At 47.4% G+C, this 1,031,636-nt stretch overlaps 6 protein-coding genes, 1 long non-coding RNA gene and 2 other non-coding genes across 20 annotated transcripts; 5 read left to right on the top strand and 4 right to left on the bottom strand.

The window, feature by feature from the left end:
- Window positions 1-16,331: 16,331 nt before the first annotated feature.
- Window positions 16,332-93,299, bottom strand: wbp4 (WW domain binding protein 4). 4 transcript variants are annotated; one of them, XM_038802791.1, is made up of 10 exons: window positions 93,197-93,299; window positions 71,713-71,785; window positions 60,653-60,715; window positions 60,427-60,553; window positions 57,694-57,870; window positions 25,979-26,049; window positions 23,921-23,994; window positions 23,026-23,248; window positions 19,471-19,643; window positions 16,332-17,024 (listed from the first exon to the last, which is right to left on the bottom strand). In XM_038802791.1, coding segments are annotated over exons 1-10 (1,182 nt in total). In that variant the 5' UTR covers window positions 93,199-93,299; the 3' UTR covers window positions 16,332-16,825. The 4 variants fall into 4 exon arrangements, with proteins under 4 accessions (XP_038658719.1, XP_038658717.1, XP_038658718.1 ...); XM_038802789.1 differs by lacking the exon at window positions 93,197-93,299 and adding an exon at window positions 72,281-72,327; XM_038802790.1 differs by lacking the exon at window positions 93,197-93,299 and adding an exon at window positions 72,281-72,327 and having other exon boundaries at window positions 19,471-19,640.
- Window positions 93,300-153,521: 60,222 nt separating this feature from the next.
- On the bottom strand, window positions 153,522-221,290 carry LOC119969316 (diamine acetyltransferase 1-like). 3 transcript variants are annotated; one of them, XM_038802786.1, is made up of 6 exons: window positions 220,987-221,283; window positions 175,096-175,147; window positions 174,925-175,008; window positions 166,234-166,335; window positions 154,240-154,280; window positions 153,522-153,970 (listed from the first exon to the last, which is right to left on the bottom strand). In XM_038802786.1, the coding sequence occupies exons 1-6, from the start codon at window positions 221,050-221,052 to the stop codon at window positions 153,800-153,802; spliced, it is 516 nt and encodes a 171-aa protein (XP_038658714.1). In that variant the 5' UTR covers window positions 221,053-221,283; the 3' UTR covers window positions 153,522-153,799. The 3 variants fall into 3 exon arrangements, with proteins under 3 accessions (XP_038658714.1, XP_038658716.1, XP_038658715.1); XM_038802788.1 differs by lacking the exon at window positions 166,234-166,335 and having other exon boundaries at window positions 220,987-221,290; XM_038802787.1 differs by lacking the exon at window positions 174,925-175,008 and having other exon boundaries at window positions 220,987-221,285.
- A 16,140-nt stretch (window positions 221,291-237,430) lies between these two features.
- Window positions 237,431-302,414, top strand: LOC119969315 (acyl-coenzyme A thioesterase 9, mitochondrial-like). 5 transcript variants are annotated; one of them, XM_038802777.1, is made up of 16 exons: window positions 237,431-237,535; window positions 248,339-248,439; window positions 252,563-252,589; window positions 254,030-254,075; window positions 255,046-255,216; window positions 255,321-255,358; window positions 258,065-258,145; window positions 265,048-265,151; window positions 269,683-269,756; window positions 276,177-276,244; window positions 278,618-278,729; window positions 283,498-283,588; window positions 290,041-290,126; window positions 291,003-291,090; window positions 299,526-299,676; window positions 301,483-302,414. In XM_038802777.1, the coding sequence occupies exons 1-16, from the start codon at window positions 237,519-237,521 to the stop codon at window positions 301,533-301,535; spliced, it is 1,308 nt and encodes a 435-aa protein (XP_038658705.1). In that variant the 5' UTR covers window positions 237,431-237,518; the 3' UTR covers window positions 301,536-302,414. The 5 variants fall into 5 exon arrangements, with proteins under 5 accessions (XP_038658705.1, XP_038658706.1, XP_038658708.1 ...); XM_038802779.1 differs by having other exon boundaries at window positions 237,465-237,535; window positions 248,339-248,436; window positions 252,561-252,589; XM_038802778.1 differs by lacking the exon at window positions 252,563-252,589.
- Window positions 302,415-331,517: 29,103 nt separating this feature from the next.
- prdx4 (peroxiredoxin 4) lies at window positions 331,518-350,827 on the bottom strand. Of its 2 annotated transcripts, XM_038802776.1 has the most exons (8): window positions 350,591-350,827; window positions 344,285-344,402; window positions 340,048-340,164; window positions 339,164-339,286; window positions 335,882-336,012; window positions 335,676-335,710; window positions 335,250-335,296; window positions 331,518-331,633 (listed from the first exon to the last, which is right to left on the bottom strand). In XM_038802776.1, exons 1-8 carry the CDS (start codon window positions 350,781-350,783, stop codon window positions 331,630-331,632), a joined length of 768 nt encoding a protein of 255 aa, XP_038658704.1. In that variant the 5' UTR covers window positions 350,784-350,827; the 3' UTR covers window positions 331,518-331,629. The 2 variants fall into 2 exon arrangements, with proteins under 2 accessions (XP_038658704.1, XP_038658703.1); XM_038802775.1 differs by lacking the exon at window positions 335,250-335,296.
- An 11,532-nt stretch (window positions 350,828-362,359) lies between these two features.
- Window positions 362,360-362,432, top strand: trnar-ccu. Its single transcript has one exon. It is a non-coding gene; the product is annotated as a tRNA-Arg (tRNA).
- A 19,142-nt stretch (window positions 362,433-381,574) lies between these two features.
- On the top strand, window positions 381,575-381,647 carry trnar-ccu. Its single transcript has one exon. It is a non-coding gene; the product is annotated as a tRNA-Arg (tRNA).
- A 43,309-nt stretch (window positions 381,648-424,956) lies between these two features.
- Window positions 424,957-432,152, top strand: rgcc (regulator of cell cycle). The gene is made up of 5 exons (XM_038802774.1): window positions 424,957-425,087; window positions 425,806-425,976; window positions 427,521-427,598; window positions 428,578-428,640; window positions 430,774-432,152. The coding sequence occupies exons 1-5, from the start codon at window positions 425,054-425,056 to the stop codon at window positions 430,779-430,781; spliced, it is 354 nt and encodes a 117-aa protein (XP_038658702.1). The 5' UTR covers window positions 424,957-425,053; the 3' UTR covers window positions 430,782-432,152.
- Window positions 432,153-533,013: 100,861 nt separating this feature from the next.
- vwa8 (von Willebrand factor A domain containing 8) lies at window positions 533,014-1,022,833 on the bottom strand. Its single transcript, XM_038802772.1, has 45 exons — window positions 1,022,483-1,022,833; window positions 1,018,425-1,018,502; window positions 988,754-988,884; window positions 952,809-952,919; window positions 915,785-915,952; window positions 913,730-913,894; window positions 912,686-912,735; window positions 905,812-905,920; window positions 905,627-905,731; window positions 882,489-882,617; window positions 873,993-874,127; window positions 873,812-873,889; window positions 857,374-857,534; window positions 851,098-851,211; window positions 820,530-820,698; window positions 814,842-814,919; window positions 811,400-811,515; window positions 809,392-809,498; window positions 809,193-809,299; window positions 800,550-800,621; window positions 777,150-777,226; window positions 758,242-758,317; window positions 753,644-753,779; window positions 741,761-741,880; window positions 736,314-736,519; window positions 723,861-724,012; window positions 718,809-718,911; window positions 713,798-713,936; window positions 692,188-692,387; window positions 675,770-675,883; window positions 670,594-670,658; window positions 666,449-666,574; window positions 653,555-653,664; window positions 647,791-647,945; window positions 637,484-637,685; window positions 635,020-635,101; window positions 633,857-634,061; window positions 606,722-606,830; window positions 596,227-596,383; window positions 583,010-583,118; window positions 574,681-574,806; window positions 566,127-566,285; window positions 552,977-553,075; window positions 544,127-544,365; window positions 533,014-534,423 (listed from the first exon to the last, which is right to left on the bottom strand). The coding sequence occupies exons 1-45, from the start codon at window positions 1,022,622-1,022,624 to the stop codon at window positions 534,315-534,317; spliced, it is 5,700 nt and encodes a 1,899-aa protein (XP_038658700.1). The 5' UTR covers window positions 1,022,625-1,022,833; the 3' UTR covers window positions 533,014-534,314.
- On the top strand, window positions 1,022,833-1,030,527 carry LOC119969312. 2 transcript variants are annotated; one of them, XR_005461329.1, is made up of 3 exons: window positions 1,022,833-1,022,961; window positions 1,024,603-1,025,924; window positions 1,030,118-1,030,527. It is a non-coding gene; the product is annotated as an uncharacterized LOC119969312 (long non-coding RNA). The 2 variants fall into 2 exon arrangements; XR_005461328.1 differs by having other exon boundaries at window positions 1,022,843-1,023,403.
- Window positions 1,030,528-1,031,636: the final 1,109 nt, after the last annotated feature.

Raw genomic sequence — 1,031,636 nt, 5'->3', positions numbered from 1 at the left:
GAGGAGGAAGATGGGTGGGAGGGGAGGAGGAAGAGGGGGGGAGGGGAGGAGGAGGGGGGTGGGAGATTAGGAGGGAGGGTAGGAGGGGGGAGGAGGGGGGTTGGGAGGAGAGGGGGTGGGAGTGGAGGAGGGGGGGAGGAGAGGAGGAGGGGGGTGGGAGGGGAGGAGGAAGATGAGGGGGTGGGAGGGGAGGAGGAAGATGAGGGGGTGGGAGGGAGGAGGAAGATGAGGGGGGTGGGAGGGGAGGAGGAAGCTGGGGTGGGAGGGGAGGAGGAAGATGAGGGGGGTGGGAGGAAGATGGTGGGGGGTGGGAGGGGAGGAGGAGGGGTGGGAGGGGAGGAGGAGGGGGGTGGGTGGGAGGGGAGGAGGGGTGGGAGGGGAGGAGGAAGCTGGGGGGGGTGGGAGGGGAGGAGGAAGCTGAGGGGGGTGGGAGGGGAGGAGGAAGATGAGGGGGTGGGAGGGGAGGAGGAAGATGAGGGGGGTGGGAGGGGAGGAGGAAGATGAGGGGGTGGGAGGGGAGGAGGAAGATGAGGGGGGTGGGAGGGGAGGAGGAAGATGGGTGGGAGGGGAGGAGGAAGATGAGGGGGTGGGAGGGGAGGAGGAAGATGGGTGGGAGGGGAGGAGGGAGATGAGGGGGGTGGGAGGGGAGGAGGAAGATGAGGGGGGTGGGAGGGGAGGAGGAAAATGAGGGTAGGCGGAAGGGTGAGAAGGAGGAAGGGGAGAAACCAGTTTGTGGAGAGGTGGCATGGTAGCACAGTGGTTAGCACTGTTACTTCACAGCTCCAGGATCCCAGGTTCAAATCCCGGCTTGGGTCACTGTCCGTGCAGAGTCTGCATGTTCTTCATGTGTGTGCGTGGGTTTCCTCGGGTGCTGCGGTTTCCTCCCACTGTCCCGAAAGACGTGCTGTTAGGTAATTTGTACATTCTGCACTATGCCCCCCCCCCCCCGGGTAAGGATCCCCTTTTATTCACTGTTCACCCCACCATCCTCCACATTCAAAGAATCATCCTCCACCAGTTCCGCCAACTTCAGGATGATTCCACCAGTAAACACCTTCCCCTCACTCTTCCTGTCAGCAATGTGCAGGAACTGTTCCCCCTGGGATACCCTGGTCCATTCCATCACCCACAGCACCTCACCCTCCTTTCACAGCACCTTCCCAAGCAATCGCAGAAGGTATAAGACCTGCCCCGTTACTTCCTTCCTGCTCACCATCCCAAGCCCTTAACACACATTTTAAGTGAGGCAGCGCTTCACGTGCACACCTTCAATCGGATCTATTGCATTTGCTGCTACCAATGCGGTGTAATAATAATAATAATTAATTATTGTCACAAGTAGGCTTCAATGAAGTTACTGTGAAAAGCCCTAGTTGCCACATTTCAGCGGTCTACTCTACATTATAAAGACTAAACGCAGACTGGGTGACAGCACCTCCAGTCCGTCCGCAAGCAGGACCCAGACTTCCTGTTGCATGCCATTTCAGTTCACCATCCTGCTCTCATGTCCACATGTCTAACCTTGGCCTACTGCAATGTTCCAGTGAAGCCCAACGCAAACTGGAGGAACAGCCCCATATCCTCAAATAGGCACATTGCAGCCTTCTGGACTTAACATTGAGTTCACAACTTCAAACTGAATTCTCTCCTCCACCATCATTCATTTTATTTCTATCAATTTATTTTCATTGATCTGTTTTTCAGGAATTCAGGGACAAAGAATTTGAACCGTGAGGTCCTATTAAGGGAATTTTTATCTCTGGTTTAACCCTCCTTTGCCTTCATTGGCTTCTAATTTTTAGCTGGGACCTTCCCGTTTGTTCAAATGAATATCTGTTACTTAGAGGGTAACTTGTTAATCAAACATTGGACACTACTGAGATTGATTGGTGACTATCAAAACTAGCTCAGTGTTTGCATGTGCAACCTTAGGAAAAGTACTGGATGTGTCCCTCATGCTTTGCCATATTTCATAACTTGGTGGAGACCTTTTATACATTTAGAGTACCCAATTATTTTTTTCCCAATTAAGGGGCAATTTAGCGTGGCCAATCCACCTCACTGCACATTTTGGATTGTGGGGGTGAAACCCATGCAGACACAGGGAAAATGTGCAAACTCCACACGGAGTGACCCCGGGGCTGGGATTGAACCCGGGTCCTCAGCACCATAGGCAGCAGTGCTAACCACTGGTCCACCATGCCACCCAACTTGGTGGAGATCCAACTAAAAATTGATTAGTTGATTACACCGTTCTCAATATTGAATACAATCGCTAATTCATTATATCAAAAATGATTGGGTTCCCACAGTCAAAACACTTCCAATATTTTGCTTATTAGTTATAAGTATTCAACTCGCCCCTATGTGAATAAAACTAGACTCTATCAGTGGCCAATCCACATCCTGCACATCTTTGGGTTGGGGGGGGGGGGGGGGGGGGGTGAAACCCACGCTGACACAGGGAAAATATGCAAACTCCAGACGAATAGTGACCCGGGGCTGGGATCGATCCCGGATTCTCGCGCCATTAGGCAGCAGTGCTAACCACTGTGCCACCATGCTGCCCTATGCAGTTTCTTCCTTTCCCCCATTAGTCGAGGCCCTGAGCACCTCCAGTCCACCTCAACAATAACTTGCACCAACCTCTACCTCTCCTCCCTCAGCCTTATTCCTATGGGCCTTAGAACAAATAACCTCGCCCGGACCACTACCTTCATTAGGAAAGACAAAGCTCAATCCACCAGTGTCCGCATGGTTCTATGAAGGGTCATGCTTGACAAACTTGCATTGTGTTCTATGAGGACGTAACCAGCAAGGTGGATAAGGGGGAACCTGTGGACATGGTATATCTAGACTTCCAGAAGGCACTTGGCAAGGTGCCATATAAAAGACTGATCTAGAAGGTGAGATCGTAGGGGATTGGGGGTGGAGAACTAGGTTGGATTGAGGATTGGCCAACTGACAGAAATCAGTGGGTGGATAAATGGGTCCTTCTCTGGCTGACAAACTGTAACTAAAGGGGTGCTGCAGGGTCAGTTCTCGAACCTCAACTGTTCACAATCTTTATAAATGATCAGTAAGCAAGGACAGAGTGTAACAGCAAAATGTGCAGATGATACTAAAATAGGTGGGAAAGCAGGCAGTGAAGAGGAGATAAAGATTTACAGACGGATATAGATAAGCTAAGAGAACGGGCCAAAATTTTGTAGATGGAGTTAATGTGGATAAGTGTGAGGTTATCCATTTTGGCCAAAAAAATAGTCAGGCAAATTATTATCTAAATGGATAGCCGATTCAAAATGCGTCTGTACAGAGGGATCTGGGTGTCTTTGTTCATGAATCACAGAAAGTCGGTATGCAGGTACAGCATGTAATTCAAAAGGCAAATGGAATATTAGCGTTTATTGCAAAAGGACTAGAGTATAAAAGTAGAGGAATGTTGTTGCAATTGTTGATGAGACCACATCTGTAATATTGTGCGCAATTTCGGTCTCCTTATTTGAGGAAGGCTGTGGTGGCATTGAATCATAGAATTTACAGTGCAGGAGGAAGTCATTCGGCCATCGAGTCTGCACCGGTACTTGGAAAGATCATCCTACCCAAGGTCCACCCTCCACCCTATCCCCATAACGCAGTAACCCGACCAAACACTAAGGGCAATTTTGGACACCATGAGCAATTTAGCATGGCCAATCCACCTAACCCGCACAACTTTGGACTGTGGGAGGAAACGGAGCACCCGGAGGAAACCCACGCACACACTGGGAGAATGTGCAGACTCCGCACAGACAGTGACCCAAGCCGGGAATCGAACCTGGGACCCTGGAGCTGTGAAGCAGTTGTGCTAACCACAATGCTCCTGTGCTGCCTCTGGAGGCAGTTCAGAGGAGATCTACCAGATTGATTCCGGGGATGAAAAGATTGACATGTGAGGAGAGATTAAACCGTTTGGGCCGATACTCGCTGGAGTTCAGAAGGATGAGAGGGGATCTGATTGAGGTATATATGATACTGAAAGGGACTGATAAAGTAAACGTAGACCAATGTTCCCCTTGAAGGACAATCTAGAACAAGACATCACAGGTATAGGCTGTGAGACGGTAGATTTAGAACTAAAATGGGAAGGAACTACTACTCGCAGAGGGTGGTGAATTTGTGGAACTCACTGCCCCATACTGCGGTGAAATCTGAGTCATTAAATGGTTGTAAGAAGGAGATCCAGCAGAGGGCAGCAAAGCAGAGCTTCTGATTAGCTGTTCCGGTGAGATTTGCATACGTGCAGTGCGGTCAGCGTAAGTTGAAGGTGTACCTGTGCAAGTGACCGAGGAGTTCGAGTGAAGGCAACCATCCAGCAGAGGGCAGCAGAGCAGAGCTTCTGATTGGCTGTTCCGGGGAGATTTGCATACGTGCAGTGCGGTCAGCGTAAGTTGACGGTGTACCTGCGCAAGTGACCCGAGGAGTTCGAGTGAAGGCAAGAGGGCAGCAGAGCAGAGCTTCTGATTAGCTGTTCCGGGGAGATTGCATACGTGCAGTGCGGTCAGCGTAAGTTGAAGGTGTACCTGCGCAAGTGACCCGAGGAGTTTGAGTGAAGGCAAGCATCCAGCAGAGGGCAGCAGAGCAGAGCTTCTGATTGGCTGTTCGGGGACATTTGCATACGTGCAGTGCGGTCAGGTAAGTTGACGGTGTACCTGCGCAAGTGACCCGAGGAGTTCGAGTGCGAGTGAAGGCAAGAGGGCAGCAGAGCTTCTGAGTGGCTGTTCCGGGGAGATTTGCATATGTGCAGTGCAGTCAGCGTAACGTGAAGGTGTACCTGCGCAAGTGACCGAGGAGTTCGAGTGAAGGAAGCATCCAGCAGAGGGCAGCAGAGCTTCTGATTGGCTGTTCCGGGGAGATTTGCATATGTGCAGTGCGGTCAGCGTAAGTTGAAGGTGGTTTGTGAAGGGGCTATTCTCGAGTGATAGCTTTACCCGAAACACTACTTACGTAGTGTCTCCCACCCATCCTCCTCTAACCAAAAAAAAAAAGTTCTGTCCGTCGGATTGCTAAACTAACAAGTTTTTTTTTAGTTCAGTAGTTGGGAAGTTAGTTCAGTGGGAATGGAGGCTAGGGCAGTTGAATGTTCCTCCTGCAGAATGTGGGAGGAAAGGGTCACCTCGAGTGTCCCTGCTGACTACATCTGCTGGAAGTGCACCCAACTTCAGCTCCTCGAGAACCGCGTTAGGGAGCTGGAGCTGAATGAACTTCGGATCATTCGGGAGGCGGAGGAGGTTATTGAGAGGAGTATAGGGAGGTAGTCACACCTCAGGTAAAAGAAGAAGGTAGATGGGTTACCGTCAGGGGAGGGAGAGGGAACCGGCAGGCAGTGCAGGGATCCCCTGTGGTCGTTCCCCTCTATAACAAGTATACCGTTTTGGATACTGTTGCGGGGGACGACTTACCAGGGGTAAGCAATGGGGCACAGGTCTCTGGCACAGAATCTGTCCCTGTTGCTCAGAAGGGAAGGGAGAAGAGGAACAGAGCACTTGTCAGTGGGGACTCCATAGTTAGAGGAACAGACAGGAGGTTCTGTGGGAACGAAAGAGACTCACGGTTGGTGTGTTGCCTCCCAGGTGCCAGGGTTCGTGATGTCTTTGATCGTGTTTTTGGGATCCTTAAGGGGGAGGGGGAGCAGCCCCAAGTCGTGGTCCACATAGGTACCAACGACATAGGTACGAAGAGAGATGGCGATTTGAGACAGAAATTCAGGGAGCTAGGGTGGAAGCTGAGAGCTAGAACAAACAGAGTTGTTATCTCTGGGTTGTTACCCGTGCCACGTGCTAGCGAAGTGAGAAATAAGGAGGAGAGGAGTTGAACACGTGGCTACAGGGATGGTGCAGGAGGGAGGGTTTTGGTTTCCTGGATAATTGGGGCTCATTCTGGGGTAGGTGGGACCTCTACAAACAGGATGGTCTTCACCTGAACCAGAGGGGTACCAATATCCTGGGGGGGAGATTTGCTAGTGCTCTTCGGGGGGGGGTTAAACTAATTCAGCAGGGGGATGGGAACCTAAATTGTAGTCCCAGTGTGCAGGATGTTGAGAGTAGTGAGGTCAGGGATAGGGTTAAAAGTTCAAAAGGGCACCGGCAAGCAAGACGCTGGTTTGAAGTGTGTCTACTTCAATGCCAGGAGCATCCGGAATAAGGTGGGTGAGCTTGCAGCATGGGTTGGTACCTGGGAACTCGATGTTGTGGCGATTTCGGAGACATGGGTAGAGCAGGGACAGGAATGGTTGTTGCAGGTTCCAGGATTTAGATGTTTCTGTCAGAACAGAGAAGATGGCAAACGGGGGGGGGGGGTGTGGCATTGTTAATCAAGGAAAGTATTACGGCGGTAGAAAGGACGTTTGAGGACTCGTCTACTGAGGTAGTATGGGCCAAGGTTAGGAACAGGAGAGGAGAGGTCACCCTGTTGGGAGTTGTCTATAGACCTCCGAATAGTTCCAGAGATGTAGAGGAAAGGATTGCAAAGATGATTCTCGACAGGAGCGAGAGTAACAGGGTAGTTGTCATGGGGGACTTTAACTTTCCAAATATTGACTGGAAATACTATAGTTCGAGTACTATAGATGGGTCAGTTTTGTGCAGTGTGTGCAGGAGGGTTTTCTGACACAGTATGTAGACAGGCCAACAAGGGGCGAGGCCACATTGGATTTGGTACTGGGTAATGAACCGGCCAGGTGTTAGATTTAGATGTAGGTGAGCACTTTGGTGATAGTGATCACAATTCGGTTATGTTTACTTTAGCAATGGACAGGGATAGGTATATACCGCAATTCAAGGATTATAGCTGGGGGAAAGGCAATTATGATGCTATTCGGCAAGATTTAGGATGTATAGGATGGGGAAGGAAACTGCAGGGGATGGGTACAATCGAAATGTGGAGCTTTTTCAAGCAACAGCTACTGTGTGTCCTTGAGATGTATGTACCTGTCAGGCAGGGAGGAAGTTGTCGAGCAAGGGAACCGTGGTTTGCTAAGGAAGTTGAAGCACTTGTCAAGAGGAAGAAGAAGGCTTATGTTAGGATGCGACATGAAGGCTCAGTTAGGGCACTTGAGAGTTACAAGTTAGCCAGGAAGGACCTAAAGGGAGAGATAAGAAGAGCGAGGAGAGGACACGAAAAGTGGTTGGCGGATAGGATCAAGGAAAACCCTAAGGCTTTCTATAGGTATATCAGGAACAAAAGAATGACTAGAGTAAGATTAGGGCCAATCAAGGATAGTAGTGGAAAGTTGTGTGTGAATCAGAGGAGATAAGGGAAGCGTTAAATGGATATTTTTCGTCAGTGTTTACACTGGAGAAAGCCAATGTTGTCGAGGAGAATACTCGGGTTCAGTCGACCAGGCTAGATGGAATTGAGGTTCACAAGGAGGAAGTGTTAGCAATTTTGGAAAATGTAAAAATAGATAAGTCCCCTGGGCCAGATGGGATTTATCCTAGGATTCTCTGGGAAGCCAGGGAGGAGATTGCAGAGCCTTTGTCCTTGATCTTTATGTTGTCTTTGTCGACAGGAATAGTGCTGGAAGACTGGAGGATAGCAAATGTTGTCCCCTTGTTCAAGAAGGGGAGTAGAGACAACCCTGGTAATTATAGACCTGTGAGCCTTACTTCGGTTGTGGGTAAAATGTTGGAAAAGGTTATAAGAGATAGGGTTTATAATCATCTTGAAAAGAACAAGTTGATTAGCGATAGTCAACACGGTTTGTGAAGAGTAGGTCATGCCTCACAAACCTTATTGAGTTTTTTGAGAAGGTGACCAAACAGGTGGATGAGGTAAAGCGGTTGATGTGGTATATATAGATTTCAGTAAGGCGTTTGACAAGGTTCCCCACGGTAGGCTATTGCAGAAAATAAGGAAGTATGGGATGAAGGTGATTTAGCGGTTTGGATCAGTAATTGGCTAGCTGAAAGAAGACAGAGGGTGGTGATTGATGGCAAATGTTCATCCTGGAGTTCAGTTACTAGTGGTGTACCGCAAGGATCTGTTTTGGGACCACTGCTGTTTGTCATTTTTATAAATGACCTGGAAGAGGGTGTAGAAGGATGGGTTAGTAAATTTGCAGATGACACGAAGGTCGGTGGAGTTGTGGATAGTGCTGAAAGATGTTATAAGATACAGAGGGACATAGATAAGCTGCAGAGCTGGGCTGAGAGGTGGCAGATGGAGTTAATGCGGAAAAGTGTGAGGTGGTTCACTTCGGAAGGAGTAACAGGAATGCAGAGTACTGGGCTAATGCAAGATTCTTGGTAGTGTAGATGAACAGAGAGATCTCGGCATCCAGGTACATAAATCCCTGAAAGTTGCCACCCAGGTTAATAGGGCTGTTAAGGCATATGGTGTGCTAGCCTTTATCAGTAGGGGGATTGAGTTTCGGAGCCACAAGGTCAAATTTACGTTGCACTCCCTCCCAGAGCCAAAATATCCTTCCAAACTTGTGTGGGGTCTAACCAGGGTTTTGTATGGTTGCAGCATAACCCCTGTGTCTTTATATTCCAATTGTCTAGATATAAAAGTTAGCATTCCATTAGCCTTTTCGATTATTTTCTGCACTTGTTCCTGCCGTTTTAAGGATCTCTGCACCTGACCCCCCCCCCCCCCCCCCAAGTCTCTTTGGACATCCACTGTACCTAACTTCTTTCCATTTAGAGATCTCTGTTCTATACTTTTTTTGGCCCAAAATGGATACCTCATGCTCGCCTACAATTTTGCCTATTCACCTTGTCTGTCAATATCTCCTTGCAATTTTATGCTATCATCTAGACTGTCTACAATGCCATCTAACTTTGTATCATCAACCAATTTGGATATATGACTTTCTATGCTATTATCCAAGTCATTCATAAATAATTGAATAATTGATGCCCCAACACAGATCCCTGTGGTACACCACTAGTCACCTCTGGCCAATCATTGTAATTATCCATTATCCCCACTCTCTGTCACCTGCCACTCAACCAGTTTCTGAACCATGTCAATAATTTGCCCTGAACTCCCATCCCAGCAATATCCCCACCACAAATGTTAGGCTGTAATTCCCTGGTTTCCCCCTTTCACCCTTCTTTAAAAAGTAGAGTGACATGTGCAATTTTTCAATCCAGAGGGACTACCCCTGAATCTAGAGAACTCTGTAAGATTACAATTACGGCATCTACAATGTGCTCCTACTTCCTTTAACGCCCTTGGTTGGAAACCATCAGGTCCTGGGGATTTGTCACCCTTGTCACACATGGATAGGATGGGTATAGAGAGATACGGCACAAGGAAGTGCTGAGGGTTTTGGCAAAGGTTGGTATCACGACTGGTACAGACGGAGAGCCGAAGGGCCTCTTCCTGTGCTGTATTCTTCGTTCTTCGTTTAATTATATTAATTTCCTAATTACTGTTGCTGTACTTTCGTTAATTGTATTAAGTCCCTGTTCTCTATCGACTGTGAATTTTTTCGGGACTTCCAGCAAGTCATCCTCCTTTCTACTGTAAATACGGAGGCAAAGTAATTGTTCAACATGTCTGCCATTTCCCCATTATCACTGATGTGGAGATGCCGGCGTTGGACTGCGGTGAGCACAGTAAGAAGTCTTATAACACCAGGTTAAAATCAACAGGTTTGTTTCAAACACTAGCTTTTGGAGCACTGCTCCTTCCTCAGGTGAATGAAGAGGTATTTTCCAGAAACACATATATAGACAAATTCAAAGATGTCAGACAATGGTTAGAATGCGAGCATTTGCAGGTAATTAAGTCTTTACAGATCCAGAGATAGGGGTAACCCCAGGTTAAAGAGGGTGAATTGTCTCAAGCCAGGGCAGTTGGTAGGATTTCGCAAGCCCAGGCCAGATGGTGGGGATGAATGTAATGCGACATGAATCCCATTATGGTGATGGCTGGCACGAGGGGACATAGCTTTAAATTGAGGGGAGATAGATATAGGACAGATGTCAGAGGTAGGTCTTTACTCAGAGAGTAGTAAGGGTGTGGAATGCTCTGCCTGCAACAGTAGTGGACTCGCCAACGCTAAACGCATTCAAATAGTCATTGGATAGGTATATGGACGATAAGGGAATAGTGTAGAGGGACTTTAGAGGGGTTTCACAGGACGGCGCAACATCGAGGGCCGAAGGGCCTGTACTGCGCTGTAATGTTCTATAATGCTTGACAATTCTACTGGCATTCTTTGAAGATGTAACTAGTAGAGTTGACCAGGGAGACCCGATGGACGTGGTTTATTTAGACATTCAGAATGCTTTCAACAAGGTCTCACATAGCAGATTACTATGTAAAGTTCAAGTGCGTGGGATTACAGGTCGTGTCTTGAGATGGATAAAAGCTGGTTAGCAGACAGGAAACAGAGTTGGAACAAATGGGTTTTTTCCGATTGGTAGGCAGTGACTAATGGGGTACCACAGTGATCTGTGCTGGGACCCCAACTGTTCACATTATAAATTCACGATTTGGACGAGGGAACTAAATGTTGTACCTCCAAATTTGCAAATTATACGAAGTTGGGTGAGAGGATGCAGAGATGCTTCGGTGGGCTTTGGACAGGCTGAGTGAGTGGGCATATGCATGGCAGATGCAGTATAACGTGGATAAATGTGAGGTTATCCACTTCGGTAGCAAAAATAGGAAAGCAGATTATTTGAATGGGTATAAATTGAGAGGTGGATACTTAGCGAGATCTTGGTATCTTTATGCATCAGTCACTGAAAGTAAGAGTGCAGGCACAGCAGGCAGTAAAGGAGGCAAGTGGTATGTTGGCCTTCATAGCGAGAGGATCTGAGTATAGGAATAGGGATGTTTTACTGCAATTGTACAGGGCATTGGTGAGGCCACACTGGAGAATTGCAGTTTGGTGTCCTTATCTGAGGAAGGATGTTCTTGCTATGGAGGGAGTGCTGTGAAGGTTTACCAGGCTTGTAATGATATGTATAAATCTAAGGAGAGTAAAGGGTTAACAAGATGATGTTCATGTATATCAACACTAGATGGCATCACAGAGTAGTCTTATAAAAGGCTGCATCTCTAAGCATTCTGGGAGAAGCTGTTGGAGCAGTTAATGAAGAAGGATAGTGTGAGGTGAGTTTAGAATGTATGTTGCATTAGAGAGAGATAACTACTGCAACATAGATTCAATACTATTATTTTGTTAGCTGTTACTCAGTAGAGTGTGCGAAACATTTCAAGTAGTGCAAATAAACTCGCTTTGGTTTAAACATATAGGTGTATGTGCTTTGTAAACACTACGACTTTGGTTATCTTGGAGAACAATACAAGGAACATAGGCTAATTCCTGGGAATGGCGTGACTGTCCTATAAGAAGAGAATACGTCGGTTAGGACTATATTCATTGGAGTTTAGAAAAGTGCTGGGGATCTCATCGAAACTTACAAAATTCTAACAGGATAAGACAGGGTAGATTCAGAAAGAGCATTCCCGATGGTGGGGAAATCCTGAACTAGGGGTCATTATTGAGGATAAGGGGTAAACCTTTTAAGACTGAGTTGAGGAGACAGTTCTTCACCCAGAGTGGTGAATCTGTGGAATTCATTACCACAGAAAGTAGTTGAGGCAAGAAACATTGTGTAATTTCAAGAAGGATATAGCTCTTTGGGCTAAAGGGATCGGGGGGGGGGGGGGGGATATGGGTATTGAACCTGATGATAAGCCATGATCATAATAAATGGCGGAGCTAGGCTCAAAGTGCCGAATGGCCTCTTCCTGCTTCTATTTTCTATGTAAAATGAGGTTATGGTTGAAGCCTGAAGTCAAGTGTTCACTTCTAGGCACAATATGGAGCTTACATTAAGCTTCCCTGGAACAGCATATGTGGACAAAAATAGAAATCAGAGGCAAAAAAAAAAGGAGCGTAAACATCAGGGGTGCAGGGTTGTACTTGTGGACAGGATGGAGGTGTTTGGCACAGCAGTTGCCTTTCTTGCTACTTACACATTCTCCAACTCAGTCCCCACTATTTACTTCCTCCCATACACTACTACCCAACACCCATCTATACACACACACCCCAACCAACTTTCCATTCCTACTTAATGGAGCAACTGTTGCAAAGCAAATATTGTGAAGACACGAGTGGAAGAATCTTGAAAAGTAGATTTGTATTATATACAGTAAATCCTCATTCTATGTTGCCCTGCTTAATGTTGTTTCATTGATAAAATAATTTATTTTTTTTAGGGCATTTTCTAAATTTGCATCACTATTTTCATTTTTAGGGCGTCTTATGTGCATCACTGGCTTTGTACGTCATCATGGTCATCGGCAGAACAATGTAACAGTGACCCATAGAATTCCTACAGTCCAAAGGAGGCCAGCTGGCAAATCAAGTCTGCACTGACTTCTGAAATAGCACCTCGCCTAGGTCCAGTCCCCCTCCCTAACACGATTTAACAGTTTGGACACTAAGACGCAATTTATCATGGCCAATCCACCTAACCTGCACAGCTTTGGACTGTGGGAGTAAACCGGACCACCCGGAGAAAAACCCACACAGACATCGGGAGAAAGTACAAACTCCACACAGTCAGACACAGGCAAATATTGGGAAGTTTGTCTTTAAATGTCAGGAGTTGACTGGGAACTTCCAGATCAGCTCCATTTCCACCCTGTCTTGCTTCAAATGGCCAAAAACATGATCAAATCAGTTTTCACATTCAGGTAACAGACACTGGGGAATCTAACTCCAGTTTATACATTATAATAAAAGCGAAATACTGTGGTTGCTGGAAATCTGAAATAAAACATGCTGGATAAACTCAGCATGTCTGGCGGGGTCTGTGGAGAAAGAAACAAAATTAACAGTGAATGTCCGATATGTCTTCTTCGGAGCTTCGTCCGAAGAGTCATATTGGTCTAGAAATGTCAACTCGTTTCCCTCTCCACAGTCGCTATCAGAGCTGCTGATACCATTCAGCATTTTCTGTTTTACTTTAGCTCCAAGCACTTTCACATTGTAGTCCCTGTTCTCATACGGGAAGGTTCCACGAACAGAAATATGATAAATGACCAGGCGTGGAGCTTCACCGGGATATTGCACTGACAAGTTAGCCTTCAGGACCCATTATTCACAAGTCAACTAACCTGTACAATGAATGACTGCACTTCCAAAGTAATTATTTGTTTACAAAGCCCTTTGCATGTCCTAAAGTTCCAATAAATGTAAGTACTTTGATCCTTAACAGTCTCTTTCTTGTTCAAAGGATTTGAATAAATGTTAAAAATTTAACTTACGAGCAATTGCGACCTCCACCAGATCCAATTTTCAAATTCTCACCTGTCTATAAATGGCCTGCCCTTTCAGTCCAGCAATTAGTCTTTGCACACCACTCGCGCACGGTGCTGATTCTTGTCATGTGGCCTATCTAATTTTTTTCATCCCACTTTTTTGTATTCACTTGTGGGATCTGGGCGTCACTGGATGGGCCAGCATTTATTGCCCATCTCTAATTGCCTTGAATGGCTTGCTTATGCTGTTTCAGAGGGCATTTAAGATTTAAGCCCACAGTGATGTAGGTCTGGAGTCGCATGTAGGCCAGACCAGGTAAGGATGGCTGATTCCCTTCTTCGAAAGACATTAGTGACCCAGCTGGGTTTTAATGACAATCAACAGTGGTTTCATGGTCATTAGACGTTTAGTTCCAGATTTTTATTGAATTCAAATTTCACCATCTGCCGTGGCAGTATTTGAACCCGGGTCCCCAAAGCATCACCCCGAGTCTTGAGATTACTAGTCTAGTGACAATACCACTGCGCCACTCTAGAAATTCATTCCCCAAACACCTCACAATCTCCATCTCCCTTCCCCGTTAAAGACCACTCCACCCAACCTTACAGTTACTCCAAAATCTTCCTTTGGTTTAGAGACTTCTTTTCACCATACATTCCTAAGTCACACTATAGGACATTTTTCTTTAACAGGCATTATGTAAATAAAGCTACTTTTATATTATTACTTCCACCTATAACATAGTAAAAGGTCCCATGTGCTCCACAGAAGGTTAACAAAATTTGATACCGAGCCATGGAAGGACATATTAGGACAGGATGAAAACTGTTGGCAGATGTGGGCTTTAAAGCGGAAAGAGACGGTTAAGGAGGGAATTCTGGAGGCATAATCAACAATGGTGGAACAATCAAAACTGGGGATGTGTAACAGGCCAGAACTGGAAGGTCTCTAATCTTCTCCAGCCCCAAAACTCTGTAAATTACAAAAGAAAACTTGCACAAAATATCAAAAAGAATAGCATAAGTTTGTATAAGTACATAAAGGGAAGAGAGTTGTAAGGTGAATGTGGTCCCTTGAAAGATGAAACTGGAAAGTTAATAGTGGGGAACACAGAATGGTGGAGATGCAAGATCAATATTTTGCCTCCGTTTGCAAGGTGGAGGATACTAGTACCATTCCTATAGCAACAGGCAATTCAGAGGTAATAGAAAGGGTCGAACTTAGAACAATCAGCATCAATAGGGAAACAATACTCAGCAAACTGTTGGGATTGAGGGCAGACAGGTCCCCCATGCCTGATGGCCTACATTTTACAGGAAGTGGCAATGGAGATAGTGGATCAATTGGTGATAATATTCTGAAATTCCCTGGACGCGGGAGAGGTTCCAATGGATTGGAAAAATGCTAATGTACGTCCTTATTCAAAAAGGGAGGCAGAATGTGGGAAATTACAGACCAGTTAATTTAACATCTGTTCTTGGGTAATTGTTAGAATCAATTATTAAGGAAGTAATATTAGGACATTTGGAAGGTCAAAACGCAATCCATCAGAGTTAGCATGGTTTTTGAAGGGCAAACCATGTTTGACTAATTTGCTAGAGTTCTTTGAAGATGCAACAAGCAAAATGGATAATATGGATCCTGTGAATATAGTATAGCTGGGCTTCTGGAAGTCATTTGATAAGGTGCCACACTGGAGGTTAATTCACAAGGTTAGGTCACACGGGGTTAGGGATAATTTATCAGCTTGGATAGAAGACTGGTTGATGGTTGGGCAGCACAGTAGCACAGTTGCTTCACAGCTCCAGGATCCCAGGTTCAATTCCCGGCTTGGGTCACTGCCTATGTGGAGTCTGCACATTCTCGCCATGTCTGCATGGATTTCCTACCACAGTCGAAAAGATGTGCAGGTTAGGTGGATTGGCCATGATAAATTACCCTTAGGTTAGGTGGTGTTACGAGGATAGGGTGGAGGTGTGGGCTTATGTGGAGTGCTCTTTCCAAGAGCCGGTGCAGACTCGATGGGCCGAATGGCCTCCTTGTGCACTGTAAATTCTATGATATTAGAGTTGGATTTTTTCTGGATGGCAAGATGTAACTAGTGGGGTGCCACAGGGTTTAGTCCTGGGGCCCCAACTATTTACAATCTACATTAACATCTTGGGTACAGGGATAGAAGGTTCAATTGCCAACTTTGCAGACGACACAAAAATAGGTGGGGCAGCAAGTTGTAATGAGGAAATAAGACCGTACAAATAGATAAAGATAGTTTAGGAGTGGGAAAAAATGTTGCAGATGGAGTTTAACATTGATAAGTGCGAGGTCATGCAGTTTGATTGGAAAAATGGGAAGGCAATATATTTAAATGGGGAGACTCTGGGGTGCTCTTGTGCAGAGGGATCAGGGTGTCCTCGAGTCACAGAAAACAAGCCTGCAGGTGCAGCAGGTAATAAAGAAATCAAATGAAATGTTGGCATTTATAGCTAAAGGATTAGAGTAAAAAAAGCATGGAAGTGTTGTTGCAACTGTATAAGGCATTGGTGAGGTCACATCTGGAGTATTGTGCAGTTTTGGTCCCCTTATTTGAGGAAAGATGTAGTGGCATTGGCGGCAGTCCAGAGAAGATTCATTAGATTGATTCTAGAGATTTGTCACATGAAGAGAGATTGAACAGTTTGGGCCTATAGTCTCGAGAGTTTAGAAGAATGAAGGGAGATCAAATTGAGGTATGCAAGATGATACAGCTATGGATAAAGTAGACCAAAGTTCTCTAACTCTTCTCTCATCATGGCAAGGGTCTCACCACCCACATCTTAAGCAGGGTCATCATCTCCGCCAATGCCGTTCAAACCGTTTTGAAAAACCGCTCAAACTCTTCAGCCATCTTCTCCAGCGTGATGAGGATGGGCACGGCCCCTCCCAGCAGGCTCTCTCCCATCATGCTTACTCCACTACACCCCTCACCACGCTCAGCAGCAGATCATCGCTCACTACCTTTACCCCTGGATTCTTCTTTCCATTTGTTGACATCCCATAAATGCCCGATCCAATGGGCCAATTTTCACAATTTTATTTTTGACAGCATTATCTTTGTATACACAAGTGACTGTGCAAAAATACCTTAAAACAGCTTTCTGTAAGGATTTTATGCAAAGATGCAATTATGATTAAGAATCATTAAATCCAGAATACACTCAGAGCTCCATTTAATGCACAACAACTATAGGCTGCCAGGCATACATTATTTTCTTTTATATTTATTACAACAAAATAACTAATTCTGTAGCCAAACCAGTCACAAATCTAAATGAATCTAATAAAAAATAGCCACAGAAATACTATGTTTCGCAGGACTTTGCACTCTTATTCAACTTGGAAGTTGTGTCAATTCTAAACCATACAATTTAAAAGAAACACCATTTCTTTTTAAAAATGCAGTATTTTACACCAAACAAGGCCTTCATGAGCTGAAAATCTGGGCAAATTTATTTACTACAGCAATCAAGACCAAATAGCACTCAACATATTTGAACTACGTTTTGGTGACATTCAGTTATCATTCCCTTTCTGTCTCAGGTTTCTGGATTTGCCATTTTCAAGTTTTCTTTTTTTAAATACAGTCTCTCCGCCAGCATCATCCCTCAGGCAAGTGATTTCTTTTTGTTTAAATTTGACTTTGGGCTCATGCTTTACATCAATCACTGGAGGTGGGCAGTCAACTGTCGGTAACTGCAAGTCAATCTGCTCTCTGGAGGATTAAAAAAAAGATACAAAAGTTTAAACAAGCAGACCAATACATAATTACATTAATATTGCAGACACAGCAGTCAGGATTTAATAAAGCTTCTGATCAATCTAAACAATTAAAATTTATGGAGAGCTTTCACATCCTTAGGATGTTCCAAAGTGCTTTACAGCCAATTAAATACTTTCAAACGGTAGTGAATGTGTCATGTAGAAAACGTGACAGCAAGGTCCTTTAGACAGCAAGACTGACTAGATTTCTTTGACCTTTTCACGCAATACTAGTGGAGGAATAAACATTTACTGCGTTAGCGAGGACAAATTCCCTGCTCTTCAAATACTGCCATAAGGTCTCTTCCATCAGTTCAAAAGGATAGGCAGGGTCTCAGCTTAATATCTCACACCTCTGACAGTGCAGCACTCCGAGGCTGAGGAGTCAGAGTGAAACTTAAACCCGCAGCTGTCTGACTTGAGAGTGCTTCTGAATGGTTATGATTCTTTGAACTGACTTATTGCTAATACCAACATCAACTAGTATAATAATTAAGACAATTTTATCCATATAATTTTCTCCTTCTGTTTTTCCTGTACAAATTATCACCATTCTACACCCGTGATGAATTCACTCTTCCCCCTACAGGAACTGTGTCCTGTTGTAATGTTACATGCACATGGTTCTTTCTGATCACTTTTTTCCCCCCAATAGTGCCCCCACCATCCTACCCCCCCCCCCCCCCCCCCATTTCCCATGCCCACATTTCTGACACCATTTCCCCCTCAAGTCACAAAGGTCTTTAGGTGCATGGCTAGGGTCACAGGAGGAAGGGGCTGTTGGATGTGACTGGTCACGCCAATGGCATGTTGAGCTGCCAGGATCCCAATAAACTGCAGGTTTACCCGATATTGTGTGGAGATGCCGGCGCTGGAATGGGGTGGGCACAGTAAGAAGTCTTACAACACTAGGTAAAAGTCCAACAGGTTTGTTTGGAATCACTAGCTTTCAGAACGCAGCTCCTTCATCAGGTGAGACTGTAAAGGCTTAATTACTTGCAAAGACTCGCATTCAAAATATTGTCTTGCATCACTGTATTTGTCTATATATGTGTTTGTGGAATCCACCTCTTCACTCACCTGATGAAAGCGCTGTGCTCCGAAAGCTAGTAATTCCAAACAAACGTGTTGGACTTTAACCTGTTGGACTTCTTACTGTGCCTACCCAACATTGGCATTTAAAGCCAAAAATGTGGAGACCTTTCCGGCCAGCAATTACAACCTTGCTTGTAAAGAAGGTAATGGTTAACTTCTCTTCAGGAGATGGCACTTTTAAAAAAAATAATTTTTATTGAAATTTTTACAAAATATAAACATCTTAACTCTATTAACATACAACCACGGTAACACCCCATGAACAATACCCCCTCTCCCCCCCTAAGCTTCAAGAGCAACAGGAGATGGCACTTTTTGGAAGCACATCAGCAGTATCAAGAAAAGTCCCTTCGTTAGCAGAGGCAACTGTGTATTAGCCGTGTCCTGTACATTGTGAATCTCAAAGGAATGTAACCCATTGTTCTCCCAAATGGAAAGATCAAATGAACAAGTGACAATGTTCGCTCTAATCTTTTCCAGCCATGTACAGAACCAATTTTGTTATGTGCATCAATATCAAAGGAGTATGCGTACCAGTGGAACAAAAATCTTGTATAAAATAAATAATTTTTAAGTTCAAACAGGGCATGAAGAATCCTCTCCCAACATAATACAGAACATGTACGCCCAGATGGTCCACAAATGAACAGATTTCATTGAATTCAATTTAAATTTACCGTGGTGGTATTTGAACTCTCAACCTCTAGGTTCAGTACCATAACCATACATGAGGCATTTCCATAAAAATTCCGACAGTGCAGGAGGTTGTCATTTGCCCATCGAGTTACACCAATCTTCCGAAAGAGCACCCTACGTAGCTCACTCCCTCACCCTTCGATTCTGCTCCAACAATCATTAGGATCATGTCTGATCACCCAACGCAATAGCCTGATCCAGTCTTCCCCCCCATATCCTTTGAGCCCCTTCGCCCCAAGTGCTACATCTAACTGTTTCTTGAAAACAGCATTTTGGCCTCAACTACTTTGTTTCACCTAATTCCACAGGCCAACCACTCTCCAGGCGAAGAAATTTCTCATCTCAGTCCGAAACAGTCTACCCCACATCCTCAGACTGTGACCCCTGGTACTCGACACTCTGAGAACATCCTTCTTTTATGATCAGATAGGGCACCATTGAAACAGTCAAATGCACTGACGCACAAGGAAAAACTGAATTGAGCAGGGAATACAATGCAGTGACCCAGACTTCGCAAAACAAAAGTGATTAACAGGTTAATAACAGTATTTTCTTTCAACATTATTTGATATTGGAGGAGAGATTTAGACAATTGATTAGATACTCACTCCTCCTCCTCTTTTATAGTTTCCCACTCTCCATATGGGTTCACTTTCTTTTTATTTATGGTATTCTTTGCTTCTTGTTGGGGTTCATTTTGGGGCAAATTGTTTTCCTCTTCTGTGTCATGCATATCTCCAGGAGCCTTCACTTCACTGCCATCACCTGGACCACTTTCCTGCTGGAACGCATCATATTTAACTACAATCTTTGAACACACCGGTTATTTTCTACAACTAAAGGACACTTCAAGACTTAAGGATTATTCAGGTTCTCTTGAATTACAAAGAAATATTTTAAAACGGCACTGAAACAAAAGGATCATTCATAGAAATAAACTAGCTTGGCTGCACAGCAGTGTGTATACTATCCAAAACAAATGGGGTAATTGGAGACAATAATTCATTGTAAGGAACCAAATGTAGTCAGGTGCATAAAGAACATGGTTGATGGTTAAATATTGCAGGATAAATGTATTTAGAAAGGATAGGAAGGTTGGAGAAGCTGTGCTAATCAGAGATAGCAACGGTAGTAGAGAAGGTCAATAACAACAGAATTAGAAACAAAATCCACACGAATGGAGGTAATGGGTAAAGAGGGGCCAATCATACTAATAGTAGGAGGAAACTACAGACTTGCTAAAAGAGGAAGGGAACTGGAAGGAAAAATGTACAGGCAATCCATCAAATGAGTAAAATATATAGAATAATCACAGGGGATTTTAACTACACCCAAATAAATTGACAAGAAGAGGTACCAAAACGAGAAAGGTGGATGGCGATTTTCGTCGAGTCAGAGAGCAACATTCTCATTGTATATGCAAGAAGTTTAACAAGTAAGGAATCATGGCTGGGCCAAATCATGGGAAATGAACCACAATAGATATGGGAATTAAGCGTAGTGGATAGGCAATAGTGATCACAACATAATGACTGAGACGCAAGCAAAGAATTCTGAAGCAAGTCATTGGAAAGAAAAACTGATGAGGAAAGAGAATGGAAGGAAGGAATGTAAATTAGAAAAATATATCAACAGTCAACAGAAATGGGAAAATATAACAGGAGATCAATATAGGTCAGAAGAAAATATTTTACAATAAACAAAAATAAACACGGGTTCATAGAGTCAAAGACAGCATTTAAATTGAAAAAATGGTATGATCTATGTACAGGATCAACAAAGGAAAAAATGGCAAAGGAATACAAAAGTACAAAATAAGTCAGGAAGGTAAAGAGGAATTACGAATACCAAAATATAAAATATCAATAAGGAAGGAAAAAATTAAGACCGGGATAAGTCCTACAGTTTTTTTGCACCGCTGCATGTGCAGTGCCTTATAAAGGGACCACTTTGCTTGGTTTAGGCAAGAGTACCGAGTAGCCCATATAGTCTAGAAGGAACATTGCTCACAGTGACAGTGAAATGCTAGGAATGTGGACTAGTTATTTTGCCTCAGTTTTTAAACCAGGGATACTAACTAACAAGGTGGATATGACATCAAAGAAGAAGAGATCAAAAAATGCATTTGAAACAGCTGGTAGATACTTAACTAGGCAAATTTATAGACGGTAAACTTTGTCTCGATGGACTGTATTGGCGCAATCTCAAAAAAGATAATAGAGGATGGAAAGGAATCGTGCCAGACTGATAACTATAATGTTGTTGCAACTATATTCAAAAAAGGGAGACAGAACAAATCCAGGGGTCTATTGAACTGTTACTGTCGCTTATCAGAAAGATACTGAAAATCTTTGAGTTGTAACAGAAAAAGATCTAATAGACGAATAAAAAGACTCATCAGTGTAGATTTAAAAAGGGAAAACCAAGCTTGACCACCTTATTGAATTCTTTAAAGTAGTAACAAAGCTGGTGCATAAAGGTAATGGAGGAGTTAAATATACTTTGATATGGTGTCCCATAGTGGGATTGTGACAAAAGGTTAAAGAACATAGAACAGTACAGCACAGAACAGGCCCTTCGGCCCTCAATGTTGTGCCGAGCCATGATCACCCTACTCAAACCCACATATCCACCCTATACCCGTAACCCAACAACCTCCCCCTTAACCCTACTTTTATTAGGACACTACGGGCAATTTAGCATGGCCAATCCACCTAAACCCGCACATCTTTGGACTGTGGGAGGAAACCGGAGCACCCGGAGGAAACCCACGCACACAGGGGGAGGACGTGCAGACTCCACACAGACAGTGACCCAGCCGGGAATCGAACCTGGGACCCTGGAGCTGTGAAGCATTTATGCTAACCACCATGCTACCCTGCTGCCCCGAAGTGTGTGGAGTCAAGGGTACAAATGGATAATAAAGTCACTGTGTAACAGAAAACGTAGGAGTTTAATATAGTCATTCAGATAGGGGAATGGTGGAAATTAAGAGTTCCACAGGGATCAATGACCCTTTTATTCACATTTACACAAGTGATTTGGGCTCATGTATCACAAGTACAATATCAAAAGTTGCAGATGACAGAGGGTACAGTTGAACAGATAAAAACAGTAACAAAATACAAGAACAAACTTGCTAAATAGACGTGTAAATGGCAAATCAATTTCAGTAAGCTATCCTCTGTTTAACATACTGCGTTCCTAAAAAAAAATGGCATGCTAAACACAATGTCACTTTCCCATAACAAAACATGTAATAAGGATGGTTACATTCCTGGCCTGTAATTTTTACTTACAAAACCAATAGCTGCTTTTGAATGTATACGACGCCAAAAAATCCTCCCAATTTATTAACTGTTTCCGCTTACATCTCGCCACCCAGTCTCATCCTCCCCCGATCCTCCCGCTCAGCACTTCCTCTTTGGAACCCACGCTATGGAGCATCGGCTTGGAAGAAGTGGCACAGGGCACAAAACAGCAAACGGGAGTGTCAGGGGAGGCAGAGGTAAAAGGCAGCTTGTTTAAAAAAAAAGAGGGTAGTGATCACCAGGGTGCGACAGGAAGGAAGTGTATAAATGCAAGAGTGAACCAGCAAATGGAGTCAGAATAGTGAAAAAATGTACAAAGACAGAACAACGGCTTTTATCTTAATGCATGCAGCTTCCTAACAAGATGAATTCATTGATAGTACAAATTGAACAAATGTATATGGTAGGCCAGACCAGGTGTGGATGGCAGATTCCCTTCCCTAAAGGATATTAGATGAACCAGATGGGTTTCTACAATCAATGGTAGTGTCATGGTCACCATGACTGAGAGGAATATATATTCCAGATTTATTAATTGAATTTAAATTCCATCAATGCCATGGCGATATCTGAACCTAGTACTCCAGCAGTCTAAACAGTCTAGCAGCACACTAGCAGTCAGTGACATTACCACCACAAACCACTGCCACTGATGTGCTTTTTTTAAAAATGAGTGGGTTTAGCATCGAGTTGACTACATGCATGACCGGTCCATACTCCCAGGTTGCGTGGGTAAGTATACAGCTATTCCGCCCAGCCTCCAAGGACACTGGGCCTATGCTTCCTGCATGGTTTAAACACCTACCTTGGGTTCCTGTTGAGTTGAGATAATACATTAAAGTGGCAACTTACTTGGAGCGAGATACTGATTTCCTGGTGTTGATCTGTAGCTTCTGTGTCCTTGGACAGCTGCTCTTCCTGACCATCAGAATTGTTTCCAGTCATTTTCACAGCTATGGATTCTTTGAAACCTGAGGCTGCAGAGGGCACGTCGGGTTCAGTCTCATTCTTAATAGCTGTAGCTGAGGCACTCACTGGCAGAGATAAGCCATACGGCTTTTCCCAGCGCGATTCTGAGAAGTGCCATAAAATGAAACTTTTATTGCAGAGTATAAATGGGAACAAACAGATATTATGGGTCTGCCAGCAGACCAAGTAGCCTTGTGAGGGTCTTGAAACAAGTCAGCGAATCATGGCACACCTTTCACATCAAGATATTTGAAAGCAAGCAGGTCTCCTGTGCCCCAGAGTACTGTGGACGACTGACTCTGGCTAATTACTGGAACGTTCAGTATTAGACCATTACTTGAAGCCTGGCATCTTTTCTCTTGGTTCCAGGGAATCCTGCAAGCCAGTGTCCCAACACATAGACTGACCGCAGATGTGTAAGCAGGATATTTACCAGGAGACATGCAGCAAAAGCTGGTTAAATTCCAGCAGTTGGCCCTTGTGGACCAACGCCCACCTATGCTTGTGCACTTGAGTAAGTTTCTATAGGGAAGACACGTTCAGCAGGCAAACAGAAGCTCTACCGTAGATTGTTCAGTAACTTAGCTGAGAGACTGAAACAGTATGGTGGGTTTCCTTGCCTGTTCTGAGGCCTGGCCTACAAAAAAAACAGAACAGAAGTAGCTACCAGAGTAAAAATTAAAGTCACACTGAATCTAGAACTCATTCAGCAAAATTAGAACTAGAACATTGATATCCATACACTGGAACATAACCATCCATGTTCACGATACATACCTTTGTTACAGCATTGTAATAGTAGGTGCAGCCCTCTGGAGTAAGTCCTTCTATCCATGAAGAGGCTGAAAGGCCCTGATAAGAATGCAATTATGCGATCAGTGAGGCAAGGTACTTTACTGGAACTGCAGACAGAGCTGTTTAGGTTTTTGCATCATTAATTGATCTGGGGATTGTTGTTCGTTAATTCATTTTTAACTCATATCTACATATAGAACATGCTAATTAGGTTTTTGATAAACTGATACTGAGTTAATTAACTGTTGCAAAGTGTAACCTGCTCCAGTTGCATCAGTCTGATTTTGTCCCAATTAATTCCACAACATCACAAGTTGTCAGGAAACCGCACACCATTTGTGTTAGTTGACCATAGCTTCTGCTAAGACCATAACAACCATCATCACTGTCATCAGTGATGTGGTGAACTAGACAGCACAAAAGGTGGCTAGGATTGTCTTCAGCACAGCAATCAGTAGGGTGCAACACAGCCTCCAGTGCAACATAAGAAGTTGCTTATTTTAAGTTACTGGAAGGTTATGAAATTCTAATGATCTTGACATCCCCGATGTTGATTGGTGTGGCATTCTGGTTTTGAAAAGCTAATCTGATAAGGCGGAACATTAAAGAGTGCAGAACCAGATCAGAATGAGACAGGGGCATTGATGCAGGATCCTTACAAGGTGAAGGGGCATTTACGTAGGATCCTTACAAAGTGACGGTCGCTACAAATACTCAAAAGTGCATCACAGCGAATAAACTGTTATTGAAGCATTGTTATTAGTGTAATATAGAGAAACTGAACTGCAAAATTGTGCACAGCAAAATGACAATGAGGTACACAGCATTTTGACAGCATCAGATCAGGGGTACAAAAAGTCAAGACACCAGGAAAACACCGTTATTCTTCAAACAATACCACGGAAGCTTGTGTTTCCACAGGACAGGTTCCACTTGGTTTAGTGCCTCGCGGGAAAAAGGTTGACTGCACAAAACAATGATCCCCTTGCCTTAAGTGTAAGAAAAAATGCAATTTAACATTATGGGTCGCAAGGCTTTTAGATCATATAACTGCTCATCCTTTAAGCAACTAAAACATAGATGTGCCCTTTGTCTGCTGCTCGTGGTATTGTGTTTACACGTGATGTAAAGCGAGACCAGCAGCACAGATTCAATTCCCATACCACCTGAGGTTATTCATGAAGGCTCTGCCTTCTCAATCTTGCCCCTCATCTGAGGTGTGATAATCCTCAGGTTAAATCACCATCAGTCAGCTCTCCCCCTCAAAGGGGAAAGCAACCTATGGTCATCTGGGATAATGGCGACTTTACACTTTTGTTTACACAGACATCAAAAAAACTCACATACAAAATGCTCATCTTCACGACAACCCAGCTGCAATAAGTTTACAAATTTCTGTGAACTTTTGTGCACTTTGGCAAAGGAGGTTACAACTTCCAACTTCTCACCCGAAGGTGAGCAAGCAGCAAGTCAAGCGATCTCACTGAACCCAGGCCGATACCAGACGCTCATTCCTGTACCGGGTGTAGGGAAGTGAAAGGACCTTCTGTTCCGCCATCTCAAGCTGTGTCATTCCAATCCTTAAAAACCAGTGAGAATTCTCACCTAGAAGCTCCACATGCACCCGATTCTCTACAGCATCAAAACAAACACGCCACCAAGTCACAGGTGATGCACCAGCTTCATTTTCAATGTACAAAGACAGAATACCCAAAAGCACAAAATTAGCTCTGAATACAGTCAAATAAGCAGGATCACAAAAATAAAATATGTTTGTAGTTTTGCCAGAACACTGCCAGCTCAAACCTTATAAATGGCCAAAGATTCCATTTGTATGATTAGACTGGACTAAAACATGGGCCAGTGTTAGGGAAGGAGCGCACTTACTTTGAACTAATTGCCTCTGCCGGCAAGCACAGGACAGACAGGGTCTGCTAGAGGGACATTCATTTACAAAGTAATGGTTAATAAAGCGTACTTATGGCCCACAGATATAAAAGCCCTCAATGATGTGGTAGGCAAATGCAAACCAACAATGTACCTGTTGTGCAACTTCACTCTGCACAAAGTTTGAGCTCTCTTGGAACCCTTCAGGCTTTTCCCATTGTGATTCTGTACAATGAAGAAAATAATTGCCTGTGAGTCTCACTGCTATTTGGCCTGAACACAATCTGTATATCACAAGTTCCCATTTCCATACGGATACAACTATTTAGCAGTGTCGTTGAAATATGAACACGCACCACCCCATTAAGCAAATGGTAATAATTTGATGTATAGTTTTGAATGTTCCAACGTAGCATCTTAATCTATCATTTCTGCGATGCCAATTTTAGCACCTGTGATTAATCGAGCATGAACAATTCCAAGCAGACAACAATTCAAAATTAATTTTGTTCCCTTATACTAAAAGGAAGTAATCCAAGGTTAATCAAACTTCTAGCATGAGGACATCCAAATGATTTATTTTCCCAGACTTTACATGACCATTAACCGCACCTCGGGATGAAAAGTACATATAGTCGTGGCTTGTATCAATTATATAAATGCATGCTTTGGACCTGGATACAAACTGGAACAATAGCAAGATGGACTCATTGTATATTAAGACATTTTTAAAAACCTAAAATTTCCAATTATTGCACCACCTATTTATTTGAGGGCAGTGCAGCAATTGATATTAATCTGAAGTATTGCACTATTTATGCAGTTATTGCACAAATAACAATTAAACACCATAAATGCAAATCTATACACAGCAATCGATATACATGGTAGATAAGACAACAAATTTATGAAGTCCCAAGAGATGTTAGACAACTGACTACCTCGTCTCTAAACAAAACATCTGATGAGGAGCATGCATTGACAATTTTCATTATAATAATAATCTTTATTATTTTCACAAGTATGCAGACATTAACACAGCAATGAAGTTATTGTGAAAAGCCCTAGTCGCGACACTCCGGCGCCTGCTCAGGTACACAGAGGGAGAATTCAGAATGTCCAATTTACTTAACAGCACATCTTTTGGACATGGGAGGAACTTGAGCATCCGGAAGAAACCACGCAGACATGGGGAGAACGCGTGATTCTCACAAACAGTGACCCAAAACAGGAATCAAACCTCGGACCCTGGCAATGTGAAGCAACAGTGCTAACCACTTTACTGTTAATGGTCCAAAGTCTCACCACACAGAAGAATGTCTCTGTCTGAATCTTACTATTCCACAGAAAAGGATTTTATCTTTGGACAGAACTCATTCCTACAGATGAAACAACTGCACAGAGCTTGGACATTGTTACAGTTTCTATTCAGCGCTATATAATGAGATTTGTTAATCCCAAATCGAACAATTGGAACATATTTTGGAAGAATTTTCTTGTTCTCAAGTCCTTCACCATTTCTATGGCAGAGAGCAGCAAATGGCAGTACACTTGGTGAATGACCAACTGAAAGATGCACAGGAATGGTTTAAAGAGATTTGTCCTGTCGCCAAGGAAACCACTTGGCCATCCACTGCCATCTCTTTATCAGAGATTAGCATTTCCACCTCCACTGTTTAGGCCCTACCTCGGTGGGAAGCACTTTCTCCTACATCACCTCCTTTCATTGCCATGACCCTCCACAGAGTTCCTCAGTAGGCATCAGGAACTCATTGACCTAAAGCAAGAAACATCCTGTGGTACAACCTCAGCACAACTGGTTTCTCCATTTAAACCTGCATGCTTTTAAATAAACCTCAGTTCAACTTAATATAATGAGGGGAACACTAGTTGATAGTCAAGTGTGGAACCTGCTTCGATTTGTAGACTGCAAACTAAATTCAAGGCCCAGGTCCTTAACATTTTAGCAACATTAATTTCAATTCAAATAGCCATTTTAGTCACACTGACATTACAACTACAGCCTTAATGCTCACCTATAAAATAATAGACAAAGCAGGGTGGCACAGTGGTTAGCATTGCTGCCTACGGCACCGAGGACCTGGGTTTGAATCCCAGCCCTGGGTCACTGTCTGTGAGGAGTTTGCACATTCTCCCCGTGTCTGCGTGGGTTTCACCCCCACAACCCAAAGATGTGCAGGTTAGGTGGATTGGCCACGTTAAATTGCCCCTTAATTAAAAAAAAATAGACAAAGCCTAACTATTTAAAATCAGCAAAGATGAAGCCAGGAACCTCACTGTTAAAACCAGTGAGGAGGGAGCCGGGGTGGGGGTTTCAGTGTATAAAACCCAGCAAGAGGGGAGCTGGGGAGATTCACTGTATAAAATCAGGGAGAATGGAGCCAGGAGATTCACTGAATCGCCCGGCTCCCTTCTTGCTGATGTTTACTAACTGTATAAAACCAGGAGGGAGCCGGGGGGTTCACTGGATAAAACCAGCGAGGAGGGAGCCGGGGGCTTCACTGGATAAAACCAGCGAGGAGGGAGCCGGGGGGCTTCACTGGATAAAACCAGCGAGGAAAGGAGCTGGGAGATTCACTCTAGAATATCAGCGAGAAGGGAGCCAGGGGCTTCACTGGATAAAACCAGTGAGGAGGGAGCCGGGGGTTTGACTGTATAAAACTAGAGGATGGGGAGCTGGGAGATTCACTCTATAAAATCAGCGAGAAGGGAGCTCAGAGATTCACTGTATAAAATCAGCGAGAAGTGAGCTGTGAGATTCACTGTATAAAATCAGCGAGAAGGGAGCTCGGAGATTCACTATAAAATCAGCGAGAAGCGAGCTCGAGATTCACTATAAAATCAGCGAAAAGTGAGCTGTTCAGATTTACTGTATAAAATCAGCGAGAAGGGAGCTGGGAGATTCACTGTATAAAATCAGAGGGAAGTGAGCCGGGAGATTCTCTGTATAAATCAGCAAAAAGGGAACTGGAGATTCACTGTATAAATATCAGTGGGAATGCAGCCGGTTGTTTCACTGTATAAAACCAGGAGGAAGGAGCCGGGGGTTTCACTGCATTAAGCCAGAGAGGGGAGCCAGGGGGTTTCACTGTATGAAAATCAACGAGAAGGGAGCTGGGAGATTCACTGTATAAAAACAGGAGGGGGGAGCCGGGGTTTTCACTGGATAAAACCAGCGAGGAAGGAGCTGGGAGATTCACTCTATAAAATCAGCGAGAAGGGAGCCAGGGGCTTCACTGGATAAACCAGTGAGGAGGGAGCCGGGGGTTTGACTGTATAAAACTAGGAGGGGGGAGCTGGGAGATTCACTCTATAAATCAGCGAGAAGTGAGGTGGGAGATTCACTGTATAAAATCAGAGGGAAGTGAGCCGGGAGATTCTCTGTATAAAATCAGTAAAAAGGTAACTGGGAGATTCACTGTATAAATATCAGTGGGAATGGAGCCGGTTGTTTCACTGTATAAAACCAGGAGGAAGGAGCCGGGGGTTTCACTGCATAAAGCCAGGAGAGGGGAGCCAGGGGTTTCACTGTATGAAAATCAACGAGAAGGGAACTGGGAGATTCACTGTATAAAACCAGGAGGGTGGAGCCGGGGGTTTCACTGTATAAAGCCAGGAGAGGGAGCCAGGGGTTTCAACTGTATAAAAATCAACAAGAAGGGAGCTGGGAGATTCACTGTATAAAACCAGCGAGGGGGGAGTTCGGGGCATCACTGTATAAAACCAGCGAGGGGGGGGAGCCGGAGACCTTCACTATATAAAAACAAGCGAGGGGGGAGTTGGGGCATCGCTGTATAAAGCCGGCTAGGGGGGAGCCGGAGACCTTCACTATATAAAATCAGTGAGGGGGGAGTCAGGGGCATCGCTTGTATAAAGCCGGCGAGGAGGGAGTCGGGGTTTCACTGTATAAATCCAGCGAGGGGGGAGCCGGAGAGACGTCACTATAAAAAACCAGCGAGGGGAGAGTCGGGGGGTTTCGCTGCATAAAGCAGCGAGAGGAGTCGGGGGTTTCGCTGCATAAGCCAGCGAGGGAAGGAGTTGGGGGGTTTGCTGCATAAAAATCAGCAAGGGGAGAGCTGGGAGATTCACTGTATGAAATCAGCGAGGGGGGGGCATCGCTGTATAAAGCCAGCGAGGGGGGGGGGGGGGGGGGGGGGGGGGGGGGGAGTTCGGTGGTTTCGGCGTGCAATAAAACTCAGGCGATGGGGAGAGTTGGGGGGTTTCGCTGTATAAAGCCAGCGAGGGGGGAGTCGGGGTTTCGCTGCGTAAAGCCAGCGAGGAGGGAGTTGGGGGTTTCGCTGCATAAAGCCAGCGAGGAGGGAGTCGGGGGTATCGCTGCATAAAGCCAGCGAGGGGGTAGTCGGGGGTTTCACTGCATAATGCCAGCGAGGGGGGAGTCGGGGGTTTCGCTGCATAAAGCCAGCGAGGAGGGAGTCGGGGGTTTCGCTGCATAAAGCCAGCGAGGGGGGAGTCGGGGGTTTCACTGTATAAAACCAGCGAGGGGGGAGCCGGAGACCGGCACTATAGACAAAATCAACGGAGCAAGGACTGGGAGATTCACTGTATAAATCCAGCGAGGGGGAGCCGGAGATTAACTGTATAAACCCAGCTGGTGGGGTGGGGGGGGGGGGGGGTGGGGGGGGAGGGGGGGGGGGGGGTGGGGGGGGGGGGGGGGTGGGTGGGCGATGGCGATTCACTGTATAAAAATCAACGAGAAGGGAGCTGGGAGATTCACTGTATAAAACCAGCGAGGGAGGAGTCGGGGGTTTCACTGTATAAAACCAGGGAGAGGGTTCTGGAGACCATCACTATATAAAACCAGCGAGGGATGGGGGGGGCTGGCGATTCACTGTATAAAAATCAACGAGAAGGGAGCTGGGAGATTCACTATACAAGACCAGAGAGAGGGGAGTCGGGGGTTTCACGGTATAAAATCAGCGAGGAGGGAGCCAGGGGTTTCACTGTACAAGACCAGCAAGGGGGGGGGGGGCCTGGCGATTCACTATATAAAACCAGGGAGGGGGTGCCGGGGACCTTCACTATATAAAACCAGCGAGGAGGGAGCCAGGGTTTCACGGTATAAAACCAGCGACGGGGAAGCCGGGAAATGCACTGTATAAAATCAGCAAGGGGAGAGCCGGGAGATTCACTGTATAAAATCAGCAAGGGGAGAGCCAGGGAGATTCACTGTATAAAATCAGCGCAGAGGGAGCCAGGGGTTTCACTGTATAAGACCAGCAAAGAGGGAGCCGGAGATTCACTCTATAAAACCAGCGAGGGGGAAGCCGGGAGATTCCCCCTCAGGCCAGGTGTTAGATCTGGAGGTAGGTGAGCACTTTGGAGACAGTGACCACAATTCGGTGACCTTTACGTTAGTGATGGAAAGGGATAAGTATACCCCACAGGGCAAGAGTTATAGCTGGGGAAGGGCAATTATGATGCCATTAGACATGACTTAGGATGTGTAGGTTGGAGAAGTAGGCTGCAAGGGTTGGGCACACTGGATATGTGGAGCTTGTTCAAGGAACAGCTATTGCGTGTTCTTGATAAGTACGTACCAGTCAGGCAGGGAGGAAGGGGTCGAGCGAGGGAACCGTGGTTTACCAAAGAAGTGAATCTCTTGTTAAGAGGAAGAAGGAGGCCTATGTGAAGATGAGGCGTGAAGTTTCAGTTGGGGCGCTTGATAGTTACAAGGAAGCGAGGAAGGATCTAAAGAGAGAGCCAAGACGAGCAAGGAGGGGACATGAGAAGTCTTTGGCAGGTAGGATCAAGGAAAACCCAAAAGCTTTCTATAGGTATGTCAGGAATGAAAGAATGACTAGGGTAAGAGTAGGGCCAGTCAAGGACAGTGGTGGGAAGTTATGTGTGGAGGCTGAGGAGATAAGCGAGATACTAAATGAATACTTTTCGTCAGTATTCACTCAGGAAAAAGATAATGTTGTGGAGGAGAATGCTGAGACCCAGGCTATTAGAATAGATGGCATTGAGGTGCATAGGGAAGTGTTGGCAATTCTGGACAAGGTGAAAATACATAAGTCCCCGGGGCTGATGGGATTTATCCTAGGATTCTCTGGGAAGCCAGGGAAGAGATTGCTGAGCCTTTGGCATTGATTTTTATGTCATCATTGGCTACAGGAATAGTGCCAGAGGACTGGAGGATAGCAAATGTGGTCCCTTGTTCAAGAAGGGGAGTAGAGATAACCCCGGTAACTATAGGCCGGTGAGCCTCACGTCTGTTGTGGGTAAAGTCTTGGAGAGGATAAGAGATACGATTTATAATCATCTAGATAGGAATAATATGATTTGGGATAGTCAGCATGGTTTTGTGAAGGGTAGGTCATGCCTCACAACCTTATCGAGTTCTTTGAGAAGGTGACTGAACAGGTAGACGAGGGTAGAGCACTTGATGTGGTGTATATGGATTTCAGTAAAGCGTTTGAGAAGGTTCCCCACGGTCGGCTATTGCAGAAAATACGGAGGCTGGGGATTGAGGGTGATTTCGAGATGTGGATCAGAAATTGGCTAGTTGAAAGAAGACAGAGGGTGGTGGTTGATGGCAAATGTTCAGAATGGAGTTCAGTTACGAGTGGCGTACCACAAGGATCTGTTCTGGGGCCGTTGCTGTTTGTCATTTTTATAAATGACCTAGAGGAGGGCACAGAAGGTTGGGTGAGTAAATTTGCAGACGACACTAAAGTCGGTGGAGTTGTAGACAGTGTGGAAGGATGTTGCAGGTTACAGAGGGACATAGATAAGCTGCAGAGCTGGGCTGAGAGGTGGCAAATGGAGTTTAATGTAGAGAAGTGTGAGGTGATTCACTTTGGAAAATCTTATGAGGAAAGGCTGATGGGCTTGAGGTTGTTTTCGTTAGAGAGAAGGTTAAGAGGTGACTTAATAGAGGCATACAAAATGATCAGAGGGTTAGATAGGGTGGACAGTGAGAGCCTTCTCCCGCGGATGGAGGTGGCTAGCACGAGGGGACATAGCCTTAAATTGAGGGGTAATAGATATAGGACAGAGGTCAGAGGTAGGTTTTTTACGCAAAGAGTGGTGAGGCCGTGGAATGCCCTACCTGCAACAGTAGTGAACTTGCCAACATTGAGGGCATTTAAAAGTTTATTGGATAAGCATATGGATGATAATGGCATAGTGTAGGTTAGATGGCCTTTAGTTTTTGACTTCCCATGTCGGTGCAACATCGTGGGCCGAAGGGCCTGTACTGCGCTGTGTCGTTCTATGTTCTATGTTCTATTCACTGTATAAAAATCAATGGGAAGGGAGCTGGGAGATTCACTGTATAAAACCAGGAAGGGGGAGCTGGGAGATCCACTGTATAAAACCAGCGAGGGGGAAGCCGGGAAATTCACTGTATAAAACCAGTGATGGGGTGCCGGAGACCTTCACTGTATAAAGCCAGCGAGGGGCGATTCACTGTATAAAACCAGCGAGGGGGGAGCCGGCGACCTTCACTATATAAAGCCAGCGAGGGGGGAGTCGGGGGTTTCGCTGTATAAAGCTAGCGAGGAGGAAGCCGGGGGTTTCGCTGTATAAAGCCAGCGAGGAGGGAGTCGGGGGTTTCGCTGTATAAAGCCAGCGAGGGGGGAGTCGGGGGCTTCGCTGTATAAAGCCAGCGAGGAGGATGCCGGGGGTTTCGCGGTATAAAACCAGCGAGGAGGATGCCGGGGGTTTCGCTGTATAAAATCAGCGAGAAGGGAGCTGGGAGATTCACGGTATAAAACCAGCGAGGGGGGTGTCGGGAGATTCACTGTATAAAACCAGCAAGGGGGAAGCCGGGAGATTCACTGTACAAAAATCAACGAGAAGGGAGCTGGGAGATTCACTGTATAAAACCAGCGAGGGGGAAGCCGGGAGATTCACTGTATAAAACCAGCAAGGGGGGAGCCGGGAGATTCACTGTATAAAACCAGCGAGGGGGGAGTCGGGGGTTTCACTGTATAAAGCTAGGGAGCAGGTGCCGGAGACCTTCACTATATAAAACCCGTGAGGGGGGAGTCGGGAGTGTCACTGTATACAACCAGCGAGGGGGGAGCCGGAGACCGTCACTATATAAAACCAGCGAGGAGGGAGCCGGAGACCTTCACTATATAAAACCAGCGAGGAGGGAGCCGGGAGATTCACTGTTTAAAATCTGGAAGTGGTGTGAGAATCAATAAAATATAACTATAAATTTTAAACATAATAAATATGAAAATAAATACTTGAAACATATCTGTGCAAGAAACATATAATCGCAGATGACAATGGTACTAGCACTTAATAAGCACTGTAAATTATAATACTGAATAATATGGGCAGCACAGTGGCAAGCACTGCTGCCTCACAGCACCAGGGACCCTGGTTCAATTCCGACCTCGGGTGACTGTCTGTGTTGGGTTTGCACATTCTTCCCGTGACTGCGTGGGTTTCCTCCGGTTCCTTTTCACAGTCTAAAGATATGCAAGTTAGGTGGATTGGCTATGCTAAATGGCCCCTAATAACAATCGCTTATTTGTCACAAGTAGGCTTCAATGAAGTTACTGTGAAAAGCCCCTAGTCGCCACATTCCGGCACCTGTTTGGAGAGGTGGTATGGGAATTGAACCCACGCTGCTGCCTTGTTCTGCATTACAAGCCAGCTATTTAACCCAGTGTGCTAAACCAAGTGATTGCACTAGGTGCAGTTTTGGGAATAAGGTAGGGGATTGGGCCTAGGTACGGTGTTCTTACAGGGTCGTTGCTGAAAGACTGGTGTGGGTAAAGTGGGTCCGGACTTGTGGGACACTGGCACCAGTACTGGGGAAAGTGGAGGTTGCATCTTTGGGATGGTCTATAACTAGACCTCACTTCAGTAAGGCGTTTGATAAAGTTTCCCATGGCAGGTTGATGGAAAAAGTGAAGTCATATGGGGTTCAGGGTGTACTAGCTAGATGGATAAAGAACTGGCTCGACAACAGGACACAGAGTAGTGGTGGAAGGGAGTGTCTCAAAATGGAGACGGGTGACTAGTGGTGTTCCACAGGGATCCGTGCTCGGACCACTGTTGTTTGTGATATACATAAATGATCTGGAGGACAGTATAGGTGGTCTGATTAGCAAGTTTGCAGATGATACTAAGATTGGTGGCGTTGCAGATAGTGAGGAGGACTGTCACAGAATACAGCAAAATATAGATAGATTGGAGAGTTGGGCAGAGAAATGGCAGATGGGAGTTCAATCCAGGCAAATGAGAGGTGATGCATTTCAGAAGATCAAATTCAAGAGCGGACTATATGGTCAATGGAAGAGTCCTGGGGAAAATTGATGTACAGAGAGATCTGGGAGTTCAGGTCCATTGTACCCTGAAGGTGGCAACGCAGGTTGATAGAGTTGTCAAGAAGGCATACAGCATGCTTGCCTTCATCGGACGGGGTATTGAGTACAAGAGTTGACAGGTCATGTTACAGTTGTATAGGGCTTTGGTTAGGCCACATTTGGAATACTGCATGCAGTTCTGGTCGCCACATTACCAGAAGGATGTGGATGCTTTAGAGAGGGTGCAGAGGAGGTTCACAAGGATGTTGCCTGATATGGAGGGTGCTAGCTATGATGAAAGGTTGAGGATTAGGATTGTTTTCATTGGAAAGACGGAGGTTGAGGGGGGACCTGATTGAGGTCTACAAAATTATGAGATGTATGGACAGGGTGGATAGCAACAAGCTTTTTCCAAGAGTGGGGGTGTCAATTATAAGGGGTCACGATTTCAAGGTGAGGGGGGGAAAGTTTAAGGGAGATGTGCGTGGAAAGTTTTTTTATGCAGAGAGTGGTGGGTGCCTGGAACGCTTTGTCAGCGGAGGTGGTAGAGGCGGGCACGATAGCATAAATTAAGATGGATCTAGACAGATATATGAACGGGCAGGGAACAGAGGGAAGTAGACCTTGGAAAATAGGAGACAGGTTTAGATAAAGGATCGGCGCAGGCTGGGAGGGCCGTAGGGCCTGTTCCCGTGCTGTAATTTTCTTTCTTCTTTGTTAAAAGGTCCCCATGGTAGGCTTATGCAGAAAGTAAGGAGACATGGGATAGTGGGAAATTTGGCCAGTTGGATAACGAACTGGCTAACCGATAGAAGTCAGAGTGTGGTGGTGGATGGCAAGTATTCAGCCTGGAGCCCAGTTACCAGTGGCGCACCGCAGGGATCAGTTCTGGGTCCTCTGTTGTTTGTGATTTTCATTAATGACTTGGATGAGGGAGTTGAAGGGTGGGTCAGTAAATTTGCAGACGATACAAAGATTGGTGGAGTTGTTGATAGTGAGGAGGGCTGTTGTCAGCTGCAAAGAGACATAGATAGGATGCAGAGCTGGGCTGAGAAGTAGCAGATGGAGTTTAACCCTGACAAGTGTGAGGTTGTCCATTTTGGAAGGACAAATATGAATGCGGTAGGGTTCTTGGCAATGTAGAGGAGCAGAGAGATCTTGGGGTCTACGTTCATAGATCTTTGACAGTTGCCACTCAAGTGAATAGAGCTGTGAAGAAGGCCTATGATGTGCTAGCGTTCATTAGCAGAGGGATTGAATTTAAGAGCTGTGAGTTGATGATGCAGCTGTACAAAACCTTGGTACAGCCACATTTGGAGTAGTGTGTGCAGTTTTGGTCGCCTCATTTTAGGAAGGATGTGGAAGCTTTGGAAAAGGTGCAAAGGAGATTTACCAGGATGTTGCCTGGAATGGAGAGTAGGTCTTACCAGGAAAGGTTGAGGGTGCTCGGCCTTTTCTCATTAGAACGGAGAAGGATGAGGGGAGATTTGATAGAGGTTTATAAGATGATCAGGGGAATAGATAGAGTAGACAGTCAGAGGCTTTTTCCCCGGGTGGAACAAACCATTACACGGGGACATAAATTTAAGGTGCATGATGGAAGATATAGGGGGGATGTCAGAGGTAGGTTCTTTACCCAAAGAGAAGTGGGGGCATGGAATGCACTGCCTGTGGAGTGGGAAACATGAGGGACCTTCAAGCGGCTATTGGATAGGTACATGGATTACGGTAGAATGATGGGGTGTAGATTAATTTGTTCTTAATCTAGGACAAGGGTTCAGCGCAACATCGTGGGCCGAAGGGCCTGTTCTGTGCTGTATTTTTCTATGTTCTATGTTAAAACCATGCTGGGACAATTGTTCTTGTAAATCGCATAACTAGGAAAGTAGAGAAGATTTTAAACTAGATAAGGGATATAATGTTGGTGGGCAGATGTTGCATATTGAAGAGTAAGAACAATGGAAGAAAAGAAAGTATTAATATAAGAAATTATTAATAATCCATGACAGGAAGGACCAGAGGACAGAGTAGAAATCTGAGTGCAAGAGGGCTGCACGGTGGCGCAGTGATTAGCACTGCTGCCTCACGGCGCCAAGGACCCGAGTTCAATCCCGGGTAACTGTCCATGTGGAGTTTGCACATTCTCCATGCCTGCGAGGGTTCCACACCCACAACCTAAAAAGATGTGCAGGTAGGTGGATTGGCCGCGCTAAATTGCCCCTTAATTGAAAAAAAATTGAGCACTCTAAATTTTTTGACTGTAACTCATCTGAAAAGGCTAAAGGTAACAAAAACAAAAGGACAAAGCTGCAGGCTCTGCATCGGAATGCACATAGCATTCACAACAGTACAGATGAACTGATAGCACAAATAGGAATAAATATAATCTAATGGCAACAAAGACAGGACTACAGAACAGAATAGATTGGAACCTGACAACTGTGAGACCTTTAGGAAGGATAGGAAGTTAGAAAAAGGTGGAAGGGTGACCATTAATTAAAGACAATATTCAGACAATAGAGCGGAATGACCAGGAAACCAGGGAAGAGGCAGTTTGGATAAGAGATGAGGAATGATAAAGGCAAGAAGTCACTTGTGAAAGTGGTGTATGGATCCCTAACATTAATCGCATGGTAAAACAGGGTGTCAACCAAGAAAGAGTTTGTCAAAAGGTCCAGCAATTTTCAAGGGGGATTTTAATCTACGTATAGAGTGGAACATTCAGATGGGTAAAGGTAGTCCATCCTCCTTCAAGATAATCATAGCCAGCAAAAAGTGCCTGCAAACAATTCTAAGAGCCAAAAAGATGGCAGGACCAGTCAGAGGCTGGAACGAAAGGACGGGGCAACAATGAGCACGCGGAATGGGACAGAGCTGGCTGTACCCAAACAGACCAAGTCACCGAGGCACATTTGACTACTCCCAGATAAGAGATAAGATGGACCTCCTAACTGGAGCTCCTAAAGCACAGAGATGCCATCAAGCTAGAGATGATGGCAACGGTGAAGAGAGCGGTCGTGGACACCCTGTTCCCTCTTCAAGATGGCACTGGAAAAGATGAAACAACAGCTGGAGGCATAGGAGGCAACCATCAGGGAGCTGGAGAAGGTAGCAATTGACCAGAGCGACCAGACCGCCACACTAGAGACAGAGGTGGCAAGACTAATGGCGACCTAGGGGACACTAAAAGGGAACGTCGAGGACCAGGAAAACCAGTCGCAATACCAGAATCTCCACATTGTGGGCCTATCAGAGGGCATTGAGGGGCCGAGTCCCACGGAGTACGTGGCCCAGATGCAGGAGAAACAGGTTGGGGGGTTCCCCTTACACGCAGAAGTACACAGAGCCATTGGTCACTTCGGCCAAGGCCCAGGCCATCATCGCAAAGCTGCACCAGTACCAAGGGCACCAAGACAGGGAGAAAATGCTGAACTGGAATATTACTTCACCGCACCTGCCGAAGCAGACAGATGTGTGTGCAGGCACAGGCTGGGAAGGCAGCAAAAACAGCACGGAATACAAACTTCTTGAAAAAAGGGCAATTGCACTGGCTAGAACTGGCTCATTTTCAGTCTGCTACGAGTCCCAGGAAGGAGGCGGTGAGAGCAGTAAGTTGGGGAGAGGGGTGGTGGCATCCGGGTAGGGGAAGGTATAAAGATCGATTCACAAACCATAGACAGATACCTCAACAACAACTGGAATGGACAGGTCTCACCCACCACGGTCTGGGATACTGAAGGTGGTGATAAGGGTAGAAATGATTACGTTCAAGGTGTGCAAAGATAGGAAGGAGAGGACTGCATACTGGAGGTAGACCAGCAGTAGCCATGGCCCCACGGAACAACTGGCAGAGAGGAAATAGCTACAAATGGACTTTGACCTGCTCTCCACTGGGAAAGCAGTGCGCCAGCTCTGCCAGGCACGGGCGACCTTTTACGAGCATGGAGACAAAGCCAGCCGCCTGCTGGCTCATCAGATGAGGAAGCAGGGAGCCACAAGGGAATAGCCGAGATAAAAGACAGGAGCGGCTAGACTCTTCTCGGCTGGCAATCAGCAGCACTATCAAAGGCTGCAGGCTGGGTGTCCAACCTAGCGGAGTTTCTCAGGCTGGAGAAGATAAAGTTCACCATGTGTGGGTCAAAAGAAAGTTTTCACAGGACGTGGAAGCCGTTCACCAACTTGTTTCAAGGCCTGTTCGTAGCCAGCAACCAATACAGTGGGATTTGAAGGGGAGAGGCGAGAAAGGACGACGAAAGAGAGACTGAGCAAGTCACGGAACAAGGAAAAGATTGGGGGTGGGGGGGGGGCATCTCCCCTGCTGTTCGCGTTGGCGATCGAACCCCTGGCCATGGCGCTAAGGGAATAAAGGAACTGGAGGGGGATTGTGCGCGCGCGCGCGCGCGGGGGGGCGCAGGAGGAGGAGCACCAACTGTCGCAGTATGCGGTCGATTTATTGCTGTACATTGCAGACCCGGCGGAGGAAGATGCCAGGGGTGAAGAGAATTCTTGGCGAGTTTGGAGAATTCTCTGGCTATAAGCTCAATGTGGGGAAGAGTGAGCTGTTTGTGGTGTATATGGGGGACCAGGAGAAAGAGATAGGGGAGCTCCTGCTGAAAAGGGCAGAGAGGAGCTTTAGATACTTGGGAGTCCAGATAGCCAGGAGCTGGGGCGCCCTGCATAGGTTAAACTTCACGAGGCTGGTGGAGCAGATGGAGGAGGAGTTCAGGAGGTGGGATGTGTTGCCACACTCCCTAGCGGGCAGGGTCCAGTCGATTAAGATGACGGTGCTCCCGAGGTTTCTGTTCCTCTTCCAGTGTTTACCCATCATGATCCAGAAGGCTTTCTTTAGGAGCGTTAGCTGGAGTATTACGGGGTATGTGTGGGCGCAGAAGATCCAGAGGGTGAGGAGGGTATTCTTGGAGCGAGGCAGGGAAGTAGGTGGATTGGCGCTGCCCAACCTGTGTGGGTATTACTGGGCTGCGAACGTGGCAATGATTCGTAGGTGGGTGATGGAGGGGGAGGGAGCCGCATGGAAGAGGATGGAGGTGGCGTCCTGTGTGGGCACGAGATTAGAGGCGCTGGTGACGGACCCGTTGCCGCTCCCCCCCGGCAAGGTACTCTACGAGCCCTCAAATTCTGGGGGCAGTGGAGGCGGCATAGGGGGGGGGGGGGGGGGGGGGGGGGGGGGAGTGAAGGCCTCAGTTTGGTCCCTGATACAGGGGAACCACCGGTTTGTACCAGGGAGGATTGATGGAGGGTTTCTGAGTTGGCACAGGGCAGGTATCAGGCGGATGGGGGACCTCTTCCTCGACGGGAAGTTTGCGACCTTAGAGGAGTTGGAGGGGAGGTGGGGTCTCCCCCCCCAGGGAATTCCTTTAGGTATATGCAGATTAGGGCGTTTGTTAGGCGGCAGGTGGCGGAGTTTCCACTATTGCCGCCAAGGGGGGTTCAGGATAGGGTGCTCTCGGGGACGTGGGTCGGTGAGGGTAGGATCTCTGCAATTTATCAGGAGATGCAGGAGGGGGAGGAGGCCTCGGTGGAAGAGCTGAAAGCGAAGTGGGAGGAGGAGATTGACGAGGGGACGTGGGCAGACAACCCGGGGAGGGTGAATTCCTCCTCCTTTTGCGCACGGCTTAGTCTAATCCAATTAAAGGTGCTGCATAGGGCGCATATGACTGGGACCAGGCTGAGCCGGTTCTTTTGGGGGGGGGGGGGGGGGGGGGAGAGCCCAGCGAATCACACCCACGTGTTCTGGGCGTGTCCGGCATTGGAGGGTTTCTGGAAGGGGATGGCGGGGACCTTGTCAAAGGTGGTTGGTTCCAGGGTGGAGCCGGGCTGGGGGCTCGCTATTGTTGGAGTAGCATCGGAGCCGGGAGTGCAGGAGGCAAGAGAGGTCAGTATTCTGGCCTTTGCGTCCCTAGTAGCCCAGCGCAGGATTCTTTTACAGTGGAGGGACGCGAAGCCCCCGAGCCCAGAATCCTGGATCAGCGACATGGCCGGGTTCATTAAACTGGAGAGGGTCAAGTTTGCCCTGAGGGGGTCGGTGCAGTGGTTCTTCCAGCGGTGGCAGCCTTTTCTTGATTTCCTGGCGGAGCATTAAGAGGGTGGTCAACTTTAGCAGCTACAGGTTCATTACGGGGGTTTGTTCTCATGGTTTTATGCTTATTTCTTTTTCTTGTTAATTTATTGTTTTTGTATGGTGGGGGGGGGGGGGGGGTTACTGTTTTTTCTTTGTTGTGATAAAATTTGCTGTTGAAAATTTGAATAAAAATTATTTTTTTAAAAAAGGAATACACAAGCTCAATCTGAAAACCAAACTGGTTCTACATTACTCAGGTGGGTCAGTCAAGTAAGCATGTCAAGGTATTGTCTGAGACGAGATAAAGGCTTTAAGACAAGAACCTTCCACTGATTCATTCTATGTTAGTATTGTGCAAAGTTCATACAGACTTTTTGATTGAGTTTTTATCTCTTCTAAGTTTGCCTAGTAATAAGAAATAAATTACTTAATCCAGCTAGAATGCATTCAGATTTATATGAAAATGTCTTCATCGAGTTAGTGTAACTACATAAACAGGGCATGTACATAACAAATGAATTATTAATTTATAATCGGTTTCACTAGGATGCTGGAGTGCCTCACCAAGCTGCAGGAATGTGATTGTCCTAATTAAAAACAGATTAATAGCCACGTGGTGGCACAAATTATCCTGGAACGGCAAAGTATCTCAAAGATTTGAACAGGTTTCAGGCTGCAATAGCTCTTAGAGTAGTATTTTCCAAGAACAGGATGCTGTTATCCAAACAAAATGATGTTTGACCTATCATACGATTATGCAACAGTGTATAAAGCTCAGTGCCAGCATGATGCCAGGTGCATAGGTGGTAGATCTCAATAATCAGCTGATCAGATTAAACTGCATGTTCCTTCAATTGTTTGTAAGAGGCTGTACTCAACCAGCCCGTACTTGCAAAACCCAAAATAAAATGGTTATTGTTCGCTACAACTCAGTCGGGCAGCACTTGGATAAACAATCCTGAGTGCGCGAATAGCTTCACTAACAACCAATCTAAGTTAACCAGTCGAGTCTGTAATGTGGCTAATTTACCAGACGCAACAGACCATAAGCAGGGATCCATTATCTGCGAAAAAGGAATATGTTGAAGTCTTGTGCCTTTTTTAAATACCTGGGAGCTGGCGAGCCTATTAGTTAGGTGTTCTCTCCACTGCAACACCCGAGTTGACTTACCAACCAATCACTCCCCTTTTAGGAACACAAGAGTAGGAGTAGGCCACAGGGAAGTATAAATTGTTGTAACATTTTGAAATTTTGTATTGTTGCTTTGTCCTGATGAATGCAAAACAAAAAGCTTCAACAGCATCTCTCTTTTCAGCAAGATTTATTAACGTAATATTAAGATGAGCAGTGAGGATGATGCTTTATTCATCATCAAGAACCTGAAACATTCAGAGATGCAACAACTTCCTGAACCAGCCTCCCCGAACAGACGCCGGAATGTGGCGACTAGGGGCTTTTCACAGTAACTTCATTTGAAGCCTACTAGTGAAAATAAGCGATTTTCATTTTCAACTTGCACTTGTATAGTGTCTTTAACCTGGTACTGCAAAATGTCCCATGGCACTTTGCAAAACAAAAATTGAGAAAAAGGACATTATGAGGACAGGTGAATAAAAATTTGGTAAAAGGGGTAGATTTTAAAGGTCATCCTTAAAGAGGGAGAGAAAGAGCATTGTGGAAAGGATTAGCGAAGGAATTCCAAGAACTTCAGGTTGACAAAACGGAAGGTACGGCAAGAAATAATCAGCAAAGGAAGAGGAGATGAACAAGCAGCCAGAATTGGAGGACTACAGGGATCTTTAAAGGTTGTACGGCTGGAGTTGACTGTTATAAGTGGCAAGCTCATGGAGGAATTGGAATACAAGAATGATAATTTTTAAATTGAGGCATTGGTGAAACAGAAGCCAATGTAAGGCAGTGAGCAAAGGGTGATGATTTGGTATGACTAAGGACATGAACAGCAGAATGTTGAATGAAGGTGGTGGATGGAGTCCAGCCAGGTGAGCATTATAATAATTGCATATGGAGGTAAGAAACACATAAATGAGGATTTGAGAAGCACTGCGGCCTCACGGCGCTGAGGTCCCAGGTTCGATCCCGGCTCTGGGTCACTGTCCATGTCTCCCTCTGTTTGCGTGGGTTTCGCCCCCACAACCCAAAAATGTGAAAGCTAGATGGATTGGCCTCACTAAATTGCCCCTTAATTGGAAAAAATGAATTGGGTACTCCAAATTTAAAAAAAAAAGTTATCACAAGTAGGTTTACATTAACACTGCAATGAAGCTAGCTTAGCAGTCCTGGTCACGGCGCCTCTGCCGGCACGGTACTCCACCAGCCCGATAGTGGTGGCGGCTCTTCAGATCTGGGGCCAGTGGAGGAGGCATGTAGGGGAGGCAAGAGCATCGGTGTGGACCCCAATCTGCAATCCTCGACTATGGAGGAGGACGGGATTGTGAGGATGGGGGATCTGTTCCTGGAAGGGAGCTTTCCGAGCACGAGGGCGCTGGAGGAGAAGTTTGGGCTGGCGAGAGGGAACAACTTCAGATACTTGCAGGTGAGAGATTTTGTACGGAGACTAGTGCCATCCTTCCCACATCTCACGCCGAAGGGGAGGCAGGACAGGGTAGTTTCTCGGGGAGAGGTGGGAGAAGGTAGAGTTTCAGACCGCAACATGCACCAGGCTCAGCCTGATCCAGTTTAAGGTCGTGCACCGGGCCCACGTGACGGTGGCTCAGATGAGCAGATTCTTCGGGCTGGAGGACAAGTGTGCAAGATGTGCCGGAGGGCCGGCTAACCATGTACACATGTTCTGGTCGTGCCCTAAACTCAGGGGGTATTGGCAGGGATTCGCAGATGTCATGTCCCGGGTATTGAAAACTGGGGTGGTAATGAGCCCAGAGGTGGCAATCTTTTTTTTTTATAAATTTAGATTAGCCAATTATTTTTTCTAATTAAGGGGCAATTTATCGTGGCCAATCCACCTACTCTGCACATTTTTGGGCTGTGGGGGCGAAACCCACGCAGACACGGGGAGAATGTGCAAACTCCACACGGACAGTGACCCAGAGCCGGGATCGAACCTGGGACCTCAGCGCCGTGAGGCGGTTGTGCTAACCACTAGGCCACCGTGCTGCCCGAGGTGGCAATCTTTGGGGTTTTGGAGGACCCGGGAGTCCAGGAAGAGAGAGAGGCCGACGAGGAATTAGCATCTTGGGAATGGAGTTTACAGCTGGGGTTGTAGACAATAGCTCCCATCTTCCTGACATTTAATTCAACGAAAGGTCGTCTCATTCAGGACTTTGTTGAACAGAGACAGTGCAGAAATCAAAGCTTTGAGACAGAGCTGGGTGTCACAGAGAACCTAATGGGTTTAAATGATAACGGTTGCCAAGGGGCAGCATAAAGCTGAGAAACATTGCAGCTGGGTGGAGGGCGGAGGATTCGAGGAAAGCTCCTTGGAGAGACTCCAAAAATAGCTGTGCAGGAGCTGGGAGAGAAGTAATTGCAGGAGATTCTCGGACAATGATTGGGTAGGATAAGAAAGGAAGTAGAGAAGGTCAGTCCTACTCTGCTGGGTAATGGAAGAGAGGCACTAGAGAAGGATAGTGCAGTTATCTCTGTCAAAGGCTGCAGACAGGTCTAGTATGAGGACGGTTAGATTAGCAGAGTCACAGAGGATTTCATTTGAGACCGATTTGCATTTCAGTGTGGAGGTAGGGGTGAAACCTGCTTGCAGACTTTTAGACATGGAGGGAAAGATTTGGGAAGTGGCAACACATTCAAAACCTTGAGCAGAAAAGAAAGTTGGAAATAGTGCTCAAGTTGGGGAAAGCAGAGGGGTCAATAGTGAGGATTTTTGAGGAGGGGTGCATTGATGACAATTTTGATGAGGAGGGTTACTGCAACCAGGAAGAAAGAATCAGCACAGTAGCATTGTGGATAGCACAATCGCTTCACAGCTCCAGGGTCCCAGGTTCGATTCCGGCTTGGGACACCGTCTGTGCGGAGTCTGCACACCCTCCCAGTGTGTGCGTGGGTTTAGTCCGGGTGCTCCGGTTTCCTCCCACAGTCCAAAGATGTGCAGGTTACATGGATTGGCCATGATAAATTGCCCTTAAGAGTACAAAATTGCTCTTAGTGTTGGGTGGGGTTACTGGGTTATGGGGATAGGGTGGAGGTGTTAACCTTAGGTAGGGTGCTCTTTCCAGGAGCCGGTGCAGACTCGATGGGCCGAATGGCCTCCTTCTGCACTGTAAATTCTATGTAAAAAAAAATTAAAAATATCAACTGGCATGAGGGCTAGGAAAAGAAGTTGGGTAGTCAGCAGTTCAGTGGGAATAAGGTCAAGAGGACAGAAGATGGGGCTCAAGGAAAAGATCAGCTCAGAGAGGGTATGAAGTGACATAGGAGGGAAACTAGAGAAAGATTGAGCAAGGGGAAACCTATTGTATCATCACTTTAAGGGAATGTGCAAATGAGCAAGTAGCAGCACAAGGCCATCAAGAATTGTGCACATCATGGGGTATAGAATAGCAGCTGTTCTGTCCTTGAGTAATAATTGCTGAATCCATAAAGCCTGCTGAGTCATCATGCACATTCAAATAAACCAAACCTTTGTATAGTTTACCAGTCCTGGTGTGCGACTGGCAAGTTTGTGTAAAGCAAACATGGAAATGCAACAGAATCTGAAGCAAGCTTGGCTAGTGGACAAGTGGAAGGGAAAGATGCAATGGCAGTCAAATAGGTTGTCTCAAACTTACTGAAAAAGTCCATGAGCTCTCTTGGCACTTGTTATAACTGGGGAGGAAAAAGAGATGGATTTAAAGTAATGGTTGGAAGTAGTGAAGTTAAGGATTACCTTTGGATTCTTGGATATTCCTGGAATTCTGAGTAGTAGTGGTAGAGGAGAGCAGAGCATGTCAGTGCTTTATGTGCTTCAGCTAGATCAGGTGGCAAACAGCCCAAACAGTATCATTTTTGAAGTTGAAAAAACGTAAATGAATGAAAGCAAGCGCTGTAACCAAGGGGAAGGTCCAGGGTGGGAGGGGGAAAAGGACTTTTTGGCCATACGACAAAAGTAGTACCGATGATGTGACTGAGCCGAATGGTGGCTGCCGAAATATCATGGTCAATGGAGGTGCAGGAGGATGAGAGCACTGTTGTAAAGTGAGTAAAGTGATTGCGGGAAGAACTTTCTCCCAGGTTGGACACAGAAGCAAGAAAGATTGGAACGGTAGCAGAGTTGTGATTGATGAAGGAAACAAGGAAATGATCAGAAATAGACGTCTGTGATTGAGACTGTATGACCGTCGAAACCACGTGAGAAAACAAGGAGCTGCCTATGGCGAGGAGTGTTTACATGGAGAGAGAGATTATGAGAGGACAGGAAGGGTAAGATGAGATAGAGGTTGACATTGCCACCGATGATGAGTCACTAGATGCAGCCATTTCAGGACTGGCTCTCGTGATGTAGCACTATGAGTGGGAAGGGTGGAGTACACTTATCTCACCACTGCAGATAGGGACTTGCTTATCAAAGTTAAAACTCCAACAGTTTAAAAGTCAAAAATTTGTATCTAAGCTTGTTTACAGTTACTTCATTATAACTACAATTGATAGTCAAATTCCCTGAAAAATGTAGCACATCAATTTGGCGTCCAACAAATATGGGTTGATTCAATTAGTTTCCAGGGAAAGACTAATTAAGGTTTAGAAATACTTCATTGTAAATGTTTGAATGCTACCCTCTTGCTCTTCATATACGTATAAGCCTCCTCATCCTTCTGGTAGTGTGGCGACCAAAATTGAGCACTATATTCCAAGTGTGGTCTAACAAAGGTTCTATACAGCTGCAGCATGACTTGCCAATATGTCCCGACCAATGGAGGCAATCACGCCATATGCCTCAACTACCTTCTCCACCCGCGTTGCCACTTTGTGACCTGTGGACCTATACACCCAGATCCCTCTTTAAGGGTTCTGCCATTTACTGTGTATTTCCCACCTGCATTACACCTTCCAAAATGCATTACCGTACATTTATCTGGATTAAACTCAAGTCCCAAGTCTCCAACTGATCTGTATCCTGACAGTTCACATCGCTATCCTATATCCTGCTGTATCCTCTGACAGTTCACATCACTATCTGCAATTCCACCAATCTTTGTGCCATCCACAAGCTGATGAGTCAGACCAGTTACATTTTTCTCCAAATCATTTCTATATACACTACAAATAGCACATGTTTCTGGGGTAGATCTCATCAGGTCCGGGGGACTGATCTACCTTAATGTTGTTCAAGGTGCTCACACCTCCTCCTTTTTGATTTCAACATGACCCAGACTATCTACACACCTAGACTCATCATCCACCAAGTCCTTCTCTTTGGTGAATACTGATGCAAAGTACTCATTTAGTAGCTTGCCCATTTCTTCTGGCTTCACGCATAGATTCCCTTCCCTGCCCTTGAGCCGGCCAACCCTTTCCCTGGCTACCCTCTTGCTCTTCATATACATATAAACCTTATCTTTAACGATTCCATGTCCTGGGGGGTATTGCCAGATACTCTGGTACAGGCATCAATCTACTTGTTTTGAAGGATAAGGATCCAAAACAGTGGGGGTTGTAACGTCCCAACTCGTTACTGAACAGCAACACTAAGCTGATGGAAATGCATTTGGAGCCCCGTTTTCCAGAGGTGATTTTGGAGGAACAGAATGGTTTTGTGAAGGGCCAATACCCATAAGCCAACATACGTCAACAACTTAATATTGTCCTGACCCCCTCTCAAGTCCCTGAGCCAGAGGTGATTATTTCAATGGATGCTGAAAAGACGTTTAATAGGATGGAGTTGGGGTTCCTGTTTGAGATCCATGGGAGGTTCGGTTTTAGAACATAGAACAGTACAGCACAGAACAGGCCCTTCGGCCCTCGATGTTGTGCCGAGCAATGATCACCCTACTTAAACCCACGTAACCCGTATACCCGTAACCCAACAATCCCCCCATTAACCTTACACTACGGGCAATTTAGTAAGGCCAATCCACCTAACCCGCACATCTTTGGACTGTGGGAGGAAACTGGAGCACCCGGAGGAAACCCACGCACACACGGGGAGGACGTGCAGACTCCACACAGACAGTGACCCAGCCGGGAATCGAACCTGGGACCCTGGAGCTGTGAAGCATTCATGCTAACCACCATGCTACCGTGAGGCCCAAGTTTTGAGCCCAAGTTTATACCTTGCATCTGTCTTTTATATGGGGCCTCCACCCCGAGTGTTCATATGAAGGGCCTGAGCTCGGGATACTTCCTGTTGAATAGGGGTATGAGGCCGGGTGACCCATTATCACAGTTTTGAATTGCCTTAGCAATTGACCCTCTGGTCACAGCTTGAGGTCATCTACGGGGTGGAAGGGGATATAGTGGAGGAGCTAGGGGGCCTGGCGCTGCCTAATCTGTTATTTTATTATTGGACTGCAAACATTGACAAATTGTGGGGTGACTCAAGGATTTGTTTTCCATATGGGGACGGATGGTATTGAGATCTTGGAGAGGGACTAGTTTGATGGTCTTGGCTGCTGCTATGCTTCAGTTCCCCCTACAAAACATTCTTCAAGTCCAGTAGTAGTGGCCTCTGAGGATTTGGAGGCTGTTCAGGCAACATATTAAGCTGGGCCCCATGTCGATGTTAGGTCCAATCTGCTGAAATCATCTTTATGCCGGCAGTTTGGAGTCATTGTTCGGGATATGGGGAGGGATGGACTAGAGAGGTTTGGGGACATGTTTAAAAAGGGGAATTTCGCTGGTTTTGAGGAGCTATTTGATAAATTCCAACTCCAGAAGGATAACATTTAGATTTTTTCAGGTCCGCGTTGTAGGGGGGGAAAGAACTCAGATAATTAGGGTCAATTCTAGTCTATGGAGCACTGGATGAGTTAAAAAGGAGTGGGAGGGAAAACTGGGCCCAGTTTTCGATAGTGATGGGGACGAGGAGTGAGGCTCTTGACAGGGTCAACTCCATCTCATGTACTAGGCTCAGCTTGATTCAGTTCAAGGTGGTGCATAGGGCATATTTTTAAAATGTTTTCCAATTAAGGAGCAATTTAGCGTGGCCAGTCCACCTACCATGCACATTTTCGGGTTGTGGGGTTGGGACCTACGCAGACACAGGACAAAGTGCAAATTCCACACGTAGAGTGACTCGGGCGCAGGATCGAACCAGGGTCCTTGGTGCTGTGAGGCAATAATGCTAATCATTACACCACCATGCTGCCCCACATACCACCTTCTCCCCTTCCAAAATAGCCCCATAAACCGCCGACACTACCCCCTTCTCCAGTCCCCTGACGTCAGCACCTCCTCCAGCAATGTGGAGGGCGGTTCTACCAGGAAGCTCTGCATCTTGTTTCTGGCAAAGTCTCGAACCTGCATGTATCTAAATATTTCCCCCTGCTCCAGCCCATACTTTGCCCCCAGTTCCTTCAATGTGCAAACCGTCCCCCAAAAAAACAAATCTTTTAGTGTCCTAATTCCTTTCGCCTCTTATCTCCGAAAATTTCCATCCCACTTCCCTGGCTCAAGTCTATAGTTTGCCCGAATCGGCATTTCCTTCAATCCGAAGTGCTGGCGAAACTGCCTCCAAATTCTCAACGAAGCTATTGCTACCAGACTCCCAGAGTTTTGCCCCGGGGCCGTCGGGAGTGGCACTTATGCTAGCGCCTTCAATCCTGATCCCCTACACACTCTCCTCCATTCTGACCCACTGGGAATCAACCCCTCTGACCCATCTCCATACCTTCTCCACATTCACCGCCCAGTAATTATACATCAGGTTCGGAAGACCCAAACCCCCTGCCTGCCTTCACCTCTGTAGCAGCACCTTTCTAATTCTGGCCACCTTCCCTCCCCATATGAACGAGGTAATCATCCCTTCAACCTCTCTTAAAAAATAAAAAAAAATGCCTCTGGCAGTTAAATCGGCAGGCATTGGAAAATAAACAGAAATCGCAGCAACACGTTCATTTTAACCGCCTGCCAAATCAACTTTCACCCTCCCCACCAAACTAGAAATGTTGTACCTACGGAGCTCCCCCCAATCCCGAGCAACCTGCACCCCGAGGTATCTAAAGCGAGTCCCTGCCTACGGAATGGCAGCCCCCCCACCCCTGCCCACCCCAGCCGTGACACCACAAAATATTCACTCATCTAAATTTAATTTTTACCCCAAGAAAGACCCAACACCCGAAGCAGCTCCAATATTTCCCCTATTGACACACTCGGTTCTGACACATAACACCAAGTCATCGGCATGCAAGGACATCCTATGCTCCATCAGCCCCCTGCACTATCCCTTTCCATATCCTCGAACTTCTTAATGTGATGGTCAACAGCTCGATCGCGAGTGCAAATAGCAGGGGGAACATAGGACATCCCTGCCCAGTGCCAAGGTGGAAAGAAAAGTAATCCAAGCTCATATTATTTGTGCGGATACTCACCCTCGGCTCTTTATACAGTAGCTTTTCTCAGTCCACAAATCTTGGTTCAATCCCTAACCGCTCCAGAACTGCCCCCATTCTACCCGGTCAAGGGCTTTCTCGGCGTCTGATTCCTTCCCCTCCGCCGGTGCCATAACCACGTTTAATACCCTCCTAATGTTCGAAAAGAGCTGCCTCCCTCTCACAAACCCCGTCTGATTTTCACCCATCACCTTCGGGAGGCACTCCTCCAGCCTACCCGCCAGTACCTTCGCCAATATCTTTGCGACCACGTTTAAAAGTGATATGGGCCTATACGACCCACACTCCTTGTCGGATCCTTATCTCTTTTAAGCAACGGGGAAATTGAAAGGGGGCTGGTTTAGCTCACTCGGCTAAATCGCTGGCTTTTAAAGCAGACCAAGCAGGCCAGCAGCACAGTTCGATTCCCGTAGGCAGATAGGAGGTATGCAGAAGGTGGGGACCCAGCGAAGTTGGAAAAGGAGGAAGGAACTACAGGTACCAGCCTCCCCGGACAGGCGACAGAATGTGGCGACTAGGGGTTTTTCACAGTATCTTCATTGAAGCCTACTCGTGACAATAAGCGATTTTCATTTCATTTCATGTCTGCCTCAAAGTTTGTGGCAACACCCGCTTACCTATCGCCTCCTCAGAATCCCATCAGCAGTACCAGCTCATCTTTGAATTTTTTATAATATTCCTCCAGAAACCCATCCGGCCCTGCCACCTTCCCCGACTGCATCCTCCCAATTGCATCTTTTATTTCCTGCTCCACCATCGCCCCTCCTAATGTAGCCCTATTCCCCTCCCCTAACCTCGGGTACTCCAGCCCGTCTAGAAATTCCTGCATCTCCCGGCCTCCCGCAGGTGGCTGACCTGTACAACCTCTCAGAATTCCTTAAAGACCATGTTAATCTGATCTGGAGCTACCACCAACATCCCTTCCCTGCACCTGGACAATTTCCCATGCGCAGCCTCCCTCCGGAGCTGACCCGCCAACATACGGGCCTTCTCTCTATGCTCGAAAACTGCACCCCTTGCTCGCCTCAATTGACGTACCGCCTTCCTGGTAGATAGTCGATTAAAGGTCACCTGTAGTTCCTTCCTCTTTTCCAACATCGCTGGGTCCCCACCTTCTGCATACCTCCTATCTGCCTACAGCATCTCATCTATTACCCACTGACAATCCAACCTCTCCCCTCTAGCTTTGAACGAGATCACCTCACCCCTCACCACCACCTTTTGAGTCTCCCAGACTCCCAGCAGGAGGGTTTCCTGACACAATATGTTGACAGGCCAACAAGAGGCGAGGCCACATTGGATTTGGTTTTGGGTAATGAACCAGGCCAGGTGTTAGATCTGGAGGTAGGTGAGCACTTTGGAGACAGTGACCACAATTCGGTGACCTTTACGTTAGTGATGGAAAGGGATAAGTATACCCCGCAGGGCAAGAGTTATAGCTGGGGGAAGGGCAATTATGATGCCATTAGACATGACTTAGGATGTGTAGGTTGGAGAAGTAGGCTGCAAGGGTTGGGCACACTGGATATGTGGAGCTTGTTCAAGGAACAGCTATTGCGTGTTCTTGATCAGTACGTACCAGTCAGACAGGGAGGAAAGGGTAGAGCGAGGGAACCGTGGTTTACCAAAGAAGTGGAATCTCTTGTTAAGAGGAAAAAGGAGGCCTATGTGAAGATAAGGCGTGAAGTTTCAGTTGGGGCGCTTGATAGTTACAAGGAAGCGAGGAAGGATCTAAAGAGAGCCAAGACGAGCAAGGAGGGGTCATGAGAAGTCTTTGGCAGGTAGGATCAAGGAAAACCCAAAAACTTTCTATAGGTATGTCAGGAATAAAAGAATGACTAGGGTAAGAGTAGGGCCAGTCAAGGACAGTGGTGGGAAGTTGTGTGTGGAGGCTGAGGAGATAAGCGAGATACTAAATGAATACTTTTTGTCAGTATTCACTCAGGAAAAAGATAATGTTGTGGCGGAGAATGCTGAGACCCAGGCTATTAGAATAGATGGCATTGAGGTGCGTAGGGAAGAAGTGTTGGCAATTCTGGACAAGGTGAAAATAGATAAGTCCCCGGGGCATGAACTGATATTGCAATTGCCGAGTACTCCGACCCTTAACCCCAGCCAGCAGCACCTTCCCCACCACGTAAAAGTCAATCCGCGAGTATATCTTCTGGACCGCTGAGAAAAATGAGTACTCCCGCTACCTCAGGTGTAGAAATCTCCAAGGGTCCACCCCTCCCATTTCCACCATTAGCCCAGCCAATGCCTACGCACCCCTCCTCCCCCAACAGGACCAGTGAGCATGGCCGTGACCTGTCCAACTGTAGCTGCCCCCCACTATCAGTTTGTGAGAGTCCAAGTCGGGATGGCCCCAAACACCACCTTCGCAAATCCTACATCGTCCCAATTGGGACCATATACACTTACCAGCGCCACTAGCCTTCCCCCAGCGCCCCGGTCACAATACCTACCCTCCTGATCCGCAACCACCTTCTCCATCTGGAACCGTGCCCTTTTGTTGACCATTACTGCTACCCCTCAAGCCCTTCTGTCAAATCCAGAGGGAAGTACCTAGCTAACCCAGCCCTTTTAATTCTCACCTGATCCTTCACCCTCAAGTGAGTCTCCTGCAGCATTGCTACATCAGCTTTCAAACTTTTAAGATGCGCAAGCACCCTTGACCTCTTGGCTGGACCTCCCAACCCCCTCATGTTCCACATGAAATGAAAATGAAATGAAAATCGCTTATTGTCACGAGTAGGCTTCAAATGAAGTTACTGTGAAAAGCCCCTAGTCGCCACATTCCGGGACCTGTTCGGGAGGCTGTTACGGGAATCGAACCATGCTGCTGGCTTGCTTTCAAAGCCAGCGATTTAGCCCAGTGTGCTAACAAAGAACAAAGAAAAGTACTGCACAGAAACAGCCCTCCCAAGCCTGCACCGACCATAACAGGGGATCGCTCACCACCCCCCCCCCCCCCCCCAAACCTTCTTAACCCCGTCATCATACCACCGAGCCCTGCCCCATGAGTCTGACGTGCCCCTATCCATTATTAACATCTAACCCTCTCAACCCCTCCCAGAAGCATTTTGCGATTACAATGTAATATCCTATTTCCAACTGAAAATTAGATTGAGTGACACAAGTGTGTGCAGGCAAAGTACAGGTTCCCTTTAACTTTTACTCTGAAGCCACATACACAATCTAACTTAAAGTGACTGATTTGTGTGTGGCTTAAGTGGGAACTTTTGCAGCTTAGAGGAAATACTGGACAAGAGCACAACTGAGGAGAGAAAGATAATATCTTCATTTGGTTATCTTAATTTACAGACTGTCCTAAATGTACACTCCCTGGACCTGAACAGCAATTTGAAAATTCTTTCTCAAAAGCACAGGACGCTCCCCCAAAGGTCCTAGGGAATTTTACAGACTTCATGTGAATTTGGAATAAACTGATAAGTCGACTTATTATTGTGGGAGCCAACATATGAGGTAACGTTTAGCACTCAACAGAGTTGCATTAGTGAGAGAGCTGAAACGAAACAGGACTGGGTCTCAGCATTCTGGAGGTAAACATGAAGCCACAATCCAGACTGAAAGGGATAAGCACCGTAACTGAAGGACATTTGTTTAAATTGAACAAGCTTCAAGAAAGACTAGCAAGTACCAAGTAATAGAGATGGGGATGGCAGTTGCTGTGTCAATCTGTTTAAGATAGGAGGCAGTAGCATTGGTTTGATTAGACTAATCAAATACTTTGTAGGCACAATGCTTCCTGGGCTGGGGATCATGGGCACATATCTTTGAAAGGTAGCAAACGGAAGATAAATACTGTTCATTTTTGCGCAATATCCTTGGAATTGTAATCTTTGGAAGCTTAGACAGATCGGCAAAATGCACAATTTGGTAGATTGTACAGTCCATAGAACCGTCATCTGCATTTTGCCAAAGACATTCCATGCTTCCAGGATCCTAATACAATTCGCCCATCAGAAGATTGGGAATGTAAACTTATTTATTCAACTTGTGACTTCAAAATGACAAATTTGCAGTTGCACAATTGCAGAATATGAGAACCCACAAAAACAGGAGTAGACCATATGCCCCATCTGCTTTGGTGTCTCTTTGAAGCCTGCGACCTCCCCATAGCTCAGCTGTAAATCATACATATATCATAGAATGGCACAGGAGTGAAGGAGCCCCAGAATACCTGGGCTGGCTATTTCAGAGAGCTATCCAAATAGTCCCATCCCCTAATGTTTCCCCATAGCCCAAAGTTTATTTTGAGTATATATACAATTCCTTCAGGAGTGATTGGCGAATCTGCTTCCACCGCTTTTTCGGGCAGTATTTCCAGATCACTCAACACACTGGGTAAATCTCCCCTGCACCCACTCCAAGGCCTTGGTGAATTTCTTTCAAAAACAGCTACAATATTCCAGCCAGGGTCTAACCAGTACTTTATGAAGGTTTAACATAACTTCCTTGCTTCTGTACCGTATGCCTCTATTTATAAAAACAAGGATCGGTTGTGATTTTTTATAAATCTTAACTAGTACTGCCACCTTTCTAGGTGCACATACAACCCAGGTTTCTCTGTTCCAGCAGCCCCTTTAAAGGTGCACCAGACAAAGAGTCATCAAACTCGAAACGTTAGCTCTTTTCTCTCCCTACAGATGCTGCCAGACCTGCTGAGATTTTCCAGCATTTTCACTTTCATTTCAGATTCCAGCATCCGCAGTAATTTGCTTTTATCCACCATATATCTCCTTATGCTTCCTACCAAAATTACTTTGTAATTCTCTGCATTAAAATTCATCTGTAACATTAAACTGTCCATAACTTCTCAACTCTGTTACCATCCACTTCAATTTTTCGAACAATGAGTTTCATGCCATCTGCAAACTTTGAATATACCCCAAGTCTACAAACTTACTCTATCCGTATCCCTCCATTTCCTCCCTATTCATGTATCCATCCAGATGCCTCTTAAATGATGCTAATGTGCCTGCTTCTGCCACATCCTCTGGCAGCGCGTTTCAGGCATCCACCATTCTCTGCGTGAAAACTTTTCTCCCTCTCACCTTGAACCTGTGCCCCCTTGAAATTGATACTTCCCCTCTTGGAAAAAGCCTGACTATCCACTCTGCCTGTGCCTCAATTTTGCAGACCTCTTTCAGGTCTCCCCTCAGCCTCTGACTTTCCAGTGAAAACAATCCTAGTTTATTCAACCTCTCTTCAGAGCAAACACCCTCGAGACCAGACAACATCCTGGTGAACCTTCTACGCACTCTCTCCAAAGCTTCCACCTCCTTCTGATAATGTGGTGACCCGAACTGCATGCAATACTCCAAATGCGACCTAACCAAAGTTTTATTTAGCTGCAACATGATTTCCCAACTCTTGCACTCAATGCCCGGCTGATGAATGCAAGCATGCCATATGCCTTCTTAATCACCTTGGCCACCTGTGTTGCCACTTTGAGGGAAATGTGGACCTGCACGCCTAGATCCCTCTGTATGCTAATGTTACTAAGGATTCTGCCATTTACAGTATCATTCATACATAGATTTGATCTTCTAAAATGCATCACCTTGCATTTGTCTAGATTAAACTCCATTTGCCATTTCTGTGCCCAAGTCTCCAATCTATCTATATCCTGCTGTATCCTCTGACAATCCTCGGCATTACAAGAAACTCGGCCAATTTTCGTGTCATCCGCAAACTTACTCATCAGACATAGAACATAGAACACAGAGCAGAAAGAGGCCATTTGGCCCATCGAGTCTGCACCGACCCTCACTTCCACCATGTCCCTGTAACCCAATAACCCCTCCTAACCTTTTGGTCACTAAGGGCAATTTATAACGGCTAATCCACCTAACCTGCACGTCTTTGGACTGTGGGAGGAAATCGGAGCACCCGGAGGAAACCCACGCAGACACGGGGAGAACATGCAGACTTCACACAGACAGAGACCCAGCAGGCAATCGAACCTGGGACCCTGGCTCTGTGAAGCCACAGTGCTATCCATTTGTGCTACCGTGCTTCCCATCCACATTCCCCTCCAGATCATTTATATATACTACAAACAGTGGTCCCAGCACTGATCCCTGCGGAACACCACTAGCTACACATCTCCATTCTGAAAAATACCCTTCCACCTCTACTGTCTTCTATAACCAAGCCAGTTCTGTATCCATCTAGTCATCCCACCGCAAATCCCAGGCAATTTTGGTTTGTGCACCAATCTGCCAGGGGACCTTGTCAAAAATCTTACTAAAGTCCATATAAACTTCTTCCACAGACCTTCCTTCATCAACTTTCTTTGTCACCTCTTCAAGAAGCTCAATCAGTTGACTAGTCCTGACATTCTCCGTACATCTTCTTTTATCTGTTAAGGCCCCAGCTATTTCTCCCCTTGCCTCCCGTAGTAACCTGGGATAGATCCGATCCCGCCCCAGGACCTGTCTACCTTAATGCAATATAGGATAAAACACTTCCTCATTTGATATATTGACGTTCTCAAGAGTTCACACACCCATCCCTGACGTCAATACCCATCATGTCCTTCTCCTGGTGAATACCGATACAAAGTACTCATTAAAGATTTTGCCCACTTCCTGTGGTTCCACGCGCAGAGTTTGAGAGAGTTGCATAGAAACCCTCGGGTACATAACAAGAGTTCCTGCCATGCTTTGGAGAAGTAGAAGGTAGTGAGTAGAACCCAACAACTGATCCGCTGGTGAGACGGATGCTGCATGTTTTTTTTTAAATTGAATTTTAAAGTAGACTTATGACAACAAAAGAGGATCTGCCCTTGTAGCTTTCAGCAAGTTGCTGTGCTATGCTTCAATAGATTTCTCATCTGAATCGTTATTGATGGACAAGAAAATTCCTGATTCAGGCATATTTTTCCTAAGTACACCAAGTTGAATTTTAATCAAGGCCAAGTTTAGAGCTTACCTCCTGTTTTAGAGTTGTAATAATAGAAATATCCTTCAGGTGACACACCTTGCACCCAGATATTTTCTATGTTCGGCTTTGTAGTACGTTGTTCGTCAGGGGCCTTTACTGCTGGCTTCTTCTCAGTTGTACTGGATGATGCTGGTTTCTTCTCAGTTGTAGTTGACGATGAAGAAGCTAAGACGACAATGCATTGGTTACTAGATTACAGAATTTGAAGAAATAAAATGTGTCCAAATTTTTTAAAATTCAATTTTTTTTAAAAACACCAAAATCGTTTTGGGAGAAAGTGGAAGAAGAAAGAGGAGGAAGAAATGGGAAGGAATTTTGTGAATATAAATTTTCCCCAAGAGGCCCATTGTATAAAGGAGTGCCCAAGTATTTCTAATTGGCTGCCTTGTGAAATTTGACCTTTAAACAAATCAGTTTAAAAAATGTTCAAAAACCAGAACATAATTCTGCAAATATTTTATATTAAAACCTAATGTCAACGTTTTACTGCTAGTTTGGTAAATTTAATTATTCAATGCTTTTTCAAGACTTTAGGGGCAGCAGGGTAGCATGGTGGTTAGCATCAATGCTTCACAGCTCCAGGGTCCCAGGTTCGATTCCCAGCTGGGTCACTGTCTGTGTGGAGTCTGCACGTCCTCCCCCCGTGTGCGTGGGTTTCCTCCGGGTGCTCCGGTTTCCTCCCACAGTCCAAAGATGTGCGGGTTAGGTGGATTGGCCATGCTAAATTGCCCGTAGTGTCCTAAAAAAAAAAGTAAGGTTAAGGGGGGGGTTGTTGGGTTAAGGGTATAGGGTGGATACATGGGTTTGAGTAGGGTGATCATGGCTCGGCACAACATCGAGGGCCGAAGGGCCTGTTCTGTGCTGTACTGTTCTATGTTCTATGTTCTAAAGGAACAGACAAGAACATTTGAATTGATAACTTCCTTCCATCTGCTTTTTTTCATTATTTAAATTTATTATATATTTCATAATAAGTTACATTTGTGTTTTTTTTTTAGTGTTTTCTTTGCAACACTGATATCTGGGAACAAGCAAATTTGTCAGTAGCAAAATAAAACTGCCCATAATGTAGCGCATGACATATTCTAAGTGTGATTACGAACACTGGTCATTTTTTCCCCATTACCATAGACTGCGGTGTGCAAGTCAATTCCATAATTTCAGCACGAAAAATCATGTTTAGGCCTATACTATGCTTTAACTTTGCATAGTAATCTGCTGTGAGACCTTGTCAAAAGCCTTTGGAGTCTAACTAAACCATATCCACCTGGTCTCCTTGGCCAACTCAAGGTTGGTTACAACATCAAAGAATTCTAGCAGATTTGTCAAGCATCATTTCCCTTTCCGAAACCTATGCCGAATTTGTCTTATTATTCTACTGTTTTCCAAATGCTGAGCTATAAAATCCTTGATAATGGACTCGAGCAACTTTCCAACTACCGATGTTCGGCTCTCTGGTCTATAACTCACTGTTTTCTCTCCACCTCCCTTTTTGAATAGTGGGGTTATATTAGCTATCCTCCAATCTTTAGGAACCATTACAGCATTCGAATTTTGGAAAATGACCCCCAATGGGTCTACTATTTCTAGGGCCACTTCCTTAAGCAGTCTGGGATGAAGATTATCAGGCTGTGGAGATTTATCCGCCTTCAATCCCATTACCCCAAAACCATTTCTTTACTAATACTAATTTCCTCCAGCTCCTCACTGAAACTTGTATTTCTCAGAACTTCCGGTGCATTATTTATGTCTTCCTTTGCAAAGACGGAGCAAAGTATGAAATTAGTTCCTCAGCCATTTCTTTGTTTCCCGTTATGAATTCCCCCCTTTCTGACTGCAAGGGGTCTCCATTTGTTTTTATCAATCTTTTTCTCTTTACATACCAATAGAAACTTTTAGTCAGTTTCAATGCTCCCTGCTAGCTCACTTGCATATTGTTTTTCCTCTTAATCAAACCTTTGGTCCGCCTTTGATTTTTAAGCTGTTCCCAATCCTCAGGTCTATTGCTTTTTCTTGCTAATTTGGTGAATTTGTGTATCGTACCATGCTTTGACTACTGGAATGTTAAATATTAATTGTTGTTCAATAGACCTTGCTAGTTTCATTCCAAACCAGTCCAAATAACAAAGTTGGATGTGTACCTCAATTGCTTTGCAATGCAAGGATCATATTCATATCAAATGGATTGTTAATAGAGAGAAAAACCTTCACAAAGAATGGTGCTGCCTTGCCTGATGTTCTGTCTGGTTTTGTCATTAAATATTGGATGGGACTGATGCACAAACTGTCAACGGATCATTCAAAAAAATACAGAGTATCCAATTCAATGGATGGGAATGATGATGATAATTGTTGTGGAGGGATGATTCTCAAACCAACAGTGCCAAATCTGATCCAGAGTGAGATCATCCCAAAAGTGACTCGGAATTATGAACTCTTTGCGTTGGATGCCAAAGGCAATGAATTTGGTGGTTTCCAAAAACTGCAGTGGAAGCTGCTCTTATGAAATTAAATGTGTCCCAATTCCCATTTCAAAATAGTGCCTACCTACATCTACTCGACAGAACAGTCACCTCGGTTTTTGGAAGGAATTTGCAAGGCTTCAAAGGTAGACTTAGCGACCGTGATATACAGTACTTGCTTAACAATTCAAAATGACCTGACATGATCACATATAAAGTATGCAAAAAGACAGACATTTATAACAAGACTTAATGCTACCTGAAACATTTACTCCAAGTCGCTTGAGATCTTCTTGATAAGCTTTCATAGCTGCATTTTCCATCTCAGCAAATTCCTTTGCCCTCCTCTCCTCATCTTTTGCTTTTTCCAAACTTTTCCTTTTAATCTGGAAGCACATATGAACATGCCATTCAGGATCAGCTAGAAATGGGCAGTGTACACACAACAGGTAGAAAAGGAAAATACAGATCATGGAAAGTGGTACCTCACTGATTTTCCTCGTCACATTTTCTTGATGGTTCTTGCCTCTTTCATGAAACTCAACACTCTGTGGGAAACATTGGAGGAAAACATGATGTTATTAGAAGCATTAGCAACAGCTTTAATATTTGAGCACAGGACTGCAAAATACATTAATTGATACAGATTTTTTAAATAAGAAATTCATCAGATGTGGGTGTTACCGGCAAGGCCAGCATTTACTCCCCACCCCCAATTGCCCTAGAGAATGTGGCAGTGACTTTTACTTGAAACTTCTGTCCATGTTAAAATTTCTGTATTATATGCATCAACTTCCTCCTCTTAATATGCAAACTTCTGAAGCAAACAAAGAATTCACTGAATCAAATCACCAAATGCTTTTTGAAATCATTTCTAGTTTTAGTTTTTTTTAAATTAAAAGTGCCCAATTCTCTTTTTTCCCCAATTAAAGGGCGATTTAGCATGGCCTATCCACCTACCCTGCACATCTTTAGGTTGTAGGGGTGAGGCCATACAAACACAGGGAGGACGTGCAACTCCACACAGACAGTGACCCAGGGCCGGGATCAAAGGCAGGTCCTCGGCGCTGTGAGGCAGCAATGCTAACCACTGCGCAGCCATGCTGCCCCTAGTTTATCTTAGTAACGAAATGTATGCAGTACAAATTAAGGCTTTACCAAAAAACTAAAATATGACTTGTTCCACAATGAATTATTAAAATTACCCACTGAATTGTTTTTCTGTCCCTTCATGTTTTTCGTCAAATAAATAATTTCAACTGATCATTACAGGCCTATATAAAAAGCCTAAACTTTGACTGGATTCATCAGAAACGTGGTACAAATTTCAAACATATGTAAATGAAAATCGCTTATTGTCACAAGTAGGCTTCAATTAAGTTACTGTGAAAAGCCCCTAGTCGCCACATTCCGGCGCCTGTCCGGGGAGGCTGGTACAGGAATCGAACTGTGCTGCTGGCCTGCTTGGTCTGCTTTAAAAGCCAGCGATTTAGCCCAGTGAACTAAACCAGCCCCTAATATCTGTGCATGCTGAGCCCCCATATCTGTGCATGCTGAGCACCTAAAGATTATATTTGTGCACTTTGCACATGCAAACCGTGTCAACAGTGTAAACGGGTGCATCACCGATCCTTCAATCCTTCAAGGGGTTATGTCCCTTTACTATTCCCAAAATCCTTTAAACACAAGCTTGAAATCTCAAATCTTTATTTCAGGCAAATTCAGGCCACCTTCCTTCCTATGTACACAGTTTCTATTGAATAACGAAATTCTAGATAGTTGCCAAGAAAGAGCATCCGCATCCTCCTTTATTCTAAAATTGATCAAGCCAAGTTTGCATTCAAGCAATTTTATTGTACAAGATCTGGGATTACTCCACTGGAGGAGAGAGGGCTATGTAGTGATTTATTAGTGGTTTTAAAAATTACCACAGGGTGAATACAGATGGCCTATTAACCTTTGGAAAATTAGTGATGAGATAACATCAATTTAAAATGATCTGTGTGAGGAGCAGCTAAAAGATATATTACTGGGCAGCACGGTGGCGCAGCGGTTAGCACTGCTGTCTCACTGCACCGAGGTCCTAGGTTCGATCCCAGCTCTGGGACCCTGTGGAGTTTGCAGAGTCTCCCAGTGTTTGCATGGGTTTCGCCCTCACAACCAAAAAGATGTGCAAGGTAGGTCAATTGGCCACACTAAATTGCCCCCTAATTGGAAAAAATGATTGGGTACTCAAATTTATTTTTATAAAAGTTAAATTACACAGAAGGCTGCAGAGTGCGGCTGACAAGAAAAATTGAGACAAAGGCCACTGCAGCTTTTAAAATGAGGGAAATTAGATCAATACTTGAAACAAGAAAGGATACAGGGCTTTGGAGACAGCAAGACAGTGGGTCTAGTTTTGGAGATTATCAGCAAAGCACCAGCACAGAGAACATATAATGGCCTCCTTCTGCATTGCAGGCTTCTATGGTTTGATGACAGCAACATCACAAACGAAATTGAGAGAAATGGATGCTTTCAAATTTGGTTAAATTTATTCCAGCCATTTGGAATAGGATTAAAATTCAGGCACTCCTTTGTATTACTTTTATCAATTAATTTCAAATGTCGTTCTTGAATATAAAGACACAACAAGAACACAATTACTCATTTATCCCCTAAAGCAGTAGTCGTGCCATGTGACTTAATTTGCCATATTGACACAATTACATTATACTGTGTATTGCAGGGGCGCAGAGTACCATCCTAAAACAATAAATCAAAATTCTGGTCTCTAAGGAGCTGAAGCACAAATGGGATGAGGAGTTAGGAAGAAAGAGAGAGAGAGAGAGAGAGAGAGAGAGAGAGAGAGAGAGAGAGAGAGAGAGAGAGAGAGAGGATGGTCTCTGGGCGGACGCGTTGAGCAGAGTCAACGCGTCCACATCATGTACCAGGCTCAGCCTGATACAGTTTAAGGTCGTTCTCCGGGCTCACATGACAGTGGCCCGAATGTGCGGGAGGACCAGCGAACCATGTCCGTCTGTTCTCAGCATGTCCGAAGCTTAAGGGATTCTGGCAGGGGTGTGCGGACGTCATGTCCAAGGTGTTGAAAACAAGGGTGGCACCGAGTCCCGAGGTGGTGATTTTCGGAGAGTCGGAAGACCCGGGAATCCAAGAGGAGAAAGAGGCAGACGTCTGGCCTTTGCCTCTCTGGTAGCCCGGAGACGGATATTATTAGCTTGGAGGGACTCAAGGCCCCCGAAGTCAGAGATCTGGCTAACTGACATGGCTAGCTTTCTCTGTCTGGAGAAAATAAAGTTCGCCCCGAAGTGGGTCAATGTTAGGGTTTGTCCGGAAGTGGCAGCCGTTCGTCGACTTCTTTGGGGAAAATTAACCGTCATCAGAAAAAAAGGGGGTGGGGGAGGCTGGGGTTTAGTTTAGTTTAGAGTAGGGCATTAGAAAAGGTGGACCTGCAAGGGAGGAAGATGGCTTTTGCATTATGTTTATATTTGTATATACACTTTCTTCTGTCATTGCTATAAAACCATAAATACCTCAATAAAATGTTTATAAAAGAAAAATTATGGTCTCAAAATACATCAACGGGATCTTCCCAAATCCCCTGGAGGAACACCAATGCCATTTCTCAAGTGAGGATCAATAGGTAGAAAGAAAGGCATTTGAATATTATGTGAAAGGTAAATTGAAATTAAATAAATAATAACAATCTTTATTGTCACAAGTAGGCTTACATTAACACCGCAATGAAGTTACTGTGAAAAGCCCCTAGTCGCCACATTCCAGTGCCTGTTCAGGTACACAGAGGGAGAATTCAGAATGTCCAATTCACCTAAAAGTACGTTTTTCAGGACTTGTGGGAGGTGGGAGGAAACTGGAGGAAATCCCCACAGACATGTGAAGAACATGTAGACTCTGCACAGACAGCGACCCAAGCCAGGAATCGAACCTGGGACCCTGGAACTGTGAAGCAACAGCGCTAACTACTGTGCTACCGGTTTGCTGTTAACATATAGCCCATCACCATCCTAAATTAGCATATCAATTTGAGCAGGTTCTATACCAGGGTAGGAATCTACTGCGCTAGATCACATCGCCCCATGCAGTCAATAGGAAAATCTATCCACAAAACTCAAATATGCAAATGCCATAGCAATCAGCAAGTTACAAACAAGAACAAGGTCTCCAACTGTAATGCCAAAACTTCAAAAAAGAACTACAAATCTGAAATGAAGTCAGCAGTCACTCTAACCCCTTCAAGGTCTATTCCCCACTTAAAGTTAGTAAGCAGTCTATGCATTAAAAGTACATTCAACACTGACAACTAGCTTTAAGTCAGCAATGACAACAGCACGAGAAACAGGTGGAGCATGGTGGCTGATACAGCTTTCTTGGAAAAATAGTAGAATTGAATCAAATGTTATAGGTATTTTGAGGCAATAAATGGGGTAAAAGTCGATTTCCACTGGGTAGTTAGTAAGTAGAGGCATAGATCTACTGTAAAAAATCTCGAGAATGGAGGGCCTTTTTTAAAAAAAAAGCCTAACTTTTTTTTAAAAAACAATTGAAGACATGGAATGTTCCACAAAAAGCAGTGGTAGAAACAGAATCCATAATAACAAAAAGGAAAGTGGATGAATATTTTAAGTACAAGTGGGGGAGGAGAAAAAAAAAGGGAAAATGGGCAGGTCTCGAGAGCCAACACACTGATCAGTCAAATTAGCCTCCTTCCATCCTGCATATTCTTAATTCTAGGTCAGAGATCACAACTAGAGCATAATTCTGCTCTAATTCATACCATCCACAATCTCCATCTCAAATTACAGCACTCCCACCATCCATGTAATTGACCTAAACAATATCACAAGAAGTAGCATGATTAGTGTCCATCGCACAATATCCAGCCCCTCAGATCCAGATACAGCACTTAGGACGACCAGCTGTTGAGTTGGATGGTCAGCCACGATCATAATGAATGGTAGAGCAGGCTCTAAGGGCCTCCTCCTGCACTTATTTTCCATGTTTCTACCCTGTAACCCTGAGCTAAAGGAAATTCTCTCATCTTTTGACCCACAATTTCTGGTGCAGACTTCAACTCCCTTCAGATATATGCTTTGGAACTTCTGCCTTTGCCAAACCTCTCCCGCACACCACCTGCAGGAACCTTCTCCAAACCCACCTTCACCAACTCTAACAACCTCTTCGATTCTTTTAAATATATGATGGCTGCGGAATTCGAAAGGCAGTTTACAAAGTATATGGAGACAATGAGGAAGGAGATGGGGGCGGTTTTGAAAGTGCTGGTGGAGGAGGCGATTTCCCCGGTGACAACAGCGGTGGCAAGCACGTGGCGGAGGTGCGGAGGCAAGGGGAGGCGCAGAAGGAAGTGGAGGAGACATTATTGCAGCATGGTGATCAACTTACGTCGATGGGGAAGGAGATGCGGAAGGTTATGCAGATTAATAAGGATCTGCAAGGAAAAATGGAGGACCTGGAAAACAGATCCAGACAACAGAATTGGAGGATTGTGGGGCTGCCCGAAGGAGTTGAAGGGCCGAAGCCGGCTCAGTATTTGGCTGCGATGCTGGCGAAACTATTGGGGGAGGGGGAGGATCCCTCCCAATATGAACTGGATCGGGCTCATCGGTCATGGAGGCATTCGGGAAGCAGAGGGGGTCATAGATAGAAGCTTCAGGGAGGTAGTTATGCCAAAGAATAAAGATAGATGGGTGACGGTGAGGGGGGCTGGGGGTAAGCAGTCAGTACAGGGATCCCCTGTGGTTGTTCCCCTTAGTAACAAGTATACCGTTTTGGATACTTGTGGGGGGGCGACTTACCAGGGGTAAGCCATGGGGTACGGGCCTCTGGCACGGATTCTGTCCCTGTTGCTCAGAAGGGAAGGGGGGAAAGGAGTAGAACATTAGTAATTGGGGACTCAATAGTCAGGGGCACAGATAGGAGATTTTGTGGGAGCGAGAGAGACTCACGTTTGGTATGTTGCCTCCCAGGTGCAAGGGTACGTGATGTCTCGGATCGTGTTTTCCGGGTCCTTAAGGGGGAGGGGGAGCAGCCCCAAGTCATAGTCCACATTGGCACTAACGACATAGGTAGGAAAGGGGACAAGGATGTCAGGCAGGCCTTTAGGGAGCTAGGATGGAAGCTCAGAGCGAGAACAAACAGAGTTGTTATCTCTGAGTTGTTGCCCGTGCCACGTGATAGTGAGATGAGGAATAGGGAGAGAGAGCAATTAAACACGTGGCTAGAGGGATGGTGCAGGCAGGAGGGATTCAGATTTCTGATAACTGGGGCTCTTTCTGGGGAAGGTGGGACCTCTATAGACAGGATGGTCTACATCTGAACCTGAGGGGCACCAATATCCTGGGGTGGTTGGGGAGGGAGGAGGGTGCCAGTGTTCAGGTAGGTGGTTTGAAGTGTGTCTACTTCAATGCCAGGAGTATACGAAATAAGGTTGGGGAACTGGCAGCATGGGTTGGTACCTGGGACTTCGATGTTGTGGCCATTTCAGAGACATGGATAGAGCAGGGACAGGAATGGTTGTTGCAGGTTCTGGGGTTTAGGTGTTTTAGTAAGCTCAGAAGGGGGCAAAAGAGGGGGAGGTGTGGCGCTGCTAGTCAAGGACTGTATTACGGTGGCAGAAAGGATGCTAGATGGGGACACTTCTTCCGAGGTAGTATGGGCCGAGGTTAGAAACAGGAAAGGAGAGGTCACCCTGTTGGGAGTTTTCTATAGGCCACCTAATAGTTCTAGGGATGTAGAGGAAAGGATGGCGAAGATGATTCTGGAAAAGAGCGAAAGTAACAGGGTAGTTGTTATGGGAGACTTTAACTTTCCAAATATTGACTGGAAAAGATATAGTTCGAGTACATTAGATGAGTCGTTCTTTGTACAATGTGTGCAGGAGGGTTTCCTGACACAATATGTTGACAGGCCAACAAGAGGCGAGGCCACATTGGATTTGGTTTTGGGTAATGAACCAGGCCAGGTGTTAGATCTGGAGGTAGGTGAGCACTTTGGAGACAGTGACCACAATTCGGTGACCTTTACATTAGTGATGGAAAGGGATAAGTATACCCCGCAGGGCAAGAGTTATAGCTGGGGGAAGGGCAATTATGATGCCATTAGACATGATTTAGGATGTGTAGGTTGGAGAAGTAGGCTGCAAGGATTGGGCACACTGGATATGTGGAGCTTGTTCAAGGAACAGCTATTGTGTGTTCTTAATAAGTACGTACCAGTCAGGCAGGGAGGAAGGGGTAGAGCAAGGGAACCGTGGTTTACCAAAGAAGTGGAATCTCTTGTTAAGAGGAAGAAGGAGGCCTATGTGAAGATGAGGCGTGAAGTTTCAGTTGGGGCGCTTGATAGTTACAAGGAAGCGAGGAAGGATCTAAAGAGAGAGCTAAGACGAGCAAGGAGGGGACATGAGAAGTCTTTGGCAGGTAGGATCAAGGAAAACCCAAAAGCTTTCTATAGGTATGTCAGGAATAAAAGAATGACTAAGGTAAGAGTAGGACAGTGGTGGGAAGTTGTGTGTGGAGGCTGAGGAGATAAGCAAGATACTAAATGAATACTTTTCATCAGTATTCACTCAGGAAAAAGATAATGTTGTGGAGGAGAATGCTGAGACCCAGGCTATTAGAATAGATGGCATTGAGGTGCGTAGGGAAGAAGTGTTGGCAATTCTGGACAAGGTGAAAATAGATAAGGATTTATCCTAGGATTCACTGGGAAGCCAGGGAAGAGATTGCTGAGCCTTTGGCTTTGATTTTTATGTCATCATTGGCTACAGGAATAGTGCCAGAGGACTGGAGGATAGCAAATGTGGTCCCTTTGTTCAAGAAGGGGAGTAGAGATAACCCCGGTAACTATAGGCCGGTGAGCCTCACGTCTGTTGTGGGTAAAGTCTTGGAGAGGATTATAAGAGATACGATTTATAATCATCTAGATAGGAATAATATGATTAGGGATAGTCAGCATGGTTTTGTGAAGGGTAGGTCATGCCTCACAAACCTTATCGAGTTCGTTGAGGTGACTGAACAGGTAGACGAGGATAGAGCAGTTGATGTGGTGTATATGGATTTCAGTAAAGCGTTTGATAAGGTTCCCCACGGTTGGCTATTGCAGAAAATACGGAGGCTGGGGATTGAGGGTGATTTAGAGATGTGGATCAGAAATTGGCTAGTTGAAAGAAGACAGAGGGTGGTGGTTGATGGCAAATGTTCATAATAGAGTTCAGTTACGAGTGGCGTACCACAAGGATCTGGGGCCGTTGCTGTTTGTCATTTTTATAAATGACCTAGAGGAGGGCACAGAAGGTTGGGCGAGTAAATTTTCAGACGACACTAAAGTCGGTGGAGTTGTAGACAGTACGGAAGGATGTTGCAGGTTACAGAGGGACATAGATAAGCTGCAGAGCTGGGCTGAGAGGTGGCAAATGGAGTTTAATGTAGAGAAGTGTGAGGTGATTCACTTTGGAAAGAATAACAGGAATGCGGAATATTTGGCTAATGGTAAAATTCTTGGTCGTGTGGATGAGCAGAGGGATCTCGGTGTCCATGTACATAGATCCCTGAAAGTTGCCACCCAGGTTGATAGGGTTGTGAAGAAGGCCTATGGTGTGTTGGCCTTTATTGGTAGAGGGATTGAGTTCCGGAGCCATGAGGTCATGTTGCAGCTGTACAAAACTCTGGTACGGCCGCATTTGGAGTATTGCGTACAGTTCTGGTCGCCTCATTATAGGAAGGACGTGGAAGCTTTGGAATGGGTGCAGAGGAGATTTACCAGGATGTTGCCTGTTATGGAGGGAAAATCTTATGAGGAAAGGCTGATGGACTTGAGGTTGTTTTCGTTAGAGAGAAGGTTAAGAGGTGACTTAATAGAGGCATACAAAATGATCAGAGGGTTAGATAGGGTGGACAGTGAGAGCCTTCTCCCGCGGATGGAGGTGGCTAGCACAAGGGGACATAGCCTTAAATTGAGGAGTAATAGATATAGGACAGAGGTCAGAGGTAGGTTTTTTACGCAAAGAGTGGTGAGGCCATGGAATGCCCTACCTGCAACAGTAGTGAACTCGCCAACATTGAGGGCATTTAAAAGTTTATTGGATAAGCATATGGATGATAATGGCATAGTGTAGGTTAGATGGCCGTTAGTTTTTGACTTCCCATGTCGGTGCAACATCGTGGGCCGAAGGGCCTGTACTGCGCTGTATCGTTCTATGTTCTATGCGAGTGAGCCGCCACGGGTAGTGACTCTGTGCTTCCGTAGTCCTGTGCTTGAGTGTGAAGGAGAAGGTCCTGTGCTGGGCCAAGCAGAAGCGGGTGGTGCAGTGGACTGGAGCTGGTATAAGTGTATACCAGGACTTTACGGTGGAGCTGGCGAGGAGGCGGGCTGCTTTCAACCGGGTGAAGAGGGCAGTGCGGCATTGTATATCCAGCGAAGCTGAGGGGGACTTACAAGCTCAAGACTTTATTTTGGAACGGTGGAGACAGCGGAGGAGTTTGCGAAGGCAGAAGGACTGTGGTAGAACTGAGAAATTGAGAAATGGCCATGTGCCGATGTAACCTCATGACTGTATTTTCTCTTTTTTTTTGTTTGTTTGTATGTTTCACTGCATGCGGGTGTATGGTCTAAAGGAGCCGATGTTGTATATATCTGGATAAAGGAAGTGATGGGACTTTCACTCGAAGTGAGGGCTCTTTGGCGTGTAGATGGATATGCGGGCTGTGTGTGCTAAAAGGGGATTTTTGGGCTTTCCTAGGGTCGGGTAAGGGGGAAAGGGACCTGGCCGGGGGCCTCCACGCTGGCCGGTCTAAGCTGGCCAGTGAACGGGAGTGAGGTGGGGGGAGGGGCTGCGGCCATCGGAGCCTGGCAGAACAGGGTCCGAGTGGTCTAGCCGGGGTGGAAGGTTGGGGTAAAGGAACCGAGGTTGGGGGAAGGAGTTTTACAAGAGGCAGTGGACAGGAGGAGTTGGGGAGGAGTGGGGGGGGGGGGGGGGGGGGGGGGGGGTTTACAACTCTTGGGTATCATGTATGGCACTCTTTCAGATGTTGGACGGTGTCGAGTGTGTGTGTGGGGGGGGGTGGACTCTATGGTGACCATGGGAGGTCCCGGACTCCTTTTTTCTTTTTCTCCTTTGTTTTTTGTTTCCGTGTGAGGGTTTGTTTTATTGGATGCATATATTGACAGGTGGGTCGTTGTTTGGGGTGGTGGGAGGATGGGATCATTGTTATTGTTAAGGGGATTGATTTTGTATTTGTTACTATTTACTGTGTGGGTGGGGTGTAAATTTTGAAGGAAAATGTGAAAATGGAGAATAAAAACATTTATTTTTTTAAAAATGTTAAATGGTTGTTCAGCTGATGGCACCAGGCATAACTACTCTGGGTAATTGTCTTCTAAATTGAGGGACATAAGTTACCTACCAGATTTCTCTCCACAATCCAGACCATTAATGTTCTAACTCTCCTCTCTATGTTAAGTTCCCTCAGCGGCGGGCGGCACATGGCATAGTGGTTAGCACAACTGCCTATTGCACCGGGGACCTGGGTTCGAATCCCGGCCCTGGGTGACTATCGTGTGGAGTTTGCATATTCTCCCGGCGTCTGCGTGGGTCTCACTGCCCCAAGAGCCCAAAAATGTGGACGTGAGGTGGTTGCCATGCTAAATTGCCCCTTAATTTGGAAAAATAAATAATTGGGTACTCTAACTTTTTTCTTTTTTTTTTTAAAAAGTTCCCTCAGCGTCTTCCCAAGTTGTGCTTTTCTCAATCCTGTAAACTGCTGCAGTTTTATTTCTATACTGATAGTGATGCTTCTTCCATTAATTTTCAATTATTTTCCCTCTTACGCACATTAGATTTTTCAGTTGAAGCAGACAATAACCCACCTATTAGCATCGTGCCCCAAAATTATTTTTCTTTTAAGGAGTAATAATTGAGGACATCAAACAAACCAGTCCAAGATGGTTTACAGATATATTTATATCCATATTTGAACTGAGATTGCATTCAACTGTTACCACATTTAAAGTATCCAAGTAATTCTGATCGCTAGTAAGAAACAAGTGCGAGAATTTATTTTGCAAGACCCTGCTGATAAAGTTTGAGAAACTGTTCTATCACATTCTTTCCCAAGACTTTAAATTGAAAAATTGACCTCCCTCACTTTTCCTTTAGCGATCTAACTGCAGTGTTATTTCATCCCTGCTACCTGATTTATCTTGCCTCTCCCCCACCCCAACTCTTTTCAGTCTTGGCCCTGCCTTAGATCTGTCTTTCAGCTGTTAAAAAATATTCAACTCGAGGTTACAATATAGTCGCCCTTCAAATCACAATCAATGGAAATAGTTTGGTGTATAGAAAAATCTGATTTGCAACTCATTTTATCAGGGTTGATCTGAAATGAAGTACGATTATCAAAATCCAGTTCACTAACATGTTGTTGTTACAATGAAAACTTTTTTTTAGGAACCTCTCTGCTGAAATCCTACACTGATCAAACATTGTAACAAACAAAATGCAACATACAGGTTTGTTGTCTGCTATCCAACATTTGCAGTAATCGCAGAACTTCTTTGGTTGAGACTTCCAGTAGTCAGCCCTACAGAATATACAAAAGAAACACGTCAATTAATACTGTTTCACATATTCATGAGCACAAGGATACCTTCTACACAAGGTTAACATTTTATAGTTGATACACGCAGCCTGTTCAAAAACAGAGACCATAACCACTCTTCCTTTTCAAAACTGAGGATATCAATTACAAAATATCTCATGCAGATTAAGCAGCCTCAGTGCTTGCCTGCACAAAAGCTGCAGAGTGAGCTCCCATGCTCAACAACACAAATCCTCACTATGTCACAATAACTTCATTGCAGTGTTAATGTAAGCCTACTTGTGACAATGCAGATTATTATGATGTTTATGGTGGTGCACTAGTGTGCAAACATACACCTTGAAACAGAATACAACAGTAGTAACATTAACAAAATCAATGAGCAGGTATGTAAAGCTTCTCCAATGTATCTGAAGTTATAGCACTAGTATTTTTATTTAGTTTCAAGAGTCCATTATACTTAAATCTAACACTCACCAAAATATTTTTCTTAAAGCATGCTTTTTCATAGTTGTGTTGTCTTTATTCCTGGTTCACACTTGCTATTAAAACTATTGCTATTAAAACCATTTCACCTGGACTTCCGCTTGTGACCATGGAGTGATTGGTCACATAAAGGGCTGTTCCTGCTCAAAGTCACAGAAAAGGGCTCTTTTTACCCAGATCCAGGTGGAATTTTGATGAAAAGGCGTAGGTGAATGACGAGTAGTTTACCACTGGAATGGTATGTCTTCTGATCACCGGACCCAGCAGAAAACAGAGGGGTTTGGCTGGAAAGTTGAAACAGTCAGCTTCAGACATTCTCTTCCAGCATGCAGGCGGGGGAGGGTAAGCTGTAAGGCCCCAGATACAGGAACCGATTACTTTTATCAAGGAGGAATTCCAGAAACAGAGGAAAGAAATGCATGAGGATCATGCAAAGGCCATTGCAGAAGCTGTGGCACCCCTTAAAGAGTACTTTGGAGCGAATGGAGATGTGTTTGGAGGTGCAGGGGTCACAGATTCGGGAGATTGAATGAGTGATCTCGGACCACAGCGATCGTGTGGTGGCTCTGGAGACCTTTGTAAAATGGTGAGGGCAAAGGTGAAGGAGCAGGAGAATGCCTCGAAAAGGTAGAATCTGCGAATAGTGGGCCTGCCTGAAGGTGTGAGTGCCATGAGGTGCGTCTTGAGGATGCTGGTGGGACTGGTGGCAGAAGGGGTGCTAGATTTTTTTGGAAAATATTTCTTTATTCTCCTCCTTTTTTGCATTTTCTCCCAAATTTACACCCACCAACAATAAACAATAATCAGTAACAAGTATGTCAATCCCTATATCAATAGCAACGATCCCATCCTCCCACCAAACCCAAAACATTCGCCCACGTGTTCACATAAACTGACAAAAAGGAATCAGGAATTCCCCCATAGGCCCCATTAACACCTATCGCCCCCAGCCCTCCCACCCACACCCCCCACCACAACTAATGTTCGATGTTATCCAGTTCTTGAAAGTGCATAATGAATGATGCCCATGTATTGTAGCCATGATGTGGAGATGCCGGCGTTGGACTGGGGTGAGCACAGTAAGAAGTCTTACAACACCAGGTTAAAGTCCAACAGGTTTGTTTCAAACACGAGCTTTCGGAGCACGGCTCCTTCTTCAGGTGAATCGCCTGAAGAAGGAGCCGTGCTCCGAAAGCTCGTGTTTGAAACAAACCTGTTGGACTTTAACCTGGTGTTGTAAGACTTCTTACCATGTATTGTAGAACCCCTCTGTCCTTCCCCTCAGTTCAAACTTGGAAAAAAAATTTTTAGAGTACCCAATTCATTTTTTTCCCATTAAGGGGCAATTTAGTGTGGCCAATTCACCTACCCTGCACATTTTGGGTTGTGGGGGCGAAAAGCACGCAAATACAGGGAGAATGTGCAAACTCCATACGGACAGTGACCCAGAGCCGGGATTGAAACTGGGACCTCGACGCCGTGAGGCAGCAGGGCTAATCCACTGCGCACCGTGCTGCCCCCCTCAGTTCAAACTTAACCTTCTCAAGAGTCAAGAATTCTAACAGATCCCTCCACCACACCAGGGCACGGTGGAGAGGTTGCTCTCCAACCCATCTGGATCGGTCTACGGGCGATCAACATCTGGATCGGTCAAAGGCTAGAACATCTGCCTCCGCACCCAACTCTTCCTCCCACTTTGCTTTGATCCCCTCCAGTGGTGCCTTCTCCTCTTCCAAAATAGCTCTGTAAGGCACCTGAAGTGAACTGAGTGCATAGGTCTCGGAGGCAAAAGCCTAGAGCTGGGGAGCCGCCACGGGCGCGGTCATCGTGAGACTCCATAAATTTGTGGAGAAAGAGAAAATTCTACGGTCAGCCAGGGAGAAGCGTAGCTGTGACTGGGAAGGAAATAACGTCCGGATTTATCAGGACATCAGAGCAGAGTTGGCAAAACGGCAGGCAGGTTTCAACAAGACCAAGGCTGTGCTATTCCGGCGGCAGATCAGGTTTGGAGTGCTCTACCCGGCGAAATTATGGGTGACGTTCGGAGGCCGGGAGTATTATTTCGAGACCCAAGAAGTGGCCGAAGACTTCATTAATGTTCGACATTATCCAGTTCTTGAAAGTGCATAATAAATAATGCCCATGACCTGTAGAACCGCTCCGAGCTTCCCCTCAGTTCGAACTTAACCTTCTCAAGGGTCAAGTATTCCAACAGGTCCCCTCGCCATGCCAGGGCACAGGGGCCGCTCTCCATCCCAGCAGGATCCACCTTCAGGCGATCAACGAGGCGAAGGCTATGATATCTGCCTCCGCACCAGTTTCCAACCCTGGCTGATCCGACACCCCAAATATGGCCTCCCGAGGACCCGGGTCCAGCTTCACATGCACCACCTTGGAAATAAATGGGACCTCCTCTTGTGCAAGGATGAGCCTGATATAGTTTAAGGTGATGCACAGGGTGCATATGACTCGGGCGAGAATGAGTGGGTTATTTCGGGGGGTAGTAGATGAGTGAGAGGTATGGGTGGGGGCCAGAGAATCATGCGCACATGTTTTGGGGTTGTGAAAAATTGGGAAAATTCTGGTTGGTTGTGTTCACGGTCTTAGCCCGGACAGTGGAGGAGGAGGTGGACTCGGACCCTTTGGTGGCGATATTTGGGGTTTCAGAGAAGCCGGAGCTCATGGAGAGGACGACGGCCGATGAAAAAGGAGAAAAACCTGTACAAACTGTATAGTTGATTGTTGGGAAGAATGTTTCCCGAGGTGTTTATTTGCTGTAACCTACTTTGATACAAGTTTGAATAAAATGCATTTTTTTTTAAAACATTTCACCTGCTTTGAAAAGAACTGGCAAAATACAGCAGTTGAACCAAATAGGATCAATCTCACGTGATGCCCCTCCGAGCTCCTACCCTCCTGTGACGATTCGCAAGTAAATTTTCCTTTCCATCCTGAAGGGGGTGTCCAGCGATGAGACCTCTTAAAACTCAATAGCTATTATGCCACTAGAGCAGTTTTACATAATGTAGTTTATTAATGATTGGGATTATAGAAAAGTGTACTGGTAATCATTATTAACCATTAAAAGGGCAGCATGTGGTGCAATGGTTAGCACTGGAACTGCAGCAGTTCCAGTGTTCGAATCCCGGCCCTGGGTCACTGTCCGTGTGGAGTTTGCACATTCTTCTCATGTCTGTGTGGGTATAACCCCACAACCCAAAGATGTGCTGGTTAGCTGGCTTGGCCATGCTAAATTGCCCCTTAATTGGAAAAGAAAAATAATTGGCTACTCTAAATTTTAAAAAATTATTAAACCATTAAACCTGTATTTTAGGATAATCATGTAAACTCTAGCTACAAGCAGTGGCCACAATGCATGATGGGATTTAGACTAGCTAACTTGCCCATGTTTTTGAGACAGAGGTGTGTGATGAGCAGATTACATAGTGGATGTAAACACTTTTTATCAGTGGCCTCCAATATCCTCTGGAACAATCTATGAAGTGAAAGGAAACCACTTCTGACATCCTGTCCCTCTGAAACAATCCATGGAGTAAAGAGGATGCCAGTTCTGCCATCCTGTCCCTCATGAACCAATGGGTGAACAGGATGCTAGGATGGGGAAAACAACTTAAAATTGAGATAAAACCTTTGGTAAACAATAGGTGTCAGGATGAGGCTCAATAATGGGTAGGTTTATTGGCTAGGTTTGGACATGACAGCTTCAGGGATTGGATAGAGTCCAACTAGGGTGGGGCTATTCATTTTTGGAAATTGTATAACTGATGTGTTTTTATCAGTGTTCAGCAGATCGATCTTGGCATTATCCAGGTCCATCTCTCGTGTATAGAAACCAAGCTTGGGATAATAAATAGCCATCTTAACCAGGTTGTGTGTCTGCTCTGTTTATTAAGCCAAGGCCTAACAATGAGGGACGAACCCTACGTTAAGGCTGGCTCAATACACAGGCCTTGGAAAATGCTCTTAAACACCCCTTGAGAGATTTTGCTACAGCAAGAACACCAAATGCAAAAATCTATTACCAAACTTATACATATCATTGGTTTGCTCAGTTTAGAATACTGCATCAAGTTTTGCATTGGGCCAAATGTTAAGGCCATGAGGAGAGTGTAGAAGAGTTTGACTGTAATGATCAAAGGCACTTGATACTTGAGTTACAAGGTACCTGCAGCACCTTTTATTCAATCAGAAAGATCTGACAAGTGTTAAAAATTATATGTTTTGCTCAGGCAAATCGATAGAACTTATTGCCATCGGCTAATGATTTGTTAACTAGAAAGTATAAACTTAATATTGTTAACATAAGACAAGGAAGAGCTGGGAGAAATTCCCTCTACGTAGTAGGTTGTTAGTACAAAGACAATACTGCAAGAGAAGGATTTTTATAATGTTTTTAAGGCAGGATGCTGACACAGGAAGTTATAACATACCCAAGTCTTGCTTTTTTTTTTGCTATCCACTCGTGAGATGTGGGTGTCACTGGTTGGCATTTGTTACCCATCCCTAATTACTCTCAAGGTGGTGGCGGTGAGCCTCTGCCCTGAACCACTGCAGTCCATGTGGCATAGTTACATCCTGTGATGTTACAGAGGGAGTTCCAGGATTTTGACAGTGACAGTGAAGGAACAGCGATATAGTTTCAAGTCAGGGTGGTAGGTGCCTTGGACAGGAATCTGCTGCCTTTGCCCTTCTACCTGAAAGAGGGCAGGAGTTTGGAAGGTGCTGTCAAAGGAGCATTGGTGAATTGTTGCAGTGCATCTTGCAGATGGTTCACACTGCTGCCACTGTTGGGTCAGTGGTGGAGGAAGTGAATGTTTAAGGTGATGGATGGAGTGGCAATCAAGTGGGCTGCTTTGGCCTGGATGGTGTCGAACTCAGTGTTGTTGGAGCTGCACTTATTCAGGCAAGCGGAGAGTATTCCATCACACTCCTGCCTTGTAAAGTTGGTGGACAGGCTTTAGGGGGTCAAGAGGTGGGTTACTCACTGCAAGATTCTGACTTGCTCACAGTATTTATATAGCGGGTCCATAGAATCATCATAGAATTTACAGTGCCGAAGGAGGCCATTCGGCCCATCGAGTCGGCACCGGCTCTTGGAAAGAGCCCCCGACCCAAGCCCACACCACCCTATCCCCATAACCCAGGAACCCCACTCAACCAACACTAAGGGAAATTTTGGACACTAAGGGCAATGTAGTATGGCCAATCCACCTAACCTGCACATCTTTGGACTGTGGGAGGAAACCGGAGCACCCGGAGGAAACCCACACACACACGGGGAGAACATGCAGACTCCGCACACTCCAGCGGGAATCAAACCTGGGACCCTGGAGCTGTGAAGCAATTATGCTATCCACTATATTACCATGCTGTCCAATTCAGTTTCTGGTCAATGGTAACCCCCCCCCCCCCCAAGGATATCGACAGTGGGGGGTTCAGCAATGGTAATACCATTGAATGTCATGGGGATATGGTTAGATTCTCACTTGCCTGAGATGGTCATGGCCTGGCACTTAGTGTGCATGCTACTTGCCATTTATAAGCCCAAGCCTGGGTATTGTCCAGGTCTTTGCTGCATATGGACACAGACTGCTTCAGTATCTGAGCTGTAAATGGTGCTGAACATTGTATAAATCAGTGAACATCATTACTTCTAATCTTCTAATGGAGAGAAGGTCATTGAAGCAGCTGAAGATGGTTGGGCCTTGAACTCTTGCGGTGATATCGTGGAATGGAGATGATTGATCTCCAACAATGACAATCATCTCCCTTTGTGCTAGATATGATTCCAATCTGTGGAGATCGTGACAATGAGCACACAGTTTTTACGACAATCAACAATGATTTAACTTACCAGGTTTGTCAATTAATTTAATAGAAATTCCACCAGCTGTCATGGTGGGATTTAAACCCATGTCACCAGAGCATTAGCCCGAGTCACCTTACCGCTACACCATCTCACCTTGTGACTGAAGGAACAGATAAGGAGGATGAATCAGATCGCAGGATTGGAAAGGATTGCAAGACTATCAGATCAGTCGAATAGGGCCAGACCAAGAGCATTATAAAAGCCAAGATTCAAGATTTAAATGAACAGAGGGCGACACATGGCGCAGTGGTTAGCATTGGGACTGCAGCGCTGAGGACTCGGATGAGAGATCCAGCCAGTAGGTACACAACCTATTTGGGTCTCTGGCCGTCTTTCCTTGTAACAAAAATATCCATCTTCACAGTCGCTAGTGAATGAAAGAAGCCCTCCGCCCCAATTTGGCACCGAAAGCATGTACGTACAGGGTGCTTGAGATCAAGCGGATGTGCAGGGCTTGTGACCTGCTCACTGCTACCGCTAAAGGTCTGAAGACTGCACACAGCCTCATTTTGCTCTGTAGCAGCTGCCATTATTTTAAATGCTGGTAGGACACCACACAACACAACATCCCACACGCACGCACGCACCCCCCCACCACGCACCCCCCCACCCCCACGCACCCCCCCCACCCCCCCCCACGCACCCCCCCACCACGCACCACCCCCCCCCACCGCGCCCCCCCCCCACCCCCCCCACGCACCCCCCCCACCCCCCCCCCCCCCACGCACGCACCCACCCCCCCCACGCACGCACCCACCCCCACCACGCACCCACCCCTCCCAAGGTGCTTCACAGGAGTATCAAACTTGTCAACAAGCTGTTGAATGAGCTATCAGCACAACCAACCAAACGCTTGCACAAAGAGGGTTTAAAGAATGTCTTAAAAGGAAAGTGTATATAGAAAGAGAGAGAGGGGTACCAAAGCGGAGGTTTAGGGAGGAGGTTCCATCATTTAGGGCCCAGACTGCTGAAGGCAGAACAGCCAATAGTGAAGGCAATGGAAACCAGGGGCGCACAAGAGGGCAGAATTGAGGAAACTGGACTTCCGGGTGCCGACTATTAGGGAGTAGGTCGCACATTTGGTGGCTCCTATTTCAGTCAGACCTTTGGACCTTTCCCCCCGACATTTTTGCGCTTTTGAGCGCAGAACTGGAAAGCAATAGTACAAGCACTGAACCCATACAAAGTTGTATGGACTTAAGAAGCCAGAGAGACCGTAAACAGCAGAAGAAGTGGTCAAACAAGGGCACAGTGGAGGTTGTGAGAGAGACCAATATGGCTGGTGTCCAGAGCAAGGTGCCGAAAGCCCAACCTACAATGGAGCAGCTGCAGCATGCAGGAGGGCTTTTTAGAACTGAAGCGCGATAATTTGGAGCAGCTCCAGAAGTCGATGGACCGATTGGAAGCTCCAGAAGCTGGAAAAGACGGTGGAGAAGCAGGCCGACTTTCAAACGGTGGCGGACGTGGAAATTCGGAGGTTGAGGGATCAGCAAAAAATGCTCCTGGAAAGGCTGGAGGATCTGGACAACAGATCTCACCGGCAGAATGTAAGAAGTGTTGGCCTCCCGGAGGGGGCTGAGGGGCTGGATGCCGCCGTGTATGTGGAGGGTATGTTTCAGAAGCTGTTTGGGAACAAGGTGTTCCCTCACCCACCGATGGTGGACACAGAGTGCAGGTGAGGCAGCCACGACGATGGGGCCCCGCAAAAGCGATGGTGGTGCGGTTCCACAGATACCTGGACAAGGAGCACGTTCTGAAGTGGGCCAAGAGCAAACAAAGCTGTACCTGGGACAATAGCAACCTGCATGTTTACCAAGACCTGAGCACTGAGATGGCCAGGAGGAGGGGAGGCTACAGGCAGGTGAAGGAGATTTGTCTAAGAACAAGGTGAAATTCGGGCTGCATTTTCCGGCGCGACTGTGGGTTACGTACGAGATCCAGCACCACTATTTCGAGGAACCCTAGGAGGCGATGGACTTTGTTAAGAAGCAAGGGCTCGAAGGTCTACGCTAGGGTTCTCTCGGAGGTGGCAGCCATTAGTCGACTTTCTCGAGGAAAATTAAAATGTCAGCAGCAGCAGCAATCCATGGGGTTGGGGGGGACGGGGGTGAATGCTTCATTGGGATGTTGTGGTAAGACTGGGTCGTGTGGGGTAATGTCTATTTAATTGTTATTGTATATTCTCTTTTTGCACTATGTTAATGTTCACTCTAGTTTGTTTTGTTATTATGGTTACTACTGTTTTATTATGAAATTCTGCAAAACCTTAATAAAAATACTTTTAAAAATATATATATTTAAATATATTGAATGAATGAAAATCGCTTATTGTCACAAGTAAGCTTCAAATGAAGTTACTGTGACAAGCCCCTAGTCGCCTGTTCGAGGAGGCTGGTATGGTATTGGTGCCAATTTTTCATTCCATCGCTTGCAAATTTAATTAGAAAAACACAACTTTTGTCAAGAAATTATCAGTCTTAGACTGGCTGTTACTATAGAAACGGGACTACTTGTCCTGGACAGACACCCAGTTTTTACCATAAAATTGGGGCTTTTGGCTAGTTGACGTCACTGGCCTTGCAGTCTCAAGCAACTTGCAAAATGTGAAATTTAAGAAAGAAATTAGAGTGTTAACTGGATTAACCCTTAGTGGGTTCCCAGCTATTTGTTGCACTGAAGTAATGCTTAATATGATTGTAGTTAATTATTCTTAATGAGTTCTCAATTAAACCTCTATCATCTCCCCTTCCTCTCATGGTGATAGCTGATTGGACATTTCTATCAGAAACCTGTGTGCCGTCAGTGGGACCGGAATATTCTGCCAGCGTGAGCAGCTGGTACTATTGCAAATTAATCACATACTTTACAAAGTTTTCTCTGATACAAAGGTAAGGTAATTGCTTATTCTTAACACTTATGAGCTAAACTAATGCAAGGAACATCTGTTGTTATGTTTTCCTTCTTGGTACCCACAATCTCATGTTAACCTTCCTTCTGCTGATAACAAATGCCAGCAGTCCAGCCAACCTTGAAGGTGTTGTGTGTGCTTAAACCCATGCATCGTTAGCTTTGTTCGTCCAAAATCCTCAAGATGCACCACTATGTCAGGTGAAGCTTAAGAATTGTCCCATGCTGCAATAACGTTAACAGTCCACTATAAGTTTTTATTTTTAAAATAAATTTAGATTACCCAATTATTTTTTCCAGTTAAAGGGCAATTTAGCATGGCCAACCCACCTACTCTGCACATTTTGGGTTGTGGGGGCGAAATCCACGCAGACACGGGGAGAATGTGCAAACTCCACACGGACAGTGACCCAGAGCCGGGATCGAACCTGGGACCTCAGCGCCGTGAGGCGGTTGTGCTAACCACTAGGCCACCGTGCTGCCCTGTCCACTACAAGTTTAATCAGAATTGTAAAAATTCGTCACTAAAGTAAACTAAAACTATTCATGTTGTATCAATTTCCCGGCACTTGTCCTTCCAAAAGGTAACGGTCATAAACTAGAAACATAGAAACAAGCGGTCATAAGCTAGAAACATAGAAAAGAGTAGGAGGAGGCCATTCGGCCCTTTGAGCCCGCTCTGCCATTCATTATCATGGCTGCTCATCCAACTCAATAGTCTAATCCTGCCTCCCCCCCCCCCCCCACCCCCCATATCGTTCGATCCCTTTGCCTCAAGTGTTATGTCTAACTGCTTGTTGAAAAACATACAATCTTTTGGCCTCAACTGCTTCCTGTGGTAACAAATTCCACAGGCCTACCACTCTCTATGTGAAGAAATTTCTCCTCATCTCTTTCCAAAATGGTCTACCCCATATCATCAGACTGTGACATCTGGTTCTGGACACACCCACCATCGGCAAGATCCTTCCTCGGGTGGTAATGAGTCCTGAAGTGGCAAGCTTTGGGGTGTCGGAGGACCCGGCAGTCCAGGAGGAGGAGGCCGACATCTTGGCCTTTGCTTCCCTGGTAGCCCGGCAACGAATACTGTTGGCATGGAGGGACTCAAAGCCCCCGAAGACCGAAGCATGGCCATCGGACATAGCAAACTTTCTCGGTCTAGAAAAGGTTAAGTTCGCCTTGAGAGGTTCATTATTGGGGTTCGCCCGGAGGTGGCAGCTATTCACTGACTTATTTGCTGAACATTAATCGTCGGGGGGGGGGGGGGGGCAGGGTAGAGTAGGGAGTGGTTTAGGCAGGTCCTTGCGCAAATGGAGTCGTGGTTTGCACTGTGTTTTATTTGTTTTTCCTTTTGTACAGAACTATACAATGTCATTGTTTTATCTGCCAAAAATCTCAATAAAATTGTTTATTTTAAAAAAAGAATTGCGGAAACTGGGATTTGAGAGTTGTCCATCTGTAGACAGTTACAGATAGAGAGAGGAGGTAATAGAGGCATTGGAACATAAAAATTATAACTTTAAATTCAAGGTGTGGTTAGAGAAGGAACCACTGATGAAATGGCTGATGGGCAAACAGGACTTGGTGTGAGTTGGGATATAGGAAACAAAATTTTATTGAGCTCAAGTTCATAAAGAGTAGAAGGGAAAGCATTGAAATGGTCAAGTCTGGAAGTAATAAAGGCATGGGTGAGGGATTCAACAGCAGATGGGCAAGGGCAGAGAAAGGTGATGTTACAGAAGTGAAGGGGATCAGGGGTTATGGGGTGATGGCAGGAGAATGGGGATGAGAAAAATATCAGCCATGATTGAATGGCAGAGCAGACTTGATGGGCCGAGTGGCCTAATTCTGCTCCTATGTCTTATGGTAACAGTTTTTGTGATGGGGTAGATATGGAATGAGTAGTTCAGCTCACAAGAGGTTGTGACCAGTGTCGTCCAGTCTCAAACAGAGACCAGGTACAGGGATGAAGTCAGTGGCGACAGAACAGACTTTGTTTCAAAGGTAAAATGTAATAGCTTTGCTCGTCCCGATATTTAATGATTCCAGAACAATCTCAATCATTCAAAAGCATGTAGAATCGGTAGAACTGTTCGGCATACATGTTTCTAAAGATCAAAATTGTTTACCAGAACTCAATTTCCAACAACAAATATGAGGAGCTTGTTTTAATATTTGTTCAACAGTGACTGTTAATGGAACTCTGCCCACATGCCATGACTAAGCCAGTTTCGATCTTTACTGAAAAGGACAACAGTACTTATCTAGGGAATCCAGGCAGGGCACTCCCTTCAGTAGCTAAATTAGCTCGGTTGGCTGGACAGCTGATGTGTGATGCAGAGCAAAGCCTATAGCATGGGTTCAATTCCTGTACCAGCTGAGGTTGTTCATGAAGGCCCCGCCTTCTCAACCATGCCCCTCACCCGAGATGTGGTGATTCTCAGCTTAAATCCCCACCAGTCAGCTCTCCCCCTCAAAGCCTATGGTCATCTAGGACTGTAGTGATTTTACTATCTGACACTAACCTAAGCTCCTGCTTAGCTTTATACATCATCGAGAGATGGAGTTTTTAAAAAACATAAACAAACAATGCCATTTTAAATACTGGTTGGACAAATGAAACTCAAGTTACTTTGATCAATAAATCCGTTATAGTGAAGGCCAAAGTAGGGGAGTTGGAGACAAGGCAAGGTATAACAAGTGTAGAAAATGAAAAAAGATACAATAGTTCTGAAAGAATTCAGATGACAGGTGTCGGCTGTAAAACCTCAAGACACTTTGACCAGTGTATTACTCAAACGTTTCACCCAAGTGCTCTTATTTGCGAGATGAACAAGGACAAATACAAGTTTATGATTCAACTAAATTTATTATTAAACACAGTAAAACAGTTAACCCCCTTAAATTATCCCAGCTTGTCAAAAAGAAAAAGTATTCGTACGGTCTAAAAGGCTTACGACAGATGAAGCCCTTGAACAGAACATAGAACATGGTGCAGGAGGCCATTCAGCCCATCGAGTCTGCACCAACCCACTTAAGCCCTCACTTCCACACTATTCCCGTAACCCAATAACTCCTAACCTTTTTGGACACAAAGGGCAATTTATCATGGCCAAGCCACCTAACCTGCACATCTTTGGACTGTGGGAGGAAATCGGAGCACCCAGAGGAAACCCACGCAGACACGGGGAGAACGTGCAGACTCCGCATAGACAGTGACCCAGCAGGGAATCAAACCTGGGACCCTGGAGCTGTGAAGCCACAATGCTATCCACTTGTGCTACCGTGCTGAAGAATGTGAAGAAAGTAGGAAGGAACTTAAGGTAGGAGTTAGGAATGCTAAAGGGGTCATGAAATGTTGTTGGCAAACAGGATTAAGGCAACTCCTAAGGCGTTTTATACATATGTAAAGAGCAAGAGGGTAGCCAGAGAAAGTGTTGGTCCATTCAAGAATATTGGAGGGAATCTATGTATGAAACCAGAGGAAATGAGAGAGATACTAACTGAATACTTTGCCTCAGTGTCCACCAAAGAGAAGGATTTGGTGGATGAGGACTATAGGGTCGAGTGTGTAGATATTCTTGAGTTCATGTTGATATTAATAAAAAGAGGCGTTGGGCATCTTAAAAAGCATTAAAGTAGGTAAGTCCTCAGGGCCTGATGGGATCTACCCCAGAATATGGAGGGAGGCAAGGGAGGAAATTGCCGGGGGCCTTGACAGTAATCTTTGTATCCTCATTAGCTACAGGTGAAGTTCCAGAGAACTGGAGAGTAGCCAATGTTGTTCCATTGTTTAACCTCATATGAACTGACCTGATTAATACTGCACCTCTATATGCTTCACCCGATGCCGGTGTCTATGTATTTACATTATGCACCTTGTGTTGCCCTATTACGTATTTTATCTTCATGTACTTAATGATCTGTTTGAGCTGCCTGCAGAAAAATACTTTTCACTGTACCTCGGTACACATGCCAATAAACAAATCCAACCCAAGAAGGACAGCAGGGATAATCCACGAAATTATAGGTCGGTGAGCCTTATGTCAGTGGTAGGGAAATTATTGGAAAAGATTCTTAGAGACAGGATTAACTCACATTTGGAACCAAATGCACTTATTAGTGATGGACAGCATGGCTTTGTGAAAGAGAGGTCATGCCTCACTAATTTGAGGAAGTGACCAAGATGATAGAGGAGGGAAAAGGCAGGTGATGTTGTATACATGGACTTCAGTAAAGCCTTTGACAAGGTACCTCATGGTAGACTGGTACAAAAGGCGAAGTCACATGGGATCAGAGGAGAGCTGGCAAGTTAGATACAGAACTGGCTTGGGCACAGAAGACAGTAGCAGTAGAATGGTGTTTTTCTGAACGGAAGGCTGTGACTAGCGGCGTTCCACAGGGATCAGTCCTGGGACCTTGGTTGTTTGTAGTGTATATAAATGATTCGGATAAAAATGTAGCTGGTTTGATTAAGTTCTCAGACGACATAAAAATTGATGGAGTTGCAGCTAGTGAAGAGGATTGCCAGAGGATACAGTAAGATATAAACTGGAGTTTAATCTGGACAAGTGTGAGGTAATGCACTTTGGAAGGTCCAAGGAATGTAGGAATGACACAGTAAATGGTAGAACTCTTGCAAGTATTGACAGGCAGAGAGATCTGGACGTGCATGTCCACTGATCACTAAACATGGCAATGCATGTGGATGAGGTGGTCAAGAATGCACAAGGCATGCTGGATTTCATCGGTCGGGGCATTGAATATTAATATTGGCAAGTCATGTTGCAGCTGTACAGGACCTTAGTTAGGCCTCATTGGGATAGTGTACACAATTCTGGTCGCCACACTACCAGAGGTTTGTGGATACTTTGGAGAGGGTACAGCACTGCCTGGGGAGGTGGTGGGAGCAGGTACAATAGTGGCATTTAAGGGGCATCTGGGCAAATATATGAATAGGGTAGGAATGGAAGGACACAGACTCCATAAGTGCAGGTGGTTTTAGTTTAGGCAGGTACCATGGTCGGCACAGGCTTGGAGGGCCGAAGGGCCTGTTCCTGTGCTGTATTATTCTTTGTAATAATTCCATGATTCTTAATACTATCCGTGTCAATGAACTCAGTCAAGACGTGGGTCCAACTCTGAGTCTTGGAGCCCTCGTCCGCAAAGGTGGGTCTCGTACACTGCTTCCTTCCGTCCTCTAGTCTCTCCCTGCTAGCTCAGCACAGACTCTTCACTAGGGAGGGTCCTGGGTGGATGATCTTTATCCCCTTCTTCATAACATTACAGAAAACTCCCTGGCCCTGCCGATTGCAACTCTGTAGGACACCAAGAACCCACCCCCAGGGTCCATCGCTTGGTACATCGTCCGCATGTGGCCTTACTCCATACATAGTTACGGCAGGACAATTGGGTGCCAGAACATTGAGCATTATCTGGGCAATTCACAACAATCTATCCATTTGAATGGGACTGATTATCTCCTGATATCTTGTTCAGAGAGCAGACCCAGAATTGTCCCAAATACCTGACTCTGTTCAGGAGCCAACCGTGGTTTAATTTGAAGGTCCGGTTTTATAAGGGGCCTAAAATTCAGGCCACAGCCCATTTTACCACGATACATGTCTTCGGAGACGGTGGGGGCGGGGGTGGGGTGGGGGGGGGGGGGGGGGAAGACGGATTGGGGGCGCGGGGGGAAGACAGAGTGGGGGCGCGGGGGGAAGACAGAGTGGGGGCGCGGGGGGGAAGACAGAGGGGGGCGCGGGGGGAAGACAGAGTGGGGGCGCGGGGGGGGGAAGACAGAGTGGGGGCGGGGGGGGGGAAGACAGAGTTGGGGGCGGGGGGGGAAGACAGAGTGGGGGCGGGGGGGGGAAGACAGAGTGGGGGCGGGGGGGGGGAAGACAGAGTGGGGGGGGAAGACAGAGTGGGGGGGAAGAACAGAGTGGGGGGGGGGAAGACAGAGTGGGGGGGGTGAAGGACAGAGTGGGGGGGGGAAAGACAGAGTGGGGGGGGAAGACAGAGTGGGGGGGGGAAGACAGCGGTGGGGGGGGGAAGACAGAGTGGGGGGGGGGAAGACAGAAGTGGGGGGGGGAAGACAGAGTGGGGGGGGGAAGACAGAGGGGGGGGGGGAAGACAGAGTGGGGGGGGGAAGACAGAGTGGGGGGGGGAAGACAGAGTGGGGGGGGGAAGACAGAGTGGGGGGGAGACAGAGTGGGGGGGGGAAGACAGAGTGGGGGGGGGGAAGACAGAGTGGGGGGGGGGGAAGACAGAGGGGGGGGGAAGACAGAGTGGGGGGGGGGAAGACAGAGGGGGGGGGGGAAGACAGAGTGGGGGGGGAAGGAAGCAGAGTGGGGGGGGAAGACAGAGTGGGGGGGGGAAAGAAGACAGAGTGGGGGGGGGGAAGACAGAGTGGGGGGGGGAAGACAGAGGGGGGGGGGAAGACAGAGTGGGGGGGGGAAGACAGAGTGGGGGGGGGGGAAGACAGAGTGGGGGGGGGACGGGGAAGACAGAGTGGGGGGGGAAGACAGAGTGGGGGGGGGGGAAGACAGAGGGGGGGGGGGAAGACGAAGGGGGGGGGGAAGACGAGTGGGGGGGGAGACAGAGTGGGGGGGGGAAGACAGAGGGGGGGGGAAGACAGAGTGGGGGGGGGAAGACAGAGTGGGGGGGGGAAGACAGAGTGGGGGGGGGGGAAAAGACGGTGGGGGGGGGGGGAAAGACAGAGTGGGGGGGGGGAAGACAGAGTGGGGGGGGAAGACAGAGTGGGGGGGGGGGAAGAAGAGTGGGGGGGGAAGACAGGGGGGGGGGGGGAAGACAGAGTGGGGGGGGGAAAGGAAGACAGAGTGGGGGGGGGAAAAGACAGAGTGGGGGGGGGAAGACAGAGTGGGGGGGGGAAGACAGAGTGGGGGGGGGAAGACAGAGTGGGGGGGGAAGAGAGTGGGGGGGGGAAGACAGAGTGGGGGGGGAGACAGAGGGGGGGGGGGAGACAGAGTGGGGGGGGGAAGACAGAGTGGGGGGGGGAAGACAGAGTGGGGGGGGGAAGACAGAGTGGGGGGGGGAAGACGACAGAGTGGGGGGGGGGGAAGAAGAGTGAGTGGGGGGGGGAAAGACAGAGTGGGGGGGGAAGACAGAGTGGGGGGGGGAAGACAGAGTGGGGGGGGGAAGACGAGTGGGGGGGGAGGAAGACCGAGTGGGGGGGGGGAAGGACAGAGTGGGGGGGGGGGAAGACAGAGTGGGGGGGGAAGACAGAGTGGGGGGGGGAAGACAGAGTGGGGGGGGGAAGACAGAGTGGGGGGGGGAAGACAGAGTGGGGGGGGGAAGACAGAGAGGGGGGGGGGGGAAGGACAGAGTGGGGGGGGGAAGACAGAGTGGGGGGGGGAAGACAGAGTGGGGGGGAAGACAGAGGGGGGGGGTGAAGACAGAGTGGGGGGGGGAAGACAGAGTGGGGGGGGAAGACAGAGTGGGGGGGGAAGACAGAGGGGGGGGGGGAAGACAGAGTGGGGGGGGAAGACAGAGTGGGGGGGGAAGACAGAGTGGGGGGGGAAGACAGAGTGGGGGGGAAGACAGAGTGGGGGGGGAAGACAGAGTGGGGGGGGGGAAGACAGAGTGGGGGGGGGAAGACAGAGTGGGGGGGGGAAGACAGAGTGGGGGGGGAAGACAAGAGTGGGGGGGAAGACAGAGTGGGGGGGGGAAGACAGAGTGGGGGGGGGAAGACAGAGTGGGGGGGGGAAGACAGAGCGGGGGGGGGAAGACAGGGGGGGGGGGGGGAGACAGAGCGGGGGGGAGACAGAGCGGGGGGGGGAGACAGAGCGGGGGGGGGAGACAGAGCGGGGGGGAGACAGAGCGGGGGGGGGACAGAGCGGGGGGGAGACAGAGCGGGGGGGAGACAGAGGGGGGGGGAAGACAAGAGTGGGGGGGGGGAGACGGAGTGGGGGGGGGGAAGACAGAGTGGGGGGGGGAAGACAGAGTGGGGGGGGGAAGACAGAGTGGGGGGGGGGAAGACAGAGTGGGGGGGGGAAGGACAGAGTGGGGGGGGAAGACAGAGTGGGGGGGGAAGACAGAGTGGGGGGGAAGACAGAGTGGGGGGGGGGGGAAGACAGAGGGGGGGGGAAGACAGAGTGGGGGGGGGAAGACAGAGGGGGGGGGGAAGACAGAGTGGGGGGGGGGAAGACAGAGTGGGGGGGGGGGGAAGACAGAGGGGGGGGGGAAGACAGAGTGGGGGGGGGAAGGCAGAGTGGGGGGGAAGGCAGAGTGGTGGGGGGGAAGACAGAGTGGGGGGGGGGAAGACAGAGTGGGGGGGGGGAAGACAGAGTGGGGGGCGGGGGGGGGGGAGACAGAGTGGGGGGGGGGGGAAGACAGAGTGGGGGCGGGGGGGGGAAGACAGAGTGGGGGCGGGGGGGGGGGGAAGACAGAGGGGGCGGGGGGGGGAAGACAGAGTGGGGGCGGGGGGGGAAGACAGAGTGGGGGCGGGGGGGGAAGACAGAGTGGGGCGGGGGGGGGGAGACAGAGTGGGGGCGGGGGGGGGGGAAGACAGAGTGGGGGGCGGGGGGGGGGAGGAGAGACGGAGTGGGGCCCGGGGGGGGGGGGGGGGGGGGGGAGAGAGACGGGTGTGGGGCCCGGGGGGGGGGGGGAGAGAGGGGGAGTGGGGCCCAGGAAGGGGGGGGGGGGGGAGAGAGGGGCGGGGGGGGAGAGAGAGAGGGGCCAGGGGGGGGGGGGGGGAGGAGAGAGGGGGGCCCGGGGGGGGCAGGGGGGGGGGGGGGGGGGGAGAAGAGGGGGGCCGGGGGGGGGCGAGAGAGGGGCCGGGGGGGGGGGGGGGGGGAGAGAGGAGAGGCGGGGGGGGGGGGGGGAGAGAGGGGCCGGGGGGGGGGGAGAGAGGCCGGGGGGGGGGGGGGGGGGGGGGGAGGGGGGGGAGAGAGGGGGGCGGGAAGGGGGGGGGGGGGGAGAGAGGGGCGGGGGGGGGGGGGGGGGGAGAGAGGGGCGGCGGAGGGGGGGGGGAGGAGAGAGGGGCGGGCGGGGGGGGGGGGGGGGGAAAGAGAGGGGCGGGGGGGGAAAGAGAGGGGGGGGGGGGAGGGGGAGAGAGGGGAGGGGGGGGGGGGGGGTTGAGAGGGGCGGGGGGGGGGGGGGTGAGAGGGGCCGGGGGGGGGGGGGGGGGGAAGGGAGAGGGGCCGGGGGGGGGGGGGGAAGAGGGGCGGGGGGGGGGGGGGGGGGGGGGGGAAAGAGGGGCCGGGGGGGGGGGGGGGGGGGGGGGAGGGGCCGGGGGGGGGGGGTGGGGGGGGGGGGGGGGGGGGGGGGGGGGGGGGGGGGGGGGGGGGGGGGGGGGGGGACGGGGGGGGGGGGGGGGGGGGGGGGGGGGGGGGGGGGGGGGGGGGGGGAAGAGGGGCCGGGCGGGGGGGGGGGGGGGGGGGGGAGGGCAGGGCGGGGGGGAGAGAGGGGCCGGGGGCCCGGGGGGGGGAGAGGGGCGGGGGGGGGGGGGGAAGAGAGGGGCCGGGGGGGGGGGGGTGGAAGAGAGGGGCGGGGGGGGGCGGGGGGGGGGAGAGGGGCCGGGGGGGGGGGGGGGGAAGAGAGGGGGCGGGGGGGGGGGGGGGGGGTGGAAAGAGGGGCCGGGGGGGGGGGGGGAGAGAGAGGGCGGGGGGGGGGGGGGCCGAGGGGGGGGGGGGGGGGGGGTGGAAGAGAGGGGCCGGGGGGGGGGGGGGGGGGGGGGGAAGAGAGGGGCCGGGGGGGGGGGGGGGGGGAAGAGAGAGGGGCCGGGGGGGGGGGGGGGGGCGAAGAGAGAGGGGCCGGGGGGGGGGGGGAAGAGAGAGGGGCGGGGGGGGGGGGGGGGAAGAGAGAGGGGGGCCCGGGGGGGGGGGGGGGGGAAGAGAGAGCGGGGGCCGGGGGGGGGGGGGGGGGGGGGGGGGAGGAGAGAGGGCCGGGGGGGGGGGGGAAGAGGGGCCGGGGGGGGGGGGAAGAGGGGCCGGGGGGGGGGGGGGGAGAGAGAGGGGGCGGAGGGGGGGGGGGGGGGGGGAGAAGAGAGGGGCCGGGGGGGGGGGGGGGGGGGAAAGAGAGGGGCCGGGCCGGGGGGGGGACAAAGAGAGGGGCGGGGGGGGAAAGAGGGGGGCCGGGGGGGGAGAGGGGAGGGGGGGAGAAGAGAGGGGCGGAGGAGGGGGGGGGGGGGAAGAGAGGGGCCGGGGGGGGGGGGGGGGGGCAAGAGAGGGGCCGGGGGGGGGGGGGGGGGGAGGAGAGAGGGGCCGGGGGGGGGGGGGGGGGGGAAAGAGAGGGGCCGGAGGGGGGGGGGGGGGGGGAGAGAGGGGCCGGGGGGGGGGGGGGGAAAGAGAGGGCCGGGCCGGGGGGGGGAAAAGAGAGAGGCCGGGGGGGGGAAAGAGAGGGGCCGGGGGGGGGGAAAGAGAGGGGCCGGGGGGGGGGAAAGAGAGGGGCGGGGGGGGGGAAAGAGAGGGGCCGGGGGGGGGAAAGAGAGGGGGGGGGGGGGGGGGAAGAAGAGAGGGGGGGGGGAGAAGAGAGGGGGGGGGGGGGAGAGAAGAGAGGGAAGAGAGGGGGGGGGGGGGAGAAGAGAGGGGGGGGGGGGAGAAGAGAGGGGGGGGGGGAGAAGAGGAGGGGGGGGGGGGGGAGAGAAGAGAGGGGGGGGGGGGGGGAGAAGAGAGGGGCGGGGGGGGGGAGAGAAGAGAGGGGCCGGGGGGGGGGGGAAGAGAATGGGGCCGGGGGGGGGGGGGGGGAGGTGAAGAGAGAGGGACGGGGGGGGGGGGGGGGAAGAGAGGGGCCGGGGGGGGGGGGGAAGAGAGGGGCCGGGGGGGGAGGGGGAAAGAGGGGGCCGGGGGGGGGGGGGGGGGGGGGGGAAAGAGAGGGGCCGGGGGGGGGGGGGGGAAGAGAGGGGGGGGGGGGGGGGGGGGGGGGGGACGAGAGGGGCCGGGGGGGGGGGGGGGGGAAGAGAGGGGCCGGGGGGGGGGGGGGGGGGAGAAGAGAGGGGCCGGGGGGGGGGGGAGAAGAGAGGGCCGGGGGGGGGGGGGGGGGAGAGGGGGCCGGGGGGGGGGGGGGGAGAGAGAGAGGGGCCGGGGGGGGGGGGGAAGAGAGGGGCCGGGGGGGGGGGGGGGAAAGAGAGGGGCCGGGGGGGGGGGGGGGGGGGAAAGAGAGGGGGGGGGGGGGGGGGGGAAGAGAGGGGGGGGGGGGGGGGGGGGAAATGAGAGGGGCCGGGGGGGGGGGGGGGGAAGAGAGGGGGGGGGGGGGGGGGGAGAAGAGAGGGGGGGGGGGGGGGGGGGAAGAGAGGGGCCGGGGGGGGGGGGGAAGAGAGGGGCCGGGGGGGAGAGAGGGGCCGGGGGGGAAGAGAGGGGCCGGGGGGGGGGGAAAGGGAGGGGCCGGGGGGGGGAAAGAGAGGGGCCGGGGGGGGGAAGAGAGGGGCCGAGGGGCGGGGGGGGGGGAAAGAGAGGGGCGGGGGGGGGGGGGGGAAGAGAGGGGCCGGGGGGGGGGGGGGAAGAGAGGGGCCGGGGGGGGGGGGGGGAAGAGAGGGGCGGGGGGGGGGGGGGGGAAGAGAGGGGCCGGGGGGGGGGGGGGGGGAAGAAGAGAGGGCCCGGGGGGGGGGGGGAAGAGAGAGAGAGAGGGGCCGGGGGGGGGGAAGAGGGGGGGGGAGAGGGGCCGGGGGGGGGAGAGGGGGGGAAGAGGGGGGGGAGAGGGGCCGGGGGGGGGGGGGAGAGGGGCCGGGGGGGGGGGGAGAGGGGCCGGGGGGGGGGGGGAGAGGGGCCGGGGGGGGGGGGGGAGAGGGGCCGGGGGGGGGGGGAGAGGGGCCGGGGGGGGGGGGAAAGAGAAGGGGGTGTGGGGCCGGGGGGGGGGGGGGGGAGAGGAGTCCGGGGGGGGGGGGGAGAGAAGGGAGAGTGGGGTCGGGGGGGGGGGGGGGGGGAGTGGGGCCGGGGGGGGAGCTGGGAGGGGTGTTCTGCTGTCTCCGGCTCCAGCGCCTTCTGGAACTTTCCAGTTCCATTGGCAGCTGAAACATGGCGGCAGGCTGCCGGGCAGAGTGATGGGGAGGCCCAGGGTCGCTGCGCAGCTCTGCACCGGCCGTTTGGCGAGGTCAGTCTCAGGCCCAATCCCGGTAAAACCATCTCAGAGATGGAGTTGCTGCGTTTACTCACATGGCTGCCGCCGGTTTCCACCCTCTGGCCCTGATCACCGACCTGCCAGTCCCACAGCCAATTCCTCCTCCAGACTGACGCCGTGCTCTGGCCCCGCCTCTTCCGATGACTCCCCTCAGTTAGGCCCGCCTCCCCTCGGTTGGCTCCTCCCTTCCACCATTCTCAGTGATTGGAGTGTTCACATGAAAGAGTTGCATTAATTTAAATAAAAACAAGAAATGTTGAAAAGCCTCAGCCTGCCTCTACAGAGAGAAAGAATCTCCTAAAATAAACATTTGAGTTACTCAATAAACCTCTTGTTACTACTGGACGAGTTTGAGTCTTCTTCAAAGAACAAAGAAAAGTACAGCACAGGAACAGGCCCTTCGGCCCTCTAGGTCTGTGCCGACCATGCTGCCCGTATAAACTAAAATCTTCTACACTTCCAGAGTCCGTATCCCTCTATTCCCACCCTATTCATGTATTTGTCAAGATGCTCCTTAAATGTCACTATCGTCCCTGCTTCCACCACCTCCTCTGGCAGCGAGTTCCAGACACCCACTACTCTCTGTGAAAAAAACGTGCCTTGTACATTGCCTCTAAACCTTGCCCTTCACAGCACCTTAAATCTATAAGATTCAGAAGACCTCAGTAACCAAGGTTTGAGTAACAAATATTACACTCCATAGTATGTCAAAATACACAGACAAGTGTAATCAAAGATAATACAGGAGCGTAATAAAAAATGGTACCAGGCGTGTTGGCTTTAAAAGGACTAGTTAACAGAGGTGGCATTGGAAGCTGAGAAGGCGTTCGACCGGGTAGATTGGGGGTACTTGATAGCAGGTCTGGAGGGGTTTGGGATTGGGTAAAGCTACTATATAAGGAGCAGAGGAACAGTGTCCGCACAAACAACACCAGCTCGAGATACTTTTCTCTCCACCGTGGGACTAGGCAGGGATGTCCTATGTCCCCCCTGCTGTTTGCACTCGCGATTGAGTTGTTGTCCATCACATTAAGAAGTTTGGGGGTATGGAAAGGAATAGTGCTGTGGGGGGAAGGGGGGTGGATAGAGCATAGGGTGTCCTTATATACCGATGACTTGCTGTTATACGTGTCGGAGCCGGGTGTGTCGAAAAGGGGAATATTGGAGCTGCTTCGAGTGTTTAGGTCTTTCTCGGGGTACAAGCTGAATCTAGACAAGAGTGAGTATTTTGTGGTATCTCGGCCGGGTGTGGGTGCAGGGGTGGGAGGGCTGCCATTCCGTAGGGCAGGGGCTCACTTTAGGTACTTGGGGGTGCAGGTTGTCCGGGAGTCGGGGGGGGGGGGGGGGGGGCTCCGCAGGTACAACATTTCTAGTTTGGTGGGGAGAGTGAAAGCTGATCTGGCAAGGTGGGATAGTCTCCCTCTGTCACTGGCGGGTCGGGTACAGGTGGTTAAAATGAACGTGTTGCCATGATTTCTGTTTATTTTTCAATGCCTGTCGATTTTCCTGCCAAAGGCTTTTTTCAGAGAGATTGAGGGAAGGATTACGTCGTTCATATGGGGAGGGAAGGTGGCCAGAGTTAGAAAGGTGCTACTACAGAGGGGAAGGCAGGCAGGAGGTTTGGTTCTTCCAAACCTGATGTATTATTACTGGGCAGCGAAATTGGAGAAGGTGCGGAGCTGGGTAAGAGGGGTTGATTCCCAGTGGGTCAGAATGGAGGAGAGTTTGTGCCGGGGGTCAGGATTGAAAACACTAGCAACAGCGCCGCTCCCGATAGCCCCGGGGAAGTACTCAGAGAGTCCTGTAATAATAGCTTCATTGAAAATTTGGAGGCAGTTCCGCCAACACTTCGGGTTGGGGGCAGGGTCAAGGGAAATGCCGATTCAGGAGAACCACAGATTTGAGTCAGGGATGTGGGATGGAAATTTTCGCAAGTGGGAGGAGTAGGGCATTAAGACACTAAAAGATTTGTTTTTTAGGGGTCGGTTTGCAGGATTGAAGAAGCTGGAAGTGAAGTATGGGCTGGAGCAGGGGGAAAAGTTTAGATGTATGCAGGTTCTAGATTTTGCTAGAAAGGAGATACAGAGCTTCCCAGAGGAGCCGACCTCCACATTGCTGGAGGAGGTGCTGACGACAGGGGGACTGGAGAAGGGAGTTCTGTCAGTGGTCTATGGAGCTATTTTGGAGGAGGAGAAGGCATCGCTGGAAGGGATCAAAGCAAAGTGGGAGGAAGAGTTGGGAGAGAATATGGAGGAGGGGTTCTGGTGTGAAGTGTTCTGGAAAGTGAATGCCTCCACCTCGTGCGCGAGGCTGGGGCTGATACAGCTGAAGGTGGTGTACGGGGCGCACCTCACGAGGGTGAGGATGAGCCGATTCTTCGAAGGAGTAGAAGATGTGTGTGAACATTGCGGGGGGGGGGGGGGGGGGCGCTAACCACGTTCATTTGTTTTGGACCTGTCCCAAGCTAGAGGATTACTGGAAGGAGGTTTTTAGGATAATTTCTAAAGTGGTGCATGTGAGACTGGACCCGGGCCCTCAGGAGGCTATATTCGGGGTGTTGGACCAGCCAGGGTTGGAAACGGGTATGGAGGCAGATGTTGTAGCCTTCGCCTTGTTGATCGCCTGAAGGCGGATCCTGTTAGGGTGGAGATCAACCTCTCCACCCTGTGCCCTGGCGTGGCGGGGGGGATCTGTTGGAATTCTTGACTCTTGAGAAGGTTAAGTTTAAACTGAGGGGAAGGATGGAGGGGTTATACAATTCATGGGCATTATTCATTATGCACTTTCAAGAACTGGATAACATCGAACATTAGTTGGGGGGGTGTGTGGGAGGGTTGGGGGGAGGGGGGTGATGGGTGTTAATGGTGACTATGGGTGATCTCTGATTCCTTTTTGTCAGTTGTTTATGTGAACATGTGGGTGAATATTTTGGGTTTGGTGGGAGGATGGGATCGTTGTTATTGATCTGAGGATTGACATATTTGTTACTGATTATTGTTTATTGTTTTTTTGTTTGTTTTTTTAATTTAGAGTACTCAATTCATTTTTTTCCAATTAAGGGGCAATTTAGCATGTTCAATCCACCGACCTTGCACATCTTTGTTTTGTGGGGGCGAAACCCACGCAAACAGGGGGAGAATGTGCAAACTCCACACGGACAGTGACCCAGAGCCGGGACCGAACCTGAGATCTCGGCGCAATGAGACTGCAGTGCTAACCACTGAGCCATCGTGCTGCCCTATTATTGTTTATTGTTGGTGGGTGTAAATTGGGGAGAAAATGCAAAAAAGGAGGAGAGTAAAGAAATATTTTTTTTAAAAGGACTGGGTAGATTAGGTTAGACAAAAAAAGAAGAAAATTCAAACCGGATATTCGACTATGGAAGACTTCGTAGCATATGGATCCTCGATGACTAACTGATTCGATGAAACTCGCTGGAGCTCCATGGCAGCTGGAAACAACCGGTAATATGAACATAGACATAGAAAATAGAACCAGAAGGAGGCCTTTCGGCCCTTCGAGCCTGCTCCGCCATTCATTACGATCATGGCTGATCACCAAGTTCAATACGCCGATCGAAAGTTATAACTGGAAAATGTTTGAACAGGTGTTCCAAATATTTATTGTAGCTAATGATTTGAGCATGGCCTCTGACGCAACAAAAATAGCACTGCTATTCTCAACAGCAGGGCATGAAGCTTGAGAAATCTATAATTGCTTTAATTACTTAGACGGTGAAGACAACACCAAATTAGAAGTAATACTCAAAAATTTGATGAACACTGTAAAAGTCAGTCTGGTGAGATGCTGGAAAGATTTAACTTTTGTCATGGATGCCAGAGAAATTGAGAGCCCATCACTGATTTTATTACAGACCTCAAGTTAATAGCACAAGGCTATAATTATGCTCATTTCAGAGACACTCTGATAATGGATCAATTATTTTATGGACTATCTGATAAAAAATTGAGGGAAGAACTTTCAGAAACTATCTCTAACTCTAGAAATCACTATACAAAAATGCCTTGCTTATGAACAAAATCAAAATCAATATGTTGAGTCTTTACAAACAAAGAATCAGTATCTAGAAAACAAAATTCATAAAAATGGCGCAAATACTCACCACGAGGCAGAGGCAGAGGCGAAGAAGACGGAAGTTCTGAGCGGCAGCCATCTTGCGCTTGTACAGTCTGACCAGTCCGCACATGCACACTTCCCTAAATACGCAAACCGGCAAAACAGAGTTTTGCGCTGTTGCTCGTTCTGAGTGAGTGTGCTTAACACTCAATTTGGCTCTGTTTCTTGTTCTAAGCTCTGGAGTCACCAGATGCCGTTAAGACACCACCACAAGATTCAAGGTGAAGTTCAAAGCAATAAAACCGTACACCAATTAGTAACTCCAAACAACTAGAGTTTATTATAGTACAATTATAATAACTACCCATGCACACGCTAAAAGGATTAAACTTACTCCTACCGCTAAACAACTAATACTTATCTCGAAGGAACTGCTGGGTCAGGGAACAAGGCCTCTTGCTCTGCTCTGGTCTGCAGACTTCAGGTTGGTATCAATTAAAAAGGGAGTCAGGAGTGCCTATCTCTGGTAGCGGTCGTTGGGAGGCACTTACTTGTTGGTGGCTGCTGTCCGAAGGCTGGATCAGGAGACAGGAGCCAGGAGACAGGAGACTGAACCATGTGTGGGACCTTTCTTTTATAGGTCCCAGGGGATTGGGTCTCTTCCCAATCGATTATGTTTGAACCCCCCACTCATGGGGCAGTTCCTCGGTCGCTGGGGCGGTTCTTGGGACTTATTGTTTTGGGCTTCTCTGGCTCCAAAGGGTCTGGCCTTCCATAGAATGTATCGATCTGTGTTTAACTTGTTTCCATTGTATCTGGGGATCGCCCGGTATCGCCTCATTAGTATGTTAACTGGTTTCTTTTTTTTTTAAATATAATTTTTATTGGAATTTTTTACAGAAAATATAAAACATAACGACAAACAATGAAATGCAACAAAATAACCCATAATAACTGTAACACCCCCAGACCGTATGTATCACATCCCCCCACCCCCACCCCCCCCAACCCCAATGAACAACAAAAGAACTTAAAAATAAATTAAAATTAAATAAACAAACATAGTCATTGTCCGCCCCCCCCCTTGTCCCTCCCCCCCCCTTGTCCCTCCCCCTTCCCCCCCCTCCCCCCCGGGTTGCTGCTGCTACTGTCCCTGTACCCTATCGTTGAGCCAGAAAGTCGAGAAAAGGTTGCCACCGCCTAAAGAACCCTTGTACCGACCCTCTCAGGGCGAATTTGACCTTCCCTAGCTTAATGAAACCCGCCATGTCATTGATCCAGGTCTCCACGCTTGGGGGCCTCGCATCCTTCCATTGTAGCAAGATCCTTCGCCGGGCTAGTAGGGACGCAAAGGCCAGAACACCGGCCTCTTTCGCCTCCTGCACTCCCGGCTCCACCGCAACCCCAAAAATCGCGAGTCCCCATCCTGGCTTGACCCTGGATCCCACCACCCTCGACACCATCCTCGCTACCCCCTTCCAGAACTCCTCCAGTGCCGGGCATGCCCAGAACATATGGGCATGGTTCGCTGGACTCCCCGAGCACCTGACACACCTGTCTTCACCCCCAAAGAACCTACTCATCCTCGACCCAGTCATGTGGGCCCGGTGCAGCACCTTGAATTGGATGAGGCTAAGCCGCGCACACGAGGAGGAAGAATTAACCCTCTCCAGGGCATCAGCCCATGTCCCGTCTTCGATCTGTTCCCCCAGTACCCCCTCCCACTTAGCTTTCAGCTCCTCTACTGACGCCTCCTCCGCCTCCTGCATAACCTTGTAGATATCAGATATCTTCCCCTCTCCGACCCAGACCCCCGAAAGCACCCTGTCGCTCACCCCCCTCGCGGGAAGCGAAGGGAATCCCTCCACCTGCCGCCTAGCAAATGCCTTTACCTGCAGATACCTGAACATGTTCCCCGGGGGAGCCCAAATTTCTCCTCCAACTCCCCCAGGCTCGCAAACCTCCCATCAATAAACAGGTCCCTCAGCTGTCTGATGCCCGCTCTGTGCCAACCCTGAAATCCCCCATCAATGTTCCCCGGGACGAACCTATGGTTCCCCCTTAACGGAGCCTCCATCAAGCCTCCCACTTCTCCCTTTATGTCGCCTCCACTGCCCCCAAATCTTGAGGGTAGCCGCCACCACCGGACTCGTGGTATACCTCGTAGGAGGGAGCGGCCACGGCGCCGTTACCAGGGCCCCCAGGCTTGTATCTCCACAGGACGCCCTCTCCATCCGTTTCCATGCTGCCCCCTCCATTATCCACTTGCGCACCATCGACACATTGGCCGCCCAATAATACCCCGAGAGATTGGGTAACGCCAGCCCCCCCCCATCTCTACCCCGCTCCAAGAAGACCCTCTTCACCCTCGGGGTCCCATGCGCCCAAACAAAGCTCATGATGCTACTAGTCACCCTTCTAAAAAAGGCCCTAGGGATAAAGATGGGCAAACACTGAAAAAGGAACAAGAACCTCGGGAGAACCGTCATTTTGATGGACTGCACTCTACCCGCCAACGATAGCGGTACCATGTCCCACCTTTTAAATTCCTCCTCCATCTGCTCCACCAGCCTGGTAAAATTAAGCTTATGGAGAGTCCCCCAACTCCTGGCCACCTGCACCCCCAGGTATCTGAAACTCTTCACTGCCCTCTTAAATGGGAGTCTCCCAATTCCCTCCTCCTGATCACCCGGGTGTACTACAAATACCTCACTCTTGGTTAACTGGTTTCTTTTCACAGTGCTGTCTGGTTTCTGCAACAGTCAAAACTGGTTTCTGCAGTCGTCCCAATATACAATCGTTTTGCAAGCTGTTTGCTTTACAACATGTCCATTTTCCCTGCATTCCTTGCAATTTTCCATTTTGTGTTGGGCAGTGGCCACCCCAGGTAGCTACACTCCCTCCTTGTGATCCTCATGAGAAATCATGAAGGATCACGCAAGTTTGGTGTCTTTGTGTTCCCTGACCTCAGCGAGTTCCATGGCTTCTATTCTTTCCTCAACTATGGCATAAAAAATTTAACTAACATTTTCTGATTGGCGCTATGTCAAAGGGGACATGCATTACCAATTCGAATCGGGAACCTCTAACTATCGCAATAAACTATTCTCATCTCACATTTAAAACATCCTATAACATTCTAAACCCTTACTCATTCATACAACAGCATCTTTACATTTAGTTTTCTGACTCGGCAGTCGAGCGCAGAACATTATAATACATCCGCAATAATCTTTATTTACAGATCGTATTAAATTAAATCTTTTATTATACATTAAGGGGTTGGGGGGATTTGTGGAATCTGAAAATAGGGGATTGTACTCTGTAAATGGTTGAGGCGCAAGAGCGGGAGGCTCTCCTTCTCCATTTTCTTAACCGGAGTGTCTGCACTGTGATGCAGAGAACTGCAATCACCAAAAGTGATTCAATGACGTACAAAAGTGAGTACCAGTTCATGAATTTTGTGCACCAGGTCTGGTCCTTGCTGTTCATTACTGGGCTTTGAGAGGTCGGTGTGTGGGAAACATTAACGGCGGGGGTCATAGGGGAAAAATGGTTTGCGTCCGCGCGCAAAAATACAAAAACAGTAACTAAAAGCATGTAGTTTTTCATTGTGGTCTTCTTCCTTCTCTTCCTTCTGTCCTTTTGTATTGCTGATCTTGTTCCGATCCATCCTTCGACCGTTCGAAAGCTATGGGATCAAGCACAGTATCTGTCAATAATTCGTTTAATACCTGTAATGTTAGTGTATCTGTCCTCTCATTCCAATTGTCCCTTAAATGAATGGCCAAGGCACACCCTGTGACTCCCCTCATTTTTTTTTTCAAAAGCGAATTTAGGACCAGATATACACCTAACAACTTTGCCACTGCGAGCCGTCTCGCAGGTTTTGTGATTTACCATCCGAATGTTCCTGGATGTAAATAGCATATGGGATGGCTGCCGAAGGGCAACCTTAAACAAAAATGAAACCAAAGTTTAGAAATGAGATATCCGAATGGGTTGCGTGTGGGCCCCTACGGGTAAGATTTGTATGGGATCCCCGGGTAGGGCGTGCTGTGCTGTACCCGAGCTTAGCTCGGGTACAGCACAGCTTGAAAATGTCAAAATAGACAAGTCCCCTGGGCCAGATGGGATTTATCCTAGGATTCTCTGGGAAGCCAGGGAGGAGATTGCTGAGCCTTTGTCCTTGATCTTTATGTCGTCTTTGTCGACAGGAATAGTGCCGGAAGACTGGAGGATAGCAAATGTTGTCCCCTTGTTCAAGAAGGGGAGTAGAGACAACCCTGGTAATTATAGACCTGTGAGCCTTACTTCGGTTGTGGGTAAAATGTTGGAAAAGGTTATAAGAGATAGGGTTTATAATCATCTTGAAAAGAACAAGTTGATTAGCCATACTCAACACGGTTTTGTGAAGGGTAGGTCATGTCTGACAAACCTTATTGAGTTTTTTGAGAAGGTGACCAAACAGGTGGATCAGGGTAAAGCTGTTGATGTGGTGTATATGGATTTCAGTAAGGCGTTTGATAAGGTTCCCCACGGTAGGCTATTGCAGAAAATAAGGAAGTATGGAATTGAAGGTGATTTAGCGGTTTGGATCAGTAATTGGCTAGCTGAAAGAAGACAGAGGGTGGTGGTTGATGGCAAATGTTCATCCTGGAGTTCAGTTACTAGTGGTGTACCGCAAGGATCTGTTTTGGGGCCACTGCTGTTTGTCATTTTTATAAATGACCTGGAAGAGGGTGTAGAAGGATGGGTTAGTAAATTTGCAGATGACACGAAGGTCGGTGGAGTTGTGGATAGTGCTGAAGGATGTTATAGGATACAGAGGGACATAGATAAGCTGCAGAGCTGGGCTGAGAGGTGGCAGATGGAGTTTAATGCGGAAAAGTGTGAGGTGGTTCACTTTGGAAGGAGTAACAGGAATGCAGAGTACTGGGCTAATGGCAAGATTCTTGGTAGTGTAGATGAACAGAGAGATCTCGGCATCCAGGTACATAAATCCCTGAAAGTTGCCACCCAGGTTAATAGGGCTGTTAAGAAGGCATATGGTGTGCTAGCCTTTATAAGCAGGGGGATTGAGTTTCGGAACCACAAGGTCATGCTGCAGCTGTACATAACTCTGGTGCGGCCACACCTGGAGTACTGCGTGCAGTTCTGGTCACCACATTATAGGAAGGATGTGGAAGCTTTGGAAAGGGTTCAGAGGAGATTTACTAGGATGTTGCCTGGTATGGAGGGAAGGTCTTACGAGGAAAGGCTCAGGGAATTGAAGTTGTTTTCGTTAGAGAGGAGAAGGCTGAGAGGTGACTTAATAGAGACATATAAGATAGTCAGAGGGTTAGATAGGGTGGACAGTGAGAGTCTTTTTCCTCGGATGGTGATGACCAATACGAGGGGACATAGCTTTAAATTGAGGGGTGAGAGATATAGGACAGATGTCAGAGGCAGTTTCTTTACTCAGAGAGTAGTAGGGGTGTGGAACGCCCTGCCTGCAATAGTAGTAGACTCGCCAACTTTAAGGGTATTTAAGTGGTCACTGGATAGACATATGGATGAAAATGGAATAGTGTAGGTCAGATAGGCTTCAGATGGTTTCACAGGTCGGCGCAACATCGAGGGCCGAAGGGCCCGTACTGCGCTGTAGTGTTCTATGTTCTATGTTCTTAGCTGACCAAAGGGGGGTCCTCAAACAGGGCGGATCCTCAATGCCGTTTCTCCACTGCCTGAGCAACCTGAAATGAACGGGCAAGAATGTAGTCATAGTGGAATTGCAGCCTCTATTCCCAGAATAGAGGGGCACCTAAAAAAAGGAGGAGCCAAGATGCTCTAACATCTGTAAACAGAAGACATGTCGTGAACATTGTCGGTTCACCAGAGGACATTTCAACTGAGTGAAGTTCTCAGAAATATCTGCGGATAAACTAGCGTGCATGTTAGGTGGTCACAAGCTTTTCAGCTGAAAAGTAAGTGGCCAATCTCCAATCAAACATTTAACATACAAACAAACAAACATCCGTGCAGGTTCCATCAGAAAGGACATCGCTTCTCTCAAGCGGTTCCTCTTTTACATCATCTGGACACCTCACTTCTCCTCAGTCTCTGCGAACAGGGTCGCAAAGGGGTTGCCGTGTCGGGAGTCAGACATCAAGTCATCCTCTTCTCCCGGATCCCATACCCTTGTATGGATCAGGCATGCAATCTTTGCATTGTGTGACCGGGGGTCACTCTCGTCTTTGCGGACAAGTCGCCAAGAATTGTCCCTGTGCCAAATCGTGGGGTCTAAAAGTGAAGGAGCATTGTCGGGGTCGTCAGTGTTGGGTGGTGGGTGTAGGTGTGGGTCCGGATTTTTAATGTAGGTGATCTCCATGGGGTCACTGGAGTCGGGGTCGTAGTCGCTGAAGTGGGGGCTGTAGGGTGGAGTCCTGCGGCTGTCCTCAGTTTCACAGTCACTGTCACTGTCTCTGCTGTGGCAGCTTGTGGGCGTTCCGGGGCGTGGTCTGGAGTCAGTGGGCGGAGTCGAGGTCGAGTCCGATGAGGAACTGGTCTGTGAGGGGGAGGGTGGAAATGTGTCTCTTGTGGGCGGGACGAGGTGTTCTGTTACATCGAGCAGGACATGGTGCGAGTGGTTTGACTGTGTTCCATAAGCCTTCAGTTGGTTAATATGAAACCACGCAGTCTTACCGTTGGGATATTTTATCCTATAAACTGAGGGGCTGATTTTGTCCGAAATTGAGTACGGGCCGGAAAATTTAGGAGCCAAAAACGTGCTGGGGTTATAAACAGATAGCATAACCTGTTGCCCAACCTGAAATTCTGTGGGGTGTACATTCTTGTTAAAACAGGCCGTGCTCTGTTTTCGTCGTTTTCCCAATGTTACTGCGGCTGCTAACTGTGCAGACCTCACAGTTTCAACTAATTCTTTGACTGCTTTCTCGTGTGTGAGGGCCGTCACTTCTGGGCTGGTCATGTCCAGTCCTAAAAGGAATTCTGATCCTTTCATAGGGCGTCCGGTCATGAGTGTGTGTGGGGTGAAACCTGTAGATGATGAAACTGTATTTCGGATGAACATTAGTGCGAATGGGAGCACTGAATCCCAAGTCGAATTGTTCTCCTGTACCATCTTCCTAAGGGTCGATTTTAGGGTCTGATTCATGCATTCTACTATCCCGCTTGACTGGGGGTGATACGCAATGTGGAAATTCTGTTTTATGCCGAATATGGTCAGGACGTTCTTCATGACCCGTCCTGTAAAGTGAGATCCCTAATCTGACTCTATACTTCTGGGGAGACCCCATCTCGTAAAGATGTGGTGGGTCAGGATCTTTGCAGCTGTCGTAGCTGTGTTGGTGCGTGAAGGGAATGCCTCTACCCATTTGGTAAAGGTATCTATGACCACCAGAACATATTTATAGCCATTCCTGCAAGGGGGCAATGATCCTATAAAATCGATCTGGAGGTTTGTCCAGGGGCCATTAACGGGGCGAGTGTGGCTGAGTTGTGCCTTCTTTGAATACCTCTCCGGGTTATTCTGCGCACAAATTAAACAATTTTCAATATAGTGGGTTACATCTTGTCGTATGTTGGGCCACCAACAGAGTTGTCTAAGATGCCTTGTGGTCGGGTCGATCCCTTGGTGTCCATGACTGTCATGGAATAAGGCAATCATTTGATTCCTGTCTTGTTCAGGAACCACATACAATTTATCTTTAATGATCACACCCTCATGTGTGGTCAAAGTGTGTTTGAATCTATCGTACTGGGCCACAAAGTTTCCTTTAAAAATCTCCCGGAGATTTTCGTCCTGCTTCTGTGCCTGTACTAAATCTTTGATTTCTGTCTGTGAGACCTGAACTGCACTCACAGGGGCGCTAGCTGGTGCACTAGCTGGGGGTGTCCAAAAGTGACCTCGCCTGGAACCTGCTTTAGCCAGTGCGTCGGCTTTTATATTTCCGGGGGGGATGACCTATGGTGACTTCTGACTTTAACTATGCCATACGTCCTATCCTTTGCCTTCTTTAGGATATGGCGGAGTAATGGGGCTGATGGAAGGGGCTTCCCGTCTGCGGAGACAAAACCTCTTGTCCTCCACAGGGGTAGAAAATCGGTCAGGCTGTTACAGACATATAAGCTGTCCAAAAGTATGTCTGCTGGGCTGGGGAACGAATCTGGGTGGTCCACTATATATGCAATGGCCGCGAGCTCTGCTGCCTGTGCGCCTAAGTGACCTGGTAATTTTAATGCGACCTCTTCTAGTGCGCGTCCCTGCGCATCCTCAACATAGATCCCGCATCCAGTGATGCGTTCTCCATCTAAAACTGTGGATGAACCGGCCACATATATCTTCAATGGGGCACACATGTCGGTGTGCTGGGGGCTCTGGCTTGAATTCCCTATCTTCCTGGGGGGCGTCTTTGCAATGAAGGGTCCTGTGCTGTGTAGGGGGGCTACAATCTCACAATCATGGGGTTGTCCTGGGTACTGGAGGTTGTCCGCTAAAAATGTGTGTGTCTTGGTCCGTTTAACTGTTATGTCCCGTCCTTGTAACAGTAGTGTCCACCTAGCTGCTCTTATCTGGCTCACTGAACCGTCCTTCAGTCGACCGTCTAAAAGTAACTGTGTGGGGGTGTGCTCGGTCAAAATGGTGATGGGATTAAGTCCGGTAATGTACGAGAAGTACTGAACTGCCCAAAAAACTGCTAGGAGGTGCCTCTCGCAGGCTGAAAATCCTTGTTCTATGGGGTCTAAAAGTCGTGAGGCATAAGCCACGGGTCGTAGCTGCTCGTGCCGTTCCTGAAGGAGCACGGCCGAGAGGGTCAGATCAGTGCTAGCTACCTCTATTGCATAGGGGGAGAGTTGGTCTGGAACTTGTAGCGCGGGTGCTGCGCTAAGGGCCTTTTTTAACTCTTCCACAGCCTCTGTATGCTGCGGAAGCCATTCCCAAGGGGCTCCTTTCTTAAGGAGGTCTGAGAGTGGGGCTGCCTTTGTCGCAAAATCATCGATATGGTTCCGACAGTACCCAACCAGTCCTAAAAACGACCGGAGGACTGAAACATTCTGGGGAAGGGGCAATTTAACAATCGATTCAATTCTTTTGAACTCGATCTCGCGTTTGCCGTGCGTGATGACTGTACCCAAATACATCACTTGATTCTCTAATATTTGGGCCTTTCTGGGGTTAACTTTACATCCAATTTCTTGTAAAATTTCCAGGAGCTCGGCCAGAAGCGTGTTGTGCTCTGCCTTAGTGTCTGTCTGCAGTAATAGGTCGTCCACATACTGTACCAGATATTCGGGTCGGGAAAATTTAGCTAATCCATTTGCCAGCTGTCGGTGGAAAATGGAGGGGAAATTGTGGAATCCTTGTGGGAGGCATGTCCACGTATACTGCTGTCCTTTAAATGTGAAGGCAAATTTGTACTGGCACGCCTTTGCCAATGGGATTGACCAGAAGCCGTTACTAATGTCCAAGACCGTGAAATATTTGGAGTGGAGCCCCTGCTTGAGCATGGTCTCGGGGCTTGTTGCTACCGTGGGGGCTACTGCTGGGGTTACTTTGTTGAGTTCCCGATAATCAATGGTCAGACGCCATGATCCGTCGGGCTTCCTCACTGGCCAAATAGGGGCATTATTAGTCGAGGCTACTGTCCTAAGTACACCCTGCTCTAATAAGCTCTCTATAACTTTTCCAATTTCTCCCTCTGCTTCTAGGGGAAATCGGTACTGTCTCTGTGGTCTCGGGTCAGGTCCAGTAACTTGAACTTGTCCAGTCATTCTGCCGCAGTCGTGCCGGTGACTGGCAAATGCTGTCCTGTGTCGGTTCAAAACTGCCCTAACCTGTTTGGCCGTGCTAAGCGTGGTCGGGTCGAAACAATAGTCGCCTACTGCGCTAATCCTATTAGCGTACTCTCCTACTGTGAGAGTTGCGGGTGCTCTGTCCGATTTTGCCATTCTCCAGACACACTGATTGACTGGATCGAACGACAGGCTGTGGGCATTCATGAAATCAATACCCAGTGTGTGTTCTGCTGTGCGGGGCAGATTAACTAAAACAATGGGGTGTCTGGTGGAGATGTTCCCTAGCTGAATTGATACAGGGGCTGTAATGTGTTCCTGCTGCGAGTGACCTGTAAATCCACTGAGTGTAATTGTGGATGTGGTCGGCCACGTGTCTGCCTGTGCTGTAACGGTGGAATTAATTGTTGTGCGGGACCCTCCTGTGTCCCAAAGTAATTCTATGGGCTTCCCTCTAATCTTTGCTGTGACCACCGGCCTTCCGGATCGGTCCCAGAGGGTGTCACAGACTCAAGTGGGGGAGCCCGAACACCGTCAGTCCGTTCCATCCACGTTGGTCTGTCCTGACTGCGTCCCTATACTGTGGATAGGCTTAACTTTGTTCCTGTTCAGAGTGCCTGTCTGCTGGCCTCTCTGAGATCTCTGTGGGGCGTTGCATTCTTTTGCAAAATGTCCTAACTATCCGCAGTTGTAACATTCCTGCGACTTCTGTGGGGGGCTATTCTTTCCTTCGTTTACCCATGCGGGGTTTTGGTGCGCTCTTACTGCCTGTATATCTGCTGCAGCCTGAGCTTCTTCTGGGGTCTTCACTTTAACCTTGCCTTGGACAAATTGCTCCCAAGCGCGGGACAATCTTTTCAAAACCCATTTTTCATTATGGGCCTCTTCTGAGGGGTCATATCTACTGCAGACATTCTGTCCTGCATCTGTGGGCGTGGGAGATTATGGTGCGGGTCCATTTAACCATATTATCGCGGGTTAAATGCGCTCGGTCTAAATCACCAAAAACGGCAGTGAAATGAATCCACAGCCTTCCTGCGAATGCTGTGGGATGCTCTGTCCTTTTCTGCCTACACTTATTTAGGCCTTCGACTGGGTCTCCTCTATTGTACCCTATCGCATCTAAAATAGATGTATGCATCTCTTCTAGTGTGCCTCCTCCAACGTTCTGTGGGTCGGGAGGGCTGCAACTACTGATGAGTCTAAACTCAAAACTGTGAGCTTCACTTGCTCTCGCTCATCCAGGCCGTACATCGTAGCCTGCTGTTTCACTTTCGTGAAAAATTGGTGGGGGTCTGCGGTGGGGAGGAACGGGGTGATTTTCTCACACGCGTCCCTGAGTTGTGTTACAGTTAAGGGGGTGGTGTAGGTGATGTCGGGTGCGCCTTCTGTGGCTGCCTTTCTTTGGGTGGTGACTGGGTTCATAGGTGCGGGTGCTATCTGATCTGTGGGGGGTTGGGGCGCTTTCCTTTTCTGTTACGCTGCTGGCGCACATGTTCCCTGAACATAGCGCTGCGCTGTCTCGCTTAATTCTTGCCAATCTGGGGCATTTTCCTCATCTAACTGTGTTCCAAAGGTGCTCTGGAACCCATTCTGTACGGAAAGCAGAGATTGCAGCTCCGCAATCTGCTTCCTACACTTCGCGTGATCCACTGTGCTTTGCCTTTGCCCAGTGGTGGCAGCATAGAGTGCTCTTAAAGCTGCCTTTAGGTCAGAGCATTGCCTTTGCAGTGCCTCTACCTGCTTTTCTGACTCTTCTCTTATCAGCACATCTTGATAGGTTTTTTCATATTGGGTTTGGGAACTGCTCAGATGGGCTAGACAGGACTGATGTGCCCTCTTGGCATCATCCACCTCTCTATCCTTCTCTGCCAGCTTCCTTCTTAACTCTAGGTTTTCCTTTTCGATGTCCCTGACATCCACTTTGCTCATCCTATTCCTTTCCTCTAATTCTGCTCGGAGCGTCCGAACAACCTCCTCTGTGCCTCGCAATTGTGCCAAGCAGGACACAATTGCCATCAGCTTGCGTGCTTTACTTAAATTCTTCCTGTGAATTTGAGAAAGGTTCTCCCACCAAGTATGTCCTATACTCCCGGGACCTGTCTCCTCATTCACACAAAACTCACTCCAAAGGCGCCATCCTTTCCCTTTGAGATATTTCCTGAGTTCCAGCTCCCATACGGGACACTGGCCTACTCTGCTACTGCTGGTGCTGCGACCACGAACTGTTCTGGGTTCATGAGGCGTTCCATTGCCTGCATGGCCATTTCCTCTTTCTCTCTTTAATATGTTCGCTATGTTCCGATTATAAAACTCCCGACAGTTTGACGCAACAAAAAAAATCTCTCGGTTTAACCTTACAACCCTGTTAGTTACGCATACAAAAACACACTTCCGAATTATCGTTATTGATTTGAACTCCTTGAACACTTGTGGTTTTTCCTTTTCCCAATTGGATTTCCAATTCAAATTTCTGGGTTCTCTCGGATTGGGGCGGCCACTTCTAATCGAGTCCCGGCAGAGTCTGCCACTAAATGTTGCTCGTTCTGGGCGAGTGTGCTTAACACTCAATTTGGCTCTATTTCTTGTTCTAAGCTCTGGAGTCGCCAGGTGCTGTTAAGACACCGCCACAAGCTTCAAGGTGAAGTTCAAAGCAATAAAATTGTACACCAATTAGTAAGTCCAAACAACTAGAGTTTATTATAATACAATTATAATAACTACCCATGCACACGCTAAAAAGATGAAACTTACTCCTACCGCTAAACAACTAATACTTATCTCGAAGGAACTGCTGGGTCAGGGAACAAGGCCTCTTGCTCTGCTCTGGTCTGCAGACTTCAGGTTGGTATCAATTAAAAAGGGAGTCAGGAGTGCCTATCTCTGGTAGCGGTCGTTGGGAGGCACTTACTTGTTGGTGGCTGCTGTCCGAAGGCTGGATCAGGAGACAGGAGCCAGGAGACAGGAGACTGAACCATGTGTGGGACCTTTCTTTTATAGGTCCCAGGGGATTGGGTCTCTTCCCAATCGATTATGTTTGAACCCCCCACTCATGGGGCAGTTCCTCGGTCGCTGGGGCGGTTCTTGGGACTTATTGTTTTGGGCTTCTCTGGCTCCAAAGGGTCTGGCCTTCCATAGAATGTATCGATCTGTGTTTAACTTGTTTCCATTGTATCTGGGGATCGCCTGGTATCGCCTCATTAGTATGTTAACTGGTTTCTTTTCACAGTGCTGTCTGGTTTCTGCAACAGTCAAAACTGGTTTCTGCAGTCATCCCAATATACAATCGTTTTGCAAGCTGTTTGCTTTACAACCTGTCCATTTTCCCTGCATTCCTTGCAACTTCCATTTTGTGTTGGGCAGTGGCCACCCCAGGTGGCTACAGCACATGCGCGAGAAGCCGCGTACGCGCAGTTGCAAAAAGAGCGCACAGTAAAGGAAACTCGGATTGCGCATGCATAATCGAGTCCTACACATGAAGCCAGGAGCATCATGACATCAGAGGACCGGCACCACGCCCACTTAAAGGGGAAATGCCCGAAAATTGAAAAAGAGAGTTTTAAAGCGACAGAACCCAATTTTATGACTTTGAAAGACAGAACAATGCCTGAACTTCAACCAACAGTTGAAAAAAACCTCTGCAGCACCCTGGAAAAAGCAGTTTGCCCAACCCAAAGTGAAGAGCACAGTGACAAATCCGAAATGAAAGAAGGTGATTTGTTCATTGAACATGAAGAGTGCAATGGCAAATCCAAAACCAAAGAAGATGATTTGTTCATTGACCATGAAGAGCATAATAACGAATCCGAAACAAAAAAAGATGATTTGTATTTTGAAGAATACTACTCAGACATGGCTGAGTTCTTCGGATATGATATCACAGCATCAGCAACACGGTTGAAATACGAATCTACTCATGGTAGATGAATCCAATAGCATGATGCAATGGCAGATTGTTGAAACATTGGGTGAGAGCAACCTGTCAATCAGCCAAGAAGAAAACGACACCACACAGAAAGCACATAATGACTCAGTTGAAAAAGCACAAATCAACTCCAAAGAGAGAACACTGCACGACTCCACACAGAGAGCGATGAAAAACTCCACAGAGAGAGTGACGCAAGCCTCCACAGAGAGCTCGTTGACAGACTCCAGAGTGACAACCGTGCACAAAGAAGGCTATGAAGGTCTATCCACCTTATCTGAGCAACCAGAAGCAGACTATGAAAGTCTACCAAGCTCACGTGAACAACAAAAAGACTATGAAAGTCTACCCAGCACATATGAACAACGAGAAGACAATGAATATCGACCCACTGTATGTGAGAATAGTGACACAGTGATCGCAATCGACATACAAGATGTGCAAGATCACAGCGAGACTGACAGATCTCAGCTCTTCTGTACAGAAGCACTCAACAATCACAGTGAAACTACTCTTGGGTCCAGTGAGACCATGTCAATTAAAACCTCATCTACTCTAAACTACCCACAAGAAAATGAAATCTTGAAGAATTTGACTCCAGAAGAGAAGCATCAAGAAACTAAAGATGATTCAAATGAACCTGAAATGACTCCAGAAGAGGTGCACCAAGAAATCAATGATGATTCAAGTTAAACAGAAATTACTCCAGAAGAGGTGCACCGAGGAATCACATCAACCCGCAACAGTCATTGAGCGCAACAAGAACAACAAAAACCACAAGAAGCACAACAGAAACAAGAACAAGAACAGCAACAAGAAGCACAACAAGAACAACAACAAAAACTACAAGTACAACAACAAAAACTACAAGAACAACAACAAAAACAACAAGCACGACAAAAACAACAAAAACAACCATGAAAACAACAAAAACAGAAACAACAAGCATGACAAAAACAAGAACAACAATGGAAACAACAAAGGCAGAAATGACAGAAACAACAAAAGCACCAACAATGAAACAACAACTTGTACAACATGGTACAACTCTGCATATGAAGGACAATGTAACAGCACAGTTCAAGACAATGGCAAGAGTACAAACATAACATGGCGTGACAACGAATCTCACAAATTCATATCTCCCCCACAACAAACTAGCAAACCAGCTTTCAAGGCAGATGATACACAGAATCAATACTACAGGGAAAAATCCAGGTCAGACAACAAAGATGACATACAGAATTAATACCACAAGCACAGGAAAAAGTCCAGGTCAGACAACAAAGATGTAACACAGAATTGCTACCACAAACATAGAAAAAAAAAGTCTAGGTCAGACAACAAAGTGATTCAGCCGTTCGAACACCTCATGATGACTTGTTGGTTACTTAAACACAAGAACACTGACGACGTTCACAAAGAAATGACAACATCAATGACAACAGAAGAAGAAAGCAGCTCAACTGACTAAATCATAAAGTCTGGACTCATAAATTTATTATTAAGATTGGACTCATAAATATTAATTGGCTTTGTATAATCTTCAATATCATCACAACTTGTACACATCATCATTTATCTACCTATTTCAAGCAAACGGAAAAAAAACTAAAAGACTAAATGTATTCACATTTGACTGATTAACTCATTGATTTTATATAATGTATTTGCAAACTGCATCCATTATGTTTGTTCAATTTTCTTTACAACATTCAAAAAAAATGTAACACAAGACAAAAAGAGGGATGTAGTGATCTCTGTATGTGCATGTACATAAGGGTTAATCTGTAATCAGTAGCACCTGATGATCACTAGAGGACCGGACCAACAGGGGTATAAAGGCAACCACATTGTGTGTCTCTCTCTCTCTATTTTGGATGGACTGCGACCAGGACAGGAGTATCAGATGGTTAGTGCAGTTACCGTAGTTAGATCTTGTTAACCTTATCACTGGTATCAATGTTAAAGTAAAGAACTCACATAATTATTGTTATAGTTACTCAATACACCTTTTGTTACTACTGGACGAGTTTGAGTCTTCTTCATCGAGATTCAGAAGACCTCATCAGTAACCAAGGTTGGAGTAACACATATTACACTCCGTAGTATATCAAAACACACAGAGAAGTGGAATTAAAGATAATACAGGAGCGTAATAAAATAGACTAGGCACGGTAGATGCAGGAAGGATCTTGCCGATGGTGGGTGTGTCCAGAACCAGGAGTCACAGTCTGATGATATGGGGTAGACCATTTAGGAAAGAGATGAGGAGAAATTTCTTCACATAGAGAGTGGTAGGCCTGTGGAATTTGTTACCACAGGAAGCAGTTGAGGCCAAAAGATTGTATGTTTTTCAACAAGCAGTTAGACATAACACTTAAGGCGAAGACATCGAACGATATGGGGGGGGGGGGAGGCAGGATTAGACTATTGAGTTGGATGAGCAGCCATGATAATAATGAATGGCAGAGCGGGCTCAAAGGGCCGAATGGCCTTCCTCTACTCCTCTTTTCTATGTTTCTAGCTTATGACCGCTTGTTTCTATGTTTCTAGCTTATGACCGCTTGTTTCTATGTTTCTAGTTTATGACCGTTACCTTCTGGAAGGACAAGTGCCGGGAAATTGATACAACATGAATAGTTTTAGTTTACTTTAGTGATGAATATATTACAATTCTGATTAAACTTGTAGTGGACAGGGCAGCACGGTGGCCTAGTGGTTAGCACAACCGCCTCACGGCGCTGATGTCCAAGGTTCGATCCCGGCTCTGGGTCACTGTCCGTGTGGAGTTTGCACATTCTCCCCGTGTCTGCGTGGGTTTTGCCCCCACAACCCAAAAATGTGCAGAGTAGGTGGATTGGCCATGCTAAATTGCCCCTTAATTGGAAAAAATTATTGGGTAATCTAAATTTTTTTTTTTTAAATTTTTAATAAAAAAATAAAAACTTGTAGTGGACTGTTAACGTTATTGCAGCATGGGACAATTCTTAAGCTTCACCTGACATAGTGGTGCATCTTGAGGATTTTAGACGAACAAAGCTAATGATGCATGGGTTTAAGCACACACAACACCTTCAAGGTTGGCTGGACTGCTGGCATTTGTTATCAGCAGAAGGAAGGTTAACATGAGATTGTGGTTACCAAGAAGGAAAACATAACAACAGATGTTCCTTGCATTAGTTTAGCTCATAAGTGTTAAGAATAAGCAATTACCTTACCTTTGTATCAGAGAAAACTTTGTAAAGTATGTGATTAATTTGCAATAGTACCAGCTGCTCACGCTGGCAGAATATTCCGGACCCACTGACGGCACACAGGTTTCTGATAGAAATGTACAATCAGCTATCACCATGAGAGGAAGGGGAGATGATAGAGGTTTAATTGAGAACTCATTAAGAATAATTAACTACAATCATATTAAGCATTACTTCTGTGCAACAAATAGCTGGGAACCCACTAAGGGTTAATCCAGTTAACACTCTAATTTCTTTCTTAAATTTCACATTTTGCAAGTTGCTTGAGACTGCAAGGCCAGTGACGTCAACTAGCCAAAAGCCCCAATTTTATGGTAAAAACTGGGTGTCCGTCCAGGACAAGTAGTCCCGTTTCTATAGTAACAGCCAGTCTAAGACTGATAATTTCTTGACAAAAGTTGTGTTTTTCTAATTAAATTTGCAAGCGATGGAATGAAAAATTGGCACCAATACCATACCAGCCTCCTCGAACAGGCGACTAGGGGCTTGTCACAGTAACTTCATTTGAAGCTTACTTGTGACAATAAGCGATTTTCATTCATTCAATATATTTAAATATATATATTTTTAAAAGTATTTTTATTAAGGTTTTGCAGAATTTTTCATAATAAAACAGTTGTAACCATAATAACAAAACAAACTAGAGTGAACATTAACATAGTGCAAAAAGAGAATATACAATAACAATTAAATAGACATTACCCCACACGACCCAGTCTTACCACAACATCCCAATGAAGCATTCACCCCCGTCCCCCCCCAACCCCATGGATTGCTGCTGCTGCTGACATTTTAATTTTCCTCGAGAAAGTCGACGAATAGCTGCCACCTCCGAGAGAACCCTAGCGTAGATCCTCTTAATGCAAACTTTATTTTCTCAAGGCTGAGAAACCCAGCCATGTCGGTAACCCAAGTCTCTACACTCGGGGATTTCGAGTCCCTCCACATTCATAAAATCCGTCTCAGGGCTACTAGGGAGGCAAAGGCCAAGACAACGGCCTCTTTCGCCTCTGACCTCCCGGGTCTTCTGACACTCCAAAGATCGCTATCTCTGGACTCGGCACCACCCGTGCGTTAAGTATCATAATAACCACTCATGTATATAATGAGGTGCAGACAGGCAGTGACTGACATACAGAATGACCAGTAAGCATACAACACAGTGCAGCCAATCACCAGACAGGACACTACCACAATAAAGCCAGAGTCCCGCTCTCTCTGGACCTAGCCACTGAGGCAGTCAGAATCCACGAGCTAGCAAGTGCAAACACCATGCGGTAGCTAGTAAGTCTGGTCAGGCTAATACAAGGTCTCCAGTCAGTTCAGTATAGTGTCGACCCACAGCTGAATATGTTTATCAGTTCTATCGTTGAATGAAACAGTGTTGGATTTTCTCCAGTGTTAGACGTCTGCTTCTAGCTTCCCTGCATCAAGTGCAGTCCACATCGAACCAACCTGCCTAACACATCATTAAGCACCTTGGACATTGCCCTCGCGAACCCTTGCCAGAACACTCTAAGCTTCAGGCATGTCCAAAACATGTGGACATGGTTTCTAGGGCTGCCCTTGCACCTCATACAACTGCTCATTCTCGCTGCCGTCATGTGTGCCCAGTGGACCACCTTAAATTGAATTAGACTGAGCCTGGCACATGATGAGGAGGAATTAACCCTGCCCAGGACCTCTGCCCACTGACCCGCTTCCAACTCCTCACCTAACTCCTCCTCCCACTTGCCCTTGAGCTCCTCCACCGGGGTTTCCTCCGGAGTAGTTCCTGGTAGATATCCGACACCCTCCCCTCCCCCACCCAGGTGCAGGAGACCACCCTATCCTGTATCCTCAGTGGCGGCAGCGTTGGAAAGGCCACTACCTGTTTTTTCAGGAAGGCTCGTACTTGCAGATATTTAAAGGCGTTTCCTGGCGGCAGATTAAATTTGTCCTCTAGTGCCTTCAAACTGGGAAAGCTTCCATCTATGAACAGATCTCCCATCCTTCTGATACCTGCCTTCTGCCAGCTCTGGAACCCACCATCCATCCTACCCGGGACAAACCTGTGGTTGTTACATATCGGGGTCCAAACCGATGCTCCCTCCACCTTCTTGTACCTCGTCCACTGTCCCCAGATCCGCAGTGTCGCCACCACCACCGGACTTGTGGAGTAACGGATCGGCGAGAACGGCAAAGGAGCCGTTATCAAAGCTCCCAAACTAGTACCTTTACATGACGCCGCCTCCAACTGCTCCCACGCCACCCCCCCACCCCCCCCCCCCCCCCACTCATCGCCCACTTCCTAATCATAGCTATATTGGCCGCGCAGTTGTAGTTGGGAAAGTTCGGCAGCGCCAACCCCCCCCCCCCCCCCCCCCCCCCCGATTGCCCTTCAACAGCGATCTCCTTACTCGCGTGGTCTTATTCGCCCACACAAAGCCCGTAATGATCCTACTCACCCACTTAAAAAAGGCCTTCAGGATGAAGATGGGGAGGCATGGAAAAACAAACAAAAATCTGGGGAGGACAGTCATTTTCACGGTCTGCACCCTCCCTGCCAGTGACAGCTGGAGCATTTCCCACCTTTTAAAGTCCACTTCCATTTGCTCCACCAACCGGGTCAGGTTCGGGGCAGCACGGTAGCATGGTGGTTAGCATAAATGCTTCACAGCTCCAGGGTCCCAGGTTCGGTTCCCGGCTGGGTCACTGTCTGTGCGGAGTTTGCACGTCCTCCCCGTGTGTGCGTGGGTTTCCTCCGGGTGCTCCGGTTTCCTCCCACAGTCCAAAGATGTGCGGGTTAGGTGGATTGGCCATGCTAAATTGCCCGTAGTGTCCTAAAAAGTAAGGTTAAGGGGGGGGAGGGGTTGTTGGGTTACGGGTATAGGGTGGATACGTGGGTTTGAGTAGGGTGATCATTGCTCGGCACAACATCGAGGGCCGAAGGGCCTGTTCTGTGCTGTACCGTTCTATGTTCTATGTTCTATGTTCTAGGTTGAGCCTGTGCAGGGCATCCCATTTCCTGGCCACCTGGTAACAAAAACTTTTCTCTACCATCCTGAGCGGCAGCTCTTTCAGTCTCTCCTCCTGCCCCTTGGCCTGGATCACAAACAACTCGCTCTTTCCCATGTTCAGTTTGTATCCTGAAAACCTATCAAAATCCCTCAGGATCCGCAGAACCTGCCCATCCCTCCCACAGGTTCTGAAATGTACAGGAGCAAATCATCCACGTATAGCGAGACCCAATGTTCCCCCCCACCTCCCGAACCAGTCCCCGCCGGTGCCTCGTAGCTCTCAGCGCCATAGCTAGCGGTTCTATAGCGAGGGCAAATAGTAACAGGGAGAGAGGACACCCCTGCCTTGTTCCCCGGTGAAGCTCGAAGTACCCCGACCTCAGCCGGTTTGTACATACACTTGCTACAGGCGCCTGGTACAGCAATTTCACCCAGCCAATAAAGCCAGCAAACCCGAATCTCCCCAGCGTTTCCCACAGGTACTCCCACTCCACCACCCGGTCAAAGGCTTTCTCTGCGTCCATCGCTGTTTCCACCTCCGCCTCCCCTCCCTCTGAGGGCATCAGAATAATATTCAAAAGTCTCCGGACATTGGTATTGAGTTGTCTGCCTTTAACAAACCCTGTCTGGTCTTCCTCTATCACCCCGGGACGTAATCCTCAATTCGTGTTAGCTAGCAATTTGGCATCCACGTTTAAAAGCGAAATCGGCCTGTATGACCCGCAATGTTCCGGGTCCTCCCCTCGTTTAAGAATGAGTGAGATCAAACCTGTGACATTGTTGGGTGGAGGGTTACTTTCTCTCCAGCCTCATTGAAGGTCCTCAGCAGGAGTGGGCTCACTATTTCCAAAAATTTCTTCTAGAATTCTACCTGGTAACCGTCCGGCCCCGGGGCTTTACCTGATTGCATGCCCTCTATACCCTTGACAATCTCCTCCAATTCAATCGGGGCCCCCAGCCCCTCCACCAGGTCCTCTTCCACCTTTGGAAACCTCAACTGGTCCAAAAATTGCCTCATCCCTTCTGCTCCCGTCGGGGGCTCGACTCGTATAGTTTACTATAGAATTCCTTAAAGACTCCGTTCACCCCCCCAGATCCAAGACCGTGTTACCCTCCTTATTCTTTACTCCCCCGATTTCCCTGGCTGCCTGCCTCTTTCGCAGTGGGTGTGCCAGCATTCTACTCGCTTTCTCCCCGTATTCATAGACTGCCCCCTTGCCTTCCTCAGCTGTGCGACCGCTTTCTCTGTGGTCAGCAGTTCAAACTCCACCTGCAGACTCCACTGCTCCCTCAGTAGCCCCGCCTCCGGAGCCTCTGCGTATCTCCTGTCCACTCGGAGTATCTCCTCCACCAGTCTCTCCCTCTCCGCTCTTTCTCTCTTTTCCCTATGGGATCAAATTGAGATGAGTTCCCCTCTGACAACTGCCTGCAGAGTCTCCCAGACCGTTGCCGCTGGTACCTCACCCATATTGTTTGTTTCCAGGTAATCCTGGATGTTCCTTCTAATCCGCCCACAAACCTCTTCGTCTGCCAGCAGCCCCACATCCAGTCTCCAGAGTGGGCACTGCCCTCTTTCCTCACTAAGCCGCAGGTCCACCCAGTGCGGGGCATGGTCCGAGACTGTGATTGCTGAGTATTCTGTCCCTGCCACCTTTGGGATTAACGCCCTGCTCAAGACAAAGAAGTTTATGCAGGAATAAACCTTATGAACGTGGGAGAAAATGGCCCTTGGCTCTCAGCCACGAGAACTTCCAGGGATCCACCTCCCCCATCTGCTCCATAAACCCTTCAGTTCCTTAGCCACTGCTGGTCGCTTCCCTGTCCTGGACTTCGATCGGTCCAGCTCGGGGTCGATGGCTGTGTTAAAGTCTCCCCCCATGATCAGGTTGTGTGACTCTAGGATGCGTCTCATAAACGTGTCTCATAAATTCCACATCATCCCAATTTGGAGCATAGACGTTCACAAATGCCACCCGAGCCCCTCCCACTTTCCTATCACCATTATATACCTGCCCCCCTTATCTGCCACAATTCTCCCAGCCTCGAATGCCACACCCTTACAGATCAGAATTGCTACCCCCGGTCTTTGAATCCAGCCCTGAATGGAACACCTGGCCTACCCATCCCTTTCTCAATCTCGTGTGATCTGCGAACTTTAAATATGTCTCCTGGAGCATTGCTACGTCTGCCTTTAACCCCTTTAGATTCGCGAACACGCGTGCTCTTTTGACCGGCCCATTCAAACCCCTCACATTCAATGTGATCAGCCTGAACGGGGAGCAACCCCCCCCCCCCCCCCCCCCGCCGACTAGCCATCACCCTTTCTTGGCAACCTCAAGCCCGCGCCCTTCAAAATTGATACCTCCTCTGTCAGCAAAGCAGCATCCCCCCCCCCCCCCCCCACCCCCCACCCCCCCCCCCCCCCCAACAGCCCCATGACCCAAAAAATAAACAGAAGACACTAGCAATGCCCCGTGAGGAGACACTTGTTGAACCGAGGCTCCAACTTCCAGAAAGTTCGCACCAAGTACAGGGCCCCCTCATCGCTACGCATCTCAACTTTGCTGAAAACACTGCAACCTCCAGCCACCATCACAGCCCTTACACGCACCCAACATTGTATACAATCTTATATTAGAAACGGTCCCGTGTTACCCAGCCCCACCACCGCATTCCACCAAAGCTTAACTGTCCTTTGATTCGAGCCCAGCTTTTCTTGTTTGATGAATGACCACATCTCGTCCGGTGTCTCAAAATAGTGATGTCGTTCCTTGTATGTGACCCATAGCCTTGCTGGGTGTAGCATCCCAAATTTCACCCCCTTGCTGCAGAGGGTCGCCTTCACCCGGTTGAATCCAGCACGCCTCTTGGCCAGCTCCGCACCCAGGTCCTGGTAGATGCGTATCATGCTGTTCTCCCACTTGCTGCTCTGTTCTTTTTTTGCCCACCGCAAGATAAGTTCCTTGTCCGAGAAGCGATGAAATCTAACCACCATGGCCCTCGACGGTTCATTCGCCTTGGGCTTCCTTGCGAGTGCTCTGTGCGCCCTGTCCAGCTCCAGAGGTCGAGGGAATACCCCCATCCCTATCAGCGTCTCCAGCATCTTGGACACAAATGTTCCCGCATCCGACTCCTCCACACCTTTGGGGAGGCCCACAATTCTAAAGTTCTGTTTCCTGGACCTGTTTTCTAGGTCCTCTGGCCTCTCCTGCCACTTCTTGTGGAGGTCATCCTGCGCCTCCACCTTAAGGGCCAATACAACCAAGTCGTCCTCATGGTCGGAAAGCTTTTTCTCCATCTCCTTAATCACTTTCCCTTGTGTTGCCTGAGTTGTGATCATTTGGTCTGTTGATGCCTTCATCGCGGCCAGCGTGTCCTTTTAAGATCAGCGAAACAGCCCCTAAGGAACTCCTGTTGCTTCTGTGCCCACTGTGCCCACGGGCCCTGGTCTATACCAGCCCCATGCTGTGCCTCGGCGCCCGCTCCGCACGCTTCTGTCTGCTGGGACTTCAAACCACCTTCATGCCTGCAGGTCCACTCTTGTGACCTTGGTATCTTCCTCAGTACTGCACTACCCTCAACTTCCTGAACTCCAGCAACGCTATCTCCTGGACTACAAATCAGTTTCCCATCCCCCTGCCAAATTAGTTTAAACCCCCCCGAAGAGCTGTAGCAAATTGCCCTCCCAGGATATTGGTGTCCCCTCTGGTTCAGATGTAACCCGTCCTGTTTGTACAGGTCCCACCTTCCCCAGAATGTGCTCCAATTATCCACGTAACTGAAAACCTCCTTCCTAAACCATCCCTGTAGCCACGTGTTTATCTGCACTCTCTCCCTGTTTCTCACCTCGCTAGCACGTGGCACTGGCAGCAAACCAGAGATGGCAACACAGTCTGCCCTGGCTCTCAACTTCCACCCTAGCTCCCTGAATTCTAGTTTTACATCCCTGTCCCTTTTCCTACCTATGTCATTGGTACCAATCTGTACCACGACTTGTGGCTGCTCCCCCCTCTCCCTAAGGATCCTGAAAACACGATCAGAGACGTCACGGACCTTGGCACCCAGGCGGCAACACACCAACTGTGAGCCTCTATCATTGCCACAGAACCGCCTATCTGTACCTCTAACTATATTATACTCACTCTGTATAACTTTATGTACAACTTACATTGTAACCTTTCTGTATCAGTACTTTTTGATAGTCTGTAGGTTGTAAGCCTTTACCACACTATCCTATGTTTTAAAAATAAAGTGACTCATTGCAAGTTCCAACACCCACAGTGAGAAGGATAGGGTCTCTAAAGGAACCACTGATAAGGATTCGATTCAATGAGGAACTTGCACCAATAAGGCAAATTCTAAGACATGTTTGGTTCAAACACTAGGGGCGCCATTCTCCGCAAATGTGGCGAGTCGTAAAGGCTGCCCTGAAACTGGCCGCGTTTCACGGCAGCCTCCCTCCCGGGACCCGATTCTCCCCCCAGGCAGGGCTAGCAGCGGGGCCCCGTGAAGCACGGCATCGCGGGCTTAGCGAACGTCGCTAAGTCCACGCAGCAAGTGTCACGCCGGCTGACGCGCACAATGACGTCAGCCGCGCATGCGCGGGTTGGACGGCTCCAACCCACGCATGCGCGGATGACGTCATCACGCAGATGCGTCAAACCCACGCGTGCGCGGGCCTGATCCTGCGGGGTGGCGGAAGAACAAATAGTGCGCGGGTATCGGACCCGCTGCCCGCGATTGGTGCCCACCGATCGCAGACCCATGCCACCCTTGGCACGCCCTTGGTGCAGCCGTGCCAATCGATGCCATGGTTGTCCGAGACTGGCACTTTGCGGCCGTTTTCACGAACGCTGAAAGCAGGTGTGATCGCGGCCGTGAAAACGGCCGTAAACTCCGCGGTATTCGGCCCATCGGCCTGCGGAGAATCGCTGTTCGCCGTAAAAAACGGCGAGCAGCGATTCGTATCGGGGGGCGGCCGGAGGGGGGGGGGGGGGGGGGGGGAGAACAGCGGGAGGCCATGAAAATTGTCGGGGAGGCCCTCCCGCTATTCTTCGACCCGTCGTGGGCAGCGGAGAATCGCACCCTAGCTTTCTGAGCACTGCTCCTTCCTCAGGTGAATCATTGGGTAGGAAGGAGGCCACAAAACCTCATAAAACCATAGAAATGTTACAGCACAGAAGGAGGTCATTCGGCCCATCCTGTCCATACCAGACAGAGGACACCCAGGTGCCCTTTGTAATCCCGCCTTCCTTCACCCAGTCTATCGCCCTGTAGCTTACAGCACCCAAAGTGCAGATCCAGGTACTCATTCAAAGATTTTAGGGGCTCTGCCTCCACCACCAACTCCGGCAGTGAATTCCGGACTCCCACTACCCTCTGCGTAATAAAGTTCTTCCTCATGCCCCCTCTGCACGTTCTGCTACTTATCTTGAATCTATGTCCCCTGGTTCTAGAATCCTGCACCAAGGGAAACAGTCAGTTTTATCCTGTCCACTCTATCTCTTCCCCTCATAATTTTGGTCACCTCAATTAAGTCACCCCTCAGCCTTCATTGTTCCAAGGAAAATAACCCAATCTCTCCTCGTAGCTACATGTTTCTAGCCCTGACAACATTCCTGTAAACCTCCTCTGCACTCTCTCCAGTGCAATTACCTCCTTCCTGTAATGTGGTGACCAGGGCAGAGGGCAGCAGAGCAGAGCTTCTGATTGGCTGTTCCGGGGAGATTTGCATACGTGCAGTGCGGTCAGCGTACGTTGAAGGTGGTTTGTGAAGGGGCTGTTCTCGAGTGACAGCTTTACCCGAAACACTACTTACGTAGTGTCTCCCACCCATCCTCCTCCTCTAACCAAAAAAAAAAGTTCTGTCCGTCGGATTGCTAAACTAACAAGTTTTTTTTTAGTTTTCAGTAGTTGGGAAGTTAGTTCAGTGGGAATGGAGGCTAGGGCAGTTGAATGTTCCTCCTGCAGAATGTGGGAGGAAAGGGTCACCTCGAGTGTCCCTGCTGACTACATTTGCGGGAAGTGCACCCAACTCCAGCTCCTCGAGAACCGCGTTAGGGACCTGGAGCTGGAGCTGGATGAACTTCGGATCATTCGGGAGGCGGAGGGGGTTATTGAGAGCAGTTATAGAGAGGTAGTCACACCTCAGGTAAAAGAAGAAGGTAGATGGGTTACCGTCAGGGGAGGGAGAGGGAACCGGCAGGCAGTGCAGGGATCCCCTGTGGGCGTTCCCCTCTATAACAAGTATACCGTTTTGGATACTGTTACGGGGGACGACTTACCAGGGGTAAGCAATGGGGCACAGGTCTCTGGCACAGAGTCTGTCCCTGTTGCTCAGAAGGGAAGGGAGAAGAGGAACAGAGCACTTGTCATTGGGGACTCCATAGTTAGAGGAACAGACAGGAGGTTCTGTGGGAACGAAAGAGACTCACGGTTGGTGTGTTGCCTCCCAGGTGCCAGGGTTCGTGGTGTCTCTGATCGTGTTTTTGGGATCCTTAAGGGGGAGGGGGAGCAGCCCCAAGCCGTGGTCCACATAGGTACCAACGACATAGGTACGAAGAGAGATGGGGATTTGAGACAGAAATTCAGGGAGCTAGGGTGGAAGCTCAGAGCTAGAACAAACAGAGTTGTTATCTCTGGGTTGTTACCCGTGCCACGTGCTAGCGAAGTGAGAAATAAGGAGAGAGAGGAGTTGAACACGTGGCTACAGGGATGGTGCAGGAGGGAGGGTTTTGGTTTCCTGGATAATTGGGGCTCATTCTGGGGTAGGTGGGACCTCTACAAACAGGATGGTCTTCACCTGAACCAGAGGGGTACCAATATCCTGGGGGGGAGATTTGCTAGTGCCCCTCTGGGGGGGGGGTTTAAACGAATTCAGCAGGGGGATGTGAACCTAAATTGTAGTCCCAGTGTACAGGATGTTGAGAGTAGTGAGGTCAGGGATAGGGTTAAAAGTTCGAAAGAGGGAACTGGCAAGCAAGACGCTTGAAGTGTGTCTACTTCAACGCCAGGAGCATCCGGAATAAGGTGGGTGAGCTTGCAGCATGGGTTGATACCTGGGATCTCGATGTTGTGGCGATTTCGGAGACATGGGTAGAGCAGGGACAGGAATGGTTGTTGCAGGTTCCAGGATTTAGATGTTTCTGTAAGAACAGAGAAGATAGTAGTCACACCTCAGGTAAAAGAAGAAGGTAGATGTGGCATTGTTAATCAAGGAAAGTATTACGGCGGTAGAAAGGACGTTTGAGGACTCGTCTACTGAGGTAGTATGGGCCACGGTTAGGAACAGGAGAGGAGAGGTCACCCTGTTGGGAGTTGTCTATAGACCTCCGAATAGTTCCAGAGATGTAGAGGAAAGGATTGCAAAGGTGATTCTCGACAGGAGCGAGAGTAACAGGGTAGTTTAGGGGCTGGTTTAGCTCACCAGGCTAAATCGCTGGCTTTTAAAGCAGACCAGTTATGGGGGACTTTAACTTTCCAAATATTGACTGGAAATACTATAGTTCGAGTACTATAGATGGGTCAGTTTTTGTGCAGTGTGTGCAGGAGGGTTTTCTGACACAGTATGTAGACAGGCCAACAAGGGGCGAGACACATTGGATTTGGTACTGGGTAATGAACCCGGCCAGGTGTTAGATTTAGATGTAGGTGAGCACTTTGGTGATAGTGATCACAATTCGGTTATGTTTACTTTAGCAATGGGCAGGGATAGGTATATACCGCAAGGCAAGGATTATAGCTGGGAGAAAGGAATTATGATGCTATTCGGCAAGATTTAGGATGTATAGGATGGGGAAGGAAACTGCAGGGGATGGGTACAATCGAAATGTGGAGCTTTTTCAAGCAACAGCTACTGCGTGTCCTTGAGAAGTATGTACCTGTCAGGCAGGGAGGAAGTTGTCGAGCAAGGGAACCGTAGTTTGCTAAGGAAGTTGAAGCACTTGTCAAGAGGAAGAAGAAGGCTTATGTTAGGATGAGACATGAAGGCTCAGTTAGGGCACTTGAGAGTTACACGTTAGCCAGGAAGGACCTAAAGGGAGAGTTAAGAAGAGCGAGGAGAGGACACGAAAAGTCATTGGCGGATAGGATCAAGGAAAACCCTAAGGCTTTCTATAGGTATATCAGGAACAAAAGAATGACTAGAGTAAGATTAGGGCCAATCAAGGATAGTAGTGGAAAGTTGTGTGTGGAATCAGAGGAGATAGGGTAAGCGTTAAATGGATATTTTTTGTCAGTGTTTACACTGGAGAAAGACAATGTTGTTGAGGAGAATACTCAGGTTCAGTCGACCAGGCTAGATGGAATTGAGGTTCAAAAGGAGGAGGTGTTAGCAATTTTGGAAAGTGTAAAAATAGATAAGTCCCCTGGGCCAGATGGGATTTATCCTAGGATTCTCTGGGAAGCCAGGGAGGAGATTGCAGAGCCTTTGTCCTTGATCTTTATGTCATCTTTGTTGACAGGAATAGCGCCGGAAGACTGGAGGATAGCAAATGCTGTCCCCTTGTTCAAGAAGGGGAGTAGAGACAACCCTGGTAATTATAGACCTGTGAGCCTTACTTCGGTTGTGGGTAAAATGTTGGAAAAGGTTATAAGAGATAGGGTTTATAATCATCTTGAAAAGAACAAGTTGATTAGCGATAGTCAACACGGTTTTGTGAAGGGTAGGTCATGCCTCACAAACCTTATTGAGTTTTTTGAGAAGGTGACCAAACAGGTGGATGAGGGTAAAGTGGTTGATGTGGTGTATATGGATTTCAGTAAGGCGTTTGATAAGGTTCCACACGGTAGGCTATTGCAGAAAATAAGGAAGTATGGGATTGAAGGTGATTTAGAGGTGGGATCAGTAATTGGCTAGCTGAAAGAAGACAGAGGGTGGTGGTTGATGGCAAATGTTCATCCTGGAGTTCAGTTACTAGTGGTGTACCGCAAGGATCTGTTTTGGGGCCACTGCTGTTTGTCATTTTTATAAATGACCTGGAAGAGGGTGTAGAAGGATGGGTTAGTAAATTTGCAGATGACACGAAGGTCGGTGGAGTTGTGGATAGTGCTGAAGGATGTTATAGGATACAGTGGGACATAGATAAGCTGCAGAGCTGGGCTGAGAGGTGGCAGATGGAGTTTAATGTGGAAAAGTGTGAGGTGGTTCACTTTGGAAGGAGTAACAGGAATGCAGAGTACTGGGCTAATGGCAAGATTCTTGGTAGTGTAGATGAACAGAGAGATCTCGGCATCCAGGTACATAAATCCCTGAAAGTTGCCACCCAGGTTAATAGGGCTGTTAAAAAGGCATATGGTGTGCTAGCCTTTATAAGCAGGGGGATTGAGTTTCGGAACCACAAGGTCATGCTGCAGCTGTACATAACTCTGGTGCGGCCGCTCCTGTGCAGTTCTGGTCACCAGGAAGGATGTGGAAGCTTTGGAAAGGGTTCAGAGGAGGTTTACTAGGATGTTGCCTGGTATGGAGGGAAGGTCTTACGAGGAAAGGCTCAGGGACTTGAGGTTGTTTTCGTTAGAGAGGAGAAGGCTGAGAGGTGACTTAATGGAGACATATAAGATAGTCAGAGGGTTAGATAGGGTGGACAGTGAGAGTCTCTTTCCTCGGATGGTGATGACCAACACGAGGGGACATAGCTTTAAATTGAGGAGTAGTAGATATAGGACAGATGTCAGAGGCAGTTTCTTTACTCAGAGAGTAGTAGGGGTGTGGAACGCCCTGCCTGCAACAGTTGTAGACTCGCCAACTTTAAGGGCATTTAAGTGGTCACTGGATAGACATATGGATGAAAATGGAATAGTGTAGGTCAGATAGGCTTCAGATGGTTTCACAGGTCGGCGCAACATCGAGGGCCGAAGGGCCCGTACTGCGCCGTAATGTTCTATGTTCTATGTTCTAGAACTGTACATAATATTCCAGTTGTGGCCTCACCAGTGTTTTGTACAATTCCAACATTTATATCCTTACTTTTATATTCTCTACCTCTGCCAGTGAAGAAGAGCATTCCATATGCTTTCTTTACAACCTTGTCAACTTGAACTGCTGCCTTTAGGGACCTGTTTTTCCCATTAATGAGTTGGAGGCTGGATGGCACAATGGCCAGTTGTGGGTGTATACAAATGACTCAATGCTAGCAGACCAGTATAAAAGAAGGAACATTGGAACTGATCTTGAGCAATAACCTGGGAGCTCTCCAGGCACAACCACTGCAAGAAGAAGGGACCCTGGTGTTTCGAAGCCCAGAGAAGATATCCACATTGAGTAATCGTAGCCTGGCCAGCCTCCTTCACTAAGTGCAGGTAATACCATGAGCTCAGCTGTGATCTGAGTCTGCTTTGTTGAGTGAGAGAATTGTGAATGCAATAGTTTTAAACCGTGAACCTGGTTTGTCCTTTGTTCATCTCGCAAATTACTGATCTCTTCCCCATCGAATCAGAAGATATCTTAAAGAGGTAAATTTCAGATGAAGCAGTTCACTTCAATAAAAATTTTGCACTCTTCACCAGTATAACTGTGCGGCCTCATTCTACGTAGACCTGCATCATTACACATGGGCCTCACGGTAGCATGGTGGTTAGCATCAATGCTTCACAGCTCCAGGATCCCAGGTTCGATTCCCAGCTTGGGTCACTGTCTGTGTGGAGTCTGCACGTCCTCCCTGTGTGTGCGTGGGTTTCCTCCGGGTGCTCCGGTTTCCTCCCACAGTCCAAAGATGTGCGGGTTAGGTGGATTGGCCATGCTAAATTGCCCGTAGTGTAAGGTTAATGGGGGGGATTGTTGGGTTACGGGTATACGGGTTACGTGGGTTTAAGTAGGGTGATCATTGCTCGGCACAACATCGAGGGCTGAAGGGCCTGTTCTGTGCTGTACTGTTCTATGTACATTGTCATTAGTTGATACTGTGCCATAATAGGACATAACAAGATAAAAATACAAGGGTTTCATGAGTATTCATTTTCCAGTTTGGCTGTTTATCTTTGCTGTAAAGTTACACAAGCCCAGACATAAATCTGGAACAAGCATTTACAGATGTACTTTGCAATGCAGAATACAGGGGCAAAGTTAATAAATGCACAAAGGAATAATGCTTTCAAAGATTATATTTACTGTTCCCAAAGCAGATAAGACTGTTTTCTCTTGGCTTATCATAAACATCATTCCTTTCTGGTTAAAAGAACAGTTTGTTTCTTTTCTGTCATAAATGTTGACCATCCTAAAAGGTCCAATATTTGAGCCACAGTGACTTTCTTCAAGTTAGAGTTTTGATCGGAACTACAGAGCTCAGCAAAATCCTTTTGAATGTCTCTCCCAGAGCGCGTGGAATTCTTTCTCAAATCTTAGCTGGAACTCCCTTTGGGTAAACAGAGCAGTTAGTGAGCATTCAAAGCATAACGATAGAGCTGGGGTGGGGGAACTTTCCGGACTCCTCGCCCATTAAAGGAGACCATTTGACGGTCTCGTGAAAACTGTTGCTCTGATATTCTGTTTAGATGAGACAAACTGTTGGTGAGTCTGCTGAAGCTGATCACATAGCAGAAACGGAGCAGACCTGAAGTGCATGGAATCATAGAATTAATGGAATTTACAGTGCAGAAGGAGGCCATTCGGCCCATCGAGTCTGCACCGGCTCTTGAAAAGAGTACCCCGTTTAAGCCCAGGCGTGGTCTCACCAAGGCCCTGTACATCCGCAGTGAAACACCTCCACCCTATCCCTGTAATCCAGTAACCCCACCTAACCTAAGGGCAATTTAGCATGGCCAATCCACATAACCCTGCACATCTTTGGACTGTGGGAGGAAACCGGAGCACCTGGAGGAAACCCACGCAGACACGGGGAGAACATGCAGACTCCACACAGTGACCCAAGCCGGGAATCGAACCTAGGACCCAAAAAATTGGTACCCTAAATTTATTTAAAGAAAACAAAATTAAAAAAATAAAATCAATCCTAGCAGCTCCTTCACCATTGCTGACACCTTCATAGATCTGGCGCACGACCGGTCCAGACTAGGATCCAGCACCATATTAAAGTACCCCCCCAAGATCAGCTGGCGCGAATCCAGGCCCGGGGTCTTTGCCAGGACTCACCTCATAACCTTCACATCGTCCCAAATTGGGGCATAAATGTTCACCAGCGGGCGTTCTGGTGACGGCGGGCGGCAGGCAGCTGCGCGTTGGAGGGCTCCCGTTCGGGAACGGCATTGTCGGGGGTAACGCCCAGTCCTAAGGGCAGCGGAGGCAGCAAAGGTCGGGAGGCAGCACAGGGAGGGGAAATGTCAAAGATCAGCAAAAAAACGGCCGTGACAAAAGCAGCTGAAAGTCCATCAGGGAGTGGAAAGGTCACCGCGGGGTCAGTAAAGAAAATGGCGGCCGGAGCACCAGGGGAGGCTGCATTGCTTACGGCTGAAGAAATAACTAAGGTGATGGCCGTGGAAGTTGAAAGGCAGTTTATAAAACACTTGGAGGCAATGAGGAAAGAGATGGGGGCGGTTTTGAAAGTGCTGGTGGAGGAGGCGGTTACCCCGGTGAGGACGGCGGTGGCGAGCGCAGTGGCGGAGGTGCGGGAGCAAGGCAAGGCGCTGAAGGAAGTGGAAGAGACATTACTGCAGCACAGTGATCAACTAACCTCGATGGGAAGGGCAGCATGATGGCACAGTGGTTAGCATTGCTGCCTACGGCGCTGAGGACCTGGGTTCGAATCCCGGCCCTGGGTCACTGTACGTGTGGAGTTTGCACATTCTCCCTGTGTCTGCGTGGGTTTCACCCCTGATGGAACCATCAATTCACCAGACACGTGTTTCCGATATGAATCTAGGCCTTAATCGACTTACATCAGAGCCAGCCTGTTACCCGTTGATGAACTCTTAGTGAACTCAGGCTGACTCTGGACAAGGGTATTTATCCAGCAGCACTAGGGGAAGGAGTCGTGGCCGGAGCCAAGGATGGTGCCCAGTAAAAGTTCCTGAGTACTCCCAGAGCTACTCCCCCTAGTGGTAGGATAGCGCTACTGCGCTTACAAAGACAGTGTGAATTATCATATTTACATATACATATTACATTCACCACATTCACCCCCTGCAAAAAAAAATCCCGGCGGGGGTGGTGGCCTACAACGTCAGTCTGTCCGGTGGTCGAATTGTCCGTTGTGATCTGCGGAGCACCGGGGTTGCAGCCTCTTGCGGTGGCTGGATGGGTGTTGTGTGCTGGGGTACGATGGCGGACTCCAGGGAGGGTTGTATCCGAGCTTCATACTTTCCTGGTTCGACCGGGAAATGGGGGCGCTGGGGGCTGGCCAGCGCGGGGGTGCAGAACTGGTGGAGCGAGCTCGCGGGCTCAGGAGCACAAGGGGGCGACAGCATGGGGTGTAGGGTGGGAGATCCTTCTGTGGGGGTAGAGGGGGCGCTGGATCCGGCGGCTGCCAGATCCCGGAGGGATACCGTGTCCTGACGGCCGTCAGAGAACTCGACGAATGCGTACTGGGGGTTGGAGTGGAGCAGGCGCACCTTTTCAACAAGGGGGTCGGTTTTGTGCGGCCTGACGTGTTTCCTCAGAAGTACCGGGCCCGGCGTCCTCAGCCATGCCGGAAGTGAGACCCCCATGGTAGTGTCCCTGCAAAAAATGAAGAGCCTCTCGTGAGGGGTCTGGTTGGTCGCCGTGCACAAAAGGGACCTAATAGCGTGGAGCACGTCTGGGAGGACTTGCTGCCACTGGGAGACTTGGAGCTTTCTAGACCGGAGGGTCAGTAAGACGGTCTTCTAGACCATCGCGTTCTCCCTTTCCACCTGCCCGTTCCTCCTGGGGTTGTAGCTGGTAGTCCTGCTCGAGGCAATGCCAGTGTCGAGCAGGTACTGACGCAGCTCGTCGCTCATGAAGGACGAACCCCGGTCACTGTGTACGTAGCTGGGGAAATCAAACAGGGTGAAGATGCTATGCAGGGCCCTAATGACTGCATGGGAGGTCATGTTGGGGCACGGGATAGCGAATGGGAAACGGGAGAACTCATCTACGACGTTTAAAAAGTAAATGTTCTTGTTAGTTGAGGGGAGTGGCCCTTTGAAATCAATCGCGAGGCGTTCAAAGGGACTAGAAGCCTTGACCAGGTGGGCCCTGTCTGGTCTATTGAAGTGCGGTTAGCACTCCGCACAGATCGGGCAGTCCCTGGTGACTGCTTTTACCTCCTCGTTGGAGAAAGGCAGGTTTCGGGCCCTGATGTAGTGGGCGAGCCGGGTGACCCCTGGGTGGCAGAGGTCATTGTGGATGACTTTTAATCGGTCGATCTGCGCGCTGGTGCATGTCCCGTGGGATAGGGCATCCGGAGGCTCGTTGAGCTTCCCGGGTCGATATTTGATATCGTAATTGTAGGCGGAGAGTTCGATCCTCCACCTCAGAATTTTGTCGTTTTTAATTTTGCCCCTTTGCGAGTTGTCGAACATGAAGGCAACCGATCATTTGTCGGTGATGAGGGTGAACCTCCTACCTGCGAGGTAGTGTCTCCAGTGACGGATAGCCTCCACAATGGCTTGTGCTTCTTTCTTGACTGAAGAGTGTCAGAGTTCTGAAGCGGAGAGGGTACGGGAGAAAAATGCAACTGGTCTCCCTGCAACAGCTACCTCTGAGGCGTCGCTCTCTACCTAGCATTGCTGCCTACGGCGCTGAGGACCTGGGTTCGAATCCCGGCCCTCGGTCACTGTACGTGTGGAGTTTGCACATTCTCCCTGTGTCTGCGTGGGTTTCACCCCTGATGAAACCATCAATTCACCAGACACGTGTTTCCGATATGAATCTAGGCTTTAATCGACTTACTTCAGAGCCAGCCTGTTACCCGCTGATGAACTCTTAGTGAACTCAGGCTGACTCTGGACAAGGGTATTTATACAGCGGCACTAGGGGGAGGAGTCATAGGCGGAGCCTAGGGTGGAGCCCAGTACAAGTTCCTGAGTACTCCCAGAGCTACTCCCGTAGTGGTAGGATAGTGCTACTGCGCTTACATGTATATACATATATATATTACATTCACCACAACCCCCACAACCCAAAAGATGTGCAGGTTAGGTGGATTGGCCATACTAAATTGCCCCTTAATTGGAAAAAATAATTAGCTACTCTAATTTTTTAAAAAAACTTACCTCGATGGGGAAGGAGATGCGGAAGGTGCTGGAGGTGAACAAGGACCTGCGTGGAAAATTGGAAGACCTGGAAAACAGGTCCAGGCGACAGAATTTGAAGATTGTGGAGCTGCCTGAAGGAGTGGAAGGACCGAGGCCGATTGAGTATTTTGCCACGATGTTGGCGAAAGTATTGGGGGAGGGGGAGGCTCCCTCCCGATATGAACTGGATCGGACTCATTGGTCGGGGAGGCCTGTACCAAAGGCAAGTGAGCCACCAAGAGTAGTGACTCTCTGCTTCCGTAGGTACAGCGTGAAGGAGAAGGCCCTGTGCTGGGCTAAGCAGAAGCGGGTGGTGCAGTGGACTGGAGCTGGTATACGTGTATACCAGGACTTTACGGTGGAGCTGGCGAGGAGGCGGGCTGCCTTCAACCGGGTGAAGAGGGCACTGTACTTAGCAAGGTGCAGTGCGGCATTGTATATCCAGCGAAGCTGAGGGTGACCTACAAGTTCAAGGACTTTTATTTTGGGATGGCGGAAGCAGCAGAGGAGTTGGCAAAGGCAGAAGGACTGTGGCAGAATTGAGAAATGGTCATGTACCGATGTAGCCTCATGACTGTATTTTTTCTTTTTTTTTGTTGTTTCACTGCGTGCTGGCGTATGGGCTACAGGAGCCAACGTTGTGTATATTTGGACAGGGGAAGAAATGGGACTTTCAGTCGTAATGAGGGTTCTTCGGGGTGTGGGTGTATATGCGGGGTTTGTATGCTAAAGGGGACTTCTGTGTGTTTCCTGGAGCCGGGCCAGGGGCAAAGTGACCCGGGCGGGCGTCTCCGGCCAGTGAACAGGGGTGAGGTGGGGGGAGGGGCTGCGGCCATCGGGGCTGGCAGAACAGGGTCCGAGGGGTCTAGCCGGGGTGGAAAGTTGGGTGGAAGGAACCGAGGTTGGGGGGGGAGGATTTTTGCAAGAGGAAATGGAGGGAAGGAGTAGTGGGGGGGGGTTACAACTCTTGGGTGTCATTTACGGTACTCTTTTGGAGGTTGGATGGCATTGAGTGTTGTCGTGGGGCGGGGGGCGGGGGGGGGGGGGATGGGGGGACTCTCTAGGTTAATGGTGACCATGGGCAATTGCGGGCTCCTTTTTCTTTTTTTCCTTTGTTTTTTTTCCACCGTGGGAGGGTTTGTTTTATTGGATGCATATGTTGACATGTGGGCCGTTGGTTGGGGTGGTGGGAGGATGGGATCGTTGTTATTGTTAAGGGTTACCGATTACTGCTTGTTGGTGGGGATGTAAATTTTGAAGGAATATGTGTAAATGGAGAATAAAAACATTTAAAAAAATAAATAAATAAATGTTCACCAGCACCACGAAGCCCCCCTCCAACCACCCGCTCACCATCACAAATCTACCCCCAGGGTCCACCACTATGCTCCCCACCACAAAGGACACCCTCGTGTCTGCACCCCCCCCCCCCCCCCCTTGTCTTCATATCCAACTCCGAATGAAACACCTTCCTCAGCTTTGTCTGATCCACCTCCTTCAAATGATTCTCTTGTAAAAACACAGGGGCTGGTTTAGCTCACTGAGCTAAATCGCTGGCTTCTAAAGCAGACCAAGCAGACCAAGCAGGCCAGCAGCACGGTTCAATTCCCGTACCAGCCTCCCCGGACAGGCGCCGGAATGTGGCGACTAGGGGTTTTTCACAGTAACTTCATTGAAGCCTACTCGTGACAATAAGTGATTTTCATTTCATTTCACATCCGCCTTCAAAATCAAATGTGCGAACATGTGCGACCTCTTCACCTGCTTGTTTAATCCCCAAACATTCCATGAAATCAGCCGGGTCAGGGAGGTCCCTGCCCCCCTCCGCTCTGGTCAGCAATATCTCCGCTTTAACCAGCTCCCCCAGGTCCACACCATGCGACCACACCCCCCCCCCCCCCCCCCCCACCCCAAGACCTGGCCAAGATGTCCACCACCATCAACCCTGAAGCAAGTGCGCCCCACCAACTCCATCCACGTCAGCAACTCACCCTCGCCCCAACCATCCCCACCAACCCTAATAGAGAAAAAGAGAAAGAAAACCACACCCCCCAACACCACCCTCCCACAACAGATCTATCCCCCACTTCACTCCCATTAACTAGCCTATCCATTAGCATGGCAGCCCTCACTCGAGGCAACTGCCTTCACCCATCAACCCTCCCAATCCTTTGTACCCACTCCTCCACATTCCCACTTAAACCCACATAATACAAAACATGATACAACATTCAACCCGGCTGAAAATCACCAACTCCCCCCATTGGTATCTCCATAGTCCAAAAGTTCATACAAGTCCCCAGGTTTACGGTTTTGCATACTTGCCTCTTCTGGCATGCCCATGTAGAATCCTTGGCTCTGGTATGTGACCCACAACTGGGCTGGGTACAGCACCCCAAACTTCACTCCTTCTTTGAACAGGGCCGCTTTGACTGTTGAATCCAACCGGGTTTTTCGCCAGTTCTGCACCCAGATCCTGGTAGACCCAAATCACATTCCTTCCCAGGTTCACTCCCTCGTCTCCTTCGCCCACCGCAGAATCCTCTCCTTGTCCAGATATCTATCAAATTGTACCACCATTGCCCACAGCTGCTCCCCTACCTTCAACCTCCTCCTCAGTGACCTGTGCGCTCAATCCACTTTGGGGGGTCAGTTGAAGACCCCCCTCCCCCACCAGCTTCCCAAGCATGCTCACTAGATACTCATGGCTTGCGTTTCCTCAATGCCTTAGGGCACCCCACAATCCAGAGATTCTGGGAGCGATTCTTCCAAAAGGGAACAAAGTCCCTTAGCGAGTGCCTTTAGCCACGTGTTTCCTGGCACTCACACTGCCGAAGAATACATGGTTATTCAACACGATTCGCGTTAAATAAGGGGCCTGAAAGGGGAACGTGCGGCTGGGGCCGCATATAGCCACGTTTTGTACAGTGAGGAGCTCCGCTCGCCGGAACCTCCCATTGCAGCAAGAGATCGGGACACCATTCATAAATGGTATTCTGATCTCTGAGATCCCCAAAACAATCCCCGACAGGCTGAACACAATATGGCAGGGTCTCCACCCCCCCCCCCCCCCCCCCCCACCACCAACACTCACACACGGCAACCCCAGCTCAATCGTACACGCACAATACTGCCAGCTGGCAGTGCCAGGCTGCAACCTCTAACCTCTGCTCCACTCTCTCGATGGCTGCTTGAATCGAGTCAGCCACCTTAGCCAGGTCTCAGGCCTCCTGCCTTGCTGCCGGAACTTGGCCGTCAAAAACTCCACCAACTGTTCCGTGGACCACTGAGAGGACAACAACGCCACAGGGCTCTCTGCCATCCTTCCTTCTGTTGCACTTTGCGAAAGCTCCTGGTCTGGCTGTTGCCCCTTTACAGTTGCACTCTTGTTTGATGGGGCTTGAGACATGCCCACCCAAAGGAGAATCCTGAGCTCTGTCTATTCCTGTACCTTCTACCAGCAATCACCCCCGTGAATGGGTAACAAGGACCAAACAATTCCGCCTCAAGCAGGAGCCACCAAATGAGTGGCCACTCCCTCCATGGGCCCCCATGTGTGCTAACAATCTTCTTGAGCTGGTGAGATTAGATGCTACGTTTGGGGGGTGGGAAGGGAAGGAGCTGGAGAAAGTGGCTGATTTGTTCCTGGAGGGGCGTTTTGCCAGTCTGGCTTTGTCTCTCGGTTCAAATTCATTCAAATATCCTGAAGTTCGCAACTTTGTAAAACGGATTTTCGCAACACTCCCAGTAGCATCACCATCATCTCTAATGGAGAAGGTTCTTTCACTCACAGTGGAGCACTTTTCGTGTTTATGGACAAATTTTATCGGAACTTTTGGTATCAGTGGAGGGGGTTAAGGCTAGGTGGGGGGAGTGGGGGGGGGGGGGGGGTTAGATCCCATATTAGCTGACGAGGTGCGAGTGAGGCTCTTCACAGGATGAACTCCATGTCCTCGTGTACGAAACTTGGTTTGATCCAACTTAAGGAAGTTTTAGGGCGCATGGGTCCAGAATGAGTTGTTTCTTTGCAGGGGTAAAGGACATGTGCGAGTGCTGTTCAGGAGGTTTGGCCACCCACAAGTACATGTTCTGGTCATATCCCAGGCTAGTGGCACCATGTCGGTGATTCTGAAGATCGAGTTGGAGCCCTGTCCTTTCGTGGCCATATTTGGGGTGTCAGACTCGCCAGAGCTGCAAATGAGCACGTGGGCTGATGTGCTGGCCTTTGCCTTACTGATTGCTCGGAGGCTAGTACTGCTGGGGTGGAGGTTTCAATCCCCACCCAGTGCTTCGGTATGGCTGAGGCATCTGATGGAGTTCCTGTACCTCGAGAAAGTCAAGTATACCGTGAGGGCAGTAATCGAGGGGTTCTAACAGAGATGGCAGTCTTTTATTGCTTATTTCAAGGAATTGGTCAATGTTACATGTTAAGGGGGAGGGAGGAGAATGGCAGGGGGAGGGTTAGGTTTTGTGAGGGGCTATTTTATGTGTTTTTTAAATGTATGTTACAGTGTTTACCCTTTCTTGTTATTTTGTACCGTATAAAGTGAAAAATGTGACTAAATTTTTTTTTCAAGGTACAAAATCATTAACAGCAGTTAAGACAGCTACAGAACGTCATGTAAAAGTACAAAGGAATGTTGACTCCGTTTCAAAAGGACAGATTTACAAAGGGGCAGAAGTTAGTCGTAAACAAGCTTGGTCAGCCATCTGTTTGAATGCTCCACTAACCTTTCGGCTTTGTACCTCAAGAATGCTATATGGCCTTAGGGGCGATATCGCAGCAGCAAAGTTTGACCTGAGTAATACCTGGACCTAAAGGATTAAGCAATGGAGCTACAATTTATAAACATGACTTGCATTCCGTTGAATTTAGGGGATATTTGATCGAGATATTTCAAATAGAATTTGATAGAAATACAGAGGAGTTATTTCCTCTGGAGGTACAATGTTAGAACATGAGGAGGTGACTTTAATCAGAGTCATGTCATTCCGAAATGAAATCTGGAAAGACTTTTCCACAGTATGGATGGAAAAGATTGGAAACTCTCTCCCCCAAACAGTTGATTCAGGGGAATAATTGAAGATTTCAATGTGATAATTCTTTTGCCAGATAAGGGTTTGGAGGGACATGGATGAGTATATGGATTTGTGGTGACGTTGGGGAAACTGGGATGCCTAGACATTAGGCTTGCTATGCTCAGGCTTCCAGACGTGGATGTGGCCTAGTGAGAGGCTGCCATCAAAATAAGGTAATTGCATTTATTAATTCAGTTTTTCAATTTTCTTCGACCCTTGAGGATTCAGTCTACCCCAACTCCCTCCCAGCCCCCAACCCCACTGTCCTTCCTCCTCCACTTCCCATGCAGTGGTTTATTGTCCCTGGATTAGTAATCCAGTGACCCAGGGTGATACTCTGGGGGACTGGGTTCGAATCTCACCACGGCAGATGGTGATATTTGAATTCAATAAATATCTGAAATTAAAAGTCGAATGATGACCAGGGAAGGAAATCTGCTGACCTTGCCTGGTCTGGCTTACATGTGACTCCAGACCCATAGCAATGTGGTTTGACTCTTAAATGCACAATGAAATGCACAAGTGAGCCACTGAAGAGCAATTAGGGATAGGCAATGTTGGTCCAGCCAGCAACGCGCACATCCCATGAATGAATTGTTAAAAATGTATCCAATGGTTAACAGCAGTGAAGCAAGCAGCCTGAATGTTCTGCTAGATTTTAGTCTAGGTCATTCTTGTGTCTAAGGCCAAGCCTCCTGAGAATTTGTGGCCACTCCTGGATGCCCCATGGAACTCATGGCTAGGGTGGGTGGAATATGAGGAACTCTCAACTTAACTCCAAACTTCACTGAAAGTCTGGCTAAAGTTGTCTACATTCAGCTCCCACTCGCCCAGATTGTTGCTGGTCTCTTTTCTATTTTCCATTTTGCACACCAGCTAATGGAGCTAAATTGCCAGTTAGCGCCAGTCTTGTGATGTGAAGTCAGCCGTACTAGGAACTTTGGCTAGGACTCAAGGCCATTGTATCTCTCTGGATGAATGCCCAGATTTCTGAGGTAAACTAGTAATACCTAATCCATTACGCAGCTTTTCACTTCTCGTGCTTCTAAAACACTGCAGTCTGAGCAGATTTAAATCCTCAAAATTGCATCCGAAATAGAAAAGTGAAATACTCTCGACACTGAAATACTAAAATCCCACATCCTGTGACTGCTGAAGCCAATCTGTCCCAGGTGTCCACACCAGAAAAATAGTTTAATAGTAATACCTCATTCATTCCGCTGTGTTGACCAATATAGAATATAGAACAGTACAGCACAGAACAGGCCCTTCGGCCCTCAATGTTGTGCCGAGCCATGATCACCCTACTCAAACCCACGTATCCACCCTATACCCGTAACCCAACAACCCCCCCCCCTTAACCTTACTTTTTTTATTAGGACACTACGGGCAATTTAGCATGGCCAATCCACCTAACCCTGCACATCTTTGGACTGTGGGAGGAAACCGGAGCACCCGGAGGAAACCCACGCACACAGGGGGAGGACGTGCAGACTCCACACAGACAGTGACCCAGCCGGGAATCGAACATGGGACCCTGGAGCTGTGAAGCATTTATGCTAACCACCATGCTACCCTGCTGCCCCTAATAAAACTTTTAAAATTCATCACAGTTTTGTGGAATGAACTGAGCCTCACTCTCTTTAACCAACGTAGAAGACCTTGCTTCCCAAAACTGGGAACCCACCTACCCAAATCCACACACAATTTCACACTTGGGTGAGCAGGGCCTCAGGTGCGAAACCGGCTGTTCAGCCCTTAAGGCCCTTAGCCGGCCACTTAATGGCCATTTAATGGCCTTTTCCTACCCAGCCTCAATTTTTAGGCTGGCAGGAGTGGTTGTGGGTTGGGCTGAACAACTGACAAAAATAAAATTCTTTATCTCTGGCGGGAGGGTCAGGAGACTCCCATGTACAGAGGCTTCCACTAAAGCTGTGAATCAGTCAGGGCCTAAGCCCACATTTCTAATCTTTCAGAATTTTTACGCAATTTACCTCTTGTCTGTGCGTGGAATAAGATGATTTAAGCAGTGCCAAGGGCAGATCTGCAGACCAGCCACTCCGGATCCAGCATAGGCACTTCAGCAATATTGTCCTTCAAAGCAATGTGTGGTAAAATGGTAAACAGCCTGAACCTTAGGCCCGATATAGAATTGGACTTTTTAAATTCAGGCCTGATGGGAAGTCAAACAGCCAAACTCGAATACACTGGGCAGAGACAGAGAACCTGGGCTAGTCTGGGTATGTCCTGCAGACAGGGGATCGGGAGATAATTGGCCCCATTCAAATGGATCGATTATCATGGATTGCCCAGATGAAGTCAGGCGTTCTGGCAGCTAGATTTCCCAGCCTTACCATATATGGGATAATTTACGTGGAGACAATGAACCCAAGGGTGAGGCCCCTGAGGGGGCGGGGGGGGGGGGGGGGGAAGACTTCCTGGTGTCCTGCAATGTTGCAATTGGCACCTCTATTGGGTGTTGTAAACCCCGGTCAATGACCGCATTAGCTGAGGGCTAGGAAAGGTCTGAGAGGGCGCGAAGAGGGGGTAAGAAATAGGCATCTAGAGAGCCTCCCCAGTGAAGACTCGAGGCAATGGAGAAGACTCAAAAAGACTGTCTGAGAGTGTGGTGGAACGGATGGAAGAGGCGTGCGAGATCCACCTCCACAGACAAGGGCTCTGAGTCCTGAGGCTTGGAATCGCCGCTCGACCAGTTCATCGGCACAGGTAGTATTAGAATCATGGGCAGGTTACACTTGGGAGAATAACTGTTTATTGTGTTTATGAATAAATTTGGGTTGAATCATGAGCCTGTGTTTGTCCTTTGTTCATCTCGCAAATAAGGGCACTGGGTAAAATGTTTGAATAATAAACTGGTCAAAGTGTCTGATAATTTACAGACAATAAATGGATCATAAGCATCAGAACATAGTGTAACAATGAGATTAATTTGGCTCAGGGCCAAAGGCTCTCAGTTTGAGGAACACAAGGGTGGCTGCTAAGGGTCACTATTTGTCAGTGGAACATAGTTATTTGAGCTGCATTATATTGATTCACAGTTGTTTTGACTTTTCACAAATTCATAGAATCATTACAGCTCAGAAGGAGGCCATTCAGCCCATCGTGACTGCGCCACATGTCTGAAAGAGCAATTGACTGCGTGTCACCCCTGGCTTTCTCCCCACAACCCTCCAAATTCTTCCTCTCAGACAGCAGCCCGATTCCCTCTTGGAAGTCTTGATTGAACCTGCCTCCACCACACTCTCAGACAGTGCATTCCAGATATCCTAACCACTCGCTGTGTGAACCTGCCTCCACCACACTCTCAGACAGTACATTCCAGATCCTAACCACTCGCTGTGTGATCCTGCCTCCACCACACTCTCGGACAGTACATTCCAGATCCTAACCACTTGCTGTGCGAACCTGCCTCCACCACACTCTCAGACAGTACATTCCAGATCCTAACCACTCGCTGTGTGAACCTGCCTCCACCACACTCTCAGACAGTGCATTCCAGATCCGACGCAAACTCTCCTCCTTTCTGACCATTGGGAGTCAACCCCTCTGACCCAGCACCTTTTCCACATTCGCCATCCAGTAATAATACATCAAGTTCGGAAGACCCAAACCCCCTGCCTGCCTTCCTCTCTGTAGCAGCACCTTTCTAACTCTGGCCACCTTCCTTCCCCATATGAACAAGGGGCTGGTTTAGCACAGTGGGATAAACAGCTGTCTTGTAATGCAGAACAAGGCCAGCAGCACGGGTTCAATTCCCGTACCGGCCTCCCCGAAGAGGTGCCGGAAAGTGGTGACTAGGGACTTTTCATGGTAACTTCATTGAAGCCTATTTGTGACAATAAGCGATTATTATTATTGTTAATCATTCCTTCAATCTCTTTGGCAGGAAAATCGGCAGGCATTGGAAAATAAACAGAAATCACTGCAACACGTTCATTTTAATCACCTGTACCCGACTCGTCAGTGACAGAGGGAGACCATCCCACCTTGCCAGATCAGCTTTCACTCGCCCCACCAAACTAGAAATGTTGTACCTACGGAGCCCCCCCCCAATCCTGAACAGCTGTACCCCCAGGTATCTAAAGTGAGTCCTTGCCCTACGGGGTGGCAGCCCCCCCCCCCCACTCCCCCACCCCCAGCCGAGATACCGCAAAATGCTCACTCTTGTCTAGATTTAATTTGTACCCTGAGAAAGACCCAAACACCCGAAGCAGCTCCAATATTCCCCCTATTGACACACTCGGTTCCGACACGTATAACAAGTCATCGGCATATAAGGCCACCCTATGTTCTACCCCGCCCCCTGCTCTATCCCTTTCCATACCCCCAAACGTCTTAACGCGATGGCCAACGGCTCAATCGCGAGTGCAAACAGCAGGGGGGACATAGGACATCCCTGCCTAGTCCCATTGTGGAGAGAAAAGTATCTCGAGCTGATGTTATTTCTGCGAACACTCGCCCTCGGCTCCTTATATAGTAACTTTACCCAGTTCACAAATCTTGGTCCAATCCCAAACTGCTCCAGAACTGCCATCAAGCACCCCCATTCTACCCAGTCAAACGCTATCTCGGTGTCCAATGCCACAACCACCTGTTTCCTTCCCCTCCGCCGGTGCCATAACCACGTGCAATACCCTCCTTGCGTTCGAAAAGAGCTGCCTCCCTCTCACGAACCCTGTCTGATCCTCACCTATCACCTTCGGGAGTCACTCCTCCAGCCTATCCGTCAGTACCTTCGCCAATATCTTTGTGTCCACGTTTAAAAGCGATATGGGCCTACACGGCCCACACTCCTTGTCGGATCCTTATCTTTTTTAAGCGACAGGGAAATCGATGCCTGCCCAAAGTTTGTGGTAACACATCCTTCCCTATCGCCTCCTCAAAATCCCCACCATCAGGGGTGCCAGCTTATCCTTAAATTTATAATATTCCACCAGAAACCCATCCAGCCCTGCCACCTTCCCAGACTGCATCCTCCCAATCGCATCCTTTATCTCCTGCTCTACTATCGCTCCTTCTAATGTAGCCCTGTCCCCCTCCCCTAGCCTCGGGTACTCCATCCCATCTAGAAATTCCTGCATCTTCCGGCCTCCTCCAGGTGGCTCTGACCTGTACAACCTCTCATAGAATTCCACAAAGACCTTGTTAATCAGATCCGGAGCCACCACCAACCTCCCAGCCCTGTCCCGCACCTGAACAATTTCCCTTGCCGCCGGCTCCCTCCAAAGCTGACCTGCTAACATACATCCTGCCTTCTCTCCATGCTCGTAAACTGCACCCCTTGCTCACCTCAGTTGGTGCACCTGGTCAACACCTTCAGGGTTGCCATAACAAAAGCATCACCTGATGAAGGAGCTACGCTCCAAAAACTAGTGATTCCAAAACACCTGTTGGGCTTAAATCTGTTGTTGGAAGTACATTAGGACATCTACATTAAAGGCACTATATAAACATAAATGCAATTTGTTAACATGCAACATGTTTTTTTGAAATGGCTTTTTCAGTAATGCTTTTGTATTTTTTACAAACAATTTTATTGAGGTATTTTAGGCATATAGAAAAAATGACATTGTACAGTACAAACAAAAAAAGAAGTCAAGACACAAATTCCACATTAAACATAATGCACACCACAACTCTGTTCACGCACAGACCTGCCTCAATATTCCCCTACTCTACTCTACCCTAGCCCCCCCCCCCCCCCCCCCCCCCCCTCCTCCAGCCTGCTGACGCTTACTCCTCTGCGAAGAAGTCGATAAATGGCTGACACCTTCGGGCGAACCCTAGTAGCGAACCTCTCAAGGAGAACTTGACTTTCTCTAGGCCAAGAAAGCTTGCCATTTCCGATGGCCATACCTCAACCCTCGGGGGCTTTGAGTCCCTCCATGCTAACAGTATTCATCGCCGGGCTACGAAGGAAGCAAAGGCCAGAATGTTGGCCTCTCTCTCTTCCTGGACTCCCGGGTCCTCCGAAACCCCAAAGATTGCCACCTCCGTGCTCATTACCACCCCAGTTCTCAAAACCTGGGACATAACATCTGCGAATCCCTGCCAATACCCGCCGAGTTTAGGGCACGACCAGAACATGTGTACATGGTTAGTCGGCCCTCTGGCGCATCTTGCACACTTGTCCTCCAGCCCGAAGAATTTACTCATCCGGGCCACCATCATGTGGGCCCGGTGCACGACCTTAAACTGGATCAGGCTGAGCCTGGCGCATGTTGCGGTCGTGTTTACTCTGCTCAGGGCTTCTGCCCAAATACCGTCCTCCAGCTCCCCTCCGAGTTCCTCCTCCCACTTAAGCTTCAGGTCCTCAGTCCGCCTATCCTCCGCTCCCATTAGCTCCTTGTAGACGTCTGAAACTCTACCCTCTCCCACCTCTCCCCTAGAAACTACTCTGTCCTGCCTCCCCTTTGGTGGACGACGTGGGAAAGACGGCACCAGTCTACGTACAAAATCCCTCACCTGCAAGTACCTAAAGTCGTTACATCTCGTCAGCCCAAACTTCTCCTCCAGCACCCTCAAGCTCGGAAAGCTCCCTTCCAGGAACAGATCCCCCATCCTCACAATCCCGCCCTCCTCCACAGTTGATCCCCCCCACCCCGCCGTCCATGTTCCCCGGGGCAAATCGGTGGTTGCCACAGATTGGGGTCTACACTGATGCTCTTACCTCCCCTACATGCCTCCTCCACTGGCCCCAGATCCGAAGAGCCGCCACCACTATCGGGCTGGCGGAGTACCGTGCCGGCGAAAGCGGCAGAGGCGCCCTGACCAGGGCTGCCAAGCTAGTGCCTCTGCACGAAACAGCCTCCATCCGCTCCCAAACCGACCCCGTACCCACCATCCATTTCCTTATCATCGCTATGTTGGCCGCCCAGTAATAGTTGCTGAAGTTCAGCAATGCCAGCCCCCCTTCTCCTCTGTTCCTTTCAAGCATCACCCTCTTCACCCGCGGGGACTTCCCTGCCCATACAAATCTCAGAATAATTTTATTTAGCCTCTTAAAGGACGGCGGGATAAAGATGGGGAGACACTGAAAAACAAACAAGCACTGCAGGAGAATTGTCAACTTAACAGTCTGCCCCTCCCTGCCAATGACAGCGGGAGTGCATCCCACCTCCGGAACTCCTCCCCCACTTGTTCCACCAGTAGGAACAGGTTGAGCTTGTGCAACCTGCCCCAGTCCCGTGCCACCTGGATCCCCAAATATCAGAAACTTTCCCCCACTAGCATGAACAGCAACCCCTTCAGCCTACTCTCCTGAATTACAAACAACTCGCTCTTAGCCATGTTCAGTTTGTATTCGGAGAACCGACCAAATTCCCTCAGGGTTGCCATAATACTGTCCATCCCCACCATTGGGTCTGAAACATATAACAGCAGATCATCTGCATATAACGAGACTCTATGTTCCACTCCCCCCCACCTCCCCCCCCCCCGGACCAGCCCTTTCCAGCCCCTAGAAGCTCTCAGTGCAATTGCCAGTGACTCTATGGCCAGCGCAAACAGACGTGGGGAGAGAGGGCAGCCCTGTCTTGTCCCACGGTGCAGTCTAAAGTAGTCCGATGTCGTCCTGTTCGTCCTTACACTCGCCTCCGGGGGCTGATACAATAGCCTAACCCAGTCGATGAACCCCCCCGAACCCGAACAGTCCTAATACCTCCCACAGATAATCCCACTCGACCCGGTCAAAAGCCTTTCAGCATCCATGGCTACCACTATCTCTACCTCCCTATTCTCCGGGGGCATCATAATCACGTTGAGCAGCCTTCTTATGTTGGCCACCAGCTGCCTCCCCTTTACAAACCCGGTTTGGTCCTCCACAATTACATCCGGTACACAGTCCTCAATTCTGGTCGCCAAAATCTTGGCCAGTAACTTGGCGTCTATGTTAATCAAAGAGATCGGCCTGTATGACCCACAAGCCTCCGGGTCCTTATCCTGTTTCAGAATAAGCGAGATGGTGGCCTGCGACATCGTCGGGGGTAAACTCCCTGTCTCTTGCCTCGTTAAAGACCCTGACCAGCACCGGCCGGTCCCGGGCTTTACCCAACTGCATGACCTTCAGGCCCCCCAACACCTCTTCGATCCTGACCAGGGCCCCCAGTCCGTCCACCAACCCCCTCCCCACTCTTGGGAAGGTCAGTCCGTCCAAGAATCGCCTCATTCCCCCCCGGTCCCCCGGGTGGCTCCGAAGTGTACAGCTTCCCATAAAAGCCTCTAAAGACCTTGTTCAGCCCTGCTGGATCACCCACTAGATTACCCTCCCCATACACTACCCTCCCTATTTCCCCAGCCGCTTCCCTCTTCCTCAGTTGTTGCACAAGCATTCTACTGGCCTTCTCCCCATGCTCATAAATTATGCCTTTTACCTTTCTAAGCTGCTCTACAGCCTTGCCTGTAGTCAGCACCCCAAATTTGGCCTGCAGCCTCTGTCGTTTCCTGAGTAACTCTGGCCTTGGGGATTCCGCGTAACTCCTATCCGTCTGTAGAATTTCCTTAATCAGTCGGTCAGTCTCTGCCCTGTCTGTCCTGTCCCTGTACACCTGGATTGAAATCAGCTCCCCTCTCACCACTGCCTTCAGCGCCTCCCAGAGCACCGCTGCTGAGACTTCTCCAGTATTGTTCACCTGCAGGTAATTCTGCATGCATTTCCTCAGCCTCTCACACACCACCTCGTCCGCGTGTAGTCCAACTTCCAGCCTCCATGGTGGGCGCTGAAAGCTGTCCTTACAAAACTGCAGGTCTACCCAGTGCGGAGCATGGTCCGATATGGCTATTGCCGAATATTCTGCCCCCACCATTCCGGCCAGCAGGTCCCTAATCACAACAAAGTAGTCAATTCGGGAATACACTTTGTGGACGTGGGAGTAGTACGAGAACTCCCTCGCCGTCGGCCGGCTAAATCTCCACGGATCTGCTCCCCCCATTTGCTCCATGAACCCTCTCAGTTCCTTTGCCATTGCTGGCAACCTGCATGTTCTTGAGCATGACCGGTCCAAGCTCGGGTCCAGGACTGTATTAAAGTTCCCACCCATGATCAGCTTACGCGAGTCCAAGTCGGGGATCTTCCCTCGCATCTTCCTAATAAAATCCACATCGTTCCAATTAGGGGCATACACACTGACCACGATTACTTCAAGCTTACCCCTCACCATAACGAACCTGCCACCCCATCCACGACTGTGCCCTCAGCCTCAAATTGTACCCTTTTATTAATCAGGATCGCAACTCCCCTCATTTTAGAATCAAGCCCCGAATGAAAGAACTGACTGACCCAGCCCTTCCTTAACCTAACCTGGTCTGCCACATTCAGGTGCATCTCCTGCAACAAGACTATGTCCGCCTTCAGAACCCGCAGATGCGCAAACACACGTGCCCACTTCACTGGCCCGTTTAACCCTCTAACGTTCCAGGTGATCAGCCTGGTTGGGGGCATTTCACCCCCCCCTCTGCCGATCAGCCACCCCCCCTTGCCTTGGCCAGCCCCCCAGCCATGTGTCGCACTTCCCTGGCCCGCCTCCTGGCCGGCTCCACCCATGACCTCCTCACTGGTACCATGCCCAGTTCCCCTCCCCGTCAGCAGAACTCCCCCCCCCCCCCCCCCCAGCAACACCATCCTATCACCTAACCCCTGCCCTAATCTAACTATATGGACACCCCCCACTTTGGCTCCCGTTGACTAGCTGCAGTCAGCTAGCCTGGGGCTTCAGTGATGCTTTTGTGTGCAACATACTGTATGTAACAACTGATCTTTATTATGGAGTGGGAGAGGACTCAATGCATAATGCATTCAATACCACCTTCTACACTTGCGACATCTACCTCTCAGGACAATGGCAACAGACACATAGGAACACCACCTGCAAGTTCCCCTCCAAGCCACTCACCATCCTGACTTGAAATTACATCACTGTTCCTTCAATAGGGTCAATTTCCTGGAACTCGCTCTCTAACAGCCCTGTGGGTGTACCCAGATCACACAGACTGGAGTGGTTCAAGAAGGCAGCCTACGAGAATGGTCAGGGATGGACTATAAAAATGCTAGCCTAGCCAGTGACACCTAAATCCATTTCTGAATAAGGCTGTTCAAATAGTGGCCAACTGCAAATTGATACAGTCAAGAACAATTTTAAAATGGTCCTCAGCACCAGGAAAGTAAACTTTAGCATATAATCATTTACAACATATCTTTTGTGAGAGCCACGGAGAATCCAACACGAGTCTTCAGGATACAAAGGAATAACATTTATTTACTATAACATACAATAACACAACAGCAGCAGCAGCAGCAACTTCCCTTGCTGCTCACTCCTCTCTCTCTGCTGGTTCCAAACTGGCCAGCTTTATTTATGCAGGGAGTCTGATAATGATTTCTCCGCCCCCCTCATTGGGGAAGCTCATACTCCCATAGGATTGTGGGATTGTCATTAGTCCCCAGCCAATGGTAAGCAGGCAGGTTATAACATCCCTCCCCCCCCAAAGTCCAAGGAATCCACCGAAGACCCTGGCGAAGGAGGGCGTCGGACTCGTTTTGCCGCAGGCCGGACATCATTTGCACGAGGCGCTGGATCGGGGGGCGTGTAACGAGACGGAGACCGGCGCTTCCGTGATGAATGGCGTAATGGTTGTACATCCACGGCCCGTGGATTCCCTCTCTGAGGCGTCCTGTGTCTCCATCTCGGAGTCAGTCTGCTGCCCCCGTCATCTCGGCGTCTTTATCTCCACACGGTTCTGCAAGAGAGAGTGCTCCGGAGAGTGAATGCCTCCACCTCGTGTGCGAGGTTGGGGCTGATACAGCTGAAGGTGGTGTACAGGGCGCACCTCACGAGGGCGAGGATGAGCCGATTCTTTGAAGGGGTAGAAGATGTGTGTGAGTGTTGTGTTGGGGGGGGGGGGGGGGGGGGGGGGGGTTGCATGTGAAGCTGGACCCGGGTCCCCGGGAGGCCATATTCGGGGTGTTGGACCAGCTAGGGTTGGAAATGGGTGCGGAGGCAGATATGATAGCCTTCGCCTCGTTGATCGCCCGAAGGCAGATCCTGCTGGGATGGAGTGCGCCTGTGCCCTGGCATGGCGAGGGGACCTGTTGGAATACTTGGCCCTTGAGAAGGTTAAGTTCGAACTGAGGGGAAGCTCGGAGGGGTTCTACAAGTCATGGACACTATTTATTATGCACTTTCAAGAACTGGATAACATCGAACATTAGTTGGGGGGGGATGGGTGGGTGGGTTAGGGGGGAGGGGGGCTATGTATGTTAAAGATGGCCATGGGTAATCCCCGATTCCTTTTTTTTGTCATTTGTTTATGTTAACATGCGGGCTGATGTCTGGGCATGGTTGGAGGATGGGATCGTCGTTACTGTTATGGGGTTTGAGATATTTGTTGTTGGTTATTGATTGTTGTTGGGTGTAAATTTGGGAGAAAAATTGTGAAAAAGGAGAATAAAATTTTTTTTTTTAATTCTAAGATTCTGCCTCCTGGACCTGTTCTCCAGGTCCTCCAGCTTCTCCTGCATTCTTTTCTTGCGGTCGGTCATCATCTCCACCTTGGTCCCCAGCACGGTTATGTACTCCACGTGCTCGGACAGCTTTCTCTCCACCTCCTGGATCGCTCTCCCGTGGGTTTCTGATTCTGAACCACTTGATTAATCGAAGCCTTAATCGGGTCCAGCATGTCCTTCTTCAGCTTGGCGAAGCAATCTTCGAAAAACTTCACCAGCTGCTCCGTCGACCACTGTGTCATCTCCCCGCAGCCCTTGCTCTCCGCCATGCTTTCCCGCGTTGCCGGCTCTGCTCACATCTTCCTTATAGGACTTAGTCTTCTCACACAGCCACTTCTGGTCCAATTCTCCATACACCGGAGGGGGATTTCTCCTTACTGACTCACTCTTCACCGATTTATCCCGTAAAATCCGGAAAGAATCGGGGGAAAAAGGTCCAAAAGTCCTTCACAGGCGGGAGCTATCAAATGTGCAACCTACACCTCCATGGCATCCACCGGAAGTTCCCGGTTTCACGATTATTTTTTTAAAAATAAATTTAGATTACCCAATTATTTTTTCCAATTAAGGGGCAATTTAGTGTGGCCAATCCACCTACTCTGCACATTTTTGGGTTGTGGGGGCGAAACCCACGCAGACACGGGGAGAATGTGCAAACTCCACACGGACAGTGACCCAGAGTTGGGATCGAACCTAGGACCTCAGCGCCGTGAGGCGGTTGTGCTAACCACTAGGCCACCGTGCTGCCCTATGGTTTCACGATTATTAAAAGCAGAAGTGAACTTTGCTGTTGGGAATTCACCCATCCGAGGAGGAGAATTGCTGAGGCCTCGGAGAATGCCAGGTCGGGCCCACTAATGATTTGCAAACGTGTTCGCTGTACATGCGTTCTGGAATGCATTAACTTTGCTGTTGAGGCAATGAAGAATTATGATTTGGTGTGAAATCGACACTTGCTTCGATTTCAGCGTCGGAGCCAATTCTTTGCCAATTCGCATTTCGCAATTCCGGCGTCGACTGACTGAGAATCCCGCCTCCCTAACTTTAGATGGGACTATTTCAAAGAAGAAAAGATGATCTCTGGTCAGTATGCCCTGGTCATACTTATCCCTCAACCAATATCAAGGAACAAACATTATTAAGCAACTCTTCTGACAATGCGGAACTAGAGCACTGGCCTGGATTATACACTTAGTTCCTGAGTTCCTGGAAGGGCGTTCGAACAAATGACCCGCTCATCCAGAAGTGTGTGTGCCCCTGATCCAAAGTGATCCTTTATGCTGATTTTCATCCAAAATATTTCTAAACTTATTTTTCATGCTGTGAGCTAAAACTGACATCAAAGCATAATTAATTTTAGCAAAAACAATGAGGAAGAGAGAATGAACAATTAAGAGTTGGTTCTCCTTAAGAAGCTTCAGTTTGGTAAAGCATAAGCCGTAGTTTTATTTATATACACAGAAAACTGGACAACACTGCTCCATATTGACACGGAATCCATATAAAGCTTTATATACACTAAAACATGCCCTATATAACAGCACATCATTTCCTAATAGCAGAAAAATTCTTGATTGGCATAAGTAGCATTCACCTGCGATTTACTGGGGGCGGTATTCTCCGCTCCCGGGACTCTGGGCGCGATTCTCCCAAAACGGGAGAAATCGCAAGGCTGGCGTCAAACCCGGGCGGGTTTGACGCCAGCCCCCCCCCCTTCCCGACCGGGAACCGATTCTGGTCCCCGGTCGGGGCTAGCAGCCCGACGCCGTAAGCTCCGGCATCACCGGCTTAACGAATTTCGTTAAGCCCGCTTGCCGGAGTTAGCGCCGGCTGACGCATCATATGACGTCAGCCGCGCATGCGCGGATTGGAAGACTCCAACCCGCGCATGCGCGGATGACGTCATCGCGCATTTGCACGAAACCCGCGCATGCGCGGGCCGGGTTGCCCCTCAGCCGCCCCGCGAATGGATACTGCGGGGTGGCGGAAGGAGAAATAGGCATCGGGCCCGCTGCTCGCGATCGGTGCCCACCGATCGCGGGCCCATGGCACCCTTGGCACGGCCGTGGTACTGCCATGCCAATCGGTGCCATGGTTATAAAAAGCGAGTTGTTCCCGCCGTTTTTACCAACGGCCAGACCAGGTGTGTTTGCCGTTCGTAAAAACAGCGTAAAGGGCTGGAACTTCGGCCCATCTATCAGCTGTGAATCGCTGCCGGCCGTAAAAAAACGGCGGCAGCGATTCGTGTTGGGAGTTGGGCGTGCGGGGGGGGGGGGGGGGGGGGGGGGAGAATAGCGGGAGGGCGTCGGAACAGCATGGCCGTAAAATATTACGAGCCACGCTATTCTCCGCACCGTCGGGAGTGCAGAGAATCTCGCTCTAAGTGCCTGTGCCATAGTGAATGCCGTCGCGTTTCACGAAGGCACGAACAGGTCCCGGGCATTACCTACTCTGGCCCCCACAGAGGGCCCGCACGGCGTTGGAGTGCTTCACGCCACTCCAGCGTCCCTACGCAGTGCCAAATGGGTGCCGTGCCAACCCACACATGCGCAGTTGTGTCAGCTCATTCCTGCGCATGCGCAGTTGGGGCGCGCCATCCTGCGCATGCGCAGTTGGGCCGCGCCATCCTGCGCATGCACGGGAAACTTCAGACGTGCGCCGGCCCCTCACCAACATGGCGCCGGTGTTCTGGGACCGGCCACGGAAGGAGGTAGGCCCAGGGGGAGAGAGGCCAGCCCGCCGATCGGTGGGCTCCGATTGCGGGCCAGACCCCATCAGAGGCCCCCCCCCCGCTGTTTGCGGCGATTCTCCGAGCGGCCCGGTGCGATTCGCATGGCGCTGTTTTCGGGGGGGGGGGGGGGGGGAAATCGCATGCAGGGGTCAGGGCGGCGTGGCGCAATTCACGCAGTGCCCCGGAGATTCTCCCATCCGGCGCCGGGGGGGGGGGGGGGGGGGGGGGGGGGGAGAGAGAGAGGGAGAGAGAGAATACCGCCCTCCATCTCTTTATCAATGAGATTTATTGAACGTTCAGCGTTTGAATGGCCCAGTCAAAAGGTCCTGGGTTTTTGTGCATTTAAGGGGTTTGAAGTAGGATGTTGTGTTACTTCAGGAAATGCACCTCAAGTTGGAGGACCAGATGAAGTTGAGGAAGGGCTGGGTGGGGTAGGTGTTCCATTTGGTGTTGGATATGAAGATGAGGTGGGTGGCGGTGTTGATTAATAAGAGGGTGGCTTTGGAGGTGGGGGGTATTGTGATGGACCCGGGAGGGGGCATATTTGTGATGATGAGTGCGATGTTACCCATGGCACTGGTGAACATTTATGTCCCAAATTGGGACGATGTGCAACTTCTGATGTGGGTTTTAGCAAAGATTCGGCAGTTGGATACACACTGGCTGATTGTGTTGGTGGGGGAGGAAATTTGTGGGGGGGTGGAGCGAGTTTGCAAAAGGGTGGAGGTGGCCATCCGAACTATGTGGAGCAGAATAAGACAGGGGAGATTTCCGCCTCTACGCTGTGGGAGGCACTGAAGACAGAAGGGGGAAGCTTATCTCGATTTGGGCGAATATGTGTCGGTTCGGTGGATTGGCGATGATAAATTATCCTTAGTGTCCCAAAAAGGTTAGGTGGGGTTGGTGGGGATAGGGTGGAGGCAAGGGCTTATGTGGGGTGTTCGTTCCTAAGGGCCGGTGCAGACTCAATGGGCCAAATGGCCTCCTTCTGCACTGTAAATTCTCTGAATACGGAGAGGGTGGAGAAGGCTGAGAGGTTGAAGTTGGTGGAGGCCATTCTGAGGGTGAACCAGAGGTACTCCATGGCACCTGAGGAGGCGCTACTACAGTTTCAGGGGTGGTCAATAGGTTTACGCAGTGTACGGCAAATCATGCCCATATGTTTGCAGCATGTCCAAGGTTGAGGGGGTTTTGGACGGGATTTGCCGATGCAATGTCAAAGATTTTGGTTTGACATCACAAAGCTAGTGATTTGAAACAAACCTGCTGGACTTTAACCTGGTGTTGTCAGACTTCTTCCCAAGATTTTGGGGAGGAGAGGTAGCCCCAAGTCTGGAGGTTGCAATATTTGGAGTGTCGGAGGGTCCGGGAATACAGGTGGGAAGAGAAGCCAAGGGGTTTGGCCTTTGCTTCACTGAGAGCCCGGAGATGGATTCTGTTGTGCTGATGGGACTCGGAGCCGGGACGGCAGGGATATGGGTGAGTGACTTGGCAGAATGTTTTCATTTGGAGAAGATCAAGTTCGCCATTCGAGACTTTGGGGTGGGGGGGGGGGTTAACCTCGAGGTGGAAGCTGTTCATCGACCTCTTTAAGGAGTATTGAGTTGTCAATGGGGGCAGGGGGTAGTTCATTTTTCCTGTTTGGGATGGGAGATTTGGGTGAAAACCTAGAAAACGGAGGGGGGGGGGGGTGGGTGTTGGGGTGGCAGCAGGAAGGGTGGGGGATGTTTGTTGGGGTTGTGTGTGGGGAGGGGATGGTTGTTTCCTGTTGCCGCCGTTGGCTTTTGTGTTTCTTTGTTGTGCATATATATTTGAAAATGCCTTCAATAAAATCTTTTTAAAAATATAAACAGGATTTATTAACATAACGTGCCATTTCACACCTGAAGACAACTGATTAAATAGCACAAGTTTAATTACTTAAAAGCTGCTGCAATATGGTTTCTAATTAAAAGAACATTGCCAAACGATTATCTTACGGGATGTGCGCCTATATTATGTATAAAATGATCAGAAGTGAGATCTTAAATCTACAATAACCGAATAAAACGTACAATTCAGGTTCTTTAGGAAGAAACGCGTAAAGATATCTGGACTTCACTCTTCAAACTCATTCTTCAGTTGCGATTTTAACCAAGTGTTTTTTCTTAATCTCAAAGAGACGCCAACCCTCCTTCTTGGACAGGTCTGCTGCACCGAGCTTCTTGTAAAAGTTGATTGAGCGGTGGTTCCAATCTGCTACAATGAAATGCATGCTGCTACAGTGGTCCTGTACAGCAGTCTGAAAACAGAACAAAATTTACTCTCAATATTAATTATTTCACTCCGGTAGAATATCACCAAGTTCTCCCTCTCCAGAGTGGTCCCCTATTTATGCTCTTTCAATAGAACAAATCAAGGTGACAACATCCTCTGGTAAGGCATCTTGAGGCAAAAAGCAGCTAGAAAGAGAGGCCGAAAATTCTTGGGAGAGAATGGCAAGTCGGAGGATTCCTACTCCTGTTCTCATTATTAGTATCAGGTTAATAAATGGGAAACTCTTGTCTTTACCTGACTGATCCTCTTCAGAATTTCTGAACCAATTCCATATCCTGCAAAGGGAATCCAAAACATATTTAGAAGCCATGCAAATTACCTAAATAAAAAAGTTACTAAACAGGGAATGCACAAACAGTTTGTCAGACTGGACTTTGTCCTCTATTATCCCCAACAGTTGTTTTGCATTTCTCTCCAGGCTTCCCTGGGATACATGTCAGAGAATAACAAACTCCATTTGAAGTACGTCCTGTGATACAAAAGGTCAATCTATGAGTCAAGTGCAACTCTGTATCAAAGTCTTCTGTAATAATTGAATATTAGCTGGCCGATTAATGGTAGCACCAGGGTCCCAGGTTTGATGCACAGTCTGTGCAGAGTCTGCACGTTCTCCCCATGTCTGCGTGGGTTTCCTCCAGCTGCTCCAGTTTCCTCCTACAAGCCCCGAAAGACGTGCCGTTAGGTAAATTGGACATTCTGAATTTTCCCTCTGTGTACCTGAACAGGCGCTGGAGTGCGGCAAATAGGGGATTTCCACAGTAACTTCATTGCAGTGTTAACGTAAGCCTACTTGTGACATTAATAAAGATTATTATTATTAATTCTATCTCTTTGGTCGACATTAACCTGTGATTCACCTGTGCTCATAGGAGCAGACTGAAAGAAGTGTTGAATGGAGATGCACAACAGGTCATGTGTTTTCTGTGAATCAAAGCTGGTAAATATATATACAGACCCTCCCAGTTCTAACCTTCACGACTTGGGATATCCAAGTCATGACATTCGATTCAACTACTGGTACACAAGGAACACAAAACCGTGCCAGGATAAGCCAAAGGGGAATTTAGTGAATGAATTACTTTTGACATGCTGTCACCATCATATGGAGCCAACGTTGCTGCCGTCTGTCAGCAGAAAAACTGCACAAACAACAAAAAAGTTCAACAAGCAGTTACTCAGTTTTTGATGAGGAAATTCATCGAGGAAATTCTGCTCTTATCATATAAACACCATAATCCCAGCCAACCTCATATCTAAAGCTCCAAAACCTAGGATTTGGCTCCTCACTCTGCAGCGGGATCCTCGACTTTCTGACCCATAGACCACCATCGGTAAGAATAAACAACAACACCTCCTCCAAAATAGTCCTCAATACTGAGTCCACGCAAGACTGTGTGCTTAGCCCCCTACTGTACTCCCTAAACACACGACTGCGTTTCAAAATTTGGCTCCAACTCCATCTACTACTTTCCTGACGACACAACCATAGCGGGTCGGATCTCGAACAACGACGAGTCAGAATACAGGAGGGAGATAGAGAACCTAATGGAGAAGTAACAACAACAATCTATCTCTCAATGTCAGAAAAAGTAAAGAGCTGGTCACTGACATCAGGAAGCAAAGTACTGTATACACCCCTGACTGCATCAACGGGGCCGAGGTGGAGATAGTTAACAGCTTCATCACCAAATATCGGTCCTGGTCCACCCATGTCGACGTCACAACCAAGAAAGCACATGAGCGCCTATACTTCCTCAGGAATCAAAGGAAATTCAGCATGTCCACATTGACTCTTACCAACTTTTACAGGTGCACCATAGAAAGCATCCTATCTGGCTGCATCACGGCCTGTTATGGCAACTGCTCGATCCAAGTGTCATGAACACCGCCCAGCCCATCACACAAACCCACCTCCAATCCACTGACTCTATCTACACTGCCCACTGCCTTGTGAAAGCGGGCAGCATAATCAAAGACCCCTCCCTTACTCACTCTTCCAACTTCTGCCATTGGGCAGGAGATACAAAAGTCTGAGGACATGCACAAATAGATTCAAAAAACAGCTTCTTGCCTGCAGTTACCAGGCTCCTAAACTTATGGACTGATCTGATTAATACTGCACTCCAGTATGCTTCACCCAATGCATATGTATTTACATGTGTACCTTGTGTGCCCTTTTACGTGTTTTCTTTTCTTGTACTAAGTGATCTGTTTGAGCTACATGCAGAAAAATAATTTCCACTGTATCTCGGTATATGTGACAATAAACAAATGCACAAACAAATGCAATCCAATTCAATCTTTTGAATAGTGTCATAGGATTTTTTTCACATCCACCTCAGCAGGCAGATATAGCCTCTCTTTAGAATTTAGAACAGTACAGCACAGAACAGGCCCTTCGGCCCTCGATGTTGTGCCGAGCAATGATCACCCTACTCAAACTCACGTATCCACCCTATACCCGTAACCCAACAACTCCCCCTTAACCTTACCTTTTAGGACACTACGGGCAATTTAGCATGGCCAATCCACCTAACCCGCACATCTTTGGACTGTGGGAGGAAGCCGGAGCACCTGGAGGAAACCCACGCACACACGGGGAGGACGTGCAGACTCCGCACAGACAGTGACCCAGCCGGGAACCGAACCTGGGACCCTGGAGCTGTGAAGCATTGATGCTAACCACTATGCTACCGTGCTGCCCAAAACAACTCTGTTAACAACTCATCTGAAAAACAGCACCTTCAGCAGTGTAACACTTCTTCAATGGGGGCCAGTTTAGCTCAGTTGGCTGCACAGCTAACTTGTGATGCAGAGCAAGGCCAACAGTGCGGGTTCAATTCCTGTACTGACTGAGGTTATTCATGAAGTCTGTGCCTTCTCAACTTTGCCCGTCGCTTGAAGTGTGGTGATCCTCAGGCTAAATGACTACTATAGACTTCTTGTGGCGACTGTTATGGTTTTTCGGTTCGTGGGGATTTTAGTTACCAAAACAGTCCCATCGTATGGGATAAGGAAATTTGTCAGCGGAAATATGTTGAAATCTATGAAGAAGGTTGGTGGCAAGAAGATTGCAGGGGATAATCCTTCGACGAAGCCAGAAAACCCGCAAAGCTCAGCAGGAGGGAAGGTGGAGGACCTGGCCTTAGGTGTGGCTGCTCATATCATGGTGGAAATGCTGACTGGGGTGATGGCGCAGGAGCTTGAAAAGCAATTTGTAAAGCATTTTGAGGAGCAGGTGCCTTAAGCGGTCAATTGAAGAGGCACTTGGGCCGATTCAGGAGAAGCTGGAACAGACCTCGGAGACTGTGAAGGAGCATGGAGGGGTGCAAGATACAAGATACTGCGAGGCCTGGATAGAGTCGACGTGGAGAGAATGTTTCCACTTGTAGGAAAAACTCGAACCAGAGGACACCATCTCAGATTAAGGGGACGATCCTTTAAAAAAGAGACGATGAGGAATTTTGTCAGCCAGAGGGTGGTGAATCTGTGGAACTCCTTGCCGCAGAAGGCTGTGGAGGCCAATTCACTGAGTATCTTTAAGGCCGAGATAGATAGGTTCTTGGTTAATAAGGGGATCAGGGGTTATGGGGAGAAGGCAGGAGAATGGGGATGAGAAAAATATCAGCTATGATTGAATGGCGGAGCAGACTCGATGAGCCAAGTGGCCTACTTCTGCTCCTATGTCTTATGGTCTTATGCTGAATGTTGTGCAGACAACCTTGTTGCGGCAAGGGGAATGAATCACCTCATTGGAAGCTGAAGGGCGGAATTCTCCGCGAGGCCCGACACCATCGTGAAACCCGGAGAGGTTCACGACGGCGTCGGAGGCCGCTCCTGGCCCCATATTCTCCCCCCGCTGGGGGGCTAGGAGGGCCGTGCCGTGAATCTCGGCCGCTGAGAATGATGCGGCTGACGCGCCTAATGACGTCAGCCGCGCATGCGCGTGTTGGCCGGCACCAACCCACGCATGCGCGGTTGCCGTCTTCCCCTCCGCTGCACCGCAAGACGTGGCGGCTTAATCTTGCGGGGCGGCGGAGGGGAAAGAGTGCGTCCCATTGAGATGCCGGCCCGACGATCGGTGGGCACCGATCGCGGGCCAGTCCCCTCCCGAGCACGGTCGTGGTACTCACTCCCCTCTCCGCCCCGCAGAAGCCTCAAACAAGCATCTGGTGCCATGTTTACAACGGCAGCGACCAAGTATGGTTGCCGCCGTCGTGAACTGGTCGTGAACAGCAGGCCGCTCGGCCCATCTGATTCTCCGAGCGGCGTGTCACGTTTATTTTTGGGGGGGGGGGGAAGAGAATCACGGGGGGTGCCAGAGCGGCCCTCCCGCGATTCTCCCACCTGGCGTGGGAGTGGAGAATCACGCCCGAGATGTTGCTAGTGGAGGAGAGGAACAAGACTCTGAGGGCAAAGTTGGAAGACTTGGAGAGCAGGTCGATAAAATGGCACCTCAGAATGGTGGGGTTACCGGAGGGGGTGGAGGGCCCGAAGCCATCTGATTATTTTACTCAGATATTTGCCAAGCTTTTTTTTTACAGGGGAGAGGGAGACAGATGATTGTCCCCTTCAGAGTTGGATTTGGCCCACCGAGTACTCCGGCAGAAGCCTCAGGGAAATGAGCCACCACAAGCGGTGATTATTGGATTCCACTGCTTCCAGGAGCAGAAGCGGGTTCTGCAATGGGCCAATGGGCTGGTTTAGCTCACCGGGCTAAATCACTGGCTTTTAAAGCAGACCAAGCAGGCCAGCAGCACGGTTCGATTCCCGTACCAGCCTTCCCGGACAGGCGCCGGAATGTGGCGACTAGGGACTTTTCACAGTAACTTCATTGAAGCCTACCCGTGACGATAAGCGATTTTCTATTTTTCTATTTCTATGTGAATCAGGACTCGAGATAGGAAGGAAGCATCATCAGGATATACCAAGATGTTGGAGCAGAGTTGGCGAAGCAGCGTGCGGCTTTTAATCAGGCAAGTCAGTGCTATTCAGGAGTTGAGTCAGGTTTGGAGTGCTGTGGGCAGCATAGTGCAGTGGTTAGCACTGCTGCCTCACGGCGTCGCGGATCCGGTTTCGGTCCCAGCTCCTCCTCACTGTCCGTGCGGCGTTTGTGCATTCTCTGTGTGGGTCTCTCCCCTACAACCCAAAAAGATGTGCAAAGTGAATTGGCCAGGCTAAATTGCCCCAGGCTAAATTGCCCATTAAATTGGAAAAAAAAAAGAGTTGAACACTCTAAATTTATTTTTTAAAAGGTTTTAGGGGCAGCACGGTAGCATGGTGGTTAGCATAAATGCTTCACAGCTCCAGGGTCCCACGTTCGGTTCCCGGCTGGGTCACTGTCTGTGCGGAGTCTGCACGTCCTCCCCGTGCGTGCGTGGGTTTCCTCCGGGCGCTCCGGTTTCCTCCCACAGTCCAAAGATGTGCGGGTTAGGTGGATTGGCCATGCTAAATTGCCCGTAGTGTCCATAAAAAGTAAGGTTGGGGGGGGGGGGGGGGGAAGGTTGTCGGGTTACGGGTATAGGGTGGATACGATGGGTTTGAGTAGGGTGATCATTGCTCGGCACAACATCGAGGGCCGAAGGGCCTGTTCTGTGCTGTACTGTTCTATGTTTTGGAGTGCTGTGCTCGTGTTTTCTCCAGAAAAGCTGAATGGCTGCTGTATTTCCGAAACTGCAGAGACCAGAAAGAATCTGTAGTGAAAACCTCAAACTGAAAGCAAAGTTTGAAGAGAAGGCGCTTGTACTATAAGACAAACATTTGAAACAAAGACATTGATCTCTTTTACCTATTATTTTACACCCCTCTTTTTCCCTCAGTGTTTGACTGTCTTGTGTGTGTGTGTGTATGTATGTATGTGTGCAGAGCATGGGGCGGTAGGGGAGTTAGGAATTAGATATTAGTTAGCCTGTTGTTTTTGCTGCCTATTTAATTATAGTTATTAATAAACTTAATTGTGTTTATATTTAAAAAAAAGATTTCGAGTGGTGTTCCCAGCAAGGCTAAAGTGACTTTTTGGTCAAAAGACAATTTTTTCAATACGCCAGAGGAGGCAGAGGCTTTTGTCAAGGAACATGAACTTGATTGAATGGATTTGCTTGGGTCTTTATTGGGCAAAGTTGAGAGGGGTTGGTTTAGGAGAGGTTATAATTTGTATCTGTTCTATGTTTGGGATTGAGGGGGGTTCAGTTGTCGGGGGGGGGGGGGGGGGGGTAGTGATCAGGGTAACAGTATGGGGAATATATGGCCCCAGGAGGAATTGTATTACAAAGAACAAAGAAAAGTACAGCATAGGAACAGGCCCTTCAGCCCTCCAAGCCCGTGCCGACCATGCTACCCGACTAAACTACAATCTTCTACACTTCCTGGGCCCATATCCCTCTATTGCCATCCTATTCATGTATTTATCAAGATGCCCCTTAAATGTCACTATCGTCCCTGCTTCCACCACCTCCTGGTTCGAGTTCTGGCAGCGAGTTAGAGGCATCCACTACCCTCTGTGTAAAAATCTTGCCTCGTACATCGACTCTAAACCTTGCTCCTCGCACCTTAAACCTATGCCCCCTAGTAATTGACCCCTCTACCCTGAGGAAAAGCCTCTGACAATCCACTCTGTCTGTGCCCCTCATAAGTTTGTAGACCTCTATCAGGTCGCCCCTCAACCCTGTCCCAGCACTGATCCCTGCGGAACACCACTAGTCACAGCCCTCCAATTAGAAAAGCCCCCTTCCATTGCTACTCTCTGCCTTCTATGACTTAGCCAGTTCTGTATCCACCTTGCCAACTCACCCCTGATCCCGTGTGACTTCACCTTTTGTACCAGTCTACCATGAGGGACCTTGTCAAAGGCCTTACTGAAGTCCATATGGACAACATCCACTGCCCTACCTGCATCAATCATCTTTGTGACCTCTTCAAAAAATCAAGTTAGTGAGACACGACCTCCCCTTCACAAAACCATGCTGCCTCTCACGAATACGTCCCTTTGCTTCCAAATGGAAGTAGATCCTGTCTTGAAGAATTCTCTCCAGTAATTTCCCTACCACTGACGTAAGGCTCACCGGCCTGTAGTTAACTGGATTATCCTTGCGACCCTTAAACAAACGAACAACATTGGCTATTCACCAGTCCTCCGGGACATCACCTGGAGACAGTGAGGATCCAAAGATTTTTGTCAAGGCCTCAGCAATTTCCTCTCTAGCCTCCTTCAGTATTCTGGGGTAGATCCCATCAGGCCCTGGGGACTTATCTACCTTAATATTTTTCAAGACGCCCAACACCTCGTCTTTTTGGATCTCAATGTGACCCAGCTATCGATACACCCTTCTCCAGACTCAACATCCACCAATTCCTTCTCTTTGGTGAATACTGATGCAAAGTATTCATTTAGTACCTTGCCCATTTCCTCTGGCTCCACACATGGAATCCCTTGCCTATCCTTCAGTGGGCCAACCCTTTCCCTGGCTACCCTCTTGCTTTTTATGTACGTGTAAAAAGCCTTTGAATTTTCCTTAACCCTATTTGCCAATGACTTTTTGTGACCCCTTATAGCCCTCCTGACTCCTTGCTTAAGTTCCTTCCTACTTTCCTTATATTCCACACGGGCTTCGTCCGTTCCCAGCCTGCTAGCCCTTACAAATGCCTCCTTTTTCTTTTTGATGAGGCCTACAATATCTCTCGTTATCCAAGGTTCCTGAAATTTGCCGTATTTATCCTTCTTCCTCGCAGGAACATGCCAGTCCTGAATTCCTTTCAACTGACACTTGAAAGCCTCCCACATGTCAGATATTGATTTACCCTCAAACATCCACCCCCAATCTAGGTTCTTCAGTTCCTGCCTAATATTGTTATAATTAGCCTTCCCCCAATTTAGCACATTCACCCTAGGACCACTTTGATCCTTGTCCACCAGCACTTTAAAACTTACTGAATTGTGGTCACTGTTCCCGAAATGCTCCCTTACTGAAACTTCTACCACCTGGCTGGGCTCATTCACCAATACCAGGTCCAGTACAGCCCCTTCCCTAGTTGGACTGTCTACATATTGTTTTAAGAAGCCCTCCTGGATGATCCTTACAAACTCTGCCCCGTCTAAGCCCCTAGCACTAAGTGAATCCCAGTCAATATTGGGGAAGTTGAAGTCTCCCATCACAACAACCCGGTTGTTTTTACTCTTTTCCAAAATCTGTCTACCTATCTGCTCCTTTATCTCCCGCTGGCTATTGGGAGGCTTGTAGTAAACCCCCAACATTGTGACTGCACCCTTCTTATTCCTGATCTCTACCCATATCGCCTCACTGCCCTCTGAGGTGTCCTCCCCTAGTACAGCTGTGATATTCTCCCTAACCAGTAGCGCAACTCCGCCACACCTTTTACATCCCCCTCTATCCCGCCTGAAACATCTAAATCCTGAACGTTTAGCTGCCAATCCTGTCTTTCCCTCAACCAGGTCTCTGTAATGGCAACAACATCATAGTTCCAAGTACTAATCCAAGCTCTAAATTCATCTGCCTTACTCGTAATACTTCTTGCATTAAAACGTATGCACTTCAGGCCAGCAGACCCGCTGTGTACAGCAACATCTCCCGGTCTGCTCTGCCTCAGACAGAGTCTATTCCCTAGTTCTCCCCCAATGCAACCCGTCCTTCTTATACAGGTCACACCTGCCCCGGAAGAGCTCCCAGTGGTCCAGATAACGGAAACCCTCCCTCCTACACCAGCTGTTTCCATCGCGTGTTTAGCTGCTCTATCTTCCTATTTCTAGCCTCACTGGCACGTGGCACAGGGAGTAATCCCGGGATTACAACCCTGGCCGGTCCTGGCCGCAATTCTCCGCAACCACGATGGGTGGGAGAATAGCTGGAGGTCTGCTCCCGCACCTCCCGCTATTCTCCCACCCCCCGCAAAATGGCGTGTCCGGTTTTCCGACACGCCGCTCGGAGAAACGCAGGCCGCCGGCCGCGATTCTCCGACCCGGATGGGCCAAGCGGCCTGCCGTTCCCGACCTGTTCACGACAGCGGCAACCACACCTGGTCGATGCCGTCGTGAACATGGCGCGCCAGGTAAGTGTGGGGCCGAGGGGGGGGGGGGGGGGGGGGGAGATCGGGGATCGAGCACCACGATCGTGCTCGGGAGGGGACTGGCCCGCGATCGGTGCCTACCGATCTTCGGGCCGGCGTCTCAAGGGGACACACTCTTTCACCTCCGCCACCCCACAAGATGAAGCAACCACGTCTTGCGGGGCGGCTGAGGGGAAAGATGGCAACCGCGCATGCGCGGGTTTGAGCTGTCCAACCCGCGCATGCGTGGCTGACGTCATTAGGCGGCGCCGCCGCGTCATTCTTGGCGCGCCGGGCTTTGAAGCCAGAGACAAGGCCCGGCCGCCGAGTTTCCTGGTACGGCCCGCCTATCTCCCCGGGTAGGCGAGAATAGGGGGCCGGGAGAGGCTTCCGACGCCGTCGTGAACCTCTCCAGGTTTCACGACGGCGTCGGGCCTTGCGGATAATTCCGCCCCCTGTCTTTTAACTTTCTGCCTAGCTCCCTGAACTCCTGCTGTAGGACCTCATGCCCCTTCCTGCCTATGTCGTTAGTACAACGACCTCTGCCTGTTTGCCCTCCCCCTTCAGCATACCCGCTACCCGTTCGGAGACATCCTGGACCCTGGCACCAGGGAGGCAACATATCATCCTGGAGTCTCTTTCATGTCCACAGAAGCGCCTATCTGTGCCCCTGACTATAGGGTCCCCTATGACTATTGCTCTTCTGCGCTTTGACCCTCCCTTCTGAACATCAGAGCCAGCCGTGGTGCCACTGTCTCTGGCTGCTGCTGTTTTCCCCTATAGGCTATCCCCCCCGTCAGTATCCAAAGGGGTATACCTGTTCGAGAGGGGGACAACCACAGGGGATTCCTGCACTGACTGCCTGCCCTTTCTGGTGGTCACCCATCTCTCTCTGCCTGTACCTTGGGTGTGACCACATTTATATAACTGCTATCTGTGACGCTTTCCGCCACCTTCATGTTCCTAAGTGCATCCAACTGTTGCTCCAACCGAACCATGCGGTCTGTGAGGAGCTCCAGTTGGGTGCACTTTCTGCAGATGAAGCCATCCAGGACGCTGGAAGCCTCCCGGACCTGCCACATCTCACAGTCAGAGCACTGCACCCCTATAATTGACATTGCGTCAATTAATTAGTAAATTAAATTTAAAAGTTAAAAAACAAATTACTGTTAACTATATGTTTCCCAGCACTAGATTTCTCCTATAAACGTGATAGCTGAATACAGTACTCTCCGATCTCTGGCTTAGATACCCCTCTAAATTGTAATTAAGTAATTATGTTTAGGGGCGGCACGGTGGCACAGTGGTTAGCATTGCTGCCTACGGCGCTGAGGACCCGGGTTCGAATCCCGGCCCTGGGTCACTGTCCGTGAGGAGTTTGCACATTCTCCCCGTGTCTGCGTGGGTTTCACCCACACAACCCAAAGATGTGCAGGATAGGTGGATTGGCTACGCTAAATTGCCCCTTAATTGGAAAAAATAATTGGGTACTCTAAATTTATTTTAAAAATTTTAAGTAATTATGTCTAATTAGTTTAACAATGCTTAATTTTTAAATTTAGTGTAGCTTCCCAACCAGCCAATCAGGTCACAGCTTTACTGTGATGTCACTTCAGTGCCCCCCCCACCCTCCCCCCACCCCCACACACAATTTGAAAAGGTAATAAAAATAAATAAAGATCACTTCCCTTCCCAGGTTCTCAGATGCTCTCTGGTTCTCTCCCTGCAGATTAAAAGGTACAGGCCAGAAGAAAGATAGAGAACAAAACAGTAGGGAAAAAGCACCTTCTCCCACTCTGCACTGAATTACCTCACTGCACCAAATTCCAAATTCCCACTCTGGATGTGTCTCACTCACTCAGGCTGTGTCTCCTCGACTTGCGCAAAGCAATTGTAAGGGTGTTGGGCTTTGGTTATTCATCCATAGTCGGTATGGACTGGGTGGCGTTGCTTTTCTTTGTTGTTTGAGCATTGGGGGGGGGGGGGGGGGGGGGGGGGCGCGTTATCTTTGCTAGCTGTAAACATTCAGCTCGTGAACGGGAATGAGGTGGGGTGGGGAGCTGTGGTTTATCATAATCTTTATTGTCACAGTAGGCTTACATTAACAATGCAATGAGGTTACTGTTAAAAACCCTATTCACCACATTCCGGTGCCTGTTCAGGTACACTGTGGGAGAGTTCAGAATATCCAATTTGCCCAACAGCACGTTTTTCAGGACTTGTGGGAGTAAATCGGAGTACCCAGAGGAAACCCACACAGACATGGGGAGAATGTGCAGACTCCGCACAGACAGTGCCTCGAGTGTCCTGGGGTTGGTGGCTGTCTTGGATCGGTCCTGGGCCCAGGATGGCCGAAGGTGGCGAACTATGTCTTTTATTTTTAGGAATTGGTCACAGACAGTGGGTCGGGGTGGGGGGGGGGGGGGGGGGGGGGGGGAATGGGATGGTTGGGGTTTCTTTCCTCTTTTATAAATGGTATTTTGTTTGCATGGATTTGTTGATTTTGCACTTTATCAAATGAAAACAACCAATAAAAATATATATTTTAAAAATCACCATCAGTCAGCTCGCCTCAAAGGGGAAAGTAATAATAATAATCTTTATTAGTGTCACAGATATTCTTACATTGACACTACACTGAAGTTACTGTGAAAATCCCCACACTCCAGGTACACTGAGGAAGAATTCAGAATGTCCAGTTCACCTAATTCACCTCTGGTCATCCGAGACGCTGATAACTTTAATTGTTTACTTACGCCTTCAGTATTGCTCTGAAGTATTAGTCTGGATTACTCATGCCCTGCAGCAGCATTTGATCCCACCACCTTCAGACTCAGGAACACAGAGCAGGGTAACATATTTTCTAGCTTTGTAGAAGGATCATACGGACTCAAAACGTTAACTCTGTTTCTCTCTCCACAGATCTGCCAGATCTGATTTTTCCCCCCCGCATTTTCGATTTTAAGAACACATTTTCCTTTCTGGGTTCTATAGCCAGGAAACACTGCATTATATTCTGAACAGAGAAGGTGCTATAAGAAATGAAAGTTATTGTTGAAGTGAACTAAACTCAGTTTGAATGGTATTGACATCCAAAGATTAAAAACTGTGTCCATGTTGCAAACAAGTTAGCAAACATCTTTTCCAAAAATGTTATTTTTATTTTACCTCTAAATTCTTCCATGACATAGAAATCTTCAAGGTATAGTAATTTTCCAATCCAAGCATCATATGTGTAGTAGTACATTGCATATCCCACAATATTGTATCCTAAAAAAGGATATCAGATATATCAGTTTCAAGGGTTGACCAATGTATCTCCAGAACCCAGACAGAACACTATATGGAGTCCGTGCAGTCTTTTGTATGTACTCAGTCCAAGTATGTGCAGCTTTTAGGAAATAAACAAATGTGCATTTCCGTATTGCTTGTCAGAATATCCAAAATGTTTTACAGCCAATGAAGATCTTTTGAAGTTGGTCACTGCATTGAAGTGTCCGGCTAAATAACATGCTCTAGTCTTGAGTCAGACTTGAACCCACGGCTTCTGTCGCAGAAAAAAAATGCTGCCTTTGAAAGATTTAGAGAGGGAAATCTCTTGAAGGCAGGCCACCAAAAGTGGAAGAAAGAGAAGGGAGTGGGTTTACACCAAAGGCCAAGCAGAGTAATGGACAAATTGAAGGCGAGTCAGGTGGATGTTGTAGGACTGAAGTACTTACAAAAGAAAGAGAGCAGCAAGACTATGAATGGATTTAAACACAATGATGATAATTTTACACACGTTTTACATCCTCAGGACATCCCAAAGCACTTCACTTCACCAACCATTGAATCTATTCACTGTTCCATAGGAAATGCAACCAAACATGGAAACAGCAATATTGCACAAATAGCAATGAGGTAAATGATCATATCATCTGTTTTTACTTGAGGGATATACGTTGATGAGAACTACCCTGCTCCTCTTCGAAAGGTGTCCTGGGAGCTTTTACATCTATTTGACAGGGCAGGCAATTAAGGTCACATTCTATTTTATTAAATATGAACCTCCAAAGCTTTTTTAAAAAGTAATAACTTGTGGAGTGTAATGATGCTGATATGATTGACAATTTAATACTCAGCCCTGGTTGACCTAAGATTTGAGTCAACTGATATCTGGGGCGGCATTCTCTGCCCCGCTGAACCTGTTTTTTGGTGTATAGCCGGCCAATGGGGTTTCCCATTGTGGACACCCCACGCCATTGGGAAATTCGCTGGCATAAATGCGCTGTCGGCGAAATGGTGTTTAATTTCCAGATTTTACCGAGGGCGATGATGGTGCGTTTGCACCTGGACAAGGAGCAGATCATGAGGTGGGACAGGCAGACTAGGCGCTGCACCTGGGAGGGCAGTGAACTTTGAATATATCAGGGCTTGGATGCAGATCTGAACAAGAGGAGAGCGAGTTTCAATAAGGCCAAGGCGGCCCTCTTCAAGAAGGGGGTGAAGTTTGGGATGTTGTACCCGGCACGTCTGTGAGTGACTTATGAAGGCCGGGAGCTGTACTTTGGGACGTCGGAGGAGGCGATGGAATTTATCAGAGACAATGGACTGGCAGGAGAGGTGGACATTGAACTTTGGTGGAGATGCTTTGGCACTGAGTTTAATTTGTATTTGGGGCCATTGAGGCAGCATGGTGGCACAGTGGATAGCACTGTTGCCTCACGGCGCCGAGGTCCCAGGTTAGATCCCGGCTCTGGGTCACTGTCCATGTGAAGTTGAAATGAAAATGAAATGAAAATCGCTTATTGTCACAAGTAGGCTTCAAATTAAGTTACTGTGAAAAGCCCCTAGTCGCCACATTCCGGCGCTGGTACGGGAATTGAACCGTGCTGCTGGCTTGCCTTGGTCTGCTTTAAAAGACAGCTCTTTAGCCCTGTGCTAAACCAGCCCTTAAATTTAGTTAATCCAATTCATTTTTTCCAATTAAGGGGCAATTTAGCGTGGCCAATCCACCTACCTGCACATTTTTGGGTTGTGGGGGCGAAATCCACGTTTGCTCATTCTGAGTTTGCTCATTCTCCCCGTGTTTGTGTGGGTTTCGCCCCCACAACTCAAAAATGTGCAGGTAGGTGGATTGGCCACGATAAATTGCCCCTTAATTGGAAAAAATGAATTGGATAAAGTAAATTTATTTTTAAAAAAATAAAAAAAATAAAGAAATCAAATGAAAAGTATTTGGGTCCATTGTTTGGCTTCAGGTTTGCTTTTGTTCTTTTTTGGAAGATGGGGGGGTTGTTCTCTTTGATTGGGCTAGGGGAGGGGCTGTTTTTGTTTGCAGAAGCAGGATGATTGAGCAAATCAGTGGGGGTAGGATGCTAGGCACCATGGGCAGGGGTTGTTTTTTGGGGGACTGCTGGGGAGATGTACTGCTGACAGGGGAAGGGCTTTTAAAATGTAATAGGAGGAGAACGATGACTGTGGGCACCCGAGGGCAGGCCTGAGGAGATGCCGGAAGCGGGTTGGAGGCTGGCCAACGAGGGACTATGGAAGATCAGCAGGGAGGGAGGGGGTGTGTGGTAGGGCACCCCCTGACCAGGCTGATCACGTGCAACGTGCAAGGGTTGAATGGGCCGGTCAAGAGGGCCGTGTGTTCGCACATTTAAAAGATTAACGGCAGATATGGCCATGCTACAAGTGACTCACCTGAAGGTGGGGGAGCAGACTAGGCTGTAGAAAGGATGGGTTGGGCAAGTATATCATTCGCGATTGGACTCTAAAATGAAGGGGGTGGCGATTTTAATCAATAAGCGGATGCCGTTTGAAGTGGAAGTATAATGGCTGACTCTGGGGGAAGGTATGTTATGGTGAGTGGGAAACTGGAGGGGTGCCGGTGGTGTTAGTGATGTTGAATTTATGAGTCGGTGCTGGGGAGGATCCCTGACCTGGGGCTGGATTCTCCCCGGCAGGATGCTCCATTTTGCCGGCAGCCCAGGGGTTTCCCGACGGCGTGGGGCTGCCCCACAATGGGGAAACCCATTGACCGGCCAGTGAAACGGAGCATCCCGCCCCTGGAGTGAAACAGCAATGTGGCACGGCAGGGCAGAGAGTCCAGTAGTCCAGTCCCTGGACTCTCATCGGGTATTATGGGGTGGGGAACTTCAATACGATCCTGAATCCTAGACTGGATCAGTCGAGCTTGAGGACGGGGAAGGTGTCGGCAACAGCTAAGGAGCACCGTGGTTTCATGGAGCACATGGGGGGTGGGGATGTGTGTGGATCCGTGGAGATTTGGGAGACCGAGGGTGAAAAAATTTTTCATTCTACTCCCATGTACACAAGGTGTACTCACGAATAGATTTTGTGTGTTTGACAAGATGTTGTTGGCAAGGGAGGTTGATATTGAGTATTCGACAATAGTGGTGTCGGATCATGCCTCGCACTGGTGGACCTATGGGTGAGCAAAGGGGGGACCAGCGCCCCCAATGGAGGCTGGATATGGGGCTGTGGGTAGAGGAAGAGGTGTGTGAGCGGGTGAGGAAGGCCATCCGGGCATACGTGGAGATTAATGACATGGGGAAGGTTTCGGCAGGTACGGGTACGGTTTGTGAGGCACTGAAGGCAGTGGTCAGAAGAGAGTGTATTTTGATTCGGACACATAGGAAGAAGGTGGAGCGGTGGAGATAGATAGGCTAGTGGAGGAAATCCTGCAGGTGGACAGGAGATATGCGGATGCCCCGGAGGCGGGGCTGTTAAAGGAACGGCAGAGGCTGCAGATGGAGTTTGGGTTAATATCTGTAATATCTGCGGGTAAGGCAGTGGGGCAGTTGAGAAGGGTGAGAGGGGCGGTATATGAGTACGGGCAGAAGGCAAACAGGACGCTAGCGCACCAGTTGAGGAAGCAGGAGGCGGCGAGGGAGATTGGGAAAGTTAAGGACACAAGTGGGAATACGGTCTTGGACCCGGCGGAGGTAAACGGAGTGTTTAGGGACTTCTATTGTAAGCTATACGAGGCGGAACCCTCAGCCAGGAGAAGGGCATGATGCAGTTTCTGGAGAGGTTGGAGTTCCTGAAGGTGGATGAGGGGTTGGTGGTGGCCCTGGGGGCCCTGATTGGGCTGGTAGAAGTAGTGGAGGGGCTGGAGGAAATGCAATCGTGTACGGCCAGGGGTCCGGACGGGTACCTGGTGGAATTCTACGAGACATTCTCAGGGGTATTTGGTCCTCTGTTGGTAAGGGCTTTCAATGAGACAAAGGAGCTGGGAATACTCCCCCTGACATTGTTGCAGGCGTTGATCTCCCCCATTCTAAAGTGAGATAAAGATCCGGAACAATGTGGGTCATATAGACCTATTTCCCTGCTAAATGTAGATGCCAAACTATTGGCGCAAATCGTGGCCTCGGGACCAGCGCCGGCCCTAGGGTTGCTGGCGCCCCGGGCAAGTTGAACTTCGGCGCCCTTGGAGGGGGGCGGGGCCGAGAGGGGGGGGGGGCAGAGAGGGGGGGGGGGCGGGGCCGAGAGGGGGGGGGGGGGAGGGGGGGGCAGGGCCGAGAGGGGGGCGGGGGCGAGAGGGGGGGCGAGAGGGGGGCGGGGGGGCCGAGAGGGGGGGCGGGGGCGGGGCCGAGAGGGGGGCGGGGGCGAGGGCGAGCGGACCCGAGAGGGGGGCGGGGGCGAGCGGACCCGAGGGGGGGGGGGGGGCGGACCCGAGGGGGGGGGGGGAGCGGACCGAGCGGGGGGGCGGACGGAGGGGGCGGAACGGGGGGCGGGGGCGGACAGAGGGGGGGGCCGCCCTGGGGGAGTGCGGCCACCGCGCATGCGCTGGTTGGCATCGGCCCAACTGCGCATGCGCGGGACCCGCGTTTCTGGCGCCCCCTAGCACATGGCGCCCCGGGCGACTGCCCGAGTTGCCGGTGCCTTGAGCCGGCCCTGCTCGGGACTGTGTGCCAGGGGTAATAGGGGAGGACCAGACGGGGTTCGTGAAGGGGAGACATCTGGCGGCCAACATCAGAAAGTTACTTAATGTGATCTTGATGCCTCCAGAGGAACGCGAGGTAGAGGTGGTGGTGGCCATGGACGCAGAGAAGGCCTTTGATCTAGTGGAGTGGGAATACCTATGGGGAATCCTGGAGCGGTTTGGGTTTGGGCAGGGATTTGTGGACTGGGTCCAGTTGTTGTATCAGGCACCGGTGGCGAGTATGTGGACAACCGTGTGAGATGAGATTATTTTAGGTTACACCGGAGGATGAAGCAGTGGTGCGACCTTTCCCCACTGCTGTTTGCCCTGGCTATAGAGCCGTTGGCAGTGGCACTGAGAACGTCAAGGATCTGGCAGGGGATAGTACGGGGGGGGGGGGGGGGGGGGGGGAATTATGGGGATATTAGAGGAATTTGGTCAGTTTTTGGGGTATAACGAGGGGGCAGGAGAGGCAGTTGGGTGAGACACCGTTCAAGGTGGTGGTGGTGGGGGGGGGAGCTTTCGGTATTTGGGTATCCAGGTGGCGCGAGAGTAAGAACAGCTGCATAAACTGAATTTGTGTCGTTTGGTAGAACAGATGAGGGGGGGACTTTCGGAGGTGGGATGCACTCCCGTTGTCATTGGCGGGTACAGACAGTGTAAATGACGGCCCTCCCGAGGTTTCTGTTCGTCTTTCAGAACCTTCCAATTTTTATCTCCAAGGCATTGTTTAAAAAAGTTAATGCGGTGATCTCGGGATTTGTTTGGGAAGGTAAAACCCCGCAGGTGAAGAAGGCTCTATTGGAGCGGGGCCGTTGGGGTGGTGGGGCTGGTCCTTCCGAATGTTATAAATTATTATTCGGCGGCGAATATTGCGACGGTCAGGAAGTGGGTAATGGGGGAGGGGTTGGTGTGGGAGTGGGTGGAGGCGGCCTCATGCAAAGACACAAGTTTGGGGGTACTGCCGTTCTCGCCAGCCAGGTACTCCACAAGCGCGGTAGCGGTGGCAAGCCTGAGGGTGTGGGGACAGTGGAGGCAGCATATGGGGTTGGAGGGGGCGTCAGTGTGGGCACTGATATGTGGTAATCACTGGTTCGTTCCGGGGAGGGGGGGGGGGGGGGGGGGGTTTGGAGGTGGCAGTGGGCGGGGATTGAGAGATTTGGAGATTTTTTATTGATGAGGGTTTCCCGAGCTTGGAGGAGGAGTTTGAATTGCCAGGTGGGAATGAGTTCCAGTATCTGCAAGGGAGGGATTTTGTGCGGAGGCAGGTTTCGACCTTCCCACACCTGCCCCACCAGGGGCTACAGGATTAGGTGGTGTTGAGAACAGGAGTAGGAGAGGGGAAGGTAGTAGAGATCTACAGGGAATTAATGGAGGGGGAGGGAGCCCTGATAGCGGAGGTGAGGAGAAAATGGTAAGAGTTGGGTGGGGAGTTGGAGGCCGAACTGTGGGAGGAGGACCTGAGGAGAGTTTTTTAATATAAATTTTGAGTACCCAATTCATTTTTTCCAACTAAGGGGCAATTTAGCATGGCCAATCCAGCTACTCTGCACATCTTTAGGTTGTGGGGGCGAAATCCATGCAGACACGGGCAGAATGTGAAAACTCCACACGGACAGTGACCCAGAGCCGGGATCGAACCTGGGATCTGCAGTGAGACTGCAGTGCTAACCACTGGGCCACCGTGCTGCCCTGCCCTGAGGGGAGTTAATGCATCCTCGTCGTGTGCTCAGCCTGATATAATTTAAGGTGGCCCGGCTGAACAGGTTCTTCGAGGGGGCGGAGGATAGGTGTGCGCGCTGTGCGGGGGGGTTCTGCGAACCATACCCACATGTTTTGGGCATGTCTGAGGCTGAGGAGTTTCTGGCAGGGGTTTGCTGATGTCATGTCAGAAGTTTTAAAGGTGAGAGTGGTGCTCTCGAGAGAGTCCAGAGGTGGCGATCTTTGATGTGTTGGAAGACCCGGGAGCCCAGGGGGTGAGGGATGCAGATATCCTGGTCTTTGCCTCCCTGGTGGCCTAGAGACGGATCTTACTAGGTTGGAGGGACTCGGTACCCCGAAGTCGGGGGGGTTAGTGACATGACGGGGCTTCTCAGACTCGAGAAAATTAAGTTCGCCTTGAGGGGATCACTGGGGGGTGAGGGTAAGGGCAGGAGAACTAGTGGAAAGGGGGCTTGGTTATATTGTTTTGTTCTTGTTGAAACCTGATGTTTAAGATTGTTAAAATTATAAATGCCTCAATAAAATATTTTCTAAAAACATTTCCAGATTTTATTGAACTGTATTCAATTTCTCAAACTGCTGTTGTGGGATTTGAACTTGTGTCCCTTGTATTATTAGCACAGGTTTCTCACTTACTAACTTGGAACATTACCACTATACTGTTGTACTCCTATCTTCTTTTTAAAATCTATATGCTTCGAAACTACTAAACAGACAAAATGAATATTTTTAACACCTCAGCAGACATTTATCAAGAAGGTGACCAGCTCCTGAACACCAGCTCAAAACCTGTAACAAGTGTAGGTCAGGCACGCACATGCCCAACAAAAAAAAGATTCAATACATACTGTGTCACCACGAATTGAGCTATTCATTATTTAAACAAGTATTCAAAACTATCATTGAACTAATGTGTTGGTTTTAACACGGCAGATCAGAAGGATGCCACGGGTCCACCTCAAATCAGTTCTGATTTTGCCAATCACAGAGTCCCTCACCTTCTGGCAAAACTGTAAAATAGCCACTTTGTATGATTTTCACAAAAGGCAGAATACCTTATTGTAAACTTTTGCCGAGAGTACTTTTGGAACGGGAATTTCATGTAACAAGTTCTGATCTACCATGCTTGTGCGATCCTTCTTCCTCTTTTTAAAAAAAATGTTGCAAGTAGCATGTCTTTCTGGGCCTTACCTCCATTATCAAGATCATCTAATGTTTAATGGATCTTTCAGTTACCAGCCCGCCTACCCATGTACACGCCTACGGCCATGTACATGGCGAAGCTAAAGACTGTAACCTGAAGATTGGGGATAAATTAAGAGAGAATACATTCAACATTATTAAAAATAAGAACCAGATAATAAAAATATTTTAAAAAATAATAAGAACCAGATATTAAAAAAGGTAAATGTTACATTTTAGTAAATTCATTGCATCCAGCTCATCCCTTGAACCAAATCAACTTGACTTGATTACAAGAACAATTGCTCAATTATATAGCAAGTTCAAACCTTTACACAAATCTTCTGCTGCTACACAAAGTTGCTTTCAGATTGGTCTTAAAACAGGTTGAGAAGTTGGAATTCTGCAGTCATTATTGTTAAATCCAGTTTCCTTAATCCAGCAGCAGGCTTGTAAACCCAACAAGGCCTTCAATGTTTCCATGGAAACTGAATCCAGATGTCGACTTGAGACCAATATGAAAAGCCCAAACATGTTTACAAAAGAAAATCAATGTCTTTTCTAGAAACGGTCAAGATACAATCAATTGTGCTTATCTCATCTGGTCTATGAGTGCATTCACAAAATTAATAACCTCTCAACTAGTTAACCAAACAATTTTCCTTTGTGCACATCTCTGAAAGGGAAAGAAATCTTGTTAATAAGAAAAGAACCATCTCTCACTAGATAAACTAAGTACCAGTTTGATATGCAGCAGCTGTGAACCCTTTTGGAAACAATGTTAGTCATAACCTTCACAAGATCAACTGTAGCCAACATGAGTGTAGAGAAACAGCGCATTCAATAGAGATGCCGACACAAATTTTCTTGAAGCCTTTTGGTTCGTACATGCTTCACACCAGGGTTTATAAGAAAAAAATCATGTTTCCTTTATGGAATTATTCAAACAAATAAACAAAGGCCACATCAAAAACACAAAACTACCAGGCTGGTGTCAAAAAACAAAACAAAGTAAATTCTACCTTCACGAGTAGCATGTTCCGCTGGCACTTCCGCAAGAAGGCAGTGGTAAAACGGACGTTCCCCAAAGCCATCTTCAAGCAATTCTACAAAATTAATTACCAACACATTCACAACACATCAAAAAATCTCAGGAAAAGGTTGCAAGTTGATTTATATTTGATTCTTCTTACCTTTCTCCGTCAACTTCACATGATTTTCCATTTCTTCAAATTTTGCAAGTTCCTAGGAAATAACCAGAAAAGGGTGAACCTTTAATCCCCAACTCCTCAATCAATTATCGTATTTCAGAAAGGCAAATCACTGGGTTTATGTTCAGATTGACATTCTTGAGGAACGACCTGTGGGTAGCTACCTACACAATGAGAAGGGAAAAGCATAGATTTAACCCACGGTCACATACACCAATCCAAAGAGACAGGAGGCACTGCTAGATCTGGTTCCTGGGAATGAGTTGGGCCAAATGTCATTCAGAGAACATTTAGGGGGCATTGTATCACAAGGTTTAGGCTGATATTAAAGAAAATAAGCGGTGGCACAGTGGTTAGCACTGTTGCATAGAGCATCAGGAACCTGGGTTCAATGCCGACCTTGGGTGTTTGGAGTTTGCACATTCTCCCCATGTCGGCGTGGGTTTCCTCTGGGTGCGTAGGCTTCCTCTCACTGTCCAAAGATGGGCAGGTTAGGTAGGGATGCGGGGATAGGCCCTAGGTAGTATGCTGTGTCAGAGGATTGGTGCAGACTTGATGGGTCGAATGGCCTGCTTCTGCACTGTAGGGATTCTATGATTCCCTTGATGACAAAATTGATAGAAACTAAGATTCTTTTTTAAAAATTAATTTAGTTTAAGATTCTAGGGATAAAGAACAATCCAGAGTAAGTTTAATTAAGTTGGGGAAAGCCAACTTCAATGGGATAAGAATGGATCTGGGCCAAATAAATTGGAGTCAAAGGTTAGCAAGAAAGATTGTAGCTGAAAAATGGGCTACCTTCAAAGAAGAGACAGTTGGGAATAGTCAAGGTACATTTTCTTGAAAGGGAAAAAGCAGGACAAACATATCCAGAGCTCTTAAGTGTCCGAAAATATGTGCAGGTTCGGTTGCAGGGGAGTCCAGACCTAGGTAGGATGCTCTTTCAGAGGGTCAGTGCAGACCCGATGGGCCAAATGGCCTACTCTGCACTGTAGAGATTCTATGATTTCCCTGATGACAAAATAGATAGAAATTAAGATAAAGAAGAAAATAACTCTGTGCTTGTCAGGTAGTAAATACAATGGATAACCAAGTTGAATATAGAAAGTTCTGAGGTGAGGTGAAGGTGAGGTGAGGTGAGAGAAGCAAAAGGAAGTATGAAAAGAGGTCAGCAGTCAACATAAAAAGGAATCCCAAAGTCTTCTGCAGGCATATAAGGGTGGTAAGAGGATTCGGTGGTAAGAGGATTAGGGACCAAAAAAGCAAAGTACATGGAGACAGAGGGCAGAGCTGATGTATTAAATGCCAAGGAAGCAGAAATCATGCAGGCATGGTGAAAAAATAGGTAATTGTGTCAGTGGAGGGGCTTACAAAAGGTGGTGTTAATGAATAGGCTCTTTGTACTAAAAGTGGAAGAGGCACCAAGACCAGATGAGGTGCATCCAAGGATACTGAGGGAAGTGAGAGTGGAAATTTCAGAGACACTAGCCATAGATGCAAGGTGATGAGAAAGGATTGGAGAAACATTACATCCATACTATTTTACACTTACTAAAGTTAATCAATTCAGTGCTACACAACAGTTCTACGAGTACAGTTCCAGCTCGTGGGATAAAGGGACAGTGGCAACATGGATATATAAATTGGCTGAGCGACAGCAAACAGAGAGTACTGGTTAATGGACGTGTTCAGGCTGGAGGAAGATTTGTGATGGCGTTCTCCAGGGGTCAGTATTGGGACTCTTGCTTTCCCTGATATATATTAGCGATCTAGATCTTGGTGTGCAGGGCACAATTTCAAAATTTGCTGGCGATACAAAACCTGGAAACATTGTGAACTGTTAGGAGGATGGTGTAGAACTTCAAACAGACACAGACAAGTGGAATGAGCAGATAGGGGTCAGGTGAAGTTCAAAGCAAAAAAAAATGTGAGGTGATTCATTTTGGTAGGAAGAGCACGGGGAGACAATATAAAATAAAGGGTTCAATTGTTAGTGGATTGGCCACGCTAAATTGCTCCTTAATTGGAAAAAATGAATTGGGCACTCCAAATTTATAAATTTCATTTCATTTTCATCCCAGGTTTTATCAATAGGGGTGTGGAATACAAGAGCAAAGAGGACATGTTGAACTTGCATAAGCCAATAGTTCAACCTCAATTGGAGAATTGAGCCCAGACTGGGTGCCACACTTTAGGAAGGATGTCAAGAGATTGGAGAAAGAGGAGCTGAAAACGAAGTGGGAGGGGGAACTGGGGGAACAGATCGAAGACGGGACATGGGCTGATGCCCTGGAGAGGGTAAATTCTTCCTCCTCGTGTGCGCGGCTTAGCCTCATCCAATTCAAGGTGCTGCATAGGGCCCACATGACTGGGACGAGGATGAGTAGGTTCTTTGGGGGTGAAGATAGGTGTGTCAGGTGCTCGGGGAGTCCAGCGAACCATGCCCATATGTTCTGGGCATGCCCGGCACTGGAGGAGTTCTGTAAGGGGGTGGCGAGGACGGTGTCAAGGGTGGTGGGATCCAGGGTCAAGCCAGGATGGGGACTCGCGATCTTTGGGGTTGGGGTAGAGCCGGGAGTGCAGGAGGCGAAAGAGGCCGGTGTGCTGGCCTTTGCGTCCCTAGTAGCCCGGCGAAGGATTTTGCTACAATGGAAGGACGCGAGGCCCCCAAGCGTGGAGACCTGGATCAATGACATGGCGGGTTTTATTAAGCTAGAGAAGGTTAAATTCGCCCTGAGAGGATCGGTGCAAGGGTTCTTTAAACGATGGCAACCTTTCCTCGACTTTCTGGCTCAACGATAGGGTACTGGGACAGTAGCAGCAGCAACCCGCGGGGGGGGGGGGGGGGGGGGGGGAACGTTGATTATGTTGGCTTATTTTATTTAAATTTGATTTATTTAATTTATGGTTAAGTTCTCTTGTTGGGGGGGGGGTGGGGGGAGTGTGATACGTGTGATGTTACGGTATGGGGGGAATTGTGGGTGTTATGGGGCTGTTAGTTGCATATTACTGCTTTTTGCTATACTTGTTATATTTTTATATTTTCTGTAAAAAATTCCAATAAAAATTATTTAAAAAAAAGAGAGATTGGAGAAAGTGCAGAAAGGGTTCACAAGAATGATCCCAAGGATGAGGAACTTCAGTTATGAAGATAGTTTGGAGAAATTAAAACTGTTTTCCTTTGAGAAAAGAAGGTCGATAGGAGATTTGATAGAAGTATTCTGGAACGACAGGGATAAACAGTTCCTACTCGTGAAAGGATCAAGAACGAGAAGGCACAGGTTTCCAAGTACTTGGTAAAAGAAGCAAAAAAGTGATATGAAAAGAAACTTTTTAAGGTTAAGGAAGGAATGCACTTTCTAAGAGTGTGGTGGAGGCAGGTTCAATCGAAGCATTCAAGAGGGAATTTGACAGTGCTCTGAAAAGGAGGAATATGCAGGATTATGGGGAGAAGGCAGGAGAAAGGTACCAAGTCAATTGTTCATTCGGAGAGCCGGTGCAGACACGATGGACTGAATGGCAGTCTCTTTCTGTAAAGTTACCAGTAAACTTGGAGAGGTTTGAGAAATTTCCAGGTGGCCCCTGAAATCTTGATGTGCCTTCCACCCTCTTCAACAACACCCTTAGGTGCTTCACAGGAGTGTTAAATCAAACAAAATATGAGCAAGCCGGGGAGGGGGGTCACATGATGTGTGCTGGAAGTGGCTGTGTTTTTGTGAGCTCTCGCTATGCGCATGTTTTAATGCTTTATTTTATCCCAGTGAACATTCCATGGCTGTCTTTTTTTTGGGATATGTGTATTTCACTATGTCACTGGAGGATCCTGATTGGTGTTTGGCGAAGATGATCATAGAATCCCTGCAGTGCAGTACGAGGCCATTCGGCCCATTGAGTTTGCACCGAACCTTCAAAACACCACACCACCTACTGTCAACCCATTTAATTTTTGTTATTTCCCCTCTGTCCAACATCTGCTTTAAACTTGCGATGTCTATCCGTAACCTCTTTTCATTGACACTTTTTGTAGAGTGCACATTTTCCCACAGGGATTTATTGTCAATGTGACAGTCAATAGGTATATTACCTAAATCCTCTAATCCCAAAATTTCTGTCAATATCTGACTTATATAAAAGGCCATATCCACCGTTTCCACTAAGCTTAATGTCTCAGCAGCCAAAGTGCTTTTGACCACTCTCCGTATTTTCTTTGTTTCCCACACAAGAGGGCAACATTTACCATTGTTCCCCAAAAGAAAAATTATAAAACCTCCTGCGCTTGAAACTCCATCACATAAATTTGCATAGGACGCATCACTATAAATTATGAGTTTCAAATGCCTACGGTCACCTAAAACAGGGAACTTCAAAACACACTCCTGCATTTTTAGTTTGGCCAACATTTTATTTGCTCTTATTATGTCTCCCACTTTGGGATCATTCATCTTTGTACTCAACTCTAAAACATCAAAACTCACGTCCGGTCTAGTCTGTCTTCCTAACCAGTTCAGTTGCCCAATTAAACTTCGCAGTTGCTCTTTTTCTATCTTCGAAACCATTGCGTCTTTTTGTGAAACCCGGCCACGACTAATTGCTATTGGACTGATGCTTTCCAAGTAAGATTGCTGATGTAAAGTTGCTCCTAACTGAGTCTGTCCGATTTCTAAACCAATATATTTAAATGCATCGGAAGCCTGACTTCCAACCCTGAATTCTTTCCTCAAACCAGAGATTATAATAGCTTCAAAATCACTAGTCCCACCCCACAAAAAATCATCGACATGCATCATGAAGATGCCAGCAAGATTTCCTTTACAGTGCCAGTAAAACATTGCAGGATCTGCTTTCAACTGGCAACAGCCTAACTTTAACAGGACTGACCTCACCGAAAAGTACGACACTCTAGATGCATCATTTAATCCATATACACATTTGTTCAACTTCCATAGTACCCCTTCTGTGTTAGCTGCTTCTTTAGGAGGACGGAGAAAAATGTCTCTCTGGAGCTGATGCCCCTCCAAAAAGGCAGCTTTTATATCTATAGATTTGCATTCCCATGCCTTTGTGGCTAATAGAGCCAAGAAGATCTTTAAAATAACCTTTCCTGCTGTAGGTGAATCTACCCTTAAGTCCTGATAGTCTAAGTTTTCTTCAAAACCCCTTGCCACAAGCCTGGCCTTTGCCTTATAAGTTCCATCTGGAAGAACCTTTTCTGTACAAATCCATCTGTGGGATAGAGCTTTGTGTCCCCTATCCGGTACTTCCGTGTATACCCCAAATTCACTCCAACTATGCAATTCTTGCTGTTTAGCATCTTTGATAACTTTTTCATCTAATTTATTTGAAGCCACCAAAATCTCACGTGCATGTGGGCTTCTACTTCTATTAGTATTCGTAGTCTTACTCCTGTTCCGAGATCTTGATAAACTACGTCCCCTTTCCTGCCTGGTATCTCGTTCTGTACTGCTACTGCTTAATCTTTCTCTTCTGTAGCAGGATGTCCTTTCAATAGTTCTCGACCTTTTCCTGCAAACCTGTTCACTATCCAATGTACTATCTGAACTGGCACTGCGTTTCTGTGCCCTCCATTTTTGAACTTCGTTTTCCCAATCCATTGTCTTAACTTCTTCCCCTGAATGCTGTACATTCAACCAATGTTTATACTTTTCGGTGGCCTTCCCTGCTCTACTAATAACAGTTGCATCCTTCCATTGACTAGACCCTTCAGGCAAGTATGTCGCTTTTGTACCAACCTTTGGCAGTTGCCCTTTCGGAAAAATGGCCTGATCTAATTTATCAGAAGTGTTGTGTTCCTCTACAGAAACCCTGTCTATATCAGTTAACCGGTCCTCATAGTTCTGTAACACATGCGTACCAGATGACTCTGGTTCCCCGTCTTGTCTGTCTGCTCTGTCTAAATTTAAAAATTTGTAATCGGTACCCATTATCCTTGATGAATGTACCCTAACAGTTTGATTACCATGTTGCAAAATAAATGTTTTGCCATCTAAGCCTATGATCTTCCCTAGGCCTTTCCATTCATTAGAATTGTCTCTCTTATAGTATACCATGTCTCCTTGCTGAAAAACGGCATCTGATGGCCGTACATTATGTCTTAAAGCTCTGCGAATTCTTTCAGAGACTTCTGCTTCCAAAAAAGCTTTTCTACTGCTATGTAACGCGTTTAAATGTTCAGCAAAACCTGAGCTAATTGTAGTCCCTTCCCAAGCTGGAGGCTGGTCATCCAAAATGGAGGGAATTTTAGGATTTCTACCAAACACTAATTGATAAGGACTATAGCCCCCAACCATCTGCAATGAATTCTTTGCATGTACCACCATGCTAAAGCTGAATTTAGCATGCAGTTTGGTCGATCTCCCAAAATTTTCCAAAGCATGTCATCGATAACAGCATGACTTCTTTCGCAGACACCATTACTAAACGGGCTTTCGGCAGCCGTGTTCATAACTCTGATATTCATGTTTACACGCATATCCCTAAACTCATCATTAGCAAATTCTCCCCCATTGTCCGTAAAGAATTTTGCTGGTGGACCCATTCTTGTCCCGATCCATTTTTCCACAATTTTTTCCAAAATTACTCTTTTTTTCTTTACTTCGTACAATCGTTGATTGACTAAATCTGGTAGCTAAATCTACAAAATGCAAAATAAATATATTATTTGCTTTATCCCAAATCTTAAGGTCCATGGCCACAATGTCATTAAAATCCCTGGCCAAAGGTAGGGTTACTATCGGTCGTGCTGGTGTCCTTCTGTACTTCCTGCAAACTTCACTAACTTGTTCTATCAGCTTAGAATAGTCATCATCCCTTACCCCTGCATCCTTTAATAAATTTTTCAGCCTCCGAGGAGACGGATGTGCAAATTGCCTATGCAGTTTTACTACAATAAGCTTTTTACCAGCTAAAGTCGCATTATCAACTGTCATTAATACATCCTTAACCACTCTACTTGAAACATTATTTGTCAATAATGGAATACAATGCCCCGACTGTGTAAATTGTACGTCCGCCGTCTTTCCAAAAACTGTTGCCTTATCCTGTTCCATATCCAGCTTCATGTGTGCTTTCTTCATCGACGGTCTGCTCAGAAGCAAAGGTATCTCACTTGATACAACATCCGTGCTAATAAAATGATTCACTCCAGCAATATTGCAAGGGATCACCACTCTTTTCAGCGACTTCAGAGTATTATCATCCCCAACCTGAAACTTGTGGAACTTTTAAATTCCTTAACCTTGTTACGATTTTCAGCATCCAATGAGTCCAGATAACATTTTAACCAGTCAATCCCACACAGAGTAGATGTGCAGCCACTGTCCAATACAGCACAGTTAAATGATTCTGCAACCAACACCCTCATTACCGGCGTAAAACAGCTTGTCAATAGGACAATGCCTTCTTTCAGGTCACTATCTTTTTCCTCTTCTGACTCTTCCGTGTCATGTGTCGCTTCAAATACTCTTTCATAACGAGTTGGACAGTTGAAAGGATAATGGTATTGAGAATCACATCGAAAACATCGATTTATCATGCCCCGTGCATTTCTGGGGTTCATCCTCCTATTGTAGGTTCTAACTGTGTTTCTGTCTTCATAATTTCCTTGTCTCGGTCTTCTTTTATGGTCTTGAGGCCTGTTCGTAGCCATACGATTTCGCCATCCTGTTAGTAGTGTATCTTCCATATTCTGCCTTATAGCAGGCTGACCTATTTGGGTCATCAGAGCCATTGGAATCGAATGTTTCCCCAAAAATTTTTTTTAAAGTTGTTGTCATCTGTTCGAATAAGGTATCGTTATCCGTAAACTGAACTCCTGTCAAAACCAGGAGCCTATCTGTGTTGCTCACTCTGGCACAGTCAAGTAATTTAAAGGCCAACACAGACTGTGGAAATTCCAGCCTGTGTTTCTGCAGCCTTTTATATAGTCTACCAAATTCCATTATATAGTCTTCCATAGATAAATCCTCCATTTTCCGGATCTTATCAAAATCCGATCATGCTTCATACGCACTTAACAAGTCATCTTTCTTATAAATCTTGTCCATATAAAGTAATAAAGTCGCCAGACCTTCTTCTGAGTCTAACTCTTCCAACTCCAGCTCAGAAAGCACTTTGTTTCGGATTTTACTGCCATATGGTAAAGAAAGAGCCAATGCCATACCTTGTTTTCTCTTTCCTAAAGCAGTCACCTTAGTCCACATAACTACTGCACTTCTCCATTGGTCGTATGATTCCCTTTCAGAAAATAGGGGTGGATAATCATAACCAGCCATCTTTGTCCTGGATTCAGCCATGTTTCCCTTTTTTTTTCACTCCTTGGTTTGATCTGGAAAAATTGTATCTTTCAAGCCTTCACATTTACACAGCAACCATTCTCTGCTACCATTGTTAGATGTGTTAGATGCTGTGGTAAGAAGAGGCAAGAGTTCAGCTCCTTTTTCACCAACACACCTTTAATGGTTCAAACTCACTCTGCACAGAACTCTACAGATCATCACAACCTCCAGAGTCCACCTGAAGCCCCTTTACACATCAGTGTCAATCATTGAACACTTAACATAAATGAGACAATCATTGAACACTTAACATAAATGAGACAACTAATTGCAATGTCTCTTAACCTATTACTTAACAGTTGGAGGTGGACAATCGTACCGGGTCACACCCCACACCCCGGGCTGGGGCCTAGACTGTGGATCGCTCGGGTATCGGGGATGTTGCATGGTGTAAGTGAAAGTTCTTAATTTGTTGGTGTTATCAAGAGATCCTGAGGAGTGTTCAATGATCCTGTCATTGCTTTGGCCTTTTCAAGCAACATAGATGGTGTTATCATCCTGCAGTTCTTCAATAACCCTGGACGTTACTCCTTTGAGATTATGTTGATTATCTGTTGTGCGAGGGTGTGCGAGGTGTGGGCAGGAGGGTGAATGTCACCTGTTATCCTGTCGATTACCTGAAATATGGTCTCTGCACAGTTTTACTCCTTTCTTTTATTATGTGCTGTAATCCTTGTGGTTATGGAAAGGAAGTGCTCTTTGGACACCCCTTATCTAATTTTTCATGAAGGCGAGTGGAGCCATGGCAGAGTGATGGTGGTTGGTTAATGTAGAGTTGGGTGAAAGAGTTAATTACGTCCGCACAGGGCAGCACGATGGCGCAGTGGGTTAGCTCTACGGCCTCACGCTGCCAAGGTCCCAGGTTTGATCCCGGCTCTGGGTCACTGTCCGTGTGGAGTTTGCACATTCTCCCCGTGTTTGCGTTGGTTTCGCTCCCACATCCCAAAAGATGTGCAAGCTAGGTGGATTGGTCACGCTAAACTGTCCTCACTGGGATAGCCCTTGAGTTGGAGGTTTCTACTTTGTTTGTTATTTTGAATTTAAGAATCCATGCTAGTTTCCTTCGTTGGCCATGGGCAAATTTGTATCCTGGGAGGCCTGGGTTCCTTTTGACTTTTCCTTGAGGTTGGAAAGTTGTATTGCATCAATTTTCTTTAGAGTTATTAAAATAGGAGGAATAGAGTGGCAGTGCACGGCGAGGTAGGTTTGGTCAAACCTTGACTGATTTGTTGAAGAGAGACTGTTTGTCATGCCTCTACATTGTTGGAGCCCTTCCCTCGTGTGGGAGTAGGTTTGATAGGGGAAGTGTCATGAGAATGTCACCTTAAGAAATGTTTGGCTGCTCATGTTATTGCAGTGATGTCAGAGTGTGTTGGAGCTGAAGCCAGACAAAGCAGGTGTACTGCTGTTCTCTCTGCCATGAAAAGACTATCTCTTAATCAGTTGGTGAATTCAGAATTATAAATGTTCTCAGTGGTGAATGTAAACCTGATGTGCTTCTGTTTAAAGGTTTTTTTAAAGTCTTCTGGATGTTAAAAGGACAGCTTACGGATTGCCACAGTGATGTATTCTTTGGGGGTTGTATTTGAATTAATGGTTGCTAAGATGTTCACTGTATGTTTTAAAAAGGTAAACTTGAGTGAACAGAATAAACATTGTTTTCCTTTAAAAAATACTTTTCCATTTCTGCTGTACCACATCTGTAGAGTGGGCCGTGTGCTCCCCATATCACAATCTATTAAAAGTTGTGGTTCAGGTCAACTCCATGATACACTTTGGGGTTCTCTAAACCCTGGCCCATAACGAATTGGGGGCTCGAAGGGGATAAAAGTCTATCTATTGGATTGGCTTAGTGAACTTAAAGACAGTGAGGGGTGAGCATATTGGGATTGCTTTTCAGGTGTGGTATTTTAATGTAAGTAGGGTGTGTGTTGTGGACAATGGCTCTTTCAGAGGTTCTGAAATTTTTAGGGGTGGAGACGGTCATACGCAGTACCTAACGGACAGAGACTAAAAGCAAACTGTTAGATTTGACAAAAACATTGCAGTTAACATTACCTGACAAAATGCGAAAAGATGAGGTCATTATGGCAGTGGCTAAGCATTTAAAGTTGCCTGAGATACAGTTTGACTCATTGGAAATGGCAAAAATTCAGTTACAAATTAAACAACTTAAACAGAAAAAATTAATGCAGCTTGAATGCGAAAGAGATAGAGAGGAAAAAGAGAGAGAAAGGGAGATACAGATCAGGGAAAAAGATAAAGAGAGCGAGTTTGAACTTCAGAAAATGGCCATGAAGGGCAGCACGGTGGCCTAGTGGTTAGCACAACCGCCTCACGGCGCTGAGGTCCCAGGTTCGATCCTGGCTCTGGGTCACTGTCCGTGTGGAGTTTGCACATTCGCCCCGTGTCTGCGTGGGTTTCGCCCCCACAACCCAAAAATGTGCAGAGTAGGTGGATTGGCCACGCTAAAATTACCCCTTAATTAGAAAAAATAATTGGCTAATCTAAATTTATAAAAAAAAAAGAAAATGGCCATGAAACATGACAGTCAGTTAAAATTGGCAGGCGTAAAGGGAAACGTACAGTTGGATGATAGTGATGAGGATAGTGAGAAAGAGCGCCATAGTCGAAGGTTTGGTGGGGATCTATTTAAATATGTCCAAGCATTGCAAAGGTTTGATGAGAAGGAGGTAGAAGCCTTTTTCATTTCATTTGAGAAGGTAGCTAAACAAATGAAATGGCCACAGGACATGTGGGTATTACTGATTCAAACAAAGCTGGTAGGTAGGGCAAGTGAAGTGCTTGCATCACTACCAGAGGAGGTATCTGAGTCGTATGAGGAGGTGAAAAAATCCATCTTAGGTGCATATGAACTAGTGCCTGAAGCCTACAGACAAAGGTTTAGAAATTTAAGGAAAGAATTTGGTCAAACATACATGGAGTTTGAAAGGATCAAAAAGAGTAATTTTGATAGGTGGATAAGGGCTTTGAAAATAGACCAAACGTATGAAGCTCTCAGAGAAATTATACTTTTGCAGTTTAAAACTTCAATTCCTGATGTAGTGAGAACTCATGTGGAAGAATAGAGGGTTAAAACTGTGAGATTAGCAGCAGAAATGGCAGATGATTATAAATTAGTTCATAAATCAAAGCTTGGTTTCCGACATAAGTTTCAGCCTGTGGGGGATAGAAACTGGGGACATGAGAAATAATCAAGTGGTAAAGGTAAAGGTGATCTGATGGGAGATAATAAGGAGAGTGTACCTCAGACTAAAAAAGAAATCCAGGAGGGTGGAAAATAAATGAAAAGTTTCAAATGTTTTCACTATAATAAACTAGGCTATGTAAAGTCACAGTGTTGGTGGTTGAAGAAAAGCACTGGGAAGGCTGATGTGGTAAAACAGGATAAGACAGTGGGGTTTGTTAAAGTGGTAAAGGAAAGCCCAAGTGAAGTGAAGGAGGTGCAAAAGATTTTACAGCCAGATGAAAAGGTGATTGATATCCTGGGATTTTTACAGATTGTGTAGTAACAAGGTCGCAAAGTCACAGGTTAAGACAATAGGAGAAATCAAAGAGTGAAGATAAAGTTGAAGTGCAATTATCAAAACGATTTTTGATCAGATGGTTGAAAATAAACAAGAGCAGGTGGAGGCTGAGGTGGATTTTTTAGTTCAGGAAAATTGGCGCAGTTACAACAGAAAGATGTAGAAATAAGCCTGATGTATCAGAAAGCATACACAGAAGAGCAATCTGCGTATGTACCAGAGTGTTATTACTATAAAAATTAAGTCTTGAAGAGAAAATGGAGACCTTTACATATGCAGGCGGATGAAAAGTGGGCAGAAGTTCATCAAGTAGTATTGCCGGTAGGGCATAGAAAGGAGGTGTTGCGAGTTGCACATGAGACACCAGTGGGAGGTCATTTGGGAATAAGGAAAATTTAAGCTAAAATCCAAAAATAATTTTATTGGCCTGGACTACATAAAGATGTAGTTGAATTTTGTCAATCATGTCACACATGTCAAGTGATAGGGAAACCTCAAGCAGTGATAAAACCAGCGTGCTTAATACCCATTCCAGCATTTGAGGAACCTTTCACAAGGGTCCTAATTGATTGCGTAGGACTGCTTCCTGAAACAAAAAGTGGGAATCAATATCTTTTGACTATAATGGATGTGTCTACTAGGTTTCCAGAGGCCATTCCAATATGTAATATTCCAGCTAAAAAGATTGTGGAGGAGTTACTTAAATTCTTTGCTAGATATGGACGACCCACAGAAATACAATCGGATCAAGGATCAAATTTTACCTCAAGTTTATTCAAAGAAGTTATGGATAGCTGAGGGATAAAACAATTTAAATCAACTGCGTACCATCCAGAATCGCAGGGAGCGATATAAAGGTTGGCATCAGACATTAAAGACAATGTTGAGTAGGGCAGCACGGTGGCGCAGTGGGTTAGCCCTGCAGCCTGACGGCGCCAAGGTCCCAGGTTCGATTCCGGCTCTGGGTCACTGTCCGTGTGGAGTTTACACATTCACCCTGTGTTTGCGTGGGTTTCGCCCCCACAACCCAAAGATGTGCAGCGCCGGCGGATTGGTCACGCTAAATTGGCCCTTAATTGGAAAAAATTAATTGGGCCTCACGGTAGCATGGTGGTTAGCATCAATGCTTCACAGCTCCAGGGTCCCAGGTTCGATTCCCGGCTGGGTCACTGTCTGTGTGGAGTCTGCACGTCCTCCCTGTGTGTGCGTGGGTTTCCTCCGGGTGCTCCGGTTTCCTCCCACAGTCCAAAGATGTGCGGGTTAGGTGGATTGGCCATGCTAAATTGCCCGTAGTGTCCTAATAAAAGTAAGGTTATGGGGGGGGGTTGTTGGGTTACGGGTATAGGGTGGATACGTGGATTTGAGTAGGGTGATCATGGCTCGGCACAACATTGAGGGCCGAAGGGCCTGTTCTGTGCTGTACTGTTCTATGTTCTATGTTCTAAATGCAAAACCTTAATAAGCATACCTTTATTAAAGAAATATGAGATATTAGAGCAAAAAGGTGCAAAGGTTGATCAAAAGAATTAGTTTCTAAGGAATGTCATATATAGGAAGTGAAAACTGGAGAGTTTCAGGACATGAATGCAACATTTAGATTTATTGTCACATGTACCAAGGCACAGTGAAAAGTATTATTCTGCATACAATCTAGGCAGATCGCTCCATACATGAAATCATAGAACATATGACAAAATACATGAGGATACAGAATGAAAATACATAAAAATAGACAGCGGGTGAAGTATATGGTATGTAGTGCTACAACTGTAGAGAAGATGCGTAGAAAGATCAATTCAGTCCATAAGATCAGGTCAGTCCATAAGAGGGCCATTCAGGAGTCTGGCAACAGCTGGTGAGAAGCTGTTTTTTAATCTATTGGTGCGTGTTCTCAAACCTTTGTATCTTCTGCCCGATGGAAGAGGTTGGGAGGAGTCTTTGATTATGCTGCCCGCTTTCCCAATGAGGTGTAGATAGAGCCAATGGATGGGAGGTGAGCTCGTGTGATGCACTGGGCTGTGTTCATAATCTCTGTAGTTTTTTACGCTCTTGTACCAAGCAGATGCCATACCAGGCTGTGTTGCAGTCAGATAGGATGCTTTCTATGGTGGTAAGAGTTAATGTGGACATGCTGAATTTCCATAGTTTCCTGAGGCAGTATAGGCACTGTTGTGCTTTCTTGGTCATAGCGTCGATCGTGGGTGGACTAGGACAGATTTTTGGTGATGTGCACATCTAGGAATTTGAAGCCGTCAACCAGCTCCACCTTGGCACCATTGATAGATAGGGGTGTGGATGACACTTTGCTTCCTGAAGTCAATGACCAGCTCCTTAGTTTTGCTGACGTTGAGGGAGATTGTTGTCATTGCACCATGCCACTAAGTTCTGTATCTCATTCCTGTATTCTGACTCGTCGTTGTTTGAGATTCAACCCACTACAGTCGTGTCATCAGCAAACTCTTAGTTGGAGTTGGAGCTGAATTTTGGCACACAGTCGTGTGTCTATAAAGAGTATAGTATGGGGCTAAATATGCAGCCTTACGGGGCCCCAGTGTTGATCACTATCGTGGAGGAGGTGTTGTTTTTATCATTGCCGATTACAATCTGTGGGTCAGGAAGTCGAGGATCCAGTTGCAGAGGGAGGAGCCGAGTCCTAGATATTGGAGTTTGGATAGGAACTTGGCTGGGATATGGTGTTGAAGGCAGAGCTGTAGTCACTGAACAGGAGTCTTACGTAGGTGTCCTTGTTGTCGAGATGCTCCAGGGATGAGTGTAGGGCCAGGGGGGTAGCATCTGCTGTGGACAGGTTGTGGCAGGATGCAAATTGCAGTGGATCAAGGCAATCTGGAAAGTTGGAGCATGTGGCTCATGACTAACTTCTTGAAGCACTTCTTAATAATAGATGTCCCCACAGAGAGAAGAGGGAGAGGACGGAGAGGGAGAGGCTGGTGGGAGAGATGCTTAGAGTAGACAGGAAGTACGCGGAGGCCCCCCGAGGGGGGCTGCTAAAGGAGCGTCGAACAGGCGGAGTTCGATTTGCTGACCATGGTGAAGGCGAAGGCGCAGTTGAGGAAAGTGAAAGGGGCAGTCTACGAGTATGGGGAGAAAGCAAGTCGGATGCTGGCGCATCAACTTCGCAGGAGAGAGGCGGCCAGGGAAATGGGGGAAGTGAGGGATAAGGAAGGTAATACGGTGTTGAGCCCAGAGAGGATCAACAAAGTCTTCAAGGAGTTTTATGGGAAGCTGTACGAGTCAGAACCCCCCAGGGGAGGGGAAGGGTTGAAGCAATTTATGGATTGATTGAGGTTCCCAAGGGTCGACGAGGATCGGGTGGAGGGACTGGGGGCCCCGATTGAAGTGGAGGAGATAGTTAAGGGACTGGCAAGTATGCAGTTGGGCAAGGCCCCGGGTCCGGACGGCTTTCCTTTAGAATTTTCTAAGAAGTTCTCGGAGCTACTGAGCCCGTTCCTGCTAAGAACCTTTAACGAGGCAAAGGAGAGAGGAACCCTCCCCCCGATGATGTCGCAGGCATTGATCTCACTCATTTTGAAGAGGGAGAAGGATCCGCTTCATTGTGTGTCTTACAGGCCGATATCGCTCCTGAATGTAGATGCCAAATTGTTGGCAAAAAGTCTGGCTACTGTAATAGAGGACTGCATCCCGGGAGTAATCGAGGAGGACCAGACGGGTTTTGTTAAGGGCAGGCAACTGAATACAAACGTGAGGAGGCTCCTGAATATTATTATGATGCCCGCGGAGGAAGGGGATGCAGAAGTAGTGGCTGCAATGGATGCAGAGAAGGCCTTTGACAGGTTGGAGTGGGAGTACCTGTGGGAAGCATTAGGTAGGTTTGGATTCGGGGAGGGATTCATAGAGTGGGTCAAACTACTGTATCAGGCCCCCGTAGCAAGTGTATCCACGAACCGGCTGAGGTCGGAGTATTTTAGGCTGTACTGAGGGACGTGGCAGGGGTGCCCCCTATCCCCGTTACTATTTGCCCTGGCAATTGAGCCATTGGCCATAGCGCTGAGGGCTTCGAGGAACTGGAGGGGGCTGGTCTGGGGCCGGGGGAGCATGGGGTTCCCCTCAACGCAGACGACCTGCTATTGTATATTTCGGACCCGCTAGAGGGGATGGGGGAGGTCATGCGGATCCTGGAGGACTTTGGGAGCTTCTCGGGGTACAGGTTGAATGTGGGGAGAAGTGAGCGGTTTGTAATCCACACTAGAACATAGAATATTACAGCGCAGTATGGGCCCTTCGGCCCTCGATGCTGCGCCGACCTGTGAAACCCCTCTAAAGCCCATCTGCACTATTCCCTTATCGTCCATATGTCAATCCAATGACCATTTGAATGCGTTTAGTGTTGGCGAGTCCACTACTGTTGCAGTCAGGGCATTCCACGCCCTTACTACTCTCTGAGTAAAGAACCTACCTCTGACATCTGTCCAATATCTTTCTCCCCTCAATTTAAAGCTATGTCCCCTCGTGCTAGACATCACCATCCAAGGAAAGAGGCTCTCACTGTCCACCCTATCTAATCCTCTGATCATCTTGTATAAAGTCACCTCTTAACCTTCTTCTCTCTAACGAAAACAGCCTCAAGTCCCTCAGCCTTTCCTCATAAGATCGTCCCTCCAAACCAGGCAACATCCTGGTAAATCTCCTCTGCACCCTTTCCAATGTTTCCACATCCTTCCTATAATGCGGCGACCAGAACTGCACGCAATAGTCCAAATGCGGCCGCACCAGAGATATGTACAACTGCAACATGACCTCATGGCTCCGAAACTCAATTCCTCTACCAATAAAAGCTAACACACCGTACGCCTTCTTAACAACCCTCTCAACCTGGGTGGTAACTTTCAGGGATCTATGAACATGGACACCGAGATCTCTCTGCTCATCCACACTACCAAGAATCTTACCATTAGCCCAGTACTCTGTCTTCCTGTTATTCTTTCTAAAATGAATCACCTCACACTTTTCTGCATTAAACTCCATTTGCCACTTGTCAGCCCAGCTCTGCAGCTTATCTATGTCCCTCTGCAACTTGTAACATCCTTCTGCACTGTCCACAACTCCACCGACTTTAGTGTCATCTGCAAATTTACTCACCCATCCTTCTACGCCCTCCTCCAGGTCATTTATAAAAATGACAAAAAGCAGTGGCCCCAAAACAGATCCTTGTGGTACACCACTAGTAACTGGACACCAGTCTGAACATTTCCCATCAACCACCATCCTTTGCTTTCTTCCAGCTAGCCAATTTCGGATCCAAACTGCTAAATCACCCTGAATCCCATGCCTCCGTATTTTCTGCAATAGCCTACCGTGGGGAACCTTATCAAACGTTTTACTGAAATCCATATACACCACATCAACTGCTTTACCCTCATCCACCTATTTGGTCACCTTCTCAAAGAACTCAATAAGGTGTTTGAGGCATGACCTACCCTTCACAAAACTGTGTTGACTATCTCTAATCAAATTATTCATTTCCAGGTGATTATACATCCTATCTCTTATAAACCTTTCCAAGACTTTGCCCACAACAGAAGTAAGGCTCACTGGTCTATAGTTACCGGGGTTGTCTCTACTTGAACTCCCCTTCTTGTCTCCCCTTCTTGAACAAGGGGACAACATTTGCTATCCTCCAGTCTTCTGGCACTATTCCTGAAGACAAAGATAACTTAAAGATCAAAGCCAAAGGCTGTGCAATCTCCTCCCTAGCTTCCCAGAGAATCCTAGGATAAATCCCATCCGGCCCAGGGGACTTATCTATTTTAACACTTTCCAGAATTGCGAACACCTTCTCCTGATGTATCTCAAGCCCTTCTAGTCTAGTAGCCTGTCTCTCAGTATTCTCCTCGACAACATTGTCTTTTTCCTGTGTGAATACTGATGAAAAATACTCATTTAGCACCTCTCCTATCTCCTCGGACTCCCCGCACAACTTCCCACTACTGTCCTTGACTGGCCCTACTCTTACCCTAGTCATTCTTTTATTCCCGACATATCTGTAGAAAGCTTTAGGGTTATCCTCGATTCTACCTGCCAAAGACTTCTCATGTCCCCTTAGCTCTCTCTTTAGATCCTTCCTAGCTAACTTGTAACTCTCAAGCGCCCTAACTGAACCATCACGTCTCATCATTACATAAGCCTCCTTCTTCCTCTTGAAAAAAGTGTTTCAACTGCTTTAGTAAACCATGGTTCCTTCGCTCGACCACTTCCTCCCTGCCTGACAGGTACATACGTATCAAGGACATGCAGTAGCTGTTGCTTGAACATGTTCCACATTTCCATTGTGCCCATCCCCTGCAGTTTTCCTCTCCAGCCGATGCATTCTAAGTCTTGCCTCATCGCATCATAATTGCCTTTCCCCCAGATATGACTCTTGCCTTGCAGTATATACCTTTCCCTTTCCATCACTAATGTAAACCTAATTGAATTGTGGTCACTATCACCAAAGTGCTCACCTACCTACAAATCTAACACCTGACCTGGTTCAATATCCAGTACCAAATCCAATATGGCCTTGCCTCTCGTTGGCCTATCTACATACTGCGTCAGGAAACCCTCCTGCACACATTGGACAAAAACGGATCCATCTAAAGTACTCGAACTATAGTGTTTCCAGTCCATATTTGGAAAGTTAAAGTCCCCCATAGCAACTACCCTGTTACTTTCGCTCCTATCCAGAATCGTCTTTGCAATCCTTTTCTCTACATCTCTGGAACTTTTCAGAGGCCTATAGAAAACCCATAACAGGATGACCTCTCCTTTCCTGTTTCTAAACTCAGCCCATACTACCTCAGTAGTAGTCCTCATCAAACGTCCTTTCAGCCACTGTAATACTGTCCTTGACTAACAATGCCACACCTCCTGATATTCCCTCAACCCCTTAGGTTAGAGGAGGTGAAAGGGTGGGGGACACTACAAGTATAGTGTCTCGGGTTTAGCAACCGCTCAACTTATATACAGGTACTCGCCTTCCCGACAGGCCTCTGCTCCTGCCGAAAATCCAGAGGCTGCTCCTGCTGTACAATAAGTGAATTTAAAGGTTTACGCTCACGCTAGGGGTCAGGAGAAGAGACTGGGGGAGCTCCCGCTCAAGATGGTGGAGAGGAGCTTTCATTATTCAGGTATACAGGTGGCTAGGAACTGGGATGCCCTACACAGGCTCAACTTGTCTCGGCTGGTAGAGCAGATGGAGAGAGACTTTAAAAGGTGGGACATGCTCCCGCTTTCACTGGCGGGAAGAGTGCAGACCGTGAAGATGACGGTTCTTCCCAGATTCCTGTTCGTTTTTCAGTGCCTTCCCATCTTCATCCCCAAATCCTTCTTCAAGCCGGTGAACAGGATTATCACGGGATTTGTGTGGGCAAACAAGACCCCGCGGGTCAAAAGACTGTTTTTGGAGCGTAGCACTGCCCAACCTCTGTGGCTACTATTGGGCCACAAGCTAATGTGGCCATGATTAGGAAATGGGTAATGGAGGAGGGGTTGGCGTGGGGGCGGCTAGAGGCGGTGTCGTGCAAAGGCACCACCCTAGGGGCACTAGTAACAGCACCACTGCTGTTCATGCCGGCAAGATACACCACAAGCCCGGTGGTGACGGCGGCACTGAGAGTCTGGTGTCAGTGGAGGAGGCACAGGAAGCAGGAGAGGCTTCAGTTTGGAACCCGATATGGAACATCATGTGCCAGGCTCAGTTTAATTCAGTTTAAGGTGGTGCACCAGGCTCACATGACGACAGCGAGAATGTGCAAGTTCTTTGGGGTGGAGGACAGCTGCGCGAGATGTGCAGGGAGTCCGACGGACCATGTCCATGTGTTTTGGGCATGCCCGGCGCTTATAGAATTCTGGCAGGGCTTTGTCCAGGATTTTTGGAGTGTCGGAGGGTCCGGGAGTGCAGGACGCGAAAGAGGCCCAAGTGTTGGCCTTTGCCTCCCTGGTTGCCCAGAAATGGATCTGGTTAATGCGGAGGGACTCGAAACCCCCGAGCGTGGAGACCTGGGTTAGTGATATGGCTGGGTTCCTCAGCCTGGAGCAAATAAAGTTCGCCTTGAGAGGGTCCTTGCTGGGGTTCTCCAGGCGGTGGCAACCTTGCCTTGACTTTCTAGGGGAGCGGTAAAATGTCAGCAGCAACTGGGGGCAGCAACCTCAACTGGTTCAGGTGAGGGGAATTGTCGACTTAATGTATATTTGAGTTTTGTATAATGATAACAGCCACCTAGTTTTGTTAAATATTTTTTGTTTATTTTTCTGTTATGTAAAGATTCCGGTTGAAAAAAGCTTTAATAAAAACAATTTAAAAAAAAATAGATGTCAGGGCCAATGAGTAGTTGTTAAGACATGTTGCCTGGTTCTTCTTTGGCACCGGAATGATGGTGGTCTTCTTGAAGCAGGTGGGAACCTCGGAAAGGAGTAGGGAGAGATTAAATATGTCTGCGAAGGGCAGCACGGTGGCACAATGGTTAGCATTGCTGCCTCAGGGCACCAGGGCCGGCTCAAGGCACCGGCAACTCGGGCAGTCGCCCGGGGCGCCATGTGCTAGGGGGCACCAGAGACTCGGGTCCCGCGCATGCGCAGTTGGGCCGGTGCCAACCACCGCATGTGCGGTGGCCGCCCTCCCTCCCCGTCCGCCCCCCCGCTCGGTCCGCTCCCCCCGCTCGGTCCGCACCCCCCCCGCCCCCACCCGCTCGGGTCCGCTCCCCCCCCTCGGTCCGCCCCCCGCCTCGGGTCCGCCCCCCCCCCCTCGGTCCGCCCCCCCGCCTCGGGTCCGCCGCCCCCCCCCCCCCCCCCCCCCCCCCCTCGGGCGCCGAAGTTCAGCTTGCCCGGGGCGCCAGCAACCCTAGGGCCAGCGCTGCAGGGCACTGAGGTCCCAGGTTTGATCCCGGCTCTGGGTCACTGTTCATGTGGAGTTCGCACATTCTCACCGTGTTTGTGTGGGTCTCACCACACAACCCAAAGCTGTGCCAGTTAGGTGGATTGGCCACACTAAATTGGAAAAAAAATAATTGGGTACTCTAAATTTTAAAAAAAGGTGTCTGCAAACACACCAGCCATTTGGTCCGCACAGGATCAAGTGCACGACCAGGGACTCCATCAGGACCCATTGCTTTCTGTGGGATCATTTTCAAGGCGGCTGATCTAACTTCTGAGACTTTGACAATTGTTATGGGTGTGCCCGAGGCTACTGGGGCAGGTGACATTGTTTCATTGGCTTCCTGCTGAAACCGAGCATAGATTGCAGAGGTCATCAGAGAAGGGGGCTCTCGATTCGACTTGTCTTTGCTTTGTAACTCGTTATATTGTTTAAGCCTTGCCACAACTGATGAGACTATGTGTTGTTTGTCTTTAGACCTAGATAGCTGAAAATCAGGGACGAGTGCAGGATGTCAGACACAAAACAAGGGCCTTGCTAATTGTTACATTTATTTGCTGCAAAGACAAAAGGTATGGAGGTGCCCATCCCCTGGATTCTTTCGAACACAGTGAGAGGTTTTACTAAGGGGTCTTACAATCGAAGATGGAGAATTGCCACGCCCATGCGAACACTCTGCTGATGTCACTACACATCACTTGACGCTTCAGACTTCTCATGTCCCCTTAGCTCTCTCTTTAGATCCTTCCTAGCTAACTTGTAACTCTCAAGCGCCCTAACTGAACCATCACGTCTCATCATTACATAAGCCTCCTTCTTCCTCTTGAAAAAAGTGTTTCAACTGCTTTAGTAAACCATGGTTCCTTCGCTCGACCACTTCCTCCCTGCCTGACAGGTACATACGTATCAAGGACATGCAGTAGCTGTTGCTTGAACATGTTCCACATTTCCATTGTGCCCATCCCCTGCAGTTTTCCTCTCCAGCCGATGCATTCTAAGTCTTGCCTCATCGCATCATAATTGCCTTTCCCCCAGATATGACTCTTGCCTTGCAGTATATACCTTTCCCTTTCCATCACTAATGTAAACCTAATTGAATTGTGGTCACTATCACCAAAGTGCTCACCTACCTACAAATCTAACACCTGACCTGGTTCAATATCCAGTACCAAATCCAATATGGCCTTGCCTCTCGTTGGCCTATCTACATACTGCGTCAGGAAACCCTCCTGCACACATTGGACAAAAACGGATCCATCTAAAGTACTCGAACTATAGTGTTTCCAGTCCATATTTGGAAAGTTAAAGTCCCCCATAGCAACTACCCTGTTACTTTCGCTCCTATCCAGAATCGTCTTTGCAATCCTTTTCTCTACATCTCTGGAACTTTTCAGAGGCCTATAGAAAACCCATAACAGGATGACCTCTCCTTTCCTGTTTCTAAACTCAGCCCATACTACCTCAGTAGTAGTCCTCATCAAACGTCCTTTCAGCCACTGTAATACTGTCCTTGACTAACAATGCCACACCTCCTGATATTCCCTCAACCCCTTAGGTTAGAGGAGGTGAAAGGGTGGGGGACACTACAAGTATAGTGTCTCGGGTTTAGCAACCGCTCAACTTATATACAGGTACTCGCCTTCCCGACAGGCCTCTGCTCCTGCCGAAAATCCAGAGGCTGCTCCTGCTGTACAATAAGTGAATTTAAAGGTTTACGCTCACGCTAGGGGTCAGGAGAAGAGACTGGGGGAGCTCCCGCTCAAGATGGTGGAGAGGAGCTTTCATTATTCAGGTATACAGGTGGCTAGGAACTGGGATGCCCTACACAGGCTCAACTTGTCTCGGCTGGTAGAGCAGATGGAGAGAGACTTTAAAAGGTGGGACATGCTCCCGCTTTCACTGGCGGGAAGAGTGCAGACCGTGAAGATGACGGTTCTTCCCAGATTCCTGTTCGTTTTTCAGTGCCTTCCCATCTTCATCCCCAAATCCTTCTTCAAGCCGGTGAACAGGATTATCACGGGATTTGTGTGGGCAAACAAGACCCCGCGGGTCAAAAGACTGTTTTTGGAGCGTAGCACTGCCCAACCTCTGTGGCTACTATTGGGCCACAAGCTAATGTGGCCATGATTAGGAAATGGGTAATGGAGGAGGGGTTGGCGTGGGGGCGGCTAGAGGCGGTGTCGTGCAAAGGCACCACCCTAGGGGCACTAGTAACAGCACCACTGCTGTTCATGCCGGCAAGATACACCACAAGCCCGGTGGTGACGGCGGCACTGAGAGTCTGGTGTCAGTGGAGGAGGCACAGGAAGCAGGAGAGGCTTCAGTTTGGAACCCGATATGGAACATCATGTGCCAGGCTCAGTTTAATTCAGTTTAAGGTGGTGCACCAGGCTCACATGACGACAGCGAGAATGTGCAAGTTCTTTGGGGTGGAGGACAGCTGCGCGAGATGTGCAGGGAGTCCGACGGACCATGTCCATGTGTTTTGGGCATGCCCGGCGCTTATAGAATTCTGGCAGGGCTTTGTCCAGGATTTTTGGAGTGTCGGAGGGTCCGGGAGTGCAGGACGCGAAAGAGGCCCAAGTGTTGGCCTTTGCCTCCCTGGTTGCCCAGAAATGGATCTGGTTAATGCGGAGGGACTCGAAACCCCCGAGCGTGGAGACCTGGGTTAGTGATATGGCTGGGTTCCTCAGCCTGGAGCAAATAAAGTTCGCCTTGAGAGGGTCCTTGCTGGGGTTCTCCAGGCGGTGGCAACCTTGCCTTGACTTTCTAGGGGAGCGGTAAAATGTCAGCAGCAACTGGGGGCAGCAACCTCAACTGGTTCAGGTGAGGGGAATTGTCGACTTAATGTATATTTGAGTTTTGTATAATGATAACAGCCACCTAGTTTTGTTAAATATTTTTTGTTTATTTTTCTGTTATGTAAAGATTCCGGTTGAAAAAAGCTTTAATAAAAACAATTTAAAAAAAAATAGATGTCAGGGCCAATGAGTAGTTGTTAAGACATGTTGCCTGGTTCTTCTTTGGCACCGGAATGATGGTGGTCTTCTTGAAGCAGGTGGGAACCTCGGAAAGGAGTAGGGAGAGATTAAATATGTCTGCGAAGGGCAGCACGGTGGCACAATGGTTAGCATTGCTGCCTCAGGGCACCAGGGCCGGCTCAAGGCACCGGCAACTCGGGCAGTCGCTCGGGGCGCCATGTGCTAGGGGGCACCAGAGACTCGGGTCCCGCGCATGCGCAGTTGGGCCGGTGCCAACCACCGCATGTGCGGTGGCCGCCCTCCCTCCCCGTCCGCCCCCCCGCTCGGTCCGCTCCCCCCGCTCGGTCCGCACCCCCCCGCCCCCCCGCTCGGTCCGCTCCCCCCCCTCGGTCCGCCCCCCCCGCCTCGGGTCCGCCCCCCCCCCCCGGTCCGCCCCCCCCGCCTCGGGTCCGCCCCCCCCCCCTCGGTCCGCCCCCCCCCCCCCCCCCCCCGTCCTCCGCCCCCCCCCCCCCCCCCCCCCGTCCTCCGCCCCCCCCCCCCCCCCCGTCCTCCGCCCCCCCCCCCCCCCCCCCCCCCCCGGGTGCCGAAGTTCAGCTTGCCCGGGGCGCCAGCAACCCTAGGGCCGGCGCTGCAGGGCACTGAGGTCCCAGGTTTGATCCCGGCTCTGGGTCACTGTTCATGTGGAGTTTGCACATTCTCACCGTGTTTGTGTGGGTCTCACCCACACAACCCAAAGCTGTGCCAGTTAGGTGGATTGGCCACACTAAATTGGAAAAAAAATAATTGGGTACTCTAAATTTTAAAAAAAGGTGTCTGCAAACACACCAGCCATTTGGTCCGCACAGGATCAAGTGCACGACCAGGGACTCCATCAGGACCCATTGCTTTCTGTGGGATCATTTTCAAGGCGGCTGATCTAACTTCTGAGACTTTGACAATTGTTATGGGTGTGCCCGAGGCTACTGGGGCAGGTGACATTGTTTCATTGGCTTCCTGCTGAAACCGAGCATAGATTGCAGAGGTCATCAGAGAAGGGGGCTCTCGATTCGACTTGTCTTTGCTTTGTAACTCGTTATATTGTTTAAGCCTTGCCACAACTGATGAGACTATGTGTTGTTTGTCTTTAGACCTAGATAGCTGAAAATCAGGGACGAGTGCAGGATGTCAGACACAAAACAAGGGCCTTGCTAATTGTTACATTTATTTGCTGCAAAGACAAAAGGTATGGAGGTGCCCATCCCCTGGATTCTTTCGAACACAGTGAGAGGTTTTACTAAGGGGTCTTACAATCGAAGATGGAGAATTGCCACGCCCATGCGAACACTCTGCTGATGTCACTACACATCACTTGACGCTTCAGCAGCAGGGATGTGTTCTCGGATACATCATAGGAATCATTGTAGCTAATTTAGTTCTAACTAATGCAAAACACATTATGCCATTTCACTGACAGGTTAGCAAAACCAGTTTTATCTGTTTCGGCATCACTGAAAACATCCACTATCAATATCCTGGAGATCACCATTGATCAGAAAATGATCGGGGCCAGCCATATAAATATTGTGGCTACATGACCAAATCAGGGTCAAGGATCTCTGCGGAGAGTAACTCATCTCCTGACTCCCCAAAGCCTGTTCACAATCTGCAAGGCACAAGTCAGGAATGTGATGGAATACTCTCCACTTGTCTGGATGAGTGCAGCTCCAACAACACTCAAGGAGCTGGACATCATCCAGGACGAAGGAACTTGCTTGATTGGCAGTGCACCCACAAACAATCACTGCCTCCACCACTGACGCACAGCATGTGTACCATCTACAGGATGCACTTCAGGAACTTAGGCAGCATCTTACAAACCCACAACCACTACTATGTAGAAGGACAAGGGCATCAGATACATGGGAACATCACCACCTGGGAGTCCCCTTCAAGCCACTCACCATCCTGAACTTGAACAATATTGCCGTTCATACACCGTTGCTGGGTCAAAATCCTGGAACTCCCTCCCTAACAGCACTGTGGGTGTACCTCCACCACGTGAGCAGTTTAAGAGGCAGCTCACCACCACCTTCTAAAGAGCAATTAGAGATGGGCAATAAATGCTGGCCCAGCCAGGGATGCTCACATCCAATGAATGAAAAATTAGGCTATTCAGCCCATACTCCTAGCCCTTTCAACAAAATCCCAATTACTTCTCCATTGTAGTATCCAAGATCCTTTAATAATTTCATAGATTTATTGTTGTCCTGCTCGTAACATTGTTCCAAATAATAGTCAGTATTGTGTGCTTTCTGACATCAGCCCTGACCTTGCTTATTAGTTACTACCTCCAGCCTACATCCTTATTGTGCAATGATGGTTTTATTTGAAACTGTGCTCGAGATTAACTATTTAAAAAACAATTCTGCCATCAAATTGCTTTATAAAGGTTGCCACTCTTTCAATTCTTCAAGAATATACAAAGAAGCTTGAATTTATATTGCACCTTTCGCAACCTCAGGATGGCCAAAATGCTTAACAGCCAATGCAGTATTTCAGTGCTGTTGTCATTGTTATAATGTAGCAAACACAGTAGACAATTTGGCACAAAATCCAACAATGTGATAATGATCTGTTTCTAAGTGTTGGTTGAGGGATAAATATTAGCCAGGACACCAGGGAGAAGTATCCTTCAGATCATACCACAGGACCCTCTACATTCACTTTAAAATGCCTTTGAAAGACAACCCTTCTGCCAATGCAGCACTCCCTGGGTAAGGACCCATGAGCTCCTGATACAAAGGCAAGTGAGCCACAAGTGACACGCATTTTCTAACTTATCTTCAGAATTATTAAGACGAGCAACCATGCTTGCAATCTTTGTTCATTGCTTCCAATAGTGGTAACTAGAATTGAACACAGCGCTGAATTTAAAAAATAATAATTTATGGGATTGGGGGTCACTGACTAGGCCAGTGTTTATTGCGCATCCCAAGTTTCCCTTGAGAAGGTGGCGAGGTGCCTTCTTGAACCGCTGCAGGCAATGAGGTGTAGGTCCACCCACTGTGCTGTTAGAGTGGGAGTTCCAAGATTTTGACCCAACAGTGAAGGAAATGCAACATATTTCCAAGTCAGGATGGTGAGTAGATTGGAGGGGAACTTCCAAGGAGTGGGGTTCCCAAGTTCCTGCTGCTCTTGTCCTTCTAGATGGTAGTGGATTTGGAAGCTGCTGCCTATGGAACTTTGGTAAATCCCTGCAGCGCTCTTGTAGACGGTACATATGGCTGCCATTGTGCTTTGCTGGTGGAGGAAGTGAATGTTTGTGGAAGGGGTACCAATCAAGTGGGCTGCTTTGTCCTGAATGGTGTTGAGCTTCTTGAATGTTATTGGAGCTGCACTTATCCAGGCAAGTTGGGAGTATTACATAACACTCCTGACTTGTACCTTGCAGGTGGTGGACAGATTTTGGGGAGTCAGGAGGTGAGTTACTCGTCGCAGCATTCCTAGCCTTTGACCTGCTCTTGAAGCCACAGTATTTAGAAGGCTAGTCCAGTTCAGTTTCAGATCAATGGTATCTCCCATGATGTTGGTAATGGGGGATTCAGAAATGGCAATGCCATTGAATGTCAGGTTAGATCCTCCCTTGTAGAATATGGTCATTGCCTGGCACTTGTGTGTTGTGAATGATACTTGTCAGCCCAAGCCTGGATATTGTCCAGGTCATGCTGCATTTGGACATGGACTGCTTCAGTATCAGAGGAATCGCAGATGGTGCTGAACATTCATCTGTGAATATCCCCAGATCTGGCCTTTTGATCAAGCAGCTGAAGATAGTCCTAGGACTTTTCACAGTAACTTCATTTGAAGCCTAGCGATTTTCATTTCAGGACTCCAGCCTGAGGAACCCCTCAAGCAGCCTCAAGGATAGCTCTTTGTTTAACTTCAGCTGCAGCTCTCTGGACACACCCAAGCAGAACCAGAGCTCAGCTCCACACACACTCCGGTAACATGAGCAGCTAACCATTTCTTAAAGCGAACTTCTCATGACACCTCCCCCCCAAAAAAACCCCATCAACTTCAAGATGGTTTCATTCTTCACCTTTTCACCATCCTTTAAGAAATGCACATAGTAAATATACTTTTCTGTTTAAAAAAAACAACACCCGCAAACAGGTACAACAATATAGTCCATTTTCTTTTAGTTTTTCGTCCTCCAAATGAAACCTTCATGATTAAGTCTCTTTGAACAAGAAGGTTTCTGCACAATCCGTCCATTTCTCTACGCCTCGGCATTTCTCTTTAAACTCAGATACTTTAGTTTGATTTGATCACAGAGTCCCTTGCAATTCTCCAACATTGGTTATCACAGCTCTCAGGCAGTCAAATGCCTGTTGAAAGTCCGCTGTCCACTGAAATCTTCTACGTTTCTTCAGCAAGTCCATCAGTGGAGCAATCACGCCACAAACCTTTTGCACAAATGTTCCATCAAATCCACTTGTGCCAAGAAATCGCATTATTTCCCTTTGTCTCGAGGGTATCGAAAACTCCTCAAGGAAAGTGACTTGGGCTTTTCCAAATTCACTTCTGGCTAGGTTTATCACCAAACCTGCTTCCTGAAGTCGATCGAATAACTCCATCAGATGTTTTAACTGTTCTTTCCATGTTGGGCTGAAAATGATCAGATTGTTGATGTACACTGCATAATTGGGTAATCCTGAAACAACTTTGCTAGTTAACTGTTGAAATGTGGCTGGTGCGTTTTTATTGCCAAATGGCATAACTTTGAATTGGTATATACCATCTGGAGTCACAAAAGCTGAAATCTCCTTCGCCCTTTTGGATAAAGGTACCTGCCAGTAACCTTTAAGTAAATCCAGTTTGAAAATAAAAAATGATTGTCCCACTTTTTAGAAATTTTTAGAACAGTACAGCACAGAACAGGCCCTTCGGCCCTCGATGTTGTGCCGAGCAATGATCACCCTACTCAAACTCACGTATCCACCCTATACCCGCAAAGCAACAACTCCCCCTTAACCTTACTTTTTAGAACACTACGGGCAATTTAGCATGGCCAATCCACCTAACCCGCACATCTTTGGACTGTGGGAGGAAACCGGAGCACCCGGAGGAAATCCACGCACACACGGGGAGGACGTGCAGACTCCACACAGACAGTGACCCAGCCGGGAACCAAACCTGGGACCCTGGAGCTGTGAAGCATTGATGCTAACCACTATGCTACCGTGCTGCCCCTCAATGCAATCCTCCAAACGTGGGATAGGATAAGAGTCCATTCTTGTAACTGCATTAACCTTTCTATAGTCCACACTCAACCGTTGGGTACCGTTTGGTTTTGGTACCATCACTTTGGGTGTGCTCTATTGGCTGCAACCCACTTCAATTATGCCATTTTTAAGCATACTCTCAATCTCTTTTTGTTAACCTGTGCCAATTTTAAAGGGTTAAGTCTATATGGATGTTGTTTGATTGGAACAGCATTTCCCACATCTACATCATGTATAGCCATTTTAGTACTTCCCAATTTATCTCTACAAATTTGCCCATGTGATATCAATAAATCTTTCAGGTCAGTTCGTTTTTCCTCTGGAAGGTAACTCAACAATTTATCCCAATTTTTAAGAACATCCTCATTTTCCAATTTAATTTGAGGTATGTCAAATTCACAATCATCTGGATTTGGTTCGTCACTGGAGTTAGAATCATTAAAACCACCTCCTTTTTCTCTCCTTCCCTTTCAAAGTACCTTTTAAGCATATTCACATGACACACTCGGTGAGTCTTCTTTCTGTCTGGTGTTTTTACCACATAATTCACGTCACTTAATTTGCTTTCAATCTGATAAAGTCCACAAAACCTAGCTTTTAAAGATTCACCTACCACTGGTAACAACACTAAAACTTTATCTCCACTGACAAAACTACGAACTTTGGATTTCTTGTCCGTGACCCGTTTCATCTGTCTGGCCAATTCACCTGCTCTATTTAATCGTTCCCTAAAATTTGACACGTAATCCAATAATGTAATTTCCGATTTCTCACCCACTAATTTTTGCTTAATCAATTTAAGTGGTCCTCTTACCTCATGACCAAAAATTAGTTCAAAAGGACGACATTTGGTTGACTCATTAGGTGCACCTGAGGAAATAGTCTATGAACGTCCACTCTATCTATCCTCCTCATCATCTCATTCGATTCCCTCCCAGAACAGCCAGAATGTGGCGACTAGGGGCTTTTCACAGTAACTTCATTTGAAGCCTAGCGATTTTCATTCATCTTATAAACCTCTATTAAGTCGCCTCTCATCCTCCTCCGCTCCAAAGAGAAAAGCCCTAGCTCCCTCAACCTTTCCTCATAAGACCTATCCTGCAAACCAGGCAGCATCCTGGTAAATCTCCTTTACACCCTTTCCAATGCTTCCACATCCTTCCCATAGTGAGGTGACCAGAACTGCACACAATACTCCAAATGTGGTCTCACCAGGTTCATGTACAGTTGCAGCATAACCCTCATAAATTTAAGCCCCCTGTTAATAAACGCTAACACACTATAGGCCTTCTTCACGGCTCTATCCACTTGAGTGGCAACCTTCAGAGATCTGTGGACATGAACCCCAAGATCTCTCTGTTCCTCCACATCCCTCAGAACCCTGCCGTTGACATGTAATCCGCATTCAATTTTGCCCTACCAAAATGAATCACCTCGCACTTATCAGGGTTAAACGCCATCTGCCATTTTTCGGCCCAGCTCTGCATCCTATCAATGTCTCTTTGCAGCTTACAAGAGCCCTCCACTTCATCCACTACTCCACCAATCTTGGTGTCATCAGCAAATTTACTGACCCCCCCCTTCAGCCCCCTCCTCCAAGTCATTGATAAAAATCACAAATAGCAGAGGACCCAGCACTGATCCCTGTGGTACACCGCTGGTAACTGGTCTCCAGTCTGAAAATTTTCCAACCATGTGATAGCCAGCTACTTACCCAATTGGACAGATTTCCCTCTATCCCACACCTTACTTTCTTCATAAGCCGACCATGGGGAACCTTATCAAACGCCTTACTAAAATCCATGTATACGACATCAACTGCTCTACCTTTATCAACACACTTAGTTACCTCCTCAAAGAATTCAATCAAATTTGTGAGGCAAGACTTACCCTTCACAAATCCATGTTGACTATCCCGGATTAAGCTGCATCTTTCCAAATGGTCATAAATCCTATCCTTCCGACTGCCGGTTGAGGCTATGCGGAGCTAAGCCGCACGTTCGGCAGCTCCTGCTAGATACGGACTTTTGGGCTCTTTTCAGGGCCCCCAGCGGTGCTTGATCGACGATTCCCGACGTGGGAAGGGGTCTGCAGTAGATCCCCAGGGTTCTATGGTCCGGACCAGGAGTGGGGCGAGCAGAAAAGCGGTGGCAGCGTCTCTGGAAAAGCGGGGGAAGGAAAACAAAATGGTGGCCGGCGGAGCCCTCGAGGAGTGGAGGCAGTGGGCGCAGGAGCAGCAGGAGACTCTTCAGCGCTGCTTTCAGGAGCTTAAGGTGGAGCTGCTGGAGTCGCTGAAGGCTACCACCAGAGAGCTGATGGAGACTCAGACAGCCCAGGGGGCCGCAATCCGGGAGCTGCAGCAGCAGGCCTCCGAAAGAGAGGATGAGGCCGCGGCCCTCGCGGGGAAGGTGGAGATGCACGAGGCGCTCCATAAAAAGTGAAAGGAGCGGTTCGAGGAGATGGAGAACCGGTCGAGGCGGAAAAATCTACGGATCCTGGGCCTCACGGAGGGGCTGGAGGGGTCGGACCTGGCGGCCTATGTGGTCGTTTTGTTGAACTCGCTGATGGGAGCTGGGTCCTTCCAGGGGCCCCTGGAGCTGGAGGGGGCCCACAGAATACTGGCCAGGAGGCCCAAGACGAATGAGCCGCCGCGGGCGGTGCTGGTGCGGTTCCACTGGTTCGTTGACCGGGAATGCGTGCTTTGATGGGCCAAGAGGGAGCAGAGCAGCAAGTGGGAGAACACGGTGGTGCGGATCTACCAGGACTGGAGTGCGGAGGTGGCTAAGCGGAGGGCCAGGTACAACCGGACGAAGGCGGTGCTCCACAGACAGAGTGTGAAGTTTGGCATGTTGCAGCCGGCACGTCTGTGGGTCACCCTCAAGGACCGTCACCATTATTTTGAGTCCACGGAGGAGGCGTGGGCCTTTGTGCAGGCCGAGAAATTGGACTCAAACTGAGGGTCAGGGATGGGGATTTTGTATGTAAATGTAACGGTATCTATTTTTTGGAGGGGGGGGTTCTCTGTTTCATGCAGGATGTGTGTTGGCATCAGGGTGGGTGGGGCGATATCTTTTTGTATGGGTCTGGTGGATGGGTTCGGGCAGGGAGGTAAACTGGGAGTGTGGGGAGCTGGTGGTGGGGACCGGCAATGGGAGCTGCTCTAGAGGAGGCAGGGTTGGGCAGGGCGAAAGCGCGGGCTTTCCTCTTGTTTCCCGCGCTGCGGGGTGATGGGGGCGGGGTCGGACCTGAGAAGCGCGGGCCATTGCTTGTTTTTATTTTCCCGCGCAAGAGCAGTGGGGGGGGGGGGGGGGGGGGGGGGGGGGGGGGGGGGGGGGGGGGGGGGGAAGAGAGAGTCCTGCTGATGGGCAAGGAGGCTGAGGAGTAGTCCCACGTGGGGAGGGGTCGGAGGTGTCGTCGTGGGGAACAGGCCGAGCGGGGGGCGCTGGCCAGTGGCGGGCAGGGCATGGGTTATGGCTAGTCGGCAGGCAGGGAGCCCTCTGATCCGGCTGATCACTTGGAATGTGAGGGGGATGAACGGGCCGGTCAAGCGGGCCCGGGTGTTTATGCATTTGAAGGGGCTGAAGGCGGATGTGGCCATGCTCCAGGAGACGCACCTGAAGGTGGCGGACCAGGTTCGACTGAGGAAGGGATGGGTGGGCCAAATATTACATTCAAGGCTGGATGCGAAGAATCGGGGGGTGGCGATCCTGGTGGGAAAGAGGGTGTCATTTGAGGCGTCAAATGTGGTGGCTGACAGTGGCGGGAGGTATGTGATGGTGAATGGTAAACTGCAGGGGGAGCGGGTGGTGCTGGTGAATGTCTACGCCCCGACTGGGACGATGCGGGGTTTATGCGGCGCATGTTGGGCCGCATTCCGGATCTGGAGGCGGGGGGCCTGATCATGGGGGAGGACTTCAACACGGTGCTGGATCCCCCATTGGATCGATCCAGGTCCCGGACGGGTAGGAGGCCGGCGGCGGCTAAGGTGTTGAGGGGGTTTATGGATCAGATGGGAGGGGTGGATCTCCGGAGGTTAGCGAGACCAGGGGCCAGGGAGTACTCGTTTTTCTCCCACCTGCATAAGGCCTATTCCAGGATCTATTTTTTTGTCCTGAGCAGGGGGCTGGTTTCGAGGGTGGAGGATGCCGAATACTCTGCCATAGCCATTTCGGATCATGCCCCACACTGGGTGGACCTCGGGCTGGGGGAGGAGAGGGACCAGCGCCTGCTCTGGCGCTTGGAGGTGGGGCTGCTGGCAGACGAGAAGGTGGGCGGGAGGGTTCGGGGGTGTATCGAGAGGTACCTTCGAGGCCAACGATAACGGGGAGGTACGAGTGGGGGCGGTCTGGGAGGCATTGAAGGCGGTGATTAGAGGGGAGTTGATTTCCATCCGAACCCATAGGGAGAGGGGAGAGCAGAGAGAGAGGGAGAGATTGGTGGGGGAGATGGTGAGGGTGGACAGGAGATATGCGGAGGCTCCGGAGGAGGGATTGCTGGGGGAGCGGCGTAGCCTTCAGGCCAGGTTCGATCTACTGACCACCAGAAAGGCGGAAGCTCAGTGGAGGAAAGCACAGGGAGCGGTGTATGAATACGGGGAGAAGGCGAGTAGGATGCTGGCACACCAGCTCCGAAAGTGAATCGCGGCCAGGGAGATTGGGGGAGTGAAGGATAGAGATGGGAAGGTGGTGCGGAGGGGGGGGTAGACGTTAATGGGGTCTTTATGGACTTTTATGGGGAATTGTACCGGTCTGAACCCCCGGTGGAGGGGGGGAATGGGGCGCTTCTTGGACAAGCTAGATTTCCAAAGGTGGAGGCGGGGCAGGTGCAGGGACTTGGGGCGCCGATTGAGCTGGAGGAGGTGGTCACCGGGATTGGCAGCATGCAGTCGGGGAAGGCGCCGGGGCCGGATGGGTTTCCGGCCGAATTTTATAAAATGTATGCGGACCTGTTGGGCCCCCTGTTGGTTCGGACCTTTAACCAGGCAAGGGAGGGGGGGGGGGGGGCTTTGCCCCCAACTATGTCACGGGCGCAGATTTCCTTGATCCTTAAGCGGGACAAGGACCCCCTGCAGTGTAGGTCATATAGGCCGATCTCGCTGCTAAATGTAGACGCCAAGCTGTTAGCGAAGATCTTAGCTACAAGGATAGAGGATTGTGTGCCAGGGGTCATTCACGAGGACCAGACGGGGTTTGTAAAGGGAAGGCAGTTGAATACCAACATACGAAGGCTTCTGAATGTCATTATGATGCCGGCTGTGGAAGGGGAGGCGGAGATAGTGGTGGCATTAGACGCGGAGAAGGCCTTTGATAGGGTTGAGTGGGGGTATCTGTGGGAGGTGTTGGAAAGGTTTGGGTTTGGGGAGGGGTTTGTCCGTTGGGTGAGGCTGCTCTATGAGGCCCCGATGGCGAGTGTAGCCACGAATAGGAGGAGGTTGGAGTACTTTCGGCTGCACGGGGGACGAGACAAGGGTGTCCCCTGTCCCCCTTGCTCTTTGCGTTGGCAATTGAGCCCCTAGCCATGGCGCTGAGGGAGTCGGGGAACTGGAGGGGCCTGGTGCGGGGTGGGGAGGAGCATCGAGTGTCGCTTTATGTGGACAACCTGTTGCTGTATGTGGCGGACCCAGTGGGGGGAATGCCGGAGGTGATGAGGATTCTCAGCGAATTTGGGGGCTTTTCTGGGTATAAGCTCAACCTGGGTAAGAGCGAGCTGTTCGTTGTGCACCCAGGGGATCAGGAGGAGGGGATTGGTAGGCTCCCACTGAAGCAGGCAGGGAGGAGCTTTAGGTATCTGGGAGTCCAGGTGGCTAGGAGCTGGGGGGCCCTGCACAAGCTTAACCTCACAAGACTGGTGGAGCAAATGGAGGAGGAGTTTAAAAGGTTGGATATGTTACCGCTGTCGCTGGCGGGTAGGGTGCAGTCCGTCAAGATGACGGTGCTCCCAAGGTTTTTGTTCCTGTTCCAGTGCCTCCCCATCCTTATCCCGAAGGCCTTTTTTAGGAGGGTCAACATCACGGGGTTTGTATGGGCACACAGTGAGGAGGGTGTTTTTGGAGTGGGGCAGGGATAGGGGCTGACTGGCGCTGCCCAACCTGTGTGGGTATTACTGGGCTGCCAACGCAGCAATGGTGCATAAGTGGGTAATGGATGGGGAGGGGGCAGCATGGAAGAGGATGGAGATGGAGTCCTGTGTGAATACGAGCCTGGAGGCGCTGGTAACGGCGCCGCTGCCGCTCCCTCCAACAAGGTATACTACGAGTCCGGTGGTGGTGGCTACCCTGAAAATTTGGGGGCAATGGAGACGGCATAGGGGGGAGGTGGGGGGATCGATGGAGTCCCCGATATGGGGGAATCACCGGTTTCTCCCGGGGAGCTTCGATGGGGGGTTTCTTAGCTGGCACAGGGCAGGTATAAGGAGGTTGAGGGACCTGTTTGTAGATGGGAGGTTTGCGAGCCTGGGTGAGTTGGAGGGGAAGTTTGGGCTCCCCCCAGGGAACATGTTTAGGTACATGCAGGTTAGGGCGTTTGCCAGGCGGCAAGTGGCGGGTTTCCCTGTGTTGCCCCCACGGGGGGTTCGGGACAGGGTGCTCTCGGGGGTGTGGGTTGGAGGGGGGAAGATTTCGGACATATACCAAGTGATGCAGGAGGTAGACGAGGCCTCGGTGGAGGAGCTTATGGGTAAATGGGAAGAGGAGCTGGGTGAGGAGATTGAGGAGGGGACATGGGCGGATGCTCTGGAAAGAATGAACTCCTCCTCTTCATGTGCGAGGCTTAGCCTTATACAGTTCAAGGTGCTACATCGGGCTCATATGACCGGGACGAGGATGAGTAGGTTCTTTGGGGGCGAAGACAGGTGTGCTCGGTGCTCGGGGAGCCCAGCGAACCATACCCATATGTTCTGGGCATGCCCAGCGTTGGGAGACTTTTGGAAGGGGGTAGCAAGCACGGTGTCGAGGGTGGTAGGTTCGGTGGGAGGGAGAATTGTTTACAGGGGTTTGTTGGATGTGGAGGGTGATATCTCTCTCCTTTTTGTTGTTTTCTTTTATTTGTTTTTGTAGTTGCTGGGGGGGGGGGTTGGTTTTTGTTCTTTAGCTTTTACTATGGTTGTTTGGCTAATATTGTTTTGTTGTTTATATTTTGTGAAAATCTCAATAAAAAATTTTTTTTTTTTTAAATCCTATCCTTCAGGACCTTTTCCATTAACTTACCGACTACCAAAGTAAGACTAACCAGCCTATAATTACCAGGGTCACCCCTATTCCCTTTCTTGAACAGAGGAACAACATTTGCCACTTTCTAGTCCTCTGGCACTATCCCCGTGGACAGTGAGGACCCATAGATCAAAGCCAAAGGCTCTGCAATCTCATCCCTTGCCTCCCAAAGAATCCTTGGAAATATCCCATCTGGCCCAGGGGACTTGTCGACCCTCAGGTTTTTCAAAATTGCTAATACATCCTGCCTCAGAACATCTACCTCCTCCAGCCTACCCGCCTGTATCACACTCTCATCCTCAAAAACATGGCCCCTCTCCTTGGTGAACACTGAAGAAAAGTATTCATTCAACGCCTCTCCTATTTCTTCTGACTCCATGCACAAGTTCCCACTACTGTCCTTGACCGGCCCGAACCTCACCCTGGTCATTCTTTTATTTCTCACCCAAGAGTAAAAAGCCTTGGGGTTTTCCTTGATCCGACCTGCCAAGGACTTCTCATGCCCCCTCCTAGCTCTCGTAAGCCCTTTTTTAGCTCATTCCTCGTTACCTTGTAACTCTCAAGCGTCCCAACTGAACCTCGTTTTCTCATCCTTGCATACGCTTCCTTTTTCCTCTTGACAAGACATTCAACCTCTTTTGTGAACCATGGTTCCCTCACACGGCCATTTCCTCCCTGCCTGACAGGGCATACCTATCAAGGGCAGGCAGTATTTGTTCCTTGAACAAGCTCCGCTTTTCATTTGTGCCTTTCCCTGAAAGTGCCTGTTCCCATCTTATGCTCCCTAATTCTTGCCTAATCGCATCATAATTACCCTCCCCAATTATAAACCTTGCCCTGCCGTATGGCCCTATCCCTCTCCATTGCAAGAGTGAAAGACACCGAATTGTGGTCACTATCTCCAAAGTGCTCTCCCACAAACAAATCTAACACTTGGCCCGGTTCATTACCCAGTACCAAATCCAATGTGCCTCCCCCCCTCTTGTCGGCCTATCCACATATTGTGTCAGGAAACACTCCTGCACACTGTACAAAAACTGCCCCATCCAAACTGTTCGACCTATAGAGGTTCCAATCAATATTTGGAAAGTTAAAGTCACCCATGACAACTACCCTGAGAACTGCACACCTATCCATAATCTGCTTTGCAATTTCTTTCTCCACATCTCCATTACTATTTGGAGGCCTATAGAAAACTCCTAACAAAGTGACCGCTCCTTCCCTATTTCTAAATTCGGCCCATATTACCTCAGTAGGCAGATCACCTTCGAACTGCCTTTCTGCAGCAGTTAAACTATCCTTGATTAACAATGCTACTCCTCGACCTCTTTTACCACCTTCCCTACTCTTACTGAAACATCTATACCCCGGAACTTCCAACAACCATTCCTGTCCCTGTTCTAACAATGTCTCCGTAATGGCCACAACATGGTAGTCCCAACTACCAATCCACGCTCCAAGTTCACCTACCTTATTCCGGATGCTCCTTGCATTGAAGTAGACACACTTCAACCCACCTTTCTGTCTGCCGGTACACTCCTGCGACCTTGATACCCTCCTCAGTGCCTCACTACTCTCAACACTGGCTTCTGGACTACAGCTCGTTTTCCCACCCCCCTGACAAATTAGTTTAAACCCCCCGAAGAGCCGTAGCAAATTCCCCTCCCAGGATAGTGGTGCCCCTCTGGTTCAGGTGCAAACCGTCCTGTCTGTACAGGTCCCACCTTCCCCAGAAAGTGCTCCAATTATCCACATACCTGAAACCCTCCCTCCTACACCATCCCTGCAGCCACGTGTTTATCTGCACTCTCTCCCTGTTCCTCACCTCGCTAGCACCGCCAACAAACCAGAGATGACAACATGGTTTGTCCTGGCTCCCAGCTTCCACCCTTGCTCCCTAAATTGCTGTTTTAAATTCACGTCCCTTCTCTTACATATGTCGTTGGTACCGATGTGTACCACGACTTGTGACTGTTCCCCCTCCCCCTTAAGGATTCTGAAAACACGGCCCGAGACGTCACGGACCCTGGCACCCAGGAGGCAACATACCATCCGTGAGTCTCTTTCGCTGCCGCAGAACCATCTATCTGTCCCTCTATCGCGTCCCCAATAACTATTGCTCTCTTGCTCTCCCTCCTTCCCTTCTGAGCCACAGGGACGGACTCAGTGCTGGAGATCCGTTCACCATCCGCTTACCCCTGGTAGGTCATCCCCCTCAACAGTATCCAAAGTGGTATACGTGTTACTGAGGGGAACGACCACAGAGGATCCCTGCACTGGCTGCTTCCTCCCAGCCCCTCTCACCGTCACCCATCTATCTTGATTCTGCAGAGTAACTACTTTCCGGAGCTTCTATCTATGGCCACCTCTGCCTCCCGAGTGATCCGAAGTTCATCCAGCTCCCGTTCCCTAACGTGGCTTCTGAGGAGCTGGAGATGGGTGCATTTCCCACAGGTGAAATCAGCAGGGACACTGATGGCGTCCCTCACCTCAAACATTCTGCACGAGGAACATTGCACTGCCTTCCCTGCCATCCCCTCGAGATAAAACAAGAAAAAGAAAGAAAGAGCTTACATGTTATTCACTCTACCCCTTAGGTTAGAGGAGGTGGCAGGGTGGGAGACACTACAAGTGTAATGTCTAGGGTTTAGGAACCGCCCAACTTAAATACAGGTAAAAATAAAACACTTGACCAGCAACCACTGCGCCCCACACAAGAACAGCAATCAGCTGTTATGGGACGGTGCAAACAATTAAAATCTTTACTACATACCCAGCAGACGCTCTGTCCTCACTCCGACCGGATTCAGCTGGAAACTCCCAACATTAAGTTTTTTTTTAAAAATTTACTCCCCTTCTCAGCAAGCACTCACCCAGTAACCACTGCAGCCCGCACAAGAACACCTCAGGGAAAAGAAAAACTACTTACCAGTCACCAGCCAATCACTTACCTGCAGAATTTAAAGAATTAAAGAATTTAAGTAACTCCTCCACAATCTTTTAGCTGTAATATTACGTACTGGAATGGCCTCTGGAAACCTAGTAGTCACATCCATTATAGTCAAAAGATATTGATTCCCACTTTTTGTTTTATGAAGCGATCCTACGCAATCAATTAGGACCCTTGTAAAAGGTTCCTCAAATGCTGGAATGGGTATTAAGGGCGCTGGTTTTATCACTGCTTGTGGTTTCCCTATCACTGGACATGTGTGACATGATTGACAAAATTTAACTACATCTTTATGTAGTCCAGGCCAATAAAAATGTTTCTGGATTTTAGCTCGAGTTTTCCTTATCCCCAAATGACCTCCCATTGGTGCCTCATGTACAACTCACAACACCTCCTTTCTATACCCTACCGGCAATACTACTTGATGAACTTTTCATCCGCCTACATATGTAAAGGTCTCCATTTTCTCATCAAGACATAACGTTTACGGTAATAACACTCTGGTATACACTCAGATTCCTCTTCCGTAAATGCATACTGATACATCCGTTTTATTTCTATATTTTTTTGTTGTAACTCCGCCAATTTTCCCGAACGAAAAATATCTGCCTCATCCTCCACCTGTTCTTTTTCAACGATCTGATCAAAAATCGTTTTTGATAATTGCACTTCCACTTCATCTTCACTCTTTGATTTCTCCTCCTGTCTTAACCTGTGACTTTGCGACTTTGTTACTACACAATCCGTAAAAATCCCAGGATAAAGATAAACTGTATTCCTGGACAAGATAGTTTATCTATTACTCCTACTACCACTTCACCACTCTTCACTGGACTTTCCAACCTCACCTAATATAATGGAACACTACTCCTCTCACCCTGAATTCCACATATTACCACCTTTTCTGGCAACATTCTACCCAAACTACATAACTCCTCATCTATTACCATTAAAGATTGACTAGATCCCGTATCTCTTAAAATTGTGACTTCTTTAGCTGCTCCTCCTGATACACATGAGTAAACTTTACCCACACAAGTAAATTCTTTAAAGTGATCTGGCACCTTCTTATCAATCACCTCTTGATCTGGCTGTACAATCTTTTGCACCTCCTTCACTTCATTTGGGCTTTCCTTTCCCACTTTAATAAACCCCACTGTCTTATCCTGTTTTACCACATCAGCCTTCCCAGTGCTTTTCTTCAACCACCAACACTGTGACTTTACATGGCCTAGTTTATTATAGTGAAAACATTTGAAACTTTTCATGTCTCTTGATACACTCTCCTTATTATCTCCCATCAGATCACCTATAATTTTACCACTCAAGTATTCCTCAAGTCCCCAGTTTCTATCCCTCACAGGCTGAAACTGATGTCGGGAACCAAGCTTTGATTTATGAACTAATTCATAATCATCTGCCATTTCTGCTGCTAAACTTGCAGTTTTAACCCTCTGCTCTTCCACATGAGTTCTCACTATATCAGGAATTGAACTTTTAAACTCCTCCAAAAGTATAATTTTATAATTTTTCTGAGAGCTTCATACGTTTGGTCTATTTTCAAAGCCCTTATCCACCGTTCAAAATTACTCTGTTTGAGCCTTTCAAACTGCATGTATGTTTGACCAAATTCTTTCCTTAAATTTTTAAACCTTTGTCTGCAAGCTTCAGGCACTAGTTCATCTGCACCCAAGATGGATTTGTTCACCTCCTCATACGTCCCAGATACCTCCTCCAGTAGTGATGCAAACACTTCACTAGCCCTCCCTTCCAGCTTTGTTTGAATCAGTAATACCCACATGTCCTGTGGCCATTTCATTTGTTCAGCTACCTTCTCAAATGAAATGAAAAAGGCTTCTACCTCCTTCTCTTCAAACCTTGGCAATGCTCGGACATATTTAAATAGATCCCCACCACGTCGTCGACTATGACGCTTTCTCACTATCATCCAATTGAACGTTTCCCTTTATGTCTGCCAATTTTAACTGACTGTCATGTTTCATGGCCATTTTCTGAAGTTCAAACTCTCTCTGTTTCCCTTTCCTCTCTATCTCTTTCTTTTTGTTCTGCTAGGGCTATTCTTTCTTTGTTTCTTTCTTCTCTCTCCTTTTCTTTTTCCCCCGATCTGTATCTCCCTCTCTCTTTCTTTTTCTCTCATTGCGTATTCAAGCTGCTTTAATTCTTTTTCATGTTCAAGTTGCTTAATCTGCAACTGGATCTTTGCCATTTCTAACGAGTCAGACTGTATCTCAGGCAACTTTAAAAGAAAGCAAAAAAGGCAAAAATGTGCAAACATCCACGTACATTCAATACTTCAATCGTAACATACTGCACAAGCCCGCTCCTCTCCCATCGGCACTACTCACCAATTAATCCCTCCTACTCTACTCTAGTCTAACCTCCCCCCACCCCCCCTGCTGCCGCTCACTCTCCCGCAAAGAAGTCAATGAATGGTTGCCACCTTCGGGCGAACCCCTGTACAGATCCCCTGAAGGCGAACTTAATTTTTTCCATCCCCAGAAAACTCGACATGTCCGAAAGCCACAACTCAGTCTTCGGGAGCTTTGAGTCCCTCCATACCAATAATATTAGTCGCCGGGCTATCAGGGAAGCAAAGGCCAAAACATCGGCCTCTTTCTCACCCTGGGTTCCCGGGTCTTCCGAAACCCCAAAAATTGCCACCCCCGAACCCATCGCCACCCTTGTTTTTAGTACCCGGGACATGATCCCTGCAAATCCCTCCAGTACCCCCTAAGCATCGGCCATGTTCAAAACATGTGTAAGTGGTTCTCTGGTCCTCCTGCGCACCTAGCGCATTTGTCCTCTACCCCCAAAAATTTGCTCATCCGGGCCACCGTCATGTGGGCCCGGTGAATGACCTTAAATTGAATCAGGCCGAGCCTGGGACATTTTGCGGTCGAATTTACCCTACTCAGGGCTTCTGCCCACAGCCCGTCCTCCATTTCCCCGCCTAGCTCCTCCTCCCATTTGAGTTTTAGTTCCTCCGTCTGGGACCCTTCCCCCTTCATGAGCACCTTATAAATATCAGAGACTCTACCCTCCCCTCCTTCCCCCCTAGAGACTATTCTGTCTTGGATCCCCATTGGCGGGAGGTGTGGGAAGGATGGGACCTGTCTACGGACAAAGTGCCGCAACTGTAGGTAGCTGAAATTGTTTCCCCTTACCAGACCAAATTTCTCCTCCAAGCTCCTCAAACTCGCAAAGCTCCCTTCCAGGAACATATCACCCACCCTCCCCACCCCCGCCATGCTCGAAACCCCCCATCGATACTCCTGTGGGCAAACCGATAGTTGTCGCAGATTGGCACCCAGACAGACACCCCCACCTCCCCTACATACCCCCTCCACTGGCCCCATATCCGCAGGGTTACACTCCTGTATGTTCACCCATTGCCAGTGCCTATGTATTTACATTGTGTTGCCCTATTATGTATTTTCTTTTCATGTACTAATTGATTTGTTTGAGCTGCACGCAGAAAAATACTTTTCACTGTACCTCGGTACATGTGACAATAAACAAATACAATCCAATGCAATGCTGGGAAGGAGGACTTTGCAGGGTTAACAGAGCTGGGTTTGCCATTTGCGTTTCCGGTGCCGGTTTCATCCTTTTGGAGCGGTCGAGTACAACTGAGCGTTTTGTTCGACCATTTCAGACGGCATTTAAGAGTCAACCACATTGCTGTTGATTTGGAGTCACATGTAGACCAGACCAGGTAAGGACAGCAGATTTACTGCTCTAAAGGAAGTGAACCAGATGGGGTTTTAATGACAATCGACAATGGTTTGTTTCATGGTCATCGTTAGACTTTAATTCCAGGTATTTTATTGAGTTTCTAAATTCCATCAAGCCTCACTCCAGAATGATACAACACAGGAACAGTGGGCGGGATTCTCTGATCCTGAGGCTGAGTGTTGACGCCGTCGTAAACGCTGTCACGTTTCCCAATGGCGTCAACATGGCCTCAGGATCAGCAATTCTGGATTCTACAGGGGGCCAGCATGGCACTGGAGTGACCCACACCGCTCTAGCTCCGATCGCACCGGCACCAACGCGCGCATGCGCAGTGGCTCCCTTCTCCACGCCGGCCCCGACGCAGTGTAGGGCTACAGGTTCTGGTGCAGAAGAAAGGAGGCCCACAGCCCAAGAGGCCGGCCCGCCGATCGGTGGGCCCCGATCGTGGGCCAGGTCACAGCGGGGCCCCCCCGGGGTTGGAACCCCCTCCACCCCACAGGCTGCCCCCAGACCCTTCCACACCTGGGCCCCGCCAAGTAAGACCAGGTTAGAACGGCGCCGGCGGGACTCGGGTTTCTTGTTAGGGCTGCTGGGCCTATCTCGGGCGGAGAATCGCCGGGGGAATCTGCGTGTAGCTCAAACAGATCAATTAGTACATGATAATAAAATACATAATAGAGCGGCCCCCGCCGCACCGTCTGCGCCCATCCCGATGGCAGCGATTCTCCGCAGAGCCCGGCGTCGGGGCGGCGTGGCGCGATTCATGCCGCTTGCGGCGATTCTCCGGCCTGGCCCGGCCCCGGGCTGAGAGAATCCCGCCCAGTGTGCCTAATTTTGCAAGGACATCTCAATGCCCTTTAGGAAAGGAAATCTGCCGTCCTTACCTGGTTTGGCCTACGTGCGACTCCAGACCCACAGCAATGTGGTTAACTTTTAAATGTCCCCTGGAATGGCCTCAGTTCAAAGGCAATTAGGGATGGGTATTAATTGTTTGCCCAACCAGCGATGCACGCATCCCGTGAATTAATTTTTAAAAATCAAACAACAAATAAATCAAATCCAAAATAGAATGCACATTTATACAGTCGATGTGTCTCAAAGTGTTTCACAACCAACACACAGTTAATGTGAGTAGCAGAGATAGACTTAAGAGAAAGCTAGATAAGGAGAAAGGGTGAAAGGATTACGCTGATAAGGTGCAAGGAGGCTTGTGTGTAACAAAAACACCAGCAATGACCAGTTGCTAAATTCCTGTACATGTACTAAATACAGCATTACAGCAAAACCTGTTTTGCTGCACTGTGTATTGTGCAACTCTTGAACAGGGCAGCACGGTAGCATAGTGGTTAGCATCAATGCTTCACAGCTCCAGGGTCCCAGGTTCGGTTCCCGGCTGGGTCACTGTCTGTGCGGAGTCTGCACGTCCTCCCCGTGTGTGCGTGGGTTTCCTCCGGGTGCTCCGGTTTCCTCCCACAGTCCAAAGATGTGCGGGTTAGATGGATTGGCCATGCTAAATTGCCCGTAGTGTCCTAAAAAGTAAGATTAAGGGGGAGTTGTTGGGTTACGGGTATAGGGTGGATACGCGAGTTTGAGTAGGGTGATCATTGCTCGGCACAACATCGAGGGCCAAAGGGCCTGTTCTGTGCTGTACTGTTCTAAATTCTCAACTCCACACACGCTAACAATGTCTTGACATAATTAACTGCACACTAAAGTATGGTAACCATTTCAAAGTCACTCCAGAACATGATGACATGTGATAAATATTTACCTTAATATGCAGTCAATTTGTTCTGTGACACAATTAACCTGATGACAGAGAGGTTTAGGGCAGAAGGCAGCATTCGTGACGTACTTTGAGATATCTTGAGGTTATGAAAGGTACTACATAAATGCAAAATTTACTTCACAAATATTTTTTGAACATCATATCCTTTTAAACATAAAACTACACACAGGATGTTTGCAATCTACAGACAGATTATGGATAAATTATAATCGTCATTGACAGCCTTGGTCAGTCACAGAGAGTGGTATGAGTTTCCCTCTCCGTGATTGGGTCTCATGCTCTTCCCCACTACCTTGGGTTACATCCCTGACCCACCTCCCTCCCACTGATGTTTATTTCCTGTCTCTCTTTATCTGTTGATGAACTAGATCAAAGTCTCTCTTCTCCCCCTGCCAGGTCACAGTCTCTGTGCCTTTTCCCCTGTGATCCATGGAAATCTTTCCTCCCCAGAAAATGATCCAATTCTCTTTGAATACCTCACTCTAATCTGGCCTGAAAGCAGACCAAGGCAGGCCAGCAGCACGGTTCAATTCCCATACCAGCCTCCCCAAACAGGCGCCGGAATGTGGCGACTAGGGGCTTTTCACAGTAACTTCATTTGAAGTCTACTTGTGACAATAAGCGATTTTAATTTCATTCTCTGGCAGTATTTGAAATCCTAACCACCTACCGTCTATCTGTGTCACTTTCCCACCCCCCCCCCCCCCCCACTCCTGATATCAAGTGTGTGCAGGCAGTCTCTCCACCACCCCGTCCTGTCTTTCCCCCACTGGCGCCCCCATTTTGAGTGTCTGTCTGGCTGTCCCTACACTCTGCTTCTGATGCCCCCCCCCCCCCCGTCTTCTAAATTTATCTGGTCATATATTCCCAGATTAAAGCCATTTAAATAAGACTGGAGTGAATGACCGCTTTGAAGCTTTTACAATTTAGCATTGGAGATTGAAAAATAATAAAACTCGGGCAAAGTGAACCAGGCACCACTTGAGGGTTAAGTGTTTTATACTCAGCGAGCGGCGAGGGTCTGAAATACACTGCCTGCGAGAGTTCCTCCCGCAGTGAGCTAGCAGGACGGGCCGAATACCCGCCTTCTAGGCGGGTGAGGCAGATGGAGATCCAGCTCAGGGAGGTACTCACCTTGATGAGGCGGAGGATGTCGGCGCAGTCCCGGGGAGTAGCCGGCCGCACAGTGTAATTGACCATTTTCGCCTCTTGTTCTTCTTTCCCTTTCTGTACAGACCCCGGTATTTGTCAAATAGGAACCGGGTTTTCTTCATCCGTGTCCCGCGAGTCAGCCTGGGGTCACTCCCGGTCTGAGCTCCACTCCCGGTCTGAGCTCCACTGTCGGTGTCGGTGTCACTCCTGGTCTGAGTATCAGTCCCGGTGCCGCTTCAGATCTGAGTCTGCTCTCCGCTCCGCCGCTTATAAACAAGTCAGTGTGGCAAATCTGGCTCCTCCTCCTCCTCCTCCCCCCGCCCCCCACACACACACTAACAAACTCCCCCCCTCCCACCTCTTGCTCCAGCACTGACAAACCACAGTGCAATTTACAGAACGTTTCACCTCAAATCGCTCCCCCCAAAAAAGGCTTCCATTGATCAATGCGAGCCAATGCCTATTCAGATCTCAGTTCACAGACCCTGGCACAGAACCCAGACTGAGACCCGGGAATGTTGTATTGTCAGAGGTAGGTAAGAGGGCGGGATTCTCGGACCTGCGACGACGGAATCGCAAACCATGATTGGGTGGAGAATCGCGCGTGTGTGTGTGCAGGGCGCCCCACAGAATGGTGCCTCCGGTGCCTCAACAGCGGCGTCAACTTGTTCTAATCCGCGCGTACAGTAAATGCCATTCGAATATCATTAATGGGCTTGACCGGGTATTCTCAGGGGCTCTCGTGATGCTCCGCCGGGAGGAATTACCAACGGCGAGTTTCACTTGTTTTAAAAATTGGGAAACAGGCGCAGTGGCTGCTGAGGGAGAGAGAGGAGGTTGGATATTTGGAGACGTGCTGGGGAAGGGGGGCGGGACATCTGCCAGGATCAGGGGGAGCAGTGGGGGGTGCCCAGGCATGGACTGACATTGCAGTGGCCTGCAAGGCTACCATCTTCCCGGTACCCCGCTGACTGCCCACCATGGCCCGAGATTGCACAGAGTGACGCCGGCCGTATGGTTGCGCACACTCCATCACCCTTGCACTCCACACCCCAGCTCCACCAACTCACCCCCAACCGAGCACCACCTGCAGTGCCGGGCACCGACAGGGACAGGGGTGCGGTGCGAAGAACAGAGTGCCAGGGGGAAAGGCCGATGGTGGGCACAGGAAGAGGGGGACATGTGGAGGGAGAGGCTGCAATATAGGCTGGGGCCACCATGTCTCGCGTTTGTCCAGGTTGGGCACGAGGGTTCGCACCACGCTAACATTCCTGCTTTTCACCACCTGCAGACAATGGCTATCAGAATTCAACCAGGAATGGTGGCCTTCATCCTGGTCGCATCAATTCTGGGGGATGCATTCAAGCTGTACAAGCTGGAGCTGCTAGAGGAGGACCCTACAGCAGCAGCGCATGCCCCAGAGGAACAAGAGGCAGCCGGTGAGGATGGGGAGCTGACTGCCCAACAGGGCGAGGAGGAGATGGGAAGGAGGTGCCGCATGAGGCCTTGTGTGTATTGGCAGTGCCTGTCATTCGAGGACCTGCCAGACAGGCCATGCGTCGAAGAGCAGGGAGCTGCACAGCACATCTACAGGATGATAGTGCATCTGGAACCGCAGGAGTATGGGGGAGGATACCCTCGCTTGGTGTCCATCAAGGTGACAGTCACCCTCAACCTTCATGCCATGGGGTCCTTCCAGGCACCGAGTGGGGACTTGTCCGGGATCTCACAGACTTCGGTACACAGGTGTGTATGCGTCGTCACTGAGGCCCTATATGCTCACTCGGTACAATACATCAAATGCAATGTGGACCGAGTCCACCAGGATGCCCAGGCAGTGGGGTACGTCATCATTGCCAGGATGCCCTAGGTACAGGAAGTGATTGACGGGACGCATGTCGCCCTACAAGCACAGGCCCATGACCAGCTGGTCTTCACAAACCAAAAGGGGTTCCACTTGAACTTGCAGCTGGTGTGTGACCATGAGCTGCACATCATACATGTCTGCAGTGTGCCTTCATCCTGGCACACTCAACGGTTCCTGACACCTTTGAGGTGTACCCCTGGGTGAGGCGTTGACTGCTGGGTGACGGAGGTTATCCGCTGTAGTTGTGGCTGACGCCGCCAATCCAGATGCGACAGACCGATGCGGAGACCCACTACACCGATGCCCATGACGCAACCATGGGCGTGATCGATCGAGCGGTGCCCACTCCCATGGCATCCTCCTTGTGCCACCTTCCTCCCCGCCTTTCAACCCTCTCTGTGATTCCTACCTGCCTCACTAGGGGTTGTGGGCCCTAGGTTGGCAGCATCAGTTGGCCTGGTCCACAGGATGGAGGATAATGATGACCCGCTCTGGGGTGAGCTCTGGTGCTCCGGAACATGTGCCAACATCTGACCTCTGGCTATGGTAGCACTTTCCACCATCCAGCTCAGTGATCCCTGCATGTGAGTTGGCCATTCCATTAGATGGTCCCACTGAACCCTTGAGATGGTGGAGGTGGAGATGGTGCCGCTGGTGGGGGGGGGAGGGGGGGGGGGGGGCAATTGCTGGAATCAATCATTAAGGAGGAGAGGAATGAACAGTTGGAAAGACAAAGCTCAATCCAGCATTGTCAGCATGGTTTTCTGAAGAGTAGGTCATGCTTGACAAATTTGCTTGAGTTCTTTGAGGACATAACCAGCAAGGATAATGAGGAATCTACGGATGAGGGATATCTAGACTTGCAGAAGGTGTCTGATCCAGAAGGTGAGATCACAGGGGATTGAGGGCAGAGTGCTAGATTTGATTGAGTACTGGCCAACTGACAGAAAGCAGAAGGTCGGGATAAATGGATCCTTCTCTGGCTGGTGAACTGTAACTAGCGGGGTGCTACAGGGGTCAGTTCTCGGACCTCAACTGTTTACAATCTATATAAATGATCTGCAAGCAAGGACAGAGTGTAACATAGCAAAATTTGCGGATAATTCTAAAATAGGTGGGAAAGCTGGCAGATACAGGGAAGGGGAGATACAGATTTTACAGATAGATATAAATAGGCTAGGAAATTGGGCCAAAATTTGGCAGATGGAGTTTAATGTGGATAAGTATGAGATTATCCATTTTGGCTGAAAAAATAGAAAGGCAAATTATTATCTAAATGGATGTGGCAGGGGATGGGAACCAGATTAGGAAGTTAGAGGTCAGTAAAGAAGCAGCAACTAAAGCCAGTAAGGTACGAGATAATAAACTCCATGTGACTAAGGGGAAGAGTAGACAGGGAAGAGATGATGAACGCAAAGGGACAGGTGGTCTGACGTGCATTTGTTTTAATGCGAGAAGTGTAGCAGGTAAGGCAGATGAACTTAGGGCTTGGATCAGTACCTGGGAATATGATGTTATTGGTATTACTGAGACTTGGTTGAGGGAAGGGCAGGACTGGCAACTGAATATCCCATGGTATAGATGCTTCAGGAGGGATAGAGAGGGAGGTAGAAGGGGTGGAGGAGTTGCATTACTCGTCAGAGATGATATCACAGCTGTGATTAAGGAGGGCACGATGGAGGATTCGAGCACTGAGGCAATATGGGTGGAGCTAAGAAATAGGAAGGGTGCAGTAACATTGTTGGGACTTTACTACAGACCTCCCAAAAGTGAGCTTGAAGTAAAGGTACAAATATGCAGACAGATTATAGAAAAATGTAGGAGCAATATTTGTGGTTGTGATGGGAGATTTTAACTTCCCCAACATTGAATGGGAATCGTGTAGTGTTGGAGGCGCAGATGGAGCAGAGTTTGTAAGGAGCATCCAGGAGAGTTTTTTACAGCAGTATGTAAATAGTCCAACTCGGGAAGGGGGCATACTGGACCTGGTATTGGGGAATGATCCCGGCCAGGTGGTTGATGTTTCAGTCGGTGATTACTTTGGGAATAGCGATCACAATTCCGTAAGTTTTAGAATACTCATGGACAAGGACAAGAGTGGTCCGAAAGGAAGAGTGCTAAATTGGGGAAAGGCAGAGTATAACAAAATTCGGCAGGAGCTAGGGAATGTGGATTGGGAGCAGCTGTTTAAGGGTAAATCCACATTTGAAATGTGGGAGTCTTTTAAGAAAGGGTTGATTAGAGTGCAGGACAGACATGTCCCTGTGAAAATGAGAGATAGAAATGGCAAGATTAGGGAACCATGGATGACGGGTGAAATTGTGAGACTTGCTAAAATGAAAAAGGAAGCATATGTAAGATCGAGGCGACTCAAAACTGATGAAGCTTTGGAGGAATATCGGGAAAGTAGGACGAATCTCAAACGCGCAATAAAGAGGGCTAAAAGGGGTCATGAAATATCTTTGGCTAACAGGGTTAAGGAAAATCCCAAAACCTTTTATTCATATGTAAGGAGCAAGAGGGTAACTAGAGAAAGGATTGGCCCACTCAAAGACAAAAGAGGGAATTTATGCGTGGACTCAGAGGAAATGGGTGAGATTCTTAATGAGTACTTTGCATCGGTATTCACAAAGGAAAGGGACAAGAAGGATGTTGAGGCTAGGGATGGATGTTTAAATACTCTAGGTCAAGTTGTCATACAGAAAGGGGATGTTTTGGGTATTCTAAAAGACATTAAGGTGGACAAGTCCCCAGGACCGGATGGGATCTATCCCAGCTTACTGAGGGAAGCGGGGGTTGAAATAGCTGGGGCCTTAACAGATATCTTTGCAGCATCCTTGAGCACGGGTGAGGTCCCGGAGGACTGGAGAATTGCTAATGTTGTCCCTTTATTTAAGAAGGGTAGCAGGGAAAATCTAGGGAATTATAGACCTGCGAGATTGACGTCAGTGGTAGGCAAACTGTTGGAGAAGATACTGAGATCATAGATCATAGAATTTACAGCGCAGAAGGAGGCCATTCGGCCAATCGAGGCTGCACCGGCTCTTGGAAAGAGCACCCTACCCAAGGTCAACACCTCCACCCTATCCCCATAACCCAGTAACCCCACCCAACACTAAGGGCAATTTTGGACGCTAAGGGCAATTTATCATGGCCAATCCACCTAACCTGCACATCTTTGGACTGTGGGAGGAAACCAGAGCACCCAGAGGGAACACACGCACACACGGGGAGGATGTGCAGACTCCGCACAGACAGTGACCCAAGCCGGAATCGAACCTGGGACCCTGGAGCTGTGAAGCATTTGTGCTATCCACAATGCTACCGTGCTGACCAGATATCCTGCTACCCTTCTTAAAAAAAGGGACAACATTAGCAATTCTCCAGTCCTCCGGGACATCACCCGTGCTCAAGGATGCTGCAAAGATATCTGAGGGATAGGATCTATTCACATCTGGAAGAAAATAGACTTATCAGTGATAGGCGGCATGGTTTTGTGCAGGGAAGGTCATGTCTTACAAATCTAATAGAATTCTTTGAGGAAGTGACAAAGTTAATTGATGAGGGAAGGGCTGTAGATGTCATATACATGGACTTTAGTAAGGCGTTTGATAAGGTTTCCCATGGCAGGTTGATGGAAAAAGTGAAGTCGTATGGGGTTCAGGGTGTACTAGCTAGATGGATAAAGAACTGGCTGGGCAACAGGAAACAGAGAGTAGTGGTGGAAGGGAGTGTCTCAAAATGGAGAAGGGTGACTAGTGGTGTTCCACAGGGATCTGTGCTCGGACCACTGTTGTTTGTGATCTACATAAATGACCTGGAGGAAGGTATAGGTGGTCTGATTAGCAAATTTGCAGATGATACTAAGATTGGTGGAGTTGCAGATAGCGAGGAGGACTGTCAGAGAATGCAACAAAATATAGATAGATTGCAGAGTTGGGCAGAGAAATGGCAGATGGAGTTCAATCCAGGCAAATGCGAGGTGATGCAATTTGGAAGATCAAATTCAAGAGCGGACTATATGGTCAATGGAAGGGTCCTGGGGAAAATTGATGTACAGAGAGATCTGGGAGTTCATGTCCATTGTACCCTGAAGGTGGCATCGCAGGTTGATCGAGTGGTCAAGAAGGCATACAGCATGCTTGCCTTCATCGGACGGGGTATTGAGTACAAGGTCATGTTACAGTTGTATAGGACTTTGGTTAGGCCACATTTGGAATACTGCGTACAGTTCTGGTCGCCACATTACCAGAAGGATGTGGATGCTTTGCAGAGGGTGCAGAGGAGGTTCACCAGGATGTTGCCTGGTATGGAGGGTGCTAGCTATGAAGAAAGGTTGAGTAGATTAGGATTGTTTTCGTTGGAAAGACGGAGGTTGAGGGGGGAACCTGATTGAGGTATACAAAATTATGAGAGGTATGGACAGGGTGGATAGCAACAAGCTTTTTCCAAGAGTGGGGGTGTCAGTTACAAGGGGGTCACGATTTCAAGGTGAGAGGGGGAAAGTTTAAGGGAGATGTGCGTGGAAAGTTTTTTACGCAGAGGGTGGTGGGTGCCTGGAACGCTTTACCAGCGGAGGTGGTAGAGGCGGGCACGATAGCATCATTTAAGAGGCATCTAGACAGGTGTATGAACGGGCGGGAACAAAGGGAAGTAGACCTTGGAAAATAGGAGACAGGGTTAGATAAAGGATCTGGATCGGCGTAGGCTGGGAGGGCCGAAGGGCCTATTCCTGTGCTGTCATTTTCTTTCTGCTTAATAGCAGATTCAAAATATGTCTGGTCAGAGGGATCTGGGTGTCTTTGTTCATGAATCACAGAAAGTTGGAATGGAGGTATAGCATGTAATAAAAAAGGCAAATGGAATGTTAGCGTTTATTGTGAAAGGACTGAAGTATAAAAGTAGACATGTGTTGTTGCAGTTGTGAAGGGTGTTGATGAGACCATATCTGGAGTATTGTGTCCAGTTTTGGTCTCCTTATTTGAGGAAGGCTGTGGTGGCATTGGAGGTAGTTTAGAGGAGGTCCGCCAGATTGATTCTGGGGATGAAAGGGTTGACGCATGAGGAGAGATTGAAAAACTTGGGCTTATACTCACTCGAGTTTAGAAGAATGAGATGGGATCTGATCGAGGTATATAAAATATTAAAAGGGATTGATAAAGTAAACGTAGACCAATGTTTCCCCTTGTGGGGCAATCTATAATGAGAGGTCACAGATATAGGTTGAGAGGCGGTAGATTTAAACCTGAGATGAGGAGGAACTACTTCTCGCAGAGGGTGGTGAATTTGTGGAACTCGTTTCTGCAAACTGCAGTGGAGTTTGAATAATTAAATGGTTTCAAGGAGATAGATACATTTCTACTAAAAATGGATTAAAGGGATATGGGGAACAGGTAGTGAGGTAGATTTGAGACCAGTAAGAGATCAGCCATGATCTGATTGAATGGCAGAGCAGCCTTGAAGGACTGAGTTGTCTACTTCTGCTCCTAATTCCTATTTTCCGATGAAGGGTTACCCTAGAATATGTGCTCAAGCTTCTGGAACGGGGCTTGGAATATTGCTAAATGGCTCAGCTCCAATTTTAAAATTACACCCCCCTGGTTTAGGATTCCCCGTGAATAACGTGGTCTCACTCCACCAAGGGCGTTGCGTTGCACTCGAATCTTTGTAGGTGGGCAGTATAAGCACACTAACACGGAAGCTCAGGTAACCAGCATGATGACTACATTTATTGTCGCACAGTCTATTCCACATAAGCAAAGCACTTAAAAATATACAAAAATCAAACAAACACAGAACGCTAGCTTTACATTGATTATCTTCCCTGCATATTTGACTGGGTAGTGAAACTATTTATCAAATCAAAACAAACAGAAAGTCAATATAAAAGCAAAATACTGCGGATTCTAGAAATCTGAAATAAAAACAGAAAATGCTGGATAAACTCAGCAGGTCTGGCAGCATCTGTGGAGCGAGAAACAGAGTTAACATTTTGAGTCCATTTGACTTCTTCAGAGCTGAAGAGTGTAGAAGTGTGATGGATTGTGTAACTGGAGAGGGGAGTTGGAAGAAGTAGGCCAAAATAGGTCAGGGATGGGCTGGAGATAAGAAGAGATTGACAAAGGTGCCATGGTACGGTAAAATGGGCAGCGGCCCAAAATTTGGGCAGGATATAAAATTGGATACTCTGAATTCAGAATTAGACATTTAAAATCAAATCACAGTCACCTCCAGGACTGAACTGATGCAAATTCGAACTTGGTCAAGTTCGAATACACTGAACAAAGACAAGTTTCCAGGACATGTCTGGACCTGCTCTGTCAATCACCCATCAGGAGATAATTGGTCCTATTCATATGGATCAATTGTTTTGGGTTTCCAGATAAAGCTAGACATTCCGGCACCCAGGTTTCATTACCATAGATGGAGAGAGGTTACGTGCAAACAATACAGCTGGGAATGGACCCCTGAGGTTAGATGCCTGGTGTCCTGCAGAGTTGCAACCGGCAACACCGTTGGTTATTACAACCCCTAGACCCCATTGGTTGAGGGCCAGAGAACTTTTGGCAAGATGCGAAGCGGGGTATAAACGTCGACCTCCAGGACCCTCCCCGGCAAAGATTTGGTGCAGAGGTAGCAATGAAGATTGGGTGACCGGCCAGAGATGGAAGGAAGCAATGTGCGAGACCCACCTTCGTGGATGAAGACCCTGAGGAATCGAGACACAGAGAATCTGACCCGCAGCTCAATTGAGTCCATCGGCTCAGACAGAATTAAGAATCTTTGGATAATTTTGTATTTATTGGGATAATTTTAGAGGGATAACTGTTTTACTCTTTGATATATAAATCTCATTGAATCATACACTTGTATTTGTCCTTTGTTCATCTCGCAAAGATAGGTAAAACGTTTGAGTAATAAACTGGTCGAAGTGTCTGATGCTTTACAGATAATCATGATCACAAGACAAAGGGAATGTTAATGGTAGAATTAAGGGCTAAAGAAGGTGCTGATAGTGGCACAAAGGTAAGATAGCAGAATATGTTAATAGGACAACAAAAGTCAGTGCTCAGTAAATCAAAACTAAAGAACAAGTGACAGGTGGCCCCCAGTGGGGTGGGGGGGGGGGGGGGGGGGGGGGGGGGGGGAGGGGGGGGGGGTTTGAACCTGCTCCACCATTCAAACAGATCATGGCTGCTCATCTACCTCCAGCCATATCCCTTGATGTCATTAGTCTCCAGAAATCCATCGGTTTTGAACATGCTCAAAGGTTGATCTTCCGCAATCCTCTGGGGTAGAGAATTCCAATGATTCACCACCCTCTGAGTAAAGAGATTCCTTCTCACCTCAATCTTAAATGGCCTACCCGTTATTCTGATTCTCGACTCTCCAGTCAAGAGAAACATTCTACTCACGTTCACCTGTCACACCCTGTAAGAACTTTGTACATTTCATTAAGATTACCTCTCATTCTTCACCATTCCAGTGATTAGTCTGGTGTAACGTCTGTTGTACTCCCTCGATGGTAGCATCCTTCCTTAGATTGGGTGGCACGGTAGCACAGTGGTTAGCACTATTGCTTCCAGGTTCGATTTCCACTTGGGTCACTGTCTGTATGGAGTCTGCACATTTTCTCATGTCTGCATGGGTTTCCTCCGGGTGCTCCGGTTTTCTCCCATAGTCCAAAGATGTGCTCCAGGTAATTCGGACATTCTATATTCTCCCCCCCATGTACCTGAACAGGTGCCGAAATGTGGCGACTAGGGGCATTTCACAGTAACTTCATTGCAGTGTTAATGTAAGCCCACCTGTGACCACAAAGAAGACCAAATTAAGGAGACCAAATCTGTACACAATACTCCAGGTGCAGTCTCACCAAGGCTCCATACAACTACAGTGAGACATCATTGTGCATGTACTCAAATGCCCTCACAATGAAGGTCAACATTCCACTTATTTTCCAAATTGCTTGCTGCACCTGCATGCTGGTTTTTGTGACTCATGAACAAGGTCACATTGGACTATCACGCTTCCCAACCTCTCACCATTTAAGAAATAATCAGCCTTTCTGTTTTTTCTACCAAGGTGGATAACTTCACACTTGTTCACTTACATTCTATCTGCCATGTTCCTGTCCATTCATTTAGCCTTTCCAAATCTCCATGAAGCCTCCTTGCATCCTGCTTACAACTCATATTCCCACCTAGTTCTGTGTTATCAGCAAATTTGGAAATATTATATTTGGTCCCCACATTCAAATCATTTATATAGCTGGTGACAGCTGTGGCTCCAGCAATGATCCTTATGGTACCCCACAAGTAACTCCATTGTTCTGTCACTGCACCCTGGGCTAGTGCACAGTCAATTCCAGCCCCACTTGACCCAAAGTCACAACACTGATGAAGTAAGATTTTATTTAAAATAACCGAGGTCTATGACTGAGCTCAATAAACTATAGTCACCAGGTTTGTAACTTTAACACAAGTAATCTTTCATTATATACAGTGTTATAATTAAATGGACTGAAAATGTAAATGCCCCTTTCCCAACCCTCCTCTTCCTAACTAGCCCCACTCTCTCTCTCTGCACACACACACACACACACAGACAAACAACATAAAGGGAAAGAGTAGCTGAGTGGGAAAAAATATGAATAAACGAAAAGGATAAAGATTTTTGATGCACTGAGATGACTTCCAGTTAATTTCTTTCCAAAGTTCAGGCTTTCCTTCTGGAACTTCTTCCTTCTAGGCTTGAGATGGTTTTCTCTGGCAAGGTTGTCTACTTTTTCTACAAACTCAGGATCCTTTCAGGTTTGGGGCAGCACGGTAGCATGGTGGTTAGCATAAATGCTTCACAGCTCCAGGGTCCCAGGTTCGATTCCCGGCTGGGTCACTGTCTGTGCGGAGTCTGCACGTCCTCCCCGTGTGTGCGTGGGTTTCCTCCGGGTGCTCCGGTTTCCTCCCACAGTCCAAAGATGTGCGGGTTAGGTGGATTGGCCAGGCTAAATTGCCCTTAGTGTCCTAAAAAATAATGTTAATGGGGGTTGTTGGGTTACTGGTATAGGGTGGATACGTGGGCTTGAGTAGGGTGATAATTGCTCGGCACAACATTGAGGGCCGAAGGGCCTGTTCTGTGCTGTACTGTTCTAATTCTAATTCTAATGTGCCAGGCACTCATTGGCTGTAGAACAATAAAGCAGTTATTTCACTTCAGCAGCAGGAGAGAGACAGAGAGAGCGAGAGTGAGAGAGAGAGAGGATTTCTTCTCTATCCAAGCTCTAAATACTTCTGCTTGTTCACTCAGAAAGCATCACACAGGAACCAAAGACTGATTGTCATCAGGTAGAACACTGTCCCTGGCAAACTCATTATTTGCTTGTTAACCAATTGAAACAACTTCCTCCAAACCCGGTTCCTAAAATTCACCTGGTGCCAAAGCATCTGGCCTCTCCTCTCCAAAGATAAACCTGGGAACACTGTGTCCTGACAAACAGGCAGCTTCAGCTTGAGTCTTCTCCTTAAAGGCACATCCCAATTATGGGACCACAGATCAAAAATAATATGATAAAACAATGGGAACAAAGGAAATAAACAGGAAGGACTCTTACAATCCCTACACTGTTTTCTGCCTGTTAACTAATTCTCAATCCATGCCAATTTATTACTCTAATCCTTGTGTGGGAGCTTCTGAAAATCCAAATCCACCACATCCACTGGTTCTTCTTTATGCTATAAGTACCATCCTCAAAAACTCCAAAATGTTTATCAAACATGATCTCCCTTTTATAAATCCATGCTGACTCTATCCAATCATATAATTATTTCCTAAGTGTCCAGTTGTCACATCCTTTACAGAATCAACCACTAATGCATCTACTTCTTGTATAACCATAAGACCTAGGAGCAGAATTAGGTCACTTCCTTCAATACTCAGGCTTGTAAGGCATTTGATCCAGGGAATAAATCCAATCAAAGTTTTGAGCGTTATCTCTTTATTAATATTAATTTATTTCAGTTCTTCATTTTCACAAGCCCCTTCATTCATAGAACATAACAGCACAGAACAGGCCCTTCGGCCCTCGATGTTGTGCCGAGCCATGATCACCCTACTCAAACCCACATATCCACCCTATACCCGTAACCCAACAACCCCCCCCCCCCCTTAACCTTACTTTTTTAGGACACTACGGGCAATTTAGCATGGCCAATCCACCTAACCCGCACATCTTTGGACTGTGGGAGGAAACCGGAGCACCCGGAGGAAACCCACGTACACACGGGGAGGACGTGCAGACTCCGCACAGACAGTGACCCAGCCGGGAACCGAACCTGGGACCCTGGAGCTGTGAAGCATTTATGCTAACCACCATGCTACCGTGCTGCCTATTACTATTACTTCTGGACGATTTCTGTATCTTCCTCCATGAAGACAGACACAAATTAATAGTTCAGTTTCTCCGCCATTTCCCCATTCTCCACTATACATCCTCCTGTCCTGCCTGTAATTCCCTTTGCTAATCTTTGTCTGGGACACATGGTGCCACCACAACGTCCCACATGCCTCAGGAGGCACATTTCATTTGGCCGAGCTGTCCTATCATACCTGAATTTTTCAAACTATTTATTATAAGTAGAATAACTTACCAGTTATTCACCAATCAGCTTCTTCTGCTGCACCAATATCAGAGCTAAATACTGAAAGCAAAAAAAAGTAGAAAAAGGAGCACTTCTACCAAACTCACTCACTCACCAAACTCACTTCTCATTCATTTCAATGCATACTCTGTTCAATGAAGACGGGGTTGAATGGGATCTGAGAGGTTTAAGGAGGGAATTCCAGAGCTCAGGGCATAGGCATCTAAAGACATGGTTGCCAATGGTGGAGTGATGGATGTGTGCAACAAAATGGGATTTTGGGAGAGAATCTGAAATTGGATTCAACTGTTTTACACAAACATTAACAGCAGTGCTTCAAGCAATTAGTGGGATTTGGAAAATGTTCTGATCAAATCTGGAGTCAGACAGCTCTGCCCTCTCTTCCCATCTTGTTTGTACGCTGTATCAAACCCTTTGCGGAGCTCATCAGGTAGGATGCAGGTATAAGAGGGGTGACAACCCGAACAGCCGAGGAATTCAGGTTAAAACATGGTCGATGTCACCAACTTCTGCTTGGATCTGCTTCGGAGAGCAGACTGCAATCTGTTTCGACTGGCCTTGGGAGCCAAAATGAGAGTGAGGTGAGGCCATGCCCTTTGGGAACAGAGTGACTGATCCTTTGAGCCTTTCACCATCAAGTCAGACTGGAGATATGGTTTGGTTACTGAAGGTGATCAGGCTATGGTTAGGAGGAGATGGGATGTGTGGCCAAAAACTAGGAGCAGCAGATAGCCAAATTGAGGCAGAAACTGGGCATGTGGGAGTGACATTCCATCTCCATTGCGGTTAAGAACCAAGTCATTAGTTGCGAGATGCTCTTGGTTGGTGTGCAGGGTGCAGGTCTGGCCCATACTCCACTCCTGTACCGTGCAGTTATGTCCACAGGGACACAATGTACAAACATAATAGATAAAAAGTCGGGGGGGGGGGGGGGGGGGTGTTGTTAAGACCATAAGACATAGGAGCAGAATTAGGCCGCTCGGCCTATTGAGTCTGCTCCACCATTCAACCATGGCTGATATTTTCTCTTCCCCATGCTCCTGCCTTCTCCCCATAACCCCTATCGATCAAGAACCTATCTATGTCTGTCTTAAAGACACTCAGTGCTTTGGCCTCCACATACTGGAAATACTCAGTAGGTTACAAAGCAGCTGAGGAAAGGGAAACAAAGTTAACATCAGTTCTGAGGAAAGGTCATGACCTGAATGAACAAAGAACAAAGAAAAGTACAGCACAGGAACAGGCCCTTCGGCCCTCCAAGCCCGTGCTATCTCTGTTCTTCCTAAATCCATGCCCATTCTAAAATTCCATGTTTGAATCTCTCCAACAGGCTTCCTTCACTCCCGTAGCACCAAAATGGCCCTAATCGAAGTTTAAAAACGTCAATCTCTGTGACTGTGATCATGGTACATTATTCTTGCATATTTTCCATGACCTAATCTACCACACCATCTTCAACCTCCCCCTCTTCTGTGGTGTCCAATTTTTTGCAACTACCCTTGTTTGGTTTCACTCTTCACCTATCTGTGCATAGCAACTGCATCCGCCGCAGAATTGTATTCAACCACAATCTGTAACCACATGGCCCGGCATGACCCTCGCTCTACCATTACCAGCAAGACAGAGGAACAACCCTGTTCAATAAAGATTGCAGTAGAGCGTGCTAGGAGCAACACTAGGCATACCGAAAAATGAGATGTTAACATTGTGAAGTGACAAAACAGGGTATTTACATGCCAAACAATATAGGCAGCAAGTGACAAACTGAGCTAGGCGGTCCCACAACCAATGGATCCAATCTTTAGCTCTGCAGTCCTGCCACATCCAGTCATGAATGGCGGGGGACAATTAAAGAACCAACTGGTGGAGGAGGTTCCATAAATATTCCCTTACTCAATGAACCCAGCACATTAATGCAAAAGGTAGGGCTGAAGCATTTGGACAACCATTAGCCAGAAATGCCAAATGATCAATTTCAGCCTATTTTGGAGGTCCCCAGTAATATAGATGCCAGTCTTCCAGCCAATTTGATTCATATGAAATCAAGAAATAGTTGAAGGCACTGAGTATTGCAAAGGCTATGGGCCCTGACAGCATTCCGGCAATAGTACTGAAGACCTGTGTTCCAAAACTAGCTGCGTAGCTAACCAAACTGTTCCAGTACAGCTACAACACTGGCATCTACCCTGCAGTGTAGAAAATTGCCAAAGTATGTTGTATTCACAAAGAGCTGAATAAATCCAAATGGTCAATTACTGCCCCATCAGTCTACTCTCAATTATCAGTAAAGTGATAGAAGGGGTTGTCGACACTGCTATCAAGTGGCACTTACTCAGCAGCAAACCTGCTCATTGATACTCAGTTTGGGATCCATCAGGAACACTCAGCTCCTGAGTTCAATACAGCTTTGGTTTAAACATGGGCTGAGCAGTGAAACTCATGAGGCGAGGTAAGAGTGGCTGTCCTTGATATCGAGGCAGAATTTGACTTAGTATGGCATCAAGGAGCCCCAGCAAAACTGGAGCCAATGGGAATCGGGGGGAGGGGAAACTCTCCATTATTTGACGTTGTACATAGCACAAAGGAAGGCTGTTGTCATTGTTGGGAGGTCAATCACCTCAGTCCTGGTACATCACTGCAGGAGTTCCTCAGGGTCCTAGGCCTAGCTACTTCATCAGTAACCTTCCTTCCATCATAAGGTCAGAAGTGGGGAAGTTCGCTGATCACTGCACAATGTTCAGCACCTTTCACGACTCTTCACACAATGAAGCCGTCCATGTTGGCATGGTAGCACAGTGGAGAGCACAGTTGCTTCACAGCTCCAATGTCCCAGGTTTGATTCCCGCCTTGGGTCACTGTCTGTGCAGAATCTGCACATTCTCCCCTTGTCTGCGTGGGTTTCTTTTGGGTGTTCCAGTTTCCTCCCACAGTCCAAAGATGGGCAGGTTAGGTAGATTGGCCATGCTAAATTGCCCTTAGTGTCCAAAAAAGGTTAGATGGGGTTACGGGGATAGGTTGGAGGTGTGGGCTTAGGAAGGGTGATCCTTCCATGGGCCGGTGCAGACTCGATGGGCCAAATGGCCTCTTTCTACACTGTAAATTCTATGTCTAGGTCCAAATACAGCAAGACCTGGACAATATCTAGACTTGGGTTGACAAGTGACAAGTAACACAAGTGCTAGGCACGAGAGAATCTATCCATTTCTCCTTGATATTTAATGGCGTTACCATCACTGAATTTCTTTTTAAGGAAACTCAGGGTTCAAGTTCCACTCCAGGACGTGACAGCCAAGGAAGGTGGGTTCAGAATGTTCATAGGTTGAGAATCAATCTGTAAATCCTTCCAACACACGCCAATGGCAGATGGTAAGAGTGGGAGAGATTAATTTGATGGAGAGAACATTGGAGCCTCTTACCATCGTTCTCCATATCTCCAGACCACAATGGATGTAAAAGTGCATGTTGCCATGAGATAATTGTTAAACCCCACCGATTGTTTTAGGATGGCTCTGTCAGCGGAGTTTGGTGTATTTTGGGCGGCATACCGCACAGGCAGAAAGGGAGCGAAGTTTGGCATCAACATTGCAGATGAGAGCAGCTGAGGTTCTGGCCCCACGTGACTGCTGTGATTGACAGCAGAACTTGCCTGAGGAGCGGGGCGGCGAGAAGACGTCATCACGCGGGGTTTGGTGGGCGGGGCACCCAGAAGGCGCCAGCAGCCGGGGTGGGCGGAGCTTCCAGAGGTCGTCATCATGATGGGCGGGACGGGGTTTCCAGATGACGTCGGCCCGCTGGCTGGGCGGGGGATCTGCGCGATGACATCGGCGCGCTGGGTGGGCGGGGGATCTGCGCGATGACGTCAGCGCGCTGGGTGGGCGGGGGACCTGCGCGATGACGTCAACGCGCTGGGTGGGCGGGGATCTGCGCGATGACGTCGGCAGGGTGGTTCCTGTGCGTGGAGAAGACGACGGCTGCTGGAAGGGGGCAACATGTATCCGGGGCACAGGTGGGTGTGGCGGTTCGGATGGAGGGGTTTCTCTTGGTTGGCAGCCTCCCGCCCACTCACGGCTGTAGACGGGTGAGGTGGGGGTGGGTGATTCTGGCTGCTGTGCCCAGGCCTTTTGGGGGGTCTGTCCGAGTTTCGTGCAGACAGGGCCAGAAATATGTGGCTCCACCCCACCCCACGTTCAGACACTATTTAAAGCTGCTTGTTCCACTTTTTCAAATGATCAAAGTGTGTGTGATCTGTTTATTGTGCTGACTACATTTGTGGTCAGAGACGCTTTACAATTAATTTTAGGAGGCTAAAATCTCTGTGCTGCACTCTTTCACCATTTAAATAAAGCTCAACTCCTTTATTATTCCAACCAAAGTGCGTAACTTTACATTTTCTTGCTTTATAGTTCATCTGCCAAGTCTTTCGTCCACTCACCTTGACATGATATGCAAACATGCAGCTAATGAACACATAGAATAGGACACAACTAATGAGCAGTCAGGACACTCAGGGGTGGTATATCACTATAAAAGAGATGAGACACTCACACCCCGCCTCTTTCCACAGACCAACATCTGCAGAGTGAGACAGGGTGTACCCTCAGCATCACACCCCAGCACGTGGCTCAGAGCCAGGCTGGTTCAGTTAGACTGAGTTACTACATTTAGATTAGCAGAGAGTTGAACTCACTTTAAAGTCTGGAACATCTTTTACTCAAAACTGCATCAAGTGACAGCTTGTGTTATTCCAAATTACATAACACAACACACCTAACCTGTGGACTCTGTCATTCTCATTACACTAAAGTCTTACAACACCAGGTTAAAGGTCAACAAGTTTGTTTGGAATCATTAGCTTTCGGAGCGTAGCTCCTTCAGGTGAGTGAAGAGATCGGTTACACAAACATATATAGTCAAAGCCAGTGATGCAAGATGATACTTTGAATGTGAGTCTTTGCAGGTAATTAAGTCTTCACAGGTCCAGACAATGTGACTGGAGAAAGGGATAATCAACGGTTAAAGAGGTGTGAATTGTCTCAAGCCAGGACAGTTGGTAGGATTTTACAAGCCTAGGCCAGATGGTGGAGGGTTCAATGTAGTGAGACATGAATCCAAGGTCCAGAGTCTACAGAGGGATATAGACTGGTTAGGTGAGTGAACAAAAACTTGGCAGATGGAATATAATGCAGGAAAATGAGAACATAGAACATACACTGCAGAAGGAGGCCGTTTGGCCCATCGAGTCTGCACCGACCCACTTAAGCCCTCACTTCCACCCTATCCCCATAACCCAATAACCCCATCTAACCATTTTTTTTGGACATTAAGGGCAATTTAGCAAGGCCAACCAACCTAACCTGCATGTCTTTGGACTGTGGGAGAAATCCGGTGCACTAGGATGAAAACAGCGCCGACATGGGGAGAACGTGTAGACTCCACACAGACAGGGAATCGAACCTTGGACCCTGGTGCTGTGAAGCCACAGTGCTAACCACTATGTTACCGAGCTGCCCCTAGTTTCACACAGGCTTGCCACTCCCATATTGATTCTGTATACACCTCCTGCTGCCTCAGGAAGGCAGACAGCGTTATCAGAGCCCCTTCCCACCCAGGCATTGTCTTCTTCCAGACCCTTCCATCAGGCAGAAGGTACTGAAGTCTGAAGACCCGCACATCCAGACATAGGAACAGTTTCTTCCCCACATGTACAAGACTCCTCAATGACTCCCCATCGGACTGATCTGTAAGGAGGTGAATATTATTTAAATGGAGAAAGTCTGCAGAAAAGTGCAGCACAGAAGGATTTGGGAGTCCCCGTGCATAAATCACAAAAAGTTTATGCACATTGATGTCCACTTTTACATATCCCAGAGGGCACCTGACTGTTCCCAAAGGTGTCCTGGGGCCATACTCAAAAGGGTGCATTACCTCTCCAATTAGGTGCCCTATCTTTCCAAAGATCACCATTCAGGGCTTCATGGCTGCCTTCAGATTGATCTGGTTTTCACTAGCGGGATGTCCTTAACACAGGTTGTACACTTTAGGCCTGAATGGTGATCTTTGGAAAGATAGGGCACCTAATTGGAGAGGTAATGCACCCTTTTGAGTATGGCCCCAGGACACCTTTGGGAACAGTCAGGTGCCCTCTGGGATATGTAAAAGTGGACATCAATGTGCATAAACTTGTGGGAGCTGTGGGTGGCAGTTATGAGGGAATTAAAATCACCTTCCATTCAAATAAATCATGCCTGAACAGTATGCAGAACAATACTTTTCACTGTATCTCGGTACACGTGACAGTAAATTAAAATCTTCATTTTGATTTAAGAGCTACAATCACTCAAATCCAGGTACTTTAATCAAGCATTATTCTCAACCACCTTAAAATGTTAATTCCTTGAGAACTTAGGTGACGACCATGGAGTGACTCCTGCTCTAGGTGGAATTTCCTGGTCCACTCCCACCCGAATTATGGGGTGTTGGCTGGTACCCAATTAATGTTTCCAATTAAGGGACAATTTAGCGTGGCCAATCCACCTAGCCTGCACCTCTTTGGGTTGTGGGAGTGAAACCCACACAGGCACGGGGACAATGTGCAAACTCCACATGGATAGTGACTCAGAGTCGGGATAGAACCTGGGACCTCGGTGCCGTGAGGCAGCAGGGCTAACCCACTGCGCCACCGTGCTGCCCTCTACATTTTACTACTTAACAATCCCAAGTTGTACACATTAGGACCTAAATTTTCATAAAGATGGAGAGGCTCTCTATCTCACCCCCAAATTCAACAGCTGCCATTTTTGAGGGGAGCAGGTTCTAAATAGCATATCTGTGTTCATGGAGGCAACTGCACATGTCAATGAACAGCTGCCTTCAGATTGATCTGGTTTTCACTAGCGGGATGTCCTTAACACAGGTTGTACACTTTAGGCCTGAATGGTGATCTTTGGAAAGATAGGGCACCTAATTGGAGAGGTAATGCACCCTTTTGAGTATGGCCCCAGGACACCTTTGGGAACAGTCAGGTGCCCTCTGGGATATGTAAAAGTGGACATCAATGTGCATAAACTTGTGGGAGCTGTGGGTGGCAGTTATGAGGGAATTAAAATCACCTTCCATTCAAATATTTGAAAAGAACTGCAGTGTTAAAAAGAAAATGCGAGCTATTTCACTTTGTTGAAATAAGCCTGAAGATTAGCATTATAACATTAGTGCTGTGTCTGATTTCACAATCCATCATTGTCACAGTGGGTACCTGTCAGTTCAATTTTATTGTCAGCTCCAAGTGGTTATAAAGCCATTGAAAGTGGGATGACAATCCCTTATAAAAACAATCACTTGTATTCAAAGGAAGTTAAATGTGGTAAATGAGTATCAACCAGCTTTTTAAAAAAAATACTGAATTCCTCAGTAAGTTAATTCATTCAATCTCAGATGAGGTCTACCCATGGTGGTTGTTGGCTGAGTTGGCTTGGACAGTCTAAGGGCAATGGGTGGCATGGGAGTATGCAGGACTGTGGGGTGAGTAGAGGGGCATGAGGTAGCATAGGGGGCCTGAGTGGTTTGGACACTTTATACCCATTTGCGGGGTAGTTCTGGCAGAAATGTGGTGTGGAAGATGTCCTCCCCAAGATTGGCATGTACAATGTTTTTCCTTTAAAGAACAGTTAGACAGTTACATGGGCAGGGTGTATATAGAGGGACATGGGTCAAATACGGGCTTAGTAATAGAAAGTGGGTGGCATGTGTGTTGTTACTCGTGTCTTAATAAAGCTCGTAGTCTCAAATGTGGAGAAGATGCTTTATTGTGAGTTCGTTCTCTCTTCAGAGCTGTTACCTACGGCTACCTTCAGTGCTCCTAGCTGGCGTGTGTGTGTGTGTCCTGCTCCAAGTTCTGCCCTCTGTGAAGTGTGTCCTCACTTCCTGTACCCGTCTATTTATATGGCTCTCCCGTGCCCCCTCTAGTGTTTGCTCAGTTGTATTGCATCTAGTTAACTTGTGATCACCACATCCCCCTTTTTCTCTTTACATATTTTCTGTACATCGTTAAAGAAAATTGTACATCCTGTCCCGGTGTATTTATAGCTCTCCCTCTGGTGTTTGCTCAGTTGTTTTGTATCTAGTCAATCTCCGATCACCACATCCCCCTTTTTCTCTTTACATATTTGCTGTACATCGTTAAAGAAAATTATAGAAAACAGTTACTTATGATATGCGTATCTATACAGATGATGGTGCTATTGCATATTGTACAAAGCCAATGTAGTTATATGTCCAATCTTAATAAAAACATTTATGAGTCCAAACTTGATGAATTTGTTCAGAGCTTTTTTTTCTTTTATTTTTTGTTGATGATGTGGTGATATTGATATTGCAAGTCCGCTGTGAATGTTGTTGGTGTTCCTTGTTATTTTAAGTACCCAATGCATCATCCCGAGGTGTTTGCATGGTCACCTCACTGATGTTGACTGGCATGGACTTTTTTCTGTGCTTGTGGTGTTGATTTATTGTCTCATCCGCCTTGGATGCTGGTGTGCTTGCTCGTTCTGGAGCAGACGTGAGTTTGTGCGATTCGTTGTCATCCCATGACATGTTTGTAGTCTTGTTATCGTTTTGCAGTGTGCTGTGGCATTGTCCTTCATGTGCCGAGTAGTACCATTGTGTACAAGTCGTTGTTTCATTGCTGTTGTTTCTGTCGTTCCTGTTTTTGTTGTTTTCGTTGCCGTACTTGTTGCTGTTTTTGTCGTTTCTGTCTTTGGTGTTGGCACTGTCATTGTTCCTGACTTTGTTGTTTTCGTTGCCGTTCGTGTTGCTGTTTTTGTCGTTTCTGTCTTTGGTGTTGTCGCTATCTTTGTGCCTGACTTTGTTGTTTGTCTTGTCGCGCTTCATGTTGCTTTTGTTCTTTCTGTTGTCGTTCTCGTTTCTGCTGTGCTTCTTGCTATTGTTGTTGGTCTTGTCGCGCTTCACTTCATGTTGCTTTTGTTCTTGCTGTTGTTTGTCCCGTTTCTGCTGTGCTTCTTTTGACTTTTGTTTTTCTTGTTATACTCTATTCGTGTCCCGAGTGGATAATTTGAGTCATTGAGCATTTCGTCTCGAGAGTGGTGCGAATGATCTGATGTTGCATCGGTGCAGGTGACATCAATCAGTTGTGGAGAATTGGATTCCTCATCTTTACTTTTTTGGTGCTCCTCTTCCGGAGTCAAATTCTTCTCGATTTCGTTTGACGCGGTGTCTCTGGATTCTTGGCGCTCCTCTTCTGGAGTCAAAACCTCCATGATTACAATTGACGTGGTGTCTGTGGACTTCTGGCGCTCCTCTTCTGGAGTCCAAATCTGCATGATTTCAGTTGACGTGGTGTCTCCGGACTCTTGGTGCTCCGCTTCTGGAGTTGAAATCTTCATGATTTCCGTTGATGTTGTCTCACTGGACTCCAGGTGCTCCTCTTCTGAAGTCAAAATCTGCATGATTTCTTTTGGCTTGGTCTCTCTGGACTCCAGGTGCTCCTCTTCTGGAGTCAGAATCTGCATGGTTTCTTTCGGCGTTGTCTCTCTGGACTCCAGGTGCTCCTCTTCTGGAGTCAAAATCTGCATGTTTTCTTTCGGCATCGTCTCTCTGGACTGTTGGGTGGCCCGACTCTGTGCTTCTGTACAGACAAGCTGAGAACTGTCAGTCTCGCTGTGATCCTGTACGTCGAGTGCGATCACCTTGTTACTGTTTTCGCTCTGTGCGTCGGTACAGACAAGCTGAGAACTGTCAGTCTCGCTGTGATCCTGTACGTCGAGTGTGATCACCTTGTCACTGTCTTCGCATGCAGTGGGTAGAGGTGCATTGTCTTCTTTTTGTTCCTGTGAGCTTGGTAGACTTTCATAGTCTGCTTGCGGTTGCTCAGATACAGCGGGTTTACCTCCATGGTCTTGTTCATGCATGGTGTTCGCCAGGAAGTGTTTGCTTGCATCCCTTTTGGAGTCTTTCATCACTCGCACTGTGGAGCCTGTCATCGCTCGCTCTGTGGAGTCTTCCTGTGCTCTCTGTGTGGCGTCGTCTTCGTCTAGGGTATTGCTGTCATCCAATGTATCGACGAGCTGCCATGGCATCATGGTGTTGGATTCATCTACCATGAGTAGAGTCGTGTTGAGCTTTGCAACGGTGTCGCTGATGCTGTAATCAGCATGTCCAAATAACTCCTCCATGTCTGAGTAGTATTCTTTGATACCCATTTCATCTTCGTTGGCTTCTTCTACCACGAGTTGATTCGTGTTGAACTTTGCGACCGTGTCGCTGATGCTGTGATAAGCATATCCGACTGACTCAGCTGTGTCTGAGTAGTATTCTTCGAAAACCAAATCATCCTGGTTGGATTCTTCTACCACGAGTTGATTCGTGTTGAACTTTGCGACCGTGTCGCTGATGCTGTGATAAGCATATCCGACTGTCTCAGCCATGTCTGAGAGGTAATCTTCGAAAAACAAATCATCTTTTGTTGTTTCGGAATTCTTTTTGTTCTCTTCACTTTGGGTGGTGCAGACTGCTTTTTTCAGGGTGTTGTGCAAGTTGTTTTTAACTGTTGGTTTAAGTTCAGGCGTTTTTCTGTGTTCTGAGGCAAGAAAATTTGTGTTTACCACTTTAAGTGTCTTATTTTCAATTTTCGGGCATTTCCCTTTTAAGTGGGCGTGGTCAGGATGCTCAGACGTCATGACGTCACGCGTAGGAATGAATTGCGCATGCGCAAATTGGCTTTCCTTCCCAGTGCGGTTCTGTGTCCATTGCGCATGCGCGGCTTGCGCATGCGCATGACGATCCGCGACCAAGACTTTTTTTGACTGCGCATGCGCATAACGATCGGCACCGCGATCTTTTTTAAACTGCGCATGCGCGGCTTCCGGTTCCGGCGCATGCGCAGACGCGATTTGTAGTTCTTTGCTTACTGGAGACTGCAAAATGTGCTCCGACGCCATTTTCTTGCGTTTTTCGCGGATTTCAGGGATTTTTCTTTCCCACAAGGACTGGATTTCTAAAAGTTGTAAGTAATCTTCTCTTCCCGATCTGGACAGGGTTTCAGCGTTTTGGCTTTGTGAGAAATTCTTGTTATTTCTTCTTTTTGATCTGTACTTTTCATTCGCGATTTCTTGTTCTTTTCGTGATTTTTTAAGTTTTGCATCACTCAGTCTCTGTGCAGTTTGGACTCTGAGCATGCCTTGCTGTTCAAATTTCTCACAGTACTCTTCAAATTTGTTTAGTAACATTTGTAAGCTGTTTCTGTCTTCATCTTTTGAGTATTTAAATCCATTATACACTTTCCTATTTACAGGCCCTGTGGTGAGAATTGCTATTTTAATGTTGTCTGAGGCTTCTTGTACATCATTAGCTGTGAGATAAATATCAAACATTTGTTTAAACCTTTTCCAGACATTTCTTACAACGCCAGTCTGGTCCTGCTGATCTGGGTATCCATACCACATCCTCGAATTAGCGATGTCTTCCCAAGTCAAATGTCCAGTAGGAGATTTCCATGCCATTTTGAGCTTTCTGTATCTGCCACTGAGTTGTCCTGTAGTAAGCGTCTGAAGCCACTCCTGGGTACCATGTGTTGTTACTCGTGTCTTAATAAAGCTCGTAGTCTCAAATGTGGAGAAGATGCTTTATTGTGAGTTCGTTCTCTCTTCAGAGCTGTTACCTACGGCTACCTTCAGTGCTCCTAGCTGGCGTGTGTGTGTGTCCTGCTCCAAGTTCTGCCCTCTGTGAAGTGTGTCCTCACTTCCTGTCCCCGTCTATTTATATGGCTCTCCCGTGCCCCCTCTAGTGTTTGCTCAGTTGTATTGCATCTAGTTAACTTGTGATCACCACAGCATGGACAAGCTGGGCCGAAGGGCCTGTTTCCATGCTGTAAACATCTATGATTCTATGACAATGAAGGTTGGGGGAATTGAAGTGACCTGGATAGGGCATGGGGAGTTTGAGGGAGGTGAGGGAGAAGGGATTGTTTTTCATTCTATTCTATTTTTACATAGCTTTGACAAAGTGCCAGAGCGCTGAGAGTGGTCTTTCTCCCAGTCAGACACCCCGCCTACACACCAACTTTCCAAGGCCAGTGGCTGTGATTACCCAATAGAATGAAAACCCAAACTTGTGCGACACTTTCTCCAGGGTCTGGTTTGAGCAGCTGGTATTGTCCCAACTCTGCACTCCCAAACCAACGGTGGAAATTCAGGCTATTGAATTCAAGCATAGTTTAAATTGTCCATTGTCAGAAAATCATTTTTGAGTATTTGATCTAACACTTTGTCCATTTGATTTCAGTTTTCTACAATCAGAAGAACACAATAGTGGAAAAACAATAGAGAAAGTATTTAACAAATAAATCAGCATGTACTCAGGGAAAATAAATTAAACAAAATGCTTAACATTTTTGTTCATAGCAACAACCAGATTAGAAAGGTTTAATCAGCATTTAGTTCTGCAAACAGTAAAACAAAAACAAAATTGGAGGTTGTGAACTCCACAGAACTCTGTGGAAGCCACATTGGTGAATATATTTCAGAAGGAAATAGATTTTATCGACTCTGTAGGTGTATGGGGAGAGCATGGGAGTATGGTGTTGAGATAGGGGATCAGTCATGTTCATATTGAATAGTGGAGCAGGCTAGAAGGGCCAAAAGGCCTACTCCTATTTTCCATGCTTAAAGCAGAACATATATGCTTTAGAGAAGAAATTCTGATAGTCTCTTACTTGCATCCTGCTTTCCTTAGACATTTAAATATGCTCCACTCGTATCCAACAAAGGAATTTCTACTGAATCACCTTATGTTGCAAATGGCCTCATTTTACAGAAATTATAAGTTTCCTGTTGGAACAAAGACCTGTTTCATACAAGTCCCAATTGTGTGACACCATGCGCCCTTACTGTCGCCAATTATGCGAGAAATTGAATGCAACATCATGTTTGGGTGTGACAAAATCTGCTTGTGTTTGACCAAGTTCAGAAGCAGGCAATGTTTTTGAGCAGTTACGTACAGAAAAATAAATGTAATTACTCCCAATTTTCCCTGGGTAAAGATCTCTCTGACCCCCAACTCCGCAAATTGTCGAGCAAAGCTCCAAATCTTTTTTTAGCGTGGCCAATTCACCTACCCTGCACATCTTTGGGTAGTGGGGGTAAGACCCACGCAGACAGGGGGAGAATGTGCAAACTCTACACCAGGGGTGGGCAAACTTTTCCGTGCAAGGGCCACATTCAGAAATTCACAATTCACAAAGGGCCGCATAGTATATTAAGTAAAATAATTACTTCACCCGGTTATGATTCTGGGCGCCTCATATAGAACATAGAACAGTACAGCCCAGAACAGGCCCTTCGGCCCTCGACGTTGTGCCGAGCAATGATCACCCTACTCAAGTCAACGTATCCACCCTATACCAGTAAGTAACCCAACAGCCCCCCCCCCCCCCCCCCCCCCCGGTTAACCTTAAAAAAATTAATTTTTTTTTTTAATGACTTGGTGGGCCGCAGAAATACCTTTGGCGGGCTGCATGCGGCCCGCGGGCCGTAGTTTTCCCACCCCTGCTCTACACGGACAGTGATCCGGGGTCGGACCCGGTTCCTTGGCCCTATGAGATAGCAGTGCTAACCACTGCACCACCGTGCTGTCCCAAAAGTTCCCGAGACCCTAACAACATCTTTCCTTGGTTCATTATGAAATGTAAAGTGTTATTGGGAACAGGATTGTCAAAATCTGATTGCTTCAAAACAGCAGATGAAACTTGTTTGTCACTTGGAATGTAATCACTATCCAGAGATCTTATCCAGAGTCTCACTTCCGTGGGTGTCTCATTGTTTTAAAAAAGACCACAGAAATAAATTCATAGCCATGAATCATGCATTCTGCAAACTACATCTTGCACCTCAGCAGAAGCGAGACAGCAATGCCAGTTAAGTTATACCCTGACACATTAAGCCTTGAGTATCCAGGGAGCAAACACATTTAACCAGCTGCAGTACAAATCTAAAGGCATTAATAAGTAAAACAAAACTAGAACTTTTAGCAAATGGACGAACTATGATGGGAGAGTGAATAAATTGGGCTTATATTCTCTGGAATTTAGAAGGATGAGAGGCGACCTCATTGAAACGTACAAAATTCTGAAGGGAAACAAAATGTATCCTGAAGGGGGGTTTGATAGGGTGGACCCACTGTTTCCACTGGCCAGGGAATCTAAAACACAGGGTCACAGTCTCAGGATAAGGGGACGATTATTTAGGACTAAGATGAGAAGTTTCTTCACTCATAGATTTGCGATCTTTGGAATTCACGACCCCAGTGTGTTGTGATCCATCATTGAATATATTTAAGGCTGAGATAGACAGATCTTTGGTGTCTCAGTGAATCATGGGATATTGGGAGTGGACTGGAAAGTAGAGTTGAAACCTAAGATCACCCATGATCGGACTGAATGGTGAAACGGGCTCAATGGGCCGAATGGTCTACTCCAATTTCTTAAATCTTCATATGAGGTTAAATAAATCTTAACCTGACACTTATCTGCATATACCACTAGAGACCTTAAAACACCAATTGCTATGTATACCAGGAAATTACAGTTTACCTCCATATAACCCGGGAGATAATGAAATGCCTCAAGGTGGTTAACAATCCGATACAAACTTAACTGAGTCAAAGATGGCAATATTAAGAGTGATAACAAAAGATTTTTGTTCAAAGAGGTGTTTTTAAGGAGCACATTGAGGAGAGAGAGGTTAAAAACTAATTTGTTTTCTTTTAAAATTGCAAAATTATGTTTTTTTTCTTTCAAAAGGTATCGGATCTTCGCCAATGTTTCTTCCATTCTCGTCAGGTCATTTTCCTCTCTATCTGGGAATCTCAATCCAGGGGGATGTTCCCCAGATCTGGCTGAAGGTATTGAGCTAGTGATCTAATTGTGGCTACCAGCGAGCTTTTCTGTAATGCAAATAATGAAATGTCCCACTGTCTTGTGCAATAAATATTAATGTATTTCCGTTTTCAGTCATTTAAAAAAAAAATGTATTTATTCTCCTCATTTTCCACTGTTTCATCAAATATACACCCACTGAAAGACAACCAACAATAACAAATACATTGGCAATCCCCCAACAAGCAACCCATTCAACATACAAACCCAAACTTCCCCCCTGACATCCCAAATACAAATCAAGAAAGACCAAAAAGAGAATCCACAGTCATCCCATACATGCTAAACAATACACTCAATGCCCTACCCCCCCAATAATGTTCGATGGCATCTAGTTATTGAAGTGCATGATAAACAATGCCCATGAATTGTAGAACCCTCCCATCCTCCCCCTCAACTAAAACTTCACCTTCTCGAGCATCAAAAATTCCAGCAGGCCCCCCACCACGCCGAGGCACAGGGCGGAGAAGCTGACCTTCACCCCAACAGGACCCGCCTTCGGTCTATCAGCGAGGCAAAAGCTAAGACATCTGCCCCCGCATCCGCCTGCAGCCCAGGCTGGTCCGACACCCCAAATATTGCTTCCAGAGGCCGTGGTTTGAACCTCACATACACCACCCCTGAAATGATCTGAAAAACCTTTCGCCAATACCCCTCCAGTTTCGGACAGGACCAAAACATGTGAACATGGTTGTGGAAAGAGTCGGCTCATCCTCGTCTTCGTGAGGTGCGCACGAGGTTGAGGCATTCACCCTTGGAGCACCACACACCACAGCTTGTCCTCCATACCCTCCTCCAACCCTTCCTCCCTTTTCGCTTTAATCCCCTCCAATGACACCTCGTCCTCCCCCAGAATCTTCCCATAAATCACCGATACCATTCCCCTGTCCATTACCCCTGCCGTCAATACCTCCTCCAACAATGTGGTGGCCGGCGCTATCGGGAAGCTCTGAACCTCCTTTGTGGCAAAATCCCGGACCTGCAGATATCTACATACCTCCCCCTGCCCCAGTCCATGTTTCTCCCCCAACTTTTCCAGCCTCGCAAAACGGGCCCCCAGAAACAAATCCTTTAATTTCCTAACTCCCATCTCCGAAATCACCCATCCCACTTCCCTGGCCCAAACCTATGGTTAACCCAATCGGCATCTCTCTTGACCCTGCCCACAAAGTGCTGGCTCAACTATCTGCAGATCTTCAACGTCACCCCCCCCCCCCCCCCCCCGCCCCCCGGACCCAGCTCCTGACCTTCTCATCATTTGCCACCCAATAATAATATAAGAGTCGGGAGGCCAACCCCACTGCCTGCCTGTATAAGTACCTTCCAAATCCTAGCCACTCTCTCCTCCCCCCACCCCCAATATAAACAAAAACCGTGCCAAGGCATTAATTTTAATCGCCTGCATTCGAACTGCCAGTGACAGAGGAAGATCCCCTCACCTTGCCAAATCCACCATCACCCTCCCACCGACCCCAGTCCTGCGTCACCTGTACCTTCAGATTTCTAAAGTGGGTCGTCGCCCTACAGAATGGCAGCGCCCCCACCCGCACCCACGGCCGGGATACCACAAAGTATTCACTTTTGTCCAAATTTAGCTTATACCCCGAAAAAGACCCAAATGCTCGGAGAAGCTCAAGTTTACCCCCCATCAACGCACTCGGCTCTGACATGTACAATAATAAATCATCCACGTATAAAGATACCCTACGTTTCACCTCCACCCCCCACCCCTGCCTATTCTCTTCCACAACCCCGAACACCTCAACTCGATGGCCAAAGGCTCGATCGCTAGCGCAAATAACAGAAGAGACAAAGGACACCTCTGCTTGGTCCCCTGGTGCAGAGCAAAATGCCCCAAACTCTCATTGTTCGTACGGACACTTGCTCTCGGCTCCCTGTACAATAACCGCACTCATTTCACACATCGCGGCCCAAACCCAAGCCGCTGTAACACCATCAAATACCCCCCCTCTACCCGAACAAATACCTTTTCTGCATCCAGCAACCACCACCTCTGTCTCCCTCCCCTCTGCTAGTACCATAACTACATTCAATACCCTCATTCAAAAATAGCGGCCTCCCTTTCAGAAAACCCCGTCTGTTCCTCCCCGATCACCTTAGGGAGGCACTCCTCCAACCTAACCACCAACACCTTCGCCAATATTTTCACATCCACATTCAATAGGGATATAGGCCTGTACAACCCACACTCTGTCGGATCCTTATCCTTCTTTAGCAGCAAGGAGATCGAGGCCTGCCCCAAAGTCTGTGGAAGCACCCCGTTCCCTATCGCCCCCTCAAACAGCCCCACCATCAACGGCGCCAACCTATCCCGAAATTTCTTGTAGTACTCCACCGGGAACCCATCCAACCCTGCTACCTTCCCCGACTGCATCCTCCCAATTGCTTCCTTTATCTTCTTTTTCTATCGCCCCTCCAATGTGGCCCTCTCCTCCTCCTCCACCCTCGGGTATTCCAAACTATCCAGGAATTCCTGCACCTCCCGATCCTGCCCCTGTAGCTCTAACCTATACAACTTCTCGTAAAACCCCTCGACCACCTATTAATCTGATCCAGGGCCACCTCCCATTTCATTTTCAGTCATCTGAATAGTGAAGAAGGTTATATAAGATTGCAACAGGATCTTGACCAATTGGGCCAGTGTGCCGATAAATGGCAGATGGAGTTTAATTTGGATAAATGTGAGGTGATACATTTTGGTTGATCATATCAGGGCAGGACCTACTCAATTAATGGTAGGGAGCTACCGGGCAGCACGGTAGCATGGTGGTTAGCACAATTGCTTCACAGCTCCAGGGTCCCAGGTTCGATTCCGGCTTGGGTCACGGTCTGTGCGGGGTCTGCACATCCTCCCCATGTGTGCGTGGGTTTCCTCCGGGTGCTCCGGTTTCCTCCCATAGTCCAAAGATGTGCAGGTTAGGTGGATTGGCCATGATAAATTGCCCTTAGTGTCCAAAATTGCCCTTAGTGTTGGGTGGGGTTACTGGGTTATGGGGATAGGGTGGAGGTGTTGACCTCGGGTAGGGTGCTCTTTCCAAGAGCTGGTGCAGACTCGATGGGCCGAATGGCCTCCTTCTGCACTGTAAATTCTATGATTTTAAAAAAAATTTAGGGTAGCTAATTATTTTTTCCAATTAAGGGGCAATTTAGCATGGCCAATCCACCTATAATCTATGAGTTGGGGAGAGTTACAGAACAAATAGATCTAGGGCTAAAGGTACATAGCTCCTATGGTGAAGAAAGCATTCAGCATTATTGGTCAGATTATTGAATACAGGAGTTGGGACATCTTGTTGAAGTTGTTCAAGACATTAGTCAGACCACACATGGAATACTGTGTGCAGTTCTGGCCACCCTATTATAGGAAGAATATTATTAAACTAGAAAGAGTGCAGAAGAGATTTACGAGGATGCTACCAGGACTTAATGGTCTGTGCTACAAGGAGAGGCTGGATAGGCTGAGACTTTTTTCCCTGCAGCATAGGAAGCTTAGGGGTGAGCTTATAGAAGTTCATAAAATAATGAGGGGCATAGATAAGGTAGATAGTCAACAGATTTTCCCAAAGGTAGAGGAGTCTGGAACTAGCGGGCATAGGTTTAAAGTGAGAGGGTAGAGATACGGAAGAGACCAGAGGGGAAATTTCTTCACACAGAGGGTGGTGAGCATCTGGAACGGGCTGCCAGAGGCAGTGATAGAGGCGGATACAATTGTTGGTGCGCATATAACCAACCAGATAGTTCTTTTAATTGATAAGATCCCAACCACTCGCTGTTTAAAGCCGTTTTTCTTCATGTTGCAATTGTTTCTGTTGCCAGTCAGCTTAAATTGGTGCCCTCCCGTCTTGACCGTCGCCAATGAGAGCAGTTTCTCTCTGTCCAGATCCCTCGTGATTTTGAATTCCTGTCAACCTCTCATCTCTACAGTTTGTTTTCTGTCTGTCAGGTCATCCTCAATCCCACAAGTCCTAGTTTTGTGCAACAATCTCTTGTGCGGCACTTTCTCAAATGCCTTCTGAAAATCCCAACATTCTACACCTGCAACTCCTTTGTTGTGTTTTGCCTCTGCAGGTCATTCTAAACAGTTAATGAATGATGGTGAGTGATACATCTTGAAGTTTGATAGAATACAATGACTTAAAATTTGTGAATTAATTTAAATTGTCCTTTTATTTATGTTATATTTATTTATATCCTGGACTGAATGAGACTCATATATAGAAGTAAAGCAGAAAATACTAGCAGACACTCGGTGTAAAAATCCAGACTCCCTCCCTAAGAGCACTGCGGGATGTAGGCATCACTGGCAGGGCCAGCATTTATTTCCCATCCCTAATTGCCCTTGGACTGAATGGCTTGCTAGGCCAGGCTTGCCCAACTCTTTTCTCCTTGTAGGGGGCACTTTCAAAACGTTTCTCACTCAAATAAGAAAAGGGATGAATAGAACCAACATACTGAGCAAACAAAAAATTAATAAGTCAAGAATGTTAGAGTGTAAAGGGGTGAGTGTGTTTCTGGCTCCCTCCCAGTCTCGGTGAGCTCACTCATCACCCACAGCCACTGAATGAATGAGAGTGTATGATGCTGGGGGAGGGCAAGTCAGAATCCTGGTATTGGGAATGAGCCAGACTAATGGACAAATCCCCCCCCCCCCCCCCACTCTCAACTCCCCGAACTCACTGCGCTCCTCCACTGGAACGAAACAGCCTATGATTGGAGGTGCAGCTCCATGCTGGACCTTCCATTTAATTTTAATTGTTTAACCGACATTTTGAAAACTCACATATTTGGGCTTGAAGAGCTGCATTTGGCTCTTAAGGCACAGACTTTTTTCCAGATAGGGTTTTTACAACAATTGTCAATGGTTTAATTCCAGATTTTTATTCACTTCAAAGTTTCACCATCTGCCGAGGTGGGATTCAAACCCTTGATGGAGCATTTATCTGGGTCTTTGGATTACTAGTCCAGTGACAACACCAATACATCACTGTTTCCCCTTTTTCTGAAAGGCAGCTCACCACAACCTTCTCGGGGACAATTGGGGATGGGCAATAAATGCTGACCTAGTCAGCGACGTCCACATCCCTTGAAGAAAACACTCGGAAAATTGGGCCGCATCTATGGAGAGAGAAGCAGAGTTAGGGTGGCACAGTGATTAGCACTGCTGCCTCACAGTGCCTGGGACCCGGGTTAGATTCCGGCCATGGATGATTGTCTATGTGGAGTTTTCACTTTCTCCCCATGTCTGCGTGTGTTTCCTCCGAGTGATGTGCAGGTTTGGTGGATTGGCCATGCACGGGGTTATGGGGATAGCGCGGGGGAATTGGTCTAGGTAGGTTCGATTGGAGGTTCGGTTCAGACACGATGGGCCGAATGGTCTCCTGCTGTGTAGGGATTGTATTAACATTTGGCGTAGAATACCATCAGACCCGTGAAAGGCATTGTCTTGAAATATTAACTATTTCTCTTTACTGATCCTGCTGACCTTCTGAGTGTTTACACAAATCTGAATGTTAACCAATTTCTCTTCTTGTTCAGTACGGACAAAGCTGGAGCAAACCGTTGGAGCGTCTAACACATGGAGGTATGTTGATTAGACTATTCCTAAATCTTTGAGACTGTGTTTTGGAAGTTTTGTATACTCTAAGGTTAAGCGGGATATGCTGAGGGAGGGTTGGGGAAGAGGGATATATTGGGGGAATAGGAAGAGGGATACACTGAGAGAGCATGGAGTGGGGGAGACATTTGTCGGTGTCTAGAGATTCTTGAATGATGGTGAGTGCAGGAAGGTAATTGGCTATGGTGGGGGAGTTGGAGACATGCCCGGGTCGTGCAATTTGGAAGTTTGGGAGCATTGGGTTGGTGAGAGGACTTTTCTTTTTGACTCAGTCTGCTCTCCTGTTTCTTTCCTCTCTCTCACCTCCTTTTTGTTGATGGTAAGGGGAGAGCTGGCTAGCAAGTAGATTCGTTTCCGATCTTCAAGTTGGTTCAGGGCACAGGCTGGAGTTTCTGGACAAACGATCCACAGAGCAGCTCAGGGAATACCCTACCCATTTCCTCAAAATGTGAATCTGAACCGCTGCAACATCTTTTCTCTGAACCCCTTCTCTCCATCTTGGCTTCTTCTGCTCCCTCTCAACAACTTCACTCATTAACCCAGCTGCCTCCATATCCCATTGTCTTCCTTATCCCTGCCCATTGTTACCACCTCTCCAGGCCTATATCCATCCTTCCCTGTCACATCTTGATCCCATTCCCTCAATATGTCTCCTCCTTCACTTGCCCGGTGACCTTCCTCCACCGTAGCCGCCAACCAGTTGCATCCAGTGAAAGACGAGATTGAAAGTAAAGGGAAGATGGGGATTTGACAGCTGAGTTCTTGAGGCAAACTTTCTCTCATCTCCTACCCCACTACTATTTCACGGATTTTCTTTGTGCTATCCCTTAGTTACTTTTAATCTTTGCCTTTTCTCCCACTCCATTATTGTTACCTTTCCATTCAGCCGTCACGAGATAGTGGTTACATTTCTAATTTTCTCATAACCCTTTTCCAGTGAACATCTTAAATCTGTAAAGGAAAGAGCTTCATTGAGTAATCAACTGGTCAGCAACCAGGAGGATTTGCCATATCGACGAATGAAAGACAGTTATCTGGAGGCTTATCTACCATTAGGAAGCCAGCCCAACTTAAGAGAAAAGTATCTGAATGTACATGAGCATGTAAGGTATAGCAGCTAATTGGTCATGATTTAGAGCTTCAATTGCCTTTTAATTTTGACACCAAACTTTTACATCCAACATTGAAACACTGTGTGTCTTGCTTGCGCAGATTTGGCAAGATCCTTGAAGACCTTGACTCATTTGGAGGTAAAATTCTGGCATGCAACAGTTTAAAAGCGATTTGTTTAAGCGGGAGGCATATAATGAATGGCAATGATTGTGTGAAATGTATATAATAAAGATGATGAAGAGTTGGAGATAGATTATATCATTTATAGTATCCTTATCTGAAAACCTAAAGCATCCAAGGGGCGGCACGGTAGCACAGTGATTAGAATTGTTGATTCACAGTGCCAGGGACCTGGGTTCGATTCCCGGCTTGGGTCATTGTTTGTGCGGAGTCTGCGCGTTCTCCCCGTGTCTGTGTGGGATTCCTCTGGGTGCTCCGGTTTCCTCCCACAATCCAAAGATGTGCTGGCTAGGTGGATTGGCCATGCTAAATTGCCCTTGGTGTCCAAAGAAACAATGTTAGGTGGGGTTACTGGGTTACAAGGATAGGCTGGAGGCATGGGCTTAAGTGTGGTGCCCTTCCCTGGGGCTGGTGCAGGCTCGATAGGCTGAATGGCCTCCTGTACTGTAAATTCTATGAACAGCATCCGATCTTTAGTGCGAAAAGTCTAGTTATTTGTTTACACTGTCTAACTTGTGAATGCTCTCCTACAAAGAGAATTGTAGTTGGCGCCACGGGCGGCAAATTATTACAAGTACCCTGTATTTGTTATTCAGTGATACATCTTCCTATTCTAGCTATTTTATTGAGTTTAGACTATAGCTAGCCGAGGCTTTGGCCATTGTAATATGAGTAGGCCCAGGCCTATATGCAGTGTCTGAAATGATCTGAAATCTGAAATGCAATTGGCCCCAAGCGTTTTGGATTGCGAATACTTAACCTGTACTATGCTTCAGATTCTAAATCGTAAATAATCACCTTGTCACCCATTTCTGTGATAGTCATTTTAAAATTATTGAACCTTGAATTATATTGAATCCTACATGTGAGATGAGTGTAATGTGATAGCATAGAATAGAATCCCTACAGTGCAGAAGGAGGCCATTTGGCCCATCAAGTCTGCACTGACTCACTAAAGAGCACTCACCCAAGCCCACTCCCTCCCTATCCCAATAATCCTGAACATAACCTACACATCTTTGGACACCACGGGACAATTGATCATGGCGAATCCCCCTGACCTTCACTTGTTTGCATTGTGGGAGGAAACCGGAGCACCCAGAGGAAACCCACACAGACACAGGGAGAACGTGCAGACTTCGCACAGACAGTGACTCAAGGTCGGAATTGATTCCGGGTATCTGGTACTGTGAGGCAACAGTGCTAACCACTGCACCACCCTAATATCGGGAGATATTGTTTTTTTTAATGTAGAAGCATATCCGTTCGCTCAGGTCAGTGTGAAATGTGTGAGAGGCCAAGGCCCAGGTTGAAATGAATTGATGAAGAAGTAAATTGGGAAAGGGTGACAACAAGGATTGGGATTACAGAAGGAAAATTGCTGAACTAAAAGTAGCACATGTCAAGGGCTTGACGTGGATTGAAATGAGTAGTAGTGACAGCATGACCTTTTTAAAGCTTTGGGGGAGCAGCTGCATCAAGGGTCAGAGGAACATTGACTATGGCATTGTTAAGAAAGTAGAGAGATGGAAAATGTTAAAGACGGTCATTAAGTGGAGGATAACTGCCGATGAGTGTTTCTAGTATCCTGTCACGAAATGCCAGAAATATCCGATAACTGGAACCAGGTGTGGGAGCCACATTCAGTCTTTACATAAACATGGGCATTACAAAGAGTTGAAGCTGATGTATTGGAAAGAAAAAGCTTTTAGGAAGCATCTTGGCACTAAAGTTGTTACAGTAATTTTATTTTTGTGCTGGCATAACTCAGGATGGAGTATTCAGTGACATACCGAACATTCTTTCCAGTTTACAGTTTTTAACAGTTTGGAAGTTCCCTGCCAAGTCTCACGCCATCATAACTTGTGAAAATATTGTTGTTTCTTTATCGTCACTGGGTCTAAGTCCTGGAACTCCTTGCCTGGCCGCACTGTGGAAATACCTTCACCACATGGATAGTAGCCGTCTAGGAAGGTGGCTTGCCATCACCTTCTCGAGGGCGATTAGGGCGAGACAATAAATGCAGGCCCAGCCAGCGATGCACATGTCCCATGAATAAGTGAAAAAAATGGATGAAGAAATGGGAGAGGAGTCTGTTCTGAGGTGGGGAATGTGTCTGGAGAAGGAGAAATCTGAGGCAGAACAGGCATTTAAGAGGAGTCGTAGGTAAGTTTAGGGGTAGCACGATAGCATGGTGGTTAGCATAATTGCTTCACAGCTCCAGGGTCCCAGGTTCGTTTCTGGCTTGGGTCACTGTCTGTGCGGAGTCTGCACATCCTCCCCGTGTGTGCGTGGGTTTCCTCCGGGTGCTCCGGTTTCCTCCCACAGTCCAAAGATGTGCAGGTAAGGTGGATTGGCCATGATAAATTGTCCTTAGTGTCCAAAATTGCCCTTAGTGTTGGGTGGGGTTACTGGGTTATGGGGATAGGGTAGAGGTGTTGATCTTGGGTAGGGTGCTCTTTCCAAGACTCGATGGGCTGAATGGTCTCCTTCTGCACTGTAAATTCTATAAAGTGAACAAGAATGAAAAGATATCTTCATCATAGTCTAGCAAGAGGGCCTCTATTTCGTGCATACAACTATTATTTCTCGCTCATATTAGAGAACATTAAATTGTTGAAAAATCAATGCAATATAATTAATATTTCCTTTTTGTTTTGCAGTTTTGATTGGTTATACCCATGCCAAAACTGATGGTCCTAGAAGTCCTATTTCTATTGTTACTGCCCTTGTTGATGAAATAGGTATGTTTATGTTCTCACAATTATAGACATTTCTATAAATTGATGTCAATTGTACACAGGCATTGATTGGATCGTTAGTTGAGCACATATAAACTGATACTTACACAACAATGGAGTGGAATCAGGAGATGTTTACCTGTTATTTTGCACTCTGTGACTAGATCTATCCCAAGTAAAGTCTGGCTTTGGTTTCTTCACTAACCAGCTATCAGGAATATAACATGTTGCTAGACCAGATTAGGAGGGTAAACTAACTCTTTATCCTACCCCTAGGTTGGTTACAACAGAGTTTGATTTGAAAGGAGGTGTGATTGCTAGTTCAGTGTATATACTTAACTGTGTGTAGCTCAGTGTAAGAAATAAGCCAGGCAGGTTCCTTAAGTTAGCAAGTGAAAGAGATAGTTTTATTGCTAAAACTCACTTGGGTAAAGATGCAAAAATTATTAACAACATGTTAAAAGTACATATATATATCCAACTGCCCACTAATGCAAAAACAACACACACAACCTCTGCCTCCCCACCCTCTGCCCCAACATGCAAAAATAAATAAAACTCTGCAATGTGTCAGATGTTAAAACTTAAAAGTAAACATCAAAGTCAGAAAAAAGATCCCAGATTGTCCTTTACAGCTGAGGGTTCACTTTCCACAGTAGCAGCTAGCACTTGAGTTTCTCAATGCAGCTGTCATTCTGCAGTTCTGTCTGGTTGATTCTCTTTCCTCATGAGGCAGTGGTGTTGATTCAGAATCCTTTAAAGAACTCTCAGCTTGCAGCAATGAGGTCTGCTGGTGGATTTTCAAATTGCAACCCCTGCTGTTGCAACGAGAGCTTTCAGAGGCTGTTTCTCCCATGGCAGTCTCTGACTGTTAGTAAACATCCAGTATATTTACTCAAAAGAGCTCAGTCACATGACCTCTCTGGTTTTGATCTGGACATAGCTTAGCCACTGTCTGAGAGCCTTGTAGTTTAAGAGTCTAGAAAGCAGCTTCTTGTGTCTTTCGTAAATGTAACATAGCAGTTGCTGTAGCCTTCTCTTAGCAAAACTATCATTTTCATATTTTCCAAATACCCGCCAGATAAATAAATATACCGCTTTGGATACTGTTGGAGGGGGGATTACCTAGCAGGGGTAGGCTGCAGTGACTGATTCTCTGGCACGAGGTCCGGCTCTGGGGCTCAGAAGGGAAGGGGGGAGGTTAGGAGAGCACTAGTTATAGGGTACTCAATAGTTAGAGGTACAGACAGGCGGTTCTGTGGGCACGGGCGAGACTCTCAGATGGTTTGTTGCCTCCTGGGTACCAGGATCAATGACGTCCCGGATCGTGTCTTCAGGATCCTTAAAGGGGAGGGTGAGCAGCCAGAAGTCGTGGTGCACATTGGTACCAACGATGTAGGTAGGAAAAGGGGTGTGGATGTAATAAATGAGTTTAGGGAGTTAGGCTGGAAGTTAAAAGCCAGGACAGACAAAGTTGTCATCTCTGGTTTGTTGCCGGTGCCACGTGCTAGCGAGGCTAGGAATAGGGAGAGAATGCAGTTGGAACACGTGGCTGCAGGAATGGTGTAGGAGGGAGGGCTTCAGGTATTTGGATAATTGGAGCGCATTCTAGGGAAGGCGGGACCTGTACAAGCAGGACGGGTTGCATCTGAACCAGAGGGGCACCAATATCCTGGGAGGGAGGTTTTCTAGTACTCTTCGGGAGGGTTTAAACTAATTTGGCAGGGGAATGGGAACCGGATTTGTAGTCCAGCAACTAAGGTAGCCGATATTCAGGATGCCAAAGCGTGTAGTGAGGCAGTGGGGAAGGTAACACTGACAAAGGAGAGCACTTGCAGGCCCGGAGATGGTTTGAAGTGTGTATACTTCAACGCAAGAAGCATCAGGAATAAGGTGGTTGAACTTAAGGCATGGATCGGTACTTGGGGCTACGATGTTGTGGCCATCACGGAAACCTGGTAGAAGAGGGGCAGAAATGGTTGTTGGAGGTTCCTGGTTATAGATGTTTCAATAAGATTAGGGAGGGTGGTAAAAGAGGTGTGATTAGAGATAGTATAACAGCTGCAGAAAAGCAGTTTGAGGGGGATCTGCCTACTGAGGTAGTATGGGTTGAATTCAGAAATAGGAAAGGAGCAGTCACCTTGTTGGGAGTTTTCTATAGGCCCCCCCAATATTAGCAGAGATGTGGAGGAACAGATTGGGAAACAGATTTTGGAAAGGTGCAGAAGTCACAGGGTAGTAGTCATGGGTGACTTCAACTTCCCAAATATTGAGTGGAAACTCTTTCGATCAAATAGTTTGGATGGGGTGGTGTTTGTGCAGCGTGTCCAGAAAGCTCTTCTAACACAGTACGTAGATTGTCCGACCAGAGGGGAGGCCATATTGGATTTGGTACTTGGTAATGAACGAGGGCAAGTGATAGATTTGTTAGTGGGGGAGCATTTTGGAGATAGTGACCACAATTCTGTGACTTTCACATTAGTAATGGAGAGGGATAGGTGCGTGCAACAGGGCGAGGTTTACAATTGGGGGAAGGGTAAATACGATGCTGTCAGACAAGAACTGAAGTGCATAAGTTGGGAACATAGGCTGTCAGGGAAGGACACAATTGAAATGTGGAACTTGTTCAAGGAACAGATACTACGTGTCTTTGAGTTTAGGGAGTTATGTCCCTGTCAGGCCAGGAAGAGATGGTCGAGTGGGGGAACCATGGTTGACAAGAGAGGCTGAATGTCTTGTTAAGAGGACGAAGGAGACTTGTGTAAGGCTGAGGAAACAAGGTTCAGACAGGGCACTGGAGGGATACAAGGTAGCCAGGAGGGAACTGAAGAAAGGGATTAGGAGAGCTAAGAGACGTCATGAAAAATCTTTGGCGGGTAGGATCAAGTATTAAAATTGGCAAGTCATGCTGCAGCTGCACAGAACCTGAGGCCACGTTAGGAATATTGTGTACAATTCTGGTCGCCACACTACCAGAAGGATGTGGAGGCTTTGGAGAGGGTACAAAAGAGGTTTACCAGGATGTTACCTGGTCTGGAGAGTATTAGTTATGAGGGAAGGCTATATAAACTCAGATTGTTTTCACTGGAACAACGGAGGTTGAGAGTCCACCTGATAGAGGTTTACAAAATTATGATTGGCATGGACAGAGTGGATAGATGCTTTTTCCCAGGTTGGAAGAGTCAATTACCAAGGACATAGGTTTAAGGTGGCAGGGGGAAAGTTTAGAGGAGATGTATGAGACGAGATGTTTTACACAGAGGGTGGTGAGTGCCTGGAACGTGCTGCTGGGGAGGTGGTGAAAGCATACTATAGCAACGTTTAAGAGGCGTCTTGACGAATACATGAATAGGATGGGAACAGAGGGATATAGACCCCGGAAGTGCAGAAGGTTTTAGTTAAAGGATCGTGATTGGCATCGTGATCGGCACAAGCTTGGATGGCCGAAGGGCCTGTTCCTTTGCTGTACTATTCTTTGTTCTTTGTAATATAACTGGTGCCCACATGATATGAAAGCTGTTCTTACATTTGCCAAGTTAAATGTCAAATCGAAACACCAACATTAATTTATTGTGCGTTGTTGTAATTGCGAAGCATGGATTTAATTTCACAGTCCTTAACAAGCCACATATCGTTTGCTCTTCTTTAACTACAGTAAGAAGTCTTACAACACCAGGTTAAAGTCCAACAGGTTTGTTTCAAACACGAGCTTTCGGAGCACGGCTCCTTCTTCAGGTGATTTGAGGTGGCAAATTCACCTGAAGAAGGAGCCGTGCTCCGAAAGCTCGTGTTTGAAACAAACCTGTTGGACTTTAACCTGGTGTTGTAAGACTTCTTACTGTGCTCACCCCAGTCCAACGCCGGCATCTCCACATCATGGCTTCTTTAACTACACATAGTTACATTGGCATCATTTTGTGTCACCCTCTGTAACTCTGGTATATATCCTTGTGTGCCAAATGATGAACAATATATTTAATATTGAATAATGACTACATACTTTACAAAGATTGTTTTCTGTGGGTATTTTTTTTACGCAGTATGATGATAACCTGGGTGGAAGAACTTCAAATCAAGGTGCCTTGTGCTACTTAGTGTTCATTGTTTAGAATTTCAATTCTTAATATTTGATTCCTTGCTATTGCCATACGTGCGTGCAAAAACGATTGGCTAAAAGTTATTAGAATAAATATGGGTGCATATATTTCCCCAACATATTTCTATTTTGTATCGTTTAGTATATTTATGAAACTATACATTCCGCCTTAATAAATCATTAATCCTTGCAGGCAGGACGTTTTGTAGATGTTCAATAAATGGACGATTGTACATACACTAATATTATTCCTTTGAAATCCATTCATTGGGTGCTGGGGGCGAGTTTCATGACGGCCTCGGAGGCCGCTCCTCTCACCTTATTCACCTCCACCCGGGGGGCTAGGAGCGGTGCTCCGTTATTCTCGGCCGCCGGGCCTTTTCGCTGGCGTCAAGGCCCGGCGCGCCGAGAATGACGTGGCCGGCGCGCCTAATGACGTCAGCCGCGCATGCGCGGTTGCCATCTTCTCCTCCGCTGCCCTGCAAGACGTGGTGGCTTGATCTTGCGGGGCGGCGGAGGGGAAAGAGTACGTCCCTTTGAGACGCCGGCCCGCCGATTGGTGGGCGCCGATTGCAAGCCAGTCCCATCCCGAGCACGGCCGTGGTGCTCACTCCGCTCATTCCCCCCACCCCCCCCCCCCCCCCCAACAAGCATCAAACCACGTTTGGCGCCATGTTCACGACGGCAGCGACCAGGTGTGGTTGCCGCCGTCGTGAACCGGTCGTGAACGGCAGGCCGCTCGGCCCTTCCGGGTCAGAGAATTGCCAGTCGCCGTGAAAAACGGCGAGCGCCGATTCTTCCGAGCGGGGGGTGGGAGAATTGCAGGGGGCGCCAGGGGGGCGTGTCGTGAGTCGTCCAGCCCTCCCGTGATTCTCCCATCCAGCGTGGGGAGCGGAGAATCGCGCCCTCTATGTCTCAGGCTCCACCTTGCGTAGTCTCCTGTAAAACCCGGAGTAAAACTAAGAGACAAAGACTCGCAGGAAGCAGAGGAGCAGCTACAGGTTCTCACTGGGTATTCTCTCCATTGAGAATTTCGCCTCTTTACCTGACATCACTTTCTGATGGTATCCAGGGATCAAATACGAGGCATGGCCCTGCTTTCGGCCTCCTCCTAATCCCCCTCACCCACCACGGGCTCGGCAACAGTGCAAGCACACCTTTGGGCTGGCTACCGCCAAAAACTTTGCAATCAATGCGTCATATGAGCTGACAGTCTCCATTGTTTTGGAATTGTTGCTATGCTAACTTGGCGAGGGTTTGGGAAGAGAGCAGATTTTGAATGCAGCATTCGAGTGGCTGCGACAGCGGGAGCTGGGGGCATTCGCTGTGAGTGGATTGGTGCAAGGATGCATGTACAGGAGTGAAGTACACTTACATAGAACATAGAACAGTACAGCACAGAACAGGCCCTTCGGCCCTCAATGTTGTGCCGAGCCATGATCACCCTACTCAAACCCACGTATCCACCCTATACCCGTAACCCAACAACCCCCCCTTAACCTTACTTTTATTAGGACACTACGGGCAATTTAGCATGGCCAATCCACCTAACCCGCACATCTTTGGACTGTGGGAGGAAACCGGAGCACCCGGAGGAAACCCACGCACACAGGGGGAGGACGTGCAGACTCCACACAGACAGTGACCCAGCCGGGAATCGAACCTGGGACCCTGGAGCTGTGAAGCATTTATGTTAACCACCATGCTACCCTACTTGCACCCTTCTCGCAACACACCAGCGTGCACACCGGTATATTAAATTTGTGGAGCATAGACTGGCAGCTGGCTTTAGCCCAATATCTGGAAAGGAAGTTGGGCATGTCTAGTATCCAGTTAATACTAATGTATGGTGCTTCGAGCTGGAAGCAAATTCAGCTTTTGGAAAAGTGACTACTGTATAGCACATAGAACATACAGTGCAGAAGGACGCCATTCGGCCCATCGAGTTTGCACCGAGCGCCGACCCACTTAAGCCCTCACTTCCGCCCTATCCCCGTAACCCAATAACCCCTCCTAACCATTTTGAACACTAAGGGCAATTTAGCATGGCCAATCCACCTAACCTGCACGTCTTTTGACTGTGGGAGGAAATTGGAGCACCTGGAGGAAACCCACGCAGACTCGGGGAGAACGTGCAGACTCCGCACAGACAGTGACCCAGTGGGTAATCGAACCTGGGATCCTGGCGCTGTCAAGCCACAGTGCTATCCACTTAGTGGAGTACTGAGTAAAACAGCCTAAATGGAGCATGTTATGTTTAAACGATTGAGACGCAAGACTTGACAACAAACTAGCATGGAAGGAGAGTCTTGTAATGGTCAGCCTGGCAATGGTGAATTTAATTTACTGTAATTAAAAAGTGAAAATGCTTTGAACATGCAACTCAGGCTACAGTTGTGGAGGGAGTAACAGTTTAAAAAAATTTTAAAATAAAAATACCCAATTTTTTTCCCAGTTAAGGGGCAATTTAGCATGGCCAATTCTCCTATCCTGCACATCTTTGGGTTGCGGGGGTGAGGCCTACGCAGACACGGGGAGAATGTGCAAACTGCACGCAGACAGTGACCCAGAGCCGGGATCGAACCTGGGTTCTCGGCGCCGTGAGACAGCAGTGCTAACTATTGCACCATCGTGCCACCCCGGGAGTAACAGTTAACCTTGGTATTTCTGGCATTTTCTGCTTTGATTTTGGATTTCCAGCATCTACTGAATATTGAATTTGTAGGTTATTTACACTTATCTTAATGAATATTCTTGTACACATTCTGATGGAGCAGAAATATTTGAAGTAGCTTTTATTTTTCTCCAGATCTAGTCAAAAGGGCAATACGACCAGACGGTGACCTGAAGTTCACTGGTAATGTCACCTGGGTGGGGAAAAGTTCCATGGAAGTCAAGATGTTTATTACTCAGGTCAGCACACTCTTTATAAACAGATGACTGTTGCCCATCGGATGGCAAAGAGATTTTTTAAAATTACTTATTTATTTTGAAGGGTTGATTTAATTTAAAAAGAAACAATAGTTTTCACTGTATGCTAATACATGTGACAATAATAATAAATCAAATCAAATAATTTTACATTAACTACAAGGTGTCATGTTAATGACGTTATTCTGGTAAACATTCAAAGCTGCAAATAAGTTACTATTCTGGGAAAGAAGCACCACCTGGGAGTTCCCCTCCAAGTCACACACCATCCTGACTCGGAAATATATTGTCTGTCCCTCACTGTTGCTTTGTCAAAATCCTGGAACTCCCTCCGTAACAGCACTGTGGGTATGCATACACTACTACTGCAGTAGAGGCTTAGTGAGAAGCATAGATAGGGTAGGTGCCTAAGACCAGAGGGTATGTGTTTGTTTGTTTTTTAAATTTAGAGTACCCAATTCATTTTTTCCAATTGAGGGGCAATTTATAGTGGCCAATCCTGCACATCTTTGGGTTCTGGGGGTGAAACCCACGCAATCACGGGGAAAATGAGCAAACGCCAAATGGACAGTTACCCAGAGCCAGGACTGATCCTGGGACCTCGGCGCCGTGAGGCAGCAATGCTGAGGCACTGTACCACCGTGCTGCCCAAGAGGTTTAACGTGAGAAATAAGCGGGGATCTGAGGGTGGTGAAAAAATGGAATGCGGTGGAGGCAGGTACTCTTGCAACATTTAAGAAGCACCTGAGCGAGCACTTGACTCACCGAGGCGTAGTAGGATATGGACCAAGTGGTGGTAAATGGGCCCGATGGGGCCTGCTTCTGTGCTGTATGGCTCTATGCCTCTAAGACAATACACCACCACCTTCCCCAGGGAAATAAGGGATGAAACAATTAAGTGCTGACCTTTGCAATAATGCTCGCATCCTGTGAATGAATAAAACAAAACTGATGTAACTTCGGGAGATCCATAAACTCTGGGATGAGAAACACCTGGTTCCAGCCATGCAATAAGCTTGGCTGTTTCTCTTCCTCTACTCTCACTTGTAGGGTGGAGCCTGTGCTTGTCCCTGCATGATCATTAAGGGTGAGAACTCCCTAAATCAGAATAGACCCGGAGGCACAATGTGGCTTCAGAGTAAGCAGATCCACAAGGGACAGAATCGCTTCCCTACGTCAACTTCGAGAAATGCAGAGAGCACCAAAACCATTATACCTTGCTTTTGTGAATCTCATTAAAACATTTGACACCATGAGCAGGCAAGTCTACTAGATACCAGAGAAAATTAGCTGTCCCATGTGGCCCTTCCATGGCACCCTTACATGCATGGCACCATTCAATTTGACAGCTCCCTAAAGACAGTTTAGAAACAAAGACTGGGGTGAAACAGGGCTATGACGTAACCCCTACTCTGTTTGGTATTTTCTTCTCTGTCCCACTGACCTATGCTTTCCCAGCTGACATGGAAGTTGTGCACTCCATGCAGTCAGCTAGGAAATTCCTCAAACTATCAAGAACGGAAACCAAGATAAAAATGCAGTAACTTCTGATCAAAGATCCTCTATCTGCTAGTGATGCTGCATTAGCTGCCCAGGACCAGCGCCAAAAGTACATGGATAGTCTGTTCTGTGCCAGTGTCACGTTCTCCCTTGCCATCAGTGTCAAGTAAATTGTAGTTCTGGGACAGAGTTAAGTTTTTCAACCCATAATGAGACTCATTAGCACATCCCTGGAAGTAGTTGCCAAATTCTGCTACCTTGGATCTAGGGTGACGCTCAGTCTGTCTCTTGACAAAGAGTTGAGCCCACCCTTTGGAAAGGTAGCCACCAACGTTAGGCAAGCTAACAAAATAGGTCTGGAAAAACACCAGACTGGCCCACAGGACCATGATGTTTAATTTCCAAGACCTGTATCCTCACCACATTGCTGTGTGCCAGCGAAGCCTGGACAACTTACACATTTCAAGAGAAAATACTCAAAAGCTTCCACCTCCAGTGTCCATGAAACATCCTCGGCACCACCTGGATAGACCAAAGTCACCAATAAAGCTGTTCTTCCTTGGGCAAACATGCTAATACTAATCAAGCAAAGAAGGCATTGCTGATTTGAACATATGCGCAGGATGGAAGATGGCTACATCCCCGATGATATGCTTTCCGGTGAAGTAGCCGTTGCCAAGAGACAGCAGGGTGCCCAAAAGGTCGATTCCAGGATAATGTCAAAAGGGACATGAAAATTCTCAACATAATTGTGACAAGTGGGAACCTGTCTCTGATGATTGATGCAGATGGCAGCACCAGCTGTGGGCAGGAATTCACCACCATAATGACATGTGGTTTCAGAAGTTCTGAAGCAGATACCAACCCTGCAAAATGTCAACAGAGATCATCCCATACCACCAGCAAAGGACAAATCCATTTGTGGCTAAAGTGGCAGATGTTGCCTTTCCAGAATCGTGCTTTTTCAGCAATTAAAAGAAATACAGATGATCTCATCTGACCCTATGAGGCTGTATTCCCATCAGCTCTTGATGAGGAAAGGATTCATTCATTAATGATGTAGACTTTGGTGTACAGGACACAATTTCAAAGTGTGCGATGACACAAAACCTGGAAGTATTGTCAACTGTGAAGGGTAGTGGTCGTCTTGACGAGGACACAGACAGACTGGTGGAATAGATGAACATTTAGCAGATGAAGTTATTGCAGAAAAATGTGAAGCGTAGGAACAATGAGAGAAAAGTCAGAGTAATGGAACTAGCTGAGTTACCTGGCAAAGAACCAGCACAGATACATTGGACCAATGGCCTCCTCCACTCTGCTGTAACCCATTAGGCGGATTCCTCAGGAAATTTTTGTTGAAAGCAGATTTGAAATTGCTCTTAATTTCCTAGCATAACTTATTTTCTATTGGCTCAACCGATGCTCATTCAGCAAATAATGGTATTTTTGCATTGCACGTTTTATAAACCAATGGGATGAAATGTTGGGCAGTAAGTGTCCAGGCAATGAAGCCACAAAGAGAAGTTGGAGTTTTGTTGCTGCTGTTACATGTGGTTATTGGGTTCATGAGGAAAGGAATGGTGGAATCCAACGTCTGTGGTACTTTTAATGGAACATGGAATCAATTCTTGAACTGGATTTGTTCCTGATGTGGAAGATGCTTTTGTTCTTCAAGGTTTAATATGGAGTAAGTAATTTTTCTGCAATTGCTGTGGTCAACATGGCTTTGACCGTGTTAGATTCAAAACACTTCTTTCTCTGTCCTCCTTCAGATACCATGCCCAAAGAGGCCATTGGCACTCATGGATTTCCGTCGGATTGGTCCATGATGATGCTTTGCCATTGCTTTCTGCATCCTGGCTGACCAGGAAACTCTTCCACTCTTCCCGCCTGCGCTTGGGCGTATTGGAAGGATTTTTAAACTGATAAACTGTTGGGCCACTTTCCATGGCCATTAAGATCTGAAATGGGACTTGAACCCAGAAATATGGATGCTATTGCTGGGCGACAAGATCTCCCTCGGTTCTCCACAACCGTGTCAAAATAAAGCTGATGAAATTTGTCAGTTTTTGGAGAACTGATGTTGACAGCAGTGAGAAACTGAACTGAGATTTCTTGACCATTTGCTTGCCCATTTATGTGATTATCGATCTCTGGAGTTAAGAATTTGTCATTGAAGAGCGGCCTTACTTGATAGCAGTAGGTATTAAGTGGGATATTGAGTTAGTGTTCTGAATCATGAAATTTCTGTTATCATTGGACATAGGGCAGATTCTTAATTTCTTGCTCCTTGGATGGGTTTTTACTCATCTTAGGATGTCATTGTGGACAATATATTCCACAAAACTGAACCTGTATACTACCCCAGGACACATTTGAATGGTATGGTGAATGTTGGTTTGTCTTGACTGGATGTGAGGGCAGATTTACCTATTTGATATTTGGATGTGAAGTTTTGCATTGGTGGAGCGTTATTGGAAAGTCTCTAAAGAAGGATTACACAACAGAAATGCAACCTGTCCAATCTTCTTTTATTTAGGGTGGGCATTGTTATGGAAATTTGGTCTTCTTGGTTGCATTATTTTGTACCCACATGCTGAGAGTATAGTAATAATGATCTGTCCCTTAATTCAGGGTTTTTTTTTTACCAACTATCAAGGCAATGGATATAAAACTGGGATATTATCATCCCACCACATTAGGGATGCAGGGCCTATGCTTGTTGGTTTGTACAATTATCCATTAATACAATTTATTCCGAGACATGACAAGTTGATTGATCTTTCATTGAAAACTAATAAACAACCATCCAACAGGATGCCAGTGGCTGAACAATACTTCAAAAGGTTCTCATTTACTGATCTATACAAGCTTCAGCTTGATTAAATGTGAAGATATAGATTTAGCTTTGCATTCCCTGTGTCACAAGATCTTGTCATGATTTAAATTGGTTCAGTTGGATGAGATTGTATTTAATGCATTTCATTTAATTGTTGTTTTCTTTTCAAAGTATCACGATAACACCTACAATCCCGTCTTAGATGCGACTTTCGTGATGGTTGCGCGAGATCCTGCAAATAAAGGGTAACCCGATGTTGGCATTGTTCTCTGAATATAATTTGGAACAAGTTTATTTCAATTAATTTGCGGGTGAATGTGATACCGTTTCTTTATATGTTTGAAAATCACAAATAACTTGCAATAAAATTCAAGATTTACTGTAATGTACAGAATGTTGGAGTTTAAAATCTAAGTTTCAGGTTCTGCTGACTATCCAAATAATGTTTTCCCCATATGTGCGAAAAGCACCTGTTTGTTCGTGTAAAATACAATCCACAAATTCATGAATTTGTACCAAGTACTGTCACCGTTTGATATTTTTTGTATCCTGATGTTCAATTTGGAGTGATGGGATCACTAAAGTTAGGACGTTGAGAAACATTTACTAAATGTTGAATGTTGCATATGCTCCCAAGCGCCCTGTTGAGACTGACGTAGAGAAGCACAAAGTGGGTTTTCTTTGTCCGGTATACACTCACCCTTCTGGATCTTTGCATCATGTGTCTCTCTGTTACTCAATTTTAAAGGATAATTTCTACAACTTTCAGTGTGGTTGGTCTTAACGTTGCCTGTGTCATCGTGTCAGCACTGGCTCAATGGACAGCACTCTCCATTCTTAAGTCGGAGAGTATTGGTTCAAGCTCCTGTCCAGAGGTTTGAGCACAAAAGTCAAGGCTGACATGCCGTTTTAATGCTTTCAGCTGAGCCAATAAACGGGCCCCACCTGCCCTTTAACATGGATATAAGAGATACTGTGACACTATTTTGCAGAACAGCAGGGGGATTATCCATGGTGTGCTGACCAATCAACATCATTAAAAATCAGATGATCTGCTCACTATCATGTTCTTTGTGAGACCTTGCTTTACACAAATTGGCTACCATGTCTATTGACCGTTTCAAAAGTACTTCATTTTTTGTCAAGTACTTTGGGATATCCTGAGGTAACAGAAGGTTCAATAAAAATGCAACTTTCTTAGAAAATTCCTCCTGACAGAGGCAGAATTTAATTCCTCCTTCCACCTGATTTTGACCTGATCTGGGGCAAGTTGAAGTGGAAAGCTAATCTGGGATCTTTGTTGTTTCCACTTCCAGGACATTCAGCTAGGAATAATGCCAGCTGTCCCAGATCTGCAACCAATTATGGATGGGACAGCTGTGCCATATGTGTACACAGTTATGGGTGGAGCAATGTTAGATTAGGCAACAAGCTTTGGATCATCTGTGTCTAAGCATTGGTGGATGAAAAGTGCATTGCTCATTCTTCTTGTTCAGGATGGCCATGGGTGTGACTGGCCTGACATTTGGAGGGTGCAAGTACAGGCCTGAGGCCTGCCCAACAATTTTTCTTCCACCACATACCCACCTTGACCTTAATGGTTTCCCAAAAACCAAAATCCGTAGTGCCACAGCCCATCTAAATTACTTAAACTTAAAATACTTCAGAAAGCGAATGGAATGTTGGCATTTATTGCAAAGGGAATGGAATATAAAATTAGGGAAATTGTCCTGCAGTTGTACAAGTGTCGGTGAAAGCACATCTGGAATACTGTGCACAATTTTGGTTTCCATATTAGAAAAAAATATATAATTAGATTGAGAAGGTTCACATGCCTTATTCTTCATGTGAAGGGCTTATTTTACGAAGAAAGGTTAGACAAAAGTTGGACCTATATCCATTGAAGTATAGAAGAATGAGAGGTCATCTTACTGAAACACATTGAGATCCTGATAAGGCCTGACAGGGTAGATACTGGAAGGATGTTTGCTCTTGTGGGAGAGATCAGAATTAGGGGACGCCATTTAAGAATAAGAGGTCTATCGTTTAAAATGGAGGTGAGGAGAAACATTTTCTCTGAGGTTTGTTATTCTGTGGAATTTTCCTCAAAGTAGTGGGGGACTGGGTCATTGAATTTATTCAAGGCTGGATTAGACATACTGAGACCAAGGTTATGGGGGCAGACAGGAAAGTGGACTTGAGGCAACAATTAGATCAGCCATGAAATGAAATGAAAATCGCTTATTGTCACGTGTAGGCTTCAATGAAGTTACTGTGAAAAGCCCCTAATCGCCACATTTCGGCGCCTGTTTGGGGAGCCATGCTCTTATTATAATGGCGAAGCAGATTGGAAGGGCCGAATGGCCTATTCCTGCTCTTGAGTCCTATGTTCCAAATCGCAGTCAATCAGACGAGATCAGAAATGGACTATTGGCTCGGATAAAGGCACTTCCATCAAACTTAAAATGACCTCCTTCAGAATGGAAAATCTGCCCGATCATGTTGATTAAAGATGACTGACTTATAAGAACTGTTCACTAAAATCCAGAGCGGGGAAATACAAGATATAATCAGTGGGTGAAGTCAAAGGATCTGGAGGAGAACCTAGTAAAATGTTCTTCTGAGTCTTTAAAAGAAACCCAGTTACTCTTTGTTTAACCCAACCACTTAATGCCCGATCTTGTTATATGCAGACCTACCTTGTTTAACAAGTTTTTCAGCTGAGAATTCCTCAGTATCTGTATACACACATGTATTGACTCTCATAAAAATACTTTTTACAGCCCAGACTTCCCGTGTCTCTTAAGTAGCACTGCAACCTTCAACAAACCTCTTGTTTGAGACTTGTCCACCAAGCCTGTGTCTTTTTCAGTTCGCCAACCTCCCTACCCATGATATTCATTGTACCTACGCGTGGAGCTGCTATTCAATCAGCTGCTTTCCCTTCCGTTAACCCAGCTTTATAATTTCAACTAAATTGCACTTCCTTTCTGTTTTAATATGTAGATTAATTTCAGTAGTTAATCTAACTAAATGTTGTCTTTCTGTCTGTCTTGTTCTAGTATTTACTTTACTTGCTCTGGGTAAATTCTTATTTACATAGAATTTACAGTGCAGAAGGAGGCCAGTCGGCCCATCGAGTCTGCACCGGCTCCTGGAAAGAGCACCCTGCCCAAGGTTAACACCTCTACCCTATCCCCATAACCCAGTAACCCCACCCAACACAAGGGCAATTTTGGACACTAAGGGCAATTTATTATGGCCAATCCACCTAACCTGCACATCTTTGGACTGTGGGAGGAAACCGGAGCTCCCGGAGGAAACCCACGCACACAAGGGGAGGATGTGCAGACTCCACACAGACAGTGACCCAAGCCGGAATCGAACCTGGGACCCTGGAGCTGTGAAGCGATTGTGCTATCCACAATGCTACCATGCTGCCCCCTAACGTATTAGTGACCTGAAATGGAAAATGTACATCACCTACCTACATGAATAATGGAGCTCTCTGTTTATTCCTGGCTAAATGCAGCTGTTAGTGCCATTGTTGTCATGAAAAATGTTTTCTTAAATTCCTCCTGAAACAGTTCTTGGCTTCATAAAGAAATAAGATTCCAGATGTGTTGCCAGAATTGGGACTACAGTGGATGACAACACAGACAGTGGCACCTAGTGAGTGAAACCCTTCCTGAAAGAAATGATGTGGTGTTTTCCATGTCTTGATATCCCAAATTACAGCAAAATCTGTTCAATACTTTGAAGTATAATTCCTGTTGCAGTGTAGGCAAACCACAGCCAATCTGCACAGCAGCATTTCACAAAGAACAATGTCATAAACGATTAGAATATCTGTATTCATGATACATGGGGTGGCACAGTAGTTAGCACTGCTGCCTCACAGCCTCAGGGACCCGGTTCAATTCTGGCCTTGGGTGATTGTCTGTATGGAGTTTACATATTCTCTCCGTGTCTGTGTGGGTTTCCTCCGGGTGCTCCGGTTTCCTCCCATAGCCCGAAGAGGTGCAGGTTAGGTGGGGTTATGGGGATAGGGTGGGGGAGTGCCTAGGCAGTGTGCTCTTTTGGAGGGTTGGTGCAGGCTCAATGGGCCGAATGGCCTCCTCCTGAACTGTAGGGATTCTATGATATTCTAAGTTGAAGGAGAGATATTAACCAGACCACTGGGGCAACAACTCTGCTCTTCACATAGGGCATGGGATCTTTTACACCCATCTGAGAGATAAAATTAGGTTTTGGCTTAACATCTCATCCAAAAGATGACCTCTTGTTAGCCGCATTCCTTCAGTACTGCAGTGAATTGTCACCTGGAATATGTGCTCAGGCCTTTGGAATGGTGCTTGAACCCATCTTGCTTTTTACTTGTTTGCTGAAATATTTGCTAAAATTATCGAGAGGCAAAGCATTTTGTAATTCTTATTGATATGGGGCGAGGTGATGGTTTAGAATCTAATAGATTGTTGTGAGTGGAATAAAGGCACAGGCGTCACTTACTTAGGTCATAAATATCTAAAAGGTGGGAGAGATCATATTCCGAAATATAGTTTGATGTTTAACAGATATGTCTATTTGGTTAAATTTAAGCTGCTCAAGGATGACTTATTCATTCAAGTATTGGCAAGATACATAACTATTGGATAATATATTTACTTCACCATTTGCCAATGATTGATCAATTGGACATGACATCAGAAGCTGAGATTAGAAGTGAGAGAGTTGGACTTTGATTAAAGGGACAAAATATGAAATAAACTAATCAAACGAAACAGGGACATAAGTCAAGCCTAGATAGATTGTATGAACGCGTTTTTTTTTAAATCCAGGGAAGAGCTACCAGAACACATATTTAATTGTTCATGAGATAGTGTCCTGCCAGAGGATATATTTCAGAAGAGAAATGGAATCTGTCCAAAGAACTATTAATCAGCCAGCTTAACATTGGTGGAAGGAAGGAATCCCTATTAACACAGAAAACAGAAAAACATCTCGGAACCAAATGATGAATGGTCAGCACGAATTGCAAAATAGAAAGTCTTGTTTGAATTTGTTGAAGCGATAGCACTGAGAAAAGATAAGTAGATGGAATATATCGTAGATTTTCAAAAGATCTTTAATGAGGTGCCTCAAAATAGACTAACGAATAAGGTGGCAGAATGGATAGCTAGATGGTTAGAAAGCAGAGAGTGAACCATGGAAAAGTTACGCCAGCATATCTGTACCAGCCAGAAAAGAGAGAAAGGAAACTAGCACCTCATTTTAATTCCACTTTCTAGCACCTGCTTTGTAAACTTACAGGTTACAGAACTTCAGGTGCAGTTGAGTTGAGCATTTGGCCTCAAACTACCAAAGTAGGCTGTGAATTCCAGATACCATCCTTTGGATGAAATTTTTTTTCCACATGTCCCCCTCTAATCCTTAGCTCTTCAGGTTGAGAAGTCGCCCATAAGGATCAGTGCTGGGACCACTGATGGTGTTGGAATTAATTGTTAACAATTTGTTTTAACGATTTAGACTTTGGAATCAAAAACCCAATTTCTAAATTTGTGGAGTTCACCAAATTGGGGGTGGGCAGTTGATAATGAAGAGCACGGCACAAAATTGCAGGAAGATATTAATAAACTTGCAGAGATATTGGAAAATGAATTTCCACAGATAAATGTGAGGTGTTATATTTGTGGTGATATGATTTGCATACCTGTCTGCCATTGGGGCAGAACACCGGCTTACCATTGGCCCTGGTCGGTCATGTGCCTCTCGACCGATTGGTTAACCACGCCTCCATTGCCGAGGTATAAATAGTCAAACGCCTGGCGGTCGTCCATTTTATTGTAGACGACCGGAGGGCTATGTTCTAGTTTATTAAACCCTGACTTTTGTGAAGCAACTCGTCTCTCGTACAATTGATGGCCCATCAATATTTTGATAAGAAAAAGAGAATCTAAATGGGGTAGGGGAACAAAGCGATCTAGGAGTACAAATATACAAACCATGAAAAGTAACAATATCAGTTTAAGTCGATCTATGAAAAAGCAAACACAAGTTCTAGGGGAATAGAATCAACGTATATTGAACCTTGGTTCGATCAGACTTGGCATGTCCTGTCCAGTTCTGCGCTATATAATGAAAAAGATAAAGTTAGAGAGCCACTGGAGTGAATGCAAAAGAGGTTGACCAGAATGACACCAGGCTATCAGGAAAGAATACTTGGGCTGGATTTCCAAAGAGAAGGCCGAGAGATGGTCTGATAAAAATTCTGAAAAGGTTTTGATGGAGTAGAGGCAGAGTGGGTGTTTATGTTTTGTGGGAAAGAATAAAACTAAAGGTCGCTAATGTAATGTAGTTGCCAAAAAAATGGAGGCATTCCAAAAAAAACCCCTCTTTACCCAGTGGGTGATGAGAATGTGGAACTCACTACCACAGGGAATGTTTGAAGTGAATAGTATCAATGTATTTTAGGGAGGCTAGATAAACCCAAGAGAGAGAAAAGATTGGAGGGTTACACTGATATGGTTAATGAGGAAGGATGGAGGAGCTTGAATGAGCACAGCCTGATTCAGCCAAGTGGCTTGTCTATATTGTCTGCACTGTTCTGTAGGCAACAAAAGTACTGTTAATAGCTGAATGTTAATTGTGTTATTTCTCCCTTACAGTGCAGCTTTAATTAACTCATTGAAACCTGAAGGTCCCGAGGAGGAGAATGTCTTTCAACAGGGACATTGTAAGTCATGTTGAGCCTTCACTGCCTAAACTATTCTAATGAAAAATGAATGTACTTCACAGCTAATGCGCTACTTTGAAGAGTTTTTGTCCAAAGAACAGGAATGAAATAAAGAACCAGTTAATATTTTATAACTGCCTGGTTCAGGGTAGGTACTGAGAGAACTCGCTGCTTTCCTTCAACTAATACTGTGAAATCTTGCATTCACCCAAACAACAAACCCGACCTTGCTTTAAAACTCATGTAAAAGACTGAAGTGACTGCTTTGAAATGTCAGCCTAGATTATTAGCTGGACAGAAAGCAACCAGTTAGTGCAACTGAGCAGGGATAGAACACAAAAGTGCATGTTTTGACTTTTGATGGAATTAAAACTTGACAAAATAAACTGTGCAGGTGGAATTGCGCCAAAGCAACCCAGAAATTTAAACGTGGTTTATCAACTTCTGCCCATCAATCACTAGAAGGGCCCAAACACAAAGAGTTTTAATTTCTGCAGTGTCTTGAAATCTCCATTCTTTGTCCCAATGCTAGTTCAATTGCTAGAGTAAGAGCTTGTTGTAATAGTTTCTTTTCTGGTTTGTAACTCTTGAGGAAGGCAGTGGACGGTCTTGGTGAGAGGCGGGTTTCTGTTTTTTCTTGTGTTGTTGATATTTGTATTCTTGAAATACAAAGGTGTCACGTCGATTGGATTTTATAGAATCCCTACAATGCAGCAGGAGGCCATTCGGCCCTTTGAGTCTGCACTGACCCTCTGAAAGAGCACCCTAACATAGGCCCAATCCATCACCCTATCCAAGTAATCCTATCTGGGGATAATTTAGAATATCCAATCCACCGAACCTGCACATCTTTGGACTGTGGGAGGGAACCAGAGCACCCGGAGGATAACCGTGCAGTCACAGGAAGAATGTGCAAACTCCACACAAGGCAGTTACCCGAGGTCAAAATCCAACCCAGGTCCCTGGTTTAAACCACTGTGCCGCCCATTCATTTCAAATGAAGCTTCTTCTAACTGGTTCAATCAGATGTTATGAGACTTGGGTGTGTTGTACAAGGGACAAGGAGCAGCAAGCAATTGGGGAGGCAAATGGCATGTTGGGCTTGCAAGGGGACTGGAGTACAGGAAGAAAGTCCTACTACAATTGCACAGGACTTTGGTAACACGCACCTGGAATAAATAGTGTGCAGTTTTCATCTCCATATTTAAGGAAGGATATGCTTACACTGGAGGTAGTACAGCAAAGATTCACTTGATTGGTCCCTGGGATGGTTGGGTTATCTTATAATGAGAGACTGAGTAAATTGAGTTTATTTTCTCTGGAGATTAGAAGAATAAGAGAATTGAAACATACAAAATTCTGGAGAAGCTGAATAGGGTGGAAGCTGAGATTCTTTCTGCTGGTCAGAGAAGCTAAAACACATGGACGCAGTCTTTGGATAGGGGGGCAATCATTTCGAACTGAGATTAGAACAAATATCTTCACTCAGGGCTGTGAATTTTCAAAATTCTTGACCCGGACGTTGTGGATGCACCGTCGCTCAATACATTTAAAACTGGGATAGACAAATTGCTGCTCTCTCTTGTAATCAAAGGATATTGGGAGCAGGGACCGGGGTTCAATTCCGGACTTGGGTGACTGTGGAGTTTGTACGTTCTCCCCATGTATGTGTGGGTTTCTTCTGGTTGCTCCAGTTTCCGGGTGCTCCAGTTTCCTCCCACAGTCCAAAGATGCACAAGTTAGGTGGATTGGCCATGGTAAAACTGCCTCTTAGTGTCCAGGGATGTGCAAGATAGGTGGGGAAGTGGGCGTAGGTATGGTGCTCTTTCAGAGGATCGGTGCAGACTCGATGGGCCTCCTTCTGCACATGTTGGGATTCTATGGTTATTAACCCCTACCCCTGTATTCTCATCACAGTGGAGACATTTTCTTCCTTGCCTTTCATTACATGGAGATTTTTTATTTAATGGGCTGGCACAGTGGTTAGCACTGCTGCCTCTCTGCATTCGGGACCTGGGTTTGATTCCGACCTCTGGTGACTGATGGGTGGAGTTTGCTCATTCTCTCCATGTCTGCCTGCGTTTCCTTTGGGTGCTCCAGATTCTCCCACAGTCCGAAGATGTGCAGGTTGGGTAGATTGGCAATGCTACGTTGCCCCTAAGAGTCCAAAGGTTAGATTGGGTTACGGGGGTTGGGGGTAAGGGGAAATTGGGCCTAGGTAGTATGCTGTTTCAGGCAGTTGGTGCAGACGCGATAGCCTGAATGGCCTCCTTCTGCACTGTAGATGATTCTGTCACGATTAGTTTTACATTCTCACCTTTTAGAATTCTCTAATGAATTCACCAAAATAAAATTCTTTTGTTCAAATTCTAGTGAACAAAACAAGACGAACGAAGCTAAAGGAGATCTCGTTATTGAGAACAGCACCAAATGAAGAAGAGAGACAAATTATACACGAGATATTCCTTGAGACCCTGGATATGGGGTAAGAGGAGTTTATATCCAGGCAAACTGCTGCGCTACTCTACAACCTTCTGTCAGCCTATTTTCACAACCCCACAACAATGTTGTAAGCCCTGCCACACCCTTCAGTCTTTTAACACTGATCTTGTGGGCTTTTTGTATCTTTACACCCACCATCGACCTCAGAGGGTTCAGCTGCTTTGGTCCCATGCTTTGGAACTTTCTTTAGAAAACTCTTGCTTTCAGTTTTCTTCTCCACCTTAAAGATAGACCTCAGAATCAATGTTTTCACACCGGTAATGTTAGCCTTCCTAAGCTCTCCTTCCCATGGCTTGGCGTCCATCACTTTTATCCATTTCTTTTTGCTCCCCGAACTGTAAAATGTGGGAGTGCATTTTTCTATTTAAGCACGATGTAAATACAGGTCCGTGTCATTGTAGAATGGAAGCAAATTTACATTACAATAAAGCTTTGAGCTAAAGGATAGGCTTGGGACAGCTGATATCAAAGTCTGTATAGAAACTTCTTTGAAGTGGTTTTCTTAGAACGAGTTTCTGGTGGGTGAAAAATGGGGGGCGCGATTCTCCCAAAGGGAGACAAAATGCCGACGCTGGAGTGAAAACCGGAGTGTTTCACTCTGGCGTCGGAGGCCGCTCCTCACCCTCTATTCTCCCATCCCCAGGAGGCTAGGAGCAGCGGCGCGTCAATCTCGCACGCCAGGCCTTGGCGCCCGCGTCAAAGCGGCACCGTCTGAATGACACAGCCGGCGGTGCCTAAATGACGCCACCCGCGCATGCGGCGGTTGGCCGGCGCCAACCCGCGCATGCGCGGTTGCTGTCCTCCCCGCGGGCACCTCGCAAGATATGGAGCATAGATCTTGCGGGGCGGCGGAGGGAAAAGAGTGCGTCTTTCAGAGACGCTGGCCCGACGATCGGCAAGCACCGATCGCGGGCCAGACTCCTCCTGAGCAGCCCCCTGGTGCTCGATCCTCCCTCCGCCCCTCACAGGCCCCACACGCAGCGGTCGCGCGCTGTTCACACCGGCAGTGACCAGGTGTGGTTGGTGCCGGCGTGAACCGGTCGGATTAGGCGGGCCGCTCAGCCCATCCGGGCCAGAGAATCGCCGCTCGACTGGAGTGGCGATTCTCCGAGCGGCCTGTCGCAAAACGCGTCACGCCGTTTTGGGGGGGTGTGGGAGAATCGCGTGCGGGTGCCAGGGCAGCGTGGCGTGAATCGCCCGGCATTCCCACGATTCTCCCACCAGGCGTGGGGGTCGGAGAATTGCGCCCAGGGTGCCAGTCGGGAAAGCATTGGAATGGTAGAGTCTGGATGGTGGTTTGAGCAGCAATTGGCTATGCAGGAGCTAAGATGGACAATATTGGAAATAGGCAGTCCTGATGTTCAAGACAATATGGGGTCCAAGTTCCATCTCTGAGTCAAATAGGACTCTGAGCATACAAACAGTTTGATTCAGTTTAAGGCTGTAGTCAGGGAGGAGGATGGGATTTGAAGGAACTGAGTTTGTGGTGGGACCTGAAGACAGTGGATTCAATCTTCCCCAGGTGGAGTTGGAACAATTTTGGCTGCTGCTCCTGAACTGGATCTTGGACAAGGCTATCAAAGTTTGATGGCCAGGTAAAGGAGGAAAGGAGAGCTGCGTGTCGACAGCATAAATGTGGACCATGGGATGTTTTTGAATAGTGTTGCCAAGAGGCAGAATGTAGGTAATAATAAGAATGTTAGATCCTTGGGCAGTTTACAGAGATAATGAATTTGATTCGGTCTATCTCAGCACTGTAGGAGGGACAGAAACCCAGTTTGAGAGGTTTAAATATGAAATTGCAGGGAAGATGGGCATGGATTTGCGAGGAGATACTGTGCACAGGAAACTGAGGGGGGGGGGGGGGTAATTTGGGCCCAGCATGCTTGTTCGATTGACTTTTCAGAACCATTCTGACTTTCTCTGTGTTAGCCCCACAGCCTGTGGTTTTGGCTGAACGCACCCCTGAGCTCTGCCTGTTCCATTACCAATTCACAATCTTTACTGCACCTCTCCATACTTTTGTATCCATCTGAACTGCGGTGTCCAGAACTGGACACACTATTCCAGTTGAGGCCAAGCCAGTACCTCGTTCCCAATTATCATGACTATCATCGTAACGACAGCTCTACAATGGGTGCAGAAAAGATTCACGGGAATAGTTCCAGGGATGAGGCACTTCAGCTAGGAGGATAGATTGAAGAAGCTGGGACAGGTTTCCTTGGAGAAGAGGAGACTGAGGAGATTTGATCGAGACATTCAAAATTATGAGGGGTCTGGACAGATTGATCAGGAAAAACTGAAACTATTGGTGGGAGGGTGGAGAAGCAGAGGACATAGATTTTAGGTAATTGGCAGAATAAGTAATGGAGACAAGAGGAGAAACGTTTTCACACAACGCGTGGTTTAGCACAGTGGGCTAAACAGCTGGCTTGTAATGCAGAACAAGGCCAGCAGCGCGGGTTCAATTCCCATACCGGCCTCCTCGAACAGGAGCCGGAATGTGGCGACTAGGGGCTTTTCGCAGTAACTTCATTGAAGCCTACTTGTGACAATAAGCAATTATTATTATTATAATGCTCTGCCTGGAGTTGCGGAGGCAGGTTCAGTCGTGGCTTTTTCAAAAGAGAATTGAACAACATCTGACGAGAACATTTGCAGGACTATGGGGAGTGGGACATGGAGAGTTCCATTTGCAGAGGAGCTGGCTGAGGCACATGAAAACTCATTCTTCTGGAACCAGTCTGAGATCCTGTTCCTTGCTTTTGTACTCTAAACCCCTATTTCTAAAGCCCAGGGTCCTATATGTTTTATTAACAATGCTCTCAACCTGGCCTGCTTCTACAAACTATTTAGAATTGTACCTTTGATATTGTCTCTCCTCATTCTTCCTACCAAATGAAGCACTTAGTTCAGGTTATTGACCAAAAATGTTAATGTTTCTCTCACAGATGCCCCATGATATCCTAAGAATTTCCAGCATTTTCTGCTTTCATTTTACATTTCCAGCATCTGCTGCATTTTGTATATGTCGGAGTACTGCTCACCCGATGCCTGTATCTATGTTTTTGCATTGTGTATTTATGCATTTCCTATGTTTTTTCATGTATAGAATGATCTGTCTGGACTGTATACCGAACAATACTTTTCACTGTACCTCGGTGCACATGACAAATCAAATTCAGCACTGAACCAGGGAACTCCACCATAAACCTCCGTTCAATCCATAAACAATCTTTCACACAACTCTGCTTTCTATCCCTTAATCAATTTTTATATCCATCCTTCTATGGCCCCTTTTATTCCATGGGCTTCAATTTTTTTAGCAAGTCTAATAAATGGTACAGTATTTAACATAAGCCTCTTGAAAGTCTGTATACATAATAGATCCAAGTGTCGGGTGTAATATTTTATTTGGATATACAAACTTTTGCCGTATATTGTTTTGATATAGCATATTAAACATGTAAATCCCCCATGTTTACAGTAATCTATACCAAACTAGATAATGGAATACAGCCGAGGACACCTTGGGTCATCTTCAGTGTCTCGAGTCCAAGTTAAATCCACCAAGCCACGAGAGTACATCTCCCAACACCTTTACTTCTGGTCACTAGAAGCAGAATGCCATGTGAAAAATGGTGGAAACTGATTCTGCATTTCAGACGTTAGCCTAATCTTGTCACCTTTTTAAGGTTTCTCTGTTCAATACATTCTCCATTATACTTCTACATGGTAACCTCATATAACTAATTTACATTTGTAGACCGTAAAGTCACGTGATACACTTGTCTAAGGGTCCCGGATGAGAACCCCAATCACGTTTTAAATTTGTAAAACTGTGTAAAAGGATACTTCCTTCCAGGAGTGATTCCATGCACAAATAGGGGTGTGGTATGTTACAATAAACATTATTAACACAGTATTAAACTACCTTAACATCCACAGAAATATGGCTTACAATTACCAGTTATACAATGCTGAATAATCAAATTACCTTTTTAACTCCTAACTGCTACATTTAACTCCAATCAAGCAAAACCCTTCATAGGTAAAAAAAAAACATTTTAAAATAAAGTTAGCATACACAGGATCAGTTGTCTATCTTTGGATCAAGAGAGAGAGATCAGATTAATACTTAATCTCTTGCAGCCTTCTGCAAAAACTGTTCTTCAGCTCATAGCTTCCAGAGAACTAACAACAAATTGACTGCTTCAACCCTGGTTCCCCCCCATTACTCCAGCATCTCTAGCCCACTCTAATCCCATGACCTAATTATTTAAGTTTCAACAATGTCCCTAATTATCTGCTCCCCAGAAATCATAACAAAAACCCTTGTTAACATAAGAATGGTTGGAAATAATGATGATCTCACTTTTAGGACATCTTAATTGCACCTCCTGCAGTCACAATATCTTTCTTTTAAACCAGGATTTAAAAAAAACTACTGCAACAGATATATACACACCAAAGATATACACTTGACCATCTCCAGATGTAGGAACTCCATTAGGTCACCAATCACTGGGTAGGAGTAGAAGACCTTCACCCAAGCAAAACCCGCCTCCAGGCTATTAACGAGGTGAAGGTAAATGTCCCTGCATTAGCCTTGGTTACCATTACTGTACTGAGCTTTGAATGACACTGACTTTGGAAGCATCGTAAACTGTTTTGGAGAAGGTGATTGAAAGAAGTGAAAAATAGAAAATACTTAGCTCAACATAAACTAAACACCTAACTGATATTTTTAGGAAAGTAAGCTTCCACAGTCGGATCTTGCCAGAGAATTCTATGTGGATGGCAGAAACAGAGCTTAAAAGTCTGGAGATATGTCATCCACAGGTATGGGACACTTATCAGCATTCAGTGTAACTCTTTTATGTGTATTAAAACTCATGTTATAACATCATTAAATCTGCTTAATGAGCTACAGCTGCACATATCTCCGTCACCTTTTTCCAATCTATCCTACAGTGTTTTGTCTACATTAAAGGCACTCTAGAAATGAAAATGTTCTTGAACTAATTTTAGCAGAGGATGAATGATTTTCATAATGAAAACTGCCATCTAGAGGGTCTCTGGTTGTGAATCCCTTGGGTCTTGACATCTCTGGGCAAGATACAGAAATCGCTTAGTAGTGTAGAACTTGAGTATTCCTGAAAAGTGTGACATGCTGAAGCTTTTCGCCTTGCACTCATCAGGAGAGACGCAAGCATTCTAAATTTCAACGGGAGCAACAATTTGTACTGCATGGGAAAAAGGCAAGTCAACTTGGATTACTCAAGGCTTTACCATGGGACTCCATCAAGGAGCTATTGTTATTCACACTTTGTTTAATTCAAAAAAGATGTCATGTCTGGAGATATTCCTTTTGCCTGCAAGCCACCAATCAGCACCCTTTTCTCTTCAAGTATATATTGTTGCTCCCTTTGAAATTTAGTATTCTTGTGTCTGTCTTGATGAGTACAAGATGAAAAGTTTCAAGAGTATGTCTCTGAGTTTTAGTGTTACTGAAAATTATTCTCCTTCTTTAGCTGTTGGGCAATTTCTGAGTAGTTTAGAGCAGGGGATGGGTTTAGCTCAGTTCGCTGGACAGCTGGTTTGTGATGATGAGCGAGGCAATAATATGGATTGAATTCTTGTACCAGCTGAGATTATCCATGAAGGCCCCATCTTCTCAACCTTGCCCCTCACCTGATGCACTTTCCATGGTAACGCCCTGACCAACCAGAGCTGACTGGCCAACTGATCTGTACCCTTTTCTCATGCAGTATAAATTATTGTTCATTTGAATTTTGATATTCTTGCATCTATTCTGATGAGTGTAAGATGCAAAGAATGAACTCTTTCCTTACAATTTCTTTCCCCCTGCCAGCAGTGATTCGTACTTGCTCAAATTCAGGTCATGCTGGTAGCTTGCCAGTATTTGGCATGTATGCGTATTTGCAGTGAGAAAATTAAATTAAACGTGTATGTCCAAGGATGTACACTTGCCAACTTGGTTTTCTGATCAGCATTGAGAACCCAAGCTGATGCTCCTTCTCCATCGCTGTATTGCTCCAACAACTCTGCTGATTGGATTTGCAGACTGAGGAAAAACAAAGGATTGATCCAAAGTTATTTCTGTGCCCCAGATGGATGCTTTGTTTTACAAGGTGACCAATTGAAGGGAGAGACTCCAGTTTTCTGTTTTGGTAACATGTAACATCTTAAATTCTAATGCATTGTGCAGCATGAGTCGTTATACATATCTGATCCTTACCTTCAAAGCAATTTTATAAAATCCTTTATTCTTGGGCAACACGGTGGCGCAGTGATTAGCACTGCTGCCTCACGGCCCCGAGGTCCCAGGTTTGATCCCAGCTCTGTGTCACTGACCGTGTGGTGTTTGCACATTCTCCCCGTGTTTGCGTGGGTTTCGCGCCCACAACCCACAAGATGTGCAGGGTAGGTGGATTGGCCACGCTAATTGCCCCTTAATTGGAAAACATGAATTGGGTGCTCTAAACTTATATATATTTTTTAAATCCTTTATTCTATGCTGGTCATAGATGGAGATAACCTGGGAGCACTGTTCTAAGATTGACATCCCTGGGAGCACTGGTCCAAGATTGACGTCCCTGGGAGCACTGGTCCAAGATTAACATCCCTAGGAGCACTGGTTGAGGATTGACATCCCTGGGCGTGCTGGTTGAAAATTGGGGGAGCATGGTGAGGATGGGGAGACCCTGGAAACATGGTGAGGATGGGGAGACCCTGGAAACATGGTGAGGATGGGGAGACCCTGGAAACACTGGCCGGGGTTTAGGGAGGCCCTGGGAACACTGGCCAGGGTTTAGGGAGGCCCTGGGAACACTGACTGGGGATTAGGGAGGCCCTGGGAACACTAACTGGGGATCAGGGAGGCCCTGGGAACGCTAACTGGGGATCAGGGAGGCCCTGGGAACACTAACTAGGGATTAGGGAGGCCCCGGGAACACTGACTGGGGATTAGGGAGGCCCTGGGAACACTGACTGGGGATTAGGGAGGCCCTGAGAGCACTGGCCGGGGATTAGGGAGGTCCTGAGAGCACTGGCCAGGGTCTATGGGACCCCTTGGTAAGGGATTGGGACAATTTGGGGACCCCAGATGATAAGTGGGATGCCTCGCAAGATAATGGACGCAATTTCACGACCACATTGCAGCCAGCGGGGATCCGGGCGCAATGGGTGAATCACGCGAGAAACCCAAATTGGGCTCCTCGCCAGGCCGATTGTGAGTTACCCGACTCGCTCTTCCTGGCGTGATCTGGATCTCGCTCTAGCTGGCGAGATGCAGATCTACATGTTTAAATGAGTCATTAGGATAATTTAAATACTCAGACACTGGGTTCACCTGGTGGTCAGGGACCGGGCAGGATAGTTCGCTGGGCACCTTGGCACTGCCGGGGGTGGGGGACGACGGACAGACTCCTTGAGGCCCAAAGAAGAAGTAAATATAATTGAATAACTGGCCGAATCCCGGCGCTGCAGCCGCCGAGAAACAGCCGGCTAAACATGCCCCAATCCGGACTTCAACCTTGTCTGCTGAATTGCAACCAAAGTCCTATTAACAGGTACACCTCTCGAGTTAGTTAATCACGCCACTATCTTTTATTGCAGTTGTACTAACCCGGGAGTTAAAGGTTGTTTTGGTTCCACTGCGTTTGACTTGATCATGAAGTCCTGCCTTCTCAACCTTGTCCCTCATGTGAGGTGTGGTGGTCCTCAGATTAAATCATCACCAGTCAGATCTCCCCTCAAAGGGAAAAGCAGCCTATGGTCATCTGGGACTATGGTGACTATCTTTTTTGACTTGAACTGACACTGCATTAAGGAGAAATGATATCTTGGAAGGAACATTAAATGAAGATTTGTAGGTAGAACTTAGGAATAAAAAAGGGACAGCTGCATTGCTAGGTGTTTATTATTGACCCCAGATAGTCAGCGGGAAATTCAGTGCAATTTGCGGAAGGGTGTAAAAATAATGAGGGTAATTATATTAGGTGATTTTAACTTTCCCAAAATTAATTGGAGTAGAGTTCTTAAAATGTATACATTTTAAGAACTCGTTAGCTCAATATGTAGAGGATCCAACAAGGGACGGTGCAGTGCCTGACCTAATTCTGGGGAATGAAGCCGGACAAGTGGTTGATGTGTTGGTGGGGGAGCATTTTAGTGGTAGTGACCACAACATGGTACAATTTAAAATTTGTTATGGACAAAGAAATAGACGAGTTGTAAAAAAGGATTTTGGATTCAGTGAGAGTGGATTTTAACAAAATAACGCAGGATCTGGCCAAGGTTGACTGAAAAGAGTTACTTGTGGGGAAACCTAGAGAAGAGCAGTGGGGAGATGTTCAAAGATAAAATGGGGAGCGTACAGGCCCAATATATTCCCTCCAGGGTAATAGGAAGGTGTAACAAACCCCATTAAGGAACATGGGGAAATCTGTGGGTGGAGCCAGAGGATATCGGTAGGGTGTTGGACGAGTACTTCACATCTGTTTGGAATGAGGGGGTAGTTATGGAACTCTGGGAGAGAGATTGTGAAGTTCTTGAGCAAGTTGTCGTGGGGGCGACAAGATATTGGAGCTATTGGCAGGCTTAAAAGTGGACAAATCTCCAGGTCCGGATGAATTGTGTCCCAGGCTACTATGGGAGGTGAGGGAGGAGATTGCCGGGGGCTCTGGCCCAAATTTTTAATTCCTTTCTTGCCGGGGGGAGGTGCCAGAGACTGGGGAACAGCTAATGTGGTCTCCCTTATTTTAAGAAAGGTTGTAGAGACAAGCCAGGGAACTACAGACCAGTGAGTCTCACGTCAGTGGTTGTGAAACTATTGGAGAAGATTCTGAAGGAGAGAATTCATCTCCACTTGGAGAGACAAGGTTTGACCTGGGATAGCCAGCATGGCTTTGTCAGAGGGATGTCATGCCGAACAAATTTGATTGAACGTTTTGAGTATGTAACCAAGTGTATAGATGAGGGTGGTGCAGTTGCTGTAGTTTACATGGATTTCAGCAAAGTCTTTGACAAGGTCCCACATGGGAGACTTATTAAGAAGGCAAATGCACATGGGATAGAGGATGATTTGTAAGTGGATTCATAATTGGCTTAGCGTTAGGAGACATCAGGTGATGATAGACGGCTGCTTTAGTGACTGGAAGCCAGTGACCAGTGGTGTACCACAGGGATCCGTGCTGGAACCCCTATTGTTTGTCATTTATATCCATGACATGGATGACTGTGGAGCGTAGGATCAGTAATTTTGCAGAAGACACAAAGATTGGCCGGGTGGTTAACAGTGAGGTTGAGTGCCTTGGGTTACAGGAAGATATAGACGGGATGGTCAAATGTGCAGATAAGTGGCAGATGGAATTTAACCCTGAAAAGTGTGAGGTGATACACTTTGGAAGAAGTAATTTAACAAGGAAGTATACAATGAGAGTTCTGACACTGGGAAGTTCAGAAGAATAAAGGGACCTTGTCCATAAATCTCTGAAGGTAGAAGGGCAGATTAAAAGGTTTATGGGACACTCGCTTTTACCAATCGGGGCATAAATTACAAAAGCAGGGATGTCATGATGGCGCAGTATAGAACTTTGGTGAGGCCACAGCTGGAGTACTGTGTGCAATCCTGGTCGCCACATTATAGGAAAGATGCAAAGGCGATTCACCAGAATGTTGCTTGGGATGAAATATTTAAGTTATAAACAGATGTTGGATAGGCTTGAGTTTTTTCTGGGGCAGCAAAGACTGAAGGGTGACCTGTTTGCGGTATACAAGATTGAGGGGCATGGACAGGGTGGATAGGGAGCTGGTGTTTCTCTTAATTGAAGGATCAGTTACGAGGGGACACAAGTTCAAAGTGTGGGGTGGGAGGTTTAGGGGGGATTTAAGGAAAAACTTTTATTCAGAGAGTGTTGACGGTCTGGAATGCACTGCCTGGGAGAGTGGTAGAGGTGGAAGCCTCACATCCTTTAAAAAGGATCTGGATAAGTACTTGGCACTCCATAACATTCAAGGCTATGGGCCAAGTGCTGGCAAGTGGGATTAGGTGGCTAGGTGGTCTTTCATGCATCGGTGCAGACTCATTGGGCCAAAGGACCTCTTTTGCACTGTAGTATTCTGTGATTCTGGGTGGTGCTTAGTTTACATATTCTAGCATGAGCACTGACATTACCTTGAACTGGGTTCAGAATCAGGTTAAAGTCCAACAGGTTTGTTTCGAATCACTAGCTTTCGGAGGCACTCACCTGAGGAAGGAGCTGCGCTCCAAAAGCTAGTGATTCCAAACAAACCTGTTGGACTTTAACCTGGTGTTGGAAGACTTCTTACTGTGCCTACCCCAGTCCAACACTGGCATCTCCACATTATGGGTTCAGAATAACTTCACATCAAGTGGAAAAATTGTGGAGGAATTGTTGCAAGTAGTACAACAAGGCAGTCAACACTCACTTTATAGCATGTTCCGTTTTTAGTTCAAATTCCCAGCATCTGGATATTTTGCTTTTATTTTTGTGTACCTCTTAGTATTTTATATATCTCAACACGGATTCCCCTTAAATTGCCCCTTTCCAGACTACTGCTTGAGCTTCTGGTTTTGTTCTCCTTTATATTTGACATTTATCTTGTTGCACCGCTGTAGGCTATTCAATTCTGGTAGTTTGTCTGTGAAGTAATGTCAGTATGAATAGAACTGCTTCAACTATAAAGAAATAAAGGTGCATGTACAACTTTTCATGGCCTTGGAACATCCTAATATGCTTCAGAGCCAGTCATTGAATGGTTGCAGCACAGAAGGCCATTCGGCCCATTGAATCCACACTCGTTCTCCACAAGAGCACTTTAGTCTCACTCCCTGCCCTTTCACCGTAACTGCAAATGATTTACCTTCTCCAAGAACAAATTAAAGATTATTTTCAGAGTCTCTGGAATATCTCTTGCAGGCTTTTCTGGAATTGTGGTCTCCTCCTTAACATCCATCAGTAACCAAGTAACTTCTTGAGAAATGTCATTGATCTAGTTCTTCTAGACCATTGCTGTAAGCGTTTGAGTTGTGTTATGCAGGTAACTATTGCAGAGTGCTACATTGCTACAGCCATTTAAAAATAATGTTTAATTCATTTAAATTATTTAAAATTCAATTTCCTTTCTGCTTATTTAAATGTTTCCTTTCATACTGAAGTGTTTGATTATAATTGACATGTAGATCTATTATTGCCAGTGCACCGTATAGGTGAACAATAATACAACTTGTCCTTTTTTAAAATCAGGAACGGAATATTTTCAACAAAATCTTTGGTGGGTTTCTGATGAGGAAAGCCTTTGAGCTGGCATGGGCAAATGCTTGTATCTATGGGTAAGAACCTTTTAATTTGTGTAATTTGAATTTAGAGTCTGATAATTCATACTCTTTCATTCTACTTTACCGATTGATACATTCATTACAGGATTCCTCTTCCATTATTGATATATTTTTTTAATGTTTCACTTTCTATTTTACTGATGTGAACCTGTTTCTCCAAAGCCCTGCTTTTGGGCATTAGTGAGTCAATCAAAGGGGCTGCAGTGATACAAGTGCTTCTGGGATGCAAGGTTTTTCTGTTTTCCCTCCACTCATTTAATTTTGGCCCTACATTATCAGTAGACTTTCAAAAAGTCTTTCTGAGCAGATTTCACTCTTTGGTTGCATGCTCTTTTTAAAAATAAATTTAGAATATCCAATTAATTTTTTCCAATTAAGGGGCAATTTAACGTGGCCAATCCACCTAACCTGCACATCTTTGGGTTGTGGGGGTTAAACCCATGCAGATACGGGGAGAATGTGCAAACTCCTCACAGACAGTGACCCAGGGCCGGGATTCGAACCCGTATCCTCAGCGCCGTAGGCAGCAATGCTAACCACTGTGCCACCGTGCCGCCTGACAGCTTACAATGCTGAGTTATCGTTGTCCTCAGGTGCCAGGATAACCAGTGCAGTGCTCTTGAAGTGTCTGGTGTTTCATGTTGTTCATTCAGTGGCGTCACAGATGTGTTTCTCCAAACAACTGGTTGAGTGATCTTGATCCAGGCTTTGGAATAGCTCTTCCTCTCAGCTACAGATAGTGTGTGGCAGTGGAGAAACTAGAGCAGGGAGGAAATGAAGGGAGCAAAGTGGACTAGTATGTCTTTAATTGAATTTTAAAAGATCTTCTTGCTGTGTTTTATATCTGGAACTTTCACAAATTGCTTTCAGGGGTTCAAGACCTTACCCAGTAGCTGTAGATGACATCTTGTTTCAGAAACCCGTTGAGATTGGTTCCCTGCTGTACCTTTCATCACAGGTACTGTATGTGTTTACTATATGAAGTGTCAGTATTAGTTTAAAGTTTAATGAATGGTTCAATAATTCACTCCATTTTAGTTGATCCTGTTAGAAAAACCCAGTGCTGGGTTTTGGTCCATGTAGTAAGTCCTGAGAGCGAGGGGTTAAAGCATCAGTGAAATTACGCAGTACATGTTTTGATTTTGTTTTGTTTTGCCAGTAACCAAGACTTAATGCGAAAAAAATTTTGTAATAAAATAGTTTTTTTTTGGAAAACCATCATTCATAATCATATTGTGAAACGTTCCTAATCAGTGCCTTGTTTGTAACCTCACCAACACTGTTGCCCATTGGAAACCTAACTCTATTGGATGCTGGAACTGTTCTCCATCATTTCCCACAGTCATATCTCTGAGCTATCAGCTACCTTAAATGGCCAACCCTGGCCAGAAAGTAGGTTACAACTTCATTAGCATCACTACCATTCTGTGCACATGCTATATGGACTACGGGTCCCCAACTCATGGCTTCCTGAAGGGGGAATATCCACCACATTTATGTGGCAGTTCCTGAGCCAGGCATTCAGCTCTTTTGTCCAATTTTGAACCAAAGCGGTAATGAGGTCAGGAGCTGAGTGACCCTGGCGGAACCCAAACTGAGCGTCCGTGAGCAGCTTATTGCTGAGTAAGTGCCGCTTGATAGCATTGTTGATGACTCCTTCCATCACTTTGCTGATGATGGAGAGTAGACTGATAGGGCAGTAATTGGATGTGTTGGATTTGTACTGTTCCTTGTGTACAGGACCGAATAATAATCTAATAATAATAATCTTTATTGTCACAAGCACGCTTACATTGCAATGAAGTTACTGTGAAACATCCCTAGTCGCCACATTCCGACGCCTGCTCGGGTACACAGAGGGAGAATTCAGAATGTCTAAATTCACCGAACAGCACGTCTTTCGGGACTTGTGGGAGGAAAGCACAGTACTCGGAGGAAACCCATGCAGACACGGGGAGAATGTGCAGACTCCGCATGGACAGTGACCCAGCCGGGAACCGAACCTGGGACCCTGCCGCTGTGAATCCACAGTGCTAACCACTGTGCTACCGTGCTGCCCCACCTGGGCAATTTTCCACATTACTGGATATTTGCCGGTGATGTAGCTGTACTGGAACAGCTTGGCTAGGGGTGCAGCAAGGTCTGGAGCACAAATCTTCAGTATTATTGAACAAAGAACAATACAGCACAGGAACAGGCCCTTTGGCCCTCCAAGCCGTACCGGTCATGATACCAACCTTGGCCAAAACCCGCTGGAATATTGTCAGGGCCCATACCTTTTGCAGTATCCAGTGCCTTCAGCCGTTTCTCGATATCACGTGGAGTGAATCATATTGGCTGAAAACTGCTGGGGACTCCGGAGGAGACTGAGATGGACCATCAACTCAGCACTTCGTCTTGTGTGCAAAAGCCTGAGCCGTCTTAATTGCTGGCATGGTTTTGAGGAGCTACATCAGGGCTATTTTCACCATCTGCTTATCTTCCCTGTTAGCTGCTAACTTCTGAATTTATTCGGAGTCGTGACGCGAGAGCATCAATGTTGATTCAGGGCGGCAGGAGTGGCTGTTATTCAGCTGCTCCCAAGTGGGGCAGCAATTCCCTTTTGGCTGGGGTGCATGCAGGCATCCCTCTTTGCTGTTTCCTGCTACTTTACAAGACATCCTTCATAAGGGACTCGAGGAGAGCCACTGCCACATGTCTTCAGGCTCGAACAGGTTGATATTAAGAAGGAAGATGTGCTGGAAATTTTGAAAAGCACCAGGATAGATAAGTCCCCTCTGCCAGACGGGATATACCCAAGGTTACTATGGGAAGGGAGGGAGGAGATTTGCTACGCCATTGGCGATGATCTTTGCGTTCTCACTCTCCACTGGAGTAGTACCAGATGATTGGAGGGAGACGAATGTTGTTCCCTTTTTCAAGAAAGGGAACAGGGAAATCCCTGGGAATTACAGACCCATCTGTCTTGCGTCTGTGGTGAGAAAAATACTGGAAAGGATTCTGAGAGATAGGATTTATGATTATTTAGAGAAACATAGTTTGATTGAAGATAGTCAGCATGGCTTTGTAAGGGGCAGGTCATTCCTTGAGGATTCCATTGAATTCTTTGAGAATGTGACCAGACACATTGATGAAGATCGGGCAGTAGATGTGTATATGGATTTCAATAAGGCATTTGATAAGGTTCCCCGTGGTAGGCTAATTCAGAACATCAGGGGGCATGAGATACAGGGAAATTTGGCTGGCTGGATACAGAATTGGCTGGCCGAAAGAAGACAGCGAGAGGTAGTGGATGGGTAGTATTCTGCCTGGAGGTCGGTGACCAGTGGTGTCCCACAGGGATCTGTTCTGGGATCTCTGCTCTTTGTGGTTCTTACAAATGACTTGGATGAGGAAGTGGAAGGGTGGGTTAGTAAGTTTGCTGATGACACAAAGGTTGGTCGAATTGTAGATAGTGTCGAGGACTGTTGCAGGTTACAACAGGACATTAACAGGATGCAGAGCTAGGCTGCGAAGTGGCAGATGATGTTTAACCTAGATAAATGTGAAGTAATTCATGGTCGAATTTGAATGCTCAATACAGGGTAAAAGGCAGGATTCTTAGAAATGTGGCGGAACAGAGGAATGTTGGGGTCCATGTACATATGGTGTGTTGGCTTTCATTAACAGGGAGATTGAGTTTAAGAGCCGTGAGGTTTTGCTGCAGCTTTATAAAACCCTGGTTAGACCACACTTGGAATATTGTGTCCAGTTCTGGTCACCTCATCATAGGAAGCATGTGGATGCTTTAGAGGGTGCAGAGGAGATTTACGAGGATGCTGCCTGGACTGGAGGGCGTGTCTTATGAAGAAAGGTTGAGGGAGTTAGGGCTTTTCTCACTGGAGCCAAGAAGGAAGAGAAGTGACTTGATAGAGGTGTACAAGGTGATGAGAGGCATGGATAGAGTGGATAGCCAGATACCGTTCCCCAGGGTGGAAATGACTGTCACGAGGGGACATAATTTTAAGGTGATTGGAGGAAGGTATAGGGGAGATGTCAGAGGTAGGTTCTTTGCACAGAGAGTGGTGGGTGCGTGGAATGCACTGCCAGCAGAGGTGGTGGAGTCAGAGTCATTAGGGACATTTAAGTGACTCTTGGACAGCAGTACAGTGAAGGGGTGTAGGTTAGGTTGATCGTAGATTAGGATAAGTGGTCGTCACAACATCGTGGGCCGAAGGGCCTGTACTGTGCTGTACTGTTCCATGTTCTATACTCATTTTCCCTGTGTTCTTCCAGGAGTGGTTCACTTCCTGGGGCTCAGCACAGGGTGCATGTTTTTCTTAAGCTCCAAGGAACAAATTTGGTTTCTTCCAGTTTGAGAAATGGAATAAAGTTGGTGGAGTTTTTGAGGAAGGGAAGGATACAGTTAATGATGGTTCCTGTGTATCTACTGTGAACCGACCGACTGCCCTTCCACAGATTCCAGTGTGGTTTAGACTATGCGCAAAATTTAATGGAATATTGGAATATTTTTAAAGTTAATTTGTGGCTGGCTTTTCAGGGAGTTTCCTGCCGGATCTGTCAGCGAGTATCACCACTATCCAATGATACTTAGTCACTTTTTTGGGCCCTGGGAAGTTTCTCACTGGTTTAGCCCACACTTCAAATGTTTTTTTAGCACTGGGGAGTTGAACTCAGAAATCGGGCTGCCATTTTGAAAGGGTGCCCCAATCTCTAAGTGAGCTCGTGGGCCCCCTTACAGCACCCACCCCCTCCAGAACCCCACCCGTCAACCCCCAACCCCCAACCTCCCAGAGGCCCCTGCTCACCTGCCCTGCATCCCACCCACACATTTAATACCCTCCTTTCATGGGCATGGCCCCCCCTAGGGCCCTGACCCTTGACAGTGTCACCCGGGGACCCTTGCACTGTCATCCTGACACCTAGGCAGGGCTCCTGCCAGCTTGGTAGTGCCACCTGGACACCATGGCATTGGCGTGCCACAGTGCCAGCTGGGCAGTGCCAAGGTGCCCACATTCCAGGGGAAAGGCTAAGGAGCCACCCTGCACTATCCCTGACCACACCGATGGTCCAGGAGCCCTCTTGGGTGCCATTCCAGCTGGTCCACGCTCTTGTGGACACAGGGAGAAAGTCCAAACTCCCCACAGACACCCAAGGCAGGCATTGAACCCGGGTCCCTGGCACTGAGGCTGCTGTGCCACCCCGGAAATTTGTTCTTGCGGAGATCTCCCCTATAGAAAAGGTTATAAGAGATAGGGTTTATAATCATCTTGAAAAGAACAAGTTGATTAGTGATAGTCAACACGGTTTTGTGGGGCAGCCAATGTGTCAATGGTGCGTAAATGGGTGATGGAGGGGGGAGGGGCGGTGTGGAAAAGAATGGAGATGGCGTCATGTAGAGGTACGAGCCTGGGTGCCATGGTAACGGCACCGTTGCCGCTCTCCCCTAAGAGGTTTACCACGAGCCCGGTGGTGGCGGCGACCCTAAGAATCTGGGGACAGTGGAGACGGCATCGGGGGGAAACAGGGGGCTCGATGGAGGCTCCACTGGGTGGCAACCATCGGTTCATCCCGGGGAACACGGATGGGGGATTCAGGGGGTGGCAAAGGGCGGGCATCAGCAAATTGAGGGACCTGTTTATTGGCGGGAGGTTTGCGGGCCTGGGGGAACTGGAAGATAAATTTGGCCTTCCCCAGGGGAACATGTTCAGATACCTGCAGGTAAAGGCGTTTGCTCGGCGACAGGTAGAGGGATTCCCTTTGCTGCCCTCGCAGGGGACGATGGACAGAGTGCTTTCGGGGGTGTGGGTAGGAGAGGGGAAGGTGTCTTGACATCTATAAAGTAATGCAGGACGTGGAGGAGTCGTCAGTGGAGGAGCTGAAGGCTAAATGGGAGGAGGAACTCGGGGAGCAGATAGAGGACGGGACTTGGGCGGAGGCCTTGGAGAGAGTCAACTCTTCCTCCTCATGTGCGAGGCTTAGTCTCATCCAATTTAAGGTGCTGCACCGGGCCCACATGTCCGGGACTAGGATGAGTAGGTTCTTCGGGGGTGAGGACAGGTGCACCAGATGTTCGGGGAGTCCTGCGAACCACGCCCATATGTTCTGGGCATGCCCAGCACTGGAAGAATTCTGGAAGGGGGTGGCGGGGACGGTGTCGAGGGTGGTTGGATCCAGGGTCAAACCAGGGTGGGGACTCGCGATTTTTGGAGTTGCGGTAGAGCCGGGAGTGCAGGAGGCGAAAGAGGCCGGTGTCCTGGCCTTTGCGTCCCTAGTAGCCCGTCGAAGGATTCTGTTACAATGGAAGGATGCAAGGCCCCCAAGCGTGGAGACCTGGATCAGTGACATGGCGGGATTTATAAAATTGGAAAAGGTCAAATTTGCCCTGAGAGGATCAATACAAGGGTTCTATAAACGATGGCAGCCTTTTCTGGAATCCCTGGCTCAGAGATAGGTAACTGGGTCAATAGCAGCAGCAACCCGGGGGGGGGGGGGGGTGCATTATTGTAGTGTTTATTCTGTAACTTTATAGTGTGTTAATTTGCGTTGTTGTTAAAATGCTGGGTTGTTCATGGGGATGGGGCGAATGTATATGATTGTTAATATTATTGTTATTTTCGGTATTTTACTAAGGTGCGTCAACGTTGTATAAAATCAAAATTTCTCAATAAAAATTATTTTTTAAAAAAACACAGTTTTGTGAAGGGTAGGTCATGACTCACAAACCTTATTGAGTTTTTTGAGAAGGTGACCAAACAGGTGGATGAGGGTAAAGCGGTTGATGTGGTGTATATGGATTTCAGTAAGGCGTTTGATAAGGTTCCCCACGGTAGGCTATTGCAGAAAATAAGGAAGTATGGGATTGAAGGTGATTTAGCGGTTTGGATCAGTAATTGGCTAGCTGAAAGAAGACAGAGGGTGGTGGTTGATGGCAAATGTTCATCCTGGTGTTCAGTTACTAGTGGTGTACCGCAAGGATCTGTTTTGGGGCCACTGCTGTTTGTCATTTTTATAAATGACCTGGAAGAGGGTGTAGAAGGATGGGTTAGTAAATTTGCAGATGACACGAAGGTCGGTGGAGTTGTGGATAGTGCTGAAGGATGTTATAGGATACAGAGGGACATAGATAAGCTGCAGAGCTGGGCTGAGAGGTGGCAGATGGAGTTTAATGCGGAAAAGTGTGAGGTGGTTCACTTTGGAAGGAGTAACAGGAATGCAGAGTACTGGGCTAATGGCAAGATTCTTGGTAGTGTAGATGAACAGAGAGACCTCGGCATCCAGGTACATAAATCCCTGAAAGTTGCCACCCAGGTTAATAGAGCTGTTAAGAAGGCATATGGTGTGCTAGCCTTTATCAGTAGGGGGATTGAGTTTCGGAGCCACAAGGTCATGCTGCAGCTGTACATAACTCTGGTGCGGCCGCACCTGGAGTACTGCGTGCAGTTCTGGTCACCACATTATAGGAAGGATGTGGAAGCTTTGGAAAAGGTTCAGAGGAGATTTACTAGGATGTTGCTTGGTATGGAGGGAAGGTCTTACGAGGAAAGGCTCAGGGACTTGTTGTTTTCATTAGAGAGGAGAAGGCTGAGAGGTGACTTAATAGAGACATATAAGATAGTCAGAGGGTTAGATAGGGTGGACAGTGAGAGTCTTTTTCCTCGGATGGTGATGACCAACACGAGGGGACATAGCTTTAAATTGAGGGGTGGTAGATATAGGACAGATGTCAGAGGCAGTTTCTTTACTCAGAGAGTAGTAGGGGTGTGGAACGCCCTGCCTGCAACAGTAGTAGACTCGCCAACTTTAAGGGCATTTAAGTGGTCACTGGATAGACATATGGATGAAAATGGAATAGTGTAGGTCAGATAGGCTTCAGATGGTTTCACAGGTCGGCGCAACATCGAGGGCCGAAGGGCCCGTACTGCGCTGTTATGTTCTATGTTCTATATATGCTGTTGAAGTTGCTGGAGATGGTTTGGGTGTGCTGCAGGCTGCATTACAATGTTGGACCACAGTTTATTTGGTGGTTTGTTGATACTTGTGATAGTCAGCTTGCCCTACTTTGAGATGGAGTAGGGGTCATCTGATTATTCGTCTCAGGCTTTCTTTGCTGTAGGTGGCCAGGCTATATGTCTCCACTCCCTCACCGAAAAAAAAACACACCGCACCCTGCAAACTGACGACAGCCCCACCTCTCGATGACTCACCTCCTGGTTTACTTCAAACATCACCAACCACAACATGGAACTGACTCCAGGTTTCAAACTTCCACAGAAAATCTGGACAACCCTCAAATGCTCGAGTACAACCTACAGGCCATACGGCCACTTGTTCCACAAGTAAAACATTTGGAACATCTCAAATTGTGACTGGCCATCCAAGTCTCACCATGGCCCATGTACTGAATTCCTGCCTTGAGAGGTCCATTCCTGGTGGAATCGCAACCATTCGCACTGTGCCAGATGGAGCTGCTGAATGGGTTGTTGGCCTCACTGTCAAACTAAAACTGATTTCCCAAATGAAAAAAACGTCTTCAACTGCAGTTTATGACTGCCTCTTCCTGAATGTAAATAATGTAACACAAGGCACTATCAGGATCAGTTGATCACCTTTCAAGGTAGCTGTAAACAGAATGAATCATGTAACAGTGGTACATCCGGCAGGAAATATGTTTAGCTGTCAATGCATAAAGACTTGAAACAACACTGCAGCCTTTATTGATCCTCCACTCGCTTCAAGCCTTCCACTTTGTGACTCTGTGCTTATTTCATCTAAGCTTTGACATGGTCTACTCTCTAGCCTCATGGGGCTTTACAGCTGCGCTCCCCCAACCCCTTCAGTTTGCAGCATTTACAAATGGCAAGTCTTGGCATCTTCTGTGAATGCTCAGTTTCTCGGTACAGCAATATAATATTTTTCACACAGTCAGCCCTGAGGTTATGCTCCAGAATACCCCTGACCAGTGGGGTGAGAGCTGCTGTTTGTTCAGACATTTTGTTGCTGAAAATTCTGAATGAATGCAAGAGGTTGGAAGGCTAATTTTCGCATCCTGCCCATTGCTCAGGTTATTCAGAATGGAGAGAGAGGTCGGCATCACCTCACCATTTCTAGGTATTGGTGGCTGGCACCAAGGTTCTCCAGTGGAACAGCGTTTTCATAAATCTATCCTGAGCATCTGTTTCATAACAGGGCAACTTACTTAATTGCACACCTAACAGGTTCCTTTCTGCATGGATATTTTCAATTTACTTATTATACGTTTGTCTCCTTTTAATAACCTATTGCAATGACCTTAGGAGATGATGTAGTAACTTGTAAAATTAAGAGCATTGAAGCCTAATAAGATGAACCAGCTGTTTTGAATTTCATTCATGTAATTTCCTTACTCCATAGGTTTGTTACACTGAGAGCAACTACATCCAGGTCAGAGTGCACAGTGAGATGATGGACCCAGTTACACAACAACACAGCACCACCAATATCTTCCATTTCACCTTTGGTTCTGAGAATGAGGTGAAGCAGGTTGTCCCAAAGACCTATGGAGGTAATGATACATTTCTCATTTCAGCCAAGCCTTCTGATCTCGGCGGAGCTTCAGTCGTCTCTTAATCGGTTAAAATTTAACGATAAGGTTCTGGATGTAGCCTTTAACAATTGGGAAGTCCGATTTCCTGTTAATTATGTTGATTACTTGTGAATGCAGCAAGTGAATTCCAATGTTTCCTCTGTAAATGGTGGGGTCTGTATGTTGTATTTTATATTTTCCTCGCGTCTTGACTGTGATAGAGAAATACAAACATGATTCATTAGGTAAGCAAAACTGAACTTTATTTCCGAATTAGAACTGACTGCTAGCAGTAAATGGCTGAGACTTTTGAAGTCGGAAGGCAGTCAAATACAAACTGCTGAGTCCGTCCCAAGTCTGCGATATTACAGAAAAAGAAGGCGATTCTTATACATTATAGGATCAAGATAACATGAATACAACTTGGTCAGGAATTTGATCGAAAGTAAAACATAAGTAATAATCGTTACAATGGCGTCACCTTGCTGACCTTTAGGGGACTGGAGTCTCATATCATTATCTTGTCTTTGTTTTAAGAACTGGACAAACTTGTTTACATACAGGAAGAGACAGTTGTTCAGCTTGTTATGTATTGAGACTACTTTTAGTCTCATGATGAAAACACCTTATCTTAGAATTTCAGAGTCACTCGGTTCTTAGGTCAAGTCGACCTCGGCTGTGTATATCTGTGTATTTTAAATCTGTGCCTTAGGTTATGTGAAAATCCATTTAAATTCAATTGTACTAAGAAGACTTGACTACTTTTCCCATCATGCCATTATTTGCTTCACACAATACCACATGTACTTAAGGGTATAATCTATGTTGCATGTATATCAATGTGCCATCTAGTGGTGGGAGAAAATGCTGGAAATACTAAACATGAAATTAAGTACTGTTGTTTTTCTGAAATAGATCAGGCCTGCTTTATTAATGAGGTATATCGGTCTCCATCATAAATACAAGAAATTATGCTGAAGGATTTTGTTATTCTAATTATTTTTCTGCTCTCTAGTTATTGGTGAAGCTGGCAAGGCCTTATTTATTTCCCCCCATCCATAACAACTTTGTGCCAGCTGATAACTTTAGAGTCAATGCTGCATGTTCCCTAATTTGATCAGTGAATACATCTTGAATGCTTATGTTTATTGACACTTCCTGAATCTCTGACACTACTAGGCAGTAGAGGAGGACTTTCTAGGAGCTCAGATTCAAGCTAAGACCCAACCTGTCCCTGAAGCTTGGGTACAAAATCTACCCTTCAATCAATCCTGTTCCCCCCCACCTCGCCACCCAAATCAGACCACTCCAAAGATTCTTCCTAAGCCCCAGTGTATATGAGCTTACACCAATATAACACCGTATGATGTTCCCAAAAGTATTTAACTTGAGGGGGTTCTGGACCTGGATTGAGAAAGGCAACACAGGTACAAACTTCAGGAATTTCACCATATTAAGTGCCGACTGGAAGCTGATGAACACAAACCAGGAGCTTTCACACAGACCAGTGGAAGAGTGATTTCTGGCTTGTTCTTGTGCACTTCAGGTTGTCCAACACTGATTACCAACCCCATCAACTGCATTCTGAGCATTGGGCTTGTTGATTAGAAATACACACAGTTCATTACCAAATAACCAAAGGGTGGATCTTTAAGTTATGTGATCCTGTGATCAACAAAACAGTTCCTCTTGCTGTTACTTTCTTTCCTGTTGCTGAATTGGAGATGTTGAGCACGTGTCATTAAAAATACATCCATCACTTTGATGTTCTGTTTTCTATTACAGAATCTATGCTTTACTTGGATGGAAAACGACACTTCAAAGCCACCAAAAGCTGAAGTCTGGCAAGCTGCTCCCCACACAATTAAATAGAAAAGATCCGTCTGAAATGTCAGATATCTATTAATATTTGTTTTTGCAGATGTGGGGATTTAAAAAAACAATTTTATACACTCTGACAATATTTAAAGACTTTCCAGTTACTTTACTAACTTTAATAGTATTCGAGTATTGCTGGAAAAAAGACACATTGAACTCAGAACAAAATTTACTTTCCTACCTATCTTTGTCATGAAAAAAATTCTAGCGACCTTACGTTCAATCGCTTCATTAATATCATTTGTAAATGGTTGAGGCTCCAACACTGAATCTGTAGCACACTATTTGCCACATCTTGCACCCCAAAATACTCACTTATGCCTATTCTGTTCGTGAGAAGAGAGTGCTGAATGGTTGGCAACACACTTTGGTTAGAAGCATTGCATCGACCTGATGAGTGCAAGACAAAGCTTTTTTTTCAGCGATACTCATGTACTGCTGCAAAACGACTAACTTTAATAGTACGACAATGCTTAAAAAGTTGTTTTTGTTTACTGCATGCAATATAGGAGAAATGTGTATTTGACTGCTTGATGATTGCCACGACAAAACCTCCAGGATAGAACTGACTGTCGGTGATCACAGCACCCAAGAATCTAATGTCTGACATTCCTCCTCTTTTAACACAGACCTTAACGCAGCATTTGGTGGCAATAACATGTCAGGTGTCCATTCACCATTATCAGCTTTAGTCCTTTCTGACCTGTAGCTGTATTTTTTCATCCCGGCTTCAATGTTATGGAATCTGTCATGTGGTTATCATCCCGAGCTGTAAGGGACTCCATGTTATGTGTGATGCCAGTGCAGTTTAATTTTATTAAATATCTATTACCTGTGCATGGGCAAAATGTCAAGATATTTATTTTATATATTTTCCTTAGAATCAAACATTGCATCAAAACTGTATTACAAGTAATAAAAGCAGAAAATGTTGGAAAAACTCTAGGTCTGGCAGCAAGTGCAGAGGGAAACAGTTAACGTTTTGCGTCTGTATGACTCTTCAGACCTTTGTTACAAGCACGTTGGTTTCTTTAGTCAAGGTGAATTCATAGGAACTCAAACGTAAGCTTAGTGGGGTTTTAGTTTTGTTTTTCTGTATCTACATCCAAATACATTTGCACCAAGTAATTTCTTTGCTAGCTAATTACATATCAGTGTCCTGGGAAAAAGATGTTCCCTGCAGTGCCTATGTCAGTTTATATTTATATGGTGCCATAAGAACCTGTTTAAAATCTGGTGGTTAAAGTATTTTGAGTAGGGTATTTAGGGTTATATGTCTTAATAATTTTGAACAATTGCCTATGGTGCCGACAATAGTTTTAACCTCCTCTGTCTAAAAGCATTGTGTTGTGAAATTCAACTAAAGAGAATCACTGTAAACTTTAGGTCGGGTACTTTAGGCTGTGCGATATACCAACATTTAAATTTGGAGCAAGAATAGGCCATTTAGCCCCTGGAGTCTGCACCTTGTCCAACCTTTCCTTATAATCTAATAATAATCTTTATTAGTGTCACAAGTAGGCTTACATTAACACTGCATTGAAGTTACTGTGAAAATCCCCTAGTCACCACACTCCAGCGCCTGTTCGGGTACACAGAGGGAGAATTCAGAATGTCCAATTCACCTAACAAGCAGGTCTTTCAGAAGATGACCTCCCCCATCAAGGTTTCAGTCGAGTGAACCTTCCCTGAAATGCTTTCAACGTCCCTTCTTAAATAAGACCAAAACTGTACATAATGCTCCAGATGTGGTCTCACCAATGGCCTGTACATTTGTAGCAAATATACCTACTTTTATATTTCATTCTCCTTGCAATAAATGGCAGCATTCCATTTGCTTTCCTAATTATTTGTCGTACTTGCGAACTAACCTTTCGTAATTCAGGACACCCAGATCCCTCTGAACCTCAGTTCTGCAATCCCTCCATTTAAAAAAAAAAGGTTCCTTTTCTATTATTCCTGCCAGGACAAGTTAATTTTCCCACATCAAACTCCATCTGCCAGTTTTTCTGCCCACTCACTCATCTGTGTCCCTTTGCCGATTCCTTGGGTGGGATTCTCAGCCCGCGAGCCCCGAGGCAGCAGGCACAGCCGGCCAGTAGGGTTTTCCATTGTGGCCACCCCACAGCCATCAGGAAACCCGCAGGCGTGGGTGCGTTGCCGGTAAAGTGGAGGATCCCGTCGTCGAAGAATCCGCAGCTTGTGTCCTCTTCACAATTTACTTTCCTGCCTATCTTTTTCTCATCAGCAAATTTAGCAACAATACATTCAGTTGTTTCATCCAGGTCATTGATATAAATTGTAAATGGTTGAGGCCCCAGCACTGATCGCGGTGGCACTCCACTCCACATCTTGCCAACCCAAAAATGACCAAAGTTATGCCTATTCTCTATTTCCTGTTCGTGAACTAATCCTCCATCCATGCTAATATGTTACCTCCTACATCATGAGCTCTTATTTTCCATGGTAGCCTATCATGTGGCATATTGCTAAATTCCATTTGGAAATGTAAGTACATCATATCCACAGGTTCCCCTTTATCCACTCTGTTAATTTCTCAATAAATTAGTCAAATGCCCTGCTATAACCTCCTCCATAGGGGTGATGGATGTTAAGCTAACTAGCCTGCAGTTTCCTGCTTTCTGTCTCCTTCCTTTCTTGAATAGAGAAGTCAGATTTATTATTTTTCCAAATTGGTGGGACCTTTACCTGGTGATTATTATTCTTAAAATTCCTTCCTCCCTTTCACCTCCTGATTTGTAATCAGTTCCAGGATGTTATCTGTGTCCTGTACTGTGAAGACAGATGTGAAATGTCTGTCCATTCATCTGCCATGTCTTTATTTTCCATGATTAATTTCCCATTCTCACTCTCTGGAAAACCAACAGTCACTTTTATTACTCCGTTCCTTTTTTAGAAACATTTTTATATTTCTAGCTAGTTTTTTCTCTTAGTCTAATTTATCTCTCCTTGTTAATCTTTGTCTTTCTTTGCTGTTCTTTATATTCTGTCCAATCCTCTGACTTGCCAATCATCTTTGCGGAATTATGTTTTTTCTTTCAACTTGATACCATCTTTAACTTACTTAGTTAGTCATCGTTGTGACATCTTCCCCAAGTCTTTCTTTCTCATTGGAATGTATATTTTCTAAGTATTATGCAATATCCCCTTAAATGTCTCTGTATCTCTACTGAGCTCTCCTGTCCTGTGGATTCTGCCATGACCCACACTTCTTCACTTCCTCAATATTTTGATCACTGCTCCCTAGGGGTGCCTTCACAATTGGGTCATTAATTAATTTTCATTGCACATTATTGGCCTACGCTCTGGTTGGTGCTAGAAAGTGCTGCTCGAAGGAACTGTTCTGAAAACACTCTGAATTCAACATCCAGGCTACCTTTGCCAATCTGATTGATCCAACCTATACGGAGATTAAAATTATCCACGATTATCACTCTATTGTTCTCAAGCCCCCATGGCTTTCTGTATTCCTTACCTTACAGTTTTTTAAAAAATAATTTTTATTAAGATTTTCACAAAATATAAACAACAAAACACTATTAACCAAACAACCATAGTAAAAACCAAAGAACAAAAACCAACCCCCCCCCCCCAGCAACTACAACAATAAAAAGAAAACAAAAAGGAAAGAGATAACACCCGCCACATCCAACAAACCCATGTACACAATTCTCCCTCCCACCGAACCAAACCCCCCCCCCCCCCCCCCCCCAGGTTGCTGCTGCTGCCGGCCTATTTCCCTACCGTTCCGCCAGGAAGTCCAGGAACGGCTGCCACCGCCTAAAGACCCCTTGCACCGACCCTCTCAGGGCGAATTTCCACCCTCTCCAACTTGATGAACCCCGCCGTGTCATTGATCCAGGCCTCCACGCTTGGGGGCCTCGCATCCTTCCATTGAAGCAAAATCCTCCGCCGGGCTACTAGGGACGCAAAGGCCTGAACACCGGACTCTTTCGCCTCCTGCACTCCCGGCTCCACTGCTACCCCAAATATCGCGAGTCCCCAGCCTGGCTCAACCCTGAATCCTACCACCCTCGACACCGTCCTTGCTACCCCCTTCCAAAAGTCCCCCAACGCTGGGCTAGCCCAGAACATATGGGCATGTTTCGCTGGGCTCCCCGAGCACCAGTACACCTATCCTCGCCCCCAAAGAACCTGCTCATCCTCGTCCCGGTCATGTGAGCCCTATGTAGCACTTTGAACTGTATGAGGCTATGCCTCGCACAAGAAGATGAGGAGTTCACCCTTTCCAGGGCATCCGCCCACATCCCCTCCTCAATCTCCTCACCCAGCTCCTCTTCCCATTTACCCCAGCTCCTCCACCGAGGCCTCATCCACCTCCTGCATAACATGGTACACGTCCAAAATCTTCCCTCCTCCAACCCACACCCCCGAGAGCACCCTGTCCCGAACCCCCCGCGGTGGCAACATAGGGAACCCTGCCACTTGCCCCCTGGCAAACACCCTAACCTGCATGTACCTAAACATGTTCCCCGGGGGGAGCCCAAACTTCCCCTCCAACTCACCCAGGCTCGCAAAACTCCCATCTACAAACAGGTCCCTCAACCTCCTAATACCTGCCCTGTGCCAGCTGAGAAACTCCCCATCGACGCTCCTCGGGACAAACCGGTGGTTCCCCCGTATCGGGGACTCCATCGAGCCCCCCACCTCCCCCCTATGCCATCTCCATTGCCCCCAAATTTTCAGGGTAGCCACCACCACCGGGCACGTAGTATACCTCGTTGGAGGGAGCGGCAACGGCGCCGTTATCAGCGCCTCCAGGCTCGTATTCACACAGGACGCCATCTCCATCCTCTTCCATGCTGCCCCCTCCCTGTCCATTACCCACTTACGCACCATTGCTGCGTTGGCAGCCCAGTAATACCCGCACAGGTTGGGCAACGCCAGCCCACCCTATCCCTGCCCCGCTCCAAAAACACCCTTCTCACCGTCGGGGACCCGTGTGCCCACACAAACCCCGTAATGCTCCTGTTGACCCTCCTAAAAAAGGCCTTCGGGATAAGGATGGGGAGGCACTGGAACAGGAACAAAAACCTCGGGAGTACCGTCATCTTGACGGACTGCACCCTACCCGCCAGCGACAGCGGTAACATATCCCACCTTTTAAACTCTTCCTCCATTTGCTCCACCAGCCTTGTGAGGTTAAGCTTGTGCAGGGCCCCCCAGCTCCTAGCCACCTGGTCTCCCAGGTACCTAAAGCTCCTCCCTGCCTGCTTCAGTGGGAGCCTACCAATCCCCTCCACCTGATCCCCCGGGTGCACAACGAACAGCTCGCTCTTACCCAGGTTGAGCTTATACCCAGAAAAGCCCCCAAATTCGCCAAGAATCCTCATCACCTCCGGCATTCCCCCCACCGGGTCCGCCACATACAGCAACAGGTCGTCCGCATAAAGCGACACTCGATACTCCTCCCCACCCTGCACCAGGCCCCTCCAGTTCCCCGACTCCCTCAGCGCCATGGCCAGGGGCTCAATTGCCAACGCGAAGAGCAAGGGGGACAGGGGACACCCCTGTCTCGTCCCCCGGTGCAGCCGAAAGTACTCCGACCTCCTCCTATTCGTGGCTACACTCGCCATCGGGGCCTCATAGAGAAGCCTCACCCAACGGATAAACCCCTCCCCAAACCCAAACCTCTCCAACACCTCCCACAAATACCCCCACTCAACCCTATCAAAGGCCTTCTCCGCGTCTAATGCCACGACTATCTCCGCCTCCCTTTCCACAGCCGGCATCATAATGACATTCAGAAGCCTTCTTATGTTGGTATTCAACTGCCTTCCCTTTACAAACCCCGTCTGGTCCTCGTGAATGACCCCTGGCACACAATCCTCTATCCTTATAGCAAAGATCTTCGCCAACAGCTTGGCGTCTACATTTAGCAGCGAGATCGGCCTATATGACCCACACTGCAGGGGGTCCTTGTCCCGCTTAAGGATCAAGGAAATCAGCGCCCGTGACATAGTTGGGGGCAAAGCCCCCCCCTCCCTTGCCTCGTTAAAGGTCCGAACCAACAGGGGGCCCAACAGTTCTGCATACATTTTTATAAAATTCGGCCGGAAACCCACCCGGCCCCGGCGCCTTCACCGACTGCATGCTGCCAATCCCGGTGACCAGCTCAATCAGCGCCCCCAGTCCCTCCACCTGCCCCGCCTCCACCTTCGGAAATCGCAGCTTGTCCAAGAAGCGCTCCATTCCCCCCCCCCCCCCCCCCCCCCCTCCACCGGGGGTTCAGACCGGTACAATTCCCCATAAAAGTCCCTAAAGAACCCATTAACGTCTACCCCCATCCGCACCACCTCCCCATCTCTATCCTTCACTCCCCAATCTCCCTGGCATCCTACTCGCCTTCTCCCCGTATTCCTACACCGCTCCCTGTGCTTTCCTCCACTGAGCTTCCGCCTTTCTGGTGGTCAGTAGATCGAACCTGGCCTGAAGGCTACGCCGCTCCCCCAGCAATCCCTCCTCCGGAGCCTCCGCGTATCTCCTATCCACCCTCACCATCTCCCCCACCAATCTCTCCCTCTCTCTCTGCTCCCCTCCCTATGGGTTCAGATGGAAATCAACTCCCCTCTAGTCACCGCCTTCAATGCCTCCCAGACCGCCCCCACTCGGTCCTCCCCGTTATCGTTGGCCTCGAAGGTACCTCTCGATACACCCCCAAACCCTCCCGCCCACCTCCTCGTCTGCCAGCAGCCCCACCTCCAAGCGCCAGAGCGGGCGCTGGTCCCTCTCCTCCCCAGCCTGAGGTCCACCCAGTGCGGGGCATGATCCGAAATGGCTATGGCAGAGTATTCGGCATCCTCCACCCTCGAAACCAGCCCCCTGCTCAGGACCAAAAAATCGATCCTGGAATAGGACTTATGCACGTGGGAGAAAAACGAGTACTCCCTGGCCCTTGGCCTCGCAAACCTCCAGAGATCCACCCCTCCCATCTGATCCATAAACCCCCTCAACACCTTAGCCGCCGCCGGCCTCCTACCCGTCCGGGACCTGGATATATCCAATGGGGAATCCAGCACCGTGTTGAAGTCCCCCCCCTCCCCCCATGACCAGGCCCTTCGCCTCCAGATTCGGAATGCGGCCCAACATGCGCCGCATAAACCCCGCATCGTCCCAGTCGGGGCGTAGACATTCACCAGCACCACCCCCTCCCCCTGCAGCTTACCACTCACCATCACATACCTCCCGCCACTGTCAGCCACCACATTTGACGCCTCAAACGACACCCTCTTTCCCACCAGGATCGCCACCCCCCGATTCTTCGCATCCAGCCCTGAATGAAATACTTGGCCCACCCATCCCTTCCTCAGTCGAACCTGGTCCGCCACCTTCAGGTGCGTCTCCTGGAGCATGGCCACATCCGCCTTCAGCCCCTTCAAGTGCGTAAACACCCGGGCCCGCTTGACCGGCCCGTTCAGCCCCCTCAGATTCCAAGTTATCAGCCGGATCAGAGGGCTCCCTGCCCCCTCCCTTGCCGACTAGCCATAACCCATCCCCTGCCCGCCACTGGCCAGCACCCCCCGCTCGGCCTGTTCCCCACGGCGGCAACTCCCCCCCCACCCTCCCCAGCAACCCCAACATACTCCAGCTCCTTCCTGACCATTTCAGCAGCAACCCGGTACCCCCCTCCCCTCACCCCCCCAGGCTAGAACCCCTCCTAGCCGCGCCCCCCCTCCATAGCACTCCCGTGAGCCAGCTAACTTCTGCTGACCCCAGCGATTCCCGCCACATCTCCGACCCCTCCCCACGTGGGGCTACTCCTCCTCCTCTGTGCTCATCAGCAGCCCCCCCCCCCCCCCACTCTTGCGCGGGAAAATAAAACCAAGCAAAGGCCCACGCTTCTCAGCCCCGACCCCGCCCCCATCACCCCACAGCGAGGGAAACAAGAGGAAAGCCCACGCTTTCGCCCTGCCCAACCCCACCTCCTCTAGGGCAACTCCCATTGCCAGTCCCCACCACCAGCTCCCCGCACTCCCAGTTTACCTCCCTGCCCGAACCCGTCCACCAGACCCAAACAAAAAGACATCGCCCCACCCACCCTGAAGCCAACACACATCCTGCATGAAACAGAGAACCCCCCCCCCTCCAAACACAGTTGCATTTACATACAAAACCCCCATCCCTGACCCTCAGTTTGAGTCCAACTTCTCGGCCTGCACAAAGGCCCACGCCTCCTCCGGGGACTCAAAATAATGGTGATGGTCCTTGTAGGTGACCCACAGACGCGCCGGCTGCAACATGCCAAACTTCACATTCTGTCTGTGGAGCACCGCCTTCGTCCGATTGTACCCGGCCCGCCGCTTAGCCACCTCCGCATTCCAGTCCTGGTAGATCTGCACCACCGTGTTCTCCCACTTGCTGCTCTGTTCCCTCTTGGCCCACCAAAGCACGCATTCCCGGTCAACGAACCGGTGGAACCGCACCAGCACCGCCAGCGGCGGCTCATTCGTCTTGGGCCTCCTGGCCAGTATTCTGTGGGCCCCCTCCAGCTCCAGGGGCCCCTGGAAGGACCCAGCTCCCATCAGCGAGTTCAACAAAACGACCCCATAGGCTGCCAGGTCCGACCCCTCCAGCCCCTCCGTGAGGCCCAGGATCCGTAAATTTTTCCGCCTCGAGCGGTTCTCCATCTCCTCGAACCGCTCCTGCCACTTTTTATGGAGCGCCTCGTGCATCTCCACCTTCCCTGCGAGGGCCGCGGCCTCATCCTCCCTTTCGGAGGCCTGCTGCTGCAGATCCCGGATTGCGGCCCCCTGGGCTGTCTGAGTCTCCATCAGCTCTCTGGTGGTAGCCTTCAGCGACTCCAGCAGCTCCACCTTAAGCTCCTGGAAGCAGCGCTGAAGAGTCTCCTGCTGCTCCTGCGCCCACTGCCTCCACTCCTCGAGGGCTCCGCCGGCCACCATTTTGTTTTCCTTCCCCCACTTTTCCAGAGGCGCTGCCACCGCTTTTCTGCTCGCCCCACTCCTGGTCCGGACCATAGAACCCTGGGGATCTACTGCAGACCCCTTCCCACGTCGGGAATCGTCGATCAAGCACCGCTGGGGGCCCTAAAAAGAGCCCAAAAGTCCGTTTCTAGCAGGAGCTGCCGAACGTGCGGCTTAGCTCTGCATAGCCACAACCGGAAGTCCTCCTTACCTTACAGTTAAGAGGGACTGTATGCCACCATTACTATTTCTCATCTCTACCCAAACCAATTCTATTTGGTTTAAAACTTTTTCTCCTGTCCTAGTTATACATGCATCTTAGTTACACATATCTGTGCTATTGAAACATTTTTGTTCTTCAATCAAAACTGAGCAATTTCTTTGCAGAAGGTCGGCGAGCAGAGCGGTCGCAGGGAGAGGGGCTCCCGCAAGCGGCAGAGAGCAGGGAAGGGACCCCCCCCCCCCCCCCCCCCCCCCCGGGGCAGGCCTGTCGGCGGAGGATCCTCGGCAGCGGCGGCGGTGACAGAGGGGCTTGGCGGCAGCGGCGGAGCTTGGCGGCAGCGGCAGGTCCAACCCCCCCCCCCCAACGCAGGCCAGGAGCGGCGCGGCAGGGACCGAAGGGGGGCCCAGCCGGCGGCAGCAACCAGGAGGACGCGGGGTGCGAAGTGCGGCAGCGGGGACCGGCCCAACCCCCCTCCCCCAACCGGCAGCGACCAGCCCAACCCCCCTCCCCCAACCGGCAGCGACCACCACGTGGCAAGGACAAAGGGACTGGGCAAAAGCCTCTCTCTCTCTCCTGGGCGAGTGAGGAGAAAGGAAGGGGGAGAGAAAAAAAAAAGGACTTATTTCTTTTAAAAAAAACAAAAGAAAACTGTTAAAGGGAGGGGCATATATATTATTTTCTCTCTTTTTACACTCGCTCCCAGCAAAAGTAAGCCCACCTGAGAGGAGTTGCATAAAAGCGGGGGGGAGGAGAGAAAATAATTAAGAAATAAATAAATAAAATAAAGGGGTAAAGGAAAGAGGGGAGGGGGAAAAAATAAAAATAAAAAAAAAATAATAATAAATAAAATAAAAATAGGGTGCGGAAAGAAAAACAAGGGGAGACGAAAAGATGAAAGGGAAGGGGGAGAAAAAAATGCCAGAAGGGAGCCAAGGGAAAGGGGGCATCAGAAGCAGACGGGACAAAGGGCAAGCCAGCTCAGGCGAACAAATCAGCACACGAAGCGGCGGGACGGATGTATCGCCGCATCAAAAAGAGCTGGACAGACAGGTACCCACTCCCCTGGGGTTAGAGGGGGGCGTGAATTGGAAGGCAGCCTTTGCCGAGGTGGTGAGAGAGCAGCTTCAGGCAATCAAGGCAGAGTTGAAAGTGGACGCAGAGGCCGCAGTACAAGCAGCAGTGGCCAGGGCCATGTCAGGGGTGCAGCAGGCTCTGACCAGATTGGAGGAGAAAGTAGATGCCCAAGGGGAGAAACTGGAAATCCAAGGGGAGAAACTGGAAGCCCATTAGGCAACCATTAAAGAGCTGGAGAAAGCAGCGACCAACATGAGCGACCGGGTCACGGCCCTGGAGAGGGAAGTGGCGAGACTGGGTGCAACACAGGGGAGCCTGAAGGGCAGGGTAGACGACCAGGAAAACAGCTCAAGAAGGCAAAATGTTAGGATAGTGGGCCTGCCAGAGGGGATCTAGGGCAGAAACCCTACAGCATACGTGGCTGCGATGCTGGGCACCTTAGTGGGGAGGGACACTTTTCCCACCGCACCGGAAATGGACAGAGCTCATCGGTCACTGCGCCTGATGCCCAAGGCAGGGGAACAACCGAGAGCAGTCATAGCCAAACTGCACCGGTACCGGGATAGGGACACAATCCTGCGCTGGGCCAAGGAAAATAGAGCCTGCAAATGGGAAGGGCACGCCATCCGAGTCTACGAGGATCTTGGAGCGGACATAACTAAGAGACGGGCTGAGTTCAACAGAGCGAAAGCAGCTCTCCACAAGAGCAAAGTGCGTTTTGGTATGCTGTACCCAGCAAAACTCTGGGTCACATACCAAAACAAGGAATATTTCTTTACAGCCCCTGCTGAGGCGAATAGGTTCGTCGAGGAGCACGGGCTGGAAAAACGCCAGGGGAGGTAGGGACGAGGGGCCCATGGCAAGGAGAAACGACACGCCGATGGGGGGGTGGGGAGGGGCGAGGCAAAGCCAGCCCCCTCCCCCCCGGCAGGAACACCCAGAACAAAGAACAACCCACTGCCCAAGGGACCGCTCCAGGTGGGAGGCCAGGCCCCAGCACGAGGGAACGGGAGTATTGGAGAAGGGAGAGCAGGCGAGAGGGGCGCAGGGTAAGGTGGAGGAGGAGCGGGCAGAAAACCGTAGAGGCCAGGCAGAGGAGAAGCGGGACAGCAACCTCCGAGAGGGGAGCCACCGTACTAGCAGGAAAGCTAGCGATGGGGGCACGCAACAAAGCAGGGCCGCAGCGCACCCCCAACAGGGGGGAAGGCGCCAGGCAGGGGAGGGGGGAGATCACCCATCAAAGTCGGGAGAGCAAATGGGGACAGGAATAAGGGATAGAGGGACAAAGAAGGGGTACACAGGGGAGGGGGGAAAAGGGAGAGAGCGGGGGGGAGGGGGGGGGGGGCACTCAGGGTGCGAGAGACCAGGGAGGGGAAATGAAGAGACAAAGGGACAAAAGAGGCCAGAAAAGGAACAGGGCCACAAAGTGCCACAACCAAGGGCTCGAAACGGAACCGCTGCAAGCACCCACCCAGTACGGTCTGTGGGCGAAGGGGGCCCCCGGAGTGCAGGGGACTACCCGCGTGGCGGACACACAGTGGGCGGCCATGGCGGGTGCCCCCGGGACAAGGGGAAACCCCGGAGCGCAGAGACCCGACTGCATGGGGAGAGCAGTGATAGTGGCCATCCTGGACGGCCCCCTAACAAAGGGAAACCCCAGAGGGCAGGGGCGCGTCCACCGGATAAATATGGTTAATCCCATAGGAGCGAGGGGGCAGAAGCCCCCCACCAGGATAATCACCTGGAACGTAAGGGGACTTAACGGCCCAGTGAAGAGATCCAGAGTCCTCACCCACCTCAGAAACATGAGGGCCGACATAGTCTTCCTCCAAGAGACGCACCTGAGGGAGCAGGACCAACTGCGGGTAAGAAAGGGCTGGGTGGGACAGACCTACCATTCCTGCTATGGGACAAGGGCCAGGGGGGTGGCGATCCTGATCGGCAAGAGGACAATGTTTAGGGTGACAAAGACGGTTACAGACCCAGGGGGGCGGAATGTCATGGTCAGCGGGGCCCTGGATGGGGCGCCGGTAGTTCTAGTCAACGTGTACGCGCCCAACTGGGACGACATGAGCTTCATCCAAAAGACCATGGCAGAAATCCCGGACATAGCGACGCACCGACTAATCATGGGGGGGGACTTCAACTGTGTACAGGACCCAAAGACGGACAGATCAAACCCCAGAACGGGGAAAACCTCAAACATGGCAAAGGAACTCAGTCACTATATGGAGCAGATGGGAGCAGTAGACCCCTGGAGATTCTCCCACCCGGGGGAGAAAGAATTCTCCTTCTTCTCCCCAGTACACAAGGTGTTCACCAGAATTGACTTCTTTGTGGTGGGGAAAACGGTGCTTCCAGGGATAGACAAGGTGGAATACTCCGCAATTGTGATATCAGACCACGCACCACACTACATGGACGTGCGGCTGGAGACGGGAAGGGTCCAGCGCCCCACATGGAGGTTGGACGGTGCCTTACTAGCTGACAAGGCCTTCAGCGAAAGGATAGCGCAGGCCATAGCGGAGTACACGGAGAACAACCAAAATGGGGAGGTCTCATCCTCCACGTTCTGGGAAGCGCTTAAGGCCGTACTAAGAGGGGAAATCATTGCCTTCAAAGCGCAAAGAGATAGGGAGGAAAGGGTGGCTAGGCAGAAGCTGGTCGACTCCATACTGGAGGTAGACCATAAATACTCCGAGGCCCCGACCGTAGAGCTCCTGGCGGAGAGAAAAGAATTACAAAGGAACTTTGACCTGCTCTCCACCAGGAAAGCAGTACACCAACTCAGCCAGGCACGCGGGGCCCTGTACGAACACGGAGACAAAGCCAGCCGCCTGTTGGCACACCAGCTGAGAAAGCAGGCAGCCAGCAGAGAAATTGCGCAAATCAGAGGTACCAGAGGCACGTTGGAAACAGAACCAGAGAGGATTAACGAAACCTTCAAGCCCTTCTACCAAGAGCTGTACACCTCAGAGCCCCCAACGGGGAAGGCTGGGATGAACCGGTTTCTTGATGGACTGGACATACCAGTCGTGGGAGAGGGCAGAAAACGGGATCTGGAAGCACCACTAGCACTGGGAGAGATCATGGACAGCATTAGCTCCATGCAGACGGGGAAGGCGCCGGGACCGGACGGATTCCCGGCGGACTTCTACAAAAAATTCGCGACAGCGCTGGCCCCGCACCTGCAGGAGATGTTCACAGACTCGCTAGCTAGGGGCACACTGCCACCCACATTAGCACAGGCCTCAATCTCGCTGATACCTAAGAAAGACAAAGACCCAACGGAATGTGGGTCATACAGACCCATATCTCTGCTGAACACAGACGCCAAAATACTGGCCAAAATCCTAGCCAAAAGGCTAGAAGACTGTGTACCTGAGGTGGTCACAGAGGACCAGACGGGCTTCGTCAAAGGTAGACAGCTTACCGCGAATATCAGGCGCCTGCTGAACGTGATAATGACCCCCTCCGGGGAGAGAACACAAGAGGTGATCGTCTCCCTGGACGCAGAAAAGGCCTTCAACAGAGTCGAATGGAAATACCTCATAGAGGTACTGGAGCGGTTCGGGCTTGGAACAGGGTTCACCGCTTGGGTAAAGCTCCTATACAACGCTCCCATGGCGAGTGTACGGACCAACAATACCAACTCCCAATACTTCCAGCTGCACAGGGGCACCAGACAAGGATGCCCACTGTCCCCGCTGCTGTTCGCACTAGCAATCGAACCGCTAGCAATCGCGCTCAGGGCAGCAAACAATTGGAGGGGGATCCGAAGGGGGGGGGGGGGGGGTAGAGAGCACAGAGTCTCACTCTATGCGGATGATCTGCTCCTCTATATCTCGGACCCACAAAGCAGCATGGACGGAATCATTGCGCTCCTGAAAGAGTTTGGAGCCTTCTCGGGCTACAAACTCAACATGAGCAAAAGTGAGATCTTCCCAGTACACCCGCAAGGGGGGGGGGGGGGGGGGGGGGGGGGGGGGGGGGGGGGCAGCACTAAAGGGGCTGCCGTTCAAACAAGCCCGACACAAATTCCGCTACCCGGGGATCCAAATAGCCCATGAGTGGAAAGGGATCCACAAATGGAACCTCACCACTCTGACGGAAGAAGTTAAAAAGGACCTGCAAAGATGGAACACACTCCCGCTCTCCCTCGCGGGGAGAGTCCAGACGATCAAAATGAACGTACTGCCCAGGTTCCTCTTCCTGTTTAGATCCATTCCGATCTACATCCCCAAGGCCTTCTTCAAAGCGCTGGACAAACTTATCATGGCGTTCGTATAGGGGGGTAAAAATGCTAGGATCCCAAAGAAGGTCCTACAAAAAACAAAATCCAGGGGGGTGCTAGCCCTCTCGAATCTACAATTCTACCACTGGGCGGCAACAGCCGAGCGAGTAAGGGGATGGATCCAGGAGCCAGAAGCCGAGTGGGTGCGTGTGAAGGAGGCTTCCTGCATGGGGGCCTCCCTCCGGGCCCTTGCCACGGCAGCACCCATCCCCACCCAAAAAACACTCCAGCAGCCCAGTGGTGACAGCCACCCTCCAATCCTGGAACCAACTGCGGCAGCAATTTGGCCTGACCAAAATGTCGGACAAGGCTCCCATCTGCAACAACCATAGGTTCACACCAGCACTGACTGACGCCACCTTCAAAAGGTGGAGGCAGGACGGGGGGACACTGACAGTCAGGGACCTATACACGGACGACAGGATCGCAACACTGGACGAACTGACAGAGAAATTTCAGCTAGTTGGGGGGAACGAGCTACGGTACCTGCAGCTCAAAAACTTCCTACGAAAGGAGACAAGGACATACCCACAACCGCCACGACAGACACTACTGGAAGACCTCCTGGACGCAAGTATCCTAGAGAAAGGGAACTGTAGCGACATGTATGACCGACTGGTAGAAAGGGACGACACCGTACTGGACGCAACAAGAAGGAAATGGGAGGACGACGTGGGGATGGAGATAGGGTGGGGACTCTGGAGCGAAGCACTGCATGGGGTCAACTCCACCTCCACGTGCGCAAGGCTCAGCCTGACGCAACTAAAAGTGGTACATAGAGCCCACTTAACGAGAAACCGTATGAGTAGGTTCTTCCCGGAGGTGGAGGACAGATGTGAACGGTGCCAAAGAGGCCCGGCCAACCACGCCCACATGTTCTGGTCTTGCCCCAGACTTGTGGAGTACTGGACAGCCTTGTTCGAGGCTATGTCCAAAGTGGTGGGGGTGAGGGTGGAGCCATGCCCGATAGTGGCGGTCTTCGGGGTTTCAGACCAGCCAGATCTATTCCTGGGGAGGAGGGCGGACACACTTGCCTTTGCCTCCCTGATCGCCCGCCGTAGAATCCTGTTTGGCTGGCGGTCAGCAGCACCGCCCAGAGCTGCAGACTGGCTGTCCGACCTCTCGGAATCTCTCCAAATGGAGAAAATCAAATTTACCATCCGAGGGTCAGACGACGGCTTCCATAGAACGTGGGAGCCATTCATGCAATTGTTCCGGGACCTGTTTGTGGCCAACGTACAAGAGGAAGAATAGTCGGGTGGCCAAGAATCAGGGGAAAATGGACGGGAATCGGGGGAAGGTAGCTGGGGGGGGGGGGGGGGGGTTACGGGTTCGTTATGGGGGTTTGATGGCAAGCTAAGGCCATATTGGGGAATGTAAAATATGTATGCCGGCTGAAGGGGGCGGCCACAATTGTTGTTATGAAGATGCTTACCTGTAAATATACATGTTAAATTTTTGTGTGTTCTTTTTTCTCTCTAATAATTTGTAATTTGTCATATATAAAATATGAAAACTCAATAAAAAACATTTATAAAAAAAAAATTTCTTTGCAGAATCATCACTGTCCCTTTTCAGTTGCTTCTGTGCTGCTCCTGAATGAATTAGTGAGAGTTTTCAGCGTTGTATCAGTTTTCACATCTTATTGTGCAGCCCTAAATTTGTATTTATATGACAAATAAAGACGGACTGTCTTTTCATCTCTGGGATCTGGGCTTGAATCATCTAAAATTGGCGGAATAAAAATCTGCTGTCAAATGGCTTTGGGCACTTAAAACGTAATGGTTGGGAAACATCCCACAAAACAAAAAAAATTGACATTCTGAATTGAGACATCTGGAGGCGCTATTGGTATCGCAGAAAATGCTCTTCAAGGTCAGGACGTCATAGACATTGGCGAGAACTATAAAGTTTATACTGCCTCTGTATAAATACCGGATCTTGGAGCTCTCTTCAGGGTTGTTCAGGTTCAGGTTTAGCACAGGGCTAAATCGCTGGCTTTGAAAGCAGACCAAGCAGGCCAGCAGCACGGTTCAATTCCCGTAACAGCCTCCCCGAACAGGTGCCGGAATATGGCGACTAGGGGCTTTTCACAGTAACTTCATTTGAAGCCTACTCGTGACAATAACCGATTTTCATTTTTTTGTATTCTCTATTTCCCTGCCCTACTGAACAAAAGAAGAACATAGGCTTTTTGTATTTTCACAATTCTATGTCACTATCATATTAAGACATGGAAACATGACTTTGCATATGACATTTTATCAGAGACCTGTTTTAGTTTCCTTTATTTGAGATGATTTCTGTATGATGTCAGACAGGGTTGATGATTTATCTTTTGCACATAAAGTTGCATGAATAAAAACATTTCAATCATGCGATGCGTGTACAAAATCTTTTTTATGGGTCAGTTGCACTCCAGCTGTTTTAAACCTTGTAATCCTTGATTTTGCTGTGGATTTACTGAGATTATAAAGTTATCTGTTAATCAAACATTATAAAGTAACTATTATCTCATTTAATCCTCCATCACCATGTCACGCGGGACACAAACTCCAAAAAAGTTGCATTGGTGGATCTATCAGTTTGAGCACTGGTGATTTAGTTAGAACCAGTCACACTGAACTGTACCTGATGATCTCTGATCTCATCATGACAAATGCAAGATTAATCTCCCAGTTAAAGGATCATGTTTTTGGAGAGCTCAAAAGTTGACTCAATTGCCTGAGGGTTTCTTCAAATGCCCTATTCCTGGCAACCAAAATTTGTAGATTGATCAAATTCCAAATCTTTGACTCCTGTCGATTGCTGGATCATGATGCACCGGCAACTTCATTTGCCCTGTAACCTAAAAGTAAGTGGAGATAACACAAACTTCTGAACCATTCAGCAGCAGCAGCACAGCACAATGGTTAGCACTGTGACTTCACATTTGTAAGAATTTGGTTGGTGGTGAGTGAGGGAGTTCGAGAACCTAATGAGCAGTCCATAAACAACTTGTATTTATATCTTCTTTGGCAGTCACTTGGAATTGAAGATGACTTGCTTCCACTTTGGTTCAATGGGTTCGGAGATGATTGATCACAATGTGTGATCTGCAGATTCTGCAATATGCTTGATGAGTTGGACGGATGAGGTTTAGTATACTCCCTCTGTCTTATAGCGCCAGAAGGTGAAGTCAAGTCGACAGTGTATCGGGGTGGCACGTGGTGCAGTGGTTAGCACTGGTACTACGGCGCTGAGGACCCAGTTTCGATCCCGGCCCTGGGTGGAGTTTGCTCATTCTCCCCGTGTCTGCGTGGGTTTTACCCCTGTGGTGAATGTGATTCACATTGGATTATAACCTGTATATACATGTGTCTATATTGTAAGTGCAGTTGCACTATCTGACCTCCAGGGGGAGTAGCTCTGGGAATGCTTGAGAGTTGTACGGGGCTTCTCCCTTGGCTCCGCCCAGGACTCCTCCCCGGGAGCTGCTGTATAAAGATCAGTGCTACAGGGTCAGACGGCCAGTTCACCGAAAGTTCAACGGCTAACAGGCTGGCTCTGTTGTAAGTATATTAAAACCGCTATTCTAATCCTACAAGCACGTGTCCGTACAATTGTTGGTTCCAACAATTTAATATACTTAGGAAACAGTCGAAGAAATCATGGAAGCAGCCCTCAAGCCTAGAACTCGACCCACAGGATGCAGAGGCTAAGGAATTTTTTTCCCACTGGCTGAGATGTTTTAAAGCCTACCTGGCAGAAGCCAACGGAGGAACAAAAACTCAGCCACAGAATCTCCACACAGCTGAATCCGGCCGGTTCTTACACAGCTGCGCTGACAATACTGGACAAAATGTACGTTAGGCCCATTAACAAGGTTTATGCACGCCATGTGTTTACAACTCGCCGTCAGCGGCCTACAGAAACACTTGCCGAATTTGTAAGGGAATTGAACAACCTTTCCAATGACTAATTATCAAGCCGTTACCGCGGCTGAGCATAGGGAGCTTGCGGTGCGGGACGTTTTCGTAGCGGGCCTTAGGTCTAACTATGTGCGCCAAAGACTGCTAGAAAAGGGGGCCCAGGACTTAGACACTACTGTGGAGGCTGCTACCACTATTAAAGTTTCCTTCCGCAGCCTCACGTCATTTCCCGCGGACCTCGCGACCCCATCGTGGACCCCCGACCAACTGTCCCCCCAGGCCTGTGCCGCACGGCCCCCCCAGCTGCCGCGCTGCCAAAGCCAGTTACTCTGCTGCCCCAGCCAGCTACTCAGCTGCGCCAGCCAGCTACTCAGCTGCCCCAGCCTGCCATTTCTGTGGCCAAAGCCAGCACCCGCGGCAGCACTGCCCAGCCCGATCTGCAACCTGCAGCAGCTGCGGGAAGAAAGGCCACTATGCCAGAGTGTGCCTCGCGAAAAGGGCCCCAGTTTTTAACTCCCCTGCAGAGAGAACAAATCGCTCCCAACACCAGCGGGCCCACGGGGCCCGAAATGCTGCGGCCTACACCCCGACTCCACCCCCTCCCGCCACGTGCGATCCATGGGGGCCGCCATCTTGGCAAACCCCCACCATGCGGTCGGCCGCGTGCGACTCATGGGGGCCGCCATCCTCCTCGCCGCTCACCACGTGCAATCCACGGGCCCCATCTGCATCGGCATGCTCAGAAAGCTCATCTGAAGAATACGACTTCCTCGGGCACTCACCACGCGGCCCGCAACTCAACGCGGTCACCCTGGATCAATCCCGCCCCAAGCACCTACGAAGTCCGATGGCGGAGGTCCAGATCAACGAGTACAGCACGCCATGCCTCTTTGACTCCGGGAGCACCGAGAGCTTTATACATCCAGAACTGGTAAGACGCTGTTCGCTTTCTATTTTTCCGGTGAGCCAAACTATCGCCCTCGCTTCGGGCTCCCACTCAGTCCAAATCCAAGGACGCACCGTCGCTACGCTCATAATTCGAGGCGCTAGTTATTCTAAATTTAAACTTTACGTCCTGCCCGACCTCTGCGCGCCACTCTTATTAGGCCTGGATTTGCAGTGCAACCTCAAGAGCCTCACCCTCAGCTTCGGCGGGCCCCTGCCCCCACTCACTATCTGCAGCCTCGCCACGCTGCGCATCTCCCCGCCTCCTCTCTTCGCCAATCTCACTCCAGTTTGCAAACCAGTAGCTACTCGCAGCAGGCGATACAGCCTACAAGATAGGGTCTTTATCCGATCGGAGGTCCGACGGCTGCTCAGTGAGGGGATCATAGAGGCCAGTAATAGTCCCTGGAGAGCTCAGGTGGTGGTCGTCAAGACCGGGGAAAAATTTTGCATGGTCGTCGACTATAGCCAGACCATAAATCGCTTTACGCTCCTAGACGCATATCCCGTCCCCGGATTGCAGACATGGTTAATCAGATCGCCCAATATCGGCTATTTTCCACGGTGGATCTGAAGTCTGAATACCACCAGCTCCCAATCCGCCTGGAGGACCGCCACTACATGGCATTCGAGGCCGATGGTCGCCTCTTCCACTTCCTCCGGGTTCCCTTCGGCATCACCAACGGGGTTTCGGTGTTCCAACGAGCAATGGACCGAATGGTAGACCAGTACGGGCTGCGGGCCACGTTTCCGTATCTGGACAATGTTACCATCTGCGGCTATGACCAGCAGGACCACGACGCCAACCTCCACTGTTTTCTCCAAACAGCACAGAAATTAAACCTCACTTATAACAAGGAGAAATGCGTTTTCCGCACAAACAGACTGGCCATCCTCGGCTACGTCATGGAGAATGGAGTCCTGGGCCCAGACCCGGACCGCATGCACCCCCTCTTAGAACTCCCCCTTCCTCATTGCCCCAAGGCCTTCAAATGGTGCTTGGGGTTCTTTTCATACTACGCCCAGTGGGTCCCCCAATATGCGGACAAAGCCCGCCCACTCTTTAAGGCCACACAATTTCCCCTGTCAGCTGAGGCGCGCCTGGCCTTCAGCTGCATCAAGGAGGACATTGCCAAAGCAGCCATGCGGGCGGTGGATGAATCCACTCCCTTTCAGGTTGAGAGCGACGCCTCAGAGGTAGCTCTAGCAGCCACTTTAAATCAGGCATGGAGGCCCGTTGCATTTTTCTCCCGTACCCTATCCGCTTCAGAACTCCGACACTCCTCAGTCGAGAAGGAAGCGCAAGCCATCGTGGAGGCTGTTCGTCACTGGAGGCACTACCTCGCAGGTAGGAGGTTCACCCTCATCACCGACCAACGATCGGTTGCCTTTATGTTTGACAATTCGCAAAGGGGCAAAATAAAAAATGATAAAATTCTTCGGTGGAGGATCGAACTCTCCACCTATAGTTACGATATTGAATATCGACCGGGGAAGCTCAACGAGCCCTCGGATGCCTTATCCCGCGGGACATGCGCCAGTGCACAGATCAGCCGTCTGAAAGCCATCCACGTTGACCTCTGCCATCCAGGGGTCACCCTGCTCGCCCACTACATCAGAGCCCGAAACCTGCCTTTCTCCAACGAGGAGGTAAAAGCGGTCACCAGGGACTGCCCGATCTGTGCAGAGTGCAAACCGCACTTTTATAGGCCAGACAGGGCCCACCTGGTCAAGGCTTCTAGGCCCTTTGAACGCCTTGCGATCGATTTCAAAGGGCCACTCCCCTCCACTAACAAGAACATTTATTTCCTCAACATCATCGACGTGTTCTCCCGATTCCCTTTTGCCATTCCGTGCCTCGACATGACCTCCCACACAGTCATTAGGGCCCTGCATAGTGTCTTCACCCTGTTCGGTTTCCCCAGCTACGTGCACAGCGACCGGGGTTCGTCCTTTATGAGCGACGAGCTGCGTCAGTACCTGCTCGACAAGGGGATCGCCTCGAGCAGGACTACCAGCTACAACCCCAGGGGGAACGGACAGGTGGAGAGGGAGAACGCGACGGTCTGGAAGACCGTCCTACTGACCCTCCGGTCTAGAAAACTCCAAGTCTCCCAATGGCAAGAAGTCCTCCCAGACGCGCTCCACGCTATCAGATCCCTCCTCTGTACAGCTACAAATCAAACCCCTCACGAGCGACTCTTCATTTTTTCTAGGGGCACTAACACGGGGGTCTCACTTCCGGCGTGGCCGAGGACATCAGGCCTGGTCCGCCTGAGGAAGCAAGTCAGGGGGCACAAAACTGACCCCATTGTTGAAAAGGTGCGCCTCCTCCATTCCAACCCCCAGTACGCATTTGTGGAGTTCCTGGACGGTTGTCAGGACACAGTATCCCTTCGGGTCCTGGCACCCGCTGGATCCAGTCCCCCCCCCCCCCCACTGAGGAACCCCTTATCCCGTTCCCTATGCTGCCGCCCCCTCGCGCCCCCGATTCCGCAAACTCACCCCACCGGTTCCATGCGCCAGAACCAACCCGCCCCCAACGCCCCCAGTCTCCGGTCGAGCCAGAGGTGTATAAAGTTCGGACGAGACCCGCCCCGGAGTCTGCCATCGTACCCAAGCTCTCAACACCCACCCAGCCACTGCAAGAGGCTGCAACCCCAGTGCTCCGCAGATCGAAAAGAACAATTCGTCCACCGGACAGACTAACTCTGTGAGCCACCACCCCCACTGGACTCGATTTTTTTCATAGGGGGTGAATGTGGTGAATGTGATTCACACCGGATTATAACCTGTATATACGTGTCTATATTGTAAGTGCAGTTGCACTATCTGACCTCCAGGGGGAGTAGCTCTGGGAATGCTTGAGAGTTGTACGGGGCTTCTCCCTTGGCTCCGCCCAGGACACCTCCCCCGGGAGCTGCTGTATAAAGATCAGTGCCACAGGGTCAGCCGGCCAGTTCACCGAAAGTTCAATGGCTAACAGGCTGGCTCTGTTGTAAGTATATTAAAACCGCTATTTTAATCCTACAAGCACGTGTCCGTAGAATTGTTGGTTCCAACAACCCCCACAACCCGAAGATGTGCAGGTTAGGTGGATTGGCCCCACTAAATTGCCCCTTAATTGGGAAAAATATAATTGGGTACTCAATTTTTAAAAAAAGTTGAGAGTTTGGTGCCTCGCTGAAAAAAAACTCCATTTTGTTCACGCGCAAGTGAAGAATGGGTAGGGTGTTTTATCTCTTCAGGGATGTTTTGAGGCCATTTCTAAAGCATCTCCACTATCTGACCAAATCCAAGTAGAACGGTGCTTCAGAAGTCAAACAAAGTATGTGTTGTGCCAATGTGAGCAGGTTTTGAATGATTAGTGCCTCAATGCTGGGCATATTTATAAGTGTCTTTATCATGGTAAAACATACCAAGCATCCAAAAGCATTCTGAAACAATCTGGCAACAACCCATGAGACATTAGGTCAAATAGTCAAAGATGGAGTGCCTGAAAGGAGAAACGGGAGGTGAAATGGTTGAGGAAGGGAATTGCAGAGCTTGGGGCAGGCAGCATGGTCCCCAATGGTGGAGGAACTAAAATTGAAGGTACGTAGGCCAGTATTAGTGGATTGCACATGTATTGGAGATAGGGAAGGGCCAGGCCATGCAGGGATATGCTCAAACAGGTCAACAAGCAGTGATGGGTGAATGGGATAGGTGCAAATTAGAACACTTGCAGCAGAGTTTTGGATACCACCGGTTTAGTATAAAAGGGTGGCCAGGAGCAATCTTACCTGGAGGAAATAAAGAGACAAATGTGCGTTTCTGTAGCAGATGAGCTGAGATGGGGAAGGAGTTGTGAAATGTTACAGGTTGAAGTCAGTAGTGGAGACGGTGCAGATATATGGTTCAAAGCTCGTACACCGATTACAAAATTCTAGTTCAACCTCTTGGCAGGAAGTGGTCTGGTGTAACTAAGAGGCAAAGTATCAGCTTCAACTTCCCAATTTAAATTTGAGGATATTTCTGTTCATCCAGTACTGGATACTGAGCCAGCAGTTCACAATTTAGGCAGGGGCAGAGCTGAGGTAGGGGTCATGTGAAGCTGGGGGACATCAGCTTACATTGAAAACTGGTATGTTTTCAGATGACATCTCCAAGGACTAACGTGTTGATAAAAATACAAAAAGTTCAAGGATAGATTCTTGCAGGACACCAGAGGTGACTGCAGGAGTGCAAAGAGACACCATTGATAGTGATCATCTGGCTACAGTTTGCTAAGAGTGGAACCAAGCGAGTACAATTCCACCCAGCTGGACGATGGAAATGTGTTGACTGAGAATTGTGTGATCTACTATGCTGGATCATTTGAGAAGGATGAGGTGGAATAGCTTGCCTTTGTCTCATACTGACTTTGATGAGAGCCATTGCAGGACTGTAGCAGGCATAGAAACCCAATTGAAGGGATTCAAACATGGAAAGATGGACATGAATTTGGCAGGTCAGGGGCTGGATTCTCTGTTTTTGGGACTGCCCCATCCCGTCGTCAGAACTGTGGACGTTCACACTGTCGTGTTAGGTACACTGGTATAACACTGGCTGCAACTGGATGCAGCTGAGATCAAAAAGATACTCCAGACTTTGAAGTTAGTTCAATCAGGTTTATTGAACTAATAGCACTGTTCGCAGTTCTCTGTGAGTTCGCCTCTCTGCTAACTTAAGTGTGGTTACTCTGTCTGACTGAACCACGTGGTGGAGGTGTGAGATTGTAACAACACCCTTGACTGACAGAGATGTTCATCAGTGGAAAGAGGCGGAGTGTGAGTGCCTCGTGTCTTTTATAGTCAGATCCCACCCGAGTGTCCTGCCTGCTTATTGGTCTTGTCTCTGTTCATTAGCTGCTTGTCTGTGCCTGTCTGTATATCATTGTTTGTGTCTGCATATCACAACACACGCCAGAAAAATTGGCATGAAAGGGCCACATATTCCCAGCCCTGCAGGGACCTGCCATAAAACAAGCAGCTTTTGCTGCAGATATGGGACCCCGCACTTCCGGGTCGAAGGTCGCGCATGCACACGGCAGTGGCCTCCAGCGGCCGCACCGTGCTCCATGGCGGACTCAGACCACGGAGCTGGATACTAAAAGTAGACCCCCCCCCCCCCCCCGGATCAGCCACGCACCCAGCCCTGACCGCCCACCCAAACATTGCCGGGCCACGTATTTGGCCCACCCCTGACCAGGGCAGCGGTGCACTGAGTCCGCAGCCGCCAGGCTAGTATCCCGACTGGCAGGACCACATTAGATTCACACCTTCGGGATGTTGGCCGGTCGGGGGCGGTGAATGGCAGAGCAGGCCTCCAGCAATGGCCACAGTTAGGTGCTAGGCGACGCAGCGTACTTTTCGGGGCCCACAGAATCAGGATTCTCTGCCCCTGCACCAACCGCAATTTCGGCGTCGGGGTGCGGAGAATCCAGCCCCACGTCTTCAAAGAGAAATGGGAAATGGAGGGAGAGGAGAGATTGTTTGCAAAGATGGAGGGGCTCAAAGTTTTTTTTCAAGAAGTGGAGTAATGATGCCATATTTGCGGGAATGAGGAACCTAACTTGGGAGACATAACTTCAGCTGACATTACAGCCAGGAAGGAAAGTTGTGTTAAGTAGGATTTGGATCAAGCAGGGTCTTGTGGACAAGATTAGCTCAGAAAGGGCAGGAAGGGGAAAATCGAAGAAAGAGACATGTTCAGCATTGGGCAGGATGGAGACTTACGAGAGTTTAGCTCAATAGCATAAGAGAAAGGACAGAGCCACCTGAGCAACCTTGGTGTCAAAGAAATCCACGAGTCCTTCCTCGGGTGTTATGACACCCTGGGCTAGTCATGGTCAATTCCAGCCCCACAGGCCGTGGAGTCCCAACATTTGAATTAACCAATAATTCATATAAAGTTCCTGAAATCTTTGGTCCTTGGCAGACCAATAATTTAGTCACGAGATTTGTAAGTCAAAACACGATTCTGTTTAGATGAAATATGCAGTAATTATAACTGCAAGCTAACCTACTACCTACCTTCCTTTTACTGCCCTACCCACACACAAGATTAACACTTAGGGGTGAAAAGGGGTAAAAAATAATCGGGATTAAGGTAAAAATGCATGAGTCCTTGCTTTTGATGTTGAATTCACACCCAAGCACACCCGTGGAGTTAGTGATGGTCTTCTGACAAACATTCATTCAGCACTCACAAGCAATAAGATTTCTTCTGGAGAGACATTGAGCTTTTATTAAACTGGGCCTTTAACTCAAAGGTCCATCATCAAAACTACTTTTCTCAAGTCTTTGCCTTGCATCGAACCTAGCTTCCCGCCCGAGTTTTAATTTCAATCCTTTGCAATTTCACTAAAATGATATCCAGCCTTAGTGGGGAAAGAGATCTTACACTGGATCTTTTTTGAGAGACTTCATCAGATCTTTCAGAGATACTTCTTCCAGCTCATGAACTGAGTGAATCACATCTCGGCCTTTTGGCTAAAATGAGCGTGAGGTAGGGCAGCACGGTGGCCTAGTGGTTAGCACAACCGCCTCACGGCGCTGAGGTCCCAGGTTCGATCCCGGCTCTGGGTCACTGTCTGTGTGGAGTTTGCACATTCTCCCAGTGTCTGCGTGGGTTTCGCCCCCACAACCCAAAAATGTGCAGAGTAGGTGGATTGGCCACGCTAAATTGCCCCTTAATTGGAAAATATAATTAGGTAATCTAAATTTTAAAAAAAAAGATGAGCGTGAGGTCAGGTGTAATGCCTGCATCTGGTATGTCTCTCTTGTGGGGACCATGAATTAGATTCAATTTGAATTGGTTTTTGGAGCAGGCAAGGAGCTGGATTAGGGATTTGCCCCTGTCGACACTCTGTGCTCTGGCTTTGTAACTCTGATAAAGTAATTTTTAAAAAATGAACTGAAAGTGCAACTAAACAATCCAGTCTTACTGGGGATAGAGGAACATTCCATAGAAATCACATGTTACTGGCAAAGCCCAGCATTTTGAGCCAGTTTATTGGCCGCCAGCCAAGTCAGTCCAATTGAATTATGACGGACATCTCCTGCCTGAACTAAAGGCAGTCTGCATTAAGTCACAGGTCCGTTAATTATCCATGGTTCGTTGTAATAGCAAAAAATAAATATAAGGGGAATATAGGGAACAGGGTTTAACAGGAGGATCCTTACACTTGTAACACCCTGACTGTTAGCAAAAATGAACAGAAGCTACAACATCAGCTAAGAAGGTAAACAGATGCTAATTGATTGAACGGATCAGACTCTAGTCCAGTTAGTTAGGGGTGCACAGGACTCTTTACACTGCTGAGGTCACTGACTTGTGTTGGCAGTTGGTCTGGTCTGGCAACACTCTGCAATTGTAAAATAATTCACATCCTTGTTTACAAATCTCTTCATGGTCTTAATCCTGTCTTCAGTAGCACTGTCCCAGGTTCGATTCCCCGCTGGGTCACTGTCAGTGCAGAATCTGCACGTTCTCTCCGTGTCTGCATGAGTTTCCTCCAGGTGCTCTGGTTCCCTCCCACAGTCCAAAGACGTGCAGGTTAGGTGGATTGGCTATGCTAAATTGCCCTTGGTGTACAAAAAGGTTAGGAAGGTTGTTGGGTTACGGGGATAGGGTGGAAGTGGGGGCTTAAGTGGATCGGTGCAGGCTCGATGGGCCGAATGGCCTCCTTTTGCACTGTATGTTCTAATCTCTGTAACCTTCCTCAGTCTTACAATTCTCTGTAATCCATACATTTCTCCAACTCTTTCCTTCATTCCAACACTAACAGCCAGGCTTTCAGGAACAGAGGCACAAAGTTCAGGAATTTCCTCACTAAACTTTGTCTTGTTAAGAAACTCCTTAAAACCTACTTTTCTGACTAAGCTTTTGATCACGTGGACCAATCTGGGCAAAATTGTGTTACACCAATAAGTCTGAAGGTACTGAAAACTGCTTCCAGACTGTGGAACCACCACCAAATCCAGACATCAACTCGGTAACTCCTATATCAATAATGGAGAATGTTCATTTAAAGTACCATACAGTTGGATAGGTTCACAAAATCATTAAACATGAGAATTAAGCTGTGATATCCAAAAATATAATTTACTGAATTTTCAGAAGGCATTTGATTTTTTTTTGTTGAAGCAATGATGCTGTAATATCAATGGAATCAACATTCTTATTATGAAAACCAAAACAAGTTCACTATCAAACTGATAAAAGGTTATAGTTGCTGCCCTGATGTCATCTCCAGCCCATTGCTGAACAATTAAACACATTTATTTATTTAAGAAGGGAGGAAGGGATAAACCAGGAAGCTACAGACCAGTCAGTCTAACCTCTGTGGTGGGGAAACTATTGGAAGCAATTTTGAGACACATAATTTGGAGACACATGCATTTGGAGAAGCAGGGACTAATCAAGAATAGTCAGCATGGTTTAAGGCATATCATATCTGACCAATTTGATTGAATTTTTCAGAGGTGACCAGGAGTGTAGATGAGGGAAATTAATTTCACGTAGTCTACTTGGAATTCAGCAAGGCTTTTGATAAGGTCCTACATGGGAGACTGATAGCGAAGGTAAGAACCCATGGGATCCAAGGGAATTTGGGAAATTGGATCCAGAATTGGCTGAGTGGCAGGAAGCAGAGGGTAATGGTCGAGGGCTGTTTTTCTGACTGGAGGCCTGTATAGAGTGGTGTCCCGCAGGGATCGGTGATGGGGTCCTTGCTGTCTATGGTTTATACATGAATGTGAGGGTTGATTAGTAAGTTTGCAGTGGATACGAAAATTGGTGGGGTGGTAAAGTGAGGATAGCCTTAGATTACAGGAGGATATAGACAGGCTGGTCAGTGGTAAATGGAATTAAATCCAGATAAGCGTGAGGTGATGCACATGGCAAGACAAAGAAAGCAAGGGAATACATGATAAACAGTAGGACCCTGGGAAGCACCGAGGATTAGAGACACCTTGGTGTGCATGTATACCGGTCCCTTAAAGAAGCAGAACAGGTGGATACAGTGTAAGAAGGCATATGATATATTTGATTTGATTTATTGTCACATGTACCGAAGTAGTGAAAAGTATTTTTCTGTGGCCGAGGGAACATACACACAGTACGTATATAGACATAAAGAATAATCGACAGTGAACATTGACAAATGGTACATTGACAAACAGTGATTGGTTACAGTACGGAACAAGGGCCCAAACAAAGCAAATACATGATCAAGAGCAGCATAGGGCGTCGTGAAGTGTTCTTACAGGGAACAGATCAGTCCGAGGGGGAGTCGATGAGGAGTCTAGTAGCTGTGGGGAAGAAGCTGTTCCTATGTCTGGATATGCGTTCTTCAGACTTATGTGCCTTCTACCTGATGGAAGGGTCTGGAAGAAGGCAATGCCTGGGTGGGAGGGGTCTCTGATAATGCAGTTTGCCTTCCTGAGGCAGCGGGAGGGGAGGTGTATACAGAATCAATGGGAGGATGGCAAGCTTGTGTGATGCGTTGGGCTAAGTTCACCACATTCTACAGTTTCTTGCGATCTTGGGCTGAGCAGTTGCCATACCAAGCTGTGATGCTGCCGGGTAGGATGCTCTCTATGGCACATCTGTCGATGCAGACATGCCCAATTTCTTTAGCTTGCGTAGAAAGTAGAGATGCTGTTGGGCTTTCTTGACTGTTGCATCAATGTGAATGGACCAGGACAGACTGTTGGTGATGGTGACTCCCAGGAACTTAAAGCTATCGACCATCTCCACTTCAGAGCCATTGATGCAGACTGGAGTGCGTGTTGTGCTACACTTCCTGAAGTCAATGATACTTACCTTTATTAGCTGAGGCATAGAGTTTAAGAGCAGGGAGGTTATGCTGGAACTGTACAAAACTGTGGTTAGGCCACTAGATATCGTATGCAGTTCTGGAATCCATGGCACTTGAAAGGGTGCAGAGGAGATTTACATGGATGGTGCCTGGGCTGGAGAATTTTAGCTATGAAGAGAGATTGGATAGAGTGGGTTGTTTTCCTTGGAGCAGAGGAGATTTTGGGGGGGGGGGGGCATGATTGAGACATATAAAATTACGAGGGGCATAGATAAGAGTAGAAACCTTTCCCCTTGGTGGAGGGAGCAATGACCAGCAGCTTGGATTTAAGGTTCGGGGAAGGAGGTTTAATGGGGATGTAAGGAAAAACCTTTTCATCCAGAAGGTGATGGAAATCTGGAACTCACTGTCTGAAAGGGTGGTGGAGGCAGAGACCCTCATAACATTTAAGAAGTGTGAGGTGTGCACTTGCAATGCCATGCCATACAAGACTATGGGACAAGTGCTGGAAAAAGGGATTAGAACACTTAGGTGGTTGCTTCTGATCAGCACACACGATGGGCCGAATGGCCTTGTGCTGTACACCTCAATACTTTGCAATTCTTGCTCTTCCATGTGCTAGAGAAAATAAACTAAAAAATTATCAAAGTCACTTGCAGTGATGCCGCAGTAAAACAAAAAACACACAAAGAATTAAAAGTTTTATTGTTTGAGTCAGAAACCAGGTATCATAAAACAGCAATGTAATTAGGTTTAATGTTTTCTATCAAAATACTTCAGTTTTCCAGCTGGATCCGGAATTATCTGAAGGAAAAGAGCATAAAAAACAGAAATCAAACTCAAAGGCACTTTGCAAAACAATTGCAGGTTAGTTACTCATAGACAGGAGTGCACAATAACAACCAAAAAGAACAAAATCGGAACATTAAACCAACTGCTGCTCTTTAGTGATATTATTCTATCGTTAAACCACACTCATCCAGCAAATAAATGGGTTTCCTTTCAGAGAATCTCAGGACATTATGAATGAAAATGAAATGAAAATCGCTTATTGTCACAAGGTGGCTTCAAATGAAGTTACTGTGAAAACCCCCTAGTCGCCACATTCCGGCGCCTGTTCGGGGAGGCTGGTACGGGAATTGAATCGCGCTGCTGGCCTGCCTGGGTCTGCTTTCAAAGCCAGCGATTTAGCCACGTGCTAAATTTCCCATTTAAGGAAATTACAAAATGGGTTATGGTTTAGAGATATGCAAGTTTTGAGAGAAAACAATTTAGTGGCAACATTGCTCATCATAATGCATCTACAAATGATCCGTTTAATATTCCAAGCAGTCATTTGAGAGAAATAATCACCGTGAGTTTTGAACAGTCTGGAACACAGTGGCATAAGCAGATTGTTAAACAGATCAAGGAGGCCTCTAACTACACAAGGAGGCAGAACGTCAGAGATACAAGGGTAGGAGGAAGACATACAATGATCGTTGGCATAAGGAAAAGAGTGACCTTTAGCCCATGTACAAAATTATAAAGAAGCAGGTACAAGTCAAAAGATCAGGAGAAATCCGGAAGGTACATAAACCTGCAGACAGGTGTTAAATCCTAAATTAAAATGGAATTGAACAGGATAGTTAACAGGCTAATGACTACAGGAAGTGTTTAATTGAAAGGACAATGCCATACCATTCTTCATGTTGTTGCCAGCCTTTTTTTCATTTATGTGGATATAAACAGCCATGGAGGAACTTTGCAAGTAAATTAGTTCTCACGGTGTTTGGGGGATAAGAAATGGGAAAGTGGGCGAGAAATTGGCAAATGGAGTGCAGAGAGGAAACTAAAAGGTGCGTTCAAATGGAATAGCTTCCCAAGATAAGTGGTATGACCCAAGGCTTAATTAAGTGTTCCTTCTGCTCAATATATTCATTAAAATCTGCAGGAGAGCACACAGAGCAGATTTAAATCTGAATCATGGAATCCTACTGCACAGAAAGTGGTCATTTGGCTCCTCAAAACGGCTATTCAATTAGTCCAACTCTCCTGCTTTTTCCATTGGACGGGGGTGGTGGGGGGGGGTGGTGGGAGGGCACGGGCGGAGACACACCCAGGTGTGCAAATTAGGAAACCAGAATGGCACGGGTATATAACTGCTAAAGATACACAAGGGTCAAAGCCTGGAGGCTTCAGCCAAAGCCTAACAGGACCTTGCTACGTTGCCCAGACTATTCATTACAAAACTAGGGCTACAATAATAAAGGAATACAAGGGTTGGGTATAACCACATTTGGAATACTGTGCCCAGTTTTGGTCCTCATGTCACGAAGAGCAAGGTCGATTCCACACCAGCCCATGCTAAAAAGCTAGATTTTATGCCTTGAGTTTGTAATTTACTGGAATTTGAATCTATGTTGTGAAAGACTGATATTATGGGGAATTGTAATGCCAAAATGTGACTGGCCTGTGAAACAAGATATGTGGCGGATGTGTTAAAGACTATTCATTACAGTCCTTCAAGAAAGCATTCAGATGAATGTCTGCACCTTCAGTCTCATGTTATATGAAAGATGAGAGTACATGAATCCTGAATAAATAAACAATGGCGTGGGATCGACTAATGTTCATGTGGGAACAGGAGAATTTGTACAAGAACGATATAGCCACCGGCCTATAGTATTCTGCAAGTATCTTGAGTATTGAAGAGGGGATAAGGTGATATAATAAGCACAAAGGATGGTGGGGCTGCATGCACACAATGGCCTTTTCTTGTTGAGGATGTGGCTGATGGGCCACTATCTGATCTTGTTGTCATTTTCTCTTTTGGGTGTCTCAACCTGGATTGCTTTTATCATTCCTTTAGGGATGGATGGAAAAAATTAAACTACACCCAAGATGTGATCCAACAACTTTAGGGATAAGGTGGGAAGAACCTTTATGGGAACTAATGGAACAAAACAGAAAAAGCTGCAGGACACAGCCAGCAGAAAGGATTGGGACTTGAAAGCATTCACTTCATTTAGGAAGACTTGAGAGAATTGGGATACAGGCACTTAGACAGATACAAACTAGCATATGCAAGACACCCTAAATAGAGAGACAATAAGTATCATTTGGGCATACATACATTTTTAAAAATAAATTTAGAGTGCCCAATTATTTTTTTCCAATTAAGGGGCAATTTAGCATGGGCAATCCACCTACCCTGCACATAATTTGGGTTGTGGGGGCGAAACCCACGCAAACACGGGAAGAATGTGCAAACTCCACATGGACAGTGATCCAGAGCTGGGATCGAATCTGGGACCTTGGCGCCCTGAGGCAGCAGAGCTAACCATTGCACCACCATGTGTTGGGCACACATACATATCCATCATGAGACACCTAGGTTTAGGGAGAAGAGGTAGTTCCAGAATAAGAGCAGTAAACAAAGTTGAGGCCCAGGAGAAGCAGTTTTACAAAGGATTTGTAGGACAGGACAGTCAGCTCGAAAGTTCTTTTCAGGCTTAAATGTCAAGTACAGATTTTATTTTAAGAATAGGTAGTGAAGTGGTTGGGGACGACCATAACCACATACGATTTTGAATGGTTCATTTTTTGGTTGTTGCTCATGAATGGAGAGATGAGTTCGTAAATCTTTAGTTTTTGATCCAGATCCCTGTCGGCCTTTTATTAATTGAAAACTGCCAAAATTAAAACTTTGTGCTTCTGTCACTGAAGGTGTGAAGCATGCTGCTCAGCATAAGCACCTGGATCAAAAGCCAAGTTTTCTAACTCTCATCCCTCTATTCACTAAAGAGCAGCCATCACAAAATCAACCAATCAAAATCCGAGAGAAAATTCAAATTTGTTTGCCCCTGCAAGTATCTGATTGAATTCTGAGGCAACATTGTGAAGCTGTCGGATTAATACCGTGTCAAAGATCCAAGGAACGTAAAAATTCCTTTCAGTGTGCTAAAAATAAATATCAAGCCAATGTTAAGTTTGGAAACTCTATTAGAAATAGCTACTTGCGATTTCTACTAAATTGTGACGTTCAGTTCATTTTAAATCTTGTTCACAGATTCTCTCTGCGCTCTCCAATGACACCAACCACCAAACCTGTCAGATCAAGAATAACCTGCGCAAATAAAACATTCCCAATTCCAGCAGCGAGTCCCAGCTCGCAGGGAACTCACTTCCAGTGGTCTAGTCTGCAGTGCTGACAGAACAGGAAGCACTCATTTTAATACAGAATTTAAGCAGCACATTTTAAAGTTGCCAATGGAGGTAGTTGCTCGCTGTACAGGATGCTATTAAAAAGACAAGCTATCAAAGAATCCGGCACAAAAGCAATTCGCTATTAGGTTCAACACCATTTTACACGTTGTCGATTTTTTACTATATAGAGCAATTTAACATCTGTAATCACGCCTGTTGCAAGTTTACTTACAAATCTTCTCGTGGCCACCACTTTTTCATGACATCTTCAGGTTTAATCTAATTAAAATATATCAGCATGATTACAGATGTTAATGCACTTTGACCTTTTTAAGCTTGAATTTGGACTATATTTAAAGGCAATAACACCATAGATGTGACAAGGCAAACACAAAGGATAGTCGATATTTATTTATTAAAAAAATTTTTTTTTTTTTTTTTTTTTTAAGAGTACCCAATTCAATTTTTTTTCCAATTAAGGGGCAATTTAGCGTGGCCAATCCACCTAGCTTGCACATCTTTTGGGTTGTGGGGGCGAAACCCACGCAAACACTGGGTGGATAGTCGATATTTAAGTGTAATTTCCGATATATAAATTGAACCTTCCTTTTCATAGAGGTGAGGTCAGGAAAGATTTTAGGTTAAATGGTAATCTTACCGTATCGCTTCCGGGTTTCCAACCAGCTGGGCAAACTAAAAAGAAACCAAAGACAACAAAATGAAAGCACATAAATCCGGGCTGCAGCTGAGCAACTTAAATGCAAAGAAACACTATTAATTTGTAAAACTATTTATTCCAAGTGATTTAATTTTGCTAATTTATAAGTTTCATTGCCTTAGTTCCAATAATATTCATGCACGTACCTTCACCGTGTGCATCGGTATATTGGAATGCTTGAACTAACCGCAGCGTTTCATCCACTGAGCGGCCCACTGGAAGATCATTCATTGTAATTTGTCTCAATATTCCTTTGTCATCAATGATAAAGAGGCCTCTGAATGAAAAAGTGAGTGTTGTCAACTTTATTCACCATAATGGATGAAACTGTACATTTAATGTAATTCACAAATATAAAATAGACTTGAGAAAAAACAGTGGTAACCTATAATGGTTTTTGATATGTTGGAGGTATGCTCTTCAGCAATTTGCATTTATATAGAGCCTTCAGCAGAGTAAAATGTCTCAATGCACTTCATAGGAGCATCAAACAAAATATGGCACTGAGCCGTAAGGAGATGCTAGAAGAAATTCTCCCTAATTCAGTTACAAACCTTACTGGTAGCAATCAGGAGTTGTGAGATTAAAATCCTCTGTGGTAATCAGGGAGTTTCCTTGCTCACGTTTAACCTTATCGTGCCCGGAGTTGATGTTGAAGGCAACTCCCTCCCGACTATATACCACTGTGCCGTCACCTCTGCTGGGTCTGTCCTGCCGGTGGGGCAGGCTATATCCAGCGATGGTGACGGTGGTATCTAAAAAAACTATCTGTAAGGTTTGATTCCGTGTGTATTATGTGGGTCGACTCTCCCAATTTTGGCACAAGCACCCAAATATTAGAATGGAGGACTCTGCAGGGTCACTTCTGTTGCAGTCCAGTTTCATTCCTTATAGACATTCTAGCAGTTTGATATCACCGAGTGGCTTGCTAGGCCATTTCAGAAGACATTTAAGAGTCAACCATATTGCTGTCGATCTGAAGTCATGCAGGCTAGGCAAGGTAAGGATGGCAGATTTCCTTCTCTAAAGGACATATAAGTGAACAAGATGAGCTTTTGCAATAATCAACAATGGTTTTATGGTTCGGATATTATTGCCGTGATTCAAACTCAAGTTCCTAGAGCATTATCCTGGGAGTCTGGATTACTCGTCCAGAGACAAAAATCACCAGATTGCCTAATCCCATCTGCTAAAACTGCTCAATGTTCAAGGATGATCCAAAGATAGCACCCCCACCCCCCAGCTTCCTTTCTCAACTGCAGGCCATCTTCTTAAACCCCTCTCCTCATATCCCTCAATCTTCACTTCCAGCAACTGTCAAGAGCTCATGCACTTCTTTGTCACAAAGGCAGAGATTATGCTATCAGCTGCCTCTGCCACTTCCCTCCCATCTGGCCAAATATTCTTTAATGCTCCTCTTTGTACTAGCCTTTAACTTGCATCTTTCTCCTGTTTCTTGATCTCTGTCTTGTCCTCTCTAAGCCCATCTTGTCCATGAGTCCCACTGACTGTTCCCTTGATCCTATTCAACTGCTGAACACCCAATTTTCCCACCTGGTCCCCGTGTTAGTCAATATTGTTACTTTCTCCTCACAAAGCCAACCCTTGCCTTCTTCTGTCCTTGCAAACTACCATCCTATCTCCTAACTCTCTCTTTCCTCTACAAAATCCTCAAACATGTCTTCCAAATCCATTCCCATCATTCCCGAAACTCCATGTTTGAATCGGGCTTGATAATTGCAGCTATGAGGAAAGATTTGATAGGCTAGGATTGTTTTCCTTAGAAGAGAGTGGCGAAGGTGTGATGTAATTGAGGTGTACAAAATTATGAGGGACCTAGGCAGGGTAGGCAGGAAAGACATGTTTTCCCTCGCTGCAGCATCAGTTACTAGTGGGCATAGATTTAAGGTGATTTGTAGAACAATTAGAGGGGACACGAGGGAAAATCTTTTCACCCAGAGGGTGGTGGGTGCCTGGAATTCACGACCTAATTTGGTGGTCGAGTCTGAAACTCATTTAAGAGGTACCTGATCTGCATCAGAAATGTTGAAACCTGCAAGGCAGGGACCAGGTGAAAGAGAAATGTGGCGCGGCGGAGCGGAGTATCCAGCCCCTTGTCATTATTGTGTGATGTTCCTTGCACTATTATATTATAAATGCAAAACCAATAATACTTAATAATAAAAAAAAAATTGCTCACCATTGGTGGTAGTGTCTTTAGTCGTCAGGGCCCCAAGTTCGGGAATCCCTCCCTACTCCTCTTCATCACTCTACCTCACTTTCCTCCCTCAAGACATTTATTAAAACCTTTGATCAAACTTTTGTCATCAAATCAAAATCACCTCTGTGGCTGGTGTAATTTCTTGCATTGTAACACTCCAGCAGAAATGTGTGATGAATGTAAGAAATTATCATATTTTATTGCAGTAACGTTATTAAAACCTTGGTTAAGATGCATGCAGACAATATGACTGCTAGAGCGGTGATTAAGGTGTTGTAAAAGTGAGATGAACATGCTTTGCAGGTAAAATGCCCTGCTAATAGATCTTGAGAACTATTTACTTATAGATAGCCAGCTAATAGTATACTGTTTATGCGTTAAGGACGCCTGGCGTGTAGATAATTTATGAGAGGTACTTTGTTTGGCCCTGGATAACCAAGTCAAGGAACATCTAAGGAGGGACAAAAGAATTTGAGCACAGATGAAGTCATTAATCGGAGGTGCCTGGTCTATCTGAAAAGTCAGTTGGTCCCAGAACTCTCATCTGAACAGATGTGTTTCAGTTTTGGCCCTGAAAGATATTCTCTCCAGAGATTCTGCAGAGAGAAAAGTAAGTAGAAACCTGGTTGTTAACTTTATCTACGAGTGGTATTTGAAATAATTGGTTTGCTTAATTGGAATATCATGGCAGGTTTAATAATAATAAACTTTATTGTCACAAGTAGGCTTACATTTACACTGCAATGAAATTACTGTGAAAAGCCCCTAGTTGTCACAGTCCAGCGCCTGTTTAGGTACAGAGGGAGAATTCAGAATGTCCAAATTATCTAACAGCACGTATTACGGGACTTGTGGGAGGAAACCGGAGTACCCGGAGAAAACCCACGCAGACACAGGGAGAGGTTGCAGACTCCGCACAGTGACCCAAGCCGGTAATCAAACCCGAGACCCTGGCTTACTTACGTAACTGTTAATTGTAAAGTTATTTCTCTGTTGCTAATGTGGTTAATTCTGTGTTTATAGTTTGTTTTAACATAAAAGATAACTATGGGTCAGTGTTATCACTCCTCTGGTGCAGTAACATTTCCTCAGTTTTACAAATTGCAACTGGTTGGGTTCTCGTCCGGGATACTAAAAGGTGCTACAAAATAAAAGTTGGTGTTATACAGCAGTGAACTCCAAATTGATACGGATTTTCTCCAGTTACCTAAGTGTGTGCCCTTGATCCTCCAAATACACTCCGTAATCCTTTGCAATTTGGTGTGTAAGATCTGAGAGCAGTGGGATCTTCATTGGTCCGAGTCCGCCTTGTTTTCTTGGTGTATTTATCCTTTATAAAACAATAGGACCTTATTAAGAGGTGTACTCTTTTACTTAAATGACAAAATTTAAATAAACATTTGCACACACTGTTTGTATCTGTAATTTATTAGCATAGATAAGCACCTAGAAGTACAAAGTAGAGTCTCAACTATGGATTGGAGAAATGAAACAAAATTCTTTGGAACGGATTAAATCCACCCAACTTTATTTAAGGTATCTATGCAGGTTGATACAGGTTTAAGTGGTACTCCAGAATCTCTTCTCAGCACTTTTTAAGCCTACCTACACTTAACTTCACAAACCAGGAATGAGCTCCTTGTAGGCACATACCCTTACTCCAGGGCAGGAACATTGGCATGCCAACCTGACAGGGCATGTAAAAATAATGCGGTATCATTAGCATAGGTTGGAGGGATGTAACTGAGTGGAGTGCCATAGATAATTAACATAGTTCCATTTACGGGAAATCTAGATAAATATGTGAAAATAAAAGCATATTATTTGGATTAGATGAAGGTAGGAGAAAGCTTGAGCCCAAACCTGCTGGACTAATGTTATGTAATAAAATAAACTGTATGAGCTAATGACGGTAAATATTCTCAATTATAATTTATGTGTTTGGAATTTAAATGAAAAGACGATAACATTGCTCACTGCTTAGTGAGAAAACTCAGCTAAACAATTTAGTTGATCAATTGAGCTGCTCTAAGTTATGAATTATTATAAAAGTGTTTCATTTATATTATACCAAGTACCAGACCTACTTACCATGCCAAGTGTGTAAATTGAGAATCAACAGAACAAGCCACTACTTCAGTATTAATAGATCGAAACTCCTCAATTCTGTCACCGAAAGCTATTATCTCAGTGGGACAAACAAATGTGCTGTAAATTTAAAAGACAATTGTGATGGATCATTTATAAATCCAGATCGTTGCACAGGAACACACCTAAATGGCAAAAGATCAGACAGAAACGTAGGGTTCTTACACAACAAGCAATTATCTTTACATATTATTTTATATATATATAATATGTATGAATAAGAAAGTGAGACAATGCATTGAGGAGCAATCCACACGAAAAGCACTTTATTACAAAAAACATCTACTGCATTGAATTTATTCTAGTTGGCATCAAGGTGCCAATCTAAAGGAGGAATTTTAAAAAACCTTTTGACAACTTTACCAAATGACTTTCTATTCATGAATTGTATTGTATTTAGAAACAAGATCAGAAATGTGCATTGTTGTAATTCAGTAGAAAAATATAAAATACACCAGCTGAATTTTGTTCTTATCCGTCTGTGCTCCAATTGAAAATGTTCCAGTGTTCAAGCTTCACTGTTTAACTAGGTTCCCATCCCTGACATCATTCTGGTGAATATACACTGCACATTCTCTATGGTTTAAATATCCTTTCTAAAGGGAATGATTCTAAATCTATACAGTTCTAGAACTGGACTAAACATAATTTTGTACAAGTGTTAAGAGCAGCTTCACAAGAGGTGAGTTGCGATACTCTCTGACAACTTCTGTTTGCTTTGTTTCCAATTTTCCAAGTTCCATAGAATAGAATAGAATCAAACCGTATGAGTAGGTTCTTCCCGGAGGTGGAGGACAAATGTGAGCGGTGCCAGAGAGGCCCGGCCAACCACGCCCACATGTTCTGGTCTTGCCCCAGACTTGTGGAGTACTGGACAGCCTTCTTCGAGGCTATGTCCAAAGTGGTGGGGGTGAGGGTGGAGCCATGCCCGATAGTGGCGGTCTTCGGGGTTTCAGACCAGCCAGATCTATACCTGGGGAGGAGGGCGGACGCCCTTGCCTTTGCCTCCCTGATTGCCCGCCGTAGAATCCTGTTTGGCTGGCGGTCAGCAGCACCACCCAGAGCTGCAGACTGGCTGTCCGACCTCTCGGAATCTCTCCAAATGGAGAAAATCAAATTCGCCATCCGAGGGTCGGACGACGGCTTCCACAGAACGTGGGAGCCATTCATGCAACTGTTCCGGGACCTGTTTGTGGCCAACGTACATGAGGAAGAATAGTCGGGTGGCCAAGAACCAGGGGAAAATGGACGGGAATCGGGGGAAGGTAGCAGGGGGGAGGGGGGGGATACGGGCTCGGTATGGGGGTTTGATGGCAAGCCAAGGCCCAAAACCAAACTATAAATAAATGCCTATAAACATGTGCCTCGGCCATATTGGGGAATGTAAAATATGTATGCTGGCTAAAGGGGGCGGCCACAATTATTGTTATGAAGATGCTTACCTGTAAATATTCGTGTTAAATTTTTGTGTTTTTCCTTTTTTTTTCTCTCTCTCTAATAACTTGTAATTTGTCATATATAAAATATGAAAACTCAATAAAAAAACATTTATAAAAAGAATAGAATAGAATCCCTACATTGCAGAGGGAGGCCATTCGGCCCATTGCATTTCTACTGGCTCTCCGAAAGAGCACCGTACCTAGGCCCACTCCCCCATCCTATTCTGGTAACCCCACCTAAACTGCATGTCTTTGAACTCTGGGAAGAAACCCATGCAGACCTGGGGAGAACGTGCAAACTCCACACAGTCACCCAAGGCCGGAGTTGAACCCGGGTTCCTGGCAGCTGTAAGGCAGCAGTGCTAACCACTGTGCCACCGTGCATCAATGATTCAGATATTGTGTCTGGAGGGAGTGATGCCCAAATTCTCAGGTGATAATAAATAGAAGGCAGTGAATTATTTAAAGGACCAACCAAAGCTACAGAGATATTGAGAAGATGGCGGCAGAATGAGCCAAAAAAAGGACAAAATTCAATGTCAGTAAATATGAGGCAGTATATTTTAGTTAAATATACTTCAAATGGGGAAAGCTAGCTGATATGGAAACAAGAGGAATTTAAGAGTTCAGATCGACAATAAAAGCAGCACCTTAAGTGTAGGATAATGCTATGAAAATACTCTTTTAATGATGTAGAAGAGTTGTAGAATATTAAAGTCAAGATGCAATGGGAAACATTAGTAAGCGCACAATTAAATATTGTGCACAGTTTTGAAAAACACACTAAAATCTAAAGAACAAAGAAAAGTACAGCACAGGAACAGACCCTTCGGCCCTCCAAGCCCGTGCCGACCATGCTGCCCATCTAAACTAAAATCTTCAACACTTCCTGGGTCCGTATCCCTCCATTCCCACCCTATTCATGTATTTGTCAAGAAAAGAACAAAGAAAAGTGAAACTGGTGAATTTGGACAAAGCACCCCTGTTACTTCCTGAACCCTCTTCATAAGGTTTTAAGCAAAAGCCTTCTTAATAAATGGAGGCAAGCTAGGAGAAGGGATTGAAAATGATCTATTCTCATGTTTGAGGGCAGGTAAGGAGAGCAATGGGGTTGGAAAATTCAAGCCCTTGGTTCATTCTCAACTTGTAAGTCACTCTCATGGAGGCTGGTGGGGTTAAGGTTACAGTGTGAACAGCAACATCATGTTTACATACTGATAGCTTCTTCTTTTGCCTGTCAACACCTATGAGCAGATTGTAAAGTCGAAGTCAGGCCTGAGAGAGGAAGGGAGGTGGGAAAAGGAAGATGGGGGAGAAGAATGGGAGAGGGTGTGCTGAAAACTACTGGTCAGAACAAGTGAGATCTCATGGGATATAGGGGAAGGTGGCATATTGGGTCCAAAATGGGCTCAGTGTTGGGGGCCCTTGCTGTTTGTTGTATATATTAATTTTGACTTCAATGTGGGAGGCATAATCAAGAAATTTGCAGATGATACAAAAATTGGCCATGTAGTTGATAGTAAAGCGGATAGCTATCGTCTCCAGAATATCAATGGTTTGGTTGAGTGGACTGAAAAATGGCAAATAGAATTGAACCCAGAAAAATGTGAAGTAATGCATTTGGGGAGAGCAAAGCAAGGGAATCCTCAATAAAGGGGAGGACATTGAGAGGGGTAGAGGAAATGAGAGACCTTGGACTGCATTCTCTCAGGTCCCTGATGTTGGCAGGACAGGTGGATAAGGTGGTAGTATATGGAATGTTTACTCAGATGAGGTATTGAATACAAAAGCAGGATTTAATGCTGGAATTGTATAGAACACTGGTTAGGCCACAGATGCGGTTTCGTGTACAGTCCTGGTCACCACATTACAGGAAGGACATAATTGCTCCGGAGAGAGTGCAGAGATTTGCAAGAACGTTGCTCGGGCTTGAAAATTACAGCCATGAGAACTGATTAGATAGGCTAGGGCTGTTTTCCTTAGAACAGAGGAGGCCAAGGAGTGACCGAATTGGGGTGTACCGAATTATGAGGGGCCCAGGTAGGATAGACAGGAAAGACTTGTTTCCCCGAGCTGAAACGTCAATTACCAGGGGGCATGAATTTAAGGTGATTGGTAGAATTAGAGGGGACATGAGGAAAATGTTTTTCACCCAGAGGTTGGTGACCATCTGGAATTTGCTGCCTGAATTAGTGCCTGAGGCTGAAACGCTCAACTCATTTAAAAGGTGCCTGGATCTGCACCTGAAATGCCGGAATCTGCAAGGCTACGATCAGGTACTGGAAAGTGGGATACAAATGAGCGGCTAGTTTCTTGGCCGACAGATGTAATGGGCTGAATGGCCTCTTTCTGCACCGTAACTTTTCTATAGTTCTTTCTTCTGTTCCAATCTGCACTTAAAAACAAACTCCGGAGGAGTTGATCTCTCTCCAAATTAGGCTTCTCTGATGATATCATTAAAAAAGATCCAAGTACAAATACAGAAATCTCAAAAACCAGCAGTGGCTACTCAATCCCAAGGACCATTTTTGTAAGCGGGAACTGAAAATACACATAAATGTATTCACTTCAAAACAATGACAAGAAAGTGACAATACTGTTTGGTTATGACTATACAAGATTGCAATGTGCTTTAAACTGCAGTTAACTCATGACATGATCAGAATCTGCCTCATGGTCAATGCACGCAATTTCCTTCCACCACTGATTCACAGATCTTGAGTATTAATCTTGCTACTTACAAATCAAGCGGATAGAAAAAGAAGACGAGGTATTTGCCTCGATAGTCTGTAAGCTTCAGCTCTTTGAATTCTCCATTTATTACTGCTGTTCCTTCCCAGTCTGGTGCAGGTTTTGAAACTAAAATGTTTAAAAAGAAACAAGTGATACATTTTGTACACTCTTCAGGCTAACCGGTTTAGCGAAATTTCAAAATGCACAATCTGGTTACTATATTTCACATCAGTAAAAAAAAACTTACATTTCACATTTTGTCCAGTAATGAACTTACAGAATCCAATACAATGTGCACAAATAATGTCTCAATTTCCTTTTCACATTAACGCTTTGCTAAAATACAGTTGTGCGCGCGCTAGGGGTCCTCTGATAACTAATTTAGAGTGGCCATTTTGAACCTCAACAGAGTATGGAGAAGGATCGAAGAGTGAAGGAAAAGAAAAGTCAGCCTTAGCAAGCTTGAGAAGAAGCAACCAAAGCCAATTTATATAAAACTGATTTTATTGACAGTAAAGCACAGTATTTATACAGGTAAAGATGCTTGCATTGTACACAAATGTAATTCAGAAGCAAGGATGTTTACTCCCTTCTTAAGGAGTTAATTCTTCATCAAAAGTTTTTTTTAAAAATCGATTCTTGTTCGGTCTCCTAGAAATCTTTATAAAAATGAATGCATTCGCATCACCTTGCTGCTGCTATACAACTCATTGGTGCTTTCCCTCTTCTCACCTCCAGGTCTTAATGGTCTACTTTATCACTAACCTTGCCCCTGCACAGTGAGTTTCTTCAGCACAGTCGTTAGTCTTCAGCAGTCTGAAACAATCATATCCATTATAGCTTTCAAAGCAAATCGACTTTCTGCAGTGGCCAAGGCGTTTGTGCAACAAATCGGCACAAGTGGGACATTGCAGGGAACCCGGACTGCAGCTGTGGGGCACCCCAATCAATGACCCACATCACTGAAGATTGCCCCCGACAAAATTCAGCGGAGTGTTCAGAGCTCCACTTAGCCACTGCAGAAGTATTGCCTGGCTTGATGGTTACTGAGCAGACTAAAAAAAATTTGCAACATGCTTTCTGATTTTATTCAAGGTTAGCAGTTCTGTCTTTATTGTTAATGCTTTTAACTAAATTGGGACTTTTCTGAAAGCAATCCATGATTTTCTGTCCATTCTTTTAGTTTTCTTCATACATAACTTATTAAACGTCCCTACTTGAAATCCTTCAGATCACAAAAATAAAATCAGGACCTGGAGCCTTAACCAATTTCCCCTCCCTCAACCAGGCACACCAAGTGACCACTGCACTGTTCATTTTCAGTAAGGATTAAACTTTGGACCCACCCAGTTGGAATGGCTCAACATGCCATTAGCCAACAGGGGATCTACTGCCATATGACATACAAGGTCTTCTGAAAATCTTCCAATGTTTTTTGCTCCTCTCATTCACCAAAACCTGACCAAAATTACTTAGGTTTGACCTGCCACTAGTGCTTTTTGGCCATAACATTTGCTCCGGTTGCAGAGTTGACTAGTTTATGTAATTTCCCCATCTGTATGAGTCAGTCACTTGTATCATTTTTTGCAATTATCAAAACAACATGATACCTGACGTCCTCCAGTGTGAGGTTCTGTGCAATTAATTTGCTGTGTCTGGGTTGGATTACCCACTACATGATGGCTATGTTAAAAGTGGGGTCAACTCTATTTGCATTTCAATGTCATCCTTTGCTAATCCATTGTGCATCCTCATGAGAAGTGTTTAGTTGGCTGTGCCCATCCCTATTGGTACTGGTGTAGAATCATAATTCTTCAACCATGGAGCGCCTTGCAGGAGATCTTGGATCTCCCAATATCGCCATGTCCTGTTTTGGGAGGAATCAGACTATTCTGTTTGAGTAAAGAAGATATTTAGAGAACACTGATCTGTCACTTATGGTTATTGCATATAGGCACACCAATGCAGAAGGTTATTAAATTAAGTTAAATGTAGTCATGGGACGTGGGTGCCACTGGCAAGCTTGGCATTCATTGCCCAATTGTGTTTGTTCTAGAGGTGGTGGTGAGCCAGCTTTCTGAAACACTGCAATCCATGTGTGGGAACACGCAGTGTTATTAAGAAGGGAGTTCCAGGATTTTGACCCAGCAACAGTGAAGGAATGGCGATTTAGTTCCATATCAGGATGGTGTGTGTAACTTTAGGGGAACTGGAAGTTGATGGTGTTCCCATGTTGCCAATGTCATTGTCTTTTAGGCAGTTGGGATTACAGGTTAGGTAAATGCTGTTGAAGAAACTTCGGTTCGTCACTGCAGTGCATCTGATAGACAATGCACACCATAGGTATGGTGCACTAGTGTCAGCAGGAGTGACTGCAGGGTCCCAGGTACTTCGGAGATTCGATAAACTTGTGTTTCTTAGGACGAGTAATTTTGACCTTGTGCGACAATCTAAAACAGGTGATAGTGATTCAGTTGCATAATGGAAATGAAAATCAGAAAAAGTATAACTGGCAGCTGAATCCATTTTACCCCATGACATATAGTCAAAATTACTCCCATCGAGTTAGTGAGGGAATCTGTAGGGACAGAGAACATTTACACAAAAGCAATTCAAAATGATCACAAATTAGACTTCATTTCGTATGGTCAGGTATCTTTTCTGGTTAAGTGCTCATCAGACACTCCTATAACTTCCCTTCAATTATTGTCTGATAGCTCATTGCTTTGTGCAGAACATGTGCTTTTCAAAGTGGGATCATGGTAATTTAAATGGAATTATGTTTTGCACTCACTATCCATCAACACACACCCCCGAGTGCCTGACTTCCACATATTGTTATCAGAAAGGAGTACACTGCTTTTTTCAGTAGTACTGTTGGGAGAAATCTTCTTCGAGCAGCTTCTTCGAAATTTCAACACAGTATCTTGCGCTTTGGAAACTAACTGACATCCACTCAACTATGCTATCTCGCTGATGCAGAATCAAACCCATGTTCAGAGAAAACCAGAATCAGCTACTACGCAACAAGACTATGATACAGGCAGAAATTGCAGGCCAATGGAGTTAGCGTGTTACACAAGGAAAATTATCTGCAAAAATTTGCTATTTTGCAAGGAGGAATTTCTGCAGTAGTGCATATAACCTTTTCAATCCAAAAAGTTGTATAGCATAAAACACACATGAAACACCCAGGTGCATAAATGTTATCAGTTTGCAAGCAATGTGTGCAAACTATCAATCACAGAATCTCTATGGTACAGGAAGTGGCCATTTAACATATTGTATCTGCACCAGTACATGGTAGTGTAGAGAACTACATGGCACACAAGCTGAGAAATGAGAAGGAAAGACTCTCGCACAAATGGCTTTAGCGCTGGTGAAGAGGAGTACCAAAGCCAAGTCCTTGCAATCAATTGGATGAGTTAGGTGCTTAAAAACAAAGAGATCCCCTCATGTTCAGCAGCCAGCAAAGGGCACCATTCCATGATTACATTTATGCAACAGTATTCGCAAAAAGCAACTTGCCAACTGTCCCTCAACAGCACCTCCCAAACCCATGACTTCTGTAACCTAGAAGGACTAGCTAGGGTAGTGTTCAGAAACTTCAGATTTCCGCCAAGCCATACACCATCCTGACGTAAGTCACATAATCACCTTTTTCATCACTGGGTCAAAATCCTGGGACTCAACTCCTTTCCTAACTCACTACGCAAAGTCATTACTACCTCAAACAATGGTTCGGAATTCTCCCCCCCCCCCCCCAAAAAATGAAAAATGTAAAACTTGAGGTGCTGTCAGACGAGGAGTTAATATAGGTCAGCGACCACAGGGCTGACGGGTGAAAGGAACTTGGTGCAAGTTAGAACTTGGGCAAGAGAGTTTCCAGATGTGTTCAAGTTTTTGCCGAGTGGAATATGGGAAGCTAGTCAACAGAAAATTATCATAGAACCATAGAAGTTACAGTGCAGAAGGAGGCCATTCGGCCCATCGAGTCTGCACCGGCCCTTACAAAGAGCACCCTACTCAAATCCACTTGTTTACCCTATCCCTGTAACCCAGTAACTCCCCCTTAACCTTTTTGGACACTAAGGGCAATTTAGCATGGCCAAGCCACCTAACCAGCACATCTTTGGACTGTGGGAGGAAACTGGAGCACCCAGAGAAAACCCATGCAGACACTGGGAGAACGTGCAGACTCCACACAGACAGTGACCCAGCCGGGAATCAAACCTGGGACCCTGGAGCTGTGAAGCAACTGTGCTAACCACTGTGCTACCGTGCTGGAATAGTCTAGAGGTAATAAAAGGTATGAATGAGAGTTTGAGCTGAAGCAGCAGCAGAATCAGATGATCTTACAGAGGTGGAAGACTGGGTGTCAGTAACACATTTTAGGGTCTAGTATGACTGTGAGGTTGTGAACACTCTGGGTAAGCCTTAATTTTTGAGGGAAGAGGAATGGAACTTGGAAAAAATTGCAGTGCAGCACCTCACAGCACATTTGCAGGGAATCCACCATGGGAAGGTGGGGGTCGCGTTTGGTGGGACTGGATGATTCTGCCGGTGGGAAGTATCGGAACCCCCCCCCCCCAAACCATTATTTTGGCCTTCCAAATATTTTCATTGAAAATACTGCTCACCCAAACAGTGGAGGGATTGAATGAGATGGCAGTACGGTAGGGCTGTGTATCACCTGCAAACATACGAGAGTTAGTCCAGAGATTTGAAGTGATGAATGGAGATAAGAGATTGAAAAGGGTCATGCTTAGGTCATTGATTAATTGAATTATAATTGCCATTGCCATTGCAAGTGTTTCGCTGGCTACAATTAGATATGATTTGGGTTGGATTATGAGGAGAGGTTGAGTAGACTGGGACTGTACTCGTTGGAATTTAGAAGGATGAGGGGGGATCTTATAGAAACATTTAAAATTATGAAGGGAATAGATAAGATAGATGCGGGCAGGTTGTTTCCACTGGCGGGTGAAAGCAGAACTAGGGGACATAGCCTCAAAGTAAGGGGAAGTAGATTTAGGACTGAGGTTTGGAGGAACTTCTTCACCCAAAGGATTGTGAATCTATGGAATTCCTTGCCCAGTGAAGCAGTTGAGGCTCCTTCATTAAATGTTTTTAAGGTAAAGATAGATAGTTTTTTGAAGAATAAAGGGTTATGGTGTTCGGGCCGGAAAGTGGAGCTGAGTCCACAAAATCTCATTGAATGGCGGAGCAGGCTCGAGGGGCCAGATGGCCTACTCCTGCTCCTAGTTCTTATGTTCTTATGATGTGGAGATGCCGGCGTTGGACTGGGGTGAGCAAAGTAAGAAGTCTTACAACACCAGGTTAAAGTCCAACATGTTTGTTTCAAACACTAGCTTTCGGAGCACTGCTCCTTCCTCAGGTGAATTCACCTGTTGAATTCAGATTTCTTACTGTACAATTAGACAAAAATGGAACCATGGAGCACCCAGAATTGAGAGGTGTTGGAGGAGGATGGTTTAGTCAAATTGTGTCAAAGACTGCAAACAGCTTAAGACAGTGAGGGAGGGATAGATTTGAATTTCAGCAGTTTTGTTTCTGCCCCTCTGCACCAGAGGCATTTTTATGCATTCATGGGATGTGGGCAATTAGAAATGGGCAATAAATGATGGTCTAGCATGTCACATTCACACAGGGTACCATTTGTGCCTGTGATAAGAGTTACTTGAGTAAGGAGCGGCAGAAACAAGACAGCTGTGATTCCAGCAAAATACTGTAGATGCTGGAAAACTGAAATAAAAACAGAAAATGGAAACATTCTGATCTGCCAGTATCTGTGGGGAGTTAACGTTTCGAGAACTAATGGATTTTTAAAAACAGGGGCTGAAGAGTCGTGAGGAGGCTGGTATGAAGCAGAAAACCCTGCCATCGAGCAGTTATGGTCTTTGGAAAACGACTGGGAAAGTGGACAATGTGCAACGTGTCCTTAAGCAGCACAAACACTGGGTTGGCAGAGGCCAACCCACACAGCAAATAACAGGCGCAGTGGCAGCATTGCAGACTCTCCTCCCTCAGGCCCTCAGACCCGGGCCTCTCATCACGCCCTCCCCCTCCCGGAGACAGGCCGGGGTGGGCTGGCGGGCGAGACCCCCGCCCCGGGCCGAATCTGGCGGGTAACGGTTCCGATTCCAGAGCGGGGCCACTCCTGCTGCTGCCGCCTCCCGCAGGAGTCACCTCACTCCCTCCGTGGGACCCTCACTCCCTCTCACCTCACTCCCCCACTCCCTCCGTGGGACCCTCACACACCCATTCCCTCCCTCACCCACTCCTTCACTCACTCTTGGCTTTGCTGAGGTGCAGCGAGTGGTCGGGGCCCGACAACCTGAAAGCTTCCCCGGGATAGACATGGCCTCCGGCGTAGTGGTGGCAGCCCTGCTGCTCCTTCTTGCTGTTTGTCTCACAGTGAACCGGGCCGAGTAACAGCAAAGAGCCGATCGCCAACCGAAGGAGAAAAGCCCGCCCGGCCTCCATTACCCTGAGCGATGCGCGTGCGCAGCGCCAGCTCCTCTCACCAGGCCGCCCCAAGGCTTGGATAGAGATCGATAATCTTCCAAATTATAACTGGGAGATCGATAATCTTCCAAATTATAACTGGGAGATTGATAATCTTCCAAATTATAACTGGGAGATTGGTAATCTTCCAAATTATAACGAAGATGGATAATCTTCCAAATTATAACTGAGAGATCGATAATCTTCCAAATTATTACTGGGAGATCGATAATCTTCCAAATTATAACTGTGAGATTGATAATCTTCCAAATTATTACTGGGAGATCGATAATCTTCCCAATTATAACTGGGAGATCAATAATCATTCAAATTATAACTGAGAGATCGATAATCTTCCAAATTATAACTGAAAGATCGATAATCTTCCAAATTATAACTGGGAGATCAATAATCTTCCAAATTATAACTGGGAGATTGATAAACCTCCAAATTATTATTTAAAGATTGATAATCTTCCAAATTGTAACTGGGAGATTGATAAACTTCCAAATTATGTCTGGGAGGTTGATAAACTTCCAAATTATAACAGGGAAATTGATAAACTCCCAAATTATAACTGGGAGATAGATAAACTTCCAAATTATAACAGGGAGGTTGATAGACTTCCATGTTATAATTGACAGATTGCTAAACTTCCAAATTATAACTGAGATTGATAAACTTCCAAATTCCAACTGTGAGATTGATAATCTTCCAAATTATAACTCAAAGATTGATAAACTTCCAAATTCTAACTGAGATTGATAAACTTGCAAATTATAATTCAGAGGTTGATATACTTCCAAATTATAACTGTGAGATTGATAAACGTCCAAATTATAACTGTGAGATTGACATACAATTGACATTCTGTCAGTACTCCCAGATTATAGGATTTCCTCTGGGGAGTCACTTTAACTTGTATTAACCTGGGCCTTCACTCAAAGGAACAGCCTTAGGCCTGTTTAATTCTTAAGACTCTTTGTCTCACTTCAGCCTTGCTCCAGACAGAGTTTTAAACTTAATTGATTTCTCGTGTCACCAGAATGACCTATAGCCTTACTAAGGAAAGAACAGATCCACTATCCAGGTGTTTCAGAGAGGGTTCAACATTTCAGGTCACAGGTCAATCTTCAGTTTACCTTGCCCAAGCCTCTGCTCGAATTAAAGGCAAACCGCTTTGTCTTAAAGTCTTTAATCATCCATGGTCAAAAATTGAAATAGCCATAAGAATAACAGAAATTAAAAAGAGAGAAAGGGAACACGCAGGGATTAAACAGGAGGCTCCTTACCCCCCACTCCCACCCCACCCCAAAAAGAATGAAACTTCAGGGCATGGACGTTTCATTATGAGGTATGCATACAACACACACACCTACCCATCGAAATCAGCCCTATTATGCAAGTTCCTTTCCTTTTTCTACATTAATGAGTTAATCTTAAAACACATGACAAAGGGTCTGTCATCGAGGCTCTCCATTTCCCGTACTAGCCTCCCCGAACAGGTGCCGGAATGGGCGACTAGGGGCTTTTCACAGTAACTTCATTTGAAGCCTACTTGTGACAATAAGCAATTTTCATTTTCAATTTTCATTTCATTCTGAGTCTAAGTGTTGATGCCAATGCAGAATCCGTGGACGTTCACGACAGAAAAAGTGGCACCACACCTGGACCGATTCTGCTGCTGTTAAGGGGCTAGCACTGGCGTGACGTGGAACACAATCGATTCTAATGAGAAATGGTGCCAGATTCACCGGTTTCGTGATTGACACTCAGGAGGCTGACAAACTGCAGCCGCATATACACACTTCACTCTCCACACACACTATCCTGGCCAATAAGATGGCAGCAAGAAGAGCGGCACCCTGTTTCACCAATGACGAGCTGGAGACCCTCCTGGATGCCATAGAGAGGAGGGTGATCCTGTACCCTAGTCCAGGAAAAGGGCTGCCAGCCGCAGCCATTTGCCGTGCCTGGGCGCTTGTGGCAGAGGCAGTCAGCCCCGTGTGCAACGTAGTCCAGACAGGCCAGCAGAGTCGGATGAAACTGCACGACCATCTCAGGGTGGCCAGAGTGAGTAGGCAGCACTGTCCCCCAGCTAACCCCCATCCCACACACCCATAACTCTACCCCCCCCAACCTGGATGACAGCTGAACTCCCACCCTGCACCACGTGCTGGTACCCAAAGCGGCCGCTATGGCCAGGTGTCCTGGCCACTGAGGCCACCAGCTACCCATCCCCTGGGCTGAATGAGTCGGACTGTCTAACACTGTCGTCTTCTGTGTCCCCCCCCCCCCACTCCACTCCCCAGGAGAAGACTGCTCACAACCGCCAGGTGTTGGAGAAAATAGGAGGGGGACTGCTGGACCTGCGGCACGTCACCATGGCAGAGCAGAGGGCCCTGGATGTGATGGGCAGCCCAGAGGAAAGGGGCTCATTTGGGCACATTAGTGAAGAGGCTTCTGGGACACTATCTGGTGCTAACTATACAGCTGATCCATTAAGAACATCTGAGGGGGCGGACGGTCGGAGGGCAGGCTGATCCCAGGGACGAGCTGCTGTCCAGATGGGTCTCGGGCTTCTGGAACCGACAGTCCAATCCAAAGTGGAGATGCAGTCGCAGAGTCACGGATTACATGAGGGGTTGTCAGCAAGCATCCAGCACCTGCGAGGTGTAGTGAGGAAGTGAGACCCTGCTCCGTGGCACGTGTGTCAACCCCCATCCCCTAACACCACCCTCACCCTACACCACCCTCACCCTACACTAGCCTCACCCTACAACACCCGCCCACCCCAAACCTCCTCACTCAACACCAGCCTCACCCTACACCGCCCTCAGCCTACACCACCCTCACCCTACACCATCCTCATCCTACACCACCCTCACCCTACACCACCTGAACCCCCCCCCCCCCCCACGCCCCCATGGGCCAGGCAGTGATGCTGAGAGCAACTCGGACACCAGCCCTTTGCCTGAGATTCAGGAGCTTGGGTTGGAGGATGTCAGTGATTTTCCATCACAGCTATCTCCTACACCCTCCACCATCCCAGAGACACTCACCTCATTTGGGCACATTAGTGGGACACTATCTGGTGCTAACTATACAGCTGATCCATTAAGAACATCTGAGGGGGCGGACGGTCGGAGGGCAGGCTGATCCCAGGGACTAGCTGCTGTCCAGATGGGTCTCGGACTTCTGGAACCGACAGTCCAATCCAAAGTGGAGATGCAGTCGCAGAGTCACGGATTACATGAGGGGTTGTCAGCAAGCATCCAGCACCTGCAGGATGCATTTGGAGGAGTCCAACCACGTGCAGGAGCAGGAGGTGGTGCCGAACACGCTTGCCACCCAGGCCAACAACGCACAGGTGGCATCCGTGGTGGAGGCATTGGGGCCGACGGTCGTGGATCAGCATGTCCAAAGCCTGGGGCATTCAGAGCAGGCGCTGGCCAAGGTCCAGGTTAGGGTTGCCGTCTCACAGGCAACTATGTCCCAGAGCTACCTGGACATCGTAGCGGCACTCCTGAGCATGGCCCAGTTACAGGAGGCCATGGCTGAGAATGTTGGTAGCATTGCCCAGGCACCTGATGAAGTGGAGCAAACACAGAGGGAGGTGGCCCAATCCCAGAGGGAGGTGGCACAGTCATTGGCTGATGTTACACAGACCCAGAAAGTGGTGGAACAGTCAATGAGTGATGTGGCGCAGTCCCAGGAGGAGATGGTCCACTCCATGTACTCCACTCCCTGAACTTCACTTTCTGCTCGTTATCTTCAACAGTCACCTTGGTGAAGCCATTCAGCAGCACAACCTCCTTAGTATACGTCCCCAAGACAACTATCAGATGGTGTACTGGCAGATTCTTCCATTTCTGATAGTATATCAATTCAGGTATAAATGATACTGCAGTGCCCATATCCACTTCCATCTTAATAGTGCTCGACTTAATTTTGGATAGACCCCAAATCACCATTGGTCTTCTTGTACTGCTAGAACGCTGAGCTTACATTCCTTAAGCTGACCTGACACTTTGGTACTCGGTGAGTCTTCAGTTGGATCACTTCATTGGTAAAGTATTTTTCTTGGAAAGCTTATTTTGTCCTGGTGAAGGTTGGCATAACCAACATGCCTTGGCAATGTGGCCAACTTTACCACAATTGTTGCATTTATTCTCCTTGCTCCAACAATTTGGTTGCAGTGATGACCTGGTAGGTTCTTGGTGGACCTGCTTCTCACAGACTCCATCTTTTTTTTTATAAATGTTTTTATTCAGTTTTCGTATTTTATATTGAACAAATTACAAATTGTTAGGAGAGAGAAAAAAAAAAAAAAAACAAAAACAAACACGCAAAAATTAACATACATATTTACAGGTAAGCATCTTTGTAGTAGTAACTGCGCCCCCCCCCCCCCCCCCCCCCTCAACATGTTTATTTAGCTTGGTTTTGGGCCTTAGCTAGCCATCGAACCCCCGTAACGAACCTGTAGCCCCCCCCCCCCCCCCCCCGCTACCTTCCCCCGACTATTCTTCCTCTTGTACATTGGCCACAAATAGGTCCCGGAACAGTTGCATGAATGGCTCCCACGTTCTGTGGAAGCCGTCGTCCGACCCTCGGATGGCAAATTTGATTTTCTCCATTTGGAGAGATTCCGAGAGGTCGGACAGCCAGTCCGCAGCTCTGGGCGGTGCTGCTGACCGCCAGCCAAACAGGATTCTACGGCGGGCGATCAGGGAGGCAAAGGCAAGGGCATCCGCCCTCCTCCCCAGGAATAGATCTGGCTGTTCTGAAACCCCGAAGACCGCCACTATCGGGCATGGCTCCACCCTCACTCCCACCACTTTGGACATTACCTCGAAGAAGGCTGTCCAGTACTCCACGAGTCTGGGGCAGGACCAGAACATGTGGGCGTGGTTGGCCGGGCCTCTTTGGCACCGTTCACATCTGTCTTCCACCTCCGGGAAGAACCTACTCATACGGGTTCTTGTTAAGTGGGCTCTATGTACCACTTTTAGTTGCGTCAGGCTGAGCCTTGCGCACGTGGAGGTGGAGTTGACCCTATGCAGTGCTTCGCTCCAGAGTCCCCACCCGATCTCCATCCCCAGGTCGTCCTCCCATTTCCTCCTTGTTGCGTCCAGTACGGTGTCGTCCCTATCTACCAGTCGGTCATACATGTCACTACAGTTCCCTTTCTCTAGGATACTTGCGTCCAGTAGGTCTTCCAGTAGTGTCTGTCGTGGCGGTTGTGGGTACGTCCTTGTCTCCTTTCGTAGGAAGTTTTTGAGCTGCAGGTACCGTAGCTCGTTCCCCCCAGCTAGCTGAAATTTCTCTGTCAGTTCGTCCAGTGTTGCGATCCTGTCGTCCGTGTATAGGTCCCTGACTGTCAGTGTCCCCCCGTCCTGCCTCCACCTTTTGAAGGTGGCGTCGGTCAGTGCTGGTTTGAACCTATGGTTGTTGCAGATGGGAGCCCTGTTCGACATTTTGGTCAGGCCAAGTTGCTGCCGCAGTTGGTTCCAGGGTTGGAGGGTGGCTGTCACCACTGGGCTGCTGGAGTGTTTTTTGGGTGGGGATGGGAGTGCTGCCGTGGCGAGGGCCCGGAGGGAGGTTCCCATGCAGGAGGCCTCCTCCGCACGCACCCACTCAGCTTCTGGCTCCTGGATCCATCCCTTACTCGCTCGGCTGTTGCTGCCCAGTGGTAGAATTGTAGATTCGGGAGGGCTAACCCTCCCCTGGTTTTTGTTTTTTGTAAGACCTTCTTTGGGATCCTAGCATTTTTACCCCCCCATACGAACGCCATGATGAGTTTGTCCAGCGCTTTGAAAAAGGCCTTGGGGATGTAGATCGGAATGGATCTAAACAGGAAGAGGAACCTGGGCAGTACGTTCATTTTGATCGTCTGAACTCTCCCCGCGAGGGAGAGCGGGAGTGTGTTCCATCTTTGCAGGTCCTTTTTAACTTCCTCCGTCAGGCTGGTGAGGTTCCATTTGTGGATCCCTTTCCAGTCATGGGCTATTTGGATCCCCAGGTAGCGGAATTTATGTCGGGCTTGTTTGAACGGCAGCCCCTTTAGTGCTGCCCCCCCCCCCCCCCCCCCCCCCTTGCGGGTGTAATGGGAAGATCTCACTTTTGCTCATGTTGAGTTTGTAGCCCGAGAAGGCTCCAAACTCTTTCAGGAGCGCGATGATTCCGTCCATGCTGCTTTGTGGGTCCGAGATATAGAGGAGCAGATCATCCGCATAGAGTGAGACTCTGTGCTCTCTACCTCCCCTTCGGATCCCCCTCCAATTTTTTCACAGACTCCATCTTATGGACTTTAGTTCGAACTCCGATCGGAGAAGCTTCTCTCTCAGCAAGTTCCACAGACGTTGTGATTTCTGTAGGTTATTTTAAGGTTAATGCACCTTCAGTCAACAATTTCTTTAGCTAGCTTCATTCCTGAGGCCACAACCGTGATGCATATGATCTAAATTCACAAAAAAGTGTGAAATGCTTTCCCCTGCCTCCTGTGCATCTCAGCTGATTGTGTTGTTACTCGTGTCTTAATAAAGCTCGTAGTCTCAAATGTGGAGAAGATGCTTTATTGTGAGTTTGTTCTCTCTTCAGAGCTGTTTCCTAAGGTTACCTTCAGTGTTCCTAGCTGGTGTGGGTGTATCTGTCCTGCTCCAAGTTCTGCCCTCTGTGAAGTGTGTCCTCACTTCCTGTCCCCGTCTATTTATATGGCTCTCCCGTGCCCCCTCTAGTGTTTGCTCAGTTGTATTGCATCTAGTTAACTTGTGATCACCACATCCCCCTTTTTCTCTTTACATATTTTCTGTACATCGTTAAAGAAAATTGTACATCCTGTCCCGGTGTATTTATAGCTCCCCTCTGGTGTTTGCTCAGTTGTTTTGTATCTAGTCAATCTACGATCACCACATCCCCCTTTTTCTCTTTACATATTTGCTGTACATCGTTAAAGAAAATTGTAGAAAACAGTTACTTATGATATGCGTATCTATACAGGTGATGGTGCTATTGCATATTGTACAAAGCCAATGTAGTTATATGTCCAATCTTAATAAAAACATTTATGAGTCCAAACTTGATGACTTTGTTCAGAGCTTTTTTTTCTTTTTGTTGTTGATTACGTGGTGATATTGATATTGCAAGTCCGCTGTGAATGTTGTTGGTGTTCCTTGTTATTTTTTAAGTACCCAATGCATCATCCTGAGGTGTTTGCATGGTCACCTCACTGATGTTGACTGGCATGGACTTTTTTTCTGTGCTTGTGGTGTTGATTTATTGTCTCATCCGCCTTGGATGCTGGTGTGCTTGCTCGTTCTGGAGCAGACGTGAGTTTGTGCGATTCGTTGTCATCCCATGACATGTTTGTAGTCTTGTCATCGTTTTGCAGTGTGCTGTGGCATTGTCCTTCATGTGCCGAGTAGTACCATTGTGTACAAGTCGTTGTTTCATTGCTGTGTTTCTGTTGTTCCTGTTTTTGTTGTTTTCGTTGCCGTACTTGTTGCTGTTTTTGTCGTTTCTGTCTTTGGTGTTGGCACTGTCGTTGTTCCTGACTTTGTTGTTTTCGTTGCCGTTCGTGTTGCTGTTTTTGTCGTTTCTGTCTTTGGTGTTGTCGCTATCTTTGTTCCTGACTTTGTTGTTTTCGTTGCCGTTCTTGTTGTCTCTGTCTCTGTCGTTGTCGCTATCTTTGTGCCTGACTTTGTTGTTTGTTTTGTCGCGCTTCAGGTTGCTTTTGTTCTTTCTGTTGTCGTTCTCGTTTCTGCTGTGCTTCTTGCTATTGTTGTTGGTCTTGTCGCGCTTCATGTTGCTTTTGTTCTTGCTGTTGTTTGTCCCGTTTCTGCTGTGCTTCTTTTGACTTTTGTTTTTCTTGTTATACTCTATTCGTGTCCCGAGTGGATAATTTGAGTCATTGAGCATTTTGTCTCGAGAGTGGTGCGAATGATCTGATGTTGCATCGGTGCAGGTGACCTCAATCATTTGTGGAGAATTGGATTCCTCATCTTTGCTTTCTTGGTGCTCCTCTTCCGGAGTCAAATTCATCTCGATTTCATTTGACGCGGTGTCTCTGGATTCTTGGCGCTCCTCTTTTGGAGTCAAAACCTCCATGATTACAATTGACGTGATGTCTGTGGACTCCTGGCGCTCCTCTTCTGGAGTCCAAATCTGCATGATTTCAGTTGACGTGGTGTCTCCGGACTCTTGGTGCTCCGCTTCTGGAGTTGAAATCTTCATGTTTCCGTTGATGTTGTCTCACTGGACTCCAGGTGCTCATCTTCTGGAGTCAGAATCTGCATGGTTTCTTTCGGCGTTGTCTCTCTGGACTCCAGGTGCTCCTCTTCTGGAGTCAAAATCTGCATGTTTTCTTTTGGCATCGTCGCTCTGGACTGTTGGGTGGCCCGACTCTGTGCTTCTGTACAGACAAGCTGAGAACTGTCAGTCTCGCTGTGATCCTGTACGTCGAGTGCGATCACCTTGTTACTGTTCTCGCTCTGTGCGTCGGTACAGACAAGCTGAGAACTGTCAGTCTCGCTGTGATCCTGTACGTCGAGTGTGATCACCTTGTCACTGTCTTCGCATGCAGTGGGTAGAGGTGCATTGTCTTCTTCTTGTTCATGTGAGCTTGTTAGACTTTCATAGTCTGCTTGTGGTTGCTCAGATACTGCGGGTTTACCTGCATGGTCTTGTTCATGCATGGTGTTCGCCAGGGAGTGTTTGCTTGCATCCCTTTTGGAGTCTTTCATTACTCGCACTGTGGAGCCTGTCATCGCTCGCTCTGTGGAGTCTTCCTGTGCTCTCTGTGTGGCGTCGTCTTCGTCTAGGGTATTGCTGTCATCCAATGTATCGACGAGCTGCCATGGCATCATGGTGTTGGATTCATCTACCATGAGTAGAGTTGTGTTGAGCTTTGCAACGGTGTCGCTGATGCTGTGATCAGCATGTCCAAATAACTCCTCCATGTCTGAGTAGTATTCTTTGATACCCATTTCATCTTCGTTGGCTTCTTCTACCACGAGTTGATTCGTGTTGAACTTTGCGACTGTGTCGCTGATGCTGTGATAAGCATATCCAACTGTCTCAGCCATGTCTGAGAGGTAATCTTCGAAAAACAAATCTTCTTTTGTTGTTTCGGAATTCTTTTTGTTCTCTTCACTTTGGGTGGTGCAGACTGCTTTTTTCAGGGTGTTGTGCAAGTTGTTTTTTACTGTTGGTGTAAGTTCAGGCGTTTTTTTGTGTTCTGAGGCAAGAAAATTTGTGTTTACCACTTTAAGTGTCTTATTTTCAATTTTCGGGCATTTCCCTTTTAAGTGGGCGTAGTCGGGATGCTCAGACGTCATGACGTCACGCGTAGGAATGAATTGCGCATGCGCAAATCGGCTTTCCTCCCCTGTGCGGTTCTGTGTCCATTGCGCATGCGCAGCTTGCGCATGCGCATGACGATCGGCACCGCGATCTTTTTTAAACTGCGCATGCGCGGCTTCCGGTTCCGGCGCATGCGCAGACGCCATTTGTAGTTCTTTGCTTACCGGAGACTGCAAAATGTGCTCCAATGCCATTTTTTGGCGTTTTTCGCGGATTTCAGCGATTTTTCTTTCCCACCAGGACTGGACCTCCAAAAGTCGTAAGTAATCTTCTCTTCCCGATCTGGACTGGGTTTCAGCGTTTTGGCTTTGTGAGAAATTCTTGTTATTTCTTCTTTTTGATCTGTACTTTTCATTCGCGATTTCTTGTTCTTTTCGTGATTTTTTAAGTTTTGCATCACTCAGTCTCTGTGCAGTTTGGACTCTGAGCATGCCTTGCTGTTCAAATTTCTCACAGTACTCTTCAAATTTGTTTAGTAACGTTTGTAAGCTGTTTCTGTCTTCATCTTTTGAGTATTTAAATCCATTATACACTTTCCTATTTACAGGCCCTGCGGTGAGAATTGCTATCTTAATGTTGTCTGAGGCTTCTTGTATTTCATTAGCTACGAGATGAAAATCAAACATTTGTTTAAACCTTTTCCAGACATTTCTTACATTGCCAGTCAGGTCTAGCTGTTCTGGGTATCCAAGCCACATCCTCGAATTAGCGATGTCTTCCCAAGTCAAATGTCCAGTAGGAGATTTCCATGCCATTTTGAGCTTTCTGTATCTGCCACTGAGTTGTCCTGTAGTAAGCGTCTGAAGCCACTCCTGGGTACCATGTGTTGTTACTCGTGTCTTAATAAAGCTCGTAGTCTCAAATGTGGAGAAGATGCTTTATTGTGAGTTCGTTCTCTCTTCAGAGCTGTTTCCTAAGGTTACCTTCAGTGTTCCTAGCTGGTGTGGGTGTATCTGTCCTGCTCCAAGTTCTGCCCTCTGTGAAGTGTGTCCTCACTTCCTGTCCCCGTCTATTTATATGGCTCTCCCGTGCCCCCTCTAGTGTTTGCTCAGTTGTATTGCATCTAGTTAACTTGTGATCACCACACTGATAATAGTATATGGGGAGAGAAATCATTTTGCAAGACAATTATTTGCTTATTAACTTATTATACGACTTATCTCCATATTTAGCTGGGTGTACTAAATTCTGGAGTAACATGAATGTTTTCCTCCCAACTGAGTTGAGAAAGGTTGCAGAGTACAGGTCTGCTGGTATCTGATCGACTGGAACCTTTCTTCATAAGATTTCCATGTCTCCTCCACCTCCTCCTCATCTTCCCGCCATTTTTGGATTGTAGCTCCCTGATCTCTACCCGCTGCAATGGTAAGTGCACTGAAAACGTCGATCCTCCATTTGAAGTGAGCCCCCAGTAACTCGCAGTTGTCCGATAGCATTTTTCCCTTTTCAGACCCCTTTTACTTGCACTAGCGGCTGTCGCGATCGACTGGATGATTCGCTGAAGACCCGCTACAAACTCTACAGGATCAAAATATTTACCTGAGAGATATGTTTACTTGCCATAAGATGATTTGACCTTGGACGTCGATGATATTTCTCCCAAACTAACTCCCGCTGGTTTATGGGCCTGGATCTCAGTTGATAATTCCAGCGTCTTACTCACAAAATCGTCGTCAAAGTTGTTTTTCTCCCATTTTCTGTTCACAAACCAGATCCCGTCGCCAGTTTCTCTATTGTGATTTTCTTTGTTGTGGCCGGGAAGCAAAAGAATCAGAGGGGGCACACGTCAGGTTTGTATAAGATAGAGTAAGGTGTTTATTTCAAGATGCTGCACAAACAGGAGACAAAAGCCTGCGAAACGCTCCAATCGCATCATTGCAAAACACTTAACATTACACCAGCCAATGGTGACTCTGATTCCCTGGCGCATTCTCCATGGCAAAGCCTTGACCAATCAGAACCAAACTGTCATCTAATCAAGTCCCTTACTTTCTGCAGCCCGCCTACAATGAATGATTAAGGAGGTTCATCTGGACCTCCAATATGCAATGTGCAAGAGACAATCACATCCGGTTACATCATTGTTGCGAGCTTTGTAATTGATAGAATATAGCTGTGAATGAAAAGAAAGAGCTGGTCCACAAAATGGACAAGAGACAAAGGGCTATGTCATAAGCTGGAGCATTGGTACAGCCCTAGTGGCCTAATGGATAAGGCACTGGCCTCCTAAGCCAGGGATTGTGGGTTCAAATCCCACCTGGGGTGGTGCAGATTTTAAAGCCACTGTGTGCAACACAGGCAGTGAGGTTTCCTTCCAAATAATCAAACAATTTGGACTGTTCCTCTGCAGTAACATTTTCTCTCACATCTTTTTCATTGGCACAGTCCAATACAATGTTTGTACGAAACTGTGTGACAGCACGGTAGCATTGTGGCTAGCACAATCGCTTCACAGCTCCAGGGTCCCAGGTTCGATTCCTGGTTGGGTCACTGTCTGTGCGGAGTCTGCACATCCTCCCCGTGTGTGCGTGGGTTTCCTCCGGGTGCTCCGGTTTCCTCCCACAGTCCAAAGATGAGCAGGTTAGGTGGATTGGACATGATAAATTGCCCTTAGTATCCAAAATTGCCCTCAGTGTTGGGTGGGGTTTCTGGGTTATGGGGATAGGGTGGAGGTGTTAACCTTGGGTAGGGTGCTTTTTCCAGGAGCCGGTGCAGACTCGATGGGCCGAATGGCCTCCTTCTGCACTGTAAATTCTATGATGATCCTCACATTCAGGCAGTAATGTCACCTGCACTTTCCAGACAAATACTGTCCCTTTAATTCCTGTCTTCAGTTCACCCAACACCTCAAGCACCGTTGCTAATGTGAGATGTCCACAGACAATTACAACACACGTATGATTCTTGTCATCATATTCTGAGATGAAATACACACACTGTTGGAATCAACAATTCTACAGACCCGTGCTTGTCGGATCAGAATAGCGGTTTTAATATACTTACAACAGAGCCAGCCTGTTAGCCGTTGAACTGGCTGGCTGACTCTGTGGCACGGATCTTAATAGAGCAGCTCCAGGGGGAGGAGTTCTGGGCGGAGCCAAGGGAGGAGCCCAGTACAAACTCTCGAGTACTCCCAGAGCTACTCCCCCTGGTGGTCAGGTAGTGCAACTGCACTTACAATATTGATACATGTATCTACTTGGAACAGAGTGACATTGGTAACTATAATGCCATGTGAATCTCATTCATCACATTCACCCCCTGTGAAAAAAATCGAGTCCGGCGGGGGTGGTGGCTCACAGAGTTAGTCTGTCCGGTGGACGAATTGTTCGTTTTGATCTGCGGAGCACCGGATTTCAGCCTCTTGCGGTGGCTGGGTGGGTGTTGAGAGCTGGGGTACGATGGCAGACTCTGGGGCGGGTCTCGCCCAAACTTCATACACCTCTGGCTCGACCGGAGACTGGGGGCGGGCTGGGGCTGGCGTGTGGAACAGGTGGGGCGTGCTTGCGGAATCGAGGGCGCGAGGGGGCGGCAGCATAGGGAATGGGGTAAGGGGTTCCTCAGTGGGGGTAGGGGGGGAGCTGGATCCAGTGGGTGCCAGGTCCCGAAGGGATACTGTGTCCTGGCGACCGTCCAGGAACTCCACGAATGCGTACTGGGGGTTGGAATGGAGGAGGCGCACCTTTTCGACAAGGGGGTCAGTTTTGTGCCCCCTGACGTGCTTCCTCAGGAGCACCGGGCCTGGTGTCCTCAGCCACGCCGGAAGTGAGACCCCTGTAGTAGTGCCCCTAGAAAAAATAAAGAGCCGCTCGTGAGGGGTTTGATTTGTCGCTGTACAGAGGAGGGATCTAATTGCGTGGAGGGAGGACTTCTTGCCATTGGGAGACTTGGAGTTTTCTAGACTGGAGGGTCAGTAGGACGGTCTTACAGACCGTCGCGTTCTCCCTCTCCACCTGTCCGTTCCCCCTGGGGTTGTAGCTGGTAATCCTGCTTGAGGCGATGCCCTTGCCGAGCAGGTACTGACGCAGCTCGTCGCTCATAAAGGACGAACCCCGGTCGCTGTGCACGTAGCTGGGGAAACCGAACAGGGTGAAGACACTCTGCAGGGCCCTAATGACTGTGTGGGAGGTCATGTCGGGGCACGGAATGGCAAAAGGGAATCAGGAGTACTCATTGATGATGTTGAGGAAATAAATGTTCTTGTTAGTGGAGGGGAGTGGCCCTTTGAAATCGATCACAAGGCGTTCAAAGGGCCTAGAAGCCTTGACCAGGTGGGCCCTGGTCTATAGAAGTGCGGTTTGCACTCTGCACAGATCGGGCAGTCCCTGGTGACCGCTTTTACCTCTTCGTTGGAGAAAGGCAGGTTTCGGGCTCTGATGTAGTGGGCGAGCCGGGTGACCCCTGGATGGCAGAGGTCAACGTGGATGGCTTTCAGACGGCTGATCTGCGCGCTGGCGCATGTCCCGTGGGATAGGGCATCCGAGGGCTCGTTGAGCTTCCCCGGTCGATATTTAATATCGTAACTATAGGTGGAGAGTTCGATCCTCCACCAAAGGATTTTATCATTTTTTATTTTGCCCCTTTGCAAGTTATCAAACATAAAGGCAACCGATCATTGGTCGGTGATGAGGGTGAACCTCCTACCTGCGAGGTAGTGCCTCCAGTGACGAACAGCCTCCACGATGGCTTGTGCTTCCTTCTCGACAGAGGAGTGTCGGAGTTCTGAAGCGGATAGGGTACGGGAGAAAAATGCAACGGGTCTCCCTGCCTGATTTAAAGTGGCTGCTAGAGCTTCCTCTGAGGCGTCGCTCTCAACCTGAAAGGGAGTGGATTCATCCACCGCCCGCATGGCTGCTTTGGCAATGTCCTCCTTGATGCAGCTGAAGGCCAGGCGCGCCTCAGCAGACAGTGGAAATTGTGTGGCCTTAAAGAGTGGGCGGGCTTTGTCCGCATATTGAGGGACCCACTGGGCGTAGTATGAAAAGAACCCCAAGCACCGTTTGAGGGCCTTGGGGCAATGAGGGAGGGGGGGTTCTAAGAGGGGGCACGCGGTCCGGGTCTGGTCCCAGGACTCCGTTCTCCACGATGTAGCCGAGGATGGCCAGTCTGTTTGTGCGGAAAACGCATTTCTCCTTGTTATAAGTGAGGTTTAATTTCTGTGCAGTCTGTAGAAAATGGTGGAGGTTGGCGTCATGGTCCTGCTGGTCATAGCCGCAGATGGTAACATTGTCCAGATATGGAAACGTGGCCCGCAACCCGTACTGGTCTACCATTCGATCCATTGCTCGTTGGAACACCAAAACCCCGTTAGTGAGGCCGAAGGGAACCCGGAGGAAATGGAAGAGGCGGCCATCGGCCTCGAACGCCGTGTAGTGACGGTCGTTCGGGCGGATTGGGAGCTGGTGGTATGCAGACTTCAGATCCACCGTGGAAAATAGCCGATATTGGGCGATCTGGTTAACCATGCCTGCAATTCTGGGGAGGGGATACGCGTCTAGGAGCATAAAGCGATTTATGGTCTGGCTATAGTCGACGACCATGCAAAGTTTTCCCCGGTCTTGATGACCACCACCTGAGCTCTCCAGGGACTATTACTGGCCTCTATGATCCCCTCACTGAGCAGCCGTCGGACCTCCGATCGGATGAAGACCCTATCCTGTAGGCTGTATCGCCTGCTGCGAGTAGCTACTGGTTTGCAATCTGGAGTGAGATTAGCGAAGAGAGGAGGGGGGGGGGGGGGGCGATGCGCAGTGTGGCTAGGCTGCAGATAGTGAGTGGGGGCAGGGGCCCACCGAAGCTGAGGGTGAGGCTCTTGAGGTTGCACTGGAAATCCAGGCCTAATGAGAGTGGCGCGCAGAGGTCAGGCAGGACATAAAGTTTAAATTTAGAATAACTAGCGCCTCGATTTGTGAGCGTAACGACGGTGCGTCCTTGGATTTGGACTGAGTCGGAGCCCGAAGCGAGGGTGATAGTTTGGATCACAGGAAAAATAGGAAGCGAACAGCGTCTTACCAGCTCTGGGTGTATAAAGCTCTCGGTGCTCCCGGAGTCAAAGAGGCATGGCGTGCTGTACCCGTTGATCTGGACCTCCGCCATCGAACTTCATAGGTGATTGGGGCGGGATTGATCTAGGGTGACCGCGTTGAGTTACGGGCCACGTGATGAGTGCCCGGGAAGGTCGTAGTCTTCCAAGTGGGTGTCCGGTCGAGTAGATGCCGGTACGTTCTGGCGAGCTTGATGCAGGATCGCTGCGCTGGGTTGCGGCCCACGTGATGAGTGCCCAGGGAAGTCGTAGTCTTCAGATGAGCTTTCTGAGCATGCCGATGCAGGTGGGGCCCGTGGATCGCACGTGGTGAGCGGCGAGGAAGATGGCAGCCCCCATGAGTCGCACGTGGCCGGCCGCATGGTGGGGGTTTGCCAAGATGGCGACCCCATGGATCGCACGTGGCGGGAGGGGGCGGAGTCGGGGCGTAGGCCGCAGCGTTTCGGGCCCCGCAGGCCCGCTGGTGCTGGGAGCGATTTGTTCTCTCTACTGGGGAGTTAAAAACTGGGGCCCTTTTTGCGAGGCACACTCTGGCATAGTGGCCTTTCTTCCCACAGCTGCTGCAGGTCGCGGATCATGCTGGGCAGTGCTGCCGCGGGTGCTGGCTTTGGCCACAGAAATGGCAGGCTGGGGCAGCTGAGTAGCTCGCTGGGGCAGCAGAGTAACTGGCTTTGGCAGTGCGGTAGCTGGGGGGCCGTGCGGCACAAGCCTGGGGGGATTGTTGGTCGGGGGTCCACGATGACGTCGCGGGGTCCGCGGGAAACGACGTGAGGCTGCGGAAGGAGACTTCCATTGTGGTAGCAGCCTCCACAGTAGTATCTAAGTCCTGGGCCCCCTTTTCTAGCAGTCTTTGGCGCACATAGATAGATCTAAGGCCCGCTACGAAAACGTTCCGCACAGCAAGCTCCCTATGTTCAGCCACGGTAACGGCTTGATAATTACAGTCATTGGAAAGATTGTTCAGTTCCCGTACAAACTCGGCTAGCATTTCTGTAGGCCGCTGACGGCGAGTCATAAACACGTGGCGTGCATAAACCTCGTTAATGGGCCTAACGTACATTTTGTCCAATATCGCTAGCGCTGCGGTGTAAGAACCGGCCGGATTTAGCTGTGTGGAGATTCTGTGGCTTACCCTCACGTGCAGTAGGCTGAGTTTTTTGTTCCTCCGTTGCTCCAGCTCCTCCTTAAAACATCTCAGCCAGTGGGAAAAAATTTCCTTAGCCTCTGCATCCTGAGGGTCGAGTTCTAGGTGTCCGGGCTTGAGAGCTGCTTCCATGATTTACTTCGACTGTTTCGTAAGTATATTAAATTGTTGGAATCAACAATTCTACGGACACGTGCTTGTAGGATTAGAATAGCGGTTTTAATATACTTACAACAGAGCCAGCCTGTTAGCCGTTGAACTTTCGGTGAACTGGCTGGCTGACTCTGTGGCACGGATCTTTATACAGCAGCTCCAGGGGGAAGAGTTCTGGGCGGAGCCAAGGGAGGAGCCCAGTACAAACTCTCGAGTACTCCCAGAGCTACTCCCCCTGGTGGTCAGGTAGTGCAACTGCACTTACAATATTGATACATGTATCTACTTGGAACAGAGTGACATTGGTAACTATAATGCCGTGTGAATCTCATTCACCACACACACACTCTTCCTCCAAACTGGAAGATGCTGCCTGCTCCTTCTTCTGATATCCTTTTCAGCTCCTGACTCTCTGATTGAACTTCAAAGGGACACAGACAGGATGGTGGAGTGGGCAGAGAGTTGACCGACAGGGTTCCACGTGGAGAAGTGTAAGATGATGCATTCTGGTGGGATGAACTTGAAGGGACAATATAAAATAAGGGGTAAAATTCTTAAGCGGGTGCAGGAACAGAGGGACCTGGGTGTATATGTACCTCGATCATTGAAGGTGGCAGGACAGGTGGAGAGAGCAGTTATGTTGAATTTACACAAGGCACGAGTTCGACCTCAAATGGATTATTGTGCACAGTTTTGGACACCATACTATAGGAAGGATGTGAATGCATTGGAGAGAGTTCAGAAGAGTTTTACAAGAATGGTCCCAGGCTTGGAACTTCCGGTGACGGCGGGTGGGAGGCAGCCGCACACTGGAGGACTCCCGCTCGGGCATAGAGTTTTAACGCCCGGCCCCGGGGGCCAACGGAGGCTGAAAAGCAGCGGCGGCCCTAGGGTTGCTGGCGCCCCGGGCAAGCTGAACTTCGGTGATCATTGCTCGGCACAACATCGAGGGCCGAAGGGCCTGTTCTGTGCTGTACTGTTCTATGTTCTAAAAACGGCCGTCTAAAAAAGGGGGTTAATGAGAGTCCGCCAGGGAGTGAAAATGTCAGCGCAGGAACTGTAAGGAAAGCGGAGGCTGCAGCACCAGGGGAGGCCGCATCGCTCACGGCAGAAGAAATGACCAAAGTGATGGCTGTGGAACTTCAAAAACAGTTCACAAAGCACATGGAAGCGATGAAGGAGGAGATGGAGGCGGTATTGAAAGTGCTGGTGGAGGAGGTGATTGTCCCGTGAGGGCGGCGGTATCAAGCACAGCGGCGGAGGTGCGGGAGCAAGGTGAGACACTGAAGGAAGTGGAAGAGGCATTATCACAGCACAATGATCAACTCACCTCGATGGGGAAGGAGTTGCGAAAGGTGATAGAGACCAATAAGGGCTTGCGAGCTAAAATGGTGTGGTGAACTACTGTACACCTGTATTAGGGGATGTAAGGTAGGACCTATATTACAGGTTCGACGGTCGCCCCTGCTGGCTGGCTCCGCCCAGTAGGAGGAGTATAAATATGCGTGTCCTCCATTCATCTGCCATTTCGCCAGCTGCAGCAGGAGGCCACGCATCTGACTGCAATAAAGCCACTGTTGTACCCAACCTAAGTCTTTATGCAATTGATCGTGCATCGATTTATTGTAGCCAGATTTTCAACAAGATGGATATCCGAATCAAACCAGATTGCCTGCAGCTGGATCCGCAGTCGACCAACGCCAGAAAGGACTTTAATCACTGGTTAGCTTGCTTCGATCCTTACATCAACTCAGCTACCCCCACACTATGCGCAGAAAGCGAACACGCTCTTCACCAGGTACGTACTCGCCACTCGCTCTCAACTCCCTGGTGAGTCCATCGAAGACTTCTGGCGGGCCCTAATCCCACTCGTCTGGGACTGTGACTGTCAGGCCGTTACGGCCACCGAACATTCTAATCTCCTCATGCGCGATGCGTTCGTAATGGGGATTGGGTCGGATCTCATCCGACAACGACTGCTGGAAGGGACCACGCTCGACCTAGCGGAGACAAAAAAATTAGCGTTCTCCATGACGGTCGCCTCCTGTAATGTTCAGGCCTACCCTTCCAGCCGCGCAGCCCACCTCCCCCATCCCTCCTGGACCCCGCAAATGACCGCCCCAGCTGGGGCCCTGCCTAGCCAATACACCTGCGCCACACGCCAATCCGCGCACCCCGGGGGTCCCCGATGCTACTTCTGCGGCCAGCAGAAGCACCCCCTCCAACGCTGCCCGGCCCGTGCCGCCATTTGCAAGTCTTGCAGCAAAAAGAGCCACTTCGCCGCAGTGTGCCAGGCCCGCGCAGTCACCGCTATTGCCCCCTGCCCCTGAAAAACGCACAATGGGTGCTGCCACCTTCACCTCCCGGGGCCTCGTGCGGCCAGTGGGTGCCGCCATTTTCTTCCCCTCAGTCCACGTGCGTCCCATGGGCGCTGCCATCTTGTCCCTCCCCCGCAATGGGCGCCGACATTTTGTTCCCTGCAAGACCTCCGGACGCCACCCTCTTGCCTTCTCCACGGGGCAGGAACGCCAACGACATCACACGACCTGGGCCCCCAATGCTCTCCGTCTGAAATCTCTGACGATCACCTACAGCTCGCCTCGATGACGCTGGAACAGTCTCGTCCACACAACCTGGCCACCACTTCGACAACGGTGAAAATCAACAGTCATGTGACCTCTTGCCTGCTGGACTCCGGGAGCACCGAAAGCTTCATACACCCGGATACGGTAAGGCGCTGCTCCCTCGCGGTCCACCCCGCCAATCAAAGAATCTCCCTGGCCTCTGGATCCCATTCTGTCCCGATCCGAGGATTCTGCACGATCACTCTCACAGATCAGGACAGAATGGGATCCAGAGGCCAGGGAGATCCTTTGATTGGCGGGGTGGACCGCGAGGGAGAACGTGCAGACTCCGCACAGACAGTGACCCAGCAGGGAATTGAACCTGGGACCCTGGCACTGTGAAGACACAGTGCTAGTCACTTGTGGTACCGTGCTGCCAAACCACTCACCACCCGCTCGCCTGCCTGCTCCCCCAGCCACTTATATATATCCCCAATTCTTCCCTCCCCTTCCACATCCAAAAGCAGCAGTCGCTCCAGCAGGGTGTATCCCGGCAATCTAGGGAACCCCTTCCAGACCTTTCATGCAAAGTCCTTAACCTGTAGATACCTGAACTCACTACCTGTCGGCAGCTTTACCCTCTCCCTTAGCTCCTCCAGACTGGTGAACCCTTCCATAAAATACAAATCCCTCACCTTGACCAGCCCCATTTTCCTCCACCTCCTGTATACACTGTCCATCTCCACCGGCTGAAACCCATGATTCTCGCACAGTGGCGTTAGCACCGACATCCCTTCCACCCTAAAATGCCTCCTCAACTGATTCCATATCTTCACCGTGGACTGCACCACTGGGCTCCCTGAATACCTACTCGGAGCCATTGGCAACGCTGCCGTCACCATAGCCCTTAAACTAGACCCCTTACATGATTCCTCCTCCATCCTAACCCACTCTACCCCTTCTCCTTCCCACCACCTCCGCACCTTGTTCACATTCGCCGCCCAATAATAATGAAGCAGGTTTGGCAACGCCAACACCCCCTGCTGCCTCTGCCGCAGGGTCCTCCCCACCCTCGGCACCTTCCCCGCCCATACAAAGTCAGAGATGATTATGTCCACTTTCCGAAAAAAGGCCTTTAGTATAAAGATCGGGAGAGCCTGAAAGATAAACAAAAACCTCAGCAGAATATTCATTTTCACCACTTGGACCCTCCCTGCCAGCGTTAGGTGCAGTGTATCCCACCTCCAGGGCCGGCTCAAGGTACCGGCAACTCGAGCAGTCGCCCGGGGCGCCATGTGCTAGGGGCGCCGCGTAAAAGACTCGGGTCCCGCGCATGCGCAGTTGGACCGGTGCCAACCAGCGCATGCGCGGTGGCCGCCCTCCCTCAGGCCGCCCCGCACAAACATGGCGGATGGATCCAGGCTCGCCGGTGGTCACTCCCGCCCCCCCCCCCCCCTCGGGCTCACTCTGGCCCCCCCCCCCCCCTCGGGCTCACTCCGCCCCCCCCCCCCCCCCCCCCCCCCCCCTCCGGCCCCCTCCGGCCCCCACCCCCTCGGGCCCCCTCGGGCCCCCTCCGCCCCCCCCCCGGTCCCGCCCCCCCGGCCCGGACCCCCCCGGCCCCGCCCCCCCCCCCCGCCCCCCCCCCCCGGCCCCGCCCCCCCGAAGGGCGCCGAAGTTCAGCTTGCCTGGGGCGCCAGCAACCCTAGGGCCGGCGCTGCCCACCTCTTAAGATCCTCCCTGGCCTCCTCCACCAGCTTTAAGTTTCACTTATGGATCCCCGTCCATTAACTCGCTGCCTGAATCTCCAAGTACCTAAACCTATCCCTCACTACCGTAAATGGCATCCCCCTAAATTAGCCCGCTGTGCTAGCTCATTCACTGGGAATACCTCGCTTTTCCCTACATTCAGCTTGTATCCTGAGAACCTTCCAAATCCTTCCCATGCTCTCCAACGGATCCGAAACATACAGCAAGAGGTCATCGCCATAGAGCGACACCCGATGCTCCCTCTGTCCCCTCATCATCCCCTGCCACTCTGCCGACCCCGAGAGCCATCGCTAATGGCTCTATGGCCAGCACAAACAGCAGCGGCAACAGCAGGCACCCCTGCCTCGTACCCCTGTGTAAGTCAAAGCTTCGGGAGCTCATATCATTCGTTCCTACCCACGCTCTAGGCACCAAATACAGCAACCACACCCATGCCACAAATCTCGGCCCAAACCCAAACCTTCCCAAAACCCGAACAATTACCGCCACTCCACCCAGTCAAATGCTTTCTCCGAGTCCATAGACACCACCACCTCCGGTACCAGAGCTCTCGACGGATTCATCACCACATTCAACAGCCGTCTTATATTACTCACAAGCTGACTGCCCTTCACGAAGCCTGTTTGATCTTCTGCAACCACCCCCGGGACACAATCGTCCATCCTCCCCGCCAACAACTTAGCTAATACGTTCATATCCGTGTTTAATAGTAATATGGGTCTATACGACCCACATTCCACCAGATCCTTCCCTTTTTTTGGGAGTAGTGTGATTACTGCCTGCTTCATCGTCTCCAGCAACACCCCCTTCTCCAGTGCCTCATTAAACGCCCCCAACAGGTGTGGTGCGAGGTCCGCTGCAAATTCCTTATAAAATTCTGCCAGGTACCCATCCGGCCCAGGGGCCTTCCCCGACTTCATACCCCTGATACATTCCAGCACCTCCCTCAGCCCCAGGGGCTCATCTAACGCCTGCCTCTTTGCTTCCTCCACCTGGGGAAATTCCAGCTCGTCCAGAAACTGCCCCATGTCCTCCTCCTCTCCTCCTGGGTCCGCCTCATAAAGTCCCTGGTAATACTCTCTAAATGCCTCATTTATCTTCCCTGGCTCTGACACCACATCCCCAGCCCCAGTGCGGATCTTCAATATTTCCCTGGACGCAGCCTGCCTCCGCAGCTGGTGCGCCAGCATGAGGCTCGCCTTCTCCCCATACTCGTACTGCACCCCTCTTGCCCTATGCAGTTGCCCGACCGTCCGTCATCTTCCCCACTTAACTTGTGCCCCCTTAATTCCACTCTGTACCTAGCCCATCCCAGATGGCCCCTTTCTTCGCCCTTGACCATGTCATCGCTCAACAGCAGATGCTATCTCCCGGCCAGTCTGGAGGAGCTAAGGGAGAGGTTAGAGCTGCCCAGGGTTAGTGAGTTCAGGTATCTACAGGTTAGGGACTTTGCACGAAAGGTCTGGAAGGGGTTCCCTAGATTGCTGGGATACACCCTGCTGGAGCGACTGCTGCTTCCGGATGTGGAACGGGAGCGAAGAATTGGGGATATTGGGGATTGGGGAAGAAGAGCGGGTGGTGAAGATCAAGGAGAAGTGGAAAGCTGAGTTGCGAATGGAGATCAATTGGGGAGTATGGAGTGAGGCACTGCAATGGGTAAACGGGACCTCCTCTTGTGCAAGGATGAGCCTGATACAGTTTAAGGTGGTGCACAGTGTGCATATGACTCAGGCGAGAATGAGTGGGTTCTTTCATGGGATAGCAGATAAGTTTGCGAGGTGTGGGCGGGGGCCAGCGAATCATGCGCACGTGTTTTGGGGTTGTGAAAAAATTGGGAAGATTCTGGGCGGGAGTATCCTGGTCTTAGCCGGGATAGTGGAGGATTGAGTGGACCCGGACCCTTTGGTGGCGATATTTGGGGTTGATGGGGAGTGGGGTTGAAAAAGGAGAAAAATCTGTACAAACTGTATAGTTGATTGTTGGGAAGAATGTTTCCCAGGGTGTTTATTTGCTGTAATCTACTTTGATACAAGTTCAAATAAAATGTGTTTAAAAAACAACTTTCCAGGTAATCAAACAAATTGGAATTCTCCCCCCACTCCTTAATCCATTCCCAAAGAAAAATACCAAACAAGAGACATTGAAAAGGAGTAAAGAAATCCACCCAAGGTGGCCACCGAGCTAAGTCAGAGGACTCAGCAAAGGAGAATCAACAGACACCATCAGCAAACTAACACTAAAAAAAACCCTCCCCCTCCCCACTGACCTCGAATGCACCACATTGAAACAGTAAAAACCAATACCCTATCCCAAAACCTATAGTTAACAAAACTCAACTAACTAAGCGCTCTAAGCTCATTTTCACAAACTATTGTGAAAAGCTGCAGAAAACCCTCCATCCCCGCTTCCATTAACCACTTTGTTAGCAGGGAGACTCCCAACTAGAAAGTAAAATCTTATGTAGTTTACAACGCCACATCAGTGATTAATTATCAAGCCCAACAACAATGATGAAAAGAGGAAGAGAACAATAAACTGATTACAAAAAAAAGGACTGAATAAGAGAAAACTATCAAATGTAACCAAAGGTGGTGTGAGCACGCCCAAACCTCAAACATGAAAAAATACAAAATATGAAGTGCTGATCCACGGGCCATGACAGATTATTTGCTTTGATTTTCTTGTTACGTGTACCAAGATACAATGAAAAGATTTGTTCTGCGTAGAGTCCACGCAGATCACTCCATACATTCAATCAACACTTGTCTCAAGCCCAAAGGGCACATCACCCCAGATGGGACTTGAACCCACAATCCCTGGCTCCGGAGGCCTTATCCATTAGGCCACCGGGGCTGTAGATCACTCCATATTTGAAAACATAGAACATACTATAAATACACAATGTAAATACATAAACATAGACATCGGGTGAAGCATACAAAATATCGTACTACAACTGCAGAGAAGATGGTAAAGAGATCAGTTCAGTTCATAAGAGGGCCATTCAGGAGTCTGGTAACAGTGGGAATGGAGCTGTTTTTGAATCTATTGGTGCGTGTTCTCAAACTTTGTATCTTCTTCCCGATGGAAGAGATTGGATGAGAGAATAACCCAGGTAGGTGGAGGCTTTGATTATGCTTTCCCAAGGCAGTGGGAGGTATAGACAGAGTAAACAGATGGGAGGTGGGTTCGCATGATAGACTGGACTGTGTTCTCAATTCTCTGTAGTTTCTTACGGTCTTGGACTGAGCAGTTGCCATACCAGGCTGTGATGCAGCCAGATAGGATGCTTTCCATGGCGCATCTGTAAAAATTGTTAAGAGTCAATGTGGACATGTCAAATTTCCTTAATTTCTTGCGGACATAAAGGTGCTGTTGTGCTTTCTTGGTCTCAAGAAAGAGACATGGGTGGACCAGGACAGATTGTTGGTGATGTGCACACCTAGGAATTTGAAGCTGTCAACCATCTCCACCTTGGTACCATTGATGCAGACAGGGGTGTGTACGACACTTCTCTTCCTGAAGTCAATGATCACCTCCTTAGTTTTGCTGGCATTGAGGGAGAGATTGTTGTCATTACACCACGCCACTAGGTTCTCTATCTCCCTCCTGTACTCTGACTCATTTCTTTGAGATCCGAACACTACAATCGTGTCATCAGCAAACTTGTGGATGGGGTTGAAGCCGAATTTTGCCACAAAGTTGTGTGTGTCTAGGAAGTATAGTAGGGGGCTAAGTACGCAGCCTTGCGGGGCCCCGGTATTGAGCGCTATCATGGAGGAGGTGACGTTGTTTATCCTTACTGATTGCGATCTGTGGATCAGGAAATCAAGGATCCAGTTGCATAGGGAGGAGCCATGATTTTGGAGTTTGGATATGAACTTGGCAGGGATAATGGTGTTGACGATGGAGCTGTAGTTAATTAACAGGAGTCCGATGTAGCTGTCCTTGTTGTCGAGATTTTCCAGGGATAAGTGTAGGGCCAGGGAGATAGCATCTGCTGTGGATCGGTTGTGGTGGTATGCAAATTGCAGTGAATCAAGGCAATCTGGAAGGTTGGAGCTTGTGTCTCATGACTAACCTCTTGAAGCACCACCGGATGGTATGCTGCCTGGTTCTTCTTTGGCAACGGTATGATAGTGGTCGTTGGTTCGTTGGTTTCCTGCTCAAAACGAGCGTAGACTGCATTAAGCTCATCAGGGGGGTAGGCTCTGTTGCCAGAGATTCCACTCAACTTTGCTTTGTATCCCACTATATTGTGTAAGTCTTGCCACAATCAACGAGATTTTGTGTCTTTAGTCTGGGACTCTAGCTTAGTCTGATATTGTCTCTTAGCCTCCCTGATGGCTTTGCGGTGGTTGTACCCCCCCCAGATTATTGCCTCTGCTGACAGTTAATTTTCCGCGAAGAAGTCGATAAACGGCTGCCACCTCCGGATGAAGCCGAGCGTTGACCCTCTTAGGGCGAACTTGATTTTCTAAAGACTGAGAAACCCAGCCATGTCGCTAACCCAGGTCTCCGATTTCGGGGGCTTCGAGTCCCTCTATGCTAGCAACATCCATCTCCTGGCTACCAGGGAGACAAAGACCAAGACGTCAGCCTCTCTTACCCCCTGGACTCCCGGATCTTCTAACACTCCAAAAATCGGCACCTCTGGACTCGGCACCACCCGTGTCGTTAGTACCATGGTAATGACATCTGCGAAACCCTGCCAGAATGCCCACAGCTTCGGGCATGCCCAGAACATGTGGACATAATTTGCTGGTTCCTCCCGCACACCTCGCACATCTGTCTTCTACCCCAAAAAATCTGCTCATCCGGGCCACCGTCATGTGTGTCCAGTGAACTATCTTAAATTGTATCAGGCTGGCACATGATGAGGATGTGTTAACTCTGCTCAAAGCATCCGCCTTTATCTCTCCCCCTAGCTCATCTTCCCACTTGCCAATTAGCTCCTCTATCTGAGTTTCCTCCGACTCCATTGTAGATGTCCGATACCTTCCTCTCTCCCACCCCTGTTCTAGAAACTACCCTGTCCTGTATTCCTCATGGCGGGAGGAGCGGAAAGGTTGAAACCTGCCTTTGCAAAAAATCCCGCACCTGCTGATACCTGAATCCATTTCCTGATGGCAGTTCAAACTTCTCTTTGTACCGTCCCAGTAGCCTAATGGATAAGGCACTGGCCTCTGGAGCCTGGGATTGTGGGTTCAAGTCCCATTTGGGGTGAGGTGTTCTTTGGGCTTGAGACAACCACTGATTGAATTTTAAGAATTGTGTAACAAGCAGGCCGCTCTCCTCAGAGGGCAGTGTATGTTTTCTGGTTGGTAGAATTAAAGAAGCTTTGGTCACAGTCTGTGCTGCTTTTAAAGGGCAGCACGGTAGCACAAGTGGATAGCACTGTGGCTTCACAGCGCCAGGGACCTGGGTTTGATTCCCTGCTGGGTCACTGTCTGTGTGGAGTCTGTACGTCCTCCCCCTGTGTGCGTGGGTTTCCTCTGGGTGTTCCGGTTTCCTCCCACAGTCCAAAGACGTGCAGGTTAGGTGGATTGGCCATAATAAATTGCCCTTTGTGACCAAAAAGGTTAGGAGGGGTTTGTGGTAGTCACTGCTGTTTGTATAATGTGTATATGAGAAGTAATACGGTAAGGCTTCTGTACTACAGGTACACGGGTAGATCCCTGGCTCCGCCCAGTAGATGGAGTATAAATGTTTGTGCTCACTGAGCTACAGTCATTTCGGCAGCAGCTGCAGGAGGCTACACATCTCTGCTTAATAAAGCCTCGATTACTTTTGTGTCGTCATAATTGATAGTGCATCAATTTATTAAGCAGAGATTTTACAGCAATGACCAGATTGCCTGCAGCTGCACCCTCAAGCAGATAACGCCACATCGGCTTTCAACCATTGGCTAGCTTGCTTTGAAGCCTACATCGGATCTACGACAGAATCTCAGAAGCACAGAAACTCCAGATCCTGTACTCAAGGGTGAGCTCCGATATTTTCCCCCTTATCCAGGATGCGCCCAACTACACTGAGGCCACAGCGCTTCTGAAAGGGGACTACATCCGGCCGATCAACAAACTCTACGCCAGACACCTCCTGTCCACGCGGCAACAACTCCCCGGTGAATCATTAGACAATTTCTGGCGTGCCCAGCACATCCTGGCAAGGAACTGCAATTGCCAGGCAGTTTTGGCCGTGGAACACACAGAACTCTTAATCAGGGACGCCTTCGTTACAGGCATGCAGTCGGCATCCGTCAGCGCCTATTAAAAGGGGGTACACTTGATCTCACGGCGACCAGGCAACTTGCGAATTCACTAACGGTAGCCTCCTGCAATGTACAGTCGTACACCCCCGACCGCACGGCATTAACCCCCGACCGCACGGCATTAACCCCTGACCGCACAGCGCCCTCATGGACATCGTGGGCCCCACCAGCGGCCACCCCCAGCCAACCCCAAGCCTGCGCCGCGCGGCAGCCAGCCAACCCCAGGGGGCCTAAGTGCTATTTCTGCAGGCAGGCAAAGCACCCCCGACAACGCTGCCCGGCACGGAGCGCAACCTGCAAGGCCTGCAAAGCGCCACCATTTTTGCCCCCGCAGACCACATGCAGGTGGAAGTGAGGGCTTAAGTGGGTCGGTGCAGACTCGATGGGCTGAATGGGCTCCTTCTGCACTGTATGTTCTATGTTAAATCCTTCAAACAAGGGAAGCTCCCATCTAAGAATAGATCCCCCATCCTCTCAGTGCCTGCTCTATGCCATCTCCGAAACCCCCCATCAGCCTTCCCGGTACAAACCAATGGTTGTTGCAAATCGGGGCCCAGGCTGATGCTCCCTCCACTCTCATATGTTCCCTCCAGTGCCCACAAACTCTCAGGCCGCCACTACCACCGGGCTTGTGGAGTACGAGAATGGCAGAGGTGCTGTTATCAAGACCCCCAGACTGATGTCCTTGCCTGATGCTGCCTCCCCTCCACTCACTCCCACACCAACCCCTGAACCCCCACTACCCACTTCCTAATCATGGCTATATTTGCCGCCCAGTAATAGTTGCTAAAGTTTGGCCGCGCCAGTCCACCTTCCCCTCGACTATGCTTCAGCAACACTTTCTTCACTCGCAGGGTTTTACCCGCCCACACAAAGCCCAAAATCATCTTGTTTAACCGTTTTAAAAAGGCCCTTGGGATAAAGATGGGGAGGCACTGAAAAATGAACAGAAATCTGGGGAGGACCGTCATTTTCATGCTCTGTACCCTCCCCGCCAGTGACAGAAGGAGCATGTCCCACCTTCTAAAGTCCTCCTTCGTTTGCTCTGCACGACCTTGTTAACTGGATCATCCCGCTTAAGTTTCTGCTTGTTCTGCCGAGAGAAGGAGCACCGGCTTGTGGTCCGATATTCCGAAGTGCAATAGGGGGATGGATTGGTAGGCGCCCTTGATGTTTGTGTAGCAGTGGCCAAGGATTTGGGCCACTGGTGGAACTTTGGCAGTACACTCTTGAGGTTGGCCTGGTTGAAGTCATGGCCATGATGAACAAGGCCTCAGGGTATTTCGCTTTAAGGTTGTTTAGAACACATCAAGCGTATATCTCACTTCTGCCTGGGATGGGATGTAGGCCGCTGTGATGATGGCTGAAGTGAACTCCCACGGAAGGTAGTATGGGCGGCACTTCACAGTCAGGTTTTCTAGGTCCGGGGAGCAGTAACTAGCCAGAGTCGCCACATCTGAGCACCAGGAGGTGTTGCTGAGGAGGCTAACCCCTCCACCCTTCGCCTTGCCCGAGGACGCTGTACGGTCCATCCTGCGAAGCTGAAGGAGGGGGATGAATGCCAGGCCATGTCCGACGAGGAGGATGCGGAGTTTGACCAGGATGGGCAGGACATAGTGCCCGGACAGGCACAGGAGACCGCACAATGTGTGCGTCAGTGCCTCCGCGCACGGGACGCTCTAATTAACTCCAGGTTCATCAATTAGGGGCCTGGCCGACGGCACAAACATCACATCCTACCCCTTCCCATGACCCTGGCAGATGTCCCGCCAGCCAGCCCTGCCAGTGGCTGGGCCGGCAGCCCACGGTCGAGCCTCTCTCCCTCAACAGCACGGCACCTATTCCCTGATTTTTAAAATCACAAGTGAAACCCACCGTCAGTAATTCCTCCTGCAGGAACATTGTGTGTGTCCCGGACAATACCGGGTCGGGCCCGTTAATGATAGGCCATCAGTGATAACTGCACATATGGAGTAGAACACATTGCGACTGCAGTTGAGGCACCAGAGCGTGGCATTCCGTACGGCGCCCGGCATCAGCCACGATTTTCGTCTGACGTGCGATTCTCCGCCCAATCGCATTTCCCGATTCCAATGTCGGCCGACTAAAGAAACCTGCTCCAAGTTTCTTTACAGAGGTGTTCTTGCTCTAAGTTGCACTGATTTTTGAAGGCAGTTTTCTGACTGAAGCTAGTTGATCTCTGTGTATTTCAGCAGTGAGGATTAAAGATCACTTTTGGCAAAATAAAGAGGATCGAATTATCTTCTGTGGGATTTGAAGCCACAAGAGAAATCAATGCATTTTCAATGACTGTGCTTGAACTACAGACACCTGCAACCGTGATCATTACTTTCTATTATCACTAAATGTATCCTCTCCTTGTGGCTTCCATAAATTCCTGAAATATTAAAAAACCTTAGGAACAATTCTCCGTCAGCTGACGCTAGAGATTGGGCGAATGATTGGTTTTGACAATGAAATTGTGCCGTACTCCGGTTTCACGCCAAATCGCAATTCTCCAGGGCTAGTTTAGCACAGGGCTAAATCACTGGCTTTTAAAGAAGACCAAGGCAGGCCAGCAGCACGGTTCAATTCCCGTACCAGCCTCCCAGAACAGGCAGCGGAATGTGGCGACTAGGGGCTTTTCACAGTAACTTCATTTGAAGCATACTTGCGACAATAAGCGATTTTCATTTCATTTCATTTCAGTGCCTCGACAGGGTGTCAATGGGTTCCACTCCACATGTACGTAAACGCCATTTGCATGTCATTAGTGGACCTGACCCAGTATTCTCTGTGCCCTCCACGATTCTCCACCTCCACCGGGGACGGCGAGGTTGACTTAGAACATAGAACATAGAACAGTACAGCACAGAACAGGCCCTTCGGCCCTCGATGTTGTGCCGAACAATGATCACCCTACTCAAACCCACATATTCACCCATACCCGTAACTCAACAACCCCCCCCTTAACCTTACTTTTTAGGACACTACGGGCAATTTAACATGGCCAATCCACCTAACCCGCACATCTTTGGACTGTGGGAGGAAACCGGAGCACCCGGAGGAAACCCACGCACACACGGGGAGGACGTGCAGACTCCGCACAGACAGTGACCCAGCCGGGAATCAAACCTGGGACCCTGGAGCTGTGAAGCATTTATGCTAACCACCATGCTACCGTGCTGCCCCCTTAACTTGTGCTTTTAAAAATCGAGGAACAGGGTGGGTGGCGTGGGTGGCATGGGTGCCCCCCATGTGATATCCAAGCACAGACCACCTGGCAGCAGCCTGCAATGCAACCATCTTGCTGTGTACCCACTGACTACCCAACTTGGCCTCTGGTTCTGCAGAGTGACACCGGGTGCCCCATTATAGACAGGAACTGATCTTTTGTCCCTTAATGACACCAATGACCAAGAGACAAAGGGCTATGTCACAAGCTGCAGCAGGAGCACTGGTACAGCCCCAGTGGCCTAATGGATAAGGCACTGGCCTCCTAAGCCAGGGATTGTGGGTTCAAGTCCCATCTGGGGCCATGCAGATTTTAAAGCTGCCATGTACAACACTGGTAGTGAAATTCCTTTCCAAATGTTCAATTAATTTGGGCTCTTCCTCTGCAGCAACATTTTCTCTGACATTTTTTTCTTTGGCACAATCCTGCGACGCCGGGATCACAATCAGGCGGAGAATCTGACATCAGCCGATCATTGAAGTCAGTGCCGGGCACCCACCCAATGGCACGCCAAGCTCAAGTGCTTTGATGACGGCATGGATGTGTTCCATGATTCGCACCGGCATGGGCATGCAAATTGTAGAGTAATGGCTGTTAGCATATCATTAACGGGCCCGACTAGGTAGTCTCTGGCCTCCCCCAGATGGAAGTGACGCTGGCGTGGTGATGTACCATCAAGGACCAAGAGACGAAAATGGTGAAGCTATTGAGGCTTTATTGCACAAGCTGTCGAACCTCCTGCAGCTGGAATCAGAATGGAAGCAGCACAGGAGAGCATACACTTTTATACAGCGCCTGCTGGGCGGAGCCAACAGGCTGGGATTTACTGTGTTACCTGTAGTACAGTGGCAGTACCGTAATACACGTAGTGTGCTACCAGTGGTGTTTACCACACGTGGTTAACTTGTGGTATTTAAAAACGGTAACTGGGCACCAGTGTTGGTAGTTGATAAAAATGCTTACTATGGTGGGGTCCCGGGCGGGGCAGGGCAGGATGAGGCGGGATGGGGCAGGGAGGGTGGAAAGCGGTGACCATGGAAGGCATGTGTTTATTGGTGACAGTGTTATGTACAACAATTCTGCCCTCGCCTCTAACGCTAGCGTATGTGCTGCACCCGTACCAACTTTATTTTTACAATTTTAATGAGGTATTTTTTGGCATTACAAACAGCAACAGTATAAAAACAATGTACAAAGAACAATAAACATAGTGCAAACACCGACTCCCATCTCCCCAAGACCTGACTATTTAACCCCTACTCTGCGCTACCACCCCCCCCCCCCCCCCCCCCCCCCTCGCTGACGATTAATTCTCCGCAAAGAAGTCAATGAATGGTTGCCACCTCCGGGCGAACCCTAACAAAGACCCTCTCAAGGAAAACTTAATCTTTTCCAGGCTGATTCGGGGTCTTTGAGTCCCTCCAAGCTAATAATATCCGTCTCCTGGACATGACGTCTGCAAACCCCTGCCAATATCCCCGAAGTTTTGGACATGCCCAGAACATGTGGACATGGTTCGCTGGTCCACCCGCACATTTACTCATCCGGGCCACTGTTATGAGGGCCCGGTGGGCCACCTTGAATTGGATCAAGCTGAGCCTGGCGCATGTAGCGGTCGCATTGACTCTGCTCAATGTGTCCGCCCATAAGCCATCCTCCATCTCACCCCCAAGCTCCTCCTCCCATTTACGCTTCAGCTCCTCGGTCTCCGTCTCCTCTGCCCCCATGAGTTCTTTATAAATGTCCGAGACACTCCTCTCTCCTGCCCATCCCCTAGACACTACCCTATCCTGGATCCCCCTTTGTGACAGGAGCGGGAAGGATGATACCTGCCAGCGCAGGAAGTCCCGCACCTGTAAATATCTGAATTTGTTCCCTCTTGCCAACCCAAACTTCTCCTCCAGCGCCCCCAAGCTAGGGAAGCTCCCTTCCAGGAACAGGTCCCCCCATCCTCTCCATTCCCGCACTTTGCCATACTCAAAACCCTCCATCCAAGCTCCCCAGAGCAAACCGGTGGTTGTCGCATATTGGGGGCCAAACTGATGCGCCTACTGCTCCAACGTACCTCCTCCACTGACCCCAGATCCTCAGGGCCGCGACCACCACAGGGCTGGTGGAGTATCTCGCCGGTGGGAACGGCAGAGGTGCCATTCTCAGCGCTCCCAAGCTGGTGCCCCGACATGAAGCTGCCTCCATCCACTCCCAAACCGACCCTGTCCCCACCACCCATTTCCTAATCATAGCAATGTTGGCCGCCCAGTAATAATTACTGAAGTTTGGCAGGGCCAAATTCCCCCCCGATTCCTCTCGAGCATCACCTTCTTCACCCGTGGGGACTTACCCCACCCCCTCCCAGGCAAAGCCCAGAATTATTTTCTTAACCCTCTTTAAAAAAGACTGCGGGATGAAAATTGGGAGGCATTGGGATACAAATAAAATCTCGATAGGATCGTCATCTTAACCGTCTGCACCCTCCCAGCCAGTGACAGTGGTAGCGCATCCCATCTCCGAAACTCGCCCCTCATCTGCGCGACAAACCGGGACAAGTTCAACTTGTGTAACCGGCCCCAGTTGCGCGCCACTTGTATCCCTAAGTACTGGAAACTGCCCCCCACTAACCTAAATGGTAACTCCCCAGCTGACCCTCCTGTCCGCTTGCCTAGGCTACAAACATCTCGCTCTTTGTCATACAGTAGTCCCCCGTTATAACGCGCCCCGCAATACCGCGGTTCGCGATATACGGCGGGGGGGTTTATGGACCCCAACTTACTTGACTCATTTTAAACTCTTTTGAAACAGCACCTTTTTGAGCCGCGATGATTAGACCGATTAGCAGCGATGATTACCCGCAATGATTAGACCGATTAGCAGCGATTATTACCCGCGATGATTAGACCGATTAGCAGCGATGATTACCCGCAATGATTAGACCGATTAGCAGCGATTATTACCCGCGATGATTAGACCGATTAGCAGCGATGATCACTGTACTGTAGAACGATTAGCCGCGATGAGTAGCCGCGACCGATTAGCCCAGTTACACAGCCATAAAAGGGATACCTTTTCCAGTTCAGGTATCTTCGAGTTCAGTTGCTGTCGTTCAAAATGTTTAAGCGCAAGTCTTACTCAGTGAGTCAAAAGATACATTTGATAGACCGGCTTCGAAACGGGGAAACGAAGGCAAAATTATCCAGAGAGACTGGTGTACCAGAGTCATCCCTCCGTGGGTGGGTGAAAGATGAGCCGAATTTAAGAGCATATGTTGGGACAGTTTCTCAGAGTGAAGGGCTTAGCAGGAAAAAGGCAAGGAACGCTAGTGACAGTAACTTAGAGAAGGCTGTGTTCACCTGGTTTGTCCAGGAACAGTCTGGTGGCACCCCCCTATCTGGACCTATCATCAGGACTCAGGCTGAGAAGTTCCATCACCAGCTCCACCCAGAGGACAGCAATTTCGTAGCCAGCAAGGGTTGGCTCCATCGGTTCCAGAAAAGACATGGGATAGGTGCAGTTACCATCAGTGGTGAACAGAGATCCGCCGACTCAGGAGCCGCAGCAGCCTTTCCCGACATCCTCAAGAACTACATGGTGCAAGAGGAGCTGACCCCAGAGCAACTCTACAATGCAGATGAGTCAGGGCTTTACTGGAAGATGCTGCCTGACAAGACCCTAGCTGTCAAGGATGATGCCCACAAGACTCTGGGGTACAAGCAAGCCAAGAACAGGCTCACCATCCTGTTTGCCAGCAATGCCACGGGAACACACAAGCTGAAGCCATTGATTGTGGGCAAATTCAAGTCTCCTAGATGCTTTCACCACATCAACATGGAGAACCTACCCATTACCTACCGGAACTCTGGCAAAGCCTGGATGACAGCTTCCTTATTTGAGGAGTGGTTCTTCAAGTTCTTCGTACCCAGTGTCAGGGACCACCTTAGAGCCCACAACTTACCGCAGAAGGCCACGCTCCTACTGGACAACTGCTCAGCCCACCCTCAGGGAGATGTTCTCAAGACCAGGGATGGGCAGATCCAAGTGCTCTATCTCCCAAAGAACACCACCAGCAAGATCCAGCCATGTGATGCTGGCATCATTCAGACCTTCAAGTCTGTGTACAAAAAGGAACTGATCCTGGAAATGATAGACTCTCCTCTCACTGTCCCAGATTACCTGAAAGCCATCACCATCAAGGATGCCTGTTATCTGGCAGGGAAGGCCTGGGGAGCTGTGACAGAGAAGACCATCGCCAACTGCTGGAACAAGGCCCTAGGAGCAGCACTCCCACGACCCCAACATTACCCGGATGAAGAGGATTTCGTAGGCTTTACTGAAGCAGAGATCAGGGCAGCTGAGGAGAGGCTAGAGGACCAACTGGATGAGAACCTAACACTCCAGGATTGGGTGGACAGGTGGGCAGCAGCAGAGGATGACATGGCACCCGCAGAAACATTCACAGAGGAGGAGATCATCGACCAGGTCACCCAAGAGGAGGCAGAAGAAGAAGAAGAACCCCAGCCCACAGTGGCAAAGAGCCACTCGGATGCCATCACGCACCTGAAGTGGCTCATAGCATACACAGAGCAGCAAGACTTCGACCTGATATACATCTGCACCTGAAGAACCTCCAGAGACAAGCACAAGTCAAGATGAGGAAGGGGATGTGCCAGAGGAAACTCACAGACTTTTTAAAATGATTTTTAAAAATATGCGTGTAAGTACAATTTTAAGTATATTATTGTATGTATACTGTATATTATTGTATATATTTTAATACATTTAAAACTTGATTTAAGACTTGAACGAACTTTGCTGTTTCTTATTTAAAATGCCCTTCCATTCAGCAATGTTCAGCATAGTCAGCGATGTTTCCTCTCGTTCATTCATTTCGATATCCGCCATAAGAACATAAGAACTAGGAGCAGGAGTAGGCCATCTGGCCCCTTGAGCCTGCTCCGCCATTCAATTAGATCATGGCTGATCTTTTGTGGACTCAGCTCCACTTTCCGGCCCGAACACCATAACCCTTAATCCCTTTATTCTTCAAAAAACTATCTATCTTTACCTTAAAAACATGTAATGAAGGAGCCTCAACTGCTTCACTGTGCAAGGAATTCCATAGATTCACAACCCTTTGGGTGAAGAAGTTCCTCCTAAACTCAGTCCTAAATCTACTTCCCCTTATTTTGAGGCTATGCCCCCTAGTTCTGCTGTCACCCGCCAGTGGAAACAACCTGCCCGCATCTATCCTATCTATTCCCTTCATAATTTTAAATGTTTCTATAAGATCCCCCCTCATCCTTCTAAATTCCAACGAGTACAGTCCCAGTCTACTCAACCTCTCCTCATAATCCAACCCCTTCAGCTCTGGGATTAACCTAGTGAATCTCCTCTGCACACCCTCCAGCGCCAGTACGTCCTTTCTCAAGTAAGGAGACCAAAACTGAACACAATACTCCAGGTGTGGCCGCACTAACACCTTATACAATTGCAACATAACCTCCCTAGTCTTAAACTCCATCCCTCTAGCAATGAAGGACAAAATTCCATTTGCCTTCTTAATCACCTGTTGCACTTGTAAACCAACCTTCTGTGACTCATGCACTAGCACACCCAAGTCTCTCTGAACAGCGGATGCTTTAATATTTTATCGTTTAAATAATAATCCCGTTTGCTGTTATTCCTACCAAAATGGATAACCTCACATTTGTCAACATTGTATTCCATCTGCCAGACCCGAGCCCATTCACTTAACCTATCCAAATCCCTCTGCAGACTTCCAGTATCCTCTGCACTTTTCGCTTTACCACTCATCTTAGTGTCATCTGCAAACTTGGACACATTGCCCTTGGTCCCCAACTCCAAATCATCAATGTAAATTGTGAACAATTGTGGGCCCAACACGGATCCCTGAGGGACACCACTAGCTACTGATTGCCAACCAGAGAAACACCCATTTATCCCAACTCTTTGCTTTCTATTAATTAACCAATCCTCTATCCATGCTACTACTTTACCCTTAATGCCATGCATCTTTATCTTATGCAGCAACCTTTTGTGTGGCACCTTGTCAAAGGCTTTCTGGAAATCCAGATATACCACATCCATCGGCTCCCCGTTATCTACTGCACTGGTAATGTCCTCAAAAAATTCCACTAAATTAGTTAGGCATGACCTGCCTTTAACGAACCCATACTGCGTCTGCCCAATCTTCCCTATTACCGAAGTTAAACTCACTGGCCTATAATTTCCTGCTTTCTGCCTACCCCCTTTTTTAAACAGTGGCGTCACGTTTGCTAATTTCCAATCCACCGGGACCACCCCAGAGTCTAGTGAATTTCGGTAAATTATCACTAGTGCATCTGCAATTTCCCTAGCCATCTCTTTTAGCACTCTGGGATGCATTCCATCAGGGCCAGGAGACTTGTCTACCTTTAGCCCCATTAGCTTGCCCATCACTCCCTCCTTAGTGATAACAATCCTCTCAAGGTCCTCACCTGTCATAGCCTCATTTCTATCAGTCGCTGGCATGTTATTTGTGTCTTCCACTGTGAAGACCGACCCAAAAAACCTGTTCAGTTCCTCAGCCATTTCCTCATTTCCCATTATTAAAACTCCCTTCTCATCCTCTAAAGGACCAATATTTACCTTAGCCACTCTTTTTTGTCTTATATATTTGTAAAAACTTTTACTGTCTGTTTTTATATTCTGAGCAAGTTTACTCTCATACTCTATCTTACTCTTCTTTATAGCTTTTTTAGTAGCTTTCAGTTGCCCCCTAAAGATTTCCCAGTCCTCTAATCTCCCAGCAATCTTTGCCACTTTATATGCTTTTTCCTTCAATTTGATACTCTCCCTTATTTCCTTAGATATCCACGGTCGATTTTCCCTCTTTCTTCCGTCCTTCCTTTTTGTTGGTATAAACCTTTGCTGAGCACTGTGAAAAATCGCTTGGAAGGTTCTCCACTGTTCCTCAACTGTTCCACCATAAAGTCTTAGCTCCCAGTCTACCTTAGCTAGTTCTTCTATCATCCCCTTGTAATCTCCTTTGTTTAAACACAAAACACTAGTATTTGATTTTACTTTCTCACCCTCCATCTGTATTTTAAATTCCACCATATTGTGATCGCTCCTTCCGAGAGGATCCCTAACTATGAGATCATGAATCTTGGATATCCGCGGCTCGGTTACAACGCGGGTGGCTGTCTTGGACCCGAACACCCGCGTTATAACGGGGGACTACTGTATTCAGTTTATATCCTGAAAACCGGCAAAATTCCCCCAGAGTCGCCATGATTTCACCCATCCCTGCCCCTGGATGTGCTACATGTAAGAGCAGGCCGTCCACGTACAGCGAGACCCTATGCTCCACCCCCCCCCCAAACCAGCCCTTGCCAGCCCCTTGAAGCTCTCAGAGCAATCGCCAGCAGCTCTATAGCCAACGCAAACAGCAGTGGGGAGAGGGGCTGTGGTGAATGTAATTAACATTGTATTGTATTGTGTCCTTGTGGGCTCTGTCTGTGAGCCGTTGCGCGGCTCTGCCCACAGGGGGAGATGAGGAGCCCTCAGTTCTTCTGGTCGCAGGAAGGCTCAGTTGTAAGTCTATTAAAACCACAGTTTACTTCTAATCGTGTTCCGAGTGAATTGATGGTCACATCAATTTAATAGACTTAAGAAAACTACTATGGAATCAGCCCTCAAACCTAATCGACTAGAACTCGACCTGCAGGCTGCAGAGGCGAAGGAAATCTTCCTACACTGGCTTCGGTGTTTCAAGGCCTACCTGGCTGCATCGACCACCTCCGAGACTACAGAGGAGCAGAAACTCAGCCTACTGCATGCACAGGTGAGCCATCGTATCTCTACGCAACTCAATTGTACTGACTCCTATACTGAGGCCCTCGCTATGCTCGACCGATTGTATGTGCGGCCGGCAAACGAGGTCTACGCGTGGCACATTTTCACTACCCGCCGCCAGCGCCCCGCAGAGTCGCTGGAAGACTTCCTGCGCGACTTAAAAGCCCTTGCTCGGGCCTGCAACTTTCAGGCTGTAACTGCCCCCCAGCATATGGAACTCGCTGTCCGTGATGTCTATGTTGCGGGGCTCCAGTCTAACTATGTGCGCCAGCGACTACTCGAGAAAGGGGCCCAGAACTTGGAGGACACGGTAGAGCTAGCAACTACTAAGGAGGCCGCGTTCCGCAGTCTAAACTCATTCCCCGTGGACCAAGCGAACCCATCGTGGACCCCTGACCAGCGACTGCCCCAGGCCTGCGCCGCACAGCCACCCACTCACTCTGGAGCACCAGCGTGCCATTTTGTGGCCAACCCCAACACCCACGGCAGCATTGCCCAGCCCGCAACGTGACCTGCAGCAGCTGCGGTCGAAAAGGACATTATGCCAGAGTATGCCTGGCGAAATCGAAACCCTCTAACTCCCCCGCAGTCCAGAACAATTGCTCCCCCAATTTGCAGCCCGCAGACCCCATAATGTTGCAGCGTGTCTGCCGACTCCGCCTTCGCCCGACATGTGCGACTCATGGGGGCCGCCACCTTGGCAATCCTCCCCCACGCGGCTGGCAATGTGCGAGTCATGGGGGCCGCAATCTTGGACGCCATCTTCCTCGCTGCGGCCATCAAAGCCATCACCCGATGTTCACCTTGATGACTGTGACCTCCGCGGACAGTCATCACGGGGCCACTCCAGCACTGCTGATCGAGCCACCGACTACCCGCAACTCAACGCAGTCACGTTGGACCAGTCGCGTCCGAAGCACCTCCAGAGCTCAATGATGTCCGTCCAAATCAACGGATACAAGATACCGTGCCTCTTCGACTCCGGGAGCACCGAGAGCTTCGTACATCCTGACCTGGTAAGACGCTCCCTATCTTCCCTGCACGGGAAACTATCTCCCTTGCCTCGGGCTCGCACTCGGTCCAAATACAAGGGCGCACCGTCGCGACCCTAACGATTCAGGGCGCCAGGTACTCTAATTTCCAGCTGTACGTACTCCCCGACCTCTGCTCCCCACTCTTACTCGGGCTCGATTTCCAATGCAACCTCAAGAGCCTCACACTCAGCTTCGGCGGACCCCTACCTCCTCTCACTATATGCAGCTTTGCGACTCTAAAAATTGACCTCCCTCCACTCTTCGCTAAACTAACGGCTAACTGTAAACCAGTAGCCACCCGCAGCAGGCGGTACAGCCTGCAGGATGGAGTATTCATCCGAGCCGAAGTCCAGTGGCTCCTACGTGAGGGAGTCATAGAGGCCAGTAATAGTCCCTGGAGAGCTCAGGTGGTGGTCGTCAAGACCGGGGAAAAGTTCCGGATGGTGGTTGATTACAGCCAAACCATTAACAGGTTCACGCACCTCGATGCGTACCCCTTTCCCAGAATTGCAGACATGGTCAACCAGATCGCCCAGTACCGCATCTTCTCCACAGTGGATCTGAAGTCTGCATACCACCAGCTCCCAATCCGCCCGGAGGACCGCCACTACACGGCGTTCGAGGCAGATGGCCGCCTCTTCCATTTCCTCCGGGTCCCCTTTGGCATCACGAATGGAGTCTCGGTGTTCCAACGAGCAATGGACCGAATGGTGGACCAATACGGTATGCGGGCCACGTTTCCGTACTTGGATAACGTCACCATCTGCGGCCATGATCAGCAGTACCACGATGCCAACCTCCACCGATTTCTCCAACCCCCCAGAAAGTCAATCTCACCTACAATAAGGAGAAATGCGTTTTCCGCACTACCAGACTAGCCATCCACGGCTATGTCATGGAAAATGGAGTCCTGGCCCCCGACCCGGACCGTATACTCCGTCCCGCAGGCTCTTACAACTCCCTCTCCCTCATTGTCCCAGGGCCCTCAAGAGGTGCCTGGGATTCTTCTCTTATTACGCCCAATGGATCCCCCAGTATGCGGACAAAGCCCGCCCACTATTTAAGACCACACTCTTCCCACTGTCAGCAGAGGCTCGCCAGGCCTTCAACTGCATCAAGGAGGACATCGCTAAAGCCGCCATGCGGGCAGTGGATGAATCCGTCCCCTTTCAGATGGAGAGCGACACCTCAGAGGTCGCTCTCGCCGCCACTCTGAACCAGGCAGGTAGGCCAGTCGCCTTCTTCTCCCGAACCCTCTCCGCTTCGGAACTTTGACACTCCTCAGTCGAAAAAGAAGCTCAAGCCATTGTGGAAGCCGTATGGCACTGGAGGCACTACCTGGCAGGTAGGAGGTTTCCCTCATCACCGATCAGAGATCGGTTGCCTTCATGTTCGACAACTCGCAAAGGGGCAAAATAAAAAACGATAAAATCTTGAGGTGGAAGATCGAACTCTCCACCTATAATTGTGACATCATGTATCGACCGGGGAAGCTCAATGAGCCCCCAGATGCCCTGTCCCGCGGCACATGCACCAGCGCGCAAGACGACCGCCTAAAGGCTATCCACAATGACCTCTGCCACCCGGGGGTCACCCGGCTCGCCCACTTCGTCAAAGCCCGAAATCTGCCTTTCTCCACCTAGGAGGTAAAAGCCATCACCAGGGATTGCCCGATCTGCACGGAGTGCAAACCGCACTTCGATAGACCAGACAGGGCTTCCCGGCCATTTGAACGCCTGAGCATCGATTTCAAAGGGTCACTCCCCTCGACCAATCGAAATGTGTACTTCCTCAACGTCATAGACGAATTCTCCCGCTTCCCCTTTGCCATCCCGTGCCCCGATAGGACCTCCCACACAGTCATCAGAGCCTTGCACAGTGTCTTCACCCTGTTCGGTTTCTCCAGCTACGTGAACAGCGACAGGGGTTCGTCCTTCATGAGCGACGAGCTGCGTCAGTACCTGCTCGACAAGGGCATTGCCTCGAGCAGGACTACCAGCTATAACCCCAGGGGGAACGGGCAGGTGGAGAGGGAGAACGCGATGGTCTGGAAGACCGTCCTACTGACCCTCCGGTCCAGGAATCTCCCGACCTCCCACTGGCAGGAGGTCCTCCCCGACGCTCTCCATGCAATTAGGTCCCTCCTGTGCACTGCCCCTAACCAGACCCCTCACGAGCGACTATTTGTTTTCCCTAGGGGCACTACCACGGGGGCTTCGCTCCCATCTTGGTTGAGGACACCGGGCCCGGTTCTTCTCCGGAAGCATGTCCGGACACATAAAACGGACCCACTAGTAGAGAGGGTACTACTGCTTCACTCGAACCCCCACTACGCCTTTATTGAATACCCCGACGGCCGTCAGGACACCGTTTCCCTCCGGGACCTGGCGCCTGCAGGATCCACCACCACCACCGCCGAGGTACCCCTCACACTACACTTCACCCAAACCCCCCACGCCCTGCACCCCCACGCCTATAGTTTTCCTGCGCCCCCTGGCGCCCGTCACATCGGTCAGGAACGGAGCTCGGACCGAAACATCCCTGGAGTCCACCCTCATATCCACACCGACCGTCACCACCCAGCCACCCGAAGAGGCTGCAACCCCGGTGCTCCGCCGATCCCAAAGGACGACTCGGCCACCGGACCGGCTCAACCTGTTGAACCGTCACCCCCGCCGGACTTGATTTTTTTTACAGGGATTGAATGTAGTGAATGTAATTCACACTGTATTGTATTGTGCCCTTGTGGGCTCTGCATTCACACTGTATTGTATTGTGCCCTTGTGGGCTCTGCATTCACACTGTATTGTATTGTGCCCTTGTGGGCTCTGCATTCACACTGTATTGTATTGTGTCCTTGTGGGCTCTGCATTCACACTGTATTGTATTGTGTCCTTGTGGGCTCTGTATTCACACTGTATTGTATTGTGTCCTTGTGGGCTCTGTATTCACACTGTATTGTATTGTGTCCTTGTGGGCTCTGCATTCACACTGTATTGTATTGTATCCTTGTGGGCTCTGCATTCACACTGTATTGTATTGTGTCCTTGTGGGCTCTGCATTCACACTGTATTGTATTGTGTCCTTGTGGGCTCTGCATTCACACTGTATAGTATTGTGTCCTTGTGGGCTCTGCATTCACACTGTATAGTATTGTGTCCTTGTGGGCTCTGCATTCACACTGTATTGTATTGTGTCCTTGTGGGCTCTGCATTCACACTGTATTGTATTGTGCCCTTGTGGGCTCTGCATTCACACTGTATTGTATTGTGTCCTTGTGGGCTCTGTATTCACACTGTATTGTATTGTGCCCTTGTGGGCTCTGCATTCACACTGTATAGTATTGTGTCCTTGTGGGCTCTGCATTCACACTGTATTGTATTGTGTCCTTGTGGACTCTGTATTCACACTGTATTGTATTGTGCCCTTGTGGGCTCTGCATTCACACTGTATTGTATTGTGCCCTTGTGGGCTCTGCATTCACACTGTATTGTATTGTGTCCTTGTGGGCTCTGCATTCACACTGTATAGTATTGTGTCCTTGTGGGCTCTGCATTCACACTGTATTGTATTGTGCCCTTGTGGGCTCTGCATTCACACTATTGTATTGTGTCCTTGTGGGCTCTGCATTCACACTGTATTGTATTGTGTCCTTGTGGGCTCTGCATTCACACTGTATTGTATTGTGTCCTTGTGGGCTCTGCATTCACACTGTATTGTATTGTGCCCTTGTGGGCTCTGCATTCACACTGTATTGTATTGTGTCCTTGTGGGCTCTGCATTCACACTGTATTGTATTGTGTCCTTGTGGGCTCTGCATTCACACTGTATTGTATTGTGCCCTTGTGGGCTCTGCATTCACACTGTATTGTATTGTGCCCTTGTGGGCTCTGCATTCACACTGTATTGTATTGTGTCCTTGTGGGCTCTGCATTCACACTGTATTGTATTGTGCCCTTGTGGGCTCTGCATTCACACTGTATTGTATTGTGTCCTTGTGGGCTCTGCATTCACACTGTATTGTATTGTGCCCTTGTGGGCTCTGCATTCACACTGTATTGTATTGTGTCCTTGTGGGCTCTGCATTCACACTGTATTGTATTGTATCCTTGTGGGCTCTGTCTGTGAGCCGTTGCGCGGCTCTGCCCACAGGGGGAGAGGAGGAGCTTGTACAGGGCTCCACCCTCGGCTCCGCCCATGGCTCCACCCATGGGCCCTCCCACTACCGGAAGTATAAAGTGCTGCAGCCGTGTGAGCCTGCCCTCAGTTCTTCTGGTCGCAGGCAGGCTCAGTTGTAAGTCTATTAAAACCACAGTTTACTTCCAATCGTGTTGCGAGTGAATTGATGGTCACATCAGGGGGCAACCCTGTCTTGTCCCCCGGTACATTCTGAATAGTCTGAGGTCGTCCTATTCGCCCTTACACTAGCCTCCGGGGCCTGGTACAACAGTCTAACCCAGTCGATAAAGCCCCTACTGAACCCAAATCGCCCCAACACCTCCCATAGATAGTCCCATTCCACCTGGTCGAACACCTTCTCCGCATCCATGGCCACAACTACCTCAACCTCCCTATTCTCCGGGGGCATCATAATCACATTGAGCAGCCTTCTTTATTAGCCACCAACTACCTGCCCTTGCCAAACCCGGTTTGATCCTCCATAATCACATCCGCCACACAATCTTCAATCCTGGAGGCCAAAACCTTGGGGTCCCCATTAAGCAGAGATCGGCCTATATGACCGAATAGCTCCGGGTTCTTGTCCCGCTTCAATATTAACGAAATAGTGGCCTGTGACATCGTCAGGGGCTGCACCCCTCTATCCCTCGCCTCATTAAAAACCTTGACCAGCAACGGCCCAAATATCCCCGAGAATTTCTTGTAGAATTCCACCGGGTACCAAACCGGCCCTGGGGCTTTACCCGACTGCATTGCCTTCAAGCCCTCTGATGCACTATCAATTACGACGAGACGAGAGTAGAATGTAATCGAGGCTTCATTACACAGGGCTGTGTAGCCTCCGACAGCAGCTGGCGAAATGGCTGCTGTATGGAGAGCACACACATTGAAACTCCGCCTACTGGGCGGAGCCAGCAGGCAGGAATCTACCCCTATACCTGTAGTACAGGGGCCTTACCGTAATACCAGTATATACAATATAATACAACAGTGGTGACTACCACATTCACCCCCTGTTAAAAATGAGTCCAGCAGGGGTGGTGGAAAAACCCATACAGATTGGTTTTAAAATTACAGAGAAGGTTACAAATGTAGACGATCGGGCGCCTTGATCTGTCGTTGAGAGCGCCGCAGGGCTGGTGGCGACTCAGGCGGCGGCTTGGTCTTCGGTGACTCCGGAAGCGTGTCGAAATCCTCTTCATCCCCAGGTGGGTCGAAGGGGAGCACGGATTGTCCTGGTGGGGTGCGCTGGGGGGAGGGAGGGTGGTGCCGGGGCGGGGGGGGGGGGGGGGGGGGGGGGGGGAGGGGGGGGTGTGTGGGGACCCAGCTGGTGCCAGGTCCCTGAGGGAGACTGTGTCTTGGCGGCCATTGGGGTACACTATGTAGGCGTACTGTGGGATTGCGTGGAGTAGCTGTACCCTCTCAACCAACATGTCCGCCTTGTGGCGCCGCACGTGTTTACGGAGGAGAACGGGTCCTGGAGCTGCCAGCCACGTTGGGAGCGAAACCCCGGAGGTGGACTTCATGGGGAAGGCAAAGTGACGTTCATGGGGGGGTTTCGTTAGTCGTTGTGCAGAAGAGTGACCGAATGGAGTGAAGTGCGTCGGGGAGGACCTCCTGCCATCGGGAGGCCGGGAGATTTCTGGGCCGTAGAGCCAGCTGGACGGCCTTCCAGACCGTCCCATTCTTCCGCTCCACCTGCCCGTTTCCCTGGGGGTAGTAGCTGGTCATCCTGCTCGAGGCAATGCCCCTGTTGAGCAGGTACTGGCGCAGCTCATCGCTCATAAATGAGGATCCCCGGTCGCTGTGGACGTAGGCGGGGAAACCGAACAGAGCAAAGATGGTGTTGAGGGCTTTGATGATGGTGGCAGACGTCAAATCAGGGCACGGAACGGCGAGGGGGAATCAGGAATACTCGTCGACCACATTGAATAAATGTTGCGGTCGGTGGAGGGGAGGGGCCCTTTGAAATCCATGCTGAGGCGTTAAAAGGGGTGGGAGGCCTTCACCAGGCGCGCACAGTCTGGCCGGTAAAAGTGTGGTTTGCACTCCGTGCAGACCTGGCAGTCTCTGGTGATAGCCCTGACTTCCTCGATGGAGTAGGGCAAATTGCGGGCCTTAATGAAGTGGTAAAAATGGGTGACTCCTGGGTGACAGAGATCATCATGGAGGGTCCGGAGTTGGTCTTCTTGTGCGCTGGCACATGTACCTTGGGACAGGGCATCGTGGGGTTTGTTGAGCTTACCGGGGCGATACAAAATCTCATAATTAAAGGTGGAGAGCTCGATCCTCCACCGCAAGATCTTTTTTGATCTTACTCTGCTGTGTGTTGTTAAACATGAGGCAACCAACCGTTGGTCAGTGAGGAGAGTGAATCTCCTGCCGGCCAGGTAATGCCTCCAATGTCGCACAGCTTCAACGATCGCTTGGGCCTCCTTTTCGACGGAGGAGTGCTGAATTTCGGAGGCATGGAGGGAGTGGGAAAAGAATGCCATGGGCCTGCCTGCCTGGTTGAGGGTGGCAGCCAGAGCAACATCTGATGCATCGCTCTCGACTTGGAAGGGGATCGTCTCGTCGACCGCGTGCATCGCGGCCTTGGCGATGTCGGCATTAATACTGAAGGCCTGGTGAGCATCGGCCGTCAGTGGGAAAGCAGTGGAGTGGATGAGTGGGCGGGCCTTGTCCGCATAGTTAGGAACCCACTGGCCGTAGTACGAAAAGAACCCCAGGCATCGTTTGAGGGCCTTGGGGCAGTGAGGAAGGGGGAGTTCCATGAGTGGGCGCATGCGATCGGGGTCGGGCCCTAGAACTCCGTTCTGGACCACATAGCTGAGGATGGCTAATAGGTTCGTGCTGAACACGCACTTCTCCTTGTTGTAAATTAGGTTGAGGAGTTTGGCAGTGTGGAGAAATTTCGAAAGGTTAGCGACGTGCTCCTGCTGGTCGTGGCCGCAGTTGGTGACGTTGTCCAGATACAGGAAAGTGGCCCGCAGTCTGTATCGGTCAACCATTCGGCCCATCTCCCATTGGAAGACCGAGACCTCGTTGGTGACGCCGAAGGGAACCCTAAGGAAATGGTAAAGGCGGCCGTCTGTTTCAAACGCAGTGTATGGGCGGTCCACCTTGCGAATGGGGAGCTGGTGGTAGGCAGATTTCAGGTCCACTGTCGAGAAGACCCGGTATTGTGCAATCTGGTTGACCATATCAGATATGCGTGGGAGGGGGTACGCGTCAAGCTGCGTGTACCGATTGATGGTCTGACTGTAATCAACGACCATCCTGTTTTTCTCCCCAGTTTTCACAACTACGCCTTGAGCTCTCCAGGGGCTGTTGTTGGCCTCGATGATGCCTTTCCGCAGCAGCCGCTGGACCTCAGACTTGATGAAGGTCCTGTCCTGAGCACTGAACCGTCTGCTCCTGGTGGCGACGGGTTTGCAATCCGGGGTGAGGTTTGCAAACAGAGAAGGCGGGTCGACCTTAACGGTCGTGAGGCCGCAAACAGTAAGGGATGGTGGGGGCCCGTCGAATTTCAGGGTTAGGCTCTGGAGGTTGCAGTGGAAGTCCAGGCGGAGTAGCAAGGCAGCATAGAGGTTGGGTAGGACATAGAGCCGGAAGTCATAGAACATAGAACATAGAACAGTACAGCACAGAACAGGCCATTCGGCCCTCGATGTTGTGCCGAGCAATGATCACCCTACTCAAACCCACGTATCCACCCTATACCTGTAACCCAACAACCCCCCCCTTAACCTTACTTTTTAGGACACTACGGGCAATTTAGCATGGCCAATCCACCTAACCCGCACATCTTTGGACTGTGGGAGGAAACCGGAGCACCCGGAGGAAACCCACGCACACACGGGGAGGACATGCAGACTCCGCACAGACAGTGACCCATCCAGGAATCGAACCTGGGACCCTGGATCTGTGAAGCATTTATGCTAACCACCATGCTACCGTGCTGCCCCAAAAGTCGCTGAACTCTACGCCCTGGATGGTGAGGGTGGCGATGCAGTACCCCCGGATCACCACGGAGTGGGATCCGGAGGCCAGGGAGATTCTTTGGTTAATGGGGTGTACCGCAAGGGAGCAGCACCTTACCGTATTGGGGTGGATGAAGCTCCCGATGCTCCCGGAGTCCAGGAGGCAGGATATCTCGTGCCCGTCGACCTTCACCTTTGTCGACGCAGTCGCGAGGTTGTGCGGTCGAGACTGGTCGATCGTGACGGAGGCAAGACGTGGCTGGTCGTTGGCGTTTGCAGGCGATGAGCGGCCCGATGAGGTGCCCGACGGGCAGGGGTCCTGAGGCGGGTAAGATGGCAGCGCCCATGGGCCACACGTATCCTGGGGCAGGCAAGATGGCGACGCCCATTGGTTCTGAGGCAAGCAAGATGGCGGCGCCCACGGGCCGCACGTGGTCTGAGGAGGGGAAGATGGCGGCGCCCACTGGCCGTACCTATGGGGGGGTGCCGGGACAATAGCGGCGATCGAGCGGGCATGGCCACTGCGGCGAAATGTTGTTTCTTGCCACAGGCCTTGCAGAGTGCGCTCCGTGCCGGGCAGCGCTGCCGGGGGTGTTTTGTCTATCCGCAGTAGTGGCACTTGGGTCCCCCGGGATTGGTTGGCTGCTGCGTGGCGCAGACGTGGGGTTGGCTGGGGGTGGTCGCTGATGGGGTCCACGATGGGGTAGCCGCTGGCGGGGTCTATGATGTACAGGAGGGATGGGCCACGCGGTCAGGGGCATAAGCCTGTACGTTGCGTGAGGTGCCAGTGAGCAAGAGCGCGAGTTTATTGGTCGCCATGAATTTAAGCGTGGCCCCTTCTAAGAGGCGCTGGCTGATGTAGTTCAACCCTATGGCCGTAACGAACGCGTCTCTCATTAGCAGGTTCGAATGTTCAGTGGCCGAAACGGCCTGGCAGTCACAGTCTCTCACCAGGGCAAGCAGGGCACGCCAGAAATCTTCCACAGACTCACCGGGAAGGTGGTGCTGCGTGGACAGGAGGTGCCTGCCGTAGATCTTGTTGGTCTGCTGAGTGTAGTTCTCCTTCAATAGCGCCATGGCCTCTGTATAGGTAGGCGCGTCCCGGATGAGGGGGAAGACGTTGGAGCTCAGCCGCATGTACAGAATCTGGAGCTTCTGTGCCTCTGAGATTGGGTCTGGCGCAGACCCGATGTACGCTTCAAAGCAAGCTAGCCAATGTGCAAAGTCCTTTTTGGCATTGTCTGCTTGAAGATGCAGCTGCAGGCGATCAGGCTTGATGCGGAGGTCCATCTTTGAAAAATCTCTGTGTAATAAATTGATGCACTATCAATTACGACGAGACGAGAATAGAATGTAATCGAGGCTTTATTATGGAGAGATGTGTGACCTCCTACAGCAGCTGATGAAATGGCTGCTGTTCGGAGAGCAAACACATTTATACTCGGCCTACTGGGGCCTTACCATAATACCAGTATATACAATATAATACAACAGTGGTAACTACCACACCCTCCTCTATTTCTTCGGCACTAACCGGGGCCCTCAGCCCATCCACCAGCTCCCTGCCCACCCTTGGGAAGGTCAGTCCATCCAAAAAGCATTTCATCCCCTCAGGTCCCATGGGGTCTCTGAGGGATAGTGTCTACTGTAAAAGTTGCTAAACACCCTGTTTAGCCCAGCCGAGTCCCCAACCAAATTCCCATCCCCATCAACCACCTTCTCTATTTCCCTGGCCGCCTCCCTCTTCCTAAGCTGCTGTGCCAGCATTCTCTGGCCTTCTCCCCATGTTCGTAAAGCGCACCCCTCGCCTTTCTAAGCTGCTCCACTGCCTTACCTGTGGACAGCACCCCGAACTCTGCCTGCAGCCTCCGACATTCCCTTAAAAGCTCTACCCCATGGATCGCCGCATATCTCCTTATTATCTTAGGATCTCACCTGTCCGTCTCTGCCCTATCCGTCCTGTCCCTATGAGCCCGGATCGAAATCAGCTCAACTCTCACCACTGCCTTCAGCGCCTCCCAGACCACCGCTGTTGATACTTCTCCTGTGTCGTTGACCTGCAGGTAGTTCTGCATGCACTTCCTCAGCCTCTCGCACACCGCCTCATCCACCAACAAGCCCACGTCCAATCTCCATTGCGGGCGCTGGAAGCTCTCCTCACCAACCTGCAGTTCCACCCAGTGTGGGGCATGATCTGAAATAGTGATGGCCGAGTACCCCGTGTCCACCACCCCTGCCAGTAAATCCCTGCTCAAAATGAAAAAATCAATCCGGGAAAAAACCTTATGCACATGCAAATAAAAAGAAAACTCCCTCCCCGTCGGCTGTCTAAACCTCCAGGGGTCGAACCCCCCCCCCCCCCCCCATCTGCTCCATGAACCCTCTCAGCTCCTTTGCCATTGCTGGCACCCTCCCCGTTTTCGAACACGATCGGTCCAGGCCTGGGTCGATAACCGTATTAAAATCCCTTCCCATCACCAGCTTGTGCGAGTCCAGGCCAGGTATCTTCCCCAGTACCCTCTTTATGAATTCTGCATCGTCTCAGTTTGGCGCATACATGTTAACCAAGGCTACCTTCCTCCCCTCCAGCTTGCCGCTCACCATGACATAACGCCCCCCCAGGCCCCCGTCCGAGACTATACTGCCCACCTGAAATTGCACCCACTTATTGATTAAAATCGCCACCCCTCTAGTCTTGGTGTCCAGCCCTGAATGAAAGACCTGACTGACCCAACCCTTCCTTCGCCTGACTTGATCCGCCACTTTCAGGTGTGTCTCCTGTAACATTACCATGTCCGCCTTCAAAACCCTCAGATGCGTGAACACCCGTGCCCTCTTGACCAGCTCATTCAATCCTCTAACATTCCAAGTGATCAGCCTAGTTATGGGGCACCACGCACCCCCCTCCTCCGATCAGCCATCCCCTTTCCTGGGCCCGCCTCTAGCCCATGCACCGCTCCCCCATCGGCCCGCCTCCTGGCAGCCCCCACCCCCAACCTCCTCTCTGTCCCGAAACCTAAGTCCCTCCCTCGTCAGCAGAATAACTCCCCCCTCCCCCCCTCCCCCCTAGCAACACGACTCCGTAACTTAACCCCTGCTAAACCCCTGGTTTAGCTCACCAGGCTAAATCGCTGGCTTTTAAAGCAGACCAAGCAGGCCAGCAGCATGGTTCGATTCCCGTACCAGCCTCCCCGGACAGGCGCCGGAATGTGGCGACTAGGGGCTTTTCACAGTAACTTAATTGAGGCCTACTCATGACAATAAGCGATTTTCATTTTTCATTTTCATATTTTGCAGCCATACCAACTTAACTGGTGCCTAGATTTATAACCTTACACGTTTGTTCAAGGTGGTTCTCCATGCGGTACATCAGAAGTCAAACCATGTGGTGATGGCCTGGGTGGCACACATGGTCGGCACTGCCACCTGCCGCTGCAGATGGTTGGACTCCTCCAATTGTAACTACGGACGCAGGATGGTTTCTGTCACTCCCTCATGTAATAATAATAACCACTTATTGACACAAGTAGGCTTCATTGAAGTTACTGTGAAAAGCCCCGAGTCGCCACATTCTGCCGCCTGTTCGGGAGGCCGGTACGGGAATTGAACCAGCATTGCTGGTATTGTTCTGCATGACAAGCCAGCTGTTTAGCCCACTGTGCTAAAACAGCCCCTAGTTCCCAGCCCCTAGTTCCCAGCCCCGTGCCTGCATCTCCACTATCGATGGGACTGCCCTTTCCAGAAGCGCTGGACCTTTCAGGGCGGCAGCTAGTCCCTGAGATTGAGCTGCCCTCCGACCGTCCGCCCCCTTGGGGGTTCCTACCTCCACCTGATGTACTGCTGCAAATGTGTGGTGTGTACCAGATAGTGCCGCAGGAGCCTCATCACTAAAATGCCCAACTGAGGTGAGTGTCTCTGGGATGGTGGAGAATGTTGGTGACAGCTGTGATGGGAAGTTGGTGTCGTCCTAGGACATGCGCTCCTGGATGTTGCAGGGTTGCGGCTGGGAACGAGGTACACCAGCCAGCTCCTCGTTGTCTGGTGGTGACCCTGCAAGATACAAAACAAGACATGGGGATGGTGGGGGGGGGGGGGGGGGGGGGGGGGGGGGGGGGGGGGGGGGGAGAAGGGGGGAGGGGGTGAAGGGGGGGGGGGGGGAGAAGCGACTGTAGTACCATCGGGACAACACAATTCTTTGGGCACTCATTTGGTTGTCCTATGCTGACTTCTGCCACTTTCCCACCCCGCCGAACAGCTCCGCGACAGTGAGAAGCCTCTGGTCTGGCGGGTTCCCTCAGGTCTTTTCTTTCTCCCGGCGATTTTGGGTTGCCTTTTCCTGGGGCGACAGATAACGCACAGGAACATCGGCTGAAGGGTTACGGGTGAACTTTTGGCGGCGGCGGGGGGGGGGGGCTGCCCTCTGACCAGGCTGATAACATGGAATGTGAGAAGGTTGAATGGCCTGGTCAAGAGGACTTGTGTGTTCGCGCATTTGAAGAGTTTAAAGGCGACGTGTCAATGTTACAGGAGACGCACCTGAGGGTAGTGGATCAGACTAGGCTGAGGAAGGGGTGGGTCGTGCAGGTATTTCATTTGGGGCTAGACTCTAAAACCAGGTGAGTAGCGATCTTGATCAATAAGCGGGTTTCATTTGAGGTAGGGAGCATAGTGGCAGACTCGGGGGCGAGGGGTTGTAGGTACATTATGGTGAGTGGGAAGCTGGAGGGGATGCCAGTGGTATTAGTGAATATCTATGCACCAAACTGGGACAACGCGGAGTTTATGAGGCGTTTGTTAGGGAAGATTCCGGACCTGGACTCGCATAAGCTGATCGGGGGCAGGGACTCAATATGGTTATAGGTCCGAGGTTGGATTAGTCGAGTTCAAGGACAGGGAGGGTGCCAGCCATGGCGAAGGAACTAAAAGGGTTTGTGGAACAGATGGGGGAGATAGATCCGTGGAGGTTCGGGCGACCAAGAGCGAAGTTTTATTTTTTTCTCCCACATACACAAAGTGTACTCCCGGATTGATTTTTTCATTTTGAACAGAGCTTTGCTGGCGGGGGTGGTGGATGCCGAGTATTCGACGATTGTTGTGTCGGACCATGCCCCTCACCGGGTGGATTTACGGGTGAAGGGGGGGGGGGGGGGGGGAGGGGGGTGGTGTCAGGGCCCTTAATGGAGATTAGATGTAGCACTGTTAGTGGATGAGGTGGTGTGCTGGCGGGTGAGGGAGGCTATCCAGAATTATTTGGATATAAATGACACAGGGGGAGGTTTTGGCAGCAATGGTATGGGAGGCACTGAAGGCGGTGGTTAGGGGGAAACTGAGAAGGCGGAGCGGGCAGAGATGGATAGGCTGGTTAGGGAGATCTGCCAGGTGGATAGAAGGTACTTGGAAGTCCCGGAGGTGGGGTTGTTGAAGGAGCGGCAGAAGCTGCAGAGGGAGTTGATGTGTTGGGTACTCTGGATCTGTGGAGACTGCGTCTACCTCAGCAGTAACACATACAGGCTACCAACACTTGAAATAGAACAACACTATTTTATTAAGCTAGAAACTGTTGAACATACTTTCATTGTGGGTCGACACTATGTTAGATTAAACTAAAGACCAATACCTATCCTAACCAGTCTATGCACTCAGCACATGGTGAAGATCTGTGCTGCAAGCTGTGAGCTCTGTCCTTCTGAGAGGCTGCATCCCGAATGAGCGGGAAAACTGATGCCCTCTGTCTTTATAGTGAGTGTGCTCTAACTGGTGATTGGCTGCGGTGTTGTGTGTGTTGATTGGTCTTGCTGTATGTCAATCAGTGTGTGTGTCTGCACCATGCTATACTGGTGTATATTATGACAGGAGTTTGGTCTGATATCCACAGGGAAGGCAGTGGGGCAGTTGAGGGAGGTGAGCAGGGCGGTGTATGAGTATGGGGAGAAGGCCAGTAGGATGCTAGCACACCAGCTCAGGAAAAGGGAAGCGGCCAGGGAGATACAAAGAGTGAAGGATAGAGGGGGGAAACACGATTTTGAACCCAGCCAGGGTGAACGGGATGTTCAAGGAATTTTACAGTCGGCTGTATGAGTGGGAGCCCCCAGCTGGGATGGAGGGGATGAGGCAATTCTTGGAGGGTTTGGAGTTTCCGAAGGTAGAGGAAGGGTTGGTGGAGGAGCTGGGAGCCCCGATTGGGATTGTGGAAGTAGTAGAGGGATTGGAGGCCATGCAGTCGGATAAGGCCCCGGGACCAGACGAATACCCAGTGGAATTTTATAAGAAGTTTTCTGGGATGCTGGGCCCGCCCGCTGCTGGTGAGGGCATTTAATGAGACAAGGGAGTGGGGTGTTCTTCCCCCAACAATGTCACAGGCTTCGATCTCATTGATCCTGAAGCGAGAGAAGGACCCAGAACAATGCGGGTCATACAGACCAATCTAACTACTAAATGTTGACGCCAAATTGCTGGCCAAGATTTTGGCCTTGAGAACAGAGGATTGTGTTCCGGGGGTGATAGAGGAGGACCAGATGGGATTTGTTAAAGGAAGGCAGCTAATGGCTAACGTTAGAAGGCTCTTGAATATCATCTTGATGCCCTCCGAGGGGAGGGAGCTGGAGGTGGTGGTTGCTATGGACGCGGAGAAGGCCTTCGACTGGATGGAGTGGAAGCAATTGTGGGAGGTCCTGGGGCGATTTAGGTTTGGGCTTTGTAGGCTGGGTCCAGTTGCTGTACCAGGCGCCGGTGGCGAGTATGTGGACGAACCGGATGAGTTCGGAGAGAGAGAGAGAAAAAGGTTCACTCATCCTCCTCCAGCTTCCTACCAAAGCACCCCATGAAAGAGCTAACTAGCCCCTAAGAAACAAAAAATTCTCCCCTGGCCATCACCCGAGACAAAAGAACAATACAGCAAAAGCAGAACAAGGAGAACCAATACCATCTCACATTCCCTCCAAAGTTCAGTGTCACCCCTCGCCTAAGCATCCCAATATAGTTCAAATGCCACTTATAAATAAAGTTAACAAACAGAGTACTTACTTAGTGTGTAGCGGCATTTGGAGCGAGACCCTTTCAGGAGCAGAACCAGTACACTTCTGTTCAACCTAACAGCATTTGGCAAAACTGGTGTTCAACTTAAAATCCTTCCGTCTGGTCAGACTGAAATCCTACAGCAAACTGCAAAACTACAAGGAAACCTGGCTCCTCCCATTAATTACATCATCTGTTTCCCACTAAGTTCCATGACCTGCTTAGCTAGGACTACTCTCCCCCATAAATTATCTACTCTCCAGGAATCTACAACAATCATAATAATGTTCAGTTAGCCCTCTATATGTAAACAGGTAAATGGTTAGAATTAATTATAAAATCGTCTTTTACAGATTCTTAATTACAGCTTTAGTAGACACACAGTCTGGATACCTTAATACAGGTTCTTTATATCTGTTGCAGTGATATTATTAAAATACAATATATACACCAATTTATTTTTTATAAAAAGTATTTTAATGCAAACATGAGTAAAAAAACAGTAACATACACAACACATTCAACAACCTCACAATCCACAGTTTGTACACGTTTTACCCCCTACCCTCCCCATCCCCCAAGACGAACAGTTCCTCAAACATTGTTATGAACAATCCCCACCACGTCTTAAAGCCCTCCTCCAACCCGCTCAACTCAAATGTTATCTTTTCCGGCCCTAGAAAGTCATACAGGTCCTCCAGCCAGGCCGCCACCTCCAGGGACGTATCCGACCTCCAATTCAGCAAGATCCTTCACCAGGCAATTAGAGAGTGAAAGGCCACAACATCGACTCCCTTCCCCTCCATCAGCTCTGGCATTTATGATATCCCAAAGATCGTCACCATTGGGTGAGCATTGCCTGAACTCTATCCCCACAATTTTAGACAACGTCCCAAGCACCGTCTCCCAGTACCTCGCTAGCTTTTCACAACCCCAGAATGAGCACGTGATTTTCCGGCCCTCGCCCGCACTTCTCACACTCATCGGCCACCCGTTGAAAGAACCCACTCGTTTTTGTCTGAGTCATATGCACCCTATGCACTACCTTGAACTGAATCAAGCTCACCTGCATGAATCCCACCCCTCAACCCCCAAACCTGGCCACCTCTCTTGGCCTCTCTTCCCACCTTACCTCCATTCACCAGCATTACCTGCCAGTGTGGCAGCACCTGCTCAAAGGCCCCCACTGCACACCCTCCCCACCTGCAAATAAAAACAATTAAGTCACAATCCACCCTCTTAAAAAAAAGGCACCACAGATGGTGGTGGTGAGGGGGGGGGGGGGGGGGGGGGAGAGAGAGAGAGAGAGAGGTCGCTACTGTCTCCCCCTCTCGTATCTTCGTTCCTTGTGCCTCAAGACACTTCTCCACTCGGTCCATCGACCCTCGCAGAGGTGCTACTGCGCCCTTGATGGCCTTTGACCAGTCCCCAAGCATCTCTTTCCTCTGCTGTCAAAATTAATCTTTGATGAAGGCCATCAACTGTTTCATCTGGGCCTTTCCCACTGGCATCAACCCTTCCCCCTCTGCCATTTTCACAATTGCTGCTACTCCTCAGGTCCCCTCCAATTCCTTAGCCAGATCTTTAACTGTTTTTTGCAAGGTCTGGTAATCAGTAGACATATCAATCCTGGGGAGAATCTCTGAAAATGAAATGAAAATCGCTTATTGTCACGAGTAGGCTTCAATGAAGTTACTGTGAAAAGCCCCTAGTCGCCACATTCCGGCGCCTGTCCGGGGAGGCTGGTCCAGGAATCGAACCGTGCTGTTGGCCTGCTTGGTCTGCTTTAAAAGCCAGCGATTTAGCCCAGTGAGTTAAACCAGCCCCTGCATCTACACCTTATGCACCACTTTCTTGTTGCAGTTACCCCATATATGGATATAAAGTACCCAAACCAACGCCTTCGAGCCAGAGTTGCCCTGTGTGCAACCACTCACTCAATGGCCGCTGTAGTGATATGCATCACTGTATATACACAAGGGGTCAATGTAAATACACTACACCTAAGTAACCACTAGAGGGAGCACCAGAGATGTACATATATATATATATATATATATAGACATACAGGAAGTCAAGACACTCTTCACAGGAACGGCAGCTGGCAAGCAGGACACAGACAGGCAGCTCAGATGTAACATAGTATTAATGAATGAAATGAAATGAAAATCGCTTATTGTCACGAGTAGACTTCAATGAAGTTACTGTGAAAAGCCCCTTACAAATAAAGCATCTACTTCAATTGTAAGACTATGAGCTTTATTCAAGGACTAATACAGCCGCCACCGGTGTCCTCCAGACACCAACTTCTTACATTCAGCAGGAAAAACTAGAGACAGAAAGATGAAGATCCTTTTCAATTAATGCAGTAAATTTAATGAACAGACAAAGTAGCAGATTGGGTCCACAGGCACAGCAGAAAGATACAGACATCTGTGAAGAGTGGAGTCAACTAGAACAATGTGTGATTGACTGCACAAACGTGACAATCCGAGCACCCCCTCTGCAAGTAGGAGGGTCTATAAACTGGCAGCAATATTATCCCACCAATGTGGAGCTGGTGTGAAACCAAAAGGAGAGGTTCATGCAACTAACTGTGCTGCAGATTCTCTGGGAAGTGTCCTGACACATTCGCACTGAGACAGTCTGACATCCTAAACCCTTCTCAGCAGCCTTTAGAGCTAGAATGAGATGGGGAGGTGAGGAAGTGAATCGGCAGTGAAGGATAGGTGCAACTGCAGACACGGGAGAATGTCCAAACTCCACACAGACACAGACTGTAAGAAGTTGGAGTCGGGATCGAACCTGGGTCCTCGGCGCTATGAGGCAGCAGTGCTAACCGTGCCGTCCTATTCATGATCGTATGTGATTGTCTGGATCTCAGAGCCTGTAGAAAAGTGGAGATTGTGTGTCAGGAAAGGAGGAAAGGCGAAGACTCAAACTGAAGCTTTTTGACTCCCCCTTGTGTCCAGAGTCCTTTTGTGCAGCATTTCACTGTCAGCTGTTCCCGAACGTTAGGCGGAATTTACCGATCGCTCACTTTGACGGGATATTCCGCACCCCCCCCCCCCACCCCTTGCAGGAGAAGACAGCCCATAATAAGCGGGAAAGGGCCAAGCTGTTGTAAAAAACATTTCATGTTATCAAAAAAATGGGCAGCACGGTAGTACACGTGTCTAGCACTGTGGCCTCACAGCACCAGGGTCCCAGGTTCGATTCCCCGCTGGGTCCCTGTCACTGCGGAGTCTGCACGTTCTCCCTGTGTCTGCGTGGGTTTCCTCCGGCTGCTCCGGTTTCCTCCCACAGTCCAAAGACGTGCAGGTTAGATGGATTGGCCATGATAAATTGCCCTTAGTGTCCAAAAATGTTAGGAGGGATTATTGGGTTATGGGGATAGGGTGGAAGTGAGGGCTTAAGTGGGTTGGTGCAGACTTGATGGGCTAAATGGCCTCCTTCTGCACTGTATGTTCTATAAGACAGGGGCAGAGTACCAGAGATCTGAGTCCTCGTCCCCTATGAGAAACGGCGCTTTTCCACCCCATTGACATTCCTTATTTTCACATGCATATTCCCGCATTGATTTTTTCAGTTTAGGAAAGTCCGTCCTCCCTTCATCAGTGGTGGCTTTGGACTCAGCAATTGTCATCTCCCACCCCGGCCCACGTTTTGTTGATGTGTTGCTGGAGCCTGGCCATGCCCAGTGCCCACCTTTGAGATTAGGTGCTACTTTGCTGGCAGATAAAAACATTTGTAAGCGTTTAGAACATAGAACATAGAACATAGAATGATACAGCGCAGTACAGGCCCTTCGGCCCTCGATGTTGCACCGACATGGAAAAAAAAACTAAAGGCCATCTAACCTACACTATGCCCTTATCATCCATATGCTTATCCAACAAATTTTTAAATGCCCTCAATGTTGGCGAGTTCACTATTGTTGCAGGTAGGGCATTCCACGGCCTCACCACTCTTTGCGTAAAAAACCCACCTCTGACCTCTGTCCTATATCTATTACCCCTCAATTTAAGGCTATGTCCCCTCGTGCTAGCCACCTCCATCCGCGGGAGAAGGCTCTCGCTGTCCACCCTATCTAACCCTCTGATCATTTTGTATGCCTGTATTAAGTCACCTCTTAACCTTCTTCTCTCTAACGAAAACAACCTCAAGTCCATCAGCCTTTCCTCATAAGATTTTCCCTCCATACCAGGCAACATCCTGGTAAATCTCCTCTGCACCCGTTCCAAAGCTTCCACGTCCTTCCTATAATGAGGCGACCAGAACTGTACGCAATACTCCAAATGCGGCCGTACTAGAGTTTTGTACAACTGCAACATGACCTCATGGCTCCGGAACTCAATCCCTCTACCAATAAAGGCCAACACACCATAGGCCTTCTTCACAACCCTATCAACCTGGGTGGCAACTTTCAGGGATCTATGTACATGGACACCGAGATCCCTCTGCTCATCCACACTACCAAGAATTTTACCATTAGCCAAATATTCCGCATTCCTGTTATTCTTTCCAAAGTGAATCACCTCACACTTCTCCACATTAAACTCCATTTGCCACCTCTCAGCCCAGCTCTGCAGCTTATCTATGTCCCTCTGTAACCTGCAACATCCTTCCGCACTGTCTACAACTCCACCGACTTTAGTGTCGTCTGCAAATTTACTCACCCATCCTTCTGCGCCCTCCTCTAGGTCATTTATAAAAATGACAAACAGCAACGGCCCCAGAACAGATCCTTGTGGTACGCCACTCGTAACTGAACTCCATTCTGAACATTTCCCATCAACTACCACTCTCTGTCTTCTTTCAACTAGCCAATTTCTGATCCACATTTCTAAATCACCCTCAATCCCCAGCCTCCGTATTTTCTGCAATAGCCGACCGTGGGGAACCTTATCAAACGCTTTACTGAAATCCATATACACCACATCAACTGCTCTACCCTCGTCTACCTGTTCAGTCACCTTCTCAAAGAACTCGATAAGGTTTGTGAGGCATGACCTACCCTTCACAAAACCATGCTGACTATCCCTAATCATATTATTCCTATCTAGATGATTATAAATCGTATCTTTTATAATCCTCTCCAAGACCTTACCCACCACAGACGTTAGGCTCACCGGCCTATAGTTACCGGGGTTATCTCTACTCCCCTTCTTGAACAAAGGGACCACATTTGCTATCCTCCAGTCCTCTGGCACTATTCCTGTAGCCAATGATGACCTAAAAATCAAAGCCAAAGGCTCAGCAATCTCTTCCCTGGCTTCCCAGAGAATCCTAGGATAAATCCCATCCGGCCCCGGGGACTTATCTATTTTCACCTTGTCCAGAATTGCCAACACTTCTTCCCTACGCACCTCGATGCCATCTATTCTAATAGCCTGGGTCTCAGCATTCTCCTCCACAATATTATCTTTTTCTTGAGTGAATACTGACGAAAAGTATTCATTTAGTATCTCGCTTATCTCCTCAGCCTCCACACACAACTTCCCACCACTGTCCTGACTGGCCCTACTCTTACCCTAGTCATTCTTTTATTCCTGACATACCTATAGAAAGCTTTTGGGTTTTCCTTGATCCTACCTGCCAAAGACTTCTCATGTCCCCTCCTTGCTCGTCTCAGCTCTCTCTTTAGATCCTTCCTCGCTTCCTTGTAACTATCAAGCGCCCCAACTGAAACTCCACGCCTCATCTTCACATAGGCCTCCTTCTTCCTCTTAACAAGAGATTCCACTTCTTTGGTAAACCACGGTTCCCTCGCTCGACCCCTTCCTCCCTGCCTGACTGGTACGTACTTATCAAGAACATGCAATAGCTGTTCCTTGAACAAGCTCCACATATCCAGTGTGCCCAACCCTTGCAGCCTACTTCTCCAACCAACACATCCTAAGTCATGTCTAATGGCATCATAATTGCCCTTCCCCCAGCTATAACTCTTGCCCTGCGGGGTATACTTATCCCTTTCCATCACTAACGTAAAGGTCACCGAATTGTGGTCACTGTTTCCAAAGTGCTCACCTACCTCCAGATCTAACACCTGGCCTGGTTCATTACCCAAAACCAAATCCAATGTGGCCTCGCCTCTTGTTGGCCTGTCAACATATTGTGTCAGGAAACCCTCCTGCACACATTGTACAAAGAACGACCCATCTAATGTACTCGAACTATATCTTTTCCAGTCAATATTTGGAAAGTTAAAGTCTCCCATAACAACTACCCTGTTACTTTCGCTCTTTTCCAGAATCATCTTCGCCATCCTTTCCTCTACATCCCTAGAACTATTAGGTGGCCTATAGAAAACTCCCAACATGGAGGTTTGTCCTCCATAAACGACTACATTAATTTAAACAGGTCCAGCTCAGCCTCCATGCTGTGGGAGGGTCTTAAGGCCGTCCTTAGTAGGGAAATGATTTCTTATAGAGCATATATGCTGAGGACAACCACGTTGGAGCAGCAGAGTTTGGTGGATTCCATTCTAAAGGTGGGTCACCAGTACTCGCTCGAATTTACTCCAGAGCTATTGGCAAACAGGAAAACAATTACAGACCCAGTTCGAGCTACTACTCACAAACCAGGCAGGACACCAGGGGCACGTTTTATGAGTCCGGGGGGGTGGGGGGGGGGGGGGGGGGGGGGGGTGGGGGGGGGGGGGGGGGGGAGGCCAGTTGTCTCCTGCCTCACCAACTGAAATGTCAAGCGGCCCTCCCATGAGATCCCCCAAATACTCACCTTTGACAGGGTGGAGTAGGAATATTTATTTGAGATTCTCGGGAGAGTGAATAGACTTGGTTTGTTTTCCTTGGAGCAGAGGAGACTGAGGGGGGAACATGATTGAGATGTATAAAATAAAAGGGCATCGGTAGAGTAGACAGGAAGAAACGTTTCCCCTTGGTGGAGTGATCAATGTCCAAGGGGCATAGATTTAAGGTTAAGGGGTAAGGAAGTTAAGAGGGAATGTGAGGGAAAACTTTTTCACCCAGAGGGTGGTGGGAGTCTGGAACTCGCTGCCTGAAAGGATGGTGGAGGCAGAGACCCTCATAACATTTAGAAGTATTTAGATGTTGCAATCCCAAGGCATACGCGGCTATGGGCCAAGTGCTGGAAAATGGGAATAGATTAGTTAGGTGGTTGTTTTTGACTGGTACAGGCTCGATGGGTCGAAGGGCCTTTTTTGTCCTGTATGACTCTATGACTAGAAAATCAGTGGCAAGCTAGTCAGAAACTTCAATTTCCATCAACAAGAGTGATTTGGTAGCACTGAGCGATCTGACTAAGTCCTGAAGGACATTTGTGCCTGACTGAGCCTGCAGGAGATGGTAAGAGAGTCAACAAGATAGGAAAAACCTACTGGATATCATTCTCACAAATCCATCTGTTACAAATGCATTTGTTCTTCATGCTATTGGTAGGAGTGAGCACTATATAGAGTTTGTGGAGACAACATTTTCTCATCACACTGAGGCCATGTTCTATTGTGTTGTATGGCACTACCATTGTGTTAAATGGGATAGACTCAAGAAATCAAGCAGTTCAAATTGAGACATTTGTGTGAGCCGTCAGCAGCTGCGTAATTTTACTCCACCCCATTCTGGCCCAAAATAACCTCCCCGTGTGTGCGTGGGTTTCCTCCGGGTGCTCCGGTTTCCTCCCACAGTCCAAAGATGTGCAGGTTAGGTGGATTGGCCATGATAAATTGCCCTTAGTATCCAAAATTGCCCTTAGTGTTGGGTGAGGTTACGGGGTTATGGGGATAGGGTGTTGGGTATGGTGCTCTTTCCAAGAGCCGGTGCAGACTCGATGGGCTGAATTGCCTCCTTCTGGACTGTAAATTCTATGAAAACCCTCACTTTACCATCAAGCAAAATGACTAATCCTGGTTCGGAGACTTCCGGTGACGGCAGGCGGGAGGCAGCCGCATGTTGGAGGACTCCCGTTTGGGAACGGCATTGTTGGGGGTAATGCCCGGTCCTAAGGGCAGCGGAGGCAGTAAAAGTTGGGAGACAGCACAGGGGAGGGAAATGTCGAAGACCAGCAAAAAAACGGCTGTGCAAAATGTGGTGATATGCATTACTGTAAATATACAAGGGGTTAATGTAAATACACTTAGACTAGCTAGACACTAGAGGAAGCACCAGAGACATGACACACAGACATTCAACCAATAGGCCAGTAAGATAGGACACGACCAATGGGTATTCACGATACACACAGAGGGGACACTACCACAGGGGAGCATTACACCAACCCATATATAAGGACACAGCACACATGATCTTCCTCTTTCCAGTGGAGACAGTCAGTGAGTACACAGGGTTGATTTGAAACACATCACACCCACCACGTGGATTGTAGCAGACTGGTTCGTCAGTCTGAGTAGCTACAGCAGGATTAACAGGAGAGTTGAATCCAAGTAGGAGAATTGTTAACAGTTTAATAAATGTGTTAAAGCTATCTCCAAGTCTGAACCTTCCTTTGTCAGAGTGCACATCAAGGAAGCAGCTTATGTTACATCAAGAGCATAACAAAACATGGTACCCAGGAGTGACCTGTTTAAATCCATATAGTTACAACTCAGCAGACAGTGCCTACCAGCAGCAGTACCCAGGCAAGATGATGTTCAAGATTCCGGTTCCACAGCAGCTGAGGTACCAAGGCAATCTCAATGAAAACTGGCGTGCGTTCAGTCAGAGATCTGAGATCTACCTGGTAGCGTCCGACCTTGATGGTGTGGCGGATGCAGAGAAAATAAGCTTCTACTTACCATCGCGGGTCCAGAAGCAGCTGAAATCTTCCAGACCTTCAAATACTCAAAGGGGCAAAACAAGAGCGACTTCTATGCAGTCCTGGACAAATTCCAAGAATTCTGCGAGGAAGATACAAGAAGAAAAGGTAAAAGAGGCGCCAACACTCACCACGAGGTAGGCTTGCAGAAACAAACGGCAGTTTTAATTTGCAGCCATCTTGGAAAAGGTGCTGCACATGCGCAGTTGCACGAAGGGTGCACAGAATGGGAAGGTGCGAAAGAGGCCCCAAGTAAAGAAACAGCGCTCTGCGCATGCACAATCGCTTCCTACGCTCTACGTCACACGCTTCGTGACGTCAAAGGCCCCGGACCACACCCGCTTAAAGGATGTCCCAAACACGAAAATAATGTTTTAAAGCCGTAAAACCCGATTCTTTCACCTGGAACGACAGCACAATGCCTGAAATTCGACCAGTAGCTGAAAGTAACCTCCGCAGAGCCCTGCAACATGCAGTCAGCACCACTCTAGAAGATGATATGGTCTTGGAAGACAACGACTCAGACGAAGGTTTCATCTTGGGCGATGGCTACCCCAGTACCAAATCCGAACCGCAACTAGACGTGTTGTACATTGAAGACCCCGACGATGAGTTCTTCGGATTGGGGAATCTTCAGCCCAGCATATATATTTTTTTTGAAATAATTTTTATTGAAAAATTTTGAATTTATACAACAATAACGCACCTTAGTAAAATACCAAAAATAACAATAATATTAACAATCATAAACATTCGCCCCACCTCCATGAACAACACAGCATTTTAACAACAACGCAAATTAACACAATGTAAAGTTACAGAATAGACACTACAATAAGGAACCCCCCCCGGATTGCTGCTGCTATTGACCAAGATACCTATCTTTGAGCCAGGAAGTCCAGAAAAGGCTGCCATCGTTTATAGAACCCTTGTATTGATCCTCTCAGGGCAAATTTGACCCTTTCCAGTTTTATAAATCCCGCCATGTCACTGATCCAGGTCTCCACACTTGGAGGCCTTGCATCCTTCCACTGCAGCAGAATCCTTCGACGGGCTACTAGGGACGCAAAGGCCAGGACACCGGCCTCTTTCGCCTCCTGCACTCCCGGCTCTACCGCAACTCCAAAATTCGCGAGTCCCCACCCTGGTTTGACCCTGGATCCAACCACCCTCGACACCGTCCCCGCCACCCCCTTCCAGAATTCTTTCAGTGCTGGGCATGCCCAGAACATATGGGCGTGGTTCGCTGGACTTCCCGAACATCTGGTGCACCTATCCTCACCCCCAAAGAACCTACTCATCCTAGTCCCGGACATGTGGGCCCGGTGCAGCACCTTAAATTGGATGAGACTAAGCCTCGCACATGAGGAGGAAGAGTTGACTCTCTCCAAGGCATCCGCCCAAGTCCCGTCCTCTATCTGCTCCCCGAGTTCCACCTCCCATTTAGCCTTCAGCACCTCCACTGATGACTACTCCACCTCCTGGATTACCTTATAGATGTCAGACACCTTCCCTTCTCTGACCCACACCCCCGAAAGCACTCTGTCCATCGTCCCCTGCGAGGACAGCAAAGGGAATCCCTCGACCTGTCGCCTAGCAAACGCCTTTATCTGCAAGTATCTGAACATGTTCCCTTGGGGAAGGCCAAATTTATCTTCCAGTTCCCCCAGGCCCGCAAACCTCCCGCCAATAAACAGGTCCCTCAATTTGCTGATGCCCGCCCTTTGCCACCCCCTAAATCCCCCATCCTTGTTCCCCGGGATGAACCGATGGTTGCCACCCAGTGGAGCCTCCATCGAGCCCCCTGTTTCCCCCCTATGCCGCCTCTACTGTCCCCAGATTCTTAGGGTCGCCGCCACCACCGGGCTCGTGGTAAACATCTTAGGGGAGAGCGGCAACGGCGCCGTTACCATGGCACCCAGGCTCGTACCTCTACATGACACCATCTCCATTCTTTTCCACGCCGCCCCTCTCCCCTCCATCACCCATTTACGCACCATTGACACATTGGCCGCCCAATAGTACCCCAAAAGGTTGGGCAGCGCCAGCCAGCCTCTATCCCTCCCTTGCTCCAGGAACACCCTCTTCACTTTCGGAGTCCCATGCGCCCACACAAAGTTCAAAATACTGCTAGTCACTCTCCTAAAGAAGGCCCTGGGGATAAAGATGGGCAGGCACTGAAAGAGGAACAAGAACCTCGGATGCACCGTCATTTTGATGGACTGTACCCTCCCCGCCAACGATAATGGCAGCATGTCCCACCTCTTGAACTCCTCCTCCATCTGATCTACAAGTCTGGTGAAATTATGCTTGTGAAGAGTCCCCCAGTCCCTGGCCATCTGCACCCCCAGGTACCTAAAGCTCTCCCCTGCCCGCCTAAGCGGGAGCCTACCAATTCCTTCCTCCTGGTCTCCAGGGTGCACCACAAACACCTCACTCTTGCCTAAATTTAATTTATAACCTGAAAAGGTCCCGAACTCAGCTAGCAGCTCCATCACCCCGGCATCCCTCCCACCGGGTCCTCCACATACAGTAACAGGTCATCGGCATACAATGACACCCTATGTTCCTCTCCACCTCGCACCAAGCCTCTCCACCTCTCTGAATCCCTCAACGCCATCGCCAGCGGCTCGATTGCCAGTGCAAACAACAAGGGGGACAGGGGGCAACCCTGCCTGGTCCCTCGGTAAAGCCGGAAGTACTCCGACCTCCTCCTATTCGTGGCCACGCACGCCATCGGGGCCTCATATAGCAGCCTTACTCATCTAATGAACCCTTCACCAAATCCAAACCTCCCCAACACCTCCCATAGGTACCCCCACTCCACTCTATCGAAGGCCTTCTCCGCATCCAGCGCCACCACTATCTCTGCCTCCCCCTCAATCGCCGGCATCATGATGACATTCAACAATCTCCGCACATTCGTGTTCAGCTGCCTTCCCTTCACAAAACCTGTCTGGTCCTCGTGCACAACCCCTGGCACATAGTCCTCTATCCTGGTGACCAGGATTTTTGCCAGCACCTTAGCATCCACTTTGAGGAGAGATATGGGCCTGTATGAACCACACTGCTGGGGGTCCTTGTCCCTCTTTAAAATTAACGAGATCAGCGCCCGCGACGTCATCGGGGGCAAAGTCCCCCCTTCCCACGCTTCATTGAGTGTCCGCACCAGCAAGGGGCCCACTAGGTCCACAAACTTTTTATAAATTTCCACCGGGAACCCATCCGCCCCCGGTGCCTTCCCTGACTGCATCTGCCCGATCCCCTTAACTAGCTCCTCTAGCTCAATTGGCGCACCCAACCCCTCCACCTTCTCCTCCTGCACCTTTGGGAAAGAAAGCCCGTCAAGGAACCTCTCCATTCCCCTCCTCTCCCCCGTTGGCTCCGACCGGTACAGTTCCCCGTAAAAGTCCTTGAAGACCTCATTCACCTCTACCCCCTTCCGCACCACATTCCCACTCTTATCTCTCACTCCAGCAATTTCCTTAGCCGCATCCCGCTTGCGGAGCTGATGAGCCAGCATCCTACTCGCCTTTTCACCATGTTTGTACACTGCCCCTTGTGCCTCCACCTTTCTAGTGGTCAGCAAATCAAATTTAGCCTGCAGGCGGCGCCTCTCCCCCAACAGTCCCTCCTCTGGTACCTCTGCGTACCTCCTGTCTACCTCCAGCATCCTTTCCACCAGTCTATCCCTCTCACTCCTCTCGCTCCTCTCCCTGTGTGCCCGGATCGTGTGTAGCGACCGACGAAGTATCGGTGTTGCAGTCGTCTCGGATGGCTGTGGAAGGATGTTCGGTGCGGGTCCGGGGGTGGACTCCGGGGATGGTTCTTCCTGAGCTTTGTTCCTGCAAACCGGTGTGTGGGGCAGAAGGGAGCGCGGCAAGCAAATAGGTGCAGGGGCGGAGGGCATGGTAGGTCGGGTGGGGTGTAGTGTGGGAGGTTCATCGGCAGTAGTAGTAGTAGAGCCTGCGGGTGCCAGGTCCCGGAGGGAAAAGGTGTCCTGTCGCCTGTCGGCCATCGAGGTGTTCAACAAACGCATAGTGGGGGTTCGAGTGCAGAAGTTGGACCCTCTCTACCAGGGGGTCGGTCTTATGTGTCCGAACGTGTTTTCGAAGGAGGACAGGGCCCGGTGTCATCAACCAGGGCAGAAGCAAGACCCCCGTGGTAGTTCCCCTAGGGAAGGCAAATAGGCGATCATGAGGAGTCTGATTCGTGGCCGTACAAAGGAGGAACCTAATAGCTTGGAGCGCATCGGGGAGGACCTCCTGCCAGTGGGTGGTCGGGAGATTCCTGGACCGTAGGGTCAGTAGGACGGTATTCCAGACCGTCGCGTTCTCCCTCTCCACCTGCCCATTACCCCTGGGGTTGTAGCTGGTAGTCCTGCTCGAGGCAATGCCCTTACTGAGCAGGTACTGACGCAGCTCATCGCTCATGAAGGACGAACCCCTGTCGCTGTGGACATAGTTAGGGAAACCGAACAGAGTGAAGACACTGTGCAGGGCTCTGATGACTGTATGGGAGGTCATATCGGGGCATGGGATGGCAAACGGGAAACGGGAGAATTCGTCTATGACGTTGAGGAAATAAACGTTGAAGGGAGGGGCCCTTTGAAATCGATGCTCAGGCGTTCAAAGGGCAGGGATGCCTTTACCAGGTGGGCCTTGTCTGGTCTATAGAAGTGCGGTTTACACGCCGCGCAGATCGAGCAATTCCTGGTGACGGCTTTAACCTCTTCTGTGGAGAAGGGCAGGTTGCGGGCCTTGATGTAATGGGCGAGCCAGGTGACCACCGGATGGCAGAGGTCATTGTGGATCGCTTGAAGACGGTCGTCTTGCGCGCTGGCGCATGTGCCACAGGACAGGGCATCTGGGGGCTCATTGAGCTTCCCATGACGATATACGATATCGTAATTGTAGGTGGAGAGTTCAATCCTCCACCGCAAGATTTTGTCTTTCTTGATTTTGCCCCGCTGCGAGTTGTCAGACATAAAGGCAACCGATCTCTGGTCGGTGATGAGGGTGAACCTCCTACCTGCGAGGTAGTGCCTCCAGTGCCATACGGCTTCCACAATGGCTTGGGCTTCCTTTTCAACTGAGGAGTGTCGAAGTTCCGAAGCGGAGAGGGTTCGGGAAAAGAACGCTACTGGCCTACCTGCCTGGTTCAGAGTGGCAGTGAGAGCAACCTCTGAGGCGTCGCTCTCCACCTGGAATGGGACGGACTCATCTACCACCCGCATGGTGGCTTTGGCGATGTCCGTCTTAATGCAGTTGAAGGCCTGGCGAGCCTCGGCTGACAGTGGGAAGAGTGTGGCCTTAAATAGTGGGCGGGCTTTGTCTGCATACTGGGGGACCCACTGGGCGTAGTATGAAAAAAACCCGAGGCACCTCTTGAGAGCCTTGGGACAGTGAGGGAGAGGGAGTTGTAAGAGTCCCTGAGTTCCTGAGCATACGGTCAGGGTTGGGTCCTAGGACCCCGTTTTCCACGTCGTAGCCGAGGATGGCTAGTCTGGTAGTGCGGAAAACGCATTTCTCCTTTATTATAGGTGAGATTGAGTTTTTGGGCGGTTTGGAGAAATCGGTGGAGGTTGGCGTCGTGGTCCTGCCCTCATGGCCGCAGGTGGTGACGTTATCCAAGTACAGAAAAATGGCCCGCAGCCCGTACTGGTCTACCGTTTGGTCCATTGCTCGTTGGAACACCGAAACCCCATTCGTGACGCCAAAGGGAACCCGGAGGAAATGGAAGAGGCGGCCATCTACTTCGAACGCCATGTAGTGGCGGTCCTCTGGGCGGATTGGGAGTTGGTGGTATGCAGACTTCAGATCCACCGTGGAGAATATGCGGTACTGGGCGATCTGATTTACCATGTCTGCAATCCGGGGGAGGGGGTACGCATCAAGGTGTGTGAATGGTCTGGCTGTAATCAACCACCATCCGGAACTTTTCCCCGGTTTTGACGACCACCACCTGAGCTCTCCAGGGGCTATTGCTGGCCTCTATGACTCGTTCACGCAAAAGACGCCGGACTTCGGATCTGATAAACACCCTGTCCTGCAGGCTATACCTCCTGCTGCGAGTGGCCACTGGTTTGCAGTTGGCGGTGAGATTAACGAAGAGTGGAGGGGGGGAGTCGGTTTTCAGAGTTGCTAGACTACATATAGTGAGTGGGGGAAGGGGTCCGCCAAAGCGGAGTGTTAGGCTCCTGAGGTTACACTGAAAATCGAGTCCGAGTAGGAGAGGGGCGCAGAGGTCTGGGAGTACATACAATTGGAAATTGGTGTAGTCGGCGCCCTGTATTGTCAGATCCGCAGTAGTGCGCCCCTGTATTTGAACTGAGTGCGACCCCGAGGGAGATTGTTTGCTGTGTCGGGAATATCGGGAGCGAGGAGCGCCTTACCAGATCTGGGTGAACTAAGCTCTCAGTGCTCCCAGAGTCGAACAGGCACGGTGTCCCGTTGATCTTGATGGACATCATGGAGCTCTTGAGGTGCTTTGGCCGCGAGTGATCCAAAGTGACTGCACTGAGCTGTGGGTAGTCGGTGGCGTGGTCGGCGGTGCTGGAGCGGCCCCGTGATGACTGTCCGCGGAGGTCGTAATGTTCAAGTGGCGTAGCGGATGATGGCCAAGATGGCGGCACCCATGGATCACTCATGGCGAGCGGCGAGGAAGATGGGCCCAAGATGACGGCCCCCATGAATCGCACATGACCGGCCGCTTGGGGGAGGATTGCCAAGATGGCGGCACCCGTGAGTCGCACTTGCTGTGCGGAGGCGGAGTCAGCAGACACACTGCCACATTGCGGGGTCTGCGGGCCTGGGAGTCGGAGGAGCAAGTGTTCGGGTTAGGGTCTGAGTTTTTAGATTTGGCCAGGCAGACCTTAGCAAAGTGCCCTTTTCGCCCGCAGCTGCAGCAGGTCGCATTGCGGGCCGGGCATTGCTGCCGGGGGTGTGGGGCTGGCAGCAAAAATGGCACGATAGCCCTCCGTGGTGGGCGGGTGGCCGCGCGGCGCAGGCCTGGGGCAGTCTTTGGTCGGGGGTCCACGTTGGGGTCGCGTGATCGGCCGGGATCGCAGTTAGGCTTTGGAAAGCGACCTCATTAGAGGTCACTAGTTTTACTGTGTCCTCCAGGTCCTGGGCCCCTTTCTCAAGAAGATGCTGCCGCACATAATTGGATCAGACCCCTGCAACATACACATCTCGGACGGCGAGTTCCATTTGCTGGGAGGCTGTTACGGCCTGGAAGTTACAGTCGCGTGCTAGGGCTTTAAGGTCATGCAGATAGTCTTCTAGCGACACCCCAGGGCGCTGGGGGTGAGTTGTAAAGATGTGTTGTGTGTAGACTTCATTCACGGGCCGCACGTACAGGCGGTCGAATATCGCAAGAGCCTCAGTATAAGAGTCAGTTACATCAAGTTGAGTAGAAATACGATGGCTCACCCGTGCGTCGAGAAGACTGAGTTTCTGTTCTTCTGTAACAGAGGAGGTAGTCGGCGCAGCCAGGTAGGCCTTGAAGCACCGAAGCCAATGCAAAAAAATTTCCTTTGCTTCTGCGGCCTGTGGATCGAGTTCCAGTCGGTCAGGTTTGAGGGCTGATTCCATAGTAGTTTTTAAGTCGATTAAATTGATGCGACCATCAATTCATTCAGAGACACGAGTTGAAGTAAACTGTGGCTTTAATCACCTTACAACTGAGCCTGCCTGTGACTATGCTGAACTGAAGGCGGACTCGTAGGACCGCAGCACTTATACTTCCTGAAGGGGGTGGAGCCCTGTACAAGCTCCTCATCTCCCCCTGTGGGCAGAGCTGTGCAACGGCTCACAGATGGAGCCCACAGGGACACAGTAATGCACAGTGTGAATTATAGTGGTTACACATTCACCACAGGTGTGTATAGATTGGTTTGAGGGCGTGTACAGTCTGGTTTGTGGGTTTGTGTACAGTTTGGTTAGAGGGTGTGTGTACAGTTTGGTTTGAGAGTGTGTACAGTTTAGTTTGAGATGTGTATAGATTGGTTTGAGGGTGTGTGCAGAATGGTTTGAGGGTGTGTGTACAGTCTGGTTTGAGGGTGTGTACAGTCTGGTTTGAGGGTGTGTGTACAGTCTGATTTGAGGGTGTGTGCACAGTCTGATTTGAGGGTGTGTGTACAGTCTAGTTTGAGGGTGTGTGTACAGTCTGATTTGAGGGTGTGTGTACAGTCTGGTTTGAGGGTGTGTGTACAGTCTGGTTTGAGGGTGTGTGCAGTCTGGTTTGAGGGTGTGTGTACAGTCTGGTTTGAGGGTGTGTACAGTCTGGTTTGAGGGTGTGTGTACAGTCTGATTTGAGGGTGTGTGCACAGTCTGATTTGAGGGTGTGTGTACAGTCTGGTTTGAGGGTGTGTGTACAGTCTGGTTTGAGGGTGTGTACAGTCTGGTTTGAGGGTGTGTGTACAGTCTGGTTTGAGGGTGTGTGCAGTCTGGTTTGAGGGTGTGTGTACAGTCTGGTTTGAGGGTGTGTACAGTCTGGTTTGAGGGTGTGTGTACAGTCTGGTTTGAGGGTGTGTACAGTCTGGTTTGAGGGTGTGTGTACAGTCTGGTTTGAGGGTGTGTACAGTCTGGTTTGAGGGTGTGTACTGTTTGGTTTGAGGGTGTGTGTACAGTCTGATTTGAGGGTGTGTGTACAGTCTGATTTGAGGGTGTGTGTACAGTCTGGTTTGAGGGTGTGTACAGTCTGGTTTGAGGGTGTGTGTACAGTCTGGTTTGAGGGTGTGTACAGTCTGATTTGAGGGTGTGTGTATAGTCTGGTTTGAGGGTGTGTACAGTCTGGTTTGAGGGTGTGTGTACAGTCTGATTTGAGGGTGCGTGTACAGTCTGGTTTGAGGGTGTGTACTGTTTGGTTTGAGGGTGTGTGTACAGGCTGGTTTGATGGTGTGTACAGGCTGGTTTGAGGGTGTGTGTACAGTCTGATTTGAGGGTGTGTGCACAGTCTGGTTTGAGGGTGTGTACTGTTTGGTTTGAGGGTGTGTACAGTCTGATTTGAGGGTGTGTGTACAGTCTGGTTTGAAGGTGTGTACTGTTTGGTTTGAGGGTGTGTGTACAGGCTGGTTTGAGGGTGTGTGTACAGGTTGGTTTGAGGGTGTGTACTGTTTGGTTTGAGGGTGTGTACAGTCTGGTTTGATGGTGTGTACAGGCTGGTTTGAGGGTGTGTGTACAGTCTGATTTGAGGGTGTGTGCACAGTCTGGTTTGAGGGTGTGTACTGTCTGGTTTGAGGGTGTGTGTACAGTCTGGTTTGAGGGTGTGTGCACAGTCTGGTTTGAGGGTGTGTGCACAGTCTGGTTTGAGGGTGTGTGTACAGTCTGATTTGAGGGTGTGTGTACAGTCTGGTTTGAGGGTGTGTGTACAGTCTGGTTTGAGGGTGTGTGTACAGTCTGATTTGAGGGTGTGTACTGTTTGGTTTGAGGTTGTGTGTACAGGCTGGTTTGAGGGTGTGTACAGTCTGGTTTGAGGGTGTGTGTACAGTCTGGTTTGAGGGTGTGTGTACAGTCTGGTTTGAGGGTGTGTGCACAGTCTGGTTTGAGGGTGTGTGCACAGTCTGGTTTGAGGGTGTGTGTACAGTCTGATTTGAGGGTGTGTGTACAGTCTGGTTTGAGGGTGTGTGTACAGTCTGATTTGAGGGTGTGTACTGTTTGGTTTGAGGGTGTGTGTACAGGCTGGTTTGAGGGTGTGTACAGTCTGGTTTGAGGGTGTGTGTACAGTCTGGTTTGAGGGTGTGTGTACAGTCTGGTTTGAGGGTGTGTGCACAGTCTGGTTTGAGGGTGTGTGCACAGTCTGGTTTGAGGGTGTGTGTACAGTCTGATTTGAGGGTGTGTGTACAGTCTGGTTTGAGGGTGTGTGTACAGTCTGGTTTGAGGGTGTGTGTACTGTTTGGTTTGAGGGTGTGTGTACAGTCTGATTTGAGGGTGTGTGTACAGTGTGATTTGAGGGTGTGTGTACAGTCTGATTTGAGGGTGTGTGTACAGTCTGGTTTGAGGGTGTGTGTACAGTGTGATTTGAGGGTGTGTGTACAGTGTGATTTGAGGGTGTGTGTACAGTCTGATTTGAGGGTGTGTGTACAGTCTGGTTTGAGGGTGTGTGTACAGTCTGGTTTGAGGGTGTGTGTACAGTCTGATTTGAGGGTGTGTGTACAGTCTGGTTTGAGGGTGTGTGTACAGTCTGGTTTGAGGGTGTGTGTACTGTTTGGTTTGAGGGTGTGTGTACAGTCTGATTTGAGGGTGTGTGTACAGTGTGATTTGAGGGTGTGTGTACAGTCTGATTTGAGGGTGTGTGTACAGTCTGGTTTGAGGGTGTGTGTACAGTGTGATTTGAGGGTGTGTGTACAGTGTGATTTGAGGGTGTGTGTACAGTCTGATTTGAGGGTGTGTGTACAGTCTGGTTTGAGGGTGTGTGTACAGTCTGGTTTGAGGGTGTGTGTACAGTCTGATTTGAAGGTGTGTGTACAGTCTGATTTGAGGGTGTGTGTACAGTCTGGTTTGAGGGTGTGTGTACAGTCTGGTTTGAGGGTGTGTGTACAGTCTGATTTGAGGGTGTGTGTACAGTTTGATGGCGGTGGTCCCTGACAGTAATGTGTGACACCTGATGTTTGAGCTTCAGCCTTCAGATGGGCAGAAGCAGCTGGGTGAAGCCGAAAGGGAAATCCCTTCCCGGCGTCACTGCCTGGGAGCAGGGGGGGGGGGGGGGGCTGACATTCATCTATAAAAGCGGCTGAGGCTGCAGGAGACAGGCAGAGAGCTGCAGAGGATCCCAGTCACCGTGTGAGTGCCACACTCCCAGCTCCACACACACCGCCAGCTCCACACACACCACCAGCAGCATCGCCACCCACATGAAGTCGTTCCAGGGCAGGATTGCAGCCAGATGTGAGTGTTGGTATCGTTGAGCAGTGTGAGGATGGGCTGAGCCCCTTTTAGCAAGAGCACGCTGCCGGTCAGTACTGGGGGAGAGTTGCAGAGGGCAGGGACTGCTGTCAATAACACAGGAGATCTGGCAACACCTCCACTGTGAAGACCCCCGAGTAAGGGGAGGGAGGGAGTAATGTTTGGAAAAGTGATGTTCCTGTGCATAGAGGAAGGGTTAATGTAGGAGGACAGGTTAATGTTTGGGGAAGAGATGTCCCTGTTTTATGAGAGAGGGCAGGTTAATGCTTTGAGACCTATTATATCCATTGGTTGGAACCTGGTTTGACATCTCATCTGTAAAGTAGACGGGCAACAATGCGCTGAAATATTCACCCCCACTTTCTGAACTCTCAAAGTTTTGATTTAGGAGGAAGAGTTGCCCGTTGTTGCAGGAGCCGATGGGGTTACGGATTGTTGTGCAGAACCCTTCCTGCTTCTTCTGTTGCTCCGGAGGGATTCCCCGAGCCTGCCTTTCTTTACACTGTTGCTGGCTGTGTCCAGAATCTTCCGCATTTGCTTCACAATTAGCCACATTTGCAGTTTCTCATTGTGTTCTCGGTTTCGGGGGCTGGCTACATGGGCTACGTGCATGGGGGCTCCAGCTACTTTACAAATGAGACTTTGTGTGGGCACCATCCGCATGCTTCTAACTTGACCCAAGTCTTGTTTTGTATTGTAGCTGGGATGGCGGAGGGAGAGCTCAGTGCTGTCCTGTGTGAATTTAATGCAGTGATTGAGGATTTCACCTCCCCTCGAAACAAGAGACATTTCAGATATGACGAACACTTAAGATGCATGAAAAGGAGGAACAGCACGAGCATCAGTGATGGTGGCACCAGTGATTCAGACAGTGAGTATTGAACACTGAGGAGGGTGACTCGGATGTGGGGAGGGGAGAGGGGAGGGAGGGAGTCTATGCAGCAAGACCAGAATTGATACAACTGGCCATTGCATTGTGTATGATTAAATCGCCCAGGATTGGGTAGACCCTTGATTAAATACCAGTTTCCTTTCTCAGACTGGTGGTGTACATGGGATCACCAGATACCTGTAGACGAAAGAGGTGATCGAGTCCATCTGAATTCCGGGGCGGCACGGTGGCGCAGTGGTTAGCACTGCTGTCTCACAGCACCGTGGACACAGGTTTAATCCCGGCCCCGGGTCACTGACCGTCTGGAGTTTGCACATTCTCCCCGTGTCTGTGTGGGTCTCACCCCCACAACCCAAAAAGATGTGCAGGGTAGGTCAGTTGGCCACCGTAAATCGCCCCTTAACTGAAAAAGAAGAATTGGACACTCTAAATTTAAATAAAATCCACCTGAAGTCCCTGTGCACTCCAGTGCAGCATATGATTGTTTCTTAAATGATTCCAGGACTTGTGTCCTTCCCACTCCATGTAAAAGTCAGTTGCCTCCTGTCTTCATTCCAGGAGAAGCACTTCCCTAAAAATCTACTTTAAATTGATTTGATTTGTGTGTCCACATCCTCCAAATAACATGCTGGATTTATCTTTGCAACATCCTTGACTACATTCAAAATGTAGGGTCGCCTCTCTGACCATTTGAGAATTCTCCAGCCTTTCCTTATCAATCAAACTTGACACATGGTATAGATCTTTGTGCCTCTATTCTGCACTTCAGTGTTGCTGATCACTACCTTCTCCACCTCATATTCTTCTATTTGCCAGTTCAATATCCCTAGAACTGTCTTCCTCAAAAGGCAGTGGTGGCAGAGTCTTTGAAAGGCAGCGGGAGATAGATTCCTGATTAACTTTTTTAAAGTTTAAAGTATCCAATTTGTTTTCCAATTAAGGGGCAATTTAGTGTGGCAGATCCATCTACTCTGCACATCTTTGGGTTGTGGGGGTGAGACCCACACAGACATGGGGAGAATGTGCAAACTCCACACTGCTGGGGACGGGAATGAAGCCGGGTCCTCGGCGCTGTGAAGCAGCAGTGCTAACCACTGCACCTTCGTGCTGCCCCTAGATTCTTGATTAACAAGAGGGGATGAAAGGTTATCGGGGTGGGCAGGAATGTGGGGTTGAGTTTGCAATCAGATCAGCCATGATTTTATCGAATGGTAGACCAGAGGTCGAGGGGCTGAGTGGCCTAGTCTAGCTCCTAACTCACATGTTTGTAATTTTAGTTAATTGTTGCTCTGCATGGGCCTCCCCTCTGTCCACTGTTCACATCATATTTGATTTTCGACTCTATTGTATATGATTGCTGCATGCACAATGGAAACAAACCCCTTTGTAGTTACATGAACGAGGTTGTGGAGTTTTGAAATGTGCTGCAGCAACCAGTCTGCACTTCTCACCAGTTTCAGTTCTTTGATGTACATGTTCCACTCGCATTGCGTTACTTCTTGTCCTTTGTTTTATCATGACAGGTACAGATTCACTTCAGGGAAACAGTTTCAGCTTCAGTGATGAGAAGTTGAATAGTTCCACGCTCTCATCTTCCAAAGGTACTTACCGTTGCTTTCTCTTCTCACTTATCAGATGACCTTTATTATTCAAGCGTTAATTTCCTGAGTTTCTGCTGGAGCATGCATGCAAGCAATATTTGTCAAGAAAATACAGTATAACATTAGCGAATTGGTCAAAAAAGGGTTGGACCTGGGGAGGGAAGGAAGGAAGGACGGATGGAAAACAGACATAGATAGCGCTGCTGCTCACAGCACGGGCTTCCTTCGGGTGCTCCAATGCCCCTCCACAGTCCAAAGACATGCAGGTTAGGTGGATTAGCCATGATCAATTGCCTCTTGGTGTCCAAAAGGTTAGGCGTGGAAAAGATGGCAGCATGGGTCTAGGTAGGGTGCTCTTTCAGAGGGCCGGTGCAGACTTGATTGGCCAAATGGCCTCCTTCTGCACCGTAGGGGTTCTATGATTCTATAGTATTGCTTAGATGTATTTTCACACTACATACTCACCCCCATGCATTATTTGTTGCGATTGTGATTTGTCCTCCAGTTCTTTGTCTTCTAGAATTGTTTTTTTGACTCTTATGGGTGGTTGTACAGATTATGGGAGATCCTTCTCTCCAATGGCAGATGGCCAAGTAGATAGGGAGGGCAAAGCCAGAAGCATGGAGCTATAAGTAAAATGTTCAAATGACTCTGAATGTTTACACATTCTTGGCACATCAGGAGGTTGCCAACCTTGAAAAAAGCTCATGAATCTTAGCTTTGAGTCATACGGGATTGGAATTGTGCATGTCAGACCAGGTGTGGGGGACAAATTGGCTTTGCTAAAGAACATTGGCAAACCAATTGGACGTTTCATTACAATAAGTTGGCAGCTTTCATGGTCATTTTTATGGAGGTTTTGGCCCACAACGCTATCCGCTAATAAAAATATAAGGCAATTCATCGTATGAACAGGAGTGACTACCAGTGCCAAACTCAATAAAAAAAAAAGCTTCAAATGGTTCTATTTTTTTCACAGCAAAGCTTGGTGATACAAAGGAACTGGAAGACTTTATTGCTGATTTGGACAGAACATTAGAGAGTGAGTATTGTATTGTGTGAATGTGGTGTGTAGATGAATAGAAGCCTTGAATCTGCAGGCAACAAAACATCTTCCAGTTTAATAGCTGTGGTAGTGCCAAGCCACAGGCTTTGCACAGTTCTCCTCATGTTAACCTGACCCAAATGTTTAATAATAAGCTTCAAGCAAAATTCTTTCCCACCCAACCACTTACCCGACTGGAAAGAGATCATGAAATGAAAGAACATTCGTTCTATTTTGCGATCAGTTAGGTTATATTCACTGTGGGCTGTATCTGGACTACTAGTGAGACACTGCTTTCTGTTATACATAGACATAGAACAGTACAGCACAGAACAGGCCCTTCGGCCCTCAATGTTGTGCCGAGCAATGATCACCCTACTCAAACCCACGTATCCACCCCTATACCCATAACCCAACAACCCCCCCCCCCCTTAACCTTACTTTTTAGGACACTACGGGCAATTTAGCATGGCCAATCCACCTAACCCGCACATCTTTGGACTGTGGGAGGAAACCGGAGCACCCGGAGGAAACCCACGCACACACGGGGAGGACGTGCAGACTACACACAGACAGTGACCCAGCCGGGAATCGAACCTGGGACCCTGGAGCTGTGAAGCATTTATGCTAACCACCATGCTACCGTGCTGCTAATTTACTGGTACATTCCAGCCCAGCACATTGTTGCACTGGACAGTGTTTGTACGGTGCATGTGTGTGTATGTCCATAGTTTGTTTTCCATTTTGAACTCTTTAAACAAGTTCATCAAGATAGTAAAATCTGCTGCACGGAGAACCTTAAATTGAGCATGATATTATAGTGATTTTAAAATGTAGGAACAGCATATATGGCTAACATTTCTCATGAAAGCTGTGATCCCTGACTCTTTGCAATCCATTAATAAAATCAGAAGGTTTCTTTATATGATGCAAACAGACCATTCTACCCAACCTGTTCTTGCCAATGTTCATGCTGCACTCCAGCCACCTCCCATCTTTTCTCATCTAAATCGATCATTATATTGTGCAGGAGAACTTAAGTCAGTGAGTATAAGGCAGGCTAGAGTTGAGGAATTACTGATTCGAGATAAAAACTAAAAGACTGCAGAAGGTGACAATCCTCAAACGAAATCCGAAATTGCTGGAGACACTCACTGGGTAGATGGCGTCTGAGGAGTGAACACAAGTCAGTCCAAATTTCAGGTGCAGATCCATCCTCCGAACTAAGCATTTTCTTGATGGTTCCTGCTTGTCCTGTTTTCTGTTTTGTTAATGGCATCAGTTTGTGTGGAATTGTCCTCCTGTGAGATGAAGGTCTCCCTCCAGCTGGATGCTCAATGTATAGCTCATTCTCACTTTCTGTAAGCTCCATGGTAACAACCCATCTGTTCAGCGACTGCAACTTACAAATGCAGTGAAATTGTGAAGCAGACTAGCACATTCATCCCATTCATAACCATACATGATAATACATTATTAACACACTATCTGTAGGCAACAGGCTGGATGGACAATAATATCACCGTGTAACAATTTACTAATAATTCTTAATAATTCAACTTTTACATTGGGGATAAAAATATCCTTGTTTTCTATATGAATAAAATGATTATCTTTACCATTTGATGCAAAGAGGTAATGTTCTCTATGGCCTCTAGAACTGTGGGAACGACTCTTTGTCAGTATAATTCTAGATTGAACCATCAGCTTGGATGTGTCTGGAGCTTTGGAATATTAGGGCAAAGTTTGGCGATGGTTATGGATGTAATTACTGGGGGAGGATTGATATCAATCTGTAACCAAATGACAAACTGATTTAGTCATTCAGCATTTTATTGGGTACATATGTACAGGAAATATGCTGGTAATCTTGCTGTCATGGCTCACTGACAGCTGCTTTGTTTCTTTTGGCATTTGGATTCTTGTCTGTGGACTTGGGTAATGATGAATCTGATCTGTCAGGCTAAGCAAAGGGATTTAACAGTACAAATACCAGGCACCAGCTACCAGAATCATAATCACAGCTGGAGGGCGTTGTTCAGGCAGGTTGATCGATGCTGTCACCTCCTAAATATATTGGCAAATTGCGTTCTGAAGTTAATCATGCTGCTTTATATCACATTGTCTCAGGTATGTAAGAGGAAGGGGAAAACATGGAGCATGGCCTTGTTCAACCACATGAAGGAAATACACCAATTTCTACAATCTGCCGCCATTATGAAATGACCATCTCTTCACGTCAATGCTCGGGACAACTCTTTCTATCACTAAATAGATTTCAGAACAACTTCTATTTCAAATAAAGTTTAATACTTGCATGCTATATATTTTCACTAAAGTAAAGTTTAGAATCATCTAATTTGAGCAGTAGAGATATACTGTATGGTATGCATTTCTGTGGGATTGGGGATGTTGGTGTAGGGGAAGGTTGTAGGTTTCGGGGCTGATTTATAGGTTGGTAGCAGTGGCAATCAGGAGGGAATTTTTGCTATGGGTTGGGAGAGGAGGCTGGGCAAGGATCGGCATTTTGGGTGGAACAGCAATGAGGAAAGAAGGTAAGTATGGAGTTGGAAGGAGTGGGACCTGCTTTCCTTCAGTTGAGTGATGTAGTGGTTATCACTGCTGCCTCACAGCTCCAGGGACCTGGGTTCAATTCTGACCTCAGGTCACTGTTTGTATGGAGTTTGCACTTTCTCCCCATGTCTGCGTGGGATTCCTCCGGGTGCTCCGGTTTCCTCCCACAGTCCAAAGGTGTGCAGGTTAGATGGAATGGTCATGCTAAATTACCCTTAAGTGTCCAAACGTTAGGTGGGGCTAGGACGGGAGATTGGACCAAAATAGGGTGCTCTTTTGGAGGGTCGGTGCAGATTCGATGGGCTGAATGGCCTCATTCTGTACTGTAGGCATTCTATGATGCTCACCACTTTGGTTGCGGGCAATTCCTAGGCCTGGTTCCCCTGAATTCATGCTGTGATGGCATCAGCTGTCTCAGGCAATGCTTGAGAGGAAACCTTGGAGAGCGGGCCTCACCCAGATCTTAAGCCTTTTCAGATGCAAAGAAGAGGCCTAATTCTCTAGGAGTGGGTAAAGGGGTGTTTCTTGTTGATCCTTACTCAGTTTGGCAGATGGAAATGGACGGGCCTGCTTTCGGCCATCTTATTGGGCTTTACACTGAATATTGCCGAAAGAATGGGTGTTGCATGAACCAGTTTCTGGGCTGGTACCTCTGATAGCACAGCAAAATAAAAATGTGCCATTTTCCAGTCATAAATTCCAACTTTCGTGACGAATGATTGTTTCACATTGAAATATATTTTTTATAAATTGGAACATTTGCAGGAGTTAGAAGTCTGTGTATGTGTTCAGAAACTAGACTGGTAAGCCCAGTGCAAACTATTGTAAAATGGAATACATTCTGTTTATCAACCTTTATCTGTACTGTGCTTCCTCGCATCGATTTCCTGTACTGAACATTAAATAAAGTTCTAATTTTTTTGGTTTGATTAAAATGTTATTTTTCCCTATGCTTTCCACCGAGTGCCACATGAAGTGTCAGTAAAGTGAAACTGTTTATTATCAGCCTTGAAATCTGTGGTTAAACCGTTATGGTGGTGTGACAAGTATCAGGTTCCTGCAGCACTGAAGGGGGCTGTATGATCTATCAATACTGTCGCGTGTTCCTGCCTCGAGTTATTTTCAATTTTTCAAATTCAGTTAGGAGTATTTCCTGCCAGTCAAAGTCTATCAACATTCCTAACATCAGACATAACTGTGCCTGCCTTGTGTGGCAAAGGAAGGGATGATGTAGGAATAAGAAAATCATTCATTCAAACTATTTTTAGATACCAAAACATATCAAATTGCTTCCCAAATAATATTTTCTTAACTGAGCTGGACGAGAAACATATTTTCTGTTTTTTTTTATAAAAGCCAAAGTTTGAATGCTGTATGGACGTTTCGATGCCTCGTTATAAAACAAGACTTGCATTTCTATCCTGATCAGCGTTTCCCAAAGTGCTTCAGAATCATTGAAGTACATCTGTAAAGTAAAGTAAGTCAAGTCGGCCTAGTCCCATATGACCTTTGGGGTAGGGGGGGTAGGGGGGAGAGAGCTGCCGTTGGTGATTTAACCTGAGGATCACCACACCACAGGCGAGGGTCAAGGTTGAGAAGGTGGGGCCTTTGTGAATAACCTCAGCCGGTACAGTGATTGAACCCATTCTGTTGGCCTCGCTCTGCATCACAAACCAGCTGTCCAGCCAACTGAGCTAAACCGGCCCCTGTAAAGTAGTTACCGCTGTTTTGTCAGAAACATGGCAGTAAGGATTGAGTAAGGACTGCTTTTGACCCAATCCAACAACTTCATGATTGCTGATACTGATGGCCGTCTTTTAATTATTTTAAAAATGTATTTAAAAACCTCAAATTTCAGCTCACATTTTCTGACTTACTTGACAACATAGTCCAGTAGCATTACATAGAAAACAGGAGCAGGCGGAGGCCATTCAGCCCTTCGAGCCTGCATTGCCATTCATTATGATCATAGTTGATCATCCAACTCAGTACCTGTTCCCGCTAACAACCCCCCCCCCCTCGCAAAATCCTTTCATCCCTTTAGCCCCAAGTGCTATATGTAACTTCTTCTTGAAAACATACAGGGTGGAATTTTCCCAAAAAATGTTGGATGTTCCGTCACGACTCCCATCGCAATTCTCCCACACTTAGTCATTTTTTCTTGAGCCAACGGTGAAACCTGCTGAAAAAGTGATGTGTGGGACCTGAAGAGGCCAGCAAGTCCGGCGTCACAGAGATTGAGACGCTATTTTTAAAGGGCGCCCTGATCTCAAAGTGAGGGTGCAGTTCCCCCCCCCCCCCCCCCCCCCCCGACCGCTACCAACATTGCAAAGATCTGGGCTTCAGTGTACCCACCCCACCACCACCCTCACTGGCATCAACCCCCTCTTCCCCCATCCCTCCAAAGATAGTTGCTTTTGGGGCTCTCCCATTGGGTCTCCCGTCAGGCCCCACCCCTTTTTTGCAAGCAAGGACCCATCCACTTCATTTAGATGGGATCAGTCCCCCTAACCAATTGTCAGTACCAGATCCCCCCAGGCAAATTACACCCCACTATGGGGCATCAAATGCCCCCCACTTCATGCCACACTCCATCTTTAAAGCCCCTACTCACGGCCTCACCTTCCACCATGGTCCCGTCCCTTGGCAGTGCCCCCGGCACCCTGGAAGTGCCAAACTAACAGTGACGGGGAGCACTGTCCTGCCATGTCCCGAGCACCCGAGGGCTCCAATGGCCTCCGAACCCCCCAGCCGAGTCATCACATCATGTCTCTGGTGGTGGAGACCAGTAGTAATTCCCACTGGCTCAGTTGCACCGGTGGAGGGAGATAACATGGGAGCCGGGAGTAACTGGCTTTAAACTGACCAAGCATATTTAAATGCTAATCTGGTTCATGCTGGTCAGTTGCAGCGTGCTGGGAGCATTGCACTCTGTTCGGTGCCAGGCGCGAGCCCTGTTTAGGGGCTCTCCCATTATTCTCAGGGCATAGCGGGATGTGTGCTGTTATATTACCTTTGGTGGTAACATGTTGTTGTTCTTTGCTTTGTGATTCAGAATGGTCAGTTGAGTTGATGACAAAGAAACCATCAATCTTTAGATTGAATCAAAACTAATTTATTGGATAACGATTAATTAAATTAAGTTCACACACACCACTGAGCTACAACTAATAATAAAGTAATATTGAATCTGTGTGGCAGTAATCGATAATCTAGTTATTACAAATGATGTCTAAACTACTCCATGTGCTGTGATCAGTCTTTCTCCTTTGCTAACTCTTACTAACTACCCAGCATTCCCTGAGGTCTGATATTTATACTGGGAACTGGTGTTGCCCTCTGGTGTTTGAATTACACTGAGATGTAATAATTACCCCCTCACTGGCGTACCTATATGCATATCATTACATGTGCCAGGTGCAACATTGGTTGAAGATCTTGTCCACAATGTTTTGGCCAAAACTGCTTTCTGTGCTAACGAATTCCACAGGCTCACCACTCACTGGGTGAAGAAATCTCTCCTCCTCTCTGTCTAAAATGGTCCACCCCGAATCCTGATACTGTGACCCCTGGTTCTGAACTCCCCCACGTCCTCCCTGCATCTACTCTGTCTAGACTTGTTAGATTTTTATAGGTTTCTATCAGATCCCCCCTCATTCTTCTAAATTTCAGCGAATATAATCCGAAACAACTCAATCCTTCCTCAAACGTCTGTCCTGCCATCCCAGGAATCGGTCTGGTAAACCGTCACTGCATTCCTTTTATAGCAGAGAATTTCAGAGCCTGGGGTCTAGCCTTGCTGCTAACGGTGGCGTGCTGAAGATCAGCGATGTATATAAGAGGCTCGGATTAGAAAAGTGCAGAGATCTCAGGGTTCTAGGGCAGGAGGATCTTCTCAGTGAGTAGCTGAACTGCAGGGGCCAGGAAAATCAGAGCTTGATTTCTTTCCGAGGTAGCTAAGTCGACATTAAAGTAAGCTTTGGTTTATCTCTAATTTTTCCTAATGCTGGTTAATCCATTTTCAAGTGGTCTGATATTGTTTCCATTCTGAGAGGCAGCAGCTTCCTTGAGCTAAACTCCTGGATGAAACCAGTCATGTCAGGATTGTGCCATCTCAAAGAGGTATCTCTCCACCTGATTTCCCTCACCGTGTTTAGATTGGGCAAGATGATATCTTATGGGTTCTGGTACAATTGTGAGCAGAAAGGAAACACCTTGAGGTTAGGGAAGTCCTCCAGCATCATCCTCACTGGCTGTCCAGAGCAGTTTCTTTTAGGTGACTTAATGGTAGTCGTACTGCTGGGCAGAATATGTATCAAGAAATGTGGGGAGCTTGCAACAATGGCAACTGTGGGAAATTTCAATCTTCATTTGGACTGGGCAAATTATATCGGCAGAAGTGGTTTGGAGGGTAGGTTCATGGACTGCATTCAAGATCGTTCTGGACCTGAATCGTTGCCCCCCCACCCCACACCGGGCGTTGCCCCCCCCACCCCACCCCACCCCGGGCCCACCCCAACATCCCCCAACCCCCTCTAGGTGCAATCCTGGCCCACACTAACCCTTCCCCACCCCCCTCACTCGTGGACTGACCCCCCAACTCCCAGAACGAGTCCCATCTAGCTCCCTGAACTGAACCCCTCCCGAATTGATCCTCCTCTCGCCCTGCCTTCCTCCCGGACTGACTCCGCCACATGGGCTGACCCTCCTCCCGGACTGACCCCTCCCTCCTGGGCTGACGCCTCTGTCCTGGACTGTGCCCTATCCCCTCCCTCCTGGTCTAACCTCTCCCTCCCAGACTGAGTCCCCCTCCTCCGGGTCTGAGTCTCACCCCTCCTTCTCAGCCTATGACCCCCCCCCCCCCCCCCCCCAGACTGAAACCCCCTCCCTCCCGGACTGAGCCCACTCCCTCATGGACTGAGCCCCCACCCAACCACTGTGACCGACCCCCCCCCCCGCCCTCCCCCCCCCTCCCCCCCCCGCCACCCCCCACCCACAACCACAGGGACCGAACCACACACCCTACCCCACCACCACTGGGACTAAACTGCCCTTCCCTAACTTTTTAGCTGCTCCCTGTCAAGGTGCTTTTAAAGCTCCCCTTTACAGCGGGTGCTTCCGTAAGAAGGGGGAGTGATTTACCTCTCTGCGCACCAGTTACTCTACAATGATCATGCAGGACGTGCTTCGCTGCTCCTGTCTCACCCAGCCTGAGTGAGGAAGCTTTGGTGAGAGGGGGGCTTAGGAATGCCAGCACAGGTAAATCTGGTGAGAGCGACAATCCACTGGAGATTGCCACTCTGCACAAGTTACGGACCATCGCTGTTCCTTCACTGTCACCATGTCAAAATCCTGGAACTTCCTCCCTAACAGCACCTGCACCTCAGGGACTGCACGTGTTGCCTTACTGAATAGCAGGGCAGGCTGGAGGGGCTGAATGGCCTACTCTGGCTCCTGTTCTTATGATTTTATGTGCTCCGCGCCATTGATTCCCAGTACAGCTACTTAGAGCAAACTCAGGGGCCTTGAAGTACAGGGCCTGCTCCCGTCCTGCTTTGTGTGTAGGAATTTCACCATCATCTGCTAACAGGCTAATTGGAAGCCAGAAAAAAAGAGGATAAAGTTTCTCTTTTCTGTTTTCTGCTTCATTGCCTTCCTTGAAGAGAAGAATTGTCAAGAAATTAACAGTAGTATAAAGCAACGTTCAAGTGCTCAGATAACAGTTTCTGTCAGTCTGCGTACAAACATCTAGTATTTCTCCTGTTTTTGCATGGAATTCTTTAAGGATGTAGCCATGGCGAAAGTAACAGATGTGTGTTGAGGCTGGAATAGATCATCGAATCCATACAATGCAGAAGGAGGCCATTTGGCCCATCGAGTCTGCGCCGAATGGTTGATGAGGGCAGCCTCCTCCTCTTGGAATTCCCCAAGTTCCTCACACACTTCCCTCCTCCCTCGAAAATCAGGGAGGTGAATCGGAATCTCTCTGACGCTGATGTGAGACTCAGTGTCACTGAGTCAAGCTGACAGTAACTGGTAATGTAAGAGCTGAGACTTGTGGAGCCCATTGCCACTATAAACGTCGTCATTCACCGAAAACAAACCCTTGATAGGAAAGGTCCACGTCCACACTGGTGACCAGTACGATCCCTTACATGCTGACATCGGCTGTTCGGGTAAGCTGAGAGCAGGTACTTGCAAACTGCCATTTGTATTGGATCAGCTGACAGATCAGATCATATAGCTTTACATAATAGAAGACTTTTAATAGATTAAAAATAATCAAGTTGTTTTCCACTGCGTACTGTTTATGGCACAGGTTCCAGGCAAGCCTGATGCAGAATATACCGGAGCAACACTGAGCTGTTTAAAATCTGTTGCCAGATGCTTGGATTAGTTTAAGTACAAAGTGTGCCTTGAATACCCTTTGGGATGGGATTTTAAGTAAGTGGAACTTCTGAATATTGTGCTATTTTTGTTCGGGGTGAGTAAAATGGAATTGTGGGTAAAGAGGAATGTAAACAGGCAGTACTCTGTGTACGGAGTTTATGAGGCTTTCATTCATTTCTTTCTCATGTTGTTCAAAAACTCTTCACAGGAACGCTATTAATAAGAGGTTCATCTTGAAAACTTATTTCTGGTCTCCATGTTTCCACTCTTCACTAAGTGGCTGCAGGCAAAGAAAAGGCCATTCAGTCCCCCTCATCCAAGTGAACTCTGATTGAATCAGCCCAGCCTCAAACGGACTCCTTCACTCTCAATCTTGTAGTAATCTCTGTATATGTAAATACATGATTGGTTAATGTACAGTCAGATGATCACTAGATGGCAACACTAACAGGAACTGTATAAGCAGTTTCCCGCTCTTTCTAAGGTTAGTATGTGTGTGGTGCAGCTACAGTAGAGACATGACAGATCAGAGTGTAGTGCATTATCATAATTGTTAATTTAATTTAATCTTAGTTAATTGAAATGAAATGAAAATGAAAATCGCTTATTGTCACGAGTAGGCTTCAATGAAGTTACTGTGAAAAGCCCCTAGTCACCACATTCGGGGGCGCCTGTCCGGGGAGGCTGGTACTGCTTGGTCTGCTTTAAAAGCCAGCAATTTAGCCCAGTGAGCTAAACCAGATCAGTAATTGGCTAGCTGAAAGAAGACAGAGGGTGGTGGTTGATGGCAAATGTTCATCCTGGAGTTCAGTTACTAGTGGTGTACCGCAAGGATCTGTTTTGGGGCCACTGCTGTTTGTCATTTTTATAAATGACCTGGAAGAGGGTGTAGAAGGATGGGTTAGTAAATTTGCAGATGACACGAAGGTCGGTGGAGTTGTGGATAGTGCTGAAGGATGTTATAGGATACAGAGGGACATAGATAAGCTGCAGAGCTGGGCTGAGAGGTGGCAGATGGAGTTTAATGCGGAAAAGTGTGAGGTGGTTCACTTTGGAAGGAGTAACAGGAATGCAGAGTACTGGGCTAATGGCAAGATTCTTGGTAGTGTAGATGAACAGAGAGATCTCGGCATCCACACTGCCACACATCCCTGAAAGTTGCCACACAGGTTAATAGGGCTGTTAAGAAGGCATATGGTGTGCTAGCCTTTATAAGCAGGGGGATTGAGTTTCGGAACCACAAGGTCATGCTGCAGCTGTACATAACTCTGGTGCGGCCGCACCTGGAGTACTGCGTGCAGTTCTGGTCACCACATTATAGGAAGGATGTGGAAGCTTTGGAAAGGGTTCAGAAGAGATTTACTAGGATGTTGCCTGGTATGGAGGGAAGGTCTTACGAGGAAAGGCTCAGGGACTTGAGGTTGTTTTCGTTAGAGAGGAGAAGGCTGAGTGGTGACTTAATAGAGACATATAAGATAGTCAGAGGGTTAGATAGGGTGGACAGTGAGAGTCTTTTTCCTCGGATGGTGATGTCCAACACGAGGGGACATAGCTTTAAATTGAGGGGTGATAGCTATAGGACAGATGTCAGAGGCAGTTTCTTTACTCAGAGAGTAGTAGGGGTGTGGAACGCCCTGCCTGCAACAGTAGTAGACTCGCCAACTTTAAGGGCATTTAAGTGGTCACTGGATAGACATATGGATGAAAATGGAATAGTGTAGGTCAGATAGGCTTCAGATGGTTTCACAGGTCGGCGCAACATCGAGGGCCGAAGGGCCCGTACTGCGCTGTAGTGTTCTATGTTCTATGTTCTATGTAGTCAAAAGAATTAAAGTGAAAGAACTCACAAGTATATTATTTTATTACTCAATAAATAATTTGTCATTAACTGGAAGACTTTGACTGTTTTTCATCCAGTTAAATACAATTCGACAACACAAATGAGTATTATATATATTACATCTCTGTAATATAACAAATCTCAGACACATGCACAATTCCAAATTACTCAAAGATATTTGTACACTGTCCCTGAGAGTCAAAGGGGAGGGGGAGCAGATGTAACAGTTAATTTCAAAAAGCAGTTTGATTAAAAATGTGAAAAGGAATAACAAATGGGGAAGAGTAGGGACAGAGAGGTGAATTGGATCCATCTTTCAATGGGCCAGTACAGGCCAAATAGCCTCCTTCACATTCCATTAAAGTGTCGCTCTCTCTGTGTGATGAAGAATCTGCATCCTTGGCCATTGGATCCAATTAACTCCCCACCGCGACCTACTTTAATGACCTACCTTACTTTGACCGACTTTATACCTCCTCACTGACATTTGACATTGTGAAGAATGGGTCAGAGTTTTACGTCCATCAGGGGGGACGCACGCCTGGCCTGGAAAAGGCGCGAAATCACGCTTGTGCGACATTTCGATCGGTGGGAGCAAGCGGGAGTCAGTTCTGTGCATTCAAGGGAAAATTAAGGCCATTAATAAGGTAATTTAAGCAATTTTATGCTACTTGCGCGATATTCAGCTCGTCACATGGGCAGTACGAGTGGGCATTTCCTCACCCTAGGGTGGCATACATGTTCCCTGGAGCAGCAGCACTTTGTCGGTGCCAGTTCATTGCTGTGTGAGCACAAAGTTTCACCCTTACTTTCCGATCAACTGTTCAACTTGTGGGTTTCTCTGAGGATTGTATCATTGTGACTCCTCAATTGTCCCTCATTTGCACCGCTTCTAATAGGGATAGTGTATCCTGCAGGTGGGACCTCACCTGAAAAGGAAGCGAGAGGGAGAGGAGACCGGGTGAACACAGGCAGCGTCCCGCGGAGAGCTCGGTAGGAGGTGAGGAACAGGCTCAGTTGGTGCAGGACCAGCAAGAAGGCCAAGGCAGGAGGGTAGACCGTTGGTGGGCGTCACTGGCTGGGCCAGCATCTATTACCTATTTAAGACTTGGTAATTTGGTGCAGTGAGGTAAATCAGCAAAGGTAAGTGGAAAATCTAATTCTGCTGTTTTTCAGTTAAAAGTGCAGTGTGGAGCTTAGTGTCTGATTGGTTGAAGCTGCCCCCACCCTAATTGCTGAGAGGCAGTTATCTGTCAATCACCTGAGGCCTGTTGAGGCCTGTTTAGGGGCACATTGTATTATTCTCTTTGAAGGTAAGGTTTTTTTTTGAGTCATCGGTTAGCTGAGGTCTGTATAAAAGACAGACAGAGAGCGCACACAGTAAGCGAGCACTTTTCCAGGAGACACATCCGGAGTGAGACTCATACAGAGTGAGAGATTTAAACTTGGTAATTTGGTGCAGTGAGGTAATTCGCTGCAGAGTGTGAGAAGGTGCTTTTTAACCCTGGTAAGTGACTGGTAAGTAGTCTCTCTTTTTCTTTTCATTGTCTAATTTATTTATTTTTATTTTGAAATTCTAGTTGTTTAAGTTTACCAAGGGTTTAAGACATGGCAGGAGATCCCAGACCCGTGTCATGCTCCTCGTGTGCGATGTGGGAGCTCAGGGACACGTCCACTGTCCCTGGCTCCTTCACGTGCAAGAAGTGTGTTCAGTTGCAGCTCTTGTTAGACCGCTTGACGGCTCTGGAGCTGCGGATGGACTCACTTTGGAGCATCCACGATGCTGAGGAGGTCGTGGATAGCACGTTTAGCGAGTTGGTCACACCGCAGGTGAAGGTTACTGAGGGAGATAGAAAATGGGTGACCAAAAGAAAGAGCAAGAGTAGGAAGGCAGTGCAGGTGTCCCCTGCGGTCATCTCCCTGCAAAACAGATATACCGCTTTGGATACTGTTGAGGGAGATGGCTCACCAGGGGAAGGCAGCAGCAGCCAGGTTCATGGCACCGTGGCTGGCTCTGCTGCACAGCAGGGCAGGAAGAAAAATGGCAGGGCTATAGTGATAGGGGACTCGATCGTAAGGGGAATAGACAGGCGGTTCTGTGGACGCAATCGAGACTCCAGGATGGTATGTTGCCTCCCTGGTGCAAGGGTCAAGGATGTCTCGGAGCGGCTGCAGGACATTCTGGGGGGGGAGGGTGAACAGCCAGCTGTCGTGGTGCACATAGGCACCAACGATATAGGTAAAAAACGGGATGAGGTCCTACAAGCGGAATTCAGGGAGTTAGGAGTTAAACTAAAAAGTAGGACCTCAAAGGTAGTAATCTCAGGATTGCTACCAGTGCCACGAGCTAGTCAGAGTAGGAATGTCAGGATAGATAGGATGAATGCGTGGCTCGAGAGATGGTGCAAGAGGGAGGGATTCAAATTCCTGGGGCATTGGGACCGGTTCTGGGGGAGGTGGGACCAGTACAAACCGGACGGTCTGCACTTGGGCAGGACTGGAACCGATGTCCTAGGGGGGGTGTTTGCTAGAGCTGTTGGGGAGGGTTTAAACTAATGTGGCAGGGGGATGGGAACCAATGCTGGAAGTTGGAAGGTAGTAAAACAGGGACAGAAACAAAAGGAAGTAAGGGGAAAAGTGCAAGGCAGAGAAGACATAGTCAGAAATCCATAAGGGCGACAGTACAAGGTACAGTGACTGAGGGGAGCACAGTGAATAGGCCCAGTAATAACAAAAGGAATAAAACTGGAGATGTTAAGATTCAAAACAGAGGGAAAAAAACCAACATAAGTGTACTTTACCTGAATGCTCGTAGTATTCGGAATAAAGTAAATGAGTTGGTGGCACAAATCATCGTAAATGACTATGATTTAGTGGCCATTACTGAAACATGGTTAAAGGATGGTCACGACTGGGAGTTAAATATCCGAGGGTATCAAACTATTCGGAAGGACAGAGTGGATGGTAAGGGAGGTGGTGTTGCTCTGTTATTTAAGGATGACATCCGGGCAATAGTAAGGGATGACATCGGTGCTATGGAGGATAAGGTTGAATCCATTTGGGTGGAAATCAGGAATAGTAAGGCGAAAAAGTCACTGATAGGAGTAGTCTATCGGCCACCAAATAGTAACGATATGGTGGGGCAGGCAATAAACAAAGAAATAACTGATGCATGTAGAAATGGTACAGCAGTTATCATGGGGGATTTTAATCTACATGTCGATTGGTTTAACCAGGTCGGTCAAGGCAACCGTGAGGAGGAGTTTATAGAATGTATCCGCGATAGTTTCCTAGAACAGTATGTAATGGAACCTACGAGGGAACAAGCGGTCCTAGATCTTGTCCTGTGTAATGAGACAGGATTGATTCATGATCTCATAGTTAGGGATCCTCTCGGAAGGAGCGATCACAATATGGTGGAATTTAAAATACAGATGGAGGGTGAGAAAGTAAAATCAAATACTAGTGTTTTGTGTTTAAACAAAGGAGATTACAAGGGGATGAGAGAAGAACTAGCTAAGGTAGACTGGGAGCTAAGACTTTATGGTGGAACAGTTGAGGAACAGTGGAGAACCTTCCAAGCGATTTTTCACAGTGCTCAGCAAAGGTTTATACCAACAAAAAGGAAGGACGAAAGAAAGAGGGAAAATCGACCGTGGATATCTAAGGAAATAAGGGAGAGTATCAAATTGAAAGAAAAAGCATATAAAGTGGCAAAGATTGCTGGGAGATTAGAGGACTGGGAAATCTTTAGGGGGCAACAGAAAGCTACTAAAAAAGCTATAAAGAAGAGTAAGATAGAGTATGAGAGTAAACTTGCTCAGAATATAAAAACAGACAGTAAAAGTTTTTACAAATATATAAGACAAAAAAGAGTGGCTAAGGTAAATATTGGTCCTTTAGAGGATGAGAAGGGAGTTTTAATAATGGGAAATGAGGAAATGGCTGAGGAACTGAACAGGTTTTTTGGGTCGGTCTTCACAGTGGAAGACACAAATAACATGCCAGCGACTGATAGAAATGAGGCTATGACAGGTGAGGACCTTGAGAGGATTGTTATCACTAAGGAGGGAGTGATGGGCAAGCTAATGGGGCTAAAGGTAGACAAGTCTCCTGGCCCTGATGGAATGCATCCCAGAGTGCTAAAAGAGATGGCTAGGGAAATTGCAGATGCACTAGTGATAATTTACCGAAATTCACTAGACTCTGGGGTGGTCCCGGTGGATTGGAAATTAGCAAACGTGACGCCACTGTTTAAAAAAGGAGGTAGGCAGAAAGCAGGCAATTATAGGCCAGTGAGTTTAACTTCGGTAATAGGGAAGATGCTGGAATCTATCATCAAGGAAGAAATTGCGAGGCATCTGGATAGAAATTGTCCCATTGGGCAGACGCAGCATGGGTTCGTTAAAGGCAGGTCGTGCCTAACTAATTTAGTGGAATTTTTTGAGGACATTACCAGTGTAGTAGATAACGGGGAGCCGATGGATGTGGTATATCTGGATTTCCAGAAAGCCTTTGACAAGGTGCCACACAAAAGGTTGCTGCATAAGATAAAGATGCATGGCATTAAGGGTAAAGTAGTAGCATGGATAGAGGATTGGTTAATTAATAGAAAGCAAAGAGTTGGGATAAATGGGTGTTTCTCTGGTTGGCAATTAGTAGCTCGTGGTGTCCCTCAGGGATCCGTGTTGGGCCCACAATTGTTCACAATTTACATTGATGATTTGGAGTTGGGGACCAAGGGCAATGTGTCCAAGTTTGCAGATGACACTAAGATGAGTGGTAAAGCGAAAAGTGCAGAGGATACTGGAATTCTGCAGAGGGATTTGGATAGGTTAAGTGAATGGGCTCGGGTCTGGCAGATGGAATACAATGTTGACAAATGTGAGGTTATCCATTTTGGTAGGAATAACAGCAAACGGGATTATTATTTAAACGATAAAATATTAAAGCATGCCGCTGTTCAGAGAGACTTGGGTGTGCTAGTGCATGAGTCACAGAAGGTTGGTTTACAAGTGCAACAGGTGATTCAGAAGGCAAATGGAATTTTGTCCTTCATTGCTAGAGGGATGGAGTTTAAGACTAGAGAGGTTATGTTGCAATTGTATAAGGTGTTAGTGCGGCCACACCTGGAGTATTGTGTTCAGTTTTGGTCTCCTTACTTGAGAAAGGACGTACTGGCGCTGGAGGGTGTGCAGAGGAGATTCACTAGGTTAATCCCAGAGCTGAAGGGGTTGGATTATGAGGAGAGGTTGAGTAGACTGGGACTGTACTCGTTGGAATTTAGAAGGATGAGGGGGGATCTTATAGAAACATTTAAAATTATGAAGGGAATAGATAGGATAGATGCGGGCAGGTTGTTTCCACTGGCGGGTGACAGCAGAACTAGGGGGCATAGCCTCAAAATAAGGGGAAGTAGATTTAGAACTGAGTTTAGGAGGAACTTCTTCACCCAAAGGGTTGTGAATCTATGGAATTCCTTGCCCAGTGAAGCAGTTGAGGCTCCTTCATTACATGTTTTTAAGGTAAAGATAGATAGTTTTTTGAAGAATAAAGGGATTAAGGGTTATGGTGTTCGGGCCGGAAAGTGGAGCTGAGTCCACAAAAGATCAGCCATGATCTAATTGAATGGCGGAGCAGGCTCGAGGGGCCAGATGGCCTACTCTTGCTCCTAGTTCTTATGTTCTTATGTTCTTATTAAGAGTCAACCACATTGCTGTAGATCTGGAGTCACATGAAGGCCAGACCAGGTAAGGACAACAGATTTTCTTCCCTAAAGGACGTTAGATTAGTTATTTTGACAATCGACAATGGTTTCAAGGTCACCACTAGACTTCAATTCCAAATTTTATTGAATTCAAATTTCACCATGGTGAGATCCTGGGTCTCCAGAGCAGGACTCTGGGTCTCTGGATTACTAGTCCAGCGACAAAACCCTATGCCACTGCCTCCCCCAGCAGAGAGAGTGCACAGACAGAGCTTCAAATACCTCCAAATGTCAGAGGTCTAGTGCCCCAGGAGGCTCCACCTCACCTGGAGTACCGTAACAGCAATATGCGACATGATAGGTCCTGATATCACCTCCAACTACGTATGTGGACACCCCATGCTGGTGGGCTTTGAAAGTGACAATGGCCCTCAACTTCTACATCTCTGGTTATTTTCAGAGCTCAGCGGGGGGAATCTGTGTTTCCTACACATCCAGCTGGTCAACTCCAGAGGAGCGTCATCTGCCTCAGACACAGCCTGCTCCTGGTGTGCAGACTGCTCCTACTGTCAGTGCCCTGGGACCCCTCTGCCTCGGACACAGCCTGCTCCTGGTGTGCAGACTGCTCCTACTGTCAGTGCCCTGGGACCCTCTGCCTCGGACACAGCCTAGTCCTGGTGTGCAGCAATGCTTCCACTGCCAGTGCCCTGGGACCCCTCTGCCTCAGACACAGCCTGCTCCTGGTGTGCAGACTGCTCCTACTGTCTGTGCCCTGGGACCCCTCTGCCTCGGACACAGCCTGCTCCTGGTGTGCAGCAATGCTTCCACTGCCAGTGCCCTGGGACCCCTCTGCCTCGGACACAGCCTGCTCCTGGTGTGCAGCAATGCTTCCACTGCCAGTGCCCTGGGACCCCTCTGCCTCGGACACAGCCTGCTCCTGGTGTGCAGCAATGCTTCCACTGTCAGTGCCCTGGGACCCCTCTGCCTCGGACACAGCCTGCTCCTGGTGTGCAGCAATGCTTCCACTGCCAGTGCCCTGGGACCCCTCTGCCTCAGACACAGCCTGCTCCTGGTGTGCAGCAATGCTTCCACTGTCAGTGCCCTGGGACCCCTCTGCCTCGGACACAGCCTGCTCCTGGTGTGCAGACTGCTCCTACTGTCAGTGCCCTGGGACCCCTCTGCCTCGGACACAGCCTGCTCCTGGTGTGCAGCAATGCTTCCACTGCCAGTGCCCTGGGACCCCTCTGCCTCGGACACAGCCTGCTCCTGGTGTGCAGCAATGCTTCCACTGTCAGTGCCCTGGGACCCCACTGCCTCGGACACAGCCTGCTCCTGGTGTGCAGACTGCTCCTACTGCCAGTGCCCTGGGACCCCTCTGCCTCGGACACAGCCTGCTCCTGGTGTGCAGCAATGCTTCCACTGTCAGTGCCCTGGGACCCCTCTGCCTCGGACACAGCCTGCTCCTGGTGTGCAGCAATGCTTCCACTGTCAGTGCCCTGGGACCCCACTGCCTCGGACACAGCCTGCTCCTGGTGTGCAGCAATGCTTCCACTGCCAGTGCCCTGGGACCCCTCTGCCTCGGACACAGCCTGCTCCTGGTGTGCAGCAATGCTTCCACTGCCAGTGCCCTGGGACCCCTCTGCCTCGGACACAGCCTGCTCCTGGTGTGCAGCAATGCTTCCACTGCCAGTGCCCTGGGACCCCTCTGCCTCGGACACAGCCTGCTCCTGGTGTGCAGCAATGCTTCCACTGCCAGTGCCCTGGGATCCCTCTGCCTCGGACACAGCCTGCTCCTGGTGTGCAGCAATGCTTCCACTGCCAGTGCCCTGGGACCCCTCTGCCTCAGACACAGCCTGCTCCTGGTGTGCAGCAATGCTTCCACTGCCAGTGCCCTGGGACCCCTCTGCCTCGGACACAGCCTGGTCCTGGTGTGCAGACTGCTCCTACTGTCAGTGCCCTGGGACCCCTCTGCCTCGGACACAGCCTGCTCCTGGTGTGCAGACTGCTCCTACTGTCAGTGCCCTGGGACCCCTCTGCCTCGGACACAGCCTGCTCCTGGTGTGCAGCAATGCTTCCACTGTCAGTGCCCTGGGACCCCTCTGCCTCGGACACAGCCTGCTCCTGGTGTGCAGCAATGCTTCCACTGCCAGTGCCCTGGGACCCCTCTGCCTCGGACACAGCCTGGTCCTGGTGTGCAGACTGCTCCTACTGTCAGTGCCCTGGGACCCCTCTGCCTCGGACACAGCCTGCTCCTGGTGTGCAGCAATGCTTCCACTGTCAGTGCCCTGGGACCCCTCTGCCTCGGACACAGCCTGCTCCTGGTGTGCAGACTGCTCCTACTGTCAGTGCCCTGGGACCCCTCTGCCTCGGACACAGCCTGCTCCTGGTGTGCAGCAATGCTTCCACTGTCAGTGCCCTGGGACCCCTCTGCCTCAGACACAGCCTGCTCCTGGTGTGCAGCAATGCTTCCACTGCCAGTGCCCTGGGACCCCTCTGCCTCGGACACAGCCTGGTCCTGGTGTGCAGACTGCTCCTACTGTCAGTGCCCTGGGACCCCTCTGCCTCGGACACAGCCTGCTCCTGGTGTGCAGCAATGCTTCCACTGTCAGTGCCCTGGGACCCCTCTGCCTCGGACACAGCCTGCTCCTGGTGTGCAGCAATGCTTCCACTGCCAGTGCCCTGGGACCCCTCTGCCTCGGACACAGCCTGCTCCTGGTGTGCAGCAATGCTTCCACTGTCAGTGCCCTGGGACCCCTCTGCCTCAGACACGCCTGCTCCTGGTGTGCAGCAATGCTTCCACTGTCAGTGCCCTGGGACCCCTCTGCCTCAGACACGCCTGCTCCTGGTGTGCAGCAATGCTTCCACTGCCAGTGTTTAAAGTGGAGGTAGATAAATATTTGATGGATCGAGGAATAGAGGGCTGTGGGGAAATGGCACAGAAAAGGAGCTGAGGCCGACATAGAGCAGTCATGATCGTATTGAATGGCAGGGCAGGGTTGATGAGCCTGGTGACCACGCCTGCTTCTATTTCTTGTGTTCTTGTGACCCCAGTCATGTTTGCTGTACCGACCGCACAAGAATCTGTCACTTCACTCTTACCGTTAGCTGTGACCCGCACTTTGCCACGACCAGCGGAACGAGCTGGGTGGTGGAATCAAACACTCTCCAACCTGGTGAGGATTCTCGGGTTAGGCCCCTCACCTCCCGCCCCTCCTGCTCTACTGTATTACAGCTTCTCTTCTGAAAGTGACTAATAGATTGCACATTAGTGCGGCCTCACCCTGAAGGCTCATTCAAGGCGGTGAGGCCCCGGATCCCGGATCCCCCCCCCCCAACCAAACCATCTCCAATGCGCAAAGACCAAGTTCTCAGACATCCCAGACTTGGCATTGCACAATTCAGTACCAGTGGTCATACACCACCTGACAATCTTACCCAATACAGGCACAGTCACCCAACTACACTTCTCGGCACAGTTCCATGCCAGCTCTGCACTTACCCTTGCCGACCGGACCAGATCATTGAACCTCCTACAACACGGCAAGCATGGGCAGTGCACCGCATGGCACCCACTGATCTGGGCGACAAACCACTTCTTGGTCAGGTGGGGTGGCCTTCTCCTGCCGGCCCTGGACATCAGGATGTCCAACCTTGCTAACATTTCCCAGACAAGGACACACAGGCTCTCGTCCAAGTAGTGGGGTACCGCATGCTCACCGGACCTCTCCTGTCGCCTCCTGTGGCCGGCAGGCGCTGAGACCATTGCCATACAAATGTCCGGTTACAGCACTCGATTGTCAAAGCTCCTCAGCCTCTCTTTTTTCAAAAATGTATTTTATTACACCCCGGGAAACATGCTTTCCAACAATCAACTATACAGTCTGTACAGACGTTTCCCCTTTTTCACCTGCCCACCCCCGACGAACAGCCAGCTCTTCAGCCTCCCTGATACCTCCTGACAGTGTTCCTGGAGCTGCCCTGCACTTTTTAAACCCCCCCCCCCCCCCTGCTGGGTCCCCATTGGACCTGGCCTCCAGTGTGTTCCTGCCTCCGCCCAGAGACCCAACTGGGAATGCATTTCATGCTGGGTGGCCTTAATTGGGCGGCAAGCGTCATATTGCATTGAAAACACGATCTCGGGCAGGAGTGGGTTCCCCTCTCTTCCTGCAGTGCCAAACTCAGGCGCACATTCAGAACAAAATTCAGGCCATGAAGAATATGGAATGATAAAAAGTTACGGTACAGAATGAGGCCATTCGGCCCATCAAGTCAAGAGCCATCCACCTTATTCCCACTTTCTAACTCTTGGTTCATCACCTTGTAGGTTATGGAACTTCAAGGCAGGCCAGGTATTTTTCATGGGTCGGTACAGATTCGATGGGCTGAAGGTTCTCTTTTTCACTATTATTAAATGAAGTGCATTTCCAGGACTTTCCAACTATTGTGGGTTTTTGCTTCTACCACTCTTTCAGGCAGTGAGTTCCAGATTTACATCACCCTCTGGGAGACATTTCCCTTTGAATTCCCTCTAAACCTCCTGCCTCTTCCCCTAAATCTAGCGGTCTGGATATGGTCCATTAACCAGGGGCAGCAGGGCCTCACTATCCACCCTATCTGGACCCCTCATCACTTTACACACTCACTGAGGTCTCTCTTCAACCTCCTCGATTCCAAACAAAAACCCCCCCAGACAATCCAGTCTTTGCCCAGAATGAATAATTTCCAGCCGAGGGAACCTTCTTGTGAATCTCCGCTAATTCCCTCTCGTGTAATCATATCATTCCTATGCGGCAGTGACCAAAACTGCACACATTACTCCAGTTATGGGCTAACTCTTGTTTTATAAAGTTCCAGCACAACCTCCCAGCTCCTATCATAGAATCTCCACAGTGCAGGACATAGACATAGAACAGTACAGCACAGAACAGGCCCTTCGGCCCTCGATGTTGTGCCGAGCAATGATCACCCTACTCAAACCCACGTATCCACCCTATACCCGTAACCCAACAACCCCCCCATAACCTTACTTTTTAGGACACTACGGGCAATTTAGCATGGCCAATCCACCTAACCTGCACATCTTTGGACTGTGGGAGGAAACCAGAGCACCCGGAGGAAACCCACGCACACACGGGGAGGACGTGCAGACTCCACACAGACAGTGACCCACCCGGGATTCGAACCTGGGACCCTGGAGCTGTGAAGCATTTATGCTAACCACCATGCTACCGTGCTGCCCTGTGGCTATTTGGCAGACCAAGTCTGCACCAACCCTCTGAAAGAGAACCCTGCCTCAGCCCACTCCCCTGCTCCATTCCTGTAACCCCACCTAACATTTGGACATCTAAGGGGCAATTTAGCATGGCTAATCCACCTAACCTGCACATCTTTGGACTGTGGGAGGAAATTGGAGCACCCGGAGGAAACCCACACAGATATGGGGAGAATGTGCAAACTCCATACAGGCAGCAGTGCTCACCATTCTCATATTCTATGCCTCAGCTAACAAAGGCAAGTATCCTAGATACCTTCTTGACCATCTTATCTACCTGTCGAGTCACCTTCAGGGACCTGTGACAACCCAAAGTCAGTTCCTCTACATTTCTCAGTAACCCCCCATGTATTGTCTATTTTGTTGCCTTGTTAGCCTTCCCAAACACATGACCTCACATTTCTCCGCATTCAATTCCATTTGCCCACCTGACTTGACAATTGATACTGTCTTGAAAAATAAAATAAGATAAAATGCTTTGTTCTCCTGTGAGTGCTAAATTGGGGGAAGGCCAACTATACCAAAATTCGGCAGGAGCTGGGGAATGTGGATTGGGAGAAGCTGTTTGAAGGTAAATCCACATTTGATATGTGGGAGGCTTTTAAAGAGAGGGTGATTAGAATGCAGGACAGACATGTCCCTGTGAAAATGAGGGATAGAAATGGCAAGATTAGGGAACCATGGATGACAGGTGAAATTGTGAGACTAGCTAAGAGGAAAAAGGAAGCATACATAAGGTCTAGGCAACTGAAGACAGACGAAGCTTTGGAAGAATATCGGGAATGTACGACCAATCTGAAACGAGGAATCTAGAGGGCTAAAAGGGGTCATGACATATCTTTAGCAAACAGAGTTAGGTAAAATCCGAAAGCCTTTTATTCATATATAAGGAGCAAGAGGGTAACTAGAGAAAGGGTTGGCCCACTCAAAGACAAAGGAGGAAAGTTATGCGTGGAGTCTGAGAAAATGGGTGAGATTCTTAACGAGTATTTTGCATCGGTATTCACCGAGGAGGGGGACATGACGGATGTTGAGGTTAGGGATAGGTGTTTGATTACTCTAGGTCAAGTTGGCATAAGGAGGAAGGATGTATTGGGTATTCTAAAAGGCATTAAGGTGGACAAGTCCCCAGGTCCAGATGGGATTTGTCCCAGGTTACAGAGGGAAGTGAGAGAGACAATAGCTGGGGCCTTAACAGATATCTTTGCAGCATCCTTGAACACGGGTGAGGTACCGGAGGACTGGAGAATTGCTAATGTTGACCCCTTGTTTCAGAAGGGTAGCAGGGATAATCCAGGTTATTATAGACCGGTTATTATAGAGCCTGACGTCAGTAGTAGGGAAGCTGCTGGAGAAGATACTGAGGGGTAGGATCTATTCCCATTTGGAAGAAAATGGGCTGATCAGTGATAGGCAACATGGTTTTGTGCAGGGAAGGTCATGTCTTACCAACTTAATAGAATTCTTTGAGGAAGTGACTAAGTTGATTGATGAGGGAAGGGCTGTACATGTCATATGCATGGACTTCAGTAAGGCATTTGATAAGGTTCCCCATGGTAGGCTGATGGAGAAAGTGAAGTCTCATGGGGTCCAGGGTGTACTAGCTAGATGGATAAAGAACTGGCTGGGCAACAGGAGACAGGGAGTAGTCGTGGGAGTTTCTCAAAATGTAAAACTGTGACCAGTGGTGTTCCACAGGGATCCGTGCTGGGACCACTGTTGTTTGTGATATAAATGACCTGGAGGAAGGTATAGGTGGTCTGATTAGCAAGTTTGCAGATGACACTAAGATTGGTGGAGTAGCAGATAGTGAAGTGGACTGTCAGAGAATACAGCAGAATATAGATAGACTGGAGAGTTGGGCGGAGAAATGGCAGGTGGAGTTCAATCCGGGCAAATGCGAGGTGATGCATTTTGGAAGATCCAATTCAAGAGCGAACTTTACGGTAAATGAAAAAGCCCTGGGGAAAATTGATGTACAGAGAGATTTGGGTGTTCAGGTCCATTGTACCCTGAAGGTGGCTGTGCAGGTCGACAGCGTGGTCAAGAAGGCATATGGCATGCTTTCCTTCATCAGAAGGGGTATTGAGTACAAGAGTTGGCAGGTCATGTAGAAGACTTTGGTTCGGCCACATTTGGAATACTGCGTACAGTTCTGGTCACCATATTACCAAAAGGATGTGGATGCTTTAGAGAGGGTGCAGAGGAGGTTCACCAGGATGTTGCCTGGTATGGAGGGTGCTAGCTATGAAGGCAGGTTGAGTAGATTAGGATTGTTTTCGTTAGAAAGACGGAGGTTGAGGGGGGACCTCATTGAGGTCTACAAAATCATGAGAGGTATGGACAGGGTGGATAGCAAGAAGCTTTTTCCCCAGAGTGGGGGACTCAATTACTAAGGGTCACAAGTTCAAGGTGAGAGTGGAAAGGTGTAAGGAATATATGCGTGGAAAGTTCTTTACGCAGAGGGTGGTGGGTGCCTGGAACGCATTGCCGTCAGAGGTGCTAGAGGCGGGCATGATAGCGTCATTTAAGATTGTATCTAGACAGATATATATGAATGGGCAGGGAGCAGAGGGATACAGATCCTTGGAAAATAGACAGTTATAGATAGAGGATCTGGATCGGTGCAGGCTTGGAGGGTTGAAGGGCCTCTTCCTGTGCTGTAATTTTTCTTTGTTCTTTATCCCCACCCAACCTTTGGACACTAAGGGGCAATTTAGCATGGCCAATCCACCAGAGCATCCTGAGGAAATCCACACAGACACGGGGAGAATGTGCAAACTCCACACAGTCACCCAAGGTCAGAATTGTACCCGTGTCCCTGGCGCTGAGAGGCAGTAGTGCTAACCACTGTACCGCCCCAAACCTGTTGGCCTTGCTATCTTAATCTGTCTTTTTTCCGAATTTTTAGCAACTGCAGTGATTTCACATTGAGCACATCTTATCACACTTGCTTGAAGAAACAAGCTGTTTCACAGATATTGTGTCATATAAGGTTGGCTACTTTTTCCATCATGCTTTGCAGCAGATTAACTGTTAACCATTTTTGATGCCCATGAATTGCCTTTCTTGACCACAGATTAAGTCCCGTTGTTTCCATGTCAGGGAGCTAGGACCTGTCTTAGCCATCCGGCGACAGAACCAGCACTGCTCCCTGAAGGCTTTGTTTAACAAGGGATGCTTCAGCTGTCTTCACTTTGTTCATTAGGTTCAATACTTTGCAGTGGCCTGAGAATGAAACTCTGGCCTTTACGGCATCTCTTTAACCTTTTCTTTACAATTACCTCGACAGTCCTATCCTATTATTAAATCCATTATCCTGTCTAATCACTCGGTCTCACTATGCGGGGCTGTGCTCGCAAAATACTCTGTCAATGTTGTTCAGGCCAAATTTCCAAATCACCATGTCAAATCACAGGCACAAACACAAGTTCTGAGGCCATTCAATTAATTTCTCTTTACAGAGTCAGCATGGAGCTGTGAGCAAAGAAGGGATGATTCGAGGTATTATTGAAATATTCCTCCCTATCGTGAAAGGACTTTGCCCTCTGTTTCCCGATCTGCAGTTTGCATTGCGACTGAGACTGGGTTTTCTGCCAATGGCATTAATGGAGACTGCGGGGAGGGGCCACAATCAGGCCAGCAGGTCACAGAGTCAGGTCAGGGGTCAAATAGTTGGGTCGCTGGGTGGGGTTATAGGGATAGAGCAGGGTTCGGGCCTGGGTAGGGTGGTCTTTTGGAGGGTCGGTGCAGAGTCAATGGGCTGAATGGCCTCTTTCTGCAATGCAGGATTCTAAATGGAATTCAAAGGTTTCCTGACAGCTCAAGTGGTTTAAGAGTTTTGTGATGGCTGCTGTTGGCTTGTCACATGGGTGACACCAGAGAGACCCCTGGGAATGGTATGTTCAACTCAGTCAGTGAGTGCCTTTGATGCATTTGTTTCGTTTCTGACTCTATCTTGGTGCAAAGGTAAATCTCAACTGACTCAAATTTCAAAGCAAGCAATTTCTTGATTTTTTTTAACCATTTTGAATTTCAGCTTTATATAAACTCCTAACTTCAATCTCCCTATAGGCTGTCGTGTAACAACCAGACTGAATTAATTGAAATTTTGTCCACCACCAATATCCTGTGACTGTTCATATTGTGTCATCTAAGTGGCAAATTAATCTTACTCACCTGTTAAATCCTATTATTTCCAGAAGTTTCTTTGCATGAATCTGATTTTATTCAGTCACTGAGCTGTTGCTGGTTGAGTTGTGATTGTTGACAATATGAAGGTATCTACCTATTCGACAAGGGCTACATCAACTTGTTCAGTCACTGGGATATGGGACAAAGCACCTGCTGTGTTCCTGGAACATACTCTGTCTTGCCTCAGTCTAAATTGTCGTACTCGTGGAGAAACATTTATAATAATAATAATCCTTATTGTCACAAGTAGGCATGCATTAACACTGCAATGAAGTTACTGTGAAAAGCCCCCAGTCGCCACACTCCGGCGCCTGTTCGGGTACACAGAGGGAGAATTCAGAATGTCCAAATTACCTAACAGCATGTCTCTTGGGACTCGTGTTGTGGGAGGAAACTGGAGTACGTGGAGGAAACCCATGCAGACACAGGGAGAATTGGTCATGCTAAATTGCCCTTAGTAACCAAAAAAGGTGGGAGGGTTTATTGGGTTACAGGGTTAGGGTGGGAGTGAGGGCTTAAGTGGGTCGGTGCAGACTCGATGGGCGGTATGGCCTCCTTCAGCAGTGTGTGTTCTATGTAAAATCTATGTAAACGTGCGGAGACAGTGACCCGAGCCAGGAATTGAACCTGGGACCCTGGCGCTGTGAAGCAACAGTGCTAACCACTGTGCTACCGTGCCGCCCAACAATGCCAGTTGTTGTTGATATTGAACAGGAGCCGAGGCAAGATGCACCCACTCCAAGGTACTGTGAATTGCAGAGCAACATTTGTTAGGTTGTTAAGGCTCCTGTTTTCCAACACCACCTCCTCCACAATCCCAAGAGCCCTGTGTGATCAACATCCGCATTCACTGACTAATGCATCATGCCTTTTGTTGGCAAAGGTCAGGGCTAGGTTATAGCTGTAAAGGTAATTGCCCTTACATTGTTATCTCCTAAATGACTGCCTTTCAATATAATGTCATTGACAGCTCTGGCCTTTGGAGCTGCCAGTCACTTTCCCGAGGCCCTCATTCCAGCTGCTTTAGAACTGGACATTTTCTCATGGGTTTGTGCCAGTGTTACAGCTCCCAGAGGCTCCATCCTTTGTTTCCAAATAATGCTTTACTGTTCTTCATTGGATGAACCAGGTTACCCATTTTCACTCCAATCCATTAAATCATTAATCGGGAAGCAGAATACTGTGATTGCTGCAAATCTACAATGAAAACAGAAAATACTGGAATAAGACAGCAGACTGGAAAATGTTCTGATCCCCCCCCTCCTGCTGACAGCGCACCCCCGATGCGGGCTTCCCGGAAATCCCCATCAACAGCGACAGGACCTGAAGATCCCGCCGCTGGCGAGCAGCGCGCCGCTGCCCTTTGCCGAGAAACACACCACGGGGAGGTCAAAGAATCCCGTCCGTAACTGCTTCTCCCCACAGATGCTGCAATAAATTGCTGAATTTATGCAGCATTTTATTGCATTAAATCATTGTCACTCAATTTTTGGAACTGTTGTGTCCTTTATGAATTCTTTCACCTTTTCTCTCGCCAGCTTTCTCTGCTTTTTTTTCTCTTTTCTACCCTTTCTTTTTCTCCTCACTCCCATCTTCTCATCTCATGCCCTTTCTTTTCTCTTTTTTCTCACATCCCTAAATTCCTGCCCACCCCCAAATGCCCCGTTCTCCTTTTCTCCCGTCTTCCTTCTCCATCTCTTCTCTCTCCTCCTCTTCCTTCCTTATCTTGGTGCTTTGGGATATTTTGACCATGTTTCCACAGCGAGCATTTGGAACAAAGCTGCTCTAAATAATGGAATTTATCTCTCTTTTCCGAGATGGGATGGGAGACTGGTGGTGCCTTTAATCAGGTAAGAAGGTACGGGGGTGTAAATCTCAACAAGACTTTGGGGCAGCACGGTAGCCTAGTGGTTAGCATTAATGCTTCACAGCTCCAGGGTCCCAGGTTCGGTTCCCGGCTGGGTCACTGTCTGTGTGGAGTCTGCACGTCCTCCCCGTGTGTGCGTGGGTTTCCTCCGGGTGCTCCGGTTTCCTCCCACAGTCCAAAGATGTGCGGGTTAGGTGGATTGGCCATGATAAATTGCCCGTAGTGTTCTAAAAAGTAAGGTTAAGGGGGAGTTGTTGGGTTACGGGTATAGGGTGGATACGTGAGTTTGAGTAGGGTGATCATTGCTCGGCACAACATCGAGGGCCGAAGGGCCTGTTCTGTGCTGTACTGTTCTAAGACGCTCACCCCCTGATTAAGCCTGGGTGGAAAGGGTCGAGGACGGCCTTTCTGCCTGGAAGACAATTGAGGTTAAGGGATGGCAGTCAACCAGGGGCAGGCAGGAACCAAGTCAGATAAACTAGATATGCCTGTTGCCTGGTTATGGGGCGGGGGTGGGTGGGGAGGAACATCTCCTTAAAACTGCTGCCTCACTATGCCGGGGACCCGAGTTTGATTTCAGCCTTGGGGGACAGTCTGTGTGGAGTTTGCACGTTCTCCCCTTGTCTGCATGGGTTTCCTCCGGGTGCTCCGGTTTCCTTCCGCAGAGCAAAGATATGCAGGTTAGGTGCGTTGGGCATGCTAAATTGTCCCTTAGTGTCCACAATATGCAGATTAGGTGGGGTTACGGGGTTAGGACAGTGGAGTGGGTCTAGATATGGTGCTCTTTCGGAGGTCGGTGCAGACCTGATGGGCAGAATGGACTCCTTCTGCACTGTAGGTATATAGACCCAACAACTAATATAGGGGCTGTTTAGCATACTGGGCTAAATCACTGGCTTTGAAAGCAGACCAAGGCAGGCGAGCAGCACGGTTCGATTCACATAACAGCCTCCCCAAACAGGCACCGGAATGTGGCGAATAGGGGCTTTTCACAGTAACTTCATTGAAGCCTACTCGTGACAATAAGTGATATGGGGCAGCAGGGTAGCATGGTGGTTAACATAAATGCTTCACAGCTCCAGGGTCCCAGGTTCGATTCCCGGCTGGGTCACTGTTTGTGTGGAGTCTGCACGTCCTCCTCCTGTGTGCGTGGGTTTCCTCCGGGTGCTCCGGTTTCCTCCCACAGTCCAAAGATGTGCGGGTTAGGTGGATTGGCCATGCTAAATTGCCCGTAGTGTCCTAATTAAAAAGTAAGGTTAAGGGGGGGGGGGGGGTTGTTGGGTTACGGGTATAGGGTGGATACGTGGGTTTGAGTAGGGTGATCATGGCTCGGCACAACATTGAGGGCCGAAGGGCCTGTTCTGTGCTGTACTGTTCTATGTTCTAAAGGTATGGTCTGGCTTTGCGGGATGACCTTCGCCTGTCCCCCATTGTTGGGGCCTCCCTGACTGATCCTAATGATCCCCCTTCATACCTATACTCAAGGATCTGGCTATAATATTGCAATCTGGACAGGCCCACCGCCATGAACATTAAACTCCGTCCTGAATCAACAAAGAATGGGACCAATGCTGGTTGAGGTGTTACTGGAGAAGCTTGAATGCGGTTTCCTCATAGATTGTAAATAACCAGTCTTAGCAATCAAAAAATATTTATGTTTGACTGTGAACAGAGAGGTACAATCATAGAATCGTTGCGGTACAGAAGGAGGCCATTTAGCCCACCGTGTCTGCACTGGCTCTCCAAATGAGCATCATGACTTGGTGCCATTCCTCTGCCTTTTCCTTGCACCCCTGCACTTTGGGAGCCTGGGTTACAGGCTGTCAGTGAGGCTTTTGGAAATAGGGATACTGTAAAGCCAGTCAGCTTTGTTAAAGAGAAAACATAGAACAGAGAACAGTGCAGCACAGTGCAAGCCCTTTGGTCCACGATGTTGTGCCGACCATTCATCCTAATCTAAGATCAACCTAACCTGCACCCCTTCAATTTACTGCTGTCCATGTGCCTGTCCAAGAGTCGCTTAAATGTCCTGAATGACTCTGACTCCACCATCTCTGTGTAAAGAATCTACCTCTGACATCTCCCCTATACCTTCCTCCAATCACCTTAAAATTATGTCCCTTCATGACAGCCATTTCCACCCTGGGGAAAAGTATCTGGCTATCCACTCTATGCATGCCTCTCATCACCTTGTACACCTCCATCAAGTCACCTCTCTCCCTTCTTCGCTCCAGTGAGAAAAGCCCGAGCTCCCTCAACCTTTCTTCCCAAGACATGCCCTCCAGTCCAGTAGCAGTCTGGTAAATCTCCTCTGCATCCTCTCCAAAGCATCCATATCCTTCCTATAAGAAACATTGAGGGTTTTCCCTGAGGCAGTGAAATTTGGAAAATGTGGAGGATAATCAGAAGCCATCTTGTTTAAGTCAAGAAATATGATTTGCTGATTACAGGCTACAGAATGATATTGATCAGCTGGTAAGTTGGGCAGAGCAATGGCAAATGGAATTTAATCCGGATAAGTGAGAGCTGATGCATTTTGGGAGGTCTAGTAAGGGTAGGATATACACAATGAACGGTAGGTCCCTAGGGAGTATTGAGGAACAAAGGGACCTTGGTGTACAAATCCGTGGATCTTTAAAGGTGGCAGCACAGGTAGATAAGGCGGTGAAGAAGGCATACGGAGTGCTTGTCTTCATTAGCCGGGGCATAGAATATAGGAGCAAGGAGGTCTTGGTACAACTTTATAAAACATTGGCTAGGCCACAGATGGAATATTGTGTGCAGTGCTGGTCTCCACACCATTGGAAGGACGTGATTGCACTGGAGGGGGTGCAGAGGAGATTCACCAGGATGTTCCCTGGGATGGAAGGTTTTAGCTACGAGGGGAGACTGGATAGGCTGTGTTTGATTTCCCTGGAGCAGAGGAGGCTGAGGGAGGATCTGCCAGAGGTGTACACAATTATGAGAGGCACTGATAGGTAAGATCGTAAGAATCTTTTCCCCATGACAGAGGTGTCTAAAACCAGAAAGCATAAGTTTAAGGTGAGGAGTAAGTGGTTTAGAGGGGACCTGAGGAAACATTTTGTTCACCTTGAGGGTGGTGAAAATATGGAACGCACTGACTGACAGGGTTGTGGAGAAAGGTACTCTCGCAACATTTAAGAAGCATCTGGACGAGCACTTAAATCGCGGAGGAATTATAGGCTATTGACCAAGTGCTGGCAAATGGGATTAGTACAGATGGGCCACAGGGCCAGTTTCTGTGCTTCATGACTCTATGACTGTTAGCAGAGCACTCCTCCCTGAACCTGGGTTGAGTTGTCAATCGCGTTAGCTTTACTGTTAACTAGCTGAAGTGCACAATGTGAAAACACATTTTAAACAGGATGACATTCTCAGTCATTGGAATTGTTGGACAATTATGGAGGGCAGTGACCCACAATGCCCTGCTGAATTCCAGGTCTACAGTCTTCACCTGCACTGGCCTGGGGGGTGGATGGAGAGAGCAATTGAAACTAAGTGTCTGGCTCTTGTCTAATTTTCAGAGGAGTAAATTTGATTTAAAAAGGAACGTTCATAGAATCATAGAATTTACAGTGCAGAAGGAGGCCATTCGGCCCATCGAGTCTGCACCGGCTCTTGGAAAGAGCAACCTACCCAAACCCACACCTCCACCTTATCCCCGTAGCCCCACCCCACCTTTTTGGATACCAAGGGTAATTTATTATGGCCAATCCACCTAACCTGCACGTCTTTGGACTGTGGGAGGAAACCGGAGCACCCGGAGGAAACCCACACAGGTACGGGGAGAATGTGCAGACTCCACACAGACAGTGACCCAAGCCAAGAATGGAACCTGGGACCCTGGAGCTGTGAAGCAACTGTGCTAACCACTGTGCTACCGTGCCGCACGCATTGATAATGATGGAGCTACTCTGGGGATTGTGGAGTTTCCAAAAATGGTTAGTGTTTAGAAAATGGTTAGTGTTAGAAAATGGTTAGTGTTTAGAAGTGAAAAGTTAAGGAAATGGCTAATCTTGTGGAACTTATAAGGAAAATATGGCATCGTGGGCCACAATCGAATAATCAAATCTCTCGAGGTCTTTCTCTCTCCCCCCACCCCCAGAAAGAGCTCTGTTTACACAATTTCTTTAGGGAAGCTGTAATTTGCACCGGCCAATTGTGAGAATTCCCATTAATCAAAAGTTGCCATCACCAATCCAAGCCCTTCCAAATAGGCCCCCCCAAAATCAAAAGTTTCTCCCACCACCAGTCTGACCCCTCCGTTGTTTAAGAGCTTAAAGAAATGGAAGATTTTGAATGATCACACTGAGTGAAATGAATATTACAGAAGGTATTCCATTTAGAATTGAGTGTACTATTGGCCTGCTGTATACCTTGGAGGGGTTCAGCTTAGATCTTTCATTTCACGGAATTTTCATTCATAGTCATGCTCCGTAGTGAGACACCAGTTGAAAGCCGGGTATCTTCCACAGGGAGGAGGAAGAAATTGAAGAGCAAGCCATGACTTGCCAAGCACCACCAGGTTACTGACCACCCCCATGGCTGAAACCAACGCAAAGTCTGCCTACTTCTCCTTCATTGCACTGCTCACCCCTGATCCTGCTCACCTCTGATCCTGCTTCAGCCCGTCAGCTGCTGAAACCCATCACCAGGCTCTTTGTTACCCCCAGACTCGACTATTCCAGTCTGACCTCCATAAACAGCTGCTCAGCCAGAATGCTACTGCCTGTTCCTCTCTTGCACCAACCGGTGGGACCAGAGAATTACGCCGCTAGTGACGGGTGCAGAATGGTCAGTCCAGGGTTCTGGGACTTGATGTACAAAAATAACTGCGCCAAAGGACATTTGACCATCACAAAACATTAAGCCAGAACATGGTGTTCTGTTTGGTGGCCAGGTCTCTCAATGTCATTGTCATTGGAAGAGATGATATCAAGCTGCATTACTTGTGCTAGTCATCATCCAGAGACAAGAGAACCATTGATGTCATCTTTCTTCCCATCATAAGCAATGGAACATCTTTGGATGGGCCTCTTCGAACATAGAGGTAAGATGTTCTTGATCGCAGTAGACTATGGCTGCAGATGTAGATATCCAGGATGTATTTGCAATATTTGCAGATTGACAATGAATATTTAAATGAGAACACTGCATTGTATGGATTTGTTCTTACCACCAGTTCACCACAGTACCCTCAAGCCAATAATAATAATAATCACTTATTGTCACAAGTAAGCTTCAATGAAGTTACTGTGAAAAGACCCTGGTCGCCTGTTTGGGGAGGCCGGTACGGGAATTGAACCGTGCTGCTGGCCTTGTTCTGCATTACAAGCCAGCTGTTTAGCCCACTGTGCTAAACCAGTGAAGCTGAATGAGGAGTGCGTACAGTGAAAGTGAAGAACAATAACATTGAACTATATGAACTATCGTTCAACTTCAGTCGAATATGGTTTAGTTCCATGTGAACTCCTCATGGGAAGATAACAGAGAACTCAACTCCTTACTCTGCCATGCATACACAAGCCACTAGTTACAAGCTTAGACCTCGACAAAGTGAGAGAAAGAGGAGAACTATTTTTTCAGGCAGATATGGACCTACAACAATTACAAAACACACAAGCTGCCAGTCCTCCAATTGCGACAGCCAGTTTGGACCGAGACCAAGCTCGCTATGGACGAGTGGTTGAACAGCTACCACATCCATGTTCCTCCCTCATCCAAAAAGGACACATGAACTGGAATAGATATGCACTGGTTGTCACACAGAAGCCGCCTGCATGGAAGCAGTTAACCATAGAATTTACAGTGCAGAAGGAGGCCATTTGGCCCATCGAGTCTGCACCGGCTCCTGGAAAGAGCACCCTACCCAAGGTTAACACCTCCACCCTATCCCCATAACCCAGTAACCCCACCCAACACTAAGGGCCATTTTGGACACTAAGGGCAATTTATTATGGCCAATCCACCTAACCTGCACATCTTTGGACTGTGGGAGGAAACCGGAGCACCCGGAGGAAACCCACGCACACACAGGGAGGATGTGCAGACTCCACACAGACAGTGACCCAAGCCGGAATCGAACCTGGGACCCTGGAGCTGTGAAGCGATTGTGCTATCCACAATGCTACCGTGCTGCCTATCTACCCAATTGAACGAATCAGTGCTGCTGCACGCATCCACCAATCCAGATGACAGGCGGACACATGAACCCAAGTCATCTACTAATTTCCCTACTGCCGATTAGAACCTGAGGGATACCCTTGGGAATCAGACCTCCACTCTCTTCCAAAGGAGAAGAAAACCTATTCTGGTAGATTCCTGAACCTGCCACAGTGGTTGTCCTTATAATGGAATGCCAGCCTTTATATCTAGAGGATTGGAGTATAAAGACACATAAGTTATGCTGCAGATTTATAAAACCCTGGCTAGACCCCACTTGTTGCACTGTGAGCAGTTCTGGGCACCACACCTCAGGAAGGATATTTTGGCCTTGGAGGGATTGCAACGTCGGTTTACAAAAATGATACCTGGACTACAGGGTTTAAGTTACGAGGAGAGATTATACAAATTTGGCCTGTTTTTGCGAGAATTTAAAAGCTTAGAGGGTGATGTGATCAAAATTTTCAAGATATTAACAGGGAAAGACAGGGGAGATAAAGATAAATTGTTTCCACCGGTTAGAGATTCTAAAACTCGGGGTCACAGTCTAAAAATTAGGCCCACACCATTCAGGAGTTTGTTAGGAAGCACCTCTTTACTCAAAGGGTGGTAGAGGGATGGATTCTCCGTTTCTGAGGCTATGTGCCAGCGCCAACAGAGAATCCATGCTGTTCCACGATGGGAAAATCGGTGTGAATCCCTCACCAATTCTTGGACCGGTGAGGGGCTAGCACTGTGCTGCGTGGGCATGGAACACCGTGGATCACGCAGAGAATGGCTGGAGAATCGCCGGGTCCCGGGCCACGCATGCGCAGGGCTGACAAGCTGCAGCCGCGTACGCCTACACCCCACCGATCACACCGGACTAGATGGCACAGGCTGTGCTGGACCACGTACCTAACCCCACAGCCCACCCCCTGGCTGTCTTGTTATGCTCTTGGCATAGCATAAACTGCTTCCTTGATGTTCACTCTGACAAAGGAAGGTTCAGACGTGGAGATAACTTCAACACGTTTATTAAGCTATTTACAATTCTCTGACTCGGATTCGCCTCTACTGTGAATCCTTTTATAGCTACCAAGACAGATGAACCAGTCTGCTACAATCCATGTGGTGGGTGTGATGTTGAATCAACCCTGTGTCTGTACTCACTGAGTGTCTCCACTGGAAAGAGGAAGATCATGTGTGCTGTGGCCTTTATATATGGGTTGGTGTAATGCCCTCCTGTGGTGGTGTCACCTCTGTGTATATCGTGAATGCCCATTGGTCGTGTCCTATCTAACTGACCTATTGATTGAGTGTCTGTGTGTCATGTCTCTGGTGCTCCCTCTAGTGTCTAGCTCGTCTAAGTATACTTACATTAACCCCTTGTGTATCTACAGTGAGGCACATCACCACACTGGCCACCCCCAACACACCTGAAGCCCCCCGGGCAGCGGCACGGATCTTGGCTGAGTGTGGCGGCGCTGGACACTGTCCGCAGTTAGCACACCAGGCTCACCACCGCTGGGACCACACATGGCCCGCATCATCGGCAACTCGGCCATCGGAGGCTGAGCATCGTGAGTGGGCCGGCTGATGACGTACCAATGGCGTTGCGGCTGCGCACAGCGCAAGTCCCAATTACGTCGATTTGGAGGGGGCGGAGCATCGTGAACGAGCGCCAAACCGGCACCTGCCCCGATTCCTGCGTTGGAAGCCATTCTCGGTCCGATCGCTGTTCCGGATTTCGGCATTGGACTACGGAGAATCCCGCCCATAGTCTTTTGTTAAGCAAAGATATTAAAGGATATGGGCCAGTGAGGTATATGGGGTGAGGTCATGATCTCATTGGATGGTGGGACAGGCTCGAGGAGCTGAATGGCCTACTCCTAAGACAGCTCATCTCACTCTAATATGTATTCAAGAAATCTAACCAAGGCGTGTGATCTAACGTGAGGCATGACCTTGGATACCTCAGGCGAGCACCATTCAGTGCTGGTCTCCACAAATGAGAACCAGACTGAACAGCACTTGAAGGCGTCTTCCAGGGGATTGGAGACCGCCAGGTGCTTACCCTCTGGGGAGGGTGGTATCCTGGCACTGCCAGGGGTCCCAGGTAGCACAGCAAACTGGCAGGGGCACTGACAGGCTGCCAGGTAGGCACTGCCAAGGTGCCAAGCTGACATTTTTTGCACAGAGGTGATTGGGTCGGGGGAGTGCCCTGTGTGGGTGTGCAAGGCGGGCCAGGACCCCCTTACAGTGAGTTCACACTTGGGTGGGGTTTCGGGAGTTGCGCCGGGGGCTAGAGAGTTCAGGACTCCATTTAAAAATGGCATCCTGATCTCTCGCTGCACTGAGGGGTCCCTGACAGTGGAGCTCCTCGGTGAAGAAAATGGGGCTAAGATTGGCCTCGCCGGGGAGCTCTCTGCTGAGGCCCTCGATCTACCTGGATGGACGTTGGATGGTGGAGTGTTTCTTGGCCCTCCGAGCTCCAGGAATACACGGCTAAACTCGCGCTACAGGACTCTGTCCCCATTCGGGTAGATCACGCCCGTAGTCTAATTGGTTAACTCAAACTGTTTAATATACTCATCAGATACAGAGAACATCATCATCGGAAGTAATGCAACATGATTTGGTCTCTTGTTCAGCATTGGGGAAGATGTAGCCAGAAGAGTAAGATGTGTTCCACTGCAGTTTGGGATTTATACACCTCAGCACTCATTAAATATTCTGCATTGTTTGAACAGCATGAAGAATATTATGTAACTCACTGTCTAAGTTATGGAATTCCCACCTCTCTGTCTTTGTAGATCCACCTCTTTCTTTAACATCCTCCCAAAACTCATCTCTCACTTTTCCTCCTTTGGCTCAATATCATGTTTAAATCTCTGAGAATTGTGTTGGGATCAATTTCTATGTTAAAGGTGCTGTAGAACTGTTCAGCTGACTGCAGTACAGGACCTCCAGCTAGGAGCGAGTCTGAAGCAATGAGGTCAATAATAACCTGGGCATCAGGGAGGACCAGCGTATAAGGAGAGCCATTTCTCACAATGTTAGACAAGCAACACCATATTATCGTTCTCTCATGAAGCAATGGAATTTTCATGAGTCACTGAATCACGATTGTGTTAAAAAGATCCAGTGCCCTTGATTACTATCATGTGATTTCCATTAGTGCCAGTTATGTGTGGGAAAGCCTCTCTGGCAGCCCAGACTGGAACTCTACAGCTGCACAGTCTAAGTGTCTGGAAGAAAATTATTTGGTTTGCAGTGTACCACAATTTGCCACACAAAGGAAGGACTCATTGTACCAGCTGTACCCCGAACACTGGCACCCAAACATGGATGACACCGTTGCACAGTGGTTAGCACCGCTGCCTCACAGCACCAGGGACCCGGGTTCAATTCCGATCTCGGGTGACTGTGTGGAGTTTGCATGTTCTCGTGCATGATTTTCCTCCGGGTGCTCCGGTTTCCTCCCACAGTCCAAAGATGAGCAGGGCAGGTGGACTGGCCTTGTTAAATTGCCCCTTAGTGTCCAAGAATGTGTAGGATAAGTTAGATAGATAGAACAGTACAGCACAGAACAGGCCCTTCGGCCCTCGATGTTGTGCCGAGCAATGATCACCCCACTCAAACCCACGTATCCACCCTATACCCGTAACCCAACAACCGCCCCCTTAACCTTACTTTTTAGGACACTACGGGCAATTTAGCATGGCCAATCCACCTAACCCGCATATCTTTGGACTGTGGGAGGAAACCGGAGCACCCGGAGGAAACCCACGCACACACGGGAGGACGTGCAGACTCCGCACAGACAGTGACCCAGCCGGGAATCGAACCTGGGACCCTGGAGCTGTGAAGCATTTATGCTAACCACCATGCTACCATGCTGCCCAGTTACAGGGTTATGGCGGATAAGGTCTGAGTTGAGTGCTCTTTCAAACTGTCGGTGCAGACACGAAGGGCCAAATGGCCTCCTGCACTGCACGAATGTGAATGGCCGTTGGCTGAGAATTAATTTTATATCAGAATTGTGTACAATAGCCAGCCAACACCAAACTTTCTGGGATCATATATGGGTCAGCTGCATTCCTCACACAATCACAATCGCAAACTAGAAATGAGAGTAGAATACTAGAATATACTCATGTAAAAGGTAAACGTTTGGGACCAATGTGTTAGGCCAGATTCCATTTGTGTTATTTCTTTTTTTTTCTTTTATAAATTTAGAGTACCCAAATAATTTTTTCCAATTAAGGGGCAATTTAACATTGCCAATCCACCTACCCTGTACATCTTTGGGCTGTGGGAACGAAATCTATGCAAACACGGGGAGAATGTGCAAACTCTGCAGGGACAGTGATCCAGAGCCGGGATCGAACCTGGGACTTTGGCGCCGTGAGGCAGCAGCGCTAATCACTGCGCCACCGTGCTGCCATGTTGTGCTATTTCTATTGTAACAAACAAACAAAATGTACTAAAGATAAGTGTTGTAGGCAACATATAATTTAAACTAAAGAACAAAACTCTCCCGTTTAATTTTAGGAGGACCAAAAATCCCATTTTACAGGTATACTTTGTACATGCCTGGTTACGTAGTCATTTTCCTGAACCTAATCCAAATTGATTCTTAACCCCAGGGTTTATTTTGGGCACAATTTAATGGAAACATTTCTAAGTGTCATTTTGGGAGGGATTAGAGGGGTGTTTCTCGATGGCCACATTTGTGAGATCACAGCCTGTATTTAACGGCACTTAGTGCCAGAAATGAGTCCCCACGAGCTTCTTGCCATTACTGGCCATCTCGCCTCTGATTCGCCAGACGAGTGCCTCAGCTTCTTGTCGCTAACAAAGGGAGCTGCTTTTAAACGCTCCCTCCCAACTCACTCCCAGTGAACACACAAGCATGGCAGCGCGCAGACCTGCTCCCCGCTTTGGTGATGCCAACCTGGCCAGGCTTCTCGTCGCTGTTGATGCAAGAAGGGATCCTCCTGTTCTCTCGAGGGGGCCAGAGGACCAGCAGCAGGGTCATCAATACCACCTGGGAGGCATTGGCAGCAGCTGTCAGTGCGGGCAGCATGAAAAGAATGGACACTGTCCAATATCGGAAGGTGACCAACAACCTCCACCGAGTTGTAAGGGTAAGTTACCACCTCACCTCTCTCCTGGCATCAGTTCCGCCTGCTACCCCTCTCAACATCAGATATTCGTGCTTGCTCCTCGGAAACGACTGGCACCCACCTTCATGTCCACTTGTGGTGCTCACACATGTCAACTGCTATAGATCCCCTGACTGATGGAACGTGCGGCTCACAATGTCTTCTCCTTGTCCCCGTGGGATCAGATAACCCATAATAAGCGGGAAAGGGACAAGATGGCAGTGGGGTGGGGGTGGGGGGGGTGCAGAGTACCAGAGGTTTGGGTCCTCACCCCTGATGAGGAACTGGCCCTAGAAATTGCAGGGTTGACCGAGGAGAGAGCAGTGACCGACAGCGAGGTTGGCCTGCACCGGAGAGTTGAGGATCCGCTGCCCCTTCACCCAGATGGCCTGTCTCAAGTGACTTGTTCATATCAGGCAGAATGATCCTTCCTTCTCACTGATCACATGTCCATTGTCTCGCAGGATCTCCACCTGATGGGGCCAGGCCATCCGGAATCATTCCCCCACCCTGCACCGCACGGTTGCTGATGCGCATCAGGTGGAGGCAGGAACATCCAAGGGAGTCAGGAGCCGGAGGCCTGCTGGATCCCAGGACTCAGCTGGATCCCAGTCAGATGCCGAGCCTCTGGACAAGGTTCTCCCAGAGCTGATGCAGATGATAGGACACAGCCGGGAGATTCAGGATGAGATACCAGTGACATTCCAGTGAGTGCATAGCTGATTGGAAGAGTCCTAAAGGCTATGGGCGCTGGAGATGATGCTGACAATGCGTGGCACCGAGGCCAACCCTGCTAGGGTGGCGACTGCAGTGGAAAGCCTGCAGCATGACGTCCGCATCTCAACATAGAACATAGAACAGTACAGCACAGAACAGGCCCTTCGGCCCTCGATGTTGTGCCGAGCAATGATCACCCTACTCAAACACACGTATCCACCCTATACCCGTAACCCAACAACCCCCCCCCCCCCCCCTTAACCTTACTTTTTAGGACACTACGGGCAATTTAGCATGGCCAATCCACCTAACCCGCACATCTTTGGACTGTGGGAGGAAACCGGAGCACCCGGGGGAAACCCACGCACACACGGGGAGGACGTGCAGACTCCGCACAGACAGTGACCCAGCCGGGAATCGAACCTGGGACCCTGGAGCTGTGAAGCATTGATGCTAACCACCATGCTACCGTGCTGCCCCCTAAGTACCCGACGCATGGCTCAGTCTGTGTCAACCATGGCTGAGGGCCTCGACATCATGTCCCAGTCGATGAGGGGCATGTCTTAGATGCAGGTGGACATTGCCGAGGCACTCCTGAGCATGACCCAGTCACCCAGGACCATCGTTGAGGGTATTGACACCTTGGTGCAGACAATGGGGAGCTGCCAGGACTGGCAGAGCCAGGTGACTCCGACAACGCTGGAGCTCAATCCAGCTGCCCCTCAATCCCATGGAGACCCCCAAGGCCCGAAGGGAACTATGAGGGAGAAGTAAGTGCTGGAGGCCAATCCACGGCCTGCCATCAAGCAGGCAATGGCGGTCTCAAGTTCATCCGAATCCCCCCTCCTGACACTGGTGACTGTCATCAGGGAGGCCATCATTTGGTGCCCGCCTCTGATCCACACAGTGTTTGATTGTTGGCTGCTGTTTCTATAGTGCTGATGATCCTAGAGTTCTGGCACAGTGTTCAGTCTTCAAAGTTTGATTGAAATGCGATACAATAATCATCCTCTGAGACATGGTACATGTGCCCACGAGAAGCCATGTGAGAATATTTTATTCGCCAAAACGGTCAACAGTAACAAAGATTTGAAAATCAACGACGTAACATTTCACATATCACACTAACCATTAAACAACAAGGAAACATCACCGTTCCATATTGGTATCAATACAAAGCTATATCAGCTCATTTTCACAAAAGAAAGAAAAAGGTATCACTCTTCTTAGGTTCCTCAACAGAAACAGAGGACAAGCTTGAGAATGTATTATCATGTCCAGAACTTTGTTGTACAAATGATCTGTTCATCAATGTATGGCTTGTTCCACCTATTCTCCGTCCATAAGCTGCAGCTGTGCAGGCCCTCCCACATGGCTCAGTCCCATCGGAAACAAATGCTGCCATTCACATATTCCCCTGGTGCTCAAGGTGCAGTTGAACATCCTTGACTTCCAACGTATTTAACCCGCGGTGACGTGCCCGTTACATGCAGTACTCACCGCACCAGCAACAAAAGCATTTCTTCAACGTCTGCATCAGGTTGCTCATTTGGATCAATGTCGCGCACTCGGCCCCGCAGTGTCTTCTTGCTTCAAACCTGATTACCTTTTAGACTCGTATGTCCCTCTGAGCCCAGTGGGGACCCAGGTATCTTAGAAAGAATTGTCCTTCTTTCCGGCTACAGAAAAGAAAGGAAATAGCAGCCCCCAGGCATTTGCAGCCACAAACAGCAAACACAATCTGCAGCTGTGGAATGATTTCACAACTAACAAGGCCAATTCCTCATTAGCAACAGCCTTCAGCCGTGAAGCGAGAGGCTGCTCACAGTCAAAAGGAGTTAAAGTGACCTTCAGCATAGAACCAAAAACAGGGTTCTGGGCACCAGTTGTAGTTGCCCCTGTTACGGGCCCTCACAATATTTAAAGCCTCACAGACACAATTCCCCTCTAGCACAAAGTAGGCAAATCTTGCAGCCTTGTTTCAAACCTTTACAAATTTGGACTTTTTATTCCGAGCACAGGCTTCCTGTCCATATCCTTGCACAGTATACCACAGAGTCTTTTCAACTGTTCTCTCTCTCCCCAACCCTGGCAGATTAATTGTGTATCTAAGTTTCAGGGATATCCCGGCTCTGGGTCACTATCCGTGTGGAGTTTGCACATTCTCCCCGTGTTTGTGTGGGTTTCGCCCCCACAACCCAAAAGATGTGTCGTGTAGGTGGATTGGCCATGCTAAATTGCCCCTTAATTGGAAAAAGTGAATTGGGCAAGCTACATTTTTAAAAAAAAGTTTCCGGGCTATCTTAAAAACTCTTTCCCTGCCACGTCCATCGCCGTGGCAACGTGAATCGCATGGACCAAGTAGCCAAGTAGAAAATGCTGATTAACTATCCTTGACGGCCTCTTTTCTCTTAGAATTAAATGGACAGTTTAAAGTTTGCTGGTTTGTCAAAGTTCATTAGGAGTTCACCAATAAATCCAGTGCTGATCAAGCAAAACATATTTTCCTGTTGATGTCAGATGATAACTTGGTGGATTTTGATGGTTTTATCATTGAGTTTAGGTGGCAGATGCTGTGAAATATTTGCTTACTGACGGAGTACTGAATCGTATCGTTACATGAATCTTGTGTATCACCCAGCACTGGCTTTGAATTCTGGAATATTGGCTGTGATTCAGCGACCATGTTGTGCCAGGCTGGGAAAAGGGGGGGGGCGGGGGGGTGAATCGCTACGAGCACCAACTCGAGCTCTGCGCCGGGCGTGAAATCTTATGTGAGTCACTCAACTCACTTCGCTGGGTGAGATACAGATCTGAATATTTAAATGAGCAGAATTACTGATTTAAATACCCAGATTCACCCAGAGCCCGGTCCTCAACGGCTGCGCCTGGGACTCCTCACCAGGGCACCATTTGTGTGGACGAGTAGCAATGGCACCTGGGGGCATGGGGGTCTCTCAGGCCATTGGAGACCCCCCTGGTGCCCAGGGACATGGCAGGGTGGCAGCCTGGGATTCCTCTGGCACCCAGGCAGTGCCACTCACGCGCCCTGCCAGGGTGCCAGGTTGGCAGTGCTAGGGTGACCAGGTGCCGGGCTGAGACTGCCAGAGGTCAGTCTGGGGGGGGGGGGGGGGGGAGAGGGGTGGGGGCTTGCCAGGTAGAGGGTGTGAGATGGAGGGGTGTTCCTAGGCCGCGCCCCCCTCCAGATCAATAACCTGAAGGAGTGGGGGAAAACCGTGGCTGCTAAACAAAATGGTGCTGACGTTGGTGAGCAGGAAATCCCTTGAAGTTCAGCCTCGGTGGGGAGAAATGCCTGGAGGCCAAAAGAAAAGCGGCAAAATGCCACTGGATAGTGGGATGTTTCTCAGCGCTGTAGGCGTCAAGAAAATCTCCCTAAACGTGACATCCAGCGGACTTCAACTTGAGTCCTTTGAATAGCGTCCACTGTCTTTCTTCGCTCTGAGGGTGCGAAGTCAGGTGGCTCCTCTGGTGCTAATATTATTATAATTTTGCTGATACTCTAACTCATTCTGTGACTTCTCCAGGTCAGGCCATCTGTTCCGTCTTCATCTCCGTCTCATTTATTTCCCAACATCTTTTCTAGTTTATTACTGATCTGTCTCCAGTCTCAATGTATTTTCTCAGAAATATTAAACTCGCTGAATACTGCAGCTTATTAGTCTTCTGGGTGAATGCTACAACTTTCAGTTTAAATTGAGTTACGTATTTGTTACTCTCCTGTTGAGGCATCCTGAAAGATCATGTGGTCCACATTAGTCTTGTTTTTTTAAAAAGTAATTTTATTCAAATTGTTCACTTTTAAACATTTGAAAAACATTACAACACAAAATAAGCCTGACACATTACACCCCAGGCCCCACATCTACCCTCCCCCCCCCAAATGTTGACGATAATTTGTTCAGAATAAACAAACCTCATCTCTTGTGGAACTCCTCATTCGCCCCTCTTAGGAAAAATTTCACCTTCTCTAAATGCAGGAATTTCATTTGAAAATCGCTTATTGTCACGAGGAGGCTTCAAATGACGTTACTGTGAAAAGCCCCTAGTCGCCACATTGAGGCACAGGGTGGAGAAGCTGACCCCCACCCAACAAAACCCGCCTGCGAGAGATCAGCGAGGCGAAGGCTAAAACGTCAGCCCCTGCTCCCGTCTGCAGCTCCAGCAGGTCTGACACCACGAATATGGCTCCAGGGGACCAGGCTCCAAGTCCACGTTCAAAATCAGCAACATTGTGCTGAAAAACAATGTCCAAAATTTCTCCAACTTCAGGCAGGACCAGAGCATATGTACATTCAGAAACGCACTCGTCCACTGCTACCCTCGATTTCATAGATTTCATAGATTTCATAGAATTTTACAGTGCAGAAGGAGGCCATTCGGCCCATCGAGTCTGCACTGGCTCTTGGAAAGAGCACCCCACCCAAGGTCAACACCTCCACCCCATCCCCATAACCCAGCAACCCCACCCAACACTAAGGGCAATTTTGGTCACTGAGGGCAATTTATCATGGCCAATCCACCTAACCTGCACATCTTTGGACTGTGGGAGGAAACCCACGCACACACGGGGAGGATGTGCAGACTCCGCACAGACAGTGACCCAAGCCAGGAATCGAACCTGGGACCCTGGAGCTGTGAAGCAATTGTGCTATCCACAATGCTACCGTGCTGCCACATCGATCTTTTATGCCCGATCTTGCCAGCTCACTTCTGCTCCCATGTGACTTCACCTGTACCAGTCTGCCATGAGGGACCTTGTCAAAGGCCTTACTGAAGTCCACGTAGTTAACATCCACTGCCCTACCTTCAATCATCTTCGTCACTGCCTCGAAAAACCCGATCAAGTTAGTGAGATACAACCTCCTCTTCACAAAACCATGCTGCCTCTCACTAATATGTCCACTTGCTTCCAACTGGGAGTAAATCCTGTCTTGAAGAATCCTCTCCAATAATTTCCCTACCACTGACATAAGGCTCACCGCCCTGTAATTTCCATCATTATCCAAGATTCCAGAAACTTGCCATATTTATCCTTCTTCCTCACAGAAACATGCAGGTCCTAAATTCTGATCAACTGACATTTGAAAGCCTCTGATGAACCATCAATTGGACTCGAGTCGTGAAGAAGTTCCATATATCAGGCTTTAATCAACTAGCTGTGTGCCCGGCAGTCAACTTACAGAGAAAGGCCGACTGCCGGGTCCTACGGGTTCTTATACCCCGCCTTGTAGGCAGGACTACTTGCCTCTCGGCCAATGGGTGAGCAGTCACATGACTAGCCTCAACTAATCAGCAGAGAGGCACATGACCGACCTGAGCCAATGGGCAGGGAGTGCTCTGCACCAATGGCAGATAGGTACCGTAAACCTCCTAGTTATACCACCACAGCCTCCCACATGCCAGATGTTGATTTACCATCAACCATCCACCCCAATCTAGATTCTTCAGTTCCTGCCTATTATTGTCATAATAAGCCTTCCCCCAATTTAGCACCTTCACCCGAGGTCTACTCTTATCTTTATCCAACAGTACCGTAAAACGTACTGAATTATTGTCACTATTCCCAAAATGCTCCCCTACTGAAATTCCGATCGCCTGGCCGGGCTCACTCCCCAATACCAGGTCCAGTATGGCCCCTTCCAAATAGTCATATTGTTTCACAAAGCCCTCCTGGATGCTCCTTATAAATATGCTCCATCCAAGCCCCCAGCACTAAGTGAGTTCTAGTCAAAATAGGAGAACCCATTCTCCGGAGGCTCTGTTTTATACAAATCTGTGTAAAACTCTTCAAAATCTTTGTTCTCCTACTCCGGTGCCACCATCAGCTCTCCCGTCCCATTCCTGACCCGAACAATCTCTCTCGCAGCCACCTGCCGGAGGAATTGGTCTGCCACCAAGCGGCAGGCCTTCTCCCCATAATCACACACAACTCCCCTGTACGCCTCAGCTGCCGAACTGCCTTTTCCGTGGATGTACGATTAAACCTCGCCTGCAGCTCCTTCATCCTCACCAGAAGACCCGGCACTGGATCTCTGCTTACCTTCTACCTGCCACCAAAATGTCCTCTATAAACCGTTAATGCTCCTCCCTTGCCTCCCTGACCATCTATGCCTTAAACGAGATGACCTCGCCTCTCACAACCGCCTTCAATATACCACTGACGGCAAGACCTCCCCATTCCTAATGAACATTACGGAGCCCTCAATCACCTTCCCCATGTTAATACAAAAATTTGGGTTTGCCAACAGTCCCACATCGAACCTCAACACCGGCCTCTGAGCTGATCCCTTCCCCATGACCACATCCACCCAGTATGGAGCATGGTCCGAAATAATGATCGGAGAATACTCTGCCTTCCTCAACCCGGCTAACAGCGCCTTCCCTATCACAAAAATATCAAACCTCGAATACACATTGTACACTGGCGAAAAAAACAAATGCTCCCTACAGGTGCAAAACCTCAGCGGGTCCACTCCCCCTCATCACCACCCTGACCGGGGGGTCTCCCACCCCTCCTATCCGTCTGAACCGCTACTCCTGGCCCTTCCCAGAAGGCGTGACCTAGCCCTACCCCTAGTCATCATCAACCCCCGATCCTTCCCCTCAAGAACACCTTCCCTAGTGTAATCCCCATCTCCCCACACTTCACACCTCCAAGGCCCATCAAAACCTATCCATACAGGTCCAATGACCGCAGCCCCTTCCCCCACCTTGCTCCCGTTCACTAGCCAACTTACATTTGTGAAAGAAATTGTGAGCCAGAGCCCCATCACCCCATTGAAAACCAAACCAACACCAAATCCCCCCATACCCAAACCTTCCAAACTCCCCATCCAATAATCCCTCAGACCCCCAAAAAATTAAATCCCAGCTGATTATTACCAACCCCCAAACCATCCCTTTCCAACTACAACTTTAGACATAAGAACAAAAAAAAGGGGAAAGAGCAACACCACTGCAGGATCCCTTATTTTTCAAATAAGAGCTGAGGGTCTGGTGGTAGTGCGAGATTGAGTTTTATTCCAAAAAGCAAGTTAGTACACTTCAAAAACTACAGAACAAAAGAAACAAAAGCCCAGCGGGGCATAAGGATGAAAACAATGGAAGGAGAACAAAGGCGAAGAGGAGAAGAAGACACGGGCAATGCATATGCGTAACCTTATACCTTATACAGTTAGATACTGCCTCCTCTTTGCTCTCTATTGGTTTACAAGTTTTGAATTGTGACTTCTGAGTAGTGGCCTTTACCATTACTCACATTGGTATCTAACTTACTTTGTTACTTTATCACATGTGCAGTTGGGGTTCTGTAAAACTGATGTGTTCCCACAGTATACTTTCCCACAGACACAATATTATGAAAATTTGAAATCATAGAATTTAACTATTTCCCGACCACCACCACAGTCCAAACTCATTTCAGTCCCAGTCCTTCAGCTTTCACGAACGCCTCCTCCACTTGTGCTGTCTCAAAGTAGAAGTCCTTACAATTGTGCGTCACCCTCAGCTTCACCGGGTAGAGCACAGCAAATCTTACGCTAATCTTGTATAATGCCTCTTTCGTCTGGCCAAAAGCTGCCCATTTTCTCGCCAGCTCCTCCGGGTGCTCCTGGTATATCCGAATACCAACGCCTTCCCACATCACCTCATTTCCCATCTCAACACCTTCTCCTTCATCTGATAAATGTGGAAGCAGACCATCATAGTTCTCGGATGGCTCATTCGTCTTTGGCTTAGGCCGGAGTGACGGGTGGGATCTGTCCAACTCGTCCTCCTCCTCCTCCCCCATCACCTTAATGGACATCTCCGCAATGTATTCTGTCAGCCTCTGGCAAACCCCCCCTCCGACAGTCCCATGACCCTTAGATTCTGCCTTTGTGACTTGTTCTCCACGTCCCCCAATTTGGCTCTCAGTTCTTTATTGCTCTATATCACCCTCCTCAGCTCCTCACCCATTGAGGTGAACTGGTCGTTATGCTGCAACAATGTCTCCTCCACCCCCTTCAACGCCTCTCCTTGCTGCCATACCGCCGTCAATATCTCAGGCAAAGTCTCCTTTGCTGGGGTCTCACCCGCCCACTTTTTGAGCGAGGTCATCATCTTTTTCCGCTGCGTATCAAAATGCTTAAAGAACAGCCAACTCCCTCGCCATCACTTCGGCCAGCTTATTCACTGTAATGGGTGCGGCTCCGCTCGCTAAGCTTGCACCCACCATCTTTCTTCCTGCTGAACTCACCGGCTGACTTTCGCTCGCCCCCTTCGTCCTGTCATTCTTCTTCTGGAACTTTGCCATCCGAGGACTTCTTCACACTTTCCAGCCCTAATCATCCAAACTTGTCCCCAAAAACTGGGTACAAAGGGCCAAAACCCAGAAGCTCTAGCAGGAGCCACCCAATGTGCGACCTCAAACTATATGTCTAGCCTTGTTAATTGGGTGGGAGATAAAGGCGGAGGGAAAATATAAAGATTTCTGCGTGTACTTTTAAATGAATGAAAAGTGGCAATTAGGGGTGAGTAAGGCATAATCCCAACGTGGTTTGATCCCTAAGATACCAGGGTCAATTTTGACACAAGGTATGTGGAAAAATCTGGGGGTTTTTTGGCCAAAAGTCAGAGGGTCTGACTTTTCTCAGAGGTCAACTTTTACAAGAGCATATATGGTAAATGCTGAAACCGAACACATCCTGCACTCATTGTGCACGGTTTGCCCTCTCAGATGAGGAGCCTAAAAGATCCACATCACTATTTCAATGATGAACAGTGGAGCTCTCACTGGCGTTTAGGCCAATATTTATCCCTCAACCAAAACAAAATGAAATACTGTAGATTGACATATAAATCGACCTGGCATACATGTCAGCGCCCAATTTTTCTGTTAACAAAATTTGTTTAGGGTATTGTAAACTGGCCTCAATGTTTCAGCTCCGAGATAAATATTTAGGGTTGTGCTGCCCTTATAAAAGGAGGCACATGGAATCAAACAGGCAATAGTATTGCCAAAACGCTGTCTGGGAGTTTAAGATTTGCCCACGTGGAGCAGATCGTTCATTGTGACCGATGAGCAGGAATGGGCCCTCTAGCACCAACACAAGCGATTCGCATTTAATACTCACTGTACAAATTGAGCAGCTTTTTTGGAAGGATTTTTCAAAACTTTAAAGGTCGACTTTTTCAAAGTTTTAAAAAAATGTATTTTTTTTACTTTTTATATCTGTCGCGTCTATGTTATCAAATTTGTGCGATTTTGTGTGCACATTGGCTGCTGCACGTCCACTTCATCCAACCACAACTACAACTCCATAAGAACTTCATAAAGTGCTTTGGGATGTTCTGAGGTGCTATATAGAGTAATAGAAGTCTACAACACAATGGGCTGTGGCCCAATGGATCTGCGTCGGTCAAAAACAACCACCTAAGTATTCTAATCCCATTTTCCAGCACTTGGCCCATAGCCGTGTATGCCTTGGCATCGTAAGTGCACATCTAAATACTTCTTTAATGTTATGAGGAACTCTGCCTCCATCACCCTTTCAGGCAGCGAGTTCCAGACTCCTACCACCCTCTGGGTGAAAAGGTTTTTCCTCACACTCCCTCTAAACCTCCTGCCCCTTAAATCTATACCCCCTGGTTATTGATTCCTCTACCAAGGGGAAAAGTTTCTTCCTATTTTCTCGATCTATGCTCCGCATAATTTTATATACCGCAAACATGTCCCCCCTCAGTCTCCGCTGCTCCAAGGAAAACAACCCCAGTCTATACAATCTCTCTTCGTGGCTAAAACTCTCCAGCCCAGGCAACATCCTGGTAAATCTTCTTCATGAATCTCATTTATAAATATATAGATGTAAGTTCTTACTCACAGCTTCTCCCTTTGTTCCCACTCAGCTCCATGGAGAGAGAATCCTCCTATGCAAGATATATATGCCTACTGTAAAGTATTTTTAAAAACTACCTTTTAAACATAGCAGCACGGTAGCATTGTGGATAGCACAATGGCATCACAACTCCAGGGTCCCAGGTTCAATTCCGGCTTGGGTCACTGTCTGTGCGGAGTCTGCACATCCTCCCCGTGTGTGCGTGGGTTTCCTCCGGGTGCTCCGGTTTCCTCTCACAGTCCAAAGATGTGCAGGTTAGGTGGATTGGCCATGATAAATTGCCCTTAGTGTTGGGTGGGGTTACTGGGTTATTGGGATAGGGTGGAGGTGTTGAACTTGGATAGGGTGCTCTTTCCATGAGCCGGTGCAGACTCGATGGGCCGAATGGCCTCCTTCTGCACTGTAAATTCTATGAAAATAGGAGCAGGAGGAGGCCAATCACCTTTGAGCCTGCTCTGCCATTTATTATGATCATGACTGATCATCCAATTCAAAAGCCTGATCCTGCCTTCTGCCCATATCCTTTGATCGCCTTTGCCTCAAGTGTTATATCTACCTGCTTCTTGAAAACATAGTATTTTTGCCTCAATTACTTACTGTAGTAGCGAATTTCACAGGCTCACCACTCTCTGGGTGCAGAGATTTCTCCTTATCTCTGTCCTAAACAGTCAACCCCGTATCTCAGACTGTGAGCCCTGATCCTGGGAACCTCCAGCATCAGGAACATCCTTCTTGAATCTACCCTGTATATTCCTGTTAGAAATTTCTCGGTTATAAACCAAGCAATGGCCACCTAACCTGATATATTTTTAGATGATTTGGTATCAGATTTTGCCTGATAATGTTCTGGTGAAATGGCTTTGGACTTTTTACTGAATTAAATGTGCTCCAGAAATGTAAATTGTTTTATCTTTGTTGTCCTGGCTTTTAAAAGGAATACAGCAAAATACCTTGGTATGTTTGTAAAAAAAAAAATTTTGCTGCATCTCTTCCATTTTCCAGGGATATAGTTGCTCAGTTAAACATAAAGCAGGAGTTTTTCAGCTTTTTGCTGACCTCATGCAATTCTTCACCCAAGAATGCTCTTCATAAGATTCATGTGTCAATGTCCCCAAGTGTCTCCATAAATCATACACCCATTGAGGTGGCGTCAACTGGCATTCCCGAGATCTCAGCATCTTGTCATCGACATCCGTGTTAGTCACCCGTTCGAAATGTCTCCTCAGCCACGAGGTTATGTCAATCATCTCTGTCAACGAGAAACTGTAATCAGAGTCCAAGTGTGCCAGGAATATCCCAGAGCCTCCCCACACAGATGTGTTAACAGAATCACACTCACTAAGATGGTACATGAATGTTTGTCCGGCTGGAACTCCCAGCGGTGGCTCAGGCTGGAGCGCTCACACCTGAGTCAGTCAGGTTCAAGTCCCCCTTTAGCGCTTTGAGCACATCTCTGCTGACACTCCACTGGAGTACTGAGAGTGCTGCATGGCCGGAGGTTCTGGGCAGGATTCTCCGTCCCACCAGCCCTGCTTTCCGGCACGGTGCGCCCCCGCCGGCAGCGGGATTCTCTATTCCTAGAGACGGCCAATGGGATTTCCCATTTTGGGCCACCCCACACCATCGGGAAAGCGTGAGTTTGGGTGCGTTGCTGCTGGGGCGGAGGATTCTGCCGACGGACAATATCGCTGTCTATCTTTTTTGGATGAGGTGGCAACTGAGGGTCTAACCTGCCCACTCAAGTGGTTGTAAAAGATACCCCGTGGCACTATTTCGAGGAAGAGCAGGAGTTTTCTTCCTGGAGCCCTGGGCAATATTTGTCCCTCATTCAACATCAAAAAAACAGATGATCTGGTCATTATCACATTGATGTTTGTGGGATTTTTTTTCTTTTCTTTTTAATTTAGAGTACCCAATTCTTTTTTTCCAATCAAGGGGCAATTTAGCATGGCCAATCCACCTATCTCTTTGGATTGTGGGAGTGAGACCTACGCAGCCACGGGGAGAATGTGCAAACTCCACACGGACAGTGACCCGGGGCCGGGATCAAACCCTGGTCCTCAGCGCTGAGAGGCAGCAGTGCTAACCACTGCCCCACCGTGCCATGCCGCCCCTCTCTTTGTGGGATAATGCTGTGTGAAAATTGGCAGCCACGTTCTGTGCATCAGAATAGTAACTGCACTCAAAAGCACTATTTCAGCGACTGTAAAACACTTAGGAATATCCTGACCTCGGGAAAAGTGCAATCGAAATGGAAGATCTTTTTTTCTTGTTTTGATGTAATTGTGAATATTGTGGCTGTGTATGCTCTTCCAAGCATCCGAGAATCAAAGATGTCTATGGCAGGGCTTACATGAGATCACAGGCCATAAAGTAAGGCCAGGCAGAATTTCTAGGGCTGGAGCATCCCTACCCAGTGAACTGAATTGAACAAGTTCTGTGCCCGTTTTGAACAGTCAGCTAATACATCAGTGCCACCCGCCCCAACAGCCCTGGACATACTCATACCCACTATTACAGCCTCAGAGGTAAGAGCTGCCTTCTTGAAAGTAAACCCGTGGCAAGTGATGGGCCCCGATGGAGTCCCTGGGCGAGCACTCAGAGCCTGCGCTGACCAGCTATATTCGCAGATATCTTCAACACCTCACTTCTCCGCTCCTAGGTCCCTACCTGCTTCAAGAAGACCACCACAATACCAGTACGAATACCAACGAAGAACAAGGTAGCATGCCTCAACAACTACAGACCGGTTGTCCTGGCGTCTGTTACCATGAAATGCTTCGAGCAGCTAGTTATGAGACGGATCAACTCCAGCCTCAGATGGTCTTGATGCACTGCAGTTCGCCTACCGCAGCAACCGATCCACAGCAGATGCTACCTCTCTGGCCCTACAATCAACACTCAAACACCTCAACAACAAGGACACCTACGTCAGACTACTGTTCATAGACTACAGCTCCACCTTCAACACCATTATCCCAACAAGACTAATAACCAAACTCTGCAATCTTGGACTTGACCCCTCCCTGTGCAGCTGGAACTTTACTTCCTCACCAACAGACTGCAATCTGTCAGGATAGGTAACAGCACCTCCTCCACAATAGTCCTCAACACCGGGGCCCCGCAAGGATGTGTGCTCAATCCTCTACTGTACTCCCTATACACACACGACTGTGAGGCAAGATTTAACTCTAATTCGATCTATAAGTTTGCAGATGATACGACTGTGGTGGGTTGTATCTTAAACAACGATGAATCAGACTACAGTAGGGAGATAGATGACTTGGTTGCATAGTACACCAAAAACAACCTCTATCTAAATCAGTGCCACCCGCCCCAACAGCCTTGGACACACCCATACCCACTATTACAGCCTCAGAGGTAAGAGCTGCCTTCTTGAAAGTAAACCCACGGAAAGCAATGGGCCCTGATGGAGTCCCTGGGCGAGCACTCAGAGCCTGCGCTGACCAGCTGGAAAGACCAAGGAACTGATCATCGACTTCAGGAAGTGTAGCACGGCACACACCCCTGTCTACATCAATGACTCCGAAGTAGAGATGGTCGATAGCTTTAAGTTCCTGGGGGTCACCATCACCAACAGTCTTTCCTGGTCCACTCACGTTGATGCAACAGTCAAGAAAGCCCAAAAACATCACACTTCCTACGGAAGCTTAAGAAATTCAGCATGCCTGCATCGACTCTCACAAACTTCTACAGATGTGCCTTAGAGAGCATCCTATCCGGCTGTATCACAGCCTGGTATGGCAACTCCTCGACCCAAGATTGCAAGAAACTGCAGACTGTGGTGAACTCAGGACAACGCATCACACAAGCTTGCCATCCTCCCATTGATTCTGTCTACACCTCCCGCTGCCTCAGGAAGGCAGACAGCATTGTCAGAGACCCCTCCCACCCAGGCTTTGCCCTCTTCCAGACCCTTCCATCAGGCAGAAGATACAGAAGTCTTAAGACCCCGCACATCCAGACTTCTTCCCCACAGTTACTAGACTCCTCAGTGACTCTCCCTTGGACTGATCTATTCCCTGTAAGAACACTATTCACGACGCCCTATGCTGCTCTTGTTTGGCCTTGTTCCGTACTGTAACCAATCACTATTTGTTGATACACCACTGTCAATGTACTCTGTCGATTATTCTTTTCTCTACTATGTATGTACTGTGTATGCTCCCTTGGCCACAGAAAAATACTTTTCACTGTACTCCGTACATGTGACAATAAATATCTATCAATATCAAAGATTTGTGGAAGGAAAAAACATTTCTATTCCATTGTTGTTCTCTGTCAGTCTCAGTCTTTGTCCCTTCAATGTCACATTCGATCCACACTCAAAGTGAGTGGATAATGAGAAACACCGAAGATGGGGTCTCAAGTGACATTCACTCTTCCTCTTTAGAGCTTGTTGTCTAGATTCTTCTACAATTCATAAAATCCCTATAGTGTAGAAGGAGGCCATCACGTCTTCACCAATCCTCTGAAGGAGGACCCTACCTAGACCCACTCGCCCACAACCCCATAACCCCACCTAATCTTTGGACACCAAGGGGCAATTTAGCATGGCCAATCCACCTAATCTGTACATCTTTGGACACCAAGGACAATTCAGCATGGCCAATCTACCTAACCTGCACATTTTTGGACACTAGGGAGCAATTTCTCATGACCAATCTACCTAACCTGCACATCTTTGGACACGGGCAATTTCTCATGACCAATCTACCTAACCTGCACATCTTTGGACTGTGGGAGTCCGGAGCACCCGGAGGTAACACACGCAGACACGGGGCGAACGTGCAAATTCCACAGTCAGCCACGGTCAGAATCAAACCCTGGCGCTGTGAGGCAACAATGCTAACCACTGTGCCACCACGCTGCTCACTGGCCCCCGTGGGTGGGGTGAGCACCTGCCAGCATTGAGCTCAGAGTCTCAGCTTACAGTGCCACCATTCACAGTACAAAAGAGAGGTCACAAAATGACCTACCACCACTAACTATTACACAGAAGAGTCAGGACACAACATGGGCTGCCAGAAAATGTCCTCAACTGACCTGCCTTTGGCCACTATTTACCAAAACCTGCCAAGTTAAAATTTGCAGCTCGTCGCATGACCACAGAGTTGCAGATCTTATCAATGCAGTGTGTCGGATGGTGGGTTACATCCCATCATCGGTTCATAGGCTGGGAAAATATTGGGATTAATTGGGAAAGGCTGCATGTAAATTGATCAAACACAGTAGTTTCTGGGCCTCAATATCATCTGCAGGCAATTTAATGGTAGGAGGAAAACTTTTATCCAAGGCAGATGTGGAGACTTGATGCTGATCGGGCTCCATTAGTGCTGGATATTGAATTAGTTTACTCTGGCCCAGCAAACCAAAATAAATTTGTCTCTAGCAACACCAGGAGTAAAAAGAGACTTTGCATTTCGCTGGCGCCTTTCTCAACCTCAGGACATCCCGAATCCCTTTGCAATTCGCAGTCACTGTTGCAATGAAGATAACACAGTGGCAGGTTTACAGCCTGCAAGCTGTCACAAACAACAATGTGACAAGGTCCCAGTCATCTGTTTTCAGTGTTACTTTTGTGAGGGCCCTGAAGAATTCAGCACGAGTTGAAGGATAGAAAGAAATAATATTTATTTACAATAACATATATATAATATATATATATATATATATAAACACAACAGCAGTGGCAACTCCCTTGCTGCTCACTCCTCTCTGGCTGGTTCCATACTGGCCAGCTTTATTTATGCAGGGAATCTGCTCATGATTTCTCCGCCCCCCTCATTGGGGAAGCTCATACTCTCTAAGAATTGTGGGATTGCCATTGGTCCTCAGCCAGTGGTAAGCATGTCGGTTATAACTTCCCTCCACCCCAAAGTCTAAGGAATCCACTGAAGACCCTGGCGAAGGAGGGCGCCGGACTCGTTTTGCCGCAGGCCGGACACCATTTGCACCATGCGCTGGATCGGGCGGCGTGTAACGAGACGGAGAACGGCGCTTCCGTGATGAACGGTGTAACGGTTGTACATCCACAGCCCGTGGGCCTGAGGACTCCCTCCTCTGAGGCGTCCTGTGCCTCCATCTCGGAGTCGGAGTCCGCTGTCTCTGTCATCTCGGAGTCTCTATCTCCACGCAGTTCTGTCACGACCTGCGCAGGCTTTGAGTGCGGCAGCAGAGGTAGATTGTGAGGAATACTGTCCATCGTATCTGGTCTCTGTGGCTGTAAAGTGAGCTCCGGGGGCGGGGAATCTTTGGAAGAGATGGTCTTCTGGACTGAAAGTGGTCCACATGCTTGCGCTGGAGACGACCCTGGGATAGCACCTGGTAAGAGATAAGGGCTCGTTCGGCGAAAGATAACGCCAGGGACCCACTGGGCACCACCAGCAAAATAGCGAACGAACACTGGGTCACCGGGCGCAAACTGCCGAATCGGCCGATGCCCAGAAAAACCATGTCACCGCCGTTCTTGAGTGCGGCATACTTTTGTGCCAATGTCCGGGAAAACCACGCTAAGGCGGGTGCGAAGTCTCCGGCCCATTAGGAGTTCGATGGGAGTTACCCCAGTCACCGCATGTGGAGTGGTCCTGTATGAAAACAAAAATGAGCCAGTCTCGTGTCCATAGATCCGGGTGACTGCTTCTTTAGGCCTGTGCACTCCGTCAACCCATTGGAAGCCGGGTGGTGTGGAGCGGTGCGGATATTGCGTATCATCTTCATGAACCTCGCAAACACACCGGGGCCTGTATGAATATACATGATTACCCTTTGGGGTGTCCTCTGCGCTATTTTGCAACACATCATGGAGAGCATCTTGAGAGGTTTACCGCGTGTCGCTGTCTACTTAGACGACGTTTTGATTACAGGGACGTCAGAGCAGGAACATTTGGAGGCTGTCCTTAGACCCTTTTCAGAGGCTGGAGTCCGTTTACGTCGTACGAAGTGCGTCTTTCTGGTGAAGGAAGTAGTCTACCTGGGTTATCGGGTGGACCGTGAAGTTTTGCACCCCGTCGCAGAGAAGCTGCGCCAATTCAACAGGCCCCCGCCCCGACAGACACTTCGCATCTTCGTTCTTTCCTCGGCCTCGTAAACTATTACGGGAAGTTCCTCCCCAATCTGGCAACTACGCTGGCCCTGTTGCACCTTCTGCTAAAGAAGAATCACACCTGGGTTTGGGGTCAGCCGCAAGAAACCGCTTTCCGGCGGGTAAAACAATTGTCGTTGTCTGGGTTACTAACCCACTATGATCCTGGAAAGCCTTTGCTCATCACACGTGAGGCATCCCCGTATGGTATTGGGGCCGCCCTGTCCCACAAGATGGAGAACGGGGCCGAGCGGCCGATAGCGTTTGCCTCCCGCACATTGACTGCAGTGGAAAAGAAGTACACGCAGATCGAGAAGGAGGGCCTGGCGGTGGTCTTTGCGGTGAAACGCTTCCACCAGTACGTGTATGGCCGCCACTTCACTATCGTGACTGATCAGAAGCCTCTGCTGGGACTTTTCTTAGAGGATAAGCCAATACCGCCCATTGCTTCCGCACGGATCCAGCGCTGGGCTATGTTGCTCGCTGCCTACGAGTATTCTCTGGAGCACAAACCAGGAACCCAGATAGCGAATGCTGACGCTCTGAGCCGATTGCCTTTATCGACGGCCCCATGTCGACCCCCCACGACCGGTGAGGTGGTTGCAACCCTAAATTTTATGGACTCCTTGCCTGTCACGGCATCACAGATCCGTGAGTGGATCCAGACGGAGCCAGTCCTGTCAAAGGTTCGGCACATAGTGCTGTATGTTGGGCAGCATAGACAGCTCCCAGGCGAGTTGCGGGCATTTTCCTCCAAGCTGTCAGAATTTAGCGTGGAAGACGGTATCCTCTTGTGGGGGACGTGTGTGATTGTCCCGGAAAAAGGACAGGAGCTGATACTAAGAGACTTGCACAATGGGCATCCAGGTGTGACCAAAATGAAAATGTTGGCCCGGAGTTATGTCTGGTGGCATCAGAAGCTTCCGCCGGTCGCGTCCCTATATCACTGGGAATGGCCAGGGCGGCCTTGGGCGCGCTTGCATGCAGATTTCATCGGCCCTTTTTCAAGGATCCATGTTCATTCTATTAATCATTGCCCAGTCTAAATGGTTAAAGGTGCATAAGATGGTAGGCTCAACTCCATCTCAAGCGGGCGACCATTGAGCCGTACTGTCACCTTAATGGGGGCCACCGGGGAGCTGCCACACAATGCAGACAGTCGTCCTCTGTCTCCAAGTCCTCAGGAGTAGTTGCCGCAGGTTCATCCAAATGGAAGGTACGGCCCCTGGGTTGGCCCCAGTTTCTGTCGGAACCTCTGCCGCCCCCAGGACCGGTGTCCGCGACGGGGTCGGTGCCCACACTGATATGGCTCCTCATCCATTGGCTCTGGAGAAGGCTCCCTTTGGTAAGGAACGTCTGGAGGCCACTGCCGTTGATCCAGATGCTCAAGGTACCGCAGGGGTGCAGGGAGACACTTTTGGGCGAAAGGGGTTGCACCCCAAGGTTGCACCTCCATTCCCTGTAGCTCTGCGCTCTCTCGGGACAATACTATTTGAATGGCCTGTGGAAAAGTCAATGTTGGCTTCACTAACAACTTTCTCTGGGTGGCCGCATTGTTAATACTGCAAATGAAATGGTCACGTAACATTTCTGACAAGGTCTCACCATAGTCACAGTGCTCCGCAATCCTGCGTAGCCTGGATAGAAACTCTGCAAAGGCTTCTCCAGGGATCCTCTCTGTGGTATTAAACCAGTAACGCTGAACTACCGTGGACGGGGTTGGATTAAGATGTTGCCCCACTCAGTTAACAAGTTCATCAAACGCCTTGGTGTCCGGCGCAGCTGGGTACGTAAGGCTCCTAATCACCCCAAACGCATGCGGGCCGCAGGCGATGAGCAAAATGACCACCTGGCGCTTGTTTTCGGTGATGTTGTTTGCCCGGAAATAGTAACGCATCCGTTGTGCGTACTGGTTCCAATTTTTCAGCGCAGCATCAAAGACATCCAAATGTCCATACAGAGGCATGGTGTAATAGAAAACAACTTCCAACCTGTATCCAACAAAAATCCAGGGAGGTGGCTTCAGCAGCGTAGACAGCTATCCACTTTAACCCTCGTCGCCAGTTTTGTGAGGGTCACGAAGAATCCAGCACGAGTTGAAGGACAGAAAGAAATAACATTTATTTACAATAACATATATATACAACAGCAGCAGTAACTTCCCTTGCTGCTCACTCCTCTCTCTCTGCTTGTTCCATACTGGCCAGTTTTATTTATGCAGGGAATCTGCTAATGATTTCTCCGCCCCTTAATTGGGGAAGCTCAAACTCTCTAAGAATTGTAGGATTGCCACCCAGCCAGTGGTAAGCAGGTAGGTTACAACAGTTACTGATTGAGGTGGTGAAAATTAACCCGAGCAACAGGGATAACTCTTCTGTTCACCTTCAAAATACAGCCATGGAATATTTTCTTTCTACCAAGGAACACAGTGATGGCCTCAGTTATATGTAACCTCAGAAAGACAGCAACTTCAACAGTGCCGCACTTCCTCACTGCTACACTGGGACCAACCTGGATTTTATGCACTGACAGACGGACAGTACTGAGGAAGTACTACATTGTCAGAGGGTCAGTACTGAGGGAGTGTTGCACTGTCAGAGGGTCAGCACTGAGGGAGTGCCGCACTGTCAGAGGGTCAGTACTGAGGGAGTGCCGCACTGTCAGAGGGTCAGTACTGAGGGAGTGCTGCACTGTCAGAGGGTCAGTACTGAGGGAGTATTGCACTGTCAGAGGGTCAGTACTGAGGGAGTACTACATTGTCAGAGGGTCAGTACTGAGGGAGTGCTGCACTCAGAGGGTCAGTACTGAGGGAGTGTTGCACTGTCAGAGGTCAGTACTGAGGGAGTGCTGCATTGTCAGAGGGTCAGTACTGAGGGAGTGCTGCACTGTCAGAGGGTCAGTACTGAGGGAGTGTTGCACTGTCAGAGGGTCAGTACTGAGGGAGTGCTGCACTGTCAGAGGGTCAGTACTGAGGGAGTGCTGTATTGTCAGAGGGTCAGTACTGAGGGAGTGCTGACTGTCAGAGGGTCAGCACTGAGGGAGTGCCACACTGTCAGAGGGTCAGTACTGAGGGAGTGCTGCACTGTCAGAGTAAGTACTGAGGGAGTGCTACACTCTCAGAGGGTCAGTACTAAGGGAGTACTACACTGTCAGAGGGTCAGTACCGAGGAAGCACATCATTGTTGAAAGGTCAGTGCTGAGGGAGTGCTGCATTGTCGGATGGTCAGTTCTAAGGGAGTGCCGCAATGTCAGAGTGCTGGTACTGAAGGACTGCGGTTTTGTCAGACGGTCAGTACTGAGGGAGTGCAGCACTGCCGGTGGATTAGTACTCACGTTGTGCAGCCTTGTCAGAGGATCAGTTACTGATGGAGTGTCGTACTGTCAGAGGGTCAGTACTGAGGGACTGCTGCACTGTCAGAGGGTCAGTACTGAGGGACTGCTGCACTGTCAGAGGGTCAGTACTGAGGGAGTGCTGTACTGTCAGAGGGTCAGTACTGAGGGAATGCTGCACTGTCAGAAGGTCATAACTGAGGTAAAGCTGCACTGACAGAGAGTCAGTACCGAGGGAGTGCCACATTGTCGGAGGGTCAGTATTGAGGGAGTGCTGCACTGTCAGAGAGAGTAAGTACTGAGGGAATGCTGCACTGACAGAGGGTCAGCACTGAGGGAATGCTGCACTGACAGAGGGTCAGCACTGAGGGAGTGCCGCATTGTCAGAGGGTCAGTACTGAGGGAATGCTGCACTGTCAGAGAGAGTGAGTACTGAGGGAATGCTGCACTGACAGAGAGTCAGCACTGAGGGAATGCTGCACTGACAGAGGGTCAGCACTGAGGAAGTGCCGCATTGTCAGAGAGTCAGTACTGAGGTAAAGCTGCACTGACAGAGGGTCAGTACTGAGGGAGTGCCGCATTGTCGGAGGGTCAGTACTGAGAGCGTGCTGCACTGTCAGAGGGTCAGTAGTGAGGGAATGCTGCATTATTGCAGGGTTAGTATTACGTAGGAACAGAGGAATTAGGAGCAGAGGTAGGCAATTGAAGCCTTCCAGCCTGCTCCGTTATTTAATCAAATCATGGCTGATCTCGTCCTGGTCTTAGATCCACTTCCCTGCCTGTTCTCCATATCCCTTTCACCCGATTTTAAACTAAGAAATATATCTATCTCCTTCTTGAAACCATTTAAGGATTTGGACTTCACTGCACTATGGGGCAGCGAGTTCCATAAATTCACCACATTCTGAGAAAAGTAGTTCCTCCTCATCTCAGCTTTAAATCTACCGCCACTCAACCTATATCTGTGACCTCTCATTATAGATTTCCCCACAAGGGGGAACATTTGGTTTATGTTTAATTTATCAATCCCTCTTAGTATTTTATATACCTCGACCAGATCCCCTCTCATTCTTCTAAACTCCAGTGAGTATAAGCCCAAACTGTTCAATCTCTTCTTACAGACAACCTTTTCATCCCCAGAATCAATCTTGTGAACCTCCTCTGAACTGCCTCCAATGCCACCATATCCTTTTAGGTGGATTGGCCATGATAAGTGTTGGGTGGGGTTATTGGGTTATTAGGATAGGGTGGAGGTGTTGACCTTGGGTAGGGTGCTCTTTCCAAGAGCCGGTGCAGACTCGATGGGCCGAATGGCCTCCGTCTGCACTGTAAATTCTATGATCCTTCCTCAAATAGGGAGACCAAAACTGAACACAGTACTCAAGATGTGGTCTCACCAACACCCTATACAATTGCAACAACACTTCTCTACTTTTATGCTCCAGTCCTTTTTCAATATACCTTAAATTCCATTTGTCTTTTTTTATTACATGCTGTATCTGCATACTGACTTTCTGCGATTCATGAACAAAGGCATCAAGATCCCTATGGCCCAGACACATTTTTGAATCTGCTTTCCAATTAAATAATAATTTGCCTTTCTATTTTTTTCGACCAAAATGGATAATCTCACACTTATCCACATTCAACACCATCTACCTATCGCCTATCTATATCCGTCTGCCATCTCTTCACAGTGTGCCTGCTTTCTCACCTATTTTAGTAAATTTTGCTATGTTACACTCTGTCCCTGCTTGCATATCATTAATATAGATTGTAAACAGTCGAGGTCTGAGGACTGACCCCTGCAGCCACCCCATTAGTTACAGTTTACCAGCCAGAGATGGGCCTATTTATCCCAACTCTCTGCTTTCTGTCAGTCAGCGAATCCTCAATCCAATCTAGTACTCCACCCACGAACCCATGCAATCTCACCTTCTGGATCAGCCTTTTATGCGACACCTTGTCAAACACCTTCTGGAAATCTAGATATATTACATCCACAGGTTCCCCATAATCCACATTGCTGGTTACTTCCTCAGAAAACTCAAAACAAGTTTATCAGGCATGACTTACCCTTCATAAAACCATGCTGGCAATGGTGGATTGAGCTTTGTCTTTCCAAATGTTCAGTTATCTCCTCCTTGAGGGTGGCACAGTAGCACAGTGGTTAGTACTGTTGCTTCACAGTGCCAGAGTCCCCCAGTTCGATTCCCGCTTGGGTCACTGGCTGTGTGGAGTTTGCGCGTTCTCCCTGTGTCTGCGTGGGTTTCCTCCGGGTGCTCCGGTTTCCTCCCACAAGTCCCGAAAAACGTGTTTGTTCGGTGATTGGATGTTTTGAATTCTCCCTCTGTGCACCCGAACAGGTGCTGGAGTGTGGCAACTAGGGGATTTTCACAGTAACTTCATTGCAGTGTTAATGTAAGCCTACTTGACACTAATAAAGATTATTATAATGATTGATTCCAACAACTTCCCCACCTTAGATGTCAAGCTAACCAGTCTATAATCTCCTACTTTTTCCTCCCTCCCTTTTTGAATAGGGGCATCACATTAGCGGTGTTTCCAACCCACTGAGACCTTTCCAGAACCAAGGGAATTTTGAAATATTATCACCAATGGATCCACTGTCTCTGCTGCCACTTCCTTTAATACCCTAGGGTGCAGGCCATCAGGTCCCAGAAACTTATCTGCCTTAAATCCTATTAGTTTATTCAATACCTTCTCCCTAGTGATGGTTATTGTACCAAGTTCCTCTACATTAACTGCAGTTTTTGGAAAATATTTATTATCCTCTACTATGAAGACACAGGCAAAATATTGGTTCAGTGCCTCTGCAATTACATAGAACTTACAGTGCAGAATCTCGGTGTTCCCCATTATTACCTCACCAGTATGGTCCTCTAAAGGGCCAACGTTTACTTTAGCTATTCTCTTCCTCTTTCTATACTTATAGAAGTGTTTATGTTTTCTGTTAGTTTCCTTTTGTAGTTCATCTTACCTCTTCTCATTGTAATTTTAGGACCATTTTGCTGAAACTTAAAGTTCTCCCAATCCTCCAGCTTTTGCAAGTATGGTCTTCCCTAAATTTGGCCTTTTATGTCCTCTTTGAATTTCTTTTTTAGCCATGGAACGTTTTTCTCCCTTTTACAAATCCTCTTCCTCTCAGGAATATACTTTAATTGAGAGGTGTTTAATATCTCCCTGAACATCTGCCATTGTTCCTCAACTGTCCTACCCTCAATTATTTGTGCTCAGTCTACTTGGGCCAACTCTTTCCTCAGGCCTGAATAATTAACTTTGCCCAAGGCTAAAACCCGAGTATGGCACTGTGTCTTCTCCCGCTCAATCTGCATTTGAAATTCTAGCATGCTGTGATCACTCCTTCCAAGAGGATCCTTCATGACACAACTGTTTATCAACATTTGTTTGTTACATAATACTAAATCTAAAATAGCCTGCTCCCTGGTTGGTTCCATAACATGTTGCTCTAAGAAACAATCCCTCACATTCTATGAAATCTCCCTTGAGGCTATCCTTGCCAATTTGATTAATCCTGTCGATATGCATATTAAAATCACCCATGATTACCCTTGTGCCCTTCTTACAATCCCTTATGATTTCTTGGTTTATGCTATGCCCCATTTTCGAAGTATTGCTCGGGGGCCTGCAAATTACTGAGTTTTTTCCCCTCGTTTTTTTATTTCCACCCATATCAATTCAACATCTTGGCCATTAGTGCCAATATCATTTCTTAATACAGTCTTGATGTCACCTTTAACCAAGGAAGCAAATCCACCTCCGGTTCCATCCTGTCTATTTTTTCAGAATACGGTGTACCCTTGGACATTCAACTCCCAGTCCCGGTCTTCCTGCAACCATGTTTTAGTAATCCCCACCAAATCATACCCATTTGTCTCTATTTGTGCCGTCAGCACATTGACCTTATTCTGAATACTGTGTTCATTTAGGTACAAGGTTTCTAAACATGCCCTATTGATTTGTCTTTCCCTTGCAGGATTTACTTGTGCACTATGCTTTTCACACATTCTGACCTCCTTTATTAAATCTCTGATAACACTCAGCCTCACCCCTAACTTTCACTCCCACAGTCACCTTACATTTTGATTTTTATGTTTCCTTTCCCCTCCGTAGTTGTTAGGCTGGCTTTGCCTGTTTATCCTATTAACCTCTACCTTCTCCTCACATGCCGACCTGCTGCTTTGGCTCCCATTAACCATTATACTTCTTGTAATTGTACCATTAGCTGCAGTTCCTAAAGTTAGGTTTCTGACTATTTCTTGTATTTGTTATTTGTATTTCGGATACTTGTATTTGGAACTATATTGAATTCCCCCAAGGCCCCTCGCGCCCCCCCCCCCCCCCCCCCCCCCACCATTTGCTGTTGTATTGAGGGAGTGCTGCACTGTTGGAGGATCAGTGCTGATAGAGTGCTGCACTGTGGGAGGGTCCACACTGAGGGAGTGCTGCACTGTGGGAGGGTCCACACTGAGGGAGTGCTGCACTGTGGGAGGATCCACACTGAGGGAGTGCTGCACTGTGGGAGGGTCCACACTGAGGGAGTGCTGCACTGTGGGAGGGTCCACACTGAGGGAGTGCTGCACTGTGGGAGGGTCCACACTGAGGGAGTGCTGCACTGTGGGAGGGTCCACACTGAGGGAGTGCTGCAATGTTAGAGGATCAGTACTGATAGAGTGCTGCACTGTGGGAGGGTCCACACTGAGGGAGTGCTGCAATGTTAGAGGATCAGTACTGATAGAGTGCTGCACTGTGGGAGGGTCCACACTGAGGGAGTGCTGCACTGTGGGAGGGTCCACACTGAGGGAGTGCCGCAATGTTAGAGGATCAGTACTGATAGAGTGCTGCACTGTTGGAGGATCAGTACTGATAGAGTGCTGCACTGTTGGAGGATCAGTACTGATAGAGTGCTGCACTGTGGGAGGGTCCACACTGAGGGAGTGCTGCACTGTGGGAGGGTCCACACTGAGGGAGTGCTGCACTGTGGGAGGGTCCACACTGAGGGAGTGCTGCACTGTGGGAGGGTCCACACTGAGGGAGTGCTGCACTGTGGGAGGGTCCACACTGAGGGAGTGCCGCAATGTTAGAGGATCAGTACTGATAGAGTGCTGCACTGTTGGAGGATCAGTACTGATAGAGTGCTGCGCTGTGGGAGGGTCCACACTGAGGGAGTGCCGCAATGTTAGAGGATCAGTGCTGAAGCAGTTTGGTAATTAGGAGCAGAATTGTCCCACCCATGAGTTAATTAAAAGGTTCAGTGCTTCCGATATCTCTGTGCGTGTGTTATTATTTATCTTAATTATTATTTCGGCTTAAAATACGTTGAACATAATAAACACCAAACTGACAAAAGGATAAGTAAACATTGGAAACCTTTTTTACCCCCAATCAGACAGAGGAATCATTTACAGCATCCTGCAGTTGTATCTATCAACTGTCTTTCCCACTCATTTAGTTGTTTATTAACTCGTATCAAAGATGATGGAAGGATCAAGGTTGAGCCGTCAGCAGGTGAGGAGTGGGAGGTACCACTCGGAACACAAGAACAGGGTATTAATTCTACTGCGTGTCAGTTGCATATTTCCCTTGAACTCTAATAGTGTGTCAGACAGCTGAGAGCATTGTTAATTAGACAGTGATAAATGCTGCAATAATGCGTACTCTCTACAAATGCTGATCAAATACTACAGAAAGTTCATCAACTGCTGTCTATAAACAGTGGTCAAATACAATGGGCAGAATTGAATCCAGATGATGAGGGTATTGCCCGCTAGTTGGAGAGCTGGCAAGGACCCTGCGTTACCTCCTTTGATCTGGACCCAGATGTAATGTCAGGATCCCCGCCCCAGAATAGAAATCCATCCCATTCACTCTGTTTCTCCCTCCACAGATGCTGTCTGACCTGCTGAGTACTTCCGGTGCTTTCTGGTTTTATTCATGGTTATGGTCAAATCCACAAATTCAATTCAAAAAGACGATGGGAAGAATTTATTTTGTTCCACAGATTAAACTCCCTCCACTATGAATTGTAATTACAGAACAGAACATTCAGCCCAACAGGTTAATGTTGGTATTTATACTTCACATTAGGCTCCTCCCACCTGACTTCATCCCATCCTGTCGGAATCTCCTGTTCCTTTCTTTCTTCTGTGTGTATCTAGTTATTCAAAGACGTGCAGGTTAGGTGGATTGGCCATGCTAAATTGCCCCTTAGTGTCTAAACGGTTAGGTAATGTTACGGGAATGGGGGGTGGGGGGGGGGGGGCTAGGTGGAATGCTCTTTCAGATGGTCAGTGCAGTCAAAGAACAAAGAAAAGTACAGCACAGGAACAAGCCCTTCAGCCCGCCAAGCCTGTGCCAATCATGATGCCCTCACTAAAAATAAACCTGCCCTTATTTGGTCCGTATCCCTCTATTTCCTCCCTATTCGTGTATCCATCCATATACCTCTTAAATTTTGTTAAATGTGTCTGTTTCCACCACATCCTCTGGCAGCGCATTCCCGACACTCACCACCCTCTAGGTGGGAAACATACCCCGCACATCTCCCTTAAACTTTCCCCCTCTCGCCTTGAACCTGTGCCTCCTGTAATTGACACTTCCACCCTTGGATAAAGACTGACTATCCTCCCTGTCTATGCCTCTCATAATTTTGTAGACCTCTATCAGGTCTCCCCTCAGCCTCCATCTTTCCAGTGAAAACAATCCTAGTTTATTCAACCTCTCCTCAGAGCCAACACCCTCAAGACCAGGGAACATCCTGGTAAACTTCCTTTGCACTTTCTCCAAAGCTTCCACGTCCTTCTGATAATGTGGTGACCCGAACTGCACGCAATACTCCAAATGCAGCCTAACCAAAGTTTTATATAGCTGCAACATGATTTCCCAACTCTTATACTCAATGCCCCGGCTGATGAAGGCAAGTGTGCTATATGCCTTCTTAATCACTTTGGCCACCTGTGTTGCCACTATTAGGGTAGACCTGAATGCTCAGTTCCCTCTGTATGTGAATGTTCCTCAGGGTTCTGTCATTTATCTAGATTTTATCCTCCAAAATGTATAATTCATACCTAGATTTGATCCTCCAAAATGCATCACCTCGCACTTGTCTGGATTAAACTCCACCTACCATTTCTGTGCCCAAGTCTCCAATCTATCTATATCCAGTTGTATCCTCTGACAATTCTCGGCACTATCAGCAACCCCGCCAATCTTCGTGTCATCCGCAAACTTACTAATCAGAGCATCCACATTTTCCTCCCGATCATTTATATGTACTTGATGGGCTAAATGGCCTCCTTTTGCACTGTAGGGACTCCATAATTCCCTTCAATGTATTGATACTCAACCACTCCATGTGATACGGCGGCACAGTGGTTAGCACTGCTGCCTCACAGTGCCAGGGTCCGGGGTCGATTCCGACTTTAGATCTTTATGGTGTTTGCACATTTTTCAGTATCTGCATGGATTTCCTCCGAGTGCTCCAGTTTCTTCCCACATTCCAAAGATGTGCAGATTAGATGGATCGACCATGCTAAATTGCCCCATAGTGTCCAAAGGTTAGATATGGTTACGGGAATAGGGTGGGGGACTGGGCCTGGATAGGGTGCTCTTTCAGAGGGTCGGTGCAGACCCGATGGATCAAATGGCCTCCTTCTACACTCTAGATATTCTATGTAAAACTAAAGTAAGTAAGGGGGCCAGTTTAGCTCAGTTGGCTAAACTGGTTTATGATGCAGAGCAAGGCCAATAGCATGGGTTCAATCGCCGTAGCGGCTGTGGCTATTCATGAAGGCCCCGCATTCTCAACCTTGTCTCTCGCACGAGGTGTGGTGATCCTCAGGCTAAATCACCACCTGTCAGCTCTCCCCTCAAGGGGGAAAGCAGCTTATGGTCAAGGGAGACTTTGGCAACTTTACTTACCTTTTATTCTATGTAGTAGTGAGTTCATAATCACACAAGGCTCTGGGCTAAGATCATATTGAATTTATTACTGGATTTCCTGGTGTCTCTTTTATATCGATGACCCCCACCCCCACACAAGTGAAATAACCCCTGGGCATCAACCCTCATCATTTTCAATAACTTTTATCAGGTCAACTCTCAGTTTCTCTTTTCTTTCATTGACTTCTGATCCAGTGGGAAGATCAGACAGTTGAATTTAGCTGCTGGCTGTTTTGCTGAGCTTCACTACGGGGTAGACCATTTAGGACTGAGGTGAGGGAGAATTTCTTCACTCAAAAGGTGGTGAACCAGTGGAATGCTCGACCACAGAAAGCTGTGGAGGCCAGATCAGTGAATGCATTCAAGAAAGAGATAGATCATTTTATGGATTTTAATGGCATCAAGGGGAATATGGCATTGAGACAGAGGATCGCCATGATCATAATAAATGGCGGTGCAAGCTCGAAGGGCCAAAAGGCCTCCTCCTGCTCCTAGTTTCTATGTTTTCCTGAAGGGTGTCCATATGTCACATGCAAAAAAAAGTTTTGAAGTTTTCATTTTATTAACTTTAAACTCTAACAGGCAAGCATCATCTTTTAAGAGGTGCAAAGTTCTAGTTTAATGTTTCTGCCTTAAACTGACGGAGTCCTTAGGGCGGCATGGTGGCACAGTGGTTAGCACTACTGTCTCACAGCACCAGGGACTTGGGTTCAATTCCAGTCTGTGGAGTTTACACTTTCTCCCCATGTCTGTGTAAGTTTCCCCCCCACAGTCCATATATAGAACATAGAACATAGAACAGTACAGCACAGAACGGCCCTTCAGCCCTCGATGTTGTGCCGAGCAATGATCACCCTACTTAAACCCACGTATCCACCCTATACCCGTAACCCAACAACCCCCCCCCCCCCCCCCCCCCCCCCCCCCCAACCTTACTTTTTTAGGACACTACGGGCAATTTAGCATGGCCAATCCACCTAACCCGCACATCTTTGGACTGTGGGAGGAAACCGGAGCACCCGGAGGAAACCCACGCACACACGGGGAGGACGTGCAGACTCCGCGCAGACTCCGCACAGACAGTGACCCAGCCGGGAACCGAACCTGGGACCCTGGAGCTGTGAAGCATTTATGCTAACCACCATGCTGCCCCAATGCGATATGTGTGGGTTAGGTGGGGATAGGTTGGGGATAGGGTGCTTTTTCAGAGGGCCGGTGCAGATTTAATGGGCTGAATGACTTCCTGCTGCACTGTGGGAATTCCATGGAACCTGTCCCCGAGAATCTTCAATGGGCCAATACAGTCTTGAATAATTCTGTAACCGAAAAAACTTTTCCATTCACGACTGCAATAGTTTACAATTCTCTTTCGCATGATAAGAACATAAGAACATAAGAACTAGGAGCAGGAGTAGGCCATCTGGCCCCTCGAGCCTGCTCCGCCATTCAATGAGATCATGGCTGATCTTTTGTGGACTCAGCTCCACTTTCCGGCCCGAACACCATAACCCTTAATCCCTTTATTCTTCAAAAAACTATCTATCTTTACCTTAAAAACATGTAATGAAGGAGCCTCAACTGCTTCACTGGGCAAGGAATTCCATAGATTCACAACCCTTTGGGTGAAGAAGTTCCTCCTAAACTCAGTCCTAAATCTACTTCCCCTTATTTTGAGGCTATGCCCCCTAGTTCTGCTGTCACCCGCCAGTGGAAACAACCTGCCCGCATCTATCCTATCTATTCCCTTCATAATTTTAAATGTTTCTATAAGATCCCCCCTCATCCTTCTAAATTCCAACGAGTACAGTCCCAGTCTACTCAACCTCTCCTCATAATCCAACCCCTTCAGCTCTGGGATTAACCTAGTGAATCTCCTCTGCACACCCTCCAGCGCCAGTACGTCCTTTCTCAAGTAAGGAGACCAAAACTGAACACAATACTCCAGGTGTGGCCGCACTAACACCTTATACAATTGCAACATAACCTCCCTAGTCTTAAACTCCATCCCTCTAGCAATGAAGGACAAAATTCCATTTGCCTTCTTAATCACCTGTTGCACTTGTAAACCAACCTTCTGTGACTCATGCACTAGCACACCCAAGTCTCTCTTAACAGCGGCATGCTTTAATATTTTATCGTTTAAATAATACTCCCGTTTGCTGTTATTCCTACCAAAATGGATAACCTCACATTTGTCAACATTGTATTCCATCTGCCAGACCCGAGCCCATTCACTTAACCTATCCAAATCCCTCTGCAGACTTCCAGTATCCTCTGCACTTTTCGCTTTACCACTCATCTTAGTGTCATCTGCAAACTTGGACACATTGCCCTTGGTCCCCAACTCCAAATCATCAATGTAAATTGTGAACAATTGTGGGCCCAACACGGATCCCTGAGGGACACCACTAGCTACTGACTGCCAACCAGAGAAACACCCATTTATCCCAACTCTTTGCTTTCTATTAATTAACCAATCCTCTATCCATGCTACTACTTTACCCTTAATGCCATGCATCTTTATCTTATGCAGCAACCTTTTGTGTGGCACCTTGTCAAAGGCTTTCTGGAAATCCAGATATACCACATCCATCGGCTCCCCGTTATCTACTGCACTGGTAATGTCCTCAAAAAATTCCACTAAATTAGTTAGGCACGACCTGCCTTTTATGAACCCATGCTGCGTCTGCCCAATGGGACAATTTCTATCCAGATGCCTCGCAATTTCTTCCTTGATGATAGATTCCAGCATCTTCCCTATTACCGAAGTTAAACTCACTGGCCTATAATTTCCTGCTTTCTGTCTACCTCCTGATCCTTTAACTGATCTAATAGTTCCCTTAACTTTCTTTAGCTATTCCCAGTAATTAATTCTGTTTAGTTGATATGGAGACGCCTTTTGGTTTGTATCTCACCTGCCATTGTACATGATCATTTAGTTAATGTGGCTGTACGTAACCACACTCTCATCCTTCTGGGCAAATCCATTGAAGGGGGGAGGGGTGGCACAGTGGTGCAGTGGTTAGCACAGCTGCCAACAGCACTGAGGACCCTGGTTCGATCCCGGCCCTGGGTCAGTGTGTGTGGAGTTTTCACATTCTTGGCATGTCTGCGTGGGTTTTACCACCACAACCCAAAGATGTGCAGTTTAGGTGAATTGGCCAGACTAAATTGCCCATTAATTGGAAAAAAATAATTGGGTACACTAAATTTATTTTTAAAATAAATAAATAAATAACTAAATAAAATTCTGTAGGGAGAGGGAGAAAATGCAAGATGAGTCACCCTTGTATTTTCAGCGCGAAGACAGAGTTATATCGGTTACACAGCAGAGGAGTCTCCGCATCATGAGCCTTGGTTTTACTGCAATGAAACAAGTGTGAGGTATTGAATAGCAGGCTTATTTAAAAACTCTCTGGCACCACTTTTCTGTGTGGTGTAACAGGTGACCTAATGGATCATTTTTGTCCCAGTCCGATCATGTGTAAGTGAGGTAATGGTGACTGTATCGATTGTGGGGAACTTTAAAAGCAGCTCGATAGACCTGTGTCCAGGAATACATTGGCCGTAGCCACTTGTTTGGCAATGATACTCTTCCCCTGTAAATGAAATCCTGAGGCAAAGGCCTGTGCCATGCCATGTGGTTACCTTGTGGCTATGGTACCAAACCGGAAACTGAAGAGCCTGAGTTTGAATCCCATTCAGAGCAAATTGTGAAACTCGTTCCGGCAAATTTGTTTACTTTTGGCCAGGCACCAGAAAATTACCATTAAATCTGCCAGGGTGTTTACAAAACCAATTCCATGTTGTCATCTCTGGTTTGTTGCCGGTGCCACGTGTTAGTGAGGTGAGGAACAGGGAGAGAGTGCAGATAAACACGTGGCTGCAGGGATGGTGTAGGAGGGAGGGTTTCAGTTATGTGGATAATTGGAGCACATTCTGGGGAAGGTGGGACCTGTAAAAACAGGACAGTTTGCATCTGAACCAGAGAGGCACCAATATCCTGGGAGGGAAATTTGCTACGGCTCTTCAGGGGGGTTAAAACTAATTTGTCAGGGGGATGGGAAAACGAGCTGTAGTCCAGAAGCCAGTGTTGAGAGTAGTGAGGTACTGAGGAGGGTATCAAGGTCGCAGGAGTGTACCGGCAGGCAGGAAGGTGGGTTGAAGTGTGTCTACTTCAATGCACGGAGCATCCGGAATAAGGTAGGTGAACTTTGAGCGTGGATTGGTACTACGATGTTGTGGCCATTATGGAGACATGGTTAGAACAGGGACAGGAATGGTTGTTTGAAGTTCCAGTGTATAGATGTTTCAGTAAGAGTAGGGAAGGTGGTAAAAGAGGTGGAGGAGTAGCATTGTTAATCAAGGATAGTTTAACAGCTGCAGAAAGGCTGTTCGAAGGGGATCTGCTGACTGAAATAATATGGGCCGAAGTTAGAAATAGGAAAGGAGCGGTCATGTTGTTAGGAGTTTTCTATAGGCCCCCAAATAGTAATAGAGATGTGGAGGAAGAAATTGAAAAACAGATTATGGGGTCCTCTGCTATTCGTGATTTTTAACAATGACTTGGAGGAGAGGGCTGAAGGGTGGGTCAGTAAATTTGCTGATGACACAAAGATTGGTGGAGTAGTGGATGAGGTGGAGGGCTGTTGTAGGCTACAAAGAGACATTGATAGGATACAGAGCTGGGCCGAAAAATGGCAGATGGAGTTTAACCCTGATAAGTGCGAGATGATTCGTTTTGGTAGAAAAAATTTGAATGCGGATTACAGGGTCAATGGCAGGGTTCTGAGTAATGTGGAGGAACAGAGAGATCTTGGGGTTCATGTCCACAGATCTCTGAAGGTTGCCACTCAAATGGATAGAGCCGTGAAGAAGGCCTATAGTATGTTAGCGTTTATTAATAGGGGGCATGAGTTTAAGAGCCGCGGGGGTTATGCTGCAACTGTACGTGACCCTGGTGAGACCATATTTGGAGTATTGTGTGCAGTTCTGATCACCTCACTATGGGACGGATGTGGAAGCATTGGGAAGGGTGCAAAGGAGATTTACCAGGATGCTGCCTGGTTTGCAGGATAGGTAATATGAGGAAAGGTTGAGGGAGCTAGGGCTTTTCTCTTTGGAGCGGAGGAGGATGAGAGGCGACTTAATAGAGGTTTATAAGATGATGAGGGCGATAGATAGAGTGGACTTTAGAGACTATTTCCTCGGGTGGATGTAGCTGTTACAAGGGGGCATAACTATAAGATTCAGGGTGGGAGATATAGGAGGGATGTCCGAAGTAGGTTCTTTACTCAGAGAGTGGTTAGGGTGTGGAATGGACTGCCTGCTGTGATAGTGGAGTCGGACACTTTAGGAACTTTCAAGCGATTATTGGATAGGCACATGGAGCACACCAGAATGACAGGGAGTGAGATAGCTTGATCTTGGTTTCGGACAATGCTCGGCACAACATCGAGGGCCGAAGGGCCTGTTCTGTGCTGTACTGCTCTATGTTCTATCTCCCCTTCAGAGGAGGTGAACTGCCACCCTTACCTGGTCTAGTCTACACAGGCTTCCACTCTAATGTTTGTTGTTTGATGACCTCAATACTGAACAACTTTGAAACCTAATTCACTCTCACTTCAGAATCAGGAAGTTGTGGGTTCAAGCCTTATTCTGGAGCCTCAAGCTCAAAATCTAGGCCTAGTCTCCAGTGCAGCACTGAGGGAATGCTGCATTGTTGATGGCTCTGTCTCAGGTGGATGTAAACAATCCCATGGCACTATTTGAAGAAAAGCAGGAGTTCCCCCTGGTATTCTGTCTAATATGTATTTCTTAACCAATCTGATCATTATCACATTGCTGCATGCAAATATTTTGCCACATTTTTCTGTCTGGGACACAGTTGTTTCAAGAAGAAAATGAAATGAAAATCGCTTTATTGTCACGAGTAGGCTTCAATGAAGTTACTGTGAAAAGCCCCTAGTCGCCACATTCCGGCGCCTGTCCGGGGAGACTGGTACGGGAATCGAACCGTGCTGCTGGCCTGCTTGGTCTGCTTTAAAAGCCAGCGATTTAGCTGAGTGAGCTAAACCAGTGAAGGTCTTCTGGGATCTTGGCCAAGCCTCATTATGTATTCTTGGCTGAGAGTCCAGACATCAATATTGCACCCTTTGAAGGCATTCCTGAAAATCAGACAGCCTGGCAATGGGGTCGGGAATCCCAGAATTGGGACCAACATGCAATTTTAAAGGGCTACTGAGTTATCCCGAGTCAATAAAATCAATAAAAATCCTGCTTTTCAAGTATGAGTTGCAGTTCCCGATCCATCATTTATACAATTTTACAGCACAGACCATTCTAACTGTGCTCATTGGTAGAGCTAACTCCCTGAAAATCTTTCCTTTTCAAATTTTTGTCCAATTTCCTATTGAATTTGCTTCCTTTCCAGGCTGCGCATTCTAGAACATAACAACTCTCTGCCTAAAGAAACTTCTCCTCAGCTGCAACGTGGCCATTCTATTGTTAGCGCAAAGAAGCTGCTCATAAAAATGTGATATTCCATCTATTTATGCTTCGGGCGAAGTATGGTGTATCATTCTCTGGGTTCAACCAAACATATCCTAACTCACTGAAAACAAACCAACAGTCAGTGTCTGTGGAACTGGCACACATTCCACATGGACTGAGTCAAGAATAAGGCTATCCTATTTGGAGATACAACAAAACTCTGCAGGCATAAACATATTGACCGCACCTATTAGTAACCCAAAAAATAGAATCATGAAATCACACAGCACTGGAGACGGCCATTTGGCCAATCAAGCCTGGTGGTTGACTCTCTGAAAAAGCTGTCCAGTTAATTCCACTCCTCTGCTCTTCGATGTCACCCTTCAGATCTCTCCTCGTCAGTATTTTTCAAATTTTCTTTTGAAACTTACGATTGAATCTGCTTCCATCATCCTTTAAGGCAGCACTCTCCTGGTCCTAACAACTCACTGTTATATAGATAGATAGAACAGTACAGCACAGAACAGGCCCTTCGGCCCTCGATGTTGTGCCGAGCAATGATCACCCTACTCAAACCCACGTATCCACCCTATACCCGTAACCCAACAACTCCCCCCCCCCCCCTTAACCTTACTATTAGGACACTACGGGCAATTTAGCATGGCCAATCCACCTAACCCGCACATCTTTGGACTGTGGGAGGAAACCGGAGCACCCGGAGGAAACCCACGCACACACGGGGAGGACGTGCAGACTCCACACAGACAGTGACCCAGCCGGGAATCGAACCTGGGACCCTGGAGCTGTGAAGCATTTATGCTAACCACCATGCTACCGTGCTGCCCCTCCCATCAATCATTTTAAGTTATGTCTCTCTCTAGTTACTGACCCTCCTTCCACTCAAAATATTTTCTGTTTATTTGATCAAAACCCACATGCATGTATCTGACAAAGGAGGGACTGATCTATCTGATAGATGATAATATTTATAGTATTCATTGATGGCAGTACTGTTGTATAACACCCATAGGCCTGGTTTATTTGTTACATAGTTACATAGAATTTACAGTGCAGAAGGAGGCCATTCGGCCCATCAAGTCGGCACCGGCTCTGGAATGAGCACCCTACTCAAGCCCACACCTCCACCCTATCCCCATAACCCAGTAACCCCACCCAACACTAAGGGCAATTTTGGACACTAAGGGCAATTTAGCATGGCCAATCCACCTAACCTGCACATCTTTGGACTGTGGGAGGAAACCGGAGCACCAGGAGGAAACCCACGCACACACGGGGAGGACGTGCAGACTCCGCACAGACAGTGACCCAAGCCAGGAATCGAACCTGGGACCCTGGAGCTGTGAAGCAGTTGTGCTAACCACTATGCTACCGTGCTGCCCAATTTTCTCCTGTTTGAAGTCCTTGTGTCTTTGTGGTGAATTTCCCTGAACAACAAATACACAATACTCAACAAAACTGGCTGAACTGTCATCTGTAACAGCTCCAAGAGAAGGAATGCAACTGACTGTAACTCTTCAACTGCAGTTTGGGACCAGAGGTAAATTCTTCCACCCTGGATCTCTTCATTCTAACGCCTCCATACCCTTGAGCGCATCCAAAACTGTTGCTTGTATCCTAACTCACACCAAGTCCCCATTCACCCATCACCATCACTGTCTGACCTACATTTACTCATGATCGACAAGGCTCCTTGATTTTAAAATTCCAATCTTTCCCTCCAAAGCCTCACCCCTACTCATTCAGCCTTCGCTAGTACTGCAATTCTCCACGATCTCTGGGTCAATCTCATTTTGGCCTCTTGCCCAACCCCGGTTTCCAATGCCCACCATTGGCGGCCATGCCTTCAGCTACCTGGGCCTCAAACTCTGGAATTTCCTCCTTAAAATTCTCTCATGTCTTCCGTAAAATCTATCTCTTTAAGCAAGACTTTAGTACTAATATTTCCTCAGTGTCAAATGTTGCAAAGGTGTTCCTGTGAAGGGTTTTAGGATAATTCTCAAAGGTGCTGAATAAATTCCGTTTTGTGATTGTACTGCTTACCCATCAGGACATTGTGGTTTGGGGGGGGGGCATTGCCCATGTCAGCCTGGGCGGCGACCATCACCATGGAGATTGGAAGTTCCGACACCTGCTCGGCAATCTTCTGGAAAATAATTAACATCAACAAACAGAAAGAAATGCTGAGTGTCTTACTTTCTTGAAAAATATTGCAGTTCTGAAGAGTTGCCAGAGTTAGCATTGGGGTCAGATTTATAACATGGCAGATGTGCGTTTGCTGTCACGACACAACCAGCCTATGTTATCCCAGATGGAAACTTGTCAATTGGTTATTTTTAATTTGGGAGTGATGTCACATAATGTTTCATCTTCCAGCACTATTTATAACTCCAATTCCCAACACTTCATATTAACGGTGACAATTATCCTTGGCAATCTTTGGGAGTAGTGTGGAAAGTAGACAACAACAACTTACAGTTACATAACCTTTAAGGTACTGAGACCTCTCAACTTGATTCACAGGAGGATTATCAGACAGGGTTTCACACCGAGCCACATTAGGCATATTAAGACAGATAACCTAAAGCTTAAACCTTATATCTTAAAGAGGTTAGTTTTAACCTTTAAGGAAGAAACAGATGTTTAGGAAACAATTTCCAGAGGTTAGGGCCCAGCCTACTGAAGGCATAATCTCCAATGGAGGAACAATGAAAATCAGCCAAGATTGGAAAAGTGCAGAGAACTTGCAGGGTTGGAGGAGGTGACTGAGATAGAGAGGGGAACATAGAACATGGAACATAGTACATTACAGCGCAGTACAGGCCCTTCGGCCCACGATGTTGCGCCGTCCTGTGAAACCCTTCTAAAGTCCCTCTACACTATTCCCTTATCGTCCATATGCCTATCCAATGACCATTTGAATGCGTTTAGTGTTGGCGAGTCCACTACTGTTGCAGGCAGGGCATTCCACGCCCTTACTACTCTGAGTAAAGAACCTACCTCTGACATCTGTCCTATATCTATCTCCCCTCAATTTAAAGCTATGTACCCTCGTGCTGGACATCACCATCCGAGGAAAAAGGCTCTCACTGTCCACCCTATCTATTCCTCTGATCATCTTGTATGCCTCAATTAAGTCACCTCTTAACCTTCTTCTCTCTAACGAAAACAGCCTCAAGTCCTTCAGCCTTTCCTCATATGATCTTCCCTCCATACCAGGCAACATTCTTGTAAATCTCCTCTGTGCCCTTTCCAATGCTTCCACATCCTTCCTATAATGTGGCGACTAGAACTGCACACAATACTCCAAATGCGGCCGCACCAGAGTTTTGTACAACTGCAACATGACCTCATGGCTCCGAAACTCAATTCCTCTACCAATAAAAGCTAACACACCGCACGCCTTCTTAACAACCCTCTCAACCTGGGGTGATGTACCATCAATTGAACGCGAGACGAGTTGCTGGACAAAAGTATGGCTTTAATCAGCTAGATGTTAGCCCTGCGGTTGATTACAGTATAAGGACGACCGCCGGGAGTACTGGGTATTTATACCCCGCCCCACTCAGCCTCTCGACCAATCGGGGAGCCGTCACATAACTGGTCTCAACCAACCGGTTGAGAGGCACATGACCGACCAGGGCCAATGGTAAGCCGGTGTTCTGCACCAATGGCAGGCAGCTATGCTAATCATACCACCACATTCACCCCTTGCGGAGAAAGAATCGGGGGGTTGGGGGGGGGGGGGAGTGTCAACGAGAGCTGGGGGGGGGGGGGGAGAACTGGTGGTATGAGTAGTAAGGAGAGAAGGAAAAAAATGTATCCTTTGCTTCCCACTGGCCCAGACATTTAACAACAGTACATAGTGTCCATACAAGGTCCATGGTGGCGTTGAAAGTTAAATGGACTCGATCAGCCTTTTCGTTGCCCGTGACGTCCTGGCAGACCGCCGTAGTGGAGTTGGTGACGTTGGTTCAGCCGATGGTGGTGGTTCAGCTGATGTCCTGGACTCCGGGAGCGATGGTCCTTGAACTGTCTCCGTAACCCGAGCTGGCTGTGGAGACGCCATGGATGGGGAGGGGTGGCCTGTGTGCGGCGCTGGGGGAAAAAGAACAGGGGGGGGGGCTGTGGTGAAGGGGGGGAGGGCCGCACGCCGGCGGGTGCCAGGTCCCAGAGAGAGGCCGTGTCCTGCCGACTGTCGGGGTACTCCACATATGCACACTGCGGGTTAGCGTGGAGTAACTGGACTTGTTCCATCAACGGGTCGGACCTGTGCACCCGCACATGCTTCCGGAGCAAGATGGGCCCGGGGGTGGCCAGCCACGTCGGGAGAGGGGATCCGGAGGACGACTTCCTGGGGAAAACAAGAAGACGTTCATGAGGTGTCTGATTTGTTGTGGTACAGAGGAGTGAGCGGATAGAATGTAGGGCATCGGGGATAACCTCTTGCCATCGGGAAATAGGGAGATCTCTGGACCGGAGGGCCAGTAGTATGGTCTTCCAGATGGTATCATTCTCCCGCTCGCCCTGTCCGTTACCCCGGGGGTTATAGCTGGTCGTCCTGCTAGAGGCAATGCCCCTGCTGAGCAGGAATTGACGCAGCTCGTCGCTCATAAAGGAGGACCCCCGATCGCTATGTATGTACGTGGGGTAGCCGAACAGGGAGAAGATGGAGAGGAGGGCCTTAATGACGGTCGATGTGGTCATGCCGGGGCAGGGAATGGCGAAGGGGAAGCGGGAGTATTCATCAATTACCGTCAGGAAGTAAATGTTGCGTTTGCTAGAGGGGAGGGGCCCCTTGAAGTCAATGCTGAGATGTTCGAAGGGGCGGGATGCTCTGATCAGTTGCGCGCGCTCGGGGCGGTAGAAGTGCAGTTTGAACTCTGCACAGATGTGGCAGTCATGGGTTACTGTCCTGACTTCCTCGATGGAGAAGGGCAGGTTGCGGGTCTTTCTGACATGATAGAAACGGGTCACCCCTGGATGGCAGAGGTCCGCGTGGAGGTGGTCTATCTGCGTGCTGGCGCAGGTACCGCGGGACAGGGCATCAGGAGGCTCATTGAGCTTCCCAGGACGATACAAGATATCGTAGTTGTACGTGGACAACTCGATCCGCCACCGTAAGATCTTGTCGTTCTTAATCTTGCCCCTCTGTGCATTACCAAACATGAAGGCTACTGACCATTGGTCTGTGAGGAGGGTAAACTTCCTGCCGGCCAAATAGTGCCTCCAATGTCGCACAGCTTCGACTATGGCCTGGGCTTCCTTTTCCACTGAGGCATGGCGGAGTTCGGAAGCCTGGAGGGTTCTGGAGAAGAAGGCCACGGGTCTACCCGCTTGGTTCAGGGTGGCCGCCAGAGCTACTTCTGATGCGTCGCTCTCGACCTGGAAGGGGAGGGACTCATCGATGGCACGCATCGTGGCCTTTGCGATGTCCGCTTTGATGCAGTTAAAACCCGGCAGGTCTCTGACGTCGGCGGGAAGGTCGTGGTTTGAATGAGGGGACGGGCCTTGTCAGCGTAGTTGGGAACCCATTGGGCGTAGTAAGCGAAGAAACCCAGGCAGCGTTTAAGGGATTTGGGGGTATTGGGGAGAGGGAGTTCCATCAGGGGGCGCATGCGTTCGGGGTCGGGGCCTATCACTCCGTTACGCACTACGTAGCCGAGGATGGCTAGACGGTCGGTGCTAAACACGCACTTATCCTTATTGTAAGTTAGGTCAAGGAGTTTTGCGGTTTGGACGAATTTTCGGAGGTTGATGTCATGGTCCTGCTGGCCGTGGCCGCAGATGGTGACATTATCGAGGTACGGGAAGGTAGCCCGTAATCCGTACTTGTCGACCATTCGGTCCATCTCCCGTTGGAAGACCGAGACCCTATTTGTGACACTGAATGGAACCCTGAGGAAGTGGTAGAGGCGCCCATCTGCCTCAAACACGGTGTATTTGCGGTCACTCGCGCGGATGGGGAGCTGGTGATAAGCGGACTTGAGGTCCACAGTGGAGAAGACTTTGTATTTCGCAATCTCGTTTACCATGGCGGAAATACGGGGGAGAGGATACACGTCCAGTTGCGTAAACCGGTTGATGGTCTGGCTGTAGTCGATGACCATCCGGTTTTTCTCCCCAGTCCGGACCACCAGCACTTGGGCTCGCCAGGGACTGTTGCTGGCATCGATGACCCCTTCCTTCAGCAACCTCTGGACCTCGGACCTGCTGAAGGTCCGGTCCTGGGCGCTGTACCGTCTGCTCCGCGTCGCGACGAGTTTGCAATCGGGGGTGAGATTAGCAAACAAGGACGGGGGGTCCACTTTGAGGGACGCGAGGCTGCAGACAGTGAGGGGGGGTATAGGGCCGCCGAATTGGAAGGTCAAGCTCTGCAGGTTGGACTGGAAGTCCAGTCCTAGGAGTGCCGGTGCGCAAAGGTCGGGGAGGACAAGGAGTTTATCATTTTTAAAAACCTTCCCCTGGACCGTGAGGTCTGCGATGCAGCACCCGGTGATGCGGATGGAGTGCGAACCTGAGGCTAACCCAATTTTGTGTTTTACAGGATGGACAGGGAGCGCGCAGCGTCTTACCGTGTCAGGGTGTACGAAGCTTTCCGTGCTCCCGGAGTCCAGCAGGCAGCCCGTCTTGTGCCCGTTGAGGTGGATTAGCGTCGTCGTCTTGGCGAGTGTGCGTGGACATGACTGGTCGAGCTGAATGGCCGCGAGCCGTGGAGAAGATCCATTGTCGTAGTCGCCGTCGGCAGAGTAGGTGCTGGCAGGAACTTGTGTGCCAGTCCAGGATGGCGGTGCCCAGGATCCGCACGTGGAGTCGGGGCCCCAAGATAGCGGCGCCCAGGACCCGCACGTGGCATCCGGGGCCCAAGATGGCGGCGCCCGCGGGACCCTCGTGGTTGCTGGGGGCGGGGGTTAGCGGTGCCGGCGGGCCGATCGGAGCGGCTGAGAGCAGGGGCAGAGAGGCGCGCAGGCCGGGCGCAGGGGCCCGGGGGCGGGGAGAGATTGGCGCGGTGCGCTGGAAGGGCCCGGAAGAGGAGATCCCCGGTCGCTGCGCTGCGTGGCACAGCAGCGACCGATTTGGCCTGGCAGACCGACGGAAAATGGCCCTTCTTCCCGCAGCTCTTACAAAGGACGTAACGGGCTGGGCAGCGCGGGCGGGGGTGTTTGGCGAACCCACAGAAATAGCAGCGGGGCCCCGCGGACTTGTCAGGGCGTCCCGCGGCGCAGGCCTGAGGGGGGTCGGGAGCGGCGGATGGCGGTGAGGAAGCGCGCCAGGAGGCCCAGGGCGCTGCAGCGCGGCTGGGGACATAGGCGCGGGCGTTTAAGTCGGCGACCTCCAGGGAGGTGGAGAGAGTCCGTGCCTCAGTTAGGCTGAGGTCGTCTTTTTCCAGCATCTGCTGGCGGATAGCGGCGGACTGCATCCCAGCCACGTAAGCATCTCTGATCAAAAGTTCCATGTGATCAGTGGCTGAAACTTGGAGGCAGGGGTAATTCCTCCCCAGGACAGCGAGGACCTGGTAAAAATCGTCTAAGGACTCACCGGGGAACTGTTGTCTGGTAGCCAGCAGATGTCGGGCGAACACTCGGTTTACCGGCTTAAGAAACTGTCCTTTCAGCTTATCCATGGCCGCGTCGCACTCTTTTTCTTCCCCTATCATCGCGTAGGCCGCCATGCCCACGCTGGAATGGAGAATATGAAGCTTCTGTGCCATGGTGGGGGGCTGCTTGCGGACGCCAGGTAGCCATCGAAACACGCCAGCCAATGCTTGAAGATTTCAGATGCGTTCTGAGTTTGCGGGCTGATGCGGAGGCATTCGGGCTTGATCCGGAGCTCCATCTTCAAATTTCTAGCTGATTAAATTGATGTACCATCAATTGAACGCGAGACAAGTTGCTGGACAAAAGTATGGCTATAATCAGCTAGATGTTAGCCCTGCGGTCGATTACAGTATAAGGACGACCGCCGGGAGTACTGGGTATTTATACCCCGCCCTGGAGGCGGGGTTAACTCAGCCTCTCGACCAATCAGGGATCCGTCACATGACTGGTCTCAACCAACCGGTCGAGAGGCACATGACCGACCAGGGCCAATGGTAAGCCGGTGTTCTGCACCAATGGCAGGCAGCTATGCTAATCATACCACCACAAGGGGTCTGTGTGACTTTGCGGTGCACAAATTGGCTGTTGTGTTCTTCACATTACAACAGGGACTACAGAAGTACTTTACATAGTTTAAGGGTCTGGCATGTATAGCGTTAATATGGGACTGTGTACAGTACTGCCCATACAGTAATCTAAGAGGCACATGACCTGCACCTCAGGTCCAGTCGCGTGTACAGACCGAGCCGTGTGTACCAGCAAACATGGAGACAGCTCCTGGCTTCTCTGACTTACTGTGTATTTGTAAATACTTCTAAAAGTCAATAAAGCCTTATAGTTAATCGGCATATGGCGACAATGACTTCTTCAGGCTGACCGAACTGTAACCAACATCCTACAACTCTTTATTGGCTGTAAAGCACTTTGGGAGGGCCTGAGGTTAGCACAGTTGCTGTGTAAACACAAGTCTTTCTTTCTTTGTATCTCTCTGAACTGTTTGCACATCTCTCATTCATTATTGTTTAATTGCCATGAATGCCCATTGTGAATGTTTCTTTCTTTTTTAATGGGATGTTGTCATCACTGGCTAGGCCAGCATTATGAATTAAACCATTTTTGTTCCTATGGCTTACCTCTATCTATGGTGGATTTAGTCTTTGGGCATCTTTATCTTCTTGGATAGCTCATGCCAAGTTGGCTAAGAGGCTGTTTGACAAAAAAACAATATAACACTATATAATGCAGAACGTCTGACCAGTGGTCTATCCTTCAAGGCCAGAAAGCCTAATCGATTAGGAGATGTGCTGTCTGGTCATTCAGAGTTTAATTGCTTTTTGGCCAGGAAATTTGGTGATTGGTTTTGGGTTCCAGTTGAGAATAACACAAAGATAATTTTATATTTGAAATGAAGTATGCCACCTGAGTGTTCAGAACAAATATTTATAGCGGTTCTCTAGCGAACTCAACTTGGCAAGACCAAAGTATGTAGTGTCCTAGTCTGTGAGTTGCTGTTGGCTGATGACCCTGTGCTGCTGTCCCATACTGAAACTGACTAGCAACAGCTGATAGATCAGTTCTCTTGGGTCTGCGAGGGGTTTGGACTGACAATCCACGTCAGAAAGGCCAAAGTTATGGGCCAGGACAGAGAGACCGTCCACTATTAACATTAGTAACCTCACTCTGGAAAAATTGCGCAGATGTGTCCTGTACACAGGAAGCAGGACAAATTCAACCCGGCCAATTACCGCCCCATCAGACCACTTTCGATCATCAGTAAAGTGATGGAAGGGGTTGTGTAGCCATCTAAAATGGACACCAGTATACAAAATGGAGAACTGCAAAGAGTGCAGGGAAAAACGGACATAGTCATGGACAAACAGCTTGCAGAAGCTTTCAACAGTGAGGGCAGCATGGTAGCATAGTGGTTAGCATCAATGCTTCACAGCTCCAGGGTCCCAGGTTCGATTCCCGGCTGGGTCACTGTCTGTGCGGAGTCTGCACGTCCTCCCCGTGTGTGCGTGGGTTTCCTCCGGGTGCTCCGGTTTCCTCCCACAGTCCAAAGATGTGCGGGGTTAGGTGGATTGGCCATGCTAAATTGCCCGTAGTGTCCTAAAAAGTAAGGTTAAGGGGGAGTTGTTGGGTTACGGGTATAGGGTAGATACGTGAGTTTGAGTAGGGTGATCATTGCTCGGCACAACATCGAGGGCTGAAGGGCCTGTTCTGTGCTGTACTGTTCTAAATTCTAAAAATTCTAAACAGTGAGACACTCGTAAAAACCGGTTTCCCCAACAGCTGCAGAGTTCAGGCAGCACTGTTAATAGGAAAACGATCTACATACTAATGAGGTGATACCGGGACCGTCCCGGGCACAATAGACACACTTAAGTATCTATTGATACTTTTCAATAGAGAAGCAGACATGGTGGAGCCAGCGAAACCAGGACAATGAGTCCTAAGAACCTCCCCAGCCATCAAGGAACGACCCTAGGATAGGGGGGTTCAAATCATATCGATTGGGAAAGACCCAATCGATCTGCAGCAAGTGAGGGAGCCCGCCCCAAGGGGCACGGACCTCCTGGGACCTATAAAGAAGGTCCTGCACATGGTTCGGTCTGTTGCCTCCTGTCTCCGGCCTCCGACTCCAGCCTCCAGATCCTGTCTTTTACACCAGCCGTTGAGCAGCAGCCATCGATAAGTAAGTGCCAAAACAACGATCGCTACCTTGACCCAGGCATTACTTATACCCGTGCCGACCAGTAGTATCAAGAAGTTGCAGACCAGAACGGAACGAAGGCCTTGTTCCCTGACCTTGCCTGTTCCTTCTTAGATAAGTATTAGTCGTTAAATGGTAGAGAAGTAAGTTAGTCTTTAGCGTGTGAATGAGTTTTTATTATAATTATTATAATAAACTCTAACTGTTTGGACTTACTAATTGGTGTATAGCTTTATTGCTTTGAACTTGACCTTGATGCTTGTGACGGTGTCTCTTACGGCACCTGGCGACTCCAGAGCATAGAAATAAGAAACAGAGCCAAACGAGTGTTAAGCACACTGCCTCTATTGGAGGAGTGTTAAACACACTAACTCAGAACGAGCAACAGTTATCAGCAATGTTATCAGGCGACACTTTCTCAGCAATAACCTGCTCAAAGATGCTCAGTTTGGGTTCCGCCAGAATCACTCAGCTCGTGGGCAGCACGGTGGCGCAGTGGTAGCACTGCAGTCTCACGGCGTCGAGGTCCCAGGTTCGATCCCGGCTCTGGGTCACTGTCTGTGTGGAGTTTTCACATTCTTCCCGTGTTTGCGTGGGTTTCGCCCCCACAACCCAAAGATGTGCAAGGTAGATGGATTGAATATGCTAAATTGCCCCTTAATTGGAAAAAATTAATTGGGTACTCTAAATTTATTTTTTAAAAAGAATCACTCAGCTCCTGACATCATTACAGCCTTAATTAAAACATGGACAAAAGAGCCGAATGCCAGAGGTGAGATGAGAGTGACTGCCCTTGACATCAAGGCAGCATTTGACCGTGTATGGCATCAAGGAGCCCTAGCAAAACTGGAGTCAATGGAAATCGGGGAAAACTCTCCGCTAGTTGGAGTTATACCTGGCACAAAGGAAGATGGTGGTGGTGGTTGGAGGTCAATCATCTCAGCTCTAGGATATTGCTGCAAAAATTCCTCAGGATAGTGACCCAGACTCAACCATCTTCAGCTGCTTCATCAATGACCTTCCTTCCAATGTAAGGTCAGAAAGGGGATGTTCGCAGATGACTGCACAATGTTCAGCACCATTCGTGATTCCCTAGCCACTGAAGTAGTTCATGTCAAAATACAGCATGATCTGGACAATATCCATGTTTGGGCTGACAGGTAACATTTGCCCACACACGTGCCAAGAATTGACCATCTCCAACAAGAGAGGATCTAACCATCGTCCCTTGACATTCAATGGCATTACCATCACTGAATGCATCACTATTAACATACTGGGGGGTGACCATTGGCCAGAAACTGAACTGTCCTAACCATATAAATGCTGTGGTTACCAGAGCAGGTCAAAGGCTAGGCATCCTGTGATAAGGCTCGGAATCCTGTAGTGAGTAACTCACTTCCTGACTCCCCAAAGTCTGACCACCATCTAGAAGGCACAAGTCAGGAGTGTGATGGAATACTCTCCACTTGCCTAGATGAACGCAGCTCCAACAGCACACAAGAAACTGGACATCATCCAGGCAGAGGCAGATTTATAGTTCATGAGGTAGCGGCGGCACGGTAGCACAGTGGTTCGCACAGTTGTCTCACAGCTCCAGGGACCCAGGTTCGATTCCCGGTTTGGCTCACTGTCTGTGCGGAGTCTGCACGTTCTCCCCGTGTCAACATGGGTCTCCTCTGGTTTCCTCCCACAGTCCAAAGATGTGCAGGTTAGGTTGATTGACCATGCTAAATTGCCCTTAATGTCCAAAAAAGGTAGGTGCAGTTACTGGGTTATGGGATAGGGTGGAGGTGTGGGCTTAGGTAGGGTGCCCTTTCCAAGGCCCGGTGCAGGATCGATGGGCTGAATGGCCTCCTTCTGTACTGTAGATTTTATGATTCATTTCTGGGCATCCCCCAATCTCAGGCCCCTCCACCCCACTCACCCTTGCCCCACAGAGTGCTGAGGCGCAGGTCACAAAAATACAGAAATTGATCACAGCTTAACTGCTTTTTAACATATCGAAACAAGCCTGTATGAATACTGGTAAAAATAGTCAAAATTGTGATGTGAGAGTCTTCAGGCGAACAAACATGGAACTTGCTGATGAGTAACAAGATAGAACAATCAGCCGACATCATTGCCGCACAAACCAGTGTAGGACAGAATGAGCCAGTCCAGTGCACAAGCAAATATGCCAATCAACAAGATCCAGTATATTTCAGAGTCTCATCCAGTTTCAAAAATAAAAGTTAACTTCCTTACTTCCTCTCACAAAATCAAAGACGTTATTCCTGTAAATTCATCTGAGTGGCATCCATTGAATCCAAATCCAAGATCGGTGGCTCCGTCTGGCAGGATTGCGTTCCTTGTCCGAGAGATGTCCTGAAAGGCGAGTCTTGAGAGCGACACTGGTTAGAACTACCAGCATGTGACCAGGTGGAACCATTATATCAGACCAGCAATGGTCCATTTTGAAAAACAGAATTTAAACCATTTTGAAAAACAGAATTTAAACAAGAGAATATGGAAGAGGGACAGGCATTTAAGATCTTCTTGCTTCATCTCTTGTTGACAAGGTCAACAAGATAGCTTTTTTTCAACACTTTTTCTTTACAAAATCATCAATTACGTCATTGATGTAAAATCTTGTAAAGACGTTCTTTCTTTTTTTAGAAAATATTTTATTGAAGCATTTTTTATTTTTAGTTTAACATAGACATTTCTAAATAACTACGTGAGCCGACACCCCCCCCAAAACCCCCTAGAAGAACAACAAACAGTAAACCACGTCCCCCACGCTGTCCCCAATTACCCGTATACTAAGTTCCCTGTCCTTATCTAACATCACCATGCCTCCTGTTTCCCTCCCCCACCCCCTTTCACTTTCCGCCCTTACTGTTGACGTTCAATTTTCCTTGAAGAAATCGATGAGCGGCCGCCAACTTCGGGCGAATCCCTGTATTGATCCTCTCAGAGTGAACTTGATTTTCTCCAGATTGAGAAACCCTACATATAGCTGACCCACACTCCTGACTTCGAGGGCTCCGAGTCCCTCCAGCCCAGCAAAATCCGTCTCCGGGCCACCAGGGAGGAGAAGGCCAGGATATCGGCCTCCCTCCTTCCTTCGCCCCCAGATCCTCCGACACCCCAGATATTGCCAATTCTGGACTCTGAGTTACCCTACCTTCCAGGACTTATGACATTACATCCGCAAATCAGTGCCAGAATTCCCTCAGTTTCGGACATGCCCAAAACATATGTACATGATTAGCCGGGCTACCCCCACACCGTCCACATCTGTCAGCCACCTCCTCAAAGAACCTGCTGATCCGGCCTACCGTTATGTGGGCCCTGTGGACCACCTTGAACTGGATCAAGCTAAGTCTGGCACAAGGTGAGGATGCATTTACCCTTTTCAAGGCTTTTTCCCCACAGCTCAGTTTCCAGCTCCCCTCCTAGCTCCACTTCACCTCCCTGATAGGGGCCCCTTCCCACTCTAACAATTCCCTGTATATCTCCGTAACCCTCCCTCCTCCAACCTCTGTTTTTGACAGCATTTTATCCTGTAGTCCCCTCAGGGAGCGGTGAGGAATGCTTGGAACCTGCCTCCCAACAAAGTCCCGCACTTGAAGATACCGAAACCCGTACCCACCTGGCAAATCAAACACCTCCTCGAATGTCTCCAAGGTCAGAAAGCCCTCCTGAATGAATAAATCCCCAAATCTCTCAATCCCTGCCCGCTGCCATATCGTAAAGCCCCCATCCAGCCCCCCCGGGGTAAACCGGTGATTGTCACAGATTGGTGACCACACTGACTCCAGTCTCATGCGCTGCCTCTATTACCCCCACACCCTTAGGGTTGCCACACCACAGGGCTTGTAGAGTACCGAGTCGGCGAAAACGGCTGGTGCGCCATCAGTAAAGCCTCCAAACTCATACCGTTGCAGGATGCCGCCTCCATTCGCTCCCGGACCGACCCCTCCCCCGCTACCCACTTCCTGACCATCGGTATGTTGACCGCCCAGTAATAGTTAATAAAGCTCGGGAGGGTCAAGCCCTCCTCGCCACGGATCCGTTCCAGAAGTGACCTCTTTACTCTCAGGGTTTTACCCGCCCATACAAACCTCAATGTCGTCGTGTTCATACCTCTGAAAAAAGCCTTTGGGACAAAAATCGTGAGACATTGAAAAAAGAAAAGCAGTCTCGGAAGGACAGTTATCTTCATCGTCTGAACCCTCCCCACCAGCATCAGTGGGAGCATGTCCCATCTGCGGAAATCCCTTCTCATTTGATCCACTGCTTTGTCCAAATTTAACTTATGAAGTTGCCCCCAATCCTTAGTCACTTGAATACCCAGATATCTAAAACTACACCCAACTACTTTAAAAGGTAACTCCTTCAGTCTCCTTTCTTGCCCCCATGCCTGGATCATGAACATCTTGCTCTTTCCCATATTTAGCTGATAATCTGAAAATCGCCCAAATTCTCCTGATACCTCCATGATTTTGGTCATCCCCCCCACCGGGCCTGTGACATAAAGCAGCAAATCGTCCGCATAGAGAGAGACCCTGTGTTTCACCCCCCCCCCCCCCCCCCCCCCCCCCCCCTCACTATACCCCGCCAGGCATTCGCTGCTCTCAGGGCCATTGCGAAGGGCTCTATGGCAGGGCAAATAGTAATGGGGAGAGCGGGCATCCCTACCTTGTCTCCCGATGTAGACTAAAGTATTCCGACAGACCGCTTACATTTGCCACCGGAGCCTGGTACAACAGCAGAACCCACTCCACAAATCCCTGCCCAAACTCAAACCTGCCCAAAATATCCCATAGATACTTCCACTCCACCCGGTTGAAAGCCTTCTCCGTGTCCATGGCAACTATCATCTCAACTTTGCAACCCTCCGCTGGCAGCATTATATCATTGAGAAGCCGTCTAATGTTGGATGTCAGGTGCCTGCCCGTTACAAATCCCGTCTGATCCTCCCCAATTACCTCCGGGACACAATCCTCTATTCGAGAGGCCAGGATCTTTGCCAATAATTTAGCATCAGCATTCAAGAGGGAGATTGGCTTGTACAATCCACAGCTCTCCGGATCCTTGTCTCGCTTCAGCATGAGAGAAATTGATGCCTGTGATAACGTTGGGGGGGAGTACTCCCAGCTCCTTGGACTCATTAAAATCCTTAACCAAGAGCGGCCCCAGTAACCCAGAGAACTTCTTATAGAATTCCACTCGGAATCCATCAGGTCCCGGGACTTTACCCGATTGCATCACCCTCAATCCGTCTCTCACCTCCCTAAACTCAATCGGGCCCCTAAGACTTCCACCAGCTCCTCATCTATCTTTGGAAACACTAGCCTCCCCAGGAATTGATTCATGCCCTCCTCCCCAACCGGGGGTTCCGACTCATATAGCTGGCTATAAAATTCACGGAACACATCATTCACCACCCCCGGGTCCATCACTATCTTCCCCCTCATATCCTTTATTTTCCCTATTTCTCTCCTCACCCCCTGTTTCCTCACCTGATGTGCCAGCATCCTGCTAGCTTTCTCCCCATGATGCCCCTTTTACCCTCCTCAGCTGACCCTCTGCCATACCTGCGGAAAGGAGCCCAAACTCCATTTGAAGTCTCTGATGCTCCTTCAGGAGCTCCTCATTTGGAGAGTCTGAATATCTCCTGTCCACCTGTAAGATTTCTCCTACCGACCTGTCCAGCTCCAACCACTTAGTTTTATCCCTGTGGGCTCCAATCAAAATACATTCCCCTCTAATAACCACTTTCAATGTCTCCCAGGCCACCCCAGCCGCAGTCTCTCCCGTGTTGTTGATCTTTATGTACCCCTGAATGGCCTCTCTCACTCGCTCACACATCTTCTCATCTGCTAACAGCCCTGTATCTAGTCTCCACTGTGGGCACTGGGACTTTCCCGTGCCTGTCCTTAGGTCTATCCAGTTTGGTGCGTGATCTGAAACCACAATTGCTGAGTACTCGGTGTCCTCAACCCCTGCTCACAGTGTTTTCTCCAGTACAAAGAAATCTATCCTGGAGTATGCCTTATGTACATGGGAGTAGAATGAATATTCCCTGCTCCTTGGCCTCACAAATCTTCACGGATCCACCCCTCCCATACGCTCCATGAACCCCCGCAGTTCCTTCGCCATTGCTGATAGTTTCCCCGACCTAGAACACGACCGGTCCAATCTCGGATCCAGGACCATATTGAAGTCACCCCCCCATAACCAGCCGGTGCGAGTCAAGGTCTGGGATCTTTCCCAGCACCTTCCTGACAAACGCGACATCATCCCAGTTTGGGGCATATATATTCACCAGCAGCACTGCCATTCCCTCTAGCTTCCCTCTATTCATAACAAATCTGCCTCCCAGGTCTGCCTCTATCCTCCCCACCTCGAATGTCACCCTTTCGTCAATCAAGATAGCCACCCTCCTTGTTTTAAAGCCTAGTCCCGAATGAAACACTTGCCTGACCAATCCCTTCTTTAATCTAATCTGGTCTCCCAGCTTCAAATGTGTCACCTGAAACATGGCCACGTCTGCTTTTAACTGTCTCAGGTGCGTGAACACACGGGCTCTCTTGACTGGCATGATCAGTCCACGAACATTCCATGTAACCAGTCTTGTCAGGGCGGCTCCCCCCCCCCCCCCCCCCCCCCCCCCCCCCTCCGTCGATCAGCAATGGCCAGCTCTTAGCCCATGTTCCACCCCTTGATAACGACTGCCATCTGATCTCCATCTCCAGTCTCCTAGCTGATCCTTACCAGTCAGCAGTCTGCCCCCCCCCCCCCACTTTGTCTCTCCTCAGCTCTCCCTCCACTTTGCTTCTGTGAACCAGCTATCCAGCTAGCCTAGCAGCTCTCACCCCCCAGCGCCACGAAACCTGCCATCTGCCAGATCCTATCTCCCCTAAACTTTACACAAGTACTCAACATAATAACAACAATCCCAAAAAGCAAACAAAGCGCCCCCCAACGCGCAGGCCAAACTGCCAACTCCTCCCCCTTTAACCAAATCTCATCAGTCCCATCACCTTCAAACAGAATCAAACACAATAGAAGAAGCTTCAAGCAACTTAAGCAAAATTATGCATGTAAGAACTCAACCATCGTTTTTAAAAAAAAAACCCGTCGCAACTTAAATTTTTCTCTGTGACCCAGCACATACAGCAATAAATCAAAATCAAATCACACAAGCAAAATCCTTTTCTTCCCAAACATCGCAACTTAGGTCACAGAATTGAAAGACTGAAATTTTAAACAAGGTAAAACACAGAACTATATTTCTCTCCCCCTGCTTTTTCCCTTCCCCCAAACTCAGTCCACCACAGTTTGGATTTTGAAGTCATTCAGCCAGGTTATTGTCTTTCATGAAAGCCGCCACATCTTCCGGCGAGCTAAAGTACAGCACCCGGTTCTCTTAGGTCACCCAGAGACGGGCCAGGTATAGCAGTCCAAATTTTATGTCTTTCGTATACAGAGCCGCCGTAACTTTATTGAAACTTGTCCTCCTCTTTGCGAGTTCTGCTCCCCAGTCCTGGTACACCCGGATCTCGGATTCTTCCCACATGCACCGTTTTGTCTGCCTGGCCCACTTCATAATGCGCTCATTGTCGCGGAATTGATATAGCCTCACCACCATCGCCCTCGGGGGCTTATGACCCTGGGGCTTATGTATGAGCACCCTATGTGCCCGGTCCACCTCCAGCGGCTTGTCAAACACATCGGCCCCGATCATCTTCTCTGTCATCTTACCTGCATACGTACCAGCATCTGATCCCTCTTTTCCTTCTGGCAGCCCGACGATTCAGATATTTTGCCTGCGAGACCGGTTCTCCACCTTTTCCAGCAACCGTTTCTGGCTGTCCTGTAGAATGCTAATTCCCAAAGCCATCGCAGTGGACTTCTCCTCCTAGGTCTTCATTTTCCCCTCCACCCGGTCGACCACCTCCCTAATCGAGGCTACCGCCTGAGTCATGTCTTCTGCACACTCCTTACGATGCCGGGCGAACTTCCCATCCAGGTACTCGACCCATTACTCCATCGTCCATTGAGCTGGCGTGGACGAGCTTTGTCTTGATGTCATTGCACTTGATAACCTCTGATCCTGGCTTTCACTCATAGAACATAGAACATAGAACAGTACAGCACAGAACAGGCCCTTCGGCCCTCGATGTTGTGCCGAACAATGATCACCCTACTTAAACCCACGTAACCCGTATACCCATAACCCAACAATTAACCTTACACTACGGGCAATTTAGATAGAACATAGAACAGTACAGCACAGAACAGGCCCTTCGGCCCTCGATGTTGTGCCGAACAATGATCACCCATCTTTTGGTTTATTCTTTTTCAACTCTTTTTGAACACAATTCCATCAATTGGAGGTCACCTCCTTTTCCTCTCATCTTTATCAACTTATGTTGAGGAATTTCCAGAAAAATCCAGCTTAAAAGCGGTTAAAAGACCACTAAGGGCGAGAGCTGCTAAATGTGCGACCGTTCACTCCATGGCTGCCACTGGAAGTCTAAAGACGTACTTTCAATTGTCAACACTTCTGAACTGAAATAATTTTAACTCTTTTCAATACAGGAAAAAAACATTCACCGGAAACATTTGAGACAGGTATTGTTAAAAATATTTTCAGAACAGGGCAGCACGGTGGCGCAGTGGTTAGCACTGCTGTCTCACGGCATGAAGTCCCAGGTTTGAATCCCGGCTCTGCATCACTGTCCGTGTGGAGTTTGTACATTCTCCCCGTGTTTGCTTGAGTTTCGCACCCACAACTCAAAGATGTGCAGGCTAGGTAGATTGGCCACGCTAAATTGCCCCTTAATTGGAAAAAATGAATTGGGTACTCTAAATTTATAAAAAAATATATTTTCAGAATAGTTTCCACATTTGGAAAGGTTGCCTGAAAACCATCAGGTAAAGGTCTGTACGAATCAACTGGTGCTCGTGAAGCACAGAGATCATCATGTCGATGAAATGAATGAATTGTTTCACTCATCTGCAAAAAGATTGGTGCCTATGTCCTCCTGGTAGAATTCACTTAATTTCTTATTGCAGTGGCTTTGCATCCAAATGTCTCAAAAAGCATGCGTAATAAATCAGTTTTATTCAAAGGTTCACTTCTACACTGCAATTGCACCATTATTGCACCATTATTGCGTCACAAATAACATTGGCAGTCTCAACAATGGTCTTCTGTTCTCCCTTTAAACTGATTTAATTGGTTTAATTGAAAAATAACTTACTGAGTCCTGTATCCTTCTCATCATCAGAGGGACCTGTATTTATTGTTAATATCAGTGCCTCTGCTTCCACGAGGTATAGCCATTTCGAACTTCCATGACAAAACTGAGGCTAACAATTGTGCAGCATTCAATTAGGTTGCATCAACATTTGCCAGTGATTTTCTGATGGCATTAATTCTTCGAAGTAAATGGTACCACAAAAGAGTAAAAACAGCAATATTGTGCTTTTTGTGGCGTTGACGAGAGCTGAGGGGGTTCATGGAGTGCATGGGGGGGGGGGGGGGGGGGGGGTTGCCGAGCATAGAGTTTTGCTATATGCGGTAGATTTGTCATATATCCCGGACTCGGTGGGCAGCATTGGAGGGATCTGGGGGGGGGGGGTTGCCGAGCATAGAGTTTTGCTATATGCGGTAGATTTGTCATATATCCCGGACTCGGTGGGCAGCATTGGAGGGATCTGGGGGGGAGGGGGGGGGGGGGGGAGGGGGGGGGGGAGTTTGGCCATGGGAATGAGCAAGGTGTTCCCGATCAATGTTAGAGGGCAGGAGAGGAAGCTGGAGGAGTTGCCGTTTTAGGTGAATCCAGGTAGCACAGAGCAGGGCCCAGTTACACAAACTAAACTTGGCACAATTGGTAGAGGGAATGAAAGCGGATTTCAAGAGGTGGGACGTGTTGTCACTGTCACTGGCTGAGCACATGCAGATAATAATAATCTTTATTGTCACAACTAGGCTTACATTAACATTGCAATGAAGTTACTGTGAAAGGCCCCTAGTCGCCACATTCTGGCGCCTGTTTGGGTTCACTGAGGGGGAATTCAGAATGTCCAAATTACCTAACAGCAGAGATGGTGAAAATGACGGTGCTGCCCAGGTTCTTGTTCCAGAACCTCCTTATCTTTTTCAGGAATGGCATAATTTTGTGGTTTGTGTGGGGAGGGGGTGGGAGAAGACCGTGCAGGTGAGGCGGATGTTCTTGGAGAGGGGAGGAGGGGGGCTGGCGCTGCCGAATCTGGGTTGGCAAATTGGGTGGCAAATATTGCAATGGTGAGGAAATGGGCTGTAGAGGAGAGATCGGTTTGGGGGTGGATGGCGGTGGAATCGTGTCGGAGAATGAGTTTGAGGACTCTGTTGTTGTCACCTCTTCTGTTCTCACTACTCAGGTACTCCATGAGTCCAGTGGTAGTTTTGGCGCTGCGGGTGTGGAGGCATTGCAGGCAACATTTTGGGCTGGAGGGTATGTTGTTGTGGGCACCGATATGCGACAATCATAGGTTTGTGCCGGCGGGGCTGGATGCAAGGTTCCGGGGGTGGCAGCAGGTGGGGACAGAGTATTTTAGGGACTTTATAGGGGGCAAATTCACAGGGCTGGAGGAGTTGAGGAATTGTATGAGTTGGCCAAAGGAAGCAGCTTTAGCCAGTGGCGTGCAGAGGGGTTGGGGGGGTGGGGCAACGATGCATTGGCCCCGGGCATCCATTGGATGGGGGCATCCAATCAGAGAAGGAAAAAAAAAAATTTAAAAAAAAAAAAAAAAAATTTTTTTTTTAAATTTAGATTACCCAATTATTTTTTTCAATTAAGGGGCAATTTAGCGAGGCCAATCCACCTACTCTGCACATTTTTTGGGTTGTGGGGGCGAAACCAACGCAGACACGGGGAGAATGTGCAAACTCCACACGGACATTGACCCAGAGCCGGGATCGAACCTGGGACCTCAGTTCCGTGAGGCGGTTGTGCTAACCACTAGGCCACCGTGCTGCCCCAGAGAAGGAAATAAGATAGTAATTTTAAAATTTCAGCGGTGATAAATCAATTTTTGGAGGCTCACCACACTGCAGAGGCAGTTGTTAGCCCTTTATTCCTTTAACATGGTGTACCCTTTCTGTCTAGAGAAAATGGTCCTTCTCCCCATCCCCCCCACACGCATGCGCATGATGTACGCGGTGCAACCATCAAAAGCAACAAACAGACGTGGCTGTTCGTTCCTGCGTTTCCTCGAGTCATAACTCGTCTTTTCTTCAGCTTTTTGTGCATCTAGATTAGTTCTTTTACCTACTCAGGTCAGTGAATAGCTCTAGAACAGGTGCAACTACGGTTTTTATAGGTTTTTTGGTGATATTTAATGAAATATTTACGTGGGATGTAGTAAGAGTGAAGCCTGGATGATCAGAGGACTGCTATGGCATTTAATCTCGGAATAGGAGACATTTATTCCTTAACATGCTAATATTCGAATACAGATACCACTAATTTGCAAGTCTATGATATAAATTGCACAAAATTATCAGTGGAGAATCAGTGTGAAATAATTTGATACGAAGGAACAAAGAAATGAAATATGGTTTATCCGTCTGCAACTGACCGATTGTTTACCATTTTCTTCCCATTTTCTCATGCGTCTTACGGTTTTTGAGATAGAAAATGAAATGTTACGAGTATTTCGTGTACAACCGAGTGGAGCACAGAACAGGAAAAAAAAGAGGACCAGAGTCGAAGAAGAGTCCCATCAAAGAGGGGCATTAGATGCATGGATAAAAAGAAGTAAAGAAGAAGTAGGAGAACCTGGAGAAGTAAAAGATGATGTGGGTGGAGAGAAGGATTTTTCTGATACGGATTCAGCTCGGTCAGAACATAATACTCTCTCTCCTCAGTCTCGTTGTCAGGATGATGATCCATGTGAAGAAAATAAAGAAGATATTTGCATATTTTTGCAAAGAAGCGATTTTGGCTGTTTGAAGAAACCGATTCCAGATCATTTGAAGATGACAATATTACAACATGGCCCTGAAAGATATCAGAATAAAAGTGGTCCATTTGCTGAGAAGGATGGGAGATCATTTTCCAAACAGTGGTTTGATAAAGTTTCCACAAACGGAGAAATTGTGGAGAAAATGGTTGTTATACTCTCCATATCGGAAAGCATGCTACTGTTTTGTTTGCTTTTTGTTTTCAAAGGAGCATTTGTTGTCTGTGTCAAACTTTGGAAACCTGAAGAAGGAGCCGTGCTCCGAAAGCTCGTGTTTGAAACAAACCTGTTGGACTTCAACCTGGTGTTGTAAGACTTCTTACTGTGCTCACCCCAGTCCAACGCCGGCATCTCCACATCAAACTTTGGAAAGGAAGACGGTTTCTCCACTTGGAGAAAATTAAATCCAACAATACCTGACCATGAGAAAAGCCCTTCTCATAGAGCTCACATGAGAGAATACCTGAACCTTGTAGTTCGACTCCATCATTCAACTACGATAGATGCTGAACTTCAACAGCAAATGTCTGCTGAAAAGAAAAGATGGAAAGCTATAACTGAACGGATTGTCGAGGTTATATCCTTTCTGGCAAAACAGAATCTGGCCTATCGTGGACATCGAGGAGAAGGAATATCTGGGTTATCAGAGCCAGGGGAGACAGTCAGTGAAAATACAGGAAACTTTCTAGCAACAATCAGACTTTTGGCCAAATATGATGACATCTTAGCAAAACACTTGCAGAGAGGGAAAGAGAAACCAAAAAGTGTCACCTACTTGTCCAACAGAATTCAAAACGAAATAATCAATCTTCTTGGTGAAACTGTCAAGAAAAATATAATTTCCGAAATTAAGGACGCAAAATATTTTAGCATAATGCTGGATTCAACTCCAGATATTGCCCATGAAGATCAGGTTTCTGAAATTCTGCGTTACGTTCATATTGATGAAAACAGAAAAGTAGAAATAAAGGAGACATTTCTGGGATTTTTTCAAGTCAACAAGAAAGATGCAGTCAGCCTGGTAAATAAAATTCAGGAAAAATTGGAAGAAGACAAAATTTCCATGAATGACTGTCGTGGTCAAGCATATGATAACGCAGCAGTTATGGCTGGAGTGAGAGGAGGTGTTCAACAAAAAATTCTTGAAGTTAACCCAAAAGCTGTGTTTGTGAACTGCGAGAACCACAGCCTCAATTTGTCCTGTGTCCATGCAAGTGAGGTGCAACCTGTTGTTGTTACATTTTTTGGCATTCTAGAAAAACTCTACTTTTTTTTCTTCATCTACTTCTCTTTGGGAAGTGTTAAAATCATTTGTCACTCGGACTGTGAAAAGACAGTGTGACACAAGATGGAGTTCCAGCCATGATGCTGTGCAAGTAATCCACGAAGAGTGTGACAACGTTATTGCAAGCCTTCAACACCTGCTGGAAGGAGAATTTTCAAGGGAAACTAAATCTGATGCAGGATCGCTACTGAACTCTATTCAACAGTTCCCGTTTATAGCTTTATTAAATTTTTGGTACTCAGTTTTATCATCAGTGGATAAAGTCTCAAAACGTTTGCAGGATCCGAAAATGGGGTTCCATGAAGCTTCTTGTGATCTGAGAGGACTTATTCATATCTTGAATTTGAAGAATGATGAAATTATCCACAATGCAATAGATTTAGCCAATGAATATTGTCAAAATTGGGGAATACCAATTGCACGAACAAGGAGAAGAAGAATAATGCCTGGAGAGTCAGCAAGAGATAGTGGACTGACGGCTCAAGAAGAAATGAATAGAGTAATGGTAGAGATTATGAACAGATTAAAAACTGAAATTGAAGACCGCAGTGTCCGTCTTCAAAGACTCAGTGACCGATTTTCTTTTCTTCTGAACTTGAATTCAGGAGTGATTGAAGATGAACAAGAAAGAGAAAAATTAAAAAAGGAATGTTCAGACGTTGCAAATTATTATGACAATGATGTGGTTGCAATTCAGCTATATGACAAAATTATTGATTTTGTGATGCTCCTTCGAGCTGGAGGGAATAGAGTTCCCCCTGATCCTAAAGATGCTCTGGAGTCTTTACTGCAGTATGGGAGGGATGTCTTTCCGACGCTGTGTGTTTCATACAGATTACTGCTTACAATCGCATTTTCAGTCGCAAGCTGTGAAAGGTCATTTTCAAAACTGAAATTAATAAAAACATATCTGAGATCTTCTATGTCGCAGGAGCGACTGACCAACCTGGCTTTAATAAGCATTGAAAAAGAATTTCTCACAGCTGATGTAAAAAGTGAAGTAGTTCAGGTGTTTTGTGACAGGAGGTATCATTTGGGCAAAAGAACTTAATAAATTTGATTGATTTATATTAAAATCGAATAAAGCGTTTATTTCATGTTTCATCTGTGTTTATATATTCAAAATGTTTTCCTTTCTCATAATATTTCTCAGTATATTAGGCCTTATACTTGAGTCTTTGGGGCATACAATCAAGATTTGCCCCGGGCATCACCAGACCTCTGCACGCCACTGGCTTTAGCTATCTGCAACTGAGGGATTTTGTGAGGAGAGATGCTATCCTTCCTGGAGTTGCCGCCTCCAATGTCCCAGGTTCAATTCCCAGCTTGGGTCACTGTCTTTGCAGAGTCTGCACGTTCTCCCCGTGTCTGCGTGGGTTTCCTCCGGGTGCTCCGGTTTCCTCCCACAGTCCAAAGATGTGCAGTTAGGGTGGATTGGCCATGATAAATTGCCCTGAGTGTCCAAAACGTTAGGTGCGGTTACTGGGTTACGGGGATAGGCTGGAGGTCGGGTGCTCTTTCCAAGGGCTGGTGCAGACTCGATGGGCCGAATGGCCTCCTTCTGCACTGTAGATTCTATGATACCTTAAAATTAATGTTAACTGGTCCATGTGTCTCACTTTTGGTGTTGAATCTACTATCATGGAATAGTATTTGGCATCTTTTACTCTATTAGTGAATTGATTTCGGAATCGCTCTGTCATTATAGTGATGGAGTCATCGCAGATTTCTGAGCATGTTATTATTAAAAACTTGGTCCTCCCTGAGCCACAATACTGATAACTCAAATGATCGAAAAGCTCATCAGATTCACTGAGATATTCAAGGCAGGCTAAAAAATTACCTCTTTGAGGTGACACTGATGACTCATCATGTAATTTTCGAGGAAGTCCCAAGAAGAATACAGCAGTTTGACTGTGGCTGCAACAAAGCTCAACATTTTCCTCCAATAAGAACACTTCTTTTCAAACTTAGCCGATAACACAAAATCAATTGTTCCAGATAATTTACATCTTTGAATGAACACACACCTAGCTTTAATAAGAGCTTTGGAAGTTTCATGATAAGCAGCATCTCTTCTAACATTTCTCCATTTAGAGTATTAGAGTACCTGTCGACAAATGATTGTTTCCCCTTACTAGGGTCAGGGAATAATTTGCAAACACTACAGTAAACTGCCTCAGTAGTTTCACAAAAAAAATCAACCAATTTCTCATGTCTGTCATCCCATTTCTCTTCACCCTCAGTGAATGGGAGTTGTGAAGATTTCTAACCTGCTTTCGGCCCTCAGCCTTAAACTCTTCTCAAATTTTCCATATTACCCATGCTTTCTGCGTTATTTAGTACAAAATATTCTATCATACCCAGTGGAACAGATTTTGGCCATAGGGCAATGTCTTCAAGGTAGGTTTTCTTCCCTCACTTCAACAAAAGAATCAGCAATATCATGTAGTTCTGTTGCATTTTAGAGTCCATTTCTTGTTCAGGCAATTTGGTATTTCTGGAAATCGGCAGGTTTAAGTCATCAGATAATTCACCCATACTTTTGGATGAGGATGAATGTGCAGTTTGTGCACTGTTCAATGCTTCGAACTTTTAAAAGTTGAGTGACAAACTGTATTTTTGCCTAGCTTCGTCCTCTTGCCTCCCCTTTGATTTTCTGCGTTTTTGACAGCCAGATTGATCGTGTTGCTTCTTATTGCCAATCTTTGAGATCTTCATAAATCAATCCATGCTGGTACCATGTCATGTTCTGTAGACTGACCAAAGTGAATGATGAACTACAGAACATCTAGTTTAAATCATTTAAAAAAAATATATAAATTTAGAGTACCCAATTCATTTTTTCCAATTAAGGGGCAATTTAGCTTGGCAAATCCACCTATCCTGCACATCTTTGGGTTGTGGGGGCGAAACCCACGCAAATATGGGGAGAATGTGCAAACTCCACACGGACAGTGACCCAGAGACGGGATCGAACCTGGGACGTCGGCGCCGTGAGGCTGCAGTGCTACCACTGCACCACCGTGCTGCCGTTTAAATAATTTATGAAACAACTGTGTGATAAAGATAACTATAGTAAATAAAATAATAAACTGCGAACACTAATTAACTATTGTCGAGCTACGGCGCGTAACAGTGGTTAGCACTGCTGCCTCACAGCTCCAGGGTCCCGGGTTCAGTTCCAGCCTCGGGTGGAGTTTGCACTTTCTCCGTGTCTGCGTGGGTTTCCTCCGGGTGCTTCGGTTTCCTCCCAGTCTAAAGATGTGCAGGTTAGATGGATTGACCATGTTAAATTGCCCCTTAAGAGTCCCAAAGGTTAGATGGGGTTACTGGGTTATGGTGCAAGTATGGCCTTAAGTAGGGTGCTCTTTATGAGGGCCAGTGCAGACCCGAAGGGCTGAATGGCCTCCTTCTGCACTGTTGATTCTGGGATACTACAAAACACATCTATCCTCCAGCCTGACCTACTCCCAACTCCCCAGCCGCAAGGTCACGCAGTGGGTTTACAGTGCCACCTCGTGGTTGGAGGTCGTGGATAACATTATGTACATAGTTGCTTTATACACATCATCACAACACCACCTCTCCCCAGCCCCCCAAGATTTAGCATTTGAGACAGTCAGAGGTAACCAATACCACACCTTGTTCCAACTTTCTAATTCCCTTGCCCATGGCAGAAGAATTACTCAACATTTGATAATATTACGAAAGTGAGACCTCCCAACGGACTAAGACGCTTTTGAATGGCCGAACCAAAGTCCTTAATTCTTCCGGAAAGAGGAATATTTATTGACTAAATTAAGTTCTCCATAATTTCATGAATCTAAAACAGTAAGATTGATAATGAAATCCAAAGGCAGTGAGATTGGGAATGGAGGTAAAACTTTTGTCACCTCTAGACTAGATAGGTGACTGATGGCTGGCACATACACGATGGGCCAAAGGGCCTCTTTCTGTACTGTGATACTCTGTGGCTGGTTCTCCCTCAATCTGTTCTCTGCGAACTTGATGCCATCAGAAAATCTGCTGTCATGCCTGAACTCACACCAAGTGCTGTTCGCCTATCATCCCTGTGCTCACTGACCTATGCTCCAAGTCAAGCAGACCCATCTTTGTTTTCCAATTTCTCCCTGTGTCTGAAATCTTCTTCAGCCCCAAAACCCTCCAGGTTATCTGTGCTCATCTGTGCTCATTCCAGCCTCTTCAGCATCTCCGATTCTTATTACTCCACCATTGGTCACTGTGCTTTCAGCTGTTCTAGTCCCAAGGCTCCAGTGTCTCCTCCTAAATCTCTCAGCCTCAATTTCCTCCTTTTAAAAAAATAAATTTAAAGTACTCAATTCTTTTTTTTTCCATTTAGGGGCAATATACTGGCGACAATTCACCTAGCCTGCACATCTTTAGGTTGTGGGGGTGGAACCCTCGCAGACACGGGGAGAATGTGCAAACTCCACACAGTGACCTGTGGCCGTGACTGAACCTGGGTCCTCGCAGCATGAGGCAGTACTACCCACTGCGTCATCGTGCTGCCCATCAATTTACTCCTTTAAGATGTTCTTTAAAACCTACTTCTCTAACCAAGCTTTTAGTCATTTGCCGTAATATCTTCCTATCGAGCTCGGTGTCAAACGTGAATCGCCCCCGTGAAGCACCTTGGGGAATTTTACTACATGAAGGCTGGGATTCTCCATCTGATTACACTGGCGGGATTCTCCGGTCCCGCTATCATGAATGGAGTTTTAGCTGAGCGGCAAATTCTCCGTTCTCACTGGCAGCTCGAACTCGCAAAGGAGAATTCCGACCTAAAGTAGCTACATAATACAGGTGTTGTTGTTGGATTTATGAGAGGGTAAAAACTCTCCACATTGTTTGGTAATCAGGAGCTATTTATTCCAGAAATAAAGAGTTGTACTTTTCATGAGCTCAGGATGATCCAGTATCTTGCAGCCAGTGAGATACTTCATGGATCGTAGTCACTCTTGTAATGTGGGAAAGGTGAGGGTCGATTTACATAAGAACATAAGAATGAGGAGCAGGAGTACCCTTAATCCCTTTATTCTTCAAAAAACTATCTATCTTTATCTTAAAACAATTAATGAAGGAGCCTCAACTGCTTCATTGGGCAAGGAATTCCATAGATTCACAACCCTTTGGGTGAAGAAGTTCCTCCTAAACTCAGTCCTAAATCTACTTCCCCTTATTTTGAGGCTATGCCCCCTAGTTCTGCTTTCACCCGCCAGTGGAAACAACCTGCTTGCATCTATCCTATCTATTCCCTTCATAATTTTATATGTTTCTATAAGATCCCCCCCTCATCCTTCTAAATTCCAACGAGTACAGTCCCAGTCTAATCAACCTCTCCTCGTAATCCAACCCCTTCAGCTCTGGGATTAACCTAGTGAATCTCTTCTGCACACCCTCCAGCGCCAGTACGTCCTTTCTCAGGTAAGGAGATTTCTACACTGCGAGACTATACAAGCAGCAATGAGATAAGAGCAGGGTTTTTGTGATGTTGTTGGAAGATTAAACATTGGTCCGGACACTGTAGGTAAGTTTCCTTCTCTTTAACTTCCCATCTACCTTTGAGCATCCAGCACCTCACTGAGAAACGGCCGCACTGCCTCAAGATGCACTGGAGCAGGGGCCTGTACTGAGCCACAGCTTGAAACTGGGAAGATTTTTATTTCATACCCATGTGATAGAATAGCAGAAACTACAGTCCTTAAAATGGAACTGTAGAACTGTTTGAAGGAAAAGGAGAAAAAAGATGTGAAATGGGTAGGGAAATGAGATTACACGAGGTGGTAGTGTAACGAATGCCCTCCTTCTGTGTCATAAATGACTATATGAACAGGCAAAAGTAAATCTGACTAACAGGCTTTCAACGTGCTATGAATTTCAGAAATCTACAAATACCTAAATGTGTTAACTCTTCCTTGAGCTTTGTAGAGTGATACTCAATCAAGCCGAGCCACAAGCATTGGTGTTTACATGGCACATGAAATGATGATAATCCTTAGGGAATAATAATTAATTGCGATAATGTATTTGAGATGATAAACATATTGAACTTTATTCTGTATGTATATATATATATATTACAATTGAAATCATCTTTTGACCAATATATCATTCATAGTCACCTTCCTAATATTCCAAGCAATCTTGTGTGAAAATTACATCCTCATATTTATTTTTTTACAAATTAATTCCTGAGTCTATCTTCATGCATTGGATTTAGTAGAGATCTAACTCACTACAGATCATTGATAATCAGTGGCTATGCTGTGGAAAGAGTCTCGCCGGCATCAACTCTCTCGAATATTCAGCCAGAGCTTCTCAGGAGCTACTCTGCACATATTCTGAGAATAACATTTGAAAGAGGGGAGGCAGAAAGGGAAGTGTGGAGAGCTGACCTATCAATAGACAGCTACCCTGGCAGTGGATAGTCACCGAGTCATCCAGCACAGTGAGTATAGGAAGAGCCATGCAGAGTAAGAGTGTCTAGATGAACATCAGCCAGTTCTTTTCATATGAATTTTACTTTGACACCATTCCTATTTTAGAGTTTGTTGTGTAGCTCTCAACTTCAGCCCCTATCAGCGACACCGATCCTTGCTACCAGTGTGCGTGGCAACATCAGATCTCTTTCCCTTAGCTTTATGTACGTTTTCACCAGGTTTCGTTTTGAGCGGAGGAATTTCTCCCTGTCCTTCAGTGGCTTGGAAACGCGGTGGCTTTTGGTAAAAGGTCAAATCCACCAAATGTGGGTGCAGACTCGATGGGCCGAATGGCCTCTTTCTGTACTGTAGGTATTCTGTGGTTAAATGCCCTGAAAGTCTTTCCAAATCAGCTTCTGGCTGCAGGGACGCATCTCATCCTGAAATCAGAGTACTTCAAATTGCTTTTCAATTCATCAAAATCAAACAAAGGGTTTAATACTCTTTCTCCAGGAGATTGGAGAAATCTACTAAAAGGAGTTTAAAAGTGAGATTATATTTTTGTAGTGATTACCAGCGGTGTTTACGTGTATCTATTTTCTGCTGGTGCTCTTTAAAACAATCTGTTTGGAAGGTTATAGAGATCAGATGCAGAAAAAAGTCACCCCTCCATATTTAGCTGAGAGCCCTCAAGTCCTCACTTCTGTGTGAAGCATGTTTCATGACAGAGAATCTTCCTATCATTGTCCCAAACTCCTCGGGGATGTCCACCAACTAAACGTGACGGAGGGGTCATTGCACTCATTGTATAGATGTCCAGCCGCAGCCTGCAAACACAGATAAATCAATTCTCAATGTATTTTTTCCCACCATCTCCTGGTGCACATCGCTACCACTGGGATAAATCCTTAGGCCGTTGACAGCATTGTGGATGTGAAGATCTGTTGTAGAATCTGCGGGATTTGCTTCGCGTCCATGGCGACAAAGGACCTCCCAGCTGGCAGAGTCTGCTGCAGCCTAAGATTCAGGACAAATTAACATTGCAAATTACACAGGAAAGCGAAAGAGCTCTGAAAGGGTTTTTTTTTTGGGGAAAAGGAAGTTTTTTGGGCTATTATATAACTTACAATACATGCGATTATATCACATGTTAATCTGGCAGTGATGAGCATCAGTGAGGGGAAGCACTCAGAGCACTGAATGGCAAATTCCTTTCAAACAACTCTGCTTCTACAGAAATCACTCAACATGGTTCAATTCACAAAGGGCCAGGGGCAGCCTTTGACAAGAGAAGCTTAAGTACTGTTCAACTACGATTGAAGATAGGAATCCTGTATTGGTTACATCGAATCATTGTATATTATAAAACCAAATGTTTTTAACCAGATCTATGAACCAAAATGAAACTACCTCAAATGTCAAAAGAATGTCGATCGTTCCTTAACCAACAATTGACACAGTTTCCTTAATGAGGGCTCTGGATTACTTTCGTCATCAAGGTGCAACACTGGATACAAATGAAAATTGATCCATTACGCAAAAAACCCACAAAGCCTTGTACAGCAAAGAGCCTTTTTGACCAACAATTACACTGAGTTGTGATTTGTACCCAGTTTTTATCTGAGCCCCTCAGAATGTAAAACCAGAGTTCGCAGGAATGGGCAAAGCCTGTTTCTGCACTTGCTAAGTTAGGAGCATACGAACAGGTGAAGGCCATTCAGCCCCATAAGCCTGTCCCACCATTCAATGAGGTCATGGCCGATCTGTACATTCATTCTAACTACTTGCATGATTCTCTAACTGCCTTTGACATCAAGGCAGCATTTCACCAAGTGTGGCATCAAGGAGCATTAGCAAAACTGGAGTCAATGGGAATCACTCTCCACTGGTTAGAGTCATACCTGGCACAAAGGAAGATGGTTGTGGTTGCAGGAGGTCAATCATCTCAGTCCCAGGATATTGTCACAGGGGTTCCTCAGGGTAGTGACCTCGGCCCAACCATCTTTAGCTGCTTTATCAATGAGCTTCCCTCGATCATAAGGTCAGAAGTAAAGATAACAACACGTTCAGTACTATGCACGACTCTTCAGATACTGAAGTAGTCCGTTTCCATGTGCAGCAAGATCTGGACAATATCCAGGCATGGACTGATTAGTAGCAAGTAACATTCATGCTACACAAGTGGCTGGTGATGACCATCTTCAACAAACGAGAATCTAACCATGATCCCTTGCCATTCAATGGCATTGCCATTGCTGAATCCCCCGCTATCAACATCCTGGGATTACAACTGACCAGAAACTGAAGTGGACTAGCCATATAAATACGTAGCTGAAAGAGCACGTCAGAGGCTGGCTCCAAAGCCTGTCCACCATCTACAAGGCAAAGTCAGGTGTGTGATGGAATACCCTCCACTTGCCTGAATGAGCGCAACTCCAACAACACTCAAGGAGCTCAACACCATCCAGGACAAAGTAGCTTCTTGATAGTCCAACGTTTTAAGGAGTCAGGAGATGAGCTATGTGTTGTAGAATTTTCATGTGGCTGGTCCATTTAAGTTTTTGGTCGATGGATGTTGGTGAGAGTTTCAGCACTGGTAACGCCATTGACTGGTCAGAGGAGATGTTAGATTCACTCTTGTTTGAGATGGTCATTTCCTGGTACTTTTGTTGCATGAATTTTACTTGTCACTTATCAGTTTAAGCCTAAATTTGTCCAGATATTTCTGCATATGGAGAGAGATTAATTCAATGTCTGAGGAGTCGTGAATGGTACACCGCAACAGCTGAGATGGTTGGCCTCCAACAACCACAAACATCTATCTGTGTTTGGTATAACTCCAACCAGTGGAGGGTTTTCCTCCTACGAATCTCATTGACTTCAATCTTGTCAGGCCTCACCAAACTTGGTTATCAATGAGACTGACTTTTTATTTTATATCTATCAATTAAATTTAAACTCCCGCCTCAGCCATGGTGGGATTTGAACTTATTTCTCGGAGCATTAGTCTGAGCCTCTTGATAACTAGTCTAGTAACGACTTCCGGTTGCGGTGGTGCGGAGCTAAGCCGCACATTTGGTAGCTCCCGCTATTTTTGGTCTTTTGGGCTCTTTTAAGGGCCTGCAGCGGTGCTGGTTGGACTTTTCCACGGGTGGGAACACATCCACTGTGCTCATCTGCCGGTGGATGGACTGGACCAGGAGCGGAGCGGTCAAAAAAAATCGGCTTTGGTGCAGAGAAAGATGCGAGGCAGGAAAAACAAGATGGCGGCGGGCGGGGAACCGGCAGCGTGGCAGCAGTGGGCGCAGGAGCAGCAGGAGCTGCTCCATCGCTGCTTCAGAGAGCTGAAGGCTGAGATCCTGGAAACGTTTAAGGCCTCGCTGGACAAGCTCATGGCGACTCAGACGGCTCAGGGTGCGGAGATCCGAGAGCTACAGCAAAAGGCTCGGAGAGTGAGGACAAACTCCTGGGCCTGGCAGTGAAGGTGGAGTCGCACGAAGCGCTTCACAAGAAATAAGACCATAAGACATAGGAGTGGAAGTAAGGCCATTCGGCCCATCGAGTCCACTCCGCCATTCAATCATGGCTGATGGGCATTTCAACTCTACCTACCACCATTCTCCCCGTAGCCCTTAATTCCTCGCGACATCAAGAATTTATCTATCTCTGCCTTGAAGCCATTTAGCGTCCCGGCCTCCACTGCACTCCGCGGCAATGAATTCCACAGGCCCACCACTCTCTGGCTGAAGAAATGTCTCCGCATTTCTGTTCTGAATTTACCCCCCTCTAATTCTAAGGCTGTGCCCACGGGTCCTCGTCTCCTCGCCTAACGACAAAACAGTTTCTTTGCGTCCACCCTTTCTAAGCCATGTATTATCTTGTAAGTTTCTATTAGATCTCCCCTTAACCTTCTAAACTCCAATGAATACAATCCCAGGATCCTCAGCCATTCATCATATGTTAGACCCGCCATTCCAGGGATCATCCGTGTGAATCTCCGCTGGACACGCTCCAGTGCCAGTATGTCCTTCCTGAGATGTGGGGCCCAAAACTGGACACAGTACTCCAAATGGGGCCTAACCAGAGCCTTATAAAGGCTCAGTAGCACATCACTGCTTTTATATTCCAACCCTCTTGAGATAAATGACAACATTGCATTCGCTTTCTTAATCACAGATTCAACCTGCATGTTTACCTTTAGGGAATCCTCGACTAGCACTCCCAGATCCCTTTGTACTTTGGCATTATGAATTTTCTCACCGTTTAGAAAGTAGTCTATGCTTGGATTCTTTTTTCCAAAGTGCAAGACCTCACATTTTCTCACGTTGAATTGCACCAGCCATTTCCTGCACCACTCTCCCAAACTGTCTAGATCCTTCTGCAGCCTCCCCACTTCCTCAGCATTACCTGCCTGACCACCTAACTTCGTATCATCGGCAAACGTTGCTAGAATGCCCCCAGTCCCTTCATCCAGATCATTAATATATATGGTGAACAGCTGCGGCCCCAACACTGAACCCTGTGGGACACCGCTGGTTACCGGCTGCCATTCCGAAAAAGAACCTTTTATCCCAACTCTCTGCCTTCTGTCAGACAGCCAATCCTCAACCCATGCCAGTAGCTCACCTCGAACACCATGGGCCCTCACCTTACTCAGCAGCCTCCTGTGTGGCACCTTATCAAAGGCCTTTTGGAAATCCAGATGGACCACGTCCACTGGGTTTCCCTGGTCTAACCTACTTGTCACCTCCTCAAAGAATTCTAACAGGTTCGTCAGGCACGACCTCCCCTTACTAAATCCATGTTGACTTGTTCTAATCCGACCCTGCTCTTCCAAGAATTTAGAAATCTCATCCTTAACGATCGATTCTAGAATTTTACCAACAACCGAGGTTAGGCTAATTGGCCTATAATTTTCCATCTTTTGTCTTGATCCTTTCTTGAACAAGGGGGTTACAACAGCGATCTTCCAATCGTCTGGGACTTTCCCTGACTCCAGTGATTTTTGAAAGATCTCAACCAACGCTTCCGCTATTTCTTCAGCCACCTCTCTCAGAACTCTAGGGTGTAGCCCATCGGGGCCAGGAGATTTGTCAATTTTAAGACCTTTTAGCTTTTTTAGCACCATCTCTTTTGTAATGGCAACCATACTCAACTCAGCCCCCTGACCATCTATAATTTTTGGGATATTACTCATGTCTTCCTCTGTGAAGACAGACGCAAAGTACTTATTAAGTTCTCCAACCATTTCCTCGTCTCCCATCACTAGCCTTCCGGAATCAGTTTGAATTGGCCCAATGTCTACTTTGGCCTGTCGTTTGTTTCTTATGTATTGAAAGAAACTTTTACTATCATTTCTTATATTACTGGCTAGCCTGCCTTCATATTTGATCCTCTCCTTCCTTATTTGTCTCTTTGTTAACCTCTGTTTGTTTTTGTAGCCTTCCCAATCTTCTGATTTCCCAGTGCTTTTGGCCACTTTATAGGATCTCTCTTTTTCTTTGATACATTTCCTGACCTCCTTTGTCAGCCATGGCTGTCTAATCCCTCCCCGGATAATCTTTCTTTTCTTGGGGATGAACCTCTGTACAGTGTCCTCAATTATGCATACAAACTCCTGCCATTTTTGCTCTGCTGTGTTCCCCACTAGGGTCTGCTTCCAGTCGATTTTTGCCAGTTCCTCTCTCATGCCCTCGTAATTACCTTTATTTAACTGTAACACCATTACATCCGATTTTGCCTTCTCTCTTTCAAACTGCAGACTGAACTCAACCATATTATGATCGCTGCTTCCTAAGTGTTCCCTTACTTTAAGATCTTTTATAAAGTCTGGTTCATTACATAGCACTAGGTCCAGAATAGCCTGCTCCCTTGTGGGCTCCATGACAAGCTGTTCCAAAAAGCCATCTTGTAAGCATTCCATGAATTACTTTTCCTTGGATCCACTGGCTACGTTATTTACCCAATCCACCTGCATATTGAAGTCCCCCATGACCACCGTGACCTTGCCTTTCTGACATGCCTTTTCTATTTCCCGGTACATGTTGCGAAATGGCTGGCAAGGATGGAGGAGATGGAGAACCGCTCCCGTTGGAAGAACCTGCGGATTCTGGGCCTCCCGGAGGAGCTGGAAGGTTCGGATTTGGTTGTGATGCTGAACTCGTTAATGGGCGTGGGGTCGTTCCAATGACCCTTGGAGCTGGAGGGGGCCCATCGAGTGCTGTTGAGGAAGCCCAGGCCGAACGAGCCGCCTAGGGCGGTGCTGGTCCGCTTTCACCGCTTCGTTGACCGTGAGTGTGTGCTGAGATGGGCGAAGAAGGAAAGGAGCAGCGGGTGGGAGAACGAAGAGATCAGGATCTATCAGGACTGGAGCGCGGAGGTGGCGAAGAGAAGGGCTGGTTTCAATCGGGCGAAGGGTGTGCTTCACAGGAAGGGGGTGAAGTTTGGCCTGCTACAGCCGACTCGCCTCTGGGTCACTTACAAGGACCACCAGCTCTACTTTGATTCACCGGAGGAGGCCTGGGCCTTTGTCCAGGCAGAGAAGTTGGACTCGAACTGAGGACTGGGGGGGCTGGGGAATGATGTACATAGTCCGGAGGCTCTGTCCTCCTTGGTATCCTTTCGTTTTTATTGGCTGTGTTTGATGTTGCCTTTTTGCTGTTCTGCTTTTTCACTTTTTGGGGCTGTTATTTATTTATTGGGGTGCTTTTTCGTTTTTTCACTGGTGGAGGGTTGGGGAGCTGTTCGCGGTCCCGCTGGGTCATGTGCCGTCTTTTTCCCGCGTGGTGGGTTGGGGGGGCGGGGTTTGGGATAGAAGTGCCGGCTTTCTTCCCGCGCTGGAGGAGTAGTGGGCGGGGCCGGCACTGGGAGTGGGGGAATGGTGGGTGTGTTGCATCGGTGGGGGGGGGCCGTCGGGATAGCGGGAGCAGCCGGGGTCAGCAGGAGTCGCCTGACTTACGGAAGTACAATGGTAGGGGTTACGCAACTAGGGGGGGGGGGGGGGGGCCCTAGCTTGGGGGTGGGGGGGGGGGAGAAAGTAGGGGGGTGTACCGGGTTGCTGCTGCAGGGGCCGTAGGGGAACGGCTGATGAAGGAGGAGGGGTGGGGGGGGTATGCCACCGTGGAGAACGGGCCTGGGGGTTCTCCGGGCACGCGGTGAGCCGAGGGAGAGCTATGGCTGACCGGCGCAGTGGGAAGTGGAAGACCCCCCAGATTCAGCCGGTCACATGGAACGTGAGGGGGCTGAATGGACCGGTGAAGCGGTCCCGGTCTTGACGCACCTGAAGGGGCTGGGAGCGGACGTGGCTATGCTCCAGGAGACGCACCTTAAGGTGGCGGATCAGGTGAGGCTGAGAAGAGGCTGGGTTGGGCAGGTGTTTCACTCGGGACTTGATGCGAAGAATCGAGGGGTGGCGATTTTAGTTGGCAAGAGCTTGTCGTTTGTTGCGTCGAGTGTGGTGGCGGACAGTGGAGGTAGATACGTAATGGTGAGTGGTAGACTTCAGGGGGAGCAGGTGGTTCTGGTCAATGTGTACGCCCCCAACTGGGACGATGCGGGCTTCATGCGGCGAATGTTGAGCCGGATCCCGGACCTGGAGACGGGGGGTTTGATACTGTGTTGGATCCGGCTCTGGATCGTTCGAAGTCTCGGATGGGTAAGAGGCCGGCGGCGACCTCGGTGCTGAGGGGGTTCATGTATCAGATGGGAGGGGTAGACCCTTGGAGGTTTTTGAAGCCAGGGGGTAGGGAGTTCTCCTTTTTCTCCCATGTCCACAAGGCTTATTCCCAGATTGACTTTTTTGTTCTCAGCAGGGTGCTAATCCCGAGAGTGGTGGGGGCGGAGTATTCGGCGATAGCCATATCTGACCATGCTCTGCATTCGGTGGACCTGGAGCTGGGGGAGGGGAAGGATCAGCGCCCGCTGTGGAGGTTAGATGTGGGGCTTCTGGCAGAGGAGGAAGTATGTGGGCGGGTCCGTAGGGGTATAGAAGGGTATTTAGAAGCCAGGTGGTTTGGGAAGCGCTGAAGGCGGTGGTTAGAGGGGAGCTGATATCCATTCGGGCGCACAGGGAGAGGGCGGAGAGGGAGGGGCTGGTGGAAGAAATGGTAAGGGTGGACAGGAGGTATGCGGATGTCCATGAGGAGGGGCTTTTGAGGAAGCGTCGCAGTCTCCAAGCGGAGTTTGATATACTGACCACCCGGAAGGCGGAGGCGCAGTGGAGGAGGGCGCAGGGGGCGGTATATGAGTATGGGGAGAAGGCAAGTCGGATGCTGGCCCACCACATCCCGGAAACGGGAGGCAGCGAGAGAGATAGGGGGAGGCACAGATGCAGGAAGGAACTTGGTGCGGAGTGGCAGGGACATTAATGGGGTGTTCAGATCCTTTTACGAGGGGCTGTACCGGGCGGTGCCCCCTAGGGAGGTATGTGGGATGGACCGTTTTCTGGATAAGGTGGAGTTCCCAAGAGTAGAGGATGAGCGGGTGGAGGGTCTGGTTACCCCAATCGAGTTGGAGGAGCTGATGGAGGCGCTGGGGAGCATGCAGACAGGGACAGCACCAGGACCTGATGGGTTCCCGGTGGAATTTTATAAGAAGTTTTCAGATCTGCTGGGCCCGCTGCTTGTGAGGACCCTGAATGAGGCGAGGGAAGTGGGGGCTCTGCCCCTGACGATGACTAGAGCAATAATCCCACTGATCCTGAAGCGGGATAAGGACCCCCTCCAGTGTGGGTCTTACAGGCCGATTTCGTTCTTCAACGTGGCGCAAAGTTGTTGGCTGAGATACTGTTCAGAAGGGTGGAAGATGTGGTCCCGATGGTTATCCATGAGGACCAAACAGGGTTTGTGAAGGGAGGCAGCTGAATGTCAATGTACGGCGGCTTCTTAATGTTATGATGATGGCGAAGGCGGATGGGGAGGCGGAAATAGTGGCATCGATGGATGCGGAGAAAGCTTTTGACACGGTGGAGTGGAGCTACCTGTGGGAAGTGCTGAGGAGGTTTTGGTTTGGTGAGGGATTCATCAGCTGGGTTAGGTTGCTGTATAGCTCCCCGGTAGCGAGTGTGGTGACGAATGGGAGGTGGTCAGAGGACTTTCGGCTTTCCCGGGGGACGAGGCAGGGGTGCCCCTTGTCTCCCCTGCTCTTCGCGTTAGCGATTGAGCCCTTGGCCATGGCGCTGAGGGATTCGAAGAACTGGAGGGGGATTGTGTGGTGGTGGTTGGGGGGGGGGGGGGGGGGGGGAGTGGTGGGAACACCGGTTGTCGCTGTACGCAGATGATTTACTGTTGTACATCGCGGATCCAGCGGGGGGGATTCCAGAGGTGTTGAAGATACTTGGGGAGTTTGGGGATTTTTCGGGCTACAAGCTCAACGTGGGGAAGAGTGAGCTGTTTGTGCTGCACCTGGGGGACCAGGAGAGGGAGATAGGAGAGCTCCCGTTGAAGAGGGCGGAGAGGAGCTTTAGATATCTTGGGGTCCAGATAGCTAGGAATCAATATGGGGAGGCACTGGAAAAGAAACAAAAACCTCAGGAGCACCGTCATCTTAACTGACTGGACCCTACCCGCCATAGAGAGTGGCAGCGCGTCCCACCTCCTGAATTTCTCCTCCATCAGCCTCGAAACGTTTAGCCTGTGCAGGCCCCCCGGGGGGCCTGCACAGGCTAAACGTTTACCACTGTGCTACCACCCTGCAGAGTGCTGACTCAACACTCTGGGTTGAAGATGGTTGCAAATGTATCAGCCTGGTCTTTGCACTGATGTGTTGGGTTCTGCCATCATTGAGGATGGGATGTTCAGGTTAGTTGCTTAACCGTCCACCACTTTTGAGACAGTATATAGTCAGGCTGGAAAGTTTTGACCTGATCGATTAGTTGTGAGATTGCTTAGCTCTGTCTGTCGCATGCAGCTTCTGTTGTTTAGCCTACTCTATGCCATGTTTAGCCTGATTATATGATACTTAAATTCCTGAGTTGCAGATTACCAGGTAAAGCCCACATTTTTAGGTGTGCCTGGTGTTGCTCGAGACATGAGCTCCAATACTTTTCACTGAACCAGGATCAATCCCCTAGCTTGAAGGTCATGGTAGAGTGGGGATATGCTGGGCCATAAGGTTACAGATTGTGGTTATGTACAATCTGTTGCTGCTGGTGGCCCACAGCGCCCCATGGGTGCCCAGTCTTGAGTTGCTGCTTTGCCTCTATCCAATTTAGAAATGTGATGCTTCCACACAATACGATGGAGGGTTCCGTAGTGTGAAGAAAGGACTTTGTCTCCACAAGAGTTGTGCGGTTGGTCACTCAGACCAATACTGTCACAGATAACTGCATCTGCGACCGATGAGGATGAGGTCAGGTTGGTTTTTCCTTCTCACCATCTGCCATAGGTGCAGTTTGGAAGATAAGTTCTTCACCACTTGGCCAGAAGTGGTGTTACTGAGTCACTGTTGGTGATGGACAATGGTGATCACCATATTTTGCGTATATGTGGAATATGCTGAATAGCAACATATAGAGCAAAGAACAAAGAAAAGTACAGCACAGGAACAGGACCTTCGGCCCTCCAAGCCCGTGCTGCCCGACTAAACTACAATCTTCTACACTTCCGGGGTCCGTATCCCTCTATTCCCATCCGATTCATGTATTTGTCAAGATGCCCCTTAAATGTCACTATTGTCTCTGCTTCCAAAGAACAAGTAAAGTTCATAATTTTTGTGCACATACCTTTCTGCTTGGTCGCCCAGGGATCCAATGAAAATGGCGAAAGCATTAACCTGAGGGTTGCAAGTCAAGGCTCGGGCAAATCTTTCAGGGTTTATGCCGTACCGCTCCAGGTTAGCATCACTCAGAACAATGACAAAACGTTCATCTGCCTCTTCCCTGGCAATCTCCTGGACTGCGTGTTCTGTTCCTTCAAGGGTATGGTCGCCACTCATGCAAAACTGGGCATGGGCATGCATCGTCTAAAGGAGGAAGACGTTACATTCATCAATGTCGGACCACATGCACAATCGCAACAAAAACAATAAGCAGGCCTGGACCATGTTCTCAAATATCCTGGTTTCGCAAATATAGTTCAACCATCATATTCCACCATAGAAAGTATGATGCAACCACAGAAAAAATATATCTTGGAAGGTGGCTAACTTCCAATAATATTTACGTGCTATCTGCTAATCTTAATGAACTGCGACTGAATAAATGCTATCAGTCTCTTGCAGTAAATCCTGACTGTCAATGAGCATTGATCAGGAATCACAAAGTTTAACTGGCAGATAGTTGATTGGGAAACACTGAAAGATTTGTGAAGATTAGTGATTGGGAATCAGAGTGAAATCGATAGAGATTACTGATTGGAATTCAGAGTGAAATTGCCGGAGATTATTGATTGGAAATCAGTGTGAAATCACGAGTGCTTATTGATTGGGATTTAGGGTGAAATAGATGGGGCGGAATTCTCCACTGCCCACGTGGCGTGGGAGAATTGTGGGAGGGCCTCCCGACAGTTTTTACGCCCCTCTGGCGACCCCAGGGATTCTTCCCCCCCCGGGGCTCGGAAAAATCGCCGCTCGCCGTTTTTCACGGCGAACGTCGATTCTCCGAGCCCTATGGGCCGAGCAGCCGGCCCTTCACGCCCGTTTCACCACGGCGGCAACCACACCTGGTTGCTGCAATCGTGAAACGGGCGCCAGATGCCCGTTTGGGGCATCTAGAGGCCCGATTGGCACGGGAGCACCACGACTGTGCTCGGGAGGGGACAGGCCCGCGATCGGTGCCCACCAATCATCGGGCCAGCGTCCAAAACAGACGCACTCTTTCCCCTCTGCCGCCCGGCAAGATCAAGCCGCTACGTCCTGCCGGGCGGCTGAGGAGAAAGACGGCCACCGCGCATGCGCGGTTCGTGCCGTCTGCGCGATGAAGTCATCCGCGCATGCGCAGATGACCTCACAAATGCGCCGTTTTGCGCGTCATTTCTGGCACGACAAGATCGCGGCCGGGAAAGACGGAGGCCCGCTCCTAGACCCCCGGGCCCCGAGGCCGTTGTGAACCTCGGCCGATTTCACGACGGCCATCCCGATTTGTATCGGGAGCGGAGAATACCACCCATGGAGATTAACCATTGGGATTCAGAATGAAATCGTTGAACATTATTGATTTCACAAAAGTCTGACTCTGTTTCTTTCTTAAATGTCTAAATTTCTGTAAGTCTACAACAGTAACTGATAGGCATTGAGAACAGTCATTTTTCACTACCATTGTCACCAAAAACATTTTGCAACATAATAGTCCAACTTTAATTTGGCCATTGCAGTTTACAGCAATTTTCTCAAAGGACAAAAAGTACATTTCAACCTGCTCCTCAACAATATAATCTTTATTATTGTCACAAGTAGGCTTACATTAACACTGCCATGAAGGTACTGTGAAAAATTCCTAGTTGCCACACTGGCGTCTGTTTGGGTGCACAGAGGGAGAATTCAGAATGTCCAGTTCACCTAACAGCACGTCTTTCGGGACATGTGGGAGGAAACCGGAGCACACGGAGGAAACCCACTCAGACATGGGGAGAACGTGCAGACTCCACACAGACAGTGACCCAAGCCCAAATTGAGGCATGAAGTGAATATTCCTTGCCAAATCAAAACCAGGATTTAAATCGGAGTCATCCTCAAGTTATACTGTCAACCTGTTGGTGTAATCTAAGCCTTTCTCTATGGAGTTCAAATTTCCTCGCTCCTCTCTCATTTTGAAAATCAAGGGGCTGAATTGTCCGCCGGAGGGATGCTCTGTTTTGCCGGCAGCCCAGGGGTTTCCCGATGGTGGGGGGCTGTCCCACAATGGGAAACCCCATTGACCAGCTGACGAAACGGAGAATCTTGACTGCGTGCCGAACCAAACCTCTGGCGTGGCGGGACGGAGACCCGGCCAAGGTTTTCTTTCTTTTCCTTTTTTTTTTTAAATAATTTTTATTGAAAGAGTTTTTCCATACAAACATTTACCCCTACTAATTTTTAAATTATTTACAACACAATCCCTCTAGGCAAATGTCCCTCCCTCGCCCGCCCTCTCGCGCGCACCAGTCCTCCCCACCCCCCCCCCCCCCAGACAACCTTAACAAACAAGGCAGCCTACAGTTTCAGACATGAGCAGCGAGCAGACTTGCCCGCGTTACAGTCGTGCATGTCCCCCCACGACCCTTGCTGCCCCCTCCCTCCCCCCCCCTCCCCCCCCCCCCCCCCCCCCCCCCCCCCCCGGGTTGCTGCTGCCACGACCCCGAACGTCTATCACTGATCTAAAAAGTCAAGGAAAGGTTGCCACCGCCTGGCGAATCCCTGTACCGACCCTCTCAGGGCAAATTTGATCCTTTCTAGCTGAATATAGCTAGCCATATCGTTAATCCAAGTTTCAACGCTTGGAGGCCTCGCGTCCTTCCATTGAATTAATATCCTTCGTCGAGCCACTAGGGACGCAAAGGCCAGTATTCCGGCCTCCCTAGCCTCCTGTACCCCCGGTTCTACCCCGACCCCAAAGATCGCAAGCCCCCATCCTGGTTTGACCCTGGACCCCACCACCTTCGACACCGTCCTTGCCACCCCCTTCCAGAACCCTTCCAGCACCGGACATGCCCAGAACATATGCACATGGTTCGCTGGGCTTCCCAGACATCTGACACACCTGTCCTCACCCCCAAAGAACCGGCTCATCCTTGTCCCCGTCATGTGAGCTCTATGCAGCACCTTAAATTGAATGAGGCTCAGTCTCGCACACGAGGAGGAAGAGTTGACCTTCTCCAGTGCATCCGCCCACATCCCGTCTTCTATCTGCTCTCCCAGCTCCCCTTCCCACTTGGCTTTCAGCTCCTCCCCTGATGCTGCTTCCGCCTCCTGCATTATCTTGTAGATGTCTGATATCTTCCCCCCTCCGACCCAGACCCCCGAGAGCACCCTATCACTCGCCCCCTTACTGGGGAGCAGGGGAAACCCCTCCACCTGCCGCCTAGCAAATGCCTTCACTTGTAAATATCTGAACATGTTTCCCGGGGGGAGCTCAAACTTCTCCTCCAGCCCTCCCAGGCTCGCAAACCTCCCCTCTATAAACAGGTCCTTCAGCTGCCGTATGCCCACCCTGTACCAGCTCTGAAATCCCCCGTCGATGTTCCCCGGGATGAATCTATGGTTCCCTCTTATTGGCGCCGCCAACAGACCTCCCATTTCCCCCCTATGTCGCCTCCACTGCCCCCATATCTTGAGGGTGGCCGCCACCACCGGGCTCGTGGTGTACCTCGTGGGGGGGAGCGGCCATGGTGCCGTTACTAGGGCCCCCAGGCTTGTGTTGCCACAGGACGCCCTCTCCATTCGTTTCCAAGCTGCCCCCTCCCCTTCCATCATCCACTTGCGCACCATTGACACATTTGCCGCCCAGTAGTACCCCGAGAGATTGGGTAGTGCCAGCCCTCCACTGTCCCTACTCCGCTCCAAAAAGACCCTCCTCACCCTTGGGGTGCCATGCGCCCACACGTAGCTCATGATGCTACTCGTCACCTTTTTGAAGAAGGCCCTAGGGAGGAAGATGGGCAAGCACTGAAATAAAAACAAGAACCTTGGGAGGACCGTCATTTTGATTGACTGCACCCTCCCCGCCAGCGACAACGGTACCATGTCCCACCTCTTAAATTCCTCCTCCATCTGTTCCACCAGCCTGGAAAAGTTCAACTTGTGGAGGGTCCCCCAGTTCCTTGCCACCTGCACCCCTAAGTACCTAAAGCTCTTTCCTGCTCGCTTGAAGGGGAGTCTCCCAATACCCTCTCCCTGGTCCCCCGGGTGTATCACAAAAACCTCGCTTTTGCCCAAATTTAGTTTGTACCCCGAAAAGTCCCCAAACTCTGCTAATAGTTCCATTATCTCCGGCATTCCCCCTTCTGGGTCTGCCACGTACAGCAGTAGATCGTCCGCATACAGCGATACTCGATGTTCCTCCCCTCCCCTAGTCAGTCCTCTCCACCCCCCTGAACCCCTCAGTGCCATCGCCAACGGTTCAATCGCCAGTGCGAAAAGTAGGGGGGATAGGGGACATCCCTGCCTGGTCCCTCGGTGGAGCCCGAAATACTCCGACCTCCTCCCGTTTGTCACTACACTCGCCATCGGGGCCGAGTAGAGCAACTTCACCCACTTAATAAACCCTTCCCCAAACCCAAACCGTTCCAACGTCTCCCACAGGTACTCCCACTCCACCCTATCGAATGCCTTCTCCGCGTCCAGCGCTACCACTATCTCAGCCTCCCCCTCCACTGCCGGCATCATAATTACATTCAGCAGTCTCCGCACGTTCGTGTTGAGCTGCCGCCCCTTCACGAACCCCGTCTGGTCCTCATGGATTACCCCTGACACACAATCCTCTATTCTAGCTGCCAGGATCTTTGCCAGCAACTTGGCATCCACGTTCAGAAGCGAGATAGGCCTGTAGGACCCGCACTGCACGGGGTCTTTATCCCGCTTCAATATCAGGGAGATCAGAGCCTGCGACATTGTCGGGGGCAGAACCCCCCCCTCTCGCGCCTCATTAAAGGCTCGTACCAGCACCGGTCCCACCAAGTCCACATTTTTCTTATAGAATTCCACCGGGAACCCATCTGGCCCCGGCGCCTTCCCCGCTTGCATCTGACCTATTCCCTTGACTAGCTCCTCTAGCCCTATTGGCGCCCCCAGCCCTTCTACCAGCCCCTCCTGGACCCTTGGGAACCTCAATTTGTTTAGGAAGTCCTCCATTCCCCCTCTCCTCGTCGGCGGCTCAGACCGATACAACTCCTTGTAAAAATCCCTGAAGACCCCGTTCACTTCTTGCCCCTTCTGCACTACCTTCCCGCCCCTCTCCTTCACTCCCCCAATCTCCCTAGCCGCATCTCGTTTGCGAAGCTGGTGTGCCAGCATCCTGCTCGCCTTTTCCCCATACTCATAGACCGCGCCCTGTGCCCTTCTCCACTGCGTCTCTGCCTTCCTGGTGGTCAGCAGGTCGAACTTGACCTGCAGGCTGCGCCGTTCTCCCAGCAGCCCCTCCTCTGGTGCCTCCGCATATCTCCTATCCACTTCCAATAGCTCCCCCACCAGCCTCTCCCTCTCCTGCCTCTCCTTTCTTTCTCTGTGCGCCCTTATGGAGATCAGCTCTCCCCTGATCACTGCCTTCAGGGCCTCCCAGACCATCCCCACCTGCACCTCACCCGTGTCATTCAAGTCCAGATAGCTCTCAATGCTCTTCCGGACCCTTTTACACACCTCGTCATCCGCTAACAGCCCCACATCCAGCCGCCACAGCGGGCGCTGGTCCCGCGCCTCCCCCATTTCCACATCCACCCAATGCGGTGCATGATCAGAGATCGCAATGGCCGAGTACTCAGCTTCCCGTACCCTCGGGATCAGCCCCCTGCTCAACACGAAGAAATCGATTCTGGAGTACACTCTATGGACGTGGGAGAAAAAGGAATACTCCCTCGCCCTCGGCCTACCAAACCTCCATGGGTCTACTCCTCCCATCTGCTCCATGTACCCCCTCAGCACTTCTGCCGCTGCCGGCCTCCTATTGGTCCTTGAGCTCGATCTGTCTAGCCCGGGGTCCAGCACTGTGTTAAAGTCCCCCCCCATGATCAAGCCCCCTGCCTCCAGTCCCGGAATGAGGCCCAATAGGCGCCTCATAAAACCCGCGTCATCCCAGTTCGGGGCATATACGTTGACCATCACCACTTTCTCCCCCTGCAGCTTACCCTTCACCATCACATACCTACCCTCCTTATCCGCCACCACCTCCTCCGCCACGAACGACACCCTCTTTCCCACCAGAATCGCCACCCCCCGGTTCTTTGCGTCCAATCCAGAGTGGAACACCTGTCCCACCCACCCCCTTCTCAGGCGAACCTGGTCCACTACCTTCAAATGGGTCTCCTGTAACATTGCTACATCAGCCTTCAGTCCCTTCAGGTGTGAGAATACCCTTGATCTCTTGACCGGCCCATTCAACCCCCTCACGTTCCAAGTGATCAGCCGGGTCGCGGGACGACCCGCCCCCTTCCCCTGCCGATTAGCCATGTCCTGTTCCCTGCTCGCCCCGGGTCGACCCTCCCCTTCTGACCCGCTCCCCATGACGATGTCCCCCTCCCCTCACCTCTCCAGTCCTCCACTTCCCGTTTCTGGTCTTTTCAGCAGCAACCCGGTGTCCCTCCCTAACCCCCCTCCCCCCCCCCCCCAGGCTAGGACCCCTCCTAGCCGCGATGTACCCTCCATCGTACTCCCGTAAGTCAGCTGGTTCACGCTGACCCGGCTGCTCCTGCCACACTCCGACTCCCCCCGGCTCGGGGGGGGGGGGGCCCCCCCCCCCTTGCCACTCCTCCCTGGCCCCGCTCCAGCGCGGGAAAGGTCGCCATTGCTAGCCACGCCCCGCACTCCTCCCCTCCCCCCTCCTCTGCCCCGCGCGCGGGAAAACAGAGGAAAGCCCGCGCTTTCGCCCTGCCACACCCCACCCCACCATCTTCAGTTCCACCCCCGTCCCCGTCCATGCCTGTAAAAGAACCCCCCCTAGGAGCCCATATCCCCGATCTGCTCTCCCCCCCGTCCCACCTCCCCAACTTAACATTATAAATAACAGATAAATAACAAATAACAATGTACTTAACAGTCGCCCTCTACCAAACAGCATAAATAACCATAAATAACCATGAATAACCACAATAACAATAACTAAGGGAAGTTGGCAAAGGGGGAAAAAACATCAGAAGAAAAACCACAGCAAGAGTTCAAAATCCAAACAGAGAATTCAGCTGAAAGTACCCGAGCGGCTACGGCCGCCAAGTATCCCCTGGGTCTAATTCGAGTCCAGTTTCTCTTCCTGTACAAAGGCCCACGCCTCCTCTGGGGACTCAAAATAGTGGTGTTGGTTCCTGTAGGTGACCCACAAGCGCGCTGGCTGCAGCATTCCGAACCTGATCCGTTTTGCATGTAGCACCGCCTTCGTCCGGTTGTACCGGGCCCGCCGCTTTGCCACCTCCGCACTCCAGTCCTGGTAGACCCTCACCGTCGAATTCTCCCACTTGCTGCTCCTTTCCCTCTTGGCCCACTCCAGCACTCTCTCACGATCGCTGAGTCGCTGGAACCGCACCAGCACCGCCCTCGGGGGCTCATTTGCTCTTGGCCTCCTAGCCATGACCCTGTAGGCCTCTTCCAGCTCCAGGGGCGAAGGGACGGCCCCTGCCCCCATCAGGGAGCTCAGCATTTCTGCTATATATCCCGGGAGGTCTGACCCCTCCAGGCCTTCTGCCAGGCCCAAGATCCTCAGGTTCTTCCGCCTCATTCGGGTATCCAGCTCCTCAAAACGGCTCTGCCATTTCAGGTGGAGTGCCTCGTGCACCTCTACCTTTCCCACGAGGACCGTGGCCTCCTCCTCCCTCACAGTCATCTCCTGTTGCAGCTCCCGAATCGACGCCTCTTGGGTCGCCTGGGCTCCCATCAGCCTGGTGGTCGTCGCATTCATTGACTCCAAGAGCTCCATTTTCAGCTCCGTAAAGAAGCGCAGGAGAGCGGCCTGCTGCTCCTCCGCCCATTTCCTCCATTCCTCGGGTGCGCCACCGGCCGCCATTTTGGTCTTCTTCCCCCGCTTTTTTTTGGGAGCTGCTGTTGCTTTCTTTACCACCCCACTCCGGGTACCGACCATAAAGTTGGTCTGGTTCTCTTCAGGGAGCCTTCCCCCACCGGGATTTGTCCTTACAGCGCCGTTGGGGCCCTCCAATCGGCCCGAAAACACCTTTGTAGCAGGAGCAGCCAAACGTGCGACTTAGCTGGTCATAGCCGCAACCGGAAGCCTCCTTTCTTTTCCTCTCTGAAATTCAAGTCTCTTCATTCCTGACTCCAACTTAAATTGCTTCATTTGTAATTGAATTCCAGCTACCTCAACCCAAGTGCCGTTAGGATCAACCTTCTCCTCCTCAAGGTTCAAGCGCTCTTCAACAATCTCTGCCTCTTTAGACGCTACGTTTAAGTCAACTTCTAATTTCTCTGTCACAGCCTTCAAATGAACCTTTTTTATCTGTCGCAAGGCACCAACAGACAGGTTGTCTCTCTCCAGAAATGGTCTCATCATTCCCCCTATCCAGGACAATCTATTTCACCTTAAATGAAAGGAAACATTTTAAAACATGACCGTCTTATAAAGTCTCACATTTGTGACAGCAAATATCAAAAAAGCTCCAGAACCTCAATGGCCTACAACTATTTCTAGGGCACATAAGCTATACCGTCCCTCTTTGCTGGATGTAGTACGTTGGTACACAGAGAAACAGGATGAGACCATTCTGCCCCTTGAATCATGCAGTTCCACCATTCAATAAGATCGCGGCCTGTCTGCATCTTAACTCCATTCACCTGCCATTGATCCATAGCCTTTTATGCCCATGTCGAACAAAAATATCCATTGATCTCAGAATGATTCATTGAGCCAGCTCCTGGTGCTTTCTGTCATGTTGGTCCAGTGACCAATGAAGTGACTCTTTGTAAAAGAAACCCACTTCACTGATTATAAAATCACAAAAATTACCTTCATAATCTGCAGTCTCTCCTTGTTGTTTTTCGGAATTTTTTCACTTCTGACTAACTCGATGTTGAATCCATCTCCTGAGTGACCAACAATGTCATACTGAAAAGATGAAACAGACCAACAAATCAGATTGAATACATTTGAATAAGCCACCAGGGTTGAGGAATTGAACAAACGAATGTGATATAAAATAGGATAATTAGTTAGAATAATGTAGAGGATAGAGCCGGTCTGATGGTAGTGAGTTCACAGACAAAGAACAAAGAAATTGAGCAAAGCATGGCCAGAAAGGGGGGAGGGGAGCCTCGTGCAGAGGATGGTGAAAGGATGTTGGGTAACAAGAGGCCCAGGGTTGAGGAATGCGAAGTGAGCCAATCAGGATATATGGCCAGGTCAGGAGGTGTATAGGATGACCTATGGGAATCTTGTATGTGAAACTTGATGCCATTTGAATGATATGTGCAGAGATCTCTTTGTCTTCGGCCTCACATGGTTCTGGGAGCTTCAGGAGACTGTATGTGTTCTGAATCTCTACAGAGTGGGTCAGCCTTGCAAGTTGTTTAAAAATAAATAATACTATACCTACAGATCCCTCTTGAGTTTTATTGAGACCAGACTGACGGGTAAAGAACTTAATTTGTCAGGGTAATGGTGCTATTGAGCGAACTTCAACAATACTATCATTTAGTATAAACCCCTGGCATAAAGGTTGTCTTGCTAATGAACTGTTCTGATTTTAACTCCCATTAACTGTCTCTGTTAAAATTGAGTAAACAAAATGATGGCGTAGTCACATTGCCACTGGCCCAAGGAGACCCAGGTTCGAATCCCACCATGATTCCGCTCCCGTGCTCACACCACTTGACCCCCATTATAGTGCCTTTTAGTAAAACCACAACTTCACAGGAATGATATCAGACATACTTTGACAGAAAGACTCAAAAAGAGACATTAGGATATTCCGGTTGCTGGACCTAGTTTCTAGCTGTGATGAAGAGTAACTTGGCAGATTGGTGCTGCTTGGCCATTCCAATCACTCATTGTTTCATTCCCTATTTCCTGATGATCTGGGATCTGTTGCGCAGTGTCAGAGTTTGACCAACACATTCCTCCTCTTCAGGATTCAAGTTTTTCTGCTTATATTTCAAGCAACATTTTTTTAAGAGCTTAAAAATGGAACTACAAGTTTCAAAAAAAGGAGGCAACAAATGAGAACAAATGTCAGAATCAGTGTTAACACTCTCGACTCTGAACGCTATGGTTCAAATCCCACTCCAGATCCTTGAACACATAATCGTGCAGTGCTGAAGGAATGCTGCCCTTCTGAGGTGTCAATGAGGTGTCAATCTGAGGCCTTCTCTGCTCACCCAGCTGGACATAAAAGATCCCATGGTATTGTTTTGAAGAAGAACAGTGATTTCTTACTCATATCTTGGTCAAAATTCTGTAACCAACATCATTATCACATCGTTGTTTGAGGGAATTTGCTGCGTGCAAATTGCCAACATTACAACAGTGATTACACTTTTTTATTTTACATCCATGCTGACTATAATAATAATCTTTATTGTCACAAGTAGGCTTACATTAACACTGCAATGAAGTTACTGTGAAAAGCCCCTAGTCGTCACATTCCGGCGTCTCTTTGGGTACACAGGGAGAATTCAGAATGTCCAATTTACCTAAAAGCATGTCTTTCGTGACTAGTGGGAGGAAACCGGAGCACCCGGAGGAAACTCACGCAGACACGGGGAGAACGTGCAGACTCCGCACAGAGAGTGACCCAGCCAGGATTTGAACTTGGGACAGCACGGTAGCATTGTGGATACCACAATCGCTTCACAGCTCCAGGGTCCCAGTTTCGAATCCGGCTTGGGTAACTGTCTGTGCGGAGTCTGCACATCCTCCCCGTGTGTGCGTGGGTTTCCTCCGGGTGCTCCGGTTTCCTCCCACAGTCCAAAGATGTGCAGGTTAGGTGGATTGGCCATGATAAATTTCCCTTAGTGTCCAAAATTGCCCTTAGTGTTGGGTGGGGTTACTGGGTTATGGGGATAGGGTGGAGCTATTGACCTTGGGTAGGGTGCTCTTTCCAAGAGCCGGTGCAGACTCGATGGGCTGAATGGCCTCCTTCTGCACTGTAAATTCTATGATTCTATGACCCTGGAGCTGTGAAGCCACAGTGCTAACCACTGTACTACTGTGCTACCCATTCATAAAGTATCAAATGTTTCAGGATGTCCCTAGGTCTGAGATGTACGATATAAATGTAAAGCGTTCATCCTTTCCATCGATAAAGAAACAGAAAATCAAAGGTGAAAGTGATGAGGTGATTTAGAGTCAAATTAAAAATAAAGTGAGGTGGAGAAAAATTAGATTGAGAGAGAAAAAGAGACAATGGAAAATTAAGTTTTAAATGCCGCTATATGCCACCAACAGAGTTGAGATTCCACAGTTTTAATTGTCCCCTTTGTGGGTCAGAGAGGTTGAATGCATAATAGAAACATAAGTTTCAATATTAAAAAGGTCCTTATGTTCTTGAATACCAGCCCTAACTTTCTGTTGCGTGTTTAATTGCCGATCAACATTCAAACTGAGAAACTTCATGACTTACTATTTTTTGTGAGGTTAAAGGTGGAACAGCTCAAATCATTAACAACTTGGGGCAATTCACAATTCATGAAGTGTTTCTTCCTCACCACAAATTGCCACGCTACTTAAGACACTAATAATGGTACAGTAAGAAGTTTTAAAACACCAGGTTAAAGTCCAACAGGTTTATTTGGAATCACTAGTTTTCGGAGGGCAGCTCCTTCATCAGGTGAAGTTTGCATTAGTAATGATAACTGTCAAACTACTGGATTGTTGTAAAAACCCATCTGGTTCACTAATGTCCTTTAGGGAAGGAAATCTGCTCTCCTTACCCGAGCTGACCTGCATGTGTCTCCCGACTCACAGCTATGTGGTTGATAACTGCCCTTTGAAATGGCCTTGCGAGCCATTCAGTGGTATTTAGGAAGGTGGGTCACCACTATCTTCTCAATGGCAAAGAAGGATGGTCAATAAACACTGGTCTCTCCAGCAACTTCCACATCCTGAGAAAGAATTTTTTTAAACTCTCTACCCCCTACTGTAATCACTTCAATAGTCTCCAGCAACACATTAATTACAGGTGGAGGAAACTTCAGTATAAACAGTAAACTATTATCACACAGCTTTCCTTCAGGCATCTCACAGGATAAATCATTTATTGTCTGCACACTTGCTAAGCTAAACACCAACATGTGCCAATAAATTGTGCAGCTGAGCCTGGGTGGGGTCATTGGGCACACACTTCACAGTGTAGTCTGTACACAATAGACCTGATTAATTTAAAGATCGGCCTTGTTAGGATTCATCCATCCTGGGTGTTCTGGCTGCATCAGTAACATATGACTATCCATTCAAACAACTTTTTTGGAATTGCAGAGTGTTCCAGCTCAGAAACAGGCTATTTATCCCGTGCATTATGTGCTGGATTGTGTCTACACAAACAGCCCAGTTAGAACCTTCTGTCTTCGAACTAGTGTTGGTGGGAATGTGTGTGCAGATGGGGATTGGGGTGTGTGTGCGGGGGCTGGAGTGTATATGCGACATGTATGTTGGAGTATGCGTGTGTGAGGGTTGGAGTGGAGTGCGCACGTGTGTGTGTGGATTGGCGTGCGTGCGTGTGGATTGGAGTGCATGCGTCTAGTTTGGAGTGCGTGTGTGTATCGATTGGAGTGCGTGCGTGTGTGTGGATTGGAGTGCGTGCGTGTGGGTGTGTGTAGATTGGGATGTGTGTGTAGATTGGGATGTGTGTGTGGGGCTGGGTGAGGGAGTTGGTGTGTATGTGTGTAGATTGGAGTGTGTGTATGGGTTGGAGTGTATGTTTGTGGCTTGGAGTGTATATGTGTGTGGGTTGGAGTGTGGTGTGCGGGGTGCAGTGTATGTGTGGGTTGGAGTGTGTGTGGGTTGGAGTGTGTGTGGGTTGGAGTGTGTGTGGGTTGGAGTGTGTGTGGGTTGGAGTGTGTGTGGGTTGGAGTGTATGTGGGTTGGAGTGTGTGTGGGTTGGAGTGTGTGTGGGTTGGAGTGTGTGTGGGTTGGAGTGTGTGTGGGTTGGAGTGTGTGTGGGTTGGAGTGTGTGTGGGTTGGAGTGTATGTGGGTTGGAGTGTGTGTGCGTGGGTTGGAGTGTCTGGATTGGAGTGTGTGTGGGTTGGAGTGTATGTGGGTTGGAGTGTGTGTGGTTTGGAGTGTGTGTTGGTTGGAGGGTGTGTGTGGGGGTTGGAGTGTGTATGTGTGGGTTGGAGTGTGTGTGTGTGGGTTGGAGTGTGTATGTGTGGGTTGGAGTGTGTGTGTGTGGGTTGGAGTATGTGTATGGGTTGGAGTGTGTGTGTGTGTGGGTTGGAGTATGTGTATGGGTTGGAGTGTGTGTGTGTGGGGGGGGGGGGTGTTGGAGGTGTACGAGTGTGGTTGGAGTCTGTGTAGGTTGGAGTGTGTGTGTGGTTTGGAGAGTATGTGTGGGGGTTGTAGTGTGTGTGTGGGTTTGATTCTGGGTTTGTGGGTGTGGGTTTAGAGTGTGTGGATCGGAGTGTGTGGATCGGAGTGTGTGGATCGGAGTGTGTGGATCGGAGTGTGTGGATCGGAGTGTGTGGATCGGAGTGTGTGGATCGGAGTGTGTGGATCGGAGTGTGTGGATCGGAGTGTGTGGATCGGAGTGTGGGTGCATTGGAGTGTGTCCGAGTGGTTTGGAGTATGTGTCTGGGCCATTGCAAAGTGTGTGTGTGTGGGCTGTACTGTGTGTAAGTCTGGGTTACAGTGTGTATGTAAGTGTGGGTTACAGTGTGTGTAAGTGTGGGTTACAGTGTGTGTAAGTGTGGGTTACAGTGTGGGATCCAGTGTGTAAGTGTGGGTTACAGTGTGTGTAAGTCTGGGTTACAGTGTGTGTAAGTCTGGGTTACAGTGTGTGTAAGTCTGGGTTACAGTGTGTGTGTAAGCGTGGGTTACAGTGTGTGTAAGTGTGGGTTACAGTGTATGAGTGTGGGTTACAGTGTGTGTGAGTGTGGGTTACAGTGTGTGTAAGTGTGGGTTACAGTGTGTGTGTAAGTGTGGGTTACAGTGTGTGTAAGCGTGGGTTACAGTGTGTGTAAGTGTGGGTTACAGTGTGTGTAAGTGTGGGTTACAGTGTGTGTAAGTGTGGGTTACAGTGTGTGTAAGTGTGGGTTACAGTGTGTGTAAGTCTGGGTTACAGTGTGTGTAAGTGTGGGTTACATAGAACATAGAACAGTACAGCACAGAACAGGCCCTTCGGCCCTCAATGTTGTGCCGAGCCATGATCACCCTACTCAAACCCACGTATCTACCCTATACCCGTAACCCAACAACCCCACCCCTTAACCTTACTTTTATTAGGACACTACGGGCAATTTAGCATGGCCAATCCACCTAACCCGCACATCTTTGTACTGTGGGAGAAAACCGGAGCACCCGGAGGAAACCTACGCACACAGGGGGAGGACATGCAGACTCCACACAGACAGTGACCCAGCCGGGAATCGAACCTGGGACCCTGGAGCTGTGAAGCATTTATGCTAACCACCATGCTACCCTGCTGCCCACACTTACAGTGTGTGTAAGTGTGGGTTACAGTGTGTGTAAGTGTGGGTTACAGTGTGTAAGTGTGGGTTACAGTGTGTGTAAGTGTGGTTTACAGTGTATGTAAGTCTGGGTTACAGTGTGTGTAAGTGTGGGTTACAGTGTGTGTAAGTCTGGGTTACAGTGTGTGTAAGTCTGGGTTACAGTGTGTGTAAGTCTGGGTTACAGTGTGTGTAAGTGTGGGTTACAGTGTGTGTAAGTCTGGGTTGCAGTGTGTGTAAGTCTGGGTTACAGTGTGTGTAAGTGTGGGTTACAGTGTGTGTAAGTCTGGGTTACAGTGTGTGTAAGTGTGGGTTACAGTGTGTGTAAGTGTGGGTTACAGTGTGTGTACGTCTGGGTTACAGTGTGTGTAAGTGTGGGTCACAGTGTGTGTAAGTGTGGGTCACAGTGTGTGTAAGTCTGGGTTACAGTGTGTATGTAAGTGTGGGTTACAGTGTGTGTAAGTGTGGGTTACAATGTGTGTAAGTATGGGTTACAGTGTGTGTAACCGTGTGTACGTGTGGGTTACAGCGTGTGTAAGTGTGGGTTACAGCGTGTGTAAGTCTGGGTTACAGTGTGTGTGTGAGTGTGGGTTACAGTGTGTGTAAGTGTGGGTTACAGTGTGTAAGTGTGGGTTACAGTGTGTGTAAGTGTGGGTTACAGTGTGTAAGAGTGGGTTACAGTGTGTGTAAGTCTGGGTTACAGTGTGTGTAAGTGTGGGTTACAGTGTGTGTAAGTGTGGGTTACAGTGTGTAAGTGTGGGTTACAGTGTGTGTAAGTCTGGGTTACAGTGTGTGTAAGTGTGGGTTACAGTGTGTGTAAGTGTAGGTTACAGTGTGTGTAAGTGTAGGTTACAGTGTGTGTAAGTGTGGGTTACAGTGTGTAAGTGTGGGTTACAGTGTGTGTAAGTGTGGGTTACAGTGTGTGTAAGTGTGGGTTACAGTGTGTGTAAGCGTGGGTTACAGTGTGTGTAAGCGTGGGTTACAGTGTGTGTAAGTGTGGGTTACAGTGTGTGTAAGTCTGGGTTACAGTGTATGTAAGTGTGGGTTACAGTGTGTGTGTGCGAGTGTGGGTTACAGTGTGTGTAAGTCTGGGTTACAGTGTGTGTGAGTCTGGGTTACAGTGTGTGTAAGTGTGGGTTATAGTGTGTGTAAGTGTGGATTGGAGTGTGTCTAAGGGGTTGGAGTGTGTCTCAGGAGTTGGAGTGTGTCTGAGGAGTTGGAGTGTGTCTGAGGAGTTGGAGTGTGTCTGAGGAGTTGGAGTGTGTCTGAGGAGTTGGAGTGTGTCTCAGGAGTTGGAGTGTGAGGAGTTGGAATGTTTCTGAGGGGGTTGGATTATGTGTGAGTTGGAGTATGTGTCTGTAGGAGTTGGTGTATGTACATCTGGGTTGGAGTGTGTGTGTGTATGTGTGTGTGTGTGTGTGTTGGAGTGTTTGTGTGTGCGTGTGGGGGGGGGTTGGAGTGTGTATATGGGGGTTGGAGAGTGTGTGTTGGTGGGTTGGAGCGTGTGTGTGTGTGTGGGAGTATGTGTGTGGGTTGGAGTGTGTGTCTGTGTGTATTGGAGTGTGCGTGTGTGGGAGTGTAAGTCTCAGTTTGAATGTGTGTAAGTATGGGTTGGAGTGTTTGTTGGAGTGTGCATGAGTGCTCAGTTGTGTACCTGTGTGTGTACATGCTGTGTGATGGTTGGATTGCAGGTTGGGATAAAATACAGACCAAGAAGGATTGGAGAATGAGAAAATTTAGCGAGATGAAGTGAGTTAATAGCTTCCTTTCAAACTCCCCCTGGGTCTCAGCTTTCCTTTCAATCCAATCCAATCCTAGCTTGCTGCCAGTCATTAAATGGAATCTCTTGGAGTGTATGCCAAACACAACCCTTACTGTGTGAAAGCTCTGACTGTCAATGCTGAAAGCTGCAAATAGTTCTGCTCAATTGCTATCCAGCACAAAACGTGCACAGACCACTATTCATTTGCCACAGCACCCATCTCCGAGCAGAGTGCAAAAGGGGCCACTTCTCTATTCCAAACCCTTTTGCAAATGAGAGAAAAGGGGTTGATACTTCTGAAGAATTTCTGACCAGTGAAAACAGCCAACACATCCACGTAGATTGGAATGAAGCAGACTAATGAGAATACAGCCCGGGCCAAAGAACTGAATCTCTCCTGGAAGCAATTTGCCACCTCTAGTTTTTATACTGGTAGACTGCTTGAGTGAAACTAAAGGACTAATTCAATTGGCTGGCTGGCACGGCGCGATGCCTCTCAACCACCCCACTCAGTTGATCAACAGCTGTCAAGCGAGAAGGGAAAGATGATCTGATTTGAATGTTGGGATCTGTCAACTTACTGGTCTGTAACTTCATCAGAGTGGCAATCTCCGGCGGATTGCCACTCTCGATGGACTTAACTATAGAACATAGAACAGTACAGCACAGAACAGGCCCTTCGGCCCTCAATGTTGTGCCGAGCAATGATCACCCTACTCAAACCCACATATCCACCCTATACCCGTAACCCAACAACCCCCCCTTAACCTTACTTTTTAGGACACTACGGGCAATTTAGCATGGCCAATCCACCTAACCCGCACATCTTTGGACTGTGGGAGGAAACCGGAGCACCCGGAGGAAACCCACGCACACACGGGGAGGATGTGCAGACTCCACACAGACAGTGACCCAGCCGGGAATCGAACCTGAGACCCTGGAGCTGTGAAGCATTTATGCTAACCACCATGCTACCATGCTGCCCCAAACTATGCTGTAATTGTAAAGCTTCTCCGTCGGCTGACGGCAAAATTGGAAAATGCGTTTGGGCAGTGAATCGGTTTCGACATAAAAATTGCGGCGGGGGCTGATTTCACGTCAAACTGCAATTCTCCGTTTTCTCGATAGTATCATCAATGCATTCCAGAGCGCATGTACAGCAAATGCCGTGGGCATATTATTAGCGAGTCCGACCTGGTATTCCCCGGGGCCTCCTCCACCTTCGTTTTCATTTTCCGCCTCCACTGGGCTGAATTCCCGACGGCGAAGTACACGGCTGAGGGAGAGAGAGGGAGTACGGAAAGTGTCCAACATTGCCAAAGCTTTATTATTGGAATCGATTGTGTGCCATGTGATGTTAGCCCCTTAATAGTCGCTGGATCGCTCCAGATTTTGCTGTTTTTGCAGTTTTGCTGTTGTGGAAGCCCACGAATCCTATCCCGGCATCAACAAATAGTCTCAGGAATGGAGAATCCAGCCGCCTGTCTTTACCAACCTTCTTCACTCAGACTGGGGTGAGACAAGAGCAGTGAAACAGACCTAAGCTGTGTCAGCGTGGAGTAACTGGAGCACACAGAGGAAAGGCACACTCCCATTTTACGGCTCTAGCCATGGTAAAGGAGGTGTTTAAAAGGATAATTTAATGGGAGAAGGTAGGTTTCAATGGTAAGTGGTTGAGACAACGGGGGAGAGGGGATGGGGAAGATGAGAGTGGGAAGGGAGGGTGGGACTGGGAGATGCTGAGGTGGAGTCATACTAGATGGGGGATTTTTGGACCGGGAAACGGGTGGGGGAGATCAGACTTGGAAGAGGGGGTGGGACCGGGAGGAGCTGGTGGGGGGTTGTACTGGAAGGGGTAGTCAGACCGTGTCTCACCTGGAGGGGGTGTTAGGTTGGGCAGGGGTGGGGCTCAGATCGGCTCGGGGTGGGGTGGTGTGGTGGCTCCGGGGTGTCCTGTGCAAGGCTGGGTCAGGGTTTTTTAAACAGTTACTCTGGAGTTTTAAGTGATTTTTTTTTACTTCCAACTCTTTCAGAGTAACGAACAGGGTAAAACTGGCAGAACCATCTGAAGGTAGCAATTTAAATCGCCTCTGTTGAGTGGTTCCCAGTGCAATTGTCCAGAGGCAGTTACCGCTTCCGGACAAGTGTTAAGGAAACCCTCAGTGGGAATGTGACACTGGGGAACCAGGAAGTTATGGGGGATTGTCTCCATCTCACTGCTGCTGCACCTCCAGTCATTTTTAGGAACAAAACATTTCTGGCTGCTGCCTTTCTTGGCTGGAGTCCCGGCAGCTGGGATTGAGTAGCAGAAAATCTCCTGTGTCAGACATTAATTTTTCACCCAATAGGTTGATGGAAATCAAAGCCTGCGCCCAGTGCAATTTTCAAATCAGGATCTGCAAAGTGAGGGTGGAGTATGGAAATCCTTGGGCGCGTTTAGCAGCTGCATGTTTCCTGGTGCTCGCAGCGCTGTGAATCACAAGGCTATAAAACGCAACGGGGAACACACAGCCAAGGCTGCACATAGCCTCATTTTGTACACTGAGGAGCTCCGCTCGCTGAATTCATCAGTGTAACGAGAGATCGGGACGCCATTTAAAAATGCCGTCCTGATCTCCGAAGCTCCCGAAGCGGCCCCAAACCACTCCCAAGCCCCAACGCACTATGGGAGGGTCCTTGGCCCCCTCCTGCACCTCCCCCACCCAATACATGTGCAGGGTGCCCCCGGCCTGATCACACCCACGCAAAATATGTCAGTTGGGCGCCGCCAACCTTACACCCTGGCAGTGCCAGTCTGGCACCCAGGTGGCACTGCTAGGATGCCACCCTGCCCAAAAGGCACGCTGCTCCATCTGGTCTCCGCTTGCTGAGACCTTGGGTAACTCAGGAATCCGCATAATAAAGTGAGACCAGCTCTCTCGCTTTAATATGCAGATTTGCTAAAAAGTGATCCCGCCCACAATGGGCAGGTTTTACATTGCAACGTCGTGCGAGATCACACTAGATCTCGCTAGGCATTGCGAGCTGGTTGGATCCCACGAGTGGGGTCACCTGACTATTATCGACCATACTGCTCTGCGGCGAACTGCTTTTTGGGCGCAGCCTGACCATTGGATCAATCCCCTTGTGTTCTAATTTCAAAGTGCACACATGACTGAGATTGGCCTTTGCCACAGAATCTTACAAAGGAATGAGTATTTGGCCCAATAATAATAATCGCTTATTGTCACGAGTAGGCTTCAATGAAGTTGCTGTGAAAAGCCCCCGGTCGCCACATTCCGGCGCCTGTTCGGGGAGGCCGGTACGGAAATTGAACCCTCAGTGCTGGCATTGTTCTGCATTACAAGCCAGCTGTTTAGCCCACTGTGCTAAACCAGATCCTGGTTTATGTGGCTCGATTGACTTTGAAAGAGCTGTCTAAATCAGATTCCGTTTTTTCCCCCATGCCTCCACAGATTAGGTCTCTTCATGCAACCCTCTGTGTGAAAAAAATTCTCATTAGTTTAAATCTATGACCTTCAGTTACCCACTCGCTCACCAGAGTAAATTGCTTCTCCCTGCTTACTTGAGCAAAACCTCCCATAATTTTTGACACCTCTCGGAGGTCTCTCCTTTAATCTTCTCTGCCCCAAGGAGAACAATCCCAGCTTCTCTCTACATGAACTGAAGTCCCTCATCGCTGGTATCATTCTGGTAAATCTCCTCCATACCCTCTCCTGACACCTTTGTGCCGAGATTAGTACACAATACGCCAGCTGAGGCCCAACTGGTGATCTGTAAAGGTTTAACATAATTTCCTTGTTTTTGTACACATTACTGCTATTTACAAAGCCAAATATCTCGCACATTTATTTACTGCCTTCTAAACCTGAATATAGAAATGAATCTGATCCTCAAAAAGAAAAAAAATCATTTGTAATTTATTCATGGGGCTTGTGCGATTAAAATCTTTAGAAATCTAATTGTTCATTATTTGGATCTGCACTCGGCTCTGATGAACTTGTACATTAAGGACCCTGAGGGAAGTTCTGGCTGGCAGCATTTCACAATCTTTGAGAGTGAGATTCCAAGATGCTTCACAGTGAGAACATCACTTTCGATGTGCATTCATTCCTATTTTGGGGGCAAATATGACACCCAATTTGTACAAAGTAAGCTCCCGAAAAGCAGTGAATTGGTTTTGGTGGTGCGGGTTGAGGAATGGATATGGTTAACAAGGTCTCTCTTTTTCTTCAAATGGTACACTCTAGAAAACAATGGCATCATCTGCTTAACATCGGATCTGAAAGAGATAACTTCATCCTCATTATTGAAGAGAAGGAATGTGATGTATGATGAAGGGTGAGAACAGTCACTACCACCTCGCCAACCATAGAATCATAGAATTTACAGTGCAGAAGGAGGCCATTCGGCCCATCGAGTCTGCACCGGCCCTTGGAAAGAGCACCCTAATTAAGCCCTCACCTCCACCCTATCCCCATTACCCAGTAACCCAACCTAGCCCTTTGAACACTAAGGGGCAATTTATCATGGCCAATCCACCTAACCTGCACATCGCTGGACTGAGAGGGGAAACCGGAGCACCCGGAGGAAACCCACACAGACACGGGGCGAAAGTGCAAACTCCACACTGAGTCACCCGAGGCGGAATTGAACCCAAGTCCCTTGAGATGTGAGGCAGCAATGCTAATCACTTGGTGGCAAAAACGGTAGGGAGAAATTAGGGAGGAAATTCCGGTGCTTAGGGTCCAGGCAGCTCAAGGTACAGACACTAATGGTGGAGTGAAGCAAATTGAGATTGTACAAGATCCAGAATTGTAGGAGCACAGATATTTTGGGAGGGTTGTAGGGTTGGAGGAGAATACAGATAGGACGAGGTGAGTCCACAGAGGGATTTCAAAACAAAATTGAGGATGTTAAATCATGGAAACTGCGAGCTTGGTGAGAGTTAGGATACTGACTGCACACTTTTAGGTGAGCTTCAAGTTTACAGAGGGTGCAAGGGTAGGAGACATCAAACCAGGGGAGCATTGGAACAGTGGAATCTGGAGGTATCAGAACATTTTCTAAAGCATCATGTCATTTGAACCAGTCACTTGTTACAATTTAAGTTTCTTCCCCCTAAATTGTAGTTTGGCAGTACCTTGACTAATCAGGGTCAAACTGCCTGGTTTAAATTTCAAACAATGTTTGGCAGTTAACTGTCAATCACCTGGTGCATTCTCCAAGGAAACACCTCTACAAATCAGGTAAACTTGCCAGCCAATCAGCACATTCTTTTCGTACAGTACAAATTGTTGTTTCCCCCTGACTTTGGTGTTATTGCGAAGTGTCCTGTTGAGTGCACAATGAAAAGCTTTGACATGTCTCTATTTCCCCAAATTACTCATAGGAAGAAGAGGAGGTCATTCAGTCCTTCAAACCTGTTCTACCATTCAGTTAGATCCTGGCTCAAATGTATCTGAACTTCATTTTCTGCTTTGGTTCAATGAAGAGATGGTAGAAGCAGATTCATTAGTAGCATTCAAAAGAACAAACACTTGAAGGGAAGTATTTACAGGGCTAGGGAAAAGAGCAGGATGGTGGCACTAATTGGAAAGATTTTTCAAAGAGTCGACACAGGCACGAAGAACTGAAAGTTTTCCTCCCTCGCTGTTGGGTTCAAAGCTTCTCCCTTGTTAGCCTCAATTTTCCAAAACATTACATCAGCTGGTTGTGTTTAAGGATGACCTTTACCTTAAATTTATGCTCATAATGTTCAAAGGCTTCCAGAACCATGCAGACAGCTTCCATGGAGCGTTCCAGTCTGCCATCGAGTCCGTTGAAGCGGTACATGCTGCCAGAGACATCCACCAGCAGCCGCAAGCGCTTGGGTTTCTGCTGGGGGCTGCCGAGCTGAAGAGACAAGCAAAATGTGTTCAAGTAGAGCAGAATCCAAAACAATTCACACAGCAAGGGACATTTCCTTTAAAACAGACAAGCTGGAAAAGAGAAGAAATGTAGCAGACTCCCAGCTCCCCTTGATCTGTTTACAGGTGGCCAAAAACACGAGAAACAAATTCTCTATTTAGTTGACCAGTTTGGAATGGAGGCCCCAGTGGGGATTAGCATTTCCTCTTAAAAGGGATAAAACCGCAAACATTACATACTCACCACCCAAACTCATATTTAAAACAAAAAAATCAAATTACAGCTATGAGGCCTGAGACAATTAGAAATTAACTTCACATGGTGCCTCTGGGATTATGTTAGACATCCGAGAAACATCCAGAGAACACAAGTTGTTCAGGTTCATCTTGGTGCAAGCTACCACTCTGAAATGGGTAATCACTCCGGCAAGGTTGGCGCAGTTATCTGACGTGTCTGGATTTGTGAATGATGGAACTGTGAGGCCCAGTTTCAAAAGTGAATGAAACATAATGAAAGGGCTTTCCAATGAAAGACTTGGGAGCCAATTATTGACCATTGGTTGGAAGTTTCCAATCAATTGGCACCTGCTGTTTAACAAACACTGGGGAGAGCAAGCGATCACCATGAATAGAGGAACAGGAGGAGCCAAATTTAAACCCATCAATAAACAATAACAAATACAATGTCAATCCCCTAGCCAACAATTCCCTCCTCCCACCAACCCCCAAACAATTTAAATACAAACATCAAGGAAAAGGAATCAGGAATCCACCATCCACCCATACATACATAGTCATCAACACCAGACACAGTCCAAACATCTCTCCCCACCCCCCCACAACCCCAAGCACCCCTCATGATCGATGTCATCAAATTCTTGACAGCGCATAATAAACAAAGCCCATGAATTGTAGAACCCTTCCATTCTTCTCCTCAACTGAAACTTCACCTTCTCGAATGTTAAAAACTCCCAACAGATCCCCTCGCCATGCCAGGGCACAGGGTGGACAGACTGACCTCCACCCCAACAGGATCCACCTTCGGGCGATCAGGGAGGCGAAGGCTAAAACATCTGCCTCCGCACCCGCTTCTAACCCCTGCTGATCCAATAGCCCGAATATGGCATCCAGAGGACCCGGCTCAAGCCTCTCATATACCACTTTCGAAATTACCCGATTGGCTGAGAGGTAGGTAGCTCCGCCTACAAGGCGGGATATAAGAACCCGTGCTTCCCGGCAGTCGGCCATTCTTCTGTACGTCTGCTGCCGGGCACACATCTTGTGCATTAAAGCCTATCGTTTGGATCTCATCTTCGTCTCGTGTCCATTGATGGTGCATCACTTATCTCGGCCGAAACCCACTCGCAGTGGTTGCTGGTTAAGTGTTTTAATTTTACCTGAATTTAAGTTGGGCGGTTCCTAAACCCGAGGCACTATACTTGTAGTGTCCCCCACCCTTCCACCTCCTCTAACCTAAAGGGTTGAGTGACTATCAGGTAAGCTTTCTTTCTTTTTCTTGTTTTATCTGCAAGCTATCTATGGGGGATGGCAGGGAAGGCAGTGCAATGTTCCTCCTGAAGAATGTTTGAGGTGAGGGACGCCGTTAGTGTCCCTGCTGATTTCATCTGTGGGAAGTGCACCCATCTCCAGCTCCTCAGAAACCGCGTTAGGGAACTGGAGCTGGAGCTGGATGAACTTCGGATCATTCGGGAGGCAGAGGTGGTCATAGATGTAATTACTCCGAAGAATCAAGATAGATGGGTGACGGTGAGAGGGGCTGGGAGGAAGCAGCCAGTGCAGGGATCCTCTGTGGTCGTTCCCCTCAGTAACAAGTATACCGCTTTGGATACTGTTGAGGGGGACGACCTACCAATGGTAAGCCACGGTGACCGGATCTCCAGCACTGAGTCCATCCCTGTGGCTCAGAAGGGAAGGAGGGAGAGCAGGAGAGTAATAGTTATTGGGGACTCGATAGTTCGAGGGACAGCTAGACGGTTCTGTGGCAATGAAAGAGACTCATGGATGGTATGTTGCCTCCTGGGTGACAGGGTCCGCGACGTCTCGGACCATGTTTTCAGAATCATTAAAGGGGAGGGGGAACAGTCACAAGTTGTGGTACACATCGGTACCAATGACATAGGTAAGAGAAGGGATGGGGATTTAAAACAGGAATTTAGGGAGCTAGGTTGGAAGCTGAGAGCCAGGAAAAACCATGTTGCCATCTCTGGTTTGTTGCCGGTGCCACGTGCTAACGAGTTGAGGAACAGGGAGAGAGTGCAGATAAACACATGGCTGCAGAAATGGTGTAGGAGGGAGGGTTTCAGTTATGTGGATAATTGGAGCATATTCTGGGGAAGGTGGGACCTGTACAGACAGGACGATTTGCACCTGAACCAGAGGGGCACCAGTATCCTGGGAGGGAAATTTGCTACGGCTCTTTGGGGGGGTTTAATCTAATTTTTCAGGGGGATGGGAAAACGAGCTGTAGTCCAGAAGCCAGTGTTGAGAGTATTGAGGTACTGAGGAGGGTATCAAGGTCGCAGGAGTGTACCAGCAGACAGGAAGGTGGGTTGAAGTGTGTCTACTTCAAGGCAAGGAGCATCCGGAATAAGGTAGGTGAACTTGGAGCATGGATTGGTACTTGGGACTACGATGTTGTGGCCATTACGGAGACATGGTTAGAACAGGGACAGGAATGGTTGTAGGCAGTTCTGGGGTATAGATGTTTCAGTAAGAGTAGGGAAGGTGGTAAAAGAGGTGGCGGAGTAGCAGTGTTAATCAAGGATAGTTTAACGGCTGCAGAAAGGCAGTTTGAGGGGGATCTGCCTACTGAGGTAATATGAGCTGAAGTTAGAAACAGGAAAGGAGCGGTCACGTTGTTAGGAGTCTTCCATAGGCCCCCAAATAGTAATAGAAATGTGGAGGAAGAAATTGCAAAACAGAATATGGATAGGTGTGGAGGTCTCAGGGTAGTTGTCATGGGTGACTTTAACTTTCCAAATATTGATTGGAACCTCTATAGGTCGAACAGTTCGGATGGGGCAGTTTTTGTACAGTGTATGCAGGAGGGTTTCCTGACACAATATGTGGATAGGCCGACAAGAGGTGGGGGCCCACATTGGATTTGGTACTGGGTAATGAACCGGGCCAAGTGTTAGATTTGTTTGTGGGAGAGCACTTTGGAGATAGTGACCACAATTAGGTGTCTTTCACTATTGCAATGGAGTAGGATAGGGCCATACAGCAGGGCAAGGTTTATAATTGGGGAGGGTAATTATGATGCGATTAGGCAAGAATTAGGGAGCATAAGATGGGAACAGAAACTGTCAGGGAAAGGCACAAATGAAAAGTGGAGCTTGTTCAAGGAACAAATACTGCGTGTCCTTGATAGGTATGTCCCTGTCAAGGAGGGAGGAAATTGCCGTGTGAGGGACCCATGGTTCACAAAAGAAGTTGAATGTCTTGTCAAGAGGAAAAAGTAAGCATATGTAAGGATGAGAAAAAAAGGTTCTGTTGGGTGGCTTGAGGGTTACAAGATAGCAAGGAATGAGCGGAAAAAAAGGGCTTGGGAGAGCCAGGAACGGGCATGAGAAGTCCTTGGTGGGTCAGATCATGAAAACCCCAAGGCTTTTTACTCTTATGTGAGAAATAAAAGAATGACCAGGGTGAGGTTAGGGCCGGTCAAGGACAGTAGTGGGAACATGTGCATGGAGTCAGAAGAGATAGGAGAAGGGTTGAATGAATACTTTTCTTCAGTGTTCACCAAGGAGACGGGCCATGTTTTTGAGGATGAGTGTGTGATACAGGCGGGTCGGCTGGAGGAGGTAGATATTCTGAGGAAGATGTATTAGCAATTTTGAAAAACCTTAGGGTCGACAAGTCTCCTGGGCCAGATGGGATATATCCAAGGATTCTTTGGGAGAAAGGGATGCGATTGCAGAGCCTTTGGCTTTGATCTTTGGGTCCTCACTGTCCACGGGGATAGTGCCAGAGGACTGGAGAGTGGCGAATGTTGTTTCTCTGTTCAAGAAAGGGAATAGGAATGACCCTGGTAACTATAGGCCGGTTAGTATACTTCGATGGTTGGTAAGTTAATGGAAAAGGTCCTGAAGGATAAGATTTATGACCATTTGGAAAGATGCAGCTTAATCCGGGAGAGTCAACACGGATTCGTGAAGGGTAAGTCTTGCCTCACAAATTTGATTGAATTCTTTGAGAAGGTTCACTTTGAGAAGTGTGTAGATGAAGATAGAGCAGTTGATGTCGTATATATGGATTTTAGTAAGGCTTTTGATAAGGTTCCCCATGGTCGGCTTATGAAGAAAGTAAGGTGTGGGATAGAGGGAAATTTGGCCAATTGGATAAGTAACCGGCTATCACATGAATGGAAATTTTTCAGACTGGAGACCAGTTACCAGCGGTGTACCACAGGGATCAGTGCTGGGTCCTCTGCTATTTGTGATTTTTATCAATGACTTGGAGGAGGGGGCTGAAGGGGGGGTCAGTAAATTTGCTGATGACACCAAGATTGGTGGAGTAGTGGATGAAGTGGAGGGCTCTTGTAAGCTGCAAAGAGACATTGATAGGATGCAGAACTGGGCCGAAAAATGGCAGATGGAGTTTAACCCTGATAAGTGCGGGGTGATTCATTTTGGTAGGGCAAAATTGAATGCGGATTACATGGTCAACGGCAGGGTTCTGAGGAATGTGGAGGAACAGAGAGATCTTGGCACGGAGAAGGCTTTTGACTGGGTGGAGTGGGCGGTTCGGGTTTGAGCAGGGGTTTGTGAATTGGGTTTGGCTGCTGTACAGGGTGGCGGTGGTGACAGTTCGGATAAACCCGATGAGTTTGGGGTACTTTGGGTTACATCGTGGGACGAGACAGGGGTGCCCGCTCTCCCCGTTGCTTTTCACATTGGCGATAGAGCCGTTGGCAATGGCGCTAAGTCGTCAAGCGATTGCAAAGGGATCGAGCGGGTTGGGGCTGAGTATAGAGTTACGCTATGTGCGGATGATTTGTTATTATATATCTCAGGCCCGGTGGGCAACATTGGAGAGATTATGGAGATTTTTGGGGAATTTGGCCGTTTATCAGGGTGCATTGAACATAGGAAAGAGTGAGGTGTTCCCGAAGAACGCTAGAGGGAAAGAGAGGCGGTTAGGCGAGTTGTCGGAGGACAAAATAGGGGAGGGTGTCAGATATTTCCAAGGATTTGATGGAGAGGGAGGACACTCCGGTGGAGGAGATTAAGTGCAAGTGGGAGAGGAGCTGGGAGGGGAGGTGTGGGCCAGGACGTGGGCGGAGGCCTTATGGAGGGTGAACGTGTCCTCCTGCGAGGTTAAAACTCATCCAGTTTAAAGTGGTGCATAGGGCCCATATGAGGATGGCAGGGATGAGCAGGTTCTTTGCGGGAATTGTGGGGGGCGGGGGCGGGGGGGGGGGGGGGGGGGGGGGGGCGGGGGGGGAGACATTTGTGGGCAGTGTGGGGGGGGGGGCGCAAATTAAGTCCACATGTTCTGGGCGTCTCCAAGACTGAGGGGGTTCCGGTAAGGATTCTCGGATGTCATGTCCGAGGTTTTGGGTGTCGGGGTGGCTCCGAGTCCAGAGGTGGCGATATTTGGTGTGTCGGAAGATCTTGGGGGGGGTGGGGGTGGGGTGGAGAAAGGCCGACGTATTGGCCTTTGCCACCCCTGTTAGCCCGGAGCCGGATTCTGTTGTGATGGCAGGATTTGGATTCGGAGCCGCCAAAGGCAGAGGTATGGGTGAGTGACCTGGCAGAATTCCTGCGGTTGGAGAAGGCCAAATTCGCTTTGTGGGGGGTCAGAGGAGGGGTTCACCCGGAGGTGGAAACTGTTTATTGATTTTGTCAAGGAGGATTGAGGGGTCAGCAGGCTCTTGCTCCCTGTGGGAATACCCTAGGTCCACCTTCTGGGCGACTTTGTAACGTTGGTTAAAGAATGCTAATTTTAACTGACATGGCACTGGCAATATGATGAACTCCTTTAGAAACAGAACTTCAAAGTTGAAATCTTGACAAAAGGAGTGAGGCTGTTCTGTCAACTCAGTGTGTCACTGAGGGTCAGCTTCAATGAGAATAAGCAGCTAGGACTCTTCTGAAGGGGCTCACCCTGGAGTGAGCAGAGCACTGTGTCAAACAAACTAAAGTCAGACGATAAATAGACATCAGAGGAAAAGAAAAACCTTTGGAAACTAATCCATAGTCAAGGAATGCAACTAGAAACATTAAATCATACAATTTTAAAATGCCTAACAAAGGGGTAGTACATTTTCCAGCCAATGGTTGGTAACTTAATAGGAGGCACTCTATTAAATGGGCCAATTATTAAAACATTTCACTGAAGCAAATACCAAGGAATTAAATAGCCTTATTTGAATTACTTGAGAAACTCCTCGACTAGAAATTCCAGCTTTCAGGAGAGTTTGATATTAAAGCCCTTCCAGATGTTCAAAATGGTGAATATTGCTTAGTCGGAATTGATAGTCCTGCTGGTTAGCTTTAAGGCCAACGTTTGTAGTGAACAATTTCTTGGAGAAACAATGGAATGCAGGAATGAGGCAACTCATGGGATGGCACACTTCAGCTCGAAACCTTTTCCCCTTTTGGTTCAGAAGGAAACGGGGGAATGACTGAGAAGGAGATCAGGTGAATTAGAGTCGAACCAAGTACATGAAGTGAAATGGACAGAAAGAAAGATGGATTGAGACAGGCAGACAAGAAAAAGAGAGTGGAAAGTAAGAAACAAAATCACAGAATTGTTAGAGTGCAGAAGGAGACCATTTGGCCCATAATGTCTGTGCCAGCTCTCCAATCAGCAATACCGAGTGCCACTTCCCTGCCTTCTCGCCACAACCCTGCATATTCTTCCTTTCACATAATAATCCTATTCGCTCTCAAAAGTCTCCACCACACTCTCAGGCAGTACATTCCAGATCCTAAACACTTGCTGCGTGTTAAAGTTTACCGTAAATCTTAAATAACTTAAACCTAAAATTAGAAGGTTCTGTATTCAACTATTTTAGAGCTCTAAGGGTTTGAACAGTTTAAATAGTTTCCTTTCTGAGAAGTTGACTGACATGGCAGCAATCTACACCTCGTTAAAAGACACTAAAAGTGTTAGGTTCCAACACTTACAATGGCGAGTTTATTGAACAATTAATGTACAAATCCAACAAGCCCTTAAAAATAGCAAGGATGCTCAGAATGAGATGCTTTTTGCATGGAGTGGCATAGATCAAGCAGCAGGTTCTTTCTTTGAACAGGCTTGTCGATTTACACATGAATAATTTCAAACATCATTAACACATTGCATTTTCCAACAAGATTTGGTCCTCTGATTTAAAGACTGATTACCAAATTGACAAAATATTTAAAAAGTAAAGTCCCCGTAAATTCTGCAGAATAATATTTATCAGGAGCAAGGGGGGGGGGGGGGGGGGGGGGGGGGGGGGGGTCAAGTGACAAATAGTGAGGGGACAGTGGTGAGGGGCAGTCAGTGGCGGACAGTTTATCGGAGGGTCAGGTGTTGGAAACAAAGTGGTGGAGGAACAGTTGGTGGAGAGATAAGTTATGATGGGGTGGGGAAGTAGGACAGAGATGTTGAGGGGACAGGGGTCGGTGGGGGGGACGGGGGTCGGTGGGGGGGACGGGGGGGGTGGGGTCGGTGGGGGGACGGGTGGGGGGACGGGGGGGCGGACGGGGGGCGGAGTCGGTGGGCGGGGTCGGTGGGGGACGGGGGGGCGGTGGGGGGGGGACGGGGGGGCGGTGGGGGGGGGACGGGGGGGCGGTGGGGGGGGACGGGGGTCGGTGGGGGGGGACGGGGGTCGGGGGGGGGGGGACGGGGGTCGGTGTGGGGGGACGGGGGTCGGTGGGGGGGGACGGGGGTCGGTGGGGGGGGACGGGGTCGGGACGGGGGTCGGTGGGGAGGGGACGGGGGTCGGTGGGGGGGGAACGGGGGTCGGTGGGGGGGGGGTCGGGTGGGGGGGACGGGGGTCGGTGGGGGGGACGGGTAGTCGGTGGGGGGGACGGGGGTCAGTGGGGGGGACGGGGGTCGGTGGGGGGGACGGGGGTCGGTGGGGGGGACGGGGGTCGGTGGGGAGGGGACGGGGGTCGGTGGGGGGGGACGGGGGTTGGTGGGGGGGGACGGGGGTCGGTGGTTGGCAGGAGAATGGGTGTTAGTGGGGGGGCAGGGGTTGGTGCGGAGAGGGACAGGTGCTGATGGGGGGGCAGGTGGGGGGGGGGGGGGAGGGCAGGGCGCTGGGTGATGCTGACAGGTGGTATTGTGGGGACAGGTGCTAGAGAGAAAATTACAGCCTATTCCTAACCACCAATCAAAACTGGTTTCTTTCCCCTCAGACTCACTTCAGGCTCCACTTCTCCTCGACGCTTATAAATTGCCTTCTCTCCTGTCAGGCCATCGATTAATTTGGTGTCATCGAGTTCTCCAATAGACTGGTGTCGTAGCCATTGTCTCTCTTTGCCTTTAGCCTGTTAAAAACGTGAAGAAAATGAAATCCATTTGGTGAAGTTTCTATTCGGCTACACATCCACACCCCTTGTTTCAATTAGGAATATCTTATGAAAATTGTTGGTTCTTATTTATAATTAAAACCAAATTCACCTATGGGATTGTTTAAACTAAGTCTTGGCATCGCGAATACATTTTCATGTGTTGTGATGTTTGCAATGTTCACATAAGCACTGATTACATAGAAGGTGTAGTATTCAAATGAGCAACTCAGTCCATCAGATCTATGTTGCTTCAGTCGCGTTTCCTCCAATCTTATTTTATCTACTATCACCATATCTTTCGAGTCTTCCTAACTCCAGCTTCACCTTATTCTACATTGTCAGCCTCCATTATGCTCTGAAGTAGCGAATTCCATGTCCTCACCATTCCCAGCATAAAGAAGTTTCTACTGAATTCCATATTGAATTTATTGGGAGTCTCTATGTTACTTTGGTCCCTACCTTTGGATTCCCCAACAAATGTTGACAAATTAGTTGATTAGATGTTGGTAACATTCAACATCTAATGCGTGAATGTCTACAAATGAAGCTCACAAGGAGGAGCTGCCTATTTCCACTGAGCAAATCAACACTGAACAAAGGCAGGTCATGGGAGATGTTCTTGGTAATACTGGAAAGCAGCAAGCAAGGCAGTGGTCATTCTGGCTGAATCGTAGGATGGGGTAAATTCAGCACTCAGATCACAGCAGGAAGCAGTGCACAGCTCATAGAGTCGGGATTTCAGAGCTGTAGCCTTACCTGCGACTGGATGCTCACTCAGAGTTTTGCTGTCCATTGAGAGGGCTGAAGTTGGCCATTGTACTGTTGTAGCCCCCTGTAAAAGGGGAATGTACTGTCTGGAAAGATGGTGGGAGCAGCTTTAACAATACCTTTCAAGAGAATATCGGAGAAACACCCTATGGGGATTGGCATGAGTGGAGAGATCTTTCAAAGGGTCTGCACAGGTAAGATGGGTAGAATGGCCTTCTCCTATGCTACAGCATTCTATTTCTAAAGGTACCCTGGGATGGAGGAGTGGGAAACAAAGAACTAATTAACACAAGACAAAAAAATGCTGTTGCAACTATAATTATTTTGCATTGAGTTTGGTCACGATTGAAAGAAATGTTTAAAACATCTGATTCCCATTATATAGAGCAGCTGGATCTGACTGCAGTCTCCCAGCTTTGGGAGGGTGGGTGAAAGCACAGGGAGGGAATATATTAACTGATGTGTGTATTTAGGCAGCCTCCTTCCTGTTTCGCGTGGTTCTGCTGCTCAATTCACAGCTCATCCTCCGATCAATCGCACCTAGGACGCCATAAAGGAGTATCCCATGACTTGCTATTTCCCGATTTTTAACTAACTGTTATTTGGAAGTTGAACCCCCCTCCTCCATATTCAGAAATAATACACATTAATTTGCAGAAAGCCCCATTCTCCCTGGTGCCCACTGATCGACGCTGGGACTGCCTTGATTTTAATATTCTCATCCTTGCTTTCAAATCTCTCCACGGCCTCGCCCCTGCCCCATCTCCGTAATGGTCATTAACCCCACAACCCGCTGAGGTCTCTGTGCTCTTACAAATCTGAAATCTGGTTTTAATCGCTCCACTGTTGGCAGCCAAGGCTTCACCAGTCTGGGAGCTCCCTAAAACTCTCCACTCCTCATTTAAGACATTGCCTAAAACCTATTTTATTGATCGAGTTTTTGGAAATCTGCCCGAACATATCCTAATGTGGGTCAATGTGAAATTTCATGTTAGAATTAATGACTTGGGATGTTTTAGACTGTTAAAGGCACCATATAAATGCAAGTTGTGGTTTCTACACTTATATTAATTAGACGATTGAATACAACCATACAGGTAGTATCAGCTGAGCTGAGAACAGCCCAAGACCGAGTTAGTAATGGTTGTTTTCCGAGCACCTTCCTTTGGGAGAGTCGGCATTAATCTGTGTATGAGAAGGCTACCAGTCTTCAATGGAATAAAATTAACTTTAACCCTAATTAGATAAAAAGAATGCATCTCCTTGGGCAGTGCTCATTGTCATGTGGAACCTGCATTAAGGCAGTATGTTAGTGTGGTTCACTGGGGAGCACTCTCGCCTTCAAGTCAGCAAAATGTGGGTTCAAATTCCACACCAGAAACTTGAGCATACAATCTACACCTAGACTTGTAGTGCAGTCCTGAAACAGTGCTGCACTGTTGGAGGTGCAGTCTTTCAGATGAGACTTGAACCTGAGGTGGATATAAAGAAACTGATTATCTGGTCATTATCATATAGCTGTTTGTGGGAGTTTGCGGTGTGTACATTGGTTACTGCATTTCCTACCTCACAACAATGACTACGTTTCGAAAGTACTGAACTGTCTGCAAAGTGAGACACTGAGGCTGTGAAATGGGGTTATATAAATGCAGGTCTATCATTCTTTCCAGAAACTGACTAGGCATGGGCCTTGAAGCTGATGGTGCCAGATGTTGATGGTGGTTACCCTTCTTCTCACCCGGAGCCATTTAATATTTATTTGTGATATGCTGCACAGCTGGGGATAGGCTCCTTGAGAAGGTACAAGCGAAGTTCACCAGCAGTGCCACCCACAGCAAAATGGGAACCGGGGACCTTTGGTGAATTGGATAAGTATTTGAAAAGTAAGAATATAAAAGGACATGAAGAAAGGGTGGGAAATGGGACTGGATTACATAGCATAGCTCCAGTTAATAAAGTGCTGCTGGTACAGGTTCGATACACTTGAGTGACCTCTTCCTTTGCTGCAGGTTCTATGGCGGAAAAAAAATAGACCATTCAGAAGTTGATGCTCGAGGTTCATCATTCTAAGGTCAGATATGAAGGCTCAGAAGGGACTGTGAGCTATCATGTTTCAGCTTATCTGGATTGGCTATATGGGCTGGGGTATAACCTGCCTGATGACATTAGATATAAAATGGAATTGTCCACTCATGTTTTACTCATCTTGCTTGGGATAAAAATAACATTTGTCATTTATTGTCAGTCATTATCATTGTTACAGTGATCAGCAATGCTATGGAAACAACTGAAACAGAATTATATCAGCTGTCGGCTTGTAAACTCTTATGTGTTCTCTGCTCCTTAATGGAAATTGGTTGCAGCTGACAGGATTACATCAAGGGGAGGAGGAGGTGCAATGGAAAGAATGGAGAAACCCAGACTTCAGGGAAATAGTACTCTCACAAACTTCAACAATCTGAGTCACTCACTGCTTCAAAATAAGTTCATGATATGTGAGCTAGCTTCTCATGTTAGAAGTTGCTGAATGCCGTACTATGGTGAGGCAGGTAGGGTGTTATGGCAAGCTATTCAAGAGATGACAGATTCACTGTTAACTGGAGTTCCAGTTGGTGATTATTTCTCAGCTGCACACTGCTCCCAGAACTGAGCCGGTGGTCGCTCCAGCCTGAAGGCACTTTCTATTCAAGAATTACCTGGGTGTATGAACATTACATTCTGTCCTACCTTTTACGTCCTCAGCTTCAAAATACTCACTCTTTAATGCTGACTTCAGTACAATTACCCAGTCTATATATTTATCTGTGTGCTAATGATATGTAGACATCCAGCTACCAAAAGACATCCAATTGGTGTCTTGATCTGACAACTCCTGCACTTTTATGCAATGATGAGAACACTTTGAAAATGTGCTGTGCATTTTCTTAAATAAGGCACTGATGTAAAACATCACAGCTTGAACCCTTTAATTCCTCACTCTATCAAGTGACTGAAAAACTGCTGAAACAAGAAGTGACTTGGAATATGAGCCTACAGATTCCGCAAGCATGAAGCATGCAAACAATGGAAGGAAAAGCATTTGTTCACGAATCTGCTGCCTCTCCATATGCTCTGGGCTTTGAATTTAACTTTTCTTTCCTAATGACAATTGAACTCTCCCACACAAGACTGTGGATGGAGAGTGAGGGCTGCCCTCTCCAGCGATGTGCAGCTGCACACTGGGCAGATCAATGGCCCATTCCCAAGCAGGGGTGCTGATGTTTTCACTTGAAGACTGTTGCCAAACACCAGATTTATCGAAAGTGAAGTTGGAATGTAGGGAAGGCTCTTTGGAGACTAACACTGTCCCTCTTCAATCGTTTTTGTGTATTGGGCAGAGGCAGAGTTGGACACAGCAAGGTGACAAAGACCATTATAGAACAAACCGTTGACATCCTCAAATGGTGCTTTGAATGCTATGCTATGACAGGTTAGTGGTGTTGTACAGTGCAAGATGTCAACATTTGTACCATTACTTGCACAATGATGTTTTTAGAACACAATCAGGAATTTCTTCTCCATACCAACATATCCTAAACCCTTGTGTGGAAAAAAAAGTTTTAATCTCTTTATGCTTTGAGCACAACATTGATGAGCCTTTGTTATTCTTTCATTGACCAGGAATTTTGTGTCATAAATTACCCTTTCATAAATATCTCACTCATTATCCGCATATTTGAATATCACAAAGAGTTTAAACTTAATCCACCTGCACTCCCTGCACCCTTTAATATCACACCCAGTCTAATCCCACCCCTCACTCACCACACTCATTATTATCTCAACCACTCTAATCACCATCTATTTTTCACTCCCCACAAGCGTAATATACCACCTAGTCGAATCGTATTCTCCTCCTCAATGTCTGTACCCTTTAATATCCTACCCAGTCTAATCCCAATCACCCCGACACCCTTTAATAGCCCACCCAGTCTAATCACCCCCTCACCTCACTCCCCACAACCTTTAGTCTAATACCACTCACTCCCGCACCCTACAATAGCCGACCCAGTCTAATCACCCTCTCCCCTAGGTCCCTACACCCTTCACACATCATCAATTCCAATCCCCCTCTCCCCTCACTCACCCGACCCGCTCATATTTCTCCCAGTTTAATTGCACTCTGTCCCTCATTCCCCACACCCTTTGATATCACATTGTCTAATCCCACTCTCCCCGCACCCTTTAATATCCTACCCTATCTAATCCCACTATCACCCTCACTCCCTGCATCCTTTAATATCCCACCATGTCTAATCCCACTCTCACCCTCACTCCCTGCATCCTATAATATCCCACAAATCTTCTTCCTCTACGCCCTATAGGTTTTCTTAGCCGACCCAGTCTAATCCCTCCCGCCCCTCACATTTTAATTGTCCCTCTCCTCCTCACTCAGCAGAACCTCTAATATCCCATCCAGTCTAAACCCACTCTCCCTTTCGCCCTTTAATATCTCACCCATCTTCATCCCTCTCTGCCCTCACTCACCCGACTCTCTAATTTCCACCCAGTCGAATCCCTTCTCTCCCCATAACCTTTAATATTCCATTGTGTCTAATTTCATTGTCCCCTCACTCACCAAACCTTTAAATATTCCGCCCAGTCTAACCCCACTCTCCCCCTCACCCTTTGATATCCCACCCAGTCTAGTCCCATTCTCTCCCTCACTCAGAGCACCCTTTAATATCCCACTCAGTCCAATCACCCTCGCCCCTCACTCCCCACACCCTTTAATTCCTACGCAGTCTAATCCTTCTCTCCACTCGCTCCCCACAACCTTCAATATCCCACCCCGTCTAATCCCACACTCCCCCTTACATCCTGCACCCTTTTAATATCCCACCCAGTCTAATTCCACTCTCCCCCACACTCCCTGCACCTATTATCTTCCCACCCATTCCAATCACCCACTCCCTTCACCCTTTCATATTCCACCCAATCTAATCACTTTCTCTCCCCCACTCTCCAGACTCTCTAATATCCCTCCCAGTCTAATCCCACTCAATCCCTCACTCCTCACACCCTTTAATATCCCATCCTGTCTAACCCCACTCTTTCCCTCACACCCTTTACTATCACACCATAAGACCATAAGACATAGGAGTGGAAGTAAGGCCATTCGGCCCATCGAGTCCACTCTGCCATTCAATCATGGCTGATGGGCATTTCAACTCCACCTACCAGCATTCTCCCCGTAGCCCTTAATTCCTCGCGACATCAAGAATTTATCTATCTCTGCCTTGAAGCCATTTAGCGTCCCGGCCTCCACTGCACTCCGCGGCAATGAATTCCACAGGCCCACCACTCTCTGGCTGAAGAAATGTCTCCGCATTTCTGTTCTGAATTTACCCCCTCTAATTCTAAGGCTGTGCCCACGGGTCCTCGTCTCCTCGCCTAACGGAAACAGTTTCTTTGCGTCCACCCTTTCTAAGCCATGTATTATCTTCTAAGTTTCTATTAGATCTCCCCTTAACCTTCTAAACTCCAATGAATACAATCCCAGGATCCTCAGCCGTTCATCATATGTTAGACCCGCCATTCCAGGGATCATCCGTGTGAATCTCCTCTGGACACGATCCAGTGCCAGTATGTCCTTCCTGAGATGTGGGGCCCAAAACTGGACACAACTGGACACAAAACTGGACACACCCATTCTAATCACCCTCTACCCTCATCTCCAAACCCTTTTATATCCCATCCAGTCCAATCCCTCTCTTCCCTCATTCACGAGACCCTCTAATATCCATGCCAATCTAATCCCACTCAGCCCTCACACCCCACACCTTTAATATCCCATTTAGTCAAATCCCACAGCCTTTAATATCCCACTCTGTCTAACCCCACTCTCCCCCTCACTCCCCGCATCCTTCAACATTCCACCCAGTCTCGTCCCACTCTCCCCTTCACCTCCCGCATCCTTTAATATCCCACCAGCCTAATCCCTTATCCCTTCACTCACCACACCCTTTAATATCCCAACTCAGTCTAATCCCACACTCCCCCTCATTCCCTACACCCTTCAATATCACACCTCGTCTAATCCCATTCTTTCCCTCATGCCAAACACACTTTTAATTTCCCACCCAGTCAAATCCCACTCACTCCCACACCCTTCAATAGCCCACCGTCTAATCATTCTCTCCCCTTACTCACCAGATCCTCTCATATGACTCCCAGTCTAATCCCACTCTGCCCCTCACACCCGACATCCTTTAATATCCTACTCTGTCGAATACCATTCTCCTCCTCACTCCCCGCATCCTTTAATATCCCACAATTCCAATCTCTTCTCCCTTCACTCCTGATACACTTTCATAGCCTACCTAGTCTAATCCCTACCGTTCCACACCCTTTAATAATCCCGCTCCCCTCCATACTCAGCACAACCTCTAATATCCCACCCAGTCTAATCCCACTCTCCCCCTCACCCTTATCCAGTCTGTCCCTCTCTCCCCTCACTCACCAGACCCTCTAATATCCCACCCAGTCAAATCCCTTCTCACTTCACTCCCCACACCCTTTAATATCCTATCCTGTTTAATCCCATTGCCCCCTCACTCCCTAAACCTTTAAATATTCCACCCAGTCTAATCCCACTCTCTCCCTCACTCCCTACATCCTTTAATATCCCACCCAGTCTAATCCCTCTCTCCCACTCACTTCCCATACCATTTAATATCCACCCAGTCTAATCCCACGTTCCCCTCAATTCCCACACTCTTTAATATTCCACCCAGTCTAATCTCACTCTCTACGCTCTTTAATATTTCACCCAGTAAAGTCCGATTTTCTCCCTCACTCCGAGCACCCTTTAATATCCTAACAGTCCAATCCCACTCTGCCCCTCACACCCTGTGCCCTCAAATAATCCACCTAGTCCAATCCTCTCGCTCCCACTCTCTCCCCACACCCTTTCATGTTTCACTGTGTCTAATCCTACTCTCCCCATCACACCCCGCACTCTTTAGTATTGCACCCTGTCTAATCCCGTTGTCCCCTCACTCCCTAAACCTTTAGATATTTCACCCAGTCTAATCCCACCCTACCCCTCGCTCCCCACACCCTTTAATATCCCATCCTGTTGAATTCCACTCCCCCTCACTTCCTGCTCCTTTTAATGTCCCGCCCAGTCTAATCCCACTCTCCCCCTCACTGCCCATACTCCTTAATATCCAACCCAGTCTAATCCCACTGTCTCCCTCACTTTCCACACCTTTTAATATCCCACCCAGTTTAATCTCACTTTTCCCTCATTACCTACACCCTTTAACATCCCGCTCAATCTTATCCCACTCTCCCCCTCACTTCCCATACCGTATAATATCCCACCCAGTGTAAACTCTTCTTTGTAAAATGATGAAGTTGGCGTTACCTGCAGGCTGTCAAGAATGACTCGTATTGATTGGACCTGCCTCCGTATAGCTCCAGAAAACCTCTCGTATGTTGCAGCATCATATTCAGTCATGTGAATTTCCTTTAACCTGCAGTCAAAACAAGGGAGTATGTTGGCTGAGTGCTTCTCCAGTCATGTTTGTCTAAAATACTAAAGGAACAGAAAAGAACAGTAAAGGTTGGTTTAAAATGGCGTTGACCTGACCCGTTTTAATTCATTACTGCATTAAAACTCTGATTCTGGTAACGTACTTGGCAGGGATTTGACCCGTACTAAATAATGATGAGAGTTAAATCACCATCAAATCATGGAGGCAGAAGCACAATTCTGAGCTGGCTCCGGTACAATTCTGTTTTTATGAGTTGTCGACCAATATTTGTAACAAGCAGCACTGGAACTTTGAAACAAGGGTAGGCCATTCAGTCCTTTGAACGTGTTCTGTTATCCATGTAGTTGACAGATCATGTAACCTCAATTCCATTTACCCAGATTTGCTCCATATCTGACAATACTCTTGCTGAATGAAAATCTACCAATCTCAACGAAGTTGGAATTTGAAGTTGGAAAAGTAGTGTTGCTGGGAGCGGTGAAAGGATTGAATGACTCATGGAATGTCTGATTCAGCTGGCTTGCACCTCTGCCTCTGAGTCATAGGCTCCGGGTTCAATTCCCACTCCATGTTGTGTTGGTCACGGAAGGCGTATTTGTAACACCGGTTCAACAAGTTGACGGTGAGCCTGCTTATCCAACACATTCCACACTATTCCCCAAAGGGGAAAAAATGTGCGTGAAGGTACAAGACAAAGAAAATAATTCAGATCTTAAAGGGGTTAATTATAAGTTAAAAACGGCATCCCCCTTTAATACTCAAACACACTGTACCCATTGATGCACCATCGATTGCACGCGAGGCGAGTGATTTACCAATGTCAGGCTTTAATTAACTAGAACACAGCCTGGCGATCGTCTACAGTGGAAAGGGACGATCGTCAGGCTTCTGAGCATTTATACCTCGTTGATAGAGGCGTGGTTAACTCAGCCTCTCGGCCAATCGGTCGAGAGGCACACGACCGACCAGGGCCAATGGTAAGCCGACGTTCTGGCCCAATGGCAGACGAGTATGCAGATCATATCATCACACCTATTAAACGTGTGTAGTGTGTTTGAATATTAAATGGGCATGATGTTTGAGTACTAAAGGCATATAGTGTGTTTCAGTGTTTGAGGGGTGTTGTGTATTTGAGTATTAATGGGGTATAATGTGTTTCAGTATTGAAGGAGTGTAATGTGTGTGAGTATTAAAGGGGTGTGGTGTGTTTCAGTATTAAAGGGTGTTTGAGTATTAGAGGGATATAGTGTGTTTGAGTATTAGAGGGATAGAACATAGAACAGTACAGCACAGAACAGGCCCTTCGGCCCTCAATGTTGTGCCGAGCCATGATCACCCTACTCAAACCCACGTATCCACCCTATACCTGTAACCCAACAGCCCCCCCCCCCCCCTTAACCTTACTTTTATTAGGACACTACGGGCAATTTAACATGGCAATCCACCTAACCCGCACATCTTTGGACTGTGGGAGGAAACCGGAGCACCCGGAGGAAACCCACGCACACAGGGGGAGGACGTGCAGACTCCACACAGACAGTGACCCAGCCGGGAATCGAACCTGGGACCCTGGAGCTGTGAAGCATTTATGCTAACCACCATGCTACCCTGCTGCCCCTGTAGGATGTAGTGTGTTTGAGTATTAAATGAGTGTAGTGTGTATTGAATGGGTGTCACGTGTTTGATTATTAAAGGGATGTGATGTGTTTTGAGTTCTATAGGGGTGTGGTGTGCTTGAGTATCAAACGGGTATTGAATGTTTGAGTATTAAAGAGGTATAGTGTGTTTGAGCATTAAAGGGGTGCAGTGTGTTGCAGTATTAAAGAGGTGTAGTGCACTTGGGTATTAAAGGGGTGTAGTGTGTTTGAGTATTAAAAGGATGCTGTGTGATTAAGTATTAAAGGAACATAGTGTGTTTTCAGTACTAAAGTGGTGTAGTGTGTTTGAGTATTAAAGGGCTATTTTATTTTTGAAAAATATATTTTATTGAGGCATTTATATATGAACACAACAAACATAATCACTAATCAAGCCAACAGGGCTGCAAATAACCAACTCAAAAAAATACCCCACCAACCTGCCCCCTCATTTCCCAACTCCGCTGCCTCCCCATTTAAACCCCCCCCCCCCAGTCGCTTCATTCCAATCATATCCATGTCTGGGCTACCAGGGAGGCAAAGGCCAAGATATCGGCTTCTCTCGCCCCCTGAACTCCTGGATCTTCTGACACTCCAAAGATCGCCACCGTTGGACTCGGGACCACCTTCACCTTCAGGAACTCCAACAAAACGTCGACAGACCCCTACCAGAATCCCCCAAGCTTCGGACATGCTCAAAACATGTGGACATGATTCACGGGCCCACCCGCACACCGCCCACACCTATCCTCCACATCTTCAAAAAAACCTGCTCATCCGGGCCACAGTCATATGCACCCTGTGGACCACCTTGAACTGGATAAGGCTAAGCTCAGCGCACGACGACAATGCATTCACTCTCCTCAGGGCCTCCTCCCACAATCCAGCCTCCAACTCCCTACCCAACTCTTTCTCCCACTTGTGTTTCACTGCCCCTATTGGGGCTCCCTCCCAGTCGATCAGTTCCTTGTATATATCTGACACCTTTCCCTCCCCTACCCCTGTTCTTGACACCATCTTGACCAGTAGCCCCTAGGGCGGCAGGTGAGGAAAGGACGATTTGTGCCTCCGAACAAAGTCCCCCAGTATTAAACGGGTATTGAATGAGTAGTGAAGGGATAGAGTGGGCTGGATTCTCCATTTCACAGACTAAATGCTGATGCCAGGACTGAATGGGTGGTGTTCTATGACCACGAAAGCGGCGCCTGTCCCGGAGCAATTCAGAATCCGTTAACGGCCAAGCACCGGCATCTCATGGAACGAGAGCAATTCCAATAAAAAATATTGTTGATTCGCCAGGATCGGGATTGGCACTCGAGAGGCTGACTAGCTGCAGCTGCATATCAGCACTCCACACCCATTCATTCCAGCCAGCACGATAGAAGCTCGAAGAGTGACAGCACAGTTCGCAGATGCGGAGCTCGAGACCCTGCTGGACACCGTGGAGAAGTGGCGGGGCACTCTGTTCCGCGGGGTGGGAAGGAAGCTGCCACCTGCCGCTGTACACCCGGCCTGGGCGCGGGTGGCGGGGCCGTGAGCCCCAATGCCACGACCGGCCAGCAGTGTCGCAAGAAGCTGCAAGGCCTCCTCAGGGCGGCCAGGGTGAGAAGCCAGCACCGTGTCCCTGGCACCAACAGTCGTCCCACACACCCGTAATCACCACACCCCCAACCCGAAGGGTGACCGAACTCCACCTGCCAGCAGTTTGCTTGCACCCCACCCTGCGCCACATGCCAGCAACCATTCTGCCCGCCATGGCGGGGTGTCCTGTTCACAAAGGCCACCAGCTGCCGATCTCTGTACTGGCCGCATCCGACTGCCTAACACTGCATTTTCTGTCGTTCCCCCCCCCCACCCAACCCCATCCCCAGAAGGCGGCGCATAACCATAGGGAGAGGGAGAAGACGGGAGGGGGCTTGCATGACCTGCTGCCCCTCACTATCACAGGAGCAGCAGCCACTGGATCTAGATGGTGGGCCTGGGGAGCGGGCAATCGCCAAGGCGGAGGTCAGCATCAGGGTACCAAGTGAGCCCCCACTGAGTTGTGGTGTCCCTATGGCATGTGTGGCACACTACACCCCTTTAATACTCAAACACATTACACCCATTTAATACTCAGACACAATAGATCTCTTCAATACTCAAACACATTACACCCCTTCAATACTCAAACATGATACACTCCTTCAATACATGAGATGGGATTCAACGTCGGAATCAGGAACACGATTGGGTGAAGAATTCAGCGGGAGCTAAAAATAGAGTTTGGCATTGACGTTCTACGGAATTCCATGCTCCAGTCCTTCGACAGCGGTGTGAATGCATTCTACACTGCACGTACAGTAAAAGTCATTGAAATATTATTAACGGGCCGGTCCCACTTTTCTCCAGGGCTCCTGTGCGTCAGGAGGTATTACCGACAATGAGGTTCATTTGTGGTTTTAAAAGACTCATCTTTTGATCTTCATCCTTATAATTTTCCCCATTTCGCCCTCTGTGTTTGACTGCCTTGTGTGTATGAGTAGCGGGTGGGACAGTTAAAGGGGGTAGTAGGTATTAGCTTGTTATGCAGTTGTATTTACTGCATATTTCATGATAGTTCTTGGTATAAATAAGCTGTAATTGTCTTTCAACGTACAAACCTGGTGACTGTGATTGGGCAGCCAAGGGTCAAAACACTTCTGGAATTTTTATATGAATTATTGGTTAATTCATTTGTGTTGTGACTCCAGGGCACTTGCCCAGGGTGGCATAACAATAGTGTGTTTGATTACTGAAGGGGTATAGTGTGTTGGAGTGTTGAAGGGCTGTTGTGTGATTGAGCATAGGAGGAGTCCAGTGTGTTTGAGCATTAAAGGGGTGCAGTGTATTTTGAGTATTAAAGCCATGATGTGGAGGTGCCGCGTTGGACTGGGGTGGGCACGGTATGAAATCTTACAATACGAGGTTAAAGTCCAACAGGTTTGTTTCGAATCACTAGCTTTTGGAGCACTGCTCCTTCATCAGGTGAGGATAGTGGTGTTGTAAGACTTCTTACCTTGAGTATTAAAGGGGTGGAGCGTATTTGAGTATTAAAAGGGCAAAGTGTGTTTCAGTGTCGAAGGGGTGTAGTGTGTTTCAGTGTTGAAGGGGTGCAGTGTGTTTCAGTGTCGAAGGGGTGCAGTGTGTTTCAGTGTCGAAGGGGAGCAGTGTGTTTCAGTGTCGAAGGGGTGCAGTGTGTTTCAGTGTCGAAGGGGAGCAGTGTGTTTCAGTGTCGAAGGGGTGCAGTGTGTTTCAGTGTCGAAGGGGTGCAGTGTGTTTCAGTGTCGAAGGGGTGCAGTGTGTTTCAGTGTCGAAGGGGAGCAGTGTGTTTCAGTGTCGAAGGGGAGCAGTGTGTTTCAGTGTCGAAGGGGTGCAGTGTGTTTCAGTGTCGAAGGGGTGCAGTGTGTTTCAGTGTCGAAGGGGTGCAGTGTGTTTCAGTGTCGAAGGGGAGCAGTGTGTTTCAGTGTCGAAGGGGTGCAGTGTGTTTCAGTGTCGAAGGGGTGCAGTGTGTTTCAGTGTCGAAAGGGAGCAGTGTGTTTCAGTGTCGAAGGGGAGCAGTGTGTTTCAGTGTCGAAGGGGTGCAGTGTGTTTCAGTGTCGAAGGGGTGCAGTGTGTTTGAGTGTCGAAGGGGTGCAGTGTGTTTCAGTGTCGAAGGGGTGCAGTGTGTTTCAGTGTCGAAGGGGTGCAGTGTGTTTCAGTGTCGAAGGGGTGCAGTGTGTTTCAGTGTCGAAGGGGTGCAGTGTGTTTCAGTGTCGAAGGGGTGCAGTGTGTTTCAGTGTCGAAGGGGTGCAGCGTGTTTCAGTGTCGAAGGGGTGCAGTGTGTTTCAGTGTCGAAGGGGTGCAGTGTGTTTCAGTGTCGAAGGGGTGCAGTGTGTTTCAGTGTCGAAGGGGTGCAGTGTGTTTCAGTGTCGAAGGGGAGCAGTGTGTTTCAGTGTCGAAGGGGTGCAGTGTGCTTCAGTGTTGAAGCGGTGCAGTGTGTTTCAGTGTCGAAGGGGTGCAGTGTGCTTCAGTGTTGAAGCGGTGCAGTGTGTTTCAGTGTCGAAGGGGTGCAGTGTGTTTCAGTGTCGAAGGGGAGCAGTGTGTTTCAGTGTCGAAGGGGTGCAGTGTGTTTCAGTGTCGAAGGGGTGCAGTGTGTTTCAGTGTCGAAGGGGTGCAGTGTGTTTCAGTGTCGAAGGGGAGCAGTGTGTTTCAGTGTCGAAGGGGTGCAGTGTGCTTCAGTGTTGAAGCGGTGCAGTGTGTTTCAGTGTCGAAGGGGTGCAGTGTGCTTCAGTGTCGAAGCGGTGCAGTGTGTTTCAGTGTCGAAGGGGTGCAGTGTGTTTCAGTGTCGAAGGGGAGCAGTGTGTTTCAGTGTCGAAGGGGTGCAGTGTGTTTCAGTGTCGAAGGGGTGCAGTGTGTTTCAGTGTCGAAGGGGTGCAGTGTGCTTCAGTGTCGAAGGGGAGCAGTGTGCTTCAGTGTCGAAGGGGTGCAGTGTGTTTCAGTGTCGAAAGGGAGCAGTGTGTTTCAGTGTCGAAGGGGTGCAGTGTGTTTCAGTGTCGAAGGGGTGCAGTGTGTTTCAGTGTCGAAGGGGTGCAGTGTGTTTCAGTGTCGAAGGGGTGCAGTGTGTTTCAGTGTCGAAGGGGTGCAGCGTGTTTCAGTGTCGAAGGGGTGTAGTGTGTTTCAGTGTCGAAGGGGTGCAGTGTGTTTCAGTGTCGAAGGGGTGCAGTGTGTTTCAGTGTCGAAGGGGTGTAGTGTGTTTCAGTGTCGAAGGGGTGCAGTGTGTTTCAGTGTCGAAGGGGTGTAGTGTGATTCGTGTCGAAGGGGTGCAGTGTGTTTCAGTGTCGAAGGGGTGCAGTGTGTTTCAGTGTCGAAGGGGTGCAGTGTGTTTCAGTGTCGAAGGGGTGCAGTGTGTTTCAGTGTCGAAGGGGTGCAGTGTGTTTCAGTGTCGAAGGGGTGCAGCGTGTTTCAGTGTCGAAGGGGTGCAGTGTGTTTCAGTGTCGAAGGGGTGTAGTGTGTTTCAGTGTCGAAGGGGTGCAGTGTGTTTCAGTGTCGAAGGGGTGTAGTGTGATTCGTGTCGAAGGGGTGCAGTGTGTTTCAGTGTCGAAGGGGTGCAGTGTGTTTCAGTGTCGAAGGGGTGCAGTGTGTTTCAGTGTCGAAGGGGTGCAATGTGTTTCAGTGTCGAAGGGGAGCAGTGTGTTTCAGTGTCGAAGGGGAGCAGTGTGTTTCAGTGTCGAAGGGGTGCAGTGTGTTTCAGTGTCGAAGGGGTGCAGTGTGTTTCAGTGTCGAAGGGGTGCAGTGTGTTTCAGTGTCGAAGGGGTGCAGCGTGTTTCAGTGTCGAAGGGGAGCAGTGTGTTTCAGTGTCGAAGGGGTGCAGTGTGTTTCAGTGTCGAAGGGGTGCAGTGTGTTTCAGTGTCGAAGGGGTGCAGCGTGTTTCAGTGTCGAAGGGGAGCAGTGTGTTTCAGTGTCGAAGGGGTGCAGTGTGTTTCAGTGTCGAAGGGGTGCAGTGTGTTTCAGTGTCGAAGGGGAGCAGTGTGTTTCAGTGTCGACGGGGTGCAGTGTGTTTCAGTGTCGAAGGGGTGCAGTGTGTTTCGTGTCGAAGGGGTGAACTCACAGTGTCTCTCAGCTTCTGGGAAAAGAACCAGCTTGTATTTAGCGTAATTGAAACTGTGTGATGTTGAATTGAGCAATAATGTGCAAGGTCACAGCAAATCAAGATGACCAATAGTCCATCATTCTCAGTTTACTGCACTACAAAGATTGGACAGTTGTGAAGAGTTTCTATGATAAAGTGCGAATTGCCCTGCAGCTGTCGGCATTCGCTGACATGAATTACTTGCAGTTCGGGAAAACGAAATAGAAGCTGCTTTGATTTCAACACAATGAACAAACTCTAAATGGTCTTTTCAAAACTCACACTCAGAATAGACTCTGCCTGCATTTTCTAGACTTTGCAAGGCTCATTTCTTTTGTGTTACAGCTTGTCAGATGTTTCAATAGTAATCAATACTTTTTGATTGATCTTCAATGGAGGCTTTCCTCGTTCATGATTCAGCTGAGATTTAGTAAATGGCCCCCTTCATGCAGTCAAACAATTAACAGAAAATCCCAAAAGAAGTGATGTGTTGACATTGACAAGAAATTGGATGAATTTTGTGCAATAACAAAGAAGGGTTTGTTCATGTTTTTGTAATTGGCCATTTCCACTGAGAACGATTTGTGGAGAAATGCTTTTGGAAATCCTGTACTCACAAGAGTTGTTTACACCAGAAAGGAGCTTACTTGTCTCTTCATTTCGCTTAGTGTTTGTCCTACACTCTGGCCACTTCTGGTGGAAGTTCATTGACCTGATATGTAACTTGCTCCACAGGGGCTGCCTGACCTGCTGAGTATTTCCAGCTCACCGGGCTAAATCGCTGGCTTTTAAAGCAGACCAAGCAGGCCAGCAGCACGGTTCGATTCCCGTACCAGCCTCCCCGGACAGGCGCCGGAATGTGGCGACTAGGGGCTTTTCACAGTAACTTCATTGAAGCCTACTCGTGACAATATGCGATTTTCATTTTTTGCTTTTATTCCAGGTTTACAGTGTCTGCAGAATTTTACTTTCGCATTGGTTTAGATTTAAACCCTACAGTGCAGAAGGAGGCCAGTCGGCCATCGGGTTTGCAACTCCAAAAGAGCACCCCACCTTGGCCCAGACCCCCGTCCTATCCCTATAAGATATCGGAGCAGAATTAGGCCATCGACCCATCGAGTCTGCTCCGCCATTCAATCATGGCTGGTATTTTTTGCATTCCCATTTCTCCCCATAACCCCTGATCCCCTTATTGATCAAAAACCTATCTATCTCTGTCTTAAAGACACTCAGTGAATTGGCCTCCATAGCCTTCTGCGGCAAAGAGTTCCACAGATTCACCACCATCTGGTCGAAGAAATTCCTCCTCATCTCTCTTTTAAAGGATCATCCCTTTAGTCTGAGATAGTGTCCTCTGCTTCTAGTTTTTCCTACAAGTGGAAACATCCTCTTCACGTCCACTCTATCCAGGCCTCGCAGTATTCAATAAGATCCCCCTTCATCCTTCTAAACTCCAACGAGTACAGACTTTCCTCAGCCTTTCCTCATATTACAAGCTCCTCTCCACGTCCACTCTATCCAGGCCTCGCAGTATTCAATAAGATCCCCCTTCATCCTTCTAAACTCCAACGAGTACAGACCCGGAGTCCTCAGCCTTTCCTCATATGACAAACTCTTCATTCCAGGGATCATTCTTGTGAACCTCCTCTGGACCCTTTCCAAGGCCAGCACATCCTTCCTTAGATACGGGACCCAAAACTGCTCAGAATACTCCAAATGGGGTCTGACCAGAGCCTTGTATATCCTCAGAAGTACATCCCTGGTCTTGTATTCTAGCCCTCTCGACATGAATGCTAACATTGCATTTGCCTTCCTAACTGCGGACTGAACCTGCACGTTAACCTCAAGAGAATCGTGCACAAGGACTCCCAAGTCCCTTTGTGCTTCTGATTTCCTAAGCATTTCCCCATTTAGAAAATAGTCTCTGCTCCATTTCTCCTTCCAAAGTGCATAACTTTTCCACATTGTATTCCATCTGCCACTTCTTTGCCCACTCTCCTAGCCTTTCCAAATCATTCTGCAGCCCGTCTGCTTCCTCAATACTACCTGCCCCTCTACAGATCTTTGTATCATCTGCAAACTTAAATGAGTATGCCACCACCATCACAGACTTCATCAGCAAATGTGTGGACGACTGCGTGCCAAAGAAAGCAGTACGTACGTTCCCAACCAGAAACCATGGCTCAATCACGAGATTGACTCCCTACTGAAGGGCAGGTCTGAGACATTCAAGTCAGGCGATCCTGACCGATACAAGAAATCCAGGTACGACTTTCGCAAAGTCATCCAAGATGCCAAGAGAAAATATCAGACCAAGCTCGAGTCACAGACTAACTTTACAGACTCTCGGCGGTTGTGGCAAGGCCTAAACAACATAATGGGCTACAAATTGAAGCCGAGCAGTAACTCCAGCAGCAGCTCTATGCTGAATTCTATGCTTGGTTCGAGCAGATAACCATCGATCTGCTGTTGAGTGCCCCAGCAGCCCATAACTCACCCAGACCCACCATTACAGCTTCCGAAGTCAGATCGGCTTTCCTGAAAGCGAATCCTCGGAAGGTGACGGGTCGGGACAGGATCCCTGGTCGTGCACTCAGAGTCTGTGTGGAACAGCTGGCAGATGTGTTTGCGGACATCTTTAACCTGTCCCTACTCCGCTCCGAGGTCCCCACCTGCTTCAAGAAGACCACCATCATACCGGTGCTAAAGAAGAACCAGGCAACGAGCCTCAATGACTACCATCCGGTGACCCTGACTTCAGTCATCATAAAGTGCTTCGAGAGGTTGGTCATGAAGCACATCACCTCTAAACTCTCAGAATGCCTTGATCCACTGCAATTTGCATACCGCCGCAACCGGTCCACAGCAGACGCCATCTCCCTGGCCCTACATTCATCCCTAGAGCATCTCGACAACAAGGACTCCGAGGTCAGACTCCTATTTATTGACTACAGATCCGCCTTCAACACCATAATCCCAGCCAAGCTCATATCAAAGCTCCAAAACTTAGGACTTGGCTCCTCACTCTGCACTGGATCCTCGACTTTCTAACCCACAGACCACAATCAGCAACAACAGCTCCTCCACAATAGTCCTCAATACCGGCCCCCCCGCAAGGTTGCGTAATTAGCCCACTACTACACTCCCTGCACACACACGACTGCGTGGCAAAATTTGATGCCAACTCCATCGACAAGTTTGATGGCGTTACGACCATAGTGGGCCGGAACTGGAATAACGACGAGTCAGAATACAGGAGGGAGATAGAGAACCTAATGGAGTGGTGCAGCAACAACAATCTATCCCTCAATGCCCGCAAAACTAAAGAGCTGGTCATTGACTTCAGGAAGCAAAGTACTGTACACACCCCTGTCAGCATCAATGGGGCCGAGGTGGAGATGGTTAGCAGTTTCAAATTCCTAAGGGTACACATCACCAAATATCTGTCCTGGTCCACCCACATCGACACTACCACCAAGAAAGCACAACGGCTCGGCCCAAGACCGCAAGAAACTTCAGAGAGACGTGAACACAGCCCAGTCCCATCCATTAACTCCATCTACATCTTCCGCTGCCTGGGGAAAGCGGGCAGCATAATCAAAAACCCCTCCCACCCGGCTTATTCACTCTTCCAACTTCTTCCATCGGGCAGGAGATAAAAAAGTCTGAGAACACGCACGAACAGACTCAAAAACAGCTTCTTTCCCACTGTTACCAGACTCCTAAACGACCCTCTTATGGACTGCCCTCATGAACACTACACCCTGTATGCTTCACCTGATGTCGATGTTATGTAGTTACATTATGTACCTTGTGTTGCCCTATTATGTATTTTCTCTTATTTCCTTTTCATGAACTTAATGATCTGTTGAGATGCTCGCGGAAAAATACTTTTCACTGTACCTTGGTACACCTGACAATAAAGAAAATCCAAATTCAAACTTAGCAACAGTGCCTTCAGTTCATTCTTCCAGATCATTAATGTATATTGTGAAATGTTGCGGGCCCAGCACCGACCCCTGAGACACACCACTAGTCACCGACTGCCATCCTGAAAAAGACCCCTTTATCCCCACTCTCTGCCCTCTGCCAGTCAGCCAATCCTCTATCGATGCCAGGATCTTACCCTTAACACCATGGGCTCTTAACTTATTTAACAGTCTACTATGCGGCACCCTGCCAAAGGCCTTCTGGAAATCTAAATAAATCACGCCCACTGGTTCTCCTTTGTCTAACTTCCTTGTTACTTCCTCAAAGAAATCTAAGAGATTTGTCAGACATGACCTCCCCTTGACGAAACCGTGCTGACTCAGTCCTATTTTATCATGCACTTCCAAGTACTCCGCGATCTCATCTTTAATAATGGACTTTAAAATCTTACCAAAGTCAGGCTAACCAGCCTATAACCCCACCTAACCTCCACATCTTGGAACACCAAGGGCCAATTTTAGCGATGGTTAATCCATTTTGTGATGTCAGCCATATAGAACCATAAAATATAATCCCTACAGTGCAGAAGGAGACCATTCAGCCCATCAAGTCTGCACCGGATCTGAAAGGACAACTACTTAGGACCACTCCCTCTCCTACCCTGGAACCCCACCTAACCTGCACATGCCTGGACACTAAGGGGTAATTTTATCATGGCCAATCCACCTAACCTGCACATCTTTGGACTGTGGGAGAAAATTGGAGCACCCGGAGGAAGCACACACAGAAGTGGGGAGAAAGTGCAAACTCCACACAGTCACTCAAAACCAGAATTGATCCCGGATCCCTGGCACTGCGAGGCAGCAGTGCTAACCACAGTGCTGCAATCTTAACTCAGTCAGAGGTTGTGGGGTCAAGTTCAATTCCAGAAACCTGAGTAAAAATCCAGGCTGACACGCCAGTGCAGTAGTGAGGGTCTGACATGCGCTCTTTCAGAAGGAGACATAAAAACAAGGCCCCCTCTACCTTCTCAGGTGGACAGTAAAGGTCCCACCATATTAGTCCCGAAGGGTGAGTGAGTTGTCCTCATCTGTGTACAGGTCCATGCCCATCGCTCAACTGACATCGCTAAAAAAAAAAGCCTGTCCATTATCATATTGCGCTTTGCGGGATCTTGCTGTGTGTCAATGATGATGTTTCCTCCATTACTACAAAAAGTGGGGGGGTCGCTCAACTCAGCTGACGAGATGGCTAGTGTGTGATGCAAAATAACACCAATCCCCATACCAGCTGTGGTAGTTCATGGAGATCTGCCTCCTCGCCTCGTTGTTTAAGAAGAATATGAAGGAAATGCCAAAAAATTATAGGTCGGTTAGGCGTGGCACGGTGACACAGTGGTTAGCACAGCTGCCTCACAGCTCCAGGGCCCTGGGTTCAATTCTGGCCTCGGGTGACTGTCCGTATGGAGTTTGTACTTTCTCCCCGCGTCAGCGTGGGTTTCCTCCCACAGTCCAAAGATGTGCAGGTTATGTGGATTGGCCATGCTAAATTGCCCCTTAGTGTCCAAAAGATTAGGTGGGGTTACTGGGTTACGGGAATAGGGTGGAGCTTAAGTAGAGTGTTCTTTCCAAGGGCCGGTGCAGACTCGATGGGCAGAATGGCCTCATTCTGCAGTGTAAATTCTATAAAATCGCTCTGAAAGGCAAATGGAACCAGCTGTGTGCTGTGGCCTTACGCTTGACTTTCCATACAACAGGACATCATTCCTTAAAATTGCAGCTGTTGTTGGGCTGCAGACCTGCGCTTGATGCTTTAATCAACTTCATGTTTAGAGGATGAAAGAATAAACATGCACAGTGCAGTTAGAACAGTATGTTCAGCTCACACACACCTTTCCTTGAATGCTTTCTCAGCCATCTCTCTTGCTGCTCTTCTTACATCTTCAGGCACTGCATCCTTTTCAGCCTGAGACACCTGGTACACCTTGTGCCCTGCATCCAAACGATAGGGACCACCTTTCCCACCGAGTCCGGCAGTATCTCTTCCACCTGGGATAAATAAACAGGTATTGATTATAAAAGTAAAAGTGTGGACTCTTCACCAGCTCCCTGCTTCAGGCTGCCTTTGTAGGTGAGGGAGATACAATTATTACAAAATAAAATTTAGCACAATGTCGCAGTGGTTAGCACTGCTGCCTCACGGCGCCGAGGTCCCAGGTTCGATCCCAGCCCTGGGTCACTGTCCGTGTAGAGTTTGCATATTCTCCTCGTGTTTGCGTGGGTTTCGACCCCACAACCCAAAGATGTGCAGGGTAGGTGGATTGGCCACTCTAAATTACCCCTTAATTGGAAAAATGAATTGGGTACACAAAATTTCTAAACAAATACAAACAAAAATTTTCCAAGGCTTCTGCTCCTATCTCGGGAGCCGTGCTTGGGTGATGAATGGATTGGATTTGGCTTTGGTGCTTTCTCTAATCAAATTGCTTGAGGAACAGCCTCAAAGGGCTGACTGTTTCTTCTGTTCATACGACCCATGGGAGGCTTTAGACAAAATGGGCTGAAGGATGGATATAAAACTCTTGAATTACCCATCCGGACTGCGGAAAGGCTCAGTTTCATTTTAAAGATGTGTCGGGGGACGAAGACCTCTATAATTTTATAAAATATATACAGATATCCTCATTACTAACTTCTAAAATATTAAAAACAAACAAAGATCTTTTTGAACAACTGAAGTTACGTCTGCATGCAACCTTGTTGTATTGAGTGTGTGCGAATAAATTAATCCTCTGAGTTTATTCCATCTCGGATCAATGTGAGAAAGCATTCACGCAAGCCAAGGAGGCATTGCTCCTGTCAGATGTCCTGACACATTTTGATCTAAGCCCACACCTGCAGTTGGCGAGATGCATCACCTTATTGTGTTGATTCCCACATCATGTTTGCAGGTGAGGAGAAGCCGATAGCTTTTGCATCCTGAACATTGTATAAAGCCGAAAGCAATTATGCGCAGATAGAGAAATAAGCTGTTGGAATCATCTTTGATATAAAATGGTTTTATCAATTCCTGTATGGGAGGAAATTCACATAATTGAATGAAATGAAAATCGCTTATTGTCACGAGTAGGCTTCAAATGAAGTTACTGTGAAAAGCCCCTAGTCGCCACATTCGGGGAGGCTGTTACGGGAATCGAACCGTACTGCTGGCCTGCTTGGTCTGCTTTCAAAGCCAGCGATTTAGCTGTGTGCTAAACAGCCCCTGTAATTGATGGGCCATTGTCATTAATGACGGTTTTTGGACAGCATACTGAGATTCCAGCACTGGCAGTGAGCAGAATACAGATATGGGCATTGCTGTTGTCAGCACACATGTGTACTAGCAAGTATCATCAGTCAAACTTTCATTGTAATGCAGATGAACCTTCCTAACTACCCTCAGCAGAAGGTTTGTCGATAAGTAGTTCGCATGGAAACCTTTGTCCACTTCAAGCAGGTAGATAATACTCCTGTAACTGCAGGCCAACTGAAGAAGCGGATCCGAAGTGATCCAATACTCCCCGAGGTAATGGAAATGGTGCTTGGAGGCAAGACCTCAAGAGTAGTTGCCTCAAGAGACCAGGTCCGCAACATACCATCCTGCTACAAACAGATTCGCAGGGCCTTTTGTGCCAAGGATGAAGCACAAGTCAAAGGTAACCAGAAAACAAGGTTCATTGACCAAAGTCAATTCCTGCTCATGTACAGGAATGCTGCTTACTCAACAACTCAAGTTTCTCCGGCATTGCTCATGGATAAACGTCAACTTACTAAATCCACCAAAGACAAAAGACATTATACGAAGAAAACAACAGGATCTTTCTGGGGAAGGTGGGACCTCTATAGACAGGATGGTCTACATCTGAACCTGAGGGGCACCAATATCCTGGGGGGCAGATTTGTTAGTGCTCTTTGGGGGGGTTTAAACTAATTCAGCAGGGGCATGGGAACCTGGATTGTAGTTTTGGGGTACGGGAGATTGAGAGTATAGAGGTCAGGAGCACAGATTTGACTTCGCAGGAGGGTGCCAGTGTTCAGGTAGGTGGTTTGAAGTGTGTCTACTTCAATGCCAGGAGTATACGAAATAAGGTAGGGGAACTGGCAGCATGGGTTGGTACCTGGGACTTCGACGTTGTGGCCATTTCAGAGACATGGATAGAGCAGGGACAGGAATGGTTGTTGCAGGTTCCGGGGTTTAGGTGTTTTAGTAAGCTCAGAGTAGGGGGCAAAAGAGGGGGAGGTGTGGCGCTGCTAGTCAAGGACAGTATTACGGTGGCGGAAAGGATGCTAGATGGGGACTCTTCTTCTGAGGTAGTATGGGCTGAGGTTAGAAACAGGAAAGGAGAGGTCACCCTGTTGGGAGTTTTCTATAGGCCACCTAATAGTTCTAGGGATATAGAGGAAAGGATGGCGAAGATGATTCTGGAAAAGAGCGAAAGTAACAGGGTAGTTGTTATGGGAGACTTTAACTTTCCAAATATTGACTGGAAAAGATATAGTTCGAGTACATTAGATGGGTCGTTCTTTGTACAATGTGTGCAGGAGGGTTTACTGACACAATATGTTGACAGGCCAACAAGAGGCGAGGCCACATTGGATTTGGTTTTGGGTAATGAACCAGGCCAGGTGTTAGATCTGGAGGTAGGTGAGCATTTTGGAAACAGTGACCACAATTCGGTGACCTTTACGTTAGTGATGGAAAGGGATAAGTATACCCCGCAGGGCAAGAGTTATAGCTGGGGGAAGGGCAATTATGATGCCATTAGACATGACTTAGGATGTGTTGGTTGGAGAAGTAGGCTGCAAGGGTTGGGCACACTGGATATGTGGAGCTTGTTCAAGGAACAGCTATTGCATGTTCTTGATAAGTACGTACCAGTCAGGCAGGGAGGAAGGGGTCGAGCGAGGGAACCGTGGTTTACCAAAGAAGTGGAATCTCTTGTTAAGAGGAAGAAGGAGGCCTATGTGAAGATGAGGCGTGAAGTTTCAGTTGGGGCGCTTGATAGTTACAAGGAAGCGAGGAAGGATCTAAAGAGAGAGCTGAGACGAGCAAGGAGGGGACATGAGAAGTCTTTGGCAGGTAGGATCAAGGAAAACCCAAAAGCTTTCTATAGGTATGTCAGGAATAAAAGAATGACTAGGATAAGAGTAGGGCCAGTCAAGGACAGTGGTGGGAAGTTGTGTGTGGAGGCTGAGGAGATAAGCGAGATACTAAATGAATACTTTTCGTCAGTATTCACTCAAGAAAAAGATAATATTGTGGAGGAGAATGCTGAGACCCAGGCTATTAGAATAGATGGCACTGAGGTGCGTAGGGAAGAAGTGTTGGCAATTCTGGACAAGGTGAAAATAGATAAGAACCCGGGGCCGGATGGGATTTATCCTAGGATTCTCTGGGAAGCCAGGGAAGAGATTGCTGAGCCTTTGGCTTTGATTTTTAGGTCATCATTGGCTACAGGAATAGTGCCAGAGGACTGGAGGATAGCAAATGTAGTCCCTTTGTTCAAAAAGGGGAGTAGAGATAACCCCGGTAACTATAGGCCGGTGAGCCTAACGTCTGTGGTGGGTAAGGTCTTGGAGAGGATTATAAAAGATACGATTTATAATCATCTAGATAGGAATAATATGATTAGGGATAGTCAGCATGGTTTTGTGAAGGGTAGGTCATGCCTCACAAACCTTATCGAGTTCTTTGAGAAGGTGACTGAACAGGTAGACAAGGGTAGAGCAGTTGATGTGGTGTATATGGATTTCAGTAAAGCGTTTGATAAGGTTCCCCACGGTCGGCTATTGCAGAAAATACGGAGGCTGGGGATTGAGGGTGAATTAGAGATGTGGATCAGAAATTGGCTAATTGAAAGAAGACAGAGAGTGGTAGTTGATGGGAAATGTTCAGAATGGAGTTCAGTTACGAGTGGCGTACCACAAGGATCTGTTCTGGGGCCGTTGCTGTTTGTCATTTTTATAAATGACCTAGAGGAGGGCGCAGAAGGATGGGTGAGTAAATTTGCAGACGACACTAAAGTCGGTGGAGTTGTAGACAGTGCGGAAGGATGTTGCAGGTTACAGAGGGACATAGATAAGCTGCAGAGCTGGGCTGAGAGGTGGCAAATGGAGTTTAATGTGGAGAAGTGTGAGGTGATTCACTTTGGAAAGAATAACAGGAATGTGGAATATTTGGCTAATGGTAAAATTCTTGGTAGTGTGGATGAGCAGAGGGATCTTGGTGTCCATGTACATAGATCCCTGAAAGTTGCCACCCAGGTTGATAGGGTTGTGAAGAAGGCCTATGGTGTGTTGGCCTTTATTGGTAGAGGGATTGAGTTCCGGAGCCATGAGGTCATGTTGCAGTTGTACAAAACTCTAGTACGGCCGCATTTGGAGTATTACGTACAGTTCTGGTCGCCTCATTATAGGAAGGACGTGGAAGCTTTGGAACGGGTGCAGAGGAGATTTACTAGGATGTTGCCTGGTATGGAGGGAAAATCTTATGAGGAAAGGCTGATGGACTTGAGGTTGTTTTCGTTAGAGAGAAGAAGGTTAAGAGGTGACTTAATAGAGGCATACAAAATGATCAGAGGGTTAGATAGGGTGGACAGCGAGAGCCTTCTCCTGCGGATGGGGGTGGCTAGCACGAGGGGACATAGCCTTAAATTGAGGGGTAATAGATATAGGACAGAGGTCAGAGGTGGGTTTTTTACGCAAAGAGTGGTGAGGCCGTGGAATGCCCTACCTGCAACAGTAGTGAACTCGCCAACATTGAGGGCATTTAAAAGTTTATTGGATAAGCATATGGATGATAAGGGCATAGTGTAGGTTAGATGGCCTTTAGTTTTTTTCCATGTCGGTGCAACATCGAGGGCCGAAGGGCCTGTACTGCGCTGTATCGTTCTATGTTCTATGTTCTAAGTCATACAGCAGGGAAACAAAGCGTAAAGTGGTGTTTCTCGCGAGGGACAAGTTATGGCAAGAAACTATACCGTAGATTCCTGCCACCATTAAAGCACAGACTATGATGGTCTCCTACACCGTCCAAACCCAAGGTGTAATCTGAAAGAGGCACACGGATCAACCTTTGGTGACAAGAAGCAGAAATGACAGAGTCCAAATCCAGATGTGCCGAGAGATGACCTGGATCGTCTAGAAAACCTGAGATGAACAGAACCAATCGGGGAAAGCAGCACCGCAATTGCCAATCAAACATCGTGCCAACCTCAGATCATAACGTCGACTCCGGTTAAAACAACTGCAGATGACGTTCACACCAGGCCAAAGACACCAGAGTTCACAGCAAATACTGAGAAGCAAATGCCTGAGGTTCGTCGCTAACCATTCAGAGAACGACGACCTCCAAAACGCCTGACTTACTGACTATTGTTGTTAATTGATGCTTCATGTTTTACTGTTGAATGCGTTGGGGAAGTTTGATTTAAAGGGGGAGGAAATGTTGTATATTTATAAAATTTTCAGTGATTCCTTACCAGCAGCCTTGCAGCTAAACAGGGGCACTTTACAAGAATGCTTGCGTGAGGACATTGGAGATGACGCTATTTGTCATTTGCGCAGGAGCAGTGTAACATCGCAGCCATGATGTTACCATCTTCGAAATAAAGCTCTTAGTTTTGTTGAACCTCCACAGCCTCCCAAAGCCAATCTTGCAAACACCGCAAGTTATTTATGGGAAAATGGCACAGTAGCCCAATAAACACAGATATTCACAAGTTGCTGTCTTGAGTTGCTCCACTCCGTGATTAGTTTAATCAAAATGGCATAGCACCCTTAACCTCTCCTTCTGCTTTGCGAAACTTGCTGAATTTACCAATGAAATATACCCATGATTGCCAATCAACCTCTCTGGCACTTCAAATTTACTGCTGTAAGTGTCAAGTTTCACCTTCAGGTTTTGAATTTTTGAAAATGTCAAAATGTTATTTATTCGCTTCTTTCTGTCTCCTTTTTCTTAATCGAATCTTTTCCACTCTAATTCTCTTTCTGATTTGATACCAAATTCGCCCACACTCCAATTTACATTTCCTTCTCAGTCCTTCCCTGTTTATTTCACATTCCATTAATCTGATTGGTTAGGGAGATACCCTGTTGCTTGTCCTGTTTTCACACTGCAATGTTATCAGCTCCACGTTTCCAACAGCTTCATGGGCAGAAATGGTTGGGCTGAAGGCTGCACAATCAGATGGCATTAGATACAGTGCTACAGAGAAACGTGGCCCAGTCACAACTTTCCTATCAAAATGCCTTCCACATTCACTAGAGGTATGGAGCTGGTTCAGGGTGATGTCTACAATGAAAACAATGAAATGAAAAGGATTGCACCTCCTCCACAATAACTAACAACACATGTGTCCAGGAGCAATGAAGATCAGATTTCTTGTAATGAATAAAAGATGCTGGAATCTGAAACAAAAGCAGAAAATGCTGGAAAGCCTCGGCAGGTCTGACAGCATCTGTGGAGAGGGAACCGAGCTGAACATTTTGAGTCTGGATGACTCTTTGTCAGAGCTTCGTTGGTGTTTGTATTGCTTGCAATCAAGGCACTTTTTGAGTGGCCTAACTCTAAATATTATGTTAGCCTCTTTCAGACTGACAGATTTAGTATGAGCTCCTCCTGCAACACAGACAAGTATCTGGTCCAAAGGAACGGTATTTCTTCTTATGAAAGATTAGCGAGATCAACAACACCACAGAGTAGGAACACTTTGTCAGCTGCTCTTTAAATGAAGCTGAGGCTGGGGTAAAGAATATGGAGAAGGAGTTACTGCAAAAACACACTTCACATTAATGTTTGTATTCTCTCCTTTGTTAGACATTACTGCAGATTGCTACAGTGGGAGCCAAGATCCACGAGGAGAGGGAGAATTCTATTTATATCTCTGAGGTTTCTGAGGAGTCTCGTTCCAAACAAGGTTTTAATCACATAGAATCCATCATTTGTTTTCACACATGTCCTGGGTCTATTGATTCAGCTTTCTTTCTTTGGCACATGGCTACTCTCTTTTTCCTCCTCTTCAGACACAGTCAAAAACCAAAAACATTTGTGTTTGTATGATTCACCTTTATTTTTGAAGGTTTTACAATTTGTTTGCCTTTCAAAATGATCTTTCCACTGCCAGCAATTATGACCACAGGATGAAAACTGACAGGACCTGGCGTGACGCTTGGAGACAAACCGTGTTGGGACAGGGGGAAGAGAAAATATACTACAAAGATAGAACAAAGCTTTTCACAGTGAACAACTAATGAATAGGTTATTTCTATTCTTGAACTTTGTTTCTCTGCATAACTGTTTCTGTTTTGTGAAAACCAGCAGTGTAAAATGCAAGAAGATAAAGGGGCGTGCGAGCCAGTTCCCATAATACAAGATGCTCAGACTGCTGAAGGAGCGATGTCACCACTGAATCGGAGAAGGGGTTATGTCACCACTGAATCAGACAGCACACCCAAATCTGTTATGCTTCAAAATGCCTTCAACAGAAATAGTTCCAATATCTCAAACACCTCCTCATAACCAGCTTCTCATTCTTCATAACATCCTGGACAATCAGTGTGGCCTTATCATAACTATATTGGGGAAGATAACACTCAAAGTATGGCCAACCTTTGACCATGTGCAAATTGATACTTCTTCACTCTTTGACTCTATAGACCTATTTAAGGGTAAGGTTAAGACCCATTTAAGGGTACTTTAGCCGACTGAGGTGTAAATCTTTCATCCATCAGTCTTAGAATGACTTGAGCCTATTTCCCAAATGTAACTACGTAACTGACAGCAGTTCCTAAACCCCATAATGACTATTTTTGGTTGTTTTCTTGTTTCCTTAGAAATTAATGACATGACCAAAAAGAATTTCACACAGCACAGATGGTGCTTCACACTCAGTGTCCCAGAAGGGTTTCCGAGAAATATAGTAACTATTTCCAGTGGAAGGAGGGTCAGTAAGTAGAAGCTGAAAGCTTAAAACAATTGGCAAAGTAGCCAATGGGTTGGGGAAAGGGGTGGAAGAACTCTTTTTACTCCATGAGTTATCATGATCCGAAGTCAATGTGTGAAGGGGTGGTGAAAGCACATTCAATATTTAAAAAAATAGATTTGGATATATACTTGGAAAAGAAAGAAAATTGCTAAGCCATTGGGTAAAGGTTGGGATTGGGATTAATAGGATAGCTCTTTCAATGAACTAGCACACGAAGAATGGACTGAATGGTCTCCTTCAGCACTGCATGAATCGTTACGGAGCAGAAGGAGGCCATTCGGCCCATTGTGTCTGCACTGGCTCTCCAAATGAGTATTATGCGTTCGTGCAATTTTCTTGCCTGTTCCCCATACCCTTGCACATTGTTTGAATAGAAATAATCATTTAATGCCCTCTTGAATATCTCGATAAGTGTATAATGCAGGACTGTTTGCCTGACTCTGAGCTCAGGAATGGGGTTTTGAGCCAGCTGAAACATGGCAGAGGTGGAAGATTAGAAAACAGAATGTCTTGGATGAATGTGGAAATAGTCCAACTCTTACCAAGGCTGAGTAATGGACAGCTTCTGTGAGAAGCAGCTTGGCTGGTATTAGTGTGACCACTTTACTGAGTAATGGACAGCTTCTGTGAGAAGCAGCTTGGCTGGTATTAGTGTGACCACTTTACTTCATTGTTAAGCAGATGAAGGAGGCCCTTCCATAATCAATTTAGAGGGATGTGAGAGGATAATTAAGCCATGAACCCATGGAATGTGTCCAGAGGTCAGATCAAAATTCCTGAGAAGCAGTTAGCTTCTCTTTTAACCGTTTACTGACGTGGTTTTAATCGAAAACCGCACAGCACTGAGACTCATCATATTCATGTGTCAGTTATGGTCTGTCTGGGAAGCACAACAGATGGGCAACATCACCGTAAGAAACATAACAGCACATCCTTATTACTGCTTCTGTCAAGTTACTAGACACATCTACTGTCATTTCAATTCACTTCAGCATTTTACTGTGCTAGGACACCATTCATATTAACCCTAAGGTCATGTTAAAAATATAAAAATAAATCCAAAACACTTGGTCATCTTTTGGTTTCAAGCACCTCATCAGTCACTATTGGAAGGCTGTGGTGTGCTGAGCAGGCGCAGCTTGATAAATTACTCGGATAATGTGTAGCTCAATGTCTACCTTGCAGCTACTGTTACTGGTTTAAGAAGCAGTATCACAGAATTGTTACAGACCAGAAGGAGGTCATTCGGTCCATTGTGTGTGCAATGGCTCTCCAAATGAACATTATGACTTAGTGCAATTTTTCTGCCTTTTCCCTGTACCACTGCACATTGTTTCTATTTAAATAATCATCTAATGCCCTCTTAAATACCTCGAGTGAACTTGCCTCCTCCACCTTTCCAGGCAGTGTATTCCAGACCCGAACCACTCGTGTATGAAAACGTTTTTCTCACATCACATTTGCTTATTTTGAAAATCCCTTTAAATCTGTGCCCTCTCGGTTTTTGATTCTTTCATGAGCGGGAACAGTTTCTCCCCATCTACTCTGTCCAGCCCCCTCATAATTCTGAACACCTCCATCAAATCTCCTCTTAGCCAGGGCAGCACAGCGGCACAATTAATTGGGTCCTCTAAATTTAAAAAAATCTCCTCTTAGCCTTCTTCTCTCCAAAAAGAACAGTTCCAACCTTTCCAATCTATCCTCATCCCTGAAACCATTCTTATAAACTTCTTCTGTACTCTCTCCAATGCGTTCACATCCTTCCTAGAGTGTGGCAACTAGAACTGTACACAATATTCCAGCTGAGATCTAACTAGTGTCTTGTGTAAGTTCAGCATAACCTCCTTGCTCTTGTACTCTATACCCCTATTAATAAAGCCCAGAATACTAAATGCTTTATTAACTCTCTCCACCTGTCCCCTACCTGCAAATATCTATGCACGTATTACACCCAGGTCCCTCTGCTCCTGTATCTCCTCAAGAATTGTACCCGTTACTTTATATTGTCTGTCCTTGAGGGCGGCACAGTGGTTAGCACTGCTGCCTCACAGCACCAGAGACCTGAGTTCGATCCCCAGCATGGGTCACTGTCTGTACATAGTCTGCACATTCTCCCCATGTCTGCGTGGGTTTCCTCCGGAGACTCCGGTTTCCTTCCACACTCCAATGATGTGCAGGTTAGGTGGATTGGCCATGCAAATTATCCGAGTGTTCAAAAAGGTTGGGTGGGGTTACGGGGAGGGTGGGGGTGTGGGCTTGGGTAGGGTGCGCTTTCCAAGGGCCGGTGCAGACTCAATGGGCTGAATGGTCTCCTTCTGCACTATAAATGCTATAAAAATTCTATGAAATCGCCACTCACCAGTTCCTCCTGCCCATGTGTTGCCCCCAACATGAGGGGTGTTGTCCATATCAATTCTTCCATGTTTTGGGTCGGTCACATCCAATCCACTGTCCTTCTCAATTGTAATCTGAATGGTGAAAAGCCAAAATATTCCAATTATTTATCTCCCTGAGGCTATGGTCACTCCTTGAAGAATAAAAGCAGAAGCAGTTTTCAGAACAGCTCATTGGTTTGAACAAATTAACTCCTTTGGAGGAGATTAGTTTTACTGTGTGGAATTACCCTTTTTGTATCCCCCATTGGATAGCAGACTCTCCTGAGAATCAAAGGTCTGTGGGTTCATGGGAACCCTCCAGAAACCAGGCTGATACTCCAGTGCAGTAAGCAAAGTAAAGTCATGGTCCCAGCCGACCATAGGCTGCTTTCCCCTTTTGAGAGGGGAGCTGACTGGTGGTGATTTAACCGGAGGATCTCCACACCTCAGGCGATTGGCAAGGTTGAGAAGACAGGTGGGAATTGAACCCACACTGTTGGCCTTGCTCTACATCATGAACCAGCTGTCCAGCCAACTGAGCTAAACCAGTTTCCCTGAGGGAGCACTGCAATGTTGGAGGCATAGTCTTTCAAACGAGGTATTAAACTGGAGTAGCGTCTACCCTCAGAGACTGTAAATGACCTAATCACATTATTTTGAAGATGAGCAGGGGAGTTAACCCTGGTTCCCTGGCCAAATTTTATCCCTCAAATAACATCACCAAAAACAGATTGGTTGGTTATTGCCATATTACCGTGTGCAACTTGGCTCTTGAGTTTTCCACTTTACAATGGTGACGACACAACAAAAGTACATCATTGGCTCTAAAGTGCTTTGGGATGTCCCGAGGTCATGAAATATGCTATATAAATGTAAGTTTTTCTTTCTTCATCTTGAGATGTGATCAGACAATGGATTGGGAATTTTCAAACAGAAGAGATGGAGAAACATGCAAGGGAAATGTGGTTTCCTCCATCACTACCTGTGGGTGGTCCACTGAGGAAGTGGTTCAACATACGACTGTTTCTACACATATAATATGAGGTAGTACCAGCAGCATTGTCCAATACTGAGGGGCAACAAGGATGTAAAATAAAACCAAGCAGCGCAGGACGCCATTCCATTTATTGTGTAGATACTGGCTCTTTGAAAATTAGTCCAATTAGTCCTACACCCCTGACAATGGAAAGGGGCTTTTTTTTGGCTCTCTCACAAAGACATTCTGTATAAAACAAACACTCAAAAATTAACTTTTGCGAAAACAATAATGTTGATAATTGGACATGTTCAATCTACTTACTGTCTTTGTTAACAAAGCCAAAGATCTGGGCAAAATGTCCAGTTCGAACAATGGCGGCTCAAATGGGTTGCATTTTGTCAGGTTTGGATTGGCTGTTATAAATTTTAATTCTTGAGGAAAAACTGGCATTTGGAGGCCTTTTTACTGGAATTAAAAAGCCTAATGATGATCATAGTCGATTGTTGTAAAAACACATCTGGTTCACTCATGTCCTTCAGGGAAGGAAATCTGCCGTCCTTACCTGGTCTGGATTACATGTGACTCCAGATCTACGGCAATGTGGTTGCCTCTCAAATGCCCTCTGAAATAGAGGGTAGTTAGCGATGGCAATAAGTGCTGGCTCAGCCAGCGATTCCCACATCCCGTAAATGAATTTAAAAAGGTTAATTCTCTTGAATAATCATTCAGGGTTAGGCTGTGTTCAGAGCAATTTCCTTTGGGCTGGGGATTGGGGCCCGACATAAATAAATCTAGCCTGAGAATACATAGAATCTACAGCATGGAAAGGGGCCATTTCAGCACAACCGACCTATGTCAGTGTTTATACTCTGCGCAAGCCTCATCCCATCCTACTTCATCTCACCCTCTCAGCATATTTTCTATCTATTCCTTCCTGACATACTTGTCTGGCTTTCCCTGAAAGGAATCTATACTATTCACCTATTTTCCATGGCGGTAATATTCTCAGTAGTCTCCGAGTAAAGATGCCACCTTTCCGGTTTTATTTTTGAGGCACACAGAAATTCTATCATGATACCGTTGCTCATTCCCAAGATTGCCAATTATTCCTTTCACATCACACAGTACCCAGTCTAGGATGGCCTGTTCTCTAGTTAGTTCCTCAACGTATTGGTCCAGAAAATCATCCCATATAGACTCCAGGAATTCCTCCTCTTATGGTATTTTTACTAATTTGGTTTGCCCAATCTATATGCAGATTAAATCACCCATATTTACATGATTCTCTAGTTTCATGTTTAATGCCATCCCAACATTAGCACCACTGTTTGGGGTCTCTTTGTGACCCCCAAACGTTTTTTGCCTCTTGGTGTTTCTCAGATCGACCTATACAGATTCCACATTGTTAGAGCTAATATTCTTCTCACTATTGTGTTAATTTCCTCTTTAACAACAATACCATTCTGGAGTCTTGTTTGTGGCCACAGAAATGCTCGCCTATTCTCCTTGCAATGAATTCCCTCTAACTACTGCAATCCCACACTATTTACTCCTCCTCAGTGCAGCAGCGCCAACCGTGGTGCAACCGTGGGTTTGGCTGTTGCTGCTTTCCCCGAAGGGGTCTTCCCCCAGTATCCAAAGCGGTATATCGGTTTTGCAGGAGAATGGCCACAGGAGATTCCTGAACTACCTGCCTAGCTCTCTTGCTCTGCCTGACGGTCACGCATTCCCTTCTTGCCTGTGGAGTCTTAGCCTGTGGTACAACCACCTCTCTATATGTGCTATCCACAACACTGTCCACCTCAAGGGTGCTCCACAGTGTCCCCAGCCGCCTATTCACTGAAATGGGACCGGAGAATCCCACTGTTGTGAATGAACGGAGAATCTAGCCTTCTTTCTCTATTTACAATGTCCCATTAATTCATACTTTTAAACTTCTCTGTTCAATCACCTGCAGTCTATTGGTTCTAACAGCAACAGCCTAATTTTTCAAAATACCAGATCAATAATGTTTAGAAAATCCTGTCCCCAGGAAAATAAATTAAATTAAGTGCTTTCAGTTAAATGAATCCAACTACAACCCAAAAGGTGGGAGAGTGTAAGGCTGTGCAGAATTAACAGGAATGTTACATTTTACAGTGTAACTGAATTATCTTGGTCAATCTTCTCACAAAGTGGTCTTTCTGATATAGAAAAAAGATTGAAAAGTATTTTTCACAATTTCAAATAGCATATAGTCTGGTAAGAAAAACAATAATTATTTTCTTATCACACTGCGAATTGAATGAGGTAAGCTGTGCTTACATTCCCCGTAGCACTCAAAGGAGTGAAATGGGCGACATGAAAAGGAAATGGTTTTCCTAACCACTGTTTTTGCCTCAGATTAAAGGTCGTACTCTACCTTGAACTCAGCTGAGACACGAGCCCTTTTATCTTCAACCCAGTGATCCTGAGTTTACAGGCTGTGTACACGGTTTCCCAACATGTGTGAACAGCAGGTGAAGCTGTGTAATTGGAAAATGTGCCGTCAAATGTTCAAATAGATTGAAACCTACTTTCGAGATGAGAATAAAAGACATTGCCTTTGAAATAACACTGAAATGAATGGTTTCAGGTACCAATATGATGAGAACCTTTCATTAGTTATTGTCTTCCTTTTGTATCTAGCTTTCTCCATCTTTTAGAAACAGAGCCACTTCTTTGGAATACAAATAAACACCTGCACAAATGGAAAATCTGGAGGGAAGCCAACGAACAGCATCAAGCGCATCCAGTCTGTATACAGAACTATGCCCCAAAATGCTGACAGAATTTGCATTTATATAGCACCTTTAATGAAGCACATACATCCCGAGATGCCCCGCAAGCCACAAAAGAGGATATTAGGGCAGGTGATTGAAAGCTTGGTCAAAGATTTTAATGGTTTTAATGGGTGACAGAAAAGAGTAGAGATTACGGAAGTCTGAAATTCAGGGAGATTAGGGTGTCTATGGTGCATGAGTCACAAGAGCATCACACAGGTACTGCAAGTAATGAGGAAAGCAATAGAATATTACTGTTTATTGTGGGGAGGAATTGATTGAAAAAATAGTGAGGTTAAGCTTCAGTTGTACAGACGATTGATGAGATCACATTTGGAGTATTGTGTACAGTATTGGTCCCTTTATTGAAGGGAGGATGCAAATACATCAGAAGCTGTTCAGAGGTTTATTCGACAAGAATGGCTGGGCAGGTTAGACATGCATCCACTGGAGTTCAGAAGAATAAGAGGAGACTATATCCAAACCTTTTAAGATCCTGGGGAGTATTGACAGGGTGGATGTGAAGATGGTGTTCCCTCTTCTGAGAGAATCTAGAACTAGGGTTCACTGTTTAAAAATAAGGGGTTGCCCATTTAAGACAGAGATGATGATAATTTTTTTTTCTGAGGGTCGAGAGTCTTTGGAACTCTCTTCCTCAAAAGAAGCAGAGTCTTTGAATATTTTTAAGGCAGAGCTCAATAGATTTTTGATTAACAAGGGGGTGAAAGGTTATCGGGGGGTTAGGCAGGGACGTGGGGCTGAGGTTAAATTAGATCAGCCATGATCTAATTTAGTAGTAGTACAGTAGCATGTTGCAGGATGAGTTGGGATCAGAGGGATTGGTGGGGGGGGGGGCTCTCAGATGTGGAACCAGAGGTCCTGGTGAAAGAGGTCCTGAGAATGAGGGAGATTTTGTATCAATGTGGGACCAGGCTCCACCTTATCTATCTCATTCTCTTGCCTCCCTATCCTGCAGCCCTGTGGTTTTATATCTTCCTCCAGATCCAGGGGTCCCTCAGCAAGATACCCAATGGCCAAACACTTTCTTTCTTCTGGTGACTTGTATCTGGTTTCCAGGAAAGTGGAATAGTACACTGGAGTTCTCATGAGAATTTCCTGAATAGATGTTGCTCCAATGTTCATGAAGTCTTGACAAAGTGCTGCAGAACGTCTCCCCATGTGCTTTAGCAACTGCAGCAGCAATGATCCTGAAATGACGAGATTCGGTTTCAGCAGCACTTGAAATCAACATCAAAGCTGTACTTTCTCCCAATCAGCTGTTTGCTGTTAGGAGGGATGTTGAAGTGCTGGATGGCAAAATGCTCTGCCTTCTCATTAATAAGCGCTGCTATGTATTTTTAAGTGACAATTATTTGGACACCAGTTCCCAGCACAACTCCTTTACCAAAGTGGTATCATGCACCAAACCTTGAACCATTATTGCAGCTTTAGACTCCTCTCTCCCCACTACAGGGGCTGTAGGGGACATAAGAACATAACATTGCCTCCCAAATTTCTATAGAACAACAACTTGTAGTTATATAGCACCATGAGAAGTTCATAGAATCCCTACAGTGCAGAAGGAGGCCATTCAGCCCATTGAGTCTGTAGCCACCCTTCAAATGAGCACTCTACTCATGTCCATCCCATCCTATCCCCATAACCTGTAACCTCACCTGCTCATCCCTGGACACTTAAGGGGTAATTTAGCACAGCCAATCCGCCTATCCTACACATAGAACATAGAACATAGAACAGTACAGCACAGAACAGGCCCTTCGGCCCTCGATGTTGTGCCGAACAATGATCACCCCACTTAAACCCACGTAACCTGTATACCCGTAACCCAACAATCCCCCCATTAACCTTACACTATGGGCAATTTAGCATGGCCAATCCACCTAACCCGCACATCTTTGGACTGTGGGAGGAAACCGGAGCACCCGGAGGAAACCCACGCGCACACGGGGAGGACGTGCAGACTCCACACAGACAGTGACCCAGCCGGGAATCGAACCTGGGACCCTGGAGCTGTGAAGCATTGATGCTAACCACCATGCTACCGTGAGGCCCCTAACTGTGGGAGGAAACCGGAGCACCCGGAGGAAACCCACGCGCACACAGGGAGAACGTACAAACGCCACACAGATAGTGACCTAAGGCAGTAATTAAACCTGGGTCCCTGGTGCCTTGAGGCAGCAGTGTTAACCACTGTGCCATTCCAAGAGGCTTCCCAGTTGGATTAGACAGACAAGAAAATTGACACTGAACTGAAGATGTGAATACAAAGGGAAAGGTTTTAAGTGCTATCTTAAAAGTGGAAAAGAAGTGGAGAGGCCAAAGGGATGACACAATTTAGATCCCAGATGGCTATAGGCATGAGTGTCAATGGATATGGAAAGTGGGCGGGAAAATGGAGTTGAAACCCCGGATCAGCCCTGATCGCACTGAATGGAGGAGCAGCCAACAACGTCTCTACTTCCTATGGAAGCTAAAGAAATTTGGCATGTCAGCATCGACTCTCACAAGCGTTTACAAAGAAAGCATCCTATCCAACTGCATCACAGCTTGGTATGGCAACTGCTCGGCACAAGATCGCAAGGAATTGCAGAGTCTAGTGAACTCAGCCCAACACATCACACAAGCTTCCCATCCTGCAATTGATTCTGTCTACACCTCCCGCTGCCTCAGAAAGGCAAACAACAATGTCAGAGACCCCTCACACCCTGGCGTTGTCTTCTTCCAGACCCTTCCATCAGGCAGAAGATACAGAAGTCTGAAGACCCGCACATCCAGGCATAGGAGCAGCTTCTTCCCCACAGCTACTAGATTCCTCAACGACTGTCCCTCGGACTGATCTGTTCCCTGTAAGAACACTATTCACGATGCCCTAAGTTGCTTTTGCTCATGTATTTGCTTTGTTTGCACTTGTTCTACACTGTAACCAATCACAATTTGTTGATGTACCATTTGTCAATGTACTCTGTCGGTTGCTTACTATGTATGTACTGTGTACGTTCCCTTGGCCTCAGAAAAATACTTTTCACTGTACTTCGGTACATGTGACAATAAATATCTATCAATCAATGTGCTGCACAGTTTGTTCCTGTTCCCAATTTCTGTGTTCTTGTGGTTCGATTTTGAGCTTTAATGAGAGGGATAATTCTGGCAGATCTGAAATTCAAAAAGGTAGTACCTGATGCTAGGCTGGATTTACGCCCCCACCCTCCTGGCACGTTTTCAGCAAGTGAGGGCAGTAGGCTTTAAAATGAGAGGTAGGTAGCTCAATGCCTTATTGTCCACCTCTAACGTGGTCCTCATAATACAAGGGATGGGTAAGGTATCCATTAGCCCATCTGTCCTGAGGGAACTCAATCCTCCTCTAATGTGTGAAAATAGATAAGTCCCCTGGGCCGGATGGGATTTATCCTAGGATTTTCTGGGAAGCTAGGGAGGAGATTGCTGAGCCTTTGGCTTTGATCTTTATGTCGTCATTGTCTACAGGAATAGTGCCAGCAGACTGGAGGATAGCAAATGTTGTCCCCTTGTTCAAGAAGGGGAGTAGAGACAACCCCGGTAACTACAGACCAGTGAGCCTTACTTCTGTTGTGGGCAAAGTCTTGGAAAGGTTTATGAGAGATAGGATTTATAATCATCTAGAAAGGAATAATTTGATTAGGGATAGTCAACATGGTTTTGTGAAGGGTAGGTCGTGCCTCACAAACCTTATTGAGTTCTTTGAGAAGGTGACCAAACAGGTGAACGAGGGTAAGGCAGTTGATGTGGTGTACATGGATTTCAGTAAAGCGTTTGATAAGGTTCCCCATGGTAGACTATTGCAGAAAATACGGAGGCATGGGATTCAGGGTGAATTAGCAGTTTGGATCAGAAATTGGCTCGCTGTAAGAAGACAGAGGGTGTGGTTGATGAGAAATGTTCAGCCTAGAGTTCAGTTACTAGTGGAGTACCACAAGGATCTGTTTTGGGGCCACTGCTGTTTGTCATTTTTATAAATGACTGGAGGAGAGCGTAGAATGATGGGTGAGTAAATTTGCAGATGACACGAAAGTCGGTGGAGCTGTGGACAGTGCGGAAGGATGTTGCAGGTTACAGAGGGACATAGATAAGCTGCAGAGCTGGGCTGAGAGATTGCAAATGGAGTTTAATGCAGAAAAGTGTGAGGTGATTCATTTTGGAAGGAGTAACAGGAAGACAGAGTACAGGGCTAATGGTAAGATTCTTGGTAGTGTGGATGAGCAGAGAGATCTTGGTGTCCATGTACATAGATTCCTGAAAGTTGCCATCCAGGTTGATAGGATGGTTAAGAAGGCGTACGGTGTGTTAGCTTTTATAGGTAGAGGGATTGAGTTTCGGAGCCATGGGGTCATGTTGCAGCTGTACAAAACTCTGGTGCGGCCGCAGTTCTGGTCACCGCATTATAGGAAGGATGTGGAAGCATTGGAAAGGGTGCAGAGGAGATTTACCAGGATGTTGCCTGGTATGGAGGGAAGATCTTATGATGAAAGGCTGAGGGATGTAAGGTTGTTTTTGTTAGAGAGAAGAAGGTTAAGAGGTAACTTAATTGAAGCATACAAGATGATCAGAGGATTAGATAGGGTGGACAGTGAGAGCCTTTTTCCTCGGATGGTGATGGCTCGCACGAGGGGACATAGTTTTAAATTGAGGGGAGATAGATATAGGACAGATGTCAGAGGTAGGTTCTTTACTCAGAGAGTAGTAAAGGCGTGGAATAACCTGCCTGCACCAGTATTGGACTCGCCAACATCAAGGACATTTACATGGCCATTGGATAAACATATGGATGATAAGGGAATAGCGTAGATGGGCTTTAGAGTGGTTTCACAGGTCGGTGCAACATCGAGGGCCGAAGAGCCTGTACTGCGCTGTAATGTTGTATGTTCTAATGCTATAACATTTTGGGGTGACTGATTGGGGGTGGCCAGGGGGTGTGCTGCGGGGTCGCAGATGGTGGGTTGGGTCGGCGCACAGTCGGCGCCATGTTGTATGGCGCCACTGCTGCAGGTCGTCAGCTGTGCGCATGCACGGCCAGGGACCCGGCCATTTCCGGCGCGGGAGCCGGGAATTTCATGCAGCACCGGTGCTAGCCTCTCACCGCTCCCGGAATCGGTGAGGGTTTCAAGCAGAAATTTGGGTCGCAGAAGACCACACATGCTGCGTTGGCGTCAACACTTAGTCGCTGAAACGGAGAATCCAGCCCGATTTCTCTTTCACAAAACAATATTACCTGTGTCTGATTACCTTGAACATATCGGCACGACATCGAGGGCCGAAGGGCCTGTTCTGTGTTGTACTGTTCTATGTTCTCGATCCAAATGCTCTGCTAAAACCACTTTAATATCAGCTTTGAACATTTTATCTGTGACAGATGTTAGGCTAACAGGCCTGTAGTTTCCCACTTTCTGTCACCCTCCCTTTTTGAATAATGGAATGACATTTGCCATGTTCGAATCAAATGGAACATCCCTCGAATCTAGGGAGTTTTGGAAAATTAAAACCAATGCATCATCTATCTCACTAATCATTTCTTTTAAGACCCGAGGATGAAGCTCCATCAGGACCCAGGCAATTGCCAGCCCGCAACTCCAACAATTTACTCAATACCGCCTCTCTGGTGATTTTAATTTTCCCGAGTTCCTCCCTCCAATCCAATTCCTGATCTATAGCTACTTCCAGGATGTTACTTGGATCCTCTATAGCAGGGTTTCCTAAACTGGGTTCTGTTGGATGTATCCAGGCATTTTTCAGTAGGTCAGGCAGCAGGGTAGCATGGGGGCAGCAGGGTAGCATGGTGGTTAGCATAAATGCTTCACAGCTCCAGGGTCCCAGGTTCGATTCCCGGCTGGGTCACTGTCTGCGTGGAGTCTGCATGTCCTCTCCCTGTGTGCGTGGGTTTCCTCCGGGTGCTCCGGTTTCCTCCCACAGTCCAAAGATGTGCGGGTTAGGTAGATTGGCCATGCTAAATTGCCCGTAGTGTCCTACAAAAAGTAAGGTTAAGGTTGTTGGGTTACGGGTATAGGGTGGATACGTGGGTTTGAGTAGGGTGATCATGGCTCGGCACAACATTGAGGGCCGAAGGGCCTGTTCTGTGCTGTACTGTTCTATGTTCTATGTATAACATTTGAAAAATGCTATGAAACAGCTGGTCTAATCAGAGGCTGGTTTCTCCCTATATTGGCTGCTGATACGCTTGCTAGTGAGCCAATGAGCACTCAGTGACAAGTCAGCTTCTGATTGGAAAAATTGGAAACAGCTGGAAAGTAAGTCTTCAAAGATCCAGACCAGGGTGAGAGGGAGGGACTGAGCAGGCAGCGGAGCGAGGGAGGCAACGTCCTTGGGGCGGGAGAAGAAGTGGCCATGGAGCGAGGGAGTGATGAGAGTGTGTGTGAATGTGTGTGTGAGTGAGAGGGAGGCGAATGTGAGCAGGGTGTGCATGTGCCAGAGAGAGAGAGCGAGAGAGACTGATATGAGGATCCAGCTCTCCAGCAGCACTCATAATAGTAAACAACTTTGTGAACAAAAGCAGCATCACTCCTTCCATTAACAATTACAAAGAGTTAAGACTTAAGTACTTCCTTGAATAAGAGCTGGTTTAGCACAGGGCTAAATCGCTGGTTTCTAAAGCAGACCAAGGCAGGCCAGCAGCACGGTTCAATTCCCGTACCAGCCTCCCCGAACAGGCGCCGGAATGTGGCGACTAGGGGCTTTTCACAGTAACTTCATTTGAAGCCTACTTGTGACAATAAGCGATTTTCATTTTATTTTCATTTCAGATCTTTTTAATTATAATAAATGTATACACAAGAAATCAAAAATACTTTTATAAATTTGTTTCTGTATGTATGTGCCTATTGCACAAAAACAATCAATTTGTTGCAGTTTAGTTCTTCAACATAATGACAGTGTTTCTCAGCGGCTCTTGGGAGGTTAAGACAGGTCTTCCACCTGTCTTTGCACAATGATATGCTTTCTCTTTAAGTTTGGTAATACCCACAGATGGTGGGTCCTCACCTTGGACATCAATTTGGGATGTAATTAAAGGCTTGCTTGGCCAGCAATGCCTACATCCCGTAAATTAATTTTAAAACTACATTTTTTTAAGGACACAAGTTGTTTGAAGTGCTACAGTGAACCGATGAGGCATCCTGGCTTTCATTCTTAATATTATAAATATTTTAATCTCGTGAAACCGGTGGGTTTTCTTTAGTTTTACTTCACAATAATTCCTGACTTATTGTCTGAGGTACATTGTCTGTCAGAGGGCTATTGGCTTCTCAGCTCAAAAGTTAAGGAATTTACAATGGCAATCTTATAAGTAAAATAAAAAGGGCCTGCATTTAACTAGCACCCAAGTGCCTTGCAGTCAATGAATGACTTTTTAAATATAATCCGTGTCAAACATGTGGCAGTCTATTTGTGAACAGCAAGGTTCGAAAAGCAGAAATGCGACAATGACTTCAGAAGCTGTTATAGTGATGGTGGAGGAGGAATAAGAGGGCAAAGGTAAAAGTGATTCAGAAACATTCCAAGGTGCTTCACTTCATGAGCTATGTTGAAACTGCTATGTCAATGTTGAAAGGCAATCGATCTGAAACTTCAAATCAGAGGATGCTTTAGTTCCATATTCTCTTAAAATAACTTTCACTGATTGGTGTGGCCTGGACACCATGTAGCGATCCTGTATTTGCACAAAGAAAGGGTGATAGACCGCGCCAGATTCTGTTTGTTAAACAATCTTAACGGGAGTTTATTATGCTCGGAATAAATCAGGGAGTGAGGGCACCACCATTCCCTTAGCCGCTATTTTGAAGAGTCTTTGGGTCTAACTGGTGACATTCCAAAGGACGCACCCTTGACTGTGTATTTCTGAGGATGTTGTCTTGATGTGTGGCCTGAATCCTGGCCAGAAAAGGAGCTCCAGGGACCATTGTATGCTTGCAAGATTATTTTGTGCAGCTGCTCTGGTAGACCAGAGAACAGCTACGGGCAGCAACCGCTCAGGACTGCGTTTGTATGGTTTTTTTAAATTGAAGAAACAGGGGAAAGACAAGTATTGCAGCTGGATGCAGCACATTTCAGAAAAATAAGAACTGTCTACAATCTGACCCATGGCTAAGCCCCTTTTCAAATACTCGTCTTACAGAAGATCAATATGGAGAATGCCTGTAACTATCTATCTCTTTGCATGACCAGGCGCTTTTTCAGTCCAAACGTCAGGAAGGAAAATGGTGGTTTATGGGTTGGCGAAGGTGGGGCAGGGGGAGGTGGTGTGGACAGGTACATACTGACACCAATTTTCCCCTCACTATCTGTCCAACTCATTTTTTTTCCCCCACAGTACTGCAACTACCTTTCAGTTGTGGTATTAAATGAAGCCCAAACTGCCTGTTCTGGAGGATGTGAAAATCCAAAGGAAAGCACCCAAATAACAGTGGAGAATTTTCCCAATATCCTGGCTAAGATTTGTATGACCAAAAAAGATTAGTTGCTCACTGATCTTACTTGCTCTTGATGGGATCTTGCTGCGTATAATTTAACTCATGAGTTTACCAACAAAATAACAGTGACAACACCGTTAAGATTTCCTTTTGCCATAATGTGTTTGGGAATGTGGTGAGATGCCAGATAAATGTGAGCTTGGAGCCCAGAAGCTCAGCAAGCTTGATATTTGGTAACGTGGAGCGAGTGCAGGAATGGCTTTACTTCCCACTATTTTATTTTGCCTACAGGATGAGCCTAAGGGTAAAATAAAAGCACAAATGTGAGTGTGTTGGATGATGGCTGGACATGGGTTTGTTGTAATTCTGTCCTGGAGACTGTCAAAAGCTCTGCAAACTTGGCAGAAGTTAATTTCATTAGCTTCAAATACTCCATTTGATAACAACTAATGAGTAAGAGTCACCAATTTTTATTTATTATATAGTTATTTTCTCTTAGTGCTTCACTGCATAACAAACATGGATCATTCTGAAGTGAATTCACGTGCTCACAATCCAATTGCACACCACACGCAATCAGTGACATCCTTGTTCGCTGAAAGTATGGATTGAAAGACTGTGGGACAGAGTTTCTTTCTGATGGTGCAAATCAAAGAATGGGCAACCATGATAGTGGAGTGGACAATCATGATAGTGGGTCATGCTGATAGCATTACGCTATGATAGTAGCTTCTTGGTAATCTTTGGCTAAGATTAGGATTAGGCATGAGATCAGGTGCAATGCCTGTTCTTGACAGCTTGGATCGAGTGTGTCTCTTTTGTGGGGACCATGAAATTAATAAAAAATTGAATTTGAATTGTTTTTTGGAGCAAGCAAGGAAATGGATCAAGGGCTTGCCCTGTCCATTCTGCACACTGGCTTATTACCTCTGAGAAAGGAATAACTTTTTAAAAAATCAGTTTCATAATGTAGAGGGTAAGGCTAATCACGTCAAGGGCAAGATTGATAGTACAGAGGGTCATGTTAATAGAGTAGAGGATCATATTAATAGCGTGGAATTTCATAATGATAGTTAAAGGCTCATGTTAATATTGTAGAATTAAGTGTTTACATTGTGAGGAATTATTTTTCTAAAATATACTTAGATATGCTCATTGCATTTTCAAAAATTTTAAAACTGAACAAAGATCTTTAAAATAACGGAAGCTATCTACCTGTGACCCCAAGATCAAAAAATGTTATTTGGCAGTTTTAGAAAAATTCATACCTCGTTATCTCTGAGGAGCCAATGATGACCCCCTGTGAACTGCACATCACAACTTCAAAGAGAACTATACAAAGGCCATCTGCATTTACCAACCTGGCTAGCGAGTAGGAGATGGATCGTCTGCTAAGACAAGGCCCGCGACCTTCCTTCCAATTCGTAATGACTGAGACCTTTAAGTTGCTGGAATCCAGACAATAAATACACATCCTTTGTCAAAGATGGTGCAGAAGTGAGAGTCATTTGACATGGGCCTCGGGCTTGTGAAACAAGTAATATTGCCTTGCTGAACTGAAAGTCTCAGTGTGGTATTTACCATCTAACTTGCAATCTCACAGTCAAGGAGCATGTGGGAGGGCTTTTTCAGACTGCATGAAGTGACCTGTAAGGAAGACCTGCTTTACTAGAGCTCCTGTTCCATATTTATTAAATTGCATAATTTATTTCTCTAAAGAAGTTCATTCATTTAAACAGTGCATTCAACTACCTGGTTTGTGGTCTTAAGTTACACATCTTAAGGGGGCAGCACAGTAGCAGGGGCAGCACGGTAGCATGGGGCAGCACGGTAGCATGGTGGTTAGCATAAATGCTTCACAGCTCCAGGGTCCCAGGTTCGATTCCCGGCTGGGTCACTGTCTGTGCGGAGTCTGCACGTCCTCCCTGTGTGTGCGTGGGTTTCCTCCGGGTGCTCCGGTTTCCTCCCACAGTCCAAAGATGTGCGGGTCAGGTGGATTGGCCATGCTAAATTGCCCGTAGTGTCCTAAAAAGTAAGGTTAAAGGGGGGGTTGTTGGGTTACGGGTATAGGGTGGATACGTGGGTTTGAGTAGGGTGATCATTGCTCGGCACAACATCGAGGGCCGAAGGGCCTGTTCTGTGCTGTACTGTTCTATGTTCTATCTTTTGGCGGCAAGGAGAAGACTTATAAGTTGATGAGGAATCTGCTATCGCCATGGAGCTCAGGGCAGATTTCATTTGCAGTTTTAATTGCTCTGGTCCAGAATCACCATAACCCGAAGCCCTCAGTGATTGTTCAAAGGTTCAAATTCATAGCCATTTTCAAAAAGCAGGTCAATTGGTAGCAAATTGGTAGCTAATTGCACCAGCTTTTGGAACACTGGGATTTTGAGAAGTTTTGAGCAGTTGCTTGGAAATAGGCTGGTCTGCAGCATTAACAAGGACAGCTTTCAGCATCGATTGTTGGGTGAATTCACACTGACTTTGAAGAAGGATCTGGAAATTTCTCAGAGCATGGAAATGGCTGCCAACAATGCGAGACATATTCAGCAGGGTAATAGTGGTTCCCAGGATGCACCAAGTACAGAAAGAAGCTGCAAGCAGAAAAGTGAAAGCAGTGGATGGAGTGTTTTAGGTGTGGAGGGCGACATTATGTTAATCAGTGCAAGTTTCTGGACATTTAGCAAATAAATGCAGGGGTGTGAAGGGTAAGGAAAAGGTTGATCAAAAATGTTTAAATTCGAGGGAGCCTCAAGCAGCTCGCACCATGTGGAAAGCTTAGAGCAGGCAGAGGAGGACACTTGCAACATTTGTAATGTGAATGAGGCAGAACCTATTTTTACTACAGTGGTGGTTGATGGTAAGAAGGTCAATATGGAGGTGGACACACAAGGCTCCGCATCCATAATTTGGGAAGAGACCTACAAGTCGACGTGGGAATCTCACCGAGTGCCAGCCCATACACTGGCAATTAATCTTCAGGTGTACATCGGAGAGTCCATTCCTTTGCTCGGGGTGTTGGAAGTCCAAGGGTACGTATTCCTGTGGTCAAAGGGGCCACATTTGCTCGGGCGGGAATGGTTCAGCAAAATTCTATTGAAGTGGGGCGAGATCAAGCAGACAAGGGTGACCAAGGATGTTGTCAAGGAGTATCCGGGTGTGTTCAAGGAGGAACTGGTACTACTGTGAAGGCTACTCCTCACTTTTTCAAGCCTAGGACAGTGCCCTCTGCCATCAGAAGGAAAATGGAGGAGGAAGAGTTGGAATCCCTGCAAAGGCTTTGAATCATTGAGCCTATTCAGTTTTCTCGCTGGGCAGTTCCAATCATTCCTGTCCTTGAAAATGATGGTACAAAATCTCATCTGGATTTCCTTCATCCAGATCTCAGAGCAAAAGTGAGCAGGAGATGAGAGGAGAAAAAAGAGGGACATGACTGCCACGCCAAAGAGAGTCAGTTCAAACCGGATGATCAAATTTACATTTGGAACTTTTGTAGTAACCAATGGTGGATACGAGGGACAATTTTAAACCAAAGTGGTCGAGTATCTTGGGTCGTGACACTACAACAAGAAAGAGTTGTTCACAGACACCAAGACCATATTCATTTACGTAATGATTCAGAGTCAGGGAAAGTTTCAGAGTTGGCAGCCATTACAGGTAATATGGCAGAAGGTAATACTGCTGTGGGCATTCACCAGGATGTAATTCCAGGTTTGCCAGTTGACTGTGCTGTGGCAGGGGAAGAGGAACGTTCATGTTTAGATTCTCAAACTACCTCTTCATCTGTGATTCCAGATCAACTGTTACAAGATTCACCAGTGGTATTGAGTTGGTCACAACGCAACCGCAAAGCTCTGGACAGACTTTCATGCAGTTAAGACACTACTTGTTGTATTTTTGCCCTGATAGGGGATTGAAATTTAAGGCACTTGACTGCCTGATTGCCTCCTTTATGAAAGTCTGAAAGACTACAGCAGATTGCAAAGATGTTTCAATGACTGCATCCTCAGAATTGGCATGGTAGCACAGTGATTAGCACTGTTGCTTCATAGCACTAGGAACCCGGGTTTGAGGTCCCAGCTTGGGTCACTGCCTGTGCGGAGTCTGCACATTCTCCTCCTGTCTGCGTGGGTTTCCTCCCACAAGTTCCGAAAGACGTGCTTGGTAGGTTGAATTGGACATTCTGAATTCTCCCTCAGTGTACCCAAACAGGGGCCGGAATGTGCCGACTAAGGGATTTTCACAGTAACTTCATTGCAGTGTTAATGTAAGCCTACTTGTGACACTAATAAAAATAATTATCAATACCACTTCACTGATTGGGTCTATGCAATAGCAAAGTTTCACAGCAATCCTCAGAAGCCTTGGTGGGGATGTTTTATCAGACATTCCTGATTTGTCGCTTACATTAGGAGCACTGCTTCGAGATGTCGGTTCTTTTCTGACCCTGGTATCTATGTTGAATTTCCTCTCAGTGCTCGACAAATGTCACAGGAGAGGCTGATGGAGGAGAGCCTTCAAAAAGAGCTGTCTCTGTGGGAAGCTACCTTTAAATAAATGAAGCCCAGCATGGGTAACAATCCTAGAATGAAAATGACTGCTGCCCAGGAGTGCTCATGACCTGACAGAGTGTGGGGGTCTCAGTTATGTGTGTAATCAGTTCCATACTAATCATATGGAAGCTCTCTGTATTAATATGGAATCTAGTCCAGGAGAAGGCCCTCCCTATCACTGACCTTGTTCTTCCATTCAATTATATCATGGCTGATCCTAATTCCATTTGCTTGAACTTGCTTCCTATTCCTTGAAATCCTTGACACTCTTACCCAACATAAATCTACCATTCCCAATCTTGACAATTTTAATTAAGCCAATATCCAAGCTTTCCAAATTTCCACTACTCTTTGTATGGAAAATTGCTTCCGGGTGTCACTCCCAAATTTTAAAATAACCTAATTTTAAGATTATGCCTCCTTATTCTGGATTACCCCCACTAGAGGGAACAGTTCTAACCTTTTGAATATCATGTTAATCCCCTTGATGAGATCTCTCTTCAACCTTCGAAACTCTTTGGAATAAATGCAATCTGAACTAAAATTCATCCTTCGGCCTGCTATTATTCTGGTGAATCTGATGCAGTATTCCAGGTGGAACGTGATCAAAGCTGTGTTCTCCTTTATATTCTAATCTCTTTGAGATAAAGGCCAACATTCCATTGGGCTTTTAATTTCAATTTGAGATTGGTGTAGAAGGCATTAACAAATCACTTGGCTTCTCTGCAGCTCCCGGTCTTTCACCATTCAGAAACTATTCCAATTTGTCTTACTCAGACCCAAAGTGGATGACCTCACACTGCCCTACATTGAACTCCATCTCCCATAATTTTCCCCACAATAAGACTCTGACCATGTTCTTTTTGTACCTTTTACTTCCCATCTTTAGTACTTACTGTGCCTACCAATGCACTGTCAACGGCAAACTTGGATGTACATCTCACCAAGTAATTGCTGAATATGAAGAAAAGCTGAGGTGCCAGTACGAACCCTTGCAGAACACTCTGAAAGGCATGTGATAACTACAGGCAACTTGTGCAGCTGGTCAATTCTGGCCAGTTTAAGAACGGATTGGAGAGTGGCAAATGTGACACCCTTATTCAAAAACCCCTGTAAGGACAGCCGGAATATCAACAGGCTGGTCAGGCTCGAGTTAACTAAGGAGAGCAAACATGGATTTGTAAAAGTCAGGTTGTGCTTGACTGACTGTAAAGGGCACAGTCGGCTGATGGTAAATGCTGAGCTGTTCAAATCCCAGGAGGGAATCTTGAAACAACTGCCCTCAGTTTGTGTTCGCAATTTGTATAGTATGAGGAGAGGTTTTGAAATCCAGAAATTATGTCCCCCAACTACTTGTAATGATTTTATGGTAAAGTAAATATTCTTAAGAAATGGGAAAACACAATAAAATAAAATAGAGTGACACTTAAGTAAGGTCATGGCTTCACACACTATCAAAACTTGAAAATAGTTCCAAACAATCTTTATTTAACTACCTTTAGAGCTAACCTCTCCATGTGCTCAGAAACACCTTATAGATTTTAAGATCTAAAAAAGTCCAGTAACTTTCACCACGCAGTGCCTTGAATTCTCTCTCAAGATGCCCTCGGAGGTTAACAGCAATTGGCTTTTCAGATTTGGCTTCGTTCACACTTCTTGCGAAGAGTTAACCAGCAATTCCTGCTTTCTGCTGAGATCTAAAAGAAGCTCCCCTCATAGGTTTCACTATCTCCTTAAATATGTTCTTTCCCTTTGATCTCTCCATTGTCTCACCCAGTGTCTTTAGAACGGCTCTCTCCCAGAACTGATTAAGTTAATCTCTTTACTTTAACTTTTAGAATTTAAAAGAAAAGTAAACTCACTCTATCAATACTTTACCTCTGGCAGCTTTCTTTCACCCCTTGCATGTCTTCTTCTTTGAATCACAACAACCCATTGAAATCTATGCCTGTGCTGAAACTATCCTTACGTGATGTAAACATCCATTTGAAGTATGGCTCTGCTCATTATCATGTCAAACCCATTGTTTAGATTCACACAGCCACTCTGTTCCTTGCTTTTACCACTCACAAACCCCAACACTTTAAAAATATAACACAAATATAACCAATAGAAAAATATTACAATTTCTTGGGTTTTCCTAACAGGTTTTCTTGACACTCAGCGAACTGAATATTTTGATTAGGCAACAGAGAATTTGATGAAGGGGAACGCAGTGGATGTTGCTTTATGGGTTTTAAGAAAGCATTTGACAAAGCAACACATGAAAAACCTGGTTAACAAAATGGAGGATTGTATAGTAAAAATTATTCACTTATGAACCATGGAATCTTTTGGCTTCATTGTTTTGGTAAATATGTGAGATTTCAAAGTTGGTCCACTTTTAATAAAAATGTCACTGTCTCAGCCGTGATCGTAATACAAGGGTATTGCTTTATTCCATTAAAAACAACTTAATAATTTGCACTGTTCCTTTCTATAAAACTCACTTAACATTGAATTATATTGATGTAATTATAATAGACATTGCATCTGTAATTACAGACTGTAGCCATCAAGGTGTGCTGTAACTCCACTGTATTCTGTACCATAATATCAGCTGATACACTATGAGCGGCACCATGGGAGATCTACCAACTTATATTAATTCTTATTTCTCTCTGCTTGCAAAAGGAAGGTCATTTTCACAATTTTACTAATAAACACAGAAGGATCGGAAGCTTCATTCAGGCAGCCTCGAGTGGGCTGGGACCTACGTCCCATGGAAAATAAATGATCACAAATTAGATTGCGCGTTATGTGAACTTCGGATGTCCCAAAGCTCTTAGCATCCACTGAAGTATTTAAGTGTGGTAATCCGAAAACGTGGAAGCTAATTGCGCACAGCAGGTACCACACATAGTAATGTATTACTGACCAGACTTCCTGTTATTATGGTGCGGGTTGAAGAATAAATATTGGTTGTTGGTCGGTTAGTCAAGTTGGCGAGATGGCTAAAGTGTACTGGGTACATAATAGTGCAGGTTCAATCCCCATACAGGTTGCGGTAGGGCTGCCCCCTTTACCTTTCCCCATGTTTGATCTGGAGTGGTGTTCCTCAAGTTATTTAACCCCTTCTCTCTCTCTCTCTCGAACAAGATAGAGATGCTTAAAGTTCCTCGAGGACTGTGGCTAATTAGTTAAATATTGACCGGGACATGAGGGAGAGCTCATTCTGCTCTTCTGCAAAATAGTGTCCTGGGATCTTTTATCTTCAGCTGCAAGAACTGATAGGCCCTCAAAAGATGGCACCCAGCACACTGCTGCTTCTTATTTCACAATCAAGCACATTTCACTGGAAATGCTGACCACTGGCACAGAGAGTAAGTGAACATTTCCATGTGGATATCGGATCCCTCCATGACTTGCCATTCTATATTTGTAAGTGAACTCCCTCTAATTGGACATGTCTCTGTTATTGTTCCAAGTTTCTGAAGATAACTGCAATTCAACTTGAGTCATTTCTAACTAAGTTAGCAGTTTACTGAATTCCAACCCAAACAGAAGCAAAGCCAGGTTGCTGCAGAGGGGGAATGACAATGAGCTCCAATTCCAATGGAAAATGAGTAATTCTGTACTTCAGCAGATAGTGGAGTCTTCCGCCATCTGCTGGTGACTTTCAGCTTCCACATTACAAAAACTAGTGGTTATTTTGAGTTTTTTCCTGTCTATTACCTTATACAAAATACTTGTATTTATATGACAACTTTCATGACTTTAGGTTATCCCAAAACATATTACAGCTGGTGAAGCATTTCCGAAGTGTGGTCACTGTTGTAATGTAGTGAAACCAGCAGCCAAATTGGGCATAGCAAGATCCCATAAACAACAACGTGTCAATGACCAGAAATCTACTTTAGCAATATTTGGTAAGGGATAAATATTGGCTAGGATACCAGGCGGAACACCCCTGCACTGATCTAAAATTGTGCCATGGGATCTTTCATACCCACCTCAGAAGGCAGACAAGACCTCGGTTTAACCTCTTACCGGCAGCACAGTAGCACAGTGGTTAGCGCTGTTGCTTCACAGCGCCAGGGTCCCAGGTCCGATTCGCGGCTTGGGTCACTGTCTGCGGAGTCTACACATTCTCCCTGTGTCTGCGTAGGTTTCATCCGGGTGCTCCGGTTTCCTCCCATAAGTTCCTAAAGACGTGCTGCTAGGGAATTTGGACATTCTGAATTCTCCCTCCGTGTACCCGACAGGCGCTGGGATGTGGCGACTAGGGGCTTTTCACAGTAACTTCATTCCCCTGGCAATGCAGCATCCCAGGTGGGCTTACAGTGGTGTGGGAGCACCATTCAGAGCCTGGTAGCTGTGAATGTGTCGATAGGTTCATTCTTGAGCCCATCAGTAGCTAATACCAAGGAACATCAAGCTCAGATTGGTGGACTGCAGTGCGGGAAACATTTTCGCCAGGCGTTAAGAGGTGGTGGCGGCTTAGAACACTTCAGACGGATTTCCTGATTGTCGGGTGTGAAGCTCATTGAGTGAAGCAGCTGAAAGATTTCTGACATTTGGCTCAACAGCCTGAGACAAAAGTGCGGGAAACGACTTTACATTGGGGTGCAAACCTTGGGAGACTTTAGCGAGGTGAGGTGCGGAGGAGGTATTAGCCAACGGCCGTCTAGGGGAGCCGCATCCAGGTCAACCTCCAACCACCAGGCCAGGTCTGAGGAGAACAGGCAGGCAAAAAACCAAAGAAAGAACAGAGACTGGGAAAGCCAGTACCCAGCTGCAGCCAGGCAGCCAGCCAGGAGGACACCTATGGTCGCCAGGCTTGAGGCCCCGCAACCCGAGCGAGAGTTGGGTAGTCAGCAGGTGCGAAGGCCAGTCAAGCATCATCTCTGTGGTTTCAGGAACAGTGGCCAGCGGGCAACTTGACGAGCCAGAAGACTGGTCTTAGAGTGAGTGGGCTGGGCAGTAACCGGACCGGTGAGGGTGAGAACAGAGACCAGGCCAGTTGGCCAGAAGCAGCAGCAGCCAGTGAGACACCAATAGCACACCTGCGAGCTTAGGTCACTGAGGTTAACAGCCGCAAGGGAGACCTAATCCCCAGGCCAGGACTGAGAAGGGCGAAGAAGCCTGCTCTTTCTGAAAATTCACATTTGTTAAAAATCAAGACATATCAGTCAATATGAAAAGACACTGAATCTGGTTGTCAAAAACAGAGAATGTTGAAGGCGAGGCAAGAGGACGAAGCGAGGCAAAAGATAGTTTTCCACCTTATTTTGGAAGTTTGGAGTATTGAACAATACCCAAACTGCACATTCATCTTCAACAACAACATCCACCAGAAGTTTTTGTGACTTGACTGATGACTTTGACCGCCTGAACAAGATGTAGACTCCGAAATGGGAGTGGAACTACAAGATACTGCTCAAACTCATTGTTCTGCAGCTGAAGGGAAGAAATCTACCTGGAAGACATTGCCCTATGGCCAAAATCTGTTCCACTGGGTATCATAGAATATTTTGTACCAAATAACCCAGAAAGCTTGGATAACATGGAAAATTTGAGAAAAGAATTTGAGGCTGCAGGCCAAAAACAGGTTAGAAGTCTTCACAACTCCCATTTTCTGAGGGTGAAGAGAAATGAATGACAGAAAAGGGAAATTGGTTGATTACTTCGTAAATCTTCAAGGCAGTTTACTGTAGTGTTTGCAAATTATTCCCTGAATCTAGTAAATCATTTGTCGACAGGTACACTAATTGGATAAATGTTGGAAGAGATATTGTTAAAGTTATACATGTGTTCGTTCAAAGATGTAAATTATCTGGAAGAATTGATTGTGTTATTGGCTCAGATTGAAAAGGAGTGTTCTTATTGGAGGAAAATGCTGAGATGTGTTGTAGCCACAGTCAAACTGCTGAACTGTGGCCTTTGGAACCCTCCCTGGCACACTGCCCCTCTGAGAGCACAGGCCTCACCAGTGATACCCTCCCCTCAAGGTCACGAGCTGTCTCCTCCTGATGTGGTTGTCAGCACTGACTGCCTCTGCCACCTCCTCCCAGGTGTTCAGGAGGACGGGCTTGAATTGCGGCCCACCCTTGGGAAGAAGGTGACCCTCCTCATCTCATTGGTATCGAGCAGTGGGTCCATTCAGACTCCCGAAACTGAGGGGGCTGGTCTTCCCGGAGTCATCTTCCCGGCTGGAATGAGTGTGCAGTGAGTGGAGCGCTCAGAAGCAGCTCCAGCTTGTCAGGCTCTTTCGCCCAAATTCTGGCCCCAGCGGTTACACAGCCAGCAGGGATGGGAATTGCTTCCAATTCACAACGGCAAAGTTCTGGCATATTTGCATGTCCTGGATCTCGGAACAAACAGTGCTCCCAATGGGAATGCGAATCACATGCTATTCAGTTCCGACGGGAAGACCTCGGGCTGGATTCGCTGGTCCACGATGCCGAAATCATGTTCAGTAATTGGCCGGAGAATCCCCGTTCAAGACCGAATCAGGGGCGGCGCTGCTTTCGCAATGCTCCGCCCCCTGCAAAGCAGCCTTCTTGGGAGAGTACGTCACGCCGTATCAACTCGGTGGCGGCTGTGGATGCAGTCCAGCGCTGTCACAGTCAGGGGAGGTCCAATCCACTGTCAGAGGGACTTTGCCAGAGACTGGGGGCACTATTCGGGGGTGATCCGGGGCACGTGAGCCAGCTAAAGGTGGGCACTATTTTGCAGGCCTGGTCTGCGAGTGGCTGGCGCCATATCGCACGGCGAGGCAGCCACAGGCCGCTGTGCGCATGCGCGGTCATGGACCCGGCAATTCTCCGGGCCTTATCGGCAGCTAGAGCCGGGTGCTCTATGCTGCCTTGATGCTAGCCTCCAGCCAAACGGGGGATCTGTGGCCATTTTACCCCATTTGTTTCTGTCTTAAAACGTCACTGTTCCCATGCCGGCATGGGACACAGCCTCAAAATCGGAGAATCCAGCCCCTTGTCTCCCAAACCCCAATTCAATCCAAGATATCACAGCTCCTACAAATTCTCAGTGAATTTAACACTAATGACTAGCCCAAGCAAACAGACTAGGAACAGGTACCCAGTCTGTGACAGGTTTCCAGATTTTACTTGGGCACGGACCGTTAGTCTAAGCAGTATTGAACCGGAGAGTGGAAAATCACCAAGGTTCCCAATCCTGATTAATATCCAGCCAGATCAGCACATTTGGACTTCATGATCAGATTTGATGCCTACTGTAGGCAAAGAGCCAACACATTCGTTGTACCAATAATGGCCAACTTACTGATGAAATCATACTAAAAGTATTGGCCCAATTTTGGATAGGTACAAGCAAAACTGGCAGACAAAACTGCTGAGAAGCAGCTACATTCACAGGGCTGCTTTTACAATTCCAGTGCTGAGTACGACTGGCCAGTCATTGAATAGAATATTCCTCAACAGAAATTCTGAATGGAATTGGGGTCTACAAGTGGTTGAGGGGCCAGGGAGGCGAGCGGGTGGTGAAGATCAAGGAGAAATGGGAAGCGGAGTTGGGAGGGGATATCAATTGGTGAGTGTGATGTGAGGCACTAAGTAGGGTAAACGGGATCTCCTTTTGTGCAAGGATGAGCCTGATACAGTTTAAGGTGGTGCACAGGGTGCATATGACTCGGGCAAGAATGAGTGGGTCCTTTCAGGCGGTAGCAGATGAGTGTGTGCGGTGTGGGCTGGGGCCAGCGAATCACGCGCACATGTTTTGGGGTCGCGAAAAATTGGGAAGATTCTGGGCGGGGGTGTTCGTGGTCTTAGCCAAGATAGTGGAGGAGGGAGGGGACCCGGACCCTTTGGTGGCGATATTTGGGGTTTCAGAGAAGCTGGAGCTCATGAAGAGGAGGAAGGCCGATGTCTTGGCCTTCGCCTCTCTGATTGCACGGCGACAGATTTTATTGGAGTGGTGGTCGACATTGCCACCGGGGGTAGTGGCCTGGTGGGGTTATCTGTATGACTTCCTGCGGTTAGAGAAGATAAAGTATGAGTTAAGGGGCTCTTCAGAGGGGTTTGAGGAAAGATGGGGATGTTTGTGACCATATTTAAGGGGCTGTTCGTTGCAGGCTGGGGGGATGAAAAAAGGGAAAAATCTGTACAGACTGTATAGTTGATTTTGGGAAATATGTTTCCCGGGTGTTTATTCGCTGTAACCTGTTTTGATACATGTTTGTCATAAAATAAATCTAAAAAAAGAAATTCAGAATAGAAAGCACCCCACTTTGTCGAATTTCCCAGCTCCCCTGCCATATTCTGTGCAAAGTATCAGGGTACAATAAGAAGTCTTACAACACGGGCAGCACGGTAGCAAAGTGGTTAGCACAGTTGTTTCACAGCTTCAGGGTCACAGGTTCGATACCCGGCTTGGTCACTGTCTGTGAGGAGTCTGCACGTTCTCCCCGTGCGCTCCTGAAGCTAGTGATTCCAAACATACCTGCTGGATTTTAACTTGGTGTTGTAAAACCTTTTACTGTGCCCATCCCAGTCCAATGCATCTCCACATCATGTATCAGGGTGACAGAGTGTCTGTACGCTATGCAGAGAGAGAGAGAGAGACACTTCCTACACATGTGGCCACCCAGACACGTAAAAGATCCCGAAGGTTTGTATGGCTCAGTAATTACTTTAAAAAAAATAAATTCAAAGTACCTAATTCATTTTTTTTACAATTAAGGGGCAATTTATCGTGGCACATCTTTGGTTTGTGGGGGTGAGACCCATGCAGACACGGGGAGAATGTGCAAACTCCACACAGACAGTGTGGCTCAGGAATTACAGGCAACGGGTCACAGATGCTCATCTATGACACTTAAAACAAGTCTCTATTCCCTCTTTAACAATCTAGCCAGTGCCCTATTTGAACTATTAATTTCAATTAATACCTCTCGACCTGCTCTGAGCTTTTAGCCCTATGAACTCACTCACGACTGCAGTAACCCGATTTAGATTCTTCATTTCCCAGCTTCCAATTTGAAATGAATACTTGAGTTTCTATTAAAAAAAGAGAAATATGCTCACTGATCAATCACTTCCCGATTTCCTGTGAATTAGGCAGGCACATGACAAATGGAAGTCGGTGTGGAAAAATGTCAATTGATGGACTATGACAGGGTTAATATGGAAAGACAGTATATTATGAATGGTAAGATTTTGAGAAGTTTAGATGAGCCGAGAGACCTTGCACCATGTGCACAAATTCTAAAAGGTGGCACAGCAATTTGATAAGCTGGCTGGAGTCATTGGTTACTCGGTTTATAAAGAGAGGTGACACCGGAGCTTCAGAAATCACTGGTTAGGCCCAGGTATCGTGGACATTTCCCGGGACCACAATTCACAAAAGATGTAAGGGCAGTCGGTGGAAAGTGTACAGAGAGATTTACCAGGCCGTTACCCAGGATGAGGAACTTACCCAGGATGAGGAGCTATGAGGAGATGCTGGAAAAGTTTGGAATCTTCACCGTGGGAGATTCAGAGATGACCTAATAGAGATTTTCAAGATGATGAGAGATTTTGGTACAGTAAAGAGAGAAAACTCTCTTTGGTGAGCTGGTCAGGGATTTAAAATTCAGATTTTGATTTCAAATCATTGGCCAAAAATCGTGAGGGAAATAAGGAGAAATTTTTTCAAAGACTTGGTCAGTTGACACGATCGGGAACACTGACTCTAGACAGGTGATGGAAGCTGGTTTCATCAGGAATGTTAAAAGGCAGTTGGATAGATACTTGATGATGAGGCACTTACAGGGTTAAAAACAAAAAGCGGTAATGTGGGATGAAGAACGACTGCCCTTTCAAAGAGCTAGTACAGGTACGATAGTGAGAACAGTCTCCTTCTATGCTGTAAGTTTCTATAGTTTAGAAAGTGAGTGAGTCACTATTGCACTGGGGGCTGGTTTAGCTCACTGGGCTAAATCGCTGGCTTTTAAAGCAGACCAAGCAGGCCAGCAGCACGGTTCGATTCCCGTACCAGCCTCCCCGGACAGGCGTCGGAATGTGGCAACTAGGGGCTTTTCACAGTAACTTCATTGAAGCCTACTCGTGACAATAAAGCGATTTTCATTTTCATTTTCACTGCTGTTTGTTGGATCTTGATGTGCCTAACTGACTGCGCATTTCATATACACCATCAGTGTCTACACTGCAAAGGTATATAATTGCTGAATAGCGTTTTAGAACTTCCTAAGGTCATAGAAGAGGTCATAGCTATTTAAAAAGCGTTCTTTCTTTCAACAATAAGTTTATTTCCCAATTGTCATCCTTAAAGTTTATTGTAAATGGTTCCCAACCTGCAGCGGTCGTCCATCCTCTTGTCCAATCATGTTTCTCCATTCCAGCAGGGAACGCTGTAAATGATCAAATCCAGTTTCCCAAATCCGCACAAACCCTCCCAGATCCACCGTCACCACTCTTCCAGCTCCCATGGGTGCTATCAAGACATCTGTGTCTGAGATTTTAGACATCCACTGAGTGTATGGTGAGATGGATGAAACACTGCAAGAAAGAAAAACAGAACAATATCAGCATTGCCAGGCCAATGTGGAACTCCTGGAGTTCAGTTGGCCAGTTCTGAGCCAAAGGGTCAGTGATTCTATGGAATTCTTTCCAGCAAAGGGCTGCAGAGACTGGGATGTTAAGTATGTTCAAGGGTGAGGTAGATTTTTATCAGTAAGGGAATCAATTTATGGGGATAAAGCAGGAAAGTGGAGTTGAGGATTATAATATCAAATCAGCCATGATCTAATTGAATGGCAGAGCAGACTCGGTGGGCCTAATGGTCAACTTCTGCTCTTATGTCTTATTAGAGTTCAAACACTATTCTTGAAGCAACCTAACACCGGAGGAGCATATTTCCAAATGGGTGGTCCAGGCACAGAGTTTCCTCTGCCAGCATTGTAGATTAGGAAAAGTTATGTTCCAAATGAGTCTCTTCCCAGCCCTCTTTATCTAACCCTATTTGAAAAAACTATTCTTTTCTCTCACCTGTACTTATCTAGTTTCCTCTTAAAGGCCCCTATTATGTTCATCTCAATCACTCCATGAGAGAGTGAGTTCCACATTCTCCTCACTCTCTGGCTGAAAACAGATTCCATCCTGGATTCCGACCTGGGTGCACTGATGACTGTTTCATACTACTACTACCGCCCACCCCCCCGTACCTGAAATAAATACAAGTTAAACCCCTTGAAGTTCGGGACAAACTATTTGGGAATTAAGCCAGGAAACACACCTTCATATAAGAGTGAAAATCCAGAACTTTCTTCTGCAGAAATCTGCTTTGGCGGAGGGCTGAGATCTCAAAATCAAGATCGATAGATTTGTTAGGCCAGTGTAGCTAAATGGAACTACGATACAGACCAGGCATGATTTACCGGGAATATGCCGTGAGAGGTTGAACGTTCTCCTCCTGTTCCTGTGTTTGAGGATCTATTCCATTCAATACTTTGCTCACCTGGGAATGGGGATATATTTAATCTTTTTAGTGTTCAGATCTGTGACCTCCAAGAATCCTGCAGTGTTTGGAGGCTTTACATCTACAGGAAAAGGAAACAATAGCACTGGTAATCAGAGCTGGGCAATAGCTTTGCCTCTTATTGAAAGAGGATGAGCATCGATATTACAATAACACTTATTGCTGCATTATAAATATTCTACTCGCTACTGCGTTATTTGGCTGCTGAAGTCATTTAGTGAGTGTTCACCTAGAAGGTTATCAGATGTCAATGCTGTGCTTTTCCTGGTCAAATAGGGGCCAGGGGGTGCCACAGCAGTTAGCACTGCTGCCTCATGGCGCTGAGGACCCGGGTTCCATCCTGGCCCCGGGTCACTGTCAGTGTGGAGTTTGCACATTCTCCTCATGTCTGCATGGGTCTCACCCCCACAACCCAAAAAGATCTGCAGGGTAGGTGGATTGGCCACGCTAAATTGCCCCCTAATTGGAAAAAAAATTGGGTACTCCAAATTTAAAAAAAAAATAGAGGTCAGATGTCGTTGGGCTGATCTCCAGGTCAAGTAGACTGATGTTTTATCCATTTTTTAAGGACACGTTGCTGACTGAAGTGTATCTGCAATCTCGCAAAACATCTCTATTTCTCAAGTGTCAGTCTCTCCTCTGAGTGAGAAACTCAAATTCATGTTTCACAACAGAGAGAGAGAATCTAGGCTGACTTTCACAGGGTAGTACAGAGGGATCGCTGTATTGTCCAAGTGGACATGTTTCGGAACGCGAGAGATCTCACGAAATTCTTTGAAAAAGAGCAAGCAGCCCTCCCTGGTTAATATCCAATGACATCCGGTGGCACAGTGGTTAACACCGCTACCTCACAGCACGAGGGGCCTGGGTTCAATACCGGTCGAGGTGACTGTTTGTGTGGAGTTTGCACATTCTTCCCGTGTCTGTGTGGGTTTCCTCCGGGTGATCCGGTTTCCTCCCTCAGGCCAAAGATGTGCAAGTTAGGTGGGGTTTCGGAGTTACGGGGATAGGGCGGGGGAGTGGGCCTCGGTAAGGTGCTCTTTTGGAGGGTCGGTGCAGAGCCGATGGGCAAAATGGCCTCCTTCTGCACTACAGGGATTCTACGACTCTACGACAACAACGTTCATTTATATATACCTCTCCTAACCAAAGTCACTGAACCAGATAATTTGGTCATTATCTCATTGCTGTTTCTGGGCATGTCCTGTTTTCTTCGAATAGTGACTACACTTCAAAATAATTTCAGTGACTGATAAGCACCGCAGGAAGCCATAACCATGTAAAGGTGCGATATCAATGAAATCTCTGTTGTTCATGTTCAGCAGCAGGATTAATTTCTACAGCTACCTTTTAATTTAAAAAAAATAATTGGTTCTGGAGGAAACTGAACAGCTGCTGTCATTCAAAAGAGTCCATAGTTAAACACAATGGGATCATTGTGGTAGGTGGTAGATGTGTGAAATTTGGAGCAGGTGCCAAAGACATTGGGCTGGATTCTCCACTCCCCGACACTGAAATTGGGGCCGCGTGGGGGCGGAGAATCCATTTCCCCACATGGAAACGGGGCTGGCGCCGGCGAGCACCTACCTAGGGCCATTGCTGTTATTGGAGGCCCTCTCTGTCATTCTCCGTCCCTGACCGGCCGAAGTCTCGACGGTGTGGATCTAATGTGGTCCAGCCAGTAGGGAAACTAACGTGGCGGCTGCGGACTCAGTCCGCCCTGGTCGGGGACGGGCCGATCGAAGGGCAGGGGGGGCCTTATACGCGGCCGGGAAATGTTTGTGTGGGTGGCCAGGGTTGGGCGTGCGGCCGATCGGGGGGGTTTATTTTGAGGGTCCAGCACCGCGGTCCGAGTAAGCATGCGCGGCCTCCGACCCGGAAGTGTGGGGGCCCGTATCTGCCGCAAAAGCTGCTAGATTTACGGCGGGTCCCTGCAAGGCGAGGAATATGTGGCCCTTTCACAACAGTTTTTCTGGCGTGAAAGTCCACAGTTCTGACGCCGGCCTGGAGACATAGTCCCAAAAACAGAGAATCCAGCTTTCGTCTTATCAAATCTTCAGCTGGAAGATAATGCAGCACATTCAAAATGTAGTACTGAAGCTAGTGAACTTGTAATGAAGGTGGGAGGAAGCATAGAAGGGAGTCATCAGCATCCATTTAGGACCTCACCTCACGAAGCCCATTTCAGCGACTGACCGCGTGGATGATGTTACTAATGGACATTGTGTGCTCGAGGAACATGATGGAGCCATGGGGAACTCCCAAGGCACCAGCTCTACAACTGGAAGTGGAGGCATTGGAGGAAAATGGTGTGATCACCTGTGTTCAAACCTTTATCCTTTCATGAGATGTGGGCAGCACTGACAAGGCCAGCAATTGTTGCCTGAGATGATAATACCTCTCTTTAAAGGGACTGTTTGAAGAACCTCAGCACCGCACTAACCTTTTGGGTAGATTTCGCTGATGGGCACTTGTCCAGTAGCAACAGCACGAATCACTTGGTTTGCTCCTGTCAGAGTTATGCAGTTGGTTTGTTTCACAGTCCCAGACTGATAGCTCCCACTGAAGAACTTATCCCTTGTGGAGCCAGCATCAGTACTGTCCACTGGAGTCCTTCGTTTCCACAGATACACCTCATTGGGAGACTGCAGGGGCACATTTCAGTGTTAGGTAACCCAGCATTTAAATCAACAAAAGGATAATTACTAAAAAGCAAAACAAACATGTTGGGCAAGAGATTCATTCTATGTGTGCACTTGTCAAAACAGGTATTTGTTAAATTCCAGCTAGCCAGGGGGGACGAGTTAAGGTATCTACAGCTCAAAACCTTCCTACGATAAGGTATCTACAGCTCCAAAACTTCCTACGAAAGGATACAAGGATGTACCCACAACCGCCACGATAGACATTACTGGAAGAACTACTGGACGCAAGCATACTAGATAAAGGAAACTGTAGTGACATGTATGACCGACTGATAGAAAGGGCCGACACCGTACTGGACGCAACAAGAAAGAAATGGGAGGAGGACCTGGGGATTGAGATAGGGTGGGGACTCTGGAGCGAAGCACTGCATAGGATCAACTCCATCTCAAGGTGCGCAAGGCTCAGCCTGACGCAACTAAAAGTGGTACATAGAGCCCACTTAACAAGAACCCGTATGAGTAGGTTCTTCCCGGAGGTGGAGGATAGATGTGAACGGTGCCAAGGAGGCCCGGCCAACCACGCCCACATGTTCTGGTCTTGCCCCAGACTTGCTGGGTACTGGGCAGCCTTCTTTGAGGCAATGTCCAAAGTGGTGGGGATGAGGGTGGAGCCATGCCCGAAAGTGGCGGTCTTCAGGGTTTCGGACCAGCCAGATCTATTCCTGGGGAAGAGGGAGGACGCCCTTGCCTTTGCCTCCCTGATCGCCCGCCGTAGAATCGTGTTCGGCTGGTGGTCAGCAGCACCACCCAAAGCTGCAGACTGGCTTTCCGACCTCTCGGAATCTCTCCAAATGGAGAAAATCTAATTCGTCATCCGAGGGTCAGACGACGACTTCCACAGAACGTGGGAGCCATTCACGCAATTGTTCCGGGACCTGTTCGTGGCCAATGAACAAGCGGAAGAATAGCCAGGTAGCCAAGAATCAGGGGAAAGTAGCCAAAGCATGAAAGGGAGAGATAGACAGGGAGAGGGGAGGGGGGGGGGGGGGGGGGGGGGCAGCTAAACCTAAGAGGAAAGAAAGGCGAACCACAGGAGGCTGGGGGGGGGGGGGGGGGGGGGGGGGAAGAGACAGGGAACAAGAGAGGAGAACCAGGGAGGTGGGAGGGAGGCAGGGAAATGAGAGCCGGAAGGAAGGCATGGGATACAATAACTGAACATGGCATCTCCAGGAGTAGGGAACGAAGAGAATAAAGACGAAAGACGGAGGAACGGCAGAAGCGGAGGTGAGCGCGAGACGGCAGCGAGATCCGTCTGGGAGAAGCAAGCGACAAAACTCGTCGCCCATTGAGCTGCCTCCCAAACTGTACAGTTTGAAATTTGTGTGCACTTGGACAGCACTACCAGGTAATAAATTCCTATTCAAGGACTGAACATCAGGAAAAGTGGTTTGGGATGAATGGGCTTTATGGTTAGTAGTATTGGGCGGGGTGAGTGGTGCAATTGGGTGTGTTGAATGGGTTGAATGGTGGGGTCGGAAGGCTGGATGGGCTGAGTGGTGGGGTAAGATGGGTTGGATGGGCTGAGCGGTGGAGTAGGACAGGTTGGATGGGCTGGCTGGTGGGACTGGATGGGCTGGTGGAATGAGTGGTGAGGTAGGTTGGGTTGGATGGACTGAGTGGTGGGTTAGGATGGGCTGAGTGGTGGCTTAGGATGGGCTGAGTGGTGGGGTAGGATGGGCTGTGGTGGGGTAGGATGGGCTGTGGTGGGGTAGGATGGGCTGTGGTGGGGTAGGATGGGCTGAGTGGTGGGGTAGGATGGGCTGAGTGGTGGGGTAGAATGGGCTGTGGTGGGGTAGGATGGGATGTGGTGGGGTAGGATGGGCTGAGTGGTGGGGTAGGATGGGCTGAGTGGTGGGGTAGGATGGGCTGAGTGGTGGGGTAGGATGGGCTGAGTGGTGGGGTAGGATGAGCTGAGTGGTGGGGTAGGATGGGCTGAGTGGTGGGGTAGGATGAGCTGAGTGGTGGGGTAGGATGGGATGTGGTGGGGTAGGATGGGCTGAGTGGTGGGGTAGGATGGGCTGAGTGGTGGGGTAGGATGGGCTGTGGTGGGGTAGGATGGGCTGAGTGGTGGGGTAGGATGGGCTGAGTGGTGGGGTAGGATGGGATGTGGTGGGGTAGGATGGGCTGAGTGGTGGGGTAGGATGGGCTGAGTGGTGGGGTAGGATGGGCTGAGTGGTGGGGTAGGATGGGTTGAGTGGTGGGGTAGGATGGGTTGAGTGGTGGGGTAGGATGGGCTGAGTGGTGGGGTAGGATGGGCTGAGTGGTGGGGTAGGATGGGCTGAGTGGAGGCAGGTTGAGCTTGAATGTTGGGGAAATTGGGTAAAATTGGAAGACAGGTTGGGGTGAATGACTTCCACAGAACGTGGGAGCCATTCACGCAATTGTTCCGGGACCTGTTCGTGGCCAATGAACAAGCGGAAGAATAGCCAGGTAGCCAAGAATCAGGGGAAAGTAGCCAAAGCATGAAAGGGAGAGATAGACAGGGAGAGGGGAGGGGGGGGGGGGGGGGGGGCAGCTAAACCTAAGAGGAAAGAAAGGCGAACCACAGGAGGCTGGGGGGGGGGGGGGGGGGGGGGGAGAGACAGGGAACAAGAGAGGAGAACCAGGGAGGTGGGAGGGAGGCAGGGAAATGAGAGCCGGAAGGAAGGCATGGGATACAATAACGAACATGGCATCTCCAGGAGTAGGGAACGAAGAGAATAAAGACGAAAGACGGGAGGAACGGCAGAAGCGGAGGTGAGCGCGAGACGGCAGCGAGATCCGTCTGGGAGAAGCAAGCGACAAAACTCGTCGCCCATTGAGCTGCCTCCCAAACTGTACAGTTTGAAATTTGTGTGCACTTGGACAGCACTACCAGGTAATAAATTCCTATTCAAGGACTGAACATCAGGAAAAGTGGTTTGGGATGAATGGGCTTTATGGTTAGTAGTATTGGGCGGGGTGAGTGGTGCAATTGGGTGTGTTGAATGGGTTGAATGGTGGGGTCGGAAGGCTGGATGGGCTGAGTGGTGGGGTAAGATGGGTTGGATGGGCTGAGCGGTGGAGTAGGACAGGTTGGATGGGCTGGCTGGTGGGACTGGATGGGCTGGTGGAATGAGTGGTGAGGTAGGTTGGGTTGGATGGACTGAGTGGTGGGTTAGGATGGGCTGAGTGGTGGCTTAGGATGGGCTGAGTGGTGGGGTAGGATGGGCTGTGGTGGGGTAGGATGGGCTGTGGTTGGGTAGGATGGGCTGTGGTGGGGTAGGATGGGCTGAGTGGTGGGGTAGGATGGGCTGAGTGGTGGGGTAGAATGGGCTGTGGTGGGGTAGGATGGGATGTGGTGGGGTAGGATGGGCTGAGTGGTGGGGTAGGATGGGCTGAGTGGTGGGGTAGGATGGGCTGAGTGGTGGGGTAGGATGGGCTGAGTGGTGGGGTAGGATGAGCTGAGTGGTGGGGTAGGATGGGCTGAGTGGTGGGGTAGGATGAGCTGAGTGGTGGGGTAGGATGGGATGTGGTGGGGTAGGATGGGCTGAGTGGTGGGGTAGGATGGGCTGAGTGGTGGGGTAGGATGGGCTGTGGTGGGGTAGGATGGGCTGAGTGGTGGGGTAGGATGGGCTGAGTGGTGGGGTAGGATGGGATGTGGTGGGGTAGGATGGGCTGAGTGGTGGGGTAGGATGGGCTGAGTGGTGGGGTAGGATGGGCTGAGTGGTGGGGTAGGATGGGTTGAGTGGTGGGGTAGGATGGGTTGAGTGGTGGGGTAGGATGGGCTGAGTGGTGGGGTAGGATGGGCTGAGTGGTGGGGTAGGATGGGCTGAGTGGAGGCAGGTTGAGCTTGAATGTTGGGGAAATTGGGTAAAATTGGAAGACAGGTTGGGGTGAATGACCTTCTCATTTCTATATTTTTACATTTTCTGTTACATCTCTAATTTGTTAAGAGTCTGCTGAATTCCACATCACAAACCTGAGTCATACACTAAACCTGCCAGCTCAGTGCAACACATTGTATTAAAATCCAACTAATTTCTTTTTAAAAAAAATATTTTTATTCAAGGCATTTATTTTCATAGATACAAATAGAATCAGAACAACCAAACATCTCAATAAACAACCCACACCAACAACCCTCTCCTGCTCCATCCCCATCCCACACCCCGCCTTCCCCATTTTAATGCCCTTAACCATCCAACCTCCCCCGCTGACCTCTCAAACCTCCTTAAAGGAATCAATAAGCAGCTTCTGCCTCCGGATGAACCCATCCACCAACCCCCTGAAGGCAAACTTAACCTTCTTCAACCTCAAGAATTCCACCAGGTCGCTCACCTACACCCCTGCTTTTGCTGGCTCCGAGTCCTGCCACCTGAGCACGAACAAAACATCGGCCACTCTCACCATAGCTAAAACCATTCCCCCTGTGCAACTTGTACCCTTCCTCCAGGTCCTCCAACTTTGCAAATTTTCCACCATAAACAGATCGCCAAAGTGCTCAATCCCTGCCTGCCGCCCGGGTCTTCCACCAGCCCAAATATCGTCACATCTGGACTCGGGACCACCTCCATCCCCAGCACCTGGGACATCACATCCGCGAACCCCTGCCAGATGTCCCTCAATCTTGGTCATGCCCAGAACATGTGGGGCCTCACGGTAGCATGGTGGTTAGCATCAATGCTTCACAGCTCCAGGGTCCCAGGTTCGATTCCCGGCTGGGTCACTGTCTGTGTGGAGTCTGCACGTCCTCCCCGTGTGTGCGTGGGTTTCCCCCGGGTGCTCCGGTTTCCTCCCACAGTCCAAAGATGTGCGGGTTAGGTGGATTGGCCATGCTAAAAATTGCCCGTAGTGTAAGGTTAATGGGGGGATTGTTGGGTTACGGGTATACGGCTTACGTGGGTTTAAAGTAGGGTGATAATTGCTCGGCACAACATCGAGGGCCGAAGGGCCTGTTCTGTGCTGTACTGTTCTATGTTCTATGTTCTATGTGGATGTGATTTGCCCCCCACCCCCACAAGCGAACTGCCCATACCTATCCTCCACCCCCTCAAAGAACCTACTCATCCTCGCTACCATCATATGAGCCCTGTGCACCACTTTGAACGGGATGAGCCCAAGCCTTGCACATGGCGAGGGTGCGTTCACCCTCAGCAAGGCCTCTGCCCATGCCTCGGCCACCATCTCCCCTCCCAGCACCACCTCCCACTTGCGCTTAATGCCCCCCCAGCAGAGCTCCCTCCCACTCCATGGCGCCTTATAGACATCCGACCCCTTCCCCTCCCCTATTTACTTCCTCAACAACACTTTGTCCTGCAACCATCGGGGGCGGCAGCAGCCCACGAAAGAACGGCATCACTTTCCTTACAAAGCCCCGAACGTGCAGATACCTAAAACCATTCACCCTGGGCAACTGGTACCCTTCCTCCAACTTCGCAAATTTGCCACCATAAACAGATCGCCAAAGTGCTCAATCCCTGCCTGCCGCCACCCCTGAAACCTCACATCCAGCCCCGCCAGTGCAAACCTATGCTTATCACAGATCGATGTCCACGCCGAGGCACCCTCCAGCCCCAGACACTGCCGCCACTGCTCCAGACCCTGAGGGCCAACACATTGGGCTCACAGAGTAACTGACAGTAGAGGCACCAACACAAAGCCCTTAAACCTGTACCCCGACACGATGCCGCCTTCATCCGCTCCCCCACCCCCCCGGGCCCACTTCCTAACCATAGCGATATTCGCCACCTAGTAGAGATTCATCATATTTGGCAGTGCCGGCTTCGCCCCCTTCACCCCTACTCCAAGAAAGCCCGCCCTCACAAATCCAGAGATCAGTGCATTAACCTTCTTAAAAAAACGACTCAGGGATGAAGATTGGGAAGTTCTGAAACAAACAGAAACATCATTTTTACTGTCTGCACCTGCCCTGCCATCGACAGCACATCCCACTTCTTAATGTCTGCCCTCATTTGCTCCACCAACTGAGCCAGGTTCAGTCTATGCATCTGTGCCCTGCTCCCGGCCACCTGGACACCCAAATACCTAAAACTTGTCCCCACCACCCTAAACAGCAACTCCCCTAGAGTCCTTTCCTGCCCTCTAGTGTCAATCGGGAACACCTCACTTTTCCCCATATTCAACTTGTATCCCGAGAGTCAGCCAAACTCCCCCAAGATCCCCACGATGTGTCTGATACTACCCACTGGCCCATCGGGTCCAAAATATACAGCAGCAGGTTGTCTGCACACAATGAGACCCTGTGCTTGATGTCCTCCCCGCCCGCTCAATCCCCCTCTAGTCCGACGCCCTTAGCACAATTGCCAGCGGCTCTATCGCCAATGTAAAGAGCAACGGAGAGAGCCGGCTCCCCTGCCTTGTCCCAAGATGCAGCCTGAAGTACACCAAACTCACTTGGTTTGTCCGCACGCTCGCAAGCAGCCGGACTCAGTCCACAAATTCTGACCGAACCCAAACCGCGCCAGCACCTCCAGCAAATACGCCCACTCCACCCGATCAAACGCCTTTTCCGCCTCCATCGCCACCACTACCTTCACCTCCTGCCCCTCCAAAGGCATCATGATTACATTGAGTAGCCTCCACTCGTTCGCCGACAATTGCCTCCCCTTCACAAAACCCATTTGATCTTCACCTATAACCCCGGGACACAGTCCTCGATTTGTGAAACCTACATCTTCACCAACAACCTGGCACCCACATTCAATAATATCGGGCGGTACAACCCACACTGCTTCGGATCCTTATCCTTCTTTAAAATCAAGGAATTTCCCCCTCTCCCTTGCTTCACTATAAGCCCTCACAAGAGCGGCCCCAGATCTGCCCCAATCTTTTTATAGAACTCTACCAGGTATTCATCTGGCCCTGGGGTCTTCATTTCCTGCATTGCCAAATACTCTCCATCACCTCCATCTCCCAATTTGGGACCCACGTCCCTTAACCCAGCGCCTCCTCTACTTTGAGAAACTCCAAACCATCCAGGAACCACGTGGCTTCTCCTTCCCAACTGGGAGCTCCGACTCGCAGAGCCTCCTAAAAAAAAAGCCTCAAACACCCCATTCAGCAACTCTGGGCCAATCACCACCTTGCCCTCATCATCCCTAACTCTACCAATCTCCCTCACCGCCTCTTACTGTCTCAACTGCTGTCTCAACATCCTAATCGCCTTCTCCCCGTATTCAAACATTGCCCCTCTGGCCCTCCGCAAATGTCCTACTACCTTCCCCGTAGAAACTAGCCCAAACTCCACCTGGAATTCCTGCCTCTCCTTCAACAGCCCTGCCTCCGAGAATCTCCTGTCCACCCTCAAAATTTTGTCCACCAGCCTTGCCCTCTCCTCCTGCTTTGTTTTCTCCGTATGCGCCTGAATTGATATAAACTTCCCCCGACTGCCTTGAGTGCCTCCCACAGCGTGGAGGCCCTGACCCATCCCGTATTGTTTAGCTCCACATATCCCCGAATGTCAGCCGCATCCGTTCGCACACCTCCTCATCGACCAGCAACCCCACATCCTGCCTCCACCTCCTGGGCCATGCGCAAATCCACCCAGTGCAGTGCTCGGTCGGAAACCACAATCACCGAATGCTCCGAGTCAGCCACCCCCGCGAACAGCATCTTTATAGCATGAAAAGATCAATATGGGAGTACACCCAGTGCACATGGGAGAAGTACATTGTCGCACATATATACATGTGTCAGTAATACTTTTCCAAATCCTGGTTTAACATACAGGCAGGCAGTGCGTCTATAAAAGATGCAATTAAGATGTTGTAAATGTGGGATAATCATTCATTCCAACCATGCACTTGTTTACTTATCTGGGGTAATGGAATTTTGTTTATAGAAAGAAGGTCCCCTGGCGTGTAGATAATTAAATGGATTGTGGTTAGACTTCAGTAAGCGGGTCATGGGATCTGAGTGGGATAGAGATTATATAATTAATGGGAGGAGCCAGATGCAAACCATTTGCAGTAGGATTTCTCAGACAGAAAGATTTGCAGGCTGTTTCTGAAGGGGTCTCTCTCTCTCCAAGAAATCTCGAAATAAGAATACAGAAGTAATCTGTGTTGTCAACTTTATTCATATGTGGCCTTTGATCTGTAATGGGATTAGCTTAATTGGAAATGGAGAAGGTATAAATTGGTGGTTAAAGTGTTGCCCTGTTTTTTTTACAATTGTTTAACTGTTGATTGTAGATCTATTTCCTGTGATGTTAATGTGGTTAATACGGTGTTCATAATAAAGTTTGTTTTAATATAAAAATCCTTATTTGTCAGTGGAGCGATGTATCCTTTCCTCACAGTTTTACAAATTGAAAAATTGTTGAGGTTTCATCTGGTTTTCCAACATTAATTGGGATCTGGTCTGGTACAACAATCTCTCCCTCAACATCAGGAAACAAGGAAATTCAGCATGTCGACATTGACTCTTATCAATTTTTACAGATGCACCATAGAAAGCATCCCATCTGGCTGCATCACAGCCTGGTATAGCAACTGCTCGACTGTAAGAAACTACAGAAAGTCGTGAACACAGCCTAGTCCATCACACAAACCAACTACCCATCCATTGACTCAACACCTCCCGCTGCCTTGGGAAAGGGGGCAGCATAATCAAAGACCCCTCTCACCTGGGTTATTCTCTCTTCCAACGTCTTCCATCGGGCAGGAGAATCAAAACACTGAGAACACGCACTAACAGGTTCAAAAACAGTTTCTTCTCCGCCGTTGCCAGACTTCCGAATGCCCCTGTTATGGATTGAACTGATCTCTTCACACATCATCTCTACCCAGTAGTACTACACACCAGGCTCACCTGATGCCTGTGTCTATGTATTTACATTGTGTATTTTTGCATGTCCTAAGTTTTTACATATTTGGACTGCACACAGAATAATACTTTTCACTGTAGCTCGGTACATGTGACAATAAATCAAATTCAATTCAATACTGTAATGCTATGCCTTAATCCTCAGCTCTAATCCTTCCAGTCCCCCATCTCCAGTCCCGGGACTTCACTAACCCAGTGCTCATAAATTCTCCACTTGGTATTTCTAATCCCAATCTATTCTTTTGCCCATTCACCCTCACTGGTTCCATATCCCAACTCCCCTGAGCACATACGTCAAGTCCCCCTATTATCATCTTCGATGTACATAAGCTCAGACCCCCATCCGAGTCGTCCATAATTGCAGTATTCTCCATAACAGCCAGTGGCCTCAATGTCTGTTGCTCAACAGCAAAGGCAAATGTACAAGATACACCGGAGACATTTGGAGACAGCCAGAGAGAGGAGAGATCATAAAATAAGAGGCATAAGCATGAGAAAAAGAGTTGGAGAGAGTGAAGTATATATCATGTGAAAAGAGTGCGATAGCCAGAGAGAAAGAGAGCATTTCAGCGAGAGTCGGAGGAGGTGAGACAGCAGCAACAGGTACAAGGACGGAGGGTGTTAATCTTTTCTCATGCACGTATTCTGTCCCTTTTATTTCCTTTTTCTTTTCTCCTTGGAACTCTCTACATTCAACTTGGTTCTCGAATGCATTATGAGCTTGATATTTACCATAAGCCTTATTTTCTTGTTTTGTTTCAATTTTACTTCTTTATTCAGCCGGGGCCGACTCTCCTTCCCCCTTGGATAGAATGAGTAAACAGTGTGCTGCACTCGTGATCTAAATATCAGTGATCAAACTGTGTCGGGGAATTTCGCTGGTGGTGAGTGGGAGATTGCGCATTAACACTGGTGTCCTGAACCTGCAAATAATGGTGAACTGCTCTGTGACAGGTGTATAGCCTCACCTTTCACCCATTTTATGTGCATTTATGTGAAAGATGGTGATCACTGGTTGCCTGTATCACCTCTGCATGACTATGCTCTCAATTTATGTTTACATGTGGCACAGTTTCTCGCAATACTGGATCAAGAGGAGCTTCTGCATAAAATGAAGCAACTGGAAGACTCCGGGATTGCTTTGAAGCAATACTGTATGTTGTAAAACACAGAGGTAACTTATTTCGGCAACTGAAAACACCAATGCCTCTTATTGAACTGAAATCTGTTCACTTACCAGTAGATCTGGAAACCCGACAACAATTGTTGCGTAGCTGTTTTCATCAGACATAATCCGATTCGGAGACACAATCTTCTGGCCGAGGGCTACACTCAGATTTTCTGAAGATAATTCTTCTTTTGACACTGTACAAGGGCTTAAGAGCTCCAGGGCTAAAATATAACACAATAATCTTTATTGTCACAAGTAAGCTTACATTAACACTGCAATGAAGTTACTGTGAAAAGCCTCTAGTCGCCACATTCCGGCACCTGTTCGGGTACACAGAGGGAGAATTCACCTAACAGCACGTCTTTTGGGGCTTGTGTGAACACCCCGAGGAGACCCACACAGACAGAGGGAGAATGTGCAGACTCTGCACAGACAATGACCCAAGCCAGGAATCGAGCGTGGATGGAAAAGCTATCAGTCACAACTGAGTTTGGAATCAATAAATAGAACAATGTAATTTTCACTGTCAGGAGCAGTCTCACACCTTTTGATTCAGGGTGTGGGTTGAAATTCCACGTCAGGCAAAAAGGCAAGATGATCAGGCTGACAAGCCCCAGCAGTTGGAGAAGTCAGTGGAGGAGCAGGCTGACTTTCAAACGGTGGCAGATGTGGAGATTCGGAGGTTGAGGGACCAGCAAAAAGTGCTTCTGGAAAGGCTGGAGGACCTGGACAACAGATCTCGTCGGCAGAACGTGAGAATCGTGGGCCTCCCGGAGGGGGCAGAGGGGCCGGACGCTATCGCGTTTGTGGAGGGTATGTTTCAGAAGTTGCTGGGGAGTGAGGTGTTCCTGCGCCCGCCGGTGGTGGACAGGGCACACAGAGTGCAGGTGAGGCAGCCGCGACGAGGGAGTCCCCCACGAGCGATGGTGGTACGCTTTCACAGGTACCTGGACAAGGAACGGGTGCTGCAATGGGCGCACACGAAGCTGCACTTGGGACAATACCACCCTGCGTGTTTACCAAGATCTGAGCGCTGAGGTGGCCAGGAGGTGGGGAGGCTACAGGCAGGTGAAGGAGATACTGTACAAAAATTCGGTGAAATTCGGGCTGCTTTTTCCGGCGCGACTGTGGGTTACATATGAGGGTCAGCACCACTATTTTGAGGAATCCGAAGAGGTGATGGACTTCATTAAGAAGCAAGGGCTGTCCCTGAGCTGAGGGCGTTTGGACTCATGTTAGAGCTTTTAAGTATATGTGGTGTCTCTCCTGTTTTGAAAATTGCCTGTATGTTTGGGTCCGTTTTTGTCGCTTCTTTGCGTGGTTTACCTGAATGTTTCCTTTTTGGGCTCTTTGATTAGTTGGAGCTTGGCTGGGGGGGTAAATAATAAAGAAAACAGTTAAAAGGGTTGGGTTAAGAGGGATGCTTCAGAGGAACTTTGTGCAATCTATTGTATGGGAAGGACTGAGAGTGCCTGTTACTTCTTATCTCTCTTTTTTTTTCGTCTTGTTTAACTTGAATTGTGCTATTGTGGGGCAGTTTATGACTTGTATAGAGTGTTTGCTTAAGTAGGGCTGATCTGGGGAAGTGGTATGGATGGGACGGGGGAGGGTGACTGGGAACAATGGGTGGGAGACACGCTGGCGCCGAGGCTGGGAGCCCCAGGCTAGCTGAGTGGGGCTAGTCAATGAAAGCCGAGGTGGGGGGTGTGCATATAGTTAAATTTGAGCAGGGGTTAGGTGATAGGATGGTGTTGCTTGGGGGGTGGGGGGGTGAAGAGTTGTTCTGCTGACGGGGATGGAAACTGGGCATGGCAACAGTAAACAGTAACAGCAACATGGGTGGAGCCGGTCAGGAGGCGGGCCAGATGAAGCGCGACGCATGGCTCGGGGGCTGGCCAAGGAAAGGGGATGGCTGATCGGCAAAGGGGGGGGCGAAGTGACCCGAACCAGGCTGATCACCTGGAATGTTAGAGGGTTAAACGGGCCAGTGAAGAGGGCGTGTGTGTTTGCGCATCTGCAGGTTCTGAAGGCGGACATAGTCATGCTGCAGGAGATGCACCTGAATGTGGCAGACCAGGTTAGGTTAAGGAAGGGCTGGGTCAGTCAGGTTTTTCATTCGGGGCTTGATTCTGCGAAGCTGATCATGGGCGGGGACTTTAATACAGTCCTGGACTGGTCATGTTCAAGAACGGGCAGGGTGCCAGCAATGGCAAAGGAACTGAGAGGGTTCATGGAGCAAATGGGGGGAGGGGGGGATCCGTGGAGATATAGCCGGACGATGGCGAGGGAGTTCTCGTACTACTCCCACGTCCACAAGGTGTATTCCCGAATTGACTACTTTATTGTGAGTAGGGACCTGCTGGCCAGAATGGTGGGGGCAGAATACTCGGCAATTGCCATATCGGACCATGCTCCGCACTGGGTAGACCTGCAGTTTTGTAAGGATAGCTTTCAGCGCCCACCATGGAGGCTGGGAATTGGATTACTCGCGGACGAGGCGGTGCGTGAGATGCTGAGGAAATGCATGCAGAATTACCTGCAGGTGAACGATACTGGAAAAGTCTCAGCAGCGGTGCTCTGGGAGAGGGTAGAGTCTCAGACGTTTACAAGGAACTAATGGGAGCTGAGGATATGCAGACCGAGGACCTGAAGCTTAAGTGGGAAGAGGTCTGTGGCTGGAGGACAAATGTGCTAGATGTGCCGGAGGGCCGGCTAACCATGTACACATGTTCTGGTCGTGCCCTAAACTCGGGGGGTATTGGCAGGGATTCGCAGATGTCATGTCCTGGGTATTGAAAACTGGGGTGGTAATGAGCCAGGAGGTGGCAATCTTTGGGGTTTCGGAGGACCTGGGAGTCCAGGAAGAGAGAGAGGCCGACGTTCTGGCCTTTGCTTCCCTGGAAGCCCGGCGATGAATATTGTTAGCATGGAGGGACTCAAAGCCCCCGAGGGCTGAGATATGGCTATCGGACAAGGCGAGCTTTCTTGGCCTGGAGAAAGTCAAGTTTGCCTTGAGAGGTTCACTATTAGGGTTTGCCCGAAGGTGGCAGCCATTTGTTGACTTCTTCGCAGAGGAGTAAGCGTCAGCAGGGGGGGGGGGGGGGGGGCTAGGGTAGGGTAGAGTACAGTAGGGGGATATTCAGGCAGGGCTGTGCATGAACAGAGCCGTGGTTAGCACTATGGTTAATTTGTGTCTAGACTTTTTTTTGTACTGCACAATGTCACTTTTTCTATATGCCTAAAATACCTTAATAAAATTGTTTGTTAAAATAAAAAGAAATTCCACGTCAGACATAAGATCAAACTTGGGTTCAATTATGAGGCAGTGTTCCATCATTAAAGGTTACATTTTGGGTGACAATTATGCCAAGGGTCTTTTTTTGCCTGAGGGTAACTCTTCCCTTGACACCATAAAGTGGCTTGAGAGCTCCAGAGCTCCCTCTAAAGGACAACTGGAAAACAGTTGGGTACTCACTCTGTTCTGTCCATCATTTTACCTTTAACCAACACCATCCACGCAGATTATTCTTTTTGTTTCTGGTGAGATCTGGCTGCTGCAGTTGCAGCTGCAAAATATTTCCAGTATTTCCTGTTTTTAGCCCTTATCAGGATTGCTGGGCTAAATGGCTTCTTTCTGTGCATATCTTTTCTATGGTTTGATGGATCAAAATCCTGCAACTCTCTCCTTAACAGCACTGTGGGAGGAGTTCAAGAAAACGGCTCACCACCACCTAATCAAGGGCAATCAGGGATGGGCAATAAATGGCCTCACATTCCATGAAAGAATCTAAAAACAGTTGGGCAATGCGGCCGGAATGTCCTGTTGGGTTTACATTTTACCTCAGCTCATCCCCAGCCCAACCTGTTACTGGACATTTTAGCTTTGTTTTGGTTGAGAGAGACTGTAAACTAATTATTTCTCACCTTTTGTACAGATCAATATTTTGACTGACTTACCGTACCGGTGAAAAACATTGACTACCATTCCAAAAGAACTTACAGCTCTACAGAGCCTAATAACAGAGACCATTGCTCTGAAGACTGTGAGATAAGAAAGAGCTGTGACAAATAACACATGAATATCAACATTGCACACTTCACTTTGTCATTGTGAATTATAAATGCCTGGCTTAGGAACACAGGAACTGGAGGAGGCCATTCAGTCCCTCGAACCTATTCTGCCTTTAAACCTGACTGTGGCTGATCTTGAGCTCAACTCCAACTACTCGCCTTAACTCCATCCCCCCTTTTTAAGTATTTTAATTAGTGACAGGCGAATTAACGGATACCTCAAAAAAATTCATCATTCCTGGCTACAGCCCAGCTAACACTGCATAATATTTCTTCAAACTGTTGCTGAAATAGTACAAGAGGTGAGAGAGCAAACCGCTCTGAACCGGGGGCAGCACGGTAGCATGGTGGTTAGCATTAAATGCTTCACAGCTCCAGGGTCCCAGGTTCGATTCCAGGGTGGGTCACTGTCTGTGTGGAGTCTGCACGTCCTCCCCCTGTGTGGCGTGGTTTCCTCCGGGTGCTCCGGTTTCCTCCCACAGTCCAAAGATGTGCGGGTTAGGTGGATTGGCCATGCTAAATTGCCCGTAGTGTAAGGTTAATGGGGGGATTGTTGGGTTACGGGTATATAGGGTGGATACGTGGGTTTGAGTAGGGGATCATTGCACGGCACAACATCGAGGGCCGAAGGGCCTGTTCTGTGCTGTACTGTTCTATGTTCTAACCCCAAAGTTCACTGGGTCCAATATGCAGTCTATGGTTCACAACTATGGGTCAATCGACTTCTGGAGGATGATCACATGACCTCCCTGCACCTCTCTTGCCGCCCCCCCCCCCCGCCTCATCTGACTTCCACCCTCCCAACCAAATGAAAAGTGATGTTTCATTATCTGACTGAATCGGATTTACTACCATCTTATTTCAATCCCAACACCTTTATAATTAAATTAACGAAAAAGGTATTGATAGAATTCTTTATATCGCTGCCATGAATTTTCGCTTGGGTTTCCATTCAGCCCTGCCCTGGAGATTTAATCTGCAATTCACAGAGACTCAGGCATAGGATACCATAGAATCCCTGCAGTGCAGAAGGAGTCGGCACCCACCGTCCGAAAGAGCTCCCTAACTGGGCTCACACCCTGCCCTATCCCTGTTGACCCCTGCATTGATCATGGCCAATCCACCCAACCTGCACATCATCTTTGGGTTGTGGGAGGAAACCAGAGCACCCGGGGAACCCCACGCAGACAAGGGGAGAACATGAAAACTCCACACAGTCACTCGAGACCGGAATCGACCCCGGTTCCTGGCACTGTGAGGCAGCAGTGCTAACCACTGTCCCACAGTGTAGCCTATATTGTCGGGTTGGCACAGCTAATGTAGTGCATCTGAGCAGAAAAGGCCAGCCGATTCAAAATGCAATATGGGTATTGTGGTTATCAGAGGGAGCTGTAATGCGCATGACCTTCCCCACTTGCTATTCTGTAACAAGTGAATGAGAATTCCTTAATGACAGATCTTGTTGAATATGGACAGCACTGAGGGACCTGCAATACATTTTGAGGTACGACCTATCCTTTGCAATTCTCCTTCTACCACTCTGTTCCTTGGCTTTGGTTGGTATCAAGTCCTGTGCTCTCTCTCACCCATTTCCTCATGTCCTCTCAAAAACTTAATGCAGGGGGTACTCAGAAAAGCAAAGACTTCATCTTAACACATCTTTTGCATTTGCACACAGGTGATCTAAAGCAGCTTACAGCTTCTCGAGACGACAACAGAAATGAAGGTATCTGTTTTCATTCCTGAACAAAGCACATACCCGCTGTGTTCCCGAAGCCCGTGCTGACTGGATCCTCATCAATCAAGTGCAGCTGGCAAACTCCAGACAAGTCAGATTCAACGTGCATTGGCTTCGTCAGGAGGAACTTCCTGAAAGATAGATAAACAGCTCATTTGTTAATTGATGCACGGGAAAATCTCAGAGATTAGATTAGATTTGATCGGAGAATTGGGCGTGGACCCAGTGACCCTCATGGTACTCCTAGTTTACTAATGATAAAAATGACCTCACAGTGGAGCTTTACTTAAATTTGGAAAAGCATTTGGAACCCGGCAGATATATTGTTCGGAGTTAGAATTTTAGCCCAAATATATATAAAATCTTTATTGTCACAAGTAGGCTTACATTAACACTGCAATGAAGTTACTGTGAAAAGCCCCTAGTCGCCACATTCTGGTGGCCTGTTTCGGATACATTGAGGGAGAATTCAGAATGTCCAATTCACCTAACAGCACGTTTTTCAGGGGACTTGTGGGAGAAACCGGAGCACCTGAGAAAATCCAGCAGACACGGGGAGAACGTGCAGACTCTGCACTGCCAGTGACCCAAGCCAGGAATCCAACATAGAACATAGAACAGTACAGCTTCGCCCCTCGATGTTGTGCCGAGCAATGATCACCCTACTCAAACCCACGTATCCACCCTATCACTGGAACCCAACAACCTCCCTCCCCTTAACCTTACTTTTTAGGACACTACGGGCAATTTAGCATGGCCAATCCACCTAACCGCACATCTTTGGACTGTGGGAGGAAACCGGAGCACCCGGAGGGAAACCCACGCACACACGGGGAGGACGTGCAGACTCCACACAGACAGTGACCCAGCTGGGAATCGAACCTGGGACCCTGGCGCTGTGAAGCAACAGTGCTAACCACTGTGCTACCGTGCCACCAATTTTGAGTAGACAAAAAATACCCATTTAGTTTCCTCCAGAGTTGAGCAGGGGTGTGCGGGGCAAGGGGAGGAGGCGGGGGGTTGGGATGGGGGAGGTGGAGGCGGGGTTGGAAGTGGTGGGGGTGGGGGATGGAGGCCGATGTCAGGCGGGGGTGGTAGGCAGGGGTGCAGCAGGCAGGGGGTGGCAGGATGGTACGCAGGTAGGTGGTGGCTGCGTAAGGAGGTGGGGACTAGTCAGGTTGGGTTGGGAAGGGCCAGGAGCGGGTGTGGGAGAGTTGGGTTGTCAGTTGTATAGTAAACCAGGAGTTAGACTAGGATTTTTCCTATCTAACACTTCCTGGGTAATTATCAGGGTAAGTAGTCATAACAGTTCTAAATCTTCGACTCTAACTCAGAGGTGGAGCCTTTGCACAGGGTCCCGGGGAGCAGAGGAAGTGCCATCAAAAGTTCAAACATCGTGGGCATTCTCATGGAGACCTTGCACTGGGGGTTTTCGAAGGGTAGCTTGGGAGGGTACATCCAGTCTCCTATGATCCAGAGACTGGAAGACCTGAATCACTGTTAGCAATACAGATTCATGACTTTTCACCTGGAACCCTTAATCTCTCCTCATCCAGCTATCCTGCCTAGTGTAAATCATCCTCACTCCACTAAATCCTAGTGTTATGGGAGAGGTATTTTCAGAACCCCAAAATGTATCATGGAGTTCAACCAACTCCCACCTTTAATGGAGTGCTGCTTTTGAAGAACACAGCGTGTTCCCCAGGTATCGTATTACAATTATGGACACGTGGTTTATAAAACAAAACAATATTTATTCCGTGAACTCAAATTAACCTCTTAAATAAAGACACTGGATCTCTTAACACCCCTTACTTCAAAAGATAAGCCCGAAAATAATACAACACAGTACCCAATCCTGCAAACTGTTCCTTTACACATCCAAAAGACTTAACAAATCCTGCAAACAGAAGCACATAGATTTATATTCAATACTGAGACCTTTTTACATTCTGATTTCACCAAAGGATTAAGAGATAGTCCTTCATTGCAGAGATCACCAGCAATGCAGCTCACAGCCAACAACCCAAGCTTTCTTCAAACTGAAACTAAAAACTCCCAAAAAAACAGAAGTGAGCTCAGCAGCACCCCACCCCCCCCCCCCTTCCCACTCTCTGACATCACTATTTTCTTAAAGGCACATTGCTTAAACAGTCCATTTCTTAAAGGTATTCTCACATGACACTAGGTGCATCTGGACAAGGTTGACTTTTCCATCCATTAAAAGGTCTCGAGAGAGAGAATAAGAGAGATACTGGAGACAGGTGCAAATAGGATTACGAAAGAGGCTTGGGCAAGGTGTGGCTCAGTGGGCCGATCTGTCCAATGGATCTTCCTGTACCAAGAACACACAACAGATGCAAGGTTTTTTTTATTAGTTCATGGGTCATGGGCATCGCAGGCTGTGCAGTATTTATTGCCCATCCTTGAGAGGGCAGTTAAGAGTCAACCACATTGCTGTGGGTCTGGAGTCACATGTAGGCCAGACCAGGTAAGGCTGGCAGATTTCCTTCCCTGAAGGATGTTAGTGAACCAAATGGGTTTTACGATATCGACAAGGTTTCATGGCCATCGTTAGACTTTTAATTCCAGATTTTTTCTGTATTGAATTCAAATTTCACTATCTAAAACTGGGGTTCCCAGAGCATTACTCCCCAAGGCCCCGTTTGAGGCTTTTTGAGCCAGTCTTTCCTCGCGGCAATGAATTAATAAGGTTCAAAAGTTAAAGAAAATACCAAACCCCTTTAAACAAGAGAGCTTATGCAGGGTGCCCAGGATTTCAAGCATTTGGCCAGATTTCAAATTGGGGAGCACAGGGCTGGAAAATGTCAAGAAATAATATCAAAATAACAGGAAGATGAGAACTAGTGAGAGGATAATGACAGAAATCCCAGACACAGTGAAAGATCACGGGTAGGATTCTCTGGCGGTTGACGCAGAAATCGGGAAATGCGATTGGGTGGAGAATAGGTGACCACCAAATCGCGGCAGGCGCTGATTTGACAGCAAATCGTAATTCTCCTGTCGCCTCAACAGCGGCGCCAATTCGTTCTGGAATGCACGGATGCTAACACCTTTTGCATGTCATTAGTGGACCTGACCCAGTGTTCTCCGGGCCTGGAGTTGTCCGCCTCCGACTAGCCGAATTCCCCGACGGCGTGGTTCACTTGTGCTTTAAAAATCGTGAAACCGGCGTCCTGGCTGCTGAGGAAGAGAGAGGGGGTATGGAAAGTGTCCAACATCGTCATAGTTTGCTGTTGGTCAGGAGGGTCGGCTTCTACCAGGCCGGGGACGTAGTGGGGGGGTGAATGGCCACGGAACATCATTGCCACCGTCTGCAAGGCAGCCATGCAGCTGCGCATGACTGCCCACTGTGAACTTTGGGCCACAGGTTGTATGGATGTCCCCCCAGGGCACCCCTCCTAGGTGCCCTCAGGCCCCAGCTGGATGGGCACGCACCCTCCAGCGCAACCAGTGCCGTCTTGTTGGCTGTGAGTGTGTGTGTGTGGGGATTGTAATATGCATATGCGGCTGCAGCTTGTCAGCCTCCTGAGTGTCAATCGTGAAACCGGCACCGTTTCTCATCGGAATCGATTGTGTTACATGTGGCGCCGGTGCTAGCCCCCGAACAGTTGCTAAATCGGTCTAGCTGCGACGCCAGTTTTGCTGTCATGGAACTCCACAAATCCTGCGCCGGCGTCAACACTTAGACTCAGGAACGAAGAATCCAGTCCCACATGTGAACAGAGTTCCGAATTGCAATTGCCTCTTAATATAGGGGAAACATAGGACCTGACTCACCAGCTTTCCCAAGGTCTCTGAAAGAATAAGGCTCAAATTTATATAGCACTTTACACAACCAGATGTCTCAAAGTACTTTGCAGCCAATTATGTACTTTTTGAACTACAGTCACTACTGGTGATGTAAGAAACTGAGCAGCCAATTTGCACACAACAAACTGCCACAAACAGCAATGTGACAATGATCAGATAATCTGTTTTTGTGATGTTGATTGAGGGATAAATATTGCACAGGATACTGGGGAGAAATCTCCTACACTTCTTGAAAATAGAGCCAGGGATTTTCTACATCCACCTGAGAGAGCAGATGGGACTTCGATGGAACACTCTTCTGAAAGATTACAGCTGTGACAGTGCAATTCTCCCTGAGTACTGCACTGCAGTGTTAGCCTTACTTTTTGTGCTCAAGCCCTGGAGTAGGACCTGAGGCTGGAACCTTGTGACTCAGAGGCGAGATTCCGACCAACTGAGCCACGGTGAACACACATTTGCAGATTTAACTGATTCTGGAAAAAAACATACTAGTGACCCTGGCGGAATCCAAACTGAGTGTCAGTGAGCAGTTTATTGCTAAGCAAGAGGTGTTTGATGGCAGTGTTGATAACCCCTTCCATCACTTTACTGGCGACTGAGAGGAGACTGATCGGGCGGTAATTGGCTGGGTTGGATTTGGTGTACAGGACACACTTGGGCAATTTTTCACATTGCCAGGTAGATGCCAGTATTGTACCTGTACTGAAACACCTTAGCTCAGGGAGTAGCCAGTTCTGGAGCACCAATCTTCAATAATATAGCTGGATATAGTCTTCAATCATACAGTTGTCAGGACCCATATCCTTTGCAGTCTCCAGCGTCCTCAGCCGTTTCTTGATGTCATGTGGAGTGACACGAAATGGTTGAAGACTGAAATTCATGATCCTGGGGACTTCTGGAGAAGATTGTTGCAAATGTTTCGGCCTTATCCTTTACACTGATGTGCTGGGCTCCTCCATCATTTGAGAATGGGAATATTTGTGGGAGCCTCCTCCTCCAGTGAGTAGTTTTGTTGTCTATCACCATTCATGCTGAATGTGGCAGGACTGGGACCTTAGATCTGATCTGTTGGCTGTGGAGCACTTAACTCTGTCTATCACTTGCACACATGTACAAGTTAGGTGGATTGGCCATGCTAAATTGCGCCACGCTTAGTGTCCAAAGATGTGCAGGTTAGATGGGGTTACGGGGTTACAGGGATAGGGTTGGGGAGTGGGCCGGAGTAGGGTGCTCTTTTGGAAGGGCAATGCGGACTCAATTGGCTGAATGGCCTCCTTCTGCATTGTGGGGATTTTATGGTAATAATGTTTGGCATTAGTTCGGTGTTGTATCTTCACCAGGTTGACACCTAATTTTTAGGTATGCCTGATGCTACATCTGCAGGGCCGGCTCCAAGGTGCCGGCAACTCGGCAGTTGCCCGAGGGCGCCATGTGCTAGGGCGCCGCGAAAGACTCGGGTACCCGCGCATGCCGCAGTTGGGCCGGTGCCAACAGCGCCCATGCGCGGTGGCCGCCCTCCCTCAGCCGCCCCCACACCAACATGGCGGTGGATCCAGCCCTCGCCGGTGGTCACTCCAGCCCCCCCCCCTCGGGCCCCCGCTGCCCCCCCCCCCCCCCCCCCCCCCCCCCCCCCCCCCCCCCCCCCCCCCACCACCCCCCCCCCCCCCCCCCCCCCCACCCCCACCCCCCCCCCCCCCCCCCCCCCCACAAGGGCGCCGAAGTTCAGCTTGCCGGGGCGCCAGCAACCCTAGGGCCGGCGCTATACATCTGGCATGCTCTCTTACATTCTTCATCGAATTAGCTTTATTGGCTGGACAGCTGGCTTGTGATGCAGAGCGAGGCCAACAGCGTGGGTTCAATTCCCGTACAGACAGAGGTTATTCATGAAGGCCCCACTTTCTCAACCTTGTCCCTCGCCTGAGGTGTGGTGATCCTCAGGTTAAATCCCCCACCAGTCAGTTCTCCTTCTCAAAAGCGCAAGCAGCCTATGGTCATCTGGACTATGGCGACTGGTGACTTTACTTTACGGTGAGGGAGAGGTCAATAGGTCAGTAGGTTTAGGTTTTTCTCTCGTTGGCTTCCTCACCACCTGCCACAGGCCCGGTCAAGCAGCTTTGACTCTTCGAGCTCAGTCAGCAGTGGCACTCACAAACCAATCTTGGTGATGGACATTGAAGTCCTCCAGCCAGAATTAATTCTGCATCCTTGTTACCACAGTGAACAACTTCATATTTTACCATCTTATTCTCCATTCACCAGATTTTTGCCTACTCACTCAACCTATCTATATCCATCTGCAACCTCCTTATGTCCTCTTCACAATATACTTTCCTACCTATATTTCTGACATCTTCAAATTTAGCTGCCATGCCTTCACTGCCCTCATCTAAGTGATAGATGTGAATTTGAAAAAGTTGAGTCCCCAGTACAGACTCCTGTGGGACTCCACTCATCACATCCTGCCAATCAGAAAAAGACCCATTTATGCACATTCTCTGTTTTCTGCCAGCCAGCCAATCTTATATCCATGCTAAAATGTTACCCTTTACACCATGAGCTTGCATTTTCCACAATAAGCTTATCAAATGTCTTCTAAAATCCAAGTACAGTACGTCTACAAATTCCCCTTGATGGGTTAAACACGATTTCCCATTTACAAAACCATGCTGATTCTTTCCAATTACCTTGGGTTTCTCTAAGTGCTCAGCTATAACCTCCTTAAGGAATTGCATTGCTAATTAGGGAACAGATCACAGCTGTGTTGAGGGAGGACACATTGAAGGATTGGATTGGATTGGATTTGTTTATTGTCACGTGTACCGAGGTACAGTGAAAATTATTTTTCTGCGAGCAGCTCAACAGATCATTCAGTACATGGGAAGAAAAGGGAATTAAACAAAATTCAAGAAAATACATGAGAATACATAATAGAGCAACACAAGATATACAATGTAACTACATAAGCATTGGCATCGGTTGAAGCATACAGGGTGTAGTGTTAATGAGGTCAGTCAATAAGAGGGTCATTTAGGAGTCTGGTGACAGTGGGGAAGAAGCTGTTTTTGAGTCTGTTGAAAAAAATGAAAATCGCTTATTGTCACGAGTAGGCTTCAAAGGAAGTTACTGTGAAAAGCCCCTAGTTGCCACATTCCGGCGCCTGTTCAGGGAGGCTGTTACGGGCTGCTTGTGCGTGTTCTCAGACTTCTGTATCTCCTGCCCGATGGAAGAAGTTGGAAAAGTGAGTAAGCCGGGTGGGAGGGATCCTTGATTATGCTGCCCGCTTTCCCCCGGCAGCGGGAGGTGTAGATGGAGTCCATGGATGGGATCTTGCAGCGAGGCATTATGGGTGGAGCTCAGGAATACAAAGGGTGAAATCACAATGTTAGGAATGTACTATAGACCTCCCAACAGTCTGCAGGACACAGAGGAGCAGTTGTGTGGCCAAATTCTGAAAAGGTGTGAAAAAAACAAGGTTGTTGTGACGGGTGACTTTCACTTCCCTCATATTGACTGGGAATCCCTTGCAGCCAGGGGCTCGGATGGAGAGCAATTTGTTAGATGTGTCCAGGAGGGCTTTTTGATACAGTATGTTGACAATCCAACCGGGGAGGGGGCCATACTAGACTTGGTATTGGGGAATGAGCCAGGCCAAGGGGGGGGGGGGGGGGGGGGGCATTTTGGGCTCAGCAACCACAATTCCATAAGGTTTTGGATCGTCATGGATAAGGACAAGAGTGGCCTGCGGGTGAGGGTGCTTAATTGGGCGAGGGCCAATTACATCCAAATTCGACAGGAACTGGGGAATGTGGATTGTGAGCGGCTATTTGAGAGGAAATAAGGCCAGTTGATTGAAGTGCAGGACAGGCAAAATGAAGGATAGAAATGGCAGGATTCGGGAACCGTGGATGACAAGGGAAATTGTAAGCTTAGTCAAAAGGAAAAAGGAAGCATACGATAGGTCTCGGCATCTAAAAATTGACGAAGTCCTTGAGAAGTACAGTGAAAGTAGGTAGGAACTTAAACATGGAATTAAGAGGGCGAAAGGTCTTTCGCAAACATGGTCAAGGAGAATCCCAAGGCTTTTTATGCATATATTAGGAGCAAGATGGGAGGCAAGATAAAGAGTAGGCCCACTCAAGGACATTGGAGGGAAGTTATGAAGTTATGAGTGGAACGACAAGAAGTGTGTGAAATCCTTAATGATTACTTTGTATCAGTATTCACCATGGAGAAGGACATGACTTCCATGTTGTGGTCAGGGAGAGGTGTGTGAACTCTCTTGAGAACGTCAATATATCAAAGCAGTGTTAAGTATCCTAAATTGCATTTAAGGTAGACAAGTTCCCAGGGCCGGATGGGATCTATCCCAAGTTACTGCAGGAGGCAAGGGAAGAAATAGCTGGGGCCTTGTCAGATATCTTCACATCCTCTTTGACCACAGGCGAGGTTCTAGAGGACTAGAGAATAGCCAATTTGTTCCCTTGTTTAAGAAAGGAAGCAGGGATAATCCTGCAAATTATAGGCCTGTGAGCCTGACATCAGTGGTGGGGAAGCTTTTGGAAAGGACACTGAGAGACAGGATATATGAACATTTGGAGGAAAATGGAGTAGTTAGTGACAGGCAACATGGTTTTGTATGGGAATACTCATGTCTTACCAACTTGATTGAGTTTTTGAAGAGGTGACAAAGAAAATTGATGCGGGGACGGCTGTGGATGTAGTTTATACGGACTTTGGTAAGGTGTTTGACAAGGTCCCACATGGCGGACTGGTACAAAAACTAAAATTACTTGGGATTTGGGGTGGGCTGGCTAGATGGATACAGAACTGGCTTTGTTATAGAAGGCAGAGTAGTGGTGGAGGGGTGTTTTTCAGAATGGAGATCTGCAGCTAGTGGTGTTCCGCAGGAATCAGTGCTTGGACCTTTGTTGTTTGTGGTATATATAAATGATCTGTAGGAAAATGTGGGTGGTCTGATTAGTAAGTTTGTGGATGATAAAAAGATTGGCAGAGTTGCTGATAGTGTCGAGGATTGTCAGAGGATACAACAGGATATAGATAGATTGGAGACTTGGGCACAGAAATGGCAGATGGAGTAAAATCCAGCCAAATATGAGGTGATGCATTTTGGAGGATCAAATCTATGTTATTATACTCTAAATGGCAGAACCCTCGGGAACATTAACATACAGAGAGATCTGGGCGGCAGGTCCACAGTTTCCTAAAAGTGGCAGCACAGGCTTCCGGTGGCGGCCATGGAGTGAGTGGTGGCTCCCACTCAAGGTGGTATTTTTCAGTCCTTTCCCCGTCTGAAGGGCGAAGTTTTTGGATCGAAAGAGGTGTCAGAGTACCTGGAGAAGGTGTAACTCCTCTGGTGTGGCTAGTGGATGGATCCATGAACTAGGAGTGGGGCAAGAAGAAAAGAGTGGCTGGAACAGGAGAGTCTTCGTGGTGCGGCAGAGGTTAAGATGGCAGAGGGCAAAGAGGCTGTTTTTCCCAGCCAGTGGTTAACGGAGCAGTTAGTGGAGTTTCTGAATGCTAAGTTCAGTCAACAGAGGAAGGAGGCCCTGGAAGACCTGGCCAAAGTGGTGGAACCAATTAAAGCAGTGATCGAGGGAGTGGAGCAGAGGCTGGAGTCCCAGGGCCGGGCGATCCAGAAAGTGGACGAGGAGTTGGGGGAGCACGGGGAGCAGTTGGCCTCTTTGGTGGCTGAGGTGCGGGTAATGCGGGAGACCCAGAAAGGCTGAAGGAACAGGTGGAGGATCTGTAAACTACTCTGGAAGGCAAAATTTGAAGATTATGGGGATGCCCAAAGGCATCGAAGGTGCGGAAGCTGGCACATATGTGGCTAAAATGTTGGAGCAGTTGATGGGGGATAGAGGCCTTTGACCGTCCCCTGGAGCTTGACCGGGCACATAGAATCATGGAATTTACAGTGCAGAAGGAGGCCATTTGGCCCATCGAGTCTGCACGGGCTCTTGGAAACAGCACTCTGCCCAAGCCTACACCTCTATCCTATTCCCATAACCCAGTAACCCCACCCAACACTAAGGGCAATTTTGGACACTAAGGGCAATTTAGCATAGCCAATCCGCCTAACCTGCACATCTTTGGACCGTGGGAGAAAACCAGAGCACCCAGAGGAAACCCATGCACACACGGGGAGAACGTGCAGACTCCGCAGAGGCAGTGACCCAGCGGGGAATCAAACCTGGGACCCTGGAGCTGCGAAGCAACTGTGCTAACCACTATGCTAACGTGCTGCTCATCAGCACATAGGGTGCTGATGGGGAGGCCGCAAGCAGGTGAGCCGCCAAGGGCGATGGTGGTGCGGTTGCACCGCTTTCTAGATAAAGAGAAGCTTCTTCGGTGCTCAAGGCAGATGAGGAAGTGCACCTGGGAAGGGAACGAGCTGCGTGTGTACCGGACCTGGGTGCAGACTGGCGAGGAAGGCCGGGTTTAATCGGGTCAAGGCTGCCCTCTTTAAGAAGGGGATGAAGTTTGGGGCGTTGTACCCGGCCTGCATCTGGGTGACTTTCCAGAAGCGTGAATATTATTTTGGCACGCCAGAGGAGGCGATGGAGTTAATGAAAGAAAATAGACTGGCAGGAGAAAGGGGACATTGACCGTTGGAGGAGTTTGTGAGGATGTTTCTTTGTTCTGGGGGTTTAGAGGGAGTTGGGAGGGTAGGGGGTTTGGAGGTCTTGGGCAGGGGCCATCATGCTAGCTGGGCAGGCGAGTTAATGGGAGCGCAGTGAAGGGTTGTCAGGAGATAAGAGCAGGGATGGGGAGTGAGGTGGTTGTTTTGTTTAGGAAAGTGGGGGGGATGGTTGCTGACAAGGGAGTGGTTGGCGTGGTGCAGCTGGAAAGGGAGTGATGCAGTGGATATCTGAAGGTGGGCCAGGAGGGTCGGGTGACGCGGGCCGGGGGTTGGCCCAATAAAGGGATGGTTGATCAGCAGGAGAGGGATGCGGGGAATGGCTGGCGTTGTCGAATATAATGAACTACTACTGGGAGGTGAACATTGCCATGGTTAGGAAATGGGTAATGGAGTAGGGATCGGCATGGGCGAATGGGATGGATGAAGGCGGCTTCTTGTAGGGGAACAAGCTTAAGCGCATTGTTAACAGCGCCTCTGTCCTTCTTGCCGGTCAGGCACTCAGTGAGCCCAGTGGCGGTGTCGGCCTCGAGGGTGCGAGAGCAGGAGAGGCATCATTTGGGACTGGAGGGTGCCTCGGTGTAGTCACCAATCTGTGACAATAATAGGTTTGCACTGGGGGAGGTTGGATGCAAGGTTTTAGGGGTGGCGGCAGGTAGGGATTGAGCGATTCAGCCCCGTTTGTAGGGGCTAGTTTTGCAAAATTGAAGGACCTGGGGGAATAGTATGAGCTGCCCAGGGGGAATGGTTTCAGGTACCTTGAGGTTCAGGATTTTGTGAAAAGAGAGAGGTGCCGTCTTTTCCAGGGTTACCGCCCTTAAGGTTGCAAGACAAGGTGCTGTCGAAGGGGGAGATAGGGTAGGGGAAGGTGTCCAAGGTCAACAAGCTGATGGATTGGGAGTGGGCCCCGGTGAGGATATAAAATATAAGTGGGAGGAGGAGCTGGGAGGGGATGTGGAGGCCGGGATGAGGCCCTGCGGAGGATGAATGAATCCTCGTCGTGTGCGAGGCTAAGCCTCATTCAGTTTAAAATAATTCACAGGGCACAAATGACGGTAGTACAGTCTTTTTGAGGGGGTAGAGGATAGGTGTGGGCGGTGCGCGGGGAGGCCCATGAATCACGTCCACATGTTCTGGGCACTTCCAAACCTAAAGGGGTTCTAGCAGGGGTTTGTAGACTTAATGTCCGAGGTGTTGGGGGTGAAGGTGGCCCAGAGTTCAGAGGAATCGATATTTGGGATGTCGGAAGACCCGGATGTCCAGGGGGTGAGCGAGGCCGATATCTTGGCCTTTGCCTCCCTGATAACATGGAGACGGTCTTACTTGGATGGAAGGACTTGGAGCTGCTGTAAGCGGGGTTGTGGGTGAGTGACCTAGCTGAATTCCTGAGGCTGGAGAGGGTCAAGTTCGTCCTGAGGGGGTCGATTGATGGGTTCGCTCGGAGGTGGAAGCCGTTCATTGACTTCTTTAAGGAGGATTCAGGAGTCATCAAAGGAGGGGGGGTGTGAGGAAGGTGGGGGGGGGGGCATTAAAATGGGGAAGGCAGGATGGGAGCAGGGGGTAAGAATGGGTGCTGGGAGAGTGGGTGTTGCTTATTAATAATGTATCGTTTTGCTTCTGCTTTGGTTTGCTTTTATGAAAATGCCTGAATAAAATATATTTTAAAAAAAGTGGCAACACAGGTGGCCAAGGTGATTAAGGCGGCAAATGACATGCTTGTCTTCATCAGCTGGGGCATTGAGTACAGGAATTGGGAAATCATGTTACAGCTATATGAAACTTTGGTTAGGTCGCATTTGGAATATTGCGTGCAGTTCTGGTCACCACATTTTCAGGACGTGGAAGCTTTGGAGAGAGTCAAAGAAGGTTCACCAGGATGTTGCCTGGTCTCAAGGGTGTTGGCTATGAGGAGACGTTGAATAAACTATGATTGTTTTTACTGGAAAGATGGAGGCTGCTGGGAGACCTGATAGAGATCTCCAAAATTATGAGGCATAGACAGTTGTAGATAGAGACTTTTTCCAAGGGTGGAAGTGTCAATTACAAGGGGGCACAGGTTCAAGGTGAGAGGGGGAAAGTTTAAGGGAAATGTGCGGGTAAGTTTTCTATGCAGAGAGTGGTGGGTGCCTGGAAATGTGCTGCCAGAGGATGTGATGGAAGCGGGCACATTAGCAACATTTAAGAGGCATCTGGATGGACACATGAATAGGCAGGAAAAAGAGAGATATGGACTGAGTAAGTTTGTTTTTGTTAGGGCATCATGATGGGCACAGGCTTGGAGGGCCGAAGGACCTGTTCCTGGGCTGTACTTTTTTTTGTTCTCAATGATTGTTTCTGACACATTCCCCACGATAGGCATCAACAAATTGTTGTATCTGATTTACAAGTTACAGTATAGAGAAGAGGAGGTGTGCTGTACTCACTTATTAGTTTTACTCTCCACCAGCAGCCATTTGTCTTCAGCCACCAAGTGAACAGATTTCACTCGGATTGGCAGGGATATGGAATGGGCACGGCCCTCGAGAACATCCAACACATCCAAGAAATTCCTACAAAATACAAGAATCTGTCACCATGCATCCTGCTCAAACATGCTTTCATCAACCACAAACAGATTGTCTTCTCCAAATCGCAGTTTCAAACCAACTGTGAAAATGCAGTGTAGATTTTGAAACTGCGGGACACACTGCAGTTCTGTGCTTTCATCAGTCTGCTGCAATGTCACATGAGGAGAATCAAGAGGAAGTGTGGGCGCAATTCTCCGCACTCACGACGGTGCGGAGAATAGCGGGGTTCGTAAAATTTTATGGCCACGCTAGTCTGACGCCCTCCCACTATTCTCCCCCCCCCCACGCCCGACTCCCGATACGAATCGCTGCCGCCGTTTTTTTACGACCAGCAGCGATTCTCAGCTGGCCGATGGGCCGAGTTCCAAGCCCTTTACGGCTGTTTTTACGAACGGCAAACACACCTGGTCTGGCCGTAAAGTGCCGATTTTTAAAACCATGGCACCGATTGGCACGGCAGTACCACGGCCGTGCCAAGGGTGCCATGGGCCCGCGATCGGTGCCCACCGGGCGCAGCGGGCAGCGGGTCCGATACTCTTTGTCCTTCTGCCGCCCCGCTGTATCACTTCGCGGGGCGGCTGAGGGGCATCCCGGCCGCGCATGCGCGGGTTTCGCGCAAATGCGCGATGACGTCATCCGCGCATGCGCTGGTTGGAGTCTTCCAATCCGCGCATGCGCGGCTGATGTCATGTGACGCGTCAGCCGGCGCAAACTCTGGCAAGCGGGCTTAACAAAATTCATTAAGCTCGCAATGCCGGAGTTTACGGCGGCGGCATACTAGCCCCGCCCGCGGACCAGAATCGGTTCCCGGTCGGGGAGGGGGAGGCTGGCGTCAAACCCGCCCGGATTTGACGCCAGCCTTACGATTTCTCCCTCTCTGGGAGAATCGCGCCCTGTATGTTTGGTCAGGCAGGGTTAAAAACTGGCATCAAGAAAATGGGCACACAGGCATAATGTTCCTCCCATTTCAAGATGTGGAGATGCCGGCGTTGGACTCAGGTCACCTGAGGAAGGAGCAGTGCTCCGAAAGCTCGTGTTTGGAACATACCTGTTGGACTTTAACCTGGTCTTGTAAGACTTCTTACTGCGCTCCCATTTCAAAATCACCCATACTGTCCTTATTTTGTTTACACTGTCATTTACTATGTAAATGTTTTAAAACTGCCATGCTGAAATTAAACCCTGCTGCCATTAGAAGGCACTGTACAATTGCATTTTTAACCATGGCTACAGGAATTGATACTGGAGAAGGTTGCTAAAACTTGCGTGCAGTAACTCTATAACTCCAGGATCCTGATCTGCAACCGTGCCAAAAACCAATCTGTTCTTCCTTGGGTCAGACACTATCTGTGAACCACGCTTTGTTGAAAACTGTCCATTCATTTTCGAGAAATATTGCTAATACAGACAAAATGGACGGAGGCAATTAGTTGTTCTCTTATTTTGTTTACCTGCCTAATGGCTATTTGACTGCAGGGGGAATCCGAAACATGGGTGATTTCCCCATCCCCACACCCACATGGATAACCAAGTCCCAGTGTAGCCATCTAGCTGAGGGTAATTTCTTGGTAACTGTGCAGCGAATGAACCTGGAGCTATCCAAGTCTATACAGTTCAATGTGATACAAAGCCAAGTGTGACACACCAAGGAGCCCAAGGAAAATAGGAGTCAATGCAAACCGAGGGAAAACTTTCCGCTGGTTGGAGTCTTACCTAGCACAACGAAAGATGGTTATGGTTACTGGAAGTCAGTATTCTCAACTGCAGGACATCAGTGTAGGAGTTCCTCAGGTTAGTGTCCTAGGCCCAACCATCTTCAGTTGCTTCATCAATGACCTTCCTTCCATCATAAGATCAGAAGTGGGGATGTTCACTGATGACGACACAATGTTTTTGCTATTCGTGGCTCCTCAGATACTGAAGCAGTCGATGTCCAAATGCAGCAACACTTCGGCAATAGAGTGGCTGTAGCACAGTGGTTAGCACTGTTGCTTCACAGCGCCCCATGTCCCGGGATCAACTCCCGCTTGGGTCACTGTCTGTGTGGAGTCTGCACTTTCTCCCAGTGTCTGCGTGGGTTTCCTCCGGGTGCTCCAGTTTCATCCCACATGTCCCGAAAGACGTGCTTGATAAATTAATTGGACATTTTGAATTCTCCCTTGGTGTACCCGAACAAGCGCCGGAGTGTGGCAATTAGGGCATTTTCACATTGCAGTGTTAATGTAAGCCTACTTGTAACACTAAAAGGTTACTGTTATAATATTTAGACTTGGACCGACAAATGGTAAGTAACATTCACACCACACAAGTGTAAGGCAATGACCATCTCCAACAAGAGAGAATCTAACCATCGCCCCATGACATTCAATAGCATTGCCATTGCCAAATCCCCCACTATAAACATCCTGGTGGGTGGCCATTGAGCAGAAGCCAATATTGCACCAGCCATATAAATACTGTAGCTACAAGAAATTAGGGGTGCGATTGCCCCAAAAGGGAACAAAGTCCCCTAAGCGAATACATTTAGTCGCGTGTTTCCCGGCGCTCGCAGTGCCGATATCACATGGCTACTCAACACAATTTGCGATGAATAAGGGGCCTGAACAGGGAACTCGCGGCCAAGGCTGCACAGAGTCCCATTTTGTGCAGTGGGGAGCTCTGCTCGCCGGAACTCCCCAATGTATTGAGAGATTGGGATACCATTTTGAAATGTTGACCCGATCACCGAGGCCCTGAAACGATCCCTGACCACCCCCCACAGCCCGAATGCACTATAGGAGAGTCCCTAGGCCCCTCCCAAAGACTCAAAGCTGGGCACGCCCAGCCCGATTGCGCACGTGCAAAAAATGCCAGCTTTTCTGCATCCTGGCAGTGCCCATTATAGCTGGCAGTGCTACCTTGGCAGTGCCAGGCTGGCACCCAGGTGGCACTGCCAAGATGACAGGCTGGCACTGCATGGGTACCAAGCTGGCATCAGCAGTGCCAGGGTACCTACCTGCCGAAAGGGCATGAAGCTGAGGGCCTCCGATCCCTTTGGAGACCCCCACAAGTGCCGTTCCATCTGGTCCCCGTTTGTTGGGACCACTGCTGAATGGAAAAGGGGATAAATCCCAAAGCCTCAGTTATCTTGGGAATCTGCACATCAGTGTAAGGCAAACTGCCTCGCTCTAATATGCAGATTTACCAAATAGTGATACTGTCCATTGTGAGCGGGATGTATGTCGCAATGTCTCGCGAGATTGTGTTGGATCTCGCGGGGCATTGCAAACCGGCTAGATCACGGGAGCGGAGTCTCCAGCTTTCATTTGCCATGCTGCGCCATAGTGAGCTGCTTTTCCGGCACAGTGGATCGTGCCTTAGGCTGCCTGTGACGAATAACTCACCTTCTGACAGGCCCCAAAGCCTGTCCACAACTTATAAAGCACAAGTCTGGTGTGTGCTGGAATACTTTCCATTTGCCTGGATGATTGCAGCTCCAACAACACTCAAGAAGCTCAACACCATCCAGGACAAACAAAACCACTTGATTGGCACCCCATCCACAAACGTTCACTCCCTTCACCACCGACGCTCAGTGGCAGCAGTCTATACCATCTACAAGATACACTGCAAGAACTCACCAAAGTTCCTTTGGCAGCACCTTCCAAACCCAAGACCACGACCATTACCTACAAGTTCCTCTCCAATTCAATCACCAACCTGAATTGGAAATTTCCTTCACTGTCGCTGGATCAAAATCCTGGAACTTCCTCCTTAACACCACAGTTGGTGTAAGTTCACCACATGGACTGCAGCGGTTCAAGAAGGCAACTCACTACCACCTTTTCAAGGAAAATTAGGGATGCGCAATAAATGCTGGGCTAGCCAGCGATGCCCACATCCTTTGAATGAATAAAAAGTCAGTGTAATTACATAGCAAGCCTAATTTCCATGGGATCTACGGGGAGTGGAGCAGCATGCAGTCTAAGTACTAAGCTTATTGAAGAAAAAACAATTCTTACCCTTGTTCCTTGTAGAACACAAGCCAGTTTTTGAGTGAAAATTCCTTGCACATTTTGTAAATATTCTATAAATTAAAATCAAAAAGTCATGTTAATATCTTGCTTGAAAATAACTTGTGAGTAAAGTACGATTTATGAGCAAAACCGTAATCTTCCAGACTTTACAGCTGTCTGACCCTGAAAGGTTTTGAGCTAAAATTGGGAACTATTTCTGGTCAGCGAGTTAGTAAGTAACGAAAATTTTAATTCAATGCCAAAAGAACAATGTTTGGGAAACTAGTTTGACCCAGAGGTTGTTAAGCCATGGAATGCCCAATCAGTAACATAAATTCTTTTAAAAAGGAAGTGGATCATTTTTGAGACATGGAACCTTTCAATGCCCGGAGATCGGGTGGTGGACTGAGAGTCAACAGGTAAGTTCTTTAAACGATAATAGAAATAACATTTTTGCATTTGTTTACATAACAAGGTCTTTGAGCTTTGATCAACCCATAACCTGCCCAACCTCTGCCTCATTGGTATTCCCTGTATCCCCAATTTCCTTTCCCACCCCACCCCCTGTAACCACATCCCCTCCCCCATTCCGCAATTACCAGCAGTGCCTTCAGCTGCCTCGGCCCTAAGCTCTGTTCTGGGAATTCCCTCCCTAAACCGCTCTATCACTCTCTCCACCTTAGAACTTACCACTTTGACCACATTTTCAGACGTATGTCTGAATATATCCTGATGTGATTCAATAGAAATGCAAGCTGGCACTGTGATTTGTATCCACACTGCTCAGGCGTTCCACCTCTTGAACCATTACTCTTTACATAATAAACACTGTGATGCTGTACTCCCAGCTCAGAGTCTTGGCTGCAGATCGGTAGCTTAACGTCATTGCACGATTCTGCTAATCATATTCAACAACAACAATTTGTACTTACTTAATGCCTATAGCGTAGTAAAATGTCACGAGGTGCTTTGCAGGAGTGCTTTTAAGCAAAACTTGACACCAATTCACAAAAGGGGAGATTCAGACTGGCACCAAAAGCTTAATGAGGGTTGTTGAGCTGGAGAATATTACTGCGGTAAGGGGAAGGGCATAGAGGGATTTAAAAACAAGGATGATAATTTTTAAATCAAGATGTTGCTTAACCTGGAGCCAATGTGGGCCAGCGGGCACAGGGGTGATAGGGGAATGGGATATGATGTGAGTTGGGACAAAGGCATGACGTTTACAGAGAGTAAAAATGTGAGAATAATTTGAAATAGTCAAGCCCAGAGGTAACATATTTATGTTACCTCTTGGCTGCAAAGAGACATAGATAGAATGCAGAGCTGGGCTGAGAAGTGGCAGATGGTGTTTAACCCTGAAAAGTGTGAGGATGTCCATTTTGGAAGGACAAATATGAATGCAGAATACAGGGTTAACGGTAGGGTTCTTGGCAATATGGAGGAGCAGAGAGATCTTGGAGTCTATGTTCATAGATCTTTGAAAGTTGCACTAAAGTGGATAGCTGTGAAGAAGGCCTATGGTGTGTTAGTGTTCATTAGCAGAGGGATTGAATTTAAGAGCTGTGAGGTTATGATGCAGCTGTACAAAACCTTGGTAAGGCCACATTTGGAGTACTGTGTGCAGTTGTGGTCGCCTCATTTTAGGAAGGATGTGGAAGCTTTAGAAAAGGTGCAAAGGAGATTTATCAGGATGTTGCCTGGAATGGAGAGTAGGTCTTATGAGGAAAAGTTGAGGGTGCTAGGCCTTTTCTCATGAGAATGGAGAAGAATGGGGGGCGACTTGATAGAGGTTTATAAGAGGATCAGGGGAATAGATAAGAGTAGACAGTCAGAGACTTTTTCCCTGGGTGGAACAAACCATTACAAGGGGACATAAATTTAAGGTGAATGATGGAAGATGTGGGAGAGAGAGAGAGAGAGAGAGAGAGAGAGAGGGGGGGGGGGGGGGGGGGGGGGGGGGAGGATGTCAGAGGTAGGTTCTTTACCCAGAGAGTAGTGGGGGCATGGAATGCACTGCCTGTGGAAGTAGTTGAGTCGGAAACATTAGGGACCTTCAAGCGGCTATTGGATAGGTACATGGATTACGATAGAATGATGGGGTGTAGATTAATTTGTTCTTAATCTAGGACAAAAGTTTGGCACAACATCATGGGCCGAAGGGCCTGTTCTGTGCTGTATTTTTCTACGTTCTATTTATTGAGGTCTTCAGCAGTAAATGAATTAAGAGTCAGGTGAAGTTATAATGTTGGAAATGGGTGGCTGTAGTGAAAGTACAGATTTGTGGATGGACGTTTATCTTGCAATCAAATATGTAAATCTTTCAGGTGATTTCTATATCAATAAAATACTGGCAACTGATACTGATACTAAGAAACTGTGATTAATCCACATTGCATCTTTAAATTGTGTCCTGATTAGAGCAGAAGTGTAACCCTTCCGCCAGTTCTGCCACCACGGTGGTATTGGGGCAAAACCCCCACCCACGACAGACAATCATTGGGAGCTCTCCCCCACCCCCACCACCGTAGAAGTATTGTCGGTGTACCCCCACTCAATGGCCGTGCCTACTCCCCCTCCCCCCACCATACAAAAATGGAACTCGGCCCCCTTCCCCCAAGGATCTGCCCCAGCATAGAATTACATAGAATTTACAGAGCAGAAGGAGGCCAACCAGCCCATCGGGTCTGCAACAGTCCTTGGAAAGAGCACCCTCCTGAAGCCCATGCTTCTATCCCATCCCTGTAACACAGCAATACCAGCTAACCTTTGGACACTAAGGGGAAATTTAGCATGCCCAATCCACCTAATCTGTACATCTTTAGACTGCTCCCGGGAACAGGTGTGCATTGACAGACTGACCTGGCAGTGTGAAGCTGTACCAGCGGTTAGTGCCCTGCCCTCTATCTCCAGGGACTATACTTACCTTTGTGCCGCTGGAGGGATCCCCTTGACTGAATCCTGCTTTTAAAAAGCTGTGGTAAACCTTGTCGACGTGACGTGAATATTTAGGGGAGGGTGGGTGGGAGATCATGTGGTGGGGAGGCCCTTATTAATATTAAAATTTAATAAAATCCATTTAAATGAGGTTCCCCCCCTTTTGTAAGCGTGAACCTCGTAAATTCGTCTGTGATGTGTAGGGAAACTCGGGAAATGCAATTCTCTCCGGATTTTCTGCCCATGTTGCTGTTGGCGATTGTGGGCTGAAAATCTGCTCCTCTCCTCTCTGGGGCAGCACGGTAGCATAGTGGTTAGCATAAATGCTTCACAGCTCCAGGGTCCCAGGTTCGATTCCCGGCTGGGTCACTGTCTGTGCGGAGTCTGCACGTCCTCCCCGTGTGTGCGTGGGTTTCCTCCGGGTGATCCGGTTTCCTCCCACAGTCCAAAGATGTGCGGGTTAGGTGGATTGGCCATGCTAAATTGCCCATAGTGTCCTAAAAATTAAGGTTAAGGGGGGGGGTTGTTGGGTTACGGGTATAGGGTGGATACGTGGGTTTGAGTAGGGTGATCATGGCTCGGCACACATCGAGGGCCGAAGGGCCTGTTCTGTGCTGTACTGTTCTATGTCCTAATAAGAAGACAGGGAAGGAAAGCTGGGCAGCATTTTAGTGGGAATAAGGCCAAGGGAGCAGGAGGTGAGTCTCATGATGAGTTCAAAGAGGACAGGAAGGGAGGTAGGAGAGAAAATAGAGAAAGACGTGAATTCGGAGTTAGGGCAAGTGGTGAGCATTAGAAGCAGTTTGGGGAGGGGGGGGGCGGGGAAATCTGCAGGGCAGGCGGATCAGATGGCCTCAAGATTAGTGATAAAGGCGGCACGGGCTCCTTATGATTGTTGTTGAGAGGTGAGGATGGTGGAGGTGGAGGAAATGGGTTTAAGAAAACTTTCTGCAGTAGGAAAACAAAATTGGGAGTTAACTTTGCATTCCAGATGAGAGCAGTTCTTTGGGTGATCCAGCCAGATCTCGTGGCTAAAGCAGGCTTGTTTGGTGCACAGTAACATGGTGTTATGTTATTGGACGAGTAACCCAAAGGCTTAATGATCTCGAGGCACAAATTAAAATCCGACCACAGCAACTGGGAAATTAAAACTTTGTGAATTAGAACATAGAACATTACAGCGCAGTACAGGCCCTTCGGCCCTCGATGTTGCGCCGTCCTGTGAAACCCCTCTAAAGTCCCTCTACACTATTCCCTTATCGTCCATATGCCTATCCAATGACCATTTGAATGCGTTTACTGTTGGCGAGTCCACTACTGTTGCAGGCAGGGCATTCCACGCCCTTACTACTCTGAGTAAAGAACCTACCTCTGACATCTGTCCTATATCTATCTCCCCTCAATTTAAAGCTATGTCCCCTCGTGCTGGACATCACCATACATTTGGAATAACAAAGCTAGTTTCAGTGATGTTCGCCATGAAATTACTGAATTGTTGTAAAAATCCATCTGGTTCCTAACGGGAAGGAAATTTTCTGGTTTCACAGTTTGGCTCTCTACATAACTAAAGATCCAGAGCAATATGGTTGACTCTAACCTTTCCTCTTAAGTGACCCAGCAAGCCACTCACTAGTATCAATCTATGGTTTTCACCAAACAGACTGCAGTGGTTCATGAAGGTGGCTCACCACCACTCCCTCAAGGACAATTAGACAAGGGTATATATTTCCACCCTCATCAGCTATGCCCACATCCCATAAATGAATAAAAAGAAAACATCTTTTCAAGTCTACATCCCTCGGAGTTAAAGGAGTAGTCATGAGGTTGTATCGGGGAAGGGTATGGTGAGACTGGTGACTAGGGTATTGAAGATGGAGGTTAGGATATGGATGAGTGAACCAATAGCTGCACAACTGTTGGCACTGAACTGAACCTGCGGCTGGAAAGTTGAGATTTTGAAAATGCATCGTAAGTAAATTGCAGAATAGTTTTTTCCAGAAACAAGTAGTGTTGAGAGGGGAACATGGGCAGAGAATGATACAAGGAAATGATCAGAGAAAGTTCTGTCCGTGATTGTCAAGAGTTGGGGGTGGTATTGCTGCATTTTCTCACAGTAAATCCTGGGTAAAGCGAATTTATTACACAAGAAAGCTTGAAAATCAGATTTCTTCAATCCACAGATCAAACAATTTAAAAAACCACAGAAAGGTGAAAAATCATGTGGTACATCAACTGAAGTCCTGACCTGCTCTTCTCTACTCGCCCACCAGTGTGGTTTCTTGGGAGGTTGCTGATCTTTTCCAGAGATGATACGACTGACTGTGCAATTGGTCAGGTTCAATAGCAAGATCGCATTACTCTGCGAAAGAGAAACAAAATCATAAATTACATTGAATCTACAGCCAAGGATCAGACGATTCAGTCCAACGCATTCATGGTGGTGTTCATGCTCCTTCATCGTAGCAATATGTCCTATTCCTTTCATTGGGGCTATGGGGTTGTGGGGATAGAGCAGGGGAGTGGCCCTGGGTAGGGTGCTCTTTCAGAGGGTTAATGCAGACTCGATGGGCTAATTGTAGGAATTCTACAATTTTATGAAATAGAAAGGGATGGTTAAGGGGAATTGTTCCATGGGCAGGTGCAAAGAAGGTAATCTATTTCAGCAATTTCCCAGAGATCAGCAATGCAGCCATGAACTGGTCAATCTTCGTGCTCTGTACACTATCTGTAAGGTCAGGGAACCAATCCATATGATTGTCCACCTGGAGAAAGCTACCAAAGTCCTTGTGACATAGCAGTACACATCAGGTTGAACATGCCGAACTGTTCTATTTGCCAATCTGCTACACTTTTCCTGCTGAGCTGTTCAAAGCCTGAGGCCTCTGACATGCTACCCTGTGGTCAGCATGTGAAGCCACCACAGGTCCCCTCATCAGGTGGGCCCTCAGTGCACTTTGCCTGGCTCACTGGAAGTGCAGAAGCTGCGCAGGGGAATCCTTGGAGAAAAGTTGATGCAGATTCAGCAGCCTGCAGCCATACCTCTCATGGGGCAGGAATAGGCTGGGTTTGGATGGCGGCTTTTGAAGCACAAAATTGGAGCAAGTTGACAAATCCCTTTAGGGAAAGGGGAGCACTGAAGGAGTCCAGACAAGGAAATGAGGAGCTACCTCCTCAGAAATAACGGCTGTGCGGGAAGGAGTGGCAGAGCAGGCAACTGCGGTCTCTGAGGTTCAACAAGACATGTCCCAAATGAGGAAGTCCAGTTTGAATAGTGATCTCCGTGTGGAATGGTTTGCAATGCTATGTCTATACCACACAGCACGCTTCCTTCCATCTTCTCTGGCTGCAGATTAATCTGCAGCGATTTCTAATCTTTACACAGCCCTTGAATGTTTAATTTCTTACAGTCAGTTGGTGAAGGTGAGGGCAGTTCTTTACTCAGTTTTAGATTTTTCACAAAGTAAAACATTACAAATGTATAGTTCTTATCCCTAAACCCACTACCACTGTCAATAAGCATCTCCTACTACCCTTTGAGCATATCAATTAAAAAAAATTGACAACCCTTCAAAGCAGCACTGTAACAAAAATCAAAGATGTTAACAGAAACTTATCAAATTAAATTAAAATAACATTTTGAGTGTCCTTTTATATTAATGTGAGTACAACAAATACCTAATTAAATAAATTAACTAATTAACAAGCCCTCAAAGGGGATGTAACAAAAAAAAACTTGAAAGGAAACAATCCAAGGAAAATAAAACAATAATCCTGGGGCTGATGATGCGCTCCAGTCCCTGGAGTCTCACCAGTTGCAGAAAGACTCGAGCTTTGCACTGGTGGGCACCGTGCACCTCTCTCTCTGATGATACCAGGTGCAGAAATAACCACAAAAGAGAGGCAGGCAGTCAGACCAAATGACCCCCCTCAACTGCCCATTGCCTGGACCTGTTAGTGGCCACGTTGGCCAGGTCCAGGAGTAGGTTTACAAGGAAGTTCTCCGTACCGCCTGCCATCATCCGCATCCTCGCCGCACCAGGTGGCCAAATATTTGACCACAGATAAATCAGAAGATGTCTGAAATGATTGCCACTGAACAGGACAGAGGAATAGGCCAGACCTGTGATACATACAACAACACTCACAGCACCCCGGTTGGTCACCCTGCTCCATCATCATTTGTCCGCCTATCATATCAGAAGTGGGGTTCGATCCCACATCTCCAGTTGGAGACCAAAATCCCCACCCCACAATGGGAGAGGACTAAGTCCTTGAGTCTTGCACTTTAGACCACTTGGCCATCCTTTTTATAAATGTTTTTTTATTGAGTTTTCATATTTTATATATGACAAATTACAAATTATTAGAGAGAAAAAAAGAAAACACAAAAATTTAACATGTATATTTACAGGTAAGCATCTTCGTAACAACAATTGTGGCCGCCCCCTTTAGCTGGCATACATATTTTACATTCCCCAATATGGCCGAGGCACATGTTTATAGGCATTTATTTATAGTTTGGTTTTGGGCCTTAGCTTGCCATCAAACCCCCATAACGAACCCATAACCCCCCCCCCCCCCCCCCCCCCCCCCCCGCCCCCTCCCGGGCTACCTTCCCCCGATTCCCGTCCATTTTACCCTGATTCTTGGCCACCCAACTATTCTTCCTCTTGTACGTTGGCCACAAACAGGTCCCGGAACAATTGCATGAATGGCTCCCACGTTCTGTGGAAGCCGTCGTCTGACCCTCGGATGGCGAATTTGATTTTCTCCATTTGGAGAGATTCCGAGAGGTCGGACAGCCAGTCTGCAGCTCTGGGTGGTGCTGCTGACCGCCAGCCAAACAGGATTTTACGGCGGGCGATCAGGGAGGCAAAGGCAAGGGCGTCCGCCCTCCTCCCCAGGAATAGATCTGGCTGGTCTGAAACCCCGAAGACCGCCACTATCGGACATGGCTCCACCCTCACCCCCACCACTTTGGACATAGCCTCGAAGAAGGCTGTCCAGTACTCCACAAGTCTGGGGCAAGGCCAGAACATGTGGGCGTGGTTGGCCGGGCCTCTTTGGCACCGTTCACATCTGTCCTCCTACTCATACGGTTTCTCGAAGAACCTAATCATACGGTTTCTCATTAAGTGGGCTCTATGTACCACTTTTAGTTGCGTCAGGCTGAGCCTTGCGCACGTGGAGGTGGAGTTGACCCTATGCAGTGCTTCGCTCCAGAGTCCCCACCCTATCTCCATCCCCAGGTCGTCCTCCCATTTCCTTCTTGTTGCGTCCAGTACGGTGTCGTACCTTTCTATCAGTCGGTCATACATGTCGCTACAGTTCCCTTTCTCTAGGATACTTGCGTCCAGTAGGTCTTCCAGTAGTGTCTGTCGTGGCGGTTGTGGGTACGTCCTTGTCTCCTTTCGTAGGAAGTTTTTGAGCTGGAGGTACCGCAGCTCGTTCCCCCCAGCTATCTGAAATTTCTCTGCCAGTTCGTCCAGTGTTGCGATCCTGTCGTCCGTGTATAGGTCCCTGACTGTCAGTGTCCCCCCGTCCTGCCTCCACCTTTTGAAGGTGGCGTCAGTCAGTGCTGGTGTGAACCTATGGTTGTTGCAGATGGGAGCCTTGTCCGACATTTTGGTCAGGCCAAATTGCTGCCGCAGTTGGTTCCAGGATTGGAGGGTGGCTGTCACCACTGGGCTGCTGGAGTGTTTTTTGGGTGGGGATGGGAGTGCTGCCGGGGCGAGGGCCCGGAGGGAGGTTCCCATGCAGGAGGCCTCCTCCGCACGCACCCACTCGGCTTCTGGCTCCTGGATCCATCCCCTTACTCGCTCGGCTGTTGCCGCCCAGTGGTAGAATTGTAGATTCGGGAGGGCTAGCCCCCCCCCTGGATTTTGTTTTTTGTAGGACCTTCTTTGGGATCCTAGCATTTTTACCCCCCCATACGAACGCCATGATAAGTTTGTCCAGCGCTTTGAAAAAGGCCTTGGGGATGTAGATCGGAATGGATCTAAACAGGAAGAGGAACCTGGGCAGTACGTTCATTTTGATCGTCTGGACTCTCCCCGCGAGGGAGAGCGGGAGTGTGTTCCATCTTTGCAGGTCCTTTTTCACTTGGCCATCCTGACAAGTTAGTGTCTCTTTAGATGTTCTTTTGAAAGAATATTGTATGAGCCTTACTGTTGAGTCCCTTATTTCCCATTTCTTTCACTTTGTGGTTATCATTTTGATTCATGGATGTTTAATGGACATTTACTTTTAAGTTAAGCAAGGAAATGAGGAACTCAAAAGTGTCAAAATAGTGCACAGTGTAAGCTTTTGAACAGCAGAACTCAGGCCTTTTTGCACCCGAGAGATCAGAGGAATTCAGTTCGATTGGTTGGTTAGTGGCCATTAAATTGACTAAAGCCTGTATTCTGCCCGTCGACAGGCGGTGATTGTGTCCTACCCGAGTGGGATGGTTTTCAGAGGACACAAGAAGTGACAGTCGAATCATGGATGTTGAGAGGATCAATTTTGATTGTCTGCCTGCCTCTCTCTCCAGAAATACTATCTGCTGTTTTTCTGAACCTGCAGGGAGGTTATTTGAGACCTGGATGAATCAACGACCCCTCCCACCCGGCTTACTCACTCTTCCAACTTGTTCCATTGGGCAGGAGATACAAAAGTCTGAGAACACTCACGAACAGATTCAAAAACAGCTTCTTCCCCACTGTTACCAGACTCCTAAACAATCCGCTTATGGACTATAAAATAATGTGGAGCATCGATAAAGTAGATAGTCAACATCTTTTCCCAAAGGGAGAGGATTCTAGAACCAGAGGGCATAGGTTTAAGGTGAGAGGGGAGAGATACAAGAGAGACCAGAGGGGAGAGTTTTTCACACACATCTGGTGAGCATCTGGAACAAGCTGCCAGAGGCAGAGGTGGGTACAATTTTATCCTTTAAAAAGCAGTTAGACACTCACATGGGTAGGGTGGGTATAGAGGGATATGGGCCAAATGCAGGCAAGTGGGATCAGCTTAGTGACAGAAACTGGGCGGCACAGACCAGCTGGGCCAAAGGACCTGTTTCCATGCGGTAAACATCTATGGCTCTATGACCTGATTAATACTACACTCCTGTACGCTTCACCCGATGCCGGTGTCTATGTATTTACATTGTGTACCTTGTGTTGCCTTATTGTGTATTTTCTTTTTATTTTCTTTTCTTTTCATGTACTGAATGATCTGTTTGAGCTGCTTGCAGCAAAGGTTTCACTGTATCTCGGTACACATGACAATAAACAAATCCAAGCACTGTGAAAACTATTACAGACTAAGAACAAAAACCTCAAACTGAAAGGCCTTCAATGAAGAAAGGTGCACTGGAAGATGTCCATCTGAAACAAGGACATTTATCCTTTTACTTTCATCATTATTTCACACCTTCTTTCCCTTCTGTGTTTGCCTGTCTTGTGTAGAGGGTGCTGCGAGTTAAAATATTATAATTAGATAGTAGTTAACCAATTATATTTGCTGCTTATATTTGTTATTGTTATTAATAAAATTAATCGTGTTTAAATTTACAAACCTGGTGACTAGTTATTGGGTAGCAAAAGACCAGAGACTTTGGGTGTTTTCTAAGAATTATTTGTTAATTTCAATTGTTGTTGTGACTCCAGGTCAAGTGGGGCTGGAATTGACCATGCACTAGCCCAGGATGTCATAAAAATGTAAATCAACAAAATAAAATACTGAAAGGAGTGACAGCCCCTGATGGGGTACTGCAACAAAAAGAAAATTTCAAACAGAAACTGAGCCAACTAAATTAAAATGGTGTTCCCAGGACTGATGTAACACTCCAGCTCCCATGGTGCCCACTGGTCACGGAAGGCCTCAAACCTACCAGTGGACACTTCATGCTCCCTTTCCAGGGACATCCAGCTTTGAATGTAAGTGACTCTATATCTGCACAAGTAGTTATTCAATGAGTGTCCCCCATCTATATACACTTAATCTTAATTTATACAATGAACATTGGTGATTATGTCAGAGCATAGGAATGTAGGGGCAGGAGCAGGGTATCCCATATCCCACCCTTTCAACCTGCCCTTGTATACTGTTTGTTCTTTCAGCATATCTGGCATATATCAAAAGTGGGATTCGAGCCCACTTCTCTGGTCGGAGATCAAAACCCCCACCCAACAATGGGAGAGGACACAGACCTTGAGTCTGGCACCTTAGACCACGGCATTCCTGAGCCCTACCTTCCCAGCTCGAAGAAACCTTAGGTCTCTCATTCCTGGCTCCTCATTGGAGAGTGAAATATTCGGTGACAAGGGAGTGAAGATGAAGGGCCCCTTTTACCCCCCCCCCCCCCCTCTCAAGTGTCCAGGTAGTGACATGTGTTCAGGGGCTTGCTGCTGACTGCTAAAAGAGAAGCCCTCAGGCATATCAACTGTCAGCCACTCCTGTCGCTGGGGTTACATTCTGAGGACGTGTCACATTAGGTAGCAGGAAATTCTCACTATATGACAACAGAGACTACACTTCAAATGAGCCAACGTCATTAGTTGTATCGAAGCTTGGGACATCCTGTGGTCAAGAATCAATGCAAGTCCTTTTCTTTATTTCATGTCACGAAAAGGATGAATCGGAAATTAAAGAAAGGCAGCTGCAGCACGAGAAGAAGGATAGGAGGAGATTTGATAAAGGTGTTCAAAATCATGAGGCAGCTGGACAGAGTAGATAAGGAGAAACTGTTCCCACTCGTAAAAGGATCAAGAATGAGTGGGCAGAGACTTAAAAGTGATTTGCAAAGTAGGCAAATGTGATGTGGGAAAAAACTTTTTCATAAACGAGTGGTTCGGGTTTGGAATGCACGGCCTGGAAGTGTGGCATTAGATGATTATTTGAATAAAAATAATGTGCAGGAAAAGGGGAAAAGGCGAGGAAATTATACAAAGTTATGAAGCTCATTTGGAGAGCCGATGCTGACACGATGGGCCAAATTGCCTCCTTCTGCACTGTAACAATGTTGTGATTCAAAATGTGGGCGTGGCTGAAAACGCAATGGTTGGAGGAACACTGGTGTTTATGGTAAAGTATATGCCTGTGTTGTATCTTTAGACGAACAGTACAAAAGACATAAATGGGTTCAGTGCAACATAGAGGTTTGTTACATAAGTCTTCACTGTACAAAGGCTGGTACTGGACTAAGGGCTAAAGCCAGCGAAGTAACCAATGCGGTCACATACTTCACATGACTCGGTTCTTAAAGAGACATTGCACACAATGACAATAACCCATTTAAATAACTGGCTAGTTGTCCAGCGACGGTGGCCGCGGGTTAGATTATGTTGGTCCACTAGTCCAGAATTGATTTTGCAGCAAATGGATTTCATAAAACTTGGAGTTCAGAAAGTAGCCATTCGGCCCATCGAGTCGGCACCGGTCCTTAGAAAGAGCACCCTACTTAAGCCCACATTGCCACCCTATCCCCGTAACCCAGTGGCCCCACCTAACGTTTTTTTTTGGACATTAAGGGCAATTTAGCATGGCCAATTCACGTAACCTGCACATTTTTGGACAGTGGGAGGAAACCGGAGCGCCCGTAGAAAACCCATGCAGACACGGGGAGAACGTGCAGATTCGGCACAGACAGTGACCCAAGCCGGGAATGGAACCTGGGATCCTGGCGCTGTGAAGCAACAGTTAGTGGCTGAATCATATATTTTTAAAGTTTTGAATCACCTGGGCTTGCCTCAGTCAAATGACCAACCCGCTTCCAAGAATAGCCCAAATCAGTTACATAATAACCTGTCTCATTTCCAATCACTGTAACAGACGGTAAAGGTTACAAAGTGGTCTTCAAGCCAGTGCCATCAAATAATCCCCATTGTCGGCTTTGTTATGGCCTTATTGATCTACTTCTAGACATTAGTATTTTTTTGCTCCCAGAACCCTTTGTTCATTAGCCCCATAACTTTGGTATGTCTCTCACCAAAGGGTGGCACAGTGACACAGTGGTTAGCACTGCTGCCTCACAGCACCAGGGACCAGGATTCAATTCCAGCCTTGTTCTCCCAGTGTCTGCGCGGGTTTCCTCTGGGTGCTCCGGTTTCCTCCCACAGTGCAATGATTTGCTGGTTAGGCGGATTGGCCTTGCTAAATTTCCCCATAGTGTTCAAAGATGTGCACGTTAGGTGGGGTTACGGGGATAGGGCGGGGTAGTGGGCCGAGGTAGGGTGCTCTTTCAGAGGGTCGGTGCAGACTTGATGGGCCGACTGACCTCCCTTTGCACTGTCGGGATTCTATGGTCAAAATGTAATATTTCATACTAACATGCAACTCACCTTCTATACCCTATCAAACACTGACCAGGTGTAATAGTGCGAAGGTATGCATGATAAAATCATGGGTTCATTTCCAAAGTACACTCACTGGTCCCAGTCGTGAATACTGAGTGGCGTAGCCTAGCAACTCAGACATTGTGAGTTCAGTCCCACCAGCAGGAGTTGAACTTGAACTCAGTGCAAAGCCTGTCATTTATGGGCCAAGACCAGAACATGCACATGAAAGGTTGTAATTTGTTATTAAAACCTAACCTCAGGGAGCCCCCAGGGGATGAGGCGGATATGAGGGATTTCTTTGGGAGGAGGGGGGGGGGGGGGGTAGACGGGTGTTGGAGTATCCTAGAGTAGGTGAGGAGGAGAGGGCAGGGCTGGAGGAGTCAATGGGGATTGAGGAGGTTCAGACGGCAATAGGAAAGATGCAAATGGGCAAGCTCCGGGGCCGGGTGGGTTCCCGGAGGAGTTTTATAAAAGGTTTTCAGATAGGCTGGCTCCTCTGTTGGTAGAGATGTTTAAGGATCCTGTGGCTAAGGGGGCGCTCCCGATGGAACAGGCATCCATTTTGCTGTTGCTAAAAAAGAATAAGGACCCGGTGGAGTGTGGGGTCGTACAGGCCAATATCCCTGCTGAATGTATGCCAAGGTTCTTGCCAAGGTGTTGCTGCTTAGGTTGGAAGAGTGTCTTCGGCAGGTGATTGGGTAAGATCAGACGGGTATCATAAAGGGGAGGCAGTTGTCTTAGAATGGGGCCTTTTGTTCAACATGGTGCTCTCCCCTTCAGAAAGGAGGGAGCTGGAGGTGGTGGTGGCGCTGGAGAAGGAATTTGATTTTGTGATACTTGTTTGCGGTGTTGGAAAGGTTTGGGATTTGACTGAAGTTTGTGGCGTGGATTAAAGTGTTAGAAAGGGAACCGAATTTGAGTGTATGCACGAATGAGGTGAATTTGGGGTATTTTCAGTTACATAGGGGAACGAGGCATGTGTGCCCCATTCCTCCTCCTGTACGCGCTGGCGATAAGAGCCCTTAGCCATTGCACTGAGGTTCTCGGTTAAGTGGAAGGGGACAGCGAGGGGGGTGGGGAGCACAGGATGTATTTGTATGCCGTGATTTGTTGTACATTTCCAACTCGGGTCCCATGTTGTGGGATATAATGAGGCTGCTCAGGAGATTCAGGGCTTTTTCAGGTTATAAGATGAATCTGGAAAAGAGCGAGTGCTTTTTGAAATCTTCTCTGGGGACAGGAGCTGGCTTGGAGGAGTTTGCCGTTTCGGTGGCAACTACCCACTTTAGGTATTTGGGGGTACAGGTGGCTCAATTCTGGGCCCGGCTTTGTAAATTGAATTTCACGAGCCTGGTGTGCAGGGTCATGGCGGATTTGTTGAGATGGGACAGCCTCCCCCTTTCATTGGCAGGCCGGGTGTAGGTGGTAAAGATGAATATCTTGCCACAGTTTTTATTTTTATTTCAGTGCCTACCAGAAAGCATTTTTCACCTTTTGCCAAAAGCATTTTTTATGGGAGTGAAACAGTTTATTTTTTTATTTGTCGGAACAGTTATAATAGCAATGATTCGGAAGATGGTGCTTCAGCAAGGGTGGGAGACAGGGCACCTGTTGTATTATTATTGTGCGGTGAACACGGAGAAGGTGAGGGGTTGGAGTAGGGAGCCGGAGACTATGTGGGTGAGGATGGAGCAAGACTCTTGTAGGGGGTCGGGGTTGCGGGCGGTGTATGGAGGAGTTTGGATAGGATAGGGCATTGTTGGAGGGGATTAAGGCTAAATGTGAGGAGGAGCTGGGGATGGCACTGGAGGAAGGGTTGTGATGCGAGGTGTTGCAGAGGATGAATGTCTCAACCTTGCGTGTGAGACTGGGGTTGATACAGCTGAAGGTGGTGCACAGAGTGCACCCGACAAATTTGAGTATGAGCTGGTTGTTTGAGGGAGACACTTGTGAGCAGTGTGGGGGGGGGGGGGGGGGGGGGGGGGGGGAGAGGAGGAGGACCTGGTCAACCATATACACATGTTCTGGTCCTGCCCGAAGTGGAGAAAATTTGGAGATTGTTTTTTAGCACCATGTCGGCGGTCCTGCACGTAGACTTGGAGCCCAATCCCCTGGGGCCGTATTTAGGGTTTTGGACTTGCTTGAGCTGCAGAAGGGAGCGGTGGCAGATGTTCTAGCCTTCGCCTCACTGATTGCTCGCAGGCGGGTCCTGTTGGGGTGAAGGTCAACTGCTTCGCCCTATGCCTCAGTATGGCTGGCAGACTTGATGGGAGTTCCTGTATTTGGAGAAGGTTAAGTTCAGTTTGAGCGGGCGAGTGAGAGGTTCCACAAGAGATGGGGTTTGTTTATAGAACATAGAACAGTACAGCACAGAACAGGCCCTTCGGCCCTCGATGTTGTGCCGAGCAATGATCACCCTACTTAAACCCACGTAACCCGTATACCCGTAACCCAACAATCCCCCCATTAACCTTACACTACGGGCAATTTAGCATGGCCAATCCACCTAACCCGCACATCTTTGGACTGTGGGAGGAAACCGGAGCACCCGGAGGAAACCCACGCACACACAGGGAGGACGTGCAGACTCCACACAGACAGTGACCCAGCCGGGAATCGAACCTGGGACCCTGGAGCTGTGAAGCATTGATGCTAACCACCATGCTACCGTGAGGACCCTCACGGGGCACTTATATTACACTTTAACGAGTTGGTTACCGCCAGCTGCTAAGTGGGGGGGGGGGGGGGGGGGGGGGCAGGGGCTTGATTTGGGTTGCTGCAATGATGAAGAAGGAGGGGGGGAGATTTGTTTTTTTTTGTTCTTCTATTTTGTGTTGTATATTAAAAATGTTGAAAATTGAATTAAAAAAACTAAATTCAGTCGCATTCTATAGTGAAGGGAAGCTGCCACTCCCCATCTGCCTGCAGGTGACTCCAGTCCCATCCTTACTGTTATAGTAGGAGCAGTAATGCTACCTTGACGCTGTTGCCCATGTCACCAAGAACAAATTGAAATAAAATGTAATGTTCTGGTCTTGGCTTTAAGATATCCTGTTAGTTTGTTTGATAGGGGCTTCACATTCCCTGTGGAATTGGACATCTAATGGCCCTGAAAGAGCATGCTTTAACTTTGGTCTCAGTTTGTAAGCTTTCACGTACATTTAGAAAAGGACACAATGCAAAAGCTTTATTTGTGAATGTACTTGACTTGGAGAGAAATAGTTCAGCCTTAAATACCTTTGAATCCTGCACCTTACATTCTCCCATTTGTTACAAACAGTCATATTTCCAGCTATTGGTAGAAAATGCTGCAGCCGGCTTTCGATTCAGTAGGTGTGGCCAGTATATGGACTGGGGAAAGAGATGCAGAGTAATTCACACCTAGCTGAGTGTGAGAGTGTTGCACATGTTACTGAGTTACATTGAGGATCCCTCCAGCCTTGCAGAGGGTGTAGTGACAGGCAGAGAGAGGGCTGAGATTTCACTCCAGTCACAAGTATGTGCCTATTCCCCAGCAGACAGGGGGAAACATCCCCTGGTTTCATGCAATGCCCTCATTTAAATGTGACACCATTTCTGGGAAAATTGGGATTACCTGACGTAGTCTCTCAGAATCATACAGTACAGAAGACGCCCATCAAGCGTGCACCAAAAAAAAACTTACTCTAATCTATACGAATCCCACTTCCCAGCACTTGGCCTATAGCCTTGATGCTTTTTAAAAGATAAAACTGTACCCTCCTCTACTACTCTTTAACAGTCTCCCATGTGGGATCTTGTCAAAGGCTTTGTTGAGATCAATATAAACTACATCAACTGCCAGACCATCATTTACACACGTGGTCACCTTCTCAAAAAATTCAATCCAATTTCTTAGCCACGACCTCCCTCTGACAAAGACATGCTGACTGCCCTCATCAAACCTTGCCTCTCCAAATGGAGATTGATTCTGACCTTCAGAATTTTATCTAATAGTTTCCTGACCACCAATGTGAGACTCATGGGTCTGTAGTTCCCTGCTTTGCTGCCCTTCTTGAAAAGTAGAGCAACATCAGCCATCCTTAAGTCTTCTGGTACCTCCCCTGTGGCCATAGACGAATTAAACATTTGAGTCAGAATCCCTGTGATTTCCTCCGTTACCTCCCACAACAGCCTGGGATACAACTCATCTGGACCTGCGGGTTTGTCCACTTTTTAGCCCGCAAAAACCTCCAGTACCTCCTCACTCCCTATGTCAAACTTCTCAAGAACCTCACAGTCTCTCTGTCTCAATTTTGCACCCATATCCTCCTTCTCCAAAGTGAAGACAGATGTGAAATACTCGTTTAACACCCTACCAATGTCATGCAGCCCAACGCCCAGTTTACGTCATTGGTCCCAAATGGGTCCTATTCTTTCCCTGGTTATTCTCTTGATACACTTATGGAATATCTTGGGATTCCACCCCCCGCCCGCCCATTGTACTGCTATAGATTTACCCAGCAGTACCTGGTCCCAGTCTACTTTGGCCAGATCCTGCCTTATTTTAATAAAATCAGCCTTGTCCCAATCTAAAACCCTTTTTGTAGACCATCTTTTTCCTTTTCCATGACAAATTTAAAATGTACATTTTGCAGTCATAATCAGGAAAATGTTTCTTCTAACATTTGGCTTCGTTCCCCAGAACTAGGTCCAGCACTGCACCATCCCTTGTTGGACCTTTGACATGTTGATATAAGAAATGTTCTTGAATACATTTCAAGAAATCTTCTCCCTCTAAACCCTTTACAATGTGACTCACCCAATTAAAGTGGCAAAGTTGAAATCCCAGAGTACATTCTTATTTTTACACAACTCAGGGAATTGTCTACATATCTGCTCCTCTATTGTTCTTGATATACTGCAAAGAAAATAATATTTTTTTCCATCTGGGACTGAAATATTACTGGGATACTATGGAGCAGGCTTATGGCAGCTATGTCCGTGACTAAATTAATTAAACTGAATGTAGTCAAACTTCAAGGTTTAATACCTAAAAGAGTTCGGTATAAATGCAGGTATTTTGAAATGGAGATGAGCAAAGCAAAGATGGGGTAAGTAAATAACATGGATGAAAATTTGCATGAGGAGATAAGGAAGATTTGTTTTTGTTTACTTGGTGAATTTCAAAGAGAAATAAAAGGAAGGTTTTAAATTGGCAAACACCCAAAATGAATAAGCAAAGCTGTTCAGTTTATTTTACCCAAAAGTAACGGCCATAAAGACGATGTAGAAGATTTTTATATTCTTAGAAAGTAATTTCCAAAGAAAGTTAAGAATAATGGGTTTAAAGATGAAAGAGAAAAACACATATTTAAGGAAAGATTGAAAGCTGTATGAGAGGATAGGCCATGTAATATCCTGGAGAGTGTGCTGTGCTGGAATATACCTGTGAAGTAAGCGCGCCCCAGAAGAGTGTTTCATTCCAGAAAGAAAAGTTTGTTACAAGCCTTGGATCTCCATTTTGTGTTCTAGGGAGAGAAAAGCCCTGTGAAATACCTCCCCGAGAGCAACAGTGGGAGCTTTGCAGTAATATTACTGGCTTTTTAAAATAGATTACCAATCTATAGGGACTTTTGCCCGGAAAAAGGTATTTATTTGTGAGTCTAAGTAAAAATCTTTCGGGAAATATTTGTAAGACTAATTTTAACTGTGTAAATGTAATTGTGTATGTTTAGGTTTTCTTTAATTTTGTCAATATATGTTTTTTTTAAATTTAAGAGTACCCAGTTCATTTTTTCCAATTAAGGAACAATTTAGCGTGGCAAATCCACCTAGCCTTCACATCTTTGGGTTGTGGGGGTGCAACCTACGCAAACACGGGGAGAATGTGCAAACTCCACACGGACAGTGACCCAGAGCCGGGATCGAACCTTGGGACCTCGGCGTTGTGAGATAGCAGGGCTAACCCACTGTGCCACCGTGCTGCCCTGTTGATATGTGTTTCAATTTAATATTTAAAAACTCCAAAAGTGGGATTGGAATCTTCTGGCTTCAGTACACATACCATCTTGTAATAAAATATAAATTGTAAATGGCTGTGATAGCTTGACCAAGTTTCCCTTTGGAATTTTGTCAGATCAGCAATTATCACCTGCCCTAACAGTGACCTTGCCCTTCACATTGGTGGCAAGGTTTGCCACTGGTGTATTTCTGCTGTGTCTCTGTGCTGAGGTAGGGTCGCAAGAGGTTTGGAAGAACGGTGAAGGTCAGGCTGAAGTGTTCTGAATTGTTTGGTTCCAACATTAAAGCTGAAACTAGGCAAGAGATAGAAAACAAATAAACATCCCACTCCAAGAATAAAGCCAATGTTGCAATCCCGGTGAATTAAAAATAGAAACAGAATAAACCAGGACAAGCCCTCATCAGAAACTCAGACAGGCCACTTTCAAAGCTGTTCTCAAGGCTGTGAGCCTGCAGAAGCTTATTTACTCCTAAATGGCACAGTGCCACACTGACATTTTGGGAACCACAAGGAGCTAGACCTCACCATCTATCAAATAAATTGCTGAAACAAAACTTGTTCCATGGAGCCGACACAAGCCTCCTTCACAAAATCAAGGTTCAAGCAAATCAGACCGGCTTTCCACTCACTCTGTGTCAGCAGGCATAATTTCATGCCTTAATTCCAGTACCTGATCCCAGCTGTCAATTTATGAGGATCTGTGGGAGCTGGGAATGTTTACACTGGAGCAGAACACTCAATGGTGACCTTAGGGAGGGTATGAACAAGATAGACAGCAAAATCTTTAACATTTAATCAGAAAATTACTCAGCAGGAAAGATCTGTAGAGAGAAGCAGAGTTAATGTTTCAGGTCAAATACTTTTCATCAGAACTTAGCTAATCAATCCCACAACTAATCAATAAATCAAAACTCCACAATCTTGTTACATCCAGCCCTGAACGGCAGTGGGCAATCAAGCACCTGATAGCAGGGGGAGGCTTGAAGGATATCCCCATCCTCAATGGTGGTGAAGCCCTCCAGGCAGAGCAAAAAACTGAAGCATTTGCCACTATCTTGAGCCAGATGTGTCGAATGGATGATTAATGTTGGCCCTCTCCTAAGATCTCCAGACCTCAGGCAGCTTGATCAGCAGCCCCCATCCACCATCTTAAACATTCGCTCCCTTCACCACTGATGTACAGTGGCAGTAAATGGATTAAACACTGGTTGGCGGAGAAAGCAAAGAGCGTTTTTTCAGAATGGTTGGAAATAAGAGTCCCACAGGGTTCGGTTCTGAGGCCAGTTATATCGGTTCTGTATCTGAATGATTTGGATTTTAGCTTCAAGCAATTGATATCCAAATTTACAGATGATACCAAATAAGCAGCTAATTCTTCAAAGGACTAAAAGAATGTGCAAAATGATATTAACCGGATAGTGGAATGGGCTAGAATGTGCCTGGTAATGAATTCAGTACAAGTGGGAGGTGATTGAGTTTTCTAAGTAAATGATACTGTGAATCGGAGCAGTCAAATCTGTGGAAAAGCAGAAGGATTTGAGGTCCCCAAGTCAAAAATCGCATCTGTTTAGGTTAATTAAGCTGTTTAAAAAAAAGCTAACACAAATCTAAGTTTTATTTTAAGAGGTGTAGAACATAAAAACTAAGAGATAATGATAAGCATATATAAGACTTTAAAGACTTCAGAGCTTGAGTGCCTCAGACGTCACACTAAATGGAGGATATTGCGGTTTTAGAGGGAGTACAACAAATTTATTTGGGTGCGGTTTGGCACAAGCAAATACAACGACAAAGAAACACTTATAAAGCCACGACTGTTTTCTTGGGAACAATGCAGACCACAAATCTATGTAAAAGATGATTTTATAACTATGAAAGGATAGGGCAGTGTAAAAGAAGTTGACTGTGTTTAATAGTTGATGGATCAAGAACAAGGGGCCATAGTTATGGAGAGCAGGAGAAACATCTTCACACTGAATCGTGAGGCTGTGAAGATCACTTTGAGGGTTTGTGACTGAAACAAAAATGATGCCACCATCCAAGATCAAATTGGAGAGGTGAATGGAAGAAAAGTGGGTAAATGTGATTAGGGATATTTAGTTCGATCGAAGGAGGGTAAACACTATGAAGGACTGGCTGGGCCAAGTGACCTTTTCTCTTTATGTATTTCTAAATTCATTCAAAGAGGATTTACTGAGGATGCTAGGGACGTCTGTAGGTTACCTCAGGAAAAAGATTTCCTCACTTATTTAGGTGGTGAACTTTTAAAATTCTGTTTTACGCCGCTGAAATACCAAAGACTATGATCGCCGCATCACAGAAATGGGCTGTTAAACGTTGCCCAAGAGTTTCAAATACCTGCTCTTCGTGAAGCACGACTTGGTCATTTAGCGGTCCACTCAGCGGAGCCACTGTCATAAACGGCTGCCAGACCCCACCAGCAATCCTAGGGAAGATGTCATACAAATCCACATGATGTATGGTATTCCCAGGCACGCTCATCGAGTAGAGAGAGACCGGATTGCACGTTGCGACATAAATGGAGTCTTTGGCTTCACCTGCATGAGATCAATGGTTATGTGAATCAATAGATGTCATCTGCACACATTTACTGAACTAATATCAGGAACGGGCGGTTTACCGTTTGAGTAAAGGTTGGACAGGTTAGATTTGTACCCACTAACATTTGAAAGAGTAAGAGGCGACTTAATCAAAACCTTTAAGATCCTGAGGGGTGTTGACAGGGTAGGTGTGGAAAGGATGTTTCCTCTTGGACAATCCAGAACTAGGGGGTCACTGTTTAAAAATAAGGGTTTGTCTATTTAAGACAGAGATGAGGAGAATATTTTTCTCTCAGAGGGTCGTGAGTCTCGGGAACTCTCTGCAAATGGCAGTGGAAGCAGAGCCGTTGAATATTTTTAAGGCAGGCGAGATAGATTATTGATTAACAAGGGGGTTAAAGGTTATTGGGGATAAACAGGAATGTGGGGTTGAAGTTTCAATCAGGTTAGCTGTGATCTTATTGAACGGGGGGAGCAGGCTCGAGGGGCCGAGTGGCCGACTCCAGCTCCCAATTCATAAATTCGTAAAGACACAGAAAGGTTCATCAAACTGAGCGGCTGCAAGCTTTATTGCTCATTGCTCGTATCACGTATCCTGACTCTTTTCTTCCTACTGCTTGAAATAAAGGAACAGTTTTCTCACTCCAACTTGGTCTGCTTCCTTCCCCCATGCCCCATCTCCAAGTCACAAATGGCTTTGTGAGCCGGTCTCGACTCTAGACTACATGCTTTAAAGATGGTTGGAGGCCCTTTCCCAATCCAACTACATGTATGAAACAGCCAGGCTGGAGGAGTAACTGTACTCTTCCACATGGAACACATTAATTGAACTAGTTATTTCACACTGAAATAGCTGGTGACAGAATATCAGTACTGGTGAATTGAGAGTGCCCAGATTAAAGCAGAACGATTATTGACCATATGAAATATGAGCTTCATGTCAGCTGTGGTTCAGGTGGGAACACTCTTGTCTCGGAATAAAAAAAACTGAGTTCAAGTCCTACCCCAGAGACTTGAGCACAAAAACATGTCTGACCCTCCAGTGCAGTATTGGGAGAAAGCTGCAATTCAGAGGGCCTGTCTTTGGGTCAGACATTAGACCAAACTCTCAATGCCCTCTCAGTGGATATACGTTTCTAATGGCATGATTCAGAGAAGAGCAGGGATCTCGCCCCGTGCCCTAGCTGATATTTATTCCTCAACCAACATCACAAACAAGATTATTTGGTGATTTATCACAGTGTGGCATGTGGAATCTTGCTGTGTACAATTGACTGCTGCATTTCCTACATTACAACAGTGACTACAAGTTAGAACTCTTTAATCAGTTGTAAAGTAGTTTTGGGATGGTCTGAGAGTATGAAAGGCATTATACAAGTACACGCTTTTTCTTTAATACTGTCATGTGAGAGTACCTTTAAGAAATGGGTATTTATAAATGGGTGTGTGTATAAATATCTGTAGTAAAAGTACCTTTAAGAAATGAGTGTTTACTACTGCAGTGATGCCAGAGAGTGCGTGGAGCTGGGCTGTCTGTCAGATTTTTACTTTTGTTTTAGGCTGTTTGCTGCAGGGTGCGTTTTAGTTTTGTTTTCAGTGTAGGAGCTGAATCCAGACACAGCAGCTGTACTGCTGTTCTCTCTGCCATGAAAAGACTATCTCTTGATCATGTGGTGAATTCAGAATTATAAATGTTCTCAGTCGTGAATGTAAACCTAATGTGCTTCTGTTAAAGGTTTTGTTTTTAAGTCATATGGATGTTAAAAAGAAAGCTTAAAGGATTACTTAGTGTTGTAGTCTTTGGGGGTTGTATTTGAATTGATAGAACATAGAACAGTACAGCACAGAACAGGCCCTTCGGCCCTCGATGTTGTGCCGAGCAATGATCACCCTACTCAAACCCACATATCCACCCTATACCCGTAACCCAACAACCCCCCCCCCCCCTTAACCTTACCTTTGAGGACACTACGGGCAATTTAGCATGGCCAATCCACCTAACCCGCACATCTTTGGACTGTGGGAGGAAACCGGAGCACCCGGAGGAAACCCACGCACACATGGGGAGGACGTGCAGACTCCGCACAGACAGTGACCCAGCCGGGAATCGAACCTGGGACCCTGGAGCTGTGAAGCATTTATGCTAACCACCATGCTACCGTGCTGCCCAATGGGTGCTAAGATGTTCACTGTATGTTTTAAAAAGGTTAACTTGAGTTCATAGAATAAACAATGTTTTGTTTTAAAAAATACTTTTCCATTTCTGCTGTACCACACCTGTAGAGTGGGCCGTGTGCTCCCCATACCACAATCTATTAAAAGTAGTGGGTCAGGTGAACTCCATGATACACTTTGGGGTTCTCTAAACCCTGACCCATAACAATATTCTTGGGCTCTCACAAACTTTGCTCACCTGGACGTTTTACTAGTGCAGAGCGAAGGGTCTATGCTTACCTGATGCCGTCTACGGTATTGCCCGCTTTCCTCATGTGAGTCTGTGGATGGCAGCTAGGTAGTTGACACTGAGTTGTTGTCACAGGTGAGACTGCCCCCATAGTACACTACCTGACAGTATACTTCTGACCGAGACTGACGTCAGATCAGGAACGGAGCCAGAGAATATATCCTGTACATTGTGATCCACACGAGGCAGTGCATTTATTCACTGAGGAGCGGAGAGCTACCCTTTTCACCCTATCCCGGTTTTGGTTATGTTGACAAGTCACTGTTGGCAGTGATCCATCTCTCAACATATTTTCCATTGCTGATGTTAACCAACAGACTGAAACATTCAGTGAGCGACCAGCTGTGTTCTGTCACTATTTGTGCCAGAAATATGACAAAAGCCAATATAGAAATGGCAGAAATCCTCCTTCCCTTTTCCAAACAACCTTCATTTCTCAACTCCAGAAATCTTTGCGAAATTAATTTCACCTGGACACATTTTGAGGTCCTGTTCCAACAAAGGCTGGATTCAGCTGAGGGGAAGAAATAAAGGATTCTGTAGGGAAAATGCAAGAATGTATTATAAAGGATGCAATACATGGACACTTGGACCATCATGATCCGATTGGGTATGGGCGGCATGGTAGCACAGTGGTTAACACTGTCGCTTCACAGCTCCAGGGTTCCAGGTTCGATTCCCAGCTTGGGTCATTGGCTGTGTGGACATAGAACATAGAACAGTACAGCACAGAACAGGCCCTTCGGCCCTCAATGTTGTGCCGAGCCATGATCACCCTACTCAAACCCACGTATCCACCCTATACCCGTAACCCAACAACCTCCCTCTTAACCCTACTTTTTTTTATTAGGACACTACGGGCAATTTAGCATGGCCAATCCACCTAACCCGCACATCTTTGGACTGTGGGAGGAAACCGGAGCACCCGGAGGAAACCCACGCACACAGGGGGAGGACGTGCAGACTCCACACAGACAGTGACCCAGCCGGGAATCGAACCTGGGACCCTGGAGCTGTGAAGCATTTATGCTAACCACCATGCTACCCTGCTGCCCCCAAAGTGGAGTTTGCACATTTTCGCTGTGTCTGCGTGGTTTTCCTCCTGCTGCTCCAGTTTCCTCCCACAAGTCCCGAAAGACATCCTGTTAGGTAATTTGGACATTCTGAATTCTCCCCCCCCATGTACCCGAACAGGCACCGGAATGTGGCGACTAGGGGATTTTCACAGTAACTTCATTGGAGTGTTAATGTAAGCCTACTTGTGACAATAAAGATTCTTATTATTATAGTCAGCATGGATGTACAAATGGCAAATCATGTTTGACAAACGTATTGGAGTATTTTGCAGGTATTACGAACAAAACTGACAAAAGAAAGCCGATGGACGTATTACATTTGGATTTTCAGAAGGCTTATGATAAAGTCCTCCACAGGACGTTAATTAGCACAATTAAAGAACATGGGATAGGAGGTGATATACTGGCATGGATTCAGGATTGACTCGCAGGCTGAAAACAGAGAGCAGGGATAAATGGGTCATCCTGACGTTGGCAGGATGTGGCTAGTGGGATATCACAAGGATCAATACTTGGACCCCAGCTGTTCACAATATATATCAATGATTTGGATGTGGGGACCAAATGTAATATTTCAAAGTTCGCGGATGGCCCAAACCCAGGTGAGATTTTGTGTTGTGATGAAGATGTAAAGTGGCTACAGGAGGATTGGGACAGACATTGGCAAGAATATGGCAAATGGAATAGAATGTGGAAATATGTGAGGTATTCCACTTTTGCAGAAGGAACAGATGTGCAGAGTATTTCCTAAATGGTAAGAGATTAGAAAGTGTAGATGTACAAAGGGACCTGGGTGAACTTGTCCATAAGTCACTGAAGGCTAGCTTGCAAGTGCAGCAAGCAATTAGGAAGGCTGATGGAATGTTCGTCTTTATCACAAGAGGATTTGAGTACAAGAGTAGAGAAGTCTTGTTTCAATTGTATAGAAGCCTGGTTAGAACACACCTGGAGTGCTGTATGCAGTTTTTGTACCCTAAACGAGGGAGGGAACCATGGTTTACTAAAGCAGTTGAAACACTTGTCAAGAGGAAGAAGGAGGCTCATGTAAAGATGAGATGTGATGGTTCAGTTAGGGCACTTGAGAGTTACAAGTTAGCGAGGAAGGATCTAAAGAGAGAGCTAAGGAGAGCCAGGAGAGGACATGAGAAGTCTTTGGCAGGTAGGATCAAGGATAACCCTAAAGCTTTCTATAGATATGTCAGGAATAAAACAATGACTAGGGTAAGAGTAGGGCCAGTCAAGGACAGTAATGGGAAGTTGTGCGTGGAGTCCGAGGAGGTAGGAGAAATGCTAAATTAGTATTTTTCGTCCGTACGCACACAGGAAAAAGACTATGTTGTCGAGGAGAATACTGAGATACAGACTACTAGACTAGAAGGGCTCGAGGTTCATAAGGAGGAGGTATTAGTGATTCTGGAAAGTGTGAAAATAGATAAGTCCCCTGGGCCGGATGGGATTTATCCTAGGATTCTCTGGGAAGCTAGGGAGGAGATTGCTGAGCCTTTGGCTTTGATCTTTAAGTCATCTTTGTCTATAGGAATAATGCCAGAAGACTGGAGGATAGCAAATGTTGTCCCCTTGTTCAAGAAGGGGAGTAGAGATAACCCCGGTAACTATAGACCAGTGAGCCTTACTTCTGTTGTGGGAAAAGTCTTGGAAAGGTTTATAACAGGTAGGATGTATAATCATCTGGAAAGGAATAATTTGATTAGAGATAGTCAACATGGTTTTGTGAAGGGTAGGTCGTGCCTCACAAACCTTATTGAGTTCTTCGAGAAGGTGACCAAACAGGTGGATGAGGCTAAAGCAGTTGATGTGGTGTATATGGATTTCAGTAAAGCGTTTGATAAGGTTCCCCATGGTAGGCTATTGCACAAAATACAGAGTAAGAAGTCTTACAACACCAGGTTAAAGTCCAACAGGTTTGTTTCAAACACGAGCTTTCGGAGCACGGCTCCTTCTTCAGGTGAATGGAAAGGCTTGTTCCAGAAATGTTTATATAGACACAGTCAGAGATGCCCCGGAATGCGAGCACCTGCAGGCAATCAAATCATCAAAGATGCAGAGGGAGAGGTAACTCCAGGTTAAAGAGGTGTGAATTGTCCCAAGCCAGTTCAGTCGGTAGGCCTCTGCAAGTCCAGGCTTGTTGGTGGGGGCCGAAAGTTAATGCGACATGAATCCCAGATCCCGGTTGAGTCCGCATTCATGCGTGCGGAACTTAGCTATAAGTTTTTGCTCAGCAATTTTGCGTTGTCGCGTCTCCTGAAGGCCTCCTTGTAGAATGCTGACCCGGAGATCAGAGGCTGAATGTCCTTGACTGCTGAAGTGTTCCCCAACTGGAAGGGAACAGTCCTGCCTGTTGATAGTCGCACGATGCCCGTTTATTCGTTGTCGCAGTGTCTGCATGGTCTCGCCAATGTACCACGCTTCGGGACATCCTTTCCTGCAGCGTATGAGGTAGACTACATTGGTCGAGTCGCACGAGTATGCGCCGCGTACCTGGTGGGTGGTGTTTCCACGTGTAATGGTGGTGTCCATGTCGATGATCTGGCATGTCTTGCAGAGATTACCCTGGCAGGGTTTTGTGGTGTTGTGGTTGCTGTTCTGAAGGCTGGGTAATTTGCTGCAAACAATGGTTTGTTTGAGGTTGCGCGGTTGTTTGAAGGCCAGTAGTGGGGGTGTGGGGATGACCTTGGCAAGATGTCCATCCTCGCTGATGATGTGTTGGAGGCTGCGAAGAAGATGTCGTAGTTTCTCCGCCCCAGGAAAGTACTGGACAACGAAGGGTACTCTGTCAGTGGTGTCCCGTGTTTGTCTTCTGAGGAGGTCGGTGCGGTTTTTTGCTGTGGCGCGGTGGAACTGTCGATCAATGAGTCGAGCGCCATATCCCGTTCGTACGAGGGCATCTTTCAGCATCTGTAGGTGTCTGTTGCGCTCCTCCTTGTCTGAGCAGATCCAACATCTTCATGCACAAGTTTGAACAGGACTTCCTCACCACACAGGACTTTCAACCAATGCTATACACCAGATACATCGATGACATTTTTTTCCTTTGGACCCACGGCGAGACATCACTGAAACGACTACACGATGACATCAATAAGTTCCATCCCACCATCAAACTCACCATGGACTATTCTCCAAATTCAGTTCCATTCTTGGACACACTCATCTCCATCAAGGACGGTCACCTCAGCACCTCGCTTTACCGCAAGCCCACAGATAATCTCACGATGCTCCACTTCTCCAGCTTTCACCCGAAACACATTAAAGAAGCCATCCCCTATGGACAAGCCCTCCGTATACACAGGATCTGCTCAGACAAGGAGGAGCGCAACAGACACCTACAGATGCTGAAAGATGCCCTCGTACGAACGGGATATGGCGCTCGACTCATTGATCGACAGTTCCACCGCGCCACAGCAAAAAACCGCACCGACCTCCTCAGAAGACAAACACGGGACACCACTGACAGAGTACCCTTCGTCGTCCAGTACTTTCCTGGGGCGGAGAAATTACGACATCTTCTTCGCAGCCTCCAACACATCATCAGCGAGGATGGACATCTTGCCAAGGTCATCCCCACACCCCCACTACTGGCCTTCAAACAACCGCGCAACCTCAAACAAACCATTGTTTGCAGCAAATTACCCAGCCTTCAGAACAGCAACCACAACACCACAAAACCCTGCCAGGGTAATCTCTGCAAGACATGCCAGATCATCGACATGGACACCACCATTACACGTGGAAACACCACCCACCAGGTACGCGGCGCATACTCGTGCGACTCGACCAATGTAGTCTACCTCATACGCTGCAGGAAAGGATGTCCCGAAGCGTGGTACATTGGCGAGACCATGCAGACACTGCGACAACGAATAAACGGGCATCGTGCGACTATCAACAGGCAGGACTGTTCCCTTCCAGTTGGGGAACACTTCAGCAGTCAAGGACATTCAGCCTCTGATCTCCGGGTCAGCATTCTACAAGGAGGCCTTCAGGAGACGCGACAACGCAAAATTGCTGAGCAAAAACTTATAGCTAAGTTCCGCACGCATGAATGCGGACTCAACCGGGATCTGGGATTCATGTCGCATTAACTTTCGGCCCCCACCAACAAGCCTGGACTTGCAGAGGCCTACCGACTGAACTGGCTTGGGACAATTCACACCTCTTTAACCTGGAGTTACCTCTCTCTCTGCATCTTTGATGATTTGATTGCCTGCAGGTGCTCGCATTCCGGGGCATCTCTGACTGTGTCTATATAAACATTTCTGGAACAAGCCTTTCCATTCACCTGAAGAAGGAGCCGTGCTCCGAAAGCTCATGTTTGAAACAAACCTGTTGGACTTTAACCTGGTGTTGTAAGACTTCTTACTGTGCTCACCCCAGTCCAACGCCGGCATCTCCACATCACAAAATACAGAGGCATGGGATTCAGGGTGATTTAGCAGTTTGGATCAGAAATTGGCTAGCTGGTAGAAGACAAAGGGTGGTGGTTGATGGGAAATGTTCAGACTGGTGTCCAGTTACTAGTGGTGTACCACAAGGATCTGTTTTGGGGCCGCTGCTGTTTGTCATTTTTATAAATGACCTGGAGGAGGGCGTAGCAGAATGGGTGAGTAAATTTGCAGATGACACTAAAGTCGGTGGAGTTGTGGACAGTACAGAAGGATGTTACAAGTTACAGAGGGACATAGATAAGCTGCAGAGCTGGGCTGACAGGTGGCAAATGGAGTTTAATGCAGAAAAGTGTGAGGTGATTCATTTTGGAAGGAATAACAGGAAGACAGAGTACTGGGCTAATGGTAAGATTCTTGGTAGTGTGGACGAGCAGAGAGATCTCGATGTCCATGTCCATAGATCCCTGAAAGTTGCCACCCAGGTTGAGAGGGTTGTTAAGAAGGCGTATGGTGTGTTAGCTTTTATTGGTAGAGGAATTGAGTTTCGGAGCCATGGGGTCATGTTGCAGCTGTACAAAACTCTGATGCAGCCGCATTTGGAGTATTGCGTGCAATTCTGGTCGCCGCATTATAGGAAGGATGTGGAAAGGGTGCAGAGGAGATTTACCAGGATGTTGCCTGGTATGGAGGGAAGATCTTATGAGGGAAGGTAGAGGGTTTTGAGGCTGTTTTCATTAGAGAGAAGGTTAAGAGGTGACTTAATTGAGGCATACAAGATGATCAGAGGATTAGATAGGGTGGACAGTGAGAGCCTTTTTCCTCGGATGGTGATGTCTAGCATGAGGGGACATAGCATTAAATTGAGGGGAGATAGATACAGGACAGACGTCAGAGGTAGTTCTTTACTCAGAGAGTAGTAAGGGCGTGGAATGCCCTGCCTGAAACAGTAGTGGACTCGCCAACACTAAACGCATTCAAATGGTCATTGGATAGACATATGGACGATAACGGAATAGTGTAGATGGGCTTTAGAGGGGTTTCACAGGTCGGCGCAACATCGAGGCCGAAGGGCCTGTACTGCGCTGTAATGTTCTATGTTCTAAACACAGAAAGGATATTATTGCTATAGAGGGAGTACAGCAAAGGTTCACCAGACTTGTTCTGGCGATGGCGGGACTGTCTTATGAAGATAGATTGAGCAACTGGGGCCTGTATTCTCTAGAATTTCGAAGAATGAGAGATAGTCTCATTGAAATCTATAAAATACATAAAGGAACATAAAAGGTAGATGCAGGTAAAATGTTTCCCTTGGTTGGGGAATCCAGAACCTGGGGGACAATTTCAAAATAAGGGGAATGCCACTTGGGACATATCATAAATAACATAAGAATTAGGAGCAGGATGAGGCCCCTCGAGCCAGCTCTGCCATTCGATACAACCATGGCTGATCTCATTTCAGCCTCATTTCCACCTTGCTGCCCATTCCCCACAACCCTTCATCCCGTCCACTGCACTCTGGGATAGAGAATTCCACAGAGTCACAACCCTTTGAGTGAAGTAATTCCTCATTTTGGTTTTAAATCTGCCATCCTTAGCCTAAAACTATGGCCTCTCCATAAGACATAGGAGCAGAATTAGGTCACTCGGTCCATCGAGTCTGCTCTGCATTCAATCATGGCTGATATTTTCTCATTCCCATTCTCCTGCCTTCTCCCCATAACACCTAATCCCCTTATTAATCAAGAAACTATCTATCTCTGTTTCAAAGACACTCAGTGAATTGGCCTCCACAGCCTTCTGTGGCAAAGAGTTCCACAGATTCACCACCCTCTAGCTGAAGAAATTCTTGGTTTTAAAGCATCATGCCTTTAGTCCGAGATGGTGTCCTCTGCTTCTAGTTTTTCCGACAAGTGGAAACATCCTCTCCACGTCTACTCTATCCAGGCCTCGCAGTTTCTTGTAAGTTTCAATAAGATCCCCTCTCATCCTTCTAAACTCCAACGAGTACAGACCCAGAGTCCTCAAATGTTCCTCATACGACAAGCTCTTCATTCCAGGGATCATTCTTGTGAACCTCCTCTGCACCCTTTCCAAGGCTAGCACATCCTTCCTTAGATACGGGGCCCAAAACTGCTCACAATACTCCAAATGGGGTCTGACCAGAGTTTTATACAGCCTCAGAAGTACATTCCTTATCATGTATTCTGGCCCTCTTGACATGAATGCTAATATTGCATTTACCTTCTTAGCTGAACCTGAAACTCGACTGAACCTGCACATTAACCTTAAGATAATCACGAACAAGGACTCCCAAGTTCCTTTGTGCTTCTGATTTTCGAAGCATTTCCCCATTTATAAAATAGTCTATGCCTAAATTCCTCCTTCCAAAGTGCATAACCTCACACTTTTCCACATTGTATTTCATTTACCACTTCATTGCTCACTCTTCTAGCTTGTCCAAGTCCTTCTGCAGCCCCCTTGCTTCCTCAATACTACCTGTCCCTCTCACTCTAGAATGTCCAACAAGGGGAAACATCTGCTTTATGTCTGTCCTGTCAATCCCTTTAACATCTTATATACCTCAATTAGATCTCATCTCATTCTTCTAAACTGCAGCGATTTCAAGCCTAAACTGCTCAACCGCTCTTCCCAAGTCCTTCACCCCTGGAATCAATCTAGTGAACCTTCTCTGAACCACCTCTACTGCATTTACGTCCTTTCTCAAGCAAGGGAACCAAAACTGTGCGCAGTAATCCAGATGTGGTCTCACCAATGCCCTCTACAGTTGCAACAACACATCCCTATTTTTATACTCTGTTCCATCAGCAATGAATGCCAAAATTCCATTTGCTTTCCTTATTACCTGCTGCACCTACATACTAACATTCTGCGATTCATGGATGAAGGCACCCAGATCCCTCTGCACCAAAGCATTTTGAACTTTCTGTCCATTCAGATAATAAGTTGCCTTTATATTCCATTGACCAAATTGGATAACCTCACACTTCTGTTAAATTCCACCTGCCAAATTTTGGCGCACTCACCTAACCTAGCCAAATCCATTTGCAAATTTCTTATTTCCTCATTGCAACTTGCTTTCCCACCTATTTTAGTGTCATCTGCAATTTGGCTGTAGTACATTTTATCCCTCCATCAAAATCATGAATGCAGACTGTAAATAGTTGGGGCCCAAGGACGGACCCTGTTGCACACCACTAGTAACATCATGCCAACCAGAAAAAGACCCATTTATTCCCACTCTGCCTTCTGTAGGTTAGCCAGTTCTCTATCCAAGCTAATATATATCCAGCCCCCAGTGATCTTACCTTGTGTATTAATCTTTTGTGTGGCATCTTATCAAATGCCTTCTGGAAGTACACAACATCTACAGGACTCCCATTATCCATTCTGCTTGTTACATTTTCGAAGAACTATAGCAAATTAGTCAAACATGTTTTACCCTTCATAAAACTAGGTTGACTTGGGACTGAGTTGAGGAGAAATTTCTTTACACAGAGGACTGGCTGTGGAAGCTCAGTCATTGAGCTGTTTAAAGCAGAGATTGATAGATTTCTGATTGAACGATACCTTGAAGGGTTATGGGGATAGTGTGTGTAAAAGAGATTGAAGTGTCTGATCAGCTGTGATCGCATTAAATAGCGGAGTAGGCTTGATGGATGAATCGCTTCCTTGGGTTCCTAAGTTCCTGAATGGTAATGTTTGGTTCTTTGGCATTGGTCTCAGCCCCTCCAATCCATCTTCCTCAGTGGTATACCTCTGCCAGTGAAGTCAGAGGATTGTGGATGGTGGGTCCCACTCCAACGTTTTGAACAAATATTCTAGGCTGACACTCCAGTGCAGTACTGAGGGAATTCTGCACTTTTGGAGGCTGTGTCTTTTGGTTGCAACACTGAACCAAGGTGTTGTCTCCACTCTCAGGTAGACATAAATGATCTCACAGTGTTAGTTTGAAGAAGAGCAGGAGAATACTCCCCAGTGTCCTGGATAATATTTATCGCTCAGCTAACATAGTGAAGCAGATGGTCATCATCATATAGTCAGAGAGTTATTACAGCATAGAAAAGGCCCTTCGAGTTTGCGCCGGTCAAAAACATCCACGTAACTATTCTAATTCCATTTGTCTGCACTTGGCCCATAGCCTTATATGCCTTGGGGTTGCAAGTGTACATCTAAATACTTTTTTTTTTAATCTCTAAAAACATAAATTTAGACTACCGAATTCTATTATGTTTCCAATTAAGGGGCAATTTAGCGTGGCCAATAGACATACCCTGCACATCATTGGGTCATGGGGGTGAGACCCACGTAGACATGGGGAGAATGCGCAAACTCCACACGGACAGTGACCCGGGGCTGGGATCGAACCTCAGCGCCATGAGGCAGCAGTGCTAACCATTGCACTACCGTACCACTCTAATACTTCTTCAATTATATAAGGGTCTCTGCCTCCACCACCCTTTCAGGCAGCAAGTTCCAAACTCCCGCCACCCTCTGGGTAAAAAGTTTCCCCTCACATCCCCTCAACCTCCTTCCCCTTATCTTAACTCTATGTCCCCTAGTCACTGATCCCTCCACCAAGGGGATAAGTTTCTTCCTGTCTACTCTATCTTTGCCCCTCATAACTTTATACATCTCAATCATGTTCCCTCTTAGTCTCCTCTGCTCAAAGGAAAATAATCCAGGTCTATCCAATCTCTCTGCATAACGAAAACTCTTCAGCCCAGGCAACAACCTGGTAAATCTCCTCTGGACCATTTCACACCCTTCGACAATGTGGATTCCAGAACTGCACACAATACTCTGGCTGTGGCCCAACCAACATTTTATGCAGTTCCAGCATAACCTCCCTGCTCTTAAACTCTATGCCTCGGCTAATACAGCAAGTAGACCATATGCCTTCTTAACCACTGTATTCACCTGCTCTGCTACCTTAAGGGACTGGTGTTCATGCACACCAAGGTCCCTCTGATCCTCAGTGCTTCCAGGATACTGCCATTCATCATGTATTTCCTTGCCTTGTTTGTCCTTCCCAAGTGCAACACCTCACACTTATCTGGATTAATTTCCATTTGCCACTGATCAGCCCATCTAACCAGCATGTCTATATCCTCTTGTCATCAAAGACTATCCACCTCACTGTTTACCACCCCACCAATTTTCGCACCATCCACAAACTTACTGTTCAGTCCTCCTACATTCATATCTTAATCATTTTCAAAAGAGCCCAACAATGAACCTTCCAGTCAAAAAAACACCCCTCGACCATGAAATGAAATGAAATGAAAATTGCTTATTGTCACGAGTAGGCTTCAATGAAGTTACTGTGAAAAGCCCCTAGTCGCCACATTCCGTTGCCTGTCCGGGGAGGCTGGTACGGGAATCGAACCGTGCTGCTGGCCTGCTTTAAAAGCCAGCGATTTAGCCCAGTGAGCTAAACCAGTCCCTAATTGAGCACTTTGCCGATCTGTTTATGGTGGCAAATTTGCGAAGTTGGAGGACCTGGAGGAAGGGTACAAGTTGCCCAGGGGGAATGGTTTTAGGTATCTGCAGGTTCGGGGATTTGTAAGGAAAGAGATGCCGTTTCTTCGACGTGGACCATCACCCTCTGTTTCCTTTCACAGCCAATTCTGGATCCAATTTGCCAAACTTCCTTGGATTCCATGGGCTCTTACTATCGCTATCAGTCTCCCATGCTGACCTTATCAAATCCTTGCTGAAGTCCAAGTAGACTACATAAAATGCATTTTCCTCATCTGCGCAACTCGTCACATCTTCGTAAACTTCAATCAAGTTGGTCAGATATGAGCTTTGACAAAGGGTCATCTGGACTGGAAACGTTAGCTCTTTTCTCTCCCTCCAGATGCTGCCAGACTTGCTGAGATTTTCCAGCATTTTCTCTTTGGTCAGATATGACCTCCCCTTAACAAAACCATGCTGACTGTTCTTGATTAATCCCTTCTCTCCAAATGCAGATTAATTCTGTCTCTCAGAATTGCTTCCAATAGTTCCCCCACCACTGAGTTCGACTGACCTGGTTCATCCCTTCCTCTCTTGAAGAATGTTACCACATAGGCTATCCTCCAGTCTTCCTGCTCCTCTCCTATGGCCAGAGAGGTATTGAAAATTGCCAGTGCCCCTGCTATTTCCTCCCTTGCCTCACTGAACGGCCTGGGATATGTTTCATTTGTCTCGGGAGATTTGTCTACTTTTAAGCCTGCCAGCCACTCAGAACTTCCTCTCTGTCTATATTAATCTCTTTAATTCTGGTACAGTCCTTCTCCGTCCCTCTCCTACATCAGACTCCTATTTATTGACTACAGCTCCTCCTTCAACACCATAATTCCAGCCAAGCTCATATCAAAGCTCCAAAACCTGGGACTTGGCTCCCCACTCTGCAACAGAATCCTCCACTTTCTGACCAACAGACCACAATCAGTAAGAATGAACAACAATATCTCCTCCACAATAGTCCTCAATACCGGGGCCCTGCAAGGCTGCGTACTTAGCCCCCCACTCTACCCCCTGTACACACCCGACTGCATGGCGAAATTTGGTTCCAACTCCATCTACACGTTTGCTGACGATACAACCATAGAGGGCCGGATCTCGAATAACAACAAATCAGAATACAGGAGGGAGATAGAGAACCTAGTGGAGCGATGCAGCGACAACAATCTCTCCCTCAATGCCAGCAAAACTAAAGAGCTGGTCATTGACTTCAGGAAGCAAGTACGTACACACTCCGTCAGCATCAACGGTGCCGAGGCGGAGATGGTAAGCAGTTTCAAATTCCTAGGGTCGACGCTACCACCAACGGAGTTATCATCACTATCTGAAAAATGCTCTCCCACTGTTACTTCAACTACTTGCCCAGCGTTGTTTCCGATAATTAAGTCCAGGACCACTCCCTCTCTTGTAGGTCTATCTACGTACTGGCTTAAAAAGTTCTCCGGGTTGCACTTTAAGAATTCCGCATCCTTCTAAACATTTCACAATATGACTATCTTAGTTAATATTGAGAAAGTTGAAATCCCCACTATAACTACCCTATTACTGTTACCCTATCATATTGCTGTCAGTAGGACTTCTCAGGGTACAAATTGGCTGCTATGTTTCTAACATTAGAACAGTACTTCATTGGCTGTAAAGGACTTTGGAACACCCGGAAGTTGTGAAAGATGCTATATTAATGTAATTCTTTCTTCATAAGCATTTCTCTTTAGAAACACTGGAGCTGCCATCTAAATCCATTTACACCAGGAGCTGACTGATTGCACAAACAAATTTGGGGCAGGAAGAGGCCACTCGCCCCCTCAAGTCTGCTTCCCCCATTAAATAAGATTGCGGCTGATCGGATTATAACTTCAACTCCACATTCCTGCTTATGCCCGATAACCTTTCACCCCTTGTTAATCAAGAATCTTTCTCACTCTGCCTTTCAAAGACTTTGCTTCCACTGCCTTTTGAGGAAGAGTGTTCCTGACTCCTGATCGTCAGAGAGAAAAAATGATTCCGGTCTATTTTAAAGAAATGACCCCTTCTTTTTAAACAGCGGCTGCCTAGTTGTAGATTCTCCCACAAAAGGAAACATCCTCGCCACATCCACTCAGTCAGGATCTTAAAGATTTCGATCATGTCCCCTCTTACTCTTGTAAACTCCAGTGTATATAAGCCTAACCTGCCTAGCCTTTCTGCATAAGACATCCCTCTCATTCCTGGTGTTAGTCAAGTAAACATTCTCTGATCTTCTTTGAGTGCATTTACATCTTTCCTTAAATAAGACCAATACTGTACACAATACTCCAGATGTGGTCTCACCAATGCCCTGTACAACCTAAGCATAACCTCCTTACTTGTATATTCAACTCCTCTCACAATAAATGATAAGATTCCATTAGCCTTGCTAATTACGACTTCCGGTGGCGCAATGTGAAGTGAAGACTTACATGAGGTGGCTCCCGCTGGAAATCTGACTTTCGTACCCTTTTCCCCGGCACCTCGGGTCTTTAATTTCTCAAAATGATTCTGAAATTTGGCTGTGCAGAATTCTCTCTTCTCTCAGATACTCAAACGAGGCCAAGCCAAAAAAGAACCGGTCCGATTCCCGTCGACTGACTCTGAAACTTCTCCGGGATCAACTGGGGGTAAGATGGGAGTGGCAGCTTCTTCTCCGATCACTCCACTAACGCCGAAGTTCTCATCAAGGTTGCGCCAATCAAGCTCGATAAATACCGACAAAGCTTGTCGGCGGATTTTATCAGATCAAATGAGTAGAACTTGGCCAACATTTGTTTACTTCTTGAAACACCAGCAAAACCGTTGAAGATCATGGTGCCACAATTAAGGCCACGGAGACGGCACTGTCAGACCATAGTGATAGAATCACCTCCCTGGAGTCCAAACTTGCTTCCATGGTCAAAGTTAACAGAACATTAACAGCTAAACTGAATGAGCTGGAGAACAGATTCTTAAGACTAAATCTTAACATTGTGGGATTACCGGAGGGGATCAAGGGCTGTATCCCTACTCAGCATTTCTCAGACCTGTTCCACAAGATGGTGGGTGAGGATGTACTTCCATCCCCTCCCAGAATTAGACTGGGCCCATCGCTCGCTTTGCTCTGGAGATTCTCTTTGTGCGGTGATAACAAGATTTCAGTTTCAAAGAGAAGGAGTTGGTTCCTCGAAGTGGGAGGGCCAATCTATTTGGCGACACTGGGACATCAATGTTGACCCAGCTCAGGAAAGAGTCGCTTTTAATAGAGTGATGTCTAACCTGCTAACCTGGAGTCAAGTTCGGGATGGTTTATCTAGCTTGCCTTAGAATAACGTTCCGAGAGCAGCACGGTGGCTCAGTGGATAGCACAGCAGTCTCGCGGCGCCGAGGTCCCAGGTTCGATCCCGGCTCTGGGTCACTGTCCGTGTGGAGTTTGCACATTCTCCCCGTGTTTGCGTGGGTTTCGCCCCCACAACCCAAAAATGTGCAGGTTAGGTGGATTGGCCACACTAAATTGCCCCCTTAATTGGAAAAAATTAATTGGGTACTCCAAAAAGAAAAAAAAAGAATAACGTTCCGAGAAAAAGATCACTTTTGTGACTCACCGGGAGACGCTGACTCCATTTTATTTTAGGGGACGATCTGAATTTTATTTCGGATTCTAAATTGGATCATTCTAAAGTCAAATCTTTGGTACCCCCATCGGCGATTGCCAAGCTTTGTCTTCTTTTATGGCTCAGATAGCGGGGGTAGATCCCTGGTGTTTTTTACACCTGAATGACAGGGATTTCTCCTTTTTTCTCATGTCCACTATGCGCATTCCCGCATTGATTTTTTTCATTTTAGAAAGGGCCCTCCTCCCTTTAGTAGTGGCGGCTGAGTACTCAGCAATTCAATTTCTGGCCACGCCCGTACTTTGTTGATCTGTTGCTGGAGTCCAGCCCCATTAACGCCCACCCTGGAGATTGGATACTACTTTGCTAGCCGCTAAAAAAATTTGTGAATGCCTATCCACCTCTATTGACGACTACATCAAATTAAATAGGTCCACCTCAATCTCTCCTTCCACATTGTAGGAAGCTCTTAATGTTGTTTCGAAGGGGGGAAATTATTTCTTATAGTGCACATGTGCCAAAGGTGAAGTTGGATCAGCAGAGGCCGGTGGACTCCATGTTCGAGGTAGATTACGAGTACCCGCGCAATCCTATTACAGAGCTATACGCAAGCATACAAAAGTTGCAAATCCAGTTTGAGCTACTGGCCACCAACAAGGCTGTGTGTCAGATACAGCACTCCAGGGGTACTTCTTATGAATATGGGGAGAAGGCCAGTCATCTTCTGACTCACCAACGTAAATGCCAAGAGGCCTCCCATGAGATCCCCAGATACTTAACCCGGGTGGCAACCAGATCAATGCGGCTTTTAAATCATTTTAAATTTACAACATTTTAAATTACTGTGACCCCTATAAACCTGAGCCTCCCGTGGACATGTAGAGTATGTCTGATTTTGTGGACAGTCTACCCATCCCAACTGTCGAAGCAGACAAGAATTGTGAGTTGGACTCCTCGTTACACCTCAACGAGATTTTAAAATGCATTGGGCTGATGCAGGCTGGTAAAGCCTGTGGCCCTGATTGCTTTCCAATTGAACTTCGTAAGAAGTTCTCAGAACAGCTTGCACACTTGCTATTAGATTTGTTCAATGACTCCCTACCCGCGATTCATTGCACCCGTCCCTTACTCAAGCCTCCATTTCCTTACTCCTTAAGAGGGACAAGGACGCAACCGAATATGGTTCAAACCGACCAGTCTCGCCTTTAAACGCGGATGTTAAGCTGCTCGAAAAGGTTCTGGCTTTCCAGTTTGAGCTTTGCCGTCCCAGTAAAATTGCAGATGATCAAACAAGGTTTGCGGAGGGCCGTCAATTATCAGCCAATATACGTTGCCTTTTAAATGTTATTATTTCCCCCTCCCTTGCACCCGAGCCAGAGGTGATAGTATTGCTCAGCACTGAGAAAGCATTTGACAGGATGGAATGGGAATATTTATTTGAGATTCGCAGGAGATTTGGATTCGGCCATCAATTTGCCTCTTGGTTCCACTTGTTGTTCAATGCCTCTAGGCCAACATTCACATGAACACTTTATATTCAGAAGAGCGCCGAGATCCCAGGTTCAATCCCAGCCCTGGGTCACTGTCTGTGTGGAGTTTGCATATTCTCCTCGTGTTTGCATGGGTTTCACCACCACAACCCAAAGGGTTATGGTGTTCGGGCCGGAAAGTGGAGCTGAGTCCACAAAAGATCAGCCATGATCTCATTGAATGGCGGAGCAGGCTCGAGGGGCCAGATGGCCTACTCCTGCTCCGAGTTCTTATGTTCTTATTATGTGCAAGGTAGGTGGATGGGCCGTGCTAAATTGCCCCTTAATTGGAAAAATGAATTGGGTACTAATCACCTTTCATTACCCTCTGGGCTGGACTCAACATTTAACTCATGGAAAGTGAAAGGAATTGATCATTCTGGTGATCTGTTCCTGGAGGGGAGGTTTGCCAGTTTTAGCGAGTTAGTGCAGAGTTCTTCAAAGTCGGAGGCGCGACCCGCGTGTGGGTCGCGGGTGGGTGCCGGGAGGGTCACGGAGCCGTCCTTCGCGACGCTCCCGATCGACTAAATCCCTGCGCAGCAGCCGGCTTTTAATAACGCCGGCTACAAGCGGCCTTTAAAATGGCCACGAATATGTAAAAAAAATACGGCTGCATTGTGCATGTGCGCCGATGATCGGGCGCGCATGCGCAGTGCAGACGCTATTTTTTTTAATGGTCGCAGCTTTTTGTTTGGGGTTTTTTTATTCATTTTACTCATTTATTTTACTCATTTAATTTTTATTTTTTTTCATTTTTTTTTACAAGTTCGGGGAGGTTTTATTCATTTAATTTTTATTTTTTTTCATTTATTTTATTCATTTTATTATTTTTTTTTACAAGTTCGGGGGTGGGGGGGTTTATTTAATAAAATTTTACGGAAGAAATGCAGAACTTTGGACAGATGGAGACGCCATACTTTCCGACACCGGAAGGCTTCACCTTCATCCAACAGGTTCCATATTCCATAGGGTGACTATGTACGAGGGCCAAAGGGACCCAAAACCATTTCCTCCATTTTTATCAGCAGCAACAAGTTGAGAGAAAATGGTGGGTTGCTCAGGTCGGCCGGCATGTGTCGTGAAGGTCAGCCGGCGTGGGTTGCGAAGGTCGGCCGGGTTGGGTTCCGAAGGTCGGCCAGTTTGGGTCCCGAAGGTTGGCCGGTTGGTAAAAATGGGTCCCCGGAAAAAAAGTTTGAAGAACACTGAGTTAGCGGACAAATTTCAGCTACCCAACTCGTCTTTCTTGTTATTTTCAAGTTCACAATTTCTCTCGTACTGCTTTCCCTTCCTTTCCTCTGGCTCCACCTTTCTCCTTGCTGAAGAGCATTCTATTCATGGTTCAGCCTGGTAGGGGGTCTATCTCGACCTGAATGGCCACATTCTCTTTGACGATGTGAGGGCAAAATGGGAGAGTGAACTGTGCCCTATACTCAGTAGAGAGGCTTGGAGAGAGCCCCCTTACAGGGTCAACAATACATCCCTATGTCCTCTGCTGAGCCTAATTCAGTTCAAGGTGCTATATTGGACGCACCCGACCAGGGCAACAGGAGTGGATTTTATCCAAATGTTGAGAACAGATGTAATTGCTGTTCGCTTGCCCCCGCTGATCATACACATGTTTTGGTTTTCCCCAGGCTTGCCAACTTCTGGGCTTCTTCTTTTCTCACCATGTCAGAGATATTCCGTTTGCAATTACTCCCATGTCGGCTGGTAGCCATGTTTAGGGTTTCATCTTCTCCGGCAGTTCACTCTGGGGTAGAATGGACATTATCGCCAACGCCTCACTGATAGCCTCAGTCGAGCCAGATACTGCTCGGTTGGAGGTCTCCCGTTCCACCCAGTCCCTCTGGCTGGTTCAATGATTTAATGACCTTCTTGTGCTTAGAAAAAATTAAATTCACCATCAGGGGTTCAATGGAGAGATTCTACCTGGGATGGCAACCGTTCATCTCCTTTTACAAAGATCTAGACACCATCAGCTTTTTGGGTTTTAGGCACAGTGTTTAAGTTAATTACTTTTTCTTTGTTTGTTTGCTTTGCTAAATACTCGCTATACCTGCATTCCAGCCTTTTGTAATTCACACACTAGGACACCCAGATCCCTCTGCACCAGAGAGCTCTACAATCTCTTACCATTTAGATATTGTACTTCTCTTTGATTCTTCCTGTCAAATGGACACATGTTGGATTCACAGCATTCTAATTCTACTGCTCTCCATTTCTTATTCCAAACTTGTGTGAATTGTAATGTGTGCTTACTGGAGGACAACCTGCCTGCAAAACCTCACCAAGGGGCTGGTTTAGCTCACTAGGGGCGGGTTTAGCTCACTCAGCTAAATCGCTGGCTTTTAAAGCAGACCAAGCAGGCCAGCAGCACGGTTCGATTCCCGTACCAGCCTCCCCGGACAGGCGCCGGAATGTGGCGACTAGGGGCTTTTCACAGTAACTTCATTGAAGCCTACTCGTGACAATAAAGCGATTTTCATTTTCATTTCAATTCCTTTGATCTTCCATTTTGATGAAAAGGAAAAGTACTTGCAACTGCAAAAGTAGCTGCAAAAGTCACAAAGAGATCTGTAAACGAATGGCAATCGGTGCTGGCTCAGAGAAGTCGGTGTTCTCTCTCATGAGGAAAAGACTGTGGTTGAGAGGGAATTACAATGCAATGTGGCTGACTCTTAACTGCCCCTCTGAAATGGCCTAACAAGTCATCCAGGTCAAGGGCAATTATGGATGGACAATAAGAAATGTCGGCCTTGTCAGTGACGCCCACATCCCATTAATGATTTTTAAAAAATTACCTGGGGCTGTGGCAACGTCACAAACAATATTAACTTCACTCAGCGGAATTCTCCAGTGGGCTTGTTGCTCTGTGAAACTGAGCCCCCTCGACTCATGCCGTTCTAGAGGATATCCCTGAACCTTCAGGTACATAGGACCCTATTAACAGAAGAAAAATGGTTTAATCCCATTCATGGCTAAATATACTTATAATTTAATTTAGCATCCATTAATAAAACATCAAATGGATGTCACTCGCCTTCATGAGTACACTGAAAATACCAGCTGCATTTGGTCGACCGACACGTTATTTCTATATCTGACAGGTTCCAAAATGCAATTGGCTAAGAGACAGAAAACAGATGGCTGGAATCTCACACCTTGCCTGCTGCAAGAACGCCACGGGTGAGCCATGTACAATGGAGAACTCCACTGACCTCGGGAGGGATTCTTCGGTTGCCAGTCAATTGAGTAATAATAAATAATTGTTCATTCATATGAATGAACGTATACAGTGGCATTATCCCACCCTCCCCACCCATTGGATAGACTTGGATTGTTTTCCTTGGAGAGGAGACTGAGGGGGGACATGATTGAGATGTATAAAATTATGAGGGGTATAGATAGAGAGGAAGTAATCTTTCCCCTTGGTGGAGGGATCAATGACCAGGGGGGCATAGATTTAAGTGAAGGGGCAGGAGGTTTAGAGGGGCTGTAAGTTAAATCGTTTTCACCCAGAGGGTGGTGGGAATTTAGAACTCACTTCCTGAAAGGGCGGCGAAGGCAGAGACCCTCATAGCATTTAAGAAGTATTTAGATGTGCACTTGCATTCCCAAGGCATACAAGGCTATGGGCCAAGTGCTGGAAAATGGGATTACGTTGGTTAGGTGGTTGTGTTTGACCGTCACTGATGTGATGGGCCTTTTCTGTGCTGTTTGATTCTATGACTCTATGACTATATACGCAGTTAAATTGCCAAACAAAACCACCACCTTAAGATTATGTCGTTGCCAAAGTGACTCAGAATGAATTTCATGAACTCTTTGCATTGGATGCCGAAGACAATGGGTGCAATTCTCGCAAAATATTTCCAAGTTAATTTGTGGCCAGGGCCGGCTTAAGGTACCGGCAACTCGGGCAGTCGCCCTGGGCGCCATGTGCTCGGGGGCGCCAATCCCATCACGAGACAAAATCCCATCACGAGACAAAAAAAAAAACTAACTTGTTTGAAGGAGAGAAAAGGAACCAGACGAAGGAATGAGAGAGAGAGAGAGTGAGAGAGAGAGAGACTAAACAAACTGTGAGTTAAACCCTCACAATCTTAGTTTGGGCTACAATAAGCTGAAGAGCCACAAGTGGGCTGAAAGCAAACTTTAGGAGAATAATGCCCCAGACTCTGAGACTGGCTCGGAATTTTTCCTCCTCGGAGCGCTGCAGTTTCTGAGCTGCTATGCCTATTTAGCCCTCTTGGTGGAAATTGGAATGCGCACCTTCGGTCAGCGAGAGTCAGGTATTGTAGATTAACTGGGTCTAATTAGCTTCCCGAAATGTCATTATACTTCTGGTGCTCTCTCGAAGTGTTGTTTAAAAAAACACACACACGAGGCAGACTTTGCCGCCGTAAATAGCATTTGGAGGGAGTTTCTGGGTACTCCTTGCCGAGTTAACCTTATCTGTTAAGTTTATTTGCAAGGCTGAATTTTGAAACCTAAGCGTCGATGCTTATTGCGTGATTCAGAGTTCGCCCAGACACACGAGGTTTTCAAAATTCATCAGTTACAATACATTTAAGCAACTGACTGACCCTGACTATATTTTATATTATCTGAATCTGATTTACATAGACTTACATCGAATTTACAGTGCAGAAGGAGGCCATTCGGCCCATCGAGTCTGCACCGGCTCTAGAGTCAGCAAAAGAATTAGCTACAGAATTAGATGTAAAGCCCATTTTGAGAAGTAAAAGAATAAGCAGAAAAAGGAAGCTGTTTGAATATGAGTGCATTGACGAGGTTCCAAATGCAGATGACCCAGAAAAAAGATTTCATAATCATGTGTTCAATGTAATACGTCTATATACACTATATACACATGTAATGTGTCTATATAAACATTTCTGGAACAAGCCTTTCCATTCACCTGAAGAAGGAGCCGTGCTCCGAAAGCTCGTGTTTGAAACAAACCTGTTGGACTTTAACCTGGTGTTGTAAGACTTCTTACAATGTAATACTCGACAGAGCTATTAATTCTTTATCAGAGAGATTTGAACAGTTACAAAGTTTCAATAACACATGGGGATTTTTAAATAACCTAAAAGATCTGCCAGATAAAAGTAAACTCAAAGTAGCATGTCAAGGTTTGGAGGATAAGTTAAAGTACCAAGAAAATAGTGATATTAATGGATGTGATCTCTTGACTGAACTGGATATTGCAAAAGAATTATTTCCTGAAGATGTAAAGCTTCCAATAGAAGCCGTTAGGTTCATAAACATTAATAAGTTACAGGCTGTCATGCCAAATCTGTGGGTTGCATTAAGAATAATGCTTACAATACCTATTTCTGTGGCCACCGGAGAGAGAAACTTTAGTAAACTGAAGCTTACAAAGACATACTTACGGTCGTCCATGACTCAAGACAGATTAAATTCTTTGGCAATTTTGTCAATAGAAAATGATCTTGTAAAGAAGATAGATATAGAAAGTGCCATGAAAAGATTTGCAGATCTAAAGGCTAGGAAAAAAATGTTTTAGGTAGGATAATAAATGTTTTCCAGCGTCACTGTCTGTGCGGAGTCTGCACGTCCTCCCCGTGTGTGCGTGGGTTTCCTCCCGGTTCTCCGGTTTCCTCCCACAGTCCAAAGATGTGCGGGTTAGGTGGATTGGCCATGCTAAATTGCCCGTAGTGTCGCAAAAAGTAAGGTTGGGGGGGGGGGGGTTGTTGGGTTACGGGTATGGGGTGGATACGTGGGTTTGAGTGGGGTGATCATTGCTCGGCACAACATCGAGGGCCGATGGGCCTGTTCTGTGCTGTACTGTTCGATGTTCTATGTTCTATCTGTTCATTTGTTCATACTTTTTATTCGGAGCAAATTCGTTACAGCTACAGTTTTTATCATCGTGAACTTACGGAATATAGTATGCTTCTCAGTTTGTTCAGATTCTGTGCAGATTTGAATGCCTCGATTTTGTAATATTGTAATAAACTCTTTATTCTACATTTTCAGTTTTTCTCCTTGTGAAAATTTAAAAAAATTATACTTGTAAGGGCGCCGAAGTTCAGCTTGCCCGGGGCGCCAGCAACCCGAGGGCCGGCACTGTTTGTGGCAGTTCTTTCAGGGAGTTTCCTACAGCGAGTTCCCCACCGCTATTCAATGACACTTCAGTCACGTTTTGGGTCCTGGACAGTTTCTCACCAGTTTAGTCCACACTTAGAATTTTTTTTAGCACTAAGGAACTGAACTCAGAGATCAGGCTGCCATTTTGAAAGGGCTTGTGGGTCTCCCCCACCGCCATTTTAAAAGGGCTTATTGGTTCCCCCCCCCCCATGGCAACGTCTCCCCCCACACACATGGACACTACCCCACACACTCCAAGTGAGGACACTCCATTATGGGATCCCTGGGTGTCCCCCGCTTCAGGCCCTGCCAAGCCCCCTTACAACACCTCTCCCTTCTAGGGCCTCCACCCGTCACCAACCCCCCCCCCCCCCCCCCCACCCCAAACCTCCCGGCGGTCCCATCTTACCTACCCTGCACTCCCCTACTCTTAAAAAACCCCACCTTTGTTTCATGGATGCAGCCCTCCTAGCCCCCTGACCCTTGGCAATGCCACGCTGGAACTCATGCAGTGCCAAGGTGTCATCTGGCAGTGCCAAGGTGCCCACGTTCCAGGGGGAGGGCCGGGGCAACCCTGCACTTACCCTGACCACCCAGGAGTCTCCGATGGCCTGGAAAATCTTTCCCGGCTGCCGTTCCGCCAAGATCCACGTTTGTGTGGACCAGCACTGATCGGCCCCCGGCTGTATCACTGATCAGCCTCCTCGGGGAGGCCTGAGAATCGAGGGAGGCTGGTGAATCCCAGGCAGGTAGGTCATAAGTAGGTTTACGACCTACTTCCACAAGCGTCATTCAGTCCCACCAATTTCGGGCGGAGTTCACGGGACTCCGGTGAATCTCGCGAGGTGAGGAGCCTGTTGTGATGCTCGCTGCAGGCCTCTCCCGGGATTCTCCGGCCGCACTGTGCTCTCACTTGAGCCGGAGAATCGCGTCCACAAAATTTGACAGTTTCTAAAACATTTTGATTCTGTTTATTGGAATGGGTGAGTTGTCTTCTGAGGAAAGGTTGCACAGGCTATGCTTGTATCCGCTGGAGTTAAGAAGAATTAGAGGCAACTTGTTTGAAACACAGAAGACTCAGCACTCTTCCTCAAAGGGGAAAGCAGCCTATGGTCATCTGGGACTATGGCGGCTTTACTTACTTTACCCAGCCTAATCCCATCGTCCTGCTCTCGGTCCATAATCCTGCGGGTCACGCGTCTTCAAGTAGACACCCAAGTACTTTTTAAATGCGGTGAGAATTTCTGCCTTAACCACCCATTCAGTCAGTGAGGTCTAGATCCCTACTACCCTATGGGAAAAACAATGATTCCCTATCTCATAGAACATAGAACATAGAACGATACAGCGCAGTACAGGCCCTTCGGCCCTCGATGTTGCACCGACATGGAAAAAAACTAAAGGCCATCTAACCTACACTATGCCCTTATCATCCATATGCTTATCCAATAAATTTTTTAATGCCCTCAATGTTGGCGAGTTCACTACTGTTGCAGGTAGGGCATTAAAAAGTTTATTGGATAAGCATATGGATGATAAGGGCATAGTGTAGGTTAGATGGCCTTTAGTTTTTTTCCATGTCGGTGCAACATCTCCCCTTTATTCTTTAAACCAATTACTTTGTACTGGGAATATAATCTTGCAAATAGATACCTAATTGTACACATTTGACAGGAGAAACAAAGGGGATCAAACCTTTATGTTTGTCTGCTGGGACTTTGTAGGGCAAAGAAGCTTCCGGCTCTCTGGTTGGTTGAAAGTCCAGTAGCTGGTTAATTTACATTCTGGCAAAGGTAACCTGTCAAATATTTACAAGTTAGAGCATTGTAACTTCACAACGTACAGATACATCCCTTCAGAGGTTCAACAAAGTGGAGTATTCACTGCTGAAAGCACAACAGAGCTATTGTTGGATTGGCACCAGAAACAATAGAGACAAATATGACTGAGGTGGGGCGAGGATAGATAGAATGGTGGCAGCAAGGGTAGGAGGAAGGATAGTAAGGAGAGGAGAAAGTAAGGGAGGAGAGAAGTACGGGGGAGGGGGTAAGCGAGGGAGGAGCATAGGTTGCTTTCTCCTTTAAGGGGGAGAGCTGACTGGTACTGATTTAACCTCAGGATCATCACACCTCAGGCGAGGGGTAAAGTTGAGAAGGTGGGCCTTCAAAAGCTGTAGGGTGGAAATGACTGCAGGAAACATGAACACTCACAGCAAAATTAATCTCCCTGCTACTTAAACAGCCAGATTAAAATCTCTATCAGATAGAGGAGAGAGGAGCAGGTTAAGCATTTTTATCAGAAAATCAGACAGCAATTTCTAACCTATGAAGAAAAAGGAAAATCTGCAATATTCTAGAGAATTCTAGGCATTTGATGTTTTGCTATCACGGACAGTCCCAGGCCGTCAGTGCTTCACATCACAGTGTGACAGGCTTTGGGGCTGCAGATGCAGACATACAGGACCAGAGAAACAACCTTTCCACTTTTCGATAAATGTAGTTTTGGTACTTTTCCTTTCCATGATTAATTTTTGATACAATCTGATCGAGCTTTTAAAAGAAACATAAATAGGGAACTAGACAGTATATTGTTTTAGACACTTGCATTTTCCCCCTGTGAAAAGGGTTCAAAATCAGACTAAGACTGATGGATGGATGGTTCCTCTCTGGATCCTACTGTGTTCATTAAATGACCATCAACTGATAATTTCATTGGACTAATTTCTTCACCAGGATTTTCCAGCCTTGCCATGATGTCCCGCCGGCAGGTGCAGCAGGTCTTTTAATCCGCCCTTTACTTTGGCAGGACTGTAATATCCTGCCTCGCCATGTTTTATTTTTCTTGCTTTTCTTAATAATGGAGTCAGCTCAGCAATTTTTCAATTTGAGGACAATTTCTGAATGATGAACATTTTGGAAGAACAACACTCTTTTTGTATCTGCAATTTTCTCACCTCCTTCTTTTAAAACTCTGGGCTGAAAATTGCAAGGATCTGTGCTTGTGCCACAGTTATACACAACCTATATTCGGGACTTAGCTGAGGGGGTGTGAATGTTTGCTAATGGTACAGAGCTAGGTCGGCAAGCAAGCTGTGAGGAGTGTGCAAATAGACTGCAAAAGGATAGAGAAAGGTCGGGTAAGTGGGTAGGAAGGAGACAGAAATGGAGTATCATGTGGCAAGTGTCAAATCATTCTCTTTCAGGGGAAAAATAAACCATAATTTTTTCCAAAGGTGAGAGCTGAGTTAATGTTGGTTTTGGAGGGATTTGGTGTCCTTGTTCGTGAATCACAGAAAGTTAACAGGCAAATACAGCAAGCGGCTAGGAAGGAAAACCTCACGTTGGCATTTATTGCAATGGGGTTGAAGTATGAAAGTAAGGAAGACTTGCTGCAACTGTATTCTCTGAGTTCAGAAGAATGAGAGACGATCTCATGTAAATGTATAAAATTCTGAGATGGGCTTGAAGGATAGATTGCACGATGGTAAATTTTACTGGAGTGGCGGTCAGCATTGCCACGAGGGGTAGCAGCTTGGTTGGGTGACCTGTACGATTTTCTCTGGTTGGAGAAGATAAAGTATAAGTTAAGGGGCTCTGCAGGGGGATTTGAGAAAAAGTGGGGGATATTTGTGACCTTGTTTGAGTTTGAAGAGCAGTTCATCGCGGAGGCGGGGGTGAGGGGGGTGAAAAAGGGAAAAAAATCTGTGCAGACTGTATAGTTTATTGCAAGGAAGTATGTTTCCCTGGGTGTTTGCTGTAACCTGTTTTGATACATGTTTGTAATAAAATACATTTTAAAAAAAGAAGAAAACTATATACACTGGGCCTCAGGGAGTTATACAAGTAAATCTCATCTCAACATTGCCTCAACTAGTCAAGTTGACTTTACAATAACCTGCACCAAATGTTGGCTCGGCCAGTGGGTAAAACTCCCAGGTCTGAAGAATGTGGGTTCAAGCTCCACCTCAGGATTTCAGACTTGAAATGCAATACTGAGGGAATATAGCACTCTCACAGCTTGAATAATACACCAAACTCTAGTGGATGCAAAAGATCTCAAGGTGCTATTTTAAGGAAAATTCACCTGGCATCTCACTTGAACTGAATATAAAGCATTTGAAACATCGCAAGAAGTGGGAAGGTTCTTTATAAATGCAGGGTTTTTCTTCTTCCCAATGACACTTTGTTGTATGTGGCACAGGGATATAAAAATGCTCAATGAAGCAAGAGTACTTCTGGAATCACTGGAGCCTTGGGTATCACAAGAGGCATGGAATTTACAACTACATGGAGTGGCTGAGATGATTAGTATGGATGAATTCAGGAGGAGGTGAGGTAGTAAAATGAGGGAGAAGAGAGTTGAAGAATTTATAGTTACGGTAAGATGTAAGATGGGAGGAAGCTGGTGTGAACAAACACCTGGAACGGGTTAAATGACCTGTTTTGGTGTTGTAAATTTTATGTCCATTAATGTTCAGTCTTATGATCTTAATACTGAAACTATACTGGGGCTAAGCTGGAATTTATAAAAGTTAGTTCCCTGAAGCACATGTCTGGCGTCGCCGATGTACTTGAAGGAATCACATTCACTCCCTCCTTCGCCAGCACAGTGGCAGTAGTGTGCGCCAGATACAAGATCCACTTCAGCAACTCACTAAAGCTCCTTCAACAGCACCTTCCAAACATGCAACATCTAGAGGGCAGCAGACACATCACCACCTACAAGTTCCCCTTCACATCACACACCTTCCTGACTTCAAAATGTATCGCCATTCCTTCACTGTTGCTGGGTCAAAATCCTGGAACTTACTCCCTTACAGCGCTCTGGGTGTAACTATAGTGGTTCCAGAAAAGGGCTCATCACCACCTTCTCAAGGCTGATTCAGGACCAGCACAAAATGCTGGCCTTCCCAGTGATGCCCACCTCCCATGACAGAATTAAAGAATAAGCCCCGAGGTGCCAGATTTTCTTGCACCAGCAGCTGGCAAAAATTGCCTACCAGCAATTTATATTTTAAGGGGGCAGGGGAAATGGTGGATGGACGTAGTGCAAACTGGTGATCCTATAGAACATAGAACAGTACAGCACAGAACAGGCCCTTCAGCCCTCGATGTTGTGCCGAGCCATGATCACCCTACTCAAACCCACGTATCCACCCTATACCCGTAACCCAACAACCCCCCCTTAATCTTACTTTTTAGGACACTACGGACAATTTATCATGGCCAATCCACCTAACCCGCACATCTTTGGACTGTGGGAGGAAACCGGAGCACCCGGAGGAAACCCACGCACACACGGGGAGGACGTGCAGACTCCGCACAGACAGTGACCCAGCCGGGAATCGAACCTGGGACCCTGGAGCTGTGAAGCATTTATGCTAACCACTATGCTACCGTGCTGAAAAAAAGCTCTTTCCAGTAATAATGAAACGGAGATCCCCCTTGCCCCCAAATCTCCCGCCCGGGATCTAAATCGCATCATTTCCAGGTTTGCCCCCCTCACTGCCCCTCACACACATCCCCTTCCTAGCTGTCATCCACCTGCCAGCCTAAAAATTGAGGCTGGGTGGGGAAATGACCACTCATTGGCCAAAAATGAGCTTTAATTGGGGCAAAGGCTGGCTTCCTATCTGAGGTCTTGCCCATCCCAGCGTAAAACCGTTGTGCAGTTGAGGTGGGAGCCTGGAGGGAATCCCGTCTGTGCAATTTCACCTTCCCCCCTGCTTCAGAACCTGCTAGGTGAGGGGGGCAGTGTAAAATTCTGCTGCATCATTATTCAGCTTCCTTTTTAGCAAGTATTGAAAAGGAGACACTTCTCAACTACACCCATTGTAGCACCATGGCCACCCCATCGTCCCACTTATTTAATAGTGCGCATAGTTTGCACAAAAGCTTCAGTACCATCTGAGCTTGGTCGCAATGGGCTACGTCAAGCTCACTAGTCGTATAATGGGCCTCAGGTTTCCAGTCAACAAGAGAATAATAACGTATTTAGACCCATCACATTATCACCCGAGAGTTCATCAACACCCAATACAGCAGAAACTAGGTTATCTGCCTCCACTAAATTCACATTCAACAGCGTCATGCGTCAGGACCCTAGATGTTGAGTGGAAATGTTGGTAACAACAGGAAAATATCCTACATCAAAATTTACCAAAGGAAAATAAACACAATTCTCTGTCATCCATTTCAAGAAAAATACTTGTTTCTTCTCTTTATAATTGTAACAGTGATAAAATATATTTGAATGCGCAAGTTTTAAGTAAAATTCTGGATCACATCCGTCAGACATTTAGCAAGGTGAATAAATTACACTACCATTAGTCGGACCAGTTAACCCTTTGTGAATTGCAGAATTTCTGCATGAGAATAGAAACTATGAATTATGTTTTTTAGGCTCCAGATAGTGCTATACATTAAACATGTCAGCATTTCTCCCATTGTTCTAGTTATAGCGATAATAGATAAAATGTCTGAAAATTGCAATGTGGAATGGTTTAAGAAATAGCTTCTGAAACAAGGACACACACACAGACCCATTGAAGAAACAAATATTTCCCTTTATTGTAGATGGTTTTAAATATACTCCAGTTAAATTGGTTACTTAACACTTTGCTGCACGAGCTAAGATTTGAAGCTCGCTCTTCAGTAACCCACAATTGATTAGCAGTGTACAGTAATATCAGTGAGTAATGCAATTTGGCAATTTCAGTTCATTTAGAAGTTAACATATTGCGCTTACTCCTTGGCCAACTGAACATTAGTACATTTGGCTCCTATTGGTATCCCATGCTTGTGCAGAGTGTTAATCAGGACTTCACGCATTTCGCCATTGTAGGAATCAAAGTCAAACACGTTCCGGACTACATTTGCGAGTCCCTCAGTAGGGAATTTCTGTAGAGAGAGAGCACAAAAATAGAGTCCTGTAAAATTTCCATTGACGCATTCATATATCACCCTGTGTGAGCTCTGAACTTTAATCCAGTTTATACAGCCATTTCAATTATTTCCCGAGACACAGGCATGTATTATTTCTGGAAACTAGATGCACATTTTAATTAACTGCTCATTGCTTTTTGGTGAAACAATCAGTGCTGTTCTTAAAATTAGAATCATTTACTACCTATTGTCTTCTTGAGTGTTACGTGTGTGGAAATAGTTCTAAGTACAAACTAGGTCAATGGTAGCTCTGCCTACAGGGAATTGTTGAAATGTAGAGCACATGAATTATCTTTACACTATAATTCAGATCTGGTCCAATTAAATAACAGCCTTAAAATTGCTATGAGAATGACAAATTAACAGCTTCCACAACTCAGGAATGCTAGAAAGGCTCCTTTCAGAAAATAATTTTGGGGAAGAATATATGAGCAAGAATATTTGCACGTATCACACTCTTATCCTGACATTCACTCATTAACTTATCAAGAAAAAAATATAGCAATTTCCCAACACAACTGGGTTACTGGTTGTTTTTTTCCTCATCTTTCCTTTGAGTCTTTTTTTTTCCTCGCTCTTTTTGTAACCCTCTTTTTACTTCATCTAGCCTGTCTCTAATTCATCCTCTTTCCACCTCTGTCATTTAGTCTGTTTCTTTCTCCATCTTTTCTTATCACTGGTTGAAGAAATAGATTATCAGGCACAGCATTCATTAGACATCATTATGTTGTGCCACTATTAATTGGTATGTCCAGCAAACTGTGGGACAATTATTGTGTAATCTGATGAGGGAGAGAAAGAGTTCAACTCATGTCATTCATTATATGAACGGCAGCACGGTAGCGCAGTGGTTAGCAGGTTCGAATCCAGGCTTGGGTCACTGTCTGTACAGAGTTTGCACGTTCTCCCAGTGTCTGTGAGAGTTTCCTCTGGGTGCTCCGGTTTCCTCCCACAGATGTTGTTAGGTAATTTGGACATTCTAAATTCTCCCTCAGTGTACCCAAACAGGCACCGTAGTGTGACGACGAGGGGAGTTTTACAGTAACTTAATTGCAGTGTTAATGCAAGCTTACTTGTGACAATAAAGATTTTTTAAAAAAAAGTGCCACCACAGCAATTTCTGGTTCAACATATTGGACACAACATATGCCAACCACATTGATTTTCAACGTGGTTCATATGCAATTGGCTTTGGTAACAATTACGCTGCTGAGTCTGAAGGTCATGCGTCTACAAAATTCAATCCAGGATTTCAGCATATAATCTAGACTGCCACTAGAGTGCAGTGCTCAAGAAGTGCAGCATTGTCAGGAATGCTGTCCTTTGGATAAGACATTAGACCAGAACCTGTCTGCCCTCTCAGGGTATGCAAAAGACTGCACTGATTCAAGCAAAGGTGCAGAAGGGAATCACTGGTATCCTGGTTAATATTCCTCCCTCCAACAGCAACACCAACATTAATTTGCCATTCATCCATTCACTGTATGTGAAACTTTCTCCATGCTAACTCATCGCCTTGCCTGCCACAAAACAAAAGTGGTGGTATTTCAACAAAGTTGCTCATTTCTAGGAAGTTCTGGGGATGCCCTGGAGTATATTGAGGCGCTGTATAAATGCAAGTTCTTGCGTGCTTTGTACTTTAACTAAGACTGCAGATGAAGGCACACAGGCATCATTTTGAACATTTCCGCTCAGAATAAAACATAACTTCTGTACTTGAAACATAGAAAATAGGTGCGGGAGTAGGCCATTCAGCCCTTCGAGCCTGCACCATTATTCAATATGATCATGGCTGATCATGCAAATTCAGTATCTCGCTCCTGTTTTCTCTCCATACCCCTTGATTCCTTTAGCTGCGAGAGCCACGTCTAGCTCTCTCGAGTATATCCAACGAACTGGCCCCAACAGCTCTGTGATAGAGAATACCACAAGTTCACAACTCTCTGGAAGAAGTTGTTCTTCCTCATCTCAATCCCGAATGGTTTACTCCTTATTCTTTGGCTGTGACCCCTAGTTCTAGACATCCACAATATTGGGAACATTCTTCCCGCATCTGGCTTGCCCAGTCACATCTGGAGTTTCTAGGTGATCCCCTCTCATTGTTCTAAACTTCAGTGAGTACAAGCCCAGTCAATCCAGTCCTTCTTTATATGTCAGTCCTGTTACTAAGTTACTAAGAAGCCTTACATGCTGAGCGCTTATTTGAATCGGTTTTCAGTTGAAACCCACTGCTCAAAGCTGGGGTCATAGTTTCAGTTGGTAATAATAATAATAATATCAATAAGACGGAGTGATGGGCAAGCTAATGGGGCTAAAGGTAGACAAGTCTCCTGGCCCTGATGGAATGCATCCCAGAGTGCTAAAAGAGATGGCTAGGGAAATTGCAGATGCACTAGTGATAATTTACCGAAATTCACTAGACTCTGGGGTGGTCCCGGTGGATTGGAAATTAGCAAACGTGACGCCACTGTTTAAAAAAGGAGGTAGGCAGAAAGCAGGAAATTATAGGCCAGTGAGTTTAACTTCGGTAATAGGGAAGATGCTGGAATCTATCATCAAGGAAGAAATTGAGAGGCATCTGGATAGAAATTGTCCCATTGGGCAGACGCAGCATGGGTTCGTTAAAGGCAGGTCGTGCCTAACTAATTTAGTGGAATTTTTTGAGGACATTACCAGTGCAGTAGATAACGAGGAGCCGATGGATGTGGTATATCTGGATTTCCAGAAAGCCTTTGACAAGGTGCCACACAAAAGGTTGCTGCATAAGATAAAGATGCATGGCATTAAGGGTAAAGTAGTAGCATGGATAGAGGATTGGTTAATTAATAGAAAGCAAACAGTTGGGATAAATGGGTGTTTCTCTGGTTGGCAATCAGTAGCTAGTGGTGTCCCTCAGGGATCCGTGTTGGGTCCACAATTGTTCACAATTTACATTGATGATTTGGAGTTGGGGACCAAGGGCAATGTGTCCAAGTTTGCAGATGACACTAAGATGAGTGGTAAAGCGAAAAGTGCAGAGGATACTGGAAGTCTGCAGAGGGATTTGGATAGGTTAAGTGAATGGGCTCGGGTCTGGCAGATGGAATACAATGTTGACAAATGTGAGGTTATCCATTTTGGTAGGAATAACAGCAAACGGGATTATTATTTAAACGATAAAATATTAAAGCATGCCGCTGTTCAGAGAGACTTGGGTGTGCTAGTGCATGAGTCACAGAAGGTTGGTTTACAAGTGCAACAGGTGATTAAGAAGGCAAATGGAATTTGTCCTTCATTGCTAGAGGGATGGAGTTTAAGACTAGGGAGGTTATGTTGCAATTATATAAGGTGTTAGTGCGGCCACACCTGGAATATTGTGTTCAGTTTTGGTCTCCTTACCTGAGAAAGGACGTACTGGCGCTGGAGGGTGTGCAGAGGAGATTCACTAGGTTAATCCCAGAGCTGAAGGGGTTGGATTATGAGGAGAGGTTGAGTAGACTGGGAGTGTACTCGTTGGAATTTAGAAGGATGAGGGGGGATCTTATAGAAACATTTAAAATTATGAAGGGAATAGATAGGATAGATGCGGGCAGGTTGTTTCCACTGGCGGGTGACAGCAGAACTAGGGGGCATAGCCTCAAAATAAGGGGAAGTAGATTTAGGACTGAGTTTAGGAGGAACTTCTTCACCCAAAGGGTTGTGAATCTATGGAATTCCTTGCCCAGTGAAGCAGTTGAGGCTCCTTCATTACATGTTTTTAAGGTAAAGATAGATAGTTTTTTGAAGAATAAAGGGATTAAGGGTTATGGTGTTCGGGCCGGAAAGTGGAGCTGAGTCCACAAAAGATCAGCCATGATCTAATTGAATGGCGGAGCAGGCTCGAGGGGCCAGATGGCCTACTCCTGCTCCTAGTTCTTATGTTCTAAGACAACAATAACTTGTACTGATGTTGCACTATAGTTGCACTACAAATTGCTGGAAATGCGAATTACTAATTGCACAACAATATAACTGTCTTATGAATGATGTGCCTGGTGATCTAAAACATCCCCAGATGTTTCACAGACCAATTATAAAACAAAATATGATATTGTGACCAAAGCTTTGTTAAAGAGGTAGTTTTTAAGGTGTGTCTTAAAGGAGGTAAATGAGACAGAGGCTTGGGGAGACAAACTGAAGGATTTTGTTAAGTATAAAAAGGTGCATTAAAAACAAAATCTGTAAAAACATTATAAATTACAGGTCTATTCCTAACAAAACAACATTAAAGGCGCCATTTAACGGAAACAATTCTAAGTGTCATTTTGAGCACGTTTGGCTGGGTTTTTTCTCGACAGCCTCGCTGGCGAGATCGCGGCGCTTATTTCAGAAGTTCAAGATATAGGAGCAGAGTGATGAGGATCAAGAGCAAAATGGGCTGGGGTGTGAGGCGATGCGTGGGGTGAATTCAACCTCCTCCTGTGTGAGAATAAGCTTGATTCAGTTAAAGGTGGTGCACAGGGAACATATGACCCAGGAGAGGATGAGTTGGTTCTTTCAAGCGGTGGCCAATGAGTGTGGGCGAGGGCCGGCGAATCATGCGCACATTTTCTGGGGTTTCAAGAAGCTGGAGAGTTACAGGCAAGAGGTGTTTGTGATGTTATCTAAAATTGTGGGGTGGAGGTCAGGCCGGACCCCATGGTGGCGACCTTTGGGGTACTGGAAATACTGGAGCTCAATAGAGAGGAAGGGGCCGATGTTGTGACCTTCGCCTCTCTAATCGCCCGGCAAAGGATCTTGCTGAAATCGAAATCGGACATGCCACGGGGACCTTTCTGACATTCTCCAATTGGAAAAGATCAAATTTGAGTTGAGAGGGTCGGCGAGGGCTTCGAGACATGGTGAGGGTTGTTCATGACAATGTTTGAGGAACTGTTTGTCATGGGAGATGGGGGGGGGGGGGTACAAAGGGTAAAATTGTACAAACTATGGACTGTGGGGGTTGTGGAGTGTGTTGATGTGTATGTTACTGTTTTTACACATTTTTGGAATAAAATACATGGAAAAAAAGATATAGGAGCAGAGTTAGGTCATTTGGCCCATTGAATCTGCTCACCATTCGATCTTGGCTGATCTCATCCTGGCCTTAACTCCACCGTCCTACCTGTTCTCCATACCCCGCCAACCCATTATCAATTCAAAATCTGTCTGACTCCTGCCTCAATTTACTCAATGTCCCAACATCCACCGCACTTTGGGATAGAAAATTCCGTAGATCAGAGATTCACAACCCTTTGGGAGAAGTAGTTTTTCCACATCTCCGTTTTAAATTTGCAACCTCTTATCCGAAGACTATGACCTCTTGTTCCAGAATGCTCCACAAAAGGAAGCATCAGTTCCATGTATACTTTATCATCTTGTATACTTCAATTTAATCTCCCCTCATCTTCTAAACTCAAAGCGAGTACAGGCCTAAACTATTCAATATATCTTCAAACATTTTTTCTCTGGAATCCACCAAGTGAACCTCCTCTGAACTGCCTCCAATGTCACTACATCTTTCCTCAAATAAGGGGACCAAAACGGTGAACAATACTCCAGATGTGGTCTCATAAATGCCTTGTATCGTTGCAACAACACTTCCTTAGCTTTATACTTATTCCTTTAGCTATAAATGCCAACATTCCATTTGCTTTCTTTATTATCTGCTGTACCTGCATGCTCGTTTTCTGTCCTCATGAACGAGGACCCCCAGATCCCTCTGCACCGGAGCATCCTGAAATCTCTCCCCAACTAGATAATATGTCGCCTTTCCATTTTTCTGACCAAAATGCATGACCTCACACTTATCCATGTTAAACTCCATCTGCCACATTTTGGCTCACTCTCCCATTCTATATCCATTTGTAAGGTTCTTATTTCCTCATTGCAATTTACTGTCCCACCTATTTTGTCGTCTGCAAATTTGTCTATCCCTGTATCCACGTCGCTTATATAGATTCCAAATAGCTGGGGCCCAAGGGCCGAACCGTGTCACCCAACGAATTGCATCCTGCCATCTTGAGAAAGACCCATTTGTCCTGACTCTCTGTCTTCTGTCCATCAGGCAGTTTTCTATCGAAGCTAATAAATTACTCCTAATCCCATGCGGTCTAACCTTATGAATTATCCTTCTGCGAGGAACCTTATCAAATGCCTCTGGACGTCCAGATATACTACATCTACAGGTTCCCCATAATCCACTTTGCTTGTCATATCTTTGAAGTGCCGGAATGAGCCCCCAGGAGCTTCCCATCATTACTGGCTGTCTCGCCATCTGATTCGTCAGACATGCGCCTCATCAGCTCGCCGCTAACAAGGGGGGAGCTACTTTAAACACACCCTCACTACTCACTCCCAGTCAACACACAAGCATTGCAGTGTGCAGTGTGCTCCTCGCTTTGGCGATTTGGCCAGGCTTTGGATACTGTGGAGGCGAGACAGGACATCCTCTTCCCCCAAAGGAAGCTGAGGGCCAGCAGCAAGGGCACAGAGAAGCAGTGGCAGCTGCCTGTCAGTGCGGGCAGCATGACCAGGAGGACTGTTGGCCAATGTCGGAAGAAGACCAACGACCTCCTCTGAGCTGCAAAGATAGGTTGCTCCCTCTCTCCTGGCATCAGTACCGCTTCCCACCCCTCAAATTCCCAACACAACCCCTCCAAATCAGTGGCTGACACCTCACACCCTCCCCACCTCCGATCTTCATGCTTGTTCCTCAGCACCCCCACCAGCACAACCCCTTCATTTCAAATTGCGGTGCCCACGCATGCCACCTGCCATAGGCCTCCGATCCATCAAGTAATCAACTCAGAATGCCCTCTCTTTATCTCCACGGGAGAAGATAGCCCATAATAAGCGGGAAAGGGCCAAGACAGGAGACAGAGTACCAGATCTCCAATTCCTCACCCCCTACGAGGAAAGGACCCCAGAGATCGTGGGATTGACCGTGGAGAGAGCAGTCACCAACAGCGAGGTTGGTCTGCACCGCAGAGCTGAGATTCGATTGCCCCGTCACCCAGATGGCCTGTCTCAAATTCATGCCAAACAAAATTATCCTTCCCTCGCACTGACCACATGTCCAGTCTCTCTCAGGATCTCCATCTGATGGGGTCAGGCAATCCGGAGTCATCCCCCAAGAGGCCACCTCGGAGGAGACCACCATTGAGGCGTCACAGCTGTCACCCCCACCTTCCACCAGCACAGAAACACGCACCTCGGTGGGCGACATTAGTGGACAAACCTCTGGGCCACAATCTGATTAGCACCGCACAGTTGCTGATGCATCTCAGGTGGAGGCAGGAACATCTAAGGGAATCAGGAGTCGGAGGTCCACTGGATCCCAGAACTCAGCTGAGTCCCAGTCAGGTGCCCAGCCTTTGGACAAGGTTATCCTAGAGCTGATGCTCGGACATGACCCTGAGATTCAGGAGTGGATATCAACAACATTTCAATGAGTGCATTGCCGACTGGAGGAGTGCCAAAGGCTATGGGCACAGGAGATGATACCAACAATGCGTGGCACTGAGGTCAACACTGCTTGGGTAGTGACCGCAGTGGAAAGCCTACAGCATGTGGTCAGTGTCATTGGTGGTGTCCAAGGCATGGCTCAGTCTGTGACGACCATGGCTAAGGGCTTGACGTCATGTCCCAGTCGATGAGGGACATGTCCCATACGCACGTGTTCAAGTGGGAGTTTTGTGACTGAGAGAGTGAGGGGAGGAGGGAGTGAGGTGAGGAGGGAGCGAGGTGAGGAGGGAGCGAGGTGAGGAGGGAGCGAGGTGAGGAGGGAGCAAGGTGAGGAGGGAGAGAGGTAAGGAGGGAGAGAGGTAAGGAGGGAGAGAGGTAAGGAGGGAGAGAGGTAAGGAGGGAGAGAGGTAAGGAGGGAGCGAGGTAAGGAGGGAGCGAGGTAAGGAGGGAGCAAGATGAGGAGGGAGCGAGGTGAGGAGGGAGCGAGGTGAGGAGGGAGCGAGGTGAGGAGGGAGCGAGGTGAGGAGGGAGCGAGGTGAGGAGGGAGCGAGGTGAGGAGGGAGCGAGGTGAGGAGGGAGCGAGGGGAGGAAGGAGCGAGGGGAGGAGGGATCGAGGTGAGGAGGGAGCGAGGTGAGGAGGGAGCGAGGTGAGGAGGGAGTGAGGTGAGGAGGGAGCGAGGTGAGGAGGGAGTGAGGGGAGGAGGGAGCGAGGTGAGGAGGGAGCGAGGTGAGGAGGGAGCGAGGTGAGGAGGGAGCGAGGTGAGGAGGGAGTGAGGTGAGGAGGGAGCGAGGTGAGGAGGGAGCGAGGTGCTCCTTTCATTTCCTACATCTCCTCGAAGAGCATGAGGGGAGCCGGGAGTATACAAAGAGTGCAGCTGACTTGGAGCAGAGTTGGACGGCGGAGTTCCAGTCAGTCAGTAAACAGAGTAACTGACAGTGTAGCTGACTGGGGGCAGAGTCTGGGAGCAGAGTCGGAGGGAGGAGTTCCAGCCGGTCAGTAAACAGAGTAACTGACAGTGCAGCTGACTGGGAGCAGAGTGGGAGGGAGGAGTCCCAGTCAGTCAGTAAACAGAGTAACTGACAGTGCAGCTGACTGGGAGCAGAGTCGGATGGCGGAGTTCCAGTCGGTCAGTAAACAGAGTAACTGACAGTGCAGCTGACTGGGAGCAGAGTCGGAGGGAGGAGTTCCAGTCGGTCAGTAAACAGAGTAACTGACAGTGCAGCTGACTGGGAGCAGAGTCGGAGGGAGGAGTTCCAGCCGGTGAGTAAACAGAGTAACTGACAGTGCAGCTGATTGGGAGCAGAGTCGGACGGCGGAGTTCCAGCCGGTCAGTAAACAGAGTAACTGACAGTGAAGCTGACTGGGAGCAGAGTCGGAGGGAGGAGTTCCAGCCGGTGAGTAAACAGAGTAACTGACAGTGTAGCTGACTGGGAGCAGAGTCGGAGGGCGGAGTTCCAGTCGGTCAGTAAACAGAGTAACTGACAGTGCAGCTGACTGGGAGCAGAGTCGGAGGGAGGAGTTCCAGCCGGTCAGTAAACAGAGTAACTGACAGTGCAGCTGACTGGGAGCAGAGTCGGACGGCGGGGTTCCAGTCGGTCAGTAAACAGAGTAACTGACAGTGTAGCTGTCTGGGAGCAGATTCGGAGGGAGGAGTTCCAGTCAGTCAGTAAACAGAGTAACTGACAGTGCAGCTGACTGGGAGCAGAGTCGGAGGGAGGAGTTCCAGCCGGTCAGTAAACAGAGTAACTGACAGTGCAGCTGACTGGGAGCAGAGTCGGAGTGAGGAGTTCCAGCCGGTCAGTAAACAGAGTAACTGACAGTGCAGCTGACTAGGAGCAGAGTCGGACGGCGGGGTTCCAGTCGGTCAGTAAACAGAGTAACTGACAGTGTAGCTGTCTGGGAGCAGATTCGGAGGGAGGAGTTCCAGTCAGTCAGTAAACAGAGTAACTGACAGTGCAGCTGACTGGGAGCAGGGTCGGAGGGAGGAGTTCCAGTCAGTTAGTAAACAGAGTAACTGACAGTGCAGCTGACTGGGAGCAGGGTCGGAGGGAGGAGTTCCAGTCAGTCAGTAAACAGAGTAACTGACAGTGTAGCTGACTGGGGGCAGAGTCTGGGAGCAGAGTCGGACGGCGGGGTTCCAGTCGGTCAGTAAACAGAGTAACTGACAGTGTAGCTGTCTGGGAGCAGAGTCTGGGAGCAGGGTCGGATGGCGGAGTCCCAGTCGGTCAGTAAACAGAGTAACTGACAGTGCAGCTGACTGGGAGCAGAGTCCGATGGCGGAGTCCCAGTCGGTCAGTAAACAGAGTAACTGACAGTGCAGCTGACTGGGAGCAGAGTCGGATGGCGGAGTCCCAGTCGGTCAGTAAACAGAGTAACTGACAGTGCAGCTGACTGGGAGCAGGGTCGGATGGCGGAGTCCCAGTCGGTCAGTAAACAGAGTAACTGACAGTGCAGCTGACTGAGGGCAGAGTCGGAGGGAGGAGTCCCAGTCGGTCAGTAAACAGAGTAACTGACCACACGGGGAAAAAACTGAAAAAGTGACGCAACAGGAAAGCTGTGACCTGATTGGTTGGTCGGGAATCTGCACTCAATTTTAAAGTAAAACATTGTGATTCTAATTAAACCTAATTAATTAATTACTTCATCTTAAGTACAGAGGTATCTAAACCAGTGGCAGGCAATTACTGTATTTATCATTTTACATTTAGAGTCGGAATCTAGTGCTAGGAAGCATATAGTTAACTAACTTATTTTAATTTAACAAGTATTCATTTATAAATTAATTTATTAATTTGTTCTAGAAATGGCAGTTAGAGCAGAAAAATGCTTCACTTGTGAGATGTGAGATGTCCATGAAGTTTCTAGCAGTCGGGACAACTACATCTGCAGGAAGATGCATCCAATTGCAGCTCTTCACAGACCGCATGGATTGGTTGGGTCAGCAGTTACATGCACTTCGGAGCATGCAAATGGCAAAAAGTGTCATAGATAGGAATTTTAGAGACGTGGTTATACCCAAGGTGCAGGCAGATGGGTGACCGCTACAAGGTGCAGGTAGTCAATACAGAAATTCCATGTGGCTGCCCCCTCTCTAACAAGTATACCGTTTTGGATACTGTTTGGGGTGGGGGTTGGGGGGGGGGGGCTATCAGGGGAAAACAGCGACACCAGCCAGAGCAGTGGCACCATGGCTGGCTCTGTTTTTAAGCAGGGAGGGACAAAGTGCAGGAGAGCAACAGTTCTACAGGACTCTATAGTCAGGGACACAGACTGGCACTTCTGTGGATATGAAAGAGATTCCAGGACGGTATGTTGCCTCCCTGGTACAAGGATCCAGGGTGTCTCTGAATGGGCAGTGGGCATTCTGAAGGGGGAGGGCGAATAGCCAGAGTTTGTGATATATATTGGTACTAATGACATAGACAGGAAGAGTGATGATGTCCTGCAGAAGGAGTTCAGGGAGTTAGGGAGAAAGTTAAAAACAGGATCTCAAGGGTTGTAATCTCAGGATTACTCCCTGTGTCATGTACCAGTGAGACTAAAAATAGGAAGAGAGTACAGCTAAACATGTGGCTAAACAGCTGGTGTAGGATGGAGGATTTCAGATATCTGGACCAATAAGATCTCTTCTGGGGCAGATAGGATCCGTACAAGGACGGGTTGCATGTAAACTGGAGAGGCATAAATATCCTGTCTGCGAGCTTTGCTGATGTCACATGGGAGGGTTTAAACTAGTGTGGCGGGGTGTGGGAACCAGAGCAATAGGTCAGAAGGTGAAATAACTGAGGGAGAACTAGAGGATAGAGCCAGTAAGACTCGGAGGAAGAGCAGGCAGGGAATTGAGAGTGGGGTGGTGGAGTGAGCTGACTGACAGAGCTCATCCTATGAGAAGCGGGGTGGATTAGAGTCTCCCTGGTCCTTCGGCGTACTCCAGAGCCTTACCGCCCACCTGTCTCCCACCCTCCAGCTCCGGTTTCCTCCCACAGTCCAAAGATGTTCAGGTTAGGCGAATCAGCCATGATCAATCCACAGGATTACAGTGATAGGGTGGGGGAGTGGGCCTGGGGAAGTGCCCTTTCAGGGAGTCGGTGCAGACTCGATGGGCCAAATGGACTCCTTCTGCATTGAAGGAATTCTATCCTATGGACCAGATGGTCTCTTGAGCTGAATTGAGGGATAAATATTGACCAGTACACGGGGGCTAACTCCCCTGCATTTTTTCTAAACAAAGCCATGGGGTCTGTTGTATCCAGCAGTTTAATGATTCACCCAAAAAAACAGCCCCTCCATCTCTCTCGGTAGTGTACTGGGGTGTCAGCCCAGGCCTTTTTCATTCAAGACTGTGAAGGTATTTGAAGGATGACGGTTGGTGGGCTGTTTTCTATCCTGATGAACAATGGGTTATAAAACAAAGGTCTCAGGGTTGGAAAACTGTTTCCTTTTTTGTATATTCGTTATGGGATGTGGGTGTCGCTGGCTGGCCAGCATTTATTACCCACCCCAGAGGGGGGCGGCCGTTTATCACATTGCTGTGGATCTGGAGTCCTGTGTAGGCCCAGACCAGGTCTAAGCACTACAGATTTCATTCCCTGGATAGGTTTTTACAACAATTCACAGTGATCATCATAAGACTTTTGATTCCAGATTTTTATTGAATTTAAATTTCACCATCTGCCATGATGGGATTCGAACCCAGGTCCCCCCAGAGTATCACTCTGGGTCTCTGGATTACCAGTTGTGACAATACCACTACGCCACTGCTTCTCTTGGTGAATACCTGAGCTCACATACCTGCAGATGTTTTACAATATTAACAACCTCCCTTGTTGAATAAGGGTAGGTTATAGTTCCTTGATCAGCCATATTTCTCAATTCGCCAAAGGCAGAGACAAGCTTTTGTAGAACTGGCTCTGGGACATCAGGACCATACTGTCGAAGCATGGCCAGTTCAGAGCGAGGTTTGGGATTGTCAACTGCATTGCAGCTAAAAATATCACCTGTTGAAAAAGGAAGAAAAGAACATAATACATCACATGTTTGAAAGATAACAACTGCCAGTACAAACCTCATTTCTGAGGGATCATTTTAGAGGGTACTACTCCCACTGTGAAGTCTCACTCCTTGGGGCTCTGGCCCACTGAACTGCTCCAATATTTCACCAATCTTTCACCGTGCTCCCCACCGGGGTAATGACCTCCAAAACTGACCCTTATAACACTGATATATTATTTCATATCGTCATTAATCTTATAACGTGGCTATTCTGTAAACGTTTTCTTGCAACAAGTGTTTGGGGTCTGGAATGCACTGCTTGGAAGTGTGTTGGAAGCAGGTTCATTTGAGGCATTCAAGAAGGCATGAGATGATTACTTGAACAGAAATTCACAAGGGGCTGCGGGCAATTCTACTGTATCCATTGTAGCAATAGATACCATTTTATAACCTCAAAACTGCCAGTCCGCCACATCAGATAGTTTGAGATGCACTGCCCTAGAGGATCAAATTGGCAGTGAAGACAGCTTCCAAAATGGCAGATTATTTCACCATTTGTAAAAAAATTCACTGCCTGCAAAGTGGGCATATAAAACCCCCATGATAGTACGAGTGGTTGAGTGGTCGCACTCGATCTGAAAATATTAGTCTTAATTCAGAAGGCGGCATGGTGACACAGTGGTTAGCACTGCTGCCTCACAGCGCCAGGGACCTGAGTTTGATTCCAACCTTGTGTGATTGACTATGTGGAGTTTGTATTTTCTCCCTGATTCTGCGTGGGCTTCCGGTTTCCTCCACAGTCCAGGTTAGGTGTATTGGCCATGCTAAGTTGCCCCTTAGTGTCACAGATGTGCAGGTTAGGTGAGGTTACGGGGATAGGGCAGAGGTATGGGCCTAGGTAAGGTGCTCTTTCAGAGGGTCGGTGCAGACTCGATGGGACAAATGCCCTTCTTCTGCACTGTAAGGACTTTATGGTTCCAAGAGGTCTGTTAGTCAATGTATAGGTTTTACCACCCATATTGATATTTTTGTTTTGACAGTTGTGAATGGGACTTATTTAGGGTACGTAGTTAAGATGATGTTACTGAGGTTGTCCATATTAGGTATATATAAAAATAATCACTGAACCATCCAGAGTTTACAACTGGGCCTTGCTTTTATCAAATCAGTTCCTTTGCACAGACACCTAGTAACTGCCATCAAATACTTTCTCAATGCCACCTGCACTCAAGTCTTAAAACTATTGAATTCACCACGTTAGCGGAAATGGAAAGGAAAAAAAATGATATTTTGTTACAACTACCTAACTTTAAATGCTGCTGTTTGAAAGCAGGTCTCAGGCAGCCAGTTAAGTCACTTTATGGCAGCAAGGTAGCGCAGTGGTTAGCACTGCTGCCTCCTGACACCGAGGTCCCAGGTTCGATCTCGGCCCTGGAGTTTGCACATTCTCCCCGTGTCTTCATGGGTCTCACCCCCACAAGCCAAAAGACGTGCAGGGTAGGTGGAGTGGCCACATTAAAATTACCCCTTAATTGGGAAAAAATATAATTGGATACTCAAGTTTATTTTTAAAAACTCAGTTTATGGAGCAGTGTATAAGAGGCAGAGAGAACTGAAATCCTCTGGGAGTGTAGCGCTCAACATCTCGTTTTCAATGTTGAACGCTTGTGAGGGTGATGGAATCTGAGCTGAGTAAAGTCTCAAGCGCTTATTTTGTTTTTCTATTCTTCCCACCAGTTTTCTCATTTCTCAAAATTAAACTCATTCTGCCATGTGGTTGCCCAATCAACCCATCAACATCTCTTTAAAGCATCTTTGTGTCCTCCCACTACACTGTAGTAAACTTGGATTATTTTATACTATCCCCCCTTTACTAAGTCATTGATCTGAATTGAAGAAGGACACTCTTGCTATTGAGGGTTTCCAGCAAAGGTTCACCGGAATAATTTCCGGAATGGCAGGACTGACATATGAAGAAAGACTGGATTGAGTGGGTTTGCACTCACTGGAGTTTAGAAGAATGAGAGGGGATCTCACAGAAACATAAAACATCCTGATAGGACTGGACAGGTGAAATGCAGGAAGAATGTTCCCAATGTTGGGACGTCCATAACTAGGGGTCACAGCCTAAGAATAAGGGGTAAGTCCATACGACCCTTCTACAGAACTGAAAAAGGATAGAAATGTGATGGAGAGGGGGGTGGGGAAGAATGGAAAGTCAACGATAGGTCGGAGCTGAGGAGAGATTGACAAAGATGCCATGAACATGACTCAAAGGGGCTGTTAATGGTGCCATTAGGGACTGAACAGTGTTAATTGTGGCAAAGGTGGGATAGCAGAATCTGGTGACAGAAGAGTAAAGGTCAGTTGCTCAGTGGGAGCAAAACTGAACAACCCCTTTCCTAATGTCCATGACATCTCTGTCAATCTCCCCTCAGCTTTGACCCATCATTGGCTCTCCATTCTGCCACCCCCCCCCTCCCCCCCGCCCCAGTATATAATGCACCACATTTCCATCACTCTTCAGTTCTGCAGAAGGGTCATACAGACTTGAAATATTAACTCTCTCCATAGATGCTACCAGACCTGCTGAGTTTATTCAGCATTTTCTGTTTTTATTCCTCGATCTCTCCTCCTCAGACAACTGTGCCACCCCAGGGGTGAATCGCTGTTGTACTCACTCTGTGGAAAGTGTATCCTTTTCTTAGATAAGGAGATCAAAACGGTACACAATACTCCATGTGCAGTCTCATCAAGGCTCTATACACTTGCACTAAGGTATCTTTACTTCTGTAATCAAATCCGCTCGTGATCAAGGTCTACATACCATTGCCTTCCTAATTGTTGCACAGTAAGAAGTCTTACAACACCAGGTTAAAGTCCAACAGGTTTGTTTCAAACACGAGCTTTCGGAGCACGGCTCCTTCTTCAGGTGAATGGAAAGGCTTGTTCCAGAAATGTTTATATAGACACAGTCAGAGATGCCCCGGAATGCGAGCACCTGCAGGCAATCAAATCATCAAAGATGCAGAGAGAGAGGTAACTCCAGGTTAAAGAGGTGTGAATTGTCCCAAGCCAGTTCAGTCGGTAGGCCTCTGCAAGTCCAGGCTTGTTGGTGGGGGCCGAATGTAATGCGACATGAATCCCAGATCCCGGTTGAGTCCGCATTCATGCGTGCGGAACTTAGCTATAAGTTTTTGCTCAGCAATTTTGCGTTGTCGCGTCTCCTGAAGGCCTCCTTGTAGAATGCTGACCCGGAGATCAGAGGCTGAATGTCCTTGACTGCTGAAGTGTTCCCCAACTGGAAGGGAACAGTCCTGCCTGTTGATAGTCGCACGATGCCCGTTTATTCGTTGTCGCAGTGTCTGCATGGTCTCGCCAATGTACCACGCTTCGGGACATCCTTTCCTGCAGCGTATGAGGTAGACGACATTGGTCGAGTCGCACGAGTATGCGCCGCGTACCTGGTGGGTGGTGTTTCCACGTGTAATGGTGGTGTCCATGTCGATGATCTGGCATGTCTCTAGACATGCCAGATCATCGACATGGACACCACCATTACACGTGGAAACACCACCCACCAGGTACGCGGCGCATACTCGTGCGACTCGACCAATGTAGTCTACCTCATACGCTGCAGGAAAGGATGTCCCGAAGCGTGGTACATTGGCGAGACCATGCAGACACTGCGACAACGAATAAACGGGCATCGTGCGACTATCAACAGGCAGGACTGTTCCCTACCAGTTGGGGAACACTTCAGCAGTCAAGGACATTCAGCCTCTGATCTCCGGGTCAGCATTCTACAAGGAGGCCTTCAGGAGACGCGACAACGCAAAATTGCTGAGCAAAAACTTATAGCTAAGTTCCGCACGCATGAATGCGGACTCAACCGGGATCTGGGATTCATGTCGCATTACATTCGGCCCCCACCAACAAGCCTGGACTTGCAGAGGCCTACCGACTGAACTGGCTTGGGACAATTCACACCTCTTTAACCTGGAGTTACCTCTCTCGCTGCATCTTTGATGATTTGATTGCCTGCAGGTGCTCGCATTCCGGGGCATCTCTGACTGTGTCTATATAAACATTTCTGGAACAAGCCTTTCCATTCACCTGAAGAAGGAGCCGTGCTCCGAAAGCTCGTGTTTGAAACAAACCTGTTGGACTTTAACCTGGTGTTGTAAGACTTCTTACTGTGCTCACCCCAGTCCAACGCCGGCATCTCCACATCATTCCTAATTGTTGCAGCTGGATGCTGGTTTTTAGTGAGTCAAGAACCAAGACACCCAGGTCCCTGTAGACACCAACAATTGTCAACCTCTTACCATGTGTAAAATATTCTGTCCTTCTGCTTTTGCTACCTAAGTGGTTAACTTCACTCTTACATTCCATCTGCTATATTATTTCCCTTTCACTGGCCCTGTCAAGTCCATCTGAAGCCTCATTGAATCTTCCTCACAACTTATATTCTCACCTAATTTTGAGTTTTCAGCAAATATTTGAATAGTCCATTTGGTCTCCATGCAGACACGGGGAAAACACACAAACACCGCACAGTCAACCAAGGCCAGAATTGAAGCCGGTTCCCTGGCGTTGTGAGGCAGCAATGCTAACCACTGTGCCACCGTGCCGCATGTTGGAAAGTGTGTCAACTCAAGCGGGCACAGAGGAGATTTAGCAGAATGATACCAAGGCTGTGGGAATTCATTAATGTGGAGAGACTGGAGAAGCTGAGATTGACCTACTTATAACAAAAAATTTAAATAGGGAATTTAGTTGAAGAGTTCAACATCATAAAGCAGAAGGAGAGAAACAGTTTATATTGGTGGGAGAACCAGTAATGACAGGAAACAGGTCTAAGAGAATTTGCAATAGAACCAACAGGGTAATGAGGAGAAATAATTTTGCACAGCAAGTTATCCAGATCTGGAATGCACTGCCTGAAAAGATGGAGGAAGCACATTTCTTGAAAAAGTTAGCTTCTAAAACAATTCCACATTTTGCACTTTGATGGCATTTGTAAAAGGTGACTCCTTTAAGGTTTCATGAGATCAGACTAAAAACCAAGTAAGAAACACAGAAATTGCTTACAAGTGTATGGAAACAAAATAAATAACTCCTGCTTCCAGAACTGATACTACCATCTGAATGACTACATACATTGAGAAAACAAAATGTGGCTGTTTCTTTAAATCACACATACTAAAGAAACTCTAAATGAAAGGATGAGTCACATAACTTACCGAGAGCACCAAAGAAATCGTTACCCAAAAAGGGAAATCCTGGCCTGTTAGCCAGGACAATCATTCGGAAATCTGGATGAACGACAATCACATTTGGTCTTTCTTCTGCACTGGCGGGATCTGAAATATCAGCATGTAATGTCACATTATTCTGCACAGGATTGCATAATTTAGTAGAATTTCTGTCTTTGACACAACATCCATTCTACTTTTTTTTAAAAAAAAACACAAACTTTATTAGATGAAACTGTAAAGCCATAAAGGCCAAAAACAATCTTCATCCTTTCCCTGTAATTTGAGGTTCAGTTCATTTAAAATTGAAAAGATGTCTGGAAGGTAAGACATAGTTAGCATCCAAGTTTCAGCAGCAAACAATCAGCCAGCAGGGACGAATTCTTGAGGACGAAAGCGTGGATTTGATACCTCAGTTCATAAACTCTGACTAGCACCCAATCCCTTGACAGCCAACGTACTTATTTGTGGAATAATAATTGCTTGGAACACAAAGTCTCAAAAAGTCTGGTATTGAGTTCGCTGTGTTTAATGAAATTCACGACTTTCACAATTCCTTTCAACACCACTTCAAGATCGGATGGAATTCCTTTCAATGCCAATGCCTTATGGTGAATGAAACAATGATTCCAAACAATGTCCTGACCAGCTGCCTCCTTAATCCTTATTATAACTCCGCTGTTTTTCCCAGTCATGTTGGCTGCTCCATTGATTGTGTAATGAACCCAGTCAAGCCCGCACTTTCCAACCACATAACTATTATACGCTTCAAAAATCTCTGCGCCTGTCGGGTTGGTAATAACAGGTAGCACAGCAAATCTTCAACAAATTCATTGTGCCAAACATACCTGACTAAAATTAGCACGGATGCACAATCTGAAATATCTGTACTTTCATCCAGTTGTTTTGAGAAATCCTGTGCTGATTTCAAACGAGAAATAAGCTGGGCTTCTAAATTCTCAGCAATACGATAAATTCGGCGAGCCACTGTGTTATCCCTAACTGGGATGCATTTCACTTTTTCAGCTAACCTCTCATCTCACACCATGCGAACTATGTCTATTGCTGCAGGAAGAATCAATCTCTCTACTACAGTATGGGGCATTTTCTCTTCAGCTGCATGGTAAGCTACCACATAAGGGGCTAATTGTACTTTGTTATTCAATGTAACATTTCAGCTGAGGGCGTCAGCTGACGATTTAAGTTCTCGCTGCATCCTTTGAATAAAATTAAGGTTTGTCTTCAAACTGGCCATTCTTAGTCTTCAAATGCCTTTGAAGTTTTCAGGGTTTTAAACTTTAATTTGCCAGTACTTCCCTGCATATAACACACATGGGCTTCGCATCCTGATTTGCATTGGCACAATTAATGAAGCCATATCTTAAAAAATCATCTGTATACTGCTTTGTGACGGATTTCAACTTCTTCTGAATGGGCTGTTCACAAGAGGCCTTGGAGCTCACACCAACACTTCTTTGTTCTGCTGTGGACTCTTCTGAACAGTTCACACCACCACTGATTTGTCCTGTCGTGGACTCTCCTGAACAGTTCACACCACCACTGCTTTGTCCTCTGTGGATTCTCCTGTGCCACTTTCTCCAGCAGGTTTAGTTGCGAGATCCTGGCCTGTTTGTGCCTCTGGCCCTCTCTTCCTTATTACGAAACAATCAATTTTAAATTCTTCAGTCCTATTGCTTGTTTCCTGCTCACAATATGTAGGAATAGCAAATGCGCCCAGAGCACGTGACGTCAGTGTTCGGGGTGCACCTCTTGCTCTCTGCGATCACTTCAGGCAGGAAGACTGCATTGAATTGAAAAAAAAAATTCTCCTGGACCAGCGCACTGACATCAGGAGGAGGAGATGTTTCTCGCTGGGCTCTGGGTCTGCGCATTGGAGAGCGAGCACGAATGCACAACATGGCCAGCATTCTGAAAGCAGTTGGCGGCCGTCATTTTTAAACTCCAGTCACAGCCGGTATTTTTAAAAGCCGACTGCTGCGCATTAATTCCTACGATTGGGAACACCGCGATGCATGGCTCCGCGACGCTCCCAATACCCGTCTGCAACCCCAACATTGAACACGACTGGTCTACAATATACCCTTGGTTTGCTTAGCTTGGCCTAGCAGGAGTTATCACATTGGTGACAAGGAGCAAGAATGAGATTCCCAGCAGCCTTTAAAGAAACCAGCTCTCCAATTAAAAAAGGCCGATACCCCGTGGAAAACAAGGTCAAAGCCATTAAGGAAGCACCTGTACCATGAAATACAACAGAACTGAAATCCTTCCTGGGACCGATGAATTATTATGGGAAGTTCATCCCAAACGTGGCCTCTCTATTGTCACCCCTACACTTGCTGCTAAAAAAGACCAGAAGGGTGTTCTAATACCCTTGGGGGTAATGTATCGTTGTTCTTTACCTTTTGATCCAGAAGGGTCCATTGGCCATTGGGTTGATGACAAAGAATCACAGCTTTGAGAATTCAAGACTATTGAGCAAATTGACTCAAGCGCCAGTATCAAACTTAAAATTGATTGGAGAATTATTAACTTGCATACTGTGTTCCATTCCATACCAGTGTCGATGGAGTGAACCATCTTGAGAGGTGATGCGACTTCTGTGGTTCTATCATACTTCTCAATGATGCCAACAAAGAACGAGTCTTCCAAAGAATAAGCATCTAAACCATTGGCAAAATTTTCTTGAAAACCTTCATCCTTTGTATCAACACTTCTAACTTTCATCTGTTTTGAATTTAAATTCGAAGATTTAAATTTGAGAGTGGATCTGCACTGAGCAGCGAAGTGGCTGTGCACCAAACTTCTTTGCGCAGATCGGTCTTTGTCCACCTCGCATCTTTTAGCGAAGTGCCCATGTGTAGGTTTAGAATGCGTGTGCACAAGATGGCTGCCGTCCGAACGTGCATTTTCTTCATCTGTGACACTGCCTTAACACATTCTATCTCAAAGTTCATTTTCGCACCCTTTTCTCGGAGAAAAAATTCATTATACTGACTTTTGGATAATTGATGTAAACGGTACATTTCAATCGCGTTTTTAAGCGTGAGATCTTTCTGTCTCAGCGTTCCCTGCGCTTTTCATCGATTATACTGAAGACAATTTGATCCCTGATTATTGAAGCATTTAACACAGATAAGTTACAAGTGTGAGATCAGTTACAAAGCAATCAATTGATTCACCTTTGTTTTGCATTCTTCTTTTGAAAATAAAACACTCAAAAGTTTAATTTGCCTAAATTTTGTAATGAAAATCAAACTTTTCTTTGGTTACTTCAAATTTGGTTTTATCTTGAATCGCCGCAAATTGAAAAGAGTTATATATTTCGATGGTTTGTGGGCCAGCCATTGTTAGAAGCAGAGCTATTTTATGCGCTTTACTTGCTTTATTTAAATCTGAAACATCCAAAAACAATTTAAACTGCTGCTTGAACACTCTCCAGTTAACAAGTTTACCGGTGATCCGGACTCGTGGAGCTTTGTTCATCAGCCCTGGATTCTTTGATGAACAGGTTGGCACTTCGAAATGCGAATTGCGTATTAGGTTTTCCAACTAGATCCTCACTAATCTATATAACTAGTTACGGTAGACAGACTGGTACCATGTTATATTACCCTTGGTGGTAATATGTCGTTCTTTGTCTTTTGTTCCAGAATGGTCCATTGAGTTGATGACAAAGAATCCACGAATCATTGGATTGAAACAAAAGTAATTTATTGGATAATATTTAATTAAATAAGTTTGCACACGCTACAGATCTACAGTAATATTGAATCTGTCTAGCAGTAATCAATAATCTAATAGTCACTAATAATATCCTCATGTTAACTCTCTCTAATCTACTCCTCTTGCTGTTCTCAGGCTTTCTCCTTTGCTAACGACCCAGCATTCCTTGAGGTCTGATTTACATAGTGAGAACTGGTGGTGCCATCTAGTGTTTGAATTACACAGATATGTAATAATGAACCCTTCACAAGCTTGCCTATATCATTACAAAGGGGTCATGGCAGGCGCCACAAGATTAAATCTTCAAGAAAATAAAACCCTATAGAGTGGGAACAGTCCTCTTGCATTATTGGCACCCTTATGGATGCAGAGCGCTTCGAGTCACAAATCAAGGAGGGCTGTTTGGCAGTTATCTTCGATGTAAAAAAAAACTCCCCCAGTGTGTCTACGGCTGACATTTTGTGATAGTGACGGACGACAGACTACTACTTTGTTTGGCCTTTGCAAAGAGGGAGGGCAATTCCTCCAATCGCTTCCACCCTAATCCAATGTTGGGCCTTGCTACTGGCAGCCTACGAATACTCTCTCAAGCACCACCCTGGGACGCAAATAGCCAACACAATTGTCTCAAGTCGCCTCCCAATGCCCACGGTCGGCATTAGAAGAGGAGCTATGTCTGGTGCCCGGGCCAAACTTGGAAACTGAGGATTGGTAAAGAGGATTGGTCACTCTTATGCCAAGAGAACCAGAAGCGCCCTCCTTCAGGCTCCCTACACTTGTGAGAGTGGCCAGGAAGACCATGGGACAGATACATGTAGACTTGGCTGGTCCATTGATAGTTCCATGTTCCTAATCACGATAGATGCCCAATTCCCAAATAATTTTGTTAAAGAACAATCTTTAGTGTCACAAGTAGGCTTACATTAACACTGCAATGAAGTTACTGTGAAAATTCCTTAGTCGCCACACTCCTGTTCGGGTACACTGAGAGAGAATTCAGAATGGTGATAGTGATGTTTGGGACATTGTTTGTAAGTTATGATTCTGTGAGTATGACTGTATCAGGCTGTTGCTTAACTAGTCTGTGAGACAGCTCTCCAACATTGGCACAAGCCCCGGGAGCAAACCCATGCAGACACAGGAAAATGTGGAAACTCCCCACAGACAGTCACACAAGGCTGGAATCGAACCCTGGTCCCTGATGCTGGTGGACTGGTGATGGACCAGTAGCCCATAGTCAGATTTTGTAGTCTCTATATAATTGAAATTTTTTTGCTTCCTTATTTAGCCAAGTGTCTTCCATCTCTCTCAGCTTGCACTGGGCAGTCCTGCGGATGTTTTGGTCGGCATCGTGCTTGAATAGTGATGGCTTCTTGTCAAGGTAAACCCTCTAGAGGTAAGATTTCTCATCCAGCAGTTTCTGAATTACCTCATTATTTTTCAGCGGACCCATCTTGATACATATGGGGCCAAGGGTCTCTAGACAGTGGAGTACACTATATTCTCAATGAGGCGAGTTCCATTTTCACTGCACACAGGTGACTTTTGAGTTTCTCTAAGAGAGATTCCTTCATGATCTGTTTAAGATTTGAGACACTTCTCGACTTTAATGCCCTGGAGGCCTCAACCAGAATAGATCTTGACATTTAACTTTGAAATGATAAGACGGTGGTCAGCCCAGCAGTCAATGTCTCACATGGTTTTTGTTACATGCAAACCCTACTTGTCCATAGTTGGTTCAATGTCAATGCATGGAACGGGGTGCATCCATGGCATCTTGTTGCGGTTAGGACGGTGCAAACAATGTTGCTGATTGAGGGCTCAGGCTCATCACATATCATCAACAGGAAGCGATCACTTCTGTTACAACTGTCAGCCCTGTTTTTGCTGGTGATATCTTCCCACGCCTGCACCAATTCTTGCGATGATGTCACCCAGAATGAATAGCTTGTCTGATTTTGGCACAGTAGCAATCAAAGAGCGGAGGTCATCATAGGATTTATCTTTGATCAGGATTGGTCATGGTAAGGGTGTACACATTGATGAGAGTTGCTTGCCTACTGCTGTGCAGGGAGTGTTCTTCTCTCAGGCCTGTTGGTTGTGGTGCTGACCACGAAAGGAAGCTCACAGGGAACATAAAGACTGACACTAAGAATTTCTACAGATATGTGGAGAGAAACAGATTGGTAAAGAGAAATGTACGCCCCATACAGACAGTAACAGGGGAATGCATAAAAAATGACAGAGAAATGGCTGAGCAATTGAATATATACTTCGGTTCTGTCTTCACAAATGAGGACACAAATCAGATCCCAGAAATGTTGGAGAATAAAAGATTTAGTGAGAGCGAAGAACTGAGGGAAATCAACATGAGTACAGAAATGGTGCTGGGAAAATTGATGGGATTGAAGGCGGATAAATCCCCAGGGCCTGAGAATCTGCATCCCAGAGTGCTTAAGGAGCTGTCTCTGGAAATAGTGGATGCATTTGTGGTCATCTTCCAGGATTCTATAGACTCTGGAACTGTCCCTGCAGATTGGAGGGTAGCTCATGTCACTCCGATATTCAAAAAGGGAGGTAGAGAGAAAGCAGGGAATTATAAACCAGTAAGCCTAACATTGGTAGTGGGGAAAATGCTTGAATTCATTATCAAGGACTTTACAGCGGAACATTTACAAAGCAGTGGAAGGGTCAGTCAGAGTCAGCATGGATTTATGAAGGGAAAACCATGATTCCAAATCTGTTGAAATTCTTTGAAGAGGTAATCAGCGCAGTCGACAAGGGGGAGCCAGTCTATGTGGTATATTTGGACTTTCAGAAGGCGTTTGACAAAGTCCCACATAAGAAATTATTGTGAGCACGGTGGCCTAGTGGTTAGCACAACCGCCTCACGGCACTGAGGTCCCAGGTTCGATCCCGGCTCTGGGTCACTGTCCATGTGGAGTTTGCACATTCTCCCCGTGTCTGCGTGGGTTTCGCCCCCACAACCCAAAAATGTGCACAGTAGGTGGATTGGCCACGCTAAATTGCCCCTTAATTGGAAAAAATAATTGGCTAATCTAAATTTATATTAAAAAAAAGAAGAAATTATTGTGCAAAATTAAAGCAAATGGGATTGGAGGAAATGTACTGAGGTGGATAGAAAACTGGTTGGCAGAGAGGAAACAAAGAGTAGGGATTAATGGGTCCTTTTCAAATTGGCAGGCAGTAACTAGTGGAGTACCACATGGATCGGTGCTGGGACCCCTGATATTCACAATCTTTATTAATGATTTGGATGTGGAAACAAAATGTAACATCTCAAAGTTTGCAGATGATATCAAATTAGGTGGGAGGGTGAATTGTGACTAGAACAAAGAAAAGTACAGCACAGGAACAGTCCCATCGGCCCTCCAAGCCTGTGCCAACCCTGCTGCCCGTCTAAACTAAAAACTTCTACACTTCCTGGGTCCATATCCCTCTATTCCCATCCATGTATTTATCAAGATGCCCCTTAAATGTCACTATCATCCTTGCTTCCACCATCTCCTCTGGCAGTGAGTTCCAGGCATCCACTACCCTCTGTGTAAAAAAACTTGCCTCGTACATCTCCTCTAAACCTTGCCCCTCACACCTTAAACCTATGCCCCCTAGTAATTGACCCCTCTACCCTGGGAAAAAGCCTCTGACTATCCACTCTGTCTATGCCCCTCATAATTTTGACGACGTCTATCAGGTCGCCCCTCAACCTCTGTCGTTCCAGTGAGAACAAACCGAGTTTATTCAACCGCTCCTCATAGCTAATGCCATCCATACCAGGCAACATCCTGGTAAATCTCTTCTGCACCCTCCACAAAGCTCCACATCCTTCTGGTAGCGTGGTGACCAGAATTGAACACTATACTCCAATTGCGGCCTAACTAAGGTTCTATACAGCTGCAACATGACTTGCCATTGGAAACCCTGGATGAACAGGGATATCCACTGCTTCCTGAAGTCTAGGTCTGAGGCGTTCAAGTCAGGCGACCCTGACCTCTACAAGAAAGCCAGATATGATCTAAAGAAATCCATCAAAGATGCCAAAAGGCAGTACCGGACCAAGTTCGAATCCCAGGCTAGCCACACGGATCCCCGCTGTCTATGGCAAGGTCTGCAAGACATAACAGACTACAAGATGAAGGCATGTAAAATCGTCGGCTCCAACGCACCCCTCCCTGATGAGCTCCACACATTCTATGCCCGCTTTGAGCAAGAGGTCAGCGAGAGCGAGCCCTCCACCCCAAAAGCCACGGATGAACTTGTATATGAGGTCACCACTGCAGACGTCAGAGCAGCCTTCTCGAAGGTCAACCCACGGAAAGCCACTGGCTCGGATGGGGTACCCGGACGAGCACTCAAGTCTTGCGCAGATTAGCTGGCGGGGGTATTCGCAGACATCTTCAACCTCTCTTTACAACAATCTGAGGTCCCTATCTGCTTCAAGAAGACGACCATCATCCCTGTACCAAAAAAAAGTCAAGCAGCGTGCCTTAATGACAATCGTCCACTGGCTCTGGCATCGATCATCATGAAATGCTTCGATAGATTAGTCATGGCACGAATCAACTCCAGCCTCCCGTATTGCCTTGACGCACTACAGTTCGCCTACCGTTGCAACAGGTCCACAGCAGACGCCATCTCCATGGCCCTGCACTCTACCCTCGAACAACTAGATAACAAAGACACCTATCCAGAGAAACACCGATTACTCCATTAATTATGCAAGAGGACCCACAAATCCCTCTGTACTGCAGCTTTCTGCAGTGTTTCCTAATTTTAATCAAATTCAGCTGCTTTATTCTTCCTACCAAAGTGCATTACTTCATATTTTTCCACATTATATTCCATCTGCCAAGTTTCTACCCATTCACCTAACATGTGCTAAATAAGAACCAGGCAACGTGCCTCAATGACTACTGTCCAGTGGCCTTGACATCAATCATTTTCAGTGCTTCGAGAGGTTTGTCATGCAACTTATCAACTTCATGCTCCCAGAATGTCTTGATCCACTGCAATTTGCATACCGCCACAACCAGTCCGCAACAGACCCCATCTCCCTGGCTCCACACTCATCCCTGCAGCATCTCAACAACAAGGACTCCTATGTCAGACTCCTATTTGTTAACTACAGCTCCGCCTTAAACACCATAATTCCAGTCAAGTTCATACTAAAACTCCAACCTAGGACTTGGCTCCTCCCTCTGCAACTGGATCCTCGACTTCCTGACCCATAGACCACGATCAGTAAGAATAAACAACAACACCTTCTCCACGATAGTCCTCAATACCGGAGCTCCTCAAGGCTGCGTACTTCGCCCCCTACTATACTCCCTATACACACACAACTGTGTGGCAAAATTTGGCTCCAAATCCATCTACAAGTTTGCTGATGACACAACCGTAGTGGGTCGGATCTCGAACAACAATAAGTCAGACTACAGGAGAGAGATAGATAACCGAGTGGCATGGTGAAACGACAACAATCTCTCCCTCAACGTCAGAAAAACTAAAGAGCTGGTCATTGATTTCGGGAAGCGGAATATCGTACACATCCCTGGCTGCATCAATGGTACTGAGGTGGAGATGGTTGACAGCTTCAAATTCCTAGGTGTGCACATCACCAACAATCTGTCCTGTCCACCCACGTCAATGCTATGACCAACAGCACCCATACCTCCTCAGGAAACTGAGAACATTTGGCACGCCAATACTACTCTTACCAATTTTTACAGGAGCACTATAGAAAGCATCTATCTGGCTGCATCGCAGCCTGGTATGGCAACTGCTCGGCCCAAGACCGTGAGAAACTATAGAGAGTCGTGAACACAGCTCAGCTCAACACACAAAACCGCTTCCCATCCATTGACTTTGTCAACACCTTCTGCTGCCTTGGGAAACCGGGCAGCATGCTCAAAGACCCCTCCCACCCGGGTTATTCGCTCTTCCAACCTCCTCCATCGGGCAGGAAATACAAAAATCTGAGAACACGCACTAACAGGTTCAAAAACAGCTTCTTCGCTGCTGTTACGAGACTCCTGAATGACCCTCTTAAGGACAGAACTGTTCTCGCCACACAAATAGTACTCGACTGAGTACTACGACACTCCGTATGCTTCACCCGGTTCTGTGTCTATGTATTTACATTGTGTGTTTATCGTATGTCTTATGTTTGTTCGTGCATAGAACGATCTGTCTGGACTGTAAGCGGAACCTGACTTTGGCCTTGACATATCTTATCTGCAGCTGAAACCCTCATCTATTGCTCTGTTATCTTTATCCCAATTCCCTCCAGTTATGTCTCCCACATTATACCCTCCACAAACTTAGAAACATAGAAATATGGAAAGAACAATACTTTTCATTGTAACTCGGTACATGTGACAATAAATCAAATTCAAACTGTCTATAACCCTCTGTAGACTCTTTGTGTCATCCGTATTTCTCTGTCAATAACTGGGAGTATAGATTTAAAGTAATTGGTAATTAGAGAGGACTTGTTCAGTGATTTCTTTCACCCAGAGGTTTATGGAGATCTGGAACTCACTGCCTGAAAGGGGGACAAAGACTCAAACCAGGACAGTTGGTAGGATTTCGCATGCCCAGGCCAGATGGTGGGGATGAATGTAATGCAACATGAATCCAAGGTTCCGGTTGAGGCCGGACTGATGTGTGTGGAACCTGGCAAAAGTTTCTGCACGGTGATTCCGCGTTGTCACGCGTTCTGAAGGCTGCCTTGGAGAATGCTTACCCAAAGATCTGCGGTACATTGGCAAGACCATGCAGGCGTTGTGACAACGGATGAACGGACATTGCGCAACAATCGCCAGACAGGGATGTTCCCTTCCAGTTGGGGAACACTTCAGCAGTCAAGGGCATTCAGCCTCTGATCCTCGCGTAAGCATTCTCCAAGACGGCCTTGAGGACGCACGACAACGCAGAATCGCCGAGCAGAAACTTATAGCCAAGTTCCGCTCACTTGAGTACGGCCTCAACCGGGGCCTTGGATTCATGTCACATTACATTCACCCCTCCCACCATCTGACCTGGGTTTGCGAAATCCTACCAACTGTCCTGGCTTGAGACAATTCACACCTCTTTAACCTGGGATTAGCCCTCTCTCTGAATCTGTAAAGACTTAATTACCTGCAAATGCTCGCATTCAAAGTATCGTCTTGCATCTTTGACTTTGTCCATATATATGTTTCTGGGACCTACCTCTTCATTCACCTGAGGAAGGAGCAGTGCTCCGATAGCTAGTGATTTGAAACACATCTGTTGGACTTTAACCTGGTGTTGTAAGACCTCTTACTGAGTTAAAATAGGAGCCGGGAAGAAAAATGGAGCGGGCAGCAGTTTAGTGGAAATAAGGTTCAGAGTGTAAGGCGGATTGCATTAACAAGATGAACTTGGAAAGGGAATGAGATCGGAGAGAAACTACAGCAAGATGCAATTTCAGCGTTTGGGAAAGTAGGAATTTTAGTGAGAGTTAAGCCTGTTGGGCAATAGAGAAGCAACAGAAGCAGGTATAATCGAATAATCTCCATCTTTAAGAACATAAGAACTAGGAGCAGGAGTTGGCCATCTGGCTCCTCGAGCTTGCTCTGCCATTCAATAGGATCACAGCTGATCTTTTTGTGGACTCAGTTCCACTTACCTGCCTGCTTACCGTAACCTTTTATTCCTTTACTGTTCAAAAATCCATCTACCTTTGCCTTAAAAATATTTACCATTTAAATAACAATCCATTTTGCTGTTATTCCTATCAAAAAGGATGACCTCACATTTACCAACGTTGTACTCCATGTGCCAGACCCTTGCCCAATCATTTAAACTATCTATATCGCTCTGCAGACTTTGTGTCCTCTTCACATTTTGCTCTCTCACTCATCTTAGTGTCATCTGCGAACTTTGACACAAATAAAGAGAAGTTGCCAGTGGATCAGAGGGACAGATCAAGGCCTGATTTAGAAATAAGCGTTACACTGAAGAAACTAATTTTCGTTCACAGTGAATTAATAAAATATATACACTTGGTGGTTTTAAATTATTCAAGATTGGCTGTTTCTGGTCGCATACATGTTCAATGTTCAATGAAGTTCTGATGCTTACCAACAACAATGCGTCTTCCGTCAGATAAAATCATCTCACCACTTTCCACTAATGTTTTTAGGATGCAGGTGACATTGGTTGGTGCCTTGTCGGCTTCATCGATGACTAGAATGTGCCCCGATTTAACAGCCCTCACCTGGGAAAATGGAGGAAACAAACATGATGTATCATTCAGCAAAAAAGCACTACAACCAGAGAATTTCACAGGCAGTAATAATATTCTGGTGTGTCAATAGAGAGGCCTTGACCAAACATCGCAGGATGGTATCAGAACTGAGAGATTGTGATGATCAGAAAAGAGGGTGCCGGCTGAAGCTCTTTTCTCTCGAAAAAAGACTGATGGTGGCCTGATAGAGGTGTTTTTTAAATTTTGAAGAGGTTTCATAAGGTAGCTGGAGAGTAGGTGTTTCCACTTATTGGGGAATCAAAACTTGCTGACGTAGATGTGTGTGGTCCTTGCTCTCCCCTGTGACCATATGGAAAGACAAGGCAACTTCTGACTGGGAGGGGCAGGGAGGGAGGTATTCCTGATAAAGGGTTGGCAAATATTAGATGTAAAGCCATGCCGTCCATTTTGCTGTAGCTCAACTTGGAGGCTGATAACTGAGTAGATAATTTAATGGGCTGGAAGTTTCGTGCAGCACAGAAGTAGGCCAGTCAGCTCATTGCTTTAGTGATGGCTCTTTGAAAAAATACAGAGAATTATTCCAACTCCCCTGCTCATTTTCCATAACCCCGGAATTTTAGAGTACCTCACACTGCCCTCAGCTAACGTTATTCCTTGGACACAGGGGTGCATTCTCATGACTGATAAAGGAAAATAGCAACTCCTACTTAGTTCCTTGTTAAGCAGTCGATTAGGGCTTTCCAGAATTGCATGGTTTTTAGCTTAATTATTTTATGCATAAGGAGTAGCAGTAGTTAGGATGTGGGGCAGAAAATAAATCAGGAGATAGAGAAAGCATGTAAAAAAGGCAATATCACAATAATCATGGGGGACTTCAATATGCCGGTGGACTGGGAATATCAGGTTGGTAGTGGATCCCAAGAAAAGGAATTTGTGGAATGTCTAAGAGATGGTTTTATGGAGCAGCTTGTGACAGAGCCTACTAGGGATCAAGTAATTCTGGATTTGGTGATGTGTAATGAGGCAGACTTGATTTGGGTGAAGGAACCCTAAGGGAGCAGTGACCACAATATGATAGAATTTACCCTGCATTTACCCTGCATTTGAGAGGGAGAAGCTGGAGTCAGATGCAACGCTATTACAATTAAATAAGGGCAACTACAAAGACATGAGGGAGGAGCTGGCCAGAGTTGACTGGAAAATGAGTCGAGCAGGGGAGACAGTGGAACAGCAATGGCAGGAGTTTTTGGGGATTATTTAGGAGGCACAAAACAAATTCATCCCAAGGAGGAGGAAACATGCTAAGGGGAGGACAAGGCATCCATGGCTGACGAGGGAAGTCAAGGACACCAAAATAGCAAAAGAAAAAGCATACAAAGTGGCAAGGATTAGAGGGAAGCCAGAGGATTGGGAATCATTCAAACGCGAGCAGAGGACAACTAACAAAGCAATAAAGGGAGAGGAAATGAAATATGAGTGCAAGCTAGCTAGTAATATAAAAGAAAATGGGAAGAGTTTTTTTCAATATATAAAAGGTAAGAGAGAGGCAAAAATAGACATCGGGCCACTGGAAAATGTGGCTGGAGAAGTAATAATAGGAAACAAAGAAACGGCAGAGGAACTGAATATTTACTTTGCATCAGTCTTCATGGTGGAAGATACCAGTGAGATGCCAGGGCTCCAGGAGAATCAGGGGGCAGAGGTGGGTGAAGTGGCCATCATTAAGGAGAAGGTTTTGGGGAAATTGAAAGGTCTGAAGGGGGATAAATCACCTGGACCGGATCGACTACACCCCAAGGTTCTAAAAGAGATAGCTGAGGAGATTGTGGAGGCATTGGTGGTGATCTTCCAAGAATTACTGGAGGCAGGAAAGGTCCCAGAGGACTGGAAAGTGGCTAATGTAACACTGCTGTTTAAGAAGGGAGGGAGGGGCGGAATTTGGCGCAGTGGTTAGCACTGGGACTACGGCGCTGAGGACCTGGGTTCGAATCCCGGCCCTGGGTCACTGTCCATGTGGAGTTTGCACATTCTCCTCATGTCTGCGTGGGTTTCACCCCCACAACCCAAAAGATGTGCAGGTTAGGTGGATTGGCCATGCTAAATTGCCCCTTAATTGGAAAAACAAAAGAAGGGAGGGGGCAGAAAGCAGGAAATTATAAGCCAGTTAGCCTGACTTCGATCATTGGTAAGATTTTAGAGTCCATTATTAAAGATGAGATCGCGAGTACTTGGAAGTGCATGATAAAACAGGACTGAGTCAGCATGGCTTTGTCAAGGGGAGATCATGTCTGACAAATTTGAGGAGATAACAAGGAAGTTAGACAAAGGAGAACCAGTGGACATGATTTATTTAGATTTCCAGAAGGCCTTTGACAAGGTGCCGCACAGGAGATTGTTAAATAAGATAAGAGCCCATTGTGTTAAGGGTAAGATCCTGGCATCGATAGAGGATTGGCTGATTGGCAGAAGGTGGGGCGAAAGGGGTCTTTTTCAGGATGGCAACCGGTGACTAGTGGTGTGCCTCTGGGGTCTGTGCTGGGACCACAACTTTTCACAACATACATTAATGATCTGGAAGAAGGAACTGAAGGCACTGTTGCTAAGTTTGCAGATGATATAAAGATCTGTAGAGGGATAGGTAGTGTTGAGGAAACAGGGGGGCTACAGAAGAATTTGGGCAGGCTAAGAAAGTGGGCAATGAAGTGGTAGATGAAATACAATGTGGAAAAGTGTGAGGTTATGCACTTTGGAAGGAGGAACGGAGGCAGAGACTATTTTCTAAATGGGGAGATGCTTTGGAAATCAGAGCACAAAGGGACTTGGGCGTCCTTGTTCACGATTCTCTTAAGGTTAACGGGCAGGTTCAGTTGGCAGTTAGGAAGGCAAACGCAATGTTAGCATTCATGTCGAGAGGGCTAGAATACAAGACCAGGGATTTATTTCTGAGGCTGTATACGGCTCTGGTCAGATCCCATGTGGAGTATTGTGAGCAGTTTTGGGCCCCGTATCGAAGGAAGGATGGCCTTGAAAAGGGTTCACAAGAATGATCCCTGGAATGAACAGCTTGTCGTATGAGGAACGGTTGAGGACTCTGCGTCTGTACTCGTGGAGTTCAGAAGGATGAGGGGGGTCTTATTGAAACTTAGAGGATACTGCAAGGCCTGGATAGAGTGGATGTGGAGAGGATGTTTCCACTTGTCGGAAAAACTAGAACCAAAGGTCACAATCTCAGCCTAAAGGAATGATCCTTTAAAACAGAGCTGAGGAGGAATTGCTTCAGCCAGAGGTTGGTGAATCTGTGGAACTCTTTGCCGCAAAATCTGTGGAGGCCAAATCACTGAGTGTTTTCAAGACCGAGACAGATAGGTTCTTGATTAATGAGGGGATCAGGGGTTATGGGGAAAGACTGGAGAATGGGGATGAGAAAAAAAGCAAGTTCCCAGAAACAGCAAGGTAAAGATCTGTTTTTGTGATGTTGATTGAGGGTCAGGACACTGCGGATAACTCCCCTCCACTTCTTCAAAACAGTGACATGGAGTCTTTTACATTCATCCGATAAGGTACTGAGGTAGATGGAGCGTCAGAAAAACTACACTGCAGCACTCCCTCACTTCTGCACCACCCCCTCACCTCTGCACCACCCCCTCACCTCTGCACCACCCCCTCACTTCTGCATCACCCCTCACTTCTGCACCACCCCCTCACTTCTGCACCACTCCCTCACTTCTGCACCACCCCCTCACTTCTGCACCACCCCCTCACTTCTGCACCACCCCCTCACCTCTGCACCACTCCCTCACCTCTGCACCACTCCCTCACCTCTGCACCACTCCCTCATCATTGAATCACTCCCTCACGATTGTGCAACTCCCTCATGACTACGCAGGAGTGTCAGCTTTAGTCCTGGAGTGAAACTTGAACCCGAAACCTTGTGACTCACAGTGCTACCGACTGAACCACGGGTGACATTTGAGTCAAATAGAAATGACAGTCTTCCATAAACAACATCACTGAGGCACGAGTGAGTGCTACACATCATACAGAAGCATCCAAGGCCTTGCCCCTCCCTATCGCCATAGCTTCCCCCAGCCCCACAATCCTGCAAGATATCTATATTCCCTCTGACCTGTTGGTGCATTCCAGATTTTGATAATTCCTCCAATGACAGGAAGCCCAAGCTTCAAGTTCTATTGTTTCCTATTCAAAGCTCTCCAGCTCTCATCATTGCTTAAAACCCAGTCCCTTTGACCAAATGTTTAGTTCCCTGTCCTGATATCTCTTTCTGAACCATGGTGTCAAACTCTGTCTGACTGCACTCCGAGAAAATACTTTGGGACACTCTGCTATGTTCAGAGCATTATAAACACAAATGCTCGTTGTTACTTTAGCCCATGGTATCTGAAGTCAGAAAGAAGAGAAATGTCTGGTTATGAGAGGTTTAATTAGTTTGAAATATGATACTAAAACAGACCAGAGGAGAATCTTCATACGTGATAACTCCCTGTTGAACTGATGGCTGTAGAGTGAGACTCTGCACGGTGGTGTCTCTGAAATAAAGTAAAATAACATATTTCACAAAATCAACTGACAACTGTCATAATATACACACAAGTATATGATGGTGCATAGACACACACTGACTGACACACTGAAAGACCAATCAACACACAGAACACAGCAGCCAATCACCAGACAGGCCACGGCCACTATAAAGCCAGAGGGCACTAGTTTACCCGCTCATTCGGGATGCAGCCTCTGAGACAGCCAGAGCCCGTAATCAGTAGCACGAACATCTACCATGTGCTAGCAGTATAGTCTGGTCAGGTTAGCCATAGGTCTTCAGTCAACCTAACATAGTGTCGACCCACAGTGCAAGTATGTTTAACAGCTCATAGTTAAATAAAATAGAGTTGTACTTCTACAAGTGTTGGTAGCCTGTCTCTCTCACTGCTCTGGTAAACGCAGTCCTCACAGACCCAGCGTACCCAACACATCAACAACATCGTAAAAATCCGATTTACAGGCAACAGTTTTGTCATAAATCAACCAAAAATAATGTAGAAATACGAGTGAACACATTGAAAGATATGCAATGAGAAACAGTGACTCTTTCCCGTACCAGCCTCCCTGAACAGGTGCCGGAATGTGGTGACTAGGGGATTTTCACAGTAACGTCATTTGAAGCCTACTTGTGACAATAAATTATTTTCATTTCATTTTTATTTGTTATACAACAGTAATTTTCATCAGGCCTATGGGGAAAAGGGCATTGGAATTGACAGGAGCCACCACAGGCATGATGGGCTGAATGGTCTTCTATGCTGTTTCATTCATAGAGGAAAAAAAGCTTGGATTGATCGCACCTTATCCTATCCTCAGGGGGCCCCTATGAAGTGCAGCAGTCAACTAGCGTGCAGCAAGATCTCACAAACAATATTTTAATGATTTAATCTGGTTGTAATAATTTTGGTTGAGGGGATAGTGGGTGAATTCCCTGTAAGCAAATGACTTGATGGGTGGGGTGGTGCTGGCATGATGAGCAACGTAAAGCACACATGCTAGCAGACTGTGCTGTTTCACCGGTTAGGTTCTGGCAGTATCCTAGTGCACACTTGGGGATCCTCTAGCCTTAATACTTCAACCTCTGAACTTGGATAATTGGATTGTGATCCTATTGCGAAAAAGAATTCACTTCACGTCAGGCAAAGAGATCCCCTGGAATAGATTTCTCAACAGCTTGGAAAACACTCTTCAGCTTGGCAACGGATTTTGCAAGACACCGCACCATAGTCCAGGACAGCACGGTAGCACAGTGGTTAGCACTGTTGCTTCACAGCTCCAGGTTCGATTCCCGGGTTGGGTCATTGTCTGTGTGCAGTTAGCACGTTCTCCCCGTGTCTGCGTGGGTTTCCTCCGGGTGCTCCGATTTCCTCCCACAAGTCCCGAAAGATGTGCTATTAGGTAATTTAGACAGTCTGAATTCTCCCTCAGTGCACCCGAACAGGCGCAGGAATGTGGCAACTAGAGGCTGTAACTTCATTGCAGTGTTAATGTAAGCCTATTTGTGACACTAATAAAGATTTTTAAAATTATTCATGACAGACATGGAGGAGATGAGATGGATGAGTATCGAATCTCAACATTGTACATATTTGAGCAGCATCACACCGATTTGCTGCAACATTAACTAGACAATCATCCCACTTTTTGACAATATTCTCCATCAAACCAAAATATCTGATCAGGAAGTCACTGGAGAGTTTCAAACACGGATTGCTCAGTCTCTTTTATGTAGATTGGAAAAAGAATAACCATCAGTCAACAAGCTCCCATCCATGGGAAATCAAATACCCCATTACTGCATCTTCTCCAAATGTTTCAGTACTTCCAGCATCCACGAAGATCAGCAGTCAATTGGTTATGCTACAGTTGTCTCTTGGCTATATTGTTCACCATGACTACATTGGTATACAAGATGAAGCTCTCAAACATGCCACTCTAACTACAAAATAAATTTCAATTGTTGGCATTGTCTGAAAGAGGAAAGAAACACTATACAGGAAATTTAAAACAGAGATAACATAACCAAAATACAGATTGAGACTTAGAGCCCAGACAGCCAATCGTCCCACCTACCTTCAAGTGTTTTGAGATATTAATTGGGAAAAGCGAGTGCTACCCTGATTCTCACCTTTGATATGTGACTTCACAGAGTTTAATTGCACAACAATTAATTCCTTCCCCTTGTATGCAAAAGCCTCACTTTTTAAAAACTGGTTGACACAACCATTTTTTTTTTACCTGAGAAAGGACATACTGGCGCTGGAGGGTGTGCAAAGGAGATTCATTAGGTTAATCCCAGATCTGACGGGGTTGGATTACGAGGAGAGGCTGCGTAGACTGGGACTGCACTCGTGGAATTTAGAAGAATGTGGGGGGTTCTTATAGAAACACATAAAATTATGAAGTGAATAGATAGGATAGATGCGGACAGGTTGTTGCACTGGCGGGTGACAGCAGAACTAGGGGGCATAGCCTCAAAATAAGGGGAAGTAGATTTAGAACTGAGTTTAGGAGCAACTTCTTCACCCAAAGGGTTGTGAATGTATGGAATTCCTTGCCCAGTTAAGCAGTTGAGGCTCCTTCATTAAATGTTTCAAGGTAAAGATAGATAGTTTTTTGAAGAATAAAGGGTTGTGGTGGTTCGGGCGGGAAAGTGGAGCTGAGTCCACAAAAGATCAGCCATGATCTCATTGAATGGCAGAGCAGACTCGAGGGGCCAGATTGTCTACTCCTGCTCCTAGTTCTTATGATCTTATGTTGTGTTCTTTGGCTGCATAAGTTGTGGTTACCAAAACAGGTTTAAAATCACGCAGAAGACTGTTAGGAAGCGCAGTCAAGTGAGATTTTTAATTTAATAAAAAGGTAAAACAAAGTGAAATTTAAACTTTAAACTAGAACATCAATTCCACAAAAGTCACTCTTCATAACCAGCTTGTGCCAGTTCATTGGGAAACCATAAACAATGTTGCACCCTTTCAGAGATGCTGTTTCCTATACATTCAGCCTATTCCATCCTTGCACTTCATACAATCCCTACAGTTCAGAAGGAGGCCAATTAGGCCATTGAGTCTGCACCGACTCTCTGAAAGAACACTCTCTACCGAGGCCCACATCCCCGCCCTATCCCCGTAACCCCACCTAACCTTTGGACACTAACAGACAATTTAGCATGGCCAATCCCCCTAAACTGCACATCTTTGGACTGTGGGAGGAAACCCATACAGACATGGGGAGAACATCACCCGAGGCCGGAATTGAACCCGGGTCCCTGGCGCTTTGAGGCAGCTGTGCTACAAACCATTGTGCCACTCTTCCTCCCCCTCTAAAATTCCAGTGCAGTATTCTTCTCTATTCCAACCCATTTTAATCTGGTACTCCTCCATTACCCTCCATCCATGTCAGTTGGTTTTCTCTCTCTCCACTGCTTCCTCTCTCCACACCTCCCCCATCGTGCCACTATTTCAAGTTAGCATTTCTTTCTATCCATCCCTATTTCCCCTTCCATTTCCCCAACATCAATAACCATTTAATTCCTTCCTTATCCTCCATGCTGAATCTTCTGAATTTCGTTGATGAATTTACTTCATTTCCCTATTCTTTCCTTTGAATCCATCCCTTTCCCCTCCAATTTACCCCTTTCTTCTCCCCTTTACTATCACAGATTTTACCCGTTCCCAGCCATCCATTGCTTCTTTCCTTTTCCTCCCCTTTCACTCTCCTTCTCTCTCACTCTCTGGTCAAGGTGGGCTGAACTCACTGCTGCTGAGGACAGAGGCTGACCTGGTTGGACTCAACACAGGTCCTCCATGTTGCCTCTAGCTTACAAGAGTTGTAAGTCCTGTTTCTGCAGCTGTTCCTGCAAATGCACGGTTGTTTTTCATCAGGCACTGCACTGAAGCCAGAGCTTGTTCCTATCCCTTGTTAGCTGCAATGCACAGGGCACATTTAAGAAGAGGCGAGAGTGCCACTTCCAGTCATGCTTCAGTTGGTAGCACACTTACCTCTCAGCCAGAAGGAGTTCACATTCTAATCAAGAGATTTTAAATGGACTTGGGGGGGGGGGGGGGGGGGGGGGGTCCATGTGCATAGATTCTTAAAATTTAACGAACAGGTATAGAAAATCATCAAAAGACTCATGGAATACTGGCCTCAGATCTGAAGAACTAGAATACAATGGGGTAATGCTTCAGTAATATAAAGCTCTCATTCAACGTTACCAAGAATACCACTGGGCATCACACCTTAGGAAGGATATACTAGCCTCGGAGGGACCGTAGCAAAGATTTATCCGAATGATACCTGGACTCCAACGGTTAAATTATAAGAAGAAATTATAAAAACATTTTGTAAGCCACACTGTCCATGAAACAGGAACTTTTGCCACATGATATTATCCTGGACTGAAGATAGGTTGGCTGGCAGAAAGCAGAGAGTATGCATAAATGGATCTTTGATCATATGGGGAGAGAAGGTGGCCAGGGTTAGAAAGGTGCTGCTACAGAGGGGAAGGCAGGCAGGGGGTTTGGGTCTTCAGAACCTGATGTACTATTCCTGGGCGGCGAACGTGGAGAAGGTGCGAAGCTGGGTCAGAGGGGTTGACTCCCAATGGGTCAGAATGGTGGAGAATTATGTCGAGGGTCGGGAGTGAAGGCGTTAGCAACAGCGCCGCTCCCAATGATCCCGGGGAAATACTCAAGGAGTCCGGTAATAATAGCTTCACTGAGAATTTGGAGGCAGTTTCGGCAACACTTCGGGTTGGGGGCAGGGTCAAAGGAAATGCAGATTCAGGGGAACCACAGATTTGAGCCAGGGAAGTGGGACAAAAATTTTCGGAAATGGGAGGAGAAGGGGATTAAGACACTAAAAGATTTTCTTCTTGGGGGTTGGTTTGCAGGATTGAAGGAGCTGGGAGCGAAGTATGGGCTGGAGCAAGGGGAAATGTTTAGCTACATGCAGGTTTGAGATTTTCCCAGGAAGGAGATAGAGCTTCCCGGTGGAGCCAGGAAGAACGACAAGGAGACTGGAAAAGAGGGTTGTGTTGGCGGTTTACGGGGCTATTTTGGAAGAGGAGAAGGCACCACTGGAAGGGATGAAAGCAAAGTGGGATGAAAAGTTGGAAGGGGGTATGGAGGAGGGGTTCTGGTGTGAGGTGCTCTGGAGAGTGAACGCCTCCACCTCATGTGCGAGGTTGGGGCTCATACAGCTGAAGGTGGCATATAGAGCGCACCTCACGAGGGCGAGGATGAGCTGGCTCTTTGAGTGGGTAGAAGATGTGTGTGAATGTTGCCGGGGGGGTCCTTCAAATCACATTCATATGTTTTAGCCCTGGAAGGAGATTTTTAGGGTATTTTCTGGATGACTGGAAGGAAATATTTTGGATAATTTCTAAAGTGGTGCACGTGAAACTGCACCCGGGCCCTCGGGAGGCCATATTCAGGGTGTCGGACCAGCCGGGTTTAGAGGCAGATGTTGTAGCATTTGCCTCGTTGATCGCCCAAAGGCGAATCCTGTTGGGACGGAGAGCAACCGCGCGACCCTGCGCCCTGGAGTGGCAGGGGGACCTGTGGGAATTCTTGACTCATGAGAAGGTTAAGTTTGAACTGAGGGGAAGGATGGAGGGGTTCTACAATTCATGGGCCTTATTCATTTTGCACTTGCAAGAATTGTATAACATCGAACATTAGTTGGGGGGGGCGGCGGAGGGGGACTATAAAGTGTTAATGGTGACTATGGGTGATTCCTGATGCCTTTTTGTTGTTTGTTTTGTTTACACATGGGCAGTTGTTTGGGGGTTGGTGGGAGGATGGGATTGTTGTTGATATGGGGGTTGACATTATATTCGTTCCTGCTTATTGTTTATTGTTGGTGGGTTTCAAATTTGGGAGAAAATTTGAAAAGGAGGAGAATAAAAATATATATTTTTTTAAAATGGGTCTTCGGCAGGATGTGAAGAGTGGAGTCCACAGGAGTCTGTGCTGGGACCTCAACTTTTCACAATTCACATCTATCATTTAGATGAGGGGAGCAAAGACATTGTAGGTACATATAATATAATAATCTTTATTGTCATAAGTCGGCTTACATTAACACTACAATGAAGATACTGTGAAAAGCCCCTAGTTGCCACATTCCGGTGCCTGTTTGGGTACACGGAGGGAGAATTCAGAATGGCCAATTCACCTAACAGCACTTCTTTCAGGATTTGCGGGAGGAAACCAGAGGAAACTCAAGCAGACAAAGGGAGAATGTGCAGATTCCACGCAGACAGTGACCCAAGCCGGGAATCGAACATGGGGCCCTGGAGCTGTGAGGCAACAGTGATACTCACTGTGCTACCATGCTACTCCATTAGCAGACGATACAAGGATAGGTAGGGAATTATGCTGTTAAGATGACATAGAGTTTGCAAATGGTTATAGATGAATGGGCAAAAATCTGGCAAATGGAGTAAAATGTGAAAGTGGAAAGTAATTCACTTTGGCAGGACGAATAAAAAAGGCAGAGACGGAGACCGACTGCAGAATGCTAAAGTGCAGAGGGATCTAGGTGTTCTTGTGCATGAGTCAAAAAATGTTAGTATGGAGGTGCAGCATGTAATCAAGAAGGCTAATGGAATGTTCTCCTTTATTACAAGAGGAAACAGACATAAAAATAAGTATGCTATGCTTCAATTACACCGAGCATTGGTGAGACCACATCCCAAATACTGTGCGTGGTTTTGGTCTCCTTATTTAGGGAATGTAAACACATCGAAGACGGTTCGCAGGAGATTTACTAGATTGATGAATGGAGTGAACGGGTTGTCCTACGAGAAAAGATTGGACAGACTGGGCTTGTTTCCATTAAAATTTAGAAGAATGAGGAGTGACTTGATTGAAGTATTTAAGACCCTCAACGTTATTGACAAGGTGGATGTTCAGAGAATGTTTCCTTTTGTGGGTGAGTCAAGAACAAGGGGGCACTGTTTTAAAATTAGGGGTCACCCTTTGAGGACAGAGATGAGGAGAATTGTTTTTCTCCGAGGATTGTCAGACTATGAAACTCTTGCCTCAAAAGGTGTTGGAAACGGGGTCACTGAATATTCTTTGAAAAAAATATTTTATTAAGGTATTTGAAAGTTTTAAAATAATAACAATAACAATGACATAAACGTGGTATAATAACCATTTCCACCCCCATCCCAATATTCACACACCCCAACCATAAAACAACAACCCCCCCCCCCCCCCCCCCACCACCCCCCTGGAATCTGCATCTGCTGACATTTTTATTTTCCCCGAGAAAGTTCACGAATGGCTGCCACCTCCAGGTGAACCCAACTATTGACCCTTTATTTTCTTGAAGCTGAGAAACCCAGCCATGTCACTAACCTAGGTCTCCACACTCGGGGGCTTTGAGTCCCTCCACATTAATAAGATCGTCTCCAGGCCCCCCCCCCCCCCCCCCCAAAGCTTCCCCCCATTCAGCCCCTTCCAGTTCCTAGAGGCTCTAAAGGCCATTGCCAATGGCTCTATGGCCAGAGCAAACAGTAACGGGGAGAGGGGGAACCCTTGCCTCATCCCTCGGTGTAGTTCAAATTACCCCAACCTCAGCCAGTTCGTACGCACACTCACTACTGGTGCCTGATAGAGTAACCTCACCCAGTCAATAAAGCCCTCACCAAATCCAAACCTTCCCAGCGCCTCCCACAGGTAATTCCACTCCGCCCGATCCAAAGCTTTCTCCGCATCCATCGCTACCTGTTCTATCTTCTCTGTACCACCACCTCCACCTCCTATCCTTCTGAGGACATCATAACAACATTTAAAAGCACTCGAACATTGGCCTTGAGTTGCCAGCCCTTTACAAAACCCGTCTGGTCTTCCCCTATCACCCCCAAAACACAGTCCTCTGTCCTTGTGGCCAGTATCTTAGCCAGTTGTTTGGCATCCACAGTCAGTAGAGAAATTGGCCTGGCTGACCCGCATTGCTCCGGATCCTTCTTCCGTTCCACGATCAATGATCCAGCAAAGGGCAGCAGAGCGGTGCCGCTGATTGGCTGTTGCGGGGAAAATGTGCATCAGTGTATTGCGGTCACTGTATCCAGAAGGTGTACCTGAGCAAGACACCCCCCGTGTTCAAGTGAAGGCAAGCATCCAACAGAGGACAGCAGAGGGTAGCCACTGATTGGCTGTTGCAGGAAAATTTGCATCAGTGCATAGCAGTCTCTGTATCCAGAAGGTGGTTTGTGGAGGAGCTGTTGTCAAGTGACAGTTAAACCCCAAACACTTCTTCAGTGTTTCCCTCCCTACCTCCATCTTTAACCAAAAAAAACAATAACTGTGAGGATCCCAGCCGAGTAAAGATCAAGAGGGAGACTCGAGGGCAGGTAGAAATAGAAAGAAGTTGAACCGTGACGTCACAGTCAGCAGGTAAGTGATTGGCTGGTGACTGGTATGTAGTTTTACTTTTCTGAGGTGTGTTGACAAGTTAGGGTTTTACTATTTCAATTTTCTTTTAATCATGTGATTGGTAACAATTTTTTTTTCCTTTCTCATTTATCTATTATTTGATATTATAGTTGGACTAAGTTAAGGTTAGGATTAAAATTGGCAGAGAACTCAGACCCGTGTTATGCTCCTCTTGCTCAATGTGGGAGCTCAGGGACATGGCTGATGTCACTGGCTCCTTCACGTGCAGGATGTGTCTCCAGCTACAGCTCTTGTTAGACCGCATGACGGCTCTGGAGCTGCGGATAGACTCACTTTGGAGCATCCGCGATGCTGAGGAGGTCATGGATAGCACGTTTAGCGAATTGGTCACACCACAGATTAGGATTGCTGAGGGAGAAAGGGATTGGGTGACCAAAAGGCAAAGAAAAATCAGGAAGGCAGTGCAGGTGTCCCCTGCGGTCATCTCCCTCCAAAACAGGTATACCATTTTGGATATTGTTGGGTGAGGTGGCTCACCAGGGGAAGGCAGCAGTAGCCAGGTTCATGGCACCGTGGCTGGCTCTGCTGTATAGAAGGGCAGGAAAAATAGTGGAAGGGCTATAGTCATCGTGGATTCAATTGTAAAGGGAGCAGATAGGCGGTTCTTTGGTCGAAAACAAGACTCTCGAATGGTATGTTGCCTCCCAGGTGCCCCAGGGATGTCTCAGATCGGCTGCAGAACATTCTGAAGGGGGAGAGTGAACAGCCAGTTGTCGTAGTGCATATAGGCACCAATGATATAGGTAAAAAATGGGATGAGGTCCTACAAGCAGAATTTAGGGAGTTAGGAGCCAAGTTAAAAAGTCGGACCTCAGAAGTAGTAATCTCAGGTTTGCTACCAGTGCCACGTGGTAGTCAAATGAAAGAACAGGCAGGATGAATGCGTGGCTTGAGAGATGGTGCAGGAGGGAGGGGTTCAGATGTTTGGGACATTGGGACCGGTTCTGGGGGAGGTGGGACTACTACAAATTGGACGGTCTACACCTGGGCCGGACTGGAACCAATGTCCTTGGGGGTGCTTTTGCTAACGCTGTTGGGGAGGGTTTAAATTAATGTGGCAGGGGGGTGGGAACCAAATGAGGTTAGTGGACAGTAAGGAGGTAGTAACTAAAGCCTGTAAGGTACTAGATCATGAAGTCAGCGTGACTAAGGGGAAGAGTAGGCAGGGAGCAGATGATGAACGCAAAGGGACTGGTGGTCTGAGGTGCATTTGTTCAAATACAAGAAGTGTTGTAGGTAAGGCAGATGAACTTAGGGCTTAGATTAGTACCTGGGAGTATGATGTTATTGCTATTACTGAGACTTGGTTGAGGGAAGGGCATGATTGGCAACTAAATATCCCAGGATATCGATGCTTCAGGCGGGATAGAAAGGGAGGTAAAAGGGGTGGAGGAGTTGCCTTGCTGGTCAGAGAGGATATCACGGCTGTGCTGAAGGAGGGCACTATGGAGGACTCGAGCAGTGAGGCGATATGGGCAGAGCTCAGAAATAGGAAGGGTGTGGTAACAATGTTAGGGCTGTACTGCAGACCTCCCAACAGCGAGCGTGAGATAGAGGTACAAATATGTAAACAGATTATGGAAAGATGTAGGAGCAACAGGGTGGTGGTGATAGAAGATTTTGATTTTTCCAACATTGACTGGGATACACTTAGTGTCAGAGGTCTAGATGGAGCAAAATTTGTAAGGAGCATCCAGGAGGGTTTCTGGAGCAGTGTGTAAATAGTCCAACTTGGGAAGGGGCCATACTGGAGCTGGCGTTGGGAATGAGCCCAGCCAGGTGGTTTAGTTTCAGTCGGGGATTACTTTGGGAATAGTGATCACAATTCCCTAAGTTTTAGAATACTCAAAGTTTGCAGATGATACCAAGTTGGGTGGGAGGGTGAACTTTGATGAGGATGCAGTGATCCTACAGGACAATCTGGACAGGTTGGGCGAGTGGGCAAATCAATGGCAGATGCAGTATAATTTGGATAAATATGAGGTTATTCACTTTGGAAGTAAAAACAGGAAGGCAGATTACTACCTGAATATCATAGAATTTACACTGCAGAAGGAGGCTATTCGGCCCATTGAGTCTGCACCATCTCCTGGAAAGAGCACCCTACCCAAGGTCGACATCTCCACCCTATCCCCATAACCCAGTAACCCCAACCAACACTAAGGGCAATTTTGGACACTAAGGGCAATTTATCATGGCCAATCCACCTAACCTGCACATCTTTGGACTGTGGGAGGAAACCGGAGCATCCGGAGGAAACCTACGCACACATGAGGAGGATGTGCAGACTCCGCACAGACAGCGACCCAAGCCGGAATCGAACCTGGGACCTTGGGGCTGTAAAGCAATTGTGCTATTCACTATGCTACCGTGCTGCCCCACGGTTGTAAATTGGGAGAGGGGAGTGTGCAGCAGGACCTGGGTGTCCCTGTGCACATTCGCTGAAGGTAAGCATGCATGTGCAGCAGGCGGTAAAGAAGGCTAATGGTATGTTGGTCTTCATTGCTAGAGGTTTTGAGTATAGAAGCAGGGATGCGTTGTTGCAATTATACAGGGCCTTGGTGAGACCACACCTGGAGTATTGTTTGCAGTTTTGGTCTCCTTTTCTGAGGAAGCATGTTCTTGCTCTCGAGGAGAGATTGCTCTCCCCATCTCCACCCCCCCACCTGAGGCTGGCCACCCGGGTGTCCCCTCCACACAGCAACCCCAGTGCCCCCGGGCTCTTTGTCTGTGAGCAAAGATGGCGATGGGAGAGAGGCCCTGGGAGAGAGGGCGAGTGAGAGAGAGAAAGAGAGAGAGAGGCCCTGGGAGAGAGGGTGATAAAGAGAGACCTGAGGAGAGAGGGGGAGAGAGAGGGAGACATGGATAAAGACGAGAGTAGTCCTATAGGAAGAGTGCTAAATTGGGGGAAGGCCAACGATACCAAAATTTGGCAGGAGCTGGGGAATGTGGTTTGGGAGCAGCTATTTGAAGATAAATCCACATTTGATATGTGGGAGGATTTTAAAGAGAGGGTGATTAGAGTGCAGGACAGACATGTCCCTGTGAAAATGAGGGATAGAAATGGCAAGATGAGGGAACCAAGGATGACAGGTGAAATTGTGAGACTAGCTAAGAGGAAAAAGGAAGCATACATAAGGTCTAGGCGACTGAAGACAGACGAAGCTTTGGAAGAATATCGGGAATGTACGACCAATCTGAAACGAGGAATCAAGAGAGCTAAAAGGGGTCATGAAATATCTTTAGCAAACAGGATTAAGGAAAATCCCAAAGCCGTTATTCATATATAAGGAGCAAGAGGGTAACTAGAGAAAGGGTTGGCTCACTCAAGGACAAAGGAGGAAAGTTATGCGTGGAGTCAGAGAAAATGGGTGAGATTCTTAATGAGTATTTTGCATCGGTATTCACCGACATGACGGATGTTGAGGTTAGATTACTCTAGGTCAAGTCGGCATAAGGAGGGAGGATGTGTTGGGTATTCTAAAAGGCATTAAGGTGGATAAGTCCCCAGGTCCAGATGGGATCTATCCCAGGTTTCTGAGGGAAGTGAGAGAGGAAATAGCTGGGGCCTTAACAGATATCTTTGCAGTATCCTTGAACACAGGTGAGGTACAGGAGGACTGGAGAATTGTTAATGTTGCCCCCTTGTTTAAGAAGGGTAGCAGGGATAATTCAGATAATTATAGACCGGTGAGCTTGACATCAGTGGTAGGGAAGCTGCTGGAGAAGATACTGAGGGATGGGATCTATTCCCATTTGGAAGAAAATGGGCTTATCAGTGATAGGCAACATGGTTTTGTGCAGGGAAGGTAGTCTTACCAACTTGATAGAATTCTTTGAGTAAGTGACAAAGTTGATTGATGAGGGAAGGGCTGTAGATGTCATATACATGGACTTCAGTAAGGCATTTGATAAGGTTCCCCATGGTAGGCTGATGGAGAAAGTGAAGTCTCATGGGGTCCAGGGTGTATTAGCTAGATGGATAAAGAACTGGCTGGGCAACAGGAGACAGAGAGTAGTAGTGGAAGGGAGTTTCTCAAAATGGAGAACTGTGACCAGTGGTGTTCCACAGGGATCCGTGCTCGGACCACTGTTGTTTGTGATATACAAGTAGATTAGGATTATTTTCATTAGAAAGACGGAGATTGAGGGGGGGCCTCATTGAGGTCTACAAAATCATGAGAGGTATAGACAGGGTGGATAGCAAGAAGCTTTTTCCCCAGAGTGGGGGACTCAATTACTAGTGGTCACGAGTTTAAGGTGAGAGGGGAAAAGTTTAAGGGAGATATGCGTGGAAAGGTCTTTACGCAGAGGGTGGTGGATGCCTGAGAACGCATTGCCGGCGGAGGTGGTAGAGGTGGGCACGATAGCGTCATTTAAGATGTATCTAGACATATACATGAATGGGCAGGGAGCAGAGGGATATAGATCCTTAGAAAATAGGCGACAGTTTTAGATAGAGGATCTGGATCGGCGTAGGCTTGGAGAGCCGAAGGGCCTGTTTCTGTGCTGTAATTTTTCTTTGTTCTTTGAGGCCTGCGACATTGTTGGGGGAAGGACTCCCTTCTCTCTTGCTTCATTAAATGTCCTCAGCAGCAGTGGGCTCAATATCTCCGAAAACTTCTGAAAGAATTCCACCGTATAGCCATCAGGCCCCGAGGCCTTGCCCGACTGCATGTCCTCCAGCCCCTCGATTATTTCCACAGGGGGCTCCCAGCCCTTCCACCAGATCCCCATCTCCCCTCGGAAACCCCAACTGATCCAAAAACTGCCTCATCCCCTCCACCCAGCCGGGGGTTCCGACTCATATAATTTACTATAAAAGTCCTAAAACACCGTATTTCCCCCCACAGGGTCCAGGACAGTATTCCTATCTCTACTCCTTACTTTCCCTATCTCCCTGGCCGACTCCCTTTTCCTGAGCTGGTGCGCTAACATTCTGCTTGCCTTTTCCCCGTACTCATAAATCGCCCCCTTGCCTTCCTCAACTGTTCCACCGCTTTCCCTGTAGTCAACAGTCTGTCTCCTCATTGTTCTCTTCCCTCTTCCCCCCACTTGGACAAACATATTAAAAGCATCACATTCCCCAGTAAACAAACATCAGAAAAAACAGTGAAGAAACAGCCACTTTTGAAAAACAAACACCCAAAAACAGAACCAGCCCCACCTCTAACCAGCTCCCTGCAAGACAAAGTTACCTTTAGCCATCAAAACAGCCCCTTATTACACATAACACTACTTACACTTATACATCCCAGCACAACAAATCACCACCACAGTACTCTCCAAGGCTTCAGTGTCTTTTAGTTCACCTCCATTCTTTTTCCTTCAATAAAGGTCCATACTTCATTCGGTGTTTCAAAGTAGAAGTCCCGTTCCTCATTTGTGACCCACAGACGGGCTGGGTACAATATCCCGAAACTTCACCCCCTTCTTAAAGAGGGCTGTTTTTGCCCGATTAAACCCAGCTCGCCTCTTGGCCAAATCCGCGCTCAGGTCCTGATAAATGCGCAGCTCACAATTCTCCCACTTGCTGCTCCGTTCCTTCTTGGCCCACCGCAGAACGTGTTCCTTGTCCAGGAATCGGTGAAAGCGTACCACCATCGTCCTCGTGGCTCGTCCGCTCGGGGCTTCTTCGCGAGGGCTCTGTGCGCTCTATCCAGTACCAGGGGCTGAGGGAATGCCTCAGCCCCCATCAACTTCTTCAACTTGTCCGTCACATAAGCCCTCGCATCCGATCCCTCACTGCCTTCAGAGAGGCCGACAATTCTAAGATTCTGCCTCCTGGACCTGTTCTCGAGGTCCTCCAGGTTCTCCTGCATTCATTCTGGAGGTCGTTCAGCATCTCCACCTTGGTCTCGGTCTCCAGCACGGTTATCTATTCCTCGTGCTCGGACACCATTTTCTCCACCTCCTGGATCGCTCTTCCGTGGGTCTCTTGATTCTGCACAACTTGATCAATCGAAGCCTTAATCGGGTCCAGATCAATTGAAGCCTTAAATCGGGTCCAGCGTGTCCTTCTTCAGCTTGGCGAAGAAATCTTCGAAAAACTTCACCAGCTGCTCCGTCGACTACTGTGACGTCTCCCCACAGCCCTTGCTCTCCGCCATGCTTTCCCGCGATACCAGCTCTTCTCACGTCTTCCTTACAGGATTTCGTCTTCTCACATGGCCACTTCTTGTCCAATTCGCCATACACCGGAGGGGGATTTCTCCTCACTGTCTCACTCTTCACTGATTTATCCCATAAAATCCAGAAAAAAAACAGGGGAAATAGGTCCAAAAGTCCGTCACAGGCGGGAGCTATCAAATGTGCGACCTACTCCTCCATGGCATCCACCGGACGTGTCCACTGAATATTTTTAAGACAGTGGTAGATAGATTCTTTTGAGCTCAGGAATCAAAGGTTATCTTTGGTTGATGGGGAATGTGGAACTCAACACAAACAGATCAGACATGAGATTATTGAATGGTGGAGCAGGCTCGAGTGGCCAAATGGCCTACTTCTGCTCCTATTTTGTATGTTCACATGATGAAAGGGCCCAAACCTGAAACGTCAACTCCTTTAACTCTTCACATATGCTGTCTGACCTGCTGAGTATTTCCTGCATTTTCTGTTTTCATTGCACAAAATAGGGGTTGCATTAACTAGAATTTAGATGTTCTAAATATGATAAAAGTTTGATTGTTACAAGTGATAGAGTGGACAGTGAGAAACTACGGGTGTGATTTTCCGGCCTTTCCCACCAACAGGATCTTCCGGTCCCGCTGAAGTCACCCTCCACCGCGGGTTCCCTAGTTGTGGGATGGGCAAGCCAGGACTTTGCCAGGACCAGCTGCTCCGGCCAGCAGCCAATGGAGAGCCCCCTCCACCACAGCAAAACCCGCTGCAAGGAGGGGGCTGGAAATTTCCAGCCTATTTCTACTTCTTGAGAAACAGCAGCACTGTGGCAGAGTGGTCAGCACTATTTCCTACAGGGACCCAGGGTTAATTCCAGCCTTGGGTAGGCGGACTGTGTGGAGTTTCCACTTTATCCCAGTGTCTGCATGGGTTTTCTCCGGGTGCTCCGGTTTCCTCCCAGTCCAAAAGGTGTGCAGATTAGCTGGATTTCCCATGATGAAATTGCCCTGCAGTGTCCATGGATATAGAGGTTAGATGGGGTTACGGTGTTAAGGAATAGGGAGTGGGGAAGGGTGTTCTTTCAGAGGCACGATGGCCCAAATGGCCTCCTTCAGCACTGTAGGGTTTCTGTGCTCTAAAGTAAGAAGTCTTACAACACCAGGTTAAAGTCCAACAGGTTTGTTTCAAACACTAGCTTTCGGAGCACTGCTCCTTCCTCAGGTGAATGAAGAGGTATGTTCCAGAAACATATTAGATACAAATTCAAAGATGCCAGACAATGCTCAGAATGCAAGCATTTGCAGGTAATTCAGTCTTTACAGATCCAGAGATAAGGGTAACCCCAGGTTAAAGAGGTGTGAATTATCTCAAGCCAGGACAGTTGGTAGGATTTCGCAAGCCCAGGCCTCACGGTGGGGGGTGAATGTAATGCAACATGAATCCAAGGTCCCAGTTGAGGCCGTACTCATGTGTGCGGAACTCGGCTATAAGTTTCTGCTCGGCGATTCTGCGTTGTCGCACGTCCTGAAGGCCGCCTTGGAGAACGCTTACCCGGAGATCAGAGGCTGAATGCCCTTGACTGCTGAAGTGTTCCCCGACTGGAAGGGAACATTCCTGCCTGGTGATTGTCGCGCGATGTCCGTTCATTCATTGTCGCGGCGTCTGCATGGTCTCGCCAATATACCACACTTCGGGACATCCGTTCCTGCAGCTATAAGTTTCTGCTCGGCAATTCTGCATTGTCGCGCATAGCCAAGTTCCGCACACATGATCACGCTTGGTAAGAAAGGTTTGGTGACAAACTAAGGTTGTGAAAGGTGCTATATAAATGCACTTTTTCTAATGTGACTGGGCTGGTTTAGCACACTGGGCTAAATAGCTGGCTTTTAAAGCAGACCAAGGCAGGCCAGCAGCACGGTTCAATACCCGTACCAGCCTCCCGAACAGGCGCCGGAATGTGGTGACTAGGGGCTTTTCACAATAACTTCATTTGACGTCTACTTGTGACAATAAGCAATTTTCATTTCATTCAAAAGTAGGACCAAACTTTTATCAAATTTAGAACATCTAAATTCCTGTTAATGACTGAACAAGGAGAAAAACGTCTTGCGATTCTTCAGTCACTGGGAGGTAGACAAGCCAGACAGAAACAGCAAGAATTTCACAACTAACTTCACTTGGAATGCAGATAATGGCCTGGAATATTTTTAGAAGCACAGCTGCACTGCAGGTGTCCCAGTTTCATTTGTTACTGAAATGTTCCGTTCAACCTTGAATTTGGCCAGAAGTTTTATTTCATGCACAGCCTGGCTTAAAAATAGCTACTAATCTAAGGACATATACTTTGCGGCCTTCCTGACCATTATATTTATTCAAAATGTGCAGCATAACTTACATTGAGCACAAAATGTTAGAAGTAAACTTTACTTTGATATGTTATATTCTTACACATCAAGAAAATACTTTGAGATAAAATATTTTGTAACATTACTAACTAATTATTCAGATTACTGAATTTTAAGCAGTGCCAGGGATTTGCATAGAATTTTCTTTTGCCCTACTTAAAGGTAAAATTGGAATCAAAATAGCATTGCCAAATTTGGCTAGAGGCAGTATGACATGATGTACTGACCATGTAACGCGTGATCTAGTGACGTCCGCAAATGTGACAGTAATTATCTTGTATAGGTTGGATCTCCAGTAGTTGAGTAATTTTGCTTTTGGCATGTCACCAACAGCTGTTGTTGTTTCACAAGGTGTTTGACAAAGTACCACATATTACAAAAACTGAAGCCCATGGGATAAAGGGGCAGTGGCAGCATGGAATAAATGTTGGGTAAGTAAGCACTCACCGTCCAGGATTCCATTTGCTTTATTTAGCTGTCCAGTCACTTCAGAGGTTTGTGCACACGTACTCCAATGTCTTTTTCGTCTTACCTCCCTCTTCAAATTATACCATTTTGTTTATTCGATTAGAAATACTGGGCTCGTTTCCACTAGGCAGGAAGGTGGCAGAGTGGTTAGCACTGTTGCTTCACAGTGTCAGGGATCTGGGTTCAACTCCAACATTGGGTGACTGTGTGGAGTTTGTACTTTCTCCCCATGTCTCCATGGGTTTCTTCCCACAGTACAAAAATGTGTAGGTTAGGTGGATTGGCCATGATAAATTGCCACTTAAGTGTCCAAGGATGTGCAGGTTAGGTGGGGTTATAGGTTTGGGCGGGGGCGTGGGTCTACGCAGGATGCTCTTTCAGAGAGAGGATCGTGCAGACCTGATGGGCCGAATGGCCTCCTTCTGCACTGTAGGGATTCAATGGATCCTATGGATCCTCTGGATGGAGTTTAGAAGAGTGACAGGTGACTTGATCGAAGTATCCTAGATCCTGAATGTCTTTGGACATTGAAAGCATGTTCCTTCTTGTGGGTGAGTCCAGAACTAGGGAGCACTGTTTCAGTATTAGGAGACCTCCTTGTAGAACAGAGATGAGGAAATGTTTTTTCTCAAAGAGGGTTGTCTGTCTTTGGAACTCTCTGCATCAGAAGGCGGGGGTGGCTGAGTCACTGAATATTTTTAAGGCGGAGGCTGACAAAGAGTCTATGGACTTGAAACATGAATTCTGTTTCTTTCCTGAGAGGTGCTGGCAGGCCTGCTGAGTTTTTCCAGTGCCCTCTGTTCTTGTTTCAGATTCCAGCATCGGCAGTATTTTGCATATTATTGTATAGATTCTCATTGGGCAAGGGAATCAAAGGTTATCGGGAGTAGAGGGGGAATGTGGAACTCAACACAAACAGATCAGCCATGATCTTATTGAGTGGTGCAGCAGGAACCAAATGGCCTACTCCTCCTTCTACTTCTTATGTCTCACCACCAAGGAGACGAGATGGCAGATGAAGTTCAATGCAGGAACCTGTGAGCTGTTGCTAGGAAGAATAAGGAGTGGCAATGAGGGTGCAGGAAGGGAGGGTCCTGGGGATCCTTGATTACAACTTTTAGAGGGGAAACCAAAATATGGGAGGGAAGAGGTGAGACTCTGCTGGGCTAAGACGATGAAGCCAAAGTTGGAGTCTTTCTTCTTATAAATTGTTACCAATGGTAATGCCCAGCTCTAGGGAAAGCGTTACTGTGCTAGGGCAGTGGTTAACAAAATATTGGGTCCGAAGCAATTTAAGTTAATTAAGAATAATGTATACTACTTATAATTTGAACAGTTCAGTCAATAATTACCTGTGAAGCTGTAAATATTCCCTGGGTCTGTTCAATAGATGTAGGAAATGGTCAACAATCTTGTTTTTGCCCACACCCTGCATAAATGGTAAAAAATGACAAAATGATAATTCAGAGAACCACAGTCAATACCTGACTTATTACTTGGTATAGAGTTGAAGTAAGATTCATCTTGAACAGACAGCGGAGATACAGTAGGGGAAGCAGCAACACACAATTAGAAAATATAAACATTTGGATGGTGCAGCTCGGTTTTGAGGTCCTCCCCTTTGATCACATAGGTTTGTAAATCAAAAACATCATGGGCATCTATGGGCATGTGCAGAGCAGAAACAAGGAGCTTCACCAGACGGCAGGGACAGGCAGAGAGGTGAAATCATGTTCATAGAAACATGGAAAATAGGAGCAAGTGGAGGCCATTCGGCCCTTCGAGTCTGTTCCACCATTCATTATGATCATGGTTGATCATTCAACTCAATAGCCTGTTCCTGCCTTCCCTCCCCATATGCTATATCTAACTGCTTCCTGAAAACAATGTTTTGACCTCAAGTATTTCCTGTGGCAACGAATTCCACAGGCCAACCACTCTCTGGGGGTGAAGATATTTTTTCCTTATCTCTGTCTTAAATGGTCTACCCTGTATCCTCAGACTGTGACCCCCCCTCCCCCCCACCATCAGGAACATCCTTCCGGCATCTACCGTGTCTACTCCTGTTAGAATTTTATAGGTTTCTGTGAGATCCCCCTCATTCTTCTGAACTCCAACGAATACAATCCGAACCAATTCAATCTCTCTGCATACGTCAATATTGCCATCCCAGGAATCAGTCTTGCTGCTACGCTCCCTCTATAGCAAGAACATCCTTCCTCAGATAAGAACAAAACTGCACATATTACAAGTGTGACCTCACCAAGGCCTTGTATAATTGCAGCAAGGTATCGCTGCTCCTGTACTCCAATCCTCCTGCAATGAAGGCCAGCATACCATATGTCTTCTTTAGTACCTGCTCTACCTTCAGTGACTAGTGTACGAGGATATCCAGGTATCGTTGCACATTCCCCTCTCCTAATTTATTTTTTAAAACATTTTTATTCAAAGCATTTTCAAATTATTTACAAAACACAAGTGACCATCATCCACAAACCATAATAATAATACAAAACCCCTCCATGGGCGACACGGTAGCACAGTAGTTAGCACTATTGCTTCACATTGCCAGGGACCTGGGTTCGATTCCCGGCTTGGGTCATTGTCTGTGCGGAGTCTGTACGTTCTCCCCGTGTCTGCATGAGTTTCCTCCGTGTGCTCCAGTTTCCTCCCAAAAGATGTGCTTGTTAGATGAATTGAACATTCTGCATTCTCCCTCCATGTAATCGAACAGGCGCTGGAATGTGGCGACTAGGGGCTTTTCACAGTAACTTTATTGCAGTGTTAATGTAAGCCGACTTGTGACATTAATAAAGGTTTATGTCCCAACCCAATCTTCCTGCCCCATTTCCCAATTATAATAATACAAAGAACCCCAAAATATCACACAACACTGTAAAACACCCCAATCCCCAGCCCCCCCCCCCCCCCCCCCCTCCCCACCACCTGCTGATGTGTACCACTCCTTAAAGAAGGCCAGGAACAACCTCCACCTCGAGAATAACTCTTCTTCTGACCCCATAATAGCAAAACTCATCTTTTCCAGATGTAGGAATTTCGCTCAGTCACTCACTCAACCCGCCGCCTTGGGCAGCTCCGAATCCAGCCAGGGGACTATCAGGGTAACAAAGGCCAAAACGTCATCCTCTCTCCCAAACTGCACTCCCGGATTCTCCAACAACCCAAAGATCGCCACCCATGTGCTCAGAGCTACCTTCACCCCCAGAATTTCCAACATAGTCCCCATAAAGTTCTCCAAGAACTCCTCCAATTTCGGCATACCCATGGGTATGATTCGTTGGCACCCTTGAGCACTGCCCGCACCCCTGGAAAAAAATGACTCATCCGCGACACTGTCATGTGTGCTCTATGCACCACTTTAAACTGAATGAGGCTCAGTCTCACACGAGGTCGAATTTACCCTTCACAGGGCCTCACTCCATAGCTCCGCCTCAAATACCCACCCTCCCCAGCTCCTCCGCCCATATCTGCTTTATATACTCCACCGAGGATCTCTCAGTTTCCATCAATTCTCCGTATATGTCCGAGATCCTATGCTCCCCATCTCATCCTCAGAAATGGCTGATGAACTAAATTTGTACTTTGCTTCTGTCTTCACAAAGGAAGACATGAATAATGTACCGGGAGTTCTGAGTAACACAAGTTTTAGTGAGGAGCTGAAGGCGATTACTATTGGTAGAGAAATAGGTTTAGGTAAATAATTGGGATTGAATGGGATTGTATAAACCTCTAGGACCTGACAATCTTCATCCCAGAGTATTTAAGGAAGTGGCCCTAGAATAGTAGATCCATCGATGGTCAATTTCCAAAACTCTTTGGACTCTGGAATGGTTCCTGCAGATTGGAGGGTAGCTAATATAAACCCACTATTCAAAAAGAGAGGCAGAGAGATGTAACAGCGAGCCTAAAAGCATTAGTGGGGAAGTTGATGGAGTCCATTATCAAGGATTTCATAGCACAGCATTTGGAAAGTACTGGTATAATTAGACAAAGTCAGCATGGATTTACAAAAGGAAATTGGGCGTAACAAATCTAGTATTCTTTGAAGATGTAACTAGTAGAGTTGACCAGGGAGAACCGGTGGATATGGTTTATTTAGACTTTCAGAAGGTCTTCAACAAGGTCTCACATAGCAGATTACTCTGCATGGGTTTGCGGGTGGTGTCTTGAGATGGATAGAAAGCTGGTTAGCAGACAGGAAGCAAAAAGTTGGAATAAATGGGTCTTTTTCCGATGGGCAGGCAATGAGTCGTGGGGTACCGCAAGGGTCTGTGCTAGGACCACAGCTGTTCATGTATATATATTAATGATTTGGATAAGGGAACTTAATGTATTATCTCCAAATTTGCAGATGATACAAAATTGGGTGGGAGGGTGAGCTGTGAGGATGATGCAGAGACACTTCAGCGGGATTTGGGCAGACCGTGTGAGTGGGCATATGCATGGCAGATGCCGTATAATGTGGATAAATATGAGGTTTTCCACTTTAGTGGGAAACTAGGAAGGCAGATTATCTGAATGGGTGTAAATTGAGAGTGGTGGATACTCAGTGAGGCCTTGGTGTCCTCCTGCATCAGTCCCTGAAAGTAAGTGCGCAGGTACAGCAGGCAGTAAAGAAGGCAAATGGTATGATGCCCTTCATAGCGAGAGGATTTGAGTATAGGAATAGAGATGTTTTAGTGCAATTGTATAGGGAATTGGTGAGGTCACACCTGGAGTATTGTTGCAGTTTTGATGTTCTTGTTATAGAGGGAGTGCAGCGAAGGTTTACCAGGCTGATTCCTGGGCTGGAGGCACTGTCATATGAGGAGAGATCAAATCGGTTACGATTATATTAACTGGAGCTTCGAAGAGTGAGTGGAAATTTCATAGAAATTTACAAAATTCTAACAGGATTAGACAGCGTAGATTCAGAAAGAATGTCCTCGATGATGGGGGAGTCCAGAACTAGGGGTTCATAGTTTGAGGATATGGGGTAAATCTTTTAGGACTGAGGTGAAGAGAAATTTGTGGTGAGTATGCGGAATTATAACATAGAGCATAACAGCGCAGTATGGGCCCTTCAGCCCTCGATGTTGCGCCGACCTGTGAAACCATCTGAAGCCGATCTGACCTACACTACTCCATTTTCATCCATATGTCTATCCAGTGACCATGGTAGCACGGTAGCATTGTGGATAGCACAATCGCTTCACAGCTCCAGGGCCCCAGGTTCGATTCCCGGCTTGGGTCACTGCCTGTGCGGAGTCTGCACATCCTCCCAGTGTGTGCATGGGTTTCCTCCGGGTGCTCCGGTTTCCTCCCACAGTCACAAAGATGTGCAGGTTAGGTGGATTGGCCATGATAAATTGCCCTTAGTGTCCAAAATTGCCCTTCGTGTTGGGTGGGGTTACTGGGTTATGGGGATAGGGTGGTGGTGTTGACCTTGGGTAGGGTGCTCTTTCCCAGAGCCGGTGCAGACTCGATGGGCCGAATGGCCTCCTTCTGCACTGTAAATTCTATGAAATGCCCTTAATTCACGACCACAAAAAGTAGTTGAGGCCAAAACGTTGTGCAATTTCAGGAAGGAGTTAGATACAGCATCAGGAGCTTAAAGGAATCATGGGATATGTGGGGGAAGGTGGGATCAAGGTATTGAACTTGATGATCTGCCATAATCATAATGAATAGCGGGGCAGGCTCGAAGGGCCGAATGGCCTCCTCCTGCTTCTATTTTCTATATATGTTTCTGTGCATGTTGCCTGTTCCAATTTATTTTTGTAAGCAGGGCTGAAGACTTAGTTTCAAACATGTAACAACAAGAAGCTCAGTGCGATGAACAAAGAACCTTTAGATGGGAAAATCAAACTAAAACAATGGCAAAGGTCCTCAGGTCTGTAAGTAGGAAACCACTTCCAACACTGCCCCTCCATAATATGTTCTCTACAAGGATTCAACTACTTCCAATCAGAGAGGCTGATGTCCAAATACATAATACGCTTATATAATGTACGACTTCAAGCACTGAAGATGCAGCAGGCTGCCTTTTCAGTAAGATGAGACAGTTCCTCGGGATGGAGGAGTGCCTTCTCTCCCACTTTTTAAACATTAAAAAGGCCCTCAGCAGCCAGGCCATCATTCGGAGGGAAGTCCCTACACCATGTAGCATATGGCTGAAGCTGAATCAATGGAGGTTGGGTGGGCCTCTAAGACACCTGGAGTGTTGGCCATCTGGTTTGCCACCTGGAAGTGGCCTCCAGGCAGCTGGGCTAGTCCCTGGGAGGGCCAGGACAACAGGTGTTAATAAGGATTCTGCACTGCACGCCAAGCCGTTGCGGATGGGTAGCCCTGGTGCATACACCCTCCTCCAGAAAAACTGCTCAGAGGCAGGATAGAGCAGGCAAATTAACATGCCAGCCAGTGGTGTGAATTTGAAAAATGAAATGAAAATCGCTTCTTGTCACAAGGAGGCTTCAAATGAAGTTACTGTGAAAAGCCCCTAGTCACCACATTCCGGCGCCTGTTCAGGGAGGCTGGTACGGGAATTGAACCGTGCTCCTGGCATGCCTTGGTCTGCTTTCAAAGCCAGCGATTTAGCCCTGTGCTAAACCAGCCCCAGGAATTTACAGACCTACTCACCTCTGCTCACCCATTAAAGTCTCAAGATTAATTCTTAGCTCTTTTAATCATCTTAATCATCTTACCCTCAATTAGATCACTCCATATTCTGCTATACTGGAGCAATACAAGCCTAGTCTATTCAACTCATTCTCATAATTCTACCCCTGTAGTCTCCAATATTATTCAAATAAATTTGCCCTGCACTCCCTCCTAAAAGCAAATATATCCATGCTTCTTAGGCAGTTCCTCTAAGTTGAGGATGACTTGTTTTCACATTAAAAACAAGTTCTTGGGTGACTGAGGAGTCCAATGGATGACCTCCAATTTCTAACTCAGGTGGTTGAATCCCGGGTTGCCACGAGCTCCTTTTGCTGTCAATATTTGGCCTTCAGGTTACTCTCAGGTGTTAAGATTCAAGGTGTTGAGCTCCTTCCCGGATGCTTTTCCTCCACTTCGGATAGTCTTGGGCCAGGAATTCCCAGGTTTTGTTGGGGATGGTGCATCTTTTCGAGAAAGCTTTGAGGGCATCCCTGAAGCATTTCCTCTACCCTCCTCGGGCCCGTTTGCCATGTTAAAACTCTGAGTAGAGCGCTTGTTTGATGAGCTCGTGTCAGGCATGTGGACGATGTGGCCCCCCCAGTGGAGCTGATCGAGTGTGGTCAATGCTTTAATGCTGTGCGATGTCAGTCTGAGCGAGAACACTGACATTGATATGCCTATCCTATTTGCAGGATCTTGTGGAAGCAGCACTGGTGACACCAGAGGTTTTGAGGTGCATGCTATATATAGCCCACATGGCTGAGCCATTTAGGAGGAGGAGTATCACTGCTGCTGTGAAGGCCACGAGCTTGACGAGTCTGAGGTCCTGGCTTTTGAACACTCTCTCCCTCAGATCGAAAGCTGTGTTGATACACTGAAAGTGGTGTTCAACTTCATTTCCAGCCTCCCCTTGTTGACAGTAAGTTCCCACGGTATGGAAAGTGGTCCATGTTGTCCAAGGCATCGTCATGGATTTGATAACTAGGGGTCAGTGCTGTGTGGTGGGGGCTTTTGTCTTACAGATGTTTAGTGTAAGGTACATGCTCTCACATGGCTGGATGAAGGTGTTAACAATGGCTTGGAGCTCAGCCTCCGAGTGTGCGCAGATGTCATCGTCTGCATACTGCAGTTCAATGACAGCGGATGGGACAACCTCGGATCTAGCCTGCAGGCGGTGGAGGTTGAACAGATTCCCATTTGTTTTGTCATTTAGCTCCACTCCAACAGGGACCTTACTGAAGGCGAGATTGAGCATTACAGCAAGGACGATTACACTCGATCATTCGATTTCCAACACATTTCCAATGTTACCTATGAACCCCGTCCCTCCCCGCCTTGAAGAAAATTGGGGAAACTCGTCCAGCAGAAGAAAGGCTGCCTCAAGTCCCACCTCAGAGATTTACCAGCCAGAGGCCAGACGTTCCCAGTACCAGTGTCATCGGAGCAGTGGCCACTCCCAGTGCTGCACTCGAGGCTTTCAGTACTGGATTGGATTTTGGTAGATCTCACCAGTGTCCGACTGGCAGGCCTTAGTGTGTAACACCAAATTTTGATGGTGCTCCCTCAATTCCAAAATCCAGATAATTTGCCAAAAGCAAATCAAAGTGGTTCAAACACCAACCGTGCAGAATGTCACTTGGCACACCTTTTCCATAGAATCTCTACATTGCAGAAGGAGGGCATTTGGCCCATCGAGTCTGTACTGGCCCTCCGAAAGAGCAACCTACCTTGGCCTACCTTGGGCAGCACGGTAGCATGGTGGTTAGCATAAATGCTTCACAGCTCCAGGGTCCCAGGTTCGATTCCCGGCTGGGTCACTGTCTGTGTGGAGTCTGCACGTCCTCCCCGTGTGTGCGTTGGTTTCCTCCGGGTGCTCCGGTTTCCTCCCACAGTCCAAAGATGTGCGGGTTAGGTGGATTGGTCATGCTAAATTGCCCGTAGCGTCCTAAAAAGTAAGGTTGGGGGGGGAGGGGGGGGGGTGTTGTTGGGTTATGGGTATAGGGTGGATACGTGGGTTTGAGTAGGGTGATCATTGCTCGGCACAACATCGATGGCCGAAGGGCCTGTTCTGTGCTGTACTGTTCTATTCCCCCATCCTATCCTCGTAACCGCACCTAACCTGTATATCTTTCGACACTAAGGGGCAATTTTTAGCGTGTCTGTCTTTGGACTTTGGGTGGAAACTGGTGCACCCGGAGGAAACCGACGCAGACACTGGGAGAACGTGCAAATTCCACACAGACAGCCAAGACCAGAATCTAACACGTCCCTGGCGCTGTGAGGCAGCAGTGCTAACCACTATGCCACTTTGCAATGAAACAAAATCTCTTTTATCCCTAAAATTGTACTTCGGTCCTTCATTCAACTCTTTAAATTAAGAGAAACGAGGCCACAAAGATGGATGTACATTTTCTCTTAAAATATCGAGTCACTCGCCTCTGCAACTCCTGGTAGCAAAGCATTCCATTCTTCTATGTAAAGAAAATTCTCCTAACTTTCTTGTTCAGGCTTTATACTGGGTGGTTCCTCACCACTAACCCTCTAACCAGGGGAAATTAACTTTCCCTATTCACTCCATCAAGTTTCTTCATACATTAAATCCTCTTGGCCTTCACTGTTCCAATGGAAACAGTCCCAGGTTTCATCTCAGAAGTATAGCTTCCACCCCTGACATCATCCTAGAAAATCAATGTTGTACGCTTTCTGTCACTTTAATTGCCTCTCTGTATTGAGGACTCTAAAGCCCTAACTGTAGCCTTAAATATTGATAACCTGATTAACATAAGTGTCCGAGATCCAATATTATGCACTTATGGGGCAGGCAAATAAGCTTGGAAACTCCTGGCTAAAAGGACGCAAGCACCAATTAACTTCCCTCAACTAGTCTTTGGCTCTAATCCAAAGCCATTGATGACTGAAGAAAAACTGCTTTCTTTGTACATCCCGAATTCTGAAGTTCAAAATAAAACAAGATTGTCCCTGTCACTTTGAACTGTAGAATAAAAAAAGCATTGAAGAGGCTGTGCTATAATGATGGTTTTCACTCACGTATACCTTCACAGGATTATTTCACTAGAAAGAATTCTTTATGCTACTACTGACCTATTTGCAAATTTAACCACTAATCTCACAGGCACACATTTCATTACCAATATCAATTTGTGTTATTCTGATTTAAATGAGCTGAACATGCAAATTAACCTTAATTGCTGACGCTGTTTCCAAGAAAATATTCTTTTGAATTAAACATTTACAATTGGAGAAATAGGTGTTTTCATTTGATTACTGCAGCTAACCTTCACGTCTTTTGTGAAATATCAGTTTAAGTTAATTGCAAGCTACAAATAGCTTGCATTGAAACTCACTGGTGTGCAAATATATGCAAAGTTATAGAAAAATAGCTTGATAATGAAGTAGAAAATAGCTTTGGAGAAATTCTCCTGTAGCACGGCCAGATCTACAACTTATAACGATTTTTTAAATCACCATTAAAAATGAATGGATGTTCTCAAGCACACAATGCTTTGATCTTTAATGCTTAGTGCAGCACTAATCCGGAAAGAGCAAAGCCAGTGAGCTTCTTTTTGCTAATTACACCAATGACCCAACCAAAAGCGAAATAGCAAAGCCATTTCCGAACAGGTTCATCTATGGCTATCACTTTAGTGGAACGGAAGGGGCACTCAGAGTAGCGGGAACTAATGTTAAGGAAGACTTGCATTCACCAAGCAGTTTTTTAAAAACACTTTATTAAGGCATTTGTAATTTTTTAACAAAAATATCGAATGAAAAAATAACACAGTAAATAACACCCACCGAGCACATTTCACAACCTCAGGAAGACAATGTTGCTTTACAGCCAAGTAGATACTTTTGACATGTAGCCATGTTAGCATGTGGGAAAGAAAGGCTTGAAAAGTCACAGCTTTTTGCATTGAATCAGAGAAGGTTAAGGGAGAATCACAGTGAGGTTTGTCATAATATACATCTATGTATATAATGGAGTGCAGACAGGCAGTGATTGACACACAGGATGACCAGTAAGCACACAGAAAAGAGCAGCCAATCACCAGACAGGACACTACCACTATAAAGACAGAGGGCACCAAGTTTTCGGCTCTCTCTGGACCCAGCCACTGAGACAGTCAGAGTTCTTGACCTAGCCAGTGCAAACACCATGCGGTAGCTAGTAAGTCTGGTCAGGCTAGTACTAGGTCTCCAGTCAAGTCAGCATAGTGTCAACCTACAGTTGAACATGTATAGTAGTTAAGACGTTAAATAAAATTGTGTTGCATCTTATCAAGTGTTGGAGGTCTGTCTCTTGCTACACTGCATCAAAGTCCACATCGACCCAGCCTGCCCAACAAATCAAGGTTTTCAACACACTGTGAGTTCAAGTGTAAATAATGCTGGATTATGTCCACTGGTTGTTGAATCAGTAACAAGAAAGCATAGACTGAAAATACAGACTGAAATTTTTCATTTGAAGAATAAAGACGAAATTCAGAGGGTTTTGCTTGTAGATGGTTATTGGAACGGAATGCTCTACCTCAAAGGGCTACGGAGGCAGAAACTGGAACCTAATTTATAAACATTAGTGCTATAAAGCATTATAGTAAGCATCTTCTTTAGCAATTATAAGTATGTGTTTATGCAAGTGACATTATCGGTAGCCTAGGCTTTTAGAATTGCCACAAGGAGCCTGTATAGTTGCGTATAGCTGCCGCTAGTATCTGAATCCATGCTGTACTGATATTTCAATGATTTTATAAGTAAAGCAGATTGATCTTTCACAGTGCGTTTGACTATCATTTTGTAGTCATGTTACCACAGCTTTTTGGTGACGAAGGGTAAATAGGACAAAAAAAATTTGAGGTGCAGCATAACGACTCAGAGTTTTGTAGTGAGCAGCTAGTTTGCAACATGACCGGCTGCTGAGAGATCTAACCAGCAGGTCTTGTGAGTTTACCAACGAAAACCAAGTCAGCAGCATCATGGCTATGTTCGGTTGTATCATTAAGCTTGTGATGGAGTACGAGGACTGACTGAACATGTGGAAAGGTTGGGAAACTTTCTACGTACAAATGGAATTACAGATGAGGCTGGACAGCGCTAAATTCTCCTTTGTATGTGTGGAGCAAAGATTTACGAGCTGATAAGGAATTTAACAACAGCATGGAAACCGGGGGGGAGGCGGGGGGACATTTCAGTTGCGGATTTAGTTGCACTCGTTCAGAATCACTACAGTCCTCGGCCCTCAGTGACTGTTTAAATTCCATGGCCATTTTTGTAAGGCAGGATAGTCGGCAGCTAACTTTCTTACCGAAGTACGTCAACTCTCTGAGCATCGTGAATCCAAAGGTCAGCTATGCATCACCTGGAAAGCATAGGGTAGGAAGAAGAGCACTGCTACAATGTGAGTAAGATGCCCGTGGCGCCTAACTGTGGTCCAGTGGAGGCCAATGGACAGAAAATTAAGATGGAGGTGGACAGGAGCTCTGTTCTGTTATCAGTGAGGAGACCTACAGGAAATTTGTGGCTCAAAGCAGGCACCAGCCCTTACTCGGGCAGGGATCAATCTTCGGATGCACACCAATGAGACTCTCCCCTTGCTTGGAACATTAGAGATAGACATTGCATATAACAGCCAAGGAGCAAGAGCATGGCTCCTGGTAATAAAAGGCTATGGGCCTAGACTAGTGGAGCGTGACTGGTGTAGGAAAATTCAGTTGAACTGGGTGAGATAAAGCACACAAAATTGACAGACGATGTCATCCAGAAATATCCTGAGGTTTGTGGGGCACTACAGTTAAATGGTTTGTAGATCTTCAGGCTACTCCTCGCTTTTTCAAATGAGGACAGTGTCCTACATAAAAGACGAAGAGGAGGAGAGGTAGAGTGGCTGCAAAGGCTAGGAATCATTGAGTCCATTCAGTTTTCACCAGCTCCAATTGCTGTTCTTAAAAGTGATGGTACTGTGCGCATATGTAGGGATAACAAACTTGTCATTGATCAGGTTTCCAAGCTGGATGCTTACGCATTACCTTTTTTTTTTTAAATAATTTTTATTGAATTTTTCAAAATACAAACATTTTAACCCCCCCTACATTTACATTTAAATTATAACAACACAAAGTCAAACCCCCCTACTTAACAAGAAAGAGAAAAAGAATCCCCCCCCCCCCCCCCCCCTACCCGCGCATCCCCCCCCCTCCCCCCCCCGCCGGCGAACCGACAGTCAGACCAACTTATCATTTCTAGCAGCGTCCTCGGGCAGGCCTTGCCCGTGCCACCGCCGCTACCGTACTTCCTTCGTCGTTTTCCCCCCTCCCCCCCCCCCCCCCTCCCCCCCTCCCCCGCCCTCCCCTCCCCTCCCGGGTTGCTGCTGTCATGGCCTCAGTTTCTATCTCTGATCCAAGAGGTCTAGGAAGGGTTGCCATCGCCTGGAAAACCCCTGCACCGACCCTCTCAGGGCGAATTTGATCCTTTCCAATTGGATAAAGTTTGCCATGTCGTTTAACCAGGTGTTAACACTCGGAGGCCTTTCGTCCCTCCACTGAATCAGGATCCTCCTCCGAGCCACCAAGGACGCAAAGGCTAATATTCCAGCCTCCCTCGCCTCCTGTACCCCCGGTTCCACCCCAACCCCGAAGATCGCAAGTCCCCATCCTGGCTTGACCCTGGACCCCACCACTCTCGACACCGTCCCTGCCACCCCCTTCCAGAACTCCTCCAGTGCCGGACATGCCCAAAACATATGTGCATGATTCGCAGGGCTTCCCGAACATCTAATACACCTGTCTTCACCCCCGAAAAACCGACTCATCCTTGTCCCCGTCATGTGGGCTCTATGCAGTACCTTAAATTGAATGAGACTTAGTCGCGCACATGACGACGACGAGTTAACCCTCTCCAGGGCGTCTGCCCATGTCCCGTCCTCTATCTGTTCCCCCAGCTCTAACTCCCACTTATCTTTCAGCTCCTCTACTGGTACCTCCTCCACCTCCTGCATAATCTTATAGATGTCCGAGATCTTCCCCTCCCCGACCCAGACCCCTGATAGCACCCTATCACTCACCCCCCTGTCGGGGAGCGCGGGGAACCCCGCTACCTGTCGTCTGGCAAATGCCTTCACTTGGAGGTACCTGAACGTGTTCCCCGGGGGGAGCCCAAATTTCTCCTCCAGCTCTCCCAGGCTCGCAAACCTCCCCTCTATAAACAAGTCCCTCAGTTGTCTAATACCCGCCCTCTGCCAGCTCTGGAATCCCCCTCCTGTGTTTCCCGGCGCAAATCTGTGGTTCCCTCTTAGTGGTGCCCCTATCAGACCTCCCACTTCCCCCCTGTGTCGCCTCCACTGCCCCCAGATCTTGAGGGTGGCCGCCACCACCGGGCTCGTGGTATACCTCGTGGGAGGGAGCGGCCATGGTGCCGTTACCAGTGCCCCTAAGCTTATGTTGCCGCAGGACGCCCTCTCCATGCGCTTCCAGGCTGCCCCCTCCCCTTCCATCATCCACTTTCGTACCATCGATGTATTTGCCGCCCAGTAATATCCTGAAAGGTTGGGTAACGCCAGCCCTCCACTATCCCTACTCCGCTCCAAAAAGACCCTTCTAACTCTCGGGGTGCCATGTGCCCACACATACCCCATGATACTACTCGTTACCTTCTTGAAAAAGGCCCTGGGGAGGAAGATGGGCAGACACTGGAACAAAAACAAGAACCTCGGGAGGACCGTCATTTTAACTGACTGCACCCTCCCTGCTAGCGACAGCGGCACCATGTCCCACCTCTTAAACTCCTCCTCCATCTGCTCCACCAGTCTGGAAAAGTTCAACTTGTGTAGGGTCCCCCAGTTCTTTGCCACCTGCACCCCCAAATACCTAAAACTTTTAACTGCTCTTTTGAAGGGGAGCCTCCCAATTCCCTCCCCTTGGTCTCCCGGGTGTATTACAAAGACCTCACTTTTCCCCAGATTTAATTTATATCCCGAAAAGTCCCCGAACTCCGCTAGTATCCCCATTACCTCCGGCATTCCCCCCTCCGGGTCTGCCACATACAACAACAAATCATCCGCATAGAGCGAGACCCGATGTTCCTCCCCTCCCCTTGTCAGTCCTCTCCACCCCCCTGAACCCCTCAGTGCCATCGCCAACGGCTCAATCGCTAATGCAAAGAGTAAGGGAGATAGGGGACATCCCTGCCTGGTACCTCGATGGAGCCCAAAATATTCTGACCTCCTCCCGTTTGTTACCACACTTGCCATCGGAGCTGAATAGAGCAGTTTTACCCACTTGATAAATCCCTCCCCAAACCCAAACCTTTCCAGCGTCTCCCACAAGTATTCCCACTCCACCCTGTCAAATGCCTTCTCCGCGTCCAGCGCTACCACTATCTCCGCCTCCCCTTCCACTGCTGGCATCATAATCACATTTAACAATCTCCGAACATTTGTGTTAAGTTGGCGTCCCTTCACGAACCCCGTCTGGTCTTCATGGACTACCCCTGGCACACAGTCCTCTATCCTGGTTGCCAGGACCTTTGCTAACAGCTTGGCATCTACATTTAAGAGGGAGATAGGCCTGTAGGACCCGCACTGGACCGGGTCCTTGTCCCGCTTCAAAATCAAGGAGATCAGGGCCTGCGACATTGTTGGAGGCAGAACCCCCCCCTCGCGCGCCTCATTGAAGGCTCGCACCAGCACTGGACCCACCAAGTCCACAAATTTCCTGTAAAACTCCACCGGGAACCCATCCGGCCCCGGCGCCTTCCCCGCCTGCATCTGGCCTATCCCTTTAATTAGCTCCTGCAGCTCTATCGGCGCCCCCAACCCTTCCACCAGCTCCTCCTGTACCTTTGGGAACCCCAATTTGTCGAGAAAGTTCTTCATTCCCCCTCTCCTCTTCGGCGGTTCAGACCTATACAATTCCCTATAGAAGTCCCTAAAGACCCTATTCACCTCTTGCCCCTTCTGCACTACATCCCCACCCCTCTCTCTCACTCCCCCAATCTCTCTGGCTGCATCTCGCTTACGAAGCTGGTGTGCCAGCATCCTGCTCGCCTTTTCCCCGTACTCATACGCCGCACCCTGCGCCCTTCTCCACTGCATTTCCGCCTTCCTAGTGGTCAGTAGGTCGAACCTGGCCTGCAAGCTACGCCGCTCCCTTAATAGCCCCTCCTCTGGCGCCGCCGCATATTTCCTATCTACTTCTAGGAGCTCCCCCACCAGCCTCTCCCTTTCCTGCCTCTCCTTCCTCTCTCTGTGTGCCCTTATGGAGATCAGCTCTCCTCTAATCACTGCTTTCAAGGCCTCCCAGACCGTCCCCACCTGCACCTCACCTGTGTCATTCGTACCCAGATAGTTCTCAATGCCCGTTCTCACCCTTCTGCACACCTCTTCGTCCGCCAACAGCCCTACATCCAGGCGCCACAACGGGCGTTGGTCCCGCGCCTCCCCCATGTCCACGTCCACCCAATGTGGTGCATGGTCCGATATCGCAATGGCCGAGTACTCCGTGTCCTGCACTCTCGGTATCAGCCCCCTGTTCAATACGAAAAAATCGATCCTAGAGTACACTCTGTGGACGTGGGAGAAAAAAGAATACTCCCTCGCCCTAGGCCTACCAAATCTCCATGGGTCTACCCCTCCCATCTGCTCCATGAACCCCCTTAACACCTCTGCCGCTGCCGGCCTCCTATTCGTCCTGGAACTCGATCTATCCAGCCCAGGGTCTAACACCGTATTAAAGTCCCCTCCCATGATCAGGCCCCCTGCCTCCAGTCCCGGGATGAGGCCCAGCAGGCGCCTCATAAAACCCGCGTCGTCCCAGTTCGGGGCATACACATTTACCAGTACCACACTCTCTCCCTGCAGCCTACCCCTCACCATCACGTACCTGCCCTCCTTGTCTGCCACCACCTCTGCCGCCACAAACGACACTCTCTTTCCCACCAAAATCGCCACCCCCCCGGTTCTTGATATCCAAGCCTGAGTGGAACACCTGTCCCACCCACCCCCTTCTCAGGCGGACCTGATCTGCTACCCTCAAATGAGTCTCCTGCAGCATTGCTACATCAGCCTTCAGTCCCTTCAGGTGTGAGAAGACCCTTGATCTTTTGACCGGCCCATTCAGCCCCCTTACGTTCCACGTGATCAATCGGGTCGCAGAGCGACCCGTCCCTACTCCCTGTCGATTAGCCATGTCTTGTCCCTTGCTCGCCCCGGGTCATCCCTTCTTTTCTGACCCGCTTCCCATAGCGATGGCCCCCCCCCCCACCCCCCCCGGCTCTCCCCTTCTCGTCCCTGGTCTTTCTAGCAGCAACCCGGTGTCCCCCCCCAGTCCCCTCCCCTTCCCCCCCCCCCCCCCCCCCCCCCCCCTGGCTAGGACCCCTCCTAGCCGCGATGTACCCCACATCGTACTCCCGAGAGTCAGCTGGTCTCCGCTGACCCGGCTGCTCCTGCCACATTCCGACTCCTCCCGGTTCACCCCATCTGCGCCCGTGAAAGATCCCCTTAAAACCCCCGAGAAAGACCCGCATAATCAACCCGCTCCCCCCCGTCCCGTCTCCCCAACTTAACGCTATAAATACAAATACCCAATGGCAACTAAATACATAAATACTTAACTACATACTTAAATAACAAAATAATTAACTAACTATCAACTAACCGCGTGCCCAACCATCACCCTCCATCAAACAGTATAAATAACCGCAGATAACCATAACCCGAAAATAAAAAAAAGAACCAAAAAACCCCCCCAAGCACCCAAAGAAAAAGGGTAGGAGGGGTAAATAACTAAGGGAAATTGGAAACGGGAAAAAACACCCCATAAGAAGCCAACGACCCACAATAGAGATTTCAACAGTACAAATATACAGAAACACCCAACAACTCGAAACCTTCAAAATATTCAGAAAAGTCAACCGTTCGAGAAAAAACACCCCAAACACTCCACGAAACTGTTACCCAGTTCCGACCTGGCCTGAAAAAGAAAAGGGCCACTTGCACAATCAAGAGTCCCCCGGCGGCTACGACCGCCGGTGCTCCCAGGTTTTAGTTCGTGTCCAACTTTTCCTCTTGTACAAAGGTCCAGGCCTCCTCTGGGGACTCGAAATAATGATGTTGGTCCTTGTAGGTGACCCACAAGCGCGCCGGTTGCAACATTCCAAATTTGATCTTTTTCGCGTGTAGCACCGCCTTTGTCCGGTTGTACCGGGCCCGCCGCTTTGCCACCTCCGCACTCCAGTCCTGGTACACCCTTACCGTCGAGTTCTGCCACTTGCTGCTTTTCTCCCTTTTAGCCCACCTCAGGACTTTCTCTCGATCACTTAGCCGCTGGAACCGCACCAGCACCGCCCTCGGGGGCTCGTTTGCCCTAGGCCTCCTGGCCATGACCCGGTATGCCTCTTCCAATTCCAGGGGCGCCGGACCGGCCCCTTCCCCCATCAGGGAGCTCAACATCTCCGCCACATATCCCGGGAGATCCGACCCCTCCAGGCCTTCTTCCAGGCCCAGGATCCTCAAATTTTTCCTCCTCATCCGAGTGTCCAGCTCCTCGAAGCGGCTCTGCCACTTCGTGTGGAGTGCCTCGTGCGCCTCCACCTTTGCCCCGATGACTGTGGCCTCCTCCTCCCTCGCGGCCATCTCCTGCTGCAGATCTTTAATCGACGCCTCTTGGATCGCCTGGGCTCCCACCAACCTGGTGGCCGTCGCGTTCATGGACTCTAAGAGTTCCACTTTCATCTCCGTGAAAAAACGGAGGAGAGCGGCCTGCTGCTCCTCCGCCCATTTCTTCCACTCCTCCGGTGCACCGCCGGCCGCCATTTTGATTTTCTTCCCCCGCTTTTTTTGGGGAGCTGCTGCCGTTTTTCTTGCCGCTCCGCTCCGGGTACCGACCATAAAATCGGTCTAGTTCTCCTCAGGGGACCTTCCCCCACCGGGATTCGTTTTTTCAGCGCCGTTGGGGCCCTCCAATTGGCCCAAAAACACCTTTGTTGCAGGAGCTTCCAAATGTGCGGCTTAGCTAGTCATAGCCGCAACCGGAAGTCGATGCTTACGCATTACCAAGGGTGGAAGATCAGTTTACAACCCTTGCAGGAGGCAAGATGTTTTCAAAACTGGACATGAGCCAGGCCCATCAACAACACTTGCTAGAGGAAGACTTGAAGCAGTACGTGACCATCAACATGCATAAAGGAAGGGCAGCACGGTGGCACAGTGGTTAGCATTGCTGCCTATGGCGCTGAGGACCCGGGTTTGAATCCCGGCCCTGGGTCACTGTCTGTGTGGAGTTTGCATATTCTCCCCGTGTTTGCGTGGGTTTCGTCCCCACAACCCAAAAATGTGCATGTTAGGTGGATTGGCCACGCTAAATTGCCCCTTAATTGGAAAAAATAATTGGCTACTCTAAATTTTAAAAAAAACATGCATAAAGGGTCGTTCAAGTATAATAGTTTGGTTTTTGGCATATCCTCCAGTCTGGCGACCTTCCATAGGATGATGGACAACCTGTTACAAGGCATTGTTCATGTTGCAGTCTACTCAGATGACATTTTAATTACGAGTAAGACTGAGGAAGAGCAGCTCAGCAACCTGGATCGTGTTTGTAAAAGGCTCTCAGAGACAGGACTGCAGCTGAATTGGAGAAAGTGCATTTTTCAGGTACTGAGAGTGAAGTATCTAGGTCACAGAATCACTGCCCAAGGCATATCCCCCTGTGGATGGGAAAGGTTGAGCAATTAAGGAAGCTCGAAGCCCAGGAATGTGGGCGAGCTCAGGCCATTTGTAGGTTTATAAACTATTATGGAATGCTTTTGCCAGCCCTGTCTAGTGTTGGCTCCACTGTAACTACTTCTGCACAAAGACACTAAATAGAAATGTGAGTCTGCACAGAAGGCGGCTTTCAAACATGTGAAAGCACTGCTCCAATTGACAAAACTGCTTGTTCCTTTTGATCCTTATAAAGTGAACTTATCCTGTTGTGCAATGCCTCGCCCTCTGGTGTGGGGGCAGTACTTCCTCATGTCATGGAGCACGGGTCCGAAAGGCCAAAAGGTTTTGCATCCAGAAGGCTGACCAATATTGAAAAGGGTATTCACATTTAGGCAAAGGAGGTCTAGCTATTATTTCTGTGGTAAAAAGATTCCATTAGTATGCCTGTGGTCATTTGTTCACCACATGCGCCGACCATAAGCCGTTGAACCTTTTCAGCGAGTCCAAATGTATCCCCCCCCCCACCATTGCCTCAGCAAGAATAAAGCATTGGGTACTATATAATCAGCGTATCAGGACAGCATCGTGTATGTCCATATTATCTGCCGGTTGTTCTCATTCTTTCCAGTTACTGTTATAGAACATAGAACAGTACAGCACAGAACAGGCCCTTCGGCCCTCAATGTTGTGCCGAGCCATGATTATTTCGATGTTTAACTAGCTGCTCCCATTTTTGAGTCCATACAGTATTTTAAACGTTGTTATTTTTATGTATTAAAGATTAACTTTCAACATGTTACGAATACCTTTTGCGGTCAAGTTACCACGAATATATATATATATGCATGTATAAAGTGCTATGGTGTTCGGGCGGGAAAGTGGAGCTGTGTCCACAAAAGATCAACCATGATCTCATAGAAAGGCGGAGCAGGCTCGAAGGGCCAGATGGCCGACTCCTGCTCCTAGCTCTTATGTTCTTATATACGGGTGTCATTAGCAATGGTGAGTTTGCACGTGACATAATCAGTAGCATTTAGTATTGCCACGAGGTGCCTGTGTATAGCTGCTGTACGCTCTACTGCCATTTCAATATTTTTGTAAGTAAAGAAGATTGAGCCTTCACAAAGCAATCGAGTACCTTTCTGTGGTCAAGTTATCACAATTAGTTACGGATTTTTTAAAGGAAGAAAACACAAGGATATGGAGAAAAGGGAGGTAAATGGGGAAGAAAGGAAATGGGATTTGATTACATAGTTCAAGTTGAAGATCCAGCATCAGCAGAAGTACATTCCAAACATGAAGTGCATTTCAATCACTCAAGTGTGTGATTGCAATGCACTTACCTCTCTTTGATGTGGTCAATATTTGTAAACATTGGGTTTTCAACATTAAAGAGTCACTGATCCATAAAAGGAGATAGCTGATATGTGACCATAGAATTTACAGTACAGAAGGAGGCCATTTACCCCATTGAGTCTGCACCGGCCCTTGAAAAGAGCAACCTACTTAAGCCCACACCTCCACCCTATCCCCGTAACCCAGTAACCCCATCCGCATAACGCAGTAACCCCACCAACTTTTTTTGTTTTTGGACATTAAGGGCAATTTAGCATGAACAATCAAATAACCTGCACATCTTTGGACTATGGAAGGAAACCAGAGCACCGGAGGAAACCCACGCAGATACGGGGAGAATGTGCAGACTCCGTACAGACAGTGACCCAAGCTGGAAATCGAACCTGGGAACTGTGAAGCAACAATGCTAACTACTATGCTACTGTGCCACCCAGATGAATGGATCAAGGCTGCAACTGGTTTGTGGAAGCTGTCAATCACACCCCACTGCTAGAGTTTTATGAATGGCTTGCAGTTAATGGATCTGTGGGGTTGAAGCACAGGTCACAGCTGTCCTCCTTCAAGGAATGGACATATGGAACTTCCAGTAAGTGTTACAGCTGTAATTTGTTCACTGCCCCAGGTCTGCACTGCTCTCTAGTTTCCAGACAGGGGGTCTCTTTCCTGGGGATGGGGGGGGGCATGTCCCTTTTGTTAGAGGGTCTATTGGGGGGGGTGTTCCTTTAGTCAGGAGGTCCCTGTGGGGCGGCCCTTTAGTCAGGGAGTCCCTGTGGGGGTTATCCCTATTTCAGGTGTTGCTTGAGGATCTTCCTATTACAGGGGTACCTGGGGGGGGGGGGGGGGGGGGGGGGGGGGGGGGGTCTCCCTACTGCAGGAGTCCCTGAATGGTCTCCTGATTGCAGGGTTCCCTGAGGGGGTCTCCCTATCACCGGGGTCCCTGAAGAGGGGTGGGTCTCCCTCTCACAGGATTTCCTGAGGGAGGTCTCCCTAACACAGGATTTCCTGAGGAGGTCACCATGCCACAGGGGTCGTCTCCCTATCACAAGGGTCCCTGAGGGAGTCTTACTATCAAAGGGGTTCCTGAGGAGGTCTCCCTATCACCGGGGTCGCTGTATCACATGGGTCTGGGGGATGGGGTGGGGGGTAGGTGGGAGCGTGTGGCGTCCGGTGGAGGAGGAGTGGGCAGGTGGTGCATTGTGGGGGAGGGTAGACCTCGGGTGGACTCTGATGGCATCTCGCCTCAGGAGTTACCCCCTTGGCCAACCATGTCTTCCACCATGCCGTGGCCATGCCGGTAGAAACGACAAGTGACCCGCACCCAGTTGATTCCTGGCTCCAGGAATGCGGAATCGCGGAGGGCCTAAACATAGGGTGCCGGGTCTGCGAAATGGGTGAAAATGGGTTATTAAAAGCCATCTGCATTCATTTACATCCTCCTGATGACGTGGGGCCGTGGTCCTCGATTCCAGGGGTCAGAGTATTGCATTCGGATCGGCGCCCACTCACTCCCGCTGCCAATCCTGATTTCCCACCGCAATGTGGACCCCAATAGAGAAACCAGGCCAAAGTATTTAACCAAGAGAGATCGGGTGGGAAGTAAGGCAGAGAAAAAATTTAACTGACCTCTAACTGAGATCAGCTAGAGCAAGACAGCAATCCCATTTATTCCTGTCTTGGATGTGAATGACTCAGTGTGACCACAGAGAAAAGATGTTGTGCAAAATATGCTGGCGGTATTACAGCTTTTGGAAGTGACAGAAAAGACATCTAGTTAAATACAGATGGCTTCTCAATGGGGAGGTCTTGTGGCAGATTGGTAGCATCCCTACCACTGGACCAGAAGCTGCCAAAATCCAGTATCAATTCACAATGCAGTCAAACAGGTTAATTATCAGCTTGTAAATCCTTCCAACACGCCTTGGGCAGGCTAGAAGATTGGGAAAGTTTCCTGGTCTGCAGAAGGCAACAGCAAACCACGTTCTCATTGACTTTTACCAATTGTTACAGATGCACCATGGAAAGCATACAATCTCGCTGCATCATAGCTTGGAATGGCAACTGCTTGACCCAAGATCGTAAGAAACTACAGAGTCGTGAACACAGCCCATTCCTCAGGCGAACCCGCTTCCCATCCATTGACTCTATCTACACCTCCTTGGGAAAGCCGGAAGCACAATCAAAGACCTCTCGCACCGGGGTTATTCTCTCTTCCACCCTCTTCCATCGGGCAGAAGATACAAAGTCTGAGAACACGCACTAACAGATACAAAAACAGCCTCTTCCCCGCTGTTACCAGACTCCTGAATTACCCTCTTATGGACTGACCTGATCTCTTCACATCTCTTCTCTACTGAGTGGTACTACATTCCATATGCTTCACCCTATGTCTGTGCCTATGTATTTACATTGTGTATTTATGTATGTCCTATGTTTTTCATGTATGGAATGAACTGCCTGGACTGTACGCAGAACAATACTTTTCACTGTACCTCATACACGTTACAATAAATTTAAATCTCAACCACTGCAGCACTTTGCCAAGCATCATCACGGACCAATCCAACAGAAGCCCACGGTCACCAAGCCCTCTTAGGGCATGGCACCTGAAGGAAGAGGAGAGATTTTATAACACAAAGCGACGTCAACAGGGCGGCTCGGTGGCACAGTGGTTATAGAACAGTACAGCACAGAACAGGCCCTTCGGCCCTCGATGTTGTGCCGAGCAATGATCACCCTACTCAAACCCACGTATCCACCCTATACCCCTAACCCAACAACCCCCCCTTAACCTTACTTTTTAGGACACTACGGGCAATTTAGCATGGCCAATCCACCTAACCCGCACATCTTTGGACTGTGGGAGGAAACCGGAGCACCCGGAGGAAACCCACGCACACACAGGGAGGACGTGCAGACTCCACACAGACAGTGACCCAGCCGGGAATCGAACCTGGGACCCTGGAGCTGTGAAGCATTTATGCTAACCACCATGCTACCGTGCTGCCCTTATATGGTTAGTACTGCCTCATGGCACCGAGGACCTGGGTTCAATCCCAGCCTGAGTCACTGTCCGTGTGGAGTTTGTTCATTCTCCCTGTGTCTAGGTGGGTCTCACGCCCACAACCCAAAAGATGTGCAGAGTAGCTGGATTGGCTACGCTAAATTGGCCCTTAATAGAAAAAAAAAGGAATTGGGTACTCTAAATTTGAAAAAAAAACAAAGCAATATCTTGAAGTACTATCAGCCATAACTTCCACCCAGCAGTGTAATTATAACAGTATAAAGCACTCTGATCAGCGCTGGAAAACTTTGTTCAAACCTTCCCTGGTTGAGCTGCTTGGGGCCTGCAGTGAAGGAGACTCTGAAGTCCACAGCACAATGCAATTCCAGCAAACTGAGGAAGGCCATGCCCCCTTTATAACTACACTGGTAGCAGAGAGCAGGTTTGTGTAAAGGACCCAGTGAACCTGACAGACCAAGGAGAAGGTAAATGTCCAGGTTTGGAAGGTGGGGGGGCTGATTGGAGTTGTGGGGGAAACTTCAGAGTTGGAGTAACAGATTGTGCAGTCCCATGCAACCGGGGTGAAGCCCATTGTATGTGTGTGTTTGGTTTTGGGGGGGGGGGGGGGGGGGGGGTGTTGTTAAGAATGCCTTGGAGGGTTTATTAGCTGGAGGGTGGGAGGTCTGGAGTGTGGGGGATGTTTTGTGCAGGGCTATGTCTGGGTGTTTAAAATAGTTACGCTGAAGAAACAAGTGGTTTTATTCCTTCTAACTCTATTCAGAGTAACTATTGATATAAAAATGGCAGAAGCATCCAAAGTGAATGATATAAATCGTTTTGTCGGATGGTTCCCAGCCCAGTTGTCCAGGGAGGTTAGCGCTTCTGGACAATTGCTGGGTGAACCCTTATGCAGCAAAGTCCTAGAGGTATTCCTAGCACACTGGCTCAGTGGGGCTTTGGGGGGGAGGGGGGGGGGGGTTACGCAATTAATTACAAATTCACTCCGTCCATAATAAGGCTCACCTGATTTCCGACCAACAAAAGATGTTCTCCGAGCAGAAAATCCTTGAGCAAATCCTCCATCACTTCCATGTGCTAAAGAGAGATGAGACATCTTAAGTGAATATTTTTGTTTGAAACAAGAAAGATTACAACGAACAGAAGGAAAATCCCTTGTGGTTCTCCTGTCACATTAATCAAGGCAAGTTGGCAAATGAATGTACTGTTGAGTATTAAGGGTTATGAATCTAAGACTAAGACATTGATCAGCTATGTTCTCATTAAGTGGAGGAACGAGCTTCAGAGGCTGAATGGTTTACTCTTGTTCCTGTGCTCAATAGAATGTTCTGATGCTCGATAGCAACTTTGTATATTCAGGGTCAGGCTTTGCAATTTAAGTGAACAAGGATGAATGATAAATAGACAACTTGTTTGATCAATGATAGTTTAACTGCTGTTGCTGAGGGGTGCTTGAAAATTGGCAGGTGTGTAAATGATAACAGTAAGTTTTGAAGATGCCTTAGTTTATTAATGGAGATTTGATTTTTAAGCTGCTTTGCTTTTATCAGGCTATCTGCTGCCGCAAAGGAAAAAGCCTGAGAAAAAATACGTTATGTTTCCAAACCAAAATTGGTCATAATCTTTAGAGCTGGATTATCTTGAGACAGAGCGATGTGCAAAAAAGCACTGTTCACACCGTCAAATCACATATGATTTTTCTTCCATACTTAAAGATGGTAGAATTTTTTTTATGCTTTTATGCTGTGATAATGGAGGAGGGGGAAGCAGAATAAAAGGGAAGGTCGGGATAGGTTAGAGGGCAGGAGAGATTAAATGACAAACATGTCATGGCAAAAAAAGCAAAGAGGGTGGTAACGATTGTAGCAACGAAACAAATAATTTGTCCAGAATTGTGAATGGCAGAATAATGAACAGTTCTGTCTGAAAGCAAAAGCATGAAGAACAAGAATCAGACCAGGAGCGTGGCACAAGAAAAATTGGAATCAAAACAGAGGACAGAGTTCATAATCTGAAATCGTTGAACTCACTGTTGAGTCCAGAAAGGTGTAAGGTGTCTCATTGAAAAATCCTCGTGCTTGTATTGAGCTTCACTAGAACAATGCAGGAGGCTGAGGACACACATGTGAGTGTGAGAACAAGGTGGTGAATTAGAATGGTGAGCAACTGGAAGCTCGGGTCATGCTTGTGTACTGAGTGGAGATATCCGGAAAGCACTCACCCTATCGGTATTTGCTCTCCCTAATGTAGAGGGGGCCACATTGTGAACAGCGAATACAGTATACTAAATTGAAAGAAGTACAAATAAATTGCTGTTTCACCTAGAAGCAGTGTTGCACAATGAGGACAGAGGAGATAAAGAAGCAAATGTTACACCTCCTGTGCTTGCATGGGAAGGGGACAAGTTGTTGGGGGTGATTGAGGAGTGGGCTTGGGTTCCATGGAGGGAACAGTCTCTTCGGAATACTGACAGCTGGAGCAGAGAAGAGGATGTGTTTTCTGCCTTTTTAAAAATTAAATTTTAAAAATTAATTCATAGGATGTGGGTGTCGCTAACTGGAACAGCATTTCCAGTTGCCCTTGAGAAAGTGGTGGTGAGCCACTTCTTGAACAACTGTAGTCCATGTGGTACAGTATACCCCAAGTACTGGGAAAACTACTGGCACTAAATACTGACAGGTACCCTGGACCTGACAGCTGGCATTCTTGGACCTTAAAGCAATAGCGGATGCTTTGTTTGTAGTCTTCCAAAATTCCCTGGATTCGGGAAGGGTCCCAGCAGACTAGGAAATAGCAAATGTAATATCTCTGTTCAATAAAGATAAGACATGGAAAGCAGGAAACTATCGGTCTGTTAGCCTAACATCTGTCAGAAGGAAAATGCTTGAATCCATTATTAAAGACGTAACAGCAGCACCTTTAGAACATCACAATCGAATAATAATAATCTTTATTGTCACATGTAGGCTTACATTAACAATGTGGGAAAATGTGAGCTCGTCCACGTTGGCAGGAAGAATAGAAAAACAGAATATCATTTAAGTGGAGACAGTTTTCAGAACTTTGAGGTACAGAGGTATATGTGAATCATAAAAAAAAAAGTTGTGCAGGTTCAGCCTGTAACCATTGGAGTTTAGAGACTGAGTGTTAATCGGGGCGACCGATTCTCCTGGTCCACAACCACCTTGCCCTTTAGTGCCCCTTGTATCGCCACCAACCTTGCTACTTCTCTTTTGAGGGAGGCGATTCGGTCACTTTGGTCAGTAACCGCTTTCTCTCGGTCCCTGATTGTTGCCTCCAATCATCTCTCTGTCTTCTCCAATGCCACCTTGAAGGGGCCACTGTCACCATAATTTCCAACTTGACGGCAGGCAGCCATGAGGGAAATCGCTCAGGTTAAAGACAGAAGCGGGAGCCTAGTCGCTGCGCCAGAAAAGATCAATGAAGCTTTTGCAAGCTTCTACCGTGGGCTGCGCACCTTCAAACCCTGGGAGGGGGGCCTCAAAGATGAGGCAGTTCTTCGATGCACTGGACATCCTGGTCATGGAGGCAGATCAGAGATGGGGCCTGGAAGCACCACTAGAACTAGGGGAAGTCAAGGAGAGTATCAACTCCATGCAAGCGTGGAAGGAGCCGGAGCCAGATGGAATCCCAGCTGACTTCGACAAAGAATTTGCACCAGCACTGACTCTGCACTTGTGGGATCTGTTCACAGATTCGTTAGTAAGGGGCACCCTGCCATAAACACTGGCACAAGCCTCATTATCGCTGACACCCAAAAAGGACGAAGACCCAACGGGTCCTACAGGCTCATCTTACGACTTAACATAGACACAAAAAGCCTGGCAAAAGGCCTGGTGAGGCGGCTGAAAAAATGAAAAATGACTTATTGTCACGAGTAGGCTTCAATGAAGTTGAAGTTACTGTGAAAAGCCCCTAGACGCCACATTCTGGCGCCTGTTCGGGGAGGCTGGTACGGGAATTGAACTTTGCTGCTGGCCTGCCTTGGTCTGCTTTAAAAGCCAGCCATTTAGCCCAGTGTGTAACCAGCATGAAATGGATAATGATACTCCTAAAGGATTTCTGGGCCTTCTCAGGTTACAAATTTAACCTGAGCAAGAGCGAGATTCCCTCTGAACCCGTAGGGGAAAGGGACAGAACTGGGGTGAGGGGGAGGAGGGGACTGCCATTTAAGCAAGCCCAGACCAAATTCCTCTACCTGGGTATCCAAATAGCCCACGACTGGACACGGATCCACAAATTGAATCTGACGGGTTGGTGGAGGAAGTCAAAAATGATTTGCAGAGATGGGACCCACTACCTCTCTCCCTCGCAGGGAGAATACAGACCATCAAAATGAACGTGCTGCCGGGCTGCACAGTGGCTAGCACTGCTGCCTCGTGGTGCTGAGGATCCGGATTCGATCCCAGCCCCAGGTCACGGTGGTTTGAACATTCTCCCTGTGTCTGCGTGGGTCTCACCCTGACAATCCACAGATGTGCAGGATAGGTGGGATGGCCATGCTAAATTGCCCCTTAATTAGATTTTTTTTAAACAATTTTTAATGAGGTATTTTTGGCACAACAATCAACCACAGTACAAAAGACAATAGAGTACAAAGAACAGCAATCAAAAAACAGCCACCGACATCCGTCCCTCCAAGGCCCGCCTATTCAACCCCCAACTCTATACTACCCTCGCCCACCCTCCTCCTCCCCCCGCCCCCCTGCTGACGATTAATTCCCCGCGAAGAAGTCTATGTATGGTTGCCACCTCCGGGTGAACCCTGACACCGACCCTCTCAAGGCGAACTTGCTCTTTTCCAGGCCGAGAAAGCGCGCCATGTCGGTTAAACAGGCCTCGGACTTCAGAGACCGAGACTCCCTCCACGCCAATAGTATCCATCGCCGGGCTACCAAGGAGAAAAAGGCCAGAACATCTGCCTCTCCCTCCTCCTGAACACCCGGATCCTCCAACACCCCAAAGATCGCTACCCCTGGACTCATTCCCACCCTGGTCTTCAATGCCCTGGACATGACAACCGCGAACCCCTGCCAAAATTAGATTTTTAAAAAAAATGAATGGGCTGCCCAAGTTAATGTAGGAGGCCTGACCCTTCCGAACCGACAGTTCTACCACTGGGCAGCCACCTTGAAGGAGTACATGGAAAGGTTAAGGAACCGGAAGCATCGTGGGTGAAGATGGAAGTGAGTTCCTGCACAGGGACATCCCTCCAAGCACTAGCCACAACTGCTCTCCCATTCCCCCTGGCCAAATACTCAAAGAGCCTAGTGGTAGTAGCCACTTTCCGGATGTGCTACCAAATGAGACAGCACCTCGGCTTAACCAAAATGTCCACCATGGCCTACATCTGCAACAATCATAGGTTCTCTCCTGCGACAATGGATCTTCAAAAGGTGGAGACAGGGCGAGGGGACACTGACAGTTAGGGACATGTGCACGGGTGTTAGAGTAGCAACCCTGGGGGAACTAACTGAGAGGTTCCAGTTACCAAGAGGAAACGACCCAAGATACATTCAGGTCAAAAGCTTCCTCGGCAAAGGAATAATGACATATCCCCAGATACCAGGACACTTGTTAGTGGAAGAACTGCTGGACACGGATGACCTCGGGAAGGGAAACAGTGAGGACCAGTATGGGCGACAGGTGGAGGAGGAACGCCTCACCTAGGATAAGACAAGGAAAAAATGGGAGGAGGAATTAGGCACAGTGATAGGGTGAGGACTTTGGATTGAAGCACTGCACAGGACGAACTTCACCTCCATGTGCACAGGACTGAGCCTAATGCAGCTAAACGCAGTGCACACCTGAACATGAATGAATAGGTCCTTCTCAGATGCGGAGGACAAATGAGAACGGTGTCAGGGAGGCTCAGCCAACGACACCCACATGTTCAAGGTGTGCCCCAGACTTGTCGGATCCTGGGCGATGTTCTTTGAGGCCATGTCTAGGGTTGTGGGAGTGAGGTGAAGCAATGCACAAATATCTTGCGTTCCTTGGGGTATCAGCTCAGCCAGAACTCTTCATGGGGCGAGGGGCCAACGCCCTAGCCTCCCTGATCAACCACTGGAGAATGATCAGCAGCACCACCCAACGCTGCAGACTGGCTGTCCGACTTGGCAGAATTTCTCAGGCTGGAGAAAATAAAATTTGCCACCCGTGGGTCATAAGAAGGCTTCAACAGGACATGGAGGAAGTTCACAAACTTGTTTCAAGACTCGTTTGTAACCAGCAACCATTGAAGGGTGGAGGGGAAGAGATGGAGCAAGCACAGGACAGAGGAGAGGGAAAGGAGGGGTAAAACGGCGAAGTCACGCAAAAAGAATACAATGGTGAAGCAGGAGGGAGAAAGCTACAAGGGACCAGTCCGAGGGCAAGCTAAGTCCCAAACCAGACTATAAATAAACGCTTGTAAATACGTGTTTTGGCCATATTGGGGAATGTAAAACATGTATGCTGCCTAAAGGGGGTCATGGCCACAGTTGTATTGAAGATAGTCACTTCTGAATATATACTTTGGTTTCTGTGGTGCAGTGATTAGCACTTCTGCCTCACAGCTCCAGGGACCCGAGTTCAATTCAGGCCTTGAGTGACTGCCTGTGGGGAGTTCACACTTTCTCCCCATGTCTGCGTGGGTTTCCTCCGGGTGCTCCGGTTTCCTCCCATATTCCAAAGACGTGCAGGTTAGGTGGATTGGTCATGCTAAATTGCCCTTAGTGTCCAAAAGGTTAGGCCGGGTTACGGGGATAGGGTGGGGACGTGGGCTTAAGTCGGGTGCTCTTTCCAAGAGCCGGTGCAGGCTCGATGGACCGAATGGCCTCCTACTGAATTGCAAATTGTATGATTCTTCAGAACTTGTGAAAAATAGGAATTCTCATGCTATAAAGCAATGGGCAGTGTTAATTTTGTTTCTTATGAGGCTATCAACATAGAACAGGCTTCCTTTGATTGTGGGAAAAATCATGGATTCTTATACAAAGTAGGTAGATTTCTTTCCAGAACTAACATTTATGAACGCATTATTTGAGCAACTGGAGTCCTGACGAGTGGCAAGTGTGTACTTGGGAGGAGCAGGTAATTTTGCACCCATCAGTCCCAAATTTCTCCACCACTGGATTTTCCTCACCTCATATTTGTGTCTGTTGTAGACAGAATCACAGAAAAATATTTCACAGTAAGAGGCTATTTGACCCTTTGTGCCTGTGCTAGCTCCCAATGAAGTAATTCATCTAATGTTACTGTTCTGCCCTTTCCCCGTAACTCTACACATTCTTCCTTTTCAGATCGTAATCCAATTCCCACTTAAATGTGTCTTGAATCTGCATCCATACCAACCAAGTACATCTACACAACAACAACTTGCACTCACATAGCACCTAGAAGGTAGTAGAACATTCCTGGTGATATATACACCAACATTATAAAAAGAAAATCCAATGGGTGATAGACATAGCTACACTTATATGTAGCTGTTAAGAGTATAAAAGGAATGACAATCATAAATGCGATGTACTTCTTAAAAAAAGAATAAATACTGAAACAAGCCCTCAGCAGGTCATATGTTCATAAGATATAGGAGCAGAATTAGGCCATTTGGCCCATTGAGTCTGCTCCGCCATTCAATCATGGCTGATCTCATCCTGGCCTTAACTCCATCGTCCTGCCCATTCTCCATAACCCTTCAACCCATTACCAATTAAAAATCTGTCTGACTCCTTAAATGTACTAACTGTCCCTGCATCCGCCGCACTCTGGGGTAGCGAATTTCACAGATTTGCAACCCTTTGGAGAAAAAGTTTTGCCCCAACTCAGTCTTAAATTTGCTCCCTCTTATCCTAAGACTATGACATCTCATTCTAGAATATCCCACAAGAGGAAGCACCCGCTCTATGTCTACTGTATCCTTTCATCATCTCGTGTACCTGATTTTGATCGCCCCTCATTTTTCTAAACTCGAGAGTATAGGCTTACACTGTTCAATGGCTCTTCATACGAAAAACCCTTCATCTCTGAAATCAACTTAGTGAACCTCCTCTGAACTGCCTCCAATGCCACTACATCTTTCCTTCGAATAAGGGACCAAAATTGTGCACAGTACTCCAGGTGTGGTCAAGTAGCATGGGTTCTGGCTACGATCTGAAATGGTTACCATGCTTCTTCTCTCCACAAATGCAGCTGAGTAATTTCTGCATTTTTTACAGAGAGGCTATTTCCATTGTTGCTTCTTTATTTTTTGCAGGCTGCCAGGGAAAAGTCTTTCATTCAAAGGCACGCACTGCCTGATTGACGGATCCAGCATCAGGAAAGGGGTGGAGACCCACTGAGAGCCAATTCCCTGGCCTTGCTGCTGACACCCTGCTCCCCACCCCATGATCCACAGCCCATGACCACTCTCTCCTGCCACCACTCACCTAGGCCTGGGATCCAGAGATGATCCCAGGCATCAGGTGAGTGTTGTATCCATAGAAGGCACCACTTCCCCAGTGGACCTGCCATTCAATAGGTCTGATGGCCTCTAATTGGCCAGTAGCTCTTGGTCAGTGGAACATCTGCCCTTGGGGTCCTTGACCCCGGTGAAAGACTGCCACTGGTCTGTCGCGTGCCTGTATCATTCGCCAAGATGAAGTGGGCCTTCCTGCAAAAGAGGTTCTTAACAGCTCACCAGTCAGCAGCTAAGACCACTGTCACTTCATCTCTTTATTCCCATCATTTACAAATTGTTGAATATTAACATGGTTTCTGCTTCAATTACTAATTCTGGTAATCATCAACCATGCAAGTAAAATATCTTCCCCCTGCTCTCTGGCTTAATCCTTAATCTTGCACTGGACCCATCAACCATCTAATGTAGAACATAGAACATACAGTGCAGAAAGAGGCCATTCGGCCCATCGAGTCTGCACCGACCCACTTAAGCCCTCACTTCCACCCTATCCCGTAACCCAATAACCCCATCTAACCTTTTTTGGTCACTAAGAGCAATTTAGCATGGCCAATCCACCTAACCTGCACACCTTTGTACTGTGGGAGGAAACCGGAGTACCCGGAGGAAACCCACGCAGGCACGGGGAGAACGTGCAGACTCCGACAGACAGTGACCCAGCCGGGAATCGAACCTGGGACCCTGGCGCTGTGAAGCCACAGTGCTAATCACTTGTGCTACCATGCCGCCCATCTACTATGTTGAAGCATAGAGCGGCTGAATGGCAGAATCCTCGGCTCCAAAGAAAAGGTTCCAGTCCCAGTCAGAGATTTGAGGACAAAATCTAGGTTGACACTCCAGCGCTTTATTCAGCACTTCTGGAGGTGGGATCTTCTGCATCGGCCATTAGCCTGAAGAACCATCTGCCCTCGCAAGTGAATGTAAAAGATCCCATGATACTATTCAAAGCAGAGTAGGGTACTTAGCCAATATTTATCCCTCAACCAACATCACTCCAAAGAGATACTGTGACCATTGCTGTTTGTGGGTATTTTCCTCGCTCAGTGTTCGCTGCCATGTTTTATACATTTGAACAGTGACTACTACCCTTCAAAAAGTGCTTGCTTGCTGAAAAGCACTTTGGAAGGTGCAAGTCCTTCTATCCCATTCATAATAGCAGCTAGAAATCTGAAAATCAAATTTACCTGAGTGTTTTCATAAAAGAGCACATCTGGCACTTTCATCTTTACATCTGGATTGTACAACGGAACGGAAACCTTCCCAATTGTAAGAATCCCAGACTTGATTTCACCTGGAATTGCAGATAGATCACAGATTTAATACTCGTGACAGATCGCAAGTCAACAAGATTGTAAAAGAAGAACAGAGTGAATTTGAACTTGCATCTGATTTTCGCCCCTTCCTGCTGCTCCACATCATCAGATGTTGCCTCAATCCCCGAATCCTTCAGATTCTTCTGCAAAGTTGACCGAGCGAGTTTTGGCAAAAACCTGGAGAAACAAATGCAAGTTTATATTTGTCTTAGAACTTAGAACAGTACAGCACAGAACAGGCCCTTCGGCCCTCAATGTTGTGCCGAGCAATGATCACCCTTCTCAAACCCACGTATCCACCCTATACCCGTAACCCAACAATGCTGATACCTACTGTGTGAGCCATACTGTACTTGTTATGAAATTACGTCACCTTTTTTAAAACTGTCTGGCGGGGAAACCTTATAAATTGGGAGTGCGACGGGCAAGTCGTCGTGGGGTTAGTGCCTGGCATTAAAAATATGTTTGAATCACACAAGAGGTTTTACAATACTTTTATGAGGCTAAGTTTAAGAAATTGGGAAACGACATGAACCCCAGTCTGCAAACAACATGTATCCGGACATAACAGGCATGCTGCGCACAGCTTCCTACCCAAATGGATAAGGTGAATAAGATAAAAGAAATTACTGCAGGTGCTGGAAGTTGAAACAAAAACAGAAAAAGCTGGACAATCACAGCAGGCTGACAGCATCTGTGGAGAGAGAATGGAGCCAGCGTTTCGAGTCTGAATGACTCTTTGTCAAAGCATAGTGCATGGCTGGCATGGCAGGGTAAAGCTTCTCAATGCTGCATGTATTTGTAAAATTGATCCAAATTTCTGCATGTGATTCCGAATATAAAATCACACAAAAGCTTTTCATAGAATCATACAGCACCAAAGGGAGGCATTCAACCCGTTGTGTCAGTACTGGCCCTTTGGAAGAGCTACCCAATTGCTTCCACTCCCTGCTCTTATCCCACCACTCTGAAAGTTGCTTCTTATTAAGTTATTACTGATTCGGCTTCCACCACTCTTTCAGGTTGCACATAACAGATCACAGCAATCCACTGCATAAAATATGAGGTCTCATTCTGTAGTTGTAATGATGGTCAAAGTCAGCATTCGCTGTCAGTAGGCACTGAAACTGACAGCATTCAGGAGTCTGCACATGTGCAGAATAACATGGAAATCCAGAGTTGCTGACAGAGATTCTACACTCTTCAAGAGGGAGCACTCCAGACTGTGACCCCTAAACAAATCCGTGATTTGATGAAAACTTTCACTTTCCTGTTGTTAATCTCATTGAATGCTGTGCCATCCATACCCTAACTTACACAACACCCACTCACACAATCGACCTTGGGCACATAGATCCACACCAGCTCTCGGTCAAGCAAAGCCTCAAATTAAAATTTGCATTATTTTTTTCAAATCCCTCCATGGCCTATCCCTGTGCCGCCTCAAGCCCTAAAACCATGCGAGATATCGGAGTCTTCGTATTCTGGCTTATCATTCCCAATTTCCATTGTTGTGGCCATACCTTCAGTTGACGAGGTTTAAGGTCTGCAATTCCCTCCCAAACTTCTAAAAAGTCATCACTTCTGCTGGACACACCTTAAAACCCTCGGATGGAAAACATCAGGTCCTGGGGATTTGTCACTCTTTATTCTAATAATTTCCTAGTTACTGATGCTGTTATTGTATGAAGTCCCTATCCTCTAACGACTATTAATTTTTTTTCAGGACTTCTGGCAAGTTATCCTCTTTTTCAACTGTATATATACTGAGGCAAAGTACTTGTTCAACATGTCTGCCATTTCCCTATTATCACTGACAGTATCTCCATTTTTAGATTTTCGTGGGCCTACATTGTTCTTCACCACCCGTTTTCCCTGTATATAACTATAAAATTTATTTTTCTTATTTTTGATGTCTCTTGCAAGTTTCCCTTCATAATCCCTGTTAGTAGCTTTATAAGCTGTTTTGCGACCCATTGCTGGTCTTTGTTCTGGACAACACTGAGAAGAGCTCGATAATGACCTCCAAAGTCAGTGAGCACTGATTAACAAAGGCCAAGAACAAAAAGTCAGGCTACCTGGAGAGACAGGCTTTATTTATAGCATGGTACAGACTTTCTTCTGGATAGTGAGAGAACCGGCTGCAGATTCGGAGTAACTGCCGTGTGGAAAGTGATGAAGCCAGAGACTGTGCCTGAAAGAACAAAGAAAATAAATGATCCAGTATTCACAGCCATTTCTCTTCTCATGCTTCCAAGATTACTTTATAATTGAGGAAAGCTGCAAAGAAAAACATTTGAAGAGAAATTCTGATCTGATATTACTCCACTGTGCCCGCCGGCACTCCTTAGTACAGGATGAGTGCAGGGAAGCCATTAAAAACTTTTCAAATGCCGTTGCAAACTTTCAACCCACTCCCCCCCCGATGCGAACGACTTCCAAGCCCCAACTCACCTAAAAGGGGTTCCCGGGCCTGCTCAGGATAATCCTGGGCCCAATCCCCATTGTGGGAAAATTGCCGGCTTGGCACCATGCCACTGCTAGCTTTGCAGTGCCACTGCCAGCTGGCAGTGCCAGAGTGCCTGGGAGGTACCAGCAGAGCCACGGTGCCACCTTGACGAGAGGGCAAGCACCTAGGGGCCTCTGATCCCCTGAAAGACCCCCATGAGCGCCGTGCGTCACGTCCCCGTGAGTGGAAACCAGCACTGAACAGCACTCGTCCAATATCTCCAAGGCGAGGGGGTTAGATCCCATGCCTTGGTTAGATCGTGGGAGTGCATATTCGAATAAGACTAGCTGTCTCACTCTAATAAGCAGATTTGCTAAAAAGTGATCCCACCCATAATGGGCGGGATTCACATTGTGATATCTTGCGAGATGGTGAGGCTTGGCGAGCTGAGCAGTTCGGGTGCTGGTAGATCTCGCCTAGTATCTTTTGGGGTCTCAAGACATCTGAAAGCATTTTACAGCCACTAATGTACACCTTTTGATATCTAATCACTGTTACAATGATGGAATGGTATCAGCCAACTTTAGCATAGCATGTTCCCACGATCAATAATGTGATCCACTAATCAGTTTTTAGAGATGTTGGTCAAGTGATAAATACTGGCCACTAGGGAGAACGCTGCTGCTCTTTTTTGAAATAGTGCTATGAGTCTTTAAAGTTCACTTGAGACGGTTTACAGGGTCTCAGCTGGCATCTCATTTGAAAGATGGCAGCACCGACAATGCAGCACCCCTCAGTACTGCACCAAAGGTTTAGATTGAATTTTGTGTTCACATCTGGAGTGGAACTCAAACCCATCTCTGAAAAAGAGTGGCTGGCTGCCTTGATAAACTGTGTTGCAAATACAAGATTTCTTTTATCCCTGCTCTGAAACACAATAGTTCCTCACTTTTCTGAGACTTCTTCGCCTCCTGATCTTTTAATTTTTGCAATCAAATTCCTTTGGAAAGGAATCCATCTGAAAAACAACCAACTTGCACCTGTCAGACAAAGAATTCCTTCAGGCTTGGACTATTAGGAAATGTGAACATAAGAGCAGGATTGGGCCCTTCAGCTCATCAGACCTGCTGCACCACTTAACTAGATCATGGCTGATCTCCTACCACATCGTCAGCTTCCCGTAATATCCCCGTATGCCTTGTCATGGGAGTGTCCCTTTAAGAAATGTTTTGTATTATCACATGGCTTCAGTGCTGTCATTGTGTGGGCGGAGCTGGGCTTTGGTAGCTCTGGGTTTTACTTTCATTTTGAGCTGAGAGCTGGCTGTGGCTCTAAGTTTTACTTTCGTTTTACGCAGTTGGAAGGTAGATTCAGCCAAAGAAAGTTTCTCTTGTCTCTCTCTCTCTCTGCATGTTAAAAGGTGGCCAGATCACTTGATAATTTAAAAGTGTTTTCTGGAAAGAATTCAAACCTACTGTTTTGGGAAAAGGGGTTTTCTGGTTTATTGGATGTTATCATCAAATTGGAACAATTGAAAGGGAAGTTATTAAGGGTTACATGTATAGAGAGAGAACTGTAGCTGTGTGGGACATTTATGTTTGGAGTTGATAAAAATGCTTACTAGGCGTGCTTATAGAAATGTTAACTGAATTTGTAGAATAAACTTTGTTTTTGATTAAAAGTGCTTAAGGCCTCTGTTAAATAACACCTAAAAGGTAGGCCCTTATGCTCCTCATAACCAAAATCGAAAAACAGTTGTGGGTCAGGTGAACTCCATGATATAATTTGGAGTTTTCTGAACCCTGGCCCACAACACCCTTAATGTCATTAGTATCCAGATATCTACCGACCTCTGTTTTGAACAGACTCAATGACTGTCCTTCTAGGTCAAGAATTTCAAAGATAAACCACCCTCTGATTGAAGAAATTACTCCTCATCTCAGTCCTAAATAGGCTACCTCTTACTCTGAGACTGTGTCCCCCTGGCTCTGGAGCTCCCTACTAGGGAAACATCCTTTCTGAATCTATCGTCGAGCCTGTAAGAATTTTGCACGCTTCAATACGAACACCTCGCATTTCTTCCAAATTCTAGAAAATAGAGGTCCAGCCTTCTCAATCTCTCATCAGAGGACAATCCCACCATCCCAGGGGTTAGTCTGATGAACCTTGTTGCATTCTCTTTTCAGCCAGTATATACAAAATACAAACACTTTTTCAGATAAGGAAACCAAAATGGCACACGATAATCCAGATACGGTCTTACCAAGACTCTGCACAATTGCAGCAAGATCTCATTACTCCTGTACTCATGTTCTCTTGGAAGAAAGACAAATATACCATTTGCCTTCCTAATTGCACGATGCACCTGCATATCAGCTTTCGGTGACTCATGAATAAGCATAAGGTATCTTTAGACATCAATCTACTTCATCTCTCCCCATTTAAGAAATTATCTGCCTTTCTGTTTTTCCTACCAAAGTGGATAACTTCACACTTTCCACATTATGTTCTATTTTCCATGTTCTTGCCCACTCTCTCAGCCTGTCTAAATCTCCTTGAAGCTTCTTTGCATCTTCCTCACAACTCGTATCCCCACTAAGTTTTGCACTATCACAAACATTGGAAAACTATGAAAGTGGATGACAGCACAAAACTCTCAAGTTTAAAACTGCTCCTGGAAGCTTAACAACGTACAAAAAGAGGGCAAATAAGGATCGGCAGGCCCATCAAACCACCTAACCATGGGAGGTGCAGAACAACAGTTGCTACTAGTTCAAGTAGGACACTTGTAAAGGTTTCTCTGCCTTATGCAAACTTCAGGGATGACTCTACCCCTTCAGAATACATATCCATACTAGTATTCTGAATTAAAACACACATCCTACACAATGTATCATAACCAGCCCAGTTCTATTGAATGCTCAAGACCTGAAATGAGAACTCTGTTTCTTCCGCCACAGATGCTTCCAGGGTTGCTCAGTGTTTCCAACATTTTCTACTTTTATATCCTGATCAGGCATCTTCCCCTGGCTTGTTTTACTTGAATAGTTTTGCGGCTAAATTGAACTTACTGTAGGGTCGTTGGTCTGCCGAAGCTTCTGAGTAAAACGTAATAATTGTGCAACGGCCTCTTTCGGGACACGTGGAATCTGCAGGGACAAGACAACATGTACCGATAATTTTCCAAGCAGGTAGAAAGAACTCAACTTTCAGTAGCTTTCACAACTTCAGGATGCCCCCAAACCACTTCACAGGCAATGGTGCACTTTTCAGAGGTAGTCACTGCCGCATTGCAGGAAGTGTGACAGCCAAAGTTGGATGCAGCAAGATCCCACAAACAGCAATGAACTATGGTTCGGATAACCTGTTTTTAGGTCTTGTTTGCGGCATAAATATTGACCAGGACTCAGGGGAGATATCCCAGCTGTTCACAGAATTGTTAGGAAGGAGGCCATTTGGCCCATTCAGTTTGCACCTGCTCTCTGCATAATCAACTGACCTACCACTGCCAATCTTCTCCACGTAACCCTACATATTCTTCCTTTTCACATAACAGTCTAATTCTCTTTTGAATGCTTAAGTTGGACCTAGCTTCGTCCACCACACTCTCAGGCAGTGCATTACAGATCCTAAACTTATTTTAAAATAAATTTAGAGTACCCAATTATTTTTTTCCCAATTAAGGGGCAATTTAGACTGGCTAATCCACCTAGCCAGCACATCTTTGGGTTTTGGGGGTGAAACCCACGCAGTCACGGGGAGAACATGCAAACTCAGTGACCCAGGGCTGGGATTCAAATCTGGGTCCTCAGCACTGTAGTCCTAGTGCTAACCACTGCGCCACATGCCACCCCTTCAGATCCTAACAACTTGGTGCATGAAATGTTACCCTTCATATAATTTTTGCTTCCTTTACTAATTACTTTAATTGTGTGCCCCCCTTGCTCTCGATGCTTTCATCTGGGACAAATTCTCTCTATCTACTTGGTTCAGATCCCTCATGATTTTGAATGCCTCCACCAAATCTCCTCTCAACCTTCTCTCCTCTGGGGAAAACTGTCCCAACTTCTCCAATCTATCTTCATAAGTGAAGTGATACTTTTTTGAATATCTTATTCATTCTTCGTCACAATGGCACAGTAATTGTGGCACTGCTGCCCCACAGCGCCAGGGGCCCGAATTTGAATCCAACCTTAGGTGACTGTGTGGAGTTTGCACATTCTCCCCGTGTCTGCGTGGATTTCCTCCGGGTGCTCAGTTTGCTCCTACAGTCCAAAGATGTACAGGTTAGATGGATTGGCCATGTTAAATTGTCCCTTACTTGCGGGATAGGCAAGGTTGGGGGAATAGGCTTAGATAAGGAGTTCTTTTGGAGTGTCAGTGCAGACTCGATAGGTTGAATGGCATCCTTCAGCACTGCAGGGATTATATGGATTCTTCTTTGTTATTTCTATTATCATATATGAATTTTATAACTAATTACAACTGAAATCCGGCTCAAATCTTTGTCTTCCAGTTTGTAACTGGGAAGTTGCTGTTCACCTAAATTTAAATATAGGGAGTTCTTAAATCCTTGTGCAACTTTAGACTTTACTAACTTTGGATGTTCACAAGATAAATGCAAAATGTAAATGCTGGAAACTGTGTTAATAATGCTCAAAACTGAAAATAGTGACAGTGGCAGATCAGGTGAACTGCTGGTAAAACAGATTGATATATCACATAAGGTTATATTGAAATCTAGAAATTTGAAATTAATTTTGTCAATGTTTTGTGGGTGGCATGGTAGCACAGTGGTTAGCACAGTGGTTAGCACAGTTGCTTCACAGCTCTTAATTGAAAAAAATTAATTGGGTACTCTAAATTCCCCCAAAAAATTAAGGGGCAATTTAGCGAGGCCAATCCGCCTAACCTGCACATCTTTGGGTTGTGGGGATTGATGTGTTATCTGGGTCCCAGGTTCGATTACCAGCTTGGGTCACTGTCTATTGGGAGTATGCACACTCTCCCCGTGTCCATGTGGGTTTCCTCCGGGTGCTCCGGTTTCCTCCCACAAGTCCAGAAAGACGTGATGTTAGGTAAATTGGACATTCCGAATTCTCCCACAGTGAAATGAAATGAAATGAAAATCGCTTATTGTCATGAGTAGGCTTCAATGAAGTTACTCTGAAAAGCCCCTAGTCGCCACATTCCAGCACCTGTCCGGGGAGGCTGGTACGGGAATCGAACCGTGCTGCTGGCCTGCTTGGTCTGCTTTAAAAGCCAGCGATTTAGCCTTGTGAGCTAAACCAGCCCCTGTGTACCCGTATAGGCGCTGGAGTGTGGCGAATAGGGGATTTTCATAGTACCTGCAGTGGTAATGTAAGCCTGAGACAATAATAAAGATTATTATGAATTATGCTTTTCTATCCCATTTATATTTTGTTTCTATTACTTGCATCACATTCAAAATTGTGAAAGTTTTGTCAGGTATTATACAGGATAAAGGAAACGGTATGTATGACTTGAAAGCAGGGACCAAAGAACATGAGAATTCATTGGCCCAACTATTCCCTGCCTTCCATCCCCTTGAACCTAAAAATTGCATGTGAGTCAGAAAGACAGCCCAGTGGAAGGGTCGGCCTGCCTGGAAGACCCTCTTCCTTCGGGGATCACCCCTCCGCCCCATCCCATGCCTGATTGGTCCCACCCCATGCCTGATTGGCCCCACCCCATGCCTGATTGGTCCCACCCCATGCCTGATTGGTCCCACCCCATGCCTGATTGGCCCCACCCCATGCCAGATTGGCCCCACCCCATGCCTGATTGGCCCCACCCCATGCCAGATTGGCCCCACCCCATGCCAGATTGGCCCCACCCCATGCCAGATTGGCCCCACCCCATGCCTGATTGGCCCCACCCCATGCCTGATTGGCCCCACCCCATGCCTGATTTGCCCCACCCCATGCCTGATTGGCCCCACCCCATGCCTGATTGGCCCCACCCCATGCCTGATTGGCCCCACCCCATGCCTGATTGGCCCCACCCCATGCCTGATTGGCCCCACCCCATGCCGGATTGGCCCCAACCCATGCCTGATTGGCTCCACCCCATGCCTGATTGGCCCCACCCCATGCCTGATTGGCCCCACCCCATGCCTGATTGGCCCCACCCCATGCCTGATTGGCCCCACCCCATGCCTGATTGGCCCCACCCCATGCCTGATTGGCCCCACCCCATGCCTGATTGGTCCCATCCCATGCCTGATTGGCCCCACCCCATGCCTGATTGGCCCCACCCCATGCCTGATTGGCCCCACCCCATGCCGGATTGGCCCCACCCCATGCCGGATTGGCCCCACCCCATGCCGGATTGGCCCCACCCCATGCCGGATTGGCCCCACCCCATGCCGGATTGGCCCCACCCCATGCCGGATTGGCCCCACCCCATGCCTGATTGGCCCCACCCCATGCCTGATTGGTCCGAGGAAGCCCCGACGCCACTTACTTTGGCTCCATGGGCTGCTGCAGTATCAACAGCAGTCACTGTTCATGGTGCTGCTGCTAGTACCTGCCAACCCTTTAATTGGCTGTGAGCTCTCAGAGGCAGGACATCCTGCCATGAGTTCAGCCAACTACTCCTCTGAACTACGTTAAGGTGCAGTTGTGGCTTCCAGGGTTGGTGGAGGCAACCTCACCGGTGACTTTCCAGGCAGCAGAGAGGGCCGACATCTACATGGTCTTCAACCAGAGCAATGGCAGAGGAGATCAACTAGTATGTGTTAGCAAATCACCCGTGGTGTTGCTCCTGTTGAATTGGAGAATATGCTGTTTAATAAGGGTGGCAATTTGCTATGTGTTCTTGTCTTTTGGTTCCCAGATGTTGTTATTAATCACACTTCAAATTTCGAAAGATCAGAAGCATTTTTGGTTTAATTTTGCCATGCTGTGCAGTATGGTGGCACAGTGATTAGCATGGCTGCCTACGGTGCTGGGGACCCGGATTCGATCCTGGCCCCAGGTCACTGTCTGTGTGGAGTTTGCACATTCACCCAGTGTCTGCTTGGGTCTCATCCCTGTCATAATATCCACTCATGTATATCATGAAATGCAAACAGGCAGTGATTGATACACAGGATAACCAATGAACACACACGACACAGAACAACCAATCACCAGACAGGACACCACCACTATAAAGCCCACAGGGCATTAAGGCTCTCCCTCTATCACAGGACACAGCTGTGAAGATAATCGCAGTGCATAGGCCAATGAACATCATCACCATGTGATAGAGAGCTAGTCTGGTCAAGCCAGTAGGAGGTTATCAGTTAGGTTAATAGTGTCAACCCGCAGCAGATTATGTACAGCAATCAACAGGTTCAATAAAACAGTGTTGACCATCTCCTGTGTCGGAAGCCTGTTTCTCGTTTTACTGAATCCAGTTGCAGTCGATGTTAGACCAACACAGATAACACATCAATCCCCACAACCCAAAGATGTGCAGGTTAGGCGGATTGGCCTCGCTAAATTGCCCCTTAATTTTTTGGGGGAATTTAGAGTACCCAATTAATTTTTTTCAATTAAGAGACAATTTAGCATGGCCAATCCACCTAGCCTGCACATCTTTGGGTTGTGGGGGCGAAAAAAATGCCCCTTAATTGGGGAAAAATATAATTGGGTACTCTAAAAATTTATAAATAAAAAAATGTTGCAGTGCTGTCTAGTTGAAAACAAAATTTATCCGATTGACTCCTTTAATCTTTGGGTCAGAAATTTTAACAGTTGAGAAGGAAATAGATCTCCGCAAATAAGTTGCTGCAGAGATGATGGATGAATTTGTTATCTCCCAAAATTCCTTTGTGCCTTGGATGTGGTGGACAGGCTTTGGGGAGTCAGGAGGTGAATTACTTGCTGCAGGATTCCCAGCATCAAACCTGGTCTTATAGCCACAGTATTTATACAGCTAGTCCAGTTCAGTTCCTGGTCAATGGTAACCCCCAGGATGTTAATAATGGAGGATTTAGCCATGGTAATACCAATGAATATCGTGGGGCAATAGTTAAGATTTTCTCTTGTTGGAGATGGTCATTGCCTGGCACTTGTGTGGCATGAATTTTACTTGCCACTTTTCACATCAAACCTGGGTAGTGTCCAGATCTTACTGTAAGTGGACACGGACCGCTTCAGTATCTCTGGAATCTTAAATGGTAATGAACTCTGTGTAATCATCAGTGAGCAGACTCACTTTGACGAGGTTTAAATGACAATGTTTAAAGCAAAGTATAATGCAAAGTATAAGGGTTTAGGAATTTAGACGTCAAGTGACTTAAGGTTTGGAAATTTTGAGAAAGCAGATTCTAATTGATATTTTAATAATAACCTTTATTATTGTCACAAGTAGGCTTACATTAACACTGCAGTGATGTTACTGTGAAAAGCTCCTCGTCGCCACATTCCGGCACCTGTTCGGGTACAGAGGGAGAATTCAGAATGTCCAAATTACCTAGCAGCACGTGTTTTGGGACTTGTGGGAGGAAACTAGAGCACCTGGTGGAAACCCACGCAGACACATGGAGAACGTGCAGACTCAGCACAGACAGTGAACCAAGTCAGGATTTGAACCTGGGACCCTGGCTACCTACACATATTTGGGCAATTCAGCAAGATGTATTTAATATAGTGTGGCTATTTCAACCCAAAAACATAAAGTATACTGTCAAGTTGCAAACATCCTGAACTGATAGAAACAGCAAGGGTCTGAACCCAAGCAATTCTTACCATTTTTGTAAGGATATCAGCTTCTTCTTCCATGGCAAGCGGTTTAACACTGTGATACAGGAACATGGTCAGTAGCTCCGAGCCCAGCCATTGCTGAGTGCTACTGCCCACCACAGGAGGCTCGGCTAAGGCTAGAATCCTGAAGGATGGATGGATGGGGTAAATCAATCTGTAAGAACAAATATAACAATCAGCAATGTAATATCAGATTCAGCTCTGTGGAAAAAATGTCGTTTAAACTTTGCTCATATCAGTTGCACATGTAATCCCAAAACAATACAGTGAAACAATCGAAAATGAAAGTCAAATTCTGCGGTTGCTGGAAATCTGAAATAGAAACAAAATATGCTGAAAATATTCTCCAGGCCTGGCAGCATCTGTGGAGAGAGAAACAGAACTCTGAAGAGTCATATAATCTCAAAACGTTAACTCTGTTCCTCTCTTCACAGATGCTCCAGACCAGCAAAGTTTTTTTCCAGCATTTTCTGTTCTTATTATAGTGAAATAATCTGCTGTGACTTACATTACAGACCTTCCCAGTATTAATTTGTGCATTCAAGTACAGCCCAGTTTTATAGTCCCAAATATCTAAGCTCAATATGAAGCTTCACTCAAGACCTGCCACATCCACCCTTACCCATGACACATAAATGAGATTTGGACAGTCTGAATAAATTTTAAAGCAAATGTTAAAGCCAAACATGTGCAAAAGTCTTCATATTTCACATAGAAACTAAGAGCCCACAATTCAAATTGGAGAAATGAAGTAACACTACCCCATTTCAATGACAGTCTTGGCTCAGTTCGGCGTCTTCTCTTCTTTTGGTCAAAAGATTGAGTGTTGAAGGCCACTCCAGCAACTTGGTGACACAATCTAGGCTGACACTTAAGTTCAGATTTCAGGGAGTAATGCATGGTTGAAAGTGCTTTTCAACATGTTGAGCAGAAGAATGACCTTTTGGCACTCTTCAAAGAAGGACTGTGCAGTTCCAATGGTATCCTGGTCAATATATACCACTCAACCAACATCACAAAGTCAGTGGTGTGCAGTTGGGTGGCAGTGCTCCTGGGAGTACTCAGTGTTGACTTCAGACCCCATGAAGTCTCACGGCATAAGGTCAAACAAGGGCACTGCCTTCTCTCAGCTGACTCATCAGTACCCCTCCAGGTTTAACACCTCAAGAGGGTGACAAAATGTACTCAAAGTGGGTGACTTCAACAACAACTCCAAGAATGGCTTGATAATACCCACTACTGATCGATCTGGCTGAGTTCTGAAGGACATCTCTGTCAGGCGTGTCTGTGGTACGTTTTGGGAGAAGCAATTACACTGAAAACCGAATTCATTTCACCATCACCAACATACCTGTCAAAGGTGCATTTGTTGATGATACAATGGTAGAAGTGATGACTGAACAGTATTTGTGGAGACAAAGTCTCAATTTAATACTAAGGATAACCTGCATCGTGTTAATATGTTAAATGGGGTAGACGACAATAACAGCTCAAAACTGGGCAACCATGACAACACAGTCGGTGGCACAGTGGTGAGCATTGCTGCCACACAGTGCCAGAGACACGGGTTAAATTCTAACCTCGGATGACTGTCCGTGTGGAGCTTGCACGTTCTCCCTCTGTCTGTGTGGGTTTCCTTCCGGTTTGCACCCGCAGGTGGATTGGCCATGCTAAATTGTCCCTTACTTGCAGGGATAGGCAAGGTTAGGAGAAAGGGTGGGGGAATGGGTCTCGGTAGGATGCTCTTTTGGAGGATCAGTGCAGATTTAATGGGCTGAATGGCCAACTTCTGCACTGCAGGGATTCTATGGATTCTTCTTCGTTATTTCTATTATTATCTTTGACTTCTATAACAAACTACAGCTTTGAGTGTGAGAATACCCTGGTCAGAAACAACTGTGTTTAACTTCAATAAAGGGAAATACAATGACATGAGGATAGAGTTAGTTGAAGTAGACTGGGCGGCTAGATTAGCAGGAAAGACAATAAACAAGCAGTGGCAGACATTTAAGGAGGTAATTCATGACTCTCAGCAAAAATAGATTCTAAGAGAGGGCAAAACCGACCATGGTTAACCAAGGAAGTTAAGAAGAGTATTAAGTTGAAAGAAAACTCATAAGGAGGCAAAAGTCAGTGATAGCCCCAAAGACTGGGAAATCCAGCAAAATGGACGAGAAAGATAATAAAGAGGGAGAAAATAAACAATGATGGCAAACTAGTGAGGAACATCTGGCAATAAGAGCTTCTTGAAATATAAAAAAAGGAAGAAAGAGGTCAAAGTGAACGTAGACCCCTTAGAAAATCAATCTAGGGAGATAGTTATGGGGAACAAGGAAATGGCAGAGGATTGAACAGATATTTGCATCAGTCTTTATGGTGGAAGATATTTCAAACATCCTATTAATACTGAAGAATATGGGAGAGCAATAAAATAACATCACCATCATGAGAGAAGTAGTATTAGATAAACTAATGGGACAAAGGCAGATAAGTCCACTGGCCCTCCTGGTTTTCATCCTCGGATCCTAAAGGAAGTAGTTGCAGAGATGGTGGATGCATTGGTTGTAATGTTCCAAAAGTCGTTGGAATCTGGAAAAGTGCTGGAGTACTGCAAAACTGCTAATGTGACACCACTATCCAAAAAGGGAGGGAGACAGAAAGTGGGTAACTAGAGGCCGAAAAGTCTCAATCAGAATGGATAAAGGGGAACCAGTAGATATGCTGTATTTGGATTTCAAGAAGGTGTTCATCAAGGAACCTCACAAAAGGCTAAAGCACAAGAGTCCATGGTGTTGGAGGACGTATATTAGGGGCTGTTTAGCACACAGCTAAATCGCTTGCTTTGAAAGCAGACCAAGCAGGCCAGCAGCACGGTTCGATTCCCATAACAGCCTCCCCGAATAGGCGCCAGAATGTGGCGACTAGGGGCTTTTCACAGTAACTTCATTGAAGCCTACTTGTGACAATAAGCGATTTTCATTTTTCATTTCATTAGCATGGACAGAGAATTGGCTAATGGGCAGCAAACATCGAGTGGGAATAAGGGGTTCTTTTTACATTGGCGATCTGTAACCAGTAGGGCTCCACAGGGATCAGTGCTGGGACCACAACTGTTTACAATATATTAATGACTTGGAGGAAGGAAGCGAATGTACTGTAGCCAACTTTGCAGACAACAGAAAAATAGGTGGAAAGGCAAGCTGCGAGAGGGATCCAAACAAAGAGATATTGATAGGTTAATAAGTGGGCAAATTGAAGTATGATGTGTGAATATGTGAAGTTGTTTGTTTTGGAAGGGAGATCAATTTGAGTATTATTCAAATTGAGGAAAACTGCAGAAAGCTGCAACACAGAGGGACTTGGGTGTACTTGCACACTAAACACAAAGCTAGCACACAGGTTCAGCAGCTAATCGGGAAGGCTAATGAAACATTGGCCCTTATTTCAAAGGGTTTTGGAGTATAAGAGTAGGGAAGTCTTGCTGCAACTGTGGAAGGTACTGATGAGACCACATCTGGAGTAATGTGCGCAGTTTCGATCCCTTTATTTAAGGAAAGATTATTTTATTGGAGGTGGCTCAGAGAAGATTCACTAGTATGATCCCCAGTATGGAGGGAGTGTCTTATGAGTGAAGGTTAAACAGGTTGGGGCTCGACTCATTGGAATTTAGAAGAATGAGAGGTGATTTCATTGAACTTTAGCTCAACAGGGTCAATGCTGAGAGGATGTTCCCCTCATGAGAGAGTCTAGGATCAGAGGGCATAGGCTCAGGATAAAGACTCATTTGAGACTGAGATGAGGAGGAATTTCTTGTTATTATTCGGGTTCAACTTTAAATATTTTTTTTCTTTTAATAAAGTTCGTCTATAAAATAACCACGCCCTATTGCTTAGATTATCACTCCTGGAATGAATTGATCTTTCCGCACCGTCTTAAAATTCTAAAAAGTTATGGCTATGGTTCAGCCTTTTAGCCACTGTTGAGAACTGACCAGGCATCCATAACAATCTTTCCAAACTCATCCTTTGATCTGAAAAGTATATGGATACTTTAAGACCATATCTTGTTTGCCAGTTGTTTTCTCAACCTTTCTTTGCTTTGAGAAATTATATGAATAATTGCTCTCTTTAATACGGTCAACTGCAATCTTACCAGAATCATTGGCTCCAGTCCTAAACTGAGAACCACTTGTTTATTGTTTTCACACCTCTAATTCCTTTAAATAAGCAGGGACCATTCTTTGAATGGTAATTATTTTAGGGCAGTTTCTTAAACCAGGTTTTTTTCACCTATTCATCTTGAATTTAAGAATTCAATCCTCCAAAACATGAAATCAAACATTTTCGCAACAACATATATTTTTACACTTCTGGGATACATTTTATGTACAGTAGGGTTACAGAGATCATTGCATGATCAAAAGATCCTGAAACATCCACTAGCTATCAGCCAGAGTGCCTCAGTTTCCTCTTTTGTGACAGGCCTGACCTGTATGTAAAGCACCACAAGAGTACTAAATAATAAAATAAGTCAAGCTGATATTTTAAACAGCTAAAAAAATATTCAAATGATGGAATAAAAGCAAACATTTGGATCATCTTAAATAGATGGAAGAAATGCAGCCGTTCATTTGTGTTAACATTACTTCAGAACAACCAATAAAGTTGGAAAACAGGAAAAGAAATAAAAAAAACAGGACGCACATGGAGCAGGGAGTTGGCTATTAAAACATTGGCTTTGAGGAGATGGAGGAGCAGGTCAGACCTTGAAAATATACCATTAGTACAAGCACAATGAAACAAGCTCACAAAGGAGCTGGCTGATGGGTAGAAAATAGCGGGGATGGGACGTTTCGGCGTGGCCAGTTCGGCGTGGCCGATTCGGCGGGGCCAGTTCGGCGTAGCCGATTGGAATGGGACGTTTTGGCGTGGCCGATTCAGCGGAGGAGTTTTTCGGCGGAGGGACGGAAATTTATTTAAAAATCTATGCTAGCGCTTCCCATTGAGAGTCTACTGGGGGCGGGGGGAGAGGTCAGACCCCCGTAGACTCTCAATGGGAAGCGCTAGCATAGATTTTTAAATAAATTTAAAACCCCCATCGTGGATCTAATTAAAACAGTGTCAATTTCAGCGGCCGGAGAGGGAAGCTGCTCTCTCACTGAAGCAATCAGCGGCCGCTGAAATTGACACTGCCCGCTGCTCTCTCTCTCCAATCCAACTTTTAAGTTTTAATGTTTCTGATTGGAGGGAGAGAGCAGCCGGCAGTGTCAATTTCAGCGGCCGGCTGATTGTTTCAGTGAGAGAGCAGCTTCCCTCTCCGGATCAAAGTGAGCCGGCCGCTGAAATTGACACAACTGACAGTTGGGGTCCATAAGCTCCCCCGCGGAGCACCAAACCGGGTCTGACTTTATACAGCCGGTGTTACTGAAGATATTGTGACTTTACACAATGTGTTAAGTCAGACAGCAGTGTAGATCACTGGGCAGCTGCTTCAATACTTTCAGTAACACCGGCTTTCTTTAAGAGTTTAATGTTGGTACCTTTCTTTAAGAGACCCGGTTTGGTGCACAAACACGATATCTGAGGCGGCTGGAAGGAAAAGATACAAGAAATGGGCTGCACAAACATTTTGCGACTATAACTAATTTTACGCCGAAACGTCCCTCCGCCGAAAAATTCCTCCGTCGAATCGGCTACGCCGAACTGGCCACGCCGAACTGGCCACGCCGAAACGTACCAAACCCGAAAATAGCAGGTACTTGTTGAAGGAGTTACGTCAGGGTGAAGTGGACCACCCCAGGAATTAGTGTTAGAACACCATCAGTTTACACAAATTAACTGGGATTCAGAAAGCCCATGCAAAATGCTTACATTTACAGAGCATACAATCTTCAGAGTGGAAGAAAGCAGCTCAGAAATCCCAGAAAGTGGGCAGAACAATGGCAGATTAACTTTAATGCAGACTATAGTGAAGTACAGCATATCGGAGGGGGAATGGCCAATCCACATATTGCATGAATGCTGTTGAAATAGCAAAGGACGATGCTGAAAAAGAAACCCGAACAGAGTTGCTACTCCATATGTCCAACGACAGAAGTGTGGCAATCAACAAAGCCAACCGAATGTGGAGTTACATCATAAAGAGAGTACAACAGAACCAATGTTGGACCATGATAGTTTATCCGGCTCAGGTTACCAACACTCAAGCACTGACAGCAGTGGGGTGCAAAGTATATCACCAGAGGACTGAGAGATTTGGAAAGGTTGCACACATTGGGATATTTAGCCTTGAAACGAGGCATCTGAGGTAATGTTAGAGGTGTACAAGACAGAAACAGTATGGAAATGGTAAATCCTGAGAATTATCTCAAGCTAAATCAAGAGAATAGGAAAAAGAGGTGCAGTTTCAATTTTGTAAAGGGCAAAATTTAAGGCTCGTGTCACAAAGTTCTCCTTCATTAGAATGGGCTCCGAGATACAGTAATGAGGGAGAAAGTCCAATAATTATTTCAGATACAGTTGGCTAGCAATGAGAAGGACAAAGTCAGGTCCTTCTGAAGGAGAAAAACTAAAAGAAAGTTTCCTTTTTCACATTTAATTATTGTTGAAAAAAGACATGTTGTCGAAGCTTATAATAATAATTTTTATCAGTGTCATACATTGACTTACATAAACACTGCAATGAAGTTACTGTTAAAATCCCCTAGTCGCCACACTCTGACGCCTGTTCTGGTAACCGATAGAGAATTCAGAATGTCCAATTCACCTAACAAGCAGGTCTTTCAGGACTTGTGGGATGAAACCAGAGCACCCGGAGGAACCCACATAGACACGGGGAGAGCGTGCAGGCTCCGCACAGACAGTGACCCAGGCTGGGAATCGAACCCGGGTCCCTGGCGCTGTGAAGCAACAGTGCTAACCACTATGCTACCGAGCCGCCCTTACCACACCGTGCCTTTCATCCTGCACTCAAAGTCTTAAACATTTGAGCAATATGTATAGCTAGCCATTTCACGCTGCTACTATGCAGTAGTAACACAAGTGGTGTTTGTCACTAATAGGGTGCTGCCGTCAAGCCAACATGACATTCTGCCTAACAAAATGAGTAGTCTGGTACATGAATTTGAATTTCAGTACTGGTGTGATGCTTGGTATGTAAGCGCATATTCCAAATACTGGCAGATCGTATCAAACAATATGTCTCTTCGATAGTTCACAACAGGCAAGGTCCGGCCATGCCCAACCAGACGATGCTTTCAAAACTTAGAAAGCAGCTTTGCGCAGGTGAAGGAGACACATCCTGAGTGAGACACATCCAGAGTGGGAATTGGAACTTGGTAATTTGGTGCAGTGAGGTAATCAGGAAAGGTAAGTGGTCAGTCTAATTTTGCTGTATTTCAGTTAAAAGTGCAGTGTGTAGCTTAGTGTCTGATTGGCTGAAACTGCCCCCCACCCTAATTGCTGAGAGGCAGTTATCTGTCAGTAACCTGAGGCCTAGTTACTGGCACAAGGGTGTACATTGTATTCTTCTGTTTGAAGCTGAAGCAGTGTGGTTAGCTGAGGTCTGTATAAAAGACAGACAGAAAGTGCACTCAGTAAGCTTTGCGCAGGTGAAGGAGAGACAGCCTGAGTGAGTGAGACACATCCAGAGTGGGAATTGGAACTTGGTAATTTGGTGCAGATTGGGAGAAGGTGATTTTTCCCTCCCATTTTGTTTTCTTTCTTCTGGCTGGTAACTGTCAATCTGCAGAGAGAGAACCAGAAGGCTTCCTGGGAAGGTAAGTGATTATTATTTCCTTTTCAAATTGTGGGGGGGGGGGGGGGGGGGGGGAACTGTAAGTGACATCACAGTAAAGTCGTGACCTGATTGGCTGGTTGGGAATCTGTTGAATTTGAAAAAAAAAAATAGATAGTGGAGTAATTAAACCCGAGGGCAGTGATCGGTATTTAGCATTTAATTTTACAGTAAAAATCATCTAGCGTCAGGGCCATATAGTTATTTGTAACTCAATCAAACAATAATTCAAGTGTTTATTTTAAATTAATTAATTAGTGCTTAAATGTGTCTCAGCAGGATGCAGTGCTCCAACTGTGAGATGTGGCAGATTTGTGACACTTCCAGCGTTCCGGTCGACAACATCTGCAGCAAGTGTAACCAATGGCAGCTCCTCACAGACCACGTGGTTCGGTTGGAGCAGCAATTGGATGCACTTAGGAGCATGCAGATGGCGGAAAGCGTAACAGACAGGAGTTATAGAGACGTGGCCACACTCAAGGTGCAGGCAGAGAGATGAATGACCACCAGAAGGGGCAAGCAGTCAGTGCAGGACTCTCCTGTGGCTGTCCCCCTCTCAAACAGGTATACCGCTTTGGATACTGTTGGGGGGGAATAGCCTATCAGGGGAAAACAATAGCAGTCAGAGTAGTGGCACCACGGCTGGCTCTGATGTTCAGCAGGGAGGGTCAAAGCGCAGAAGAGCAATAGTCATAGGGGACTCTATAGTCAGGGGCACAGATAGGCGTTTCTGTGGACGTGAAAGAGACTCCAGGATGGTATGTTGCCTCCCTGGTGCCAGGGTCCAGGATGTCTCAGAACGGGTAGCGAGCATCCTCAAGGGGGAGGGCAAACAGGCAGAGGCATGAGGTCCTGCGGCAAGAGTTTAGGGAGCTAGGCAGAAAGTTAAAAGACAGGACCTCTAGGGTTGTAATCTCGGGATTACTCCCTGTGCCACGTGCCAGTGAGGCTAGAAATAGGAAGATAGAGCAGCTATACACATGGCTAAACAGCTGGTGTAGGAGGGAGGGTTTCCGTTTTCTGGACCACTGGGAGCTCCTCCGGGGCAGGTGTGGCCTGTATAAGAAGGATGGGTTGCATCTAAACTAGAGAGGCATAAATATCCTGGCCACAAGGTTTGCTAGTGTCACACGGGAGGGTTTAAACTAGTGTAGCAGGGGGGGTGGGTACCGGAGCAATAGGTGAAAACATTGAGGGCGAACTAGGGAATAGGGCCAGTATGGCTCTGAGGAAGAGCAGACAGCGAGATGTTGCTGAAAACAGCGGGACTTGTGGCCTGAAGAGCATCCATTTTAATGCAAGAAGGAAACAGGTAAGGCAGGTGAAGTTAGAGCTTGGATTAGTACTTGGAACTATGATGTTGTTGCCATTACAGAGACCTGGTTGAGGGAAGGACAGGATTGGCAGATAAACGTTCCAGGATTTAGATGTTTCAGGCGGGACAGAGGGGGATGTAAAAGGGGTGGCGGAGTTTCGCTACTGGTTAGGGAGAATATCACAGCTGTACTACGAGAGCCATGATGTGGAGATGCCGGCGTTGGACTGGGGTGAGCACAGTAAGAAGTCTTACAACACCAGGTTAAAGTCCAACAGGTTTGTTTCAAACACGAGCTTTCGGAGCACGGCTCCTTCTTCAGGTGAATGGAAAGCCTTTCCATTCACCTGAAGAAGGAGCCGTGCTCCGAAAGCTCGTGTTTGAAACAAACCTGTTGGACTTTAACCTGGTGTTGTAAGACTTCTTACTGTACTACGAGAGGACACCTCAGAGGGCAGCGAGGCTATATGGGTAGAGATCAGGAATAAGAAGGGTGCAGTCACAATGTTGGGGGTTTACTACTTTGCATCGGTATTCACAAAGGAAAGGGACAAGACGGATGTTGAGGCTAGGGATGGATGTTTAAATACTCTAGGTCAAGTTGTCATACGGAAGGGGGAGGTTTTGGGTATTCTAAAGGCGTTAAGGTGGAGAAAGTTTTGGGTATTCTAAAAGACATTAAGGTGGACAAGTCCCCAGGACCGGATGGGATCTATCCCAGGTTGCTGAGGGAAGCAAGGGTTGAAATAGCTGGGGCCTTAACAGATATCTTTGCAGCATCCTTGAGCACGGGTGAGGTTCCAGAGGACTGGAGAATTGCTAATGTTGTCCCTTTGTTTAAGAAGGGTAGCAGGGAAAATCCAGGGAATTACAGACCTGTGAGCTTGACGTCAGTGGTAAGCAAACTGTTGGAGAAGATACTGAGGGATAGGATCTATTCACATCAGGAAGAAAATAGAATTATCAGTGATAGGCAGCATGGTTTTGTGCATGGACGGTCATGTCTTACAAACCTAATAGAATTCTTTGAGGAAGTGACAAAGTTAATTGATGAGGGAAGGGCTGTAGATGTCATATACATGGACTTTAGTAAGGCATTTGATAAGGTTTCCCATGGCAGGTTGATGGAAAAAGTGAAGTTTTATGGGGTTCAGTGTGTACTAGCTAGATGGATAAAGAAGTGGCTGGGCAACAGGAGACAGAGTAGTGGTGGAAGGGAGTGTCTCAAAATGGAGAAGGGTGACTAGTGGTGTTCCACAGGGATCCGTGCTCGGTCCACTGTTGTTTGTGATCTACATAAATGGCCTGGAGGAAGGTATAGGTGGTCTGATTAGTAAGTTTGCAGATGATACTAAGATTGGTGGAGTTGCAGATAGTGAGGAGGACTGTCAGAGAATACAACAAAATATAGATAGATTGGAGAGTTGGGCAGAGAAATGGCAGATAGAGTTCAATCCAGGCAAATGCGAGGTGATGCATTTTGGAAGATCAAATTCAAGAGCGGACTATATGGTCAATGGAAGGGTCCTGGGGAAAATTGATGCACAGAGAGATCTGGGAGTTCAGGTCCATTGTACCCTGAAGGTGGCAACGCAGGTCGATAGAGTGGTCAAGAAGGCATACAGCATGCTTCCCTTCATCGGACAGGGTATTGAGTACAAGAGTCGGCAGGTCATGTTACAGTTGTATAAGACTTTGGTTAGGCCACATTTGGAATACTGCGTGCAGTCCTGGTCGCCACATTACCAGAAGAATGCGGATGCTTTGGAGAGGGTGCAGAGGAGGTTCACCAGGATGTTGCCTAGTATGGAGGGTGCTAGCTATGAAGAAAGGTTGAGTAGATTAGGATTGTTTTCGTTGGTAAGACGGAGGTTGAGGGGGGACCTGATTGAGGTCTACAAAATTATGAGGTATGGACAGGGTGGATAGCAACAAGCTTTTTCCAAGAGTGGGGGTGTCAGTTACAAGGGGTCACGATTTCAAGGTGAAAGGGGGAAAGTGTAAGGGAGATGTGCGTGGAAAGTTTTTTACGCAGAGGGTGGTGGGTGCCTGGAACGCTTTACCAGCAGAGGTGGTAGAGGCGGGCACGATAGCATCATTTAAGAGGCATCTAGACAGGGATATGAACAGGCGGGAACAGAGAGAAAAGTAGGAGACAGTTTTAGATAAAGGATCTGGATCGGCGCAGGCTGGGAGGGCCGAAGGGCCTGTTCCTGTGCTGTAATTTTCTTTGTTCTTCCAACAGTCATGGGAGATAGAGGAGCAGATAGGTAGACAAATTTTGGAAAAGAGTAAAAACAACAGGGTTGTTGTGATGGGGGACTTCAACTTCCCCAATATTGACTGGGACTCACTTAGTGCTAGGGGCTTGGACAGGGCAGAGTTTGTAAGGAGCATCCAGGAGGGCTTCTTAAAACAATATGTAGATAGTCCAACTAGGGAAGGGGCTGTACTGGACCTGGTATTGGGGAATGAGCCCAGCCAGGTGGTAGAAGTTTCAGTAGGGGAGTATTTCAGGAACAGTGACCACAATTCAGTAAGTTTTAAAGTGCTGGTGGACAAGGATAAAAGTGGTCCTAGGGTGAACGTGCTAAATTGGAGGAAGGCTAATTATAACAATATTAGGCGTGACTGAAGAACCTAGATTGGGGGCGGATGTTTGAGGGTAAATCAACATCTGACATGTGGGAGGCTTTCAAATGTCAGTTGAAAGGAATTCAGGACCGGCATGTTCCTGTGAAGAAGAAGGTTAAATATGGCAAATTTCGGGAACCTTGGATAACAAGAGATATTGTAGGCCTCGTCAAAAAGAAAAAGGAGGCATTTGTCAGGGCTAGCAGGCTGGGAACAGACGAAGCCTGTGTGTAATATAAGGAAAGTAGGAAGGAACTTAAGCAAGGAGTCAGGAGGGCTAAAAGGGGTCACGAAAAGTAATTGGCAAATAGGGTTAAGGAAAATCCCAAGGCTTTTTGCACGTACATAAAAAGCAAGAGGGGAGCCAGGTAAAGGGTTGGCCCACTGAAGGACAGGCAAGGGAATCTATGTGTGGAGCCAGAGGAAATGGGCGAGGTACTAAATGAATACTTTGCATCGGTATTCACCAAAGAGAAGGAATTGGTGGATGTTGAGTCTGGAGAAGGGTGTGTAGATAGCCTGGGTCAAATTGAGATCCAAAAAGACGAGGTGTTGGGCGTCTTGAAAAATATTAAGGTAGCTAAGTCCCCAGGGCCTGATGGGATCTACCCCAGAATACTGAAGGAGGCTAGAGAGGAAATTGCTGAGGCCTTTACAGAAATCCTGGATCCTCACTGTCTTCAGGTGATGTCCCGGAGGACTGGAGAATAGCCAATGTTGTTCCTTTGTTTAAGAAGGGTAGCAAGGATGATCCAGGGAACTACAGACTGGTGAGCCTTACTGCAGTGGTAGGGAAATTACTGGAGAGAATTCTTCGAGAGAGGATACTTCCATTTGGAAGCAAATGGACGTATTAGCGAGAGGCAGCACGATTTTGTGAAGGGGAGGTCGTGCCTCACTAACTTGATAGAGCTTTTCGAAGAGGTCACAAAGATGATTGATGCAGGTAGGGTAGTGGATGTTGTCTATATGGACTTCAGTAAGGCCTTTGACAAGGTCCTTCATGGCAGACTGGTACAAAAGGTGAAGTCAACGGGATCAGGGGTGAGCTGGCACGATGGATACAGAACTGGCTCGGTCATAGAAGGCAGAGGGCAGCAATGGAAGGGTGCTTTTCTGATTGGTGGGCTGTGACTAGTGGTGTTCCGCAGGGATCAGTGCTGGGACCTTGCTGTTCGTAATATATGAAAATGATTTGGAGGAAATTGTAACTGGTCTGATTAGTAAGTTTGCAGACGACACAAAGGTTGGTGGAATTGCGGCTAGCGATGAGGACTGTCAGAGGATACAGCAGGATTTAGATCGTTTGGAGACTTGGGTGGAGAGATGGCAGATGGAGTTTAAACCGGACAAATGTGAGGTCATGCATTTTGGAAGGTCTAATGCAGGTAGGGAATATACAGTGAATGGTAGAACCCTCAACAGTATTGCTAGTCAGAGAGATCTTGGTGTACAGGTCCACAGGTCACTGAAAGGGGCAACACAGGTGGGGAAGGTAGTCAAGAAGGCATACGGCATGCTTGCCTTTGTTGGCTGGGGCATTGAGTTTAAGAATTGGTAAGTCATGTTGCAGCTGTATATAACCTTAGTTAGACCACACTTGGAGTATAGAGTTCAATTCTGGTCACCACACTACCAGAAGGATGTGGAGGCTTTAGAGAGGGTGCAGAAGAGATTTACCAGGATGTTGCCTGGTATGGAGGGCATTAGCTATGAGGAGCGGTTGAATAAACTCAGTTTATTCTCACTGGAACGACGGAGGTTGAGGGGCGACCTGATAGAGGTCTACAGAATTATGAGGAGCATAGACAGAGTGGATAATCAGAGGCTTTTTCCCAGGGTAGAGGGGTCAATTACTAGGGGGCACAGGTTTAAGGTGTGAGGGGCAAGGTTTAGAGGAGATGTACAAGTTTTTTTTACACAGAGGGTAGTGGGTACCTGGAACTCGCTGCCGGAGGAGGTGGTGGAAGAAGAGACAATAGTGACATTTAAGGGGCATCTTGACAAATACATGAATAGGATGGGAATAGAGGGATATGGAACCAGGAAGTGTAGAAGATTTTAGTTTGACGGGCAGCATGGTCGGCACAGGCTTGGAGGGCCGAAGGGCCTGTTCCTGTGCTGTACTTTTCTTTGTTCTTTGTTTGTTCTAAACAGTGTCCAATATTAGATGTGATTCTGTGATTGGACAACATTTGCTCAACAATCTTGAGTGTATCAAGAATTTTGCTGACAACCAATTTTAAATTTTTTTTATTTAGATTACCCAATTATCTTTTCCAATTAAGGGGCAATTTAGTGTGGCCAATCCACCTACACGGCACATTTTTCAGTTGTGGGGGCGAAACCCACGCAGACACGGGGAGAATGTGCAAACTCCACACGGACAGTGACCCAGAGCCAAGACCGAACCTGGGACCTCAGCGCTGTGAGGCAGCTGTGCTAACCACTAGGCCACCGTATTGCCCTTGCTGACAACCAATTTAAGATCATCAGTCTGGCTTGCAATGTGGCCCACTTGTGTTCTGGAAGCTACAGACATTAATACACAGAGCTCTGTTCTTTGCAGACAGAAAGAACGGGCGGAATTTTACCATAATTTGGCAGAGTGTCAGTCTTTGACTGAAAACCGGCATGTACATCTCCAGATGCACAGCCGAGTTTTCAGAACAGATTTTTTGCCACTTAGAGCAAAGAAAAACTGGGGACGTGGATTGCGCAGTCACGCTGGCGGGCCTGATACATCGGCAAAGCCAGCCGCAAAGACATCGTGGTGCCACCTTTAAAAGGTACCCCAATCTCCCTTGGATGTGGAGGCATCTCCCCCCCCCCCCCCAATTCAGATATTATTAGGCACTCTCATCTCCCCCACCCCCCCCCCCCTCCTCCCCCCACACACACACACAAGTATCGAAGGCTCCTTTTGCATACCCCCTTCTACAACCACACAGGTATTGGGGATTCTCTTCCCCACCCGCTCCACCACCACAGCAGTATCGTGGGTACTCTCTCCCGCTCACAGCCATCAAACAACAGTCATCACAGGCAATGTCCCTTCCCTCATTCACAGGCATCTATCCCCCCTTCAAAGGCATCACCTCCCGCCTTCAAAGGCATTAGCCCTCTTCCCCCTCCCCCTCATCACACATACGATGACCACCTACCGCCCGCATCACCCGCATCACGATTTATGCTTGCAGTGGACACAGTGGACACCCCACCGGGTGGGAGAATCGTCGGGGGTCGGCGCCGTCCTCCCAATTCTCCCGCCACCCCCAAAAAACGGCCGGGCGTGAGTCGCGCTGCCCGCCTCGGAGAATGGCGGGGCTCAATGGGAGCCGGGGCTGCCAAATTCTCCGGTCCGAGGTGGGCCAAAGTCCCGCCCGTCCCCCCGGCGTTAATCAGAGTAGGTCCCTTACCGGCGGGACCTGGCGGCGCGGGCAGGCTCCGGGGTTCCTGGGGGGTGGAGAGGCGATCTTGCACCGGGAGGTGCCCCCACGGTGGCCTGGCCCGCAGTCGGGGCCCACGGATCCGCGGGCGGGCTTGTGCCGTGGGGGCACTCTATTACTCCGCATCGGCCGTTGTGGTCCTCCGCATGCGCATGCACGGGGATGACGCCAGCATGCGTGGCGCTCCCGCGCATGCGCCGACTCGCGGAGGCCCTTCGGCACCAGTTGCCATGGCGCCATGCTCCCATCAGGCCGGCTGGCGCGGCACGAATCACTCCGGGGCGGGCCTAGCCCCTTGAGGTGCGGAGGTTTCCGCACCTTTGGGGCAGCCCGATGCCAGAGAGGTTCACGCCACTCCGTCCCGCCGGGACCCGCCGCCCCGCCAGGCATGGGAGAATCCCCCCCAGGATCATAATTCTGCCCATGCGCATGCACTGTTTCAACTAATCAAATTAATCAACAGACGTTCTCTGGTTCATGCAATCAGTCAAACTGTTTGCTGTGAATTTAAACAAGGCTTGGCAGTTAACTGTCAGCCAGCAGTTAACCAGTGAATCCTCCGTGGCAATGCCTCTAACAATCAGAGTCCACTTGCCAGCTAATCAGCACTGTCATCTCATGAAGTATGAATTGTTATCTTTATATTTTGTATCCTTAGAAATTGTCCTCATGAGTACAAGACAACAAGCTTCAATAACGTCTTTTTTCAGCAATGTTCAAGTTTTGCATATCAAACAATTTTAAAAATATTTACATTGTAATTTGGTGAAAGCATATTAATCACCTAAAACATCAGAACGACAAAGCACAGTGAGGCAGGTTTGCAGGGAAGTAATATAAAGCATTTTTTTTTCAAACATTACCTGCTGCCAGAAGACAGCGCAAATTACTTTGACTTTCTCTATAGCCACACTCAACATCATCCTTCTCTGAAATCTATTAATATTTCAGATTTTTCTTTCTTAACTGAACATTTTTTTCTCATGGCACCAGCTCTTCTAGAACAATTACTGCATCAGTACCTGTACCAGCAGTCAGGGATCATGTGCATCCGATCTTCACACATAATGATTCCTGGTTCTTTGATATTTAAACGCTGCCAAAAGTTACAATAGTTTTTCTTATTATATCTATGTACACCAGATGTCCCGTGAAGGTGATCATAACACACTGAAGATTACAATGTTTTGTAACAACAGGAGTGCGAGGCCACATAGTATTAACTAGAGCCACTGATTTCCAGAGACTGATTTGTAAAATTGCACAATAAATGCAAGGCCTTGATCATTATTCACTATTTCTTGATCTTTACATTTATTTTTTTGTCCAGTACCTTTCTTAAAGTACAAATAAAAGCAATGCATTCTGCTGCAACTATATTGGGGCATTTGGCGCCATGTGCAGGTTGGGGGCATCAGAAACATCAGTTCTTGAGTTTCTGCACAATTTGACCAGGTGTGAAGTGCCTTGCAGCAAAAGGTGAGGGTGGGATCAGTGGCAGAAAAGGAGTGAAGACTTGTGGAGGGGTAATCATGGCATTTGGCAGGAAATCTGGCGATTGAAAGTTCCTTGGTGATTTGATGAAAGTACAACTATCCCACAAGACTTGTCAAGCAGCAGCCTGACATTGTCATGTGCACTTTAACAGACTTTATAGACAATGACCCAGATACCACCAGAACAAAGCAGTCCCACTTGACTGGCACTCTATCCACCATTTTCAACATTCACTCCCTCTCCCACCGATGCACAGTAGCAGTCATCCACAAGATGCACTGCAGCAACAAACCAAGGCTCCTTCAACAGCACCTGACAAGCCCGCGGCCTCAACCAGGCAAAAGTGAAGAGCAGCAGACACCTGGGAACACCATCACCTGCAAGTTCCCCTCCAAGCCGCACACCATCCTAACTTGGAAATATATTACCGTTCCTTCACGGTCATTGGGTTAAAATCAGGAAACTCCCTCCCGAACAAACACCACATGGACTGCAATGGATTAACGAAGGCAGCTCACTACGACCTCCTCAAGGGCAATTAGGGATGGGGAACAAATGCTGGCCACATCTTGTGAAAGAATAAAGAAAACAAAATACAGGAGTCCTGAATCTTGGGGTATGGCGAGGGGGAAATGGATATATGGCAGAATTGGGAAGGATGGAATAAGGAGTATTCACTCACTGGGGATTCCTAGGATATGCCAGCCCTGAGGAGCAGGATCTTGGGCTGAGATAGTCCTGGGAAGCAGGATCTCAGGATACATCAGTCCTAGGGAGCAAGATCATGGGGTCCGACAGCTCTAAAATGGGGCCTCTGAAGCTTTTCAAAATTCTTGTTGTTCCTTATTATGTTATTTAGAAACTCAAAGTAACTAAGAAGTCATGTTATGACACGATGAAAAGTGTGCGTGTGTGTGGATACACCGAATATCTAAGATACTGCAATGAAAAAGGGTTAATTATTAGCCTTGTAGCAAAGGAGCCTCGGAGGAAGAATAATCATAACATGATAGAATTTTGTACCAAGTTTGAATTTGAGTTGACAGTGGCTTAGTTAAGTTTAAAACTCAGGTCTTAAGTCTGAGTAAAACAAACTAGTGTGAGAAGCGAGTTTGCCAAGATAGATTGGATAGTAGATTAAACGTAATGTTAGATAAGCAAGGGAAACCATTTAAAGAATGTATTCATAACTTTGCAACAAATATACATCCCCTTTAAGAATGAAAAAAAGGGGCTGTAGTCCCACTGTGGCTAACAAGAGAAGTCAAGGAAGAGACGTTTGTTTGCCAAAAATAGCAGGCCTGAGGAATTTGGCAAAGGAGGAATAAATAATTGATAAAGAAAAAGAGAATAGAATGGCACAAAACAAACAAGAGTCAAAAAATAGGTTGAATACTATAGGTGTGTAAAAAGGAAGAGATTAGCAAAAAGATTCCTGAGTAGAGACAGGAGGAATAACAATGGGGAATAATAAATGCCTTGTATCTGTCTTCAAGAGGAGAGAAAAATCAGTCCAGAAGTCGTGAGGAATCAAAGGTCTTGTAAAAATTAGGAACTTTGGCTGATCATTATTTGTAAAGAAATAGTACCTGAGAAATTAATGGGACTTCGAAGAGTCAGAAAACTGAGGGTTTTAAAAGGGGTAACGACAGAGCGAGTGGATGCATTGATATTAATCTTCCAGATTGGAAGGCAATAGATGTTTATTCCTGTCTCGCACAAAAGTAAAAAGGGAAAGGGGGCCAATCAATGGCTTCCAAGGGAAATTAGAGATAGTATTCGATCCAAGGAAGAAGCATGCAAATTAGACAAGATAATCAACAGGTCTGAGGATTGGGAGCAGTTTAGAATTCAGCAAAGAAGGACCAAGGGATTGATTAAGAAGCAGAAAATAAAGTACGAGGGTCAGCTTGCAGGGAACATAAAAACTGACTGTGAAAGTTTCTATAGACATTTGAAGAGAAAAAGATTGGTGAAGACAAATGCAGGTCCCTTACAGTCAGAAACAGGGGAATGAATAATGGGGATAAAGAAATGGCTCAATAACTAAACACATACTTTGGTTCTCTGGGATAGGGCAGCAGGGTAGCATGGTGGTTAGCATAAATGCTTCACAGCTCCAGGGTCCCAGGTTCGATTCCCGGCTGGGTCACTGTCTGTGTGGAGTCTGCACGTCCTCCCCCTGTGTGCGTGGGTTTCCTCCGGGTGCTCCGGTTTCCTCCCACAGTCCAAAGATGTGCGGGTTAGGTGGATTGGCCATGCTAAATTGCCCGTAGTGTCCTAATAAAATGTAAGGTTAAGGGGGGGGGTTGTTGGGTTACGGGTATAGGGTGGATACGTGGGTTTGAGTAGGGTGATCATGGCTCGGCACAACATTGAGGGCCGAAGGGCCTGTTCTGTGCTGTACTGTTCTATGTTCTATGTTCTGTATTCACAAATTAGGACATAAATCAGATGGCAGAAATGTTGGGGAACGCACTGTTTAGTGATAGGGAGGAATTGAAGGAAATCAATATTAGTAGATAACTAATGGGACTGAAGGCTGATAAATCCCAGAGTGCGAAAGGAAGTGGTTCTAGAAATAGTGGGAGCATTGGTGGTCATCTTCCAAGAGTCTATAGACTCTGGAACAGTTTCTGCAAATCGGAAAGTAGCTAATGTAATTCCACTTTTTAAAAAGGGAGGTAAAGAGAAACAAGGAATTATAGACCAGTAAGCTGGGCATCACTCGTGGGGAAAATTCTAGAATCCATCATCAATTCTATAGCAGAGCACTTAGAAAACAGTGGCAGGATCGGACAGAGTCAGCATGGATTTATGAAGGGGAAATCATGCTTGACGATTGTACTTCGAGGATGTAACTAGCAGAGTTGACGAGGGTGGACCAATGGATGTCGTATATTTGGACTTTCAGAAGGCTTTTGACAAAGTCCGGCAGAAGAGATTCATGTGTAAAATTAAAGCGTATGGGATTAGGGCAAGTGTATTGAGATGCATAGAAAACTGGTTGGCAGACAGGAAACAAAGAGTAGGGTCTTTTTCAAATTGGCAGGCAGTGACTAGTGGCGCACAGCAGAGATCGGTGCTAGGGCCCCAACTGTTCACAATATATATTAATGATGCAGATGAGGGAACAAAATGTATTATCTCCAAATCTGCATATGACACCAAATTGTGTGGGGGGTGGTGAGCTGTGAGGAGGATGTGAGATCCTTCAGTGTGATTTGGACAAGTTGAGTCAGTGGGCAAATGAATGGCAGATGCAGTAGCATTTGGATAAAATTAGATGATCCACTTTGGTAGCAAAAATGAGAAGGCCATAAATTAGGAGAGGGGAATATGCAATGTGACCTGGGTGTCCTCATACACCAGTCACTGAAGGCAAGTATGCAGGTACAGCAGGTGGTAAAGAAAGCAAAAGGTATGTTGGCCTTCATAGCAAGAGGATTTGAGTACAGGAACAAGGCTGTCTTGTTGCAATTATACAGAGCCTTGGGTGAGGCCACACCTGGAATATTGTGTGCAGTTTTGATCTCCTGATCTGAGGAAGGATGTTCTTGCTCTGGAGAGAGTGCAGCGAAGATTTACCAGGCTGAGTCCTGGGGTGGTGGGACTGACGTATGAGGAGACTGAATTGATTTGGATTGTATTCGCTGGAGTTCAGAAGAATGAGGGGGGATCTCACAGAAACCTATAAAATCTAACAGGACTAGACAGGGTAGATGCAGGAAGGATGTTCCCGATGGTGAGTGTGTCCAGAACCAGCGGTCACAGTCTGAGGATATGGGGTGGACCATTTAGGAGAGATGAGGAGTGATTTCTTCACCAAGAATGTGGTCGGCCTGTGGATTTATTACAACAGAAGTAGTTGAGGCCAAAACATTGCCTGTTTAGAGGGGGATGTAAAAGGGGTGGGGGAATAGCATTACTGGTTAAGGAGAATATTACAGCCGTACTGCGGCAGGATACCTCGGAGGGCTCATATAATGAGGCGATCTGGGTAGAGCTCAGGAACAGGAAGGGGGCAATCACAATGCTGGCCGCTTATTACATGCCCTCCAACTGTCAACGAGAGATAGAGGACTAGATAGGTGGAGAGATTTGGGATAGGTGCAAACGTAACAGGGTTATTGTGGTAGGGTATTTTAATTTTCCCTATCTTGACTGGGACTCACTTAGTGCTAGGGATTTGGATGGGGCAGAGTTTGTAAGGTGTATCCAGGAAGGCTTCTTGATGCAATATGTAGACAATACAACTGGGGAAGGGGCAGTACTAGACCTGGTATTGGGGAATGAGCCTGGTGGTTGAGGTTTCAATAGGGGAACATATTGGGAGTAGTGACCACAATTCCGTAAGTTTTAGAGTACATTTGGATAGGGATGAGGGTAACCCTCACGTTAAGGTGATAAACTGGGGAAAGGCAAATGACGATAACATTAGACAGGAATTGAAGAATTTGGATTGCGTGCGGCTGTTGGATAGGAAATCAACATCGGACATCTGGGAGTCTTTCAAGCGACAGTTCATTCGGATTCAGGAAAGTCATGCTCCTGAGAGAATGAAGGATAAGTATGGGAAGTTTAGGGAGCCTTGGATAACGAGGAATATTGTGAACCTCGTCAAAAAGAAAAAGGAGACTTTTGTAAGGTCTAGAAGGGCGGGGACAGTCAAAACCCTTGAAGAGTATAAAGAAAGCAGGAAATTAGGAAGGCTAGGAGGGGTCATGAAAAGTCCTTGGCAAGTAGGATTAAGGTGTATCCCAAAAAACAAGAGGATGGCCAGGGAAAGGATTGGACAACTTAAGGACAGTTGGGGGAATCTATGTGTTGAACCATAGGGAATGGGTGAGGTACTAAATGAGTACTTTGCATCAGTGTTCACCAAAGAAAAGGACTTTGTGGAAGATGATTCTTGGGTAGGGTGTGTGGACAGTCTGGGTCATGGTGACATCGAAAAGGAGGTGGTATTGGATCTTTTAAAAGACAGTAAGGCAGATCAGTCTCCTGGGCTGGATAGGATTTATCCCTCAATACTGAGGGAAGCAAGGGAGGAAATTGCTTGGGCCTTGACTGACATGTTTGTATCCTCATTGGCTACACGTAAGATCCCAGAGGACTGGAGAATAGCTAATGTGGGACTGCTGTTTAAGAAAGGTAGCAGGGATAATCTTGGAAACTATAGGCCGGTGATCCTCACGTCGTTACACGGTAAATTATTGGAGAGAATTATCAAAGACAGGATTTCTATCCATTTGGAAACAAACAGATTCATTAGCGATGGACAGCATGGTTTTGTGACGGGGAGGTCATGCCTCACTAACATTAAAAAAAATAAATTTAGAGTACCCAATTCATTTTTTCCACTTAAGGGGCAATTTAGCAAGGCCAACCCACCTCCCCTGAACATCTTTTGGGTTGAGGGGCGAGACACACGCAGACACGGGGAGAATGTGCAAACTCCACACGGACAGTGACCCAGAGCTGGGATCGAATCTGGGACCTCGGCGTCATTAGGCAGCTGTGCTAACCATTGCACCACTGTGGGCCCTCTGCCTCACTAACTTGATGGAGTTTTTTGAGGTGACAAAGATGATTGATATGGGGAGGACGGTGGATTTTGTTTACATGGACAACCTGGATATGGATGAGGCCTTTGACAAGGTGCCTCATGGCAGACTGTAACAAAAGGTGAAGTCACACGGGATCAGAGGTGAGGTGGTAACATGGATACAGAACTGGCTTGGTCACAGATGGCAAAGGGTAGCAGAAGAAGGGTGTTTTAATGAATGGAAGGTTGTGACTAGTGGTGTTCCACAGGTATCTGTGCTAGGGCCTCTGTTGTTTGTAGTGTACATAAACGATTTGGAGGAAAATGTAGCTGGTCTGATTAGTAAGTTCACGGACGACATCAAGGTTGGTGGAGTGGCAGATAGTGTTGAGGATTGTCAGAGGATACAGCAGGACATAGACAGGTTGGAGACTTGGGCAGAGAAATAGCAAATGTAGTTTAATTCAGACAAATGTGAGGTAATGCATTTTGGTAGGTCTAGCAAAGAGGGGAAATATGCAGTAATGGCAAGACTCTTAGGAATATAGTAAGTCAGAGAGATCTGGGGCGTGCAAGTCCACAGATCTTTGAAAGTGGCAACACAAGTGGAAAAGGTAGTCAAGAAAGCATACGGAATGCTTGCCTTCATTGGATGGGGCATCGTGTATAAAAACTGGCAAGTCATGCTACAGTTGTATAGAACCTTGGTACGGCCGCACTTGGAATATTGCGCACAATTCTGGTTGCCATAGTATCAGAAGGATGTAGAGGCTTTGGAGTGGGTGCAGAGGTTTACCAAGATGTTGCCTGGTCTAGAGGGTGTTAGCTATGTGGAGAGGCTGAGTAGACTTGGACTGTTTTCATGAGAAAGACGGAGATTGAGGAGCGACCTGACAAGATTATGAGGGGCATGGATAGAGTGGATGGGCAGAAACTCTTTCCCAGGGTGGAGGGGTCAGTCACCAGGGGCATAGGTTTAAGGTCTGTGGGGCAAAGTGCAGAGGAGATGTGCGAGGCAGGTTTTTTTACACAGAGGGTAGTGAGTGCCTGGAACGCGTTGTCAGGGTAGATTGTCCACATTAAAGCCGTTCAAAAGGCATCTTGACAAATACATAGATAGGATGGGTATAGAGGGATACGACACAAGGAAGTGCTGAGGATTTTGGCCAAGGGTGGTATCATGACTAGTACAGGCTTGGAGTGGAGGGCCGAAGGGCCTGTTCCTGTGCCGTATTGTTCTTTGTTTTCAAGAAGCAGTTATTTATAACACTGCACCAATTGCAGCAGTCGTAGTGTTGTGTGTGTGCACCCACCCCCCCCCCCCCCAACCCCCCACCAACCCCTGCAGGTTTACACCCCCAGCAAACCAATGGGGAAATTTACTTCCACCCCACCCAGCCCGAATTCTGTATTCCATCGAGATTGCAGTAATTTCCTTCACCTCTCTCGCCTACTCGCTCCCTCTCTCTCCCTCCCACTGCTTCAGCCCGTCTTTCTCCCTCCCACTGCCTCGGACCCTCTTTCTCCCTCCCACTGTTTTGTCCCCTCGCTCTCTCCCTCCCACTGTTTCATCCCCTTTTTCTCTCCCTCCCACTCTCTCGGCCCCTCTTGCTCCCTACCACAGTCTCTCCCCCTCTCTCCACCTAACTCGCCCCTATCTCTCTTGCATTTCCATTGTCTCGTCCCCTTTCTCTCTCTCCCACTGTCTCGTCCCCTCTCTCTCTCTCTTTCCCTCCCACTGTTTCATCTCCTCTGTCTCTTTCCCTCCCACTGTTTCATCCCCTCTCTCTCCCTCCCACTCTCTCGGCCACTCTTGCTCTCTCCCACAGTCTCGTCCCCTCTCTCTCCCCCCTCCCACTTTCGGCCACTCTTGCTCCCTCCCACTGTCTCGTCCCCTCTATCTCCCTCGGCCCCGCTCTCTCCCTCCCATAGTCTCTCCTCTTCTTTCTCCCTCCCACAGTCTCTCCCCGTCTCTCTCCCCCCACAGTCTCTCCCCGTCTCTCCCCCTCCCACAGTCTCTCTCCCGCTCGCTCCTCCCAGTGTCTCTCCCCCTTTCACTGTCTCGGCCTCTCTCTCTCTCTCTCCCTCCCACTGCCCCGGCCCCTCCCTCTCTCTCTCCCACTGCCCCGGCCCCTCCCTCTCTCCCTTCCACTGCCCCGGCCCCTCTCTCTCCCTCCCACAGTCTCTCCTCTTCTTTCTCCCTCCCACAGTCTCTCCCCCCCCCCCCCCCCACAGTCTCTCTCCCTCTCTCTCCCTCCCACAGTCTCTCTCCCTCTCTCTCCTCCCAATGTCTCTCCCCCATCCCTCCCTCCCAGTGTCTCGGCCTCTCTCTCTCTCTCTCTCTCCCTCCCACTGCCCCGGCCCCTCCCTCTCTCCCTCCCACTGCCCCGGCCCCTCCCTCTCTCCCTCCCACTGTCCCGGCCCCTCTCTCTCTCTCCCTCACTGCTTGGTCCCTCTCTCTCCCTCACTGTCTCGTCCACTCTCTCTCTCCCTTCCACTCTCTAGGTCCCTTTCTCTCACTCCTACAGTCTCGGCTCCTCTCTCTCCCACCTACTGTCTCGGCCACTCTCACATGCTACAGCCTTCCGGTCTCGACATCGAATTCAACAATTTCAGGTGATTAGCTCTACCCCACCTCGACTCTTTTGTTGTCATTCCATTTAATTTTAACTGTCTTTCATCTTTTATTCCCACCCATTCTTCCCCCCTATCTTATCCCCCCTTTCCTTACCTTTTCTCCCATTTCTTCCCCCTTTCTTTCTAATTTTTCCTTTCTCCCACCCATGTCCCCCCTCCCTCCACATCGATATCTGTCACATCTTACCCTCTGATTTTAGTTTCTCTGCCATTTGGCCTTTCACACCTGTTATTCTTCTGGTCACTGCCATTAGCACTCTCTTCCCTTGTTTCTGCAGTTATGACTCACCTTTCATTCCCTCACCCTACAGTATAAATATCTCCCACTTTCTATGCCTTTTAGCTTTGACAAAGGGTCATTTGGACTCGAAACGTTAGCTCTTTTCTCTCCCTACAGATGCTGCCAGCCCTGCTGAGTTTTTCCAGCATTTTCTCTTTTGGTTTCAGATTCCAGCATCCGCAGTAATTTGCTTTTATACTAAGTGCAGTTGCTGCCTTCAAGCACATTTGTTATCAAAGATGGCAAAATGCTGCTGACTACATGCAAAACCTATTCCAAATTAGAATATTTGATATCAAGTGATCACTAATCATTTCTGAGAGTATTTGAATACAAACTTGATGTCGAAGTTTTCAGGTAAGGTAAACCCGTTAATCTGACATCAGCAGGTTAAAACTGCAATAATCTATTATTAGAGACAAAGTAACTGAGCACTTAAAAGACCCATGATATGACTAAGAAGAGTGAATATTGATTTATGAACGGGAAGTAGTATTTGATAAATGTATTCGTTTTTTTGAGGTTGGGGGAACTCGCGGATGTGGCACATTCTGAAAGCATTCAATAAGGGTGTGGTGTACACAGTCCAGATTCATGGAATTAGGGTTATTGATTAATATGGAATGAGAATTGGTTTAAGTAAAGGAAAGAGAGCGAAAATGGATAATTTTGAGCTGGCTGTCTCTAACTGGTAGGATATCAGTGCTCGGGTCTCAGCTTTTTACAATCTAATATGTTAATGACTTATTATAGAATCATAGAATTTACAGCGCAGAAGGAGGCTATTCGGCCCATTGAGTCTGCACCAGCCCTTGGAAACAGCATCCATTCTTCCACCCTATCCCCGTTACCCAACCTAACATTTTGGACGCCAAGTGGCAATTTAGCATGGCCAATCCACCTAACCTGCTCATCTTTGGACTGTGGGAGGAAACCGGAGCACCCGGAGGAAACCCATGCAGACACTGAAAGAAATGCAAACTCCACACAGACTGTCACCCGAGGCCGGAATTGAACCTGGGACGCTGGAATTGTAAAGCAGCAGTGCTAACCAGCCACCATGCCGCACGACTTAGGTAAGGGGACCAGAGAGCAATGTACGAGTTTGCTGACAATAGAGTTAGGTGAGAAAGAAAGCAGTGAGGATGCAAAGAGGCTGCAATGGCATCATACAGTTTAAGTGAGCAGGCAAGATCATGCTGGATGAAATACAATGAGAGACAGTGTGAAGTAATCTACGGTGATAGCAAAACAAAATATGTTGCAAAAGGTGAGAGACTGAGAAATGGATGTCAGAGGATGTCACTTTACACAAAAATAGTAAGTTAACATGCAAAGGACAGCAAATGGTTTGGAACATAAATACCATTTTAGTGCTTACTACTAATGGGTTAGAGTGAGAGTGAACAAATCTTACTGCAATTGTACAGGGCCTTGCTGAGACCACACCAGAGTACTGAAGAAGAAAATATATCCTGTACTTGCATCAGAGGGAGCACAACAAAGCTTCACTGGACTGATTCCTGGGATGAGGGTTGTCTAAAGTGGACATATTTACTAGACTAGGATGATGAACCCAATAATTTAAAAGAATAAGAGGTGATCTGATTGAGACCTAAAATGTTTTTAAGGGACCATGTTCAATTCCTCTGGTAATATCAGACATAGGTATTAATTATAACTCATACCAGAGCTCCATTAATTTTTATTTAAAATTTAGAGCACGCAATTATTTTTTTTCCAATTAAGGGGCAATTTAGCATGGCCAATCCATCTACCCTGCACATCTTTGGGTTGTGGGGGTGAAACCCACGCAGACCCGGGAGAATATGCAAACTCCACACGGACAGTGACCTGGGGCCAGGATCGAACCCAGGTCCTCAGTAGGCAGCAGTGCTAACCACTGCACCACCGTGCCGCCCACCAGGGCTCTAGTCATAAAGTCATAACCATGTCATTAAACTGCTTTGGATGGCCTCAGTATGACTAAAAGAGTCCCTTCAGCAGCCCGTGTCTGTGCCTTTTATATGTGTGATCATGTCCTGAAGTAATACCATTACATCAACGCATGGGACTTGAGTCAAGTTTGTGCAATGTAATCTTATTGTTCATCAATGAGCAACAATGATTTTCAATTATGGCCCTGGACCTCATCTCCTTCCAGTACATGAATAGCACAAGCCTATTCATTCCGCATCGTCTCCTTATACTTGACGGATATTTTCTCATGGATGGTTAATGAGGTAATGTCACCACTCATTCAAACCCTGGCCTTGCACTGCCAATGAAGAACGATATCTAATCAGTGATTATATATTTTATATTAAGAAAATACATGGTTCTTCAACATGGTATACCTACTCTGAAACCATTAAATTCACTGTTATTCTGGCATTTAATAAGGACCTTTGACCTCAGGGAACATCTGCTTCTAATTCCAGACCAATTTGTCAGGCAAAACATATCTTTGAACCACTGATTCTAAATTGCTATGCCTCAGTGCTCCTGAATGATGACTAAGGAAAAGAGGAGGATTACACCAAGAGATTAATTTTCTGCTGCACTAACTTTGTTACTTAAATTGGCCGATGCTATTTCCTTGGTTGATTTTATGATTTTTAATGGATTATTAGACAAAGAACCAGACCAGGATAATGTTTTGTGGGATGATAGAAATATTTATATCTGATGAGTGGATGATGGCTCACTAAAATAGAGACTTACATCTCTAAAAATATACATGTTCCAATCTGACATGTTCTTCCTTGCACAGAATATGTGATTTAACATTGAACTGATAAGTAACCCAATTACTATGTTTAACACAAAAATAGCTTAATTTGTCATGCTCAATATAGCAACCCTTGCTATTTTTAGGCAATGTAGCAGGATTTTTTCGATCAACATGTGATGGAAATAAAAATGGAACTCATTAGCTGTTGCAAAAATCAGAAGCCAAGTGTATTATGTTGTAATCGGAAGGGAATTGAACACGGGGTTTTTGTAATGTGTTTGAAAATAGATTAACAGCATCATTTGATCCTTCCCATAATTGTCACGACTCTCCTGAAAACATTCACCTCTTCCTTATCATAGAATCCCCACAGATCAGAAGGAGGCCATTCTGCCCATCGAGACTGCTCCGACCCTCTGAAAGAGCACTATCCCCAGGCCCAATCCCCACCCCTATCCCTGTAACCTCACCTAACCTTTGAACATGAAGGGAAAATTTAGCATTTAACCTGCACATCTTTGGTCTGTGGTAGGCACCGAAGGAAACCCACGTAGACACGGGAAGAATGTGCAACCACCACACAGTCACCCAAGGCCAGAATTGAACCTGGGTCTCTGGCGGTGTGAGGCAGCAGTGCTAACCACTGTGCCATCATGCCGCCCATGTATAGTTTTCATGGGTATATTTTGCATGGTTCCTGTGAACTGGTGCTTGGTGTATGGCTCCTTGGGTATTGATTTCACTCTAGTGCATAAGCTACATAAAGATTGGGTCATTTTGCCATTTAAAGATCATGACTGATCTTCCATCCCAATTTCAACCTCTTGCACTATCCTTGTACTTTAAGCCCATAAGTATCAAAATATTTATGGACCTGTTGCTGGAATAATGAACCAAATCTTTCTATTTTAAATCCTTGTGTGGTTATTTAAAATATGATTGTTGAATGTATTTTGTACGATTCACTGATGCAAAACAGCTAATCCAACTACAGAATTCTGATTCCTGCGACCAAATGAGCAGAACTACATACTTAAAAGTTACAGTAGGAAACATGCCATTTGGCTCAACTTGGCAGTGTTTACTCTTCATGCAAGCAAATCGTTCCAACACAGTTACCACATTGTTTGTATCAGCCATGTTACAGTGAAGTGGCACAATCACCTCAAAGTCTGCAATAAGGAGTTCAAGTTCCTTCCAGAGTCTTTGGCATATAATCCAGGTTTACACTCCAGGGTTGCCTCACATCTTTTAAAAGGTACCTGGATGAGCACTTGTCATGTCATAACATTCAAAGTTATGGGCCAAGTGCTAGCAAATGTGATTAGGCAGGTACCTGGATGAGCACTTGGTATTTTATTACATTCAAGGCTGTGGGCCAAGTGCTGGTAAGTGGGATTAGGTAGGTAGGTCAGGTGTTTTTCACGTGTTGGTGCAGATTTAATGGGACTAAGGGCCTCTTCTGCACTGTGAGATTCTGCTTCTGTAGAACTGAATGAGTCAGAAGTGCTGCCTCTCAAATACATGAATCCTCCACCCTCTCAGATAGACACTATTCTGATGACCAGTAGGGAAGTTTACATTAGATAATAATATTTATCCCTTTACCAACATCACTAAACCAGATTCTCTGGTTATCATCACACTGCTTTTATGGGAGCTTGCTGAGCACAAATTGACTGCTATGTTTTCTACATTATAGCAGTGACTACATTTCAGAAGTGTTTCACTGGCTGCAAAGCACTTTGGGAAATCATGAGAGAGGCTATGTAAATTGCAAGTCTCTTTTTATTTCTTATCCCCCTTTGCTTCACCCACCCATCCAATCAGACTTTCAATGCTGGCATACGTCCAGCTTCAGCCACTAACCCTGGAAATTAATTTCACAACCTGAGTCATTTACTGGATAAATTTGTCTTATGCCTAGTTTTAAAACTAAACTTTAAAAGAATGGATGAATCCATCTCATAGTTTCCAAAGGAATAAGGGCAGTACCATTTTTTGGGCTGATAGTTGGGAACCATCAGAGTTCTACTATCAAAATACCATCTATTTTGGTGAATTGATTCACTAAGGAAAAACATCTATATACAAGATTTATTGAGGGATGTACTTCATACCACAGAGTACATCTACGACAGGTGATATCACAAGGAAATGGTTCAATTTTCTGATTTGCAAGACCTGACCCCTCCATTCTAACCATTTGTATTCAAATAGTAGAATTCTAATATTACACAACACAGGCCTATTATCAAAATACCATCTATTTTGGTGAATTGATTCACTAAGGAAAAACACCTATATACAAGATTTATTGAGGGATGTACTTCATACCACAGAGTACATCTATGACAGGTGATATCACAAGGAAATGGTTCAATTTTCTGATTTGCAAGACCTGACCCCTCCATTCTAACCATTTGTATTCAAATAGTAGAATTCTAATATTACACAACACAGGCCTATTATCACAGGCACAAGATGGTGAGTTCCCGCTCAAAATAGCTTTGATTACAATGATCATAAAAAAACTTTCAAAAATATTTTAAATCTTAGGCCAAATCTTGCTGAACAAAATGCAATTTATGGCATGCTTAAGTGAACAAGGAGTGAAAAGTGTTTAAACGCATGTTCAATCTTGCGTTATAATCTGTGCCAATACCTCTGTTGAAGATCTTCATCGGAAAGAGAAAGCACCTTTTTCAGTTCTCGATATCGATCTGCCCTGAGTAAGCGGGAGCCATCATATAGTGTCAACTCTCTGTCATGAATAAGCCTATTAAAGAAAATCAAGTCAATAAATCCATTTGCAGCACGTGCAAAAGACAATGATAAAAAAAACATCCGCTTTACATTGTTATCTGTAGCAGTCATGCAGGAGAATTGGTTTCCCATGGCGGGAGGGTTAGCAATTAGATTTAATGTAATTGGCAAAAGAAACAGGAGGGAAATGAAGAGAATGAACTGTTATTGTCCAGAATGAACTGCTTGAAGGGCAAGGCCATAAGACATGGGAGAAGAAATAGGCTATTTGGCTTATCCGATCTGCTCTGCCATTCATGATCATGACAGATCTGATGTGATAATCCTCATCTCCACTTTCCCGCCTTATTGCCACAACCCTTGATTCCCTTGCTGATTAAAAATCTGTCAATCTCAGCCTTCAACATACCCAACGTCCCAACCTTTACAGCTCTCTGGGGTAAAGAATTCCACAGATTCACTATTCTCAGAGAAGAAATCCCTCCTCATCTCTTTTAAATGGGCGACCCCTTATTCTGAGATTAGTGAGGTCGCAGAAGCAGATTCAATCACACCCTGAGAAAGGAAATTGGATAACTACTTGAGAAGGAAACATTTCCTACCAGAAACTTTTGAACTAATTCTGTATTCAACAGCATTCATATGCACTCTTGTGACCATCTACATTCAAAAGTGACCATGTAGTCACCATTGACACAAATAGTGCTGAAATAACGTTATTGATGATCAGCTGGCACAAAATGAAATCATACAAATCATTGCCGTAGTTTTCTCCCGCCACCCTCCCTGCACTCCTAATTCGCTGGAAAAGTACCCCCCCACCACGAGCAGTTTTCTCTTCCAACCTCGTCCTCCAGACAGATTTCTTCTACCCTCCCTCCCACAGAGCAGTTTTGTCTCTACCCCCCTGTCCCCAACCTGGAGAGGTATTCCCCCTCCTCACCCTGGCAGAGTTGACAACAGTAGCAGAAACGTTGATGGAAAACGCTCCATAAACCATATAAAAGACACCTCTTTCAAACTGGTCAAGTAAATTGCGCACCCTGAATATGATGGAAAGCAAAACCACTGTATGTATTTTGTTGCGGCTGTTCCATAAAGAGCCATAGCATAGCATATAGCAGTCTAAATCAGAGTAAGTTCCTCACATTATTTTCTAATTTCCTGTTTTGGTTTACTTTTTAAAAGTTAAAACCAATCAATACGTATATAAAAATATATCAGTGTAATCTGCATATACTCATATTACATAGTTTTACATGTTATATTAGAGTATGTACAGAACATAAACAGGCCTATACCAGTATTTATGGCCAACACAAGCCTCCTCTCCCTCTACTTCATGTTATCCCATCAATGTATCATGTTATTTCAAGCAACTTCATGTACATTTCTAGCTTTCCTTAAATTGGTCTAACGATTCAATGTCATGAGAAGTTCTACATCCTCTCTTGAAGCTATCATTTGATTATTTTTTTAGCAGATATATAAGTATTGATTGCCCTGAGTTTTGGACTCCCTGCCAAGTGAAAACATCTTTTCTATATCGAACCTATCAAAACTCTCATTTTAAAGAGCCCAATCAGGTTATCACTCACCATTCACTCCAGAAGAAAAAGAAAACCCAGATAGTTGCCACATTCATGCAATAGAGATTCATGTACTTATGGAGCATACATCTGAAACCAGAACTATGAGACAAAATGAAGTTCAGAGGTCAGGTGACCTTTTCTTTCTGGTCAATATGCATGGAACTACACAAGGCCGTTGACCTAATCCTCGTGTCTGGTGACCCATTAAAATGAAAAACAACTTTCAGACTACATATTTGAAAACTAATTAAAATGCAGCACACAGGAAAGATCCAGACCTGCAAAAGACCCTGTCTTAGAACCATCAGAAGGCAGATAATTCAGGGTGGCCTTTACCTCTCTAATTGAAAACCAACCAGGATTTTGCTATAGGGATCAATTTTATTTCAACTGGAGCGGAACAAGAGATATCTGCAAGTAATAAACCACAGAAGATTTGTCTTCATAAACCTCAGACTCTACTCTTCAGTGGAAATAAATTACAGACCTGCAGCGTTTCAAGATTTCATTCCAGGAAAAGCAAGGATGACAGAATTTTCAATTTTGCAAGACCTAAGTGCATGCTACCTTTTGTAGTTATTATCCTTTCTTGAGAGAGAGAGAGAGAGAGAGAGAGAGGAGAGAGCATGTGAGAGAGCGCAAATCAGAATCATCTTTCTTTCTAAAACGACTCATTTGTCTGTTCTTGACAGTTCTCAAAATGCCTTTGGTCGGTTGAGTGGTGGGAAAAGAGGGAATCATCCCGATTATCTCTCCCCAGCTGACGCACTGTTTAAAGTTTCCTGATAATTATATTCTCTCAGTTCATTCATTATGATGCTGCAAAAATCATTTCTATGGTGAACAGCAATTCAGAACGATCAAAATCACCTCAAATAATACATTAACCTCATCCCTTCTTCTAATCCCTCTGTTCGCCTTGTATCCACCACATATCCTCTGACTTTCCCCTTCTCTGACGGTGAATAATTTGTGCTCCCCTTACTCCCGCACCTCATTGAATTTAAAGCTCAGCAAAATATTGAACTATTCTTCGGTCGCTCACTTCCATGGGCAATCATCTCCCCCTGCTCAACAGACCCTTTCACCCGTCTGGAATACTCTCTCTCCACCTGAACCTCTCCCTCTGGCCTCCTATTCGCACTTGACCTTTTCAGTTAGAATAGTCAGTGTGATGTCAGCCATCTTAGTTTCTCTGCTCCATTCACCCACGCTAATCTGTCTCCCTCTGAACCTGCTGCACTCCATTCACTGAGCTCCACCGTCATTCTTATCAAACTTGCTGACAAGGGTGGTGCTGTTGCTTTCTGGCACACCACCGTGCAGAGGCAGAACATTAACTCTAACACTTCTTCCAACCTCTCCCTGATGACCCCGAAACTGAACATCACGCTGTTATTTCAGGATTGTCACTGACCTCATTTCCACTGGGGACCTTCCCTCCACAGATTCCCACCTCCTAGTACAAAAACCCTGCACAGTCCACTTCTACTTCCTTCTCAGAAACATAGTCATTCTCTTGCCCTTAATGCACTGAGGTAACATCTTCAGATTGTCTTTGATTTTACCTGCCAATATTTTCTCATATGTTATAACCCCAATGGAGGTCCCGGGATCAGGACCATACAGTTTCCCATGACCTCCCCAGGATATAAACTTCCCCTTTAAGGGGCGGGACTTCCCTTAGGGGAATGGAGGAGTTTTGCATTTGTATTGTGATAAACCTTGCTCTTTAATCTCAATTTATCGTCTTTGCGTTCTGCTTACTGCTGATTCAACAATATTTGTTGAATCCGACTTTCCATTTTTACTTCACTCCTGTACTTTCTTTATTCCGCAAAGCTTTCTACAGCTTATTGCAGCGGTCGTAAGCTTTCTTTTTCTGTTTTATCTTGGCCTGCATATTTTCAGATAACTCAGGGACTGTAGATTTGGCAGTATCACTCCATTTTCCCTGTGGCGACATGTCTATACTATGAGAACAAGAATTGTTGCAACTTTGTCTTCGCATCAAAAACTGGAAAATATCAATTGGGCTTTCAACTTTCACCCTTCTCTCACCTTCACAAGGTCTATCTCTAACACATCCCTTCCATTCCATGACTTCCCTGCCTCCATTTATGAGTTTAGGCTGTCTTACTAATATTCATTTTAAGCCTGTTGCCACCCACAACTAACTCAACTGCACTTCTACATACTCTGTAAGGACTCCGTTCCATTGTCACTGTTTCTTCGGTCCTCTCGCATCTGTTCTGATGATGCTAGCTGACACTCCTTTAAATCTCATTACCTGTCAACCTTCCCAGAACCACACTCCGACACAGCGCCCAGAACCTCACTCCCTGACACACCGCTCAGAACCTCACTCCCCAACACACCGCTCAGAACCTCACTCCCCAACACACCGCCCAGAACCTCACTCCCCGACAAACCACCCAGAACCTCACTCCCTGACACACCGCTCAGAACCTCACTCCCTGACACACCGCCCAGAACCTCACTCCCCGACACACCGCACAGAACCTCACTCCTTGACACACCGCACAGAACCTCACTCCCCGACACACCGCACAGAACCTCACTCCCCGACACACCGCCCAGAACCTCACTCCCTGACACACCGCTCAGAACCTCACTCCCTGACACACCGCCCAGAACCTCACTCCCCGACACACCGTCCAGAACCTCACTCCCCGACACACCGTCCAGAACCTCACTCCCCAACACACCGCCCAGAACCTCACTCCCCAACACACCGCCCAGAACCTCACTCCCTGACACACCGCTCAGAAACTCACTCCCCAACACACCGCCCAGAACCTCACTCCCCGACACACCGCCCAGAATCTCACTCCCCGACATATTGTCCAGAACCTCACTCCCCGACATATTGTCCAGGATCTCAGTCACTGATACACCGCCCAGTATCTCAGCCACCCCCCAACACACTGCCAAGAACCTCACCCCGACACAGCGCTCAGAATTATCGCACTACATTTAAATCCTCACATTCCCTTTTGCTGAACACTTTCCCCCTCTGCTTTCTGCTGTTTTGCATTCACAGGGAATGAGTTTATCCGTTATTTCAACAGATAACGTGACATTGAGGCACTCTATTAAACTGAAAATAAGCTGGAAAATATAAAGTGAAATCATTTAAAGCCTCAACATGCACAGCTAGAGCTAGCTGCTTAATTAGTTGGTTCAGGTGATAATTTGGGCTGCCAGGTAATTTGATCGTCATGACCTCAGGTACATTGTATCTCTTCCCCATATCATTCACCCTCAAAGATTCCAGCAGGAAATTCTTCTGAACTGCTTAATATCACAACTAGATTAATTTCTTAACAATGATAATAAATGGCACAATGCACAAGTTGGCAACCTATTCTATTCAGTCGAACAATGCCACCTGGATACCAGCCATTTTGAGGTCTACAAGAGCCACGAAAGCATGATTCCAATTTTCCACCCCTCAATCAGTCCTCTAAGTTAATCTGCAGTGGATCTGGTCCTAACATCATGTGGATAAATCCAGCCACTGTTTTACTCCTCCCTATCTCTATAACCTCTTCCAGGTGTACAACCTTCTGAGAGCTCTGTGCTCTTCAGACCCTGGTTTCATGTGTGCCCCACCCTCCCATCGCTCCACCATTGACACCAAGCCGTCAGTCATGTAGTCCTTATGTGCTGAATTCCCCAACTACATCTCTCCACCTCAGTGTCCTCCTTTAAGACCTTCTTAAAACCTGCTGTTCTGAATGTGATTTAAGTCACTCCCTCCTAACATATCCTCCTTTGACACAGCGTCCATATCTATCTGATTAAATTACTGTGAAGCATGCTATTCCTGAGTTACATGTACTGTATCAATCCAAGCTGCTGCAAGTGGTGAACAGAAAACTGACCGAAGACAGACAAAAATTGTTGACCCGATTTTGGATCTACCCTGAAACATTATCCGTATGCTGTCATGTTGGGCTAGCAAGATTTTAATTGTGCTGTGGAATGAGTTTTTTTGTTGAAATCTCTATTAATGTTCATACTGACTATGGGGATTGGATGCACTTTATGCTGATCAGATACCTGTGATATGTTTGTCGGGTAAAACAAAGTAGGAGGTGGTTCATGTGGAGCATAAATCTCACAGATTTTTCTGGCTGAAAGTTTCTCTGCTGTAAAACTCAATGTAATTCCATGTAAAATGTTGAAGAAAAATCTGTTCTTAATTTCTACGAAGATTCAAAACGCACGACTTGTGAATAGCACTAATAGAAAGTACTTAATAAATGTTCAATTACTATTTTGCCTCAGGGATTAGATTGTCTAGATCCACTGGAAGGGGCAGAGGGACAATTGACTAACTGTACCACCTTCAATACCTTAAATTATGATTTAATAACAAAACATTAAAATCAAACATCATAAAATGTGTAGTCCAGAGTAGGAACATGGTTTACTTTCTTGAATGAGCCTGGGATTTCACAACTTCAAGAAGGGCTCTTGTCCCCAGTGAGTGGAAATAATTATTCAGTTTCAAATGACATTTAAGGAGAAAAACAAACACACGTAAATGACTTTACCTCTGAAGAATTGCCAATGTTCCAGCGTTAACACGATGAATGCCATCCAAGACAACGAGCTTCCCTTCTAAGGCAGCAGTAACCAACGGTGATGGTCGCCAAGCCGTGTCACCATTAGGAAGAGTGTATCTCTGCTGCACTAAATCCCTGGCAGTCATGTCCTATCATAGTGGGAAAAATCAGTGTCACAACATATTGGTCAGTTTAAGCTTGGGCAGATGGATCAGCATGGTCCACACTGGGCCAAGGGACTGCTCAAGAAGAAGAGGATACACCAGGATCTAATAATATTAGTAAAGGTAATAAGGAATGCACTGCACTGTAAATTATATGATCTATGAATGGATTAAACATCCAATGGGTCCCAAGGCACCATGGTACACATCATTATGAATCATGAGGGCAAAGTCTTGGACATTTTTCAGATGTATTAATTAACCACAACTTCTCTGAATAATACGCACCTATCACCAGAAGACATAGGAGCAGAATTAGGCCACTCGGCCCATCGAGTCTGCTCCGCCATTCAATCGTGGCTGATAGTTTTCTCACACATGATAGGAACTTAGTCAAGTTTGACGAAGCAACACAAATGCAAAATTTCCTCATAAAAATGTACAATGTAACACATATTGACCTTGGCTCCCACCTTGTAGACGCTTATTTAATTTTTAACAAAATAAATTAAAGATGACAGGGTTGAGCGAATGGTTCGGGGACATTGTAGTCAGGGAAGCTTGTTTGCTATTGAAAGGTTGCCTGTGCATTGAAGGATGAGGAGATCCCCAGGGTAGTTAATCCATCTAGTTCATTAACTCAATTTTCATACACTTTATAGACAATGCTAATTAATCCTAATTTAGATGAGAAACAAAGCCTTAATTGAGGAACTTCCACAAACACAATGTCAAAAAATGCTTATTGGCATGAGTGAAATATAAACAACAATAACATTTGCTTTACCAGACACTGTAATGGAAACCAAGGGATTCCTATCTTCCAGATGGTAGCAGTGAGGAATACAATGGGCTGGCTGTTGCAACCTGCTGCTGAGCCACCAATCTGTCCCCGATTTTCTTGCCACAGAACACAAATAACCGCCCTGATGTCCTGAACTCTCTTCACTGAGCATGACATCAAAAGCAATGCAAAAGCCATCCTTCTGGGCAACCCATGGTCCTTGCAGTTGTGTGGCCCTGAGATGAACTCAATTTGCCCAATGTACTGAATCATGAGGCATAGAGCTTGAATGTCCCTTTTTGCATTCACGTGGAACTTGTGGATAGCCAACTAACTTAAGGACAACCCAGGATCACGTATTGAGTATTGAGCAACAACATGGATAATTGCAGAATCTATTGCTGGGGATCAGCAATGGAATTGGAGTGCATTTTATATATTCATTCAAACCCAACAAGGCAACTTGCATCAGATTGAGGAGATTCATCTTTGCTGGTAACAATGCCTTTGCTACTTAAGCTAGTGGAACCATATAGTAAAAAGGAATTTTCATTTATATTGTGTTTCCCTATCTGAGGATGTCCCAAAGTGTTTTACAGTCAATTAAATACTTCTTTGAAGTGTACTCACTGTTGTAATGTAGAAAATGTGACAACCAATATGCACCCAGCAAAATCCCATAATCATAAATATGATAACAACTGAAAAATCTGTTTTTATGTTGGTTAAGAAGTAAATATTGATAAGGACGCTCATAAGGGTGACTTGAAAATATCAGGGAAATCTAATAAACAGAAACATTTTCTGGTGGTTATAAGTTTTCCACAACTATTGGAAAATATAATCTGCTCAATGCAGGGGCGGTTTGGCTATGTTAATAGAAATAGTGCTTTTGATATGTTGATGAGCTTAGCAACACTGCAAACAGATGTTTACCTAAGGCAAGAGGTTGGTTCAGTTAAGGGAAGATCAAAATGGAAAAACTGTACATCAGGAAATGATTAAACTTGTGCTTTAGCCCTCAGCCATAGTAGGAATAGCTGATTGATTTCCAGCAAGCCATTGTTTTGCGAACAATGCCAGTTGTTTGTTATACCTCAGAAGCAAACAGCAAGGAGTTAATACTGCCTGGTGTGGTAAATGTGACTGGATTTTTCTGTAGTTTTAAAAGATCAATAAGATGCTGGGGAATGCTCGGTTAGCATTCACCCTGAAGGTCGTGAAATAAAGGTGTTTGGAACTGGGAAAAGTTAAAGGTAGTGTGGGTAGCCATCGCCTTAGTCAAGAGTACTTCTAGTTTATTTTGTCTAATAAAAAAATATTTTATTTAAAATCATCAAAAAACGTCTGGGACGCCCTTCCCTAGATTTCAAAGCTCTCTTCACATATCAAATTGCAAAATACAGCTGAAGACCATTGTGTACTCGGTTTAACAATTTAGCTGATACACAGTACTTTTCACATTGAAGGATTCCCTCAATTATATGAATCTGAAAGCGGAGTAACTTCAACCAAAGAGCAGAAAGCCTGTGTCCTCAATCTCCTAAACACTTACAGAGTTACCATCGCCCTAAAAAGTCAACTTCCTTAACATCCAATCTTTGTTACTTGATGATCAATCCTGCATTGATAACTAATCTACGTGAGCCATCCGAATTCGACCAGTAAGTGAAACTCCAGATAATAAAATTAACAATAATCTTTATTATCACAAGTAGGCTTATATGAACATTCAATGAAGCTACTGTGAAAATCCCTTTGTCGCCACACTCTGGCGGCGCCAACAACACGGGAGCACAGATGCTTCTAGTATATTCTCATCTGCTCTTACACTCTGCTGTTCAGATTCAGAATACTGCACTCACATTACAAATTGGATCCAAAACAGGAGGCCATTGTTTCTTGCAGCAAGACAATTTCTCTTAGTTCGACAATTAATTTCTCTTCAGCTACTAATCCAATTCCCATATGAAAGCCACAACTGAATCTGTTTCCACCACAGTCTCAGGCAGTGCATCCAAGGTCCCATCCATTCTCTTCGTAAAGTTGTTTTTCCGCATGCTCTAATTTTGCTCCTGACTTTAAATTGCTATCCTCCACTTCGTGTCTCTTCCACTATGGGAACATTTTGAAAAGCATTGTCAAATCCCCTCTCAAACTACTCATCTCTGAAGGGAACAGACCCAGCTTCTCCAACCTATCCACATCATTGAAGTTCCTCATCCCTGGTTCCAATTTTGTAAATCTTTGCTGCACCATTTGCCTTTGCATGCTTTCTAAAGTGCGGAGCCCAGAACTGAACTTAACACTACAGTTGAGGCTGAACCACTTCATCACAAATTTCTTGCTTTTGTGTACTGTATGCACCAATTCATAAAGCCCAGGATTCTCTATTCACCACTTTCTCAAACTGTCTGTCACCTTGAATGATTTGTGCACATTTACCACTCAGTCTCTCTGCTTGTGTATCCCTCTTTGGAAAAAAATCCCTTAATTTATATTTCTTCTTCCCGTTCTTCATACCAAAATTATTCACATACTTCATCTCCACATGTCCGCCCATTCCATCAGTCTGTCTATGTCTACTGCTTGCTCATTGCACAATAAGAAATCTTACAACACCAGGTTAAAGTCTAACAGATTTGTTTTGAATCATTAGCTTTCGGAGCGCAGCTCCTTCCTCGGGTGAATGAAGAGGTGGTTCCAGAAACACATGTATAGACAAAGTCAATGATGCAAGACAATACTTGGAATGCAAGTCTTTGCAGGTAATTAAGTATTTACAGGTCCAGACAGAGAGACTGGAGAGAAGAATAATCACAGGTTAAAGAGGTGTGAATTGTCTCAAGCAATTAGTAGGATTTTGCAAGCCCAGGCCAGATGGTGGGGGATGAATGTAATGCGAAATTAATCCAAGGTCCCGGTTGAGGCCGTACTCATGAGTGCGGAACTTGGCTATAAGTTTCAGCTCGGTGATCCTGCGTTGTCATGTGTCCTGAACGCCACCTTGGAGAACGCTTACCCGAAGATCAGAGTCTGAATGCCCTTGACTGCTGAAGTGTCCCCCAACTGGAAGGGAACATCCCTGCCTGTCGATTGTCGCGCGATGTCCGTTCATCTGTTGTTGCAGCCTCTGCATGGTCTCGCCAATGTACCACACTTCGGGACATCCTTTCCTGCAGCGTATGAGGTGGGCCATGTTGGCAGAGCCTGTGCCCATTCCAGTCCAACGTCGGCATCTCCACATCATTGCATAATAAGGTGATGAATGCTAGTATCATACTATTAGGCACTGTCAGATAGGCAAATTGCAACATATTCCCCTCCTATTCTGCTGTTACCTAGGTACTCTTCTTCAGCCTTCAAATCCTGCTGTAAACTTAATGAACAGATTTTGACATAAATCATGTTATATATTCTGATTATAGCCTATCTACCAATTGCGCAGTTGTGTTCAATCTACTCTCAATTCCTTTGATTTTTTTTCCTTACTATTTTGTGGGCATCAAGGGCTCCTTTAAATCACTGTATCATCCCTGATCCTGTAAATCTCTGAGGCAACTTGACCACAAGGAGGTAGTTGAAACGTATTGAAAGTTAATCTTCTCCAATATATAAAAATAACAAGGTCAAAAAGGCAATATGGACTCAAAAAAAGGAACATCTAGTTAAATATCGAAACATCAGTATCTGAAAAGAATCAGAACGGCAGTTAAATATGAATATACACAGGCAACAACAACTGAAGACATTACAGCACTTACTGATGACATCAGCATTGGATTTAAATAAGAAGATGCATGATAATAACACTCTATAGCACATCTCCCACATTAAATTTTAATCCATCTTAAAGACAGATACACAATGTAACTACTGCCTTAATTGTACGTTCGCCTTTCAGGAGCTTTGCAACAACACTCTGATCTGCGCAGTACCACTGGTAATTCAACTCTGGTGATGTTTTACTTAATTTAACTTAAACTTGTTGCCGAAGCAGTACGTTGAGTATTTGTGCACGAGTATCCCTCTCCTGCAGTAGAGTCCACTGGAAGTCCTGGTACAACAGGAACCACTTCTTGTTGAATTGCCACAGCAACATGTCTTTCTATTGTGTTATCTGGAACTTTTTCTGTCTCCGAGTCATGGTGGAAATGAATCTTGGCACCTGAGAACAACTCTCCTATGGTTTAATTTCACCACCAAAAATACTGGATCACTTTGATTAAGAATAACTCCAGTTGGCCAAAGATGGTTACTGCCAAAATTTCTTTTTTTTAAATCTTTTTATTAGCATTTTCAAAATTTATAAACAGTTATTAACATGCTGCCCACATTTATTCACTGCCCACATTTATTCACAGAAAGGTTTGTCTTTTCCTTCCCTTAATTTCCCCAATTTACATTCACTGCCAAAATTTCTAATGTGGACACAATCATTCGAGTTAAAATGTCCCTCCTTAGCATAATTATGTCTCCTGCTTTTCTTGTCTCCTTCCCACTTTTGCTTTGACATCTGGATATAGCAGATCCAGATGAGACTTTGGTCTTCTACTCATCAATAACTAATGGTAAGTTTGTAATCCCCATGTACGTGCACAGTACCAACTTTTAACAACAGGATTTAAAAATATATACATTTTTATTAGATTTTTCAATTTGTTTACAAATAACACAACAAAGGAAGCAATAAACAACGCAAAACAGGTACAGAACAGAACAAGAATTATTGCATATATAGAAAAAAGTAAATAACTTAAATTATATACCCAAAATCCCCAACAGCTGATGGTGTCGAGATCTTTGAAAAATGATACAAACAATTACCATCTCAGGTAGAATCTTTCAATGGAACTCCTCCTGATGGTAAATTTAATTTTCTCCAAATACAAAAAGGACATTAAATCCCCTAAGCAGCCAGAGCAGGAGCCTTCAACCAAGCAGTATCTGCCCTTGGATGATCAATGAAGCAAAGACAATAAAGTCCGCCTCCAACTCAAATTGAACTGCAGGAGAGTCCAAAATCTCAAATATGGACACCAGCGGGCATCGCTGTGATTCTAATCAGAGAATATTAGACATAGTATTAAAAAAGGAAGGCCAGAAGCTGGCGAGTCTGGGACAGGACCAAAACATATGTGAGCGATCTGAGGGGGCAAGCAACAACGGTCACATCCATTCTCAACATTCGGGAAAAGCCCACTTATTTTTGCCCGAGTCAAGTGTGTCCCATCCAGTACTTTGAAATGAATTAGGCTCAACCGGGAACATAGGACATGAGGTTGACCCTATTTAGGGCCTCTCTCCAAACTTTGTTTGTGAGTGTACAGCCCAGTTCACTCTCCCATTTCACCCTCACCCCGTTCAGTGGAGAGGGATCGGATGAGAGAATGTGCACATATAGGTCTGAGATAGACCCCCTGTCCTGCTGAGCCAAGGATAAAATCCTCTCCAGTAAGGTGGAGCCAGAGGAAAGAAAGGGAAAGCCGTACAAGTGAAGTTGTGAACTTGAAAGTAGCAAAAAAGACGAGTTGGGTAGCTGAAATTTATCCGCCAATTCTCTAAAGCTGGCAAACCTCCCCTCTATGAACAGGTTACCAAAGGGCTCGGATCTCTTCAATTTCCACTAGCTAAAGGCAGAGTCCAGCTCTGAAGGTAAGAAAAGGTGGTTGTTACAGATAGGGGCCAATGAAGACAAGGACAGGAGTTTAAAATATTATTGGAACTGTTTCCAGATCCTAAGAAAGGAGATCACCATTGGGTCAAGGAGAATCTAGCGGGAGAAAAGGGCAATGGTGCAGTAACTATGACAAGGTGAGTGGATGTAGTACAAAAGCAGTCCTTCATTTGGCCCTAGATTGAACAACGATCGCTGACCCACAATAAGATTATTTGCATGTTAGCGACCCAGTATAAAACAATACGTTTGGGAGAGCCTGTAGTCTTTAGAGTCATAGATGTTTACAGCATGGAAACAGGCCCTTCAACCCAGCTTGTCCATGCCACCCAGTTTCTATCACTAAGCTAGTCCCACTTGCCCATATTTGGCCCATGTCCCTCTATATCCACCCTGCCCATGTAACTGTCTAACTGTTTTTTTAAAGGAAAAAAATTGTACTATACTTAGTACAAAAAAGCCTATACTTAGCTTCAGGCGCCCACTCAGTCAGAGGAACAATGGCCGTTGTCCGGTTCTGATACTGCTGGCTTCGAACTGGTATAGAATAGTAGCTAGGAGCGCCTATCTCGTAGCGTGCGTTGACCTTAGACTTACTTGGCTGATGCTTGGCGGGTCTCTCGACGCTGAGAGCCAAGGCCAAGATGAAGGTGAAGAAGAAAGCGATCTGACTTTGGGGACTCCTCTTTATACCCCAAAGGGTTTCGCACCCTTCTGGGCGGTTCCTGAACTTGGCCCCAATTAATTGGACCATGTCCAAATCATTTGTATTGATTCTGTCCAATAAACGGGTCGTTCCTCGATCACAGGTAACCGTTGGCCTGCCTTTGTTTTAGTTTCCACTGGCGCTGGGGAGTCTGCCCTGGTACCGAGTGTAGAAGTAGTAGAACAGTACAGCACAGAACAGGCCCTTCGGCCCTCAATGTTGTGCCGAACAATGATCACCCTACTCAAACCCACGTATCCACCCTATACCCGTAACCCAACAACCCCCCCCCCCCCCCCCCCCCCCCCAACCTTTTTACTTTTTTTTAGGACACTACGGGCAATTTAGCATAGCCAATCCACCTAACCCGCACATCTTTGGATTGCTTAAATGTTTCTCTTTTGTCCCCGGAGATAGCTCATTACTATGCTAATGGCTTGTAGTATCAGTTCTGTCTGGGAGCTGCAAGTTCCAATCCACAGGCAAACCTTGCACCTGCTTGTTTTCCTAGTACTGTCCAATTTTCCCTGTACTCTTTGCGAGTGTCCATTTTGGAATCGGGACATAGCCACCCCAGGTGGTTACAAGGGGCATTATGTAGCAAATGGATCCATGAGACAAATGTTTGACCAAATCTAAATCTTCCAAGAATCTCAAACATATAGTCCCATTCAACCCTGTCAAATGCCTTCTCGACAGTGAGAGACACTATTACCTCTGCCTCGGGTGCAGCAGAAGGAGAAAGTATAATGTTTCAAAGACGGTGTATATTAACAGATAACTGATGGCTCTTTATAAAGCCTATTTAGTCTTCCGAAATTATGCTCAGAAGTCAAGAATCCAACCAGAGCGCCAAAACCTTAGCGATCAGCTTAACACGTGCCTTTAAGAGCGAGATGGGACAGTATGAACCTCACTCGGTTGGGTCCTTGAACTTCTTAAGGAGCAAAGAAATACAGGCTTGAGTAAAGGTTGGAATGAACCAGGGAATAGGGAGTTGTTGAACATATCTAACAGCAAACGTCCAAATAGTTCCGAAAATTTATTTGTCCAGAAAATCTCCATGATTAACTTGTCTGTAGGTGGCTCAAATTAAAACAGGTCATATTGTGAGGATAAAAAAGCTGCATTGACCTGGAGGAGGGAAAACGAGGTTACCACCCGGGGTCAGAATCTGGGGGAATCTCACGGGAGGCCGATAGGCATTTAGGTTGGTGTGCTAAAAGACGACTGGCCTTCTCCCCATATTCGTAGAAAGTACCCCTGGAGCAGTGTAGCAGGTATACAGACTTGTTGGTGGTCTCAAACTGGGTCTGCAACTGTGCGGATTCTACACGTTCTCCCCGTGTCTGCGTGGGTTTCCTCCGGGTGCTCCGGTTTCCTCCCACAGTCCAAAGAAGTGCAGGTTAGGTGGATTGGCCATGCTAAATCGCCCTTAGTGACCAAAAAGGTTAGGAGAGGTTATTGGGTTACGGGGTTTCACTATACTCTTTTTAATCTTAGTGGCCTGGATCTTGTACTCACAATAGTGGCAAATGCTGAGGACTTTGCTGCTCTAGAGGGACGCAGCAGCACTGCATCTTCTGTTGAAGTCACTTATGCTATTCTTGAATTAAATTCTTATTAAAGTAGCAGGGACTATTAATTCATAAAGTTTTCCATGCAAATTATAAATGTGTTAAATTTCGATTTTTGTGCAGTCAACAAAGCAAGTCGCAGCTTCAATACTGACAGAAAAATCTGAATCATTACTTCAGCTATTTGTACATAGAATAAGAAATATCTGATATATCAATACTTTGTGCCTGGTTAGCTATAAATTGCTGTTGAATTATGGGTTGACTGAATGCTTTGTTAAAAGATTCAACTGCTCAAACAATGACTGTTCTGCTCTCTGCAATTGCACCCTATTTCCTAATTTCCTGTTAAGCGATACTTTGCTACCTCTCCATCTCCAGAGGGCATTGCGAGCTGTGGAAATACACTTCCACAGGGATCATATTTCACAGGTGTTACATTGGAGAAGCAAGAATCCAAAGCTGGTCTTCACTTGGAGTATGTTTATCCATAGAATGAAGCATTACAGTGATATATCTCCTGACCCCACTCAACTCATGTCAACAAGTGTCTCTTTACACTGTATGTACTCAAGTAACAATGCAATCAATACCCTCTACCTGTATGTACTTAAGTTTAAATGACAGAATTAATGAGATGGTGTCCATCAGCATCTCATTCAAATTCATATCCAAGCCCAAATACTGAGCGGTTCAACTACAGATGGGATCAGACCAAAGTCAGAACTTGTCCTCCTCCAGTTTCCACGTTTTGCACTGGGATGACTCAATGACAAACAGAAATGGGAATACTGCCTGACTTTTCCTTCTTTAGTTAACTCAGAATGGCTCAAGTGACCGAACTGGATATTTTCTGGTGCGGACGGCTTCCCATGATCCGATATTACTCTGCAAACAAATTTCGAAGTTTTTTTTCTTTCATCACGTTTTTCTTTTCTCCGTTTTCAAGTGTATATCCAATTTTCTTCTTTTTAGAGTTACTACTGAATCAGCTTCCAGGACCTTTCCACAGCTTTACAGCCGTTCTGGATATTAGTTTGCAGCACTCAGGTGGTGTGTAGCCCGAGATGTGCAGATGAGGTGGGTTGGCTATGCTAAATTGCCACTTTGTGTTCAAAAGAGATGTGTAGGTTAGCTTAAGGGGGTAAGATAGGCGGGGGTAGGCTTGAATGGAGTGCTCTTTCAGGCGATTGGTGCAGACTCAATGGGCCGAAAGGCCTACTTCTGCACTGTGGGGATTCTATAATAACCATTCCAGGATTAAATCCACTTGGGGAATCTGCCTGGTTCCGATAGATGGGGAGCCACTGAAGGCCAAAATAATCTATGGTTTAGCACACAGGTGAAAGCTCATGCTATGATTGGAAAGAACAAATGCATGGAGAGTTAAAACAAGGTTGGAAGAATTGGTACCCTGGGCAAAAGAGAAGGCCTCCGGCAAAAGAAAACCCCACTGTGAGAGACAGTTTTAAGTTACCAAGTCACCAGGTTCCGAAAAGAACAGAAATAAACTCGGTTTAAGAATCAATTTGGATTGATTTTCAATTGGCCTAAAAATAAGGGAACATTCTTTTATTTAGTTTAAAGTAGAAATGGCAGACAAAAAAATTAAATGAGATTTAGTTAATAGAGCTTTTTTTAGTCATTTGCTACAGTAAAACTTTAAAAACATGCCATACCATTCTTTCAGTTATTGACTAGAAGTTAGAATTTTTTAATGCATGTTATTAGTCGTTATAGGGACTCAATTGATTTCCTTATTATACCCCACATATGTCTGCTCCATCACTTTTTCTGAATGTCAATGCTATGACGGCTCATTTCCAATCTGGAAAGCTTTCCCTCTAGCTTACACTGGCCATGCCATCAGCACCTCACAAATGCTTCTTCTTCTGCGATCATTCACCACGAGTATGATTGACCACCTAAGAAACTCCATGTTTCTGGTCATGGGCTCCGTAGGTCCTTGCGTAGCTAATGAGCCCGATTCTAGGGCCACATCTTCAACCACATACTTGGCAGGTGCATGCAGGAGGTGGAATCGGTCCTTTCTCAGGCTCCTTTTGTGGGCCTCCTCTTGCCAGCAGGTGTCCTCAAAGAATTGTGTCCCTTCAATCAGGAAGTTCCTCCAAGTAGATCTCTTCTGAGCAAGAGTCTCCCATGCGTTGACATCTATGTTGCATTTCTTGAGGTAAGCCTTCAGGGTGCCTTTGAAGCATTTCCTTTGGTAGCCTTCCTGGAGCTGAGTGAAGATGATTTTCTTTGGCAGTCAGTGACATCCTACGCACATAGCTGGCCCAGCGGAATTGGTTTTGGATGATCTTGGCTTCGATGCTGATGCTTGTGATTCCTTCCAGGACACATGTTCATATGCAAGTCCTCCCAGCTGGTGCAGAGAATCCGTCTCAGATATCATTCATGGTACCTCTCCAGGGCCTTGAACTGGCGTTTGTATGTAGTCAAAATCTCTGAGCCATATGGAACAGTTGGTAGGATGAATAACTTGTCCACAAGGACCTTGGCGTCAGCACGAATTTTGGAGTCATCAAAGATTCTTCTTTATGCATCCGAGGAGGCGCTCACGGATTGGATATGATATTGGATTTCTGGGTTGATGTCAGTTTTAGAGGAGAGGCGTCTCCCCAGGTATGGGAAATGTTCCACATTTAGGAGGACTTCTCCTAAATTTTGATAGAGGGAGAAACTGAAGCTTGCCCTGGGGCGGGTTAGTAAAGGACTTCCTGAGGATGAGTATGAGATTGATTCTTTGATATGCTTCGATGAAGGTGTTAGGCCTGGCTTGGAGCTCCTCTTCTGAGGGTAGAGACGCAATGTCCCAAGAGTGGATATGGTGATGGAGTCCGCATACTGAAATTCCATGGGCAACGTCAGTGATGTTTCCTTTTTGGATTTCAACCACTTGAGATTGAAAAGTTTTCAATGTAGACGATGTCCACTCCACTGGGAAGCTTGTTCTTGACAAGGTGAAGGATGGTGACAATTAAGATGAAGAAAAGAGTGAGAAGTGATGATAACATATCTGCTTGACACCAGTCTTGACCTTGAAGGTTTCTATCTTATTTCCGTTGGTGAGGACTGTTGCCGACATCTTGTCATGAAGGAGTCGGAGGATTTGATGAATTTCTCGGGAACTAATGGGGTGCCACTGGTTACGGCCCTTGGGCCCCAGTTATTTACAATCTATATAAACAACTTGGATACAGGGATAGAAGGTTCTATAGCCAGATTTTCAGATGACAAATAGGTGGGACAGTAAATTGCAATAAGAAAATAAGAGCAGTACAAATGGATAGGTTAGGAAAGTGGGCTAAGATGTGACAGATGCAGTTTATCGTGGATAAGTCTGAGGTCATGCATTTTGGTCAGAAAATGGGAAGGCAAATTATTACCTAAATGGAGAGAGACTTTGGGGTGCTCCAATGCAGAGGTCCTCATTTATAAGTCACAGCAAACTAGCATGCAGGCACAGCAGATAAGAAAGCAAGTGAATGAAATGTTGGCATTTATAGCTAAAGGTATGGAAGTGCTTTTGCAACTATACAAGGCATTGGCGAGACAGCACCTGGAGTATTGTGCAGAGTTTTCGTCCCCTTATTAGAGGGGAGATGTAGCGCCATTGGAGGCAGTTCAGAGGAGGTTCACTATATTGATTCCAGAGACGAGGCGTTTGTCGGACAAGGAGAGATTGAGCAGTTTTAGGCCAATACGCTATAGAATTTAAAAGAATGATGGGAGATCAAATTGAGGTACACAAGATGATTAAAGGTATAGATAAAGAAGACGTGAAGCTGATGCTTCCTCTTGTAGGGCATTCTAGAACAAGAGGTCATAGGCTTCGGATAAGAGGTAGCAAATTTAAGACAGAGTTGAGGAGAAACTACTTCTCCCAAAGGCTTGTGAATATGTGGAATTTGTTACCCTGGAATGGGGTGGATGCTGGGACAGTGAGTAAATTTAAGGAGTCAGACAGATTTTTAATTGGTAATGGGATGAAAGGTTAAGGGGAATGGGCAGGATGGTGCAGTTAAGGCCAGGATGAGATCAACCATGATCGAATGGCGGAGCAGACTCAATAAACCAAATAGCCGAATTCTGCTCCTATATCTTACGAACTTAGGAATCCCAGAAGTCGGCAGGTATTTCTTCTCTGTCACAGATTTTCAGGAACAGCTGATGGAGATGACGGCTGATTTCTTCTCCCTCAAGTTTGAAAATCTCTGCTGGGGTCCCGTCCACTCCTGTGGTTTGGTCCATTCTTCATGTGTTTAATGGCAGCTTCGACTTTATCCACACTTGACCCAAGATAATTTATCATAGAATTTACAATGCAGGAGGCCATTCGGCACATAGAGTCTGCACCAACCCTTACAAAGAGCACCCTACTCAAGCCCACCACTCTACCCTAACCCCGTAACCCCATTTAATCTTTTTGGATATTAAGGGCAATTTAGCGTGGCCAATCCACCTAACCCGCATATCTTTGGACTGTGGGAGGAAACCGGAGCACCCAAAGGAAACCCACACAGACATGGGGAGAACATGCAGACTCCGCAGAGACAGTGACCCAAGCCAGGAATTGAACCTTGGACCCTGGAACTCTGAAGCAACTATGCTAACTACTATGCTACCGTGCTGCCCCAATAATCTTTGATGGGATTTGGGAGATTTCCTCAAACACATCCTCAGCTATGACTGCATCACGGTTTAGGAGTTCTTCGAAGGCTGATGTTTTCTCCGTCTTCAAGAGCATTCCTGCCTTACTCCACACCTGCTTGGGATCAGCGTGGTGGGTCCATATTTTGCCTTGGTAGTATTGAAGAAGCCCTAGGTGTCGTGCTCGTCATGAGGAGTTGCAGCTCTTTTGCTTTCTCAGTCGCCATTGTTTCTTTATTTCCCTGGTTCTTCTTTGTATCTCTACCTTGGCTGATTGATGAGCTCTCATCTTTGCCTTGCTGGTTATGTCACTTTGACAGGCGCAGAAGAGCTTTCCTCTTCTTGTCAGTGAGTTATGGTCATTATTGTCGAACCAACCCTGGTCTTCTGGTTGATGATTTCTTCACAGCTTGAGGCTGTCTTCAGCTCTTTTCCGTTTTCCTCCACTCCATTAGAATGAACACTTTGGAGAAAACATGGTTGGAATTTCACTAGCATGCATGGCTCTTGAAGCCAATCAAAGTTCATAATTTTTGTGGCTGTTTCTTCATTTTCTGCTTCTGGTGGAGTTTGATGGACATAGAAGAGCGGAGAAGCAGGTGGTCCGTCTAGCAGTTATCTGCACTGGTCATCGCTTCGATGATAAGGGCATCCTTTTGGTCTTTGAATGAGACAATGGTGAATTTGATCATGTGCCTGTACTTTAATTATGGATTTCTCCAGGAAGTCTTGAACATTTTTTTTTGGCTGAACAGTATGTTAGTATTGATAAGCTGGTGTTCTGCGCATTTGGTAGGCAGGATAACCCAGTTGGAGTTGCAATTCCCACTTTTCCAAAGGTTCCTTTCCAGAGTTTGGAATCGTTTCCAACCCTGGCGTTGAATAACCCAAGTATCATTATTGGATCGGATTGGATTTGTTTTATTGTCACGTGTTCCGAGGTACAGTGAATAGTATTGTTCTGCGTACAGCCCAGACAGATCATTCCATATATGAAAAAAACATAGCACATACAAAAATACATAGGAACAGGCAATGGTTGAGAAGATAGAGTGTAGTACTACTCAGTAGAGAAGATGTGTGAAGAGATCAGATATTATCTTCCTTATGAATATTGAAGAGTATGGTGACCAAGATGGAGTAGAAACCTTCTTTGGACTCATCATTGTCATCAACAGTTGGGGCACAGGCACTCATGGCCGTTTCCTACTGATTTTTGGCAAGTTGTAGATGGAGAGTCAAAAGACGCTCATTGATGCCGACAGGGAGTTCCAAAAGTCGGTTGACAAGTTTGTTCTCGATGGAGAATCCAATTGCATGTGTCCTGGGTTGACCCTTGGTTTTTTCTCACCAGTAGAAGGGGTAACCACCACCATCTTCCCTCAGCTGCCTATACTTCACAAATATACTCCCCTCTGTCTCAGAACCGTATGGTAAATACTAAATAAATTTGCTTTGAATAATTTTTGCCTCTCCATCCCCTCCCATATAAGAAGAATATTGAGTCTCCTATTCCTGGCTTGCCAAGTGAAAAGCTGGAATAATTGATCGGTTAACTATTTTATACTCATCCTCACCAGCAGCCCCATTAGCATCCTCTTAGATGCTCACACCTTATGCATGCCTTCATAACACTGGAAGAAGCATTGTACTGCAATGACTCATAATTATGAACCACCTTCCCATGCTTACCAGTCTTAGCCGCAGTACAACATTATTTACTTCAGTCACTTTCCCTTTTTTATTTTGACTGTTAATCCTGTTTTTTATTGGCCGAGGTGTCAGCTGTGGCTCAGTACTGCCATTCTCACCTGTGATTTTGAAAGTTATTGATTCTAGCCCCACTCTCGCCTCCAGCCTGACACTCTCATGCAGTACTGAGGGAGTGTTGCCATGTCAATGATGCCATCTTTCGGGTGAGACATTAAACCAAAAACCATCTGCTCACCCGGGTGGATGTAAACAATCCCACTGCAATATTTCAAGGAAGATCACACATGCTTGCTCCAGTGTCCTGGCCAATATTTATCCCTCATTCAATATCACTAGGTGAATGCTTCGCTCATTTTCATTTGGCTGTATGTGGGATCTTGCGAGGTCAAATTGATGCTTTAATGATACATGGCACCTCCCTGGTTGTAAAAGCAATTTGGGACGTCCTGCAGTCACAAAAGGCCTATATAAAAGAAAGTCTGTCTTTTTTTTCTGATCTTATCCTTATAGTTTTCACCTCAGTTATTGCCATCTTGGGTCATCACAAGGTTCTCTTTTCGAGAAGTGCAAGTACTGTTACGGGGCTTTCCATCGTTATACTTCTGGTTTCAACACTGTGCAGTCAAAAACAGTGTCCTCCCCCACTTTCTCAAGTGTAATTATGGATGGACAACAAATGCTTTGTCAACAACCCTAAATTTTAAGTGTTTTATGCTTCTTATATTTTAACTAATGCCATTTTTCAAATTTTATGGTTTGTCAAGTATCATCTTTTACTCTTTCGTTTCGCTTTTGCTGCTGAATATTATCAAGGTAAGAAGTCTTACAACACCAGGTTAAAGTCCAACATGTTCGTTTCAAACACTAGCTTTCGGAGCACTGTTCCTTCCTCAGGATTCTCTGGCATTCTCTGGCATCTTTGAATTTGTCTATATATATGTTTTGGAACACACCTCTTCATTCACCTGAGGAAGGAGCAGTGCTCCGAAAGCTAGTGTTTGAAACGAACATGTTGGACTTTAACCTGGTGTTGTAAAACTTCTTACTGTGCTCACCCCAGTCCATCGCCGGCATCTCCACATCATAATATTATCAAAACAAACATTTAGTTCAGTGAAGGTACAAGATTACCTGATATAGTGTGATGGGTTCAATTCTATAAGCCAGCAGGTCAGCGAATTCCTTCGCAATCACAGTTTTGCCACAACCCTACATGATAGGATTGATAGAATTTTTAAAGTAATCATATAAAAGTTAAAATTGATGCCATTAGCAGCTTTATAATGTATAGCTCAATCTGCTTTCATATTACCTTTCCACCAATTAGACATATGTCCTTTACCATGTGCGACTGCATCATCTCTGCCAGGAGCCTATCATGACTGGATGTCCTGATGAAATTCGGTGTCCTCATATGAAATTTTAAAGATCTTGTTCCAATTGGAATCTATAAAATTTAGAGATTAAAAACAGATCAGCTTCACCTTCAACAATACTGAAAGACCTCCTTCAATTTTTAATCTTAAGACTTGAAAATTTGTAAGTCATTCCATACCGTATAACATTGTTCATGCAGCTCTGTGGCCCATTTAGCTATAATTTTGTGTGTGCAAATGTGCTTTTTGGTGCAATTCAACCAGAAACAGGTAGGAGGCTATATCTCAGCCCAAAGTGTTGGCGAGAGGGCTGTCTAAGCACAATCACAACCTATAACCATTACCTGCTTGGGATGTTGCTTGAAAATGGTACACCGACCTGGGCCATTTCAAAAACCTAACAATATAGTTATAACGATTACACAACACTATGTCAAATAAATGTCTTAGTCTCGAGATTACAACAGGGGATACTACCATGCATGTTTAATTGAATGTTTAATCTGTATGTTTAATTGAAACTCTTCTCACTGCTGTTTTTGTTGAGCTTTTACCCCATTGATACCACTACTAAAAAGGTAGAGAAATTTTTTTTACGGAAACACAAAACACAAGAGTAAGCCAAATTGCAAAGCAGCATTTTCCAACAAACTATCCCAAGCACTGATACTCAAAATAAATTGGCAGAGGTGACCCAATTTCACAACATAAATTTTCAAGGGACAGATATCAGGTTTTAACTCCTCTGCTCTAATGAAGTTACTGAAGTTGACAAAGCTCAATTCCAACAGCTCACAATTATGTAGACATTATTGGTGGTTCCAAAGTTGCAGACCCAGAACAAAAGGGTTATGATTCAGAAATCAACCTTGTAGACTGCTCAAACCAGAGGCAAAAGTGGAGAAGAAAGCTTCCTTATCTCTCAGCAGTTGCAAGGGAGTTACAGAGATCGTGAAGTGAGCTTTGCCTAGTCTGGAGAGGTTCCTGAGCAATACATTTGGGATTAACTGTGTTCTCCCAATTGAAACTTTACTATACGTGAAACCTTCTATTTAATGCCATTTCATAATAATCTTTATTGTCACAAGTAGGCTTACATTTCAATGAAGTTACTGTGAAAAGCCTCGAGTCACCACATTCACCTGTTTGGGGACTCAGAGGGAGAATTTAGAATGTCCAAATTACCTAACAGCACGTCTTTCAGGATGTAAGCTTGGTTCCATGATATGCCACGTTGAGACTGTAAATCTGTTGTGTCTAAATAAAATGCTGTCACTTTATTCAATTATGTAAAACAGTCCATCCAAAACTAACTAAAAACCATTTATTTTCGAACAAATAATCCAATGAATAAACAAATACCACTTTCAATATGTATATCAGGTTGAATAGTTAATCTCTGACGAGTTGATCTCTTGACGTTATACTTGCAGTAAGTCAAAACAATGTGGGGTTGGGGCGTAGAAGATAACTGGACCATACTTTCAGGCATTATGATATACCCCTTTTAAAGTCATAGATGCTTTGATTTTACATTAAGATATCCATGCACCACAAAACTTGGTGCTTCATAATAATAGGGCAAGGGCGGCACAGTGGCATAGTGGTTAGCACTGCTGCCTCACAGCGCTGAAGATCCGCATTTGATCCTGGGCGGAGCAGGCTTGAAAGGTCAAATGAGCTACCCTGCTCCTAGTTTCTAAGTTTCTAACTCACATATTTTTTGATCTGAAAATCAAACTTATGAAGTCCGCCATTTCCCGTACCAGCCTTCCCGAACAGGCGCCGGAATGTGGCGACTAAGGGCTTTTCACAGTAACTTCATTGAAGCCTACTCGTGACAATAAGCGATTTTCATTCATTTTTATTTTTTTCAGAATTTCTATTCATTAGAATATTTACAATTTTCGAAATATCAACACCAGGTGATAATATGCGGCATTCTGCTTCAAGCCATTTTTTTGAAAAGTGAATTAGATTACAATAAAGAAAGACACTCATTCTCTGAGCTTGCAAAGTGAATACAGAACAAAACAATATCCGCAATGCGGAATTGGTGGCTTGCACATAATACATAAAATCATCAACATAAATTTGGAGAATTTGAAATGTATCCTCTATCTTTATACTTCACATAAATTTTAAAGAAATAGTGCAGTATCTGTTAGTATATTCCTTAAGTACTAAAATGTTGGCACAAGTGAGACAAAAACCTAACAGAAGATCAAGTTGTACAAAAAGGAATTTTTCAGAGGTAATATTTTTAATTCATCTTGTCAATATTTCCAAGAAACACAGCAGATAAACTGATCGCTTTTAATTTACAGCCAGCGCCTGCTCCATATCAGAGGGTTCTTCATGACAGTACATTAAAATGTAATCCAAACAGGAATGGAATATAAACATTAAACTGGAATATCATAGAATCATAGGATTTATAGTGCAGAATGAGGCCATTCGACCCATCGAGTCTGCACCGGCTCTTACAAAGACCACCCTATTCAAGCCCACCTATCTACCCTATCCCGGTAACCCCCACTTAACCTTTTTTTTGGACACTAAGCGCAATTTAGCATGGCCAATCCACCTAACCCGCACATCTTTGGAATGTGAGAGGAAACCGGAGAAACCGGAGGACCCGGAGAAAGGCCACGCAGACACGGGGAGAACGTGCAAACTCCGCACAGTGACCCAGTCGGGAATCAAACCTGACATCCTGGAGCTGTGAAGCAATTGTGCTAACCACTATGCCACCATGCTGCCCTATATATATTCCAGCTTCCATGCTTCCATGACTGATGTATTTTAATTGGCTTTAGTAGCCAAAATAATTGCCAATGTTAGAAAAGTACAGAGCAAACTTGAATTTAAATTGCTGGTCACTGATGAGGCATTGTAAATCAAAGGTGCAGTTTGTGTTACTGGACCGAAAAGAAAATTCAAATAATATTTCCCTGAATCAAGATTACTTTATTGCTGCTCAACAAATTATGGCACATTTCCTGCACTCTCAGTCAGATTGCTCTGCTCAAAGGCAGCATGGGCCAGAATCAGTGTTGTAACATGATAGCCTGAAGTGTAAGTGCAACCTCCTACTGGAAGTGCACAATTACTGGATTAACCCACACAGCCATCTAACCAAGGAGAATTTAACGGTTGGCACATAACTGCCTTTATGCCATCGATCTATTAACAGATCAATTTCACAGATCCACTGCATTCAAATCAGACAGCAACCGATGCGAGGGCAGCACAGCTCCAGGGTCCCAGATTCTATTCCCGGCTTGGATCACTGTCTGTGCAGAGTCTGCACGTTCTCCCGTGGGTACCTCTGCGTGGGTTTCCTCCGGGTGCTCCTGTTTCCTCCCACAGTCCAAAGATGTGAGGGTTAGATGGATTGGCCATGCTAAATTGTGCTTAGTGTCCAGAAAGGTTAGGATGGGTTACTGGGTTACGGGGATAAGTCGGAGGTGTGGGCTTAGGTCAGGCACTCATTCCAAGGGCCAGTGCAGACTCGATGGGCCAAATGGCCTCCTTCTGCACTGTAAATTCTATGATAACAGTAACTCCCAATTTAATCACACAAAAAATTGTTGCCATACAAGCGCTCTGCCTGATTAGAAGCCTGATCTTTATATCAATACACAGACAATTCAAACAGAATACCTCGAGAAGAACTCAAACATATTTATTTGCTGAAGATAGATGCCCGCTGGTTTGTCCTTATGACATCTCTGTTCTATTATCTATTTAGATTGAAAAAGCAGGACTGTTCAGTCAAGCTAAAATACAATTGCAATGATCAAAAATATCGGAACACAGAACAGAATCCAATGCAAAAAACATCAAGAAATGAAGGTTAAGTTGGCAGGCGGATGAGTTACACAGTGGAGGTACAGTACGGGGTGATGCACAGCAAAACATAGACAAAAAACCAAGTCAGTTTGGAAAGCAGAGGAAAGAGAGACATCTTAAGGCACGCGGTAATATGGCAGGGCTGGATGGCATTTATTTTAATGCAAGGAGTCTTACAGGTAAGGCAGATGGATTGAGGGCATTGATTGGAGTATGATATTATTGCTATCACAAAGAAGTGGTTGAGGAAGGTGCAGGACTGGCAGCTCAATATTCTGGGATAAAGAATCTTAAGGCGTGACAGTGAGGGGTGTGAAAGAGGAGGTGGTGTTGCATTATTGTTCAAGGAGTCAATTACTGCAGTGAGTGAAGTGTTGGATAGTGTAGGCTTGCGAGGTGAACATAATACCACCAACACTGACGAAGGTTCAACTCTATTTTATTAACTATTAACTAATCGACATACGAGAACTGCGGGTTTAAACAATGCTAGTTTAAACTAGAGACCCAAGTCTGTCCGAACCAGTTGAATCTCTCAGCACGTGGTGTGAGTCTGTGCTAGACTTGATGAGTTCTTGTTCTACGGAGAGACAACACCCAGAATGAGCGGGAACCATGGTGCCCTCTGCCTTTATAGTGTGTGTATTCTAACTGGTGATTGGCTGCGGTGTTTGTGCATGTTGATTGGTCCCTATGTGTGTCCATCAGTGTGTGTCTGCACCATGATATACTGGTATATATTATGACATCCCTCCTCTTTTAAAAAATGTTGATGTGAATATGTGATAATAGTGTGGGTGTGTGAAGAATGTGCCTAACTAAGTGTGAGGTGCGAAGACATATGTACAAATCTATATACAGGAAACAAGGCTATGTACAAAGGAAGGTGCCTGGTGCAGATGAGTAATATGCAGGAACCTGAACAAAAAAACGATGCTATTTACAAACCACTGGAGAACGAATTTAACAAGGAAGCAAAAAATAGCTCAGAAAGTCCACTTATTTGCAAAGTTCATAAGTTCAGTCTCTTGAGGTGGGCGACGAACTCTGGTTGACAGCCTCAAGTGGGTCAATAGCTGGCAGGTCAGGAGCTGGGTTGGCTGCAGCACAGTCAAGGGGAGACAGAGTGACCGGAAGCTCTGCACAGTCCATGGCAGGGTCAGCAGAGGAGCTTGTCGGAGGATCCCGTGACGAAGGGCACGCCGATTGCGGTGCCAAATGGATCCGTCCGGTAACTGGACCAGGAAGAAGCGGGGGGCCACCTGCCTGAGAAAAACAGCAGGCGCAGACCAGCCACCATCCGGAAGATGGATGCAAACCGTGTCGTGTGGCTGGATGTCGGGGAGATCAGCAGCACATGAGTCGTGTGGAGCTACAGACTGGGCTGGTCAAATGGGCAGAACAGTGGAAAATAGATTTTAGCACTGAAAAGTGTGAAGTAATGTATTTTGGGAGGACTAACAAGCAAGGGAATACACAATGAATGCTAGAATGTGAGGACGTACAGAGGACCAGAGGAACCTTGGGTTGCACGTTTGCATGTCCATATGGTCCCTGAAGGCTGCAGGGCAGGTAGATAAGGTGGTTAAGAAGGCATATGCGATGGGTGACGGCGGGTGGGAGGCAGCCACACACGAGAGGGCTCCCGCTCGGGAATTTTGGAGTTTTAACGCCCGGTCCCGGGGGCAACGGAGGCTGAAAAGGCTTTTAGAAGGCAGAGGGAGGAGAAATGTCCAAGTTGCGAGAAAAATGGCCATGAAAAAGGGGGTTAACGGAAGTCCGTCGGTGACAGAAAAAGTCAGCGCAGGAACTGTAAGGAAAGCGGAGGCTGCAGCACCAGGGGAGGCCGCATCGTTCACAGCAGAAGATATGGCCACGGTGATGGTTGTGGAACTTGAAAAACAGTTCAGAAAACACATGGAAGCAATGAAGAAGGAGATGGGGGCGGTATTGAAAGTGCTGGTGCAGGAGGCGATTGCCCCGGTGACGGTGGCGGTATCAAGCGCAGCGGCGGAGGTGCAGGAGCAAGGTGAGACACTGAAGGAAGTGGAAAAGGCATTATCGCAGTACAGTGATCAACTCACCTCGATGGGGAAGGAGTTGCGGAGGGTAATAGAGACCAACAAGGGTCTGCAAGCTAAAATGGTGGACCTGGAAAACAGATCCAGGCGACAGAATCTGAGCATTGTGGGTCTGCCCAAAGGGGTGGAAAGGCCGAGGCCGACGGAGTGTTTTGCCACGATGTTGGCGAAGCTATTGGGGGAGGGGGACAATCCCTCCCGATATGAACTGGATCAGGCTCATTGGTCGTGGAGGCCTATACCAAAGACGAGTGAGCTGCCAAGAGTAGTAACTCTGTGTTTCCGTAAGTATAGCGTGAAGGAGAAAGTCCTGGGCAAAACAGAAGCGGGAGGTGCAGTGGGCTGGAGCTGGTATACGTGTATACCAGGACTTTACAGTGGAGCTGGCGAGGAGGTGGGCTGCCTTCAGCCGGGTGAAGAAGGCACTGTACATCAGCAAGGTGCAGTGCAGCATAGTATATCCAGCTAAGTTGAGGGTAACCTACAAATCCAAGGACTTTTATTTTGGGACAGCGGAAACAGCAGAGGAGTTTGCGAAGGCAGAAGGACTGTGGCAGAATTGAGAAACAGTCGTGTACCGATGTAGCCTCAGGTTACTTTATTTTTTCACTGCGTGTTGGTGTATGTACTAAATTAGTTGACGTTGTGTATATTTGGAGAAGGGAAGAGAGGGGACTTTCATTTGCAATGATGGTTCTTTGGGGCTTGGGTGTGTATGCTGGGGTTGTATGCTAAAGAGGATTTCTTGGTTTTCATGGAACCGGACAAGGGGGAAGGAGACCCGGTGGGGGCCTCCACGCTGGCCAGTGAACGGGAGTGAGGTGGGGGGAGGGGCTGTGGCCATCGGAGCCTGGTAGAACAGGTTTCGGTGAGGCTAGCCGGGATGAAAAGTTGGGGGAAGGAACCGAGGTTGGGGGGAAGAGTTTACAGGAGGAAGTGGAGGGGAGGACTCTGGGGTGGGGGGGGGTGTCTACAATTCATGGTACTCTTTCGGGGTAGGATGGCATTAAATATTAGGGGGGTGGGTTGGGGGGGGTCGACTGTATATGTCAATGTTAGCCATGATGTGGAGATGCTGGTGTTGGACTGGGGTGAGCACAGTAAGAAGTCTTACAACACCAGGTTAAAGTCCAACATGTTTGGTTCAAACACTAGCTTTCGGAGCACTGTTCCTTCCTCAGGTGAATGAAGAGGTGTGTTCCAAAACATATATATAGACAAATTCAAAGATGCCAGACAATGCTTAGAATGCGAGCATTTGCAGGTAATTGAACTGTCCTGGCTTGAGACAATTCACACCTCTTTAACCTGGGGTTACCCCTATCTCTGGTTCTACAAAGATTCAATTACCTGCAAATGCTCGCATTCCAAGCATTGTCTGGCATCTTTGAATTTGTCTATATATATGTTTCTGGAACACACCTCTTCATTCATGTTTGATACATGATGTTGTAAGACTTCTTACTATGTCAATGGTGACCATAGGCGATTCCTGATTCCTTTTTCCTTTCTTTTCCCACCTTGGGAGGCTTTGTTTTATTTGATGCTTATATTGTCAGGTGGGTTGTTCTTTGGGGTGGTGGGAGGATGGGATTGTTGTAGTTAATAAGGGGATTGACATTGTATTCGTTACCGTTTACTGTTTGTTGGTGGGGTGTAAATTCTGAAGAAAATGTGAAAATGGAGAATAAAAATATATTTTTTTTAAAAGGCATATGCGATACTTGCCTTTATTATCTGCAGCAGAGAATATAAGAGAACAAAGGTGACGATGGATCTGCATAAAATATTCATTAGGCCACAGCTAGAGTACTGTGTGCAGTTCTGCTCGTCACACAATAGGAAGGATGCTAGTGCACTAGAAAGAGTGTAGAGGACATTTGCCAGGATGGTGCCTGGGCTGGAGTGCTTCAGCAATGAAGAGAGGCTGGTTAAACTGGGGTTGTTTTACTTAGAGAAGAGAAGACTGAGAGGGGACCTAATTGAGGTGTATAAAATTACAAGCTGCATAGATAGGGTGGACAGGAAGGAACTTTTCTCCTCAGAGGGGTCAAATCAGGGATCACAGATTTAAGGCAAGGGGCAGGAAATTTAGACGGGATGCGAGGAAAAACCTTTTCACCCAGAGGGTGGTGGAAACCTGGAACTCTGCCTGAAAGGGTGGTAGAGATGGGAACCCTCAACACTTCAGCAGCATTTAGATGAGTACTTGAAACGCCACAGCATACAAGGCTATGGACCATGTGCTGGAAAATGAGATTAGAATAGATAGGTGCTTGATAGTTGGCACAGACACGATGGGCCAAAGGGCCTCTTTTTGTGCTGTAAATCTCTATGACTCTATGACTGCTGGCTGTAATAAAGTCTTCGATAAGGAACAGGAGCCAGTGAAAGGATGAAAAATTAGGTTTGAAGCTTCAATTTATTTTCAAATTTCAATATTCAACACCATATGTATTCAGTTTGTTCCACCATCACTGAAAGTGAATTTATTACCTGAAATTCCATTTCTTTATCACCAATTTGAACAGTGGCTATGGCTTGTGAAGGCTGTCCATCGATTTCTTTTATACCAGTAATTGCCTTTGGGGTCGAGAAACTTGCAGATCCCAGCAACTCAAATGTCTAAAACAAACAGATTTTCAAATTATTGATTCCAATGGAAATGCTGCATCACAATAGCTTCACCCAAATCACAATTTAAATGGCATTCATCTTTTCAGGGCATTTCTGCAACACTGATCAAATAATATGTCCCAGGGCAGTAATTCTGTTAGGTGCTCAAAATTCTCATCGGGGGAGATCACACTGAACTTATGCGATGTGTAACAAAAGTTGTTCTTTGCGTCTGCGGCCATAGAGACAGTTTACGGATCACTCATTCGACATTCAGGGTTAGGCTGAGCAGAGAGGCGCCAGATGAAATTGCAGGATCTTCACACAAGAGGTAAAAGAAAATCAAATCGGAGTTCCGCTAGCCGAGTGCCACCACGTCAGCTAACGGAACCACTGGCAAAGGTTTGGAAGCAGACCACATCGCCATTCTTTAAACAAAAATTGGCCGTGGGGTAGATAGCAAGGAGAACTGCTGTAGAGTGCAGAAATATGTCAATCGACTGGTTAGCTGGGCAGAGAAGTGGCCAATGGAATTCAACCCAGAGAACTGTGAGGTGATGCATTTGGGAAGGTCAAACAAGGCAGAGGATTACACAATAAAGGGGAGGATACTGAGAAGTACAGAGGAAGTGGAAGCCCTTGGAGTGAAATCCCCACAAATTGTTGATAAGGTGGTTAAAATGGAATTTGGAATCCTTCCATTTATTAGCCAAGGAGTGGAATATAAAAGCAGGAAGGTTATGCTGAAAATATAGAAAATATTAGTAAGGCCACAATTTGAGTGATTTGTGCAGATCTGGTCACCTCATAACAGAAAGGATATAACTGCATCAGAAAGGGTACATAGGCGATTTACAAGAATGTTACCAGGACTGGCCAACTGCAGGTATGAGGACAGATTGGATAGACTGGAGTTGTTCTCCTTGGAATAGAGGAAGTTATGGGAAGATTTGATTGAGATGTGCAACATTGTGATGGGCCTGGATAGAGTGGATGGGAAGGGCATGTTTACCTGAACAGGGATCAGTGACTATGGGGCATACATTTAAAATAATGCGATGGCACAGTGGCTCAGTGATTAGAGGACTATGCATGGGTCTCACCCTCACAACCCAAAGATGTGAAGGGTAGGTGGATTGGCCACGCAAATCGGCGCTTAATTGGAAATATTTTTAAAAATGAAATGATTGGTAGAAGGATTAGACGGGAGGAGAAGGAAAACAGTTTTTCAACCAAAGAGTTGTGGGTGTCTGGATCTCACAGTCTGAAAGGGCAGTAGAGGCAGAAACTTTCAACTCGTTCAAATGGTCTGGATGTGCACCTCAAGCACCGTAATCTGCAGGGCTAGAGACCAAATGTGGAAAAGTGGATTAGACAGGGTAACTTGTTTTTCGGCTGATGCAGACACGATGGGCCAAGTGGCCTCTTTCAGTGCCGTCTATAATTGGAACAGCATGGACGTGAATCCTTGCAGATGTTTGATAAGGAGACTCAGGAGTAGATGATAAAACATGCACACACCCTCTCAGTAGAGTGCTTGAACTTCAATGTGTAGTCAACATACTGTACATAAAGATGGAAAAGTTGACCTTGTGTAAAAGTCACCCCATGACTTTTAGCCTAAAAGTTGATCCTAGTTTTTGAAGGTAGCCATGATGTGGAGATGCCGACGTTGGACTGGGGTGGGCACAGTAAGAAGTCTTACAACACCAAGTTAAAGCCCAACAGGTTCGTTTTGAAAATATTAGCTTTCGGAGCGCAGCTCCTTCATCAGGAGATCACTGTGATCAACACTCGCAGGACTGACAAGCTGCTGCCGCACATAAACATACACTCCCAACATACACATGTATTAAAGCCAAAAAGATGGGCCAGGTTGTGCTGGAGCATCCATACAGCTGATGGGTCAGCTGGGACCAGAGGACACCCAGGGGGGTGCCCCGGGGGTCACCTTTACGATCCTGGGCACCAGGTTTGAAGCGGACTGTCAGCGGCATGCACAGCTGCATGGCTGCCTTGAGTCCGAAAGTTAGTGGTTCGAAAAAAACCTGTTGGACTTTAACCCGGTGCAGTAAGACTTCTTACTAGTTTTTGAAGGGAACAAACAACATTTTCATTATTAATTACTTACTGGTAATTACCAAAGTTCATTAATTGAAGGAGATAGTTATGGGATACAGTGCACACATACAATAACATTACAAGGAGCAGAGATCTGTTTGGCGATCAAACATCTGCTTATTTTTATTCACTCAAAACAAATCCATCTCCCAACAGTACAATCCCAAAGATAGTGATGTGATCCAATAGCATCCCTCTAAATTGGATGAACACAGGGGTACATGGATAGGTCTGCTGACAAGCGTGATTAAATGGAAGTGCTCTTGTTTCTGATTTAGAACACTACTGTTTCAAACTCCATTCCAGGCCATTGGTCTGCTCTCCGGGTTGAAGTTTCAGTGCTATACAGTACAAAGAGATTTCTGCATTATCAGAGGTCCTGGGCGGGATTCTCCGTTAGCCGATGCCGAAATCAGGGTGTGCGATCGGGCAGAGAATAGCTCCCGACAGGAAAATCGCGGCAGGCCCAGTTTGACGCCAAATCGCGATTTTCTATCACCTCGAAAACGACGTCAAAGTGACACACGCCGCGTGTACTTTAAACACTGTTTGCATGTCATTAATGGGCATACCTGCGATTCTCCGCCTCAGATGGGCCTGGTTCCCGACAGCGCGGTCCACGTGTGTTCCCAGAAATAGTGAACCTGGCATGGTAGCTGCTGAGAGAGAGGGCATACGGACAGTGTCCAACACCGCAATACTTCCGCCAACAATCATGCCGCTGGCCAGGGAGTTTCTGCCAGCGCCGGAGGGAGTAGTGGGGGGGTGGCCAGGAGGTGGGCTGTGGGATCAAGGTAGACGGGTACTCCACACCATTACTGCAGCTGGCAAGGCAGCCATGCAGCTGTGCATGCTGTTGACAGCCCGCTTTAAACCTGGTGCCCAGAATCGTATAGGTGACCCCCGGGGCACCCCCCTTTGGTGCCTTCTGGTGCCAGCTGAAACATCAGCTGTATGGATGCTCCAGCACAACCTGGCCCATCTTTTTGGCTTTAATACATGTGTATGTTGGGGAGTGTATGTTTATGTGCAGCAGCAGCTTGTCAGCCCTGCAAGTGTTGATCACAGACCTGGCGAATCCCCTCACCGGTAGCGGAATCGATGCAGGTACAGCTCCGATTTTCCTGTTGTAAATGTCCACGGATTCTCCGTTGGCGTGAATACTTAGTCTCAGAAACAGAATTCAGCCCCTCATCTCTCATATGAGACACTAAATTCAGACCTCATAAAAGATTCCATGCTGCTATTCAAAGAGGAGTCTACCAAATTTTCATTCCTCAACTGACAACATCACAACTGGTTATCTTGTGAATGATCTCATTGCTGCTTCAGGGTGTATCTGTACTGTATCAGGCGGAGTAGCCATAGTAAATACATATTATAATACATATTAAAGATTGTATTATTACATCTGTCACAGAATCAAATTCAGTATGGTGTATGGGAGACATTATCTCATTTACTGCCTACAAGAATAGATAAGAAATATAGTAAGTGCCTGCAAATCAGTCACAAAGACTGTAAGGGCGTAACCTGAAATGAATAGACTTGTGTTATTGTGGTGAATGAGATTCACACGGTATTATAAGTTACCAATGTCACACTGTTCCAAGTATATATATGTATCAATATTGTAAGTGCAGTTGCACTACCTGACCACCAGGGGGTGTAGCTCTGGGAGTACTTGAGAGTTTGTAATGGGCTCCCCCCTTGGCTCCGCCCAGAACTCCTCCCCCTGGAGCTGCTGTGTAAAGATCCGTGCCACAGAGTCAGCCAGCCAGTTCACCGAAAGTTCAACGGCTAACAGGCTGGCTTTGTTGTAAGTATATTAAAACCGCTATTCTAATCCGACAAGCACGTGTCCGGAGAATTGATGGTTCCATCAATTTAATATACTTACGAAACAGTCAAAGTAAATCATGGAAGCAGCCCTCAAGCCCGGACACCTAGAACTCGACCCGCAGGATGCAGAGGCTAAAGAAATTTTTTCCCACTGGCTGAGATGTTTTAAGGTCTACCTGGCAGAAGCCAGCACCGCTGGAACAATGGAGGAACAAAAACTCAGCCTACTGCACGCGAGGGTAAGCCACAGAATCTCCACACAGCTAAATCCGGCCGGTTCTTACACCGCAGCGCTGGCGATATTGGACAAAATGGACGTTAGGCCCATTAACGAAGTTTATGCATGCCACGTGTTTACGACCCGCCGTCAGCGGCCTACAGAAACGCTAGCCGAATTTGTACAGGAACTGAACAATCTTTCTTTTTTTTTAATAAACAATTTTATTGAGGTAGTTTTTGGCTTTATAAACAGTTACAGACATCATCAGAAAGAAAGCAAAAAAAGCAAAAATGTGCAAACATCCACGTACTTTCAATACTTCCATCGTAACATATTGCACAAGCCCGCTCCCCTCCCACCGGTACTACCCGCCATATTTTCCCTCCTACTCTACTCTACCCCCCCCCCCCCACCCCCCTGCTGACGCTCACTCTCCCGCAAAGAAGTCAATAAATGGTTGCCACCTCCGGGTGAACCCCTGCACAGATCCCCTCAAGGCAAACTTAATTTTTTCCATCCCCAGGAAACTCGACATGTCCGCAAGCCACCACTCAGTCTTCGGGGGCTTTGAGTCCCTCCACGCCAATAACATTCGTCGCCGGGCTATCAGGGAAGCAAAGGCCAAAACATCGGCCTCTTTCTCCCCCTGGACGCCCGGGTCTTCCGAAACCCCAAAAATTACCACCCCTGGACTCATCACCACCCTTGTTTTTAGCACCTGGGACATGACCCCCGCAAATCCCTCCCAGTACCCCCTCAGCTCAGGGCATGCCCAAAACATGTGAACGTGGTTCGCTGGTCCTCCCGCGCACCTAGCGCATTTGTCCTCTATCCCAAAAAATTTGCTCATCCGAGCCACCGTCATATGGGCCCGGTGAACGACCTTAAATTGAATCAGCCCGAGCCTAGCACATGTCGCGGTCGAATTTACCCTACTCAGGGCCTCTGCCCACAGCCCATCCTCCATTTCCCCGCCTAGCTCCTCCTCCCATTTAAGTTTCAGTTCCTCTGTCTGGGACCCTTCCTCCCTCATAAGCACCTTATATATACCCGAGACTCTGCCCTCCCCTTCTTCCCTCCTGGAGACTATTCTGTCGAGGATCCCCATTGGCGGGAGGCGTGGGAAAGATGGGACCTGTCTACGAACAAAGTCCCGCAACTGTAGGTATCTAAAATCATTTCCCCTTACCAACCCAAATTTCTCCTCCAAGCTCCTCAAACTTGCGAAGCTCCCTTCCAGGAACATATCACCCACCCTTCCCGCCCCTGCTCGCCGCCATACTCGGAACCCCCCATCCACATTGCCGGGGGCAAACCAATGGTTGCCGCAGATTGGCACCCCCATCTCCCCCACAAGCCTCCTCCACTGGCCCCATATCCGCAGGGTCGCCACCACTACCGGGCTAGTGGTGTACTTGGCCGGCGGCAGCGGTAGAGGAGCCGTGGCCAGGGCTTCCAAGCTGGAGCCCCTGCACGAAGCCGCCTCCACCCGCTCCCAAATAGACCCCGTACCCACCATCCACTTCCTTATCATAGCGATGTTGGCCGCCCAGTAATAATTGATCAGACTCGGCAAAGCCAGCCCTCCCTCGCTTCGGTTCCTCTCCAACATTGCCTTCTTCACCCGCGGGGATTTTCCCGCCCATACAAAGCTCATGATCAGCCCGTTAACTCTTTTGAAGAAGGACTGTGGGATAAAGATCGGGAGTCTCTGAAAAACTGAACAATCTTTCTAATGACTAATTATCAAGCCGTTACCGTGGCTGAACATAGGGAGCTTGCTGTGCGGGACATTTTCGTAGCGGGACTTAGATCTAACTATGTGCGCCAAAGACTGCTAGAAAAGGGGGCCCAGGACTTAGATACTACTGTGGAGGCTGCTACCACTATGGAAGTCTCCTTCCGCAGCCTCACCTCGTTTCCCGCGGACCCCGCGACCTCATCGTGGACCCCCGACCAACAATCCCCCAGGCCTGTAGCGCACGGCCCCCCAGCTACCGTACTGCCAAAGCCAGTTACTCTGCTGCCCCAGCGAGCTACTCAGCTGCTCCAGCCTGCCATTTCTGTGGCCAAAGCCAGCACCCGCGGCAGCACTGCCCAGCCCGATCCGTGACCTGCAGCAGCTGTGGGAAGAAAGGCCACTATGCCAGAGTGTGCCTCGCGAAAAGGGCCCCAGTTTCTAACTCCCCAGTAGAGAGAACAAATTGCTCCCAACACCAGCGGGCACGCGGGGCCCGAAACGCAGCGGCCTACGCCCCGACTCCGCCACCTCCCGCCACGTGCGATCCATGGGGGCCACCATCTTGGCAAACCCCCACCATGCGGCCGGCCACGTGCGACTCATGGGGGCCGCCATCTTGGACGCCACCTTCCTCGCCGCTCACCACGTGCGATCCACGGGCCCCATCTGCATCGGCATGCTCAGAAAGCTCATCTGAAGACTACGACTTCCCCGGGCACTCATCACGCGGCCCGCAACTCAGCGCAGCGATCCTGCATCAAGCTTGCCAGAACGTACCGGCATCTACTCGACCGGACGCCCACTCGGAAGACGACGACTTTCCCGGGCACTCATCACGTGGCCCGCAACTCAACGCGGTCACCCTAGATCAATCCCGCCCCAAGCACCCACGAAGTTCGATGGCGGAGGTCCAGATCAATGGGTACAGCACGCCATGCCTCTTTGACTCCGGGAGCACCGAGAGCTTTATACACCCAGAGCTGGTAAGACGCTGTTCGCTTTCTATTTTTCCTGTGAGCCAAACTATCGCCCTCGCTTCGGGCTCCCACTCAATCCAAATCCAAGGATGCACCGTCGCTACGCTCACAATTCGTGGCGCTAGTTATTCAAAATTTAAACTTTATGTCCTGCCCGACCTCTGCGCGCCACTCTTATTAGGCTTGGATTTCCAGTGCAACCTCAAGAGCTCACCCTCAGCTTCGGCGGGCCCCTGCCCCCACTCACTATCTGCAGCCCAGCCACGCTGCGCATCACCCCCCTTCCTCTCTTCGCCAATCTCACTCCAGATTGCAAACCAGTAGTTACTCGCAGCAGGCGATACAGCCGACAGGATAGGGTCTTTATCTGATCAGAAGTCCGACGGTTGCTCAGTGAGGGGATCATAGAGGCCAGTAATAGTCCCTGTAGAGCTCAGGTGGTGGTCGTCAAGACCGGGGAAAAATTTTGCATGGTCGTCAACTATAGTCAGACCATAAATCACTTTACGCTCATAGGCGCGTATCCCCTCCTCAGAATTACAGACATGGTTAACCAGATCGCTCAATATCAGCTATTTTCCACGGTGGATCTAAAGTCTGCATACGACTAGCTCCCAATCCGCCAGGAGGACCGCCACTACACGGCGTTCGAGGCCGATAGCCGCCTCTTCCATTTCCTCCGGGTTCCCTTCGACGTCACTAATGGGGTTTTGGTGTTCCAACGAGCAATGGACCGGATGGTAGACCAGTACGGGCTGCAGGCCACGTTTCCGTATCTGGACAATGTTACCATCTACGGCTATGACCAGCAGGACCACAACGCCAACCTCCACCATTTTCTCCAGACGGCACAGAAATTAAACCTCACTTATAACGAGGAGTTGTGTTTCCGCACAAACAGACTGGCCATCTTCGGCTACGTCGTGGAGAACAAGTCCTGGGCTCTTAGAACTCCCCCTCCCTCATTGCCCCAAGGCCCTCAAACGGTGCTTGGGGTTCTTTTCATACTACGTCCAGTGGGTCCCTCAATATGCGGACAATGCCCGCCCACTCTTTAAGGCCACATGATTCCCCGTCTGCTGAGGCGCGCCAGGCCTTCAGCTGCATCAAGGAGGACATCGCCAAAGCAGACATGCAAGCGGTGGATGAATCCACTCCCTTTCAGGTTGAGAGCGACGCCTCAGGGGTAGCTCTAGCAGCCACTTTGAATCAGGCAGGGAGGCCCGTTGCATTTTTCTCCCGTACCCTATCCGCTTCAGAACTCCGACACTCCTCAGTCGAGAAGGAAGCATAAGCCATCGTAGAGGCTGTTCGTCACTGGAGGCATTACCTCACAGGTAGGAGGTTCACCCTCATCACCGACCAACGATCGGTTGCCTTTATGTTTGACAACTCGCTAAGGGGAAAAATAAAAAATGATAAAATCCTTCGGTGGAGGATCAAACTCTCCACCTATAGTTACGATATTAAATATCGACCGGGGAAGCTCAACGAGCCCTCGGATGCCCTATCCCGCGGGACATGCGCCAGCGCGCAGATCAGCCATCTGAAAGCCATCCACGTTGACCTCTGCCATCCAGGGGTCACCCGGCTCGCCCACTACATCAGAGCCCGAAACCTGCCTTTCTCCAACGAGGAGGTAAAAGCGGTCACCAGGGACTGCCCGATCTGTGCAGAGTGCAAACCGCACTTCTTTAGACCAGACAGGGCCCACCTGGTCAAGGCTTCTAGGCCCATTGAACGCCTTGCGATCGATTTCAAAGGGCCACTCCCCTCCACTAACAAGAACATTTATTTCCTCAACATCATCGACAAGTTCTCCCGATTCCCTTTTGCCATTCCGTGACCCGGCATGACCTCCCACACAGTCATTAGGGCCCTGCATAGTGTCTTCACCCTGTTTGGTTTCCCTAGCTACGTGCACAGCGACTGGGGTTCGTCCTTTATGAGTTTGGGCGAGACCCGCCCCAGAGTCTGCCGTCATACCCCAGCTCTCAACACCCACCCAGCCACCGCAAGAGGCTGCAACCCCGGTGCTCCGCAGATCGAAACTGAGCTTTAGGTGGCCTGTCCTAATATCTCTATGAATGGAGTCACAATATAAATGCAAATCATTGTTGCTGAATTAAAGGCATTAGCCTCTCATAGATTTCATAGAATTTACAGTGCAGAAGGAAGCCGTTCGGCCCATCGAGTCTGGACCGGCTCTTGGAAAGAGCACCCTACCCAAGCCCACACCTCCACCCTATCCCCATAACCCAGTAATCCCACCCAACACTAAGGGCAATTTTGGACACTATGGGTAATTTAACATGGCCAATCCACCTAACCTGCACATCTTTGGACTGTGGTAGGAAACCGAAGCACCCGGAGGAAACCCACGCACATACGGGGAGAACATGCGGACTCCGCACAGACAGTGACCCAAGCCAGGAATCGAACCTGGCACCCTGGAGCTTTGAAGCAGTTGTGCTAACCTTAATGCTTCCGTGCTGCCTCATAATTTGCTTAGGTTACAGGAAAAGCATCCAACAATGCACAGAAGCTGCATTGGGTATCAGTCAGAAAAGAAATCCTGGTATAAATGTTTGCAATGTGTTTGATTTGGTGTTTCCCATAGTGCCTGCTATTCATGATTATCCTCTAACAAAGGACAACTGAAGCCAGTCAAACAGAAAATAACCGCTATTTCCACAAACAACATACCTCCACAGAGGAATGTTTTCCAATGCAACAGTTTATCTCTATTTTCGAATCATGTGTTCTCTGGTTCTCAGCCTTCCGCTAACAGGAACAATTTCTCTTGGCCTAATCTGTCGTGATCACATCTCTTGGGACGTGGTCATTGCTGGAACTGTAGCCACCTGGGATGGCCACTTCCAACTAAGCACAGAGCAACTCGCAAAGACTGATGGGTAAAATGGACAAGCCAAGAGTCAGGCAGGTTCTGAGCCTGAAATGCATATTTGTCAGCAAAGTCCAGACGGTATCGAAACCCCGTCCCATTAGCATGTTAATCAGGCCGATTAGCGGGTGATGGCCCATCTCCCCCAACACAAAGGACTGGTACTCCAGCAACCGGGACAGTCCCAGACATTTTGGACACTCCCTATCCAAGGGAAACACAAACAACGGGGTCAATGACTGCTTAAGACACGCCCAGTCATCCAGATCCCCGCCCACTTATTGGCTAAAGAATTGAACGGAGTGATCAGGGATCACCCAATTAGTAAGGACCAAATCGAAGGACCGCCCAAAAGAGCGCGAACGCCCCCCCAAGTATGAAGGAAGAGTTCTCCATATGTTCGCTCTCTTTTGGCCTTGGTACACCGGTCACGGTCATTGCCAATCGCAGCAACACCAAGTTCGAGCAAGTTCGAGTTCAGCGCCCACTACCAGACGGATGAGCCCAGCTGAGCAGCAGTTCCCCCTTCGAACCAAAGAGATCCAGAATTGAACAGCGGCCACTGTTTCCTGACCTAAACCGGGTGCCCAAAGTTAAGTACAGGTTGTCTTAGTAATAGGAGTAGTTAACTAGTAGTGTTTATGTTGCATGATTGATTGTATGAAAATACAGTACCCTTGACCTTGAACTAACTAACTGGTATTTGGCTCTTTGATCGATAGCCGGTTGAAACTTGTGGTGGTATCATTCGATACCTGGCGACTCTAAGCATTCGGACATAGACAATATAGAAAGATGGCAAATTCACTGATTGCCCTAATTGCAACAGAGCCAGAGTAAAGAGCATAGTAAGGAGAAATCGGAAACAGGACGGCCTGTATTTAGTGCCCATCCCCAATTGGCCTTGATGAGTATCCATTTCAAAGGGCAGCGAATGATCAACCACATGACTGTGGGTCTGGAGTCACATGCAGGCCAGACCAAGTCAGAACAGGTTACCTGAAGGTCATTAGTGAAGTGAAGAAAAGGATATTATTTTCTAACTTTGGGGGGGTTATTGTGTTATTATGTAAAGTAGGCTTATGGCTCTGTGTGTGACTAATCTAATTAAACTGAAGACAGCTGGTCTACAAGGTTGAAAACATCACTTCTAGGTGCGAAAGACAAGTACTTGTCGTAAATATGGCCATGTTGAAGTAAAAAAAGACATGGATAAAAAATTGCATTCGGAGATAAAGAAGGTTTGTTGTGTTCAATTGTTAAATTTCAAAGGGATGTTTACAACTTGGAAAAGGTCTTGAATGAATAAGGCCATTTTATTTGACCTGAAAGTGGCAGAAGTAGGGGAAAAAATGTTTTAAAATTATTCTGGAAAAGGTCAATTTCAAAGAAGCAGAAGGACAATGGAATCAAGATGAAAAAGAGGGAAAGGTGCTTAAGGGCAGATGCTGAGAGCTAACAGGGAGTGGCCACGTAAGACCACTTGGAGTCCTACTCTGTACTGGGAAAGAACTGTAGAGAATGAATAGTAGAGAAACAAAGTGAGATAGCTTTCCAGCCTACTCAGAAAAGTGTCTGTTTTCCAGAAAGCAGTTTTAAACAACTACCCAATTAAGCCAGAAAGGTCTTGGGGCTGCAAACCGCAATCTGGTGTTTGAAGTTTGAATTTACTCAGCAGAGTTGGAGTTAGAGTGAAGCCCTGTGACATACTTCCAATGCAGTAACAGTGGAGTTGCCTTGTGGTATTATTACTGGAGTTTTATAGATTAACTATCCATAAGGGATTGTTGTCTAAAGGGGTGTTTATTTAGAGTCTAACCAAGCAGGACATCTTCTTGGGTTCTGTAAGACTAACTTTAACTGTGTAAATGTAATCTTCTATGTTTAAGTTTTCTTCGATTTTGTTAATAAATCTTTGATTTCATATTTCAAATCACCATACGTATTCCTGGAGTTCATGACTTGACTTCAGTACACATATTGTTTTGTAGCACAAATATAAAAAGAAAAAGGTTATGATAATAGTCAGAGAATTTGCAGTGCAGGCGGAGGCCATTTGGCCCATCGAGTCAACACCTGCCCCTGAAAGAGCATGCTACCCAAGTCCACACATCCACCCTATCCCCATAACTCGGCATCCCCAACTAACTTTTGGACACTATAGGGCAATTTAGCGTGACCAATCCACCTAACCCGCACAACTTTGGGCTGTGCGAGGAAACCGGAGCACCCGGAGGAAACCCACTCAGACACAGGGAGAGCGTGCAGACTCTGGACAGACAGTGACCCAAGCCGGGAATCGAACCTGGGTCCCTGGCGCTGTGAAACAACACTGCTAACCACTGTGCTACTGTGCCGCCCCGAGAGTTTGCCAAATTCCCTTTTGGGATTTGCTTTGCGCAGCACTTAGCACCTGCCAGATCATTACAGTGAACCGGTTGGGTTTTTATAATTAGAAAGTTTTGTGATCATCATTACAGAGCACTTCTAGAGGTGGCCATGGAGCAAGCAGTCGCTCATTTGATAGATCCTGTTTGAGATGGAATTTATTGGTCATTCCCCTCCCGATTTAGTGAGTGTTTGCTGGTGTGAAGTCATGAGCACTGAGGAATTGAAGTACTCCATCACTGGGGCCGGTTTATGGCTCCCATGGGGAGTGTAACAAGTAAGGGGCAGCAGCTTCAGAAAAAGTTTATTCGAGATGCGAAACAGGAAAAGGTACTGGAGTGTCATGGTGTACCGAAGCTTGTGGACTTTTTTAATGCGCAGTTCCAGCAGCAAAGACAGAAGGGCTCAGAAGACCTGGCAAAGGCGGTGGAGACACTTAGGGTGGCTATCGAGAGAGTGGAGAAGAGGCTGGAGGTGCAGGGTCTGGCTCTCCACAAGGTGGAGGAGCATGAGGACCAGCTGATCTCGCTGGAGTCGTAAATGGTGTGGACAGACACAAGAGGCTGACAAAGAAGGTGGAGGACCTCGAGAACCATTCCAGGAGTCAGAATCTCCAGATCGTGGGGCTGCCTGAGGGGATCGAAGGAATGCAGGCCACAAAGTATGTGGCGAGTATGTTGGAGAAGTGGATAGGGGAGGGGGTCTTTGACCGTCCCCTCAAGGTGGATGGAGTACACAGGGCGCTGAGGAGGAGACCGAAGGCTGGGGAGCTGCCGAGGGTAATCGTTTTCTTGATAAAGACAAGATATTGAAGTGGGCGAAGCAAACAAAAAAGTGTACCTGGGAAGGAAACGTGCTGAGAATCTACCAGGACTTAGGTGTGGAGTTGGCCAAGCGGCGAGCCTGTTATAATCGGATCAAGGCTGCCCTCTACAAGACAGATGTGAAGTTTGGCGTGTTGCATCCTGTTCATCTCTGGGTCACGCACCAGAACCAAGAGATCTATTTTGACATGCCAGAGGAAGCAAGTGAATTTGTGAGAGACCATCACCTGGGATGTGTGCGAGGACACTGAACTTTGGAGATGCTAAAATGGGGACGGTGGGTTTACGCGACGGACAGATTGTTGTTTTTAATGAATATGGGTGCGGAGTGGGTGAGTGTGTTTTTTACTGGGTTTGGGGAGTTGCAGGAAAAGTGGGTAGACGGCGGGCTAAAGTGGGGACCACCATGCTAGCTGGTTGGCTAGTTAATGGGAGTCAACCTATGGAGGGAGTGGGGGAGGGTGGTTGCGTTTTCTTCATCTTTGTTTGAGAGGGGGGAGCGAGGGAGGAGGGTTGCTGACGTGCATGGTGTGGAGGTGGTGCAATTGGTTAAGGGGGGGGCAGTTGATTACATGTAACGTACAAGGTTTAAATGTCCAGTTCAGAAGGTTACACATTTAAGAAGCTGGAAGGTGGACGTTGTGTTTCTTCAGGAGACGCACCTGAAGCTGGGGGACTAGACGAGGCTGAGGAAGGGCTGTGTGGGGCAGGTGTTTCACTCAGGATTGCATATGAAGACAAGCGGGGTGGCAATGCTGATTAATAAGAGGGGAACCTTTGAGGTCAGCAGTATTGTAATCGATCCTGAGGGCAGGTTCGTGATGGTTAGCAGGAAGCAAAAGGGGACCTCTGCTAGTGAATGTATATGCCCCAAATTGGAATGAAGTGTATTTTTTGAGGCAGGTTCGAGGGAAGATTCCAGACCTGACACGCACCGGCTGATTATGCGTGAAGTTTTATTACAGTTCTGGATCCTAGATTGGATCAATCGTGCCCTAGCTCCCTGAAGGTTTTGGCTATGGTGAAGGAGTTGGTGGGTTTATGGAGCGTTTTGAGAGGCCGAGGGCGAAGGAACTTTCGTACTTCTTGCACGTGCACTGGGTGTACTCCCAGATTGATTTATTTATTTCTGACAAGGCGTTGTTGGCGGGGGTGGTTGGATCGGAATATTCAGCGATCGCCGTCTCTGACCACACGCCACACTGGGTGGATTTGCAGGTGGTTCAGGGGGAGACTCAGCGGTCGCAGTGGTGATTGGATGTGGGGTTACTGGCAGACAAGGGGGTCTGTGAGAGGTGAGGGTGGCCATCAAAATTATGTGGAGCTGAATAATAGGCGGGAAGTTTCTACCTCCTTGCTGTGGCAGGCACTGAAAGTCGTGGTAAGGGGGGGGAATATATATCAATTTTGGTACACATGGAGTGACCGGAATAGGCTGAGAAGCGGAGGTTGGTGGAGGACATTCTGAGGGTGGACCGGAGATATTCAGTGGCACCTAAAGTGTTATTAAAGGAGGCAGAGGCTCCTGGTGTGTTTGGGCTGGTGTCCATTGGCAAGGCATTGGGATAATTGCGTATAGCAGAGGGGCGGTTTATGAGCATGGGGAGAAAGCAAGTAGGATACTTGCACATTAGTTGAGAAAGCAGGCGGCGGTGAGAGGATTGGAAAATGATCCTTAGAATATTCATTACTTCCTCCCTGGCATCCTGAGACACAATCCATCTGGCCCAGGTGATTTATCAGTCTTCAAGAATGCCAGTCCCTCCAGTGTTTCCTCTTTCACTGCTTATAGTATTGAATATTTCACACTCCTCTTTGACTAGAATATCTGCATCATCCCTCTCCTTAATGAAGACAGGGACAAAGTACAGGCACTGGCACAGTGGTTAGCACTGCTGCCTCACAGCTCCAGGTCCTCAGGTTCAAGTCCGTCCTCAGGTGACTGGCTGTGTTGAGTTTGCACTTTCTCCCCATGTTTGCAGGGGTTTCCTCCAGGTGCTCTGGTTTCCTCCCACAGTCCAAAGAAGTGCAGGTTAGGTGGATTGGCCTTGCTAAATTGCCCTTGGTGTCCAAAAGGTTAGGTGGGGTTACTGGGTAAGGGGGAGGTGTGAGCTTAAGTAGGGCCTTTCCGAGGGCCGTGCAGACTCGATGGGCCGAATGGCCTCCTTCTGCACTGTAAATTCTATGAAAGTACTCATTGAGAAAGGAAATACAGAAACAGCTCACTCTTATAGAGGACCCATCATCACGTCAGTGAAAGTGCTTCATAGTCAATTAAATACTTTGAACCATATTTTTGATTCTAATCTGGGGAGATTTATAGCCAATTTACGCACAGCAAGATCCCACTGATATTGCGATCATAATCAGGTGATCTGCTTGTATGATACTGGTTGAGGGATAAATGTTGACAAGAAATCAGGGAGAATCTCTCTGCTCTTCGACTAAGCGTGTGCCATGAGATTTTTTACGTCCACGCGAGAGGCTTTCTCATAGAATGTTTATGGCACAGAAAGAGATCGCTTGGTCCATTGTTCCTGCGCCAGCCAAAAAACAAGCCATCCAGCCCAAACCCGCTTTTCAGCATTTGCTGCTGCTACGATACCCCAGGTGAATGCACGGTCAGTTCCAGGCCCACAGACTCCGGAGTCCCAAGACAAGTGAATTAACCAATAATTTGGGCATTTTCCTGTGATCTTTAACCCTTGGCTGCTCCAATCAGTTGGAGGCACCAGATTTCTAAGTAAAACATTAACAAACTGTTTATTTATACCAAGAGTAAAAGATGAACATGTAATGGAAATAAGGGAGCAATGGTCTGCCAGACTACCTATTCTCAAAACCCCGTCCGACCCTCCACCCAGTTACACACAAGACAAACATACAGAAGTGGGTAGGGAAAGGTTTAAAAATAACAGGGTTTAAAAGGATATGAGAGATTTGAGGTACTTCGCTGCTGACGTAGAATTCCTTGTCGGCGGCAATCTTTTCAGCATGCAACATGTTGCAAATCATTGGTGAGTTTGGCTCTTTTAAGGATTACCATCCATTAGAACTCCCAGACTGTAAGTCTTCCTCTGGGGAATCACCTCACACAGGAGATTCAGGTCAATTCTATCATACGACCAACCGATGGACTCTCAGGGTTCCTGAGATATTACTGGAGTTTCTACGTGACACTTTACAGCTGATTTTGCATCCACTCTGTCTTTCAATTGCTTGCCTGATCTCAGTGCAGAGATTCTGACGACATCATGAAGAGAGTTCTGATACTGGGCTTTTCCCAGCCATTCAGACAGTGGATTAAACTGTAACAGAGCTGGTGGGAGAACCTGTTTGCAGCCTTTCAAACCAGTTGTTCCCTTCACAGGTCTGGCTACTACCTGCAGTCTTTTAAATAGGAGTGACTTCTACAGTTCTGGCTGGTAGTTTCTTCAATCGCCTGGCAGAGAGAGCTGAAAGAGAGTGCCTTAAAGCTGCTTCAGGTTTAGATCTTTCACAGAACTGACAAAATGGGGCTTGCTTCTCCTGTTCCAGGAGTTTCTGAAAAGCTCCACCAATCACAAATGAGAATTTGCCCAAGGCCCGGATTTCAAACGAGCGGATTGGCTGCTTGTCAACTCCATCAACATGGTATCACAGGCTACGCCAGAGAGCATACTGTGGCCACCTAAAATGGCGTCCAGCAAGGGATGCTGGGAAAAGTGGTCAAGGGTATGGACAAGCAGGCTGCAGAGCAGATCAAACAAAGTTGCAGGAGAAGGCTTTGCAGACTTCAAACGATTTGTTGCAAATACCATAAGCAAAAGGCATCCCAGGCCACCCCAGGATCAATAGAACTGTCCTGTTAATCATACTTGTTTACCAGACACAGCAACACCTGACGTCCTTATTTGGAAGTCCGACACGCATTCAACACCTTCAAGCATGGCCACTTGAGTGCCCAGCCCAAAACTGATGTGGCAGCCCTGATTGGACTTGATCGATCAGGCTGATCAAGCTCTGATCAATTGATTAACAAATGACCCAGAGACCACCACCAAATTTGAACAGCATAAAAGTTACTGCTCAGATTCATTCTTCTCTTGAGCAGCAGCAACTAACAACAATGACTTCCACCGGCCAACGAAGGAGACCATACACGCTAGCAACAGAAGGAAGGCCAGAGCCAGATTGATAACCAACTAACAGAGCATTACAAGACCAGAACTACAGATAACAGGCCTGTCTCTGCCTAGCACTTGTCAGTCACTACCAAGTTATGTTAAGATCTTGGAACTATTGGTGTACAGTGTAACCTGTGATTGAGAGTGTATGATTGAATAACTGTAACCATTGTGTGCGCTTGAATAAATATTGTTCTGTTTTCTAAAGTGAGTCTCACATTTGTCCACAGTATACGGGTTAAGATACACTGTAGTTCAGAAAGGGCAACAATACTGAATCAGAGAGGATCTGCCGGATATGTCCACATAGCAGTTTGCAGCGGGAGGGACGGCAAAATCAACAACTGCAATTTAAACCAAACCTGCAAGGTTGCAGTTGAGGGATTGAAAAATAAACACAGAACAGATAAAGGGTTTTGGCATGATCCTTACATTCCATGGACTTGCAGGTGCATATTCAGACATTTTTCAAATGAGTGGAGGGTTTCTGCCTCGACTATTCTTTCAGTCAATTCCAGACCCTATAACCCTCTGGGTGAAAACTGTTTCCTCATCTCCCCTCTAATGTTTCTACCAATCGCCCCATAGTAACTAACCTCTCTACTAAGTTGTTGGTGGTTAAAAAAGGGTCAGGACTGGCAGTTAAATATTCTGGGATATCGGTGTTTTAGGCGAGACAGAGGGAAAGGTAAAAGAAGTGGGCGAGTTGCAATGCTGGTTAGAGGACATATTACAGCTGTTCAGAGAGAGGACACCTTGGAATAATTAAGTAACGAGAAACTGTGGGTAGAACTCAGAAACAGGAAGGGGGCAGTCACTATGACGGGTGCACTACAGGCCTCCTAACGGCCCACGGGAAGTGGAAGAACAGATATGTAAGCAGATTCTGGATAGGCATAGAAATAATAGGGCTGTTGTAGTGCGAGACTTTAATTTTCCTCAGCCTTAGGGCTAGGGGTCCAGATGGTGAAGAATTTGTTAGGTGGGTCTGAGTTATTGTGTGAAGCAAATAATGGCATGATGGGAAATCTAGTCAAGTCTTCTTGGTACAATTGAATTTAAACTGATTTCACATAACCTAAGGCACAGATACAAAATACACAGATACAAACAGCCGAGGTCAACTTGACCTGAGAACTGGGTGACTCTGAAATTCTAGGATAAGGCGTTTTCGTCATGAGACTAGAAGCAGTCTCAATACATACCAAACTGAAAAACTGTCTCTTCCTGTACGTAAACAAATTTGTCCATTTCTTAAAACAAAGACAAGATAATGATATGAGACTCCAGTCCCCTAAAGGTCAGCAAGGTGACACCATTGTAACGATTATTACTTATGTTTTACTTTCGATCAAATTCCTGACCAAGCTGTATTCGTGTTATCTTGATCCAACAATGTATAAAAATTGCCTTATTCTTCTGTAATATCGCAGACTTGGGACGGACTCAGCAGTTTGTACTTGACTGCTTTCCGGCTTCAAGTCTCAGCCATTACTGCTAGCAGTTCTAATTCGTAAATAAAGTTCAGTTTTGCTTACCTAATGAATGCTGTTTGAATTTCTCTATCACAGTCCCAAAGCGGGGAAAATATTGAATACGACAGGTCCAGGAAGGTTTTTTGCAACAGTATGTGGATTGTCCGACTAGAGAGGGGGGCAATACCAGACCGAGTACTAGGGAATGAGCCCGGTCAGGTCATCAAAGTAGAAGTGGGGGAACATGCGGCGAACAGTGATGACAACTCCGCAAGCTTTCGGATACTCATGGAAAAACGACGAGTGTTGTCCTAGGGTTAATGTGCTAAATTGGAGGGAAGCTAACTACAACCAAATTAGGCAGGATTTAGAGGCTGTTGTTTGTGAGAGGCTGCTTGATGGTAAATCCACATTTGGCACATGGGAGTCTTTTAAGGAGCAGTTGATTGAAGCAGTTGATGGGAGTGCAAGACAGGCATGTGTCGAGGAAAAGGAACATAGAACATAGAACAGTACAGCACAGAACAGGCCCTTCGGCCCTCAATGTTGTGCCGAGCCATGATCACCCTACTCAAACCCACGTATCCACCCTATACCCGTAACCCAACAACCCCCCCCCCTTAACCTTACTTTTTTTATTAGGACACTACGGGCAATTTAGCATGGCCAATCCACCTAACCCGCACATCTTTGGACTGTGGGAGGAAACCGGAGCACCCGGAGGAAACCCACGCACACAGGGGGAGGACGTGCAGACTCCACACAGACAGTGACCCAGCCGGGAATCGAACCTGGGACCCTGGAGCTGTGAAGCATTTATGCTAACCACCATGCTACCCTGCTGCATGAAAGGCAGGATTCAAGAACTGTGGATGACCAGGGAAATTGCAAGTACAGTCAAAAAGACAAAGGATGCATTCATGAGGTTGAGGCAACTAAAACAGATGAAGCACTTGAAGAATAAAGGGAAAGTAGAAAAAAACTCAAACAGGGAGTTAGGAGGGCAAAAGGGGTCACAAAATGTCCTTGGCAGACAGGATTAAGGAGAATCCAAAGGCATTTTATACGTATATTGGGAACAAGAGGGTAGCAAGAGAAAGAGACAAAGGAGGGAAATTATGCGTAGAACCAAAGGAAGTAGATGAGATCCTTAATGAGTACTTTGCATCGGTATTCACAAAGGAGAGGGACACATTGATTGGTGGTGTCTCAAAGGGATATGTAAACACTTTAAAACAAGTCATAATTATGAGGGGGTTAGTGTTAGGGGTGTTAAAAGGCATTAAGGTAGACAAATCCCCAGGGCCAGATGATATCTATCCCAGATTACTGAGGAAGGCAAGAGATGAAATCGCTGTGCCTCTAACAGAAATCTTTGTTTCCTCGTGGCCACAGGTGAGATCCCAGAGGAGTGGAGGATAGCCAAAGTTGTCCCGTTGTTTAAGAAGGGTAGCAAGGATTACCCGGGTAATTATAGGCCAGTGAGCTTGACGTCAGTGATATTGAAATTGTTGGAAAAGATTCTCAGACATAGGATCTATGCACATTTGGAAGTGAATGGTCTTATTAGCGACAGACAGCATGGTTTTGTACGAGGGAAGTCATGTATCACAAATTTAATTGAGTTTTATGAGGTGACAAAAATGATTGATGAGGGAAGGGCTGTGGATGTTGTCTACATGGACTTTTGTAAAGTAGTTGACAAGGTCTCTCATGGCAGGCTGGTGCAACTAGATCGATTCAGAGCTGGTTTGGCCACAGAAGTCAGAGGATAGCAGTGGAAGGGTGTTTTTCCAAATGGAGATCTGTAACTAGTGATGTTCCACAGGGATCAGTACTTGGACCTCTGCTGTTTGTGATATAGATAAATGACTTGGAAGAAAACGTAGCTGGTTTGATTAGCAAATTTGCGGATGATACTAAGATTGCAGGAGTTGAGGGTAGTGATGAAGATTGTCAGAGAATACAGCAGGAATTAGATAGGCTGCAAAATTGGGCGGAAAATTGGCAGATGGGTTTTAACCCAGACAAATGCATTTTGGTAGATCCAATTCAGATGGGAGCTATAAAATAAATAGCAGAACCATCAGGAGCATAGACACCAGAGATCTGGACGTGCAGGTCCACAGATCCTTAAAAGTGGCAGCACAGGTGGAAATGGGTATAAAGAAAGCACATGGCATGCTTGCCTTCATCGGATGAGGCATTGAGTATAAAAGTTTGCAAATTATGTTAGTTATATAGAACGTTGATTAGGTCACATTTGGAATACTGTGTCCAATTCTGGTCACCACACTACCAGAAGGACGCGGAGGCTTTGGAGAGAGTACAGAAAAGGTTTACCAGGAAGTTGCCTGGTATGGAGGGTATTAGCTATGAGGAGAGTTTGAATAAACTGGGATTGCTCTCCCTAGAAAGACCTGATAGAAGCTAATAAAATTATGAGGGGTATAGATAGGATGAACAGTTGGAGGCCTTTTCTCAGGGCAGAAATGACAATTACAAGGGGCACAAGTTCAAGACGAGGGGAGAATTGGTTCAGTGGAGATGTGCGGGAGAAGTTTTTTTTTTACACAGAGGGTGGTGATGACCTGGAATGCACTGCCAAGTGAGGTAGTTGAAGCCGACACATTAGCTACCTTTCAGACTTATCTCGATAAACACATGAACAGACGGGGTATAGAAGGATACTGGTGGTTGGTCTAGATAGGACACGCGATCGCGCAGGCTTGGAGGGCCAAAGAGCCTGTTCTTTGTAAAGTAAATAGACTCTTCCCATCCACTCTATCCAGGCCACTCAATGTTATATAGCTCAATCAAATCTCCCCTCAGTCTCCTCTGTTAAAAGGAGAACAACCCCAGCCTATCCGATCTTTCCTCGTAGCTGCAATTTTCCATTCCTGGCAACATCCTCGTAAATCTTCTCAGTACCTGAATGCAATTACTCCCCATGTGAATGACAGTAAGCAATAAGTTGATTCCAATGGAACTCACTCTGTAACTACCTACAGCTATCAAGACATTCTTAGCATTACTTTGGATATTTCTGTTTTCTTGGAATACTTTGCTCTGCTTTTTTCCCCTCCCCTGAAATTTGTCACTCCATATTTCCGGTTATGCCACTCTCAGGGGCATTTGCAAGGAATAGGTTCACTTTTCCTTCAATTTTCCCTCCATTCCAGTGGCGAGTTATCTGACTGAGTTCCCTTCCCAGCAAATAAGAGATACAAGCTCATATTGTACTACACTGTGGCAGAGCACTTTGGAGCACCAATTCTTCATCTTACCACTGGAAACTTTTATTTTAATTTTAATAATTTCACTTGTATTATATAAGAACATAAGAACATAAGAACTAGGAGCAGGAGTAGGCCATCTGGCCCCTCGAGCCTGCTCCGCCATTCAATTAGATCATGGCTGATCTTTTGTGGACTCAGCTCCACTTTCCGGCCCGAACACCATAACCCTTAATCCCTTTATTCTTCAAAAAACTATCTATCTTTACCTTAAAAACATGTAATGAAGGAGCCTCAACTGCTTCACTGGGCAAGGAATTCCATAGATTCACAACCCTTTGGGTGAAGAAGTTCCTCCTAAACTCAGTCCTAAATCTACTTCCCCTTATTTTGAGGCTATGTCCCCTAGTTCTGCTGTCACCCGCCAGTGGAAATAACCTGCCCGCATCTATCCTATCTATTCCCTTCATAATTTTAAATGTTTCTATAAGACCCCCCTCATCTTCTAAATTCCAACGAGTACAGTCCCAGTCTACTCAACCTCTCCTCATAATCCAACCCCTTCAGCTCTGGGATTAACCTAGTGAATCTCCTCTGCACACCCTCCAGCGCCAGTACGTCCTTTCTCAAGTAAGGAGACCAAAACTGAACACAATACTCCAGGTGTGGCCGCACTAACACCTTATACAATTGCAACATAACCTCCCTAGTCTTAAACTCCATCCCTCTAGCAATGAAGGACAAAATTCCATTAGCCTTCTTAATCACCTGTTGCACTTGTAAACCAACCTTCTGTGACTCATGCACTAGCACACCCAAGTCTCTCTGAACAGCGGCATGCTTTAATATTTTATCGTTTAAATAATAATCCCTTATGGTGGCCAGTTACATTTAGGTAGCAGTACAAAGTATTTTTCTTTTAAATCGGAGGTGATCCCCCGTGAAACCATCTGCAGTGTGGAACGCAGCTACAATGTTCAGTTGATAACTTGCTCTGTCCCTTTAAGGGCACTGCTCAGCTATTCCCTGTGGAGAGTTGGTCTAAATGGGCAACCAGAGAGCAATTGTTCAGTACACTGATCACAATAACAAAGGCTTAATTTTGGCAATGGTTCCTACCTACCTTCATTACATCCTCCACTCCAGTTCTACCTTCTTTTCCAAGCATTAGATCATATGGATAAAGTCTGTGGAGCAGTTGCTGGGCAGACAGCGTGGGAAACACATCCTGATCAGAGAGAAGCATGTTAATTAAACTGTTTGAAGAATGAAAACTCATTCTGATGCGCTATTTTCAGTTGTACATACCATGATTTTAATGACAGCTGCCAAGTTATCAACGGGGAACTCAGGCAGACCCAGGGTTGTGGACTCTTGAGAGCAGAGGGTTGTTGCAAAGGATAACATCTGAGATACTCTGGTAAAATAGAAAGAATACTTTAGTCATAAAGCTGCTCCCAATAAAATGTAGGCTTTCACTTTATTAGACAGCTGATGGTCTATTTTAGTTTTCAGTCAAGTTTTCGAAACTAAACTTCCACACTGCTGAAATAACACAACACTGCAAGTTGTAAAATATTTCCTATTTGTCTTCTGAAGTGAGATTAAATTTCAAACACTCTAGGCACCGAATATTATGCAACAGGAGCAGATATTGGGATTTCAAATAAAAATGAAAAAATGAAAATCGCTTATTTGTCACGAGTAGGCTTCAAATGAAGTTACTGTGAAAAGCCCCTAGTCGCCACATTCTGGCGCCTGTTCGGGGAGGCTGTTACGGGAATCGAACCGTGCTGCTGGCCTGCTTGGTCTGCTTTCAAAGCCAGCAATTTAGCCCAGTGTGCTAAACAGCCCCAAATGTAGAAGTCAATGCACCCAGCATGACTTTCCAGACAGGTGCATAACCCAGCATTGACCACAATGCCTGAACTGAACACACATTCCCAAGTCACAATATTTCCTGTAAATGTCCGACAAGCTGTTCAGTAAATAGGTTCAGAAATTAAAAGAAAGAAATGCAGGGGTCAAACACATCCTGAAATGAAGTTCAGCTAAAGTTTTTCAAGCCTCTCCGTCTCTCTGCACCTTTCCAATGCTCCTTAAAGCCAATTTCTTGGATCAACTGGTCCCCTGTTCTATATGTTTCTCTATGTGGTTCAGCGTTGAATGTTGTTCAACATTCCTGTGAAGCTCCTTGGGACATTTTAACCACGCTTAAAAAGCTCTAAATAAATGATGTTTAACTGTAGATTCTGTAATTGTCAAGTGCTGCCCGCTGATTCTGTGGTTTAATATGTCATGTGGCTGGGACAGACTAATCCCACCACATGCGATCCAGTCATACTGCTCTGCAGCTCTTGTGTTCTACTCATTCTATGTGCTGCCTGAACATCACTCATTACCATTCTGCGCTCCCTCACCTTAGAACATTACAGCGCAGTACAGGCCCTTCGGCCCTCAATGTTGCGCCGTCCTGTGAAACCCCTCTAAAGTCCCTCTATACTATTCCCTTATCGTCCATATGCCTATCCAATGACCATTTGAATGCGTTTAGTGTTGGCGAGTCCACTACTGTTGCAGGCAGGGCATTCCACGCCCTTACTACTCTCTGAGTAAAGAACCTACCTCTGACATCTGTCCTATATCTATCTCCCCTCAATTTAAAGCTATGTCCCCTCGTGCTGGACATCACCATACATTTGAAATAACAAAGCTAGTTTCAGTGATGTTCACCATGAAATTACTGAATTGTTGTAAAAATCCATCTGGTTCCTAACGGGAAGGAAATCTGCTGTTTTCACAGTTTGGCTCTATACATAACTAAAGATCCAGAGCAATATGGTTGACTCTAACCTTTCCTCTTAAGTGACCCAGCAAGCCACTCACTAGTATCAATCTATGGTTTTCACCAAACAGACTGCAGTGGTTCATGAAGGTGGCTCACCACCACTCTCTCAAGGACAATTAGACAAGGGTATATATTTCCACCCTCATCAGCTATGCCCACATCCCACAAATGAATAAAAAGAAAACATCTTTTCAACTCTACATCCCTTGGAGTTAAAGGAGTAGTCATGAGGTTGTATCGGGGAAGGGTATGGTGAGACTGGTGACTAGGGTATTGAAGATGGAGGTTAGGATATGGATGAGTGAACCAATAGCTGCACAACTGTTGGCACTGAACTGAACCTGCGGCTGGAAAGTTGAGATTTTGAAAATGCATCGTAAGTAAATTGCAGAATAGTTTTTTCCAGAAACAAGTAGTGTTGAGAGGGGAACATGGGCAGAGAATGATACAAGGAAACGATCAGAGTAAGTTCTGTCCGTGATTGTCAAGAGTTGGGGGTGGTATTCTCTCACAGTAAATCCTGGGTAAAGCGAATTTATTACACAAGAAAGCTTGAAAATCAGATTTCTTCAATCCACAGATCAAACAATTTAAAAAACCACAGAAAGGTGAAAAATCATGTGGTATTGGTTCTCTCCCCATCCCTATGGCCTCCCTATGTAGGGAGAAGGGAGGGGGTGCTGAATCACACGGTCACACAACCAGAATATGTCCACTAGAGTTGACAACCCAAGCAGCACAAAGATGGTTCGACTACATTTAGTTCAATACTGCTTCACCATATAAAGTCCATCAGATGGACTCTCAAGTCTTCCTGAGATATTACTGGAGTTTTCTACCTGAGAGATAACAGCAGATTTTACACACCCCCTGTCTTTCAACTGCTTGTCTGATCTCTGTGCAGAGATTCTGGCTGTATAGTGAAGAGTCAGATTTGGCTTTTCCCCGCCATTCAGATGGAGGATTAACCTGTTGCAGACCTGGTGGGAGAACCTTCTCACCAATGGTTTGCAACATCTTGCATTCTGAAGAGATCACTGCCTACAAGGGCCTCAGCAAAGTTCCTCAAATCTCTTTTAGCTTTTTACTCCCTTCCTACCCCTTACAGTATGTTTGTCTTGTATGTGTCTGGGTGGAGGGTGGGATGGGTTTGTGCGTGGTGGGTTGGGGCTTTGAGAATAGCTAGACGAGTAGACCATTGTTCCATCATTTCCATTGTATGTTCATCTTTTACTCTTGTTACAAATGAACAGTTTGTTCATGCTTTACTTAGAAATATGGTGCCTGTAACTCATTGGAGCAGTCAGGGGTTAAAGATCTCAGGAAAATACACAAGACGTGCTGTCTCGGATCAGGATGCGTTTCCCACGCTGTCTGCCCAGCAACTTCTCCACAGACTTTATCCATACGTTCTAATGTTCGGAAAAGAAGGTGGAACTGGAGGATCTGAAGAAACACTGAAACTAATCAACCTGTAACACCAACTACCATATTCAGGGCCTGCATGAACAGACACGTGAGGATTGCAGTGTGTAAAGAGGATCCACATTATTTGGAGGATTATTAACACTGTACCCAAGCAGGATCGTTGCCTCCCTCATAGCCGGACAAACTTCAAGGACAACAGGGGAACAACTAGTGATCAAGGTGCATGGCATAGGAAATATATTTAAGACTGAGCCAGAAAAATTTTAGGTCTCTCCAGGAATCAAGAGATATAGGTTTCAGGCTGGAAAGTGGACTTGAAACCAAAGATCAACCATGATTGTACTCAAAAATAGAAGGCTTGACAAGCCAAATGCTGTACTCCTGCTCCTATTTCTTATATCGTTATGCATGCTAGGTGCCACTTAAAAGGGTACGATACAAGAGCACGTGACATTGAGGTTAATATATTAGCATAGAGGATTGGCTAACTCGCAGGAAACAGAGAGTTTGGATAAATCGATCATTTTCAAGTTGGCTAAACGTAACTGATGGACTCCTACACTTCACTTTATTACAGATCACTTCTGAGACCTCAGCTATTTATGAGCTGTATTAATGACTTGGATGAAGGGTTAGAGTGTACTGAAGCCAAATAAAATAATGAGGTGATCTTATTCTAACCTATGCTTGACACGGTCGAAAGATGGTAGAGGATGTTTCCCCTTGTGAGGGAATCCAGATGTAAGGAATGTAGTTGCAGAATAAGATCAAGATGACAGGAAATTCTTCTCTCAGAAGGTCATTCGTCTTTTCTACCCGGAGAGCAGTGAAGGCTGGGTCACTGAATATATTCATGGCTGCTAGACACATTTTTGAGCTATCTAAGGGGGTGAAAGTTTATTGGAGAGCAGGCAGGAAAATGGAATTAGACCAAGGTCAGATGAATGAAATGAAATGAAATTGGGGCAGCACGGTAGCATGGTGGTTAGCATAAATGCTTCACAGCTCCAGGGTCCCAGGTTCGATTCCCGGCTGGTTCACTGTCTGTGCGGAGTCTGCACGTCTTCCCCGTGTGTGCGTGGGTTTCCTCCGGGTGCTCCTGTTTCCTCCCACAGTCCAAAGATGTGCGGGTTAGGTGGATTGGCCATGCTAAATTGCCTGTAGTGTCCTAAAAAGTAAGGTTAAGGGGGGGGTTGTTGGGTTACGGGTATAGGGTGGATATGTGGGTTTGAGTAGGGTGATCATTGCTCGGCACAACATCGAGGGCTGAAGGGTCTGTTCTGTGCTGTACTGTTCTGTTAAATGAAAATCGCATATTGTCACGAGTAGGCTTCAATGAAGTTACTGTGAAAATCCCCTAGTCGCCACATTCCGGCGCCTTTTCGGGGAGGCTGGTACGGGAATCAAACCGTGCTGCTGGCCTGCTTTAAAAGCCAGCGATTTAGCCTGGTGAGCTAAACCAGCCCTAAAACACAGTCTTATTAAGCCGGAGCAGGCTTGAAGGGCTGAGTGGCCTACTCCTGCTCCTATTTCTTATGCTCCTATAACAAAACTCTACCTACTGAAAACTCCAATTTCTGTCGCATCCAAAGGTTTTTAAGGGGCACATGGGAACAGGAGCCGGCCATTCCGCCCCTCAAGCCTGCTCTGCCATTCAGTGATATTGTGGCGGATCGGTGTCCCAAACCCATATACCTGCCTTTGGCCCATATCCCTTAATATCTTCAATTAACATAACATTTATTTTTCTCAGATTTAAAATTAACAACTGACCTAGCATCAATTGCCATTTGTGGAAGAGACTTCCAAACCTCTGTCACCCTTTGTGTGTTTAAGTGCTTCTTAACATCTCTCCTGAATAGTCTGACCCTAACTTTTTGACTTTGCCCCTCATTCTAAAATCTCCAACCAATGGAAACAGTTTATCTACCCTGTCTTTCCTGTTAATGTCTTGAAGTATTTGATCAGATCACCACTTAACCTTCTAAATTCTAGAGAAAACAGACCTAATTTCTATAATCTCTCCTCATAATTTAACCCCTGCAGTTCAGGTGTAATTCTTGCAAACGTACGTTATACGCCCTCCACGGCTAAAATATCCTTCCCAAGATGTGGCGCCCAGAACTGCTCACAGTACACCAAGTGGGGTCCAACCAGGGTTTTGTATAGCTGCATCCTAACTTCTGCGGCCTTATTCTCCAGTCCTCTAGATATAAAGGGCAGCATTCCATTAGTCTTCTTGATTATGTTCTGCACTTGCTCGTGCCATATTAAAGATCTATGCACCTGACCCCCCAGATCTCTTTGAAAATCCACTGAATTTAGCTTCACATCATCCAGAAAGTACCCTGATCTATCCTTTTTGGTCCAAAATGGATTACCCCACAACTGCTTACATTGAAAGCCATCTGCCACAGCTTTGACCATTCACCTGGTCTATCAACATTCCTTTGTAATTTTATGCTGCCATCTCCACTGTCTACAATGCCGGCAAATCTGTGCATGTGACTTTCTTTGCCATTATCCAAGTCGTTAATAAATGTGAACAATTGAGGCCCGAACACAGATCCCTGTGGGACACCACTAGTCACGTCCTGCAATGATCTAAATTTCCATTAATCTGCGTGTGAAAAAGTGCTTTCTGATTTCACTCGTTCTAAATTTAAAGTTATGTCGCCTTGTTCTGGACTCTCTCACCAGAGGAAATCGTTTCTCTGTATCTATCTCATTGAATCATCATTTAAACATTTTCATTAAGTCATCCCTCAACCTTCTAAACACAAGGGGCTATAGGCCAAGTGAAAACGATCTGGCCCCATAATTTAACCCCGATCTTTTAAAGTCAGCGCCATGGGTCGTGTGCATCTCGACTTGGGAAATGCCCCATTGGGAGTTCATCTATTCGGTAGAATAGATTGGAATATGTATGCGGTAATGAAGGAGATTAACACTGGTTGTATGCAGATAAACCGGGTGGTTGTGCACGGAGCTCTGGCAGGAATCCATAGAATCACTACAGGGTAGAAGAAGGCCATTCAGACAATCAACTCTGCACCAACCCTCTGAAAGAACACCATACCGAGGCCCACTTCCTCGCGACCCATCTCCGCAACCCCACCAAACCTGCAGATCATTGGACACAAAGGTGCAATTTAGCATGGCCAGTCCATCTAACCTGCACATCTTTGGACTGTAGAAGGAAACTGGGGCACCCAGAGGAAACCCATGTGGACAAGGGGAGAATGTGCAAACTCCACACTGACAGTCACCCAAGAACCGAATCGAGCCCGGGTCCCTGGCGCTGTGAGGCAGCAGAGATAACCACTGTGTCACCATGTCATCTTGATTATTTGGATGCCTGATGGAATCAATGCTAAGAGCTTTGCGACACACTTCTATATAAATTATTTGAATGTGGGGATGTATCTATTAAAATTCAAAGAAAGCTTAAGAAGCAAACAGACAAACAATGAAATACTTACGGAATAAAATTGGGTAGATAGGAACAATAATAATAATCTTTATTATTGTCACAAGTAGGCTTACATTAATACCACAATGAAGTACTGTGCAAATCCCCTAGTCGCCACAATCTGCTGCCTGTTCGGGTACACAGAAGGAGAATTCAGAATGTCCAATTCACCTAACAGCACGTCTTTTGGGACTTGTGGGAAGAAACTGGAGCACCCGGAGGAAACCCATGGAGACACGGGGAGAACGTGCAGACTCCGCACACACAGTGACCCAAAGCGGGAATCGAAAGCGGTATCCTGCGATGTGAAGCAACGGTGCTAACCACTCTGCTACAGGTACACAGGGGAAAAAGGATACACAACTAGCCTGCCTCACTGGCTTGCCAGTTTATGTCTCTGTGCATGCTTTATAGATATCATTCAACAACCATACCTTTCAGAGGGTACATTAGGTCCAGTAGCATACAAGACTGCCAACTGATCCTGCAAAGTAATTAAAACGAACACGGTCAATAATATGAAAAAGAGTGAAGGACTTTTATGTCAGCTGACTCGGAATTCCTTCGAACTCCAAATTCCAACCGTGTAATATTTTCTCCTTTGAAATCCACCTGCTCCTAAACTCAAACTGGGACATGGTCTACTGAAGGATTGTCCAACATCTTGGAGTTGGGAGCTACACATACATTTCAAAATGAGCAAGTGAATCTTAAAATGCTGTGCAGAAATGAGGCGAAAAACACTATAAATTCAACCCCATTACACCCCCCTGAGACTGCCTCCTTCTGACACCCATCCCCACACCAGTATGCAAATGGCCAGAATCAAGGCCCCATAAATAAAACATCAAAAGAGGCCATGGATAGCTAAAATCAGCAAAAAGCAAGACACAAAACCCGTCCCTGTTCTCATGTTCAAAACTTCCATGCTGCTCTCCATCTTCACTTACATTTTTCTTTCCTCAATTCTCTGGATCTCATTCTGGCTTCCATCATTCTCACCCCATCCTCATTTCCTTCTCTCACCCTCTATCCTCACTTCTCTATTCCAAGCTCAGTCTCACCCTTCTCTCTCCCTCCCACACTCACCATTCTCCTTGTCCAGTTCTGAAACAAACTGGTAACAATGTAGCCTTAGTCCTTTCCCAGGTTGAAGGACTAATAGTTACAATTAGGTTATTCCTGATCCGATCAAAATCCATCCAGCCAGGAACTATGTTTTCCAATTCTCAAAGTACAGGAAATATTGAAAGACGCAAATTAATTATTTAAAGCTTCTTCTCAGACGAAAGCACAATTCGTGGTGAAGATTATGAAACACTCATTGCAACACAAGAATCCATTAACACCACTAAATAATTAAACTAATATCAAAAGCATAGTGGCATCATTTTTAATTGTGCATAATATAGAAACCATAGTATATTTGAATTAAGCTATCCACTGATGTCACTATTGTATGGGAAGGCTAAGATTACCTTAAAAGGTAGACAATAAATGTCCCTGGCCTGAAATCTTGAACGAAGCGGAGGATCCAGAGGATTTCCAGGATACCTTGGGACTGGCAGACCTAGGGCTATAACCCTGAAGTTCTCACTCACTCGTATTATTTTCCACGCATCCAGCTCCTCCCTCGTATGTTCCTATATGAAGGGCAGTATGTTAACAACAGGCCAAAACAGCACTGTACAATAAATTTGCCGGAGATTCAAAGCAAGTCGGTCAGCCAGTTAAATAAAAGGTAAAAGCAAATTATTGTGGATGCTGGAATCTGAAACAAAAACAGAAAATGCTTGACAATTTCAGCAGGTCTGACAGCATCTGTGGAGAGAAGGGGGCACTAATGTTTCAAGTCAAAGCTTTGACAAAAGTCATCCAGACGTAAAACGTTAGCTCCCTTTTCTCTCCACAGATGCTGTCAGACTTGCTGAGATTGTCCAGTATTTTATGCTTTTGTGATTTGAATAAAGGGGGTGTTCCTGCAACTTAGCAATTGAATGAGTCAGAAAGTTGTAGGATCCTTGCCCCATTCTTGCACAGGAGCAATAATATGCATCAGAGTAACAGTGCAGTATTGAGAGTGCTGTATCGTCAGAGGGGCCACCCTTTAAATGATACATTAAAATGAGATCCCTTTTTCGCATTTCCAACCTCGGGTAGCACAAATGACCCTTTGGCCCGATTGAAAACACAGGGAGGTTCCCCAGTGCCCTCACCAAATTTCCCTGCTCAACCAACACCAAAAACATATTGAGCTGGTTCTTCACCTCATCAATTGTGATACCCATAGAATGGTTGATATATTTACCTGCAATGAATGTGCTCCAAAGATATTATACATAAGGTGCTTTGAGAAATTTCAAACGTATTTTTATTTTGGAACGGGATATGGATGTCACTGGCATTTGTTGCCCATCCCTAATTTACCTTTGAACAGAGTGAATTGCTGGACCATTTCAGTGGGCATTTAAGAGTTAACAACCTTGCTATTGGTCTCGAGTCACTTGTAGGCTAGACCAGGTAAGGACGAGCGATTTCCTTTCCTCCCAACTGCCATGGTGGGATTTGGGCTCTTGTCCCCAGAGCATGTGCCTGCGCCTCTGTATTACTCGTCCAATGGCATCACCACGACAACCAGTCTTCCTAGGAGGTACTACACAAAACCAATCTTAATCCTCTGCCTCTTGGCAGGGAGAGAGATGCTCTCGCTTCCCAGAAAATCTTATTAAAACCCACCTCTTCACTCATGCTTATGATTGTCCCTTGTAATCCCCTTTCCTTGGTCAAATGGCTTTTTTCCTTACACCTTTTAGGCATATCGCTCAACGTCATATGTGCCATTTAAATCCAACGTGCTGAGCCAGACCTGTCGTCAGAACTTGCATAATGAGGTACATAGCTCGTCTTATGGAGCTGACTAAAATAAAGAAATGAATGTGCAGGCCAAGAGATAGATCAAGCATAGAGATATAAACGCACTCGCTCAAACGGGCATTTACATAGATTTACATAGAATTTTCAGTGCAGAAGGAGGCCATTCGGCCCATCGAGTCTGCACCGGCTCTTGGAAAGAGCACCCTACCCAAGGTCAACAACTCCACCCTATCCCCATAACCCAGTAACCCCACCCAACACTAAGGGCAATTTTGGACACTCAGGGCAATTTATCATGGCCAATGCACCTAACCTGCACATCTTTGGACTGTGGGAGGAAACCGGAGCACCCGGAGGAAACCCACGCACACACGGGGAGGATGTGCAGACTCCGCACAGACAGTGACCCAAGCCGGAATCGAACCTGGGACCCTGGAGCTGTGAAGCAATTGCGCTATCCACAATGCTACCGTGCTGCCCAAACAGTAAACAGAACAGTACAGTTAAAACAGTACAGAAAGTTTAAAGTGCTGTAAAGGGGTAAAACATCAATATGTCATTCAGTTAAATGTTACTGGATATAAAAATGCAAATTAACATTAAATAAAGTCCAAAGGCCTGAATATTTCCAGATTTTATGGAAAAGAAGCCCCCTTTACCTTCAGCAGTTTGTCATAGCGATCTGCAGACATAAGGAAACGACCATCTTCGAGCTGCATCTCCCGGTTTTCCAGCAGGTTGTTTAGAATGGGTAAGACATTGCGTTCAGCTTTTTCCAGCCCTTCCAGCACTAATATCCTGCCTTCAGTTGCAGCTCGAACAGCACACTTTTCAGGATGAAAACAAAATGAAGCTCTTTAACACAGGGACCATGTCGCAGAAAGTGCCCAACAATCTTAATGTCACACAACCAGCCAGAGATAAGATGCAGACATTGGACCCAAAGCATATGTTGATCACTCAGAAGTACAATAGCATGACGAGAAGTATATAGCTGTGCTTTTTGATGACCATGCCTATAGAAACATTAGTAGCCAACAACTATCAGCTTCATTTGACAGATTATGAGCTAGCAAAGTATCTTCTTAAAATGTACTAAATGTTTTAATGATGGGAATGTCCAACGCACGGCCACATGGAGTATTTGGGGGAAATATTTAGATCAACTTTAGGTGAAACTAGATAGGTGCATGAGGGAAAAAGGAATACAAGGGTATCTTGCTAGGGTGATATGAAGTGGGATGGGGAGGATTCTCATGTGGAGCATAAACACCAGCAACAAGCTTTGTATCAGATGGCAGAGAAATCTAAAAATACCACTGTAAAACTCTTGGAAACTTCTGAATTTAATATTCAGCAGTCTAGTTTATAAAAAAATACATCCAGACCCCAATAGTAAAACTTATTTATGCAAGGATTAATGAAATGAAATTCAACAGGGCAAGAGAGAAAATTATTGGGAGCAAGAAAAATAATGTGAAAAAGACAAACTTAAAGTCTCTGTGCCTTAATGCACGATGCATTTGCAATAAAGTGGATGAACTAATCGTGCAGATAGATATAAATGGGTATGATATAATTGGGATTACGGAGACATGGCTGCAGGGTGACCATGGATGGGAACTGAATATCTCAGGATTTTCAGTATTTTGGAAGGACAGGAATAAAAAAAAAGGTGGTGGCGTGGCAATGTTGGTTAAAGAGGAAATTAACACAATAGTGACAAAGGATATTAGCTCTGACAATGTGGAATCTGTATGGGTAGATTTGAGATATGCCATGGGGCAAAAAACATTAGTCGGTGTCATATATAGACCTCCAAACTGCAGTGGTGAGATTGGGAATGGCATTAAACGCAAAATAAGAGATGCATGTAATTAGGGAATATCGGTGATCATGGCTGATTTTAATCTTCACATAGATTGGGCAAATCAATTTAGCCACAATGGCGTAGAGGAGGAATTCCTGGAGTGGATACGGGATGGTTTTCTTGACCAATTTGTGAAGGAACCAACTAGAGAGCAGGCCATCTTAGACTTGGTATTGTGTAATGAGAAGGGAATCATTGCTAATCTGGCTGTACGAGACCCCTTGGGGATGAGTGACCATAACATGATAGAATTTTTTATCAAGATGGAGAGTGAAGTAGTTGATTGAGAGATGAGGGTGCTGAATCTTAATAAAGGGAACTATGAAGATATGAGGCATGAGTTGGCCTTGATAGATTGGGGAGAGTTACTTAAACGGATGACAGTGGATAGACATTGACAAACATTCAAGGAACGCATGGGGGAACTACAGCAACTGTTCATTTCTGTCTGGCAGAAAAGCAAACGGGGTAAGAGGGCCAATCCATGGCTTACAAAGGAAATTAGAAATAGTATCCGATCCAAGGAAGAAGCATACAGATTGGCCAAGAACAATAATAGGTCTGAAGATTGGGAGCAGTTTAGAATGCGAAGGACGAAGGGATTGATTAAGAAGGGGAATGTACAGTACAAAAGGAAGCTTGCAGGGAACATAAGGTTAACACTAAGAGTTTCTATAGATATGTGAAGAGAAAGAGATTGGTAAAGAGAAGTGTCGGCCCCCTACAGAAAGAAACAGAAAGGTTGAGGGTGCTGGGCCTTTTCTCATTAGAACAGAGAAGGATGAGGGGCGATTTGATAGTGGTTCATAAGATGATCAGGGGAATAGATAGAGTAGACAGTCAGAGACGTTTTCCTCGGGTGGAACAAACCATTACAAGGGGGCATAAATTTAAGGTGAATGGTGGAAGATATAGGGGGGATGTCAGAGGTAGGTTCTTTACCCAGAGAGTAGTGGGGGCATGGAAAGCACTGCCTATGGAAGTAGTTGAGTCGGAAACATTAGGGACCTTCAAGCGGCTATTGGATAGGTACATGGATCACGGCAGAATGCTGGGGCGTAGATTGATTTGTTCTTAATCTAGGACAAAAGTTCGGCACAACATTGTGGGCCGAAGGGCCTGTTCTATGCTGTATTTTCTATGTTCTATGTAACCAGTACAGTTGACAAGGGGGAGCCAGTCGATGTGGTATATTTGGACTTTCAGAAGGCGTTTGACAAAGTCCCACATAAGAGATTATTGTGTAAAAGTAAAGCGCATGGGATTGGGGGAACTGTAGTGAGGTGGATAGAAAACTGGATCGCCATGGCGCTGAGGGATTCGAAGAACTGGAGGGGGATTGTGCGGGGTGGGGGGGGGGGGGAGCACCAGTTGTCGCTGTACGCAGATGATTTGCTGTTGTACACTGCATATCTGGCCGGGGGGGGGATGCCAGAGGTGTTGAAGATACTTGGGAAGTTTGGGGATTTTTCGGGCTATAAGCTCAACGTGGGGAAGAGTGAGCTGTTTGTGCTGCACCTGGGGGACCAGGAGAGGGAGATAGGAGAGCTCCCGTTGAAGAGGGCAGAGAGGAGCTTTAGATTTCTTGGGGTCCAGATAGCTAGGAGCTGGGGGGCCCTGCATAGGCTAAACTTTTCGAGACTGGTGGAGCAGTTGGAGGAGGAGTTCAGGAGGTGGGATGCGCTGCCACTCTCTTTGGCGGGTAGGGTCCAGTCAGTTAAGATGACGTGGCTCCCGAGGTTTTTGTTTCTTTTCCAGTGCCTCCACATATTGATTCCGACGGCCTTTTTTAAGAGGGTTAATAAGAGCATTCTGGGGTTCGTGTGGGTGCAGAAGACCCCGAGAGTGAGGCGGCTTGGCGTTGCCCAACTTGTGTGGGTATTACTGGGCTGCGAACGTGGCAATGATTCGTAGGTGGGTGATGGAGGTGGAGGGTGCCGCATGGAAGAGGTTGGAGGTGGCACCCTGTATGGATACGAGTTTGGAGGCATTGGTGACAGCCCACCTACCACTCTCCCCGGCAAGGTGCTCTACGAGTCCGGTAGTGGTGTTGTTTTGGTCCCTCAAAATTTGGGGGCAGTGGAGGCGGCATAGGGGTAAGTGAAGGCCTCAGTATGGGGCCCGTTACGGGGCAATCACCGGTTTAGAACATAGAACAGTACAGCACAGAGCAGGCCCTTCGGCCCTCGATGTTGTACCGAGCAATGATCACCCTACAAGCCAACGTATCCATCCTATTCCAGTAACCCAACAACCCCCCCATTAACCTTATTTTTTAGGACACTACGGGCAATTTAGCATGGCCAGTCCACCTAACCCGCACATCTTTGGACTGTGGGAGGAAACCGGAGCACCCGGAGGAAACCCACGCACACACGGGGAGGACGTGCAGACTCCACACAGACAGTGACCCAGCCGGGAATCGAACCTGGGACCCTGGAGCTGTGAAGCATTTATGCTAACCACCATGCTACCGTGCTGCCCCCTGGTTTGCACCAGTGAGAATAGATGGTGGGTTTTTGAGTTGGCATAGTTCAGGCATCAGGCGGATGGGGGACCGTTTCCTCGATGGGAAGTTTGCGACTTTCGAGGAGTTGGAGGGGAAGTGAGGGCTCCCCCCCGGGAATGCTTTCAGGTATATGCAGAATAGGGCGTTTGTCAAGCGGCAGGTGGCGGAGTTTCCGCTGCTGCCGCCTAGGAGGGTGTAGGACAGGGTGCTCTCGGGGACGTGGGTCGGTGAGGATAGGATCTCTGCAATTTATCAGGTGATGCAGGAGGAGGAGGAGGCCTCGGTGGAAGAGCTGAAAGCGAAGTGGGGGGAGGAGCTAGGGGAGGAGATCGATGATGGGACGTGGGCGGACGCCGTGGCGAGGGTGAACTTGTCCTCTTATTGTGCACGGCTCAGCTTAATTCAGCTGAAGGTGCTGCATAGGGCGCACATGACGGGGGCCAGGATGAGCCGGTTCTTTGGGGCAGAGGACAGGTGTGGGAGGTGTTCGGGAGGCCCGGCGAACCACACCCACATGTTATGGGTGTGTCCGGTGTTGGAGGGGTTTTGGAAGGGGGTGGCGGGGACTTTGTCCAAGGTGGTCTCACGGTAGCATGGTGGTTAGCATCAATGCTTCACAGCTCCAGGGTCCCAGGTTCGATTCCCGGCTGGGTCACTGTCTGTGTGGAGTCTGCACGTCCTCCCCGTGTGTGCGTGGGTTTCCTCCGGGTGCTCCGGTTTCCTCCCACAGTCCAAAGATGTGCGGGTTAGGTGGATTGGCCATGCTAAATTGCCCGTAGTGTAAGGTTAATGGGGGGATTGTTGGGTTACGGGTATACGGGTTACGTGGGTTTAAGTAGGGTGATCATTGCTCGGCATAACATCGAGGGCCGAAGGGCCTGTTCTGTGCTGTACTGTTCTATGTTCTATGTGGTCGGTTCCAGGGTGGAGCCAGGCTGGGGCACACGATCTTTGGGGTAGCATCGGAGCCGGGAGTGCAGGAGGCGAGAGAGGCCGGTACCCTGGCCTTTGCGTCTCTAGTAGCCCGGCGTAGGATTCTCTTACAGTGGAGGGACGCGAAGCGCCCGAGCCCGGAGGCCTGGATCAATGACATGGCCGGGTTCATCAGGCTGGAGAAGGTCAAGTTTGCCCTGAGGGGGTCGGTACAAGGGTTTTTCCGGCGGTGGCAACCCTTTCTCGATTTTCTGGCGGAGGGTTAGAGGGTGGTCAATCTCAGCAGCAACCGGGGGGGTTAGGGGGCTGTCAAGGGGGTTTGGTTTTGCGATGGTGTATTTGCTATTTTCTTCTTTTTTGTATTGTTATTAATTTATTGCTTTGTATTGGGGGGGTCCTTCTTTCTGTGTATTTCTACACCTTGTTTCCTTTATTGTTGGGAGAAAATTTGTTGTTGAAAAATTTGAATAAAAATTATTTTAAAAAAAAGAAAACTGGTTGGCAGAGAGGAAACAAACAGCAGGGATTATGGATCCTTTTCAAATTGGCAGGCAGTAACTACTGGGGCACCACAGGGATCGGTGCTGGGACTCCAGCTATTCACAATATATATTAATGATTTGGATGAGGGAAACAAAATGTAACATCTCAAAGTTTGCAGATATTAATGATTTGGATGAGGGAAACAAAATGTAACATCTCAAAGTTTGCAGATGATACCAAGTTACCAGCTCCAAAACTCAAAGCGAAAGTAAAAACTCTCAGAGACACAACCCAGTTCCGCCCACACAATGACTACACTGAAGCCATGTGATAAGACAAAAACATTTCTTGAAGGGACACTACCATGACAGGGTAAGTCACCAGTTCACCTTCAGCTGGAGTACCAAGTCCAGTTCTGGGCACCGCACTTTCAGAAGAATGTGAAGCATTGGAGAGTGTGCAGAAAAAGTTCATGAGAATGGTTCCTCCAATGGGAAACTTCAGTTATGAAGATAGATAGAAGTTAGGACTGTTTCCTCAGAGAAAAAAAAGCTTGAGGGAAGATTTGATAAAAGTATTCAAAATCATCAGGGTTCTGGACAGAGTAGATAGGGAGAAACTGTTTCCACTCGCGAAAGGATCAAGAATGAGTGGGCACAGATTTAAAGTAATTCGTAAAAAAAACAATAGTGATACGAGGAAATTTTTTTTCACACAGCGAGTGGTTAGGGTCTGGATTGTTCTACCTGAGAATGTGGTGGAGGCAGGTTAAATAGAAGCATTAAAAAGGGAATTAAACTGTTATCTGAAAAGGAGGAATGTGCAGAGCTAGCAGGAGAAGGCGAGAGAATGGTACGAGGCGAGTTGCTCATTCAGAGAGTTGGTACGGACATCGATGGGCCAAATCTGCGCCAGAACAATTCCGTTATCTCTGACCCATTTAGTTTCTTTTTCCTTTGCTAGTTTTGGTTTTACTCTTGGTTTTGTGATTTTTGCTTTCAGACAGCAGTTTTTCATCATTCTGCCATTCATACTTCCTCTACACACAGGATCTTTTCTTGACTCTACACAGTCAACTCTTTTTCATGCAATCTCTTCTCTCTTCCACCCTATCTCAGATGTTCCTTGTTGTTCTTTTACCAGCCTCTCTCCTTTCACTTGCTTAAAGCCTCTGACATCTAGAATTTTTTCCAGTTCTGATGAAAGGCCCTGAAATGTTAACTCTGTTCCTCTTTCCACTGATGCTACCCGACTTGCTGAATATTTCAGCATTTTCTGTTTTTATTTCAGATTTCCAGCTTTCAGAGTATTTAGCTTTTGGGTCAGTAGGTTTCTCAGGTCTGCTTTGACACCTTATGTACTTACATTAGAGCAGTGGCTACACTTCAAAAACATCACAATAAAGCACTTTGGGGTGGTCCACGATTGTTAACGGTACTACACAAATACAAATTTGTCCTTTGTAAGAATACATACTGCATTAAATCTTGTACAATTCCCAAGTGGGCAGGTGCCTCACAGTGACACACTTTTGATTTGTTCTCTTTTTATCGATACATTTTAGCATCCTTTCCAGGTTGCCACCACAATCCAGATCAGAGAAGTTAAACTAAAACTTACTTTAAAAATCTAGTAGATGCAGCAACATTAGGAAAAAAATACCTGACGAAGGGGCTCCAACAAGTAAGATTGATCAACAGGAAGCAAGGATGTTGTCGATTTGGATTTTATGTAAGTGTTTGACAAAATACCGCATAAAAGACTTGGTAACAAAATTGGTTTAAGGACAGGAAAGTGAGTTGTGGTACATGGTTGTCTTTCAGATGGGAGGGTGGTAGGCAATGGTGCTCACCAAGGGTCAATGCCAGGACCACTGCTCTTTTTTCATATATGCATATATTATGTATGAATGACTTGCATATTGGAATGCATAGTAAAATTTCAAAATTTGCCATTGATTCCAAAATTGGAGGTATATGAAACAATGAGAATGATACCAATCGATTACAAGACATAGGTAGGCTAGCAGAATGGACAGGCAAATGGCAAATTGAATTGGACAGAAATTGGAAAAAGAGATAGGATCAGGGAGTATAGACTGACTAGCAAGTTCTAAAGGACAGATCGACCTGGGGCTCATGTGCACAGATCTTTGAAGATGGCAGGACATGTTGAGAGAATAGATGGCAAAGAATGTGGGTTCTTGGACTTCATAAATAAACAAAAGCAGGGTAGGTATGCTGAACCTTTATAAAGCTCTGATTAGGGCACACTGAGAGCCTCACATTTAGTTCTGAACACCGCACTTTCGGAAGAATGTGAGGGTCCTTAAAAGAGTGTGGAGGGGATTCAGCAGAATGGTTCCAAGGATGTAGTATTTTAACTACAAGCTTAGGTTGGAGAAACGAGATTTGTTCATTTTAGAGCACAGGAGATGGAGGAGAAATCTGATAGATGTGCACAAGATGATGATGTGGAGATGCCGGCGTTGGACTGGGGTGAGCACAGTAAGAAGTCTTACAACACCAGGTTAAAGTCCAACAGGTTTGTTTCAAACACGAGCTTTCGGAGCACGGCTCCTTCTTCAGGTGAATGGAAAGGCTTGTTCCAGAAATGTTTATATAGACACAGTCAGAGATGCCCCGGAATGCGAGCACCTGCAGGCAATCAAATCATCAAAGATGCAGAGAGAGAGGTAACTCCAGGTTAAAGAGGTGTGAATTGTCCCAAGCCAGTTCAGTCGGTAGGCCTCTGCACGTCCAGGCTTGTTGGTGGGGGCCGAATGTAATGCGACATGAATCCCAGATCCCGGTTGAGTCCGCATTCATGCGTGCGGAACTTAGCTATAAGTTTTTGCTCAGCAATTTTGCGTTGTCGCGTCTCCTGAAGGCCTCCTTGTAGAATGCTGACCCGGAGATCAGAGGCTGAATGTCCTTGACTGCTGAAGTGTTCCCCAACTGGAAGGGAACAGTCCTGCCTGTTGATAGTCGCACGATGCCCGTTTATTCGTTGTCGCAGTGTCTGCATGGTCTCGCCAATGTACCACGCTTCGGGACATCCTTTCCTGCAGCGTATGAGGTAGACTACATTGGTCGAGTCGCACGAGTATGCGCCGCGTACCTGGTGGGTGGTGTTTCCACGTGTAATGGTGGTGTCCATGTCGATGATCTGGCATGTCTTGCAGAGATTACCCTGGCAGGGTTTTGTGGTGTTGTGGTTGCTGTTCTGAAGGCTGGGTAATTTGCTGCAAACAATGGTTTGTTTGAGGTTGCGCGGTTGTTTGAAGGCCAGTAGTGGGGGTGTGGGGATGACCTTGGCAAGATGTCCATCCTCGCTGATGATGTGTTGGAGGCTGCGAAGAAGATGTCGTAGTTTCTCCGCCCCAGGAAAGTACTGGACGACGAAGGGTACTCTGTCAGTGGTGTCCCGTGTTTGTCTTCTGAGGAGGTCGGTGCGGTTTTTTGCTGTGGCGCGGTGGAACTGTCGATCAATGAGTCGAGCGCCATATCCCGTTCGTACGAGGGCAAGATGATGACAGGTTTAGATAAGAAAGACAAAGGCTGATAATACAACTACTCGGAGCAGATTTTGGGGCAAGATGTATGGGGGATTGGGAGGGAGAACATTTTAATGCAGCGAGTGGTAATGACCTGGAACTCGTTGTTCATGAAGGTGGTGGAATGGAGACGATGAAAGATTTCAAAGAGAAATTAGATGGAAACATGAAGGGAATAAACTTGTAGGGCTTTGAGAGCAAAATGGGGGAATGGGATTGATTAGATCACACTAGGGAGCCAGCATGGGCGCGCTGAGTTGAATAGCCTCTTTTTGTGCCTTAGTGACGCTTGACACTATTTTTTCCAAAGAGCTTTTTTTGAACAGTCAAGAATGTGTGTGAAGATTGTAAGAATGAAGAATGATCTACTCCATTATTAGTTTTTGTTAATGTATGAATAATTGATAATTTCTAATTTTTCAGGTCAAAACTGGTCAGCTATTCCAATATAAGAATGCAACTTTATCCATAAGATCGGGCTATTGTTTCAATGAGTATCAGCCTTTATTTAGGTTATCAGAAATGTCAAATGGGATAACTGCAAGAGTTTGACATGAAAAAATATCTTAAACAGATTATTTTAGAACATAAGAATATAAGAACTAGGAGCAGGAGTAGGCCATCTGGCCCCTCGAGCCTGCTCCGCCATTCAATGAGATCATGGCTGATCTTTTGTGGACTCAGCTCCACTTTCCGGCCCGAACACCATAACCCTTAATCCCTTTATTCTTCAAAAACTATCTATCTTTACCTTAAAAACATTTAATGAAGGAGCCTCAACTGCTTCACTGGGCAAGGAATTCCATAGATTCACAACACTTTAGGTGAAGAAGTTCCTCCTAAACTCGGTCCAAAATCTACTTCCCCTTATTTTGAGGCTATGTCCCCTAGTTCTGCTTTCACCTGCCAGTGGAAACAACCTGCCCTCATCTATCCTATCTATTCCCTTCATAATTTTAAATGTTTCTATAAGTTGTTGTGATGCCCTGTCCTCTGTAATCTCACCTCGCACCTGAATAAAATGACCTACTGAGAAAGATAGCCAAAGGCTGCTGGCACCCACAGAAACTGGACATGATCATGAATCAGTATTCTAACAATTACTTGGTGGTGCTGACCTTGAATATCGCTGAGGGAAACATGTTCCCGAAGCTTGTCATCTTGCACTGATTAGGATATAAATACAAGAATGCTGAATTGCAAATGATCACAAGTTATACTGCAGGAGAAGGGTGCTGAGTGGATGGTAAGTTGACTTGGTATGGCCGAGGTGTTACCCTGGAGAAAACACCATGAAACTACAGACTCCCAAGGATCCCTGGTATTCAAAAAAGGCACAAGGCTTGAGCATATTCCTTTTGTTTGTAGAGACATGTCCCTTTGTATAAATATATGTTGCTTCTAGCAAGCGTATGGGAGCCACATCACAGGCTCGACTGATGATCTTAAATTGATTGTTAGTGCAGCTATCAGCACACTCAGGTTTGTACAGCAAGTGCCGCCCAAATGTGAATTTCATCTAACAGTGGATGTTTTGCTTTGCAAGGCTGGTTGAGTACACTGTACTTATTATGTACAACCAAAGTAACATGGGGCTCATTTAGCACAGTGGGCTAAACAGCTAGCTTGTAATGCCAAATAAAGCAGCAGCGCGGGTTCAATTCTCGTACCAGCCTCCCCGAACAGGCGCCAGAATGTGGCGATTAGAGGCTTTTCACAGTAACTTCATTGAATCTACTTGTGACAATAAGCGATTATTATTATTAACATGCTGTTTGATTCAATCAGCCAATTGCTGGGACATACAATCTATGTACTTGGCATTACATCAGCAATGAAATTCATATAACATTGCTCAATTGTATGATAGGCAGAATAATTTTTTTGGACTGACTGTAGCATTCTATTGGTGGAAAATGCCACTTGCATTGCCACTGCAGCGTAGCAACATGAAACAACTTGCTTCACCTGATCAAATTTTTGAGATCATTTGCCTTTCCAGGGTAATTTGAGGTAGACCGAGCACTTTCCAGGTCCACAAGTGGAGGCCTTCAGCCTATTTGTAAGTTTGCATGATACACAATGAAGAACAATCTGATCAGGATAGCTTTGATTTTCTTGACATTTTACACTATGTGCGTTTTGGAATTACCTGGGAACTTGGTGAGCCTGCAGTTCTCCATTGCCTTCTCCATGGCAACGCCTAGGCTATGATGTGGAGATGCCGGCATTGGACTGGGGTGAGCACAGTAGGAAGTCTTACAACACCAGGTTAAAGTCCAACATGTTTGTTTCAAACACTAGCTTTCGGAGCGCAACTCCTTCCTCAGGTGAAGTGCTCCTTCCTCAGGAAAGAGCAGTGCTCCGAAAGCTAGTGTTTGAAACAAACATGTTGGACTTTAACCTGGTATTGTAAGACTTCTTCCAGGCTAATCAGAGTTAACTTGCCAACCAATCAGCACCCTTTTCTCCTGTAGTGTAAACTGCTGTAATTGTTTAAAATTTATCATTCTTGTATTTTCCCTGATGAGTGCAGGATGAAAAGCTTCAGCAACATGTTTCTCTCTTCAGCAATATTCATTATTCTGCACATACTGGTACGGTGAATGCTCTGTGGCCCAAAGACAATCGCAACAGAATGCAGCTGAATCATCACTTGCACACAATCATTCTCATCTTCTTACATGTGAGCTAATTGTATTTTGTAAATTCATTTTTCATTAACTTCCCCACATGAAAAGAACGCGTGTAAAGTATTTAAATACATGAACTAAATGTTGTACAATGTGCATAATTCTTGCCCACAAACCTTTTATATTGTCACTACAAATTATGGTCAGTCTCATTACAGAGACTTGAAAACATAATCTAGGTTGGCGTTTGATTGCAGTTGTACTTTTACCAAAACAGGCAAGTAAACTTCTAAATAAAAGCAAATTACTGTGGATGCTGGAATCTGAAACAAAAGGGAAAATGCTGGAAAATCTCAGCAAGTCTGGCAGCATCTGTAGAGAGAGAAAAGAGCTAACGTTTCGACTCCGATGACTCTTTGTCAAAGCGGACAAGCGGCTTGGCTTTGATAAAGAGTCATCGGACTCGAAACATTAGCTCTTTTCTCTCCCTAAGTAAAGTTCTAACATGGAACCTAAAAGGTATTTCAAATATTCATAGCTCATCATTCCGAACAATATGTTAAATATCTTCCATCTTACATAAAGTTCCTGTCCACAAATCTTATTTTGAGCCATACTTTTTAATATTACCAACGTTCAAAACTTTGAGTAAGAAACAAGGCAAACGGGAGCTGAAGAAAATTATGAGATAACGTGAAACAAGGTGCTCGGGAATGGAAAAATAAGCCGTGATGGGAGAGGAATTGGAGTTGAGCACCAGTTTGGTTTGTTTAAGAATATGGTGGAATATATAACAAGGGTAGAATGTCCTTGGTATATAGAATATGGTAACATGTCTTTTAAGATTATCCAGGATCAAGGTTCTGGATGGTGAGCATCTTGTTCACAGACGAGCGAACAGGTTGAAGGACAACAGAGATGGGCTGACAGTGTGGGTCGAAGCGATTAAAGGGAGGGAACAGCATTAAATGGCCTGCATGACCGAAGGGAACGTTGTTGCAGAGGATGACCGAGAAGGGTGTGTGGAGAACGAATGGCAGAGATCAAAACAGACTGGAAGCGAAGCAGGCTTGAGGAAAATCTCTGAAGAGGAGTCACCCGATAGTTGTTGACTTCTTACTGCAGGCTTTTTGGAGGAGTGATGTTTTGCTTGGCACGGTCAAAATCTGAAATTGTGTTTGGAAGGTGAATCTCGCATGAATTCGGAGATTCAGAGGAAAGGAATCTTGGAAGGGGAGGTTGAAACCTGGAGGTGGATCCTAGTTGAAACCGCCTGAGTGGGAGCAACGTTTGATGTGAATTCCAAGGCAAGTTCTTCAAATGTGGAGATTGGAGACTCGTGTGAAAGTTTCAGTGAGACTGGTTGGCTCGCAATGTGACAGATATTTAGGTGGATTTTTGAGAAATCCATGGAGTTTTTTTGATTGCATCTGATACTTGCTATAGAGTGTGGTGCATCAGACCACAGTCCACCTGTTAATTCGCATGTCTCATACTTGCCCTGAATAATAATAGTATAAGATTAATATTGTAAATTGCTTCATTTTTCTGAATTTTTATATATGTCTGTAAAGATATTGCTACGGTGAAGAAATAGTGAATCATCTTCTTGTATATGTATTGAGATCTTTCCAAATTCTTCATCTGGCATAATATAGTTTATTTCTTCTTGTTTAATTAATATTTTGTTCTTTGTGTTAAATGTTCACCAACAAACTCCTGTGAACTTGTTCAGCAACTTTACTCCAAAGCCTCTAAAAAATGTGAAGATGTGTCAAGCCAGATTTCACTCTTGGATCTGACTTGTCCAGTATGAACATCAGCTGAGATCGTAATAATATACAATTAACACTTGTTATTGCCAAAGATTTTCTCCTATTTTTCAAGGTAGTTCTTTAATTTTTTGGGGGAGGAATTCAAATTATTGCCTTTTTTTGAAGACAGCCATTTTATTGACAAAATCATGACTTATCAATTTCGGGTCGGTTTTGCTCAATTGGTAGGACAGCTGGTTCATGATGCAGAGCAAGGCCAGCAGCGCGGGTTCAATCCCTTAACTAACTTGATTGAGTTTCCAAAGAAGTGACAAAGATGATTGATGAAGGTAGGGCAGTGGATGTTGTCTACATGGGACTTCAGTAAGGCCTCTCATGGCAGACTGGCACAGAAGGTGAACTCACACAGGATCAGAGGTGAGCTGGCAAAATGGATACAGAACTGGCTCGGTCATAGAAGACAACGAGTAGCAGTGGAATGGTGATTTTCTGAATGGAGGGCTGATTTGGCCAATTGTAAAATTAATGATGCAGTGATCATAATTTAAATCTGAAATGCATAACCTGACTAAAATCATAGCATCATTAAAATGGGAAATGTTTTCTTTAGAGAAAACAAAATATTCAAAGTAACTGCGCAAGCGATCTTATTTTTAGACATGGTTGCTGTTATGTATAATAGGATGCATCCAGAATAATGCATCTAGGGGAAGAGAAAAGTTCACCTACAAAGCGGACGTTTTGCTGTTTGCAGGCAAAGTGGGTACAAGAACAAATGACACCGAGTGTTGAGAATGAAATTTACTGAAACCAGTTTGTTTCTGGGAAAACTAACCCCTCTACATTCTTGAACTTGGCTGTTTCCAAAAACGTTTCTGGGAAAATACAAATGATCAAAACAGAATGGTGAATTGTAGATTTAGGAGAGATCTCTTGTGCCCTCAGGGAAATACAAATAGCTGGGGCTGGTAACCTTCCACAGTTTTTCCGCAGTATCCTTGCCACAGGTTTTTCCTGGATTTCTCAAGTGTTGGTGATTCAAGATCGAGATCCAATCAACGTTCCCTTCATGACTGCACTGCTGCGCACAGCCAATGCAATACGGAGCCTCTTTAAATTTTTACCTCATGCACAGTACTTCAATGAATAATGGTACCCTCCAGGCTGTTGTGTAGCTGCACACAACTCAGCGAAAACATACCTCCAACAAAAGTAGCCAGCTGTGCTTTGTGGTCAAATGTGAGCAGAGTTCTTTGAATTATCAAACAGCTGTCAAGATTTTGTTACAATTCCTTCAACTTACTGTTCAAAAGTGAATTTTCGTCACTCAATGGAATTAAAGTTTCGGTAACAACACTGGGGAAATAGCGGACAACTCAAACTATCATCGATATTTTTTAAAAGTTTAGAGTACCCAATTCACTTTTTGACAATTAAGGGCCAATCCACCTAGTCTGCACATCTTTGCGTTGTTGATTGATTGATTAATTTGATTTGATTTATTGTCACATGTACCGAAGTACAGTGAAAAGTATTTTTCTGCGGCCGAGGGAACGTACACAGTACGTATATAGTAGACAAAAGAGAATAATCAACAGAGAACATAGACAAATGGTGAAACCCACGCAAACATAGAAACTATCATCTATAACTTGAACACCAAATATGTTCAATCAAATAACTTCATTTATCACATTTTTATTTACGCATTGCTTGAATTGTATTATAATTAATGTTAGGGCATTAAAGGTGTTAAAATATCAAACTATATGTTGGTAGGGGTATGCAAACAGCTACTAACGCTGAAAATGGTATGCATCAACAGTAGTGATAGCAGATGCAATTTATCTGGATTTTCAAAAGACCTTCGATAAGGCACCACCTGATACACTAACGAATAAGGTGAAAGAATATGGAGTCAATGGGGAAAGTTGCAGAATGGATTGCTAGCTGATTCAAGAGAGGAAGCAGAGAGTAAGGGTAAAGGGTAGTATTCAGGGTGGCAGAAGGTGGAATTAATTGAAGGAACACTAACGTTCACAAATTACATTAATGATTTGGACTTTGAAATTAAAAACACAATGTGATCTTCCGAATAGTGGGAATGATGGTCATGTTCCCACGCACACATGAATTTGGGATCGCGATCAGAGAGGGGTAGAGGAAAGACAGAACGTGCCACATTTTTATGGCACTGCTTGGTGTATGGTAAGTTTAAAGGTCCAGATTTTGCATGGGGGCCCCGTGAATGGGGGCCTATGAATTTATAGAATCCCTACACTGCAGGAGGCGGCCAGTCGGCCCATCGAGTCTGCACCAATCCACTGGACACTAAGGGGTAATTTAGCATGGCCAATCCACCTAACTGCACATCTTTGGACTGTGGGAGGAAACCAGAGCACCCGGAGGAAACCCACACAGACACAGGGAGAAAGTGCAAACTCGACACAGAATCAACCCTGGGTGCCTGGCGCTGTGAGGCAGCAGTGCTGACCACTGTGCCACCACAAGGGTAGGTGAGTCAGGTGGGTGGGTGGTTACTGGGTGTAACTAAGTGGGTGGGTTCGTGGGAAATGTGGGTACATTTGTGAATAGGTGGATAGCTGAATAAGGTGGGATAGGTGGGTGAGGTGGGCAAGTGGTGGATAGGTGGTTGAGGAGGCGCATAAGACAAGTAAGTGGGTGAATTACTTCGGTTGGTGGGCAGATAGATGCTTGAGGTGGCGAGTGGGTCATCGAGTCAGAGGGTAGTTGAATTGGGAGTGACCGTCGGATCTGGTTTGGAGGTAGTCACGGTACGTTGATCAGGTCTAGTCAGGAGGTTAAATACAGGATGGTTGGGGTGATAGGCCGATGGCCAGGGTAGTTGGTTGGGAGTAATTGGATAGTTGCAAGGGTCGTTATGCCGGGCTATAATCAAGTTTAGTCACGGAGGACTTCCGGTGTGCATCATGAAGTGAGTGAGCACACAGAGGCAGCTCCTGCCTAAGGTTGCAGAAAAGAGCTCTTTTTTGGGCAGCACGGGTTGGAATTTCGATGAAAAGGCGTGGGTGAATGTTCAAGGAGTATTTTCCCCCAGGAATAGGATGTTTCTTGGTTATCAGACCCTCAGAAACAGTGCAAGATTTGTCTGAACAGCAACAAACAAAAGCCTCTGCAAGCATGCTAGCGGGGGAAGGGCCAGCTTATAGGTCTCAAGCTGACCTGAGGGCCTTTATGAAAGCTGAATTCTAGCAGCAGAGGGAAGAACTGTGAAAAGATCTCACCAAGGCCATTGAAGAAGCGGAGACGGACTTCCGGTAGCGGTGATGCGGAGCTAAGCCGCACGTTCAGTGGCTCCCACTATTTTCGGACTTTGGGGCTCTTTTAAGGGCTCGTAGTGGTGCTGTTTGGAATTTTCCCCGTGTGGGAACACTCCTTCTCAGATTCTCCACCGGTGGATGGCCTGGACTAGGAGTGAAGCGGTCAGAAAACCGGCTTTGCAGTTGTGGCTAAGCGGTGCGCAGCTCCCGCTACTTAAGGACTTTTGGGCCGATTTGAGGGCCCCAAATGGAGCTGTCTCGACGAATCCCGGTGGGGGAAGGTGTCTAGAGGAGCATTCCCCATAATTTATGGTGCTCACCCGGGGTGGGGCAAAGGAAAAGGCTGCAGCAGCTCCCCAAGAAAAGCGGGGGCAGAAGGACAAAATGGCGGCCGGCGGAACACCCAAGGACTGGTGGAAGTGGGCGCAGGAGCAGCAAGCTGCTCTTCTGCGCTGTTTTGCGGAGCTGAAGGCTGAGTTGCTGGACTCACTGAATGCGACTACCAACAAGCTGCTTGGAGCTCAGGCGGCCCAGGAGGTGCCTATCCGGGAGTTGCAGCAGCAGGCCGCTGAGCGGGAGGAGGAGGCCGCGGTCCTCGTGGGGAAAGTGGAGTTGCACGAGGCACTTCACAAAAAGTGGCAAGACCGCTTGGAGGAACTGGACTTTCGCACGAGGCGAAAGAATTTGAGGATCCTGGGCCTGGCGGAGGGGCTGGAGGGGTCGGATCTCCCGTGGTACGTGACCACGATGTTGAGCTCGTTGATGGGAGCAGGGTCCTTCCATTTGCCTCTGGAGCTTGAGGGAGCTCACAGCGTGCTGGCCAGGAGGCCTAAGGCAAATGAACCCCCGCGGGCGGTGCTGGTGCGGTTCCATCGATTTAGTGACCGGGAGTGTGTGCTGCGCTGGGCTAAGAAAGAGAGGAGCAGCAAGTGGGAGAATTCGGTAGTACGAATCTACCAGGACTGGAGTGCGGAGGTGGCAAAGCGGAGGGCCGGGTTCAACCGGACGAAGGCGGTGCTGCATGCCAAGCAGTTCAGATTTGGAATGCTGCAGCCTGCGCGTCTGTGGGTGACATATAAGGACCGGCACCACTACTTCGAGTCCCCGGAGGAGGCTTGGGCCTTTGTACAGGCGGAGAAACTGGACTCGAACTAGGATCTGGGGACACACTATGGCCGTTGCTGTTTTCGCTGTTGCTGTTCTTCAATTTTGACACTTGTTTTTTTTTATGCTGCTTTTCTTTTTGCTCTGTTTCCGGGTGGGTTTGTCTGTTGGGTATGGGTGTGGGGTATGTGGGGAACGTTGGGGGTATGTGCTTTATATGTTCTCTTCTGTACGGGGCCGGGGGTTGGGGTGAAACTGGATTTTGAGGAGCAGCGTCGGAAGGGTGGGGTGTGGCAGTGTGAAAGCGCGGGCTTTCCTCTGGTTGTCCACGCTGCGGGGCAGGGGGGGCGGAGCTGGAGGTGGGGGCGTGGCCTCTACGGGTTTTCTTTCCCGCGCTGAAGCGGTGCCAAGGAAGTGTGGCAAGAGGGGGATGACCCCATGCCGGGAGGAGATGGGTTTTGGCAGGAGCTGGCGGGTCAGCAGAAGTCAGCTGACTCACGGAAGTACCATGGAGGGTGCGTCGCGGCTAGGTGGGGTCCTAGCCTGGGGGGGTGGGGGGGGATACCGGGTTGCTGCTGGAATGGCCAGGAAGGAGCTGGCGTGGGCCGGGGGGGGTAGAGGAGAGGCGTTATCGCCATGGGGAACGGGTCAGGCGGGGCGAGCTGGCCTGGGGCGAGCAGTCGATACGATATGGCGAGCCGGCGGGGGAGAGGGGCAGGATGCTCTCTGATTCGGCTGATTACCTGGAACGTGAGGGGGCTGAATGGGCCGGTTAAGAGAACCAGGGTATTTTCTCATCTGAAGGGGCTGAAGGCGGATGTGGCTATGCTCCAGGAGACCCACTTGAAGGTGGCGGACCAGGTTCGTCTGAGGAAGGGGTGGGTGGGGCAGGTTTTTCACTCAGGATTGGACGCGAAGAACCGGGGGGTGGCGATCCTGGTGGGGAAGAGGGTGGCGTTCGAGGCGGCTGAGGTGGTGTCGGACAAGGAGGGCAGATATATTATGGTGCAGATATATTATGCCCCCCCTGGAGGCAGGGGGCCTGATCACGGGGGGAGACTTTAACACAGTGCTGGATCCCCCACTGGACCGGTCCAGTTCGAGGACGGGTAGGAGACCGGCGGCGGCCAGAGTGCTGAGGGGGTTTATGGACCAGATGGGAGGGGTGGATCCCTGGAGGTTTGGGAGGCCGAGAGCGCGGGAGTATTCCTTTTTCTCCCATGTCCATAGGGTCTATTCCCGAATAGATTTTTTCATCCTGAGCAGGGGATTGATCCCGAAGGTGCAGGATGCAGAGTATTCGGCCATAGCGATCTCAGACCATGCTCCGCACTGGGTTGATCTGGAGATGGGGGAGGCGCGGGACCAGCGCCCGCTCTGGCGCCTGGATGTGGGGCTGCTGGCTGATGAGGAGGTGTGTAGGAGGGTCCGGGGAAGTATTGAGGGGTATCTTGATACCAATGATACGGGGGAGGTCCGGGTGGGGATGGTCTGGGAGGCTCTGAAAGCAGTGATCCGGGGGGAGCTGATCTCCATCCGGGCCCATAGGGAAAGGAGGGAGAGGAAGGAGAGGGAGAGACTGGTGGGAGAGCTCCTGGATGTGGACAGGAGATACGCGGAGGCACCGGAGGAGGAGTTGCTGGGGGAACGGCGTAGTTTGCAGGCCAAATTTGACTTGTTGACCACCAGAAAGGCGGAGACACAGTGGAGGAGGTCGCAGGGCACGGTATATGAGTATGGGGAGAAGGCGAGCAGGATGTTGGCGCATCAGCTCCGCAGGCGAGATGCGGCTAGGGAAATTGGTGGAGTGACGGACAGGGGTGGGAATGTAGTGCAGAAGTGGACAGAAGTAAATGGGATCTTTAGGGACTTCTACGAGGAATTGTACCGGTCAGAACCTCCGATGGGGAGAGGGGGGATGGAGAGCTTCATGAACAGGCTACGGTTCCCAAGGGTTCAAGAGGAGCTGGTAGAGGGGCTGGGGGTGCCGATAGAGTTGGAGGAGCTAGTCAGGGGGATTGGACAAATGCAGTCAGGTAAGGCGCCGGGGCCGGACGGGTTCCCGGTGGAATTTTATAAAAAGTATGCGGATCTGGTGGGCCCCCTGTTGGTGCGAGCTTTCAATGAGGCATGGGAGGGGGGGGGGCTTTGCCCCTGACGATGTCGCGGGCACTGATCTCTCTGATCCTAAAGCGGGATAAGGACCCCTTGCAGTGTGGATCATACAGGCCTATCTCGCTCCTCAATGTTGACGCTAAGTTGCTGGCGAAGATCCTGGCCACCAGGATAGAGGACTGTGTGCCAGGGGTGATACATGAGGATCAGACAGGATTTGTCAAGGGACAGCAGCTCAACACGAATGTGCGGAGACTGCTAAATGTTATTATGATGCCGGCAGTGGAGGGGGAGGCGGAGATAGTGGTGGCGCTGGATGCGGAGAAAGCGTTTGATAAAGTTGAGTGGGGGTACCTGTGGGAGGTGGTGGAGCGGTTTGGATTCGGGAAGGGATTCATCAAATGGGTGAGGCTGCTCTACGCGGCTCCGATGGCGAGTGTAGTTACAAATGGAAGGAGATCGGAGTACTTTAAGCTCTACCGTGGGACCAGGCAGGGGTGCCCCCTGTCCCCCTTGCTCTTTGCACTGGCGATTGAACCTTTGGCTATGGCGTTGAGGGAGTCAGGGAGATGGAGGGGTCTGGTGCGGGGTGGGGAGGAACATCGTGTATCGCTGTATGCAGACGACCTGCTGTTGTATGTGGCGGATCCAGAAGGGGGAATGCCGGGGGTGATGGAGCTGTTAGCGGAATTTGGGGGCTTCTCGGGCTATAAGTTAAATTTAGGCAAGAGTGAGGTATTTGTAGTACACCCGGGTGATCAGGAGGGAATTGGGAGACTCCCATTTAAGAGGGCAGTGAAGAGTTTCAGATACCTGGGGGTGCAGGTGGCCAGGAGTTGGGGGACTCTCCATTAGCTTAATTTTACCAGGCTGGTGGAGCAGATGGAAGAGGAATTTAAAAGGTGGGACATGGTGCCGCTATCGTTGGCGGGTAGAGTGCAGTCCGTCAAAATGACGGTTCTCCCGAGGTTCTTGTTCCTTTTTCAGTGTTTGCCCATCTTTATCCCTAGGGCCTTTTTTAGAAGGGTTACGAGCAGCATCATGAGCTTTGTTTGGGCGCATGGGACCCCGAGGGTGAAGAGGGTCTTCTTGGAGCGGGGTAGAGATGGGGGGGGATGGCGTTACCCAATCTCTCGGGGTATTATTGGGCGGCCAATGTGTCGATGGTGCGCAAGTGGGTAATGGAGGGGGAGGGGGCAGCATGGAAACGGATGGAGAGGGCGTCCTGTGGAGATACAAGCCTGGGGGCCCTGGTAACGGCGCCGTGGCCGCTCCCTCCTACGAGGTATACCACGAGTCCGGTGGTGGCGGCTACCCTCAAGATTTGGGGGCAGTGGAGGCGACATAGGGGAGAAGTGGGGGGCTCGATGGAGGCTCCATTAAGGGGGAACCATAGGTTCGTCCCCGGGAACATTGATGGGGGATTTCAGGGTTGGTACAGAGCGGGCATCAGACAGCTGAGGGACCTGTTTATTGATGGGAGGTTTGCGAGCCTGGGGGAGTTGGAGGAGAAATTTGGGCTCCCCCCGGGGAACATGTTCAGGTATCTGCAGGTAAAGGCATTTGCTAGGCGGCAGGTGGAGGGATTCCCTGCGCTTCCCGCGAGGGGGGTGAGCGACAGGGTGCTTTCGGGGGTCTGGGTCGGAGAGGGGAAGATATCTGATATCTACAAGGTTATGCAGGAGGCGGAGGAGGCGTCAGTAGAGGAGCTGAAAGCTAAGTGGGAGGGGGAACTTGGGGAACAGATCGAAGACGGGACATGGGCTGATGTCCTGGAGAGGGTTAATTCTTCCTCCTCGTGTGCGCGGCTTAGCCTCATCCAATTCAAGGTGCTGCACCGGGCCCACATGACTGGGACAAGGATGAGTAGGTTCTTTGGGGGTGAAGACAGGTGTGTCAGGTGCTCGGGGAGTCCAGCGAACCATGCCCATATGTTCTGGGCATGCCCGGCGCTGGAGGAGTTTTGGAAGGGGGTGGCGAGGACAGTGTCGAGGGTGGTGGGATCCAGGGTCAAGCCAGGATGGGGACTCGCGATTTTTGGGGTTGGGGTGGAGCCGGGAGTGCAGGAGGCGAAAGAGGCCGGTGTGCTGGCCTTTGCATCCCTAGTAGCCCGGCGAAGGATCTTGCTACAATGGAAGGATGCGAGACCCCAAAGCGTGGAGACCTGGATCAATGACATGGCGGGTTTCATTAAGCTAGAGAAGGGGGGGGGGGGGGCGGCGGACGATGACTATGTTTGTTTATTTAATTTAAATTTATTTTGAAGTTCTTTTGTTGTTCATTCGGGTTGGGGGGGGGTGGGGGGATGTGATACATGCGTCGATACGGTCTGGGGGTGGTGCGGTTATTATGGGTTATTTTGTTGCATTTCATTGTTTGTCGTTATGTTTTATATTTTCTGTAAAAAATTCCAATAAAAATTATATTTTAAAAAAAAAAGTTTAGTCACGGTTAGTCAGATAGGGACGGTAGCGGTGGGAGGAGTGGGGGGGAGAAAATTTGTCAGGTCAGGGTGCGGTAGTAAGATCATGGGAGGAGAGGGGTCGCCAGGTCTCTGGTCAGGGAGGATGACATAACCAAGTCTAGTCAGGCGGATATTTGGGGCACTGGGATAGTGCGGTCTGGTCGGGAAGGGTAATCAGATTGGGTCAGGTTGGCAGGCGGCCGAGGGGAGGAGACGGGGCGGCCGAGGGGAGGAGACGGGGCGGCCGAGGGGAGGAGACGGGGCGGCCGAGGGGAGGAGACGGGGCGGCCGAGGGGAGGAGACGGGGCGGCCGAGGGGAGGAGACGGGGCGGCCGAGGGGAGGAGACGGGGCGGCCGAGGGGAGGAGACGGGCCCGCCGAGGGGAGGAGATGGGCGGTCGAGGGGGGAGACGGGCGGTCGAGGGGGTAGTGGGGCTAAGTTTTAATCTAACATTTCCAGGTTAAATACTATGGAACGATCCAAAGTCTCTGACTCTTACCTCAAGAGTCAGAGACGTTTGTGGAGCGTCTGAGAGAGCAGGGGAATTACCTTAAGAAGTTTCAACTTCTCGGGCAATTCCAACCTAGGTTCACAGGCTCCGATGCCGAACTTCCGTCACACATACAAACTCTGGGCGTTTGACAAGTTGGCGCATAAAAGACTGATCCGGAATGTGAGATCGCAGGGGATATGGGGTAGAATTCTAGATTGGATTGAGGATTTGCTTACTGAAAAAAAACAGAACTGACAAAGTGTAACTAGCGGGGTGCTGCAGGCGTCAGCCCTCGGACCTCAACTGTTTACAATCTATATAAATAATCTGCAAGCAGGGACAGAGTGTAACATAGCAAATTTCATGCATGATACTAAAATAGGTAGGAAATCAGGTAGTAAAGAGAAGATAGAAAATCTACAGATGGATATACGTAGGCTAGGAGATTGGGCCAAAATTTGGCAGAGGAGTTTAATGTGCGTAAGCATGAGGTTATCCATTTTGGCCAAGAAAATAGAGAAGTAAGTTGTTATCTAAATGAAAAGCAGATTCAAAATGTGTCTGGGCAGAGGGTTCTGGGTGTATTTGTTCAGAATCACAGAAAATTGGTATGCAGGTACAAATTGTAATAATAAGTCAAATGGAATGTTAACGTTTATTAAAGGACTGGAGTTTAACAGTAGAGAAGTGTTGTTGCAATTGTAAAGGGTGTTGATGAGACCATATCTGGAGTACTGTGTTCAGTTTTGGTCTCCTTATTTGAGGAAGGATGTGGTGGCATTGGAGGTGGTTCAGAGCAAGTTCATTAGATTGATTCAGGGGATGAAAGGTTGGACGTATGAGGAGAGGTTAAACAGTTTGGGCTGAAACTCGCTGGAGTTTAGAAGGATGAGAGGGGATCCGATCGAGTTATATAAAATACTAAAAGGGATTGATAAAGTAAACGTAGACCAAATGTTCCCCCTTGTGGGGAAATCTAGAATGAGAGGTCACAGATATAGGTTCAGGGGCGGTAGATTTAAAACTGAGATGAGGAGGAACTACTTCTCACAGTGGGTGGTGAATTTGTGGAACCCGCTGCCCCATAGTGCGGTGGAATCAGAGTCATTCAATGGTTTCAAGGAAATAGATATATTTGCAATTTTTAAAAATAGATTAAAGGTCGGGAGGCAGGAGTTCCGTCACCACACCAATATTTATTTACAATAACGATATTACAGGAGCAGCTACAAACAGTGCTGCTAGCAGTCCAGTCAACTTAAGACTGCTCACAAAGCCTACACAGGTGATTATATGGGCCCCCTCAATGAGCTATCATTGAGGGAGCTCATACACCAATTGGCTAACCAATAAAGCCAATTGGAGTTCATTACACCCCTCCCCACCAAGGTCCGAGGAATACCTGCCAGCTGGCATTCCTCTGAGCTTCTTCCTGCTCCTCATGTCTGGGTCTGTCACCTCTGTGTCGTCCACCGGGTCGTTCTCCGAAGTGGGCGGGGTGTACCTTATAGGTGCCCGTCTTTTCCTTGACGACCTCCTTGGAAGTTGTTCTTCCTCCTCCTCGGGAAGTGGTGTCGCGGCGGCCTCGTCGAGTGTGTCCATCTCCGACTCTGATGACTGGATGACGGAGTCTGGAGAAATTGCTCGAGGCTGGGGTGTGGGTATCCTTTCCGTCTGGGCTATCCCAGCTTGAGGCAGTCCTGCTTCGTCTGCCTCCAGGTGTGGTTCCGCTGCCCTTATTTGGTCTAGGTGTTTCTTCAGCACCTTACCTCCAATTGAAACCTCATAGGATATGGGCCCTGTTTGGGACTCTACCGTGCCTTTGACCCACGTTGGTCCATTCCCATAATTCTTGACCCAAACCGGTGCCCCCACCTGGAAATGTCTCTGCTGCCGACTATTATCATGCCCCCTGCGTTGGGCCTCCTGTTGTTTCTCCACTTTCCCCGTTAAATTTGGGAAAAGGAGACTCAGCCTCGTTCGCAGCCGCCTTCCCATTAAGAGTTCAGCTGGCGGTATGTCCGTTGTGGAATGTGGTGTGGTCCTGTAATCAAACAGCCAGCGGGAGAGCTTTGTGTCTATTGACGCTACCGGCTGCTTCTTGAGTCCCGCTTTAAATGTCTGGACCACTCTCTCTGCCAGGCCGTTGGTCGCTGGATGGTAAGGGGCCGTTTTGATGTGACGGACTCCGTTTTCCTTCAGGCATTTTCCAAATTCCCCACTTGTGAATGACGTTCCGTTGTCCGACACCAATACCTCCGGAAGTCCATGTGTTGCAAACGAGGCCCTGAGCTTTTCAATTGTCGATGCTGTGCTTGCCGTGTTTATCCGGTGGACGTCCAACCATTTGGAGTGGGCGTACACTATCACCAAAAACATTGAGCCCATGAAAGGGCCGGCGTGGTCAACAGGCAGGTGGGTCCACAGTCTGCCTGGCCATTCCCACGGGTGCAATGGCGCCGCTGGTGGCACTCTTTGCCCCTGTTGGCACTCCTGGCACCGACATACCAAGGCTGCTATGTCTGTGTCCAAACCTGGCCACCAAACGTAGCTTCGAGCTAGCATCTTCATTTTAGACACCCCTGGGTGTCCGTGATGTAACTCAGTTAAGATTGCCTGACGGCCCTGAGCTGGGACGATTACCCGGGCTCCCCATAATACGATACCGTCTTCTACGGTTATTTGGTCCCTTCTGCTCCAGTATGGGTGCATCTGGGGCTCCACTGGTCTTTCCAGTCCCCTGTTAGCAGTAAATGCTTCATCTTGGCTAAAACTGGGTCTTTTTGCATCCACAACCGAATATGTTGTGCGTCTACTGGTAGGGTGTCCAAAAAATTTAGAGTCATTACTGTCTCCTCTACTTTTGGTATTTGCGGCGGAGTGTCCGGGAGGGGAAGCCTGCTCAAAGCATCTGCATGTGCTACTCGCGTTCCCGGTCTGTGCTCCAGAACGTATCTATATGCCGCCAGTAGCAACGCTCAGCGTTGGATTCTAGCTAATGCAATCGGGGGTATTGACTTGTCTTCTTTTAATAACCCTAATAACGGCTTATGGTCCGTCACTATGGTGAATTTCCGCCCGTACAGATACTGGTGAAATTTTTTTACTGCGAATATCACCGCCAGTCCTTCCTTCTCGATTTGGGCGTACTTCCTCTCAGCCATCGCCAAGGTCCTCGAAGCATCGGCTATTGGCCGTTCTTCCCCATTCCTTCCTCTATGGGCTAAAACGGCTCCTACCCCGTAGGGGGATGCATCACAAGTGACCACCAACTCCTTCCTTGGGTCATAATGCTCTAGGACATTTTCGGATGACAGTTGTTCCTTAATGTCCCTAAATGCTCGGTTTTGGCAGGTGGGCCATTTCCATTCTTGCCCCTTTTTTAGTAGCTGGTGGAGGGGTTCTAGGATGGACGCCCTATTTTCAATAAATTTTCCATAATAGGTTACCAACCCTAGAATTGATCGTAATTCCTGGACCGTGGTGGGAGCTGGGGCCTCTTTTATTGCCCTTACTCTGTCTTCTAATGGATGTAAGCCTGACTCGTCTACTTTATATCCCAGGTACGTCACTTGTGGGGCCAGAAAAACACATTTTGCCCTTTTTAGCCGTATGCCTGCCTTTGCGAAACGACTGAGCACTTCCTCCAGGTTCCTTAAGTGTTCCCTGTTTGTCCTACCCGTGATTAAGACATCGTCCAAATAAATCGCCACCTGCGGTAGTCCCTGCAGGATATTTTCCATCGTACGCTGGAATATAGCGCAGGCTGATGACACTCCAAAAGGTAGCCTAGTATAACGAAAAAGGCCCTTCAGGGTGTTGATCGTAGTGAACTTCTGGGAGCCCTTGTCCAGTTTTAACTGCAGGTACGCGTGGCTCATGTCTAGTTTCGTGAACAAAAGCCCACCTGCCAATTTGGCATATAGGTCGTCTATTTTCGGTATTGGGTATTTGTCCAGCAGTGCGTATTTGTTTACTGTCTGTTTGAAATCTCAGCAGAGACGTATCGAGCCGTCTGGCTTCAAAATTGGTACCACCGGCGCGGCCCATTCCGAGAACTGTACTGGTCTGATAATGCCATCGCGCCGTAACTTTTCTATTTCGTCATCTACTTTCTTCCTTGATGCAAAAGGTACCGGCCTGGCATTACAAAATTTCGGAAGGGCTTCTGGGTCCACGTGCAAAGTTGCTTTGGTGCCTATGATTTCCCCCAAACCTTCCTGGAAGACCTCCGGGTATTTTTGGAGTACTCCACTCAACTGCCCGCTTCCACTCTGGAAAATTTTCATCCAATCTAATTTTAGGTCTTTCAGCCAGTTCCGTCCAATTAAGCTCGGTCCGGAGCCCTCTACTATCATCAATGGCAATCTGAGCAATGGTTTCTCATATTCCACGGGTACATGAGTCGTGCCTAGAACTTCCAGGGGTTCCCCCGTGTAGGTTTTAAGTTTCGTCGATGTTTTTGTTAGGGTTAGTGGCTGGAGTCCACCTTTGATTTTTCTAAATGCTGCCACTCCCATTACTGATACGGCCGCATCCGTGTCTATTTCCATTATTATCGGCCGCCCGTTCACCCGTGGGGTAATCCTAATGGGTTCTGCTTTCTTCATTGTAATATTATGTAATTGTTCCCCTTCGGAGGAGGATGGGGCGTCTAGGTTGTGTACTTCCCTGCGTCCCCCACCTGCTATTCCTCTTTTGTCACCTCCTTCTAGGGTTTCTGTCGTTGTTACCCCACTCTGTCTGGTGCCAGAAACGGTCCTTCTCTGTTGGGGGAGCCTCAGCCGGTACTTCCCTCTGTCTCCAGTCAGTCCTGGCAGACTTGGGGGCAGTTCTGGGGTTTTCCTTTTTCCCTCTATTCCTCAGGTTTTTCCTGAGAGCGGCTATCTGGTAGCAGAACCCGTTGTGGTAGTCCCTCTCACAGGTATCTACCTCCATTGGCGTGCCCTGTAGTTGCTGCGCCCCACTTGCTGCCTTTTCTAGGGACAGTGCGAGCTGTAACGCCTGCCTGCAGTCTAGCTCCGTTTCCGCCAACAGGCGTTTCTGTATTGTGAGGTCGTTTATACCACACACTAACCGGTCCCGAAGCATTTCATTTAGCGTCGGGCCGAACTCACATTTTTCCGCCAGCCTTCTCAGGCGGGTCAAGAAATTCGTGACTGACTCCCTGTCTTCCCGCTTCGCTGTGTAGAATCTGTACCTACGTAAAATGAGGGGTGGTTTTGGGTCGTAGTGCGCTTTCACCAATTCCGTTACTTCTTGGAAAGTTTTTGTGTCCGGCGCATCGGGATAAGTCAGACTGCATATAATGGCGAAAGCGGAGGGTCCGCACGCCGACAGCAGGATAATCCGTCTCCTTTTGTCCGTCAGTATATCATTTGCCCAGAAGAAGTAACACATTCTCTCCACATACTGGGACCAGTCTTCAATAGCCGGGTCGAATGCCTCTAACCTCCCAAAAAACGGCATTTTTTAAATGGCAAGGCTTACCCTCCGAGTGCGGCAGCTGGTCTCCGCAAAATTCGTAGTTTACCTCGTCGCCACTGTAGTAATCCACAGGAGGCAGGAGTTTCGTCACCACACCAATATTTATTTACAATAACGATATTACAGGAGCAGCTACAAACAGTGCTGCTAGCAGTCCAGTCAACTTAAGACTGCTCACAAAGCCTACACAGGTGATTATATGGGCCCCCTCAATGAGCTATCATTGAGGGAGCTCATACTCCAATTGGCCAACCAATAAAGCCAATTGGAGTTGATTACAAAAGGAATATAGGGAACTGATGGGGAGGTGGATTTGAGATCAGGAAGAGATCAGCAATGATCTAATTGAATGACGGAGCAGGCTCAAAGAGCTGAATTGCCTACTTCTGCTCCAAATTCCTGTTCCTGTGTGCTGATGAACCTGAGACTGGAAGATTAGGCCCAATTTTTTGACACCAAATTAGGGCGTTGGGGGGGGGGGGGGTAGTCAGATTGAGGAGAACTACAACAAATTACAGGCGTACATGAATAATCTTGCAGAATGGGCAAATAATTGGCAAATATAATTCAACGATCTAGATAGATGCAAGGTAGTGCATTTGCTGTTTCTTGAAAGGTGCAAGTCCAGGTGGGATGGAGGGACAAAAGCACCTTGAAGTACAAATTAAGCAATCATTAGAAGTTGTGCCACAAGTTAGCTAGCAAGGCCAGTAAAAAAACAAACTGAACTCGAGACTTTATTTCTAGAGGGATTGAACTGAAAAGCAGAAATGTTATACGAAACCTGTTTGAAACTTAATTAGACCCATGCTTATAGAGCACTGTGTGGAGATCGGTCACCATATTGTATAAAGGACATGGAGGAACTGGAGAGGGTGCAGAGATTTATGTGGAAATTGCTAGAATTGGATTTACAGATCACTGAAGGATTAACAGGCAGGGCCTCATTTTTGTTGGAGGGATCTTTTAGATTATGAAAGATTCTGATAGAGTGGATAGAGAGAGAATGCTTCCTTTGCAGGTGAGAATGTATATTTCACGACCATAGAGAATGGTTGAAGCGAATGGTATTGAATAATTCAAAAGGAAGCTAAACAAGCACAATGAGGGTGAAGGGAACAGAGGGTCACGAAGATAGATTTAGATGAGGGAAGATGGGAAGAACATTGAGTTGATGGGCCGAATGGCCTGCTTCTGAGCAGGTACAAATGCTGGGTACACACATCTCAAGGCAGCGTATTTGAAATGCCACATCACTAACAAGATACTGTGTGTGTGTGTGTGTGTGTGTGTGTGTGTGTGTTGGGGGGAGGAGGAGGAAGGGGTGGCAGTTGTAGGGAGGGTGAGTTTGGTCATGGATGGGGCGGGGTGCCATCTTGGGTGGGCCTGATTATGGGGAGGCGGAGCCGAAGGGGGTCTCCAAGTAGGAGGTCCGGAAGCCTCCGGTGAGAATCGTGACATGGAATGTTCGCGGATTAAATGGGCCGGTTAAGCGGTCCTGGGTGTTTGCGCATTTGAAAAACTTTGAGAGCACAGGCGTTCATCCTGCAGGCGATGCAAGGTGAAGAGGAAAGGCAGACGTGGGAAGAGAGGCTGGGGGTCCCAAATGTGTTGCATTGTTATTAGGCAGCAAATTTGGAAGTGAGATGTCGGGTTAAAGGAGAGGCCTTGCAAAGGGACGAGCCTGAGTGCCCTGGGTATGGCCCCGCCGCTGTTTGCCCCAAGGAAGTATACGAGCCATCCAGTGGTAGAGTCGTTGAGAAAAATTTGGAACCAGCTGAGGAGGCACTTTATCTGGGTTACTTGCTGGTGTTGACTCTGCTGTGTGGGAAATCGTTGGGGGGGGGGGGGGGGGGAATGGCACAGGACAACGCTGAATTGGGGATATAGTGGCGGCACGGTAGCACAGTGGTTAGCACAGTTGCTCAACAGCACTAGGGTCCCAGGTTCGATTCCCGCCTTGGATCACTGTCTGTGGGGAGTCTGCACATTCTCCCTATGTTAGGATGGGTTTCCTCCAGGTGCTCCGGTTTCCTCCCATAATCCAACGGTGTGCAGGTTAGGTGGATTGGCCATGCTAAATTGCCCTTAGTGTCCCAAAAGGTTAGGTGGGGTTATTGGGTTAGGGGGATAGGGTGGAGACGTGAGCTTAGGTAGGGCGCCCTTTCCAAGAGCCGGTGCAGATTCGATGGGCCGAATGGCCTCCTTCTGCACTGTCAATTCTTTGATTCTATATGGGAAGTTGGGAGAGCAGGGCACAGAAAAGAATGAAGTGAAAATAGGAAGAGTAGTTGTGGAGGGAGATAGGATGGGGACTTTGGTGCCAAGTGATGCTCCGCGTGAACTCAATGTCCTCCTGCGTAAGGATAAGCCTTCTACAATTTAAAATGGTGCACAGGATTCACATGACTCGGGTACGGATGATTGTTTTATTTCCAGAGATAGTGGAAGGGGGCCAGTGAACCATGCCCTCATGTTCTGAGGGTGTGCGGAGTTGGAAAGCTTTTGGGAGGCGATATTCAGGACCTTATCAAGGTTGTAGGGGTTGAGATGAAGCCAGACCCTATGGTGGTGATGTTTGGGGTGTCGGAGGTGCCAGAGCTACTGGAGGGCAAAGGGGCTGATGTTGTGGCCTTCGCCTCTCTGATTGCTTGGCGACATATACTTCTGAATTGGAGATCGGCCACAACGCTGGGGGTTGGGAGCACTGCACGAGTTTCTTAGTTTGGAGAAGATCAAATTTCCCTTAAGGGGGTCGGAGAAAGGCTTTGAGGTACGGTGGAGGTTGTTCATGGGTATATTTGTGGAGTTGTTTGTCGCGGGGGAGGTGAGGAGTAATTGTGGAAAAGATATATAAACTGTACACTTTGTTGGATGTTGAATATGTTTGGAATAAAATATCTTTTAAAAAGAGTTCTGATGCATAATCAGAAATTTCAACTGCAAACTATAACACAAAAACGCTACCTTCAAAGGCTGAAGATGACAGTGTGTTAACTAGCTTACTTGGAAAAATACAAAAAAAACTACCAATTATTTCCACACAAATGATCTCATATTTATATGGAGGCTGCAACTGCTGGTCCACTTGAAGGTAGAAATATAATTGCAGCATTTTTACAGAAAAGGTTGCCCTTTATATCAGGAACGATAGTAATTATTATCTCTGAGTCATACTGAGGATCAGGCTCACACTTTCATCTGACAGCTTGAGGAAGCTGAGCAATTTGCAACTTGCCTAATGACACAATCACATTCTGTTCTGCTGGTTTCAGTATCCTCAATTTATAACAAGCTCACATGGTCATTAAAAAGCGTTTACAAAAATATGAATTTGTGCCACGTTACTCAAATCAAAATTGATTGCAGTAGTTTTATATAACTCTGAGTATCTACATTTACTTATTCATTTCAATCTTCTGCAATCCTCCTTTGTGTAATGAATGCATCCAGCATTCCGCAAACAAATTGGATTTGTATGCATTTCAAAGAAATGGTGATATTGTTAAAGGCAAGGAATTCAGCTTACAGGATATAATGGATTTCAGCCTGGTGTCAAAAGCCTGTCATTGGTGCGCTGGAGAACCAGGTTCCCATCTCACTGTCTATCCTGAAAGGATTAACTCTTATTTGGAGGTTTGTTACTCAGGAGCCTGGGCCAAATGACTACTTTTCATATGTAAGCATTGATCTCGAGTGTCAGGGGCTCCATGACTGCAGACATTCATCACAGGTGAACCCAAACTCACTTGATAGTCACACGCTCCTATTTACAGCAATAATCAGGAGAGAGAATTCTCCTGCATTTTCCTCTTTTGCTCAGCCTACTGCAGCGTCTTCAAGTCAAACCAGCATAAATCTGGAGCTTTCCTGTTCTGTTCCATCTCTGTAACATTGCCCATCTCCACCCTTCCATCACAGAAACCGCCTCCAGTCAGGGTAGAAACATAGGTTTCAAAGAAGGCATTCGATAAGAGGCCACATAAAAGGTTACTACACAAGATACAAACTTATGCTGTTAGGGTAACATAATTCAACTTGATTGAAATATAGAAGATCCTGGGGGACTTGTCGGGATTGATGTGGAGAGGATGTTTCCTCTTGTTGGAGAATCTAGAACTGCTTAAAAATAAGCGGTTGCTCGTTGAGGACAAAGATGAGGGTTACTTTTTCTTTCAGGGCTTTCAGAGTCATTAGAACTCTCTTCTTCATGAGGCATTGGATGCAGAATCTTTGAATATTTTTAAGGCAGAACGAGATAGATTCTTGATAAGCAGGAGGTTGAAAGGTTATCGGGGGTAAGTAGGAATATGGTGTTGAGGTTTCAATCAGATCAGCTATATTATGGAATGACAGGGTAGGCTCAAGGCGCCGAGTGGGCTCCTGCTGCTCCGAATTCGTATGTTCATATATATGTTTGTATTGCCACAGATGGAGGATTGGTTAGTTAACAGGAAGTAGACGGCCATGACAAATGGGTCGTTTTTCAGATTGGCAAACTATAACTATGCAACAGTGTTCAGCCTCAACTATTTACAATCTATTACAATGACTTGGATGTATGGGCTAAGTGTGTGGCAACTAAATTTCCTGATGAAACAAAGCTAGTTGTGAAGACACAAAAGCCTACTAAGATCCAGTGAGTGGGCAGAAATTTGGCAGATGGAGTTTAAAGTGGGAAAATGTGAACTTGTCCACTCTGGCAGCAGGAATAGAAGAGCAGCATATCATCTAAATGAAAGGGGATTGCAGAACTCTGTGACAGAGATCTGAATGTCCTGGCACATGAATCACAATACAGGTACAGTAAGTGTTAAAAGCAAATGGGATGCTGGCCTTCATTGCAAGAGGTATGTTTCAAGTGAAGAGAGGAGTACGACAAGATTGTGTAGTGTTGCCAAAATTATTCAATCGTGTAAGAACAAATAGTCAGAGAATTAGATGTACTTCCAGGGATAAAAATTGGAGGCAAGACATAACAAACACACAGTGCTACTTGCAGAATTAAAAGAAACCCTGCAAAATATCGTAGATTAAGTAAATCTAGAAGTTTAGAATATGGATGGAATATGAACACCAAAAAGACAAAACAGATAGTGGTTAGAATGAATATGTGAGAAGAAACAAGAGCAAAGATTGAAGTAGATGGTGTCACACTGGAACAAGTGGATAAGTTTATCGATTCAGTATAGCAGAAGATGGCAGATGCGATGCCAAAGTCAAGAGGATAAAAATAGTCGGAAATAGTTTTTTAAAGCTGATGGATGTATTAACAAGAAAACGTGAGCTTGTAACAAGGAAAAATGCATAAGATGCTACATTCTATCCACCTTCTTGTATGTCTCAGAAATCTGGACAATAAATAAATGTGTGGGGAAGAAAACAGAGGTCTTGGAAATGCGGAGGACGGCAAGGTACAGTGAATGGGTGAGAATGGTGCAAGATAGACCAGCATTACACCATGACCACAGATATCCTGGTAGGAGTACGGCCTGGGGCCTCACGGTAGCATGGTGGTTAGCATCAATGCTTCACAGCTCCAGGGTCCCAGGTTCGATTCCCGGCTGGGTCACTGTCTGTGTGGAGTCTGCACGTCCTCCCCGTGTGTGCGTGGGTTTCCTCCGGGTGCTCCGATTTCCTCCCACAGTCCAAAGATGTGCGGGTTAGGTGGATTGGCCATGCTAAATTGCCCGTAGTGTAAGGTTAATGGGGGGATTGTTGGGTTACGGGTATACGGGTTACGTGGGTTTAAGTAGGGTGATCATTGCTCGGCACAACATTGAGGGCCGAAGGGCCTGTTCTGTGCTGTACTGTTCTATATCTATGAGTAGCTACAAGCAGCAGTAGCAGCACTGCATGGGGAATGGAGTTTAAAAGTAAGGAAGTTTTACTACAGCTATACAGGGCCTGAGTGAGACGACATTTGGAGTACACTGCAGTTTTAAAGAGGGATATACTTGCATTGGAAGCAATTCAGGAAAGGTGCACTCATCTGATTGCAGGGATTGCCAACGGTTAGGACTAAGGGGCAATTTAGCACGGTCAGTCCACCTAACCGTTAGGTGGACTGACCATGCTAAATTGCCCCTTAGTGTCCAAAGATGTGTAGGTTAGGTGCTTTGGCCATGACCAATGCACAAGGCTACAGGGATAGGATGGGGGAGTGGAGCTAGATAATGTGCTCTTTCGGAGGGTCGGTGCAAACCTGATGAGTGAATGGCCTCCTTCTGCACTGTAGGGAATCTATGGATGAAGGGGTTATCATATAAGGAAAAGTTGAGGCTGGGCCCAAACGCAATGGAGTTTAGAAAAATAAGAGGTGATCTTATTGAAACAAGATTCTGAAGTGGCTTGACAGGATTGATGCTAAGAGGGTGTTTCTCCTTGTGAGGAAATCTAGAAGACAGGAGCTCAGTTTTAAATTAAAGTGTGTCCCATTTAAGACAGTGAAGAGAAGGAATGTTCTCTATCAGAGGATCACTAGATTTTGGAATTCTCTTTCCTAGAAAACAGTGGAGGCTGGATCATTGAAAATATTCAAGACCGATTTAGATAGATTTTTGCTAGTGGGTAAAGAGAGCAGAGAAAAGGCAGTGGGAGCGTGGAACTCGCTGGGTTGCGCTTTCAGAGAGACAGCACCAACACAACAGGTCAAACAGCCTCCTTCTCCGCTGATACAATGAAATACAGATAATGCGGAGATGCTGAAAAGGTTAACAGCCCTCAAAACAGAAGGCACTTGATGATTACCTGATAATTGAGGGAAGGATGAAAACTGTGGAGGCTCTGCCCGCAATTTTCCAATCCTCCTTCGATATGGGGGTACTTCCAGAGGATCGGAGGACAGCAAATGTTACAGCCATATTTAAAATGGGGAGAGGGGTAAATCTGGCAACTGCAGGCCAGCCAGCCTAACATTGGTGGTGAGGAAACTTGCAGAACAAAATTAATTTGTATTGGGAAAAGTATAGGTGAATAAATTAAAATCAGCATGGATTTGTTCCAGACAAATTGCATTTGACAACTTGATTGCAACAGAATGCACGGATAATGTGTTAGTTGTTGATCGTGTATTTTTAAAATTCATTCAAGGGATGTGGGCTTCACTGGCTTGGCCAGCATTTTGTGCCCACCCCTAATTGCCCTTCAGAAGGTGGTGGTGAGCTGCCTTCTTGAACTGTTGCAGTCCCCAAGGTATAGGTACACCAACACTGCAAGGAGTTCCAGGATTTTTATCCAGCGACAATGATGGAAGAGCAATATATTTCCAAGTGGCTTGGAGGGAATTTCCAGGTGGCCGCGTTGCCATGGAACTGCCGCCTTTGTCCTTCATGATTGTAGTGGTCATGGCTTTGGAAGGTACTATCAAAGGAGCCTTGGTGAGTTCCCACAGAGCATGGATGAAATGAAATGAAAATGAAATGAAAATCGCTTATTGTCACGAGTAGGCTTCAATGAAGTTACTGTGAAAAGCCCCTAGTCGCCACATTCCGGCGCCTGTCCGGGGAGGCTGGTACGGGAATCGAACCGTGCTGCTGGCCTGCTTGGTCTGCTATAAAAGCCAGCGATTTAGCTGTGTGAGCTAAACCAGCCCCTACATATAGCATGCACATACTGCTGCTACTGTCAGTCAGCAATGGAGGAATGAATGTCTGCGATAAAGTGCCGATAAAGTTTTGACTGAAACAAAGTAAAATCTCTATGACTAAACGTTACTTAGAAGGCACCTAATATACAAAACTATATAAAAGTATCTCCACCCACTCCCAGCCAACGCTGAAGGGGCAGGGTATTATGAAGCAGTAAAAGAAAAAGCTGATTCGCATCTAATCTTTTATTTCATTGCTGCTGAAGTGGAGGTAGGACTGCACAAAGTCACCAGGAGAAGGGTGAACCTCTGTACCAGTACCATTCCACACAGCTGAGATCTAATAGGCTTGAATTGCAGAATGCCTGCAAGGAGATGGAGCCAAAGCATCTGGGACAGAGATTGTGATATCTTGCACTTTATCAGGAGGTACCATTGCCATGAAAATCACAGCATTGCATTTGGCTCTCAGCTGACCAGGTCCAACAAGAATTATAGATATGTTTGCAAGTTCAGTCAAATTGTTTCCGTTGGCCATTGCCACTCTGGAGTGCCTCATTAAACATGATTGCAATGAATGTGAGATGCTGTGACTAAGGGGCTTTAGAAGAAACGTGAACTCTTACAGTCAAGTATTCACATCATGTAACGGTATCACTAAGTTTGCCAAGTTTCTGGATCAGGAGTCTTAACTTTTCAGCTCTGCCTGCAGATGTAGAAACTAGAGTGTATTGTGTGTATCTCTGATCTGCCTGACTCTCTCTACAGATTCGCCTCCTCTTTCTAGAATGCCAAACAGGGATTTGCATAAGGAAATCTGTTGTCAGAGGCAAAACATGAGTTGCAACGATTGACACAAAGACTTGTGAGAATCCAAATATTAACCGGGAGTGAAACAAAAAAAAGAGAAAACAGTTCAGAGACTGCTCTTGTCTGTTACTATACCTGTTCCAATTCCTCCAGTACACTACTGCCACATGACAACACAAGACCAATTGCTTTACTTAGGTCAAAATGACATTTGGTTTTCCAAATGCCCGAATAAAGTGATCATCATAATGCCAAAACTAATACTGAAATGAGTTGCAATGCTGGAGCTGGCACTTCCTTGTAACTGGTCTTATACACTTAAAAGTGTGTCAAGGCACAAAATAGGCAAAGTTCCACCGTATTAGGGCTCCTGCAGATTGTTCATTTGTTAACTATATGGTGTACCAATCTGTTATGACATTTTCTAGTTCAGAATGATGTTGGTCTGCTGTGCCTTCATCCCAAAAGCATTTTGTTTCATTGACATACAGATGTAGTTTCAAAGTGAAAACTTGTGTTAATGAAAAAAGAGATTAATCTGCCAGATGCAACATAACTTACCTGATCAATGTAAAAGGCTGTCCCTTCTCTGATCTCTCTGCGCTGTTTAAGGTCTGTCTCAGTGGTATCCCTCGACAGTGCCATGTACTCCACCTCTCGCTTGGTCAGTTCCTGTTGGAGATAACATACCAGACCCACAATTACATAGAAGTACAGTAAAAAAAAAAGTCCATTTGGCCCAACCATTCCATAGTGTTTCTACTCCACTCAAATATCCTCCCATCCTTTCTCATCCAACTCCATCAGCATAGGGGAGAAGACCAAAATTTGGAATTTAACCTTGGTCAAGTGTGAGGTTATCCATTTCGGTTGGAGAAATAAAAATGTAGCTTATTATTGAAATGATGAGAAATCACAAAATGCTTTGGTACACAGAGTGTCCTCGTGCAAGAATCTCAGAATGTTAGTATGCAGGTGCAGTAGGTAATAAGGAAGGTAAGCGGAATTATCGCATTCATTGCTGGTGGAAAAGAGTGGAAAAGTAAGGAAGTGCTGTTGCAACTGAAAAAGGCATTGGTGAGACCCCATCTGGAGTACTGTGCACAGTTTTGGTCCCCTTATTTCAGGGTAGTGGTAAATGCATTTGAGGTAGTTCAGAATAGACTCACTAGATTGATTCCAAGGATGAAGGTCTTGTCTTCTGAGCAGCGATAGAGCAGTTCAGGTCTGATCTCGCTGGAGTTTAGAAGGCGAGAGGAGATCAAACGGAGGTAAAGAAGATGCTACGGGGGATTCACAGGGTAGATTAGATTCTAGTTGGACATTCTAGAACAAGAGGCCATAGCTGTATGGTATGGGGTGGCAGGTTTAAAACAGAAACGAGGAGGAATTACTTCACTCAAAGGGTCATGACTGTGGAATTCTCTACTCCGGACACCGGAACACTAAACAAGTTTAAGGATGAAATTGGTTTTTAATTAGCAGGATGAAGAGTTTTGGTGAGCGGGCAGGAAGGTGGAAACGAGGCCAAGATTAGATCAGCCACGATCATACTGAATGGCAGAGCAGGCTTCAGTGGCCAAATTGCCTAATCCTGTTCCGAGTTCTTATGTTCATCAAACAAAACATGACCCTGAGCCTGGTAAAGAGATATTGGAAAAAATACGCAAAAAGAGTTAGGTTTTAAGGAGCATCTTAAAGGGGGAAAAGGAGGTAGAGATTTAGAGAAGAAGAACTCACCTTCCGGGAGCGGAGGCAGCTGGCCCTATGAATGACACCCTGTACTGAGGCAGCTGTTAAATACAGAGCGAGGGTCGGGGCCTTCACTCACCTTCTGGGAGTGGGGGACCTGCGGGAGGCACCTCTACTGGGGCAGGAGGCTGAGTTTGAAAAACAATCCAAAGGCGACATCACAGAAAATGGTAAATTGGTTGGCGAGAAGCTGCTATTACGATTTGAGTTTAAATAACTTTAACTAGAAAAACTTATCATTTATAAAGAAGTAGCTACTTAAATTTCACAAAGGAACACTAGCACAAGGGAAGTAAAAGAGAGAAAAAAAAAGAGTAAGACAGTGCAAACCCGGGAGGATAAAAGACACGAGAGAAGAGCAAAACTGAGAATAGAGCCGTGAGGGTAAAGAAGCATGAGGAAGAGGGAGACAGAGAGCAGAGTCATGAGGGTAAAGGAGCACGAGGAAGAGCGAGACTGAGTGCAGAGTCATGAGGGTAAAGGAGCATGAGAGAAGAGCGAGACTGAGAGCAGAGCTGGGAGGATAAAGGACACGAGAGAAAAACGAGACTGAAGGAAGAGTGCTAGCTTGGAGTTTGAATCCCCTGACATGACTTCAGGTTTCAAAAGTGACACGGGGAAAATGGAATCAGCTGATTGGCTAAGTGTGGTCGGATAAGCATTTACTATTTTATCGCTTATAGTTTGTACCGCCGATATTTTGTGGTCCATAGTTTGTAAGGGTTAAATTCTTGAGTAAGGAGGACCAAGGAAGATAGGCCCGAGAACAACGGATATAGAACATAGAACAGTACAGCACAGAACAGGCCCTTCGACCCTCGATGTTGTGCCGAGCCATAATCACCCTACTCAAACCCACGTATCCACCCTATACCCGTAACCCAACAACCCCCCCCCCCTTAACCTTAATTTTTTAGGACACTACGGGCAATTTAGCATGGCCAATCCACCTAACCCGCACATCTTTGGACTGAGGGAGGAAACCGGAGCACCCGGAGGAAACCCACGTACACACGGGGAGGATGTGCAGACTCCACACAGACAGTGACCCAGCCGGGAACCGACCCTGGGACCCTGGAGCTGTGAAGCATTTATGCTAACCACCATGCTGCCCATGCGGATATGATTTGATTATCTTCCAAAAAGTTTAATTTAAAGGGGTACGGCATGGCAAGAGAGCTCAAAGCTCCTCCTGTTCTATGTGGGAAGCCGGGAACATTTCCAGTGCGCAGGGCCAGTCTGTGTGCAAGACGTATCTCCAGCTGCACGCCTCAAGTCCAGGTTTAAGACTCGGAGCACTGGTTAGGGACACTGTGGAGCATCCGCAACACAGAGTGTATCCTGGATAGCACTGAGAGAAACATGGTCACATTACAGGCTCCACAGAAGAAGAGAATGGGTGATCACCAAGCAGACCAAGAGGACTAGGAGGCAGTGCAAGAATCTCCGTGACGATTCACTGGCAAAACAGATATAATAATAATCTTTATTAGTGTCACAAGTAGGCTTACATTAACACAGCAATGAACTTACTGTGAAAAGCCCTAGTCGTCACATTCGAGCGCATACTTGGGTACACTGAGGGAGAATTCAGAATGTCCAATTCACTCAACAAGCATGTCTTTCGGGACTTGTGGGAGGAAACCGGAGCGCCCGGAGGAAACCCACGCAGGCATGGGGAGAATGTGCAGACTCCGCACAGACAGCAACCCAAGTCGGGAATTGAACCCGGGTCCCTGGCGCTGTGAAGCAGATATACAGCTTTGGATACTGTTGAGGGAGAATGGTCCCTCAGGTGAAACAGCAACAGCACAGTTGGTTCTGCTGCACAAGGGAGGAGTAAAAAATGTGGGATTGCAATAGTTATAGGGGTTTCAACTGTAAGGGAATAGATAGGCGTTTCTGTGGCCGTAAACCAGAATCCAGAATGGTATGCTGCCTCCCTGGTTCTAGGGTCAAAGATGTTTCAGAACAGCTACTAGGACATTCTGGAGGGGAAGGGTGTTCAGCCCATGGCTGTGGTACAGATTGGTAGTAATTATGTAGCACGGTGAAAAGGATCTAAGGATTACTACCAGTGTCACGTGCTAGTCAGAGCAGATGGCGCAGGACAGATCAGAATACATGGCTGAAGAGATGGTGTGATTGAGAGGGCTTGAGATTCCTGGGACATTGGGACCGGTTTCGAGGGAGGTGAGGCCAGTACAAGCTGGATGGGTTATACCTGGACAGGACCCAGTGCAGAAAGAGGCCATTCGGCCCATCGAGTCTGCATCGGCTCTTGGAAAGAGCACCCTACTTAAGCCCACACCTCCACCCTATCCTCATAACCCAGTAACCCTACCTAACTTAAGGGCAATTTTAGCATGGCCAATCCACCTAACCTGCACATCTTTGGACTGTGGGAGGAAACGGGAGCACCCGGAAGAAACCCACACAGACACAGGGAGAACATGCAGACTCCATACAGTGACCCAAGCCGGGAATCGAAACCGAGACCCTGGAGCAGTGGAGCAACTGTGCTAACCACTGTGCTACCGTGCCACGGGGAGTATTTGTTCGGATGCCTGGGGACGCTAGAAACTAAAATGGCAGGGTGATGTGATCCTATGCAGAGTCAGAAGAGAGAGTAACATAGACAAGAACAAAAGATAGACAGGGGAAAAAGAAAAGTAATAGGCAGAGAAATCTGCTTCTGATGTTGACGTTGTTCTAGCAGGCTATCCTCCCAGAGTGCTTAGGGATCACGGCCACCAGTGCTATGTTACAGATAATCTTCTGGTAGCTGCATTCAGACAGTACTCCCAGACAATAAGACTTCCTCTGGAGAGTATTAATCTGGGTCTTCACTCAGAGAACAATGGCAGGCCTGTTTAGTTCTTACTTGGTTCCCAACTTCACCAGATTGACCTCCAGTCTGACTGAGGTGAGAACAGAGTTCCCCACACTAGATTTTTAGAGGGTTTAAAACATCTAAACCCTGCCTGCAGCTGGTGGCTTGAACTGCTTTCCTTGCAGTTCAGTCTCGCTGTGCAGAGAGAGATTTTTTACCTTGGAATTTTGGAAAAAATCCATTAGATGAGGTAGAAAGGTTCAGACTGCCTCCTTCTAGGCTTCAAAACCAAAACAAAGGTAAAACCAAACCGGGTCTCACTAAGGAACATTCCAGAACCAGCAGAGCCAATCACTGCCCTTCCCCGAAAAGAACCCAGCTGTTGGGGTCAGCTCATTAGTCACCAGCCAAGCCAATCAGTCAGGGTCATCACTGCTGCCAGACCAAAATAGCACGCCCTGTTGAAGCTTTCTGTTTAAAATTAAAGGTAATATAATTAAGGCTTGTCCTTAAAGTCATTAATTATCCATGGACCATAATTGTAATAGTGAAAAATAACAAATTAAAAGGGAACAAACCCGAATAAGGAGGACCGTTACAGAACAGGACAACCAACGTTAAAAAGACAAGCCTTATGACTATGTGCCTTAATGAATGGAGCTTTCGCAATAAAGTGAATGATTTAATCTCACAAATACATGTGAACGGGTACGATGTAGTCGGGATGACAGAAACTGCAGAGTTTCCAGGGATGGAACTAAACAACCAGGAGCATTCAGTATTTAGGAAGGGCAGGCAAAGGGAGACGGTGGTGGAGTTCCATTGCTGGCTAAAGAGGGAATTAACACAATGGTATGGAAGGTTATTAGCTCCGATGTGGAGTCTGTAGAGCTGAGAAACACCAAGGGGCAAAAAACGTTCGTGGGCGTTGTCTGTAGACCCCCAAACTGTGGTGGTAATGTTGCAATGGCATTAAACGGGAAAATAGAGAACCATGCGATAAAGGGACATCTGTAAACAAGGGTGATCTTAATCTGCATATAGATTGGGGAAATCAAATTAGTAATAATGCCGTAGAGGAAGAATTCCTAGAGTGCACACGGGATGGTTTTCTGGACCAATATGTCGAGGTACCAATGCGAGAATAGGCCATCCAAGACTGGGTATTGTGTAATGAAAAATTAATAATCTAGTTGTGCAAGGCCCCTTGGGGATGAGCGACCACAGCATGATAGATGGAGAGTGACGTAGTCGATTCTGAGAGAGGGTCCTGAATCTAAATAAAGGAAACTACGATGGTATGAGGCGTGAGTTGGCTATGATTGGAGAATGTTACATAAAAGAATGACGGTGAATCAGCAATGGAAAACATTCAAAGAATGCATGGGTGAACTGCAACAATTGTTCATTCTTGTCTGGCGCAAAACTAAAATGGAAAAGGTGGCCAAACAATGGCCTACAAGGGAAATGAGAGATAATATTAGATCCACAGAAGAGACATATAAATTGGCCAGAAAAAACAGCAGCCCTAAAGATTGGGAGCTATTTAGTATTCAGCAAAGGAAGACCGAGGTATTGATTATGATAGGGAAAATAAGAGTATGAGAGTAAACCTTTAAAATACTGACTGTAGAAACTTTGATTGGCATGTGAAGAGAAAAAAATTAGTGAAGGCAAATGGAGGTCCCTTATAGTCAGAAACAGCTATTACGAGCCCAGACCAGACCTCAACAGTTGCTTGGATACCAAACAGAAACCCCAATATATTATTTTATTTGTAATACTGTGAGGAAAGGATACTTTGCTCCAGGAGTGATTTCACAAACAAATAGGGATATGGAATATTAAAACAAACTGTATTCTTAACACAGTATCACTAAATTTTGTATCACACTGAAAATAGTTTACAATTACCAGTTAAATAATGTTTAACAAAAACGTGATGAAACACCAAGTCCAAATTGCTATCTTGAATCTCCACTTAAACCCACTTCATAGAACATTAGAGCGCAGTACAGGCCCTTCAGCCCTCGATGTTGCGCCGTCCTGTGAAACCCCTCTAAAGTCCCTCTACACTATTCCCTTATCGTCCATATGCCTATCCAATGACCATTTGAATGTGTTTAGTGTTGGCGAGTCCACTACGGTTGCAGGCAGGGCATTCCACGCCCTTACTACTCTCTGAATAAAGAACCTACCTCTGACATCTGTCCTATATCTATCTCCCCTCAATTTAAAGCTATGTTCCCTCGTGCTGGACATCACCATCCGAGGAAAAAGGCTCTCAATGTCCACCCTATCTAATCCTCTGATCATCTTGTATGCCTCAATTAAGTCACCTCTTAACCTTTTTCTCTCTAACGAAAACAGCCTCAAGTCCTTCAGCCTTTCCTCATATGATCTTCCCTCCATACCAGGCAACATTCTTGTAAATCTCCTCTGTGCCCTTTCCAATGGTTCCACATCCTTCCTATAATGTGGCGACCAGAACTGCACACAATACTCCAAATGCGGCCGCACCAGAGTTTTGTACAACTGCAACATGACCTCATGGCTCCGAAACTCAATTCCTCTACCAGTAAAAGCTAACACACCGTACGCCTTCTTAACAACCCTCTCAACCTGGGTGGCAACTTTCAGGGATCTATGGACATGGACACCGAGATCTCTCTGCTCGTCCACACTACCAAGAATCTTACCATTAGCCCAGTACTCTGTCTTCCTGTTATTCCTTCCAAAATGAATCACCTCACACTTTTCTGCATTAAACTCCATTTGCCATCTGTCAGCCCAGCTCTGCAGCTTATCTATGTCCCTCTGTAACTTGTAACATCCTTCTGCACTGTCCACAACTCCACCGACTTTAGTGTCATCTGCAAAGTTACTCACCCATCCTTCTACGCCCTCCTCCAGGTCATTTATAAAAATGACAAACGGCAGCGGCCCCAAAACAGATCCTTGTGGCACACCACCAGTAACTGGACACCAGTCAGAATATTTCCCATCAACCACCACCCTTTGTCTTCTATCAGCTAGCCAATTTCTGATCCAAAATGCTGAATCACCCTGAATCCCATGTTTCTGTATTTTCTTCAACTAGTCTACCATAGTGAACCTTATCAAACGCTTTACTGAAATCCATATACACCACATCAACTGCTTTACCCTCATCCACCTGTTTGGTCACCTTCTCGAAGAATTCAATGAGGTTTGTGAGGCACGACCGACCCTTCACAAAACCATGTTGACTATCTCTAATCAAATTATTCCTTTCCAGATGATTATACATCCTATCTCTTATAAACCTTTCCAAGACCTTTCCCACAACAGAAGTAAGGCTCACTGGTCTATAGTTACCGGGGTTATCTCTACTCCCCTTTCATGTACAAGGGGACAACATTTGCTATCCTCCAGTCTTCTGGTACTATTCCTGTAGACAAAGATGACTTAAAGATCAAAGCCAAAGGCTCAGCAATCTCCTCCCTAGCTTCCCAGAGAATCCTAGGATAAATCCCATCTGGCCCAGGGGACTTATCTATTTTTACACTTTCCAGAATCGCTAACACCTCCTCCTTATGAACCTCAAGCCCTTCTAGTCTGGTAGCCTGTATCTCAGTATTCTCCTCAACAACTTTGTCTTTTTCCTGTGTGAATACAGACGTAAAATGCTCATTTAGCACCTCTCCTATCTCCTCGGACTCCACGCACAACTTCCCACTACTGTCCTTGACTGGCCCTACTCTTACCTTAGTCATTCTTTTATTCCTGACATACCTATAGAAAGCTTTAGGGTTATCCTTGATCCTACCTGCCAAAGACTTCTCATGTCCTTGCTTGGCTCTTCTTAGCTCTCTCTTTAGAGCCTTCCTAGCTAACTTGTAACTCTCTAGCGACCCAACTGAACCATCACGTCTCATCTTCACATAAGTCTTCTTCCTCTTGACAAGTATTTCACTTCAGGTCAAACAACTTTGAAATACAGTTAGCCGACCCAGAAATAATTACTGTAAAGAGATGCCTTGGATAAACCATGTTGAGAGAGAGATCCTTTGAGACTGTTTGAAGAGAGAGACCTGAACCCTTCAGAATAATGCAGAATTTCTGGCTGTATTAGAACATTGAACATACAATGCAGAAGGAGGCCATTCGGCCCATCGAGTATGCACCAACCCATTTAAGCCCTCACTTCCACCCTATCCCAGTAACCCCTCCTAACCTTTTTGGGTCACTAAGGGCAATTTATCATGGCCAATCCACATAACCTGCACGTCTTTGGACTGTGGGAGGAAACCGGAGGACCCGGAGGAAACCCATGCAGACATGGGGAGAACGTGCAAACTCCGCACAGACAGTGACCCAGCGGGGAATCGAACCTGGGACCATGGCGCTGTGAAGCCACACTGCTATTCACTTGTGCTCCCATACTGCCCTATTCTTCAGAAAGTGCTTCTCAGCTTGCTTTCAAGCCAAAACTAAACTAAACTCTGCCTGACGGAGACTGGTCCAACCCAAGCTCCTCCTGTTAGTTACATAATCTTACAAAGGTCAAACACAATGTCTTTAATTATCTATTACCCAGACAGCCTTCTTCATATTTACCAAAATCCACAAGCCCAACTTCAACAAAACAATATTCATGGTTGGAATGAATTATTTTATTTTTATGATGCTTTAATTACACCCGTCTCCAAAATGCCTGCTGCTTTTCAAACCAGGATTTTAAAAAACATGTGTGCAGCAGTCACACACTAACCCAGGCTTTTAACCCTTACTGCACCAACTACATATAATACAATATATCTGAAATTCCTACACTCAACATAGAGGAAAATTGAAAATGGGGAACAAAGAAATGGCTGACCAGCTAATTCTCCACTTTGGTTCTGTCTTCTCAAAGGAGGACACAAATAACGTACCAGAAATGTTGGAGAACACAGGGTTGAGTGAGGAGGAAGAACTGAAGGAAATCAGCATTCGTAGGGAAATGGTGTTAGGAAATTTGATAGGACTGAAGGCTAATAAAGCACCAGGGCCTGATAATCTGCATCTCAGAGTACTTCAGTGACCCAATAAATAGTGAATCCATTGGTGAACATCTCCCAAGACTCTATAGATTCTGGAACAGTTCCTATTCATTGGAGAGTAGCTAATGTAGTAACCTCACTATTTAAAAAGGGAGACAGAGAGAAAACAGGGAATTATCGGCCAGTCAGCCTGACTTCCGTAGTGGGGAGACTGCTGAGAGTGCATTATAAAATAATTAACAGCAAAGCACTTGTGAAACAATGGCAGGATCAGAGAGAGTCAGCATGAATATACAAAAATGAAAGCATGCATGACAAATCCACTGGAATTCTTTGAGGATATATCTAGTAGAGTTGATAAGGGGGAACCAATCAATGTGGTTTATTTGGACTTTCAGAAGGCTTTCAACAAAGCCCCGCATAAGACATTAAATAGCATACAAAATTAAAGTGCATGCAATTGGGGGTCATGCATTGAGATGGATAGAAAACTGGTTGGCAGACAGGAAACAAAGAGTAGGAATAAACGGGTCTTTTTCCAAATGGCAGGCAGTGACTCGTGGGGTACAGCAGGGAACAGAAATCTTACGGGCTGCACGTTAGTGGTTAGCACTGTTGCTTCACAGCTCCAGGGTCCCAAGTTCGATTCCCAGCTTTGGTCACTGTCTGTGCGGAGTCTGCATGCTCTCCCTGTGTCTGCGTGGGTTTCCTCTGGGTGCTCCAGTTCCCTCCCACAATACAAAGATGCGCAGGTTAGGTGGATTGGCCATGCTAAATTGCCCTTTGTGTCCAAAAAAGGTGGGTGGGGTTACTGGGTTTAGGGGATAGGGTGGAGGTGTGGGCTTAAGGAGGGTGCTCTTGCCAAGGGCCGGTGCAGACTCGGTGGGCCGAATGGCCTCCTTCTGCACTGTAAATTCTATGATACCTAGCTATTCACAATATGTATTAATGATTTACATGCGGGAGCAAAGGGCAATATCGCCACACAGGTGACGCACAGCTGGGTAGGAGGGTGAGCTGCGAGGAGGATGCAGGGATGCTTCAGCGTGATTTGGACAAATTGAGTGAGTGGGCAAATGCAAAGCAGCTGCAGTATAATGTGGATAAATATGAAGTTAGAGCAGATGCAGTATAATGTGGATAAATGTGAAGCTAACCACTTTGGTAGCAAAAACGGGGAGGCAAATTATCTGATTGGCCATAGAATGATAGAGGGGAATGTGCAACGAGACCTGGCTGTCATTGTATGCCAGTTGTTGAAAGTAAGCACGCAGGTGAAGCAAGAGGTAAACATGGCAAATGGTATTCAGGCCTTCCGAACAAAAGGATTTGATTATAGGATTGGGATGTCATGCTGCAATTATACTGGGCCTCAGTGAGACCACACCTAGAATATAATGTGCAGTTTTGGTCTCCATATGTTTTTGCCATGGACGGACTGCAGTGAAGGGTTACCAGACTGATTCTTGTGGTGGTGCGACTGACTTATGAGGAGAGGCTGAGTTGGTTCCGATTATTTTCACTAGAGTTCAGAAGAAAAAGGGGGAATCTTACAGAAATCTATAAAATTCTACTGTAAAATTCTAAATGGAGAGGGTATATGCAGGGAGGATGTTTTCATTGGTGGGGAGTACAGAATCAGAGGTCACAGTCTAAGGATATGGGGTAGACCATTTAGGACAGAGATGAGGAGAAATGTCTTCATCTGGAGAGTGGTGAGCCTGTGAAATTCGTTATCACAGAAAGCAGCTGAAGCCAAAACACTATGGGCTGGATTCTCCGTTCCTTCATCTAAGTGCTGACACCAACGGAGGATCGTGGTGTTTCACAACAGGAAAATCATCGCCATACCCACACAAATTCCGCTAAAGGAGAGGGGCTAGCACAGGCGCAGCGTGAAACGCCCACAAAATGCGTGAAAACGTTGGGAGAATTGCCCAGTCCGTGCTGGACATGTGCAGGGCTGACAGCTACAGCCACGTGCATGCATACACCCCCCCACCACCCCCCTACACACGCACCAATCGCACCGAAGATGGTGCCGGTTGCGCTGGAACGCATACCTTTTCACCCCTACCACACAGCCCACCTCATGTCCACCCCCCACTACTCCCCCCCCCCCCCCCCCCCCCCCCCCCCCACCCCCACCCAAGCCCTGGCAGAAGCTGCCTCGCCAGCAGGAACAGTTCCCGGCGGAGTAAGGTAGTGCTGGACACTGTCCACATGCAGTCTCTTTCTCTCTCCACAGCCACCACGCCAGGTTCACGACCGCTGAGACCACACGTTGCCCACCTTGTCGGCAACTCGGCCCATTGGAGGCGAAGCATCTCGGTGGGCCCGACAATGATATTCAAACGGGGTTGCGAGTGCACGAAGCACGATGATGCTGATTTGGAGGGGGCGGAGTATCGCGACCCAGTGTCAAACCGCCGCCTGCTGCGATTTCGCCGTCTGAGTCGTTCTCCGGCCGACTGCCATCCCCGATTTCAGCGTCGGGGAAAGGAGAATCCTACCCCATGTTTACATGAAGTAGATATAGCATGTGGGACTAAAGGGACCAAAGGATATAGGGGAAAAGCAGGAACTGGTTACTAAATTGGATGATCAGCCATGAGGCCCATGAGGCAGCACGGTAGCATTGTGGATGGCGCAATTGCTTCACAGCTCCAGGGTCCCAGGTTCGATTCCGGCTTGGGTCACTGTCTGTGCGGAGTCTGCACATCCTCCCCGTGTGTGCGTGGGTTTCCTCCGGGTGCTCCGGTTTCCTCCCACAGTCCAAAGATGTGCAGGTTAGGTGGATTGGCCATGATAAATTGCCCTTAGTGTTCAAAATTGCCCTTAGTGTTGGGTGGGGTTACTGGGTTATGGGGATAGGGTGGAGGTGTTGACCTTGGGTAGGGCGCTCTTTCCAAGAGCCGGTGCAGACTCGATGGGCCGAATGGCCTCCTTCTGCACTGTAAATTCTATCTATGATAATGAATGGTGGAGCAATGAACAAGGGTGCAAGGAATGAACAGTACTTAGTACCAGATAGCACATGGGAGGCACACTTTATTCGGCTCAAAAAGCGGAATGTCCTCCGTCTGCTCCAATTTTCTATGTTTCCAACTTAGGATCAAGGCCAGTATACAGTGATTTTCAGGCAGAATATGTAGATTGGCTCACAAGGTGAAAGACAGAGGGAGATAAAACAGCGGAAGCTAATTAACACATCTTTATTCAGTGATCATCTGCACCATATCCTGAAAAACATTTTATAACAGGTTTCCTAGTTCCATTTCTACAAATCATTTGGCTTAATTATTAAAATTATATTGAGATTTACAATTTTTTAATTAATCAGCATAATTGAAGAACAATTCAATGTTACAAAAGACATGGAAACCTGCAGCTCATACGCTTTCAAGTTTACAGATTACCCAAATCCTTTTTTTTGTTTAAATGGAGCAGTTCTACTGATTGACCCACCTTGGTTCCAGCTGGATAAATATTGTGCACCGATATTTTAAAGATTGATCTGTTGATCAAAACCACCATTTTCATGGCAGTCTTGAAGTTCGAGTCTGGGAAAAAATATCTCAACAATCTCAGCAAACAGGAAATGGAACCGCAAAAATGGATTTGGACAGGGTACATTCAGAGGAACAGGTTGAATAAACCAAGTAGTTTTGTCGGCCCATGTAGTGTTAGAACTCTTCCCGTTGTTTGATGGGCACGCTGTCTTTCTGGCCCATCAATTTCAGATGTTTGGAAAATCATCTTGAGTTATCATTTTGACAGTGTGTACAAGAGAGGCCACATTGTTACTTTAATTGGCTTCCACAATAACAGGGAAAGGAAAAACATAGAAAATGAAGCCAAGAATAAGATGATTAAAGAGGTCAGAAGACACCCGAGGCAAACCCTGCGTGAGGACTCTCAGCACATCAACAGGCAGATGTTAACACTTGAATTCTTTCCAAGACATTGGCTGCAGGACATGGCTTGATGCATTGAAAGAAACCAAAGCCTGCTTCCTCATTTGGAGCAAACTATTATGTTTCATCTGGAGTGATAATTATGATGTTTAAGGCAAAAGGAGCCGTTTGAAATTCACATGTTCCAGGGATGAGAAACTTCAGTTGTGAGGATAGATTGGAGGGATTGGGATTGTTCTTCTTAGAGAATTTGATAGAGGTGTTCAAAATCATGAGGAGCTGGACAGAATGAATAGGGAGATGCTGTTCCCGCTTGTAAAATGATCAATAACAAGAGAGCACAGATTTAAAAGTTATTTGCAAAAGAAGCAAATGTGATGTGAGAAGAAACTTTTCTGCACAGGGAGTGGCTCAGTTCTGGAGTGCACTCCTGGAAGTGTAGTGGAGGCAGGTTCAATCGAAGCATTCAAAAGGCGATTAGATTATTACTTGAATAGAATCAATGCGTAGATTTACAGAGGAATTTGAAGACATGAGGATTTTAAAAGAGTGGTAGCGGAGAGTCAGGCGGAGGTTTAAAAAGAGCAGGAGCTGATAGTCAGAGCGGAGATTTAAAAAGAGCGGGAGCTGAGAGTCAGAGCGGGGATTTAAAAAGAGCGGGAGCGGAGAGTCAGAGCAGAGATTTAAAAAGAGCGGGATTTGAGAGTCAGAGCGGGATTTGAGAGTCAGAGCGGGATTTGAGAGTCAGAGCGGGATTTGAGAGTCAGAGCGGGAGCCGAGAGTCAGAGCGGGAGCCGAGAGTCAGAGCGGGAGCCGAGAGTCAGAGCGGGAGCCGAGAGTCAGAGCGGGAGCCGAGAGTCAGAGCGGGAGCCGAGAGTCAGAGCGGGAGCCGAGAGTCAGAGCGGGAGCCGAGAGTCAGAGCGGGAGCCGAGAGTCAGAGCGGGAGCCGAGAGTCAGAGCGGGAGCCGAGAGTCAGAGCGGGAGCCGAGAGTCAGAGCGGGAGCCGAGAGTCAGAGCGGGAGCCGAGAGTCAGAGCGGGAGCCGAGAGTCAGAGCGGGAGCCGAGAGTCAGAGCGGGAGCCGAGAGTCAGAGCGGGAGCCGAGAGTCAGAGCGGGAGCCGAGAGTCAGAGCGGGAGCCGAGAGTCAGAGCGGGAGCCGAGAGTCAGAGCGGGAGCCGAGAGTCAGAGCGGGAGCCGAGAGTCAGAGCGGGAGCCGAGAGTCAGAGCGGGAGCCGAGAGTCAGAGCGGGAGCCGAGAGTCAGAGCGGGAGCCGAGAGTCAGAGCGGGAGCCGAGAGTCAGAGCGGGAGCCGAGAGTCAGAGCGGGAGCCGAGAGTCAGAGCGGGAGCCGAGAGTCAGAGCGGGAGCCGAGAGTCAGAGCGGGAGCCGAGAGTCAGAGCGGGAGCCGAGAGTCAGAGCGGGAGCCGAGAGTCAGAGCGGGAGCCGAGAGTCAGAGCGGGAGCCGAGAGTCAGAGCGGGAGCCGAGAGTCAGAGCGGGAGCCGAGAGTCAGAGCGGGAGCCGAGAGTCAGAGCGGGAGCCGAGAGTCAGAGCGGGAGCCGAGAGTCAGAGCGGGAGCCGAGAGTCAGATCGGGAGCCGAGAGTCAGAGCGGGAGCCGAGAGTCAGAGCGGGAGCCGAGAGTCAGAGCGGGAGCCGAGAGTCAGAGCGGGAGCCGAGAGTCAGAGCGGGAGCCGAGAGTCAGAGCGGGAGCCGAGAGTCAGAGCGGGAGCCGAGAGTCAGAGCGGGAGCCGAGAGTCAGAGCGGGAGCCGAGAGTCAGAGCGGGAGCCGAGAGTCAGAGCGGGAGCCGAGAGTCAGAGCGGGAGCCGAGAGTCAGAGCGGGAGCCGAGAGTCAGAGCGGGAGCCGAGAGTCAGAGCGGGAGCCGAGAGTCAGAGCGGGAGCCGAGAGTAAGAGCGGAGATTTAAAAAGAGCGGGAGCTGAGAGTCAGAGCCAGGAGCCGAGAGTCAGAGCGGGAGCCGAGAGTCAGAGCGGGAGCCGAGAGTCAGAGCGGGAGCCGAGAGTCAGAGCGGGAGCCGAGAGTCAGAGCGGGAGCCGAGAGTCAGAGCGGGAGCCGAGAGTCAGAGCGGGAGCCGAGAGTCAGAGCGGGAGCCGAGAGTCAGAGCGGAGATTTAAAAAGAGCGGGAGCTGAGAGTCAGAGCCAGGAGCCGAGAGTCAGAGCGGGAGCCGAGAGTCAGAGCGGGAGCCGAGAGTCAGAGCGGGAGCCGAGAGTCAGAGCGGGAGCCGAGAGTCAGAGCGGGAGCCGAGAGTCAGAGCGGGAGCCGAGAGTCAGAGCGGGAGCCGAGAGTCAGAGCGGGAGCCGAGAGTCAGAGCGGGAGCCGAGAGTCAGAGCGGGAGCCGAGAGTCAGAGCGGGAGCCGAGAGTCAGAGCGGGAGCCGAGAGTCAGAGCGGGAGCCGAGAGTCAGAGCGGGAGCCGAGAGTCAGAGCGGGAGCCGAGAGTCAGAGCGGGAGCCGAGAGTCAGAGCGGGAGCCGAGAGTCAGAGCGGGAGCCGAGAGTCAGAGCGGGAGCCGAGAGTCAGAGCGGGAGCCGAGAGTAAGAGCGGAGATTTAAAAAGAGCGGGAGCTGAGAGTCAGAGCCAGGAGCCGAGAGTCAGAGCGGGAGCCGAGAGTCAGAGCGGGAGCCGAGAGTCAGAGCGGGAGCCGAGAGTCAGAGCGGGAGCCGAGAGTCAGAGCGGGAGCCGAGAGTCAGAGCGGGAGCCGAGAGTCAGAGCGGGAGCCGAGAGTCAGAGCGGGAGCCGAGAGTCAGAGCGGGAGGCGAGAGTCAGAGCGGGAGCCGAGAGTCAGAGCGGGAGGCGAGAGTCAGAGCGGGAGCCGAGAGTCAGAGCGGGAGCCGAGAGTCAGAGCGGGAGCCGAGAGTCAGAGCGGGAGCCGAGAGTCAGAGCGGGAGCCGAGAGTCAGAGCGGGAGCCGAGAGTCAGAGCGGGAGCCGAGAGTCAGAGCGGGAGCTGAGAGTCAGAGCTGGAGCTGAGAGTGAGAGCGGGAGCCGAGAGTCAGAGCGGGAGGTGAGAGTCAGAGCGGGAGCTGAGAGTCAGAGCGGGGATTTAAAATGAGCGGGAGCTGAGAGTCAGAGCGGAGATTTAAAAAGAGCGGGAGTACCTGGAAACGGTGTTTCAGGAGGATAACTAACTTGAATTCAGCCAGTGGTCAGGGACAGAAGGGTGCGGCTGGAAGTGAGACAGGTCGAGGTCTCCAGGTAAATAAAGAAAAACAGAAAATAGTGGACAATCTCAGCAGGTCTGACAGCATCTGGCAAGAGAGAGGGAAGCTAACATTTGAGTCTGGATGACTCTTTGTCAAGCCAAGAAAGAACTGGAAGCGGGGTCAGATTCATACCGTAGTGGAGGGGGGACATGGGGTGGTGCGGCTGGATAGGGGGCCAGCAATAGGTGGACATTGACAAAGCTGTCAAAGACAGAAGACAAAAGGAATGTAAATGGGGGTGATTAATGCTAAGAAGGATGCTGCTGGTGGCACATAAAGAGATTAGAATGTGTGAATAGCATAACAATGATGAGCAGTGTTTCAAAAGGCATCCAGGAACATAAGGCGTTGCTTACTCCACCCATGATGTGGAGATGCCGGTGTTGGACTGGGGTAGGCACAGTAAAAAGTCTTACAACACCAGGTTAAAATCCAACAGGTTTGTTTCAAACACTAACTTTCGGAGCACTGCTCCTTCCTCAGGTGACACCACCCAGACACACAAGTCAGACTCTCAGTAAGGGGAGGGGAAGAATTAACACAACAGGAATTGAAGGAAACTGTTTTAGCTGAATCTTCGCTGCTGCGGTTGTGGTCTTCTCTGAATGTGATCCTCTGGGGAATGGATTTATATTAGAGGTTCAATAAGTGCAACCGTGACCTTCAACCACCTCATGGAGCTTTACACAAGAGATTCATGTCAGGGTAATTCTGACCTCCGACCACTGGATGGAGCCTACATCTCCCAGAGATTTTACTGGAGCTTTAAACCTGAGAATTTTACACTATTTTCCATTTGCCTGATCTCTGTGCAGAAACACTGGCCGTATTATGAAGAACGTTCTCAGTTTGGCTTCTTTCCAGCTATTCAGACAGACGATTACAGAATCACAGATCTGGTGACAAACTTCTTGCCATCATTCACTCCAGAATATCCCTTCACAGTTCTAACTGTTGTCTGTCTTTTTAATAGGAGTGCCTTTAGAGGTCTGACGAGGAGTTTTTAAATTGCCTGGCACAAAGAGAGGGTCTTTCAGTTACTTCCTGGCCTGTATCTTCTCACATAACCCAGCACAAAAATGGAGCTCTTCACGTGATCTGCTTTTCTTCCAGAAGATTCTGAATGGCTCCACCAATCGTAAGCAAACACAGGAGATGGTTTAGAATTCCAGCCTCACCGATTGGCTGCTTCCCAAGTCTATCAAACTGACACACAAAGTCTCAGTGTGGTAGCAGCCATCAGTATCTGTAGATTAAAGGCAGTCTATAGGACAGGGATTAAACAGGTACCATAGAACAGATGAAAGGTTTACAACAGTATCCTTACAGACAAAAATTGGTGGTGGGGTAAATAGTGAGGAGTAAGGTTTTAGATTACAGGACGATATAGATGGGCTAGTTAGATGGGAAGAAGAGTGGCAAATGCAATTTAACCATGAAAAGTGAGGGGTGATGCATTTTGGGAGGATTAATAAGGCAAAGGAATATACAATTAATGACCGGAACCTAGGAAACAAAGAGGAACAAAGGGACCTTGATGTGCATGTTCACAGATCTCTGAAGACAGCAGGGCAGGTTGATACGCTGGTTAAGAAGGCTTATGGGATTCTTGCTCTTATTAACCAATATGAATATAAGAGTAGGGAGGTTATGCTGGAGCAGTGTAAAATGCTGGTTGGGACCCAGCTGGAGTACTAGATGTAATTCTGGTCACCACAGTATAGAAAGGAAGTGGAGAAGGTGCAGAGGAGATTCACCAGGATGTTGCCTGGTCTGGATATTTCAGCTATCAAGAGAGACTGGATAAAATAGACAATAGGCTCGGGTTGTTTTCCCGGGACCAGAGAAGACTGAGGGAGAACCTGACTGAGGTGTATAAAATTATGAGGGACGTACATAGGGTTGACAAACAGGTACTTTTCCCCTTATCAGAGGGGTCAATAATGAAGGGGCATATATTTAAGGTAATGGGCAGGACGTTTAGAGGAAATGTGAGGAAAGACCTTTTCACCCAGAGGGTTGGAATCTGGAATTCACTGTCTGAAACATTGGTAGAGGTAGGAAGACTCACAACATGAAGTTTTTAGGTCAGTACTTGAAATGCCATTGCATACAAGGCTACAGACCAAGTGCTGGAAAATGGGATCAGAATAAGGTGCTTGACGATCTGCACGGTCGTAATGGGCCGAAGGACCTCACTCCGTGCTGTAAAACTCTACACACACGTAATAGAGGAGTATAGAAAGCATCAGGAATCCAACTTCAGCCACAGTTTAAAAACAAAAGGGACAACTATGAGAAGGGGGACAGTCAATGCAGGACTGAGGATGTTGTACCTAAATGCGTGCCGTGTACAAAATAAGGTAAATGAGCTTCTTGTGTACATTGAAATTCGTGGAGACAATGTTGTGGGCATCACAGATGTGGCTGCAAGCGGATCAGGGCTGGGATCTAAATATCTTTCACAATATGCATTAATGATCTGGAGGAAGGAACTGAAGGCACTGTTGCCAAGTTTACAGATGATACAAAGATCTGTAGAGGGACAGGTGGTATTGAGGAAGCAGGAGGACTTCAGAAGGACTTGGATAGGCTAGGAGAGTGGGTAAAGAAGTGGCAGATGGAATACAATGTGGAAAAGTGTGAGGTTATGCACTTTGGAAGGAGGAATGGAGGCATTCTATTTTCTAAATGGGGAAATGCTTAGGAAATCAGAAGCTAAAAGGGACTATCCTTTAAAGCAGAGATGAGGAGGAATTTCTTCAGCCAGAGGTTGGTGAATCGGTGGAACTCTTTTTTTTAAATATAAATTTAGTATACCCAATTTGTTTTTTCCAATTAAGGGGCAATTTAATGTGGCCAATCCACCTACCTTGCACATCTTTGGGGTGTGGGGGCAAAACTCACGCAAGCACTGGGAGAATGTGCAGAATGGGCAAACTCCACACGGACCGTGACCCAGAGCCGGGGTCAAACCTGGGGCCTCGGCGCCATAAAGCAGCAGTGGTAACGTCTGCACCACCCTGCTGCCCGAATCTGTGGAACTCTTTGCCGCAGAAGGCTGTGGAGGCCAAATCACCGAGTGTCTTTAAAACAGAGATAGATAGGTTCTTGACTAATAAGGGGATCAGGGGTTATGTGGAGAAGGCAGAAGAATGGGGATGAGAAACATATCAGCAATGATTCAATGGCAACGCAGACTCCATGGGCCGAGTGGCCTAATTCTGCTCCTATGTCTTATGGTCTTATTTACCAAAGTAATCAATGACTTTATGTTTTCTCGAATGTCAAAGTCGTGATAAAGCATCTGCAATCATGTTTTCTCTTCTTGCTACGTGTATCATTTTCAAATTAAATGATTGTAGCAATGAAGACGATCTAAATGGTCTTGCATTTCGATCTTAAAACTTCGCCAGAAATTTCAATGAATTATGATCTGCGTGTACAATTGTCCCTGGTGAATTGTTGGCAACATTAATTGTCAAAATGCCAACACCAAACCCAACGTCTCCTTCTCCATCATTGAATATTCTTTTGGTGAATATTTAGTTTCCGGTAGAATAACCAACAGGTCTTTCTATCCTGTTGTCGTTTTTTGCAAGAGTACAGCACCGATGTCCAAACCACTTGCATCAACTGCCACCTTAAATTGCTTGGCATAATCTGAAGTGCGGTGGTTAACACAAGTTTTCAGATTGTCGAATGCCTCCTGAGATGATGCAAACAGTTCACTAACTCTACCTACAAACTTTGTTTGAACCATCAATACACCCATGGTCTTTGGCCAATTGAATAGCTTTGCCACTTTCTCAAATTAGATTAAAAAAAGCTTCCACATCTTTGTCGTCAAACCTTGGCAGCTCTTGAATATATTTAAATATATACTCACTAAACTTTTGACTAGGAAGGATTACTCCTTCTGCTTGCCTTTAACGCCAACAATCTAAATTGATATTCTCTTTACCATTCCAATTCCCACTCCTTCATTTCCACTTTGTGAAGTTCAACTTCTCTTTCTTTATTCTTTTCTCTTGCCATTGCCTCGCTCTTTCGTTTCTGTGGTATCGCATTCTCTTTTGGCTTTTCTGCTCTCTCTCTTGCCATTTCTTTTAAGTGTCAGGGCGCTTCCTGTTGATTCCCTTATTTCCTATTTTTTTTATTTTGTCCTTATTGTTTTGGTCCGTGGATCTTTAATAGACAGACACCTTGAAGTCGAGCACAGAAAGTGAGGAACTCAAAAGTTTCAAAATAGTGCACTGTGCTATGAAGTTTTAGATTTTAAACAGAAGATCTCCGACTTTCTGGCACCCAAGAGATTGGAAGGATTTGGTTCCCGTACCAGCCTCCCCGGACAGGCGCCGGAATGTGGCGACTAGGGGCTTTTCACAGTAACTTCATTGAAGCCTACTCGTGACAATAAGTGATTTTCATTTTCGAGGGGCTGGTTTAGCTCACTGGGCTAAATCACTGGCTTTTAAAGCAGACCAAGCAGGCCAGCAGCACGGTTCGATTCCCGTACCAGCCTCCCCGAACAGGCGCCGGAATGTGGCGACTAGGGGCTTTTCACAGTAACTTCATTGAAGCCTACTCGTGACAATAAGCGCTTTTCATTTCATTTCATTTTTCATTTCAAATGGTTGGCAGGTGATCAATGAATTGGCATGGGACAATATTCTGCCTGACAAGAGACAGCGATTGGGTTCTGCCAGATGAGGGTTCTGAAAGAACCCAGCAGAGAAGCCCCTGGATGCAGAAAGGAGAGGTTGTGTGTTGCTTTCTCTCTTTTTCCCCGAATGTTTCCTGACAGCTGATCCCGAGTCTGCAAAGACATCACCAGACCCTGATGAATCTCCAGTGAAAATCATTACAGACAGAAAGCAAATACATCCACATGGAGGCCTAAACTAAACAAATCTGACTGGAAGATATCCATCTGAACAGAGACTCTTATCCTTTTACATTTTTATACACCCCTCTTTCTCTGTGTTTGTCTGTCCTGTGTGTGTATAAAGGATGGGGCAAGTTAAAGTGGAGGTTAGAAATTGGATAGTTAACCAGTTTTATTTGCAGCCTATTTAATTACAGTTATGTTATTAATAAAAATTAATTGTGTTAAAATTTACAAACCTGGAGACTGTACTTACTGGGCAGCCGAAGACTTCCAGGATTTTTAAAATTAAGAGTTAATTTCAAACATGTTGCGACTCCGGGTCAAGTGGGGCTAAAATTAACTGCGCATTAGTCCAGGCTGTGGTAATATAATTCCAAATCAAGTTGTCTCATTTCTTCATCGTTTTGCAACTGTTTCATTTGAAACTGGATCTTAGGCAATCCCACTTATTCAGACTGTGTCTTCGACAAATTTAAATGCTGAGCTAATGCTCGAATTGTCTCCACTTTCCTCACACCTTCAAGTAAAGTCAACTACAGCTTGTCCGCCAAATCAAAAAGCTATGACTTAACCATCCTTTGTAAATCAATCAGAGTGACCTCCTCCGCGCACAGGAAATGCTCAGCTACAAGAGAGAGTCATTTCATAAATCACACCATATTTAAACTACCTCAATGCAACATCTGAAAAAAAAAAGCACTAGTTCCTCAAATACACTGTCTTTAACCTCAAACCAAACTAGGAAATGATACATTCTCATCCCGGACAAGACCCAATTGTTACTGTACCAGACTGCAATTTATATAAGGAAACTAGATGAGAAACCCCAACAATTCTTCAATTTTTAGATGTGAGGAAAGGATATTTCACCCCCTGGATTGATTCCACTGACAAATATAGATTTTTGTATTGAAGCAAATGTTATTATTAATACAGTATTAACCCCATTAACATCAAGCAAAAAAGATTTTCAATTAACAGTTAAATAATTCTTTCAAAATAAAGGTTTTTTGAGCTTACTTTCCCATCTACTTCAAAATTTCAATTAAGCAAAGTCCACATGCAAGTCAAATGCCACTTATTAATACAGTTAACACTCAGTGGTTTGCAGATTTACTCACAAAGTCCTTGGCGAGAAGCTTTCAGAAGTCAGTCTGAGAAACGCAACTCCTTTCCTCAAGAGCCCAGAGCAGAACTCTAAACCCAGGGCAGGGCTGAAAATGAAACTAAAAACACACAGACCCCGCCGACTATGGCAAGGTCTGCAAGATGAAGGCATGTAAAATCGCCAGCTGCAACACACCCCTCCCTGATGATATTAACGTGTTCTTTGCCCGCTTTGAGTAAGAGGTCAGCGAGAGCGCGCCCTCCACCCTGGAAGCTTCGGATGAACTTGTATCCAAGGTCACCATTGCAGATGCCTTCTCGAAGGTCAACCCACGGAAAGCCACTGGCCTGGATGGAGTACCCGGAAGAACACTCAGGTCTTGCGCAGATCATCTGGCGGGGTTACTCGCAGACATCTTCAACCTCTCTTTACAACAACCCGAGGTCCCTATCTGCTTCAAGAAGACACCCATCATCCCTGTACCAAAGAAAAGCCAGGCAGCGTGCCTTAATGATCATCGTCCAGTGGCTTTGACATCCATCATTATGAAGTGCTTCAAAAGGTTAGTCTTGGCACGAATCAACTCCAGCCTCCCGGATTGCCTTGATCCCCTACAGTTCACCTACCGCTGCAACAGGCCCACAGCAGATGCCATCTCCATGGTCCTGCACTCAACACTGGAACACCTAGATAACAAAGACACCTATGTCAGACTCCTATTTATCGACTGCAGCTCAGCCTTCAACACTATTATTTGACGAAACTCATCTCCAAACTCCGTGGCCTGGGCCTCGGCTCCTCTCTCTGTGACTGGATCCTGAACTTCCTAACCCACAGACCACAATCAGTCAGGATAGGTAACAGCACCTCCTCCACGATCATCCTCAACACCACAAGGCTGTGTCCTCAGCCCCCTAGTATACTCCTTATATACCTATGACATTGTGGCTAAATTCCCCTCCAACTTGATTCTCAAATTTGCTGATAACACCACCGTATTGGGTCGGATTTCAAACAATGACAAGACAGAGTTCAGGAATGAGATAGAGAATCTGATGAACTGGTGCGCTGACAATAATCTCTCCCTCACCGTCAACAAAACGAAGGAGATTGTCATCGACTTCAGAAAGCATAGAGGAGAACATGCCTCTGTCTACATCAATGGGAACGAAGTGGAAAGGGACGGGAGCTTCAAGTTTTTAGGTGTCCAGATAACCAACACCTGTCCTGGTCCCCCCCATGCTGACAATGTCGTTAAGAAAGCCCACCAACGACTCTACTTTCTCAGAAGACTAAGGAAATTTGGCATGTCAGCTACGACTCTCACCAACTTTTACAGATGCACCATTGAAAGCATACTTTCTGGTTGTATCACAGCTTGGTATGGAGACTGCTCTGCTCAAGACCGCAGAAAACTACAAAATGTCGTGAATGTAGCCCAGTCCATCACGCAAACCAGCCTCCCATCCATTGACTCTATCTATAATTCCCGCTGCCTCGGAAAGGCAACCAGCATAATTAAAGGACCTCATGCACCCAGACATACTCTCTTCCACCTTCTTCCATCAGGAAAAAGATAGAAAAGTTTGAGGTCACGTACCAACCGATTCAGGAACAGCTTCTTCCCTGCTACCATCAGACGTTTGAATGGACCTACCTCGCATTAAGTTGATCTTTTCCCTACATCCCAGTTATGACTGTAACATTACATTCTGCAGTCTCTCCTTCCTTCCCTACGTACGAAATGCGTTGTCTGTATAGCAGGCAAGAAACAACACTTTTCACTGTATACTAATACATGTGACAATAATAAATCAAATCAAATAAGAGCGGAGATAGCTGTATTCCTTGTCTTGTGCTTCTCTGCAGCTGGAAGTATTCAGAGCTGGTGCTGTTGGTCCGTACGTTTGCCTTGGGGTGTTGTACAGGAGTTTCACCCATGAGGGGAACCCCATCCCGAGCCCAAACCGCTCTCATTCCTCAATTAGGTACTTCCATTCGACTCTGCCAAAGGTCTTCTCTATGTCCAGGGAGACGATCACCTCTGGTGCTTCCCCCCAAATGGGATCATTATCACATTCAGCAGTCGTCTGAGGTTCGCTGTTAGTTGTCTACCCTTGACAAAGTCTACCTGATTTTTTGCGATCACCTCTAGAACGCAGTTCTCCAGTCACTTAGCCAGGATTTGTGCTTGTTTTTCCCCGTCCATATTGTGCAGCGAAATGGGTCTGTATGATCCTCCTTCCGTTGGGTCTTTGTCCTTTTTGGATATCAGCTATATGGTGGCTTGTGTTAACGTTGAAGGCAGGGTGCCCCTCATTATTAAGGCTGCAAACATCTCATGCAGATGCAGGACCAGTGCCGACTCAAATTTTTGCAGACGTCCGCAAGGAACCCGTTGGGTCCCGGCACTTTCCCCCACCTGCAGGAGTTCATGTTCTGCAATGACCTCTCCCAGTCCTAGTGATGCATTCTGCCCCCTCTGTCTATTGTCCCCATTGACTGACACATCTCTCCCATCGGGGGTGCTCGGAGGTATACAACCCCAGTAGAAGGCCTCAAACACTTTGTTGACCTTTTTTGGTTTGGCTACCAGTCTGCCTCTGCTATCCTTCATCTTTACTATTTCCCTCGTGGCTGCCTGCTTTCTCAGTTGGTGAGTCAGCAGGTGGCTGGCCTTCTCTCCATGCTCGTAAAAGTCCACCCGGGCTGGTAGAGTGGTACACTGCCTTCCTGGTGGATAGCAGGTGAAAGTCCATTTGTAATTTTTTCCTCTCCGCGAGAAGCTCTACAGTCAGGGCCTCAGGGTATCTTCTGTCAGCCTCCAGAATGGAGTTGATCAGTTGTTGCCTGGCCTCCCTCTCTTCCCTGTCTCTACATACCTTATAGGCAATAATTTCTCCTCTCACAGCCATCGGCACCTCCCAGAACATAGGTGAGACCTCCCCGTTCCAATTGTTATTAATGTACTCGTCTATGGCCTGTGTCGTTTTCTGGCAGAAGACCTTGTCAACTAAGTGGGTTGTGTCCAACCTTCATGTGGGGTGTTGGGCATGGCACCTCTCCAACCTCACATCCATGTAATGGATTGTAAAGATTACAATCGTGGAATATTCCACCCTTATCGTCTCTGGAAGCACTGGTTTCCCCACTACAAAGAAGTCGATACGGGTATAGACTTTGTTTACTAGAGAGAAAAGAAAAACCTGGGTGCATGAACTGCCATGGGTCCACTGCCCCCTTCTGTTCCCGAGATATTCCCAGTTCTCTCGCCATGCCTGCATTTTCCCTCATCTGGGGTTTGACCTGTCCGTCAGTGGGTCCTGTACACAGTTGAAGTCCACTCCCCTCCATGAGGGCATCACGGCAGCATAGCGGTTAGCACTGTTTCTTCACAGCTCCAGGGTCACAGGTTCGATTCCCGGCTTGGTTCACTGTTTGTGTGGGGTCTGCATGTTCTCCGTGTCTGCGTGGTGTAGCCACCGAAGTTGGCCATTCCCTCAATACAAAATGGAGGAACGCAAAGCTTGCAGGGTAAAATGGACAAAGTTTGCAGCACAAGCATGCTGCAACAAGCCACTGTGTATTCTGTCTGCTAAGAGAGCAGACAGCACCAAAACGAGCATTCCGCATACAAATGAGGCAATCTCCGAGACAGTTAGCATAGTAATGGAACGACCCCAGGGACAATGGACACAAATAGGGAAGTGATTGCAACATTGTATAGGATACCAGACACCCCGGCACCAGCGGGGTTCGAAGACAAAACACCTGAAGGCCCGCCCAGTAGCCGAGGGACAGCCTCAGTATTGGGGGGATTCAAACAAATTGGGAAGCGACCCAATCGATCCCCAGCAGATAGAGGGTCCGCCCAAAAGGGCGCGAAGCCCTGGGACCTATAAAAGACAGGTCCCAAACTCAGTTCGTTCTTCTTGACCAGCCCTCCTCTCTTGACCAGCCCTCCTCTCTTGACCAGCCCTCTCGACCAGCTTTTACCGAAGATCTTGACCGAGAGAGAGGAGAGGTATGGACAGCAGCCGCCAGCAAGTAAGTGTCTCACAACGATCGCTACCAGAGACAGACACTCCTGACCCCTTTTAACCCGTACCAACCTGAAGTCTGCGGACCCAGTGCAGAGCAAGAGGCCATTGCCCCCCCTGATCCGGCAGTTCCTTATTCAGATAAGTACTGGTCTATTTAGCGGTAGGAATAGTTTAGTCATCTTAGCGTGTGCATGAGTAGTTTATAATTGTATTATAATAAACTCATTTGTTTGAACTTACCAATTGGTGTATGGTTTTATTGCTTTGAACTTGACCTTGAAACTTGTGGCGGTATCTTAACGATACCTGACGACTCCAAAGCCAACAAACGAAACAGAGCCAAATTGAGTGTTAAGCACACTCACCCAGAACAAGCAACAGTGGGTTTCCTCCGGGTGCTCCGGTTTCCTCCCACATGTCCCGAAAGACGTGCTGTTAGGTGAATTGGGCATTCTGAATTCTCCCTCTGTGTACCCGAACAGGCGCCGGAATGTGGCGACTAGCGTCTTTTCACAGTAACTTCATTGCAGTGTTAATGTAAGCCTACTCTTGACAATGAAGATTATTATTATGATCAGTCGGTGTGTATCTATATCGGGGATTTCTGCCATGGTCTTCTTTACAAACTCCGTGTCGTCCTAGTTGGGAGCATACACGTGAGAAGGACTACCGGTGTCCCATTTAGGACACCACTGACCATGATGTACTGTCCCCCTTGGTCTGTAACCGTCTTCGTCGCAGTCAACATCATCCATTTACTTATCAGTATGGCTACCCCTCTGGCTCTCATCCCGTAACATGAATGGTACGTCTGTCCCACTCATACCTTCCTTACCCGCAGTCAGTCCTTCCCCCTCAGTTGTGCTCTTGGAGGAAAACTATGTCAGCTTTCATACTTTTCAGATGGGCGAAGACTCTGGATCTTTTCACTGAGCAGCTAAGTCCCCTGACCCTGACGTTCCAGGTGACTGTTCTGATGGGGTGTTTTTGTTTCCCCCCCCCCTCCTGTGGGGGGAACAACCATACTTAGCTTGTGGATGTGTCCCTGCACTCCGGGGTTTCCCTTTGTCCAGGGGCCACCAAACATGGCCACCAACTGTGTGTACGCCATGTGGATGAGCCGCTGAACTCCAGGGTTCCCTTTGTCCAGAGACCTTCCAAAGTGGCTACTTGTGGGTCCATCATGTTCCACCCTTCCAAGAGTGACCTGCTGAAGCCAGTCGAGAACCCTGCCCCCACCCCCTTCGCTTTCTTCCCCCTGCAATTTGTTACGCCTGCAATTTGTTCCTTCCTCCGCCCCCCCCCCCCTTCTTGCTGCCTCCCATACACCCCTGAACCCCCCTTTTATTTATCCCTCTGCTTCTGGTGCCCCCATCCCCCCATGCTCCCCCCCCCCGGTGGGAAATGAGACACGCAACCCCCCCCATCCCCCTTCCCCTCACTCATACCTCCTGGCGCTAGCTTTTCCGCTAGTGTGGTGGCCCCCCCTCTTGGGGTTGGTTTGATCCCCTCCTATTCCCACTCTGCTGGTGTTCCCTTATTCTCCTCCTCACCCTCTCCTGCGAGAGAGACAGAGAGATAGAGAGAGAGAGAGAGCGAGCGAGAGAGAGAGAGAGCGAGCGAGAGAGAGCGAGAAATGCGAGGGGACCGTTTATTTTTAGGGCTGATCAGGACCCTACCAGCTCTATCAAGCTCGCCCTGCCAGCAAGGTGGCACAAACCATGCCCCAGATTTTCTGTGCACTAAATGCCAGAAAATCTGGCCTGCATACTTGGCTGTGCATTTGGAGCGGTACACACCAGATTAAGGTCAAAACCTGACACTGACAAACTTTGCTGAGATTCTGTCCTACATTTGCAATGAAAGATACTGTGAGGTTGTCAGATTGGAGAAACAGGAGTGTGAATTGAGCTGGGGCCACTAGTGGATGACTGAAGGGGTCTCGGGGTGAAGGGACGACAGTCAGAGAACAAATGAAAACAAGAGCACAAGAACTTGACAACGCTATACGTGGTGCTGGGAAAAGGGACATAAAAGCAGATATGGTAAAAGAGAAAGACAGGATGAATTGAGTCGTGAATGAATGAAATGATCCAGCTGTTCTTGCACTTTTTTATTTACTTAAGTCTCTAAAGTTACAGAAAGGTTCAATCAACTTCCTTCTCTACACATCGAGTGGTGTTTTGGTCCCACTACTGCAACCATCTTTCATCGGGATCAGAATCACTTCAGGCTGTTTTGATGGGAAACTTTATATTTTTTTTAATTAGGCATTAGCATAGGGGGAAAAAAATACCACTCCAAAAATGGGAGAGGCTCACAGATGGGAAAGTATTTCACATTCCAATGTTAAGCAACACACAATTTGTTACTGCAATACTGTCGAAAGCTGCAGTATAACAGATTAAAAGTGGATAGAGATTCATTTCAACTGCCTGCTCCTAAATTTAAAGTGCTACCCCCATAAGTTTCTTAAATATTGTGGAAAAGAAAAGCCAATATGGGCTTTCTTGCGTAATGTTAAATGTGAATGATTTGGGATGTCCATATGTTATGGGTCTGGACCAGAACCCCAATTTTAGTTAAGATCCTGGATTAGAACTGTATTTGATAAAACTGTGGGGAAATGTTACTGCCCCACAGGAGTGATAACAGTGACTAGTCGACAGCATTTCTATTAAAACAAACTTTAATTTGAACACAGAGATAAGCATATAATAACAAAGTAGCTGCTTACAATGAACAGGTACAACCTGGAGGGGCAGCGGTATAATGGTATTGCCACTGGTCTAATAATCTAGAGACCCAGGGTAATGCTCTGGGGTTCCGGGTTCAAATCACACCATGGGAGATGGTCAAATTTGAACTTGATAAAAATCTGGAATGAGAAGCCAAATGATGACCATGAAATCATTGTCGATTGTTGTAAAAAAAACCATTTGGTTCACCAAGGAAATCTGCTGTCATTACGCGGTGTGGTCTGCATGAGACTATGGACCCACTCAACAATGTAGTTGACTTTTAACTGCCCCTCCTCTGGAATGGCCTAGCAAACCACTCAATTCAAGGGCAATTAGGGATGGCCAACAAATGCTGACCCAACCAGTGACACCCATAGCCAAAGAATGAATTTTTAAAAAACATCTTCATTTGCTTCACGAAACCTGCCTCTACATTTCAATTAAGCAAATCCATATATTTCAAATATCACTTATGTATGCAGTTGGCAACCAGATTTTACTTCTTATCTCGGGGAGATAAACTTGTTTTTAGGACAAAGCTGAAAACCTTCTGCTCTGCCTGGAGCCCTAAAAGCAACTCCCTTGTCCAGACACACCTGGTCCCTCCCATTAGCTACATCAGCTGCACTCAAAGCACACAGCATTCTTTTGTCTCTTGCTACAAGATTTGGCTTGGTTTATTTAGCTTGGCTCAAACTGTCATAACATTGCAGTAGCTCTCTATCTGCAAACAGGTAAAATGGATTTTAATATCTATTAGCAAAACACTTCCCCTGCAAAAATCATTGGTTACCTCACTGTTAATCACAGATCTAGCAGCCATACTGTAAGTATTTTAACCTAGGCTTTAATAATATTACTGCAAAAGTACAAACCATAAAGTATGACAATTTCCTCTATTCATCACTACAGAAGCTATAAACTTTATGAATATTTGTGGGATTTTTAAAATTTAATTTTCTTAATGCTTTCTGGATTGAAAACAGCAACAGTAGGAGCAAACATGAACTGTTATGGCCAGCAGAACTGAAGTCCACAACAACCACGAGGAAACTCATTGTTCATTATAGGAAAAATACAATACATAGAAACTCAATTAACAATTGGATGAAAAAGGTTTTATTATAGGTGCATCCGAAGTCATGAAAGTCTTGAAAAAATTTGTGTACTGTAAAATATACATTTCTTCCAGTAAACAAAGTTGTCATGACTATTATGTTGCTTTATAACCTTCTGGCTATCTGTTTTGCTTTGCCTTTCACACCATCTGTTCACTTTTAATTCCATATGTCTCATCCATTTTCACTGAAACTTATTTTGCATGTCTCTTATCTCATTGTATTTCTCACAAGCTCTCTGCCTCCTTCTGTCTGACTGGATAACTGCTGTTATTATGTTCCTTCTATCAGCCTGTACTTCCCCGAATCCTGTGTCTCTTGCACATGTTCCGCTAGCGAGGTACTGAATTTTCATGCCTTAACTTTGGTACAGCCCATGCATGAAGCAAAATGAGAAGCAACAACTGGTCTCTTAATTTGGTGCTGGTGTTTGAGAGACCCTGGGACAGAGGTTTGAGAACAGGTGTCTGAGATATGTCAATAGTCAAAGAGGGATTGGGACCCAGATAGCACACAGAGTGGGACAGGCAGTTGTCTGGCACAAAACTGTCTGCAGTAAGAAAACTAGAAGTGACCCAAATGCAATTTAGTCTGGAATCTTGGGGCTGATTATTTAAGGCATGTGGTCTGCTAGTCTATGTGGCCGTGAGGGAAAGCAAAGCAGAGGCAGTCTCAGTCATGCATATAAAAAGCAATCAGGTACATGCCCGGGACTATACAGCAATGCCTGGTACAAATCACTAAGAGTGTCAACAGGGTGGGCACCAAAAATGTACAACCTCAGGCATCCAGCCACAGGTATCCTATGGGAGCCTATTGAATGGATTCCCAAACTAAAATAGTCAACTTCATGTTCAAGTCAAAAGCATATTTGTGAATTGGTATTTCAGTATTAAAAGTACTTGACATGGTGCTAATTTTATTCTTTTTGGACCAGCAGAGGGCAGCAGAGCAGAGCTACTGATCAGCTGTTCTGGGGAAATTTGCATACGTGCAGTGCGGTCAGCCTAAGTCGAAGGTGAACCTGCGAAGAAGACCCAAGGAGTTTGAGTAAAGGCAAGCAACCAGCAGAGGGCAGCAGAGCAGAGCTACTGATCAGCTGTTCTGGGGAAATTTGCATACGTGCAGTGCGGTCAGCCTAAGTTGAAGGTGGTTTGTGGAGGGGCTGTTGGCAACTGACAGTTAAACCCGAAACACTTTGTGAGTGTTTCCCACCCTACCTCCTCCTCTAATCAACCCCCCCACCCCACGGTGGTTGGGAAGCGGGAGCAGGGGCCTGTCGTGAAGGTGAGTGAGTGCCTTTAAATTTGCTTACCTTTCAGCGGGATCAGGGTTTGAGGTAATATCAGGTAAGCTCTTCCTTTCTTTTTCTTTTTCTTGTTTTTTTTTAATCTAGAGGGGATGTCAGGGAAGGCAGTACAATGCTCCTCCTGCAGAATGTTTGAGGTGAGGGACGCCGTCAGTGTCCCTGCTGATTTAATCTGTGGGAAGTGCACCCAACTCCAGCTCCTCAAAAACCGTGTTAGGGACCTGGAGCTTGAGCTGGATGAACTTCGGATCATTCGGGAGGCAGAGGGGGTCATAGATAGGAGCTTCAGGGAAGTAGTTACACCAAAGACTGGAGATAGATGGGTAACTGTAAGAGGGACTGGGAAGAATCAGTCAGTGCAGGGACCCCCTGCGGTCGTTCCCCTGAGTAACAAGTATACCGTTTTGGATACTTGTGGGGGGGACGACTTACCAGGGGTAAGCCATGGGGTACGGGCCTCTGGCACGGAGTCTGTCCCTGTTGCTCAGAAGGGAAGGGGGGAAAGGAGTAGAACATTAGTAATTGGGGACTCAATAGTCAGGGGCACAGATAGGAGATTTTGTGGGAGCGAGAGAGACTCACGTTTGGTATGTTGTCTCCCAGGTGCAAGGGTACGTGATGTCTCGGATCGTGTTTTCCGGGTCCTTAAGGGGGAGGGGGAGCAGCCCCAAGTCGTAGTCCACATTGGCACTAACGACATAGGTAGGAAAGGGGACAAGGATGTCAGGCAGGCCTTTAGGGAGCTAGGATGGAAGCTCAGAGCGAGAACAAACAGAGTTGTTATCTCTGGGTTGTTGCCCGTGCCACGTGATAGTGAGATGAGGAATAGGGAGAGAGAGCAATTAAACACGTGGCTACAGGGATGGTGCAGGCGGGAGGGATTCAGATTTCTGGATAACTGGGGCTCTTTCTGGGGAAGGTGGGACCTCTATAGACAGGATGGTCTACATCTGAACCTGAGGGGCACCAATATCCTGGGGGGGAGATTTGTTAGTACTCTTTGGGGGGGTTTAAACTAATTCAGCAGGGGCATGGGAACCTGGATTGTAGTTTTGGGGTGCGAGAGATTGAGAGTAGAGAGGTCAGGAGCACAGTTTTGACTTCGCAGGAGGGCGGCAGTGTTCAGGTCTGTGGTTTGAAGTGTGTCTATTTCAATGCCAGGAGTATACGAAATAAGGTAGGCGAACTGGCAGCATGGGTTGGTACCTGGGACTTCGATGTTGTGGCCATTTCAGAGACATGGATAGAGCAGGGACAGGAATGGTTGTTGCAGGTTCCGGGGTTTAGGTGCTTTAGTAAGGTCAGAGAAGGGGGCAAAAGAGGGGGAGGTGTGGCGCTGCTAGTCAAGGACAGTATTACGGTGGTAGAAAGGATGCAAGATGGGGACTCTTCTTCCGAGGTAGTATGGGCTGAGGTTAGAAACAGGAAAGGAGAGGTCATCCTGTTGGGAGTTTTCTATAGGCCACCTAATAGTTCTAGAGATGTAGAGGAAAGGATGGCGAAGATGATTCTGGAAAAGAGCGAAAGTAACAGGGTAGTTGTTATGGGAGACTTTAACTTTCCTAATATTGACTGGAAAAGATATAGTTCGAGTACATTGGATGGGTCGTTCTTTGTACAATGTGTGCAGGAGGGTTTTCTGACACAATATGTTGACAGGCCAACAAGAGGTGAGGCCACTTTGGATTTGGTTTTGGGTAATGAACCAGGCCAGGTGTTAGATCTGGAGGTAGGTGAACACTTTGGAGACAGTGACCACAATTCGGTGACCTTTACGTTAGTGATGGAAAGGGATAAGTATACCCCGCAGAGCAAGAGTTATAGCTGGGGGAAGGGCAATTATGATGCCATTAGACATGACTTAGGATGTGTTGGTTGGAGAAGTAGGCTGCAAGGGTTGGGCACACTGGATATGTGGAGCTTGTTCAAGGAACAGCTATTGCATGTTCTTGATAAGTACGTACCAGTCAGGCAGGGAGGAAGGGGTCGAGCGAGGGAACCGTGGTTTACCAAAGAAGTGGAATCTCTTGTTAAGAGGAAGAAGGAGGCCTATGTGAAGATGAGGCGTGAAGTTTCAGTTGGGGCGCTTGATAGTTACAAGGAAGCGAGGAAGGATCTAAAGAGAGAGCTGAGACGAGCAAGGAGGGGACATGAGAAGTCTTTGGCAGGTAGGATCAAGGAAAACCCAAAAGCTTTCTATAGGTATGTCAGGAATAAAAGAATGACTAGGGTAAGAGTAGGGCCAGTCAAGGACAGTGGTGGGAAGTTGTGTGTGGAGGCTGAGGAGATAAGCGAGATACTAAATGAATACTTTTCATCAGTATTCACTCAAGAAAAAGATAATATTGTGGAGGAGAATGCTGAGACCCAGGCTATTAGAATAGATGGCATTGAGGTGCGTAGGGAAGAAGTGTTGGCAATTCTGGACAAGGTGAAAATAGATAAGTCCCCGGGGCCGGATGGGATTTATCCTAGGATTCTCTGGGAAGCCAGGGAAGAGATTGCTGAGCCTTTGGCTTTGATTTTTAGGTCATCATTGGCTACAGGAATAGTGCCAGAGGACTGGAGGATAGCAAATGTGGTCCCTTTGTTCAAGAAGGGGAGTAGAGATAACCCCGGTAACTATAGGCCGGTGAGCCTAACGTCTGTGGTGGGTAAAGTCTTGGAGAGGATTATAAAAGATACGATTTATAATCATCTAGATAGGAATAATATGATTAGGGATAGTCAGCATGGTTTTGTGAAGGGTAGGTCATGCCTCACAAACCTTATCGAGTTCTTTGAGAAGGTGACTGAACAGGTAGACGAGGGTAGAGCAGTTGATGTGGTGTATATGGATTTCAGTAAAGCGTTTGATAAGGTTCCCCACGGTCGGCTATTGCAGAAAATACGGAGGCTGGGGATTGAGGGTGATTTAGAGATGTGGATCAGAAATTGGCTAGTTGAAAGAAGACAGAGAGTGGTAGTTGATGGGAAATGTTCAGAATGGAGTTCAGTTACGAGTGGCGTACCACAAGGATCTGTTCTGGGGCCGTTGCTGTTTGTCATTTTTATAAATGACCTAGAGGAGGGCGCAGAAGGATGGGTGAGTAAATTTGCAGACGACACTAAAGTCGGTGGAGTTGTAGACAGTGCGGAAGGATGTTGCAGGTTACAGAGGGACATAGATAAGCTGCAGAGCTGGGCTGAGAGGTGGCAAATGGAGTTTAATGTGGAGAAGTGTGAGGTGATTCACTTTGGAAAGAATAACAGGAATGCGGAATATTTGGCTAATGGTAAAATTCTTGGTAGTGTGGATGAGCAGAGGGATCTCGGTGTCCATGTACATAGATCCCTGAAAGTTGCCACCCAGGTTGATAGGGTTGTGAAGAAGGCCTATGGTGTGTTGGCCTTTATTGGTAGAGGGATTGAGTTCCGGAGCCATGAGGTCATGATGCAGCTGTACCAAACTCTGGTACGGCCGCATTTGGAGTATTGCGTACAGTTCTGGTCGCCTCATTATAGGAAGGACGTGGAAGCTTTGGAACGGGTGCAGAGGAGATTTACCAGGATGTTGCCTGGTATGGAGGGAAAATCTTATGAGGAAAGGCTGATGGACTTGAGGTTGTTTTCGTTAGAGAGAAGAAGGTTAAGAGGTGACTTAATAGAGGCATACAAAATGATCAGAGGGTTAGATAGGGTGGACAGCGAGAGCCTTCTCCCGCGGATGGAGGTGGCTAGCACGAGGGGACATAGCCTTAAATTGAGGGGTAATAGATATAGGACAGAGGTCAGAGGTGGGTTTTTTACGCAAAGAGTGGTGAGGCCGTGGAATGCCCTACCTGCAACAGTAGTGAACTCGCCAACATTGAGGGCATTTAAAAATTTATTGGATAAGCATATGGATGATAAGGGCATAGTGTAGGTTAGATGGCCTTTAGTTTTTTTTTCCATGTCGGTGCAACATCGAGGGCCGAAGGGCCTGTACTGCGCTGTATCGTTCTATGTTCTATGTTCAGAGGAGGACCAGGTAAGGACCAAAGAACAAATCACAGATTTGCTTTTCCTATTTGTCCGAGGCAATGATTCGTTCACATTGAGTCAGATATTTGGGCTAATTAGCATAATTAACCCTTAAGCATTTGGGTTGACAGTGGTCTCATGCCCCTACAGACACGGTGAGTTTTTGAGCCGTGATGGATTTAGGAACATAACACTCTGGGACCACTAACAGAGAATTTTAAAATATGCATAGATACATTGAAAAAAACAACAAAACACTAAAAACCTACCATGAAATCTCATATGACCCAAAGATCAGTTAAACAACTTAATCTGCAAAATGCAGGTACAGAACTAACGTGTTACTGGTCCTCTTCACTTCATTTTCTAAGAAATTGCTCCTTATTGATTTAATTTGCAGTATTTGTCATTGTTACTCATGCCCACATATCGGTAAACTGTAAACTGGTTTATTTTATCACCACAAAACTATTCTTCATGTATACAGTTAACAAACAGGAATGATGTATTACAACACAGCCAGAGCACTTGCATACAAGCCAGAAAATGACTTACCAAATACTGCATAGCAACGGAACGGCGTAAAGGACCAGGTGGTCCAATAAGGAAAACATCTTGTCCCAGCAGATCTTTCTGCATGATCCATCGAAGGTGCTGGGCGAGTGCCTGAGGTATGGGTTCCAACACTTGAGGAGAATAAAAACTGATTTAATTATTGTCCTCATCTTCACAACACAACAGAGCAAAACAGCAACAGGATTTCAGAACTTGTAATGCTTAACGTGAAAATTGCACCATAAATAACACAACCTTCCAGAAAAACTGAATACGAATTTATTGGGTTGTACATTTTTATAATGTTATTGTGTTTCAGTTAGAGGGTAGGTGATTTGATGGGGTAGCAATAGATGTTCCAGAGCTGACCTGATTGCCAGAGGGGATCGGAGAGAAATTTCAGAAATTCGATTTTTCACCTCAACTGATAGAATCTACTCATAAGCAGGGTAGGTCATACGGTCTTTTGAGCCTGCTCCAATACCACTGTGGCTTCAATTCCACTTTCACACCCATTCCCCTCGTCACTTGGTTCCTTGAGACACTAAACATCTGTCTTTCCCAGTCATTCCCAGTCAGTCCCAGTATATTCAACGAGGAGCCTGGAGGGCAGAGAATTCAGGAGATACAAAACCCTTTGAGTGAACAAATTTTTCCTCACCTCAATCTTAAGTCATCATCCCCTCACCCTGAGACTGTGGCCTAGAGTTCTAGATTCCCCAGCTAGGAGAGAACAACCTCTCAATCCCCGGAGACTGCGAGTTCTTGCAGGAGGGAGTTATAACAGTAAAAGCAGGCTCAATGGGCAAAATAGATTTGGCCTTAATAGAGAATCTAGAACGAAGGGCCATCAATATCAGGTAATACAAATTTAATAAGGAATTCAGGAAAAGTTTATTTACTCAGAATAACATGAATACCACATGGAGTATGGCAAATAGTGTAGATGCATTGAAGGAGCAACTAAACCAGTACAAGGTTGAAAAGAATGGAACAATATGTTGATATGATAGAATTAGTAAGATGTGTAGTATAAACACCAGCACAGACCATTTGGGCTTAATGGTCTGTTTCTATGCTTAAAGTACTATGGAATTCTATATCTTGTCCAATTTCACAGCAGGCAGGACTGGGACGTGTAACACACCTATCTTATTTCTGTTCTCAAGTATTTAATGGCACCTTTTTAAAATCAAAAATAATTCTCACCACCTTAGTTTCAATCTTCATTTGGCCAAAACTTCCAAGGAGTGCCAATCACTGTTGGATTGCTACTTCCCGCTCCTATTTACTTGTCCTGTACTAGAGATTCACATTTCCCACCGAGACTTCTGAAGCGGAAAATGTGCAGCATATCTGCCTTGCTCGTAGTGTAGGAGGAAGCCAAGCCACACTCCTCTTTTTATAGCATTCTGGTAAATTTAAATGTCCCAAAACCACTTAAACTAGCTCGAGAGAGAGAAGGGAAATGTGTAAGGGAGTGAGGGGATAGGCTGGCAGGTAAATGGGTATGAGGTAGGGTGAGATGGGGAGGTCAGGGGTGTAATAGGGTCAGGGCAAGTCATCGAGAGGGTCAAGGAATAGTCGGGCTGAGGAATAATGGAGGGGTCAGGGAGTCAGTAGTATAGTTACCCCGGTGTTAGAACTGGGTCTAATCCCTCTAATTTTTCCTGTGTAGCTATTCTGGTGAGTTCCCGCTCCAGTGCAAATAGCCAAAAAGTATTTCAAATCTCTACTTATAATCCATTTCCCATCCCTGGAATTATATATCATCTGGGATATTCACATACCATATTTTGAGAGAAAAGCGTACACAATTGTGCAATTCTGTCTTCACCCATAGGCAGTTTTGTCTTTTTTTTAAATAAATTTAGAATACCCAGTTATTTCTTTCCAATTAAGGGACAATTTAGTGCGGCCAATTCACCTACCCTGCACATGCTTTTGGGATGTGGGGGCGAGACCCAAGCAGAAATGGGGGGAAATGTGCAAGCTCCACACAGATAGTGATCCAGGGCCAGGATTGAACCCGGGTCCCAACGCCGTGAAGCAGCAGTGCTAACCAATGCGCTATGCTGCCCCTGTTGTGCAGTTTTGTCGTTTTAAGTTGTGTGCAATATGAACAGCATGCCACAAACATTCATAATTGTTAGAAAATAATTAGAAAAGTGTGGCACGGCATCACAATGGTTAGCACTTTTGCTTCACAGCGCCAGGGTTCCGGGTTCAATTCCCGCTTGGGTCACTGTCTGTGCAGAGTCTGCACATTCTCCCTGTGTCTGTGTGGGTTTCCTCCGGGTGCCGTGCTGTTAAGTGAATTGGATCATCTGAATTCTCCCTCTGTGTACCCGAACAGGTGCCACAGTGTGGCGACTAGAGGATTTTCACAGTAACTTGATTGTTAATGTAAGCCTGCATGTGACAATAATAAAGATTAGAAAAAAAAGAATTGCACAAATGAACGGGAGGCACTGGAATTACACAGGAGTGACCACTTTGCAAAGTAGTACGAGGAAGACTGAAATTAGTTGAGTGTGGTGTGCATGTGGAAGCTGTGATTATCTCTAACAAGATAGTGTCAAGAGACAATGAGTCGGAGGCAAAGTCAGTCTTGCAGCAGGAGCAGTCCATTTACTCAGCAGATTCTATTTTAGTAGGGTTGAAATCAGTCTATGCCAGCAACAATAAACAGGCTCATAGCAAATCAGCAGCCAACTTTTCACAATGCCAATTTTCAAATTCCATTGTTGTGGATAAAGCAGGGGAGTGGGGCACGGTAAAATCCCTACAGTGCAGGAGGCCATTCAACCCATTGAGTGTGCACTGTCTCTTCATAAGAGCATTCTACCCATGTCTACCCTCTTCCGCCCACCCCGCCCTATCCCTGTACCCCACCCTATCCCTGTAACCAAAACTGCACATCCCTGTACATGGAGGGCAAATTTTTACCATCGCCAAACTGAGATGAGGAATCAACTCTCCAAATATAATTTAAACTATAATTTTGTGAACTTCAGTGGAAAGATGATCAGGTAGATACATAGATACAGACAGTGCAGAAGGAGGCCATTCGGCCCACCGAGTCTGCACTGACCCACTTAAGCCCTCAGTTCCGCCCTATCCCCAGAACCCAATACCCCCTCCTAACCTTTTTGGACACAAAGGGCAATTTTAGCATGGCCAATGCACCTAACCTGCACGTCTTTGGACTGTGGGAGGAAACCAGAGCACCCGGAGGAAACCCACGCAGACACGGAGAGAACAGGCAGATTCCACACAGACAGTGACCCAGCGGGGAATCGAACCTGGGACCCTGGAGCTGTGAAGCTACAGTGCTAGCCACATGTGCTACCATGCTGCCCAGACTGTCTGCCAATTTTACACTGTTGACATTGATCATCAAACAGAACTTATGATCAATATTACAGCCACTTTGTTCCCGAAGGATTGGGCGACTCCTCCAACAAAATAATTATATCATACAATACTGTGTGTAAAATGAATGCCAGTGCAGTTTCTAAGTGTGGCCGACAGAGAAATTGCCCATTCATCTCCGTTCTGGATGGGACTTGCGCTGTCACTACATGCAGTCATGTCGCTTTAGTGTTGAAAGCAGGGTATTGGTTGGACAACGTTCTCAAGGTGCATTTGTCTTATATCCAGTTACAAGGAGAAGATTCTAGAACAGGTTTTCTGGCTGACAGTAAGGGTTTGCCTTTTGATGGTTAAGCTGCCAATCTGGTAGGCAATGATGAGGAACTATCAGGTAATGAGCATAACATCACAATTAGTGCTAGGGGCTTGGATGGGGCAGAGTTTGTAAGGAGAATCCAGGAGGGCTTCTTGAAACAATATGTAGAAATTCCAACTAGGGAAGGAGCCATACTGAATCTGTTATTGTGGAATGAGCCCGACCAGGTGGTTGAAGTTTCAGTAGGGGAGCACTTCAGGGACAGTGACCATAATTCAGTCAGTTTTAAGGTACTGTTGGATATAGATAACAGTAGTCCTCGGGTGAAGTTGCTAAATTGAGGGATGGCTAATTGTAACAATATTCAGTAGGAATTGAAGACTCTAGATTGGGGGTGCATGTCTGAGGGTACAACAACATCTGCCCAGTGGGAGGCTTTCAAATGTCAGTTGATAGGAATTAAGCACTGGCATGTTCCTGTGAGGAAGAAGGATAAATTGGCAAGTTCGGGAATCTTGTATAACAAGGGATATTGAGAGACAAGTCCAAAAGAAAAAGGAAGCATTTGTAAAGGCTAGAAGGCTGGGAACAGACAAATCCATGTGAGGAACATAAGGAGTGTAGACAGGAACTTAAGAAAGGAGTCAGGAGGGCTAAAAGGGGTCACGAAATATCATTGGCAAACAGGATTAAGGAAAATCCCAAGGCCTTTTACACATATAGGGGAGGACAAAGGGCTTAATTCGGAAGAGGAAAATAGAATACGAGAGTAAGTTTGCAGGAAACAAAAAACCTGACTGCAAAAGCTTCTATAGATATGTGAAGACAAAAAGACTGGTGAAGATAAATGTACAGTTAGAATCAGGTGAATTCATAAATGGGCAACAAGAGATGGCAGGCCAGTTGAACAAATAATTTAGATCTGTCTAAGGAGAGCATAAATAACCTTCTGGAAATACTAGGGGACAGAGGGTCTAGCTATGAAGGAGGAACTGAAGGAAATAATTATTCGTCAGGGAACGGTATTGGGGAAATTAATGGGATTAAAACCCGCCAAGTTCCCAGGGCATCCCAGAGTACTTAAGGAAGTGGTTCTAGAAATAGTGATCATTTTCTAGCATTCTATAGACTCTGGAAGAGTTCTAATGGATTGGAGGGTGGCAAATGTAACCCCACTTTTTAAAAAGTGAAGGAGAGAAAATGGGGAATTATAGATGGGTTAGCCTGAAATCGGTGGTGGGGAAAATGCTGGAGTCAGTTATTAAGGATGAAATAACTGAGCATTTGGAAAGCAGGGACAGGATCAGTCCAAGTCAACATGGATTCACTAAAGGGAAATCATGTTTAACAAATCTTCTGGAATCTTTTGAGGATGTGACCAGTAGAGTGGTCAAGTGTGAACCAGTGGATGTTGTGTATCTGGACATTCAAAAACTTTTGACAAGGTCCCACACAAGAGATTAGTGAAAAAATGAAATGAAAAAATGAAAATCGCATATTGTCACGAGTAGGCTTCAAATGAAGTTACTGTGAAAAGCCCCTAGTCGCCACATTCCGGCGCCTGTTCGGGGAGGCTGTTACGGGAATCGAACCGTGCTGCTGGCTTGCCTTGGTCTGCTTTCAAAGCCAGCGATTAGCCCTGTGAGCACAGTTAAAGTTCATGGTACTGGGGGTAATTTATTGACTTGGATAGAGAACTGGTTGGCAGACAGGAAGCAGAGAGTGGGAATAAACAGGTCATTTTCAGAGCGGTAGGCAGTGACTAGTGGGGTACAGCAGGGTTCAGTGCTGGGACCCCACAATATACATAAATGATTTGGACAAAGGAATTGCATGCAATATCTCCAAATGTGCAGATGACACTAAGCTGGTGGCAGTGTTGTGAGGAGGATGCAAAGTGGATGCTGGGTGACTTAGACAGGCTGACTGAGTGAACAAATACTTGGCAAATGCAATATAATGTGGGTAAATCCACTCTGATGGCAAAAACAGGATGGCAGATTATCTGAATGGTGGCAGTTTAGGAAAAGGGGAAGTGCAACAAGACCTGGGTGTCATAAAACCATAACACCTTAAAGACATAGGAGCAGAATTAGGCCACTCGGCCAATCGAGTCTGCTCCGCCATTCAATCATGGCTGATATTTTTCTCATCCCCATTCTCCTGCCTTCTTCCCATAATCTCTGATCCCTTTATTGATCAAAAACCTATCTATCTTTGTTTTAAAGACATTCAGTAATTTGGCCTCCACAGCCTTCTGCGGCAAAGAGTTCCACAGATTCACCACCCTCTGGCTGAAGAAATTCCTCCTCATCTCTGTTTTAAAGGATTGTCCCTTTAGTCTGAGATGGTGTCCTCTGCTTCTAGTTTTTCCGACAAGTGGAAACATTCTCTCCACATCCACTCTATCCAGCCCACGCTTGTAAGTTTCTTGTAAGTTTCAATAAGATCGCCCCTCATCCTTCTAAACTTCAACAAGTACAGACCCAGAGTCCTCAACCGTTTCTCATACGACAAGCTCTTCCTTCCAGGGATCATTCTTGTGAACCTCCTCTGGACCCTTCCCAAGGCCAGCACATCCTTCCTTATATATGGGGCCCAAAACTGCTCACAATACTCCAAATGGGGTCTGACCAAAGCCTTATAACAGCCTCAGAAGTACATCCCTGGTCTTGTATTCTAGCCCTCTCGACATGAACACAAACACTGCATTTGCCTTCCTAAACGCTGACTGAACCTGCATATTAACCTTAAGAGAATCGTGAACAAGGACTCTGAAGTCCCTTTGAGCTTCTGATTTCCTCAGCATCTTCCCATTTAGAAAATAGTCTATGCCTCCATTTTTCCTTCCAAAGTGCATAACCTCACACTTTCCCACATTGTATTCCATCTGCCACTTCTTTGCCCACTCTCCGAACCTGTCCAAGTCATTCTGAAGCCCGCCTGCTTCCTCAATACTACCTGTCCCTCGACAGATCTTTGCATCATCTGCAAACTTAGCAACCGTGCCTTCAGTTCCTTCCTCCAGATCATTAATACCCGAGGTACACCACTAGTCACCGGCTGCCATCCTGGAAAAGACCCCTTTATCCTCACTCTCTGCCTTCTGCCAGTCAGCAAATCCTCTATCCATGTCAGGATCTTACCCTGAACACCATGGGTTTTTAACTTATTTAACAGCCTCCTAGGCGGCACCTTGTCAAAGGCCTTCTGGAAATCTAAATGAATCACGTCCACTGGTTCTCCTTTGTCTAACTTCCTTGTTATTTCCTCAAAGTACTCTAACTGATTTGTCACACATTGCCTCCCCTTGACGAAGTCGTGCTGACTCCGTCCTATTTTATCATGCACTTCCAAGTACTCCGCGATCTCATCTTTAATAATGGACTCTAGCGACTTCCGGTGTGCATCATGAAGTGAGTGAGCACACAGAGGCAGCTCCTGCCTAAGGTTGCAGAAAAGAGCTCTTTTTTGGGCAGCACGGGTTGGAATTTCGATGAAAAGGCGTGGGTGAATGTACAAGGAGTATTTTCCCCCAGGAATAGGATGTTTCTTGGTTATCAGACCCTCAGAAACAGTGCAAGGTTTGTCTGAACAGCAACAAACAAAAGCCTCTGCAAGCATGCTAGCGGGGGAAGGGCCAGCTTATAGGTCTCAAGCTGACCTGAGGGCCTTTATGAAAGCTGAATTCTAGCAGCAGAGGGAAGAACTGTGAAAAGATCTCACCAAGGCCATTGAAGAAACGGAGACGGACTTCCGTTAGCGGTGATGCGGAGCTAAGCCGCACGTTCAGTGGCTCCCACTATTTTCGGACTTTGGGGCTCTTTTAAGGGCTCGTAGTGCTGCTGTTTGGAATTTTCCCCGTGTGGGAACACTCCCTCTCAGATTCTCCACCGGTGGATGGCCTGGACTAGGAGTGGAGCGGTCAGAAAACCGGCTTTGCAGTTGTGGCTAAGCCGCACCGCAGCTCCCGCTACTTAAGGACTTTTGGGCCGATTTGAGGGCCCCAAACAGCTCTGTCTCGACGAATCCCGGTGGGGGAAGGTGTCTAGAGGAGCATTCCCCATAATTTATGGTGCTCACCCGGAGTGGGGCAAAGGAAAAGGCTGCAGCAGCTCCACAAGAAAAGCGGGGGAAGGAGGACAAAATGGCGGCCGGCGGAACACCCAAGGACTGGTGGAAGTGGGCGCAGGAGCAGCAAGCTGCTCTTCTGCGCTGTTTTGCGGAGCTGAAGGCTGAGTTGCTGGACTCACTGAATGCGACTACCAACAAGCTGCTTGGAGCTCAGGCGGCCCAGGAGGTGTCTATCCGGGAGTTGCAGCAGCAGGCCGCTGAGAGGGAGGAGGAGGCCGTGGTCCTCGTGGGGAAAGTAGAGTTGCACGAAGCACTTCACAAAAAGTGGCAAGACCGCTTGGAGGAGCTGGACGTTCGCACGAGGCGAAAGAATTTGAGGATCCTGGGCCTGGCGGAGGGGCTGGAGGGGTCGGATCTCCCGTGGTACGTGACCACGATGCTGAGCTCGTTGATGGGAGCGGGGTCCTTCCATTTGCCCCTGGAGCTTGAGGGAGCTCACAGAGTGCTGGCCAGGAGGCCTAAGGCAAATGAACCCCCGCGGGCGGTGCTGGTGCGGTTCCATCGATTTAGTGACCGGGAGTGTGTGCTGCGCTGGGCCAAGAAAGAGAGGAGCAGCAAGTGGGAAAATTCGGTAGTACGAATCTACCAGGACTGGAGTGCGGAGGTGGCAAAGCGGAGGGCCGGGTTCAACCGGACGAAGGCGGTGCTGCATGCCAAGCAGGTCAGATTTGGAATGCTGCAGCCTGCGCGTCTGTGGGTGACATATAAGGACCGGCGCCACTACTTCGAGTCCCCGGAGGAGGCGTGGGCCTTTGTACAGGCGGAGAAACTGGACTCGAACTAGGATCTGGGGACACACTATGGCCATTGCTGTTTTCGCTGTTGCTGTTCTTCAATTTTGACACGTGTTTGTTTTATGCTGGTTTTCTTTTTGCTCTGTTTCCGGGTGGGTTTGTCTGTTGGGTGTGGGTGTGGGGTATGTGGGGAACGTTGGGGGCATGTGCTTTATATGTTCTCTTCTGTACGGGGCCGGGGGTTGGGGTGAAACTGGATTTTGAGGAGCTGCGTCGGAAGGGTGGGGTGTGGCAGTGTGAAAGCGCGGGCTTTCCTCTGGTTGTCCGCGCTGCGGGGCAGGGGGGGCGGAGCTGGAGGTGGGGGCGTGGCCTCTACTGGTTTTCTTTCCCGCGCTGAAGCGGTGCCAAGGAGGTGTGGCAAGAGGGGGATGACCCCATGCCGGGAGGAGATGGGTTTTGGCAGGAGCTGCCGGGTCAGCAGAAGTCAGCTGACTCACGGAAGTACCATGGAGGGTGCGTCACGGCTAGGTGGGGTCCTAGCCTGGGGGGGTGGGGGGGGATACCGGGTTGCTGCTGGAATGGCCAGGAAGGAGCTGGCGTGGGCCGGGGGGGTAGAGGAGAGTCGTTATCGCCATGGGGAACGGGTCAGGCGGGGCGAGCTGGCCTGGGGCGAGCAGTCGATAAGCTATGGCTAGCCGGCGGGGGAGAGGGGCAGGATGCTCTCTGATTCGGCTGATTACCTGGAACGTGAGGGGGCTGAATGGGCCGGTTAAGAGAACCAGGGTATTTTCTCATCTGAAGGGGCTGAAGGCGGATGTGGCTATGCTCCAGGAGACCCACTTGAAGGTGGCGGACCAGGTTTGTCTGAGGAAGGGGTGGGTGGGGCAGGTTTTTCACTCAGGATTGGACGCGAAGAGCCGGGGGGTGGCGATCCTGGTGGGGAAGAGGGTGGCGTTCGAGGCGGCTGAGGTGGTGTCGGACAAGGAGGGCAGATATATTATGGTGAAGGGTAGGCTGCAGGGAGAGAAGGTGGTGCTGGTTAATGTATATGCCCCGAATTGGGATGATGCCGGCTTCATGAGGCGCTTGTTGGGCCGCATTCTGGACCTGCAGGCAGGGGGCCTGATCATGGGGCAGACTTTAACACAGTGCTGGATCCCCCACTGGACCGGTCCAGTTCAAGGACGGGTAGGAGACCGGCGGCGGCCAGAGTGCTGAGGGGGTTTATGGACCAGATGGGAGGGGTGGATCCCTGGAGGTTTGGGAGGCCGAGAGCGCGGGAGTATTCCTTTCTCTCCCATGTGCATAGGGTCTATTCCCGAATAGATTTTTTCATCCTGAGCAGGGGATTGATCCCGAAGGTGCAGGATGCAGAGTATTCGGCCATAGCGATCTCAGACCATGCTCCGCACTGGGTTGATCTGGAGATGGGGGAGGCGCGGGACCAGCGCCCGCTCTGGCGCCTGGATGTGGGGCTGCTGGCTGATGAGGAGGTGTGTAGGAGGGTCCGGGGAAGTATTGAGGGGTATCTTGATACCAATGATACGGGGGAGGTCCGGGTGGGGATGGTCTGGGAGGCTCTGAAAGCAGTGATCCGGGGGGAGCTGATCTCCATCTGGGCCCATAGGGAAAGGAGGGAGAGGAAGGAGAGGGAGAGACTGGTGGGGGAGCTCCTGGATGTGGACAGGAGATACGCGGAGGCACCGGAGGAGGGGTTGCTGGGGGAACGGCGCAGTTTGCAGGCCAAATTTGACTTGTTGACCACCAGAAAGGCGGAGACACAGTGGAGGAGGTCGCAGGGCACGGTATATGAGTATGGGGAGAAGGCGAGCAGGATGTTGGCGCATCAGCTCCGCAGGCGAGATGCGGCTAGGGAAATTGGTGGAGTGACGGATAGGGGTGGGAATGTAGTGCAGAAGGGGACAGAAGTAAATGGGGTCTTTAGGGACTTCTACGAGGAACTGTACCGGTCAGAACCTCCGATGGGGAGAGGGGGGATGGAGAGCTTCATGAACAGGCTACGGTTCCCAAGGGTTCAAGAGGAGCTGGTAGAGGGGCTGGGGGCGCCGATAGAGTTGGAGGAGCTAGTCAGGGGGATTGGACAAATGCAGTCAGGTAAGGCGCCGGGGCCGGACAGGTTCCCGGTGGAATTTTATAAAAAGTTTGCGGATCTGGTGGGCCCCCTGTTGGTGCGAGCTTTCAAGGAGGCATGGGAGGGGGGGGCTTTGCCCCCGACAATGTCGCGGGCACTGATCTCTCTGATCCTAAAGCGGGATAAGGACCCCTTGCAGTGTGGATCAGACAGGCCTATCTCGCTCCTCAATGTTGACGCTAAGTTGCTGGCGAAGATCCTGGCCACCAGGATAGAGGACTGTGTGCCAGGGGTGATACACGAGGATCAGACAGGATTTGTCAAGGGACGGCAGCTCAACACGAATGTGCGGAGACTGCTAAATGTTATTATGATGCCGGCAGTGGAGGGGGAGGCGGAGATAGTGGTGGCGCTGGATGCAGAGAAAGCGTTTGATAGAGTTGAGTGGGGGTACCTGTGGGAGGTGCTGGAGCGGTTCGGATTCGGGGAGGGATTCATCAAATGGGTGAGGCTGCTCTACGCGGCTCCGATGGCGAGTGTAGTTACAAATGGAAGGAGATCGGAGTACTTTAGGCTCTACCGTGGGACCAGGCAGGGGTGCCCCCTGTCCCCCTTGCTCTTTGCACTGGCGATTGAACCTTTGGCTATGGCGTTGAGGGAGTCAGGGAGATGGAGGGGTCTGGTGCGGGGTGGGGAGGAACATCGTGTATCGCTGTATGCAGACGACCTGCTGTTGTATGTGGCGGATCCAGAAGGGGGAATGCCGGGGGTGATGGAGCTGTTAGCGGAATTTGGTGGCTTCTCGGGCTATAAGTTAAATTTAGGCAAGAGTGAGGTATTTGTAGTACACCCGGGTGATCAGGAGGAGGGAATTGGGAGACTCCCATTTAAGAGGGCAGTGAAGAGTTTCAGATACCTGGGGGTGCAGGTGGCCAGGAGTTGGGGGACTGTCATAAGCTTAATTTTACCAGGCTGGTGGAGCAGATGGACGCGGAATTTAAAAGGTGGGACATGGTGCCGCTATCGTTGGCGGGTAGAGTGCAGTCCGTCAAAATGAAGGTTCTCCCGAGGTTCTAGTTCCTTTTTCAGTGTTTGCCCATCTTTATCCCTAGGGCCTTTTTTAGAAGGGTTACGAGCAGCATCATGAGCTTTGTTTGGGCGCATGGGACCCCGAGGGTGAAGAGGGTCTTCTTGGAGCGGGGTAGAGATGGGGGTGGGGCTGGCGTTACCCAATCTCTCGGGGTATTATTGGGCGGCCAATGTGTCGATGGTGCGCAAGTGGGTAATGGAGGGGGAAGGGACAGCATGGAAACGGATGGAGAGGGCGTCCTGTGGAGATACAAGCCTGGGGGCCCTGGTAACGGCGCCGTGGCCGCTCCCTCCTACGAGGTATACCACGAGTCCGGTGGTGGCGGCTACCCTCAAGATTTGGGGGCAGTGGAGGCGACATAGGGGAGAAGTGGGGGGCTCGATGGAGGCTCTGTTAAGGGGGAACCATAGGTTCGTCCCCGGGAACATTGATGGGGGATTTCAGGGTTGTACAGTGCGGGCATCAGACAGCTGAGGGACCTGTTTATTGATGGGAGGTTTGCGAGCCTGGGGGAGTTGGAGGAGAAATTTGGGCTCCCCCGGGGAACATGTTCAGGTATCTGCAGGTAAAGGCATTTTGCTAGGCGGCAGGTGGAGGGATTCCCTTCGCTTCCCGCGAGGGGGGTGAGCGACAGGGTGCTTTCGGGGGTCTGGGTCGGAGAGGGGAAGATATCTGATATCTACAAGGTTATGCAGGAGGCGGAGGAGGCGTCAGTAGAGGAGCTGAAAGCTAAGTGGGAGGGGGAACTGGGGGAACAGATCGAAGATGGGACATGGGCTGATGCCCTGGAGAGGGTTAATTCTTCCTCCTCGTGTGCGCGACTTAGCCTCATCCAATTCAAGGTGCTGCACCGGGCCCACATGACTGGGACGAGGATGAGTCGGTTCTTTGGGGGTGAAGACAGGTGTGTCAGGTGCTCGGGGAGTCCAGCAAACCATGCCCATATGTTCTGGGCATGCCCGGCGCTGGAGGAGTTCTGGAAGGGGGTGGCGAGGACAGTGTCGAGGGTGGTGGGATCCAGGGTCAAGCCAGGATGGGGACTCGCGATTTTTGGGGTTGGGGTGGAGCCGGGAGTGCAGGAGGCGAAAGAGGCCGGAGTACTGGCCTTTGCGTCCCTAGTAGCCCGGCGAAGGATCTTGCTACAATGGAAGGATGCGAGGCCCCCAAGCGTGGAGACCTGGATCAATGACATGGCGGGTTTCATTAAGCTAGAGAAGGTCAAATTCGCCCTGAGAGCGTCGGTACAAGGGTTCTTTAGGCGGTGGCAACCTTTTCTCGACTTTCTGGCTCAACGATAGGCTACGGGGACAGTAGCAGCAGCAACCCAGGGGCGGGGGCGGGGGCGGGGGGGGGCGGACGATGACTATGTTTGTTTATTTAATTTTAATTTATTTTGAAGTTCTTTTGTTGTTCATTGGGGTTGGGGGGTGGGGGATGGGATACATGCATCGATACGGTGTGGGGGTGGTACGGTTATTATGGGTTATTTTGTTGCATTTCATTGTTTGGCGTTATGTTTTATATTTTCTGTAAAAAATTCCAATAAAAATTATATTTTAAAAAAAAATAATGGACTCTAAAATCTTACCAATTACCAAAGTCAGGCTAACCGGCCTATAATTTCACGTCTTCTGCCTCCCTCCCTTCTTAACAGTGGTGTTACATTAGCCACTTTCCAGGCCTCTGGGACCCTTCCTGCCTCCAGTGATTCCTGAAAGATCATTATTAATGCCTCCACAATCTCCTCAGCAATCTCTATTGGAACCCAGGGGTGTAGTCCATCTGGTCCAGGTGACTTATCCACTTTCAGACCTTTCCGTTTTCCCAGAACCTTCTCCTTAGTGATGGCCTCTGCCCCGATTCTCCTGGAGCTCTGGCATCCACCATGAAGACTGATGCAAAGTAACTATTCAGTTCATCTGCCATTTCTTTGTTTCCTATTATTACTTCTCCAGCCACATTTTCCAGTGGTCCAATGTCTATTTTTGCCTCTCTCCTACCTTTTATATATTGGAAAAAAACTCCTCCCATCTTCCTTTATATTACTAGCTAGCTTGCACTCATACTTCAGCTGCTCCCCACTTATTGGTTTTTCAGTTGCCCTCTGCTCGCTTTTAAAGGCTTCCCAATCATCTGGCTTACCACTAATCCACGCCACTTTGTATGCTTTTTCTTTAGCTTTAATGCTGTCCTTGACTTCCTTCGTCAGCTATGGATGCCCTGTTCTCCCCTTAGCATGTTACTTCCTCCTTGGGATAAATGTTCCACTGTCTTCCTTTCCTGCTAGGCTCCTCATGGTGTAACAGTCGCTGAAGATGAAAACTAATGGCATGCTGGCCTTCATAGCGAGAGGATTTTAGTATAGGAGGAGGGGTGGCTTGCTGCAATTATGCAGAGCCTTGGTGAGGCCACTCCTTGAGTATTGTGTGCAGTTTTGATCTCCCGGTTTGAGGAAGGACATTCTTGCTATTGAGAGTATCCAGCGAAGGTTCACCAGAGTATTTCCCAGGATGCCAGGACTGACATATGAAGAAAAACTGGATCGACTGGGCTTGTAATCACTGGAATTGAGAAGAATGAGAGGGGATCTCAATGAAACATATAAAATCCTGATGGGACTGGATGTTCCCGATTTTGGGACGTCCAGAATTAGGGCTCACGTAAGCCATTCAGGACTGAGATGAAGAAGAACTTCTTCCTGCAGATAGTTGTGAACTTGTGGAATTCTCTACCACAGAAAATTGTTGGGGCCAGTTTCTTGGATATATTCAAGATGGAGCTGGAGGGAGCCTTTGCAGCTAAGGAATCAAGGGGTATGGAGAGAAAGCGGGAGTGGGATACTGAATTTACATGATGAGCCATGATCTTATTGAATAGTGGTGCAGGCTCGAAGGGCAGTATGGCCTACTCCTGCATCTATTTTCTGTGTTTCTATGTATAGCCAGGGAGAGGATTGGCCCACTCAAGGACAGGGCAGGGAATCTATGCATGGAGCTAGGGGAAATGGGTGAGGTACTGAATGAGTACTTTGCATCAGTGTTTACCAAAGAGAAGCACTTGGTGGATGATGAGTCTGGGGAAGGGTGTGTAGATAATCTGGGTCACTTTGAGATCAAAAAGGAGGTTGCGTCGGGCGTCTTGAAAGACATCAAGGTAGATAAGTTCCCAGGACCTGATGGGATCTACCCTGTATACTGGGGGAGGCAAGGGAGGAAATTGCTGGGGCCTTGACAGAAATCTTTGTATCCTCACTGGCTGCAGGTAAGGTCGCAGAGGACTGGAGAATAGCTAATGTTATTCCTTTGTTTAAGAAGAGTAGCAAAGATAATCCAGGAAATTACAGGCCAGGGAGCCTTACGTCAGCGGTACGGAAATTATTGGAGAGGATTCTTCGAGACAGGATTTAGTCCCATTTGGAAGCAAGCAGGCATATTAGCGAGAAGCAACATGGTTTTTTGAAGGGAAGGACGTGTTTCACTAACAATCGAGTATTTCAAGGAAGTGACAAAGATGATTGATGAAGGTAGGGCAGGGGATGCTGCCTTCTTGAACTTCAGTAAGGCTTTTGACAAGGTCATTTATGTCAGGCTGGTACAGAAGGTGAAGTCACACGGGATCAGAAGTGAGCTGGATACAAAGCTGGCTCGGTCACAGAAGACAAGAGGGTAGCAGTGGAAGGGTGCTCTGCTGAATGGACGGCTGTGACTAGTGGTGTTCCTCAGTGATCAGTGCTGGGACCTTTGCTGTTTGTAGTATATTTAAATGATTTGAAGGAAAATGTAACTGGTCTGATCAGTAAGTTTGACACAAAGGTTGGTGGAATTGCAGATAGTGATGAGGACAGTCAGAGGATACAGATCGGTTGGAGACTTGGCAGAGAGATGGCAGATGGAGTTTAATCCAGATAAATGTAAGGTAATGCATTTTGGAAGGTCTAATTACAGGTGGGAAATATAGAGTAAATGGCAGAACCCTTAAAAATATTGACAGGCAGAGGGATCTGGGTGTACATATCCACAAATCACTGAAAGTGGCAATGCAGGTGGAGAAGGTTGCCAAGAAGGCATACGGCATGCTTACCTTCATCAGCCAAGGTTCGGAGTACAAAAATTGGCAAGCTGTACAGAACCTTAGTTAGGTCGCACTTGGATATAGCGTTCAATTCTGGCTGCCACACGACCAGAAGGATGTGGAGGTTTTGGAGAGCGTACAGAAAAGATTTACTAGGATGTTGCCTGGTATGGGGGGCATTAGTTTGAGGAGAGGTTGGATAAACTCAGTTTTACTCACTGGAAAGACGGAGGTTGAGGGGCGACCTGACACAAGTCTACAAAAGTATGTGGAGCATGGACAGAATGGATAATCAGAAGCTCTCTCCCAAGGTGGAAGAGTCAATTACTAGGGGATATCGGTTTACGGTGCGGGGGCAAAGTTTAGAGGAGATGTGCGAGGGAAGTTTTTTTTTTACACAGAGGGTAGTGGCTCCCTTGAACTCATTGCCAAAGGAGGTGGTGGAAGCAGGTAAGTTAGTGATGTTTAAGCGGAGTCTGAACAAATACATGACTAGGTTGAGAATAGAGGGTTACGTACCCTGGAAGTGTAGAAGGTTTTAGGTTAGACGGGCAGCATGGTCGGCGCAGGCTAGGAGGGCCAAAGTGTCTGTTCCGGTGCTGTACTTTTCTTTGTTATTTTGTTCTACTTGAGGATACCACTGAATCCATAATATTCAATGGCTGCTCTTTATTCAAATTGGTGCAGCTTCCAATGAGCTTCTTATCCCTGTAAGTGATTCAACATGCTCAATGCAGATGGCGTACATACAATTTTAAGTTGAAGAAAATACACAAGGGTGATAAAGAACTTCCAAGGGTGAGAGGCAGATATTTTTTTAAAGCGTAATCTTGAGCATGTACGAGTCTATATCCATTTACAATTTTAAAGGGAAGCTGTTCTTGTGAATGTTAAACAAGAACTGCAAGTCAACTGCAGCATGCTGGCAAGGGGTTAGCACTGCTACCTCACAGCTTCAGGGATCCAGGTATGATTCCGGCCTTGGGTGACTGTCTGTATGGAGTTTGAACATTCTCCCCATGTCGGCGTGTGTTTCCTCTGTGTGCACCAGTTTTCTTCCACACACAAGATGTGCAGGTTGGGTGGATTGGCCATGCTAAATTACCCCTCAATATCCAAAGATGTGCAGGTTAGGTGGGGTTATGGCGATAGGGCACACTTTTGGAGGGTCGTTGCAGATTCGATGGGCTAAAGGGCTAGTCGGAACATTGTATTAAAATAAAGTTACCAGTGACACAGCCGACAAATAAAGTTCCAGTGGACTTTGCCAAAAAGCACAGACTTGATCTCTGTTATTTGGGAACTGAGAAGGGATAAGGTGTTCCGAATAGACGCAGAGATCCATCATAAGTTTGCAGTGCAGTACTGAGGGAGTGCTGCATTGAGAGAGGTTGCAAACTAGAGGGAAAGAGTAAATGACAAGTTTTTGTATTCAGCCAAATAAGTGGCAGATATTACGATCCCAGTCCAAACCCTAACAGCGGCTAGAATACTGGACTGAAGCCCCAACATTTTATTTTAATTTTCTAAGACTATGAGGATACCTCACTCTAAGAGTGATTCACGCAAAATAGGAATATGGTATATTAAAACAAACTTTATTACTAACACAGTATTAAAATACCTTGAACACCACAATGCTAATCAATAGTGACACAATAACTCTTAGCTACTATCTTTACTACTACTCAGATTTCAATCCACTTTTCAATAGTTAACAGTCCCAGGCATTCTTGCTTAAGAGACGTTCTTTGAGACTGTTGTAAGACATAAACCTGAATCATGTTAGAACAATGCAGGATCTCTAGCTAAAGTCATCAGAAATTGTCTTCATTGTTTGACTTCCATCTCCCAACTGAACAATTCCTGCTTCTCTCTGCTGAAATGCCTGGTCCTCTGGATCCTCCCATTTATTTTTTTTAAAAATAATTTTTATTAAGATTTTCACAAAATATAAACAACAAAACAACCATGGTAAAAACCCAAGAGCAACACCCACCCAACTACAAAAGCAACTACAAAAACAAAAAAAAGCAAACAAAAAGGAAAGAGATAACACCCGCCACATCCAACAAACCCATGTACACAATTCTCCCTCCCACCGAACCAACCCCCCCCCCCCCCCCCCCCCCCCCCCCCCCCGGGTTGCTGCTGCTGCCGGCCTACTCTGGATCACCCCATTAGGTACACTATCTTACTAACTGAACACAAAGGTCTCGAATTAAATACTCCACAGGGAAGCCTCTTAATCTAATCCATTAGCTCAAGCTTTCACAATGCTTCAATTGCACCTCTGGTTCCCAAAAAGCCTAGCTGTCTTGCAAACCTGGATTTTTAAAAACACTACTGCAACATGGGTACAGAGGGTACTGCTCACAAGGAGACGCTGAAAAGTTTTCCTTAATATGCACTGTTGGAGCCAGGTGTTCCAGGCTTAAAGGATGGTTCTCTTTTTATATTCAATTAGTGCACATCTATACATAACTGCTTGGGGCTAGAATAATCCATGGTAGCAGACGACCTGGGAAACAATCTAGAGATATCTGGAGTGTGAGGCATTCGGTAAGTTCGGTCATAAGTCTGGAAGAATCCATATGCTTTTGGTATTTACAGTTGTGTTTTTGAATGAGCAAAACAACATGTCACTTGCTTTCCTAGTTGCTTGCTGTACCTGTATACTAACTGTTTGTGTTCCTTGTTCAAATAAAGCCAAGTCTCTCTGAACATTAACAGTTGCAAGTTTCAAGATTTTTTTAAAATTCTGCTTTTCTATTTTTCTTCCTCTTAGCTCGGCTCGCAGGACAAAGGGTGGCTTTCTTCCACTCTAGGGTTGGGGTTCCTGAGGTGACTGAAAAGTCCACTGCGGGATCCGGACACTCTACCACAGATGTTTGATGAGGCAGGTGGACGGGAAGCTTGGATATTCGTCCGCTGCTTGCGGTGTTTACGCTTGGCCTCCATCTGGGCCTGTCGGAAACATTTAAAATCGTTGCCGCCTTCGCAGATTCTTCTTCTCCCGTTTAGATAAAATCAGTAGCAATGTTGCATTTTTTCAGGAAGGCTTTGCAGACGTGCCTGAAAGACTTCCTCTGCCCTCCTGGTAACCGCTTTCCGTGATGAGTAAAGAGCTTGTTTTGGGAGTCTTGTGTCAGGCATGCAGACAACGTGGTCCACCCAATGCAGCTGATTAACCAAAACCAATGCCTTGATATTAGAGATGTTGGCTTGAGAAAGGGCCCTGATTTTGAAGCACCTATTCTGTATTTGAATGTGCAGGAATCGCTGGTGATATTTCTCCAAGATTCAAGGTGGCTGCTGTATGCTGTTCATGTCATCCTAATCACCGAAGTGAATAACTTCACAATTGCTCAAAATGAAATGAAATGAAAATCGCTTATTGTCACGAGTAGGCTTCAATGAAGTTACTGTGAAAAGCCCCTAGTCGCCACATTCCGGTGCCTGTTCGGGGAGGCTGTCACAGGAAACATACTCAATCTGCTGTTGGACACTTATTTAACTGGTTTATAATTCTTTGTAACTAATGGCAAAAAGAACAAAAAAATAAATAACACATTTCCCAACGTCAAGGCTGATTAAATCAGGGTTTACACAACACCAACAATGTAATTTGGAAGTTCAACAAATCACTTTGCACTTTGAATAAACTTTGGACTTCTAACTGAAGAGACAAGCAGCATTTGTTTTCTAAACATAACTCGGCTTCTGATGTGGGATTTGTTTATGAGGTTAGACCTCTTGTCATTGAATTGACAGTATTATGACATAAATCCTGTCCCCCAAATCGAGAACTGCATTTAGGAGAGTGCAGCAAAGATTAGAAGACTGCTTTCCTGGGAGCTCGGAGAGTGAAATGGAAAAAAGACACATGTAGAGGGAAAGTCCGAGATCCAGTAGCTATTCACTGCAGCATGTGCATCCCAATTGCTCCCTCTTCCTGTTCACAATCACTGCCTGTGGAAGTACTTGAGTCGGAAACATTAGGGACCTTCAAGCGGCTATTGGATAGGTACATGGATTACGGTAGAATGATGGGGTGTAGATTAATTTGTTCTTAATCTAGGACAAAAGTTCGGCACAGCATTGTGGGCCGAAGGGCCTGTTCTGTGCTGTATTTTCTATGTTCTATCCCATGCTATCCCCCCATCCATGGCTCCCCTCACAATCAAAATGAAATTAAAGGCTATTTTTCTGGTATGCAGGAACCATACAGAGCAGCACGGTGGCACAGTGGTTCGCACTGCTGTCTCACAATGCCAAGGACCCGGGTTCAATTCCGGCCTTGGGTGGCTGTCTGTGTGGAGTTTGTGCATTCTCCCCGTGTTTGTGTGGGTTTCCACCGGGTGCTCCGGTATCCTACCACACTCCAAAGATGTGTAGGTTATGTAGATTGGCTGTGCTAATTTGCCGCTTAATGTACAAAGATGTGGTCTGGTGGGATTACAGGGATAGAGGGGGAGAGTGGGCTTGGGTAGGGTGCTCTTTTGGATGGTCGTCATAGTTTTAAACAGTTATGAGATCAGCTAAAGCCGATGCTACTCCTATCCTACTGTACATTCTCCATGGCTTTAACATCCTTCCTTTGGCAAACCATCCAAAGCGGGACACAATAATTTAACTGCTGCCAAAACAATGATTTGTATAGGGTTGGAATTATTTTTTTGCTTTTTGGACCCTACTTATGAAATCAAGAATCTCAGATGTTTTTATTTAAGCAATCTCAGAAATGCATCTTTCATATTTGAAGGATTGTATATCTTAATCCCTGTTCAACCACTCCTTAACTATTGACTGTATATGTTCAGATAAGAGATTAAATGGAAGCTAATGTCGACCAACAAGACAGAGAAAAGATGTGAAGCATTACATTTAATAGATCATTATAATGGTATCGGCGGTAATGGAGCAGGGAGAGATTGCACGCAATACCTGGATCTTGAGGTCAGCCTCATTGCTGCTATTGACTCCAAGCCTTAGCCAGGTGGTAGCAGCACCATCTTTATTGCGTAAAGCGGAAAGGGAAAGCGGAATGAGAACATTATGTTTGTTGCACTAACAAGGTTAACAACGTGTTTCGATGAATGAGCAGCAGCTCTAGGGAGAGAGCTGGGTATTCTACAACTTTGAAACAGTCTGGAGCAGGCTGCTTGGACTCCTCCTGGAGGATAGTGTTGGGAATATTCACAGGTCCTGCACTTAGGAAACCGCGCGGTGAAAAAAAAGCATGAACTCACACGATCCTGGGACCCGGGAGTGGCAGGACAAACAGGTCCATGTGATCAGGTTTGTGGGGAGAGAACAAGGTGGCAGCACAGTTGGAAAAGGAAAATCCACTGGGTGGCACGGAAGTGCAGTGGTTAGCAATGCTGCCTATAACGCCAAGGACCCGGGTCCGAATCCCGGTCCTGGGTCACTGTCCGTGTGGAGTTTTCACATTCTCCCCGTGTTTGCGTGGGTTTCACCCCCACAACCCAAAAGAAGTGAGGTTAGCTGGATTGGCCACACTAAATTGCATCTTAATTGGAAAAAAATAATTGGGTACTCTAAATTTATTTTAAAAAAAGAAAAGGAAAACCTGAAGGCTGGATGTGGCAGCAGACAATAAGTAAATACAAGGTTGTTGACCCTGGGGGGCAGGGTAGCACAGTGGTTAGCTCCAGGGTCCCAGGTTTGATTCCCGCTTGGGTGACTGTGCTAAGTCTGCACAATTTCCCCGTGTGTGCGTGGGTTTTCTCCGGGTGCTCCAGTTTCCTCCAACAGTCCAAAGATGTGTAGGTTAGGTGGATTGGCCATGCTAAATTGCCCTTAATGTCCATAAAGGTTGCATGCATACCTATGCATTCACATTTGTATTTTTATGATCACCCTCGAGATCAACAAACCAAATGAAAAAAAATAATGGACATAATTTTCACCTTTTTAATAACCCTCTTTAACAATCAAACCAAAATCAACATAAATTACATATGAATTGGGCTTCCGGTGACAGCGGGCGGGAGGCAGCCGCGCAACGGAGGGCTCCCGTGCGGGAACGGCATTTCCGGGGCTTTAAGCCCGGTCCCAGGGTCCATGGAGGCGTCAAAGGCACGGAGAAGGCACAGAGGAGGCCAGGGGAGGCCGCATTGCCTACGGCTGAAGAAATCACCAAGGTGATGGCTGCAGAATTCGAAAGGCAGTTTACAAAACACTTGGAGGCGATGAGGAAGGAGATGAGGGAGGTTTTGAGTGTGCTGGTGGAGGAGGCGATTTCCCCGGTGACGACGGCAGTGGCGGAGGTGCAGGCGCAAGGGGAGACGCTAAAGGAAGTGGAGGAGACGTTTTTGCAGCACGGTGATCAACTTGCCTCGATGGGGAAGGAGATGCAGAAGGTGATGGAGATTAACAAGGATCTGCGAGGAAAGATGGAAGACCTGGAAAACAGATCCAGGCGACAGAATTTGAGGATTGTGGGGCTGCCCGAAGGAGTTGAAGGGCCGAGGCCGACTGAGTATTTTGCCGCTATGCTGGCGAAACTATTGGGGGAGGGTGAGGATCCCTCCCGATATGAACTGGATCGGGCTCATCGGTCGTGGAGGCCTGTACCGGGTCAAAGGAGAGTGAGCCACCAAGGGTAGTGACTCTGTGCTTCTGTAGGTACAGTGTGAAGGAGAAGGTCCTGTGCTGGGCTAAGCAGAAGCGGGTGGTGCAGTGGACTGGAGCTGGTATATGCGTATACCAGGACTTTGCGGTGGAGCTGGCGAGGAGGCAGGCTGCTTTCAACCGGGTGAAGAGGGCACTGTACGTTAGCAAGGTGCAGTGCGGCATTGTATATCCAGCGAAGCTGAGGGTGAGTTATAAGCTCAAGGACTTTTATTTTGGAACAGCGGAGGAGTTTGTGAAGGCAGAAGGATTGTGGCAGAACTGAGAAATGGCCATGTGCCGATGTAACCTCAGGACTGTATTTTCTTCTTTTTTGTTTCACTGCGTGCGGGTGTATGGGCTAAAGGAGCCAATGTTGTATATATTTGGACAAGGGAAGTGATGGGACTTTCACTCGAAGTGAGGGCTCTTTGGGGTGTAGGTGGATATGCGGGGTTTGTGTGCTAAAAGGGGATTTCTGGGGTTTCCTAGGGCCGTGGAAGGGGAAAAGGGACCCGGTGGGGGGGGGGGCCTCCGTGCTGGCCGGTTTAAACCGGCCAGTGAACGGGAGTGAGGTGGGGGGAGGGGCTGCGGCCATCGGAGCCTGTCAGAACAGGGTCCGAGTGGTCTAGCCGGGGTGGAAAGTTGGGGGGAGGAGTTTGACAAGAAGCAGTGGATGGGATGAGTTTGGGGGGGGGGGGGGGGATACAACTCACCATTTTCTTTTTCTCCTTTGTTTTTTGTTTCCACCGTGGGAGGGTTTATTTTATTGACAGGTTGGCTGTTGTTTGGGATGGTGGGATCGTTGTTATTGTTAAGGAGATTGATTTTGTATTTGTTACCGTTTACTGTTTGTGGGTGGGGTGTAAATTTTGAAGGAAAATGTGAAAATGGAGAATAAAAACATTTTTTAAAAAATTACATATGAATTAGCTGACAAACCATGGCTAATATAAATTAAAAATTAGAAGTTAAATCGCAGGTACAACCTCTCAAATTTGCTGGGCAGCCCACTCAGCATATACCGCATCAATTGCAACCAAAAGGTCCTTCAGTTGTCCTTGGGTAGAATTACAGCTCCTTTTCTTCAAGGATTTAGCGACTGATTCTCAACTGGCGGCAGCTCCCATTCAATCCAGGTTCCATGGGTCCAATCTTTACCAAAATGGCGCAATTATCCAGAAACCTCTCAACTCTGCTCTCTTTGGTTTTGGATGCGGGGATCCATCAGAATAATCTTTATCTGAACTGTCAGCAATGACCTTCTGCACTCTATGGCCAATTCTGGTTATTCAATTGCTCCAAAATAACAGAAACATAGGACATAGAATTTACAGTGCAGAGGAGGCCATTTGGCCCATCGAGTCTGCACCGACCCTTGGAAAGACCAGATGTGAATGAATAGGGGACAGTGTATTCCAAAGAACAAGGAACAAAGAAAATTACAGCACAGGAGCAGGCCCTTCGGCCCTCCCAGCCTGCACTGATCCAGATCCTTTATCTAAACCTGTCGCCTATTTTCCAAGGATCTACTTCCCTCTGTTCCCCGCCCGTTCATATATCTGTCCAGATACATCTTAAATTATGCTATCGTGCCCGCCTCTACCACCTCCACTGGCAAAGCATTGCAGGCACCCACCACCCTTTGTGTAAAAAACTTTCCACACACATCTCCCTTAAACTTTCCCCCTCTCACCTTGAAATCGTTACCCCCTTGTAATTGACACCCCCACTCTTGGAAAAAGCTTGTTGCTATCCACCCTGTCCATACCTCTCATAATTTTGGAGACCTCAATCAGGTCCCCCCTCAACCTCCGTCTTTCCAATGAAAACAATCCTAATCTACTCAACCTTTCTTCAAAGCTCGGACCCTCCATACCAGGCAACATCCTGGTGAACCTCCTCTGCACCTTCTCTAAAGCATCCACATCCTTCTGGTAATGTGGCAACCAGAACAGCACACAGTATTCCAAATGTGGCCGAACCAAAGTCCTATACAACTGTAACATGACCTGCCGACTCTTGTACTCAATACCCCGTCCGATGAAGGCAAGCATGCTGTATGCCTTCTTGACCACTCTATCAACCTGCGTTGCCACCTTCAGGGTACAATGGGCCTGAACTCCCAAATCTCTCTGTACATCAATTTTCCCCAGGACTCTTCCATTGACTGTATGGTCCGCTCTTGAATTAGATCTTCCAAAATGCATCACCTTGCATTTGCCTGGATTGAACTCCATCTGCCATTTCTCTGCCCAACTCTCCAATCTATCTATATTTTGCTGTATTCTCTGACAATCCTCATCGCTATCTGCAACTCCACCAATCTTAGTATCATCTGCAGACTTGCAAATCAGACCACCTATACCTTTGTCCAGATCATTTACGTATATCACAAACAACAGTGTTCCGAGCACGGATCCCTGTGGAACACCACTGGTCACCTTTCTCCATTTTGAGACACTCCCTTCCACCACTACTCTCTGTCTCCTGTTGCCCAGCAGTTCTTTATCCATCTAGCTAGTACACCCTGAAGCCCATATGACTTCACTTTTTCCATCAACCTGCCATGGGAAACTTTATCAAACGCCTTACTAAAGTCCATGTATATGACATCTACAGCCCTTCCCTCATCAATTAACTTTGTCACTTCCTCAAATAATTCTATTAGGTTTGTAAGACATGACCTTCCCTGCACAAAACCATGCTGCCTATCACTGATAAGTCTATTTTCTTCCAAATGTGAATAGATCCTATCTCTCAGTATCTTCTCCAACAGTTTGCCTACCACTGACATCAAACTCACAGGTCTATAATTCACTGGATTATCCCTGCTACCCTTCTTAAACAAAGGGACAACATTAGCAACTCTCCAGTCCTCCGGGACCTCACCCGTGCTCAAGGATGTTGTTAAGGCCCCAGCTATTTCATCACCTGGGATAGATCCTATCCGGACCTGGGGATTTCTCCACCTTAACGCCTTTAGAATACCCAAAAACTCCCCTTCCGTACGCCGACTTGACCTAGAGTATTTAAACATCCATCCCTAGCATCAATATCCGTCATGTCCCTCTCCTTGGTGAATACCGATGCAAAGTACTCATTAAGAATCTCACCCATTTCCTCTGACTCCACACATAAATTCCCTCTTTTGTCTGAGTGGGCCAATCCTTTCTCTAGTTACCCTCTTGCTCTTTATATACGAATAAAAGGCTTTGGGATTTTCCTTAACCCTGTTAGCCAAAGATATTTCATGACCCCTTTTAGCCCTCTTTATTGCGCGTTTGAGATTTGTCCTACTTTCCCGATATTCCTCCAAGGCTTCATCAGTTTTAAGTAGCCTAGATCTTATGTATGCTTCCTTTTTCATCTTAGTTAGTCTCACAATTCCACCCGTCATCCATGGTTCCCTAATCTTGCCATTTCTATCCCTCATTTTCACAGGGACATGTCTGTCCTACACTCTAATCAATCTTTCCTTCAAAGACTCCCACATTTCAAATGTGGATTTATCCTTAAACAGCTGCTCCCAATCCACATTCCCTAGCTCCTGCCGAATTTTGTTATACTTGGCCTTTCCCCAATTTAGGATAAACACAGATTTGCCTTTTACTGTCTCAAATTGCTACCTATTTTGTAGTCCGGAGTCGAGGCAGGCTCACAAAGCCATTTGTGACTTGGAGATGGGACATGGGGAAAGGAGGAGTGAGGAATCTGTTACTTTACTTCGAGCAGTAGGAAGAAAGGAGTCAGGAGGCTGATATGAGCAGCGAGAAATAAAACTTGCAGCCGCTCAGTTTGGCACGGTGGCTCAGTGGTTAGTACTGCTGCCTCACAGCTCCAAGGTCCTGGTTCAATTCTGGCATCGGGTGACTGTCTGTATGGAGTCTACACTTTCTCCCCGTGTCTGCGTGGGTTTCCTCCATCCGGGTGTTCCGGTTTCCTCCCACAATCCAAGATGTGCAGGTTAGGTGGCTAAGCTAAACTGCCCCTTAGTGAACAAAAGATTAGGTGGAGTTACTGGGTTACAGGGATACGGTGGAGTCGTGGGATTAAGTAGGGTGCTCTTTCCAAGGGCCGGTGCAGACTCGATGGGCCAAATGGCCTCCTTCTGCACTGTAAATTCTATGATTCTATTTCGCATGGACAGCTGCAGGTACGCCAGTCTCGTGGTTAATAAACTTGTAATTTATAGACCCAGAAGCAAATCCAGAGGATGCGAGCGGGGTAGTTTGGCAATTTAAACTCAGCTTTTTTTTTAATTTGCAAAATCAGTAAAAGTGTCCATGAAGCAGCCGGATTGCTTTAAGCTCTCAACTGGTTCTCGCTGAGGCTGCCATTCTTACTCTGTCTGTACTGTCTGTCTTACTCTATATGTGACTCCATGTCAATATGGTTGACTTGACCGACCTCGTAGGTGACCCAGAAAGCCATTCAGCTGCACCAAACCATGAGGAAGAAAAGCAAGAATCAGACTGGATTGACAACTGGGATGCGACCGAACATAAGAGTGCAGAAGGAGGCCACTTCATCCTATTAGGACATAGCAAAAAAGGGCGACATTTGACACAGTGGATAGCACTGGGACTGCGGCGCTGAGGACCCGGGTTCGAATCCCGGCCCTGGGTCACTGTCATGTGGAGTTTGCACATTCTCCCCATGTCTGCATTGGTTTCACCCCCACAATCCAAAGATGTGCAGGTTCGGTAGATTGGCCACGCTAAATTTCCCCTTAATTGGGAAAAAAATAATTGGGTACTCTAAATTTATACAAAAAAAGAAAATAGCAAAGGCACATCTCGTATTTATTTCACTAATGAGGAAGCATTTTAATATTTTCAGTAGTATAGAGATTAAATCAGTGGAATATTATCTTCAATTGAGGCTTGTGATCAAAGGCTGCATTACAGACTGGGCTGAAAGCTGCATGTACACTGTGTACTTGTTATCAGAGTGAGGGACCATCCAGACAGAGACAAGGGTAACAAAGGTGAACTAAAGAGCTCCGAGAACCTATTTGCTAAATATAGCTTTTAAGCTCCAAAGAAACATCAGGGAGTGGAGTTAGTTTAAAGTAGAGAAAAAGCCTTCCTGTCCTCGAGCAACAGGATAAAAATGGCCCCTTGCCAGGGTTGTGCAGCAAAATGTCTTCCATGAATTCCATTGAAGAGAGCAGTACCACAGCCTAAACAAGCAGTAGCCTGACAAAAGTCATGGTCTCAGATTCCCATCTCTGCAAAGGATGCTGGCTGCAGATCTATGGAAACATTACCACCTCCACGTTGCCCTCCAAGTCACACACCATCCCAACTTAGACATATCACCATTCCTTAATGATCACTGGGTCAAGCTCATGGAATGCACTGCTCAGCAACATTGTGGGATCCACCATACCAAATGGACTGTATGGTTCAAGGCAGCAGCTCAAGGCACTAGGAAGGTTTGTATTGTTTGGAAATAGAGATGGTTTAAGTAATCTACATTTGTGTTAGAAATAAGGAGCAGATTAAAGTTTAAGCTTAATTTCTGTATTTGCGTGCTGAGAAAGAGTTAAAACTTCAGTTTAGCTTCATGTTAAACCAAAGTGCTGACAAGTCTGTGGGTTACCTATGTTGTAATGAAAGTTTTATGACATAAAGGCAATCATAGGGTTTACAAAACTATGTTGTTGCTTGGTGACCAAAGGCTCGCACTGAAAAGCAGGAGCACTTGAGTTTCAGGCGAAAACCAGTAAATCAGAGGCAAGGAGCATTCCATAGACTGTCAGTACAGATAGGACAATAAAAAGGGACAAAAAACAAGTCCCAGAAACCAGGAAATTAGAAGATTAAAGTTCCATGAAGGCTGAAGTCAAAGTGACAAAGAGCTGGAATCTGAATATGGTCTTATTCACCGAAGGTAAAGAAAGGGGCCGGAGACCTTTCCAGTTAAAGATAAAACTGCAAAATGTAGACTTAATAATTTTTATTATCACAAGTAGGCTTACATTAACACTGCAATGAAGTTACTGAGAAAAGTCCCATATTCTGGCGCCTGTTCGGGTACACAGAGGGAGAATTCAGAATGTCCAATTCACCAAACAAACACATCTTTCGGGACTTATGGGAGGAAACCGAAGCACCTGGAGGAAACCCACACAGACATGGGGAGAATGTGCAAACTCCAAACAGACAATGATCCAAGTCGGGTATCGAACCTGGGACCCTGGCGCTGTGAAGCAACAGTGCTACCCGCTGTGCTACCACGCCACCAATTGGAGACATTGGCTAGCAAGTATACAAAGGTGAAAAGGTTGGTGATGCCTTAATACAGCCTGTGAAGCAGTGGTGTCCTCTTGGTGTGGTTTGGTACCTGAGAGATTGCATGGAAGCGTAAATGCAAAGGGCTATCCAGGCAGAGGAATACTGAAAAGAGGTTGAAACCTTTGATGTGGATCCTTGGTGAAGGCGTCCGAGGGAAAGCCTTGTGTGGGAGGAGATTCCGAAGTGTCTTCTTCGAGGGTGGAGTTTAGAAACCCTCATGTGAAAGCCAGCGTTCCAGTCATCCAATTAAGGGGCAATTTAGTGTGGCCAATTCACTTAGCCTGCATATCTTTTTGGGTTGTGGGGGTGAAACCCACACAGACGCGAGGAGAATGTGCAAACTTCACACGGACAATGACCCGGGGTCAGGATCGAACCTGTGTCCTCGGTGCCGTGAGGCAGCAGTGCTAACCACTGTGCCACCATGCCGCCCCCGAATATGATGTGTCTGACCACATTTCGCCGATTGGTTTACATGGACTGTGTACTTACTGAGAACATTAGAGCATATGATAAATTGTGCAACTTGGTCACCCTTACAAATTTGTATATGTGTATTATAGATAATATTTTCTTGTTTCATAAATTTTTGTTCTTATGTTAAAAGTTCATCAGCAGTCCTGTGACTGTTCATCAAAAAAAAAGTTAAGATCTAGCAAGCCGATTCTCCTGGGATCGGACTTGTCCAGTAATACCATCAGCTGGGATTGTAACACTATTTAGTGCTCATCCAAAGTGTATTGAGAAACATTTTAACAAAAAGGTCACTATTGACAGTTCCTTCATAATTAATATCATTTGTAAGTGAAACCAGTTTTCCGTAAAGCCTTTCCTCCTTTCACAGTCCCAACCATATGTCACTAGCACACAAAGCAGAAAAATATTTAGAATAATTGGAAGGAAAGTAACAATTTTACTTACTGTGTTTCAAGGGTACCAGTTCAGGGTTTTTAGGGTGTTTCAGCTTAAATTGAACATCACCAATGCTAATAATGTCACCTACAAAGTCAAGAAGAGACAGGGTAAGTCTTCACATTTTGAAAAGATTTGTCACTTCAGTTAACTGCATTATAAATTGAAAAACGTTCCATGCTAGTTGTAGTAATATAAATGCAGCATCCAATAGGTCACAACCGCTTTCAATTATCCACACGTCATCAGTAACAGAATCCAAAAAGCAGCACAACATTTGACAATATTCTCAGCAACCGTACATTGGTGAGAAAACAATTTTTAATTTTATACATTTATTGCAAGGGTGGTAACGGTTTGGAACTCGCTTCCACAAGCGGCAATTGACAACAGATCAGATAATTTCATTGAATGGCAGAACAGGCTCGAGGGCTGAATGGCCCACTCCTCTTCCTATCACATATTGAGTTCAACCATGTGCCAACTCATCACCCTACAGATAAAGAAGTGTTTCATCAAAGGAAGAAATGGAGGACAAAATGAGATAGACACAAAGAAAATACAGATACATCAGGGGGGAAAATAGCCACAGAAAGGAACTTATACAGTCATCTACAACATCCTTAGGATATCTCAAAGTGTTACGCAGCCAAAGGGCACTTGGAAGCTTTTATAGGGATCAGTGACTATGGGCCTTCTTAGCCTGCTGGCCTCACACACCAAAGCATTTCCGAATGTTTTCTGTGCTCCATTATATATTTCATAATTGTTTAAGGGATCTGTTGAGTCTGGGAAAGGGAGCTTCACAGGGGACAGTATTGGGGAGGTGTTGAAGGCGGAAGGGTGTTTGTGTAGGCAAAGAGTGCCTGAGAGGAAAAGTGTTTTCGGTCAGAGGTTGCTGAGGAAAGAGGATTCTTGGGGAGCAAAGGAGCTTTGGAGTTTTTCTGGAGGTTATCAAACACAGTTTAAGAAGTGTTCGAAGGAGTGGTCTGGAGGATTTCTCTGAGGTGGAGATCCTCTGTGGAGATCTGAGGGGTTTCTAAGCCCGGGGGGGGGGGGGGGGGGGGGGGGGGGGGAGAGAGAGAGAGAGAGAGAGAGAGAGAGAAACAAGGTCTCTGAAAGGAGGGGGGGGGGGAAGATCTCTGGGAGGGGGGAGGTGTCTGAGAGAAGTCTCACATTGAGTCGGGTATCTGAGTGGATGTCTCAGAGGGTACGGGTGTCTCTGTCAGGTGGTCCCGGAAGAATGGGCAACACAGTAGCTGACGGCAGCACAGTAACATAGTGGGTAGCACAGCTGCTTCACAGCGCTAGGGTCCCAGGTTTGATACCCGGCTTGGGTCACTCTCTGTGCGGAGTCTGCACGGTTTCCTCCGGGTGGACTGGTTTCTTACCACAAGCCCTAAAAGACGTGATGTTAGGTGAATTGGACATTCTGAATTTTCCCTCTGTGTACCCGAACAGGCACAGGAGTGTGGCGACTAGGGGCTTTTCACTGTAACTTCATTGCAGTGTTAATGTAAGCCTACTTGTGACAATAAAGGCTTTTATTATGAGGGGGGAATCTCTGAGGGGATGAGTCTCTGAGATGGGGTGGGGTGTCTCTGAATGGGGGTGGGGTTTCTCTGAAAAGGGGTGTCTCTCATTGGGGGAGTGGGGTTGTCTCTTGAATGGGGGAACGGGGGTGTCCCCGAGGGGGGGAACGGGGGTGGCCCGAGAGGGGGAAAGGGGGTTGCCCCGAGAGGGGGAACAGGGGTGTCCCTGAGAGGGGGAACGGGAGTGTCCCCGAGTGGGGCAACGGTGCGTCTCTCCGTGGGGGTGGGGTGGGGTTGGGTGAAGGGCAGTCTCTCTGTGGGGTGAGGGGGTCTTTTGGGGGGTCTCTCAGTGTGGGGGAGGGTGTCTCTCAGTGCGGGGGGGGGGAGGGTGTCTCTCAGTGCGGGGGGGGGAGGGTGTCTCTCAGTGCGGGGGGGGGAGAGGGTGTCTCTCAGTGCGGGGGGGGGAGAGGGTGTCTCTCAGTGCGGGGGGGGGAGAGGGTGTCTCTCAGTGCGGGGGGGAGAGGGTGTCTCAGTGCGGGGAGGGGGGGGGGGAGAGGGTGTCTCTCAGTGCGGGGGGGGAGAGGGTGTCTCTCAATGCGGGGGGGGAGGGGGTGTCTCTCAGTGCAGGGGGGAGGGTGTCTCTCAGTGCGGGGGGGGAGGGGGTGTCTCTCAGTGCGGGGGGGGAGGGTGTCTCAGTGCGGGGGGGGGGGGTGTCTCTCAGTGCGGGGGGGGGGAGGGTGTCTCACAGTGCGGGGGGGGGAGGGTGTCTCTCAGTGTAGGGGGTCTCAGTGTGGGGGGTCTCAGTGTGGGGGGCGTCTCAGTGGGGGAGGCGTCTCAGTGGGGGAGGCGTCTCAGTGGGGGGGCGTCTCAGTGGGGGGGGTCGCAGTGGGGGGCGTCGCAGTGGGGGGGGCGGCGTCTCAGTGGGGGGGGGGCGTCTCAGTGGCGGGGCGTCTCAGTGGGGGGGCGTCTCAGTGGGGGGGGCGTCTCAGTGGGGGGGGCGTCTCAGTGGGGGGGGCGTCTCAGTGGGGGGGGCGTCTCAGTGGGGGGGGCGTCTCAGTGGGGGGCGTCTCAGTGGGGGGGCGTCTCAGTGGGGGGGGCGTCTCAGTGGGGGGGCGTCTCAGTGGGGGGGGCGTCTCAGTGGGGGGGGGGCGTCTCAGTGGGGGGGGCGTCTCAGTGGGGGGGGCGTCTCAGTGGGGGGGGCGTCTCAGTGGGGGGGGCGTCTCAGGGGGGGGGGCGTCTCAGGGGGGGGCGTCTCAGTGGGGGGGGCGTCTCACTGGGGGGGCGTCTCACTGGGGGGGCGTCTCACTGGGGGGGCGTCTCACTGGGGGGGCGTCTCAGTGGGGGGGCGTCTCAGTGGGGGGGGTGTCTCAGTGGGGGGGGCGTCTCAGTGGGGGGGGATCTCAGTGGGGGGGATCTCAGTGGGGGGGATCTCAGTGGGGGGGGATCTCAGTGGGGGGGGATCTCAGTGGGGGGGGATCTCAGTGGGGGGGGGATCTCAGTGGGGGGGGGATCTCAGTGGGGGGGGATCTCAGTGGGGGGGGATCTCAGTGGGGGGGGGATCTCAGTGGGGGGGGATCTCAGTGGGGGGGGATCTCAGTGGGGGGTGTCTCTCGGGGGGGGGTCTCTCGGGGGGGTGTCTCTCGGGGGGGTGTCTCTCGGGGGGGGGTGTCTCTCGGGGGGGGTGTCTCTCGGGGGGGGTGTCTCTCGGGGGGGGTGTCTCTCGGGGGGGGTGTCTCTCGGGGGGGGGGTCTCTCGGGGGGGGTGTCTCTCGGGGGGGGTGTCTATCGGGGGGGGTGTCTCTCGGGGGGGGTGTCTCTCGGGGGGGGTGTCTCTCGGGGGGGGTGTCTCTCGGGGGGGGTGTCTCTCGGGGGGGGTGTCTCTCGGGGGGGTGTCTCTCGGGGGGGGTGTCTCTCGGGGGGGTGTCTCGCTCGGGGGGGGTGTCTCGCTCGGGGGGGGTGTCTCGCTCGGGGGGGGGGTCTCGCTCGGGGGGGGTGTCTCTCGGGGGGGGGTGTCTCTCGGGGGGGTGTCTCTCGGGGGGGTGTCTCTCGGGGGGGGGTCTCTCGGGGGGGGGTGTCTCTGGGGGGGGGTGTCTCTCGGGGGGGGCGTCTCTCGGGGGGGGCGTCTCTCGGGGGCGGGCGGTCTCTCGGGGGGCGGGCGTATCTCGGGGGGGGTTGTCTCTCGGGGGGGGGTGTCTCTCGGGGGGGGTGTCTCTCGGGGGGGGGTGTCTCTCGGGGGGGGTGTCTCTCGGGGGGGTGTCACTCAGGGGGGGTGGGGGTGTCTCTCAGGGGGGGTGGGGGTGTCTCTCAGGGGGGGTGGGAGGGTCTCTCAGGGGGGTGGGGGTGTCTCTCAGGGGGGGTGGGGGTGTCTCTCAGGGGGGGTGGGGGTGTCTCTCAGGGGGGGTGGGGGCGTCTCTCAGGGGGGTCTCTCAGGGGGGGTGGGGGGGTGTCTCTCAGGGGGGTGGGGGGTGTCTCTCAGGGGGGGTTGGGGGGGCGCGATCTCGGCTCGAAGACACCGCCGGGAATGAAGCCGCCGCACCTGCCGCCGTCTCCAGGCGCCTGATCCGGGTGGAGGCCGCGGGCCCGGCTCCGCTCAGCGGTTTCAGTACAATGTGGGTGAGTCTCCGCAGGGCCGCAGCTCCGCTAATGCCTCTCGGCAAGAGGAGCAGCCGGGATTGCATCCCGGGTGGAGGACCGAGAGAGCACGGTCTGACTGACGCTCCGCTGCCTCCCACTAACGGGGGAAGATCTGGATGCCGGAACCGGGAAGATCCGGACGCCGGAACCGGGAAGCCGGTTCGTCCCTCAATCGGTTCCGGCGGAGGCAGAACTGCGGCTTGCCTCCCGGAGGCAGCGGACACTGGAGCGCAGACTGTGGCCAGGCCTCAGGTCAGGCAGTGTGTGTGGAGGGAGAGGTTCAGAGAGACAGATGAGGAGGCGAAAATAAAAAAGGGGAGCTATTGACAGACTGAGTAAATGACAAAATGGTGCAGGGTCAAAGGGAGAGCGAATGGACAGGTAACAATAGAGGATCAGTAAATACAATAATCATCATCACGGCTAAGATCAACACTTGTTCTCCTCAGGAGAAAATTGTTAATGGGATTCAGCTCTCTGTTGCACCACACCTGTAAACAGGAGGCTGCTTGAATGCCTCATGGCAACATAAGTTGCTGACCTGCTCTTGAGCTTGTGCTCCGCTTGCAGCAACTTGGAGAATTAAAAAGGGACTCTTCTGTACTCTTATGATTCTGTGTCTGGCAGGCCACCCTGCCTCACCCCTGTGGACTCAACAGTGGTTTTCCGCAAAGCAGTCAACCAATCTTTTATTTAGTCTCCCCGGTGGCGGACACTGCATTGTGTTCAATAACTGCATCATACAAAGTTGCAAGAAGTACAGATACATTGCTGTTTCACCTGGAAGGAATGTTCGTGGGACTCAGAAAGTGAAAGAGAGGAGGTAAAAGGGTTGTTTTTTGCATCTCCTGCACTTGGTGGAAAGGTGCCACAGGAGAGGAGTGGGGTGTCAGAGGTGACTGGAGAGTGGACCTCGGTACCACGTAGGAAAACAGTTCCTTCTGGAAGTTGAAAGCAGGAGAGGAACTTATTTTGGTGGTGGCATTGTACTGGAGATGTGGAAGTAGGCAGTTGAGTGTGGGTGAAGGAGAGGACAAAGGTGGTTCCAGAAGAGAGGGTAGGATATGAAACCAGGATCGGAAACTAGGTGGCTGTCAAGTCACAATGTGGGGAGGCGGGGGGAGATCAAATATATCAGAAGTACCAGTTGAAAATTGTATTAAACAGAACAAAGAAGTAGGAGAAACTGGAGACTGCATTGGACCCTACAGGAAGCTGAGGGGAATGTAGTTAGCTAATTGCGGGAGTCAGTGGGCTTGTAGTGAAAATTGGTCAATAGGCTGTCCCCAATAATGGAGAACATTCTGAGGGTGCTTTGAGGTCAAGTTGAGGTCACTGAGGAGATAGTGAGGTCAAGACAGGAGTTACTTGTGGTCGCTGAGGGGAGAGTGGGGTCGGGGCTGTGGTCACTGAGGGTGCAGCAGGGTCAGGGCTGGGGTCACTCTGCAGTAGAGTCGGGCTGGAGGCGGGTGAGAGGACAGTGAGCTCAAGGCTGGGGTCACTAGGGTCAAAGTGAGGTCAGGAGTGCGGTCGCTGAAGGCAGCAGTGTGTCAGGGTGGGAGTCACTGAGGGTGCAGTAGGGTCTAGGCTGGGGTCACTAAGGGTGCATTGGGATCAGGGTAAGTGGCTAGTGTCGGTATAGTGGGGTGGAGGTAGCATCATTCAGTGTACTGTAGGTTGAGGCTGGGGTCACTGGGGGTGGAGTGGGGTCAGCCTGGGTCCACTTGGAGGAGAATTGGTCGGGCCTGGGGTCACTGAGGGACAGTAGGATTTGAGGCTGGAGTCACTGGGGGGGGGGGGGGGGGGGGCACTAGGATCCGGGTGGGTGGGGATCACACTCAGCCTTCCTGTTATTAAATTTGGAGTCACAGTTCCAGGGAACATTTCTATTTTTTTTGTGGAAACATTGCAGTCATGGTTCAGTTTTCTGAATTTCAATTGTTTGTTCACTCGAATCAAAATCTCATATTGATGATGAGTTGCTTAATTTGGATTATTCATTTGAATTCTTGTCACGAATAGGCCCTGACCAATGATATATGTACTGCTTAATTCAAATGGCTTCTCGATCAACATCAAGTGCTTGCAGAAGTACCGTTGCCGCCACACCCAATCGAGTGGAGATTGAGTAGCTTTGCAAGCATGACTGGCCAGAACTACCAAGACCCCTACCATCAAGGAAAAATACAAGATTATCAAATATGTGGAGGAGCACCCTGAAAAGATGAAGAAAGCGGTGGCGCAAATATTTAACATCCCTCCCACCACCCTCTCAACCTATTGACGAACAAGGAGAGAATTGCTGCTGACCACCAGCAGAATTTTTCAAGCCAGCGAAAGCGTATGCGGACTTCGGCCTGTCCCAATGTTGAATTGTCTTTGCTGGGCTGGTTCAAGCAGGTCAGAACATCTTCCATCTTCCTGCTCCCCTCTGACCTCATCCTACTGAGAAGGCAAACAAGTTGCACAGGAATGTCGGAGCGATCAGTTATGCCTCATGGATCAGCCGCTTCAAAAACCGGCATGAGATTATGTCCAGGTCTGGACATGGTGGGGTGAGTTGGTGGTAAGGACATCAGCGGGATTGGTTTTTTCAGGAGATACTAAAATTGCTGCTGCATCGCATGCTGATGTTATTGGGTCTTAGGATGAGAAAGAGACTAAAGCCAGTGGATCCAATGATCAGGCACTGGGAGACACACCAACCCACACCTTGGCCATAGTATCCTGTTCTGTGCAATTGCTGAGGAAGTGGCTGCCAATGAAGCCAGATGTCCCAATGCAACTTTTCTGTGCACTGATTCAAATTGAGAGATTAGTGCAGGAGAGGAGAAGCAACAATCAGGCTCAGAGAAGTTCAGAAAATGACTCAACTTTGCATCGTATTGTTTGTGCAGTTATTCAAGTAGATTTACCATAAGGCCATACCACTTCAGTTATGGCTTTGATGTTTTCACAGAATTGTTACAGAAGAGGCCATTCAATCTGTCATGTCTGTACTAGCCAGCAGCTAGTGGCGCCTGAAAAGCGCAGGAGTGGCGGACAGGCAGTCAGGTGGCCCCACAAGACGAGACGGAGGTTCAGGCGAGCCTGAAAGGGAAAAGGATGGCGGACCAAAGAGCGGAGCGGGAGCAGGACGCAGCGACCAGCATAAGGGAGGCGCTCTGGTTGGAGCTCCAAGCAATGGTGAAGGCGGCGCTGGCGGAGACAACGCACAAAATGCAGCAGCCCATCGAAGGCCTGGAAAGAAAAGTGGAGACACAGGAAACAACAATTCTGGAGTTGGAGAGGGTCACCTCGGACCAGAGTGACAGGGTGATAGCCCAAGAAGCCGAGGTAAAAAGGTTAGTAATGGCCCAAGGGAGCCTAAGAGGGAAAGTGGAGGACCAGGAAAATAGGTCCAGACAGCGGAACATTAGAATAGGGTGCCAGAGGGGATAGAGGGCAGAGACCCAACAGGCCACATCACCCAAATGATGGGCAATCTAGTGGGAACGGAGGTATTCCCAAAGCCGCCAAAAATAGACAGGGTGCACAGGTCGCTCCGACCCAAGCCCAAAGCCAGGGAGCAGCCAAGAGTGATTATCGCAAGGCTACACCAGTTCCAAGACCGGGAGAAAGTCCTTAAGTGGGCCCGGCAAACGAGACAGAGCACGTGGGAAGGGAAGACCATAAGGGTGTATCAGGACATTGGGGCAGACCTGGCCAAAAGAAGGGCTGAGGTCAACAAGGCAAAATCAGCGCTACACAAAAGCAAGGTGAAATTTGGGATGTTATTCCCGGCCAAACTCTGGGTAACATTTCAGGAGAAAGAGCTGTATTTTAACACCCCAGTGGCGTCTGATGAGTTCGTCAGAGCGAACAAACTGGGGGAGGAGCAGACGCAACGACGATGAAAGACACGGGTGCAGAAAAGGAAGGGAAAACCGGAACAAAGAGCGGCTGACAGACCACAAACAAGGACAATGGGATCGTGAATATGTGTTTTATGCCTTCCGCAGGACTCTGCTGCCTCGTTTCAGAGCTTGTCTCCTCTCTCAATGCAATGGCGGAGGGGGCCAGCAGAGCGAGGGAAATGAGGGTGAGAAAAGAAGACAGGAGAGTGAGACAAGGGCCAGTAGGAGGAAGGTTAAACAGGGCCAGAACTGGGCAAATACTGGGAGGAGGGTCACCGTACCAGTGAGGAGGGCCAGCACGGGAGGGCAGCTCCTGGCACAAGGAGGGGAAGGGGGGGTCAGAAGGGGAGGGGAACAGAGGGACGGGGAGAGGAGTCAGGGGGGAGAGCGTAGAACAAAAGAGAAGGGTGAGATAGTGAAGCAGTACAGACATAGGCCTCGGCGGGCATGGAGCAGGGCGAGGAACCAAGAGGGCGCTGTAAACAGCCACTCGGGTGGGCATCAGGGCGGAGGGAGACCCCGGAGTACAGGGGCTCACCCACATGGCGTACACCCAGCTGGCGGCCACATTGGGTGCCCCCTGGACAAAGGGAAACCCCGGAGCGCTGGGGCCCGACCCCATGGTGAGAGCGGCGACCCTGGCCATTTCGGACGGCCCTCTGGACAAAGGGAAACCCCAGAGCCCTGGGGCCCGACAACCAGGTAAGTATGGGTGATCCTGCAGGACCGGAGGGTCAGAAAGCCCCCCACCAGGATTGTTACCCGGAATGCAAGGGACTCAACGGCCCAGTGAAAAGATCTACTTACAAGAGAAGGACCGACTGCTGGTAAGGAAGGGCTGGTGGGACAGACGTACCATTCATGCTATTGGACGAGGGCTATGGGAGTAGCAATATTAATTAGCAAAAGGCTGAGGTTTATGGAAACCAAGACAGTCATGGACCCAGGCGGGCAGTATGTCATGGTCAGCGGTGTCCTGGAAGGGGCACCGGTCATACTGGTAAAAGGGGTATACTACCAACTGGGACAACACAGAATTCATAAAGAAGACCATGGCGGAAATCCCCACCCTTGACACACACCGACTGATTATGGGGGGTGACTTTAACTGCGTGCTGGACCCACTGACCGACCGATCAAACCCCAGAACGGGGAATATGTCTGGCATGGCTAGGGAGCTAGGAGCCTTCATGGAACAGATGGGTGCGGTGGACACCTGGAGGGTGTTGCACCCAGGAGAAAAGGAGTTCTTGTTCTTTTCGCAGGTACACGAGGTGTACACCTGTATCGACTTCTTTGCAGTGGGGAAATCGATGCTTCCAGTGATCACGGGAACGGACTACCCCACGATCATTATCTCCGACCATTATATGGATTTGAGGTTGGAGACAGGCCGGGCCCAGCGCCCCATGTGGAGGCTGGACACGGACCTCCTGGCCGACAACGCCTTCTGCCAAAAAATATCACGGGCCACAGGCGATTACATTAGTAACAACCAAGATGGGGAGGTCTCACCCTCCACGTTTTGGGAGGCACTGAAGACCATGATCAGAGGAGAATCATAGCCTACCAGGCAAGCAGAGATAGGGAAGAGTGGGTGGCAAGTAGCGATAGGGAAGAGAGGGTGGTCAGGCAACAGCTAGAGCTAATGGACTCCATTCTGGAAATCGATAGAAAATACTCCGAGGCCCCGACAATAGGGCTGCTGCAAATGTACTTTAACCTGCTATCCACTAGGAAAGCAGTGTACCAGCTCCTCCAGACACGGGGAACCTTCTACGAACATGGAGACAAGGCTGGCTGCCTATTGGCTCACCAGCTGAGAAAGTAGGCAGCCACGAGGGAAATAGCGCAGGTTCAGGATAGCAGAGGCAGACTGGTAACAGAGTCAAAGGAGGTCAGTCGGGCATTTGAGACCTTCTACCGGTGGAATTTACACCTCCAAGCCCCCCTATGGGGATGGGGGAAATGAAACAGTCCCTAGACAGACTGGAACTACCAGTGGTGGGGGAAGACAGACAGAAGGAGCTGGAAGCACCAATAGACCTGGGAGAAATCATGCAAAGCATCAGCTCCATGCAGGTGGGGAAGGCACCGGGACCCGACGGGTTCCTGGCGGACTTCTACAAAATATTCACACCAGTCCTAGCCTCAAACTTAAGGAACATGTTCACGGACTCACTGACAGGGGGCACCCTTCCCCCCCACGCTAGTGCAGGCCACAATCTCACTGATACCCAAAAAAGATAAAGACCTGACAGAATGTGGATCATACAGACCCATTTCACTGCTGAACGTGGATGCGAAAATACTCGCAACGGTCCTGGCCAAAAGGCTGGAGGGCTGCGTACCAGAGGTGGTTGCAGAGGACCAAACGGGCTTTGTCAAGGGTAGGTAGCTCACAGCGAGAATCAGGCGGCTGCTGAATGTGATAATGACCCCCACCCCTCCCCCCCTCCCCCCAGAGAGAGAACACCAGAGGTGATCATCTCCCTGGACGCAGAAAAGGCCTTTGACAGAGTCGAATGGAACTACCTCCTTGAGGTACTGGAATGGTTTGGGCTCGGAGCGGGATTCACCCCCTGGGTGAGGCTCCTGTACAACCCTCCCAAAGCGAGTGTCCGAACTAACACCACCTGCTCTGAATACTTCCAGCTGCAGAGAGGAACAAGACAGGGCTGCCCCTTGTCCCCACTCTTGTTTGCGCTAGCGATCGAACCCCTGGCGATAGTGCGGGATGCGAAAAGCTGGAAGGGAATCCGGAGAGGAGATAGAGAGCACAGTTTCACTCTATGCAGATGACCTGCTCCTCTATGTCTCAAAGCCACAGGAGGGACTGAAGGCAATACTGCAAATACTGAAAGAGTTTTGAACCTTCTCGGGCTACAAACTTAACCTGGGCAAAAGCGAGGCATTCCCAGCGAACCCAAAAGGGCAATGGATAGAGCTGAAGGGGGCTCCCATTTAAAACGGCCCAGAACAGATTCCATTACCTGGGGATCCAAGTGGAACCTCACCAGCCTGGTGAAGGAAGTAAGAAAGGACCTTCAACAGTGGGGCTCACTCCCACTCTCCCTGGCGGGGGGAGTGCAGACGAGCAAGATCAACGTACGTTATAGTTCCTCTTCCTGTTTAAATCCATCACGATCTTCATCCCCAAGGCCTTTTTCCAAAACGTAGACAGTCTAATCGTGGCGTTTGGGTGGGGGGTTTAAAAACCCGAGAATTCCCAAACCGACACTGCAAAGAGGGAAAGTCAGAGGGGGCCTGGCTCTACCGAACCTACAATACCACCACTGGCCAGCAACGGCAGAAAATGTGAGGGGATGGGTACAAGAACCCAAAACAGATTGGGTACAATTGGAGGAGCCATCCTGTAAAGGAACGACCCTCTGGGCCCTGGCTACAGCAGCACTCCGATCCTCCTCAGCAAGATATACAATGAGCCCAGTGGTGCGGAAGGAAGGTGGGGAAACCACAAGAGAAGAGGAAGGGTGCTGAAATGTAATGTATATACATAACTTTATAAATATGAGAAAAGCCAATAAAAAGATTTTCAAAACAAAATGTCTGCACCGGCTCTCTAAGCAGTGTCAATCCCCTGCCTTCTCCCCGTAACCCTGCATATTCTTCCTTTTCAGTTAATAACCCAATTCCCTCTTGATTGCCTCGATAGAATCTATGCACTGGGGAAGAAGCAAAAACCAAGCACACAGAAGTTTACAAAGACTCGACTTTGCAATTTGTTACAGTTTTCAATTTTTATTCAAGTGAATTTCAGTCATGATTTCACATTATAGTTTTGTGCAGTTCTTTTTAAATGGTTTGCTGTATTGGGCCATTAAAATTCTTTAATTCACACCAATGGATAAATCAACCGCTTTTCAAGAACAAAAATGACAGAATTAAGATGAATATTCTATTTATGTGAATTTCTGAACCTGAAATTATATTATCCTTGGTTTGTATTGTTTCTGTTTCCTTCTTAAATGCATTCAGATTCTAAAAGGGTTGTAGATTCATTCCAAATAAAGGAGCACATGGAATTCAAGGAAACTTGTCGAGATAGATCCAAAACTGACTTAGTAATTGGACACAAAGGATGGTGGTAGAAAGCTGTTTGAGTAACTGGAGGCTGGTGTCCAGCGGTGTACCACAGGGATCAGTGCTGGGTCCCTTATTGATTGTTTTATTTGTAAATGATATTGATGAGAACGTGAGGGGAATGATAAGTAAGTTTGCAGACAACACCAAGATTGGTAGGGTGATTAATAGTGAAGAACAGGGTTGTAGGTTACAGGAAGATATAGATGAGTTGGTCAGGTGGGCAGAGCAGTGAGAGATGGTATTTAACCCTGATCAGTGCGAGGTGATGCACTTTGGAAGGAGAAACAGGGCAGGGTAATGAATGGCAGGACACTGGGTAGCTCAGAGGAACAGATGGAGCTTGGGATACTTCACAGATCCCTGAAGGCAGCAGAGCAGGCGAATAGGATAGTTAGAAGGCACATGGGACACTTGCTTTATCAGTCATGGCACAAAACATAAGAGCAAGAAGGTTATGTTGGAGCTGTACAGAATGTTGGTTAGGTCACCAGCTGGAGTACTGTGTGCAGTTCGGTCACCTCACTATGGAAGGAGGTGATCATGGAGGGGGTACAGAGGAGATTCACCAGGATGTTGCCTGGGAGGAGCATCTGAGCTTTCAGGAGAGTCTGAATCGGCTTGGAGTGTTTTCTTTAGAGCAGAGAAGGCTGAGTGGGGATGTGATTGAGGTAGAAATCATAGAATCTACAGTGCAGAAGGAGGCCATTCGGCCCATGGAGATTGCACCGGCCTTGGAAAGAGCATCCTACTTAAGCCCACACCTCCACCCTATCCACATAACCCAGTAACCCCTCCTAACCTTTTTGAACACTCGGGGCAATTTAGCATGGCCAATCCACCTAACCTCCACATCTTTGGACTGTGGGAGGAAACCGGAGCACCCGGAGGAAACCCACACAGACACGGGGAGAACGTGCAGAATCCACACAGTCAGTGACCCAAGCTGGGAATCGAACCTGGGATCCTGGAGCTGTGAAGCAACTGTGTTAGCCAGTATTAGACATGGAGGGGTTTGGACATGGTAAATAGAAGCAGCTGTTCCCTTTGGTTGAA

The sequence above is a fragment of the Scyliorhinus canicula genome, chromosome 7 (genome assembly GCF_902713615.1).
Source record: "Scyliorhinus canicula chromosome 7, sScyCan1.1, whole genome shotgun sequence".
Classification (NCBI taxonomy): Eukaryota; Metazoa; Chordata; class Chondrichthyes; order Carcharhiniformes; family Scyliorhinidae; genus Scyliorhinus; species Scyliorhinus canicula.
This window is presented reverse-complemented; position numbering and strand designations above follow the sequence as displayed.

Coding starts and splice junctions, on each gene's coding strand:
- vwa8 (XM_038802772.1), bottom strand. CDS start 1,022,624: ATGCAATCCCGGCTGCTCCTCTTGCCGAGAGGCATTAGCGGAGCTGCG. Junction 952,920..988,753: donor CCGTTGCTATGCAGTATTTG/GTAAGTCATTTT, acceptor TATCTCCAACAG/GAACTGACCAAGCGAGAGGT. Junction 857,535..873,811: donor AACCCATCACACTATATCAG/GTAATCTTGTAC, acceptor CCACTATGATAG/GACATGACTGCCAGGGATTT.
- wbp4 (XM_038802789.1), bottom strand. CDS start 72,312: ATGAAAAAGCATGCTTTAAGAAAAATATTTTG. Junction 60,716..71,712: donor GGATAGCAGACAACAAACCT/GTATGTTGCATT, acceptor TGTTTCCCACAG/AGTGTTGAGTTTCATGAAAG. Junction 60,554..60,652: donor TGACGAGGAAAATCAGTGAG/GTACCACTTTCC, acceptor ATGTGCTTCCAG/ATTAAAAGGAAAAGTTTGGA.
- LOC119969315 (XM_038802777.1), top strand. Junction 248,440..252,562: donor TTCCCCAGATCTGGCTGAAG/GTATTGAGCTAG, acceptor TTGCCTCTGCAG/GTCATTCTAAACAGTTAATG. Junction 290,127..291,002: donor GCAAATGCTTGTATCTATGG/GTAAGAACCTTT, acceptor AATTGCTTTCAG/GGGTTCAAGACCTTACCCAG.
- prdx4 (XM_038802776.1), bottom strand. CDS start 350,783: ATGGAGGCCGGGCGGGCTTTTCTCCTTCGGTTGGCGATCGGCTCTTTG. Junction 335,711..335,881: donor TACCGATGCACACGGTGAAG/GTACGTGCATGA, acceptor GTTTCTTTTTAG/TTTGCCCAGCTGGTTGGAAA. Junction 335,297..335,675: donor GGAAACCCGGAAGCGATACG/GTAAGATTACCA, acceptor TATTTTAATTAG/ATTAAACCTGAAGATGTCAT.
- rgcc (XM_038802774.1), top strand. CDS start 425,054: ATGAAGTCGTTCCAGGGCAGGATTGCAGCCAGAT. Junction 425,088..425,805: donor GGGCAGGATTGCAGCCAGAT/GTGAGTGTTGGT, acceptor TTTGTATTGTAG/CTGGGATGGCGGAGGGAGAG. Junction 427,599..428,577: donor CACGCTCTCATCTTCCAAAG/GTACTTACCGTT, acceptor TTTTTTTCACAG/CAAAGCTTGGTGATACAAAG.
- LOC119969316 (XM_038802786.1), bottom strand. CDS start 221,052: ATGGTCAATTACACTGTGCGGCCGGCTACTCCCCGGGACTGCGCCGAC. Junction 175,148..220,986: donor ACATCCTCCGCCTCATCAAG/GTGAGTACCTCC, acceptor GTTATTTCCTAG/GAACTTGCAAAATTTGAAGA. Junction 154,281..166,233: donor TGTCATGGAAGAATTTAGAG/GTAAAATAAAAA, acceptor TTCCCTTTGCAG/GATATGGAATTGGTTCAGAA.